The sequence below is a fragment of the Hypanus sabinus genome, chromosome 14, assembly GCF_030144855.1.
Source record: "Hypanus sabinus isolate sHypSab1 chromosome 14, sHypSab1.hap1, whole genome shotgun sequence".
In the NCBI taxonomy this organism is placed as follows: domain Eukaryota; kingdom Metazoa; phylum Chordata; class Chondrichthyes; order Myliobatiformes; family Dasyatidae; genus Hypanus; species Hypanus sabinus.
In genome coordinates this window covers 52,155,186-53,281,212 of record NC_082719.1, presented here as the reverse complement: position 1 = coordinate 53,281,212, position 1,126,027 = coordinate 52,155,186, and the positions used below count along the sequence as shown (strand labels likewise).

General features: G+C 39.9%; 8 protein-coding genes, 3 long non-coding RNA genes and 1 other non-coding gene across 23 annotated transcripts; 6 read left to right on the top strand and 6 right to left on the bottom strand.

Moving 5' to 3' along the window:
* Nucleotides 1-17,348: 17,348 nt before the first annotated feature.
* Nucleotides 17,349-18,748, bottom strand: gsx2 (GS homeobox 2). Its single transcript, XM_059988543.1, has 2 exons — nt 18,376-18,748; nt 17,349-17,817 (listed from the first exon to the last, which is right to left on the bottom strand). Exons 1-2 carry the CDS (start codon nt 18,746-18,748, stop codon nt 17,477-17,479), a joined length of 714 nt encoding a protein of 237 aa, XP_059844526.1. The 3' UTR covers nt 17,349-17,476.
* Nucleotides 18,749-31,127: 12,379 nt separating this feature from the next.
* Nucleotides 31,128-100,603, top strand: LOC132404757 (cysteine-rich hydrophobic domain-containing protein 2). Of its 2 annotated transcripts, none has more exons than XM_059989208.1 (6): nt 31,128-31,338; nt 70,165-70,219; nt 77,662-77,817; nt 94,581-94,637; nt 94,816-94,875; nt 98,581-100,603. In XM_059989208.1, exons 1-6 carry the CDS (start codon nt 31,262-31,264, stop codon nt 98,629-98,631), a joined length of 456 nt encoding a protein of 151 aa, XP_059845191.1. In that variant the 5' UTR covers nt 31,128-31,261; the 3' UTR covers nt 98,632-100,603. The 2 variants fall into 2 exon arrangements, with proteins under 2 accessions (XP_059845191.1, XP_059845190.1); XM_059989207.1 differs by having other exon boundaries at nt 31,128-31,386.
* A 7,156-nt stretch (nt 100,604-107,759) lies between these two features.
* Nucleotides 107,760-176,109, top strand: LOC132404754 (uncharacterized). Its single transcript, XR_009515667.1, has 5 exons — nt 107,760-108,722; nt 159,869-159,999; nt 168,789-168,890; nt 168,985-169,172; nt 175,647-176,109. It is a non-coding gene; the product is annotated as an uncharacterized LOC132404754 (long non-coding RNA).
* Nucleotides 176,110-276,205: 100,096 nt separating this feature from the next.
* Nucleotides 276,206-430,795, top strand: lnx1 (ligand of numb-protein X 1). Of its 4 annotated transcripts, XM_059989201.1 has the most exons (12): nt 319,370-319,958; nt 324,045-324,187; nt 342,161-342,642; nt 388,126-388,397; nt 389,319-389,465; nt 394,408-394,610; nt 402,295-402,654; nt 405,095-405,223; nt 411,311-411,488; nt 414,288-414,519; nt 425,486-425,644; nt 430,425-430,795. In XM_059989201.1, the coding sequence occupies exons 3-12, from the start codon at nt 342,278-342,280 to the stop codon at nt 430,558-430,560; spliced, it is 2,181 nt and encodes a 726-aa protein (XP_059845184.1). In that variant the 5' UTR covers nt 319,370-319,958; nt 324,045-324,187; nt 342,161-342,277; the 3' UTR covers nt 430,561-430,795. The 4 variants fall into 4 exon arrangements, with proteins under 4 accessions (XP_059845186.1, XP_059845185.1, XP_059845184.1 ...); XM_059989203.1 differs by lacking the exons at nt 319,370-319,958; nt 324,045-324,187 and adding an exon at nt 276,206-276,326; XM_059989202.1 differs by lacking the exons at nt 319,370-319,958; nt 324,045-324,187 and adding an exon at nt 277,750-277,884.
* A 1,027-nt stretch (nt 430,796-431,822) lies between these two features.
* Nucleotides 431,823-513,006, bottom strand: fip1l1a (FIP1 like 1a (S. cerevisiae)). 3 transcript variants are annotated; one of them, XM_059989206.1, is made up of 16 exons: nt 512,817-513,006; nt 512,570-512,615; nt 505,007-505,070; nt 503,791-503,897; nt 498,533-498,591; nt 496,847-496,957; nt 496,418-496,548; nt 488,818-488,927; nt 488,280-488,385; nt 483,655-483,820; nt 477,575-477,601; nt 474,924-474,975; nt 461,510-461,565; nt 451,191-451,428; nt 434,091-434,246; nt 431,823-432,217 (listed from the first exon to the last, which is right to left on the bottom strand). In XM_059989206.1, exons 1-16 carry the CDS (start codon nt 512,902-512,904, stop codon nt 432,076-432,078), a joined length of 1,659 nt encoding a protein of 552 aa, XP_059845189.1. In that variant the 5' UTR covers nt 512,905-513,006; the 3' UTR covers nt 431,823-432,075. The 3 variants fall into 3 exon arrangements, with proteins under 3 accessions (XP_059845189.1, XP_059845187.1, XP_059845188.1); XM_059989204.1 differs by having other exon boundaries at nt 431,823-432,220; nt 512,817-513,005; XM_059989205.1 differs by having other exon boundaries at nt 431,823-432,220; nt 488,280-488,382; nt 512,817-513,005.
* Nucleotides 513,007-518,624: 5,618 nt separating this feature from the next.
* Nucleotides 518,625-770,138, top strand: scfd2 (sec1 family domain containing 2). 2 transcript variants are annotated; one of them, XM_059989196.1, is made up of 9 exons: nt 518,625-519,529; nt 524,151-524,319; nt 556,816-556,943; nt 570,627-570,802; nt 624,711-624,960; nt 722,546-722,691; nt 751,905-752,039; nt 760,545-760,664; nt 768,145-770,138. In XM_059989196.1, the coding sequence occupies exons 1-9, from the start codon at nt 518,704-518,706 to the stop codon at nt 768,235-768,237; spliced, it is 2,043 nt and encodes a 680-aa protein (XP_059845179.1). In that variant the 5' UTR covers nt 518,625-518,703; the 3' UTR covers nt 768,238-770,138. The 2 variants fall into 2 exon arrangements, with proteins under 2 accessions (XP_059845179.1, XP_059845180.1); XM_059989197.1 differs by lacking the exon at nt 768,145-770,138 and adding an exon at nt 767,227-768,138.
* A 142-nt stretch (nt 770,139-770,280) lies between these two features.
* rasl11b (RAS-like, family 11, member B) lies at nt 770,281-778,091 on the bottom strand. Its single transcript, XM_059989198.1, has 4 exons — nt 777,791-778,091; nt 777,364-777,420; nt 777,155-777,231; nt 770,281-771,154 (listed from the first exon to the last, which is right to left on the bottom strand). The coding sequence occupies exons 1-4, from the start codon at nt 777,903-777,905 to the stop codon at nt 770,687-770,689; spliced, it is 717 nt and encodes a 238-aa protein (XP_059845181.1). The 5' UTR covers nt 777,906-778,091; the 3' UTR covers nt 770,281-770,686.
* Nucleotides 778,092-845,186: 67,095 nt separating this feature from the next.
* On the bottom strand, nt 845,187-850,891 carry LOC132404750 (uncharacterized). Its single transcript, XR_009515666.1, has 4 exons — nt 850,696-850,891; nt 849,492-849,582; nt 848,995-849,055; nt 845,187-846,759 (listed from the first exon to the last, which is right to left on the bottom strand). It is a non-coding gene; the product is annotated as an uncharacterized LOC132404750 (long non-coding RNA).
* Nucleotides 846,914-847,032, bottom strand: LOC132405105 (small nucleolar RNA SNORA26). Its single transcript, XR_009515756.1, has one exon. It is a non-coding gene; the product is annotated as a small nucleolar RNA SNORA26 (small nucleolar RNA).
* A 48,538-nt stretch (nt 850,892-899,429) lies between the features above and the next one.
* On the top strand, nt 899,430-965,702 carry usp46 (ubiquitin specific peptidase 46). 2 transcript variants are annotated; one of them, XR_009515664.1, is made up of 10 exons: nt 899,430-899,860; nt 932,969-933,049; nt 937,935-938,148; nt 943,856-944,082; nt 946,446-946,522; nt 950,035-950,118; nt 953,045-953,242; nt 955,132-955,210; nt 956,476-956,627; nt 959,614-965,702. XR_009515664.1 is itself a non-coding variant. In XM_059989195.1 (9 exons), the coding sequence occupies exons 1-9, from the start codon at nt 899,825-899,827 to the stop codon at nt 959,713-959,715; spliced, it is 1,098 nt and encodes a 365-aa protein (XP_059845178.1). In that variant the 5' UTR covers nt 899,430-899,824; the 3' UTR covers nt 959,716-965,702. The 2 variants fall into 2 exon arrangements, 1 of the variants encoding a protein (XP_059845178.1); XM_059989195.1 differs by lacking the exon at nt 956,476-956,627.
* On the bottom strand, nt 906,853-970,582 carry LOC132404749 (uncharacterized). Its single transcript, XR_009515665.1, has 3 exons — nt 970,481-970,582; nt 932,469-932,597; nt 906,853-907,095 (listed from the first exon to the last, which is right to left on the bottom strand). It is a non-coding gene; the product is annotated as an uncharacterized LOC132404749 (long non-coding RNA).
* On the top strand, nt 970,563-1,047,731 carry LOC132404747 (uncharacterized). 4 transcript variants are annotated; one of them, XR_009515663.1, is made up of 12 exons: nt 970,743-970,888; nt 993,425-993,610; nt 993,795-993,906; nt 995,152-995,228; nt 999,185-999,293; nt 1,001,165-1,001,255; nt 1,003,952-1,004,040; nt 1,006,358-1,006,457; nt 1,025,963-1,026,061; nt 1,028,035-1,028,144; nt 1,038,710-1,038,800; nt 1,045,198-1,047,731. XR_009515663.1 is itself a non-coding variant. In XM_059989193.1 (11 exons), the coding sequence occupies exons 2-11, from the start codon at nt 993,457-993,459 to the stop codon at nt 1,038,744-1,038,746; spliced, it is 978 nt and encodes a 325-aa protein (XP_059845176.1). In that variant the 5' UTR covers nt 970,563-970,726; nt 993,425-993,456; the 3' UTR covers nt 1,038,747-1,042,944. The 4 variants fall into 4 exon arrangements, 3 of the variants coding, with proteins under 3 accessions (XP_059845176.1, XP_059845175.1, XP_059845177.1); XM_059989193.1 differs by lacking the exons at nt 970,743-970,888; nt 1,045,198-1,047,731 and adding an exon at nt 970,563-970,726 and having other exon boundaries at nt 1,038,710-1,042,944; XM_059989192.1 differs by lacking the exon at nt 1,045,198-1,047,731 and having other exon boundaries at nt 1,038,710-1,042,944.
* Nucleotides 1,047,732-1,126,027: the final 78,296 nt, after the last annotated feature.

Genomic DNA, 1,126,027 nt, shown 5'->3' with positions numbered 1-1,126,027 from the left:
AGTCCTGTTTATATATCTGCTAAAAGTTAGAAGCAGGCAGTGTGGGGTTGGAGGACTGTGACTTTGGAGACTGTGGAGGAGAGGGATCCTGACATGGAGAATCTGTAATATTTCAGGAGATTGTGGCCAGGTGTTCATCAGTGGGGTCATGGTGCAGAGGAAGGTAGAAGGAGGTGTCAGAAAGCTAGCGTACAGCCTCTGAAAGGTAGGGGTCTATGTGCCAGACTTCAAAGACACATCTTGTCTGCAGGTTTAATGATAGTCAGAAGTAAGCAGAGATTATGCATTCAGAGAGGATGAGGTTGGAGTGGGGCAGGGGAATGGGGAAGTCAGGATGGTCAATCTCATATCAGCAATTGGAAATTGAGTGGATGAGTATCAGGTATGACACAGAGGTGTCCAACGTAAGGTTGGGATGGAGCTTCAGTATGATCATTAATTGTCCATTCATCCCACATGCTTCTGCCTGCATTGATTTATGTCTGCCTGCCCCCCATGCCAGACAAATCAAAGGGGTGGATATTGGCAATTGCATGAGCCCCAGCCGTGCCTATCATTCTGTTGGCTAAGTGAAACAATCCATGTGCCATGCCTAAGATGATGCTTCCTGTGCTAATGCACAATTTGTCAATTTCACCACCTTCGCTTCCAGCATCTAATTTTCTCTTAAGTTCTTCTGGGCCATCTCTGACAACTCTCTTTTTTTATCTCACTATCACCATCTCAGGAGACAGACTTGCCATTAATATCTTATATAAACTCCTGCCTCCTACTGCTACTTCAATTATGTCCCCTACCCTGCCATGTAAGGATGGAATCTTTTTGCTCGATTTTGCTGATTGTACAACATCCATTCTCAAGATGAGGCATTCTGTTCTAGAGCTTCTGAAATGTCCTCCTTCTTCTAAAATTGTTACTTCCCCTCTACTATAGTTGATGGAGCTATTACACACTTCCTCTGTTTCCTGCACATCGGTTTTCACCATCAATCCACATCCAGACACAATAGCAATAGAGGCAATGCAGTTCCCTTGGTCCTCACCTTTCACTCCACCAGCCCCATCATCCAATAAATCATCGTCCACTATTTACAGCAGCTCCAATGTGATCATGACATCTTTCCCCCTCTCCCTGGGTGGTTCATCCTTTCCCACCATCCCTTCCCATTCGCTGGAACCTTCTCCTCCTAGCATAGGAGGAGCAACAACTGTAGCTTTACCTTCACTATCACCACCACCCAGGGACACAAACATCCAAGTGAGACAAAGATTCACCTGCACTTCTTCCAACCTGGTCTACTGCACTTGGTGCTCTTAATGTGGCCTCTTCTACAATGGTGAGACTTGTTAATACTAGGCAACTACTATTGCAGAGCGCCTGAGCACAGTCTGCTATCTCGAGATTCTGATTGCCTGATATTGTAACACTCCTTGCCACTCCCACATAGACATAAACATGTCTTATGCATTGTGATGGAGAGAAGCTGTTCTCCATCCACAGTCACCAGTTTTCTTCTCCTTTTGTTCAACTTTCTCTTCCACCTCCTGCACCTGGTCCAATCTGTCTATCACTCCTTCCCTACATGGTTCTACCTAGTAACTACCAGCCTCTATCCCACTTCCCCACACCACTCCAACTTCTTGGTACTGCCACATGCTGCCATTCCCTGTCAGTGCTTGATGCAAGGAGGGTCTTGACCTGAAAAGTGGACTTAGACCTTTTACCTCCACAGAGCACAGTTGCTGACCGATACAATGAGCTCTACCACTATACCTGAGTCTTTTTCAATGTTTAATATTTATTTGTTGGGGATAACTGATGCAAACTTATTAAAATATATCTGACAGTACATGGGCCCTTTTTACACACTAAGTTGTTACCATCTGGAATGCACAGACAATGAGTGGTAGAAGCAGCTTGAAAAATAACTTTCAAATGGAAGTTACATAAACATTATGAAAAATATTGCAGGAATAGAAACATAAACATAGAAAACGTACAGCACAATACAGTCCCTTCTGCCTACAAAGCTGTGCCAAACATGTCCTTACCTTAGAAATTACCTAGGGTTACCCATAGCCTATTTTTCTAAACTCCATGTACCTATCCAGGAGTCTCTTAAAAGACCCTATCGCATCCACCTCCACCACCATTGCCAGCAGCCTATTCTACACATTCACCACTTTCTGTGTAAAAAAACTTACCCCTGACATCATCTTATACACCTCTATCAGGTCACCTCTCATCTTCCATCTCTCCAAGGAGAAAAGGCCAAGTTCACTCAACCTATTCTCATAAAGCATGCTCCCCAATCCAGGCAACATCCTTGTAAATACCCTCTGCACCCTTTCTATGGTTTCCACATCCTTCCTGTAGTGAGGCGACCAGAACTGAGCACAATACTCCAAGTGGGTTCTGACCAGGGTCCTAAATACCTGCAACATTACCTCTCCGCTCTTAAACTCAATCCCACAATTGATGAATGCCAATTCACCGTATGCCTTCTTAACCACAGTCAACCTACGCAGCAACTTTGAGAGTCCTATGGACTCGGACCCCAAAATCCCTCTGATCCTCCACGCTGCCAAGTGTCTTACCATTAATACTATATTCTGCCATCATATTTGACCTACCAAAATGAACCACCTCACACTTATCTGGGTTGACCTCTATCTGCCGCTTCTCAGCCCAGTTTTGCATCCTATCAATGTCCCGCTGTAACCTTTAACAGTCCTCCACACAATCCACAGATCTGTTCTGGGCCCCCTACTCTTCGTGATTGTTATAAGTGACCTGGATGAGGAAGTGGAGGGATGGGTTAGTAAATTTCCTGATGACACAAAGGTTGGGGGTAGAGTATTATTTTTTTTTTTGCTCTGCATTGGACCGGGGTAACAATTATTTCATTCTCCTTTACAGTTGTTTACTGAGTCTTGAATCTTGATCTAAACTTATACTTCATTAAGTGCTTAAATATCAGCATATCTAGTATGCTCCAAAATGCTTCCATGTGATTGCCTGGGATCTGTATTCATAGAACACAGAACATTACAGCACAGTACAGTACAGGCCCTTCAGCCTGTGATGCTGTGCCATCCTTTTAACCTACTCTGTGATCTGACCATTGCCTCCCCCATAGCCCTCCAGTTTTTTTGTAATCATCCACACACCTGTCTAAAGAGATGCTTACATGTCTTCAATGAATCTGTCTCTACCACCAACCCTGGCAGGATGTTCTAGGTACCCACCACAATTAATATAAATACATAAAATAGCTTACATACAGACATTGATTGTATGTCCATAAAGTGACGCTATACATGTGGTGACTTTGACAGGATTTGATAAAGTAGTAGTATTCACAAGAGTAAACTGAAACTGAATCACCAGCCACAGGGAACTATGCTGCATCAGTGGAATCTTCAAGAAGTCCAAAAGCACAACATAAACCTCTTCACATTTTGCAGCTCTTAAATTTTCTTTTTGTTTGATTTAATTTAGTTTTTAGTCAGCTTGTTAAATAATTCTATTTTTAAAACATATGTAAAAATTTTACAAACATTCAATCTTAATAGAGCTTTGAGAGTTGGCGAGCCTAACAGTATTCACCAAATGCCAAGACTAATATCACAAGCCTTCTTAAACTGCTCTAAGTAAATTTCGTTAATGTGTTGGATTGGTTTTTGCAGGCTCTGAGAATGATTGCTCTCCTCATGATTCTTTAATGAAGACATTCAGGGAGATTACAAAAGCTGGAACAAAGCAAAACCAATAATTATTACTTTTCGCCTATAGAAAAGCTCCTGCCCTGAACTCCAGTGGTGTCTGTGTGGAGTCTGCATACTCTCCCAGGAACTGCTTGGGATACTCTGACTGCTCCTCTTTCATCCCAAAGACATGCAGATTTGTAGGTTAACTTGCTGGTGTAAATTGCCTCTAGCATGTAGTTGTGCAGTAGAATCTAGGAGAAGTTGATGGAAATGTGGACACCAGTAAACGGGATTAGTGTAAACAGGTTGTTCATCCTGTTATGGGCACATTATCCTGAAGGGCATGTTTCCATGCTCTATGACTCTATAAGTTTATGTAGAATGAATGAATGAATGTTGCTGCTTCTCACAAAAATTACAGTTTATTTCCATCAACGCCAGCTGGGCTCAGTAAGAGTAACAGGATATCATGAGCAGCTCATGTAATGGGATCAGGTTTGGCGAGCCATGTCATTTCAGTCCTTGAGGGTGCCAATTCTAAAGTTCAGCTATAAGGTCCACAGCTACCTAAAAACGAATAACCAATATACAAGAGTAAAAGATTAAGAATGCAAGAGACGACAGTGAAAGTGTAGTAGAACAAAGGGACAAGATAATTCCAAGCATGACATTTCTGCCATTTCTAGTGGTCTCATAATAGCATTTTTAGATATGTGATAAATATTTTTAGTCCTAATGAATATATTACCTAATAACAGGATTTGAACTCATGAAAGTTTGGGAACTGCACAGTACATAACACAACAATTAATCAGAGCAAGTAGGTTGTTATAACATACCTGATTGTACCAGTGGCTATCACATATTTCCAGACTTCAAATGTTCTACTGTGTGTTTTCACTTTGAGCAGAAATTATGTTCCTTTAGAGCTTTACAATGGATATATTGTAAAGGATGCAGCAATTCATTAGTGTGTAAGTATATCCATTCTCACCAAAAGAGAATTCCAATTGGTCTGCTCCAAGTGATTCAGGCACCTGATTTGGGTGAGGAAACATATCTTCACTGAACCTGTTGTCCTAAAACACTGCAACAGTTTTAATCATTATAAAGCATGTAACAAGATCTTGTATGAGCAGCTCACAGGTCTCAGAACATTTGAAGTAAATTACTGGTCATCCTTTCTGGTGATACATTCCAGAAATGGTTCAATTCCCTCAGTCATCATTATTAATAGAAGTTTTTGTTTAAAAAAAGCCATTATTAACTGCAATGGGTGTATTTGAACTCAGGTTCCTGAGAGTGTTAGCTGAGATCTTTCCATTATCAATTTAGTAATTTAATTGGCAAACCAACACCATTCCCAACTTGCTGAACAACTGTATCTTAAGCAATGGCACAACTTTCATAACTTTCATTCTTATTTTCAAATATATCCATAGCATTGCTTCCCCATATCATCCTAATGTCATCCAGTTTTAAAGCCTTTCAACAATCTTTAAGCTCCTCTGGCTTTTATAGCCATAAATTTAAATGTTTCTCAATTGGCAGTTTGCCTTTAGCTATTGTTGCAATAACTTCTGGAATCTTCCTTCAGCATCCTTACTTCTTTTCTTCTATTTCCTTCTTTAAAGTTTACTATCTGGTGTAATATCTCCTGATTCAACTAATTGGCGAGTGTTATTTTATGAACTCCATCTGTCACTTTTCAACCAGCTCTGTATCCTGCATCAACCTTCCATACTCATACACACTACCCACAATGCCACCAACCTTTATGCCACTGGAAAACTTACTAACCCACCCTTCAACTTCCTCATCCAAGTCATTTATAAAAACCACAAATAGCAAGGGACTCAGACCATATCCCTGCAGAACCCCACTTGTCACTGACCTCTAAACAGAATACACTCCATCTACTACCACCCTCTGTCTTATGTGGGCAAACAAATCTTGATTCCATTCAGCCAGGTTTCCTTGGACCCCATGCCTCCTAACTTTCCTAATAAGCCTGCCATGGGAAACCTCACCAAATTCCTTACTAAAATCCATATACACTACATCCATTGCTCTACCTTCATCAATTTGTCCTGTCACTTCCCTGAAGTATTCAATTAGACTCCTGAGGCATGACCTGCCATGCTGACTAATCCTAATCAGCAAAGCTCCAAATGCACCTATCTCTAAGAAACCTATTCAAAAGTTTGCCCAGAGCTGATGTAAGACTCACTGGTCTATAACTCCCAGGATTATCTTCTTGAATAAATGAATAACATCTGCTACCCTCCAATCTTTTGGTACTACTCCTGTGGGCAGCAAGGATGTAAAGATCATTGCGGAAGGATCAGCAATCTCTTCCCTCTTCCTAGATCTTGGAGTATATTTTGTCCTACGTAGGAACTTATCTATTCTAATGCTTTTCAAACATTCAAGTACATCCTCTTTCTGTGTGGCTTGGCATAGCTCAAATGCCATCTATAAATTTGCTGATGATACAACTATTGTTCACAGAATCTCAGATGGAGACGAGAGTGCGTACAGGAGTGAGATATCCCAACTAATTGAGTCATGTTGCAATAACAACCTTGCACTCAACATCAGTTAAGATTGAAGAGTTGATTGTGGACTTCAGAAAGGGTAAGACGAGGGAACACAAACCAATCCTCATAGAGAGATCAGAAGTGGAGAGAGAGAGAGCAATTTCAAGTTCCTGGGTGTCAATATCTCTGAGGCTCTAACCTGGTCCAAACATATTGATGCAACTATAAAGAAGGCAAGACAGTGGCTATATTTCATCCGGGGTTTGAGGAGATTTGGTTTGTCACCTACAACATACAAAAACTTCAACAGATGTACTGAGGAGAATATTCTGACTAGCCACATCATTGTCTGGTATTGGGCAGAGGAAGCTACTTGCACAGGATCATAGCAAGCTGCAGCGAATAGTAAAATTAACCAGCTTCATCATGGGTTATAGCCTCTGTAATATCCAAGGCATCATCAAGGAGCGGTGACTCAGAAAAGCGTCTTCCATCATCAAGGACCCTCAACACTCAGGCACACATTCAGCAATTCGGGAACTGCTTCTTCCCCTCTGCCATCTGACTTTTAAATGGATATTAAACCTATGAACTTTACCGCACAACCTTTTTTTTATTGTCTGTTTTTTTTGACATTTCTTTGTTACATGTCTTAATTTAACTATTTAATAGACAATACTGTAATTCAGTTTTTTTCATTTATCATGTATCAGAATCAGGTTTAATATCACTGGCATATGGCATGAAATTTGTTAATTTTGCAACAGCAGTACAATACAATACATGATAAAATAGATTAATATCAAGGCCCCTCTCACTGGTAAATACCATAGTAAAATATTCAGTAATAACCTCCCAGCCTCTGCTGACTCCAGGCATATTTTTTTTTCTATTGCTGATCACTCTTACACTCACACTGATTATCCTCCTGATCTTCATCAACATGTAGAAAGTATTTCCTGAATCCTACTTACCATGGGCCTCTCCTGGGTCTTTGCTTAACCTCATTCCTGGCTACCTCATAACTCTTCAGTTCCTTCTCTGATCCTTGTTTCTTAAACTGTAAGTATGCTTCTTTCTTCTCTCTTCATTTTCCTTTCTCCCTCTTGACTAGATGATCCACATCTCTTGTTCTTTCACCGTGCCATCCTTTCCCTACCTCAATGAGACAAATCTATCCAGAACCCCTTGCAAATGCTCCCTAAACAGCCTTCGCATTGAACATTTTACTGAGTACATCTGTTTCCAAATCATGCTTCCAAGTCCCTGCCTAATTGCCATGGACACACCTAACAAATTCCATCCTATCTAAACCTTTTGCACTAGGAATACTCGGGAAGATGAAGTCACCTATGACAACAACCTTGTTATTTTTTCTTTTTTATTCAGAATCTGCCTCTGATCTGGTTTTCAGTGTCTCTGTTGCTATTGCAGGGTATAAAGAATACACCCAATAGAATGATTGCTTTCTTCTTGTTTCTGACTTCCACCTGACTCAACAGACAATCCCTCCACTACTTCCACCCTTTCTGCAGCTGAATACTATCTTTGATTAGTAACATCACTCTCCAACTCTTTTGCCTTCCTCCCTGTCACTTTTGAAACATCTAAACAACAGTATGACCAGCAGCCATTTCGTTTCTTGTGACAGCCAAGTCGACATAATGGCCACAATGTCATAGTTCCATTTAATGAGCCTGGCTCTAAGTTCATTATCCTTGTTTGATACTTCTGGCATTAAAATAGACATTCATCTGACTGGTTTTATACCCTATCACTACCATTCCTTCCTCACAGTCTACCTACACATTGCATCTACCTTAATAGCAATTGTTCCAACCTCTGACCCAACACTGCTTCCCATTCCCCTGCCAGTCTATTTTAAACCCTCCCTAACAGCTGTAGCAAACCTGGCCAGAAGGATATAGGATCTCCTCAAATCCAAGTGTAACTGGGGTGAACTACATATACCTGTCTGGACACGCCCCCTGCTGACTGCTCCTGTGGCTCTTCCCACAGACCCCTGTATAAAGGCGATCAATGCCTGAGCCCGGCCTCTCAGTCTCCAGGATGTAGTATGGTGGTCACTCACTACTTGTTCCTTCTTCCAGTCAATAAAAGCCGATATCTCAGAGTGAGTTATTGATGGTGCATCAGTAACCCATCCCTTTTGTACAGGCCATACCTTCCCCAGAAGAGATCACAACGATCCACAAGTCTGAAACGCTGCCCCCTACACCAATTCTTCCGCTGCACATTCATCTGCCATATTCTTCCCCTCAAATACACGTGGCATAAGCAGCAATCCATTGATTACAACCCCTGAGGTCCTGCTTTTCAATTTCCTGCATAGCTTCCTACATTTGCTTTTCAGGACCTCAACCCTTTTCCCATTCGATGTCGTTGTTACTAACATGCACTACGACTCGTAGCTGCTCGCCCTCCCCCTCTCTCGTCTGCTGAAGACACGATCTGAGACCCCCCCTGACCCCGGCACCCGGGACGTAACACGTCATCCAGGAATCACAGATCCATAGTTGCTACCGTTCCTCTCTTCTCCCCCTTCCCCTCTGAGCCAGGGATATAGTCGCTGCAGCTTTCCCCGGGGAGTTCGTCGCCCAACAGCATCCAAACCAGTATACACGCTTAAAGTTTGAATTAAACTGCATTTTAATGGCAAGATAATGCTTTTCAACGGTTCGCCGATCGTTATATATACCCTTGAGTGCCGAAAATTAATATTAAAGCTCAAATCATATCATTCCAACACAAAATATTAGCAGAGTCAGTTTGTGAAGAAGGCGCACTGAGCAGACCCATTACCTCACAACAACAGAAACCCCGGTGATCAAGGACGACCTTGAAGCGGTCTGCATGGCGTTTACAGGTTGTGTCGTGACGGCCTGGTTTTCCTCCGGGTGCTTTGGCTTCCTCCCTCATTTCGAAGATGCGCGGCTTGATAAGTTCCTTTGCTGCTCTGAGCTCCCCACTGTACGTAGGTGATTGGTCAAATTTTGCGAAGATTGTTGGGAATGTGGGGAGAATAAAATATGAGATGAACTGTGCAAACGGGTGATTGGTCGAGGATGGACTCGGTGGGGCTGAAGAGCATGTTCCCGTTCTGTATGCTTCTATGATCACCAGGGAGTAATTCCATCAAGGTGCTCCAACACGCGTTTTAAGAAATTGGCTGGATCAGCACATGGTCCTACACATTATTGGAAGGATGGTTGGCGCAACCCGACATTTTATAACGTGTCCCTGATCAGTTCTGGGAGAACCAAAGCGGAGACCCTCATTCATGTCAAAAGAGCGAGAGTCGCCTTACAAAATAAAAAGACAGTTACTAAATAGCATTGCCTATTCGTGAGCTATGGTCAGTGCGAAGTGCAATAGTCTTCAAAACACATCATCCGGATAGATCAAAACTTTAGAAGCAAAATGCGAGTTAAATTAAAACTTAACCTTGGAATTTATCACTTGGACTATATGTAATGAATATGAATATATATATTAGTATATTAAATAACTACTTACCTCATTCTAATATACTCTTACTATTTTAAATGGATGGAGGGGAATGCAAGGATTAGTGGTTCAAACACGCACAGTTGCTTTTCAAAGCAATTGCAAAACCACACCTACTTAGATTCATACTGTACAGGAACCGTAGAGTATCGATCAACAACTTCATTTTTAATTCTTCCCTGCATTTCCGTCAATCTATTCCTTGCTCCTCCCTCTAAAAATAACTCAATCCTCTCTACCTATACTCTAGCAACAACTTACAGAGGCTAATTAACCGTAGCCTGTGGGAGGAAATCGGAGCACACCCGGGGAAACCCACGGGTGACAGGGAAAGCCCACAATCTTCACTCAGGTAATGGAGGTGCGGACTGATCGCAGGTCGCTGGAACTTTACTAGTTGTTCTACTATGCCCTGGTCCTTTTGCATATTCTCGTAACTGACTGTCAGCCATATTTTTCAGAGCTATATATTTAATGAAAGTGATCATTGTCAAGTGTATGTAACCGACTATTTCGTAGTTTAACTACCAATATGGAACAGAGTCAAGAATATAGTGCAATGAGGAGTGATGAACAACTATTGTGTAACTAGTTCTTGCAATTACACTCTGCATGCGAGAAATAGAGGCGAGCTCTGATTAAATGAATTATTTGTAACTTCCATTATGCCAATATTCAACAGCATTAAGAAAATGAAAAAAATGACATTTAAATATAACTTCTCAGTAGGCTGTAGTTATAGTTCACCAATAATTGCCGGTGATTTGAAAGTTCGCTTTGGTTGGAGTTACGCCTCTTGGCAAACTAAGTGTCGGAAAGATCGCTGAACAAACCCCGGTCTTGTAGCTGAACTTGCCTGTGCACAGTCAAATCCGCTGCGCATTTAAGCAAGAAAAAAAAGCCCAGTTTACATGTGTATTAGACAAAGGGTCCATTTTCTTCTGAATGGAATATCTGAAGGCTAACCTCTACGTTTCACTTCCCTAATGCTTTTCTGTGGGGTCTGTGAATATCTGATTCATTGGACCAGATTACAATTTGGAGAGCGCCCGCTAACGTGCCCTTGAGTCCCTTGTGTCGATATACTTCTGTGATTTATTTGTATCCTTGCTCTTACAACAAGCTGTCATAAGGTATCAGATGTATAAACAATCATTGTAAAAACGCTGTCCGCATTACATAAACACCGTTCCAAATGCGTAATGTTCTATTCCAACATATTTATTACAATTATAAGATAATTCACAAAACCTTGAATTTTTATCTAGTTCATAACCAATAGACCTCAGGTATATAAAATAGTACCTGCACAAAAAGGCACATGTTGATTAAGGACCAATTCGATTACCAAGAACACAAGGAACTCTACCACTTTTGGTTTTAACTCAGAAGCAGACGCGCTTCCGCACCTTTTCAGAATCCCTCTATTTCCGACACACTTTCTGAAATTACAACAGACATTAATATCTTTTTAAAACGATGCCTTCAAAATTGCAACCCAACATTGAAAATATGAAAGTTTGTGTGGCGTGTCAGCCGCACTTAAGATTTTAGTGCTGATCTGAGCTCGGCCTTCGAATGCAACATAAATTAACAAGTCTCGTAGATACAGTTCGGCTCACTGTATTTTTATTTTTATTTGCTAAGTTCTGCATTTTAGATCTCTTTGCTTGGATATATCTACAGCTGTGGCAATGCATGGAGAGCATGGCGCAAAGCGCCTCGAACTCAGAGCTGCTGCGGGGAAGTATACGTGACCACGCAGAGAAGGCCGTTTAAGGTTATGAGAGGTTGCGGCCAATATGACAGCATTATGCAGTCCAAGTTCTTCAGGGCATGAATGCACAATATACTTTATAACCTTTAAAGACGGGTCTCTTAGGTAAAGTTAAATTAACAAAACTAATATTCAAAATAGGGTTCACACGCCTCTGCGCCGACTTTTAGGACGGCAGTGCTACTATGCGTCCATATTTACAAGCGCTCTGTTATTTTTATGAAAAATTGTTTTTGCTGGATATATATTCAAATTGACAAAACTACCGCTGAAGGACGGGGCGCTTTATTGTACCCACACACTGGTTCAAACTAGCTACTCTGCCACTTCAACAGGGTCCCATGAAACACTTATATCGTGTATTTGCGCTGGCAATAAAGTATTACAATCATCTACTAATTTACCTTTATGTGTACGATAGTCATAAGATTCGCCTCGATCATACCTATAACCCTTTGAATACTATTTTGGTTTAATTCATTGGAATTACATTCTTTCTTATAATCTTCCGCACTTTTTAATTCCTATTGTTTTCTTATTGTATACACACATTTCTTCTATTAAAATAAGTAAAAACTGTTTAGAGTGATAGAAACTGTATATCGAAGTTCTGATTTCCCTTAGTCCACTAAAGTAACGCGGAGTTCTTAAAATCATTCGAAAATAAAAGTATAAAATAAAGACTTTTATCGGCCATTTGTTAAAAAATTACCATAATATACTTTGGGTTGCACGGTGCATGTACTAGACATAAGTAAGTTAGCGGCTTTTGGAGTGTGGTGCTGGTGGGTGGGGGGGGGGGGTGTGAGTGCTGGAGACGATAGCCTTCAATTCTTACAAAAGAAAAATAAATAACATTAAGCAGCTTCATTGGTCGGGCTCCCTTAACACAGCAGGTCCAGCTTCTTTCAAGTAAAAGTGCGCATATGAAGTTTTTCCAGTTTAAATGCAATTTTGCCAATATAATTCATATCTTAGTTAAATAAACATGCAAATTTTCAACATGCTCCACGCTATTTTTATATTTTACGATAAAGTTAGTTTCAAAGGAGTGAAATAGGGAGAAGAAACGCACGGCGCTGGTGCGGCGCTTGCCGCGTAATTCCGTCTCCAAACTGATCCGCCACGTGTCCAACCTTCTCCAACATAACCACCTCCGACCAAAGGGTTTTCTAAAGCATTTGATTCGAGATGTTTTATGCTTATTATAAGCTCCTGATCCTTCACAAGTGTTCTTTTTTGATCAACATTGTTCAGGTGGCCGCAGTTCCAAACAGTAGATGTCGGTGCGCAAAATAAAACTTTTGCGCGCATTCATCTCTGATTTTCCCCTACTTTCCCCACGGGGTACCAGCTGCTAGCTCGTGAAAAGACGGCTTATTAATTGTTCTTTGTCATGCAGAATTCCTTGATTTCTAAAGAAACTCACAAAAGAAGCATTTGGAGGATTCGAGTATTTTTCCTTGCGAATATTGTCATTTGCATATATCACCTCGTCTACCAGACACAGGTACTAAGTTCTGGTTCTATTGTATGTCCCGAAGGCTTCTTAACTAAAGGATCTGATTTATTACAAGCTGCCTTTTCAATCCTACACAGCAAGTTTGAGAAACTTTTAAAATCTGAACATTGTTAAACAAAAAAAACCTCTAAAGCTGGCGGCGAAATAGGGGCGGCGCGTTTTGCGCTTTGTGCTGGGAACTAAACGGTGTGCTGGCCAGATTATAAACGACCCCGTTTGCTCAAGCTGTTCTTAAGTAATTTCTTTATTGTCATTTCCATCTCTTATTTGCTTGGAGAAGTTAAATTCAACGGAGTCAATAGCCTCCTTTGCGGATTTAGTATCAATTTGGGTTCTTCCCGACGACGCGTCTTTGGCAGTAATAATAGAAAGTGTAGCCACGAAAGCAAACGCATTTGTCAGGTGTATCATACAAACTTTTGGAAAACTTACTACAATCAATGTTGCAAGCCACTGAGGGGAACAAAAGGTAGAAATAATTGCTATTAATTTGCCGCGCTGGCTGCTGAGCGCTGGTTGATTGACGCTAATCAGCGCTGAATTTCTCCTCTGTGCCTTGTTTTGACAGTTTTCCTCATTCTGTGGGATTTACATTTGCTGCCTACAAAGAGCGGTATGGTCCCAGCAGCTGGTCCGAAATCTTAAAACTGAGGCCCACAACCCAGCAAATAGGATCTGTTTTTTTAATTATTAGTAGTAATACTTACAAGTTGATAGGATGGCTTTGATCTCTCCACCTGCGAGACAGGATCTAATTTAATTAATGAAAATTTAAACTAATTGTTATTCTGTGCCTTTCTGCAAAGATAAATTGTCAACAGCGAGTTAAATGGGACCTATTTATTCCCATCCTAAATGCGAGATTGAATGTGCTTGGGCTTCAACTTCACCTGCCTCCCTAGGCAATTAGGAATGTATCGAAAGTTCTGCCAGAAACGAGTTAAATTAACCGTTCGCTAATTTTCTTGTGTCCCTACCACATAATCCTTCTTTTTTACGGCGGTTAACTTGCCCCTAGAAATTACCACATGTTGTAAGGTTCAAATACTGCTTAATGAAACAGTGACTAAATCGTTCACTAAGCCGACATTGGAGCCCTTCAGCTCCGTGTTCAAAGGCTCTGGGTTTGCAACCGTCGGGGGTCCCACTCAATGCAATGCAAGTCTTTGGCAGCAGAATACCTGTCAAAGCGTTCTTTTGGTGAACGTAGTCTTTTTTTCTGCTTTTACAGAGGTTCCAAGCGCGAGAGAAATATATAAACCTTTTAGTGCATTGAAACTGAAAATAAACGGCGCCGTTTGGATAAAGTTGTCAACGTTACTCATGTTCTTCAGACTAAACATGTGGCGACTGCGCAATACAGGCTCTGCTCAGTTCTGAACCATATGCAAAATAAAAACTTAATAACGCTGAGAGATCAAAACAGTGAACTTGGCGACTTTAATATCCAGAAATCGCACTTATTAAAAATACCCAAGATGTTAAACAATCAAATATATTAAATGCCAACAATCAAAGCCTCCGATACGACGCCTTTTGTTAATAAAAGTTCCTAAGCAACATTTTACTATTAAATCTGCGTTCATAGTTTAACGTTAAGAAACGAACTAGAAAAAATCCTATTGAAACCCATGTTAACTTTGACGATCCAATTCAGGGTGTAGATCATTTCTAAACTTTTCCTTTTTTACATGAACATTAATAGCATTGTTAAAAATGAAGACTTCGACTTTTTGCCAATGAACGTCATCCACTTTACAAAAAAGACACATGCTTATTGTACACCCAACTGCATTTGGTTTAAAGTCAATTAAAAGGACGTCAAAGTCATATATCTTTGACCGATATTGTATAGATAGGGCTAATAAGGCATCATAAAAGCACCTCGGGCCATGTCTAACAGTGACACTGGTTTACGAGTTGCTGAATCACTCCTCTGGGTCCCTCAATGCTTTCCTATCCATCATTGTCGCTTGCATAGAAAATATACACAATGCGCCCTTCGCCACAGCGAGCTCCGCCGGGCTCTCCACGCTCAGTCCCGGACATTGCCAACTTCGGCCTTTCAACAGATGGAAATTGTCAATAGTTCATTAATCTGTGGCTATTTTCTCCATGCTGCCAATGAATAATGTTCCAATTTATCTTCTCTTATTGCCCTAACAATTCTGCGAAGTGCCCGAAGGACTGTCTGTTGTTTGGGCAATAGCGTGCTCAGTTGAAAGTTGCAACAGAAATTAACAAGAGCCCTACACAACTAAACCTGGCCCTAAAATTCCAAGTGCATTTTCTAGCAGATATTTTAAGTTGGGTGTCTTGGCCTTGCAAATTATGTACACAAATGAGATGGTCTTCTTTGCAAGCTATGCGTTGCACGAACGCTGTGGTCCCGTATGTAAGCTGGATCTGTTTTAAAATACGTGGGTGATAATTGAAAGTGACACAAGGTCCAGCATACTTCTGAGATACTCGTAAGTACAAGCACTTGGACCTGTGCTGAAGAAGTGTTTCGGCCCGAAACGCTAACTGCTTACTCATTTTTATAAATGTTGCCTTGCCTGCTGTGTTCCTCCAGCATCTTATGTGTGTGTTGCTTCGGGTTTTCAGCATCTGCGGGATTTCTCGTGTTTTTTAGTACTTTTTTTTCATTGTAATTAAGGTTTAAAATATAGCACTTATTCTTGAAATATTTCCAGAAACCACTGATGTACTCTGCAATCCATTACGTCCGTCTCAATTGACAAGACGCTTATGACAGGAGCAACTAAATATATTCACTGGGATTTGCCTGTAACTACCATCAGATATTGTCACCCCACGTATTAAAATTAACATTTCTCGAATCCTTAGCAACCTCTCACATAATCGTTGCTTATATTCAGTGGAAACATTCTCCATTTCTCCTTTCATCTTCTCGTGACGAGTTCACAGTGAACGTGCCACCTACTAGAAACATGCATAGGGACTAGAATGATTGGAAAAGTTTCTCGTCATGGTGGGAAATTACAAAAGATGATCTCGGTCAGTAGGCCTCTTGACTTCCAAAGCAACTGTAGACTTTCTTGAACATAATTATTTATTACTGTCGGTGATAAATTAGACTTTTGTTTCTTGGATGAGAAGAGAAGGGTGGGTCACGGGTACAAATAGGTAGTATCGCGTACTCATGAATGAAGATAATAACACTCACTTCGCTGTGCTTGAGGTTTCCTGCAGCACGCACCGACAGATGGACATGTGCATTGCAGAACCAGATATGAAATGGCTACATCCTTCTGAAGGATCTATAATCTATCCAGTGAAGCGGTGATGTAATACAGAATGGGAATTCATATATTTTATCATCCACACTTGTATTCAAAGAATGACAGATAACCAATCAGTCCCTATAATCATATCGATCTTATATACTGGTATCTTAACCTTCAATATTAAGACCACGTTATTTTCCATAGGAAGCATTGAATGAACCTCCCTTCTCCCCTAACTCCACCCTCTTTTCCCAATGACCAAGCACACACACACACACGACTGTTTTGTCTGGGAAAGAGCAAAATGTGTACCACTGTGCACGAGTTATTATTACACGATCATTAATCGATCAGTCAGGTTTTCCTTCTTGTTTGCTGTTTTGTTAAAGTGGGAGGCTTTCCCGGATCCGCTGCTGCTTATATTGAGGTGTATTTCAGAAACCACTGCTTCCTGATTGTTGAAATGGAGGGAGAAGAATATAATTCGTGGGAAATGTCTCAGCACTTCTTGGTTTCTTTTTTTTTCTTTACATTTCTATGTCTATCGGTTATATTATTAGCTAAAAGTATTTTTCAAAGATCCCAACATTTTATTTTAAATAAATATAAATATAAATGTCATATAAAACTATTCATAACGAATGAACTTTAACCTCGCCATTTTACAGTAATGTACCAATAGCTAACTATTTACAGTTATTTTCCCTGCTCAAACTACTTTTGTTTTTAAGTCTGATGCATTTACATAAATGTCTACTTTTTTTCTTTTTACAAGTTTTAACAGCGTATAAAATACAATATTTACATAATTCACTCGGATTTTCAAAAAAGCCAGTGCATGAATATTACTTCACCATTTGGAGAAAAGAAACCCTGAATGATTCAGACAAAATCATGTTAGCCTCAAACGGCAACGCTTCAACTAAAGTACTTGCACTTATGAAAACAGTGCTCATAGGACGGTTGCGTGTTCCATCCTAGTACAATTCTACAATGGATCTATTCATGCTAGCAGGGCGAGCAGGCAAATACAACTCGACTTGGAATTTCTTTTAAATGCTAAACGAATGAGAAGATAGGTACGTCGAAGGAATGTAGAACTGCAAATGGCTGTAAACTTTAAAACGTTGCAGTTCTGTTCCTGATGACTATGCGGGTGACATATCTTTGTCTTCTTTGCCAGATGATATCGGTGAGAGGGATTCGTCGTCCTCGGAGCGCAAACAGTGACCTTGGCTGCTACATTTACAAATGCTGTGCGCGTTCCGCGGGGTCCCTTTGCCCTCTTTTTTGTGCTTGACGCGCCGATTCTGGAACCAGATCTTCACCTGCTTCTCGGATAGGTTCAGGTAAGTTGCAATTTCAATCCTGCGAAGCCTCGACAGATACATGTTTGAGGCGAACTCCCTCTCGAGCTCTAAGAGTTGTGTACTCGTAAAGGCTGTTCTCATCCGCTTGCCGTTTTGTAAGTGATTGTTGTTTTCAGGACCTATGAACACGTAATGATACTGCAATGTTACCAAATGAAAGAGAGAAAAAAATCGAACAAATCATGCTATCCCGCCGTCAGTTCGATATCAACAAAATCCCGCCAAAGTAGATATCTGTAAAATGTCTCTCCCAGCCCCGAATCAAGTCCAAACTGTTCTAGCCTTCTCAGTATTAAATATCAGCAGCGCCAATAACTAAATGCGCTTTATGTTAATCCCATCTTTCAAAATTAAAATTGTAGTTAATATTTACATTGCTCGTATAGTTAGGACACAGTAAATATTAATTTTGAAGCACGGTGTCGATTCTGCAACCATTTATCTCTAACAACTATTGTAAACGTGCGATTTAATCTTTAAGATGAAAGGTGAAAACGTTCTTCGAAATAACAACACCACTTTGAAGTATTGGATTTGTATGTGCAACTCTAAGCGATCCATTTGAAATTAAAGTAGCAATGAACTTTTGGCCATAAGCCATCACTTCTCTCCCAAGCACATATCTGGCTAAACATGAAACCTGTATTCAAGTGTCTGATGTTCCTTTTAAAACTTACCCACGGAAAGACAGTGATATCTTCTGGGGTCTGTTACGCTGTAAGTAGGTGAGCACACAGGTGGATGCCCGAGCCCAGGATTTGACTGCTGGTTAATTCGTTGACAGTATTGTGGATCTCCATTTGGGAACTGGCTTTTCAGCAGTGGGATGCCACTTCGAGATGAGTGAATATGGGACGTGACACAGAGGGGGCAGACGCAGAAAGTACCCGTCTTTCTGGACGGACAGACGGGACCAGAAACGGACATCATTGTTGGTGAATGAACGCTAATAGGAATTAGAAAGTCTTGGCCGTGGTCGTTCAAGACGGGAGATGGTCTTACTGAAGAGTCTTTGATGATCAAGGAATCAACATAAAAAGATCGAGACATTGTATTCTTCTTGGTTCTTGCTGGCTTTGCTGGATTCCTGGTTCAGTAAACACTGCGCAGGGAGAGAGTCAGAAGGTGCTTATGTTTGGAGGCTAAACAAAAGGGTCTCAGACGATGGTTGGTCTGAACGTCACCCACGTGTGTGCCCTATTCCAGAGCTTTAAAAAAAAGTGCTGCCAGTGAACTATTAACACGTGATTATAAAGCGGGGCGAGATCAACATTTCCCCATTTGTCAGGCAATCCCTTGAGACGCACTATCAAAGTCTGACAAAACAAGAAACAAAAAACTTTTTAAGTGAATGTTTTGTAATTTTTCTGTGTGGAAAAGGAAAGCTCCACAGCTGACTTAAGACGGATACACCACAAGTTAACCAGCTGCCGTTAACAGTGTCATTGTCATGAGATTTAAAATCACTTTCAATTGACTCACCGAGCAAGGGAATGGTTTAATCTAGTGAAACTTTCTGTACCTTTGTGAATGCTTTGTCGCATGTGCAGGCGTCTCCAGTGCAACATAGAAGTCACTCCATTGAACATTTACTTTATTTTTCTGGACTCTGGCAGCAAACCAAATGTATTATTATAAACATATAATTAATTTATCATACATGGCGTACGATCATGATATGTTATGACTCCATCGACTGATAAATCTAGACTCAAGATGATTCTTACTTCAATTTAGAATAATCTGGTTATGAATGTAGTTCCTCAGCATGTGCTTCAGTATCCGAAATGCATGATATAACTAGGCTATTGATACATCGAAAGACAAAACACACTCTAAACGATCTGCAAAGTGTGAGTTGATTTAGAAATAAACCAGTTCATTCCCCAGTGGGTCAGTTTGAAGTGACAAAGGGTGAAGGGTCGTGTATACAACAAGTGGGTGCTCGAGTTTTAGGCAATGTCTTACGTTAATGTTGTTTTATTACACATCTGGGTTATTTATAATCGATGGAATCGCAGTTGACCTTATTTGTCTGTTCTATTCAGTGGTTGGATCAGCATAAAAGAAATCAAGGGAATTTATTTTAGGTGCACCCGAACAAAGGAATGGTATATTTATTTATTATAGCATTACCGGATGCGATATGCCGCATCATAACCAAGGGAAAATCGTATTTTCTAAGTACTAATCTTAGCACGGTGCAGAAAATTGATCCTGGACACAGTTCATAAACGTACATTATTATTTGAATATAAAATTGGTAAGAAGCAGGTGCCTTCTAATGTGAGCGTACCCGTGGCGAATGAAACATCCACTTTACGCAGTATATGTCACCATTGGACAAATAGAATATGCAATCCTCGAAAATCATTAATTTCTGTTATTGTTAAAAATTCATTAATATCTGTTATTATGTTAAATACTCATATCGTTTGAATAACCAACGAGGAGTTTAGAAGTGGTTTTGGAATCTACACTGAAACATCTCATTAACAAGATACCAATGCCACCAGTAGCGAAAATATCCAGATTACAGTACCAATTCCGAAAATTAGTCATAGGGTTCATGTTATCCTTTTTCCATCTCTGACGATAATATCAGTTAAAATACGCGATACAGTTTCGTAGGGAAGCACATGACATTTATCATAAATGTCATCAAATAGCAAAACCCCTACCTTTTAGGTTGTTACATACAGTATATTCAATGGAAAGGTACTCAGTGGAAACTACCCGTCAATTTAACATTCAGTTTCAATCTCCTTGCTACAATTACAGCTAACAATTGCACATATATTAAATAATTGATCTCGTACTTCGAGCTACAAGACTGGGGTCCATGAGAGGTATCACTTATGGGCGACAATTCACTATTTCGTGAATTACCAAAATGACTGATGATTGCGCTATTTGTTTGCGATTATTGTTCAATCAATAAGTATTTATTATGCACTGGATTAGCGAATATTTGCTGGGATCGTAAGCTGCCTGCTTGTGTTAATCCTAGATCTTGTGACAATTATTAGCGTTTTTGGTCCCCGCCAAGTTCCTGGCGAGTCAACTGGGGACTTCACACGTCTTAAAGGAAAAGACCTGCAACACGAATTTCTGCAACTTGCAAAAAAAAAGGAAAATAATCTGGAAATCAAGATTTCCGAGACGATTTTGGGCAAATGAGTAAATTTTCACCACATTTAATTAATTTCGTGTTTTCAAACAACAACGCTCCAGTTCGCTGTCCATAGAATGAAATTTGTATTCTCTTCGTTGTAATGGGTTTCGCGGTCCATGTGCCCCGACGAAGCTTCCTTGCAGCTAATCAAAGTAAAGTCCAAATGAAAGACCGCAAGTGGTAAAAGAACCAGGCCATTCAGCCCATCGTGTCTGGTTCGTCTTTCCGTCATGGTTCACTCTCCTGTCTTCTCCCCATGCTTCTGTCACCTTTACTAATCACGGACCTATCAACCTTGACTTTGCGTCCACAACTATCTGTGGCAATGAATGCCACCGTCTGGCTAAAAAAAAATCTTCCTCGTCTCTGTTCTAAAGAGAAGAATGAATTCCCATAAAGTAAACATCGATTAGAACCTGTTCAAGGAAACCACTTCCCTACTGGACAAAAATGCTATTACGTTAAATAATAAATGTCAATAATCTAGTACATCCGTCTCGTGTTATTATTCCATGTTAATGCTGTGAGCCAATATTTTCTTCAAACCTTTCACCGTCTTGAGACAAAATCCACGTGCGTTCTCAGCAATTTGAACGCCACGAAGTACAGTATTGTTCGGCACTTCCGTAAACACAGCCAGCAACAGGGCTAGTTTAACCCAGCATCAATTTATTTCACTGCTCTCTATATCAAGTCAAAACCATACGAAATAATAAAAATGTAAGTGACATACACTGGAATGGCCTAGCTATAGTTCCCTTAAACATAAAGCTCTTGTTTTTCATGTGACGCACAACCTCTTTCGCACTAAACCATAATAAGGATTTTCAACGTCTTTTTTTTGCACTATTCGCAAGATTTCCACAAGAGCTAAATAGTGAGGGGGAGCATGTAAAATTCAGTGGTCTCTGTCATAAAACTCGATCCAGGAAAGTTTCGCAGTGAGTTAGCTGAATGGAGGTCAGGTAGCCTCAATCAAATCACTAGGCAGCTTTGTAATTGTACTAATAAAGCCAGTGAACGATATTACAGAAGCAGCGCGCTAGAAAAAAAAACAATGATTACAGTGAAATAAAATGCAAGAATGTCTAAGCCAGGCGGAATGATGCAAGGCGCGCGCCTACATCGCATGGCCCTCGTTACAATATTATTTTCTATAATTATAACCAATAAAATTTCATTGTTCATGAAGTAATCCCGGGAATGAGAGCGGTTATGAGCCTATAATGAGGTCAAATTGCCTCGACTAGCCAAGACACGTGTAAGGACTTAAGAGGAATTAAGCGGCTGGTACAGAGCGCCGACTGTTACCTGAACATTACTTTCATAATTCAAGTATAAAATTAGCCTATTTAAGGAAAATCTTTTTGAATCCGTTTATTCTACTCGGGTGACAAAGTAGCTTTGTCAGCGTTGGTTAAGCCTGTGTAAAAATGCGAATATAACAAAATTGCTCTTTTGTGATTCCGGTTTCTAAAGAGCAAAAAAGAACAATAGTGCACTGCGTTGGAGGGGGCTGCTGTCTGTTTTGGGTTTTTTCCGCCTTGGTTTTCTTAGTAATTCTAAATAAGCTGTCACACAACAGGAAATGAATTCAAAACTTCTTGGAAAATGTCTGAAGAAAAGTTTTGTATCATTTCAGTGACTTAGATATTATTGAAATACCGTGTGTGCAACTTGTATTTGTGATGAGATGCATATATTTAAGCAACTTTTCCAGTATGTAGGACCCTCCATGGAATGTCATGAACGTGGACTTGCCTTTGCTGTAAAGCCTTTGACTGATATTTGAAGGAGAAATGGATGAACCAGCATTACGATTCTTTTCTCCTTTGTCAACATACAAACATTTGTACATCGCGTTTACATACAGTTGATTAAAAAGCTTCAATTATTTTAATTCATGAATTCCCATCAAAACAACAAATTCTGCTTTCTCGAGAAATCAATGTCGCCATTTCATTCTACAAGTTATGGCTGTAAGTCCATCGCCGACATAAGTATTCGTATTGGGACACTTCTTGTTTATCTTAAACCAAGTCTAATCTGTTGTATTTTCAAACGCCACTCTAAATTACTGCTTCAAAAAGAACTTGCGCCAAAGCTTTGTTTAAGATGACATTCCGCCGGAAAAACAGTATGTATCTTCAATATATGATGTTGTGTACTTTAAATCATTGCTTTTCAAACGCTTGTATTTATTTGCCTAAAAGTGCAATTTAATTAAACTTTCCAAATATTGACCAAAATTATGTGGTTAGTCATCCTGGAGCTGAACAGGTGGACTGATGTTATTAATTTGTATCAAACTTTTTTTTTAAATCTTAATGTTATTTTGTGATATTTACCGTAAAATACACTTGCAATTTGTTAAGTTTTTGTTACTAGGCAACTGTTCTTGAATAACAAAAATTGAAAAGAACCGCTCAGTCTGCTGTCCTCTAAACTTCAAAAAAAGTCTTCAATAATAGTGAAAAAGGACAATGATCAAAGAGACAACAAAATGCCACTGGGGTGACTTTTCACAAGCAATTATTCTTCAGTTATCCATTCAAAAAAGGGTCTCTGATATTCCTATTTTGTTTTATTTATTATGTTCGCTTCTAGCGATTTGCATGAAAAATTTGTGTTTGGGTAATAAAATTTAAGATTTGCACAAAAACAACCAGCACGGCAGAAAATGGGCGTTTAGGCGTGTTTGATGTATAATTAAGATCGAAAATATGAAGTCAGGCGTTATGGGATCTGTCCCAAAGTGTCAACGTTGGGCGGTTCGTCCATTGAAACATTTCAAAGGAGTCAGGAAACAAACAAAGTGGAAAGCGCGTGACACAGGGAATGGTTGTAAATGTGTTCATTTCAGACAGCTCATTTTTGGAAAGAATTGAACCCCTTTTCTCTTCGCCACTAGCCAACCCCCAACCACCGTATTTATAAACCTTAATTGTTTGAAATAATAGGGACGACTAAAGATATGAATCTATAATTCTTTTCCTTTCACAGGCACATATTGTAGTTGAAAATGTGATTGTACCCCGATTTTAAACACTTCTTTCTTGCTTGATACTACGATTTTAAAGTAAAAGCATCGTTTTGCTACTCTTTGCAGTCAAGTATAAAAGCACGCCAAACGACAATTGTCTATCGATTATCCACATCAATTTCACCAAATTGCAATAAAAGATGCATTAGTCCATCTATTTATTTTGAAGCCAATCCAGATTAGTTCAGATCATTCTTATCAACATCCAATCGTTTGGCTTTCTATACGTAGCACCTGAGATAATTATTAGTATGTTCAATAGAAAGTAAACATAGATGCCCTATTGCATTTGTGAATCACAGTTTGAAAAGTATCTGAATGGAACCTTGCAGATTTTATGTGGTTCCTCGGACCTATTCGCCTTATTCACCACATTCATTGAAACTCCCTCCCCAAACGTTCTGCCCTTTATTTCTTTTGTGATAGACAAAACAAAAACAGCTGACTTGTTTCATAGATGCTCTCTTATTCACAGTCTTCTTTATATTGGTTGATAGGAGGTGAGAAATGTTACTCTAAATTCACTCTGCCTCACTTACAAGAGTAAATCAGCTGCAGACTGATGATAGGTTTGCAGCTGTAGTGCAATCGATGGCAAAGTGACCATGAAGTATGCTTTTAAAATTGGTTTCAGTTAAAAAGACAATGGGGATGAGGTCACATCCTTCTTGGGCACCTGGTAGATTCTATGTGTAAACTAAAAGTGAGAACTCAGATTAGTTTGAAGTACCCTAAGCAAATGCATTTTATCCTTGACATTGAGGGTAGTTGCATTTTCTACATTTTGACATTTCAAACTTTGAAACAAACTGGTTACATTGCATTTTTTCACTTTATGCTGATTGGCTTTCCAGTAATACAAAAAAAAAGTATAGCTGTGGCATTTTTACCAATATTGCCTAGCTTATAATATAAATTCAATATTGCAATTGTTAGGGAAGGAAAAAACTAGAATAAACAGATGTTATAAGTAGAGTTTTTAAAGCTTCCAATTCTTCTGCTGGGAATGTTTTGTCATGTTGATTGTTAGTAAAATAATAATAGAGCTGTCCATTTTAATGAAAAAAACATCTGACATGCAATTTCAGGGTGATGCAAAGGAGAACAATGAGAATAGAATAGCTTCCTCTGCTTTAATATAGTCTGCAATAAATTGATGATAGTTCCAAAACAGGGGAGAGTAATACAGACAGACAGATGATCCAGTTAATCAACAGTTATTCAATTAGACAAATGGCAAATTCAATTTAAAACTGATAATTGTGAAATATTGCAGATAGAGAATAAAAAATGGACTATATTTTCAACTTCCTGACATTGCACTGTAGCCTCTCATCAAAATGTTAGCTACAGAAATGGAAATCAATTTCTTTCACCATTCATTCTTAAAAATATGGACAAAGTCAACAGTTAATGCTGAGTTGTCTTGATTATGATATTATTTGGATACATCAGAGTGATTTACTAGACTCTGTTGAAGACTTGTTAGGAACCAACCACTTTGGTATGAAACAAAAGAAAAAAAAAACAAATGCAGGAGAGTGACTTACATTTCCTTTTGCCTGTTTCACAATTAAGTGAATTCATGGTTGATTCTTTACCTCAGCTGTACTAATCCCTTTCTTTGATTTCCTCAGCAGCCAAAAATTCACTCATTGCTATTTTGAAGTTATTCAACTATCCAGTTTCCATTATTCTGTTGAGTAGAATGTTTCATGAATGTGCCACACCTAGGGGTGAAGACATTTCTTCTCCTCTCAAGCTAACTACTGTATTTATTTTCCAATGGTGACCATAGTGCTAAGTATTCAAGCCACAGCTAAAAGCATACTCTATTAGGGCCAATAATAATTTTTTATGTGTTTCGATGAGACTACATCTTATTCTTCTAAACTCAAGAGAATATAATCCCAGTCTACTTAATCTATCCACATGGGCCAAATTCACCAATCTTGAATTCATTTTGGTGAAGCTTTGTCACAAGGACAATATGTTGTTCCTTACGTAGGGAAAGCAGATCTGCAGAACATATAATACTTCAGGCATGCTCACCACAGCACAATATAGAGTTAAAGTCTCAACCAGGCTAGACCAACATCTCTCCCTAACGGACTTTAGTGAACTTCCAAAGTAATACATATAGCAGAATTTTACTTCTGGATTTTAAAAACAAATAAAATTCCTTACGGGACTTGTACTCAATTTTGATGGAGTATTTCAAAGACTTGGAATTACTTGTTTAATTTCTGTGTTCATGTGACCCATTACACCAATTTATAGATTTAATTAAAATTAAATACACTCGTCCAGGGGTTCTGAACCTTTTTAATTCCATGACACCTACCATTAACCAATGTGTTCATGGACCCCAGGTTGGAACCACCTCCCCACCCCGGTTCTAGCCCCAGTCTTCAGCTCCATTGAACTTGGAAAATTGGGATACTAATGAGCAAGTCCCAAGAGACATCCTCAATGGAATAACTTCTGTCCTGTGTCTTTCCTTTCAATAAAATTATTTTGATTTAAGGAAGAAAACAATACTCTGGAATATTGTTAAGGAGCTTGTAATGTCATATAATTGAAAACAATAAAAGCTAATTAGTGGGACCAAATATCTGCCACCATTACATCTGCAGAGTAACCTCAGAGTAAATGTGCTATGAGTCTACATTTCAGCCTTTCCAGGTCCTACTTCTGCATTACTGCTATTATTTGGAGTTGTTGGAGGTGAAGCAATTACTTGAAGACCAGCAGAATAAAAAAGCCATGATTCAGATACTAAAAGGAGATATGGATTACAGTAGCATTCTCTTCTAAAGGGTTCCAATCCACTCCACATTCCCACAGGCTTTACAATATCTATCACAGACAGGTTCATTAGATATATCCCTTGCAGAGCTAGCTCATGTCAGAAATATTTAAATCAAATTGGTCCTTGCCTGAAATATTAAGTTTGGTTTTCTTGCCAGAGATGCTGCCTGACATATTGAAAGCTTCCAGCATATTTTGCTTTATTTCCTTTTTTCCATCATCTGTAATTTTTTGTTGCCTGGCCATATAAACATTGGAAAGGCCAACAGCAAAACTTTCTGGTCACACTTATTGGGATAAATCGCATATGCATCTTGATCTCCAGCATGATTTTCAGGTTTGCCTTAATGTAAAAGATGACCCAGTAATATCTGAATTGCTACTATGTTATTTAATGTTTTAAATCAGTGAATACTCATGCAAACTACAATGGTAATTGGTATAATTCTTAGCCTATGTTAGTTGGAGAACCACATTTACTTTTTGCATATTTGGGAATGTGAGGAGTAAATACTGGCAGAATTGCCACTATTACAACTTGCTATTTAAAATATTACTATTGCCTATCTCTTTGTGAGCTTCAGTCTTTAAATGCAGTCAGCAAAGCAGTATGACTGCAGCAGCTTCATTGCATCCTATAATGTGCATACAATTGATAATGCTTTGAAAACGCAACTATATTTGCTACTAATGTGGGTATAAGCCTATATCTTGAACTAAGAAGGCGTACAGGATAATTTGACATTTTCAGGCTAAGAAGGATAATTTGTCATGTGACGGTAACAGAAAAATAAAATTAAAAATGTTTTAAAATGTCAAAGTGGATTTTGCTCCACTTGGAAGTTATTTTAATTTATCATGTTTGACTAATTAAAAGATATTAAGAATGGGCAATCACTTGTGGGAAAACAGCTCTATTAAATGTGTTCCATATTCACTCGAACCTTTTGACATCTGTTTTGAAAACAAAATTTCTGGTATGAATAAAGGGATTGTTTTTTTATATATGACAGAGGTTTCTGCTCCCATTGTTTCAATCTGCTGTGATTGACAACAGTTGAATTGGTGTGTCCACGATTAGAAATGCTGTGTGTTGGGAGTTTTGTCCAGGGTAGAATCACAGAGGGTACATCAGATATTGTGAAATGAAAGCGCATCATGAAAGTTTCACATTGCTGCAAGCAGTGGCCTGCTGTTTAATTGTAAACATCTTAAAGAATAGACAATCTCCAGATGTTTAGTGTGGAGAGGGTACTACTACCATGTAGTGCAGGTGGATGGTTGATCTGCATCACTAAACTACACACTCAAATTGTTTCTGAAGGTCTGGGTGTCACCTGCAGTGGGATAATTTAACTGGAATTCTGTTTTACATTCCATTCTCAAAATTTGTCGAGAACATTATAAATCAGCGAATTTATAAATTGCTTACATCATTGAATTGTAAATTGGATTGCAGAATAGACTCAGGGAGGAAGGCTATTCATTCTACTTTACTTTACTTACAGAAAATAAACAACTCATTAATCATTTTGGTCATTCATGATTTTCAATATAATATATTTAAGTCCGATAAATAAGTGAATTAATTTACGCATAGGAAATTCTTGATCCCACTAAGTTGAAAATCATAATAAAGCAAAGACAGAGAAGAAAGTTTGCAATAATTATTGTAGTTTAGTGTGGGAAAGTTAGATGCCATCCAATTTGAATACAAGAAAAACAAATATTTATTTAATGGGGAAAAAACTCAAGCTCCAGATCGGAAAAAGATGTTTCCAACACAAATTATTCAAAGGCTGTGCAGATCTACAAAATGTGCAGCCATGAGTATTTGTTCTAGCTGATCAATGTTCTTGTTTGCATTTTCACAAAAACCTCCTTCTGGCCTTAGCTATCAACATTGATTTCTCTTTTTTCATATTTATTTAGCCACTTCATGTTTATTTAACTATCCCATAATATATCCATGTTATTACCAATTAAAATGCAATTTCATAATACTGCAAGATTGTTAGCACCTCAGCTTAAAGTACAGACAATTTAGACTGCATACTGCCACCAAATGGAATTAAAGCAGGGTGATGGTGGCACATCAGCTATTATTAGACCAGTAATCTTGAAGCTTAAATAACCAATTAAGAAATATAATTTGAAATCCTGCTAAGCCATCTGGGGAATTCAAATTAACTATCCAGAATTTAAAAAATATTGTTATAGCAACATTTTTGGTTCACCTACATCCTTCATGAATAGAAATGAACCATTCTTGTTGGCTAGTCTAGTTTTTTTCATCTCTTGTCAATAAAGCAATGTTCATGAAATGAACTAACCACTCAATCTGAGCTGATTTTGGTAGTGATGTGTACACCTAGTGAAATAATGAAAGGACAAAGCATCTGAAATGGCCTAATCATCCAGCACTGTCATAAGCAAATAGAAATTAGGTGATATACTAAAAAAGCTACACTTCCCTAAAAAAATTGGATTTTGGAATTTTCCAGATGATGCAGCAGTTGTGTACATACGTCTACTGATGCCTCTGGACACATCTTCAGGAATGATCCTGGAATCATTCGGGTCTTTCAACATCAGGTGACCCAGCAGGGGCAGATCAGACCCCAGCTTGTGTCCAGATGGCTAGCTACTTACGACTCCATGGCTCCCCTCTTTTGAGCCACAGCCATCTTGAGGCCCTCTCTGCTGCATCGGTAATACTGCGGATGGCCCTCTTTCTCCTCTGTCCCTCGATGCCCAAATTGCTGAAGGCTCTGGCTAAGGAACGGGCTGCAAATCCCCTACAACCTCCACTGGGAGACACCTCGCTCTTCATCCAGCCTGCTTCCCCCTGATGGTGTCCATTTGGGGAGTTGGAAAGGATCCTAGCCCAGCTCAACCTCGTGTGACCACTCCCACCAGCCTCCTGTGACGCAGCCTTTCCTCTGCTTCCTGAACAGTTGTAAGTCTGCTACAATGTTTGACAATACATTAATCTAAAGTCCCACATGATTATTTGAGAATCCAGATGTGAGTAATTGCATTTTAGTATACAGTATTAACAATGATTTTAAAATTCATTTACAGGGTAAGAATACCAAATAATGTGCCTATTATCACCAAAATAAAAAAGTTTGAATATAATGTGAAGACACTTATTTGAAGTCTGTGTTGTGTGTACTTAATTTCCTTGCTTAATACACAAAGCATTATTTATTTAAAATGGCATTTAATACAGGCGAAATACACCTTTGATGTAATGGAAATGCCAGATAAACCAATATGGAGAAGATGACTGACATTGGTTAGCTCAACTAATCAATTTCAATTGGTTGAAGAAAGTAGGAGAAACTCACTTGGCTATCTCAGAATCCAGTCTGTTTGCTCTGTTAAAGAAAAACTTCCCCAGGACATGTTGTGTTTGACAAGTTTAATGACTAATGAGGGTAATGTGGAATCCAGAGACTATTCGATATGTAGAAAAGAAGGGATGGGTAGGTAATGTGGTCCTTCCTCTTTTTTCATTTGGTCTTTCTGAGTACCCAACAAAAATACCAACCTTGTTTGCTGGCATTTTCAGAGTTCCTTCTCCAGTTTGAGTGGGCAAGACCAAGGATTGATTCCCTTGAGATAGTAAATATGTTACAATTTTTCAAGAAAGATTTGAAAATGATTTTGAGTTTATGTCCACTGTCCCTTGGTAACCTTTTGTTGAGATAAATTTCCACTTCCCTGGAGTAGAATGAACAGCTGCTTCAGGAGTTTAATGTTGAGCACGTAAACAACCTTTGGAGCAAAATGAATACAATTGGGTCCTCAATGGCAAGTACTAGGTTAAAATTGTCTACCAGTAAATTTGGAGTATTCTATGAGGATAAGGTTGGTGGTATATCTCCAGTCTTTTAAGGTGCCTGTTAGTCCACACATCTGATATTTACATAACTGTGATTACCTGTCCGTTCGAACATGAGCTTCATTTCCGATCTGAAGCCTTGACCTTTGGATATCCTTTTTCTCAAAAGGCCAGAGAGAGTAGCGAATTTTATCATCAATGTTTGCCTGAGAGGTGTCTCCCAAGTTATTGGGAGCGGTCCAGGGTCTTGTCACACGACTACAATTGGGAAGAGATGTTCCGCAGCGGGAATATATTATTAAAAAACCTTTAGTGTTCTACGTTTAGTGCAAAGTACATCTCTTCCCACACTTCAGTGAGCGAAGTCTACGATGACTTACAAGTATATCGATGACGTGGAGAACGTAGCCGACATTTATGAAGAGATTTGTGATAAAATATGGGCGGGCACAATGATCCAGTGATATATAATTGCGATTATTGTGCTGATATTTTATATACATCACAGCGAGATTAATAAATTTTAACATTCGCAGACACAACTCTCCACAGCAGAGGCGGCGGGACACGTCACTTCCGCCCTCCGCGAGCGGGCGGGGAGTCTGTCAGCAACTCTGCTCTCGCGATCTCTGGTTGCTCCATTGCGCTGTGCGCGGTGACTCTCTGGAATTGGCGGCCTCCGGCATGATGGCGGATTTTGATGCGATCTATGAGGAAGAAGAGGAGGATGAGGAGCGGGCTCTGGAGGAGCAGCTGCTGAAGTACGCGACCGACCCAGTGGTGGTTCGGGGCTCGGGACACGTCACCGTGTAAGACCAAACGGAAAACCGCGTTGGGATGGTGGGCAGGCGGCACTGAGGTGGTGACTTACGGAGCCGGGCCCGGACTGAGCCGCCGAGCCACCTGGGGCTTTGAGTTAAATGTTTGGAGTTCAAGCGAGGTAGATCTGGACTTGTGGTGACAGTCAGTTCGGCGCCACCAGATGACTGGAATATCCTCAGCTCTGGGTTTTTTTTACCGGGGGGGTGGGGAAGTAGATGGGATTGTTAACAACAACACACACAAAATGCTGGTAGAACACAGCAGGCTAGGCAGCATCTATAGGGAGAAGCGACGCTGCGTTGCTTCAACAGTGTGAGATAATGAATGACGTGACTGCTGTTGTCAATTCGCAGTAGAGTGGCTTCTCTCAATTGGGTTTAGCATCGTTACTCGGTGGGGAGTAACCAGGAAATTGATAACGTAGCTAACATAGTTAGAATATTATGGTGTAAATCACTACGATGCAGACTAAAACGTTGACTTTGGTTGGATGTTGATTTCGATTTACTTAAGTGAACTGAATTAGTAAATATATCAATACGCATAAAAGTACTTAGGTTATCGTAGACTAAAATGTGAGAAGAAATTTGTTAATATATATTGTATATTTATATTGTTTAGTCAAATACGAATATGAGGCAAGATTGCTTAATGTCATTTCCTGTATACAAGCATAAAGGAGAATGAAATAATTGTACTCCAGATCTGATGCAGTACCAAAATAAACAGAATAAAATAAAAATTGCAATAATAAAAAATAAATACAAATACATAAGGTAGCTTATATACATTGATTGTATGTCCATAAAGTGACACTAGGCATAGGAGTTTCTGTATGTAAAGTGACTGACAAGAAATAATAAAGTCGTGGTGGTGGGTTAGTGGGTGAGGGTGTTGATCAGCCTTACTGTTTGTAGAAAGTAATTGTTTTTGAGTTGGGTGGTCCTGGCACGGATACTACGTAGCTTCCTCTCTGATGAGAGTGGGACAACCAGTCTATGAGCAAGGTGGGTGGTATCATTTGTGATGTTACTGGCCTTTTTTGACACCTTTCTTTGTATATGTCCTTGATGGCAGATAGTTGGTGCCAGTGATACTTTGGGCAGTTTTGACTACCTGTTGTAGAGCCTTCCTGTCTTCCAGTTTGCAGTCCATGCTGCGATACTCTATACTGTAGAAGGATATGAGTATGGATGTGCATAGCCCAGCTCTCTTCAGCCTCCTCAGGAAGTAGAGAGGTTGGTGAGCTTTCTGGACCCATGAGAGATTGTATTAAATATGCACTCCTAGGAGTTTGAAACTGCTTGCGGCTTTGACTGCTGTGCTGCCGAAGTAAAGTAGGCTATGAGTTGTGAAAGTTTTTCTGAAGTCGATAATCATTTCCTTAGTCTTGTTGATATTGAGGAAGAGATTATTTACCTGGTACCAGCCCTTGAACTCTTCCACCTCCTCTCTGCAGGCCATCTCATCATTGTTGGTGATGAGTCCAATCACTGTCATGTCACTGATGAACTCGACAAATGTGATTACTTAGGTGTTTGGCCATGCGGCCATGTGTGAGCAGAGTTTACAGCAATGAGCTCAGCACACAGCCCAATGTTGAGGATTTGTTTATCCTGACTATCTGAGGTCTTTTGGTTTGAAAATCCAACACCTTGTTGCACAGTGGTTTATTTAAATCAAGGAGTAGAAGTTTGATCACCAAGATCTGTGGAACAATATGTTGAAAGCCAAACTGAAATCCAGAAGTAGCTTTCTGACAGTAGCGACATCGGTGTGATTTGAGCTTTGTATCAAATATTTAGTCAGCAGCTTGTTGGGATTCGTCCACAGGGAGTATCTTAATAGGTGAAGTACTGGATTATGTCAGGCAGGCATTGAAGATATACTTCACAAAGGAGGTGGTTATTTCATGAAGTATGGAATTGTTGTTGAGGAAAACAAATAAACAGCAGAAAGTTAAAAAAATTTAAGTTGCACCACTAATAAAGTTGTACTGGAAATGGAACCTTTGTCCCAAGTCAAACTGTGTCATGAATGCAAAGTGAGATTACAGTCTTTTGCAGTGTTAGGGTAACACTGTTAGGGTAACATGGTATAGCACTGCAAATTTGCAACTGTAGATGTAGGTACTGATGATTTTACAGCTGGTAATCTATGATAGGATTTGTAAATAGTCAAATTCTGTTATAATTGAGTTATTCTTTAATTTCCTTTGGTTCCTATTCAGACTGAATCCTTTGTCCACTTTGATAAATGAGTGGATTGTCAAAGGGTGATTTCCTGGAGTTAAATTAATAGGTATCAGATACAGTCAATTGCAGTATAATGGGCAGTAGTATTTGGAAAAACTTAAACTCTTTCATAATACTGATTTCAGTAACTTCTAAGTATTGATTTAATAAGGTCTTGTCATATCCGAGTTTCCAAGAGTATGATTCACAAAAGGCTAGAGTCTTAACAAGGTGTTCCTATTTATTGCTGAGGTAATAGGATACAAGGGCTGGAAGGTTAGGCTGCAGTTAATTATGACTTTGGTGAGACTACATGTGGAGAATTGTGTTCAGTATGGGTCTCCTCATTTAAGGATAAATGTTCATACTGTGGAAGCAATTAAGAGAAAGGAAGCTTTTATGATGAAAGGTTGGATGGGGTAAGTTTGTGCATGTTTAAGTTCAGAGTAATGAATGAAGATTGGAGGGGAGAAGGCTTAGTTAGCAGACCCATTGCTCCTCAGTGCCAGAGACTGAGGTTCCCTCCTGACCTTGGGTACTCTGAATTTGCATGTGAACATGTGGGTTTCCTCTGCATACTTCAGTTTCCTCCCAAATCTCGAGATGCAGAATGTAGTTTAATTGACCATTGTAAATTGCCTAGTGTGTTATTGAGTCATAGAATCAGAGCAAAGGTGATGAAAATTGATGAGAATAAAAACAAATGAGATTAATTTAAGATTAATGTAAATGGGCAGTTGGTGGTCAATCCGGGCGTTGTGGACTGAATGGCCTGTTTTTGGGCTGTAACTATAACTTTTGGATGTTTCCTTTTTATCTAGAAATAGAGCTTAATTATTTTAAAATATTTACCCATTTGAGAAGGGATGATATGATTTTGTTTTGAGGATTGCAAGTCCCTGGAAGCTATTTTGCAAAGACTGGTAATAACAGTACCTTTGTACATTTTTAAGGCAGAGATAGATATACGGGTGGTAAACTAGAAAAGTTACAATGGGTAAATGGGAATGTGGAGTTGAGATTGCATTCAGATTGTGTTTTCTCATTAAATGGTGTGGTGGGTTCGAGAGGCCTGGTGACTTACATCTGTTCTTAATTTCTATGTTTATATGTATTCAGTAACAGAACAACTAAAATCAGAAAGGAAAGTGTTCAGAAACATATTATCTATGCCAGTTGTTGACATAAGCTGTTTATATAAGTGTAAATGGGATTTGATTGCATCAGTAAAATAATCATCATAGGATCAGGAGTTAACATTCAGCCCTTCAAGTACCTGTCTGTGATAATTTCGACTGAACCTAAAGAATTGTTTAATGATTGTATCTGTGCATAACAAAATTTGTCTGTTTTATTTTTCCAATTTCAATAGACATTAGACAATAGGTGCAGAAGTAGACCATTCGGCCCCTCGAGTCTGCACCGCCATTCTGAGATCATGGCTGATCATTCACTATCAATACCCAGTCCCTGCCTTGTCCCCATATCCCTTGATTCCCCTATCCATCAGATATCTATCTAGCTCCTTCTTGAAAGCATCCAGAGAATTGGCCTCCACCGTCTTCCGAGGCAGTGCATTCCACACCTCCACAACTCTCTGGGAGAAGAAGTTTTTCCTCAACTCTGTTTTAAATAACTGATCTCTTATTCTCAATCCATGCCCTCTGGTACTGGACTCTCCCAACATCTGGAACATATTTCCTGCCTCAATCCTATCAAATCCTTTAATTATCTTAAACGTTTCAATCAGATCCCCTCTCAATCTCCTCAATTCCAGTGTGTACAAGCCCAATCTCTCCAATCTCTCTGCGTAAGACAGCCCTGCCATCCCAGGAATCAACCTAGTGAATCTACGCTGCACTTCCTCAATTGCCAGAATGTCCTTCCTTAAACCTGGAGACCAAAACTGTACACAATATTCCAGGTGTGGTCTCATCAGGGCCCTGTACAAATGCAAAAGGACATCCTTGCTCTTGTACTCAATTCCCCTTGTAATAAAGGCCAACATTCCATTTGCCCTCTTCACTGCCTGTTGCACTTGCTCATTCACTTTCATTGACTGATGAACTAGGACTCCTAGGTCTCTTTGCATTTCTCCCTTACCTAACTCAACACCGTTCAGACAATACTCTGCCCTCTTGTTCCTGCTTCCAAAGTGGATAACTTCACATTTATTCACATTGAATGACATCTGCCAAGTATCTGCCCACTCACCCAGCCTATCCAAGTCTCCCTGTATTCTCCTAACGTCCTCTTCGCATGTCACACTGCCACCCAGTTTAGTATCGTCAGCAAACTTGCTGATATAGTTTTCAATGCCCTCATCTAAATCGTTGACATAAATCATAAAGAGCTGTGGTCCCAATACAGAGCCCTGCGGTACCCCACTAGTCACCTCCAGCCAGTCCGAGAAACACCCATTCACTGCTACCCTTTGCTTTCTATCTGCCAACCAGTTTTCTATCCATGTTGAAACCCTGCCCCCAATGCCATGAGCTCTGATTTTACTCACCAATCTCCTATGTGGCACCTTATCGAATGCCTTCTGAAAATCTAGGTACACTACATCCACTGGCTTACCCTCCTCTAACATCCTTGTTACACCCTCAAAAAACTCCCAACAGATTAGTCAAGCATGATTTGCCCTTGGTAAATCCATGCTGGCTCGGCCTAATCCTATTACTGCCATCAAGATATGCCACTATTTTGTCCTTAATAATGTACTCAAGCATCTTCCCCACGACTGACGTTAGGCTAACAGGGCGAAAGTTCTCCGTTTTTCTCCTTCCCTCCCTTCTTGAAAAGTGGGATAACATTAGCCACTCTCCAATCTTCAGGAACTGATCCTGAATCTAAGGAACATTGGAAAATGATTACCAATGCATCCGCAATTTCTTTTAGAACCCTCGGATGCAGACCATCTGGACCCGGGGATTTATTAGCCTTCAGTCCTATCAGTCTACTCATCACAGTTTCTTTCCTAATGTCAATCTGTTTCAATTCCTCTGATGTCTTATGACCCTGGCCCATCCATACATCTGGGAGATTGCTTGTGTCCTCCCTGATGAAGACAGATCTAAAGTATGCATTAAATTCTGTTGCCATTTCCCTGTTTCCCATAACAATTTCTCCCAATTCATTCTTCAAGGGGCCAACATTGTTCTTAACTATCTTCTTTCTCTTCACATAGCTAAAAAAGCTTTTGCTATCCCCTTTTATATTCCTGGCTAGACTGAGCTCATACCTGATCTTTTCTCTCCGTATTGCTTTTTTAGTTAAGATCTGCTGTTCCTTAAAACTTTCCCAATCATCTGTATTCCCACTCATCTTAGCTCTGTCATACTTCTTTTTCTTTAATGCTATACAATCTCTGACTTCCTTTGTCAACCACTGTGGCCCCTTCCCCCTCTTTGAATCCTTCCTTCTCATTGGAATGAACTACTTTTGCATCCTTTGTATTATCCCCAAGAATCCCTGCCACTGCTGATCCACTGTCTTTCCTGCCAGGGCATCCGCCCATTTAACTTTGGCCAGCTCTTCCCTCATGGCTCCGTAGTCTCCTTTATTTAATTGCAACACTGACACCTCTGATCTGCCCTTATCCCTCTCAAATTGTAGATAAAAACTTATCATGTTATGATCACTACTTCCTAATGGCTCCTTTACTTCAAGATCACTTATCAATTCCTGTTCATTACATATCACCAAGTCCAAAATAGCCTCGTTCCTGGTTGCCTCAGTTACTATTTTTTTGTGTTGAGGGGGTGTTGGTGAAGGGAGAGTGCTCCAAATGTCCATATTCCCTCATGAAGAGCTCTCTCACCTTCAGTCTCTAATTTTCAGTATCCTGGACACTCACCTGGATAAGTACATATATAAAATACAGAAGGAACTCAGCAAGTTAGACAGCATCTTTAGTTACATTTAGTATCTGAACTAGCTCATGCCCTGAAATGCTATACTCATCGTAAGTGTGGTTGGCCTATGTAACCTGGTCTCATAAAAAATCTGGGGATGTTTCTTTCACCACACTCCTTCTGCCCCACTTTGACAATGTTTAAGTTAAAATGTATATTAATGACTTGTAGCCCTGACACCACTTCACTGACCCATGTTTTAACCTCTTCAAGGCTAATGTGTATTTCTTGGATGCATTGCCAAGTAGTTCCATTAGAGTCCACATGGAGCTCTGTATAACTGCAATGTTAACTTCTATGCCCAGTGTATTTCAGCACGCTTGAGATGAAGACCACATTCCTTTAGATTTTTACTCTTTTTGATCTGGCTGCAATCCTTTGGAAATTTGAATAAACAAAAAACAAATGTACTTCCACCTTTATGATTGTTGGAGTATTTTGACATGCCTAAATTTGAATTTTGAGTCATTTTTAAGAGCAAGCTGTCAGTCTTTTTGCTAAAATTAAAGTTCATTCAGAACTTTAAGGTGGCAGGGTCATCCAATTTAATTTTTTTGTTTGAAGACTTTATAATATAATTATAAAGTAGAATCCTTTAGTGTACTGAGGCCTATTTTAATAAAGATTATTTAGGAGGTTACGAAGGACCTGATTAGTATATTGAAGTAACACCAGTATTCTAGTCCATCTGATTGATGACAAATAATATTTATTTGCACCAAATTAGAGATATAATCCATGTATTTGTCATTTATATTGATCAGGTGATTTAGATAAATTGGACTCTTAATGCAACAATTGCATTTTATTAAGTAAAAATAATTTTAAAATGCGATATTGAAAATTTGACATATAAACCAAAGATGCTGGAAAAAACTCAGCAGGCTGTGCCGCGTCTGTGGAAAGAGAAAGAGCTAATGTTTTGAATGAAAGACCATTTTGACTTGCTGAGTTTATTTGCAATTTATTATACTGGTAAAATTGTTATCAGTTCATCTTTGTTTTCTATATATGGTATATAATTGAGAAAGCTGGGTTGTCTGACCTAACGTCTGCCAACATGCAGTGCCAGGTATTCCTCCTTGAGCCTGCAGAACTCTTTTTATATATTTTCCTGAAATATTTCAAATTTGCTGGGTGATATCTTGAACAAATGATTGCAAGGGTAATGTTCATCATAAATTCCCTCCACCCCACCCGAAAGTCCCAGATGAAGCTTAAGATCCTGGGAAAGGTAAGTATTTTACTCAACCCCTTGTCAATCATCATTGAGAACGTGCAAGTATGGTTAGTTTACAGATGACACAAAATTACAGTGAGATCTCAAACAGCTGGGTAAGTAGACTGAGGAATGCTAAACGGCATTCGATTCAGATAAGTGGAATATGTTACATTTTGGAAAGTCAAGTCAAGGTAGAACATCCACAGTAAACAGTTGTGCCCCGGGAGGTGTTTATGGAACAGAGGTTCACATATGTCACATATGTGGTTCCCTAAATTGGAGTCACAGATAGATAGGCTTTTGATGTCTGAACTTCATCACTCAAAACATTGATTATAGATATTGGGTGGTTATGTTGCAGTTGTATAAGACATTGGTGAGTCTGAACTTGGAGCATTTTGTTCACTTTTGGTCACCTTCTTTAGGAAAGATTGTATTTAAACTGGAAAAAGTGCAGAAAATATTTACAACAATGTTGCCAGGACTCAAGGGACTGATTTGTAAGCAGAGGTTAGATAGGTAAAGCTTTTTATTGGAGCATAGGAAGCTGAAGGATAATCTAAAAATCATGAGAGGCATAGTACATAGAACAGTCCAGCACTGTAAAGGCCCTTTGGCCTAAGATGTTGTGCCAGCCTTTCATCCTACTTTAAGATCAATCTAATAAGATAGGGTGAATGCACTCAGCTTTTTCCTAGGGTTGGAGAATCAAGAACTAGAAATGTATTTAAGGTGAGATGGAAATGATTTGATAGGCATTTGAGATGCAATTTGTTTTACACAGTGGTATGTTTATGGAATGAACTACCAGAGGAAGTTTTTGAGGCAGTTAACGGAAACAACTTTTTAAAAAACTGTTCGATAGGTAAGTGGGTTGGTAAGGTTTCGAAGGATATGGATCCAATCCAGGAAAATGGGACTAGCTTGGATGAGCATCTTGTTTAGTATGGACTAATTGGGTTCTGTGCTGTACGACTTTATGATTATCTTGTTGCACTAAAAGATCATAGTGGAACTGTAACACTGAATAGTGGAGGCAGCCTGCTAAGGTAAAGGTTACATGATTTTTATTTGTTTCTCAGAGCAGAGCAAGGGTTCATTCTCAAGCCAGTAGGCACTTAGAAAGTGGCCAGCTTGGTTGTGTGCAAGCGACTTATCAATCCATCTACCATTTGACAGACCATAAGGAGAAGTTCTACTGGCTACTTCAGCAACTGCTGGTCTATGGGAAGGTTGATCTTGCTTTTTATCTTCTCAGTCATTTGGAGATCGTAACATAATTTTGCATACCTTTGTCATAGTAAGTACACAATCTAGTTTGGGTGTTGTATTGAATGAATATCATCTTGTGAATTAGGCGTTAAAGCAGTATCTAACCAGGTATTCTAATAACAGGTGAATTCAGTGTCTTTTGGTGTGTAAGTTAACTGCTTGTTTTACAACATACCTAGAGTGATCTGCACGGCTTGATCAGATTTCATTTTAAATTTCAAAGATCGTTATTATTGCAAGCTTGCACTAAGGTAGTTTTTAGGATCCACTTCAGTATCTATAATGATGGAAGGAATTGGTAATTGAGCTTGAGGTTAGTGCATGAATATATACCTAATTGTTTGTTACAATCCATGAACTATAACAAAATGATTAACAGTAAGTAACCTCAGTAAGGACACTCAGCAACACCTCTACCTGAGTATTCTCAAAGCTGGTGTTCCACAAGGCTACAATCCATTCTTAGCCCCTTACTGTACTCCCTAAACATCCATGACGTTCTGGCAATCTTCACTGCAACTCCATCTACAAGTTTGCAGATGATACCACTGTAGTGGAATGTATATCAAATATCAATTAGTCTTCAACACAGAAAGGAGGCAGAAAACCTAGTCACGTAGTGTCATGACAACAGTCTTTCCCTCAATATAAAGAAAAGCCTAGTCATTGACTTCAGGAAGTGGGTGATGCGCATGTTCATGTCTACATCAATGGTGCTCAAGAGATTTGAGAGCTCCAAACTCCTGGGGAGTGAACATCACCAGTAGCCTATCCTAGTTCAGCCGCATAGATCAACATCTCTATTTCCTCAGAAAGCTAAAGAAATTGGGCATGTTTCCATCAACCCTTATCAATTTTTACTTATACACCATAGACAGCATCCTCTCTGGATGCACCATGGCTTGGTATGCAAGAGCTCTGGACATGAACACACAAAGCTGCAGAGTTGTGGGCACAGTTCAGCACATCACAAAAAGCAGCCTAACGTCCATTGACTCTCTTTGCAATTCTTGCTCCCTCAGTAAAGCAGCCAATATAATCAAAGATCCCATCCATTCCCAATATTCTCTCCTCCCTCCCATTGGGCAATAGATATAAAAGCCTCAAAGCATGTATACCAAGCACAGGGCAGCTTCTATCACACTGCTATAAGACTATTATAAGTAGACTACTGTTGACTTGCAATGCACTTTCTCTGTACTATATCCTGCTTTGTTTTACCTTGTACTACTTCACTGTGTAACAAATTGATATGTATGAACAGTATGCAAGAGACCTAGGTACTAGGTTTTCACTGGACCTGGGTACATGTGAAACGAATAATTCAAATTCTAGTTGTTGTACCATCAAATTTAAGGACACAATTTTATGGTGCTTGGAAGTAGGTACAGAGGAGATGTCAGGGGTAAGTTTTTTACGCAGTGAGTGGTGAATGTGTGGAATGGGCTGCTGGCGATGGTATTATATGATAGGGTTTTTTAAGAGACTCCTGGATAGGTACATGGAGCTTAGGAAAATACAGGGCTATGGGTAACCCTAGGTAATTTCTAAAGTAAGCACTTGTTTGGCACAGCATTGTGGGCCAAAGGGCCTGTATTGTGTTATAGGTTTTCTATGTTTCTAAATATAAATGGGGCAAGAGTGCAATTGGAAGCAGTAGCCGCAGGTGGTATAATTCATGAGTTCTTTGTTACTTGAACATTAGGCCAAAATTCTATTACTTTGTTCATTTACGCATATCTAATTCAAGGTAATATAAAGTTTGGACTGCTGTTTTCTCAGATTAAGATTATTCAGCAGGGGCCACTTCATCCAGTCAGTACATAATAAGTGCAATTCGAAAATGAAATTTCTTAAATTACTGACAGATTAATGGAGTGGAAGCTACAGTCATTCCTCGGAATCCATGGGAGATTGGTTCCAGGACCCCCCCCCCCCCCCCCCACCCTACCCCCGCAGATACCAAAATCCATGGATGCTAAAGTCCCTTATATAAAATGGGATAGTATTTGCATATAACCTACGCACATCCTCCCGTATACTTTACATCATCTCTAGATTACTTATAATACCTAATACAATGTAAATAGTTGTTATACTGTATTGTTTGGGGAATAATGACAAGAAAAAAAGTCTGTACATTATCAATACAGATGCAACCTGGGAGAGCTGAAATCTTAGTAAGGCATTTAATAAAGTCCAGCATGGGAGGTTAGTCAAGAATGTTCAGCCTCTTGGCATTCAAAATGAGGTAGTGAATTTGATCGGACATTGGCTTTGCAGGAGAAGCCAGAGAGTGGTAGTAGATGGTTGCCTCTCTGACTGGAGGCATGTGACTAGTGGAGTGCCACAGGGATTCCATTGTTGTTTGACAAGATCATCTATATCAATGATCTGGATGACAGTGTGGTTAAGTGGATCAGCAAATTTGAGGATGGCAGCAAGATTGGAGTGCAGTGGACAATGAGGAAGACTACCATGGCTCTCAGCGGTATCTGAACCAGCTGGAAAAATAGGGTAGAGAATGCCAGAAGGAATTTAATGCATGGAAGTGTGAAGTTTGGGAGGACCAACCAAGGTAGATCTTACACAGTGAGCAGTATGGTAGAAAAAAATATGATTTGGGATTACAGGTCTATAATTCATGAAAATGGCATCACAGGTAGATAAGGTCATTAAGAAAGCTGTTGGCACATTGGCCTTCATAGATCAAAGTATTGAGTACAGGAGTTGAGATGTTATGTTGAAGTTGTACAAAATGTTGGTGAGGCCTAATTTAGAGTATTGTGTACAGTTTTGGTCACCTACCTACAGCAAAGATGTAAATAAGATTGAAAGTGATTGGAGAAAATTTACAAGGATGTTGTTGCAATTGGAGGACCTGAGTTATAGGAAAGATTGGATGGGTTAGAACTTTATTTCCTGGAACATAGAAGATTGAGGGGAGATTTGATAGAGGTACATAATAATGAGGTGTATAGGTAAGGTAAATGCATGCAAGCTTTTTCCACCAAGGTTGGGTGAGACTACAACTAGAGGACATGGGTTAAGGGTGAAAGGTGAAATGTTTAAATTGTTGTATGTCTACAAGATGGCTTTTTAGAGCAGGCTGTGCTGGAGCCTACTTGGGGAAAGGCTGTCTTAGATTGCGTGTTGTGTAATAATCCTGAGTGCCATTGTTATTACAATGGAAAAAGTGTGCTAGGCAAACTCAAAGGTCTTAAAGTAGACAAGCCACCCGGACCAGTTGGACTACAGCCTAGAGTCCTGAGAGAAATTGCTGAATAGATAACAGATGCATTGGTCTTGATCCTTCAAGAATCACCTGATTCTTGCATGGTCCCAGAGAACTAAAAGATTGCAAATGTCACTCCACTCTTTAAGAAAGGAAGAAAGCAAAAGAATAGAAATTATAGGACAGTTAGCCTAAATTCAGTGATTGGGGAAGTTGGAGACTATTATTCAGGATGTGATTTCAGGGTACTAAGATACTAATGATAAAATAAGTCAATGTTTCTCTAAAGGGAAATCTTGCCTGAAAAATCTGTTAGAATTCTTCAGGGAAGTAAAAAGTAGGGTGGACAAAGGAGAGGCAGTGGATGTCATTTACTTGGATTTTCAGAAGCTTTCGATAAGATGCCACACATGAGGTTGCTTAAAAAGATAAAATCCCATGGCGTTACAGGAAATATACTGGCATGGGTAGAGGAATGGCTGACAGGCAGGAGGCAGCGAGTAGGAATAAAAGGGACCTTTTCTGGTTGGCTGCCAGTGACTAATGGTGTTCCTCGGGTCTATATTTCACATTGTTTGTCAATGATTTGGATAATGCACTTGATGATTTTGAAGCAAAGTTTGCCGATGATGCAAAGATAGATGGAAGGGTGGGTAGTGCTAAGGAGGCAATGCAATTGCAGAAGGACTTAGACAAATTGAAAGAATGGGCAAAAAAGTGGCAGATGGAATACAGTGTTGTGAAATATATGATAATGCATTTTAGTAAAGGGACCAAAAGTGCAGACTGTTATCTAAATGGGGAGAAAATTCAAACAGCAGAGGTGCAAAGGGACTTGGGAGTCTTTGCGCAAGACTCGCAGAAGGTTAATTTACAGGTTGAGTCTGTGGTAAAGAAGACAAATGCAATGTTGGCATTCTTTTCAAGGAGATTAGAATATAAAAACTAGGAGATAATGCTGAGAGCTTCTAAGCCACTAGTCAGGCTGCACTTGGAGTATTGTCAAAGTTTTGGGCTCCATATCTCAGAAAGGATGTGTTGTCATTGGAGAGAGTCCAGAGGAGGTTCATGAGGATGATTCTGGGAATGAAGGGGTTAACACATGAGGTGTGTTTGGCAGCTTTGGACATCTACTCACTGAAATTTAGAAGAAAGCGAGGGGATCTCACTGAAACCTGCCGAATGTTGAAAGGACTAGATGTGGATGTGGAGAGGATGGTTGTTTCCTCTGGTGGGGGTGTCCAAGATTAGAGGACAGCCTCAAAATTGAGGGGGTGACTTTTTAGGAGGAGGTAAGGAGAAATTTTTTAGCCAGAGGGTAGTGAATCTGTGGTATGCTTTCCACAGACAGCTGTGGAGGCCAAGACTGTGGGTCTACTTAAAACAAAAATGGATAGTTTCCTGATTGGTCAGAGCATCAAAGGATATGGTGGGAAGGCAGGTGAATGGGATTGAGTGGGATCCGTGATCAGCCATGATGGAGTGGCAGAACAGGCTTGATTCTGTTTCTATTCAAGAGGAACATGAGGGGAAATTACTTCACTCAGGACGTGGTGGGAGTGTGGAACAGCACAAGTGGTGGATGCAATTCAGATTTCAATGTTTAAGAGAAGTTTGGATAGGTACATGCGTGCTATGGTCTGTGTACAGGTTGATAGAACTAGACTGTTTAAATTGTTCGGAATGGATTAGATGGACCAAAGGGCCCGTTTCTGTGCTGTAGTTTTCTATGACTAAATGTATTTTGAAACATTTACAGCCATAATTTTCTATCCTGATTTGGCTGTATGGTAAAGCAATTGATTCATAGTTAAGTAATATCATGATTTTGGGGAAAAAAGTCTGGTTTTCATATCCTTGATCTTCTTTCTTCCCATTTATGTTCTGCGCTACACAGCACAATGATTGCTGCCTCACAGATCCAGGAACTTTGGTTCAATCCAAACTCTGTGAATTTTGCAGGTTCTCTGTGACTGCATAGATTTTGTCTGTTTGCTTCAGTTTCCTTTCATGTCTTAAGGGCAAGCTGATGGATAGTTTACTTGGCTACTGTAGATTATGCTTAGTGTAGCTGGGTGGTAGAAGAAGGGAAGAGTTTATGGCATATGAGAGAGAATAGATTGCAGAAAAATAAATTGGTGAGTGGGATTGCTCTGAAAGAGAGCATAGACCAGATAGGTCAGATTACCTCCTGCATGACAAGAAAATATGAGAATTGTATGCTTGTCCAATCCTGAAAATGTATGTATATGAAATTAATCACGTTATCTCTGCAAAGTTGAGAATTTTACTTTATAGCACAGAATATAGATAGTACAAAGTTCAAAGCAAATTTATTATCAAAGTACTTGTATATCATCATATACAACAATGAGATTCATTTTCTTGAGGGCATACTCAATAAATCCATAATAGAGTAATAAATGTAATAGAATCAATGAAAAACCTCACCAACTGAGCATTCAACCAGTGTGCAAAAGACAACAGATTGCTAATACAAAAGAAAGTAGTAGTGGTAGTAATAATAATATATAAATAATAAATATCGAGAACATGTGATGAAGAGTCCTTGAAAGCAAGTTCATAGGTCTTGAGAACATTTCAGTGATAGGGCAAGAAAAGTTGAGTGAAGTTATCCTTTTTTTGAGAGGTGATACTGTTCCTGAACCTGGATGTGAGCCCCAAGGTTTCTTTATCCTCTTCCTCATGGCAACAGTGAGAAGAGAGCATGACCTGGGTGGAGGAGGTGCTTGATAGATGCTGCTTTTCTGCTACAGCATTATGTAGATGTACTCAGTAGTGGGGAGGGCTTGATTCATGATGAAGTGGGCCGTATCCACTACTTTTTAATAGGATTTTCTGTTCAAGGTCATTGGTGTATCCATACTAGGCCGTGATGCGAACATTTAATGTACTCCACCACACAAGACCACACAAGACAAGAGCAGAATTAGGCCAATTGGGCCATTGAGTGCTCTGCCATTTCATCATGGCTGATCCATTTTTTCTCTTGGCCCCAATGTCCTGCCTTCTCCCTGTATCCGTTCATGCCCTGACTAATCAAGAATCAGTTGCCCTCTGGCTTAAATATACCCAATGACTTGGCCTCCACATCCATCTGTGGCATTGAATTCCTCAGATTCACCACTCTCTTGCTAAAGATATTCCTCCTCATCTCCATTCTAAAAGGATGAAGGATGCCCCTCTATTCTGAGGCTATATCCCCTGGGTCTTAGACTTCCCCCTCCTTCCCCCCCACCCCCAGCCATAGGAAACATTCTGACTTAAGACTTTTCAACATTCAATAAGTTTCACTCTTTATTATTATGAATTCCAGTGATTTAGAGGCCTAGAGCCATCAAAAGCTCCTCATATTACAAGCGTTTCAATCCTGGAATCATTTTTGTGAACCTCCTTTGAACCCTCTCCAGTTTCAGCACATCCTTTCTAAGATAAGAGGCCCAAAACTATTCACAATACTCTTAAGTGAGGCTTCATCAATGCTTTATAAAGCTTCAATGTTACATCCTTGCTTTTATATTCTCGCCTTCTCAAAATGATGCTAACATCGCATTTACCTTCCTTACCGCCGACTCAACCTGCAAACTACCCCTTAGCGAATCCTACACAAGGACTCCCAAGTCCCTTTGCGTCTCAGATTTTTGTATTTTTTCTGCATTTAGAAAATAGTCATCTTCTACCAAAACTTCCTGACACTGTATTCCATCTGCTATTTCTCTGCCCATTCTCTTAATCTGTCTTAAGTACTTCTGTAGCCTTGCTGCTTTCTCAAAACTACCTTCCACCTACCTTTGTATCATCCGCAAGCTTGGCCACAAAGCCATCAATTCTGTCAATACATACCATGTAAAAAGAAGTGATCCCAACACAAACCCCCATGGAACACCATTAGTCACCGTCAGCTAACCTGAAAAGGCTCCCCTTATTCTCTTTCTTTGTCTCCTGCCATTCAGCAAATGCTCTATCCATGCTAGTATCCTTCCTGTAATGCCATCGGCTCTTAACTTGTTAAGTAGCCTCATGTGTAGCACCTTGTCAGAGGTCTTCTGAAAATTCACATACACAACATCCACTGATTCTCCTTTGTTTACTTACTCTTTCTTCAAAGAATTCCAACAGATTTGTCAGGCAAGATTTTCCCTTGAGGAAACCACGCTGGCCTATTTTATCACGTGCCTCCAAGTATCCCAAAACTACATTCTTAACAAATGCCTCGCTTCCCAACTGCTGAGGTGAGATTAACTGGTCTGTAGTTTCCTTTCTTCTGCCTCTTTCCCTTTTTGAAGAGTGGAGCAACATTTGCAATGTTCCATTCCTCCTGAACCATGCCAGAATCTATTGATTTTTGAAAGATCATTACTGATTCCTCCACAATCTCTCCAGGCATTTCTCTCAGAACCCTGGGATGCTGACCACCTGATACAGGTGACTTATCTACCTGCAGACCAGATACTTTCTCCCTATTAATCGCAACTTAACAATTTCTTCCCCAAAACACTCAAACTTTCTGTCATACTGCTACTGTTTTCCACAGTGTAGACTGATGCAAAATACTTATCCGGTTTGTCCACCATTTTCTTGTACCCCATTACTACCTCTTCAGCATTATTTTCCAGTGGTCTGATATCTATTCTCACTTCTCTTTTACACTTTATATATCTGAAGAAACTTTTGTACCCTATTTAATATTGTTGTATCATTCTGCCTTTAGAATGCTACTACTTTTGGGATGTATATCTTCTATACCTTCCAAACAGCTTTGAAAGTTTGTCAAAGTTTTAGATGTCATGCTGAATCATCACAAACTCCTAAGGAAGTGGAGGTGCTGCCGCACTTTCTTTGTAATTGCTCTTGCGTGCTGGACCCAAGCCTGGTCCTCTGAGATGATAACACTGACGAATTTAAAGTTGCTGATCCACTCCACTTCTGATCCTCCAGTGAGGAATGGATTATTTCCTCCTCCTGAAGTCAATAATCAGCGCCTTGGTCTTGCTGACATTGAGTAAGAGTTTGTTGTGGCGGCACTTTGTCAGATTTTCAATCTCTCTTCTATATGCTGATTTGTCACCACCTTTGATTCGACCCACAACAGTGATCTCAACATAGTTGATGCCAATCCAGCTCTACCCCTTCTGTTTAGTGTGGCCATCTCCTATTCCTTGCTGTTCTCATGTCTGTCTAAATACTTTTTAACAGTTGCAGAAATGAGGAAGGATGATGTGCCAAAGTTGATTGAAAGAAATAGCACTAATTTGCTTCTGTGTTTCAGAACATTTAACCTGTGAGTACATAAAAGTAAGTATTAAAATGAAAAGTTGGTTAATTGACTTGCAACTTTAAAAACATATTAAGTAGCATGGATGGCCTATTTAGCTTGGATTGATCTAAATAGTGAATGACAAATGAAATAGACATGAAAATTTTCCTGTTATCAGCTCATGCTAATAGACACATAGCAGAAATTTTAATAGAAACAATTGATGAGGAATTGATTAATTTGTAAAGAAAATCAGGAATGTATTTGAACTTTGAGGGAAGCGTAAGTTTCATATACTTGTTAATTTTTTTTATTAGTTTTTCAAAACATTTTTCAAATTAAAAACCCCAAATCCTAATGAGGAACATTAAAACAGTGCAAAATTAAGCATACAATAACAATTTGTTACAAAGGAAGAGAATTTAGCAAAAAAGAAGCACCTAAATTAAAGACAAGTAAGCTTAGTGTCCTCCCCAAGCCCCACAACACAAGAAAAAACAACAGCAACTCCAGACCAACCACAACACAATATAGAGAGTATAAGTCAGGACAGCCAAGCTCCCAGACTGTGAATACACTCAGCAACAGAGGATAATAATGCCTTCTACCAGGAAAAAAAAGGAGCTGAAAGCAAGGGACTGAAGAGAAAAAAAAACCCTAGACAAGAGGAAGGTTATGAAAGTACTCGATAAAAGGTCCCCAGACCTTATGGAACTTTAGATCCGAATTGAGAACTGAATAATGAATTTTTTTGAAGTCCAGACAGGCCATGATGTCGTTAAGCCATTGAGCATGAGTGGGCGGGGCAGCATCTCTCCATCTGAGGAGGATCAAGCGTCTAGCCAGAAGAGAGGCAAAGGATAATATTCGGCATTTGGTCGGACCCAGACATAAATCTGTCTCGCCCCAAAAACCAAACAGAGCAATTAAGGGGTTTGGTTCTAGGTGCTGATTCAGAATACACGATAACGTAGTGAAGACATCTTTCCAGAATTTCTCCAAGCTAGGACAGAACCAGTACATATGGATGAGAGAGGCCACGCCCCTCTTGCACTTATCACAGAGCGGACTAACGCTAGGGTAGAATCGAGATAGTTTAGATTTAGACATATGGGCTCTATGAACAATCTTAAACTGTAAAAGGCAGTGGCGAGCACAAAGAGAGGTTGAGTTAACCGATTTGAGGACTGAGTCCCAGCTCTCCTCAGATAAGGAGATATTTAAATCCTGCTCCCAGGCCATTTTGATTTTATTCATGGGGGCCTGTCGTAAGGCTGCTAGTTTATCTCGGATGATTGATATTAAGCCTTTACCTAGTGGATTCATGGAAAGAAATAGGTCCATGGCATTTTTCGCAGGCATTTCAGGGAAGTTAGGAATTAAAGGAGCAATAAAGTGTCGGATTTGGAGATATCTGAAAAAATGAGCATTGGGCAGATTGAACTTAACAGAGAGCTGCTGAAAAGAAGCAAAGCGATTATCAATGAAAAGATCTTCAAAATGTCTAATGCCCTTCCTATACCAAACCTGGAATGCTGAATCGTATATAGTAGGTTAAAAAAAGGTGATTATGAGCAATAGAGCTGGAAACAGAAAACTCCCTGGAAACCATAGCATTTCCTGATCTGAGCCCATATACGCAAAGTGTGTCTAACAAGAGGATTAGCTATTGATCTGGGCAGACTACTAGGGAGTGCAGAGCCAAAAAGTGCAGAGATAGATAATTCTTTGGTGGAGCTCAGCTCCATCACCACCCAGTTAGGGCACTCGGGTTGGCCATGGAAGAAAGACCAGAAGGTAGCACAACGTATATTAGCTGCCCAATAATATAAACGAAAGTTAGGTAAAGCCATGCCACCCTCTTTTTTAGATTTTTGGAGATGGATTTTATTAATTCTGGGGCGCTTATTCTGCCACAGATATGACAAAATAATAGAGTCTAAGGCAGAGGTCAGCAACCTGCGGCTCCAGAGCCACATGCGGCTCTTTGATCTCTGTGATGCGGCTCCCCGTGGTTTGTTAGCTTTTGAAATGTAATTCGAAATTTGAAGATTATGGTGATCTTGTACAATATGAAAACTTTGCGGAGACACCGTTTCCTGGCACATCCGAACCGGCTCACAATTAGCCACCGTTCCGACTAAGGGAGATAGCCTACGGGGGTTTGTGAGTACGTGTCTTTTGGAGCATCCGCGCCCACGGGGACGGGTTGAGGGAGGCTTTAAAGCAAGGCTGTTTAGTTCGAATAAAGTTACCTTTGACTGCAGTGTCTTTATTTTAGCGCTGCGTGTAGCGCTACACCGCTACAACGTGTTTTTTATCGCTATTAATATACATCACAACTGCCAATGCCTGACACCCGCCAGTGCGCACATTCTTTTAATTCTTCGATCCAAGGTAGGCTACCTATGTAGTAACCTTGAACCCAACGTCTTTTTTTCGGAGTTCAAAATGTTTTTGTTGCATGCAGAAATGTAATTTCGTTTTCTCTGCAGGAGTTCATCAATTTCAAAAATGCAACACATTATAGTTTGCATAAAGGCAAAAAAAAACCCGTTGTATGCAGTGTTATTTCATTTTGTGGCTCCCAGTGTTTTCTTTTCTGTGGGAAATGGGTCCATATTGGCTCTTTTAGTGGTAAACGTTGCCGACCCCTGGTCTAAGGAATCAAAAAAAGATTTAGGAATAAAAATTGGGATAGATTGAAATAGGTATAAAAATTTGGGGAGAACATACATTTTAACAACATTAATACGACCTACCAAAGACATAGATAGAGGTGACCATTGTACCAGACTCTGTTTTATAGCATATGAAAGGTTGGCAAAGTTTTCACGAAAGAGATCTTTAACCTTCCTTGTGACTGTAATTCCAAGATAAGTAAATTGATTATGGACTACTTTAAAAGGGACATCATGAAATGTTAGTTCTTGTGCTTCTTTATTAATTGGGAGAAGTTCACTCTTATGTAAATTAAGTTTATAGCCAGAGATCTGGCTAAACTGGTCAAGAAGTGAAAACATTAGAGGTAAGGATGTAGACGGATTTGAGAGAAAGAGTAATAAGTCATCAGCATAGAGAGAAACTTTATGCTCAACACCCTCTCTCCAAGTCCCAGTCAATTCAGGGCAGTTTCAAAATGCTATTGCCAGGGGTTCCATAGCCAAATCAAAGAGAAAGGGACTTAAGGGGCATCCCTGGCGGGTGCCAAGTTTGACATTAAATACTTGGGATTTCTGAAAATTGGTTAAAACAGAGGCAGTAGGACACAGGTACAGCAATTGGATCCAAGAGATGAAACTTTGGCCAAGGTCAAATTTTTCTAAAACTGCAAAAAGGTAGTTCCACTCTATACGATCAAATGCTTTCTCCGCATCGAGGGAAATAACACATTCAGGAATCCCAGTTGGGGGTGAGTATAAGATTTTAAATAAACGCCGAATGTTAAAAAAGGGGAAATGGTTTTTAATAAAGCCTGTTTGGTCATCAGAGATAATGGAGGAAATGACGGTTTCTAATCTATGAGCCAAAACTTTAGCTAAGATCTTTACATCAACATTGAGCAGAGAGATCGGCCTATACGAGGACCACTCTGTTGGGTCTTTGCCCTTTTTTAAAAGAAGAATAATAGATGCCTCACTGAAAGAGGGTGGCAGTTTGCCGTAATTAAACGAGTCAGATAATACTGAAGGTAACTGAGGAGAAAGAAGAGAAGAGAATGATTTGTAAAATTCTACAGGGAACCCATCAGGTCCAGGAGATTTCCCTGAGGACAGTGCAGAAATTGCAGTAGATATTTCTTCTAATGACATAGGCGCATTGAGTTTGGCTTTGAAGTCAGATGAAAGTGAGGGGATATTCAGATTGTGTAAAAATTGATCAACAGAGATATTGTCATTCAGAGATTCAGAGGAATAAAGCCGAGAATAAAAATTTTTAAATGCGTCATTAATTTCTAAATGATCCGATGTAAAGTCAAATTTGTTAATTTCATACCAATTCCAGTGGTCTTAAATTCAGTACAGGTGTTCCCCCTCCGCCCCACTTTACAAAGGTAGAGCGTTCCTATGAAACCTCTCTTAAGCCGAAATGGCATAAAGCGAAGAACCATTAATTTGTATGGGGAAAATTTTCATAAAAGCGAAAATCCTCTTTGTGATGCGAAAACATGTAATGTAGCTCTTTTGTAAAAGCGAAGTGGGGTAAAGCGAACATTCGTAAAGCAGGGGATACCTGTATTTACAGAGAATTTTTGAGCACCCCAACCAACCTGATTTGTGATGAACTTCCTACAAGTGTTTCAAGACTTTTTGCTTTAATAATTTGTATGAATATGCAGTTTGATTTTTGTCTCCTACATGGCAGCTAGGATTTTGCTTCCACGTTCAATTTGTTAAATCCTGCAAACCTGCAGTCAAGCAGTCATGAATTTAAGTAGCTTGAATCAAAATGGCTTCTTTGTTATGTTAAAAGTAAAAATGCTTCTTTGTTATGGTAACCGGTGAGAGAGTGCTTTCTGTCGAAGCTTGTTTGGGTTATAATTATTGATAATGAGAATTGTATTCATTTGTTAACCAATTGGGATAGATGTTATTCTTTTTTGTGGGTTTGTAAGCTAGTGTTGCACTGACTTTTGGGGAGTTGTAAGGGAGATTGTGAGGAAGGAGGACGTGCTGGATGCGCTGTGGTCGACCACTGAGGTTGGTCCCAGGCGGCAGGTCAAGGAGGTCAGAGAAGATCGACTAGTGCGGGGGTCGGCAACCTGCGGCTCCCGAGCCATTTGTGGCTCTTTCACCTCTGTGCTGCGGCTCCCTGTGGCTTTGGGAAATAATTGGTCAGTATTTAATTAAAATGTATTTTATGTTAGTTTGTTAGCTTTTGAAATGTAATTCTAAATTTGAAGATTATGGTGATCTTGTACAATCTAAGTGTGGCGACACATTTCCTCACAATTAGCCAGCATTCCGGCTAAGGGAGATAGCCTACGGGGGTTTGTGAGTACGCGTCTTTTGCAGCATCCGCGCCCACGGGGATGGGTTGAGGGAGGCTTAAAAGCAAGGCTGTTTAGTTCGAATAAAGTTACCTTTGACTGCAGTCTTTATTTTAGCGCTGCGTGTAGCGCTACACCGCTACAACGTGTTTTTTATCGCTATTAATATACATCACCACAGCCAATGCCTGACACCCGCCAGTGCGCGCTTTCTTTTAATTCTTCGATCCAAGGTAGGCTACCTATGTAGTAACCTTCAACCCAACGTCTTTTTTTCGGAGTTCAAAATGTTTTTGTTGCATGCAGAAATGTAATTTCGTTTTCTCTGCAGGAGTTCATCAATTTCAAAAATGCAACACATTATAGTTTGTTTATACATAGCATAAAGGCAAAAAAAACCCGTTGTATGCAGTGTTATTTCATTTTGTGGCTCCCAGTGTTTTCTTTTCTGTGGGAAATGGGTCCATATTGGCTCTTTTAGTGGTAAACGTTGCCGACCCCTGGACTAGTGGACCGAAGACTTCGATAGTTGAGTTCCCAACAGTTGTGCACGAATTGACTGAACTCATAAGTTTTGGAGCCTTTTCTTTCTCTTCTTTCATATATATTGCATCGCTATTAATTACCTAGTTCTAGTACGATTTATAATATGTAATTTGTAACATGTACATTGTGCTGGCTGATGATTGATGTTTGAGGCAGTATCAGGTGGCATTGCACAGCAACCGACGTAACTGTGAGACAAGGTTGGGCTGGGGACGGGGTCTCCCCTAGATGCGTACGAGCCTATATAGCTGAGCATTGCAACTGTTTTCATTTCATTTCAAAGAGTTTTGGATTTGAAATTCCAATATGACAGTGTAGTCATTTACCATTAAGTTCATGTGCAAAATTCATTGCAATTATTTGTAATATGATTTAAGACTATGATGCTCTAAGGAACATAAGAATAATACCACCAGATAATAATGTAATAATTAAGTTTGTTACATAGTGAATGAAAGCTTAGCAAGATATTCTGACTTGAAGGCACTGTTGAATTTTCAGCCACTTATATAAAACTATTTATTGTTTCATGATGAGGCAGCTTCTTTAACCTTATCAAAAGGGCTACAGTTCACAACTGCATTTAATTGAAAAGATAACCAATTAAAAGAGGGAAAAGAATTCTAAATCTTTGCATATCCACAACTTGGACTTTCATTTGGAATCTGGATGTTAATAGATTTAATTTTCAATTTGACAAAAAATAACCACTGGTTGTGTCAGCAGATTGTTAGCATACAGGACAAATGGCTTTCTGTTAACTGAAAAACTGCTTTTTGCTAAAGCCCAGCCTGCAAAGTGCAGAATATTGCCTTTGCTTATGTATTTTGTCCCTCTGTTTTTTATTTTAAGAAGTATTTCTGACATTATAATTGTAATTATCTTGTAATTATACGGCATCTCATAGAATCTTAGGATGACCCAAATATACTCTGCCGCCAAATAAGTACTTTTAAAGTGTTGTCAATGTCTTAAGAGAGGGAAAAGATGCCACCAATATGCATCTGCCAAACCTCACAAGCAATTGAGATGACAACAGTTGTATCAGCTTGACCTGCTCTGTTCCTGCATCTACTTTGATTGTTGATAGATGTGTTATGCCTGGATCTGGGTTGTATTTTTGTATATGCCAATTGTTAACAATGCAACTAAAAAGAAGTGTTAAAATTCAAGCCCATTTTGGAAGTAATCGCTGATTGTATTTACTTATGTAAACAGATATACTATCAGCTTCATTCATCTGAAGGAACTGCCTCCATTTTAAAAGATTATAGGCTTTAAAATCAAGTTGTCCGTTGGATAGTAAAGTAACATTGGTGGGAGTTCTGAGAATTACGTGAAATTTTGCAAACTATTTAATCTTGAATTACATAGAATGTCTGCTGATAGTGCTTCAAAAAGCAATATCTTTACCTTAAGGTACTTGTATTAAGTGGTTATTATCGCAAATGCTATCTCGTGAAAGTAATGTCAATATTGACAAGGGCTGAGAATTGAAATTAAACTTGAAACTAATTTATCGTAAATAAATGCGGATTTCCTTTCCAGGACATCAGAGATGTCCTCCTCCTCCAAAGAATGGGGTTTCCCTTCCTTCACCATTGCTGCCCTCCCTACATTTCTTCCATTTCCTGAATATCCACATGGAACTCCCTACTACTGGGCATCTCTGGAAATGTGGCCTGTAAGCCCCTTGCTAACAGCCACTGGATTCCATGGTGATAAGCCTACCTTTCTTCAGCTTCGTAACAACTTTGGCCCCACCAAATCCATGAGAATGGGGTGTGTCTCCCACCCAAACCCTGGTTTGTGTGAATGCTGTGTGATTTACTGCCTGTAATAGCCAATCAGCATGAAATAACAGATCGCACATTGCATGCAATAATAAATGTATTTGTGAACAATAACCAAAAATTAGTAAAGAAAAGGAAAAAAAGCAAGAAAAGCTTATTAGCATTCATTTCAAGAGGTCTAGAATACAAGAGCAAGGATGTGATGCTGAGGCTTTATAAGGCACTGGTGAGTTCTCACCTTGAGTATTGAGTCTTGTGAGTTTTGGGCCTCTCATCTTAGAAAAGATGAGCTGGCATTGGAGAGGGTCCAGAGGAGGTTCACAAGGGTGATTCCAGGAATAAAAGGGTTATCATACGTAGAAAATTTGATGGCTCTGGGTCTGTACTCGCTGGAATTCAGAAGGATGAGGGGAGGGGATCTCATTGAAGCTTTTCAAATGTTGAAAGGCCTAGACAGAGTAGATGTGGAAAGGATGTTTCCCATGGTGGGAGAGTCTGGACAAGTGGGTACAGCCTCAGGATAGAGGGGTGCCCTTTCAAAACACAGATGCGAAGAAGTTCCATTAGCCAAAGGGTAGTGGATTTGTGAAATCTGTTGCCACATGCAGCTGTGGAGGCCAGGTTGTTGGGTGTATTTAAGGCAGAGGTTGTTAGGTTCTTGTTTGGACATGGCATCAAAGGTTTTGGGGAGAAGGCCAGGAACTGGAGTTGAGGAGCAAAAAATAAGATCAACCCTTATTGAATGGCGGAGCAGAATTAGTAGGCTAAATGTCCTAATTCTGCTCCTTTATCTTATGGTCTTATAATTAAGCAGTCAAATGTGCACTTAAACACAAAGTACACTGCAGATGCTGTGGTCAAGTCAACACGTACAGCAAGCTGGAAGAACTCAGCAGGTTGGGCAGCATCCGTGGAAACAAGCAGTCAACGTTTTGGGCTGAGACCCTTCGTCAGGACTGAAAAGGGAGAGGGCAGGGGCCCTATAAAGAAGGTGGAGGGAGGGTGGGAAGGAGAAGGCTGGTGGGTGTCAGGTTAAAAACCAATCAGGAAAGATCAAGGGGTGGGAGTGGGGAAGCAGGGAGGGGATAGGCAGGAAAGGTGAAGAAGGAATGTAAGGGGAAAGCACTGTGTAGGAGAAGGCAGAATCGGCAGCTGGAGGAGAAGGCAGAGTGAAACTGGGATGGGTGAAGGGAGAGGGAGGGAATTACTGGAAGTTGGAGAATTCAGTGTTCATGCCAAGGCGCTGGAGACTACCCAGAAGGTATATGAGTTGTTGCTTCTCCAACCTGAGTTTAGCCTCATCGTGGCAGTAGAGGAAGCCATGTATGCACATATCCAAATGGGAATGTGAAGCAGAAGGTGCAGAGTATATTGGGAAGGTGGCAACCGGGAGATGCTGTCTATTGTGGTGGACGGAATGGAGGTGCTCAATGAAGCTGTACTCCAGTTTGCGTCAGGTCTCGCCAATATAGCGGAGGCCGCAATGGGAGCTCCGGATGCAATAGATGACCCCAGCAGACTCACAAGTGAAGTGTTGCCTCACCTAGAAGGACTGTTTGGGGCCCTGAATGGTGGTAAGAGAGGAGGTGTAGCAATTACGCTTGCAGGGATAAGTGCCAGGTGGGAGATCAATGGGGAGGGACGTGTGGACCAGGGAGTCATGTAAGGAACGATCCCGGCGGAAAGTAGAGAGGGGTAGAGAGGGAAAGATGTGCTTAGTGATGGGGTCTTGTTGAAGGTGGCGGAAGTTGCGGAGGATAATATGCTTGATCTGGAGGCTGGTGGAGTGGTAGGTGAGGGCAAGGGGAACGCGGTCCCTGTTGTGGTGACAGGAGGATGGGGTGAGGGCTGAAGTGTGGGAAACGGAGGAGATGTGGGTGAGGGCATCATTGATGATGGCAGAAGGGAAACCACGATCCTTAAAGAAAGAGGACATTTGAGATGTCCTTGAACTGAAAGCCTCATCCTGGCAGCAGATGCGGTGGAGACGGAGGAACTGAGAATAGGGAATAGCATTTTTGCATTTGGCAGGGTGGGAAGAGGTATAGTCGAGGTAGTTATGAGAGTCTGGGTTTATAGAAGATGTCAGTGGACAGTCTGTCTACAGAGATGGAGACCAAGAGATCAGGAAAGGGGAGAAAAGTGTCTGAGATGGACCAAGTGAACTTGAGGGCTGGGTGGAAGTTAGAGGAGAGTCAGCTGGAGACGCTCATGGAGTGAGTACTGTTTTGGATTCGCTCCATAGCCTTTACTTTTTTTAACCTTTGATCACCCTTATTCAGCTTATTTTTACCTATACCGAAAGTTTCTTTGTTAATTTTTTTTTGGATTTACTGCCAAGAGTTTGTTGTGAACTTTTGAAGATATGAAAACAGAAATGTCTCTCAGGTCTAAGGGACGGGATCCCGGACGCAATCCGAACGGTAACGGAAAAAAGCAGGCTCCGCCACAACAAACTCAATTAACTTTTGAATTGTTTATGGAGGTTTTGGATTAAAAATTTGCTGAACTACAACAATTTTTTAAAGAAGATATAAAGGCTTTTCAAGAGTATATGGTTAAGACGGATTTAGTAATTAAACAACAACAAGCTCTTATTGCGTCTCTGCAAGAAGATGCTCGGAAGCAAGATTTGACTATTGAAAAACTGCAACAGGATTTAATTTCGACCATTAAGCTGATGGAAGCCCTTAAAGCCAAGAGTGACGATTTTGAGAATCGGTCCAGAAGACAGAACTTACGTATACTTGGTCTTCCAGACGGCATAGAAAAAGATGACCCTTCGAAATATTTTGCTCAACTTTTATAAGAAGCATTTCCGACGATTTTCCCGAATAACCCTCCTTTATTGGATCGGGCACATAGAATTCGGCGTCGATCACCGAGTGCTACAGACAAACCTTCGGTGGTAATTGTCCGGTTCCATTATGTACATGACAAAGAACAACTTATAAGAGCAGCTCATCGAGCAGGAATGATTAAATTCAAAAAATTTTGCTTCCGCCTGGTAGAAGACTTTAGTCCTGACCTTTTAAAAAGAAGGCTTCTTTTTAAACCGTTGATGGCTGAATGTTATGAGAAAAATCTGAAACCTGCGCTTCTATACCCTGCGAAGCTTCGAATTTCTCCTTTCGAATGCTCCACGACAGGTTTTCACTTCAACTTCAGAAGCGAGAAAATATCTGGAGGAGAACTTCCCTACTGCTACAGACACCAGTCTCTAATAAATGAACGATTCTGATCGTGTAAGATGGTTCTCGATCTCTTAAACCAGAATTAAAATCTGGTTATTGGTGTAGGTTCATCCTATACTTTATACTTAAGTTAAAGTGTGTTTTCGTCATATTAATTGTTTTGCCTTATATACTTTAATCATTTAACTACATACTTGTCCATTAACTTTGTTCCTTCGAAGGTATATTTTTAATTCTTTGAAGGTGAATTTTTCTTTGATTAAGATGGTGGTTTTTTGAAAAAGGTTTTTGGTTTTCCTTAAGATGGCGTTATGTTTTTATTTTTTTCGCCTTTTTCCTACAATGCATCGCTTATCATAGCTTAAATATTTTTTGTTTTGTCTGGGCTAGAGCCCGATTTATAATTTTTTTAGTGATTATATTTTTATTCTTTTTACAACTAACTATACTTAAAAATATGGTTTTTATTATAGCGATTTTAATTTTTAAAGTTGGGGTGATTCTTTTATATACATCCTTTATATATGGAGTGTTCTTCAGCTGACATGGGGGTAGGATTAGTCTTACTTTTTCCCTTTTTAAGTCATATTTTGGCTTTTTCTCTTTTTCTTGGGGGGTGGGGGATGGTCTGTTTTCTAATTCTATTTTTTTTGTACCAGTTTGTGTTAGTTTTTTTATTTGGGCTGTTTTTGAACTTCAAATATGTCTGTGTTGTCGTCACTTCCGGGTCTTCTCTTTACTTTTGTTCCTCTTCCGGGTGCATGAGTTTATAAGTTGGTTAACCCTTTCTATACCAAAGGGTTGATTTTAGAATTATGGCTCAGACCATTAATTTTGTGTCTTGGAATACTAATGGTTTAAATCATCCAATTAAACGAAAGAAGATTTTCAAAGTATTCCAAAGACTTAATGCTCATATCATTTATGTACAAGAAACTCATGTGAGGAAGGAGGACAAATTTCGTTTTTTTAGATTTTGGCGGGGTCAACAGTATCACGCAAATTCGAATGCTAAAGTAAAAGGAGTTTCAATTTTTATTGACTCCTCTATTTCATTTGTTCAACATGATATTTTTTCGGATCCGAATGGCAGATTTTTGTTAATTACGGGTTTACTTTGTAATAAAAAGGTTGCTTTGGTTAATGTTTATGCTCCAAATGTGGATTGTCCTGACTTTTTTAAGTCTTTATTTACCTCTTTACCCAATCTAAACGAATATAAGTTAATAATAGGTGGTGACTTTAATTGTTGTTTAAATCCTCTGATGGATAAATCTTTATCTATTCAGACCTTACCTAATAAGTCGGCCACTTGTAGTAACTCTTTTTTGACTGACAATGGAGTTTTTGATATTTGGAGATTCCGGCATCCTAATGACAAAGAGTTTTCTTTTTTCTCACATGTTTATCACTCTTATTCGAGAATTGATTATTTTTTTGTAGACTCTTGTTTTATTCCATTGGTAATCGATTGTAACTATGATATTATGGCTATCTCTGATCATGCTCCATTATCACTTTCTATGAAATTTACAGATACAGCTTCTAATGCTAGACAATGGCGATTTGACTCTACCTTGTTGCAAGACTCTGACTTTATAAAATTTATGGAGGAGTAGATCGACTTCTTCTTTTCAACTAATTCTACAGATGATATTTCCTGCAGAACACTTTGGGACACTTTTAAAGCGTATATACATGGACAGATTATTTCTTATCCTGTTGGTTTGAGGAAACGTACTAAGATGGAAACTCTCTTACTGGTTGATAAAATTAAAGAGATTGATAAGAAATATTCGATTGCTCCTAGTAAGGAGCTTTACAAACAAAGGGTTAGAACTTCAAATGTAACATAGTTTATTACTTACATCCTCAATTGAAAATCAATTAATGAAATCTAAATCTGATTTTTACATACATAGTGATAAATCTGGTAAACTGTTAGCTAGTCAATTGAAGAATGCTTTGGTTAAACGTCAAATCACTAAGATTGGTCAGAATGGGAATCTGACATTTAATCATGATGAGATAAATAAGGCATTTCAAGACTTCTATACCTCCCTGTATCAATCTGAATTTCCTCAAGATCATAATACCATGTCTTGATTTTCTTGGGAAATTAAATTTTCCAAGATTATCATCTGATGATCTTTTGATATTGGATACTCCTATTATGGATGTAGAAATTAAGGGGGCTATTTCCTCAATGAATTCTGGGAAAGCACCGGGTCCAGATGGTTATACAGTTGAATTTTTAAAAAATTTTTCCGCTACTCTTTCCCCTTGGTTAGGTAAGGTTTTTAGGGAAGCCATTAGATTGGGGAATTTGCCACAGTCTTTTTATAGAGCTTCCATTTCTTTAATATTGAAGAAAGATAAAGACCCTACTAACTGTGCTTCTTATAGACCTATATCTTTATTGAATGTAGACTCCAAGGTTTTTTCCAAGTTACTGGCATCTGGATTGGAGAAAGTATTACCCAAAATTATTTCAGATGATCAAACTGGTTTTATTAAAAATTGTTATTCTTTTTTTAACATTAGGAGATTGTTGAATATTGTTTATACTCCCTCACATGACACTTCAGAATGCGTGATTTCATTAGATGTGGAGAAAGCATTTGATAGAGTTGAATGGCCTTACTTGTTTAATGTGTTGGAGAAGTTTAATTTTAGTCCGATATTTATATCATGGATTAAATTGATTTATCATACTCCAGTAGCCTCAGTGTTTACCAATAATCAAAGATCTCCCTTTTTTCGCTTATTTCGGGGCACTAGACAAGGATGTCCTCTTAGTCCATTACTATTTAACATTTCCTTAGAACCTTTGGCAATTGCCATCAGGCAATCACAGGATATTTTGGGTATTAATCGTGGGACAGATATTCATAAGTTATCTTTGTATGCAGATGATTTATTACTATTCATTTCTAACCCGGAGAAATCCATTCTAGCAGTTTTATCATTATTGGCTCAATTTAGTGAGTTTTCTGGGTATAAGTTAAATCTTAATAAAAGTGAATTGTTTCCTTTGAATAAACGGGTCCAATTTATGGAAATTTACCTTTTAAATTAGTTAATGACTCTTTTACTTATTTAGGGATCAAAATCACAAAAAACCATAAAGATTTATTTACATTTAATTTTTTACCCTTAATTGATCAGATTAAAGGTTTGTTTACTAAGTGGTCACCTTTATCTTTATCCCTAATAGGTAGGATTAATGCTATTAAGATGGTTATTTTACCTAAGTTTTTATATATTCTTCAAGTGATATCAATTTTTATCCCGAAATCTGTTTTTACTAATGTTGACTCTAAAATTTCTTCATATATATGGCAGAATAAAAATCACAGGTTAGGTAAAACATATTTACAGAAGACAAAAAAGGAAGGCGGGTTAGCATGACCTAATTTCAGATTTTACTATTGGGCAGTTAATATTAGATATTTGTTATGTTGGTTGAAAGATGGGGGTGGATCTTTTGGCCCTTGTTGGGTGAGTTTAGAAACTAAATCGGTATCAGCTTATGCTCTGGGTTTTATTTTAGGGACTTCTCTCCCTTTTGCTCTTTCTAAATTGCCGAAACGAATTGACAACCCGATAGTTAAACATACTTTGCGTATATGGTTTCAATTTTGGAGATATTTTGGGTTGACTCAATTCGTTTTAAATAGTCCTATTGTATCTAATTGTTTTTTTCACCCTTCCATTATAGATCAAGCTTATTCGGCTTGGAAAACTAAGGGATTACTAAGATTTTCTGATATATTTTTAGATAATTGTTTCATGTCTTTTGAGCAATTATCCAACAAATATAACTTGCCTAGATTTCATTTTTTTTAGGTATTTACAGATTAGACATTTTTTAAGTTCTGTACACTCTTCGTTTCCAAATTTTGTGCCTTCAGATATTTTGGAGAGTTTATTTGAATTAGACCCTTTTCAAAAAGGGCTTATTTCAAAACTTTATAATATAATTATGAAGATACGTTCAGAGCCTCTTTATAAGACTAAAAAGGTTTGGGAAAGAGAGCTTAGTCTTAGTATTTCTAGTGAGAATTGGGATAGAATTCTTCAATTAGTTAATACATCATCGTTATGTGCCAAACATTCATTAATACAATTTAAGGTCGTACATAGGGCCCATATGTCCAAGGATAAATTAGCTCATTTTTACTCTCATATTAGTCCTATTTGTGATAGATGTCATTCTGAAATTGCGTCTTTAACTCATATGTTTTGGTCTTGTTCATTTTTGGAGAAATATTGGAAAGATATTTTTGATATTATTTCTGCGGTTTTGAATATCGATTTACAACCTCATCCTATTACCACAATTTTTGGTTTACCAATCTTAGACTCACTGCATTTATCTTCTTCTGCCCGTCGAATGATTGCATTTCTAACTCTGATGGCTAGAAGATCTATATTGTTGAATTGGAAAGAAATTAATCCTCCCACTGTATTTAATTGGTTCTCTCAAACTATGTTATGTTTAAATTTAGAAAAAATTAGAAGTGGTACTTTTGAGACTTCTATTAAATTTGAAAAGTTATGGAGACCATTTATTCAACATTTTCATATGATGTAATATGACCCTGTGCCAAGTTCATTTGATTTCCCAGCTTTTAGCTTATGTATTTTGAGAGGACCGGAAGTGACGGCATTGATGAATACTTATTTTTGTGAGATATTATAAACAGCCCCCTTTTTTTTTCTCTCTTTTTTTGCTTCTTTTTTCTTCTATATTAGTTATTAGATTAGATTAGCTCGTTTGGCATTATATTTTTTTTGTTTTTTTTTTCTTTCTTTTTTCTGTTTTCTTTATATCATATATTATGAAATATTTAGACTTACTATGTTCATACATATATTTTATGGCTTATGTTTTGGTAAACTCATTTATATTGTAACTATTATGTATGTTTGTTCATATGTAATGGAATTTATATGTTGGTAATTTCTTTATCAATATATCATTTGTATTCTGTCCATATTACTAATATTAATAAAAAGATTTAGAAAGAAAGAAAGGAAGTTAGAGGAAAAGTTGATGAAATTGACGAGCTCCTTTCCTGCTTATTCCCTCCCTGCTTCCCCTCCCCCACCCCTGGATCTTTCCTCGGATTGGTTTAACCTAACACCCACCAGCCTTCTCCTTCCCACCTTCTTTATAGGGCCCCTGCCCCCACCCTTTTTAGTCCTGACGAAGGGTCTTGACCCGAAACGTTGACTGCTCATTTCCATAGATGCTGCCCGACCTGCTGAGTTCCTCCAGCTTGTTGTACGTGTTCAAATGTGCACTTAAGTTGGAGCACCTCTTGAACTAGTTTGTCACTCACGCACTGGACCCTCAGTCTGCGTGAAAGTGCACGATCTTCCGAAAGTCACTCAAACTCCATCTCGAACAAACGGGTCTCCCACAGGAGCTTTAGTCCTTTCTCCTCTGAGCCATTCATTTACACAAAGCACCTTATGCAACAGGACGGCATCCTCAGCCATCTTTTCCCCTGTTTTCTCCCATCTCCCGCCAACTAAGACTTTCAAACTAGTGTTCTTCAGAACCTTCTCCCAATTCCACTATCCTGATTGGCTGACAGCAGATTCCTAAGTTGAATACCAAGCCTCTCAAACCCAAACAAGCCAAAAGCAGAATAGACTACTCTTGCAGAACTGCTAAAATGAAATATCTACAGCATTGCAGTAAAATCTTAAACAAGGCATTACACCTTCTTACCCCATCTTCTCGCCGCCTTAACAGTGATAGAGTTTCTCTTGTCCTTGCCAACCACCCTATAAACCTCCACATCCAATGCACCGTCCCCCTTATCTCTTGCCATCTCCAAAGCGATCCTTCCAGCAAACGTAAATTTACCTAAACCCCTCTGTCCGCTTTCAGTAGGGATTGCTCCATGATTCCCTTGTCCATTCATCCCTCCTCACTGACCTTCCTCCTGGCACTTAACCTTGCAAGTGGCCAAAGTGCTACACCTGCCCATTCACCTCCTTCCTCACCTCCATTCAGCACCCCAAATAGTCCTTCCAGATGAAACAACACTTCACCTAATAATCTGCTGAGGTCATCTGTTGTGTCTGGTGCTCCCAATATGGCTTCGTCTGTAATTGTGGGACCCAGTGTAAGTTGAAGGACCACTTCATTGAGTACCTCCATTCCATCTGCCAAAAGCGAAACTTCCCAGTGGGCAAACATTTGAATTCCAATTCCCATTCGAATGCTAAGTGGACCACCCTCAGGGTGGAGGAGCAGTATCTTAAATTCCTTCTGGGTGGCCTCCAATCTGATGGCATGAATATCAATTTCTCCTTCTGGTTTTAAAAAAAAATTCCCTTCCCCTCCCCTCTTGTTCCTTTCCCCATTCTGGCCTCTTGCCTCATCTTACTTGCCTATCACCTATTTCTGGATCCCCTCCTCCTTCCATTTCTCCCATGATCCATTCCCCTCTCCTATCAGATTCCTTCCTTTCCGGTCCTTTATTTTTCCTACCCACCTGGCTTCACCTATCACCTTTAAGCTATTCTCCTCCCTTCCCTCAACTTTTTATTCAGGTGTCTTCCCCCTTTCTTTCCAGTACTGAAGAAGGGTCTCAGCTTGAAACATCGACTGTTTATTCACTTCCATAGATGCTGTCTGACCTGCTGAGTCCTCCAGCATTTTGTGTGTGTTAATATAGTTTTACAATTGCTCTAAGAAGAGCCAAGCAAGTTTAAGTGAATGTTGAAGCTCATCTGTAGAATGTCAGATATCCAAAGCAACTTGGAAGTCCTTGTTCAGGATTCACTTAAAGTTATTGTTTGGGTTGAGTTGGTAGTAAGAAAGGCAAATGAATTGTTAACATTCATTTCTAGAGGATGAAAATATAAGGCACAGTGTGTTTGGAATATTATGAGCAGTTTTGAACCCCATGTCTAACACAAGATGTACAGACCCTGGAGTAGGTCCAGAGAAGGTTCACAAGTATGATCCTGGGAATGAAAGGCTCACTGTATGAGTGCTTAACTCTAGGCCTGCACTCAATCCAGTTCAGAAAGATTAGTAGAATCCACTGAAAACTGAAAGACCTGGATAGAGTGGACATGGAGATGGTGTGTTCACATTCAGGAGAGTATAAAATCCACAATTTTCCTTAACACCCAAATTTTCAGAATTTCTTGCTGAATTATCCCTCTGTTGTCTAAATTTATAAAGTTATTTATCTTGGTCTCAACAGAGCCCAAATGATTTATAAATCACAGGTGGTAGCAGCAACCTAATCATAAATCATTTCTATTTTCCCCATGTTCATTTGGAAGATATTTAACGTTTGATTATTGTAATTTGTTGGAAAATGTAGAGCAAGTCTGAAACATACTTTTTTTTAACATTTCACTTCCAGTCTGTGGCTTCTGGCAACAGAAGGTGGAATCTCTACCCCAAATATTGATGCAAGTCTTAAATATTACATTTGAATTGATAATTGTTTTAGTTATCAATGAGTGGTGGTCCCTGTATGATGACCCTGGAACTGACCCAAGGACGATGTTGGAAGTGTGGCAGGCAGGAAACAACATTTTCCTGTAAATCTCATTGGAACTTTTGTCAGCTTTATCTTTTTTTTACTCCTCTAGGATTATACAAAAGCAGCACCAAATAGTGCAACATTTAGAAAGTTAGTCCAATGACTTATAAATTGAATTTTTAATATTTCTTAAAGACTTATCAGTATTACTAGCTTTATATTGAGCAATGTTTATGTAACAGTGTTTTCATACTTCCAAACTACCTCACAGGCAAACCAACAAAGTTTTAATACCAAATCATGCAAGAAAGTTTAGACAATTTGCTCAAATTATATCTTAAGATTCTTATCAAAGCAGTTTTTGAAGAGACTTGCTTATGTTTTCTATGTAGAACTGACTCTTCAAATGTTTCTGTGGAGAATTTAAGTGCTCTGGAAGAAAAATGTTAATATTAATGCATCTTTGTCATGATTAACCACAACATCCTCCTTTAAGTCTCTGCTGCTTTTATACTGCAGGGATTGCCTCTCCCTTGTTCCATTTTTATGTGTCACTTATAGCTTGGGAATCAACTGCAGTAGCTTTGCCTTTTAGTGGCCTTTTTTCTTTCTTTCCCTCTTCATTCATTTTCTTTTCCTTGACAAGATCACATGAAAGCAAGAAAACCCTTTCTACCCATGTACTTTTGATAAAGTCATTTGGTAATAAGGCTGAGTTAGAAACTAGCAAACAGAGAGTTTGACAGCCCGGGTTAATTTCCCACTGCTGCCTGTAAGGAGTTTGTATGTTCTCCCTGCGACCAAGTGTGTTTCCTCCAGGTGCCTTGGTTTCCTCCCATAGTCCAAAGACATATCAGTTGGTAGTTTAATTGCCCATTGTAAATTGTACCATGATGAGGCTACGATTAAATAGGAGGATTGCTGGGTGGTGTGGCTCGAAGGGCCTTTTCTGCACTGTATCTCAATAAAGGAATAAAATAGTACTGAGAAAGATGGGCTTGAATTTGGGAGGCTGCAGCACAATAAGCCACAATAATAGACAAACACAATCTGCCTGAACTAATAACACACAAACACTAATGCAAAAGAGATAAAAATAATAATAGATAAATAAACAATAAATATCAAGAACGTGAGATGAAGAGTCCTTGAAAGTGTATCTATAGGTTGTGGAAACAGTTTGGTGATGGGGCAAGTGAAGATGACTGAAGTTAACCCCTGATGATTGATGGGTAGCCATTCCTGAACCTGCTGGCATGTGTCCTAAGGGTCCTGTACCACCTTCCTGATGGCAGTAGCATGAAGCTAGCATGACCTTGGTCATTTAGGTTCTTGATGGTGAATGCAGCTTTCCTGTGACAGCACTCTGTGTAGATGTTTTCAGTGGTAGGGAGGGCTTTACCGATGATGGACCACACTGTATCCACTACTTTTTGTAGAATTTTCCTTTCAAGGATATTGGTGTTTCCATAGCAGGTTGCAGTACAACCAGTCAATATACTCCTCCATGCACCTATAGAAGTTTTAGATGTCATTCCGAATCTTCACAAGCTTTTAAGAAAGTAGAGAAGGTGTCGTGCTTTCTTTGTGCTTAAGTGCTGGACCCAGGAGAGGCCCTCTGAAATGATGACACTGAGGACCCTCTCCACCTCTGAATCCTTGATGAGGGTTGGCTGACGGATCTCTGGTTTCTTCCTCTAGGATTACCCCATTTATGAATTATGTTGTTATCAGAACAGATATGATGGAGTATGAGAAACAAGGAGGATGGCTTGGAATGTGCCCTAAATTGATATTGTAATTTACCTTGATCACTAACCTGCTGAAATGGAGGTAGAGTTCACAATGTGAGAGAACTTGCTGGAAATCAGTAGCTTATATAGTGAAACTTTCAAATTCTACAGAGTATGAAGCGACAACACTACAGCCATCAATGTACTAGAAGCAGTGGTGAGGGAGGCAGCCTGAGTAATACTGTTCCACACTTCTGTCAGAAGTAGGCATAGTTTCAACCCGTGTAGATCTTTGGTTGGGAGGGACTGAGTTGAATTAATGGCAAAGTTTAGGGTGAGAATAAATATGGTAAAGGAGGCTGGTGGTGGAGAGGAACAAGTTTGAGCACTGCTCAGGAAGAGGTGAAGGGCCCTCAGCTAATCTGGTGTTTTGGTTTGAGGATTGGATCTCTTATGAAAGTGAGCTAGTTGGAAAATAATAAAGGAGCAGAAGACATCTTGTGTTGCAAATGTAGTTGGAATTAAAGTGGACAGGGTGTAAGAGAAGTGTCAAGATATCAAGCCATAACTTACAATAACCTTTGCCTCAGTGTCTCTGCCAGCCATAGTATGCAGCTATCTGCACTAATGTGTAGCTTCCTGTGCAATGGTGGTTCAACAACTTCATTAAAGAAAAATCTTGTGAGAGTACCTGTTTCCATCATCTTTCAGCTCCTTTTGGATGGAGTAGAAAATTACTCCTAAAATGCCTGCCAAGTCTCCTTACCCTCTAAATATACCGTATGTGCCACCATATACAATGCTGAGATTCATTTTTGTGTGGGTATTCACTGTAAATACAAGAAACACAGTAGAACCAAAGAGAGACCACACCCAACAGGACAGACAAACAACCAGCATACAAAAGACAACAAACTATGCAAATACAAAAAAGAAACACTAATAATAAATAAGCAATAAATATCAAGAATAGTCCATAGGTTAAAGAACATTACCTCTATCTCTCCTGGCCCGATGAGTACTGCCAATATTTTATTTTTTCTATTCTCTCACTGACGTCTCTCAAACTCAGCTAGACTGTCCATAGTTTTGGTGTCACGTGTGAATCCAAGGTAACCTTTCAAGCACACTATGCCATCACGATGAATAGTTGCTTTCATAACTTCTAATGTCATATAACATATCATACATTCCTTTCTTGCCCTTTCTTGCCTAGACAAATGCACACCTAAACTCCCTCATTTTACCTCTTACAAACTGCAGATCATCCTAACAAAGCATCAAGACCCGCAGTCTCATCATCTTAAGCTAATAAACTTGCCCTGGCTCTGAGTTATCAGTACTTTGATTTTAAGATTCTCAACCTTGATTTCAAATAACTGCTGTGACCTCATTGCTCGCTATCTCTTATTTCAACATCTATGCTTCAATTCTGATCTTGTTATCATTGCCAGATTTAATGACTCCAGGTCTCTCTCAGTTAAAGACATTCTTTAAAATGTGGTTCCATTTTTAAAATTCTGGACATCAGCTCTAATGTCTCCTTGTATGGCTCGGTGTCAAATTTTGTTTGGTAATAAGCCAATGAAGTTTTGTAGGATGTTTTGCTACATTAAATTCTTGAGGTTAATTTAGGAAAAAATCTTCCATTTCAAATGGAAGTATTTGGAAATGCTGTGCTCTGCTGTATTAATCAACGAGCAATAATACTCTGTTCTGCATGTCTTGAATGTGTATATTTTTTGATCCATTATACCACAAAGCCAAACTTGGTTCCTAAGGAGTTTAAGAATTGTGTGCATTGCATTGTTTTTTTTTGTAATTTCAGGTTTGGTTTGAGCAACAAATTTGAATTTGAATTTCCTTCGCCATTAACAGGAAAGGTGAATCTTTTTATTTCTCTTCTCCAATATAATCTTTTTGCTGTTATTGAGGGTAAAACTGCATTTGAACAAGTAAATAACTTTACTTAACAAACATACATAACAGTGATAATATTTTTATGGAAGAAAACCTATTAATAGCATGGTTTTAATGTGAAGTGATCTATCAACAATAGACACAGTGTGCACAAATTTGAGCTGTAACCCTTGAGTCATCAGGTCAAAAAGATATAAATAAATATTTTGTTGATAATTGAGAATCTTTCTTGCTTGTTTTCTGCATTATTTGGGATAAAGCTCGGGTGTTAAATAATTAGTCTTAGACAAACTCAGCTGAATTTCTACTGTGATAACTTTGGATATCTACTTCTTCCTTTGCTCCTTAAAGCTTAGAACATCTTAGAGCTAAGTTACTCTGCATCGAGTTGTGCAAATCTTTAAAATTGATAACATTAAAATAAGTTAATGATACAAAAATTGAGAAAATATTTTATGTTTATTCTCTTTGTTTTATCCTTAAATTGCTTAAAGTATTTTCTGAGATATTTGTATATGGTATTGTATGCTTTAACACCACTAAATTGTACTTTTGCAATACTGGCTATTTTAATATTGGTTGTATTAGATATGATCATCACTGCTTTACTGCTGCATCCCAAAAGGATAGCTGTCTTTCTCCAGCATGATTAATAAAGGCATTTGAGTATTTTTTATTATAATACTGAATCAGATAATGGTATACTATCTGAAATTTTCAGAAGCCTAGCTTTGAAATATTCCATATTTTTGTTTAAAAGCAAAGTTAATATTATGAACATTGCACTGGAAATATTCAATAGGTTAAGTGGTGTCGATAGATTAAGTGCCTGATCTTTCATCTAAGTTGAGCAAAAAATGTGGTATGTTGCAGATTTTAATTGCATAGGAAGCATGAGAGGAAACAAAAGAGGAAAATATGAGACAGCAGTGGTTTCTAAAATGGGTGATATTGCCCACCCCCACTCCTGGGTGCAGTGTGAGTTTCTAAGGGGGCAATAAGGATAAAGATGGCAGGGGGTACTCATTATCAAGGGGGCAGCTGGGAAGATTACAGATTTAATTTAAGAAATGAATTGATTATTATATACATTTGATCATTGTCTCATAATTGATTACAATTATTATGTAATCACTTCATCTTTTGCTAACCCACTGTTCTCTTAGACTTTGCTCGAAGCGCATTAGAGTTGTTGAAGGGCAATGTTACACTTCTGTATTTGGCATATCATGAGAGATCTGGACTGAAGAAACTGTATTATTTCCCGGCCTGCACATTATTGTTGTTTGCTACTGTAGTACAGTGTTAGGTAGAATGATTCCCATAGTCTGGCCATGCAATTCCTGTGAATTAGGGAGCAATTATGACTTCATAACTTTAGCCTTTATTAATCGCAGCACTTGATGTTAGGCTTAAGCAATAGCCAATTGATCATGGTCATTAATTCATAACGAAAATGGCAGAAGCAGACCAAACAAAAGCAAAGTATAGACAGAGTAGTGTGGAGTATCTGACATGTGGATTTATACCAGCACCAAGCAACCAACAGCAGCCAATGTGTTTGTTTGTGAAAAGGTTTTTTTCAAATGAAACTGCCCAGGCTTCTTGAACATTTGAAGAGAAAGCAAACAAGAAATTGGCTTATATTCAGATACTTAGTGAAAACTTTCTGGTGCATGAAACACTTCAAAACATGTTTGCCATTAGTTCACAATAAAACAATGATGGTTTGTGTGCTTCATACTACATCTTATTGCTAAATCTAGAACGCCGTATACAGTTGGAGAAGAACTGATTCTGTCAGCAGTAAGGAAGTTTCTGAGAATGGTTTTTCATAAGTCACCAGACCAAATAATTAAAGCATTTCTGCTCAGCAACAACTCTGTTCAAAGATGAATAGATGTAATTTCTGAGAATGTAGAAGACATATTGTGCAACATACTTCGGAGAGCAGAATTTACTCTGCAGTTGGTGAGTCAAGTTTGCCAGACAACAAGTCTTTGCTTCTTGGTTATGTTCATTTCATAAAAGATGAAAGCATGGTTCAAGAGTTGTTATATGCAAATGGGGCTAGAAACAGATAAGAAGGGGGTGTCAATATTTGAAGTTGTTGAGCAATTTTTCAAAGAGAAGGACATCCTGCCCACCAGCATTCTTTCTTATGCAGCAGATGGGCATCATCAATGACAAGAGGCTACCATGGGGTTATTACTTAGGGGGCAAAAAAGCTGTACCTAACATATTTACCATTCACTGTGTAATTCACAGACATCATTTTGTCGCAAAAAGCATTTAAGTGATCGGACGCACTAATCGTTAAATACAGTTATCGCAGCAGTAAATAAAATCAACTCCTATGCTGTCAATTCTCGACTATTTCTATTGAGAATGATGACGCCAGGTGGCTGTCAGAGGGAAACTCCCTGAGACACATTCCAAATTCAAGATTGGAAGATATAGAAGATTTGCAATGTTCTATAGATTCAGGAACAGTTCCTGCTGATTGGAGGGTGGCTAATATTGGCCCACTTTTCAAGAAAGGAGGAAGAGAGAAAACAGGGAATTATAGACCGGTTAGCCTTACATCAGTGGTGGGAAAGATGCTGGAGTCAATTATAAAAGAGGAAATTACAACAGATTTGGATAGCAGTAGAAGGATCAGTCCAAGACAGCATGGATTTATGAAGGAAAAATCATGCTTGACTAATCTTCTGGAGGTTTTTGAGAATGGAATTATGAAAATGGACAAGGGAGAGCCAGTGGATGTAGTGTACCTCAACTTCCAGAAAGCTTTTGATAAAGTCCCACATAAGAGATCAGTGGGCAAAAGTCGGGCACATGGTATTGGGGGCAGAGTACTGACGTGGCTTGAAAATTGGCTGGCTGACAGGAAACAAAGATTAGTGATTAACGGGTCCCTTTCGGAATGGCAGGCTGTGACCAGTGGGGTACCGCAAGGTTCGATGCTGGAACCGCAGCTGTTTACAATATACATTAATGATTTAGATGAAGGGATTAAAAGTAACATTAGCAAATTTGCCAATGACACAAAGTTGGGTGGCAGTATGAAATGTCAAGAGGATGTTATGAGAATGCAGGGTGACTTGGACGGGTTGGGTGAGTGAGCAAATGTATGGCAGATGCAGTTTAATGTGGATAAATGTGAGGTTATCCACTTTGGTGGCAAGAACAGGAAGGCAGATTACTATCTAAATGGAGTCAAGTTAGGAAAAGGGGAAGTACAAAGAGATCTAGGTGTTCCTGTACATCAGTCAATGAAAGCAATCATGCAGGTACAGCAGGCAGTGAAGAAAGCTAATGGCATGCTGGCCTTTATAACAAGAGGAATTGAGTATAGGAGTAAAGAGGTCCTTCTGCAGCTGTACAGGGCCCTGGTGAGGCCCCACCTGGAGTATTGTGTGCAGTTTTGGTCTCCAAGTTTGAGGAAGGACATTCTTGCTATCGAGGGAGTACAGCGTAGGTTCACAAAGTTAATTCCTAGAATGGCGGGACTGTCATATGTTGAAAGATTGGAGCAACTGGGCTTGTATAAACTGGAATTTAGAAGGATGAGAGGGGATCTGATTGAAACATATAAGATTATTAAGGGATTGGACACGCTGGAGGCTGGAAGCATGTTCCCGCTGATGGGTGAGTCCAGAACTAGAGGCCACAGTTTAAGAATAAGGGGTAGGCCACTTAGAACAGAGATATGGAAAAACTTTTTCACCCAGAGAGTGGTGGATATGTGGAATGCTCTGCCCCAGAAGGCAGTGGAGGCCAAGTCTCTGGATGCATTCAAGAGAGAGTTAGATAGAGCTCTTATAGATAGCGGGGTCAAGGGATATGGGGAGAAAGCAGGAACAGGGTACTGATTGTGTATGATCAGCCATGATCACAGTGAATGGCGGTGCTGGCTAGAAGGGCCGAATGGCCTACTGCTGCACCTGCTGTCTATTGTCTATTGGGTAATAAATCCATTTCTGAACATTGCAGTTCAAGCTCAAAGTACAGTTATTATCCATTTATACAACCCTGAGATTTCATCTTTCCACAGACAATCATGCAACAAAGGAAAACTATGAACCCGTTCAAAGAAAAACACCCGATAACCCTCCCCACCCACAAAAATACAAATCGCACAAAAGGCAATAAGAAAGTGAAAAACGCAATATAAAACACCAACTGACAAAAGTCATCGAAAGAATTGGGTCATGTTCAATTTCAGCTCAGTTCTACTTCAATCTAGCACTGTTTCATTCATTATCTGTATCTGCCCCGATGAAAATAGCAACAAGAAAAAGAAGCAACCCAAAACACATCATAATGTGAACTGCAGAGTTCGATCCTCAAGTACATCAATTAACCCTTGCCCAAGACCTGGGATTCTGGCACTATCCTCCAACAGCATCGAGGGAGAGGTGAGCCATTTGAATAGACACCTTCCTCTGGGAAGAGTGAGAGAGAAAGACAGTCATATGCAGACTCCTTCCTCCAGCAGCAGGGAGTGAAAGGCTGGTGGACGGCCCTGAACACCCTTTTGCACTCTGCTCTCGTCTCAGTGATTTCAATCTTCCTCTATACTATAATAGGCAAAATTGGTGAGAAATGGAGTCAATCATGGGCTTACATACCCATCTCGGCTTCTTGGCCTCAATGCCATGCGCCACTGTTAGAGGCAGCCAAACACCAGATTGGTCAGTTGGCCTGAAAACACACCACCAAAATGTAGATCACAAGTTCCAATAGTAGCAGAACCACTTTAGAAAGTAAAAAAAGGCATGACCCATCTGGAGGAATCACCCTTGGTCACATTGTTTGTTGACGCCATCTTCTTGTAATGAGGAGTTAACATAAAGGATGGAGGAAGAACTGATCTTACCACAACATGACTTTGAAATGAAGCCAAGGTTCAAAAAATCATATCAAGACTGTTGACTGCAGAAAGAAATTGCTGAGTTCTACTCTGGAAAATGTCAAGATGTTCTTTATTGGCTTTCCAACATCGTACTTAGTGAAGCACAGTTTCAGCGCAGTCACCCAACTTCTTTCAAATCAACGAAATAGACTGAAAATTACTGAACATGGAGATCTGTGACCTCTGAATGGCTCTCAGCCAGATGTTGAGAAGCTGATATCACTGCATCAAGCCCATTCATCTCATTGAAAGGTTTAAAAAAACTAAGAAGTAGTGAATACTTGGACTACAAGTTTATGCTCTGAAATTGATGATGTAAATGATTTTTTACTGTAATTAAATATAAAAAATTTTATTTGTAGTTTTAAATAGATTTGAATTTTTTTTCAATTATTTGTAACTACTTTGGATATGCAATTCCTATTTTCTTTCACTATGCGTCCCAAGTCAAATTTCTATGGTTTTTGTGTAATGGCCAGCGGGGGGGAGGGGGGGGGGTGGTGCCACTAGGGATGTGGTCTGAGAGCCAAGAAGAAGGCAGTGACCCACAGAAGTTTAGGAGCCGTTGTGCTAGAGCATTATGGTTTAATTAATAATAAAAACTTATTTATGGAGCACTTTTCATACAAATGATGTAGTTCAAAGTGCTTTACAAAGCGATAGTGCAAACAAAATAAAAGACAAAATGATGTTAATTAAAAGCAAAGTTAAATAAATAGGTTTTGAGCTAGCATTTAAAAATGTGAACTGAGTTTGCTTCCCTTATAGTTTTAAATATTGAGTTCCACAGTTTAAGAGCGAAGTTTTTAAAAAAAGCTGACCTGACAGTTTTCTTTTGAATGAGATTGTTTGAATTTAAGAGACTAGCGCAAGAACACCTGAGAGCTTGAGCAAGACTATAAAACAAAAGCAATTCTGTGATGTAGTCCATCCTAGGCCACTAAGAACTTTAAAAGCAGGTAAGAGAACGATAAAATCAATTCTAAAAGACTGAGGAAGCCAATGCAGCGTAGTTAGGACAGCAGTGATATACTCCATCATCCTGGTTTTAGTTGAAAGTCTAGCAGTGGCATTCTGAATAAGCTGAAGATTGTCAGTAGATTGTTGTGAAAGGCCAGTAAAAATTACATTGCAGTAATCTAGAGTATTTGATATAAAGATGTGAATTAGTTTTCCACCATCCTTATGTGGCATATGTGCCCTTGCAATATTTCTTAAATGTAGAAATACCGCTCTGGTCACTTAATGTGGGATTTAAAATACAAATCTGAGTCAAGGATAACACCCATGCTTGTTACTTCTGATTTTACAAGAGGAGCCATGTTCCCAAGTTTATCGAAACTTGGAAATCAGAGAGAGGATGGTAATATGACATTAAAAATCTGAAATAATTAATGGAAATGGTGGGATTATTATTAACAGCTGTGGCTGGTTGACCAATATTCAATATAACTACAGACTGCTTAATTGACTTCGGTTACACTTCCATCTGTTTCCTGTTAAGGATTTTATATCATTCTCCAACATTTTCCAAATCATCCATCAGCTATTCTTGGAAACCAATTTTCATATTTTTCCTCAATCTGTTTTTTTTTCTCTCTCACTGTTAAGGTAGACAGAACCCTTGGCTTCACTTCTGCTTCTTGCCTTTTTCTTTGAGTACCAGAACCCTTTTCCACATCAGACTCCACATTGTGCATCATTCTCTATTATTTCTACCACTGCTAGCATGAAACCACCACAAAGCTAATATCTTCTTCCTATCTCCTACAAAATGGGTCTTTCCTTCCACTGTATCTTGATCCTTGCCGCAGTTATCCTTTTCTCCTGTAAGATGTGTAGCACCTATCCTTTTACTCTTTTCTTTCCACAGACTAAGGCCCTTAATATGCTTCATGACTGAAACAGTAATTTACTATTTAAAATATACTTTGCAACTTGTAGTTTCCTTGTTAGGGTGCCAAACGCAAATTTAGTGTTCGATTTTCAGGGTCTGTTGTGACTGCTAAACTACTAGTTGTCTGTCATTTAATTCCCGAATCTGATTTGAATCTCTTTGCCTTAAAAGCTTGAAGAGCAGCACCCTATCTTTGTGCAACCTTTCAGACTCTTTAAAATCAAAACTTTTAGTTTGGTTATTAAACAACAACTATTGTAAATGCCCTATTTCAATTGCCTTTTTTCTGTTTTGCAACATAATTTTTTATTTAATGCTGCTACAATATCCATTCACTTAACTTCAATTTTTTTTTTCTCCACTCCTTATTTTTCTCATTTTTTTCTTGCTTACCACTTTCTGCAGTGGTAAGTGAAGATCGTTAACCTTAAATATAAAGTTTTTCTCTCTCTCATATCTGAGTTTTTTCTAACCATGGTCTTAGATTTCCAGCTTCCATAATATTTTGATTTTGTATAATGCAACAAATGATATCTTTGGAAAATTTTGGAATTGAATTTATAATCTTAAACTTTTTTTGGCTTCAACAGGTTGCGCCAGAGGAATTCAAAGCCAGCATTGGTCGCATTAATGGTTGTTTAAAGAAGAATCTTCCCGTCAATGTGCGATGGCTACTCTGTGGCTGCTTGTGTTGTTGTTGTACTTTGGGCTGCAGCATGTGGCCAGTAATTTGTCTCAGTAAAAGAGTAAGTTTTCTTAGTCTTTAAGATGCCTTTGTGCCACTTGTTCAGCATAAAATTTAGTTCATGTGAAGAATGTTAACTAAATTTTCTTGTCAGTCAGCATCATGTTGCCTTTCTGGTTACAGGATTATAAATGCAAAACAATGCTTCTACTCCTATCAGCGGAAATTTTCCTCAGTTGGCTATCATAGACTCGGAGCAATACAGCATGGATGCAGGCCCTGTGGCCTAATGAGTCCGTGCCAACCATGTTATCAACCCAGCTAGTTCCCTACATTTGGCCCATATCCCTCCAAGACTGTCCCCTCCATGTACCTGTCCAAGTGCTTCTTAAGTACCCTTTGTGAAATTCTCAATTTGTCCTATTTATTGCCAACAGCACACTTTCACAAATTTAATTAAATTTTAAATTTAGGATTAGTATTTTTGGAGAACATGATAGTTTATAACTAAATGGTAATCATAGAATCATCTTGTCCATGATCAGCTGAACTTTTATATATTTCTTGAAAAGATCGTTTTAAAAAGTTGATAATTAGAAGTCTATACTATCAGAAGTTTTTGGAAATTCTTCTATTACTTAGAATAGATTCTAATCTGTGTTAGAAATCATGGATTGCAGAGTATGGTGTTAAGTTCAACTTTAAATGACGTTCAGATTTAAGTAGTGATTGAAATTGATTCGTTGAGACATTATTTTAAATTATGCAGGTTACTTTGAACCTTAAATCCTTTCAATTAAAAGACATCTGAATATTCAAAATCCCAACAAAATTTCAAAATGCCTTTTAAACTAATTATCAAAACAAAAGAAAATGCTTTGGTACACAAGCTTTTATCGTGAAGTTATTAATTTGACATTGAAATGCATAGCTATACTAATATATAATCCTTGTGATACAGAGCTTGGAATTTTAATTTTGGGATAGAATTCTGATGATAGTTCAGCATAGTATTCCTGTTATTCATCTAAGTAATGATATTCATGGTATGCAATAGATTGTAAATCAGGTTATAGGTCAGGGGTCAGGATATAAGCATAAGATTTTTTCTTTGAAAGCCATACCATTTAAAATTTATAAAATGGAATTAAAGTAGTTTAATGTAAAATTACTTTAAAAATTACTTGTAAAATGGCTTGAATGGGGAAATCCTTCAAAAGATTAGTTGTCTTTACTGGGTGAGGGGCAAAGTTTCAGCCTCTTTGCTCTCTGTGTACTGGTTGAGCTGAATTAAACAGATATGATTTGTGTTGGGCATGGTGTAGCGTATGGTGGCCACAGCAGTGAGGGTGAAGTACACACAAGCAGTTTCTTAAAAAGCATTTATTTTACTTTCCTTTTAACTGATGCATAACCTGAGATTTAGGGGTCAGCTGTCCTTTTTAATGAGCAGGAAGGCTGCCTGCATCTCTCAGTTAAATCCAGAAATGGTTTGTTTGGATTTGGGTCTGAATTTTGAAAGTTTTAATGTCATCCCTGGCTGCTGTCTCAGGAGTTGAAAATCAATTGTGCATTAGGTAGAATACATCTGTCATGCAAATTGATCTCTGTCACTATGATAGGATTCAATTACATTGAGTTGGATTCAGTTTTGAATAATTTCTCTGCAAGGAACTCAGTAAACATTCAGCAGTTCAGAATAGCTAGTAAGTTTGAGTTTGCAGTAGATTAACAGTCCTCTTGAATTCCAAGAATGCCAGTGCTGATGGATTCACTGCTAACAGTAGTGATTATAGCATTATGTGTAGAGATCTATTCACAACTACACTGCTACGTCAGTAAAATTGAGTGAAACATTACCTACCCTGCAGCTGTCCTGGGAGCCTTGAAGGGGACTCGGCTATCTACTGGCATTCTTGCAGCAATAAGTGGTTAAAGTAATTTCTTCTACATGTGTTTTGATGTGGAGTGAACCCCAGAATTGACATGTGACATCTGGTTTTTGATGGTAGGCTAGCCCATGCAATTAAACAGAGAGGGCTAACAGCAGCTTACACTATTTCTAAGAAGTGATGGAGGAGACCATATGATGTCAATACAAACAACAGTTACTGATTCCCTTTGGTAATAGCCTACATTCTCTGTGCTGGTCAGGGCACTGCTCTGAACCCCAGATCTTAATACGTACTGAGAGTGATGCCTCCAGTCTGCCCAGCACTTGTGAAGTGTTGTTATCCATGAAAACAGTCTAAAATATAGTTACACACACAAAATGCTGGTGGAACACAGCAGGCCAGGCAGCATCTATAGAGAGAAGCGTCTCCCTATAGATGCTGCCTGGCCTGCTGCGTTCCACCAGCATTTTGTGTGTGTTGCTTGAATTTCCAGCATCTGCAGATTTCCTTGTGTTTGCCCTTTAAAATATAGTTATTTTTGTTCAGATACCTTCAGATTTAAAATGGTCAATGGTTTCAGTATTCAAATATAAATGGCATTCTTCGAATCATAGTAAAGGAAAGCACAGAAACAAGCCCTTCTGCCTATGTAGTCTATGCAGAACCATTTAAACTGACTGCTGCCTTTGACCCGCACCAGTACCACAGCCATCCATATCCCTACCATCCATGTACCTATTCAAACTTCTCTTAAATGTTGAAATTGGACTGGCATGCACAACTTGTGCTGGGTAGCTCATTCTGCATTCTCCTTTCGTGTTCCTCTTAAACTTTTCACTTTTCACCCTAATCCATGACCTTTGGTTGTAGCCTCACACAACCTCATCCCTTCATAATTTTGTATATCAAATTTTTCCTTAATCTTCTATGTTCCAAGGAATAAAGCCCTAATCTGTTCGCTCCTTCCTTATAACTCAGGTCCTCAAATCCTGGAAACATCCTTATAAATTTTCTCTGTTCTTTTTCAATCTTATTTACAACTTTCCTGTAGGTAGAGGACCAAAACAGCGCACAAAACTCTAAATTAGGCCTCACCTATGTCTTATACAATTTCAACATAACATCCTATCTCCTGTACTCAGTACTTTGATTTGTGAAGGCTAATGTGTCGAAAGCTTTCTTTACAACCCTATCTACCTATGACGCCACTTTCAATGAATTATGGACCTGTATTCCCAGATCCCTTTATTTCACAGCACTCCTCAGTGCTCTGCTGTTCACAGTGTAAGACCTATCCTGGTAGGTCCTACTGAAATAAAACACCTCACATTTGTCTGTATTAAAATTCCATCTGCCATTTTTCAGTCCATTATTACAGCTCGTCTAGGCCCCACTAAAAGTTATGATGATCTTACTCTCTGTCCACTACACTCCCAATCTTGATGTCATCCACAAATTTGCTGATCCAGGTATCATCGGATCATTGAATGATCTGATCTGATCTAATCATATGTTATCATCCATATTGTTGACATAGATGATGAACAAAAATGGACCCAGTACCAATCCCTGCAGCACTTCACTAGTTATATGCGTCCAGTCAGAGAGGTAGCCATTTGCTTCCACTTGCTTCTCCCACAAATCCAATTTATTATCTTATCTTCAATGCCAAGTTTCGAACCCTTCTTGACCAATCTCCCACACAAGACCTTGTCAAGTGCCTTGCTAAAGTCCATGTAGATAACATCTACTGCCTTGGCTTCATCTACTTTCCTGGTAACCTCCTCAAAAGACCCTATATGATTGGTTATACACGACCTACCACACTCAAAGCCATGCTGACTTCCCCTAATCAGTCCATGTCTATCCAAATATGCCTATATCCTGACCATTAGAATACCATCCAATACCTTTCTTAAACAGCAGAACAACATTAGTTATTTTCCAATCCTCCAATACCTCACCTGTCGCTAATGATGATTTAAATATCTCTGCTAGGAAATTTAAATATTTCTGCACTTATCTTCCGGGGGAGCACTTTATCAGGCCTTGGGAATTTATTGATCCTAATTTGCCACATGACAGCAAACACCTCCTCCTCTGTAATCTATGGGGTCCATGGAGTTGATGGCGCTTTGCCTCACTTCTATAGATGCTGTGTCTGTCTCCTGAGTAAATACATTTGCAAAAAATTCATTCTTCCCCATCTTTTTTGGATCCACACATGGATTACTATTCTTCTGGAGGACCAATTTTGTTCCTTGTAATCATTCATTTAGAAAATTTTAAATCTGACATAAATAGAAGAGGAAACTTGCACAGACTGTAGTCCTTGATAGAAAAAATCTTTCCATTTTAAGTAATGCACTAATCTTTTCAATCACCAAATAAATTGCACTTGTGAATATAAACTGGCAAAACTATGTGATACGTGGAACATTCCTTGTTTTAAATTACATTGTTCACTATGTATAATTAGTCTTTCAACCAGATAACTGAGGCCTTGAAAAAGAGATTCAATGCAGTCGCTTCTATCTATTTCTAAAGTTCTGAATGCTCTCTTTATGTAAAATGTAACCTTCTTGACAGAATGTATTGACCATAATTAATGGCCAGTTTTATTTGGCTGTCAATTAACTTTTGAACAAGAAGTGGCAGCATGGGAATAGCATAGGATTATTCACACATTTGATTTAATTTGTATCCAGCCATTGAAATACTGGGAACAACCAAAAAAATAATACACAAAACTTGACACTTTGGTTAGAAGGCTAACAATAATCATGACATTGACTTATTCATGAGAAGTATCACTTAGCTATGAGACTGTAACATTGTAAATCAAATTGTGTCAATACTATAAAATACAAACTTTGTTACAAAATGCTGCCTTTGTAACTGCACTCATGTGCAAGAGAATAGTTGGTATGAAACTACTTGAACAAATACATAAATATATGATACTCTTAGGAATATCTTTTAGAATATTCCAAAATGTTGTGTTGTGTCATAGAGTGCTTGTAAACTTCATTTGTAGTTCTTGTAACACCTTTCTTTCAAAAGTAATTTTTTTCTCCATTACATTGAATCCTATAATTCTCCAAAGTTGGCCTCAGTTATCTCATCTTCTGTCCTGAAAGTGTTGTGCATTTCTTTATAATATGAAAAACTCTGTCTTGTAATCCAGTTTCTGTTCCCAAAAGGGCTCCAATGCTTAAGAGAGCCATCAGTGGTTTCATTAGGGAAAACACCTCAGCAACAGGTGGATGCTTCTGTGGCTAAAGATCCATTTTAAACTGGACTTTTTCCTTTACTCCCACCATCCTCTAAAGGTTTACTTCCATCTGCTTGCATCTTTTAACATCAAATATCAGATCTGTAAAAACCCAAATGAGCAGAAATTGGAGACCTTCTGTAAGGGAGTCCATAGACCATATGTGGCCTACTTAGATCACCTGGGCATGAATTTATATCCAGGTCAATATCCAGCTTTAGACCCACATGTACTGTGCTGATGGGCATGGGTCATTATAAAATAGGTACTGAAGTGATATGTACAGATCTCCTGGTGCATTACTGATGATACACATCTGGCAAGGAGCATGAGAAGCTTGAGTAGTGCAGCAAGGGGACAACAGGTTGACATTATTAAGGGGAGGCAAGAACTAAGCCATGGGTCCTTTTAACATGTCATCACTGGTTGTTGTTATTGTTATGTGTGATAAAATTAAAACACTTTTTTGAGGTGCCTTCAAAGTTTGGATTGTAAACCTAATCCTCCCTATGAAAAGTGTGCTCCACTGCTCTAACCATGCTAGCATTGCTGTAACCATAAACTAAGCCACACTTTGAAGAGATTTGTAAAGGGGCTTAAATTTCTTTCAGTACAATAAAAGGCGGCCTTATGATTTAAAAACATCTAAAGGACCTGAGACTAGTCCCCAGAAACTACTGGAATGGGGCATGTTTTACTGAATAGTGAAAACTGGCAGGTTTCCCAGTAGGATTTCCCTGGCAGGAAGTGGAAAGCCTCTCCAAAAATATATTACTATTACTTTAATTTGGAACTGAACTTTTCTACATTGATTGCTTATCCAACCACCTAAAATAGTAAAAAGGAAATGAGTATTGTTCATGGATTTGAAAAAACACTTAGAAGACTCAATTTTTTTTTAAAAACTGCTGATGTTGTCAGGAAATCAGCCAGCATTTATAGAGAGAAAAAAAATACAGTAAATGAATGGAGTCAAGTACCTTTCATCAGAATTTAGAAAGCCTGGAAAACGAGCACATCTTAAGTGATCCTCAATGTGGTGAGCAGATTCACATCTCTGGGCTAAAATAATTCAACTTTTGGCATAATTCAATAATGAAAACACATTTATTTGAGGAACAATGATCACATTCCCTTCAAATCTGCTGCAAAACAAGTTGAGGTGCCAATTCAGCACACTCCAGCACCCCTATATTAATAAGATTTACATCGCTTCAGGAGGCAGCTGCATTAGCCAAAATCTTATTGGTACCACTGGCAATTACCTTTATTGATTTGAGAAACTTCAGGATTTCAGCATGTGCATTGACAAACAAAGACCAGAACTAGTGGTCGGATTTGGAAAGTCAAATATATTGGTTTCCTTTGCTGCAGAACTGCAAGCAGGATCCAGTAGAAAAAGTCTAACCAGCTAAGGATCCCTAGCATTAATGCTGGTGAATCATCACATGGGTCCTGCTTGTTCCTGGTTCGACATTTTTATATCTATTTCTTCGAAGCATTCTAGCTATTTTTATCTATTTTTTCCAATGTTTTTTAAACATGTGCGTGGAATATTAAAAACCATTAAATGAAATTCCCAACTTTTACAGCTAACAAAATTGAAGGCATGGCTTGCCAGTTGTTGAAGTTTGCTCCTTGGATGGTGGAAAAGAAAGGTAAAAGTGCAGTTGCTGGATCCCTTGTGTTTACAAGGGAAAGTGATGTAGGGTGGGGGAGGAGTTGGGGGAGTGGGGGTGTTGGTGTTAGTAGCAATGAAAGAATAAATCAGGGAGTCACAGAGAAAATGGTCCTTTTGAAATGCAAAGGAAAGAGGGGAAGATGAGTTTTTGGTGGTAGGATGATGTTGAAGGTGATGAGAATTACAGAACATGTAAACTTGTGGGATGGAAGGTGAGAACCAGGGAAAAACCTACAGTGCCTTGTAAAAGTATTCAGCCCCTAATTACACATACATTTGATCAATTTAATTGAGAACTTTTATTTGTGAATCATATGCTCCTTTTTCACTGAAGCGCCCAAAAGAATTAGAAAGTTGTTAAGCACAAGAAACAAAAAATTAAAAAGCTGAAATATCAGCAGTACAAAAAGTATACACCCCCTTTACTCAGTACTTAGGTTAAACTACCTTTCGCAGTTATTATAGTCAATAGTCTTTTTGGATAAGTCTCTATTAGATTTTCACAGCATGAAGGAGCAAGATCTGTTCACTCCTCCTTGCAAAATTGCTTAAGCTGTGCCAGGTTAGTTGGGGAGTGGCGGTGGACAGTTAGATCGAGGTCTTACCAGAGATGTTTGATTTGGTTAAAGTCATGACTCTGACTGGGCCACTCAAGGGCATCAATGTTCTTCATTTGAAGCCATTCCATAGTTGCTCTGAGAGTGTGTTTTGGGTAGTTGTCCTGCTGAAGGACATGCTTCCTCCCCAGTTTGTGCTTTTTGGCAGAGGTTAGCAGATTTTTATCCAGGTTCTCTCTGTGTTTAGCAGTGTTCATCTTCCCATCAATCCTGACCGGATTTCCTGTGCCTGCTGCTGAAAAGCTGCTTTCGCATCTTTGCAAAGTCTACAGGCAAGGATATGCATTTTTTTAAGCTGAGGCTTCTTCCTTGCATTCTTCTATAAAAACCCTTTCTGTGCAAGGCCTTGGAGATTATGGAGCCATGACCTTCATCTCCAATTGTAGAGACTGGCTTCTGCAGCTTACTCAGAGTGAATGTTGGTGTCAAAGTAGGCTCTCTTACAGGTGCCATTCTTCTGCAATGACTAAGTTTTGAGGGATGGCTTGACCTAAGCAATGTGGCTGTGGTTTCATATTTTTTGCACAATGGACTGCACAATGCTGTGAGGTGTGTTCAGTGCCTTTGACATAGTCTTGTACCCTTCCCCAGATTTGTGCTTCTCTATTATCATTTCCCTGACTAATCTTCAATGCTCTTTTGTCTTCATTTTGGTTTGGTCTGTTGAAAATCTACCATACTGTTGCACCTTACAGAGAGAAGGGGTATTTACTCTTTTGAATTCATTGGAAAAAGGTGATTTTCTACATTGACAAATTGGATGAGTTGGTAAGGTAATACAGTTGACTCTCCTTATCCGCAAGTTCTGCATGCGCGAATTCAACCAACTGTGAATCGAGAAAACCTGGAAATGCTTTTCCAGTACTTGTTGTTCGAGCATGTACAGACTTTTTTTCTTGTCATTATTCTCTAAACAATGCAGTATAACAACTATTTTACATAGCATTTACATTATATTAGGTATTATAAGTAATCTAGAGATGATTTAAAGTATACGGGAGGATGTGCGTGGGTTACCGTGGATCGGGATTGGAAAAAAATCGGAAGTTCTCTTATTAAGTAAGTCGGAGCAGGTACATCCGGTATTAATTAGTGTCAGTTAGTGAAACGTTTGTCTTGGTATATAGTATATATTTTACCTTTCTATGCATATAAAACACTTAAGAATGTATGTTTCAGTGCCGGGCTCAGGAAGTTCCCGAGTTCGATCCAGTGACAGACTACTTCTGAGCATGCTCTCCATCCGTGCCTGGTTGATGTGGAGGATCAAAAACCCAAAATCCCAAAACCCAATAATTAAACCACTGTGTTGCTTAGTAATAATTGTAGCTTTCATCGGGGCAGGGCCTTTCACATTCTCCATTAAAATTGTTCCAATCGTTGACTGACTGTAGCCTAATGCTTTTCCAATGGCCGATGCTGTTTTTACCTCTTTCCGATCACTATTATTTCCACTTTATTTTCAATCGTGATCATGATTATTTTTGTGAACAGAAACACTACGGATTCACAGCTCCGCTGCCAGGTTCTAATATCCACTGCACTGAGACAGGTTAAATAAGGTCTGGGGTTCCGCTGGGTCCTAAGGTCCATCGCATTGACAGGTTAAATAAGGGACTTGAGCATCTGCGTTTTTGGTATCCGCGAGGAGTCTGGGAACCAATCCCTCACAGATAAGGAGGGCTGACTGTACTGTATATTACCTCTAAGGAAAGTTAGCATAGTAATTAAAGGGGGATGAATACTTTTTCAGCCTCAATTAATCTTTAGTAAATTGTTGACAGGTTTTGGAATTTTCTTTTGATTTGACATGATGCACGATGTTGTAGCTTAACTCAAAAATCCTTCAATATATTTTAAATTTAGAAAATGAAGTAAAATGTGAAAATATTTGTGGAGGCTGTATTTCTAGGAATTGCATATCCTTAATGTAGGTGAGAGGAGAAGGGAGTAAAGAGTAAAGTGAGAAATGAAATAGGCACAGTTAAGAATCCTGCCAACAATGGCGGAATCAAAACAATGAGAGGCTAATCCAGTCTGTCCTCATAGCTGAAATGCTCTATCCTGGGCAACATCCTAGTGCATCGCCACTATACCCTGGCCAGTGTAATCACAACACAATGTAAAGTGGTAACCAGATTTGCATACAGTTTTCCAACTATTGTCTCACTAATGATTTGTATCATTGCACCATAAGCTCTCTGCTCTTGCAATTCACTCCCAAGTTTTCTGTATGCTGCCTTAATCAGTATTAAGTTCTGTGCAACAAGTATTGAGATGAAATTTCATTGTATTTAAATACACAATTAAAGTGGATTGCTTTTTTCTGAAGAACTTTAGGTATTTTTAAGCTTATGCTCTGCCACTAAATGTCCTGGTTTTAAATGTGCCAGCACATTAAGGTTTAGAACTTGTCATTTTGTCAAATAACAAAAATGTCATATGCAACCAACTTAAAAGAACCATATAATCAAAAACTTTGCAAAACAATACATTTGGTCTAAATCTTTCCTATATACAAATATAATCATGGTTTTAGAACAATAGTGTAGTTTAAATGTCTGTTTCAAAAGTAATCTTTAGTAGCTTTGTTAAGAGTTTCTTTTTGGTCTGGCGATTCTTTTTGTATTCACCACGCCACTTAGATTGTCTGTGATTTAGTGACATTCCCCTCCATTGACTAAAATCCAAATGTTTCCTATTTTGTTTTGTGCTTTTTCACCTGCTTCTCACTGTAAATCACTAAGACATCAAGTGTTGTGATTAATTAGGCTGCACGTGCAACTGTTTTTTGTCACCTGTCACATTGTAAAGAAATGTATTATTAGAGACTTACAGTTCATAGTTTCATGGACTACATATAGAGTAGTTTGCACAAATTATCTTCTTTGTTTTTAGTACTTTCAGGTGTAGACTTCAGGCTCCCAAAGGCTGGCTATTAGTTAAAACAATTAATGGTCTGATTTCTTTACCTGTTTTATGCAAATTTTTGTATATTGTTAACATGTTATTTGAAGAACTATTAGCTCACATTAACTTTTCAAATTTATTTCCATTCGTCTTTATAATTTGCCATCAATGAACATTTCTCTTTAGAGCTCAGTATAAATAACATTGAGTCAAAATCACAAAGTCTGTTCTTTGGCTACTAGTACATTCTTGCAAAGATTTAACTAAAAACCCAACACACATGAAGGGATGTATTTTTAAAATTCAATTTATCATAGATTTGATATAGTTTCATTCCTTAGACTAGCAACAGACAACAGATTGGTTTATCATGCATTTAGTGCAGTGTAATGCAGCTGTGCCAAAGTCTTGATGTCAGTGTATTCATTATTGGATCAGCATAATGGAGTTATGGGCCCTTCAGCCCTCCATGTCCATGCTACCATTTTGTTCATCTACATTAATGCCGTTTGTCTACCTTTCTGGTATGTGATGAACAGAACTGCATACACAATTAATCAGTGATATAATAAAGGAAACACAAAAATATGGTCTCAAATTTTAATAAGGGAACTTTAATTTTTTTTTCTTTCAGTAGTCTGCTGTGCATTTGTTTATGTTTACAGATTTTTTAATTGCAAAGTTGCAAGATAGTGCTGGATTGTGGGAGCAGGAGAGAAGTGGTGCATATTAAAGTGACTAACATCAGCGTTAAAAAACAGTGGAATGGGTTTTACAAGGAGACACCACCTTCAATATTTTTCCAAGTTAGTGATGACAGTGAGAGTTTTTGAGTGTCTAAAATTCTGGCACCACATACTGGATAAACCCCATCATAGTAACTACTCACAAGTGAACAAAACCATAAAAATATCCCTCTAATTTTTGGAGGCAGCATGGCACACGGCAGCAGTGGCCTTTCAGATCTGGTGCTACTTTAATTTAGTTTTTAAATTTAATTTTAAGGCACAATTAGGGTTTAGGGAAATGGATAACAGAGCGACTATCTACCATCGCCAGATACTGCTACAATACAGAGATCGCCTAAGAACAAACCTTCATGAAAATCTGGTTATATTGCGCAACCTGGACTTGCTGAGGGAATCGGGCCTGCAGTCCTTGAAGTCGCCTGATGCTGGTGGCCGGAGTTGGGGATGCAGTAAGTGGTGTTAGAGGAAGCGAAGCGAGTGGGCAGGAGTCCATGTTAGGAAAAAAGTAAGCCCTAGCCGGCTGGCCCTCCTGTCCATTCTGCTGTCCAATGTCTGCTTGCTGAGGGAATCGGGCCTGCAGTCCTCAGAGTCACCTGATGCCAGTGGCTCGAGGTGGGGATGGAGGAATCGGAAGCGTGGCGAGTGGGCAGGAGTCCGTGTCAGGAAAAAAGTAAGCCCTAGCCGGCCGGCTCTCCCGTCCATTCTGCTCTCCAACGGACACTATATCGGACTACATCTGTGGCAACGAAATACTCGGCGGAAGTACGGAAATGGACGGAATCCCGGACGCTGCCATTCAGATGATTATTTATGTAACAGATTTTCCCCAAGCCATCGGACTACCAACCTACTGACCTCTGCTGTGCCTATTGTCTTGTTTATTATTTATTGTAATGCTTGCAGTGTTCTGTGTACTTTATGCAGTCCTGGGTAGGTCTGTAGTCTAGTGTAGTTTTTGTGTTGGTTTATGTAGTTCAATGTAGATTTTGTATTGTTCATGTAGCACCATAGTCCTGAAAAACGTCTCGTTTTTACTGTGTACTGTACCAGCAGTTATGGTTGAAATGACAATAAAAAGTGACTTGACTTGACTAATTTTGACACAATCAAAAAGAAGTGCAGATGCTGGAAATCTGAAATAAAAGCCATAAATGCTGGAAACACCCAGCTAGTCGGGCAACATCTTGGAATGAATAATTGTTAACAGGAAAGAGGGAGGCGGGACATATCTAACCAAAGTCACATTTTGCCAAATAAATTGCCTGAATGTTGCATCTCACACCCAGCATTTTAAGTGAAATTTTTCCTTTTTTTTTCAAAGCAGGTGGTGTATACCAGAGGAATAAAAATATCATCCTTTGTAGTTTCCTGATGTTCCTTCTTTTCTCCCCATCATTCTCTTAAATGATCAACCATGTATAAAAATCCAAGTATTCTAAACTTCGCTAACCTCAAATTTAGAAATTGATGCAAAAGTATTTGAATCTGTATGTAAATATGGCAGCTTTTTGGCAGTCACATGAAAATATTGATACAATTAGAACTGAATTTCTCTCAGCAGCAGCCTCCAAACACAGCTTCTTGAACACCCTTTTTAGGCTTTGTTTCAGAGACTTTTAACAACTTTGATCCATCAGTGAATTTATTAAATGAAAAGCTGAAACTTGTAGAGCACCAAGTCTTTAATGCTGAGCTAGCTGATCACAGGCATACAAGTAGGTGAATCCATAATTTTGCCCAGTCCATAATCACTCTCAGAAACAATGATTTATGGGTATCTGACATGTTGGTCTTAGAACGTGCAACAATAAAGCAAAGGAACAGGTCATTCGACCCATGATATCTTTGCTGACCATGATGCCAATTCACACTAATCTCATCTGCCTGTGCATGGTTAATTTCCCTTCCTTTTCATGTGCTGACCTAGATGTCTCTTAGTGTTGAAATTAATACTGCTTCCATCACTTCCCTTGGTAGCACATTCCATGCACCTACCAATCTCTGCTATTATACTTGGCTTATAACTCTTTTAAATCTCCACTCCTCCTATATTAAAACTGTGTTTTCCAGTATTTGACATTTTCACCCTGGGGGAGAAAAACTGACTATACCTCTCCTCAGCCTCAAATGCTTCAAAATAAAGCAATTCAAGTTTGTCCAACCTCTCCTTATAATCCAGGCAACATCCTTATGAAGCTCTTTTACATCCTCCTAAGCATCCATATCCTTCCTGTAAGTGACCAGTAGTGCACATAGTGCCAGACTATATTCCTGTCTTGTTCTGTCTCCTATGAGTGTCAGGGACCTTTGAAGGTTTAACTCTTTCTCACAAACAAAATGTACTTTTGGATAGTGGGGGGATGGGGTACATAAAAGCGGAGTAGTACAGAAGTATATTTACTTACAAGCATTTTCAATTTATAACTTGAGAAATGCATCAGTGCATTCAAATTTAATATTAGTAAAAATGTCCTTGCAGATAAATGATAACTATCTTGTAACATTACATTATACTTAGTTTAATAGATATTAGCAGGTTTGCTGGAAACAAGACCTTAATTTGTGAAACTGCCTTTTATGAGGGCATGACATTGAAATTTGTGATCTGTACAGCTTCTGTTTACAAGGCTGAGTAGTCTTCCAGCTTGTGTTCGAAGTTTTTTGTTCTAGTCTATAATGTGATCGCACCCAGTAGTTCCATTTGTATTTTTGTTAAGTACAACCATTGCAGAATGTGGCCAGCCAGCATTGAAAAAACACAGAAATGAAGTATATCCTGCACTTAATGTCTGCAGTAAAGGGATGTTGGAGAGTAAAATCTGTAGTTTTGTATTAGTGTCACCTTCAAATCAGCAGCGGGTGGGCAGGCAGATGCCAGTTTGAAGTAGAAGAACGTAGTACCGTCTTTTTCCATTGATAAAGTAGCCTTTCAGAGTCAATGAGCTCTGTCAATGCAAGCTTGTCAAGGCTACAACTTCATAGACCTGAGAGGCGGTTTGAGAGGTCAGGCCTTTTCAAATTCGCTGTGATGCAAATGAACTTTGCTGCTTAAACAACTATTGGAATTTTTATGTCCGCTCCTTGTCTGTTTCACAAAGTCATTGACGAGACATTCAGTGCTTTTTAAATTGGGGTAGCATTGTGATAAAGACCAAGTACAGATTTACGGAGGGCTGAAAGCAGTTAGATCATGTTCTTTTCATGGTACCATTAGAATCAAATCGATTTCCCTTCAGCCTTCAGAATGGTAAATTTTAACAAAGCTTGGGGGCTAGACAAGGGCCAAAATGACTGAAGTGAATGTTAATTACACTCCACAACCTTATTTTTTTTCACATTGACTTGTAAGCAAAATTAAATGTGTGACCATAAACTGCTATATCTTTTACATGCAAGTGTGGTCAGGCATTGATAAACAGCTAATCATAATATCTGTGGTTGATATGAAAATACATGTACTATATTATATTTATGATCTGGACTGGGAACTTTTGAAACGTTCAGGTTTGAAATCTGTCATATTAAATTTTTGCTTTAAAAAATTATGTCCGGTTCTGCACCCTTTCATTTATAGATTGTTTTCATGGCAGGCAGGTGCTAGAAGATGCTCATCTTTGACTGTTTAATAATTGAAAAGTCTACATCTGGACATCTGATGTAATGGTTAAATACAGAATTAAACATTCCCCAAGGATATTTTTGTTTTCAAAATATAATCTTTCTGCTTGTGAACTGTTGATTTATGAGACACTTCATGGAGCAAAATTAATAGTAATATGTATATTTATCCCTACTATAGTCATGAAAATAACCCCTTAGCATTAAGTGGTATTTCAAATCCAAGTTGGCTGTCAAATTTTTAAGCCTATTGCTGAGTCCCCACCCCCAGAGTTTTTTGTAATTGATTAAGATTTTAAAAGTTCTTTAAATAAAATGATATTTGAGCACCTAATTAGATTTGTTCCCTAGCTTAAAAAAACATTTTGGCTTGCTTATGGTGGTTCTGCGTTTGCAAATTTTGAACATATTACCCAATGTTCCATAGTATTTAGTAAAATTAGTGAAAGAGTCTTGTTTGTTATGGTCAAATCATGGAATCGAATTATTAACAGAATATTTTAAAACAAAGATCCTGTTGCTTTATTATGTAAAAGCTGAATATAATCAGAAGTGGCTTCACAAATCAAGAATTTTTTAAAATACCAAAAATATATTTAAATGTAATTTTCAAAGCAAATTTAGTTCCTATTATTAATGCCTTAATTTTTACTCTTGTTGCAATGATTAGGGATAGGCACCCTTCTGAATTGACCAAAATTAACTTTAAGTGAATGATGCTCCATAACAGATTTTGATGGGAATATGTGATTTCCATTTACATTATGATTGCAATATTTTGCGATTAATACTCTGCAGCTTCAGTTATAAGTCAGAACAGGAAAGACTGCAGTATAACTCTTACCTGTTTTTGTTTTCTGACATAGTTTTAAACAATGATGCATTTTGGTTTCTGAGCAGCAGCTGCATCAGTAGTGCATTTGAACTGTAGGGCAATGTTTAATGGCTTTTCTGCACCTGCAGCTATAGAAGCTTATTTTGACACCTGGCATCATCACTTATTTACCCTTCCCCCTTCCTTTTTAAAAAGAACAATTTTTCTCTCCTTTCTTGAGTCCAATTCCTGTTGATATATAGATATGTTAGTGATATGAAAAGGGATAGTCAGTAGGGATTCTTTTGTCATTCTTTCTCTATTAGAAGCAATATTTCCAGTGCTATTTTCTAACTTTGGTTCAAACAGAGTGTGAGCACTAGCTTCTCAGCTTAGTGCTGGACTTGGGCACCACTGAAGAAGATGCATTCTTTTCACTTTGCACAATTAAACCGGATGAATGAACACCAAATAAACGGGTTTGTTTTGAGAAATGATACTAAATACAAATTTCATAGTCCATTGGCTTTACCACTCTGCATTGAAATAAGCAGATGTTAGGATGCATAATTAAATATATGTTTTGACAAGCTTCAAGAAGTATTCTAGTTTTTAAACTTCTGTTTAAAATCAAATTAGTACTTTGTAATTTGTGTGTAGCTGAAACAAGAAATTAACTTATTAATGGAAACTAATTGTAAATATGGTATTTTAACCTTGTATCTCATTCCTTTTTTCCCCCAATTCGGTATACTTCCCTCAATGTTCAACATTATTTCTAAAATATAATATGCAGTGTTTGATTTAATTCACAATTTGAGAATTTCTGCAGAATTTTAAAATTGCTCTTGCATTTTGGAAGCCTAATATTTGAGTATTATAGATTTTTACACTAAGTATGAATGAATTTCACAAGTTATTTGTATTCGTAATCTCTCTTTAATATTTAGTTTTGTGCATAGAATTTTTGGATGTCCTATAGTAATTAATGTGTAGAATTTTGTTACTTAATAATAACTTCCTCGTTTGTCATTACTAAAAGCCTCTTAAAAAGTTGTTGATGGAAAAGTAGAAGGGTGTGGAAGAAAGAAGTATTTTTAGTTGCTGTCTAATACTAAAAGGTGCTTTCATAGCCTGTGCTATAGGACCACCCTGTATTCAGTCACTGTCCCCACACCTCTGTATTTTCCATTCACACAAGCAGCTGCACTACAAAGTTTTTCAGAAGTCAGTCAAGAGTAAAATTCTACCTCATTTGTCTTCCAGACACGAAGATCGATCGAGAAGTTATTAGAATGGGAAAACAATAGGTTATACCACAAGGTGAGTGCCGCAGGGAGCAACTTTAGCATGGGGTTCAGACCATTGGGGTCTGAATTGCACAGTATGGAAACAGATGCTTTTGTTGGTAGAAAAATATGAAAGATGGATAAATGGGTTTGTCTGGATGCAGGAGTAAAATGGAAGTCATTTTTCTTTCTTTTCTCTATTTCTTTTCCAGCTGTGCTTGCACTGGAGACTGAGTAAAAGGAAATGTGAAACCAATAACATGATGGAATATGTAAGTTAAAGGGCTGTTTTGTTACTTTCTCTATTAAATGATCATTTATTTTGCTTCTGATCTTATTCTTTTAGCAGTTATTAATCAGAAAGGTGTCAGGCTACTTAGTCGCTTGAGTGGAAAAATTTATTATGGTCCACAGATGCACGTATTCACGTGCAAGGCAGATTTATAAAGTTATGAAAGGCCTGAAAACAAGGCTTGTACTGTGTTCTGAAAATAATAAATTAATTGCCAGAATGAATTAACTGTGATGTATTGAAGGGTTACTGTGTTTCTGAAATAAAGAATCTTCGAGTTCATCACAAAAATCCTTTAACTTGTTTTAGTTTAATTCTTCAAAATAAGATTATCTCTTTTTCATGCACACGTGAAAAGCACAAAAGAAGAAATTAGCAATAGCTAGAATAATACTCCATGTATAAGTTGTGTTTCGCAGGAGAACCCATTAAAAAGATTGTTGTGCTCAGTGACTAGATAAAACAAAAATAGAACACATCCTATGAAGTAGATGCAAAAGCTAAGGCAACATTGTATTACATGTTTACTTTGTAAACTCAGAAAGGAAATTTATTCACTCAATCTAGTTGTGTCTATAAAGCACCAGTCTGTTTTTGAACTTTTTTCCTGAAACTTGTGTTTGCAAGCTCAGTTCTACATAGAATTATTGTTGCATCGTCAATAAAGCCTGTGGTACATTTTAATATTGAGCAGTTAAGTTAAAAACAATTCCTCCAATAATTGTTGTACTAAATCATTTTGTATTATTCAATTCATATTTTTGTTTTTTTCACTATCACTTAGATTACCTATTTCCACCAAAATAACATGCAAGTCCAGTCTGTTTCTCCAGACAATTGCTCAATCACCCTCATCTATGCTGTTGTTAATCTGAACCTTAGAATTCCAACTTATTTCTAGCTTTGCTCCCAAGGGAATTTGAAATCTTCTAAAATTCTGGTGCCACAGCATTTGGCTTGTTTGCCCACCGTTCCAATGTTTTTTGACTTGGGTTGGCTTTCAGTTAAGCAGTGTTTCCAATGTTTTCACCCTTTGTCTTGAAACATCTCAGTACATTGTCCCCTCTGAATCTGCAACTTCATTCTTTGCTCCAACCCTGCAAAAACATGTTCTTTTACTTCTGGCTCCTTGAACCTCCCTACGTTTAATCAATTCATGACCGTGCCAGCAGCAACTAAGACACTAAGCTTTGGAACTCCAATATTTCTGCACTTCCCTATCCTACTCTTAAGATTCCCTTTTGAACCACTCTTGACAGTGCTTTACAATGTCATTGTGCTTTAATGTTCAATTTTATTTGATAATATTTTCAAGATACATCATGAGAATGCTTTGCTGTATTAAGGTGCCACATCAATACAAGTTGTTGTTGTTCTTATATTCCACTCTAGTTCTTTTGCATGGTATCTGTTGCATATTGAGTATGTTATTTTATAATGCTGTTGATGTGATGCACGAAGACACACAATTTTTCATTCTTTTTGAACTCTTACTGATTGCTATTTTCAGTTTGAACATGCACTTTAGGCTCAAAATAATTTTCAAGATTTTCTCATGTCTCTCTAACACCACCTCTTTTGAACATTGTAGTTTTTTACATTGTGAAAACTAAAACGTGGTAGCAGTTTCATTTGCAAATTATAACTTCAAACTCTTTCCTTTTGGAAACTGAAAATCTTAGTTAATTTCTATTAAATGCCTTATTTAATTAGCTTTTCCCTTCACCTTTCTTGCTGTTAACCTTATTGAAAACCCTATTTGAAACCAAGGTCTGCAAGATAACAAAGGCCTTTCAAAAAGACTTTTTTGTGTGGAACTGCATCCTTTTGCTGAATTGGTTGCTATAGATTATTTGCAACATCAGTAACTATCAAACACGTTGATTTATGAGAATGTGAAAGGCACGTGAAGAGCTTTTTGTAATGCAAAGCAGGAGGACCTGAGTGAGTTGTTGAAGGATTCTCCTATTTTCAGATAGCATCTTCCTGTTTCTAGATGTCAAACATACAAAAAGTTTGAATCAGGATGTACTCTTCACTGAGAAAACAGTTTCCATCATTATGGCTCAAGCTTTTCTTGTACCCCTACAAATACTAAATAATATAAAGTTTTTCCTTCCCATATTAACTTCAGGATTACCTATACATTTCTATCTCTGATTTGAATCTATAAAGATGAAAATCATTTGCGTATTGCCAAATAGAAAATCTGAAGCTCATAATTTTGGTGTCATCATTTAAATGAAAGTAACTGTTTTTTCCTGTAATGAGTATGTTCTGCTTAGAGCCCACCCACCAAACAGCTCAAGCTTTGACAACAAGTGCTAACTTTATTTGTTCTGCTTCCCCCCTCTCCATGTAAGCAGCATTATCATGCCAAATAGCTGCTGCCATCAAAACTGAATGTTATATGAATACAATTATTCTGGACATATGCAGTCTGCTAAAAACTTGCATTCATGTAGTGATTTAAAAATAACAATACATCTTGAGGAATTTTAGAAAGAAGTCAGGGGTTGTCTGCAAATGGCCAACAATGGATGAGGTTCAAGACTCAGTTATTCCCTTAAAGAAAACCTTTTAAACTATCACTACTATACTGACCACTCCTCCTTCAAGATCCATTTCCTTACTTTTTTCCAAACTGCTTTAATTTTTTTCTTCTAATATGTCTTTTTTTACCCTTAAAAGTTATTGGGCACTGTTCTTGCACTACAAAGGGTTATTTATCCTTTGTTTTTCTTTTGTGTGAAAATTATTCACTATAGTTACTGAATGTCTGGACAGTGGAAATATTCTTTCCCTATTTACACTACATAATCTATATTAATGTTTGATTATTTAGCAGGTCTCCTTCCTGCAATTAATATTAGATAAAGAAACTTGAGAGTTGTTTCATATCCCCTTTTGTTATTTACATCAAATGAGCTTACTTGGGGCATTTGAACTTTGGTACATTTTAAATATTAATTGCGTTTCACCTGGCTCTAATCCATTAAAAATGACAGATTATTGATTTATAGTTAGTATAACCTTTTTTGAATAGAGGTACCTAACTCAACACCCTGTAAGTGATATTGCATAGGTATTAAAATCTGATGACTGTTGTTAATCACATGGCCCACATAAATCCCACAATTGCAGTTACATTTTCCAGTTCCATCCAAGCTCTGTCTTGCTTCTGTTGGTCATCCTGATAGTAGACTGACCATAGGTGGTAACCAGCCTGAAGGTAGTGGATTCTGAATCTCCAGTAGTCTTTCTCGGCTATCGGAGGCCTTTGATTTGTTTCTGGAAATAAGAACAATGTAAAAACAGTTTAAGTAAGTTTAAATATAATTACTAAAAATTTGAAAAGTTGCATTGCTCAAACTGAAAAGAAGTACTATTCCTCTGTCCTGCGATTCATGGTGTGTCCTAAGGCAGAGGGAGAGGACTTGCTCATTTGACATGCATGAAGCACTGCACAGGCACAGAAGTTGGAAATGAGTTAACCTATGAGGTAGATATTACTGGCTGTTACTGGCATTTTGGTACATGATCTTCAAGATAAAAAACTGTTATCTCTATTTCTGGGACATTTGGGAGTAGTACTTAGCATTTATTTTAAAGAATGTTCAGATAAAACTATTAAGAAAAATGTAAAATTTTATACTTATTTTCTTTTTATTTGTTTCCTTTCCAGGTCATCTTAATAGAGTTTTTACCGAAGACACCAATATTTCGACCAGATTAGAATAAGATTTGCTTTTTAGAGACTTGTCTTAGTGTGTTGTCCTTCCAATGGTGCCTTGCATGGTGCTTCCTAGTGAAGATTGTGAAAATCTGACACTTATAACACCTGCTATCCAGTTTTTCACTCCATCTGCTCACTAGTCCGTCCACTTATTTTTGCTAACTTTTTAATAACAGTTGCATTCCAGACCTCCAATCTGTTTCATATTGTGATTCATCGTAACTAACCTCCCCAAAAAATTTAATATTATTTTGCTTTTTTTAATGATTGTTGATACGTACTTTCTTTTGTACACTCAACCATTTTACAACATTCACTAAAATTATGTATGAAAAGGTTATTAACAAATTGATTTTACTAATAATGCTTGTGAATCATCCCAGAATTTTCAATAGTAGATTGAAATTATTAGCTGTATTTATTAGAAGCAATACACTTTGTATTGAATTCTGTATCTGATACACGTGGAACAAATCATTTTGTAGTGTTGTCCCACTGTTTAGTTTTAATGTATTTTATTTCTGCCCATGAAATTTGAACTTGAGACCTACTGTGCACTTATTCAGGAACATAAATTTTGCGATATCGAAGTCACAAATATGAAGAAGTCTGAGTGAAGAAGCAATGTCAAATGGCTCTTGCTACTTCCTAAACATTTTAATACATTCCAAATGGAAAAGAATACATTGAGTTAATAATGTAGCAAAAATAGATGAAGGCTTTTGCATGCATTGTAAGGTCACTAGGAGCCAGGACCATGGAAAATGCAGCAAGATTACAAACATAAAATGAACATTTTGTTCATAAACTGTCATATGTGATGGCTTTTATGACTTCTGTTACTATGTTTACTTTGTCCTGAGCAATTTAGGTTTACATGTAGATGTTTTGATTTTTCCTGTATATAATTATAATGTAGACTGTATATTCAACAGATTCTTGGGTCAGGCCAAATAGTTTTATTCTGCACTCTGTATTGTGGAACCTGTAATTATATTTGGAGAGGTGCTTTCGTTTTTGGTACTTCATTGCATATTGACAGAAATTATGGTGCAGATTATTTTTTTAGCATTTTTAATTATTAGTTTTACTCTGACTTTTAGAAAGTCAATTTATTACTTTAAAATAGGCCCTTGGTTTTGAAGGACCAGCTCTTATTAAATGTAATAACTGAAACATGAGGGATGATCTTTAATAAATTCCCATGTCCTAATTAGTATCTATCTTGTTGCCATTGAAAAAATGTATACAATTAACTTTTTCTTGTTTTTGTACCCAGCATATACTAGTGAAATTCAATTTGTAATATATAAAAGTTATATGTAATTTCCTGATGTGTGAGATTATCCAGTGCATGCTGCAACTTCTGAATTACTAAAAACACTTTTTTGCCTTGATTATTTTAGTCAATGTGCATTGCACAAATCTGAAATTGAGATCAAAGGCACAAATTGTGAAGTAAATTCAACAACTTGCTTCACACTCGTTAATTTTGAATAAAAAGTCTTTGTTCTGCTTTGATAAAGGAGGAAAGATATGTTTAGTTTAATCTATCTAAAGGTTACCGTAACCTCATAAACCAAACTCAGTGTTGATACAACATTGTTTGATAGTTAAATATTTTCAGTGGTTAAAAGGCACATTTAATATCTCCCAAGAAACTCTACTGTATAATCAGTGGATTAATGGCATAGTTTTCTATAATCAGTAACATCTCCATTGAAGTTTATTTTGCCCACAGCAATTTGCTGCCTAATTTTCAGTCAGATAATACATGTACAACTTGTCGTATGTTCACTGTTTTTGTTGCATTAGTTTCTAGTTGTGCTCATTTACTTCAAATTCTCTTGAATGTTTCTGCATGTGATTTTCCTAGGAAAAACATCTAGAAGAAAAAAACAATTTCTGCAGATAGTTAAATAAGAACTAGTTATTTCTGAAATAAAAGACCAACTTAATGCTGTTATATTAATGCTGCTAATTTGAATGTAAATTTCTTGTGATTTCATCAAAGTTGTGGACATCTTGTAATGAACATTCGTGATGCTTGGAAGTTGAATATTGCTTGGCAGATTTTTTTTTAAAATTTGCAGCCTGAAGGTATCTTCCTCACTCTATAAATGTAACTATGATGTGAAAGAAATCAATGGATATGGCTTGCTTTGCCGATCTAAATCCTGCCGCATCCACCAGTTGTTGATGTGAATGGTGTAAGGTCTGGACTGATTTGTCACCATCATTGAAAGGAATTCTATGTCAATGAGAGATAATGTGCCAAGTATGAGAAATTATTTTTTCTAGTTCAGCAAAGTCCAATGCTAAGTTAAGAATAATTAATTTCATTTAAACATAGGAAATGTGTTGTTACACCAACTCCATACTACCTCCCCCCCCCACCCCCCATGCCCTACCACTCTGTCATAAACCTCAGGCAATTTACAATGTGAGGAGGGCAGAAACTGGAACACTCAGAAGAAATCCAGGCTGTCAGACAAATGTGCAAATTCCAAACAGACAGCATTGGAGCTCAGAATTAAATCAAGGATGCTGGGGCTGAAAGTAGTAGTTCCACTAGCCTTCAGGTGGTCTTTAAAGAGCTATTGGGATTTTAATTTGTTTGTCAGATTTCTGTGGAGCTTTACTTGAAGCTGGAGTGTATGGTCACTGCCTTTGTTCCTTCTGACAAGTAGTGGTTGGCCAGCTTCCAAAGCACACAGCAGTCTGGATTTCTGGGAGCTTGTAGACAACTGCTTGGTGGAAAGGACCAGGAAGTAAGCCTTGCCTGAGATGCTTCCAAAATGTTTGCAAATTACTTCTTGATATATATGGTTCATCATTCATTGAAACCATTTGCTTCAAGTTAACATCATCTTGTTTCAAAACTTGCATAATCAAATGTCATTTTGTAGTTTTAAATTTATTTTCATTTGTAAATGCAAATGAATACATATTAGTACTGCCTCAGCAATCTGAAAAAGGAAGATTTCTTCTTCTCTGCTCTTTCCCACCCATTCATCCTCTCTTGATCAGTACCATAATATATAAATGGATGTGTATTCCCTTGCTGAAAGTGAGCTATATTCCATATTTTTTTATTTCAAACTTTTATTATAGGACTGGAAACAGAATGAGGCTGAGAGGAATTGAGAAGGTGGTGAGCTGCAAGCAGCAGCAAAATCATTAGACTTTGGAAGAGCTGAATAATGACTTGAGAGTCTTGTATAGCACTCTTTTGAACTTTTACAAAAATCTGTATTCCTTACGTGAGCCAGAAATGTACTCCAAGGACTATTCATTGCAATAATGTCCATCTGCAGACATGTAAGTTGTGTTCTGTACATCTCAAGCATAATTATCCATGTGAACATAATTTCAATTTTTCTTTACTATTTGAAAGCTACTGACTAAGTTACCTAGAGAGTCTATAGGGAGATGTTGTCACACACAAAATGCTGGAGCAACTCAGCAGACCAGGCAGCATCTACGGAAAAGAGCACAGTTTCGAGCTGAAACCTGCCGAAGGGCTGTTGCTTGGACTTCCAGCATCTGCGGATTTTCGGTTATTTGTGTAGGGAGACTTAGTCAATAGCTTTCAAATAATAAAATAATATAGACTATTCAGCTGGAAAACCTTTTGTGATAACCATTGATTTTTAAACTGGCACCCACCCAGTAGCTGCTTAAGAATTTACTCCAATGATGCTAGAGGAGCCTATCCTTTAAAATAGGACATCATATTCTTGATGAGATGCAATCAAAATTTTAGAATATAGAACAGCACAACAATGATGCTAATTTGAACCACATACTCCCATAAATCTTCATGCATGTTGTCTGTATCACTCAATTTCTTGCCTGGTCCAAGAGTTTTCTTTAAACATCCCTGCCTTAAATCTATACACTTTTTAAATAAGACATTTCCAAAATAAGAACTAGCTACCTTGTCTATGCCTCTTACAGTTTTGTATACCGACCAGGTCACACCCATCAGCCTCCCATGTTGCAGAGAAAGCAATCCAAATTCATCTAACCTTAGAGCTAATAGTCGCTAATCCAGGCAGCATCCTGATAAAGCTCTTCTGCACCCTTTCTAAAACTTGCACATCATTCCTGTAATGTGGCGACCAGACATATGCTCAGTAGTCCAAGTATGGCCTGATCAATGTTGTATGAAGTTGCAGCATAACTTAACTTTTATATTCGCCTCTCTGGCTGATGAAAGCAAGTGTGTGGTACCCACCCCATCTACTTAAGTTGCTGCTTTCAGAGAGTTAGGGAGCTGCACTCCCAAGATCTCTTGTACATCAATGCACCCAAGAGTTTTGCTATTTACTGTATATTAACCTTTTAAATTTAACCTCCAAAAGGGCAATGTCTGATGGTCTTTTTATGTTCTACATTGAAGCATTCTAACTTCAGTCACTTTGAACTGCTTGTCATATGAAGAATATTTGATGGCTTTGGCCTGTTCTCACTGTAATTCAGAGAAATGAAGGGTGACCTCATTGAAAGACATCGAAAGGTGAAAAGGCAAACATGAGGAAATCTGAAGATGCTGGAAATTCAAGCAACACACAAAATGCTGGTGGAATGCAGCAGGCCAGGCAGCATCTAGAGGGAGAGGCGCTGTTGATGTTTCAGGCTGAGTCTTGACGAAGGATCTCGGCTTGAAACGTCAACAGCGCTTCTCCCTATAGATGCTGCCTGGCCTGCTGTGTTCCACCAGCATTTTGTGTGTGTTGAATGGTGAAAAGCCTTGATAGTGTGGATGTCAAGAGCATCTTTCCTTTGGTGGGAGAGTCTAAGACCAGAGGACACAGCCTCAGAATAGAGGGGTGCCCTTTTAGGATGGAGATGAGGAATTTCTTTAGCCAGAGAGTGGTGAATATATGGAATTTGTTGCCACAGGCCAAGTCTGTATGAAAATTTAAGGCAGAGCTTGATAGATTTTTGAGTGGTCAGGGCATGAAGGGATATGGGAAGAAGGCAGGAGATTGGCACTGAGAGGAAAATTGGATCAGCCATGACGAAATGGTGGAATAGACTGGTGGGCTAAATGGCCTAATTTTGCTCCTATATCTTATGGTCTTGATCTTGTGCCATGGATTATGAACTTTTAAAACCAATTACAGATCCCGACATCTCTTTTGGTTTAGCAGCTTTTGCTTTGAATCTAAATTCAAATCATAAATGTCTTTAGCCTTGTATACTTGGTTAATTGCAATTATCAGAGGTAAATTTATTATTAGTACTATCCCGAGATTCATTTTCTTGTCAGCATTCACAGTAGAACAAAGAAGTACAATAGAATCAATGATAATTAATACACCCAACAAATAATAAATAAATGTGTAAATAAATAATTCTGAGAGTGTGAGTTGTAGAGTCCTTGAAGGTGAGTCCATAGGTTGTGGAATCTGTTCGTTGTTGAGATGAGTTAAGTTATCCACCTGGTTCAGGAACCTGATGGTGAAGGCTAAACCTAGTTGTATGGAACTTAAGGCTTCTGTACCACCTTGTTGGCAGGACCAAGAAGTCCTGGATGGTTGGATTCTTGATGGATTCTGCTTTCTTGTGGCCATGCTCATTGTAGATGTGGTGGAGAGGGCTTTTCCTGTGATGCATTGGGCTGTATCCAGTACTCTTTTTAGGCTTTTCCATTCTTAGCCATTGCTGTTTTCATACCAGGCAATAATATGACCAGCCAGTATACTCTCCACTGGCAAATGAGAAAATCAGCAGAAGGTGGAAATCCGAGCTACACACACAAAATGCTGGAGGAACTGAGCAGGCCAGGTACTATCAATAGAAAAGAGTACAGTCGGCATTTCTGGCCAAAACTCTTCAGGTTGTGTGATACTCTCTGCTATGCATCTATAGAAATTTGTTAGTTTTGTATGACCTGCTGAAACTCCGCAAACTAGAGGTGCTGTCATATCTTTATAATTGCACTTACCTGCTGGTCCCACGAGAGATCCTCTGAAATGATAACGTCAAGGAATTTAAAGTTACTGATCTACACCACCTATCCCCAAATGAAGACTAACTAATGAACCTTTGATTTCCTCCTCCTGTACTCAATAATCAGCTCTTTGGTTTTGCTGACATTGAGTGAGAAGTGGTTGTGGCACTATTCAGCCACCTTTTCTCTCTCTCTCTCCTATATACCGATTTGTCACATGTTTGCATTGTCCTCAAACTTAAACATAGCATTGGAGCTGTAGTTAGCCTCATGGTCGATAAGTAAAAAGCAATTTGCGCAGTGAGTGTTGAGTACAGAACCTTGTGGTGCTGCTGATGATTGTGGAGATGTTGTCAATCCGAGCTGAATGGGGTTTGCAAGTGAGGAAATGGAGGATCCAGTTTCACAAGGACGTATTTAATCATTTAATTAAATTATTTGATTATCCCATTATTTAATTATCTTTATAAAGTAACAACGGTACAGTTAACCAGGTGACATTGCTGATTGAGGGCTAATTGTATTTAGTACGTGTCTATCGAGAATTTAACTTGTGCAGTTATTTGTATCATTTGCAAATAAAGTACGTTACAATTCCGAACTATGTCATAGATGTATGTACTGTCTGTGCAATGGGAAATAGAAGGGGCAAGTAGTGTTGAGGAAACAGGTAGGATGCAGAAGGACTTAGATTAGGAGAATGGGCAAGAAAGTGGCAAATGAAATATAATGTTGGAGAATACATGGTTATGCACTTTGGTATTAGAATTAAAAGTGTGGACTATTTTCTAAATAGGGAAAAAATCCAGGAACCTGAGATGCAGAGGAGTCCTGTGCAGAACACGTTGAAGGTTAACTTGCAGGTTGAGTTGGTGGTGATGCAGGCAAATGCCATGTCAGCATTTATTTCAAGAGGTCTAGAATACAAGAGCAAGGATGTGATGCTGAGGCTTCATAAGGCACTGATGAGGCCTCACCTTGAGTATTGTGGACTGTTTGGGCCCCTAATCTTAGAAAAGATATGCTGGCATTGGAGAGGGTCCAGGGGAGGTCCACAAGGATGATTCTAGGAATGAAAGGGTGATCATACGAAGAACGTTTGGCTCTGAGTCTGTACTTGCTGGAATTCAGAAGGATGAGAGGGGATCTCATTGAAACCTTTTGAATGTTGAAAGGCTGAGACAGAGTGTTGGAAAGGATGTTTCCCATGGTGGGAGAGTCTAGGAGAAGAGGGCACAGCTTCAGGATAGAGGGGCGCCCTTTCAAAACGGAGATGCAGAGAAATTTCTTTAGCCAAAGGGTAATGAAATTGTGGAATTTGTTGCCACATGGCTGTGGAGACCAGGTTGTTGGGTGTATTTAAGGCAGAGATTGATGGGTTCTTGATTGGATATGGCATCAAAGGTTACAGGGAGAAGACTCAGAAGTGCAGTTGAGGAGGAGATTTTTTTAAAAAAGGGTAGGCCATGATTGAATGGCAGAGCAGATTCTATGGTCCAGATGGCCTAATTCTGCTCCTATGTCTTTATGGTCTTATTTTACTTACAAAATAAAATGGAACACAAACGTACTGTAAGTTGGATACCAATCTTCAAAATCCTTTTTTTGTGTGCTGAATTCACACCATTTTCAGTTAGAGTCCAGTAGTCCATTCATACAAGCATGATTGTACTAAGATCTTGTATTTTTAAGAATTTATTCTTCTATATTTGCTAAACCTAAGTTAATCATTTATTGTAGACAAGAGAAGTTTGGAGTTGCTATTTCTGGTGATATTCAAGACTTTAGTCTTTAATTCCCAACTGTGTTGCATTAATGGGAATTTTACTGTATCAGAAAAGAGAAAGGGAGATCAGAAAACAGTGTCTTCAAATATGGGTTTTGCAGGCCAGCAGTAATTGCCCAGCACTAGTTGGCCCTCAGAAGATGGGAAGGACTGCCACCTTCAACCATCACAGTCTGTGTGGGGAAAGTACTCCCATAGTGCTAATGGGGAAGGAATTTCAGGAATTAGACCAAATGATGAAAGACCAGTGATAAACACTTAGGACCACTTTATTAGGTACTTCCTATACTTAAAAATGTGGCCATTGAGTTGTATGTTTATTATCCTCTGTAGCCTGTCCATTTCAAATTTCAATATGTCATTCAAAGATGCTCTGCAGCACACCATTGTAGTAACACGTGATTGAGTTATTGTCACCTTGAACCAGTCTGGCCAATCTCCTCTGATCTCTCATGAACAGAGCATTTCCACCCAAAGAACTGCCACTAGGTGGATGTTTATTTCACACTATTCTCTGTAAACCCTAAAGCAGGGGTTCCCAACCTGGAGTCCAGGTACCCCTTGGTTAACAGTAGGAGCTCATGGCATAAAAAATTCAGATTGGGAACCCCAGCTCCAGGGGCTGTTGTGTGTGGTAATCCCAGGTCAGCAGTTTTCGAGATACTTAAATCACCCTGTCTGGCACCAACAATCATTCCAAGTTCAAAATTACTTAGATTATATTTCTTCCCTTTTCTGATGTTCTGTCCATGGCTGCATGCTTTTATGCATTGGTTTGCTGCCACATGTTTGGCTGATTATTAGGTATAACTGTTTGTTAATACAATACCTAAAATCACTGCTGTGTGTATGTCCACGCTACACTATGCATGACTTAGTGGAGTAATGTGTGATGGAAGATGGTGCTAGAGTATGGTGATTAATTGTAAGCTGCTCCCTGCAGACCCACTCATTTTGTGTGAAGTGAGACTAGCCCTGGTAGATGACTTGGTCAGCATAGACAATTTGGGCTAAGGAGCTTTTTCCGTGCTGTAAGGCTGGCTGTATGTAGTTGTGCTAACATAATTAATTTGCCTGAAATTTGAGATCCTGTGGTGAGGAGTGTTTGTGGAGGGAGGTTCTCGTAGAGCTTTACCACTTGTTTTTAGAAATAATTGCAGTTTTTTCTCAATTCTGGATCCTGATTCATATTTCCATCAGTTCTGATGTGATTATGTTGCGTCTAACCATCGTGCTTTAGACCCGACTTACGTATTTCCAACAGTTCTGGCGTGATTATAAAACAAGATGTTCCATTATTTGAAAGTCTGATAAAGAATCTGATTCACGACTGAAATAAGATCAGACATCTATTAATTTTTAATATGCGTCTATCAAGCTGTCGGACCTGGATAGAAGATAACTTGTTTCTAACCATTTAGCGGCCATATTTCTCATATTAACTTTTTCACCACGCGTTTCTCCTTAAATGTTAAAATCCATTTGAAGAGTGGCGGGTGCTGATATTCTTATGACTCAGTTGCATTCTGATACTTTGGCAGATGGTTTGAATCATTTTGTTGTATTTAGTTGTAGCGCTATTTAGATGTTAGACTTATTTGAAGGGGGTTGGGCGAGGGAACGTTTTCCAGGTTCCTTGTTTGACGTTGCTAGTGAAGAAATTCTCATTCCGGGTGGGTTGTGGAGCTTGTAATTGGACAATTGCAAACAGTGTATTTTATCGTCAGCCTATTTTATAGACAGGAAACTAAGTAATCACACCTTAGGTAGAATACTCTTTTCTTTAAATAAAGTATGTGTACTAGAACTTTTTCCTTATCCATTCTTTCAGAAGCACAATATAGTCAGGCTTTCAATCGATCTTCCCGGAATATATTTCACTAATTATGAGAAATGTAAAAATTGCAAACTTAATTAAAGTAGTATTCTTCCACAAATGCAGTGTTTCGAGAATACAAATTTGGGATACGAGAAATATTTATTACCGCTAACCTATATCTGGTAAAGCACTTTGGTGTATAAGGAAATGTTGAAATACCCCAAAGAAAGCACGAACAAAGCAGTGACATAATTAAATTTCGACTACGCGTTGTTATCAAAAAGTAAAGTGAACGTTTGTTTTTAAAAGCTTTAGGAGGTTTTGCCCTTTCGATGACGGTCTTTGGGGGTGACCCTGTTGGAAATCATACAGCCAGCCGTCAGGAGAGAAACCACGGCAGCATTATTCATTAGTGGCCTAGCTCTCGGTTAACTGGGGTGTGGCGTAATGCGGCTGAGAAGAAAAGTTGCACGATCGACTTAATGTAACCGATTGTCTAACGTGTGAAAAAGAGTAACAATTCTGTGAGTTAATTTTGAATTTTTCATAGTCTGTCTGCCTGCTAGGTATTGTGTGGCATTCTCACAGATAAATGCCCATTCCATGTGGCCTGTTGGATCTCAAATGCTCTCGCCGTGACACTCGGCTCTCCTTTTGCAATCAAGATTATGTTGCTAAGGAGATTTGCTTTACTGTTACCACTGATTTGTGTTAATACGTATTGAATACCTTTTCAGTATCCTTTCAGACAAGGGCGAAGGAAAACTTCCCTAAGTTTCTGAATTTACATTACAAATGAATCGGTCGTGTAATGAAGCCGATATAAAGTGCGGAAGAGAAAAGAGGCTAAAGAAGGGCACTCATGTGAGAAATGAAGTGAGCTGCAGGCTGCTGTTGAGTTGAGAGCGTTCACTATCAGCTGGAAGAGGGGGAGAAAAGTTGGTCGAGCGCCTCCATCACCGCCGACCACCCACTTACTCAAACTCTGCAGAAAATCATTAGTATCGCCTTGACAATGTATGGAAAAAAACTGCGAATCAGTTTGGTTCGTCTAAACTCCTGTTTATATCTTTTTAATTAACAGAGTGAAACTGTGTATTAAGCTGGGAGTGAAAATCGTTTTTGTAGGACTGATTATAATTAGACTATTCTACAGCCTCCAAATGTAGATATTACTGATACCAAGAATAGGTTTTGATTTCTTTTGGAGAGTTTTAATTGTGTCAGCTGCGTGTGAATTTTGTGGGTATTTTCCACTTCTTTCTTGAGCCTTCCCTAGTAGAGGATAACTTGCTTCTATCGGATTTCTGTGGGTTTGCAGGTGAGGGCACTGTGGGAAATGGGCTCCGCCAGAGGAAGTCTAGGAGGTAGACGACAGGTGATTAGTTTAGGAAGCTGTGTCTCTCTGCACTTACACATGGCTTCTGAGTGCTCTGACAATGGACAGGAGAATGCTCCATCTCTATTTGGAATGGTCATGGATAGGGATACCTACAAATTGGGGATATACTTTTGAAGGGAGACTTTAAAACATCCTTAATCACCTCTGTTGTCCATATGGGAATCTCTCCTGGTGACATAGCTCAGATTATATGTTTTAGGATTCTGGTGTTCAGCATGCAAGCTGACCTGTTTACATTGGGCAATAAATATTTTGCTTCCTGAATACTTTTGGGTGTATCTAATGGATTTTGGGCTGCTGATCATGAAAATCACTATGAAATTTCTCTATCATGCACCTTTTTTTTAAATTGTCTGTATTTGTTATTTCGATTCATAATTCAAGTCAATTAAAATGTTGCCTACAATGTAAGTGGAAAAGTTTTCTATCTTGTATAGATAGGTAGTATACACTGAAATATCAAAGACTGAGATTGACTCCTTATTAAGAAAGCCTATGAGCTCTACTTTGGGTGTAAAATTGACGACCAAGACAAAGCCTAGGATCCTCACATTTTTTGCTCAACATGCACTGTCAATCTTAGACCATAAGACATAGGAGCAGAATAGGAGCCACCTGGACCATTGAATCCGCTGTGCCATTCAATCAGATGATCCTTTTTTTCTATCTTCTCTTCAACCCCAGTTCCCAGCCTTCTCCCCGTAACCTTTGATGCCATGTCCAATCAAGAACCTATCAATCTCTGCCTTAAATACACCCAACGATGTGGCAACAAATTTCACAAATACATCACCCTTTGGCTAAAGAAATTTCTCCACATCTCTGTTTTGAAAGGGCACCCCTCTATCTTGAGGTTGTGCCGCCTTCTCCTAGACTCTTCCCACCATGGGAAACATCCTTTCCATATCTACTCTGTGTAGGCCTTTCAACATTCAAAAGGTTTCAATGAGACCTCCCCCATCCTTCTGAATTCCAGCGAGTACAGACCCAGAGCCAAATGTTCTTCATATGATAACCTTTTCATTCCTGGAATCATCCTTGTGGACCTCCCCTGGAACCTCTCCAATGCCAGCATATTTTTTCTAAGATGAGGGGCCCAAAACAGTCCACAATACTCAAGGTGAGTGCCTTATAAAGCCTCAGCTTCAAATCCTTGGTGTTATATTCTAGACATCTTGCAATGAATGCTGACATGGCATTTGCCTGCATCACCACCAACTCAACTTGCAAGGTGACCTTCAGGGTGTCTTGCACAAGGACTCCCAAGTCCCTCTGCATCTCAGATTCCTGGATTTTATCCCCATTTAGAAAATAGTCCCTACATTTATCTCTACTACCAAAGGGAGCATGCCTTATGAGAATTGGTTGAGTGAACTCGGCCTTTTCTCCTTGGCTCGACAGAAGATGAGAGGTGACCTGATAGAGGTGTATAAGGTGATGAGAGACATTGATAGTGCGGATAGTCAGAGGCTTTTTCCCAGGGCTGAAATGGTTTCCACAAGAGGGCACAGGTTTAAGGTGCTGGGGAGGAGGTACAGAGGAGAAGTCAGGGGTAAGTTTTTTACTCAGAGTGTGGTGAGTGCATGGAATAGGATGCCAGCAATGGTGGTGGCGACGGATACAATAGGGTCTTTTAAGTGACTTTTGGATAGGTACATGGAGCTTAGAAAAATAGAGGGCACGGGTAAGCCTAGTAATTTCTAAGGTAGAGACATGCTTGGCACTACTTTGTGGGCCGAAGGGCCTGTATTGTACTGTAGATTTTCTATGTTTCTATGAATGACCATGCATTTTCCAACATTGTATTTCATTTGCCACTTTCTTGCTTCTTCTCCCAATCTGGCTAAGTCCTCCTGCATCTTACCTGTTTTCTCAACACTACCTGCCCCTCCACCAATCTCTGTATCATCTGCAAGCTTGGCAACAAATTCCATCATCTAAGTCATTTATATACAGCATAAATAGAAGTGGTCCCAATACTGACCCCTGCGGAACACCACTAGTTACTGGCAACCAACCAGAAAAGGATCCTTTTATTCCTTTCTGCTGCCTCCTACCAATCAGCCAATGCTCTAACCATGTTGGTAACTTTCCTGGGCTCATAAGCAGCCATGGGCTCATAAGCAGCCTCATGTGTGACTCCTTGTCAATGGTCTTCTGAAAGTCCAAATATACAACATCCTCTCCATCCCCTTTATCTATTTTACTTGTAACCTCCTCAAAGAATTCCAACAGGTTCATCAGGGAGAATTTTCCCTGAAGGAAACCATACTGCCTTTGTACTATCTTCTCCTGTGTCACTAAGTACTCTATCACCTCATCCTTAACAATTGAGTCTAACATCTTCCCAACCACTGAGGTCAGATCTTGGAGCTTGGCTCAGAGATGCTTAGAAGTCAATGCCATTTGCTGTCCCAATAATATGGCAAAAGCAGAAGGATCATGTAACAGACTGTTACTTCTGTCTAATCAGTATGCCTTTTGTTCTATGCTAAAAACAAGAAATCCATCGAATACCCCAGTCTCTTTTCAGCCATGAGACCCATGCCACATGATAATAGTACCAAAGCCACCAGGGACATGGAATCTAGAGGAGGCAGACGAAGATGCCATGATGCACGAGCCAGGAATGGTAAATGACACTGATTACTGATACAGAATTGTGGTAGTCATGGATCAAGTACTCTATGCCACTGAAATTGCCTGGAAGCACAAAGAGCGCTTCTCCAGCATTCTTAGGATGGGGACATTCCATACCATATGTAATGCCTTAGCCATCCTAGGAAAGTGATTTCAGAATACTGGTCTAAAGGACGTATGCATAGAAGCTGGAATTGTCGCAGAGGGGTCCATCAATGAAGTCCTTGATGGTAAACAATACAATTGTGATGTCAGGGTCCACAAGAACAACTATGAAGCACTGATGAGACTCGCATGGGCAGAGTTCACATTGTGGGTTGAGGACAACGTTCCAGAGAGGAGTGGGATGATCAAATCAATCTTAGACCATGTGAACGACATGGCCGGTGACTTGAACCAACGGAAGTTGAACAATCTGCTGCAAAGTCCACTCTTAGTTGAGCTGATAACTCTGTGGACAGACTTTCTGGAACACCTCTGTCTCAAAAATGGAGAGCTAACCGCATTCTGAATATCATACGTTGACATGGTAGAGAACGTACTACTTGGGCTTCTGCGCACCTCTCGTGAGGGGAACTGGGAGTTGTACCTCCATGCTATAAGAACCATAATCCCATGGTTCTTTGCCTATGATAAGATGAATTATGCCAGGTACCTGTCCTCTTACTTTGCTCAGATGATGAACCTCCCAGAGAAAAATCCTTCTGTGTATGAGGCCTTCAAGACAGGCAAATTCTCAGTGCAGCTGTTAAGTAACAACCCCTTTGGGCAGATTCCTGTGAACCAGGCTAAAGACAGTCTCATTAGCTTCATAGTCCATGAATGGAGGAAGGTGGAGTACAGAGAGATCCCCTCCTCAACTTTCTGCATAGGCCCAGAGGCATCAAATACTTCTTGCATGTTAAGCCTCACATGAAGATATACATTGTATGTGGATTTTCTTTCTTCAGCCACTTGTGATAGGAGAATACTCTCATTTCCAGGAATCAGCCCAGTGAAACTCTTTTGGACTATTGCCGATACCAGTATGTACTTTCTCAGATAAGAGGACTAAAACTGAAACTGCACGTACAGAAGTACTAAGTATTGTGCATACTAAAGACTAAAACTGTACATACTCCAGATATGGCCTCATCAATATCCAGTGTAATTGTAATCATGCCTTTCTCTTTCTACGTTTTCCACTTTCTAAGCAACCTTCTAAATTGCAGTAACAGCCAATATGCCACTTACTTCCCTCACTATTTGCTGCACCAGCCTGTAAACGTTTTGCAATCTGTGCACAAGAACATTTAGATCCTTGTATACTTTGTTCATCTGCAGACTGGCTCCTTTTATATAACAGTCTGCCTCTAGTTTCCTCTTACTGAAGTGCATGATCTCGCATTTTCCAACATTAAACACAAGTTACCATATTTTGGCTCACTCATTCAACCTTTCTCCATCTTTTTGCAGAGTCTAGATATTCTCATTGCAATGCTCCCTCCCATCTATTTTCATGTCATTGGCAGATAAGGAAATTTCCATTATCTCACATGCAAAATTCTGGAGGAACTCGGCAGACAGCATTTATGAAAATGAATAAACTGTCGACATTTAGGGCCAAGACCCTTCACCAGGTCCAGATTATTAGGTACAGGACATACTAAATAAAATGGCCACTGTATGTGGATTCAACAAACGTTAAGCTTACAAACCTAGAGTTACCAGCTTTCTGTCATCTTTTTGAGCAGTAGAGTCCCATTGCCCAGTTCACAATCTGCTATTAACTTTCCAGAAGTCTGGTAAAGCCTTAACCAATGGGTCCACACTCTCTGCAGCAGCTTCCTTTTAAATCCCTAGGAATAGACTGTTGAAACCTGTCAATTTAGCTGCCGATAGTCTCATTACTTTTTTCCATTGCCTGGCTCTTTATGTTGGTGATTGCTACAAGATTTTCAACTTTTATTTTCCTCATAACTCTGCTGAGGTACTGAAGGCAATGGTGCTGTTAACTATCAATGTATGCCTTTCTGGGAGTTGGCTTCCAAGATGATGGGAAGTTGTCTGTTTTTATTTATGGGCTTTGTTGTCAGTCAGGTGGGCACAGGAATCTGTTTCGCAGATGTTGACTGTGAAGACTTTTTCCATACTTTATAATAAAAAAGTAAAAAACGTCTTGGAGCTCAACCACCAAATCTGTGCATATTCAAGTGTCAACTATATTCTGCAATTCATTGACCAAAGTTGGGGTTACCTTTTAATCAGTGGATGTTCTGATTTCCCCAATTCATTGGGAAATTTCTTGGATGTGAGGAGCATAATTGGAGTGAGGAAGACTGAAGAAAGCAATGGGTAATAGCAGATGACATATCAGAGGATCTGTCTTGCGACCAGCATGTAAGTGTCATCACAAAGAAGACATGACAAAGCCTCTGCTCTCTTAGAAGTTTGCATAGATTTGATATTATCACGAAAAACTTTGGCAAACTTCTATAGATGCACAGTGGAGACTGCTTGCATCATGACCTAGTATGGAAAAGGGCTGCAGAAAGTGGTGGACACAGCCCAGTCCATCACTGGTCCTTCTCACCACTGAATACATTTACGTGGAGCACAGCCGCAAGAGATCAGCAACCATCATCAGTGGAAAGGGGCTGGGTGGGGGCAGGGGAGAGGTGGGATGATAGTGTATCAGCTGGTGCAATCGCTTTACAGAGTCAGAGTTCAATTCCTGCCACCTTCTGTAACAAGTTTATATGTTCTCCCTGCGACTGCGTAGACCTTCTCCTGATGTTACAGTTTCTTCCCACATTCCAGAGGTATATGGTAATTTGTGGGTTAGCACAGGGAGCATGATGCTTGCAGGTTGCCCCAGCACAATCCTCAGACTGTGGTCGTTGATGCAAAATGAACCATTTCATTGTATGCGTGACAAATAATTCTAATCTTTATCTCCTTCTTTCAAAGGTCTCCATCATCCAGACTACAATCAGGCAGGAGGTACAGAAGCCTTAGGTCCCACACCACCAGGTTCAGGTGTAGTTATCATCAAGCTCCTGTATTGGTCTGCATAATTTCACGTACACTACTCTAAACTGATTTTATGACCTACAGACTTACTTTGAAGGACCCTTTACAACTTACAAGACAATATGACACAGGAAAAGAATTGGGTCATTTGGCCCATCAAGTATGCTTCACCATGGGTGATTTATTATCCCCCTCAAAGTCATTTTCCTGCATTCTCTCTGAAACCTTTGAAGTCCTGACTAACCTAAAACCCATCAACCTCCGCTTTAAATATACTTAATGACATAGCCTCCACAAATTCACCACTCTCTGGCTCAAGAAATTCCTCCTCATCTCTGTTCTAAAGGGAGAATCCTCTATTCTGAGAGTCTACCCCCTAGTCATAGATTCACCCTACTAAAGGAAACATCCTCTCCATATCCACTCTATCTAGGCCTTTCAATATTCAGTTGGTTCAATAAGATCCCCCCCATTCTTCTAAACTTCAGTGAGTACTGGCCGAGAGCCATCAAACGCTCCTCATACATTAATCCTTTCATTCCCATAATCATTCTTGCGGGCCTCCTCTGGACCATTTCCAATACCAGCATTTCTTTTCTCTGATAAAGGGCCCAAAACTGTTCACAACTTCCCAGAAGAAGGAAATGTGAACTGACGTGGGCAGCATTGATGGTGGAGGAAGGGAAGCCCCATTCTTTGAAGGAGGATATCTCCTTCATTCTGGAATGAAAAAGCCTCATCCTGAGAACAGGTGCAGTGGAGATGGAGGAATTGAGAGAAGTGGATGGCATAATGTTCAAGTAGCAGGGTGGAAAGAGGTACAATCCAGGTAGCTGTGAGAATCAGTGGATTTTTAATAGAAATCAGTAGATGAGAGAGAGAGAGAGAGAGAGATTAGAGAAGTTTGAGCACAAGGTGGACATCTAGGCAATATTGAAGAAGTTGACAAACTCAGCATAGGTGGAGGAAGCAGCATCAATGCAGTCATCGATGTTGCGTATGAATAGTGGGTGAGTGATACCAGTGTAGCCTTGGAGCCTCGACTGTTTCACTTAGCCAATATATGATGGGCATAGCTGGGACTTGTACGAGTACCCTTTTGTTTGAAGGAAGGAAGTGGGAGGAGCCAAAGGAGATTTTATGGTGCTTCCTGGTGGAGCTTGGTGGTTTATAGGGGCTGGACATCCATGGTGAAAATAAGATGCTGAGGGTCAGAGAACTTGAAATCATTGTAAAGATGAGGAGCGCATGAAGTGTCATGGATGTAGGTAGGAAGGGACGGATCCGGGGATGGGGGCTGATAAAACTGAATCAAGGTTTGCAGATATGAGTTCAGTGGGCCAGGAACAAGCTGAAACAATGGATCTATCTGGACAGGCAGGAATAAAGGAGATGTCCCTCTTCTTCAAAAAAAATGGGTTTCCCTTCCTTCACCACCAACTCTGCCCTCAACCACATCTCTTCCATTTTGTGCACGTCTGCCCTCTCCTCATCCTCCCACCACCCCACCTCCCCACTATGGATAGGGTTCCTCTTGTCCTCACCTACCATTCCACCAGCTTCTGTGTCCAATACATTATTCTCCATAATTTCTGCCATCTCCAATGGAATCCCACCACCAAGCACATCTTTCCCTCCCCCCACAACTCCTCCGGACTTCCTGTTTTCTGCAGGAATCGGTCCCTACGTGACTCCCTTGTCCAGTTGTCTGTCCCTGCTGCTCTCCCACCTGGCACTTACCCTTGCAAGCAGAACAAGTGCTACACCTGCCTCTACATCTCCTCCCTCACTACCATTCAGGGCCCCAAACAGTTCTTCTAGGTGAAATGACATGTCACCTGTGAGTATGTGGGGGCATCTACTGTGTCTGGTGCTCCCACTGTGGCCTCCTGTATTTTGGCGAGACCCGACGTGGATTGGGAGAACACTCCACCGAGCACCTATGCTCTGCCCACCAGAAAGGGTGGGATCTTCTAGTAGCCACCTATTTTAATTCTGCTTCCCATTCCCATTCCGACATGTCAGACCATGGCCTCCTCTACTGTTGTGATGAGCCCACAATCAGGTTGGAGGAGCAACATCTTATATTCCGTCATGGCATGAGCATCGATTTCTCAAACTTCTGGTAATGGCCCTGCTTCTCCTTCTACGTTTCCCATCCTATTTCCCTCTCTCACCTTATTTCCTTGCCTGCCCATTGCTTCCCGCTGCTGCTCATTGCCCTTTTCCTTCTTCCATGGCCTTCTGTCCTCTCCTATTAGATTCCCCTTTCTCCAGCCTTGTACCTCTCTCACCTGGCCTACTGAGGACCTCCAGCATTTTGTATATGTTAGTTGTATATAGTATACATACTTTGATAATAAATGCACTTTGTACTCCAAGTGTGATCTGACCAATACCTTAAGTACCCTCAGCATTACATTCTTGTTCTTAGTATTCATTTTGAAAGAAATAGAATTCAACAAAGCATTTGTCTTCCTTATCACTGATACAATCTACAAGTTAACCTGTAGGGAATCTTGCACAAGCACTCCCAAATCACTTTGCACCTATGATTTTTGAATTTTCTCCACACTTAGAAAGTAATCTACTCCTTATTCCTTCTATCAAAGTGCACAACCATACATTTCACTACAGTATATTCCATCTGCCATTTCTTTGCCCATTATCCCAACCTGTCAAAGTCCAACTTCAGACTCCCTGCTTCCTCAACACTGCCTTCACCTCCAGGTATCTTTGTATCATCCACATACTTGGTCATGAAGCTATCAATTTCATCATCCAAATCATTGATATATAACATGAAAGGAAGTAGTCCCAAAACCAGCCCCTGTGGACCACTACCCACTGGCAGCCAACCAGAACAGCCCCTCTTTACTCCCACTCTTTTCCTCCTACCAGTCAGCCTATCTTCTATCCATGCTAATATCTTTCCTGTAATACTATGGGCTATTGTTAAGCATCCTCATGTGTGGCACCTTATCAAAGCCTTTCTGAAAATCCAAGTGAACAATATCCACCAAATCTTCTTTGTCTATCCTGCCTGTTACTTTCCTAATGAATTTCCACAGATTTGTCAGCAAGATTTCTGCTTAGGAAATCATGCTGACTTTGGCCTGGTTTGTCATAGGTCTCCTAGTACCCTGAAGCCTCATCCTTAACAATGGACTCCAAAATCTTTCCAACCACTGAAATCGGGCTAAATTCCCTTTCTTCTGCCTCTCCCCTATCTTAGAGTGGAGTGACATTTGTAATTTTCCAGTCCTCTGGAACAATTCCAGAATCCCAATTCCAGAATGAGAATAGCTTCCGTTGTTTTAAGAAGGTTCTAAAAGTAATCCAGGAAATTATAAGCCAGTAAGTTTGACGTTGGTAGTAGGTAAATTATTGGAAGGAGTACTAAGAGATAGGATCTATGAGTAGTTGGATAGACAGGGACTTATTAGGGAGAGTCAGCATGGCTTTGTGCATGGTAGATCATGCTTAACAAATCTATTAGAGTTTTTCAAGGAGGTTACTAGGAAAGTGGATGAAGGGAAGGCAGTGGGTGTTGTCTACATGGACTTCAGTAAGGCCTTTGACAAGGTCCTGCATGGGAGGTTAGTTAGGAAGATTCAGTCACTAGGTATACATGGTGAGGTAGTAAATTGGATTAGACATTGGCTCAATGGGAGAGGTCAGAGAGTGATAGTGGAGGATTGCTTCTCTGAGTGGAGGCCTGTGACTAGTGGTGTGCCACAGGGATCAGTGATGGGTCCATTGTTATTTGTCATCTATATCAATGATCTGGGTGATAATGTGGTAAATTGGATCAGCAAATTTACTGATGATACAAAGATTGGAGGTGTAGTGGACAGTGAGGAAGGTTTTCAAAGCTTGCAGAGGGATTTGGACCAGCTGGGAAAATGGGCTGAAAATGGCAGATGGAGTTTAATACAGACAAGTGTTGAAGTATTGCACTTTGGAAGGACAAACCAAGGTAGAACATACAAGGTAAATGGTAGGACACTGAGGAGTGCAGTAGACAGAGGGATCTGGGAATACAGATACAAAATTCCCTAAAAGTGGCGTCTCAGGTAGATAGGGTCATAAAGAGAGCTTTTGGTACATTGGTCTTTATAAATCAAAGTAGTGAGTATAAGAGTTGGAATGTAATGGTGAGTTTGTATAAGACATTGGTGAGACCGAATTTGGAGTATTGTGTGCAGTTTTGGTCACCTAATTACAGGAAGGATATTAATAAGGTTGAAAGAGTGCAGAGAAGGTTTCCAAGGCTGTTGCCGGGACTTGAGAAACTGAATTATATAGAAAGGTTGAATAGGTTAGGACTTTATTCCTTGGAGCATAGAAGAATGAGGGGAGATTTGATAAAGGTATATAAAATTATGATGGGTATGGATAGCATGAATACAAGCAGGCTTTTTCCACTGAGGCCAGGGGAGAAAAAAACCAGAGGACATGGGTTAAGGGTGAAGGGGGAAAAGTTTAAAGGGAGCTTTGGGTGGGGGGGCTTCTTCACAGAGAGTCGTGGGAGTGTGGAATGAGCTGCCAGATGAAGTGGTAAATGCAGGCTCACTTTTAACATTTAAGACTAACTTGGACAGGTACATGGATGAGAGGTGTATGGAGGGATATGGTCCAGGTGCATGTCAGTGGGAGTAGACAAAAAAATGGTTCGGCACAGCCAAGAAGGGCCAAAAGGCCTGTTTCTGTGTTGTAATGTTTTATGGTTCTAATCCAGTGATTCTTTAAAGACATTTCCCTTCTGACACTCCTTTTCTACTTCCTCTGTAATTTGTAATCCACATCCTGGCTGCTGTTTGGAGGCCTGTACACAACTGCCATTAGGGTCCTTTTACCCTTGTCATTTCTTAACTCAACCCTTAGAGTCTTTACACTTTCCGATCCTATGTCATCCCTTTCTAATGAATTAATATTACTTGTATATAGGGCCACACCACCCCCTCTGCCTACTGACCTATCTTACTGATACACTGTATATCCTTGGATATTCTGCTCTCAATGGCAGCCATCCTTTAGCCAAGTTTCAGAAAAGGGCACAATGTCATACTTGCCAATCTGTAGCTGTGTTTCAAAAGTGTCCATTTTATTTCTTATGCTGCATGCATTCAAATATAACACTTTCAGTCTAGTATTTGTTGCTTTCTGTTGTAAATCGTCCCACTGGCTGTGATTATGCCTCATTTCCTGCCTGTCCTTCCTCTCTATCTTTGATTTATTTCTGTTTTCCCCTTCCTCAGCCTTATCACTCGGGTTCCCATCCTCCTGCCAAATCAGTTTAAACTCTCCCTAACAGCTCTATTAAATGTGCCCACTAGGATATTGGAGCCTTTTGGGTTCAGGTATAACCTGTCTTTTTTGTACAGGTTGTACTTTCCCCCAGAAGAGGTCCCAATGATCCAGGAACCCCAAGCCCTGCCCTCTACACCAGTCTCTCAGCCATGCATTAATATGCCTGATCATGCTATTCTTGCACTCATTAGCATGTGGCACAGGCAGCAATCCTGAGATTACTACCCTGGAGGTCCTGATATTCAGCCTCCTACCCAACTCCATGAATTCTCTTTACAGGACCTCCTCCCTTTTTCTACCTATGTCATTGGTACCAACGTGTACCAACGTGTACCAATTGGTACCAAGAGACATCCCGTACCCTGGTACTTGGGAAGAAACACTCCATGCGAGTATCTGTATCAGGCTGACAGAACCTCCTGTCTGTTCCCCTCATTATGGAATCCCTTATGACTACCGCATTCCTCATCTTCTTCTCTCCCTTCTGCATCATGGAACCAGGCTCAGTGCCAGAGACCCGATCGCCATGGTCATCCTCGATCAGATCACCCCCCTCAACAGCATCCAAAATGAGATAATGATTACTAGGGGGATGACCACCGGGGTGCTCTCTATTATGTAAGCTCTTCCCTTCCATTCCCTTCCTGACCATCACTCCCTATAGCTCCTATCTATCTCCTGCTCACTTTCCCTAATAAGCTGTAGGTTATCAAGCTGCAGCTCCAGATCCCTAACACAGTCTCTCAGGAGCTGCATCTTGGTACATCTGGCGCAGATGTGGCCATCTGGGAGACTGGAAGATTCCCAGGATTCCCACATCTGACACCCAGGACAAAGTACTAACCTTACAGACATGCTCTCTATTCCTAAAAAAAATGGAAGGAAAAATGAAGTCCATTTACCCACTTACCTCGCCGAAGCCTGAATGAGCCAAAGCCCTACTGCTTTGACTCAGACCACTCTGTCAATGACAGCTCCAGCAGGCAGTGTCTCCCTTTTATGCCTGAACCTTCCCTGGTTTATCTTCTGTGAAACTGCAGGACATGAATGTCCTCCCATGACACCCACTGTAGGAGTCAATCAGTATACTAGTGGTAACAGCCTCTTAAGAAATTTGGGACTTCCTAGTTCTTGCAAATGATCCTGCCCCCATGATCTAGTACCATCCTACTTACCTCTGTGACAATTCACATGCCTTTTGCTATTTTGGAAGTTTTCAATTCCCTGGCCCAAACTGGAATAAGAGTTCCTGACTCAGCAAGTTAAGAGTTTCTCCATTTAAAGATGCTTCTTGACAAGCTGTGTTCTTTCAGCATTGCTGTCTTGGTCCTCTCGCAAACTTTCTGCAAGTTACCTGGGGAACCTCCAGCAGTGTTGGAAGTGCATTGGCTGAGATACGCTCATTTTTGAAGTTTCAGACTGGATTTGCTCCAAAGTTTTCTGCATTCTTCCCAAAACTGACTGGTAAACAATTGCTTTTAACTTCACTCTGGGTGGTTACAATAACTGGATAGAATGTGGCAGCCCTGTGTTCTTTTGAAGTAGAACTACTGCCTTATAGTTAATTTAGTATGAACACCCCAGATTAATTTCTAAGCAAAGTGCTTACAATACTAAGACAATAAATAAAAACATGCAATAGCAATTAAAAATAAATAATATCAAAATAATGTTTATTTAAGTTTGTTGTACTACCAAAGGGCAATTTTGAAATTTTAGACCATAAGATAATAAGATACAGGAGCATAATTAAGCCATTTGGCCCATCAAGTCTGCTTCACCATTTCATCATTGCTGATCCAATTTTCCTCTCAGCCCCAATCTCCTGCCTTCTCCTGAATCCTTTCATACCATGACCAATCAAGAATCTATCAACCTCTGCCTGAAATATATATAAAGGTGTTGCTTCCACAGTTGCCTGTGTCAATGAGTTCCACAGATTCACCACACACTGCTAAAGAAATTCTTCCTCATCTCCATTCTAAAAAGATAGCCTCTATTGTGAGTTTGTGTCCTCTGGTCTTAGATTCACCCACTATAGAAAACATCTTATCCACATTCACTCTGTCAAGGCCTTTCACCATTTGAAAGGTTTCAATGAGATCACCCCTCATCCTTCTGAATTATAGTGAATACAGACCCTGAGCCATCATATGTTCTTCATGTGACAAGCCATTCAATCCTGGAATAATTTTCATGAACCTCCTTTGAACCCTCTCCAATTTTAGTACATCCTTTCTAAGAAAAGGGGCTAAAACCTGCTCACAATACTCCAAGTGAAGCCTCACCAGTGCTTTATAAAGTTTCAACATTACATCCTTGCTTTTATATTCTTATCCTCTTGAAATGAATGCTAACATTGCATTTGTCTTCCTCCTTTAGGAAATTCTGCACAAGGACTCCCAAGTCCCTTTGAATCTCAGATTTTTGTATTTTACCTCCATTTAGAAAATAGTCAACCCTTTAATTTTTTTCTTCCAAAGTGCATGACCATACACTTCCCCACACTGTATTCCATCTGCCATTTTTTGCCCATTCTCCTAATTTGTCTAAGTCCTTCTGTAGCCTCTCTAATTCCTCAAAACTACCTGCCCATCCACCAGTCTTCATATTGTCTGCAAACTTTGCAACAAAGCCATCAATTTCATCATCCAAATCATTGACATATAACATAAAAAGTTTTGGTCCCAACACAGATCCCTGTGGAACACTACAAGTTCCTGGCAGCTAGTCAGAAAAGGTTCCCTTTATTCCCACACTTTGCTTCCTGCCAATCAGCCACTGCTTTATCCACATTAGAATCCTTCCTGTAATACCATGGGCTCCTAGCTTGTTAAGCAGGCCCATATAACCGTAAAACCATATAACAATTACAGCACAGAAACAGGCCATCTCGGCCCTTCTAGTCCATGCTGAGCGCTTACTCTCACCTAGTCCCACTGGCCCACACTCAGCCCATAACCCTCCATTCCTTTCTTGTCCATATACCTATCCAATTTTTTTTAAATGACAAAATTGAACCTGCCTCTACCACTTCTACTGGAAGCTCATTCCACACAGCTACCACTCTGAGTAAAGAAGTTCCCCCTCGTGTTACCCTTAAACTTTCCCCCTTAACTCTCAACTCATGTGCTCTTGTTTGAATCTCCCCTACTCTCAATGGAGAAAGCCTATCCAAGCCAACTCTATCTGTTCCCTCCATAATTTTAAACACCTCTGTCAAGCCCCCTCAACCTTCTATGCTCCAAAGAATAAAGACCTAACTTGTTCACCCTTTCTCTTTAACTTAGGTGCTGAAACCCAGGTAACATTCTAGTAAGTCTTCTCTGTACTCTCTCTATTTTGTTGACATCTTTCCTATAATTCGGTGACCATAACTGTACACAATACTCCAAATTTGGCCTCACCAATGCTTTGTATAATTTTAACATTACATCCCAACTCCTATACTCAATGCTCTGATTTATAACAGCTAGCATACCAAAAGCTTTCTTCACCACCCTATCCACATGAGATTCTACCTTCAGGGAACTATGCACCATTATTCCTAGATCACTCTGTTCTACTGCATTGCTCAATGCCTTACCATTTACCATGTATGTCCTATTTTGAGTAGTCCTACCAAAATGTAGCACCTCACACTTATCAGCATTAAACTCCATCTGCCATCTTTCAGCCCACTCTTCTAACTGGCCTAAATCTCTCTGCAAGCTTTGAAAACCTACTTCATTATCCACACCACCACCTATCTTAGTATCATCTGCATTCTTATTAATCCAATTTACCTCCCCATCATCCAGATCATTCATGTATATGACAAACAACATTGGACCCAGTACAGATCCCTGAGGCACACCACTAGTCACCGGCCTCCAACCTGACAAACAGTTATCCACCACTACTCTCTGGCATCTCCCATCCAGCCACTGTTGAATCTATTTTACTACTTCAATATTAATACCTAACGATTGAACCATCCTAAATAACCTTCCGTGTGGAACCTTGTCAAAGGCATGTATGAGACCTTGTTAAAGGCCTTCTGAGAATCCAAGACTCCCTTGTCCAATTCATCGACTGATTTCCCTTGTCTATCCTGCTTGTTATTTCTCTAACAGATCTGTTACTCAAGGTTTTCCTTTGAGAAAAGCATGCTTACTACGGCCTATTTTATCACGTGCCTCCAAGCACCCTGAGACCCCATCCTTAACAATCGACTCCAACATCTTCCTAACCGCTGAGGTCAGACTAATTGGCCCATTGTTCCTTTTTTCTGCCTCTCTCTCTTCTTGAAGAGTGGAGTGACATTTGCAATTTTCGAGTCTTCCAGAACCATTCCAGAATTCATTAGTAATGTCTCCATGATCTCTTCGGCCACCTCTTTCAGAACACTGGGGTGTACACTATCTGGACCAGATGACTTATCTACCTTCAGACCTTTCATTTTCCCAAGAACCTTCTCTGTAGTTATGGTACAGTTCATGCCCCAACACCTGGAACTTCCACCATACTGCTAGTGTCTTCCACAGAGAAGACTGATGTAAAATACTTATTCAGTTCATCCACTATGTCCTACATTAGTCCTCTCCAGCATAATGATCCAGTGGTCTGAAATCGACTCTCACCTCTCTTTTACACTTAACCTATCTGAAGAAAGTTTTGGTAGCCTCTTTGATATTATTGGCTAGCTTACTTTCCGAATCCATCTTTACCTTCTTAATAACTTTTTAATTGCCTTCTGTTGGTTTTTAAAAGCTTTCCAATCCTCTAACTTCCCACTAATCTTTGCTCTATTGTATGCCCTCCCTTTGGCTTTTATGTTGGCTTTGACTTCTCTTGTTAGCCAAGGTTGTGTCATCTTTCCTTTAGAATACTTCTTCCTCTTTGGGATGTAAATATCCTGTGCCTTCTAAATTGTTTCCCAAAATTCCAGCTGATAATGCTCTGCCACCATCCTTGCCAGTGTTCTTTTCCAATCAGTTCTGGCCAACTTCTCTGTCATGCCTCTGTAATTCCCTTTATTCCATTGTAATACTGATACGTCCGATTTTAGCTTCCCCTCAAATTTCAAGGTGAATTTGATCATATTATGATCAGTTGCCCCAAGGGTTCTTTTACCTTCAGCTCTCTAATCAATTGTGGTTCATTGCACAATCTCATGATTAATATTGTATATTACAGAAAGACTTCACTTTTGGAAATTTATCTTTATTCAAAGTCCCTCATTTTTCAAGCATTTTTCAGCACAGGGATATTAGTTACAGAAATGCAAACGTCATTGGGAATTATGGAATGGGCTATCAGCTAGCTGATTCAAAAGAGAATTAGTCTTCCAAAACACTGGTTACTTGCAATCTCCCTAAAGTAATCAAGTTCAAGTTGAAGATTATTGTCATCTGACTGTACATATATACAGCCAAATAAAACAACATTCCTCTGAACCACAAAGAGAGCAAACTTAATATGTATATCCCATACTACTCATAAAATAAAATCAAAACATAAAACCACCAATAAGTTCATAAAATATAATTCAAAATTCTTGTTCAGTACAGGTAAACAGTACAATAAACAGCTCACTGTCCTAGTGATGAGACCTTGGTAACCTGGTGGCAGGTTATTAATTAGACTTAGCATGGGGAAAGAAGATGTTACGCAGTCTGACAGTCCTGATAGGGTCTTGTGGTCCAATGCCTTGAGACTTCTGTATCACACAAAGATGCAGCCAGACAGGACACTCTCAATCGTGTTCCTGCAGGAAGTTTTTAGAATGGGTGTGGGGAGCCTTGAATGCCTCCATCTTCTCAAAGTGTAGGCACTTCTATGCCTTCTTTACTAATGCGAAGGTGTTGCATGACCAGATTAGATCAACCATTGAGTGCACACCAAGGAACTTCGTATTCTTCACTCTTTCCAAGGCAGAGCCATTGACGTGCAATAGAGAGTGGTCAACCTGTGCCTTCATGATGCCCACAATCATCTGTTTTATCTTGTCCATGTTGTGATTTGGCTTGCTTTTCTCACACCACTGGACAAGTTCTGTATGCTGAGCCAGCATGGGTGCTGGTGAGGCCAACCACTGTTGCAAACACGATGATGCAGTTTGAGCTGGATCTGGCAGTGCACAGCCCTGGGTGGCACCAGTACTCATTGGGATGGTGCTTGAGATGATTCTGCCAACTTCGACTGATTGGGATCTTCCCATCAAGGAGTCCAAGATCCAGTTACAGAGAGGAGTGTTGAATATATTGTCTTTAAGAACGCAGCTGCAGTTCATAATGTGAGACTACTGAAGAGATTTGTTTTGGAAACTGACCAGGCAAATTTTGTATTGTACTTGTAAAATACTTATTAAACAATGTAACATCCATTTATACTCAAAGGCAATCAGAACTAGCCATTAGATACGAAACATTCTGATTCTGTGTTATTATAATTACACAAGGGAAAACATTAATAAATGTTAATGAACCATCATTGAAACTGTTTCTTTCTGAGTAATAGAATAAAATTGTTTTATGGACAGTTCTTAGGAATGTATAACCCAGATAATGTTTGTATTCAAAAAGGTGGTTCACATGACTTCCTTTTCCACTCCTTTGTAGTTTCTAATTACTGATTAGTATAATTATTCTCAGGAAATAAAACCTTCATGATTTTTTCGCATACAGCCCACATGTTTGATGCATCGTAGAGTCAGCAATTATCAGCCTGCAACGATGAAAGTTTGCCATCAACAATGCATTCACTTTCAAGAAGAGTTATATCAAGAAAGTATGTTAAGATGGACTCTTGACCTTACAATCCACCTTATTGTTTGCCTGCATTGTACTTTCTTTGTATCTGTAATATTTAATGCCTTCTGTTGTTGCTTTCCCTCATGGTATCTCTGAGCTGTATATGTGTGTGTGTGTGTGTGTTATTTATATATCCAATTATATATTTTTTCTCTTCCTTATTCATCATTTGATCTGTAGATCACTGCTGGCAAGGTTGACAGTTCTTGTCCATCCTTCCCTCAACTGCTGCAGTTTTCTGTGAAGGAATTTCCACAGTGCAGTTGAGACAGTTCCAGGTTTTAGTCCCAGCAACAATGAAGGAATGGCAGTATATTTCCAAGTAAGGATAGCACGTGAATTGGATAGTAATCTGAAGTTAGTGGCATTCTTGTGATCCTTTATCAGTTAGAGACTGCGACTCAGTGTGGTGCAATATCCTTGCGGCAGGTTTGCCAGAGCTTTTGGGGAGGATTTAAATTAATTTGTTAGTGGGTTGGGAACCAGAGTGATAGGGCTGAGGATAGGAATGTTGGTAGAATGAGACTGTCAGGAAGGACAAGCAGATAAATACAGAAAAATTTCATTCTGTGGGATGGGTTGCAGTGTAAAAGGGGGACAAAATTGAAAAGGGTGACATACAAGACAGACAGTGGTTTATTTAAATGCACATAGTATAAGAAATAATGTAGATGATCTTGTAGCACAGTTAGCAGTTGGCAGGTGTGACATTGTGAGTATTATGGAGGCATGGCTGAAAGGCGATTGTATTTAGGAGCTTAATATCCAAGGACACACAATCTATTCAAAGGACAGGCAGGTAGGCAGAGGAGGAGTTGCTTTGCAGGTAAAAAATGAAATCAAATCTTTAGAAAGAGGTGACAAGATCGGAAGATGCAGAATCCCTGCGGGTAGAGTTAAGAAACTGCAAGGGTAAGAAACCCCTGATGAGAGTTTTTAGAGGCCTCCAGACAGTAGCCAGGATGTGGTCTACAAATTACAGCAGCAGATATTCCTCCTTTGGGATGTATCTATCCTGCACCTTCTGTATTGCTCCCAGAAGCTCCAGCCATTGCTTTTCAGCTGTCATCCCTGTCAACCTTAGGAGGAAAAAGAATATCAAAAAAACAATGCTACATTTGTCACAGGGGATTTGAATATAGATACATTGGGAAAATCAAGTTGATGCTGGATCCCAAAAGATGGAATTTGTGAAATGCCTCCAAGATGGCTTTTTGGAGCAGCTTGTGGTTGAGCCAACTAGGGAATCAGCAATTCTGGATTGAGTGTCAAGTAATTAACCAGATATGATGAGGAAGCTTAAGGTAAAGGAACCGATAGGAAGCAGTGATTATAATATGATAGAATTCACCCTGCAGTTTGAGAGGGAGAAGCTAAAGTCAGATGTATTGGTATTACAGTGGAGTAAAGGGAATTACAGAAGCATGAGAGAGGAGCTGACTAAAGTTGACAGGGATGACAGCTGAAAAGCTATGGCTGGAGTTTCTGGGAGCAATTCAGAAGGAGCAGGATAGATACATCCCAAAGGAGGAAGTATTCTAAATGCAGAATGATGTAACCGTGGCTGACAAGGGAAATCAAAGCCAAAATAAAAGCAAAAGAGAAGATATATAATATAGCAAAAATTAGTGGGAAGTTAGAGGATTGGAAAATTTTAAGAAATCACCAGAAGGCAATTAAAAAAACATAAAGGGGAAAAGATGAAATATGAAGATGAGGTAGTCAAGATAAGGTAGCCAGTAATATCAAATTTGATAACAAAAGTTATTTCATATAAATAAAGAGTAAAAGAGAGATGAGATAACTGGAAAATGACACCAGAGTGATAGTAATGGGGGATAAGGAAATGTTGGGTGAACTTAAAAAGTATTTTGCATCAGCCTTCACCTTAGAAGACATTAGTAGTATCCTGGAAGTTTGAGAGCGTCAAGGGCCAAAAGTGGGTGCAGTTGCAATTACTAGGGAGATGGTGCTTGGAAAACTGAAAGGTCTGAAGTTAGATTAAGTCAGCTGGACCTGATGGAATACATCCTAGGGTTATGAAAGAGGTAGCTGAAATGATTAGTAATGATCTTTCAAGAATCAATAGATTCTGACATGGTTCTGGAGGAATGGAAAATTGCAAATGTCACCCCACTCTTGAAGAAAGGAGTGAGGTAGAGGAAAGGAAATTATAGGCCAGTTAGCCTGATCAGAGTGGTTGGGAAGATGTTGATCAATTGTTATGGATGTAGTTTCAGGGTACTTGGAAGCACATGATCAAATAGGCCAAAGTCAGCATGGTTTCCTGAAAGGAAAGTCTTGCCTGACAAATCTGTTGGAATTCTTTAAAGAAATAACAAGCAGGATAGACAAAGGAGAGTCAGTGGATGTTAAGTACTTGGATTTTCTGAAGGCCTTTGACAAAGTGCCACACAGGAGGATGCTTAACAAGCTATGAGCCCGTGGTATTACAGGAATAAAAAGGTTATAATCTGAGCAGCGATTGAAGGCTTTGAGCCTGTACTCACTGGAATTTAGAAGAATGAGGGAGTATCTCATTGGAATCTTACAAATGTTGAAAGGCCTAGATAGAGTGGATGTTAAGAGGATGTTTCCTTTGGTTGGGGAGTCTAGAACCAGCAGGCACAGCCTCAAAAAACGGGATGTCCATTTAGAACAGAGATGAAGAGGAATTTCATTAGCCAGAGGGTCATGAATCTATGGAATTTGTGGATGTGGATGCTAAATCATGGAGGCATTTAAGGCAGAGGTTGATAGGTTCTTGATTAGTGAGAGTGTGAAAGATTATGCAGATAAGACATGAGAATGGGGTATCGCTATAATACTGATACATCTGACTTTATACTCTTCCTCTCAAACTACAGAGTGAATTTTATCATATTAAGATCTCTGTCTCCCAAGGGTTCCTTTACCTTAAGCTCCCTAATCAAATCTGGTTCATTGCACAACACCCAATCCATTATTGGCTTTTCCCTAGTGGGCTCAACTATAATCTGCTCTAAAATGCCATCTCATAGGCATTCTACACCAACCTCAATTTCCCAATCTACTTGCATATTGAAATCCCCCATGGCCATCGTAACATTACCTTTATTACATGCTTTTTCTATTTCCCATTGTAATTTGTAGCCCAAATCCTGACCACAGTTCGAATGCCTGTATATAACTCCCATCAGGGTCTTTTTACCCTTGCAGTTTTTTAATTTTACCCACAAAGATTCTGCATCTTCTGATCTCATGTCACCTCTTTTTAAGGATTTGATTTCATTTTTTTACCAACAGAGCCATCCAACTCTCTGCCTACCTGCCTATCCTTTTGATACAAGCTCTATTCTTGGACGTTGGGTTCTCAACAATGAAATTCTTTCAGCCAAGTCTCAGTGATGCCGATAACGTCATACCTACCAAACCCTAACTGCGCTATAGATCGTCTGCCTTATTTCTTATACTGCATGCAATCAAATGTAACACCTTCAGTCCTGTGTGTCACTTTTTGCATTTTCCCCCTATGTAACACTTCAATTCATCACACTGACTGGACTTTTGATCTGTCATCTGCCTGTTCATCCTCACAGTCTCATTAGACACTGCTTTGATTTGTTTCCCAACAGCCCTATCACTCCGGTTCTCATCCTGCCAACTTAGTTTAAACTCTCCCCAATAGCTTTAGCAAAGCTAGCTACAAGGATATTGGTCCCCTTAGGGTTCAGGCATAACCCATCCTTTTTGTACAGATCATACCTTCTCCAGAAGAGATCCCAATGATCCAGAAATCTGAAGCTCTGCCCCTTGCACCGCTCCCTCAGCCACTCATTCAACTCTACCATCATCCTTTTCCTGCCCTGACTAGAACGTGGCACTAGGAGTATTCCAGAGTTTAAGACCTTAGAGGACCTGTTCTTTTCAGCTTTTTCCTTACTCCCTGTCCTCCCTGCGCAAGATCTCTTTCCCCTTTATACTTATGTCACTGGTGACCTCTGGTTGTTCACCCTCTCTCTTGAGAATCTTCTGCAGTCACTCTGGGAAATCCTGGGAGGCAATACACCATTCTGGCTTTTCTTTCATGGCAATAATATTTCCTGTCTGTCCTCCTAACTATCAAGTCGACTGTCACTCCCACTCTGCTTGACTTTACCCATTCTTGCTGAGCTTCAGAGCCACAGCTGCTGTGCCCTAATGGGGCAACCACCCAGCACTATCCAAAGAGCTATACTTGTTGCAGAGGGGAATGGCTGCAGGTGAGAGACTGCAAATGAGTGAAATTGTAAGGGATTAAGGTGTTCTAATGCGTGGATCACAAAAAACTTTCCAACAGATTCAATAAGTAGGTCAGAAGGTAGGCATTGTATTTGTTGGCCTTTATTGCAAAGAGGTCGGAATTTGAGAATCATAAGGTTTTGGTACAGTTGTAGAGGGTATTGTTGAGGCCACTCTTGGAATATTGTGCACAGTTTTAGTCCCATTGCCTAAATAAGGATATAGTAGCATTGGAGGCTGAGCAAAGAAAATTCCCCAGGTTAATTCTTGGGGTGAAAGAGTTGTTCTGTGATGAGATGCTAGGCACAGCATGTTGGTATTCTTGGAGTTCAGAAAAATGATGACCTTGTTCAAGCATATAAAATCCAGGGCAGATGTTGAGATATTTCCACTAATGGGAGAGTCACAAAGAAGTTGACATAGCTACACAGTAAGTGGATTTAAGGATGAATTGAAACTGAGATGCACAGGAACTTCTTTTTAGAGGGTAGTAAATCTTTGAAATGTTTTGCTCAATAGATATATATATAGTAATGATTATGTTGGATGGCAGAGCAGACTTGTGGAATTAAGTGACTTACTCCCGCTCATATTTTTTTATGTTCATATTTATTTCACCGACTACTGTTTTCTTACTTTTTTGTGACTATCATTCAAGGAAAAAATCTTTCTTCTCTGTTCAGTAATTTTATGACTTATTGTTCCAGTCAGAGAGTTATGTGCCTTCAGGGTACAAATGGAGAATTCCGTATATTAATTAATTGATGGAAAATCATGGGCCACAAGCATGGGTTCCTGTTACTCAAGAGTCTTTTGAAGAGTTCAGAATATTCTGAAAAAAATTGTTCAGATCCAAAATTTGTGAATAAAAGAAACAAAGAAAAATACTTGAAAAACATGAAATCAAATAATCCTGAAATCCACACCTCATTTCATTACTGGTTTGATATCTAGACTTTCAGTACTGTAAAAAATCCACAAAACCAATTCAAGATATGGTTTGAAAGCCCAGGTGAACTTACACTTACAGATTAAAATGAAATCTGAGGGAATAAATCTGCTTTGATACTGGGGCATATGTTTTGTACTCCTCAGTCTTTCTGTGGCAATAGACAAAAGTTATGGAAAGTAAGTTTTCTGGTAAGATAATTCCACACATCTTTGAAACAAAACCCAGTTGGAATTCATTGTAGAGGAATTTTCGATACTGCCATAAGCTCTGAAAAGGGTTGCAGTGAATTGGCTGTTTCAGAACTGGCTCGTGCATAGAAGGCAGAGGGTAGTGGTTGAAGTGACTGGAGGTCCGTAATTAGTGGTCTTCCACAGGGATCTCTGCTGTTTGTGATGTATATGTAACACCCTGTAAGGTTTCACTGCTGTGTAACATGCTGTAAGGTTTCACTGCTGTGTAACACGCTGTAAGGTTTCACTGCTGTGTAACATGCTGTAAGGTTTCACTGCTGTGTAACACGCTGTAAGGTTTCACTGCTGTGTAACATGCTGTAAGGTTTCACTGATACTGTAATGGTTTCTCTGTAGCAGCAATGTTTGGGTTATGACTAGAGATAACAGGGTTTGGAATGCTGTTGTTCTTTCTTGTGAGTCTGGAAGAGAGGTTTTTGTGGTCTTTGGTCGGCGAGAGGAGAAGAAGGAAGACGCGTATGGGGAGAGCTGGTAGACCACCGGACGGAGTAGACTGGGAGTGAGGGTCCGAAAGTCAGCAACGTTTGGAGGAGGCCAATGATTGATGAATGACCGTGTTTGTGATCTCCATCATGCACTTTTGACTTTTCTCTTAAAGTGGGCACATTTTCTTTTTATTTTCCTTACTAACCCTATATTCAGATTTGGATTTATAAAGTTCTGTCAGTTAATTGCACATGGTGTACTGTCTGGTATTTTGCGGTGCTGGTTTGTAACCAGGCAACACATCACACAGCATCCACACAAACCAGATTTCTCAGTTTGGCGGGGCCAGAAGTTGTCTTCCCTTAGACGAGCTCGTGCTGGCCAAGCCTGAGGGTGACATATATAAATGACCTGGATGAAAATGTAGGTGGGTGGGTTGGTAAGTTTGTGGATGATCCCTAGATTGGTGGAGATGTGGATAGTGTAAACGACTGGCAAAGAATGCAGCACAATATATATCAGTTGCAGATATGGGCAGAGAAATGGCAGATGGAGCTTAACCTAAATAAATGTGTTGCATTTATTCGATGGGGCAAATGCAAGGAGACAGTACACTGTTTAGAGCAAAATACGTAACAGTGTTGCTGAGCAGAGAAATCTTGGGATCCAAGTTCATCGGTCCTTGAAAGTGGCTTCACAGATCGATAGGATGGTTAAAAAGGCTCTGGAATGTTTGCTTTTATTAGTTGAGGCATTGAGTTCAAAAGTCAAGAGCTAAAGTTGCAAGTTCATAAAATCTGGAGTATTGTATACAATCCTGGTCATCCCACTATGGGAAACAATGTTGTGGCTTTGGGGAGGGTGCAGGAAAGGTTTACTGGGATGCTGCCTGGTGTAGAGGCATGTGCTATCAGAATCAGAATCAGGTTTATTATCACTGGCATGTGACGTGAAATTTGTTAACTTAGCAGCAGCATTTCAAGGCAATACATAATATAGAAGAAAAAAAACAAATTAAAAAAATAATAAGTAAGTAACTTATTATTGAGTAGATTAAAAACTTGAAAAAACAGATATACTATATATTAAAATAAAGTGAGGTAGTATCCAAGGGTTCGATTGTCCATTTAGGAATCGGATGGCAGAGGGGAAGAAGCTGTTCCTGAATCGCTGAGTGTGTGCCTTAAAGCTTCTGTCTCTCCTACCTGATGGTAACTGTGAGAAAGGGACATGCCCTGGGTGCTGGAGGTCCCTAATAATGGACGCTGCCTTTCTGAGACACCGCTCCTTGAAGATGTCCTGGGTACTTTGTAGGCTAGTATCCAAGATGGAGCTGACTAGATTTACAACCTTCTGCAGCTTCTTTCAGTCCTATTCAGTAGCTCCCCTGTACCAGACAGTGATGCAGCCCATCAGAATGCTCTCCACGGTACAGCTATAGAAGTTTTTGAGCGTACTTGTTGACATACCAAATCTCTTCAAACTGAAGCATAGCTGCTATCTTGTATTCTTAATAACTACATTGATATGTTGGGACCAGGTTAGATCCTCAGAGATTTTGACACCCAGGAACTTGAAACTGCTCACTCTCTCCACTTCTGATCCCTCTATGTGAGGCTGGAAAAACTTGGGTTGTTTTCTTTGTAGCAGTGGAGGCTGAGGGGAGTTCTGATAGAGGTTTATAAGATTATGAAAGGCATAGATAGAGTCTACAAGGTGCATCTGTTTCCTAGGGCAGAAATGCCTAATTCCGGAGGGCATGCATTGAAGGTGAGAGGGAGTAGGTTCAAAGGAAATGTGAGGGTTGTTTTTTTACTCAAAGCGTGATCGATGCCTGGAATTATGGTAGAAGCAAATACATTAGAGGCTTCTAAGAGACATTCAGATAATCAGAAGAATGTGAGGAAGATGGAGACGTATGGACATTGCGGAGGTAGGAGGGATTAGTGTTCGGGTGTTTTTGACTTAATTTTTAGCTGGTTTGGCACAATGTTGTGGGCCAAATGGCCTGTTCCTAGGTTGCACTGTTCTACGTTCTATGAAAATAAACATTCTTATACACTAGCTGATGCACTATAGTTGGGCATTATCACCAAACTTGGAACAAATATAAACCCACTGTTGCTGTTCAATACTCTGTACCTGACAAGTAATCTGAACAATGGTGGAATTAAATTTAAAGTTTGCCCTTTAAGCATCATTTCCAGCTGAAAGACTAAAACTATGAGGATCATTATAGAGATGAGTATCACATAGTTGTTTTTCAGCATTACAGAGTTCCTAATGGTAGTCTCCTCTTCAGTAAATCAGGCTCTCAAACTTATACATATATTTTATTTCAACACAAAAGTTTATTTCTGTTTTCATTACTCTCTGACCATTACAAACAGCTAATCAGCTAAACTTTCCACTTGGCAATGTTCCAGGATATTCTACTGGAGTATTATTATACATAATTTAACAGTGAGCCATATAAGAAGATACTAGAATGAGTGTCTAAAATTATGAAAGAGGTACATTTTAAGGAGAGTTTAAGGAAGAGTAATAAAAGAGGGAGAGGGGTTAAGAAAGTAAATTCCTAACCCAGAGTTAAGCATCTGAAAGGGCAATGATGAAGTGAGGAAAATCAGAATATCTGGGTGGCAGTTCTTGGAAGCTGTAAGGGAAAGATACATACAGTTTCAATTCCATGAAGGGTCTTAAAAACAAGTTTGACATTTGTAAATTAGAAACATCACTCCTGCAGGGGCCAATGTGAATAGATGTGCAGTTCAATGAGGTGCATAAGTAACCTGAATTTTGCCATTCTGCTTTTTGATGGGAGTGCATTGTAAAAGATTGCAGCCTGTAATCTAAACAGAAGATGCAGGAAACACTCAGCAGGTCTGTCAGCATCTACAAGGAGGAACAAAATTAACATTTCAAGTCAAAAACCCTTCATCAGAAGAGTTCAAAATATGAAGTGACTCAAAATATTAATGCTGTTTTTCTTCCCACAGATGTCACCTGACTTGCTGGATGTTTCCAGCTCTTTCTGTTTTATTTCAGATTTCCAGCATCTGCAGCCTTTTGATTTTCAATTTCACTATGTAATACCCTTTTACAATACTAACAGGTGAACAATACTTCAAGGTGCTACATAAGAGGAAGCTAACAGAAGAGTTCCCTCTTATGCAGCACCTTGAATAAATTTTGAGAACTATTTGAGGTATTTTTATGGTTCTGCTTAAATACTGTCCCTAGGCAATGAATGCTTCCAGCTCATTTATGAGTTTGGATATGAAACAGAGTATTCCCTTCGGTGGTTGAGCCATACGTTTTAGTTCACAAACCACACGTACAAAGCCTGAGCAATCATTGTACAACAAGATCAGATGAAACCCAAGAGGATCTCAGTTTTGAACACATTCCCAGGCATTTTTTATACTTTATAAACTGCATGTTTTGTTGTATTTTTCCATCTCTAAGCTTTTCCTCTTCATGTTTTATTGTGCAGACTTGCGTATTCCATTATGACTGCCAGATATTTTCTTACTATCAGTAATTGCCACTAATACAGCTGCTGAGTTTTTCCATATGACTTAATATTACAAGGCAGAAAGTTTTAAAAAAACTGCAAGAGCATGACGGTAACAGGAAGAGAATGTTTTTGTTTCCTTCTTGCTATGTGAAGATTGTTACCAGATGTTGGAGATAACTGGAGGAAAGGGATTGCTCTCGCTGGAGCAGCATGTACTGAAAAATCTAACAACTTTGATACTGTAGTCGTCAAGATGAAAATTTTACTTGGAAAAGATAAGCTTCAGACACACTACTAAGTGGGAGACTTAAATCTTTCGTAACCTTTATCTCCGTAGCATCATTGATGGGAAGAGGGTAAACAGTTTTGGTCTAGAAATTAATCATGCATAAAACAAGTCAAAAGTGCAGTGTCTCCAAGTCCCAGTCTGTATTAATCTAAGGCCTAGATTTCCTTGAGTTGAAGCAGTACCCCTACACAGACAGCCAGCAAGAAGTCACTGATTGCCTGTAAGACAAGCTGGCTTAAGATAGAAAATTGTTGTGACCAAATGAATAATTTTTTTTTGGTTTGTGCTTTAACATCTGCAATGAAACTACAGTAGATGTTGACTATCTGAATCAGAAACAGAAAGTCCTGGAAACAACAAGCAAATCAGATGTAGCGTAGAGAAAAATTGCTGTTGATATTTGGAGGCACCCAGTTCCTTAATCACTTGTTGCCCATGTGCTTGCATCATTTAAGACCAGAATTGCATTTTCAAGTGCCTTACAATTGTCTCAGGCAGTTAGCTCTTGATTGAGCAAGGCTTTGTTGATATAATCCTCATCTTGTTTTCCACTCTCTCCTTGCCTGCATCTCTCTCTATCTAATCTTCTCCAGTTTTACAATTTTATAGGATGTCTGCACTCCAGAAATCGTTTGCGCAACTTCTATTTTAAATAATTCACCAGTGGATGCTGCATCTTCACAATCTAAGCATTTCAGTTCAGAAATCCTCTTGACTTCTGTCCTTCCTTTCCCTTTCTTAAAATCAACCTCTTTAACTTATCTGCTACAGTTTTGCCTTCTAGTCGATATATTCTGTCAATACCTTTCAAAACATTTTAATTCCATAAAACCACTTCATTGACAAAGTTTTTCCTTTTGCTGATTCTGTTGCTATGCTTAACTTGAGAAATTGGTCTAATACAGGGATTTCGATTAAATGCAGCGTATCAGGGCCAGTATATTTTGAGCGCAATTCAGGAGCTGTCCCAATTAGCTAAAGTTTCATGGAAGTAGTTAAAAAGGTATAAAAAAAGATAACCTACCATTTAACTAATTAACAAATTATGTATTTAGATGAAATACAGGACAAATTAGGACACTACCAATATTACAGTACTATAAAACGTTATTTGTTCCTAATAGTTATTGACTGAGGAATTCATCCAGTGTTTACATTGCTGTGTTCTTTTGATTGACTAACTGAAGAAAATCAGTGCAGATACCAAACGGAGATAATGGATTCCAATCACAATCAAGAGAAAATCTGAAAAATGCTGGAAATCCAAGCAACACACACAAAATGCTGGAGGAACTCATTAGGTCAGGCAGTATCTATGGAAAAGAGTAAAAGGTCGATGTTTTGGGCCGAGACCCTTCGTTAGATAATGGATTGCCTTCATACGGGTTTTGACGATTGCATCCTCCAACTCTTCACTTTCATTGTAACATTCAAGATTATTGATGATACCTTCAAATTTTTCATAGTTCCTAACTTGTTGTAGTAGTGAAATTGTTTCATTTTCTCTCCTGGCCGTTTTCTGGCACCTCTAAACCAGAATGCTTGAAACAGCAGTGAGCAAAACAGTTCTGAATTGTCTGACTGTTTATGCTTCGCCAACCGTTAGTGACAAACATCATTGCTTTTTGAACACAACCATGAGCAACTGACACTATTAAAAACAGTTTGCTCTAAGCACAGTGTAGCATCTAATGACAACACAGGTGCATGCATCTGATGCTAGTTAGCAACTGTTCAGCAAGTCTCCTGCCCCAGATAAGCAGCATAGTGTCCCAAATAAGCAAAGGGGATCCCAGCTATTCTCTTCATTAGTTTTTGTTCTTTAAGAGTTGTCCCAAATAAACGGCTGCTCCGATTAACCAATGGCCCAATTAAACTGAATCCACTGTGTTTGTTTCTTTAGTTACCATGGAGCAGGCTGTACATTGTCTGAACCAACTTCGCAAAGGTTGCAAAACATTAATTCTGTCCATTTGCAAATGATTTGGAGTCTGGATTCTGTATTTGGATTAATAGTATTTTCAAGTACCTTACAACTGTTTTAGGCAGCTGGGTCACTTAGCCAATTACAGTCTGCCTGAACATCACAGAGGCGGCCAAGTGCACTGGTATGCAACTTGCTCCATCGATTTCCATTTGTCAGTCACGAAACAAGAGACTCACTCATTGTATCTGAAAACACTTTGTTTGCTTTTGGTGCTTTGTTGATTTTTCTCTTTGAGTCTGGAACAGTTCAGCACTGCTATAGACTAACCAGGCAAAGATGTAATTGCCCTGTTAGATTCCAGATGCAAATATCAGCAGTTGTTAAATTGCAAAATCTAAGTTTCTGGCAGCAAGTGGGGAGAAAGGATGTCAGAGAAATGGCAAGTAAAGATTTTTACTCCTTTTTAAGCATGTGTGCATGCTTTTAATCTTTAACTTTCCAAATTAAAGTTGATAATTTAAAATTTATAATGTTAAATTTTATTAGATCCAGAGTGATTGACGGCATTCACAACCATTCACTTTCCATGACAGCTTTGACAGCAGCTAGGGGCAGTGATTCACACCCTTATCAAAGCTGTTGTGTGTGTACAGTGGGCTAGCAGTACTGCGATGATATCTGTATAGCAGCACAGCATAATAACACGTTTGGAGCCAGGATTCAAGCAGATTCCAGGGTGCCACGGTACCACAGTAGCTATTACAGCTTGCTGCATTCTGGAGTTTGGAGCTCAATTCCGGTGCCATTCTTTAAGGAGTCTCTCCACATCCTCAATGTGGACGGAATGTGTGGGTTTTCCTTGGGTGCTCCAGTTTCCTCCCACAAACCAAAGATGTACTGGATAGGTTAATTGGTCTGTGTAAGTTGTCCCATGATTAGATTGGGGTTAATCAGGGTTGTGGGGTTGCTGAGGCAGAGTAGCTCAAAGGGCCAGAAAGGCCTATACTGTGCTGTATCACAATAGACAGTAGGTGCAGGAGTAGGCCATTCAGCCCTTCTAGCCAGCACCGCCATTCACTGTGATCATGGCTGATCATACACAATCAGTACCCCGTTCCTGCCCTCTCCCCATCTCCCTTGACCCCGCTATCTATAACAGCTCTATCTAACACTCTCTTGAATGCACCCAGAGACTTGGCCTCCACTGCCTTCTGGGGCAGAGCATTCCACATATCCACCACTCTCTGGGTGAAAAATTTTTTCCCCATCTCTGTTCTAAATGGCCTACCCCTTTATTTGTAAACTGTGGCCTCTAGTTCTGGACTCACCCATCAGCGGGAACATGCTTCCTGCATCCAGCGTGTCCAATCCCTTAATAATCTTATATGTTTCAATCAGATCCCCTCTCATCCTTCTAAATTCCAGTGTATACAAGCCCAGTTGCTCCAATCTTTCAACATATGACAGTCCCGCCATTCCGGGAATTAACTTTGTGAACCTACGCTGCACTCCCTCAATAGCAAGAATGTCCTTCCTCAAACTTGGAGACCAAAACTGCATACAATACTCCAAGTGGGGTCTCACCAGGACCCTGTACAGCTGCAGAAGGACCTCTTTACTCCTATACTCAATTCCTCTTGTTATAAAGGCCAGCATGCCATTAGCTTTCTTCACTGCCTGCTGTACCTGCATGATTGCTTTCATTGACTGATGTACAGGAACACCTAGATCTCTTTGTACTTCCCCTTTTTCTAACTTGACTCCATTTAGATAGTAATCTGCCTTCCTGTTCTTGCCACCAAAGTGGATAACCTCACATTTATCCACATTAAACTGCATCTGCCATACATTTGCCCACTCACCCAACCTGTCCAAGTCACCCTGCATTCTCATAACATGCTCCTGACATTTCACACTGCCACCCAGCTTTGTGTCATCAGCAAATTTGCTAATGTTGCTTTTAATCCCTTCATCTAAATCATTAATGTATATTGTAAACAGCTGCGGTCCCAGCACCGAACCTTGCGGTACCCCACTCGTCATAGCCTGCCATTCCTAAATGGTCCCGTTAATCACTACTCTTTGTTTCCTGTCAGCCAGCCAATTTTCAATCCATGTCAGTACTCTGCCCCTAAATAAATCACTAAATAACTAAACAAATGGACAGATGAATCAGGGAGCAGGTCAAGTGATTATCAGTAACATTCAAATACTGGCACACACAAAATGCTGGTGGAACACAGCAGGCCAGGCAGCATCTATAGGGAGAAGCGCTGTTGACATTTCGGGCCGAGACCCTTCGTCAGGACTCCTGATATATTTTTAATGAAAAATAATAGTTTTCCAACCTTGATATTCATATGAAATATAAACATTAATGAAGTGATCTTATTCTGTTTTTAGCAAGATTTTGTTATCGTATGTTTGGGTATCATGAAAAGTCAACATTGTACAAAGGAGCCTAAACTCAGATCGTTTGGTCTGAATTCTGACAACATTGTACCATGTGATTGAAACTGAAGTGGCAATGGTTTTATTTCAGTCTGTGTCAAAGTGGAGCAGCAGAAACTTTATATACTACAAATTCAGAACAGATGCCTCAAACTTTTATGACCTGCATTGCAGTGCTTTACAGCTTTGCTGTGAGATGGCCATTAAATTTGTATGATGATATTTCTTTCAATAACTTGTTGACTACTTAAATAATGTTATTGTAACATTTTGATATTTTTTCAAGGGTAAAAGCTGTATTATCACTATGATGAAATAGAATGTAAGAAATTTCACCATAGTATCAATTTCTTAAGAATATTATTCAAACATCCATTAACAAATTGACAGAGGCAGATACATCAGGGACATTTAAGAGACTCTTAGATAGGCACATGGATAGAAGAAAAATGGAGATCTGTGTTGGAGGGGAGGGTTAGATTGAGCTTAGAGTAGAAAGAAAGAAAAATATTATCTTTATTTGTCACACGTACATTGAAGCACAGTGAAATGTACTGTTTGCATCAAATTAAATCAGCGAGGGTAGTGCTGGAGGCAGCTTGTAAATGTGACCACATTTTCAGTATCAACATAGCATGTGCACAACTCACTAACCCTAGCTCTAACCATGTGTCTTTGGAATGTGGGAGGAAAGCTGAGCACCTGGAGAAAACATATGCATTCACAGGGAGAATGTAAAACTCCATACAGACTGTGGCAGAAATCGAACCACGGTCAATGATCACTGATGCTGGAAAGTAATTATGCTAACTGTTGTGCTAGCATGCCACCTGACATTAAAAGGTCAGCACAACATCATGGGCTGAAGAGCCTGTACTGTGTTGTACTGTTCTATGTTCTACGTAAACATCTTCATCCGTCAAAAGTGAGAGGTGAACTAGGGTGTTGAATTTATAATGAGTTGATCAAAAAACTTCATAGTGCATAAAATTGCACCGTACAAATGAGAAGTTATATTTGTGCTCGAGGATCATAAAACCCATTTGACACAATTCAGGCAATCAATACACTGGTCATCCTTATTCTCCCACACTTTCGCTGTAACCCTGCTTGGTATTTTCTCTTCTATCCAATATTCTATAAAACCAAAGTGAATAAAATTTACTTTGAACTTTGAACTAGTGAAAGTCCTGACTGAACTTTTCCTCTGACCTTGCAGGCAGATGCCGTTCTGACTGATCCCAGCAAAGAAAGGTTCAAAGTTTCTGGGCTGGGAAAGGAAGCCAGTCTGCAAAGAGATTGTGATTACTATCTATTAACTACAGTACGTAAGGGCTCACAATGAGCAATATCTGAGGACAGGATTAAGGTCACTCTGCCTGTGGTCAGCTATTCACACCATGAATTTATTTCTTCAGGAGAAGGGATAAGAAACTTCAAGGAGAAAAGCATGTTTGAAATAAATGGCTTGTGCCACAGTTAGCAGCTCAACTCCATCATTGCTACCAACTGCTGTAGAGCTTGTGCTGGAACCAATGCATGAGTTACTAGAACTTGCAGTTTAAAAATAATTATGCAGTAAAAATGAACACAAATAAAAGGATGTTAAAGTTAATGATAAAGATTTAGTTATATAAGTACCAAAGATTGTGGCAGCATATAATATAAGCTATGTGCTGAGTCTTGTGTCAGAACATTTTTCAAGCGGACGAACTCTTGCAAAGCATCAAGCTCTGATGATGTTCCTGATAAGGCAAAACATCTTTCAGTCTCTCACTGCTGTAGTCGGAGGTTCCCAGCTGTTTCTAAAGGGCATCAATCATACCAGAAGAATAGGGTGATCTGTCTCAATGTCTGGCGCCCAGCAGCACTCACGTCTACTGTGATGAAGTGCTTTGAGAGGTTGGCCATGGCTGAAATTATATCCTTCCTAGACCCTCTGCAATTTGCCTACTGCCACTATAGATCTACAGTGGATGCAATCTCACTAGATCTTCACTCAGCCTTAGAACACCCAGACAACAGAAATACCTATATCAGGCTGTGGTTTGTGGGTTACAACTCAGCATTAAACACCATCATCCCCTCAGTAATAATCAAAGGGCTTCAAATAACATCTCCTCCTTGCTGGCAATCAACACTGGTGCACCTCAAGAATGTGTGCTTTGCCCACTGCTACGCTCACTCTTTTTGGCTAGGCACCATTCAAACACCATCTATTAATTTCATTGTTGACACAACTATAGTTGGCAGAGTCTCAGATGGAGATGAAGAGGCTTACAAGAATGAGATACATTGGCTGATTGAGTGGTGTCTTAACAATAACATTAGTAAGACCAAACAATTGATTGTGAACTTCAGAAAAGGGATGCAGGGAGAACATATACTGAGTGGTCAGTAGTTGAATGGCTGAGCAACTTCAAGTTCATGGGTGTCAACCTCTCTGACAATCTTTCCTATGCCCAATATACTGAGTAATTATGAAGAAAGCACGCCAGCAGCTATAGTTCATCAAGAGTTTGTACGTCACCAAAGATTCTGGTATATTTCTACAGATATACCTCTGAGAACTTTCTGACTGGTTGCATCTCTATCTGGTGTGGAGGCACCAATGCACAGGATTGGAAAAAGCTGCATAGGGTTGTAAACTCAGCCAGCTCCTTCATGGGCACAGGTGTTCCCACCATTGTGGACTAATTCAAAAGGTGATGGCTCAAGAAGGCAGCGTCATTAAGGACCCGCAGCATCCAGTTCATTCCCTCTTCTCATTACCACCATGGAGGAGATACAGGAGCCTGAAGACATGCACTCAACATTTGAGGAACTATTTTCCCCCTCTGCCATCAGATTTCTGTGCGGTCCATGGACTTATGAAGACTACCTCACTAATTTACTCTCTTTTTGCATTACTTATTTATGTTTAGTTTTTTTTAATCTATTGCACTGTACTGCCGCTGGGGAACAACAAACTTCGTGACATATGTCACTGATAACCTTTATTCCAATTCTGATTCTGTTCTCTTTCAACAGGATTAATCTATTTCTTTTACTTATGTTTGAGCTGATATTTGACTGTCATCATAGTTGCATATTTTGATTATTTATTTTCTTATGTAACTATGTTTTAACCCATGTTAAAATTTATAGTATAAAGAAGTATTTTTCACAAATTATTTTTGCCTGAAGAAAACTTATAATTATGCCTGGCCTGCTGAGTTCCTCCAGCATTTTATGTGTGTTGCTCAGATTTCCAGCATCTACAGATTTTCTCTTGTTTGTGATTTGATTACTACTCTTCCATGGATGTCTACACTGAAGAAGTTTAAATCTTCCAGTCCTGCCAAAGGGTTTTGGCCTGAAATGTTGACTATACTTTTTTCCATAGATGCTTCCTGGCCTGCTGAATTCCTTCAGCATTTTGTGTGTGTTGCTTGGATTTCCAGCATCTGGAAATTTTCTCTTGTTTATAAATATCATCCTGGCAATTAAGCATTTTAAATTGGTTTACAGTAGTTAACACTTTAAGCTTAACAGGAGCTTTCAGTACCATATCATGTATAGATTCTTAACATCCCCATTTATAAATCAGTTATAAAGGCAGCTGAACTGACTTCCCTAGATGTGGGTGGGCTTGAAATTTAAAAATACCTTCACATTATTCACCAGTAAGAAAGCAATGGCAGATATTGAGAAAACTTTTAAAAATGATAGCTGTGTGCAGTCACCTCCTGTGGCTTGTACAGTCATTCCCTTTGGAATCACACCATGCAAAGCTTTATATTTTCCAGTTGGAACCTTGCAAGTGTTAACATCCAATCTCTATTTCCACAACGATATTTCGGGTCAAGCAACAATTTCTAAAGTTAATTAACCTGGAAAAATGTAATTAATATAGAGGCATACTATACTGCCTTAAAGATCAACATAGAATGCTGGGAGGATGCAGCGGTGACGAGGTGTTCTTCAGCGACACCTGGAGCGGGGCGAGGGAGTGATCCTGAGTCAGTTTGAGGAGCGGAGAGCTAAACGAAGAGCACAGCAGACAGCGGACAACAATCCCACGATGCCCTACACATGCAGCAACTGTGACAGAGCCTGCCGTTCCAGGATCGGCCTCAATAGCCACAGTCGACGCTGTTTGACAAACCAGTGACTACCAGGGGCGCAGTACCCATGGTCGACCACGACTGACGGAGTCCACACACACACAATACTGAAGCAGTCACTGATGGAATATCAGTTTAAGAAAATGCTGTGTTGCTTTGCTTCCTCAATTTACACATTAAATTGTGAGGTCATTTGGCACATTCTGTCGGCCATGATTATATTTTGTTATGCCAGAGAAACATAGGGAGAGAAAATTTGTTCCAAGAGGCAAGCAGAATAAATCCAGATCTGATAATCTTTAACAATGATATGCTTTAGACTTTCTCATTAAGAACAAGTTGAATATTATATGCATGTTATATGCGGTTGACCATGTACAGGACTTACATTCAGTGTTCGTATGACTCTTCAGGTCATTTTCATGCTTCCAGTTTGTGATGCTTTAAATACTAAAACACATTAGATTATCTTGATTAAAATATGATTGGTAGTCTCATTGTTTGCTTTGGATAATTTCAGCAGATTCCAAGGAATCAGCGAGTTCACCCCAAAAGGTTACTGTATTTCCTGTAGCGTGGAGTAAAAAAAATAACATTATACATTCATGCTTCATCTTTAACAGGTTTGAGGCACTCGATGGGTAAAGATGAAATTGTGTAATCTGCATACTTGATAAATTCAGCAAAATATTAAAAGACCTAAAAAAATCAAATGATTGTTTGATGACTGAATACATAGTATGTTTACATATCTTTTCCTATATGATGTGTCCCTTTAGACTGCCAATCTACATATTACCCTGTTAATTGAACTCTGAAGTCATGTCTTTGCAGAAAGATATATTACTACTAAAACTAATTTTCAGTAGATTTAGCTTTAATTGTAGCCATCATTCATGGATTTTATTTCTTAGTCATGCAGAAAATAAAAGGCAAGAATCAGTTAGAGACAGCCATTGTTATTTTAAAGATTAATCAAGATTAATTAAGTAACCAAGTGAATCAAATAAGATGCCCAAAATTCCGACACACATATGCTTTTTTAACCTGTTTGTCTTTTTAAGAAGCACTCTGAGTTCATGTGGTTGGCCAAGTATCACAATACGTATTTAGCTTCCCCAGAGATGGAGAACACACATTACCCAAGAACACATCAGAGATAAATACGGCCAAAAATGTTTGGATCAAGCTGCCCCTTATAGCCCCAAAATATACTCCTCTTAGATTTCCTGATGATAAATGAAAAGCTGGGTGCCAAGGTAGCCTAGTGGTTAACAGAACGTTTTACAGTACAGATGACCCGAGTACAATTCCCACCGCTGCCTGTAAGGTGTTTGTGTGTTCTCCCCATGACTGCGTGGGCTTCCTCCGGATGCTCCAGTTTCCTCTCAGAGTCCAAAAGACAAACCATTTGGTAGGTTAATTGGTCATTGTAAATTGTCCTGTGATTTGGCTCGGATTAAATCAGCTGATTGCTGGGCTGGAAGGGCTTATAACATGCTGTATCTCAATAGATAAATAAAAATAAACACTACCATTTAAAAACTTGTTGCCTAAAATAGTTCTCAATGGAGGATCTAACATTTTGGCATTGGCTGACTAACAAGAAACGTGTTATTGAGCATCATGCTGCATAGATTGGTGCTGGGACCACAACTTTTTGTCAATGACTTGAATAAAAGTAAGCAAGTATGCAAGATTTTTAAAATTACTGGTGGTGCAAAGATTTAATGAGAAAGTCAGACCAGACATAGGAGAAGAATTAGGTCTTTCAGCCCAATGAGTCTGCTTCACCATTTGATCATAGTTGATCTATATTCCCTCTCAACTGTAGTTCCCGCCTTCTCCTCGTATCCTTTGACACTCTTACTATTCAAGAACCTATTAACTTCCATTTTAAATATACCCAGTGACTTGGCCTTCACAGCCATCTGTGGCAATGAATTCCACAGATTCACCCACTCTACCCATGTCTTTTGATATTCGATAGGTTTCAATGACATTTCCCCCACCCACCCCCACCATTCTTATAAACTTCAGCAAATACATGCCCAGAGCCATCCAACACTTTCATTCCCATGATAATCCTCATAACCCCAGGAGCCTCTCCATACTACATTCTTTCTTAGACATGAAGCATAGAACTGCTTACAATACTCCAAATGTGGTCTGATCAATGCCATATAAAACTTGGGCATTACATCCTTGCTTTTATATCTAGTCCTCTTGAAATGAATGCTAACATTGTATATGTGCAGGTTGTGAAGATTTTTAAGCGGAAGCTGCCAAGGGATATAGGTTGTGGACAAAAATCTGGCAAGGTAAAAAATGACTGTAGGTAATAAAGGATCGTATTACCAAGGGTGGTAGGAGATTGCAGGGCTCTGGAATGTAAAGGAGTGTGCATATTTTACTACATCAAGAAAAGCTTGTATACCAGTATATCAAGTAATTAGGAAATCTAGCAGAAGATTGTTTCCCTTTGCTAAAGGAACTGAAATCAGAAGTAGTGAAGTTATGCTTCATTTATATAGTGAATGGCTGAGATAGCATCTGGAGTACCTCATGCAATATTGATTTCTTTATTTGAGGAAATATGTTAGCACATTGGAAGCAGTTCAGAGACAATTTACTAATATCTGGACTGGGCATGTTGCCATATGAGGAAAGATTGAACAGACTAGACTTGTGTCAATTGAAAGAAGAATTCACTGAACGCACCATAGAAAGCATCCTATCCTGAATGCATCACAATATATTATGTCAACTCCTTTGCCCAAGGCTGCATGAAATTGCAGAAAATTGTGAACATAGTCCAGTCAAAATGCAAAGTAAATTTCTAAGTTAATTTATTATCAAAATACATACATGTCACCATATCCAACCATGAGATTCATTTTCTTGTGGGCATACTCAATAAATCCAGAATAGAATAATAACCATAATAGAATCAATGAAAGACTGTATCAACTTGGGTGTCCAATGAGTGTGAAAAGACAACGAACTGTGCAAATACAAAAAAAACAATAAATATCGAGAACATGAGATGAAGAGTCCTTAAAAGTGAATCCAAAGGGCGTGGGAACAGTTCAGTGATGGGACAGCTGAAATAATTCTGTTTGGTTGAATAACTCAATGTTTGAGGAGTAATAACTGTTCCAGAACCTGGCTGTGTGAGTCCTGAGCTCCTGTACTTTCTTCCTGATGGCAGCAGCAAGAAGAGAACATGCCCTGGGTGGTGGAGGTTCCTGATGGTGGATGCTGCTTTTCTGCGACAATGCTCCATGTAGATGTGCTCAATGGTGGGGAGGGCTTTATCTGTGATGGACTGGGCTGTATCCACTACTCTTTGTAGGATTTTCCGTTCAAGAGTATTGGTGTTTCCATACCAGGCAGTGATGCAGCCAGTCAATATACTCTCCACTACACATCTATAGAAGTTTGTCAAAGTTTTAGATGGCATGGTGAATCTTCACAAACTCCTAAAGGAGTTGACGTGCTGCGGTGCTGTGTTCATAGTTGCACTGAGGTGCTGGGCTCAAGACAGGACCTCTGAAATAATTACACTGAGGAATTTAAAGTTGCTGACCATCTCCACCTCTGACCCTCCAATGAGGGCTGGCTCATGGTTTCCTCCTGCTGAAGTTAATAATCAGCTCCTTGGTCTTGCTGGCATTGAGTAAGAGATTGCTGTTATGATACCACTCAGGCAGATTTTCAATCCCCCTACTATATACTGATTCATCATCACCTTTGACTCTGCCTATGACACTGCTGTCATCAGCAAACTTGAATATGGCATTAGAGCTGTGCTTAGCCTCACAAGAACACGTGTAAAAGGAGTAGAGCAGGGGGCTAAGCACACAGCCTTGTGGTGCACCTGTGCTGATGGAGATTGTGGAGAAGATGTTGTTGCCACTTCAAACTGACTGGGGTCTGCAAGTGAAGAAATTGAAAATCCAATTGCTCAGGAAGTAGCAAGGCCAAGGAAAATAAAGAAACTAGCCTCTTCTCCATTGGTTTATATTTCCTTCTTCTTCGGGGAGACAGCCAACATAATCAATGACCTCCCCCATTCCAGTCATTCTTTCTTCTTCCCCCCCACCATCTGGCAAAAGATAGAAAAGCTTGAAAACACATAGCACTAGGCTGAAGGACAATTTCTGTCCCTCTGTTATAAGAACCTGAATGGACCCCTTATACCATGAAGGTAAACTCTTCATCTCCCAGTCTACCTCATCATGCACTTGCACTTGATTTATCTACGTGCACTGCACTTTCTCAGAAACTGTGCACTATTCTGCATTCTGTTTTTCATTTCCCTTTGTTCTACCTCAATGTACGCAAGCTAGGAAGCAATATCCAAGATTGACCTTGATCAAGCGAGGGCCTACTGCCTCAATGTACAAGGGGTGATTGATAAGTTTATGGCCTAAGGTAGAAGGCGTCTATTTTAGAAAACCTAGCACATTTATTTTTCAACATAGTCCCCTCCTACATTTACACACTAGTCCAGTGGTTGTGGAGCATACAGATCCTTCTTTGTAAAAGTGGTCCACGGCAGCGATGATTGATAAGTTTGTGGTTTAAGGTAGAAGGAGGTGAGTTATACAGCTCTTGTTACATGCACGTGTAGTTCAACATCCCATGCTGTAGACCACTTTTGGAGGTCTAAGACACCGACTTCTACAAAGAAGGGATCCCTATGCTTCATGACCGCTGGACTAAGTGTGCAAATGTAGGAAAAATAAAGGTGCTAGGTTTTCTAAAATTGACTCCTTCTACCTTAGGCCAGAAACTTATCAATCACTCCTCGTATTTATGTATGGGATGATCTGTCTTGATGGCATGCAAACCATTTTTTTTACTGTATCTCGGTTCCTGTGCCAAGTACCAAGAGTGAACAGAGATTTGATTAAAATTTGTAAGATTCTGAGGATGTATGTGAAGACTGGTTCTTCTTGTGGGAGAATACAAAACTGAGAGCTGCTAATTTAGACAAAGGTGATTTTTTCCCCCTCTCAAGGTTGCAAATCCTTGGAACCCTTCCTCAAAGGGCAGTAGAAACTGAGTTTTTGAATAAAAAGAGCGGAAGTAAAGACCCTGCCAACCCCAGATCCCACTTCTTGCTACCAACAGCTTCCCGATTAGTATTAACTTACTTTTAATAACACTCACATTAGAACAATCTGTGTACGGGTTAAGCAAGCTGTGTGAATATCCACGGTATGGTCATGGCTAGTGGGACGCTATTACAGCTTGGGGTGTCAGAGTTTAGCCTTCAATTCCAACATCAATTTCAAAAGAAAGTTTCTACATTTTTCTCATTTGTGATTGTGTTTCCTCCGTGTGTTCCAGTTTCCTCCCACAGTCCAAAGATATACCAATTCAGAGATTAGTTGGTCATTGTAAATTGTCCCATGATTAGGCTAGGATTAAATCAAGGTTGTTGGGGGTTGCTAGGCAGCATGTCTATTCCATGCTGTAACTCAAAATAATGTAAACAACCAAATAAATAAATATATTTACTGTGATCTAGTCATTCTTGGTCTGGTTTACTCATTGTTCTGACTGTAACTCAATCTCTATGATACATTGGTTCTCACTGGACACTTTGCTCCCCAAACAGATGATGCAACATTAATCACATCATTCTAAATCTTTGCATTTTATCATGCTTAAGTGATAAACTCCCTCTTACTTCTTAATTCATCACTTCCCAAATCAGAATCAATACTGTAATAGATCTTTGTTTTTTGTGGAACTGTGTCAACCTGAATGCTGGGCTGTGCCAGTGGTTAGATGAATTATGCAAAGATCCATGGTTTCACAAGAGAACTAGCACTTTACCACCTTGTAGTTAGCTGATTTATACAAAATAATCATCAAAATTGGTTTGTTTGAACAATTTGTATACCAGCTTAGTAACATAATCATAAAACACTTTGGGTTCTGCACTGATAAGGGTGATTATAGTTGAGTCTAGATGGAGTAATCTAAGGTGGACTGGCAAAATAAACTAAGGGGCAGGTCAGTTCTAAACTTTGCATTTCCCTCAATTAACCTCTCCATCACTCGAATGCACCCTCCTTCAAGATGCTCCCTGATGTTCCGGTATATTTTACTGTGGCTTACTGAAAGTATTTTTATTAGACTTCACATCAGTGGCACTAACCAACTCTGAGTTTAATGGTGTCTTTACTCATCTGCTAAGTATCAGTTAAATGTTGACAAGAAAGTCGTAATTAAGACCCTGTAACATTTTTTCACCACATCAACATCTTGGTGGAATCAGCAGGGTGTGAAAAATTACAACAGGCTCTTGAAATGCAAGGAAAATAATTTTACAATCTGGGCTTTCCCTAATGCATTCTATTGAATTTTGTTTCAAGAGTGAACTTGCAGAAAGAAATAGTCATTAAATAAATACTTCCTACCCAAAGGTACTTTTGAGGACACTTAAAATTTCTGTGCTTGCATCCCATAGTCTGAAATTTACTCTGTGATATTTGATGTGTGTAATTTAGAATGCTGTAGTGGAAATTTTCCTTTTATTGTTTGGATTATTACAGCACATATGATTTTGTTACATCTCGATTCACTCCAAAACCCTCAAAAATTCAGACCTATGGGCTCACTTTCAAGGACTCTTTACAACTCATATTCTCAGTCTCGTTTGTCTTCTTTTTCACATCGGTTGCTTGTCAGTCTTTGTTTATGTATTTTTTTTATAGATTCTATTGCATTTCTTTAATTTTCCTGTAAATGCCTGCAATAAAATGAATCGCAAGGTAGTATATAGTAACATTTATGTACTTTGATAATAAATTTGAACTTTGGCAAAACACAGCACCATTTTTATAACAGACTATGCTACTAAGTATGCTTACAAGTGGAACAATTTTCAAAATCAAGCTGTAAGAGTGATTAATGTAAGACTAGGAAACAGGAGACCATTTACAAGTAACAAACTGAAAACAAAACCAACTAGCAAAGCCTTTTCAATTCCTGTCGAAGAATTTGGAAAGAATAATTTGAAAACAATCTTTAAATTATATTTGCATCTTCAGAGAAACTTTACATTAAAACACTCAAGCATGCATTTGGTGAGGGTAATTCATTCTTTCACTCCATGGCAAGAAGCTAAAGCATTAAGTCATGAAGGCAGAAGTATAAGCCAGCTTTTTTTGTGAAGATTGCAAACCTTCAGCAGCTGGGATTAAGATTGATAACTTCAATCCACAACAGATGTTATGAATATTTCATTTATATTAGGTCCAGTGGGCATTGCTGGTATGTCTTTCCAGGCCCTAGACTGAAAAAGATGTTAAATCTATACTGAAAATTAATGACGAGGTAGGTAGTTACAGCTGACTCCAATTAGTCCTGCAAGTGATGGAGGATAGAAAATGTGGGCACATTGTACTTTTCCTTTATTTTGAGATACAACAAGGAAACAGGCCCTTCCAGCTCAACAAGCCCGTGCCATCCAATTTCACGCATGTGAAGAATTAACCTGATAATATGTACGCCTTTGAAATGAGGGAGAAAACCTGAGCACTCGGGGAAACCCATGTTATCACGAATGAATTTAAAAAAGATTACTTATCAACGTAATGCAATGGATGGTTAAGCTAGAGTAAGGACACTCATGTCAACACCAATATTAAGGTGCAAGATCAGTCATTCACATTCAAACTTGAAGTGAGCGCAATATGTTATGTTCTCCTGAAACAAGCCATCAATATAGGGCTATTGGAGTTAAAACCAAAAAGTCACATGTTATCAATGCCTGGGAAAACTGTACTGGTCTATGGGGATATGGTTCTTGAAGTTGGTGAAACTAAAGAATAAATGTAGTGAAATATGTGTGGCAAAATAAATGTGACCTTGTAGAAAATCACGCATACTCTTGTCAATAGTACCATCCATCAAATGGGCTTAAGGAGGCAAATTACGGTACATTCACTGAAGGGTCAGTGGTCACTATTGTGAATTGAAGACTCAGTAAGGGTGAACCAATCATAGCTGGAGGTAGTGTTGACATAATGTACAACACACCACAGATAGCATGAGGTCGTGTCAAGGCAGGATGTTCCAGGTTAGAAAAACCATTGAGTCAGATGCTCCTGCTTGCATTGATAAAGTCCTTCTTTAGTTTCTTTTCTTTCTTTTAAGTTTTTTAATCTAGCATATTTTTCCTGAAACGCTTACAATTATTGCAGGTCTTTACCAGCAACCGCTCGTACCTGGTTTCATTTAAAGGCCTCAGCCCTACTTGGATACTGCTGGCACCTGTCTTCCTCTAGACAGATCCTTCTTTCCTTGATACTGATTGCCTCTCCCTGCTGATGTCCTCCATTATTATCGCTAACTGACTTGAGCAATGAGCATCTTACAAGCCAGTTGTGCTGATCTTCTCCATTGTTTCCTATGGGATGCATCCAATATTTTGTATAGTCTCCAAAGTTAATGTGTTGTTCCCGTTATTTGAAAAAAATGATGGATCTTGGTAAATGCCAAACACTATTTCAGATTCCTGCACATGTCTGATGTCAACAGCACTCACTTAAATACCAAGTTTAAAGTTTGCCTCGACAGGTTGCTTTACCTTCTTTTCATGCTAGCAGTCTTTTCGCTATTAGGGTTGAGAATGCATTGAACCAAAATAAAATTAATGGATTTTAATACCACCAGTAGACTTTCATCTATCTGAGGTCAACTTTTTGACAGGATGTGCTAAATCTTTCCAAGTTATCATGAAGTTCATCTTAAGTTGTCAAGAGTACTCTCTCTAGAAGAGTGAGGCTACATCACAATTTACCTAAGAGGGGATGATGACGTGTCATAACTAGCACAATTAAATATTCGTAAGCTAAGCCAGAGGACTCAGTGAATGAGAAGGGCAGTTTGACCCCACAAGTGCTCAGAAGAAAGAAAGAACAGAATAAACTGTGAAAGTGTTTAAAATAACTGGAAGTTAGTAAGTGCAATGTGCTTTACAACTTGTTCAAGTGTGTTGTTCTTTGGCTTATGCTGTAATTAGAAAAATAAATCCAAACATGTTTCAGTCTAGACAGAATAAAAGTTTACAATATTTTTAAGAGTCTTTTATCTTGGAATGTTACATAAATAAATACCACAAAATACTGACTTGACTTGATTTTCTTTTACTCACATACTTTTTGGGGCATTTAAAATATGTGGGGGTTTTTATCAACTCCCTTCCTCCCTTGGCCATAACAAGAGCTGGCTGTTCCTGTGGGGTCCCCTGACAATACTCCACTTGTTTTCCATTAGATAATTACTGCTCCTGCTGAAACTATGTTTGTTCCATGTTTGTTCCAACCAGCTCAGAAACAACAGAATTGTATTTTTAAAAGACGATGTGAAAACAAGCTTTAGTATGCTTTAGTGTTCTTTTTGCCTCTTAAAATAACACAACATTTATTATACTAATTCCACTGAATCAGTCTGATTATATATATAGTGTGCTGTTTGCATTTAATCTTTGAATTATTTGGATTTACTTTATTTGCTATGGCCTGGGTTTATTGATTCCTAAATACATCTCCCATTTGCGAAATCCGAAGATAGGAATTAAAACTGTGCGGAAGGAAATAGGAGAAAGATTACACAAGATAAAACTGAATTTATTAGAGGTCATTGGAATGTAAACTGACTGTGCATTGTATTCAGATATGAGTTGAGACAGACCACACTCAGTAAGGTCATGATCACATCTGATGTCCTTTAGGAAAATTAGAGGCTATAAGACAGTTTCAAGCTGTGCTCATACTCATAAGAAATCACTTCACTGCTGTTCTGGATTAGTGACATGGTGTAATTAAAGAAAAACTCCCATTATTATTTCCTCACATCTTTCTGAAATGATTTGTGTTTATGATATCTCAGTAAATTCATAATGAACCCATTTGCCTGGAACTTACAAACTTTCAAACTCTTTTCCCATTAGTTATGAATTAGATGCAACAAGAGAACAGCTTAACTTTTAAGCAGCAATATATGCATTATTGTCAATGTCAATTGTTCATTTATTAAATCTGCCTCCAGCAGTTGCTTTCATTTCAAGGGAGAATTTGGATCCCTTAAGCTGCTGGTAGTCAGGTAGTCAGCAGCGATGAACTGTTGTATTTGCTACGCTGTAAATGATGTGGCTGTGCTTACGTCTGTGCGTGGGAGAAAAACAGGAAATGCACCACCTGCAGTCATCACCGATTAAGAGCCCTCGAGGCTTATATAAAAAACTGAATGAACAGAATTTACACTTTGGAACGCAACAATAATTTAGCTTAGTGGAAACAACTGTCCACTTAAGATGCACATGAACTGTCCCACGCACATTTTAAAAATAGATCTGCCTTCCAGTAGTAACCAGACTACACTTAACTAATATTATGTTAAATACTCACTGTGACTAATTTTAAAATGTAGATGCAAACTTAAATGGTCAGGGGCAGCCAGTTCCTAGGGCAACCAGAGAAATGGGGGCCCAACAATCCTAACAGCCTCATTTTCATACATTTTCTCAGAGAGTAGAAGAAGCTCAGTCAGATCACCATCCTGACATTAAATTGTAGTCCACCAAAAGAAGAAATTCATGGTAACAGTGTCATGGTAGTCAGGTGACCAGGAGTGAGGTTGTTGGTGGCTCTGTAGGGGATCATGGAAAGGGAAGTGATCTGGGTAGAAAAGCCTTATGCCATCATATATGACCTGAGGAATATATTCTCTAGTCTGAAAAAAAACCTAAATCAACTTTACACTGTTGTTCAGTTCTCTCTGGATCATAGTCCTACATGCAATAGATTTAGCATTTTGGGGAAGCTGTCATTGTTCCTCTGTTCAAGGTCCTGATTAGACTATGTCCTAAAAACCTCTGGAATTATCAATGTAAAAAATAAGCAGGAGCATGCAATTGTCAACATAAGCCTGCTCCACCATTCCTTGATAGCTTGGTGAATTTGTTCCTGGCCTCACACATCATTACTCTGTCTTCCTCCCCGTATCTTTCAGTTCAATTGTCTGTCAGTGTCTACCTTCCATACCTCTAATAACTCCACCTTTATAACCCCCAGGTAGAGAATTCTAATGACTCTCTGACAGAAGAAATACCTCCTAATGTTCATCTTAAGATGAGTGATCCCTTATTCCGAAACTATGCTTCCTAATTCTCAATAGTAACTGGATATTCACTCGGTGTAACATCCGGCATCAATTGAGCCATCCATCGCTCAACTATGATTCAATTAGATCATCTTTCTTTTATACTCCTGGGCACCATGGTAGTGAAGCGGTTAGCACAACGCTATCACAGTTCGAGTTCAGAGTTTAAATCTGACATCATCTGTAAGGAGTCTGTACGTCCTCCCCACGGAATGCGTGAGTCTTCTCTCGGTCCTCTGGTTTACTCCCAAAGTTCAAAAGACATATCGATTAGTAGGTTAATTGATCATTGTAAATTGTCCTGTGATCAGGCTAGGGTTAAGTCGGGGTTGCAGACCAATGCGGCTCAAAGGGCCAGAAGGGCCTATTCTGTGTCATATCTCTAAATAAAATAAAGAAGCACTTTATATAGTAATGAAACCTCAATCTAGTGAAACTGGTCTGAACTGCCTGCAATATATGTGTATTCTTTAAATACAAAGATAAAAACTGTACACAATATTTTTGGTGTGAGTATTGGGTGACTGCTTTCTATTTTCACAGATTTGGATTGAGTGAATGAGCTTCTCTCGCTTTATTTGTTTTCCACCCCCGGTGTGGTCTCACCAGTCATCAAAAATATGCAAACTTGCATCAAAATATCCCTACTTTTATTCTCCATCTCCTTGCAATGCAGATCAACTATCTGCCTTCCCAATTACCTGCTTCACCTTTACGCCAACTCCTTGTGTTTAACACACTAGGAATCCACAATCCTTATATAATTCATCATTTTCTACTCTTGTGGTACTTAATCAACTACTTGTTGTTTTCTTCTTTCTTCGAGGACAACCTCAAATTTCCTCACAGTGTACTTCGTCATCCAACTTCTTACCCATATTATATTATTTCTTGGGCTTTTTGTGCCATCCTCACAATCTTTGTATCACCAACATATCTGGGTTTACTATAGCTGGTACCTTCATCCAAATCATTAATATAGATCATGAATAATTGAAGCCCCAGCAGTAATCAGTTGGCATTACACTGGTTGCTGATTGCAATTCTGAAAATGAACCATTTAATCTTCACTTTCTGCTTTCTGTTAGTCAGCCCATTGCCTATCCATACCATTATACTACAACTTAAACCATGAGCTCTTACCCTATGTGGATCCTTATTAAATGGCTTCTTGGATTCCAAATACATTATATCTACTGCTCTCCCTTATCCACCACACTTCCTATATCCTTTGGAAGCTCCAGCAAATTTGTCAAACAGGGTATCCTCTTCATAAAGTCTGCAATTTTTACCTGATTGTCATATGATTCTCTACTTAATAATGGATTCCAGCTGATTCCCCAATGGTCTAACTGGCTTACGATTTCCAATTTTCTGTCTCCCAAGTATCTTGAATGGTGGGATTACATTTGTAGTTTTTCAAATTCAAAAACTACAATTTGTTTCAGAAAAGCAATGTATTCACTATTTCTGTAATCATTTCCTTTAAGCAGGGTCTTAAGTGCAATCTAACAGGTCCAGAGTAATTGTTGGTCTTTAGATTTCTTTGCCTCATACATTTCTCAAGTGACAGATTGTTCCTCCCTTTAATGTCTTGATTATCTAATATAATTGGGCTATTTTTAGTGTCTTCTACTGTGTAATATTCTGCATCTCTCTCAGTTCTCTTAAGTGATTGCCTTCATTTTAATCATTAAATGAAGTTTCCAATAGAAAAGTTGAAATAAAACAAGGGTCATGGCATTTGGAATCAATGTAGTTTACGATGTCTTTTGCTGGAAATTTTGTCCAGAAATGCTTAAAAAGATGTTGGTGAGAGACCCAAGCCAATTGGGCATCAGACACCATTTGGCTGCCTATCACAACACAAGAGGACAGCAACATTTTCACAGCTGCTGAGTGAGAAGCTCAGTTCCTGAAATAAATGTTCACAATGTGATCTACATCCAACTTCGGACCAGTTTTGGTCCCGTGAGCAACATCTACTTTGCTAATACGAGTCAATTAATTTCAGGTCAGCTGGCAGCTCACACATTCAGAAGATGTCATCTAGCATACTTCTTTTATAAAGATTAGTGTTATTCATCGCATGTACATCAAAACATTGAAACATGCAGTGAAATGTTCCATTTGCATCAAAGACCAACACAATCTGAGGATGTGCAGGACAGCCCACAAATGTTGCTATGCTCCCAGCTCCAACGTAATATCCCTACAATTTAGTAACTTGTACATCTTTGGAATGTAGGAAAAAAACAAAGCACCAGGAGGAAACCTGCATGGTCACAGAAAGAACATACAAGCTCCATGCAGACAGAGGCGATAATTGAATCCTGATCATTAGCCCCATGAAGCGTTTCAATAACTGCCGTTACTGTGCTGCCAACTTCTGAACGGGACTGAGAGATCACAGCACAGAGCTTATTCCATCAGTACTGATGACAATCCCAAAAAATGAAGTGATGTTTATTTGTTCCCTAATGAAAGGAATAACTTTAAAACTCTTTTCTCCACTTTGTTAAACACTACAATCAAAGACTACCAACAAATCTTAAAATATCATCTAATATTGTTTAAGATTTTTGAGCTGAATTAAGACTTTCAATTTATTGTCTCTTGAAGTGTAGCAGCAAAGCAATAAGTATTGGACATGAAACTAACTTTTACATACTGTAACATAGTATGCTGAAGAAATTAAAAGAGAAAATTAACTAAAACCTAAAGGGAGTGGCATGGTAGCGTAGCTGTTAGCATAATGCTATTATATCACCAGTGATTCAGGTTCAGTTCCTACTGCTGTCTGTAAGGAGTTTGTATGTTCTCCCTTTTGACCAAGTGGGTTTCCACTGAGTAAACCGGTTTTCTCCCACATTCCAAAGACATATAGGTTAGTGGGTTAATTGGTCACACTGGGGTGTAATTGGGCTCTGTAGGCTCATTGGACTGGAAGGGCCTGTTACCCTGCTCTATCTCTAAAAAATACGATCAAAATATTTAGAGATATTTAATATTATTGATGAAGATCTTGACATTTTAAGGACCTAATAATCAACAGGTTTTTAAAATGGATTAATAGTTAAATAGTTTGGTCTGGATTTTTTAAAAGATCTGTAATATCAACTTAATCTTTCAAATTTTAGGTTTACTTTTTTCATAAGCAACAAGAATTACAAGAACAAGACCCAAGAATCTGTTGACAGAAAAGACTGGGGACCTTTTACCTTTTGGAGAACACACAGTGCTGGCTCATCCCCAGAGAACAGTGTTGAAAGTAAGATTTAACTCAAGGCTAATCAAAATCACAAGCCTAATGTTTCAGAAACATATCAGTTTACTAGACTAGACAGCTTCATATCTGTAGAACTTGTTCGAATTCGCACATTTCTGATATTAGATAGCTCCTGCCCCAACTGAATCGAATCCAAACATCTTTATCAAGACCAGGACATCTTCAATTTTGTCTAAAGCAATATAACGTAAAAGTCCAAGCTATAAATAAAAAGGAAGTTTGAACTGTGATTCCATTCTTAAATGTAGAGAACTATAAAATATCTTAGATTGTATGAGAATGAGTAAAGATATTTGGAGGGATACATTTTCTAACTGCTCTGGCTGTTTGTTCTGGCAGAGAAGTAATAATTGGGACAACAAGACTAAATGGCTTTAATATTCAATGTCCAATGAGGCTATACCATGCCTAAGTAGAAGCCTTACTTGATCTAGTACCAGCAATGAACCTGGTCAGGTGATGAATCTCTCAGTGAGTGAAGCATTTACGGACAGTCATCACAACTCCCTGACCTTTAGCATGTTCTTGGACAAATTTAGGAGCAGATGGTATGGGAAAGTAATAAACTGGCGGAGAGCTAATTATGATGCTATTAAACAGGAAATTGGGAACAGAAGTTCTCAGAAAAATATACAATCAGATTATGGAAGTTGTTCAAGGAGCACTTGCATAGAATTCTGGATAGGTTTGTTCCATTTAGATAGGGAAAGGATGAAGGATGAAAGGTGAAGGAACCACGGTTGACAAGAGAAGTGAGACATTTAGTCAAGAAGAAGAAGGAAGCATACTTAAGATTTAAGAAGTAAAGATCAGACAATGCTCTTGACAGTTATAAGGTAGCCAGGAAGGAACTTAAGAGGGGACTTAGGAGAGCTAGCAGGGGACACGAGAAGGCCATAACAAGGAGGACTAAGGAAAACCCCAAGGCATTCTACACATACATGAATAAAAGGAGGAAGACTAGAGTAAGACTAGGATCAAGCAGGGATAAAAGACGAAACATGAACCTGGAGTCAGATGAAGTAGGGGAGGTCCTTTAAAAATACTTTATTACAATATTCAGTAATATCAGGATCTTTGTTGATTGTGAGATTAGCATTGAACATTAATATGTTGGAACATATCGAAGTTAAGAAAGAGGATGTGTTGGACTTTTTGAAAAAGATTTGGATAGTTAAGTCCCTGGGGCTAGATGGTATGCAGCCCAGAGCAACTTATCTGTCCTAATGTCCTAAAGGTTACTACAGGAATAGATTGTTGTGCTATTGCCAAAGATTATTGCCTCCTCACTGCCCACAGAAATAGTACCAGCAGATTGGAGGGTGGCAAATGTTAATCCTTTATTCAAAAAAAGGTAATAAAGAATTACAGACCAGAGAGTCTTACATAAATAGTGGGAAAACTGTTGAAGAGGATCCTAAGAGATAGGATTTACAAGCATTTGGAGAAGCTTAGTCCAATTAGAGATAGTCCACACGGCTTTCTTTGTGTGTGGCTAAGTCATGCCTTACGAGCCTGAATGGGTTTTTCAACAAAGTGATAAAACAAATTGATGAAGCTAGAGCCATCGATGTGGTGTATATGGATTTTAGTAAGGTGTTCAACAATGTTCCCCATGGATAGCTCATTCAGAGAGTCAGGGGCATGGGATCCAAGAAAACCTAACTGAGTGGATTCAGAATTATCTTGCCAACAGAAGGCAAAGGGTGGTAGTAGATGGAGTGTATTTTTCCTGGGGGGTCTGTGACTAGTGCTGTTCCACAGAGATCTATTCTGGGAGTCCTACTCCTTGTGATTTTTTTATATAATAAATGACTCAGATGAGGAAATGGAAGGGTGGGTTGGTAAGTGTGCAGATGATACAAAGGTTAGTGGATCTCTGGATATTGTAGAATGTTGTCATAGATTACAATGGAATATTGACATGATGCAGAGGTGGGCTGAGAAGTGACAGATGAAGTTCAATCCAGAAAAGTGTGACGTGACACATTTTGGAAGGTCAAATTTGATGGCAGAATACAGGATTAATGGCAGGATTCTTAGCATTGTGAAGGAACCGATGGATTTTGGAGTCCGAGTCTATATATCCTTCAAAGTTGCCACGCATGTTGAAAGGGTGGTTAACATGGCTTATGGCATGTTATTAGTCAGGGAACTGAGTTCAAGTGCCATGAGATAATGTTGTAGCTCTATAAAACCCTGGTTAGACCACACTTGAAGTATTTTATTGAGTTCTGGTTGCCTTATTATGGGATGGAAATAACATGTTTGATAAAGAAAGGCTGAGCAAGCTGGGGCCTTTCCGTTTGGAGTGAAGGAGGATGAGAGGTAATGTAATAAAGATCTCTACGAGGCATAAGTAGAGAGGATATCCACTACCTTTTCCAGGGTGGCAATGGCTAATACAAGAGGACATTCCCTTGTGGTGTTTAGAGAAAAGTATAAGGGGATGTCAGAGATGGGTGTTTTACACAGAGGTGGCAAGTTCATGGAATGAACTGGCAGCGTTGGTGGCAGAGGCAGATACATTAAGGATATCTAAGAGAATCTTAGCTGCAGGGATGAACAAGAAATAGAGGGGTATGTAAGAAGGAATGGTTAGATTTACCTTAGAGTAGGTTAAAAGCTCAGTAACAACACCAAGGACCAAAAGGCCTCTACTGCTGTACTGTTCTATGTTCAATGTTTATCCAGCAATTCAGCAATTGTGAAATTTTATGAAATTGAATTCAAGATATCTAGCAAATTGTGAGCTGCCACTGCAAATAGTGGAGATTGTTAAAACTCTCAAGTCTTTTTTTTAACAAATCTAGAAAGGTGACTAATGTTGTCCGGCAACACCAGCTCCATTTCTCATCGGACTTAACATCATAACACTACCAGATCATCAATGTTGCCTTACAATTTCAAAGACAGAAATACTGCCTAGTTGCATTGGATCTACGGTTGTAAATATTTTACTGCTACATTTAAAAAGAATGGATATGGAATTAATCTCTTCTGAACTGTTGCAACAAGAAGGTTCAGAGCTAGTTTAATGAAATTTAAATATATATATATCTAATGAAAGTAACTAGTTACCAAATAAAAAATTCTACAAATAAAGCTCATTTAGTGTTTATGCTTAAGACAATTGAACAATAAAACTAATCAATAAACTTCAGGACATTGGTCTCAATAATTTGTGCAATTGGATCCTCTATTTCCTCACTTGCAGACACCAGCCATTTCAAATTGGCAACAACATCTCTTCCACAATCTCCATCCACAGAGATGTACCACAGGCTGTGTGCTTAGCCCCTGCTCTACTCATTTTACACTTCTGACTGTGGTGCAATGCCATATTTAAGTTGGTTGACAACACCAGTGTTGTCTGAATCAAAGATGATGATGAAGCAGCATATAGGAGGGAGATTAAAAACATGGCTGAGAGGTGCCACAACAGCCACCTTTTACTCAATGTCAACAACACCAATACCCTGATTATTGACTTCAGCAGGAGGAAACCAAAGGTCCCTGAGCCACTCCTCATCGGGAGTGGGGGGGGGGGGCTCAAAGTTGGAGAGGGTCAGCAACTTCCTCGGTGTTGTCATTTCACAGGACCTGTTCTGATCACAGCACTTAAGTACAACTTCTACTTCCTTAGAAGTTTGTGAAGATTTGGCATGACATCTAATACTTTGATAAACTTCTATACCTGTGTTGTGGAGAGTAAATTGGCTGGCAGCATCACAATCAAATATGGAAATCCTACAGAAGTAGTGGATACTGTCCAGAGATACACCCCTTCCTGCCATTGAACACATCCACATGGAACACTGTCACAGGAAAGGAGCATCCATCAGCAGGGACCTCCACCACTGAGGTCAGGTTCTCTTCTCGCTGCTACCATCAGGAAGAAGGTAAAGGAGCCTCAGGACTCGCACTCCCAGCTTCAGAAACAGTCATTCTTATGTCAGCCGTTAGGCTCTTGAACCAAATGGAATAACTTTATACAAGTTCACCTGCCCCATCTCTGAACTGATCTCACAATCTATGGACTCACTTTAAAGGATTCTTGATCTCATATTCTCGATACTTATTGTTTATTTATTTATGTATTATTATTCTGTTTTCTATTTGCACAGCTTGTTGTCTTTTGCACATTGTATATGGTGACCTATATGCACTTGGATAATAATTTTACCTTGAACTTTGAACTTTGAATTGGCTTGGCTTTTCTGTCATTATCAAGTCAGACCAATCGATTTTCAGACACGATTGTTAGATTGTATCAGAATTTTATTACTGCATTTTACTATTGTACAATGTACCTTCATATTTATAAGCTAACAGAATATTTTGTTTGCTTTCTGCTTGCAGAAGGAATGCAAAATACATTCTTTTGGCTTAACTTCCACATGTCTTTGAAACAATGAAAGAAAACAATATATCATTGACAATTGAACTTTATATTAGATTGCCCTGATGTGAAAACTGTATAAGTGACAATTTGATAATATATTTGGCAATGACATATTTGAAAAGTACAGGAAATGCATGTTTCTATACATTAAGCAATAACTCTGCTCAATATATTTTGCATTGGATATCGGGATTAACATTTGTAGTTTGCAACTTGGTATAGAATAAGTTAATGATGATGTATAGCTTTTCCTTGATTACCTTTGAGAATCTGGGAGAGATTTCAGTTTCCTGTGAAAACTTCTGTTTACTCAATTCTCTCACGATTTTAAGCAATTGCGGGGAATAGTGCTTTCATAGTCAGCAAAGGAAATATTCTCATAAAAATTCATGAAAATGAACATATAACCATACATGGAGTGTTAAGGCCAGGAGACTAAAAGCTTGGCCAAAAGGTTAGGCTTTTAAATGAATAGAGAGTGTAGGTAGCAGCAAGAGGCACAATCTAATTTCTACTCCATCTGGCAAGACAATATAGATTTTAGAAATATTAAGGTGCAATGTTTCAAAGGACATTTATTATCAAAGTCCGTATGCAGGATACAACCCTGAGATTTGTCTTCCCACAGACAGCCATGAAACAAAGAAAACTGTGGGACCCGTTTAAAGGAATACATCAAACCTGTAATGAGCAGGAAAAAAGAACAAATCACGCAAATGGCAAGAAAAAAATGAGTCAATAAACACCAGATCTCAAAGACATCAAAAGAATCTAGGCATATTCAGTTTAGCACAGTTCAGTTCAATTCAGGGCTGTTTCTCTCACTATCTGCAGGCCATCGCGCTAGTCTGCCCCAATCAAAATCACACAAAACAGCCACAAAAAGAAAGGAATGTTGAGAAACCATCATAATGTGAATGGCAGAGCCCAATCCACAAATGGTGTTGATTAAAACTTACCCAAGACCCATGGATGCGGCATCATCCTCTGGCAGCATCAAGTGTGAAAGAGAGAGAGAGAGAGAGAGAGGCCATTCGTATGTAGGCACCTTCTTTCAGGAGCAGCGAGAGAGAGAGAAAGACCATTCACAAGCATGTTGACAGTGCTGTACACTCACCTGCCTTCTGCTCCTTTCCTCATTGGTTTCAGTCTTCCTTGACACTTTAATCAGCGGGATCAGTTAGGAATAGATCATGGTCTTGTGCCCTGTTTCCAGGCTGCAGCTTCTCTCAAAGCGTCACTGAACTCCATTGGAGACAGTAAGGTGCCAGTTCACCCAATTGGCCTGAAAACACGTCACCAAAATGTAGATCACAGGCTCCAAAAGTAGCAGAACCACATTTGAAAGAAAAAGATGAAGCAATCAAAATGAACGTAGTTTTGTGAACCATCTGAAGGATGTTGCCCTTAGTTACATTGTTCACAGGCACCAGGTGTTCAGAGCAGAGAGCCAATGCACATCCTCTGGTTTGGGGCTAACTGGCCAGTGGATAGTGCAGTACAGAAAACATGAGTCAAAGTTTCAAATAAACTGATAATTACACAGAATAAGAAATTGGAATGTGTGAAGATGAGAGAAAGAAGCTTGTTAAGGCTAAGGGTGATAAAGGGCCATAGCTGGGTGAGGAGAGAGACTGATTTTGGCTGTGAATGCCTCACAAATGAATAGGAGACATTCCCTGCCGATGATCCTAATTGACAATGGCCACTTTGTGATAGTTGCTAACATTTATAGAACGATAACTAGAATGGAGACAAATTAGGAAAAAATATTTTATGTATGTACATTTATGGTAATAGTTTAGATTTGAGTACTCTGTGTGGGTGGTGATTTGATATTCTGACAACCAATATTAGGTAGCATTTAATCTCTCTCAAGCAACTGGGAAATGCTTTGTTTCCCGGCCTGACATCTTCCACCTCATTAAAATCAAACTTGTTCAATGAGGTCAGGGATAATTTAAAAAGCTCTCTTTTTTTTTCTCTCAAAAACTTTAACCTACTGCTTTGCTTCTTTCTCCTTAAAGAACAATAAAAACATACTGAGGATAAAATGAGAACTAGGATTCAATTATTGCTATCCTTTGGATTCAGCTACATCAGTATGATGCCAAAGGTCCTTATTTACCTGTGAAGATCACCCAGACCTAGTTTTGAACTACCATGTGCTTTCACTCACCTGGAAAAGCCCCGTGTGCTAACTTTCTGATAGGCTTTTGCTCGTGTATTCACAGTATATTGAAGAAAACACCCTTCCCAACTTTGGGACACTAGCTAATCAAAAAACTGACACATTTAGTGGAAACATTTTTCTCAGTGCTTCATTGTAAATTGTCCTCAAGAAGCATGCGGATTCCATTTATAAATAAATGTAAATATGATGCAAGCATAGTGCCTCAGTTGTTAATAACTGAATATGACCAAGTTAAACCAGAGTAACATTGGATAGAATTGGAAATTGAAGAATTATAATTTGAATATCCTGTTTGCATATGTTAAAAATAGATCGTAAATTAATAGGATTAATTTGCCAGTAAGATGAAAGAAGGAACATTACCCAAGTTCCTGACCAACTGCAAGGAGCAAGAAATCATCTTAATTGTACTCATCATACTGTGCTGTGGTTAATTCTTTCAATAATCAGAGGAGTTATTCTGTGCTAATGTGTTACTGTAATGGCGTTGGACAATAAATCAAGTTGTCTAGACTACATTTTGTTGAAATAAGCTATAGCTTTTATTCAAAGGGGTGGGACCATTATGGTCCTGGGAATCAATCTCAGTGGACTGGCTCATCTATAAAATAATAAGCTGAATAGCACAAAAGCAAGAGTATGTGGTGACGTTCATCAAATCTCATTGTGTCTGCCTTCTTCACAAAATGAAAATGCATCTCTTGTGCGCTGGGCCACACCGGAGCACAGAGACCCAGTACCGTGGAGGTTCATGGCCCCAATCTGAGGAGGACTGTGCAGAACGAAATTCTTGTGAAAGGCCAAGGTCCAGTTCACCCAATTCCCTGTAGGGAAATCAGCTAATTGCTAACTTTAGGAAAACTCAAAGCCAATAACCTTGGGCGAATTCTGTTAAACCAAACCAGAAGATTTTTTTAAACTCTAATTGCAGATTTGTCTCATAAGCAACATGGGGGCATTGCCTGAGGTAAATCAAACAATGTTTAAAACCAAATTGGCCTACTTCTGTTCATCTACTGTTGATGAAGACATGTATGTATAACAAACTTACTGCCTGGAGATGATAAATTTAACTGCAAGCAGCCCAGGTGCAAACATTGTATTTGTATTTCTCAGACAGAGCCTTATTATTCTGTTATTGTCTATTTACTTTCTGTCTTCATAGTCTGTTCCTGGCAGTTTAGTATCTCCCGGTGTGTCCTGTTACAATAAGCAGCTGTCCTGTCACCATCAGTGAAAAATGAGGCAATAAGGCAGACACGTTCACCCATTGCCTTTTGAATTTCTTTTACTTACAGAACAATAATTTTTGTAGTGGAGCTATGTTTAAAAAGAGGGAAGCAGTTAGAAAAGGTAGAAAGAGGAAAATAAAAAAGTAAGATGTAGATGCAAGTTTCTCTTAAAATGCTGTGTTCTATTTCCCCTAGTGTTCCTCCACATGTAAGAAATTTATGTTTGAATATAATGACAAAATGTTGGCTTTAATCTTTTAATGAGAAACACTTGGGACAAGAATGTTTAATTTTCTTTTTATTGGTGTACTTAACTATCATTTTTTTTGGAGATTGTTAGTTCAGAATCAGCAGACTAAGTCTCTATCGAGATAGGTAAACCGGACAGAATGAATGGCTGTCTATCTTCTGCTGACAGGCTGACTTTGCTGTAATTACATTGTGGTTAAATCCATTTAGAAAATCCATGGTATGAACTGTTAAATGTGTTTTTTGTTGAATTTGAGAGTGTGCCAGTATTTTAGATCCATTGCTAATACACTATTCATCTTCATGCAAACTTCCTTTGCTAGGAACTATTAACCAGCGGGAAGAGACAGTGTATGACAGCATCATTCGTCATGACTTAGGAAGCCCGGCCAATTTCTCCTGGGAATTATTAGCACATTGTCAGGGGTCATTAAATCAAGTGGCATCTTATAGCAATTGCCTGTCCTCTGAGGACTGGCATGCCTCATATTACATAGACTTAAAGGACCTAAAGCGCTATATAATTGATGTTTTCTTAAGGCAGGCCAAGCTTTGTAAAAGCACATGATTGCATGGTTAGCGAGATGTGAATTAAACATTGCTGAAAGTTTTTGGAAGTTTTCAGCCTGTACTGTCTATTACATCCAGTAAAATGTCACTTCTAATCTGATCTGTTTCTGTTTATCTGCAGCATTCTAACAGCCTACAGCAAATACGCAACAGGATTTCAATATCCACAGGCAAATGGCTCAAACACTGTAAAATGCACTGCTATAAAAGATGGAGCTCAAGGGTAACAAATTCTGTTTTTCTCTGATCGTACTGATGGGCTTTCCATTACACTATTACCTCTAGTGTGACATTGCTGAGTTTATTTCTGTTTGCAGAGTGCACGGCATTTTACAGTCATCTTCTCTGCAGCTGGGGACAAATTGCAACAAGTCAAACATTTTATTCTACTGGTATCTATTTGGAATTGAAGTGATGTTGAGAGTCGTAAAGCCATCACCAACATGAGAATCAATTAGTCTCAATGGTCACTGTAATTATAGAAGTTTGGTACCAAATGTCAGAGGTAAGACTCAAATGTGGAAGTAATTCAAATTTGAACTTTATGTTTCAAATGCTTTTAGCATCATCAGAAGAACATTTTGGAAGTCCAGGTTAATATACTTATGGAAATATTAGCCCATGAAAAAATATTGATTTTCAACAACATATCACCAATGAACCATTCCCATGAAGTCGGATGATATGAAAATCATATTCTCATTTCCTGCCTTCCCCATTGATGCTGTCTTGCCCACTGAGTTCCTCCATCATTTTATCTACATTGCTCTGAACTTCCAGAACGACAGAATCTTTGTATTTATAAATCAGAGGATATATCAACCTGGAGTTGAGGTGCATAATAGTGAAACAAAAATTGGATAACCTTTTGTTGAGAGAGGAACAGTAATAGTTGCTTAATGTTGCAGTGTTTTAATGTTTTAGAAAAGATAGAGAAGGAGGTAAAAGAGGAGGGAATTGCACTATTAATCACAGATAATATCACTGCTGTAGTCAGAGGGGGTATAGTGGAGGGCTCATGCACAAATTCTGTATGTGTAGAACTCAGATAAGAAATGGACAAATGCTCTGATGATAGTATACTACAACCCTCCCTACCCATAACCACCAGGACATGGATGAACAGGTATTCAGGGAAGGATGTGTAAGTAACAAGGTCATTGTCATAGTTAACTTTAATTTCATTAATATAAACTGGGATATCCTTTGTGAAAGAGGTTTGGATGGGGCTGAATTTGTTTAGTTCCATCCAAGAGGGTTTCTTAAATCAATATATAGAAAATCCAACAACAGAAGAGCTCATACTGGATCTGGTGTTGAATAATGTACCTGGCCAGGTGACTGACCACTCCGTGGGAGAATAGTTAGGCAACAGTGATTACAACTCTAAGTTTTTAGCTACAGATAAAGACCTTATAGACCTTGCATGAGAGTATTAAATTGGAGAAGGGCAAATTATAGAGTATGAGGCAGGAACTAGGGAGAGGTAATTAGGAACAGCTGTTTGTGGACAAGTCCACATCTGTCATGTGGAGGGTGTTTAAAGACTAAATGCACTGTGTATTAAGCAGGTATATTCCAGTCAGAAACAAGGATTGCAACATGTAGGATGTTGAAAATTTTGTCAAGGAGAAGGAAATGTATGTAAATTTTAGCAAGCTAAAATTAAACAAAGCTCTTAAGAAGTCAGAAACGAATTCAAACAGGTAATTAGGAAAGCCAGGAGGGTCCATGAAATGTCCTTGGCAACTACGATTAAGGAGAATCCTCAGGTATTTCATACATCAAGAGTAAGAGGATAACTAGTGAGTGGGTAGAATTGTCAAGGATAAAGGTGGAGGATGTAAGAGAGATCCTAAATGAGTACTTTGCATCAGTTTTTACACATGGAGGATAGGGAGATCAGTATGGAGTATGTTAATTTCCGAGGACATTATATGAAATATAGTTGATTTGTAGATATGGATGGAGAAATGGCAAATGGAATTTAATCCTGCCAAATGTTAAGTGTTGCACCTTGTGAATGAAAATGTAAAGAGACAGTACACTATTAATGGCAAGACCTCAACAGGATTGATCTGCAGAGGGATCTGAGGGCCAGGTTCTTAGCTCCCTTAAAATGGTTACACAAATTGTTGGGGTGGTAAAGAGGCTATATAGTATGCTTACCTTTGTTAATCAAGGAATTGAGTTCAAGAGTTAGGAAATTATTTTGCAGCTTTATAAAACTTTTGTTAGGCTGGATCTGGAGTGTTAGAGTGATATTTGGGTTTAGCACATATAGCAAATAACTTCAGTCATGAATCTTCAAATCTGAATGTAGATTGTACATTAATTTTTAAATGCAGCCCTGAACAATTGAAATTAATTTAGATGTCTGTGGTGTTGGTATGAAATGGGAGGTGTGAAGTTTACATGCAGTTTCAAAGAAAGCATTGTGGATGCATTGTAAATATGGAATTGTCCTTTGATCTTTAGTACATAAAATGTCAGGTAGCATTGGGCCAGCCAAACCTTTGCACTGAAAACATCTCAAGATGATGCCTCCAAATAAATTCACTCTGAGTCATGCAACAGCAGTTGCAGAGACATGTGCCCTTTCTGAAGCCCATCCATTTGATCACACAGTACAGGTTCTTCCTGGTGATGTGCACAGCCCAAGATGACAACCAGCAGATGTGTGGAGCAGCAGAAACAGTCTTGCCCTATGCTTGTGAAAATCTTTCTCCAATAGACTGGCGTGTGCTCATTTTATTTTTGTGCATGCAAAACAAATTTCTGGATGTTTGTCTTTTATTGTTGATATTTTTTCTGTATACTTTATACAATATATGTGTATTGAATAGATTACAAATCGTGCAAAAAACAGAATTACTATATATTTAAAGAAAAGTGAGGTAGTATCCAAGACTTCAATGTCCATTTAGGAATCGGATGGCAGAGGGGAAGAAGCTGTTCCTGAATTGCTGAGTATGAGCCTTCAGACTTCTGTACCTCTTATCTGATGGTGACAGTGAGAAAAGGGCATGCCCTGCATCCTTAATAATGGACACTGCCTTTCTGAGACACTGCTCCCTGAAGATGTGCTGGGTACTTTGTAGGCTAGTAGCAAAGATGGAGCTGACTAGATTTACAGCCCTCTGCTTCATTCAATCCTCTGCAGTAGCCCCCGACCCCCCACACCAGACAGTGATGCAGCCTGACAGAATGATCTCCATAGTACATCTATGGAAAATTTTGAGTGGATCTCTTCAAACTCCTAATTAAGTATAGCCACTGTCTTGCCTTCTTTACAACTGCATTGATATCTTGCGACCAGGTTAGATCCTCAGAGATCTTGATACCCAGGAACTTGAAACTGTTCACTCTCTCCACCTTTGATCCCTCTATGAGGATTGGTATGTGTTCCTTTGTCTTACCCTTCTGGAAGTCCATAATCAGCTCTTTCATCTTACTGACATTGAGTGCCAAGTTGTTGCTGCGGCACCACTCCACTGGTTGGCATATCTCACTCCTGTATGCCCTCTCGTCACTACCTGAGATTCTACCAACAATGGTTGTATCATCAGCAAATTTATAGATGTTATTTGAGCCATGCCAAGCCACACAGTCATGTGTATATAGAGAGGATAGGAGTGGGCTAAGCACACACCCCTGAGGTGCACCAGTGTTAATTGTCAGCGAGGAGGAGATGTTGTCACCAATCCGCACAGATTGTGGTCTTCCGGTTAGGAAGTCAAGGATCCAATTGCAGAGGGAGGTACAGAGGCCCAGTTTCTGCAACTTCTCAATCAGGATTGTGGGAATGATGGTATTAAATGTTGAGCTATAGTTGACTATAGGTGTTCGTGTTGTTCAGGTGGTCTAAGGTAATGGAGAGCCATTGAGATTACATCTGCTATTGACCTATTGTGGCAATAGGCAAATTGCAATGGATCCAGGTCCTTGCTGAGGCAAGAGTTCAGTCTAGTCATGACCAACCTCTCAAAGCATTTCCTGTGAGTGCTACTCGGTGATAGTCATTAAGGCAGCTCACATTATTCTTCTTAGACACTGGTATAATTTTTGCCTTTTTGAAGCAAGTGGGAACTTCTGCCCATAGCAGTGAGAGGTTGAAAATGTCCTTGAATACTCCTGCTAGTTGGTTGGCACAGGTTTTCAGACCTTTACTGGGTACTCCACCAGGACCTTCTGTCTTGTGATGGTTTATCCTCTCTAAAGACAGTCTAACATCAGCCTCTGAGACAGAGATCACAGGATCATTGGGTGCAGCAGAGGTCTTCACAGCTGTAGTTGTGTTCTCCCATTCAAAGCAGGCATAGAAGGCGTTGAGTTCATCTGGTAGTGAAGCTTCACTGCCATTCATGCTATTGGGTTTCATTTTGTAGGAGGTAATGTCTTGCAAATCCTGCCAGAGTTGTCATGCATCCGATGTCACCTCCAAGCTTATCCAAAATTGTCTCTTCAGCCTTGAAATAGCCCTCCGCAAGTCATACCTGGTTTTCTGGTACAGGTCTGGGTCATCAGAATTAAATGCCACAGATCTAGCCTTCAGCAGATGATGTACTTCCTAGTTAATCCACAGCTTTTGGTTTGGGATTGTTCAGTAAGTCTTTGTAGGCACACAATCATCCACACAGGTTTTATTGAACTTATTAACACCTGCAGCATACTCATCCTGGTTCAAAGATGGATCCCATCCACCGATTCAAAGCAGTCCTGTAGGTGCTCCTGTCCTTCCCTTGTCCATACCTTCTTGGTCCTCACTGCTGGTGCTGAGGTCTTCAGTCTCCGCCTCTACTCAAAGTAGAAGTACAGCCAGGTGATCAGACTTCCCGAAGTGTGGGCGTGGAATAGCATGGTAGGTATTCTTGATGGTGGTGTAGCATATCACCACATACAACTCTGAGCTTCTTTTTCTGCGGGTATACTTAGCACATCTACAGAACAGTAACTGTAATCAGGATCAATGGACAACATACAGTGCAAATGCAAATATAAATAAATAGCAATAAATAACAAGCATGAAATGACAACATAAAGAGTCCTTGAAGAGAGACCATTGGTTGTGGGAGCAGCAGAAGTAGAATGAGTTTAGTCATCCCATTTTGTTCAAGAGCCTGATGATTGAGAAGTAGTAACTCTTATTGAACCTGGTGTTACAAGTCCTGAGGCACTTGTATCTTCTACCTGATGGCAGCAGTGAGAAAAGAGTATGGCAACATGAGTGAATCTGCAGATTCTGGAAATAAATAAAAACACAAAATGTCGTCACTACCTCCTCCCATAGATGCTGTCTGGCCTGCTGAGTTCTGCTAGCATTTTGTGTTTTTATTCGAAAAGAGTATGTCCTGGGTGGTGAAGATCTTTGATAACGGATGCTGCCTTTCTACGGCAATGTTTCATGTAGATGCAGTCAATGTTTGGGAGGATTTTCCCGTGACATACTGGACTGAATCCACTACCTATCATTGGACTTTCTGCTCAAAGGCATTGGTATTCCCATACCAGGCTGTAATGCAGCCAGTCAGCACACTTTCTACCACACATCTATAGAGGTTTGCCAACATTTTGGATGATATATCAAATCTCCACAGACTCCTGAGGAAATAGAGGCACTATGGACAAAATATTGGTAGAAACAGAGATGACAGTGGGAAAGAATGAGATGAAATTAACACTGAATGGAAGATCTGACAATGCTTGGAGTGGATATTGCCTAATTGGTCTCAGGTTGCCAGGTGAACTGGAATGGAGATAGTGGAAGGACTTCCCACAATCTTTTAATTTTCCCTAAACATGGAGAAGTGCCCAAGGATTGGGGAATGTTGAATGTGACACTCCAATCAAGAACTGGAAGCCAGAAGCTGGTCTATCAGTGGCGTGTTGAGTTTTAGAAATAATAATCAGGGAGGGTAATGAATTAATAGATTACTGGAGAGGTTTGCCATTTAGAAGCATCATGGAAATGTAAAATGCAGATTTAGTTTGATACCTAATGAATATTTAATGCCCTGGTTAAGACTTTTACTGCTCTGCTGTGGGTATTTCATTTTAGCAGTTCTGTAAGAGCAGTCTGTTCTGCTTTTAGCTTTTGGGTTTGAGCTAAAGATAAGGAACTATGTTGTTCAACTCAAGAATGTTGTGTCAGCCAATCAAGAGACAGGAGGGAAGATGTCTGAGGATGCCACCAATGTTGCACGTGGTGCTTTGTGCAGAAGAATGGCTTCACGGAGGAAGGGCCTTTACAGTACTCCCATTGGGGAGACCATTTATTTCATGTGACATTTGAAAGATGGTGTGTGCTTTCACGCAGACTATGGGTTCAGCACACAAGTTAAAGCTAACTTCAAGATGAGCTACAATTTATGTGCACACTTGCACTGGGTTAACTGCAATGGACCCTTTTCATTTCTTTCCTTTTCTCTATCCTACTAACTTCGATAAAGCCGACATTTGTAAATATACTTGCTTTATAACTATATGCAGTGTATGATCTGTTCTTTCTTATCAATGGCTAATTGCATGGGGGCAGAATTTACACAAATTGGGGTTCAGGTGGGCTAGACATTCCAGCCTCCTAGGTTTGGTGGGACCCAAGTCATATTAACCCTAGATGTATGGAGTCTGCGAAAAGGTGGTTTTCTCACCACTGAGTCCAGTGGCTGCTGGCAAGGAGCTAACAAGCCACTTCTCTACATATGCCCGGTAAAAAGGGTTTTCATTATGGGGGCTCCTCCGGGATTGAATTCGCTGAATACTGTGTAATTTCTCTAACAATTGATTAAGTGGTTTGTGTGTTTAAATGATGTTAACCTATTGCCTGGGAAAATGATTAAGATTAATGATTATGGATGCCACAGGGGTAAGCGTTGGTGTAAGCTTAGGATTGTTAATGGCACCTAACAACAAATCCTTTGCTTGTATCTTCAGAAACAGCTCTATTTCCAACTTTAATATCTCTATTTTCCCCTTTCAGGGTTCTTCTGAAGACCCTGACCTGGTTCTTTGTGTGAATGGGACCGGCTCTCGGGGTTTCACAACTGGCTGTTGTTGGGCCTAAAGCCTCCACTGGCCTTCGGAGGTTCGAATTTTCATGGCTCTGGAGACCAGGAGATGGAAGTCGGTGTCCAAGTAGAAGATCGGTGTGTCGTGGGAGATGGAAGATCTAAGGCTTTGTGCCCAGGGACCCGAGATTGGAAAAAGCAATGCAACGGACTTTTAACGTCATAAACCAGCAAGTTGTTTGTTATGCCTTCCCTCTCTCTGTAAAACGGAGACAGCTCTTTCTCTCATATTAGGGAGAGAGGGAGCCTGTGGTGTGTCAAATACCGGGTGAACAAGTCTGTATCTTTGCTGTTGCCTTGCTTATGCTTGAGTGCTCGTTGGCGGGTGCTGATGCTTTTTTTGCCTGTTGGGGGGACAGGGGGATTGTTGCTTGCTGCTGCTTACATGCAAGAGGGAGGGGAGCTGGGGGGACTTTGGGTTCTAACATTTAACTGTCATTCATTCTTTGGGGGCAATCCCCTGTTTTTGTGGATGGTTGCGAAGAGAAAACATTTCAGGATGTATATTGTATACATTTCTCTGACATTAAATGTACCTTTGAAACCTTTGAATTCAAAGAGATTACTCGTAATTAAGGCTTGTGTTCTGAGTGGGGTAGATATCCACAGTCCGGTTGAATTGCTGATAAGAGTTTTAAACTTGGTTCCAGTATAAGGGAAAGTTACCATCATGGAATGTCAGTTTGACCAAACGGCAGGCAAAGATGTTGTTTTAGTTCAGACTAGCAATGATGTGACATGATTGTATCTGCCTGTTATGCTCGGGGTACCTGGAGAGGTGGGGCCATGTGGTGTCCAGACTTTTAGAGAAGAGGAGTGTGTATGTGAATTGGAAGTCGAGTTTCCAGTAGCTGAGGGTGGAGACTTTAAAGACAAGTTGCTCTCGTTTCTGCGGAGTGAGGGGAAGGAGTTGTCTGATGTGAAAGGGCTAATGAGTTCTTCAGCAGTTGATGTCTATTCCGAGTTCATTTTGGCTATTATTACATCACTGGTTGATAAATGTAGAAGTATATCTGCAGAGAGCCGAATTGTAGGCTGGGGGTGCTCTCTGGGGTCAAGCCCACACCTGATGTGCAAGAAGAATATGAGGCTTGGGCTCAGACATCTCAGTTTCTGGATGAATGGCAGTGCTCAAATAGTATGAAAAAAAAACTGGGACTGGCAGAGAGCTTAAATGGGTCGGTGGCTGATGCAGTGAGGTTCCTCAAGGCAAAGTATCCATTAGCCATGTCAGTTAATTACCCGCAAGCTCTGTAAGATGCTTTTGGCAATGCTGGAGGTGCAGCCGACCTTAGGATGAAGTTTAGGTACACATTCCAGGAGGAAGGAGAGAATTTGTCTGCCTACATTTTCAGGTTGGAGAAGCTGCTGCACAAAGGGAGCACTCAACTGTCTGAGAGAAATTGCTTGAGGATGGAGCAAGTTGTGAAGGGCGCTCTGTCATGTGACGCGATTGCTCTACATATTCTAATAACCCACAAGATACACCCTCCTCCAGGTTACCCAGAGAAGTTAGAGGGGAGGAAAACACAATGGATGAGTGAGAAGCCTGCAGCAGCTAACATGGCATTTGCCTTCCTCACCACTGACTCAGCCTGCAAGTTAACCTTCAAGGTGTTCTGCACAAGTATTCCCAAGTCCCTTTGCATCTCAGATTTTTGTATTTTCTCACCATTTAGAAAATAGTCTGCACATTTATTTCTGCAACCAAAGTGCATGACCATGCATTTTCCAACATTCTGTTTCATTTGCCACTTCTCCTAATCTGTCTGAGTCCTTCTGCATCCTACCTGTTTCCTCAACACTACTTGCCCCTCCACCAATCTTCCTATCTTCTGCATAGTATGTGCACAGATCGGCGTTCAGGTGGGCGAGACATCCCAACCTCTCAGGTTTGGTGGGACCCAAGTCATATCGAGCTCAGACATACAGAGTCTGAGAAAGTTGGTTTTCTCACCACTGAGTACGGTGGCTGTTAGCGAGGGGCTAATGAGCCGTATCGCTAGAGAAGCCCGGTAAAAATGTTTTATTGAAGTAGCCGAGAAGGTTGATGAAGAGAATGCAGTGGAAGCTATTTATAAGGACTTTAAGAAAGTATTTTAACAGAGTAAAAGAGAAAAGGTTAGTTAACAAAACTGAGGTAATGCAATAGGAGAGCTATTGTCAATTTGGATTAAAAATATATGGACAAGAATTAGAAAAAGTGGCAAATACTGTTTTCCTATTGTGGGATGTAAAACATTGCTTTCTCCCCTAAGGATCAGTGGTAGGGCCACTTGTGTTATTCATGGATAGAAATTATTTAAATATTGGAACGGATAATAACATTTCAAAATATGCTGATTAATCAGACTGGGAAGTACTGCAAATGAGGGTGGTACCAATTGACTGCAACAGGACATAGAGAATCTGACACAATGGGCAGGCAAGTGGCGGATAGAATTCAGTATAGAAAAGTTTGATGTGATGCATTTTAAGCCTCAGGGATGAAGAGAGGTAATATAATTCATAGTGTGTGGTGGAACAGATAGACACAGGAATTCTTACGCTTAGAACTTGGAAGGTGAAAGGACACATTTAAAAATTAGTTAGCGAAGCATATTAGAATCAGCGGCTCCATAAATAGACTTACTGATTACAAAGGTGGGGAGGTTACACTGATCAATCTCTGGTTAGAGTCCAATTAGAGTATTATGTCTGGTTCTGATAACCACATTTTTGGAAGGAGCTGGAAGGCAATTGAAAGAGTGCAGAAACTAGGATAGTTACAAGGATGAAGCAATTTAACGGGAGTGTTACATTGGGAAGCTGAGGTGACTCTCCTTGTAGAAAAAGAGATCAAAAAGAAATTTGATAAGGTCTATGATAGCCAGAGACAAGGTAGACAAACATAAACTGTTCTGGACTGAAAGAAGGACTGGGTCACAGCTTTGAGGTTTTGGTCAGGATATCTGGAAGTGATGTGAGAAAAATTTATTTTTATGTCATGTGAGGTAACACCCTGGATTTCACTGCCAATGAGAGTGAAACAAAGATGGTCAATAATTTCAAAAGGAAATTGGATGAGCAATGGATGGAAATATATTTGCTTGGCTACAGAGAGAAAGCAGGAAATGGGTCTGAATTGGCTGCCACCATACAAACAATGGACCAAATGGTTTCCTTCTAGATTATAATGTATTTTGATAGTTTCTATGACTATAATCACAAAAAAAAAAATCAAGATTCCGCCTTCCCACATAAAACAGAACGTAGCTTCCCACACATTTTCTCTGGAGCAACACTAACAGTAACCATGGCTCACAATTTTGCTTACTGACAGGATGTGGAAGCTGCTGGTAGGGCTGGTGTTTATCACCCTCCCTGATCACCGTTGAGAAGGTGATGGTGAACCGTCCTGTTGAACTGTTGTAATCCCTGTGGGCGAAGCTTCTCCCAAAATGCAATAACAGATCAAGTTCCCGGAATTTGGCCAGGAAACTAATGACAGAAAGCTGGAAAACATGATATTTTCTGACTTAATCTTTCAAAATGGAAGAGGTTGTGGGTTTGGCAGATGCTCTGAGATGTCCTCTGGTGAGTAGATACAGCATATATGATGACAGGATACTCCAGGGTGACAGTGCATTGATTGGTGGAGCTGGCTAATATCTAAGGTAGAGGACAGAGTGCCATCAGCCTGTGATCTACACTGAATAGTGGTGAGCTTCTTGGAGATGAATTCACCCAGGCAAAGCTATTCCAGTCACCTCCTGGCACTTGCTTTGCAGATAATGGAAATCTTCAGGGACTCATAAAGTAAGTTACTTGCTGTAGGATACAGAAGCACTGACTTGGTTTGCTGCCCAGTGTATTCCTGAGCCGATGCAGTTATGTTTCTAGTGAAAGGAAATTCACAGGATGCTGATGTTGATAGATTTGTTGATGGTAATGTCAGATATGAAGAGGAAATGTATAGACTATTTCTTGTTGGAGATGTTTATTGCCTGGGAAATTGTGTTTTATGTTTGTTTTGCACTTGCCACTTGGAAAGAAAAATGAAACAGCAGATTATTATTTAAGTGGTAAAATATTGCAGCATGCTGCTGTGCAGAGGGACTTGGGAGTGCTTGTGCATGAATCACAAAAGGCTGGTTTGCCGGTGCAGCAGGCAATCGAGGCGGCAAACGGAATGTTGGCCTTCATTACTAGAGGGATTGAATTTAAGAGCAGGGAGGTTATGCTGCAACTTTACAGGGTACTGATGAGGCCACACCTGGAGGACTGCATGCAGTTCTGATCTCCTTACTTGAGGAAGGATATACTGGCTTTGAAGGCGGTGCAGAAGTTGTTCACCAGGTTGATTCCAGAGATGAGGGGGTTAGACTATAAGGAGAGATTGAGTTGCCTGGGACTGTACTCACTGCAATTCAGAAGAATGAGAGGGGATCTTATAGAAACATATAAAATTATGAAAGGGATAGATAAGATAGGGACAGGAAAGTTGTTTCTAGTGGTAGGTGGGACATAAACTCAAGATTTGGGGGAGTACATTTAGGATGGAGATGAGGAGGAACTGTTTTTCCCAGAGAGTGGTGAATCAGTAGAATTCCCTGCCCAATGAACCAGCAGAGGCTACCTCATTTAATATATTTAAGACAAGGTTGGATAGATTTTTACATAGTAGGCTATGGAGAAAAGGCAGATAGGTGGAGATGAGTCCATGGCCAGATTAGCCATGATCTTATTGAATGGCAGAACAGGCTCAATGGGCCAGATGGCCTACTCTTGCTCCTATTTCTTATGTTCTTATGTTATTGGCCAATATGGAATGTTATCCTGGTCTGGTTTCATGCAGGCAGAACTATTTCCTTTTCTCCGGAGATGCAAATAGAATTGAATTTCATGGCATCACCAGTGAATGTCCGCACGTCTAAACTTTGGGATGAAGGAAATGCATTGACAAAGGAAAATAATTGGGCGAAGGACACTGTCCTTGACAGTATATGGAGTGATGTCCCGCAGTGAAGATTAATGGTATGCATCAATCACGGAAATTTGAAGTAAGTTACAAATCAGGTGGGTTCAGATGAGTTGTTCAACCTGAAAACCAATTCCTTGTCACGTCAAGTCATGTTAAATCAAGTTTGTTGTCATGTATACCATCAAATGAGATAATATTTCTTCAGACCACAGTGTAGTACACATAACACACAATAACTTAGGAAAGTAAGAATTAAATCCACAGATGAATAGATAAACAAAGTGAAGTGCATAAGTTAAATATTGTAGGGTATAGTACACAGTATCTGGTAACACATTGAATGCGATGTGGCAGGGAGTTCAGAAGCCTAACGGCCTGAGGGAAGAAGCTGTTTCCCATCCAGACCATTCTTGTTTTTATGCATCAGTGTCTCCTGCCTGATGGTAGAACATCAAAGAGGATGCTGGATGGTTGGGAGGGATCCTTGATAATACTAAGGGCCCTGTATATGCAGCGCTCCTGATAAATGTACCCAATAGATGGTAGAGGGACTCCAATGATCCTTTCAGCCATTCTCACAGTCCTTTGTGGGGACTTCTGATCCAATGTTCTGCTACTCCCATACCAGATGGAGACGCAGCTTATCAAGACACTGTCCATGGTGCTCCTGTAAAATTCAGTTAAGATTGCGGGGAAGGGGGGGGAATCCTCGTTTGCCTCAGAGACCCAGTGAGGACAGTTTCCCCACCAGTTTCTGAATATGCAAGTGAACATGCTCCTGTTCAAAAACTGAAGCATTCTTCTGGAGCCTGGATTATTATTCCTGAATCAAGTATTGTCAGAAAAGTACAGCTATTTGTGTGGTCTTTTCAGAATCTCACAGTCAGATTTAATAATCAAGATTCAAGATTGTTTATTGTCACTTTTAGTGCATAAATGATTGTTACTCTGGGTCCAATGCAGCATAAAGATACCCAATAAGCATAAAGAACACAATAAAAATAAATATAAAAACAATCCTATGAAACAGAATGTACAAGCAACTTCATCACACAAACTGATTGCATGTACATAAAGTAACACCAGGTGATGTGTGTGTAGTGGTGGTGGGTGATGGGGTGGGTGATGGGGTGGGTGAATGGGTGGGTGATGGGGTGGGTGAATGGGTGGGTGATGGGGTGGGTGATGGGGTGGGTGATGGGGTGGGTGAATGGTGGATGATGGGGTGGGTGAATGGGTGGGTGATGGGGTGGGTGAATGGGTGGAGGTGTTGCTCAGCCTGACAGCTTGGGGTAAGTAACTGTTCTCGAGTTTAGTGGTCCTGGCATTGATGCTGTGCAGCATCTTCCCTGATTGCAGTGGGACAACCAGTCCATAAGCAGAATGGATGGGATTCTTCTTTCATATTGCTGGCCTTTATTACGGCACCTTTCTGTATATTTGTCTTTGTTGGCAGGTAGACTGGTGCCAGTGATGCGTTGGGCAGTTTTAACTACCCGTTGTAGAGCCCTTCGGTCTTCCATGGAGCAGTTTTAGTGCCACGCAGTGATGCAGCACGTTAGGATGCTCTCAACTGTGCATCGGCCAGCTCCCTGCTTCCTCCTCAGAAAGCAGATTGGTGAGCTCTCCTGACCGCGGGGCTTGTGTGAGATGTGCACTCCCAGGAGCTTGAAGCTGCTCACAGTTTCCACTGCTGTGCTGCTGATGGGAAGAGGGCTGTGAGTGGCATGGATCACTGAGGCACATCATGAAATTTATATTTTTGTGGTAGCAACATTGTACAAGGCAGAAAAATTACAAAAATAAATAATTAGTGCTATGTATAGAGACCATTTGGCCATATCTGTACTGAGCTTATCAGTCAGTATGAATCCCCCACTCTTTCTCCATAGACTGCAAATATTTGCTGTTCAGTATAAATCTGTGTCAAGTATGTCAGGCAGTTGCTTTCTAATTACCTGCTGTCAAGAACGTAAAAGGAAAATAAATACCGATAACAAAAGATCTGTTGAACTCTTTTCTTTCTTCATAGGTGCTAACTGACGTGCCGAGTATTTTTACCATTTTCTGTTCTAATCCCAGAAATAGGTTTTAGTTTATAATTTAAACATTCCTCCACATCATTTCCATTTTGCTCATAGACACAGTTGGCAATACTTTTACTGCCCATCTGTATTTAACAGAAATAGATTGATTCTATTAAACATACGTGGCTAAGTGGTTAAGGTGTTGGTCAAGTGATCTGAAGGTCGCCAGTTCAAGTTTTGGCTGAGGCTTGCGTGTGTGTCCTTGAGCAAGGCACTTAACCACACGTTGCTCTGCAATGACACTGGTTCCAAGCTGCATGGGTCCTAATGCCCTTTCCTTGGACAACATCTTTGGCACGGAGAGGGGAGACTTGCAGCATGGGCAATTGCCGGTCTCCCATTCAACCCTGCCCAGGCCTGCACCCTGGAAACTTCTGAAGGTGGAAATCCATGGTCTCTCGAGACTAACGGATGCCTAGATATATTCAAAACATGGCATTGTCCTTGACACAAGAGATTCCGGAGTGACCTTAGGCTCTGTTCCATTCTCTCCTTCATCAAGTTCCATCTACATACACACCATCACCTCCCCATCTGCTTCCACCTGTCACCCACTAGTCTGTATCCAAACCCCTATGTACTTATGAGGGGTGATCAATAAGTTCTTGGCCAAAGGTCCATTTTCTCAGACAGTGCTTACTTACAATTTTCAATTGTCTGAAACAGAAATACCAAAAAAGTTATTAACTTCAAACTTTCTGCATAATCACTGAGAGTTAACCTGCATGTGCATGTAACGAGAGCTGTATAACTCATCTCCTTCTACCTTAGGCCATGAACTTATCAATCAGCCCTCGTATGTACTGCTATCTTTCCTTTTCCCTCATGGGCCTGATGCAGGGTCCCCACCTGAAATGTTGACTTACAGATTTGCCTCCACAGATGCTGCTTGACCCATCGAGTTATTCCTGTTTTCATTTCCCACAAGGTCAGTCTCTTTTGTTGTCATCCCTTTGGACCCACCTTCTGCTCATCCCACAGGGTCTACAGGATATTCGGAGCAGACCAATACCTGACTGACATGTGGTAAAGGGTATTTTACTGCAAGTTTTTTCAACAGAGGCCAGTGTTTTATAAAAGCAGAAAGAAAATAGAGTGCAAGTAATCATCAAAGCAGCAGCAAAAATACAATCAGCTAAAGAATAACATTGTCCACACTGTAAAGATTGTGATTGGGCCGTTGTTAATGTAACAAGAACCATTACTGTGGCAATATTTATTTGCAGTTCAAGTTATAAGAGTTAAAAAGACCCAGACAATGACTAAAGAGGCAATGACTAAATTCGTTGCAGTTTCTTCAATTTAATAAGTTCACATTTTTCAGTACACTAAATCTGACTTAATGCTGTTGAGGAAGGATGGGGATGCTTACGTGGGGGAGTTCAGCATGTGGTCTGAATATGAATGTGGACTATTGTTTCCAATTTACACAGCTCAATCTCTTCCCTTCCCCCTCTAAGTGCAGCATGAACAGACAGCGCCCCCTATTGTTTCCCCTATGTATTTTCAGAAATGCTGACGATGTGGCATTTTGCAAAAAGGTTGTCTAAGATATTCCTCAATAACAGAAGCGCTGTTGTTTCTTTTTTTTTCCTACCTTCAATACAAAACAAAAAATTAACTTTTCTCTGCTGTCCAAAAGTGATTTCTTGTGCAAACAAAATCTCACAAATCACAGAAAAATATTACGAATGTTTGCATCTGTTGTACAAAATTCTACTTTCTAATTAATGTTGTTCATGAGCATATAAATGAAAATGCTTTCTACAGGGCTTCCAAGCTTAATTCCTACTTTACCCATACCACTTTTCTAACTCTTATTTCTCTCACATTTTGCATGGATGTTCCATAATTTCAGGTGAGTAGATTATTAGTCAGTTAAGTAAAGAATTCTGGGTATGTTCACCTTCTTTACAACATGGAAGACTTCACTTTGTATACTACATCCCAGGGCACTTCTCACCTACTATCAACTCCAAAATATTTACCTTTAAAGTGCTCTATTGAATTGACTTTATTTCTTACATCCTTCACATTCATGAGGGGTAAAAACCTTTATCTTATGTCTCCGTCTAAATGCTGTGGTACCGTTTTCTGGATAGTAGCAGCTGGAACTGTTTGTTGTTGGGGTGACTCGGGTCTCCAATGATCCTTTTAACATACCTGTCATAGTAAGTGTCCTGAATAGTGAGAAATTCACTACTTCAGATGCATTAGACTGTCCGCACCACTCTCTGCGGAGTCCTGCAATTGAGGGAAGTACAGTTCCCATACCAGGCAGTGATGCAGCCAGTCAGGATGCTCTCCATAGTGCCCCTAGAGAAAATTCTTAGAATATGGGGGGGACATACCAAACTTCTTCAACCATCTGAGGAGAAAGAGGCAGTGTTATGCCTTTTTCACCACACAGCCGGTATGCACAGACCACGTGAGTTGTTTTCGGTGATGTTTATGCCAAGGAACTTAAAGCTGTTTACCCTCTCAACCCCAGATCCATTGATGTCTATAGGGGTTACCCTGTCTCCATTCCTCCTGTAGTCCACAGCCAGCTCCTTTGTTTTTGCAATGTTGAGGGAGAGGTTGTTTTCTTGACACCACTGTGTCAGGGTGAAAGTCCATGTACAGTAAATGAATTGATGAATCAATATTTGTAATGATGAACCTGTATTTAACAATTATAATATTAAAATAGATCCATGCACTTGATTTGAAAAGGCACCTTTTGCTATAAGAGTATAGAAGGCAATTAAATGCAACAGGACAGTTGTACAAAATTATTGGAAAGTAAAAGCAACACACACACACACACACACACACAATGATGGGGGAATTCAGATGATCAGGCAGCATCAATGGAAATGAATAAACAGCCAACATTTCTGGCTGAGACCCTTCTTCAGGATTGGAAAGGAAAGAAGATGCCAGAATAAAAAAGTGGGGGAAGGGAAAGAGGATAGCTAGAAGACAATAGGTGAAGATAGGTGGGTGGGAAAGTTTAAGGGCTGGAGATGAAGGAATCTGATAGGAGAGGAGAGTGACCCCATAGGAGAAGGGGAAAAAGGACAGACACCGGGGGAGGTGATAGGCAGGTGAGAAAAGATTCTCTTGTCCTAACTTAGCACCACATGAGCCTTCACGTCCAACACATCATTCTCTGCAACTTCCGCCGACCCCACAGGGATTCTACCACCAAACACACCATTACCTCCCCACCCACACACTCTGCGCCTTCTGCTGGGATTGTTCCCTCTGTGATTCTCCCACCCAGAACCCATCCCTGCAAGCAGCCAAAGTGCTACTCCTGCCTCTTCATCTCCTCTCCCACCTACATTCAGGGCCCCAAACAGTCCTCCCAGGCCCGTGAACCTGCTGGAGTCATCCATTGTATCCGGTGCTCCTGATGCGGCCTCCTCTGCATTGGTGAAACTCATTGTAAATAGAGGGACCACTTCATTGAGCACCTCCACTCCATCTACCAACATCAGAACTTCCTGGTGGCCAAACCTTTCCATTCCAATTCACATTTCCATTCCGACATGTTGATCCATGGCTTCCTCTTTTGCCACGATGAGGCCACTCTCAGAGGCTGGATGGGCAATACCTCGTGTTCCATCTGGGTAACATGAACAAGAATTTCTCCGTCCAGCAAAAAAAATTCCTTCCCTTTACCCTCTTCTTCTGTTCCTTGTTCTAGCCTCTCACCTCTTCTCATTTGTCTATCACCTCCCCCTGGTGCCTCTCCTTTTCCTTTCTCCTTTGGTCCACTCTCCTCTTCGGATCCTCCTCATCTCCTCAGATTCTTTCCTCTCCACCCCTTTACCTTTCCCACCCTCCTGGCTTCACCTATCATCTTCTAGCCATCCTCTGTCCCCTCCCCCCACCTTTTTACTCTGGCGTCTTCCCCCTTCTTTTCCAGTCCTGATGAAGGGTCTTGGCCTCAAACGTTGACTGTTTATTTATTTCCATTGATACCGCCTGATCTGCTGAGTATCTCCAGCATTTTACGTGTGGTGCTTTGGATTTCCAGCATCTGCAGAATTTCTTGTGATTTGGAAAATATATGTTTGACTTTCGGTATTTATTTGAAGTGACGCTATCTCATCTAGTGAGGTTTGGCAACAGGTCGGTCTGTCATTCTGAACATGGATTAATATGAGATCAGGGACTGGTAAGGTCAGCATTAGTGGACTGGTTCACTAAAACCTTTTGAAGGCAAATAAATAGCACACTTGTCAGCTGTTCCTTTTTTATAAACAGTATGTCAGCATAAAAGGCCCATGTCCCTTGGGAGCAAACTTCCTAAGTGCAATTTCTTGCCACTTAGTAGTACAGTAACCCCTCTTTGTAAAGCATATCTCAAGTCATGCAATGCTTCTACAAATGGGGTGTAAAGACTGAAAATGTCCAGTGGTATTTAATTCTTCAGACCCTTATATAGAACCAATTACACATACCAATCAGTAAGCACAGATATTTGTAATGTGCACTGAGGGGTTTCCCTCCCTGTGGCCCTCTCTACTACGTTTGTAGATTTTCTGCTTATCATTCTCCATTTTCTAGGGTCCAGTGTAATTAAATCCATTTACAATGGACTTTTGTGACTGTATATTATCTCGATCATTCTTTAAAATAGCATAGATTCCGGTGGATTGAAAATGCATTCTGAGAAGGTGCAAATGAAACCTTGACCAAAGTTCTGCTTCCTTAAGGCCCAGGTTGACATAGTTTTACACCAATTTGATGAATGAAAAATGAAGTAACAGCTGTTTTAAGATTAAGATTTGGAAAGGTATATCAGTGTCAATCACCCTTAGTGGAGCCAGTTAAAATACTGGAGTGTCTGACATCCCGCTCTGCATGGAACTACAAAACACACAGGTAGGGGAGGCAAACAAAAATGAACAGAACTGCTGATGTACCAAAGAAGCTTGATTTAGGAAACTGATCCCCAAATGAAATAAATCCCTGTCTGGCCCAGCTGTGCATGAATAAACCTTGCCTGTAAACAATGCATCCAATTGCAGGATGCCAGCTTTCAGGAGGAACTAGCTGCAACTCAATGAGTTTACCTTGTTAGTGAAGTGAAGGGAAGATGAATACATCAGGATGCTCTTCATTGACTACAGATCAGCATTCAACATTATCTTCCCCTCAAGACTAGTCATTAAGCTCCAAGACCTAGGCTTCGGTACCTCCTTAAGCAACTGGATCCTTGATTTCCTCACTTGCAGACCCCAGTGAGTCTGGATTTGCAACACCATCTCCTTCACAATCTCCATCGGCACAGGTGCACCACAAGGCTGTGGGCTTATCCCCCTTCTCTACTCGCTTTATACTTACAACTGTGAGACTAGGTACACTTCCAATCACCGCTCTTGATGGCTGGATCAAAAGTGCTGATAAATCGGCATATAGAAGGGAAATTGAAAATCTCACTCAATGCCAGCAAAACCAAAGAGCTGATTATTAACTACAGGAGGAAGAAATTGGGGGGTCCATGAACTAGTCCTCATTAGCGGAATGGAGGTGGAGAGTAAGTTTAAATTCCTTGCTGCTGTCATATCAGAGGATCTGCCTTGAGACCAGCACGTAAATTCTATTACAAGGAAATCACAGCAATCCATCTACTTTCTTAGAATTTTGCCCAGATTTGGCATACCATCTAAAACTTTAACAGACATCTATAGAGTCTTGCCATCTTCAGAAGTTTTCTGATGATTCTACCGTAGTTGGATGCATCAGCAAGGGAGATGAGGCTGAGTACAGGGCTATGGTGGGAAACTTTGTCACATGGTGCGAGCAGAATCATCAGCAACTCAATGTGAAAAAGACAAAGGAGCTGGTGGTGAACCTGAGGGGGGCTAAGGCACCGGTGACCCCTGTTTCCATCCAAGGGGTCAGTGTGGTCATAGTGGAGGATTACAAATACCTGGGGATACGAATGGACAATAAACTGGACTGGTCAAAGAACACTGAGGCTGTCTACAAGAAGGGTCAGAGCTGTCTCTATTTCCTGAGGAGACTGAGGTCCTTTAACATCTGCCGGACGATGCTGAGGATGTTCTACGAGTCTGTGGTGGCCAGTGCTATCATGTTTGCTGTTGTGTGCTGGGGCAGCAGGCTGAGGGTAGCAGACACCAACAGAATCAACAAACTCATTGGTAAGGCCAGTGATGTTGTGGGGGTGGAACTGGACTCTCTGACAGTGGTGTCTCAAAAGAGGATGCTGTCCAAGTTGCATGCCATCTTGGATAATGACTCCCATCCACTCCATAATGTACTGGTTAGGCACAGGAGTACATTCAGCCAGAGACTCATTCCACCGAGACGTAACACTGAGCATCATAAGAAGTCATTCCTGCCTGTGGCCATCAAACTTTACAACTCCTCCCTCGGAGTGTCAGACACCCTGAGCCAATAGTCTGGTCCTGGACTTATTTCCACTTGGCATGATTAACTTATTGTTTATTTATTTACTTATGGTTTTATATTGCTATATTTCTACACTATTCTTGGTTGGTGTGGCTGAAACAAAACCCAATTTCCATCAGGATCAATAAAGTATGTCTGTCTGTAGATGCACAGTGGAGAGTATCCTGACTGGTTGCATTTAGTATGGAAAAAGCAATTCCTAAGGATGGAAAAGCCTACAAAAAGTGGCAGATACAGCCTAGTCCATCACAGGAAAAGACTTCCTGCCTTTGAGCACATCTTCCCACATCCTACAAGGAGCAGTGCTACAAGAAAGCAATGTCTATCAGCAAGGACTCCCACCATCCAGGCCAAACTCGCTTCTCGCTGTTGCCATTGGGATGGAAATACAGGGGCCTTAGGTCCCATACCACCTGGTTCAGGAACAATTAATAGCCTTCAACCATCAGGCTCCTGAACCAGCTATGATCAGTCACCTCAAAACTGAACTCACTCCACGACCTATGGACTTACTTTCAAGGACTCTACAACTCTTGTTCTCAGTATTATTTGTTTATCATTATTTGTTTGTTTGTGTTTGCACAGTTTATCTTCCTTTGCACACTGATTGCTTTTCAGTCTTTGTGCGTAGTAATTTTTCACTGTTTGTATTGAATTTCTTTGTTCTACAGTGATTGCCTGCAAGAAAATGAATCTCAGAGTAGTATATGGTGATACAGTATGTACTTTGATAATAAATTTCTAGCTTTAAACTTTGAAGTGAATCCTGAAAATCAACATGAAGAAGTCTGCAAAACATGACTTTCTGAAGTCACTTTTCATCAGTTTAACATAACAGCTGAAGTCAAAGTTACTTTGATGCATATCCAACATTCAAAGATTCAAAGGTTTCAAATTTAATGTCAGAGAAATGTATTCAATACACATCCTGAAATGCTTTTTCTTCGCAACCATCCACGAAAACAGAGGAGTGCCTCAAAGTTTGAATAACAGTTAAATGTGAGAACCCCGAAGTCCCCCCAGTTCCCCCCTCCTGCGCGTAAGCGGCAGCAAGCAACAATCTCCCCTCCCCCACCAGCAAAAAAAAGGCTGGTACCGTCACCAAGCCTAACCGTGTGCTAAGCAAAAGCAACGACATAGACCAGAGTTACCCCAAAGTCTTCACATTTCATCCAACATTCAACAAACCACAGGTTCTCTCTCTCCCTGGCAAGTGAGAGGGAGGTGTCCCCCATTTTCACAGCAAGTGAGAGACAATAACAACCCGCTGGTTTATGATGTTAAAAGTTTGTTTCATCGCTTTTTTCGAGCTGCGTCCGAAGATCGCAAAGACCTTGGGTCTTTGGGCCCACAGCAAAGGATTTTCTGGCCTCCCCGACGACACACAAGTCTCCTGCCATGACACTGACCCTCGATCCACCCGTCTCCAGAGCCCCGAGATCTTAGGCTTCCGAACACGATCAAGACTCTCAAGCCAAACCCTTGGCATGTCAAATAACGGCCAGTCGTGGAAACCTGGAAAAATGTCCCATTCCCGCAAAGAACCGAAGCCTGCGTGTAACTCCAGGTCAGGGTCTTCAAAAGAACCCTGAAAGGGAAAAATAAAGATATTAACGGTAGAAATAGAGCAGGTTCTGAAGATGCAAGCAGAGGAGTTGTCGTTAGGTGTCATTAACTTGTCTAAGCTCCGCCTTCCCAGAATAGTTCAAATCTGATCCTTTAAAAGATAGGATTACCCTAAAATCAGAGTTTAACCACCAAAATATACTCCTTAAATGTGTAATAGAAGGTGGAATAGAACTTAGTCTGTACAAAGGGAGAAGGACACCTTGCATTATGGTTGTTAACTTCAACAGGATGGCCAAATCTTCATCCTCACTTCACCTTGATGCAAGCAGAAAGAAAGAGAAAGTTCCCCAACACTGGAGTTATTGGAGTTGTGTCCCCAACACAGTCCTGCAGAAAATAAGGTACTGCTCTTGGAGCTTACATTGTGTCCAGTGCCAACAAGGCAGGAGGTCACAGACCAAGAGGTCAGAGTACAGAGATTCAGAGGGCAGAAAGAACCTTACTCATTTTTTTTGTTTGTATCAGGATTAGCCTTTAGTTTTGCCATCCCTCACACTCCATTGTTTCCTTTACATTTCCTATAATTTACTTAATCTGGCCTGCTCTGTATGAACCAACAGGCTGACCTATACAACTTCACTTAGACTTCATAATATCTGCAGCGCCAATCAATACACAAGAAACTAGATACTGGAACCTGAAGCAACAACAATCTGGTGGAAGAACTTAGCAGCTCAGGCAGCACCTGTGAGAGGAAAGGAATTGTCGACATTTGTAGAAAAAGCAACACATCAGGAATCACTGAATACTTCCTGCAAGCCGTTTGTCGCTTGACTGTCATTTCATGCTTTTGCAAACATTCCCTTTGTTAACGTATTGCCCTCCACACCTTCTCTGCTACTTAGACAAACTTGCTTTCTCTTTGTCTCAGATATTCTGGTTGGTCCTTGACCTGAAATATTAACTGTTTTCCTTTCCACAGATGTTGAGTTTTTCTGCATTTTTAAATTTTTATTTCAGATTTCAGAAGTTATTGTCTTTTCACCATAAAATGATGTTCTTGGACAAAATAGCACTTAATCTTGCTTTATCTGGCTTCCCTAGCCAGGCAAGACCTCACTTTACTACCTCTACTGAAATTCAGCACATTTGACAATGCAATTCCCTTTTACTGAGCCCTTTGAAGTATGCAGCTGCCCTAACATATTACTTGAATCCATTGACTTCTGATTTAAGTTATAAGTATAAAAGTTCAAAAGTTCAAAGCTCAAAATAAAATCTAATATCAGAGTACATACATATCACCACATACAGCCACGAGATTCTGTATCAGTGGGCATTCTTGGCAAATCTATAACAGGATTAATGGACAACAAACTGCAAATGTAGCAATAAATAACAAACATGAAATAACATGAGTCCTTAAATGAGTGTAGTTAACCTCTTTTGTTCAAAAGTCTGATGATTGAATTTTTGATTAGATGCCAAATCTCCACAGACTCCTGAGGAAGTAAAGGCCCTGTTGTAGCGGTGTGCTACACGCAGCGCTAAAATTACGACACGGAGTCAGTAACTGCAGTCGAAGGAAAAAACTTTATTCGAAAACTTCAGCCTCACTTTTAAGCTTCCCTCAACCGGCCCCCCATGGCGCAGAGGCTCCAAAGCTCTGTGCTTGCAAACCCCCGTAGGCTATCTAATTGTGAGTCGGTTCGGATGCGCCAGGAAATGGGTCGCCACATAACCCCCCCCCCCAAGAACCGGCGATACACCCCCCAATGTCCACAGTCTGGGCCAGAACCTGCTTGGGAGGTCGGCCTCTGCGCCGAGGCGCCGGAAACTCGGTGGACCTGGGCCGGTTTGAGGCGGTCCACCGTGAAAACCTCCTCTTTCCCCCCAACGTCCAGCACGAATGTGGACCCGTTGTTCCGGAGCACCATAAACGGCCCCTAGTATGGCCGCTGCAGCGGCGGCCGATGCCCGCCCCTTCGTACAAACACAAACTTACAGTTCTGTAGGTCTTTGGTTACGCAGGTCAGGTGCCGCCCGTGCTGTGAAGTGGGTATGGGGGCCAGGTTACCGAGCTTCTCGCGTAGTCTGCCCAGGACTGCTGCGGGTTCTTCCTCTTGCCCCCGTGGGGCTGGTAGGAACTCCCCGGGGACGACCAGAGGCGCGCCGTACACCAACTCGGCCGACGAGGCGTGCAGGTCGTCCTTGGGCGCTGTGCGGATGCCGAGTAGGACCCAGGGAAGCTCGTCCGCTCAGTTGGCTCCTCGCAGGCGGGCCATGAGGGCCGACTTCAGGTGACAGTGGAAACGCTCCACTAGCCCGTTCGACTGTGGACGCATCAAACACGGCAGTCGGTGGGGTGCTGGATTGACCATACCTACGAATTCCTGAAGGCCTTTGATCGTGGTGGGTCGGGGAAAGAGGCGGACCGCATCTACCTTAGCGGGCAGAGGGGTTGCCCCGTCTTTAGTAATCCTGTGGCCCAGGAAGTCAATGGTATCGAGTCCGAACTGGCATTTGGCGGGGTTGATTGTAAGACCGTACTCACTCAGTCGGGCGCAGAGTTGACGGAGGTGGGACAGATGCTCCTGACGACTGCCGCTGGTTATGAGGATGTCATCCAAATAGATGAATGCGAAGTCCAGGTCCCGTCCCACCGCGTCCATTAACCGCTGGAAAGTCTGTGCGGCATTCTTCAGGCCGAGCGGCATGCGGAGGAACTCGAAAAGGCCGAAAGGGGTGATGAGAGCCGTTTTGGGGACGTCGTCAGGATGCATCGGGATTTGATGGTACCCTCGGACGAGGTCTACCTTGGAGAAGATCCGTGCGCCGTGCAGGTTTGCTGCAAAGTCCTGAATGTGCGGCACAGGGTAGCGGTCTGGTGTGGTAGCCTCGTTCAGCCTGCGGTAGTCGCCGCACGGTCTCCAGCCCCCCGTCGCTTTGGGCACCATGTGCAGGGGGGAGGCCCATGGGCTGTCGGACCGCCAGATGATCCCCAATTCCTCCATCCTCTGGAACTCCTCCTTCGCCAGTCGGAGCTTGTCCGGGGGAAGCCGCCGAGCGCGGGCGTGGAGGGGTGGTCCCTGGGTCGGGATGTGGTGCTGTATGCTGTGTCGGGGCATGGCCGCTGTGAACTGCGGTGCCAGAACCGAAGGGAAATCCGCCAGGACCCTGGTGAAGTCGTTGTTGGACAGCGTGATGGAGTCGAGGTGAGGGGCTGGCAACTGGGCTGCACCCAGGGAGAACGTCTGAAAGGTCTCGGCGTGTACCAGTCTCTTCCTGGGCAGGTCGACCAGTAGGCTGTGAGCCCGCAAAAAATCCGCACCCAGAAGCGGTTGGGCTACGGCGGCCAGTGTGAAGTCCCACGTGAACTGGCTGGAGCCGAACTGTAGCTGCACCTGACGGGCGCCATAGGTCCTTACTGTGCTGCCGGTCACGGCCCTCAGGGGGGGACCCGGTGCCCTGCTGCGGGTGTCGTAACTCGTTGGAGGTAAAACGCTGATCTCAGCCCCAGTATCGACCAAAAACCGGCGTCCCGACCTTCTATCCCACACATACAGGAGGCTATCCCGATGGCCAGCTGCCGTAACCATCAGCGGCGGCTGGCCCTGGCGTTTCCCGGGAACTTGCAGGGCGGGCGACAACAGCGGGCTTCTGCGCCCCACCGCTGGTGGTAGAAGCACCAGTGTTCGTTGGGCCCCCCACCCCTGCCCCTGGGGTTGGTGGGCTCTGCGGCCGGGCCTGGACTGGTTTGCTGCCGGGAGTGTGGCTGGGAGATCTGTGCGATGGACGCCCCACTCACCTTCTTGGCGTTCCACAGCAAGTCCGCCCGGGCTGCCACCTTCCGGGGGTCACTGAAATCCGCGTCGGACAGCAGCAGGCGTATGTCCTCGGGCAGCTGCTCCAGGAATGCCTGCTCAAACATGAGGCATGTGTGTCCGTCGGCCAGAGACAACATCTCATTCATTAAAGCCGATGGAGGTCTGTCGCCCAAGCCATCCAGGTGCAGTAAACGGGCAGCCCGCTCGCGCCGTGAGAGTCCGAAAGTCCTGAGGAGCAGGGCTTTGAATTCCGTGTACTTGCCATCTGCCGGGGGCGACTGTACGAACTCCGCGACCTGGGCCGCTGTGTCCTGGTCGAGGGAGCTCACCACGTAGTAGTAGCGGGTGTCTTCTGAGGTGATCTGGCGAATGTGGAATTGGGCTTCGGCTTGCTGGAACCATAGGTTCGGTCGCTGTGTCCAGAAACCCGGCAGTTTCAACGAAACCGCATGAACAGAGGCGGCGTCGGTCATTTCTGGTCCAAAAATCGTTTGGACCGTCGGGGTCACCAATTGTAGCGGTGTGCTACACGCAGCGCTAAAATTACGACATGGAGTCGGTAACTGCAGTCGAAGGAAAAAACTTTATTCGAAAACTTCAGCCTCACTTTTAAGCTTCCCTCAACCGGCCCCCCATGGCGCAGAGGCTCCAAAGCTCTGTGCTCGCAAACCCCCGTAGGCTATCTAATTGTAGGTCGGTTCGGATGCGCCAGGAAATGGGTCGCCACACTGTCTTGCTTTCTCTGTAATTATATTTAAGTGATGGTCCAGGACAGGTCTTCTGAGTTAGTGACACCCAGGAATTTAAAGTTACTGACCCTCTTCACCTCTGATCCTCGAATGAGTATTGGCTTATGGACCTCTGATTTCCCTCTCCTGAAGCCTACAATCAGTTCCTTGATCTTATTAACATTGAGTGAGAGGTTGTTGTTATTACACCACTCAGCCAAATTTTCAGTCTCCCTCCTGTATGTTGATTAATCACCACCTTTGATACAACCTACAACAGTGGTGTCATCAGTAAACTTGTACCTGGTGTTGGAGCTGCACTCAGCCACACAGTCAAAGCTGTAAAGCAAATGGAGCAGGGGCCTAAGCACACATCCCTGTGGTGCTCCTGTGCTGATGGAGATCGTGGAGGAGATGTTTTTGCCAATCTGGACTGACTGGGGTCTACAAGTGAGGAAATCCAGGATCCAATTGCACAAGGGGTTATTGAGGCCTAGATCTTGGAGTTTACTGATCAGTTTTGAAGGGGTAATGGTGTTAAATGCCAGTGCTAAATCAATAAAGAGCATACTGATGTATGCACCTTTACTGTCTAGATATCCCAGGGTTGTGTGAGCAGCCAACGAGACAACATCTGCTGCAGACCTGTTGCTTCGGTAGGTGAATTGGAGCGGGTCCAAGTCACCACTTAGGCAGGAGCTGATATGCTTCAATACCGGCCTCTCAAAACACTTCATCACTATGGATGTAAGTGCTGCTGGATGATAGTCATTTCATTTTTCATTTTTCAATCTTTTTTATTGATTTCCAAATAAAGAATATACAAATCGGAAGAGGAGTTTAACAAGTAGCTAACGTAAAAGACATATAAACAGCAATAGTAAAAACAGAAAGTATATAATATCAAAATCAAATAAGTAAAATATTATGCTGTTAAAATGCTGTTAAAAATATTATGCTGTTATAATGGTAAAAAAACTACAACTCCTCATAGCAATCAGAAAAAAAATTGGAAATTTTATTGATAAGGAAAAAAAACCCACTAACTAAACTGTAACAAAAAAAAGAGAAAAAAAAAAGGAAAGAAAGATTGGGCAGTCCAATTGAGGATAAAATTAGAAAAAGAGAGGAAAAAAACACATCCTTCCAGTCATCTCTGAACCTTCATGGATAAGGATTTTCCCCAAAGAGAATAAAGAAAAATAAATAAATAAAAATAACTTAAATCATGTGAAAATATTGAATAAAGGGTCACCAGACTTGTTCAAAATTAAAGGATGTATAAAATGTCTGGCTTCTAATTTTCTCCAGACTTAGACATGACATAATGGAGGAGAGCCAATAAAAAACAGTAGGCAGATTAGATTCTTCCCAGTGTAGCAAAATAGCTCTCCTAGCCAGTAAAGTTGAAAAAGCTATCACGTTGGGCAAAAGCAGACACTTTGCTTGCTTCCTCTGGAATAATCCCAAAAATTTCTGTAAGTGGATTAGGTTGAACATCCATATCTATAACTTTAGATAATATTCCAAACACATCCCTCCAAAAATTATTTAAACTTACACATGACCAAAACATATGAGTTAGAGTAGCCACTTCTGTGTTACGTATGTCACAAATAGGCTTAAATTAGAAAAAATATGCGCCAATTTATCTTTGGACATATGGGCCCTGTGTACTATCTTAAACTGAATTAAGATATGGCGTGCACAGATAGATGAATTATTGACTAAATAATAAATTTTACTCCACTGATTATCTGAAAGTGAATGTTGAAGTCTAATCCCCAGGTGCTTTGAACCATATCAATAGGCGACATGCGAGCATGTTTATAAACGATAGCTATTAATCGTTTTTGAAAAGGTTTAAACTGAAAAATAACATAAGCCAAATTTAAAGAGCAGGCCAAGGGATAATTCGATAAAAAATCACGTAAAAAATTCCTAACCTGTAAATACCTGAAAATAATGTGTATTAGTGATATCATATTTATCCATTAACTGTGAAAAAGACAATAAACAGTCTTGTAAAAACAAATCTAAAAAAGTTTTTATTCCTTTAATTTTCCATGTTAAAAAAGCCTTATCCAAAGTTGATGGTTTAAAAAAGAAATTAGAATAAATATTACTAGAAAGTAAAAAATCATTTCATTCAAAAAATCTACGAAATTGAAACCAAATTTTTAAAGTATGTTTATGTAACTCCCTGGGTCGCCTCAGGCTCGCTCAGCTCGTTCTTATCTAGGGGGAGCAGCCTTCGGCCCCGCCAAACTGGGTAATCAGCTGGTGTGGATGCTGTGTGATGTCCCCGCCTCGCCCAAAAACAGACAGCATACCATATGCGATTAAATGAGTACAATTTATAAAGGTTACTATAACTAAGTGATTAATAACGATACAGTATATATGAAGAGAAAATTAAAGAAAAGGTGCCAAACTTATCAAAGTCCAAACCACTTCGTGCACAACCGTTGGAGCTCAATTACTGAAGTCTTCTGGCCACCATTCGCTCCCCTCCGAACTCCTCGACTCGCAGCTCAGGACCCTCCGAACTCCTCGACTCTCCAAACAGCTCAGGACCCTCCGAGTGGTCAACCAAGCACATCTAGCTTCATCCCCCCCCCTTCTTGGAGAATCTCCCGGCCTCGGACCCCCCTTTGGGGTCCGATCCTCACCCAGCTTAGAGCATTGTGTCCTCTCTCTCGACCCCCTCGCGCCGATCTGCCCAAAAGCCCGTCAACAAAAGCTTACAGACTCAGAAGAAAGAACATTAATCCCCATTTGGTTTACAAAGGAATACCATTCTCGTTATCAGTAAATTAGCATTCCTGCTAGTTAACAAAAAAGAAGAAACCCTCTTTACACTCTCCCTCCACCAAATAAAAGTCATGTCCTCATGACTACTAAATAACTCGCCACCTTTCCTGCCAACACACCGTAACCCAAGCACAAACAGTGACATCTCCTCCCCACACAGTAACCCTCACGCCCTGTTCCTCAGGCGCTACTTAGGCCAACTATCTGGGAGTTCTCTAACCCTTCTGAGGCCTCCGTACCCCCTCACCTAAACCCTTCAGGCTCGGACACAACTAGGGATACCTTGGGCCCACTACCAACTCCTCTCTCAACCTCTCACTCATGCCCCACACTGCACACAGCTAACCCTCCCTGCTACACCTGACTCAATGGGAGAAGGGCCAAAGGTCTCTTCCTCAATCGAGGGAAAGTCAGCAAAAGGCAGCATGTACCACATATCCAGCACATCATCCATCGAATCTGTATTCTTCCTCATTCCTGTGATCGGTAGCTGCTGTTTGATCTTCTCCAAATGGAAACACGTGGCCTGCACTGCTCCCGCGGTCTCTTCAGCCTCCTGTTCAGTATTCACTGCACTTCTCTCCAGCTTTTTCTTCCTCATGACTTCTTCCAGATCAACTTTCAGGTTTTGCACTTCATTTGAACTGTCGATGGTCATCTTCAGGTTCCCTTCAAGCTTCCGCTTCTCTCTGCTGAGATTCGTCTGTAATTTCTTCACCTCCGCAAACTCCCCTCTCCGGGTTCTCAGTTTGCTATTACCCTCAGTCAGACAACTTTCTTCATTCTCTCCAACTTGTAAGTCTTCTGACTGGTTCCAGATCGCTTTCTCCAGTCTCTCCGCCTTCATTTCAAACTTGATTCCGTAGAGACAGTCTCTCACGAGCTGCGACCTTCGCCAGCCCTGGCACGTGTCCCGAAAACACTTTAACTCGGTAGTTCTCAGCTGCTCCTGCAACGACCTCACTTCATATTCTCCTGAGGCAAATCCAAACACCAAGAGATCATCCACATACACCAAAACTCCAAACGCCTCCACATCCCCTATGGTCTTCCACCTGCCCAGCAGGAAGGTTGCAAGGGCTCCAGATATGTCCTGTGGCATCTTTTCGGACCTGAAGACTCCTAGGGAATTTATAACGGCCGTCTTCTCCTTGTTGGCCCCACTCATCGGGATCTGGCAACATCCACTCCTCAGATCCAGCACCTTAAACCACTTCACACCACTCAGACAGGCCATCGCCTCTCTGGCTCTCAGGGCCATATTCTGGTCACTGACAGTGCGCCTCTTCAACGCAATATAATCCATACACACGCTGCCTACATCTTCCACGGCTGTAGGGGCCAGTCGCCGCAACCTCTCTCTCTCCGAGGTGTCTTCAGCAGTCAACTCCCCTCCCTTGTGGTATTTCACAGCGTCCACGAAGAGGGTCTCACCATCAGATACTTCCCCCAGGCCGTACCACCACTGGCTCTTGTTTGAATTCGTTATCAGCCCAATGCTGCTACACACGTCCGCACAAGCAGCTCGAAACCCTGGGTGCATCGACAATGCCTCCAAACAGCGCTCACCTGCCTCCTCCGGGCAGGCCCCCAAGCGCACCAGCAGGATTTTGGTTCTCTCTAGAACAGAAACGCTGCCCGTCTCAACAGGGTCCGGACACATCAGCATTAACGATTCATGAACCTCAGTCTCCTCCACATTTGCCTCTAAGAACTCCATTTTCACTGACCAACAACCATCGTCTGGATAATCACCGGCACTGGTACCCTGAATCTCCAGTGTCCTCAATGTCGTCAAGGGTAAATGCTTCCAATAACGGTTATGAAACAAACTGTACAGCAACTTAACCGGCGCCCCGGTGCCGAGGATGGCTTTAACTTGACTTCCATCCATCCGTAATAACACCTGTGCGCATGGCCCCTCTAAGCCTTCAGGAATAGAGACTGTTCCTTTCGGGAGTTCCTTGGTACATTGCTGGGAATGTGCTCCCCCAGAGACCCCAAGCCGTTCCCCCACTGGGCCTCCTCTAAGTTTCCCGACACCTCTCGAATCAACGGAACAACCGATCCCCTTGACAGATCCCCTTGGCACCACAAGCAATTTATCTGCCCCCCTAGGCAAAAAGGGATACCCTAAAAACTTCCCACCAATCTCCTGCCACGGATATGATAAGCCCCCTAGCTGCGGTATTTGACTTCCAGTCAAACCACACGCATTTTCCCACACTTTCCCAGAACTGGCAGCGGTCACTTCGAGGTAATTGCGCCCGACAGTTCTAACAAAGTCACCAGCCCATCTACTCAAACTTTCAACCCGTCCCTGTCGCTTTCCCTCAGCCAAGCACTGCCACTCACCCAACAACTGAGAGGTCCGCTCCGCCCACGCCTCCGCCCCTTTAGGGCTGGACATTATTCCAATAACCGGGCGGAGCCCACCACTGCTGAAACATCCCAACCTGTCACTCCTCACTCTCCAAACAGTACGGACAACCCATGGTCCCACCACCATTTCGTCAGCACTAGTTGGAACTCGAACAACGACCTCGAGGCTAACAACAGCAGCCACCCCACCCAACACACACGCAGCGATAACCAGCAATCACACACCCACAAAGGCACACCAGCTCTTCGCCGCAGACACAATTTAAAGAGGGTGATCACACAGCTTCCACAGAAATCAATCCCGGACGAGCACCCCACAATGTAACTCCCTGGGTCGCCTCAGGCTCGCTCAGCTCGTTCTTATCTAGGGGGAGCAGCCTTCGGCCCCGCCAAACTGGGTAATCAGCTGGTGTGGATGCTGTGTGATGTCCCCGCCTCGCCCAAAAACAGACAGCATACCATATGCGATTAAATGAGTACAATTTATAAAGGTTACTATAACTAAGTGATTAATAACGATACAGTATATATGAAGAGAAAATTAAAGAAAAGGTGCCAAACTTATCAAAGTCCAAACCACTTCGTGCACAACCGTTGGAGCTCAATTACTGAAGTCTTCTGGCCACCATTCGCTCCCCTCCGAACTCCTCGACTCGCAGCTCAGGACCCTCCGAACTCCTCGACTCTCCAAACAGCTCAGGACCCTCCGAGTGGTCAACCAAGCACATCTAGCTTCATCCCCCCCCCTTCTTGGAGAATCTCCCGGCCTCGGACCCCCCTTTGGGGTCCGATCCTCACCCAGCTTAGAGCATTGTGTCCTCTCTCTCGACCCCCTCGCGCCGATCTGCCCAAAAGCCCGTCAACAAAAGCTTACAGACTCAGAAGAAAGAACATTAATCCCCATTTGGTTTACAAAGGAATACCATTCTCGTTATCAGTAAATTAGCATTCCTGCTAGTTAACAAAAAAGAAGAAACCCTCTTTACATTTAACAATAGGGTTAAGAGCTTGTCTACCTATTCTGGAGAGCGAAAATGGAAGAGGAGCTCCTAATAAAGAAGCTAACGAAATAGTCATTTAGACAAGTTACCACGCTCTCCTTGTGCACCAGTATGACTGAAGCAGGTGGGGGCCACACTACGTCGGAGCACGGGGTTGTAGATATCCATAAATATACTGGCAAACTGGTCAGCACAGGTCTTCATATCTCGGCCAGGTACTCCGTCTGGACCGGATGCTTTCCTTGGATTCATTCTCGTGAAGGCAGCCTGCACGTCATTTTCAGATACTGAGACCAAAGGACCATCGGGAGACATGGGGGTGTGTGATGTTTCCTCCCTGTTCTATACACAATAGACAATAGGTGCAGAAGTAGACCATTCAGCCCTTCAAGCCTGCACCACCATTTTGAGATCATGGCTGATCATCTACTATCAATACCCGGTTCCTGCCTTGTGCCCATATCCCTTGATTCCCCTATCCATAAGATACCTATCTAGCTCCTTCTTGAAAGCATCCAGAGAATTGGCCTCCACTACCTTCTGAGGCAGTGCATTCCACACCCCCACAACTCTCTGGGAGAAGAAGTTTTTCCTTAAATCTGTCCTAAATGACCTACCCCTTATTCTCAAACCATGCCCTCTGGTACTGGACTCTCCCAGCATCTGGAACATATTTCGTGCCTCTATCTTGTCCAATCCCTTAATAATCTTATATGTTGCAATCAGATCCCCTCTCAATCTCCTTAATTCCAGCGTGTACAAGTCCAGTCTCTCTAACCTCTCTGCGTAAGACAGTCCAGACATCCCAGGAATTAACCTTGTGAATCTACACTGCACTTCCTCTACAGCAAGGATGTCCTTCCTTAACCCTGGAGACCAAAACTGTACACAATACTCCAGGTGTGGTCTCACCAGGGCTCTGTACAAATGCAAGAGGATTTCCTTGCTCTTGTACTCAATTCCCTTTGTAATAAAGGCCAACATTCCATTAGCCTTCTTCACTGCCTGCTGCACTTGCTCATTCACCTTCAGTGACTGATGAACAAGGATTACTAGATCTCTTTGTATTTCTCCCTTACCTAACTCTACACCATTCAGATAATAATCTGCCTTCCTGTTCTTACTCCAAAAGTGGATAACCTCACACTTATTCACATTAAGCACCATCTGCCAAGTATCTACCCACTCACCCAGCCTATCCAAGTCACCCTGAATTCTCCTAACATCCTCATCACATGTCACACTGCCACCCAGCTTAGTATCATCAGCAAATTTGCTGATGTTATTTTCAATGCCTTCATCCAAATCGTTGACATAAATTGTAAACAGCTGTGGTCCCAATACCGAGCCCTGCGGCACCCCACTAGTCACCGCCTGCCATTCTGAGAAACACCCATTCACCGCTACCCTTTGCTTTCTATCTGCCAACCAGTTTTCTATCCATGTCAATGTCTTCCCCCCGATGCCCTGAGCTTTGATTTTACCCACCAATCTCCTATGTGGGACCTTATCAAATGCCTTCTGAAAATCGAGGTACACTACATCCATTGGATCTCCCCCATCTAACTTCCTGGTTACATCCTTGAAAAACTCCAACAGATTAGTCAAGCATGATTTACCCTTGGTAAATCCATGCTGGCTCTGCCCAATTCTTTTACTGCTATCTAGATATGCCACTATTTCATCCTTAATAATGGACTCTAGCATCTTCCCCACCACTGATGTCAGGCTGACAGGTCAATAGTTCTCTGTTTTCTCCCTCCCTCCTTTCTTAAAAAGTGGGATAACATTAGCCATTCCCCAATCCTCAGGAACTGATCCTGAATCTAAGGAACATTGGAAAATGATTACCAATGCATCCGCAATTTCCAGGGCCACCTTCTTTAGTACCCTAGGATGCAGACCATCTGGACCTGGGGATTTGTCAGCCCTCAGTCCCATCAGTCTACTCATCACCATTTCCTTCCTAATGTCAATCTGTTTCATTTCCTCTGTTACCTTGGCCCATCCATACATCTGGGAGATTGCTTGTGTCTTCCTTAGTGAAAACAGATCTAAAATACTCATTAAATTCTTCTGCCATTTCTCTGTTTCCCATAACAATTTCACCCAATTCATTCTTCAAGGGCCCAACATTGTTCCTAACTATCTTCTTTCTCTTCACATACCTAAAAAATGCTTTTGCTATCTTCCTTTATATTCCTAGCTAGTTTGCATTCGTACCTCATTTTTTCTCTCCGTATTGTCTTTTTAGTTAAGTTCTGTTGTTCCTTAAAAACTTCCCAATCATCCATCCTCCCACTCACCTTAGCTCTGTCATACTTCCTTTTTTTTAATGCTATGCAATCTCTGACTTCCTTTGTCAACCACTGTGGCCCCTTTCCCCCCTTTGAATCCTTCCTTCTCTGGGGGATGAACTGATTTTGCACCTTGTGCATTATTCCCAAGAATAATGTTCCACTGTCTTTTCTGCTAGGCTATCCGTCCAGTCAACTTTGGCCAGCTCCTCCCTCATGGCTCCATAGTTTCCCCTGTTCAACTGCAACACTGACACCTCCGAGCTGCCCTTATCCTTCTCAAATTGCAGATAAAAGCTTATCATATTGTGATCACTACCTCCTAATGTCTCCTTTACTTCAAGATCGCTTATCAAATCCTGTTCATTACATAACACTAAATCCAGAATAGTCTTGTCCCTGGGCGGCTCTCGTACAAGCTGTTCCAAGAATGCATCCCGTAGGCACGCTACAAACTCCCTATCCTGGGATCCAGCACCAACCTGATTCTCCCAGTTCACCTGCAATCCCCCGTAACTACTGCGACATTACCTTTGCCACATGCCAATGTTAACTCCCTATTCAACTTGCACCCAATATCCATGCTACTGTTTGGTGGCCTGTAGACAACACCCATTAGGGTCCTTTTGCCCTGACTGTTCCTCAATTCTATCCACACAGACTCTACTTCTCCTGACCCTATGTCCCCCCTTGCAAAGGACTGAATCTCATTCCTCACTAACAGGGCCACCCCACCCCCTCTGCCCACATTTTTGTCCCTACGATAGCACGTATACCCTTGTACATTCATTTCCCAGGTCTGATCTCCCTGCAGCCATGTCTCCGTTATCCCAACAACATCATAGTTACCCATTCGCACCTGGGCTTCAAGCTCATCCGCCTTATTTCTGACACTTCGTGTATTCAGATATAGAATTTTTAGCCCATTTCTCCTCTCTCTGTTTGAATCGCTGCCTATTGTGCTTAACCCAGCTCCCCAAACTCACATCGGGCTATACGCCCCTAGAATTTTGTTGTCCTTCTTAAATTTACTTATTCTTTCAACACATTTAACTCCATGTTCCGTCAGACCATCCCTCTGTACATGTGTCCTCCTTATCACTTGTTCCGCCCCACCTTCCTCTACTACACACTTAATATTCCGGAACCATGTAGTCCCCACCTGTCCTTTATTCTTCCTCTCGCTATCCTCTCTCACATTCTGGATCCCCGCCCCCTGCAAATTTAGCTTAAACCCCCCCCCAAGAAGCACTAGCAAACTTCCCTGCAAGAATGTTAGTACCGCTCCAGTTCAGGTGTAAACCGTCCCTTCGGAACAGATCCCACCTTCCCTGGAACAAAGCCCAATTATCTACAAACCTGAAGCCCTCCCTCCCGCACCATCCTCTCAACCACGTATTAATCTGTATAATCTTTCTGTTCCTTGCCTCACTCGCACGTGGCACAGGTAGCAATCCTGAGATTGTTACCCTGGAGGTCCTGCTCTTCAGCTTCGCACCTAACTCCCTGAACTCCCTACGCAGGACCCCCTCACTCATCCTACCCATGTCGTTGGCCCCTACATGGACAACAACATCTGGATTCTTGCCCTCCCTCTCGAGAATAACCTGCACCCAATCTGATATGTCTCGGACCCCGGCACCAGGGAAGCAACATACCATCCGAGACTCCCGATCTTCCCCACAAAATCTCCTATCCACCCCCCGACTATAGAATCTAGTGATCAAAGTGAGCATTGAAGACATTGAGCTCAGCTGGAAGCGAAGCTCTGCTGTCCCCTATATCGAAAAATTTAATTTTATAGGAGTTATGGCATTCAAACCCTGCCACAACTGTCCAGCATCCCTTGTTGATTCCAGTCTAGTCTGGAATCTCCATTTTGCCTGCGTGGCGGTTTTTCAGAGATCATACCTGCACCTCTTGTAGCATTCTTGATCTCCAGCCTCTGACCTAGCTCTCAGCAGATTCCTGATTTCATTGTTTATTCAGAGCTTCTGATTATGGAAAGCCCTGAACAATTGTGTGGGGACTGTTATGAATGTACCACAGCTCTGAGGGGCCGAAGGGTGCGGGGTAGCCCCCTCCTTTGTGAGAATCGCAAGAGCATTATTGGGTTAGGTCAGAGGACCCAGGAAATGAGAGAGAGAGCTGGCCATTGTCTCCTGGAGACAACGTTTGTGGATTGGGGACTATGCTACGTGCAAGCCCTCGGTCAAAGTGGGCTGGTTGAGAGAGAGATTGCATCACCCCAACCTGATTGACATCTACTACCCTGTGAGTTAAGATAAAAGAGGGGCTGTAGGCACAGCCCCTCAGACACACCAGAAGAAACCCTAGCGATTCCATAATAGCAGGAAGCCATTTGAAGGAAGCCACGTGTATTCGGTTCCCTTGCCTGGGAGCTGGTGGCTGGTACCACGGAAAACGACTTGGAACTAACAACGGGGAACCAACTCCCCCGACTCAACGGATTGGCCTCATAAAAGACCCGGGCAAGTTTCAAACCGTCTCTCTTAAACCCAAAGAGCTTCAGCTTGAAAGGACAGTGACTTTTATCTTTCCATCGGACAATACAATATCCCCTAGACAAACGTTAGAGCTATTGCTTATTGATGATGATTATTATACCCGCATTTATAGATTGAGTATTGACGATGTATATTATCTGAATGTCTGTATTAATCTTATTTTTGTGCCCCTTTATAAATAAAGACTTTTAAAAATAATACCATCAGACTTCAATGGACCTCTCTATCTTTGCTGGTAAGTGATCCAGTTACGGGAATTTCGTAACAATTGGGGTTCTCGTCTCGAGATTTGAAACCAAATTGGGGAGCCAGTGAATCAGGCTTGTAAGTCCAAACTTGGATCTGGTACGCGGGTAGCCAGACGAGAAACCAGCAAAGATGGACGTGGATGAATTTATAGAAAACCCAACTCTGGAGGCGCTAGAGGCGGCCACCAAATCAGACTTGGTAAATTTGGTGAAGGGGTTAAACCTCGCAGAGGTGAGGTCGTCAATGAAAAAGCGGAAGGTGCGAAGGGCCATAACTCAGTATTATATCGGGAAGAATGTGTTTGCAGCTGAGGTATTGGAAAATATCCCTGAAAAGGTACCAGCGAGTGGGACGGCTCAGTTAGAGTTGGAGAAATTAAGGTTGGAACATGAAATTAAGTTAAAACAGCTGGAAGCAGCTGAGAAAGAGAGAGAGAGAGAAAGGGCCGACAAACAAAGGGAGCATGCGCGCCAGCTAAAGGAGTTAGAGATGAAACAGGATCAGGAGCTCCAGCTAAGGGTGTTAGAGGTGAAAAGGGAGCAGGAAAGAGCTGAGAAGCAAAGAGAGCATAAACTTCAGTTAAAAAAGCTGGAAGCAGCTGAGAGGAGAAAGGTCCTAGAGGCAGAAAATAAAGATGAGGAACTGATAGAGCGGTTAAGAGGTCCAGAGTTGGACAGGGATGATCTGTTTGGTTTGGCAGAACTGTTTGAAGAAGTTGAAAATTCTAAAGGTGTTCCCGATAATGAAATGAGGGCAGTCCTAGATGAAAAGGGTGCCCTTACCTCGAAGAAGTCTGCTGGGTTGGCAGATGAGGTTGTTTCAGCCCGTGGGGTTGAGTTTACTCCGGAAGGGAGTTGCCCAGAGAGTAACTGGGAGGATCGGGGGAACTTAGAATTTGAAAAGGGTACGGGTATTGAAAGCCTGGAAGAGGCCAATGTCCCGTTTGAGTGTGTCCAAGATGAGGATGCACGTGGTACTGAACCTAGTAACGGAGCTCAGAAAAAGTCTGAGGTATTTGATTCAGTGGAACGGGACGGCCGACCTTGTGGGTCAGATAGACTTGGTTCAGTGAAAAAAGGGTTAACCTTGGTAACAGTGGGAAGTGAGAGTTCCCAGGTGTTTGTGCAGGAAGGTGTGTTCAAACTTAATGCGGAGCTCAAAAATGGGGAGAGAAATATTATTATTGAAGGAAACGAAAGTCTGTAGTTCCCAAGATGAATGAAGAAATTTAAAACCCAGCAGATCGCTTACAGAGTGAGCCGGGAGATAGCAGGGCCCCCCACACTATTGTTATGCCAGGATGTGGTGTGAAGAGGCCGAATTCGAAATGCTGCTTGAACAAAGAGTTTGAATTAAAAACCAATAGTCTGAGGGGTCGAGAGGGCTAGCCACCTGTGTAAAATTACAGAATTGGGTGGAAATGGTCTAAGTTTGGGACACGGTGTTGATAAAATAACCCCTATGAATGAGGCGGGCGGGAGTTTACCTCGCCAGATTACTCAAGTTCCCCAGGTGGGAACTCACCTGAAAAGAGGCGACGGTTAATGGGGATGCCATTTTAAATAGCAAAGCAGGTTATATGGGATTTCGCCAAAGCCTGTGAATAATAAAGACAACCCCTTTAGAAGTCTGCCTGTTAAGTTGAAAACTACCAAAAAGATTAGTATTCACATAAACGTTTGTAGATGCACGTAAGCTAAGATCACAACTCCTTAGTTTTGCTGCTGAGAAAAAAAAATAGGTGGTTATTAAGTTGAAGTCTGATGCTACAAGACTTTAGTAAGGTACAAGATGTTAAAATATTGAAGGAAATGCCACTGTAATCGTTAACCATTTGAATGTATCACTGTATTACTTTGTAGAAAAAAAACTTCTGTATTGTGTTAGATTCTAAAACCCTGTAAGACTCTGTACTACTTCGTTTTCACCGCTGGTGAAAATGCTTTGAAGAAAGGGGGTGTTATGAATGTACCACAGCTCCGAGGGGCCGAAGGGTGCGGGGTAGTCCCCTCCTGATCTCTGGAGCCTTCCTCATTAGGCCCTGGCTGTATGCAGGTAGCAGGAGTACAGTCAAATGATCCAACTTGCCAAAATATGGTCTTGGGAAGGAATGATAGGCATTTCTTATCGTAGTGTAGCAGAGGTATAGCGTGTTGGGACCTCTGGTGCACCAGGTTACATGCTGGTGATAACTGGGCAGAGTTTTCTTCAAACAGGCCTTGTTAAAGTTGTTGACTATAATTTGAAATGCATCGGGATGGGATGTTTCTTGTTTACAGACAACATCGTGCTGTTTCATCAGTGCTTGCTTATAGTGTTGCGTATACTACAGCCATGAGGAATACTTCAACATGCATAGCTTACTTGTTTACATGTGGAGAAATAAAAGATTACAGTACTGAGCAACAGTTTTGTGTATACTTGTTACATTTCAGTGGAAGTGGAAACCTTCAAAGCACTTCCCATTGCTCACAAAACAACAGTAATTGTAACACAAAATAATTTAGAATGATGTGCTCTGTGAAGATACTGAGAGACGTAATGAGGTGCAATATACAAGCTAAAAGCATTTCTTCATAATTTTGAGCCATTGACGGGTTGTCATCTTTATTTTTTGGATCCTGCTTCAAAGTGGCCTAGCCATAAAATAAGCCCACCATCAATATAGTGCTGTGTTAAACAATTGATCCAGTGCGGGATGTTGGCGAAATCTCATGTTAGATCTAGCCTTGTTTCCAGCTGTACAACTAATGTTTGTTTGATGTTTCATTTTGAAATTACTAAAAGGATCAAAGGTGCTCAGAGCAGTCTTGAGGTCTGTCAACTCGAATAAAGATGATGCTTGGTGAATTATTAATGACCTGTTAACCAGATGGCACTAGCATAATGAGAACAGCTTCATTCTTACAATGATAGCTATTGACATTAAGAGGCAAGACATTAATGTTCCATTTTTTGTAACAATATTGTCCATTGAAAAGAATGTTACCTTTGTACCATTCTTTATGTCTCAAGGTGTTAAACCAAAAAAAAACTGAAATAATAGTGAAGTATTTAGCAATCATTTTCATGCTAAGAACGGTTTGTATGTTGACTAATGAAAGAAATGGGTGTTGATGGTAAAATTCCTGTCATTGTTGCTTTACTGCGAACAGCATGTAATTTCAAATGAAAAATTGAATACTTATTTCTCTCATCCCTTTCATAAACTTGTTTAGCCAAACATTGTCAGTCCACAGGAGGAGCAGCAAGGGAATCTCACTAATTCGAGAAAATCTGCAGATGCTGGAAATCCAAGCAACATGCACAAAATGCTGGAGGAAGATAGCAGGCAGGAAAAGTGTAGTCAACATTTCGAGCTGAGATCCTTCATGAGGACTTCTTGGCCCGAAATGTTGACTGTTTACTCTTTTCCTTAGCCTGCTGAGTTCCCGAACATTTTGTGTGAGTTGCTTGATCTCACTAATCAGTGGCTTGAGTAGTTGCTTGACCGGTGAATTAGTCCCACCTTCTGACTCAGAGTCAGATGTTGTTAGTTGGTTTAGCTGTGCACTGGAATAAATAGGGTTTTTTTTTTATATCTGTTTGTATACAGGTAATTAAGAGGAGTCTCTGGGGATGAAGGTCTGGTATTTAACCCTTTCCTTTCCATCCACGAGCAATGCCACAAAACATGAAAAGTCATGTAACAGAAATAGTTATTTAATGAAATATTTCTTTAAAATGTAATACTTTGTAGACTGCAATGCAATGTTTGAGCAACGATTGATGTCTCTAGGTCTTTACTCACTAGAATTTAAAAGAATGAGGGAAAATCTCATTGAAAGCTATCAAATTTTGAAAGGTTGAGATAGAGTGGATGTGGTGAGAATGTTTCCTATGGTGGGGGAGGCTAGGACCACAGGGCACAGCCTCAGAATGGAGGGACATCCATTTAGAATGGAAATGAGGAGGGACTTCTTTACCCAGAGAGTTGTGAATCTGTGGAATTCATTGCCATAGGCTGCTGTGGAGGCCAGGTCATTGGATGTACTTAGAGTTGGAGGTTGACAGGTTCTTGATTAGTCAGGGTGTGAGAGGTTACAGGAGAAATCAGAAGAATGGTGTTGAGAGGAAAAATGAATTAGTCATGATGAAAATGCAGAGCAGACTCATTGGGCATAATGGTCTAATTATCCACCCATATCTTATGGTCTTATGTTCCATTAATATGTTTAATATTTGTCAGAATTCAGTTGCTAACGTATGCTGATCCTTCAATCCTCAAAATATCAACAGGACTTCCAATTCTGATCTCAAACACGTTCCTGATTTTTATCACTCTGTCACTTGTGGCAGTGCGTTCAGCTGCCAAGATTCTTGTTGAAAGTATTTCTAAATCTTAGTCCATTAACCTTGTTCTCTTTCCCCCTTTGAGATAAATCCAGCACTTTGACTAAGCTTGTATTCTCTGTTCCATTATCTTCTTCAATGGTTTGGTGTAAATTTTTATAATCTCGCTCAAAGGTCAATTAAATTTTGGTACTTATGCTGGAAGGAACAGCAAAAATAACCAAGTTCTTCAAGCATTTCCAGCTTAATCAGCAGAAAATGGTCATGCCTTGTCATCATCCAGTGCCTTGGGTTTCCAACAAGATCAACAAGCTATCTTATCTTTCATATTAGCTTTGTTAGTTTGTAGCTTTCAGCTGGTGTCTTAGCAGCCTCATTCTGACAAAGGTGTAAACATGTTCTCAGCCGCACTCATGGTAATTCCCACCATAGTAACAAGAATTTCATTAGGCAGAAGTCCATCATTACTACAAAGTGTCAATAGTGATGGGAAGCAGGGCTCTGAGGCACACACACAGCAGACCCTGTCTGGCAAACAAAAGTTCAGTTTGTTGCAAATATCACTCAACTGATAAGCTGTGCTTTCAACTGGTCACTTCTGAGAACCAGTGTGAAAAATGACCAGTTTTGTTATCTTCACAGAGGCTGAGTTATCAGGCAGGATTGAAATGTTTAAACACATCTCTCTATTTTTCAACATATTATCATCAGCTTCCTCTCAACTGTACCAAAATCTCACCTTCATAATATTAGGTTACAACAGTTTTCAAAGGCCTCATTGGGACAAATAATCCTTCAGTTAAGTAATGCAGAATAAAAAAAGATGGATTGCAACTTCTTGCTTTAACCGAGTTAGTTGGAAGAAAGCATAAAAAACTGATCGCAGTGAAAATGCAAAACATAATATAATTCTCCAAGTGAGCTTTTTTTTACGATAATTGTCAATGTGAGAAATTCCAGGCTGAAAATTTTTACAATTTTACCTTCTCACCAATTTTCTTCTGTTTCTTTCACTCCGCCTCCCTTGGATATTTTGAATTTTCTAAGTCCACCTCCTGAGTACTGTACCTTTCCGAAGTATATAATTAAAATTATTTTATTTAATTTCACACATCTTTTATAAAAGGAAAGTAGTAAATAATTTTCTTGTCAGAGTGGATCTTTCAGAGAAACTATCTCTCATTTTGCAGTAGTGGCAAATAGCCACTTAAGCTTGCCATTTGTGGCCAGGTCTGCGGACAATATAGAGGTAGGTGGAGGGGCAGGTAGTGTCGAGGAAGCAGGGAGTCTGCAGACGGACTTAGACAGATTAAGAAAATGGGCAAAGAAGTGGCAGATGGAAAACAGTGTGGGAAAGCATATGGCCATGCAGTCTGGTAGAAGGAATAAAGGCTATTTTCTAAATGGGGACTAAATTCAGAAATCAGAGGCACAAAGCACCTTGGGATTCCCGAAACATTAACTTGCAGGCTGAGTCAGTGGTGAGGAAGGTGAATGCAATCTTAGCATTCATTTCGATAGGACTAGAAAATAAAAGCAAGAATGAAATGCTGAGGCTTAATAAGGCACTGGTCAGTCTGCACCAGGAGTATTGCGAATAGTTTTGGGCCCATACTCACTAGAGTTTGGAAGAATGAGGGTGAATCTCATTAAAACCTATCGAACATTGAAAGGCCTAAATAGAGTGGACGTAGAGAAGATGTTTTCTGTAGTGGAGGCATCTAGGAACAGATGGGGCAGCCTCAGAATAGCAGGACATCCTATTCGAACAGAGATAAGGAGGAATTTCTTTAGCCATAGGGTGGTAAATCTGTGGAACTCATTGCCACAGATTGCTGTAGAAGTCAAGCCATTGGGTCTATTTAATTGGAAGGTTCTTGATTAGTAAGGATGTCAAAGGTATGGGGAGAAGGGTGGAGAATGGGGTTGAGAGGGATAATATATCAGCCATGATGGAATGATGGAGCAGAATTGATGGGCCAAATTGCCTAATTCTGCACCTAGATCTTATGGTCTTATAACACCTTAAAGTGGCATGCATAACTTACATTCTTGAGCTAGTACTTCATATTTTCCTCAGGAAAGCAGGCCACCATTAGCGAACTAGCAACACCAATTTATTGATTATATCATCAGAAATTTAGAAGAGTCAGGAAAAGGTCTGTGGCATCACCATCCTGTTATCCAATCACATTCCCAACTGGAACACTATTTAAAATTTTCTCCATAATCTTCAAACTAAGTTTGTCATCAGCTTATCACACCACTTGTGAAGTGGCAATACTGATTTGTTTGTTTTGATCTTCATGCTTGAAATGAATTTTGGGGAGAACACTGTGGGGACCAGAGTTTGGTGGTGCGTGATGCTTAGCTTTTATTCTGAGCACAAAAGACAAAAGAAATATTAGACTGGTCCCTGTATTTACATTGATGCAGTTCCCTCTGTTATCTAAATAGCAGACTCAAATTCTTGTGCGTCAATGACGTTGGCAGGATGAAGGAGTTAGGCTGTAGAGAGCAGACAATGGAAAACCTTACAAATTCGACATTGTGCAGACCTACTTGAGAGGGCAGGTTACTCTGGACCATGACTCCTAGCAGTCTGTGTGACCAGCTAATGCCTCAATCCCAAATCCAAAATGCTAAACCAAATTAGCAAAGACCTCCTTTTCCCTTTGATCAAACTTTTGATAATTTATGTGGCTTTCTATCAACCTTCAGCCATTAATTCTCTTGTACAAGACTTGGGACAAGTAACTGCATTAAAGATGCCATAAAATTCTAAGTAGTTGTGTGTTACGTCAGTTAACATTTCTAAATTTAAAAACAAGTTGAACATAATGAGGACATTAAAATGTATGTATACTTTGGAGCATCATAGTTTTATTGGGACAGCTGGTTTCTTTATTATGTAATATGTTCACTATTATCTTGGTAATAGTTTGGCCTTGGTACAAAACCTAGAGCTATTCTGTTATTCATGTGCAGGATAGCAGATTTTAAACCTTTTCTCGGCTCAGTTTTGTTTCTAACTGCTGCAGATCTGTGGGACATCTGTAGCTGTTATTTTGGTCAGTACAGTATGTGGACAGACAATTCCTTTATACTGCATCAACTTCCAAACAGATCCTAGGCACAGGGTCATTAAACTATGAGTGATAATCATCTCTTTGATCCAGTGGCCCATGTTAATGTACTGTTTTGAACAAGCAGTCTGTCTGCTGAAAGGCACGGGGTTATTCCAGCAAGGTAAGTTTTAAAATTTAACATCAGGTTTCCTTGTGGCTCAGAAGAAGCCCCTGCAGCTTTATAAAGAATCCTTTGCATTCTTTACACAGCTCCTTCCTTCCAATGATCACATCCCCAGCCCCTTCCCCCCCTTACTTGTGAGTGGTATTAGGTAGCAGTGCAGTGTTTAAGTTGCCAAGCAAGCGGCTTGTGTTCAGGACTACTGATTGCCAAATGTGGGTTTGAAATCCAACATAGAGGCATGGAACACAAACACAAGAAAGTCTGCAGACGCTGGAAATCCAAAGCAATGCACACAAAATGCTGGAGGAGCTCACCAGGCCAGGCAGTGTCTCGGGAAAGCAGTAAACAGTCAACGTTTTGGGTCAAGAACCCTCATCAGGACTGGGAACAGAAGATGAGAGGTCAGGATAAGTTGGGGAGAGAGGCGGAAGTAGTACAAGGTGGTAGGTGATAGATGAAACCGGGAAAGAGGGAGGGGTGAAGAAAAGAGCTGGGAAGTTGATTGGTGAAAGAGATAAAGGTCTGGACAGGGGTATCTGATAGGAGAGGATAGAAAATCATGGAAGAAAGGGAAGGGGGAAGAGCAGCAGAGGGAGGCGATAGACAGGTAAGGAGATAAGGTGAGAGAGGGAAACAGGAATTGGGAATGGTGAAGGGGTGGGGGCAATTACCAGAAGTTCAAGAAATCGATGTTTATGCCATCAGGTTGGAGGCTAGCCAGATGGAATACAAAGTGTTGTTCCTTCTACCCGAGTGTGACCTCATCACGGCAGCAGAGGAGGCCATGGATAGACATGTTGGAAAGGGAAGTAGAATTAAAATGGGTGATTACCAGGAGATGTTGCTTTTTCTGTTGGACAGAGCGTAAGTGCTCAGCGAAACAGTCTCCCAATCTATGCCAGGCTTCACCGATATAGAGGAGCACCGGATACAGTAGATGACCCAACAGATGCACAGGTGGAGTGTCGCCTCACCTGGAAGAATTGTATGGGGCCCTGGATGGTAGAGATGGAGGAGTATAGGGGCAGATGTAGACATTGTCCTGCTAAGTCCCAGGAGGGAGATCAGTGAGGAGGGACAATTGGACAAGGGAGTCACATAGGGAGAGATCCCTGTGGAAAGTGGAGGGGGGTGGAATACATGCTTGGTTGTGGGATCCCCTCGGAGATGGCAAAAGTTACAGGGAATTATGTGCTGGATACCTAGGCTAGTGAGGTGCTAGGTGAAGGAAGCCTATCCCTGGCGGGATGATGGGAGGATGGGCTGAGGGCAGACGTGCGCAAAATGGAAGTGATGCAGGTGAGAGCACTGTTGATGGTGGGGGAAGGAAAGCCCCCTTCTTTGAAGGAGGACATCTCATCATCTCATTAGTTCTGGAATGAAATCTTCATCCTGAGAGCAGATGTGGTGGAGATGGAGGAACTGAGAGAAGTGGGTGGCATTTTTACAAGCAACGGGGTGGGGAAAGGCACAGTCCAGGTAGCTCTGACAATCAGTGGGTTTATAGAAGATATAAGTGTATATATTGTCTCCAGAGGTAGAGATAAAGGGACTAAGAAAGGGAAGAGGGGTGTTGGAAATGGACCAGGTAAATTTGAGGGCAGGGTGGAAGTTGGAGGAAAAGTTAATGAAGTCTGGATGGGTGCAGGAAGCAGGACCAATGCAGTTGTTGATGTAGCATAGGAAAAGTTGGGGAGTGATACCGGTGTAGGCTTGGAACAGAAATTGTTCCACATAGCCAATGAAAAGGCAGGCATAGCTGGGAGCCCTTGGCTACACCTTTTATTTGAAGAAGGCATAGACTCCTCAAAGTGAGTTTTTAAAATGGGAAGTTGGGAGAATGGAAGTGGTTTAGAGATTGTGATAAAGTGATTAACATACTGTATGTAGAAGATGTTGATCAGATGATTTGTGATCAGGTGTGATGTCTGATATTAGAGACTCAGATAGTCATATGACCAAACCACCCGTTCAGTCATACTATTCATCCTTCCTCTAAACAACCCCCACCAATCCAGCTCACCTTTTAAAATCAAAGCTGTCCTCGCTTAATGATTAAAAAGTATATCTTAAAACGTCTGTCATGTGCTCAATACTTTACTGTGCCTCTGTAGACTTTTATTAGAAAATTTATCTGAAAATGGAGTGCTTACTATTTTGTGAGGGTTGCCCCTTTGGTGCTTAATCCTTTCTCCATTAGTAATGCATTTACAGAAAGGCACCCAGATGTGCACGATAATGTTAAATGGTGTAAGTTTCCTGCTTGGGTGATGCTTCCGCAAACAACGAATGTATAACCGTGCCTTCAACTGTGTCAACGGCACTTGAAGGGGCTGGCAGAAAACTGGATTCTAAAGGTTGGAAGTAGTAGTAGGTAGATCTCCTTTAAGGTCTATATTTTCCCATTGTTGTGGATTTCCATCATCTGAGCCTGGCCTCCCTGTAGTTACAACTACACTGTCATCCAGTTGCAACCCCTACAACCTCTCTCCAACACTCCTGATGTCCAAGCCCAAGCCCTATTGCTTTGATTGCTCACCTCTACCCTCCCCTTAACCCACAACTCAACTGAAGCCCCAAACATTAATTCTGTGCTCTTTGACACCATCTCAATGAACCCAAGTCTTATAATCTGAACTAAGTGACTGGAGGCGGAACAAAACCAAGATGGCAGTAATTGGCGACTCCTTCGCTTGCATCTTTGAAAACAGCTCTATTTCTATCCTTGATATCTCTTTTTTTTCCCTTTTCAATGATCTTTTGAAGACCCTGACCTGGAGTTACATTCTGACTTTGGTTCTTTGCGGGAATGGGACCTCATGACCGACCGCTTTTTGATATCTCAAGGACACAGCCTACAAGATTAGCATGCCTTCAGGGTGCTGGATTTCTGTGGCTCTGGGACCGTGCTGGTTCTAGGCCAATGCCCCTGACTGAAGCACCGCAAGAGAACACGGGACATCGGGAGCAGCAGGTTAGCTGCCAGGGGCTGTGTGTCCAGAAACCTGAGCCTTTTTCCTGCCAACTCTCGGGGCACAGAGCTCGGAAAAACCGACGTAACTGACTTTCAACATTGTAACTCGGCGAATTGTTGGTTATGTCTCCCCTCTCCCTGTGAAACGGGGATACCTCTTTTTCCCTTTTAGGGAGAGAGAGAGAGCCTGTGGTATGTCAAATTACCAGGTGAATGTGTAGTTTTGGGGATCTCTGCACACTTGAGTGCTCAGTGGAGGGTGCTGCTGCTTTTTTACTGGTGGGGGTGGGGGGGGTTGTCATTGCTTTGCTACTGTTTGTGTGTGGGAGGAGGGAGCTGTGGGGGCTTTGGGGTTCTAACATTTAACTGTCATTCATTCTTTGGGGTACTCCTCTGTTTTCGTGGATGTTTGCAAAGAAAAAGAATTTCAGGATGTACATTGTATACATTTCTCTGACATTAAATGTACCTACTGACCTATTGAAATAACCCTACTCATGTTATAATAGAAGACCCAAATGCAAGTGCCTTTTGAAAACTCGTTTTATTGCTCACCATGATTTTAGGCTCCGGTTAATAGGATTGTGTATAATCACAGCATAAAATGTTCACCGGCCCTATTCCTGCTTTGCTAGATTAGCAAACCACTTGCTCAGTTTACTTTATAAATCTTTATCTCACACAAAGCAATTTATTAACATTAACTCTACTTGGACAAACACCATATGTCAGACATTTACAGGTCAGCCTGTAATTGCTCAAGAGTGCCGTGAGTTGGTTGGTTCTGGGGAAGTCAATTAATGTACTGCAATATTGCCCCGTATAACTCCAGCCAAGTCACACCACACCAGACTCGAAGCAGCTTCAACCAAACTCAAACACAAGCTGCAACAGTATCAGTGCTTTCTTGCAGCTGTCTTTGATCTTAATTAAGTTATTTGCCCAGACTTTGTTCTACTGATAGCAATTGTTTTTGGCCTGAACTCTGGGCACTGACCACCTTACAGCTCTCCCCTTGTGTACGGATTCTTCCCATTGCTGCTTTACAGGGAACCAATCAGTGAAATGAAAAGATGTATCGAAGCTTCTGGAATTTCCTAATATGCAGGTGAGACTCTTCACTACTTGAACAAACTCACAAAATTACCTTCTTATTATTTCTTTTATTTGCCAATATAGAATTGGTAAACACTGTTTAATTGCAATAAGCTCCTTAGTGAACTAACTGCCTGACCCACAGTCATTTCTTCCAGCCTCAGTTCGATCCTTACAGAATTTACTGCACTACTGACACTTATTTAGGTATGATAATGAACTCCATAAGACCAGAAGACAGAAGACATTGGAGCAGAATTAGGCCATTCAGCCCATCGAGTCTGTTCCACTATTTGATCATGGCTGAAACATTTCCAACTCAACTCCATACTCCTGCCATCTCCCTGTAACATTTCAGGCTCTGACTAATCAAGAATCTATCAAACTTCTCCTTAAATACATCCAATGACCTGGCCTTGAAGTGAGGTATCACCAGTGGTTTATAATGTTTCAACATTACATCCTTGCTTTTATATTCTAGTCCTGTCAAAATGAATGCTAACATTGCATTTGCCTTCCTCACCATCAACTTGACTGTCCAAGTTAATTTCTTAAATTCTCTGTTTAGAAAATATTCTAGGCTTTTATTCCTTCTACTAAAGTGCATGACCATACACTTTCCGACACTGTATTCCATTTGTATTTCTTTTCCCATTATCTGAATCTGTCTAAGTCCTTCAGCAGTCTCCCTGCTTCCTTAATACTACCAGCCCCTCCACCTATCTTTGTATCATCCATAATCCTGGCCACAAAACCATCAATTCTGTCATCCAAATCACTGACAAACCATGTAAAAAGAAATGGTCCCAATACTGACCCCTGTGGAATACCACCAGGCACTGGCAGCCAATCAGAAAAGGCTCCCTTTATTCCCACTCTTTGCTATCTGCCAAACAGCCAATGCTTTGTCCATGCTAATATCTTTCCTGTAATACCATAGGCTTTTATCTTGCTAAGCAGCCTAATGTATGGCACCTTGTCAAACACAACATCCACCAATTCTCCTTTTTCTTTCCTGTCATTTCCTCAAAGAATTCCAATAGATTTATCAGGGAAGATTTCCCCTGCAGGAAACCATGCTTACTATAGCCCATTTTATCATCTGCCTCCAAGTACCCTCATCCTTCACAATCAGCTCTAACATCTTCCCAACCACTGATGTTAACATAACTTGCCTATAATTTCCTTTCTTTTGCCTCCCTCTCTTCTTGAACAGTAGAGTGACATTTGCAATTTTCCCATCCTCTGGAACCATGCTAAATTCTAGTGAATCTTGAATAATCATTACTACTGTCTCCACAATCTTTTCAGCTACCTCTTTCAGAAACATTGGGTGTAGCCCCTCTGATCCAGTTGACTTATCTACCTTCAAACCTTTCAGTTTCCAAAGCACCTTTTCCTTAGTAATAGCAAGCACACTCACTCCTACCACCTGACACTCTCAAGCTTTCTGTGTACTACAGGTGTCTTCCATAGTGAAGACTGATGCAAAATAGTTATTCAGTTTGTCCGCCCTTTCCTTATCCCCCAATGCTCCTGCTCCAGCATTATTTTCCAGCACTCCAATAGACACTCTCACCTCTCTTTTACTCTTTAAACATCTGAAAAAACTTCTGGTATCCTCTTACTAGCCTACCTTCATACTTCCCCATTATGGCTTTTTTATTTGCCACTTGTTGGTTTTTAAGTTTCCCTATCTTCTAAATTCTCAGTAATATTTGGTCTATTGCATGCCCTCTCTTTGTTGGCTTTGTCTTCCTTTATCAGTCACAGTTGTGCCATCCTGTCTTTAGAATACTACTTTTTTGGGATACATCTATCCAGGACTTTCTGAATTGCTCTCAGAAACTCCAGCAATTGATGCTCTTCATCCCTGATAGTGTACCCTACCAATTAACTTCAGCCTTGTTTACTCCTCTATAATATTGATACATCTGACTTTAGCTTCTCCGTCTCAAATTGCAGGGTGAATTATATCATATTATGAACACTGCCTACTCAAGGTTCCTTTAACTTGAGCTCCCTGATCAAATCTGAGCCCCCAATCCTGAATCCTTTTTGCACTGACTGCAAATCTGCCCTATCACCTAGCTGTCATTCCTCACAGTCTCACTATGCACTGCATCTGCTTGTATACCAACTGTCCCATCCTCAGCCCTATCACTCAGTTTCCCATCTCCCTGACAAACGTTCCCCAATAGTTCAAGCGAACCTGCCCCACAAGGATATGGGTCTCCCTCAGGTTCAGGTGTAACCCACCCCTTTTGTACAAGTCAGCTTCACCCAGAAGAGATCCCAATCATCCCGAAATCTGAAACGTTGCCCCCTGCACCAGTTCCGCAGCCACATGCCAAATCGTCCTACCTTACCCTCGCTGGCGCATGGCACAGGCAGTAATCCAGAGATTACTACCCTAAAGCTTTCTACCTAGCTCCCTAAGTTTTCCTTCAGGAACTCCTCCCTTTTCCTATGTCTTTGGTACTAAGACTTCTGGCTGTACCCTCCCCTTTAGGAAGCTGTGGGACCCGATCTGAGACGCAGAATCTTGTGTCTACTCCTCCAACAATGGAATCCCCTATCACTACTGCAGTTCTCTTTACCTCCCCTTCCTGTCTGAGCCACAGCGTCAACCTCAGTGCCAGAAACCTGAATGCTGTGGCTTCCCCCGGTAGGACACCCACCCCAATAGTATCTAAAGTGGTGTACTTATTATTGAGGGGTACAGCAACAGGGGTTCTCTGCACTGGTTGCCCATTCCTTTTCTCTCTTCTGACAGTCACACAGGTACCTGCCTCCTGCAATTTAGGATTAACTACCTCCCTGTAGCTTCTATCTATCACCTTCTCAGTTTCCCATATGTGCTGAAGGTCATCGAGCTTCAGCTCCAACTCTTTAACATGTTCTCTGAGGACCTGCATCTTGGTGCACCTGGTGTGGATGTGATTATCTGGGAGGCTGATCTGCCGGAATTCCCACATCTCACACAAAGAACACAACACAGCCCCTGGAGCTTACTTCACTGCACTAACTATGAACTAACAGTGGAAGAACGAAGAAGAAACTTACCAGATACTTAACTCGCCCAAGCCTGTTCTCACCAAAGTCTCCCCACTCTTAACACTGACACAATGGCCACTCTGCTCGTCCACACTTTACTCTTATTTGCCTTTGCTAATGAATCATGATTTTAAAATGCTGAATGCCTGCAAATGCTGTTTTTTTTAAGTCTCACTCACAGACCTGTGAGTGGCAGCCTCTCTCGTTCCTGATTCAACTGGACCACCAGAAAAACTTACTAAAGTGCTTCTATCAGTTTGTAAAAGATCCACAGTTTGTGACAGGAAACTGGCCTTTTAAATATTGTAAGTTGATCACTGAAGCAGGGAAGGAATGAAAATTCTTTGCATCTCTGACAACTTGACCACCTCTCTTCAACCCTACAGCTTTTATGCATATTACCAAATCACAGGCATTCATCTTCTGGCCCCCACTTGAACTGCTGGGAATGCCCTCTGCCTTTGTTATTATTTCAGTTCATCACCGGGAATCTATTTAGATTCAGTGGCTCCATTCACATCATTCAGTGATCTTATTTCTTGCTTTGGAAGGAAGTCCATGGTGGCTGTGTAAATACTCATGTTTTGCTAAACACTTGGAGCATGACATGAATTCCCTTCTCACCTGTGCTAAGTCAATTGTGCCTTGTGCATACTTAGACCATAAACCCATAAGATATAGGAGAGGAATTGGACCATGCAGACAATCAAGTCTTCCCTGCCATTCAGTCATGGCTGATTTATTATCCCCTCTACCCCATTCTCCTGCATTCTTCTCAAAACCTTTGACACCCTTACAAATCAAGAATCTATCAACCTCTGGTTTAAATACGCCAAATGACATGGCCTCCACAGCTATCCATGGCAATAAATTTCACAGATTAACCACTGCCTGGCTAAATAAGTTCCTCCTCATCTCTGTTCCAAAGGGACACCCTTGTACTCTGTGCATTCTCGTTCAGAAATCTCTGACTATAGGAAACATCCTCTAAGGACCTGGTCCTTAACACTTCTAAAACAAAAGAGATGACCATTGAATTCAGGAGATCAAAGGACAGAGTACACCCTACCCCCCCCCCCTCCATATACATGGAGAGGTAGTGGAAAGTGTGGAAAACCTAAAGTTCCTTGGAGTTATGTTGTCCAAACAGCTGACAAGGATCACCAACACCTCGCTGACATGGACCACCAACACCTCGCTGACATGGATCACCAACACCTCGCTGACATGGATCACCAACACCTCGCTGACATGGACCACCAACACCTTGCTGACATGGACCACCAACACCTCACTGACATGGACCACCAACACCTCGCTGACATGGATCACCAACACCTCGCTGACATGGATCACCAACACCTCGCTGACATGGATCACCAGCACCTCACTGACATGGACCACCGACACATCGCTGACATGGATCACCAACACCTCGCTGACATGGACCACCGACACCTCGCGGACATGGATCACCAACACCTCGCTGACATGGATCACCGACACCTCGCTGACATGGATCACCGACACCTCGCGGACATGGACCACCGACACCTCGCTGACATGGACCACCAACACCTCGCTGACATGGACCACCAACACCTCGCTGACATGGACCACCGACACCTCACTGACATGGACCACCGACACCTCGCTGACATGGACCACCATCACCTCGCTGACATGGACCCCCAACACCTCGCTGACATGGACCACCATCACCTCGCTGACATGGACCACCTACACCTCGCTGACATGGATCACCAACACCTCGCTGACATGGAGCACCAACACCTCGCTGACATGGACCACCAACACCTCGCTGACATGGACCACCAACACCTCGCTGACATGGACCACCAACACCTCGCTGACATGGATCACCAACACCTCGCTGACATGGATCACCAACACCTCGCTGACATGGACCACCGACACCTCGCTGACGTGGATCACCGACACCTCGCTGACATGGATCACCAACACCTCGCTGACATGGACCACCAACACCTCGCTGACATGGATCACCAACACCTCGCTGACATGGATCACCAACACCTTGCTGACATGGATCACCAACACCTCACTGACATGGACCACCGACACCTCGCTGACACGGACCACCAACACCTCGCTGACATGGACCACCAACACCTCGCTGACATGGACCAGCAACACCTCGCTGACATGGACCACCAACACCTCGCTGACATGGACCAGCAACACCTCGCTGACATGGACCAGCAACACCTCGCTGACATGGATCACCAACACCTCACTGACATGGACCACCGACACCTCGCTGACACGGACCACCAACACCTCGCTGACATGGACCACCAACACCTCGCTGACATGGACCAGCAACACCTCACTGACATGGACCACCAACACCTCGCTGACATGGACCACCAACACCTCGCTGACATGGACCAGCAACACCTCGCTGACATGGATCACCAACACCTCGCTGACATGGACCACCAACACCTCGCTGATTGTAAAAAAGGCACAACAAAGACTCTTCTTCCTCAGAAAGCTGAAACGGGCCAAACTCCCACAAAAACTGTTGCTTAACTTCTACAGAAGCACAATTGAATCCATCCTGACCGACAGCGCCGCAGTGCGGTATGCCAGCTGCACAGCTGCTGAGCGAAAAGACCTGCATTGCGTGGTGAAGGCGGCCCAGCGAATTGTCAGGATGGAGCTCCCAGGACTGGACACCATCTATCCCAGCAGACTCGGGAGGAGAGCAATCAGCATAACCAGAGACACCACACACCCCGGCCACTCCCTGTTTGACCCGCTGCTGTCCAGCAAAAGGTTCAGGACACTAAGAACCAGAACAAATAGACTGAAGAACAGCTTCTACCCCAGAGCTGTGGCCTCCATCACACCACTCCCACAGAACAATGACTGAAACTGTGAGCACACACAAGGACTCAAATACTTGCACTAATGGCACTTTGTGCATTACTGTGACATTCTGGTGCTGCTGTAACTTATTTTCTGCCTCTTATCTATTTAATACTGTTTTTCTATTACTGTCTTGTTTTTATCTACCGCTTTGTTTGATTGCCTGAGAGGAAGCCAAACAGAGTTTCATTGTACCTATGTATAATGACAATAAAGCTCATTCAATTCAATTCAATTCAACATCCATTCTACCTAGGCTTTTCAATATTCGATAGCTTTCAATAAGATCCCCACTCATTCTTCTGAACTCTAATAGCTCCAGGCCCAGAGCCTGATACATTAACCATTTCATTCCCCGAATGATTTTTGTGCATCTTCTTTGCACCGTCTCCAATATTTACTCCTTCAATTTGTATGAAAGCAGACAGAGCTGACAATAAGTACTTATATTTGTAAGAAGCTCTATTTCACAGGATAAAATTGTGCCTATGTGCTGTTATAGAAGAAAACATCTTCAATTGACCTGCTTCAGGCCCTCTGTCTGCAGTTAGTCCTGATAACCAGCACAGTGGTTACTTCTGAGTGGTCTTTTTTGATGCTGGCTTCAAGGATTAGTGGAAATCAAAGGAATTCATTAACTCCATTGCTTCTAGGTGTTGCTTGGAAAACTAGACGTTGTTAATCAGCGTGCTTTTCTTTGAGAACTCGTCATTTACTACAATTCCTGATTGCCTTGGATAGACCATTGGGCAGAGAGCAACGGTACTAGCAAACTGCTTTCTCCAAGTTTCTGCTCACAATTTCATGGAGTCAGAGAGTCATACAAAACAGAGGCGGGTCCTTGAATCCACCATGTCCATGCTGATCATCAAGAGCTTATCTCTACTAATCTCATGGTCAGCACTTGGTCCATAGCTTTGGCAATCCAGCAGTTCCGTATATATTTTGAGGACACCTGCCTCCAGCACCTTCTCAGGCAATGTGTTCCAGATTGCAATCCTCTCTCAGAGTGCAAGTATTCTTCATCAGTCCTTTCTAAATCTCTTACTCTTCACCTTGAACCTGTGACCTCAGGGCTTAGGGACCCTGCTGTGGGGAAAATCTTTTTATTATCCACCCTTTCTCTGCCCCTCATTATTTTCTACATTGTTCTCAGGTTCTTTCATGGCCTCTGTGGTCTGACAGAAACAAATCTCCTTATCCAATCTTTTCTTGTAATTAAAATATTATATTGCAGGAGACAAAGTTGGCAGGGTTCAGGAACCCTGGATTACAAAAGATTTATTCAATTTAGTCAAAAATAAAAAGGCACCAATGTGAGGTTAAGGGAACTGAAATTGGACGGAACTCAAGAGAAATATCACAAGAAAGAATCATGGTGGCTGAAGAGGGCTATTGAATGTCCTCAGCAAATGGGATTAGAGAGAATCCCATGGCATTTTACACGTACATTAAAAACAAGACACTAGCAAGGGAGAGGGTAGGACTACTGAAGGAAAAGGATAGGAATTTATCACTGGAACCAGAGAAGTGAGTGAGATCCTAAATGAGTATTTTGGATGCATATTCACCAAAGAGAAGGACGTGAGGATTAACCAAGCCCGAGAAGGGGATGTAAATATCCAGAAGGAGTAAGTGTTGGGTCCCCTGAAGAACTTTAAGGTGGATGCCTCCAGGCCCTGAAACATTCCAGTCTCCACACAAAAACATGCATCACCAATATCCTTTAAACTATCCCCCTTTCACCTTAAATCTATGACCTCTCCTATTTGACATTTCCACCCTGGGAAAATGTCTTTGACTATCCATTCTATTTGTGCCTCTCAGTTTTATAGTCTTCTCTCAAGTCAGTTCTGATGCAACAGAGAAAAAAAAAACAAATTTGAGCAATATTTCCTTATAGCTATTAGCCTCTAATCCAGGCAATATGCTGGCTATTGAGAGAGGCAAGAGAAGCCATTGCTGGGGCCTCGACTGGGAATTTGTATTCCCCTTAGTCACAGGTGAGGTTCCAGAGGACTGGAGAATAGACAATGCTATACTTTTGGTTGAGAGAACAGTGGAGACAAAAAAGGAAATTAAATGTCAAGTGAGCCTTGCGTCAGTGGTGGAGAAATTACTGGAGAAGATTTTTGGGAAAGGATTTCCACTGGTCACCTTGACCTCTGGAAAATAGTCAAAATGGCTCATTTTCTTTCTCACAGTGTATTCCTAGTTGAAATGTGCTAATTTATAACAGATCAGGGAGAAAATCTGGGACTTGCTGCTCTGTGGTACTCCACACCACATTACATTAATTATCCTAACCCCAAAAGCCATCAATGTCTTCTCTCAATGCACCTCCTTCCCAGTACAGCCCATAAGCCTTCAGCGGCAGCTCAGCGCCACAAATGTGTTGTGTAAAAGGCATAAAGCCAGCAAAAATCTGAATGTACACAAGCAAGAAATCTGACTTACTGGAAGCAGTATCATTAAGGTGGTCATATTTACTTTAAAATAACAACAAGGTAAACACATTTATACAATTTACATTTCCCAGTCTCTATCAATTTTGTGGTGCATAATGTCAGCTGAAGGGCAGGATAATCTATTAATGCTGTAAATGTTCCTGGTCAGGAGGAGATGCACTTTAGTACCCAATGCCTGACCAGCACAATAACCTTTCTTTTTCCTGAAACGGTTGCTCCACTCCATCGAAAGCTGTCTATCACTTCAGTCAAGAATTAGTAAAATAAAGGCCTATTGAGGATAGCCAGGTTTGGATGGTAGTCAAGGCTGAGATTTAAAACCTGGCCTCCGGCACAGGAGCCCAACCCTCCACTATAGCACTCCCAGACCACCCCTGAACATTGCATCTTAATAAGAACCAGCTGCAAGCTTGATACAACTCTGAATTAGTAGCTGTTGCAGGAAAAAAAAGAGTTGAGGCTGACACTTTCATAGGGGTCGCCATTTTAGAACTGAATGTTAGGGACCAAATCAACATAGATTGTGAGTTGCAGTGAAATAAGTGGGTGGTGGGGGTGGTGATGGCAGGTTTTGGAGGAGGGCAGCAGTCAGGAATCTGTTACTTAACTTAAAGGAGCACCACAACATGGTTTAGCAGAGAACCTTTGCACTTAACTAGAACAAAAAAAACAAAGCATACCCTGATTGCACCAATCAACCATGGTATTGAGTGGTTTGGCACATACTCACATAATATATTTGTGTCAGATTCCTTTAAATGTCCTTTTAAGCCAAGCTGTCTGAAATGAGCCAGTGCCTCATTTAACCAGCAGATGGAGGAATTCAACATAAACATATTAAGGACCTCAAAGTAACTATAAAAACACGAAGGATGCGGGCAGCAGTGAATTGGTGACCACTTCTCAAGCAATTTTCTCTCCCAATGGATTGATCTACATTAATATCTCCAGCTTACAGAATTAACCTCAACGTACCTCTGCTCCCTTCCATAACTGACCTTTCCTTAGCTTGCAGATGGCAGAGGCTGTTCAAGGAGGCCTATTTTCAGATTGGAGACCTGAGTGGTGTGGTGTAGGGTTCGTTTGTCCTATACGTTAATGATTCGGAGGAGAACGTAGGTGACAGAGCTGTAGATGTTACCATCATTGGTGGTCTTATGGATAGTGCAGAACAGAAGGTTGATTCAGGTTTACAACAGGAGCTAGACCAAATAGGAAATCTGAGGTGTTTGCAGTTTTCTGTTCAATAATGCAATCTCAGATATTTGGCCTTAATGCTGGGTTGAATACCGAAGCAAGCGAATCCAGAGCTGGAGGTTTGAAGATCGATTCTGCGACACCGGGCCAAAGGCTGAAGGTTGGATGACTGATGTCGGTAAGTTTGAGAGTCTGGGAACAAGATCTGGAGGACCAGAGGCAGCCTGTCATGGGGTTGGAGGCTTGCCTTTGTTGTGAGGGAGTGGGATAGTGGGAAAGGGGCTTGTTTTGCTGCTGTTGTCTAGTTTTATTCTGTTGCTGTTTTTGCCGTTGCTACTTGTATTGTTCCACTGAACATTGTGGGCATACTATTGTGGTGCTGGAATGTGTTACTACCCTTGTGGGCTGCCCACAGCTCATTCTTGGCTGTGTTAACTGTTAACACAAATGACGGATTTTACTGAATATTTCAATGTACATGTGATAAATAAATCTAAATCTGCATCTGAAAGAGTGCAAAGGAATGGTTGACAGAAATGAACTCAGTTTCTGCTCACCTAATAACAGAAGGTGAATAAATGATCTGACAATTTAGAAACAATGGGGGTGTGAAATGAGTTGGAGGTAAGGTAACATTAAGCATTAACATATGAGCTTTCACATGTAATTTTAACAAATGTTGTTAAGAAACAACATGTAGAGGGCTGATAGGAAAATGCCAAGGATAATTCATTCCTGGTATTGATGCTCTTACTGGAGGTTATTGCAAATATTTCCCTGATGAAGACTGGATAATTAAGATCTGAATCAGATTAGTGTGATCTCATGCATCTGGATAACAGTGGAGAGGCAGTGGAGGAAGATGCTGTGGTAACTTCATCAAGGGTGCAAGTGGCACAATAAGTTTCAGATAATCAATGCTACAGTAAACGTTAAATGATTTAATAAAGGCTAAAGGATTAATAGAATACCAAATCAGCATTGCGGCAAAATCAGAAAGCAGACTGGGTGGAATAATGATAATCTCCGATTCTTCCAAACTGCATACAGTGCAGAGCAGAATCAACCTTTCTTTCTTTCCTTTAAAACTCAAATCATAAGTATGGATTGCAGAGACATCTGAATCACTTGGCATACAAAAGACCCCAAATGGAAATTGATCTATTATTCTCTATTTTCTGTTGTTTAACCAATTCCATATCAGTGTTACCTTATTAGCCCTTATATCTCAATAGGTTTCAATGTGTACATTTAATGTCAGAGAAATGTTTTTTTTATCAATTATGGTATTGTTTGCACTGTTGTAACTATATGTTGTAACTATGTGGGTTTGTGTAGGTCTTGTAGCTTTAGTATTTGGTTTGTTGGGTGGTAGAGTTGGTCTCCTGACTTGGTATGTCTGGGTATCTTGTTTTGTCTGATGCATTTGGACCTCCTTTCCGGGGAACGCGCTAAGATGGTAGCGTAATATTAATATGCTTCAGCCTCTCCGGACTCTGGATTTGGGGATTTCCAACCATTATATAGATTTTCTGGTGTAGTCTGTTTTGTTGTGTGCTTTTGTGATATCATTCTGGAGGAATGTTGTTTCATTTTCTAATTGTATTGTAGTTGTGGTTTCTAAATGACAATAAACTGAAATTCAAAATTCAATTCAATTTAGTACAATCACTATCTATGCTGTCATCACTTTCAGCATCCTGTGATACAAGTGATCAGATTCAGAAGATTTGTTGGTCTTAATCTTAATTTCTTCCTTGCTTTTTTATATACTAATATTAGAACATAGAACATAGACCTTAAAGCAGTACAGCACAGGAAGAGGCCATTCAGCCCACCATGTCCATTACCGTCCATCTTCCTTACTTCCATGTGCCTACCCAAATGCCTCTCAAAAGCCTCTAATGTATTTCTTTTTAAACTTACAGTACAATACAGGCCCTTTGGCCCACAAAGTTGTGCCGAACATGTCCCTACCTTAGAAATTACTCGGCTTACCTATAGCCCTCTATTTTACTAAGCTCCATGTACCTATCTAAAAGTCTCTTAAAAGACCCTATCGTATTCACCTCCACCACCGTTGCCGGCAGCCCATTCCACGCACTCACCACTCTGAGTAAAAAACTTACCCCGACATCTCCTCTGTACCTACTCCCCAGCATCTTAAACCTGTGTTCTCTTGTGGCAACCATTTCAGCCCTGGGAAAAAGCCTCTGACTATCCACATGCTGAATGCCTCTCATCATCTTATACACCTCTCAGGTCATCTCTCATCCTCCATCACTCCAAGGAGAAAAGGTTGAGTTCACTCAACCTATTCTCATAAGGCATGCTCCCCAATCCAGGCAACATCCTTGTAAATCTCCTCTGAACCCTTTCTTTGGTTTCCACGTCCTTCCTGTACTGAGGCGACAGAACTGAGCACAGTACTCCAAGTGGGGTCTGAGCAGGGTCCTATATAGCTGCAACGTTACCTCTTGGATTTGCCTCAACCACCATACCAGGCAGTATATTCCAGGCACCCACAACTCTGAGTAAAAACACTTATATCCTCCTTGAACCTACCCCCTCTCACCTTCAATGCATGCCTTCTGGTATGATACATTTCAACCCTGTAAACATTTACTCTCTGTTCACTCTGTCTATGCCTCTCATAATCTTGCAAACCTCCATCAGCTCTCTCCTTAGCCAAGGGCACTCCAGAGAAAACAACCCAGGTTTATCCAGCCTCTCGTGATAGCACAGCCCTGTTAAACCAGGCAGTGTCCTGGTAAACCTCCTCTACACCTGCTTCAAAGCCTCAACATTCTTCCTATAGTGTGTGTGACCAGAACTGTATGCAATACTCCAGATGTGACCTAACCAGTTTTATAAAGTTGTAATACAACCTCCTGACTTTTGAACTCAATGCCTTGACTAATAAAAGCAACCATCTTATCAACTGTGTAGCCAATTTCAAGGACCAATAAACTTAGATCCCAAAATCTCTCTGCTCAGCAACACTGTTAAGGATCTTGCCCCTAACAGTGTACTGTCTCCTTGCATTTGCCCCACAGCTCACAATTAAATTCCATCTGCCATTTCTCAGCTCATGCCGGCAACTGATCTATATTGATAAAGTCTGTCATTCTCTTTGAATTTGGATTTTGACCCTCTTCTTTCTGGTATGTTATGTGTATCTTCTACCAGAAAGGCAGATTAAATATATTTATTTAACCTTAAGAATTTACATATTTCCAATATAATTTTTCCTGTCTCAGTCTCTAGGGGTTCCATGTTTTCTTTGATTACTTACTTCCTGTTTTAATTCTTGAAACTCATATGGTCTGTTTCTATATTTCTTTCATATTTACTTTAATTCTATTTTCTATGCCCTTATCAAGTTTCTTGATCATGGTCTGATAGTTTCTACAGGCTTCCTAATTGTGACACAACCTTTCCTGGAACCATTACTATTACCATTCTTAATCCTGTCAGTTAGCTAAAGATGTGCTCCTTTCTCATGAAGTTTCTTTATTTTTCTCTGTAATGTATATTCATTGATAATCTTTTTTTTTCTTTCATCTACCATCATAACTTTTAAACTAATTGTAAAAGTTAACATAAACAATAAATCCTTCAGAGTTGTATAAATGACTTTTATTTAAGTTCAAAACTCCAAATTTATACATCTATCATATTATGATTATTAAAGAGGAGGACCTTTTTTGAAGAAATCATTAGTTAGCCCTCCTCATTGCAATTCACAAGACCTAAATTCATGATTTTGATACATGACACAACATACTTTAGAAACTGCCCTGAGTGCATTCCATGAACTCATCTTCAAAATTATTTTTGGGGTTGGTAGATTAATTGACCACTATCGTTTTCTCCTGATGTGCAGCTAATTGGTAAATTCAGAGGGGATAGATGTGAATGGGAAGGAAGGGCGGGGGGGGGGGGGGGTGAAAAGGAGAATAAAATGGTGTTAATGTAGATGTGAGCTTAATGGTCAGTGCTGATTGATCAGCTATTTCCACTCACCCCAAATCTGGAATGAAGGGGTGTACTTTAAGGGGCATAACCATTCGAGCAGTTACCACACAACCCCAATGACTTGGTACTGTGTGTAGTTTTCCCCCAGGTGCTCTCATTTACTTCTACATCCCAAATAATTTAGAGTTGATTGGCCATTGTTGTCACAACCATGGACTCTGCTGCAGGGTCTATGCAGCCCCGCAAGTGGGCCGTGCAGCAGATTCGGCAATTGTGCTTGTGAATAAGCACGTGCCAGCTAATTACTGTTTTGTTATAGTAGTATTTAACTCCCTTCTTTTCATTGTAGCACTTAGCAAGACTTGAGCAAAGCACAGCAATGTTATGCTGCCTGCTTGCATCCGGCCTTGTCTGAGAAAGCGGACTGTCGAGTCGACTGATGCTACGGGCTAGCGGTATTCGTTTTATATTTAAATATTCCTTTCATCCAGTGTTGGCATCTAGTTTTCCATTTGAGTTTTAGTTAACGGTCCTGTTTGGCCTAGAATTTATTGTTTTCCTTTCCCTTAAAATCCTGTTTGCATTAAAGTCTGTGAACTGTCAACCTGCTTCATTCTCTGTCTCTCTCTCTCTGTCTGTCTGTCTCTCTCTCTGTCTGTCTCTCTCCCTCTCTCTCTCTCTTTTTCCGCACTTGGGCATATCAAAACACAGTGACAATTGTCATTTATTCCCAGAGTATAGCTAATTGGTTAATTCAGGAATTCATGGGAATGTAGGAAGAATCAAATGGAATGAGGTAGACGGGTGCTTGATGGTCAGTGCACATACAGTGAGCCCAAGGGTTTCTGTCCATGATGTGTGACTCTATAGCTCCTCCATTAATGATAATCTGTGGGTATTTGGCAATAAAGTATGCTAAATGATTAAGTCATGACGTATTAGCCATAAATTAAATGAATAATCAGGCAGACTGGATGAGCCATTCCTGTTCCTAATAATGCATGACATGACTTGACCTTTTGGTTCTTCATCAAAGTAGGAAGTCCAAGAAATCAGCTGTTTCCAGACGTAACTAATGTGACCCCTCAACCACCAACAAGAAACGTGCATTCGTGGTTCCGCAAAAAAAAAATCTCAAATTTTCCATTGAACACGAGATAGGACAACTGTCTCACGTCACACAACAATTTGTCAAGTGGGAAATTCCTTCATGCATAAATATAAAACAAATCCCTGCGTAAACTTAATTTAATGCTGCTCTGCCTGAGCTATTGACAAAACAAAACACTGAACTCATATGTTGGTAAAATGGATATTTTGAAATTAGAATGAAATTGCCACGTAAAGAGCTTTCAGTAAAGTATCCCTACGTGTAGAAACACATGTGTTACTACTTTGTGTGTACCATTAGTGCAAAGGCTGTGTAGGTAGAGACTTTGAATAAATAAGCTGCCAGGGAAGGGTAATGGTTAGTGTGGTGCCATTACAGCTCACGGCATTGAAGTTTGGAGTTCAATTCTGGCACCATCCGTAAAGAGTTTGTACATTTTTCATGTGACCATGTGTGGTTTCCTCCTACAGTCCAAAGATGTACTGGTTAGTAGGTTAATTGATCATTGTAAAATTTCCTGTGATTAGGCTGGTGTTAAACTGGTGGGTTGCTGCATTGGTTAGAAGGACGTGGTCCACGCTGTACTTTTAAATCAATAAAAATATAACTAAAATAGACCTGGTCCAAGCTCCTCATAGCTTATATGGATAAATCTGCGCACTTTCCAATGGACTTCATATCAGGTGAAGACTTCACTGATTACGTATACCCTGTAGTGGTGAAAAAGGGTGGGATAGCACAGAATCATAGGCTTTCCAAGTGTAAAAGTCAAGTGACTACATGACTCATTTGCCAAGGTAACTCTGAGAAGCCCACTATTAATCATGACAAGCCTGAGCTGTAGATTCAAATATTGAGGGGCGAACTATAGCACCTTTCAAAGTTTGATGTGCATAAAAACTGGTGAAAATTAAGGATTAATTATTTACACATTGATATGAATACTGACACTGCCACTGACTCTTCCATCATGGGAAGGATACACATGACCAAAAGTCAGTGAGGCATTATAAGCAAGAACTATATTAAAACTGAGAATACTATCTGATGAGACCTTATGAACATTAGTGAATGTGTAGCCCTCCAAAATGGGCAAAAGGCAAGGATACAATTCACAGTGATGTAACAGATAAATCCTGCCATTGAGGGACTGCTTACAGAGCTAAGGATAGATTAGAAAAATATATTCATCAGGAAAACCTCACAGCAATGTTTAAAAAAGCTATCGAATAAAAGGAGGATTTAAGAAGTCATTCATGAACATGAAAGAATAGCGCTCTTACTAATGTATTAATCCAAATGCCAAACTGATCTATTGCAACTCTAAACACTGTTATCATATACTCTGAGTGTTCAGATAAAAATAAAGCTTAACAAACTGAAGCACCACAAGGTGCTGGTGCTTATGCCTCAGAATGAATGGGTTGTACCTAGACCAGATAAGATTGTTTAGAACTGCAGAGCTTATAACATGATCATTTATAGAGCAGTGGATGATGAATAAATAATATATTTTATCTGTGTGTCAGAACTGTTATTGCCCAGGTTTATTCTCAGTTACAATCACCTGACAAAAAGACTTAACATCTGCCAGGTATACCAAGTTACTTTATTGGATGCAATCAGTTCCAAAAATATTTTGGGCAACTATGGTCAAGGTGCAACAACAGTTCCATTATTGTTTGTGGAATTATGATGACATTCTCATTGTGTTCTCTCTGGAAGATGAAAGCCTTTGTATACTTGAGGAAGTGTTCAGAAGATTTAATCAACATAGCACTGGCTTAAAATCTAGAAGGGATTAGGTTAGGTTTGCAACTAGATCAAAAACAAAGCCACAGCAGTGAAGGAGAGGATTGAGCCCATTCATCAAATATAAAAGGCGGGAAATATAAATGAGCTCCAGTCATTTTTAGGTATGATCCAGTGCTTTGCTAGATTTCAGTCTGATTTTGCGCCAATAATGACTCCACTTCATCAATTATTAAATAAGGAAAAACCCTTACAGTGGTGAAAACATCAGCAAAAGATGTATGATCTATGCAAGAAAACAATACCAACAATAACTTGCTAAATATCCTTATCAGGAATCAATCTACCTTTGCCTCAAAAATATTGAAAGACTCTACTCCAATGCCATTTAAGGAAGGAGTGCAAAGACCTTTGACCCTCCGTGAGAAAAAAAATCACTTAATCTCTGACTTAAACAGTGACCTTTTATTTTTAAACAGCAACCCCTAGTTATATATTTTCCCTCAAGAGGAAACGTCCTCTCCACATCCATCCTGTGAAAAACCTTCAGGATCTTATATAGTTCAATCATGTTGTCCTTTTACTGAACCCTGGCCAATACAAATGAGTAAATCTAGGAATATCCAAAGCAGCAACATCCTTCCTTAAATAAGGAGACCAATACAGTTCACCGTACTCCAGATGTGGTCTTACTAATACCCTAAAGCATTAACCCTCTACTTTTCTATTAATTTCCCTTAACAATAACAATTTGACAGTGTTTTTGATTTATTACAGAACCTGCATTCTAGGCCTATGTGAATTACACACCAGGATAGGGAGGTCACATTGCACTTTAGAGCTCTGCAATTTCATGTCATTTAAATAACAGACAAACTAATAAATCTTTTATTTTTGCAAAAAGTGGCAAGTTTGCTCCTTCTTATGTTATACTCTACTTGCCAGGTTTTTGGATTAGGAAGACAAAGCCTGCACTACTCCCTGTTATTATTGATGGCAAGGATGTGTATGTGGTGAAGACCTACAAATATCTGGGGGTGCACCTGGAATACAGACTTACGTGGACCACCAACACAGAGGCTGTGTACAAGAAGGGCCAGAGTGACTCAACTTCCTGAGGAGACTGAGGTCCTTTGGAGTATGCACGCCTCTCCATTACACATTCTACCAATCAGTTGTCACCAGTACAATTTTGTCTGCGGCGGTGTGCTGGGGCAATGGCATCAACACGGGTGATGCCAACAGGCTCAATAAGCTGATTAGAAAGGCTGGCTCTGTTATAGGAGTCAAACTGGACATTTTGGAGTCTGTGGTAGAACAAAGGACCCTATGAAAATTCCTGGCAATTCTGGACAATGTTTCTCACCCTCTGCATGCCAACTTGACTGGACAGAGGAGGAATTTTAGTAAGAGGCTCAGACAACTGCATTGCTCCAAAGAGCGTTATATGAGGTCATTCTTACCCTTGACCATAAGGCTCTGTAATGAGTCAACCTATAGCCGGGGAAGTGATGACCCCCTCCTGTTAGACTGTTTGAAGTAACTTTATCCTTTATTCTTTCTTATTTCTTTTCTAATATTTGTATATTTGTATATCTGTGCACTTGTAATGCTATTGTGACATTGAAATTTCCTTTGGAATCAATAAAGTATCAGTCTATCCATCTTATTTATTTCATCCTATCTCTATCGCTTTGTATTCTCCTAAGTTCTTTTTCTGCAACATACTTTTCGTGTTGTCTGCATATTTAGCATCCACCTCTTTGGTTCCTTCATCCAACCACTTGTATAAGTCAAGGTCCCCTCTCTGATCGCTGTGGCACACCACATATTACATCTTGCCGACCAGAACAAGGCATAATTCTGCTTGCCCTCCATTTCCTGTTAGTCAGATGATCTTCTAATCACACTTCCCACACCATGACTCAATGTGTCAAATGGCCTAATTCCACTCATATATTTTATGGTCTTGTCACCTGCCTTCTGAAATTCAAAGTAGAGCAACTATAGTGGTTACCCCTTATCATAAGTATATCTTACATCTTCAAAGAGCTCCAGTTAATTGGCCAGAACTGATTTCACTTTCATTTAATTCTGTTGTCTTTGCCTAATTACCTCGAATATTTTTCCCAGAGCCTTGTTATTAATAGCATTTAATACACCCCCTATGGCAGATGATGATCAAACTGTAGTTTGTAACGTTTGCTATTTACCAGTTGTGGAACTTTTCCTCAAATTAGGGAAGTATCATAAATTAAAATGATCTCACTAACCACTTCTTAAACACCTTCAGGACGTGGAGCTCCAATAGCTTTCTCAGTACCATTTCCCTGGGTTAGACATTGAGATGATGTTCCCACTGGATAGCATGTACATAACTAGAAACCTTTGATCCAAGGTAAATGGTTGGCATTCAAGAAGAAGATTAGAAATTTCTTCATCCACAGGTAGCGCTTCATTTTTATTTTCTATATAAGAGGCTCAGTTGCTGAGTGTAAGCGGGTCAAAGATTAGGGTGATCAAGTGATATGAGATTAGAGCAAGAAAATGATCACCTTGGCTGGTAGCACAGTCACAAAGTCAAAGGCAGTCCTACTTCTATTAATCTTCCTATGATCAGTCTGCATTTTGGGATTCATTGTCAGAGACCTCCCTCACTTATGGAGATAAGAAAATGGCATTTCAGAGAAACAAGTGTAAGTATACAGTTCCACAGATTAATTCATAAGAACTGGTGAGAGAATCAGAAGTTTTATTTACAATGACCACTTTATTCTTGGAGAACAGTGAAGATGACTCTGAAAATGAATCCCTATGTTCAAGAAGAAGTGGATAACATCTGGAGAATTCACACTTTCGAGACAAGTGACATTAGTACTGCTGCAAAGATCTCAGATAGTGCAAACGTCTGTGATATTTACACATTAAAACAGGAAGCAGAGTAGCATATGTAAAAATGTGTGAGATCGTTAATGATGTATTACCTCACGGCAGGGCAATCAGAATGGAACCTTTCAATAAACCAGGTACTGCTTGTTTGAACTGCTTGTGTTACATGAGTTTTAATCTGCCCTTTCTGAGAGGCTAAAATAAAAATTCATTACCTGCACATGCAATGATGGCTCAACTCGGAGCTCATAGACTGGTCAATTTGTTGTTTCTGAAATTAATCTGCAATAGTCAAGCAGATTGATTTCAGTAAACCAACATATTTCTGAGTGAACACGAGGAAGTCTGCAGATGCTGGAAATTCAAGCATGACTAAGGGTCTCGGCCCAAAACATCAATTGTACTTCTTCATATAAGTGCTGCCTGGCCTGCTGCGTTCCACCAGCATTTTGTGTGTGTTGCTGTTTCTGAGTGAATGTGCTTTGGCCAGTATCAATCGAGATACCCAGAGATACAGATTGAAAGCTGTCTCCTGGGTAATAGCATGATGCCTCTGCTGTTCTTCAATGCATTGCATCTTATAAACAGAGGCAGCCCAGCCCACGTTTTCTAAGCTACGCGTGAGAGTCAGCTTTCACATATCATGTAAATGTGCTACTAGTGATGGCAGTATAAAGGCAAGTGTTTTCACTTTACTTGACCCGTACAGCATAAAAAGGCTCAAGGTCATGTTGTCAAAACAAGCTTCAGATTTTTCTAAGTTTACTGCCATCTCTCTTCAAACATGACTAGGATAAAAGTACAACTCATCCACCCCCCAGCTATGACCATGAACCATGTAAACTGCTATAATGACACTGGTGGTCTCCCACTTCACTCAGCTAGCTGCAGCTGTCTGCAAGGACCCCTGCAGAAAACTGTGTGGACACAGCGTACTGAAGCCTCCAGCTGATAAATAACAAAGATAATCAGGACACTTCTTACTGAGTTAAATTAAACACTCTGGGTTGAATGAATATCAATTACAATGTTAAACTTGTGCAAAGCAATAGGCTTCTATCCATAAGCAGTCAAGCATTCCCACTGGTCAGGGCTTTTAGGAAGCTAAAGACTTAAAATTAAAAATTATTTCTAATTTTTCAGAGATCGTACGTACAAGCAGCCAGAAAGAAAATGAAGTATTAAATTAGTTATACTTATACATTTGCTATTCTGAACATTGGCTATCTTTCAAGGACACAACAAAAGGCTGTGATAGCATTTCTCAGTGAAAGTCTCATTAATTCACAGAGTATCCATGTGGGAACAAAGTTACAAGTCACAAATGTAAAATAAATCTCAGGTCTAATTATTTTTATTTGAGTTAGAAAAATAAAAGAGAAATTTTCTTGCACCCATTTTGTCCAGGCCTGAAGGGAGCAATTTAGAAGGTTTTTTTTAAAAAAAGGTTATAAACAATGTAAGTCCTGATGGATTGCACAACCAGATACTCAAAGAAATGAAAGCAGATGCAGCTACTAGTATCTATATGTAAAAATTCAGTAGGAAAGGGTATTGTCACAAAGTACTGGCGAACATCAAATTATCCTTATCTTTAAAAGGGAGATTGCAGTATTTCAGAGAACTCTTGACCAGCTAGCTTAACGTTAGAGTTAGTAAACATGCTTGAATCTTTGGTGAAATGCCCAGAAACAATATATTTGGACACAAAGAATACAATAATAATAAAACAAATGTCAATATGGATTTTAAAGAAGGTTATTTTCAACCCACTTTAATGAATTCTCTGAAGAATTAATTGGAAAAAAGTGAAAAAAATAAGAAATTTGCCACTGTATATTATTTCTCACAAAACCATTATGTCCAAAAGTACTTTACACCAAATGCAACATGCTTGAGGAGTATTCATTATATTAATACAGGAAATAGTGGCAGAACTTTTAAAGAGCAGGGTACCATAGAGAATGATGATCTGATTTTGTGATACCGTAAAGAATTTCCCAGCCATTTATGAATAGTATCATGGGATCTTATTCAGCATTTCAGAAGGCTAAGGCGATGGGTTTCTGAAACACAGCATCTAGGCAAATTGGCCATGCCATATCAGACTAGTTGTGAGAAGTCTTTTCCGTATCATTTTACTGACCTGAGCATTTGAACACTAAAGACTGAATCATGGGCTGGTCATGGACAGGGTCAAGATTTGTCCCAGAATTTCCCAGAGAGTGACAACCCAGAATTTTCCATTCTGCTTTGTCTCACTGTGCTGACAACTCTTGTTACAAAGAAGTTAATCACAACAATTTAACTAAACCTGATGACTAATCAAATATATACACACACACACACATACAATATAATATATATACATATACACACTTTTTACCCATTAATCAATCCAAGAAAAATATACTGGTGGAAAGTCATCTATATTTTCATTCCAAAAATGAAATGTGACTGCTGTATATGGAAAAAGGAATATTTACTATACACCATTGTATTCCTCTCAAGAAGCAATGATTCCCTAAGTAACTGGCTTAAATTGTTAGTAAAATATGATATTTGAATAATGTTCAATACTTTAACACCAATGAAGTCTCTTACTCTGAGACAAACTCCTCTGTCAGAAAACCTACAAACCCTATTTCCTGCCCTCAGAAATCTATGACAATTGATAATCAATGATAATCCCATAGGGGACTGTGACCAGACTAGGCAGGAAGATCAGACCAGGACACTGGAGACCAGCAGTTGTATTTTAAACAACAGCATTGTTGTTTAACAAATTGAACAGAGCCACCTTTCAGAATGGAGACATTGGTGGAAAGAGGGAGCCCTGAGCATTGAACACAAATGCCTTCAGTCACAATACAGATCCTTGAGCAAGGGGCTTGGATATTTGTCAAAGACAGAAATGGCCCTGAGGACCAAACTGAGAACATGTGGTGATCCTGATTACATTGAATATTTTTGCTAGGCTGGTGGTTGTTAGGAGTAATATATTTTAATTAGTGGGGCCGGGATAAAATTACACTGAGCAACAGTAAAATAAAAGCATGGTAAAATGGTTTCATAAAGTTCCATTGTCTGCAATTTTTCAAAAATGCTAACAAAATGTGTATTTTTCTTGGTTAAGAGGTCAAGGGGAGGAATTTTAAATGAATACAAACTTATATAAATAATGTAACTTCACTCCAGAATATCAGTGTTTTTTTGTGGAGTGATTTCCCTCAGATCCAAACAGCTAGATAGTTTACTCACCTCTGGTTTAGTAAAGGTGAACTTTAGTTTTAATAGTTTGTAAACTAATGCCAAATGGTTGGGGTAAACAGTCAGTCAGTCCATCAGTCCATCCTTCCACCCACTCCACCCCAGCGCCTGTCACTAGACACATGGATGCCATTGGGGTGGAACACATTTATCAGACCCGACCCGAAGCATCTGTTTCTGATGATTACGCTAAGCTCAATGTAATTGTAGCTTGATTTAACCTCGGAGACCAATAGAAGTGGTATCGACCCCCAGCTGTGGAACCATCTGACTGCTTTCAAAAATCAACAGTCATTAAGCCTCCAGGTCTAATGAGGGCCTGAAGTTTTTCAAGCCTTCAGTCGTTTCTTTGCCTGTGCCCTCTTTCTCCTCTTATCTTAGGAAAGCCAGGTGCAAAGTCTGTAATTCTGTGTATCATTTCTGATGGACTCTTGATTTTTATAGGGTGAGGATGTTGAGGCATAGGTTATTAATTTTTCATCTCATTTAAATGTCAATTAAAAGCTCCAGATGCAAAAACTCCAATCTCGAACTGCCCAATTCAGTACTTCCCAATTACCTTCCACTGAAAGTGGGGAGGTTCTGGAATCTCCCAGAACCAACCATGTTGTGTCATCCCATTGGAAATGCATTCCTTTATCCTCAATTTTGCAAGTGAGAATTGAGCATTTCTAAGAGAAAAACTGAATGGAAGTTGGTCATGATAGAGAAACACTTCCCTTCAAATTGATAACGTTTGCTGTCCAGATGGAAACATGCTGTGATGGGGAGGAAAACCAGATATGAAGCACTTCCCACCGGGGATCGTGAGTATGAGGCAGCCCTTCTCATAGTCTGTCCCTGAACACATTCTACCTGCTATGAAGCAGCACCAAATCAAACTCAATAGAAAGCATCATATCTTGCCTCACTGCCCGGTGGTGCTGTTGAATTTGACTCTAGGTAGCTGTATATTATTCAGGCAGAACCAGGATGAGTTGAGAGTTTTCCAGATGCAATATCACAGACAGTTTCAAAGAGTAAATGATGGTTCCCCATCCAAATGCATCAGGGACATAAGATGCAATTTGATCGCCAGATATTTATGTACAACATGGCAACTCTGATTTACAGTGGCAGTGAGAGCGCAAAAAGGCACTGAGGCACTGGAAAGCAAACCATTTCATCATCTGGATCATCTAGAGCTGGATTTAGAGCTGGGGTAAACGGAGCCCTTGCTTAATGGTATTGGTCCATGGCATAAAAAAGTTGGGAACCAGTGATCTAGACACTAAAGAAGAAGCATTGCAAAAAATACAATGCAGCTGTAAGCTTTTCTTACAGCTAGTACATTGATGACATGTCCAAACATAGAAACTACCTACAGGTTGGTTCTGCTAATTCTACTTGATCATGACTGGCCTGTAACAGCTTTATATTTACTCAGTTCAGTTCCACAGTTTTGAAAATCCATCTCCAACAATGAACCAACAGTTTGAAAATACTTACTTTTTTGAGGGGGGGGGGGTTGCTTTCTATTTCTGAAAATAAAGCTCCCTGATGAGACAACAAAATTAAATGAGTGTTTTTATTCTTAATATTCAAACCAACTGAGCAACTTCTGATTCTCTCACCAGTTCTTATGAATGTATACTTGGAGTTGTCCCATGCAAATTCATGTAGCGTATTTAGCTTCCTCTCTAGAACAAAAGCACTGGGGTCTCTTCATTTGGCAATGCAGCAATATAAGGGAAATAGCAAGGGACATGAATATTTATCAGTGTATTTTGTTCATCTACCTTCTGGGTAGCTAATATGTCAGGGTTACAGTCCTTAAAGGGCCTGCTCCAAGAACCCAATATCATTGGTGTCAGTGGCAGAGAGAGAATGCGCCCAGCCGCCAGCTCCAAACTCTAACTTCTCCTTTGCCCCGCTATTCCATTTGTGAATGTATGGAGGAAGGCGGTGAGTGGTGAGGCATTGTCACCCAAAAAAATCAGAAGAAACAAGCTTTAAGTGACATCAGAAAAGAAGTCCCTTGGGGAACATGGCCATCTCCCCTAAGAGAGTAGTGTCATCATTAAACTTGAATATACCATGGAGTTGTGTTTTGTCACTCAGTGAGTAGACGGGGGGATGAGCGCACAGACCTGTGGCTACAGTAAGAATGGTTCAGGTTGGAAATAACAGTGGATCTTACCCAAAGTCCTTGGCATAAAATGGAGAACAGTTACCTAACACCAGTCGGCCTCCAGAGTATCTGGGAGGAAATTGTCGCAGTTGGATCAAAATGTGCAAATGTCCCTTTAAATTGCACAGCTTTGCAGCAAATAGCAGAATGGAAATCTGATTCTGTTCTGTGACCAGCAATGGAAGTGTGTAATTTCTCCCTTCACTGACAACATGGGTTAATATCACTACTTACATGTCCTACTTTGCAAATAGATCGATTCTTTGAAGATGAATTGCGACAGGAGCTGCTTAGTTGTGTTTCTGGAAAGTTACACTGCTCTGAACTATAGGTAATCGGCCATAAGAGGAGCTTGGACAAATATAAATCATTTTTCTGGAGCACTGGAGGCTGAGGGGAGACCTGGTATAAAACTGTGAGAGGTTAAAATTATTATCACATAGGATAGTAAGAGGGAAATCCCCTCTCCCCAGAGAAGAAATGTCAAATACTAGAGGGCATAGCTGTGAGATGGGAGAGAGAAAGTTCAAAGGTGATGAGCAGGGCAAGATTTTTTACACAGAGAGTGATAAGCGTGTGGAATGTGCTGCCAAGGGTGATGGTGCATGCAGATATAAAAATGTCACTTAAGCGGCATTTAAACAGACATACGAGCATGAGGGGAATGGAGAGATGTGAAGACAGATGGGGTTAGTTTAAGTTTTTGCATTGTGTTCAGCACAAATGTTGTGGGCCAAGTAGCCTGTTCCGTTGGTGTACTGTTCTGTGTACTCCGGACAACACCACGCTTCCATCACACAGAGCTGAAAATACTGATGTTGTGTAGAAGAGTTTAGAAGCACATTTGTCCAAGCAGCAACCTTCTAACCTTTTGGCACGGAGGCAGGCGCCCCAGCCACTGTCTCCTTGGTGCAGCCATTAAACACAGAGCACACTAATGAGGAGCAGGAACATTTATGTTGTCAAAATATAATGGCTTTCATTGCATTGCACCACAGAAATCCCAAGCTTCAATGAAAGGCACTGGATTTGATGTGTAAGTGAAGTCCAGAAACAACACTTGATCTGTATGAGACTCCCTGGAGGCAGATATTTCACTCCTCATTAGATGAAAAAAGATCTGGGGATTCTCCATTTTGGCAGGAATTCTAGGATCTTTCCTCTGGGAATCTCCATTGCTGACCTAGCCAGAGCACTCAGAGTCAGAGGAGGTTTACAAATCAGAACTTTACTGATTGCTATCCAGGCTACAACATACACATCTGAAGGGGGTGGTGTGGAAAAGGAACAAGCAGAAGCCCCGAGGCATTTTTGTCATTTACAAACTTAACAACTGTCAAAGTACTTCAAGGGTACAGGCCCAGATCCAGGCCAAAACCCTCGTGATCACCATTTGGGAAGGCGTCTGGTAAACCTTCACCATCTTGGAGCATCATGTGCTCAGGCAGTTCTCAGACTGCATAATTTCTCCCCGCTGCGTAATAAGCTCTTCCAGATGTCAGGACCAGTTTCAGGAGATCAGGAGCCAACTTTTCTCACTCCTTGTTTAGTTTCCAAACCCTGCAAGTGCCAAGACCAAGCTGAAAAAGCCAAAAATAATTTGAGGCCTACATGTAGAGTATTCTCAGTCCAGTTTATTGACAAACCTGGGGTCAAAAATGCTCAAGGGACTTTCTAAGCAACTCTTACCTGATCTTGGTTGACTCATTTTAGGGAAATTAGGGAGAGAGTTGTGTTTGTCATTGTTGGAGAAGTAAATCTAAAGTCAACTGGGCATTTATAATGCTAATGTTAAACTGAAGAGCTGGATTTGGAATATGGCCAAGAGCAAAGCATAATTTTAGGCAAAGGTTTGATGTTGATCACTGCAGAGCAACAATGCCAAGGGATTTGTAGTTCTTGGGAATCTTAGACCACCAGAACTCAAAAACAGGTAATTGCCTTTCAGGCCTGTGCTTGTGGAGAACAAAGAAGAAAAGTTTTTTTTCTGTACAGAGATTTTCTGGTGTTATAGATTCTGGAAGAGAATGAAGGAGTGGATCTACAAGGTAAGCATATACATGCTTCACTGTTTGAAGTACGAGATGCAAGAGAAAATCTGCAGGTGCTGGAAATCCGAGCAACACACACAAAATGCTGGAGGAACTCAGCAGGCCAGGCAGTATCTATGGAAAAGAGTACAGTTGACATTTCGGGCCGAGATGCTTCAGCAGGACTGGAAAAAAAGCTGAGGAGTAGAGTTAAAAGGTGGGGAAACAGGAGTGCGAAATACAAGGTGATATGTGAAACTGGGAGGGGGAGGGGTGAAGTAAGTAGCTGGGAAGTTGATTAGAAAAAGAGATACAGGGCTGGGGAAGGGGGAATTTAATAGAACAGGCGATGGAGAGAGAATCCAGGAGTTGTGGAAGTGACTGGGTTAGGGACACAAGATACCTCCTCACGGTGGAAAGCGTGGCCTGTAGGACGCGGTGGGAGAAGCAGTCAATTGAATGTGAGTGGCTGGGGGCTCAGAGGATCTGAATTGAGAGGCTTGAAAACATACCCGGAAGCCGTGTGGTACAAGCTGGAGGTGAAGACGTGTTCACAGGAAGGGTACATGATTGTGGTAGTGAGTCTGGGTAAGCATTTGCTCAAAGAGTCGGAGGGCCGTAGAGATTGCAGAGGGGGAGCAGTGAGAGGGTTTCACTGAATTCCTGTTGAAGGGAAGATTAAAGCTTCTTCAGGGTGGACAAGTTTAAATCCCCTCCCCCCACCTCCTTATTCTGACTCCTCACCAATTTTTCTGCAGTCCCGATGAAGGGTCTTGGCCTGAAACTTCGAATTTACTCTTTCCTATAGATGCTGCCTGACCTGCTGAGGTCCTCCAGCACTCTGTGTGTGTTACTTGGATTTCCAGCATCTGCAGATTTTCCCTTGTTTGTAATTGAACCTTACTTGTAACTCGTGACGATGTCTTTGGGCAATTATAATTATCAATATTTGAATATTGCCCTGTTCTAAGTTAGTCATTGCTTCCTTACAAGGCAATCACTGTGACACTCTGCTTTAATGTGAGGGATTCAATATTTGGAAAAGTTCATGTAAAATAATAATTTATAAACATTAAATTAAGTACATAATTTAAGAAATATTAAAAACTTGCTTCGTGCTCCAGGGATGATTGATACGTGTGTGACCTAAGGTAGAAAGAGTCAATTTTAGAAAACCTAGCACATTTATTTTTCAACACAGTCCCCTTCCACATTTACACACTTAGACCAGCAGTCGTGGAGCATACGGTTCCCTTCTTTGTAGAACTGCTCTTCAGCTTGGGGTGATTGATAAGTTCATGGCCTAGGGTAGAAGGAGATGAGTTATACAGCTCTTGTTACATGCATGTGCATTTCAACTCTTTGAGTGATTATGCAGAAAGTTTGAAGTTAATAACTCATCTCCTTCTACCTTAGGCCATGAACTTATCTCCATGCAGTGGACCTCTTCTGGAAGTCCAAGACACTGACTTCTACAAAGAAGGGATCTGTATGCTTCACGACCGCGGGACTAAGTGTGTAAATGTAAGAAAAATAAATGTGCTAAGTTTTCTAAAATTGACTCCATCTATCTTAGGCCACGAACTTATCAATCACCCCTTGTATAATAAAATAGAATATAATAAAGGGCCAGCAGGGTAGAGTAGTGATCATTACAATTGCTTTACAGTGCTAGCAATCACTGATCATGATTTGATTCCCGCCACTGTCTGTAAAGAGTTTATATGTTCTACTAATGTCTGTGTGGATTTCCAGTAGGTACCCTGGTTTCCTTCCGCATTCCAAAGACATACAGTTAGGGTTAGAGTTAGTGCATTGTGGGCATACTATGCTGGCACCAGAAGCATGGTGACACTTGCAGGCTACCCTCAGCACAATTCTTGGGCAGTGTGGTCGTCGAGGCAGAAGCATTTCACAATATGTTTTGGCATTTTGATGTAAATGTGAGAAATGAAGATAATCTGTCATCTTCAATTGTTAAAATATTTTCAAAGCTTTTTATTGTGGGGTAAATTCATAGACACTTGAAAATTATACCAAACCAAACCATTTCATTTATCTCTATTAGAAAGAAAAAGCTGCAAACAACTCCGCCTAGTGAGGTACATCAGATCACTAATTAACATTTTTGAGTCAGTGTAAAAACTGTTGTCAATCTGTAGTTGGGGGACACCAACAGATTCACCCTTGAGCAAAATCTAAACCATAAAGTAAAATAAATTTCCCAATAGAAAAGTAGCTATTGAAAATGTTTACCACAGTAACTCACAGGTCTAATGGTGAATCCAAACACATTTTTTTGTCTTGTAAAATCAAGGTAATTAATGATATGTATGCCAGATATCTTTTCACTTGCCGCAGAAATTTTACATTTTTACTTCATTTTGTATGTCAATATTCTCTGTTTCGTTTCTTTCTTAATGCATTTACATTTAGCATCCTTGGTTTATACACACTTGTGTTGTTGATGTGTATTATCTGAGTGACCTGCACAAAAACTCATGTCCAATGGAAAAGGTAACCCTTATTCCCAGATGCAGTTTATTTACTACCGACATCAAACAGCAAGCATCTCTTTGTCAATTTTGATGCTAAACACACATAGAGCCACAGTGCGATATAATATAGGCCCTTTGGCCCAACTAGTATATGCCGACTACATTATACATTCATCTGGTCCCAGTTTCCTGAGTTCTGTCCACATCCCTCAAACCCACCTCTCCATGCACCCATCCCACTGCTTCTTAAATACTGTATTGTACTTGTCTCAATTGTATCCTCTGTCAGCTCATTCCTTATACTCACTATCCTCTATGTGAAAAAGTTTTCCCTCAAACCCCTTTTAAATCTTTCCCCACTCACCCTATACCTATGCACCCTAGTTTTGGTCTCCCATTCCTAGGGGGATGGACTATTACCATCCACTTCATATATGTCTCTCATAATTTTAAACACGTGTATAAGGTTGCCCCTCATTCACGGACTGGAAGACTGAATTATTATGTTGCCCTGAACATCTCAGTAAATGTAAACAATAAATAATAAATATCCACAGCAGTAACATCCTGCATGGATTACAATTCTTCCACTCACCTCTGGAGCTGAAATTCAGTTACTTTTAACTTTGATTCCCACTTTGTTAGAAGTTTGAGGATATATGGTATGTGGAAACACCTGGTATGGAGGTTCTGATACTCCGTATCAACAGAGACTGTAAAGGGTTATAGGCTCAGCAAGGCAGAATCCTCCCCATCGAGGGCATATTCAACTAGCAGTTCCTTAACAAGGAAGCATCCATCATTGAGGACAATCATCTCTTGAAACATGCCCTCTCTCATTGTTACCATCAAGGAGAAGGTACAGGAGCTTGAAGACCTACATTTAATATTTTAGGAACAGCATCACCCCCTCTGCCATCGGATTTCCATATGCCCATGAACTCTACCTCACTATTTCCCTTGGAAAAGAGTATTCTTGACGTTTCAGGCCGAGACCCCTCAGCAGGACTGGAGTACAAAAGATGAGGAGTCGGAGTTAGAAGGTGGGGGTACTCTTCATCATTTTGTTCTCCAGTCCTGCTGAAGTGTCTCAGAACGAAACATCGACTGTTCATTCTTTTCCACAGACACTGCCTGGCCTGCTGAATTCCTCCAGCATTTTGTGTGTGTTGCTCGGATTTCCAGCATCTGCAGATTTTCCTCTTGTTCACTATTTCCCTTTTGCAATGTATTTTTATGTTGTGACTTATTTTAATCTTTTTATGCCTTGCACTGTATTGCTGCCAAGAAACAATAATTTTCACAACATATTTGAGTGATAATAAACCTGATTCTGGTTCTGATTCATCCCTTTTGCTGGGTTGCAACTATATGGGCTCAGAGACTTCTGACAGCTTCTAGAAATAGATGTTATTTGTCTGACTATGAATGTCCTTAGCTCACTTAATTTTGATGTAGGTTTATTTCCAATACAACTCATTAAATTCTACAGCTTCCTCTCTTTAAATGCCAACTCTAACTTTGATAACTACACTAACACACTCATTGTGATTTCTTAACTCAGCATGAACCAGAGAATCAAAATCAAGCACTACTGAACAACGTTCACTGGGCAAAGATTACTTTGATAAATTTTAATGGAATGAAAATTCAGTCAGCTGGCACATAGTTTGATTATGTAGCCAACAATGAATTCGTCCCTCGAGTAAAGGTAAAATTGATCCTAACAGCCAAAATATCTAAAATAATGTTAAAATGTATTCTATTGGAACGTGATTTGCTTTTGATAAATGCAGTTTATCATCCAATTCTACTGTTGTTGCAGGCAAGCTTTCAAATATTTTCAACCTTCAGTACTTACTTTAGAGCTTCATTGACCAGATGGCTGAGTTGAGTTCATTCAACTCTTCCAGTAAGGCAATAACATTACGTGAAAGGCATAAATCACACCACCACATCATATTTGAGTGCCTCACCAGAGAAGAACTAAGGAGACAAGTTATCCAGGCTCCTGTGTTTTTCTTTAGATTAGTTTCTGGAATTACAAAACATAACATTTTCCCATTATCTTTGTACTTGACTACCAGACATAGGTAATTAACTATACTCCTTCCACTGACCACAAAGTCTGACTACAGTGCAGAAAATCTTCAAGAAATTCCTTTCTATTTGAAGGATAGCCAGACTGACCACAGATAACTGCATATGAGCCTTCCTTTTAAAAGAAGGGTCTGTCAGGAAATGTAGAGGAGGCTTGGCCCAAGTGGAGAACAGCAGAGATGATTTAACCAAGAATGATAACTTTAATAATAAATTGCAAAATAGCAAGCCACAAAACAAGAAGGAGCAGATACTTACATGTCAAGGCAACAAGGTAACTGAAGGCCAAGAGCAACTGGTGAGGCTGGCTGATTCAAATGAGCGAACAAGGATTGTGGATGAGAGGTGGGTTTAAATAGGTTGCAGGTCATGAGTTTGAAGTGAGTGGCAGGTGACTCCTATTAGCTGGGTGTGACTGAGCAAAGCCTGTTTGTACAGGCCTGACAGGACCCCACTTCCTACAGCTGACACACAATGGCACAAAGCAATCCAGATGGGTCTGGTGGAACTCCTCAGCTCCAGGACATAACCTTCCAACAATGGGCTTGAGGACACATCAAAGGTAGGTGTGACCCTGATGGATGGTGGCAGCTGGAGACAGTGAGTGACTGAATTGATGCAGTTGGTACTTTTGAAGTGAACAATGAACCGGGGACAAATAGGGAGAGAGAGACAGAAAGCGAGAGAGAGAGAGAAAGAGAGAGAGAGAGAGAGAGAGAGAGAGAGATAAAAGAGAGTGGGAGGGGGAAAGAGAGAAAGGGGAAGGGAAGGAAAGAGGGGGAGAGAGAGAAAGGGGGAGGGAGAGAGAGAGGGGGAAGGGAGAGAGAGAGAAAGGGGGAGGGAGGAAGAAAGAGAGAAAGAATGTGTGTGTGGGAGAGATTTTTATGTCATCACTGAGAACATACAGAATTAATCTCATATCATTCTTATTTTCTTCATGTGGTTTCTCCAACAGGATGCACATACTACTTTGGAGTAACCAAAACCAGAGTGAATCAGATACTGTAAACAGATTCATAAGCATTAAGGGTAATCAGATTGTCTGGAAAAGAAATGTCTGTTCTGTTTTTAGTTAATAGTTGGGGTTGGCAAGTATTTATGTTAAGTCACCTATCTGATATTGTGAAATAAAGACTTTTTTCTAATGAGTAGCAGCTATTACATGGATATAAATCTAAATAATGGAAAATAGAAGCAAAGTAGTTTTCAGCTGACTAATTTATTAAATAGCAATATGGCAAGAAACCATTGCTGCTAAACATTATTCCTAAACATAGCTGATATAGCGCACTGTAGTCTAGCAAGAATAATAAATGATTAATGAGTTGCTCAGTGAGGAAGTTCCACTTGAACGGGGTCCATTCAGGTTCTTACAGAGAGAGAGAAGTTCTCTCTCTCTCTCTCTCTCTCTCTCTCTCTCTCTCTCTCTCTCTCTCAAGAATTGTCAAGAATCCTTCACAATTCTTGAATGAAGAATTTAAAAGACCGTTCATAAATGATGCACCCATTGACCTCCCTTCGTCACATCAGGCAACTATTGAGAAGGTGTTTACAGGGTAATCAAATTATATACCTGGCCTGCCGCTACACTTGTACTTCATGCTATTTTAAGTTGCAGGTTTTGGTAATCAAACAAGCTTCCTAATTCAAACAGGTGATGATTTAGTATAAAATCCCAAATGGAATTTGGTGAAGTAGTGTAGGCTTAATGTACTCTCAAATCCCGTGCTGACTTTGTCAAGGTGATCAAGTGCCAAGGAGGAAGTCTAGAAAGTACAGTAATTTAACTTTCTCCGAGCTTCCTCATGGTAGGGAACACAAGAAGCTTCTTTGCTTCCATAAAAGTCACTAGGCGTCTCCTGCCTAAGATTTTCTTCCACCGGTCCTAACCGTGGGAAAATATGTGACCCTTCATCTGTGTAACAAAGCCCTGGTGTGCCATTTATATTGTTCTTCCATTCCCACATTCACATCATTCCTGGCAAGATTGGTAAAATTATGGATGGTGGGAATATGAACCCCATATGAGTACTGAATCCATTTTTGACCTTGTTTGCCAAATTAAAAGATGGACTTGTTTTTAACTCAATTCAAATCAAGCTTAGTTTACACAAGTGATCCTTGTCAGGCTGGATCAAATTCTTATACTAATAATTTATCAAAGTTGGAGATGAAACTGTTTTAAGAGGCTTGGTACTTAAGTTAAGCTTTTGTGCCAATAAAGATAAGATGAAAAGTAGGATATTTCTTTTGGCAGACATCTAGTGGCATCACTGGTTAGATGTATACAATATCCTCACACTCGGGCTTTAAGTGCTTCTAGAACGATCAGGATGTTCAGAAGGACAACCATACAACCATAAAAAAGAATGCTATAAAACCTCTTCCCTTTGACCAATATACATGGCTGCACACTCCCCAACAGCTGAGAGATTAGATGGCAGCCCTGGGCTCGAAATGGTGCAAGAATTTCCACCAGCAATAATGGATGGTCATTCTCTACTAACTCATTCTCTGATAGTTTTGAAAACTATCCTTAAGATCCTATTCAAAGTCATTTAGAAAATCTACACATACAGCCTACATTTTGATTACAGTTAATAAACTCAGTGCTCCATGATTCTTAACCACATCTGTGTTCATTTCCTTTTCATATAAATATTATATATGTCTTCCAATCACCATAAATGCTCATTTGGTCAATGACCATGTTATAAGGAATATCCTTTAGCTTCTCTTTTCCAACTACAACAATGATCCTTTCTAGTTACGTCGATAATGAATAACTTCTTACCAAAATTCTTAAAAATGTGCTTACTTATTAGTGATTAAAATGCCCTAGATTTTAGGAATTAAAACCATGAAAAAATGTTATGTAATAGTTTGCTTAATTTGCCTTTTAATCTAGACCAATTTTGAAAACTTAGTTAGCAATTATTCTTGCATGTTTAATTTCTATTTCAATGGGAAGTTGCTGTAAGTGGAAGATGAAAACAGCATGTCATATTCTATCGAGCCCTTGAAACTTGCAATCAAAGGGCATATAGTGATGTATGGCTTTATCCATTCAGAATAAAGAATTGTGATTGATCAGTGTGTAATCTGAGCAGGAACTATAACTTAAATGTGTGAATTCAAGACAAATGACAAAATAATAAAAATCAAAGATATTTATGGCACAGAGGAGGTCACTTGGCCCATGAGACCATAATGTAGCTAGAGTGAGAGAAGCAACATAAAACAATGGCTTTAACCTTTGCTTCATTAATCTTCAGAAGTTAAAAAATTGAATAATTATGTTTCACAAAGCAATGGTTCAGTTTCAGTAAAAACAAAAGTGTTTGGCAGTCGTACAACAAATCACGCCATTAATAAAATTACCTAGATTAAAACAAACAAGGCCTATACCTTCTGTGGTAGGTTTAGCAGAGAGTTATGTCACAAGTACAAGATGTATTTGAATATATCTTCAAGAGTATTAGAAATGGACAGCTCATCAAAGACAATGACTTCTGGATTTCATGTTTAACTATACCTTTACTCGCCAGAAGCTGGCATGAGCCTTATGCATAAATACTATTAAGTCACCTTATCTTCATCATTATTTTGACAGTAAATTTAATGTCATGTTAACTTTCAATAATAAACACAAGTCTGTGTACTGTTTGGGAATTTAGATTATTTTACTAGAATGGTACCGTGTTTATAATACTTGATACTTACTGACCTTGAAATTTTGCAGAATCTCACTTGTTTCCTTGCAGGATTTTACACAACTCCCTCAAAAAATTATGTTTACTTTTCTCAACTATTTAGATTAGATGGTAAACCAAAATAGCTAGAGAACAAGGTTTGTGTTCAGGTGGAATCAAACATTTTACAGAAGTTAAAGGTCTAAAGATCCAGAGAGCTTGGAACAGTTTCATTTACCTTAATGGAAGGATAACCTTGCTATGTATAGTGCAGCATTGAATAGATATGTAGCCCTGAAAGACAGACCTGACTGTCTGAGACAAGACAAACTGGCCAAAATTGATCGATTATGCTAGCCTTGATCTTTATTGTTACATTAATAAATATATTTTATTTGATTTAACTGTTAGTACAAGACAGGTATATGCTTCAGTTGCATGATAATTTATTTTCTATTTTACAAAGAGAAAAAAGTGTTTTAAGTAGAAAAGCTATTTTTTATTTTAATACTTCTAGAAAAGTCTTCTGTCATAAGTGGAAACCTCTTTGCATAAATGCAAATATAGTCAAATTTTATTTCATTGTCAGTATTTAATCTAGAAACTTACTTTCAGCATAAAAAACTGGTTCAAATTAATCCTTTAATGTCAGATTATATCTATTACCCATGTCATTCAATTAAAATGTTCCTTTGCTAATATTGGAAGGTTTGGCTATTATTCATATCTTACACCCTGCTAGCCAATTTGAATTCTCAAAGGGGAGGAATCACTGAGACCACAGGACCAGTTTTGTGATAAGGGGATCATATTCTCATAACATCAGAAGGAAGCCTGTTCTCCACTGAACCTAGAGTTTCAGCTGTCACTACTGCATGCCAGCATTTTCCACATCATGAGTGAGTCTGGGACTCGCACATGAGAGTGCATGAACAGAAATGCAGAAGTTCCAAACTCACTGAGAGGTCCTTACCCCAGTCTTTCTGGCTGTATTCTGAAGTAAGACTCTGTAAATCCAGCAGAGGAGGACCAATTTCTGTATCTTAAATCCCAGCTTGGAAATAGATTGCTTGTATTTCATCACTGGGTGTAAATACTGCAACTCTCTATGCAACAGCACCATGGCAATCTCACAAAAGTGTCTCAAAAGCATTTTCTCAAAGGTTATTAGGAACAGATAATGAATACTGGTTTTACCAACAATGCCAATGCCCTGAATAAATAAAACTTGTGCAAGGTTAGACCTATTGCAGGTTCAATAGCTCCATTTCAATGTAGACACAAGGTACGGGTGAGAGACAAGTGACATTCTTTTCCATTTTAAATCAATGAACTTAAAAAAATTTCTAAGAGATTTCTAGTGTTTCAAGAATTTCAAATTTGCATATGTTTAATGTTTAACAGTATGATTACTTTTAATAGAATTTGAAAATTTACAAATAATGTATTTTGCAGGTTTTGACAACCAGTAAGTGGAGCTAAGGCTTGTTGTTTATAGATAGATGCTCTGTGCTTTCTACAAGCTCATCAATCAGAATCAGAATCAGACTTTAATCGCCAAGTACCTGTGCACATACAAGGAATTTACCTCCGGCAGATGTTGTCTCTCTGCTCATAACAATAATAATGATAAATATAAATGAAAATATAGATTATACATACAGGTAGTGCAATTCAAGTAATAGTTAGCCGACAGTGCAGAAGGCCATTTCATACCCATCTCACTATGTACAGAATCATACAGTGCATGATGAAAAAATTAACACATAAACATGAGAACATTGTGCTATCTATTGAAATTAAAATTCACAAAAGAACGTATGTCTTTCAATGCCATTGAATTTAATTTTTTGTTCTTATGCGTAATGAGTGTGAAAGGGTTAGATTCCAAAACCTCAGCACCCACTGATAAATGAAATATTGCAATAAAATTGCCTCTGTATAAACTTCAGCCACTTGGAAATGACATCATCAGAAGTGGTTAGTAAATTACAGACAAACAAATTGCTTTGAGGTTAGTCATTGCAGTAGAATTGTTATCTCAAATTATTTCTTATTTCACTCATGAAAGACCTAGCTTTCCTTATTTAACCAAATAACATATAAAGTACTTGAATTATCTGGGGAAGAGATATCACCTGTACTCGCTGATCCCCTGCCCATTTTTTCCACATTTAACTGTAGATCTTCCTCTGACAACTTGGTCCAATCTCATTGACTGCAGTCATTGAGTCTGTCCTGTGCACCTCCATCACTGTGTGTTTTGGAGTCGCCACCAAGCAGGATAGAACCAGACTACAGCGCACAGTGAGGACAGCCGAGCGCATCATTGGAGCCTCCCTGCCCTCTATTGTGGACCTGTACTCTTCCAGGTTGAAGAAGAGGGTGGGGAACATCATAAAGGACTCCTTCCATCCTGCGCACGGACTGTTTGAACTGCTTCTGTCTGGTAGGCGCTTCAGATCCCTCTAGACTAAGACTAATAGGCACTGGAGAAGTTCAGCTGGAAAACAATTTTAAATACAGTCTGCCCTATTTTGATGTGAAGCTGAAAATCGAGCTTATGTGTACGGAATAGCCATTAAACATGCCTCTGAATATGGTAGTAAAGATGATTGTGCAAATGCAACCAAGACTCAGACAGTGCAGCAGAGAAGTGTATCTGTGTGCAATGACTGAAGGAGGCTGTTACAGGATCTGGAGGGGTGGTTGATCCCAGGAGAGTTTATGTGGGGCTCCCTCACTGATCCGTAGTCATGCAGTAAGTCTGTGGATGAGCTGGGATAATCCAAAAGATATCAGAGTCTCAGTTGAATCCTCTGTCTTTGTTGTGTGGTCCTGATGAAAAATCCATCCCTGATTTAATGGGACAATGTTCCCATAAATCACCTGCAAACTAGAAGGCACAATGCCCCGGAAAAGTTATTGTTTGAGATTGTAAAGCAAAATTTGCTCCTCAGTTTCTGTAATTGTTTGTGAAAAGCCTGCAGCTTGAAAATGAGGTGATGATCATTTTCCATTTTTCATTTTGGAAAGGCCTTGTTTGAAAATTATTATGCATGGAATCATATTCCCAAAGTCACAGTTACCTTCTCTGGATCTCCAGATCATGCTCAAGGCTTTTACCACCCTTAATTATTTCATTTACATAAGCTAGATCTTCAGCTGCTTCATATTAAGGTGTATCACATCAAAATGCCATTCTATCCTCATCCATTCTTGAGCAAGGACTGAAGAATTGCAATGGGGAACACCAGAACTTTTTCCCTCCTTTTTATCCAGGTGACAAAGGAAGCCAGAGGAATCTTGATCAAACATTCTATCACTGCCGGTTGACTTTGCTACTCTGCAGACAGCAGTATCTCCACAGTTTATTTGTGATAAATTTTCACCACAAATACTTGAAAAAAAAAGACTAAACCAGGTGAATGAAAACATTACCTTTATCTAACAGAATCTTCCATTATACTGAATGAGAAACTGTTAAAAAAAAACTTTTTTGATTCTCAAATCGGTTAATTCAACCTCTCTTTGTGCTCGCCATTGCCTTTTACAGTTTAAGATTGTTCATAGAGCCCATATGTCTAAATCTAAATTATCTCGATTTTACCCTAACATTAGTCCGCTTTGTGATAAATGCAAAAGGGGCGAGGCTTCTCTCATTCATATGTACTGGTTTTGTCCTAGCTTGGAGAAATTTTGGAAATAATGTTATCGTATATTCTGAATCACCACCTAGAACCTAACCCTTTAATTGCTCTGTTCGGTTTCTGGGGTGAGACAGATTTACGTCTGAGTTCGACTAAGTGTCGAATATTATCTTTTGCTTCTCTCCTGGCTATACGTTTAATCCTCCTTAGATGGAGAGATGTTGCCCCGCCCACGCATGCTCAATGGCTTAACGATATTATGTCCTGCTTAGACCTTGAAAAAATTCATTATTCAGTTCTTAATTCGGATTTAAAGTTCCATAAGGTCTGGGGACCTTTTATTGAGTACTTTCATAACCTTCCTCTTAACTAAGGTTTTTCTTTTCGGTCCCTTGCTTTCAGCTCCTTTTTTTGGTAGTAGGCATTAATATCTTCTGTTGCTAAGTGTATTTACAGCTTTGGGGGTTTGATTGTCCTGATTTATATTCTCTATATTGTGTTGTGGTTGGTCTGGAGTTTTTTTTGTGTTGTGGGGCTTGGGGAGGATACTAATTTTACTTGTCTTCAATTTGGGTGCTTTCTCAATTATCTTTCTTTGTATCATATTGTTATTGTATGTTTATTTTTGCACTGTATCAATGTTCTTCATTTTGATCTGGGTTTTTTTTATCTGTAGTTATGTAGAAAATGTATATTAAAAACTAATATAAAAAAACTTTTATCAGTTATTACATGTAATCAGAAAATGCTTTTGGATATAGTTCAAAAGAATTTACACCCAATGAATTTCAAAGAAGATGCACAAACATCAAACTGTGAAAGCAAGCATATTTACTGAATAGATAATCCTGATACATGATTACATGGCCTAATGACTAAGCTATGTAACTATAAATAAAGGGAGACAGTACAGTGGAATATCCCTTTAACGTAAAACTACTTAAAATAGTTTTCATTCTCCTGCCAATATATATTAGACCTAAACTGTTGTATAAATATTTTGACTTTTACTGACTTAACTAATAAAACTGTTTAGTGAGTTTTCATGATGTTTACGTATAGAGGGAAGATATGAGCCGAACCCCACAATAATGTTTAGCAGATGGGATACTTCTTATAGCATTCATTATAAATATTTGCATAAATGATAAACCCACGATAAGCTGCCTTATGTTTGGGATGTGTATTATTTCCTGAAGACTACTTTGAAGGAGGATTTTTAAGAATACACAACAGGTGTGTTTCTGAGCTGGTATGATGTAGGGTATGACTTTAAAAGCTGTCTATCATGTGGACCTCTTGTGTTCTTAACAATAATGTACCAGGGTATGGAGAGGACCTCAAACATTTCATCCTACTACAAAGGGTCAGTTCTGCTCCCTGAATACCTAATAACAGCTGTGTAAACCACAAGCTTTATGCTGCCTGCACTTCAAAAATGCCAAATACTCCCCAACGTTCCAAAGTAAGGTTCAAATATTACTGTAACTGTATATACAATGAATAAGTTGAATGGAGATGAATCTCTTCTGAAAATAAGAAGGGGAAAAGCTTATGAATTAAGTTAAAAGAGGTCTCAAAGGAAATCAACAGACCTCCCTTCGGGATTCCTGTACTGCATGCACAGGGAGAAAATGAACAGCATTCAATATGAAGCTCACTGAAGGAAGGCCCACTTTAAGTGGAAATGTCATCGCTTTGCCTCTGTCAGATTAAAGAAAAAAGTTTGCCTTATAAATGCTCAGGTGCTGCAGTTCCCCTTTGTAAATAAAACTTTTCTATGGAATCCATTTCTCAAGAGTTCAGACTGGTGCACAATAGCTTTGTATACTATTTGTTTAGATCTCTTGTTATAGGGAATGATTCCTTCTTTGCCATCAATATCATTGAGACATGGGCTACATCTACCATTAAAGCTGACTTCAGATCTTTAGATCACAGTCATGTGGGCATAGTAATGGGCAGAAACATAACCATGTTACATCACAGCTGGTAATGGCTGTACAAGACCAGCAGAATACATATTAATTTGGACATTACTGTCAGTTTAATTAATATTGTACCAAATAAGTGTCAACAGAAACAACTGGAACTTGTTTCTGCAAAACCTGTGGAGCTCCAGTCAATGGATCAAAGACTGCCAACCAAAATCGAAACTCCAGCTCAGCCATTAAGAAAAACACTAATATTAACACCTTGAATACCAGGCTTCACCAGCAACTATTACTGCCAGAGGAATTAACAATGTAAAGTATAATATTTCTTCTCCCAACAAAATGAAATTATGTTTCACTCCATTTTCAGAGTGGGAGTTGAACCAGGCAACCATAGGAGATGTAACCTTGTCTTCTCTCAATAAACAGGAACTTAAACAGCCCTTCCATGTAAAACTGATACTTACTTCCAATTTAGTGTACAGCATTCAGTGCTCATAATGTGGTTTCCTCTGGAACTCTTTAAAGGATTCAGTCCATAGTGGTAAACCTGAGCTTCTAGTTACTCGTAATTCTTCATCCCACTCCCATTCTGACCTAACTCCTTGTAACCAACAAAGTCCAGTGTAGGTATGAGGAACTATACCTCTCTTAGGGACGTTGTAGCCAGCAGAACTTCATAATGAATTCAAGAATTCTAGGGTACTTGTTTTTTTCTTTTTGTAGCAAAAGTGGCCATTTATCCATTTGTATTATTAACTCAATTTTGGTCTCTTCAGAGACATTGTCTGACCTCCAGGGCATTTATCACATTCTCTTTTTAATTTCAGCATTCAGCAAAAATTCTGACCTACATTTCCCTTTGCTTTTTTTGTTCTCTCCACCTACTCTTATTAATCTGTTAACTAGATAACTCTGTAAATTTCAGGAACATCTGGCTAACACCATCAGAGATACTCCCTTTATTCTGTCCATCCTTCCCCCTCCATCTCTGCAACTTGATATTAACCTGCTTTACAACTTTCCCAGTTCTGTTGTTGCAATAGTAATCCTGCTTAATACAAGAAGAACCACAGCTTTCCATTGCACTGTATTTAATATTTCAGCAATATTTGAGCAATATTGCAAATACATTGATTAAGCAAGCATTCTTTGCTTGTTTACATAATTAAAAAAACAGAAAACAGACGAAAGTTATGGCTTCATAAGCAGTAAGTACTGGGTGATAATAATTATAATAAATAAATAAAAGCAAGCAGAAATGGCTGGTGCATCAGAAAGATAGACATGTTCGATTGAACAACAGGTAACTGGATGATGAATACTGAACAAATTGAGAAAATCGAATAGCCAATAAGAAACAAATGTCAGTTTTGCTGAGTGCAACAGGTGAAAAGGCACACAATTTGCTTAGAAGTTTGACTGCTCCAACCAAACCAACTAAAATTAGTTTTGCTAATATCGTGAAAAATGCAGGAATAATTAGAACCAAAACCATTGATTGCAGAGTGTTTAAGGGCTCATAAGTGAATCAAAAGGAAGGGGAGTCCGTTTCAGCTTATGTGGCAGAAATGAAGAAATTGTCCGAGCATTGCAAGTTCAGTGATGGGTTTAATGGTACACTGAGAGATTGTTTAGTTTGAGAAATCTTATGAGAACGTATTCAAAAATGCCTTCTACCTGGAGAACAACTCACATTTAATGGAGCAATTGAAATCGTTGTATCAGCAGCCAGAAACACAATTGAGTTGCAGTCAGGAATGAAAGTGAGTGTGAACTTTGTGGGCCAAAGGGCCTGTATTGTGCTGTAGGTTTTCTATGTTTCTATGTCTCTATAAATGAACCGCAAATTAGTTGAAATGGAATTGGACACTGGTTTGGCTGTATCAGTTATTCCACAAAATTAGTTTGAATGGTATTTCATAGATACTGAACTGAAATCTGAGATATCCAACTAAGAACTTGTACTGAAAAAAAGATAACTCCAGTGTGAATGATATTTGTATCAGTGAAATACAACAACCAACAAACCACATGGGGAATGTATGCAATGAAAGCAGAAGGGACAGTCTTGTGGGGCCATGATTGTCTGAGATGACTACAACTTGATTGGAGATCCATCCACCATGCGCATGGCACATTCCCTGCAATAGAGTAAACTAAAATCAAATTTTAAAAGTTATTGGATGATGCCAGAGACGTGTTCAAGGATGGCATTGGAAAAATCAAACATACCAAGGGTAATCTAGTTTTAGATGAAAACGCGAACCCCAAGGTGCTGCAAGGCTGCCCAGGCACTCGGTGTTACCTGGATGACATCATTGTTACTGGCGAAGATGACAAGGAACATCTCCCAAAATTTCAAGACAGTGTCAAAAAGATTAGAAGATTAGACGCTCAGAACATTATGTGACATGTGTGAATTCTTTAAAGCAAGCATCTCTTACTGTAGTCACACTATTGACGCAGAAGCATTACTCAAGGGTGCTGAGAAAATTCAAGCATGGTGGATTCCCTAAGGCCAAAAGGCACGTCACAGTTGTGGTCTAATTAGGATTTGTCAGTTAATATAACAGGTTCCTGCCAAATACAAACAAGCTGGATGAACTCAGCAGGTCGGACGGCATCAGTTGAATTGAGCAGTCAATGTTTCGGGCTGAGACCCTTCATCAGGACTGAAGAAGGAGGGGGCAGGGGCCCCATAAAGAAGGAGGGGGGAGGGTGGAAAACCAATTAGAGGAAAGATCAAGGTGTGGGGGAGGGGAAGCAGGGAGGGGATAGGCAGGAGAGGTGAAGAAGGAATGTAAGGGGAAAGCACTATGGGTAGTAGAAGGAGGCAGAATCATGAGAGAGGTGATAGGCAGCTAGAAGAGGAGACAGAGTGAAACTGGGATGGGGGAAGGGAGAGGGAGGGGATTACCCTGAACATTGAATTCTCCAACTTCCGGTAATTCCCTCCCTCTCCCTTGTATGTGTTGATTTGACCACAGCATCAGCATCAGTCTTGTGTTTAGGTTCCTGCCGAACTTGGCTACTGTGCTGCACCCCTTGAACTCATTACTACAGATTGGGAGGAAATAGCAATGGACAAAGTAGCGTGAGGTGGCTTTCCGAAAAGAAAAGGAAATGGTGATGCCAGACACTGTAGTCACACATTATAATCCACATCACCCACTGAAGCTCATCTCACCTTACGGTACAGGTGCAGTCATGTCACATGTTATGAATGATGCAAGTTTTCCCTTACCACTGCAGAGAAAAGTTACACACAGGTTGACAGAAAGGCCTTAAACTGGTTTGGGATATAAAACATTTCAAGCAGTATTGTAGAGAGTTTACCCTTATTATTGATCATCAACCACTAGTGTCCATCTTCAATCCACAGAAGGATATTCCACTAATAGTAACAGCACGAATGCAGAGATGGGCTCTGTTTCTTGGAGGACACAATTACAAGGTTGAATTCAAGATGACATCAAATCATGGAAATGCTGATGGGTTATCCCGTTTACCCTTGGAAAAGGAAATACATGAAAAATACACAACAGAGTACACTCATCTAGATGTATTCTCCCAAATGCAAATCACAAGTCTCCAGAATGTTCCAAAGGAAATCAGAAAAGACCTCACACTGTCTCGGGTGAACATGGCAACCCAAAATGGCTGAAAATTTGCAACAGAAATCCCGGTTCCCCTATTTTTACCAGCGCCGGGATGAACTTGCCGTTGTCGGGAGTTGCCTTATGAGGGGATTGAGATTTTTTGTACCATCCAAACCGAGAGCTGAAGTGTTGGAGGAGCTACATGACAGTCATCTAGGTGTGATCAAAATGTAAGCATTGGCTCAAAGCTATGTTTGGTGGACTGGAATAGATCGGCAGTTCAAATGGCTTCCAATGCAGTGTTTGGGATGCCAACACATCCTGGGGATGTCAAGAACTGTGCCTCGCCATCCCTGGGAATGGCCTACATTGCCCAGTAGAGGATTCATGTGGATTTTGCCAGACCATTCATGGGCACAAATTTCTTGGTACCAATGGATGCAGCTACGAAGTGGCCAGGAGAGTTCCCAATGGCCTCCACTGCAGACTCCCACACTGTTGATGTGTTGAGAAGCCTCTTCAAGGACTGGTGTTCCAGAACATTCCAGTCAGTGACAATGGACCACAATTTGTTGTGAAACAGTGCCAGTCATTCCTGAAAATGAATGGAATAAGACATATTGCATCTGCTTATATCACCCGGCTACAAACGGCTTGTTGGAAATGTTTGTCTGGAATCTAAAGAGCACACTGCGAGCAATGTCAGCAGAACACACTACACTGACACCGAATCAAAAGCTCACCAATTTCCTCCATTCATATGGCATTGCACCAAACTCAACAACCAGCAGCTCAAAGGCTAGGTTGTTCCTGAGTTGCCCTTGCACTCACATTTTAATCTCCTCAACCCAGTCTCAGAAGGAGTATGCAGGACAAACAGCTGAGGCAAATTGAGGCCTCCTCAAACAAGGAGTTTCAGTGTTTCTCTTCTGGACAAATGGCCTTGGCGAGGGACTACAGAGGTAATCTCAGAAAGATTAAGGACAGAACTGAACCAATCTCCGACACAGTGGAGATTGCATCTGACTTCATCTGGAGACAAAACATTGATCAGTTGAGGATAGCCGAGTTATTTGTTAGAGAAGTATGATGTACAGAGCTGTTAGAACCACCTCCTGCAGTCCCAGAGACAACTCCTACAACCACCAAGGAGGAGGCCCCAGAACCTGTGATGAGTTCATAGCTACAAGTCTCACCTGCCAAGCAGAGTGACCAGCCTTATCAGGAAAGACATTATCCCACAAGAGTAAGAAATCCTTCACAGCGTTAAATCTTTAGGCCTGAATGGGACAATTTATATTTTTTTCTGTTGTGAATATCTATGTGGTGGTTGTATGAAATGGCATACTGTATATAAACATATATAGATGACTGGAGAGCAATACATTACCTACTTGAGTTGAGCTGCATTACATATGGAGTTGGAGTTTATAGCTAACCAGGGAGGAGTGCAGTGCATTTCAGTAATATGTGAGTAATATTGTAAATATATTGTTTGATTAAGCATTCTTTGTTTGTTTATACAATTCATTACAGGTTATATGTAAGAAGTACAGGAATGACGTATGTCATTGTAACACTTACCCAACAGGCTGGTGTATGTCAAGGGGAAAAGGAGATCCAGCCACTCACCAACCCACCTCCCGTACACGCAGGTGCTGTGAGAATCAAGTTTATGCCGCGTGTACCACACAATATCAAACTCACACCAGATACCGTTATGGAATGCACTTTAAAGATTTTACTAAAACTAAAAGAGTACCATGCAATACAGTATATATGAAGGAAAAGAAAATAAAGTAAAAGGCACCAATTTATCAAAGTTCAGTAAGTTTATTGTACATCGTTGGAGCTCAACCATCAAACCATTTGACCCCTCGTCACTTTCCTCCGACCTCCAAGTCCTTGCACCTGGGACCACCCGGGTGGTCAACCGAGCAGTGCAGCGCACGTCCACCTTCCTCGGCGTCTCCTTCCCGCCTCCCCTCAAAAGACCGCGAAACCCCCAAGCTCCCAGCCTCAAGACAAAATAACATTCCCCATTGGTTAACAAATGAATACAATCCCCATATCAGCAAGTCCAAAGCTAAACAGCTGCAAGAGAAAACACTTATTAAACATAAAAGCATTCCTACTCTAGAAAACTAAAGAAGCCATTTTGATTAATATACACAGTACGTTGTACATCATTATTCCACCACATCATATGTGGGAGCCTCACCAAAGAAAAGGAAAGTAAAAGTATGTAGACCCATTTCCTGGCTCTGGTATTTTTCTTTCAGTAAGTTATGGAGTTATAAAACATAACACAGTTGTCTGTGCTTGGCTGAGGAGCCAATGGTGCTAAACTATCATCCATTGGATTATGAATGTCTGTATGTCAGAATCTTGAGATATTAATTCTATTTTGCCTTCTGTAGATGTCTTATCTGCTGAATGTTTCCAGCATTTTCTTTTATTTATCTGAAGTGTGTCATGAGTTTTTTTACTTCTTTCTGCTCCTATGTAGCTATGAAGTTTATTAAACACAAAGTACACTGCAGATGCTGCAGTCAAATCAAGTCATACAAACAAGCTGGATGAACTCAGCAGGTTGGGCAGCATCCGTTGAAAGGAACAGTGATGAGTTCATCCAGCTTGCTTGTATGTCTATGAAATTTATTAGACGTTTGTCGGTAACTGCAGTGTGTTCTCAGCATAGCAGGCATTTAAAACCACCCCCATGCAATATTACCATTGCAACTAGAGGGTTCAAATTGTCTCCCCTATCTTATTTTAAAGAGCTAGCTTCTGATATGTCTAAAGTATATACAGAATGTGCAGTAAACTCAGATGAACTGGAGATAACATCAGATTAACAATTTGACAACCGTTGTATTTTTATCCAGTCTTTCACAGTGAAAAGGAAAGTAAACTAGTCGCAAATTAGCTATGGATATTGATAGTTGTGTCATCATTCTATTTGTTATTCAGTAAAAAATATCAAATGAACAATTCAGTAGGTAAAAAATTATCATTTAGTTCGTTGTAAATTGTAGATTGCCAAATTAGCAGTAAACAAGTATTGGTCTGATTTTTAGAGCTATGTTTAGGCAGAATGTATTGTTTTAACTATGGTTATGAGCTTTATTAAAGACTTTATCAACAGGACTACCATTTGCAATACTATGGTTAATTCTTACTTGTGTTATAAATATCCAGCTGATAAGCTGTCATTAGAGCAGGGGCTCCCAACCTTATGTAGCCTGGGGGAAAGTACACACTCAGGACGACAAATACTTACTCGGGTTTTAATTCCTTTATCTGTTTTAGATGTTTTAGTGCCGGAAGAAGATCTTAAAACAAAATGAATGATCTTACAATCAGTTCCTGCTGTTACAATCTCAGTTTAATCTTCGATCCACTCTTGTGTATCGACAGATTGCATATGCAGTATAAAAGTACATAAAGCAAACCGCACAAAACTAATACAGTACTAATACGGTAGTGGCAATTCTGAAGGAACACAATACAAACATTAGAATCCCACCAACCCTGTACCTTATACATAGCAGCGAAAATGTAAGTGAATGCATCCCATCTAAGATGTCTATTCCCTTTGAGTACACATGTGCTTAACTTCCAAACAGAGACTAAACATCCGTGTTACTCTGTTACATGCATAATCAGTCATGGTACAATAAACTTAGACAAAAGTTACACTTTGGCACAACTTTACAAGATATTGCCTGGCAGTTAAATTACAGGAAGACTGACCTACTTGGCCGGTGAGGGACTTTGCCCTAGCCTCGCTACCCAGCGGTGATGCCTTCACTTATGAAAGTCTAAAGCGTCCACATATAAAGCATGTCAAATTACCGATATTCTTAATTCAGAAACAAGCATAAACGAATTCACATGGATATTGTAAATTATTGCTCACCTTTCCTCACCATGCTCAGCACCTCTGGGAGGAACTCGATTCCAAAGCCTCACCAGCTTCTTCAGCAGAAAACAAACTGGTCTCCCCACTATCCCACGCGTGCGTCATGACGTCACCATCTCCACTTAAAGTCACAGACAACTATTCTAGCATGACCCGGATGAATGCCTAAGTACACTTTTAAGAATGCTGAATAAGATTCGACGGTCACCCGGTTACACTTATTTATGCCCTGGACCCTTATCATTAACCAAGGGGTCCATGGACCCCAAGGTGGGAACCAATGTATTAGAGGATGTGCTGTCTATAAGAAAAGGAAAGTGGATCATCGGGAGAACCAGATTCTCCCTGATGAGCCTTTCCACTGGGCTGATACTTAGTAGTTTCCAGAGTTACAATGAACTGCTCAAATTCTATGATTCTGACATGAAATGAAGACCAGTATTCATAATGGGTGACCTGTGAAAAAAAGGCTGTGGATCTCTACAAATGTTGCCATACTCCACATGCAAGAATCTTGCGGTACAGTGACAGATTGTCACTGTCAAGATATCAAAACCCAAGGAAGATGCAAAGTTAACTGAATAAATAAAAAGCAGTATCCTCAAAGACTGATGATGGCACATTATTATTTACATTCAAAAGGCAAAGTAAGCCAATTCTTTCATATTTTACTTTTAATCAAACTGATACTGAGATGTGGTAATTAGTCAAGAGTAAAAGAAATCAGACAGACAGACAGACATACTTTATTGATCCCAAGGGAAACTGGGTTTCGTTACAGTCGCACCAACCAAGAATAGTGAAGAAATATAGCAATATAAAACCATAAATAATTAAATAATAATAAGTAAATTATTCCAAGTGGAAATTAGTCCAGGACCAGCCTATTGGCTCAGGATGTCTGACACTCCAAGGGAGGAGTTGTAAAGTTTGATGGCCACAGGCAGGAATGACTCCCTATGACGCTCAGTGTTGCATCTCGGTGGAATGAGTCTCTGGCTGAATGTACTCCTGTGCCTAACCAGCACATAATGGAGTGGATGGGAGACATTGTCCAAGAGGACATGCAACTTGGACAGCATCCTCTTTTCAGACACCACTGTCAGAGAGTCCAGTTCTACCCCCACAGCATCACTGGCCTTACAAATGAGTTTGTTGATTCTGTTGGTGTCTGCTACCCTCAGCCTGCTGCCCCAGCACACAACAGCAAACATGATAGCACTGGCCACCACAGCCTCGTAGAACATCCTCAGCATCGTCCGGCAGATATTAAAGGACCTCAGTCTCCTCAGGAAATAGAGACGGCTTTGACCCTTCTTGTAGACAACCTCAGTGTTCTAATTAAATCTAATTAAGGTTTAGACTACTATTAAGTTAGCTACTAGTTACAAACTATACAGATAGAGTGCAATAATTAGTAAAGACAGAGGCATATAATCAAATGCTAAGGAATTGCCTTCTTATTAGTTATAATAGCCAACGAATTACAATGGATGAAATGTCGTTGAGTAAAAATACACTTTTTGAAGTTTTAAAATGAGTTTTAACTTTTAGCATTAATTATCATTCTAAGGATCACACTGGACTGGCAAAGCAATGATTGGAGATCTTGAATTCTCAACTTCTCCAAAGCAAAATGACGGGGAGTAGTCTCTCTATTTGTCATCAAAATCTGTGGTATCAAAAGTTATTCATAAATAATTGTGAGGTAGGACATGACAAGAATGAGAATTGGCTCAAAATGTTTTTGTCTTATTAAATTACCCAAAGAGAATTTGTATTTTCACCCAATTCTTCTCAAATGTAGACAGACTCTAGAAATTTCCATACTAAATAAAGAGCTTGTCACTCATATGATGCAATTTTAAAGTAGTAACACTTTTAAAATAAAGTAGCTTGACCTTTCAATCCTGATGAACGATCTTCAGCCTAAAATGTTAATTCTGTTTCTATTCCACAGATGCTGCTTTAACAGCTGAATATTTCCAACATTTTCTGATTTTATTTCAAATTTCCATCACCTGTGATATTTTGAATTTATATCACCTAAAACCAATATTTTTAAAACAATATTATAAATACCACACTTTAAAAATGGAAAAAGAAAATCCAAAATAAGTATCCAGTCTTTATGTGATCTACTTTGACATAAATCTTCCAGGTACTCAGGTTGACGAACTGTCTTCCAAATCCATTCTGAATGTCTTCCAATATCTCTGATCATGCTGTGGCGCTAACACAATACAGGTTTCTTCTTGGTTGGTAACGAAACCCAGTTTCCCTTGGGATCAATAAAGTATGCCTGTCTGTCTGCTTAGCATTGCATCATCTGGTATCTCCACATCAACTTCTTGATAATTGATAGTCTTCTTGAGATGGTGCCTCTTATTTCTCCATTATGTCTATATCATCTTGAGGGTGATGTGGATGACCTTGAGGGTGAAGCTCTCATCCTTCTGCCACATCTAGCATCAGTCTAGTGTGGGTTTCAACTTCACTATCCCCATGGTGCTTCATAAAGGAAGGGCTTTATCATCTCTTGTAATTGTATTCTTCTGTCCATATCTAGTTGTCTTATTGCAACTTTTTGCACTTCCTTTTTTCCATGAGCCATAAACACCATATGCATATTCTTAACCTCTAAGAAAACAGGAATACAGGTAGGCCACATCTCCTCAAGCCTGCCAATCATTTTGACTGAAGCTGACTTGTTCTCGGCCTTAACTCCTCTTCTATGCTCATTCCTCATAGCCCTCAATTCCCCAATCTGTCATAAAGTTATCTATTTCCTCGTTAAGTGTCTACTGGTTGCTTACAATTTACTTAATTTTAAATAAAAATCCCATGTCCCCAGTTTAAGATTCTCCAATGAATGTGAACATTTTGAAATCAATCCTGTCATGCCCCTCTAATATACTTCACAGCGAGAGAAAGAGAGTGAGGAAAAGAGAGAAAGGGAGAGACATACTGTATCAAAACAGGCCCTTCAACCCATTAAATTCACTCTGACCACCTAACCATCCATGTACACAAATCCTACATTTTTCAATTCCCCTCATATTCTCTATTCTGCATTTCAACAAGCAACCTAATACTTCTACTTCCTGAAGAATATAGGAAACATTTCTTTTGTTGCTTATCCTCTCAACCCAGGAATAAGTCTAGTTAATCTCTTCTGATTGCCACTAGTACCAGTGTATCCTTCCTTAAGGGTACCAAAGATGTGAATAGTACTTCAGGTGCGACCCTACTGACAGCTTACAATTCTCTTTCTAAATTCCAACCCTAGTGTAATGAAAGCCAATATGCTATTTGCCTTCCCAAACACTTGCTCTACCTGCTTGCTTACTTTTATGATTCATCAGAACATCAAGGTCCCTCTGTACTTTACTCCTTGTGTAATCTTTCTCAACTTAATAATAGGCTCCCAATGTCACGTCCTCTAACTTTTCCACATTAAGCTCCAATTCTCTTGTTTTAAATCTTTCACTTATTATAGCACAGTGTAAATTTTCTCATTGCAATATTCCTTCTTAATGAATTTTGTGTCATCAGTAAATTTGCATACCTTACAGTCTGCCCCCTTCTCCAAGTCATTATTATAAAGTGAAAATAACAAGAACCAAGAATTGATTCTTGGCCTATTCCATTAGTTACATCCATCTAACCAGAACAAGAACTTATTCCCACTATTAATCTTCAACAGGATTACAAGTTTCAATCCAATCCTGATACTATGAGCACTTAATATCTTCACTATCAGCCTTCCATGTGCCAGCATGAAAAAAAATCACTAAATAATTACCGTCAACAGATCACTTGTACTACCAAAGGATATGAGACACTGAATCACTATTACACCACCATCAAGAGTGCTTACCGTGTATTCCATGCCTTCACTTCGGAAAGTCTGGACACCTGACTGTACCTTTACTCCCTTAGTATAGGCAGAGACTGAAGACTGCAACGACACACACAAACTGCAGGAGGAACTCAGCAGGCCAGGCAGCATCTATAGAAAACAGTGCAGTCGACATTTCGGAGCAAGACCAAAGAGTACATCAACTGTGCTCTTTTCCATAGATGCTGCCTGGCCTGCTGAGTTCCTCCTGCATTTTGTGTGTGTCACTTGGATTTCAGCGTCTGCAGATTTTACCTTGTTTGAAACTGCAGATTCAATAGTGAGGACCAAGAAGTATGAACAAGGAAAGCACAGAAGTGCTTACAGGACTGATTTGAATCAATGGACTGGTCTGTATTCAGGGATTCATCTTTGAATCCCTGAATACTGTTATTACTGTCTTCATTAAAACGTTGTGGATGAGTGTGTGCCTATGAAAACTTTACTGTATATTCTGAAACCAAAAGCTGTGGATGAACCAGGAGGTATGACATCTGCTGAGGGCTAGATCTGTGGCTTTTAAGTCTGGTGACCCAGGTCTGTATAAGAATGACTTGCAGAGAGCTATTTCAAGAGCAAAGAGACAATTCTGAGTGAGGTTGGAGGTGACATCAGATGCATATCAACTCTGGCAGGGTTTACAAGACAAAGCGAAACCCAAAAGCATGAATGGCAGTGATGCTTCGCTAGCAGATGAACTCTATTCCTTCTATATCAGCTCTGAAAGGGAGCATGTAACTACAGGTGTGAGGATCCCTGCTGCACCCAGTGACCCTGTGATCTCTGTCTCTGAGGCTGATGTCAGGCTGTCTTTCAGGACGGTGAACCCTTGCAAGGCAGCAGACCCTGATGGGGTACCTGTTAAGGCTCTGAAAACTTATGCCAACGGGAGTATTCAAGGACATTTTCAACCTGTCACTGCTACGGTCAGAAGTTCTCACCTGCTTCAAAAAGGCAACGATTATACCAGTCCCTAAGATGAGTAGTGTGGGCTGCCTTAATGACCACTAGCACTCACATCTACAGTGATGAAATGCTTTGAGAGGTTGGTCATAACTAGAATGAACTCCTGCCTCAACAATGACCTGGACCCATTATAATTTGCCTATCACCACAATAGGTCTACGGCTGATGCAAACTTAATGGCTCTTCACACGGCTTTAGATCACCTGGACAATACAAACACTTACGTCAGGATGCTGTTCATCGACTATAGCTCACCATTTAACACCATCATTCCCACATCCTGATTGATAAGTTACAGAACCTGGGCCTCTGTACCTCCCACTGCAATTGGATCCTCAACTTCCTAACCGGAAGACCAGAATCTGTATGGATTGGTGATAATATCTCCTCCTCAATGATGATCAACACTGGTGTACCTCAGGGGTGTGTGCTTAGCCTAGTGCTCTACTCTCTCTATACCCATGACTGTTTGGCTAGGTATAGCTCAAATACTGTCTATAAATTTGCTGATAATAGAACAATTGTTGGTAGAATCTCAGATGGAGATGAGAGCGCATACTGGAGTGAGATATACCAGCTAGTTGAGTGATGTTGCAGCAACAACCTTGCATTCAATGTCAGTAAGACAAAAAAGCTGGTTGTGGACTTCAGGAAGAATAAAATGAGGGAACACGAACCAAGCCTTATAGAGGTGTCAGAAGTGGAGAGAATGAGCGATTTCAAGTTCCTGGGTGTCAAGATCTCTGAGGATCTAACCTGGTCCCAACATACCAATGCAGCTATAAAGAAGGAAAGACAGTGGCTATATTTCATTAAGAGTTTGAGGAGATATGGTTTGTCACCTAAGACACTCAAACTTCTACACTGCAGATGTACCATGGAGAGCATTGTGACAGGCTGCATCACGTCTGGTATGGGGGGCAGTGGGCTATAGTACAGGACTGAAAGAAGCTATGGAAAGTTGCAAAATTAGTCAGCTCCAAATTGGGTACTAGCCTCTGTTGTCTTAGAAAACTAGAGGGCAATAGGTAAGCCTAGTAATTTCTAAGGCAGGGACATGTTCGGTACAACTTTGTGGGCCGAAGGGCCTGTATTGCGCTGTAGGTTTTCTATGTTTCTATGTTTCTACAGAGAGAACAGAAGCTCTTAAGGGTATTCATTATTCCTCAATAAATTTCAGGAGATCATCTACTGAACTGGATTAAATTTAGATCTAATGTAAAGATAGATTATAATACTACTATTTGAATATAACATTCTAGCTGGAGTTGGCATTCCTTAAAATGCCAAAGTAACACATGTTGCAGTTAAGAGTAACCTGTTATTACTTCTTATGAAAAGTTTGCTTTGTATGAAGAGATAGGTTCATTTGTGCCTCTGCAAACATTTCACTCTAACCTGTCACCAAGATTCAAGATTCCTTAGGCAGGTGCTTCCACTTATGTGACTGTAGACAAAGTATAATTTCTAATTGGCTGGCAGCTCCTTAGAGATGCTGTAGAGAAGAGAGAAAATATTTTCATGTGAAGATTCTTGTCCTACTCAAATATACAAAGCTTACCAACATGGATCTGGAATCATTAACCCTATTTCTTTTTCTCCACAGATGCTCCATCTTGCTGAATGCTCCCTGTGTTTCTGTATTTATTTCAGATCTATTAAAGTTCTAAAAGACAGAAAAATAGTTAAATGAGATTTAATTTGTACTGTTCTCTGTTATTTGAATCATTGGCTGCAATCAAGAAAGCATCTGATAAAGTGCTAGAGATGTTAATTCTATGCAAGCTTCTGTGTATTTACTATTTCAACTGATACTTTACTGGATTAAAACATGTGGAGTCCAACTGACTGTAATAGATTGGTTCAATTGGTAGAAACTCCCCATCAAAGGTTTCAACATTAAGATGAAGAAATGAATGGTGTTTTAATTTACTTTAAGAAACCACTGGAACAATTTTGGTGCCATATAGTATCAGACACAAAAAATAATTGGGGTGTGAGATCAAGCTCCTGCTTTTCCAAAGACTGGTACGTTCCTTATGGAAGCGAAATTGTCACTGATTATTGTTTTCTTAGCAACTGCATCTGAAGGAACTTTTTAAAATATCTTCTTTCTGATCAGCCTGTTAGACTACTTATACAGACAGACAGACATACTTTATTGATCCCGAGGGAAATTGGGTTTCGTTACATTCGCACCAACCAAGAATAGTGTAGAAATATAGCAATATAAAACCATAAATAATTAAATAATAATAAGTAAATTATTTCAAGTGGAATTAAATCCAGGACCAGCCTATTGGCTCAGGGTGTCTGACACTCAGAGGGAGGAGTTGTAAAGTTTGATGGCCACAGGTAGGAATATACAAAGCTTACCAACATGGATCTGGAATCATTAACCCTATTTCTTTTTCAAAGACTGGTACGTTCCGATGACGCACAGTGTTGCATCTCGGTGGAATGAGTCTCTGGCTGAATGTACTCCTGTGCCTAACCAGTACATTATGAAGTGGATGGGAGACATTGTCCAAGATGGCATGCAACTTGGACAGCATCCTCTTTTCAGACACCACTGTTCTGTCCAGAATTGAAATTAATTTAATACTAAGAACAACAATCTGCTGGATAAGCTCAGCTGGGTCAAGAAGCATCTGAGAAAGCAAAGGAATTTTCAACATTTCAGGTCAAAACTCTTCATTGGGAGGGTTTTGAGGATGGGTGGCCATAAACATTTTGCCAAAATAGGCCTTATCTGGCTGATAAGCTGGTAGGCAGACATAGAGAGCTGTTACTAGACTACATTGCCAAGTGCCAACTACCATGAAGTTCTATATAAATAGAACTTGTCATCATTAAGCCTCTTAACTGCTTAGATTGCACCCAAGATCCAAATGCACTGGTCTTTAGACACATTTGGACCATAGGTCACAGAGCACCTGGTAGTGCTGTGAGTACATCTGGCAAGAGTGATCTGGCCTTTGCTGATCTTTGCATCTACCACAAAGGTAAATTACACAGAACTTGAAAGGTCTAGAAATGTGGTAGCAGAAGGGCTGTTGTTAGGCTGTGGCAACTTTACTTATGCCTGATCTGCTTTATATAATATTGCCAGCTCTATTTAGAGTTAAAAATTTACTTAGCTTTCTTCAGTCAAGTTACTTGCCTGGAAATACATCAACATAGTGTGCCTTAATCATACACTCTCTCATTTGACTTGCAAAGCTCACATCTCTTACCATGCATCTATAGGTTGTCTCAATTCATAGTGATCTATCTATCTTTCTTTCTTCTTTCCTTTTATTTTTCTCTCTCTATTTCTCTCTCTCTCTCTCTCTCTCTCTCTCGCTCGCTCTCTCAAAAATAGTCAATGTCATTTCTTTTCATTAAAAAATCGATGTTTTAGGACAACATTTCTGCACCATGCCCCAAGGACCTTACAATAGCTTTCTCCGTTGAGGTAGACAGTCTCAACAGATGTGAAACTTTGTTGTGACAACACAGAAGGCAGTCACATTATCCATTTCCGAAGTTGCTAAGGTTTAAAACAACAACAACTGTTCATAATGACTATAACATATGAAATATATTATAAATGCATCACTGAGCATTCTGAATACATGAAAGCCATTGACAGTGAGGTAAAAAAGAACAATTCTTTGCTGTAGGGGCTTATTTCTGCAAGAATTGCAATTGTTCTCCTATTTTTGATGGGGAACGAGGAGAGGAATTGGTGAGGTGAAGTTCAACTTGGCTGTTCATGACCCTAAGCACAATTCTTAGGGTCACAAATAAGAGAAAATCTGCGGATGTTGGAAATCCAAGCAACACACTGGAGGAATTCAGTCAGTCAGGCAGCACCTATGGAAAAAAGTACAGCCAAAATTTCAGGCCGAGACCCTTCGGCAGGACTGCTAGGATGATGGAACTGTTAATGCACAGGAGAGGATATTTGATTGTGGTGAACTAGATATACCTGTCTGGACACGCCCCCCTGCTGACTGCTCCTGTGGCTCCTCCCACTGACTGTGGCTCCTCCCACGGACCCCGGTACAAAGGCGATTGGAGACACTGCCCCGGTCTCAGTCTCCAGGATGCAGTGTGGTGGTCAATTGCTGCTTGCTCCAGCCAATAAAAGCCTATATCTCACCTCACGTCTCCGAGAGTTATTGATGGTGCATCATTGATTCTATGACCTTCAGAGAAGGGGCTTTTACTCTAGAATTTCCAGCTAGATTGTGACATCAGCACAGAATTTAAAAAGTGGTTGTTGATTTTCTTGTCAGCTTCCATAATGCATTCATAAAAAAAGCAAACTCCTCTGTTCTCATTATTCAGTCATGAAACACAGATTTAAGGATTGATGCTTTTAATAGCAATGTAACTAAGGGTAACAGTTCTTAACACCTATCCAGTCAAGGGTCCTGCAAACATTTCAATGCAACATAACTGGAGCATTGAAATATTGACCAGGACTATGTTGAATAAACTGATTCAACTGGTGTCTTGCAAAATGAGCATAGTCCTGAGTCGAATCTTTAGCCAAGTTTACTCCTTCCATTCAGGGATTTTCTTTTGTTCTTTGCTGGTAATGAAATGGCTAATTGAACTTTAGTGATGATTCGGTGAATAATACCCTTACCCCTGAGTCAGAAAGTTGTGATTCAAGTCCCACAAGTGAAATTTGAGCACAAGCACAATCTCAATAACAACAGTTAAGAAGAGGTTGTCAAGGGGGGAGTTTACGTCACGCTGGATGTGTGTAACTCACAGCTAATAATCTTCTGCATTAACATTTAACTTTTTCATATCTTTCTTCTTTATAGTTCTGAAGATTCAGGATACTGCATTTGCTGGCTCTTAACATGCATGTTAAACTTCAGAGCAGTGACTGCAGAATGCAAACTGCCGAAATGTACTCCTATGTCTGGCACACTTAATCTGGCTCCCTGATTGCAAGTAGGTGTGACTCTTGTATTTTCTGATGGAATTATTATCAAGATTTTGTAATGCTGCCTATAGTTTTAAAGTTGGATTGCAACCACATTTTAATTAGGTGCACTTCGGGGCAAGCACAGTGGAGTACACATTAACACAAATGATCTCACAGCTTCAACTGTGTGCCCAATTGAGTTCACACATTGGAGTTTAGGGTGAAGCAATTCATTTCTGAAAATAAAAATAAAGTTAAAAGAAGTTTCTTTTAGTTACTAGCATTCAGCAATTATGAGAGTTTTGGTCCTTCTTGGGACTTACATCCCAGTATTAAATCCTTAAGACTTCAGTGAAGCAGGATATTGAGAGCTGTGTAAAGAGCAAGTCTCTTGCTCAAGTTAAGAATCAATAATTAAAGATAAACTCTCCCTTTCACCAGTTTGTATCTCCAATTATACAGGAAAGTGATAGAGAGTTTAGTGACAGTGTCATGGCAACAATCTTCCTTTCATTGTCAACAAAACCAAAGAGCTGGTCATTGACTTCAGGAAGGGGAGTGGTGCACAAGTTCCTGTCTACATCCACAGAATTGAGGCCAAGAGGGTCAAGAGCTTCAAATTCATAGGAGTCAACATCACCAATAGCCTGTCCGAGTTCAGCCAGCCATGTTGATGTCACTGCCAGGAAAGTTCACCGATGCCTCTGCTTCCTCAGATTAAAGTCACCACTTTTTATCAGTGCACCCCAGAAAACATTTTATTTGGATTCATAATAGCCTGGTAGAGCAACTACCCTAAACATGAGCACAAGAAACTGTTGCGGACACAGCTCAGCACATCACAGACATCAGTCACCTGTCTATGGGCTCTGTCGATATTTCTCAGTGCTTCAGAAAAGCAGCCAGCATAGTCAAAGACCTCACCCATTCCTGTTATTCTTTTATCTCCCCTTTCCCACGAAGGGATACATTGTCCATTGGGGTTGAGAATGCCTTACTTTCACGGCAATTTTATGATGAACAAGGCTAATGTGGGAACTGAGAACCCTTCCACAGATGGTGCAGAGCTAGGCATGAGCAATGGCTTGTGAAATGATCTGAACCTTTTCCTCCAAGTGTAGGGCTTCTGTAGACTAGCAAGGCATGGCCTCGAGATCCTCAACATCACCTCTAAGGCTGCTGCTTCACTGAGTTGTCGAGGGCCAGGGATTCCTAAGAGGTAGTGGGAATGTCACATTTTTGTAAGGAGGCTTGGAACAGTTCATTGAAGCTGTTCCCTTGTTTGCTGTTAAGTTCACGATGTCTGATTTGAATGAAAGAAAAATACAGATGGCTTTTCTGAGCTCTTACGTAATGTGCTGATAGACGTGTGGGGAATTTGGCGTCAACAGCTTGCAGCCCCACCCTAGAAGTGGGCAGCCAGTGTCTTTTCCCTCCTGGGCTGGGAGGCGGATCCTCATGTCAGTTGGATGCAGGTGCAGTGAGTCAGGTTAACCAACAGCAGTTCTGGTTTATTCTACCTGAAGCAGTTTACTTTGAAAATGTTTTCAAACAGATTTTAAAGAGATTGTTTGTTGATCACAGGTGAGTTACTGGTTAATTACATGTGACGGTTATGCCCAGTGCTGATCGTTAATTCTGTGCCTAGCCATAAAGACTTGCTTTGATACTAACACTCTGTTTAGCAATTGTGCACCTTTGTCTCATTGTTCTAACCTTGGAGAAGCAGGAACCAAACCAACCAATATGCAAACAGCTTTATAGTTTGTGGCAGTTGCCACGGCATGCTTTGAAACAAGAAATGGAAAATGGTATTGGAACAGGATACGAGAATCCCAAATACTCTGTTTAAAATGTGAAAATAAATGCAGGTGTTTAAAGAGCAAAGTACAAAATCTGAAAGGGTGTGGACTTTAATAAGATGCAGTAGTTTAATTGCTACAAATCGAGCAGAAGTATTCACAAGTCAGTATTTTGTCTTTATAAATTTGAAACTCAATGAACTGCAATACACTATATATCTGTCAGTACCCATCTGCATAATCCCCGAGAGATGGTGAATGCCATTATACACAGTTTGATCAATATCTGTACCCTTATATGCATTGTGTGATTTGGGAGAGACCATGTGCATAGTCTGATTTATTCACTGTTTGAATATAACTTAGATGTAATGAATTAAATATATTGTTTAAGAGACTTTAATAGGTTTGTAAAATGGAAAAATATCAAAAATCCTAACTTTATTGTGCAGTTAAAATCAACAATCCAAATGCTGCACAATTGGTATATAGAAAAGCAACAAAAATGAATTTTATCCCATAATTTTCAATATAATTCATGGTGTCAAAAGAAAAAGATGGAGTATTCTTTGTCAAAATGCCTCAGGCTGAATTTGCAGTATTGTGTTCAGTTCTGGTCACCCAACTGTAGGAAGGACAAGGAAGCTTTGAGACAATGCAGAAGTGCTTCAGCAGGCAATTACCTAATTGAAATCTATCGGCTATAAGGAAAACTTGGACAAACTTGGATTGTTTCCTCTGGGGAATCGGAGACTGTGGGGTAACCTGGTACAAGTATATGAAATTGAGAGGCACAGATAGATTGTCAGTTTTTTCCCCCAGCATGGAAATATCAAAATCCAGAGGACACAGATTTAAGTTGGGAGGGGGAAAAGTTTTAAAGAAATATGTAAGAAAGTTTTTACAGAGTTGTGGTACTTGGAATGGACTGTGAAGAGAGGTGGTAGAAACAGATATATTAGCAACATTTCAGAGGCATTTAGATGTGGACAGGCATAGTGATACAGACCATGGGCAAACAGATAGCATTAGTGTAGATTGACAATATGATCAGAGTAGATGTGCTTGGCTTAAGGAACTGTTCCTATTCTGTAACATTCTGTCATAAACAGTACAGACGTAACCTGATTTAGTTGTAAATGATTATCGGTGAGGTCCAGTTGAGGAATCCATATTGGCCATGGCATAAGGTAGATGCTGTTTCAAGTGGTGCAGTGAGATTTGTGTATACTGTACTTGAAGGAACAGTTGAGGCTTTTATTGTTAACACACCTATGGAAGTTCAACATTCACAGTGAGAGAATATCAGCCTAGCTTTTGTGTTTGATAAATGATTTCTACTCTGAATCAACGGCCTTCAGACCTCTGGGTTCTAAATATTGCTGAGTCCGTGGTCTACAGCTCATGTCAACTAACTATTGCATGCATTTCTTTAAACACAATGATAATTAAGCAAATAGAGATATAGCAATATTAGTGATTTTGTTGTAAAATTAATTGATTTCAGTGATTGTGATCACCTGCACAATATACAAACCTTTTATATGCTGAACAGAAACACAATCGTAAGTCTAAAGGGCAAACACAAGGAAATCGGCAGATGCTGGAAATTCAAACAACAACACACACAAAATGCTGGTGGAATACAGCAGGCCAGGCAGCATCTATAGGGAAAAGCACTATCGACGTTTCGGGCCGAGACCCTTCGTCAGGACTAACTGAAAGGAAAGAAACTAAGAGATTTGAAAGTAGGAGGGGGAGGGGGAAGTGCGAAATGATAGGAGAAGACCAGAGGGGATGAAGCTAAGAGCTGGAAAGGTGATTGGCAAAAGTGATACAGAGCTGGAGAAAGGAAAGGATCATGGGACAGGAGGCCTGCCCTTACACTTCTTCCCTCACCACCATTCAGGGCCCCAGACAGTCCTTCCAGGTGAGGCGACACTTCACCTGTGAGTCAGCTGGTGTGGTATACTGTGTCCGGTGCTCCTAGTGTGGCCTTTTATATATTGGTGAGACCCAACGCAGACTGGGAGACCGTTTCACTGAAAACCTACGCTCAGTCCGCCAGAAAAAGCAGGATCTCCCAGTGGCCACACATTTTAATTCCACGTCCCATTCCCATTCTGATTTGTCTATCCATGGCCTCCTCTACTGTCAAGATGAAGCCACAATCAGGTTGGAGGAACAACACCTTATATACCGCTGGGTAGCCTCCAACCTGATGATATGAACATTGACTTCTCTAACTTCCGTTAATGCCCCTCCTCTGCTTCTTACCCCATCCCTGACATATTTAGTTGTTTTTTTTTCTCTCTCTGCCCATCACTCTGCCTGTTCTCCATCTCCCTCTGGTGCTCCCCTCCCCCTTCTTTCTCCCTAGGCCTGTCCCAAGATACTTCCCCTTCTCCAGCTCTGTATCACTTTTGCCAATCACCTTTCCAGTTCTTAGCTTCATCCCACCCCCTCCGGTCTTCTCCTATCATTTCACATTTCCCTCTCCCCCTCCTACCTTCAAATCTCTTACTATCTTTCCTTTCAGTTAGTCCTGACGAAGGATCTCGGCCCGAAACGTTGACAGTGCTTCTCCCTATAGATGCTGCCTGGCCTGCTGCATTCCACCAGCATTTTGTGTGTGTTGACCCAACCGTAAGTCATTGTCTCCCAGATGTGTCTATTTTAGATCAGCAAATATAAACAGCACGTGAATCATATGTAAATTCTGCAAACAGCTTAAAATGAGAAATTTTGACATCTTGATTGATTTTCTTCACTTTTATTAGTTCACGGTAAATCAATGTCACTGGTAATTAAACAGGATTTAGCTTACATCTCTCTTCCAGAGAAACCAAAAGCACTACAAAGAACAAAAGGCAGAAAAGATCCACCAAGGATGGGTGGTATCTCTTACCTCACTTCATTAAGTTCTTAGAAAAGCTTTGTTCATACAAATGGCTATGATTCAACTTTTCACTTGTCAAGGAAGTGTTTTCCTCTTTAATAATGCTGCCTGATTGGCTAAAAGGCAAGAAGAATCAGAGCAAAATTCTGTCTTGTGTAATAGATTAATTAGTGTAATAGATTAAAATAGTATTGTGGAAAACACCAAAAATAGCTGCAGTGACTAGTGGTGTTCCGCAAGGCTCAGTGCTGGGACCCCAGTTGTTTACAATATATATTAATGATTTAAACGAGTGAATTAAATGCAGCACCTCCAAGTTTGCAGATGACATGAAGCTGTGCGGTGGTGTTAGCTGTGAGGAGGATGCTAAGAGGATGCAGGGTGACTTGGTTAGGTGAGTGGGCAAATTCATGGCAGATGCAATTTAATGTGGATAAATGTGAGGTTATCCACTTTGGTTGCAAGAAAAGGAAAACAGATTATCTGAATGGTGGCCGATTAGGAAAAGGGGAGATGCAACGAGACCTGGGTGTCATTGTACACCAGTCATTGAAGGTGGGCATGCAGGTACAGCAGGCAGTGAAAAAAGCAAATGGTATGTTGGCATTCATAGCAAAAGGATTTGAGTACAGGAGCAGGGAGGTTCTACTGCAGTTGTACAAGGCCTTGGTGAGACCGCACCTAGAGTATTGTGTGCAGTTTTGGTCCCCTAATCTGAGGAAATACATTCTTGCCATAGAGGGAGTACAAAGAAGGTTCATCAGATTGATTCCTGGGATGGCAGGACTTTCATATGAAGAAAGACTGGATCGATTAGGCTTATACTCACTGGAATTTAGAAGGTTGAGGGGGGATCTTATTGAAACGTATAAAATTCTAAAGGGATTGGATAGGCTAGATGCAGGAAGATTGTTTCCGATATTGGGGAAGTCCAGAACGAGGAGTCACAGTTTAAGGATAAAGGGGAAGCCTTTTAGGACCAAGATGAGGAAAAACTTCTTCACACAGAGACTGGTGAATCTGTGGAATTCTCTGCCACAGGAAACAGTTGAGGCCGGTTCATTGACTATACTTAAGAGGAAGTTAGATATGGCCCTTGTGGCTAAAGGAATCAGTGGGTATGGAGAGAAAGCAGGTACAGGGTTCTGAGTTGGATGATCAGCCATGATCATACTGAATGGAGGTAAAGGCTCAAAGGGCCAAATGGCCTTCTCCTGCACCTATTTTCTATGTTTCTATGTCCAGTTTCAAACCTTGAATGGAAATAGCTTAACATGTAGGGTTCTAGCACTAGTTTTGCTTGTCATGGATTTGTCAACTGTAAAGTGTCTAACACAATGATTTCTTGAATCTGGGTTATTTTTCTATTTCCAGTTTCAGGAGTTCAAATGACAATATGTTTAAGGTGATTAGCTGTGATTTTAAATGAGAAATTAAGCAGAAGCTAGAGCAAGCTGGAAAACTCAGGTGTTGAATCAAGCCGGTTATTATGTAACTGCGTAACTAGTAATCAGATTGCGTTGGAGAAAGTTAGTTTCTAGGTGAGGTTTCATCTTTATCAGATTGTACTAGGCTGTAAGTTTTCATTCCTTTCTTGCCCTTGGAGTTTAAAAAGGACTATCAGTAGATTTAAAATGTAAACAGTTTTCTCTCTTGGCACAACATGCTCATGCACACTTCAGTTTGTTTTGCTGCTTCTCAAGTCTTTGATTAGCAAACAAGAAATTAAGATTGTTAGAATTTAAAAACTGAAAATTGTGGAATGGTAGAATTGATCATGGTGTAAATTTGAATGAACACATCTGGAAATTTAGTTGATTAATAGCTTGTGAAGAATAATCTATATTTGAGGGCTCAAAGGTGCAGAGGTTAAGAAATATCTTGTTCTTGTACGCTTCATTTTGATTCTTCACTATTTGAGAATGACTTTTTTTTAGTGTAAACAATTTGCTAGTTGTTCGGTTCTTGCTTTTGAAACAGCCATTTTAAAAACTTACCTGCACTGAAAGCATTATGACGTTTATGATGGGGATTACTAACAGCATTGAGTTTCAAAAGTTATTATGCTGCTATACTAAAAAAAACATGAAATCTTTGTACTTTCCATTCTCTAGAGCCGCAGGCCCAGTTCGATGTAGTTATTTTGTTCCCAGGATCCTTTTATTCCTGAACCATCCATCTAACATACCCTCAAATGTTAGTCATCTTTAATAGCTGACTTCCATTTTATTCTACAAGCACATGGAGTTTTTTTAAAAGAAAGGGAATTGTTTCATCTTTCTGTTTGAAATCTCTTGCGTTTACTTTCATATTAGCATTATTTCATTCACAATCGATCGTTTTTCTGCAAGTACTCTGAAATGTAGCTTGATTTTTATCAATCACATCCTTACCTCTCTTGATCCAGTGAAAACAAAATGGATTAAGAATTTAACCTGCATAGTTCTGCATCTTTTTAATTTGTTTGACAAAATTAAGTGAGAGGGCATGTGTGATGAGAATATTTGGACTCTGCAACAGGAATGAGATAGGATAGATGAGTGAATGAAAAGGTTGCCAATAGTGGAGAAATGTAAGCACCTGCACTTCAGTATTTAAAAGCAAATGTATCTACTTAGAGAAAGATTGTAGTGGGATCTGGGTGTTATTGTAGACAGGTCACAAAATGTTAGCAGTCAGGTGCATCGACTGGTTAGGAAGGTAACGATAAAAGGGTTGGAGTTGAGAAACAGAGAAGGATTTTTACAGTTGTACAACGTTAGTGCATACTGGGCACAGTTTTGTTCCTCTTACTTACAAAAAAAACTTACATTGGAGGTAATCCAAAAGAGATTCTTTAGGCTAATTCCTAGGATGAAGGAGTTGTTCTATCATGAGCAGTTAACAAAACTGGATCTATATTCTTTGGAGTTTAGGAAAATGAAGGGTAATATTGGAAAATGTAATATAAAATATTAAGGAGGCCTGACTGCTAGCTATTGAGATGTTTCCATTAATGGGATAATCTTGACACAAGGAAACATAATTACTAGGTTAAGGAATGGCCATTTTAAACCCGAGGAGTGAGGGAACTTCTTGCAGATGTTGGTGAATTTCTGCAATGCTATGCTACATGGGAGTGTGGAGGTTTGATTATTGAGGGTATTGAATAAAGAGGTAGATAGAGTTCTGAATGAAGCTTTCAGAATTACAGGAACTGGCACCAGAATGAGACCTGGGGCAGATTATTTCTGATCATATTCAAAGGCTGGGCAGGTTCAAATAGCCCGATCCTACTCATATTTTCACATGTTCTTCAACTAAAAGCTCTTGAGTTTTTTTTACATGTGTTAATTTGACAGCTTGTCCTCTGGTTGGCTCACATCCTTCATGAACCTCTGGCATATGCAGTAATGTCATATTGTACATGGCACATATTTTGATGACATTTGCACAAAAGTCTTTTGAGGATTTGAAAGCTAGAGGTGGCATAAACCATCCCACTAGAACACCCAGATTGAGAGTTGAGGCATGCTATGCAGCCAGAATTTAGAGTCTGAGGAATCCACCATTTCTTTTATTTTAAGTTTTTGTTTTGGTAATTTTTTCCAGTCCCTCCTCACTGCAGAATAACTGCATGCCCCTGTTTATGCAATGGATGAAACCATGTTACTTTCGCCAGCTCCCATAATGCCTCATGTTCTTTCCCTCTGACATCCAATGTTCTCATTTTATGGAGCAGATGCTCCCTCCCCAGAGCTATTAGATGGAAACCTATTCTTTACAAAAGATGAGAGCTGATTCTGTGCAATAATCTTCAAGTCTTTGCCATACAATGAGGTTCCCTGCCCAGAGAACTTGCACAACCCCCTATTCTTTACCCATGCTGGAGAATTTCTAGTTCTCCCTTCCAAATGTCCAAGTGATACATATTTGTATTGACATCATTTTACTGAATTTGCAATGCACTCTGGCCTGACTTCTGTCACAATTTGAAGACCAGAACTGCACACTATATTGTTAATAAAGCTCTTCTGTTTTGCACCCCTTGCAGTTTAGAAAATGGAAGGATTGGCCACCAAAACGGAGTTTATGTGTTTTGAAGTTTGGGTATGATCAAGAGTCCAGAATTGGTGGAGTACCGAGACATTGCAAGGTTGTAGGCCAGAAAGAGATGGGAGAAGAGATTTTGGAAGAGGTTATGATAATTTTGAAATGGAGGTTTAGTTTCCCTGGAAGTCAGACTGGATCATCAAATACAGGCTGATGAATATGTACACTGCCTGTTTTGGGTAAAGGATTGGGCGGCTTTGTACCAACTCTGAAGTTGTGTATTGATTCTATTCATTCAAGTTAAATATTATATCAACGAGGATTATAGAAATAGCATGCAATACAACAAACAGAATAATGCAAGCCACAACTAAAATAACATCACCGCCTGGAAATTCATTGCCAGCTAATATTACCAAGCATGCAATGTAGAGTTGTTTGCACGTTGCATTCTGTTGCTGTAGACTTTCCCCAATGATTTCAAATGAAATGAATTTCAGAGGCAGGGTGGGACACACAATATATAATATAACACATTTAAGTACAACTCGTTAAATTAAATTTCTGTCCATGCTTCCATTACAAATATATAGTCCAACCAAATTAATTGTACAATACCTTGAAAATGAGTTTAACTGGGATTGATTTTTAAAATATCTACTCTTTTAAGTTCATGTACTGACATCACCAAAGATGTTGATGCATATATGTGGCAATAATGAGTGATCTTTATGGAGGAATTTATTATGGCTGCAATGGAGCATAATTTGTTAAGACCAATGTTTTCATAAGATTGACTGAAGTTAATGAACGTGGTCTGAGAATAATCAACAATTTTGCTTGTGGTTTATGCTTTGTCCGTCATACATATGTAATGGCTGATTCAAATCAGGAAGGCAATGAAATCATTCGCATGTTAAGTTTTCAACTTAGATCTATTAAAGCACCAACTGAGATGATGTTAAAATTAACTTAAGTGAAGTGTTGTTTAATCAGTGTTGTAATACATTGTAATGTTATTTGAAGATACAATGGATATTAAGGTCGAGTTGATTCTCATATGCGCAGGTATACCTATGCACAGGTGCAATGAGAAACTTGTTTACGGCACATGGCAAAAGATACACAACGTAAACAAGAGAACAATTTAAACATAAATTATACAAGAAAGGCCACAACTAGAACAGAAAAATGGAAGTCTACTGTACTACAAAGTGGTCTTGGTGTTGCTTTGCAGACTGTAAGTGATTAGAGTTTTGCAGGTTGGTTTCAGAACCAAATAGTGTGGTGACTGAAAAGTGAAATAATGAAAATTGATGTAATGAAAATCACTTTTTTCCAAATACTAAAAGGTGGGAACCTTTATAGAAAAAAGAATAACTAAATAGAATAATACAGCTAGCCTGGAATGAAGAAAAACAGCCAACAGAAGGTCACAAGGGCATCCATATCCTCAACAACATATGAATACAGAAGACAAAGATGGATTTCAGCTATCTTAAACCAAAGGTGATAAAAGCTGCATTTTTTCTCAAAGTTCTGAGCACTATTACTAAAGTTCAGAATCAGAATCAGGTTTATTATCACTGGCGTGTGACATGAAATTTGTTAACTTAGCAGCAGCGTTCAATGCAATACATAATCTAGCAGAGAAAAAATAAATAAATAAACAAGTAGATCAATTATGTATATTGAATAGATTTTTTTTCAAACGTGCAAAAACAGAAATACTACATATTTAAGTACAGAATATTTTTTAAAAAGTGAGGTAGTATCCAAAGCTTCAAAGTCAATTTAGGAATCAGATGGCAGAGGGGAAGAAGCTGTTCCCGAACCACTGAGTGTGTGTCTTCAGGCTTCTGTACCTCCTACCTGATACTAACAGTGAGAAATGGTCATGCCCTGAGTGCTGGAGGTCCTCGATAATGAACGTTAGCATCAAATGTCCCTTTCCTAGTTGCTCTCTAAGTGCTAGTGATTCAATTCCTTAAGCTCTCCAACTCCTTCCAGTGATGATTCAATGCAAAAACATTTTAGGTGTCATTTCCAAGACTAGCATCCAGTTATGTTGAAGGATTACAATATGGTATGCGGCTTGGATGAGAATCCATATGTGGTGGTGCTCCTAAACACTCACAGTCTCCCTCCAAGCCATATACCATTCTGTCTTGAAAATGTATTGCCCTTGTTTTTATGTCAGGTTTGAGTTGTTTCAACACAAGGTATCCTGGAGACACTGTCACTCCAGACACTGCCACCAGCTGAACTTGATCTTGGTCAGGCATTCTTTCCTCAGCAGCGTGCTTTTCACATGTTCCTACCACCAGCTGTGACACAGACCACTCGCTGGTGCATTGCAAGTTTAGACTGCAGTCAAAGAAATTCCATTGTGCTAAGCAAGGAGAGAATCTTTGCATTGATGTCAGCAAGATGTCTTACCCAGTCCTGCTGGTGCAGTTTGCTAAGTCCTTCTAGAAAGAACTGAAAACCCAGTGAAAACTGAAAACTCCGTCACAGAGAAATGGGAACTTCTGCAGAATACTATTGACAACACAGCCTTCGTTACGTTTGGGAAGAAGACCTTGAAAACAAATGGCTGGTTCAAAGCCAAATCCAATGGGATGATGCCTGTTATTGAAGCCAAACCTGCTGCCCCAGCCGAGCTTACGCATTCGCCAACTGAGAGGAAGCGATATTCCTCAGGGCTGCTAGAAGTAAAGTTCATCAGGCTGCCAAGCACTTGTCCAACATGTACTGGATGTACCTCGGTAAAAACATCCAGACCACAGCACTGACGGGCAATATCAGGGGTATGCATGATGGCATCAAGAAAGCCCTTGGCCCCTCTCAGAACAAGACGGCTACCCTCAAATCCATCAATGGAGAAGTAATCTCAGATGGAGGAAACAGAAGGAGAGATGGATGAACAGTTACTGTCTCAGCCCTGGACGCCATTGATTGCCTGCTGATAATGGAAGAACTGTTACAGAGCTGACCCTAGAGGAGCTCAGCAAGGCTATCGGCAACATGGCCTCAGGAAAGACACCAGGCAATGATGGGATTTCCCCAGATATGACTGCATGAATACCCTAATGCACCCACTGCATGGTGTTCCCTGTTGGTGCTGGCAGGAAGGAGCTGTACCCATAGGATATGAGGGGCATTGAGATCATTACCGTCTACAAAAAACAAAGGTGAGAGAAGTGACTGTAACAGCTGCAGGGGCATCTCCCTCTTTAATGTTGTAGGCAAAGTCTTTGCCTGAGCCTTGTTACTCAGCCTATAGGTGTTGGCTGAACGTATCTACCCGGACTCACAGAGAGGCTTTCGTGCTGGAAGGTCAACTGTGAACATGACTTTCTCGCTCCGCCAACTCCAGGAGAAGTGCGGAGGATGAGGAAAAAAAGACACCTTACGTTGAGTTTATTGATCTCACCATGGCAATTGACTTGGTCAGCAGGGATGGTCTCTTTCAGATCCTCTCTAAGGTAGGCTGCCCACCAAGACCACAGAGAATGATCAGATCCTTCCACAACAACGTGGAGTGGACTGTGCAGTACAACAGCAGCTCCTCAGAGCCCAATGACATGAGCAGTGGTGTTAAGCAAGGCTGTGTTCTTGCCCCAACATTCTTCGGGACCTTCTTTGCCCTTCTCCTGAGGCTCGCGTTTGGCACTGCAGCAAAGGGGATCTCCCTCCACGACAGATCAGATGGCAGGCTTTTTAACCTTGCTTGCCAAAGAGCCAAATGCAAAGTGTGTGAGGCTATGATCAGAGATGTGCTGTTGCTGATGATGCAGCAGTCACATCCCACACTCTGCCGCACCTCCACAGCTTGCCCCAGGCCTACAAAGAATTTGGTCTGATCATCAGCATGAAAAAGACAAATGTCTAGGGACAAGATGTGGACGCACCTCCAGACATTACCATTGATAACCACAAAGTGGATGTTGTTAATCAGTTCGCAGAGCTGGAGTCCATCTTCAGTGACAACCTCTCCTTGGATGCAGAAATCGGCAAGTGAATCGGGAAAGCTGTAACAATTCTAGCCTGCCTCACCACATGAGTCAGGCCAAACTCCAAACTCTCAGTCAAAACAGAAATGGTAGTGCATAATGTTTGTTTTAGCAGCATACTGTCAATATTTGTTAAGCTGGAAAGAAGGTTCAACACCTTCCATATAAGGAGCCTTTGTCACATCCTGGGCATCTCCTGGAGACAGAGTACCCAGTGGTGAGGTTCTCTCTCATGCCTGCATCCCTATCACGTACACCCTGCTCATTCAGCATAGGCTGTGCTGGCTGGGCCATGTCTGTTGCATACAGGATGGTCACATCCCAAATGACATCTGCTACAATGAGCTGGCTTCAGGCAAGAGAACCACTGGCTGCCAACAAGGATATCTGCAAGCAGGTCATGAAAGTGCTGGATATTAGCATTGAGTCCTGGGATGAACTTGCAACGACCGAACCAAATAGAGAAGCACCATGAAACAACACCCTAAGTCCGGCTAGGAAAAGTTCACAAGAGTGGTAGAAGACGAACAGCCCAATAGAAAGGAACGCTACAGCTCCAGCAGTGCAGAGATCGCATAGGTGAGACCTTTGCAACAGAGACTGCCACTCTCACATTGGTCTCATCAGCCACAGACTGACAGCTAGGATGCAACGTCTGTGGTCGACCCCAACCAACGGAGGGCCACTAGGAGCTTAGTGCTTGAAATATTCCAGCATTATACGGAAGGAGACACACTGGTGTCGGTGACTGTACCTTTTCTCAATGGTTCCCAGAGAGACAGAGACACAGAGAGAGTTGTGGAGGAAAAACATTTCCAATAATACACTATTATCGTAATTATTCAAACTATCTTTTGATTTTTCAGAGAGAGCCTGCTAATTTAACAGACTTCATTATGTCAGTATGAAATCAGTCCTGTGAAGGATGTGATACATGCTAGGAACTCATTATTTTAATTATCACCTTAGCTTACTGAAGAAATTAAGTGATGCAGGAAAAGCAATCCATGTGTGATCTACAATTTTTAATTGTAAACAGAATCGTTACACGGATTGTATCAAAATTTAGAGGCATGATCTTTAGAATTTACAGTATAGTTCAGCTTTAAAATTATCAAAGGACTGCTTGTTCTATTATTACTTACAGTGGCCATTTATAATATATAGGTTTAGGTTTTTGTGGTTTATTTTGCTGGAGACCATCTCCTCTCCACAATGACCAGAATAGATTTTGATCTTGGCTTCCAACTTTAATTATGTTAATAGTGTGCAACTCTTAATTAGTTTTGACAGACATTACTGGATATTTACAAAAATAAACGCTCTTAACAGACTGCAATCTAATTAGTTCAGTATGTACAGTAACTGCATATGAACCAGTATGAAAATCATAAGAGTAGTTCTAAACTCATTTCTGTACTTTCAACAATCGACCTTACCATTACCAAGTTGAGGCATCATTAAGTTGAATTATTATTCTTAAAACAACACTCTGTGGAAGGAGTGATATCTGTCTTGTTAGTGTGAGAGAGGGTGTCTGCGGGGTGTTGAAACTGTTAGGTGAGCAGTTAGTTTTTGAGGTACTGTACACCACAGTCTTGCTTTGTTGCCTTTGCTGTTATATGCAAGCTGGGTGGTGGGAATAAGATGTTCTATGCCAGAATAAGTGGGTGAAGGTTGATGCTGCTTGTGCATGAAGGAGGCAGGGTGATTTGGGGGTTCTTACATTTCTTCTGTTATTCATTCTTTGAGGTTTTTCATCTGTTTTGAGGATGTCTGCAGAGAGTAAGGATTTCAGTTTGTATATTGTATACATTCTTTGATAATAAATCGAACTTTTGAACCACTGAAGAATGGGAACCATTTATTTTTAATAATGGTATATGTTTTGGTGGTGGATATATATTATATTTTCCAAAATTGTCTTAATTACTGGAAAAACAAGGCATTAACCAAACCTTTAGTTGTTCAATATTTTAGAAAATGGATCATTTGTTTCATATTAGGCAGTCACTTGGGTTTGCAGTCCAGGTCTGAGGAGTGGAAAATGCCGCTGCTTAAACCAAACATCAGCTATCCAGCTGCCTTAATGAGAACAGGGACCTGATCCAGGAGCAAGGAGATCTTGGGTGGTTGGAGTCTAAGCTTTGCTGCAGAGATTTAATGAACATGTACACCCAAATGCACTTGACAATACTTCTGTGCAGATGACTTACTTCTATTCCTACCATATGAAGTGCTTAAGGAGATCTCTATGCAAATTGCCAACTCGTCAAAGTTTTAGATGTCATGCCGAATCTTCACAAACTCATAAGGAAGTAGAGGCACATTAATTCCTTCGTAACTACACTTAAGTGTTGGGCTCAGGACAGGCCCTCTGTAATAATAACAACAAGGGAATTTAAACTTGCTGATCCTCTCCATCTCTGATGAGGACTGGCTCTTGGGCCTTGTCTTTTACCTCCTGAAGTCAATATTGAGCTCTTTGGTCTTGCTGACATTGCGCAAGAGGTTGCTGTTATGGCACTACTCTTGCAGATTTTCCATCTCCCTCTGTAACGAGAGAGCTGTGCCTGTCCCGTGACAGCACTGCCCTCAGCTGGTCGGAGGTCACTCCACCTGCCAGTCAACATTTCGCCCCCCCCAACTAATCAATGCACACTTTAACCATTGGCCACTTTAATTGGATTAACCTGTCTAGCACCAAACTGTTGGCCCCCTGACCTATAAAGGGTGCTACATGTACTTAGCTTACTCTCTTTTGCCATCCTCGAGGGACCACCCTGCTTCACTCCAGGCTGAAAACTGCAGAACAGCACTGGAGACACGTGGTAAGGTGCGCATTGAATAGGGTTGTGGGAGCGTTTATTGTTGTCCCTTTAACAAAGAGCCGTGCTTGCCCATAGCCAAGGGGGTCAAGTATTGTAGTTACTTTTCCCTTGCTTGTATGTGTACCTGTACTCCGTCTACACACCATTTCCCCATGTATTGTACTTTTCCCACACTCCTCTATTCTAAGCGCGTTTGTACTAATACTGTAGCCGCTTGTGTTGTTTCCAAGCTTTTTCTCCCCTTGTAAATAAACTCCTTATTACTGAAACTGTGTGTCCAGAGCTCCTGCCTTTGAGACCCAAAGAATCTTTCTTATTTCCGTCACAACACCCTATATGCTAATTCGTCACCACCTTTGATTCGGCCTATGACAGTGGTCTCATCAGCAAACTTGAACATGACATTGGACCTGTGCTTAGCAACACAATCATAGGTGTAAAGCGAGTAGAGCTGGGGGCTAAGCACACAGCCTTGTGGAGCACCCGTGCTGATGGAGACTGTGAAGGAGATGTTGTTGTCAATCCAAACTGACTGCTGTTTGCAAGTGAGGAAATAGAGGACCCTATACCACAAGGAGGTATTGAGGCCAATGTCTTGAAGTTTACTGATTAGTTTTAAAGGGATGATGGAATTGAATGCTGAGCTGTAGTCGATAAAGAGCATCCTGACATATGTAGCTTTGCTGCCTAGATGTTCCAGGGTTGAGTTAAGGCGCTAGTGAGATGGCATCTACTGTTGACTTGTTGCTCCAGTAGACAAATTAGAGTGGATCCGGGGTCTTGCAATCACAAGAAAAATGTCCAAGACAATCACTTGTTTGATCTGTTGGACTATGCACTGAATCTGATGCCTTCCTCCTTGGGTGGTTGTAGTAGATGGCAACGCAATATGCAACAAGTTCAGTTCCACTGCCATCGAGCAACTTGCCATTGGGACAGAGCTGCAGCTCTTGATGTCCCTAAACCCAGCAGTGTCTTGCGATCTCCAAGGATGAACAATTACGTGATTGTTTGGACCCAAAGAGGCCACTGTAATGGAGCTCATTGCTGTCTTACCAGAAGACAGTGCTCAATTACATCTTCAGGGAACAGTGTCTCAGAAAGGCAGTGCCCATTATTAAGGACCTCCAGCGCCCAGGGCATGCCCTTTTCTCTCTGTTGCCATCAGGTAGGAGGTACAGAAACCTGAAGGCACACACTGAGTGATTCAGGAACAGCTTCTTCCCCTCTGCCATCCAATTCCTAAATGAACAATGAACCCTTGTACACTACCTCACTTTTTTAAATATGCAGTATTTCTGTTTTTGCACTTTTTAAAATGTATTCAATATATGTATTCTATTATTTATTTATTATTATTATTATTTTATTTCATTTTTTTTCTCTTCAATATTATTGAACTGCTGCTGCTGAGTTAACACATTTCATGTCACGCCGGTGATAATAAACCTGATTCTGATTCTGATATGATTCAGGTATTCAATATCATTGTGATATTCAATATCAAGTGCTCTTTCACTTCGAGCAGGCAAGAGCATCAAATTCCCAAATATTCATGTATATATTGCACTTTTTCAAAGAGGTCTGGGCGCACTTTTGAATATTTCTCTGCCTCCAGAATAACCTCTTCCCAGTTAGATCTTGAAACAGAGACATGAGGAAATCTGCAGATACTGGAAATTCAAGCAACACACACAAAATGCTGGTGGAACACAGCAGGCCAGGCAGCATCTATAGGAAGAAGCACTGTCGATGTTTCAGGCTGAGACCCTTCGTCAGGACTCGCCCGAAACGTCGACAGCACTTCTTATAGATGCTGCCTGGCCTGCTGTGTTCCACCAGCATTTTGTGTGTGTTGCTTGTGCTTGAAAGAGATTTGGTCTGCTTTGGTCTAGAGTGGGACATGCAACGAGGCTAACAGTGCAACTAGAGCCTCAGTGCTGGGCATGTTGGAGAGGAACTGGCATTGGTTTTCTTACCCTTCCAATTAACTTAGAGGATCTTGTGGTATGTTCCAGTGCATTGAGGTTCCTGCTATAAGTAGTCCAGTTCTCAGAAGGGTGCAAACATACACTGCTGCCTGATAGACCTTGAGCTTTGTGCTAAATCTGAAGTATTGATTTCCAAATACTCTTCTTCTCAAATATCAAAGGCTATGTCAGCATGTTGAAGGCTGTAGTGAATTTTATCATTAGTGTCTGCCTGTGCTGGGAAATGTTTCCCAAGACCCTGAGGGCCTTATTTACTTTTCCATGGTTTTGATGCGAATCTTTGCATTGGGGAATGTAACGCGGTCTGTTTGGTAGCGGACTTTCGTCTTGTGTGTTTTCCACGCAAGGCCCATCCACAGTGAAAGTATTGATCACGTCGCTGAGTATGAGTATCATGTCTTGAAGATGGTTATGATTATAGCAACTCCAAGCCCCCTCAGAATATTCTCCTTCCCAGATGTCCACGGTGAAGCTGTGCATTTGCAAGTCGTTCTTCATTGCCCAACTTCACAATTTCAGCGTTTTTGCGTTAGGATGTAGCAATCTCTAATTCTCGTCTGTCAGTTGTGGCAATAAAAGCTGGCCCAATTAAGCTGCTGTGAGATGAAGACAGGGGTATTCGCGTCAAGGACATAATCTGAGCTGAGCACATCTTTGCAGTGTGCCTTTACAGTGGGAGCTTTTTGTCCCAGAACCCTGTCTGTGGTTCTCTGTGTGGTCAGGCTTTGGATGTTCGGACTGTAGCTGCATCTACAGTGCTGTCGAAGCAACCTGTCCCAGCTCGCAGTGTGTCTGCGAGCCTCCTGCACACTGCCCATCCACCTTCTGTTCTTTAGGTCCTCAGTTTTCTGCTGAATCTCTACTTTCAGGTGCTCCAAAAGCCTTTTCTATTCTTGAGGGAAGGTGGAAGTGCAGTTCAGGAATGATTTTTGTTCACAGTTAATTAGCTTTAGATCACCTCGCCATTCTTATGAAACTAGTCCTGACTATGGTAGACTTCAGAGCAGTCTCTAAAACTTTAGGTGTGCTGGGAACTGGTGTGGTTAAGTGTGTGGCCAGAGCCATGGAGTAGGAAACTGGTTGTGTGGATCCAATTGGGTGTGTGGATGGAGTCTGACTCACACGTGCAGTATGTAATCTTAGCCACACCCATTTTTATAGCCACATTTCCTCACAACAGCCCACATTGATCTGTTACTGCCTTCAGTTTCCCTCTAATTCTTCCCTTCCACCCTTCATTACCTTCCAGAAGGTTCTTTCACTGTCCCTTGCATATTCTCCACCCATGACTCCCTCACTGTCGTTGTTTGCTGATCAGCTCTGACACTGTCTCTGATTGCTTACTGCCACACAGTGATCAGACTTTGTATGTTACAGAACGTTACTATGTTATGAGTGCCCACCTTGTGGACACCTGTGCTTACAAATGAGCTCCCACAATAATAACTGCAAAAGTCCACATGCATACATGTGTCATTACTATGAATGGCACAGCAAGTTTCTTCCCTCTCTCCACTTTTGGCAATTGCTCTTCACTTTTGATGCTATGCATTACAATACTGTAGAGGGATGATTACAAATCATGTGACTGTTTAATGTATTTTCTGACTTAAGAGCAAAATTGACTAATGGAACCCTGAGACTGCAGTCTAACATTATTTTGTACAGTTCTGTCATGGTGTCCCCGTTCTGTAGTTCAGCCAAAAAAGCCAATGTTCTGTATATTTTTAAAAACACTTGTTCTGGGTTCGGATATCTCTGGATATGCATTTCAAGACCTTGACATTCCTCCATGCTGCTCAGCAGCCTACCATGTATTGTACATTCCCGTTTCCCCTTCTGATGCACAACTTCACAATTCTGCAGAGTGAATTCCATTTGCCACATTTGTAGGATTTCTGCAGCCAGCAATTTTCTCCTCACTCTATTAATCATGCTGTCAATTTTTGCATCAACTTTGCATGATTAATCAGGGCCTTTACCATTTAAATTCAAAACATTGAAACATGCCAAAAAAAACAGAGCTGAACAGAACCCATGACATTACTACACTCAGCTGTTGGCCATAAAAACCGGCTCACCTGTACCTTTCTGAGTCCAGCTGCTGAGTGACTTCTCCATCAATGAGCTTTTACTGCTCTGATCAGTCAACCCTGTGGCTTCTTGCCAAGTAACTTTCTTAATCCCATCTACATCTACCATGCCACACACACATCAATGTTACCTCAATGATTTAATGAGACTGAACTTCCCCAAACCAGATCCACATTAACTGTGGTCCATTAATCTATATTTTTTCTAAATGACAAATTAAGCTGTTTCTTAATTTTTCTCCAATAATTTGCCCACCACGGTTAGGCAGTCTGACTGGTAGTTACAGCCTAGTGTTTTTCCCCCTATCCCAGGCCATCTGGCTATATTTATCCAACGTACAAGTCCCTCGGTCCACTTCATTCTGAAGCTGCCTCTCGGCTTGCAAGGCGTCAAGCTCTGAAATTACACACATGAAGCAAAATTCCGTATACAAGCAGAAACATTGCAATTGTTAGAGGTGTCCTGTCAAAAGTGAGCTGCGAATTAATGTGAAATAGAGACAGAAGTTTACACCATAGAATTGGGTTGTTTGGCCCATCGTGTTGCTGATGAGCAGGAGCATTGCTTTTCTAACAAGGATTTAAGCAAAAACCCAATGGCATTATTATGAAGACAAAACTGGTTCTCTGGCTCATTTTACTTGAAAAGTCTGCATTTCTAAATATAGATTTTTTGGTTACCATCATATTGTTATTTATGGAACAATGCTGTGTCCCATTGGCTGCCACATTTCTTACATGAATTCTACATCTGATTGATATGACAGCTTAATTCATTTGTGTCCATGCATTTAATCAAGAAGTCAAGAAAAGTACTAGAGGAATATCTGTTTTGGCAGACTTTTGCATCCTCTTATTTACATTGCTGTGCCAGGATAGGTAGGTGGTGGGCAGGGCAGGGAAGGAGTAGGTAGCAGGTGAATGAGAGGGCAAGCAGTAATCCTTCACCTCCCCTAAAGTAATTTTTTCCTACTCCGATTTAAAACTCTTCCACAAGAACAGGTATAGACCCTGTGTAAATAAGATGTACAGAATCATAGTCAGCACAGACATGATGGGCAGAATGGCCCTTTCCTGCGCTATATTGTTGTATGTTCTTCTTTTTTCCACTGACCCCATTTGGAAACAATGGGGCCAACTTTGTATACAAAATTGAGGGGTATAGATTGGTATAAATGCAAGTAGAATTTTTCCACTGAGGTCATGGGTTAAGAGTGAAAGGTGACAAGTTTAAGTGATGCATGAGAGTGATTGTTTACCATAAATTTTAAGAGAAAGTGTTATTAAAAAAAGTATTTATTTGTATTCTTTGTTTTGATCACCACCAGTAAAGTAGTTGCCGAGCTTCATTAGCACCATCTTAAACCAAAGACAATCTATGTAGAGTTTGTGAGGAAGCAAAATTCAAGCTGTGCAAGGCAGTTAATTGCTCTTGCAGTACTGCAGCACTCCTCACTATGAAAGTTGGATGGAAATCAACAGACAACTGTAGAGATCACTCCTCATTGCTGCCAAATAACAACACCCAGAAACTATAAAAGAAGTACAAATATTCTTTTCTGCTGAAGTGGAGAAGTCAGCCTCAGTTACATTGACTTGATAAATCTTCTATGAAAGTATCTGATCTCTAACATATACAAAAATAATCCAGACTCTGCAATATTACACATATGGTGACCAGTGAAACAGCTTTGCTGAAGTTGATTTTTTTTTTAAATGTCTATTTTGTCTTTGGTTTCAAACCAGTTCTCTGAGAGCAATGCAGTAGTTCCACTTTGTTATCCTGTCCCCATGGTCCTGCAATTTTCCCATCAGGTAATTATCCTGATCCCTAACAATTAAAGCTATAGTTGGCTCTGCATCCCCACTCCAACAGGGAATGCATTCCATATGCTGTTTGCGCAAAGCTTGAAGCATTTTTTTGTGTTGTGCTTGGTTATTTTGCAAATCAGCTTATGTTTTTGTGTGCTGATTGTTGACTTTTTCACCAAGGGGAGCAGTTTTAATTTAATCTGTCTAGATCATCATCATCATCTCCATGTTGTTTCTTAATCTTCTTTAACCTTGGGAGAACCAACCACAGATTTCCCAGCTTTTCCTAGTAATTCAAGCCCCTCAGTTCTGAAACCATTCTAATAAATCGTTCTTGCATCCTCTCCAAGTTTGTCACGTTCTTTCCTAAAATGCGATGATCAAAAGCGGACACAACTTCAGTTGTTGTCAAACCATTGTTCATTTGGGCTTATCATTATTTCCTTCTATATTTCATTGCCTCTAGGTTTGAAGATTTTAAAAAAATCAAGTTGGGAACTTCGATAATGGCGTTTCTCCACCCCACCCCACTCCCCCCAGTGGTTTGTGCAGAGATGAGTAATATGGGCACTAAATTATTTTAGTTAAAAAAACTAACTGCTTCAGGTAGTGTAGCTTTGTTATCCCTAAGAGCTGACTCTGATGTGTTATGGTGCCAAAGAGAGGCAAAAATAAACAAAAATCACGCATGTATTACTTGTGCTTTCTGTGCTCTCCCTCCGTCTTTCCACTTTTCTACTTTGATTGTATCCCAGTTGGCCAGCAAGCATTATTTTTGTTACCTGAAGTCATTTTTTCTACATTTGCACTAATCTTATTTAATCTGATCTGCCAATTTCCTTGCATCTATCCTGTTCTTCCTCTTCTATCTTCTGCATTTTCTTTTCCTTTCTGATGCTTACAGTGCAATATTTCTGGTATAATTCTTGTAATTCTCTTCTGTGTTTTCTCTATTGTTTGAATATCTTGGGTTAGAAACCAGCATTGTGCACTATGCTCCAAGCGCAATCTAGTTTGGGTTCCATATGCATTTGGGATTCATCCCCCTTTATATTCCATTCCATTGGAAGTGAAGCAAATAAATTCAAGTTTAGTCCCTCTTCTGGAAATGTTTATTAAATATTTAATATTGTTCTGTTTAATAAATTGTCTCTAATGTTTCCATGGGTTAATAAAGCATAACATTGAGGTTAACCTGTGCTAGAGTGCAGCTGGTTGCAAGTGTAAATTAATAACTGATGGCTTCTGAAATGGAAAATGGGTGTGTGTTGGTTTATTCCAAGGTTAATTTGAATAACAGTGTATTGAAAACAACTGCAAGTCCCTTGATAGTTACAAGCGTGTAAAAGATTTGAAATGAATTGTCTCACGCTGAAACATTGACTGTCCATTTCCCTCAGCTACTGCCAGGCCAGCCTACGTAGTTGCTTCAGAGGTTTATCTTTTGCTATTTATGCAGTATTTCCACACTTAGCTTGTTTGTCAAATCGGCCATATGTGGATTTCAAGGAGCTAGTCAGAAATTTATAGCTTATCTATGACCAATCATCCTATTTTTTAAAAACCCGAGATTCATAGAAGATCATGCTATTTTTCTCTTATACTACTTAAAAGTGATGAATTTATTTAAATTAATTTTTAAGGAATGAACTACAGAAAGCTGCAGGTCATATTAATAATGACATTTCAGAAAGCATGACTGTGCAACAATTTTGGAGTTAAACATTTTTTTAAGTTTAGCTGCTGGGAGTATATAGGATATAATGTGAGAACCCAATTCTTGGATGCAGAAGCAACGTTTAGAGTTCGTCGCTTTTTTGAAACACTGAAATAACTTGCACGACTTTTAGTACCAAAGGCTATTAATATTTTCATCACGCCTTAAGTTATAATTGCTTTCATTAACTGGTTGAATTGTGACCATTCTCATCTAGTATGAGCAAATGCTAACTATTTGTTAACAATTACAAGACAGTTACTAAACATTGTCGAAGTAGTAAAATAAATTGTTCAACATCTATTTATATACTCGGTCTCCTGACAGGAGAATCCTGTTGAAATTCCATTTGCAGCTGTCAAAACACTATAGGCAAAGTGAACCTCTACTGCATCTTATTGACTCTAATGAAGTTAATTGCAGGAGTGCTGGAGCAGGAGTTTGCATACTCGTGTCCTGGCACTGGCCCTTATCTGATCAAAGATGGCCATGATTTTCATTAGGACATGATCCATGTTGCCCAAGTGGTGGGGCAAGACGTTCACTTGAATAACTTTCCAACTGTTGACCCTGTCTCTGTTTAAATATCTGTGGTGGTTAGGAAAGGAAGGATCTCTTTACAGAGATCACATTGTGATAGGAGCATAACAAAAGTTCACCAGATTGATTCTTTGATCAGTGTGACGTTGCCCTTCGAGAAGAGATCAGAGCTGAGCATGTTCTTCTCAGAGTTTAGAAGAGTGAGAAATAATCCCTGTGAACCTTTCTTCCTTTATGGGACTTGATACGTTTGATTCAGAGATGTGTTTTTCGTGGCTGATGTCTCGAACCAGAAACCTCAGTCTTAAGATAGGACATGCTCACCTGGAGGGGCTGTTTAAGTGGCTGCTTAGTTGTGATGGTAGAGCTGAAGGGATGGGTGGTTGCATGTTGGTTGCAAGGGGAAGGCCTGGGGACAGGGAGGGATGGGTGGGGAGCAATTGGTGGATCAGGGATTCTTGAAGAGAACAGCCCCTGCAGATGAGAAAGAGGAAAAGAGAGAAGATGCGCCTGGGATAATTTTGAGCTGGTGGAATGGGATATGTTAATGCAAAGGCTGGTGGGGTGAAAAATGATGACCAAGGAAACCCGATTTCTATTCAGCTAGCAGGGTCAGAGTAGATTTGTAGGATATTGACGAAATATGTGTGAGGGCTCCATCAATTATGGTAAAAGGAGAGCCAAGGGAGTCAAAGGAAGACATTCCATAAGCTTTAAAGCAGGCATCATCTTGAGAACAGATGTGATGGATATGGAGAAATTGAGAAAAATGGTTGGCATCCATGCAGGAGGTAGGGTGGGAGGAGGTATAGTTAAGGTAGCCATGGGAATCTGTGACTTTATGGACTTTTCACTGACATCTTCTGTCTCCTGAGATGGAAATGGAAAGATCCAGCAAAGGAAGAGAAATGTCTGAGATGGTCCTGATGAATTTAGACTAGGATAGAATTTGGTGAAGGTGATGAAATTAAAAATTTCTACATCTTCATTAGGGAGAGAGAGGGGGGAGTGGGGAGAGGGGGGTTGTGGTTCTGATATTTTAATAGTCACTCATTCTTTGGGGCACTCTTCTGTTTTTGTGGATGTCTGCAAAGAAAGAGAATTTCAGGATGTACATTGTATATATTTCTCTGAAATTAAATGTACCTATTGAATTTCAGGTTGTATATTGTATACATTCTCTGATTTTAAATGGAACAATAGAACTTTTGAGCCAAAGCAAGAGGTATTAAATCAGTCTTTGATGTAGTGTAGAAAAGGGGATGGGTGTGGGGATTGTATGGGGCCTAGAATAAGTACTGTCCTACTTAATGTGCCAACAAAAAGACAGGTATTGCCAGGACCCACACAACCCATGCCTTCTCCTTTTGTGAAAAGTAGGAGGAATCAAAAGAATCAAGAATTGTTGAGAGCAAGGACAAGCTCTTCTCAGCAGATAAATGTGTTATCGGAGAGCGCTGGCTTGTTTTTTGTTGAAGAAGGAAACAGATGGCCCATGAGGGTTGGTGGTGTAGAGATGCGAGTGTTGTCCAGGACATAAAAGGGGAAGGACTGGACGAGGGGCAACAAAATGAAATCCAGATATGAGGAAATGAGTTCAGTGGGTAAGTTCATGCAGAAATGATAAACCTATTAGGTTAAAGCGGCTTATGTATTTTGGTTAAGAGATAGAATCAGATAGTGCAGGCGTCTAGTACCGCAAGATTACAGGCTGTGGAGTGGAGGTCTGAAAGGATGAGTTCTATTTATCTGGTTCATCCACTCATTATCACCTTTCTGTCTGGTTCCACCTTTCATTGACCAGAATGTATGCTGCTATACATTGACAGCCTTTCTTGCTCAACCTAAATCTTGATGCAGTTACCTAGATGCCAACCCAAAATGTTGACATTTTTGATGCCACAAATGCTCTTTAATTTAGTGCATTTTTTGTTATGTTCTGCTTTCATTCTAGATTCCTGCATTTGATGTCCCTTTTTTTTTGTCATCTTAGCTTAGCAACCAACAGGTTTTTTTGCGACAAGAAGAGATTGGAGCATCTAGATCAGTGGTTCCTAAAGTGGGCAATATCATTCCACCCAGGAGTGGTGGAGGGAGGGTGGAGGGTCCTTTATAGCAAAGGAGGCAACTGAAGGATTACAGGCTTAATTTAAGGCATTAATTACCGATTAGATACATTTGATCCTCAGTGCCTCATAATTGATTACGATAATCATCTCTTGCTAACTCACTAAGCTCGTAGACTTTGCTTGAAGCGAGTTATAGTTGTTGAAAAGCACTGTGACACTTTGGACTTGACATATCATGAGAAGTTTGGACTGAAGAAATTGTGTTATTTCTGGGTCTGGCCCACACATTATTGCCATTCACTACTGTAGTACGGTGATAGATCGTACAATTCCCATATTCTAATCACACAGCCATGCTATTCCTGTGAATTAGAGTATGGCGTTCAATGGGGTAAAATTCGAAATCTGCTCGTTGGAGTGGTCTTGACCATGTTCTCAAGACTATGGCCCATCCAAGATATTACTGCTCCACTTTTTGTACCTTCAGGCAGAGTCAGGGTTTGTTGAGCTATGATGATGTCATAAAGTTCCTCTTTATTGATCACAGTTCTTGAGGTTGGACCTAAACAACAGGCGATTGATGGTGGTTGTTAATCAATAGTGAAAATGACAGAAGCAGACCAAATGAAAACGAAGTGTAGAGGGTATAGTGCGGAGTATCTGAAATACAGATCTCTACCAGCACCAAGCAACCAACAGCAGCCAATATCTCTGTTGTGTGAAAAAGTTTTTTCAAAAGAGGCAATGAAACCATCCAAGTTTCTTGAACATTTGAAGAGAATAAACCCTGATAAAGCAAACAAAAATGTGACTTATTTTCAGTCACTTCACAAAAACCTTCAGAAACAATAAACATTTCAAGACATGTTTGACAACACTTCACAGCAAAACAGTGATGGTTTGGGTGCTCCATTTAACATTTCAATGCTCATTGCTGAATCTAGAAAGACCCATACAAGTGGAAAAGAACTGATTCTGCCAAAAGTAAGGGAAATTCTGAGTATGGTTTTCCACAACTCATTAGACAAAATAATTAAAGTGATTCCATTCAATGACAACTCTGTTTAAAGACAAATAGATGAAATGTCTGAGAATGTGGAAGAGACGTTGCAGAACAGAATTTGCTCTACTGTTGGATGAGTCAATTTTGTCAGGCAAAGAATCTGCTTCTTGGTTATGTTCACTTCATTAAAGATTAAACTCAAGAGTTGTTATTTACAAATGGGGCTAGAAACAGAAATGAAGGGGGAACCGATATTTCTGGTTGTTCAGCAATTTTTCAAGAGAAGGGCGTTCTGCTCACCAACGTTCTTTCTTATGAGTTATGTCACATTGTGCCACATGACAGAGAGTATAGGAACAGAGTGAGGTGGAGAATAAATGCATGGCTGAGAAAGTGGAGCAGGGGTCAGGGATTCAGATTTCTGAATCACTGGGATCTCTTTTGGGGCAGACGTGACCTGTAGAAAAAGGGCGGTTTGCACTTGAATCCGAGGGGGATCAATATCCTGGCAAGGAGGTTTGCTAAGGCTATTGGGGAGAGTTTAAACTAGAATCTCTGGAGGATGGGAACCAAAATGAAGAGAAGGAGGAAGGGGGTGGTTGGCTCACAAATCAAGAAAGCTTGTAGACAGTGTGAAAGAGAGGATAGGCATTAGGTAGAGAAGGGATACGCTCAGACTGTTGGTTTGAGGTATGTCTTTTTAATGCAAGGAGTATCATGAACAAAGTGAATGAGCTTAGAGCGTGGATCAGTACTTGGAACTATGATGTTGTGACCATTACAGAGACTTGGATGGCTCAGGGGCAGGAATGATTACTTAGAGTGCCAGGTTTCAGAAAGGACATGGAGGGGTTAAAAGAGATGGGGCATGGCACTGCTGATCAGAGATAGTGCCATGACTGTAGAAAAGGAGGAAGTCAAGGAGGGATTGTTTACGGAGTCTCTATGGATGGAAGTAAGGAACAGGAAGGGGTCAATAACTCTACTGTGTGTTTATTTTATAAACCACCCAGTAGTAACAGGGACATTGAGGAGCAAATAGGGAGACAGATTCTAGAAAGTTGCAATAATAACAGGGTTGTTGTGGTGAGAGATTTTAATTTCCCCAATATTGATTGACATCTCCATACAGCAAGGAGTTCAGATGGGGTGGAGTTTGTTATGCATATTCAGGAAGGTTTCCTGACACAATATATAGATAAGCCTACAAAAGGAGAGGCTGTACTTGATCTAGTATTGGGAAATGAACCTGGTCAGTTGTCAGATCTCTCAGTGAGAGCATTTTAGGGATAGTGATCACAATTCTAACTCCTTTACCATAGCATTGGAGAGGGATAGGAACAGACAAGTTAGGAAAATGTTTAATTGGAGTAAGGGGAATTACGAAGCTATCAGACATAATTGGAAGCATAAATTGGAAACAAATGTTCTCAGGGAAATGCACAGCAGAAATGTTGCAAATGTTCAGGGGATATTTGCGTGGTGTTCTCCACAGGTATGTTCCAATGAGACAGGGAAAACATGGTAGGATACAGGAACCATGGTGTACAAAGGCGGATGAAAATCTAGTCAAGAAGAAAAGAAAAGCTTACAAAAGGTTCAAAAACTAGGTAATGATAGAGATCTAGAAAATTATGAGGCTAGCAGGAAGGAGCTTAAGAATGAAATTAGGAGAGCCAGAAGGAACCATGAGAAGGCCTTGATGAGCAGGATTAAGGAAAACCCCAAGGCATTCTACAAGAATGTGAAGAGCAAGAGGTTAAGACGTGAGAGAATAGGACCAATCAAGTATGACAGTAGAAAACTAAGTATGGAACCGGAGGGGATAGCGGAGGTACTTAATGAATACTTTGCTTCAGTATTCACTACGGAAAAGGACCTTGGCAGTTGTAGGGATGACTTGTGGTAGACTGAAAAGCTTGAGCATATAGACATTAAGAAAAAGGATGTGCTGGAGCTTTTGGAAGGCATCAATTTGGATGAGTCATCGGGACTGGACGAAATATACCCCAGGCTACTGTGGGAAGTGAAGGAGGAGATTGCTGAGCCTCTGACAATGATCTTTGTATCATCAATGGGGACAGGAGAGTTTCCAGAGAATTGGAGGGTTGCAGATATTGTTCCCTTATTCAAGAAAGGGAGGAGAGATAGCCCAGGAAATTATAGACCAATGAGTCTTACTTCAGTGATTGGTAAGTTGATGGAGAAGTTCCTGAGAGGCAGGATTTTTGAACATTTGGAGAGGCATAATATGATTAGGAATAGTCAGTATGGCTTTGTGAAAGGAAGGTTGTGCCTTATGAGCTTGATTGAATTTTTTGAGAATGTGACTAAGTACATTGATGAAGGTAGAGCAGTAGATGTAGTGTATATGGATTTCAGCAAGGCATTGGATAAGATACCCCATGCAAAGCTTATTGAGAAAGTAATGAGGCATGGGATCCAAGGGGACCTTGCTTTGTGGATTCAGAATTGACTTGCCTGCAGAAGGCAAAGAGTGGTTGTTGACAGGTCATATTCTGCATGGAGGCTGGTGACCAGTGGAGTGCTTCATTGATCCGTTCTGGAACCCCTCCTCTTTGTGATTTTTATAAACAACCTGGATGAGGAAATGGAGGGTTGGGTTAGTAAATTTGCTGATGACACAAAGGTTGGAGGTGTTGTGGATAGTGTGGAGGGCTGTCAGAGGTTACAGTGGAACATTGATAGGACACAAACCTGGTCTGAAGTTTCAGATGGAGTTCCACCCAGATAAGTGTGAGGTGGTTGATTTTGGTAGGTCAAATATGATGGCAGAATATAGTATTAATGGTAAGACTCTTGGCAGTGTGGAGCATCAGAGGGATCTTGGGGTCCATGTCCATAGGACGCTCAAGGCTATTGTGCAGGTTGACTGTGTGGTTAACAAGGCATATGGTGCAATGGCGTTCATCAATCATGGGATTGAATTTAGGAGCCCAGAGGTAATGTTGCAGCTATACAGGACCCTTGATCAGACCCCACTTGGAGTACTGTGCTCAGTTCTGATCGCCTCACTACAAGAAGGATGTGGAAGCCATAGAAAGGATGCAGAGGAGATTTACAAGGATGTTGCCTGGATTGGGGAGCATGCCTTAAGAGAATAGGTTGAGTGAACTTGGTCTTTTCTCCTTGGAGTGACGGAGGATGAGAGGTGACCTGATAGTGGTGTATAAGATGACGAGAGGCATTGATCATGTGGATAGTCAGAGGCTTCTTCCCAGCGCTGAAATGGCCAACACGAGAGGACACAGTTTTAATGTGCTTGGAAGTAGGTACAGAGGGGATGTCAGGGGTGAGTTGTTTTTTTTTACAGAGCATGGTGAGAGCGTGGAATAGGCTGCTGGTGACTGTGGTGGAGGCTTTTAGGAAACTCTTGGATAGGTACATGGTGCTTAGAAAAATAAGAGAGTTATGGGTAATCCTGAGAAATTTCTAAAGTTAGTGCATGTTCGGCACAGCTTTGTGGGCCGAAAGGACTCTATTGTGCTGTAGGTTTTCTATGTTCTACATTCTTATGCAACAGACAGGGCACTATCAATGACAGGACGCCACCATGGAGTTACTACTTTCTTGAAAAAAATGATGTGCCTGACATATTTACAATTCACAGACAACATCTAGCTGCAAAAAACATACTGTAAGTGTTTGGCTGCACAAATCATTAAATACTGTTTATTCAGCAGTAAGTAAAATCAAGTCTCATGCTCATTTCTCAACTACTTTCAGCTTTGTATTAAAGATGACAAACAGTTTGAACACTTGATGTTGCACACAGAAATCAGACAGCTCTCAAAAGCAAACTCCCAAAATGAACACTTTCATGCACTTTTTGAAGCTGTGATAAAATTCTTTGAAGACTTGAAAGCTTCATTCAGTAATCAACTCAAGAATGTTAATCCTGAAATAGCTTATTTGTCAAAGTTTCATGAAATTATTCTTCGGTTGCAAGGAAATTGTGTGAATCTAATCAGGTTAACTCTATTTAAGTGCAACATAGGCAATTGCAACCTTTTCCAATATTGCAGCCTCTCTGAGTTGGAAAAGAAAGAAAGAATCCTAGATGATGATCTTCAAGTACAGTCTGCCACCAGGGTGAGCTGAAAAAGACATATCCGTGAGATTTTGGTATCTTCTCTCAATCCAAATTCCAGATTGGGTAATAAATCGATTCCTGACATTTACAATAAGAAATTAACAGGAAGGACAGAGGAAAAACTGACGTTGCTACAAAATGACTTTGAGTTGAAGTCAAGGTTCAAAAATTCTTATCAAGACTTTAGGTTGCAGAAAGAAGTGTCAGTGGTATCCTGTACTGTGGAAGAGGGTCAAGATGATCTTTATTGCATTCCAAACATCATATTTAGTGGAGTGCCATTTTAGTGCAGTCACCCAGCTTCTTTCAATGCAATGAAATATACTGCAAATTATTGAAGGTGGGGATCTGAGACTCTTGAGTGACACTCAGCCTGATGTTGAGAAGCTGATATAATCGCACCAAGCTAATCCTTATTGAAAGGGGATAAAGCAATGAATCGTTGGACTGCTTATGTACACTCTTAAGATTGTTGATGAAAATTGTTTTTACTGTAATTGAATAAAGAAATATATTTATTTGCACCTTTAAATTGATTTAAATAATTTTCGCAATTATTTGTCATTGCTTTAAATTTTCAGTTCCTAGTTTCTTCCACCATCTTTTGTAAATGAAAATTTTTCTTAGAGTGTTTATGCAATGGCCAGAAAAGGAGGGAAGGGCCTCACTGGGTATATGGTCTGGGAGCCAAGGGGACTGTAACCCAAAAGAGTTTGGGCACCACTGATCTAGCTAATTGGACACCCTCACAGGGAGGACATGCAAAATCCACATAGCATACGGATAGGTTTCTGCACACGTCCACCCTCCAGCACTTTGCTCTGTATGTGAGGTAGAGCAGGCAAAGTCAAATTACCAGTTACCACGATTTGGGCAGGGTTGTATATGTCCTCATGATTTTCAAGGCTAGACTGTATGGGATATGTTGCCCTGTATGTCCAATTCTCAATCCATTGCTTTTGTTGAAAGCTCTGCCCCACATGCACTAACCTATAGATCTACCCAATGAGGGTATACTTTTCAAACATGCAGTGAATTCATCAAATCAGTTATCTCATACAACACCCCAACCTGCACAAGCCACAAATTTTTAAATTTATCTGAAAAGTATTAACCTTAATGGATGCCAATGCAGACGGCATTGGCCAGCTTGTGTACGTGTACGGTTGAGCTCTGAGGTTCTACAGTTCCAGGTTCCCTAAAAGGTTGTGCATTTAAATATAAGTTCATGATTGTGTCATAGGTCATCAGGTAAAACAGCAATAGTTTCAAATACTTGTGTCGTTGTACTTTTTGACATGTGGTACGCCTTGTATTTATCATGTATAATTGTGGATAGAACTAAACAAGAGCATCAGCATGTTATCCTGTGACACATCAACTGAGCTGAAGCTTATGCTATGGCAAATAACCTATGCTCACAGCTGCATAATGTCAGCTCCTGAACGTGCCTTTTCCAGAACTCCACCCCCTCCCCCACCGCAACGCCACTATGCTAATACTAAAGAATAATTACTGTAGGTGAAATAGGGAGCTTAAATGAATGTGGAGGAACAAGTATTTGTGATTGCACATGTGCATGAAGCCCTGAAAGAAATGGAATATGTTTGTAAAGTATCAGATCTTCGGCTTCACTAATAAGAGGCATGAACAAAGACAGGGAGGTTATGTAGTCAGTGTAAACTGGAGTTTTGTATACAATTGTGGTCACTGTACTTTAGAGAGGATGTGCAGGTCCTGGAGAAGGATAGAAGAAATTGATGAGAATGCTTCCAAGTATGCAAGATTTCAGCTAAAAGGTTAGACTGAAGTATCTGGAGATCTCTCTGGATCAAAGAAGGTGGAAAGAAGATTTGTTAATATGTAAAAGCATAGAATTGTTTGGAAGGGTGTGGTGAACTACATATACCTGTCTGGACACGCCCCCCTGCTGACTGCTCCTGTGGCTCCTCCCACGGACCCCGGTATAAAGGCAATTGGAGACACCGCCCCGGCCTCATTCTCCAGGACGTAGTGTGGTGGTCAATTGCTGCTTGTTCTTTCTTCCAGCCAATAAAAGCCTATAATCTCACCTCACGTCTCGGAGAGTTATTGATGGTGCATCAAAGGTTTAAGTGCAGTACCTGTACAATGTATTCACCCTCCCCTGGAAGCTTACATGTTTTATTATTTTACAACATTGAATCACAGGGGATTTAATTTGGCTTATTTGGCACTGATCAACAGAAAAAGATTCTTTCTTGTCTGAAAGTGAAAACAAATTTCTTCAGCAAACACGAGGAAATCTGCAGATGCTGGAAATTCAAGCAACACACACAAAATGCTGGTGGAACACAGCAGGCTAGGCAGCATCTATAGGGAGAAGCGCTGTCGATGTTTCAGCCCAAGACCCTTCGTCCTGACGAAGTTCCTTCAGCTTTCTTCAAATTTCTTCAAATTAGTCTAAATTTATTACAATTATTAAACACAAAATAATTGATTGCATAATTACTCACCCTCCCTCAAATCAGTATTTAGTAGATGGACCTTTGGCAGCAATTACAGCCTCGAGTCTGTGTGGATAGGTCTCTGTCAGCTTTCCACATATGGACGCTGCAATTTTTCCTCATTCTTCTTTACAAAACTATTCAAGATCGTCTGATTGCATGGGGATGCTGAGTGAACAGCCCTTTTCAAGTCCAGACACAAATTCTCAGTTGGATTGAGGTCTGGACTCTGACTTGGCTACTCCACGTTAACTTTGTTGTTATTTAAAATCATTCCTGTGCAGCTTTGGCTTTATCTTTGGGGTTGTTGTCTTGCTAGTAAACAAATCTCCCAAGTCACAGTTCTCTTGCAGACTGCATCCAGGATTTCCCTGTACTTTGCTCTACTCATTTTACCCTCTACCTTCACGAGCCTTCCAGGTCCTGCTGCAGTGAAGCATCCCCACAGTATGATGCAGCCACCACCATGTTTCATGGTAGGGATGGTGTGTTTCTGATGGTGTGCAGTGTTTGACATACACCAATTATAGTGTTTAGGTTGATGGCCAAATAGCTCAATTTTGGGTTCATCAGACCATAGAATCTTCTTCCAGCTGCCTATAGTCTGCAACATTGCTTCTGGCAAACTCTAGCCAAGATTTCATGTGAATTTTTTCCATCAGTGGCTTTCTCTTTGTCGCTCTCTCATAAAGCTGTGACTGATGAAGCACCCAGGCAACAGTTGTTGTATGCACAGTCTCTCCCATCTCAGCCACTGAAACTTGTAACCCCTCCAGAGTTGTCATAGACTTTTTGGTGGCCTCCCGCTTACTAGTCCTCTTCTTGCACGGTCAGTCAGTTTGTGCAGACAGCCTGCTCTAGGCAGATTTACAGCTGTGCCATATTCTTTCCACTTCTTGATGATTGACTTAACTGTACACCAAGGAATATTCAGTGGCTTGGAAATTTTCTCGTATTCATCTCCTGACTTGTGCTTTTCAATAACATTTTCATGGAGTTGCTTGGAGTGTTCTTTTGTCTTCATGGTGTAGTTGCTGTCAAGATACAGAGTCACCAGCGGTTGGACCTTATAAGTGTATTTTTACTAGAATCAGTTGAAACACCTTGACTGCACACAGGTGATGTCCAATTAAGTAATTATGTGACTTCTAAAGCCAGTTGGTTGCACCAGTGATGACTTGGTGTGTCATAATAAAAGGGGTGAATATTTATGCAATAAATGATTTTGATTTTATATTTATAATTAATTTAGATCACTTTGTGGAGATCTGTTTTCACTTTGACATGAAAGTCTTTTTCTTTCAATCTATGTTTTAAAAAAAGCCAAATTAAATCCACTGTGATTCAATACTGTAAAACAATAAAACATAAAGATTTCGAAGTTGGGGGGGGGGGATGAATACTTTTTATAGGCTCTGTAGAACCTAATCCATTAGCAGGTCATTTAAGTATCAGTGGAAAGTGATTTTAAATTGAAGAGAAAAGCTAGAAAAAAGTAAACCTCTTCATGCAAAGTGTGGTTATTAACTAGAACTACTAAAGCTAATTTGTGATTTTTGCAGATATTCAGAATTTTCAAAGGGGACTGAAAAATATACAGGTCTGAATTCAAAAGGAACATAATAAGTTGCTCTAAAAGATTTCTCTAGGCAGAAAGGCTATCTGTGCAATAAGACTTTGTATAGGTAAATGATAAACTGTTGCAGTTTTCAGCTCCTGCTGTCATGTAGCATGGACGAGCAGAACAAGCCATGCTCACGGAACAGCTGAGGAAGTTACCTCACTCGCTTACATGGCTGTTAAGACAAATGATTTCTTTAAACTTGTATTGTATTTTTTTCTGAAATTTTCATTTAAGTGTTTTCTAAAGTAATACATGATGAAAATTATAAAATACTTTTGGTTCCTTTCATCCATTCAACTCCATTTATATAGAGTTGTCATTATTGTGCCAGGATTCACCTGGTGCAGGTTCTTGGACTGCTTCTCCACTTTGGCTAAGAGAGCAGCCAGTACACACTTCAAAAATAATCCTGAACTTAAGACACTTTTAAAAGTCACAGAACGTTGGCAATTAAATGCAGTTCTTTCAGCATTTTTCCATTTAATCTAGTCTGATAAAACTTTTGCTTCAGCAGATGGCCTTAATATTTCTCATAGTCAGTGTTTTTTTTTCTTTTCAGTAGCATCTTTCAGAATGGTGGTGTTGCATAAGATGTAATTGTTTGCTTCCAGAACCTTACAGAAGTTGAATGTGGCATAGAACTGTAGATTTTTGGTAGATGCCCAAGGAATTGGGGAAAAACAAATGTTAACCTAGTACTATATTTAACCAAAAGTTATGTGCAGTTAATTTTAAAGTTTTAAAAAAGAAAGTTTACACCTTCCATCCTCTGACATGTCATTATCCTAGAAACTTCAGCTGTTGTCACTTTTCTTTTGAAAGGTGAAGTTGAAATACTGTAGAAGCTCTTTCTAAAGATTTAACCAAGTTAAATGTTTACCTTCTTGGTGGAGATCTCTGCAAACATTGGCTAAGTACATTTAAATGATGCTAATAGATTTAAAAGAGGATATTCTCCCTATGCTTCCCTTCTTGGTTTTACTTTTCCCAAAGTTAAATTCTGCAGTTTCTCAGCTCTTATGGATTGCTGCCTCAGGTTGTAATGTTTTCACACTTAAGGTATTGAAGGCATAGTATGACTGGGAATAGTCAGCATGGCTTTATCAAAGGCGGGTCATGCCTTGCGAGCCTGATTGAATTTTTTTGAGGATGTGACTAAATACATTGTTGAAGGTAGAGCAGGAGATGTAGTGTATGGATTTCAGCAAGGCATTTGATAAGGTACCCCATGCAAGGCTTATTGAGAAAGTAATGAGGCATGGAATCAAAGGGGACATTGCTTTGTGGATCCAGAACTAGCTTGCCCACAGAAGACAAAGAGCGGATGTAGACGGGTCATATTCTGCATGGAGGTCGGTGACCAGTGGTGTGCCTCAGGGACCTTTTCTGGGACCCTTGCTCTTCCTGAATTTTTATAAATGACCTGGATGAGGAATTGAAGGGATGGGTTAGTAAATTTGCTGATGACACAAAGGTTGGGAGTGTTATGGATAGTGTGGAGGGCTGTAGGAGGTTACTGAGGGACATCGATAGGATGCAAAACTGGGCTGAGAAGTGGCAGATGGAGTTCAACCCAGATAAGTGTCAACTGGTTCATTTTGGTAGGTCAAATATGATGGCAGAATATAGCATTAATGGCAAGGCTCTTGGCAGTGTGGAGGATCAGAGGGATCTTGGGGTCTGTGTCCATAGAACACTTAAAGCTGCTAGATAGGTTGACTCTGTGGTTAAGAAGGCATACAGTGCATTGACTTTCATCAATCATGGGATTGAGTTTAAGAGCCGAGAGGTAATGTTGCAGCTATAGAGGACCCTGGTCAGACCCCACTTGGAGTACTGGTTGCCTCACTTCAGGAAGGATGTGGAAACCATAGAAAGGGTGCAGAGGGTGCAAGGATGTTGCCTGGATTGGGGAACATGCCCAATGAGAATAGGTTAAGTGAACTCGGCCTTTTCTCTTTGGCGGGATGGAGGATCAGAGGTGACCTGATAGAGGTGTACAGGATAATGAGAGGCATTGATTGTGTGGATAGTCCGAGGCTTTTTCCCAGGGCTGAAATGGCAAGCAAGAGAGGGGACAGTTTTAAGGTGCTTGGAAGTAGGTACAGAGGAGATGTCAGGGGTAAGTTTCTTACGCAGAGAGTGGTGAGTGTGTGGAATGGGCTGCCGGTGGCGGTGGTGAAGGCAGATACAACAGGGTCCTTTAAGAGACTCCTGGATGGATACATGGAGCTTAGAAAAATAGAAAGCCTAGGTAGATCTAAGGTAAGTAAATGTTTGGCACAGTCTTGTGGGATGAAGGGACATTATTGTGCTATAGGTTTTCTATGTTTCTGAAACTGTTTCAATTACATGTAATTTTTAACATTGCAGTAGCAAATTCAATCGGAAGGACTAGATGAAAATAGACAATTTAACTTTAATATTTCAATTTCAAATTCACAAACTAAACTAGAACTGAGACACTAGGTAGCTTGTAGAACAGCAGAACAAGAAAGGAATCAAAATTCCAGATTAATTTCTTAGTAAAATTGTTAACAAGGTCAATTTTGTTGTAAATCAATATGGAAAAAATTACTGTTGCCTTTGAGTAAAAGTCGACTTCTGTTGTACAGCCCGGAAGAAATGTGATGATGTTGACTTGTTCCCAAGAGCAGCTGGCAATTTGGACTATAAGCAATCCAACTTTGTCATTAGAATGTGAGCTGAGGTATTTTAAAATTGCTGAGAACTGATTTTGTTGCAGTCTTGCTGGATGCTTAGATGGAGCATCTGTAAAGAGACAATTGCAGTCAGAGTTCTGGTCTAATCAACACAGAAATTCAAACCTCACTGTGGCAACTGAGGGATTTACATGTCATAAATAATACCTCAAATTTCTTAAAAATAAAGTAATCTTAGTAACAGTGGGCATGAAACTATGGTATTGAGTTAAAGACCCAACTGGTTATTAGGGAAAGAAAACTGCCATTTTTGCCTGATCTGCCCTTTGCGTGATTGCTAGTTACCTTGTGAAAGTCAGAGCTGAATCACTGGTTTTATTTTTGAGTGTAATCCTTATCATTGTAAGTTAAGGAGACAGTTGTTCTTTATGATGTTCTAATGGGCATTCTCTGCATATACTTGTTGGACAGAACCTAGAAGGTGTAGCTTTGGTAACTCAAGCGGATGGATATGTTTCTTGGCTCTGTTATCAAAGGATGTGGTTACAGACATCTATGTTTCTTGGGAGTTCAGATATGTGAACATCTGCTTAGGTTTAAGATAAACCTAACTGCTTTGCTTACAAGGGATGTACAACTCTATTGTATATCAAACTTGTCTTTTGTCAAAAACATTTATGAAGGTTGAAATTGTTAATGCCTTGAATTCAGCTATTACAGATTGCTTTGTCTGCAACAACATTCACTACTGTTACTAGCAGTTTAAATCCCCGTTTATGGAGAGAACTACATTGTTTGAATAAATAAAATTGTTCATTATATAATTCAGTAGAAGTTATGATAAATTGTTCTCAGGAGTAGTGAGTTATTTAAAACAGTTGTCCTAGGAATTAGATTAGTCTTAGATTGATGTCAATAGCATAGTTACTGGACTGGCAGCCAGAGTTCTGCACTATTGATCCAGATACGAGTTTGAATGTCATCAAGTCTCCTGGGGAATTGATATTCAAGTAATTGAATCTGGAATTGAACTAGTTTTAGTAGTCTTGAAGATATTGGACTATCCTTTAAAACCGTATATGGTTTAGTAAGGACCATTTAGGAGGGAATGTCTGTCATCTGCATCTAGTTGGCCCGATATCTAATTTCAATCCCACCAGTGTTGTTGACTCTCTGCTACATCTGTTCAAAACCAATGAGGTTTGGACAATATATAGAAAAGCAAAATAATGCAGCTCATGGAAATCTGCAATGAAAGCAGAAAATGCTGGGATTGCTCAGTAGACAAGGCGGAGAGAGCAATAAAGTTAACAATTTTATAAAATTGGAGCTGAAGCAGTTCTTGAGACAGTAATGAGAAGTGTTCCTTGAGATTTGGCCTTGTTAAGTGGCAGGAAGGGTTAGAGTTGATGTCAAACGGGATGGGATGAAGCTCTGGAGTTTTAGTGAGGAAAAATCCATCTTATCTAAGATCAGGTGTCTGACGTCATGAATGTGTTCTGATATGTAAACAAAGCTCTTGTAGCTAAGGGAAAATGGAGGTCTGGGAACCGTGGAGGTAATAATACAGGGTGAAGAAAATGCAGTGTTACTGTTGCTGTAGTCATGATGAATAGGTTACTGTGGAACTGGGTATCAGAAGAGAAACATTGGTGTGATACTTCACTGCTGTGAAAGGGATAGAATCATAATTTGTAATACTGAATTTAGTTTGTATGCACAGCATAAAACATGGTGAATTTTAAATTTTCTTTAACTGTGAAAACTTTTGTGAGACATATTTAAAGTAATGGATTTCTGCAGGCAACAACTGTTATGTAAATGTGAAGCTTTGTGCTTATTTTTCTGGGATACCATTTTTGTGGCTGGGAGAAATCTTGAAAGCTCACATTTTCCAGAAAGGTCATAATAGCTCAGTTCATTTGAAACACTGACGCTGTTCACATGTCATTCATCTGGTCCTTCTGATGCTAATAAATTCTGCTCATTATACATTAAGAAAATTTGCCAGTCGTGGTGGTAATTTCCTTTCGTGTTCACTCTAAAGTTGTCTACAGTGATGTAGTAATTAACTCCATTTAAGGCTTGCTAATAGTCAGAGAAATTCCAGCAGGAGGGAATATGATGCTTTATTTTGTGTTTATTCACAAGACAAAACCCTAAACTGTGACCTGCTGTTTTAATTTGCATGAAAAGAAAATGATATGCAGGTCTTGACAAGCAAGCTATACAGAGCAGTCTCACAAGGCTGGGCTGTGACAGCATTCATTTTCAAATTGCCTGTGGATAAGAGACTCATTTTGGTCTTATGTGTTTGTGTCTGGAAGTTTTAAATATTCTTGTTGAACACGAGTGGATTATGTGTAGACCTAAATTTTCTGCTTACAAAGGCCCTGTTGCCCGGTGAGTTTTTTGTTGCATGTGCTTCAGTGGCAAAGCCTAATGGCACTTGTGTTTTGTGTATATCTTTCAATGAACAGACCATATGAGACAACTCGGCCATTTTATAGAGAACCAAGTTTCATTTTCAGAAGGTAACTAGTGAGTCATACAAATTCCAACAATTTATTTTTACCAGTAATATTACTGCTTTCTGGAATATTAACCAACTAACTCACCAATAAAGCATAACTTAATAGTTATGAAACTCATGTAACCATTAAAAACATTTACTTCCAGAAAGCGACTGTGCTGAAAAGCACCAAGACATTTAAAGTTAACTCGAGTGAACAGTTAATATGTTCCTTGGTTGTTTGTCTTTTTGATAGCTTGTAAACAATAGATTAGTAGAGGTTTTTATACAATTGGCACTATTTTCTTTTTGAATTATATCTAACTTACTAGTTTGGTTGAATAGCAAACTATAATTATGGTTTATTTATTATAGCTGCCTAGTTCTATTGATAAAGCACTGAGGAAAGCTATTCAGCAGTTGAAGCTGAGCAGGCTCTCAAACAGAAATCTACTTAACAACTTTCTCCATCTTGAGTGCCACCTAATCTTGAATTCTTTCTCTCCTCATATCTATCCAAAACAGAACTTGCTCTGGATTTCTGATCACAACTATTGCATGAGAAAGCATGTTTTTCCTTCTCACCACTGAATCTTTTACCCAATTCTTTTTGTCTCCCTTCTGTGGTCCTTGACTTTTCGACTAACAGTAGAAAGTCTTTGTCTCGACTCTCAATGATTTTCGATATTTCTAACAGTTCACCTCTTTCTATCCTTGTAACTGAAGTCTTTCAGTTCATTCAAGATATTCCACTAAATAACTTCTGTGGATGTTCTAACACCTTCACATCCTGTGTTGCATTGGTCCGTGTTGGATGTAATGTTGTAACTGGATCAGTGTTCCATAGATCTTCAATGAAGAGAGGAAAGGAGAGATACCCTGGAATGGAGGGCTATAGTTGTAATGACTGATTGAATTGGCTGGCATTATTCTTACTGCAATTTAGGAGTTTGAATGGTGACCATTAGATGTTTACAAAATTGATCATGGATAGGGTAGATATTTTTCACTTTTACACATAGCGGAGTCATCTGGAACTCAAGTGCATAGGTTTAAGCTGAGCTAGGAGAAATTTAAAGGAGATCTAAGTTTTCACATGGAGGATGGTGAATATTTGGAAAGAATTGTCAGAGGAGGTAGAGGAGGGAGATACTGTTGCAGTCATTAAAAGGCCTATAGATAAATTGTTGGATAAGGAATGGGCAAAAGGATATAGGTCTAAACTAAAGATTAACATAGATGAGAATTGTGGCCATGAAGGACTGTAAGGGTTTCTTTTATGTGCTGTACATAACCGAGATTTGGTAAATGCTGCAAATCTCTATAGAGAGACTAGTATCCATTATTTTTTAAAATTTCCTTAATCTTCCTTCCACCTTCAGAGATTTGCACAATATTCCCAGCCTGTGCATTCAATTACAAGGTATAAATGTCAGAGAGTAGCTATTGGTCGTGGAACATGTTGACAGAGGGATGGGCTGTTTATTTTCGCAAAACTGTTGTGTATTTAATAAGGATGTGGATGATCTTATTATAACTTCAATTCCCATCTCCCAGTGATAACCTTCAACTCCCTGGCCAAGTTCTGCTTCTTGTTAGCTAGCCCTTGTTCTCTCTATACCAAAATACTACCAGAAACTTTTATTTCTTAATACGATGTAGTACATAAAAAAGTGTCATCATATCAGCCCCTACAGAAAATCTTAAGGAAAGGCATCTTTTAGTTCTGCTTTATCCTTGGCACCTGTTACTACTACAAAGAGCTTTGATAAATTTGTTAAACAAGATTTCCCTTTCATAAAACTCCTTGTTGATTTTGCCTGATTATCTTCAAATTTTTTCTAAGTGCCATGCTATAAAATCTTTAACATTTTCCCTATAAGATGTTAAGATAATTAATATGTGGCTTTTTGTGCCTTTTATCAACAAAGGAGTTACATTTTCTATTTTGGAACCTTCCCAATCAATCCCCATTAATGGCCTGAAAAAATTGAGTATGATGGTTAAAAACAGGTTATTTTTAAGAAATCCTTGCTTACACTTTTATTTATGAAGGAAAGATGGGACAAGATCCTATACGCTTTAATGGACTTTTTAATTCGTACTGCCCATTTCAGTGATTTTTATTTTTGTTGAATATACGTTTCCCTGTACCAGTAAGATTGCAACATTTAATTTATATTGCTTTTCATTTTTGATCCTACCAAATGCATTACTTGACACAACTTTTGAGTTTCATTTGTCTTGTCTTCTCAACAATCTTCAGCCTTAAGTTTGTTTCTGTTTGTTACTTTTCCAGTTTTATGTCATCTGCAGATCTGAGAATGCAATCTTCACACTTATGCCCAAGTCCCTTATATAAAGTAAAAAGTGAGATTTCAGCACCTGTTTTGGAATCCCTGTTGCCTTGACTTATCAGTACTCAAGATGACATCCTTATTGCATAGGACCCAGAACTTTTGGCAGCTTTGTCTTATCAGATTCTGCAGGATCTGTAATTTGGGTGTAGCTTCCCTCTCATTATTTGAACACTTGGAATTGTAGGATTTGGAGAAATGTGTCTCTCCTACTAGATGATAGAGATTACAAATAAAAAAACAAAAAATGCTAGGGAATCTCAGCGGGTCAGGCTACACCTGTGGAAGAGGAAACTCTTAATGTTTTAGTTGAACTAACAAAGGGAGGAATTAATTTGTTCTACATAGCAGTGAAGGAGGGAACAAGGTAAATTTCTGTGGTACGGTAAAATAATTTAGAGCGACAATCTGCTGAAAGGTCTCAGCTAGCAAAGCAATATTTGTGAGACTGAAGGATTTGTCAACATTCTGAGTTGAAACCCTATATCATAACTGAAAGGGAGAGGCGAAATGGCCAGTATAAGTGGAGAGGCAAGGGATTGGTGGACTTTGCATATATTTTACAGTTAAGCCTCTTCGTGTACTTTGGAATTAGTTTATTATTGTCACGTGTTCTGAGGTGCAGTGAGGAGCTTGCCTCGCATTCTGCTCGTATCAGATCCTAACACAGTGCATTGAGGTAGAACAAGTTAAAACAACAGCAGAATGCAGAAAAAGTACAACAGCTCAGAGAAAGTGAGTTGGACTGCGACCAGTCACCGAGTGGGAGTGTGAGAAGAGTGCTTAGGTTCACACTCAGGATTGACAAAGCAGCACCTCGTGGCAGTTTTACAGAGTTGGACTATGACCAGTCACAGAAGAGAAGAGGGCTTCCTTTTCATTTAGGTTCGCACTCAAGATTAAAAAGGCAGAGCTTCTCAGCAGTTTCATAGATCTGGCAGTGAGCAGTCACTCAGCAGGATTTATTAGAAAGGGCAAATAAAAATAAGGCAGGCACTAGTGGAGTGGCCATTATTGTGAGTGGGCCAGTGTTAGAGTGGGAAGGCTTTGGCGCATCAAGCTTTGGCGAGATCGGGCTTTGGTGAGGTAAATGTCTGGTAAGTTTCTCTTTTTCTTGTTTTTTCTTTATTCTTCCTTCCTCGTGTGTTAGTACAGTAAGAATGGCTCCGGGGCAATGTTTTGTTCTGTGAGTGAGACATGAGAATTCTGGGAGACGTCCAGCCTACTGGATAACCACATCTGCACCGGGTGTACCAAGCTACAGCTCCTCAGAGAAAGTGTTAAGGAAATGAAGCTGCAGCTCGATGACCAACAGCTCATACAGGAAAATGAGGAGATGATAGATAGGAGCTACAGGGAGGTAGTCACCCCGAGGATGCAGGAGGCATGTAACTGGGTGATTGTCAGGAGAAGAAAGGGAAATGGGAGGACAGTGTAGAGTGTCCCTGTGGCTGTTCCCCTCAATAGTAAGTATACCACTTTGAATACAGTCAAGGGGGATGACCTAACGGTGGGGGGGGGGGGGGGGGCAGGGAGGAGCCACAGCGACCAGGTTTCTGGCAGGTCTGGTGCTGTAGCTCAGAAGAGAAGAGAGGTGAAGAGGACTGCAATTGGTGATGGGAGATTCCATAGTTAGAGGAACAGAAACGAGATTCTGCAAACGCAATAGAGACACCTTGGCGGTATGTTGCCTCCCAGGTACCAGGGTTAAGGATGTCCCAGGTCGGGTCCACGGTATTCTCAAGGGGGAGGGTGAGCAACCAGAAGTCTTGGTACATATTGGCACCAATGGCATACTGTAATACAAAAGGTGAGGAGGTCCTGAAGAGGTATTTTAGGGAGCTAGGTAGAAAGCTGAAAAGCTGGTCCTCCAGGGTAGCAGTTCCTGGATTGCTGTCCATGCCACACGCCAGAGAGGGTAAGAATAGGATGACTTGGCAGACGAGTACATGGCTGAAGAACTGGTGCAGATGGTAGAATTTTAGATTAATGGATCACTGGGATCTCTTCCGCGACCTGTACAAAAGGGAAGGTTACACCTGAGCCCAAGGGCGACCAATATCCTTGCAGGAGTTTTGCTCGAGCTGTTCGGGTGGGTTGAGACTAATTTGACTGGGGGATGTGAACTGGAGTGATAGTGCTGAGGATGAGGTAGTTGGTTTACAGAGGCAGTGTGTACTAAGATTGCTAGCAAGGAGAGGCTGATGATAGGGAAAAATTGCAGTTAACAGGATGAGTTGCAATGTAAAAGGCTGTCACTATCGGAAAGGGTAAAAACAGGATTGAAGGTGTTATATTTGAATGTGCGCGTTATACGGAATAAGGTAGATGAACTTGTAGCACGGTTACAGATTGGCATGTATGACGTTGTGGGCATCACTGAATCATGGCCAAAAGAAGATTATAGCTGGGAGCTTAACATCCAAGATACATAATTGTTGAAAGAACATGCAGGTAGGCAGATGACATGATGTGGATCTGTTGGTAACAAATGAAATCAAATCATTAGAAAGAGGTGCTGAATCATTGTGGGTACAGCTAAGGAACTGCAAGAGTAAAAAACACTGAGAGTTATATACAGACATGCAAACAGTAGTGAGGAGGTGGTCTACAAGCTACAGTGGGAGTTAGAAGATGCAGGTCAAAAGGGCATGTTACAATAGTCATGGAGGATTTCACTCTGCAGATAGATTGGGAAAATCAAGATGGTGCTGTATTGCAAGAGGAGGAAATTCTAAATTGCCTACGAGATGTCTTTTCAGTGTTGCTCATGGTTGAGTCCAGTATAGGATCAGCTGGACTGGATTGGGTGCTGTGCAATGAACTGCAATTAGAGAGCTAAAGGCAAAGGAATACCTCGGGGCCAGTTTTTAATAATATGAAAGGATTCACCCTGCAATTTGAGGAGAAGCTGAAGTTAGATGTATGAGTATTATAGTGGAGTAAAGGGAATTACAGAGGCATGAGGGGAGCTGGCCAAAATCAATTGGAAAAGAACACTGACAGGGATGATGGCAGAGCAGCAATGGCAGGATTTTCTGGGAGCAATTTAAAAGGTATCGAATATATGCATCCCAAAGAAGAAGTAGTACTCTAAAGGCAGGATAATATAACTGTGGCTGACAAGATAAGTCAAAGCCAACATAAAAGCCAAAGGGAGGGCATATAATAGAGCAAAAATTGGTGGGAAGTTAGAGGATTGGGAATATTTTAAAAACCAACAGAAGGCAATTTTAAAAAAGTCATAAGGAAAGGAATACAAATACAAAGGCAAGCCAATAATATTAAAGAGGGTGTCAAAAATTTCTTCAGATATACAAAGTGTAAAAGAGAGGTGGGAGTCAATATCGGACCACTGGCAAATGATGCTGGAGAGGTAGTAATGGGAGAGAAAGAAATGGTGAATGAACTGAATAAGTATTTTGCATCAGTCTTCTCACTACAAGACACTAGGGGTATGAGTGTCATCAGGCGGAGGTATGTGTGAAGTTGCCATTACAGGAGTCCCCTGCTTTCTGAATGTTCGCTTTACGTCACTTGATTTTTACAAAAGACCTACATTAGTAACCTGTTTTCACATTACAAAGAGAATTTTCACTTTTACGAAAATTTTTCCCATATAAATTAATGGTTCTCCACTATTTCGGCTTAAGAAGGGTTTCATAGGAACATTCTACATTTGTAAAGGTAAGGGACACCTGTACTTGGGAGAAGTTTCTTGGGAAACTGAAATGTCTGAAGGTAGATAAGTCACCTGGACCAGTTGGTATACTCTTCCGGGATCTGAAAGAGGTGGCTGAAGAGATTGTGGAGTCATTAGTAATGATTATTCAAGAATTAATTGATTCTGGCAAGGTTCTGGTGGGCTGGAAAATTGCAAATCTCACTCCACTCTTAGGAAATTATAGGCCAGTTTGGTAAGATGTTGGAGTTAATTATTGTGGTTTTGGGATACTTGGAGGCACATGGTTTCCTTAAGGGAAAATGTTGCCTGACAAATCTGTTGTCATAGTCCCATCTGGCAATTCCCCATTACTTCTTTAATTGGGCCCTAACCCCCTTGCCTGACTTTCAATCATTCTCAATTCAGCAAATTAAACACACCTGCTTCCCATCAGTAACTGCAGGATAAAAACCCTGGAAACCCAAGAAGCTGCCAGTTCATTAGTCAACTCTGGTGTGAGTAACCTTGTTTTATGGCGCTCAGGACTGCCAGTTCTAAGTCTAGCAGTGCTACTGGAGATAGATTCCATTTCCATGCTTGTTATGTCAATAATGCCTCCTGACTCTGTGCCTGTGTTCTGCACTTGGGTTTGTCCACTGCCATTCTTGTGTAACATCTGTTGGAATTCTTTGAAGAAATAATGAGCAGGATAGATAAAGGAGAATCAGTGGGTGTTGTGTACTTGGATTTTCAGAAGGCCTTTGACAAGGTGCTACACCTGATACTCTTCAAGAAGTTTGGAGCCCATGGTATTACAGGAAAGATACTAGCATAGATAGAGCATTGGCTGATTGCTGGGAGGCAAAGACTGGGAATAAAGGGAACCTTTTCTGGTTGACTGCATGACTAGTGGTGGTCTGCAGGAGTCTGTTAGTATCACTTATGATTGAGAGAGACAGACACACCCACACCCACACCCACCACCACCACCCCAATGACTTTGATGATAGAATTAATGGCTTTGTGGCCCAGTTTCTGGGTGATACACTGATAGATGGTGGGGAATTAGAGAGGCTACAGAAAGGCTTAAATTATGAGAATGGGTGAAGTGGCAGATGGAATGCAGTGTTGGGATGTGTGTGATCATGCAGTTTGGTAAAACAAAAGGGTAGACTACTTTCTAGATAAAGAAAATTCAAAAATCTGAGGTGCAATGGGAATTGGGAGTCCTTGAACAAGATTCTCTAAAGGTCAATTTGTAGGTTGAGTATGTAGGGAGTAAAGCAAATGCAATGTTAGCATTGCTTTTGAGAGGACTAGAGTATAAAAGTGAGGATGTGATGTTGAGACCTTTTAAAGCATTGGTGAGGCCTCATTTGGAGTATTGTGAGCAGTTCTGGGCCCCTTGTACAAGGAAGGATGTGTGGACATTGGTGAGGGTTCAAAGGAGGTTCACAAATATTTCTGGGATTGAAATGCTTATGAGGTGAGGAGCGTTTGGTGGCTCTGTCTTCACTAGAATTCCAAAGAATGAGAGGAGACCTCATTGAAACCTATTGAATGCTGAAAGCCCCCAAGGAAGTGGATGTGGAGCAGATGTTGCTGATGGAGGAGTCTAAGACCAGAGGACACAGCTTCAGAATAGAAGATTTTACAATGGAGGTGAGGAGAAATTTCTTCTGCCAGAGTGGTGAACCTGTGAAATTCAATGCTACGGGCCAAGTCTTTATATTTAAGGCAGAGATTGATAGATTCTTGAATGATCAGGGTATGAAGGGATATGGGAGGAAGGCAGGAGATTGGGGCTGAGAGGGAAATGGTGTAGTAGACTCAATGAGCCAAATGGCACAAGCCAGCTCCTATACCTTATGGTGTTATGGTCTAAAATGCAGTGCAGGTAAGCAATAAAGAAACAAGAAAATAAGATATATTGTGAAGTCAAACATCCATCTGATCATTCAATAGTCTTATAACATTAGGATAGAAGAAGTTCTTGAGCCTGCTGATAGAAGATTTAATGTTTTTGTTGCTTTTGCCTGATCAGAGAGGGAAGCAGAGAGAATGACCATAGTGAATGGCTCATCCTCCAGGACAGGGGAGTCAAAACTCAAGGGTATGGATTAAAGTGAGAAAGGAAGGACTTAAAAGAAACGAGGGGCAAATTTCTTTCCACGGAAGATTGTGGATACAATGGAATAAGCTTTCAGAGGAAGTGGTAAAGCTGGATAGAATCATGACTTTTAAGAGACATTTGGGCAGGTACATGATTAGGAATGTTTGAGGAATATGGGCCAAATGCAATTAAATGGTTTGAAGAGCCTCTCAATACTGTGGCTCCAAGTGTGAGTGAATCGCTGCTTTACCTGGGATGATTGTTTGACTCACTAGATGGTGGACAAAGAACTAGATAATTAAAGATACAAAAATCTAGGTAATAATAGACCTCAGGTTATAAGGCTAGCAGGAAGGAGCTTAAGAAAGAAATCAGAGGCAGAAAGGGCCATGAGAAGGCCTTTGTGGACAAGATTCAGGAAAACCCCAAGGCATTCTACAAGTATGTGAAGAGCAAGAGGATGAGAAGTGAGGGAATAGGACCAATCAAATGTGACAGTGTGTATGGAACTGCAGGAGATAGCATAGGTACTTAATAAATATGGAAAAGGACCTTGGCAATTGTAGGGATGATTTATAGCAGACAGAAAAGCTTGAGCATGTAGATATTAAGAAAGAGAATGTGCAGGACCTTTTAGGAAAAAATCAAGCTGGATAAGTCACCAAGACTGAACGAGATGTACCCAAGGGTACTATGGGAAGTGAGGGAAGAGATTGCTGAACCTCCGGCAATGATCTTTGCATCATCAATGGGGACGGGAGAGGTTCCGGAGGATTTGAGGGTTGCGGATGTTCCATTATTCAAGAAATGGAGTAGAGATAGACCAGGAAATCAGATCAGTGAGTCTTACTTCAGTGGTTGGTAAGTTGATGAAGAAGATCCTGAGAGGCAGGGTCTATGAATAGTTGGAGAGGCATAATATGATTAGGAATAGTCAGCATAGCTTTGGCAAAGGCAGGTAATTTCTTACGAGCCTGATTGAACATTTTGAGGATAAAAACATTGAAGGTAGACAGACATACTTTATTGATCCCAAGGGAAATTGGGTTTCATTACAGTTGCACCAACCAAGAATAGTAGAAATATAGCAAAATAAGACCAAAAATAATTAAATGATAAGTAAAGTATAAGTTAATAAGTACAGCAATAGAAGTAGTGTATATGGATTTCAGCAAGGCATTTGACAAGGTACCCCATGCAAGGCTTGTTGAGGAAGTAAGGAGGCATGGGATCCAAGGGGACATTGCTTTGTGGATCCTGAACTGGCTTGCCCACAGAAAGCAAAGAGTGGTTGCAGACAGGTCATATTGTGCATGGAGGTCAGTCACCAGTGGAGTGCCTCAGGGATCTGTTCTGGGACCCCTGCTTTTTGTGAATTTTATAAGTGATCTGGATGAAGAAGTGGAGGGATGGGTTAATAAATTTGCTGATGATAAAGGTTGGGGGTATTGTGGATAGTGTGGAGGGTTGTTAGACATTACAGTGGGACATTGAACTGGGCTGAGAAGTGGCAGATGGAGTTCAACCCAGATAAGTGTGAGGTGGTTCATTGTGGCAGGTCAAATATAATGGCAGAATATAGTATTAATGGTAAGACTCTTGGCAGTGTGGAGGAGCAGAGGGATCTTGGGGTCTGAGTCCAGAGGACAGTCAAAGCAGCTGCACAGGTTGACTCTGGTTAGAAAGTATACGGTGCATTGGCCTTTACTAACTGCAGGATTGAATTTAGGAGCCGAGAGGTAATGTTGCAGCTATATAGGACCCTGGTCAGACCCCACTTGGAGTACAGTGCTCAATTCTGGTCGCCTCACTATAGGAAGGATGTGGAAACCATAGATAGGGTACAGAGATTTACAAGGATGTTGCCTGGATTGGGGAGCATGCCTTATGAGAATAGGTTGAGTGAACTCAGCCTTTTCTCCTTGGAGCGATGGGGGATGAGAAGTGACCTGATAGTGGTGTATAAGATGATGAGAGGCATTGATCGTGGATAGTCGGAGGCTTTTTCCCAGGGCTGAAATGGCCAACACAAGAGGGCATAGTTTTAAAGTGCTTGGAAGTAGGTACAGAGAAGATGCAGGGGTAAGTTTTTTTTTTACACAGTGGTGAGTGTGTGAAATGGGCTGCCTGCGACAATGGTGGAGGCTGATACAATAGTCTTTTAAGAGACTCCTGGACAGGTATATGGAGCTCGGAAAAATAGAGGGCTATGGGCAACCCTAGGTAATTTCTAAGGTAAGGACATGTTCAGCACAGCTTTGTGGGCCGAAGGACCTGTAGGTTATCTATGTTCTAAGTAAAAGGAACTGGTAATACATTCCTTTGGATGAGAAAGTACCAGTCAACATGTATGAACCAGTGCATTGGGCAAGAGCAAAGTGATTTGTTTTGTGAAATTGCTGAAAGGAAAGAATGTTACAGGTGGTGGAATCGTGTAGCTGGCAGAAATTGTGACAGATAACCTGTTGAATGTGGAGGATGATGGGGTAGAAAAGGACAGGCAGGCTCCTTGATCTATGCACAAGGAGAAGGGTAGAACAAGGGGTGCAAGATTGAATGTGGTCAAGTGCTTTGTCACTATGGTGTAGAAGTGAGAGCTTTCAGAGGCATTAGTACAGAAAGGGTCATTGATCTAGCAGAAAGAGCTGGCGGTCTGAGCTCCAACAAGACTGGAACAAAGACTTGTCTACATATTCCACAAGCAGACAGGCATGCAGAACTCAGTAATGAATTCTCCAACTTCAAACTGCTTTCTGCTCTTTCTGTTTCTGGTAATTTTTGCTTGCTATTCCTCTTTATTGTATCCCTTTCATGTATGTTTACCTGCTGGGTGTATAAGAACAAGCCAAACTGTGCAATATTAGCAAGATTTCACAATGATAGCAAGCTGAACATACAAAACATAGACAATGGAGCTTCTAAGTGTCCCTTAATAGCTACATTACTTATTTTATTTCACCTATTGCAGGTATACTTTTTGTTCCACCCATTGCATTCCCTCTCCTTTGCTTCCTAGAATAACTTTGCTTTATCTTTCTCACTTCTGAGGCATCTTGAAACTGAAATCTGAATTATTTTTCTTTGCATAGAAGCTTACCTGAGATTTTCCAGCAGTTTGTTTTCAGATTTCCAACATCTGCACTTTTAAAAGATTTGTTTATGGCAGATGTCTTTTTCTCTGAATCTTTTGTTTTCTTTTACTGCAGTGTATAAACAATTATTCTGCAGTGGCCAAGGGGGTGAATGTTCCCTTTCAGGTTTGCAAATATTTTGTATTGGGGTAATCTGCCCGACTGGCTGAAGTGGAATAAGAAACCGCAATCTATTACATTCAAGGGTTAATATTAATGTCATTCTGCACATTTTCATTTGGATTTTAGTTGCTCCAATAAAGTTAGTAACACTTTTCTGGCCACTGCTTAGTAACAAAACAGTCATCAAGAACGCAGCCAAACGGAATGATGCCCAAACTGAAGACAGCTGACAAATTGCACATCACTCTTGTAACTTGCTGAAGAACAGGCTAGTCGTTCATACCACACATCTAAAGTAAATTCTAGCAATGAAATTCCTATATTTTAATTGACTCCATTGTCATTTAAATCTCCTCCTAAAAGTTCCATGGTCAGTTAAACAAATCTGTTTATGGCCTTCCCTTGTTGCTTAAATTGGGGATTCCTATCCATAGTCTCAAACCTTCCTAGTTCCCTGATCTGTTTCCTCTCAGCTTCTGTCTACCATTCCCCTGTGTCCCATCCATCTTTGCCAGTTCAGTCTGACATACACTTCAGCTTGTTGTTTTGCTCTGTACGTGATTATCTCCAAGCAGCTCTTCAGGAAACTTCGGAAGTACCAATATGTTGATCATGTGTGTAGATAAGTGACAAATGGGATATGTGGCAATTCATTTCCAAGGGTGTACAGGTAACACATGCACTACAGTAATGCAGTCTTGAGGTCACAGTTCACTACCAATTCTGAGATGGATAATATTTGGTGCTCTCAGAATTTGGGTCAATTATTTTATTTTGAGCTAGCATGTCTTGACACATGCACAGATAATGTGGTTCACATTATGGGAAAACTGAGCTACAGTTGGATCATGACAATTGGATATATCCCCTCCCATTCCAAATTCCTCTGCAAATGTCTTGATTGCCTTTCAAATTTATTGACTCCTTTTTGAGCATTTTGCCAAGGGAAATAAATCCTTCCTATTCATTTCAGCCTCTCATACATTTATATTATCAAATTTCTCTGTTTTGAAGAACACATTCCTGGCATCCAATTTACCTCAGGAGCCAAAAACCATGGTTTCTAGGTTTAAAAAAAGCCTGTGCTGCCCAGTTCACCTCATTGACCAGTATAGATTTTGTGGATATGCTTTCAAAGGTCCCTTTGTTCCTCCACAGTGTTTCCCCTTTCTTACATGATCCTCTCCTGTGCAATTTCTCCTTCAGCCATTTACCTTACACCAATCCCCTCACAGATTCTTGCCTCCGTTTCCCGCTACCCCACTCAGCTTCACAGCCCTAACCTGGTCTCCCTATCACATGTCAATTTATACTCCTTCCTCTCTTCCTTTCTCTCCTCCCCACCACTTATTCTGTCTACTGTCCCCATCCTTTCCAGACCTGAAGGGTCTTAGCCTGAAATTTCAGCTATTTATTCCCCTCCTTGGATTCTGCCTGACTTGCTGAGTTCCTCCAGCATTTTGTGTGTTGCTTAAAATTTCCACCATCTGCAAAATCACTTGTGGTATATATATTCCCCAGCCCTCTTACACCTCTCCAACAGCATTATCTTGCAATTCTGTGGATTAAATCCTATTTGTTAGTTTTGTGTTCAACAGACCATTTAAGTCTTCCGGCAGTTCTAGTGGAAACCAAACAGAAAAATTTCAATTTGTTGGCAAACTTGCTCATCATGATTCCTGTGTTTAGATACTTTGGCCAAAGCAAATGACACATCAGTGGAGCCACACTCATAACAGCTTTCTAGTGATAAAAAGACTACCCAGTCATCATCCTCTCCTTCCGTTACAAGCCAGTTTAGGAAAAATATACCAGCTGTGTTGCTTTTCCTTGGAAAGGAAATTGTGCAGGTGAAATTAAGTCAGTGATATATGCTCCTTTGATTTGTAGCTCTTCAGGCCCATAACTCAAGAACACAACAAAATATAGGCAGGAGAAGTTCTTAGCCCCTCAGACCTGTCCCATCATTTATCGTGATCGTGGCTGATCTATCATTGACCTCATTGCCAACCCTGAGCCATTCTACATTCCACTCATTTTCTTCCTCTTTCAAAAATGTATCTCATTCTCCTTAAGTGATCCAGTGCTTCATAACAGTCTGGAATGGAGGATTTCAAAGATTTTTCACTCTCCAAGAAAAACTTCTAGGCACCCCTCAGTTTCAAATGCTGCTTTTTCTTTTAAAAGTGCATCCTTGTTCAAAGCCCAGCACTGCAGCATTGTGCTCCCTTTGGATCTTGTATCTTTTGGTGAGATGCCCCCTCATTTAACCAAATTATATGGAATGCAAGGCAACCCACTCATCCCCTTCAGTAGCCTAGTGACTGTCTTCTGGACAGCTTCCAATGCCATGGAGTGGGGTTCAATTCCTGCCACTGTCACTAAGGAGTTTGTATGTTCTCCCCATGGCCACTTGGGTTTCCTCTGAGTGCTTCCACATTCCAAAGACGCATGGGTTAGTAGGTTAATTGGGCACGTGGGTGTGATTGGATGGCAGGGGCCTATGGGCCAGAAGGGCCTGCTGCTGTGATTTACCTCTAAACTAAAATTTTTTAAAAACCGTGCACTGCACCCCAGGTGTGATCTCACAATTACCCTGTGTAAATGTCGCAATGTTTCCCTGCTTTTAAACTCCCTCCCCTTGGAATAATGTGGTTTCAAATTAGTTTTGCTGCCATGTTCACCAAGGTGCAATGAAATTCCTGAATTGTATGAAGCACACATCATAAACAGTATAGATGAACACAAGAATACAATAGTGCATGTAGATATATTGTACCATGCTAAACAATAAATACCTATATAGCAAAAGAGAACCAATGCAACAAGCTATAGTCCCACAAACTGGGTCTCATCATCAAGAATGACGAGTCAGCTTACAGAGAGGAGGTGCAGCGGCTAACGGACTGGTGCAGAGCCAACAACCTGTCTTTTAATGTGAACAAAGCAAGAGATGGTTGTTGACTTCAGGAGGGTACAGAGCAACCACTCCTTGCTGAACATCTATGGCTCCTCGGTAGAGATCGTTAAGAGCACCAAATTTCTTGGTGTTCACCTGATGGAGAATCTCACCTGGTCCCTCAACACCAGCTCCATAGCAAAGAAAGTCCAGCAGCGTCTCTACTTTCTGCAAAGGCTGAGGAAAGTCCATCTCCCACCCACCCTCCCCCCCCCCCCCCATCTACAACGGTTGTATTGAGAGCATCCTGAGCAGCTGCATCACTACCTGGTACAGAAATTGCACCATCTCTGAGTTCAAGACCCTGCAGCGGACAGTGAGGTCAGCTGAGAAGATCATTGGGGTCTCTCCTCCCACCATTATGGACATTTACACCATACGCTGCATCCGCAAGACAAACAGCATTATGAAGGACCCCATGCACCCCTCATACAAACCCTTCTCCCTCCCATTATCTGGGATAAGGCACCAGAGTATTCAGGCTCTCATGACCAGACTACGTAACAGTTTCTTCCCCCAAGCTATCAGACTCCACAATACCCAGAGCCTGGACTGACACCAACTTACTGCCCTCTACTGTGACTATTGTCTTGTCTATTATGTATTGTAATGCCTGCACTGTTTTGTGCACTTTATGTAATCCTGGGTAGGTCTGTAGTCTAGTGTAGTCAGTTCTGTGTTGTTTTCACATAGATCGGTGTAGTTTTTGTACTGTTTCATGTAGCACCACGGTCCTGAAAAACATCTCGTTTTTACTGTGTACTGTACCAGCAGTTATGGTCGAGTGACAAAAAAAGGGACTTAACTTTACATAGTATGAAAAGAAATAATAAGGGGACAAAAATTACCTGCCCTTTATTCCCCACTCTGACCTTTTATTTCTCACCTGCCTTTTACTTCCACCTGGGTTCCCTCCCCCTTACCTTTTTCCTAGTGTTCACCCTCCCCTCCTGTCAGATTCTTTCCTCTCCAGCCCTTCATCATTCCCACATACTTGGCTTCACCTATCACCTTCCAGCCAGCCGATTTCTCCTCCTCACACCTGTATCTGCAGCTTCTCTGCGTTTGTAACAAAGAGGCAATAATGGAAGAGTTATTGTACGATGAAAGTTTTGAAAACATGGCAGCGGAATTGGCAAGGGGATGCGAAAGAGGTGATTGTTTCTGGAAAGATACTGGCATGGGTAGAGGAATGGCTGACAGGCAGGAGGCAGCAAGTGGGAATAAAAGAGGCCTTTTCTGTTTGGCTGCCAGTGACTAGTGATGTTTCTCAGCGGTTAGCATTGCGACCACTACTTTTCACATTTTGTCTATGAATTGGTGGTTTTGTAGCAACGTTTTCAGATGATATGAAGATAGGTGGAGGGGTAGGTAGTGCTGAGAAAGCAATGCAATTGCAGCAAGACTTAGACAAATTGGTAGAATGGACAAAAAAAGTGATAGGTGGAATACAGTGTTGGGAAATGTATTTTAATGTATTTTGGTAAAAGGAACAATAGTGCAGACTATTATCTAAATGGAGAGAAAATTCAAACATCAGAGGTGCAGAGGGACCTAGGGTTCCTCATGTAAGACCCAGAAGGTTAATTTACAGGTTGAGTTTCTGATAAAGAAGGCATTTATTTCAAAGGGAATAGACTATAAAAGCAAGGAGATAATGCTGAGCTTTTATAAGACACTAGTTAGGCTGCACTTGGAGTATTGTCAACAGATTTGGGCCCCATATCTCAGAAAAGAAGTGTTGTCATTTGAGAGAGTCCAGAGGAAGTTCACAAGGATGGTTCTGGGAATGAAGGGGTTAACATATGAGGATTGTTTAGAAGCTTTGGCCCTGTACTGGGATTTAGAAGAAAGCAGGGGGCATCCCATTGAAACCTGCCAAATGTTGAAAGGACTAGATAAGGTGCATGTGGAGAGGATGGTTCCTGTGGTGGGGGTAGCCAGGACTCGAGGGCACAGCCTCAAAATTGAGGTGCGACCTTTAAGAGCAGAGGTAAGGAGGGATTTTTTTTTAAGTCAGAGAGTAGTGAATCTGTAGAAGGCCCTACCACAGGCTGCGGTGGAGGCCAAGTCCGTGGGTATATTTAAAGTGGAAGTTTCGTGATCGGTCAGAGCATCAAAGGATATGGTGAGAAGGCAAGTGAATGAGTTTGAGTGGAATCCGGGTCATGATAGAATGGCAGAGTAGACTCGATGGGCTGAATAGCCTAATTCTACTTCGAGGTCTCATGGACTATTAAGATTCAGAATCTGATAAACTGTTCTGTCAGATTGTCTGGGCTTTCAAGCTCTAGCATCTTTTCCTAAAAGGTAGAAGAGAGAAAAGGGAATGGCTAGAGTGGAGGCATCTTTGACAATGCATTTAGTCTTTCTGATTCAATCTTTCAGGAAGGTTATGGTGAGCTTGTGATGGACTGGGATGTGTTTACCACTCTCTGCAGGTTAGAACAGTTGCCATACCAGGCCAAAGTCAACCCATCAGGATAACTTCAATAGCGTATCTGTAGAAGTCTGAGAGAATTGTTGTGGACTAACTGAACCTTCTGAGCCACCTAAGGAAGTACATACGCTGATGTGCTTTCTTGATCACGTCAGTAGGAAGAGCCCAATTGAGTTTTCTGATGATAAGGATGCATAGGAACTTGAAGCTGTCAACCATCTCTGCAACCACTCCATTGATGAGCTTAGTGTTCAACCACCACCACCTTCTGCTTCCTTTGGTCAATCGCCCGCTCCTTCACTTGCTGACGTTAAGGATTAGGCTTTCATTCTAACACCAGGACACAAGGTTTGTGATAACTTTCCTGTCCTTGTTGATCTGGCCTATAACAGTGATGTCATCAGCAAACTCAAACTGGCACTGAATTCGACCATTCTCAGGGTATACATGGGGCAGAGTATGGAAGTGAGCATGTGATCCTGGGGAAATCCTGAGGGTCAGGGTAAGTGAAATATTGTGAGCAACTCTAACTGACTGAGATCTGCCAGTCAGAACATGCAGAAACCAGTGGCAGACGTGTAATTCCAAAGGCCAAGATCCAAGAGTTTGAGTTTTTTAGATATTATGACATTGTAGTTGCGCTATGACATATGCATCCTTATTGACAAGAGCTGAAGGCAGTGTCTGGAAGATGGAGTACCCTGTAGATCCATTTACATAGGTGAACATCTTAGCGATAAAGGCCAATGAGCATTTACCTTCTTAATTATTTGCAATACCCATGTTAATTTTTTGTACTTCATGCACAACAATGCTAAGATCTGTTTATACTTTAATCATTTGCCCTCTCTCCACTCAGACAATAGATCTTTAATTCCTCCTACTGAAATGCATGACATCACATTTCCCTGTTATAGCCAGACCTACTTGTATCCTGTTACAGACTCCAAATATCCTTATTATTGTATGCTCTTGGGTTTGGATAACTTGCACTCTACTCCTCTTCCAGATATTCAATTTACAGTATATGGAACATTGAAGAGTACAATGCAGGCCCTTCAGCCCATGATGCTGTGCCATCCTTTTAATCACTCCAAGATTAATCTAATGCTTCCTTCCTGCATAGCCCTCCATTTTGCTTTCATCCATGTGCTTATCTGAGAATCTCTTAAATGTCCCTAATATTTCTGCTTCTCCCACCACCCCTAGCAGTGTGTTCCACACTCCCACCACTCTGTGTAAAATAAAACCTACTTCTGACATCCTCTGTATCTTTCTTCCTATCACCTTAAGATTATACCCTCTTGTATGAGTTGTTTCTGCCCTGGAGGAAAAGCCACTCTCTCTCCACTCTATCAATGCCTGTTATCATCTTGTACACCACTATCAGGCCCAGCTTGCTCAACCTCTCCTCATAAAACTGACTCTCTAATCCAGGCCCAATCCAAGGAAATCTTCTCTGTATCCTCTCTAATGCTCCATATCTTTCCTAAAATTAGGCAACCAGAACTGAATAACTGAAGAACCAGAACTCCAAGTGTGAAAGATAGACAATAACTGAGGATCAAGAACATTAATTACCTTGTTTCAGTCTGAAAATGACCCTCTTAATAACTGATAAAACAAGCTCATTAATATCTCTCGTTACAAATGCTCCATGCTTTATATTGAGCTTTGACCCTTTACAATATTTAATTATATTTGATTTGATTTTTCACTGCATGCTTCAGCTTATATTGCCTCTTCCTGTCTTGCTTTGATTGTCATTAACCTCTTCTCTACCTAGTGTCACTGTCATTTTCCTTCATCTCCTTCCCACTCCAGTTAGGCTGAAGTCATGTCTATGTGCCATCGATCCCAACGTGATTCAAATGAAACCTTTCACAATAGAACAGCTCCCTTCCCCGAGTCCTGGTTTGTAAGCCCAGTGAATTAGAACCCATTTCTCCAAGTCATTGAACCCCAGTGCTATGTTGCTATGGATGCTTTGCACATTCTCTCTGTAATCCCTACCTTTATCCGCGTAATCAATGAGGCAGTTCTGTGCAGTTTGACTTGATGGCTCCCTGTTACTAGCCTTTCTCTCTTAGAGTGGTAACTTGGTCCCAAAAACTAGTTCCTGATTAGCAAGATGCAATACCTCAATAGCGATTATAGCCATCAGTATGCCTGATGTCCTTTGTCAGCCAGTTGAGCCACACCACATGCTGACCAGCTGTCAAAAGAGCCGGAATGTCAGCCACATCTCATGACATTAGGAGTAATATATTGGTAGGGATAGGAGATTTCTTTCTTTTAACTGGAATAAATGAGTCATTTCTAGGTTCGCAAGCTGTAACTTGTAGGGTGCCACAGGCATCGGTGTTGGAGCCTTCGCTATTTAATCTGTATTAACGACTCAGACAAAGAAAAGGGGTGTGCATAGCCAGCTTTGCTAGTAATGTGGAGACAGTGGGAGAGTGAGTCATAAGGAGAGCACAGAGGTTGCAACTGATGATAGATAAACTTTAAAAAAAGGTGGAGATAAAGTTGGCAGATGTGGTGGTCTGTGAGAACTGTAAGGTTATCTGCTTTTACAGAAAAACAGAATGAACAAAGATTACAGAGCCCTATGCTATAGATGGATCTGGGTATTCTTGCCCGTGGAAGGAATTTAGAATGCAGGTATGTGAATGTGTTAATAGGGAAGAAAATCTCTTTGGGGAAACTGTATTAGCAGCTTGAAAAGTAGGAAGAGCTGCTTGACTAGTGTTGGTTTGTAGGAATGTGGCATTGTATGCAAATAACATGATATTGCATTTCCTTGTGACTTCTGAAGTGCAGAACAGACATTTTGCTGTGTAAAAGGTGGACTTAAAACAAGTATAATTCTCTTGTCACTGCAAGAAACTTTATAGGAATATGTGAGGTGAATACTTGATATAAAGGTGTGGCCAGAGTTCAAGAGGATTTCAGTGCCTACAATTATATCTGAACGAATTCTATGTCTTGATTTGATGACGTATTTTTTATCTAAGGCACTCAGTGTGGTTGGTCTGTTATGTGCTGTGCACTTTCAACTTGGAGTGGAAAATAATAAATAGCTTAATTGGTCAGACTTGTCTTTGACATCATGTTCAGGTAAGTTATGGCAATCAACCTTCACCTTTATGCTATTTAATGTTGCCGATCATGTGGGAGCATGTTGCTGACATTTTAAAAGCTTTCACTTGCTTGTAGTGAAATATTAATAAAATAATTTCCAATTGAATTTAATCTGTATCTTTGAGCATTAATCCCTTTAATCTGAGTGTTCTGTCAAGTTTCACTGTGCAAGTTCCCAATAGTAACAAATCGGCTTCACTGATCATTGCACTTTTAATTAATTTGCTCTTATTTGGAAACGGAATGAATCAGATTTAAATCTGCCAATCCAGTACAAAACAGAATAGGGGAAAAAGATGTGATTATTCACAAGTACATAAATACAACAATGTTTACATAGTTTCATGCAAAAGTTACCTTAAGATTGACAAATCTGATCAATAATTTAAAAATATTTTGGATTTATGCAATTTGTTTTGTGATTTGAGTTCGTCCCAAATGAAGAAAAGCACCATTGGAGTGCGTCACAATTGTAACTTTTGAAATGTGACAGCTCATCAAGATCCAAAGAACAGCAACATTATTATTTCCAGCTTATTTTTATAATGATGTGGGGTGACAGATAGAAAGACAGATTCCCCTGGCCTTCATTCATGTGAGAAGGCTGATGGGGCTCTGGACAGTGCAATGCTCCTTCCGAATTGATATTGGTACCTTGTGGTTTGCTTAACGGAACTGAATTGACCAAGGGCCTCTGACTCGGATAAGAGAATGCAGAAGATGCCATCAGAGTTTTGGAGAATACAATCACTTGAAGCTTTTTTGTATGGCAAATTTTTGAGGTGCTTTGCCAGGGTATTGCAAACCAAAAAAATGTCAAAGAGGTAGATTTTAACTAAGTGGCTTAAAGCAGGATTGAGGAGGGAATTTTTATGAAGAATTTTAGGCCTTAGGAATTTGGATACCAGTCATGTGGTGTTAGAGTTAAAGAATCAAGGTTTTGTATTTATGGAGGTCGATAATTGGCGTGCTTGTTGGTAGGCTTTGCAATAGCTGAGTCTAAAGGTAACCAAATTCTCGATTTAGGTTTCTGCTGCACACAACTGACTTGGAGGAAGTCACACATTGTTGCCTAGTTGGAAGTAGGTGATCATGGAACGGAAGTTTAGTCTCACCTAGAAAGTACCTGGTAATTTACTTGAATTAGCAGTCTTCTGACTCGAGTTTAAATATGTGCCGACCACAAAGCCAGTCAGTTTCTTACACAATTATTAACTCTTACGATACTAACTTGACAATTTTCAGTTTGGAACTTTTCTAAATTTGTTATGAAGATCAGTGCAGTCATCTTTTCCAGAGATTTTTCTTTCACAGTATTTTAAAAAGAACGCAGTTAATTTCAGCAAAAATACATCCCAATCTGAGTGTTATTGTACTAAGGTTTTTTTCTTGAAATCCATTTGGTTTACTACATAACCGTATCAACAATTTACAATATGAAACTTGTTTAGAGGTTTGCATGAGAAAGTTTTTGTGGTTTGTATAGAATATGATTCTGTCATTTTACATTGAGACTCTGCTATTTCATGATGGATTAAATGATGGGTAAGTTTCATCTCTTGTAAGTGGGAAGCTCTCAGTGGAAAAACAGCATAGTTTCACCTCTACAGGTTGAGACAGATCCAGACATTTGCTTTTATAGGGAGGAGCATAACAACTGACATGAAAGCAAGATCCAGTTTTATGTGCAACTGTCAGTTCAGAAAAATGGATTAAGATAAGATATTTCTGGGCGTTATCTGATATGAATCATGCGGTCAGATCCTTTTGGAATTGAATTTTGAACAAACCTGGTGTATTTCCACCATGGAGTTTGTTTGTAGCAACTCACAGAAATGAATCATGTAATTGTTGAAATTGTTTTTTTTCCCTCTTCCTCAGTTCCATTATTTTGCATTTTTCATTTGGCACATAAGTAATGATGACATAACTGCACCACCCATTCTGCCGTATTAATAAGCTGCCTACACCAACCGGTCTAGGGAACTGTACTGTCAGACAGAAAGGCAATGTTATATAACTCAATATAATTTGAAAGTGAAACTCTTTCTTTCTTTGATTTTTTTTTTACCCTTTTGTCTTTCATCTGATTCGCATCCAGCAAATCTACAACTTTGATGTTTAGAATGATTCAAAGCCCACTGCATCTTGCAGCTCCAGCATACTGTGTTTCATCATGACCCGGGGCTGTTCATATGGAGTTTGCATATTTTCCCTGTGACCTCATGGTTTTCCTCCAGGAGCTCCAAATTCCTCCTACATCCAAAAAGCTTCTGTGTTCGAAGATAGCCTATGGTATAGTTGGGTGGCAAAGAAATCAAAAGGGGGAATTTATGGGCATGAAGGAGACTAGATTACAGGGTTGCAGAGAAATAGGAATTATGTGATTTGTCTGCTAGAAGCTAGTATGGATTTGATGGGCTGAATGTTCTGTAAGTTTTTAAAAAAAATCTTGTGAATTCAGAACCCACTTTGCCATTCAATAAAATCATGGCTAATCTGACTATAACTTTGTCTCTACATTCCCTCCTACCATGGTAACTTCACCTCCTTACATCTATTTACTTTTTTAAAAATATTGAAACGTGGCTTCTGCGGCAATTTGAAGAACAGAATTCCGAAAATTTAACTTCTTGCAAGGAATTACCTCAGTCTTAAATGAGCAACCCCTTATTTTTAAACATTGTCCTTTAGCACTAGATTTTCCTACAAGAGAAAACAATTTCTCTCCAACCCACTCCATCAAACCCCAGAAGATCTTAGCAACACACACAAAATACTGTAGAAACAGCAGGCCAGGCAGCATCTATGGAAAAGAGTGCAGTTGACATTTCAGGCTGAGACCCTTCATCAGGTCCCTTCAAGTGAGTTTAAAATATTGCCCTAAATATCTGAAACATGACCTGTTATTGTGTTCAGTTCACTCAGCAATTAAAATGTTATTAGGCAAGCTTTCATAATTTGCTACATTGCACTCTTGTGAGCCATTTACAAGAACATCCTGATTCCTCTTTCAGGTTCCTGCATTCCCTCATTTAAATAATGTGCCTTTTTTTATTGTTCCAGCTAAAATGGACAATTTCACATTTTCTCACGTACACTAATTGTCAGATCCTTGAATACTCACCTTAAGGACTCCTTATATTATCTTCACAATCTACTTATCTAGCAACTTTATTGCTGTCTTCATCCAAGCCATTTATATAAACTGAAAACATGAAGCCTTACACTGATCCCAGAGGCATACTGCTCATCATATCTTACTAAGCAGGAAGCAACCTACTTATGCCTACTCTCTGCTTCTTATTAAATAAGTTTTATTTGTCATGTATACCAAAACATTCAGTGACGTCAATGACCATCGCAATCCAAATATGTGCTGGAAGCATTCCACAGGTGGTCACCCCCCTTCTAGCACTAACGTAGCATGCCCACAACTCATAAATACGAGATTCTGCAGATGCTGGAAATCCAGAGCAACACACACAAAATGCAGGGGTGACTCAGCAGGTCAGACAGCATCTATGGAGAGCAATAACCAGACAATGTTTCAGGCCAAGGGCCTTCATCAGCACTGGAAAAGACAGGGGAAGATGCCATAAGCAGGTGAGGGAGTACAAGCTAGAAAGTGCCCCCACTTGGGTGGGGGAGGGGGCATGGAGTAAGAAGCTGGGAGGTGATAGGTGGAAAACTAAAAGGCTGGAGAAAAAGGAATCTGACAGGAGAGGAGATTGGACCATGGGAGAAAGGGAAGGAGGAGGAACACCATGGGAAGGTAATAGACAGGCACTCCTCTCCTTTCAGGTCAGCCAGGATGCCTCACCTACTCAATCCTAGTTCTGTGCAGCCACATGGCTTGAACCAGCCTGTCAAACAGGAACACTCAAAGTAAGCCACTGCACATTACTCCAGTGCTCACTCTACACAAGTCCTGTGCTGCTAAGTTCACCATTTCATTGCTGTGGGAGTGCCAACAGAATACGGGAGTCTGTAAAAAGCAGTCTGGACATTCTTGTTTAAAGTACAGGAGATATGTGCTGTGAGTTTTCAGACTCCAGGATTGAGATTCATGTTCTGATGAAGGGCCTTGGCCCAAACTGTCAACTGTTCGCTCTCTCCAGTCCTGCTGAACGTCAACTGTTCGCTCTCTCCAGTCCTGCTGAACGCCAACTGTTCGCTCTCTCCAGTCCTGATGAACGCCAACTGTTCGCTCTCTCCAGTCCTGATGAACGCCAACTGTTCGCTCTCTCCAGTCCTGATGAACGCCAACTGTTCGCTCTCTCCAGTCCTGATGAACGCCAACTGTTCGCTCTCTCCAGTCCTGATGAACGCCAACTGTTCGCTCTCTCCAGTCCTGATGAACGCCAACTGTTCGCTCTCTCCAGTCCTGATGAACGCCAACTGTTCGCTCTCTCCAGTCCTGATGAACGCCAACTGTTCGCTCTTTTCCATAGATGCTACCTGGCCTGCTCAGTTCCTCCAGCATTTTGTATGTGTTAGAAAGCATCCTATCCGGATGTATCAAATGCTCTGCCTGCAACCACAAGATCTGCAGAGTTGTGGACACAGCTCAGCACACCTCAGAACCCAGCCTTCCCTCCATGGATTGATTACCAAGGTATTTCTCATTGCCTTGGTAAAGCAGCCAACGTAATCAAAGATCCCACCCACCAGAGCATTCTCTCTTCTCACCCCTCCCATCAGGCAGAAGATGCAAAAGCCTGAAAGCACATCAAGCGGGCTCATGGGCAGCTTCTACTAAATGACTCTTGATCTCACAATCTACCTTGTTGTGCCTTGCATTTTACTGTCTGCCAGCAAGGCACTTCCTCTGTGGTGTAACACTTAATTTTTCACTCTGTTATTGTTTTGTTGTGTGCTACCTCAATGCACTGTTGTAAAGAATCGACCTGTAGGCACTGTTCCTCAGACACAGTTGACAATAATGAAGCAATTTACCAATTTCTAACAAGTCACCACTCTGTGGGCTAGCTCTCAGCTGATCACCAAAAGGTTTCTTATTTCAAGTGTTAGCACTTTTGATTCTTCTTGCTCCCTTCCTTCCCACCTCCTGCCTTACCCACCTGCTGGTTTAGGGTGTAGAACTGTCATCTTGTACTTTCCTTGTAGTTTAACTTCCCTATGCTTGTTTATAATTTTATATAATTGCTTACCACAACTGAAACAACCACAAATTCTTTTACTTTGTTCTTGTAACACTCAGTAAGTAACCACAAAGTTTTATGCCTCAGTCTTGACTTCTGAACTGCTTCTGATCAGTAGCTGCAACACACTCCCTGGCACCACTTGCCCTTCATTAAATTTACTACATTCTCACACTCTCTCAATATAGTCTTCTCCTTATTTTCTGAGACATAAATCAACTGACTTCCAGATGGTATTATGACTAAACATTACACAGTGATGATAACTGCAAACCTGATTCTACATAACTCTTTTGGCGTAGATAATGTGCTCAGCGTTTAGTGGGAGTTGTAATACTAAATGATTTGGGTTGCAACAGAATTTTGAGACACATTTGTCTCCAGCAAATCGATGCAATGGCTTTGAATATGTTACCTGGGCTATTTCAGGCTGCTAATGGGAAATCTCTTTGATAAGTAGAGTATTGTGCTTCTTAGCAACATTTAATTTCATAATTAAGTTTCTTTCCAGTTAAAAGAGAACTTAACCTGTTTTAATATCTACATCTGTTTTCTTTCAGTTGTGAAATTTGCCCTGAAAATTTGTAATCTACAAAAGGCTAAATATTCATTTGGAATTTGTTTTCACTGAATGTTGATGGACCTGGACTGTAAACCAAAATAATCCTGCAGTCGAAATGAATCTTCCTGAGCCGAACCTTTGTACTTGCTGTGGACAATCACACCTGCCTCAAGAAAATCATTCATATAATTATCGAGATGAAATAGATGATGACCTCATGTGTGACATTTGCCTGCAGCCTTTGGTGGAGCCAATGGATACGCCATGTGGCCATACCTACTGCACTTTGTGCCTTACTAACTTCCTACTTGCCCAAGATTTCTGTCCCATGGATCGTAAGCCCTTGTGTCTGATGGTGTGCAAGAAGTCGAGCCTGCTGGTGCATAAACTGTTGGATAAAGCAATGGTTTTCTGTCCATTTAAGGAACATTGCACTGAAGTCTTGCAGCGCTGTGACCTTGAAATTCATCTACGTCGCAGGTAAGTACACTTGGACATGGAGAGAAAAATATTGATGTAAATTCACAATGAAATGATTCCTTTGTTGGATTTTATCTCCCAGAAATGTTTTTGCTTGAACAAAATGATCACTTCCATTCACAATATATTAATGCAAAGTCAGAAATTTATTATGGCTTACCTTAAAGTTTTCTGTAATATTCAAATAACTGTTAAATTCCTAAAGAGCCATTTGTGTATTAGTGCATTTACGTTGTTGACGAATTGATTTGACTTTTAACCCATTGCATATCGTGACCAAACTAACCTGTGTTACATCATAGAAAGATTAATTCATTTTTCTCATCAACACATACAGCTTTGAAAATGACAATATTTATCTCTTTGATTTTAAATCAACGACCTGTCTGGGTTTTTTTTCTTATTAATAGCAGCTGTTCTTCCACAACTGCAGAAATTGAAATTATTTTCAACTTCTCTCTGGAGCAGCAGGCTTGGGTTAACTTGCCTGCTCCTGCTCCTGTTTCTTATATCAAACATTAAAGGGTGTTTTTATTCCACATTTTATTTCTTTGTATTTTTTGTAAAAACTTCGTGCATTCAGTGGAAATCTTAAAACCAAGAAACTTGGTGAGTTTTTCTGAATGTTACATATGTCACCATATACAACCATGAGATTTGTTTTCCTGCAGGCATGCTCTGCAAATCCAAGAACCAGAATAGAATTAATTAAAGATCACTTCCAACAGGATGGTAGACAAACTGTGCAAATGCAAAAAGAAAAAAAGGAACAATAATAATAAATAAGTAAGCAACAAACATCAAGAACATGAGATGAAGAGTCCTTGAAAGTCCTTGTGGGAGCATTTCAGTGATGGTGCAAGTGAAGCCAAGTGATATTATCCCCTCTCGTTTAAGAGCCTGATGGTTGAGGGGTAATAACTCTTCCTGAACCTGGTGCTCTACCTTCTTCCTGATGGTGTAATGGCATGGCTGGTGAGGGTCCTTAATGATGGATGCTGCTTTCTTGTGACAGCACTCCATGTAGGAATGCTCAGTGGTGGGGAGGGCTTTACCCATGATGGACTGGGCCCTATCCATTACTTTTTGTAGGCTTTTTCATTCAAGGGGCATTGATGTTTCCATACCAGGCCAAGATGCAACCTGTCGATATGCTCTTCACCACACATGGATGTTTGTCAAAGTTTTAGATACGCTGAATTTTCACAAACTTCTAAGAAAGGTCCAGGACAGGTCCTCTGAAATAATAATGAAGAGTTTAAGGTTGCTGACCCTGTTCTCCTCTGATACCCCAATGTGGACAGGCTCCTGGAACTCCATTATCCTCCTCTTGAAGTCAATTTTCAACTCCTTGGTCTTGTTGACATAGCATAAGAGGTTGTTGCTGTGGCACAACTCAGCCAGGCTTTCAATTTCTCTCCTATATGCTGATTCGTCACCACCTTTGATTCAGCCAGTGACCATGGTGTCATCAGCAAACTTAAATATGGCATTGGAGCTGGGCTTAGCTTCACAGAATGTACCAAGTAATTTGCTAAATACAACTCTGATGTAAATGGTGGCCTCAAAATTCATAGACATAATTTGAATTTTAGTGAGAAAGTGGGTAAATCTTTACAAATGAGACCATAAGATATAGGATCAGAATTAGGCCATTTGGCCGGTCGAGTCTGCTCTTCAAATCTTTATAATGTTCTAGTTTGTGGGTCAATCATCAGGCGTTAGATGCCAAGTTTCAAAGGTTAGATTATAGAAGGGATATTTTTGATTACTTATTACTATCCAGGGTTTAATTTCCTCTTCACACAGCAATTGTTAACACATTTGAAGAACATTCCTTCATAGACTATTTTAAGGGAGTCATTAATCATTTCAAATAAGCAGCTTAACTGTGCAAAGTACTACACAATGGAATTTTATAAGACTTTAATTAGTGTCCTAGTAGGGAAAATGGAAGAGTTTTTGTTTTTACTTTAAAAAAACAACTAGCATTGTTTGTTTTAATTTTAGAAAGTCCTAAAGCTTTCATGTTATTTAAGCCATTCACATGATTGCTTGAACAGCCAAACACACAATACACAGTGTGGAAAATGATAGCTGCAAAAACGGTTTAATATGTTTCCTTAAAATTGGTGTAGATTTTGGTTTGAGACAGGATCCTGACTGGCTAAGGCATCTTCTAACTTAATATAACTTGTTAACGTTCAAAAATTGAACTGGATACAAGAAAGCAATTATTTGCAAACTTAGAATTCTGAGGGTACCCGATGGAAAGAAGAAACCATTTGGTTTCATGAAGATTTTTTTATACCCTCTTGACACCCAGAATTGCCTAACACTCACTGCAGCACAGTGGAACTGCGACCTCACAGGATGAGAGATCCAGGCTCAATGCAGACATTAAGGGGCTGTCCGTTTAGAGTCTTCAGATTTTTCTGTGACAACTTGACTTTTTTTCCTGCATCCCAAAGACATGCAAGCTGGCAAGTTAATAGAATATTGTTGCCTCTAGTACTGAGGTGAGTGGTAGAAGTTGGGGGGAATTGAGAATGTGTGGAAAATTAAAAAATGGGATTAAGTCGACAACTGTAAATGGGTAGTTGATGATCCACATGCACCCGATGGGCTGAAGGGCCTCTTTGTGCTGTTTGTCACTTCAACAGTACAACTCTAAACACTTTGGAAACATGACAGCTAATGTATGTTTAACAATTCCATCAAGTGGTGGTAATATTAAAGATGATAATATAATTTGCTTTAGTCATGTTGATAAAGGAATGGTAGTCAGTATACCAGTGAAAATTTAGATAGAAGCAGTGTTTAACAAATCTATAAAACTTAGTTCCTCGGTAATTGTAGCACTCTTTACTGTCCTGGGATCTCTCTAAATTGTTTGTTGAAGTCTTTAGACTGAAACTTGAACATGCATCCTTTTGATACAGGTTTGACTACACTACCAACTGAATCAGCAGATGAGTTGTGATGAAGTGTCATTTAGTAAAATGTTGACTTTGTTTCTCTCTCCACAAAAATGTTGTCCGAACACTATTTTCAGTTTCTGCTTCAGGTTTCCAGTTTCTGTAAAATTTTATTTTTGGTGACTCATTCACTTTATTAATTTTAACCTCCAGTGACCTTCTCCCATCTGTTGTAGAGATGTTAATCTTAATCTTTGGTACAACAGACAGGGATTCAGACAATAGGAAATGTTTATGAAGAGCAGTACCTTTTTTATTCTTTAATAATGATTAATTAAAAATAAACTCTAAGCTCGAGAGCACTGCCAGTGCCTCACCTGTTTGCTGTCCTAAAGTATTTTGGTATCTTTGAAAGGACATTGCTTCCAGTCAACCATTTGAAGATCAGATTCAGTAATCTTCTTATATTTCAATAATGTTCAGTGCAGCTTAGTTTCAAGAGATTTAAGTTGGCATGCCAGTCTTTGGACTGAAATCACAATTGAGCCATAAAGCAGTAAGTGACTTGTGATGCAGATGGATTTAAATGTATGTGTCCCTTAACTCTAACAGAGCAGCACTTCATCGTGGATCCTTTGACAATGAAGGCTCTGTTGCTACTGGTGTTACCCTGGCTAAGTCCAGCTAACTATATTGACATTGTCGATAACCTGCAATTTAAGTATTCAGAGCTGTGAGTAGCCAAAAATAGTTCTACATTTCGTTTATACCAAAATATTTTTTAATGCCTATGCTGAACAATGGAAACTGAAACTAAAGGTGCCAAAATTCCTGCTGACATTGATATGTATTTTTGCCTACTACAGTACCTTATGATTAGATTCCAGCATTGTAAACATATTTAACTACAATACTTGATCTGTACTACTTTTGATTTTTAATTAAGACTGGTGCATATGGACGTTATGGCATGCAGCTTTGCGACCTGCTGTAAAAAAAAAACTTTGTGCTAACAAAATATATTTCTTATCTGTTCCTGAATCTTAATACTAAAATGAAAAGTGTAATTACTGGAAATCATAATTAAATACAGAAGGGCAGACAGGCCAGTTGTGCCATCTGACTTACAGATTTGTTATGATAATTCAAAAATGCTATTTCTGGCATTCAGAAAAAGAACTACAATACTTCAATGTTTGTAACATTCACTTACTGAAAGCAATGTCTCAGTGGCTTGCATTAAAATGCAAAATATGTAAGAATGAAAATGTCACTGGAAGGTGAAAGCTGAGTGAAATGGAAGACTTTTGAATACAAGAATGAAGAATTCCAGGTAAAGTGAGGGAGCTTAATATGAAAGTGTAAAAACCAATAAACAAGAATAAACAACTGTGAATAGAATGGGATGGAAGGAGAGGCAAAGAGCTGGAAAAATAAGAATGAGAGTGATCTAGAAGGTGAAGAACATGGATGCTAAGATGAAGAGAAATTTTAATTTATACTTTGTGGTTTTATACCCGTAATCTGCTCCATTACATTTCCATGGCGACTGGTTGGGTCAGATTTAAAGTAGCTTTTGCTGAGATGTACCCTTATGCCCGTTCTGATTGGTTTGAATCTTCTCAATGCTGAATCTGTTTGTGAAGAAGGAGCTTCAACATGAAACATTAACCATTGTTTCTCTTTCTAACTGATCTGTGGAGTGTTTTCTACATAATCTGTTTTTGTTTCCAATTTCCAGCGTCTGTGGATTTTGCTTCTCATCCCAGGGTACTCCCTGGGATGCAGCCAGCAGAGGTTTGTGGGATACGGTGGCAGTAAGCAGGATGTAGGACTGTAATATTCACCAACTTTATGATGGGTGAATGGACGAGGAGACACTTGTATTTGGAAATATTGGCAGGTGTTGTGGGCCAGGAGATGCTGCAACCAGACACCCTTTGACTTTTCCCTTTGCTTGATGTTTCAAAAGAAAATAGTTGAACAAGTTCCTCGTAGTCCTAGAAGAAGGGTCATTGCCTTACTAAAGGTGGCCAGCATGCACTTTTTTAATAATAATCCCTTTTTATTGTCTCTGCACTGCCATCAGCTTCTCCTAGATTTTGCTACTACGGGTGATTTACAGTGGTCAATGAACATACTAATCAGTGCATCTTGAAATGTGAGAGAAGCAAGCAAAGTGTGAAACCTCCACAGTGACACAATTTGAGTTTCACTCAAATGACAGTGGAGGTCAGAACTGAGCCCTGTTGGCTAGAGCTATGCAGTGACCACTACAGCTGTACCATTGTTGCCATCGACTGCAATTACCTGCAACATCCACGAGTTACTGTCCATAACTGAGAACAGTAATTGCCTCATTCTCTGTCACCAGCCCACCCGGTCTGTTTTTCTTTTTCAGCATTATGTGTCTTTAATTCTGATGTTTGTAGATTTATGCCCAGTCTATTGATCGGTGTGTTTTGTTTTACTATTTGGAATACTTTGAAATTTCTCTTTCACTGAAAGCCACACTATAGTGCTCTAGCACTTTTAACTTTTTCTTATCTATTTTCCATTTATTTTTTTTTACCCCTTTGTCCTAAAAGTTACACTGAAGCTTCATCCCAATAACCTTTTCCTTGGAGCTTTTCTGAAGCTTCAACATTCTTCACACCTGCTTTTGCAAATTTCAATAACTTTTCTATTAATTGAGTCGCCATCTTTATTCATCATTGCCTACCCTCATTGTTTAATGCCAATCATTACTCAGATTTGATCCCATCTGTTCCCTCCACCCAGGCAAAAAGTAAATTACCCTCTCACACAGCCAGGGCCATCACATTAACAATTGCAAACTTTGATACAGTTGCCGGCGTAGTGGTGCAATAAGTTTTGCTGCTGTCTTGAACCAGGTTCAATTCTGATCTGCAGGGTTCTGTGGAGTTTGCATGTCCTCTGTCTGACCATATAGTTTTCCTCCAGGTCTCCAATTTCCTCCCACATCTCCAAAACATGCTGGTGGGTAGATTAATAAGTTACTACAAATTAACCAAATATCGGTGAGTTAGAGAAGAAAATGAGGGTGGAGTTAATGAGCATGTAAGAATGAATAGCTTACAGGAAAAAAAAGTAGGGCAATGGCATTAATCTAGAATGCACTGAGAACTGTCATTGACTTGACGATGAATTATTTCCTTCTGTGTTATGGACAAACAGTGTTTTCTTGAAGTTTCCAGTGAATTTTTAGGAAGTTCAGTGTAGAGTTAGAGAAATGGGTTGGGAACTGTACTTAACTCTTTTCTCCTGCAAGTTCTGGAGCACTACTGGAACAGATTGGTAGAAACTCTTATGCAACATTCTCTCAAATATAAAAATAAGAAGAAAAATGAGAAGAATGAAAATATTAATAATTACTTTGGTACTAGTAATGAGAATGTTGACATTTCCTTACAACTGTGGGTAGGAATGAAGAATACAAAACTCAGCCCCTTTCCTTATGTACTTTTTGAGGCTCTGCAAAACGTTTTTCAGCCAGACAACTACTACTGAAGGCTGGTGATTGTGGTGACATAGGGAATGTGAAAGCCAAGGTGCACACAACAAATCCCACAAAAAAAAATTGTGCAGTGATGAGTAGATTGATGGTTAGGTTAGTAAAATAAGAATAAATACTGGGAATTATTTCTCAGGAAGAAAAAGAATAAATAATGGTATAAACATCATTAGAGAGGCACTATTACATTTAGAACTTCTGAGAATAGATAACTCATTAAATCAAAACAAAATGCATCCCAATCATTTAAAAGTAGCAACAGAGGAAACTGCAGTAGTCTTGACCATCCCCCATTACTGCTGAATTGGTGTAATAGGGTTGGAGTATTGTTAATTTTGTACTGTTACTTAAAAAGGAAGAAACAAATTGAGAGGTCAGTGAATTAGTTGTGCTCAGCATGGATTTCAGCAAGATTTTTAATACATTTACATAGCAGGCTAGTCAGAAAAGCAAACACCTAAAGGATCTGAGGCAGAGTGGCAAATTAAATACAAAACTGGCTCAGAGGCAGGAAGCAGGCAATAATGATGTGTGTTTTGTGACAGATTGTTACCAGTCAGATTCTGTTGGACTCAGTACTCAATTCCTTACTTTCTGAAGAATTTATTTATGATGTAGACCTAAACATAAGTAACACGACAAGGAAACACGTAGGTAGTACAAACATTGCATGTGTAGATAACAGGTACAACAGCTTTGACTTCAGGAAGCAGTAGATTGCATGTTCAGTTGGATAGAAAATAGCAAATAGATTTTACTCAGAGCAGTGTGTGGTGATAATTTTGCAGAGGCACAAGAATGTAAAGAAATCATGTAAAAGGATGTAAAAGGATCAGGCAGACTTCAGATTGGATGTCCACAGATCATTAAATATACATGGACAGGCTAATAAGATGGGTTATTTACTTCATATGCAGATAAATAGAGTTTAAGAGCACAAGTTATGCCATAGATATGTACAGAACTAGTTAGACAATAGCTTGCATTGCAATCAGCATACTGTTCTGGCCTCTACTTTATAGGAAAGAAATGATTGGAGAGTTGATGTATGAGCATATTGCCAAGGCTGGATAAATGTAATTGAGAGAGAGATGATAGCAGTTGTTTTCTTGAAATGGAAATCTGTGGAAAGATTTGATTAATCTCTCAAAGGATCTATTTCCTTGTGAGTTCCAAAAAAAACAGAGGGTATGAATTAAAGGCATTAACAGCAATAACAGAGGAGAAAAGTTTACTCTCCTTAGAGAAGATGATAGGGGTCTTGAACTCACTGCCTCAAAGAGTGGTAGAAGCAAAAGCCCTCATCACATTTAAAAATTTGGTATTTGGTTGTGTGTTTGAAAAGCTCTAACTGCACAGGCACCAGTCCAAATACTGAGAAATGGGCTTAGGCTAAGTAGTTATGTTTTGATCATTGTAGACACAGTAGGCAAAACTCCTGCCGTCTTTGTTATTGATTGTTTATGACCTTGCAAAATCAATAATGATAATTTCCTGAATCAGCAATTTGGAGAGCTCTGAAGAGGTGTGTTTGGGGCCAATGAGATATTTTATCCTCTAAGCACAAAGTCTGCCATACATGAGATTCCTTCACTCAGTAATTGATGTCTGTGCTGTGCTCTCTCATCTCTGTCTTGACAGGTAATATCAATGATTGAGTCTACTGACAAAATATAGATTCAGATACTTTAACAATATTTCCAATCCAATGAATTTAAACCAGTCACCTCTGCACCATCCCCAAAACTATCTGCATCCAACCACAGCCTTCAAAATGGATTTTATTGTCATATGCACAAGTAACATGTGCAATGAAAACCTTCCCTCAACAGCATCACTGGCACAGAGAATCATAAGCAGGGTTCACAAGAAAAACATAAATTAAACATAAACTATTTTTTACAAGAAAAAACACAATTAGAACAAAAGCAGTGCAATGTGGTAAAAAGTGACTAGTTGTTTCAAGAACTAATCGGTTGATGAGAAGTAGCTATTCTTGAACCTAACAGTGTTGGACTTCAGGCTTCTGCCAACGGCCAGTTTTCTTTGGCCAGACTTTAGGACTGGTTCTACCAAGCAACATACACTATTTAAATATTCATTTCTACAATCTTTTTCTACTTTCTGCCACTATGCAATCGTTAGTTGACCTCAGCTTAGAATTCAGAAATGCTTTTCACTCTTAAGCCAATCAAGGCAATCCTGATTTTCCTTACTTTCCTATTGAAGTAAATTGCTCCTCTACCAGATTAATGAAAAATGGTTCCATAATCTGCATTCTAGTCTAAAAATCTTTCTGGGAAACTAGTAGAAACCATAAAATATTTGCAATAAAGATGTTCATTATGTTTAGTCACGATTTTGTGGGAACTGTGGAATTCTATGAATCTCTTCTCAGATGGTGTTGTTTTACAGTGTTAATTTTAACAGCTCATCTATAGGCACACTTTTGGCTTAAATATAAATTTGGATTGTGGAATGGAATGTTCCAGTGATGAGTAAGCTGGAGAGAATGAAACTGATTACAAGTGCCCACCTCCAACAGACTTGAAAGCCAGATTGTTATGACAAGGGCTTAAGCAAGGCAGAGGAAAGAGAGGTCCTTATTGAACTCCAGGTTTGAGTGTGAATTTGATGATGATGCTACAGATCCATTAGTTGTCCAAATAAGAATACAGTTTGTAGAATATGTTGTTCTATAATTGAGTCTCTGATGCACAGAAATTGAATCTTTCAATTCCAACAAAGCTACAATGCAGGTTAAACTTTTAAACAAAATTTATTAGTCCATGAGAGATTGAATTTATTGAAGTTTTCAAGTGATATTGAATTCTGCTTGTATTTACTTTCACCTCCTTTCAATATATGTATTATATTATCTCAGATACTGATTGCCTATCATTATTGTACATATAATTCCCCATTCAGAATGATCCAAAAATAATCGTAGCAGCATAGACTCAAATATCTGAGGTTCCCCTCAGAACAGTTGTGGAAAAATTGTTCAGATAATTGGAATCCAGTTTTTGCAGAAGGGATTCTTGTTTTAATACAAGTTGAGTACCCCTTATCTGAAATGCTTTGGGCTAGAAACATTTTGGATTTTGGATCTTGGCACATATAATGAGATAGCTTGGGATCGCTATCATTTCCGACTATGATTTTATGTGCTGCCGGTAAGCAGTCTTTGTCTTGCATTTGTTCGTTACACATGTGCTTTACAGCAAAATTTATTACATATCATTAATATGTGCAGGGTAAGCAGCGCACCAGCATTGGGAGAATATCTGAATCAGCTGTTAAACAACAAACAACAGCAAGCTCGTTTTGATTAAAAGGTTACAGAACACTGCACTTGTATTTTACTTTTTTATTCCTTACATAAAATCTAAAAAAACAATGAGCATTGTAGACCTGTTCTGTTAGATTTGCATCAGTGAGGCTTTAAGAATTTAATGCTGTTATGTAAAGTATAAAAACAACCAGCGCTGTAGATTTGTTCTGGTGCTAACTTTTTGTGATCAGCAGAGGCTTTAAAAATTAGTGTGCCTTTTCTTTATTTCTGTAATCAGCCTGCTGAATATTCGCAATTACCTTCAATTTCAGTTTGTCTTGATAGATTTTCGCCGTTTCATGACCAGCATACCGTTAAGCAGCATATGTTCACTCTGACCCTGATGATACACAATTTTGAGAACTTCATTTTTCACTTTATGCAGTGTTTTCTATTTTTCATTAACTTCTGCTCATGTGAGGTCACCTCTCAGAACCATCTGAGGTTCTCGGATTTTGGAATTTCAGATAAGGAGTACTCAACCTGTATCAGCTTTTATTAATTTGTGGCCAATACCCATTTAAATATTTCTTTGCCATTCAATTTCTATTTCAATAAAAGAACAATGAGTGTCACTGACTGTAGTTGAATAATGATTATGAAGTTGGATGTTTGTCTTTATTGAAAGAATATGTCTTTATGTTACTTGATATGAAAGATTGGCCTGTCCCATTGAGTAGAAATTATATAAAGGAAAACAAGCCAGACCAGATGCGTATGAAAGCTTTATTATAGCATTCTTGTTAAATGTACTTTCCTTTTGTTTGTGTTTTTATGAGGCATGTACTGTTTGGAGTTTTCTTTGATGATACTTAGAAAATAAAGTGAAAGAAAATACTGAAAGCATTGAGGTACAGAATTTTAATTGACTATTTTCCTCATTGGATGTTTTGATTCAAATACGATCAGTTCAGTTTTCCAGCATGTGATGGGGAATAATAGATAAGTGAAGGAGGTTTCACAATAGAATTATTATTTAATGTTATGGCTTTGAAAACAAATGTTCAAAATAAAATTAATGATTAAATCTGGGTGCAGTTCTCCCCCCTCCTTGTTTTCCAGTCCCGCTGTAGGGTCTTGGTCTGAAACATCAAACTGTTTATTCATCTCCACAGATCCTACCTGGCCTGTCATGTTCATCCAGCATTTTGTGTGTGATAGATCTCTAAATTCGTTTAATTGAGGCCAGTTACTGAATTGGCATTCAAACTTTAGCATGGCTATTTGATAGCTAAGGTAGAAGATTGTTGAGAAGTCAGATGTTCTAGTTGTTAAGATGATAGCATACTATTGAGAGTAAAATGGGAATATGAAATTGAGATAGATGATCATCCATGATTGATGGAATTGTTTTGAAGGTTTGAATAGCCTACTCCTACTATAATTTTACTATGTATTTTAGAAATCCAGGTGAATTCTCATAAATATTGTGAAACAATTTTGAAAAGCATTCCCAACCTAGAAGATTTATTCTATTGGTTATTCAGTTGAAGTTTACTGTTGATCAACGTATACAACAGTATACAATGTATAGTTGTAGAAAGAAATTTCCTCTTTGATTTTATAGAAATAAACATATGGTTGGCAGACTCCTATATTCATCATGGAAGGACTGTCCTCTGTTCTTTGCTGAGCTATTTTGGAGGCTGATCCTTGCAAAATCTTCATTGGGAATTAGGCTGAACTTCTAACAAGAATGATTGATTCCTCCCCTCCACTCTACAACTCTAGAAAGTGACTGCTATTTTATGTTGCATCAAGTCTTAAGATCATCCTTCTCTTTTTAACTTGACAATGACCATGAAGACGTCGTGAAAAAAAACTGCACTTGAAAAGTGTACTGCTTGCTCATTGGTTGAGTTAATGAATTAGTAACCCAGAGTCCTGCATTGACAACCCAAACATGTGAATTTGCATTCCACTTTGTAAATTGTGGAATTTAAATATAGTTAAAATAATCTATATTTAATAAAATATTTTTAAAACTCTGGTATCAATAATAAACAAGAAAAACTGTAAATATTGAAATTCCAAGTAACACACACAAAATGCTAGAGGAACTGAGCAGGCCAGGCAGCATCTATGGAAAAGAGTACAGTCGATGTTTGTATCAAGACCCTTCAGCAGGACTCACATGAAGGGTCTCAGCCTGAAACATCGACTGTGCTCTTTTCCATAGATGCTGCCAGGCCTGATGTTTTGTCTTTGTTGTCTAGTATCAATAATGGTGATCAGAACACTGCTGGACTTTTGTTTTGTCTGACACACAAAAATATTTATCTTTTATCTGCTCTTGAGGATGGTTAGCTAATTACTCAATTAAATCATAACTTCTACATTATAACAATAAAATGGGATGGGTCATCCGCCATTGATTGGACTTAACAAATTTATTATTCCCAGCCCATTTCACCTTGTTTTGTCCTCCTCACAAATATTTGGAAATGTTTGTAAGTTTGAAAAACTAGTTGAACAGAAGCAGCTCATAGAATCGTATTTTTTAGATAACTCACCTTCTCTTCCATCAGAGATGACTGCTCAATAATATTCAGATTGGCAAAGGTAGGGCTGAAAGTTCTCAACATTAACTCCAGTCCTCAAGATTGCCACAGTAACAGTTCATGGCATTACATTAGAAAACTTCCTCTTGATAATGGATTACCATGCTCCAGCAGCTGATCAAATGGCGCTCCTCCATGAGGAATGATAAAACACTCATGGGAAGAGAATGTCCATCGGCGAGGAGTGATTTGGGAGTGTTGTCACTGACAGAGGTGACCACGACTTGAAGGACAAAGCTATCAGCTTTGGTTTGTGCAAGTGGTGAGCAACCAATGGGATGGCTAAGACTACTCCCAGTGGCCACTTCAATATGTACACCTGCTCATTAATGCAAATACCTAATCAACCAATCGTGGCCTGCAACTCAATGCATAAAACCATGCAGACGTGGTCAGGAGGTTCGGTTGTTATTCAGACCAAACATTGGAATGGGGAAGAAATGTGATCTGAGTGACTTTGACCATGGTTCCAGAAAGGGTTGTTTGAGTGGCTCAGTAAGTGCTGGCTTGCTGGGATTTTCATGCACACCAGTCTCTAGAGTTTATACGGAATGATGTGAAAAGCAAAAATGAAACATCCAGTGAGCGGCAGGTCTGTGGGCACAAATGCCTTGTCAATGAGAGAGGTCAGAAGAGAATGGTCAAACTGGTTCAGACAGTAACTCAAATAACCACGTGTTACAACAGTGGTGTGCAAGAGTATGGTGAACTACATCTACCTGTCTGGACATGCCCCCCTGCTGACTGCTCCTGTGACTCCTCCCACAGACCCTGGTATAAAGGTGATTAGGGCCTGAGCCCTGCCCTCAGTCTCCAGGATGTAGTATAATGGTCAATTGCTGCTTGTTCTTTCTTCCGGTCAATAAAAGGCTATATCTTGCCTCACGTCTCAGAGTTATTGATGGTGCATCAAGGAGAGCATCTCTGAGTGCACAACAAGTCGAACTTTGAAGTGGATGGGCTACAGCAGCAGAAGATCACTCCAGGCACACTCCTGTACTTAAGAAAGTGGCCACTGGTCTGTATTTGACCTTGCCCCCCTCATTCTATTTATTACAGGGTGACAATGAACCACATTTTCCTTTAACGTATTTGGACTTCAGTTCAATTTAGAACAAAAAACATTTTTATCACATGAAAAAGCAAGAAATAATTAAACTTTTAAGCAAGAACATATGGGCATAGTATTGTAACATTGCTTCTGTGATTATTTCCTGCAAGTGATATTTGTCAAGGCCAAGATTCTGTATTTGATGTTGAAATGTAGAAATTGTTTGGCCTTTATGATTATCTATCTGTAAACAGTTCCTTGTCAAGTCCACATTATTGTGGTGTTACTATGAGGTTTCCATTGTCTTGCCTGGTTAATGCAGTTGGTATATTGCAAAACAATATTGCATATCCATTGTTTTTAGTTGTCTTGTTCTTCTAATACTGAATCAGGAATGCTACTTAAATCTGAGAATATTTTAGTGAGTTGAAGTTCATCCAGTTCCAAGGTTTTGTTTTGAAGCAGAATTTGATGTAATTTGTACATTTCCATCAAAGACTTCATGTGATTCTAAAGTTTTATTATGTTAATAAAATTCCTGTGAAAGAATTAAATTTTTATCAAAGCCATCTGATTGTGACTTATTTCATCATCATCAGGTGCCACGCCCAGTTTGAGCTTTGACTGTCATGGCCCACACAGTCCTGTTTTGGGTCAAGTGGATTAGTCCATTGCTATTCATTTCCAGTTCTCTGGCTGCTGTCTCCATCATCATTTGTCGTTGCCTTTCTCTTGCTTTCTTCCCTTCAATCTTTCCCATAATTACCGTGCATCTTAACTCCTTCCTAATTACATGTCCAATGAAGTTATGTTGCCTTTTCAATAGATAATAGGCAGTAGGTGCAGGAGTAGGCCATTTGGCCCTTCTAGCCAGCACCGCCATTCACTGTGATCATGGCTGATCATACACAATCAGTACCCCGTTCCTGCCCTCTCCCCGTATCCCTTGACCCCGCTATCTATAAGAGTTCTATCTAACACTCTCTTGTATGCATCCAGAGACTTGGCCTCCACTGCCTTCTGGGGCAGAGCATTCCACATATCCACCACTCTCTGGGTGAAAAAGTTTTTCTGCATCTCTGTTCTAAACGGCCTACCCCTTATCCTTAAACTGTGGCCTCTAGTTCTGGACTCACCCATCAGCGGGAACATGCTTCCTGCCTCCAGTGAGTCCAATCCCTTAATAATCTTATATGTTTCAATCAGATCCCCTCTCATCCTTCTAAATTCCAGTATATACAAGCCCTGTCGCTCCAATCTTTCAACATATGACAGTTTTCATGATCTCATACATTATTTCTCTTTCTTGCTTGCTCTGTTCATGACATCCTCATTAGATATTCATTTTGTCCATGATATTCTTTGCATCTTCCTGAAAAACCACATCTCTGCTGCTTCAATTTGTTTCCTCATGTTACTAGTTATTGTCCAACATTCTGATCCATATAACATAACTGGATAAACACAACATTTCAGTACTCTGAGGTGGGTTGTCATGCCTAGTTTAGTGTTGGTCAGTATACTCTTCATTCTCGTAAAGGTGTTGTTTCCATCCCTATTCTTCTTCTGATGTCCATGTTGCACCTGGCATCTGATGTCACCCAGCTTCCAAAGTAGCAAAAGTTCTGTACTTGTTTTATGTCTTCCCCTTTTATTTATTCAGGAATTGTTTGAAGGCGATCGAGGTGAAAAAGCAAAAATTAGGAAGAAAATTCAAGGTCCAAGTATTTTAAAATCTGAAGTTCATAATGCAATAAATAAGATAAAGAAAGGAAAATCAGCAGGTTCTGATGAATTAGTAATAGAACAAATCATTGCCCTTGAAGATTATGGAATTGAAAAATTTACTAATTTAATCAATGACATTTATGAGACTGGAATAATACCAGAAGAGATGAAAAAGTCAGTATTTATCACTCTTCCTAAGAAACCTGGAGCAATAGATTGTGAATTACATAGGACCATAAGTTTAATGAGTCATATCACTAAGATAGAAACATAAAAACATTGAAAACATACAGCAAAATACAGGCCCTTCGGCCCAAAAAGCTCTGCCGAACACATCCTTACTTTACAACTACCTAGGCTTTACCCATAGCCCTCAATTTTTCTAAGCTCCATGTAGCCATCCAAGAGTCTCTTAAAAGACCCTATCGTTTCCGTCTCCACCGTTGCCAGCAGCCCATTTCATGCACTCATCACTCTCTGCATTTATATAAAAAAAAGCTTACACTTCTAAGAATTTTGATGACAAGAGCTAAAAGTAAGATACAAGCTGAAATAGATAAAGAACAGTATGGCTTTGTTTCTTATTTACAGGTGACATCAGTAAGAAAACAATAGCATTCCCATGTCATTATCAATAACTAAAGTTTGTCCTGATATTTATAAAGTTTATTGTTTTCTATATATGTCTTGATATTTTGAAATGTATTTTGTTGGGTTAGTCATAGAAGTTTTTGTAGTAAACCTGATTAGGGAAGTAGCTTGATTTGTAACAGCAATACTTCTGGGGCTTGTAAACTTTGTATCTGTAAAGATATCAGTACACATATCCACCCCACCCCGCCCTCTCTCTCACTTTCTTCCGTCATTTGTGTTACTAATATACTAGTACTCATCTCTTTGGAATGAGCTCTGAATGTGTTTCCTTATTCTGATCAAAAGTTCATAGATGTTTTGAAACAAAATATGCAATGCTACCAGGAACTCGCAGGTTACCAAGGGACATCAAAAGCTGTAAATTAACATGCTGTGAGTGAGCAGTGCTCTAGAGAAACTAAAACAATGTTAAACTTTGACATGAAAGGTAATCAAGTCATGATACAGTTCCAGATTTGTTTTATCTTTCCTGCTATGGTGCATTTGGTATAATCCATTTTTTAAAGTTTTAGCTAATAAATAGATTTCCAATAGAACTTGCGTTGTAATTTTCTTTGAAACATATTTTTTAAAATAGTAAAAATGTGGCACTTTGAAGCAAGTTTGTAGCCTTAGTGGAATGGAGGACATAATCCATGCATTTTACTAGTGAAAATGAATCAAATGACAATCTTGTCTATATTAGTTCATTAGTAATACTCATCATGGCATACTATGCAATTATAAAATGACTTTAGTGCTTTTGTTTCCATGACATACGAGCATGTTAGCAGCTTTTTCATGGCATGTTGCTTATGTAGCTAAAGATAAACCTTGTAGAAAAGTGTTAGTTGTCTCAAGTTCAACACTTCCACTCAAAGATGCAATCAACAAAGCAAAGATTTGAAACATCATCCATTCTATATTTCAATCTTTACTTTTTTAAGTCCATGCTCCTTTGTTATAAAGTCCTGAGATGAGAAAACTTTTCAAGTCTTTTCTATGTTATGTAATCTATCTCTCTTGGAGTGTTCATGTCTGTCGTTCTCTCTTTCTCACATACACATTATAGTTGTGGTCCATTCATCATGATAAGGCTTCAAACATCTCAGATTACATGACTTGCTGCAACGAAGTTTATTTTTGATAGTGTAACGTACAAATTGAAAATTATATGTGAAAGGCATCCCCTGTTATTTGGTCTGTGATTTAAATTAAAAACAGAGCAACTGTGTGGTTACCCATATTCCCCACTGCATCACCATCTTTATGTTCAAAGTTAGTTATGTTTAGCTTTGGAATCTGATGGCAGTGAATCATGTAAAGGCACCCTGAATTGTCCTGCACCACCCAAGTCCTGCCTTAGCTGTTGATGATTAGAAGAGTTTCAGTACTTTCATGTTGTAATAATGATTCACCCTTCAGCATTAAACAAGTGAGGGCTATAGGGACAGGGAAAAAGCTTTACTTCCTAATTGATAGTGGTATGCAAATATGACAGCCCTCCTCTGCAGCATTGTTCCCTTTTCAAATTATAGTTCTGCCAGTTTTAATCAGAATTTCAGTCATACTGGATAAAGCAAAATGGCATTATGGTTAAAATAATCAATATTTGATGGTCAATATCTGTTTGTGGATGTTGCTATTTTGGGAAAAGGGAAAATAAACAGTAAATTTCTAAACTGTGTGTAAAGCACGCATTGTTCAAATCCATGTGATGAGCCTACGGGGCCAGGTGTGCTTTGCTAATTCTGTGCCTGATTAATAAAATAAATCAGTTAAATGAGCTAGGGAACCTTGAAATGGAAACCGCAATGTGTTCAATTTTACAACCGGACTGTTAGGAGGACTAGTGCAATAAAATCTGGAGTTGGGAGATTTTGGGCAAAGTGAGCAAGCCAGTAACATGAGAGGGTACTTGTTGAAATTGGCTTGCTGGAACATGGGTATAGGATTTTTTTTAACACTTTGAGGTTTGAAACCATCTGAAATTTAGGAGGTCATCTAAAGATTAATAACTAGAATGATGAACAAACTGAAGTGAGAAAATAAAAAGCAGGGTACAAAATGAAAGGGAGAACATCAAGATATGTTTTAATGAATATTGAAAGAAATAGCGAAGTGTTAAAAAGGTTATAATGGAGTTCTTCCAGTAATCTTATACATGACAAGCAAAATAAACTCGGGTTCAAAAAATCCCAAGTGAGTAAATTTTTGAGCATTTATGTAAGCAGTATGTTACTTGAGTCCAAATGAAATGTCTCAGTCGGAAACACTGACAGTTTATTTCCTCCATAGATGCTGCCCTATCTGCTGAGTTCCTCTAACTTGTGTGTGAAACTGCATCCGTATTCTTTGGACCTCAGAATAATTGGTGATCTTATTGAAACGTTATAAGGTTCTGGGGGCATGTCTCCAATAGTGGGAGAATCTCGGGTGGCAACAGGGCTTCACTTCTAGATAAGCTCAATGCCTTTTATGTTCACTTTGACCACAAGCCCCAACAGCTCCCAATGACCTTGAGATTTCAGTGCTTCAGGCCAACAAGAGCAACCATTCAGGATTGCAAACCCACAGGGAGCTTCCGGCCCAGATTAGATACCTGGCTGGGATCTGAAGCCATGTGCCGATCAAGTGGCTAGAGTGTTCACTGAGATCTTGTGCCTCTCACTTCGGCAGTTTGAGATACCACCTGCTTCAAGCAGGCTTCAATCATACTGGTGCCCACGAAGAGCATGGTAATCTGCCTCAATAACTATTGTCCTGTAGCACTTACATCCACAGTGATGAAGTGTTTTGAGAGGTTGGTGATGAAACACATCAGCTCCTGCCTGAGAGGTGGCTTGGATGCCTACTAGCTCATCAAGTTCACAGCAGGTGCCATTTCATTTTTTTTTTCACTCAACTGTGGGACATCTGGACAGCAAAGGTACATACATCAGGATGTTCTTTATCAATTCAGCTTGGCATTCAATACTATCATCTCCTCAAAACTAATCAATAAGCTTCCAGACCTTGGTCTCAATATCCCCTTATGCAATTGGATCCTCAATTTTCTCACTTGCAGACCCCATTTTCTTTGGATTAGCAACAGCATCTCCTCCACGATCACCATTGACACAGGAGAACCACAAGGCTGTGTGCTTAATCCCTTGTTCTGCTCTCTCTTCACTTATGACTGTGTGGGTAAGTACAGCTCCAAAGCTGACAACACCACTGTTGTAGGCCAAATCAACATATAGGAGGGAGATTAAAAACCTGGCTGAGTGGTGTCACAACACTGACTTCTTACTCAATGTCAGCAAGACCAAAGAGCTGATTATTGACTTCAGGAAGAGGAAACTGAAATATTCCATCCCAGGCAATATCTTGGTGAATGTTCTCTGCAACCTGTCTAGCACAAGTTCATCCTTCCTATATTCTGGTTATTGGAACATTACATATCTGTGGCTCACCCAATGCTTTACCAGAACCTCACAGCTCTTCTATTCCACATCCCAGCTAAGCACCATCACCCAGTCTCTCCATGCTGCCACCGTCAAGGATCCTTGGTCAATAATGAGGTTCCTCTTCAATACTCCCTGAGGCTCTACCATTCCTTGTGCATCTTCATGGTTTTCAGGATTAACTTCCATCTGCCATTTCTCTGACCATATTACCAGCCTTGGTCAGTCTCAAACTGACCTGCACCATCCTGTGGCCTCTGATTATCCTTCTCAGGATAAACAACAACACTGACTTTTACAAAATTGTTAATCATACTTATGTTTATATCCAAATCAGTACAGTACATAACAAACAGCATTAATCCATATGGTGTACCATTGGACACAAGCTTCCATTCACAGAAACAAATCTCAAGGCAATCACCCTTACCAAGCCAATTTTAGATTCAATTTGCCAACTTGCCCAGATGGGCATTAACTTCTTTACCCATCTCTCACGCTAGGACCATGTCAAAGGCTTTTCTGAAGTCTATGCACCTAACCTCAACACAGTATCCTCAGCTTGTTACCTCTTTGAAAAATTCCATCAAACTGGTCAAACAAACTCCTAATACAACCATGTTGCTCTTGTTTGATTAATCTTTGCCTTTACAAGTGTACATTAAACCTGGCCCATTTTTTTCCAATTGCCTGACCCTATCTATATCCCTATGAGATCATACATTAAGGTTGAAAGGTGAAATATTTGAAGGAAACCCAAGCTTTTTCACTCGTTGGTAAGAGTGTGGAATGAACTGCCAGTGGAAGTGGGTACGAGTTCAACATTTAAATTAAATTTGAATAAGCAAATAGATTTGAGGGGTATGGAGGGCTATGAGGAAAGTGTGGGTGAATGAAACTGGGCAGGATACCAGTTTAGTACGTACTGGATCTGTCGAAGGGCCTGTTCCTGTGCTTTGGCATTCTGGCTCTCTATTACTAACATCAGATGCACAATCCTATAAATACCTACTTATCCCTGCTATATAAAGCTACCAGATGAGCCATGTGCCAGTCACCTGAGCTCAGCAAAGAATCTTTATCCCAACAGTCTCTTCCCTTGCTTCCTATCGTAGCCTTAGTTACATTTCATCAGGCCTGGTGCTTTATCCAGCTTTAAGCCCACTAAGAGACCTTACAAAGATATCCTTTACAAAGATATGTTCTTGAATTTAACTGCCCTCTACCCTGAGATCTCCAGCTACAACATCCATTGCCAGATTTAATCCTAAAGGCCCTACTCTTTCCCCAGTTACCCTTTTGCATGGCCAAGTGAATAAGGTGTCGGTCTAGTGATCGGAAGGTCGCTAATTCAAGCCTTGGCTAAGGCAGCATGTTGTGTCTTTGAGCAAGGCTCTTAACTACACGTTGCTCTGCAACGACACCGGTGCCAAGCTGTATGGGTCCTAATGCCCTTCCTTTGGACAATATCAGTGGCGTGGAGAGGGGAGACTTGCAGCATGGGCAAATGCCAGTCCTCCATGCAACCTTGCCCAGGCCTCAGTTATTACCAAAAATTGATGGACAGCCAAAGTAAGTAAGTTTTGCTTTATGCTCTGTTATTTAACATCAACAATGACATTTTGTGCCCCTTCTTTCATCTCCTAATTTCTTTGTAAAAAAAAATCCTTCTATATTTTCTATACTCCTGTCAGACTTTCTCCTCATTTAATTCTATATACTGTTCTAGGCTTGCTTTTTTCCCTTTTATCCAACCTTCTATGCCTTGGCATCCAAGGTACAGTGGGCTTATTCTCCTTGAATTTCACCTTTTCTAGGGCATATTGACTCCAATGTGGTTTTACTTCTGAGTGACCCTTATTTTTCTGATGTAGACCTACTTGCAAGTAGCTATACCCTGTGAATTTTTGCAAGGTCTGACTTTATGATATTGATCCTTAACTCCTCAAGATCCTTAATTTTCAGACCATCCTTAAGCCTTATCATAACTGCATCTTGACAGTAGATGAAGATGAAGATGGAGATGAAGCCACAATCAGGTTGGAGGAACAACACCTTATATACCGTCTGGGTAGCCTCCAACCTGATGGCATGAACATTGATTTTTCTAACTTCTGTTAATGCCCTTCCTCCCATTCTTACCCCCTCCCCTTTTTGTTCTCTCTCTCTGCCCATCACTTTGCCTGTTCTCCATCTCCCTCTGGTGCTCCCCTCCCCCTTTCTTTCTTCCTAGGCCTCCCGTCCCTCCCTTCTCCAGCTCTGTATCCCTTTTGCCAGCTCGCAGCTTCACCCCACCCCCTCCGGTCTTCTATCATTTTGCATTTCCCCCTCTCCCTCCTACTTTCAAATCTCTTACAATCTCTTCTTTCAGTTAGTCCTGATGAAGGGTCTCGGCCCGAAACATTGACAGTGATTCTTCCTATAGATGCTGTCTGGCCTGCTGTGTTCCACCAGCATTTTGTGTGTGTTGCTTGAATTTCCAGCATCTGCAGATTTCCTCGTGTTTGCTTTTTAAAACACAATTGAGCTTGATAAATCTCATAAAATTCTTTCATTAAAGTTAAACTGACAACTATTGAGAGTTGAAATGACGCAGATGCAGTATGGTTTTGTCTTAAAAACTCTGGTGAGGTAGCACATGAAAATGTGTCAAATTCTGTCCTCCAAGTCCAAAGATTGCAATTATCAGCTAGCTCATCCAAACACTTTTTGAAGAGTTATATATTGAATATCAAGGTCTCTTTGCTCCTGAGTTCCTTTCAAAATCTTATCAAATGGCCTTTCGTATTCCCCTCAGTGAGAGAAACATTCGTTTCTGACTCCCACTAGTGACTTCTGATAGAAAATCACAAATGATCATGTCAGATGACAACATGCTGGAATTGATCTGTGATTTCCTGAGGCAAATAATATGGCGAGATTAACTAACCACCCGGAAACAAAGAATTTGCTCCTCTCATTGTGCCTGATTTTGGACAGGCATTGGATGAGCTGTTCTACCTAATCTCCTCTGTCTGATGACATGTCTGCAATTCCATGCCTTAAGTGGAATTCCTTGTACGCTATACTTCTGCTACCCATTGTCAGAAGAATGATAATGCAAAACAGATGAGAGAATATTTCACAGGTTGCAAAGCTTTTCATTTATGTTACAGAAATATTGGTTTGCCATCTTGATTACTATAGAGCTTAGAAGAAATCTAAAATCTTAAAGCTACCGAACAATTGGTAATCTCAGGCCAATAATTTTAAAGTGGAGACTGTTTGGCAAAACAAAGTATACAAAAATTACCATAATTTTACTTCCTTTCTACTGGAGTCACAAGGCACACTTCATTGTAGTAAACTTTATCCATTTTCCTCACCTTCCAACAACCCCTAACCTATCAATAGGATCACGCAATTCAGGTTATGTTATGTCACACGGCCTCAATCCCAGCAGAAATATGGAGCAAAGTAAGGGTCATGTAATGTCATAAGATCATAAGAACATGACAAATAGGAGCAGGAATAGGCTATATGGCCCATCAAACCTGCTCCACCATTCAATAAGATCATGGCTGATCTGGCCATGGACTCACCTTCCTCATTAACCTTAATTCCCCTACTATGTAAAAACCTATCTAACTGTATCTTAAATATATTTAGTGAAGAAGCCTCAACTGCTTCCCTGGGCAGAGCATTTCACAGACTCGTCACTCTCTGGGAAAAACAGTTTCTCCTCATCTCCGTGTTAAATCTTCTCCCCTGAATCTTGAGGCAATGTCCCCTAGTTCCAGTCTCACCTACCAATGGAAACAACTTTCCTACTTCTATCTTATCTATCCCTTTCAAAATTCTGCATGTTTCTATAAGATCCCCTCTCATTCTTCTGAATTCCAGAGAGTATAGTCCCAGGCAACTCAATCTCTCCTCATAGGTTAACCCCTTCATTCTGGAATCAACCTGGTGAGCTTCCTCTGCACTGCCTCCAAACCCAGTATATCCTTCCTCAAGTAAGGAGACCAAAAATGCATGCAATACTCCAGGTGCGGCCTCACCAGTAGCCTGTACAATTGCAACATAACCAACCTACTCTTAAATTCAATCCTTCTAGCAATGAAAGCCAACATTCCATTTGTTATTTTTTAAAATTTTTTTATTGAATTTTCAAATAGGTTACAGAAAGAAAAAAATTATCAACCCTTCCCCCTCCCCTTAACCCCTCCTCCCTAACATATCCCTATAGGGAAAAAAAGAGAAGAAAAAAGAAAGAAAGAAAGCTTGGATATCGGAAGATCCCCACATGCTCCATGGAGTTCATAATAGCTTTAATATGTATATTTATTTCTTTCCCCAGATGACCAATAATTTTATCTTTGGAGCACCTATATATTTAATCCTATCTTTTGTAAATAAGGGCGCCAAATTTTCAGTAATATTTCATATTTATCTCTTAAATTATAAGTAATTTATTAATTCCTCCTTTTATGGAGCTAATACACCAAGTGGAAAGAACGCATAAACTTCCAGAATCTTTTTCGACAGCTATTTTAATAGTTTTGATTGATTTATAGAATAAGATAAATGTTGATGATGAGATAAAGAAATCTTTATTAGCAAAGAGACCTTTAATTCAAAATAAACTTATCCCTTTTACAATGGATAATCAACTTTTATATAACTGATTTCACAAAGGGATTAGATATATAGGAGACTGTTTTGAAGGAGGTATATTAATGTCATTTGACCAAGTAAAGAATAAATATAAAATATCAAATAACACTCTTTTCTGTTATTTCCAATTAAGGGCTTATTTAAGAGATAAACTGGGTCATACAATGTTATTGCAGAAACCTAATGAAATAGAAACTTTAATCCATTTGCCTGCTTGATAGCCTACTGAACCTGCAAACCAGCCTTTTGTGTTTCATGCACAAGCACTCCCAAGTCCCTCTGCACAGCAGCATGCTGCAATATTTTACCACTTAAATAATAATCTGCTCTTCCATTATTCCTTCCAAAGTGGATGACCACACATTTACCAATCATATCATGTAGATCAAAAGAAAAAAAATCCTCCAGAAAATTCTTATCTGTCCTATTGATCATTTGATACATGGAATGATAGGATTAGTCTTTAAACATCACTACAATACTCCAAAGTGTGTTCATATGAGCTTTGTCCAGCATTAAGCACAAAAACTAGTGCTGTTGATATTCAAATTCAATTGTTAGTCATAACATTAATGATTATGCTTCTGTAATAAATTGTACAGTACATCATAGATATTTCAAAGTTTCAATGATTAGTAAGTGTAGAAATATTGCTTTCAACCTGACAACATCATTTTTGCCTCCAATTGTTTAGTTAAGACTTGGTGATATAGTATACTAATAATGAAGGACTTCGTTTTTCTGTATATCTTTTTGACATGCTGCTAAGTTTAGTTGGTTAATAATTACTGTTCTTCTGTGACAAAAATTCAATGTAACTAGATACATAGAAATCAAGCCAACTTAGAGTGTTACTTGCCATACACTTATTTTGCTCACTGAAGCAGATGTGAAAATTACTGCACATATTGAACATATAAGCTTCATTCATTGAACTAAGCTTATATTTTTAAAAAAAAATCAGAAAAACCTGGGTCATGTGTAAAACCTGGTCATTTTAATGTTTTTGAATTTATATAATAAAGATAATGAGTTGAGAAATTGAACATTATCTGTCTTCTAAACTCAAATGAGTGCCTCTATCAGACTATCTATTTTGATCATTCAAAGAATGGAAAAGCCAAACTCTTACTATGAGCATTCATTGCATCAAAGTTTCATTCACAGAAGAGCTCGTGCCACTGCACATTGTCGAAGTTAACATTCATGTGGTGTAACTGGACATATCTATTGGATTATAGTTGCAGTCGAACATAACTGTTGGATTATAAATAGTTATCCTTATAACTACATTGTGTCTGACTTGGCCAAGGAAACCTGGAAAGCTGTCAACATCATGGTAGCTGGCTATGTGATTAATGGCTAAAAAGAAGGAAACAGCTCCCATCAAATGGGCTACAATTTTAAACCATTCCAAATGAACGTGAAAGACTGTATTGTTCCTTTTGAAGGATAAATTGGGAACAGATTTTAGAAGATTAGGAAATGGTGTTTGTTCGCTCCTTTTTTTCAAACGTTTGTCTTGTCCTGTTCTTAGTGAATCTTAGCTGGAATGTAGTTTTATGTTCACCGGGCATCTTTGCTCTACTTGCCAAACAGCCTATATTTGTAATGTTAAGCAGCACAGGGTAAAATTTCAATGAACAATTCCCATTTTGCCATTATAACATGTATGTACTGACTGTACAGACATGTAGACAAAACAATTATCTATACAATCCTAGTGTTTGGACAATATCCTCCCACATATCCCTTCTTTATTGCTTGTACATTGCAATGGAGAAGCAACAAAGATTTTTACTCCCTTGCATGTAAGAAATAAAATAAAATACAAATACAAATACTTTGAAATCCAATAGAAGTGGCAGGAGATTGGGATGATTTTAGTATTTTTTAAATTCTCAAATCCAGTAGAATTGACGTTGAGCATGCTCCCCAATGAAAGCCAATTCATAAGTAAACAAGTGTGGTATTTTCCTGGTGTGTGACTCAAAGGGATTTTAAATAAAATACTGGATGAAAAGTGTCAGTAAATATTGCTTATGGCTATGTAGTGACATAATGACATCCCAAGACTCCTTACAGTACTGAAATCAAACTAAAGATGACAGAATCAATAAGCAGATGTTCAGAAAAAAAAGATCAGAGTGATGAGTTTGAAGGAAAGGAATGTTTGAGGTGGTGAGGTCACGGAGAGAATTCCAAAAAGGATTAGATGAAGAGATATCTGTGGTGGAGTGAAGTGCACATGGGATTCAGCAGAACCTACAGAATCAGAAATATTGAATCTTAGAAGGTTATAAGCTGGAGGAGTTTGCCAATCAGGAGACTAAGGTCCTAAAGAAATTAAACAGTAGAATGTAAATATTTCAAAGTTCAAAGTAAATGCATTATCAAAGTACATAGACAGTATATTACCATATATGACTTTGAGATTCATATCCTTGCAAGGAAAATCAATGGTGCTGGCAGTAGGCATCAACATTTTGAAAAACTAAATATTTGAGGTTCCTGCCGAGGATCAGTGGAAGTGGGCTGATAGTACTCAATGTTGGTAAGATAGATGTAGATGTAAATGGCAAAAGATATGGTTGAAGCTGATGAAAGCCCCTTACAGAGGATAGCCAAGTTAATTGGGAGCATAATTGAATCAAAAAAATAGTGGGGTTTGTACAATGAGCTGAAGACAGAAAACTGATGTTTTTTTCATGTGATGAAATGTGTGAGTTCGGACCAAAACAGGGACTGTGAATGATGTGCTGAAAGTGATGGAGAAATGAATCTGAGTATATTGGCATCAGCATCAGCTTTATCATCACTGACATAAGATGTGAAACTTGAATTGTTGGAGCAGAGCAGTGAAAGACATTAAAAATTACTATAGGTTACAATAAAAATATTAAACTAAATAGTGTAGAAGTGAAATAGCAAGGCAGTGTTCATAAACACTTCTGGTCTAAGAGAGGCAGATAGCTGCATTCCTTCAATGTCTTAATTGCTTAATCAAAACCATATTAATGTGGCTTAAAGTATTGCTCTGGATCCTTGGACTTCCTGTGCTTGCTTGAATATGCCAGTGAACTAAATGCATAAATATTGTAGCAATGGACAGTGTTGGAGAAGGCAAGTTTGGCAATCTGTCGATAATCAGCACATGCTTAAGCATTTCTGTCCGAGGCATTGTTCACAGAACTTGTAAAAGTCGGTAAGCTTGCAAGGTGACTTTCTGAACATTGATGAATAATTTCCAAATTTTTGAGTTTCCTACAATTTGGAGATCCATCATAAAACATAGATGTTGCTTATGCTCTCAAACTTCAGGACTCAGTTGAAGGTCAAGGCAAATAACAGAATTAGCAAGCTACAGTGAAAATGTCCTCATAAGTCTGCAGTTCCTATACAGGAAGGGGTGAATGGGGAGGTGCAACTGTAAGATTTGACTCACATTGATTCACACAGATAACCTGTGTGACAGCCAAACACTAGTGTGTCAGCACTTTCAAAAGCTGATATCAGTGGAGCAACAAAGAGAGCTGTATTTCAAGGGGTTAGAAATTGTGCTGCAGCTTACAGTGTGTATATATAGAGTGAGCAATTCCTGGCACCATTGTAAGAAAGATGCTCTGTCTTTGGAAAAAGTATCAGCTCTTGATTCCGAAGCCCGAGTTTTGATTATATTTCTTAAAATGTAGTTTAAGGTTGATTTTATTGAATCTTTAAGATGTTAAGAGCAACTGGGGATACATAGGAACTTTTACTGCAGCCAGGCAGGGGTGTCTGGAATTTTGAAGCATAGTCACTAGGTATCGCATAGCAACAGGTCCATCAGCCTAGTGAGTCCGTGCTGACCAACAAGCACCCATTTTTACACTAATTCTAGTCTAATTCATTCTATTCTCCCTGCACCCCCACTGGCTCCCTCTTGATTCACTCTGGGGGTGGGGGCAGCAATATCCAATTTACCTACTAACCATCGCATGTTTTGGGATGAAGTGGGAAATCAGAGTACCCAAGGAAGCCTAAGGGTTCACAGGGAGGACGTGTGAGCCCCAGAAAGGCAGCATCAGAGGTCAGAATTGAACCTGGCCACTGTTGCTGTGAGGCAAAACACCTCTACTAGTAGATGCATCACTATGTTGTTCCCTCTTTGGACTCTTATCCTCTCCTTTGTCCCCCTGCCCATACTCTTCAACACCGGAGTCAGCCTTGAACTCTCTGTCAACCCATTATGACCTCAGCCTTTCCTCTGTCTGAATCTCTCCAACTATTTTCTGCTAGAATGTTAATGTGAAGCTGACGAGGCATGAATGATATCTTGCTTCACCTGATACATTGGGTCTTGTGCAGAATAGGATTTTGCAGGAGTGGGCATCACTCAAGATAAGCTTTACAACCATGCAATGTACCAAAATGCTTTGAGGTATTTCCAGGAGCTAATTCTTTATAATTTTAATCGTAATGAAAAAAACTTATGGTCGAGTGTAAGTGAGAAATCTGGAATTATTTTCTACCTGCTCTTATTTACAAGGTGAATTGCATCAGAAATTACAACTTAGGAAAAATACAATTACCTGCCATATTTTTGTTATCTTAAGTTTATTTTTCACTTTTGCTTATTATATTGATGATACAACATATTTTAATTAGTCATTGAAAAAGAACAATCAGATGATGTGCATTCTGTAAATCTTCTAGCTTCTTGCCTTCCACATTTTAGAAATACCATTTGCAATTATTTTTGAGTTTTGCCTGGTAATTCTTCTAAAATTTCCTAACATAGTAATGAAGCCCTCCGTTGGCTGCGGTTGACCACTGATATTGCCTCCAGCTCTCTACATGATGATGTTGCTTCCAGCTGTCTACATAATGTGCAAGCCGGTACATAAGCCGGGGCAGTACAATATGGAGAACAAGCTTCTGCCCATGCAGCAATCTCCCTCTCTCCGTGCAACTGACAGATCCAAAAGAACGGCAAAGACCAATACAGTTTGTCACAAGCAATGTTGCAGAGATGCCAGTCAGCATTTAACTCAATGCAAGACTGCCTCAGGGACTCCAGCTCCAGATTTTCCCTCGGAGTTTACTCCCGAAGCCTTTCCCTTGAGTGGGAATAGCCGCAAGGCAGCATAGGTTTAAGATCAGAATTTTCCTTCTCCCAAGTGAGCTGCCAACCACAGCTGATAAGCCCCTAAGTGACTGGTCTTAAGGCACCAGTAAACTGTCTTTGCCCCTTCTCCTGTCAGTAGAAACTGTTCCGCTGGGCTTAGTAGCCAAGCCACATGTGAAAGTCAGGAGCTGGACTTGGTTGTCAGAGGATACCATCTGTCATATTTAATTACCACCTCTAGAACCTCTAGACAACCTTAATGACAACCTCTAGAACCCCAAACATAGTAGTAGGAGATATAATAAATTGGGTCTTTTAAAATACAAACAGCAATGTCATCTATAGAAATTAATAAATAGTTGATATTTCATGCTGAGGACTCTTTCCTTGTCTCTCTCATCTTCATCCAGCTGCTCTAATGCCTCTCTTAATTTTGCAGCCATCCCTCCTCATCTCTTGATAATTTTTACAACTATTTCTATTACACCAGTGGTTAGACCATAGTAGAACCACTGCGTTCAGTTTTGGCTGTCTCATTATAAGAAGGATTTAGAAGCTTTAGAGAGAAAGTTTACCAGAATGCTGCCTCAATCAGAGTATGTTTTATGAGGAATGGTAAAGCGAGCTAGGACTTTTCTCTTTGAGTCAAGGACAATGAGAGGCAAATTGCCTAAAATGATAAGCAGCATAAATAGAGTGGACAGCCAGTGCTATTTTCCCCAGGGTTTGTTGTTCAGTCATTAAGTCAAGTCCGACTCTTTGTGACCTCTTGGTAGGGTCCATGAGGTCACATGTCAAGATATGGAAGGAGATTGCCAGGCCTTTCTTCCACACAGATACTGCTGCTGCCCAGGTTGGGACCTGCCTGGGTTTGAATTCAGGACCATCTCCCTTGAAGTCCAGTGCTGATGCCACTACACCACCAGCCGGCCCTTCCCCAGGGTAGCAATGGCTTATATGAAGCGGCATAATTGTAAGGTGATTGGAGAAAAGTACAGGGAGCATGTCAGAGGTAGTTGTTTTACACAGGGGGTGGTGAATGCATGGAATGCCCTGCCAGGGTTGGTAATACATTAGGAGCAGCTAAGGGACTCCTAGATGGGCACATGGATGAAAGGAAAATGGAGAACTATGTGGGAAGGAATGGTTAGATTGAACTTGAATTTAGTCAAAGGATTGGCACAACCTTGTGGGCTGAAGGGTTTGTACTGTACTGTGCTGTACAGTTCTATGCACACATTTCCCATACAGCTGTCCATTCTTAATGAGTGCAAAGAATGAGCACTGAAAATTAAGTGTGGAACTCAAGCCTCTGTTTGGAGTCTCAACTTATTTTGGGCACTAAGCATACCCAAAGGATATTGTAAAAAAAAATCAATGACTGTGATTTTAATGATGTGTGATTAATATCAAACATAACAGGCAAGTTTCCTCCATACTCCAGGTATGATGTAATGGTAGTAAACGTATTTTCTGCAAGTGCATATTAGTACACAGAGGAAATCTTGCCTCATGAATGGGCGCTAGTATCTATAGGTTGAGTAAAATGTTCTAGGAATCTGAAGTGTTTGGTGGAGTGAAATCAGGCTGACTCAATTCTTTCTTGTCCAAAACCACTGAGTTTATTTTATGTCAAATAATAATATGCTTAGTGACAAAAAATGTCAATAAATTTAAAAATGTTCATTATTCCCAAATGACCTAAAGCAGCGCATTAGTATTGAAACTAATACCAAGTGAAAATAATGGTAAAAAATGATAATAACTATGGATTTTCTGGTTGGTTTTTAGTAATTATGTCAATGTATTAGTTTCACAAATCCATTTATGTCAAAATAACTAATGTAAAGCCGTAAATTTTACTTTCCTTTAGGACTCTTGAGTAAGTTATTTCATCAAAAAGTATAGCTCCAGGTCTCTGCTAAGTCCATCAGCACCTCATTCAGCCTGACACAAGAGAACATAGATGCTGCAATATGGAGCAACAAAGCATTGCTGAAGAACTCAGTGAGTCGGCTAGCATCTGTAGGGAGGACGTGAATTGTCACCATTTCAGGTTGAGACCCTGCATCAGGATTGAGAATGGAAAGGGAGGATGTCTAATGTAAGGAGGGGAGGGACAGGGAATGGTGGGACAAAGATCAGTAGATGATAGGTGGAATGGCATCCATCTGTCATTCTTCACCCTTTGGTCCACCTATCTCATGCCAGGCCCTGTCTCACCCCTCTTCTTCTCCACTTCATACTGAGTGTCTCCTCTCTCCTCTCTGTCCTGATTGGAATCTTGACCTAAAAGGTCCCGGTACCTTTGCTCCACAACAATTGCTGCTTGATTTGCTGAGTTCCTTCAACAGATTGTTTGCTGCCTCTTTGAATTGAACTGCTCCCTGATCCCAGTTCCTTTCCTGCCTCTCCAAGTATTACAGTGCTGACTCGGGCTCTAGGTTCCTCTGTAATGCGCTTAACATGTTCCATGCATGACCTTCACCTAGTAACCATAATAAATGTGTTATCAAGCAAAGAGTGCTGTGGCTGATATTATTTAGTCTTAACCCAATTGCAGAGTGGGGCACTCTTATCAGCTCTTGGATAACAATGTTGTCTTATTTCACATGAAACAATTTGGATGTTTTTCCCTTCTTGAGACGATCTGTTCCAAAGCACAATGTGGAATGAAAGTACACCTACTCCATATCAGTAGCTTACATATAGCATTGCAAGTTGTATCGCAAAAGTACGATTTTGAACAATTTGATATTGTTTTTATTTAATTGGTAATGCTTAACAAAATACTATTAACAATTGTAATGATGCAACTAATTCAGTTTTATGCAATTGCAATATGAGGATTATATAGCAGTCACAGCAAGAGTAACTTGCAGAGAATCTAGGAATCTGAAAACATTCTGCAGTAGTTATGGGAGGTAACAGGAAACAACTAGAAGCTTATTATTATGATTGTTATTTGATTGTCACCTGTCTGACCCCAGGGCTGATGAAACTGATTATCCCTCTGTTTGCAGTCACTATTGCAAGTGGAAAACAGTCTGATGATCTAACTGACCTTATGGACACTAAGGAGTCTATATTCAGAAAAGTCAAAGGGCAGTGTCAATTAACCCGCCCTGTCAAACGTGTCCAAAATGTAAAATCTAAAATGTTTAAAGTGACTGTCTTTAAAGAGTTGATTAATTTGCTTGCTTAGACTGAGTGCAATATTGACTTTTATACAGTATATTATTATATTATTACTTCACAGACCATGTGGTTTTGCTTTTTCACTTACTGTGGTGGTACTAGACAACTACATACAAGCAACATTCTAGTTAGAATGATATTATAGAAAGTCAGAATAGCTCTATCTCCAAGTGCATCTTTCATTTTATAAGATGCCAGCTTGTACTTCAGGAAATTATGCCAGGGTACAACAGATATACTGTTACTTGCCTTCTCACAAGTAGAAAGAAAATCTTCCAGTTAAAAATTGTTGGATTGTTTTATCTTTAATTGTTCAAATTAACCAATGGAAATGCTACTTCAGACCAATGAAGCTAAAAATAAGGGTAAAGCCAAAGTAATCATTCTTCCACAATGCCTTTACAAGTGAACAATGTCATTACTTAAGCCAGTCCATTATTATATTTGTATTTGCCTCCAAAATATTCTCTACTTTTTGTTATTATTTATAATTAACCCAAATCCTGATGATTCAAGTTACCTTTGCTTTAAAATCAGAGCATAGATCTCACTGCACAGCCTCTTTCTTGCTTAGCTATACCTCCCTACCCCACCCCACAGGGTAAGGTTAAAGGTATTGCTGTTGAACCACAATGACAGGCTGTAGCAAGAATATATTCTCTACCCTAATCTGAACATAGGAAATACAGAAATACAAAAATACACGATACCGTTAACAATTTCATTAATCATTTTTTGCATATTTTAGTTAATGCTGAAGTTGTAACTAATGGAAGTGATTTACTGAAGCATCATTTCAGATTGATTAATACATGATAATTTAACATTCTGATATTTTGAACATTCTTAATGAATGTATGGCTTTCTTATGATGATTTTTCACTGTTACATTACTGTTTTTGATCACTCAGTGGAGTTTGCTGCATTAGCAACATAATATTTGCTTCAGTCTTAATTGAGAAGATTTGCAACAGTACAAAATGTAAATTAATGTTAATCTTGCTTTTGCAAGTGACACACATTCAGCATAACATTTTCTGATTTTTGTATACAGTACATTATCATCAAATCTTATCGTGTGACTTGGCCTAGACTGGTAAGAATGTAAAAGAATTTCTTCAGTTTTATTTCAATGTAAACACTGAACTATCAGCCATTTGTGTAATTGCCTAATAAAACATTTATATTTCTTCATATATTACTTTTTGTAGACCCTGAAGAGTTGAGTCATAATGTGTTTTTTTCTCTTCCCCCAAAGTTTATGTTGTTCACATTGAGCAGATGTGGGAATTTGAGAAGGTGTGGGTCCTATAATATGATCCAACAAAAGCTTCAGCCATTCTAATTAGTTCAAATGTGCACTAAGTATTAGTTGGCATTGGTATTCAGTAACCAGATGCTAAGCTTTGCTCAGGAAAATAAAAGAGAACTTTTTAAAAAAAGTTCAAAATGTGAACAAGGCCAATTAGCATCTGGGGGGTGGGGGGAATCATTCCAGGCATGGAGACGTTCATTCTGATTACTGGAAGGGCACTTGTATGTGTTCTGAACTTGTTTTTCTCAATGCCCACAGATTCACTACTACATTCTGTTACTAATTACGGAACCTAGTAGTCTCCTGTTACCCAAATGATTGCCAGCAACTGCAGATGCGGCACTGTGAGGCAGCCCTGCATTTTAATATCCCAGCCCCTCTCCTCTTGTTGCAGCAGACTCCACTTTTTCTTCTGTTGACAAAGCAGTGCCTGTCAAGATTCTAGATCAGCTTTAGACCTCCTGCATCACAATACTCATTCAGTTTTATAAACTGGTTTTTAAATAATAAGTGTCTGAGGAAACATCTTTCTAGATGCGTGTTAATATAACAAAATCTGATGGAACATCTTTTGCAGAAGACTTCCACCCCTGATTTGGGTCCTCATTCTGAGGATATATACTTTGGTCGTGTTCCAGTGTATTTCATACTGGAACTATAGTCAAATGTCAGAATCAATGCTGAGTCACGTCATCTGCAGAAATTCTCTGATGACTCGGCAATAGTTGGGTGTATAAAGAAAGGACAGGAGGATGAATGCAGCGCCTTGGTGGAGGGCTTGGTCAAACGGTGCAAGCTGAATCATCTGCAACTTAGTATCAGTGGGACAAGAGAAGGTGATGGACTTCAGGAAGACTAAGCCTGCACGGCTCCGTTATTATTGATGGTGAGAATGTGGTGAGGACCTGTAAGTACTTGCGGGTGAACCTGGATGACAGACTTGAGTGGAGCACCAACACAGAGGTTGTGTACAGGAAGGGCCAGAGTCCCCTCTAGTTTCTGAGGAGACTGAGGTCCTTTGGAGTGTGCATGTCTTCCTTTCTCAAGTTCTACCAGTCTGTTGTTGTCAGTACAATCTTCTATGCAGTGGTGTGCTGGGGCAATGGCATCAACACGGGTGATGCCAACAGGCTCAATAAACTGATTAGAAAGGCTGGCTCTGTTATAGGAGTCAGTCTGGACACACTGGAGACTGTGGTAGAACAAAGGACCTTGCAGAAAATCCTGACAATCCTGGACAATGTTTCTCGTTCTCTGCATGCCTCCTTGGCCACACAGAGGAGCACTTTCAGTAGTAGACTGAGACAACTGTGCTGCTCCAGAGAGTGCTATATGAGGCCATTCTTAACCTCAGCCATTAGGCTCTATACTGAGTCAACATATCTCCAGGGACACCTCCTGTTAGACTGTTTGAGGTAACTTATTTTGTATTCTTTCTTTCTTCTCGTGTAACATTTGTATATTTCTATATATCTGTGCACTTGTAATACTACTGTGAAGCTGTAATTTCCTTTGGGATCAATAAAGTATTTATCTAAGTATATTGCAGTGTAGGTGGCCTGATCTGATATTTAAAATATCATATAGTTTTTTTATCCATTGCAACTGAGATCAAGATTCTATGGAACATTGTGATTTACAAATACACTTACAGCATATTCCTAACTATCTGCACTCATTTAATCTCCCAGAGGGATGATAAACAAAGTGGAAAAACATCGGAAGTTCAGGTAAAAAATCTGTAAAATTCCAAATCAAATGTATCCGTTTGGTCATAATTACTAGAATAATCAGGAATACTGCAGATAATCTCTTCTTTGAATGAAATGAAATCTGTTTCATAGTTTCTTATCCTTTTAGAAAAGTCAAATACTCTGACATCTAACCTGGTTCTGATCTTGATTGGCAGGATGCTGATCCTTTCTCATGTATCTAAATATAAAATCTGTTCTAGTTATCACAATATATTCTTTCTGCAGTCCATTCATATTTTAAAACAATTATCTTTTTCTTCTTACCTTGGAAACTAGAAGGATTTTGAAGTGTATTTATTCTGAGCCTTTCCTGAAGCCTTCAATCAGTAATTCTAAATGATCAGGCTAAAACTGAACATAGGAAGGCCAAGCCAAGTTCTTATCTAAAAGAAAGAAATTTTGTGCTTGTTAGGTTTAATATTGAACTCTCATGGCAGTGAAACCTAGTGGTTTATTTGCTTTGATTATTGCTTTAAGGCATTGGTTGTGTCTTTAGAGAATTACACTTTATAAAACCAAATTGTTGCTTTTACAAAAAAAATGTTTTGATTCTGCTCAGTACAATATTTGTCTACCATTTTTCACAGGTGGGGTAACCTATTGCACAAGATCCCTCTCGGTAGATTACTCATTGTCTTATCTGTATATTCATGCTAATCCTTGTTTCCTCCAAACTGCACAAATCACTCTGTCATAGCCTACATCCATTTAATTAATATAACAAATTACAATGATCACAAGATGACAGTCTCTGGTGGTAACTGAATTCAGTGCAAACACACTGTTGATACGGAAATGCAGCCATTTCTGGATTCCAGTATATTTCCAACAACTACACAACATCTCAATGTAATGTATCTTATTAAAGCAGGTAATGAGCAGATCAAGATTGGGCTGGGCCATTGCCCACAATTATCCACCCTGATATTCCCAGAGACACACTTCCCCACTGCGTCAAGCCTCTCTACATTGACCACCCTTAAAGTGGAATAGGCCACAAGCAACAATAAGAAATCAGGTGATGCGTAAGAGAAAATTGAAGGAGTTGAGGTAGATTTAAACATTTGAAAACATATTTAATAATACTCTTTCTTAAAAGAACATTATCTAAAAGCTAATTGAAAATGTAATGTTTTTTTTCTAAATTTGGGCATTCAAGTGGAAGGGGTCCAACTATTTAGATCCACCAACTCTGGCTAAAGCTGCGGGGTCTGATATGAGGTAGATCTAGCTCCACAGTACTGAATGTTTCTGCTTTGCCTCTGGTGCACCCAGTGGCAAAAGAGGAAGTCAGATGTCCAAACTGGAGTCTTTGACTTCCTGCTTGCCTCTGACCTCTGCACTGCAAACCGCAGGTGTGGAATTCACAGATCAGCTGACCTCTGAGGAGGCCTTTGCTGGTGGTTTTTCAAGGGCCAAACCCATTTCCTGTGAGGTTACTTGCACAATCTCACCCTGGTGGCCAACTTTGGGTACTCTCTGATCTTTACAGTTCACAGGTCAACATGTAAATGTACTTAGGAACTTGCGTACAAAATGCTATATGTTAATTTTTAAAATTTTAAAGTCATGGTGCTATATGTAGAAATCAATGAAAACATTTGGATCCTGAAGCAGCGTGCTTTGGAAATGGTTATTAACTGAACAATTGGAAATTCAAACATCTGATTGTTCTCAAGTGGCTGTTAAGTTTAAAGTAAAATTGATCTTTTTAACCCAAAAGTTCAATGTTACATCAGAGATCATTATATTTACAACTGATATGCTCATTCTCTTGGTTATGGGTATTCTGCTTCCTTTTTCAAATTATTTGCTCATCTTCAGTCTGGTCTACTTGTTATTTTTGATCAGAAACCAGATGTTTGATGTTAATGAAGTACTTCAGCACAGATTAGGTGCCCACCTAAAATATGAAAAGGATCATAGGGGCAGAATACTATCTGAGGTTAGAGGATCAGTGAAATTAAGATGACATAAACATTATTTCTTTTAAGATGGAGAAATAGATCAGGTGTCTAGAATGTGGATACACAAGAAATCCCTTGCAGCAGAAACTTAAAGCAGAATGAATGGTACCACTCTTAATGTTCCATTGTTTTCAAAAGTTAGTAAAGAAGAATTTTACTGGAGGGCGTGGGTGTTGGGGAAACAGAGATTGGAAGCATGAATGTTTCACAGTCATTGATGAGAGGTTCTCTGTTTTTAATAATGCTACTGCACTGTGGGGCAGGACCTTTAACACATGTCGACTGTACTTAAGGCCCCTGTGCATTTGATATCAGGGGAAAATACTACAGTAGATCCGCGTTGAAGTTTAGTTTGCCCTGCCAAACCACTTCACTCATTTTGAATAATAACCCATGATGCTTAATGGACCACTTTTTTCTGCAACCTAACGATATTTTTAAATAATTTTGCAAGATATGAAAATTCAATGTAAAAAGAAACTGGTCTGTAACACTAACTTGTATCTTGCACTAGTTTAGTATTTACGGCTCCATTTCAAGGCCAAGTAAAGCACTGCATCAGCAATGGAATTAGGCAAAACACTGACCAGTTTATTCAGGTGCAGTCCTATAAATAATGCCTCGGCACTGATGTTTAAGTTAACAAGAACTGTGATAGCAACCAATTTCAAATGCACATTTGCCAGGCTTGTTTTATTAACTGGGTTAACAGAAATCAATATAGAACATTGTTTGGAAAGTAAGCAAAAAAAAACCTGGATTGGAGCCAGGCCATACTGAGGCCCTCTGGGTGCATTTGCTCACTCTATGATGTGTGAAGCCCTGTGCTTTTTCTCTTTGCTGTAAATGAGCAGTTCCTTTCATTATTATCTCTTTGTCTTTTCTGTTTCTCACATTTTCTTAACCATTCACTATTTTTCTTTAATTCCAGCAAATTAGGCAGGCTTTGGTATTTTTATTGAGTAGTTGCTACTTTTTACATGTTTCTTGCATGCTATTTGCATGCCCTTTGAATTGCACAAGGAATGGGTTAGTACAATAAAAACATTATGTTTCAGTACTTTGGCATGAAATATTGGCTGCAGATTTTGAAGGTCTTAAAATCAATTGAGCAGTTTTGACCTCATGATGGACCTCTGCTCCATGATAATTGGAACTAATTGTTCTTGCTGTTCGTGCCGTCCCCCAAGGTCGGAGACTCATGTTGACACCCTAGCAACACTTGTGGCTTTGCAACGCTGTGCACTTCCTCTAAAGTGAGCATTGAACATTGTAGCATCAACAGGTTCTTCTCTTTATTGCTGTTTGGTAAATCCATGTAAACAGGATGAAGCTACTATCCAAACATCCTTTATCAATGACGTAGGACACCCAAATAAAAACAGTGGCTAATACGATACACAATACTACCTCATGGCATACAGTCCTTAAAGGTCTGTACACAGTCAACATTTATAACACTACTTGCATATACAATAACTTTTACATACATGTAATTTTTTTTATCAATTAACCATTTATATATCTATTTTAATATATAAAATATTTTTAACACAATTGTACATTCAGTTAAACATGAATATTTGTTTTCAATCTTCTCAATTACTGGAAACTGTAGACTATTGATTCTCATGTCAGGGGTAGAGAACTTAATGGAAAAGAATATTAGGGACCTTTTGAGATTTTGGAGGATTCTGCACAAAAACATTGGTGGTATTTTGCCACTGTCTTGTGATACGTGCTGATTTGGTTTTAGAAAGATTATAGTAATGCCGGGTTCATTGCCACCCAACAGACCATGAGTTCAGTAAACAAGGGAGAGTCTATTGATGCTGGAAATCCAGAGCAATGCATGAGTTTGGTGATAGGTCCAAAGTCTGGATCTCAGCATCTCTGGTAACTGAAGAGTGTGCTGTCACATTGAATCAGCAGCTAATTACATTATCTCCTCTCCACCATCACCCCATGAAATGTTCTTGTTACAATACCCACCCTACATTGAACATATTGATTTCCTTCTTCCCTGTGATACTGCTTGTCGTGTATCTAATGTCTATCATTTTGGTGAACTAGCTTACTTCTGTATTCCAGTGGCCACACATTTTAATTCCATGTCCTGTTCCCATTCTGTTATGTCAATCCATGGCCGCCTCTACTGTCAAGATGAAGCCACACTTAGGTTGGAGGAACAACACCTTATATTCAGCCTGATGGAATGAACATTTATTTCTTTAACTTCCATTAATGCCCCTCCTCCCCTTCTTACCCCATCCCTATTTATTTATTATCTATCTCTCCCACTCCCCCTCCCCTCTCCCATCCCCCTCACTCTTCCCCCTCACTCTTCCCCCTCTCCCTCTTCCCCCTCTCCCTCTTCCCCCTCTCCCTCTTCCCCCTCTCCCTCTTCCCCCTCTCCCTCTTCCCTCTCTCCCTCTTCCCCCTCTCCCTCTTCCCCCTCTCCCCCCCCCTCTATCTTTCCCTCTCACAATAACTCCTTGCCTGTTCTCCATCTTCCTCTGGTGCTCCCCTCCCTCTTTCTTTCTTTCAAGGCCTTCCATCCTATGATACTCCCCCTTCTCCAGCCTTGTATCCCTTTTGCCAATCAACTTCCCAGCTCTTAGCTTCATCCCTCCCCCTCCTGTCTTCCCCTATCATTTTGGATCTCCCCATTCCACCCCCCCCCCCACCCACTTTCAAATCTCTTACTATCTCTTTTTTCCATTAGTCCTGACGAAGGGTCTTGGCCCGAAACGTTGACAGTGCTTCTTCCTATAGATGCTGCCTGGCCTGCTGTGTTCCACCAGTATTTTGTGTGTTTGCTTCTGTCATCTAAACCGTTCAGAGTTCTCTTCTCAACTGCTTGCTGCGGAAGGCTGTGAATGTTCCCATCACTCATCAAAAGCAAGATCACTGTCACCACCGACTCAGGGTGTTGGAAGTGACACATTAGTATGGAGAGAAGATTAGTTGACTAAGGTGAAAGAGAGAGTAGGCACACATGTGTCTTTTTCTGGAGTGTCGAATGTAACAATAGTATGTCAAGGCCTGGTGCTCAGCTGGCAACATTTTACAAATGTCGTAGGTAAAGGTACCAAAGGGCCTACTTTTACTCGTACTCTGCATTCACAGCCTGTCATCAGTACTGCGCTGTCTGGAGAACCCTGTTCACTATTCTCTCAAACATAACTGCTTTTTCAGTAGCAATGTCCCAAACTTGGTGCCAAGACACAAACCTTACTCTATTGTTGTTATTTGGGAAGGGAATGAAACAAGGTGGACCTTTGCTTGAAACATTTTGGATGGCCAGTGTTATTCCTCAAACACAGCTGATGCAGTAGTGTATTAGAAACCTTGCCACTTGGCTCTCAGAGTTTTTTAAAGGTGTGCTCATATTTGATGGGCGTCATAAATATGCATGTTCATGATTTGCTTTGGGGAATATGGCACAATCAGTCTCTGGTATTTTGAGGAAGCCAGGGGCCCTCATCCACGCAGCTGGCGCAGTTAAGCTAATGCACCCAATGCTGTAAATCAGCATGCTGTAGACATAGCTGGGTGTCTAGAACCTTTGCACAGTAGTGTATTTGTCAACGTGGAGCTGAGAGCGAGTGTGTAAATCTGGGGAGAGGAAAGCATGCTGGGAATGGTGAGGGTGGAGTTCTGTAGGAGGGGTGTGGCACAGGTGGCAGAAAAAGAGTGCCGGGGCGGGGTCGGGTGGCACAGGTACAGGTATAGACACACCCTGCCCTGAGACACCAGGCAAGAAAATTTGATTCCATGCAATTGGCTTATTGATCATTACAGAATCCCTCCCTGGTGCTTACCGCTCCCTCCAATGCCCCTTCCCCTTTTCTCAACCATGATTCCCTTCTCCCTGCCCCCTTCCCACTCTCAGTCCACAATAGAGACCCATATCAGAATCAGGTTTATCATCACTCACACATGTCATGAAATATCTGTGTTTTTTGCAGCAGCAGTACAGTGCAATGCACAATATTATACAATACCGTGCAGAAGCTTTAGGCACCCTAGTTAGATTTTTGCACAGGACTGTAGGTCTTGTGCCAGGAGGGAAGGAGTTGTACTAATTGTCTTCATGACCTTCAGTAGCTTCTGAACACTTTCCCAGCTTACAGATTAATATGAGGAATTGGCAAACTACTAAACCATTATCGAACGATTATTGACTGCAGTTGTTACTCCCGACAGCAATGATACTTAGCAGGTTGAATTTTAGTGCTTTTGTATTTAGTGCACCTAGACACCACCAAAATTCAAATATGGTAATTAGGGAGGTTGTAAACATTTTAGTTATAATAGAATTACAGAATGATCCAATTACTGCCACAGTCCTAATATTAAACATATTCCTTTGGAATTTTTGTTTCTTTTTCAAGCATTTATACAATTTCCTTTTTAAAATTATTATTGGATCTGATTGATTGGAAAATGTATGTTTTTAACCCCTGAAGAAGCTCAATGTAAAGTTTACAAACCTGTACTTGTCAGACAGGGTGATCAATCCACGCAGTTCGTCCCATGACCTAGTCTTTAAAGTTGAGATGGCCTTAAAATAATAATTCTTTATAGCCAATATAACAAATAATGCCAGTGTCTTTGCAGGCAATATATTCCTGTTTGCAATTTGCTGTGGACTTTTTGCCTTTATGTTGCCTGTTTTTAAGATTTGAAGATTAAGATCCAAAGTACATTTGTTATCAGAATTTATTAAACAGAATTCAACTCTGAGATTTGTCCTTCTGTATTTTTTTTACTAAACCTATGTTTTCTAATTACTGACCATTTTGCTGCCATTGAAAACAATTCGTCTTTATTATTTCAGAGCTAAAATAAAATCTAAAATAAAATTTATAATATCTCCTTAATATCAATTGCTTAAAGAGAACATTCATCTCTTCCCAATCTCTCCACATCACTGAAATCTTTGACCTCCTGGATCATTTCTTTACACTGTCTTCAAATTATTGATGTATTTTCAAAAGTGCGCTACCTAGATTTGCTAATAATGCTTTAGCTGGAATCTAACCGGCATTTTGCAAAAACTTAGCATTTCATTGTTTCTTTCACTCTCTTCTCCTGTAAGTAAACCCTTGTGTTTTTAACAACTTTCTTCACCTGTTCTGCTACTTTAACAGAATTGCATATGTCTATTCCACACTTTCCTGCAACCATTAAAATTGATTGTCCTTTACTGCGTATTTTATCATTTAATTCATATTGCCTTTCTTAGCTCTTCATAACAAAATATACCATTTAACATTTCAACAGCATCTTTGATCATTCATACCAAGATCCCTGTATTTAATAGTAGAACACACGCATTCATTTCCAAGGCCAATTGTGCAATAGCTGTGTTTCAAATGTTGAATGCACCCTGAGGTTAAAATTCTGATGTGAACTTCACAGCATAGTGAGAAAGGAAATGCACTTGAAAGGAAAGAACATGACCTTGGAACACAGTGACTGCAGTTGTGTTCTTCCTTTATTGTGCCATTTTCATTTTCTTTACTGCTGCGATTCTAGTTCAGCTTAGAAGCAGCTAAGAAGTTTCCATAATCTTATTAGCCAATAGTACACATGGTTTAAGTATTATTTATATAGGCATAGAGTATGAAAATGTTCAAATTTCCTAACACATGCAAAGGCTAGCACAAGGAAAATAAAAGAACAAGCACAGAACCTAAGTTAAAACAGTTGCAAGCACTAGAAACAGTGGTGAGAATCCACTTGCAGTAGAAAATCAAAGAGGCAAAAGTTGCTGTTTTACTGTGTTTTCTTTTAAATCTTTCTTGCTCTTTGTGTCTTTATCTTATGACTCATTACTTCTGATTACCTTTGTTTCCTCAGGTTACCAGGAAGTTTACAAGACACTAGTTATAATGGAAGTCATTTTCCATTTTAATTATAAAAGTTTGTGAACTTTTATAATTCAGAATTCCATTTAAGAATGACCAAGTTTGTGCTAGTGTCTGAATGGAATAGGTTGTTTATAGAAAGACAATTAACTAAAGCTGCTATAAATCTGAAATAAAAACAGAATATGCCGGAGAAACTCAGCTCTGTGGTGAGAAAAACAAAGTTAAGTTTCATATCATAAATGAAAATTCTAAAACTAACTCCAGATACTGGAAACATGAAATTCACCAGAGTTCTGATTGTCATTGACCTGAAAAATCGACTCTGTTTCTCTTCTCACAGATGCAAACTGACCTGCAGCATATTTCCAAAATATTTTGTTTTTCTTTTAAATTCCATATCGACTGTCACTTCAGCAAACATTGCTTGGTTTTATGTATCTAGTTACATTAACATAAATACAAATACATCTTCAGTTTGATCAGTCAAGAGATGTAGGTATGGATATTTATCCCATTACTTCATATTTCAAACTGTTATAGTAAATATACATATTTTATCTTATTTGCAACTTCTGATGCTCAATGCTGATACTCTGTACTTCCTTTGAGCAGTTAATTCTGATTGTCCCTGGGCCTGTTGTTAGATAAGGCTTTAGCTAATAAATTATAGAAATAAATAACTGATGTTGCCCGGTGGTGAGATTTTCTCTTCATTCTCTTCACATTTCTCTTCACTCCTAACAAAATCATTCTGGTAATTTAAAGTCTTTGTAGCTGCTGATACATATATGACTTTTCAATTCATACCTATCACGTTGCAATAAAAGAATTTCCACCACCATTGCTGAGAAGCATTAATACTTGTAAGAGAAGGCAAAATGGATACATAGTGCCGAATGCATTGCTCTCCTCTCATGAATCTGAAAGAATCTGTCCTTCTGACAAAAGTTTTAAACTCCTCAACCACAAGATTGTAAAATGAACACTGCCTAACGGTTCCCGTTGTATTAGAGATACATACAAATATTATGCATTGGTAATACTTTATTAGTTATGGAGTAACTTGGGTCACATTGAATACAAACAAAAAGCTTTTCACATTGTATTCAGGTTTCATAGATTTTATCTCTGCTTGATACCTTTCTAAACAATCTCTCTCTCTTTGTTGGCTGTATTAGATATTGCTTTGGAGTACAGTTAAATCAGCTACTTGAATTGTTCAGTAAACTTAAATTGTTCTGGGATCCTCAATCTGAAAATGAATCATAGATTCATTGTGTTAACTAGTAAATAAATTTAAAATAAAACAAAGCAGGCAGGTGCAGCAAGTAGTTAAGAAAGCTAATGGCTTATTGGCCTTGAAAGCAATGGAGATGGGATTAAAAGTAGGGAACTTCTGTTATGTTTGTACATGGTATAGGTGAGGGTGCACCTGAAGTACTACACACAGCTTTGGTCCCCCTAGCAAAGAGAGCTATCACAGTATTGGAGACCATCCAAAGGGAATTCAGGTTAATTCCAAAAATGAGAGGACAAATCAATCATGACAGGACAAACATGTTGGGTCTGGAATTTAGAAGAACCAATAGTGATCTTATTGAAATATTTAAGCACCATAGGGGCTTGTCAGGGTAGATGTTGAGATATTTGCACCAGTGGGAGAATCTTGAATGAGACACATTGATTGGAGATAAGAAGCTGATCATTTAAAACCAATGTGCATAGAAATTTCTTACAGAAGGTAGTGGATCCCTGAAATCTTCTCCCCCAGAGAGTGGCAGAGGCTCGATCAGTAAAAGGCATTTAGCTATAGACCACATCCAGGCAGTTCAAATTGGCATCATTGTCAGCACAGATGTGGCTGAAAAGCCTGTTCTTGTGGTGTACTGTTTTATGCTCTATTTCATATGGAAATATATATGCTTTTGATCTTTCAGGGGATTGATGGCAGTGGGGATCTGACACTCAGGAAGAACTGAAGCATAGAGTAGATCATCAAAGAGCACATTGAATGGGGGAGCAGACTTGAGGGCCCAGATGGCCTGGTGCTGCTATTATTATGTGTTCCTGTATGGTACAGGATCGGAAGAGATAACAGATGAGAAGGGATGTGACGATGGAAGGATTTGAAAGGGAGGGATAGGAAAACATGGGGACCATAAAAAAAAATTGGCAGGGGTTTAAAAAATGGGGAACATATGTTACAATTGTACATGGTGTTGCTGAAACCACTGGAACCCACTTTTAACAAGCACAAGTTAAAGGTGAATTGGACTTGGTGCAAAGTAAAAATTAGAACAGAGATTTTATCTACATCAGATCAAAATATCCATTTGGTTTAATTTGTCTCACAAATACAGCAAGTTTTATTATATTTTACATTTACAAATCTATGTTTTAGGTGCCAAGGTGCAATCCAATGTCGACTCTTGAAAGAACAAGAGTGTTCACAGGAATATTCTTCAGCAGATGATACAGATTTAGTTCCCAAGATTCCTGTGGAAAGCAGTGACGTGACAGCAAATGAGCTTTCTCCACCAATGTCTACACCTGTAGCTGTCGCCTTGACAACAAATGACCCAGGTCTGATAAATCCAGCCTTTGAAACAGGCTCCGAGGACGGCCATTCAGAGAGCAATTGTGGCATCCACAACAAGAGTAGTATAAAGAAAAGTAAGTCTCTCTGTGATCTTACTAATTTAAACATTGCATAAATTTCCAAGGATGAATGGGAAGGAAATAGAAGTGACAGGACAGGTAAGAGAAAGGATGGGAAAAAAATTGGATGTTTTTAAACCTGTGGTAAAAGATTGGAACTCTGCCTGGAGGAGTATTTGTCACCATATTTAAGCATTTCCTTGTTGGGAGCTTGAAGTGCTATAATCCATTGGGGCCACGAGCCAGGAGTTGAACAGTAACATTATGGAAATATCCCTTTGGCAGCCAAGCAAACAAAGGGCCATTAGGTGGCATCCCCTGGGAGGCAACACAAATGCTGAATTCCTTAGGAATATGTAATCAGAAAGAAATGCTGTGAACCATACAATTAAATATTGTAGCATGCTTGAAGCTGCAACATGCCATCGTGATTCCTGTTATATTAACCCATTCCTCTTAACTGGATTTTTACCTTCACCATCCTCATTAACATTCCTTATTCTCTGATATAGTGAGTTACCTTCCCAATACTTCTTTTAGTACCAATGCCTTTTAAATTAGCAGATCTTGGGGAATATATTGGTAGGGACATAATTGTTCTCGGCATCCATCAGGAAGGTCCGTAATAAGTCTGTCTACATGCCCTGTTCTGTTGACAGCTCACACAATTAGGCAAGTAATCAGAATTGCCTGAACCTGACATGAACAGAGGAAAAGCTAAAGGTCAAGATTACACAGTCACTATTTCAAAATTCACTTAGCAGTCAGCAGTTTATCAAAATATAATGTCTGAAGTTTAAGATGCTTCATAAATTTGCAATTTATACAAAAAAGCATGTAAGTCAATTACTTTTATAATTCTTTGTTAGCTTTTTGCATTTATCTTTTTTAATTCACAAATTATGACTAATATTACTAAATTTCATTTTCTTGTAGACCGAAATTTTGATCGTGCGTCAGTGAGAAGCAGATCCTTTAAGAAACTGAATCGTGCTTTCAGCTATCTCCGCAAGAACAGTGGTACGAATCTAATCGACTGTGATCCGGATGAAAGTGTGCAAACATCTAATTTTCCAGATGAAGGTAACAAAGGCATAAATCATCATGCAAAACGGTTTTAACAGTATCAACAAGCAGAGAACTCTGAACGGTTTTGGTGGTGTAGTTAAAACAAAGATGCGTTCTACAAAAGACTTCTGTATGGCAACAGTCCAATCTGCCTTACCAATCTAGTCCAGTGCTTATGCCGAATAGAAACGTATTTCCAACCCTTTCTCATCTTCTGATATTGAGATATCCTTTTATCCTATTTGCTTCATATGGTTATCGGGCTTTCCCTCAAATGCAGTAATGCCGTTCTTCTTAATTCTTCCTTGTGATTATAACTTCCACACTAATCATTCCCTGTATGAAGGAGTTTCTCCTGAATTTTGTTCTGCATTTAACCATCTTCATTTTATACTTATGACCCCTAGTTCTAATCTCTCATATAAATAGAAATGTGCACCATGCATTGAATATGGGCTGAACCAAAGTTCTGCACTGATTTAACACTATTTCTCTTTTTAGTTTAACCTCTTCTTCATATTCAGACACCAGATTTCCAGGGGAGTACAGACCCTCCCCTCCCTCCAAAAATATATCTATCACTTTTGTGTGCATATACTGAAGTTAATTTGCTGACACCATTTTGCTAAAGTATTACTGCTTTCATCTATCTTCTCACATTTTTATAACTGCATGCTACCTTTCCACATCCTACCTCAAGGTTTGGACTTAGCTGCAAATTTTGTAATTCTACTGCTGACTCTCAAATCAATATTTTGATTTGTTTTGTTTCACTAGTTCAGTATAACATTGTGAGCCAAAGGGCTGTACTGTTCTATGTTTTATTACTCGATGAACAATAGTAATAGTAATACTCCTTGTACTTCCATCATTTCCACAAATCACATCACTTATATTCTCAGGGCACCATTGTCACTCTGCAAGCAGTTTAGTACTTTTGAAAGCAAAATAAAACAAGATACTTGAGATGTTCAGCAAGTCAGGCAATGCCGGCAGAGAGAGAAACAGAGTTAATGTTCCAGGTCAATATTCTTTCATTGGAAAAATTTAGAGATAAAGTAAAATGTTTGCATTCCAGGGAAAGGACAAGGAGTGGAGAAAACAAAATGTGATGGAGTGGAGTGCAGAAAGGTTGAATTACGAAAGTAGTGGTGATACAGGCTGAAGGAGGGCAGTGAATGCCAATGAATATCCAGAGGAGAAATAAAATCTGGAAGTTCTTAGAGTAGCTACTGCTGGAAGGAAGAAAGCATGTTGTCAGTTTGTGACATTAACTTCTGGAAACCACAATAAAGTAAAAACAAAATAATAAATAATCCTTTTTTTTCTTTCTTATGCAATGTGATAATTTATGCTCATTGGAAAGTGCACACAAAGCCTTGGTCTCACATAATATCTGAAAGGCTGTGCAGCAAATCCTCAGTCTTACACCAAAGTGTTGGTCTATTTTTCTGTCCTCAAATATCTGCTATAGAACTTGAACCTATTGTGTCCAAAGTGAGATTACCATCAACTATCAACAGGCCATCCTCTGTATTCTTAAATCTATCTGCTGTTGAGTGTGGTATTCCTTACTGAAAACAATAAAAGCTGAACCAAAGAGATGGAGGTTGGATGTAGAAAAAGGACAAACAATGAAGTCAAACCTAATGCTTTCATAATACAGGCTTGGCAGCAGGCTTTGTCAAGGATTTTTTTTCAAAAAGAAACTCTGTATGCAATTTAAAATTCATAGATTTTTATTATGTTTTAATTTTCCTTTTAGCAACTGTTGTGTATCATGTGGGCAGTTTTGTAATGCCTAGCGAGTGAACACAAGCTTGCTACCAGCCTTTCGTTGTACTAATCTAATGTTATAAGGTTTGACATTTCTCCAGCAAATTTCTTTCATTTATTAAATGCCTTCTCCTCTGATACATAGCAACATCCTGGTTTGGTAAAGTCTTCCATCTGATAGCTCATTATTACAATATAGCAGCGGGCAAGTTTCAGCAATGAACACATGTTCATGACTTGACCAGAGATATTATAAACAGCTATAAACATTCCAGTGCAAGCTCTGGCAGGCAAATTTCAATCATTATCCAGTTGTCTTGAACTAAGAGCGGGATAGGAGCTTTATGTGGAGCATAAAATTGGTGTGGGCCTTTTGAGGCAAGTGACCTGCTTCTGTACAGTAATGCTTAATAATTCCTTATCATAGCTACAGAGAACCCAGTCCTAATGAAGGGTCTCAGCCTGAAACATCGACTGTGTACTCTTTTCCACAGATGCTGCCTGACCTGCTGAGTTCCTCTGGCATTTTTTGTGTGTTGCTTGGATTTCCAGCATCTGCAGATTTTCTCTTATTTCTGAATTAAAATTCTATTGGCTTCACTATTTTACCATTTAGTTTTGTAATCTGGTGTTACATATACTATTTAATAATAGTATATTACATAACATAATATGTACCCATGAACTAGCAATGTAAAACAGTTAACCTCATTGACAGATAACAGCCCACAATTTCCCGGAAGCACGAACCCTGTTGTTGTTGAGGCAGATTAGTTACTTGAGCTGATCGAGGGCTTTGCTCTGTAGGTCACATACAGATGCCAGTTAAGCCATGTCCAGTGGCTAAGTTGACTGTTAAAGTTCGTAAACATTTTGAACATTCAGCAAATATTAAAACAATTAGTCCTGCTAGTAAAATATTTTCACATTTACAGTGGCATGCAAAAGTCTGGGCACCCTGGTCAAAATTTCTGATACTGAGGATAGCTAAGCGAGTAAAAGATGACCTGATTTCCAAAAGGCATAAAGTTAAAGATGATACATTTCTTTAATATTTTAAGCAAGATTATTTTTTTATTTCCATCTTTTACAGTTTCAAAATAACAAAAAAGGAAAAGGGCCCAAAGCAAAAGTTTGGGCACCTCCAATGTTCAGTACTTAGTAATACCCCTTTGGCAAGTATCACAGCTTGTAATTGCTTTTTGTAGCCAGCTAAAAGTCTTTCAATTCTTGTTTGGGGGATTTTTGCCGATTCTTCCTTGCAAAAGGCTCCTAGTTCTGTGAAATTCTTGGGCCATCTTGCAGTGCTCTTTTGAGATCTATCCATAGATTTTCCATGATGTTTAGGTCAGGGGACTGTGAGGACCATGGCAAAACCTTCAGCTTGCGCCTCTTGAAGTAGTCCATTGTGGATTTTGAGGTGTGTTTAGGATCATTATCCTGTTGTAGAAGCAATTCTCTTTTCATCTTCAGCTCTTCTTTTTACAGACAGTGTGATATTTGCTTCCAGAATTCGCTGGCATTTAGTTGAACTCATTCTTCCCCATGCCACTGACTGCAACACAAGCCCAAAGCATGATCAATCCACCCCGTGCTTAACAGTTGGAGAGATGTTCTTTCCATGAAATTCTGCACCCTTTTTTCTCCAAACATACCTTTGCTCATTGCGGCCAGGAAGTTCTATTTTAACTTCATCAGTCCACAGGACTTGTTTCCAAAATGCATCAGGCTTGTTTCAATGTTCCTTTGCAAACGTGTGATGCTGAATTTTGTGGTGATGACACAAGAAGGGTTTTCTTCTGATGACTCTTCCATGAAGGTCATATTTGTGCAGGTGTCGCTGCACAGTAGAACAGTGCACCACCACTCCAGAGTCTGCTAAATTTTCCTGAAGGTCTTTTGCAGTCAAATGGGGGTTTTGATTTGCCTTTCTAGCAATCCTGTGAGCTGTTCTCTCCAAAAGTTTTCTTGGTCTTCCAGACCTCAACTTGACCTCCACCGTTCCTGTTAACTGCCATTTCTTAATTACATAACGAACTGAGGAAACAGCTACCTGAAAAAGCTTTGTTATCTTCTTATAGCCTTCAACACACACAAAAAGTGCTGGTGGAATGCAGCAGGCCAGGCAGCATCTATATAGAGAAGCACCCTCGACGTTTCGGGCCAAGACCCTTCATCAGGACTAACTGAAAGGAAAGATAATAAGAGATCTGAAAATAGGAGGGGGAGGGGAAAATGCAAAATGATAGGAGAAGATTGGAGGGGGTGGGGTGAAGCTGGGAGCCGGCTGCTGATTGTTGGGACATGGCTTGAGGAGTCAGGGTATTTATAAAGCTTTGAAATTTGCATTATCTAGCCTTTCCTAACAAGGACTGTGAACAAGCCATAGCCCTAACAAGCTAATTAAGGTCTGAGACCTTGGTAAAAGTTATTTGAGAGCTCAAATCTCTTGGGGTGCCCAAACTTTTGCATGGTGCTCCTTTCCTTTTATTCACTGTAAAATTGTACAAAACAAAAATAATACATTATTCTTGCTTAGAATGTTGAAAAGAGTATTTCATCTTTAACTTTATGACTTTTGGAGATCAGTTCCTCTTCCATTCACAGTAACAGAAATTTTGACCAGGGGTTCCCAAACTTTTGCATGCCGCTGTATTTCTGAAAATAGTTAATCGCTCAAACTCTAAAATATTTGAATATATTAAGATTAAGCCAATTAAATAAGTGTAACATATGTGGACTTTGTCTCCCTTGCAGCTCTTTCATCCAGTGAGATGACTGCAGTGGCTGAGCCTGTGCTCTGCTCTCTGTTGGAACTAACCACAGGATTAGCAGGCAAACCTTCCCAGTGTAACTAGTGGGAAACTGGAGTACATAGGTGCACTGCCACTGGACTCCAGAGGCATCAGATTTTCAGTCAGCAAAATACCAAAGAATGCTTCTTGATAAAGTTAATTGGTTTATTGTTGTCACGTGTACCAAGATTTTTTGAGTCCGGAGCGTTCAATTATTTGAAGAACTGCTCAGGTTTTTATTCAGAACTGCTAGAATTTCTCAGGAAGTTCTGAGCCAAAGTAAAATGATCAAGTGGATTTGGAAGTCATATTTGTAATTTAAGATAATCGATGCGATAACAAACGACATTTTCAAACATTCAGTCGTGTCTGTTTTAAATTTCCAGCACCTTCTAGGTTACATCACCTCATTCCGGATGGGGAAGTTACCATCATAAAGATTGACCGTACTGATCCATCTGTAAGCCTCGGCATCAGCATCGTGGGAGGGTGTGAAACTCCGGTGGAAAATATTGTCATACAAAATATTTATCGAGAAGGTGCCATTGCTAAAGATGGAAGACTTTTACCAGGGGACATGATTCTCGAGGTAATGCACATTGTGGTGTTATTTCAAAATGTGAATTGTATCCTGCGTGTTTAGGTTACTTGTATCTTGTATGATGCATAACTGTGGTAAACTTGCCCACGCAGAGTCATGCTGAATGTCCCTAATAAGGCCATGGTTTTTCCAAATGCTCCTAAACCTTATCCCTACAAATCCAGAAGCTTCCTTAACACTGGGAGGAGATGAGTCTATCATTTCCAGGATTATCCCTACTTCTCTTGAGGCATCACCTTTGGCTAGGTGGGGCACAAAGATCGGGGTCAGGGCCCCAGCAATTTAATCTCTTGCCTCTCTCAATTAACTGGAGTATATCCCATTGGTCCTTTGGATTGAGCCACCTTAATGTTCTTTAAGAAACTCAACATTACCTTTTTTATATCTCAAAATGCCCTAGCATATCAGCACATTCCACACTGATCTCACTGTCCTCCATGCCTTTCTCCTTGATCAATACGGTTGCAAAGTATTCATTTAGGACCTTTTCCCTATTCTCCACCTTCAAGCATCTGATTAACCTTTAACCATGTGATAGGGTTTGGAGGGTGGGTGATGAAGTAAGGGGAGGAGTGTTTCCATTGCCCATTTTGGTTACCCTCTTATCCCTTTCTGGTTCCTTTCTCCTTCTTCCATGGCCCTTTGTCATCTCCAATTAAATTACTCCTTATTTCACCCTTCACCTCTTCCAATTATCAGCTCCCCTCCTCCACCCACCCACCTTCTCCCTCACTTGCTTTCACATAACACCTGCCTGTTTATTCTCCTTCCCTTTCCCTCACCTTCTCATTCTGGCTTATGCCCATTTCACCTCCAGTCCTGCTGAAGAGACTTGGCCCGTAATGCTGACTGATTATGCCCCTCCATACATGGGAGCTTAATGTCCAAGGATACACACTGTATTGAAAACTCAGGCAGAAAGGTAGAGGGGGTGGCATTGCTCTGTTGGTAAAAAATGAAATCAAATCAGTAGAACGAGGGTTGGGAAGTGTTGAATCGTGTGGATAGAGCTTAGCAAGGGTAAAAAGACCCTGATGGGAGTTGTACACAGACTTCCAAAGAGCAAGAATGTGTTTTACAAATTACAACAGGAGATAGAAAATCCATGCCAAAAGGGCAATGCTACAATAGTCATGGGGAATTTCAATATGCAGGAAGTGTGGAAAAGTCGAGATGGTGCTGGATCCCAAGAGGGGGAATTTCTAGAATGACTATGAGATGGTTTTTTTAGAGCAGCTCATGGCTGAGCTCTCTAGGGGATTGGCAACTCTGGAATGAACTGGAATTGGTTAGAGAACTTAAAGGTAAAGTAATCCTTAGGGGCAAGTGATCATAATATGATCAAATTCAGCCTGAAACTTGTGAAGGAAAAGCTCATCAGATGTATCAGTATTACAGTAGAGTAAAGGGAATTACAGGGAAGAGATGACCAGAAATGATTCGAAATGAACACTGGCAAGGGTGATGGCAGACCAACAATGGCTGGCATTTCTGGAAGCAATTTGGAAGGCACAGGATATATACATTCCAAAGGGAAAGAAGTATTGCAAAGGCAAGATAATGCAACTGAGGCTGACAAGGGAAGTCAAAGCCAACATAAAAGCCAAAGAGAGAGCATATAATAGAGCAAAAATTAATAGGGAGGTGGAGGATTGGAAGCTTTTAGAAACTGACAGATAGCAGCTAAAATAAGTCATTAGGAGAGTAAAGATGGAATACAAATGTAAGCTAGCCAATAATATTAAAGAGGATACCAAAGTTTATTCAAATACATGAAGTGTAAAAAAGAAGTGAGAGTGAATATCTGACCATTGGAAAACAATGCTGAAGAGGTGGTAATGGGGGAAAAAAGAAATGGAGGGTGAACAGAACATGCATTTTGCATCAGTCTTCACTGTGGAAGTTCCAGATGCTGGGGTCATGAAGTGTGTGAAGTTAGAATTACTAGGGAACTTGGTTCTTGGGAAACTGAAAGGTCTGAAGATAGATAAATCACCTGGACCAGATGGTGTACACCCCTGAGTTCTAAAAGAGGTGGCTGAAGAGATCATGGAGGCATTAGTTCTGACCTTTCAAGAATCACTAGATTCTCCACTGGTTCCATAAAACTGGAAAATTGCAAATGACACTCCACTCTTCAAGAAGGGAGGGAGGCAGAAGAAAGGAAATTATCGGCCAATTAGTCTGACCTCAGTGGTTGGGAAGATGTTGGAGTTGATTGTTAAGGAGAAGGTCTCAGGGTGCTTGGAGCCAATGATAAAATAGGCCATGGTCAGCATGGCCTATTTCGTCAAGCAAAAATCTTGAATGACAAACCTGCTGAAATTATTTGAAGAATTAACAAGCAGGACAGGCAAAGGGAAATGGGTTGATGTTGTGTACTTGGATTTTCAGAAGCCCTTTGACTAGGTGCCACACTTGAGGCAGCTTAACATCTTACAAGCCCGTGGTACTTTCGAAAAGATTCCACCATAGATAAAGCAGTGGCTGATTGGCAGGAGGCAAAGAGTGGGAATAAAGGGAGCCTTTTCTGGTTGGCTGCTGATGACTAATGGTGTTCCACAGGGGTCTATGTTGGGACCAGTTCTTTTTACAGTACATTTTATGTCAATGATTTGGATGATGGAATTCATGGCTTTGTTGCAAAGTTTGCAGACACTACAAAGACAAGTGGAGGGGCAGGTAGTTTTGAGGAATTAGAAGGGCAACAAAAGGACTTAGATTATGAGAATGGGCAAAGAAGTGGCAGATGGAATATAGTGTCGGGATGTGTATGGTCATGTAGTTTGATAGAAGAAATGAAAGGATAGTCTATTTTCTAAATGGAGAGAAAATACAAAATCTGAGATGCAAAGGGTTTTGGAAGTCTTTGTGCAGGATTCCCTAAAGGTTAATTTGCACGCTGAGCCTGTGGTGAGGAAGACAATTGCGATGTTAGCATTCATTTCAAGAGCACTAGAGTATAAAAGCAAGGATATAATGTTGAGACTTCATAAAGCAATACTTGGAGTATTGTGAGTAGTTTTGAGTCCCTTATCTTAGAAAGGGCATTCTGAAACTGGAGAGGATTCTCAGGAGGTTCACGAAAATGATAACAGGATTGAACAGCCTGTCGTATGAAGACTGTTCAATGGCTCAGGGCCTGTATTCACTAGAATTCAGAAGAACCAGGGGTGACCTTTCAAAGGTGGAGAGGATGTTTCCAATGGTGGGAAAGTCTAAGACCAAAGGATACAGCCACAGAAAAGAGGAGTGTCCTTTTGGAACAGAGAAGATGAGGAATTTCTTTAGCCAGAGAGTGGTGAATCTGTGGAATTCTTTGCCGCAGGTAGCTGTGGAGGCCAAGTCTTTATGAATATTTAAGGTAAAGGTTGATAGATTCTTGATTGGTCAGAGCGTGAATGGATATGGTGGGGAAGGCAAGAGATTAGGACTGAGAGGAAAAATACATCAGCCATGATGAAATGGCAGAGCAGACTCAATGGGCCAATTGAGCCATATGTTATGGTCTTATACATGGTGTCCGACTTGCTGAGTTTGTCCACTATTTTATATGCATGGCGCAGGGCCTCTTCCCTCAGTGTCACTGACCTCACTGCATTGCTTGACAGGTTAGCTCCCACCACCCCCTTCCCCCAGCAGTATCCAAATTGAACTAATCTGTCAGGGGAGTACTCCACTATTTGCAAAAATAGCATTCAGCCACCTTCTTCTCCCTGCTGTTGTGTAGGGATTAAAATCTAGGAATGTTAAAGTGTAGGCAATATGCAGTATTTCCAAATCATTGGGCTTCTGAAGGCAGTGACTAGTGGGGTACCGCAAGGCTCGGTGCTGGGACTGCAGCTGTTTACAATATACATTAATGATTTACATGAAGGGATTAAAAGTAACATTAGCAAATTTGCAGATGACACAAAGCTGGGTGAAATATGAGGAGGACGTTAGGAGAATGCAGGGTGACTTGGACAGGTTGGGTGAGTGGGCCAATGCATGGAAGATGCAGATTAATGTGGATAAATGTGAGGTTATCCACTTTGGTGGCAAGAACAGGAAGGCAGATTACTATCTGAATAGTGTCAAGTTAGGAAAAGGGGAAGTACAACAGGATCTATGTGTCCTTGTTAATCAGTCACTGAAAGTAAGCATGCAGGTACAGCAGGCAGTGAAGAAAGCTAATGGCATGTTGGCCTTCATAACAAGGTGATGCACCATCAATAACTCTTGGAGACGGAAGGCAAAAGATAGGCTTTTATTAGCTGCAAATGTGACCACGACACCTTGGAGGAGCAATGCCTCCAATTGCCTTTATACAGGGGTCTAAATTAGGAGCCTCAGGAGCAGTCAGCAGAGGGGCATGTCCAGACAGGTATATACACAGTTTACCACACAAGAGGTGTTGAGTATAGGAGCAAAGAGGTCCTTCTGCAGCTGTACAGGGCCCTGGTGAGACCCCACCTGGAGTATTGCGTGCAGTTTTGGTCTCCAAGTTTGAGGAAGCACATTCTTGCTATTGAGGGAGTGCAGCGTAGGTTCACAAGGTTAATTCCTGGAATGGCGGGACTGTCATATGTTGAAAGATTGGAGCGACTTGGCTTGTATACACTAGAATTTAGAAGAATGAGAGGGGATCTGACTGAAACATATAAGATATTTAAGGGGTTAGACACACAAGAGGCAGGAAACATGTTCCCAATGTCAGGGAGTCCAGAACCAGAGGCCACAGTTTAAGAATAAGGGGTAGGCCAGTTAGAACAGAGTTCAGGAAAAACTTTTTCACCCAGAGAGTTGTGGATCGATGGAATGCTCTGCCTCAGAAGGCAGTGGAGGCCAATTCTCTGGATGCTTTCAAGAAAGGGTTAGATACAGCTCTTGAAGATGGTGGAGTCAAGTGATATGGGGAGAAGGCAGGAACGGGGTACTGATTGTGGATGATCAGCCATGATCACGTTGAATGGCGGTGCTGGCTCGAAGGGCCGGATGGCCTACTCCTGCATCTATTGTCTATTGAAGGAAAACCTTGCACAAAGAAAAATGGATGTGCTTGTTGGACATGAAACAAACCAGATCCAGACATCACTGCAAGTGTGTCTTGGAGAGGAATCCAAGTTATCCTCATAGACTTGTTGGCTTTCTCCTAGGTGGAAGGTTGCAAGTTTTGGAGACTAGGTGCATTTTGTAATGGTGTGCCCTACAGTCAGGATGCACTGGTGAAATCAAAGAATATTTAGCACGAATATGGACTGCCAATCAAGTGGCTTCTTAGTTCTAGGTGGTATCAAGAATCTTGAGTTAAGTTACTATGCTCATGAACCTATGCTTATGTCCAACAAGCACATCCATTTTTCTTTGTTCAAGGGTTTCCTTTGGAAGCCCATTGACTTCCATTTTACCAGAGCTCCCTAATATCAATGTTGTCTTGATATTCAAGGCCTGTCATTCTCAACTCAGAATTGGAATTTTGTTCATGGACTAAGACTGAAGAGGTTTGGACCCAAGCAGTGCCAGCTAAACCTATTGCTGATTATGCATTACTTTATAGACCTGGTATCTTCCAGAACTTTTGGAAGAAATTCTAAACCCATACAGTGATTTTCCATCATTCTACTCCCACAGTATATAATTGGAAATGATAACTGCAGAGAATTACAAGTTAGCCATTTATTTTTATGACGTGAATTCCTAACTTGATGTACTACAGGCCCAGATAGTTCTAGGTCCTATGGTATTCCTGCTAGTGTGTGTTTTTTTTTGTTATTCCTCTTGCATACTTCCAGTGACATCAAGATAGAGTAATCAGCTTGTCATTCATCTTATTTGCTATTTAGGATCCTTGCTGTTTGCAGATTTAAAGCATTTACCTGAATGATAATGAATAATCTGCAAAAACAATAAATTAAACATGCTTTGGATGACTTGGAAAAGTGAAAGCACTAGCATCTGAATTTCCACTGCTGTTATGTTGAATAGCTCTTGCAACTGCGGTGCACATCAATAGAATGCTCAGAAATGCCATTTCTTAATATATTTGTTATATATTTGAAATTTGGCATTTAGTGTCAAAGGACTGAAGACAAATGTTACTGTTGTATCACAGATGACCCCTGGGTACCTCATTGCTGGCTCAGTGTAGGAAGAAACAATCTATTGATTTTCTAGCTATGTTTTGGAACATAGTTATGTGTTAGGGAGTGCTGGAATTATTTGATATCATGTATTCACAGAACACTTCTTCACATCCCCCCCCCCCGCCCCCAGTCTGTGAGTATTTCTTCATGCAATGCAACTCTAAAATATTGTTTATTATTTCTGTTTAGAAATGAATACTAGCCATCTTTTTTCCAATACGTGAATGTGAAACATTCCCACTTAATAAATAGTATTGAGAACCCAAAATGTGTGGTTTTATTTTAATATGTAGCCAGTTTAAGGAGGATCCAATCAAATAATCATGTTTATCTAAATAATATTAGCACTGAACTAAATAGTAATGTCATGCCCTATGCTTGCCATCTGTTATTTCACATTTCTCTCGTTAATTTGAAGCAAGTATATTACATGTAAAAATATTCTATCTCTGTGGACTACAAGCACTTTTGTTAAAAGAATATGTTACCGAATGAAAGCCAATTGAAAACCTAAAATTACTTGATCATTTTTAAAGTAGATCAGAATGCTTTTGCAATTGCACTTTCGAAGGGAAAGAAAAGCCTATATATTTATCCAAATTATTCTTTTCAAAACTGAAAAACAGATATTTATTTCACTAAACTGTTAAAATTGTCTACTTTATGCCTTTAAGTTCTGTAGTTGTAATAGAATTATAGTTTATATTCTTATAAAACATATCCAATATCAAAGCAACCCATGAATGATCTTAAAATCTGTAATATAGTAAGGATATTTTATCTGTATATCTAATCTTGCCTGGAACTTGAATATGCTGTAAGTGTTCCACAAACATCTTGCAATAGTTACCTCAGCCCATTTAGTTATTCTATAACAGCATGTTTGGCAACTTACTACAAACTACTGTAGAAAATCTTTTTGTTTTCTGCAGTAAGTTATTTTAACAGATTTTTATGGTGTTGAATATAGAAGCAATGATACTCATGTTGACTTGGAAGTAAGTTCCCCACAAAGATTTAGCTATCTCTTTGGCCAAGTAACTAATCAGATTAAAGAATTTCCATGACACCACAGCCAGTTGCAAAAGTACATTTTTAATCAACTTCTTAAATATTAAGCAGTGTGCTACATAAATAAGCAAACATAAATCCTTAAGGTAGAAGTTGCAATAATTTTAAGGCTTTTTGTAGTTTTAAGATCTTCAAAAAATTGAGAAAATTACAATCCACTTAAATAGTATTTTGGGACAGATAACTTGCAAGCAAAAATTATGATTTGAATGTATTTAAAATTTCATTTTGACTGATTGTAAGATTTGCAGCTTATTTTCTAGCAGGACAACTTGAATACCCGAGCTCTGTGTAAGTTCCTTTGATGTATTTGTAGAAGTTGTTAGTGATGTACTATTTCATTAACACCAACTTCATGGTTTCTGCATTAAACTACCTTTGCAGAAGCCAAAAACTTCTAGTTCTGATGTCATTACTACCACAAAATGCAGGTCAGGTTACAAATGATTTCTGCATTTCTGTTTTTTTTTGTCCAGGTAAACGGTACTGACTTAAGCAATGTGCCTCATAACTATGCACTGGCGGTCCTGAAGCAGCCTTGTCAAACCATGTTGCTGAGTGTGCTCCGAGAACAGCTATATAAATGCAGAAAAAACATTGAAAGTAACTGCTCCAGGGACGACAGCTTCCACGTTATTCTCCACAAGACTGCCGATCAACCCCTGGGAATAAAATTGGTCCGCAGATCTGATGAGTCTGGAGTTTTTATCTTCAGTTTACTTGAAGGTGGTCTTGCTGCCCAAGATGGCCAACTGCAAGTAGACGACAGAGTACTTGCAATCAACGGGCATGATCTTCGTCAGGGATCTCCAGAAATTGCAGCACATTTCATACAGGTCAATTTGCTAATCTTTTATAGGTCATTGATTGGGTTGACAGATGCTATTGGGATGCCATTGATATCATTTGGTTTATGTTACTACCAGAAAGGTTGAGATGTGAACTCAGTGGATGGTGGTTTGGTTGCCATTTGCTTCTCATTACAATTGGGATTAAACCTATGTTTTATTTACTCTAAAAGCCCAAGATCTTAAAGGCCCTACATAAAGCCAGATTCTTCCTTCTGTAAGGCATAGGAGTAGAGTTAGGCCATTTGGCTCATCGAGTCTGCTTCACCATTATATCATGGCTGATTTATTATCCCTCTCAAATCTGTCCTCCTGCTTTCTTCCTGTAACCTTTCACACCCTTACTGGTTAAGAACTGATCAACCCCTGCTTTCCACAGCCACTGTGGCAATGAATTCCACAGATTCACCACCCTCTGGCTAAAGAAATTCATCCTCATCACTGTTCTAAGGGACATCCTTCTATTCTGAGGCTGTGCCCTCTGGTCCAAGACTCCTCCACTATAGGAAACATCCTTTTCACCTCCATTTTATCTAGGCCTTTCAATATTTGTTGGGTGTCAATGAGATCACCCATCATTCTTCTAAACACGAGAGAATATAGGCACAGAGCTATCATACGTTAGCCATATAATTCACGGGATCCTTCTTATGAACCTTGTCTGGACTGTCTTTTCTTAGATAAGAAACCCTAAATTGCTCGCAATATTCCAGGTGTGGTCTGACCAATGCCTAAAGTGCCTCAGCATTACATTCTTACTTTTATATTCTAGTGCTCTCAAAATGAATGCTAACATTACATTTCCCTTCCTGACCAATAGCTAAACCTGCAAGTTAACCTTTAAGGATTCCTGCACATGGACTGCCAAGTCCCTTTTGCACTCTGATTTCTGAATTCTCTCCATGTTTAGAAAATAGACTATGCCTTTCTTCCTTCACTTCCCTGCACTATATTCCATCTGCTGCTTCTTTGCTCATTCTGCTAATCTGTCTGAGTCCTTCTGCAGTTTCCCTGCTTCATGAACTCTACCGGCCCCTGCACCTATCCTTGTATCATTCACAAACATGGCCATAAAGCTATCAATTCCATCATCCAAATCATTGACATATGACGTGGAAAGAAGTGGTCCCAACACCAACCCCTGCAGAACATGACCAGGGTAGCTACCAGAAAAGGTCCCCTTTATTCTCATTCTTTGCCCCCTGCCATTCAGCCTATCTTCTATTCTTGCTGACATCTTTCCTGTAGTACATTGACATTTTCTGAGTCAGCAGTACAGACTTGAATGTACTAAAGCACAATTTATGCTGATGGGCAATACCTTTATTAAAAAAAAATTAAGAAATTCATTTACATTATTTCAACAAAAGATAGTTTATAAAATCAAGTGGTTTCAAAGTAAGGTATTCTGGCTACCTCTAGTTCATCCCTGCCTTTCCAAATGATTGGTAATCTTGTCCCTCAGAATTTTTCCAATGACTTCCCTACTATTAAGGTTAGGCTCACAGTTCTGTCAGTACCAGGATTTTTCTTGCTGTCTTTCTTAAAAAGGAGGACCACGTTTATCACCTCCCAGTCATCTGGTACCTCACTTCTGGCCAGCAATAATGTAAAATCACAGCCAGAGCCCCAGCAAACTCTTCACTTGCCTCTCAAAGGAAACTGGGATAAATGTTATTTGTCTCTGCGGATTGCTCCACCTTAAAGCCGACTGCGTTATCAACTACACCCTCTTTATTAATGGCACCAGGATTTAACTTCTCCTTAGCTGAGTTCTCCAATTATCAAATCCATTTCCTTTATGAAAACTGATGAAAAGTATTAAGAAGTGTAATTTAGGTTATAATCTGTACGTTTTGGCTGTATGGAAAGGTAGTCCTGTTCCCTCCCCCCCTCCCCCCACACAGCCCCCCTTGTTCCTCATGGACTTTGCTTCACTTCCCTGGTTATTCTTTTATTGTAGCATAAAATGCCTTTGGTATGTCATGACTCTTTGCCTTCCCTATTTCCTTTATATTTCCTGTATGGTTCCAGTTCTGGTACTACTAGTTGTTTTCTGCACAACTATTGCTGTCCCACTTCAGCTAATCTCTTGCCATTGACTGTAGAACCCCCTGTATTCATTTTCCAGTCTCCTTTTGAAATTACCATTTTCTGATCTGCTAAATGATTCAGTCTTTGCCACAACAATTCTACTATTAGGGCAAAATTCAAAATACATTGACAGTACTAAGTGCAACCGCAGTAAGAATGATTATGGAATCACATCATCACAATAAAATACGTACATACAATGTTGGAAGACTGATATAAACTGGAAATTGAAAATGCAATCTTCTTGGTGGTCTCTTTTCAGAATTCTGGTGCTGAATATGTTTTTTAGTGCAGATGTTCCCCCATTTATTTGTCTTGTGTTGTCCATCATTAGATAAGTGAAGATCGGGTGCATTTCATTGTATCAAGAAGGACGAGGGACCGAACCCCTGATATCTTACAAGAAAGCAACTGGAACAGCAACACCCCACCTAGTCCTACTCAAAGAAATCTGCATAACAAGGTATGCATAGGGATATTTTAAGACAAAGTCATTTTGGTGGATTAAATTGATGTCTTTTTATGTGCTAAAGTTTCAACTTGACATTTATTTTGCATCAATTAGTAATAAGTATTAGGAATGCTTTCAATTCTCATATAATTGAAGACAAGGTCCTTGCTCTCAAACAATAACTATTTTTTTTGATTGGGGCACAAAGCTTTATTTGAGTGTAGAGAGAAATTTCCATATTTTGATATGTCTTGGGAGGAGATCATTCTGTTTATGGAGTGAATATAGGCTAACTATGCAAACCCATTTTCCTGTGATTTCCCTGTATCCTATTCTCAACATTCCCATCAATGTACTACTACTCACTAAAGGACAATTCACAGTGACCAATTAATCTACTAATGAACCATCGGGAGGCAGAAGGAAGCCCATACTGTCACAGGGCGAACATACAAACTCTGTACAGATAGCCCAAGAGGTTATGATTGAACCGAGGCTGCAGTTTTTGGCAGCAGTTCTATTCACCCACAAGGAAAAGGGCACCTATAAGAGAGCCCACATTTATATAAATAAATAGAAAATCAGGGTACAGATAAGTAATCTCTGCCTTAGTTTTTCAGGACACCATTCAAAAGAATATAGTACTTTGCTAAGCAAAAATACAACAACATGTAATTTTACACAAAGAATTTTTAAGAGGAATGCCGCTTACATAATTGTTATGCTACGAACCCTAAGCATCTACAGCACGTACTTAGTAAAGGAAAATTCAGGACTTGCAACACAAAAATGCTGGCCGTAGTGCAAATCATCTGTAATGAAGTGGTTGTTAGACTAAATATTTCTAAATATTTGTCTCATAGTGAACAAAAAGGTTAGTTAAAGCTGATGTCTGTCATAGAAAATTACTTAGAGGTTAGAGTTGCCGGAAGATCGGCTTAGACACTGATGTAAAAATGTCAGTGGAGAGTCACTGAGTGTACTCAGATGTATCTGAAGATAAACAAAGTCTGCTTTGGCTCTGGATTTTATCAGCAATTATTCAGCTTTCAATTAAATGTTTATCTTTTTTTGTTGTTTTTCACATTTCCACTCATTTAGATTCTTGAGGTAAAATAATTTCTTAATTGATTCTCTATTGAAGTGCTAAATATTGGAAAGATTTTCTAAAAAATTTTCTAATATTTTAAAGAGATTATCAAACCGTATTATGACCCTACTGTGGAGATTAGCCTAACTGAGCACCAAATGTAGCTCAACCATCTTAAATCTGCCTAACCCAACACCATCCTACCAATGTAGTTGCTAAATCAGAAATGGTGGCTTAATGTTTCTTTGTGGTCATAAATACGTTCCCTGGGCTGCCATTTCAGTGTGGGTGCTAAAGAGGTCCCGCACCTTTGGTATTCCAACAACCTTGCGATGTTCCAGTGTTCCCAAACTCCCAAGATTAAAAGGTAGAAACACAAGAGGCTGCAGATTGTGTATTCTGCAGCAAAAATTGAACTGCTGGAGGAATTCATGGGTCAGGCAGCATCTCTGAAAGGAAGTAAGCAGTTAATGTTTTGGCTTGATACCCTTCGATTGGATTGAATATTAAAAGATAATATGTTGAAATAAAATGCTGTTTTCTCCGTTTTTCATTCCTGTGATCTTGCTGATATACTTAATACAGAATTCTGTATATTTTTCATGTAACCCCCCCAAAAAATTTGGTTGAGTCTAGTCAACTTATTTTGCTGTACAATTGTTAGAAGACAAGAGGATTTTCCAGTAAGATTGAAAAACCAGTGTATTACGCAGGCCCTTCAATTACCTTCAGAAAGTGTTTAAATTTGGAGGTATTAAATCAATAGATAGCCTGCTCGAAGTCAGTATATTATTGCAGATTTTTTCCTGAACGAAATGTACTTTTCTGTCTGATATAAAGAATTTAAATAAATGATTACCTAATTTCTGATGGGAATGAGTTGACGTCACTGAAGTATTTTGCCACAATACAACACATATTGATGGGTTTAACTGTAAAATGAATAAAACTTTTAATTACTGCAAATATAAAAAGATTATTTTAGGCTGTTCTGCTGAAGTTGCAATTTTGACCATTTATCACAATACAGCAGTTGGAAATCCACTATGTAGTTTTTTGATCAAAGCTTAAAATAGAAATAAATATAAATTATAAATCTTTGGCCTGGAAGTTGAGAACGACAGGATTAGGAAGATTCAACAGACAAAAAAACTCCAACTTCATTACTTGCTATCCTTTGTTCCTGTAGAGAGCTGACTTTGATCAAGATGATTACAACTCATTCCTCAGGAGTTGCCAGAATTGTGTGTGCGGCAGCCTGAAAATTTTTAAAAAGTGAAAATAATGGAAAACTCCGCAGATCAGGCAGTTCCTCATTGAGTTACACAGCATGGGAACAGGGCCTTTGGCCCAACTTTTCCATGTCAAACAAAAGGCCTCCTTGAGCTGTTCCCAGTTGTTTGCATTTAGCCTATATCTCTTCAATCCTTTCTTATTGTGGTGAACTATGTGCCTGTCGGGACACGCCCCTGCTGACTGCTCCTGTGGCTCCTCCCACAGGCCCCTGTATAAAGGAGATCTGCACATTGTTACACCTCGTCTGCATTGAGATTTTTGCTGCAGTAGAAAACAGGAAGTACTTCCATTGACCCAGGAACCATCTCTCAGAGAAAGCAGTTGAAGGGGTTGATTTACAATTAATTTCAGTGCACAAGCAGTGCCTCTGGCAATGGGTCAAGAAGAGAATATTTGAAGCTCAAGATTTCAAATTTCATGGTCTCCTTGCAGCAGGGATATCTGCCCTCCTGTACATTTCTAAGACTTGAATTACTGTAGTGGCACCTTAAACCGAGGAGATTTTCAGTAGATTAATTTATTGTGTACATCAAAACTTACAATGAATTGCATCATTTGTTAACAACCAACACAACCTAAGGATGTGCTTGAGGGTAGACTGCAAGTGTCACTACACATTCTATCACCAACATAGCATAGCCACCATGTTGCAGAACACACAAGCAGCAACAACAATAGCAAAACAAGCTGCTTATCTCCCTCCCAACCACCTACCCATGCCCATATCCAGATAGTCCTCTAATCCTGGGATGGGGAATGTCTGGGTTGCCAACCTCCACTGGACTCATGGACTTGCAGAAATGGAGCCCTTGACTTCCCCAGCAGACTCGCTGACTCAAGGCTTCGGCCTCTGGGCGCATGACTTCTGGACTTCCGATCGGCATTTGGATTTCGATCCTTGGTATCGACCCCAGAATTCACCAATGATGAAAGAGGATCCTAGATGAAGTACTCAAACTCCGGACTCACTGATGACAGGACCCCAAACACTAGGCCTTGAGCCAACTCGGGTACCTAGGGGGCACTAGGTCTTCCTGCCCACAAAGCTCTGTCCCATATAGGCCAAACACAAGCAACTGGGAACAGCTCAGGAAGGCCTCTTGTTTGACATGGAAAGGTTGGGCCAAAGGGCCTGTTTCCATGCTGTATGACTTGTTAACCTTGGAGGGGCCACTAACTCTCATCCTCACTGGACTGCTGGCCTGCCATCCAACCATAGATGCCCTTTGTCACGTCCACATTGCTGGCCTTTGAATACTGAGCATGGTGTAGATGCCTAGACTCTAGCTTGATCTCATATGGCCCACATCACTGTACCTAAACCCTAACCTGACACCTAATTCCCCTCCCTGTCCCCAAAATCATCCCTAGAAGCCAAAACAAAAACAAATTCTGTGTGTGTGTATATGTATATACTGTATTGAGTGTGTAAACATAGCTATATAGTACATTTGTGTGTGCACATATAGACATACACATGCTATATAGCTATAGAATAGATATATACAGGAGTGGAAACTGGTCTGGTCTTTTGCTGCTGTAGCCCATCCACTTCAAGGTTGAACATGTTCATTCAGAGATGCTCTTCTGCACACCAGTGTTGTAATGCATGGCTGTTTGAGTTACTGTCACCTTCCTGTCAACTTGAACCAGACATCAGAATCAGTAGCAGCTTTAATATCACTGGCATTTCTTGTTTTACAAAAGGAGTATAGTGCAATACACCATTAAAAAAACCATAAATTTCAATAAGAAATATATATACTGTGTACAGTAAATTAAGTAAGTAGTGTGAAAAGAGACCAAGAGAGGTAACGCACATGGGTTCATTGTCCATTCAGAAAGTGGTGGTGGAGGGGAAGAAACTGCTCCTAAAGCATTGAGTGTGTGTCTTCAAGCTCCCGTATATCCTCCTTGATGGTAGAAATGAGAAGAGGGCAAGTCCTGGGTGACAGGTCCCTTAATGATATATGCTGGCTCTTTGAGGTATCACCTTTTGAACATGTCCTCGTTGCTGGGGAGGCTGACGTTGCAGCTTACAGCATTTTTTGTTTCTGATCCTGTGCAGTGGCCGCTCCATACCAGATGGTGATGCAACTGGTTAGAATGCTCTCCAAGTTTCATCTGCAGAAATTTGAGAGAACCTCCTCAAACTCCTAATGGAATATGGCTGCTGCTATGGCTTCTTTCTAATTGTATCATTGTATTGGGCCTAGATTTGAGTTTTAGAAATTTTGCCACTCTCAAAACGTGAAACTGCTCACCCTTTCCACTGCTGATCCCTCAATGAGGACTGGTGTGTGATCCCTGAACTTCCCCTTCCTGAAGTCCACAATCAATTCCTTGGCCTTACTGATGTTGAGTGTAAGCTGATCTATCTCACTCCTGTACACCTCTTCACCATCATCTGAAATTCTGCCAATAGTTTTGTTGTCAACAAATTTATAGATGGCATTTGAGCTGTGCCTAGCCACACAGTCATGGGTGTAGAGACAGGAGAGCAGTGGGCTAAGCATGCATCCATGAAGTGTGCCTGTATTATTTATCAGTGAGGAGGAGAAGTTATTTCTGATCTGCACTGACTGTGGTCTCTGGCCAAGGAAGTCAAGGATCTAGTTGCGTTGGGGGTGTGGGGGAGGTAGAGGCCGAGATTTTGGAGCTTGTTGATTAGTACTGAGGGTACGATAGTGTTGAACGCTGAGCTGTAATCAATAAATAGCAACCTAACATAGATATAGCTATTATCCAGGTGATCCAAGGCTGAGTAGAGAACCAGTCAGACTGTATCTGCTGTAGACCTATTTAGACGACTGGTAAATTGCAGTGGTCCAGGTTCTTAGGCACGAGTTGACTCTGGCCCTGACCAACCTCTCAAAGCACTTTGTCACAGTAGATGTGAGCGCAGCTGGGCGATAGTTGTTGAAACAGCTCAACCTGCTCTTCTTGGGCACCAGTATGATTATTGACCTTTAGAAGCACGTGGGAAACTCTGACTGCAGCAGTAAGAGGTTGAAGACCTCTTTCATTAACAAAGCATTTTGACCCATAGAAGCCATTAACGAGATTTTTTTTTTTGTTTTTTGCTCCATTCTCTGTAAACTCAAGAGACTGTTATATGTGAAAATCCCAGGAGATCAGTAGTTCTGGGACACTCAAACCACCCTTTCGGGCATAAACAATCACTCCAGGGTCAAAGTCACTGAGATCACATTTTTTCCCAATTCTGATCTGATGCACCATCAATAACTCACACTGAGACGTAAGGCGAGATATCGGCTTTTATTGACTGGAAGAAGGAACCAGGAGTGAGTGTCTATCATACAATGTCCTGGAGACTGAGGCCGAGCGTCAGGCCTCAGATCTCCTTTATACAGGGGCCTGTGGGAGGAGCCACAGGAGCAGTCAGCAGGGGGCGTGTCCAGACAGGCACATAGTTCACCACATGATCTTTATCCTGAACAGCAACTGAACCTCTTAACCATGTCTGCATGCTTTTATGTATTGAGTTGCTGCCACATGATTGGCTGATTATGTATTTGCATTAATGTGCAGATTTACAGGTGTACATAATAAAGTGGCCACTGAGTGTAGATATATAGGTACTGTATGTGTGTGTACAATTAAAACCTACATTTGTTAAGAGGCATATTTTGCTATTATACCAACGTCTTATTTTGTTATTGCGTTTCACAAATTATTTGTGTCTTTTCTAGAACTTCCTTCATGCCTTCACATGCCATGAAAAGATCATCAATGTTAGCAAAGAAGTGCACGAGTCCTTGGGAATGACTATATCAGGAGGCCTACTAAGCAAAGGCTGGGATCTCCCAATCTACGTTGCAAATGTGCATCCCAATGGCTGCTTGGGGAATGATGGAAGGATAAAAAATGGTAACTGAGAGCTTTTTGCATGTTTCCAGCTTTCCCTTGGGCCCATCTAAACTGTGCCAGCCTGCCTAGTCCCACTTATGTGCAGCCGGAATACAGCCATTTACACCTCTCTCATCCATGTACCTATCCAAATTTCTTTATATGTTACAATTGAACCACATCTGTCACTTCCACTGGCAGCTCGTTCCACATGTACACCACTCTTTGAGTGAAAAAGTTTCCCCTCAGATTCCCCTTAAATATTTCAGCTTTCACCCTAAATCTATGACCTCTAGTTCTGGCCTCACCCAATCAGAGGAGAAAAGCCTATCTATATCCTACATAATTTTATATACCTCTATAAGATATCCTCTCATTCTGCTGTGCTCCAGTTAATAAACGTATTCACCCTTTCCCTATAACCCGGGTTCTCAAGTCCTGGTAATATACTTGTAAATTTTCTTTGCACTCTTTCAAGATTATTTATATCTTTCCTGCTAGAAGCTAACAAATTTCACTCCAGTAACATCTTATACAACTTCACTATTCTTTTGCCTCAGTTCTCTCGAGTAAATGTGGATGCAAAATTAACATTTAAGATCACCCTCATCTTTCAATTCCATGCATAGATAATCACACTTCAAGAGGACCAGTTTTGTCTTTGCTCTATTGTGATTCTCTTTCACCCTGTCTGCCAGAGCCAATCCCATAACTATAACTAAATATATGCTTCTAGATAATGTTTAAATAAAATAATGTTTTTCTTTTACATTTATAGCAGATTCATCTCTTTAATTATGGTCTTGAATAATTAATATATTGTAAGAACGATAGGTTAAAAAACCCTGCAGAACCTTCCATCAATGGAAATTGTGTTACTGATGTCCATCACTTTGACATTAGCATTACCTTGTCTTAAACCCTACCTTGGGAGTGGGAGATTCGGGTTTTGATGAATAACTTTTATAAATCCATCCCTTAAGGAAGCTTTAATCAGAATTTCAAAATTATTCAGAATTCACAAGTTGTTACAAAGGCTGTGCCTCACTTCAGATCCCTTGCCAAGTCTCTGTCTTAAAAATCCAGCCTGTTTATTATGAATTTTAACAAGCTGCCCTGTAAATAACGTACAATGGATTCCAGTTAATTGCAGCAAATTGGGACCGGTGCATTTTGGCCCACTTGAACGGCTTAGGCCCATTTTAGCCCAATTAGCCAAAGTTTTATGGAAATAGTTGAAAATGTATAAACTACCATTTAACTGAGTAAAAAAATTAAATGAAATACAGAACAACTTAGAACACTGTAATACTACTGATGGTTGTCTGTCACATCCAATGATGACAGAAACCGCTGTGGAAAAGTTTTGAAAGTAGAAAACACATTGCACTGGTGCAGTTTCACTCTCTCAAGCTCGGATGTCTGGGTCCAGTGGGACGAGTCTTCCCTGGCTGCAATGGATGACCATGACTGCTTCTGGGCCTTGTCGTGCCTGTCACTGTCCATGGACTGTTGCAGAACTGCCATCCTGGCCATTTGATCTCACTGCAGATCTCTTCTGCCCAATCCACAAGATCTGACGTTGCATGTTAGGACAGGCATATTCCTATCTCACCGAGATATGATTCCTGCTAGCTACCCTCGCTTTGTTTAGCCCGTCAAAGTGGAGTACCAGGCAACTTGGAGAGACAGGTGAGAGCCGAGTCTCTGGTGAAGAGCAAAGGTAACATTCAAGATGATACTTGATACCTTCAAATTATTCACAGCTCCTAATTTGTTGAAGTAGTGAAATCGTTTCATCTTCTCTTCTGGCCGTTTCTGCCACTTCTGAGCTTGAATGCTTCAAACTGCAGTGACCAAAATAGTTCTGAGTTGTCTTACTGCTTATTTCTCATCAACTATCGGTGACAAAGATCATTGCTTTTTGAACAAAACCACATGCTACTGATGTTATTTGAAAAATGTTTGCTCTAAGCATGGAATTGTGTCTAACAGTCACTAGTCTCCTGTCCCAGTGAATCAGCATATTGTCCCAAACAAACAAAGGGAATCCCAGCCATTTTCACAATTTGATTTTATTCTTTAAGAGTTGTCTCAAATAAGTGGCTGCCCCAATTAACCGATGGCCCTATTAAACAGAACACACTGTATTTCAAAGTAATGGTTTCTGCATTGGCTGAGTTTTCCCTTTCATTTATTTGGACTAACATCTAATAATATTTTACCTTATTAAACTCTGTCAACTTACTTGCAGTCTTCTGATCAACTTTGGAATGCATCCACAGTTATATTGACTGCTGTTTGATAAAAGCAACATTAAATCAAGAAATACAGTACTTGGATAAAGAGATTAGCTTTATTTGTCATATGTATATAGAAGAATAACGTGTTGTTGTGTTGGTGACCATGACAGTCTGAGAATGTGCTGGGCAGCCCACAAATGTTGCCATGTTTCTGGCACCAACATAGCATGCCCACACCTTACTAAGCCTACCTAACTGTACACCTCTGGAATGTGGGACAAATCCAGAGCTGCTGGAGGAAACCTGCACGGTCATCGGGAGAATATACAAACTCCTCACAGACAGCAGCAGGAATATGAACCCTGATCATAAACTGTTACGCTACCTGTTATCTTAGTATTGAGGTCATTAAAAAGGTAGGTGTTCCAATAGTACTTATAAATTTATAAACATTAACCAAACATCAGTAAACAGGCAAAGGAAAGTAGAATGAAAATAGATTTTAGGTTAATGTATTTAATGAAGTGGAGTCCCTTTTAAATTACAAAATGAACTTATACATCTTGTATTTTCTTAGGTGACATTCTATTGAACGTAAATGGCACTGAACTGATTGGTATGACACAAAGTGAAGCAGTGTCCATTATAAAGCACAGTGCTACCTCCTCTTCAGTTACTTTCAAAGCTTTGGAGTTGAGGGTAGCAGAAAAAGACAATACTGATGGCCAAATTTCTCCTAACTCCATTCAAAATAACATGCCTGAAGAGGAATGGTCACCATTATGGAATATGTGGTTGGTATTACCTCGGTAAGTAAATATTTACTCAATCTATTCAGTTTTGTCTGCGAATTAAAACTTTTCATTAAGAGGTCAAACCTAAAAAGGTTAATTTGAAATACACAGGAATTGCCTGTAATGATTTTGCATTTTATCTCTTATGTAATAACTTCAGCAATCTGAGATTATTACCTTAGATTGATAATAAATTGGGTTTTCATTAAAGAAATGAACAGTTGAGAATATATTACTATGGTGAACTACATATACCTGTCTGGACATGCCACCCCCCCCCCCCCCCCCCACCACCGCTGACAGCTCCTGTGGCTCCTCCCATGGACCATAAAGGCGATTGGAGGCACAGCCCCGGTCTCAGTCTCCAGGATGCAGTGTGGTGGTCACTTGCTGCTTCTCGCCTCATGTCTCCGAGTTATTGATGGTGCATCAATTACTCTGGTTCAAAAAATATGTTTGTATCTTAAACAGATGTCATTTGGTATTGGTCATTGCTGCCTTGGGATAAAAGTGCTCCTCGTTCACTCTCTCTGTCTCTCACAGTCCTATATACCTCTATCAAATTGCCTCTCATCCTCCTTGATTCCAAAGACAAAAGCCCCCAGCTTGCTCAACCTTCCCTCATAAGACATGCTGTCTAAACCAGGCAGCCTTCAATTTTTGTGTCACCTGCAAATTTACTAATATCTCTCCCCACAACCTCCTCATCTAGGTCATTTATAAAAATCCAAAAGAGGGGGGAGTCCCAAGCAGGTCCCTGGGGAACACCACTGGTCACCAATCTCCAGGACGTAAACTTTCCATCTACTATTACCTTCTGCCACTGTGGGGTCAATTCTGAATCCACAGCTAATTTTCTATGGATCCCAAGCTTCACGACCTTCTGGATGTGCCTAGCATAGGGAACTGTCAAACGTCAAACTAAACGTCATATACACCACATGCACAACCCTACCTTCATCAGCTTGTTTTGTCACTTCATCAAAAAAATCAATTATGCTCTTAAGGCACAACCAGCCCTTCATAAAGTCATAACGAGGAAATCTGCAGATGCTGGAAATTCAAACATCAACACACACAAAATGCTGGTGGAACACAGCAGGCCAGGCAGCATCTATAGGGAGAAGTGCTGTCGACGTTTCGGGCCGAGACCCTTCATCAGGTTTCTCCCTATAGATGCTGCCTGGCCTGCTGTGTTCCACCAGCATTTTGTGTGTGTTGCTCCTCAAAGTCATGCTGACTATCCTTAATAAAACTATGATTCTCCAAATGCTCATAAATCCTGTGTCTAAGAATCCTCTCCAATAGTTTGCCCACCACTGATATAATATGCACTGGTCTATAATTCCCAGAATTATCCCTATTATTGCAGACTCAGTGCTGACTCCTTTAACCCTATCTTGGAACAGGTAGGGCACCTAATCATGCCTGGTCCACTAACCTTTGATAAAGGTCTTTCACTCATTCCTTTCTAAAAAAAAAGAGAATTATACATTGAAATAGCTGTAAATTTCACCACTTTTATTTTAACTGACTTTCCATAATGTTGCAGAAAGTTAAACCACCTCAGCAATCTTTTAAATGTTTGATTTGCAAAATATATAATTAAAAAAGTAAAAAGTAAGTTATTCCAACAAGGATGCATAACATATTTTGCAGTAGCTATAAAGCTCATGAGATAATATAAGACCTTTGATGGTTCATGTGGATGTGAATCCAAGTTGAAATGAACTGTATGTGCGTACTGTATACTAAAATGTGGTATCAAGAGTTTAAAAAAAACAAAGAATGTGAGTGATTATTTCGTGTCTCTTGTATTTGTATACCTTAGTTTACATCTTCTGCATGAGTAGGGTATATTCAAAATGGAAACTATGTAAGTCCAGTGACTAAAATATTTCTCCACCTTCTCTTTTGAGGTGAGTGATCATTTTTGAGTATCTCAAAGAAGTGGTTAAATATCAGTATCCATTTGCAGCTGCGAGATTAGCCTTTAAAATTTGGAAGAGAGCTCTACACGTTTGTGTCAGTATATGTATGCACAGTCTTTAGAGGTTGGACAGGCTAAGGCCCTTGCTCAGAAATTTACAACCTGAGGACTATATTCACCTGATGTAACATCCAAAAGGGTTTTGATCCAATCAGTGTCAGATTATCTGCTTTGTATAGTACTGTACCGGTCAGCCATGGAATCAGGTGAGGAAGCCATCTGCAGCAAGATTAAAGCTGTGATATAAATGGTACTTTAAGGTGCTCAAAGATGTACCTTAAAGGTGTCATGATGTGATCATGCACACAAATCTTCATTGAAGCTGTTACTGTCAAAGGGAGAACAATATAATTTACAATCAAGCCTACAAAATAAGCAGTTGAAATGATTCACTGAAATAACTTCATTTTGTTTCAAATACACGATATTCCCTGGGCATTATTAACCTATAACATGTATTATAGTGTCCATATTTTTCACAGCTTCTGATGTCACGATTTTTTTATCTCAAGAATACTCAAATGTGATGCTGACATTTTAATTAGATTATGAGATGTCTAGCTATATGCAGATTATCTGAAACCCATGACAATTGAACAATCAATTCTTTCTTCTTGCAGCTATTAATTAATAAAGAAGGTATTAATAGCAACCGATTCGAACTATCAGCGTGGCTCTTGAAACTAAAATAAATCTGACAAGATTAATGCTAGTAGAAAAACGCAGCTGATATATGTTATAACTAGAAATGAGACATTTTGTAGTCAATATCATCCATCACTCAGAGATTGGAGCTTTTCGTATCTAGCTCACTTCTAGTCCTCAATCAACCAAAGTCAATTTGTGATGGCCAGTGAGGGCTACCTTGTCGGTGTCAGTTATATCCTGAGAAAAGCATTGAATATATTTCATAAGGTCATTTTATAGTTACAGAGAAAAATGGTTGAAACAAATGCAAACAGCTAACAGTAGAAAACAGGTGAACATTTTGAGAAACTTTAAGCAAAATAAAAAGTGCCCACTTTATAAAACCTACAAAAATGGGAAAACATCTGAATTCAAGTCTTGGTTATGTTAACTGTCACAATAAAGCAACTCATATGTCGAAATGTGAATTGGTATCATAAGGCATTAAAATGACACTGAAGTCCCAGTGTAGAAGAATAACAGTGCCAACACCACTCTTTTTGGAAATCAAAGTCTTTGTTATTATGAATAATATCTTTTCCAGCACACAGACATCCCTGGAATCGCCAGCCAAGAGCTTTGCACTCTTTTCAGCTACTTTAATAAACTTGCTGAATATTGTCAGTATGACCGACAAACTCTCGTCACCATCATTCAGAACTTCAATATCTAAAGTGCAACAAGTGTTGATGCAGGGGCTTCACTCAAAAAATTGACCATTCTTACCCCTCCACAGATGCTGTTTGGCCCATGGAGTGTTTCTTGCATGCTTTGATTGATTATGGATGCTGGTACCCGTTGACATTTGATCATTTATTATACCCATGAATTTTGGGTTCTTTGTGGATATAGCTTTGGAGGTATCTTTCCAATAACATGAAATGCCTGCTGTATATAATCCAGGCCTCAGGCACATATTGGATGGCATGGATCCATGGTAAACCAATTTTTGTGTCGTATCTTCAAAAGCCCTTATTTATCTTTGCTTTAGTGAGAGGTGGGTCCGAAAATGCCAAAAGCAATCTACGTCATCTTGGTTCTCACCATGAACTTTTATTGTCAAAGGGTATTTTGGTGAAGGAGGAGAAATTTGGGAAATGACGTTTTGTCTTTTGAGTGTAACACCCATCCTTCTGTATGGGTCAGTAATGGTTGGAAATCATGCAGGTTGACCTACTGGTTAATTGTGACCCTCAGGATATTTTTGACAGGGAATTTGGTAAAAGAAATGCCATTGAATGCTAAAGGCTGTTTTGTTGGAGATGATCTTTACTTAGTAGCTTGTTTATCTGGTGGCACTTGTTATTTATCAGCCTGTACCTGTTTCCTAGGTTTTTCTGCATGCAAGCACAGGCTGCGTCAGTTTCTGAAGGGCTGCACACACCATTGATCATCTGACCTTGGGACACTAAAGTAGTCATTGGTGAATCAGCAGAAGTTGGTTGGGTCAAGAACTGGGTTAACACTTCAATGTCGTCAGCATAACTAATCTCCAACAACCACAATCAACTTCTCCTGTGCAGGGCACAACCATAAGTGTATAGAGTCATCGAGCACCACTGCACAGAAGAAGGCCCTTCCAGTCTATGCCCAACTGCTAGTCTAATTGACCAGCATATAAGCATAGCCCTCCAAGCCACTCTCATCCATGTACCTATTCAAATTTCTCTTCAATGTTTAAATCAAACCCACATCTACCACTTCTGCTGCCAGTTCATTCATTTACCTTTATCATTGACTTCAGTTGTAGCAGAGCTCCATGGTGCCACGCTTGATCCAATGCTATTTTAACATCAGGGATGAATACTCTCAGCTCTGGACCCAGTCTGTGATCATATGAGGTTAATCAGATCAAATTCAACACTTGTGTGTTGATGACCAGGTGACTGGTGTGTAAGTGACCATTTGAAAGTACTGCTGGTGACACATTTCATCACTTTGCTAATGATGAATAGATCTATTGCACTTGTCCTGAGCTTTATAAACATAAATATTCCACAATGTTAGATAGGTTGCCAGCGCTGTACCTGAACTAGAACAGCTTGACCGGTGCAGCATCTAGCTCTTCAGTATTTTAAATGAGATGTTTTCTGGTTCTATAGGCTTTTGCAGTACAGTTTCTACCCTGGTTATGGTAGGGTTCAGTTACTGTGAATTGATCATTACCAGAAATTTTTATTTGGAACTGTGGAAGATGCCAGCAGTCAGTAAATCCATCCCTCCAGCATCCCAAATGCTTGCTCGTATTGAGGGGGTATATGTAAGTTTGCTGTTCATATGTTGGAGAGGACCTGTGTATCTGGCGCTTTGAATTGTTTTGTGATATTACTCAGGAGTGAATCGAATTGCCTCAACACCAGCTTCGGTAATAAATGGAATACTGGATGAAGTTCAGATGGACCACCTGCTTGGCATTTTGTCAGATGCTGGTGTCAGTGCTTTAGCCCTGTGTTTAGCACTTGCATACTAGGTCTTGTCATCAGTGAGCAAGGGATGTTCTGGAGCAGCCTCCTGTTACCATTTAATTGTTGACCAGCATTCATGATTAGGTTTGGTAGAACTGTAGAATTTTTATCTGATCCATTGGTTATGAGATTTAGGGGACATTGATGTATAGAAGGATATTAGGGTGCAAGCCCATTGCTCCCTGAAAGTGGTAACTCAAGATGGTAAAGAAGAGACATAATTCATCCATTGGGGCATTGAGCATAGAAGTTTCAAAGTCATGTTGCAATTGTATAAAACTAAAATTATCAATTTAGTTTTGAATTTTTCATTTGGAAGAACACTTTGGGATAGAATTTCAGATTTCAACTAACCCTGGGATTGATAACTGTGTCCGAGAATCTCCTTTGAATAGCCCAACTCTATCAAGAAAAGTAGTTCTTGATGTATGCATACAAGTCTAATAATTAACTTAAACATATCTTTAACTAGATAATCATTTGCTATTTATATCCTTGCCCACAAACCATGTTCTCTGAAGTTTATTCATTGCCTTTGGTGTTTTATATTTCCATTGCCCTTTATGTTTTTCACCATTCCTAACTAGCCTTGCTGCAATTTAAGTTTTGCGTCCTTGTTCTGGATTCCGTTGGAGGATGTTGTTACTCTCAAGCATATTGTAGCTATGCCTGTCAGCTTTATTCTCCCGTGAATGTAAGACACCACAATATTCAAATTATCAAAGAAGTGTGTAAGTTACAATAATGCCCAATTCATTCATTCTTTCAAGCCGCTGTGAATGTCTTCCATATCAGGACTGCTACCGTTAGAAAAGGCTGCATTTCAATGTCTTATTATCTGTTGACAGAGCAGATACCAGAAGGATTTTTCCTAACACTTTAAATCTCTCAGATTCAAACAGCTTTGTAGTAGTCAGGCTGGAGTTGACAGCTGCAGGCTTGCTTGTAAACAAGCATCGTATAACTCACAAGAAGTACTGTATCAAATATTTTGAATGCCTGGCTCTGCTCCTTGGTATTTCACATCTTGTCCAAACCTATTGTCGCTTATTTTGTACTTTATGACAGTTGTAAAGAATGTTTAAACAACACATGGAACATTTACAGTTTAAATATTTGTTCAGTTGGGATTGATTTTGTCTTCACCACGTCCAGTGCAGGAATGTAAGTATTGTGGTTTGCTGCAGAAGTCTTGTGGACAGGTGTAGAGAATGGACTAGTGTTAATTACTATTTCAGGGATCGTGCTTAACCGAACATCAGATAAAAATACATTTTCTCAATTCTGCTGGACTAAACTGCCAAAGCAATGTGCTGTAAATAGTCCTTTAACATTAAGCTGTGCCTAGTAAAACAGTTTGTTTGTCATAGGACGGCAAAGTACAATTGGAAGCTATTTAGCCTATTGGATCGATCGGCATCAGCATTTCTAAAGGGTGACGTTGTAAATCCCACTGCACTGTCCATAGCCCTACATTTTTAAAATTGTTTTAAGGCTATTATTCAATTTGTATCTATCGTCTTAATTGATGCAAGAAATTCTGAAGATGTTGGAAATCAAAAGCAACACACACACAAAATGCTGGAGGAACTAGCAGGGCAGGACAGGCAGCATCCATGGAGATGAATAAACAAATCATTTTGGGCTGAGACCCTTTTTCAGGACTTGAAAGGAAGGGGGAAGAAGCTAGAATAAAAAGGTGACAGGAGGGCAAGGAGGATGATTAGATGATGATAGGTGAAGCAAGGTGGTTGGGAAAGATAAACAGCTGGAAAGGAAGGAACCTGATAGAAGAGTGGATTATGGGAGAAAGGGAAGTAGAGGCACCAGGGAGATGTGGAGGCACTAGATGAGAAGAGGCTAGAGTGAAGGAAGGGGGAGGAGAAAAAAAAATATTGGAAGGAGAAATTCCTTGTGGGAAAAGAGGAGCCCATAGACCAACATGTTGGAACAGGAGCGGGAATAGGAAAATGATTGCCACCGGGAAATTCCACTTTTGGTGGATGGAGTGGAGATGCTTGACAAAGAGATCTGCCAATTTACAATGGGTCTTACCAATGTGGCAGAAGCAACTTTGGGGGCACCGGATCAGATACAATGGGCAATCCCCAACAGTTTTGCAGGTGAAGTGTTGCCTCACCAGGAAGGACTGTTTGGGGCCCTTAATGGAAGTGAACAAGTAGGTGTAGATTGTGGATTATAACATGCATTCACTGTGTGAATTTCCTTATATCATTTCAGTATTTTTCAGTCACTTTAAAGCTATTACCTCTTTGTATTGATCTTCATCTATGAAAAAAAAACTATTTACTGAAATTAAATAACCAAATATGGGTATAAATTAACATCCTAGCCTTTAGTATGCTATAGTTCTGTAAAACATAATCATTTGTGCTTTAAGAGCTGTTAAATTTTTTCAGCTACTTTCAGAGATGTGCATTCAGTACCCTGATGTTAGTGTTATTGTCTCTTTAAAACTAGTATTTTCTGGTGTTTACCATTCTTTGTACGAAAATGTAACAGAAAAATGTACATTATATTCCTGTTACTATTTTCTTCCATGTTAATCTGCACATTTCAAAATATTACCCTGTATTCTGAAGTACATCAAGGTCAGCCATGGTGCTAACAGTCCAACAATCAGCTGGACAAGTAAAGCACTCAACAGGTCAAGCACTCTCTTTAGGAGGAAAGGCATTGTTGATGTTAAGGTTTGAAACCCTGCATCTTTACCGATGTCTGCCAAATGTATATGTATCCTTAATCCATGCAGACTTACCTTTTGGTCTATCAAGTTTAATTTAATGGTTAATTGAACACATCTAAATGTTGAACACACTTTCCTCTTATCAGACATCATCTTTAGCCCTTTATCATTTTCACCTATCAACTCCACCCCCCCCCCCCCCCCCCACCCAAGCAACCACATTGATTCATCTCTTCCATCTTTATATTCTGGCCATTTCCCTTGTCTTTCCAGTCCAGCTGAAGTGCCTTGTGCCCATTAATTTCCTTCCTTAAATACCTGTTCTGCTGAGTTCCTTCAGCATTGTTGCTCCTGATTCCAGAAGTCTCGTGTGTCTGTGTTTGTTTGAAATTGTTAGTATTTAATTATTAATAATGCAAAAGCTTTTAGATTTAATTTTTAACATTTAGGAGTACATTCAATATGCTTTCACAGCAAGTAAAACCAGAGATGAGAATTAGTCAACAAGAGAAGCTCACTGTTTTTCAGTAATAGGGATCAGAGCAGCTTTCAGGTTTGAAACTTTAAGTGAATGGACAGTATGAGGTTCAAAAGGCTTTTAATCTCTGATGAGAAAAAGAATGGGCACCAACCTACACTTATGTCTACCAATTGTTACAGGTTTAAGAACCGAAAAAGTGAGATTGACTTTTGTATAGGCTCCAAATGATAGATTTGAGGATGAGTTACTTATTGAACTGAATGTTCCATAATTTTAGCTCTGGATATTCAGTTTAACCTATCTATTTTTTCTCCATTTCTTCAAAAAATTATTGAAAAGATGGAAGATAACACCAGGTTTTCTTCACAAGGATATATACTGCAGCAAATGTGCCATCAGGTATTAGAAAAGGCATACACATACACCCCCAAATATAGAATGCTTGTTTCAACAGTATGGAATGATTAACTATTCTAATAAGATATCAAAAGAAAACAACACTGTACAGGACATTTAGCCCACAATGGTGTCCAGATCTTTTAATCTACTCCAAGATCGATCTAACACTTCCCTTGTGTATAGCCCTCCATTTTCCTTTCTTTCAAGTGCAAATCTGTCTCTTTAAATATCCCTACTGTATTATCTGTTTCCACCTTCTATGGCAGTGCATTTCTTGCACCCACCACTCTTGTGTTTAAAATGGAAACTACCGCTGACGATCCCCCCCCCCCACCCCACACTTTACTCCAATCACCTTAAAATTATGTCCTCTCACATTAACCATTCTGGTCTGAGAAAAAGGTGCTGACTGTCCACCAAATATACGCCTCTTATCATCTTATACTCCTCTATCAAGACACCATTCATCCTCCATAAGAAATAGGAGCAGAATTATGCCATTGGCCCACTGAGTGTTCCACCATTTCATAATGATCCATTTCCCTCTCAACCTCATTCTTCAGCCTTCTCCCTGCAAATTTTCATGCCCTGACTAATCACGAATCCACCAACCTCTCTGCCTTAAATACACCTAATGACTTGGTCTTCACAGGCACCTGTGGCAATGAATTCCATAGATCCTCCTTTGCTCCAAAAAAGAAAAACCCTAGTTCACTCAACCTTCCTGTAAGAAATGCTCTCTAATCCAGGCAGCATCCTGGTAAATCTCCTTAGCACCTTCTCTAAAGCTTCCATGTTTCCTATAATAAGGTGACCAGAACTAAACCCAATAACACCACATGTGGTTTAATAGAGCTGCAATATTACTATATTGCACTTGAACTCAATCCCCTGACTAATGAAGGCCAATACACCACACGCCTTCTTAACCACCTTATCAACTTATGTGGCAACTTTGAGGACACTGCTAACAGTCTTGCCATTAACCTTGTACCCTGCCTTCAAGTTTGACCCTCCAAATTATATCACTTCACACTTCTCTATATTGAAATCCATTTGTCACCTCTCAACCCAACTCAGTATCCTATCAATGTCCCATGGTAACCTACAACTACTTTTTACACTATCTGCAACACCCACCAACTTTTGTGCCATCTGCAGACTTACAACTCCCTCTTCCAAATCATTTATAAAATCACAGAGAACAAGAATCCCAGAACAGATCCTTTCAAACAGCATTGGTCACCGTCTTCCAGGCAGAACATGCTATATCTATATGCCATCCTCTGCCCTCTGTTGGTAAGCCAATTCTAAATCCACACAGCAAAATTTCCCTAGATCCCATGCCTCCAAATTTCTGCTACCGTGGGGAAACTTGTCAAATACTTTAGTAAAATCCATCTACTGCTTTACCCTCATCAGTTTGTTTTGTCACTTCCTTGTAAGGTATAACCTGCCCCTCAAAGCTATGCTGAGCATTGCTAATCAGATTTTACTTCTCCAAATGCTTAAGTCACCCCTGACAATAAACCCTTTGAACCTTTCCAAAATCTGCCTCCTGAGTGGCTCTGCTGCTACTTGGGGTATAGAAAACTCCCAAAAGAATTACTTTCTTCCTGTTTCTGACTTCCACCCACACTGATGAACGTCCAGCAGCCATTTCTGCTCTTGTGACTGCCAAACATCTGTAATGACATAATGTTGTAGTTCCATATCCTGATCCATGCCCTTGTTCCTGATACTTTGCGCAGAAGACACACTTCAACCCATCCAAGTAACTGCATCTTTTGTTTTTTTCCCTCCCACTACCTATACTTCCTCAGATCTCTACACATTGCATCTTTCTTTAAACCAACTACTCCATCATTTGACCTATCACCCTGGTTCAACGTCCATCTGCCAACCTAGCTTAAATTCTCACCAGCAACTATAGCAAACCTGCCTGCACAGGTATTGGTCCCAAGTTCAGGCGTAACCGATTTCTTTTGCATGAGTTTTATCTTCCCCAGAAGAGATCCCAATCTGAAACTCTGCACCAATTCTTCAGCTACACATTCATCTGCCATATCAAACACTAAACATAATATTGAAAAATGTTTCTTTGGTAACTTTCTAAATATTACAAACCCTATAAATCTTGACTGGTTGTTAGAGTGAGTGCTGAACTAGAAGTAGATTCAACTATTGATTGCATAATTATGTTATTCAAATGAGAAATGGAGAAGAATGTTTAATTTCTTATGCCATTCTAGGTACCTTTATTTGTGCAAAGATGTAGAATTGAAAAGAAATACATCTGGAAGTTTGGGATTCAGCATTGTAGGTGGATATGAAGAAAACCACGGCAGCCAGCCATTTTTCATAAAGTCTATTGTTAATGGAATGCCAGCTCACAATGATGGCAGACTGAGGTAATATACAGGAGTTTTAAAGTACTTTTGTTATATAGTTATTACAAGAACATCAATAAAACAAGAGATGGCAGTTTGGTCCTTGTGCCTGCTCCACCATTCAACAAGGTCAAGATTGATATTTTACTTTAGTGCTACTATCCTGCACTAAACCCCATAGTTCACTTCCCTTAATACCCAAAATATTATCATTCTATTCCCCCCACCCCACCCAAATATTCTCAGCACTAAGCCATCATAACCTTCTTGGGTACAGTATTCCAATCTGGCTAAGAAGGTTCCTTCCCTTATTCTGAGACTCTAATCCTTGTTTTCAGACAGGCTACGAAAGGGAAAAATATCATGGTTATCTACTAGGTCTTTAGAGATCTCATTCTTCTTATCCTGAGAATATAGGCCTAGTTTACTTAACCTTTCCTCATACAATAGATCTGTACATAATGTATTTTTAGTATAACATCTTCATCTTGTATCCTAGTCCTCTTGTAGTGATGCTCAACATAGCATTTGTCTTCCAATTACTATAGTACCTGTCAAGTTCCAGTGATTCATGTACAATGATACCAAGGTCTCTCTAAATACCACCATCTTTTATTCACTCACCATTTAAAAAAAACAACAAATTTCTGCTTTATCTACAAATTTTCCGTATTATATTCCCTCTGCCATGTCCTTTGCCCATAACCTACTTATCTCCATAAATTCTCACTGCATTTCCTGAGCCCACATTGCATCTTAGCTTTGTATTGTTAGTCCAAACTCCATTAAAAACAAAATCTTAAAAATTGCATTTAAACACTATGAATTGTTTTATTAATTTAACCAGTATTAAGGCTGTCTGTATCAATTAGAGGCAAAATCAGTGTACATAACAAGACATAGTGACCTAGTAAAGTCAAGGAAGCATAACCCTAATGAATTACTGTTGAATTTTAAAGATTTAATAATAATTACTACTTTACAGATTTTAATTTTCAATATTTTGTACCCTTCTAAATTCCAAATAATTAAGCTTGGTAATGTAATTTGATATAGGTGTATGCATTAAAGAGGTCCATAATTTAATGAGGGTCTGAATGTCCAAAGCTTTTGATGAAACTTAAAACCCCACTATAGAATAGGAAAGTATCTTTTTCCAACTGTTTGTGTACATTACACAGGGAAAAGTGAGAAACAATTTTTACAGTATTTAACCTAAAGTATAAGGCTTAAAAAAAAATGGTGACATGTGCAAGAAACTCATTCTATTCCTAACCAACACATTACACTTTGACAGTAACAATGAAATCATAATTTTATAAAGTAAATCTCAGAAAAAAAATTAAGTATCAAATTTAAGATTATCAAGACATGAAGTGGAACCTATCTGCTCCAAGAACCCTGCAAAATTATCAGGTACACTTCGATTTATTTTTCCCACTATGGACAGTAAAATATGTTTAAAATTATGAACTCATAGCAAATAGATTTATAAATAAGTGAAAATTGGTGACCATTTATTCTACAAGTAGCATTTTTGATAGCAATGAAGCAAGATGGAATAATAATGATTTGCCAATTTCTTAAATCTGAATTAAACTATACACACATATGGCTGATTTAAGAAAAATACCTATTATTGACCTGGTATGCAAATGTACATTGCATAAGAAAAATTAAAATTGTATTTTTAAAAAGTTAATATGTCACATCAAACACTTTTCACCAGTTCTGATGAAAGGTTGTCAACCTGAAATATTAACGTTTCAATGTTCACAGATGTTGCCCAACTTGATGAATATTTTCAGCATTCAGAATGCTGTTTTTGCCTATGTAACATGAGAAAAAAAAATACAACCAAGTAATTGTTTAATGAGTTCTCTGTTATGGAGGCAAAAATGACAATGTTCACTCAGCAAAATTCCACAAAGGATTTTCTATTTGGAAGATGTTGGTTAAGGAATGCTACGAACTCAGTCCTTCCCAAGTTTGAAAGCATCTTAAAGGTATTTTCCAATGTAAATTTGGATTAACACACCTTGAAGAGTAAGGCAATCACTGCAGTGAGCTTTGAACCTTTTCTGATGGAGACAACTTAATAACTGAACTAACTTGTGTCACTATAAGTGTAAATTAGTGTGTGCTACAACTGGAAAAGTAAGATGACTGTTTTAATTTCCATCTCTTATAATCAAGATGCAAACTAGTTGGTGTACAATTAAAGAAAAAATGTCCAATCCAACACAGAGAATCAAAAATGAGGTGCTCTGTTGAATATTTCTCAAATGACACCCACAAGCTCCTACTTGAGTATTTTCAACAAAATGCAATCCTTAAGTGCTAAAAGTCAATGCTACTATGTTAGTGATAAACTTTGAAGCTACACCTGATACCACTTGTGTAAATACTTTTTCATCCTGCAAAATAGAAGACAAGGCTGTTCTGTAAAGAGCCTGATGCTGCATAGTACTATTTTAAGAGAGAAACAATCCGATATTCTCTTGTAAGCAGATGCAATGATTACCCAAGCAGAAAGACAATTTCTATCATGGTTACTCAAAAAAATAAATAATATATTATACAGGAATTTGATTTTATGCTACATCTATTCAAAAATATACTTGACATACAACTAACTCCTCTTGACACCACAGCAGATAATACAAAATGAAAATGAACATGCTTTAATTTGAAAAAGCTGCTCCAATAACATTCTCATATTGCTAGACTATTCATAAGTAATTAAAATATAATTAGAAAGAACTCAATGAAAACACAAATGTTGCAGATACAAGGAAAAGATGATGATGTGAATGAAGTTTGGTGTTTTACCTCTTTAAAATGTACTAAATTTTATGAATCTTAAAATGAGTAAAATGTTAAAAAAAAAGTTGCAGTCTGCCTAAAGATGCCATGTGGAAAAGATCTTAAGGATAATGTCAATATTTTATTTGAGGAATTAGGTAGTCTCTAAGAGAACAGCTAGCCTTAAACGCAAAATATAGAATATTTAGTTGTAAAGCTAGCATTATCATATGGAAATGGATTGATCCGGTGGATCAAAGGGTAGCAAATGTTATACAACTACTTAAGAAAGGAGGCAGTGAAGAATACATGGAAATACCAGAAATTTAGCTGAAAATTGGTGGTAGGTGCAGGAGTAGATAATGAAGGGTGTAATAACAGAAGATCATGAAAAGAATAATAGGATATAGGTGATCAAGTAAGCTAAAAAGAAAATTCTTCTGAAAAGGTGAATCCTTAGTTATCGAGTTAATTTTAAAATAACAGTTGATAGATTTCTGGACATTAAAGGGAAAGATATAGAGACAGTACAAGAAAACATTAATGTAGAATATTAACCATGATCTTGAATGGAGGAGCAGACTCAAAGCAATAGTCTTTTGCCATTTCTTACGTTCTTAAGTACAATGGTTGAATATCTTATAGTATGAAACTATTTTGAAAACTTGTAGTCTCACTTGGGAGTTAAAATTTATGATTTCACCCAAGATAATCAATTTCACTCAGGAAAAAACTTTTGTTTATTTATATCACTAGCTCTTGATGAATTACTTTGAAAAGTTCAATCAAATTTACCTGTTTTCAGTATTACATTGATCTACAGTATTTCCATATTTACTGAAGCTTAGAAGAATTCACATAACCCATTATCAACTTGATCTTGAACCCGAGGATCATTATCTACAATTATCTTATTCTTAAATACAATTAACCTGACAGAGGAAATACCGATTCAGCCTCAACTGACCATTGTATTGCACTCCTTTAAAACATTCCTAATAAGACTACATGTACTTTGTGCCTTGCCGAAGAGCCTAGAAATCTTAAAAATGTTGTGCTGATCATGGTCGAGTAGGAAACACACAAATTCACCCAGCAATGTAACAATATTAAAATAGCTGATCTGATGAATCTCAGTATAACAAAGGTGTTAATGGCAACTTTAAAGAAAAAAAATCTTCTAATTTTGAAACCCTTTTAACATCATACAGTACACAACTACCTAAAGAAAATGTTAAGTAGACCATAATGCTCCGTAGATCTGCTCTGCCATTTAATAAGATCATGGTAATCCAACATCTCAGTGTTAATTTTCCACATTAATACCCTTTATTCTCTAAATATCAAAACTAAATTTATCACCAGATGGCTAGACTGGATTTTCATCTTCAACTCACTGAATTTGAGCTACTCAAAAATGGATTTTTACCTAGATGTCATTACAGAACTTGGAACAGTACAGCACAGGCCTTCAGCCCATAGTATTGAGCTGACTCTTTAGTTTACTCCTAGGTCAATCTAACCCTTCCCTCCCTCTTGATCCATTAGTTTTCTTTCATCATGATCAGGTGAATGAATCCTCAGCTACACCCTTTTTATTTGGATTGAAGCCAAATAAATTTGGAATTTGCCAATGAAATTTGGAATTTGCCAATGAAAACTCAAACAATATCCAAGCAACTTGCTAATCTTACTTCATAGATCCAGTGTATGGTTTTATCATATTTCAAAACAATTGGCCTCTAAAATTTGAAACTTTAAAGCATTGGATGAACAGCTTAGATGGAGATCCAGAGGAGGAATCCCTGCTGTTTACAAGGCAGCAGAAGCACTTTATTTCATGATCAACAAAATACAAACTCAATATCAGAACTGAAAGTATTGTTTACTGTAGGTTATCAAAGTAAAGTTAACCTATTCTCATTTTGTAATAACGTTCATTTAAAATTAATATTAACAAGTTACTAAGTTTCATGTACACTTTATCTTCTTATAGGTGTGGAGATGTAATTTTGGCAGTCAACGGCAGAAGCACCTCTGGAATAAGCCATTCCTGTATGGTGAAAATGCTCAAAGAAATCAAAGGAAAGGTTATTCTCACTGTGGCATCTTGGCCTGGCACCCATCTCTAGAATGGATTACAATGGTGTTATGAATAGGGAATAAAGTTAGTCAAAGCAAATAATTCAGCAAAGGAACCATATAATTTTAAATGTTGTTACTCAAGTGGCAATACAATTAATTCTGCAGCCTTTCTAAAACATCAAGTCCCTATGAATCTCTGCAAGTTACACTTTCTGAAGTAAAAATCTAATTGTTTAAAAATTCAAATGGGACAGGATGGTTTGAAATTTAAAAAAAAAGAAATTCAAATGAATTAATGGACATCAGGAAGTGCAATTTTAAGTTTGTTGGGCAGGATTAAAGTTTTTACTATTGCATTTCAGATTGCAAAATATCAACTATTTCAGGTTTATTGGTATATGGTTTCTCTATAACTGTTTATCAAAATAATTCCTTTATTTTGGAAAAGAAAATGCTCTTGTAAGAAATTCTACTACAATAAATCTTACCTCTGAAATAATGGTCTTACAGTTAGCAGTCTGACTGAAGAAAGCCCATAATATCTTGTCTGTAAATGATATAGCATTTTTGCATGGTCTACATAAGCAGCAAACATTGCGGCCTAACAAATTTGATGTAGTTTTATGAAACATGTTCTGATATTTACAGCTATTTGAAGTTTGGATGAAATATCACCACTTGGCTTCCATCACCTTATTGGCTCAATTCATATTCTATATTTGTGAAAAGTGATGCTGCAAAATAGAGTGCAATGGGTTATATCACACTAGATCCAGTCTAGCAGAAGCAAAAGGTTTGTCCCCAACTTGCCCTTATAGTGCTCATCAGGGTTTGTCTATGATCCAAATCATCTCATTAAGAAAACAAATTAATAAAATAAATAAATTCACTTGAAATCACACTGAATGTTTAAAGCAACAAAAAACATGAACATCAATTAAAGTCAAGTAACAACAAACCATGTATTTTTCAGTGAAGATCCTAAGGAGTGGGGTTTTTCTGGGTGCAGCAGCGGTGATTGGTTTAAAACAGAAGGGCCAGAAGTGAAGAGTGCTGCAGTTAGTTAGTTTGGCTCTATGAAACTGTAGTCTTATGTCCACAGAATTCCTGCCCATTCGTAACTTGTTCTGTCAGCTATCTAAAAAACATCATTATGCCCCCAGAACACGGTATGGTTATTTTTATAGCTGGGCTAAATCTCATAAATGTGTCCAGGACTAATAACAATTACTGCCAGAGTAAAATGGAATGCACCACATTGTTGTTTTACGGAATGCTATGGCTCCAATAAACTGTCAAATAAAACATCTATTTTTAAACAAGAGTGCAGAAATTTTATTCATCTTCAATAAACTAATACAAACATAGTAATTCAGTTTTTAACAACACAATTGGTGCTGAGAAGCACCACTCTTCTTCAACAGTCTTTCAAATTACTGAAGTTCTGACATCTTCAGAAATTCAGATGAGATTTGCCATTACCTGAATGATTTTTCAAGCATTTCCAACATTTTTCTTCCTATTTTTAGTAATAATGTAGCCAACAGCCAAGACCCAGATATCTAATTACTGTTAGCAGCTTCACTTGGCTCTGGTTCTTGGGAACGCTCTTCACTGGCTTCTTTATCTTCCTTGCTTCGCTTTGATTTCTTGTGTTTATGTCGTTTGTGGCCATCTACTTCTTCACTGTCATGGCGTCTTCTACTGCTGCGGTGCAAGGCAAAAAATTATTACCACGGATGTTCTCTATTCCATTTAGTTCTCAAGTGTAACTATTCACAAAAGTCAAGTGTGGCATTAAATTTAAAAATCACAACTGTTAAGTATTAGGATGAAAAGTCAAATCCACACAATTGTTATTAATAGAAGAAAACTACAGTGGTACTCAATGGCACCTTGGGTAACATTCATGCGTTACATCAAGGGATGGCCAGGCAAAAGTTTTGAAGAGCTCATTAGATCTTCTCAGATTAAAGACAGATGGAAGACCATGATTGTTTACATCATGACATGGTACATAATGATGATGACTCAATGCAGATTTCAGCATGAATTTAGACTAACAAGCCTTCACTGTCTGGTCTGAGGCAGTCAATGTCATCTCTATCACTTGAATCTCAATCTTCACCTCATATTCTCTACATCTCTGCCTTCCTTGTTATGTAACTGCTACCTAGTGTCCCTGAAGGGTTTCCATATGCTCCTCTCAGCCCACCTAGCTTGCAGCACCCTATGATCATAGCTTTTCAACCTAAAACTAAGCTGTGGAATCTATGATCTTTTCTGCTCATTAATCAATCCTTTACCCACAAAAGTACATTAACCCCATAATATGTACTTCAAATTTGTTTCTGTACTCTTGTGTGAACATTATCAACAGCCTTATGAATGTACAAATACAGATATATGAGATGGCAGATGCTGGGATTTGGAGCAAAGATAAAACTGCTGAAGGAACGCAGTGGGTCAGGCTACATCTGTGAGGTACAGGGATAGCTGACATTTCACATAATGATGCAAAATCTCAATTGGAAATGTTATCAATCCCTTTGCTTTTACAGATGCTGCCTGACCTGCTGAGATCTTCCAGCAGCTTGTTTTTTGCTCCAAAAGTAGCAACACATTGACTCTTATTGATCGTTAGTTACAATCCCAAAAAATTCCACCAGCTCTTTGAGATAGGTTTTCTTTTTCAAAAATCCATGTTGTTTTCCATATTTATTTGGGGGGGAAGAGGGAGGGAGATCGAGTTTGAGAGACAGACTAAAACGTCTTTTTGTTTTCATGTTCAAATTCCATTAAATTATCATCACTAGATACTTTCTCAATACACATTAGCTTGTATAGCTTGTACACCCATTGGTTCAACATACTGAAGTAGAAATGCTCTCTTCACATTTCTTTAATTCATCCTCCACACTTTTATCAATAATATGGATTGTCTACTCCAAACCAGATTAAAATCTTACTATAATTATTGTAATACTTTTGCTGCATGCACCTATCTCCTGATTTATACTGTATTAAATTACTTGCTTTTCCTTTGCCCTCTTCAGTGTTTTAAGTTTTCCCGTGCAGAATCCATCCATCCCTCCACTACCTGCTTAGTTTTAAAATTAAATACAGCCTTAGCAACTTGATTCACTCAAACACTTCCCCAGTCAGATTCAAATGAAGCCCATACCAATGAGATATTTCTCTTCCCCTGCACTTTTTACCCCCTGAACTAAAACATATTGCTCACACACCAATCCGAGTGAAGTATACAACTTCATCAGAACTTCACCTCACTGTCAACTTGCAGTTCTGATTAACAGGATCATTTGGCTGGGATGAGAAACTTAGCAAACACGCTGACAGTTCCAAGGCAAAATGCTGATAACTTCTTGCAAACTGTGGATCAATGTAACCAATAACTCTAATCAATACTTTAGCACTATTTTGGCTAAATTATCTCTGTCTCATTTATATCCGATGGGCATGTTAGAATACTATGCAGTAGGAAAGCAGTCTAACTTGAAAAAGAAAAGTTCAACTAGAAAGAAAGTAGAAACAACTCAGTTTGAGATTTTGTTACCTTCTGGAAGATTTGTGTCTCCCCTCCTCTTTGTCACGGTGTCGGCGTTCTTTGTGCCTGTCTTCTTTTTCCCTGCTACCTTTATCTCGGTGATGATAATCACGATCATAACCTTTATCTGAAGAGTATTCTCTGTGTCTATATCGACTTTCTTCACTGTGGAGGGGAAACAAAAAGTTTGAAGACGTATGTAAAAAAAAACGAGACGCACTTTAGAACACTTTTCAATTTCTATTAAACTAACTCATGTGCAGTGGTTATATTACACTCATACTGAGCTCTGATAGTTCACTTTCCTCTACTACAATTTGCTCAAAAAAAAATCAATGTCCAGCAGAAAACCGCTGGATCAACAATAGCAGGCTTTTAGCAAATTGTTTTTGCACCCCTTAAGGTGATCGAAAAATTTAATTGAATATTCATATACGTACTTGGGTAGACACACTAAACAAACATTAGCAAAAGAATCAAAACAGAAAACAAAGCAAGGCATAGGAGCAGAATTAGGCCATTTAGCCCACTGAGTCTGCCCCAATATGGCTGATCCTTTTTTCACCTCCTCTGCCCCACTCCCCAGCCTTCTTCCCATAACCTATGGTGCTGTGGCCAATCAAGAACCCATCAATCTCTGCCTTAAATACACCCAATGGCCTGGCCCCCACAGCTGTCTGTGGTAACAAATTCCACAAATTCACCATCCGCTGGCTAAATTAATTTCTTCACATCTCTGTTTTAAATGGACTAATTGACACCCCACCATGGGCAACATCCTTTCCAAATGTACTGTGTCCAGGCCTTTCAACATTCAAATGGTTTCAATGAGATTCCCCCTTCCCATCCCATCCTTCTAAATTCCAGTGAGTACATGCCAAAAGCTAGCAAATGTTCCTCATGTGATAACCCTTTCATTCCTGGAATTATCCTTGTGAACCTCCTCTGAATCCTCTCCACTGCCAGCACATTTTTTCTTAGATAAGGAACCCAAGACTCGAGTACTCGAGGCGAGTCCGTACCAGTGCCTTATAAAGCGTCAGCATCACACCCCTGGTCTTGAAATGAATGCTAACACTGCATTTGCCTTCCTTCCAACTGACTCAATCTATAAGTTATCCTTAAGGGTATTCTGCATAAGGACTCCCAAGTCCCTTTGCAGCTCAGATTTTTGGATTTTTCTCCCCATTAAGAAAATAGTGTGCACATTTATTCTACCAAAGTGCATAACCATGAATTTTCCAACATTATATTTCATTTGCCACTTTTTTGCTCATTCTTCTAAACTGTCTAAGTCCTTCTGCAGCCTTCCTGTTTCCTCAACACAATCTGCCTTCCACTGATCTTTGTTTCACCTGCAAACATGGCAACAAAGCCATCTATACTGTTTTCTAAATCATTGATATATAGCATAAAAAGGATCCCAACACTGACCCCTGCAGAACATCACTAGTCACTGGCAGCCAACTAAAAAGGATCCTTTTATTCCCACTTGCTGCCTCCTACCAATCAGCCAATGTTCTAACAATGGGCTCTTAACCAGTAAGCAGCCTCTTGTGTGGCACCTTGTCAAAGATCTTCTGAAAATCCAAATATACAACATCCACTGCATCTCCTTTATCTATCTACTTGTAATCATCTCAAAGAATTCCAACAGGTTCATCAGGCAAGATTTTCCCTCAAGGAAACCACGCTGATGCTGTCCCATCTTGTCCTGTGTCACCAAGTACTCCATATTCTTAACCCTAACAATTGCCTCCAATATCTTCCCAACCACCCAGGGTCAGGCTAACTGGTCAAAATTCCCTTTCTGCTGTCTCCCTCCTTTCTTAAAAAATGCAGTGATAATTGCAATTTTCCAGTAGTCTGGAACCATGCTAAACTGTAATGATTTTTGACAGATCATTACTAATGCCTTCACAATCTCTATCACTACCTCTTTCAGAGCCCTAGGGTGCTGTTCATCTGGTCCAGGTGACTTACATACCTTTGGATCTTTAAGCTTTTTGAGCACCTGCTCCCTTGTAATATTAACTGCACTCACTCCTTTTTTTACTCAGCTGGAAAACTGCTACATCAGACTGTACTTTCTTACTTTCAAATTCCAAGTTGAACTCAACCATATTGTGATCACTGTCTCCCAAGAGTTCCTTTACCTTAAGCATCCTAATCGCCTCCGGTTCATTACATAACAACAAATCCAGTATAGCTGATCCCCTAGTAGGCTCAATGACAAACTACTCTAAAAGGCCATCTCGTAGGCATTAACAAATACACTGTCTTGAGATCCATTACCAACCTGATTTTCCCAATCTACCTGCATGTTAAAAGCTCCCACGACTTTCATAGCATTGCTCTTTTGATACACCTTTTCTAATTCCCATTGTAATCTGTAGTCCACATCCCAGCTACTGTTGCCATCCCGTTACCCTTGCAGTATAGGTTGATGATTTTTCACAGTTGCTAACAAAGTTATTGCATTACAGTGAGAGAGGCCATAAGGCATAGAAACAGAATTAGGCCATTCATCCATTTCAATCCACCCTGTCATTTGACCATTGCTCATTTATTTTCCCTCCCAACCATATTCTTCTGCTTTGTCCCTATAAATCTTAACAGCTATCAAGAACCTATCAACCTCTAGCTGAATATATCCTGTGACTTGGCCTCCACAGCCACCTATGGCAATTAATTCCACAAATTCATTACTCTTTGGCTGAAGAAATTACTCTGCATCTAAAAGACAGCATAAAAGAAAAAGAGAGGCATACAATATAGCAAAATTAGTAGGAAATTAGAGGATTAGAAAGCTTTTAAAAATCAAAACAAGCCAACTTAAAAGGCAGTAAGGAGAGAAAAGATGAAATACGAAGGTAAACTAGCCGATAATATAAAAGAGGATACCAAAAGTTTTCTTCAGATATAACAAGTAAAGGAGAGTGAGAGTGGATATTAAACCACTGGAAAATCATGCTGGAGAGGTGATAATAGAGAACAAAAGAAATGGTGAACAAGCTTCAGTAGTTTACATCAGGTTTCACTGTGGAAGATACCCACAGTATCCCAGTGATTCGAAAAGTGTCAAGGCAGAAGTGAGTATTTGTGACTGTTAAGGAAAAGGTACTTGAGAACCTGAAAGTAGATAAGCTTATTGGACTAGTTGGACTACACTCCAGAGTTCTGAAAGAGGAAGCTAAAGAGATTGTAGAGGCAATAGTAATGAGCTTTCAAGATCACCAAATTCTGGAATGGTTCCAGAGAACTGGAAAATTACAAATGACACTCCACTCTTTTAAGGAGGAAGGGAGGCCAAAGAATGGACATTATAGGTCAGTTAGCTTGACTTGAGTCGTTGGAAAGATGGAGGAGTCCATTATTAAGATTGATGTTTTGGGATACTTGGAGGTACATGATCAAGCAGGTGAAAGCCAGCACAGTTTCCTTAAGGGGACAACTTGCCTGACAAATCTGTTAGAATTCTTTGAGGAAATAAAAAGGCAGGATAGATAAAGGAGTATCAGTGGATGTTGTGAATGCTGTGTACTTGGATTTTCAGAAGACCTTTGATAAGGTGCCACACGAGGCTGCTTAGCATGACAAGAGCCCATGGTATTGCAGGAAAGAGTAAAAGTAAACAATGCCTTTTCTGGTTGGCTGCTGGTGACTAGTGGTATTCCGCAGAGGTCAGTGTTGGGTCCGCTTCCCCCCCCCCCCCCCCCATTTCATATATCAATCATTTGTATGATGGAATTGGGGGCTTTATGGTAGGAATAGGGGCAGGTAGTGAGGAAATAGAGAGGCTACAGAAGGACTTGTAGACAGATTAAGAGATTGGGCAAGGAAGTGGTAGATGGAATAGAGTGTCAGGAAGTATATGGTAATGTACTCTGGTAGAGGAAATAAAGGCATGGACTATTTTCTAAATGGGGGAAAAAATTCAGAAATCGGAAGTGCAAAGTGTCTTAAGAGCCCTTGGCAGGATTTCCTAAGTGTTAATTTGAAGGTTTAGTCAGTGGCAAGGAATGCAAGTGCAATGTTAGCATTCATTTTAAGAGGACTAGAATATAAAAACAAGTACATAATGATGGAGTTTTAAGGCATTAGTCAGACCGTGCTTGAGAGTATTGTGAGCAGTTCTGGTCCCCTTATGAAGAAAAGATGTGCTAGGATCCAGGAGGTTCAAGAATGATTCCAGAAATTAAAGGGTTACATATGAGGAGCATTTGATATTTTGTACCTATATACTCTGGAGTTTAGAAGAATGAGGGATGATATCATTGAAACCTATTGAATATTGGAAGATCTAATTAGTGGATGTGGGGAGGATGTTTCCAAGAGTGGGGAAGTGTAGGACCAGAGGGGGGCAATTCTGTGGAACTTGTTGCCACAGACAGCTGTGGAGACCAAGTGATTGTAAATAGTTAAAGCAGATTTTAATGGATTCTTGATTAGTAAGGATGTCAAAGGTTACAAGGGGAATCCGGTTCAGAGGGATAATAAATCAGCCATGATGGAATGGCAGAGCACTCCATGAGCCAAATGGCCAAATTCTGTTCCTATGATTTTATGACTTATGTTCTAAAGGGACGTCCTTCTATTCTGAGGTGGTGCCCTCTGGTCCTGGACTCCCCCACTATTGAAAACATCCTTTGTACATCCACTATCTAGGCCTTCCAATATTCAGTAGGTTTCAATGAGATATCCAGCCCCTCCATTCTTTTAAACTCCAATGAGTACAGGCCCATATCAATAAAATGTTAATCTTACTTTTACCCTTTTATTCGCTGGATCATTCTCGTGAACCTCTGCTGCATCCTCCCTAATGCCGAAACATTCTTTTTTACATATGGGGCCCAAAACTGCTCTCAATCCTGACCTTGGGCTGTGTGTATGCACATTTTCCCTGTGGCTGCATGGGTTTCCTCTGGGTGCTCTTCTCCCATCCCATGTGTCAAATGATGTACAGGTTGGTATGTTAATTAGCCACTGTAAATTCTCATAGCGTGTAGCTAAGTGGTAGACGAGAATGTGGGGGGGAGAAAATGAGATCAACATAAGCTTAGTGTAAACTGATGGTCGGTATAGACTCAATAGACTGCAGGACCTGTTTAAACTTCTGAGTCTCCATGACTCAGAAGTGTGAAGGATGATCATGAAGTGAAGCATGTTTCATGACATACAAGGATGGTGGTGGGAAGGAAGAGAAAAAGACAATAAAAAGTTTTGTCATACATTGTGGGGGACTGGAAAAAGTAAATGGATGATGGTAGCAAGTAAAAACCAAAGCAATGAAGATATTTAATGAATTACAAAATATAGGTTTGAAGGAGCAGCAAACAGAAAGTGAATAAATGTGTTAAACTGGAAGTTTGAATGATGGAAAACTGCATGAAGGCTGGAATTTGTTTATCTGAATTGGCTGACCTCAAACATTAAGTTCAGCAGAATACAAAGTGCAGAAAGATGAGTGCTGTTTTAGGCTCACATTGAGCTTCATTTGATTAGCAGACGTAAAGAGATTCAACAAAATCAAGAGTTTTCTACTAAAATAACTTAAGTTACACTACCAGACATTCAGCACTATATAGACATCAAAATCAATTTCTCAGTTTAGACTCATTTGTCAAATTAGAGATACCAATATTTCAAATTCTGTGAAAGTAAAATACACAGTTTGGGAGACTTCACCTTGTACTGGTTACCTAAAATAGAAACAGTAATACTCAAAAAAAATTGCAAATGATTACTTACATTTTTTTGAAATTTACTTAAGCTAACAAAATAACCTGAATATCTATTTGTAACCTGCCTGGCACCATCTTTTCAGTTTCAACATGAAGCAGTGTAATCTTGTGGAAGGAATGGTTATTAAGAACTTGATTCCAAATGGTAATAGTAATATTCAATGCAAAGGTGACAAATGCATTTTGGAAAGAGTAGTTTGAAAAGAGACAGTGGTAGTCAATCTCTCGCTTGGGCTTAGAAGGCCCTCTTTGGCCAAACTTTTTAAATTCCAGAAATAACATTATAACTATGATTCATAGAAAGTAATACATGTTTCAGACATTAAAGAATCCAGAGCATTTTCTGCTCGAGGAAGCTGACTTGCTTAAAAATAACATGTGGATCTGAAAATTCACAAATTTGTAACAGTGCCAAAACTACAAGAAAGCCAAGAGAAGCAATGAGCATCATTCCAGTATTTGCTGAAAAGGCATTTCCTCAATTAACAAGATCAAATCCTTTATACATTTCCTATGACATACGCATTCTGTACCATTAGCCGTTAATTATTACAAGGGGAGTTCTCCTGACAAGACAACAAAATAGCATTTCAACTTTCTTTGCAGGAAATGAATACCTCTTGTGCCAAAAAGGAAGAAAGCACAATTAATTTTATATGAGTTAAAGGTCATTAGAAATAGTTTGTTTAAGAGCAAATCTCTGAACTATTATTCATAAATGAGTAATGAATTTAAATAGGTAAAATGAAGGGAGATTTTAAAAATATCGCAAACCACAATACAAAACTTTTTGATGCATAAAACCATTTACAACAAATGACAATGTTGAGAATTCTACTCTCAGATCTTGACTTTTTGATATTTGGTGGTGATTCTCAAAAGAATCTGCATGCATTGTGTTTAGAAAGAACAAATTAGATGAACTTGCATTTGTTTTGATCTTCACAAAATTATTATGCACTCACAGAACAGCAGGTAAAATCAAAACTAGAGTTTCAATAAGACAAGCATGTAGAAGCAAAGTAGATCTACCACCTGACAAATACCATCTGGAGAGACATTAGAAGAAAACAGGAACAGAAGATGAGCCTCCAGCCCTTCATGCCTGATATTTACCACAGCGTCACCTTCTTGCACTGAACCCGTATCAACACTTTTAAATATCTTGAATTTAACTGAATGAATCTCTGCAGTGAGTGAAGAGAATTTTTCTCATCACTGTCCTCTCATTTTGTCCTTGTTTTCTAGATATCTTAGCCAAGGAAACATACAGTAATTAGCTCATAACACCTAAATTACTTAATCCAAACACCTTTCAATCCCTTACTATTTAAAAAAAAATACAAATTTCTAATGTTTTCTTATATCCTCTGAGAACTCTGAACTCTAGCAATTTGATTCTGAATTCTGGTGCTGTCTGCATAAAACTTGCATGTTCTCCCTGTGATATTGCACGTTTCTCCTAGGTACTCTGATTTCCATCTACATTCCAAAGGTGTACTGGTTAGTAGGTTAATCAAACAAAGTGCTGCTAGATTGCAAGAATTGATGGGCCTGTCAGAGAGAATACATTAGAAAGAAATTAATGGGAAATGGGGTTGATGGGAATGCTGAGAGCTAGCAATCACATTAACCCTATTCAGCTACCTCTCTCAGAACCTGAAGTGTCGTTCATCTGGTCCTGCTGACTTAATCACCCTCAGACCTTTCAGTTTCCCAAGCACCTTCTCTCTAGTAATAGCAACTGCATTCATTTCTGCACCTGACACCCTTGAACTTCCAGCATACTGCTAGTGTCTTCCACAGTGAAGACTGATACAAAATACTTATTCAGTTCATCCACCATTTTGGTAGAAAGAGAGGAAAAGGCTCTAGTTTAGATGAGGGCCATTACGATTCAAGAACCACTTTAAAGGTTAAAGATTAGCTTTGTTTGTCACAAGCACATCGAAATATACAGTGAAATGTGTGATTTGTGTCAAAGAGCAACACAGTCCCAGGAGGTGCTGGAGGCAGCCTACAAGTGTCACCACGCTTCCAGCGTGTGGTAAACTACGTATATCTGTCTGGACACACCCCCACCCCCCCACTGACTGCTCCTGTGGCTCCTCCCACAGACCCCTGTATAAAGGCGATTGGAGGCACTGCTCCTTCCTCAGTCTTCAAGATGGCGTAGAGATGTTTTCTGTTAATGAAAGCCTATCGTTAACCTCCTGTCTCCGAGAGTTATTGATGGTGCATCACAGCACCAACACAGCATAACCACAAATCACTGGCCTTTACCATACATTTTTGGAATATAGGATGAAACCAGAGGACACCCACACATCATGGGGAGTAAATACAAGCTCCTTACAGACAGCGGTGAGAATTGAACTGTAAAGCATTGCATTAATTGCCAAGCTACTGTGCTGTCACTTTAGGTTTTGCAGAGATATCACTGAAAGATAGCTCTAACTCATTGTTATTAGTCCAAAGAAATGTACCTCCTTGGATCTCTATACTGAGTGTCTGATGCCAACTGAATATATAAAGAAAAAAGTCATAGTCTTTTGTACCATCACAAATTCTGCTCACTGATGCTATCTTTCCATCTGGTGATTCTAAGTAAAGCTGAAACTGATAGCAAACATGCCTCTGTTTGAGCAAATCCAAAAGATGTTCTGTAGACAGGTATAAGGAGGAATTTAAGGTGGGGGGGGGGGATATGGGAGGCAGGGTTTAAGGGTCAGCACAACATTGTGGGCTGAAGGGCCTATATGTGCTGTACTATTCTATATTCTATGTAATAGCATTAGAGCTGACTCAATTAATAGCACTCTCAAAACTAAGTTACGAGGTTCTAGATTCAAATTCCACTCGAGCAGACATATGCTGGTTGACAATCATGTATTAATTGACTGACAGAGGTGCTATCTTTCAATGAGCCAAATATAAAAGTGTGTGACGCTCACAAAATGCTGGAAGAACTCCGTAGGTCAGGTAGCATCTATGGACAAGAGTAAACAGTCAATGTTTTGGGCCAAGACCCTTCATCAGGACTGGGGATTGTTTACTCTTTTTCTTTTGTTGCTGTCTGGCCTACCAAGTTCCTGCAGCACTTTGTTTCTGTTGCTTGGATTTCCAGCATCTGCAGATTTTCATGTTCATAAAATTATGTCATGGTTCATCTCAGAATAGACCATAAGATACAGAAACAGAATAGCATGGAAGTGATTCACAGTGCTTTGGCTAATATATACTTCACACTCACATAACCAAAATTAGGAGGCTACTGGCCAGGTTTGTTACAAACATGGCTACATCTCTGATAGTACAGAAATAAACTCCATTTCAGAAGTATTTAATCAGCTTTAAAGTACTTGGTGGTATCAGCAAATGGTCATGAACAAAGTATTTACTTTTACTTTTCACCACCCTAGAATTTTACTCAAATTTTACTCTTGACTATTTCTGCATTATAAACCATTAAATCTTTCCTCCATGCCTTTGTTATCTGTAGATTCAGCTATTCAAACACTCTCTTGGATGATTCATCTTATATCCTCCTGACTTGATTTCATTGAAAGTTCTGCTATTTATCCCCGACTTTGCACCAACTTGATGAACACAAAGTTAAACTGGCTCACAATTCTGCAATACCTTACATTTAAGATTCACAGACACCTCAAGTCCCTCAATGGAATCCACCTTCAATGGAATTCATTGAAGAATTCTATAGTCATCTATATACATCCTCCATTTCTGAACACTTGACAAATACAGGTTATTAGTAAAGCAGCAGAAGATAGTTGAACCAAGGACTCCATTGCAAGGAACTCCTGCAGTGATATCCTGGGTTGGGATAATCAATGTCCAATAACCACAGCCACCTACCTCTACTCGACATCAGACTACAATCATTAAACATGTTCTGCCCTTCTGATGCATATTGACTTCTGCTTTTCCAGGGAGTCATGATGCCACTCTTGGTCAAATGCTACCTTGAAGTACAGGACAGTCACTCTCAGCTCACCTCTGGAATTCAACTCTGTAGCCCATATTTGGACTAAGACCACAAAAAGGTCTAGAGCAGAGTGCTTCTGGCAAAACTCATGCTAGATATTGGCAAATACATTATTGGCAAGCAATGTCCACAACAGCTTCCAATACTCTGCTGATGACTGAAAGTAGAATGATCTGTTGGAAACCAGCCAGATAACATTTCTCATCTTCATGAACAGGTCAAACCCGGGCAACTTTTCACATTTTCATATAAAAGCCAGTTTATAATTGTGCTGGAACAGTTTAGGGAAGCAGAGCTAGTTCGGAAAAGCAGGTCTTCAGTGCTACAGCTGTAATGTTGGCTGGGTCCACATCCTTGACTATATCCAGAGCCCTCAGCTGTTGCTTATTATTAACCTGGAGTAAATTAAATTGGCTGTAGACAGGCTTTTATGATGTGGCATTCTTAGGAGGAAACCAAGATAGATCATCTATTTAACACTTAAGACCAAATGTAATTGTTAATGCTTCAGCCTTTTGTTTTGCACTTGCATGCTGGGCCCTATCACTGTTGAAGATGGGATTCTCTTGAAGCCCTCTTCTATAGTTATAAGTTTAATTATTCACTAGCATTCAGAATTCAATGTGTAGAGGACTTCTGTTTTGTATACTGCATGCTGATTTTTGCTGCTTAGTATACATAATTTACTAAGCTGACAAACTTAAGATCCTGTTCCATCACACCCTTCAGTACTCCTCACTGAACTAGTGTTAATCCCATGCTTGATGGTAACAGTATAATGAGAAATACTGGATTCTGAGGTTACAGATTGTGGCACACTATGTTTCTGATGAATCATAATGCTTCTGTTTTGGCTGTCTGGTCTGCTCAGAAAATAACCCATTTGGCAAATTTGTAGTGACACAGACTGGAGGTATCTCTGGTGTGAAAACAAGATTTGGCCATTACACTGACCTCTGTGGTGATCACTTGTCCAACACTATAATAACTGATGCACTTGCCACTGGCAGACTAGCATGTTTGAGGTCAAGGAGGTTTATTCCTACTAAATTTGTTTCATCACCTTGCCAATTGGTTTGCTCACTAACTGCTGTAGACCCAGAGTGGCAGCCATGTCCTTCAGGGTGAGTTAGTTTAGTTTGAATGCCACTGAGATGCTCTTAGTAATGGACTTGTAACTTTCAATGCTTCTTCCAAATGTCGTTGAAAATGAAGGAGGAACTGATTACATCACCTGTGGAAGGATCAGCAAGTGTTAATCAACAAGAGGTTTCCTTATACATTGCATAAGACTTCAATGGGGTTATGTTGAAGACCTCCCAGAGTTACTCCCTCTTCTGGAAACAACTGTGCTATATATCTGACTTTTTCACAACAATGAGGAAAGATGGCTGTTTGATGGAGATGCCTCGCACATTATCTGTAAGATGTGTATCAGTACACCACCATGTCAGTCTTTTGCTCAACAAGTCTGTGGGGCAATTCTCCCAATTTAGACATCAGTCCTCAAATGTTTACAATAGGAAACTTGTAAGATCAACTGGACTGCTGGTGATTTTGCCACATCTGAACTTATTGCTCCCAGCTGTTTCATCTAGTTTTGCTTATTCTCTGTTCAAATGCTACAACTAAGTGGATTGCTACAGTATTTAAGAGTGAACCACAGGTCTTGGTCTGAAATCACGTTAAGAGAGATCAGATAAAGGTGATAGATTGGAAGGATATTACCATATAATTTTGTTTAAATAATAAAACAGTAATTTTCATCATGTCTATGATTAGGAGTTAATTTTCCCCGAATGCCAAATTATTAAGTGAATTTAAATTCTACAGCTGCTGCAGTAGTTTGAAATTGGATCTCTGTATTAATCACCCAGCTAATAATTTAACTGGTGAATCACCAAACTACACAACTGCCTTAAAGGAAATCTATAAGAACAAACATTAATACCTAACAGGAACAACGTTTATAATAGGTGTCTAGTTAACCAGCAGTTTGCGACGTCCTTGCTAACATTATGTGTTGGAACGTGGTGGATCAGCAGCTGATTGACAAATTGCTGACTTCCCAATTCCTTGTATGCTGACCTAAGCAGTCCTTTGCTGTGGCCCCAGTTCTCTTGCCTTGCTGCATGGTTTCATTTGCTAGTTTTCTGATTTGGCACATCATCACAACAAAAGAGCTTATGCAGTCTCTCACAAATTCTCAGGTTTAAAATTCATTATTACAGCTCACAAGTGACCTGTAGAGAGTGTGGTTTTGTTCAGATACATTTCTGGCTGTTCTGCTGTACGGCTCCACCAAGATATACTTAGGGATATACTTTAGTTTGTAGCGATACTATTCCACAGAGACTGTAGCTTCTGGGTTACAGCACTATTTCTATTTGACTCGACTACACTGTATACTCAGTAGCCACTTTACTAGATACTGGATGTTTGTGGTTTCATAACTTAAGTACACTGCTATCAGATCCTACTCAGCCCCCCAGCCTGTCCTGTCTCCCCTTATAACAAGCATTTCCTTCCAGGCAAATCTCTGGTAAATCTGCTCTACAATAAAGTCCTTTCTATTACATGCTACCTCTTGAGCATTACTGCTTATGTTATATATCCTAACCAAACAATACCCTACCCTCCAAAGTGCATCATTCTACCTGCCATTGACATTAATCAGCTAGTAGGTTGGGTGGATCACTCAGAAGCCCAAGATTTGTGTTTGAAGCCTTCCTGCCCTACAAGACACATCACCCAGTAACACACCTATTTAACCCTAGCTTAACCACAGGACAATTAACCCACTAACTGGTAAATCTTTGGAATGTGGGAGGAAACTGGAGCATTGGAGGAAACTCATGAGCTCATGGGAAGGAACATACAGACAGCACCAGAAATGAACTCAGAGCTCCATCACCCCAAGCTATAAAAGGTCACGTTGCTATACTACCGTGGTACCCCCTTCCTAACTTTGCTTAAAAGCACACCCTCCCCACATCCTTTCCCTGGTTCCTAAAGACCTCCCACACTTTTGATACTCTGTACTTGTCATGTGATATCCCTTGATATCCAGGAATCAAGACTTGGCATCTTAACATGTGGAAACACACTAGCCACAAATTCTTACCATTTAATTTTGTAATGAATCCTACTTTCTGAATGTCAAAGTACATGCAAGTAGCAACACTTGGTCTATATTTAAAAATTTCACTCCATGTAATCCTTAGACACAGGGTGATTGCAGTTTATAGTGGCAAAGTTGGATCACCACTGCACCTCTCGGATTTGCCTACATTTCTGCTGCTCTAGGTCCTGTATTATTTCATTCAGTCATTCATGAGTTATTTCTTAATTCTACCTATATGGCCTCATTTAAAGACCCTTCCAAGACATCCCCCCTCTACCTCTGAGATCACAGAGCAATAACACAACAATCTCCTTTCTTCTACATTCTCTCCCCCCGCCCCAAACTCCTTAATGTACAAAGAACTGTCATTATTTCTTCAACAGGGTAGCTTGTAAGCATTGTGTTTCCAACTGCTACATTTTGAAAACAATGCAAATGGACTCCAAAAAGTATTGCTGAAAACAAAAATGTAACAAAATACAAATTTCAGAAATACTGCTGTAACCATTTTAATATAGAAAGGTGCCTATGGGAAGTGATTTGTGCTCCGCTATTTGTCACATCTGCCAATAAAAACTAAAATGTCAAAAATCAACACCATGAACTTTATCTATTATCCTTAAAATACTTTGAACGCAATGAGCAAATTATGAAGAGAGAAACAGGATGCAAAGAAGATGATACATATATTTAATATATTATATATTAATCTATATTTTTTATTATACCTGACATATGGAACTTCTTTCCACCTTTTCTTTTACCCTTAACTGCAGCTTTTATGAATTAAGAGCCTTTTACTTTTCTTCCCCAAGACATACGGCAGCAGAGCTTGCACAGCTGGCAAATAATTCAACTTCGTCCTACTAAGCCCTCCTCCCCTATTTAGAACAATTTTGGCAACAGCACAGAGACTTTTCTTGGGCTGGTAGTCATTAAGATTCATTTTGGCCAGCTCTCAGTGACCAGCCCTCTCCCTGGTCCCTGGAAGTTGTCGACAAACAGATGTTCTGCATGCTCCAGTTCATTATGCTTCTGCACTACAACTTTTAACATACATACTAGTGCACGTGTGCAGTCAAGTAACTGTCACGCTTCCATAATAAAAAGAACAAAATGCCCTCTACCCTACTGCTACAGTTTTTTTTGCACCACACAAAACCGTAATACAACTATTCAAATAAAATAAATTGGGCTTGTATGTGCTTACTGTTTTTAAATCAGATTACATTCTCTGCCTATTCTCCAGGTTCCTGATATAGGAAATGATATAATGGCAGCACTTTGCTCACAGAATCCCATCATTACAAATCTGTGAAAAGTAGAGCGAGCAAAATTAAAAATCATTCGATGAGATGCAACACTAAATAAGTTTATAATAAAATTGGGTTTTAATTATCTAAATAATTGGCAGATTTGAAGCCATACCACCACAATTATAGTTCTAAATGTAGTTTGGGGCCGTTTGTTTTGGAGCAGATGGTCACAAGCTTTAAGTTATAGAGCTGCATATTTTTCCAGCTCTTTTTTCACTGCTTAGATGTTTTACCAAAAGGCAGAACTCTCCTTTTAATGAGATCCATTGAACTGAGAAGCTAAAATACTATAAGTCTTACAGACCTGACTACCCCATTTCCTGTTAATTGATTCCAGCACTTATTTGTGAAAAGATATGGCTGAAACAAAACTTTAGTATACTTTACAATTTTGAATAGTTCTAACTAAAACTTTAGTATAGCACATAACATACTGTATTAATTGGAATTGTATATTATCCACACTGAAATGTTGTCAATACTAGGATATAAATTCATTGTTCGTGTGCTGTGATAATCCATGCATAAGTAAAGGAATCCCTTAATGAAGAAATCTAGAACAAGAAGCAATGTTAATTTGTAGTTAAGTAGCACTTTTTCATGCAACGGGTAAAATAAGTTGATAGATGCATTGTTGTAGATAGGGAAGGACATCATAATCAAAAGCAAATAGAGCCAAAACACACACACACCATTATCTAACAACATCTGATATTCCAGTGCAACACTGAGGCAAAAGTGTAATATCTAGACTACCTGGAGTAGATATCTCAAAGCACTAGAACAATACCATCAACATCATCTCTGCAAAAAAAATCCCAAATTCACTAGAAGGGCAAGCAAACAATGTTAGTGCCTTCTCCTAGATCAACACAAGACTGAAGTCCTAGCTACACTCAGGTGGCTACTTTGGAGATACTATTTTATTCATATGCCCAACACCAGCCTCTCAAAACACCTTACCATGTGAGAGATTACCAGACAGATGGAGAATGAGAAAGGTGGAGATTACCAGACAGATGGAGAATGAGATTCTATTACATTGTCAAGGCCTCCTTGAACAAATTTCATCTGCTATTGTTCTACCCAACTTAAAGAACTGCGATATCCTAACTCACTCCTGGGCAAATAACCCAATTCTTTGATGCTGCTGATCTTGTTAAACAAGTATCAAGGAAACAATGTACACAAATATGAATTGCCGAAGAATGCCCCGTAAAGTCCAATTTATTTTCTCTTTTAATGGTATTCACCATTTCTGTAGACATCTATTACCCTCACATACAGGCAGTCCCCAGATTACGTACGAGTTCCGTTCCTGAGTCCGTCTTTAAGTCGGATTTGTACGTAAGTTGGAACAAGTATATCCAGTATTATTTAGCGTCAGTCAAACATTTGTCTTAGTACATAGTATATATTTTTCCTTTCTATGCATATAAATGTATGTATTAAGAAATGTATGTATTTTGATAATTAAACCACTGCATTGTTTAATAATAATTGTAGCTTTCGTCGGGACAGGGCCTTTCACGTGCTCCATTATTCTCACTTTATCCATTATCCTTTAAAATTGTTCCGATCGTTGATCGACTGTAGCCTAATGCTTTTCCAGTGACCGATGGTGTTTCACCTCTTTCCAAACACTAGTATTTCCACTTTATTTTCAAATTGCGATCGCTTCCCGTCAATGGAACAGAAACACTGTGGGCGGCAGGTCCACATGCGGGTGAGACATGCTAAATGGGACAAGTGCTGGGTCAGGCTAAATAGGGCTGTGCTGGGTTTGGGTATTTGATCCGCCACAATATTCCACGTGGGAATTTAAACTGGAGGTGGCAGTGTTTTTTTTATGAGGTCGAGTTTCGAGCTTGACATCAACCCAGCACGGATGGTACGGGAGTCACTGCATTGACATCAACCTGGCATGGGAGCAGACTGTCATTGAATCGAAGCTCTGTTTTCCAGCCCGGCGCTGATCTCACTGTGCCACCAGCCGACCGGAACCCGGGGGTGGGGTCAGGGTGAATTTTACTAAGAAAAATTTACGCCAAATACAAAGTTAAACACTCAACACAGTGTCAACGGCAACGATTTAAAATGGCGGAAGGCATTCTCCTTCCTCGGCTCGTAAGTACGAGTTGTCCATAAGTCGGACTTTCGTAACTTGGGGACTACCTGTATATATTTGTTCGAGGACAAATGCAAAAGGAATTACCATGATCTAATTAAGTGGCCTACTTCCAGTTCTACTTACGTTTTTACGTTCAAAAGTCATTATGCATCACAACCAATAAGCAGAAAACAAGATTTTCTGTTGAACATCAGGTGATACCAATGAAGAAAATTAATAGTTCCATTGCTGTGTTAAGGCTAGCTAAATTGCTCTTTGCAAGTACTCCATAATATCAGAACCCCTTCCAAAGCGAAGGGAGCTAATTGCATCAGAAATCCCATAAACAAAAATGTAGGCAGTGAGGGAAAGTGTGCACAGTATGCCGTGCAATTGCAAGATGGCAGGGAGAATCCATGTCAAAGGGCACAAATGCAACTATTGTCCTTCTGGGTGTGGTTTGCACTCCAGTACTGGTTACAAAACCATTGATGTTGCATTATCAAAACATCATAAAAGGAGTCCTATGCCACCAAATTATTCTGGTCTAATAGCAAAGATCGAGCACATTATCTATCTTTGTTAATAAACTGCCCAACTACTAAGCCATTTGATCAGACCTGAAATTGAGCTTTTCACAGTATTATAAGAGCACACCCAAATTAAAATAAAGCAGTAAATTGTCAAAAACTGGACTGCTCTTATTATCCTGAAATCAACTTACAGTACGTTTTAGGTAAATAAAGTAAGCAGTGGTACCACTAGGGTGAGTTGTAATAAATAACACAAACATTCTTAGCTAGACTCACCCATTGTAGGCACTTGAACTAGGGCTGCGGTCACGTTCTCGCTCATGTTCGCGGTCCCTGTCCCGATCACGTTCTCTCTCCCTGTTGCGATCTCTTTCACGATCACGGTCCCTTTCCCTCTCTCTCCGTGGATAATAATCCCATTGATGTTGCTGTTGCTGTGCTGGTTGTTTGTTGTTGTCAATTAAGGTACTCCAAGAAGAAACTGGGATATTCGGATACGACAGATTACCATAATCTGAAAGGAAGCAGTACTGGGCAATTATTAATTTCTTTCATCATCATATTTCATGGCATTTTCAGGTCCATGAAACAATAAAACCCTAGTTATCATAATAATAAAGCATTTCTAATTAACTTTCTTTTTTATGGCCAAAACAATAACAAAGCTAGCAGGCAGTCCTCTAATTACAAAGGAAATTGGACATCATTTTTCATAACTGCACAAACACAGCTCACGTGCCAGAAGTTCAGGAAGTTATTTAAGTAGCTCTTTATCTTCCAGAAGTATAGTCTTTCACCAAGATGTTCAACAAAGAAATTTCCAATGGCTTGCATTTATTGCAGTTGTCCGTAGAGCATATCATTCACCTTGAAGTAGTTGATAAAGGGCCTTTGGCCAGAAAAGTTAACCAGGTTTCTTCTTCCACAGATGATGCCTGACCTGCTATGTATTTCCAGCATTCTGTTTTTGTTTCAGATTTCCAACATTTGTAGCTTTTCAAATTTTCATTTATAATGTTTTGTTGCATCTTTCCTTCTCTTTAATTTGTTCCGTGTACAACTTAATATTGAATTAAATATTCAAAATAATAATAGTTTAGACTACATTTTAAATAATGAGTCATACAGATCACGTCCCCATAGAGTGTTCCACTCTATTTTTGTTTCAGAAAGACAGCTCTACCAGAGCAAAAGAAACAAAAAGTTTGTGGAGAAATGTGTACAAAATGAATGTCCAGTTTCTGCTGCTTATGATGTATAGGTCAAGAAGTCATACTACAAGAGCTCTGGAAAAAAAAAACAATTTCACTAGAGCTCTTCAGGGGAAAGAAGCAGTCACCATGAGCTGGTTAAATGTACATACAATCTCTACTTCAACACAATTTAATTGGCCAATTAGCTTTAAAACAAATGAGCTGAACTGCTCACCACATTTCCAGCAAATGGACAATGAAGCAAAAACAACAAACTGCTGGAAGAAATCAGTGGGTCAGGCAGCATCTGTGAAGGCAAATGGAGAGTTAACATTTTGGGTCTTGATGCTGCATCAGTATAGGTTAATGGATAACGAATACAGACTTGCCTGCAACCAGCAATATGCCAAGAGCAAATTAGATAAAAATAGATCCTCAGTGACTGAATATTAGATATTTAATGAGTGATTTTTAAACCCACTGCCAATACACTTCTTTAAAAAGCTACCTTTAATTATCAAAAATAATTACAACAGTGGCTAAAAGTTTTGATACCATTTAACAATTCCAAAACAGAAAGAGATCACCAAGACCAAATTACTTGCATGTGCATTCTCCATATTGCTTGTCCTAATCTTCCTGTAGAAGCTCTCTTCTGAAATCAATAAACAATTGGTGCAGAAGTAGACCATTTGGCCCTTCAAGCCTGCACCGCCATTCTGAGATCATGGCTGATCATCTACTATCAATACCCGGTTCTTGCCTTGTGCCCATATCCCTTGATTCCCCTATCCATAAGATACCTATCTAGCTCCTTCTTGAAAGCATCCAGAGAATTGGCCTCCATTGCCTTCTGAGGCAGTGCATTCCACACCCCCACAACTCTCTGGGAGAAGAAGTTTTTCCTTAACTCTGTCCTAAATGACCTACCCCTTATTCTTAAACCATGCCCTCTGGTACTGGACTCTCCCAGCATCTGGAACGTATTTCCTGCCTCTATCTTGTCCAATCCCTTAATAATCTTATATGTTGCAATCAGATCCCCTCTTTATCTCCTTAATTCCAGCGTGTACAAGCCCAATCTCTCTAACCTCCCTGCCTAAGACAGTCCAGACATCCCAGGAATTAACCTTGTGAATCTACACTGCACTTCCTCTACAGCAAGGATGTCCTTCCTTAACCCTGGAGACCAAAACTGTACACAATACTCCAGGTGTGGTCTCACCAGGGCCCTGTACAAATGCAAAAGGATTTCTTTGCTCTTGTACTCAATTCCCTTTGTAATAAAGGCCAATATTCCATTAGCCTTCTTCACTGCCTGCTACACTTGCTCATTCACCTTCAGTGACTGATGAACAAGGACTCCTAGATCTCTTTGTATTTCTCCCTTACCTAACTCTACACCGTTCAGATAATAATCTGCCTTCCTGTTCTTACTCCCAAAATGGATAACCTCACACTTATTCACATTAAACGTCATCTGCCAAGTATCTGCCCACTCACCCAGCCTATCCAAGTCACCCTGAATTCTCCTAACATCCTCATCACATGTCACACTGCCACCCAGCTTAGCATCATCAGCAAACTTGCTGATGTTATTCTCAGTGTCTTCATCTAAATCGTTGATGTAAATCGTAAACAGCTGTGGTCCCAATACTGAGCCCTGTGGCACCCCACTAGTCACCACCTGCCATTCCGAGAAACACCCATTCACCGCTACCCTTTGCTTTCTGCCAACCAGTTTTCTATCCATGTCAATATCTTCCCCCCAATGCCATGAGCTCTGATTTTACCCACCAATCTCCTATGTGGGACCTTATCAAATGCCTTCTGAAAATCGAGGTACACTACATCCACTGGATCTCCCTTGTCTAAATTCCTGGTTACATCCTCAAAAAACTCCAATAGATTAGTCAAGCATGATTTGCCCTTGGTAAATCCATGCTGGCTCGGCCCAATCCTATCACTGCTATCTAAATATGCCACTATTTCATCTTTAATAATGGACTCTAGCACCTTCCCCACTACTGATGTTAGGCTAACAGGATGATAGTTCTCTGTTTTCTCCCTCCCTCCTTTCTTAAAAAGTGGGATAACATTAGCCATTCTCCAATCCTCAGGAACTGATCCTGAATCTAAGGAACATTGGAAAATGATTACTAATGCATCCGCAATTTCCAGAGCCACCTCCTTTAGTACCATCTGGACCTGGGGATTTGTTAGCCTTCAGTCCCATCAGTCTACTCATCACCGTTTCCTCCCTAATGTCAATCTGTTTCATTTCCTCTGTTACCCTATGACCTTGGCCCATCCATACATCTGGGAGATTGCTTGTGTCTTCCCTAGTGAAGACAGATCTAAAGTACTTATTAAATTCTTCTGCCATTTCTGTTTCCCGTAAAATTTCATCCAATTCATTCTTCAAGGGCCCAACATTGTTCTTAACTATCTTCTTTCTCTTCACATACCTAAAAAAAGCTTTTGCTATCCTCCTTTATATTCCTGGCTAGCTTGCGTTCGTACCTCATTTTTTCTCCCCGTATTGCCTTTTTAGTTAAGTTCTGTTGTTGCTTAAAAATTTCCCAATCATCTGTCTTCCCACTCACCTTAGCTCTGCCATACTTTTTTTTAATGCTATGCAATCTCTGACTTCCTTTGTCAACCACTGTGGCCCCTTTCCCCCCTTTGAATCCTTCCTTCTCTGGGGGATGAACTGATTTTGCACCTTGTGCATTATTCCCAAGAATACCTGCCATTGCTGTTCCACTGTCTTTTCTGCTAGGATATCTGTCCATTTAACTTTGGCCAGCTCCTCCCTCATGGCTTCATAGTCTCCTTTGTTCAATTGCAACACTGACACCTCCGATTTGCCCTTATCCTTCTCAAATTGCAGATTAAAACTTATCATATTATGGTCACTACCTCCTAATGGCTCCTTTAATTCAAGATTGCTTATCAAATCCTGTTCATTACACAACACTAAATCCAGAACAGCCTTGTCCCTGGTCGGCTCTCGTACAAGCTGTTCCAAGAATGCATCCCGTAGGCACTCTACAAACTCCCTATCCTGGGATCCAGCACCAACCTGATTCTCCCAGTTCACCTGCAATCCCCCGTAACTACTGCGACATTACCTTTGCCGCAAGCCAATGTTAACTCCCTATTCAACTTGCACCCAATATCCATGCTACTGTTTGGGGGCCTGTAGACAACACCCATTAGGGTCTTTTTGCCCTTACTGTTCCTCAGTTCTATCCACACAGACTCTACTTCTCCTGATCCTATGTCCCCCCTCGCAAAGGACTGGATCTCATTCCTCGCCAACAGGGCCACCCCACCCCCTCTGCCCACATTTCCGTCCCTACGATAGCACGTATACACTTGTACATTCATTTCCCAGGTCTGATCTCCCTGCAGCCATGTCTCCGTTATCCCAACATCACAGTTACCCATTCACACCTGAGCTTCAAGCTCATCCGCCTTATTTCTGACAGTTCGTGCATTCAGATATAGAATTTTTAGCCCATTCCTCCTCTCTGTTTAAATCGCTGCCTATTGTGCTTAACCCAGCTCCCCGAACTCCCATCAGGCTATACGCCCCTAGAATTTTGTTGTCCTTCCTAAATTTACTTATTCTTTCTGCACATTTAACTCCATGTTCCGTCAGACCATCCCTCTGTACATGTGTCCTCCTTATCACTTGTTCCGCCTCACCTTTCTCTACCACACACTTAATATTCCGGAACCATGTAGTCCCCACCTGTCCTTTATTCTTCATCTCGCTATCCTCTCTCACATTCTGACATTCTGGATCCCTGCCCCCTGCAAATTTAGTTTAAACACCCCCCCCCCCCCCAAGCAGCATTAGCAAACTTTCCTGCAAGAATGTTAGTACCGCTCCAGTTCAGGTGTAAACTGTCCCGTCAGAACAGATCCCACTTTCCCTGGAACAAAGCCCAAATATCTAAAAACCTGAAGCCCTCCCTCCTGTACCATCCTCTCAGCCACATATTAATCTTTATAATCCTTCTGTTCCTTGTCTCACTTGCACGTGGCACAGGTAGCAATCCTGAGATTGTTACCCTGGAGGTCCTGCCCTTCAGCTTTGCACCTAACTCCCTGAACTCACTACGCAGGACCCCCTCACTCATCCTACCCACGTCATTGGTCCCTACATGGACCACAACATCTGGATTCTTGCCCACCCTCTCGAGAATAACCTGCACCCGATCTGAGATGTCCCGGACCCCGGCACCAGAGAGGCAACATACCATCCGAGACTCCCGATCTTCCCCACAAAATCTCCTATCCATCCCCCTGACTATAGATCCCCTATCACTACCACTCTCTTTTCTTCCCTCCTCCCCTTCTTAGTCGAGGATCTGCAGGACCACTGCAACTTGTTCCTGGTAGGTCATCCCCACCAACAGTATCCAAAACGGTATACTTATTGTTAATGGGAACGTCCATAGGGGTGCTCTGCTCTCTGTCTGCTCCCCCTGCCTCTCTTGACTGTCACCCATTTGCCTACCTCCTGTCTTTTCGGTGTGACTACCTCCCAATAACTCTTATCTATCTCTGCCTCCCGAATGATCCGTAGTTCATCCAGCTCCTGCTCTAATTCCCTAACTCAGTCTGATAAGAGCTGCAGCTGGATGCACCTTTTGCAGGTGTGGTCATCAGGGACAACTGTGTTGACTCTGACCTCCCACATACTGCATTTGGAGCACACCACTGCTCTAACTGTCTCCCCCAATTACCTGATCCCAGATTAGTCAGAATAGCTGAAAAAAGTACCTACCGACCTTACCTTTTTTACCTCAGCAAGCACGTACTCAGGCTCACTGATTTCCTCTCACTGAAGTCCCCTTGCACCGAAGCCCGCTGAGCCAAAGCCCAGCACTCTGCTCCCGCTCCGCTGCCTGCACCGACGCATTTACATCCATATAAATTTACATCCATATACATTTCCTAAATTTTTTTTTAATCGTGACTGCCTGTTCCAGACCTATAAAGACACTGCAAAGAGCTCACTTCTAGCCACAATATTTTCCAATCACTTTCTACTCTGCTTGGTTCCAGTGAAAGTTGCTCCATTTGTCCAAGATTTTTTTTTCTGTATTGGTTATTATGCCTCTTCATAATAGCTTATATTCTTGTGCACTATTAGTAATAAAAGGCACAGTCAGCAGCAATTTAGTTGAATGAAAATGTCTGTCACTATCACATTGTTTTTCAAATGAATAATCCTATCATAATTGCTCAGCATGATATTTTAAAAAATGCCTAGTCCATTTTAAGAAAAGCTTATTTATGACTAAATGATCTCAAGACATTGGTTTAAATATTGCCAAGATTGCCCAGGGAATTTAATTAAATATTGGAATAATAAAAATATCAGAAAAGTGATATATTACCAGATTGTGGTTAAAAAAAATTGTTTTATCATTTGTACCAAAGGTCAGAGAGCGGTCCCACAGATTAGACAAGCAATAACTTGGCATGCTCATCCTCAGAATCATATCTTTCAGCCACAATTACAGAATTTCATTACTATCCATGGGTAAAGCCTGCATTATCAATAGGCCAGGCCCATCATAAGTGGTGGCTCCATGTCTGGAAGGAGTAGACTGGAAGTCCTCCAGATAACACACAAACCACAAGTTTCATACCATTAAACCAAACAATGACAAAAAATCCACCTATTGATTAACACTGATCACTTTCAGTTGATCAAAAAGCACTCATACATGATAATATATTCTATTATTTGTCCAGCCTGGACAATCAATATGGTGATGTGGCTCTTGCCACCAAATTATAACTTATCCATAATCTTAATGTATATGGTATTTTCTTCTTCTTTTGATATTCTTTGTGCCAACAAGCTGGCTTCTCATTTATAATCCACATTCTCTCCAAACCACTCAAATATAAAACTGTTTTTTCTCTGGGACATTTTCACTGCTTCTCCTTAATCCCTGGAGCAAACTTCTCATATTATTACTTCAATTTCCTTTCATTTTGGTCCATTAAATGAAAGCCATGGTTCCAGGAAGATATGTAGCAATGAATTTATACTCTAATTCAGTTTCAGCCACTCCCTTGACTTTGTTATTCTCCTCCCATTATTTCATTCATAGAGAAGGCAAAACACGATGACCTACTTAAACCATTCCCTACTCACAATGCAACAACCCTTCTTCCTTCTGCATTCACTCCTGGAAAAATACCAGAAATAACTGTAGTTTCAATGAGGTACAAAAGTAGCATCAAACATACCAAAAAGGTCTGACCCCTTGAAATTACCACTAAACTACAGAAGCAACATGGCATCATTATGACCAAGCCCCATATCCAGTTGCAAATAGTGAAGTACAATTAAACAGGGAGCTTCTCCATTGTTAATGCACACAGCTCAATGACAACAGCATGAGGAATCTACAGATAATTATGCCAGTATGCCAGGTGTGCTGAGCAACGATCCACTTCTCTGACCCAAGTTTGCTAAGCTGGTTTTCAATTCTGTTTTCAGCTAATTTAATGCACTCCACATTAAATGCACAGAACATATCAGAGCTTTTAGACAAATGTAGACTGTGGTTTTAAAGTTTAGTTGCATGTTTTTAGGAAAGCTGCTACAATTCAACTACAGAATGTGGATGTCACCAGTTAGGCCATCAAATATCCCATTCCTAACTGCCCTTTAATATAAGCATTTTAAAAGATATACATAGATCAGAATCAGCAAGAATAAGGATTTCCTTCCCTGGAAAATTCCAGTGAATCAAATTTTTAAAAAATATTCCCAGAGTTTCATGGCTATTTACATAATACAATTTTTGTCCAGTTTAATTTAATTACTTATATATAAATTCCAAGCTGCTATAGTAGATTCAAGCAAGATTGCTGAATCAAAAGGCTAGTGATTCAATAGGTTAATGACTCAACCACTTTAGTACTTTACCCATACCTCTGTTCGACAAGATGAAACAAAATATTCAGATGCTTCCAGTTCACAAAATCAGAAAGGGCCCAATTTAACTAAATACAATCTCAAAGGCTAACTTGGAACAATCAGCAAAATGACACGAACTGTTCATGACAGGGAAGCAGTTCTTAATCACTGACAACTTCGTCAACAATTTGAATTCATTAGGACCATCTGCCTCCAGACGTTATCACAATATCATCCAAACACACATTAAAAAAGATGGCTTCCTGAAGAAAGACAACAGTGATTACCCTTGACAAGAGAATTATTGCATCAGATTACTTCATAAAATTCAACAAGTAGTTAAAGACTCTCCACTATCTCAAGTATCATCTAGCGCAATGAAACAACCCAATCACTTCCATTGCAGATTATCACTACAACAGTTCTTTGGGCCGGTTGTTCTAAAGTCAAATCTTCTTCTGCTTTAGTAATAATTATTCTTTCAGCACAAGGCCAGAAACGTGGGCACAGATCTTTAGATAATACAGATTTCCATGGTTATCTTGACTATACCCCTTCCGACGGTCTCCTGCAAAAATTCTATTCCCTTTTCTCAAATCTTTCGTCTCTGGATGATGCTTTCCTTTCCAGGACATCTTTAAAGAATGGAGTTTCCTTTTCGTCCACCATTGATGCTGCCCACACTTACATTTCATCTATTTACCAGATGTCCGCGCTCACCCCATCTTCCCAGTGCCTTAATAGGGATAGAAGTCCTTTGGTCCTCACCTACCACACCACAAGCTTTCACATCCAACAAATCCATCTCCGCAATTTCCACCATCTTCAATGGGAGCCTACCACCAAACACATCGTTATCTTCCTCCCACTCTCTGCTTTCTATAGGGATTGTTCCCTTCATGATTTCCTTGTCCATTGTCCCTCCCCACTAAGCTTCTCCTGGCATATACCCTTGCAAGCGACAGATATGTTACCCTTGCCCATTTACCTCTATTCAGGGTGCCAAACAATCCTTCCAGGTGAGTCGACACTTCACCTGCAAATCTGTTGTATAAGGTGCTCCAATGCAGCCTCCTCTACATTGGTGAGATCCGACATAACTTTGAGGACCGCTTTGTTGAGCACCTCCGCTCCATCCACCAAAATGACCAGTCATTTTAATTCCTCGCCCCATTCCTGTTCACTTTCACTGTGCAGGAGCAACACCTCAACATTCCATCTAGGTAGCCTCCAACCTGATAGCATGCACATTGATTTCTCCTTTCAGTACAAAAAAAAATCACTTTCCCCTGCTCTCTTCTATCCCCCACTCTGGCCTCTTACCACTTCTCCTCACCTGCCTATCACTTCCCCTGGTGCCCTACCTTCTTCCCATTCTCTTATGGTCCACTCACCTCTCCTATCAGATTTCCTTTTCTCAAGCCCTTTACCTTTCCCACACACGGTTTCACCTATCACCTTCTAGCTGGTCCTCCTTCCCCTTCCCCCACTTTCTTTATCTGGCCCCTTACCCCTTCCTTTCCAGTCCTGATGAAGGGCCTTGGTCTGAAAAAAAAATCGACTGTTTATTAATTTCCAAAGATGCTGCCTGACCTGCAAAGTTCCTCCAGCATTTTGTGTCTGTTGTTCTGGACTTCCAGCATCTGTAGAATTTCTTGTGTTAGAAAATGCATAAAGGCTTGAATATTCATGCTTAAGATTTGTTGGAATTAACATAATTTTCACTCAAGTCCTATTCAATGACCATTTCCAAAAAAAGTCTAAGCATCTCCCTTTGACATTCAATAGAATTACTACCAACATTCTGGGGGCCACCACAAACCAGGAAACTGGACAACTGCATCCTGCCATACTTAACTACTTGAAGCCTTGCCACTAAGGTACAAGTCAGGAGCATGAAGGCAACTCCAAGTCTGCCAGGATAAATGTACTTGTAGAAAAAATCTCAGAAGAGGAATATAGCCTACTTGGGTGGCAGTTAGTACTAAATATTAAATATTCGCTGCTTCTGCCATCCAGGCAATGCAGTTATAGCATGTAACCTTTCCAAACTACATTATACAAGCTTGCCAAATCTTTCAAACCAGTGACATATATAATGTAGGCCAGCAAGAATGAGAAGCACCAGAAGTCCTGAATTGGTAATATTGTACTTTGATTCTACATTTCTGCCGGGTCATACTTTTCGAAGTCCATACTTAATGGTGCATTGGGAACACTTCAATTATACAAAGTAAAACAACCCAAAAAAACCTTTATCTAACACTATTGGAGTAATTTCAATGATATTCATACACCACAAAAGTAGTATAAAATATTGCTGGAGTTGCAACCATCTTAAGTTCCATTGTAAAATCTTTGAAAGCATTGTTTCAAATGTCCAGAAGCATCTTTCTTTCAGATGTCTCTACATGTTGCAATACAAAGCTACAGGATGTACTTACCATTGGTCGGATAACCAAATGGAGGAGCAGTCCGGCTGTTATATGCTGGAGGTCCACTAGAAATCACAAGAGCAAACTACCTGTCAAGTGTGTACTGTAACATACCACGCAAAACATAGATGCAAAAAATACTGGATAAAATGGCAACATTTTAATTTCATGTCAACAAAGGCAGCACCATCCTTAAAATTTCAGTTCAAGGGACTCAATACCATGGTAGATTAATAACTTCCCTTTCATGAACAAATCCAACCAAAAGAACACATTTAAAGTCCATTTTTGTGAATGCACCAATGCTGCTGCAATTGTCTTGAAATCTGACAGGCATGCTTTTGGTGGTTATGGATATTTATACGTTAGATAGTACAGAAAATGAACTCATGATACCCAACATTTCTCCAATTCATGTGTGGTATTGGATTTATAATGTAACTGATAACATTTGAACTAAATCCATGACAAAAATAAAGTATGTCGTGAACTGGTAGGCAGCTGGTATTATCTTTTGATTCTCCATTTTCATAGCTTGTTTTGCAACTTGAACCATTTAAAATTCTCCAACATGACCAAATTTTGTTGTTAGCTCACTCCAAATTCCCCAGTCTTACTTTTGGAGTTCAATTTCTTGTTAACCCGCCTTCCTATATAGTTATAATAAATCTTTGAGCTCATTTTTCAATGTCTTACAAGGGTCAAATCACCACATTAATCTTTAATTGTAACTCAGGAAAATAAGAGCAAGGATTGGTGGCAAAATTGAAACCATTTAAATTAAATGGGCAGAGTTTGTCTTTAAGCAGGACTGCCATTTGAACAAGGGGTTATAAAAATAAAAACATAAACCATTTTCATTGGCATAAAGATCAACAATCACTTGCAAATGAGTTAAAAAATTTTGGGTGTACAGAAGGAGGTCCCACAGCTCTATGAAAGTGGCAACACAAGTATACAGTGTGGTAAAGGTGACATACAAAATGCTTGCCATCATTCCTTCACCAATTCAAACGTTGAATACAAAAGTCAGTACACAATGTTGCAGCTGTATAAAATGTTGGTCAGGTCACATTTGGACTATAATGTGCAGTTCTAGTTGCCACATTACAGGATAGATATGTTTGGAAAGAGTACAGAATGCTATGCTTCACTGTTGACTGCAGATACTCATCCATGTTACACACTCCATCTCTTCTATGAACAAAGTGCCTCCTGTTTAAGCCAAACCTTTCAAAATTTGACTTGTCAGTCCAAAACACTTGTTGCCATTGTTAAGAACCCAAATCCCTGTATTTTTGTGCATAGGTCAGTCTCTTAGCTTTGTTTCCACTTGTGAAAAAGGGCTTTTTGGCAGCAACTCTTCCACAAAGACCACTTCTGACTTGGCTCAAACAGGAGGCAGCAAGTCCATAGAAGAGCAGGAGAGTGCTACATAGACAGTTGTCTACAGCCAACACTGAAGGATGCAGGAAGTTCCCTACAGGTTTGAGGCCGCACTTTTGCAAATGGAGTTGGTGACCTGGTCAGGATTAATGGAATCCTCAATGCTGAGAGGTATAAGTGGATTCTCATCCATGAAGCATTATCATCAGGAAGGCACCTGATCAATCCCAACTTCATTTTGCAGCAAAACAATGATCTCAAACCAAGCCAAGGTCATAAAGACATCATCAAGGCTGCCTGGGATTAACTGGAGAAAGACAAGCTACTGAGACAGCCAAATTCTGTAGAACTGTGACAAGTTCTCCAAGATACTTGGAACAACCTACTATCTAATTTTCTTATAAATCTGTACAACAGTGTACCTAAGAGAATTAAGACAGTTTTAAAGGCAAAGGGTGGACATACCAAATAGTGATTTGATTTAGTATTTTACTGTTTACAACTCTTCATTGTAATTTTTTTGATATTTAGAAATTTTGCATTATTTTTGAAAGCATCTCGAGTTCACTGGATTTTTTTTTACATGCTCAGAAGACTTGCACAGTACTGCACTTGAGCATATGACAATAAACTCAACTTTGAATTTGGAGGGGGCAGTTTTTTTAAAGACAGTGCCTATAAAAAGTATTCACCCACCCCTAGAAAAGTTTTTATGTTTTACAACATTGAATCACAGTGGACTTAATTTGGCTTTTTTTTTTTAAAAGCTTTGATCAACAGAGAAAGACTCTTTCATATCAAAGTGAAAACAGATCTCAACAAAGTGATCTAAATTAATTACAAATATAAAACAATTGATTGCATAAGTATTCTACCCCTTCAAGTCGGTATTTAGTAGATACACCTTTGGTGGCATTACAGCCTTGAGTCTGTATGGATAGGTCCCAACTTTGCACATCTGGACATTGCAATTTTTCTCCATTTTTCGTTACAAAACTGCTCAAGCTGTCAGATTGCATGAGGATAGTAAGGGAACAGCCCTTTTCAAGTTCAGCCACAAATTCTCAATTGGATTGAGGTCAAGACTCTTTCTTTCCCACTCCAGGACATTAACTTTGATGTTTCTAAACAATTCCTGTGTAATGGTTTTATGCTTGGGGATCATTGTCTTGCTGGAAAACAAAACTTCTCCCAAGTTGCAGTTCTCTAAGACTGCATCAGGTTTTCCTCCATAATTTCCCTGCATTTTGCTGCATTCATTTTACCCTCTACCTTTACAAGCCTTCCATGGCCTACTGCATTGAAGTATCCCCACACAATGATGCAGCCGCCACCATGCTTCATGGTAGGGATGGTGTTTTTGATGAGGTATGCCAAACATAGCATTAAGTCTAATGGCCAAAAAGCTCTATCTTGGTTTCATTAGATCAGAGAACCTTCTTCCAGCGGACTTCAGAGTCTCCCACGTCTTTCTGGTAAACTCCAGCTGAGAATTCATGTGAGTTTTTCCCCCAACAGTAACTTTCTTTTTGCTACTCTCCCATAAAGCTGCAACTGGTGAAACACCTGAGCAACAGCTGTTTTATGCATAGTCTCTCCCATTTCAGCCACTGAAGCATATAACTCATCCAGAGTTGTCATAGTGGCCTCCCTCACTAGTCTTCTTCTTGCATTGTCACTCCAGTTTTGAGGACATCTGCTCTAGGCAGATTTACAGCTATGCCATATTCCCTCCATTTCTTGATGAATAACTTAATGGTACTCCAAGGGATATTCAGTGACTTGGAAGTTTACTTGTATCCATCTCCTGACCTGTGCTTTTCAATAACCTTCTCGAGAAGTTGAATGGGGTGTTCTTTTTACTTCATGGTGTAGTTTTTACCAGCATACTGACTCACCAGCAGTTGGTCCTTCCAGACACAGGTGTCCTTTTACTCCATTTAATTGAAAGAACTTGACTGCACACAGATCTCCATTTAACTTATTATGTGACTTCTAAAACTAATTGCCTGCACCAGTGTTGATTTGGTGTATCATATTAAAGGTGGTGAATACTTATGTAATCAATTATTGTGTTTTATATTTGTAATTAATTTAGATTACTTTGTAGAGATCTGTTTTCACTTTGTCACAAGTCTTCTTCTGTTGATCAGTGTAAAAAAAAGCCAAATTAAACTCACTGATTCAATGGTGTAAAACAATAAAACATGAAAACTTTCAAGGGGGTAAATACTTTTTATAGGCACTGTATATAATAGAATGCACTGCCAGGATGCAGATATGAGCATAGCATTTAATAGCCATGAACACGCAGGGGATAAAGGGATATGGATCTCATGCAGACAGAAGGAATTAGTTTTTTTTGTATCATGTAAAGGCATAAACTTCGTAGACCAGAAGTTTGCTGCTGTGCTATACTGTTCTATGTTCTAAAACAACTGGCAAAGGTAAATAAAAAGAGATTATTATTACTATTATAACAATCTTGAAGAGTGGTAGGAAGAACAGATTCATATTAACTTTTTAAAATTGATTTGTATAAATATCTTCACGCGATAAACTTTTATGGTGATATAGGAGCAGAACAGATGGGATAAATATCTTTGTTAGTTAAAATATAAAGCAAAGAAGAATGGAATATGCTTATGCTCAAGCAAGGTACCAGTGTAAGAGTCATTTAGCATGGAAAACTGCTCTCTGACCTGACTCTTCCACGCTGACCAAGACACAATATTTCATGCGTGGTCTAACTAATCTTTTGTATAGCTGCAACACCCCAATTCTCATACTCAATACCCCTGTCAAGAAAGGCAAGCAAGTGAAACATCTTCACCACCCTATCCACCTGAATTACCAAATGTTTGATTGGTAATATCAGTTATTTAAGTAACGAATAAAGATTGAAACAAGGTGTGGATTTGAACTGAGAACATAAGCATCTGGTTTTCATGGAGTTGTATAGCAATTGTCTGCAGAAATTTTGCAAAAATCTTTGAAACAATTACACAATAACTATACTGAAACAGGAAATTCTCAACTAACTTCAGTAAGAGTGATTAGAACATGAGCCATTATTATAAGGATAAGTTACGGCAAAAAATAAAAATGTATGGGCTTTAAGGTAAGTTACATGAATATATTGATGAGAGCAGTTAAAAGAGGGGCATGCATTCTTGTGAGCTTAAACAGAAGCATTGATCCATTGAAGCTAATTTCTCATTTCTGCTAAGAATAAATTATTCTAAATCAAAAGATCCCAATATAAAAATTTGGATCATTTTTTAAATTTTGCTTTAGCTTTATACACTGTAGCTTTGTACAAATTACTACCGTGGCAATCTTGTTCCACGACTCAACATTAAGATAACCTGACAACCAATGAAACCAGCAATATTCTCACATATTATCTTATTAATTTGTCAACCAAAATTTAAATCTCCATTGCCAATCCATTAGAGCCTCTTCTAAAAAGAAAACACTTGTATTTTGCCTTTCATCTTCTCAATAAAGCTAAAAACATTTCATAGCTAACAAAGTACTTTTCCAATGCCTATATTTTAAATGGGGGTGGGGGAGGGCAAAATCTCATTGAAACCCACCGAATATTGACAGCTTTAGATATGAGTGGATGTGCAGAAGATGTTTCCATTAGTGGACGAATCTAAGACCAGAAGACACAAACTCAGAATAGATAAACTTCTCTTTAGAACAGAGATGGGGTGAAATCTCTAGCCAGATGGTAGTGAATCTGTAGAATTCATTGCCACAGTTGACTATAGAGGCCAAATCACTGGGTATATTTAAAGCAGAGTAAGGCCATCAAAAGTTGCAGGAGGAAGGCAGGAGAATGGGATTGAGGGGGAAAAATACATCAGTCACAATCAAATGGCGGAGCAGACTCCATGGGGTGAATGGCATAAATCTGTTCCTATGACTCATGTTAATGAATGGCACAGAAATCTTAAGGAGTCTACCTGCTTTCTAATAATTCTGTGAGCAAAACATCAAAAGCTTGATAAAAACTTAGAAGAAATGGGAAATATCTTTGAACACTTAACAAATACAATTAAAAAGTAAGCTCAATCCAAACTGAATCCATATTTGGAAAGCAAAGGCTATTTTTTAAAGTGTTTGATGTTTAATCTTACGTGCAACTATTCCTCAAAACTGGAACACTTTTCCAGAAGTGACTGGCTTTAATTTAAAACTCAAGATGCAGGTTGGATTTAGAAACCCACACACTGAAGAATTGGCAGGTTACTTTACTTTCTGCCTAACAGGTTGGCAGTAGGCCGACTGCTGATTGAATGTTTCCATACATCCTTCCGGTAGCACACTAATGTCAGTAAACTCATCCAAAAAATTCACGTTATAAACAGGTGGGCTATTAATCCATTGTTCTAAAAATATACTCTTAAATCAGATTCACATTTGCCAGACTCCACAGTGCAGTAGTAGCCAACATATGTGGGTGGCACGTGAACTGCAACAAGCATGCCAACATTCATGAGTGAAGTTTTCATTTCACATTACATTGAAATATAGCTGCTGCTTAAGCATCTTAATTGGTATTTAAGATAACCTTGATGCACACAGTATAATGATAATAGAAAACCACCTCCAATAATTGGACCAGTTTTCTATGCCTAGCAGCCCCCAATGCAACCTCATGGTTTTTGGGAACAACAGATCATATTTCTGCAGTTTCTGCAAATGATGTACCCTTTTTTATGGGGACAGCTATTAGCCTAAGACTGGGTACAGTGATGGGGATGTAGTGAGATATAATGGAACTGATGAACCAACTAGATATGATGGGAATGTAGGGTCAGAGAAGTTTTTGAAATGGGGGTGGGGGGGGGGGGAGGTTGGAGAAAAGATTATCAACACTTCAATCTGACCCCCTCTGACCCACTCTGCTTTAAAGTGACCCACTAGCCAGAGATGAGAATTTAGATCTTCTAATTGATCAACCGAAGGTTTTACATTCACTGCCTTAAATCTGTATTTGTATCACAAGTCTACAAAAGCAGTGGTTATGATGTTTAATCATTAAACCAAGGAATAGTTATCTGGAAATACAAGCCTAAATCCCATAAAGGTAGCTGCAGAAATTAACCAAGTAATTAAATAAATATCTGGACTAAAAAACTGATGTTAGAATAATCAATCTGCTACAATTTTTTTTAAAAATGTAGAGATACAACACAGTAAACTGTCTTTCCAGTCCAATGAGCCCACGCCACTCAATTATACCCAAGTGACCAATTAGCTTACTAACCTCTACATCTTTGGAATGTGTGAGGAAACCAGAGCACCCAGTGGAGAATGTATAAAACTCCCTACAAAGAGTGGCAGACCTGAACAGGGGTCACCAGCTCTGTACTTTGAGCCCTTCACTTTGAAATGGGAGAATCTAGCAGATACAAATGAATGCCAAACAAGAAAAAAAAATTCTGCAGATGCTGGAAATAAAAGTGATACACACAAAACTCAGCAGGGCAGGCAGCATCTATGGAAAGGAGCCTACAGTTGATGTTTTGGGCCGAGATCCTTCATCAGGACTGTAAAAAGAGAGATGAGAAGTCAGAGTGACAAGGTGGGGGGAGCAGAAGAACAAGGTAGTGGGTGAGAGGTGGAACAGGGAGAGAGGAAAGGCTGAAGTAAAGAGCTGTGAAGTCGACTGGTGAAAGTGATTAAGGGCTGGAGAAGAGGGAATCTGATAGGAGAGAACAGAAGGTCATGAAAGAAAAGGAAGGGGGAGGAGCACCAGAGGGAGGTGATGGGCATTTAAGGAGATATGGTGAGAGGGGGAAATAGGAATGGGTAATGGTGAAGGAGAAGGGTAAGGCCAGATACCGGAAGTTGGAGAAATTAATGTTCATGCCATCAGGTTGGAGGCTACCTAGACAGAATACAAGGTGCTCCTCCTCCAACCTGAGTGTGGCCTCATTGCGACAATAGAGCAGGCCATGGACTGACATGTCAGAATGGGAATGGGAAGTAGAATTAAAATTGGTGGCTACTGGGAGATCCTGCTTTTTCCTGGTGAAATGGAACATAGGAGCTCGGTGAAGTGTTCTCCCAATCTATGTTGGGTCTCACCGATATGGAGAAATAGAAATGTGAAAAGGCAGTGCAGAGCACCTCTGTGGCCATTCCCCTTAATAATAAGTACACTGTTTCGGATACTGTCATGAGGGATGACCTCCCAGGGGAATGCCACAGACACCTGCTTACTGGCACTGAGCATGGGTCTGTGGTGCAGAAGGGAAAGAGGGAGAAAGAGCAGTGGCAGTAATAAGGGACTCACCAATAGTGAGGGAACAGACAGGAGATTCTCTGGACATGAATGGGACACCTGAATGGTATGTTGCCTCCCAGACGCCAGGGTCAGGGACCTCTTGGATCGTAACCACAGCATTTTGGAGTGGGGGGGGGGGGGGAAGCAGCCAGCTGTCTTAATACTTATTGGTACCAATGACATGGGAAGGAAAAGCAAAGAGATCCTGAAAAGAGAACTTAGAGAGCTAGGCAGAAAGCTGAGAAGAAGGAACTGCAGGGTAGTAATTTCTGGATAGCTGCCTGCGCCACGCACCAGTGAAGATAGAAACAGGATGATCTGGCAGATTAACGTATGGCTAAGAAGCTGGTGAAGGGGGCAGGTTCTCTTCAGGAGGAAGTATGACCTGTACAAGAGTGATGGGTTGCACCTGAGCCCGAGGGGAACCAATATTCTCATGAGCAGTTTTGTTATAGCTGTTGGAGAGGGTTCTGACTAATTTGGCAGGAGGGTGGGAGCCAGAGTGAAGAGACTCAATAAGACGGATGGTAAAAGAAAACAAAGATAGCATGCAGTCAGACTGTCAGGAAGGGCAGGCAGATGACAGGACAAAATTGCATTCAGTAGGGTAAGTATCAGTGCATTAGAGATGCAGACTCAAAAAGGGTAACAAATAGAGCACTCAAAGTGTTAGATCTCAATGCACAGTGTACAAGAAGTAGGGTGGATGATCTTATTGCACTATTACAGATTGTAAGGTATGATGCTGTGGCCATCACTGATTTGTGGCTGGAGGACGGTTGTAGTTAGAAGCTGAAAGTCCAAGGTTACACATTGTATCAGAGGGATAAGAAGGTAGGCAGAGGGGATAGTACAGCTCTGCTGGTAAAGAATAGCAACAAATCAGTGGAAAGATATGACATAGGATCAGAAGACGTTGAATCCTTGTAGGTTGAGTTAAGCAAAGGTAAAAGGACCCGGATGGCAGTTATATAGAGGCCTCCCAACAGTGGACCACACATTACAACAGGAAATAGAAAAGGTGTGTCAAAAGGCACTGTTATAATAGCCATGGAAGATCTCAGCATGCAGGTAGATTGGGAAAATCAGGTTGTTAATGGATCTGAAAACGGAAGTTGTTGAATGCCTACGAGACGGCTTTTTACAGCAGTTTGTCATTGAGTCTACTAGGGGATCAGCTATATTGGATTGGGTTTTATGTAATGAACTGGAGATGATTAGGGACCTTAAGGTAAAGGAACCCTCAGGAGGCAGTGATCACAATGCGATTGAGTTCAACTTGAAATTTGAAAGGGAAAATGTAACGTCTAGACTGGCAATACTCCAGTGAAGTAAAGGAAATTACAGTGGTATGAGAGAGGAATTGGCTAGAGTAAACTGGAAGGAAATGCTGGTAGGGATGACAGAAGAGCAGCAATGGCTTAAGTTTCTGGGGAAAATGAGGAAGGTGCAAAACAGATGTATTCCAAAAACGAAGAAATACTCAAATGGCAAAATAGTACAACTGCAGCTGACAAGGCAAGTCAAAGCAAATGTAAAAGCAAAAGAAGAGGGCACACAACAAAGCAAAAACGAGCGGGAAGAACGAGGATTAGGATACTTTTAAAAACCTACAGAAAACAACTAAAAGAACCATTAGGAGGGAAAAGATGAAACATGTAAGCAAGCTAGCAAACAATAACAAAATGGATAGTAAAAGCTTTTTCAAATAAGTTAAAAATAAAAGAGATGAATAGGACTGCTAGAAAATGAGACCGGAGAAATAATAACTGAGGGCCAAGAAGATGGCAGATGAACTAAATGAGTACTTTGCATCAGTCTTCATTGTGGAATACCCTCCAGTGTGTCAGGTGTTGAAGGGTGTAAGGGAAGAGAAGTGAGTGCTGTTACTATTACAAGGGAGGTGTTCAAAAAGCTGAAAGACCTCAGGATACACAAGTCACCTAGACTAGATGAAATGCACCCTCAGGTTCTGAAAGAGGTAGCAGTAGAGATTGTGGAGGCTTTCGTAATGATCTTTCAAAAATCACTGGATTCTGGCATGGTCCCAGAGGATTGGAAAATTGAAAATGTCACTCCACCTTAAGAAAGGAGGAAGGCAGCAGAAAGGAAATTATACATCAGTTAGCCTGACCTCAGCGTTTGGGAAGATGTTGGAGTCAATTGTTGAGGATGAGGTTACGAAGTACTTGACGACACAGGACAAGATGGGACAAAGTCAGTATGGTTTCCTAGAGGGAAAATCTTACCTGATGAACCTGTTGGAATTCTTTGAGGAGATTACAAGTAGGATAGATAAACAGGATGCAGTGAATGTTGTATATTTGGATTTTCAGAAAGCCTTTGACAAGGTGCCACACGAGAGGCTGCTTACCAAAAGTTCACGGTGGTATAGGAAAGTTACTGGCATGATTAGAACATTGGCTGATTGGTAGGAGGCAGTGAGTAGGAATAAAAGGATCCTTTTCTGGTTGGCTACCAGTGACTAGTGGTGTTCCACTGGGGTCAGTTTTGGAACCGCTTCTTCTTATGCTGTATATCAATGATTTAGAAGATTGAATAGATGGCTTTGTTGCTAAGTTTGCAGATGATACGAAGACTGGTGAAGGGGCAGGTAGTGTTGAACCAGCAGATAGGATGTAGAAGGTCTTGGATTAGGAGAATGGGTAAGAAAGTGGCAAATGTTAGAAAATGCATGGTCACACACTTTGGTAGTACAAATGAATGTGTGGACTATTTTCTAAATGGTGACAAAATACAAAAATCTGAGATGCAAAGGGACTTGGGAGTACTTGTGTAGAACACCCAAAAGTTAACTTACATGTTTAGTTGGTGGTGAGGAAGGCAAATGCAATGTCCTCCTCATTTCAAGAGGTCTAGAATATAAGTGCAGGGATGTGTTTCTGAGGCTTTACAAGGCAGTGGTGAGGACTCATCTTGAGTATTGTGAGCAATTTTGGGCTCCTCTTCTAAGAAAAGATGTGCTGACATTGGAAAGGGTTCAGAAGAGGTTCGTAAGGATGATTCAGGGAATGAAAGGGTTTATCATACAAGGAACTTTCGATGGCTCTGGGTCTGTACTTGCTGGATTTTAGAAGGATGGGGGGGGGGGAATCTCATTGTTACCTTTCAAACGTTTAACAGTCTAGACAGAGTAGGTGTGGAAAGGGTGTTTCCCATGGTGGCAGAGTCTAGGACAAGAGGGCACAGCCTCAAGAAAGATGGGCATCTATTTAAAACAGAGATGCGGAGAAATTAATTTAGCCAGAGGGTGGTGAATTTGTGGAACTTGTTACCATAGACAGCTGTGGAGGCCATGTCATTGGGTGTATTTAAGGGAGAGCTTTATAGGTTCTTGTTTGGACATGGCTTAAAGGTTACAGTGAGAAGACCGGGGAGTGTGGCTGAGGAGGGGAGAAAGGATCAGCCATGATTGAATCCTGAGCAGACTCACTGGGCCAAATGGCCTAATTTTGCCCCTATGTTTTATGATATACAGGAGGCCCCACTAGGAGCACTGGATACAGTAAGTGACTCCAATAAACTCAGAGGTGAAATGTCACCACACCTGGAAGGACTGCTTGGGGCCATGAATAATAGTGAGGGAGGTGTTGTTGGAGCAGGTGTGGCACTTGTTCCGCTTGCAAGGATAAGTACCAGAAGGGTGATCAGTGGGGAGGGGTGAATGGACAAGGGAGTCACGTCAGGAGTGATCCCTGTGGAAAGTGGAGAGCGGAGAAGAAAGGGAAAGACAGGCTTGTTGGTGGGATCCCACTGGAAATGGCAGAAGTTATGGAGAATTACAGACTGGACGCAGAGGCTGGTAGGGTGGTAGGTGAGAACAAGAGGAACCCTATCCCTGGTGGGGTGGCCAGTGGATGGGGTGAAGGCAGACTAGCGTGAAATGGAGGAGATGCAGGTGACAGCAGCGTTACTGAAGGAGGAAGAAAGCCCCTATTTTTGAAGATGGAGGACATTCACTTGTTCTAGAATGAAAAGCTTCATCCTGAGAGCAGATGCGGTGGAGATGGAGGAACTGAGAGAACATTTTTACTAGTGACAGGGTAGGAAGACGTATAGTCCAGCTAGCTATGAGAATCAGTGGGTTTATAAAAGATGTTATTGGATAAACTGTCTCCAGAAATAGAGACAGAGAAATGGAAAAAGGGAAGGGAGGTGTCAGAAAAGGACCAGGTAAATTTCAGGGCAGCGTGGAAGCTAGAGGCAAAGTTGATGAAGTCGACAAGAAATTAATGCATCTTCTTTGGGTGCAAATAAAACAGAAAAAAGAGTTTATAGAGAGTGAGGTTAGCAAGGTCCAGTGGTGAACACAATAACCTTTAATGCTGTTCATTAATTTTTGAGGGTTCAAATTAAAACAAGTAATTTCATAACTAATGTCAGTGACAATGAATCTGATTCTGATTAAAAACAAATAGAGTGTGACTTTTCAACTAAATTCATGTTAGAATGCCAACTTTAAAAAGGGAATTGATTTGTCAAAGAACCAGATAATAAAACAGTCATCAAGGATGAATTGAAGAATGGATTCTCACACTGACATATATTCACATCTTCAGAAGGTTAATGCCCTTTACTGCTGATCAGATCTCTTTCAGAGCAAGATGGAATGTAAGTAAACTGCAATATACCCAATGCAACAATATCAACTAACTTCTTTTCACTTTAAGTTACTTTTCTTCGATGTCTTTCTGTTCATTAAAACCAGAGGTACACATCACAGGAGGTCATTATCCTTACCAATCAAAAATGGACAACTTTAATTTCCAGTTTTTGATCCACAGATTTATATTTACGACTCTTCAAGTGCTCCTGCAGCTATTTCTTGTTGTTGCATTTATGTTTTCTGTTTTGACACAAGTTCAGGCAGTGATTTCCAGAACTACACTAGTCTGAGCAAACAAAAAGATTTCCCACAACTAGCTACCCACCCTTCTACCAATAAATGTTCTGTAATTATAATTTTCTCCACTAAGTCTATCAGTCTATTCTCCCTGTCTAGGACTTTCACAATCTTGCAGAACAGATTTATAATTACTCCTGATCCAAAACAAAAAAAAAATATAACCTAGTCAGTTTTACCTATATCCACCATGGAAAATTTGTATATACTTTTTCCAAAGCATTTCAGGACATATATTGTATACATTTCTCTGACATTCAATTTGACCTTTGAAATCTTGAATATCATTTAATGCTAATTCTATTTCATAATTCCTGAGCTATTTTTTGGTTCATACAGATTAGCTAGTGAAAATTTGGATTTAAGGGGAATGCATTAAGTATGATACACTTCATCAATCCAAGTTTGTGCTCCTCATATTAGATACAGTAAATTGCTTGTATTCAAATTAATTGGTCATTTTCCAGCATTTAACTTAGTGAGATTGCGTTAGTTTCATTAGTTTCACGTCAAAATGTTATATTCAGAATTATCTGTGGAATAGAGCAAGTTAAAAAAAAAGTACATTTTATACAAAGTTAATACAATATGGTAAGTTTTATCGAAAAATAAGTTCCTTCAAAAAAGTTAAATATTTGTAATGGAATATCATAGAAAGAACAGAGTAGATATTTAAAAAGCCAGGCAGGTAGGATAGACAAAACAAAATTGAACACTTGCCTAAAGAAGATAAAATTACACAATATTTGGCACATTGTTTTATTTATTCTCTATACAAAATGTTTTATTTAAATAAAAGCTTAATTTACCTATCTAGTGGTACAAGTGAGGGTGGGGGAGCTCCAGGTGGAGGCAGAAAACCTGAAAAACACATATTAAAATAAAAATCAAAATGACTATTCAGTTATTTCATCAACATTTTGGCAATAAGAGAAACACTACAATGCAAAGTACTAAACATGGCATCAATACTAACAGAAATTCCAATAAATCTTAGGAATATCACAAATCATTTTTTAACATGGTAAAAACAACACAGCCACCCAAACTGAGCATTAACAAAGTTGATGCCATGCTACATAAGAAATTATAGCTGAACAAGGTTTAGGAATAATTTTTAAAAAGGAACAGTAAAAGGTAAAGGCATCTCAAGAAATAATTCCAGAGATGTAGATCTTAGTAACTCAATTAAATTCAGTTAAATTTAGGAACAATTAAGTTTAGGAATTCCCTTATAACCAAAATTAGAGGAGCACAAAAATATCAGTCATTTTTGGGCTAAAGGTAAAAAGGGATAGCAATGGGTTAGATTACAGTGAGCTTTTCTTTCAAGGATGAGTATTCTAAAACTTTAAGGTCAGGAACAAGTGTGACAGTACAAGTTAAACAGGAAAAACACAGTTTTGGAGACTTGAAGATTATAGAGTGAAGAATGACGAACAATACTGATTGGAATTGTCAATTCCAGGAGGAAACAACAGCATGCAGTGCATAGATGAGTTCTGCAGAAGTAGTTGACCTAAAGTAATATTGAAGGTGACTGAATTAATAGAACTGAAAGTAGGTCATCATAGTGAAGGCACAGTTGCAAATTCTGAACTCAACTCGAGGACAAGCACAATAACGAAGTTGCTGTTTCTAGAGTTCCCATGGAATGTATGGAGTTAATAGTTTAGAAATAGAGTCTGTGGTGGGGAGCGAAGAGGATGGCTTCAGCTTTTCTGATGCTCCACTGGGAAACCAGTTGAAATCACTCCTGAGGTCTCAATCGAGCATCAACTGAAAACTTACCTTCGGTGTTCACCCTCAGGGGCAACAGAGTTCACTCAACCGCTCCCCATCTCTTGCACTGGTTAGGGAGAAATGGAGGGGATAAGAGGATAAGCAGGGCAGGGTGAGCAGATGGTCAAAAGGAAAGAGTGGACTGTGCTTGGAGCAAGCAAGGAATGAAAATAAACCAAGTATCACTGTAAGAGACACTCTTTAAATCCTAATGAACAGAGAGCTGCAGTGTCGTAGTGCCTAAAGTAATCTCAGGTCCATCCTAGGTAGAATATCTTCATCAGATATTATCTGCATCAGATAATTCTGGGAGAGGCTAGTTAGCTCCAGAAGTTCTAGGAGCTAATAAACCTCAAAATACAACTAGACTAGCAACTTCACCACACTTCAAGGGAAATTAAGCAGTTCTGTACAGACCTAAAGATCAAGGTTCAGTGGAGAACTGACCGAGAGACAATGGATGGAAAGAGCAAAGGTGATCCGGCAGCTCGCCCCAACATGTGCAAACTCTACAGCACTGTCAAGAAAACCTTTAATACAAAACCAAAGTGCTCACCCCACTGAAAGTGAAGAACACAGGCCAGCTTATCAAAGATAATGAGGCAGTCTGTACCTGCATAGAGTAATACTTTAAAGCACTTCACAACAGTGACTTGACACAAATGTCCTTAATCCCATCACACAACAAAGTATCCGGTCCATTTTGTCAACACCTCACAGGAAGTTAGAAACAATATATGAACTAAAAACCAGTATGGTTTTGGGACCACATTATATCCCTGTTGATGCTTTAAATTTGTCCCACTGTACAACACCTACTTCTCCCTGCTCCACCACTGATGAAACACTAGAAACCATAAAGCACTTCCTGTATCTCAGGACCCAGCTCTAAACAAAGATTGACATTGATAGAGAAATTTTGAAAGACTGCTAGTCTTTGGCTGGCCAAGAAAAAGTGGGTTTGCAGTTCAAGACATCATACTTGGAACAAAGGAGCAACATAAATCCCTGTTCTGAAGTATGGATTCATATAGTAGGCACCTCTGAGCATCAGAGAAGTACCATCAAAATTGCCTCTATTGAGTTCTTCAAATTCACTAGCAGGATAAGGGAACCAGAGTTATGATCTACTCCCATCCCAGCAACAGGTCATTCAGCTGGCTCCAACATAAGGCCATGACATTGGATGTCCAACACCAGGGCCTTGCATAGCAGCACTCTACCCTGATCCTCACCAATGTCAAAAGATTACCAATATGATGGAGGATGCAATTCAACCACGTCCACAAAATTTCCTTGAAAAGTGTAATATCACCAGCGATTCATAAGAATTCCTCATCTATGACCCTGCAAAGGCTTTTAGGATGGTACAAAAAACCTTAACTGTCCACATCAAAAGCATAGAGTGCCACAGAAATAACAGCAGAAAGAGTACATTATATCTAAAAAGAGCCAAGCTTCCAACTCATCAAGCACCTCCTTTCCCAAAACTGACGGGATACAGGACTCCCATGCTGGTTGTATCAGCCACTTTAGAACCAACATAATCAGAGTGCAAGCAAGTCATCTGACTCCAAGTGACTGCTTTAAGAGGGAGGGAAAAGGCTGAGAGACAAACAGATACATATTTAATACACTACAGTATGACAATGGTTTAGGTAGAAATATGCAACTATACCTGGAGGTGGAGTAGTTAAAGGCATTCCTAAGGAGAAGAGAATTGAGTCACTAAAACCATATAGTACATCAGTTTTGTTATACACAAACATAAAAGATTGGTGCAAAGTGCGGGTGGGGCGGGAAGTAGGTCAACACATTGTTCTTTTATACTGGGGTATTGATCAAAATTGAATTGAAAAGAACCAAATGTCCACTTTAACTGAAGATCAACGGACGCGCAAATCAAACTGCATATAAATAACAAGGTAATATAGACACTGTTGGTCAAAACTGAACATGGTTTTATTGCAGTAAGACAGGTGAAAGCATTCTTCAAAGGTCAAATTAAGTCAAGGCTCTGTGTTAGACCAAAGCTTATGAAATTTGGTATATTTCTGAACCATGTTAATCCTGACTTATGAATGCTCACCACAGGTAAAGAAAAATCAAAGAGTAAAAAAAATCTCAAAGTTTGAAAGCAACACCAATTACTAGTAATAGGTACAAGTAAAATAACACATACTAAATTTGCCAACTGTATTTCTGAAAAAAGATGCTAAAGATTAAAAAAGACCATCACCTCAGTAAGTATCACACCAGGTATACTTAAGGCTGTGTATCATATCCCGCAAGAAAATTCTTCTGAAATCCTGGAATAACTGCTACCAATGGAAGGTCAGCTGATAAACACCAGCTTGACTTTTTTTAAAATGGTCACTTAGACAAGGTGGCGAAAGAAGGCCCAAGGGGATGGAATTTTGCTCCAGTGTTATCACTTCCAGGAGAAAAAAAAAATGAATTGAAGGAAAGAAATGAGAAAAGCACCTATTCATTAAGTTTTTTAAAAAAAAGCCAGATTCATTTCTGAATTTTAATTGAACTGTGCAATATATTAGGGTTAGTGAGAGGTTGTTATCAGTTTATCACCTCAATGCATGGATGACAAGTCGTTTCTAAGGCATTAACATGATCAAAATAAAATTTCTAAAAAAAACTAAACAAGAAACTAAAGCTCAATAGTTTTCCCATCTTTTTCCAAAGCATCCAGTATCATTGTTGAAAACTTAACCCTTATGGATCTACGGAACAATAAAAGCTCTTTGAAATATGAAGTTGCAATCAGTTTCAAGTGTTCAACTTCAGAAGAAAGCCATCTGTGAACAATTTATTTTTCTTTAACTGGGTGCCAGATGTGAACTTTCCATATTTTAACAGCAGGTACAAAAGCTTTTGTTTAAAAGATTATATACAAAACTACTTACTCAATCTTTTCTGAACTTTATAAATTAATTGTTCATGATTTAGTAAAATCTGGAGATTACTCAGTTTGCTTTGCATATTTGAACAAAACCATTTAAATTTGAAGAGAATGTAAATAACTAATACAACAGTATGGAGTATTTACAGACCATGGAATATGTCACTGGGTTTGAGATATTAAGGGGATTAAATTTATGCTCATAAAACACAATTTAAAATATAATCTGGAAACATTAGTTTTTCAAGGACCAGCCCTTCAGTGAAAGCATGCATATTCAAAGTAAATATACTTGCTCTTCTGGAAGCTCAAATAGTATACACCAGGCAATTAAGTTAAGCCAACAAGTATGACAATTAACTTAATTATTTATTGGCTTGTATGACAGATCATCTGAAATAGCTTAACATTAACATTGACCTTAAATTTGTTTTAAAAATAGCAAGGTTGTTCAACTGCCTTATGGATTTCAGCAGTAGCCCTCAATACGAATACAACCAATTCCATTACGGAAAAAAAAATGTATGCAACCAAGAAATCTCAAAATTGTCACAAACCAAACGAGATCCAACACTGACATTCAAACTGTTATACTGTAAAGCTTCACTATTTACTGGCATTAAAAAAACATCAGTGGGCAAAGTAGTTAGCATTGAGTTGTTGAAAAAAAATTCAGGAAGCTGGATTAATTATTTAGGAAGTAACAAAAACCTAACATGAACATCAATATTTTTAAATACACTTCAGAATCATCACTTTTGCATGGAACATGGGCATTAATTATAAAATGCAATTATTATTATTATCCTTAAATGGCCTTTAGAAGGTGGCAGTGATTGGCAAACATTCACGTCATCATTGACAGTATATGGAATGTATGTAGATTCTTTGTCATTCTTCTTTGAATATCACTGGATTTGCAATCATTCAATCAAGTAAAACGTATCATACTCAAGATTTGTGGTTGACAGATAACAGAAAGCCTTTGGGAAGTTAAGCAACAAGTCACAAGTCAAAGGTTCCCTAGGCATTGGTCTTAGAGTATTTTTTATGACATCCAGAAATCCTTAGAAAGATTGACAATTCAGTATGATGAAAATGCTATTGAATTTGACTTCTGCTTTAATAGCATTCAAACAACTTCTATAGCACTAATTTTATTTGTCATTTATTAGCACAAACCTGAACATCGTCGAAGTCTTAGTGCAAATGGACACAAAATGTTTCATTATAAAGACATGATACAGCCATTATCAAAAAAGTGATGATGATGATTCATTGAGGAAGTAGTTAAAAAATGTTTGGTCTATGCCACTACACAGACAAACTATGGCAGATGGTTGGGAGCAGAGATTATTGACATTTGGTAAACAATTATTTTCACTTATCCAAGGAATTATCTCATTCAGGAGACAGATTTCCTTAATTCCAATGATATTACTTGGCACAAGCAATCAAAATGTACCTTGATACAAATGGCAGACAGTCATCTCTGAAACTCAGTTCTCTAGTTTGACCTAATGCTACAATGACGTCTAGAATAGTAATCCTGACTGAAATTTGAACATCAAGTGCTTGAGAGTTTCAACTCACAGCACTGTCAATAACACTCTGATGCTTTAAGATTACTGAATGTAGCTCAATGGGGCAGAGATTGATTGCATTTGTCCAGCTTTTAAATGGAGAGTTAAACTTAAGAAATTTTCCACACCACTGTTTAGATGACAGTGATATACTAAAATAGTTTGAAGTAAAAGTCATCAAGGGCCATAACAAATGCATTTAACTGCTCGTTATTACATGGAACGAATAATAAGTTGAAGGGGACCTTTCTTGCATACTGATTTCATCAAGGACAAGGATATTCATGGCATCACATTTCATTGTTTAACTGTCCACCAGCATTCACAATTGGATGCGCAAAATTGCAGAGACTGTATCTCAATTATTGCTTATACTTTTGAAAACAGACTAGCGCTATTTACTTTATTAGTAGATGCACCAGTTAACCCTTTATTTTTATGCATTGGTCCAGCTTTCCTGTTAATGGCATATCCTTTGACTTCCCTTATTTGAACCAAGGTTAGTTCCCTGTCTCCATAGTAATGGTAGGCTGAAAAATCTAATACAACATAATGTTCCAATATAATAAAAAATGTTTCTTCCTGGTTGATATGAAGAAAATAATTATATATGTGAACAGTACTAGTAACTGCCATTTATAAAACTAAGAGTTAAATAAAAAAAGAGAGCAAAGAGGAAAAAGTAGCTTCATTTGTCACATGCAGATTGAAACACACAGTGAAACGCGTCATTTATGTCAATGACCAACATGGTCCAAGGATGTGCTGGGAGCAGCTTGCAAGTGTCAGCATGTTTCTGGTGCTAACATAGCTTGCCCACAACTTAATAACCCTAAACTGTACTCTTTGGAATGTGGGAGAAAATCAAAGCTCCCAGAAGAAACTGACATGGTCACAGGGAGATTGTACATACAGTGCTAGGAACCACACAAACTACAATGTTAGTAACATAGTTTGATAAATAGCGATTGACTTAACGACAACTTTCAAAGACCGCACTAGAGGATGTTTTATATTTGTAGTGATATAAAGATTTTGGCCCAGGCATGCTATTCACAGGTAACAGCAGTCTTGTTTTCATTGAAACCACAGGCTTCAGTTCTATTTTAGAAACTGCTTTGAAGATTAAAAAAAACTGGAAGCAACACAATTAAAATGCAGCCAGGCATGAGCCAATTTCACATAGCAGATGTCTACTAGAACATCAGGTTCCTAAACTTAATAAATAGAAAAAGCCCGGTATTTCTTTTAATACCTTGATTCAAATGCACACTTTTCCAAAAAAAAGGACAAAACCCATTCTTTGCTTTAGGCCAGCAACTGGTACTCATTCACATAATGAACACAAAATGGTAAACAATTTACAATTCTATCAATTAAAGCTCACAAAAAAAAACTCTAGTCAAAGCCATCATGAGTCAAAAAAAAAGAGGGAAATATTTTTTATATATATCCTATTTTCTTCATTTCAACCACAAAACAATTATAAAGTATAATTCTGACATTTTCCTAAACAACTGTTAACAAAATGCAATTTTCAATTTAAGAGTGTCCTCCTAAAATATAACTAAAAGGCGAATGCTAAAATGCTTTCATATCTGAGGATCTGGCATGGTCAGGTGAATGACCTGGGCTGAGGGATGGTCAGGTGAATGACCTGGGCTGAGGGATGGTCAGGTGAATGACCTGGGCTGAGGGATGGTCAGGTGAATGACCTGGGCTGAGGGATGGTCAGGTGAATGACCTGGGCTGAGGGATGGTCAGGTGAATGACCTGGGCTGAGGGATGGTCAGGTGAATGACCTGGGCTGAGGGATGGTCAGGTGAATGACCTGGGCTGAGGGATGGTCAGGTGAATGACTTGGGCTGAGGGATGGTCAGGTGAATGACTTGGGCTGAGGGATGGTCAGGTGAATGACCTGGGCTGAGGGATGGTCAGGTGAATGACCTGGACTGAGGGATGGTCAGGTGAATGACCTGGGCTGAGGGATGGTCAGGTGAATGACCTGGGCTGAGGGATGGTCAGGTGAATGACCTGGGCTGAGGGATGGTCAGGTGAATGACCTGGGCTGAGGGATGGTCAGGTGAATGACCTGGGCTGAGGGATGGTCAGGTGAATGACCTGGGCTGAGGGATGGTCAGGTGAATGACCTGGGCTGAGGGATGGTCAGGTGAATGACTTGGGCTGAGGGATGGTCAGGTGAATGACTTGGGCTGAGAGATGGTCAGGTGGATGACTTGGGCTGAGGGATGGTCAGGTGAATGACTTGGGCTGAGGGATGGTCAGGTGAATGACTTGGGCTGAGGGATGGTCAGGTGAATGACTTGGGCTGAGGGATGGTCAGGTGAATGACCTGGGCTGAGGGATGGTCAGGTGAATGACCTGGGCTGAGGGATGGTCAGGTGAATGACTTGGGCTGAGGGATGGTCAGGTGAATGACTTGGGCTGAGGGATGGTCAGGTGAATGACCTGGGCTGAGGGATGGTCAGGTGAATGACCTGGGCTGAGGGATGGTCAGGTGAATGACTTGGGCTGAGGGATGGTCAGGTGAATGACCTGGGCTGAGGCATGGTCAGGCAGAGGTTATTGGAGGTCAGAGTCCCCAAGGATATTGGTAATTGAAAGAAGGGTGGGAGTGAACTAGAGGGAAAAAAAACATTTTGAGAAGGACTTGTCTAAAAGGGGATGGTAATTCTGAATATGCCTCAGGTCAAGGTCTGCTTTGGTTTGCAAGACCAACACCATTTATGGCTCATGAATGGACATCAGAAATTTTGCACAAGTGACAATGAAATACACACTGTATTCTGTGAAGTCACTACACGTGCCCATAGTCACTGACTTTAGGCTCATGCAGTAAACAGAATAAATTTGCTTGGTTGAGCTATGGATACACATTTGCATTTACCAACCAGGATTTCTATTGTGCTTACATAGAATTATTGAGGTGCATGATGAAATTTCTAGGCCATGGCAATTTTGACCTTAGAGGTGCAAGGTTAAGTTAGAGAAGAATTAAATAGTCCATTAATCAAATGCTCTGCTGCAAGTGCAAGCATATTGTATTAAAGTTTATTGACATTATACTATCAAATTTAATACTTCAAACCTCATTTAATTAATTGAAGTTATTAGCTGCATTGTTCCCCCCCAACAGAATCAAGAACCAAAATTCTGTCTTTATACACACTAAAAGAAAGCGAAACATCAAAATGAAAATGTGCATTTTCAAATCAAAACTACATACAAGACACTGACCTGGTGGATGAAGTATAGGAGGTCCCGTATTGACAGGTGGAGGAGGGGGCATGAATGGAGGAGGTGGACCAGTCATATGAGGTGGAGGTGCCCCTGGAGGCATAAATGAAGGACGCTTTGCAGCGTTATTGTTGTTAAATTCTGGTACAACGTGGTCTCCGAGAACCTTCAGAGAAAAGACAATAATTAAATTTATAATTCCATGTACATTCAAAGATGAAATTCAATTATCAAGTCAAACATTTCAACTTTATGAAACTGACTGAAGTGTTCACTATTTAACAAAGCCATCTTTAAATACACTTGTTTTAAAAGTTTTTATAGATAAGATGAGGGCAGGTAGGTTGGGATTCAAGGGGCTTCAGGATCATGTTACAATGCTGACATATTTGGTAGTTGAGAAATACAAAATGAGAAAATCATTAACAGCAGTCCTTACAAATAAAATTCTACAAATTTTAGCACTTAATTTAAACACAGTGAGATAATCTTAATATTGCTGTCCATTGACTTTTCTCAATTTAAATGGCTTTAAAGGGAATGTGGACACGGTTAATTTATCTTTAAGGCAGTAGAGTGGCACAGTTAGTGGAGTCAGTGTCTCACAGAACCACAGAACAGAGTTCATTCCTGACCCTGGGTGCTGTCTGAGTATAGTAGAGGTAGCTTTTGCAAGTTTCTTTCTACATTCCCAAAGAGGTGTGGGTTGTTAAGTTAATTGACCACAGTAAATTGCTCCAAGTCTGTATTCCAGTGGTAGAATCTTGGAGGGGGCGGAATGGGGGATGGGATGGTGAAGAGAATATGTGGAGAATAAAGGTTGCTGGCTGATAGCAGACTTTGAAAGTCCAGGTTTTCTCTCTATGACTAAGTTACACAACGAGCGTACATATACTTTGATAATAAATTTACTTTGAACTTTGAATTTTAACAGCAACAATATAATGAAATAAAGTTGACAGCATTAGGAAAGGGCAAAGTTTAAATTCTGAGAGCAGGGAGCACAGTTTTAGCAATTAGCCACATCAAGGAAAAGGGTTATTTCAAAATTATGCACATGAAGAACAGTCTTACGTTACATTCAAGATCATTTTCTGAAATGGTACATTAAGAAATCAAGGACGAGACAATGTTAGATCTAATATTGTGAAATGATAAGGTTAATTATTAAACTTAAATGGATCCTCTGTTACCAAGAAAGATCACAAAATTGGAATATAAAAATGTTAAAAAATATGATTGAATACCATAAGGAGAGAAAAAGAATCAGACTTATTATTGTTGACATACGACATAAAGTGTGCTGTTTTATGGCAGCAGAGCGGTACAAAGAAAAAAAATTACAACGTAGTGTTCATGGACCTTTTAGAAATCTGATTGGTGATGGGGAAGAAGTTGTCCCTAAATCATTAAGTATGGGTTTTCATGCTCCTGTAGTTGCTCTCTGATGGTGGTAATGAGAAGAGGGCATACTCTGGATGGTGAGGGTCCTTAGTGATAGATGCCGCCTGTTGACGATGGCCTCAATGGCAGGAGGGCTGTGCCTGCCACAGAGCTGGCTGAGTTACTAACACTCTACAGTTTCTGCAGATCCAAAATGGTTCGGTACAGGAGCTATTGCAAAGAGGTTGAATTTAGACCCAAGTAGGAAATAAATAAACTGATGTGTCTGTCACATAGGGAAAGCCAGGTAAATAGGAAAAGGAAGCCTTGATAATAGTCTTGACAAATTTCACAACACATGCCAGTGATAATAAACCCAATTCTGACTCTGATTCTAATATAGAATGGATAAAGGCAGCAATGAGAAAGGACTTCAGGCTACAAAAATCAGGATGTAGAATTAGTATGACAAGAACTAAAAACTAACAGAATGGAAGAAAACATTAACAGAAACAGTGAGTACTTAAAATTAAAGTGCTACACAGAGCTAAAGTTTGAAGTTAGTAACTCATCTCCTTCTACCTTTGGCCACGAACTTAGCAATCACCCCTGATAAGTTGTTGACTGATGAGTTATTAACTTCAAACTTTCTGCATAATCTGCATGCGTGTGCATGTAATGAGAGCTGTATAACTCATTTCCTGAGGAGACTGAGGTCCTTTAACATCTGCCGGACGATGCTGAGGATGTTCTACAAGGCTGTGGTGGCCAATGCCATCATGTTTGCTGTTGTGTGCTGGGGCAGCAGGCTGAGGGCAGCAGACACCAACAGAATCAACAAACTCATTCAAGGCCAGTGATGTTGTGGGGGTGGAACTGGACTCTCTGACAGTGGTGTCTGAAAAGAGGATGCTGTCCCAAGTTGCATGCCATCTTGGACAATGACTCCCATCCAATCCATAATGTACTGGCTAGGCACAGGAGTACATTCAGCCAGAGACTCATTCCACCAAGATGTAACACTGAGCGTCACAGGAAGTCATTCCTACCTGTGGCCATCAAACTTTACAACTCCTCCCTCGGAGTGTCACACACCCTGAGCCAATAGGCTGGTCCTGGACTTATTTCCACTTGGCATGATTAACTTATTATTATTTGATTATTTATGGTTTTATATTGCTATATTTCTTCACTATTCTTGGTTGGTGCGGTTGTAATGAAACCCAATTTCCTTCGGGATCAATAAAGTATGTCTGTTGTTACGTACTCGTGACATATGACAGTGGTACCCTTGTCACGTGACTGGGGTTGAAGCTATACTGGACTTGAGGTAATGGTCTTGTGATGGTGGAGTGACGTCATTTTCCCACCAGTAGAGATCATGTGACAGGTTTTTTTTAAAACAGGTTATAAAAGGAAGACCCCACCCTGTGAGGAGGGGCAGTTCGTGGCTGGATTTGCCAAGTTGACTTCATGCCACTGCGTGATTTAATGTGATGACGCAGTTTAGTTGAAGGATGAAGTATTTATCTAATGCCTAAAGTTTAAAAGGTCATTGCCTGCAGTTTCTTTACAATACTGCTAGTTCAGAAATCAGTGGAGAGTGAAGATCGGAGTTCGGGAGTTAAAGATCGAGGAGAATCGATTTACGACGGTGAAACTGGTTCGACCTTATTTATTCCTTATTCGAAAGGAATTCGTGGACTGTTCTCATGTTAATCTGTGCGGGATAGCAGAAGATGGAGGACAGTGTGATAAAGGAAAGGTCAGTGCCTTTAAGCCGCTCCGTTTCGTAAATTCTTCGTGGGAAGTTCGACGTCAGGGATCAAACCAAAACGACGTGAAAGAGAATTTAAATCGTCTTATAAAGTCTCTCCTTTTAAATGGACTGTGAGCGTTTTCGAACTTTTGGCAATACTACTTAAAAAAATTGTTTTTGTAACATCGCTTTAAGAACTGTTTGAGCTGCATCACTTTAAGAACTGTTTAAGCTGCCGCACAGCAGCTGATTTCCGGTTACATTAGTGTTTGTTTACTTTTGGCGGGTTTGTTTTCAGTGTTTAATAAAAGTGTTATTTGCTATAAAATCCCTTGCGATCTCATATATTTATTGTTGCCTGAATACGTTACACTGTCTGTCTCCTTCTACCTTAGGCCAAGAACTTATCAATCACCTCTGGTGTGGACACCTTCTGGAGGTCCAAGATCCGTATGCTCCACGACTGCTGGATTAAATATGTAAATGTAGGAAAGGACTATGTAGAAAAATAAATGTGCTAGGTTTTCTAAAATTGACACCTTCTACCTTAGGCCACAAACCTATCAATCACCCCTCGTAGTTGTTTATTTCTCTACCATTTCCATTTTCTCACATATTTTTTTCTGTTTCGGTCTGCAAGGTACCCACAATAACTATTGCTCATCTTCTCCTTTCTTAAATGTTCAGAGAAGATTTTAAAATCCGCTTTTCTTTTCCACATTTGTACATTGCATTCCACTTTCTCTCCTCTTAAATAAATTTTAGTCAGTCTATATTGGATTTTAAAAAAATCAATTCCTATGCTTATTACCAACTTTTTTTCGCAAAATTACAAGCCTCTTCCCATTATCAAATATTATTGTCAACTTCTCATAGCCAGGGATAGACCACTTTTCATGTTTACTTTCCCTTAAAAATGGTGTACAGGTGTTTGTAACTTATGAATTAATTCATTACAAATTAGTTTTTATTGGTTCACTGTCAGTAATTTTAATCTATCATAGGCAACTCAAGCCTCATGCCTTCAGTTTGCTTAATGCAGATTTATATCCTCTGGTTTCAATAAAATTTGTTTTGCTGAAAACACTGATAACAGGAATTTCAAGAGGCTTCCTGATAAGTTATAACGGAGAAAATTGAAGTAAAACTAGGGCACTTCAAGAACTGTGAACATTAAGTTCTACTTCAGACATTTCCAAGAAATATTAAATCTTGCCTGTCAGATACAACACTTAATGCCATCTGTAACTACAGATTTGAATGGAAATATTTAAGTGGAAGGAGTTAAAGAGTTCAAGCATTATCAAAATAATATGGAAGTTTGATTTATATAAAAAGAATTTATAGGTGAACTTCTTGTAAATCAAATCACTAAGAATTGCCACCATCCACAAATGCAAAATAACCATTTTAGAAAACAGCAAACTGTTTAAAGCAACAATTATATAGTATCTTATATAAATCATGAGATAACAGGACAAACCTGGATGGCATTTTCTTCTGCTCCACTCCTGTCACGACGTCGTCCTTCCACACGAGCAATGGTTATTAATTGGCCTCCAATAACCTCTATGGAGCCAGACAGCCTTCTGAAAAACAGGTTGTAGATTAAGCTAGAGGCAACAAACGTAAAACAGTGACATTAGTAAATTAAAATTTCATGCATACATGTCATTTGTACCAACTTGTACAACAACCTCAGGCTGTTCATCCCTCAATTCCCCCTCCCCCAATATTTTTCTGCAGCAGCTACTTTACCCAGGCATCCCAGAGGTAACACACCATCCTGACATCTCTTCACCTCCCAAAAACTACTGTCTGTCCCTCTCATAATCGAGACTCCTATCACCCTGTCTAACTTCACACTTTCCCTCCGAGGCAATCACCGTTCTAGAGACCTGCCTATGACTGTTGGCTTTGGAGCCAAAATTTCACAGTTCTATTTAAATGTGGCAAAACCAGCAAAAACTTCCAGAAGAAATGGAAAGTTTCTGTGGATCTGCTTTTGTTTATTTTCAAACCTGTTGGGTGGAGGTCCTGCTCTGAAACGATTTGGAGGAGAAGGGAAATCCATCTTGGGGGGTGGTATCTCTGGTTCTTTCTCAGGATTTCCAGTTCTACCCTGCTGTACCTGAAAAAAAATTTCAATAATACAAAAACATATTTTCCACTTGTAGTAACAGGAAAATCTGTGCCAACGTGACTTCTGTTATACTAAAACTAAGTTAATCAATGACCAAAGAATTTTTCGACAAACACTTACTATTCCATGAATGCTCAGAGAAGATCAGATTTAAATCAAAATTAATTTCAGACAAGAACAGACATCTAGTGCTATTAGAAGAGCACAAGTTTAAATCATAAAGCCAAATTCCAGGCATTTGAGTGATTTGAGCACTTAGGAAGTTTTAAATTTCTGAAAAATCATACTGTAAGAAAATTAAAACATAATTTCAACTCTTCCAAAACATCGGATATGTTTCCTTCCATTTCCTTTACCTGTTTTCCATTTTGCACAATCTAATATATTTAAAACATGAAAAACACTTACGCAAAATAAGTTAAAATTACAAGAGGAAAGTTTTAGATTTTGAGAAAGAAGTTCTTTCAAAACTAAAGGGCAATAAAAAATGGCTTGTTGAATAAAAGGAGAAAGCAGATACCTACAGGACAGCATGGTTCCATTACCAAATAAAAAAAAAGTTGAGGGAGCAGTAGAAAATATATTAGCTGAACTATTAAGATGCCAAGACACAGAAAATTAAACTTTGGAAGAAAAAAATCTTCCATTACCTGAGAAGAGAAAGAACTGAGGCAATTACACACTATCAATTTTACTCCTTACGGCTGAAACCTTGGATTCTATTCCCATTACAAATCAGTTGATTGATTTTTTAACATTCATATTCTGCACACTTGGACAATCATGAACAGATCAAATGGTTGTATATTTTTAATTGTGCACAGTTATTCAGTGACCTTCATTGTACACGGTGTAGTTCATAAGAACTTAAGGAAAATTCTTGTAAAATTTTGCTGAAGTTTCAAATTAGCCTTGTAAACCAGGTTGCTATTACTTGAACTAGAAGACAGGATGGGGAGAAAGAGAAAGTTATGGCAAGATCAATACTGTGTTCCAAAGACTTGTAACATACTGGAGATGAAAGTAATGACTTAGATCAAGGAACAGATCCAAAAAAGTGAATGACAGAAGGTTAATTAAAGTAAATTGAGGTTAAAGATTGAAAATTAAAGCAAGAGAATGGGACAATAAAGACTAAGTAGTTAAACGTTAACACATAAAGTTCAAAATAAAGAAGTATGAAGTCAACCTTTGCAGATATGAAAGGTTGTTTCCTTTTATGGTGAGGGAAAAAAAGGATAGAAAAAGAGGAAAGAAATTTAGGTCATGTCCATTATTGCTAAAGCTGGTGCTCTAAAGCTAATCAAATAATGGTCTTTATCTCTAAGCAGTCAGAAGACCCAAGTGAGGAGATTGTGCTTCAGTTCCAGAATCTTCATCAGAACCCATGTGAGTTAATTTAGGGTAAACGATGCACTCAGAAGGTTTTCCCTAGAATGACAATCAGTTTATATTTAAATATTATACCTATTTAATAGTTAAATAGTGCTGAATTTTAAGCATTTATTTTGTAGGTTAGCATACAGTAGGTCTATATTCCTTCAATTATATAAATAAAAATAAGGAGGAATATGACAAATGCTGAAGAATTTAAAATACTTCACAGGATAAATAAAAGGAAAAAAAAACCCAAGTGAAGATGCCCAAAATAATGGATCACAAGTTGAAATATAGTGCTGGGTCACTGTCAAATCAGGAAGTGTTTTTTTTAAAAACATAAACGCAAAGAAATATGGAAATCTCTCCCTCCGGAAGCTGTGAATTGAGTGTCAATTAAGAGCTTCAACCAAAGATGGACAGGTTTTGTTAACAAGCAACATCAAGTAGTGCGCAGAAATAACAGAAAAATGTTGTGGTACAAATCTGTCACAATCTATTTGGAATACCAGCATTGGAAGCTTGTCAACAGAAGTGGAGTACAGTAGAACAAGGATAGCTGCTTCAAGATGCCACTGGTAAACCACTGTGATATGTTGGGGGCAGCTTATAAAACTTCTGAATATACTTTTTTCTGAACTATTCTCACTGCAATCTGTAGTCAGTAATCTCCCCTTAATTAATGTACTGTTAAACTGTCATAATCAACTACCAATTTCAAAATCTTCTAAAGGACTCAGTGGATTCAACTCTCAAGCACACAGGTACAGCACCTTCAAGAGAGAGAAGGGTACATCACCATGGCTAAGGGAGAGAAGGAGGAGGGGAGAACCAAGCCAGATCCTCCATTCAGCATCTTGTTAGCAAATGTACAGTGGAGAACAAGACCGAGGACCTAAAGGCAAGATTGCTCTATCAAAGGGAGAAGAGGAATTGCAGCATTCTCTGTCTCAGAGACAGAGATCATTCCAGACACACTGCATTTGGTGATCAGACCAGAGGGCTTCTCGATACACCAAATGGACCAGACTGATTTGGAGAAGGCAAAAGGTGGGGGGGTGTGCAGGTCGTCTGTGTTTCATTATAAACTCTTTGTAGGTGTGCGGACGCAGTGGTCTTGTTGCACTCTTGCTCCCCTGAACTAGAACATCTAATGATTACGTGCCAACTGCTCTACTCATTAAGCGAATTCACCACAGTAATCCTGACCAGTTTACATACTGCCAAGAGCCAATGTTAAGTAGGTACTTGAGGTACTGAGTGTCACCATCAGCAAACAAGAAACTGCCTACCCTAATGCCTTTCAAATCATTGTCATGAACTTCAAATAGACTTCTTTGAATAGTGGAGAGTGTGGAGGGCTGCCAGAGGTTACAGCGGGACATCAATAGGATGCAAAACTGGGCTGAGAAGTGGCAGATGGAGTTCAACCTAGATAAGTGTGAGGTGGTTCATTTTGATAGGTCAAATATAATGGCAGAATATAGTATTTTTGGTAAGACTCTTGGCAGTGTGGAGTATCATAGGGATCTTGGAGTCCAAGTCCATAGGACATTGTGGTTAAGGTGGCTGATGATGTATTGGCTTTCATCAACCACGGATGAAGAAGTTCAAGAGCTGAGAGGTAGTGTTACAGCTATATAGGACCCTGGTCAGACCCCACTTGGAGTACTGTGCTCAGTTCAGGTCACCTCACTACAGGAAGGATGTGGAAACTATAGAAAGGGTGTAGAGGAAATTTACAAGGATGTTGCCTGGATTGGGGAGCATACCTTACGAGAACAGGTTAAGTGAACTCGGTCTTTTCTCCTTGGAGCAACGGAGGATGAAAGATGACATGATAAGAGGTGTATAAGATAACGAGAAGCATGGATTGTGTGGATAGTCAGAGGCTTTTTCCCAGGGCTGAAATGGCTAACATGAGAGGGCACAGTTTTACTATGCTCAGAAGTAGGTACAGAGGAGATGTCAGGGGTCAATTTTCTTTTGCGCAAAGAGTGGTGAATGTGTAGAGGCAGATATAAAGGGGTCTTTTAAGAGGCTGCTGGATAGGTACATGGAGCTTAGAAAAATAGAGGGCTATGGGTAACCCTAGATAATTTCCAAAGTAAGTACATGTTCGGCACAGCCTGTAGGGTCCTGTATTGCGCTGTAGGTTTTCTATGTTTCTATGTAAATCCCTGCTCAATTATCGATACACTGCGCGCAGCATCAGGGGGCCTGACATACTTAACTACTGTTATACTAAAATAAGGAATGCCTACAGTTCCATGCCTTGACTGCATTTCAGGAAATCTGATCACTTCTCTTCCTACCTGCATATAGGCAGAGGCTAAAAGAGCAAGACTCCAGAAGTAAGGGTGACAAAGAGGTGGTTGCAGGAGGCAGACGAGGGGCCACCATTTGAGTTTGTAGACTGGGTTGTGTTCAAGGGCTCATCGGGGATCTAAACAAATACACCGCAGTTATCACAGAATTTATAAAAATAGTCAGACAAGTGTATCTCCACAAATCATTCAGAGTTTTCTCAACCAGAAGCCCTGAATGAACCCTGAGATCTGCAATCTGCTGAAGGCTAGATCAGTGACATTCAGATCTAGCAACCGAGTAAAATACAAGAGGTTCAAGTACAATCTGCCGAAAGCCACCTCACGTACGAAGTGGCAGTTCCAGACTAATCTTGAATCACTGAAGGATCTTCGGCAGCTGTGGCAGGGCTTGACTGCTATCATCTCCTGCAAAGTGAAATGCCAAGGCCTCGCACTCAGAAGAGCGCAATACCTTTTATGTTCACTTTGACCGTTAAAACATAGAGGAACCTTCACGAACTCCCACAACTCCTGCGATCTCACAGGTACCCAGATGAGTACCTGGCCAAGTACTAAAAACCTGTGCTGATCAAATGGCTGGAATGCTAACCGATATCTATAACCTCGTTTCAGCAGTGTGAGGTACCCAGTGTCTTCCAGCAGACCTCAATTATAGTGGTGCCTAAGAAGAACATGGTAACCTGCCTCAATGTCTCTCACCAGTAGCAGTTACATCCACTATGATGAAATGTTTTGAGAAGTCCATGATTAAGTATATCAACTCCTGTCTGAGAAGTGACTTGGATCAGCTTCAATTTGCCTACAGGTCCACAGCAGATGTTATCTCACTGGCCCTTCACTCAACCCTGGAACGTCTGGACAGTGAAGATGCATACATCACAATTGACTACAGCTCAGCATACCATACTTTCATCCGCTGAAAACTACTCAATAAGCTTCAAGACCTAGGCATTAATACCTCCTTGTGCAACTGGATTCTCGATTTCCTTACTTGCAGATCCCAGTCAGTACAGATTGGCAACATCACCTCCACAATCTCCATCAGTACAGTTGCACATGGTTGTGTGCTCAGCTCCCTGCTCTTCTCATTTTATACCCATGACTGGGAGGCTAAGCACAGCTCCAATGCAATATTTGAGTTTGCTGATGACACAACTGGTATTGGCTGAATCAAAGTTGGTGATGAATAACTATATAGATGGTAGACTGAAAATCTGGCTGAGTGGTGATACAACATCTCTCTCAACGTCAGCAAAAGGAAACCATTGGTCTATGAACCAGTACTCATCAGGGGATCAGAGCTGTAGAGCACCAGGAACTTCAAATTCTTCAGTGTTGTTATTTCAGAGGACCTGTCCTGGGTCGAGCACGTGTCATTACAAAGAAAGCATGGCAGCCCCTCTACTTCCTTAGAAGTTAGTGAAGATTCAGCATGACATCTAAAACTTTTGACAAACTTCTATAGATGTATTATGGAGAGGTACATTGACTAGTTGCTTCATGGCCTGGTATGGGAACACCAATGCCCTTGAATGGAAAACCCTACAAAAAAATAGAACATGGCCCAGTCCATCATGGGGAAAGCCCTCCCTACCACTGAGCACATCTACAGTGGCATGGAAAAGTTTGGGCACCCCAGTCAAAATTTCTGTTACTGTGAATAGTTAAGTGAGTAGAAGATGAACTGACCTCCAAAATTCATAAAGTTAAAGATGAAACATTCCTTTCAGCATTTAAGATTAGTGTATTATTTTTGTATTGTATAATTTTAGAGTGTAAAAAAAAGACCACCATGCAAAAGTTTGGGCACCCCAAGAGATTTGAGCTCTCAAAAAGCTTTTACCAAGATCTCAGACCTTAATTAGCTTGTTAGGGCTATGGTTTGTTTACAGTCATCGTTAGAAAGGCCAGGTGATGCAAATTTCAAAGCTTTATAAATACCCTGACTCCTCAAAACTTGTCACAACAATCAGCAGCCACGGGCTCCTCTAAGCAGCTGCCTAACACTCTGAAAATTAAAATAAATGATGCCCACAAAGCAGGAGAAGGCTATAAGAAGATAGCAAAGCATTTTCAGGTAGCCGTTTCCTCAGTTCATAATGTAATTAAGAAATGGCAGTTAACAGGAATGGTGGAGGTCAAGTTGAGGTCTGGAAGACCAAAAAAACTTTCCGAGAGAACTGCTCGTAGGATTGCTAGAAAGGCAAATCAAAACCCCCTGTTTGACTGCAAAAGACCTTCAGGAAGATTTAGCAGACTCTGGAGCGGTGGTGCACTGTTCTACTGTGTAGCGACACCTGCACAAGTATGACCTTCATGGAAGAATCATCAGAAGAAAACCTTTCCTGCATCCTCACCACAAAATTCAGCATCAGAAGTTTGCAAAGGAACATCTAAACAAGCCTGATGCATTTTGGAAACAAGTCCTGTGGACTGATGAAGTTAAAATAGAACTTTTTGGTTGCAATGAGTAAAGGAGAAAAAAATATTTGGAGAAAAAAGGGTGTAAGATTTCATGAAAAAACACCTCTTCAACTGTTAAGCACAGGGGTGGATCGATCATCCTTTGGGCTTGTGTTGCAGCCAGTGGCACAGGGAGCATTTCACCGGTAAGGGAAGAATGAATTCAATTAAATACCAGCAAATTCTGGAAGCAAACATCACACCATCTATAAAAAAAGCTGAAGATGAAAAGAGGACAGCTTCTACAACAGGATAATGATCCTAAACACACCTCAAAATCCACAATGGACTACCTCAAGAGGCACTAGCTGAAGGTTTTGCCATGGCCCTCACGGTCCCCCGACCTAAACATCATCGAAAATCTGTGGATAGACCTCAAAAGAGCAGTGCATGCAAGACGGCCCAAGAATCTCACAGAATTAGAAGCTTTCTGCAAGGAAGAATGGGTCAAAATCTCCCGAACAAGAATTGAAAGACTCTCAGCTGGCTACAGAAAGAACTTACAAGCTGTGATACTTGCCAAAGTGGGTGTTACTAAGTACTGACCATGCAGGGTGCCCAAACTTTTGCTTTGGGCCCTTTTCCTTTTTTGTTATTTTGAAACTGTAAAAGATGGAAATAAAAAAGTAATCTTGCTTAAAATATTAAAGAAATGTGTCATACTTAACTTTATGCCTTTTGGAAATCAGGTCATCTTTTACTTGCTTAGCTATTCACAGTAACAAAAATTTTGACCAGGTGTGCCCAAACTTTTGCATGCAGCATTGTTGCCAGAAAACAGCATCGATCATCAAGGACCCCCACCATTCAGGCCATGCTCTCTTCTTGCTGCTGGCATTGGGAAGAAGCCTCAGGACTCACACCACCAAGTTCAGGAACAGTTACTAAACTCAGCCATCAGGCTCTTGAACCAGAGGGGATAATTTCACACGCCCCATAACTAAATTGTTTCCACACCTTCTGGACTCACTTTCATGGACTCTGATCTCATGTTCTCGATATTAAATGCTTATTATTTAATATCATTTTTTCTCTTCTTTTGGATTTCGAGAGTTTATTGCTTTTTGCACATTGGTTGTATGTCTGTTGTTTGAAAGACTGTTGGGTGCAGTCTTTCATTGATTCTATTGTGTTTCTTGTATTTAATGTGAATGCCCGCAAGGAAATGAACTTTAGGGTTGTATGAGGTGACATATGTACTTTGCTAATAAATTTGATTAGAATTTTGAATGTGTTTAAATGTAAATCATTAATTTGCGAAATGCACTGCCACATTGTAGACAACAATTCTAACATTTCACTGCTTACTGTAATTCTGTTCGTAGCTGAAGCAAGAGGAAGAGGTTCAAGACCCATTCTTAGACGTTTTTGTTTCTCACAGTAGGCTTTCCAGGTCTCCTCATTGAAGCCATAGTTGAAGTAATCAGAAAGATCAGCACCTTAAATAGAGAAGAGCGAAAATGCATAAGAAAACCCAAAGCCAAGATGATGCCTGATTATCCTATTATTATTTTTCTCCCATACTCACCAATTTTCTGAGCTAAAGATACAGAGTGGTCATTACATTAGACAATTAACTTTTTTTTAAAGATTTCAGGAATTTCTTAAGAAATTTTTCCAAATAGGATATAGAAACAAGACATAGTTAACAAAAGCATAGAAATAGCTTTCAAATTAAAAATTAGATTTAAATAGCCAATTACTGAGAGGGTCACTTGCTAACAGAATACATTATACCTGGTTTTCTCCAAGGTTTATCTTCAAAAGAATCCAAGTCTATTTCTAATGTTGGGATCCCATTAATATCACCAGGTGCATCAAGGTCAACTCCTTTCCCAGCTTTTGTTCCTAGAAAGTAAAAATTCAGGATTAGCAGCTAACAAAAATAATTTCCATGATACAACACAAAATTTAAAAAATTTGAACTCTGACATTTCTAACATTGAACTACTCATTTGGTAAAACTTTTGCAATTGAGAACAAATTTAGAACAATTTATTCAAAAACTAACTTACAGACATATCCACAAGTCCTACTGTCCTGTTTATTATTCATTGTAATGCCTGCACTGTTTTTGTGCACTTTATGCAGTCCAGTGTAGGTCTGTAGTCTAGTGTAGCTTTCTGTGTTGTTTTTTTTTATTATTACATAGTTCAGTGTAGTTTTTGTACTGTGTCATGTAACACCATGGTCCTCAAAAATGTTGTCTCATTTTTACTATGCACTGTACCAGCAGTTACGGTCGAAATGACAATAAAAGTTGACTTGACTTGAAGTTAAGTTGGTGACCTTATTAAGTATCAAAGATATTGAATGCCAGCAGACAAAGATTAATATCACAGTTTTACTATCTATTGAAAACAAAACCATATCTCACAGTAACACACCCCACCCGTCCCCAGAGGAACTTAGCAAGGCAGGCAGAATCAACAGAAGGGAATAAACAGTCAATCATTCAGGTCAAGAAAGCGACTGTTTACTTCCCTCCGTGTATGCTGCCTTACATGCTGAGTTTTTCCAGCATTTTATGTATGTTGCTTAAGACTTTCAGCATTTGTGGATTGTTCATTTCCCTATGAAAACTGAGCATGCTGCCATTAGTCTCATGTACAAACAATCTAAGGATGTATCTGAGCCTAAAACATGTATCGAACAGATGGTCAGTGTTCCAGAAAAAAAGCCAAAACTATAATACCTGCTCACTTTGACCTACTTTCAGAGTTGTATAATTCATAAAGTTAGCCAATGGTTCAACAAATGACAGCACACAATGGTTAATGATACTCACAATATTTGAAGTCATTGTGAAAAAGTCAAGCAATTTACATATAGACAAATTAATAAAATCCAGTTACCAATTTACTTTCAGGTCAAAAATCACTAAAATCTGACAGTTGGCAGACTCTTGCTATAGTCATGGACAAGGGATGTCTAGTACCAATACTACTACTCCTGCCTACTGCATTAAGTTTCAATCATGTAATAGGTCCTCTTTTTTGAAAGTATTCTATGATATAATATTTTGTTGAAAGTAGTTTTCCTTCTAACATACTGGCAGATGCATTGATGGCCTTTTAAGTTATTCTGACTCCAAATGTTCTTAATTACTTTATGATTACACTCAAGACCCACAGAACTCAAAGTTATTGTTTTACAAATGCCAATTAAACTTTAAAAAAGGGTATTCTGATGGAGCTTCAGGTTCAAAACTTAAATGTTTACTTGAACTACAAATTTCCATTTAGAATGTAGAGTATCATTTAATTTTGCAAAAAGGTCACAAGTAAGAAATGGAGAAGGAAAAGTGATGTTATGTACATCTCCACTAAGTCGTACAGAATAGGAATGAAGGACATTTGCCACCCTGTCCTTGTGTCTTGGGCTGAAGCAGACAAATCACGAAAAACATAAAAGGTTTCTTACCTGATCCGTAAAGTCTACTTGAAGACTTGATATTGAGATTTACAGGTGTTACACCATAGCTTTTGGACAGAAAGTATAGTTTAAATTAGGGCTAAAGAATTCTCACAATATACTGCGCACTTGTTAATTCAACATTCTTTACTGAATTTTCTCAAAGAAAATACTTACATTTTTATCATACAGGATATACAGTGCCTATTAAAAGTATTCATCCCCCTTGGAAGATTTCATGTTTTATCGTTTTACAACATTGAATCACAGTGGATTTAATTTGGCATTTTTGACACTGGTCAACAGAAAAAGACTCTTTCACGTCAAAGTGAAAACATCTCTACAAAGTGATCTAAGTACTTACAAACATAAAACACAAAGTAACTGATTGAATAAGTATTCACCCCCTTCAAGTCAGTACTTAGCAGATGCACCTTTTGCAGCAACTACAGCCTTGAGTCTGTGTGGACAGGTATGTATAAGCTTTGCACATCTGGACACTGCAATTTTTCTCCCATCCTTCTTTATAAAACTACTCAAACTCTGTCAGATTGCATGGGGATCATAAGTGAACAGCTCTTTTCAAGTCCAGCCACAAATTCTCAGTTGGATTGAGGTCTGGACTCTTGACTTGGTCACTCCAGGATATTAACTTTGTTGTTTTTAAGCCATTCCTGTGTAGCTTCGGCTTTATGCTTGGGGTCATTACAGAAAACAAATCTTCTCCCAAGTCACAGTTCTCTCGCAGACTGCATCAGGTTTCCCTCCAGGATTTCCCTGTATTTTGCTGCATTCATTTTACCCTGTATCTTCACAAGCCTTCCAGGACCTGTAGCAGTGAAGTAACCCCACAGCATGATGCAGCATGATGCCTCATGGTAGGGACGATGGGTTTTTGACAAGGTGCATTGTTTGGCTTACGCCAAACATATCGTTTACTGATGATCAAAAAGCTTAAATTTGGTTTCATCAGACCATAGAACCTTCTTTCAGCTGACTCCAGAGCCTCCCACATGCCTTCTGGCAAACTCTAGCCAAGAATTTATGTGAGATTTTTTCCCCCTACAGTGGTTCTCTCTTTGCCACTCTCCTATAAAGCTGCGACTGGTAAAGCACCCGGTCAACAGTTGTTGTATGTGCAGTCCCTCCCATCTTAGTCACTGAAGTTTGTAGCTCCCCCAGAGCTGTCATCGGTCTCTTGGTGGCCTTCTTCACTAGTCCCCTTCTTACAGTCCCTCAGTTTTTGAGGACAGCCTGCTCTAGACAGAGTTACAACTGTGCCATATTCTTTTCTTTTGATGATTGACTTAACTGTACTCTAAGGGATGTTCAGTGACTTGGGAGATTATCTTGTATCCATCTCCTGACTTGTGCTTTTCAATAATCTTTTCAGAGTTGCTTGGAGTGTTCTTTTGTCTTCATGGTGTAGTTTTTGCCAGATTACTGACTCACCAGCAGTTGGACCTTCCAGATAGTATTTTTACTACAATCAATAGTAACACCTTGACTGCACTTAGGTCTCCAAAAGCAGATCTCCTAAAACCAATTATGTGACTTCCTAAACCAATTGGCTGCACCAGTGATGACTTGGTGTGTCATATTAAAGGGGGGTGAATACTTAAGCAATCAATTTTGTGCTTTATATCTGTAACTTAGAACACTTTGAAGAGACCAGTTTTCACTTTGACACGAAAGAGTCTTTTCCTTTAGATCAGTGTAAAAAGAAAAGCCAAATTAAATCCACTGTGATTCAATGCTGCAAAACAAGAAAACATGAAAACTTCTGGGGGGGGGGGGGGCGGGTGAATGAATACTTTAATAGGCACTGTAGATGGATAATGATGTTTCCAATTTATGAAATTCAACAGTTTCCATTTAAAGTAACATAAACTGACTGGTGGTACTCAAACTTTTTGCTAAGTAACAATAGCCAGATATGGTCAAGGTCCTAAATGAGTATTTCGCGTGGGTATTACACAGAAGTACATGGATAGTGGTGAGATTACACAGGGGTACGTTGATATTCTTCAGCACATCAATATCAAAGACAAAGTGGTGTTGATTGTCTTGAAAAATATTAAGGATTAGATTCCAGAGCCTGGTAGAATCTATCCTGGGATATTGAAGGAAGCAAGAGGAGACAATTACTGGCGCCTTGACAAAGATCTTTGTATCCTTTTCAGCCACAGAATAGCTGATATTGTTCCTTAAGTAAAAGGGATAATGCAGCAAATTATAGGCCAGTAAACCTTACACCAGAAGTAAGGATGAGCCTGGATTTATTCACATTAGGAAAAGTGGGGGTTTTAGTGATAAACAGTGTAACTTTATTTTGGGGAAGCCTGTTTTACAAATTTGATTTTTATTTGAAGATGTGGCATAAATGACTGATGAGGGATGAGTGTTTTTTTCTGACTGCAGGTCTGTGACCAGTCGTGAAGTGAATGATGATACTAGTGATGGAGGAAGCAGGATATAGTTAGTTTGGAAAATTGGAGGGGTGGGTGGAGAAATGGCAAATGGAGGTTAATGTGGATGAATGCAAAGCGATTTTATTGGAAGATCAAATGAAAGAGTAAATAATACAGTTAATGGCAAGACCTTTAAGAACACTAATGTACAAGGGAATCTGGGATTCATTCCACTGCTCCCCACAAGTGCCAACACAATACAGAGTGTGATAAAGGTAGCATATAGAGTCACAGAAAATTACAGAACAGAAACAGACTATTCAGCCTGTCTAAGCCATGCCAACTCAGTTATACTGTCTTGTCACATCCACCTGCAAGTGCAGTATAGCCCTCCAAACGCCTCCCATCCATACACCTATTTAAAACTCTCTTAAACAGTGAAAGCAAAGTCGCATCCACCACCTGCGTTGGCAGCTCATTCCCATTTTCATCACCCTCTGAGCGAAGAAACTTTCCCTCATGTTCCCCTCAAACTTTTCACCTTTCATCCTTAACCCATCACCTCTAGTTTTAGGCCCACCCAACTTCTACAGTGAAAAAAGCCTGCTTGCATTTACATACTCTATCTATACCCCTCATAACTTTGTATACCACTACCAAGTCTCCCCTCAATCTACTATGTTCTAAAGTAAAGCCCTAACCTACTGAATCTTTCCTTAAAGCTCAGATCCTCTAATCTCAGCAGTATCCTAAATTTTCTCTGCACCTTCCAACCTTATTTACATCTGTCCTGCAGGTAGGTGACCAAAGCTGCGCACAATACTCCAAATTAGGCCTCACTAACAACTTCAACAGAACATCCCAATTCCTGTACTCTAATCCATGAAGACCAACATCTCCGTTTACCTCTGATGGTACTTTAACTGGACTTGTATTCTCTCCTAGACCACTTTGTTCTAATGCACTCCTGAAAGCCCTACCATTCACTCTGTTGGACCTACCCTGGGTTGTCCTCCCAAAATGCAAAACCTCATACTTGCTTGCATTAAATTCAAATTGCGAATATTCAGCCAATTTTTCTAGCTGGTCCAGGTTCCACTGCAAGCTTTGATAGTCCTCCTTGCTGTCCACTACACCCTCAAATCTTAGTGTCATCCACAAATTTACAAATATGGAATGACTGTATTTATCAGTCAGTGCATTGAGTGTTAAGTTTTAAGTTATGTTGCAACCTTACAAAACTTAGTATGGCAACCAAACTGCACATGGCAGGAAGGATATGCAAGCTTTGCAAAGCATGCAGAAAAGCTTCACCAGTAAGCTGTCTGGAGTGGAGTGCAATGTATTAGGCAAAAAGAGACTGAACGAACTTGAACTGTTTTCTTTGAAGTGTTGGAGACTAAGGGAGTGACCTATCTGAATAATATATAATTATGTGAGATGAAAATTATGTTGAAATTATGGTGCATTAGATAGCTTCTTTTTCCACCACCTATAATGAAAATGTGAAATACTAGAGGACATAGATTTAGGCTGAGTTGGGGAAAATTTACAGGAGATTTGCATTTTTTTTTTAAACTCAGTAATGCACCTGCCTGAAACATGCAGCTGAGAGAGGTGGGAGAAACAGATATGATAGCATTAAGAGGCATTAAGACATATTTTGAACAGAAAACAAACACAATGATATGGACCACATGCAGTCAGATGGGATCATTACCATTGGGATCATGGTTGATGCAGACATGGTAGGCTGAAGTGACCGTTCAGGTGCTGTACTGTTCTATGGGAATCAATCCTCTTTAACCAATCTGGTATACATGCACGTCCACAAACATTGCAATCTTATTAACTCTTATATGAAAGCAATTAAAGATGGTCAATACCTTTGCCAGAATTATTGATATCCTGTCTATTAATTAAAGGAATAATCATCTCAACACCATTACCACAACTGAAGTACAAGAGCAGCAAAGTCATGGGAACACCCTAAAACAAACTGGAAGAATCAATGTGAGAATACTAACACAAAAATTATAACAGTTCAAGGAGAACATCATCAACACAAGTGGTGTATATGCGTCGTTTTCCCTCAATCCCGGAGCCTCTACCAAAGGCTTGGGAGCTTGGGGATTCAGCGCAGTATCCTTGCTGTTCCTTGTAGTGCACTCTTCTGGGCCAGCATATTAGATGTTGTTCCCGGGATTAACTAGACCCACCTTCCCATTCCAGGTATCACAGCTCCAAGTGCTCCTATCACCATTGGGACTACTCTGACTTTAACCTTCTACATCCTGTCTATCTGCTCTTTCAATCCCCAGTATTTCTCCAGCTTCACTTATTCTTTCTTCTTGGTGTTACTGTCATTTGGGATTGCCACATCCATCACTATTGCTTTCTTCTGTTCCTTGTCCAGTATCACTATGTCTGGTTGGCTGGCCAATACCTGCTTATCAGTTTGTATTTGCAAGTTCTGTCATTCTCCACCACCTTCTCCAGTGTTCCCCATTTGGATTTGAGAATGTCCAATCCATCCTCAGTGGCAGATGTTCCTGTACTCAATTCCTGCAATTTGGTTGTGCCATTCAGTGTGTGCTGTCCCTGCCTGCATCTTGCACCCTGCTATTATGTGTTGGATGGTTTCAGTGAATTCCTTGCACAATTGGGTCTATCACACCAGCAACTGTTCTTGTGCAACCATGAGCAGTGTTGTCCCTCAGCCGTGCCATTTCCAGTAGGAGATATATCTGTATACATACACTGATTGGAATAACACTTCAAAATATCAAACAGTGAAAACCTAAGTAAATCTAACCAACAATTTTATCTCAAGTTTCACAAAGGTTGGGAACTTACGTGTACTGAGGTGCTCCAGTTTTTATGTCACCAATTGTAACTTGAACATCATCATCATCGTCATCACTATCACTGTCACTTTCATCCTCCCCCTCAGCTGTAGGATTCTAAAGAATGAAAACATGATTATTTTCTATAACTAAACTGAACACCAAACCTATTCTATTGAAACATCTATTCTCCCACTGTAACTCTATGTTGGAAGCAAACACTCTCATGTTTTGCAGTTCAGCTTTAAAGCTTCAGCCATAAAACACTGAATGACCAGCTTGCAATTCTATAGATCTGCTTCCATAACATTGAATACAGACTTCTTAATCTAATAACTACTCTGAACAATTAGTAACTAAGACACAAAGTTCCCTTTTCCAATTATATTATAAATCTACTAACTTACAGAACGTACATGGTCTATTTGCCAATTTGTTTCTGATTTTGAGGATACTGGCTGTGCAAGTACTAGAATCAATACATGAATGTGATCAAGACCCATTAACTCAATGAAATACAAATTGTTATAAGGGCTATTAGCCAACAAATTCCCAAACTAACCCACATAGTTCAATCTTTTCCTCACTTAATATCATAATATTTATTTGTCTAATTTGTTTCCTTTCATATCCCAAATATGTGTAGTTAATTGGCCAGTACAAATTGTCCCTGATATAGGTAAATGGTAGAATCTGAATGTGGAGGGGGAAAAGGTTCCTTGCACGATCTGCATCTTGGGTCTATTACACCAGCGCCTGTTCATGTAGGGTGAATGGGATTAATGTACTGTATTACAAGTGTAAATGGTGATTGATGGTTGGCATGGACCCTCCCTCCCTCAACATTTACAGAAAGATAAACCAAGTTAATATTCTTCATGGAAGCTCATTTCTAACATACAGCTAAGTTGTACTGTTTAACTTAAAAATTTATTTTAAAGAACATTCACCTCAATCCTGTTCTGTGAAATTTGTATCAAATTGAGAGCAACTAAGTGATAGACAAAAAAAAGAGCCCCACCAAATTGTTCAAAAAATAGTTCAAAAAAGGCAGGATAAGTACATTAGCTTCTCATTTAAAAAGACACCTTAAAGTTAATCACATTTCTAATTTAAAACCACATTCATTGAACTTTTCCTCCCCTTAAAGTCACAATGTTTATTTGTCTAATTTATTTGACCTAATTCAATAGTTGTTATTTCAAAAAAGTGCATTTGAAACTTACCATTTTCACTACACCATTCCCTCTCGTTTCTTCTACAGTAGCAGCTGGAGCTGGTGCTTCAGTGCTAAACAAATAGTATGTTTCAGATTAAAAAGCAATCTTTAAAACAAAGCCAAAATAACATCTAACCAAGTTTTAGAAACCAAATATTTGGTACACAGAAAATTGGTAAAATATTTCTAAATAGAATTATGCTATTTACATATTTTTAGGAGAACATAGGCTTCAACTGAACGTGCCATCACTAGGGGAATATGTAATTTTAAACTAATTACCTCCTGACCGTCATGTTGCACACTCAAAAATATTAATCACACAACTTGAGGGCTGCAAAACTTTATGCTTGATCTTATAATTAGGTTTTTAATAATGTATTTTGGAATACCTCGCTTCAAATAAATAATATAAAATCACGGTATTCACAAAACTCAAAAAAATCACCTCTATAGGTTTTAATCTTGCCTAAACAAAATTCTGGGACCGCTCCTACAAATTTTCTATCCAACTGGTTTATCCATGAGGCAACACTCTCTACTAGATCACATCAGGACAAAGATGCCAACTTGATTAACTGCTCATCAATATCCTCTACAATGTCTGCTCATGTTACTCATCGAGGACTCTCTGCCAACCCTTCCAAAATCTGTAGCCTCTACCACCAAGGGAAACAAACACATGGGGACATCATCCCCTTGCACATTCCATTGGAAGCTGCACATATTCAAACATGGAAAGTCACTGTCATTGCTTATTGCCGCTGGGTCTGCTTCTGAAATTCCTGACACATCAGCATGGTAGTTGTAGCTTCACTAGAGCAAACAGAATGGTTCAGCAAGGCGACTCATCATAATTTTCACAAGGACAATAAATGATGGCGTTGCCAGGGAACCTCACATCCCAAAAAAAGAAATAAATAAATGAAGGTTGTACATTCAACATCAACTTGGGAAGTTTATTTACATTGCTATTTCAAAGCAGCATGGGGAGGGGGTGTCATTTTATGGAAAGTCCCATCTGCTAGTTCAAGCAAACACAAAAATTGAAAAGGCATCCTGATCATTGTTCTTCTCTTGACCAAATATAGTGATTAAGAATCACAGGCAACAGTAATGTCGGTGAGTAGAAGCTCAGAGGTTTAGAGAAAGCCTATTTGCCTGAAATCAGTAGCTGGGAAGTTGTTGAAATCAATTGTTAGGGATGAGATTACAGAGTACCTGGAGGCACATGACAAGATAGGCCAAAGCTTGCATGGTTTCCTGAAAGGAGAATTCTGCCTGACTAACCTGCAATTTTTTTGAGGAAATTTCAAGCAGGGTAGACAAAGCAGATGCAGTAGATGTGGTGTACTTGGATTTTCAGAAGGCCTTTAACAAGGTGCTGAACATGAGGCTGCTTAGCAAGATAAGAGCCCATGGAATTACAGGGAAGTTACTAGCGTGGGTGGAACATTGGCTGATCAGCAGAAAACAGAGTTAGAATAAAGGGATCCTATTCTGGCTGGCTGCCAGTTACCAGTGGAGTTCCACAGGGTACTGCTTTTGGGAACACTGCTTTTTATGATATATGTCAATGATTTGGACTACGGTATTAATAGATTTGTGGCTAAATTTGCTGATGATACAAAGATACCATAAATTCCAGTGTATAAGCCGAGAATCTGGCCCTAAATTTTGGTCCTAAAATTAGGGGGTCAGTTTATACAGAGGGTGCCAACTTTGGAAAAATGAATACACGGAAGACAGGTTGTATTTATTGGCTGTTTTTGAGTCAAATTTGTTCCACTGTCGGTGCATGAATTCTTTAAACGATTTGTTTAAACTCACATCTAGTGGCTGGAGCACGGAGATCAAACCACCGGGGATGACTGCAATGTCCGTATTTTCAGTGTTCAATGCTGCTTTTGTCTCAGCTGACAAGTGCGCTTTGAACATGTCCCAGACAAGTAGCAACTTTTCCTTCCCGAAACTTTCGGGACATCGACGCCACACCTCTTTAACCCACTTCAAGCAACCAGTTTCGTCCATCCAGCAGCGTTCTTGGATGTAAACAACAGTACCCCGCGGGAATTTTCTGAGCAATCTTTGTTTTTTGTCTCAACACAAGATCACGTCTATTCATAAATCAGGTGCACCAACTTCGCGTAGCTTGGAAATTTCCCCTGACCTCACGTTGTTTTTCGGCCCATGTCAATGCTTGAACTTGAATCATTTCGCTGGTAACAATGTATCTGGACGATCGCTGGTGATTCACCCACTCTAAAACCTTTTCTTCCAGTTCTGGTCACTGGCATGTTTTCCAACAGTTTGCACATTTCGTCTTTGGCATTTCCCTCAGTGTGTCCTCTGCCTTTCTCCACTTTCTCACTTGTTTCTCGTTTACACTAAACTTCTTAGCAGCTGCAGAATTATTCGTTCCTTTAGCAAAATCAACAACCTTCAGCTTGAAGCCAGCATCATATCGCATTTGTTTTAATCTTTTGTACATGGCAGTCACAAATCAATACTGAGTAGACATACTGATCCCGCCACCCTGTGTTAGGTTTTAATGAGATTATGATGGGCGCTAAATGGTTACATAAGGGTTACATTTCAGAGGATTGTTTATTATTGGAGACCTAATCCAAAATTTCCCTCCCTGATTTATTTATTAAGAATTCGCTTATAACACTCTACTATGTGTAGGCCTGTTTTCTTAGCAGGTACTGGTTCACAAAATTTCCTAGTTCCGGATACAGCAAAGCTGAGTACCGGCATGTGAGATCTTGTGATCTTTCCTGGTTAAATCAAAAACCTCTACAAAAGAGGTTGGCTCATACAAAGGCACTTTTCTAACCTTGAAAATGGGGGGGGGGGGGGGGGGGGTCGGCTTATATTCCAGAATATACAGTAGGTGGAAGAGCACGTAGTGTTGAGGAAACAGAGAGCCTGCAGAGAGACTTGGATAGTTTAGGGGAATGGCAAAGAAGTGGTAAATGAAATACAATGTTGAAAAGTGTATGGTCATGGACTTTGGTGGAGGAAATAAATGGGCAGACTATTATTTAGATGGGGAGAGAATTGAAAAGTAGAGGTGCAAAGGGACTTGGGAGTCCTTGTGCAGGATTCTCCTAAAGGTTGAGTCGGTAGTGAAGAAGGCAAATGCAATGATGACATTCGTTTCTTGAGGTATACAATACAAGTACAGGGGTGTGATGTTGAGGTTTTATAGGGCATTTGTGAGACCACACTTGGGAGTGCTGTGTGCAGTTTTCCACTCCTTTTTTAAAGAAAGGATGTGCTGACATCTGGCAGCTCTTGGGCTGTATTCCCTGGAGTTCAGGAGAATGAGAGGGGATCTCATAGAAACATTCCGAATGTTAAAAGGACTGAACAGATTAGATATGGCAAAGTTATTTCCCATGGTAGGGGAATCTAGGACAAGAGGGCACGACTTCAGGTTAGAAGGATGTCCATCTAGAAATTAGATGCGGAGAAATTACTTTAGTCAGAGGGTGGTAAATCTGTGGAATTTGATGCCACGAGTGGCTGTGGAAGCCAAGTCATTGGGTGTATTTAAGGCAGAGATAGATAGGTTCTTGATTAGCAGGGCAACAAGAGGTATGGGGGTGGGGGGGGGGGGAGGCAGAGATTACTGGAAGAATTGGATCAGCCGATGATTGAATGGCAGAGCACACTCCGTGGACTGAATGGCCTACTTTTGCTCCTATATCTTATGGTCTTATAGGAGGCAGAAATTGTTATAGACACATCCAGTATGGCTTTTTGAAAAAAGTAAGTAGAAAATTTAACCAAGGGGTCATATAAGACTTTGTATTGGAAAATGAGCTGGACCAGATGATTGGAATTTCAGTGGGGGAACATTCTGGGAACAGTAATCCTAACTCTAAATTTTCAGACAGTTACAGATAAAGATAAGACAATACCTTGAGGGAAAGTGATGAATTGGAAGAAGGCTAATTACAACAGTATAAGGCAGGAAATGGGGAAAGTAGACAGGAAGTGGCTGCTATTGGGAATTGCTTAAATGTCAGAAGGTTAAAGACCAACATGTTCCTGTTGGAAGAATAAATAGGGATGATGTAAATTTATTCAAAAAGAAAAAGGAAGCCATGGGTAAGGTATAGCAAGCTGAAATCAGACAGGGCCTTTGAGGAATATAAAAGAAGCAAGAACAAATTTAAACAGGAAATTGGGAGAGCTGAAAAGGACCCATGACAAGTGCTTGGCGATTGGGATTAAGAAAATCACAGGGCATTTTATAAAGACAGCAGCCATGTTACGACTGCATTGGGGCAGGCTGGCTTGTCTTCCTAGAAAGTGATTCATATAGTGATTTTCCATAAAGGACACACAATTTATCTGAACATGCATCAAGAAACAAGAGTTCAAAAATATATTTTTACCTCCCCTCTTCACACACACAAATTTCATAAGAACGTATTTTGCATCGAAAATTTTTTGATAATATTCAGGTTAGCAAATTTAAATTCCTGGGTGTTACTATTTCAGAGGACTAGTCCTGGACCTAGCATGCACATGCAACTGTGAAGAAAGCACGAAAGCACCTCTACTTCCTTAGGAATCTGTGGAGATTTGGCATGACATTAAATAATTTGACAAACTTTGAGACACGTGCAATGAAGAGTGTATTGACTGGCTACATCACAGCCTGGTATGGAAACATCAATGCCTTCGAACAGAAAATCCTACAAAAGGTAGTGGATTAGGCCCAGTACATCACGGGTAAAGCTCTTCCAACCATTGAGCACATCTATACGAAACCCTGTCGTAGGAAAGCAGTATCCATCATACAGAGATCCTCACCACCCAGGCCATGCTCTTTTCTCACTGCTGCCATCAGGTAGAAGGTACAAGAGCCTCAGAACTCGCGCCACCAGCTTCCAGAACAGTTACTACCCCCCAACCATCAGGCTCTTGAACAAAAGGGGATCACTATACTCACCTCCATTGAAATGTTCTAATAACCAATTATATCACTTCAAGGACTCTTTATCTTATTACTTCATGCTCCCTTGATTGATCGCTATTTACTTATATTTTGCATATTTGCAGTTTGTTGTCTTCTGCACTCTATCTTTCACTGATCCTCTTATAGTTACTATCTCTAGGCTTGCTGAGTATGCCCACAGGAAAAAGAATCTCAGGGTTGTATGTGGTGACATATATGTACTCCGATAATAAAATTTACTTTGAACTTTGGTAATCAAGACTTTGTGAATTCTGTAAAGGTGCTGTAACACAGGGGTCATCGGGTCATCTGCACAGGGAAAACTCAAAGACAAAAGAAGGAATTTGAGCGAGTGAAAGTGGATATCAAATGAGTATGGTACAAGTTCAAGTTCAGTTTATTGTCATTCAACTGTACATATGTATACACCAAATGAAACATTCCTTTGGACTAAAGTGCACAATATAGTACATATAACTCACACACATATCACCTAATGTGATATTACCACTAGTAAGTTAGCAAATAATAAGGTGCATTTATGATACAAGGTAAAAAGTAAACAGCATGATGCAATGACTGCTTCACGGGTGATGAGACCTGGATGGTGGCAGGAAGTTCAGTAGTCTTATGGTCTGGGGAAAATGCTGTTTCCCATTCTAGCAGTACTTGTCCTAATACTACAGTACCTCCTGCCTGATGGAGGTCAAGGGGACCTGGTGAGATCGTCCGTTATGTGCACTCTCAGAAACTCGGAGCTCCTAATGCATCACTGAGGAGTCGTGTACATCCAGCGAGATGTGCTCAGCAGTAATTCCACAGTCATCTCTTTGGTCTGGTTCATGTTCAGACTCGAGTTGTCATTGTCACACAACAGCTGCTCTTCCTCTCCTCTGTACGCTGTCTCATTGCCGTTGTATCACCAGCGCACTTGATGATTCTATTTGAACCGGATCTAGCAGTGCAATCATTCTTTAGCAGTGCCCTTGGGGAGCTCCATTGCTCAGCTTGATGGAGCTACAGATATTTCTGCCAACAGGGACTGACTGTGGCCTTACAGTCAAGTCCAGGATCCAGTTACAGAGAGGTGTTAAAAACCAGCAAGGACAGTTTCCTGGCACATGAGGCACCAAACTCCACGTGGGACTGGATGGTACGGAGTGCAGAAGCTACGGCTTCATCAGTGGAGAGATTTGTGTGTTATGTGAACTGAAATATAACAGGAAGATGGGATTGAATATGATTCACAACCAGCTGCTCAAAGCACTTCATTATTGTTGAGCTCATGCCACTGGTCAGTAGTCGTTGAGGCAGGTTACTATCACCCTCTTGGGCACTTGGATGATGACGGCCACCTTGAAGCCAGAGAGGGCAGTGGAGTGTTCCAGATGTTGTTGAAGATATCTGTTAAAACCCATTAACTAGGCAGCACAGTCCATCAGCAGCCAACCAGGTACATCATCAGACCACGCAGCTTTTTATGGATTGACCCTGACTAAAGTCTTCTTTGCCGGCACATATGCCATTTCTCAACCCAGCCCCTGCATCCCAACAATGTCCCACTATAACCTGCAACAACCCTCTGCACTATCCACAGCAATACCAACCTTCACATCATTTGCAAACTTACTAATCCACCTTTCCACTTCCTCATCCAAGTCATTTATATATAAAACAAAAATCACAGAGTAGCTTCCCAGTATGTATCATGAGAAAGACCACTGGTCACCGACCTCCAGAGTACTCCGTCTGCTATTACCCTGTCTTCTGGATGAATATGCCTCAATTACACTTATGGATCAATGCTTCCTAAACAGATCCAAGCCAGACAATTCCTCTATTCAGTCAATGCCATGTCATCAGCTAAGCTCCCTTTAAGTGACAGAAAGCAACAATGGGAAAACGAGCTGATTCCAGCAGTACAAAATGCATACAGCAACCTGGTTTGAATCCGGGAAGCAAAGCACAACTGAAGAAAATGTCTGCTTGAAATCAGCTTTGGAGTAAGTTACGATTACATTGTTTAAATTGGCAGCAATATTGTTCTTGCAATTGTATACTGTTGGCTACAGAAACTTTACAAATTTAGGCTCTTCTGCTGGTTCGATTGACTAGTCATTATGGGACAAGGACTCAGATACCAATTCAATTAAGCTTCAATGCACTCCAAAGGGCCCCCCAGATCTCTAGCACCGGTTTATGTACATACACAGCTCACAATCTAGTATTTTGGCTCACATGGGATTTGAAGTCCCTGCGGCATCTGAATTTAATACTGATTTTATTTCCTGCAGGTTATGTTTGTAGATTGTACATTTTGTAATCTTGAGCAGATGCCACTTGGTTATCAATTTTGAGATCCAACACCAAGATCTCTTTTAAATACCTTTGAACCAATGAAAGCTCGCAATCGGCCTTTTCCCAAAGGCTGATTTTCACCACAGAGAATCTCTCTGGAAAGATGACATCATCTCATTAAAAAATTACCTTCTCACATTGTAAAAATTAAACACCTCAATTAGAAACACGCTGAAAGCGGAAAAACAACCGGCCGCAGGCCCCTGGACCTTGTTGAGAACAAGGAAAACAGCTCACCTGTCAACGGCCGCTTCCTCCTCCTGTTTATTTGGGTCGTTTTCATCTGCAATAAGAAAAGCTATCGGTTAAAAGGATCAAATGGAGAGAATTTGGTGCACGGTCAGCCCCAAGAACACCGACACATCGGGTGTGTGGAAGAGGCCCGGATCAGGCAAGGCCAAGCCGGGTTAACCTTTATTCATTCTGCCGCCTTGCTAATCGCCAGAGATGAGCAGGCCCGGAGCGCACACTTCGCTTCTCCTACCTCCATACAGCCAATGTTCCTCGTCTTCGCCGGGCGCCGTATTGCCCGCGGCCGCCTCCTTTGTCGTGTTCTCCGCCTCTGCTGACATTACCGTGCCGCCGCCTCCGGGCTTCTCTCCCTCCTCCTCAAACTCGCAGATTCTCTTCTAAACTGACCTTTAACAGAGGAAACGCAACATCGGCACGGCGCCCTCTGACCCGGAAGAGGATGCTGGCGTCGGGGGGAGGAGTAGGAGGGTTTGTCAGAGGTGGAGATAGTATTGATTTCGCTCCGTGCAGCATCCTAATGTTCGAACCATAAATGCGTTGCATCTTTCTGATAAAGGCGAGTCCTGATGACCTCCAAGCATCCATTTCCCTTCATAGATGCTGCCAAAGTTCCTCCAGCATTTTGTGCGTTGCTCCAGATTCCCAGCATCTGCAGTCATTGATGTGCCTGCCCTTTTATTTTCTTAGTCGGACTAATTGCTTCTCTTCAGTTCTCTGACTTCTAGGATGATTGATGAGGCTAGGGGTAGGATCCATCGGTGCAAAATGTCTGGGGAAGGTGGCGATGGATATTTTCAAAGTGGCTGCACTCCATTTATCATAAACTTCTGTTAAAAATTAACTCAAAATTCCCAATTCCAACTCCAGTAGCCCTTTATTTTGTGTCTTCATGGGTGAGGAATGCCCATTGTTGCGGATGTTAAAGTTTTATTTTCCAGGAGCCTTTAAGAATGTACTTGATTCTTTTGTTATCCATTTGATAATCCATTGCCATGGTGGACTTTGAAATGGTCTGTTTGCTTCAGGGTTCTTGTGTTGGGGATCCAAGTGATGTAGCTTACCCAGCGAAACCTACTGGGTGCAAATAGAAGTATAATGCTGGGGATGTAGTCCTGGCGCTTTCCTGCTGATAGTATGGAGTGAGGAGGAAGAGGTCTACAAGAAGAATGCACCATCTCTTGCTAATTAACCAAGTGTCATTAAATAGAGGGATTATGAGGATGGTGATAGAGGAACTTAAAACAATCTCTATCATAAGCAAGAGTACTACATCCCCTAGACCTAATGGCCCGTCTTTTTATTTAAAGCATAAAACAAAAATATTTAGAAAAGGATAAGAATGTAACTTAAGTCAACATGGAGACAACTTAGGAAAGAAGTAGTGAATACAGGACTGAATTTTAATGCAAGCAGGATACAAAATAAGGTAAAAGGCAGATAGAAATTGGCAGATATGATTTTGTGGCCATCACAGAGTTATCACTGAAAGGCAATCACAGCTGGGAGTTTAACATCCAAGGATAAACATTGTATTGAAAGTACAGGCAGGTAAGCAAGGGTGGGGTGGGGTGTCTCTGTTGCTAAAAATTGAAATCAAATCCTTATAAGTGACATAGGATCAGAAGATGTTGAATCCTTGTTGGTAGAGATAAGAAACTCTAGTGACCCCAGTGAGGGTTATATACCGGCCTCTGAATGGTAGCTAGGGTGTGGGATACAAATTACAATGGGATATCATGATGGCATGTAAAAAGGGCAATCTTACGATGGTCATGAGGTGGGGGGAGGATTTCAATATGCTGGTAGAATGGGAAAGTTGTTTTAGAGCTGGATCCCAGGAGAAAGAATTTGTAGAATGCCTATGAGATAGCTTTTTAAAGCAGCTTGTGGTTGAGCCTACTAGGGAAAATGCAATTCTGAAAGGAGTGTTGGATAATGACCCAGATTTGATGACGGAGCTTAAGAATTCACCCTGTAGTTTGAAAGGGGATGCTAAAATCAGATGTATCAGTATCACAGTTGAATAAAGGTAACTACAGAGGCATGAGAGAGGAGCTGGCCAAAGTTGACTGGAGAGGGACTCTCGGGGATGATGGTGGAACAGCAATAGCTGGAAATTCTTGAAGTAATTTGGAAGATGCAAGATCTTTTCTCCCCAAAGAAGACAAAGCATCCTAAAGGGAGGGTAAGGCAATTGTGATTAACAAGGGAAATCAAAAATAGCATAAAAGCCAAAGAGAGGGCATACAATATAGCAAGATTAGTGGGCAGCTTGAAGGTTAGGAAGCTTTTAAAATCAACAGAAGGCAATGAAAAAAACTGAGAGGAAAGATGAAATTTGATAGTAAGCCACTCAATAATATAAAAGAGGATACCAAAGCTTTCTCTTAGATATATGAGTAAAAGGGAAGCAAAAATGGACGTCAGACTGCTGGAAAATGATGCCAGAGGCAGTAACGGGAGAAGAAATGGCAGACAGACTGTATTTTATATCGTTCATCACTGTGGAAAACACCAGTTGTATGCTAGAAATTCAAGAGAATCAGGTAGAAATGAGGGTGGTGGCTGTTACTAAGGAGGTGGTGCTTGGGAAGCTGAAAGATCTGAAATAGTTACCTGAGCCAGCTGCATTGTGCTGGCTCTGAAAGCGTAGCTGAAGAGATTGTAGAGGCAATAGTAGTGATCTTTGAAGAATCACTAGAATCTATAAAGGACTGGAAAATCGCTAATGTGTCTACACTTCATAAGAAGGAATGGGGGCAAAAGACAGGAAAAAATAGGCCAGTTATGCTGACTTCAATGATTGGCAAGATGTTAGAGTCCTTTATTAAAGATGAGGTTTTGGAATACTTGGAGGCACATGGTAAAATAGGCTGAAGTCAGCGTGGTTTCCAAAAGGGGAAATCTTGTCTGATAAATTTGTTGGAATTCTTTGAGGAAGTAACAGGCAGGATAGACAAAGGAAGATCAGTGGATATTGCTTCCTTGGATTTTCAGAAGGTCCTTGTCAAGGTCCTACACATGAGGCTGCTAAACGAAATACGAGCCCATGATTTAGGAAGATACCAACTGATGCACCATCAATAACTCACTCTGAGATGTAGAGGTGAGATATCGGCTTTTATTGACTGGAAGAAGGAACGAGCAGTGAGTGACCACCTTACTACATCCTGGAGACTGAGAGGCCGGGCTCAGGCCTCAATCGCCTTTACACAGGGGTCTGTGGGAGGAGCCACAGGAGCAGTCAGCAGGGGGGCGTGTCCAGACAGGTATATGTAGTTCACACCAACATGGACAGAGGATTGGCTGACTGGTAGAAGGCCTAGTATGGGAATAAAGAGGACCTGTTTTGATTTACTGCTGGTGACTAGTGGTGTTCTGCAGGGGTTGGTGTTGGGTCTGCTACTATACAGTAACATGTTAATGATCTGGATGATGTAAGTAATGGCTTTGTGATCAGGTTTGTGGATGATACAAAGATGTGTGGAGGGGCAGTTAGTGTTGAAGCAGCAGGGAGTCTTAAGGAGGACTTGGACAGATTAGGAGAGAGGAAAGAAGTACAGCATAGGGAGGTCTTGTGCACTTTGGTATAATGAATAAAGGCGTAGACTATTCTATCAACGGGAAGCAAATTCAGAAATTGGAGGCGCAAAGGGACTCGGATGTCCTAGTGCAGGATTCCCTAAAAATAAACTTGCTGGTTGAGTCAGTAGTAAAGAAGGTAAATGCAATGTCAGATTCATTTTGAGAGGACTAGAATATAAAAGGAAGAATATGATACTGAAGCTTTATAAGGTGTTGGCCAGACCATATTTGAAATCTGGAAGCAGTTTTGGGTCTCATACCTAATGAAGACTGTGCTGGCATTGGAGAGGGTGCTGCAGAATTAAATACCCTAATTCTGTCCTGTGATTTATGAGTTCAAAATTCAGTGAACCATAATTTTATTCACTTAATTTTATTGAGATACAACATGGAATAGGCCCTTCTGCCCGTTTGGGCTGTGCCACCCTGCAAACCTTCCCCCCTCCCCGAATTAGCCCTAGCGTAGTCATGGGACCATTTACGATCAGCAGTTGACCTACTAAACAGCATGTCTTTGGACCATGGGAAGAAACTGGAGAACCTGGGCAAAACCATGTGGTCACAGGGAGAACCTACAAACTCTTACAGACAGTGGCAGGAATTGAATCCAGCTCTCTGATACTGTCCTAACCACCACACTACCATGCTGCCCTTAAGTAATGGAACAAGTCTGAGGCTCTAATTGGCTATCACTGATCTTGTTTTTTTTTACATAGTTAAGAGTTGCATGGCAAGATCTCAAGGAAGGGTATAGTGTCACTGTTGGTGTTTTTTCAATGAAATCGGAAAATCAGATTGCTAATACTTGATCATGCTTGTCTAGTAATACTGAGGTCTCCGATAGATTAGCGAAAATAAATTTTCAGCATTACTTACATTGGGCCACTGGTCTACTGTCATTCTATTAATGTACTTAGTTTTGTACAACTTTGATGTGTGAAATGAATGCAATCTGTGGCCAATGTTATTACAAGGTTTGTGAGCTGGAGAACACTGCATAGACTTGAATGGCCTTATGTATATAGAACATAGTAACAGTCAAGATAATTTGTTTTAACATTAACAGTCAATATGAACTTTTTAAATCTCAAGAACCCTACTTATTGATATACATACAACACAGAACAGTACAGTATAGAGTCAGACTCTTTGGCCCAGAATGTTGTACCAAACTAACTAATCTATTGACAGCTTAAATTTAGTTTATGCCATTGCATATCTCTCCATTGCCTGTATATTCATGTGTCTATATAGGAACCTTTTAAATGCCTCTATCATATCTGCTTCTACCAGTAGAGTGCCATGGCAGTGCATTCTGAGCACCCATCATTCTCTGTGCATAAAACTTGCCCCACTCATCTCCTTCAAACTTTTCTCCCCGTCTTCAATGCAGGCCCTCTAGTATTAGACATTTCTGCCTTGGGGAGAAGGATACCAGCTATCTATTCAATCTGTACCTCTCATTAATTTTATAAATTTCTTAGGTCTCCCCTCAGACTCCCCTAGTTTGACCATCCTCTCTTTATACTATATCTTCTAATCCACGCTTCGTTCGTCATGTGCCATGTTGTATGAGGTGGGCAATTGTGATCTTTCCATGACCATAATTGTTCTTGGCAAATTTTTTCTACAGAAACTGTTTGCCATTGCCTTCTTCTGGTCAGTGCCTTTACAAGACAGTTAATCCCAGCCATTGTCAATACACTTCAGAGATTGAATGCCTGGCGTCAGTGGTCGCATACCCAGGACTTGCGATATGCACCAGCTGCTCGTATGATCATCCACCACCCACTACCATGGCTTTGTGTGACCTTGATTGGGGGGGGGGGGGGGGTAGGCAGCCGCTACACCTTGCCCAAGGGTGACCAGCAGGCTAGCAGTGGGAAAGAGTGCCTTACACCTCCTTTAGTAGAGATTTAGCTCCACTCAGCCACCCCCTAATGCAGGCAGCACCAGCTATGCTTCTTTGGCACCATCTCTGTAGCCCCTACATTCTTAAAATGGGGAGGACAGAAATGAATGCTGTACTCCAGACATTTATAAATCTGCATCACAATTTGCTGGCTTTTGAATTCAGAGCTTTGACTGCTTTACCACTGCAGACTTGTATGGCCAAATAACGAATTTATTTCCCGCAAACACCCCAAGACAACCTCAACAAACCTTAACTCTACCTCTAAGACTTTCCCTCTCACTCAATCTTGCACTTGCGTTAAGTATTTTGCTATTTATTTTGCACAGGTATAAATGGGGCATAATTTAAGTTTATTTTAACTCAGTTTGTAATGTACTAGGCTACTGCTGCAAAAGCTAATTTTCATGACATTTATACCCTGTATGACGTTCGCCTACAACAATAAATTTGAACTTGATACAGTCCCGCGAAATAAACAGAATGCATATGCGCGTGCCACCTAAGTCGCGAAATCCCAAGTCATCATCAATTTGCGTCCAGTTCTATTCTGCGTCATCTTTGGCTGACGGTGCTTTGCTGTATGTCAAGTTGCCTCTAGTGGTTTTCGGACCCAGAAAGCATGAGTGATGGACCTGGTTTGGGGTCGAAATTTGTGGGGGTTGCCCATAACGTATGGGAGAAGGTGTGCGATAAGGTTAAAAGGGCGGTGGTGTTCATAGACTCGGGGTGCGCTGAGAGCTTACACTGGGTCGGCGGCATAAGTAAATTGCTCCAGGCCGGCGCCCTCAACGTTAAAGAATTCAGCTCCTTCGAAGCTGGATCCCCGGAGCAAGCCAAAGCGGTTTTCGTGGTGAGCACTGTGTTAAAGGGGCGCACAGCTGATGTCATCCGTGATATTGTCACCCTAAGCTCCTTCCAGTACTGTGTGGTGATCACCGCAGTCAGCCACTCTGTCCACTTGCTTGCCAATAATGTGACTGCCGAACTCGAGCAGGAGCTGGTCTTCGAGCAATTCGGGGAGTTATTGTGTCAGTGGATGGGTAATATGAACTATACAGGGGAGGTCATGCACCTGCCTATATTAATCGCTCCCCTTGCTCCCCACCTGTTCATCACTACACCCTATTCATCATTTTTCTCTTTTGTGCCTCAAGACCTGAAATTGCTCAACAACACCCGGCCCGATAAAAAGAAATTTGGAAGCCTGAATGACGTCGATTATCATTCTTTGCCTTTTGAACTTCAAATTCAAATCAAGTCATTAGTTTCATCCTTGAACTCTATATTTGAGCTGGTACAGCTCAAAGAGGAATGTTTTGCAGTTGGCCCTACCAGTAGATTAATTGCAGGAGAACTTGCTAATTATCCACCGGCAAAACAGAGAAGAAAAAACGCTCAACATAAAGCATCTATTGTCTTTATAGATCGAACACTTGATCTTTCAGGTAAAACATACTTTTCTTCATCTACAGTACCGGTTTCCTCACTATGTCATATTTTGGCTTATTCATTAATGCATCTAATTGGAAGCTAATGCTAACTATAACATGTAGCTATTTTAAACTTTTTGCATATTTTACATTCTCAGATAAGTGTAGTTGCATATATCAAATAGAATGTAATTTATGACAATGATAATTGGGCTAATATATTACTTTAATTCAGTGTGAAGGAACAATAATCTCTTATTTTTCAGCATTTTGAATAGTATTTATTTGGTATTATTTACCAATTATGGTCTTGCTATTTATCATCATGGTGCATGCTGTTGCTTTGCTTGTTTCTGTAGACTTAAGAATATTAATGTAAGGTATACAGAAATCATATACCAGGGTGCACTATCAACTTGGATGAAACTTCTGCCACATCACCTTGTGTGAGATTTGGTAATATTTAGCCAAAACAAATGTATCTTGCTCCTACTTGAACATAAAGATTTTAGCCTCAAAAGCCTTTGTGTTAGAGAATTCCTGTGATTTATCTTTCTTTGGTGTAGAAATATCTCTTGGTCTCAGTCTTAAATCACTTACCAGGTATGCTCTGACTTCAAACATCTCATTTATCTTTTTGGGATCTAATCTGTCCAGTCCTGTTGGTGTTCTAAAAGTTTCTGTGAGATCCCCACTCATTCCTCTGAACATCAATGAATACACACTCAAATGTCCCAAAGTCTCTTCTAGGAATCGCTCTGGTGAATCTTTGCTGTACTCCATAGCAAGAAAATCTTTCTCAGTTATGGAAAACAAATTTGCACACAAGGTGTGCTCCCACTAAACCTTGTAAAATTGTGGTACACCTCTACTCAAATCCTCCTGCTATGAAAGTAAACATTTAATTTGTATTTTTAACTGTCTATGGCAAAAGGGCACTCATATCTGGCCAAACCTTGCATTTTCCTAATCTCTCACCATTCAGAGCATCTGACCTTGTATTTTTAACATCAAGGTGGTAAGTAACCTCACATTTATTAACATTGTTCTATTTTGTCAAAGTGTCTAAATCAGGAGTTCCCCAACCTGGGGTCCAAGGACCCCTCAGTCAATGGTGAGAGTCTATGGCATAAAAAGGTTGGGAACCCCTAGTCTAAGTCCTTCTGGAAGACCTCTTCATCATCCTTACTGCTTATACTTCTGCCCAAAATATTCTGACAAGCATGGCGATGGTACATTAGCTTCATCTGGATTAATAGATCTTGTGGGTCGCAAGCACTGAACCTTGGACTACATTGTTGCTCACTGTCTGCCACTTGAAAAATAACTTGTTTATTCCTACTCTTTTTTTTTTCCCTATCCGCTGACCAGTTCTCTATCCATGATAGAACATTACTGGAATTCCAAGTGATTTCATTTTTATACAATAATTTTAAGTGGGATCTTGTCAAACGTTTTCTGAAAGTCCAAGAACAATGACTCCATAGGTTCTTACCCATGCACTAAACTAGTTACATTGTCAAAAAATTCAAGTAATTTTATCAAGTATAATCTTCCTTATGTAAACCCTTCTTTGGCTGATCCTGTCACCGTGTTGCAGATAGCAATAGACTCTAGTATTTTCAGGCATGACTATTATTAGGCACATTGATCAATATTAATTTTTTACTTAATTCCTCTCTGGGATGTAGAGTTCCAGGTCCTGGGCATTTACTGACCTTTAGTCCCCTTGATTTTCCTAACACTGTTTTCTGACCAGTACTGATTTCTTTCACTCTCTCACGCTGTCACTTTCTCACCCTCAAAATTTCTGGGTGGTTGCTTGTATTCCACTTTCTGATGCCAGATCCAGGGATTTGGTTTCAAACAGGAGAAAATCTCCAGATGCTGGATATCGGAGCAACAGACACAAAATGCTAGAGGAATTCAGCAGGCCAGGCATCATCTAGGAAATGAGTACAGTCGACGTTTTGGGTCAAAACCCTTCAGCAGGCAGAACTGGAGAAAAAAGCTGAGGAGTAGATTTAAAAGGTGGGAGGAGAGGAGGAAGAAACACAAAGTGATAGGTGAAACCTGGAGGGGGAGGGATGAAGCAAAGAGTAGGGAAGTTGATTGGTGAAAGAGACAGAAGCCCGTGGAAGAAAGAAAAGGGGGAAGGAGCACCAGAGGGAGGTGATGGGTGGGCAAGGAGATAAGGTGAGAGAGGGAAGTGGCATTACCGGAAGTTTGAGAAACCGATGTTCCTGCCATCGGGTTTGAAGCTACCCAGTTGGAATATAAGGTGGTGTTCCTCCAACCTAAGTGTCACCTCATCACTACAGAGGAGGAGGCCATGGATGGACCTATGGGAAGAGGAATTAAAATGGAAGGCCATAGGATATCCTGCTTTTTCTGGCAGACAGAGCATAGGTGCTCAGCGAAGTGGTCTCCTAGTCTATGTTGGGTCTTACCAATATACCATATCAGGAGCAACGAACACAATATATATAATTCCACCAGACACAAAGGTGAAGTGTCGCCTTACTAGGAGGGATTGAATAGTAGTGAGGGAGGAGGTGTAGGGGCATGTGTAGCACTTGTTCTGCTTGTAAGGATAAGTGCTAGGAGGGTGATCAATGGGGAGGGACGAATGGACAAGGGAGTTGTGTAGGGAGCAATCCCTGCAGAAAGTGGAGGGGAGGTTGGTCGGATCCCATTGGAGGTAGCAGAAGTTTTGGAGAATTATGTGCTGGATGCGGAGGCCGGTGGGGTGGGAGGTGAGGACAAGAGGAACCCTATCCCTGGTAGGGTGGCGAGAGGATGGGGTAAGAGCAGACGTGCATGGAATGGAAGAAATGTGGTTGAGGGCAGTGTTGATGGTGGAGGAAGGGAAGCCACTTCCTTTGAAAAAGGAGGACATCTTCATTCTAGAATGAAAAGGCTCATTCTGAGAACTGATGTGGTGGGGATGGCATTTTTACAAGTAACAGTGTGGGACGAGGTATAGTCCAGGTAGCTGAGAGTGTTCATGGGTTTATAATAGACATTGGTGGATAAGCTGTCTCCAGAAATAGATACAGTGTGATCGATATAGGGGAATGGGGTGTTGGAAATGGACAAGGTAAGTTTGAGGGCAGGGTGGAAGTTAGAGGCAAAGTGGATGAAGTTGATGAGTTCAGCATGGGTGCAGGAAGCAGCACCAATGCATTCGGTGATGTAGTGTAGGAAAAGTACGGGATTGTCACCAGTGTAGGCTTGGAGCATAGACTGTTCCAAGGAGCTGACAAACAGGCAGGCATAGCTAGGACCCAAACAAGTGCCCGTGCCTACCCCTTTTGTTTGAAGGAAGTGGGAGGAGCCAAAGGAGAAATTATTAAGAGTGAGGACAAGTTCTGCTAGACAGAGGAGAGTGGTGGTGGAGCAGAACTGGTTGGGTCTGGTGTCCAGAACGAAACGGAGAGCTTTGAGGCCTTCCTGGTGGGGGATGGAGGTGTGTAGAGACTGGAAATCCATAGTAAAAATAAGATGATGGGGACCAGGGGACTTGAAATCATTGAAAGGATCCAGAGCGTGTGAAGTGTCATGGATATAGGTAGGAAGGGACTGAACTAGGGGGGATAAAACAGACTCGAGGTATGGTTTTGCAGGGATTTGGTTTATTGTTTTTTACTGACTTGTGTTCCAATGTTAAAAAAATTAAATTAGTATTTCCAACAGCTCTTAAATTTGAATAGTCCTCTGGATCTTACTCCTTAATTTATTTTGAAATTGCTCTCCCGGTTGCATCCTTTGCAGTATTTTTATGATCCCTTTTCATTTCCCCCTTTGATTCCTGATGATGAGTCTTTGGCAGGTGTCTCGATTACATTCCCCTCCATCCCCTTTGATGATTTGATGTTGAATTTTTCTATCACTTTTGCCTTCATCCTCACTTTTGACTCTTGATGTTTGTGATACAGGTTATCCCTCATTATAGCAGGATTCTGTTCATGTGAACTGTTTATAACCTGAACAGTGTGTGTTCTCAAGCAGGATGTTGTGGTTTGGCAGTCTGACCTCTACACTGCAGAGGCAGATTGTCAACAATGAGACACCTTCTCAGAGAAAATCGCCAATCTCATTTCCTTCGGATATCTTGCCCCTCACAGACTCCAGCCTGTTGCTTCCCCAACCCTGCAATAAGTGCTTCTATCTCCTCCCCTTCAAGCAGGGCCTGTTTGGGCAGGCTCACTGTTTCTGGCTGCCTATTAAATCGCCATTTCTTTTCCTTAAGCCAACTAGAAGCTATCTCTGTTGGAGAGGAAACTTTAAATGTAGGTTAGAAAACTAATTTAGGACTCTAAGTCATAACTTGTTTTCATATACTGAAGCACCGAGACATCTAAGTTCATGTTTAATGAAATTTAGATTGTGGATTTATTGTATACTGTTCCTCAACAATAAGGAATCTGGAGATTTTTATTAGACCCTGTGACATCATCAGACTTCGTAAGTTTTGAGATTTGGTCCACGTGTTCCTCAATTTGTTGATGGCCTAGCCTGTTACAGTTTCTGCATTTTTAGAACAGGAGCACCAGAGAGCAGTTCTGATACTTCACCTTTCGTCTCATAATCAAAGTTTGTTCATGTAACCAAGAAACACCTTGTTTCTGCACAGGTGCTGTTGCGCATCATGGCGATACTCTAGTTGAGAAGATTCTTCACATGCTGCCCAGGTTTCCGGGGCTCACCAGTGATGTAAAGGTTAACATGGTGGACCTAACAGCTGTCCAAAGTAATGAAGAAACTCAAAATATGATAGCGCCAGGATGCTTATCTCAACCGAAGTAAGGCCTTTTAAATCAACTCATTAGTAGAATATCATATTAATGAGATATGTTCATAGTTTGGCAAGACAAGAGGTTGTGACTCATGTAGCTTTGATTTTTGCATCCAAGTTCTCAAGGAAGCTCAAAACTATAACTTATGATTTCAGATGCAAAGGAATGTGTCACTTAAGCATAAATAACATAGCAAAAGCTTTTCCAATTTAAAGTGAAACTTGTGAAAATGATACTTTCATACATATGATTATATTCGCTTCTTTAGGAATTTGTATTGGGAGTGTAGTGGCAAAAAGTAAACAACTAATTGCATGATTCAGCCATCTGGTACAACAAAATAGAAATCTGATATCTGGGCATATGGACAAAGCTGTTTGAGAGAACTGACAAAAAGTTTAAATTGTGTCATTGACAGCGAATGCAGGATTGCTTTCTGGCATGAATATGACCTTTCAGGAAGGAAATTATATTTGCATAGTTTACTCGGAGTATGAAAGTAAATGGATAAGAAAAACTAGAAATTAACATCTTGGATAAGAGTTGATAACTTTTATTCTTGATTGTGGGGGTTTCCTAGGATTTTCAGAAGGCCTTTGACAAGGCTCTGCACATTAGGCTGCTAAGCAAGATAAGAACATGTATTACAGAAAAAAGATACTTGCATGGATAGAAGGTTGACTAGCAGGAGGCAAAGAATGGGAATAAAGAGAGCCTTTCCAACTGGGTACTAGTGACTAGTGCTGTTCTGCAGGGGTTTTTCCACATCAAATGAAGATTATTTGAATGACTGAATTGATGCCATTGCAGCCAGAATGGCAGATGACACAATGATGGGTGGAGTGGCAAGTAGTGGTGAGGAAGCAAGGAGTCTGCAGAAGCACTTAAATCGGGAGAATGGACAATGAGAATGAGAATGGTCATGCTGTTTGGTAGAATGATTAAAGGCATAGGCTGTTTTTGAAATAGGGATGAAATTCAGAAATCAGAGGTGCAAAGGGGCTTGGGAGCCCTCGTGCAAGATCCCTGAAAGGTTAACTTTCAGGTTCAGAATTGGAATCTAGTTTAATATCACTGGTGTATGTCATGAAATCTGTTGTTTCATGGCAGCAGTACATTTAAATACATCATAATTTTGGAATCTATAAATGACAAGAAATATATATTAAAAAAACTAAATTAAGTCATGCAAAAAGAGAGCAAACATTTTAAATTGAGGTCATGTCCATGGGTTCATTGTCCATTCAGAAATCTGATAGCAGAGGAGAAGAAGCTGCTGCTGAAACAGTAAGTCTGTGTCTTCAGGCTTCTGTGCCTCCTCCTTGATGGTAGCAATGAGTAGAGTGCATGTCCTGGGTGATGGGAGTTCTTAATGATGGATGCAGCCTATTGTAGGTGACCTCAGGGCTGAGGGGGCTAGTGCTTATGATGGAGCTGGTTGAGTGTACAGTTTTCTGATACTGTGCAGTGGCCCCTCCATATCAGATTGGTGATACCACTAGTTAGAATGCTGTCCGTGGTACACCTGTAGAAACTTGCGAGGGTCTTTGGTGACATCTCAAGTCTTAAACTCCAAATGATATATTACCACCGTTATACCTTCTTTGTAAAGATATCAATATGTTGTGCCTAGGATAGATCATCATCAGAGATGTTGACACTGTTGATCCCCTGATGAGAAATGGTGTTCCCTCGACTGCCCCTTCCTGAAGTCCACAATCAACTCCTTTGTCTTACTGATGTTGAGTGCAACTTTCTTGTTATGACACCATTCAATCAGCTGATCTATCTCATTCCTGCATCTGTATGCCTCCTTGTCATAATCTGAAATTCTGCCAACAATAATTGTGTCATCAGCATATTATAGATGGCGTTTGAGCTGTGCCTAGACACGCAGTTGTGGGTGTAGAGAGAGTAGTGCTGTGGGCTAACCATGCATCCTTGAGGTGCACCAGTGTTGATTGTCGATGAGGAGATGTTATTTCCAATCTACTGACTGCAGTCTCCCAGTGAGGAAGTCAAGGATCCAGTTGCAGGGGGGAATGTAGAGGCCCAAGTTAGAGCTTGTTAATTAGAACTGAAGGTATGATCATGTTGAACGCTGAGCTTTAATCAATAAACAGCAGCTGACAAAGGTATTGCTATTGTCCAGGTGAACCAACGCTTAGTGAAGAACCAGTGAGACTGCATCTGCTGTAGACCCATTGAGGTGATAGACAATGGATCCAGTCAGTGTATTTGTTTTCCTTAACAATGATAGCTTTGATTTCAAGAGGACTAGAATACAAAAGCAAGGATGTAATGCTGAGCCTTTATAAGGTATTCGTCATACTGCACTTGGAGTATTGTGAGCAATTTTGGGCCCCTTATGTGAGAACGGATCCAGAGGAGGTTCATGTAAATGATTCCAGGATTGGAAGGGTTAACTTATAGGGAGCATTTGATGGCTCTAAGCCTGTACTCGCTGGAGTTTAGAAGACTGGGGGGGGAGGTGGATCTAATTGAAACATATCAAATATTAGCCAGAGGGTGGTGAATTTGTGGAACTTGTCACAGATGGCTGTGAAGGCCAAGTTATTTCGAACAGTGGGGATACCAGGCAGGATAGTGGACTGCTCCTCTCCCATGATGTGGGAAGACAGGGAGACCTTCAGTGCCCCTGACAACTACACCTGCAGGAAATGCATCCAGCTCCAGCTTCTAAGCAGTTAAGCAGTCTAAGTGTTAAGCAGTTGGAGCTGGAACTAGATAATTGGGCTCTCTTCCAGGGAAAGCGGGACCTGAACAGAAGGGATAGTTTGCACCTGAACTGGAGAGGGAGCTACTATGCTAGTGGGAAGTTTGCTGGTGGTATTTGGGGGGAGGCTTGGAGAGTGGGGTGAGAGGTTAATCTAGAATTGTAGGGGTTGGGATCCAGAGTGCAAGAACAGATAGTGAAGTGGTTGTACAGAAAGATGATGTTAAGCCTACATACAAAGTCAGGAATCAGAAAGTTGAGTATGATGGTTTTAATGTTCTGTGTTGAATATATTTCAATGCAAAGAGTTTTGTAAGAAAGGCGGATGAGCTTGGGGAATGGATCAGTACATGGATTTAAGACATTGTAGCCATTAGTGAGACTTGGTTGCAGGAGGGGCAGGAATGGTAGCTCAATGTTCTGGAGTTCCATTATTTTAGATGTGATATAGTGGGAGGGTGGCACGGCTAGTCTGGGAAAATGTCACAACAGGAAGGACTGGAGAGTTCATTTAGTGAAAGCTTTATGGGTGAAAATGAATAATAAGAAAGGTATGATCTCATTAATGAGATTAAGTTATAGACCACCCAACTGTCTGCAGGATTTAGAGGAGCAAACTTATAGGGAGATCGCAGACAGTTGCAAAAAACATATGGTGGTGATAGTAGTTGATTTTTTTCCATATATTGACCAGGACTCTCATACGGTAAAAGGGCTGGATGGGAAAGAGTTTGTCAAGTGTGTTCAAAAAAGTTTCCTTAATTGGTACATAGATGTCCCAACTAGAGAAAGTGTGACACTAATTCTCCTATTAAGGAATGGGAAGGACAGGTGACAGAAGTTTTTGTAGGGGAACACTTAGCATGTAATGATCATATGCCATTAGTTTCAATAGCATAATGGAGAAGGATAGGTCTGGTCCTTGGTATGAGATTCTAAGTGGGGAAAAGGCCAATTTCGATAGTATCAGAAAGGATCTAGCAAGGGTGGATTGGGGAAGGTTGGTTTCTGACAAAGGTTGTACTTGGTCAGTGGGGGGGGGGGTGCCTTCAATCATGAGTACAGAGTTTGTATATTCTTATCAGAATAACGAGGATAGCAGGTTTAGGGGACCTTGGTTTTCGAGAGAATTTGAGGCCCTGGTTAAGAAAAAGGAGGTGCATAGCAGGTATAGGCAGATAGGAACAAATGAGGTACCTGAAGAATATAAGAAATGCATGAGAGCATTTAAAGAAATCAGGACATGTAAAAGATGGAATGAGGTTGCTCGAACAGATAAGATGAAGGAGGATCCTAAGGGCTTGTACAGATTTATTAAGAACAAAAGAATAGCGAGGCAAAGTTGGTTGCCTGGAATATCATGCGGTAATCTATGCTTGGAGCTGAAAGAGATATGGGAGATCTTAAATGGACTTTTTGTATATGTATTTACCCGGGAGACAGGCATTGAGTATAGGAAGGTGAGGCAAAACAGCAGCGAGGTCATGGAGCCTATACAGATTTCAGTGGAGGAGGTGCTTGCTGTATGGAGGCAAATTAGGGTGGATAAAATCACCAGGGCCTGACAAGGTGTTCCCTTGGACCTTGTGGGAGTCTAATGCAGAAATTGCAGGGGCTGAGGCAGAGATATTTAAAACATCTTTAGCCACAGGTGAGGTCATTTGCAAGGTGCTAACATGATGACAAGATTATTCGAATATTCTTAGTGAATAATTTTCAAAAGCATCTGTATTTCTTGGGATCTTTTATGAAGTGTTTTTCATTTGTATGCAATTATGTGCAGTTAAATTTGGGTGTTTGTTTTTCAGTGGACTGGAGTCACCAGTCATTTGTGGTTGTATGATCAACTTTGATAAAAAAAAGAAAGTGTAGAACATGTGTTAGTAACTTGCAGTGCAACTTGGTACTAACCAGTAAATCATATCTAATATATTTCCTTTTGCAAAGTCTGGTTTTTAAATTTGTTCTGGCATTGGTTGTTATTCAGTAATCAAGTGTGATTATCTAAAGTGTGATGGGAAATTCAAAACACTTTCTCAGCAAGAAAAGCAATGACAAGATTTTGGGGTTATTAAATTGAGAATTTGTTTTAATATTTTTAGGTAGGAAATGGCTAAGTCATCCCTTAATTATTTTTTATCACATGCAATGCATGTAATAATCAGGAAAGAATAGGCTTTTGCAATACTTAAATATTTGTAATGTTTGTTCAGTGTTTTCTTTAAACATTGGTTTTGCTACAGAAATCAACTTCCTGTGATCTTTATACATATCAAAATCTGACCCATTGAGTGGCTTGTAATCTAACCATTGAAATAACCTATGTAATAATGAAAATATTCATTTCAAAATATTGCTGATGTTATTGCTGTTAAATTATTTCAACTACTTGGAGCTAAAAACTATATTGGAATAATTTAACTGAATAATAATCAGATAAAGAGCAAAAATATTTCTTGTATACTTTGTCCTCAGATTTCATTAACACATGTTTATATGTGTTAAATTGGCAAGAGGACTTTTGCTAAATTACTCTTATTTCCAATATTGCTTATCTGTGGTTTATCAAATTCATTATGTACTGTAGAAATGGTAAATCCAGTCTTGGACGTGCTTTCTTCCCCTCAAATCTTGGTGGAGGATGTAGAATGCTCTGATGAAATTGAGGGGAAAGATTCAGGGTGTTGTGAGGAAGCAAATGAAATAATTTGGGAGCCAATTACGGAGCATGCAAAGGGTTGGCAAGAACATGATCACTAAGCCTTATGAGTAGCAAAGCTGCTCTGGAGACAGCAGAGAAAGCTGGAAGAGAAGAGGAGAAAGTAAGTTTGGGGAGGATCAGAGGGGGAAAAAAAGTCAAGGTATAAAAGACTTGTACAGAAGGTCTTGTACCTGAGGTGTTAATTCTGTTTCTCTTCCCACTGATGTGACCTGCCTTGCTGAGTATTTCTTGGATTTACATTTTTTATTTTGTATTTATTGGGATCTGTTGTGGATTTAATGCTCCCTTCTCTCTTATTTCGGAGTATTACTATCTTGTGATTGGTTTCTTATTGTTCGTTTGTTCATTATGTGCCACATCAAATGACGTGAGCAATCATGGTTTTTTCATGACCGTGATAGTTCTTGGCAATTTTCTTATTGTACATCTGTAAAAAATGATACTAAGAGGCACCTTATACACGAGGAAGAGGAAACAAAGTTCCCTTAGCAACCATATCCAGAGACGCAAAGATGTGGATCCATAGTGAAGTGAAGCTGCATTCTTCAACCATGAGTTCTATATTCTCAGTGGGATTGATTTGAAGTGTGGATTTACTGATTTGAAAAGAATCTTGGCAGATTGTAAGTCATCTCTCAGTTTTGTTCATATTTCCCTTCATAATCCATACCACCAAGCATCTTTTTATTCTGTTATTAGAGAAGATTTAAAGAGAAAATGGTTGCTTAAGTGAAGGGACTTTAATTGTTCCAATTGTATGGTGTGTAACCACTATTGCTCTGGATGTGTTAAATAAAAGCTGTTAAATATTATAAAGATGGTGACTATGATCTGATTCAGCCAAAGCAGCTGAATCCTTTAAATTGTCTCAGTGGATCTCATGCAACTTGGAAGATGTAAATTGGTCTTCAAAGCAAGTGAAGCATATTTAGAGCATTGAGGAGAACATTGTTGCTTAAGCATGAAAAGCCTTTGTGTACCACTCTGAAGTTGCATATACCTCACCATTTTTGGAATAAAACCACACATCATTAAATTTTATGCAGTGTGGTTTAGTTTTTGAGATGCAGACATTCAAACTTTGAAACAACAAAATAAAACTAGATGAAAGAGAGAGAAGTTCAGCTCAAATACTCTTCATCAGAGCTGAACAAGTGGGACAATGAGTATGTTTTAAGTTGTGCTGTTGTGACTGTGACTAAGTCACTGGGAAAATTGGAGAAGTTGTGAAGATGAAAGTCTTTATTCATTGTGACAAACTGACATTCTTTTGAAGACCCTCTCAGTGGAGTCCCACAAATTCAAGGTATATCACATTCTTGTACCTTTAAGATCAAGACCCTCCTCTCAGCCCCTGGACAGAAATCTGTCCCAGAAGGCCAAACTTTAAAGAGGTTCTAATTAAGTGGGCCAGCAACAATGTCCTTCCCCAATTAGTTACTTATCATGTCCCTATGTATTAATATCTACACTATCTGCCATCCCTAATTGGCTATCTACAAGGTTAAGCACTGATGACAATAAAGCATTCCAGAAATTTGATTACATCCCCTTCTTGGAAATATTTGTCTTCTGGATTTCAATCAATCTTTAAAATGCAGCTTTGTCATCCATGTGCTTGTTGCCTCCTTCCCTGCTGGCCAATTGCACTTTAATCACATCCTTATCTTTGCCCCTTCAATCTCTGATAACTGAAGTTCTCAGACATGGCTGTCGGTAATTACTGTGTGGGCAGGGTGCACCAGCTAGGTAACTTTGTTTCAGCTTCCCAGACAACAGTTCACATATGTTGTCTTGATTTTAATCAATCCTTAAATTGTAGGTTATCAAAATAGTCTGACAACTAATAAATCAGTCTCTTTGATTGATCTACAGAAGGGTTTGGAGTGGTCTCTATTCAAATAGCTGCAGGAATCTCACCCCTCCCAGACTGTCCTTTTGATAGCAAGCCGAACCACTGAAAGGGCCAGCTCACTTGCGCTCACTCCCCATTCGAGATGGAGTGGCTGCCTTCGGACGCTATGTGCAATTTCTTCTCTTTCCATCGGTCTACCTTGCTGTCGAGATTGACTTCTCTGGGACGACTGATTCCTTCCCATCTACTTTCCCAATATCTTTCTATTCTAATCGATATAACTAATCATCTACCTCCCAGAACCAGTCTTTGTAACAGAGTACCATTACCATTATATTTTAACGTTATTCACTGCTTGCTATCCACTCTCACCTTTCCATTCCATTTCATATGTAGGTCTGTTTCATTCAGGAAGTTGGTAGCCATTATTTATTTTCCTGTGTTGAGATTGTCAGTGGGTGACACACTTGGTCTGTCTTCTCCCTCTGGTTCTCTGTTGTCAGCAGTGGTAACTCTTACTTGCATTTTCTTGACACATGCTGGGCTTCAAGCACGTTCTACATTTCCAATCCAGGATGCAAGAATGGCCTGAATCCTGGGTACTCATTTGCTTTTTATGAGACAAACACTGTAACCATGTCTCAACTTTCAATTCAAAAGCAATAAGTAAATAGCACAAACTTAAACACAGATAAGGCAAAACAAAAATCCATGCTTGCTCTTTCTTCCTTCTGAAGCTTCGCAAATAAACTGAAAAATATTTGCAACAAACACTTAATACACTATAAGCATATTCTAAAGAACAAAGGAATAGATAGATGGGTGCCTGTACCCCCCCCCCCATGCATGCACGCATACACGAACCCACCCACATCTACTTAAAGTGACTGCCTCTTACAACATCCTGCAAATACATTTCACTTCTTCTTGGATTAATTCAAACGCCCTCCAATACAATTTAACAAGCACATGACAGGCTTTGCACCCAGTCACTCATACATTCTGTCCCTGACTCTGCGCCCCGCCCCACACTCTCTCACCCTTACCCGTGTAATCCGAATCTGTCCTGTTTTGGAATGTATGACAACACCTGCCTTGCCAGTGCATCTATCCCCAGGAGAGTACCATCATTGTTTGGGCATACCCAGAAATCCACTGGAAAGAGCCCCCACCCTATCTGAAGTATCCGAGGCTCACTTTATTTTTGACTCTCATTGTTTTCCCTTCCCCCCCCCCCCCCACACCTGTAAGAGAAATAGCCTCCCCAGTTGTAGGCAAGGTCAGTTATAGATACTGAGGCTCCCGTGCCTACTAACTTTTCGCATAGCGGACCCTTCATTAGAGCCATGTATACCTCCATGGGTGACCGGTAATGGCGATGGGGGCTGCTGATAGCTGTTTGCCTGGATGGGATGTCTTTGACCAGATGATAGAACAAGTAATGTGGGTAGGGAGGATTGTTCTGTGGTTTCTGCCTGGGTTAGTGAATGGCTGTCGCACCTTATTTCGTTCTTGCAACTTTGCCTCTGATCATGGCCTGAGAGGGCATAGCGGTGACAAACCATCGTTTTTACATTTTTGTTTGTTCTAGCAGTCCTTTGTTTGGTGCTGGGGTTGCTGGCACAGAAAACAAGTCCTCTCTGTCATTGTAGTAGCTATATCTACTACAGCCACATTACAACCCCTCTTCCTTGTCTTTCAGTCTATTTTCCCAGCCCAGGAAACTGTTGTGGAGCAGGTGGATCCCCAAGTCTAAAACCTCCTGGCGGACTGAGCTCAGCCCTTCCTTGAACATTTTCAGGAAGACTTGAGTCGTTCTCCCAGGATTGCCTGGCCCTGAGTGTTCTTGGTAGGCCCAGTACTTTTGCTCTGCATAGTCCATGGCAGGTTCATGGCCTTCTGGTTAACTGACATTATCATTCCCCAGTTACTCTCTCCTCCTCTGTTACTGCCTCACTTCTTTAAAGGTCTAGTACCTCTCATTACTGGCATTTCCATTAGTTTCCCATGTTCCCTCCTTCACTCCGTGGTCATGCTGTCCCACATAATTCTTGGGCATTTAGCTTTAACCAATATGTGTACATCTTTGGGGTGCATTTGTTGGATTTTGATAATTTCTTGTAATTTACTCCAAAATTCCCACACTCAACTCGAAGTGAGGACAGTTTGGACAGTTTGCTCTGCTTTTCTGATGGGGTGAAAGGCTTGTGGATGGTGGTAATGAGAGTGTGAGCGATCATTGGGCTTCTGAGCTTGTTGCCTGGTCTCTGTAGGTGCCATTCCAACAGGCAGTATCGGGTGTAACCTCTCCTGTTTGTGAGTGCTTTCCTACTTGTCAACTTCTTGGTCCAGCACTTCCCAAATTATCTCATCACCTTTTTCAGCGGTCATTTCCATGGCTGTTGCCCAGCGAGCACCCTGCTGGGCCTTATCCAGTTTAAAGCCCTCTGACTAAATCATTCCTGTATTGTTCTAATTGTTCTGACTGCATCAATGATTGTTATCCAGTAGCACTTTCATCCGCTGTGATGAAGTGCTTTGAGGGGTTGGTGATGAAACACATCAATTCCTACTTGAGAGCGACAGGAAGAAGGTACAGAAGCCTCAGGACCCACACCACCAGGTTCAAAAACAGTTATTAAGCAGCAGCAGCCACCAGGCCCTTGAACAAGAGGGGATAATTTCACTCAACTGTACTCACCCCATCACTGAACTGCTGCCACAACCCATGGACTCACCTTCAAGGACTCTTCATCTCATGTTCTCACTATATATTGTTTCTCTATTTATTATTATTATTTCTTTTTGTATTTGCAATTTGTTGTCATTTGGCCATTTGCTGTTTGTCCATTGTGTTGGGTGCAAGCTTTCATTGATTTTACGGTGTTTCTAGTATTTACTGTGATTACCCCACAAAAATAAATCTCTGGTTTGTTTATAGTGACATATATTTACTTTAATAATTTACTTTGTACTTGTTTTTCATTTCTGCCTCTGTTTCTCTCTCTCCTGTTTGTTCAGTCTGTTCAGTTCTTCTTTTACACTATCTATCTGTTCTCTGTATTCATCCCTCTCCTCCTTTTCCTCTACTATTTCTAGTATATTATGTGATACCTGACATCTTGTCCTCTCTCTCAAATACTTGTGACATAAAGTGACAGCAACACACACAAAACGCTGGTGGAACTGGGGTGGCCACACATTTTAATTCCCCATCCCCTTCCCATTCTGATATGTCTATCCATGGCCTCCTCTACTGTCAAGAAGCCACACTCAGGTTGGAGGAACAATACCTTATATACTGGCTGGATAGCCTCCAACCTGTTGGCATGAACATTGACTTCTCTAACTTCCATTAATGCCCCTCCTCCCCTTCTTACCCCATCCCTGATATATTTAGATTTTTCCCTGCTCCTTTCTTTTCTCTCTCTTTGCCCATCACTCTGCCTGTTCTCCATCTCCCTCTGGTGCTCCCCTCCCCCTTTCTTTCTCCCTAGGCCTCCCGTCTCATGATCCTTTCCCTTCTCCAGCTCTGTATCCCTTTTGCCAATCACCTTTCTGGCTCTCAGCTTCACCCCACCCCCTCCGATCTTCTATGATTTCATATTTTCCCCTCCCCCTCCTGCTTTTAAATCTCCTGCTATCTTTCCTTTCAGTTAGTCGTGACGAAGGGTCTCGGCCCAAAATGTCGACAGTGCTTCTCCCTATAGATGCTGCCTGGCCTGCTGTGTTCCACCAGCTTTTTGTGTGTGTAGCTTGAATTTTCTGCATCTGTATATTTCCCCGTGTTTGCGACATAAAATGACTGCTGCTTTATCTCTCTTCCCTTTTGATTGGATTTTCTACCACTACCAATGTTCTTCCAAGGTCCAGGTTTTAACCCACCCTGTTCAGCCTTCTCAGGTTTATGGAGTATATACTCAGTAAGTTCTCCTATTCGTAAACTAAGCTGCTGCATTGCTTTTATGTAGAAAGTATTTCTGTGCTATTGTCTGTCTTATGCTTTGATTCTCAAGTTTTCCACTCACAGTCAAACAATTCCCTAAAAGCGTATACACACATCTTTTGGCATCCCGAACAATATTTTCCACACTACCCAAATGTTCTAAGTAGCCACGCTACACTTACCTAACTGAATGTGTATATCCTCACCCCTCTGGCGTCCCAAATGATTGATGACCACCTTTTGCAACTGGTAGTTTTGTTTTTACAAACTACCCAACATTGTTTGGTCGCTAGTCCTTTACACAAAACAAACACACATGACTACAGTTTCACATGTACTTCTCCAGCTCTCCACCTTGTTCTTTGATACTTTGTGAACCCAAGATCATTGGCCTGAGCAGCTCTAAGTTTGGAGTGTCACAACCAGAAATTCCTGTCCTCCTTGGACAGTTGAGATTACTGGCCAAGTAATTTGGTCATGAATGTATCCAAGACAAGCCTCCAAATGTTTTGACTGTGGCTAAGTCACTGGAGAAACTAGCAAAGTTGTGAAAAAGAGAGCCTTTATTCATCATGAAAAAAATACATTATTGTGGAGACTCTCTTGGTAGATAGAGTTCTGCAAACTTATTCTTGTGCCCTTAAGATCAAAGATGATTCAATACAATTTCAATTGTTACAATGATGGTTATTTCAATACTTTAGGTTGACAAATGGTTCCTTTGAGGTAAATATTTACAATGGAAGCACATTGTAATTAATAAGAGACATCTGTAGGTTCAAATGCCTTTGCTGGGAGAAACTAATTAACACAGATACACTTTAAAAACTTCTGAGGAGAGAGAGCCAGCTGAAACCCATAATTGGCTAAATTGATGTGGGCCAATTAACATAACCCCGTTTTAATTTTTTGGCTGGTGCATATGCAAACCAGTTTGCAACGGTTTGCAATTTACATTAAGAACTAAAGGTTTTCATCTGAGTTAACATCTGCTATATTCACATGACGCCAGAATAATCCCTAACAGAGTGGAAATGCTAATAGTAGGACAGAGACAAAAATTCAGATATTGTAATTGTTGTATTGGTAATTAAAGAGAAAGGAAACTAAAAACATATTGAATCTATGAGATACAGAACTTGGTAGGTCTGGAAATCTGAAACAAAAGAGAATCCTGGAAATATCCAGCAGATATCTGTGATAAGATACTTGCTAAGCATCTCATTATAGTAAGGATGTGGGAGCTTTTGAGAGGGTACCGAGGAGATTTACCAGGATGTCTTGTGAGGAAAGGCTGAGTGAATTAAGTCTTTTCTCTTTGGAGAAAAGGAGGATGAGATATGAATTGATGGAGGTGTATAAATTATATAATTAGAGTAGATAGAGTGGACTGCCTTCATCTTTTTCCCAGGTCAACAGTGGCTAATACCTCTGTTTTAAGGTGAGTGGAGGAAAATTTATGGGAGATGTCAAAGGTAGATTTTTTTTTTTCCCTGAGAGTAGTAAGTGTTTGGAACAAGCTGTTAAATTTATGGTTATTTAACTATGTACATATATACTGTCAAACGAGACAAAGTTTCTCCAAACCAAGGTATAAAGCACTGTAGTATTTGTAACATAACTTAACATGAAAAAACCTACAGATGGGTTACACATAAGTAAACAAACTAAAGAGCTGATTGTGGACTTCAGGAAGGGTAAGGCGAGGGAACATGAGCCAATCCTCATAGAGGGATCAGAAATGGAGAGGGTGAGCAATTTCAAGTTTCTGGTTGTCAAGATCTCCAAGAATCTAACCTGGTCCTAATATATTGATGCAGCTATGAAGAAGGCAAGACAACATCTATATTTTATTAGCAGTTTGAGGAGATTTGGTTTGTCAACTACAACAGTCAAACTTCTATAGATGTACCATGGAGAGCATTATGACAGGCTGCAGAACTGTCTGGTAAAGTTGGGTGGATGGGGTACTACTGCACAGGACTGAAAGAAGCCACAGAAAGTTGTTAAAATTAGTCAACTCCATCTTGGGTACTCATCTCCATGGTACCCGAAACATCTTCAAGGAGTGGTGCCTCAGGAAGGCAACATCCATTATTAAGGATCGCCATCACCCAGGGCATGTCCTCTTCTCAATGTTACAGTCAGGAAGGAGGTACAAATGCCAGAAGGCACACACTCAGTGATTCACAAACAGCTTCTTCCCCTCTGCCATACGATGCCTAAATGAACGTTGAGCCCATAAACACTACCTCACTTTTTAAAAATTGTATTTTATTATTTCTGTTTTTGCATTATTTTAATCTATTCAATATATATACTTATTGTAATTGATTTACTTATTTTTTCTGTATTATCATGTATTGCATTGAGCTGCTGCTGCTAAGTTACCAAATTTCACGACACATGGCAGTGATAATAAACCTGATTCTGATAAATTAGATATTGTAAGGTACAGAGCAGATTAATCAGTGACACTTTGAATGAGATATGGCAGGGAGTTCAGAAGCCTAATTTCCCATCCTAACTGTTCTTGCTTTTCTGCATTGGAGTCTTCTGCCTGCTGGTAGAATGTCAAAGAGGGTGCTGAATGGATGAGCGGGATCATTGATCATACTAAGGGCCTTGAGTATGCACCGCTCCTGATGAATGGAAAGGGTCCGAGGTTGTGGTTAAGGCTGATACAATAGGGGCATTGATGAGATTCTTAGATGGGCACATGGATAAAAGAAGAATGGAGGGTTATAGGTTATATAGGAGAGAGGAGTTAGATTAAGCATGGAGTGGGTTTGTATAGGGTCAGCACAACATTATGGGACAATTAATTTTGCATTAATACCCGCAAGTTCCAACACAAACATGAAAGACTGACTGCCTGAAATTGTTAAGTATTTCAGTTTTTCACAGCGGTGTGGGTAGGATAATGGGGATTATTTCTGGGACCAAGATCTAGTGAGTGGGAAAGGCTATCCTTGATAGAGATATCAATACCTGGAGGACATTGATCTAAGGATACTGGAATAATAGTTTGAGGAGAAGTTGATGGAAAATGTATCACTCAGCAATTATCTTCATGCTTTTTTAAATCATGTCCTATCTTCCTGGTGTTTACAAAACCTATTTTTTGGGTCTTGGTCAGACTGAGTGATTGATTTGAATAGTGACGAAGGAAATATTTCTCTAAGGGGAATGAAAACATGAATTTATCACTACCATTGATTGTTCTCTTCACCATTGATTTTGCTATCTACTCCAACTTATTTAGTCATTTGATCAATGAAACATCGGCATCCTGTTTGACCCCCAAGCTATTCTCAGCCAACCTTATCCAACCGATTGATCATCTGTGTGGTCTCTTGATATATTGAAACACATTTTTTTTCATTCATGTTTTTAAATTCCTCTGTACCTTCCCTCACCACCTCATTCCTCCTTTTGAAGCCACGTAATTCTCTTTTGGATGTTTGTTCCTAGTTTTTTATGTATCTGCTCCTTCCTGGTAGATTTTTAGCTTCCTTGATCATTCCAGAATTTCCTCCCTAAGCTGTTTAGCATCTTTACCTCCCTCTGCACTTTCTCAGTAAAGTCCAAACTTTTCATCAGATTATAAGATTCATCTTATCTTCAAAGGCAATGGAAATAAATAAAAATGTATCAAAAAACCTTTGTTTTTATTAGATCATTTCCCTTTCTTTGTTGTCCCAACATTAGCACTTTTACTGATTCCTTTAGAGAAGGTACTTTTATTAAACTCTTGTTTTCATACATTAACTTTCCAGGCTGAAATATGTACGTGTAGCTGTTCATACAAAAAGTTTAGAGTGGTATAGCGCCAAAATGGGCCCCTTAGCTCACCATTTTCTTGCCAAAATTTTTATCTGTCAACAGGAATTCTTTGCTTTTGTGTGGCTTTTGTGTCTTTGTATGCCTCAAATATTTGGGTTCCTTTTTAAAGGTCTCTTAAGTGTAGTGATTATATCTGATTCCAATACCTCATTCGGAAGTAAGTTCCAAATATGAACCATTCTCTGTGTGTTTACTTAAACCTTTAAAATTCTTTCCTCCCACCTTTAAGCCATCTTGATTTTGTACTATCTATTCATATTAAAACTTTTGTATACCTTTGTCAGGTCACTCCTTTACTCCAGCATTAACAATCTCTCTTCTCAGGCTTCCAGCCAGGTGCAGATATCGACTTTAACCAACGTTTCAATGACAAACTCTACCATCTTCATCAGGGATGATGTCTAGGTATGTCTTGTTCGGTGGTATGTACACCCCCATTGTCCATCCCTCTTGACTGGTTAGTGCTAGTCCAATCAAGTTTCCACTTCCCACCTTACTTACAATTAAATTCCAGTTCTTTTTTGGAGTAAGACCTTCGTCTTTGTTAAAATTCTTTTCCTCTAGTTTTCTTTCAATGGCTTCTTTCACCAGGCGGTCCCAAAACCCATTGGCGTGGCACAAATGTGTTGTGCCGTCAAAGTCAATCCCATGGCCTTTGCAAATATATTGTTTGACCGCTGATTTCTCTGGATACCCAAATGGGTGCTCCTGTACTCCGTGATGTGGGTTTCCACTGTGCGCCCCATCTGGCTGACATACACTGCTCCGCAATCACAGGAAATCCTGTAAGTGCCAGCTGTCCTGCGTCCTAGGTCATCTTTGACCCATATAAGCTGCAATTTGAGCTTCCTTATGGGTTTGTGGATGGTACTAATCTGATTATTTCTTCAGGATCTTGACGATCCTTCCAGAAACTGTGGAAAAATGGAGAAATAAAACCAGAACTAAAATTAAACTAAATAAAACTAGGGGCGGATGATGGGGGTGTAAATACCACTAGATTAGACATGCCTAGGCATCATCTCTGATGAAGATGGTAGAATTTGTCATTGAAAAGTTGATTAAAATCAATACCTGTACCCCGCTGGAAGCCCGAGAAGAGTTTATTTGTCATATATACTGAGAAAGCACTCGATCCTTTTTCAAACTATCATACTCTTACCTTGTGCAAAATTCTCCATTCTTTCATAACATTGCTAAATTGAAAATAGTTTTCTTGTGCCTATTACTGGATTCAATATTACTTAACAATATAATTTACTGATTAGGAGCACTGTAACTTCACAACTACACCATGTAGTTGATCTCTCAAAGGCTTAGCAAGTCATCAGTGATATTGAAGTTGTTACAAACACAATAATGTAGGGGACTTGGTTCAAACCTTTGCACTCAGTAAAGAGTGCATGTTCTCTTCTCATTGTTACCTTCAGGAAGAAGGCACAGGAGCTTGAATGTACCTACTCAGCATTTCAGAAGCAGCTTCTTGCCCTCTACCATCTGATTTCTAAATGGACATTGAACCCATAAACATTACCTCACTACTTTTTAATATTTTTTTTACACTACTTAATTTTAACTTGACTAATGGATGATATATAATGAATGTATATATTTATTTATTTACTGCAATTAATTTTTTCTCTATATTTATTTATCATATATTTAATTCTACAGCTGCTGTAAAATTAACAAATTTCATGACATATACCAGTAAGATTAAACCTGATTCTGATTCTCAGTTCAGTCAGTCTTGCAAAGATCTGGAAACAGCTATCAAAATCTCAAAATCTGCACTATGGCCAATCAAGCAACATTTCCACACAGATGGTGTTTTTTTTCCCCAGGAACAGTGACAGAATGGTTTCAGTCAGACTAAAGAATGCTCAACACTAATTCTGGAATATGTGAAGTCTTTGGCATGGTCACATATAGGGAAGGATATGTCCTGCTGATCATGATCTACAAAAATGTATCAGCAGTGTCTCAACACTTGAAAGGCTCACTGAGTGAGGAAATGGAGTGGATTGAGCACTATGCAGACTTGGGCATCAGGCCCTAATGCCTATCGCTGGAGTGCCTTGATAGCATTGTGACAGACGCAAACAGGCCAATCAGAGTCACTGATGGTCCTTTATGGAACCACTGGCCAAAAGTAAGCTTTGAGCCTAATTTATGCTGTGGAACATATTTTTGTGTATTCCTCAAAGGCTTTTATATTCCCACCAGAGCAACACATTTTGATTTGGTTTGCATACTCAGAACTACACCAATCAAGGTATTCTTCTCAAGTTCTCCAAATTGAAACCAAAATCTTATAGAGCATATTATATTCCTGGTTCCATTTTCTCTACATTTGATTTACAAGTGACTTTGACATACTTTGTTCATTAAACCATTCTAAAATATGGAAATTTGGATCCATTTCATTCATGAACAGTTGTTTATCATCAACTAATCAAACAAACTCTTCTGTTTTCTTTTTGTCTTTTGATAACCTTGCAATTAAAGAAGTGTTCTGAAGTTTTATCCCTTTCAATAGCTCAGGAACCAGCAAGGTGGAGAACTGCTTCTATGGAGTATGAAGCATGGGATTTTGGTGATGGGAGAATTGGTTATATTTAGAGGGGGAAAAGTTGTTCATTTCTGTTGTGCAAGTTAATTTAATAAATAAAAGAAATGCTTGGAAGTTTCCTCTGCCTTGGAGAAGTGTGGGCATTTGAGATTCTGTTGGCTGAAATAGCTGCTGTGTTTTGAGCTTGTGTGACAGCTGATATCACTACCCTCCATTTGTGAGACTGAATGTTTTGTGGCTATCGCACTTCAAGAGGAGGTGACTGCATGGGCCAAAAGAGCAAGCAGATGATTTTCAGAACAACAAAGTAGCAAGTTGGTATGGGAGATGCCTAAGGTAATTTTATCTGCTAATCACTGCTCAGTTACAAATGCTAATTGCAGGACGAGTGGAGAAGGAAGGGTTCCCCGGAGAGAGTGCACCATGGATAGCAATATGCACGGGAAAGGTGGAAAAAGGTCAATACAGCTATAGTTGTTGGAGATTTTATAGTCAGAGAAGCAAACACTGCTTTCTGTCTGATTTCAGGATGTTGTGCTGACTCACTGTATGAGTGGAGTCCACAGTCCAGATTGAAATGAATGACAGATGAATAATGCGATAAGATCATGTGGTAGTGAATATTGAAATACAGGATTATTGCAGGTGGAGAATTGGTGCAATGAGAAAAGCTTAAGGCTCTGTGGTGATGGGACTGGTTCTGGAGAATGTGGGAGCTACACAGGCTAGATTGATAAGACCTAGCCTTTTTTTTCAAAATGGGGAGCAAATTCAGAAATCACAGGAGACTTTGTGCAGAATTCCGTAAAGTTTAACTTGCAGGTTTTTGCTGTTTTCCAGGTGGGTGATTATGTTAGATTTGAGTGAGGGATGGGGTTGGGGTTTCGGGGTTTGATTTTATTGTTGCTGTTTTTTTTTTGTTTGTGAAAGATGGGGTTGGGGGTTTGATGTTCTTGTTGCTGCTTTTCTTTGTGAATGAGCCTTGCATGGGGAAGCTTATCAAATACTTTACCGGAATCCACTAACCTGAATGTACATTACATCCACTGCTCTACCTTTGTTACAAAACTCTAGTTTTGTTAACTATGTTTCCATAGAAACATAGACACATAGAAAGCCTACAGCGCAATACAGGCCCTTCGGCCCACAAAGCTGTGCCGAACATGTCCTTACCTTAGAACTACCTAGGCTTACCCATAGCCTTCTATTTTTCTAAGTTCCATGCCCCTATCCAGGAGTCTCTTAAAAGACCTTATTGTTTCTGTCTCCACCACCAGAGCCGGCAGCCCATTCCACACACTCATCACTCACTGCGTTTATAAAAAAAAAGAAAGAAAAGAAGAAGAAAAAACAACTCACCCCGACATCTCCTCTGTACCTACTCCAAAGCACCTTAAAACTACCCCTCTCGTGCTAGCCATTTCAGCCCTGGGGGAAAAAGCCTCTGACTATCCACATGATCAATGCCTCTCATTATTTTGTACACCTCTATTAGGTCACCTCTCATACTCTGTCACTCCAAGGAGCGAGTTCACTCAACCTATTCTCATAAAAGGAATGCTCCCCAATCCAGGCAACATTCTTGTAAATGTCCTCTGCACTCTTTCTATGGATTCCACATCCTTCCTGTAGTGAGGCGACCAGAACTGAGCACAGTACTCCAAGTGGGGTCTGTCCAGGGTCCTATATAGCTGGAACATTACCTCTCGACTCTTAAACTCAATCGCGCAATTGATGAAGGCCATTGCACCATATGCTTTCTCAACCACAGAGTCAACCTGCACAGCTGCTTTGAGTGTCCTATGGACTCAGACCCCAAGATCCCTCTGATCCTCCATACTGCCAAGAGTCTTACCATTAATACTATATTCTGCAATCATATTTGACCTACCAAAATGAACCACTTCACACTTATCTGGGTTGAACTCCATCTGCCACTTCTCAGCCCAGTTTTGCATCCTACCAATGTCCCGCTGTAACCTCTGACAGCCCTCCACACTATCCACAACACCTCCAACCTTTGTGTCATCAGCAGATTTATTAACCCATCCGCCCACTTCTTTATCCAGGTCATTTATAAAAATCATGAAGAGTAGGGGTCCCAGAACAGATCCCTGAGGCACCCCACTGGTCACCGACTTCAATACAGAGTATGACCTGTCTACAACCACTCTTTGCCTTCTGTGGGCAAGCCAGTTCTGGATCCACAAAGCAAGGTCCCCTTGGAACCCATGCCTCCCTACTTACTCAACAAGCCTTGCATGGGATACCTTGTCAAATGCCTTGCTGAAATCCATATACACTACATCTACTGCTCTACCATCATCAGTGTGTTTAGTCACATCCTCAAAAAATTCACTCAGGCTCGTAAGGCATGACTTGCCTTTCACAAAGCCATGCTGACTATTCCTAATCATGCCTCTCCAAATGTTCATAAATCCTGCCTCTCAGGATCTTCTCCATCAACTTATCAATCACTGAGGTAAGACTCACTGGTCTATAATTTCCTGGGCTATCTCTACTCCCTTTCCTGAAGAAGGGGACAACATTAGCAACCTTCCAATTATCTGGTACTTCTCCCATCCCTATTGATGATGCAAAGATCATCACCAGAGGCTCAGCAATCTCCTCCCTCACTTCCCAGAGTAGTGTGGGGTATATCTCGTCTGGTCCTGGTGACTTATCTAACTTAATACCTTTCAACAGTTCCAACGCATCCTCTTTCATAATGTCTATACGCTCAAGCAGTTCAGTCCACTATAAGTCATCCCCACAATTGCCTTGGTCCTTTTCACTGGTGAATACTGAAGCGAAGCATTCATTGGGTACGTCCGCTACCTTCTTTGGCTCCATGCACATGTTTCCACTATTGCACCGGATTGGTCATATTCTCACATGGCTCATCCTCTTGCTCTTCACATACTTGTAGAATGCCTTGGGGTTTTCCTTAATCCTGCTTGCCAAGGCCTTCTCATCGCTCCTTCTTGCTCTCCTAATTTAATTCCTTGTGATTTTCTAGAGCTCTAACAGTACCTAGTTTCTTGAACATTTCGTAAGCTTTTCTTCTTCACTAGATTTTCAACAGCCTTTGTACACCATGGTTTCTGTACCCTACCACCCTTTCCCTGTCTCATTGGAACATACCTATGCAGAACTCCACACAAATATCCTCTGAACATCTGCCACACATTTCCCTGAGAACATCTGTTCGCAATTTATGCTTCCAAATTCCTGCCTGATAGCTTCATACTTCCCCTTACTCCAATTAAATGCTTTCCTAACTTGTCTGTTCCTATCCCTCTCCAATGGTAAAGGAGATAGAATTGTGATCACTGACACCTGACCAGGTTCATTTCCCAGTACCAGATCAAGTACAGCCTCTCCTCCAGTTGGCTGATCTACATATTGTGTCAGGAAACCTTTCTGAAAACATCTAACAAACACCACCCCATCTAAACCCCTCAATCAAAGGAAATGCCAGTCGATATTAGGAAAGTTAAAATAACCGATAACAACAACCCTATTATTATTTCACCTTTCCAGAACTTGCCTCCCTTTCTGCTTCCAACAGCTGCTTCCTTGGGTAGCCTTCGACCTGATGGTATGAACATTGACTTCTCTAACTTCCGTTAATGCCCCTCCTCCCCTTCTTACCCCATCCCTGATATATTTAGTTTCCACCCCCTTTTTTTTTCTTTCTTTCTGCCCATCACTGTGCCTGTTCTCCATCTTCCTCTGGTGCTCCCCTCCCCCTTTCTTTCTCCCTAGGCCTCCCGTCCCATGATCCTTTCCCTTCTCCAGCTCTGTATCCCTTTTGCCAGCTCTCAGCTTCACCCCACCCCCTCCGGTCTTCTATGATTTTGCATTTCCCCTCCCCCTCCTGCTTTCAAATCTTTTGCTATCTTTCCTTTCAGTTAGTCCTGACGAAGGGCCTCGGCCTGAAACATTGACAGTGCTTCTTCCTATAGATGCTGCCTGGCCTGCTGCGTTCCACCAGCATTTTGTGTGTGTTGCTTGATGTCTCTGTTACTATTGTGGGGTCTATATATCAAAAAAAACACTCAGTAGAGTTATTGCCCCCTTCCTGTTTCTAACTTCCACCCACAATGACTCGGTAGACAATCCCTCCATGACTCCTCCTTTTCTGCAGCTGTGATACTATTCCTGATTAGCAGTGCCATTCCCCCACTTCTTATGCCTCTCTCCCTGTCCCTTTTGAAACATCTAATGCCCGGCACATTTAGCAGCTATTCCTGCCCCTGAAGCATCCAAGTCTCTGTAAGGACCACAATGTCATAGTTCCATGTATTGATCACTCTAATTCATCCGCCTTTGAAAGATCTCATTGAAACCTATTGAATATCAAAAGGCCTAGATAGAGTGAATGTGAAAAGCAAAGAACTACTTGAAGGTAACACATACAAAATGTTAGAGGAACTTAGCAGGTCAGGCAGCACATATGAAAAGGAATAAACAGTTGATGTTTTGGACCAAGACCCTTCATCAGTACTGGATTGGTAGTGGGAAAAAGCCATAATAAAGAGATGTGGGGGGGGGGGGAAGAAGGACAAGCTAGAAGATGATAGGTGAAGCCAGATGAGTGGAGGGGGGGGGGATATCAACTCTTTATTCCTTTCCATAGATGATGCCTGACCTGTTAAGTTCCTCCAGCCTTTTGTATGTGGATTTCCAACAACTGAATATCTTGCTACTTGAACTACTCGAAGGTAAATTAGTCTCTGAGATATGGAGGGTAATCATTGAGGATATTCCGGAGTCTCAGATTAAATATATTCCCACAAAAAAGTGTAGTACTAGCCCAGTGCTCCCACAATAACAAGGTACAGAGATTTTCCAGCATCCACAACTACTTTGCCTGAGTTTTCTCTCATACTACTTTTTATAGGCATTCCATTGTCCCAATTTCTTTCCCTCCATTGTATCCAATGTGATGATGCTACCTTTTAAACTCACTTTTCCAATCTACTTTTCCCCATGGGATACTTGAGATTCCCCATACTGCTGTATTTCCTTATGATAAAGAGGAGGTCATTGACACTTATTTAAATTTATGCCAACTCTCAGAAATCCCATGTTGGTACTTATTTCCTTGTAACCTGTACTTTTTCACATACTCTTCATCTATCCCTGATTCATTTATAATCAATTTTGAACAAAGGAGCAATTTACATTAATCAATTAACCTACCAGTCAGCTCACCTTTGGAACGTGGGAGAAAATTGGAGCACTTGGGAACTTTCTGTGAGGTCAGAGGGGGTAATACGCAAACAATACAAAGCACTGGGGGTGAGGTTGAATCTGGGTCACTAGAGTTGTGAGGCAGCAACATTACTTACAAGTGTGCTACCCAATAAATGGAAAATTGCATAGAATTGTGCCATAAATTTGCTCATCTCTGTTATCTTCAGAATGAAGAATTTGCCAAACGGTTTAGCTTCTGATGCTAATCACCATCATAGAATACATCTGTCACTATAGTAGAAAACATTTTTTGAAGGTAGTTATGAGGAAACCAAGCCGTAAAATTATAGAAGTGAGCTTCTCATCAGAGGATTGCGGATAAATTTTTGAAGGGTTCTCCTACTGTTTTTGTCAGGTCAATGGAAATTATCGATAGGTTTGAATTTTGTTCTTAATATTTCTCTCAAAGCTCCAAGAAAAATACCCAAAGTTTCCTGTCATTTCCTAAAACCAAGAGACAACTGGACAGTTGCTTTCTTTTTCCACGATGAGCAGAAAGTGATGGAAATAACCAGGGGATGTAGCAGCACCCGTAGACAATGCTTCTCTCTCCACTGATTCTGAATGACTTCCATCAGCATTTTCAGAAGTTCCTTTTATTTCAGTAGCATTTTTCTGTTGATTTTGCAGTAAAGTATGGACAAATATATTTTATAAGCATCCAGTTGTTGCTTAAGTGCAGAAATCAGGAAAATTCTGTTTGAATACTCTTTTCCTTCAGTCACAGAAAGATTAGCATTTAAAATTTAAGGAATGGTTTGTGGTTGGGATTGTTTATGGAGGCATATATACAGTATACTAAATGTTTTCTTTGGTGAGGACATCCAGAACTAAAAGGCACAGCCTCAAGGTTGAGGGCCGACCCTTTAGAACAGAGGTAAAGAGGAACTTTTTTAGCCAGACAGTAGAGAATCTGTGGAATGCTCTGCCACAGGCAGTTGTGGAGGCCCGGACAGTGGATATATTTAAAGTGAAAATCTGTAGTTTCTTGATTAGTCAGGCCATCAACGGTTATGGCAAGTAGACAGGTGTATGGGGTTGATTGGGATCTGGGATCAGCCATGATGGAATGGTGGAACAGACTTGATGGGCTGAATGGCCTAATTCTGCTCTTCTGTCTTATGGTCTAAATGTCAGAATAGAGTTTCTCACGGTTGGCATGGTAAGCTTGGATTATTGCTGGACAATCTGTCTGACACTGAAAATAAACCTTATATGAGTGGAATCTTCAGACTGGAGTTGTTGGAGAGTTAAGAATATTCCTCATATCTCTTGTATTAGAACCAAATTCCGTTTTTCCTCCTCCTTATTTTGCTTTTTGTGCATCAGTTGGCCTTGAATGTTCTAACTAATTCTTCCTGCTCATTGATCAATTGGACTAAAGAATTATTTGCTTGACAGGTTCATGCAGGTCCCAGATTCTGATCAGCACACACCTTTTTGACAATGACTCTTTGACAGTGAACTTCTCATGTCAGTATGTACAACAGATATAGGAAAATTATCTGTGTCATGTTATGAAATATTGATGAATATTTGATCATTATAATGAAGTAAGCAGAGAATATTCCTGGAAGAGAAGAGTTGGTAATGTCCAGAAAGGTGATTTTCTTTCTTCTTGCTTAATATGTAATGTAAAGAACTGATTAAAAGGTAGGTAGAATATACATTTCTAATCCTTTCTGCATAACCCAATAGATCTTCAGTCATAATAAATAGTAGTGCAGTTAACAGTCTGTTTATGAGAAAACAGAAGATTCAGTGAAAATATAAAAGAAAAATGTGTTGTATTTTAATGGTTGGTTATTGCAAGACATTTTTCTCTGCCATGTCTGAAGATGTCTTTTTGCTGATTCAATATATTTAGTGATTATGTATTTTAAAGTAAACTCTGAGACCCCCTTTTTCACTAAGAAATTATTGAAGCTTTTTATCCTGCAGAGTCATCTGTTCATTATGCTTAATGCAATCTTGCATCTTCTGTGCACACACCTGAATGGAGATCCTCTTTCTGCATTTAGTAGTCCTTCAGTGAGGTGGCTTGGAGTAGGAACACATCATCAGCTATTTAAGTCCAGGCCTTTTTCAGGCATGTGAATTGACTAGAACACCTTGTGAAATCTTGAGTTATTGCCAAAATATACAGACTGAGTCTATGGCAAAATTGCTCTCCCCTAATATCCCCAGATTTTGGAATAAAAACAGTAGTTACTTCAGTGTGGCTGTCACATTAACTGTTGCAAGTAGAAACAGGAAACTTTGTTTCCTGCAATTACATAAATGTAATTAAATTATTATTTTATTTATTCAGAGATACTGTGCCTTCTGGTCCAACAAGCCACACTGCCCAGCAACCCACCTATTTAACCTTAGCCTATTCAACAGATGGAGAGATGGATGAACAGTTACTGTCTCAGCCCTGGACGCCATTGATTGCCTGCTGATAATGGAAGAACTGTTACAGAGCTGACCCTAGAGGAGCTCAGCAAGGCTATCGGCAGCTTGGCCTCAGGAAAGACACCAGGCAATGATGGGATTTCCCCAGATATGACTGCATGAATACCCTAATGCACCCACTGCATGGTGTTCCCTGTTGGTGCTGGCAGGAAGGAGCTGTACCCATAGGATACGAGGGGCATTGAGATCATTGCCAACTACAAAAAACAAAGGTGAGAGAAGTGACTGTAACAGCTGCAGGGGCATCTCCCTCTTTAATGTTGTAGGCAAAGTCTTTGCCTGAGCCTTGTTACTCAGCCTACAGGTGTTGGCTGAACGTGTCTACCTGGACGCACAGAGAGGCTTTCGTGCTGGAAGGTCAACTGTGAACATGACTTTCTTGCTCCGCCAACTCCAGGAGAAGTGCGGAGGATGGGGAAAAAAAGACTCCTTACGTTGCATTTATTGATCTCACCATGGCAATTGACTTGGTCAGCAGAGATGGTCTCTTTCAGATCCTCTCTAAGGTAGGCTGCCCACCAAGACCACAGAGAATGATCAGATCCTTCCACAACAACGTGGAGTGGACTGTGCAGTACAACAGCAGCTCCTCAGAGCCCAATGACATGAGCAGTGGTGTTAAGCAAGGCTGTGTTCTTGCCCCAACATTCTTCGGGATCTTCTTTGCCCTTCTCCTGAGGCTCGCGTTTGGCACTGCAGCAAAGGGGATCTCCCTCCACGACAGATCAGATGGCAGGCTTTTTAACCTTGCTTGCCAAAGAGCCAAATGCAAAGTGTGTGAGGCTATGATCAGAGATGTGCTGTTGCTGATGATGCAGCAGTCACATCTCACACTCTGCCGCACCTCCACAGCTTGCCCCAGGCCTACAAAGAATTTGGTCTGATCATCAGTCTGAAAAAGACAAATGTCTAGGGACAAGATGTGGACGCACCTCCAGACATTACCATTGATAACCACAAACTGATTATTGTTGATCAGTTCACATACCTGGGGTCCATTATCAGTGACAACTTCTCCTTGGGCACATAAATCAAAAAGCACATCAGGAAGGCCACAACTCTTGCTTGCCTCATCACATGACCCTGGGAGTACTCCAAACTCTCAATCAAAACAAAGATGGCAGTGTTTCACCAACACTGCTGTACAGCAGTGAACCCTGGACAACAGGAGAGAAGGCTCAACACTTTCCATTTAAGGTGCCTTCATCGCATCTTGGGCATCTCTTGGAGAGACGAAGTACTCAATGTTGAGGTTCTGTCTTGTGCCTGCCTGCCTAGTGTGTACACCCTGCTCAGACAGTGTAGGCTGCACTGGCTGGGCCATGTCTGCTGCATGCAGGATGCCTGCATCCTGAAAGATATCCTCTACAGTGAGGTGGCTTCAGGCAGGAGAACCGCTGGCCACTAGCAGCTGTGCTACAAAATGTTTGCAAATGAGACGTGAAGGTGCTGGACAGCCACACTGAGTCCTGGGAGGAGCTTGCAGCTGACTGCGCCAGATGGAGAAGCATCCTGAAACCACACCTTAAGTTAGGCAAAGAAAAATTCCTGAAAGCAGCAGAAGACAAATGGGCCAATAGGAAGGAACACTGCATCTCCAGCAGTGCAGAGACCACTAATAGATACAACCTTTGCAACAGAGACTGCCACTCTCACTTTGGTCTCATCAGAAGTAAATGGCGCTGCACCAACAACATGGTTTGCTAGGATGCAGCGTCCATGGCCGACATTGATGAATGGAGGTCACATACTATTCACAGTACAACTTGCAATGATCAATGAACCTAATAACCAGTACATCTTTGGACTATAGGAGGAAACTGGAGAACCTGAAGAAGAACCACGAGCTCCCAGAAAGGATGTACAAACTGCTTATAGATGATGCTAGAGTTGAACTCTGAACTGTGACGCCCCAAGCTTTAATAGTGTCATGCTGACTGTTAAACTGCCATGGCGCCCATAATCATATATGACAGTATCTGTAATATATATTAATATATTAGGCAGATATTTGGTGGAGATCATAGCTTGCTGCACCCCCAGAGTTTCTTCTTTACATTATAAAAAAAATGCTGCTTGAAAAAGAATTTGAAAAGATTTAGCAAACACATTTCCCCCTAGGTTGTCGTCACTCTCAGTCTGGTCTAATCTAGAGTAACTGATGTTCTGGAGCAGTAAAATTATCAGACAGATTGAGTCAGACTGGAGAATTCTTGAACGTTAAGCCTGGAAATAAAAAGAAGGAATTATAAAGAAGCAGCAAGCTGCATGTACTGGAAATCTGAAATAAAAACAAAGTACTGGAAATGCTTAGTGGCTAAATCAACAACTATGAAACAGAAGCAATTAACAGCTCAGGTCAGAGAAGTTCAGTTTCTAATATGGCTTAATTTACAAAGTAAAAGGGATAAAGCAACTGAAGGAAAAAGTGGAGGTAATGGTAGCTGTGATTAATAAGTCTTCAGCCAACAGCACTACAGTTTGTGTTATTCACTTGCTCAGTGTCCATCCTATCACAGGCTTCCCTTTTTTTTTCTCACTATCACTCATCTTTCTCTGCAATTTAAAAATTTAACTCTCAACAGAGAGAGCAACTTTAGTTAAAACAGTCAAAAACAACTTTAGTTAATGTTAAAATCAACAAATATTGATGCCATTTTAATTTTTAAAGTCTGTGTTAGCATGTAATGGACAAAATTGTACCTCAATATAGTTTTACTTACTAAAAGTATGTTTTCAGGATCAATGATTCTGGCTTGGTAGCACAATAATGCCAAAAGAATTAACATTTAAGATATGTTGCCTTTTCCAATGAGAATATTACACAAAGGAATGAATTTGTGTCATTAAATCCTGTGATAATATCATCTGTAAAGACTTTGACAGTGTAGGATGCCACAGATAACAGCTTTAACCAATTGGAATCAGTACTGTTTTTGTCAGTCATGAAAACTTCATTGTCATTTGAACTGTAAACTCTGGAGCATGATGCATACATACAAATTTTGGACAACTAATTTGAGAGTTCTGGTTACTAGATGATTAAGACACTCTACTCTCTATAGGATATTTGAGATCTCCTGTGAATGGTATTTCCCAAGACAACTGAAATTATTTGTGGACGCGTGAAAGCAAATATTAGTTTAAAACTTTCATTGTCAGAACGCAAGGCATGGAAACAGTATTAGGCCAATTGGCCCATCAAGTGTACTCCACCATCCCACCATGCCTGATTCATTTTCCCTCCCAATCTCATTCTTCTGCATTCTCCCCATTATCTTTGACATCCTTACTAATCAAGAATCTATCAACCTCTGCTTTAAATATATCGAGTGGCTAGATCTCCATAGCCATTTGTGTTAATGATTTTCACAGATTCACCATCCTCTGGCTGAAGAAATTCCTCCTCATCTTTATTCTAAAGGGACTTACTTCTATTCCAAGTCTGTCCCCACTGTTACTGAATTCCCCCACTCTTTCTAAGCCTTTCAATACTCGACAGGTTTCAATGGGATCCACCCTCATTCTTCTAAACTATAGTGCGTACAGGCTGAGAGCCATCAAATGCTGCTCATACATTAACCCTTTAATTCCTGGGATAATTTTTGTGAATCTTCTCTGGACCCTCTCCAATGCCAGCATATCCTTTCTTAGATGAGGGGTCCAAAACTGCTCACAGTTCTCCAAGTGCCTCAGCATTGCAGAAACAAATAGCTGTATTGCTGGCACTGAAGTGCTTATTTGGAGAAGGCAGAGTGGGGCTTTACAAAGTAATTCCCTTTTATTTCCAGTTTTAAGCTTCAATTTGGGATATTACATGTGTGCAGAGTTGGTTTGTCATCTAAAACTCTCAACCTTCTACAGATTTACCACGGAGAGCATTCTGACAGGCTGCATCACTGTCTGGAATGGGGAGACTGCTGCAGAGAGTTATAAACTTTGTCAGCTCCATCATGGGTACTAGCCTTCGTAGTGTCTCAGCATCTTCAAGCAGTGGTGCCTCAGAAAGGTGGCACCTATTATTAAGGACCCCCATCACCCTGGACATGACCTCTTATAGCTACCATCAGGAAGGAGATAAAGAAGCCTGAAGGCATACAATCAGCGATTCAGGAACAGCTTCTTCCCTTCTGCAATCTGATTTTTAAATAGACATTGAAATCATGAACATTACCACTCTATTTTAAAATTATTTCTGTTTTTGCACTATTTTTAATTTAACTGTTTAATATACTTACTGTAATTCATTTATTTTTTATATTATCGTATATTGCATTGTACTGCTGCTGCTAAGTTAACAAATTTCATGACATATGCCGACAATATTAAACCTGATTCTGATTCTGATTATAAAGATTCCTGTTTGTAATCTCTTTCGAGAAGAGAGTTCCAGACCACCAACAAATTCAATAGTGTACACTTGTTATTGAACTCTTCTCTATCCACTCTAATTATGGCTATTTTCAATCTTATCGTGAATTTCCTGTAAATCAAAGAAAACAAATCCAGTCTGTCCACTGAATCTTACTTCTTGCTTAAAATTCTCCAGGCCAAGGAACATGCTGTTCTCTGCTTTGAGTACTATCTCTGCCGTATTTATCTATATGTCCCACTTCCGTTATGGATTCTGAACAGAGAGTGAAGTATAAAGGGAAAGCAATAGGAGTGTAAGAGAAAGGTAAGCGATAGGAACATACAGTTTAAAAAAAATATCTCCAAAATAGTAGAAATCTGAAGGGGTAATATTTTATTTATGTAATTTTTTAATGCTAGAGAAATTATTGGGATATACTTAACACTGTTACTACATTAAAAAAAAATTCACCTGAATGGACAAACTATTTTCTTAGTGTGTTTGCTGTGCTGAGTTTCTTTTTGAGGAAGTGTTGATACAAGGTTTCTGCTGGATCTGGAAAAATGGGACAGCAGCTTATCAGTTTCGATGTGTTACCATGCATGTTGTAAGCATCAGGCATTGCTGTTCAATTTACATAGTAATGGTGAGTGCTAATAATCACACTGTTGTTCTGCTGTGAAATCTTGGCCAATAATTGGATAAGGTATTTTTGTATTACTTAAAGCAAAAATTATCTCCTAGTGAATGACAGATAAGGCTCTTTGATGTTGGTGACTTATCCTCTGATTAAGACAGAAGTTATTTTCACAGCTGGTTTCCTGTAGAATTTGATTAGTTGTGATTATTAGTCACTTCAATAAATTTTTGCTCTTTAGTACATACATTTCCTTGTGGGTCTTCATCAACCATAAACTTCTATGACTATGACTGTGAGCAGGTTCTGTATTCTGAGTAAAGTTTGCTTTGAGCTGTAGAAAACTAATTAATTGTTGCATGCAAGCCAAGTGATGTAATAGCTTTTCCAGACCCTCCAGCTTGATAGTACTGGTAAAAGGGAAGATTTACTGCTGATAACATACAAACCTAAATAATGGATTCTGCAGGCATCAGGCCATATACCCAACCTCCACCCATGATTTTAGTTCCCACTTCTAAGGCTTGATCAAAATTAATTGCAGAATTGTGGTGTTTAACATTTGGGACTACTTTTCATCCAAAGCCGTTTTACTTGTGGTTGAAAAGTTAAAGTGCCAACGTTCACTCATCCCAACATGGAAATGATTCCTCAACCTAGGGAACTTTCAAAGACTCTACAATTCATGTTCTCAATATTTATTATTCATTTATTATTGTTTTGTTTTTCTCTTTTTGTATTTGCACAGTTTGTTGTCTTTTGCACAACTGGTTGTCCTTCTTTGTTTGCAGTTTTTCCATTTACTCTTTTTTGTTTCTTTATATTTACTATGAATGACCACAAGAAAATTGATCTCAAGGCATGTATATACTTTGATAATAGTCAGAAAATGCACAAAGATCACCGGATTATGGTAATCATTACTCCATGATATTGTATGGCATTAAAAGCACAAGATTAATGAGAAAGTGTATTCCTAAAAGTGTAGAACAAGCTAGTTCTCCTGTTTGTAGGAATGAATATTCAAATGCATGTAGGACTTCTGAATTTAATAATATTGGATCTAGTTTGTATTTAGGGGCGTCCATATATCGAGTGTTTATGACGCAGGGACAGCCTTTGGTCTGCCATTTGAAGATCTTGATGTTTCTACTATATTTGGAGTTGGTGAGGTGGAGCATTGTCTCAATCGTGTATGTTCAAATACTATATTTTGTTTGGAAGATTAACCTAATCAACTCTGCAGTTTTTGGCCCACAAATATTTACTACTAGTCACGTGTTACTAGTTGCAAATAACTTCACATAAGACCAAAAGACATGGGATCATAAGTAGGCCATTTGGCCCATTAAGTAGATGAATATAAGTGATAGGCACAGTCATCAACACGTGATTTTAATACTCCAATTGTGTAGCTTATGTGTTTGTACTTTAACCACTGATGTGCATTGGTTATTAACACTGGAGGATGAAAGCAGTATCTTACTACTATTGTGTATGTTTTACTCTTTTTGGTGAGGTTACATTATTTACTAAAATGAATCTTAAGAACTTATAACCATAAACTCCAAAGAATTGGAGGGAAATTTTTGAGATGAAGGGTATTATTTTTATCATGATTTCTTTCATAAGCCTAACCAAGAAAATCATGTTGTAGGCTGGCGGAATAAAAAATAGTGTATAACCAATAAAGCAAATTCACAAAAGGGAAGGGCAAAGGGAAAGGACAAACTGGATTCAGCTGCATTCTGAATAATATGAGTTACCAACCTGCTAATCACAACACTACCAGCTGTAGCCAACCGAAAGTATCATAAGCACAAATCCAACATTCACCATCTGCCATATTTCTGAAAGTAGACTGACAGAGGAGATGTTTTCTCATAAGGAATGATATGCTGCCATCATTCGGCTCTTGTCCTGGACATGCTGTTGTCACTAGAGCCCTTTTACCTGCCAATCTCTCTTTTCAAAGGACAAAATGAGAGTAAATTTGTATAAATATTTTTCAGAAGCCAAGAGTCGATAACATTTCCAGAACATACAAAGTGCATGGAGTTTTGTTTTCTGAAGCTATGCATTAATATAATGTTAACCCTGTTGTTTCACTGCAGTGACCCTTCAGCCAAAGCTCTATGGGAGTCCATGTTAAACATGAAACATAAAGAGGCTGTGATGGAAGTGCGGAGGCACCTAGTGGAGGCTGCTAGCAAGGAGAATCTCCCTATTAAGATGAACTTGGGTAATATGCATAACCAATTTATTCTCCATTTACTTTGATTTAGTAGTCTGGGTAGCTTATGATTTTTGTCTCTCAAAATGGGCACTCTTGTATACTTGTTTCATCTGCTGCCAAGATTTATTTAAATACACAATATTCATCTAATACAACTTACAAACTTAATTCCTTTTATACCTATAAAAGTAACATAGGCCTTCATGTTTACCAGTTTTACAAATATTTTCTTAATGATGCCAAAGTTTGTTTTCCTGAAGCAACATTTATTTATTGCTTTTCCTCATTAAATTATTCATGCACCAGTAAAATGTGTTTTTTAAGGAACAGTGCCATAGTGAGATGGGCTTTCTTTTTCTCAAGTGAAGATTGAATCCATTTGAGAATTGCAGCACTTAATCTACTCAATCTACTGAGTTCTGAGACCACCTTTTCTTTCAAAGGGTAACCCTGTTAGTTTTCCTCCATTCTTTTCCTTGTCCATACAATTTTACTCCCAAGTATTTAACCAATTTATTTTTTGAAAATAACCAAATCACACTAATAGATTTTGTAAATATTCTGTTCATCTTGTGCACTTGCACAATTCAATACACTTTGATTGCTATTGAAAGAATAGCATTTTTAAATTTACTTCAAAATTCAGTAGATTTTAATTGGACAACTTCACTTTTTGTAAATGGTTCCTTCAGTAGTGGATACATCTTTGGTAATTGGTATTGGTTTATTACTGTCACAAGTACCGGGTTACAGTGAAAAGCTTGTCTTGCACACTGTTCATACAGATCAGATCTTTACATTGTATGTGTGTGTGTGTGTGTGTGTGTGTGTGTGAGAGAGAGAGAGAGATAATATATAAAAAAGAATAAAGTGCAAGATTGTAATGCCATAGTTGTGAGGTCAAGTCCCACTTATTGTAGAAGGGAACTATTTAATAATTGAAGCACAGGTTAGAAGATGTCCTTGAACCTGGTGGTACGTGGATTTTAAACCCAATGGGAGAAGAGAGAATGTCCGGGTTGGGAGGGGTCTTTGATTATGCCTGCTGTGAGAAGTACAGGGTCCGTAGAGGGGAGGCTAGTTTTTTGTAATGTGCTGTGCTGTATCAGAATCAGGTTTATTGTTATCGATATCAGACATCAAATTTGATTTTTGTGATAGCAGTACAGTATAATCAAATTACTGTAAGTTGCAAAATAGTGCAAACACAACAGTTACTTTGTGATTTCAGACATTCCTACTTTGAAATAATCTTATTTTTCTTTGCTTACACTCTGGATATTCCCAGAAAACTAGTAAGTACAAAATGGGATCCTGTATCTAGCACTTAAAACCGATCATTTTCTCAACTTGCAGTTTTAACTTAATGAATACACAGCGCCCTCTTGAGGATACAACATTCTGAAAAGGGGAAAAGAATGACAAGTTTGTATATGTGGCAAGGAGTTAATCAAAAACATATGTGAGATGTCAATGTTTCTGATTCGATGCACAGTCTAGCTTATGGATTTCATAGGAAATTATGTAGCTTACTTTTGAGCTGATAACCCTGCATTACATCATAGCTGATATGAATAAATAAAAAAGTAGGAATAATATCTAGCTTTTATAAAGGGTGTTGAGGACTTGAGGAAACCCCTGAGATTGGCTGAACAAGGAGCCATAATGTCTAGCTCCCACAGTGACTTCATTATCTCAGTGCTCAGAAAACAAAGAATGTATTTTTAAATAATATAATAAAAATGTTCAGCAAAGCTTCAGAAAATCTGATTTTCTTTTTGCACTAAAGCTGGCTGTATGATGGTAGCTCTGATAGCAATGGAATTGTGAATCACTGCCGGCAGGATTCTAGTGTTTCTTTGCATTTTACAAACAATTATTCTTTAACCAACTATTTCTGTCAACTCAGTAGTTTAATGCTTATGCTTAAATTTGGGTGCTTCTCGATTAAATGCTGAGACTTTCATTTTAACCAAACATGGTTAGTTTTTACCTGCCAAATTCAGAAAAAATTGTGTTTTCTTATTCTATCTGATATCGTGGAATTCGGCTACATTTGCGCATTACAAGATGCATTTTGTCAACTTTGGTAAACGTTTGCAATTTGAAGTTGTTCTATTTGGCCATACTGCTGTCACTGAGGGATGAACTTCATGTTTTGTTGCTCTGTTTTAGGATTAGACAGGTGTCTGAAGCAGGTTTTATAGCTGAGATTTTTTTTGTTTTGCTGTTGCTTTTAATTGGGACACGTTATTAAAGAACAAATCAATTGATCACTAGCTGTTTTTCCCCCCATATTTTGTATCCATCGGGTATCATGTACTGTACTTTGATCAGGTTTAAACTGAAACAGTAGTTCAATATATTTCTATTATTTTGCTTATGTAATTGTTAATGCTAATTAACCATATCAGTCTAAGTATTCCATCCAAGTTAGCACGTGGCCAAGTAGCTAAGGTGCTGGTTTAGTGGTCTGAAGGTCACTAGTTCGAGCCTCAGCTGAGGCAGCGTGTTGAGTCCTTGAGCAAGGCACTTAACCACAGATAACTCTGTGACAACACCAGTGCCAAGCTGTATTGGCCTAGTGCCCTTCCCTTGGACAATATCGGTGGCGTGGAGAGGGGAGACTTGCAGCATGGGCAACTGCCGGTCTTCCATACAACCTTGCCCAGGCCTCAATCAACATCGAAATCGATGGACAGCCGAAGAAGAAGTATCTTGATCATGCATCCAGTCATTCAATTTGCAATATTTTTCAAACATTAATGTGCTTTGACATGTTCTGCTTTATCTACACATCATTTAATTTATACAAAATTGGTGAACATTGAAGGTAAAGCATCCCTTGAAATAATGGAGTGCAGAGAAGTGCTCAAGTAAAGAATTAGATTACAACCTGATCATAATAATTATATACCCGAGTCAAGCCTGATCCTTCTAATTTTAATATACATGACCCAATCTGAACACATTTGCAGAATATCATGGTCAGACTCTGACACGAAATCACATCTGATTTCCCGAAAGCTTGGATGATACCCATTAAACACAGGCCTGTTTGTTTGTTTTTTTGTTTATCTTTCCATTCAGCCTGCTCCCTGTTTATGGTTCCTTCCTCTTCCTCCTCGCCATCTTAAATGCTGATGCTACACTCAAAGCTAGGTTCTTGTCTGCTTTGCTTCATTGTACAAGCAATACCTTAGTTCTATTTGGATAGCATTGAGGCACTTCAAAAGAGCTGATGCTTGGGAAATAGTAGCTGGCCTATTTTAATATTTGCTCATGCTCTTTATGTTTAGACTTCAATTTTTGCAGCCATCAAATCTACAGAGCCCACAAGGTTCAAATAAAAATGATGTTTTTTGTTATGTTGCTGATTTATGCTGGTGCTTCAGGTCAACTATATAGATGGTTGAACATATCCTCAGGTGGACTTTAGATACTTTAGGTTTCTGGCAAATTCTACTGATGGTATCAGTTATAGGATACAAGAGCAGGTTTGTTGAGTGGTTCCATGTACAAGGATGTTTACTTCATTCCACTCTAACAGGGAAAAAACTCTTGACAAGTGCTGTTTATATTTTTCTTCTTAACTTAATGACACCATACTTAATGACATACCTACATATTATCTTGCAGGATACAAAGAGTGGGAATAAAGGGGGTCTTTTCTGGTTGGCTGCTGCTGACTAGTGGTATTCCTCGGGTCAGTGTTGTCAGTTCATGTTATATGTCAAAGGTGATGGATTTGATGGCTTTGTTGCAAATTTGTAGACAATACAAAGATTGGTAGAGGGACCATTAGTGTTGAGGAAGCAGGGAGTCTACAGAGGACTCTGGAAGAATGGACAAACAAGTGGCAGATGGAATATAGTATAAGGAAGTATATGGTCATGTATCTTGTATAAGGAATGAAGGCATAGACTTTTCTAAACGGGGAGAAAATTCAAAAAATCAGAAGTGCAGTGGGTCTCGGGAGTCCTCATGCAGGATTCCCTGAAGGTTAACTTGCAGGTCAAATCAGTGGTGAGGAAGGCAAATGTAACGTTTTTATTTTTAATTTTATTTAGAGATACACGGCAGAACAGGCCCTTTCATCTCATTGAACTGTGCTGCCCAGCAACCCATCTATTTAACACTCGCTTGATTGCAGGACAACTTACAAATACCAATTAACCTAATAAATGGTACATCTTTTGATGTGAGAGGAATCCAGAGCTCTTAGAGGAAACCCATGCAGTCATGGGGAGAACATATGAACTTACTACAGAATTTAACTCCAAACTCCAATGCCCCGAACTGTAACCGAGTCATGCTAACTGCTATGCTACCATGACGTCCCAAATGTTAGCATTCAAAGGTACATTTAAGTCAGAGAAATGTATACAATATGCATCCTGAAATGCTTTTTCTTTGCAACCAACCATGAAAACAGAGGAGTGCCCCAGAGAATGAATGACAGTTAAATGTTAGAATCCCAAAGTCCCGCCCCCCAGCTCCCCTCCTTTCTGCGTGTAAGTGGCAGCAAGCAACTGCCCCCCCCACCAGCAAAAAGAAAAGCATCGGCACCTGCCACCAAGCACTCAAGTGTGAGCAAAGACACAGACTTGCAGTACTCCAAAGACTGCTCGTTCACCTGGTAAACGACATACCACAGGCTCTCTCTCTCTCTCTCTCTCCGTAATAAGGGAGAAAGAGGTGTCTCCGTTCCACAGCGACATAACATACAACTCACTGGTTTACAATGTTAAAAGTCCATTGCATTGCTTTTTCCGAGCTCTGTACCCAAAGATCTCAGGTCTCTGGGCATGTGGCCTTAGATCTTCCATCTCCCACAACCGACTGATCTCCTGCTTGGACACCGAACTCTGATTTCCTCCCCACCCCCGGTCTCCAAAGCCACAAAATCTTGAACCTTCGAAGGCAAAGGAAGCTGTTAGGCCGTGCCCTTGGTGTGCTGAATAACGGCCAGTGTTGAAACCCTAAGAGTGGGTCCCATTCCTGCAAAGAACAGTAGTCAGTGTGTAACTCCAGGTCAGGATCTTCAAAAGAACCCTGAAAAGGAAAAATAGAGATATTAAAGATGGAAATAGAGCTGTTTCCGAAGATGCAAGCAAAGGAGTCACCATTAGGCGCCATTGTCTCCTCCTAAGCTGCTCCTCCTCCATTTTAAGAGGACTAGGATATAAAACCAAGGATGTAATGCTGAGGCTTTATAAGACATTGGTCAGACTACACTTGGAGTATCGTATTTTTGAGCCCCTTTTCTAAGGAAGTATGAGCTTGAATTAGGAAAGGTCCACAGGAGTGTCATAAGAATGATCCTGGGGATGGAAAGATTAATGCATGAGGTGCAATCAATTGCTCTGGTCCTATGTTGAAAGGCCGAGATAGAGTGAATGTGAAGAGGATGTTTCTATAGTGGAGCAGTGATCATGGACTCTCCTTCACTACTGAGCAGGTGAGAAGGGCTCTTGGGAAACTCGGACACAACAAAGCATTGGGACTGGATGTGTGAACCTCAAGATCCTGAAGGAGTGTGCTGAGCAGCTGTGTGGAGTTTTTCAGTCTGAATCCCGGCCTGGAAAGGGTCCCAGCTGTGTGGATAAAATCATGTTCATGTGTGGTCCCAATATCCAAGACCGGCCAACCAAAAGTCTTGAGTGACAACTGTCCAGTGACCCTGCCCTCAAACGCCATGAAGACCCTAGACTCACCTCTGACCCCTGGTCAGATCAGCACTGGATCCCCTGAAGTGTGCCTACTAGGAGCACGGTGGAGTTGGTGATGCCATCATTCACCTACTGAAAAGAGCCTACTCCCATTTGGATAAACAGGGCAGCACTGTGAGAATCATGTTTTTGATTTCTCAAGTGCCTTCAATACCATACAGCCCTCATTGCTGGGAGAAAAGTTCTGTTCAATACAAATTGGAACTTCCATTTTATCTTGGATAATGGACTACCTGACTGGCAGACCACAGTATGTGTAGCTCCAGAGCTGTGTGTCAGACATGGCTGTAAGCAGCATTGGGGCCCTGCAGGAGTCTATACTGGCTCCCTTCCTATTTACCCTGTATACCTCAGACTTTAGGTATAATACCTGCGTCATGTCACCTGCAGAAATTCTCTGATGACTCAACAGTAGCTGGGTGTATAAAGGGAAGACAGGAGAGTGAATACAGAGCCCTGCTGGAGGATTTTGTCAAATGTTGCAAGCTGAATCATCTGCTGCTCAACATCAGTAAGACAAGGGAGATGGTGATGGACTTTAGGAAGACTAAGCCTGCTTTGCTCTCTGGCACTATTGATGATGAGGACGTGGATGTGGTGAGGACCTACAAGTACCTGGGATGCACCTGGATGACAGACTTAGGTGGAGCACCAACACAGAGGCTGTGTACAAGAAGGGCCAGAGTCACCTCTGCTTCCTGAGGAGACCAAGGTCCTTTGAAGAATGCAGGCTTTTCCTTCACATGTTCCACCAGTCTGTTATCGCCAATACAATCTTCTATGCAATGGTGTGCTGTGGCAATGGCATCAACACGAGTCAAACTGGACACACTGGAGGCTGTGGTAGAACAAAGGATCCTATGGAAAATCCTGGTCAGTGTTCCTCACCCTCTGCATGCCACCTTGGCCGAACAGTTGAGCACTTTTAAAAATAGACTAAAACAACTGCGCTGCTCCAAAGAGTATTATATGAGGTCATACTTACTTCAGCCATTAGGCTCTATAATGAATCAACCTACAGCTGGGGAAGTGATGACGCCCTCCTGTTAGACTGTTTGGAATAGCTTATTTTTTAAAATTATTTCTTACTTCCCTTCTAATATTTGTGTATCTGTGCACTTGTAATGCCTCTGTGACACTGTAATTTTCTTTGAAACGTAGAAACATAGAAAACCTACAGCACAATACAGGCCCTCCAGCCCACAAAGCTGCGCCGAACATGTCCTTACCTTAGAACTGCCTAGGCTTACCCATAGCCCTCTAATTTTCTAAACTCCATGTAGCCATCCAGGAGTCTCTTAAAAGACCCTATCGTTTCTGTCTCTACCACCAGCGCTGGCAGCCCATTCTACGCACACACCACTCACTGCGTAATAAAAAAAAAACAACTTACCCCGACATCTCCTCTGTACCTACTCCAAAGCACCTTAAAACTACCCCTCTCGTGCTAACCATTTCAGCTCTGGGGGAAAAGGCCTCTGACTATCCGCATGATCAATGCCTCTGATTATGTTGTACACCTCTATCAGGTCACCTCTCATCCTCTGTCACTCCAAGGAGTGAGTTAAATCAACCTATTCTCATAAAGGTATGCTCCCCAATCCAGGCAACATTCTTGTAAATGTCCTCTGCACCCTTACTATGGTTTCTACATCATTCCTGTAGTGAGGCGACCAGAACTGAGCACAGTACTCCAAATGGGGTCTGACCAGGGTCTTATATTAGCTGCAACATTACCTCTTGGCTCTGAAAATCAATCCCACAATTGATGAAGGTAAATGCACCGTATGTCTTCTTATCCACCGAGTCAACCTGCACAGCAGTTTTGAGTGTCCTGTGGTCTTGGACCCCATGATCCCTCTGATCCTCCACACTGCCAAGAGTCTTACCATTAATGCTATGTTATTCCATCATACTTGACCTACCAAAATGAACCATTTCACAATTATCTGGGTTGAACTCCATCTGCCACTTCTCAGCCCAGTTTTGCATCCTATCAATGTCCCGCTGTAACATCTGACGGTCCTCCACACTATCCACAACACCTCCACCCTTTGTGTCATCAGCAAATTTACTAACCCATCCCTCCACTTCTTCATCCAGGTCAATTATAAAAATCACGAAGAGAAGGGGTCCCAGAACAGATAGCTGAGGCACTCCATTGGTCACTGGCCTCCATGCAGAATATGACCCGTCTACAACCTCTCTTTTCCTTCTATGGGCAAGCCAGTTCTGGATCCACAAAGTAATGTCCCCTTGGATTCCATGCCTCCTTACTTTCTCAATAAGCCTTGCACGGGGTACCTTATCAAATGCCTTGTTAAAATCCAGGAAGATCAATGAAGTTTCTACTTCCCCCCCCCCCCCCCCACCCCACCCCAGAACTGTTTGTTTTGAATTTCAAATAACCCCGACCTCTCAGGGCCTTTTCAGTGGTGTGCCTTCTAATAATTGTAATTCTGATTTTGAGATAATGCCTTTGTTTCTGATTGCCCAGTCCAAGGACTAGTTCTATTGTACCTATTTCTCCGAACCATCTAAATCAGAGAGCACGTATACCGAGATGTTGAAGTTTATCCCTTTCTTTTTAAAGTACTGTTCTTACCCTGGTGAATCTGTACATAATTGTGTTAAATGTCAATTATCTCTTCTGATTTTAAAAGCCTAAAATTAAATTGCACTGCAGATTGTCTAAGGCTTGCCTTGGATTTATGTTTCCTGTCCTCTCTAAGTTTTCCCTTTCATCAAGAATTATCTACCTATCAACTGTTAATGTAAGGTTAACAACTTAAATTTTTCTATCAGTGTATCAGTTCATTCAAAATTTTGAATCCCATTGTCCTTTTGCATCATTGCTCTTTAGTATTGCCTTTGTGATATTGATGCATTTTAGTTAAAGTTCTTCTGTTTTCCTTTGGCTCAGCTATTTATACAATGCATTAAGTTGCTCCAATATGCTCCACAATGGGGTTTAGCAACATTAAGTTATCAATCTGAATGATGCATAAAGTGACCAAAAGTTTGCTGAAATGGGAGTGAAGACAAAGTGAAATGGAAAAAAAAATGAAAGTTATAATCAAGATGCAGAAATGATTTTGGTAATGGGTGAAGGATATTAGTCAGATGGTTAATAAACATGGGAAGGAATCCAAGGCTTGTAGTACGTGGGTAATGTGTAGAGGGAAGCCGTGACCAAAGCTGTTTTGGTATTCAGTTTACTGATAGGTTATCAAGAGAAGAGGCAAATAAAAGGTAAGTGAATGTTGGTGCACAACAGAGTCCTGAGTCTGAACATGCTGAAGTGTTAGAGAACAAGAAAAGGCGGGGTACTCTTGTCGAAATTGGGTATAGGGCTATTAAAACTTGATTGAGCATCTCTACAAAATTGAGAAAGGACCAGTATTGTAGAAGTAAAAGTAAGTGGAGCAAGAATAGGTGAACGATAGGTGGATTCAAGTGAAGGGAGAGGTAGGCAGATGAGGAAGGAGAGTGAGAATGATACAAGAAGCTGAAAGGTGAAAAGTGGAAGTGACAATGAGCTAAAGAATTTGGAATCTGATAGAAGAGGACAGTAGACCATGAAATAAAGTGAAGGAGGTGGAAAGAGGAACCAACAGGAGCAATATGTGAGTGATGGGCAGATGGAGACGGAGGGCTAGAAGAAGGGGAGTAATGGGGGCTAGTGAGATCAGGAGAGGGGGATAAGTGGAGGGGGGAAGAGTGATGAGTGGTAAATGGAAATTAGAACTTGATCATGCTGTCATGTTGGAGATTAGCAAAGCAGAACATGAGATACTGTCCTCTAATATGTGTTATAGGTTCAACTTAGCAACAAAGGAGGCTATGGACAGGCATGTTGGTGTGGGAATGGGAAGCGGAATGAAAATAGCTAAACACTGGGAGATCCCGACTAGCGTTGGACAGAGCAAAGGTGCTCAATGAAGCAGTGTCCCAATGTAGTGGAAACCGCACTGGATGCAATAAAAGACACTGATGGATTTACATGTGAAAGTTTGCCTCATCTGGAAAGACAAATGTTCATTTTCCTGACTCGCTGAATTCCTCCAGCTTCTTTGTGCATTGCTCTAGATCTCCAGCATTTCCTATGCCTTGTGTCTCATGGATTGTTGAATGTAGTCCTTTCTAATTCATTTTCCCACTGTTCTGTAAGTGGAGGCATTTTTCGGGGAAGGTGGGATGTGTAAAACCAAGATGGTCTGTATCTGAACTGGAGGGAGACCAATATCCTTGTGAGAGGGGTTGCTAGTGTTACTTTGGGGATTAGGGTGGTTTAAACCAGAGTTGCAGAGAGATGGGAACCAGGGTGCTTGGGAACAGTGGGATGGTTATGGAAAAGAAAATGTTAAGCCTACATACACAGATAGGAACAGAAAGGTTGAACATGGTGGGACTAATTCTGTGTCTATTTCAATGCAATGAGTATTGTTGGTAAGGCCAATGAGCTTACAGCATGGATCAATACCTGGAATTACAATATTGTAGCTATTAATAAGATTTGGTTGCAGGAGGGTCAGGACTGGCAGCCCAGAGGGTCTATTGTTTTCACATGATAGAGGGGGAGGAGTGGCATTACTAGTCATGGAAAACGTCACAGTAATGCTCAATCTGGACAGACAGGAGGACTCATCTGATGAAGTTATATAGGTGGAACTGAGGAATAGGAATGGGACGACCCTGTTAATAGGTTTATATTATAGACCCCCTAATAGTCGGTAGTATTTAGAGGAGCAAATTTGCAGCAAAATAGCAGACAATTGCAAGGAAAATAAGTTTGTGATAGTAGGAGATTTTAACTTTGCACATTGATTGTGACTTCCAAACTACAAAAGGACTGGTTAAGATAGAGTTTGTCAAATGTGTTCAGGAAAGTTTCCTTAATATATGAAGGTCCTAACTATAGAGAGAGCAACACTGGATCTCCTGTTAGGGATTGAGACAGGGCAGGTGACAGAAGTATGTGAATGGGAATAATTTGGATCCAGTGATCATAATTCTATTAGTTTTAATATAATTATGGAGAAGGATAGGACTGGTCTTGGCTTGGGTTGAAGTTCTAACTTGGTGAAAGGCCTATTTTGATGGCATCAGATTTGATCTGGCAGATGTGGATTGGGATAGATTATTTTCTAGCAAAGAAATGCTTGGTAAGTGAAAGCCTTCAAAAGTGAAATAATGAGAGTACAGAGTTTGTATCTTTCTGTTAGAGTAAAATGTAAGGTTAATAGGCTTGGGGATTCTGGGTTTTTGGGAGATATTGGAAAGCTGGTCAAAAAGGTTCAGTTGCTTGGCATTCAGGATGAGGTAGTAAATTGGATTCAGCCTTGGCTTTGCGGGAGAGGTTGCAGATGGTTCCCCTTTTGACTGGAGCCCTGTGACTGTTGGTATGTGGCAGGGATCGGTGGTGGGTCTGTTGTTGTTTGTCATCTATATTAATGATCTGGATAGTTATATGGTTACCTAGATCAGCAAGTTTACAGATGACACTGAGATTGGGGCATAATGGACAGTGAGGAAAGCTATCAAAGCTTGCAAAACAGGCTGAAAATAGCGGATGGAGCTTAATGCAGACAAGTGTGAGGTGTTGCACTTTGGGAGGACAAACCAGGATAGGACTTGCATAGTAAACAGAAGGGCATTGAGGTGTGTGGGAGAACAAAGGAGCCTGGGAATACAGAGTCAAAGTTCCTTGAAAGTGGTATCAGAGGTAGATAGAGTTGCAAAGAGAGCTTTTGGCACATTGGCCTTCATAAATTAGAGTATTGAGTACAGGAGTTGAGATGATATGTTGAAGTTGTTAGAGCAGCCAAATTTGGAGTTTTGTGTAATTCTGGTTATATTCTACAAGAAAGATATCAATAAGATTAAAAGATTTCAGAGAAAATTTACAAGGATGTTGCTGGGACTTGTAAGGAAAGGTTGAATAGGATTAGTTCAATGGGACTAGGCAGAATAACAGTTTGGCAAGGACTAGATATGTTGAAGGGCTTGTTTCTGCACTGTATTAGTCTATGACTCTGATTTTTTTTTTATCGCCTTTGAGTTCAGATGAATGTTTTCTACCTGAAATGTGAACTGGAGAAATCAGGATTTGCCTAATTCCTCCAACTCCTTTGTGTTCCTCCAGATTCCCAGCTTCTGCAGTTTCTGTGTCTCGGTCGTCTTATTCTCTTGGTTTAATATAAAGTAATATTGCTGCCTTTATTCTTGATGACTACTCAAGATTTTCTTAATGTATTTTTGATCCATTATTTGTTTTTTAATCTTTCATTTGCTGTTGCTTTTGTAATCTGTTTTGCTCATATTTTTAGTTCCATTGAATATTTTTGATATTGGTTTTCATTTATGTGAGTTGATTTAAATTTATTAACCATACTTTTCTGTAGACTTCAGTTTTGACCTAATTACTTTAACTAGAATCTTTAATACCTAAACAAATAAATTGTTTTCTGTTGTTTACCTGATATCTTCGCAACTTTTCTTCTGTCTAATAAATTGTAGGATCTGTATTTGACTAAAAATTGTTCTGCTCCAGTCTAGCACCTTAGATTGGATAAAATATTCTTATTCAAATTATAAAACTAATTGTGTTGTTGTAGTTGCAATGTTTCTGCTTTATGATCACCTTCCTGTTTTGTTGGTCAGCAATAGTAAAATATTGAAAACCACAATACCCCAAACTACAATGGCATAGGTCGAGTAGACATTAATATCTTTTTCCCAGGACTGAAATGTCTGATACATTTAAGGTGCGGATGTAATGTGAGGGGATATGGATGGGGCAATTTTTTTATATTGAGTGGTGGCTGCCTGTAATGTGCTGCCTGCGGTGGTACTGGAGGCAAATGCAATAGAGGTGTTAAAGGTAAGCACGTGAATATGCAGAGGTGGAAGGATATGAACATTGTGCAGGAAGAAATTATCAGTTTAGTTAAGAATTTAATGGCCAGTTCAACTACTTGGCAAAGCACCTTGGACTGCTGGGCTTATTCCTGTTCTATGTACAAACTGAAACATAAATCAGAAATACATCAGAGTCTGTTGCTGGTTTGTACTATTACTAAACTGAATGGAATACAAGTGAAGCATTTGAACATTTTTTTTCACTGCAAGCAGAAGAAAGTTGTTTAGATTTTTATTGCAAGCAGAAGTCTGTTCCCCTAGTAGCTCAGTTTCTGGCTGCTCTACACAGAACAGAGTATTGTGACACAGATCAGAAAAGTTTCTGGTACAAATTACCCCATCAGGTCGCTGCCAGAATGGTGATAGTGATGATGGTGTTGCTGATACTGGAAATTCATTTGCATCAATTCAGGAGAACGTTTTGCTGAGGGTCCTCATAATGATATTGGACTCCTGTTGCACAGTTGGAACAATACTTCAATAAGTTATTTAAGAGAAAGGAAGATGAGCAGATCTTGAAGTTATCTGGAGATTGGAAATCCCTAGTTTTTAAACCCTTTTAACATCACTATATATATAAACAGAAAGAATTCAATCTGTAATAACTTCATATGAACTATGTATTTAAATGTTATAAGTAATGCATTCAAGAACAGTTCATCATTTTGCACACACAATTCAGGTACATCAACAGTGTTATTATTATAAATAGCGTTTCATGTTTCTAGATGTTTCATCTCTTTTAAGAGCAATCTGTCGGCATTCTTGTTCTTTAACCAACTACCATAGGGAATTCTGCTTTGAATTTCACTTGGTATGTGGTTTTGTTCATTAAGAATAAGTACAGGGTAAAAAAGAAGATAATTAAACATTCTATGCCAATGCACACTATTTCTGATTGCTTAAGAATACGTGACATGCACAATAATGTTTTTATTTTTGGTCATTTGTTCAAAGGATCCAATAATGTAATCCAGATATTTGCTTCATTCTAAATGTACTGTAATAACTTCCATGCATCCTTTTCTTGTTACAGGTAGAGTCACACCTGAACAGCTTAATTCGTTTGCGCAATTATTTAAGAACAATGTGAAAGCTTTGGAAAATCACTGTGGGCTCTTGCAACTTACCATGGCAACAGTGCAGACTTTGGGACATGCTTCCTACTCAAAATGGGACAACTTTCTTGCTTTTGAAAGGCTGCTTTTGCAGGTTTGATTTTAACTATTTTTATTTTCTGTACCATTTTCAGATTGTCATTAAAAGTTATAATTTTTTAATTGTTTTTGGGAATTTGGGCAATTGCAGTAGAGATGTAGACAAGCAATATATTTCCAAATCAGGAAAAGGTATAACCTGACGAGGATCCAAAAGAAGTTGATGTATATTTGCTGTCCTTGCCCTTGGTGGTAAGTGTTAGGCGATGCTGTAAAAGTACCCTAAACAGGAAACTGCACTGATACACAGTGTAGATACTGTTTGCAGATGGCAGAGGGAATGAATGTTCATGGTGGTTGATGGTGTGGCAGATAAATGAACGGCTTTGTTCTGGATGGTGTTAAGATTGTTCTGAGATTTGTTTGTGCTCCATTCATCCAGGCAAATGGAAAGTATTCCATGCATTTCCACCTTTTTCCTTGGTTGGTTAACAGGAAACTGTGGTCATAAATAGATCATTTTCTGTTGGCAAGATGTGGTAAGCTCAAATGTGGATTGGTGCTGAGGTTCTGCTTTTCACAATGTATCGAAATAACTGATGAAGAGACTGAAGGTTACGAAATTTACACAAAACTAGGAAGTGAACTATGAAGGGATCACAAGTTCACAAAAAACTATATATTACAGGTACAGAAGGTAATTGAAAAGACAACACAATGTTATTGTCCACTGATACAATTGAATACAAAATTCAGGTGGTCTTGCTTCAGTTGAAGTGCTTTGCATACTATTGTTCAAAGAGCAAAGTTCAAACTAAATTTATTATCAAAGTATATGTATGTCAACACATACAATGCTGAGATTCATTTTCTTGCAGGCATACTCAATAAATCTATAGAACAATAGCCATACCAGAATCAATGAAAGACCGCCCAACTTGTGCATTCAACCAGAGTACAAAAGACAACAAACTGTGCAAATGCGAAAAAGAAGAAATAATAATAAGAAATGAATAGCAAGAATGTGAGATGAAGAGTCTTGAAAGTAAGTCCATTGGTTGTGGAAACATTTCAATGATGATGCGAGTGAAGTTTGGGTTGCCATGTGGATCTGAGACAGTATGTGGTCCTTTTAGATCATCTGTGCCGTAATAGGGAGACTTTCAGTTTGCATAGAGAGAATATGTCAAGAGGAGTGTCCTCTTTTGTAAATTTTACAGTTATTTATTTTTCTAAAGGTAAGCAGGACAATCCATTAGCAGTCATCCATTAGTCATTCTCTGAATTCGATCTTGTAATTGTGTCCTCCGAGAAACAGAGCCCATCTCTGCATTCGTGCAGCTGCTGTTAGTGGAACATCCTTCTGTGGATTGAAAGTGGACTCCAGTGTTTGATGATCAGTAATGAGGGTAAACTCTCTCCCGTACAAGTACTGATTGAAATGCTGTTACACCCCAAACCTGACTCAAGGCTTCTCTCTTCTCTGTCAATCTGTGCATAATTTTTCTCTGAAGTGGGAAGGGAATGTTATGGGGCATTCACTTCCATCACTCGTGACATGATCTGACTGCACCTATCCCATAATGTGAGGCATCACTGGCAAGCTTCACAGGACAGTGTGGCATCATAATGTTTGAGTACAGTGTCTGATGTTACCATTTACTTTACCTTTTGGAAAGATATTTCACACTGCTTTGTCCATTGCCATTTCTTCCTGATCTATAGTATGCATTTGAGAGGTGGAGCTCAGTAGCCAAATTTGGCAGTGTTATGATCCCAGCCCCCTCCTTTGTGAGAATCGCAAGAGCACTAGTTGAGGGGGGGTCAGTAGACCCAGGAAGTGGGAGAGAGAGACGTGCCGAATACCGCGTTCCACCGGGATGCAAAAAAAGGCGACATTGACTATTGTCTCATGGAGACCACGTGTAAAGCCCTCGGGCAAAGTGGGCTGGTTGAGAGAGAGATTGCATCATCCCAACCTGATTGACACCTGCGACCCCATGAGGAAGTATAAAGGAGGGTCTGGGGGGGGACAACCCCTTCAGACGCACCAAGAAGACAGGATAGCGATCCCGTCGTAGCGGGAAGCCATTTTGAAGGAAGCCACGTGCATTAGATTCTGGGCCTGAAGTCTGTGGCTGGAATCACAGAAAACCGCTTTTAACTAACAACGGGGAAGCCCGCTCCCCTGATTCAACGGATTTGCTTCATAAAGACCCGGGCAAGTTTTCCTTTTCTCACCAATCTCTCTCTTTCTCCAACACGTGAAACCCAGCGGTTCCCAAAAGGCTGAAGCCTGCAGACTTCTGAGTGACTTTTATATTTCCAGCGGACAATATATTATCCCCTAGACAAACGATAGAACGATTTCTTAATGATGATTATTACTATACCCGCGCTTTAGATTGAGTATTGACGATGTATATTATCTGAATGTTTGTATTAACCTTACTTTTGTGCCCCTTTATAAATAAAAAAACTTTTGAAAATAGTGCCATCAGACTTCAACGGACCTCTCTATCTTTGCTGGTAAGTGATCCAGTTAAGGGATACGTAACAGCAGAAATGTGTCATAATAATTGAGACATCCTAAAATGGATTGCAACTGTGACATGCCCTTTTGGCCTTGGGGTATCCGCTGCTGATTGAATTTTCTCAGCATATTTCTGTAATCATTGTGCATCATTTCTTGGTTTAAATAAATCACACTTGTTGCATTGTGATCTGAGCCTGTAATCTTAGCTTTTAACACTATCTTGGGATTTTGGAGATGTTGTTGCTGTCCTTACTGCTCACAATGATGTTGTCATCCAGCCTTCCGTACCTGGTCCACGGCTTTCTGCTGGAGCGCAGGTGCAGATGCTACTCCAAAGATAAGCCTATTATACTGATAAAACCCTTTGTGAGTGTTTATGGTGAGAAACTCTTTGGACTCTTCTTCCCTCTTACTCTGCAGGTAGGCCTCTACTAAGTCCTTGTTGAAGAAGTGTTTCCACCAGAAAAGTTTACAAAGATGTCCTCAATGCTGGGTAGAGGGTATTGATCTAATTTCAGAACTGAGTTGATGGTGACCTGAAATTCACCACAGGTTCTGACGGAGCCATTCTTCTTGGCTACTGGAACCACTGATGTTGCCCATGGGCTTCTCTCAACCTTGGAAAGAATTTCTTCAGTATTCATGTGATCTAACTCACAAGTTACTTTATCATGGATGGTACAAGTAACTGTAAAACATGGGTGTGGCATTTTCCTTCAACACTATTTTATGTTTGAGTTTTCCAGTGCCATCCTTGAATGCTGCTGTGGAATCATGCAATACCACCTTTCTTAGTTCACTTTCAGTTGATTCTTTTGCAGGGGATGTGGCATGCAAATGGTGGATGGGTCTCCAATCAATTTACAGTTGTCTCAGCCAAACATGGCCCCACAATGGTGGCCCTCCTGTTTTTTCTTTAAACCGCCTATAAGCTCAATGTAGCTTGTTGGGTGTTGTATTTCACTGTTAACAATGTCATTCCCACAGGAGTTATCTTCCTCCAGTATCAGTTCTTAGTTGTATATCTGCAAACTTTAGTTCAGTATCTTTGAAATGTTGTTCAAACTCATTTTGTAGAATGACCAAAAGATCTGAGCTAATGTCTAATTCCCTTTTAACTTGCTGTTCACTTCTGGTGTAAACCATATTTCTGTCTCTTATTAGTTTTCACTTTGTAAATCTCAAGGCTGCCCAGTATTATATTATTGTAGTCATTATCAAATCATTCATCAACAGCATGCAGTTTGGTGCTTTTTTTTTTGAAACTGCAACTTGACTTTTTTATACTTATCTTCATCCCTGTGCAGTCGATTCATTCTTGTCTACTCAACATGGTCTGTGTAGAGTATGTGTCCTATTTTGTTGCGTTTTCTGCAAGTTTCACCTTTAAACCTGGTGTATGTGAGCATCTCCCACAATGGTAACACAATTAGTTTGGCCAGGCATCTTTGTGTTTAGAGGCTGCGCTTGTGTTCATGCTCGCTTCCATTCCTAACGGCAGCTCAGTTGCATCCCTGGCTGCTCTTTCCATTGATGCAGCAATTTCAACTGCTCTTTAAAATGTGTGTTGTGCTTTAGTTTGGAACTGTTTTTGAATGCTTTCTTGCAAGATTCCGCAAACTGAACTATCTCTCAGTACATCATTAAGCCCATTACTGAACAGGCAATGCTGTAACAATTTCTTCAATTCAGCCTCATAAGCTTCCTTTTCATTCTGCTTATAAAACCTTAAACAATATATTTACAATATTACTCAAATATTACTGAAATATTAAATACACAATGATAGTAAATTTGCAAATGGTGTACATTCTATTGTCAAACAATTAATGTTTTCTTGTTTTATGTTGCATACCTGTGCAAGTCTTACAAAGACAATTTGTTGTTGCTGCCGCATGTACTAACATGGAGAGTCAAGAAAGTAACTACTTTTGTGTGTAAGATTGTATATTCAATTTTCACACTAGTATTGAGTTTACAATTTACCTTTAATTACCATTCTGAATTCTATTATTGAAAGTGCAGTGTTTCAGATTAAAGTTCAGTTTAAGTCATTTTGGAAATTTATGCTGTTCCTTTTGCTCATTGTAGAAGTTGGTTTTCATTGCAAACTTGAATTTCCTTTGAGTTGGAAGTTCAAGTGTGCATGAAGTGATCTGCAAAACCTTGCTATGGGCTAGTAGTTGACTTCTGGTCGCAAGATTATACATAGATCAATTTCTGACAACCCTAACACTTTAAAGCAGTCTGGCTTGCCTGATCTAGTTGTTTATTATAATGTGTGCAGTAGCAAATGACACAACGACTTCGATCCAGCTTTTGAAATCTACACAAACTCATTACTTGAACAAGATTTTTTGTGCAAATCTTCCAAACAATGACAAAGAACAAACCTCTGTTAGAAAGGAACAGTGGGAGTCTAAAACTTGAAAACTCTTTGAAGGATAGTCCTGCCACTTTCAACTCTATCTGAGCATTGAGAGATTTTATTTAATAAAGAACTACCAGATTGCAGCCCTTAATTATCAGCACCTAAAAGATATTAAATTAAATTCAATGATTGGATATCAAGCTTCAATGATTAAGACATGTATTAGTTTGTTTTTCAATGTAACTTGCAGAATGAATAAAGGAGAGCTAACAACACACACAAAATGCTGGTGGAACACAGCAGGCCAGGCAGCATCTATAAGGAGAAGCACTGTCGACGTTCCGGGCCGAGACCCTTCGTCAGGACTAATGTAGTTTTCCAACAAGTATTTGATAAATAGTAACACAGGTCCATGAGGATTGTGGGTAATATAGATACATGGTATACCATAGTATTGGTTCAAAACAGAAAGTGAATTAGAGTTTAAGATTAAGTTGTCATTTTCAGGTCAGCAAGACCTAACTAGGTAGGTGACTCAGGGATTTCTGCTGGAGTCTCAAGAATTAGTGAGGTAGATTAGGGGATCAACTGTAATGTATTTAATTACAGATGAAGCAAATATAGGGGGAAATTAAATAATCAAGAGGATGCAAAATTTGTTAAGGCACCTAACTAAATAATGAGAAGGAAGAAAAAGGTAGCAGGTGAAGTATAATGAGGGGCAATGCATGATTCTCTACTTTTAAAGAGAACTAGTTTTCTTGTACATGGAATTTAAAGCTAATATGCAGGTCCAGGAAGAAATTAAGAATACAAGTGAAATGTTGTCCTGGAGCCTTGTTTCTAAAGAACAAGTATGCAGCAGTTCCTCATCTCAGCAGACGAAGGCAGATTGGCTTGTCTCGTCCTCTTTCAGCCACAGGCAATCCAGCTTGTCTTCCAGGGAGCGAACACTGCGGTTCAGCACTGATGGGGAGCCAGCCCCCAACGTGCTCACTCCACCTCTGCTCTCAGTATGTTTTTTCCCAGATTTGAAACGTCACGTATCAGCAGGCATGCATTTAAGGTGAGAGGGAGTAAGTTCAAAGGAGGTGTGTGGGACGAATTTTCTTTTAACACAGTGGTGAATGCTTGGATTGCACTGCTTGAGATGGTGGAGACAAATGCGATAGGGAAGTTGAAAAGGATCTTAACCAGCCATGAATATGAATGAAATGGAAGGATATGGATATTGTATAAGCAGAAGGGATTAGTTTAGTCGAGTATTTGATTATTAATTTCATTAGTTCAGCGCAACATTGTGTATCCAAGGACTCCTTTCTGTGCTGTATTGTCCTCTGTTCTAAAAGCGCAAGAGATCCCGATAAGGCTTCTGAACCATAATGTCATTTGGCAATTTTTCCCTCTGTAGATACTACCTGGTCTGTTAAGTTCCTCCAGTGCATTCTGTTACTCTACTTCCAACGTGTGCAGTTTCTTGTATCTCTGGTGATCCTGTAATGATGTCTCCCATAGTTTAATGTTTGTTGGCTGAAGGATATACTTAGGACCAGGGAGTATAAGAGATCGGCCATTTAAGTCTGACACAATGAAGAATTTCTACTGTGAGTTGTGTATCTCTGCATTTCTCTATCACAGAATAATGTGGGTGTCTTTTGTTTTTTTGTTCTTGCCTATTTCTATACCTCACCTACCAACCACTTTAACTTGTTCATTATCCCCCACCTCACCTAGTTCCACCTACCAATTACCAGCTCTTCTTTTCATTTACTTGTACTGTCTGTTACCCCCCCCCCCCACACTCTGTTCTGTTATAAGACATCAGCTATCTATTTGCTTCCACAGATTAGTAACCTGTTGAGTTCCTCCAGTAGTTAGTTTTTTTTATTGGCTCTGCATCTGCTGTCTGTTATGGTTCTAAAATAACCTTGCTGCTTTGACAGAAGATGAGGCTGTAATCAGTTTTACCTTGTGGCAGAAGATGTACCCTGGATTGGGATCTCTACATTGAAAGACAAATTATTATTTTCAACTCCCCAGCTATCTTCAGAAGATAAAGCAATGCTGATCTTGTGATTAGTGGACTGAGTTCATCATGATTCATTAGATACATTCAAGGCTGAGGAATAATTTTGAAGTTTTGGGGAATGGAGATCAGGCTGGAAAGTGTAATTGAGGCCACCATTCAATGTCTAGGCAGTGGTAAGAGTAGTAAGGCCCCTATTTGTTCTGCTGTAAGTCTGTTGTTTCAAAACAATATGTAAGGAATTAACTTAATTTTATTGTACAAGTCTAGTAGCCTATGGGTTAGGATAGGTGGAGATGATGTGGATATTATTTTTCTTTTTTAGTTAGGATTGCGTTCATTACTTTTGTTGATGTAGTCAGAGAATTGGTGTTCTGGCTTCGAGATGCAGTTCATTTTGTATGTACTTCACTCCTTTATGCAAGCTGATTTTTATATCATTTCCTGCAAGGGTTAAATTGGATTTCAATTCAAAGCGCATGGTGGAAAGACATACACCTCCATCCCCTCTTTACTTGTCCTTGAAAGAGCTATATCTGTGAATCTTTTGTTAATATAGGTAAATATTTAGTGGATATATTTTGAAGGAAGTATTATGTTTATCATTTATCACTATTAAGATATTATTGTGCCAGTACCACTTACATCCACAGTGATGAAGTGTTTTGAGAGGTTGGTGATGAAGCATGTCATCTCCTGTCTGAGAAGTGACTTGGATCCATTCCAAGTTGCTGCCTGGCACAACAGGTCCACAATAGATTCATTGGTTCTTCACTCAACCCTGGAATATCTGGATATCAAAGGTGAATATATCTGGCATTCAGTACCATCATTCCCTCAAAACTAATCAATAAGCTTCTGGATCTTGGCCTCAATACCTCCTTGTGCAATTTGATCCTTGGTTTCCTCACGTGCAGACCTCCGTTTGGATTAGCAACAGCATCTCCTCCACAATCTCATTCGCACAGGTGCACCACAAGGCAGTGTGCTTAGCCCCCTGCTCTAATCACTTTACACTTGTGTGTGCCTAAGCACATTTCCAATACCCTATTTAAGTTTGCTGATGAATCAGTATGTAGGAGGGAGGTGGAACAACAACAACAACCTCAAGCTCAATGTCAGCAAGACCAAGGAGCAGATTATTGACTTCACGAAGAGGAAACTAGAGGACCTTGAGCCAGTCCTCATTGGGGGATCAGGAGTGGAGAGGGTCAGCAACTTTAAATTCATCAGTATTATTATTTTGGAAGGCCTGTGCTGGACCCAACAATTAAGAGCAATTATGAAGCAAGCATGCAGAACCTCTTCTTTCTTTGGAGTTTGTGAAGATTTGGCATGACATCTGAAACGTCGTCAAACTCCTATAGACGTGTCTTGGAGAGTATATTAACTGGATGCATCATAGCCTGGTATGGAAACGTAAATGCCTTTAAATGGAAGATCCTACAAAATGTAGTGGATATGGCCTGGAAAATTACAGGTAAAGCCCTCCCCACCATTGAGCACATCTACACGGAGTATAGTCACAGGAAAGCAGCATTCATCATTTAGGACCCCTACCACATAGGTTATGTTCTCTTTTCACAGCTGCCATCAGGAAGAAGGTATAGGAGACTCAGAACTCACACCACCAGCTTCAGAAACATTTTTTACCCCTCAACCATCAAGGTCCTGAACCGAAGGGGATTACTTCACTTAACTTCACTTGCCCCATCACTGAAATGTTCCCACAACCTATGAGCTCACTTTCAAGGATCTCCAGCACCCAGGCCATGCCCTTTTCTCACTGTTACCATCAAGCAGGAGGTACAGAAGCCTGAAGGCACACACTTAGTGATTCAGGAACAGCTTCTTCCCCTCTGCCATCAGATTCCTAAATGGACATTGAACCTGTGAACACCACTTCACTTTTTAAATATATTGTGGCGGCTCATTTCCTAGCGTATGCGAACCGACTCACAATTAGATAGCCTACGGGGGTTTGCGAGCACAGAGCTTTGGAGCCTCTTCGCCATGGGGGGCCGGTTGACAGAGGCTTAAAAGTGAGGCTGAAGTTTTCGAATAAAGTTTTTCCTTCGACTGCAGTTACCGACTCCGTGTCGTAATTTTAGCGCTGTTTGTAGCACACCGCTACAATATATTATTTCTGGGTCTTGCATGATTTTTAATGTATTCAATAGACATATACAGTAATTAGCTTACTTATAATAATAATATTTATTTTTCCTTCTAGATTATGTATTACATTGAACTGCTGCTGCTAAGTTAACAAATATCACAACATATGCCGGTGATAATAAACCTGATTCTTCTTCATCTCATATTCTTATTTATTTATTTTTATTTCTTTCTTTCTTGTATTTGCACAATTGTGGTCTTTTGCACACAGGTTGAACAGCCAAGATAGTCCTGTCTTTTATTGATTCTCTTATTGTTGTTGGATTTATTCTGTATGTCCACAGGAGAATAAATCTCAGGGTTGTATATAGTGCCATGTATGTATTTTGATAATAAACTCACTTTGATCTTTGAGCCATGAGTTACCCCTGTTTACATGGCATAGTTATGGAGTGTTGCATGTGTGTAATTCCTTGATTAACACTGATTGCAAGAATAATTAATCATATTAGTATATTCAGGGGAATGACGTCTGGATTGAATTTAATACGTATTTTACTTAACTTTTTGCAATTTCACAAGTAAGATCTCATTAAAGTCCCGGAAGAAAGCTTCTGGCTTGCGTGATTTTTTTTTTTTGAGAAGGTGTTTAACTCTCTGCATAGCTTTGGATATATGCACAGCAAAGCAGAAGAATTTGATATCATCCAGTAAATACTATTATTATTTACTTTGATATCATACAGTAAATCTACAAAAACAATGAAATTATATGTTAAAGACTAAGCAACACACACAAAATGCTGGTGGAACGCAGCAGGCCAGGCAGCATCTATAGGAAGAAGTACAGTCGATGTTACAGGCTGAGACCCTTCGTCAGGACTAACTGAAAGAAGAGATGGTAAGAAATTTGAAAGGGGGAGGGGGAGATCCGAAATGATAGGAGAAGACAGGAGGGGGTGGGGTGAAGCTAAGAGCTGGAAAGTTGATTGGCAAAAGGGATACAGAGCTGGAGAAGGGAAAGGATCATGGGACAGGAGGCCTAGGGAGAAAGAAAGGGGGAAGGGAGCACCAGAGGGAGATGGAGAACAGGCAAGGAGTTATTGTGAGAGGGACAGAGAGGGAAAAAGAGAGGGAGAAAAGAAGAAAAAAGGGAAAAAGATAATAAATAAGGGATGAGGTAAGAAGGTGGGGGGGGGGGGGCATTAACAGAAGATAGAGAAATCAATGTTCATGCCATCAGGTTGGAGGCTACCCAGATGGAATATAAGGTGTTGTTCCTCCATCCTGAGTGTGGCTTCATCTTGACCATAGAGGAGGCCACCCTGCCCTCAAATTTACCTGGTTCATTTCCGACACCTCCCTCCCCTTTCGTAATCTTTCATTCTCTATCTCTGAAGACGGCTTATCTACTGATATCTACTATAAGCCTACAGACTCTCACCGCTACTTGGACTATTCCTCTTCCCACCCTGTCTCTTACAAAAATGCCAACCCCTTCTCGCAATTCCTCTGTCTCTGCTGCATCTGCTCTCAAGATGCGGCTTTTCATTCCAGGATGAAGGAGATGTTTTCCTTTATTAAAGAAAGCAGCTTCCCTTTCTCCACCATCAACTCTGCTCTCGAACGCATCTCTCCCATTTCATGCACATCTGCTCTAACCCCATCCTCCCGCCACCCCACTCGGGATAGGGTTCCCCTTGTCACCAACCACCCCACCAGCCTATTCTCCACAACTTCCGCCACCTCCAACCACCATCCCACCACCAAGCACATCTTTCCCTCCCTCCCTCTTTCTGCTTTCTGCAGGGATCACTCCCTACGCGACTCCCTTGTCCATTCGTCCATCTCATCCCTTCCTATCGATCTCCCTCCCAGCATTTACCCTTGTAAGCAGAACAAGTACTACACCTGCCCTTATACTTCCTCCCTCACCACCATTCAGGGCCCCCATACAGTTCTTCCAGGTGAGGCGACACTTCACCTGTGAGTCGGCTGGTGTGGTATACTGCATCTGGTGCTCCCAGTGCGGCCTTCTATATATTGGTGAGACCCGATGCAGACTGGGAGACCGTTTTGCTGAACACCTACACTCTGTCCACCAGAGAAAGCAGGATCTCCCAGTGGCCACACATTTTAATTCCACATCCCATTCCTATTATGATATGTCAATTCATGGCCTCCTCTACTGTCGAGATGAAGCCACACTCAGGTTGGAGGAATAACACCTTATATTCTGTCTGGGTAGACTCCAACCTGATGGCCTGAATGTTGATTTCTCTACTTTCCGTTAATGACCCCCTCCCCTTCTTACCCCATCCCTTATTTATTTATTATTTTTTCCCTTTTTTTTCTTATTCTCTCTCTCTTTTCTCTCTCTGTCCCTCTCACAATCACTCTTTGCCTACCTTCCATCTTCCTCTAGTGCTCCCCTCCCCCGTTCTTTCTCCTAGGCCTCCCAAACTATGATCCTTTCCCTTCTTCAGCCGTGTATCCCTTTTGCCAATCAATTTTCCAGATCTTAGCTCAGGCATGGGCAAACTACGGCCCGCGGGCCATATGCGGCCCGTTATGCTTTTTAATCCGGCCCGCAGAACTTGATGAAATTATATTAATAAACCTTGTTAACGTTTTTTCCCCCGCAATTCTGACGTTTTCCCAATAGATGACGCACTCTATATACATTGACCTTTGTTGAGGTGCAGCGTATTACTCCACATTTGTGCTTTACTTTGTGACCTTGTGGCGACCCATTTCCTGGCACATCCGAACCGGCTCACAATTAGCCAGCGTTCCGGCTATGGGAGATAGCCTGCGGGGATTTGCGAGCACAGAACTCCGCATACTGGCACACTCTCACTGTTCTGTCATTGTGCGGGTCGTTGTTGAGTTTTGGCACAGGGACAATTGAATAAGAAAGAGCTGGACAAGTAGATCTGCATCTCCTACCGTTTTTGAAATAAAGACAGTCAGGAGGAGAGTGATGATGATAATATCTTGAAGGATAACAGAATTTTCAGAGCTTTAAAATAATAACTGTTACTATTAAAAAAAGCTGTATTTTATTCATTTAATTTTCAGTGTTTTAAAAGTCATTTCAATAAATAGCTAAATACCATGGGACTTCAAAGACAGATATTTTGTTGTAATGCATTTGTTCATTTTCAATTGAAATTAAAGCACATGTTTTCTACATATCCCATGATATTTTATTTTCTCTTATGAGGTGTATTACCAAAACACTCCGTCCATCTGCTCCTGGTCCGGCCCCCCTGTCAAATTTTAGAACCCTTTGTGGCCCTCAAGTCAAAAAGTTTGCCCACCCCTGTCTTAGCTTCATCCCTTCCCCTCCTGTCTTCTCCTATCATTTCGAATCTCTCCTTCTCCTTCCCACTTTAAAATCTCTTACTATCTCTTTATTCAGTTAGTCTTGACGAAGGGTCTGGGGCTGAAACATCAACTGTTCTTCTCACTATAGATGCTGATGCTTCCACCATCATTTTGTGTGTGTTGCTTGAATTTCCAGCATCTGCAGATTTCCTCGTGTTTGCGTTAAAGACTTAACATGCTTTGGGAAGCTGTATTTTAAAACCAGATTGATACTGTATTGTAACTGTTATCTTTTGCCAGAAATACATTGGGTTTGGAGAAGAAAGAAAATAAACTATGATAATATGTGAACAAAAGTCCTTTGTACCTTCAGCTTTCAGTTCATTAAGCTTCAAGTTTAAACTAATAATGTGTTCTTTTAGCTCTTTCTCCCAAAGAGTTCCAAAAACTCCTCCATTTTGCTAACTACAGTGCTTTCTTTCTCATTTACTTTTCTTTATGAGAATAATTGTTTCAATACCATTGCCACCTGCACTTGCATTAGAAGGAAGTTCAGCTCAAAAATGTGTTTTTGTTAATCTAAAATAATCCTTATAGTCATTTGTCGCCGAGAAAGTGAAGACATACAGCAAGGATATATGAAATAGAAGCAGGAGTAATTTGTTTGACTCCTTGTGCTCACTCAGACTTTCAACTAAAATTATGTCTGGTGTATTGCATAATACCACTTTTCCTCTACTAGCTATATTCTTTGATTCCTTTAATGACTAAAACTCCATTAGCCACATTGAAAAGCTATTTATGGTAGCCAAATTAGCAAGATATTTGTTTTATTTTACAAGCTGCTTGTGCTTGCCGGTGACACACATGCACCATCAATTAGCAGGACATATCATTCAGTGACTTGTGCTATATGTTTCTTTGTGTGACTATATTTACTTGCTATCTTGTATGTACTACATGTGCCTTGTGATTGTACAACTGTTGGTACAGTTTTTAACCTTAGCCCTGGAGGAATGCTGTTTTGTTTGGCTGTATTCATTGTATGGTTGAATGATAATTAAACTTGAATTAACTAAATTCAATTCTCTTGGATTTCTCCAAAGCCTTAGTTCTAGTTTTAATAGTAAAGCAGTGGTAAAACATTAATTAAAATACAGATTTTAAAACATTTTTCATTTCCTTCTGTTTTCCTGCTGCATGAATTTGCCCATTTTGTGGGACTGACAGAAAGCCTGCTTTCATATCACAGATATGCTGCAACCAGTTATGCCATTATTTTTGGAGTGGCTAATACAGACAGAAGAAAAGTTGAGAGTAATTGAATAGTACAGCATAGGAAGGTTCTTGGTTCCATTACATTCAAGCCAATCTTTTGGCGTTAGTGAATCTCAGTGACTTCTGGCTGGTAGCCAGTGAAACAAAGAAAACAACTAAATACCTGTTGCTCACTCTTTCTGGTAAATGACCATCACAAGCAATAAGCCTGTAACTTCCTTTTAGACTTGGAGCCAAGTTGATGTAGTAGACAACACACTCAAAATGCCGGAGGAACTCAGCAGCCCAGGCGGCATCCATGGAAAAAAGTACAGTTGACATTTTGGGCTGAGATGTCAAATGTACTTTTTTCCATAGATGATGCCTGGCTTGCTGAGTTCCTCCAGCATTTTATGTGTGTTCCTTGAATTTCCAGCATCTGCAGATTTTCTCTTGCTTGTGATGTAATATGGCAGAACCAAGGCGAGGCAGTAGGCCTGTCTTCGAGAATGAGGAAGACCCAACGTTCAATTGATTTAAGCGCTGGGCTGAATTGGAAGAGTCGGGTGCAGGCCAAATCGAGGTGGCAGGGTTCAGGACCCAGAGAGAATTGAAGCGACTGAACCCAGTGCATGATGATTTAGGCACCAGGCCAGATTAAAAAGGTCAGGGGGTAAGGGCTTGAGGCAAGGGATAGGCCGGTTCAGCTCGCTTCTCAGTTTTGTGCTAAAATAAGGTTCTGTGGGCAAATTCTTTGTTGATTTCAGTTCAGATCACTATTTGCTGGTGTTTATTGTTTGCATGATTTATTTCTTTTCTGTCTGTACATTGGGTGCTTGACAGTCTTTGTTAATATGGGTTCTTTTGTGTGTCTTTGTTTTGTGGCTGCATGTAGGGGGACTAATCTCAAAGTTGTATAATGTACACGTACTTCGATAATGAAATTTGAACTAATTTCCTTTGCCCACATTAGGACAATATCCTTGTATGTCTTGCCAATGTAAAAGGTATGTTTAAATACCTCTCAAATATTGTAGTTGCAACTGATTCAATTACTGTTTCTAATTGCCCCTCCCCCCATGATCCCCTTCAAAACTCTTTATCCTTCATCTTAAAACGATGCTCTAGCATGGAATAAAGATTTTGGCTATCTACCCCTTCTATTCCTTTCATAATCTTATATACTTCTCCCAAGTAAAACTTCTATCTTCTCTACTCAAGGAAAAACAAGCCCAACCTATCCAATCTCACCATAATTGAAGTCCTCCAGAACAGGCAACAACCTGCTAAATCTCCTCTAAAGCATCTGTTTCATCACAACCTTACATAATGGCTACTGTACATAATGCTCCCAAGTATGAAGTAATCGGTATTTTTTAAAATATAAAGTTTGCAACATTGCATCCTGTTTCTTTCATTCGATATCCCAACCTATGAAAGCAAGCATGCCATGTGCTGCCTTCACCATCCTTTCCTAATCCATATTTGAGTTAGTATTACCAAGGTCACTCTCAAATAGAATAGTATCAAATCTTTGGTTAAGTACAAATCTTAGTAGTTGCATATATGAAAAGATGATAGAACAAATCCTGGAGACTGTGAGTGACTACTATATTTGCATAATAAAGGAGATTGCTTTTTGGTATGTAATAAAACTGACTGAAGATTTTGGTTCACCACATTTTGTATGTTAAAACTGTTTTCCTTAACGTTAATTATATTTCATTGTAATTGCCCATACATTGTTAACACCAGTTCATTTCAAACTGTGCCAGAAAGGTGCATTACCTAATGCTTAAGTATGCCCCTTACAGCTGTTTCTCTGCATTGAAATGAATGGACTTGCTGTTCCCGGGCCACATCTAACCTGGCATAATTTCAGGAGATGGATTTTTTAGTGTAATTCTTGGGAATTGCAGGAAGTTCATGATCTGCAGTTGGAGAATAGCCAACACTTTAGATGTTTTCACATTTTGCAAGAATCCCAAGCTTGATGTTTTGGTGCAAGTTTATCTTGCAACAGGGCAATTATACAAAAGCTGTGCAGCTATTTGTAACAGACTTGTACCTTTTAATAATACAACATGATAGATTATTTGAAACCTTCAACCGGCTTGGATGTGGAAACATAAGCAAATGCACATTCTATAATTTGGAGCAAAACAACAAACTACTGGAGGAGCTTAACAGATCAAACAGCATCGGTGGAAGTAAAAGGATGGTAGACATTTTTGGTCAAATCTGCATCAAGACTGAGGGTGAGAAGGAATCTAATCAGCATGGAAGGTGATGTGGAACCGATTAAATGCAGTCTGAAGTACTTGGGCGAAGGCATAGGGGGCCCAGTAGGTTTGGGAAATGTGGTTGAGAGGCAGATAGAACCAGGTAAGGGAAGAGAGATCTTGGGAGTATCAGAAGGAGAAGAAAAAGGAAATGCAGCTCACTGAAATTAGAAAAATATTGTGTTTGTACTGCAGGATTGTTTACTACCCAGCTGGAATATGAAGTGTTGTACTCCAGTTTGCATTGGCTTTCATCCTGGCAGTGGTGAAGGTGAAGGGCAGATAAGTTGGTATGGGTGTGGGAATGGGAAAGGGAGTTGAATGGCATGTAACCGGGAGCTCAACATGGCCATTGTGGACAGAGTGCATGATCTGCAAAGCAATCTCCTAGTCTACACTTGGTTGTGCTGCTGTAGAAGAGGACTCTTTGAGAACTCAATGCAATAGGTAATGGAGGAGTGATCACAAATCTGTCTCACCTGGAAGAGCTGTTTAGGTTCCTGGATAGAGGTGAGGAAAGAGATCTAGGGACAAGTGCTACACTTCTGATAGTTGTAGGGGAAAATAAATACTGGCTGTCTCCCCTCTACACACTCTACACTCCTGATGCAAGACCTCTAACTGAACTGTTGACCTTCCCTTTGCCATCACAGCTGCAGCTTGAGTTCCTCCAGCAGTTTTTTCTATATATTGTGAGAACGTAGACATGGATGAGATCAATCAAAGTTTGTACACCTGCTTTTTTTTAAGGTAGTATCAACAGAGGTAAATCCAATGAAATTAATTTGAAATGACACTTGTATTTGATTAACCTTACTGGCCTCATGACATATCACAGAGTCTTATGTGAACAATTTACTCATTTAATTGCTCAAAGGGCCTGTTGCAGTTGACTTGAGGGGTGCTAATTTGGTCATGCTATGCAAGAGAGGTGGAAATAGAAACCATTAAAATGTTCGAATCACAAGCCATTAAAATGTTGTTACTTTGACATAATTTAGAGAGAACACTGGTAGGACTTGGACTATCTTGGTTTCAAAAATTTTCCTGTATACTTTCTCACCACCCATCTTGATGAATTTCCCCCTGAAACTGTTGGCTTCACCCCTTTATAAATTTCAGCCTGGGTTGTTCTGGGTAGGGCCTGGCCACTGCACTCACTCACTGGCTTTCCCGTCGCCACTAACTTGTCCAGTCTGGATTTGGAAGACTGATCATGCCCAGATTGACCGGGAGAAATGTGGCAACAGGCAACCGAGTCACTTGGACAGTATAAAATCAATCCTGTCCACGGAAATTCCCTTAAGCCTTTCAGAGTCAACAGCACCCTGATCTTAGACTTAACATCTCTCAAATCTGGCAATGTTCTAGATTATTTCTGATTGATTTGGCAGACAAACATTTAATATCATTAAAACAAAGTAATATAATGAAAAATATAGTTACCTATTTAATATGCTAGATCCAGCTCCTTTTCTCTGAAAATTCTATACAGCTGCCATAACTAAAGCTCATCCGGTTATTGTATGCATAAATATTATTCTAACATGCTTATTCAAATTGTCTGTTTGTATTGCAGTTCAACTCTTTGAAACAGGCCTGATCAAGAATATTAAGTCATTTCAGACACTATGGAGTAACCCTTACACTGATCACAGTAAATCTTTCACCAGCATACATTGTTCAATGATTTTCTTTGGAAGTAGACACCACAGCAGCACAGGCTTTGTGTGTTCTTTCATTAAGGACTGTGGTTGTTCAGTTGTCTATGGCTTTCGTCCCATATTCTTCCTGGTCTTGCCTTTTCCCTTTTCTCTATCTATAGTCCTATAGTTCTTTATCTGTCTCTGCATATTCTCTGAGTTTAGCTTGTTGTGCATTGATCTTTCTCTTTCTGATTCAACTGCCTTCACCCATTGCTCTGGAATTTTCTCTCAAACTCTTTCTGCTCCTCCAGAAAGGCTTTAATTAAACCCATCCAAGACTGGATGGTGAACTATTTGCCTGATGGTAACATTTGTACCTGAGAGGATACACCCTAAAATGACAGTAAAGGTTGATGATATAAGGGATAACTTGGAAATACTGAGAAAGGGAAATAATTGGGGAGCATTTTATAATTAAAAGAATACAATTTTATGAATTGTATACCTGTATGTGTTGAATATGCTAAGTTGTATGATTTAATGAAATTCTTCACTCAAGTGTAATTGTATTTAAGCCAGTGATGTTTTCATTTGATAGCAAATGTATTGATTTTTAAGAAAATTAATTTACTGAAAGGAAATTAATTTTTCCACACAGGTTGTATATGTAATTATGTTTTCCATTAGTATACTGTCAGTGGTAGGCCTAGTGCCAACTATTCAATGTATTGAGGAGCCTTGTGGGTTGAATCCAGTTTTAACCATAAGAAGTAATTTACTTATGTATTCAGTGTGATTGCATTTATGTATAATTAATATTTATTTTTATACACTTTTGTTACAATAAAACAGTATTCAAAGTCCAAAATACTGCCCAATGTAAAAATATGGCAGCAAGCATGCACCTAAAAAAAAAGATTTTTCTACAGAATTTAAATATTGATAACACAAGAAAATCTGCAGATTCTGGAAATCCAAAGCAACTCACACACAAAATACTGAAGGAACTCAGCATGGAAAAGAGCAAACAGTTGATGTTTCAGGCTGAGGCACTTTATCAGGATTTGCTTGCTGAGTTCCTCCAGCATTTTTTGTGTGCTGCTTTGAATTTCCAGCATCTGCAGTTTTTTTCAGATTTAAATATTGAGTTTTGATTTCTATTTTCCTGAGGTGTTACATTGTCTTATCTCGAAGTTTTCTCTGCCAGACCTTCTTTAATTTTACTTTTGAGCCAATGTCAAGGAACGCGATGTAAATTGATGGTCTCTGACCCTACTTGAAGTTTAGAGTGTCATGGCTCCCTTTATTGTCTCTCTGCCTTTTCCACCTAGACAGTGTTCTCCTATTCACTATCACCATCTACATTCTATCTCTAAGCCAGTTATATACCTAAGTTGCCACTGCCTCTTTAGTGTTATTGTTACATTTTTGTTATTAATGCTTTATTAAAAGGCTTATGAAAATTCATAATTAAAACATGTTGCATGACCTTTCTCAAACAGCCATTATTGTATCAAGTTATTCAATCAAGCTAGTATGAAAAAATTTGCATTTCATGGATGTCTGTTTGCTCTCTCTTATTAACTGATTTGAAATTCAAATATTATCAAAGTACATACATCACCATTTACAACCCTGAGATTCATTTTCTTGAGGGCGTTCACAGTAAATACAAAGAAACACAATAGAATCAATGCACCCAACAAGACAGACAAACAACAATACACAAGAGGCTGTGCAAATACAAAAACTAAGAAATAATAATAATGGCCAAATGACAGCAAATTGCAAATACAAAAAGAAAGAAGAAATAACATTAATAAATAGAGAAATAATAAATATTGAGAACATGACATGAAGAGCCCTTGAAAGTGAGTCTGTAGGTTGTGGGAACAATCCAGTGATAGGGTGAGTGAAGTTATACCCTCTGGTTCAAGTGTCTGATGGTTGAGGGGTAATAACTGTTCTTGAACCTGGTGGTGTGAGTCCTGATGGCAGCAGTGAGAAGAGAGCATACCCTGGCTTGTGGAGGTCTTTGATAATTGAGCACTCCATGTAGATGTGCTCAGTGTAGGAGGGCTTTACCCATGAAGGTTGGAGCTGTAGCCACTAAGTTTTGCAGGCTTTTCTGATTGAGGGCATTGGTGTTTCCATACCAGGCCATAAGGCAACCGGCCAATGCAGTATAGTCTCCACCGCTCAACTCTAGAAGATTGGCAAAGTTTTAGATGACATGCTGAATCTTCGCAAAATTCTAAGGTAGTGGAGGAACTCCCATGATTTCTTCTTAATGGCACTTGCTTGCAACACCCAGGACAGATCCTGTGAAAAGATAACACTGAGGAACTTAAAAGTTTCTGATCCTCTCTGCCTCTGATTCCCTAGTGAGGTTTGGCTAATGTACCTCCGGTTTCCTCTTCCTGTATTCAAAAATCAGCTCCTTGATCTTGCTGACATTGAGTGAGAGGTTGTTGTTGTGACCCCACTCAGCCAGATCTTCAGTTTCTCACCTATCTCCTGATTCATCACCACCTTTGATTCGGTCAGTGATAGTGGTGTCATCAATAAACTTAAATATGACATTGTAGTTGTGCTTAGCCTCACAATCATAAGCATAAAGCAAGTTGAGAAGAGGACTAAGCTCACAGCCTTGAGGTGACCTGTGCTGATGGTGATGGTGGAGGAGATATTCCCAATCTGAACTGACTGGGACTGGGGTAAATGATGAAGTCGGAGATCCAGTTGCACAAGGAAGTATTGAGGCCTAGGTCTTGAACTTATTGATTGATTTTGAGGGATGATAATAATGAATGCTGAGCTGTAGTCAATGAATGCTAAACTGTAGGCAACATCTTCAATGTCCAGATGTTCCATTGTTGAGTGACGAGCAAATGAAGTGACTTTTGCTGTTGACCTGTTGTGATGCAGGCAAACTGGAGTGGATCTAAGTCACTTCTCAGGCAGGATTTGATTTGTTTCATCGCCAGCCTCTCTAAGCACTACCATCACAGTAGATGTAAGTGCTAGTGGATCTGAAGATGAGGAATATTGTAGATATTATTGGCAAAGGTCTTTAGTTATTAAGTTTATCTGTCTCCTTTTTTATGAATAGGGCTGAAGCATTTAATGTTAACAAGTCCTCTGGCCTGGCAGACTTGGCTAAGGAAGTTTGAAGATCATGGTTAGAGCTTCTTCTCGTTCAACCTCAGCTTCTCTGAAAACAAAATATACTGAATTATCTTCATCACATGATTTGTTATTTTTGAGTGGTGAAGTCTTATGTAACACCTTAGTGCTGACATTAAATTAACTATCCATTTCCCCTCCAACCTGTTCAGTGTATTTGGTGCTCTTGATGTGCCTCCTGAGTCAGTGAGGCTAAATGTAGAGTAGGCAACCATTTTTTTTTTTTTTTTTTGGAGCATCTGCATTCAGTCCACAAAGACAGTCTTGAGCTTATGCTTGCATGTCAATTATCTCCCCTTCCCAGTCCCACACCAATCTGACTATCCTAGGTCTTCTCCACTTCCAAGATACAGCAAAATACAGGTTACAAGAAAAGTGCCTTAACTCCAATTGGATAGCCTAAAGCCAATGGACAAGCATTGAATTTTACAATTTCAGGTAACCCATGTCCACTGTGTTCCTTTTCCATTCCTACTGGTTCACCTAGATTCACTCTCCCTCTGTTTACCTTTCCGACTTCTGTCTCCCCATCACCTATACACCTGTCACTGGGTTTCTTCTTTTCTGGCCTACACTTCCAATACCCCCCACCCCCACAATCTGGTTCCATCAGCCCATTACCCCTCTTACTTGGTTTCACATCACCTTCCAACCTCTGGCTCTGCTTTCCTCTTTCCCTTCCTGACCCTGATTCATCTGCCTTTCCTCCTCCTTATATGTTTCAATCCACCATCCACAAAACTCCCTCTTCTCCAACTTCTCATCCAGTTTCACCACCTCCCTGTCACAATTCTATATTGGCTTTCCACTCTCTCAGTTCTGAGAAAGTCACAATTCAAAATGTCAACAATCCCTTTGCAGGAACCTTCCTCTGGCAGCAGCGAACGAGAAGGGGAGGAAAAGCTGTCCAAATACAAGCAGATGGCACTGAATATCCATTCGCCTTTCACTCTTTTCCTCATTGATTTCAGTCTTGCTTGATGCTTTGATCAGCGAGAAATGAGCCTATGATGGACTTGAGCCCCATCTCCAGGCTTCTTGACCTCCGGGCTGCACGCTCTGTGATTCAGGAGCAGCTTCTTCCCCTCTACCATCTGATTCCTGAATGAACATTGAACCCACTACTTGTTTTTTTAATTTGTTTTTGCACTACTTATTTTAACTATTTAATATATGTATACTTACTGCTATTCAGTTTTTTTCCCGTATTTATCATGTATTGCATTGTACTGCTGCTGCCAAGACAACTAATTTCATGACATATGCCGGTGATATTAAACCTGATTCTGATTTACTGAAAACAAAAATTGAAAATTCTGATTCAGTTCTTTCCCTCATGTGGATGCAATTCCTTCTTAATTTATTATTTCTATTTTCTTGTAGTGTATCACAAGCGTTTGGGAAGTAGGTGAGAGGGTTCTTCATGGGGTAGTGTAATGGTTAATGGTGAGCCAAAGATTTTGGTCTCACCTTCCCTTACTGCTAATAAATGTCTGATTTCTGCATTCCGCACAAAAAGACAAACTGCTTCCATTACTCATTCCTGAAGCTGCCATTCATTGGATATGAGAGCAGAGAGTGAAATTGTTAGTGTAGAGTGGATATTTTCGGCAGGATGTGTTGAGGATTGCCTTACTGTACTAGGATTTATGACTGTTCTACTCTGTTAGATAATTCAGACTAGAATAGTAGTTTCTCTTCCTCTCCATTTTTGATTTCACTGTTGGCATTAGGTGGGGTTTCAGCATTCTCACGCCCGAAATCCCAACTGATTCTTGTGACCACCTGAAAATATATCTGTGTTGGGATATACCTGACAAGTTGATATTTTATCCACAGCACCCGACTTCCTGTGGTTCCCACATTTACATTCTGTGCCCTTATAGTGAAGATATCTTTATATTTGGTAACTTCCAACTCTCTATTTCCACTGCCCACTGACACTGTCAAGACTTTGAATAGGATTATTGTAGGGCCAGATGTCAGAAGTTCAACAAACTTGAGAAAACATCCAGATGCTGGAAATCCACAGAACTCAGCAGGCCAGGCAGCATCTATGAAGCAGAGTAACCAGTTGACCTTTTGGGCTGAGACCCTTCTTCAGGACTGCTGAGTCCCTCTAGCATTTTGTGTGTGTTATCAGATGTTCTAATTGCAGAAAGGGGTTCCATGAACCTGGGCCCCAGGTCTTGGAGGTTACTCAGGACATGAAAAATACTCTGATCAAACTAATTTCTTCCACAACTAATGCAAATAAATGTTTGATTCCTTCCACAGACTTTAGAGAACATACAGACTATACAGAGTGATCCGTAGTGGAGAAGTCTAGGACCAGAGAACAGACTCAGAATAGAAGGATGTCCCTTTAGAACAGAGATGAATCGTCAATCAAAGTATTGAGTACAGGCAATGGGATCTTATGTTGAAGTTGTATAAGACTTTGGTGAGGTCTAATTTGCAGTATTGTATGCAGTTTTGGTCACCTACCCACAGGAAAGATGTCAAAAAGGTTGAAAATGTACAGAAAAAACATACAAGGATGTTGCCAGGTCTGGAAGGCCTGAGTTATAAGTAAAGATTGAAGAGGTTAAGACTTTATTCCTTGGAATGTAGAAGATTGCGAGAAGATTGGATAGAAGTATATAAAATTATGATGGATATAGATGAGGTAACTGCAAGCAGGCTTTTTCCACTGAGGTTGGGTGGGACTACAACCAGACGTCATGGGTGAAGGGTGAAGAGTTTAAGGGGAACATGAAGGGAAATTTCTTCACTCAGAGGGCCATGAAGGTGTGGAACAAGATGACAGTACAAGTGGTGCATGTGAGTTCGATTTCAACATTAAAAGAGAAGTTTGATTAGGTGCATGTATGATAGGAGTATAGAGAGCGATGGTCCTGGTGCAGGTTGAAGGGAGTTGGCAGTTTAAATAGTTTTGGCGTGGACTAGATGGGCTGAACGGCCTGATTCTGTGCTGTACTTTTCTATAACTGTGCTGGTAACCTCACCAAACTCCTCTGGAGACAGCAAAGTGCCAAAATGCTCTATTAAAATATAAATTACAATAGTAGTAGCAGAATCAAAGAAGAAGTAATAGAAATAGTTTTGTAACCTGTCTGAAGCATGTTGCCTTTGATTGCATTGTTCTCTGGCACAATCTTCTAGTAGATTAGGAGAATGAGCAAAGAAGGGACAGAAGGAATACAGTGTAGGGAAGTGCACTTTGGTAGAAGGAATAAAGGTATAGACTATCTTAAAAGTGGAAAGCAAATTCAGAAATTGAAGGTGCAAAAAAACTGGGAAATCCTTGTGCAGGATTTGCTAAAGGTTAATTTGCAGGTTAATTTTGTAGTAAAGAAGGTAACTACAATGTTAGCATTCATATCAAGAGAACTAGAATGTAAAAGCAAGGATGCAATGCTGAGGCTTTATAAGGCATTGGTCACACCGTTCTTGGAATACTGTATTATGAGCATTTTTGGGTCTCTTATCTATGAAAAGATATGCTGATAATTGGAGAGGGTCCAGAGGGTGTTTGTGAGAACGATTCCTGGAATGAAAGGGTTAGCATCTGAGGAGCGTTTGATGGTTCTGGTGAGGGCGGAATCTCATTGAAACCTATTGACTATTGAAAGGTCTAGATTGATTTGGCATAGAGAGTATGTTTACTACAGTGAGGGAGTCTAGGGCCAGAGGGCACAGCTTCAGAATAGAGGAACTTCCCTTTAGAACAAAAATGAAGAGGAATTTCTTTAGCCAGAGAGTGGTGAACCTATGGGATGCATTGCCACAGACTGTGGAGGCCAAGTCACTGGGTACATTTAGGGTGGAGCTTGATACGTTTTTGATTGGTAAAGTGGTCAAAGGTTGCAGGGAGAAGGTAGGAGAATGTGGTTGAGAGGGATAATTAATCAGTCATGATGGAATGGCAGAGCAAACATGATGGGTCAAATGGCCTAATTCTGCTCCTGTGTTTTATGGTCTTAATCTTTGTTTTGTCATTTGCAATGCCGCATCCCTTATCAAATCACTGAAATTGGTTTATCTTGCATTCGCATATTTTAGTGTGCTTTTCTGTTTGTTTTCAACAAGTAACTTAAAAACTAAATACTATATATTGTGATCACTATTATCCCAATGTTCTCCTACTGAAACACTTCAGTTGCCATGCTTCATTTGTCAGTGATATGTACTCTGCAGGCATATTCCTCACTAGAAAGTTGTTTTGTCTTAATATCTGAGAAACAATAGAAAATGATAAAAACTGCAGATTATACTTGTCATTGCTTTGTATAAAGATTGCATAGTTTTAACTTTCTTTAAAACACTAAGTCAAATTAGATTGGGCATCTTTCAGAGGCTATCACAATTGCTTGTCCACATTAACATAATTTACAGGCACTATAATTCAAAATCAGAAAGTATATGGTGGCTCAATTTTGAGGTTTGGGATTGGGCTGGACGTTTCACTTAATTTTTCATGAACTTTTTCAATGAATAATGTTCTCCTACTAAGAGTCATACACTTAGTTTTGATTACATTCTATAAGGCTAAAAACACTTCCTGGAATGAACAAGAATAAACTCAGTTGTGGGTTCAACTTCACTTACATTTAGGAAAAACTTGGGAAATTTTAGAACAGAAATAATCAAGCTGTAATAAAGGCTGTTGAATGACCACTTTCTTGCAGAATGCAATGGTTGATTTATTTTTAATATAATTTCTGTCTGAAACACAGGTCTAACCAGGAGGTAATGTAACACTGGTGATCTAATCTGATTCAAGGATGTCCATGTCTTCTCAATGATAGTAATATCTTTGGTGGGACCTTGCATCTTGAATTAATATGGGAAAAACTTAACATAGAGATTGTACAATATGGTTTTGTCCTGTTTTATATTTGTTTTTTTTTAGAAATCGGCCACATTTTTGTTCAAAAACTTAATCATGTTTTAGAAAATAATTGAAAAGAGTTGTAAAAATCATTCATCAAATCAATTTGAAAGATATGATATATTATGCAGTGAATCTTCCATTAAAAGCTAGTATAAGGTAATTGAATGAGGAACACTATTTTTAAAAAAATATATTGAGATTTAAGCAAGAGACACAAAAAACTGCCTTGTTAATGGGAACTGTAGCTGGTGCAAGATATAAAATCTGACATATATTGTTCATTGTCACAACGTATACAGTAATTGAAGTAATATTGTCATTTTCAGATGTTTTGTAGTTCTTCATGTTGATGTTTTGTTTTCATTCCTTCAATCTATCATAAGTGCCTTTGTGTCATCTGAAAGATATGCACTGGATGATTTAACACCAGAAGAAATGAACAACAGACTTTAACAATTAATCCCTTAACCATTTGTTTTGCTTTTCTTTCCTTATGTTTTTCTGTTATGTTGCAGTAAGAAATGGTTAGAAAAACTGTTTCCAAAGCTGATTTGCAGACTTGTCATTCATTTTCACCTAATATCTCATTGCCATCTGCGTCTTAAAATGAGTTGCTTTCTTGAACCGCTGATTCATGTTTGTGTCAGTTCTTGACTAACGTTCCAAAAATAAACTGAAACAATCTTCCAACTCTTAGAAGGTTTTTAAGATTAATTTTGTAACATTCAAGTCTGCTTCAAAATAAATTATGTATCCTCACCCATTCACATCAGTAAAATACACAATGTAATCATCATTTCACTAAAAGAAAATTAAACCAAAATGAAGGCAATTCATTTGGGTTGTTGTAGTTTAAATTATTATCTGCTTCCCAATGTTATTGGCATTCTGGAATGTCCTGATTAACTAGCAGAAATAGTCCAGAATAGCAGCAGTATGTGATTTTGTGCCACGTTAGGTCACTGTAGCACCCATGAATAACATTTTGTTATACTGAATGTCAGAGGGTTAATGTTCTATATAAATGACTCTGTACTGCTGGTATAACAGCAACATTTATTTCAAAGACACTGCCATACAGTGTTAGCTTTGCATAGGCCCACAGGAGGTTATGTGTATGAACTATTCAACTTGATGAGTTTCTGTCGAAGAGCTCCTTTACGTGGTCTAATTAAAACCAGGCTCATGTTGGGGGCCCACTCCCTGGTTCTTATTTGGCCCACTCCTTGTGTCAGAAGTCAAGTCCCAGGAGAAATGTGAAGTTCATTATGGAGTCACGAGGTTGTTTTACTACTTTTTTTCTCTTCCAGTCTGAATAAATGTGTTTTTGGTTTTTGCTTTGCATTTTATCTGTGAGTAAGATTCCTAACAGACTCCCAAGGGCCAAAATGCCCTAAAACAACATGATTCCCAAACCTCCAAGTCACTCATCTAAAATTTGGATTCTAAATGAATAAATGAATACAACAGAGTTGAAAAGCTAATTTTGACTTTATGAGCAATCAGCATATTAATGTTATACAAACGGTGATCTTAGCGCCTTGACGTTTAATAAGACTTATTCTATGAATGAATTAGTCTGCTTAGCTCCTTTCATTTTTGAGTATAATTTTAGTTTAATCCTTTCATTTCAGCTCTGCATTTTTCTTAGCTTGATTTGTGACAAATTGCTCATTATCATATTGCAAGCTGATGTTGGATGTCTTTATTTTATGAGCAATCTAGAAGCAAATGCAATTTAGTAGATACATTTGTCCAGATGCTAAAGATCTTCCAAGCTCTGTATGCTCTTTGTTAGCATTTGCATCCACTTTTCACACTGACCTTTCTCTGTATGAATTTACTCAATTTTAGTTACTGTGGTGAATTACAATTAATGTTTTCATTAGTAAATAGAGACAACTTTATAAGTTAACTTTTATTTTCAGTTCCATCCGTTTATGTCTTGCACAATGCAGCTAAACCTCAGCAATGCAGATGTTCCCATCTCTGGCCTTACTCTGGTAACATTGTGCAGCAGCAGTCAGGGCTTCATAGCTGAGTAATTAATCATCTGGCCCTCCGCATTTCCATTAACCCGGAGGAATTCTGTAGTTGAGTAGTCAACGCTGTGGATTTGTTACCAAAAAGAATTAGAGAAAAGAAGGACAAATTCTGCATGTGCCCTTTGTGCCTTTTTGTTCACCTTCTGCTGGCACAAAATTTGAATTAGATCCTAAAGTTTGGTTTCAATTCAGACTTGACAAAATGTGGAGCAATCCCTAGGGAATTCATTTTTTTTAAAGTGATTATAGTTTCCTTATTTGCTTTAGTGGTTTTAGTGCTGTGCTGTGCTGTGGTTTTAGAGTACACAAAACAGAGTTGCAGAAATCATTCTGTATATCTTAAATAGTTTTCTTGGTGCTGGTGACATTCCTGATGCTTTTATAGAAATCAATAAAGGGACTCACAACTTTGTTAGTATGATTTCACCAAAAAGTATTACATTCATAAACATGAATTGTACAATATTTTGAACACTTCCTACATACACTGTATGGCGCTAAATGCGAGTAATTCTTGTAGAATTGGGAATTCACAGGATGAGTGGTGTTCGGGTACTTTTACCTTGACTTAAAGCATACGGTGGAATTCGAAAGCAGCCAATGATTGACAGGCAAGAAAACATTCATTATTTATGGTCTTATCGGGGAGAAGGCAAGAGATTGGGGCAGAGAGAGAAATGGATCAGCCATAATGAAATAATGGCGGAGCAGACCCTAAGGGGCAAGTGGCCTAATCCTGCTTCTTTATCTTATGGTCTTATTTGGGTTGAGAACTCTGGCGGAAGGTTCACGTGATCTAATAAATTCAGTATCTGTTACTCCAAGGTATTTTAAGTGTTTAAATTATTCATCAGATCATGTTTGGTACTTAAAGAAGCAATCTGATTAGAGGAAAAACATGCATGAATTTTGAAAGGTGTTTATCCTCATGAAACAGATCAAAACATAGTCATTTGTAATATTAATATCTGCATATATTTGGGACTAGAAACTGAAAATGCATTCATCCCAATTACAGTAGTTAATTGGGACTCATTGGAACCAGTATATTTTAGTCCAATTAAGCAGCTGCCCCAATTAGCCGAAGTTTCATGGAAATAGTTAAAAAGGTATAAAATAAAGACCAACTACATTTTAACTGAGTAACAAATTATGCTTCTAAATGAAACACAGAACAAATTAGAATACAAACCCATACTACTACAATACGCTAAAACTGTGTAATAGCTCCTAATGGTTATCGATGGAGAAATTCATCCATTGTATGCCGCCATGTTCTTTTGATTGTAAGTGAACAAAATCAGCGCAGACACCTAGTGCAGATAATGGATGCTCTCGATATTTGCTTCCTCCAAATCTTCATTTTCATTGTCAATATCTTAATTATTCTTCGTTCCTAACTTGCTGAAATAATGAAATCATGTCCTTTTCACTCTCAGCTGTTTCTGGCATCTCCAAGTCTCAATGCTTGAAACCACACTGAGCAAAGTAGTTCTGAATTTTCTTTATTTTTCCCCAACTTTCAGCATCAAAAATCACTGCTTTTTGAACACACTTGCAATTGAAGCTATCATTTTTAAAAAGCTGTTCACTCTAAGCACAGTTAGTGTCTAAAGGCCACACAAGTATATGTGACTGATGATAATTAGAAACTGTTTGACAACAGCAGTCTCCTGTCCCAATTAAGCAGCATAATGTCCCAAATAAATGAAAAAAATCCAGGCTTTTATCTCAATTAATTTTTGTTCTTTAAGAGTTGTTCCAAATAAGTGGCTGCCATGGTTAACCAATGGCCCAATTAACAAGAATCCACTGTATTTGTTTTGCAGCATCAGATTAATTTAACCAATTTTTTTCCTCAGTCAGGTTCTGCTTTATACTACTCAGCTATTTAAGGAATTCTGATTGAATGGTACCTCTTCCCAAATCTGTCATTTTACCAAGGTACGGGGTCAAGATAAGGGATGAGGACGTGTTTAGACCTCACTCAAAGGCAGGAATCAAAAGTTTGAGCATGGTGCGACTGATGTCTTGAGCTGCATATGTTTCAATGCAAGAAGTACTGTAGAAAAGGCAGATGAGCTCAGCGCATGGATCAACGCATGGAATTGTGATATTGTAACCATTAGTGAGACTTATTTGCAGAAGGGATGGGACTGGCAGCTCAGTATTTCTAGGTTCCGCTGTTTTTGATGCGACAGAGTGAGAAGGATTAAAGGGAGAGGGGTGGTGCTTACTAGTCAGGGAAAATGTCGTGGCATTTCTCAGTCAGGACAGACTGTAGAGGGTTTACCTAGTGAGGGTTTATGGGTGGAACTGAGGAATAAGAAAGGTATGACCACATTAATGGGACTATATTATGGACCACCAAATGCTCTGCAGGATTTAGGGGATCAAATTTGTAGAGAGATTTCAGACTGTTGCAAGAAACGTAAGGTGGTTATAGTAGGTGAATATAACTATGCACATATTGACTAGACTCCCATACTGTAAAGGGATTAGATGGGATAGAGTTTGTCAAATGTGTTCAGAAAAGTTTCCTTAATCAATATATAGAAGTCCCAATGAGAGAGTGTGTGTTACTTGGAATAAGGCAGAGCAGGTGACAGAAGTTAGTGTAGGGGAACGCTTTGTGTCTTGTGATCACAATGCTATTAGTTTAAAAGTAAATAGGGGAAAAGATGGGTCTGGTCTGCAAATTGAGATTGTAAATTGGAGAGAGGAAAATAATGGTATCAGAAAGGATCCGGCAAGTGTGGTTTGGGGCAGGCTGTTTTCTGGCAAAGGTGTACTTGGTAGGTGGGAGGCTTTCAAAAGTGAAATTTTGAGAGTACAAAGCCTGTATGTACCTGTCAGAATAAAAGGTAAAGATAACAGATTTCAGGAACCTTGGTTTTCAAGAGATATTGAGGCTCTGGTTAGGAAAAAAAAAGGATGTACATAGTAGATATAGGCAGGTAGGAGCAAATGAGGTACTTGTGGAGTATATGCAATGTAAGAAAACATTTAAGCAATAAATTGGGGGGGGGGGTAAAAGAAGGCACAAAGTTACCTCAGCAGACAAGGTGAAGGAGAATCCAAAGGGATTCTACAGGTACGTTAAGAGCAAAAGGGTTTCGAGGGACAAAATTGGTCCTCTGGATGGTTAAGATGGTAATCTATACATGAAGCCAAAAGTGAAGGGGGAGATCTTATGTAGATTTTTTGCATCAGTGCTTACTTGGGAGAAGGACACAGAATCTATAGAAGTGAAGCAAAGTAGCAGCAAAGTAATGGATCCTAAACAGATTACAGGGGAAGAGGTGTGGGATGTCTTAAGGCAAATTGCCCTCTATTGTGGACCTGTACTCTTCCAGGTTGAAGAAGAGGGCGGGGAACATCATAAAGGACTCCTTCCATCCTGCGCATGGACTGTTTGAACTGCTTCCGTCTGGTAGGCGCTTCAGATCCCTCCAGACTAAGACTAATAGGCACTGGAGAAGTTTTTTCCCTACTGCGGTCACTTTGCTGAACAGTTAACTGCCGGTTAACTGTCGGCTAACTATTACTTGGATTGCACTACCTGTATGTATAATCTATATTTTCATTTATATTTATCATTATTATTGTTATGAGCAGAGAGACAACATCTGTCAGAAGTAAATTCCTTGTATGTGCACAGGTACTTGGTGATTAAAGTCTGATTCTGATTCTGTTAAGTCCCCAGGGTCTAACAGTGTTTTCCCTTGAACCCTGTGAAAGGCAAGTGCAGAAATTGCAGGTGCCCTAGCAGAGGTATTTAAATCATCCTTAGTAACAAGTGAGGTGCCGGAGGATTGGTGAAATTATAGGCTGTATCTACTGAGCTTGACATCAGTAGTGGGACCAGATATGAGTATTTGGATAGATATGGACTGATCTGGGATAGTCAGCAGGGCTTTGTGCACAGTAGGTCACAACTAAACAATTTTATAAAAAATATTTCAAGGAATTTACAAGAAAAGTTGATGTAGGCAAGGCAGTGGATATTGTCTACATGGGCTAGGCATTTGACAAGGTCCTGCCTGGTGGGGGGGTGGGGGGAGGGCGGTCAGGAAGGATTATTCACTTGGCATTCAAGGTGAGGTAGTAAATTTTCTAATCTAATGTCATTGTGGGGGAAGTTAAAGAGCGGTGGTAGATGGTTGACTTTCGAACTGGAGGCCTGTGACGAGTGAAGTGCCACAGAGATCAGTGCTGTGCCTGTAGGTGTTTCTCATCTATATCAATGATCTGGATGATAACGTGCTTAACTGGATCAGCAAATTTGCAGATGACATCAAGATTTGGGGTGTAGTGGACAGTGAGGAAGACTATCAGAGATTGCAGTGGGAGCTGGACCAACTGGAAAAATGGACTGAAAAATGGTGGATGGAATTTAATGCAGACAAGTTGCACTTTGTGAAGACACAGGTAGATAGGGTTATGAAAAAAACTTTTGGCACATGGGCATTCATAATCAAAGTATTGAGTACAGGAGATGGGACATTGTGTTGAAGTTGTATAAGACATTGGTGAGGCCTAATTGTTTGCAGTTTTGGTCACCTGCCTACAGGAAAGATGTAAATAAGATTCAAAAAGCACAGAGAAAATTTATAAGGATGTTGCCCGTGAGTGAAGGACCTGAATTATAAGGGAAGATTGAATAGGTTAGGACTTTAATCCCTAGAGCAGAGAAGAATTGGGAAGTGGGAGAGATTTGATGAAGGTTTACAAAATTATGAGAGGTATTGATTGATAGGGTAAATGCAAGCAATTTTTTTCTGAAGTTGGGTGGAGTGCAACTAGAGGTCATGGGTTAAGGGTGAAAGGGGAACATGAGAAACTTCTCTCAGGGGATTGTGGGAGTGTGGAAAAAGCTACCAGTGCAAGTGGTGCATGCAAGCTTGATTTCAACATTTAAGAGAAGTTTGGATAGGTCTGTGGATGGTAGTGGTATGGAGGGCTGTGGAGGGTGCAGGTCATTGGGAGGAGACAATTTAAATGGTTTGGCAGTCTAGATGAGTTGAAGGGCCTGTTTCTATGCTGTATTTTTCCATGTCTCTGTATATTATGTTCATTACATGTTTCATTGCAGTGACAATTATGATTAAGCAAGATTTTGTTATCTTAGTGAATATGAGAATGTAAGAAAATGCGGCAGTGGGCTATGTATTCTTTTAAGCTTCCTTCATGTTCAGGGCATCATAGCTGCTTGTGTACCTCATCCATTTACCATCCTGATGGTCAGACTGCACAAACAGAGATAATGGTTTCAGCTTTTTCCACAACACAGGGAAATTGACAGTTCTATTGAATTCAGTTTAACAATTGACAAAAGCTTAGAAGTAGAATGCTATTCAAATTTATACTTCTGATTTACAGCATGTATTAGTGAGCTATGGGGTATTGATGAATAACCAGCATTATTTTAAATTCCAGACTATTAATTGTATTTCCATTTCTGTCGTGGTGAGATTTCAATCTGAATTACAAATCTATTAATACACAATGATCATATCCAACATAATTATTTCTATAGCCTGCATCAACCTTCATTTACATACCATGCAGTATTTATTGTGTTCACTATATAATGTTGGCAGAAATTAGAATCAGAATTGGATTTAATATCTCTGACATGTATCATGAAATTTGTTGACTTAGCGATAGCTAAGTCAAATGGAGCTAACTGATTTTACAACTTTCTATAGCTTCTTCGATCCTGTGCAGTAGCCCACCCCCCCCCAAAAACCAAACAGTGATGCAGCCTGTCAGAATACTTTCCACAGTATATTTGTTGAAGTTTTCAAGTTCATCTAGCTACCTGTTCTGCAGTTTTATTTATGTACTTAGTAATAGTCTTCCTTGGTGTCACATTCAGAAATGAAAATTTTATTTCCAATTCCCAAATCCAATTTGTGAATGTAAACTGCTTACATCATTAATCTCAACACAATACTGATAGAACACTATAATCCACTTTTCATTAACCAGTTTAAGAATTGATAGTCCCGTAATGGACCTTAATTAGTGTTCAGAATGTGTCCCTAGGAATGAATGAAGTGAGCACTATAAGGGCTCATGGAAAGATAGATCTATCGATGATCACAAGAACAGCGTGCAAACACATCACAGAGTTGGGTCAGATGAACCTGGATCTCTGGTGCCATGAGGCAGAGGCCCTCTTCCCTGCGTTACTGTCCTGCACTAATATTTAAATATTATTTGTTGCTGTTCAATTATCCCGAATAACATCTGTGTCTGACATCTGCATTGTTTCCTTCAGTTTGCAATGGGTCACTTATTTAGTAGTTATTTGCTTAATGCTTATTTATCCTTTTCTCTGTCATTTAGCTGCATGGTTACTGTTTCACAAATACACCTTTCAGATTCCGTATCTGCAGTCGAAACAAGGCAACGAAAATATGAAATGGTTCACCAAGTGCATTTTTAGCAAGCCAACCTTTTCTCTATTTATCAAGTTCAAGGAAACCTGGTCCTGGTTAAGGAAATATCTTGTTACCTTTACGTCCAGTGTTAGCTCTCAGTTTTACTGCATTCTTAATAAATCTTACTGCCACCAGCATAGTTGTTGTCAGCTCTGATAAAGTTCAATCTTGTCCAAAAGCTTCTAGCTATTGTTTTACAAAATTATGACTTCATTTTTATTTGACTACAGAATCAATTAGCTCTAAATTGAAATTGCTGGAATATTTTTCATTTAAGATTTTTACTTTGGTAGCAAAACCTTAATATTCTCAGATCGGTTTACAATTAAGTTTAATGAAAAAGAAGGCAATAACCAGTTGTACTAATTAGCACAGAAAATTTTCAGTAAAACACATTAAAGATTCAGTGTGCAGATTATCTGTAATTTCTTGAGGGAGCCAACATAATGCTGGAGAGGGGTTTGAGAAATAAATTCACTGGTGTGTGCATCATTAACCCTTCTCAAATTATACGTTGTGATATCATTTGGAGCAGCATTTCGACTGCCACGCTACCATGCCTCACCCTCTACCACCAACCCCTCCCCAACTGTAAAACTGGCACTTTGATGTAATTGCTGCTCACCACTAGAATCTCCGTCCCCTACCTGAGCATAGGTGCTGCCCTCTCCCTTGCAACCCTTTCAGGTTGTATCTTCACTCCCACTTCCTTCATCATGAAGATGAAGGTCTTTTTTCAGCAATGGCCAAGCACTTCAGGTAAGGGCAGTGCAATTTTCCAGTTTTGTTTCACTGGAATTCCAGTACTGTTTGGGAAAAGTGAGATGCTCTCAGTCACATGGGCAGACAATAGGTTGTGAAAAGAAGTTGAGAATTTTTCAAGAAAGTTATTTTCTTAAAATGGAAGTCTGTAAAAGGTTGTTGGGTGTAATTGTGGTATTATGCAATTGACTTCACAGTAATTTACTTGATAATGCTTCCAGGCAATCTTTTATCTGTATCAGGAGAGTAATATTTCAGACTTTTAAAGAGATATTGTACTTTTTTCATTGACAAGCTGATTCCAGATAGAGTTTGCTATATTGTCACAAATGCAGGTGTGATTGCAGGTGTTAACATGGCAGGGTTTCTAGTTCTGTGACCATCTACATTGACATTTTCTATAGAGTTGTTGAAATCACACCTGGCCATGGTGCTACTTCCAACACATTGTGAATTTTCTTCTGTCATAAACAACATTGAAAGTTGTGGTCACACTACTGGTATTCTGGCTCCAGTCACTTCCCCAAACAGTATTTTTCTTTTTTTTTGGACAGAGCCAATCCAAAAGCCGTGGATGAACCAGGAGATTTCACTAGCTCTACACTTAATCTTGGATCACCTGGACAATCGCAATATCTGTATCAGGACGCTGTTTAATGATTACAGCTCAGCATTCAACACCATCATACCCTCAGTACTAATCATCAAGCAACAAAATTTGGGTCTCTGTATCTTGCTCTGTAACTGGATCCTTGATTTCCTCATCAGCCTGGATCAGAAATAATATCTCCTCCTTGCTGACAATCAATACTGGTGCACTTTAAGGAAGTGTGCTTAGCCCACTGCTGTACTCTCTGTCTCTACACCCATAACTGTGTAGCTCAAATATTATTCTTCAGTATGTAGATGTCACAATTATTGTTGGCAGAAATTCAGATAGTAATGAGGAGGCATATAGGAGTGAGATAAATCAGCTAGCTGAGTGGTGTCGCAACAACAACCTTGCATTCGATGTCATTAAGACCAAGGAATTGATTGTGGGCTTCAAGAAGTGAAAGGTGAGGGAACACACACTAGTCCTCATTGAGAGATCAGAAATGGAAATGGTGAACAGCTTCAAGTTCTGGGTGTCAACATCTCTGCTGATCTGTCCTGGGCCTAACGTATTGATACGATTACAAAAAAAAAGGCACAACAGTGGCTATATTTCATTAGAAGCTTAAGGAGACTTGGTATGGCACCAAAGACACAAGCAAATTTCTGCAGATGTACCATGGAAAGCATTCCAACTGGTTGCATCACCACCTGGGGCAGAGGTGTCACCTCACAGAATTGGAAAAAGCTGCAGAAAGTTGCAAACTCTGCCAGCTCCATCATGGGCAGTAGCCTCCCCAGCTTCAAGGACATCTTCATAAGGTGATGCCTCAAAAAGGCAGCATCCATTTTTAAGGATCCCCGTCACCTAGGACACCTATTCTCATTGCTGTCATCAGAAAGGAGGTACAGCAGCCTGAAGGCACGCACTCAACTTTTTGGGAATCGCTTCTTTCTCTCCACCATCAGATTTCTTAAAGGACAGCAAACCTATGTACACTACCTAATTTTCCCCTTTTTTTGGCTCTCTTTTTGCACTAATTATTAAACAATTTTTTTAAATATTTACTTCTTAGTGTAATTTATAATTTTATTATTATGTATTGTAATGTGCTTTTGCTGTAAAATGACAAATTTCACGACATAGGCCAGTGATATTAAACCTGATTCTGATATCTTGTGCATGTGCTTGAGTAAGCCTTTACCTTATTGATGAAGGCAAAAGCATTTGGCATATTGCTTCAGAGTGGACTTTTAGATAGGATGTATATTTCTTCTGAGATATATGTAGTTCATGAGGAAAAATACATTTGGATGTTTTAAGTGCAAATGTATCATTGAAATTTCTTTTCTTTTAAATTTTATTTGTACGCTTTGCCGTTAATACTTTGGGGATAGAGATGCAATGGAATATTGAGAGATAAGTAAGTATCTGAGGTGATCTGTGTGCTCCATTCATACTTTTGTGAGCTCATGTTACTCTGTATGCCGTTCTGGAAAGACAGCTTGCCTCAAATGCACAGTGAATGTTGGTAGACAGAAAAAAATCCTGAATTTGACAGTGGAGTCCTCCCATCTCTACACCAGCATCTGATGCAGTAATTATTTCAAAGCAAGATTTAAAATGCTTACACTTAGGATTTTTTTTATGTGTCAGATTTGTTTTTCCGGCATATAATGTTCTGTGCCTGTACTATATTCTGTACGGAGCAAAAATTAAGAAATTTGCACTAGCAGTATCTTAGATGGGGCATATATATTTGCTACCTAAAAAGAAAACTTATTGATTTTGCATTCTCTCAATTTGTAACCTGTCAGTGCCATTAATTCTGGCAGAGTAATGGGGAAAAATTGTTTGCACAATGTTTGTACATCCGATAGAAGCTTTACATACAGACCCTATGTACTGTATTTCTGGAGCTTCTCTTCATAGAACTTGTATTTTCTTAACTCTAACCCCTTCCGCAACACATCTGTTCTTTATTATAAAATTGATGACTGCACTTTACAAAGTGCATGCAACATGCTCTCAATGTGTGGTTAATGTAAAGACTAACCTGATTGGCTACTAAAGATCACTTTACTATTCTTTGGCAGGAAACAGTTGTGCTGGAAAAAAAAGTAAAACAACCCCAGCAGCAGAAAAGAAAAGTTCTCTGGAGAAAACTTAAGGCACTGCTTTGTTTTAATAGATGACCTGAATAGTTCATGCTAACTTTTATTTTGGCATTTACTTACAAGATTTTTCAAATGTTATATTTTATGTTTGTGTAATTCTTTGTAATGTAAGTTGCTGGTTGATGTAAATATGAAGTAAGTAAATTGATGTCTCCATATGTCATACATTTTATTCTGTTCCATGCATTGTATGTTCCTTAAAACATGTGCACTGTATGAGCGCAATATACACTCCAAGTGACTGTTTCTGTCAGCACCTTTAATGAGATTGCTCTTAAGATAGATTGGGTATGCTTTTCAGAAAAGTAATGTTAACAAGATGTGATCTGTTTCTTTAAAAAAAGCAAGTTTGTAACTTGCAAATCAGTGATTCAGTAAATTGTTTTGTACCTGTCACGTGAACTGAGGTACTATGAAAAAAACTTTTCTTTAAAAGAGGTTAACCAATAACAATGCAGAATAAAGTTATAGTTACAATAAAAGTGCCGTGCAGGCAGACAATTAAATGCAAGGCCATAACAAGGAAGATGGTGAGGTCAAGATCCATCTTATACTTGTTTAATAGCCTTACAACAATAGGATAGAAGCTCTCCTTTAGCCTGGTGGTATATGCTTTCAGTCTTTTATGTTAGCTACTTTATCAAGGCAGTAAGCAGTGTAGACAGAGTCCATGGAGGGAAGATTGGTTCCCATGATGTGTTGAAATGTGTCCATAGCTCTTTGCAGTTTCTTGTGGTCACGGGCAGAGCAGTTGCCATACAATTTCTGTGGTGAGGGTCAAAGGAGACATGGCAAATTCCTTGGGTAGGGATATGAAAACACTTGGTCAATTCTAAATATTGCTTAGGATTCTATAAACAGTGTAAATCCAAATGATTGGTTCTAAAATTTGAATATACTACATGAGGACTTGAAGATACTTTCTCAGATCATTTTGCTTTATTAAAAGCCCTTCAAATTTTGCCACTATCATCCTAAATTTATATCCTCTCTGAGGAATAAGAATCTTACTATTAGGCTACTCTACCTGCGCTCAAATAGTGTTATATACTTCTGACGGGTTTCACCCCAGACTTTGATGCTCCGGAGAAAACACAAGACTTTACCACATAGGAGCAGAATAAGGTCACTCAGGGCATCAAGTCTGCTCTGCCATATGATCAGGGATGATTTATTAACCCTCTCAATCCTGTTCTCCCTGTATCTTCCCAGCAACCTTTTAAGCACTTACTAATCAAGAACCTATCAACCTCCGGTTTGAATATACCTAATAACTTAACCTCCACAGCTGTCTGTGGCAATGAATTCCACAAATTCACCGCCCTTTTGCGGGCTAGCTCTCCCATTGGGGCTGCTCTCCAGTGCTCGCTGCATGCTTGTTCTTGCAGAATTGTGGTTCTAGGACAACAATTCATGCACCACCAATCTATAGGCCATGACATTCAGGGACTTGTGCTAATATTATTTTTTGTTACTGTATGTGCTGTCATAACTACATATGCTGTATGTACTGTCTTTTGCACCTTGGCCCTAGAGGAATGCTCTTTCATTTAGCTGTAGATATTTGAATGGTTGAATGAAAATTAAACTTGAATTTGTGAATTGCACATAATACTCAAGCACTCCAAGGTCAGTCTGGACATCAATGCTGCTAAAGATCCTGCTATTATCTGTATATGTCCCTCTTACATTAGACCTCCCAAAATATAACACCTCCATCTATCATTTTTCTGCTCATACCTTTAGTTGATCTATATTTTGCTTTATTATTTGACAGCCCTCTACATTTAATTATAATAAAAACTCCATCAATTTTTGTGTTAGCTTGAAAGCATATTAACACATCCATCCACATTGGTGGTTCCCAAACATTTTTAGGTAACTGCCCCTTTGGCTCCCAGACCACATGCTTAGTGTTTCCCCTCCACACCTCCATTTGGCTATTACATAAAACGATAAGGAATTTTTATTTACAATGCATAATGAAAGAAAATAGGAACTACAAATTCAAAGCAGTGACAAATAATTGCAAAAAATATTCAAACCTATTTAAAGCTACAATTATTTATTTAATTACAGTTAAAAGCATACATTAGTAATCGAATTATCCACTACTACTTTGCTTTTTTCACCTTTTAATGAGGTAGATGGGCTTTATGTAGTTCTAAAGTTTGAAGGTTAATTTATTATCAAAGTATATATGCAGAATACAACTCAGAGATTTGTCTTCTCCAGGTAGCCATGAAATACAGAAAACCATATACAGTAAGTAGTTGAAAGAAAGATATTTATCCCCCTGCATAAAAAGAAAAAAAAATCCCCCAATCCCTCCTTTGCACAAAAGAACTGAGCGACCAATATGAACTCAAGTCCAATCCATAAATGTCAGAATTTTGATAACATCTCCAAGAGCATCGGGACCCACTGGTCCCCCAAGAGCATTGAGACCTAGCGGCCTCTCCAAGTGAAGTGACTTGATCCAGTGGCCATTTTGAGGGCAGTGATTCAATTCCTCCACATTTGCTTCAATGTTTCAATCTTCCTCGATGCTTTAATTGGCAAGAAATGTAGTCGATCTTGGCTCCTTGTCTCGTCTCTGAGCTTCTCCTTGTTGTAATTTGTGCTCGCATTTTATTTCCTGGAGTTTTCTCAGAGACGGCAGAGCACCAGCTCACTTGATTGAACCACAGACTGTAAATCCCAGGCTCCAACAGTTTCAAAAACAAATCTAAGATAAAGAGAAGATACAGAAAAACTCAATTGACTATCTGTCGCCCAAGGAATTATTGTTTGCTGGCGCCATCTTGACCAGAAAGAAGTATCAGCTTCCCAACATCAGGCTGAGTGTCATTCATGAGGAATCTCAGATTCAGTAATTTGTTCTCTGTTTCGTTGCTTTGAAAGAATTTGGGCGACTGCAATGGAACTGCACACCACTAAGTATGATGTTGGAAATGCAATAAAGGAATCCTTGACCTGTTTTTCACAGTGCAGCAGTGTTCAGAGATTTTTTTTCTGCAACTAAATGTCTTTATGTTTATTTGAACCTCGGTTTCAGCTCAGAGTCATTCTTAGTGAGATTATTTCTTCCTCCATTCTTCCTGTTAATTCCTCATTGCAGGTTTTCAGGAATGGATTTATTACCCAATCTGAACTTTAACTTGGACAGAATGTGGAGATGACTAATTTGACTTTGATAAGATTCATGTCTCTTTCTTGCAGTTGAAAATTGTTTTAATTAAACTTTGCAAATAATTCTGACAAATAAGCAATGTTATACTGTTTTTCTTGAGTTCACTATTGAATGAAGCATTTGAGTCTACGGAAGTTTTTAAATCAGTTTCAAAAAGCGCATAAAAGCATAGGCAGTTTTCTTTTGAGAGTCATCTGCCTTCTGTGTGTAACAGCAAACATTCAAACTGTTCATCATTCTCAATACAAAGCTCTCAAAATGGATGAGAATTGAGAGCATGGGTCTTGATTTTACTTACTGCTGCGATAACAGTATTTAATGATTTGTGCAGCTGATCACTGAAATATTTTGTAACAAGATGTTGCCTATGAATTACACAGTGAATGGTAAATATATTTGGTACAGCTTTTTTTTCAAGACAGTAATTACCCCACGGTGGTGCCCCATCTATTGCATAAGCAGGAAAGTGGAATGTCCTTCTCTTTGAAATCTTGTTCAACAACCTGAAATATTGGTTTCCCATTTGTATCTGTTTCGAGTCCCCTTGCAAGTAACAACTCTTGAACCATGCTGTCTTCTTTTATGAAGTGAAGATAACGAAGAAGCACAGATTCGCTGCCTGGTACAGTTGACTCATCCAACTGAAGAGCAAACTCCGTTGTCCTAAGTGTGTTGCTCAATGTGTCTTCCACGTTCTCAGACATATCGTCTATGTGTTCTTGAAAAGAGTAATAGCTAACACTGTACTATAGCAGAGAACAGCAATAGTGCACATGCCGAGGCCAGAAACAACACAATTTCTTCATTCCAGATCTCTCTTGACATACCAAATATAGAAATATTATTGTGTTCTTTATCTTTTTTTGGTGCTGCATCAGATTCAGGGTAACAGTTATTTTATTCTCCTTTGCATTTGTTTAACATTAACACAAATTGAAAAATATTTTTAAAAAACCTGGCTGCAGTCCGAAGTGGGAATGCTGTTATTGCATTTCTTCCTCTGGGTGAAAAGGTTTAGAATCCAGGTTTAATATCTCTGACATACACTGTGTTGTGAAATTTGTTGTTTAATTTGTTGTTTTGCAGCTGTTTGTGGATTTAAGTTCCACTTCTGCAATTTGAGCTCAAGATCGAGCCAATTGAATATGAGGTAATGGATGTTATGTTAAAATCTCTCCCAGGACATTTACAAAAGACATCATTTTGAATGGACATTGTTTCAGGGTTGAAGTAAATCATCTAATCGAAGTCACATTGCAGTTTGTGAGAGTATGGAGTGTGCACAAAGGCCAGCATTTTTTCTGCAATGACAATAACACTTTGTAAATATTTCATTGACTTTAAAGAAGTTGAGACTACTCTGAAGGTGTGAAAGGTACTAGATAAATATAGATGTCAACAATATACTATTGTAAGAACAAAAGTAAAGTATTATGAGTTTTATTCCCCCCAGGGGAAATGCTTATGAGGTGGGAATATCTCTGAAACTTTCCTAACAAAGTTATTGCACCAAATACATCAAAATTCTTGGGTTATTCCAAACTTGTGGCAGTGCTTTTTATCATAGATTCAATGTAAAACTAAAGCTAAAATTAATTCTATTTAAAAATTCAAAAATTGACTAGCCTACCAATAAAAGTGAATGTACGTGTGATGATATTCTCATCCTTAGTTATATTTCTGATGTCAGCCTTGGGTCCTATGCCAGTTCTTTGTCTGGATCTATCCAGTTTTTCAATCTGATTCCATAATAATCTGATAGAAATATGGTGCTAAGGTGCATGAACGGCTTCTAAGTGATTTGTGATTATTGCTGGACTGCAGAGTTTTGATGTGGAAGATCATAGTAATTCCATATTTTCCCCCCATCAAAAAAGAAACTGGAATTAATCCTCTTTTCATATGAACAAGTATGGGCTTATGTTGAGTGTTTCAGAATTTAAATTCTTTTTGACAACAGTTGAAATTATAATTTCACATATTGTGGAATGGGTAACATAAAAATTGCAATGAAAAGTATTCAGCTGCATATGTGCCAAAATGGCTTTCATCTGAGAGAACTGGTTGTTTTCCCTTTAGAAAAGGAGACCTGCAGTCTTCAAGTCCTGTCTGTTTGTGACTACAATTTCACACTAGCTGATTTAATAATCTCTAGGATAGTCAAATTAGTTGTTAAAGGGAAATGCAGTCACTGAAATGTAGCCAATAAATGCGGACTTGCCAGAATTGCTAACATCCTGTGAAGAAATAACAAAACAAAATCTGAAGAATTGCTCTCCTTCCTGTAACATCCTGACGACAATTAGTCAATGACGGTTGTTTAATGGCTCACTTAAATGCAAAACCATGTTCACCTGAGGCTACTTAACTGTAGATGATTAACATTTTTCATTTTTGTTCAATGCTGCTACTATGTATCTAAAAAGGTTTGAACAAAAATAGCTACTTATTGAACTAGCTAGCCAAGTAAATCCAAATGTAATTATTAGTGATTGCTGGGGAGTATGGCTGATATAACTGTATTCAGGACTCGGAAGTATTTATCACATGTATATTGAAACATTCAGCCATAGTTTGACTTCAGCTTTCACCTGCAATTAAATAATATATTTAAAACCACCAGAATTCCTGTCAGGTTTAGCTTAAAACCAAAACATCCAGGTTAAGATAACCGGATCCTCCTTGGTTGTATGAAGCAACTAATAAGCCTTTTTATGAGCATAACTATTGCTTACTTTTTAAGCAGAGGCCATGCTAGACAGCTTGTACCCTTACGGCACCAACTTTAGCAAAATTAAGTTTTAGAGTGCATTTCAGCATCTGGGAACTGATCATTTTTTAATTCACTGATACTAAACAAATAAGACCATTCAGAGATTTCTTCAACTAACAGAAAATACATTTCAGAGGTAACAGCATTTTTTTCAACCTGCCATGTAAGAAAATAGGTCAGTTTTCATAGTTATGAGAGCTGACTAATTGTAAATCAGTAATGGTACATTATAGCAAGAGCATCTAAATCAATTATTGTTTACTTGTTACTGGCATGGTTTTGTCTGTTCTTGATTCCCACCATTCTCGGGGTATCTTTCTAAGTAGCAATTCTATATGGCTTTCTCAACTTCTGCAAGCTTGGACTCCAGCAGTGTTGCCTTCATAATTAAAGTTACCATGGATTTGGTAAGGCATTAGAACCCAACCCAAATAGATTTTTTTTTCTATAGAATGTAATTTACAAGTTTACAAACTAGTGTTGAGGAATGTCAGTTTGAAATTTCTTTTCTGGCTTGACATATTAGTAGTCACCATATTAGATCTTATGAAAGAATATTTGCTCAGACACAAGAAAATTCCCTGTTATGTTGACAGTGTTTTGTATCAACACAAATAGATTGGGGGGGGGGGGGAGGAAAAGCACTTGGCTGACATCAGGTATTTTCATCAAAAGTTTTTGTCCTAGCTTTTAGTTTTCCTTGCTGAATAGCAGAGGGCGATTAGGAAAAATGATGTAATAGGAATGTTAGGAACTTTGTGTGTTAATTAAATTGCAAATAATTTTCCTGAACAAATTAAGCTAATCTGCACATAAGCCATGGTGACCTTAAAACAATAAACCTCTATATTATAAAGAATAGTCAAAGTTAATGCATGCATGGCAGCAAATTACTAATTACTACTTACCCTGTGAGAAATCCATTCTCATATTAACATAGGAATTGAGAACAAAAGTAGACCATTTCAGCTGTTCAAGCCTGTTTTCCCATTTCATAAGTTCATGGCTGAACTGATGAAATCACATCTTCTCATTCCCATGCACTCACAATAACCTTTCATTTTATTGTTTTATTGCTTATAAAATATCTATCAACTTCACTCAAAGAAATATTCAGGAAACCCTACATCCATCACCCTTTGAGGAAAGATCTCCAAAGCTCCAACTTCTGAGTAGTTGTTTTGCTTCATCCAGCCATATCTTAATTTTTAAATAGTGACCCTTATTTCTAGATTCTCTCTTTAGAAGAAACATCCTCTCTACATTCAGCCTATCAAGATTCCTCAGTACCTTCACAAACAAGAGAAAATCTGCAGATGCTGGAAATCTGAGCAACACACACAAAATGCTGGAGGAACTTAGCAAGCCAGGCAACATCTATGGAAAAAAGTACAGTCAACATTTTGAACCAGAAGTATCCTGCTGAAAGGTTTTGGCCCAAAACCTCGACTGTACTTTTTTCCATAGATGCTGCCTGGCTTGCTGAGTTCCTCCAGCATTTTGTGTGTGTTCTTCAGTACCTTTCAATCAAGCTCCCTATCACTGTTCTAAGCAGTAACAGATATATAGGCCTTGTCTACTCAACCTTTTCTCATATCAGAGATAACCCATTCAGGTATTAGGGTATGAAACACTCAGGTTCTGTTGGCTGCATAAGTCTAGGGAAGACAATCTCTGGCCCCGCCAAATGTGTGAGATTGAGGTATAAGCTCACCCAAAACCCACTGTTTGGGTGGATGCTGTGTGATTTGTTACCCCTTTACAAATGATTTATGATTCTTAATTTGACAAAAGGGTTAGTAAAGTAAAAGCAAAAAAAAGAGAAGGGCCCATTTTAATGAAACAGTCTAATGTGCACAAATTGGAGTTCACGGTTTTCCCCTCACCGATCCTCCTTCCATCTCCCCGACCTTTGTCAGATCATGGCAGTACCTAAGTACTGCGACCTCTCCACCCTGGCATCTTCTCCCTTCATCTCCCACCGAACAAAGACCAACATCATCTCGGTGTCAGGCACACAGCACAAAAACACACTCCCATCTTTGGATGGCTCACATTCCAAAGCATCCGTTATCATAACCAAACACTGCTTCTACAGAAAGACCATTGCATTAGCAGTGAAACCTTTCCCAGGGTGTTACAGGTGGGATAGCCTACCTGAACTATTTTGAAAACATTAATATTTTTACATAAATAAGAAGTCAACAGTGAAAACTGTACTGCAGATGTTGACTTTCAATCTTGGCAAGCAATTGAAGTTCCTTGACTTCATCACCCCTGAGGCCTGACATGATAATTTTGTCAGAAACCTCAAAGCAGGTGGTCATAATATGGTAGAACTGAGCATTCTTTGAGAAGACATTTGAGTGTAAGAAAGCCAAATACCAGGAGCTGGTGGAACAATACTAGAGACAGGGATGGAAGGCAAAATGCAAGTCTATAGAAGTAGGGAGTAGAGGTTTTGCTGGTTATTGGCTGTTACTCTCTCGTTAGTATTATGTGAGCTGCAAAGAAAAGAACCATCAGGTCCATCATTAGGAAATAGTGTAACCTTTTCTATATTACAGTTATTCATCTGTACCAATATAAAAGGAAGCTAAACTTGTGTTATTGAAAGAAGATGGAAGATTAAGTTACAGGTGGAGTGGTATTTAAAAGGGACTAAACTGGCTGATTTTTGTACACAAAGCTGTCTGTCTTACTGTTACGTAGCACAGAAATGGGCAAATCCACACTGACCATCAAAAACTAGTTTCCTGTAATCCTATTATATTATAATCTCTTTTGATTCTCCCTACATTCCCATCCATTCCTGCTGGGACTCTACCATTTAATTACACACTAGGGTCAATTTACAATGGTCGTTTAACATATCAATTTGCGCATCCTTGGGATGTGAGAGAAAAATAAAGCACTTGGAGGAAAGCCACATGGTTATAATAGGGAGAACATGCAAACTACGAGCACTGCTTGGAAGGATAGGATTGAACCAAGGGTGCTAGTGTTGTGAGGCAATATCCTTACTAACCGTGGCACTCAAACAGAGATGCATAATTCTGATATATGATGTATGAAGGAAATCTTCACTATGAATTCAGACACGGTATCCATTATGTTTAAATTATGCAGTGCAATCCTGCTAAGACATTAATTAATAAAAAGGGTGTTCAGTTATATTCTTATCTGATAATAAGGTCAAAATTGAGCTGCATCAAAGTTGCCTGGACTTTTAAGTTTGAAGGCACTGTTCAAGTTGGAGCAGAATACTGAGCCAAAATTGTTGCACCTATTTCAGTGCAAGTGCGATGCTAGGTTGTGGGCATGTACTTGTTTGATGTCACTTGGGCCATATTCCACCAATATACACCAAGCTTACAAGGCAGATGAAGTGTGTTTCACCCTAAAGCTGGAGATATGTCATTATTTTAAGTGCCATCCATCTTGGACTGCACCTTGAAAAAAAATTTTCAACATTTCACTAACACTCCACCCTCCAAAATCATCCGCCTGCGCTTTGGTTCCCTCCCATCCACCTATCTTTTGAACTGCACTCAGTGCCTTCAACCTTGGGCAAGGTAGAAACTCAAGGGAGTTGGGAATCCTGAGCCACTGACATGTAAATATGACTGACCAAGCCTACTATTTTTGTAAGTGTTGTTGGCTATTGAACTCACTTGCTTTAAACTCTGTCATTGATTCCATTTTCTAATCATTCCTATTTTGAATTCTACATCCCTGCCAAAGTAGTTTTAAATCCCACCCCACCCCCTTGAGCTTAAGCAAATCTCCCCACCAGGCTATTGGTCTACTTCTGGTTCAGGTAGGACCCATCCTTTTTCTACAGATCACCTCCACTCCTGAAGAGATCTGAATTCCAATGTTCTTTGTGGGCATTTCAAATCTCCCCAGTCCCTGCCATATATCAGACCTAATCTTCTGTTCTCTAGCCTCATCACAGAATAATTTACAGTGACTAATTAACCTACTAACCAATATGTCTTTGGACTGCGGGAGGAAAGCCACACACACAGGATGAAACGTACATACTTGCTTAAAGAGGATGCTGGAATTGAACTCTGATGCCCCTTGCTGTGACAGTGTCACACTAGCTTTTATGCTACCATGGCATAAACTGTAGGAAGAAAATAAATTTCTGCTGGATTTGCTGAGTATTTCCACAATTTTATGTTTTTATTTATTAGTAGTAATAATGTATGAGGCCGTGTTGCTTTTCTGCTGCATATGTTGTGTACTGAGATAGCATAATTACTCTATTTTTTCTTTGGTTTATTTGTTTAATTTCTCTCCATCCCTGCTCTGCCACACAATTTAAACTTGCTTTTATTTGGTTCTTCCTGGTTCTAATGAAAGTTCATGGTCTAAAATGTTATACTGTTTAATTCCTTGTAGATATTGCCTGACCTTCTGAGTATTTCTATCATTTACTTTTTTCTTTAACTTTTATGGATCTGCAGTTTTTGAATTTAAATAATGGCTTTCACTTGTGCATAACATCTCAGTGTTTAACATTAAATAAATTGTATTTCAAATATAAACTCCTAATAGATAGTCAAACCACAACCAGTTAGCACCTGATGTTGGATAGGAACCCAAGAGAGCCTCGTATTTGAGTAATGTTCTGTGACACATAACTTTCTCCAGAACAGGTAAATGTGTCACAATTTAATGTCCCATTTGAAAAATAACAATTCTCTCAAGTACTAGGCTGAAGAGTCAGCTGAAATTAATGAGCTTAAATCCAGAAGTGAGACTTAAATCTATAATATTTATACTCCTGAAAAATTAGGCCAGGATGAAAACTGTGTAGGTGCCATGTATCTATTTTTTGTCTGTCTAGGTTGTATTTTATGTTGCATGTTTATTATGGGTAACTTTTCATGTGGATTAGGGTGGGGTAGAAATGAAGAGTGTATTACATATTCATGCTTTGTCTTTTTGGTGAGCTTCAGTCTGGTTAGAGCAGAGGGTAGATCGGGAGGATGATATTTTTTGTTAATGCTAATGTTTAAATATGTTTAAACCTAATGTCTAAATATGGTTAAATATGTTTAAGATAGCTTAAGACTGCTTATTTCATTATATCACTCCCTTGTCCATTTGTCCTTCCCCACTGATCTCCGTCCTGGCACTTATCCTTGCAAGTGGAACAAGTGCTACACCTGCCCCTACGCCTCCTCCCTCACTACAATTCAGGGCCCCAAACAGTCTTTCCGGGTGAATCTGTTGGGTTCATATACTGTGTTCAGTGTTCCTAGTATGGCCTCCTGTATATCGGTGAGACCCTGCACAGATTGAGAGACTGCTTCACCAAGCACCTACGCTCCATCCACCAGAAAAAGTGGCATCTCCCAATGGCTACTGATTTTAATTCCAGAGTAGAGAAGCAGCACCGTATATTCCATTTGGGTAGCCTCCAACCTGATGGCATGAACATCCATTTTTCAAACTTCTGGTAATGCTCCCCTTCACCATTATCAAAGCATTTGATAAGGTATCCCATGCAAGGCTTATTGAGAAAGTAAGGGACATTGCTTTGTGGATCCAGAACTGGCTTGCCCACAGAAGGCAAAGAGTGGGTGTAGACAGGTCATATTCTGCATGGAGGTCAGTCACCGGTGGTGTACCTCAAGGATCTGTTCTGGGACCCCTACTCTTCCTGATTTTTATAAATGACCTGGATAAAGAAGTGGAGGGATGGGTTAGTAAATTTGCTGATGATATAAAGGTTGGAGGTGTTGTGGATAGTGTGGAAGGCTGTCAGAGTTTATAGTGGGATATTGATAGGATGCAAAACTGGGCTGAGAAGTGGCAGATGGAGTTCAACCCAGATAAGTGTGACATTGTTTATTTTGATAGGTCGAATATGATGGCAGAATATAGTATTAATGGTAAGACTCTTGGCAGTGTGGAGGATCAGAGGGATCATGGGTCCGAGTCCATAAGACACTCAAAGCTGCGATGCAGGTCGACTCTGTAGTTAAGAAAGCAAGCGGTGCATCATTGGTCTCCATCAATCGTGGGATTGAGTTTAGGAGCCGAGAGGTAATGTTGCAGCTATATTGGACCCTGGTCAGACCCAACTTGGAGTACTGTGCTCAGTTCTGGCCGCCTCACTACAGGAAAGATATAGAAACCACAGAAAGGGTGCAGAGGAGATTTACAAGGATGTTGCCTGGATTGGGGAGCATGCCTTATGAGAATAGGTTGAGTGAACTCAGCCTTTTCTCCTTGGAGTGATGGAGGATGAGAGGTGACCTGATAGAGGTGTATAAGATAATGAGAGATATTGATCGTATGGATAGTCAGAGGCGTTTTCCCAGGGCTGAAATGCCTAGCATGAGAAGGTACAGTTTTAAGGTGCTTGGAAGAAAGTACAGAGGAGACGTCAGGGGTAAGTTTTTAACACAGAGAGTGGTGAGTGCGTGGAATGGGCTGCCGGTGACAGTGGTGGAGACTGATAGGATAGGGTCTTTTAAGAGACTCCTAGACTGGTACATGGAGCTCAGAAAAGTAGAGGGCTATGGGTAACCCTAGGTAATTTCTAAGGTAAAGCCATGTTCACCACAGCATTGTGAGCCCAAGGGCCTGTATTGTGCTGTAGGTTTTCTATGTTTCTGTGACATAAAAAAGATGGGACTCCCTGCTTTGAGCTATCAACAATTCCACCAGTATTCATGTTAACTCTAAACTCAAAGGTAACACCTCCTATATCTGTTGGGCCAAAAGGGCTTGTTACAGTCCTGTATCTCTAAATAGAGATCAGAAAAGAAATACATCCAGATCATTCATATATATTCTAAACAGCAATGTTCCCAGCACTGATCCTAAAGACCACAAGATATAGGAGCAGAATTAGGCCTTTGGCCCATTGAGTCTGCTCTGCCATTTCATCATTTTCCCTCTCAGCACCAATATCCTTCCTTCTCCCCATATCACTTTACGCCTTAACTAATGAAAAATCTATCAATCTCTGCCTTAAATGTACACAATGACTTGGCCAATGACTTGACACAGCTACCTGTGGCATCAATTTCCACAGATTCACCAGCCTGTAGCTAAAGATGTTCCTCCTCATTTCCACTCTAAGAGGACATCCCTCTATTCTGAGGCTGTATCCTCTGGGCTTAGACTCCCTTACCATTGTAAACATCCTCTCCATCTCCACTCTATCGAGGCCTTTCAACATACAATAAGTTTCAATGAGGCCCAGAGGCATCAAACGCTCCTCATATGACAAGCCTTTCAGTCTCAGAATCATTTTTGTGAACCACCTTTGAAGCCTCTCCAATGTCAGTACATCTTTTCCTATATAAGGGGCCCAAAAACTGCTCACAATACTCCAAGTGAGGCCTCACCAGTGCTTTATGAAGCCTCAACATTACATCCGTGCTTGTATATTCTAGTCATTACTTCCTTGCTTTCATATTCTATAGATCCCTGTGGAAAATCTTTAGTTGTGAGCATCTAATTACAAAAACAATCCATTACCGTTATCAACAAGAGAAAATCTGCAGACGCTGGAAATCTAAGCAACACACATAAAGTGCTGGAGGGACTCAGAAGGCCAGGCAGCATCTATGAAAGAAAGTACAGTCTGTGTTTCCGGCTGAGACACCCAGATTCTTATTGCCAAACCAATTGTGAATCCAGTTTATCAACTTCCACTTGATCCCATGGGCATCTCCTACCTTTGTGGAGCAAAGTTGCATGTAGAATTTGTATTATCTTTTAAAATTTGATTTCCTGTGAAGAAATAAATTGCTTAAAGTTATCCAATAATGATTGCGTTTTCTGTCTTTCTTTGCTAAGAAAAAAGCTACCCAAAAAACACACCCTACTGAAGGGTCTCGGCCCAAAACGTTGACTGTACTCTTTTCCACAGATGCTCCATCTGATTTCCTCCAGCATTTTGTGTGTTTTGTCCCTATTTAGTTGCACTGCATTCCCTGATTTGAAGACAGTGGAGCCAAATTGTGGAGTAAGCTTAGTGCTATTGTTATGTAGTAGTTTAGCAGATCAACTGGGTGTCTGCAAATTTTCAGGTAAAAATGTTGATGAATTTGAATATAGAGTGAAGAGGAGAGCAGGGCTTGCTTTAATTGAAGTTCTGGCAATTAAAATTTGTTTTAAGTGCGGTGAATAAGGTGAAGAAACTTGCAAAATTGAATGGTATGGTGGATGGATGTGATATTCAGTCCAGCTAAATATCTACTTCTGTTGCTAAAACAAAATTTTGAACATACTGATTTCATTGCGTCCAGTGGATGTGGCTTGTTCTGTATAGTGACATCCTAAGACACGAGCAGAATTAGGGCATTGTCCGATCGAATCTGCTCAACCATTCAATGATAGTTGATATATTTTCCCTGTCAAACCCATTCTCTATCCTTCCGCCCTGTAACTTCTGATGCTCTTTAATAATTTCCACTTTATGACTTGGCCTTCATAGAAGCTGTCTGTGGCAATGAATTCCACAGATTCATCAACTCTGGCTAAGTAAATTCCTCCTCATCTCAATTATAAAGGGAAATTCTATTCTGAGGCTGTGCTCTCTGGTCCCAGATTCTATCAGGATTGGAAACATACTCTCCACATTCACTCTATCCAGGCCTTTCAACATTTGGTCAGTTTCAATGAGATCCCCTCTCATTCTTCAAAACTCCAATGAGTAAGGCCCAGAACTATCAAACATTCCACACACCCTTTCATTCCGTGGGTCATTCCCATAAATGTCTTCTGGACCTTCCTCAGTGCCAGCGCATCCTTTCTGAGATAAAGGGCCCAAAACTGCCCACAATATTCTCTATCTGGTGTTACCAGTGTATTGTAAAGCCTCAGAATTACATCCTTATCCTCTGGAAATGAATGCTAATACAGTGTTAATTAAGCATTGATTAATCAGGGTAGCCCTTATATGGGGCAGTTCTTAAAGAACAAAAACCAATGGAGAAAATAGCCTGGGTTCTCTTTGTTTATTTGGAATACTATGCTGCTTAATTGGCCCAGGAGACTTGCCAAAATGTCTCTAACAGGCATCAGTAGCATGTGTTAGTATTCAAAAATCGGCAATTTTTGTTATTAATACCTGGAGAGAAGCAAACAGTAAAGAAATTCAGAGTTGTTTTGCTCACTGTGGTTTCACACATTCAAGCTTGAGATGCTAGAAATGACAGGGAGTGAAAATGAAACATTTCACTACTTTTCACAAGTTCGAAACTACAAATAATTTGAAGATATCAACATCATTTTGAATGTTAGAATGAAAATGATTTAGAGGTAATAATTGTCAAAAACATTGTATGAAGGTAGTCTTATCTGTACTAGATGTCTGTGCTGATTTTGTTCATTTACAGTCAATCAAAAGAACACAGCAGTGTACTCCAATGATTTCCTCCGATAACTGTTAAGAACTAATACATAGTTTTTATAGTACTATATAGTTCTAATTAGTTCTGTATTTCATTTAAGTACATAATGTGTTACTCAAATAGTTTTTTTTTAATACCTTTTAAACTATTTCTTTGAAACTTGGGCTACTGGAGCAGCTGTTTAATTGGGCCAAAATGTACTGGCCCGATGTGTCCTAGTTAACCAGAATCCACTGTACTGCCTTCTTTACTACTGACTCAACCTGCAAGTTAACCTTTAGGGAATCCTGCACCAGGACTCCCAAATCCTTTTGCACCTCCAATTTCTTAACATGCTCCCTATTTAGAAAATAGAGTACACCTTTAATCCTTCTACTAAAATGCATGACCATACACTTCCCTGCACTGTATTCCATCTGCTTCTTCTTTGCCCATTCTCCCAATCTGTCCAAATCCTTCTGCAATCTCCCTGCTTCCTCAACACTACCAGACCCTCCACTTATTTCTTTGTCATCTGCCGCAAAGTCATCAATTTCGTCATCCAGGTTATTAATATATAACATTGAAAAGTAGTGAACCCACCACTGAATCCCGTGGATCATTATTTGACATTAGACTCTGCAGTATATATCACTTAATAATTGAGGTTGTTAAGAATTACAGTAAGCAGTTGAGAAGTAATCTGACTAATATAAGAATTGGGCTATCTAATGCAAAGAACCCTGTCCTTGTATAGCATTTTTATAGTCATTTCATGACATTTTATCCAAACCATTCATTGTGCTTCTTTTTAAGTGTTTTCTACATTTCATAGGTATAGTTCTGTTAAACTGCTTTAAATTTTGAAGTTTGAAATGCTGTATAAACCTTCTGAAAAAAATTAGTTGTTTGACACTGAAATTAAAAATTGTTCAATTCTTTTGTTTTGTAGACCTTGGAGCATTCCGATTTGTCATGTGTTTTAACCCAGCTTCTGTCCTTAATCAAGTCCCATGAGAAAAGGGACCCCTCTGATTTCAACCTGGAAGAAGTTCTTGTTCTGTTGGTTTTCATCTACTCTGTGGTAGGAGAACACAAGTTGGACAGCACAACAGATAAAGCTGAATGCCAGGTCAAAAAAGCCTTGAGGATGTCATTGTGTGCTGAACCTAATTTATCTCAGGCACTCCATGAAATGACAGGTGGGTTTGAATTCCAAACACAAAGTACACTGCAGATGCTGTGGTCTAATAAACACGTACAAACGAGCTGGATGAACTCAGCAGGTGGGGCAGCATCAGTTGAAAGGAGCATTCAACGTTGTGGGCTGATAACATTGACTGCTATTTTCAACTAATGCTGCCTGACCTGCTGAGTTCATCCAGCTTGTTTATATGGGTTTGAATTCTATTGGGTGCTGCTAAAGTTAGAATGTCATAATAATTGTACCAACAATGTACAAAAAAAGAAACGAGTTTGGCTGATATTTATATTTAGCGGAGACATTCTGTGAGTACTGATCCTGATGATTCTGTAACAATGTGGAAATGTGTCAAGTATTTCTCATTACTTGAGGAAAAAAGGACCACAATTTACAAGACTGCAGAAAAAAATATTTTTTTAAAGTATTGCTATACATTGAAGTGATATTGGCACAACAATTCAAACATCAAGATAAATCCTCTAAGTTTGGATTAGTCAGCTGCATATCAGCAGATTATCTAAAATATCTTTTAAGTTTGCTTATTGCCTTCAAATCTGTGCACATCAATTTATAGCATGTGAGCAAATCCTGAAAGGAACGTTACTACGACCACAGGGATAGGTGCTTCAGTCATAGCTACAGTGGCATGCGAAGTTCGGGCATCCCAGTCAAAATTTCTGTTACTGTGAATAATTAAGTGAGTAAAAGATGAACTGATCTCCAAAAGTCATAAAGTTAAGATGAAACATTCTTTTCAACATTTTAAGCAAGATTAGTGTATTATTTTTGTCTTGTACAATTTTAGAGTAAAAAAAAGGAAAGGAGCATCATGCAAAAGTTTGGGCACCCCAAGAGATTTGAGCTCTCAAAAAACTTTTCTCAAGGTCTCAGACCTTAATTAGCTTGTTCGGGCTATGCCTTGTTCACATTCATCATTAGGAAAGGCCAGGTGATGCAAATTTCAAAGCTTTATAGTTACCCGGACTCCTCAAACCTTGTCCCAACAATCAGCAGCCGCCTAGCACTCTGAAAATTAAAATAAATGATGCCCACAAAGCAGGAGAAGGCTATAAGAAGATAGAAAAGTGTTTTCAGGTAGCCGTTTCCTCAGTTCGTAATGTAATTAAGAAATGGCAGTTAACAGGAATGGTGGAGGTTAAGTTGAGGTCTGGAAGACCAAGAAAACTTTCTGAGAGAACTGTGTGTAGGATTGCTAGAGAGGCAAATCAAAACCCCCGTTTGACTGCGAGAAGATATAGCAGACTCTGGAGTGGTGGTGCACTGTGCAGTGACACCTGCACAAATATGACCTTCGTGGAAGAGTCATCAGAAGAAAACCTTTCCTGCGTCCTCACCACAAAATTCAGCGTCAGAAGTTTGCAAAGGAACATCTATACAAGCCTCATGCATTTTGGGAACAAGTCCTGTGGACTGATGAAGTTAAAATAGAACTTTTTGGCTGCAATGAGCAAAGGTATGCTTGGAGAAAAAAGGGCACAGAATTTCATGAAATCGACACCTCTCCAACTGTTAAGCATGGGGGTGGATCGATCACGCTTTTGGGCTTGTGTTGCAGCCAGTGACATAGGGAACATTTCACTGTTAGACGGAAGAATGAATTCAATTAAATACCAGCAAATTCTGGAAGCAAACATCACACCGTCTATAAAAAAGCTGAAGATGAAAAGAGGATGGCTTCTACAACAGGATAATGATCCTAAACACACCTCAAAATCCACAATGGACTACCTCAAGAGGCGCAAGCTAAATGTTTTGCCATGGTCCTCACAGTCCCCCGACCTAAACATCATGGAAAATCTGTGGATAGACCTCAGAAGAGCAGTGCATGCAAGATGGCCTAAGAATCTCACAGAACTAGAAGCCTTTTGCAAGGAAGAATGGGCGAAAATCCCCCAAACAAGAATTGAAAGACTCTCAGCTGGCTACAGAAAGCATTTTCAAGCTGTGATACTTGCCAAAGCGGATGTTACTAAGTACTGACCAGGCAGTGTGCCCAAACTTTTGCTTTGGGCCCTTTTCCTTTTTTGTTATTTTGAAACTGTAAAAGATAGAAATAAAAAAGTAATTTTGCTTAAAATATTAAAGAAATATGTAATCTTTAACTTTATGCCTTTTCGAGATCAGGTCATCTTTTACTCACTTAACTATTCACAGTAACAGAAATTTTGACCAGGGTGACCAAACTTTGCATGCCACTGTATGTGTGATCTTTGTCACTGATTTGTCTTGAGAAAACAGGATGTAAGTATTGAAGTTAGCTGACAGTTCTGAACTAGCTGTGATTGTCAGTACTAGGCTTCAGGAGGACATGAGCATGCTGAGTGAGTGGACAACAATTTGATGGATTGAATTGAAAAGTATGAGTTCACTCATTTTGGTGTTCAAAATAGTGAAATGGGGCATCTTAAATGGTAAGAGATGGTATTGCTGTTAAAAGGGAAGAAGTCAGGCAGTGTAAAAAGTGTTAAGGATGGTGAATAATATATTGACCCTTACTACGTAAGAATTTTATTTAGGAGGTTGGAAGTCTCACTGCAATTTTAACTACTCCTAGAGTACAGTTCGTATATAGTTTTGGATTCTTCCTAACTAACAGTGCATTTGCTGTAGAGGGAGGACAGCCAAGTTACAGTTTGCAGAATGAGAATTTCATGGATTGGTATTGTGGTTTCTGAAGTTTAGAAAAATGAGAAAATATCTCATTTAAACTTAGAAAATTAATAAAGAGATTAGCAGACTAGATGCAGGATGTTTATTTCCCCTATTTGAGGCATTTAAGATCAAAGACTCTGCTTGAAAATGAGGGATGTGCCATTTGTGACTAAGATAAGGAGAAATTGTTCTACTCAATGTGTGTGAACCTCCAGAATTCACTTTCCAAGTAGAGCTGAAAAATGGCACTGATACAGAAAATCTTAGACTAGTGGTTGAACAGGCTTAATGACTTACTTCAGCTTCTATTTAACATGTTCTTAGCTTCTAAATCTGTATTACTTTTTTCCCCAAAGGAATTTTTATCTTTTTGTGGAATTATTATCTGATAATGAGACAAGCTTTTTTCCATTGCCTCTTTCATAAGTTATTATTTAATGACTTTTCCCCAAAGAAGTATTATTAAAACCAAAGGCCCTAAATTTTGGGTAGGTGTTAATAAGTTTGGAGGGAATTCGATGAAAGACCTTTACACCCAGAAGATTGTTTGTAACTGGGTTGAACTGCCTGTGTTGCTGATGGAAGTAGGTACTGTCACATCACTAAGTAGCATCTACTGTATGAGTACTTGAATCATGAACATATAAAAGGCTACAGACCAATTGCTGGTAAATGGGATGTAGTCTTGATGGTTAGCCTAAACATAGAAGGGCAATGGGCCTGTTTCTGTGCTGTATGACTCCATGATCTAACTGGCAAAGCCCTGAAATGCATTTTCCTTGTTGTCAAAGGCTAAAGAACATTTCTGGGGCAGAGCTTTTTCTCTACTCTACCAGAGTTTGTGCCACTTTGAAACAACACCATTTTCAGGATGCATAGCCCCCTTGAAATGTTTCACTTCTTTCCATGAGTGAGTGGATATGGTGACCATGGAGACAGAATCAGCAGGATTCAGCTCATTAGCATTTGTTTGCTAGTGTCTGTATCAGTTACCTTGTGTAGCAGCTGGATTTAAACACTTAGCTCTTCGTCATGATGTAAGAACTCAGGCAGGAGTGGGAAGCATGATAATTGCTTACATCAGTAACTTTATAGAGCCTCCACCCTTGCCAGCATTTGTAATCAAACAAAAATAAAATTTAACAATTCATCTTTAGGATGTGGATTAGCGTTAGCAGTTTTATTTGAAATAGTTTTAAGTAGAAATAATTCCACTGGCTGTTACGCTAAATAAGTAGCAAATGAACTTTTACTATGTTCACATCAATTCATTGTGAGAACAAGCTGATGTTTCTGTTGATTTACTGCTAATAGCTGGTACCTTTTGTTTCCTCTGCTACTTTTCATTAAGTGACAACTGTATTAAAACAAAGATTGACCCCATCATTTAACCATCTTTTGTCTACTTGTCACCAAATGCTACCACTGTTGACTTCTTGTTGTCTCACTGTCTTTTCAATCTATTCCAAACATTGTTCAGTACTGTATTAGCTGCATGGTGCTTCACATGCTGATGCTACACTACAAACCTTCAGGGTTGATTCTTTGTTATAGATCACTCAGTGATTGTTTATCTCTTTAAGTCTGTTTTAGTTAAGGGCAACAAAAGCAAATGAACTTTTGACAATGAGCATTTACTACTGAAATCACAGCTTCATGGGAAGGGGAAAACGCACTTATTTCCTGAAATGCAACTTCAATCAAATAATAAATATTAATCCTTGTATTCCATTCCTAATACCCTCTAGCATTGTGCTAGAGTTTCTTGAAATTTGAAAAAAAAGTAATAATCTTAATGATATTGTTGTAAAAATCCCAGGAGAGAAATTACAGAAGATTCACAAAGCTTGCTCTAAATTTTCTTCCACCTGTTTCATTTGTTAGTTATAATCATATAAATGAAGGAGCAGAAGGCTATCTGATCAAATACTGGGCAACATTAGTCAGATAATGCAGTTCCTGGTATCGATAGACCATCTGCTGTGAGGATTGTTTGTCAAGGTTCAAAGTAAAATTATTATCAAAGTGTACATATGTCGCTATGTACAACCATGAGATTCGTTTTCTTCAGGGCAATCACAGTAAATACAAGAAGCATTAGAATCAATAAAAGACTGCACCCAATAGGACGGACAATAACCAATGTGCAAGAAAGCACTAACCAGCTGCAAATACATAAAGGATAACAAAAGAAATAATAATAATAAATAACCAATAATTATTGAGAGGATGAGATGAAAGGACCTTGGAGGTGAGTCCATTGCTTGTGGGAAGAATTCAGTGATGGGGAGAGTGAAGTTGAGTCAAGTTATTCCCTCTGGTTGAAGAACCTGATGCTTGAGGACTAATAACTGTTCCTGAACCTGGTGATGTGGGTCCTGAAACTCCTGTACCACCTTCCTGATAGCAGTAGAGAGAAGAGAGAGTGGCCTGGATGGTGGCCATCCTTGATAATGGTTGCTGCTTTCCTGCACCAGCGCTCCATATAGACCTGCTCAGTGGTGGAAAGGGCTTGACCAGTGATGGACTAGGCTACTAGTAGATGCACTACTTCTTATAGGCTTCTCTGTACAAGAGTGTTGGTGTTTCCATACTAGGCCATGAGGCAAACAGTCAGTATACTCTCCACCACTAATCTAGAGAAGTGTGTCAATGTTTTAGATGGTCATCTGAGTCTTTGCAAATTTCTAAAGAAGTTGGGCAATCACTGGTGATACTTTCAGAAGAACCCACTAAGGTGGAATGGGAAGATCAAGCATTCACCACAAATATTACTAGTTTGTACATTAGTATGTTTGCATTTTAATAAAGAGGGTATTATAATTATTTTATGCCTTTTAAATATCTTGGGTGTCCTAAACCAATTGCTTTTGAACTATAGTCACTACTGAAATGCAGCAAAAGTGGTAACCAATAGTAACCAATATGTGCACAGCAGGCTTTTACGTAGCACAATTAAATGATCAGAACATTTATTTTGGATGTTGGTTGTAAGATAACTACTCTCTAAGGCTTCCTTATTGTGTTTCCTCTATTTTCCTGCATGTGGGAAGACTTTTGCAGCTGCCATGCCTGATCTTAGAGCTTAGTGAATTGGCTCACGTATTATTTACACATTAACCCTTGTTTGCAGTTCTGAACAATAAAGACAAGAAGCAAAGTATTAAAGATAAATCAATATCCTTTAAGAGTCATTTTGATGATGGATTCCCTATGAATACTTACAATTCAAAAGAAATGTAATTCTTTTTTTCTTTCATGTTTTCTGTTATTTTGTGTTCCATAGCTTGTTTAAATGTAGCTAGATCTAAAAGTACAATTAATGAAAACATACATCTATGATGTGGATTATTCAGTCACTATTTATTTTTGCCAGCTATGATAATTCTACTTGAATGACTGTTGACTACATAAATTCTTCACTCAACCAGAAACTGGTGTAGTCATTTGTGTGGCACAATTGTTATGGGAAAGTGAATCTGTTGTTTGATATTTTTTCCATATAGTTCTGACACAAGTTGATGAAAGGTATATTTTCATCTCAGTGAGCCAACTAGACCATATATCTAGCTCTTATAACAATGTCTCAGTGACTTTATGTGTAGTTTATTGACTTGGCCTATTCAGCAAATTAGTACTTGAAACCAATTCAAATTCTTCTGTAAAATCCAAGTGGACTTGGTCTAACTACTTCTGCTGAATTTTCTGGCAGGAGAAGCTTAATAGACTGTACTTGACTTTTTATTTATTCATTCACTGAATGTGGGAATTGTTGGCAAAACCAGCCTTTGTTGCCCTTGCAGAGGAGCTCCTGTGAATCTAAAAGGGTTAATGTTTGATGGCTCTGGGCCTGTACTCGTTGGAGTTTAGAAGAATGAAGGGAGAATCTCATTGAAACCTATTGACTGAATGGATGTGGAGAGGATGTTTCTTATAGTGGGGAAGCTTCAGAATAGAGGGATGTGCCTTTAGAACAGATCGGAGGAGGAATTTCTTTAGCAGAGGGTGACGAATATGGAATTCTTTGTCACAGTCAGCTGTGGGGTCTAAATCATTGGGTGTATTTAAATCAAAGGTTGCTAGGTTCTTGATTAGCAAGGGCTTCAAAGGTTACAGGGAGAAGGCAGAAGAATGGGGTTGAGAGAGGTAATAAATCAACCATGATTGAATGGCAGAACAGACTCGATGGGCCAAATGGCCAAATTCTGCTCCTATGTCTTATAGTCTTATGGTTAATGATTGGTTGTAGAAAGATTTGCTAGTAATTTAATGCCAAAACCAAGTGGATGGAATCTTATGAGTAGGAGATGGGCATTATTTGGTAAAGGGATCGTTCAAATTCTACATGCCATTTCTCCTGCATATGATCCATTTTCCAAGTCTTGCTGTACTTTTCAGCACTTTTTCACCTTTCTGATCCAGATCAGATAAGGGTGGCTTATTTCTTTCTCTGAAGGACATTATTCAATCTGATGGTTTTATTACAACAACAGTGGATTTAAGTTAATTAGGACACATCGAGACCAGTACATTTTGGCTCAATTAAGCAGCTGCCGCAATTCGCCAAAGTTTTATGGAAGTAGTTAAGTGGTATAAAAAGATAAACTAACGTTTAACTGAGTAATGAGTTATGCATGTAAATGAAATACAGAACAAATTGAAACACCACCAATGCCTCTACAGTGCTATAAATCTGTATTAGTTCCTAATAGTTATTGATGGAGGGATGTGGTTGACTGTAAATGAACAAAGTCAAAGCAGACACCTAGTGCAGATAATCTTCATACAATGCTTTAGATGTAACATTCAAGATGACTGTCGATGCCTTTGTAGTCCTAACTTGTTGAAGTAGTGAAATCGTTTCATTTTTACTCCTGACCATTTCTGGCATCTCCAAGCCTGAATGCTTGAAATCGCAGTGTGCAAAACAGTTCTGAATTGTTTTACTCCTTACCTGTCACCAACTATCACTGACACAAATTGCTGCTTTTTGAACACAAACATGCTATGTAAAAACTGATTGCTCAAAGCTTGGTGTAGTGTCTGACCGCCATGCAAGTGCACCTGATCGATGCTAGTTAGAAACCGTTGGGCAACAGTCTCCTGCCGCAATTAAGCACCTTATCGTCTCAAATAAAAGAAGGGATTCCCAGCTATTTTATTAATTAAGTTTTTATTCTTTAAGAGCTGAACCAAACATATGAATGCCCCAATTAACCAATATCCCAATGAATCAGAATCCATTTTATTTGTCGGTTTGCAAGGCAGCATCTATGGAAAAGAGAAGAGTCAACGTTTCAGGCCAAGACCCTTCATCGGGACAGGAGAAAAGAGATGAGTAAGATTAGAGGGTGGGGGAGGGGAGGAGGAAGCACAAGGTCATAGGTGAAACTGGGAAGTGGGAAGGGTGAAGTAAAGAGCAAGGAAGTTGATTGGTCAAAGGAATACAGGGCTGGAGAAGGGGGAATCAGCTTGAATCTATTTTACATCTCCTTAACAAATCTTTTGTCTGTGAAATGGAATTACTACTTGTTACTGAAAGCTCTCTAAACTTGCAGCACTGAAGCAAATAGCTGGGAGTGGTGAAAGCTGACCACTTCCTTGATGAACCTGTTGAGAGAACCACTGTTTTTTTCGGATCCACAAGGACTACTAAAGTAAACAGTATCCCAGCATCTTGGAAACTTATTCAGTAGCAATTATCTTAAAGCTGCATTGGATGTTGTTGCAGCCACTATTGTGTTCAAGTAATCATCTTCTCTACTCTCTCAATTTTAAGATGATAACCCTTTCATGAGAACCTCTGTATAAATAAATCATATTCCAATCACCCAATTAAAGGCCTTACAATAATGAAGTTAGCTTGAGTAGAAAGATATTCACTACAAGTATAGATTCCCATCCTTCTTGATTATTAGCTGCTTGGTGGCTTCTCCTTGTTTGGTGGAAAGATGGAGCACTGACACTGCTCATTTTGCATCATTGTACAACCTGATGTATAATAATACAGCTGAACCCAAGCAACAATTTCAATTGTAGCAGAAAACTTATTGTATCTGTAGGTAGAAACATAGAAAACCTGCAGCACAATACAGGTCTTTCGGCCCACAAAGTTGTGCCAAACATGTCCCTACCTTAGAAATTGCTAGGGTTACCCATAGCCCTCTATTACTCTAAGCTCCATGTACCTATCCAAAAGTCTCCTAAAAGACCCTATCATATCTGCCTCCACCAATGTTGCCGGCAGCCCATTCCACACACTCACCACTCTTTGAGTAAAAAGCCTACCCCTGACATCTCCTCTGTACCTACTCCCCAGCACCTTAAACCTGTGTCCTCTTGTGGTAACCATTTCAGCCCTGGAAAAAGCCTCTGACTATCTACACGATCAATGCCTCTCATCATCTTATACACCTCTATCAGGTCACCTCTCATCCCCCGTCGCTCCAAGGAGAAAAGGCCGAGTTCACTCAACTTGTTTTCGTAAGGCATGCTCCCCAATCCATGCAACATAAGTGTTGGATAATCCTATTTTATTAGTATTAAAATGCAAATGGAAGTTGTTGTCTAATTCCAAATGGATGTAGTTGCAATGATAAAAACTGCAGAGGTATGATTTAAGTTTGGCTAGTTGGTCTACAGAAGTAATTAGTTCTGCCATTTATTGTTAGATAATGGGCAATAATTAATAAGTGTGTGTTGGGATTCTAGAGTTTTTTTAACCACTTGTGTGCAACCAATTAGTACCTACAAGCAGATCAGTATTTCCCTGTGTACTTTAAGTAAGAATGTTATGGGGCAGTCTTCAAAAATAATGAGGTTTCTTCCCTGGTTTACCCTTTCCTGTCCAGACAAAGGAGCCAAACAATTTTCATGAGCCGAATGAATATCATTAGTATGATAGTAAGTTTTACAATATAAGAGGAAGACAAGTTGGTAATTTGTTGGTAAAAAGTGACTGCCAATACCCCAGTAGCTTAAAATTATACAGCTTATAAATGCATTTATGAAATGTGTGGTATCATTTAATACATTTCACACCTAAAGTTTATTCCTCCTGAGAGGCGAGCATATTTCATCAGCAAAAGGGATTAATGTGGCTTTATTTTTCCAAAACACTTTGTTGGACTTTGTATTCAAGACTAACAAATGGGCGATGAACTAACTGCATAATTTGACAATTGCAACAAAATTTGTGATAGTCTACACAGTATTTGTTGGCTTTACATTTAATCATAGAGACTAATTTGCTCTTGAGTATTGAGATCATTGTTGTCTGAAAATTTGTTGACTTATAGTTTTGACAAATACTGTCCTGGAATAGAGCATATCTTTGTGGCAGCCAAAATACAGTTTTGGAAGTATAAATTAATACTGCTTTATTGTTATCTGGAAATATTTTTTCAAAGTTAAAGCTTGGATTTTTAACTTAAGACATTTGTTTATCTTAGTTGAGAGAGTGTTTACAGTAGTATGACTGTGTACATTCCAGAATTGATTAAATTGCTTGCAAGTCATTCACATTTTAATATCACTTTTCTTTATGAAGGCAAAAGAATCAGTTTTATTCTGGAAACATTGCCTTACATTATAAAATCTGTCCTCAATGTATCCTGTGAACCAAGAACTAGTAACATCTGGCAACAGCCTTTGTGAGAATTCAGAGCCTTAATATCAATTGATCTGATTCAGAAGAATATGGCGTCAGAGAACAAAGTGACCAAGGCCGACTTTTTTCACTTCTTTTACGTTGTCTTTTTCTTTCAAACGTGGTTCTGCTATGAATGGAGCTTACGATCTGCATTTTGGTTGTGTATTTTCGGGTTGATTGAGCAATCTGGCGCTTATCTGTTTCTGAGGGTGGTGTGCAGCCTCGAGGCCAAGAAGCCAGGAGATGGGACACAAGCCCGTGATTGACTTCATTGCTCACCGATCTTGGCAACTAAAGCATCGAGAAAGACTGAAATCATCAAGGCAAGAGCAGAAGGTGAGCAGGCGTTCAGCCTCACAAGCGCTGCTGCCAGAGGAAGGTGTCTATGTGTGACAGTCTCCCTCTTGCCCACTGCTTCCGGAGGAAGGTCCCTGTGCGTTAGCCAGTAAGTGCCTTGCAAAATGTATAGAATACAGTCTAATGATCATGACTATGGCTTTTGAGTATTATATGGTGACATGCATATGTGGATAATAAACTTACTTTGAACTATTATTGGATAAAGTTTGTGACTAACTGTGTCTACTCTTTAAAATAGACAGGATGACCAAATGGCCTCCATCTGTGCTCTGTTTTATGAACATAAATATAGACTTTGTAAATATGGTATTCAGAACAAAAAAGCCCAATTATAAAAGAGACATTGTTGGCTTCTCTACCTTCACAGTTCAACATATCCTTCCAATTTTATGTTCATATTCCTCTTGAAAAATTAGATTTCATTCTCCTGTTTCTTATGCAATGTGACTTATGTGACCAAGAGAGATAATCTGCTTTAAAGTTCTCTTTTTCCTCATTTGCTGTTCTGTTGACAGTTCCACAGGATTGGTGGAGGATGATGCTGTCCTTTCCCAGACGGATAGACCTATCAAATTACAACTATTATAAGCTATAACCAAAATCGTGGTGCTGCTTCTAGGATTGCATCCATAAGGCAGTCATTATCAGTCCTCGTTTGCACACTTCCTGTAGCTATTAAAGAAGGACTTGTATTTCTGTAGTGGTTTTCACAGAATCTAGCATCACAAATTTGATTGCCTTAAGGAATTTTGAAGTACAATTGTGATGAACAGTCATTCTCCAAACAGCATGATCTTCAAATACAAAGATGTAAATGACCAAAGTAGCCTGGATTTTCTAGTGGTAAGTGATGAAAAAAAATATTGGTCAGAAAAACATTTCATGTGGTTTTTCAATAATCCAGTGAGAATGTGTATATGGCATTTCATGTGTTTTTTAATAATCCAGTAAGAGTGTATATATGGCATTGGTTTAATGTTTTGTTGAAAAATCAGCATATTCAGCAACACTGCACAGAAGTGGCAACATAAATAATGTGTTCATCTTAATGTTCAGCCAAATGATTAGTGTGCCATTGACAAGCGTCTACCCTGATTCTTTAACTCTAGTGGAAATTCATTCCTGATCTAATGGAATGGCAGAATAGGCAGAAGAGGCCTGATAGATTACTCATGGTACCACCCATTCAATAGATTCTGATAACAAATGAGAAAATCTGCAGATGTTGGAAACCCAAGCAAAATGCTGGAGGATCTCACCAGTCCAGGCAGCATCTATGGAAAATAGTAAACATTCGGCATTTTGGGTTGAGTCCCTTCATCAGGACTGGAGAAAAAAGTTGAGAAATCAGGTTAAGAAGGTGGGGGGGGAGGGGAGGAAGAAGTACAAGGTGGTAGGTGATAGGTGAAACCAGGAGAGGGGGAAAGGTGAAGTAAAGAGCTGGGAAGTCCATTTGTGAAAGAAGTAAAGGGCTGGAGAAGGGGGAATCTGATGGGAGAGGACAGAAGGCCATAGAAGAAAGGGAAGGGGCAGGAGCACCAAAGGGAGGTAATGACTTCCTTTGTGTAGGGAGGTAAGGGGCTTATTTTGCTGCTGTTTTTCTTCTTGTGTTCTCTTTTGGTGTGTTCTGTGTTGTTCTGCTGAGCATTGTGGGTTGCTGCCAACACATCATTAGGTGTTTTGGTTGTTAATACAAATGACGCTCCATGTACATATGGTAAATAAATCTGAATCTGAAATCTGAAATCCACCAAGACTGCAGAATGACCAGAGCAGTCATCAAGGGTGAGCATTCAGATTTTTGATACTGTAGTAATTTTGATAATTATATAAACATCTTAGAAAGGTATATAAAAATTAAAGATGATTTCATAAAACTGCAAACTTGGAAGAACAGTTAAAATTTAGGGTTTGACTGAAGTTGCAAATAATATTTATATTACTCCAGTGCCCGCTACAGAATGTGTTACTGAGAACAACAGCTTGCATCTACATTTAAGCTTTAACACAGGAAGGTGTTATAAAATAACTGAGGTCAGAAGTGGCGGAATACAGGTATTTTAAAAACTTGCAAGACTGAAGTAAATGCAGTATAAACATTTAAAGGTTTTTGGTTGGGTATATAGAGAGGAAAGGGGTAAAGGGACATTGTCTTATCATGGGGAAATGGGACTGGCTTTAATGGGCATCTTGGTCAGCATTGTCCAGGTGGACCTAAGGGCTTGCTTCCGTGCTCTACGACTGGAAAATGTTGCAGAGACAGGAAAAAGTGATGTATTGGAGTGTTTTGTACATACAGATAAGAAATTTTAAATTGGAGCATTGTCCAACCAGAGAGCACATCAACATTTGGAGCAATTTAACTTCCATATTAATTTTGGATGAGAAATGTAAGTTTTTGCCCAGAACATGACTTCTTGCAGACTGTTTACTTGGTCTTGACTAACATGGGAATTGTTCCTTCCTTGTTCCAGCCAGATGGATCTTAAAAAGGATTTTAAGAAAATATTTAATTGTAGGAGGTTTAAATGTGTGCAGATAATACTCAGAGTGCATAGCAGATCAATTGGCAATTTAAACATTTCTAAATGTTATTAGATTGGTGATGAACCAGATTCAGCATACAGAAGTGCTGTTCAAATCCTACCCAGTGTGACAGCAGGCAAAAATAATTTCCACTTCTGTTGCGGTATTTCGTATGGTTAAGTGTCTCGTGAAAGAGTGAGATGACTGAATCTTTTTGACAGTTGAGAAAGGAATATTGGCTGAGATATCAGCAGTACTCCATGCACAGCATATTAAGCCAAATAAAATCTGTTTATTTCCAAATCCACATACAGATGGGCTTAACATCTCATCAAGCAGAGTGCAGCACTCCCCTGTTACTATAGCAAAGTGTCATTTTGCATTATGTGCTGCAGCTTGAACCCACTATCTTCTGAACAGATAAGGATGCTACATGCTGAGTGAAATGCTGGCTACATATTTTCAAGTTAAATGAATTGGAGAAATACTGTATAATCGTACAGCAAGGAAGGAAGTTATTTGGCCCACTGTGTCATATTTGTAATGCTGTCTAACAGTTTTCAACTGTTTTCCCATAAGTCTCAATTTTTTTTCATTCTCACTGCTTTGAATAAATCTACTTTTGGGCAAAGTAATTCTGTTTCTTAACCACACCATGAATCTAGTTGCTAGTGAGTATCTATTATAAACATGAAATTTCTAATTTCATTTTTATCGTTTAGAAAAATTATCGTTTTTATCATTTAGAAAATTATTGTTTAGAGACTGATGACCCTAGTGGGGGATTTTGGGGTAGGGGGTGGGAATGCTGCTGGATCTTTGGAGGTTTCCTCTTCTCTGGAGGAGGTATGATATAATGTAGACAGGATCTCCAACTTGGTTGTGTTCCACTTCAGAGATTTCCTTCTTTGTGCAGCCCCATGCTCCACTTTATTTCCATTCTTCATCTTGTAGATATGAACATTAAGATAGAGTTAAGTTGTTTATGAGCATTAGGTTGTTGCAACTTGTAATTACACAACCTTTAACCTCTTGCTTCGGCACTTTGAGGTACCCACCTGTTCCAAGCAGGCTTCCATTATACCAGTGTTTCAGAAGAACGTGGAAATCTGCCTCAATGACAATCATCTGTTAGCACTTACATCCACAGTGATGGAGTGCTTTGAGAGCTTGATGAAACACATCAGCTACTGCCTGAGAAGCAACTTGGATCCGCTCCAATTTGCATACTGGCATAACAGGCCCAAAGCAAATGCCATTTCATTGGCTCTTCACTCAGCTCTGGAATATCTAGATATCTTAGATGCATACATCAGGGTGCTCTTTATCAACTACAGCTCGGCATTCAATGCTATCATTTCCTCAAAGCTAATCAATACACTTCAAAACCTTGGCCTCAATCCCTGCTTGTGCAGTTGGATCCTCAATTTCCTCACTTGCAGACCTTAGTCAGTTTGAAGTGGCAACAACATCTCTTCCAACCTCTCCATCACCACGGGTGCATCACAAGGCTGTGTGCTTAGCCCCCTGCTCTACTTGCTTTATGCTTATGACTGTATGGCTAAGCGCAGCTCCAATGCCATATTTAAGTTTGCTGGCAACACCACTGTCACTTATTGAATCAAAGGTGGTCATAAGAGCCCAGCATGTAAGTGCAATTACGAAGAAAGCATGGCAGCACCGCTACTTCCTTAGGAGTTTGCAAACATTCGGTATGACCTCTACAACTTTGACCGACTTCTGTGGATCTGTAGTGGATAGTTTATTGACTGGCTGCATCACAGCTTGCCATAGAAGCACAATGCCGTTGAAAGGAAAATCCTACAAAAGCAGAGCTCCAGTGTCATTTTTAAGTTGGCTAACGACACCGCTGTCATTGGCCAAATCAAACGTGGTGATAAATCAGCATATAGGAGAAAGAATGGAAATCTGGGTGAGTGGTGCCACAACAACAACCTCTCTCTCAATGTCAGCAAGACCAAGGAGCTGATTATTGACTTCAAGAGGAGGAAACCAGAGGTCCATGAGCCAGTCTTCTTTGGCGATCAGAGGTGATAGAGGGTTAACAATTTTAAATTCCATAGTGTTATCATTTCAGAGGACCTGTCCTGGGCGCAGCATGTAAGTGCAATTGCAAAGTAAGCACAACCTCCTTAGAAGTTATTTGCATAGCATCTAAAACTTTGACAAACATCAATAGCAGTGAAGAGCATATTGACTGGTTCAATCAAGCTTGGTGTGGGAAACATCAGTGCTCGTGAACGGAAAAGTCTCCAAAGAGTAGCGGATACGTCTCTGTCACTGAACACATCTAAATTGAGTACTGTCACAGGAAAGCAGTATCCATCATGGTCCCACACCACCCTGGTCATGCATGCTGTCTTCTCGCTGCTTCCATCAGGAAGAAGATACAGGAGCCTCAGGATACTCATCACCAGCTTCAGGAGTAGTTATTACCCCTCAACTACCAGACTCTCGAACTGTTCCCATAACCTATAGACTCACTTTTAAGGACCCATCATCTCATGTTCTTGATTCTTATTGCTTGCTTGCTTATTTATTTATTTATATTAATTTGTCTTTTGTATTTGCACAGTTTGTCATCATTTGCACATCGGTTGTCCATCTTGTAGTTGAGATCTTTCATTGATTATTTTATGGTTTTTTAATTTAATTTTTTTTGCTCATCATAACAAAACTTTCAATTTCCAGATACATTTACATTTCTTCCCCTCACAGATATCAGCTATCAGAACACTTCCATCAAGATATAGACATCACCACAATGATTATTTTATGGTTATAGGATTTACTGGGCATGCCCTTGAGAAAATGAATCTGAGAGTTGTATATGGTGACATATATGTAGTGATATTAAATTTACTTTGAAGTTTGAACCTCTCATAATTGTCACACATCAAGGGCTATTGATGGGGAGAGTGAGGGAGGAATGAGTTGTCCAAGTTCTGTTTCCTAATTCAAAACTCTAGGATGTCAGACAAAACAGCCAATCTATTTGTGTGGTTCCTGATGAAGGAGAGCTCAAAGCTGAAATTGAGACTGGAGTATTTAGTGGAGTAAGGTTAGAAAGATTGCAGCAGATTTGGGAAGTATGAGAAGCAAGAAAGTCCTGCAGAATTCTTGGTGTGAATTTTATTTCTTCTGTTTCTCAGTCAGAAATGATCAGGTTAATTAAAGACTGGAGGTCATTGGATCAGGGGTTCCCCCAGAAATATATAGGGATGGTTGGCAAATTCAAGAAGAAAGGCCAGTGAGTTTGGAAAGAGGCCACAATAATGCCTGAAGACTTGTATAAAAAAGGACTTCATTGCTGAATTTGGCCAGTCTCAAACCCTGCACCCCCTCCTGAGTCTTTTAATAATCTTCTAACATTTGAAGTTTGCAGTCTCATCATTTTGCCATTTGAAAAATATATGAAAGTCAGCATTTGGTCTACTTGAGTGTTCTGTATGTTTCATTTGGAAAAGGAGAATTTCAGAACAATTTCAAATGCAAAGGATCTTAGGAGTCCTCATACAAGATTTCCTGAAGGTTAATTTGCAATTTGAGTTAGTGGAAAGGAAGGCAAATGTAATGTTAGGATTTGTTTGGAAAGGACTAGAATATAAAAGCAAGCATGTAAGGCTGAGCCTTTTATAAGGTATTGTATAAGGCATTATATTTACATTTATTTATAAGGCATTTTATAATGCAGTATTGTAAACAGTTTTGGGTCCTTCATCTTAGAAAAGATGTGCTTGGAGAGGGTCCAGACAAGGTTCACAAATGATTCTTGGAATAAAAAGGTCAATGTATGAGGAATGTTTGATGGCTTTGAGCTTGTACTAGCTGGTGTTTAGAAAAATTAGCTGAGATTTCATTGAAACCTATCAATATTTAGAGACCTAAAAAAGAGTTAACATGGAGAGGATGCTTAGTAGGGGAGTCTAGACGATACTGCCTCAGAATAAAAGGGCATCCTTTAGAATAGAGATGAGAAGGAATTTCTTTAGCTAGAGGGTGGTGGTGAATCTTCGGAATTCATTGCCAGACATGGATGTAGATGCCAAAGTCATTGGGTATATTTAAAGTGGAGGTTGATAGGTTTTTGATTAGTGCATCAAGATTTACAGGGAGAAGGCAAGAGAATGGGGTTGTGAGGGATAACAAATCAGCCACAATGGAATAGTGGAGCAGACTCAATAGGCTGAATGGGTTTATTCTGCTCTTATGGCTGTGATATTATGATCTTATGGTCTACTTTTTCTATGTAAATCTGTTTTCCCTCTCTTACTAGTGTAGCCAGTGTACATCAAGGGAAGTTATCTTAGTATCAGTAATAATCAACCGTATCTTTGTAATGTAAGTTACTTCTGCGACATGCACTGTGGTGTTGTTTATTACTTCCTTTACTAGAGCAGTGCCATGATGTGTTCTATTTTGGTACATGGTAGAGTGACCTGGCATCCAGTTGGATATCCAGCTGGCAAGATGCTGCTTTGCATGGGATTCTGGAGTTTTTCCAACACTTATGGATTTCTCATTTCTTGCAAACTGTTCCTTTCTTAGAGTCAACCTTGAATTTTAAAAGATAAATTAAAGCAGATGAACCTAATGTAATGGAAAAACACATTAACAAAATAGTTTGCACTTACCATGCTGTTCTAAAGGCAATGTTTATATTGAGGAAACCATATACAAACATACCTAACATTTCTTGTTGATAAACCAGACAAATTACTCAAAATTGCTAAGCTTTTAAGAGAAGACTATCTCAATAAGCTCTACATTTCAGCTGTAAACAAAGTCTATTAACCTGCTTTCCTATCTTTGTACATTTTCTCATGACTGCTGGCAATTTAATACTATTTCAGGAACTTTCTAAGAATTCTGCAAGGAATTCTTTATAAGTAGTGGATACAGTCTGGTCCATCAAGGGCAAAGCCCTCTCACCATTGAGCGCATCTATGCGGAGTGCTGTGCAGCAGAGCAGCATTCATCATCAAAGTCCCATACCACCCAGGTCATGCTGTCTTCTCACTGCTGCCACCAAGAAGGAGGTGCAGGGGCCATGTGACTCTCACCACCAGGTTCAGGAACAGTTATTATCCATTAACCATCAGGCTCTTGAACCAGAGGGAATAATTTCACTGAACTTCACTTGCCTCATCACTGAAATGTTCCCACAACCTTGACTCTCTTCAAGGACTTTTCAACTCATGTTCTCGATATTTGTTGCTTATTTATTTTTGTTAGTTTTTCTTTTGTATTTGCATAGTTTGTTGTCTTTTGCACACTGGTTGTCCGCCCTATTGCAGTCTTTCAATGATTATATTATGGCTTGGATTTACTGAGTATACCTGTAAAAAATCAAATCTTAGGGCTGTATATGATGACATATATATACTTTGATAATAAATTTACTTTGAATTTTGTTGAAGCAGTCAAAGGATTATTTATTTGAGGAAAAAATACTATTAAATATTTGGCGAGCTGACTGTTGGAGACATTTGATAAGCCAAATGGCCTGTTTGGCAATTCTGTGGTTCTTGATATTCAATCCTTTGAAGGGTCAAGAAGTCACTTTGCCATGTTGCTCTTTGAACATACAATGTTCAAGATTGTTTACTGTCATTTCCAATGCACAAGTGTAAAGGCGAACAAAATTATTGTGACTCTGATTCAATGTAACACAAAGAAAAACACAATGAGATAAAGAACACAATAATTAAAGCACAATAAATGTAAACACATAAGACAGCTCATATACATTGATTGCATGTCCATAAAGTGACGCTAGGCACAGGAGTATCAGACAGGAAATGATAAAGTAGTGGTGGTGGGAGGTTGGGAGGGGTGGGTTAGAGGGTGGAGGTGTTGATCAGCCTTACTGCTTGGGGAAAGTAGCTGTTTTTGAGTCTCTGAGTGCCTCTTCCCTAATGGGAGTGGGATAGACAATCCATGAGCCGGGTGGGAGAGATCCTTCATGATGATACTGGCCCTTTCCCTGCACCTTTCTGTATATGTGCCCTGTATATATAGAATGATGTGAGTATGGATGTGCATAGTCCAGCCCTCTTCAGCCTCCTCAGAAAGTAGAGGCATCGGTGAGCTTTCCTGTTTGTATAGAATGCGTTCTGGGATCATGAGAATATTTACGAGATGTTCACTCCCAGGAGTTGGAAACTGCTCACAGTTTCCACTACGGTGCAGCTGATGTAGCGGGGTGTGAGTGGTTGGAGTTCCCCTGAAGTCAATAACCATCTCCTTTGCTTTGTTGACCTTGTGAAAGAGGTTATTTGCCTTGAATATCTGGGTATTTCTACCGTACTATTGTGATAACATGTTTATTTTTGTACCCACCTGTTTAAATTATTTTATTTGTCAAGGGAAAAGAATTTCATAAATTTCCTTAGGTTCCTGTGCACTTACAATGCACGTTCAGGAGAATAGCTGAAATTCCAAGGAAAAGATGATTTGCTGAAAATCTGCCATCAGCACATGGACGTGTTTCTTGACCCTGTAACCAGGATGCACTCATGGTAAAGCCAATGTCATGGAATCCAATGGACTAAACTCTTGTTTTTTTTTTGTTGCACTTATATTCACTATTCTGCTTTCTCACAGTACTCTTTGAGATAATTATTCATGCTTAGTTGCTCTATGTGTAAGAACTGTTGGTAGGAGTAGAATTTCAAAATAAGAATTGTTATTTGTTCAACATTAGAAAGGAAGTGGAACTATTCCCTTTTGAGTGCTTCAGTGGCTTCACACAAGGTCATTTAAAGTATATCGCTTTGCTGTTGTTATCTTTGAGGTAAACAAGGCAAATGAATGTTTAAAACAGTAGAATGCAAATGTTTTTGTTGTAACAGCCCGCAAATCTTAATTACATCAGTGTGTTTATATCTGTAGCCTCCGGTGTCCTTTTGTAAAACTCCTCTTGGACTTCAATTTCCTTTACCCTGCATTTTTATTCTCTCTTAGCACCAAAAGGGTGAAATGATCATTATGTAACAATGGATTTACTTAAATTCAGTGTGTGTGGGGAGGATAGGGAGAGGAGAGAAATGTCTTGAATCTCCCCTATAATTGAGTTCTGAGCCATTTCATTCTGTTTCATTTCTGTTATAGAATTTAAGATTTTGCTCTAACCAAATAACCTCTTCAGTACTGTGTGATTAGTTAGATTAGAAATTGGCCTTCATCTTCTCCAACTGTATGGAAGACATGAAACAGTATAGTTTCTGATACTAAATCATAGAAAAATCTAATGGTTATTCACAATTTCTTTCTAGAATTTAATAAAATAAATTATATTCAGAATTTATGTTTGTTACCATTGCCTCATGAAAGAATTTCTATTTTGTTCACGTTTGTGATATATTGTCAAATTATATTTTACTTAGGCATGTGGTTCTATAAAACTTTACAAAAGGAAGTCTGTTAAACTCTAGAAAATTTGTAAAACTAAGATTTGGACCACTTGTTAATAGTTCAAGTTTAATAGGGATTCAAGAGTGCATTGTGTAGTTTACATTTGCCTAAACATTTTGTGTAAACATCATGCAGTTTTTGTAGTACTTCTGAATTGAAGATTTATAAATTGTAGATATGTTATTAACATTCATTAGCTTAACATTGATGTTTTGAATGTGGTGTGTGATCCACATCTGTAAATTACTGGCAAAGATATAATCTCTTTCTAACTTTTTAAGTAATATAGTGTACATTGTCGTCTGAATGTACAAGGCAACAAATGGAATGGAATTATTGAAGACAAAATGTAAACTGACTAATTCATTCATTCTTGCTGCCTGATGGAAACCAAGCCAGCAAACACATAAATACTTAAAGCTATATATTTGTCTGGAAGTCTCATTGATTGCACCACAAGTGATGTTTTATTTAGAGAAATTGCAGAGTAACAGGCCTTTCTGGCCCAAAGAGCCTGAAATGTTTAATAACACCCATGTGACTAATTAGCTACTAATCTGCATGTTTTGGTGATATGGAAGGAAATTTACACAGTCATGGGGAGAGCATACAAATTACTTAAAGTGGCGGGAATTGAACCCGGGTCATTGGCACTGTATTGAAGCTACATGACATTCCCATTTTGAGAGGAATGACCCTATTTGGATAAATCAAATAACTTGAAACATTTCCAAAATTCACCCCTTAATTTAAACTGAGTTAACAAATCTTGAGTTGTAGGTTGTTTAGCTTTTCACTAAGCCTAAATGTGTTGAATTAAGAAGCTTAAGTAATCAAAATACCTATTTATGGTTGACAACTGGGAGTGTACATGTGTGAACTAGATATCAAGCCAGACCCTTCTGTAGCCTTATTGCATGCTATTTCTGGTGTCCTGTAACAAATGGTCATGAACTGCAGTATTGTAAATTTAGTAGGTGAGCATCTGACTGCTGTAACATTTGTTGCAAAAGTTTCAAAAATTTTCTTTTCCATTTGTACAAGAGTGAAAATAACTGCATTTTCGTGAAAATAGATATGAACTACAAGAACAGCAATATTGAATTTTTATTTTTACCATGCATAGTTTTGTGAAGCTTTAAATTTTTTTTAATATAAGAACATCCAGATTTAAATGTTTCTGATTGGTACTATCTTATAAAAAAAAGCTATCTTACTGTTATGCAACTTGATATCAGGACACAGTGGTACATAGGCACAAGGTGACCTCATTCTTTTTCCTCCAGTACACAATCTGATATGAAGATCAAAAACTTAAGAATAGACCAGGACCAATTTGTTTCAAAAATGCATATTAAATTATATACACATATGTTTTGAAACCACAGGAATGTTTTATTTGTTTTTGCCAGGCAAAGTCTTTGCAAAATTGAAATCCTTCACTTTTTATTCTGTGTAAAAAACATAGCTCTTGATGGTGAGTGAAGAGTTGGAGCTCACTGGTGGTTTATATATTCTGTTACAGAAGGTCAGTGAGATTCTTACATCCAGTCTGGAGTAGGGTCCAACTTGAAAACCTTGAGCACAAAATAGAATGCACCATTGTCATTATTTAAAGAACCAATATTATTGAATCAGGGTTAGTATCTTTTGCTGTTGTGAGACACTGAGACAGGGCTATGCAGAATTGACAGCTGTGCTTTGTATTTCATATGTTGCAAAATGCATTGATAAATCGTTAGTTGTAAAATTCTTTGGACATCCTGAGATGTGGAGGGCTCTGGTATGGAGCTAAATAGCTCAGGAAGTTCATTCATTCCTGGAATCTGTCATCAAAATAGTCTCATTGAAGAACTTTATCCATATCTTTTTCCTAAGTGACTGACCCTTTATATATAAATTCTAGACTCCCTAGCCAGCAAATATACTCTTTGTTTATTGATCTGATCAAATCCCATCAGCTCACTTGCCTCTCACACTTGTAACAATCCAGTCCCGTCTGACACCATCTCCCCTCAATATGCAAAGGTTGTTCTGCTGTCACTGTTCATGACATTCAGACATCATCTCTTTCTTAAATGGTTGATCAGTTATTTATAAGTAGTCCTCTCATTTAGAGATACAAGAAACTGGAAATGCTGTGGTCTGAGTGGGAGGGTGGTAAGGTGATGTGGTCAGAGGGTGGGATGGTCTGGAATTATCAGGCTAAACAAAGACAATTCCTTTTCCCCCACAGAAGTACTCAGTCCTGCAGACTGTTTCCTGCTACCCCTAGGTTTAGCTTCTCCTTCAAGAGGAAGCATTTCTCAATCATATTGTGACCCTCAGGATCTTGAATATTGGAGGTAAATCAATGCTCACTTAGAATATAACTTGTCCAATTTTTCCTCATAAGAGAATTCTCCTAAATTGGTATAAATGAATCTAATAAATGCTCTCTATAATGATGCATCAATAAACTTCCTTAAATTAGACTAATAATGTAGGCCATAATCCAGAAATGGTCTCACCAATTGCATGACAGAATTGATGGTTTTGTGGCCAAGTTAGCAGATGATACAAAGACAGGTAGAAGGTCACATACTGTTGAGGATGGACTTGGACAGATTAGGAGCATGGGCAAAGAAGTGGCAGATGGAATATAATGTAGTGAAATGTATGGTTATGTAATTTGGTAGAAGCAATAAAGATGTAGACTTTCTTTTTTTTAAAAAAAAAGGAGAAAATTCATAAATCAGAAGCACAAAGGGGCTTGGGAGTCCTCCTGTAGAATTCCCAATGGTTAACCTGCAGATTGAGTCGGTGTTAAGGAAGGCAGATGTAATGTTAGCATTAATTTTGAGAGGATTAGAACATAAAAGCCAGGATGTAATGCTGAGGCTTTAGAAGACATTGGTCAGACTTGCATGTATTATTCTGAGCAATTATTGACCCTTATCTAAATAACGATGTGCTTGCATTCAGAGGGTTCAGAGAAGGTTCAAGAGAATGATCGCAGGAATGAAAGGTTAACGTATGAGGAGCTTAGAAGAATGAGGGGGTACCTCATTGAAACCTATCAAATATTGAAAGGACCAGATAGAGTTGATGTGGAGAAGATGCTTCCTATAATAGGGTAGTCTAGGACCAGAGGGCACAGTCTCCAAATAGAAGGATATCTCTTTGGAACAGAGATAAGGAAGAATTTCTTTAGTCAGAGGGTGGTGATTCTGTAGAATTCATTAGCACAGATGGCTGTGGAAGCAAAGTCGATGGGTATAGTTAGAGCGGAGGTTGATAGGTTCTTGATTGGTAAGGGTGTCAAAAGACAAGAAAATAGGTTTGAGAGGGATAATAAATCAGTCATGATTGAATGGCTACACTAAATTGATAGGCTGAATGGCCTAATTCTGTTCCTATGTTTTTATCATCTTATGCTCGATGTAGCTGCAGAATAAACTCTCTACTTTATTCAATTCTGCTAACAATAAATGGTAACATTCTTTTAGCTTTCCAAATTACTTGCCATCCTTGCCTTTCACAAATTATGCACTTAAACTTCCAGATCCTTCTGCATCTCAGAATTCAGCTATTTTGCCAGGAAAAATTAATAACAATATTGCTAACAAAAGAAAATCTGCATATGCTAGATATCCAAGCAACACACACAAAATGCTAGAGGAACTCAGCAGGTTAGGCAGCATCTATGGAAAAAAGTACAGTCAACGTTTCGGACTGAGAGCTTTTGGCAGGACATTGCTATTACTCACATTATGTTCCATTTACCGCATCTTAGCCTACTATCTGTATTCCTTTTTGTGCCAGTTATATCTAGTATGCAGCTTGCTTAGCTATGTTTGTGTCATCAGTAACCAGCTGGGTTAACTTATAGACTTCTCCTTGTTTTATGGAAGAAAATGCTTTTTCTCAGAATTGAATTTATTAATGCTTTTTTGCAGTAATCCTTCCTGTGTTGGGTTATGTAAGTCAAAAGCTCTGCAAGAATGTACGTAGCAAACATTAACCACTTCATCCTCCAGTTTGATTTAAATTATTGAATATCAATTCAGTGTATTTCACATTGCCATTCATATATCTAAATGTGTGCAGTAGAATTGTATTAGACGGTCCATTTGCATAAAGGAGATTCGATATTTTGTTTAACATACAGCATGAACCAACTAGGCATACTTACAGAAGTAGTTTGAATAAACTAACTTATCCTGAGTGTCTCAAGTTATCACCAGGATAAAAATCTGCCTGATAGTTTACAAGTATGTGAATATTTTCCAAGTTATCATTTTCTCATTGAAGAAGACTGGATGACAATGTTTAGATGGTTACAAACTTACCTGCCCTTGTATTGGATTAAAAATAGTTCTCTTTAGAAGAAATAGATAATATATAAAGAGGGAATGAAAAGGTTAATCTGGAGTTCTGTGTCTTCAAACGCTAAGAATGTGTTACGATTAGGATCAAAAACAGACAAGGCAGAAAACCCAAGGACAGTAAGTCAAATCTGTGCAACGTCAACCAGATGACTTTTTATCAAGAAGGGATCTAGCAGATGTGTGTTGGATCTCTCATCTCCAAAAGTCTTAAATGACTAGCTAGACTGCTCACACTCATCACTAGCTGGGCTTTGCACTATTCAGAGAAACTGGCAACAGATAATATACAGGTATTGTACTAAATCATAAAATGATTAAAATCCTTTCATATATTGAAGATGCTGTTTAGTACTTAGGATAATCAATTGATCTGGTAATAAATGTATGCCCAGCTAAGGAAGGATAATTTAGTAAGCCCATAAGCATTGAAGTATACACATAAAATTGGTTTTAAAAGTACAAGATAATGCTTAACTCAGTGTACAGTATACCAATAACATTATTCAAATAAGCGAAGGGAGGTAGCACAGTAGTGTAGCAGTTAGCATAATGCTATTACAGTACCAGTGACTTGGATTCAGTTCTGTCTCTGTAAGAAGTGGAAAGCGGCCAGTGAGTAAGTGGGCCAGTGAAGGAGTGGAGATTTGAGGCTTTGACTCGAGAGATTCTGGCAGTTTTGGCAGTTGGACTGTGCAATCAAGTGAATCAAAATTTGAATAGCTCAGCAGAAAAGCCGTTGATTAGACAATCAAGATTGGAATAGCTCAGACTCAGCAGAAAGCAGCTGATTGGGCAGTCGAGGTCAGGTGACCAAGCAGTTTGAAAAGCTCAAACAAATAAATAGAGGGTTACCTCAAGCAGAGTGGCCTGTTGAAAGCGGACAGTGAGTGAGTGGAGATTTGAGGCTTCGACGAGAAGAGGCGGAGGACGAGTTTGTTCCCAGTTAGTCTTTACAGTAACTCCTGAGACGGTGATGTGCCTCTCCTGTGAGATGTAGCAGTCTTGGGGGAACTCCCCTCTCCCGCAGAGTCACATCTGCCAAAGTGCTGGCAGATCTGGAAGACCATGTGAGGAATCTGCAGCAGCAGCTGGATGACCTTCGACTCATAAGGGAGAATGAGGCAGTCATAGATGAGAGCTACAGGGAGGTAATCACATCTAGGCTGCTGGAAGCAGGTCATTGGGTGACAGTCCAAGGGGAGAAAGCGAAGGAGAGTAGACAGGTAGTGCAGAGCACCCGTGTAGCCATTCCCCAAATAATAAGTTTACCGTCCTGGATGCTGTTGGTGAGGATGACCGACTAGGTATGAGCCATGGTGGCAGGGTCTCTGACCCTGTGGTGCAGAAGGATGGGATGGAGAAGAGGAGAGTTGTTGTCATTGGAAACTCTATAGTCAAGGGAGCAGACAGGAGATTTTGTGGACGTGAGAAGGAAACCCGCATGGTTTGTTGCCTCCCGGGTGCCAGGGTCCGGGATGTCTCTGACCGGGTGCATGACATCCTGGTACCAGAGGGAAAGCAACCAGAAGTTGTGATACATGTTGGGACCAACGACATAGGCAGGAAGAGGGATGAGGTCCTGAAGTGTGAGTTTCGGGAACTAGGCAGAAGGCTGAAGAACTGGACTTCAAGGGTGGCGTTCTCAGGATTGCTGCCAGTACTACGTGATAGTGATGGTAAGAATCAGAGGAGATGGTTGTTGAATGCATGGCTGAGGAGTTGGTGCAGGGGGCAGGGTTTTAGATTTTTGGACCATTGGGATCTCTTCTGGGGAAGGTGGGACCTGTACAGATTGGATGGGTTGCACCTGAACTCAAGGGGGAGCAATATCCTTGCAGGTAGGTTTGCTAGCATGGTTCGGGAGGGTTTAAACTAATTTGCAAGGAGGATGGGACCGGGAGCGATAGAGCAGTGAAAGAAGTGCATGGAGTAAAGCCAGATCTAACATATAGAGGGGCTTTGAGGAAAGAACAGCAGAATAAAGGGTATGAAGATAGTAAGGTAGAAGGGCTAAAGTGTGTGTACTTCAATGCAAGAAGCATCAGGAACAAAGGTGATGAACTGAGAGCTTGGATACATACGTGGAATTATGATGTAGTAGCCATTATGGAGACTTGGCTGGCACCAGGCCAGGAATGGATTCTCAATATTCCTGGATTTCAGACCTTTAAAAGGGATAGAGAGGGGGGAAAAAGGGGATGAGGTGTGGCATTACTGGTCAGGGATACTATTACAGCTGCAGAAAGGGTGGGTAATGTCGCAGGATCCTCTTTTGAGTCAGTATGGGTGGAAGTCAGGAACAGAAAGGGAGAAGTTACTCTACTGGGGGTATTCTATAGACTCCCTGGTAGCAGCAGAGATACAGAGGAGCAGATTGAGAGGCAGATTTTGGAGAGGTGCAAAAATAACAGGGCTGTTATCATGGCTGACTTTAACTTCCCTAATATTGATTGGCACTTGATTAGTTCCAAGGGTTTAGATGGGGCAGAGTTTGTTAAGTGTGTCCAAGATGGATTCCTGTCACAGCATGTTGACAGACCAACTAGGGGGAATGGCATACTAGATCTAGTATTAGGTAACGAACTGGGTCAGGTCACAGATCTGTCAGTGGGTGAGCATCTGGGGGACAGTGATCACAGCTCCCTGACCTTTAACATTATCATGGAAAAGGATAGAATCAGAAAGGATAGGAAAATTTTTAATTCGTGAAAGGCAAAATATGAGGCTATAAGGCTAGAACTTGCAGGTGTGAATTGGGATGATGTTTTTGCAGGGAAATGTACTATGGACATGAGGTTGATGTTTAAGGATCTCTTGCAGGATGTTAGGGATAAATTTGTCCCGGTGAGGAAGATAAAGAATGGTAGGGTGAAGGAACCATGGGTGACAAGTGAAGTGGAAAATCTAGTCAGGTGGAAGAAGACAGCATACATGAGGTTTAGGAAACAAGGATCAGATGGGTCTATTGAGGAATATAGGTTAGCAAGAAAGGAGCTTAAGAAAGGGCTGAGAAGAGCAAGAAGGGGGCATGAGAAAGCCTTGGCGAGTAGGGTAAAGGAAAACCCCAAGGCACTCTTCAATTATGTGAAGAACAAAAGGATGACAGGAGTGAAGGTAGGACCGATTAGAGATAAAAGTGGGAAGATGTGCCTGGAAGCTGTGGAAGTGAGCGAGGTCCTCAATGAATACTTCTCTTCGGTATTCACCACTGAAGGGAACTTGATGACAGTGCAGACAATATGAGTGAGGTTGATGTTCTAGAGCATGTTGATATTAAGGGAGAGGAGGTGTTGGAGTTGTTAAAATACATTAGGACGGATAAGTCCCCGGGGCCTGATGGAATGTTCCCCAGGCTGCTCCATGAGGCAAGGGAAGAGATTGCTGAACCTCTGGCTAGGATCTTTATGTCCTCGTTGTCCACAGGAATGGTACCAGAGGATTGGAGGGAGGTGAATGTTGTCCCCTTGTTCAAAAAAGGTAGTAGGGATAGTCCAGGTAATTATAGACCAGTGAGCCTTACGTCTGTGGGGGGAAAGCTGTTGGAAAAGATTCTTAGAGATAGGAGCTACAGGGCATTTAGAGAATCATGGTCTGATCAGAGACAGTCAGCATGGTTTTGTGAAGGGCAGATCGTGCCTAACAAGCCTGATAGAGTTCTTTGAGGAGGTGACCAGGCATATAGATGAGGGTAGTGCAGTGGATGTGATCTACGTGGATTTTAGTAAGGCATTTGACAAGGTTCCACATGGTAGGCTTATTCAGAAAGTCAGAAGGCGTGGGATCCAGGGAAGTTTGGCCAGGTGGATTCAGAATTGACTTGCCCAGAGAAGGCAGAGGGTCGTGGTGGAGGGAGTACATTCAGATTGGAGGGTTGTGACTAGTGGTGTCCCACAAGGATCTGTTCTGGGACCTCTACTTTTTGTGATTTTTATTAACGACCTGAATGTGGGGTTAGAAGGGTGGGTTGGCAAGTTTGGAGTTGACACAAAGGTTGGTGGTGTTGTAGATAGTGTAGAGGATTGTCAAAGTTTGCAGAGAGACATTGATAGGATGCAGAAGTGGGCTGAGAAGTGGCAGATGGAGTTCAACCCGGAGAAGTGTGAGATGGTACACTTTGGAAGGACAAACTCCAAGGCAGAGTACAAAGTAAATGGCAGGATACTTGGTAGTGTGGAGGAGCAGAGGGATCTGGGGGTACATGTCCACAGATCCCTGAAAGTTGCTTCACAGGTAGATAGGGTAGTTAAGAAAGCTTATGGGGTGTTAACTTTCATAAGTCGAGGGATAGAGTTTAAGAGACGCGATGTAATGATGCAGCTCTATAAAACTCTAGTTAGGCCACATTTGGAGTACTGTGTCCAGTTCTGGTCGCCTCAGTATAGGAAGGATGTGGAAGCATTGGAAAGGGTACAGAGGAGATTTACCAGGATGCTGCCTGGTTTAGAGAGTATGGATTATGATAAGAGATTAAGGGAGCTAGGGTTTTACTCTTTGGAGAGAAGGAGGATGAGAGGAGACATGATAGAGGTGTATAAGATATTAAGAGGAATAGACAGAGTGGACAGCCAGCACCTCTTCCCCAGGGCACCACTGCTCAGTACAAGAGGACATGACTTTAAGGTAAGGGGAGGGAAGTTCAAGGGGGATATTAGAGGAAGGTTTTTCATTCAGAGAGTGGTTGGTGCGTGGAATGCACTGCCTGAGTCAGTGGTGGAGGCAGATACACTAGTGAAGTTTAAGAGACTACTAGACAGGTATATGGAGGAATTTAAGGTAGGGGGTTATATGGGAGGCAGGGTTTGAGAGTCGGCACAACATTGTGGGCCGAAGGGCCTGTACTGTGCTGTACTGTTCTATGTTCTATGTATGTTCTCCCTGTGACCACGTCGTTTCCCTCCAGATGCTCCATTTTATTCCATTATATACACATAAAGGTTAGTGTGTTATTTAGTCACATAGGTTAATTGGGCTCATGGGAGAGGAGACTAAAATAGTGCAATTAATGATTCATTTTTGTTTTCCTTTGAAAATTATTGAGGTGAACCAGAATTGAGAATATTTAAAATATTTTGGACATAGATAATATAGAAGTGAGAGATTTGAATCTATTATCACAATTATACTTTCCCCCCTTTCTCCCTAAAGATAATATAGAAATTTTATCAGGAACATTTGATTTTAAAATCTAGATTAAACCACATCAGATTTTTGATAACATTGATTATAAATTTAGTGTTGTTATATTCTATATATAATTATTTTTTTCAGATAAACTAGCAGTGTAGCTCTTTATTGTGTAGTTAGCTAATATTTACTGAAATATTGCAGCTCTCATTTGTCTTATATTTGGCATATAAAAGTCAGATTATTCTATATAGCTGCTAAAATTATAAAGAAATTTCTGCAAAGATGAAATGTTTGATCAATAAGTTGCAACAATAGATAATCAAATAGTGATGGCCAGTAACAATTGGTGTAACTAATAACTACTGAAAACTCCCCAGGTGAGCACAGAGATGAAACTGCAGAAATAGATCTAATGCCAACAATTAAGCAAAATGTCAGTGTAAATTACCAGTTGTCTTCGGATAACATGAAAACAAGCCAGGAGAAAGGCTAAAGTCTTAATTATTGATGTAGTAAATGTCCCACTAAGCTAATTTTAACAAGCACAATTTAGGGGGGAAAATGGTGCTAAGGATAATATGATTTTTAAGAGGCTTTCACATCATCCCATATAGCCCATATATAATTGACGCCAATTGGGAAGTAAATATTTACATTGATGTGACCAAGATTAATCTACATAACAGGTTTCTCAGGCCCTTTTTAGAAGTGAGTAGCATACTGTACTTCAGACAGCAAGGCGCAAGAACTGGTAGGGTTTCATGCTGCATCAGTAATTATGTTTTATTTGGCTATGTTTACGTGAGCTATAAATGCATACATACAGAGATGGATGTAAAACAAAGATACAGTAATTTTTACTTTGTTTGTTATGTGGCTACTTCAGGCTTGGTTGCAGTGGTCATCCCTAATTATTCCAGAACTGAATGTCCTCCCTTGCATTTCAAGGGAACATTGAATTAAAAGCATTTCTGTTGGTTCGTCCTCACACACAAGACAAATTAGGTAAGGACATAAGGATTTCCTTCCTTGAAGATAATTATTAATCCATATTGTTTTCACAATAACCTCGGAGTTTCGTAGTGATAGTTGCTAAGCAGCTTTCTAATGCAGGTGACTAAATTACATAGAACTTAAGTGCTGTACTTCATTTGTCATATTGGGATTCAAACTTTTGTTTCCAAATCAATAGTTCAGTCATTAGAGCAAAACCCTGGAAACTCAAATCTAACACCTTAGTTGCTTTGATCTGTATGACAAACCACAAATGAATTTAACATATTTAAAATCGTGTAAATGAAAAATAGGGAAATTAACCCTTGTGGTAGATAAACTCCATCTGAACTCTGTAATCAAATCCATGATGGCAATATTGAATCAGCTCCCTTTCCCATCTCTACCAGGGAAAATGTACTGACACTAAAACAACATTAACAGTTTTTGATTGATTAAGCATTTTTGTTTGTTCAAATAATTAATTGCAAGTTGTATGTAAAACTATGAGAATTGCATACATCATCATGCGTGATAGGTGCACACCTCATTTAAAGTAAACTCAAAGTTAGACTCACATTTCAGACTCATATATTTTCCTTTGAAGTAGTTTTATGTTTTGAAGTTACAAAACATAACATGACGTTTGATTTGTTTTAAAAAACGCAGCCCAGCACATGCTTACTGTCCAGTTTGTAAAAAAGGCAGGAAATGGAGGAATCCACAAGTTCAAAACTGGGTGATAATAATCATAAATAAAAGCAGAAGCATCAGGCTACATCAGAAAGATTGATGAGGATTACATGATAGGTAACTGGCTCATGTATACTGAGCCAATACAGCAGTATTTTGGAGCCAGTGAAATAGCCAAAGAGAAAGAAACAAGTGCCAATTTTGCAGAGTGCATTTGGTTTAAAGGCATACAGTTTGCTTTGAAGTTTAACTGCTCCAACCAAACCATCAAAAATGAGCTTTGCTGATATTGTCAAAGTAATACAAGAACAATTAGAACTGAAGCCATTATTGATTGCAGAACACTTTAGATTTCATGAGCGGAATAAGTAAAAGATGTGAGTCCATTTAAACCTATATGGCTAAATTGAAGAGATTGTCTGAGCATTGTCTTTTCATTAATAGGTTTAATGATGCACTGCGAGATTGGTTTGTGGAATCTTACAAGAAAGCGTTCAAAAATGGCTTCTAACTGAAGCCCCCATTTAAAAGAGAAGTTGAAATTGCTGTTTCAATGGAAACTGCAGACAGAGGCACAATTGAGTTGTAGTCGGGAATGAAATTGAGCATGAACAAAATTGTAGAGACTAGATAGACCAAACTAGCCTGGCCAAACAAATTGTGTTACCATTGTGGCAGGGGCTTACATTCACTAAATAAATGCAGGTTTCAAGGTGAAACTTGCAAAAAATGCAACAAAGTAGGTCACATCCAAAGAGCACAAATGAACTGCACAAGGAAAAGAAAAAGCTAAAAAGACAAGTTACAGTTTCAAAAAGAGCACTAATCTTCATGCTGTTGACAAATCTGATAATGATGAGAGTGACGCAGGACTGTGTAGCCTTGTGATTTACAATGTCAAAATTAATCAGAAACCAGCAATATTACTTATGCCAGGGGTGAATGGCAAATGAATTAAAATGGAATTAGACTCCAGCTTGGCTCTTCCATTCATTCCACAGAATGAGTTTGAACAGTATTTCAAAGATACTGAATTGTACCCTATAGATATCCAACTAAGAACTTATACTGGAGAAAAGAGCATTCTTGTGGGAAAGGCATTCGTAACAGTGGAATACAACAACGAACAAGCCACATTGAGCATGAATGTTGTAAGAACAGGAGGTCCAACAGTGTGGGGGCATGATTGGCTAAGAAAACTACAAGCTGATTGAAGATCCATCTACTATTTGCATGCTATATCCCTTGCAATGACGCCATAAGAAATCAAGAAAGCTACCAGATGATGCTACAACTGTCTCCATGTTGTACACCATAAACTTTTCCCCAAAGAGGTCAAACGGGTGTTGTTGCCAACCTCTGTGCCTCTGGTTGGAAAGCATATTAGACCAAGTAAGGGGCATGCTGCTCAGAGAAATTGTGAAAGTGACAAAAGCATAGGTCAGACTATTAACAGTTTTGTAACAATAAATCTGAGAACAGACAGACATACTTTATTGATCCCAAGGGAAATTGGGTTTCATTACAGTTGCACCAACCAAGAATAGTGAAGAAATATTGCAATATAAAACCATAAATAATTAAATAAAAATAAGTTAATCGTGCCAAGTGGAAATTAATCCAAGACGAGCCTATTGGCTCAGGGTGTCTGACACTCCGAGAGAGGAGTTGTAAAGTTTGATGGCCACAGACAGGAATGACTTCCTATGATGCTCAGTGTTGCATCTCGGTGGAATGAGTCTCTGGCTGAATGTACTCCTGTGCCTAACCAGTACATTATGGAGTAGATGGGAGACATTGCCCAAGATGGCATGCAACTTGGACAGCATCCTCTTTTCAGACACCACTGTCAGAGAGTCCATTTCCACTCCCACAACATCACTGGCCTTAGGAATGAGCTTGTTGATTCCGTTGGTGTCTGCTACCCTCAGCCTGCTGCCCCAGCACACAACAGCAAACATGATAGCACCGGCCACCACAGACTCGTAGAATATCCTCAGCATCGTCCAGCAGATGTTAAAGGACCTCAGTCTCCTCAGGAAATAGAGATGGCTCTGACCCTTCTTGTAGACAGCCTCAGTGTTCTTTGACCAGTCCAGTTTATTGTCAATTCATAACCCCAGTTATTTGTATTCCTCCACCATGTCCACACTGACCCCTTGGATGGAAACGGGTCACCAGTGCCTTAGCCCCCCTCAGATCCACCACGAGCTCCTTAGTTTTTTTCACATTAAGCTGCAGATGATTCTGCTCACACCATGTGACAAAGTTTCCCACCATAGCCCTGTACTCTGCCTCATCTCCCTTGCTGATGCATCCAACTATGGCAGAATCATCAGAAAACTTCTGAAGATGGCAAGACTCTGTGCAGTAGTTGAAGTCCGAGGTGTAGATGGTGAAGAGAAAAGGAGACAGGACAGTCCCCTGTGGAGCCCCAGTGCTGCTGACCACTCTGTCTGACACAGTGTTGAAAGTGCACGTACTGTGGTCTGCGAGTCAGGTAATCAATAATCCATGACACCAGGGAAGCATCCACCTGCATCACTGTCAGCTTCTCACCCAGCAGAGCAGGGCGGATGGTGTTGAACACACTGGAGAAGTCAAAAAACATGACCCTCACAGTGCTCGCCGGCTTGTCCAGGTGGGCATAGACATGGTTCAGCAGGTAGACGATGGCATCCTCAACTCCTAGTTGAGGCTAGTTTGCGAACTGGAGAGGGTCTAAGTGTGGCCTAACCATAGGCTGGAGCTGCTCTAGAACAAGTCTCTCCAGGATCTTCATGATGTGGGAGATCAATGCCACTGGTCTATAGTCAATGGAGCCACTGGGGCGCGGTGTCTTTGGTACAGGAATGAGGCAGGATGTCTTCCACTGCACAGGAACCCTCTGGAGACTCAGGCTCAGGTTGAAGATATGGTGAAGTACTCCACCTAGCTGAGGGGCACAGGCTTTGAGCACCCTGGGGCTGACACCATCCGGACCTGCAGCCTTGCTTGGGTGGAAACCTTTCAGCTGTCTACTCACCTGTTCAGCTGTGAAGCCCACCGTGGTGGTTTCAGGTGGGGGAGGGGTGTAACATACCAGAAGAAAGCTTCTGGTATGTTAATCAGGCAGTTACTTGTGAAATGTGGCATGGTTCTAAGCTGGAAGAGAGTTCAAGGAACTTCAGGGAAGTTTCAAGCATTTAGCTTTTGGGAGTATAAAGAATCTGAATCTGCTTTGTGTGCGTTAAGGTCATTGCATAAACTTCAAATAGGAGACAAAAAGCTGCTTGTAGAACTAAATGCAATGGCAAAAGCCCAGCTGGGTGAATGGAATGCCAAAATGAAAGGAGTTAATGGAGATACAAAAATAGAGTATTCCGTTTTTGATAAGATTGTGGATGAGAAAAGCAAGAGGAGAGATCAGACACAAACTGGAAGAAGAAAAAGGAAGAAGGGTGGCTATCGCTGTCAGAACCTCTTCTTGCAGTCTCAGTCAACTCCTACAACCACCACGGAGGAGACCCCAGAACCTGAGATTGTTTCACAGCCAAAAGTCTCACCTGTCAAGCAGAGTGATCCATTTGTCAGGAAAGACATTATCCACAGGATAAGAGAGTCTGCACAGCAATTAGATCTTTCAGCCTGAATGGAACAATTTAAAATCTATGCTGTGGATGTCTGTACAAGTACTGGTTGGTATCCGTCTGTCTTGAAGGACAATCAGTGATGATGATCATCATCACAAGCCTGTGCTGAAGCTGTGGAGATCCTGAGATGCCCAGTCGTCAAGGTTCTCTCAGCCTCACCAGTATAGTCCAAAGGAAAGCTTATGAAGCAATATGTTTGGCATCAGCTTGGCTGGAGGAGCTGCTGGAAGGATGTTCAATGACATCCAGCTGCCTGGATGTAAACCCAGACAGCAGATCCAGTCCGGATCAGCTGTCTGGGTTTACTCCTGTTGCCCTTATCTCTCCCGAGGCTGCCCACAAGGCAGTGGGGCTACTTATCCATAGCTGGGGATCTGGTTCACGAGCACCAGGGTATGTCTACACACCGGTGGGCTTCTGTACTACGTGTACAGGGGCCAGACCTCCTGCCCATCCTCTGTAGTTTAGCCTGAGTCGAAAGGAGTTCAGGTTCTCTGTGTTGCCAGTGAGGAGACACTACATGAGGCTTGCTGTTGGAGGGGCTATGCACTGGCAGGGAGAGACTTACACATTCAGCTCTCCTTTTCATAAGACTGCTAGTCAGTGCTGGAAGCTGAAAGAGAGAGCAACAAGCCCTACCCACTACACTCCCATACTAGAGGCATCACAACAACCGTTTTGACACCTATGTATAGTAGTTGTATGATAGAATATACTGTGTATATAGTTGAGATGTATTATGTATTGAGTTGGAGTTATCGTTAAGCAGAGAGGAGTGTGTGTATCTAATATTTACGTAATATTTGAGTAATTTTGTGTGTATGTGTGTATATATTTTTTTCATTAAGCATTCTTATTAGTTTAGATAATTCATTACGAGTTATATGTATAAATATGTGAATTGTATATATCATCATTCTACCACATGATACGTGCGCATCTCACTTAAAGTAAACTCAAAGTTAGACATATTTCAGACTCGCATGTCTTCCTTATGTTTTGAAGTTACAAAACTTTAACAGTTTTGTCAACTCATGCCAACAAGAAATGTACAGAGTGTAGCAGTATAAACTGATATAGTCAATCCACCTCCTCCTCCTATTACTGAGAAATCAAAAAAGAAAACCCAGTGAGAATGGACAAGAATGATGGTCTAAGTCAATATTCAAATTATGCACCTCAAGTTGCAGGACACAATATTATGTTTCCATTTTATTGTAACAGAATTAACAGTTAGATTTGGACCATATTAACTCAGATAATACAAAGTATACAGTATAGTCAAAGACTTCAATCCAATTATTTTCCCCTGTTTACAGAAACTACAATCTGATATATTATGTATCTTGTTGGGTGAATCCTAAATACTTAATATGCTGCTATAAGGTAATATATATTCTGTAGGAATAATTTACATGCTGGATGTCAGGTCTAACGTAGTTTTGGAATTTTGCACTAATTGAAATAAACAAAATGTCATCTAGTACTTAAGAGTTCCTTGGTATTTAATAGTCAATCGCAAATGGAATGCCACTCCACTTATGTTGATTTTGTTAAATGGAACTCTTATTAATGAATGAAATACCAGAAGATTGTAGTTCTGTTCTTATTCTTTACCACTGGAAAATTTCATGGATCACCTAGCCAGTATAGATAAATGATAAAGTATTTCAAGGTGCTGTGCTCACGCTACAAAAAGTATTTCATTCATATTTACAGAATGTTCTGATCTGAAAGCTGGAAAGTAATAGAAAACATATTTACTTACTGAATAAATTTGCATCATATTTTTTCCAAATCGTATTTTTCCCAAATACGATTGTAAATTTATTTATTTATTTTGCAAACATTTATTTAGCTTAATTTGGTTCTTGATTCATTTCACCAGTACTTGTACCAGTTTAAACATCAATGTATTGCCACTTTTAATTAAAAGCTACTGAAACCCCCTTTAGTTAGAATAGTTTGATAGACTAGAAATTGATCAGTGCCATTTAAATACACATAAACGGTTATTGTGTTTTGATTTATTTGGGCTTGTCAATGCAAAGTAATGAGTTGGCCTACGAATTGTTGGTACCAGTTATGACCTTTTAAACTTATTCTTTCATGTACAGGTAAAGGAAATGTCTACGAATCTGCATCTAGAGTGGGAACCAGGGAGAGCCTGTAGTCAAGTGCTTTACTGGGACCAGAGAGAAGCCAGAAATTAGAGAGATTGGTTATGTTGGTAACTAAAGATCAAAACTGTTGAGGTAGTGGTTCAGAGATCAAAGTCTTGGGTTGCGTTTCCATCATTAGGCTCAGATCTGCTCAGGAAGCCCTCTTTGACGAGAGGAACTAGAGGAATTACAGTGAACTATTAGAGTGTTGTTGCAACAGCAATCTTAACTCGGTGCCAGTAAGATCAAGGAATAGACTGTGGACTTCAGGAAGGGCAAGCAGGAGAACATATTTGTCATCATTGAGGGGTCAGCAATGGAAAGAGTGAGCAGTTTCAAGTTCTTGGGTGTCAACATCTGTGAGAATCTATGCTGGACATAACATATCGATGCAGTTATGAAGAAGGCATACCAATGGCTATACTTCACTTGGAGTTTGATGAGATTTTTTATCTCACCAAAGACTGGGCGGATGCACTGTGGAGAGTATCCTGACTGGTTGCACCACCAGCATGGTATGGAGGCACTGGTGCTCAGGATCAGTAAGAGCTGCAGAGGGTTCTAGACTGAGCCAGCTTCATCATGGGCACCAGCCTCTCCCCAACACTGAGGAGATCTTCAAAAAGCAATGCCTCAAGAAGGTGGCATCCATCCGAATGTTACCATCCAGAATATGCCCCCTTCTCATTACTACCATCAGAGAGGAGGTACAGGAGCCTGAATAAGTATATTCAACAATTTAGGAATGGCTTCTTTCCCTCTGCCATCATAATTTCTATATGGTCCATGAACACTACCTCACTATTTTATGTGTACTTTATATTTTCATATTGGTGTGGAGGCTAGTGCCATGATGAAGCTGGCTGAGTCTACAGCCCTCTGCAGCTTTTATCGATCCTGTGCACTGGTGCCTCCACACCGTGGTGGTGGTGCAGCCAGTCAGAATATTTTTATGTATTGCGCTGTACTATTACCACCAAGAAACAATTTTCATTGTGTATATAAGTGATAACAAGCATGATCCTGATTCTGAAAGAATATTGCTTTGAAAGCATATTTGTTCTGACAATGGCCAACAATTGACACAGGGAGTATCATCACTACAAGGGTGAGAAGTGCCCAGACAAATTCCCAGAATGGTGAGGTTCAACCTGAAAACAGTTTGATTATTGAGATATGTAGTGCCCAGCTTCAGCAGATAAGAATCTCTTCATTTTAGCAGTAAAATCTTAAAAAAAATACTGCTGGTCTTCTGGACTCAAAAGTCTAATTTTTTGTGCAACTCTTGGCCCAAAGTCAAAGATCAGCATTTCATGGATATTAAATTCTACTAGGTACTGTGAAAACAGATATCAATAAGATCAAAGACCCTAATCTGAAAAATAAGTTCAAGTGTTGAATTATATTTTGCTGATTAGTGTAAAATGAAATGCTAACCCTTGCAAGAATTTCTGCAGATTATCCGACCCAGGATCATGGAAATACAGATAATTGTGCTTCTACTGCATATAGATGTTAAAATTTCAAATAGCGTGTGTTAAATATTGCATAAGTTTGCAGTGTTGGTTTTCTTGCCTATTTGGCATGCTACAGGAATGATCACTTTGCAGTGATCTGTGAAACATTTTGAAAATGCTATTGTAGTTTTTTTCTTTTTGCAGTTCTAAGCAAATCATTATTCCTTTAGCTCTGTCCAGCTACTAAGCTGAACTATTTAGAGTAACACTCAAAATGCTGGAGGAACTCAACAGGTCAGGCAGCATCTGTGGAGAGGAATAAACATTTGATATTTTGGCTGAATCCTTTTATCAGGACTGGAAAGGAACAGAGACAGGGAAGAAGAATTTGCAGTTGGGGGCGGGGAGAGGAGGAGGTCAAGCTGGCAATAATACGTGAAGCCAGGTGAAAAGGAGGATAGGAGGTGGGTGGAGGAGGGGAGATGAAGTGAGAAGCTGGGAGATGATAGATGGAAAAGGTAAAAGGCTGAAGAAGAAGGAATCTGATTGGAGAGGAGAGTGGACCAAGGAAAGGAGAAAGGGAACCAGAGCAAGGTGTTGGGCAGGTGAGGAGAAGAAAAGGGAGTAAGAGGGGAGTGAGAATGTGGAATGGAAAATGAGAGAAAGTGGAGGGGAGAAATTAACAGAAGCTGGAGATGTTAATGTTCATGCTGTCAGGTTAGAGGCTACTCAGACAGAATATGAGCTGTTGCACTGCTAACCTTATAGTGCCTCATCGTGGCAGTGGAGGATGCTTACGATTAGGAACAGAGTGGCCACTGGGAAAGCTTGCCTGTTATGGATGAACAAAGCTGCTCAATAACGTGGTTCCCTAGGATGTGTTGGATCTCGATAAATAAACTGCCACTGAACACTAGGTAGCCTTTAAAGCCAAAGTTATTCAGGTCCAGTTTAAGTTATTCCTGCCAAGCGGAAGATGAAAACACAAACACAAGAAATTCTACAGATGCTGGAAATTCAAGCAACACACACAAAATGCTGGTGGAAGGCAGCATCTATAGGAAGAAGTACAGTCGACATTTCGGGTCAAGACCCTTCATCAGGACTAACGGAAAAAAGAGATAGGGATTTGAGAGGGGGAGGGGGAGACCCAAAATGATAGGAGAAGGCATGAGGGGGAGGGATGAAGCCTCCAACCTGGTGGCATGAACATTGATTTCTCTAACTTCCGTTAATGCCCCTCCTCCCCTTCTTACCCCATTTTAAATTTTTTATAATTACTTTTTTCCTCTCTCTTTCCCCCTCACAATAACTCCTTGCCTGTTCTCCATCTTCCTCTGGTGCTCCCCTCTCCCTTTCTTTTTTCCAAGGCCTTCCATCCTATGATACTCCCCCTTCTCCAGCCATGATCCCTTTTTCCAATCAACTTCCCTGCTCTAAGCTTCATCCCTCCCCCTCCTGTCTTCTCCTATCATTTTGGGTAAGAGATTGCAGATGTTGGCATCTCAAAGAAAAAACAAGTTGCTGGAGGAAGCCAGCAAGTTGGGCATCATCTGGAGGGAAGTGGATGGGTCTCCATCAGGATTGGAAGAGTAGATGGAAGATTTAGGCCAATGCAGTCCTGAATGTTTTAATCCCATGTTGCTACGTAAAATAACTGGTGCCATGGTCAATAGTTATCCCTCATTAGATACCACGTGAAAATTGGATGTTCTGGACATCATCTTTTTGTGCGTGGGAGCTTGATGTAAACAGATTGGTACTTAGAGAAAAGTACTTAGCTGTGCTTTGGAGCATTTTCAAAGGAAATGAAAGATGCCATAAAATTGCAAGTCTTTTTTCCTACAGCCTTGTTACTTTACTAAGCACTGATATTTTCAGTGCACCAATATTCTCTTATCTTTGATGCTTAAATTATTTTCATCTGTTAAGACCCAGTCAAAGAAGTGAACTTGCTGTGTTTTTTTGCATTAGTTATTTTAGACAGCACGCATTGTAGATCCAATGCAACAATCAATGAAGAGATTAGATGTTTAAATCCGTGACAGAAGTCTGTTGAAGTAGTCCTTTGTGTGCTGGATGAGGTTGAACTTCTTGAGGATGTGCTCATAAAGAGTAGTTGGTATGCTTAGATCTAAACATTATGGACCCTACCAGGTTCACATTTAGTTTGTGAATGAAAAATAAAACCTAACTCTTAACCATATGTATGAATGGTAAAGGACAATGCAATGATATGAAGTAGAACCGATGAAGTGAACTGTGAAAATAGAGATGCAAATGTAGACATTTAAGGAGATGTTTTATAGTACTCAGCAAATATATAATCCATAAAGAAATAATAACTCTAAAATGAACAACCCATCTGTAACTAACTACAGAAATTAAGGGAAAATAAATGTCCGAAGTCTAGTGGTCAGCCAGAATATTATTGTAATTTTAGAAGACAGCAAAAGGTGATTGGAAAGAAATCACTTGAAGAAAAAAATAGGTTGAGAGTAAGCTAGCAAGCAATATATAAAAGCTAAGAGGGCATATGATTGAAGTAAGAGGGCAACTGAAGTAAATGTTTGTCATTAAGAGGATGAGACTGGGAACTAGTAATGGGAAATAAAGAAATGGCAGAGACTGGCAAAAAAATATGTTTCTGTCATTGATGCACCATCAATAACTCTCGGAGACGGGAGGCAAAAGATAGGCTTTTATTAGCTACAAACATGACCATGACATCTTGGAGACTGAGGGAGGAGCAATGCCTCCAATCTCCTTTATACAGGGGTCTGTGGGAGGAGCCACAGGAGCAGTCAGCAGAGGGGCATGTCCAGACAGGTATACACGTAGTTTACCACAGTCATAATAGTAGAAATTGTGGAAATCAGAGAGCAGAAGGAAAGGAGAAGATAGTAGATGCAGTGGTTGGGATCTTCCGAAATTCCCTGAATTCTGGAAAGATCCCAGTAGATTGGAAAACTTATAAAACTTATAAAACGGTAGCGCTTTAATTTGATAATACAGAAAGCTAAAAAATATAGACCAGTAATCATAATGTCAGTCATTTGAAAATGGTGATATCCATTACTAATGAAGTAAGAACAGAACTTAGAGAAAATCGTAGAGTAGTTCAGAGTCAAATGGTTTTGTGAAGATCAAATTACATGTGTCAAATTTGTTACGAGTTCTTCAGAGATACACCCAGTAGGGTGGATCATGGAAAGCCAGCACATAATGTAAACTTGATTCTCCAAAATCACTTCATTAAATGCCACATGAAAGTCTCTTGCACAATACAAGAGCTTTGAACAGAGAGTTGGCTCTCCTGCAGAAAACAGAGGATTAGAGAGGTCATTTTCAAGTTGGCAAGTTGTAATTAGTGGAGTGCATAGGATTAGTGCTGAATTCTCAACTGCTTGTGAACTATATTAATGACTTAGCTGAAGAATCCAATTTTTCAGACAATAGATAAGGAAACGCAGGGCACTGCAGAGAGTGGTGCGGCCAGCCCAGTGCATCTGTGGATGTGAACTTAACCCTAGTCAGGACACTTACAGCAGTGGGTGCATAAAAAGGGCCCAGAGGATCGTCAGGGACTCCAGCCACCTCAACCACAAACTGTTTCAGTTGTTACCGCCTGACAGCATTAAGGCCAGGACCAACAGGCTATCAGATTTATCAATACACATTGATCTGACTGTACGTTGATCTGATTGTGTATCTGATGACAGATAACATGTATATAAAACAATTATGTACACACTCTTGGTGTTTGGGCAATATCCTCCCACATTTCCCCACTTTATTGTTTGCACATTGTGAGGGAGATTTTTACTCCCTTGGATGTAAAAAAAATAAAATAAGTACAAATACAAATATATTTATGAGGACAGAGTTGACACAATAGTCTGCTGTACAGAGAGATCTGGGTGTCCTCACACATGAAACATAGATTTAACATGCAGTTAGAGTAAGTGAGTAGGAAAGACAAATTGGACTTTATTCCAAGGGAACTGGATTGCCAAAGTAGTACTAAGACTTTTCTACAACTGCATTGTTGAGGCCACACTTGGAGTACTACATATACTTTTGATCATCTTATTTAAGAACATACTGTATTTGCTTGCATGTAAAGGATTCCCAGTGTGTTAATAGGTAGAAGATTGTCTTGAATACTCATGGTCATGAAGAAAGTGAACAAAGTTTTTCCTGTGCAGTAATGTAGCTAGACAGGTGATTGAAATGAAAGCACTGCTCCCATTGCTGATGAGCAGACAGTAGCTTGAAAAATCTCACTGTACTTAACAAGGTAGACTGCTGGACTGCTCACTGCTTAAGGTGGAATGTTATCTAATGCCTTGGCCTGAAATCAAATGGGGAGTACTGTGAATTTTATTAGTCCCTCAATTGGTTTTTTAGTAACAAGGTACTAAATTAAATTCAGGTTCTCTCTCCAAGTGGGAGAAGAATATGGTAACTTTCGTCCAGGCTCATACACTTTTTTGATCATTTTTACAGAGCCACTGGTAAGTATCAGTTAGTTTTCCTTCTTGATCTGAGGGAGAAAAGAAAAACTAATATCAAAGCTTGCTCTTGCCGGGGCTTTTAAACTATAACCTCTTGATATCAGTTTGGATTCTTTCACTGTAAAATTCACATCATTGTATAATCTCCTGTAAATGGAGACTAGTAAATCATAAGATCCAGGCACTACTGCTAACTGTTGGAGGACAAGTGAAAGGACTCTTGAATGAAGGAAGGTTGATGAAAAACATACCACTGAAGAGGAAGTTTATAAGCCAGATCACAGCAGAGAAGAGCTGTTCCATCTGCTCTAAAAACGTGTTACTATACTTCAATGTCTGCAGCAGCTGACAAGAACTGGCTATTATTTATGAAGCAGGACTGCTCTCTGGACATCTTTCAAGCTGACTAGAACAGATTTTTCAGCCAGACTTGTTGAAGCAGCATATAACTTTGGGAACGTGTGCCATGAAATCAGCTACATGCTAAGACAATGGCGCTGAGAAGTGCGGAATTGTATTAAAAATGCCTTTCCTCTCAATTATTGACCTTTTTGTCTTGTTAAACAATCAATATGTCATTGCTATTGAAGTGACCTGAAGGAAACCATATTGGTACAATATTGTGATTCTAAGAACAACTGTTTTGCTATCAGAATATGTTCAAATTATTTGATTTAAGAAGAAATAGTAAACAATTAGTATGAGGTTTTGTGCTAGCTGGGTTAAAGGATCCAGTAAGGAGCATAAAGCTAAAGTTCAATAAGTTCAGTCACAATATAGAACCTCAAAAACCTCTGTTTCACTACAGCTACCTGATGCAATGTTGGGTTACGTTAGCTGCAGAAATGTTCACATCACCCTTTGCTTTAACGTTTGGCCTTGAACAGAGATGAAGAGGAATTTTTATAGGCAGAAGATGATGAATCTATGGAATATATTGCCACAGACAGCTATGGAGGACAAGCCATTGGGTATATTTAAAGCAGAGATTATAAGTTCTTGGTTAGTAAGAGTGTCAAAGGTTACAGGGAGAAGGCAGGATAATGAGTTAGAGAGGGTTAATAAATCAGCCATGATGGAATGGTGGAGCAGACTCAACGGGCCAAATGGCCTAACTCTGCTTCTATGTCTTACAACAGCAGAGCTGTGACCAGAATTTCTAAGTTATTTTTCTTAAAACTGTTCCATTATCAACAATGATAGGGGGTCAGAGAACGTGCAGGAATGGTCGCTCTGCAGCAATGTTTTAGCATACACAAAATAGGTTATGTATCCCCTTAAGCCTGAACTGCAGTTCAACAAGATCATGCCTAATTTAATTTTGGCTTTCTTCCACTTCCTTAGATTCTCTTACTATCTAAAAATGTGTCTATATCAGCTTGAGCATATTCAGTGACTCAATCTCCACAGACTTTACTGCATGGGTGCTCTCAAACTGACGCAAGGCTATAGCCAAGAGTTATCTGTCCCTTGGACCTAAGGACAAGGAATTGGTGGCATAATGATAAATCATTCCCAATTCTTTTTTGTTTTGGCACAATTTCTAGCAGCAAAAGCATAGCCAAGGTAACATTTTTATGAAATCACATGGTGATTTTTAAAACTGAACAGGATTTTTTTCATGAAGAAATTAAGAATTTTGAAGAGACTGGTAAAAGATGAAGCCTTTTATTTTGCTTAGTCCATTAGCATACACTTGACAGGAAGATAATTAGAACTTTAAAGACAATAATTATCAACTTCAACTTGATAAGCCCAAGTTGTTAAATAAATTCATATATTAACATTGGTGCATGTTCTGCTGTAATGGTAGATTTGTACATTTGAAAACTAATTCTAAAATGTGCAAAAGCAATATATTTACCTTGGTTGCTATTGAAATAAACCTATAACTTTAAAATCTTGGAAGATTGTACTCTAATGCTGTGTAAACTAATTTCCATTTGCTGCTCCTCCACTCTCATTTGCACAAAAATCAATTGCCTCCTTATCAATATTCACCTGGATTTCCAGATTAACTGACATAATGATCTCATTTTGGACCTGAGCAAGAGGCTGGGAGGACATTACTCTTTCCATACAAACATGAATGGAAAATGTATGAATGTATTCCAATCTTAATGGGGCTAAGTGTGAACTCTGCATGGAAATATCAGACCATCTGGAACCCATTCTAAGAACTGCTCACAATCTTGATACCTCCCAGATAGACCCAGACTATCCATCAAGAAGGTCAAAGGCTAGGAAGCCATAAGGTAAGAACAACCCTTCCTATTCTCCGTAAAGGCCAAGGCCTATTTTCACATTATGTATAACCAAAACAAAGCTCAAACTATTGAAAAATTGCACTGGGCACTCCTCAGCATTTTGTGGCCCACAACATATTAAAGACATTCAATATATCTAAAAATATGATATCTCAACTGTAAAAATTACTTCATAAGTTATATGTTTGCAGTTATTTAAGAAAATTTAAATTAATAATCCTTGCTTTCACACTCAATTTTCCAAAATTTACCAGAATCTGCCTTACTAGTTTATTCCAGTCTTATACATGTCAGAATCAGATTTATTATCATTGACTTAATGGTTGCTGATCACTAATTGTTGTTCCATGTTGTCCATAGTTTACTAGTCACTCATTCCAACTCATTTACTACTGTTTAAACCACTATTCTGTGGGCATTCCAGCTCTTGATTCTTCTACCTTTCCATCTCGTATCTAGATTTTTAAAAAGCTTTCTTTTGTATTCCTTCAACATCTTTCTATTTATCCTTTAACCCTCCAGTTCAACATCTGTTATTCAGCAGAATATAAACTGTTTTGAGATGTTTGAATTTTAAGCTGTTTAATGGTGATGCATGTGTGGAATTATTTAAAGGGACAACAAAATGTTAGCCTTCTAGATTTGTACAACACAAGATGCACACAGCATGCAATTTTATTCTCTGATGTTTAATTTTAGAACATGGAACATTTTATTCATACACATTTTAACAAACCCAAAAACTCAGGACATTTGGATTTTTTTTTTTCAGAAGCATTTTGAAGATTAGTGCTAAGGAGGGCTGTTTCGTGATGGAATTTTATACAAAATGAATTCTTGAAAAAAAAAGATGCTTTCAGTTTGGAACTGTTTTTCATCCAAGTAATTTCACTTGGATTGAAATTGAAAGATTAAGTTTTAACAATCAGCAATAAATTTAAATGATGGATTAGTTCATTAAGGAATGCAAAAATCATTTTGATATATGTACTTTCTAATTATGTTTTACATTTTCTGGAAATATTTAATATAGCCATTACTCTGGCTTAATTGGGTGAGAAGTCAAGGGAAGTAAAATAATTTTGATGCTTTGTTTATTATCTGGAAATCCTAGTAAAATATAAAAGATGTTCTAGATGAGGGATGCAGCAGGGATCCATCTCCTGTTTGCTCAATTCCCCATCATCACAAGCTTCATCATGGACCTTGGCACAGTTCAATGTATGTTGTTTATTTTCTTAAAGGCCTGATAGCTGGTTTCAGGCTTAGACTGAGAAGGTGAAATAGACTGGGTCATTGGAACTATCTTCTGTCATAGCTGGTGGTGGGGGAGAGGAAATCTAATTAGAATGTTTGTCTTTTCAGAAAAGGAAGAATTCAACTAAGGACAAAAATATACTAAGTGATGGTGAGAAATTAAAGACTAAAACCATAGTCAAGTGGTGAGCATAGAGTTTGATCTGAGTTTGAGCATTGCAGGGTCATGAAAGTGTCCATGAATTTTTGGGACTGGAGCAGAGATTTATAGTGAGAGATGTTGGGAAATTGGATTCTCTCAAATTAAAATCAAGTTCAGAAGTTTGTGGAGTGGGAGTAGGGGTCAGGTTACAGGGATGCTCTAAGGATGAATGCTCTGTAAAGTTTGTACCTCAAGTGCAACAGCAATGATCTTTTTTTATAGGTTAAACAGAAAGTTGCTGGTTTGGCAGCAGATTTTAACAACTGTATATTTAAACCAAAGTTGTGATTAGTCTGACTTAACTGTAATTTATCACAAAGAAAAGTCAAGTCAAGTGAAGTCAACTTGTATTGTCATTTCGACCATAACTGCTGGTACAGCGCATAGTAAAAATGAGACGTTTTTCAGGACCATCGTGTTACATAACACAGTACAAAAAACTAGACTGAACTACGTAATATATTAAAAAACATCACAGAGAAAGTTACGCTAGACTACAGACCTACACTGGACTGCATAAAGTGCACAAAAACAGTACAGGCATTACAATAAATAATCAACAGGACAGTAGGGCAAGGTGTCAGTCCAGGCTTCAGGTATTGTGGATTCTGATAGCTTGGGGGAAGAAACTGTTACATAGTCTGGTCGTGAGAGCCCAAATGCTTTGAAACCTTCAGCAGGAGGGAGAAGAGATTGTATGAGGGGTGCATGGGGTCCTTCATAATGCTGTTTGCTTTGCGGATGCAGCGTGTAGCGTAAATGTCCATGATGGCGGGAAGAGAGACTGATGATCTTCTCAGCTGACCTCACTATCCACTGCAGGGTCTTGCGATCCGAGATGGTGCAATTTCCAAACCAGGCAGTGATGTAGCTGCTCAGGATGCTCTCAAAACAACCCCTGTAGAATGTGATGTGGATGGGGGTTGGGAGATGGACTTCCCTCAGCCTTCACAAAAAGTAGAGATGTTACTGGGCTTTCTTTGCTATGGAGCTGGTGTTGAGGGACCAGGTGAGATTCTCCGTCAGGTGAACACCAAGAAATTTGGCGTTCTTTACGATCTCTACTGAGGAGCCGTCAGTGTTCAGCAGGGAGTGGTTGCTCCATGCCCTCCTGAAGTCAAAACCATCTCTTTTGTTTTGTTCACATTCAGAGACAGGTTGTTGGCTCTGCACCAGTCCGTTAGCCGCTGCACCTCCTCTCTGTAAGCTGACTCGTCGTTCTTGCTGATGAGACCCACCACAGTTGTGGCATCGGCGAACTTGATGATATGTTTCGAGCTGTAAAAGAAAATGTAGATGGCAGAAATTACTTATCATATAAATGGTTTGAATTTCAATTTACAATTGTTGCTGTGTCATAAGAATATAGTTACTTACATCAGTAGTATAATTGCAAAGACTATCACTTGTTGGTGAGATTTCTTGAGCATTCTCATCCTATAACAGTACACGGTACTGGACATTTAAGAATGTGAATTGATGCTTCTGCACATTTCCAAAATGCACTCAGTGGCCACTTTATGAGGTGCCTCCTATATCTAATACAGTGGCCATTGAGTGTATGTCAGTGGTCCTCTGCTATTGTAGCCTATCCACCTCAAGATTCGACATATTGTGTGCTGAGAGGTGCTCTTCTGCACACCATTGTTGTAATGCATGGCTCCTTGAGTTATTGTCATCTTCCTGTCCGCTTGAACTAGTCCTCTGACCTCTCTCATTAACCCGGCATTAACAAAGCCCACAGTACTGCCACTCATTGGATGCATGTTTTTTGTTTGTTGCACCATTCTCTGTTAATTCTAGACTGTTATGCATGAAAATCCTAGGCGACTGGCTGTTTCAAGGTGCTCAAAGAACCCTTCTGGCACCAGCAATCATTCCACGGTCAAAGTCACTTAGATCACTTTTCTTCCCCTTTCTGATGTTTGATCCGAACAACAACTGCACCTCTTGACCATGTCTGCATGCATTTATGCTTTGAATTGCTGGCACATTATTGGTTGATTTTGTATTTACATTCAATAGCAGGTGTACTAATAAAGTGACCACTGAGTGTATATCCCGTTGAAGTTGTGAGCAATTCCTTACTGTGGTACAAACCTGCTAAAGCATGAACATGAAGTATTTAAGAAGTATAGTTGAGAATTGAGTGTGAACATTGCCACTGGGCCATGCTGTCTGTTGTACTGGGTTAGCAAATACAATACCTCTAATTGTACTGAACTACAATTAGTATCTTGTCTGTGAATTGTTAGGGAGGTGTTGGTTAGAGAACAGATCTTATAGTTTAAGTGGCTTCAAGAAAATCAGATGAATAAATTATCCCAGCCTGTATTTTCTGTTTGAAACAGCTGACTTTGAGCAATATTATTGGAAGTTTGATGTTGTGTATTGATCTGACTGTTAAATGTTTCAATACACAGTTCTTGACATCAAACTCCAGAAACAATATTTAAAATGCTTACAGGTAGTACAGCAGTGCAGTAATTAGCACTGCTGCTCTCTCAGCTCTGAGTACTGTACCTGAGCTGGAATCTGTCCTTAGGTGCCTTGTGAAAGTTTTGCATTCCCCCTGTGATCGTGTGACCTTTCACCTAGATGCTACCTTGTCTGTCACATCCCAAAGATGTGCTGTAAGGTTAGTTATGACTTGTTACAGTGGGTGGTTGGCAGGAAAGTTGTGCTAACCTAACCATCAAATTTGAATGGTTCTGCTATTCTGTGATCTGCCTTCAAACATTTCAGCTGATTCCAGCTATGTTATATTCTCATTTATGAGCATGCTCAAAAGACAATAGAAGGATCTGGTTGCCAATAATACGAAATCTAAGTACAGTGCATCAATTACTGCAACAGGAATGAATGAAATATTGTGATATAATTGATGAAAATTATACTAATACTCACCAGCCTAATTTCCATTAAACAAAAACTTGGTAAGTAAATCTCATCCTTAGAAATGTTCAGTGTTCTAAATATTTATTGGTCTTCAATACTAATACACAGTAGAAAACAGAAAACCATTAAAATTGGAGTTCCAACATTCATTTGAACTCAGTGCTGATTTGAATGATGCACTAAAACTTGACTGATAATGCTCATTGCTAATAAATGTCCCTGGATAGAAGTTTTACATCCGTTATTTTGAAACCAGTTAACATTAGTTAGACAGGAGATGCTTAAGTTTCTGCACTAATAAAAGTATTTTAATTTATTGGATGTTCTAAATTTGCTTTTTTACTTCAAATGTGTTGATTAAAAGGTCAATATTGAAGTAATGTAAGTTTTTACATGGAAATAGTATCCACATTATTGCCAAAATTGCAAAATATCCTTATTGCTGTTTTCTATGACTTTTTCCAGATGCAGCTGGCTCCTCAAGTTTACTTTGCGTAATATGGGAATAATCTTTGGGGAATTGAAGTTCCTGTGTAGTCATGCATAGTTTTTTCCTTGCTCTTTTTGGTTTGTCTGTGCTTGGTATCATTTGCTTACAATCATTTTCTGGATTTGCCAAGATTCTTTTAAGCAGGCCACAAGTTGATGCATTAGATTAGATCTTGAGTTCATGGCTTCCACAGCCTTGCAGGATCCACTCCCCCAACCCACCCTAATTCATTGATAACTGACGACATAGCATCTTCGGCTAAGGCTCGAAGCTCACTGCAGTGGAAAGCCGTAAATTGTAATTTTATTTAAAATATGTTGTATTATGCTTATCAGGGTATTCATATTTTGTAGATCTTCTGTAATTCTTCATGCGGACAACCTTTTTTTCTAATTCTGCAAGCAAATGTCATACTGTACTCTGATAATGAAATGAACGAATTGAGAATCATTTGGCTTTTTGATACTGATCAACAGAAAAAGACTCTATTGTGTCAAAATCTAGGTTAATAACAAATATAAAACACAAAATAATTGATTGCATAAGTTTTCACATTCAATATGACACACCAAACCATCACTTGTGCAGCCAATTGGTTTTAGAAGTCACATAATTAATTAAATGGACAGCTGTTTTTGGAGACCTGTGTGCAGTCAAGGTATTTCAATTGATTGTAGAAAAAAATATACCTGTATCTGGAAGGTCCAACTGCTGGGGAGTCAGTGTCCTGGCAGAAACTACACCATGAAGACATAAAAACACTCCAAGCAACTCCGCAAAAAGGTCATTGAAAAGCACAAGTCAATGACCCCAAGCTTAAGACCAAAGCTGCACAGGAATGACTTAAAAATAACAAACTTAATGTCCTGGAGTGGCCAAGTCAGAGACCAGACCTCAATCCAATTAAGAATTTGTGACAGGACTTGAAAAGGGCTGTTAATTCACGATCCCCATGCAATCTGACAGACCTTGAGCAGTTTTGAAAGAAGATTGGGGAAAAATTGCAGTGTCCAGATGTGCAAAGCTGATAGAGATCTATCCACACAAACTCAAGGCTGTAATTTCTGCCAAAGGTGCATCTACTAAATACTGACTTGAAGAGGGTGAATACTTAAGCAATCAATAATTTTGTATAATTAATTTAGATCATTTTGTTAAGATCTGTTTTTCTCGTTGACATGGAAGAGTCATTTTTCTGTTGACCACTGTGATTCAAAGTTGTAAAACAATAAAACAGGATGGGGGGGTGAATATTTTTTACACACTGTATAACTTTCCAAATGAGGCCTCACTAACATCATATATGCCTGCAACATAACATCTCAACTCCTATACTCAGCGCCCTAGCTAATGCCTAACATCTTAACCACCCTGTCTACCTGAGATGCTGCTTTCAACAAACTATGCACCTGCACTGCTAGGACTTCCTCTTCCATTATACTCTTCAGAGCCTAACCATTCACTGTACAAGTCTCACTCTGGCTTGATCTTATAAAATGCAATACTTAAGATTCATCTTGATTTTCTGGCATCTCAAAGACCAGAAAACGGTCTGCATACAATGATCAACAGAGCTATTTGGATTCTACCACCCATTAGCCATGTCTGAAATATGATGGAGTATTCAGTGTCTGCTTGGATGAGCACAACTGCTAAAAATGTTCAGGAAGTTGAGTCCCAAAGTTGAAACTCATGACAGGCGTTCTGGGGTTAGAGGCCAGATATCTGCGATTCTGAGAGTCCGGTGACAAGGATTTGAGGCCCAAAGGCATTCTGTCCTGGGGTTGGAGGCCTGTCTGGCTATGTGAGTGGGAGGGTGGGAGCAATGGGAAAGGGGCATGTTGCTGCTGCTGTTTTCGTTCTATGGACTATTGTGGGCATGCACTGTTGGCACCAGAATTTATGGTGACACACCTTCTGTGTGGAGTTCACCTCCAACATGTCCTTGGGTGTGCTGGTTGTTAATGCAAGCGACACAATTCAGTGTATGTTTTGATGTACATGTGATAAATAAATCTGAACCTGAAGCTCATCACCAGCTAAGACAAAGCAGTGTGTGTGATCAGCAACCCAACTCCACCTCCCTAGGAATGCACTTCCGAACCCAGAGCATTGTGGCTACATGTGTACCATCTACAAGGTGCACTGTAATAATGTGCCAAAACTTCTTTGACAACAATCCCCAAACCTGCAATCTCTACTGCCAAAATGGCTAAACGCAACAAGTTCTTGGGAGTAACAGCATCTCACACATTATCATGATTTCAAACTAAATTGCCATCCTTTCATCATTGCTGGTTAAAGATTGGGAATATAATATAGTGCAATTATTTCCATTCCCGCAGGCTCCAGAGAATTAAGGAGATGCCCCAAGATCTTCTGAACATAGTGAAGAATGAGCAATGTGTGGTACCCATCAATGATGTAGTGAATGAAGAGATAAATAGCAAATACATACAAGCAAAGCCATGTTGCAAAAATATTAGTTCTGAAATCAAGGGGATAGATGTGTACTACCTTCACTTTGACTGAACACTTATGGTGGTAACAATCTCAGCGGAAGCAGTCATCTTACCACCATGTTAAAACCTTCTGGTCATCTAGATTCCATCTTGATTACACAGTGTCTTGACAAAAGATTAAAAGTTAGGCCCTTTCCATCTCTCATATGTCAATAATTGTTGTGTGCAAGGCTAAAGAAAGTTATGAAAGGTACTGTAATTAGTTTTAAGTGTGAGTGATACACTTTTTCTGAGGGAGGAAAAATCAAAATATATGTTTGGTTTTGAAGATGTAAAATTTAAAGCTAACAAAAAAAATTGTTAAATAAATAATTACTAGTTTAATCCAGTTAACCCATACAAGACTTTGTGCCACAACAGAGACACTTTTAAATAATGCAAAAACCTCGCCATCTGAACCTTATTATGTTCTTTTGCAAGCAATTTTTTGTTATGTACAAAGATGTTTGGATTATCAAGTTTGTCTCCAGACAATCCAGCTCTGAGTACATGATACGTAAGAAGAGCATTTGGCTCTGAAATGCAATACACCTTTTTGTAAAAGTGACCATGATTACAGAGGCTGAGAACAATGAACTTTCCAATAATTAAAATTAAATCATATCTATCATATATTGTGGTTGTTTTAGATACAATATATTTCCTCTGTGAGTATTTATTGTTTATTTAAATTTTATTTAGAGCAGGGATTCCCAACCTTTTTTATGCCACAGACTCTTACCATTAACTGAGGGGTCCATGGACCCCAGGTTAGGAGCCATTGGTTTAGAAGTATAGGCCCTTTGAGCTGCATCACCCCACAACCCCTGACAACCCCGATTTAACCCTAACCTAATCGTGGAACAATTTACAATGACCAATTAACCTGCCTGTTAGTATCCTGGAAACAAGAATCTAGTTTCCTTGTGTGGGCTGACTAATGTTTAAATACCATATATGCACAAGATATTGAGCAATTTGTGGGATTATATTTACATCCTAGAAACCAATGAAGCATTAGAATTTTTAAATCAAAATTAAAATGAAAATGTAGGCCTGTTTTCTGTATTACTTGGTTACCTTGGCAATATCTTGTAGCTTGAAATAAAATATTTAGTGAACAATCATAGTAATAAAATGGGAGAGCAAAGAGAATTTTAATTCTGTAATTACATTGCCTACATTTTTCACTGCTTCCACTAGACACTGGTAGACCAGTGCAGTTCAGAATTCTTTCCGGAAGTTTAAGGAAGGAAAAATGTCAACAAATGACTGAAGAGTTAGCTTAATTTTACTAAAGCACACATTTCTCCAATTTCGCTGAGAGTCTGCTACAGAGGGATACTGTTTCAGTCTGTATGTTAAAGGTTGAGCAGTGGAATCACAGCAGTATTGCTACACACGGTCCAAAATTTGTGGTTCAGAGTTGATTGTTGCCTCAGTGTTATGATGGGTGTGCACATCTAAATTTTAAGCTTCTTGGCTGTAATACTGCAGAGCATATAGATCCAGATCAGCCTCTGGGTCAAAAAATTTAGCTTTATGAATCCGTGGAGTGCAGACATGTGGTCACGCGGTTGGACCGTGTTTGGTGACTGGAGAATAATTGTGTTACACATAATGCAGATGTTTTTTGTCCATATGGAGCTGAATCAGCCAGGATCCTTAGCACGAACCTTCTTTGTTCCAATAAAACTAGGAACATTACTAACTGGTGCTTTGCCTGTTGGTGATTTACTGTTGATACAAAGCTGCACAGTGACCTATATCATATGTTTCTTTATGATGCCCATTAACTCCATCTCTCCAGTTCTTCCTCTCCCTCTGGAATTTTGACTGTAATTTGTAGCAAGTTACTTATTGAACAGTCACCTTTTAAAGTATTTGATATCATCATGTATAACTTGTTCTACACAAGTTTTCAACCATTGTCTTAAGTACATACCTCCAAATATCTCTAAGTAATAGCAGGAGAATTGATCACACTCTCCAAAGGCATTAAACTTCCATCCAGAACAAACGTTACTTGCACTGGTTCTCAAGCCACAAGCTGTCCTTATGATTTCCTTCAATATTCTGCAGCCTATAATTCTCTAAATTCTTGGTCTCTAATGTATCAGCTCAATTCCCAACACTGCCCTCTGCAAGCATGGCATTTTTAGAAATTGGGATACGCAAAAATGAGATCCAAGGTAATACCTGAAACAAGCAGTGTGCAAGCAGTCTGCAGCCCTCAGTCTAAGATTACATGCCCTGAGGCAGCCAGTGTTAACTGCAGTCAGGAAAAACCAAACCACATATGGCCTGGTAATGATACTTAAAGGGGTTGCCTGTTAGGTTGCAACCAATAGAGGAAGTTTAATAAAGTCTAAGGGAGCTCCTCACAATCCCACTTTTAAAAGTTGTAGAGTTCCACCCCTTCCCCCATCCATCACTGTTGCTGTCACCAATTCTTTCTCAGCTGTAAAATCTGTAACATAAAAATCACAGAGCATTTTCATGCTATAAAAACAAGAGAATCTGCAGATGCTGGCAGTTCAACGCAACACACATAAAATGCGGGAGGAACTCATCAGGTTAGGCAGCATCTATGGAAATGAATAAACAGCTGACATTTCAGGCCAAGGCCCTTCTTCAGGACTGGAAAGGAAGGGGGAAGATGCCAGAATAAAAAGGTGGGGGAGGGGAAGCAAACAACCTGCCCAAAATGTCGATAGCACTTTTTCCCATAGATACTGGCTGGCCTGCTGAGATCCTCCAGCATTTTGTGTATGTTGTTTGAATTTCCAGCATCTGCAGATTTCCTCGTATCTGCAGATTTTCTTGTGTTTGCAGCTAGAAGTTGATAGTTGAAGCCAGGTAGGTGGTAAAGGGAAGGAGAAAGGGACCCAAGGAAAAAACTAATTTCCCCTTCTGGTAAAAAAAATCCCTCCCTCTCCCCTCTTCATCTATTTCCACTCTGGCCTCTTACCTCTTATCTGCCTATCATGTCTCCTTGGTCCCCTCCTCCCCTTCTTCTGTGGTCTACTCTCCTCCCCTGTCAGATTCCTTCCTCTCCAGGCTTCACCTATCACCTTCTATCTATCTTCCTTCCCCCACCTTTTTATTTTGGCTTCTTCCCACTTCCTTTCCAGTCCAGAAGGCGGCTCTTGGCCCAAAATATTGCCTTTTTATAGATTTCCATATATGCTGAGGTCCTCCAGCATTTTCTGTGCTGTTCCTACTTTCACACTAAGATATTGCAAATTTTATTGGCTACAATCAAAACCTTAAAGCAGAACAACTCCTAAATTATCCTAAATGACCCGTGGCAAATACAAGCTCATCAATGTTTATCAGATTTAGTTCAATCCCAATTTGCTACCTTCATATTTCTACCACAGCCATGGTTTTCACTGTCCCTTCTGATTCCAAGCAGTCTGTCATCAGCAAAGGTCCCAGTATCAACCTCATATCCCCATTTCAATGAATTCTGAGCCCAAAATGATCTGAGCAGTTCTTCTCCACATATACGCCCATTTCTTTAACCAAGGGTCCTCACCCTAAGGCAGTGTATTCCAACCTTTTCTATGCCCCACACCCCTAGGAAATGTCTGATTAATGTTCGCACCCCCTACAAAAGTAATATCACATTTGAAGAAGAAGAAGTCTAATTTCTAATTTTTGAACTGCATACAATACTGCGGGTGAACAAATTGAACTTAAAAAATAAGCTTTTAACTCAGTGCATAAAATACAAATATAAATTGAGCAATTAGATTCTAATTTATTCAGAAAAAATTGTAAACAGTAAATTGATGAGAATCCTCAATGCTGGCTTGGGCAGCAGGAGACTGGAGTGAGTTTACGTCTCTCGACTCGGGCAGTGGGAGACTGGAGTGTGCTTGGGACAAACGTTACTACCACTTCTCAAGGCACACTGGCAGCTGGCTGAGTGTTGACTCGTTACTTGTCACTCAAGCACACAAGCCACTCTTTGTCACACCCCCTGAAATTCCATCTCGCACCCCAGGTTGGGAACCCCTGCCCTAAGGTATAAATCTTTTCTCCCAACTCCAGACTTTTCAATCCACACAAACTCCTCCTACAGACCTCTTCATCTCTTTAGATCTATTTACTTTTATCTGCAAAGGTGACATTGACTTCCTTGTATTTTTCTCACATATTCTAACCTCTCTTCTGAACACTAAGTACTCAGCTCACTAAGAGCTAATCCTGCCATCGTTGCCAGCCTTGCTGACAAAGGTGACTTATTTGCCGTCTGGGGTTTGCTATCTCACAGAGGCCAAATGTCTGCGCTTATTTACCACCCCAAACCTCCTCCTAAGCCATGACCCCACCAGCTGTTCAAAAATTTACAGAATGACTTCTGAGTGTTTCCAGCATTTTCTATTTTTATTTCAGATTTCCAGCATCTATAGTTTTCTTAATTTTTTTTATATGCTGTTGGAATTCACTCAGCATCTCAAAATTTCTTAAGTCTTATTTTCTTATTCACTTACCTTTCAAATATTCAGCAGTAGATTTGTAACAAAACAGATGTTCAAAACGTATGTTCTGTTATGACTGAATTGGATGCAAATTTTAGAACAACTGACTTTCTAAAAAAAAAGACAGGCTATAACAGTGTTGTTTTTCAAGAGGAAACCTAGTTTCTTGGAAGGAATTAATAACTATCACCATTTTGCACTACGAGTTGTGTGGTCTGTAGTATTTCTATGATACTGAAGGATTTGTCAATGTATATAGAATGAGCTTTATCTTTCATTCTAATTAATTTGCCAGTTCAAGTTTTATCTCACATTTTCAGAGCCTGGAAATTGCAAATGATTTTATCTACTTCATTTGGGTGATACTGTGGGATTTAAAATAGACAGTGACGGACTGAATATGTGATTCATCAGAGACCAGAATTAGCAGCATGTGCGTAACTAATATCATTGTGTGGATTTTGAAAAATTTAGATATCTGCAAATCTAAAAGATTTATCTGGAACTGAAATCAAGAAATGAACACAAATGTACATAGGTATGTCAGATACTGATTTTGCTAACAGTGTTGTGTGACCGTACAGATGCTACCACAATCCAATCACTTTTCAAAGTATAAACATGAGTGTCTAAGGAAGCAATTTGTCCCTTAGATGTAATAAATATTTTGTTAAATTCCAATTACAGCCATATCTTTGCATTTGCAGTTATGCTGGATGGAACAGGAAGTTCAAGTTCAGATAATTGCCGCTGAAGATTGGTTCCCAGCCTGTTTTCCTCAGTGATAAGATAGCATTTATGTGTTTCCTGCTGTGGCTATTCTCCTTTTTTGTGTGCAAGTCGAAGATATTTTAGCAGATTCTACAATTTGTTTTTAAAGATGAATGTTTAGGAAAAGTTACAAAGATTATATACTTTCATTTAAACTAAAGGCATGCATAAAATTTAACAGGATATGGAGCCATTAGTGAAAGGTTTATTTTTTAATACCTTCTACCATTTTAGTGGCAGCAAATTGAACCTATGGTTGAAGTAGGAGTTGGACAGTATTTAGATTGCTAACATTTTAGATTGTTTAACATTTAGAAGGTATCTTAAGAAAGAGATTAGAAAAGCTAAAAGAAGATACGAGGTTGGTTTGGCAAATAAGGTGAAAGTAAATCCAAAAGGTTTCTACAGATATATTAAAAGCAAGAGGATAGTGAGGGATAAAATTGGTCCCTTAGAGAATCAGAGTGGTCAGCTATGTGTGGAGCTGAGGGAGATGGGAGAGATTTTGAACGATTTTTTCTCTTCGGTAATCACTAAGGAGAAGGATATTGAATTGTAAGGTGTGGGAAACAAGTAAGGAAGTTATGGAACCTATGACAATTAAAGAGGTTGAAGTACTGGCGCTTTTAAGAAATTTAAAAGTGGATAAATCTCCGGGTCCTGACAGGATATTCCCCAGGACCTTGAGGGAAGTTTGTGTAGAGATAGCAGGAGCTCTGTTGGAGATCTTTCAGATGTCATTAGAAACGGGGATTGTGGCGGAGGATTGGCATATTGCTCATGTGGTTCCATTGTTTAAAAAGGGTTCTAGAAGTAAGCCTAGCAATTATAAACCTGTCAGTTTGACATCAGTGGTGGGTAAATTAATGGAAAGTATTCTTAGAGATAGTATTTATAATTATCTGGATAGACAGGATCTGATTAGCCAGCATGGATTTGTACGTGGAAGGTCATTTTTGACAAACCTTATTGAATTTTTTGAAGAAGTTACGAGGAATGTTGATGAGGGTAAGGCAGTGGATGTAGTCTATATGGACTTAAGCAAGGCCTTTGACAAAGTTCCACATGGAAGGTTAGTTAAGAAGGTTCAGTCATTAGGTATTAATGCTGGAGTAATAAAATGGATTCAACAGTGGCTAGATGGGAGATGCCAGAGAGTAGTGGTGGATAATTGTTTATCGGGATGGAGGCCGGTGACTAGCGGGGTGCCTCAGGGATCTGTTTTGGGCCCAATGTTGTTTGTAATATACATAAATGATCTGGATGATGGGGTGGTAAATTGGATTAGTAAGTATGCCGATGATACTAAGGTAGGAGGTGTTGTGGATAATGAGGTGGGTTTTCAAAGCTTGCAGGGAGATTTATGCCGGTTAGAAGAATGGGCTGAACGTTGGCAGATGGAGTTTAATGCTGAGAAGTGTGAGGTTCTACATTTTGGCAGGAATAATCCAAATAGAACATACAGGGTAAATGGTAGGGCATTGAGGAATGCAGTGGAACAGAGAGATCTAGGAATAACAGTGCATAGTTCCCTGAAGGTGAAGTCTCATATAGATAGGGTGGTGAAGAAGGCTTTTGGAACGCTAGCCTTTATAAATCAGAGCACTGAGTACAGAAGTTGGGATGTAATGTTAAAATTGTACAAGGCATTGGTAAGGCCAAATTTGGAATATTGTGTACAGTTCTGGTCACCGAATTATAGGAAAGATATCGATAAATTAGAGAGAGTGCAGAGACGATTTACTAGGATGTTACCTGGGTTACAGCACTTAAGTTACAGAGAAAGGTTGAACAAGTTAGGTCTCTATTCATTAGAGCGTAGAAGGTTGAGGGGGGATTTGATCAAGGTATTTAAAATTTTGAGAGGGATAGATAGAATTGACGTGAATAGGCTGTTTCCATTGAGAGTAGGGGAGATTCAAACGAGAGGACATGATTTGAGAGTTAGGGGGCAAAAGTTTAAGGGAAACACAAGGGGGTATTTCTTTACTCAGAGAGTGATAGCTGTGTGGAATGAGCTTCCTGTAGAAGTAATGGAGGCCAGTTCAGTTGTGTCATTTAAGGTAAAATTGGATAGGTATATGGACAGGAAAGGAGTGGAGGGTTATGGGCTGAGTGCGGGTAGGTGGGACTAGGTGAGATTAAGAGTTCGGCACGGACTAGGAGGGCCGAGATGGCCTGTTTCCGTGCTGTGATTGTTATATGGTTATATGGTTATTTATTCTTGGGTAAGATAAATCAAATTAAGAAACAGGATCTCTGAGCATGCAATTGCTTTCAATAGTTCTTAATTGATAAAAAGCTAGATTTGTAACACAAATACCAACATTTTGTATTTTCCCTATTCTTTAACAACAAACTGAATATTCACAATGATAACCGTTAGATGTAGCTGTCCATAGCTCAGATCGTTTATTGCAATAAATGATTAAAAACAAGTTATTTTAATTTGTAAGTAGCCAATTAGTGCTGTTAACTGACTGACAGTAAAGCAATATGCCAGGATAGATTCCACCCTGTTCATAATGGAGTAACCACAACTACAAAATGCCCTTGTGAGCAAAATTGAGTTTGAGTTTTTGAATAATATGTCACACATTCCCACATCTGCTTCCCCTGCATCTGAATGGCCTGCTAGGCTCATAAATGAAAAATGATCACAATATATGTGATACTGCAATGAACCTGGTGCCCTTTAAACAATTCAGTCTGTGATGATGTCAAATTAGTGTCATATTGTTAGATTTGCAAGACGCATGTCAGGCACTGCATTGCTGGATGTACAAGGCTGACCCCTGGTGTTCATATCAGAATCAGGTTTAATATCACTGGTGTATGTTGTGAAATTCATTGTTTTGCGGCAGGTGTACATTGCAATACATGAACAATATAAATTACAATAAGATTTATACATCTGTGTATATATAGAAAATAAAAAGAGAATAAAAAAGAAAAAATAATAATTTGAGGTAGTGTAAATGGGTTCATTGTCCATTCAGAAATCTTAGTTATCTAAATTGACATTGAATGCAAAGTTGTCATTGTGACACCGCTTAACCAGATGACCTTATTTCAGTCCTGCACACCTCCTCGTCACCATCTAAAATTAAGCCAACAATAATAGTTTTGCGATTGCCAGATTCATAGACCAAGTAGAGATGTAAGTGTCAAGAAAGTGGGGTTTTTGGTCTTGAAAGAAGTCTGGTGAATTTTGGGCTAATTGAAGCAGATGACAGCTTATGGTACAGAATAGAAAACAGAAAAATAATAAATTAGGAGAATAAGGGAGTAGGTGGCCCTCAGCAAAAGGATGATGTTGAGGGCCACCTAGGACAAGGCAACCTGACAATCTAGCATCCAATCATCTTATAAATTTACCCCATCACCATGTATTGTGACTACAGAATGTAGCCCACAAAATGTACTGCTAAAAAATTCACCAAGGCTTCTTCAGCTGTATCTCTACCACCTAGCCAATACTTACACAAAATATTCTCCCACCTCAGTGGAAAATAAACATTTATGCTCTGAACCTAAAACCCATAGCCTACACGATAAATAATTTGGATATCTTTTGTAAAATGTTTGTAAGCACAGTAAAACAAAAATGAGGAAAATCGAAACTGCTAATGTTGGTAATCTGAAAATACTGAAAACACTCAGGCTGGGCAGCATCTGTGGGAAGGGAAACAGAATTAATCTGTCAAATTTTGAATGCTTCATCAGAAGCAAAGGTCTTTGAATGAAAATTCTTAACTCTTTCCAGAGATGCTGTCCCAGCAATCAGCCCCAGTATTGTTTGATGTTGTAAAAATTGCATTGGGTCAAATTCATTGCTGAGCTCCATTCCACTCAGAAAACTTGAAGGTCCATTAATGAAACCATTCTTCTACTTGGCTGTTATTTCCATCATCCCCACCCAACTCCAATCAATGGTCAGAGGTGTGACTGTTGTAATTTTGCCTTCCATCATACTGGGCTGCATCATGGTAGCAGGAAGTGCAGGATCTGAACTGAGATTCTCAAACCCATCTCCTTGCCTAGCCCTAATGTTTAGCACTGGATGTTTAGTTATAAGTAGGAGTAATGTCATGGGCTGAGCCCAGGTGTCATATCCCATCCTGCTACCGCCAATTCCCTCACCTGCCCTGTATTCTGCTATCTGATCAACGTCCCAAGTGCCCTTGTATCTCATGTTTTATGACAGAGTTCTTTGTAGCGTTCAGCCTCCAGCTGAACAATACGGTTGTAATTCAAAGGGGCTGCAAGTTCAAAAGAAAGAGCTTAAACAACTCATTTTATGCATATTGATGCCAAACAAAGAAAATCTGCAATCCAAATAAAACTGGGTTCTTCATTCTTGAATGTTAATAACTTGCATTCAATAGTCTTGACATTTATTGAGTTCTTCACCAGTAAGTATTTGGGTTTCAGAACAAACCTACCTTGTTCTTGGCCCGAACTACTACATCTGTCAATTAAGGTGCCTGTGCTTTGTCTCCAACACACTATAACAGTACCCATACTTTCTGCTAAAGATTGGAAGGTTGACAGTTAATATATTTTATTCAGCTTATTGATAGGACAATTCCTACACCACAAATAATGCCAGCCAGGAAATTACAAGGTGAGCTTATTAGTCCCTTTAGTCAAAAGTACTCCACAGTAACATTGAATTCTCCAGATCATGTAATTGAAATTAGAGCTCTGAGCATGTTCACTGGAGAATTCTTTGCTGTTATTTAAGTTATAATCTGACAAAAATCACTGAAATTTACAGCCGTGGTAAAGTTAAGGTGACCTAAGAACTTTGAGCTGGTGTAAATGATACATGGAAAACAACCAGTGAGCTCCATATGTAACACCTGTCTGAGATTATGCTTTTATGGGTCACATTCAATAACTACAGGATTGTCTTAATGCAGCAGTTTTAAAAACGAAAAATAGAGCTCAAAATTACTTAACTCTACAGTGACCACTTTAGAAAGGCAGCTTAATAGCATACATTGCAAAGAATAAACCTTGCCCCTATTCACAGATAGAAAATTAACTAAGAATGTCAGCTCCAGAACTGCTGAGAACTACAGCACAACATACAGATCCACGGTAATTTGCGGTAGTCAAGTGGAACACTCTGTCCAAGTTTTATATTATGTTTAAGAAGATTGACTGCAGATCATGTCCCATCCACCAGGGCCCTGGTTTTCTGATGCTGGAATGCTTGGAAGAGAGCATGGAGGGACAACCTAGCTGCCAACTATACCTGCTGCCAGACTAACCGCTGTTGTCCCCAGCCAGACTTTTCCGGCCTAGGGACCATGCCTGGCTGTCTAGCCAAGATCTGCCCCTGGAAGCTCTCACCTTTTAAGATTCCCCATTGTGTCAACCCATTCACTAACCATTTCCATTTGCCATCATCCCCCAGGATCACATCATCTTCCACCTGTCCTGCTTCAAGCCTGTTGTCAGTTGACCACTGAACCCATGTGAGCCTGCACCTCGAGAACCAGGGATGGTGGAGGGTGGTCCAGTGTACACAGTTCGCCGGTCGGATGGGTTGATGTTGCATGGATGGGTTGTGTAGTAATGAGTCAAATGGGAAGGGTATTATACAGAGGAGAGGTCTTGGGAACCATCCAGTTTTATCTTGGATCCTTTGCTCATTGAGGAATTCCACTGGACCCATCTGGATCGTCCTAAGCTGTTGTGTGCCAGCAGTAGGTTGGGGCAGGGGTGGTTCTTTCAGGCCTGCACAGGCAGGCATCTCCCAATCTCCAACAGGAGTTACCAGCCACGTGTTTCCAACTCATCACCTTTAAACCCAACTCTCATTCACAATACTTTGTTCACCCATCGAACCAGCCATACTCAACCAGTTGCTCCTAACTTTGTTACCTTGTCACGTTAAGTATCTTTTCCCTTTTGTGACCCTCTCATGGCTTGTTATTTTGCAGTTTATTAAAGTGATTGCTCACTGCTAAATTATCTCTGCTGTTCTGCATTTATGTCAAACCTCCTGTATGTTCCTTGACATACTTGATATCATGATATCATCCTCTTTTCTGCACGTTATTGATAAAATTTGAAAGCAATTTTTAACCCAATTAGCCCTTTCCAATATTCACTGTTCTCAGGAACCTCTGGAAATTGTTCATAATCATTAGAGGGTTGTCCTTGATTTTCCTGATTGGGGTCTGTTGGGCACTCTCCCTCTGCATCTATATTTACTGTTCCCTGTATCTCTAAGCTTACCTTCTCCAGATCTGGAAGGTCATTCCTTTTGGCCCAGACGTTCCCTGAACTGAATCATGAAGCCCTGAGGAACAGCAGGGTTTCAGTAATAACTCTAACCTTAACTCCCCACCCATGAAATCCTTCTGAAAATCTTAACTGAAGACCAAAGAAAATGCAGATGCAGGAATTTGGAGTCAAACAAACTGCTGGAGGGACTCAGCAGATTAAACAGCATTTATGTAGGGAAATACACAGTTGACATTTCAGGTGGAGACAAACATGAAAGATCTTGACTAGAAATACAGACTTCCCACCTCAGATGCTGCCTGACATGCTGAGCTCTTTCAGCATCTTGTTTGCTGGCCTTGCAAACTTTCGACAAATCTTTCCTTGGATTTGGTGGCAGAGAGGTGCAGCAAGAAGTACTGCTGTTTCATAGATCCAGTGACCTAGCTTCGGTCTTGGAGACTCTGGGTGGAGTTGATCTGTATCAGAGATAACAGTTTGCAGGAAAGTACATGGGGCAGTAGGATTAATGGGATTTCTGTGGGAGCCAGCATAGATCTAGTTGATAAAATGGTCTCTTTTTATGTCATAAGCAAAAAGTAAATAATATTAAATTAATCTTCTGAGAATATCCCTGAAATTCAGAAACAGTTAACAATTTTAAAATGAAATAAACAACTAAACATTACAAAGATTACTGAGGAAAAAAATCAGAGAGGATCTGGAAAGTAGCCTTCAGAATTTAGCCAGGTAGCTTAGATCTTCCATATTTGTTCAGAAGTCCCAAAACCCATTGTATGTAGCAGAGTTTGGAAAACAGTTGGTAGCTTCAGTGCCTTTTGTTGATGCTTATATACTGCATGACCATGAAATTGGCAATTGCTTAGGGCTGACTGTTGTTTGTGGAGCTATCAGTGGTCATACGAGAGGACAAGATGTATATTTTATACTGTTGAACTTTTAGCATTCTTCCAGCATTCTGCAAAGCTCAACTTTCCTCCAGAGCATCTGAGATACTTTATTTTGATGTTTATCTAAAAAAACATCTACAATGGTATGTGTTTTAATGAGGTTAATTAATTGCTTATTTCATTTACCAGGCAGAATATTGTCATTGGAGCAATTGCTCTTGATTGGGACACATGTCCATGCAGAAGTGGACCTACTCTCAATTTCTGACAATATTGGGACAAGCATATCTGTAAAATGTTTCCATTAGTATAGAGGTGTCTAGAAAGTTGAGGGCAGTACAATGGATTGAATCTTACCACCAACTTCCCTGAATATTACTGAAAAGGGTACTTCCCTGTACTTTCAGTAAAAGTTTTAAATGTGTTACAACCATTAACATTTTAAGGGGAAACAAATGAAGTAATATGTCTCCAGTTATTAGATTTTCTGTTAATATGGGTGATTGTTCATCTGATTGCACCAGAGATATTGTAAAGATAGCTGCATGAAAATGTTTCTGGGGCTAAAGGAAAGTCTGAAAGAAATCATTTTCATTTTGTAGCACTTTGTGTCGTCAGAACTTTACAGCTGATGAACTGTAATCAATGTTGTAATGCAAGCAAGTGCAGCAGTTAGTTTTGTACAAGGTATAGATATGCCAACAAGATGAGCAATCAAGCAGTCTGATGCCATTTGAGGGTTGACTGTTACCTGCAAACTGTGATGTAAGTAAACACGGCAGTTCCTAGATTAATTCCATATGCAAAATAGTGTAAAGAAGAAAATAAATTCATTTTCCTCTTTATTGTTTTTTAATACTTTGCAAAATATTGAGTTAGACAGACAGACAGACGTACTTTATTGATCCCGAGGGAAACTGGGTTTTGTTACAGTCACACCAACCAAGGATAGTGTAGAAATATAGCAATATAAAACCATAAATAATTAAATAATAATAAATAAATTATTCCAAGTGGAAATAAGTCCAGGATCAGCCTATTGGCTCAGGGTGTCTGACAATCTGAGGGAGGAGTTTCCACAGGCAGGAATGACTTCCTATGATGCTCAGTGTTGCATCTCGGTGGAATGAGTCTCTGGCTAAATGTACTCCTGTGCCTAACCAGTACATTATGGAGTGGATGGGAGACATTGTCCATAGGACATGAAGATTAGTTGTAGAACTGTATACGAACTAATATTTATCATAAATTGTCAACACCAGTTAATATTGACCCGGATCTTCTGAACTGTGAGCCACTACAGTTTGCTAGTTACTTTCCCACTAAATCCATTCTCACACGGAATGGATCCTTAAAGCAAATTTATGTAAGGAAGTTGAAGCTGCGCTGAATGGCAAGGGCCAGTACAAGACCTTTCTGATCATAAAAAAAAGTAAGTCTCACCACAGAAAAGCTTTGGTGACTAGTTAAGCCGCATCCACGGGCTTAATTGCTTTTTGAAGCTATCAAAGAAATGTAATGTCTCTAACATACATAAACTTTCCAGACTTATTGAAAAGATTAAACAGATTAAAAATAATTGAAATTTAACCAATATGAAACATCAAAACACATCATCTGAAACATTTCAGAACCATTAGATGCACTTTACTCATTGAAACAAAACTATAAATTATATCATTCTTGTCCTTTACCCACAGGGATATACTACTTCTGCTGCAAAAACAATAGAAGTTTCTGTTCTGCCATTGGACTCCAGACAAGTTACAATGTTATGTGCTGACATTTCCAGGGAGGATTTAGTTCTATCTGTGTTTTATTCCAGCATTTTCCCTTTAGGCACTGTTCCTTAATGTTACAATGCACACCATCGAAGTCCACTGTACCAAAGCTTCTGTCCTGATACATGGCCTCGACCAAAAAAGTTCACTGTTGTTTTGTTTCCGTAGATGCCACTTAACCCAGTGAGCTCCTCCAGCAGTTTGGTTTTATTTTGCTCTAGATTCCAGCATTGCGGACTCTCAAGTCTCCTGTGTACCAAGGCTTGGTTCAAAAGCAGGAATTGCAACTATTATTTTACAAAAGTTCATATTCTGCAGGGAGGTCAGTGACCAGTGGTGTTCCACAGAGATCTGTTCTGTGATCCCTCCTCTTTGTGATTTTATAAATGACCTGGATGAAGTAGTAGAAGGGTGGGTTTGTAAGTTTGCTGATGACACAAAGGTTGGGAGTGTTATGGATAGTCTGGAGGGTTGTCAGAGGTTACAGAGGGACATCGATAAGATGCAGTCCTGGGCTGAGAAGTGCCAGATGGTCTTCAGCCCAGGTAAATGTGAGGTGGTTTATTTTGATAGATCAAATTTGAAGACAGAATATAATATTAATGGTAAGACTCTTGGCAGTGTAGAGGATTTAAGAGATCTTGGGGTCCATGTCGATAGGACACTCAAAGCTGCTGCGCAGGTTGACAGCGTTGTTAAGAAGGTGTTTGGTGTGTTGGCACTCATCAACTATGGGATTGAGTTGAAGAGCCATGAGATAATTTTACAGCTATAGGAGACCTTGGTCAGACCCCACTTGGAGTACTGTGCTCAGTTCTGGTCACTTCACTACACGAAGGATGTTGATACTATAGGAAGGGTGCAGAGGAGACTTACAAGGATGTTGCCTGGATTGGAGAGCGTACCTTATGAGAATAGGTTGATTGAACTTGGCCTTTTCTCTTTGGAGCAAGGGAGGATGAGAGGTGGGGTGATAGTGTTGTATAAGGTGATGAGGACCATTGATTGTGTGGATCGCTTTTTCCCAGGGCTGAAATGGCTAACACGAGGGGGCATAGTTTTAAGATGCTTGGAAATAGATGAGGGGATGTCAGGGATAAGTTTTTCACACAGAGAGTGGTGGGTGCATGGAATGCACTGCCAGTGGCGGTATTAGAAGCAGATGCAACAGGGTCTTTTAAGAGCCTCTTAGATAGGTTCATAGAGCTTAGAAAAATAGAGGGCTATGCATTAGGGAAATTCTAGGCAATTTCTCGAGTAAGTTACATTGTCAGCACAACATTGTGGGCCGAAGGGCCTGTAATGTGCTGTAGATTTCTATGTTCTAGCAGAACAAAATACTAAAATGTTTCACCTTTATATTTGAGCTTCACTTTAAGTTGTAAGATTGATTACTGCTTTGAAATCCATCCAGGTTTATGATTATTTATGCAAAAATTCAGGATCCTTTCATACATACTTGACTAATATATTTTGCATTTGGATTTTTTGATTTTAGATTTTGATTATCAGTGCTCAAAGCCATTAAATTAGCTTAATGTTCTGATATTATGTCAGCATTTCAGACTATAGTTACATGCATTGTTGATTTTCTAGAGTTTGTCACAAAATATATACTTCACTAGTGATTCTTTGTTGGAGGTTCTTAGAAATTTCCCCTCCTCAGATACTGTTTAAAAAACGATATACCACTTTTATACTTGATGTAGAACCACCAAATCTTTACAAGAAGGAATTGAAACCTCTCCAAAAAAAAACAGGACTTCATTTAGCATGTTACAAGATAGTTTTCTTATTATTTGGCTCAGCTGCTACTTTCAGGCCAGGCAGTTTTTATAATGTTACTTTAAATACTCATTTATCAAAACTTCTTCCAGCTCTGATTTTGCTCATGACCTCTAACATGGGTTGATTTTCTGCTGGCAGTAGAAAGCTGACCTAAATAATTACTAATAGGTGACAATATATTCCAACTGTATTAAAAAAAAACTTTCCTGATGAGCATTAGTGACAATTCAGTGTCAAACTGCTGGCCTATCTTTGCATAGTGCTAACTCTGGGATTTCCATGTGGTTTCAGAAGGCCTGAAATTGCTGGCAGCTTTTCACTGTGGGGTTTTATAACTGCTGTTCAGTGTTGGATTCCTTATGCAGCTCCGTGATAGGAGCAAACTTGCCACAACTTCCTTGCACTGAATGGTAGGGAATCTGCCTGCTTAAACCCGTAGCATGGTGTTTCTAGTCAGAGCAAATATTTAGATTATTCGCATCTCTTGAATTATAGATTCCTTCACCGTCCTTGACAGGTTTAATAGCTAGCCAAGCTGAATGGACATGATTTAGATGGCTGTCAGTATTTTCGAGCAATTACTTCTCAGAGAATAGCAGCAGCAAGAGTGGATGTTTTAGAACTGGTAGCTATGTTTGACCTAGCATGAATTGAAGCACTTATAAATAATACTTTGAAGTAGAGCTATTGCTAGGAATAGATTGTTTCATATAATTTTGTACAAGGACTATTATTTTGTTCCTATGATATGGCTACTACTACGAAGACCATATTTAACATTACAAAATCTACTCAATTTGACCACATTTCTCAGGTGCAAATTGTGCGTGAAAATGGTTTTACAGAGTTGATAATGCTAGGAATTGGACTGAGCTTTTCCAGGAGTACTACATTACATATGTGTTATGTTTTGTTACTCCAGAAACTAATGGGAGCAAAAACATAGGAGCCCAGGGTTCTTCTCTACTGAGTTTTACTGAGGTGCTCACATATGACATGATGGCGTTATGATGTGTGCCATTCTCGAACTTCTTACTTATTTATGTAAGCAAACAAGGAATGCTTAATCAAACAATATACTTCCAATATTACTCAAAGATCACTTCAATATTGAATACATTATAATGCTCCCTGCATAGCTATACATTCCAACTGAAAATGGAATGCGTCTCAACTCAAATACATAATGTATTGTTCGCTAGTCATCTTTTAATATGTATGTATGTACTGTATTAACTTAGTGTTGCACTGTACTTCTGCCACAAAATAAAAATTCATGACATGAGTGATGATAAACCTGATTCTGATATCGGTCTCTTGAGGATTGAGAGTGGAAAGGGGGCAGGGAGAGGGGAGGGAGCAGGAAGCACCAGTGAGACATTCTGTAGTGATCAATAAACCAATTGTTTGGAATCAAGTGACATTGTGTGGTGTCTCAGAGCTGGGTGTGTCCGCATCTGCATCATCCCCTGCTCCTGGCACTCATTCTCTGTCACTTGTACCACACACCTCCCACAGTGCTCCACCCTTGGCCTACCAACATCCTTTGCTCCCACCAGATTTTTTTAATTGTGTGTGTGTGTGTATTTTTATATATATAATCTATCTCCAAGTGGTCTTATCACCACCAGGATTACTCTGGCGTTAACATTCCACATCCACAATCTATTACTACTGCTACCTTTTGTTTGTTTCAAGTATTACCATGTCTGGTTGGTTAGCCAGTACCTGTTTATCAGTCTGTATTTGGAAGTCCCACAGGATATTTGCTCTGTTGTTCTCCACTACCTTCTCGGGTGTTTCCAATTTGGATTTGGGAGTGTCCAATCCATACTCAGTGCAGATGTTCCTGTACGCAACTCCTGCAACTTGATTGTGCCATTCAGTGTGTGCTGTCCCTGCCTGCATCTTGCACCCTGCTACTAAATGCTGGAAGGTTTCAGTGGATTCCTTGCACAGTCTGCATCTTGGGGCTATCACACCAGACCTCTGCTCCCCTACTTCTACTGCCTGTTCTTGTGCAGCCATGAGCAGCACCTTTGTGTTGTCCCTGAGCCCTGCCATTTCCAGCCATTGGTAGGACTTTCTGATGTCAGCCACCTCTGATATCTGGTGATGTACATCCCATGCAGCGGCTTGACCTGCCTGCTATCTGAGGTATTCTCCTAGCAGGTCTACCTTGTTGATATAGTCATGGATGTTCCACATTTTTTCCAGGACTGTGACCTTGACACATCCAAATCCCCATCCTCCTTTATTCCAGCGGGTGTACAGTCACTCGATATCAGACTTTGGGTGGAATCCTCCATTTATTGTTAGTAGTTTTTGGATCTTGATGTCAGAAGCTTCCACTTTTTGGCCAGCACATTATTGCAGCTGGGTATCTGCTGACTATAGGGCAAATGTGTTGATGGCTCTGATCTTGTTCTTCCCATTCAGCTGGCTTTTTAGGATCTGTCTCGCTCTTTGGAGGTACTTGGATGCGATAGTCTTGTGTCCTCATCGTGGCTTCTATGCATCTGCAGATCCCCAGGTATTTGTAGCTGGCCTGTACATCTCATATGTGGCCTTCAGGTAACTCGACTCCTTCAGTCTGGATGAGTTGTCCTCTTTTCACTACTGTCAGACTACACTTATCCAGTACAAATGACATCCCGATGTCTCTGCTGTACACCCTTGTCAGGTGGATCAGTGAGTCAGTGTCTCTTATATTTCTGGCATACAGCTTGATGTCATTGATGTACAGGAGTGCATATACCCACTCTTTGAGATGATCTGGCTGAGGGGTCCAAGCCTGTGCAGCACACAGTGGGATAGTGCATCACCCTGGGATATTCCACATCTGTGTGGACACTTAACTATATAAATATAAAATTTATTCTGGCCTAAAGATGAAATGGCTATGGAGGGTTTCTTACTCTTGTGGGATAATATCTTTCTCGCTGTAGTCCCTCAACTGCACTGCTTGTCCAGGCGGCTGCTTCTTTTAGTGGATTGAAAATGGACTCTAGTGGTTGATGATGAATAATGAGGGTAAACTCTCTTGCATACAAGTACTGGTTGAAAATGGTGGAAAGGAAGGAGGAAGATGCCAGAATAAAAAGATGGGGGGGAGAAGGAAGCTAGATGGATGGGAAAATTAAAGTGCTGAAGGTGAAGAAGTCTGATGGATTACCACAGTAAATGATGCTTGGTTTAAAGAATTTACACTTGTTGCATTGATCTCTGAGACCATAAACTTATTATCTTTTTAATATTCTTGAGATTTTGGAAATGATCCTTGTCATCCTCACCAGTAACAATGTGTCATCCAGGTAACACTGAGTGCCTGGGCAGCCTTACAGCAGCTGGTCCATAGCTCTGTGCCAGAGTGCAGTGCAGATGCTATTCCAAAAATAAGCTTACAGTATTGTAATGATAAAGCCCTCTGAGTGTTCATGGTGAGAAACACTTTGGATTCTTCTTCATCTCCATTTGTAGGTAGGCCTCAACTACTTTGCGGAAGTGTTTCCCACAAGAAAGGTTTGTAAATATATCCTCTATCCTGGACAGTGGATATAGATCTACTTTCAGTACTAGGTTGATGGTGACCTTGAAATCACCATAGATCCTGACAGACCCAGTCTGCTTGGCTACTGGGACCATTGACATTATCCACAGGCTCCACTCAACCTTGGAAAGAATTTCTTTAGCCTCCATGCAATCTAGCACACTAGCTACTTTATCACAGGTAGTATACAGTACTGGACAGGTTTTGTAAAAATTTGTGTATGACTTTTTCATTTAACACTATTCTACCCTTGATATATTTAAGTTTTCCAATGCCATCTTTGAACACTGCTGTAGCATCATCCAGTACCTTTCTTACTTCGCTTTCAGTCGACTCTATTACTGGGGATGTGGCATAAAAATGGTGGATGAATCTCCAGTCAAGTTGTAGTTGTCTCAGACACTCATGGTCCTAAAATGCTAGCCCTCTTGTTTTTATCACATACAAGCCCAATATGACTCCTTGCTTCTTGAATTTCACTGTTATGAATGTCATTCCCACAGGACTTACCTTTTTTCCAGTGTAAGTTTTTAGTTGGATATCTGCAAGGCTTCAGTTCAGCATCTTTGAAATGACATTGTAATGACTGTAACAGCTGAGCCAGGGTCCAATTCTATTTTAATTAATTCACCGTTTAATTTTGGTGTAAACCTATTATTTGTCTATTGTTAGTTTTCACATTGTAAATCTTTAACCTGTGTCACTTCCATCAGTATCAGATTTTTCATCAACACCATGCAAGTTTTGAAACTGCAACTCAATGTTTTCTCTTTTTTTCTTCCTTATGCAGTCCATTTATTTTTCTCTGCCCAACATACTTTTTCTATGTATCTTAGCTTGTTGGATTCTCTGAAAGTTTCGCATTTAAACCTACATTGGTCTGTTGTACGTGAGCTCCTGCCGCAACATAAATACAATTTTTTCAGCCAGGCAGGTTTTTGTTTAGACATTTCAATTTCGCTCACATCCACTTTCATTCCTGTCTGCAACTTAATTGCATTTCTGTCTGCTGTTTCCATTGATATACTGATTTCAACTGCTCTCTTAAATGTGAGTTGTGTTTCAGTTAGCCATTTTTGAAAGCTTTCATGTAAGATTCCACCAACTAAACTTTATCTGTGCCTCATTAAGGTAATCACTGAACTGACAATGTTCAGATAATTTCTTCAATTCAGCCACATAAACTGATAAGAACTCCTTTTGATTCCAATTATGAAACGTAAAGCATTCTGTAATCAGCAATGGCTTTGGTTTGATTGGAGCAGTTAAACCTCTAAGCAATCTGTATGCTTTTCCACCTGTGGCACTCAGCAATACTGGCACTCAATTTTTATCGGCTGTTGAACTTGATTCAAAATACTGTTCAGTTCTTTCAGTATACATCATCCAGTTATCTATTGTGCAGTTGAATGAATCTATCTTTCCATTGCAGTCAGCTATTTCTGCTTTTTAGAAATTTATATAATATTATGATCCAGTATTCATCATTTATGAAGCTGTGGCCATATGTGTTACTTGTAAATTTTGTCCATTCTCTTCCTTTTTTTTTAAAACAAGAATGTTTCTCTCCCCCTTCCAAAGGAAAAACTTGCAATGTTTCAACAGATAGTTGTCTTAGATTTAGTTTAAATCCTCTTATCGCCACTGTTATGTTCTGTAACTCCAGAAGCTAATTGAAGGAAAAGCATATAAACCCCGATTTTTTTTGTCTAATTAGTTTTTCTTTAGTGAGGTGTTCACATATGACATGGTGGTGTAATAATATATGCCATTCACATACACCACTAATATATCACCATAAACAAACAAATGCTTAGTCAAACAATATATTTGCGTATTACTCAAATAGGTATTACTGAGATATTAAGTACACTACAAGATGCACATTTCTTGATTTAGAGAGAGACACTGAAATCTGGACAAGATGTTGGAAGAACTCATCTGGTTAGGAAACCCACTCTTTGCTCTACTCTGCCATTAATATGTCTAGGTCACGTTGGTTTTGGTCAGTCATAACCACCATCCTAGCTTCCTGCATGCAAAATGATAACGGGAAATTCAACCATGCAAGGTCAAGGGAGAGATGGCTGGGCTTTCTCTACTGAAAATAAGTATGACCTGTCAAATATGTGACATGAATATTATCTGTTACTTGTCAGCCCAAGTCTAGGATACTGCACAGATTCTTCTGTTGTCTGACTGGCTGAATCATTACTAGCGGATTTTTCTTGAATGAAGCTGTGTACTTTATAAATGTCAGTAAGCCGCCTAGTGTCTGAGCTTATGATAGATGGAAAGAGAAGGGTCATAGGCAAATTAACTGGCAGGTAAGGATGGTTGGACAGGAGATGAGAGTTAGGGCAGGGTTGGTGGTGAGTGAGACTTCAAGAGTTTATTATGAATGCTGCACAAACATCAGTCTCTTGGAATCAAAGTTGCACTTTTGGCTCACTTTCAAGAAAAGTAAATTTCCTCAAGTATCTTGTGTTTAGGAAAAAAAGTTAGTTGAAACAGATTGTAGTAATATTCTTTCTAGAGAAAAAAGAACCACAGACTGTGTTCTGAAAGCGACAATCTGTTTGTTTCTTTTGGCAAGAAGTTTAAGACCTTGTGTTCTCTTCAGTTGTCAAGTAGATGAAGTTCCAGTGGAATCCCAAGAGTCTGCTGAAATCAACAGCTGACGTTCATTTGCAGAATCTAACATTAAAAATACTGCTCACAAGCTTAATTATATAGTAAATAATAAAGATATTATTAATATGGAGAAATCTTCAGCTGGTTAGATTGCATAGTGTTTATTCTACCCAGACTACAATCAACCTGAATTATTAAGTTTGTCTAACAAGTATCCATTTTAATATTGACAAGTACTGAAAGTTAAATATCATAGTGTATCCTACAAGAATAACTGCTTTAGTCAGACAAAGATGTGACCCACAAGTCATGGTGCAAACTCCCACTATCTGAATAGCACTGTTCCAACTAATTGGAGATCTCATGGTACTTCCACAAGTCATGATCCTTACATCTGTTGAACAGAGAGGTTATCTTACATGTTTGGGGTAAACTAAAATTATTTCTTCTGAAATTAATGTTATTTTCTGAATTTTCTGGCTTGGGTTATTATGCCACCTTTAGCCACGGAGAATAAATTGTTGTGATTTCAGTTTTAGATTGTTAAATTAAATGGTAGAGCTTCTAATTCAAACTCCTATTTTTAAGTTGTGTAATATCAGAATTATAATTCAAAGTTTACTTCTCTATTAGATTTTAGATGTTAAATACTAATAGTATTGAAGGCTGATGATAGCTTTTATTTAAGAATTGTAAAATATGAAAATAAAACTAAGCAGAACAAACCCTACCAGAACTAAAATAGTGTCCAGTCAATTGTTAGCACTTGGGTCTGTGACCAGTGGTGTATGTAGAGATCGGTGCTGGCTTCCCTGTTGTTTGTCATCTCTATTAATGAGTGGATTAGAATAATTTAACATGGTTAAGAAGCTTGAAAACTAAACCATAATTGGTGGTTTATTTAAGTTTACATTGATTGGGGCATTAAGTACAAGAGTTGGGAAGTCACGCTACAACTGTGCAAGACATATTAAGACTGCATTTGGAAGAGTGTCTACCATTCCAGTCAGCTGCTTATAAGAAGGGTGTTATTAATTTGGCAAGTCTGATTCTGACATTTAGACGTGTGTATGAATAAGAAAGGTTTAGAGGAATATAGACCAAATGCAAGAAAGCAAGACTAGTTCAAGCAGACAACTTGATTGATATGACCTGTATTCATATGATATAACACTGACTCTGTGATTCAACCAAATACACTAGTTCAGTGTAAGGAAATGGCATTAAAAAAGCAAAGCACTGCTTGCCTTCCTGGTATAAAAATAATTTATGGTAGAGTAAGTGGAATATGGAACCAAGCTACAGAAAAGCAAACTATTTTACTTTTATTAATTGATTAAATACTTTTTTGAGTTATCTGGCAGTGGGGGAAAGAATTCTGTGAAGTTAAAATGCTGTGTCGTATGATATGTGCAGTCATGGTCTTTCCATGACCACTGCCTTCTGGCAGTGTCTTTACAAGAAGGGTGACCCCCAGCCATTATCAATATTCTTCAGAGGTTGTCTGCCTGGTGTCAGTGGCCGCATAGCCAGGACTTGTGTTCGTACGACCATGCACCACCTGCTCCCATGGCTTCACATGACCCTGTTCGGGAGTGGGGGTAGGGTTAAGCAACTCCTACACTTTGTGCAGGCCAGCAGAGGGAAGGAGCACCTCCTTTGGTAGAGACGTTCCGCCACCCAGAAATCAAGATTAACAGAACAGGAATTGAAATGTATCTTCCTTTGAACTGGGCAGTACAAATTTTTAAAAATGCTTTTTCTTCCAATACTACCTGTCTCAGTTCCAGCGTCAGAAGGACAATATCATTGCAGGACAATATTTCCACTTTCCATCAGCCTCCATCATTAAGTCAAGCTAATGATTGACCTTGGGTGAAAGAACCTATTTAATGTTAAATTATTGTGTCAAAATTTGCATGTCATCATTCTGGATTGCACTCATATCCAGGTTACAGAGGTAGAATGGTGCCATTCAGAATTTGGAAACTCAGCAAACATATGCAGAGCGATACAATGCTGGTTATTATAGAAAATGGAAATTTCTAAACACTGACATACAGACAGTTCTCAGAAACGGAACCCTTAGGTAATCTGGGAATTGCATCTATACTAATTGTACAAGTTTTCACTTGTCAGAAATAAATTGTTTTAAATTTCTGGAGCATATTCTAAGGAGCTGAGGAAATATTAATGTAATATGAACTATTATTTCTAGTGGAGGTACTTGGCATATTTTGTGAACAGTACACTCACAATATTTATGTCTTGAAAGAGTACCTGATTTTCACAAACTTTGCTCAGTTCCTTTAATAAAGTGGGAGTGGGAGAAAAACAACACTTGTCTGGCAAAAATAGCCAAGATGCCTTAACTCTGAGCAAACAGTCACTTTTCCTTTACCAGGTTCATCTCTTACAGTTTTTTAGGCTAATGGGAAATCCATGTTGATGCCTAATGTGATAAGTAATTAATAAATATGCTCAGTGATGGGCAGCAGAAATTGATTCACTTATTGTAACTTTATCATTAAATGCTGATAAGTTAATTCATCTATCTACAATAAAAATATCACTAAACGCTGATCACGCTGCATGATGTTCTTAACATATGTTCCAAATTGCCCTTTCACCAGCCTAGTGTTTTTCTTCAAGGTTCTCTTCCCCCAGTCATTTCTATTTAAGTTCAAGCAGCCTTGTTTATCCAGTTTTCCCACCTTTCTAGTTTATCCAGGGTTCAAAATTCAAAGTACATTTATTATCAAAGTATGTTTACCACATACAACCTTGAGATTCCTTTTCTTGCAAGCAGCCACAAAACAAAGAAACACCACAGAATTCATGAAAAAAATCCTCACCATAAAGACAGTCATACATCCAATATGCACAAAAGAAAGAACAAATCATGTAAGCAATTTAAATTTAAACAACAAGCAAACAATCCACAGAACTGGAACTGCAGAGTCTCAAAAGTAAGTCCACTGCCAGTTCAACACTACAGCTGGTCCAGGAGCCCAGTGGAGCTAGGTTCAGTGCTGAGGCAAGTAAAGCCTCCCAGAATAGTGAGCTGAACACCGTTTCATCATCGGCCTTTGGCTTCGACACTGGAATCTTTTTAATCTGGTTCAGCACTTAAATTGACCAAACATGGGTTCATTAACCAGTCTTGGGCCCATGCCCCATCACTGTCTGATCCAGCAATGACTGCCATGGTCGTACCTGCATTCTCGAGAGTCCAGTTTGTCGTATATTTCAGGAGCCATTAAAGTGCCAAGTCATACGGACAGCTTGAAGCACACCTTCCAGTAGGAAATTACAGGCTGCGGATTGCAGTGATTGTTGTCCTGAAAATGTACATTTAGTAGAATTGTTAGTAGTTTTGTTTGCTGCCTGCGAGGTGTTGCCATAGCTCATCAGGGCTATCTTTCTACCTGTCTTAGCTCTTCTTTGCACCAATCGTTTTCTTAAGAAGCAGCAAAAGAAAATTACAGAAACAAATTTATTTGACTCATCTTGCATCCCAATCATGGATCTGCCACCTATTTACAAAGAGTACATTAGAGAACTTCATCAGAAGATGGCAGTAGTGGTGTATGTAAACTTTTCAGCATTTACTGAATTCTTAAGGCATTTTCATAGTGGTCCTGTCTAAGCCTGAATTCTTGGACAACAGCTATCATTAATTACCTCTCAGTAATTACACAGCCAAATAAATTTCTCAACAACTGAATCACATACAAACGAAAAGCTGTGCAACAATATAAACAAAGGCACCTGTGTTCATGATCCTTTTGGTTAGCCAGGGACAAATTTAAAATACTACTTGCATTGTTGACATAAAAATAGCAATGACATGTGTTCTGTGCCAAACACAATTATTGCAAAAACATTTGTTCCATCTTTGTCTTACTCCCTGGAATCCACACTCAGAATCTCTCTCCACAGTGTCCCCACACTTGTACTTGCCAGGGCAGGGTGCAGGGGGCTGATCTTTCTGGCCTAATACCGCCCAGACTCCAGCAGTACAATCTAGCGGCAGCTGGACTACAGAACCACAGAAGTCTTTGACCCACAGTAAAGCTTTGCCACCTGTCAAAGCTCTGAGAATTATTTTAATAGCATATAAATGGCTCTAGGACTCAGACATTTGAAAGACTATTGAAATTGAGGTGCATTTTTTAAAAATTAAAATAATATTAATTTTTTTAAGTATCTAATCAAATTCATCTAGAAGATACATTCCATGTGAGGCCCTCCTTTGGTTGGGGTTGACCATGGATCCTAGCTGTCTATGTGATATGCAAGCCAGGGCAGTACGATACACCGAGAAAGCTGTTACCCATGTAGCAGCCTCTCCAGAGAAAATATTTAATTGGGTTGAAGCTCCATCACTACTTCTATCACTGTTCTTTTCCTGAAAATGTATTTAAGAATGTGTTGATTCCAGTTCGAGAGAAGGCAAAAGACTTGAATTCAGTGCCTCCCTTCCCCCACCCCCCACAACTCACCATTGGCAATTGATTTATTGAGCTGTCAATCAAAATTGCTGCCTCAAACTTTATGCCAATTCTTTTAGGCATGTTCTGTGTATTGAAAGAATTTTAAGGTTTTTTATAATCTCTCACTGCCCCTTTTGTATTTCTCTAGTCAAAGCTTGTATATTCTCTCATATTTGTCCATTTTCAATCAACTCTCCACTTTCTAAAAGCCATCTTTTTGACAAACTTAAATTAGCCTTTCTTACTCTTCCATTATATAACAGTCATTTTCTTTTCCCTTTCCCCATCTCTGTAGAGTTCTTCCTTTTCTGAAGATGATTCAAATTAAAGTTTGTTGAGTAACATTAGATTCCAAGTCTTTATTGATATTAGTTTTTTATTGTCACATGGACTGAGATACAGTAAAAGTTCTGCAAGCCAAGAGAAGGGTCTTTGTTTGTGCTATCTGTTTTTTTTTGTGTGACAGTGAGAAGTATACTCAAAGTCCATAGAGGGGAAGCTGGTTTTTGTAATGGACTGAGATTTGTACACAACTCTCTGTAAGTTCTTGGATAGAGCAGTTGTCATACCAAGCTGTGATGTCTCTGGATAGAATGCTTTCGGTGGTGCATTCTATAAAAATTGGAGAGGATGAACAACATGCTAAATTTCCTTAGCCTTCTAAGGAAGTAGAAGCACTTGTGTGTTGTCTTGACCATACCATCACCTTGGACCAGATCAAGCTACTGGTGATGTTTACACCAGGGAATTGTAGCTCTGGACCATATCCTTGCTCCATGAGTCTCTTCATCTCATAGCTCTATCTCTACCTCAGCATCATGGAAGCACTCGGGCATATGTCTAATTTATTAGCTATGGACTTTCTTTTAGCACTCATCTGCAGGAAATTAATGAAAGCAGCCCAGGTCCATACCCCCTCTTCTTCCCTATGGCTTCTATTCTGTTTTTCAGCAGTCAAATGGAGACTCGATTCTTCACTCAATTCTTTTCTTCTCTCTAATTTTTTTATGTGCTTCCCACACCTGACATTCTCTCTTCTCTGCCCTTCCATTAGGCAGAAGATACAAAAGCTTGGCAGTGTGCACTACCACACTCAAAGAAAGCTTCCACCCACTGTTATAAAGTTCTTGAATAGGCCTCCTGTGTATTAAAGATGAACTCTTTTCCTTGCAATGTACTGCGTCAAGGACCTTGCACCATGTAGCAGATATCTTGAAATCAAATCAAAACCGCTGAGAGACAGTACAGGAATTGACACAGTATGATGCACTTCCAAATAACCTAGTTCCAAGTCAGAAAAAGTACGTTCGATCTTTTATTACAAAACCGACAAAGATGAATGATCTTATTACAATAAAAAACTAACAAAACTAAATTAGCAATATAGCAAAATAAGAACAATTAGCATTCAAATTAGTGTAATTAAGTAGTCAGCAAAAATCCCAGCCCACTCATTCTCGACTAAATTAACTATGACAAAGTGTGAATATGTAACTATACACATTTGCTTCTACTACACCTGAACCTACATGACAGATAACTGAAACCCATAATAAACGCACAACACAAAATACAGTACAGGCAGAAAATAGACATAGCTACTAAACGCCTTGTTGTCTATCTGCACTGAATTTCTCTGTAACTAACCATAATGATATATTTCACAGTAATAACATTTAACTTCTGTTAACATCCTCATAAATTATTCACTTGATCCTCAACTGTCCTTTCCTGAGATTTCTTTTAACATGTTTGCCCTAACAAAATATTTCCTTAGTCCTTGTGCAAATTCTAAGTCCCTCATTTCCATCCTAGCCACAGTGTAAAACAGGTCTAATCAGTAACGAGTGACACTGCAACTATCTGCTGAAGGAACTTAGTGGGTTGAACAGCAAATGGGGGAGGAAAGGAATTGTTGACGTCCTGCATTGAATGCAGTACCTTGTGTCTCCATGAGTGTGATGGTCTGTGACCTGTAACAGTTATGCTGTCTCTCCTTTCCTCCTCTTCTCCCAACTTCATTCCATATAATGCTAGAACCTTCTCAATCTAGGAGCAGGCTATTCTTGTATGTGAGGGCTTCAGTTGGTACCATGTGGAGAAGGATGTGCAATCAAATTTCTGTGGCCTATAGACATCTTGCTGGAGGATTGTGGAGATGCTTGTCAAAGTGTAGGTTTTGGGTGCAAGTGTGTCCGGAGACTTCCAGAGATCATCGGCTGTGTGGAAAGGGGTTTGTTTTTATGCTAGGGCTGAGGCCTATGGAACTTTGTAAGTTCGTAGAGTGGGTTGCTGTATAATCAATTATCCTGGATAATCAATTATCCAGCAATGCATTCTCCCAGAGTAAAGAGCTCCCAAGTTATCCTGCAATGCTGCAAAGCAGGCTTTGCTTGATGAATTGACTTAATTCTGGTCATGTTGAATTAAAAAGGTTATCCACACAATGAAGTGTTTGCAAACTTTATGAACAGAAAGTTATTTCTGCACCTCCGTCCCCTCATAGAAATCAACCCCACATGGCTTGAGTGTTCCCTGCAGTGCAACAATACTCAGAAATAGATGTTACTGTATTTAGATTTAAAAAATCTATTTTCCATTGCACAATGCGAGAGAAAAAGTGCCATACATTGAATTATCTTTGATACCTGGACTAGCGTTCCTGAGTTAATGATTCATTTACATGAGATCCAATCCCAGCATGTCAGTAAATATATAGCATTTAAGTTGATCTAGTAAATCTGGAGTGAAAATTAATAGCAATAATATTATCTATTAAAGATCATCATAAAAACTCATTTGATTCCCTTATTTCTATTGGGAAGGGAAGGAAATGTACCATTTTTAATTAATTTATCCTGTATGTGATTCCAGACCAACAGTAATGTGTCTGGAGCTGTCACTTCAAGGAGCAATTAGAGATGGCAATAAATTTTAGTCTTGCCATCAGCTGCCATGGTCTATGAATTATTTAAGAAAACATACATGAACATCATATTTATCTCATTAATCTGAGTTGGCTCCTTCCTCCCCATCATAATTGAATTAAATCCCCATCATGTGATTCAGTTCATCCATGCCCCTGTAATCATTTTAGCTCTATAGTTTTTCCTCTTACTTTAAGTAAGAGTCTCTACAACGTTTCCATCCATTGAAACTTCAATCCATTTGCACTGGCTGTGCTTTGACATCCAAACTCCCTCCAGCTGGGTTTGAGTTCCAAAATTCATCTTTTTTCCAAGCTTTTGCCCATCTCTAGTATTTGACCTTCTGTTACTGGGCATCTGTAAGAACAGAAGAAATAAAATATACTGTAACACATACAAGATGCTTGAGGAACTTGGCAAGGCCGATAAGAGAAGAGCATGGAACATGGGAGAAAGACAAGGATAAGGAGCAGCAGGAGGAGGTGATAGATAGATGCAGAGGTGAAGAAGGAAGAGCAGAACTAAAATGGGCAATGGAAGAAGAGGGAAGGAGGAGGAGGAAAATACTATCAGTAAAATTTGAACTTTGCTAGACGGCTGACTACTGTGCCATTTGGTGAGATTTTAGCTGTTAAGTGAGGTACTGCACTTCAAGACTACTTCTTTTCACCCCTCACCATTCAACTAACACCCACCAAGTTATCCTGACCCTATTTTACTTGTACTTTTCTGAAACACCTAGTCATGCTTTTTTTCAAGTAAATAAATACAGGTTATTTCTGTTGTCTCAGCTGCTGATATTCTTGCACTGCCCCTACTCCTCTTGTCTTCTTCAACCCCCTTTCATATCCACCACCTGCCATCTATTCCCAGTGTCTGATTTTCTCTGCCTTCCCTGTGTCTAGCTCGCCATCTATTTTCCCCTCTTTCACCATCCTTTTCCCTCTCCTAACTCCATTCCCTCCCCTCCACCTTTCTGTTCTCTATCATCGCTTCTGTCTCCTGGATCAATGTCTAAACTGCTCTGCTACCTCTGCCATCATCTTCCCCACTGCTGTCTGCCAAGAATGCAGAAACCTGCCAATCTACACAAGCTGAGTTGTACAGAGAATCTATGGAACAACAGTCATTAAATCAAAACATCTACAGGAAAGCAGAAACCAGGAAGGAAAATAAAAACAAATAGATCAGTAAAAGAAAATATATTAACAGATAATTATTCAATACAAAGCTGATGCTCGCTGCAAAATTAATAAATTCTCAGTTAAGTATCTTTAGTTTTATTTCACTAACCAAAATTATATTTTTGGCCACCACTGCATCTGGTGTTAAGTGAAACATTAGGATTCTTTGTTATATGACAAAAGCCATACTTAAACAAATTACAATAGGCATAACTGAACAATAAGTTGGATTCAATCAGGTCATTGAGAAATGCAGTTTAAATCTAGAACAAGATAAAATGAAAAGCTCTACCCCAATTCTGCTAAGCCTCATATTAATTTAATTTTGATCTACTTTAGTAAACTTGGTCTCTAGTAGATGAGAATCAGCAGTCCATCCTAAATCTATACCTGGGATCTATGGATTATAGCAAGGTTATTTGGAATTCTTCATATCCTAAATCGATGCCTGGGATCTATGGATTATAGCAAGGTTATTTGGAATTCTTCATATCCTAAATCGATACCTGGGATCTATGGATTATAGCAAGGTTACTTGGAATTCTTGATATCATAAATCAATGTCTACCCAACGTTGTATTCATTGTCAAAAAAACTTTAAAATAGTAGTCTCTTTTTTAAATAGATATAGATACGTTACTGATCCCAAATGAAATTACAGTGTTAAAATTAGCATTGCAAGTGCACAAATATACAAAATATTAGAAGAGAAGTAAGAAAGAATAAAAAAGTTACCTCAAACAGTCTAACCGGGGGGGGGGGGGGGGAGGTGTCATCACTTCTGCAGCTTTAGGTTGACTCATTATAAAACCTAATGGCTGAGGGTAAGAATGACCTTCCATTGTGTTCAGTTCGACTCCTATAACAGAGCCAGCCTTCCTAATCAGCTTATTGAGCCTGTTGGCATCATCCGTGTTGATGCCATTGCCCCAGCACACCACCGCAGACAAGATTGTACTGGTGACAACAGACTGTTAGAACAGGTGAAAGAGAGGCCTGTACACTCCAAAGGACCTCAGACTCCTTAGGAAATAAAGGCAACTCTGGGACTTCTTGTACACAGCCTCTGTGTTGGTGCTCCACTCAAGACTGTCATCCAGCTTCATCCCCAGATACTTGTACTACAAATAGTACAACCCTTGTAGAAGTGGGTGGACAATAAATCCTACTTTTATATTAATAAAGTGATTGTCAGTACATAGGCATTGTACACATTTATGAGGAAGGCAAAGTTTCCAGATGGAAGTGTTCCTCGTAGGAGTTGATTGGACCTTTTAAAGGCTGAATTCCTTTGTAATGATTTCAGGTTGTCTAATTTTTGACAGATTTGTAGCAGTGTAAGAGAGTGCAGTTTCACCTTGTTAAAATAACAGTTGGTGACAATTTAACTATTTTCTTGTGTTATAGAGACTGATGTCTTGCATACCAAAAAATTAAGTATTGCAGTGTTCTGAGGAAAGTGCTCTGCGTTGTGTACTTGTGGTGCATAATGCTCTTATTGTCATAATCACACTTCTACTTTGAGATAAACCAAGCAATTGCAGATGCTGTAAGTCTGAAATAATAAAGGGTGATGTTGGAAACTCTCAGCAGTTCAGAGAATATCTGTGAAAAGAGAAATGGAGTTATCGTTTCAGTCCTCGACTTAAAATGTTAACTCTGTTTCTCTTTCCACAGATGATGCCTGACCTAAGAATAAGTCAATGCTTTGTTCTATCCTTTCCTTACGTGCCATTGAATGTTATTACAGTACAAATGATAAAACAGCCTTCTTAGCTAATTTTTATATAATAAATCTGTTTGTTCCAGATGCTTACTTGAATTTTTTTTTCAGGGATAAACAAGGCAACACTAAAAAGTGATTTGAAATGATCAAACTTGTCTAGGATCTGTTTATTTGGGGGCACCACTGTTTCCATCAGCAGCTCTGCTGGTAACTGCAGTAAGTAGTTAAGCTCAGGGTGGATGAGGCAGTTCTGATTCCACTTAATCTGCTCCTGCAAAATCGATTGATAAACCTATTGACTCTTGGGATTAAAAAGAGTTCAGAAACCCAATACCAATACACTGGTAAAAATGAAAAAATGTAAATGGAAATAGCGCATGACCTCAGAGACATGACATCATTAGATTTTGCCTCAGAAATCATCTTTGCTTACGTTTAATACTTATAATCAGTTAATACACAACATGAATAGATGAATGGTTTGTAAATATTATTAGAAAAATTATATTAGTTTGTGTCACATGACTGGAGAGGGTATAGGTGAGAAGTTTGAGGTTGTGTCATGTAGGACTATTCAGTCCTAGCAGAATAGCAAGTGGTTCTTTCTGGATTTTTAATTATATAGATTATTGGCAGTAGGTGCAGGAGTAGGCCATTCAGCCCTTCTAGCCAGCACCGCCATTCACTATGATCATAGCTGATCATACACAATCAGTACCCCGTTCCTGCCCTCTCCCCGTATGCCTTGACCCTGCTATCTATAAGAGTTCTATCTAACTCTCTCTTGAATGCATCCAGAGACTTGGCCTCCACTGCCTTCTGGGGCAGAGCATTCCACATATCCACCACTCTCTGGGTGAAAAAGTTTTTCCACATCTCTGTTCTAAATGGCCTACCCCTTATTCTTAAACTGTGGCCTCTAGTTCTGGACCCACCCATCAGCAGGAACATGCTTCCTGCCTCCAGCGTGTCCAATCCCTTAATAATCTTATATGTTTTAATCAGATCCCCTCTCATCTTTCTAAATTCCAGTGTATGCAAGCCCAGTCACTCCAATCTTTCAACATATGACAGTCCTGCCATTCTGGGAATTAACCTTGTGAACCTACGCTGCACTCCCTCAATAGCAAGAATGTCCTTCCACAAATTTGGAGACCAAAACTGCACACAATACTCCAGGTGGGGTCTCACCAGGGCCCTGTACAGCTGCAGAAGGACCTCTTTACTCCTGTACTCAATTCCTCTTGTTATAAAAGCCAGCATGCCATTAGCTTTCTTCACTGCCTGCTGTACCTGCATGCTTGCTTTCATTGACTGATGTACAAGAACACCTAGATCTCGTTGTACTTCCCCTTTTCCTAACTTGACTCCATTAGATAGTAATCTGCCTTCCTGTTCTTGCCACCAAAGTGGATAACCTCACATTAAACTGCATCTGCCGTACATTTGCCCACTCACCCAACCTGTCCAAGTCACCCTGCATTCTCATAACATCCTCCTGACATTTCACACTGCCACCCAGCTTTGTGTCATCGGCAAATATGCTAATGTTGCTTTTAATCCCTTCATCTAAATCATTAATGTATATTGTAAACAGCTGCGGTCCCAGCACCAAACCTTGCGGTACCCCACTGGTCACAGCCTGCCATTCCGAAAGGGACCCATTAATCGCTACTCTTTGTTTCCTGTCAGCCAGCCAATTTTCAATCCATGTCAGTACTTTGCCCCCAATACCATGTGCCCTAATTTTGTCCATTAGTCTCCTATGTGGGACTTCCCTCAAAAAACTCCAGAAGATTAGTCAAGCATGATTTTCCCTTCATAAATCCATGCTGCCTCGGACTGATCCTTCTACTGCTATCCAAATGTGTCATAATTTCCTCTTTTATAATTTACTCCAGCATCTTTCCCACCACTAACGTCAGGCTAACCGGTCTATAATTCCGTTTTCTCTCTCCTTCCTTTCTTGAAAAGTGGGACAACATTAGCCACCCTTCAATCAGCAGGAACTGTTCCTGAATCTATAGAACATTGGAAAATGATTACCAATGCATCCTGGAGCCACCACTTTAAGTACCCTAGGATGCAGACCATCAAGTCCCGGAGACTTATCAGCCTTCAGACTCAACAGTCTATCCAACACTGTTTCTTGCCTAATATAAGTTTCCTTCAGTTCATCCTTTACCCTAGTTCCTTTGGCCACTATTACATCTGGGAGATTGTTTGTGTCTTCCCTAGTGAAGACAGATCCAAAGTACCTGTTCAACTCATCTGCCATTTCCTTGTTCCCCATGATAGATTCACCCGTTTCTGTCTTCAATGGCCCAATCTTGGTCTTAACTATTTTTTTGCTATTCACATACCTAAAGAAGCTTTTACCATGATCAGCTTTGATTTTCTTGTAAAACCATAGAGCTCTTTACAACCAGAAGTGGAATAAATGTATTACTATCTAGATGATTTGTTTCCCTTGTTTTGAATAATTTCAGGTTTTAAAAATTTAAATGCAAGTTCCCAGTTTGCAGGATAACCATATTGAAAACCTATAAAATGACTGGTTCATCTTTGCTGGGGATGACTGAATGAATGGATCATGCATTCTACCAAACTAAATGTGATCTGAGCTTCTGACAGGGAAGTTTGATTTTCCATCTAGATGCATTTAATTTTGATTCATGAAAGTAATCTACCATCTTGATTCTGAGAATACAGTGAATTCAGGTGTTGAAAATCTGAATAATATGAATGAACAAAGAGATGGTATAGTGATGCACAGTGCCCCAGTGTCCCAGGTTAAACCCTGACCTCTGGTGAAGTTTGTAAGTTTACATACTCTACCTGTGATCTTTTGGGTTGCTCTCCAAGGTCTCTGGTTTTGTCCTACTTGTCAAAATTGTGTAGATTGGTAAGTAATTGACCACAGTAAATTGTCTCTGGTGTGTAGATGAGTGGTGGACTTTTGGGGGGGGGGGGGTAGAAATTAATGGAAAATGGGAAGAATCAGAATCTGGTTTCACATTGCTGGCATATGTCATAAAATTTCTTGTCTTTGAAGCAGCTGTACAATGCAATACATAATAATAGAAAAAACATGAATTAGAGTAAATATGTTTAAAATTTTTAAATAAGTAGTGCAAAAATAGAAATAAAGAAGTACTGAAATATTTGTTCATGGGTTCAATGTCCATCTAGAAATCAGTTGGCTGAGGGGAAGAAGCTATTCCTGAATCATTGAGTGCGTACCTCCTTTCTGATGGTACCAATGAGAACAAGGCACGTCCTGGGTGATGGGGTCCTTAATGATGGATGCCGCCTTTTTGGAGCATCGTTCCTTAAATTTTCCCTGGATACTACAGAGGCTAGTGGCCATGAAGGAGCTGACTATGTTTACAACTGCAGCTTATTTCAATCCTGTGCAGCAGATCCACCCCCCACCCATACCTGATGGTGATGCAGCCAGTTAGAATGCTCTCTACAAAACATCTGTAGAAATCTGCGAGCATCTTTGGTGGCGTACTAAATTCCATAAACTTACAATGAAATATAGCCAATGTGGTGCCTTCTTTGTAGCTGTGGTTCTAGGACAGATCATCAGAGACATTGACACCTAGGAACTTGAAGTTGCTCACTGTTTCCAAATCCCTTTATGAGGACTGGTGTGTGTTCTGAAGTCCGCAATCAGTTCTTTGGTCTTCCTGATATTGAGTGCAAGGTTGTTGCTGTGACACCACTCAATTAGCTGATATATGTCACGCCTTCTCGGCCCCATCAGAAATTCTGCCAACAATAGTTGGTAAGTTAGCAAGTTTATAGACAGCATTTGAAACTGTGCCTAGCCACACAGTCGAGGGTATAGAGAGAGTAGAGCAGTGGGCACATATCCCTGGGGTGGGCCAGTGTTGATTATCAGAGAGATAGAGATGGTATTTCCAATATACAAAGATTGAATGAAGCAAGTTAAGGTAGGGTTAGTGTAAATGACAATATACTTTAAACTGATTGTAGATCTACTAATGGTCCAGTTTGCTAAAGCAGCATTCTATATAAATATGCATAACATATCTTGCTTGTGTAATAAAAACACAAGGAAAACCCCAGTCTGTGAAGCAACAATTGGAAAACATAGAAACATAGAAAACCTACAGCACAATAGAGGCCCTTCAGCCCACAAAGCTGTGCCCACCTTACCTTAGAAATTACTAGGGTAACTCATAGCCCTTTATTTTTCTAAGCTCCATGTGCCTATCCAGGAGTCTTTTAAAAGACCCTATCATATCTGCCTCCACCACTGTCACCGGCAGCCCATTCCACGCTCTCACCACTCTCTGCGTATAAAACTTACCCCTGACATCTCCTCTGTACCTACATCCAACCACCTTAAAACTGTGCCCTCTCGTGCTAGCCATTTTAGCCCTGGGAGAAAAGCTTTGACTATCCACACGATCAGTGCCTCTCATCATCTTGTACACCTCTATCAGGCCACCTCTCATCCTCCATCACTCCACAGAGAAAAGACCCAAGTTCACTCAACCTATTCTCATAAGGAGTGCTCCCCAAACCAGGCAACATCCTTGTAAATCTCCTCTGCACCCTTTCTATGGTTTCCACGTCCTTCCTGTAGTGAGGCAGCAGAACTGAGCACAGTACTCCAAGTGGGGTCTGACCAGACTCCTATATAACTGCAACATTACCTCTCAGCTCTTAAACTCAGTCTCACGATTGATGAAGGCCAATGCACCGTATGCCTTCTCAACCACAGAGTCAACCTGCACAGCAGCTTTGAGTGTGCTTTGAGTGACCTGTGGACCTGGACCCCAAGATCCCACTGATCCCATTAATACTATATTCTGCGCATCATATTCGACCTACCAAAATGAATCACCTCACACTTATCTGGGTTGAACTCCATCTGCCACTTCTCAGCCTAGTTTTGCATCCTATCAATATCCCGCTGTAACCTCTGGCAGCCCTCCACACAATCCACAACACTTCAAATCTTTGTGTCATCAACACACTATCCACAACACCCCCAACCTTTGTGTTATCCATGGACAATAATCCGAAGAAAACTCAGGTTCCTTTGCACGCCACCCAATGTCCTTAAGACTCCAGATTAATTTTGTGGCAACCCATAGTTACAAACATTGAAATAAATGGAGCTGTTCCAGATTGCAGGGTATTTCTCCTGAAATCACTGGATTGAGTCAGGAAAAAAAATCCCACTTCAAAAGCCAAATGAGAATTTTCTTGCAACTTGGTGGAACTGTATTTATTCGTTCATGGAATTGATCTGAGTAACTGGTAAAGTTCTTGGTTCCAAAGCGGTTATCTGGTTTGAAGTCACACTGACAACTGAAACAATCTAGTAAGCCTTTTAGAGGAAGATGGAGGGGAGGAAATTACTTCTTTTAAAGGCTCCTAGGAAATCAGGATTTTGTATACAAGATGACACTTAACATCTGACTAACACATTCCTTTCAGAATCAATGGATTATTAATTACAGTGTATCTTTGGCCTTTCTACTTTATACAAATGAAAAACAGGTATTTTTTCTGGATCTATTGAAGATTAGGAAAGCAATGTTTTTTTTACAGTTACAGTAAACAAATGGTTGTCCACATAATATTCTTTTGATGCTTAAGTATTTCTGAATAAAGTTCTGCCATTTACTATGTGAGTTATATCCATTAAAGTGGATGATTTGTTTTGATATTTAGTACCTTGAAACAAATTTGTAATTGTCTATAAACATACACGTAACACATAATTCATGTCCTGATTTTGAATACTATCAGTCATCTTTATTGCTGGATAATGACTTGAGACTAAAATCAGGCTATTTCTAGTATGCCTTATCCATGGTCAGTCTTGCAGCAAATCAGATAAATTTCCTCGTGCCCCACGCTCCAAGAAATTATGCTGTTAACTGTATAAGACCTACAAATTGCTTGGACAGTGAATTGATGAATTGCAATTGTCCTTGTCTGCTGTCTTGTTCAAGTCCTTGATGCAGCTAATTGAATGACAGCTCTGGAGAAAGCTATTAAACTGAAGCTTTACAGACAGGACAGGACAAATCAAAGCATTTTTTGTAACATTTCTCATCATCTTTTTCTGAACTAACATTTGTTTACATCTTTACTATGGTGGCGAGCATTTGGTCCATAATGACAGACAAGGAAGATCGTTAAACTCAGCAACCGTTTTATTGTGATAAATACAAAAACAGACCAGCCACTATGATCCAGAGAATGAACCCACTCAGTCAGAGGTGGTTATTACACAGCCGGTGTGACCCACAAACACATGTGCAATTCACTGTATAACCCAAGCCAAAATGTAACAGAAAATTAACTTCAGCATCCCACCATAATCCTACAAAAGCAGTTTAACACAAGAGCAATAAGTAGCACTTGTCATTAGGAATGCTGAAACAATTTGTCAACAACCCCCCCCCCCCCCCTTAAGCATCACACTATGTTAAAACTTTTATTTTGCAAGTCGTTCAAACTTAGTCTGAAAATAAAATAACCTCTTAATTTGATTAATTCAATTTTTCTGTCAATAGTAAAGGACAGAAAGGGAACAATTTCATTAGTTCTCTTTCTGTTCTTTACTATTGACAAAAAAAGTATTACTCCTCATTTGATATGTAGTATTTAGTTCAGTTTCTCTGATCTGATCAGCTCTGCTCAGATGAGATGTTTTACAGATTTTGCATCTGAGAGGCATAACTTCGAATGTAACATACTTCTCTATAATTCGGATCTCCTGTCCCTTTGCTTATAATAAGTTGAGTCATAAGCTGATTTATGTACTGAAGCTCTAAAAGTTTAAAGCCAGAAAGTTTAATTTCTGTTAAAGACTATTTGTTATCAGACTTTTTGTATGCCATGGGTCAAAATGCTGATTTTGTTTGGTATGGACAAAGTATAATCTACAAACTGATTATTTTCTATTCCAGGAGTGCTCGTTATACATTGCAATCTACCACATTCTTGTTCTACCTTTTTCAAATCTGACAGGCATGAGGGTGGGATAGTTGGTGTGCCTTGTTCATGTTACTGGACTACATTTTATTGTATTGCAAATAGCTAAGCACAAGTAAGAAAGTTACTGAAGATCTATCCTGGAGCCAGCATATTGATGCAAACACAACAAAAGCATACAGCAGCTATACTTAAATTAGAGGTCTAAGGAACTTAGTACTGTATACATCAAAGGCTCAAGCACAATTCTAGATAGGTCCTGCAAAGAGCATTCTGATTGGTTACATTACTGTCTCGCATGGAGGTGGAAATGTACAGGATCAAAAGAGGCTTCATAGGGTTGTAGACTCCCCTAAGCTCCATCATGAACACAAGCCTCCCACCATGGAGGTCATCTTCCAAACGCAAGACCTCAAGGAGGCAACACCCATCATTAAGGATCCTTACCATACAGGCCACGCCTTCTTATTACTACCATTAGGGAGGAGGTACAGGAGTCCAAAGTTCCACACTCAACATTTTAGAAACAGCTTCTTCCCCTTTTCCATCAATTAATACTTTGCAATATTTATAAGAACAATAGAAATAGGAACAAGAGTAGGTCACCTGGGCAGTTGAGACTGTTCCACCATTTAATAAGATCATAGCTGAGCTAGCTTGCTTATTTCTTTATTATTGTAACTTATACTAATTTGTAATGCCTATACTGCGGTCACAAAACAACAAATTTCACGACTAATGTCAGTGACAATAAAGCTGATTCTGATCTTAATGTGTTCAACAATATCTGATTAACACGTTCTCCATTCAACATTTATGCAAAACAAATCTGTGATGTTTCCAATGATAAAACAGTATAATTTTAGATTACTATATAGTAATACAGATTTACTATAGGTTAATAAAGAGTTTTACTTGCTTTGCATTATATATTCAGAAGCAGAATCAAATTTATTATCACTGGCATGTGACATGAGATTTTTTTAACTTAGCAGCAGCAGTTCAATGCAATACATAATCTAGCAGAGAGAGAAAAAAGTAATAATAATAAATAAAATGAAACATAATAAATAAGCAAGTAAATCAATTAAATATATTGAACAGATTTTTAAAATGTGCATAAACAGAAATACTGTATATTTAAAAAAAGTGAGGTAGAGTTCTTTGCAAAGGAGAAGTTGTTTCCTTAAGGCTACAAGGTTTGCTTATTAAATCAGTAAAGGTTAAGATCAAGCATTTTTAATTGTTCTTGGAATTTGACTGTTTACAACACATTAATTTTAGTTTGGATGTTAGCAGTGCCTAATATATTAAAAAATTGCATCTCAAACAAAGTTGGACTTCTTTGTGATGTACTATGTTTTATATATAAACATAACATAAAGCATTTATTATCTTTGATATATAATTATATACTGTACATAGTTAATTTTATCTTGCATTGATGAAAGGTCCACGTGGGTATTTCTTCTCCTTTTATGTGGAGACTGAAAATGCCTGCAGATGCACATGTTGAAAACCAAAACCATTGTGTAAACAGCTTAATTAATTTGAATGAAAAACGTTACAGTTCTTCAAAGCCTGCCAATTATTTATTAATCTGAATGAACAAATGAATGGATTATAAATGTTGGAGAAAAAAATTAACCCTGCGGCAGAAAAATTAAATTGCAGCTTGGCTTGACTTGCAACATTTTTGAGAGCAGTGAATTGAAAAACATAGCAAGATAAATCAACTATTTCTACCTAGTTTAAAACTTGATTTGGAACTTTTCTAGATTAACTGAACCATTATTTATGCATTCTGAGGGGCTATAGAAAAAATGGACAATTTTGATGTTTTGTTTTAACGTTCTCTTAGAAACTGCAACCAGATGTTGTTTTTCTTTAATAAAGAACATAATCTTCACACCATTTAGGGGATTCTTAATATATTAATTTTCAATCAACTTGAACATCTCGGTTGACAACTTTGCTATTAGGTACTGTATGTTTATGTTCATCAAGCTATGAGCATTAATATGTATAACTGAGGAATAGAGAAGTTAGTGAGATATCCTGAAGCAACTTACTGTAACGTAATCAAACACTGAGTTAGAGCAGGAGATATTAACAACAATGACAAAGATCTCAGACAAAGGATTGGTTTAAATAAACTTTGAGTGATGATGCGGAATTGGAGATAGAGAGGTCTAGGAAAGGGTACAACATTTAAAATTTAGCTAGCAAAAGGTGCAGTTTCATTTGATAAAAATGAAGGAAGTAGGAAATGCCCAAGATGTCAGAGCTCACAAGTGAGTAAAACACTGCAGGAGATCAAAGAAGTAGAAGTGGGTGAGACAAAGTAAATTTTACAAATCATTATAGGGAGTTGTGAATAATGTCTGGAAAATGCAATGCATGTTAGATATAAGCAAGGTGGATGAATAGAGAGAATACAAGGCCAAATAGGAGTGCCTTCAAATGATCAAATCTGAAGGCGGCAAAGAATGTCATGGAAGTATGATCTCCATTCCATTCTTGGCTTATAATTGTCAAAACGGTCTCTATTTTCAAGATAAGATAATGCTATCTTATGACTTTATCGTCTCAGTCAATTGCTGGCACTTTTTGAGTTTTAACTAGAAATCTAATTCATAAATGAAGCATTCTTGACAGGGGTATTGTAGAATAAGATCTGCAGATTTCCTCTTGTTTCTGTAGTTTTTGACCTGGCTATGTGTATATTCTGTGATTCTCACTAACACTACCCTGGAAGCTTACAATAAAGAAGGCACTTGGCAACCCACTGCTTTGTTAGAACCTCCCCAAGCTGCACTGCCCTGCTTCTTCCATCTCTTAAAGGAGTGAGGCAAACCCTAATCATCATAATAAATATACAACATTTCAGTAGCAATCGTGCCGGAATCCTTTATACATTTTCACAACCCTTATCCCAGGGTCTAAGTTACCTATCACTTCACTATTCCCCATCTTAAAAAGAGTACATACAAACATTGTTTGCTTACTGAAAGGAAGCTTTGTTTGGAGCAGTTACTTGATTTATGAAAGTGATTGAGTATATTTGAAATTATAGACAATAGACAATAGGTGCAGGAGTAGGCCATTCGGCCCTTTGAGCCAGCACCGCCATTTAATGTGATCATGGTTGATCATCCACAATCAGTACCCCATTCCTGCCTTCTCCCCATATCCCTTGACTCCGCTATCTTTAAGAGCTCTATCTAACTCTTTCTTGAAAGCATCTAGAGAATTGGCCTCCACTGCCTTCTGAGGCAGAGCATTCCATAGATCCACAACTCTCTGGGTGAAAAAGTTTTTCCTGAACTCCGTTCTAAATGGACTACCCCTTATTCTTAAACTGTGCCCTCTGGTTCTGGACTCCCCCAACATCGGGAATATGTTTCCTGCCTCTAGTGCGTCCAATCCCTTAATAATCTTATACGTTTCAATCAGATCCCCTCTCATCCTAAATTCCAGTGTATACAAACCCAGTCGCTCCAATCTTTCAACATATGACAGTCCCGCCATCCCGGGAATCAACCTCATGAACCTACACTGCACTCCCTCAATAGCAAGAATGTCCTTCCTCAAATTTGGAGACCAAAACTGAACACAATACTCCAGGTGTGGTCTCACCAGGGCCCTGTACAACTGCAGAAGGACCTCTTTGCTCCCATACTTAACTCCACTTGTTATGAAGGCCAATGTGCCATTAGCTTTCTTCACTGCCTGCTGTACCTGCATACTTACTTTCAGTGACTGATGAACAAGGACACCTAGATCTCATTGTACTTCCCCTTTTCCTAACTTAATACCATTCAGATAGTAATCTGCCTTCCTGTTCTTGTCACCAAAGTGGATAACCTCATATTTATCCACATTAATCTGCATCTGCCCACTCACCCAACCTGTCCAAGTCACCCTGCACTCTCATAACATCCTCCTCAGATTTCACACTGCCACCCAGTTTTGTGTCATCTGCAAATTTGCTAATGACTTTTAATCCCTTCATCTAAATCATTAATGTATATTGTAAATAGCTGCAGTCCCAGCACCGAGCCTTGTGGTACCGCACTGGTCACTGCCTGCCATTCTGAAAAGAACCTGTTAATCCCTACTCTTTGTTGTGCTTAATTATGATTATTTAAGCAAAGTTTAAGACTATGATGATAAATATTAGATCGTTACTTGATAATTACTGAACATAATGAAAACTGCAAGAACTTTGCACTACTCATTTGCTGTCTTGGCACCATCGCTGAGAGATGGCATAAGGATAACTCTCAACATATTTATTGATTAAAGGATGTTCCTCTGAAAGAAAATAAAGTGCAATTTACCCCATGTGATCTACATTATACCCTAAAGTTTAATTATGTTTGCTTTAGGAATTAACACAGAGCTTGTGGTCAGGCACAGGTAGCAGCATGTCTGGAGAGTGAATCAGAACAGAAAAGCCAGTCAATTTTAGCCTTTTTAAAAGCTAGGCTATTGAAAATCATGACAGTGTTCAATTGCTACAAAAGTACTGCAGCAGTTCTGCTGGTATTTTTAGAAGAATTAGTGGCAATGAGGATAATAAACTTCCTGAATTCCCCACATTCCATTTCTGTTTCTATTCCAGGCCAAAGTGATTTGTACTGAATTGGGAAAGTTGTCATCCTAAATGAAATTCATCAACTAAACAGTGACCAGTGGTTAATTCAGAGCCTTTCCATCCTTTGTGGATCAACATCATAACAATCACTACAAGCTGAAGCAAATGCATGACTTCTATAATGTCATAGCAGGCATTCTGTGAACAGTGAAATAAGAGTGTGTGTTATAGAGCTGGACAAGAAATGTCCCTAAATTAAGTATATTTATATATTTATTTCAGGTTGTTCTTCATCATCTGAATTAACATCTGACATAGCCGCTGATGTTGTGGAGCAAGTATTTGAGACACTACGGGGCATAGCAAGGGCACGGGCACACATGAAACAGTTCAAGACTTTACACATTCCCGGTGGCAATACCCATCAGGTAAGGCTATGGAATTAAATTTAATTACATACATGTTTGTTGATCCATTTCAACATCAAGGCAAAAAGAAGTGCAGAATGAAACTTTTAACACTTTTATCACCATCATTTGCAGCTTAATTTCCCACTTAAGTTTTATATTACCAGGAAGCTAGGTTACAAAGCATTCAGTTTCTTCATCTAAATCATTAATATAATATGTAAAGTAGCACTAGTCCAAGCACTGATCCTTGCTGTAATTACAACATACCAACTGGAAAGTGACCTATTTATCCCTACTGCTTTCTGTCCATTAACTAATCCTCAATCTGTACTAATATCCTCTGAGCTCTAATCTTGTGTGATATTCTCTTACATGGCACCTTACTGAAGGCTTTTGGAGAATCTCTTCCACTGGTTCTAATTTAGTTACATCCTCAAAAACTCAAATCTATTTGCTGAACCTTATTTTTCTTTAATAAATGCATGTTGATTGTGGATCTCATATTGTGACTTTCTGCTAACTCAACCCTATTAACATTCTGGCAAAATCCTTTGTACTGTATCTAAAACTGCTCCAATTCTAGGCACCACATTTTAGTAAGATTAAGAGGCTTTTAAAGGAGTTCAGATAAAGATTTAATAGAATGGTTCTGTAGATGAGAGATTATGGTGAATTGAACATACTTTGAGAAGCAGTGATTGTTTTCTGTAGGGCAGAGAAGATTGAACAGATTGGATAGGGATTATTAAATGAAGTGTTTGAATGGTAAACAAAATGAAACTGCCTCCTATGGCTGAAGGCTTGATAGCCAGAGATCGCATGCAGTGAAACATTAAATTTGGGATTAATTTTTCGCTTAGTTGAATGTAAAAGACCATACTGCACTGTTTGAATAACAGCAGCAGAGATATCCAAGGCAATGTTTTCCTTCGACAATCATCCCTGATGTCTCCTGCCTTTACCCTCCTCTTTTCCAGCTTGTTCCATGTGCCTTTCATATTTTTGTTTTCTCCTCATCTGTCTCCATCTGTAATCTACCTGACACTGCCTCCCAACTCCAACCATTATCTTTTAGCCCTTCTCAGTCTACCAATCACCTCAGCCCAACCCCGCCCCCACTAATTGTCTTTTATACATGATCACCTACTCTCAATCCTGCTGCAGGGTTTCCACCTATAATGTTAATAATTCCTTCCCTCCAGCAGATGCTACTCAATCCACGGAGGTTCTCCAGCAGATTGTTTGTATTTGATCAGATGCTGCATGTGGGATCATGCTGTTCTCAAGTGATGCAGCATTTTCCAATGAGCTACCCATTATTTGAAGTGAAGTAATCCCTCAATAATGTTAATCAAATAATTAATAATCTTCATCAATCCATCCATTAATGTTCATTTTAAAGTCTCATGCTGAAATTTCAATTGAATGGAAACAGGTGTATTTGTACATGGCTTCACATCCCATTAAGGCAAAGAATAAACACAACTTTTCAGTTATTATAAACAGCCACATTGGAAGTTTTTGAATAATACAAAGCTCTAGTATCATGTGGATATGCTTATCAGTTTCAACAATATACAAGTAGTTTCATTCCTTAAGTAATCAGCACACCAAGGAATTAATGGTATTTGTTGGAGTTTGGTCTTTCTTCTGTAAAAGGAATGGAAGTAGTGGTCCCTACATAAATAGTGGTGGGTTTTTAAAAGCTAATTTATACTGTCAGGACAATTGTGAATTTGCCAACTTCATGGAATCAGGAAAACAATGGTTACTTTGTCTAAGCACACCAAATTATCCAACTTGTGGAACAAGTACTCAAGACAATTTTCTTGACCTTTCTAATAGTATTTCATTCTTAAGTAGGCAGTGGTTAAGTATAGTTAAAGAGTGCCCTTTGACATAACTTTACTGGTAAATCCATCTTTTCTGCATTTCTATGCAATACACATGTGGCAGCAATAAACGTAATGCTTTACAGCTCCGGCTGTAATTCCCGCTGCTGTCCATAAGGAGTTTGTATGTTCTCCTTGTGACTGCATGGGTTTCCAGTGGGTGCTCTGGTTTCCTCCACATTCCAAAAATGTATGAGTTAGGGTTAGTAAGTGGAGGGCATGCTATATTGGTGCCAGAAGTGTGGCCACACTTGTGGGCTGCCTCCAGCACATCATCAACACAAACCATGCAATTCCCTGTATGTTTAATTGTTTTCATGCACGTGTGATAAACAAAGCTAAACTTTAATCTTTACAGTGGGCAAATTATGTTCACATGAATGCATCCAGTAAAGTAGCTGGAGCCAGTGTAACAACAGTGACTGCATCCCAAAAGTATAATTTACAAATTTTCACTAGAACATCACTGAGTCTTGTCTTCAGTTTATGAATCAATGTTTTGCTAAACTGAGAAGTATACTACACTTTGTACATGGGACTACACTGCATAGAAACTTCCATGATGCATTTCCCCCAGCTTTTATCATTTTCAAAGCTTCAGCTGGAGGAACACATTCCTTTCATAAATCAAAGAATGGATGTGATCCATTTGGTTGTAGGACATTGATAATGTAAAACGATTCCCATAAATACAATTCTGTGCCTTTAGGATTTAAAGCTTTCTTGTAATAAAGGCTCTATGAATATCATGCAAATTCTTGATGTCATCTGCACAAAAAATAGCAATTTCATGCTCACAGTCCCTGTCTTCCCCTTGCACTTTACTATCTCTTACAGCATCACTACACACCCCTACCCCCAAACTCATCATCTTACTTTATGTCCTCCATCCTGTCCTGATATAATGCGTATCTGTTATCAGCATATCACTGTTATCCTTCAATGCATTTCAAAGAGAATGTGGTGATTAACATATCATATTTTGAAATATTGCCCAATAAAATATAAAATTAATGCACATCATTAAATGTATTGAGCTCCACTTGATAAGTTCAGTATTGCACATTTTTAAATGTATTGTACAACATACTTTCTTGAACCATTTACAGAAAGGACACTTTTTTAAAAGCTCTAGCTCAAGTAGTAAAAAAATACTGACAATTGTAATTAAATTACAATATAGTACCAAGCAGAGCAGACATGGAACTATCAGTGATGTTTGTTATTATTCTTCAACAAAAGTCTTGGCCTCATTCCAAATGTATTTCAGTTTTCAAGTGTTTGACTGTATCTGGATGTTAAACAGATGGTCTGTTTTTGGCTTAGAGCTATTGACTGCTATTAAAGGCACTTCAGTTGTGCGTGACTAGGAGCTCTCAGGCATTCTGAAATATGCAGCAATTCCAAGTACTCTCTATAATCCCTAGCCCACTGCTAGCACCCACCAACCTCATGAAGAAAATGCAGCAATAGGTAACGTTGCCACACTCAGAGGTGAGATTGATCAAACTGAATTGTTCAGTTTCAAAGAAAAAGGGGAGAATATTGTTAGTAATAAAGATGAAGTACATAATGGTGACATTTTGGCAAAAAGAAGTAGGGGAGACAAACTGATAAGATACAGGAATGTAATTTTAATATCATTTCCCCTTTTGTCATGGTTAATCAATAAAATAAAATAAAATTTTTCATGAGAAACCTATTTATACATACTTGAATGTTTTTTCTTACTTTCTTCCAGAGCTTGGTACCTCTTTCTTGCATAGAGATAGATCAGTACTGCACAGTGATAACCCCTTCGGCCAATGACGTCCATGTTGACCATGATGCCAAATTAAACTAATCCCATCTGTACATAATACATATCCCTCCCTTTCCCTGCAGATTCATGTGCCTTTGTAAATGCCTCTAAATGTCTGCTTCCAGCACCTCCCTGACAGAATGTTCCAGGCACCTACCATACTCTGTGTAACAAAATTACACATGCCCTGCACATCACCTTTTAATTTCCCTCCTCTAATATTTGAGAAAAAGATTCTGTCTACTCCATCAATTCCTGTCATAATTTTATAAACGTCTGTCAGGTCTCCCCTCAGCCTCTCACACTCCAGAGCAAACAACCCTAGTTTCTCCATCCTCTGCTTATAGCTAGTACTCCCTAATGTAAGTTGCATTCTGATGAAGCTCTTCTGTACTCTCACAAGAGCCTCCATGTCCTTCCTGTAATGCAGCAAATGCAACTGTACACAATACTTCAAATGCAGCCAAACCTAACTTAGTCACATCAGACCTGCAACAGCAGAATGACAAGACTACTGGTGCCATTGTACCTTTCTGTTACTAAAGTTGCCAAAATGTTTTGCGTTTCTTTAAAAATTCTATAAATATAGGAGATAATAGTTTGACTTGTATGCAACAATTCAAATGTCACTTGCCTTTTAATGCATTTTAATTAAGATTCACTTTGATCTTTGTTCATATTCTTTGGAATTTCAAAATGTTTGAACAAATTTTGAGAATACAGTTCAGTTTTTAAGAAATCAAAGATTAACTGATATACTATTTATAACATCTGCACAATGACTGCAGTGGGCTTGTCTTTTGGTCTGGAGTCTCTCTCGCATACAGAAATGCTCAGGGTCCTGGGTTTCCTTCATGTAATTGTGATCCAAGACTGAATTTGTATCTGTTTGTTCATTTTCAGGCCAAATCTAAAGTAGCTGTGATAATCGTTTAGAATAAAATATGTGCTGGACGATAGGAAAGAAGCATTATGCTGTTGTAAAGCCCAAGCAATCCATTGAGCTCTGTACTGCCAACACGCATTGTATGAAGCAAAACTCATTGCTGCCTCCTATCAAAATCACTTGCAATTTCAGTGCAATTGGTTTAAAGTAGAAATGTTGAAATGTAATATTGTGTCTGGGATGCAATTGCAAATGATGAAAACATTCTGCTGCTAAAACATGGTTTCTATATTCAATGAAAAGAATTAATTATATCTATACAACGTACCTTTAATCTATTTGCAGTATGCCGTATCAATTTTCCATTTAGCTATTGGTTAACTTTTTTTCTGTTTTACTGAGTAAGAAATCCCTAAAACTTGTTCAACAGACTGTGCTGTGCCTTGCTCTCTGCTCACTCATTTTTCCCCACCTGGCTTCATCTTCCCATGATTTTCTCCTCCTCCTGGTTCAACCTATCCCCTACCAGCTCCTGTTTCACGCCTCCTATCTTCCCTCTGTATTCTCAATCCTGATGCAGGGTGTTAGCCAAGAACCTTGACCACCCTTTTGCCTCTGCAAATGCTGCTTAATCTGCTGAGTTCCTCCAAAAGTTTGCCTTTCTCTCTAGATTCCAGCACCTGCAGTCTCTTATGCTTCCACGTAATTATTTTCAGACCTCCTTCACTCAACCAACGATGAGGATAAAACCTGAAATTAGACAGTGACAGGCAACCATTTCTAATAGGCAGGTCGGCAATTTATATGTTTCACTGAAGCTGGCAGGCTAGGTTTCTCAGAAGCTTTGGAAAGACACGGCTTGTCAACCAGGAACAGCAGAAATACTTGCCAATTTAATTGAACAAAATCATATATGGCACACAATTCCATTACAATGCCAAGGACTGGACACCCGCTCACTTATTCCTATTAGCAATGGTGGGCTGCCAAATCTGGAACTACTGATTACTCTGTAATAGTTCCTGCTAGAATGGAAGTTGACTACCTGCTGTGGAAGTTGGCATAGGGAGAAGAGGCTTGCAATGAAATTAAGACTCAGTAGCCTTTGAGAAAGTTGGGCTTATGTTTCTCCATTTGCTTCCAGCCCCATCTCTCCAGTTTCATCAACTTGCAACCCAGAAAATCAATCTGGCAATGGTAACATTGCAGCTACTTATCTCCACCAATAGTTTCTATTTAAGCTACCTTGTCCATCATATTCTTATTTCCATAAAAAAGGGTATTCCTTTTTTTTGAAACATCTTATTAATTTGTTAAATTATTCATGAATTATTTCATAAATTTTGAATTTCATGAATTATGAATTAATTCAATTATTTTGCATGCCATGAATTACGTTTTATCTGGCATCTTTTGAATTTTTTAAATTATATTTCAGATGTGCTTCTGGCACCAATAGGGGAAGGAGATAAATTCTTGCAATTATATCATTGTCTTTTGAAACTTCCACTAACTCTCACCTTACTGTAATGTACGTATCTCTTTCTTTTAGAGCAATGACCCCTCCCCCTCCCAGCACTATGTATTGGTCAATCCGCCAAAGGATTTCAGCCCGAAACATCAGCTGTACTTTTTCCCATAGATGCTTCCTGGCCTGCTGAGTTCCTCCAGCATCTTGTGTGTGTTGCTTGAATTTCCAACATCTTTAAATTTCCTTTTGACTATGTGTTGATCGATTGTCTGCGCATGTATGTATGTCTGTTTGTCTCTCTCTCTCTCTCTCTCTCTCTCTCATGCACAGACATAACAAGTTGGTGACAAGTTAGAACTGAATGTCACAAAATATCATGAACTGCACCGACAGTTATTTACTCCATGTGTGGTTGCAAAGTCACAACATTAACTAATTTCATTCTACTGACACAGTCCAGCTACATTGGGCTTACCTTCACAGTTTTAAGCTTACAGTCCTGGAATGGCTGACACAGTAATGGAGCAGTTTCTACTCTATCACACCTCCTTGTTTATTCTATTCCGATCCCTTTCCTAATCGTTCTCCTCCTGCTTATCCACACCTTCCCCTCCACCTGCCTATTCCGATCTATGCTTTCCCCTCGTCCTCTTCTTCTGGACTTCCCCGTCCCTTCTGGCCAATGTTAACTTCCTTTCCTTCCTCTTTCCCTACATTTCTCCAAAACTCCTCTGTACAAACTCTCCTCCCATTCTTCCATCCCTTTCCGTATGTGTTGACCCTTGTGTTCCCTTTGATTCCTCTTTCATTTTGTCTCCCTCCACAATTTCTTTCTGAGATAGAACAGTACAGGCCATTCAGCTCATGATGTGTAATGAACAGGAATTGATAAGTGATCTTGAAGTAAAGGTGCCATTAGGAAGTAGTGATCATAACATGATAAGTTTTTATCTACAATTTGAGAGGGATAAGGGCAGATCAGAGGTGTCAGTGTTGCAATTAAATAAAGGAGACTATGGAGCCATGAGGGAAGAGCTGGCCAAAGTTAAATGGGCGGATGCCCTGACAGGAAAGACAGTGGATCAGCAGTGGCAGATGTTCTTGGGGATAATACAAAAGATGCAAAAGCAGTTCATTCCAATGAGAAGGAAAGATTAAAAGAGGGGGAAGGGGCCACAGTGGTTGACAAAGGAAATCAGAGATTGTATAGCATTAAAGGAAAAGAAGTATGACAGGGCTAAGATGAGTGGGAATACAGATGATTGGGAAAGTTTTAAGGAACAGCAGATCTTAACTAAAAAAGCAATACGGAGAGAAAAAATAAGGTATGAGCTCAGTCTAGCCAGGAATATAAAAGGGGATAGCAAAAGCTTTTTTAGCTATGTGAAGAGAAAGAAGATAGTTAAGAACAATGTTGGCCCCTTGAAGAATGAATTGGGAGAAATTGTTATGGGAAACAGAGAAATGGCAACAGAATTTAATGCATACTTTAGATCTGTCTTCACCAGGGAGGACACAAGCAATCTCCCAGATGTATGGATGGGCCAGGGTCATAAGATATCAGAGGAATTGAAACAGACTGACATTAGGAAAGAAACTGTGATGAGTAGACTGATAGGACTGAAGGCTAATAAATCCCCGGGTCCAGATGGTCTGCATCCGAGGGTTCTAAAAGAGCTGGCTCAGGAAATTGCGGATGCATTGGTAATCATTTTCCAATGTTCCTTAGATTCAGGATCAGTTCCTGAAGATTAGAGAGTGGCTAATGTTATCCCACTTTTCAAGAAGGGAGGAAAGGAGAAAATGGAGAACTATCGCCCTGTTAGCCTAATGTCAGTCATGGGGAAGATGCTTGAGTCCATTATTAAGGACGAAATAGTGGCATATCTTGATGGCAGTAATAGGATTAGGCCGAGCCAGCATGGATTTACCAAGGGCAAATCATGCTTGACTAATCTGTTGGAGTTTTTTGAGGGTGTAACAAGGATGTTAGACAAGGGTAAGCCAGTGGATGTAGTGTACCTAGATTTTCAGAAGGCATTCGATAAGGTGCCACAAAGGAGATTGGTGAGTAAAATCAGAGCTCATGGCATTGGGGGCAGGGTTTCAACATGGATAGAAAACTGGTTGGCAGATAGAAAGCAAAGGGTAGCAGTGAATGGGTGTTTCTTGGACTGGCTGGATGTGACTAGTGGGGTACCGCAGGGCTCTGTATTGGGATCACAGCTTTTTATGATTTATGTCAATGATTTAGATGAGGGCATTGAAAACTATATCAGCAAGTTTGCTGACGATACTAAACTGGGTGGCAGTGTGACATGCGAAGAGGATGTTAGGAGAATACAGGGAGACTTGGATAGGCTGGGTGAGTGGGCAGATACTTGGCAGATGTCATTCAATGTGAATAAATGTGAAGTTATTCACTTTGGAAGCAGGAACAAGAGGGCAGCGTATTGTCTGAACGGTGTAGAGTTAGGTAAGGGAGAAATGCAAAGAGACCTAGGAGTCCTAGTTCATCAGTCAATGAAGGTGAATGAGCAAGTGCAACAGGCAGTGAAGAGGGCAAATGGAATGTTGGCCTTTATTACAAGGGGAATTGAGTACAAGAGCAAGGATGTCCTTTTGCATTTGTACAGGACCCTGGTGAAACCACACCGGGAATATTGTGTACAGTTTTGGTCTCCAGGTTTAAGGAAGGACATTCTGGCAATTGAGGAAGTGCAGCGTAGATTCACTAGGTTGATTCCTGGGATGGCAGGGCTGTCTTACACAGAGAGATTGGAGAGATTGGGCTTGTACACACTGGAATTGAGGAGATTGAGAGGGGATCTGATTGAAACGTTTAAGATAATTAAAGTGTAAACCCCTGGGTCGCCTCAGGCTCGCTCAGCTCGTTCTCGTCCAGGGGGAGCAGCCTTCGGCCCCGCCAAACTGGGTAATCAGCTGGTGTGGATGCTGTGTGATGTCCCCACCTCGCCCAAAAACAGACAGTACACCATATGCGATTAAATGAGTACAATTTATAAAGGTTACTATAACTAAGTGATTAATAACGATACAGTATATATGAAGAGAAAATTAAAGAAAAGGCGCCAAACTTATCAAAGTCCAAACCACTTCGTGCATAGCCGTTGGAGCTCAATTACTGAAGTCTTCTGGCCACCATTCGATCCCCTCCGAACTCCTCGACTCGCAGCTCAGGACCCTCCGAACTCCTCGACTCTCCAAACAGCTCAGGACCCTCCGAGTGGTCAACCAAGCACATCTAGCTTCATCCCCCCCCCTCTCCTCGGAGAATCTCCCGGCCTCGGACCTCCCTTTGGGGTCCGATCCTCGCCCAGCTTAGAGCATTGCGTCCTCTCTCTCGACCCCCTCGCGCCGATCTGCCCAAAAGCCCGTCAACAAAAGCTTACAGACTCAGAAGAAAGAACATTAATCCCTATTTGGTTTACAAAGCAATACCATTCTCGTTATCAGTAAATTAGCATTCCTGCTAGTTAACAAAAGGAAACCCTTTCCCAACAGTAACAAAGAAGAAAAAGAAACCCCCTTTACACACTTCCTCCACCAAATAAAAGTCATGTCCTCATGACTACTAAATAACTCGCCACCTTTCCTGCCAACACACCGTAACCCAAGCACAAACAGTGACATCTCCTTCCCACACAGTAACCCTCACGCCCTGTTCCTCAGGTGCTACTTAGGCCAACTATCTGGGAGTTCCCTAACCCTTCTGAGGCCTCCGTACCCCCTCACCTAAACCCTTCAGGCTCGGACACAACTGGGGATACCTTGGGCCCACTACCAACTCCTCTCTCAACCTCTCACTCATTCCCCACACTGCACACAGCTAACCCTCCCCGCTACACCTGACTCAATGGGAGAAGGGCCAAAGGTCTCTTCCTCAATCGAGGGAAAGTCAGCAAAAGGCAGCATGTACCACACATCCAGCACATCATCCATCGAATCTGTATTCTTCCTCATTCCTGTGATCGGTAGCTGCTGTTTGATCTTCTCCAAACGGAAACACGTGGCCTGCACTGCTCCCGCAGTCTCTTCAGCCTCCTGTTCAGTATTCACTGCACTTCTCTCCAGCTTTTTCTTCCTCATGACTTCTTCCAGATCAACTTTCAGGTTTTGCACTTCATTTGAACTGTCGATGGTCATCTTCAGGTTCCCTTCAAGCTTCCGCTTCTCTCTTCTGAGATTCGTCTGTAATTTCTTCACCTCCGCAAACTCCCCTCTCCAGGTTCTCAGTTTGCTATTACCCTCAGTCAGACAACTTTCTTCATTCTCTCCAACTTGTAAGTCTTCCGAATGGTTCCAGATCACTTTCTCCAGTCTCTCCGTCTTCATTTCAAACTTGATTCCGTAGAGACAGTCACTCACGAGCTGCGACCTTTGCCAGCCCTGGCACGTGTCCCGAAAACACTTTAACTCGGTAGTTCTCAGCTGCTCCTGCAACGACCTCACTTCATATTCTCCTGAGCCAAATCCAAACACCAAGAGATCATCCACATACACCAAAACTCCAAACGCCTCCACATCCCCTATGGTCTTCCACCTGCCCTGCAGGAAGGTTGCAAAGGCTCCAGATATGCCCTGTGGCATCTTTTTGGACCCGAAGACTCCTAGGGAATTTATAACGGCTGTCTTCTCCTTGTCGGCCCCGCTCATCGGGATCTGGCAACATCCACTCCTCAGATCCAGCACCTTAAACCATTTCGCACCACTCAGACAGGCCATCGCCTCTCTGGCCCTCAGGGCCATATTCTGGTCACTGACAGTGCACCTCTTCAACGCAATACAATCCACACACACGCTGCCTACGTCTTCCACGGCTTCAGGGGCCAGTCGCCGCAACCTCTCTCTCTCCGAGGTGTCCTCAGCAGTCAACTCCGCTCCCTCGTGGTATTTCGCAGCATCTACTAAGAGGGTCTCACCCTCAGATACTTCCCCCAGGCTGTACTGCCACTGGCTCTTGTATGAATTCGGTATCAGCCCAATGCTGCTACACACGTCCACACAAGCAGCTCGAAACTCTGGGTGCATCGACAATGCCTCCAAACAACGCTCACCTGCCTCCTCCGGGCAGGCCCCCAAGCACACCAGCAGGATATTGGTTCTCTGTAGAACAGAAACGCTGCCCGTCTCAGCAGGGTCCGGACACATCAGCATTAACGATTCCTGAACCTCAGTCTCCTCCACATTTGCCACCAAGAACTCCATTTTCACTGACCAACAACCGTCGTCCGGATAATCACCGGCACTGGTACCCCGAATCTCCAGTGTCCTCAATGTCGTCAAGGGTAAATGCTTCCAATAACGGTTATGAAACAAACTGTACAGCAACTTAACCGGCGCCCCGGTGCCGAGGATGGCTTTAATTTGACTTCCATCCATCCGTAATAACACCTGTGCGCGTGGCCCCTCTAAGCCTTCAGGAATAGAGTCTGTTCCTTTCGGGAGTTCCTTGGTACATTTCTGGGAACGTGCTCCCCCAGAGACCCCAAGCCGTTCCCCCACTGGGCCTCCTCTAAGTTTCCCGACACCTCTCGAATCAACGGAACAACTGATCCCCTTGACAGATCCCCTTGGCACCACAAGCAATTTATCTGCCCCCCTAGGCAAAAAGGGATACCCTAAAAACTTCCCACCAATCTCCTGCCACAGATATGATAAGCCCCCCAGCTGCGGCATTTGACTTCCAGTCGAACCACACGCATTTTCCCACACTTTCCCAGAACTGGCAGCGGTCACTTCGAGGTAATTGCGCCCGACAGTTCTAACAAAGTCACCAGCCCGCCTACTCAAACTTTCAACCCGTCCCTGTCGCTTTCCCTCAGCCAAGCACTGCCACCCACCCAACAACTGAGGGGTCCGCTCCGCCCACGCCTCCGCCCCTTTCGGGCTGGACGTTATTCCAACAACCGGGCGGAGCTCACCACTGCTGAAACATCCCAACCTGTCACTCCTCACTCTCCAAACAGTACGGACAGCCCATGGTCCCACCACCATTTCGTCAGCACTAGTCGGAACTCGAACAACGACCTCCAGGCTAGCAACAGCAGCCACCCCACCCAACACACACGTAGCGATAACCAGCAATCACACACCCACAAAGGCACACCAGCTTTTCGCCGCAGACACAATTTAAAGAGGGTGATCACACAGCTTCCACAGAAATCAATCCCGGACGAGCCCCCACAATGTAACCCCCTGGGTCGCCTCAGGCTCGCTCAGCTCGTTCTCGTCCAGGGGGAGCAGCCTTCGGCCCCGCCAAACTGGGTAATCAGCTGGTGTGGATGCTGTGTGATGTCCCCACCTCGCCCAAAAACAGACAGTACACCATATGCGATTAAATGAGTACAATTTATAAAGGTTACTATAACTAAGTGATTAATAACGATACAGTATATATGAAGAGAAAATTAAAGAAAAGGCGCCAAACTTATCAAAGTCCAAACCACTTCGTGCACAGCCGTTGGAGCTCAATTACTGAAGTCTTCTGGCCACCATTTGATCCCCTCCGAACTCCTCGACTCGCAGCTCAGGACCCTCCGAACTTCTCGACTCTCCAAACAGCTCAGGACCCTCCGAGTGGTCAACCAACCACATCTAGCTTCATCCCCCCCCCCTCTCCTCGGAGAATCTCCCGGCCTCGGACCTCCCTTTGGGGTCCGATCCTCGCCCAGCTTAGAGCATTGCGTCCTCTCTCTCGACCCCCTCGCGCCGATCTGCCCAAAAGCCCATCAACAAAAGCTTATAGACTCAGAAGAAAGAACATTAATCTCTATTTGGTTTACAAAGGAATACCATTCTCGTTATCAGTAAATTAGCATTCCTGCTAGTTAACAAAAGGAAACCCTTTCCCAACAGTAACAAAGAGAAAAAAGAAACCCCCTTTACAAAAGGATTTGATAGGATTGAGGCAGGAAATATGTTCCAGATGTTGGGAGAGTCCAGTACCAGAGGGCATGGATTGAGAATAAGAGGTCAGTTATTTAAAACAGAGTTGAGGAAAAAACTTCTTCTCCCAGACAGTTGTGGAGGTGTGGAATGCACTGCCTCGGAAGACGGTGGAGGCCAATTCTCTGGATGCTTTCAAGAAGGAGCTAGATAGATATCTGATGGATAGGGGAATCAAGGGATATGGGGACAAGGCAGGGACTGGGTATTGATAGTGAATGATCAGCCATGATCTCAGAATGGCGGTGCAGACTCGAGGGGCCGAATGGTCTACTTCTGCAACTATTGTCTATTGTCTATTTTAATGCTAATTTGTACTAAATGTCCTGTGTATCCTCCACATTCCTCTATGCCCTTCATATTCACGAGTCTATATAAAAGCCCCTTAAAACCCTATCAAACTGCCTACTTCTACTAATAAACCCCAGTAACCTATTCCAAGCACCTACCACTCCATGTTTAAAAAGTAATTGTCCCTCATATCACCGTTAAGCCTCCCTCCTCTAACCATAAAAGCATGTTTTTTGGTATTTGACATTTGTATCTTGGGGAAAAGATTCTGACTGATTATCCAATCTATGGTTCCTATAATTTTAAGAACCTCTATTGTTCGCCCTTCAGCCTCTGAAACTCTAGGGAGTACAACTCAAATTTGTCCAACCTTATCATTAATATCCTCTAATCCAGGCAGCATCCTACTAAACCTCTTCTACACCCTCTCCACATTCTTCCTATAATGTTGACAACCAGAACTGCATGCAATATTCGAAGTATGGACTAAGTAAAGTTTTATATAGATGCAGCATGGCTTCTTCACTATGCATTGCTGGATATAAGACATAGGAACAGAATTGGGCCATACAGCCCATCAAGTCTGCTCTGCCATTCCAACATAGCTGATTTATTATCCATCTCAACCCCATACTCCTGCTTTCTCCCCGTAACCTTTGATGTCCTGAATAATCAAGAACCTGTCAACATCCATTTTAAATAAACCCAATGACTTGGTCTCCACAGTTGTCTGTGACAATGAATTCCGCAGATTTATTACCCTCTGCCTAAAGAAATTCCTCCTCATCTCTGTTCTAAGTGGAAGTTCTTCTATTCAGAAGGCCATGGCCTCTGGTCCTAGACTCCCCCACTATAGGAAGCATGCTCTCCACTGCACCCCCATCCCCACCATTCTTCTAACCTCCAGTGACTACAGGCCCAAAGCCATCAAATGCTCCTCATGCCTTAACCCTTTCATTCCCAGAATAATTCTTGTGAGCCTCCTCTGGACCCTCTCCAATGCCAGCACATCTTAGATAAGGCGCCCAAAATTGCTCACAATACTCCAAGTATGGTCAGACCAATGCCTTATAAAGCCTCAGTATTACATCCTGGATTGATGTAAGTTGCAGAAAATTAGTCAGCTCCATCTGGGTACTGGTCTCTGTAGTATCCAAGACAACAACAAAGAGTGGTACCTCAAAAAGACAGCATCCATCATTAAGGATCCCCACCATCCATGACATGCCATCTTCTCACTGTTACCATTGGTAAGGAGGAACAGAAGCCTGAAGGCACACACTCAGCAATTCATGAACAGCTTCTTCCCCTCTGCCATCCAATTTCTAACTGAACATTGAACCCATGAACACTATCTCACTGGCAACACGAGTGAATCTGCAGGTGCTGGAAATAAATAAAAACACAAAATGCTGGCAGAACTCAGCAGGCCAGACAGCATCTATGGGAGGAGGTAGTGATGACATTTCGGCCCGAAATGTGCCTTTATGCCTTTATTCCTTCTGCCAAAATGCATGACCATAAGGAGATAAGTTGAGAGAGGGAATAGGGAATGGGGAATGGAGAAGGGGAGGGAGTTAGGCATTACCAGAAGTTCAAGAAACCAGAGTTCATTTTGACAGTGTTGTATTGTTTACATTATGCATCTGTGTTAACCTACTTTGAAAATAGCATTAATACTATGTATTACTACTTTAAATACCTCAACATTTAATTTATGTTGTTATGTTGTCTGGCCAGAGGACAGAAGAAAAATAACTTTCAATTCCTCTCAAATGTCCGGAATTTTCCAGCAATACTCGGGACTGACCTAAATACATTAGCACACAATTATAAATGGGGGTAATTGGATTGTACAGTCAATGAAGGCAGTCTATTTTCTGTTGCAATGCTGAACACAAGAAGTTTGACTTTACTAAATTCTGACACTAGCAGAGACTGCAGATGTGAATTTCCACGATCATCTTCTCCAGAATCTTGCCTGTTTATTGATTTGTTCAAAAGCATATACTTATTTTGTATTGGGTGAAACCAGATCTGTTTACCCCAACTCTCAATTAATCATCTGTGTATTTCCTTAAAATGTGCATGTTTGTTGTGCTGGGGCACTGTCTCAAGATGAAGGATAGACCATTTAGGACTGAAATGAAGAGCATACCCTCCACCCTGAGGGTGATGAGTTTTTGGAATTTCTTACCACAGGGCTGTGGAGATTCCATCATTGATTGCAATCGGAACTAAGAATAATATTTTTCTGGATAGTAATGAAAACAAAGGAAAATGGCAGGAAACTAGTTCTGAGGCAGATCAGCCACTATTGTGTTGAATAGCAGGGCAGATTGGAGGGACTGAATGGTCTACATCTACTTATGCTCTTATGCAGGTGGCCAGCACTTGTGGATCTATACCACCGTGCCACTCATTGACTAAGTAAAAATAGATAATCATCATCTGCTTGTTGCCAGTACTGGTTGTTCTGCATTTATTAAATTGCTCTGACTTTTTGCTGGTGATATGTAGAGTTCAAGTGTTTTAATACCCTGAAATAGTTCTGGACAAAGAGAAAAGGAAGATATTTTGTGCTCATCTTAGTGGCCAAACACCAGCAATCGATTAGTTTTTATTGTGTTTTTTGTCAGAAATTAAAGGTAATTGGCTTGTCTCAAAGGGCAATTTTTCCAAGGCTAATGGGAAAGACCATAGCAATGGAATAGTTCTACCAGGAGCTGGTATAGACTCTCCACGCCCAATGGCCTCCATATGTATTGGACACAATTCTACAATTCAGTGTTGAAAAAATCAGGAGCTTGCATAGCAAGCTCAACAGATAGCAATGTTTCAGTGACCGGATAATCTGTTTTTGTAATATTGAGTAAGGGATTTGCTTTATGGGAGATCACTGCTGATCTTCTTCAAAGTAGAGCTATTGGATCTATTGCATCCATCTTGGAAAACAATTGGTGTTCCAATTTAATGTATGGACAAAATAACAATGCTTTCATTGGTGCAGTACGCCTTTTGTAATACCTTGACATATTGGCCAAGGTTTTAACACTGAAGTTATTGCAGTGGGACTTAAATGTACAGCTTTCTAACCAATTTTATATGTTGCGTTACTGTTGCTTTTGAACACTGAACATTCATATGGATAAAGGTCATATTCTCTGTAAAATGAGAAGGAATAGCTCACAAGGCTGGCAGTGTACCAACCGAAGAGTGATACCCAGCTGGAATTTCTCAAACTTTAGCCAAACTTGAATGAAATCCCACATGAAATTTGAGTCAGGATTTAAGCATCAGTCACCTGATGGAATTCAACATTACAGGCTGGAAAGACATTATTTTTGTAAATTATAGAATCAATCATGTTACAAGCTCAATACATCTTAGATTGAATTTGCTATAAGCATTACCAAGTTACAGTTTTTTTTAAATTCTTGTTCTTAGCTGAAGAGTATTACACTACATCTGTCACAATGTAATTGCAACTTCTAAATTTCTTTTTTTTGTAATTTATTTTTTTATTGAAGTTCATCAAACAAACATTTCCATAAGAAGTATTTCAGACACTGTACATATATATCATATAATCATATGTATCACAAAATCTCCACAAAGTATGTATCTGGGGTATACACTTATAGAAAAGAGTGGAAAGAAAAAACAAGCAAAAGGAAAGAACTATGTACAAGTAGGGAGTGATCTTTTTTTTACAACAGATTCATTGATTTGTGAGAATAAAATCAAGTCTATGAGGCATTATGTAGTTAAACCATTTTTCCCAGTATGAATCAAATTGTTCCAGCTTATGATTAACAGATGCTGTTATCTTCTCCATTTTGCAACTTCTAAATTTCTAAATGGTAACTTCATCAATATTTCTAAATTTGCTAATGACTTGGGGTACTTCAGTATTTTAATAAGTTACTTTTATATTAGTTTTATTGGATAATGAACTATACAAATTAGTGTTTTAAACTCTATTACCTACATATTTATTTTTCCAATTTAATTTTATTTTACTAAAGAGTTCTAACCACATATGAAAATCACAGTGTTAGTTATTAAAGAAAAGTTCATTATTTTACAAACTACAGGAGAAAACAGTCACTTAGCCATATTAAGTGGAAAGAGTAAATTATACTTCAATTGTGATCCTTTCATTAGACTAGAAGCTGAGGGACAGTAAGTATTCCAGTATGGATGGGAAAATAAGAGGAAAAGAAAATGTAGTGGGAATATTAAATGGTACAGCACTCAGGAGTGATCTGATGATCTTCAGTTGATATCAGTTTATTGATTACGGTAGCACCAGTAAAGTAAAATTGAGCAATAATGCAAGAATTTAAAATAATCAATATAAAATTTGCTTCAATATGAAATCTGTAAAGTTTGGAGAATTTAAGCAGTCACAAAAGACTGCCTGTCTTTTTATTTCCGTGAGATTGCTCTGCTACAGAAAGGGGAGACTGACTTTTTATCGCTAGTGAGGTCACTCTTCATGGAGAGGAGAGAATGTGTTTTTATTGTTGGTGAGATCACTCTGCTACGGGGAGGGAGACTAACTTTTTATCGCTGGTGAAATCGGACTGGTATGGAGAGGAGAGACTGCCTGTTTATCGCTAGTCTGATCACTCTGCAATAGAGAGGGAGGCTGTTACCCAGGTTTTCTCTGTTTTGGATGCGTACTTGGACTTGAACTGTGGACTTTTTTCAGTCTTATGGTTTTTTGTATGCTGTGTTATTCACCCAGTCTTTCTTTGTTTTTGTCTACTGGGGAGGGGATTTGGGAGGTTGATCTACCTGTTCCATCTTTGTTGTTGTGCAGGAGGAGGGATTTGGGTGCTGATGACCACGCTGCCTTTCTTTTCTTTCTTGGCTTCATGGCTATCTGGAGAAGAAGAATTTTGGAGTTGTATACTTTGATTAATAAATGCACCTTTGAACCTTGATTTCCATCACTTCTGCCTCAGATTATTTGAATGCTGATATGAGCATCATTTTGATATCCAAGGGCAAATGTAAAATCACTGTGTTTGCTTCAATTAAATGTTCAGCATTTAACACCATAATTCCTACAGTCCTGATCAAAAAGCTACAGAACCTAGGCCTCTGTACCTCCCTCTGCAACTGGATCCTCGCTTCCTAACCAAAAGACCACAATCTGTGCGGGTTGGAAATAGCATCTCCATTTCGCTGATGATTAACGCTGGCACTTCACAGGGATTACCCACTGCTCTGCTCTTTCTACACTCATGACTGTGTAGCTAGGCACATCTCAAATGTCATCCATAAATTTACTGATGATACAAACATTGTTGGCAGAATTTCAGATGCTGACAAAAGGGCGTACAGGAGCAAGATATACCAGTTAGTTGAGCGGTGTCGCAGCAACAACCTTGCACTCAACGTCAGCAAGACCAAAGGAAGGGTAAGATGAAGGAAGACAAACCAGTCCTCATAGAGGGATCGGAAGTGGAGAGAGTGAGCAATTTCAAGTTCTTTGGTGTCAATATCTCTGACGACCTAACCTGGATGCAACATATTGATACAGCTAAAAAGAAGGCAAGACTGTGACTATATTTCATTAGGTGTTATAGGAGATTTGGTTAGTCAACTAAAACACTTGAAAACTTCTACAAATGTACCATGGAGAACATTCAGACTAGCTGCATCACCATCTGGTATGGGGGTGTGGGGTGCTACTGCACAAGATCGAAGTAAATTGCTGAAACTTGTAAAATTAGTCACCTCTATAATGGGTACCAGCCTCTGTAGTATCTAAGACCTCTTCAAGGAGCGGTGCCTTAGGAAAGCAGCATCCATCATTAAGTATCCCCACTGTTACCATTGGGAAGGAGGTACAGTAACCTGAAGGCACACATTCAGTGATTGAGGAACAACTTCTTGCCCTCTGCAATCTAATTTCTAAATCGACATTGAACCCAAGAACATTACCTCACTACTTTTTTATTTCTTTTATTTGGCACTACTTATTTTAACTTAAATCTATATATATATTGTTAATGTAACTCAGTTTTTCCTCTATATTTATTTATCATATATTCATTGTACTGTCGACATACAGTTAACAAATTTCACGACATATGCCAGTTATGCTAATTCTGATTCTGATGTTGCTTTAATATTGAACCGTTAGCTTGTTTTTAGATGGACTTTGCGGAAATTTTAATGTTTTTGGTAAAAGGCTTGAATTAGGCATCTCTCTACCCCATGTTATACAAGTCAAGTCAAGTCACTTTTTATTGTCATTTCGACCATAACTGCTGGTACAGTACACAGTAAAAACGAGACAACGTTTTTCAAGACCATGGTGCTACATGAAACAATACAAAAACTACACTGAACTACGTAAAACAACACAAGAACTACACTAGACTACAGACCTACCCAGGACTGCATAAAGTGCACAGAACAGTGCAGGCATTACAATAAATAATAAACAAGACAATAGGTACAGTAGAGGGCAGTAAGTTGGTGTCGGTCCAGACTCTGGGTATTGAGGAGTCTGATGGTTTGTGGAAAAAAAACTGTTACATAGTCTGGTCATGAGAGCCCAAATGCTTAGGGATTTCCCAGATGGCAGGAGGGAGAAGAATTTGTATGAGGAGTGTGTGGGGTCCTCAATAATGTTGCTTGCTTTGCGGTTGCAGCGTGTGGTGTAAATGTCTGTAATGGCGGGAAGAGAGACCCCGATAATCTTCTCAGTTGACCTCACTATCCGCTGCAGGGTCTTGAGATCCGAGGCGGTGAAATTAATAATGATAGAGAAAGGAAAGATTAGATTAGCAATACCTGTGGGCCTTAACAGAAAATGTATGTTGGTTTTACACAGATACTCTGTTATCAAGAAGTACCAATCCAGTGTTTGCTGAGATGGTTGAGTTTTTTAAACAAGTTATCCATGCCTAAAATGGAAAACAATAGATGAGAGCAAATATAAAACTGTTAGAGCACTGCCATCATTTTTATCCAAAAACTTAAATGTGCAGAAGTTTTGCAGTACAGCCTGAAAATTCAAAATTATGGTGTATCCTGCTTAATGCCACAATTAAGAAAGAATTGGTACTTTTCACAGATGAAGGTATTGATGATCAGGGAAGCGTGCAGGGGTAGTGAATTCAAAAAAGAGAAAAGCCATTGCAGAAAGCAAAAACCATTTTAAAATTCTATAAACAAATTTAGAAAATATTTAATAATAAAATAGGCCAAAGTCATCATGGTTTGCTTCAGGGGGATCTTGCCTGACAAATCTTTTGGAATTCTTTGAGGAAATAACAGGCAGGATAGACAAAAGAGAGTCAGCAGATGTATACCTGGATTTTCAGAAGGTCTTTGACAAGGTGCTGCACATGAGGCTGCTTAACAAGATAAGGGTCTATGGTATTACAGAAAAGATACATTCATGGATAGAAGAGTGGCAAGAGGCAAAGTGTAGAAATAAAAGGTGCCTTTTCTGGTTGTTTGCTGCCGTGACTAGTGGTGTTCCACAAGGGTCGGTGTTGAAACCACTTCTGTTCACATTATATGTCAATGACTTGGATGACAGAATTGATGGCTTTGTGGCCAGATTTGTAGATGATACAAAGATAGTTGATGGGGCAACTAGTGTTGAGGAAGCAGGGTGTCTGCAGAAGGACCTAGACAAATTGGGATAATGAGCATAGGAGTTGCAGATGTAATATAATGTATGGTCATGTACTTTGATAGATGAAATAAAGGCGTAGACAATTTTCCATACAGGGAGAAAAATTCAAAAATCAGAGATACAAAGGAACTTGGGAGTCCTCATGCAGGATTTCTTAAAGGTTAACTTGCACGTTGAGTCAGTGGTGAGGAAGACAAATGCAATGTTAGCTTTCATTTCAGGACTAGAATATAAAAGCAGGGATGTAATGCTGAGAATTTCTAAGGCATTAGTCAGATTGCACTGAGTATTGTGAGCAGTTATGGGTCCTATTAGACTGAGGAGTGTTTGATGGCTCTGGGGCTGTACTTGCTGGAATTTACAAGAATGAGGAGGTATCTCAGTGAAATTTATTGAAAAGCCAAGATAGAGTGGATGTGGACAGGATGGAGGTGTTCAAGACGAGAGGACATAGCCTCAGAATAGAGGGATGTTCATTTAGAACAGTGACAAGGAGGAATTTCTTTAGCCAGAGCATAGTGAATCTGTGGAATTTATTGACACAGACGGCTGTACAGACCAAATCATTAGATATATTTAAAGTGACAGTTGACAGGTTCTTGATCAATAAGGGCATCAGAGATTCCAGGGAGAAGACAGGAGAATGGTATTGAGAAGGATAATAAATCAGGCAAGATGGAATGGCGAAGCAGACACAACGTGCAGAATGTCCGAGTTCTGCTCCTGAGTCTTATGGACACATGGATTTCACTACACAAAACTTACCTTCTCCCAATCAAAAAGCAAAGACGCACAATAATTAACTCTCACATAAATAACGTACGTAAATGAAATATTCACTTTGGCTACGTCTTTCTAGTGAATCTTTTATTTGGTGCTAATTAGCCAGTATATACTAGCACATAATTTACTCTTCTTGCAAAACAATTCCTGTAGCATGGAAAGGTCATCATGAAGTTTTGGGGGACTAAATGAACTTGCAATTCTGAGAGGAATCAGTCTTGCCAGCCTTTTGTCTCTCGTTGGCAAAGAGGGTTGAAAGGGACTTTAGTGTAGTAGGCTGCCTGTATAGAGACTGTGACATATTCAACTATTCATTGTGGTCTACTAGTAATAGTTAAAAGCTTAACAGATACTCTAGTCAAAGTGATCTGTCCCAAATAGTTCTGAGGAGTCTGTTAACTGCCATTATAAAATCACCAGTGCCCGTTGTGAGTTCATCCTGAGGCCTGGATTCCACATATATCATCTGTTCTATCATTCTCCCATGCTGAATAGTGGTCATTCCCTCCCAGTCAGGTGTCCATAGAGGGGTATTAATATGTATGGCCAATAATGTAAGTTATCACTGGCTTCAAATGAAGGTGATGCCTGAGTCTCTCTTTAGTTGACCTTTGCAGATATGAGTCTGCTTGGCAATCTGTCTCCTGTTTGCTTGAATCATTTGTACTCTCGTCGAACTTAGTGCTCTGGGTTTCCAATCGTTTATGACTTTTGCCCCCTCCTTTTCTAAAGAATATATCTGAAAAATCACATAGCTTTTCTATATGAGGAGCAGAGGGATATTGTAGTGTACTTAACAGAACAAGTTGATTATGTAATTAAAAAAGCAAATGGGATGGTTTCCCTTATTGACTGGGCTACATAATATAAGAACAGGGAGGTTGTGCTGGAACTAAAGCAGAGGCAAAGATTAGGAGGCATTAAAATATTTGATAGATGATGGTGGATCCCCTCACCTAAGAGATCCTTTGCATATTTTAAAAAATATTTATATATGGGGTTAGACTGGGTAGCTCTTCCCTGATGGGTACAAGCACCATGGGCTACCTTATGTGACATCATTTTCTATTCTTTGAAATTCATGAAGTATCAGAAACACATTCCAGTGAGAGATTTGTGAGAAAAAAATATTATGTTTATTCTGCTACTGGATAAAGAGCAGCAATTTTACATGAAACTAAGTAGAGGAGAGTTTATTCAAAATGTTAAATGATCAAAAATATTAAATAGAAAATGGTTTGCAAATGTTTGACTATTTTACTTTAGTAATGGTGCTTTATGACATCTGGTTCTTATTCCAAGCTTTATTGGTGCTTTTGCACTTCTACTTGTTTTGCATTATGGTTTCCATATGTCTTGTTTATCTGTCTCATTTATTTTAACCATTACAGTTGTCTGAAAATCTCCCATTGACTGAGAATCAGACATCCAAAGTGTCACGATATGTCACCTTTCTAACCTATGCTGAATGAAATTTTGAAGCAACATTTTGCCTCTGTGCTGTTAATCACGCTTAGAACTAGACTTTCAAGTCTTTGAAAGGCCTGAGACAATCAGATACATGTTTGGTTTTGTAAGGTAATAATTGGTGCAGTGGACTAGGAGAAAGTCATTCAACAAAATATCACCTATGTCATGATGAATTTGTTTTCGAAAATGGATTTTTTGAAGGGAATCAGGAATTGGATCTGACTGCACTACACAGACATCTGTACTGTAATGCAGTTTAAATAAATAGGTGGGAAGCAAATAGCTTCCCATCAAGTCTAGGTTGCCCATTCTCTTCTGGCTAGTCAGTGTACTGCATAAAACCCTTTACTAAACCCATCAAGAAGGGAATGAGAATAAGAAAATACAAGGCCGCGGGGCACATAGGTCAAAGTCTTCCTGCACGTGGTCAATATCGCTGCCTTCCTTCAAGAACAGTGCTAATAAAAAGTATTCACCCCCCCCCCCCCGAAAATTTTCATGTTTTATTGTTTTACAACATTGAACCACAATGGATTTAATTTGGCTTTTTTTTTTACACTTATCTACAGAAAAGATTCTTTTGTGTCAAAGTGAAATCAAATTTCTACAAATTAGTCTAAGTTTATTATAATTATTAAACACAAAATAATTGCATAATTACTCACCCCCTTCAAGTCAGTATTTAGTAGATGAAGCTTTGGCAGCAATTATAGCCTTGAGTCTATGTGGAAGGGTCTCTATCAGTTTTGCACATCCGGACGCTGCAATTTTTCCCCATTCTTCTTGACAAAACTGCTCAAGTTCTGTCAGATTTCATGGGGATTGTGAGTGAACAGCCCTTTTCCAAGTCCAGCCACAAGTTCTCAATTGGATTGAGGTCTGAACTCTGACTTGGCCACTCCAGGACATTAATTTTGTTGTTTTTAAGCCGTTCCTGGGTAGCTTTGGTTATTGTTTTGCTGGAAAACAAATCTCCCAAGTCACAGTTCTCTTGCAGTCTACATCAGGATCAGGTTTTCCTCCCTGTATTTTGATGCATTCATTTTACCCTCTACCTTCACAAGCCTTCTAGGGCCTGATGCAGTGAAGCATACCCACAACTTGATGCAGCCACCACTGTTCTGGTATATTCTGGGATGTAGTTCTGGGATAGGTATATGGACAAGAAAGAAATGGAGGGTTATGGGCTGAGTGCAGGTCGGTGGGACTAGGTGAGAGTAAGCGTTTGGCACAGACTAAAAGTCTCAACACTACGTGCCCTGTCAACTATCATTGTATCATCTACAAATCTGGCCACAAAGCTATCAATTCTGTCATCCAAGTCATTGACATATAATGCCGAGATGGCCTGTTTCTGTGCTGTAATTGTTAAATGGTTGTATGGTTCTTCACGGTAGGGATGGTGTGTTTTTGATGATGTGCGGTGTTTAGTCCAATGGCTAAAAAGCTCAATTTTGGTTTCATCAGACCATACTTCTGGCAGATGACTTCAGCGTTTCACACAAGCCTTCTGACAAACTCTAGCCAAGATTTCATTTGAGTTTTTTTACAACAATGGCTTTTTCTTGTCACTCCCCCATGCTACGACTAGTGAAGCACCCGGGCAACAGTTGCGGTATGCGCAGTCTCTCTCATCTCAGCCAATGAAACTTGTAACTCCTCCCAAATTGTCATAGGTCTCTTAGTGACCTCCCTCACCAGTCCCCTTCTTACACAGTCTGTCAGTTTTGAGCACACCTGCTCTAGGCAGATTTACAGCTGTGCCATATTCTTTCCATTTCTTGATGATTGGCTTAACTGTACTCCAAGGGATATTCAGTGACTTGGAAATTTTCTTGCATCCATCTCTTGATGTGCTTTTCAGTAACCTTTTCGCAGAGATACTTGGAGTGTTCTTTTGTCTTCATGGTGTAGTTTTTGCCAGGATACTGACTCACCAGCAGTTGGACCTTCCAGATACAGGTGTGATTTTACTACAATCAATTGAATCACCTTGTCTGCACACAGGTCTCCAAAAACAGATCTCCATTTAACTTATTATGTGATTCTAAAGTCAATTCACTGCACCAGTGATGATCTGATGTGTCATATTGAAGGGGGGTGAATACTTATGCAATCAATTATTTTGTAATTAATTTAGATCACTTTATAGAGATCTGTTTTCACTTTGATACGAAAGAGTCTTTTTTGGTCAATCATTGTCAAAAAAAAACAAATTAAATCAGACCCCATGGGAGGCTGGTCCAGAAATCACAGCAGCCTAGCAGAGATATTTAAAATATCCTTGGGCAGGGTAAAGTGCTGGAGGACAAGCAGATAGTTAATGATTTTCCATTGTTTAAGAAATGCTCTAAGAAAGCCTTTGAACGCATTGTCCAGGAAATTATGGGCCTGTAAGCGTGACATCAGTGGTGAGTTAGTTATTTAAAAGTATTCTAAGGGACCAAATATATAAGAATTTGGTTAGACAGGGACGATTACAGATGGTCAACATAGCTTTTGGTGGGTCATGTCTAACCAATCTTACAGAGTTTTTTGAGGAAGTTAGCAGAAAAGTTGATAAAGGCAAGGCAGTGGATTTGTACTTTAATAAGACCTTTGACAAAGCCCAACAAAGAAAGTTTAGTCACTAGGCATTCAAAATGAGGTAGTAAATTTGATTAGACATGGGAGGAGCCAGAAAGTGGTAGCAGACAGGTGCCTCTCTGACTGGAAGTCTGTAACTAGTGGTGTGCCACAGGTATCATTGCTAAATCCATTGTTGTTTGTCTTCTAATGACACCAAGATTGGTGGTGTAGTGGACAGCGAGGAAGACTATCAAAGCTTGCTGTGGGATCTAGTCCAGGTGGAAAATGGGCTGAAAGATGGCACTTGGAATTTAACGCCGACAAGTGTGAGATGTTGCAGTTTGGGAGAAGAAAGTAAGTGGTAGGGCACTGAGGAGTGCAGTAGAACAGAGGGATCTGGAAATACAGATACATAATTCTTTGTAAGTGGTGTCATAGGTAGATAGAGTCATAAAAAAAGCTTTTGCCACATTGGCCTTCATAAATCGAAGTACCAAGTACAGGAGATGGGATGTTCTGTTAAAGCCATACAAGACATTGGTGAAGCCTAATTTTGGAGTAATATGTGCAGTTTTGGTGATCTACCTACAGGAAAGATGTCAACAAGATTGAAAGAGTGCAGAGAAAATTTACAAGGATGGTGCCAAGATCTAAAGATCCAAGATAATAGAGAAGATTGAATAGGTTAGGACTTTATTCACTAGATTGTAGAAGAATGAGAGGACATTTGATAGAGGTATACAAAATTATGAGGATTATAAATATGTTAAATGCAAGCAGGCTTTTTCACTAACTTTGGGTGAGACCTGAATTAGAGGTTATGAGTTAATGGTGAAAGGTGAAGTGTTGAATGCCTTCAGTCAGAGTGTGGTGAGAGTGTGGAGTGAAACTGGTTGGTGCAAGTTTGACTTCAGCTTTTATGAGAAACGTGGATCAGAATATGGTTGGGTGGGCTGCAGAGGGCTATGGTCTGAATGCAGGTTGATGGGTCTAGACGTATTAATAGTTTAGTACGGACTAGATGGACTGTAAGGCCTGTTTCTGTGTAGTGTTCTATGACCCTACAACTTCAAATTTTGTAGGTTACCCTCCAAGTCGCATGCTATTAGGTCATCCCCAATAGTACTACGAGAATATCTTCAACAGACAGACTGCAACAATTCAGGATGGTAGCTCACTGCCATCGTCTTGAGGACAATGAATGTTAGCCTAGTAAGTGACACTTCCAAGCCGAAAGCTGAATTAAAATAAAATAATCACTTAAATGTATACTCAGTTTCCACTATATTAGGAATGTACACTCAAGTTTCCACTTGCTTATTAGTGCAAGTATCTAATCAGTCAATCATGTGGCAGCAACTCAATATATAAAAGCATCTGGACATGGTTAAGAGGTTCAGTTGTTGTTCAGACCAAACATCAGAGTGGGGAAAAAGTGTGATCTAAGTGAGTGACTGCAAAATGATTGTTGGTGCCAGACAAGATGGTTTAAGTATCTCAGAAACTGAGATTTTTATGCACCACCATCTCAAGAGTTTACAGAGAATGGTGCAAAACACAGAAACATCCAATGAGCGGCAGTTATACGGGTGGAAATGCCATATTATTGGGAGGTCAAAGGGGAGTGGCTGGACCGGTTCAAGTTGACAGGGAGATGACAGTGCCTTAAATAACTACGCATTACAACAGTGGTGTGCAGAAAAGCACAACTCGTCAAAGCTTGAAATGGATGAGCTACAGCAGCAGAAAATCATGAACATGCACTCAGGAACTACTTCATGAGGTACTAATACAGTGGCCACTGAGTATAAGTGAACTGCACAATAACTACTCCCTCCGCGACCAAGCACTCTGGCTATCACATATTCATCAACAACAACTGTTATCTTTCTGGGCAGTCTCTCAAGATCAGTGCTGAGGGGGAGAGAATTAGGTGGCCCTATTCACGGTTGAAGAGAGTTTAGCACATGGAACCAGAAGCATCCCACCCAAGGTGAATGACTGCCCATGTGACACCTGCTCGACAGGAGGCACAGTTGCCGTGACGCAGTATTTCACTTGGGTTGTGAGGTGACTGATGTGGCCAAGTGGGCCTTGCAGTTTCCACAGTTGGGACAAGAGATGTCTGATAGGATGGGCAAGTTGTGTGCTGATTACATTCTTGATGGACTCTTTAATGCTTGGGACTCGAAGTTTTCCAAACCACTCCAAATGCTCCTGCGTATTTAGTAGTGATGGGCAAGTGTCCCAGGTATCAATGCTGACGTTGCATATTCTCAGGTTGGCTTAGAGATATCACTGAATCTATATTTCTGTTCCCTTCCCATGTCAGGACACAGTAGAGAATACCTGTTTCAGGAGTCAGATGTTGGCCACATGAAGCAACTTTTATAAACCCCCTTTAATATAACAAGAACATAGCAAAAATAAACTGACAAAGTAAACACTAAACTAAAGAATAAAAGCTTGATTTTTTTTAAAAAAAAGTTAAGTTTTAAGGTATGAAAAGGGATTAACTTCAAAGATCAAGGATCAGCTTTATTCACTGTACACATTTACATGTGTTAGGAAATTGCTGTGATGTGTTGGTGCAAAATGCAACAAAAAATGACATTTAACAATTAAAAATAAAGTTAGAAGTACAGATATGGAATAAAAATGTGCATAAATGCCAGCATGTATTTACAATGTAAACAGCATTACAAAAAGTGGTTTAAAGTGTTTGCAGTGTGCAACGACTGAGGTAATAAATAGTGGGGTATGGAAGGGCTAACTAGAATGGTTGATCAGATTAACCACTTAGGGGAAGAAACTTTTAAGATTATGTGAAATTTTTGTTTTCAAAGCCCAATGATAGTTTCCAGAGGGAAACTGCTTTGGAACAAGGCAGTTTGCTAGGCGAGTAATGTCCACGATAATATTTTCTTTTCCTGCCCACTTCTTTGTTGTGGATACATACAAGTCTTGCAAAGATGATAAACTGCAGCCCATTATCTTTTCTTCTGTCCTGACAGTTTGCTGTAGTTTTCTTAGATTGTGCAAGGATGCTGCACCAAACCAGATAATAATGGCTGATATGAGGATGATCTTTATCATGGCAATGTAGAATTGCACCAGCATTCTCTGGGGAAGATAGAATTTTACCAACTGCCGCAAGAATTACAACCTCTGCCAGACCTTTTTTTAAGTGGAGGAGAAATGGTGGAAATATAAATGTAGCTGAAGGCTTCACTTAGATTGTGGATTTCATTAAACCACAGGCCTGTTGAGCCTAGACAGTTGGCAAGGCTACAAAGAACATCTGCCAGCTGCAATGAGGTCCACTGGGATTAATTGCTTGTAATATGTTACGATTTTTATTGAAAATACTTTCATGCATTAATTTCTCCTAGCAAATAGGATTAATTCAAACTTTTTTTTTATTTTTGTAGGCAACATACAAACCTTTGGTGAAGCAGATTTTGGAGGAGATATTTCACCCAGACCGAACTGACACAGTGGATATTGAATACATGTCTGGTGGTTTAACTGAACTGCTCAAAACTGGATTCAGTATGTTCATGAAGGTTAGCTGTGGTTAACTTAAAAAAAAGATTATCACTATACATATAGGGTGGTGAAAAAGGCATATACTATGCCTGTCTATGTTGGGGCATAGATTATAAAAGCTGGAATGTAATGCCATAACTTTGCAAAACACTAGTTAGACCGCACTTGGAGTATTGTGTGCAGTTCTGGTCTGCACAATATAAGAAAGACATTACTGCACCAGAGATTCGCCTGGATGTTGCTGGATTAGAAGACCTTAGTTATGGAGAGACAATGGATAAGTTTGTTTTCCCTGGAATAAAGGAGGTTGAAGGGTCACCTGATGAAGGTGTATAACATTATAAGAGGCATGGACTAGGTAGATAGTTAGAAATCTTTTTTTCCATGGTAGGAATATCTAAAACAGGAAGGCATGGGATTATGCTGAGAGGAAAGAGCTTTAAAATGGTTTTGAAACAAAAGTTAATATCTGGAACTCACTGCGGAAGAGGGAATCACCATGTTTACGTACCATTTAGATCAGCATTTGAATAGGCAAGGAACAGATGGATATGGACCTAAAGCAGGCAAATGGGATCAGTGTAAATCAGGAAGAAGGTCACCATGGATGTGGCATGTTTCCTGTGCTGTACAACTGTGAATTAATGATAGGGGATTCCAGGATTTTGGACCAGAGAAGAAGAAAAACAGTGATACGTGGGAGGGTTAAGACGTCAAGTGATACAAAACTGCCTTGTTGGAAATAGTCACGGTGATCTGACTTGCTGTTGAACAAGCCTTGATGAATTGGTGCAGTACTGACTGTAAATATTATACAGTGTAGCCCAGAAGTATGCTGGTGTGGGAGATGGGTATTTATCTCAGGATGCTGAACACCTCTAGGAGTGTTGGAGTTGCATGCCCCTATTCTCCACAACGGCACTCCCCCCACCCCCGCCACACCATGCAGAAGAAAATGGAACGTGTTCTAGCACAACTGATGATTGACCTATAAGTAATGGAGTCAGAAAGTCGTTAGAAGATTCCAAGCTTTTCTTCGAGTTCCATTTGACCCTTAATGTGTCCTTGTATAATGATGAGGAAGCCATCCCATTTTCCATATTGTTATCACCATCACTTACTGGGAGGAAGTGGGTGGTGTCAGCTAAGGGGCAACAAGCAAGATGCTGAATGAACTCTACACACAAAATGCTGGAGGTTCCTACCGTGTCAGGCAGCATCTATGGGGGAACAAACAGTTGAAGTTTTGGGCCGAGATTTTTCATCAGGACTGGAAAAGAAGAGGAAAGAAGCCATAAAAAGAAGGTTGTTAGAGGGGAAGGTGTACAAGCTGGCAGGTGGTAGTTGAGGCCAGGTGAGGGGAAAGTGGGTGCATCAGGGAGGGGGAATGAAGTTAGAAGCTGAGAGGCAAAAGGCTGAAGAAGGAGGAATCTAAGGTGAGAAGGTACTGAGCCGTGGAAAAAAGGGAAGGTGGAAGGGAACACGAGGGAGATGATTGGCAGGTGAGGAGAAGAGAAGGCATAATAGAGTAACCAGAATAAGGAATGGAACAAGAGAGAAGCAGGGAGGGAGAAGAAATTGTCAGAGGCTAGAGAATCGACATTAAGTTGGAGAGAGCGGAAAAGGTGTGCTTAATGGTATGTTCCCATTAGAGATGGCAAAAGTTAAGGAGGATAATATAGGACATAGGAGCAGAATTAGGCTATTCATCCCATTGAATCTGCTCCACTACTCCATCATGGCTGATCCCTGATCCCACTCAACCCCATACACCTGCCTTCTAGCCATATCCTTTGACGCCCAACCAATCAAGAAACAATCAACTTTCACCTTAAGTATACACAAGGACTTGGCTTACACAGATGTACTACTGTCTGGCTAAAAAAACTCCCTTTACCTCTGTTCTAAAGGGTCGCCCCTCAATTCTAAGGCTGTGTCCTCTAGTTCCAGATACCCCACCACAGGAAACATCCACTCCACATCTACCCTATCTAGTCGTTTCAACTTTAGGTAGGTTTCAATGAGATCCCCCCGCATTCTTCTAAATTCCCATGAGTACAGGGTCAAAGCTGCCAAACACTCCTCATATATTAACCCCTTCATTCCCAGAATCATCCTCATGAACTTCTTCTGGACTCTCTCCAATGACAACACCTCCTTTTGGAGATGTGGGGCCTGACTAGTGCTAAGCATTATCTCCTTGTTTTTATATTCTATTCCCCTTAATATAAATGCCAACATTATATTTGCATGTTTTACCGCAGACTCAACCTATAAGTTAACTTTCTGGGAGTCTTGCGCAAGTTTCTGCAGCTCTGATGTTTGAACTTTCTCCCCATTTAGATAATAGTCCACACTATTGTTCCTTTTACCAAAATCCATTCTCATATATTTCCGAACACTGTATTCCATCTGCCACATTTTTGCCTATTCTTCCAATTTATCTAAGTCCTGCTGCAATCACATTGCTTCCTCAGCACTACCTACCCCTTACCTATCTTCATATCATCACAAACTTTGCCACAAAACCATCAATTCCATTATCTAAGTCATTGACAATGTGAAAAGCAGCGGACCCAGTACTGACCCCTGAGGAACACCACTGGCCACCAGCAGCCAATTAGAATAGGCTCCCTTTTATTCCCACTCACTGTTTTCTGCCTGTCAGCCATTCCGCTATCCATGCCAGCATCTTTCCTGTAACGCCATAAGATTCTGTTTTGTTAAGGAGCCTTATGTGTGGCACCTTATCAAACGCCTTCTGAAAATCCAAGTAAATAACATTCACTGCCACTCTTTGTCCACTCTTTATATAACTAAAAAACCTCTTGGTATCCTAAACACAAAGTACACTGCAGATGCTGTGGTCAAAGCAACACATACAACTCACTGGAGGAACTCAGCAGGTTGTACGTATTGCTCTTGGTATCCTACTTTATATTATTAACAAGTCTGCCCTTATATTTTAACTTTTCCCTTTTTATAGCATTTTTAGTTGCCATTTGTTGGAATTTAAAAGCTTCCCAATCCTCCAACTTCCCACTCACTTCTGCTACCTTATATACCCTTTCCTTGGCTTTTATGCAGTCCTTAACTTCCTTTGTCAGTCATGGTTTCCCTATCCCTGCCATTTGAGAACTTCTTCCTCTGTGAGACATATCTATCCTTTGCTTTGTGAACTGTTCCCAGAAACTTCAGCCATCTCTGCTCTGCCGTCACCCCGCCAATAACCTTCTGCAGTCTACCTGGGCAAGCTCCTCGCTCAAGCCTCTGTAATTCTCTTTATTCCATTGTGATATAGATACATGTGAGTTATGCTTCTCCCCCTCAAACTGCAGTATGAATTCAATCATACTATGATCACTGCCTCCTAAGTGTACCTTTGCATTAAGCTCCCTAGTAAGTTCTAGGTTATTACACAACACCCAATCTAAGATAGCCTTTCCCCAAGTAGCCTCAAGCACAAGCTGCTCTGAAGCCATTATGGTTCCCATAATGTTTTTTTCACTCTTGCAATTTCTTATCTCCACCCACCCACAAATGATTTGATGGATATGGAGGCTCACAGAGTGGTAGGTAAGGACAAGGGGAACTTTATGATTACGGGAAGATGGGGTGAGAGCAGATGTACTGGAAATGGAGGAGATGGGGATGAGAGAACCATTGATGGTGGTGGAAACAATTTTCTTTGAAAAAAGAGGGCTTCCCAGATGTTCTAGAATAGAAAGCTTCATCCTGAGAAAAGATGTGGTGGAGTCAGAGGAACTGAGAGAAGGAAACAGCATTTTTGCAAGTGACAGGGTGGGAAACGGTATAGTCAAGATAACTGTGAGAGTCAACATGCTTGTAAAATATGTCGGTGGGTAGTCTGTCTCCAGAGATGGAGATAGAGAGATTAAGAAAGGGAATATGACCAAGTAAATTTAAGGGCAAGGTGGAAGTTGGAAGCAAAGGTGATGAAATTGATGAGCTCAGCATGGGTGAAGGAAACATGGTCTCTTTAGTGGGGTCCTGTGCAAAGGCGAAGTAAGAGGAGGTGACCGAGAGCTACCTTCTGGTGGAGGTCAGTTGCCAGACTACAACAGCACTGCGCTTGTATGCAGGTTTGATGATAAAGTGGGGATTGTTGCAGAGGAAGTGGAGGACAGTGTGTTCAGAGAGGGTAGTTTAGAATAGGTGAAAGGAAAGGTGAAGTTCAAAATTCAAAACTTTTACTGTTAGAGTTTTCAGTCCACTTGATCATGTGGAGGTTCACACCTGAGCCAAAACTATCCTTTCACCTCTTTATATTGGAATGCTTGATGTCTCGTCAGCATTTTAAAATGAAGAGATCTATGGTAGGCACATAGATCTCAGTGAGAATTGGGGAATCCTTATCAAAGAAGTAGGCTTGGAGACAGAAGCAATGGAAGAAGAGCTCGGCGTTATGGGTGGAGCGAAACTCATTGAGGAGCGGGTGCAGGGGAAGTAAGACCCTTGCTAAGGACTGAACATTCTGCCACAGAGAAAGGAAAGTAGAAAAGGATGGTGAAGACATAGCAGGTGTGGGAGCTGGGGTCAAGGGAGGATTGGGGTGTTCAGGGAAAGTGGGGTGGGAGGAAGATATGGGCTCAGAGAAGTGAAGGGGGTGTGAGGGGTAGAGGAGAGCCTGAGAGACCAAGAGTGGGTAGGGAGATCATTGGAAGAAGAAGAGCAGTAGGACTCAGCGGCAGTAAGAAGGGTCTCAGCCTGGGGGTGGCCTGGGTCAGGGCTGCTGTTGGAGCCAGAGCTGGAGGAACTGAAGATTACTTCCAGTATCTACGGAATCTCTAGTGTTTGTGATTTGCAGAATGAGCTCAGCATCAGTAGAGGGAAGTGGCCATTCAATATTTTGGGTCAGGATTCGTCATCTAGACTGAAAGTCAGAGGGGGGACAGCCACTATAAAGAGATAAAGGGAAGGTTATGGCTCAGGTGTAATGCTTCACAAGATCAAATAGGCTGAAAACTCTTGCATACAGTAATGGCGTAATTGTGATTAATGATCTGCTGATAACGTACTGAAGGGCATTCAACCATGCAACCTCTTTAGCTGAGAGGTGTCAACACTTTATGAAAAGAAGCATTAGTCAGATAAAGGAAGAAGTTCACTAAATATACAGCCTCTTCAGTTATCACAAGCTCACTCTCATTCCCAACCATCTGGCAAATTGTTAGAGGCTGAAATAATTGAATTTGAGCATAGCTAAGTAATCAAAAACAAGAAATAAATTGAATTGTGTACAACTAAACAACCTATTATTTTGTAACATTCTTTCTGAATGATTAAAGTTGATAAAAAAAATAAATTTATGAAAATGCAGATAATTCTGTTCAGGATTGAAAATGACAATTTTTTTCTGGACTCAGTAGAGGACATTTTTAGGGATTCTTTTTCAAAGGGAATAGAGCAATCAGGTGTAAGTTAATACAACTTTATCTTAATTCCTATACCAAGAGGGTATACAATACTGCTGATGTATTTGTCACACACACAAAACGCTGGTGGAACACAGCAGGCCAGGCAGCATCTATAGGGAGAAGCACTGTTGACGTTTCAGGCCGAGACCCTTCGTCAGGACTAACTGAAAGGAAAGATAGTAAGAGATTTAAAAGTGGGGGGGAGGGGAAACTGCAAAATGATAGGAGAAGACTGGAGGGGGTGGGGTGGAGCTGAGAGCCGGAAAGGTGATTGGCAAAAGGGTTACAGAGCTGAAGAAGGGGGAAGACGGGAGGCCTAGGGAGAAAGAAAGGGGGAGGGGAGCACCAGAGGGAGATGGAGAACAGGCAGAGTGATGGGCAGAAAGACAGAGAAAAAAAGGAGGGGGGGGAGAAAACTAAATATATCAGGGATGGGGGAGGAGGGGCATTAACAGAAGTTAGAGAAGTCAGTGTTCAGGTTGGAGGCTACCCAGCCGGTATATAAGGTGTTGTTCCTCCAACCCTGAGTGTGGCTTCATCTTCACAGTAGAGGAGGCCATGGATAGACTTATCAGAATGGGAATGGGACGTGGAATTAAAATGTGTGGCCACTGGGAGATCCTGCTTTCCCTGGCGGACCGAGCGTAGGTATTCTGGGAAACGATCTCTCAGTCTGTGTTGGATCTCACCAATATATAAAAGGCCGCACCAGGAGCACCGGACGCAGTATTTGTCTGTATTTGATGTATTTGTCTCTGAGTTATTGCCCAGTCGCATGCTGTGGTAGCAGAGTTTTACCCAATGAATAATTTTCAGGCATCTGATGAATTATATTGATAAAATTGATCAAATCTCATCCAGTATATTGGATATTAATCATACAGGTGTTTGCCACTTGAGTTTCTACCTTGAGATATTTATAAAAGAATAAAGATGATAATAAACAGCCAGGCCCTGCTTTTAAGTCACTTTTGTGCAGTAAGTTGTTGCAGGAAAATTCTGATGAAACAGCATCTTGTAGAAAATTAGGTTATTAACATTACTCTCAGAGATTAGGCCTGGCCAATAAACAAGTCTTGCTTTTAACTAGGTTAATTGGCCATTGTAAATTGTCCTGTGAATAGGTTAGCATTAAATAGGTGGGTTGCTGGGCGGTGCAGGTCCTCGTGCTGGAAGAGCCTCTGCTGTGCTGTATCTCTAATAAATATCTAAAATAAATAACTAAATCCAATTGAGCAATTTCAGATTAATCCAAGAGTGAAAATTTTATATTTTGAATAATAAACAACCATAAAATGAACAAAATAGATGACTGTTCATTGACGGAGCTTAAGCGCTGTCGTGAAACTGATGTTGAGCAGATAACTGATCAGACAAATTCAGAGTAAACAAAGCCAGCAATGTTTACTTTTTTAAAACAAATAAAAATTTCTTCCTTTCTCAATTCAATAATTACACACCAACTTTTCACACACTATTGAGTTTACCTTTTCTGTGGACATTTTAATTCAGGCTGCTGCTGACTTTAAAGTTGGAAGCAGCATTTCCTGCCTGAGTGGCTAACAAAGATGAATCTGATAGTGAAAGGAAGAAATAAGGCCTTCGCATCCATGTGCTGAAGCACCAAATTGCTGGCCTCATTTCAAATTAAACTGATGACGTCATTTCACTTTGAACATTTGAACTCACTAACTAAGCTGTGGCTTGGTATTTCTGGAATTTGTGTTTTGCATTCCTTATATCCTGTTGGAAAACTATTTCTCTTGGACAGAAAAATACTTCAGGGCAGATTTCTTTGCTCTGGGTTATTTTTTAACTTGCCACACAGAGTTGTTGTCTAATTGTAATGGAACTTCAGTTACAGTATGGCACAATGCCCTTTAATCTACGATAGCCGTGCTGAACACCATGTCAATTTAAACTAATTCCATCTTTGTTTCTTTCAAAAATAGACTTTATTCATAATAAAAATATATATACAAAAGAAGAAACGCTGCAACACTTCGACATTCACGGTTATTACATTCAATAGTGTGTTTTTTTTGAAATTATGGTACTATTGCTCATGGGGTGGTACACCCTTTCATTTTTTTGAGGGACTTCTCCATCCGACTCAGCCCCTCCATGTCTTGTAGTGAAGAAGTTTAGTCTGTGGACCTTCCCACCAGAGTCTTCGCATTGGCTGCACCAAGCTTCAGTACATCTCTCAGCATGTACTCCTGCAGTGTGCCAGTCAGCAGCATTTCCTTACAGACATCTTGTTGTACTGGAAGACCAGCAAGTTTCAGTCAGTTCAAAGTGTGACTTTTAGCAAGCTGATGACCTTTCAGTAGCACTTCTTGCCTTTCTCAGTGTGTGTACCAGTGAACCGAGACAAGGACCCTTGCATCCTTCACCACACACTCTTAGCAAATCCAGTCTGCAAGGAGGTGAGTGACCATCTCTTTCCCATCACAGTTGTCCCAAGAGCAGTGTGTTGGTAGGATTCTGTCATCTGTACAGGAAGGATCCGACTATGAGGGCCCCTCTCATCATGAGTTTTTGATGTTTGTTAATGAGTTCAGGCGATGAGACATTCTGCCAGTGATTTGGACAGTTTGTTCAGGGAACCACTCCACAGAGGCCCTGTCCTGTTGCTAATTCTGTTTGCCTGCACAGGGGCTATATCCCTCTATTCCCTGCCTAGTCGTGTGGCTGTCCAAATAGCTCTTAAACATGGACATAGCTTTAGAGAGGGAGGGGAAAGTTTAAAGGAGAATTACGAGGCAAGTTTTTTTTTTGGCAACTATTTCAAAAACTGCTAGAAATGTATCACATCGTTAAATTTATCTTGGTGTTGAATGACAATCTTAAAAATTATTTTTTAAATCAAAGTTATTCACTGATCTGTATAATGATGTGTTTGTGCCATTTTCAGCAGTATTCTTTAACACGGTAATTGTTAATTTCTGTATGTGTGTGTTGTTATTGAATTGTTTCTTTTTTTTGTAATTTATTTTTTTCTGCCTTGGAAAAGGAGCATTGAGTTGTACAGTGTAGTCTGGATTATGACAAAAATACTGTTCTCTGTTGTTAACATGATAGGTGAGCCGGCCCCATCCCAGCGACCATCCCTTGCTAATCGTGTTCCTTTTGGGTGGAGTCACAATCTCAGAAGTACGAATGATAAAAGACCTTGTCTCAACATACAAACCCAACTCTCAGGTGAGTAATATTTGCACTTGACTGATGGAGTGAGTCAACATTGTACATCTTGAAAGCAATTGTTACTATTTTAAATAATTGCTCCTCAGTCCTAAAACTGAGGACTGATAAGCTAAGGTTTATGCTCAGTTAGCTGGCCTTTCAATTTTCCAATTGACTTTCATGGATTTAGGCTCAGGGAAGGAGGAATCAAAGATTTCCTCTTGCTTTCTGTTGTGCTTGAATTGGTTTTGATGCGTGTTTAAAGGTCTGGATTTGATTGTGAAATCCTCGATAGTGGAATAACTCCATCTGCTGAATAAATTAATGCATTGGAATGTCCATTAAGGGTTATTGGTATCTCTGTAACTTTAGTCAAGAGAACAAGAGTTCATGATGTCTTCGTCTGCTGCTACAGGCCATAAAACTATGTCTGGCCACAGCTACAAGTAATATCTCTATCATTCACAGTTGCAGATAGGCTTATTGGTGCAGCTTACAGAGAGCGAATGCTGAGCAAGAATAAATAAAGAGTAAATTGAGATTGTAAAGGTATGGAGGTTTAGGAAGATTAAGGGTATAGAAACATAGGGAACCTACAGCACAATACAGGCCCTTCAGCCCACGATGCTGTGCCAGACATGTACTTACTTTAGAAATTACCTAGGGTTCCCATAGCCCTCTATTTTTTCTAAGCTCCATATACCTATCCAGGAGTCTCTTAAAAGACCCTATCATATCCGCCTCCAACACCGTCGCCGGCAGCCCATTCCACGCACTCACCACCCACTATATAAAAAACTTACCTGACATCTCCTCTGTACCTACTTCCAAGCACCTTAAAACTGTGCCCTCTCGTGTTAGCCATTTCAGCCCTGGGAAAAAGCCTCTGACTATCCACATGATCAATGCTTCTCATCATCTTATACACCTCTATCAGGTCACCTCTCATCCTCCGTCGCCCCAAGGAGAAAAGGCCGAGTTCACTCAACCTATTCTCATAAGGCATGCTCCCCAATCTAAGCAACATCCTTGTAAATCTCCTCTTTGTATGATTTCCACATCCTTCCTGTAGTGAGGTGACAAGAACCGAGCACAGTACTCCAAGTGGGGTCTGACTAGGGTCCTATGTAGCTGCAACATTACTTCTCGACTCTTAAACTCAATCCCACGGTTGATGAAGGCCAAAACACCATATACCTTCTTAAAGCACACAGTCAACCTGCACAGCAGCTTTGAGTGTCCTATGAACTCGGACCCCAAGATCCCTGTGCTCCTCCACACTGCCAAGAGTCTTACCATTAATACTATATTCTGCCATCACATTTGACCTGCCAAAATGAACCACCTCACACTTATCTGGGTTGAACTCCATCTGCCACTTCTCAGCCCAGTTTTTAATCCTATCAATGTCCCGTTGTAACCTTTGACAGCCCTCCTCACTTTCTACAATACCCCCAACCTTTGTGTCATCCGGAAATTTACTAACAACATCCCTTCATGTTCTCATCCAGGTCATTCATAAAAATCACAAAGAGAAAGGGACCCAGAACAGATTCCTGAGGCACTCCACTGGTGACCAACCTCCATGTAGAATATGACCCGTCTACAACCATTCCTTGTCTTCTGTGAGCAAGCCAATTCTGGAACCACAAAGCAATGTCCCCTTGGATCCCATGTCTCCTTATTTTCTTAAAAGCTTGCATGGGTACCTTATCAAATGCCTTGCTGAAATCCATATACACTACATCTACTGCTCTACCTTCATCAATGTCTTTAGTCACATCCTCAAAAGATTCAATCAAGTTTGTAAGGCATGACCTGCCTTTGACAAAACCATGCTGACTATTCCTAATCATATTAATGTTCATAAATCCTGCCTCTCAGGATCTTCTCCATCAACTTACCACCCATTGAAGTAAGACTCACTGGTCTATAATTTCCTGGGCTAGCTCTACTCCCTTTCTTGAATAAGGAAACGACATCCACAACCCCAGTCCTCCGGAATCTCTCCTGTCCCCATTGATGATGCAAAGATCATTGCCAGAGGCTCAGCAATCTCCTCCCTCACCTCCCACAGTAGCCTGGGGTGTATCTCGTCCAGTCCCAGTGACTTATCCAACTTAGTGCTTTCCAAAACCTCCAGCACATCCTCTTTCTTAATGTCTATATGCTCAAGCTTTTCAGTCTGCTGTAAGTCATCCCTACAATTGCCAAGGTCCTTTTCTGTAGTGAATACTGAAGCGAAGTATTGATTAAGTATCTCCACTTTCTCCTCCAATTCCATACACACTTTCCCACTGTCACACTTGATTGGTCCTATTCTCTCACGTCTTATCCTCTTGCTCTTCACATACTTGTAGAATGCCGTGGGGTTTTCCTTAATCCTGTTTACCAAGGCCTTCTCATGGCCGCTTCTGGCTTCCCTAATTTCATTCTTAAGCTCCTTCCTGCTAGCCTTATGATTTTCTAGATCTCTATCATTACCTAGTTTTTTGAACCTTTTGTAAGCTTTTCGTCTTGACTAGATTTTCAACACAACAGTTCCTGTACATCACCACCCTTTCCCTGTCTCATTGGAACATACCTATGCAGAACTCCACGCAAATATCCCCTCAATATTTGCCACATTTCTGCCATACATTTCCCTGAGAAATTCTGTTCCCAATTTATGCTTCTAAGTTCCTGCCTGATAGCTTCATATTTCTCCTTACTCCAATTAAATGCTTTCCTAACTTGTCTGCTCCTATCCCTCTCCAATGCTATGGTAAAGGAGATAGAATTGTGATCACTGACAGCTGACCAGGTTAATTTCCCAATACCAGTTCAAGTACAGCTTCTCCGGTTGTAGGCTTATCTACATATTGTGTCAGGAAACCTTGCTGACACAGCTAACAAATTCCAACCCAACTAAACCCCTTGCTCTAGGAAGATGCCAATCAATATTGGGGAAGTTAAAATTGAGTATGGTGAACTGGAGTGGACCATACGTGGAGTGAAGATTTGTGAGATGGAGGCAGTGAAAGGCAAGCGATATCTTAAAAGTTTACTGAAAGAGTACTATGTCAATCAGGAGGTAAAGGCATCAAGGCTAAAGCAGAGGTAGATTAGAAGTGAACATTTTTGTTTGAAGATATGATCTGACATCAAAAAAATAAACATTGTGAAGAACATAGAACACTACGATTTGAAACAGTGGAGAAATCAAGGAGACTGCAGTAGCAACTTAATTTTACTTTGTTGCAGTGTTCATGTTGTTTGTGAAGCAATCCAGATGAATAGATATTTGCAATGAAAAGAAATGAGTATATAGTTGAACAACACACTCTAGGATACTGGAAAATAAACATGAAGGTTGTGGGAAATCTGCCCACAAAGTGAGCTAATTTAGCCAATAGATATCAATTACCCAAAGATTCTATCTGATGCAACAATAACAGGGGTCTTAGTCTCCAAGTTTCATATGCAGTAAAAGACTGATATGTAAACTATCCAAATAATGGTATATCTGGTTCTCTCATCACACTTTTGGAAGAATGTGATTAGAATTGAAAGGGTACTGAGGAGATTGCTGGGGTCGAAGTGTCTCAGTTCTCATGACAGGACGAATTTCTTTTCTTTGGAGTGGAGATTGGGAGTTATACAAACTTTTTATGTCATACATAAGGTAAATAGTAGAAAACTTTTCTCCAAAATAGAGATTTTTAAAACTAGATGGCATAGATTTAAGGCAATAATAAGAGGTTTGGAAGGGATCTGAGGAAGAACACTTTCACCAAAAGAGAGATTTTGTATTCTGGAACATTCTAGGTGAATAGTGGAGGCAGAGACTCTCACAACATTGTAGATGTCTTGAATCACCAGTGTACACAGGGCTACAGATGAACGCTGGCAAATGGGATTAGTGTGGTATGGTAGGCATGGGCGTAATGGACTGAACATAGAGCCTGTCTTTATGCTGTCTGACTATATGACTCTGTACCTCTAAGTTATTTGATATTTTCTTTTCTGTAAATTGGAAAACATCAACACTCCCAATAACTGATCCAACCTGCTACCAATCAAGTTGATCTATTTTGAAATAAATTTTACACATCTCAACTACATGTTTACTGCAAATGGCTTCAAAAATAAACCAAGTGATAAGAAATTTGCTATGGTTTCAGTTCTGGATATACCCTTGAGTTTAAAATTCATTATCATTCCCTTTGTAGATTGTCTGAACCAAGTACAATACTAATTGATTATTTCTACTGTAAGTGTAAAGAACATGTCATATTTTAAGTCAGTTTCATGCTGAAAAACCCACACCCAACAAAAAGCCATCTGAGATTAGGAGTTGCTTTTTTTTCTTTTGGGGTTCATTCAACTGGGAAACCACTGAATATCTCCTTCCAGAGCATACAGATGCTTTTCAAGTAATTCCAGGTTCCCACTTCTCCAGTTTTCTGTATGATAATCATGCCAGGTGAATAAAACCTACCAATTTGTGAGAAATATGCCTGAACGCCGTCTCAATTAATTTGAAGGTGATTTTTTTTTAAAGTTTTTTCCTGGGCCTCATTATCTTGCATACCTAACAACATCATCCTTCAGTTCTCTCCTTATTTTTCCTCGTTTGCCAGCCACTCACGATTTGCCTCATGGTTCATAGCTGCAACTGAGTGGATGATTTGTTACTCAGATTGTGCACTGGTGTCTATAGCATTCACAGCAAAGTAACCATGGGTGAGCAGAATCAGCTTCAAAACACATTGCATCAGGAAAGGAACAAAACTTCAGCTGGCAATTAACTCTCCATGTAGTACAACTAAGAATCAAAACCTAAGTAATACAGTGGATTCCAGTTCATTGGGCCATCAGTTAATTGGAACAGCCACTTATTTGGGACAACTTTTAAAGAAAAAAATCAAATTGAAAAATAGCTGTGATTCCCATTGTTTATTTGGGACACAGTGCTACTTAATTGGGGCAGGAGACAATCAGTCACATGCACTCGTGCGGCTATAAGACACTACACTGTGCTTAGAGTAAACAGTTGCATCAGTTGCTTGTGTTAGGTTATCCATTTGGGCCAGCAGACACCGATTCAAAAAGCAGTGATTTGGGATACATTTATTTTTAAACTGAGACCTTTGCCATGAAAGGGTTTGACACTAACTAAGAACATTACCCTGCTGGACCAAGTTAAAAGTCAGCTTCCTAACACCACTCATCATCAGCTGGCAGAGATAACTGGAGTGGCAAAACCCACAATTACACTTGATACATCAGCAAGATAAATGGCGAGAAGAATGGGCGTTATGTGAGTAGCAACAGGGGCCATCACAAAAACAAAAGCCTGAACATAAGGACCCAGCTGTTGAAGAGGCCCTGAATCAATGGTTTCTGATTATAACTAAGTGTGCATGTTAGTGGACCAATGTTAAAAAACAAGTCAGAGGAGTTAGCTAAGAAGCTGGGTCACAAAGATTTTAAAGCAACAGATGGTTGGTTGTCTCAATGGAAATATAGGCACCACATTAAGTTCAAGCAAGCACTCATAGCAAGAAAGGTAGTGCTGATACTGTAAGTGCAGAAACATGGAAATCCACAAAACTCCCCAACTTGCTTCAAAAATTTTGTACAGATATCTACAATGAAGATGAAACAGGCTTTTTCAATCATGCCACACCAAATAGTTCCCTTGGCTACAAACACGCTACGACATTCAGTTCAAAGGAAGCACTGGATCGTATAACCGTTATGTTCAAATATGTCAGGAACTGATCAAAAGGAGTTATTGGGAAAAGCTTTAAAATTTAATGCTTTATGGATAATTTACCAATTGCCAGGTAACACTCCATGAATTCAAATGGTGGTAACCATTATGAACTAATACAGAGATTTATAGTACTGTTGTAACATTGGTAGTTTACTAATTTGTTCTGTATTTAATTTAAATACATAATTTTTTACTCAGTTAAACAGGGGTTTGGTTTTTTGATACCTTTTTAACTATTTCCATTAAATTTCAGATAATTAGGGCAGCCACTTAATTGGGCCAAAAGGTACTAACCACAATGTGCCACAATCTAATGGGATCTGCTGTATTTTTTGTTACTGTCATTTAAGCTTAAATAATTATTGGACATGGAGAACGTCACTATTTCATTCAAAAAGCTTCAACAGTGAACACATCATCTATTTCTCCTTACAAAGGTATATAGTTGGCTGCATGTTCATCAACAAATCAATTTCCTCCTCAAAAAAATACATTGCTTTTAGAGTGGACCCAAGGGGCTTCTCGTTCCTTTTAAAGGGGCTTTGTTAGGAAGGTTCAATAAGGCAATTGCTGCTGAAAGAAACACAAAAATGCTGGAAATGTAAGGCAGCTTGATTGCCAATTGAAAGAGAAAATCATGGTAACATTTCACTTGTGACCTTCAGGGGAACTCTGGTTTCAAATTCTCCTCAAAACATTAACAATGCTAGCAAGTTTTACTTTCTTTAAAATGTTTATCTACCTGCTGTGAATTGCATTACTTCAGATTTTTCAAATTTCTAACATTCCTGCAGTCAAATTTCTTTTATCTGTTTCTAGAGAATCATGGAGAACAAATCAGGAGTAACCTGTCCTCAGTAGCTGAAAGCATGTTGGCTAATGGATCAACTGATACTGCTCCAGGACTTCTATCTTTAGCTACATATAGGTGTATCAAAGTTCATCCTACATTGTAATTTAAAACTGGAGTATTGTATTTGTGATCTAGTTTAGCACCATACTTTTCACAATCCTCGTTTTATAAAAGGGTTGCAGTCAACCAAAAAGAAAATCATATTGTGTTATATTTTTAAAGTACTGCGAATTGCAGTATTTAAAAATCTGATACAACTTTTTAAGAGTGCTGAACTAATTACAGGGCCAATGGGTACTGTATCAGCTTTGTGTAGGTTTTACTCAAGTTGCAGGGGATGCCCTCAGGCAGATTTCTTACTCTTTGTAATATGATTCTGTAAACTATTCTCCCAGAATCAATTTGATTGTTGGCAGAGTATGACTTCTGGTTCAACTTGCTTTACATTCTTGTGTGAGAATGTCTACAAAGGCAACTACAAATATTTCACTTTGAAGACTGGGAATTTGTGTCAAGGAGTTTTTTCCAGTGGCATTTTTTGATTTGATCTTGAAGAGGCATTCTTACATTGACACAAATAATTATTAATCATGAATGAGCCTTGACAATGAACATAGTAGGGTATCCGTGTCCTCTCCTTATATGCAAACAACCAGACCAGTTGTCCAGTACTAGCACAGGATCATTCCGATAGCCCCGTGACCATTGGTCACCCTATACTACAGGAATACTGGATCAAATGAGAGTAGGTAAATCAGAAAGCAGTTTAATGCTACCATTAGTACTTCATATTTGTGAATCAAATTTGCAGGACTTTCCATTATTAGTTAAGGTAACAGATTTGTAAACACATGGCTCAGATTCTGTTTATCTTTTGTTTTCAGGTGATTGTGCTGTCAACTCGACTACTAACACCACTTGATGTGACTCAGCTCATCTTTGCAAATAACAGACTACATCCAGATATTGGAGTGTAACAAATACAGAGTTGCTAGCCATAAATTTTCAACTGTTCTGCAAACTCAGAAATCCAAGACATCTACCTGAATATATGAAAATAAATGGATATGCTGCAATTTGCCTCAATGCCCTTTTGTGATAAGGGATAACAGTCAAATAACCTGTCTGACATTCAAATGAGCCATGTAAATAAGTTTGTCATTTTTATCAAAGCTATGTGACTCAGCTTTCAAAGCAGCTTTTTCCAGAATATATTTTTACACTAGCTTGAAGAGTTTAGAATTTTATATACACAAAGTACTACAGCTTTGAAATAAAAACATCAATATTAGAATTAACATACCAGGATTTCTAGATTACAGCTGTGCTTAGTGAAAGGATGGCATTCCACTCCTGAAATCTCAAGTGGTCAATTTCTACTTGTCTACATGTTCATTGTACTAACTGGGTAAGAGGCAGCGTTTGTATTAAATACTTTAAAATCATAATTTTGCCTAAAATGTTCAGTGACTTTAAGTAGATACTCTGGGATACACTTAATATATTTAATGATTTTAGTACTAGAAACTCAACATGAACTCTGAGCTGACTTAAATAGCAGCCAGAAGTGACCCACTATACAATCATGGACTAATTCAAATAGTTGAGATTAGATATGCTTAAAGTGCTTGGTCACATAAGTATGCTTGGAACCCAGCTGACATTACAATTAGAAGGTGGCAAAATAAACAGCAAGTGAACATACTCTAAATTGACAATGATTATGTACACAATCATTTCTATGAAAGATCTTTCATAAAACTCTAGTATGTTTGGTTCAACTGTTTATTTATCAACATGCTGGTAAGTATGCGCTCTTTGGAAAGGAATTCCTACTGCAGAGATCAAAGAGCCTGGATATGCATAAAGTGCACTTAGAAAGACTTTTCAAGCCTATTGCACTTAGGGCTGTAGGAAACCCATTCCATTAAGACAGGCATTGTCCAACTTGGCTTTGACATTTGACCCAAGTTAAAACTAACTCCAATTTGGAACACACTCTGGAAATGCTGGAAATGCAAAGCAACACATACAAATTGCTGGGAATGAATAAACAGTTAACATTTCAGGTTGAGACCCTTGTTCAGGACTGGAAAGGAAGGGGAGGGCACCAGAATAAAACTGTGGGGGGGTGGGCAAGGAGGATAACTAGAAGGTGGTAGGTGAGGGCAGTTGGGTGGGAAAGGCAAGGGCTGAAGAGGAAGGAATCTGATAGAGGAGAGTGGATCAAAGGAAAAAGGAAGAGGGGACCCAAGGGAAAAAAATTAATTTCTCCTCCTAGTTAAATTCCCTCCCTCTTCCCTCTTATTTCCCACTCTGGACTCTTATCTCTTCTCACCTGTATTACCCTTTCTCCAATAGTCCACCTATCAGATTCCTTTCTCTATAGTCCTTTACCTTTCCTACCCACCTGGCTTCAGCTATCATCTGACCCCTCTCCCCTGCCTTTTTATCCTGGCACCTTCCCCCTTCCCTTCCAGTCCTAAAGAAGCCCACAACATTGACTGTTTATTCATTTCCATAGATCCTCAGCTCCTTCAGCATATTGTGTTGCTCCAATTTGGAAGCTGTTTTGTATTGGGTGTGGGATGAGATATCATACTTATATCAACATTTTCATATTCTCTCAGGAATGGGGGGGGGGGGGGGTTGAAGAAAAATGCAAGACTGAAGCAGATGATTTTGTACAGCAGCAAATGCTACCTCATACTGGCTAAAATGAAGTAGAAAGAGAACAACGTTGCCTATGTAATAGCTTTATTCAAACGAAGCTAGTTCATTGAAACCACACATATGAAGGTTGATCTGACTTCTGACATATTTGAACAGCCATCCAAACCAGCACGTGGAAACAACTACTGGGATGATTATTCCACATAGTTCACAGCTTCTAGCAGAGAGCAATTCGGAGTACAAGATCAGAGCGGTCTTTGAATTCTTTGCATGCACTCCCACAGCACAGGATTATCATCCACACATTCAAGTCTGTGAAACAGTATTATAAAACAAACCAACTGATGTGCTACCAAGCAGTCAAACTGATCTATTTTTTGCTTACAGGAATTAACAAAGACTCCAATTTGAAATCACTCTGTCCCATCTGGGCCATGCATCACTGCATATTTTACAAAAATCACTACAAAAACTGCAAAATAAAAACCTACACGGCTCCCAATAGGGAGCGCAGAAGTCAACTTCAGATACTTCTGGTCTGGTCCCTCCATGTTCAAGAGAATAGCAGTGATCACTGAAGTACCCATTTTCAAGATCTGAGGGAATGATTAAATGGGCAGTCTGTTCTGGCTAGGTCATTCAGTTTATGGTATAGCCTTGGCTTTCCAGATCTTCACACCCATGTTGATCTGTCACAGTATTTTACAAAAAAAGCAACCAAACACTTCATATCAGGATCTTTAGCTGTCAGCCTCAGACAGATGTTGCAGTTCGTACTTTAGCAGAAAGAGCTTGTTTGAAGCGCCGCCGCAGATCTAGCATGTTTGGTGATTTTGGCCTGGGTATGATGGACGTTTTTCTTTTTTCAGCATTGCTGCTCACTTGTTGCTTACTAATTTCTTTACAAAGCACATGAAATGCATTGTAGACGTCATTATAGTTTTCACTGGCAGATACCTCATAGAAGGTACAGCCTAGTATGTTTGCCAGTTGGAGGCCATGATGAGGTTCCACTTGTTTAGCATGAAGGAGGTCAGCCTTGTTTCCAACAATTATGACAGGAACTCTGTTTTCTGGATGTACACGGCAGACATGCTGATGAAGGTGACTAATCATTTCATAACTTTTGTAGTCTGTGATTGAATAGACTAGTACAATTGCATCGGCCCACTGTATGGATCTGTTAAGCAGCTCGTTGCAGCTCAGACTCTGCCCATTTATCTAGAAACAAGAATAAAAAGTGATTCAAGTTTGTATCAAAATGCAAATGCTGAAAAAGTTTCAAAGGATTGATAATATTCCAAGCAGAAACATGAATGGAAATGTCAGATTCCATCTAGTTTAAATATGGCAGTGAAAAGTTTACTTTGTAGATAACTCAAAAACTCAAAGGTCAAATACAAACGCCATCCAAATATGTGCCATGTTGCATTTCTGAATCACTTGGTTTTGTTTGAGCTACATAATGGCTTTACTACCATACAGCCATGTTGATTCAGCTGTATAGCTCAAAAGCACAAGTGTCAGACTTCAGCAAGGAATCAAAGGGGCAGTCTGATTAAAGTAGCACTTCTATTTACAGGAAACAGACTGACTAGACTGTAAAAATTCACTATTTTATACTTCAAACATGGACTAGTGGACAAAGTTACAAATTGAACTAATTAGATTGAATGCAATATTCAGTTTTATTTGAAAAAAAAGCAAACCCAGGGTAACTCATGGTTTTTTAAAATCTTAAACATGCAAAAACATAGCTTAAAATAACAAACAGCCAAAACCTTCTAATGTTGCAGCAGATCCAGTCATAAAATACGTCATTAATATATTCTCATTTTAGTTAAAATTCTAAGTCATCATCTACGTAAATGGCATTCCAAGTATGAAGGACCTCCCATGGTTTCTCCATAGCTCAGTATCAAAGCATAGAGTTCTCCCAGCTTGCAATGATGGCTGGAACTGATCTCAGAAAAATGAAACAGCACCAGAAGACCTGGGAGATGGCAGAAAGGATCACTGGGGGCAGCTTGAGCTTAATAGAAAGTTCACAGTAGGAAACAAACTATAATGGACTGTTAACCAGAGGCATTGGGAAGAAAAACTAGATGAATATTGGAATGTATTCAGTCTTTAAGCAACAATATTCATCAATATAGGAGAACTCAAGTGTTTCTAGTAACATTTGCTAAACTTACATCATTTAAATTTGCACAAAACTAGCCCTAATGGAAACACCAAAACCTGCATATTGCATTCAGGCAGTATGTTCTTCCTAGTGCTGTTTCAGTTTTAGTGAGCAGTTTCCACAACCCAGCTGAACATTTTACCTCTGTTAAATTTTCCACACAAGTTAAATTACTTCAAGATTTAAGTATCGAGTGAAAACACATGTTCCCAAAATTTTGACTTTTGAAATGGGAGATGGGTTGAAGGGATACATTTGAACTGCTGCAATCAAAATTTTGGGAAAAAAAGAGCAAATTGTGGGACCACCTCCACTCCTCTATGTTACACAAAACTGCTCTTAAACCACTAAGTGCAGAATTCCAAGCTTTTCTAAATTCTTCATCAAATGTACTCAAATAATCACCTTACTGGAATATCATAGAGGTTTAAAATGCCCGATCCTGTTTTTCTGCTCTGAACTTAACTGCAGTGAGATAAAGAACAGACTTGACATGTATCCAGCAGCTTAGCACAAAGTGCTGATTAATGGACCGTGAATCTGTAGGGCTTCTCAGTTCAGGCAACAGAAGTGTTAGTGCTTTGGAAATCTGCTAAAGTATGCCAAGCTTACTGCCAAATTTGGTCTTCATTTGCCTGCTTAGAACAAAACTATTCACCCAATTTAAAAGAAAACACGAGCAGCAGTTTAGGAGTCATGCTCTACATGATAATTCAGTGCCCCTAGGATAAGAATAGTCAAGGAAATAAATGGATTCTTGCTGAAGAGCAAATTCTCCCTCAAATTCATTTTCACTCCTTCCCTTGACAATAAGCCTTGCCCTTTATCCATACAAAATATGCCTCTAGCCTGGTGCTACATGCCAATCTATGCTCATCATCCCCAGAGCAGGTCAGTTACTTCCCATACCTGCCAAAATACTATGAATGTTCAAAGTTAATTATGTCCAAAGTAACACTGATGAAGACTATCCACCTCTTCTCATTAACCTGTCTGCACATCTCCAAAACATCATTGTCTAGGTAGCTGAGACAACACTCCTGTTCCTTTCTCATCCACTCATTGGTACCATATCTCTCCAGAATCTGTCCTTGCCCTTTTCATATGGCACCTCATTCTACAAGCACACTGAAGCAACCCAGCTGTCTCACTTCTGCACTTGGGAACCATCACCAGGCCCACACAAACTAACATTGTTCACTTCTACACTACTGAAACTGATTTAAGCTACTGTCATCCCAATTTGATTACTCTGTTCCAAACTTTCAAATTAAATGTCAGCCAAATGTCCTGTATTCTTAAAAAAAACACCGTCTAAATTCAACCTTTACTTGCATTTTTAGTATACTGACTCAGATAAGCAGGCCATATTTTAAAATCTCCATCCAAATCCCTTGTGCCTTTATTCCACTAATCTTCAAGAAAATTTACATGACTTAACACTAACTTTTCAGCTTTCATTAGCCAAGATAGACTTTGTGGCCCAATCCAATTAGATTTCATGATCAAGTGGTCTATTTGCTTAATAAGAAAAACAATGCCAAACAAAAACCCACAAACCCATCACCTGTTCTTTCAATGTGCCACAAGTTGCCTTCCAAGCCATTCTATTTCTAATTATTGATATGTTAAAGCAATGGATTTTATTGACTTTAGTAAAGCAAGTTCCCCATGGTAGGCTTATCCAGAAGGTCATAAAGCATGGAATCCACTGGAACCTGATGGCATGGATTTTAAATTGGCTTGCCCAAAGGCAGCAGAGGGTGGTACATGGTCTGTATTCTGCCCCAGAGGTCAGTGACTAGCGGTGTCCACCAGGGATCTTCTGGAACCCCTGTACTTTGTGATTTCTATGTGGAAGTGGAAGGGTTGGCAAATCTTAAGCTAACACGGAGGTTGGAGATGGTGTGATTAGTTTGTCATAGGCTACAAAAGGATATGCATTCACTGCATACTCAACAGCAAGTCACTAACTCTATTAACTTACTAATTTAAGACAGCAACTCCATTCATTCCCTGATCACTGCCTTGCTTGATCTCAAGTACAATAAAGATGTACAAATCAAAATATTAGCTATCTAAATTAAGTATCACGCTCTAGACAGTGAGACACGAGATCCTCACAAAACACTGTATCTCAGTGTTAATTTTGTGAGGACACCAACTGAAGACTAAATCTTATACAGTGAAGTTAGTATAAAAGTAAAACTTTTGTTTCCCCAGGACCTCTGGAAATGAAGTGTTCTGAATGAACAATTTGCCCATGAACACTACCTCAGTATTTTCCCCATTGTTCAAATTACTTAATTTTCTTTTATATATACTTATTGCAATGTGCTGCTGTCACAAAGCAATAAGTTTCATGACATATGCCAGTGATATTAAGCCCAATTGATATTGGAAACATCTGGTTAGGTAGCATCTGTGGATAGAGATATCATTCGTGTTTAAGTCTAAGCCCTTTATTTGAAAAGTCCAAACCTGAAACATGAACTCCACTGGAACGTACAAAATGCTGGCAGAACTGAGCAATTCAGACAACATCTATGCAGGGAAATGAACGGATGATGCTTCAGGCCAAGACCTTTCATCATGACTACAAATGAAGGGGGCAGAAACCAGAATAAAAGGGTGGGGGAGGGGAAGGAGTACAAGGTGGCAGGTAATTGCTGACATTTCTTTTTCCACAGATGTTGCCCAAGCTGCTGAATGTTTCCAGCATTGCAGGAATCTGGAATTTTTGCAAGCCAAGTCACATTATATGTTTGAAGTTGCAGTAAGATTTTTGAATACAAATCAAGGGTCAGGCTGGAAAGTGATGAGCCAAGATCTAAAGTGACAGACTCAAGAACCATAGGGTCAACTGCTGCTCACATTTTTATATTCTTTAAGTATAATCTGAGGAGAACAAGAACACCTGTATATTCAGTCCTAAAATTGTTATAGTGACATCGACAAAGTTAGAAGCAAATCTTAGACCACAAGGTACAAGAGCAGAATTAGGCCATATGGCCCACAGCGTCTACTCTGCCATTTCATCATGGCTGATCCATTTTCCTTCTCAACACCGTTCACCTACCTCCTCCTGGTAACCCATCACACCTGACTAGCCAAGAACTTATCAACCTCTGCCTTAAATACACCCAATGGCCTGGCCTCCACAGGCCCCTGCAGCCACAAATTCCACAGATTCACTGCCCTCTAGCTGAAGAAATTTCTCCTCATCTCCATTTCTAATGGACGTCCCTCTGCTCTGAGACTGAGTTCCAGTCCTAGACTCACTCACAACAGGAAACATCCCTTCCACATCCACTCCATCAAGGCCTTACAACATTCGATAGGTTTCAGTGAGATCTCCCCTCATTCTTCAAAATTCCAGCAAGTACAGGCCCAGATCCCTCAAATGCTTCTCATACCATAAGCCTTTCATTCCATTTGCCTTCCTCACCAACTCAACCTGCAAGTTAACCTGCACGAGGACCCCCAAGTCACCTTGCACCTGATTTTTGAATTCTCTGCCCATTTAGAAAACTTGCTACACTTTTGTTCCTTCCACCAAAGTGCATGATTGTCACTTCCTGACATTGTACTCCATCTGCCACTTCTTTGCCCATTCTCCTAATGTCTAAATCCTTCTGCAGCCCCTCTGTTTCCTCACTTTAACTGCCCCTCCACCCATCTTCATATTGTCTGCAAACCTGGCCACAAAGCCACCAATTTCATCATCCAGATTAGTGATATAACAAGAAGAATCAGTCCCAACAATGACCCATGTGGAACACCGCTAGTCACCAGCAGTCAGTCAAAACAGGCTCCCTCTCAGCCTCCTGCCAATTGTATATCCATGCTCGTATCTTTCCTGTAATACCACAGATTCTTATCTTGCAAGCAGCCTCATGTTCAACATGTTGTCAAAGACCTTCTAAAATCCAAGTACAGATCCCCTGATTCTCCTTTGTCCATCCTGCATGTTATTTTCTCAAAAGAATTCCAACAGATTGGCCAGGCAAGAATTCCCTTGAGGAAACCGTGCTGACTTTGGCCTATTTTATCATGTGCCTCCAAGTACCCTGAGACAACCTCAGATGAGCTCCAACATCTTCCCAACCACTGAGGTCAGGGCAACTGGTCTACAATTTCCTTTCTTCCACCTCACCCCCCTTCCCTTGAAAAGTGGAGAGAGATTTGCAATTTTCCAGTCATCCGGAACCATTCCAGAATCTAGTGATTCTCACGAGATCATTACTGATGCCTCCACAATTTCTTCAGCTACCTTTCCGAACCCTGGGGTGTAGTCCAGTGGGTCTAGGTGTCTCGCCTACCCTTGGACCTTGCAGCTTCCCAAACACCTGCCTAGTAATAGCAATCTCACTCCCTTCTGCCCCGACACCCTTGAACTACCGGCATACTGCTGGTGTCTCCAGTGAATACAGATGCAAGATACTCATCTATTTTATCCTCCATTTCCTTATCTCCCATTACTACCTCACCAGTGCCATTTTCCAGTGGTCCTACATCTACTCTCACCTCTCTCTGTCACTTTATATATCTCACTTTCTTAATATACAGTATTAGTTTTTGCACATATTCTAATCTATTCAATATACATATTCTGTAATGATTTACTTATTATTTTATTTTTCTCTTCTAGATTATCTATTGCATTGAACTGCTGCTGCTAAATTAAATTTCATGTCACATGCAGTGATAACAATCCTGATTCTATAGAAACATTGGGTATCCTCTGATATTATTGACTTGCTTGTCTTCATATTTCACCTTTTCCCTTATGACCTTTTCAGTTACCTTGTTTTCTTAAAGCTTTGCAAACCTCTAACTTTGCACTAATTTAAAATCGTCTTTAGAGAATCCAAACAGCTTTTCAATTAAGCCAAACTATCCCAAGTACTGTATTCCCTTATTTACACTGGTGGAAGTAGTGATGTTTAATTCCCATTATAAGGTTTCACCCATGTAATGGACAATAAAGGTCGGAGAAGACAAACAAAGCTAAAAACCCTATCCAGAAACCTCACCTGAACACCTGGTGTGTCTTGAACTTGAAGTGCAAGTTGCTCTCGATCTACTTGTACTTGTCTGGAGTATAATGTACCTGAAATATTACCAGCCGAGAGAATTGAGAATTTTTCATTTTCGATTGAACAGCGGAGTTGATGCAGGCAAAAAAAAAACTTAAACGGTGCCGCGAATCAAAACTTTATGTATTCTCAAAATGGGAACTTACCTGCATTTCTTTCATAGTCGCCAATAAACCTCCGGGTTAAAAACCGCACCACCAAAGCTGAGGGAGAAATAAATGGGATTGTAAAGTTGCGTGTTACCCAGACACGAATTCTTCAACACGTCCCCTCCCTCTCTCAGATAATGCATTTGACAGTGGACGGGTAGATGCTAAATTCCAGTAAAGGATTTTTCTCCAGACCGCTATTCCCCTAAGGAAAATAACTCCGGTTTTCTCCATTTGTCAGAACCCCTCCTCCGCCGCCTGGGGGACGCGGCCTTGGCTGCAGCCGGCGTCGGGGATCTCATCAAAGCCCAACGAACCAACCTGACTCGCCGCTCAGCTCCCTGCGCTCAGAGCCACAAGCCACCCTGCAGTAAACCCGCGGGGCTACACTCGCCCAGAGCTGCGCCCGGCCCAACTTTCTCACCAGTTTTGCCCACAGCGCTGCCGCCGATGACTGCGATCTTGATCACCCGGTTGCTAGGGGTATATTCCGCAGGTCCAAATTCCTGAATCGTCGACATGTTCTGGACCAGGCGCATATCAAGCGGTAGCGACGGGAAGTCGGCGGGCAGCCGGGGACAAGACCGGAGCGAAGATCGCGGCGAGAAGTTGAGAAAACACCACCTATGGTGGTGACCTGGCAAGCCGACACCTCAGCACAGGATAATCCCAGCACTCCGTACCACACGCGTCCGCTCCCTCACACTGGATCCGCGACGCCCGCTCGGCTGACTTTTATAGCCAACCTGCACGCTGCCTCTGATTGGACACCAGTGATTCCACCGATTGGATGCTCAATGAAGGACGTCACCTTACCTGCAAGTCCTCGATCTCGCTTACCACTGGGTAGCTGCCAGCCGTGGCTGATCCGGGAGTGCGCACACCTTGACTCGGTGGCACCTGGCCCAATACCCCCTATCGTTACTGAAAATGTTTGAAATATTCAGCAGGTGTGAAGATATGTGATGCGGCCTGACCTGTTGAATATTTCAAGCATTTTCTGTTTAAAATGTTTTTTCCGGCATCTGCAGTTTTATTATTTTCATCCCCTATTATTATGGTGTTAATTCAAATAGACTTGTAAGAGTAATCATAGTTTTCTCTTAAGTGAGATTAGATTCTTAACATTTCACTGAGAAGGAAATCTAAATAATGCGAATAAACAGGCGGGTAACTTTTTTTTTAACCGTAGCGTGTTTCTATAGTATGGTCTAACCTCTTCAATGCCAAAGCAACCCTTATGTACAAAGAAACCACTGTAGCTTAGTATTCAGTTATCCCTAATTGTTGGCATGTACCTTGAACTTGTTAAATGACTTCAGAAATGTCCAGCTTTAAGATAAACTCTCAAGGGTGCAAAGGATGAAGCCAATTGGCCAACCAAGTTCAAACTGGCTAATCGGTCTCATTTCCTCTGCTACATCCCAGGATTGTCTTTTTCCTCACAATCCCATCTGATTTCCTTTAGAAAATCATGCCAGATTTCTAGGCAGTGAGGTCAAGATCATGGCCACTGCATAAAAATAGTCCTGCCTCCTGCCCCATTCTGTGTGTACGCTGGCTCTTCTCTTTGTTTTAACATTGAAATGGGTCACACATCTATCAAATTTCATTTCAACCTATTTTTCTCAAAAAGAACAAAGCAAAATACTTAAACCCTGGAATCATTTTGGGAAATCCCTTCAGCATTTTGTTAAGGACTTTCATATCTTCCTTAAAATGAGCTGAGCAGAAGTGGATCAGTTGTTTTGTGGCCTAACCAGAGCTTTATATACATTGTAACTTTCTACTTCTGCATTCAATATTTATAGAATTCAGGATCTCCTATGCTTTGCCAGTTACTCTCTCACCACATCTTGCCACCTTCAAATATCTATTGTTACAGATTCAGCAACAAAAAATATATAAGTGAGGCAGGGTTTTTTTTATAACTAATAGAACATTTATTAAACACTGAAAAACAAACCCCCAAAAGTAAACAAACCACTAACGTAACCGGAAATCAGCTGCTGTGCGTCAGCTTAAACAGTTCTTAAAGCAATAAAGCTTAAACAGTTCTTAAAGCGATGTTGCAAAAACAGTTCTTCAAAGTAGTACTGCAAAAGTTCAAAATGCTTACAGTCCATTAAAAGAGAGACTTTTTAGACGATTTAAATTCTCTTTCACATTGTGCTGTTGCGGTTCCCAGTTGAACTATACTTTTCCCGGAGAATTTACGAAGATAAAAATGAAATGGCTTAAAGGCACTGACCTTTCCTTTACAAAACTGTACCCAACCCCTTCTGCTATTATTGCAGGGGTTAACACAGGCACAGCCAACGAATTCCTTCCGAATGAGGATCAAACAAGTTCGAACCTGTTTCACTGTCGAAATCGACTTCCCTCGATCTTTTAGCTCCCGAACTCCGACCTTCACTCTCCACTGATTTTTAACTGGCAGTATTATAAAGAAACTGCCGGTAATGACCTTTTAAACTTTAGGCATTAAATAAAACTCCATCTTTCAACCAAACTGCGTCATAATATTGGACCATGCAATATTGGAGTCAAACTGGCAAATCCAGTCACAAACTGCCCCTCCTCACAGGGAGGGGTCCTCCTTTTATACCCTGTAAGAAAAACCTGTCACATGACCTCTACTGGCAGGAAAATGATGTCACTCCACCATCACAAGACCACTACCTTAAGTCCAGTATAGCTTCAACACCACTGTCATGTGACAAGTACAAGATACCCACGGGTACGTAACACTATACACATAAAGCCTCAGATTTTTCTTTTATATGTTAGGACGGCGTTTTAATGAAATCTATGTCACCTCTACATTCATTCTATAAAAATGCATCACCTCACACTTCTCTGTACTGAAATCCACCTGCCACATGTCCATCCATTCTTCCTACTATCCATGTCCAGTTGCAGCTGAACAGCACATTAGCATCAACATCAATTTATTTAACTTCTGCTAATCACTCTACTTCCTCATTTTTGTGGCCCCCTCACTCCTTCCCTTTCCCCTTCCCCATCATTATGATCTGCTCATCACCCTCCCCTAGTTCCCCACCTCCTCCTTTCCTTTATTCCATGGTCTACTGTCTTCTCCAATCAGATTCCTTCTATATTGCCTTATCCACCTATTACTTCCCAGCTTCTCACATCGTTTCCTTTTGTGCCCCTCCCCCACCCACCTTCCTTTCTCATCACCTGGACTCTAGAGTTACAGAGCATCACAGCACAGAAACAGGCCCTTTGGCCCAACTAGTCTGTACTAAACTATTATTCTCTCTAATCCCATTGATCTGCACTGGGACCTTAGCCCTCCATATCTTTCCCACCCATGTACCTATCCAAACTTCTCTTCAATCCTGCAATCCAACCTCATTCACAACTTCATCCTCTGAGTGAAGAAGTTCCCCCTCAGATTCCCCTTAAATATTTCCCTTAACCTATGACCTCTAGTTCTAATCTCACCCAACATCAGTGGAAAAAGCCTGCTTGCATTTGCCTTATCTATACCCCTCATAAATAAACCTCTATCAAATCTCCACTTATTCTCCTATGTTTCTGAGAATAAAGTATTCAGCCTATTGAAATTTTCCCTAGGTCTTCAGATTCTGGCAAAGTAAATTTTCTCTTACTCTTTCAATCTTATTGATATCTTTGCTGTAGGTAGATAACCAGAACTACACACAATGATTCAAATTAGGCCTCACCAGTGTCTTATACAACTGCATATAACATGTCGACTCCAGTACTCAATACTCTGACTTCTGAAGGCCCATATGCCAAAAGCTCTCTTTATGATCCTATCTACCTGTGATGCCACTTCCAAGGAATTATGGATCTTTATTCCCAGATCCCTTTGTTTTACCACATCATTTACTGTGGTCCTACCTTGGTTTGTCCTCCCAAAGTGCAACACTTTATACATTTGTCTGCATTAAATTCCATCTACCATTTTTCAGCCCATTTTTCCAGTTGATCCAGATCTCTCTGCAAGCTTTGATAGCCTTCCTCGCTGTCCACTTTGCCCCAGTCTTGGTGTCATCCGCAAATTGACTGATCCAGTTTACCACAATATCATCCAAGTCATTAATATAGATGGCAAACAACAACAGACACAGCACCATTCTCTGTGGAACACCATTAGTCACAGGCCTCCAGTCAAAGAGACAGCCATCTCCTACTAAGCTTCTGTTATTAAGCCAATGTTGAATCCAATTTACTATTTCATCCTGAATGCCAAGCAAATTAACTTTCTGGACCACCTTCTGGTGGGAGACTTTGTCAAAGGCAAATGCAGAAAATGTCCACTGCCTTTCCTTCAACAACATTCCTGGTAGCTGCCTCCAAAAACTCTATAATATTGGTTCGGCATGACCTACCACATACAAAACCATGCTAACTATCTCTACTCAAGCCCTGTTTACCCATTTACTCATATATCCAGTTGCTTAGAATACCAAGTAATTTATCCACTAGAAATTCAGGCTTACCGGGCCTATAATTTCCTGACTTATCATTAGAGCCTTTCTTGAACAGCAGAACAACTTTTAGCTATTCTCCAATCCTACTGCACTTCACTTGTGGCTCAATGTTTTAAATAACTCTCCTATAAAGTCTGACGGGACATCTTGTCAGGCCCTGGGACTTATCCACCCTAATTTGCTTTCCTCCCTCAACCCCTACCTTTTTATTATCGCTTCTGTCCTCTTCCCTTCATGTCCCAATGAAGGGTCTCAGCCCAAAACATTGACTGCTCATTTCCCTCTACAGGTACTGCCTGACCTGCTAAGTTCCTTGAGCACTTTGTGTATGTTGAGTGGTATTACTGGCAAATTTTGAAAATTTACTTTATATTCCAATAAAGTAAATAAAATATATTTACTCTATAACCCAATGTGTCTTATTGAGCTATATAAATATCATTTGTATATCTAAAAAAACAAGTTGCCCTGGCACACCATTGTACCATTATTTACAATCCCACAGTTAGTAAAATATTTAACTCAGCTGTCTTTATGCAGGAAGACAATGATTCTCCTAGTGCACAATGTTAATCAATCTTTTATGAAGAACTCAAACATTTAGACCACATCCAACACATTCTCTTCATGAACCTTCTCTGATGATAGTTCTAAAAAATTCAGTTGTGTTACTCAAATACAATCTGTCCTTCACAGATGTGTGCTGATATGTCCTCTGAAGTCATCTGTTATTTTATTCCCTCATTATTGTTTCATTATTATCATTTTATACCACGTTATACTGTAATTAGTATGAATGTTTTACCCCCTTTCTTCAACAGATGACAATTCCCAATACTCTGCTACCTCTCTTTGTATTATGTGGAGGCTGGAAAATTAAGGTCTTTCAATACCTCCACCTCACTGCTCTGAGCAACCTGGCATGCAAGCCATCTGGTCCAGGTAAATAATACCATTTAAGCAGCACATCCTGCCACCAATTCTCACCACATCCATTGTTCTGTTTACCAACTTTTGATCAGCATTCATTTCTCAATTAAGTGCTAGTAAAAGCATTCAATGAAGTAGTCTAGCCTTACCCAACACTTCTAAAATTAATCAGTTTATGTCTCTCTTCTTATTTCCTTCCAACAATTTACATGGTAATAGAAGTTCTCTATTATACCATTATCATACTTCGTTTTATTTTCCTGCTCATTTCTGTTCACCCTCTGTTGTATTCATGTAAATTGCCAAGTCTCTCAAAGCATGATGGCGTAGATATCTGGAAAATACCTTCTGGAAAGTACCTGGTCATTAGCAAGTGATTTTCAAGTTAGCATTGATTATGCTGCAAGCTGGTTTTTAAACCTTGATCAAAATATATACTAGCTTATAATTAAGCATTGAGGTGTGATTTAGCTTCAATAGCCCGTTGGGAAGCCTGTTTCAGGCTTTGTACAAAAATACATTGGAATGGTAGCTTTTTCTCCTTTTATCTCTTAGAGCAATTGTTCAGTTTACTCTTTCCACATGACAGAGCTTTCAACATAGCTAGTGGAAGCTGTAACTTCTGGGTCTGAGGCATCTATTTTTATCTTTAACTGCACCAAGAATCAGTACTGAGCCCCTCTTTAGTCTCTGCCAGCTCCATGAACTGTTTTGCATCATTTGTGTCAGCAAAAGCATGCCATTCCAAGCTCCATCATTGAAATCAATCTCCAGGTAGATAGAGGAAAACATTCCAGAATGTGCTCAGGGGCTCTGGGAATCCTTGGCCCATAATCTTTCAAATTGAGAATTTTGAGTCCCTGCAAAGGGATCTCACAAACTAGCCACTCACTCACTCACTCTATCCCTCCAGTAAGCATGTCCAGCAGGCTCCTGACCCACCTGTAGAAGAGCCTGTGATTTCCATGTGGACTCATTTAATCACCCCAGAACTGGATCAGAACTCATCCCCAATGCTTAAGAAGAGCACTTAATAGAATATTTGGTTTCTTATTGACAATACTTCGACAAACTTGCATCACGTGATTATTTCCTAATGACAGTTGAGCTCTCAGTGGCAAAAGACTTTAGATTCTAATGTTCCTCCAAAGGCAGCAGGTTCGATTCTTTGTTATTATATCAGCAGAGCTAGGGTGAAAGGCAGTTCAAAGGGCACAGGTGTTAGAGGCAGAGGATCATGCAATGAAACCTCAAGGAATGGTATTCAGTTGTAAACCAGTCATCCCTGCCCAGGACATCTCAGATTGAAGGCAGCATCCCAGCACCAGTCACTTATAATGGTTCCTACCCTGAGGTCCCCAGGGCAGTGTTCTTGGCTCAATTATTTCCAACTGTTTCACCAATGCCCTTCTCTCCACACAAATTCAGAGGTGGGTTTGTTGGCTGAGGCTACTGCTTCCCAGCGGTGTATCCGATGGTGTTGCCGCCTCGGGTTTCATGTCCTGTGTGAAGTTTACACATGTAACTGAGCAGGTTTCTGCTCACCTCAATTATCAAAAGAATTAAAGTAGATCAGTGTGTGAGAGAGAACAAGTTGTAGGGAAACAAAGAAATAATAGATTTAAACAGATAGATTGCTCTGTTGAAAGTTGGCATGGACCCACTAGATTGAATGGTCTTCTTTCATGTCCTGATAAGTAACCAAATAGACAACATCCAGTTCCATTCACAGCCTGAGTAACAAAGCAATCCATGCACGCAAGACTGAGACAGCACAGAGACATTTAAGAGCATGAGAACGTGCTACATGACTGGCAGACAATACCCATCTCCAACAAGTGACAGATTAACCATTTCCTCTTGTTGGTCAACAGCATTGCTGTTACCCAACACCCCACAATCAAGCAGATAATCTGGCCATTGTCACATTGCTGGTGAGTGTTCACTGTGTAGAAATTGCCTACAGCAATTTTATAATTCACAAAGTAAATCACTGGCAGTGCTATGTTTTTGCATGTTCTTAGAGGGACCAATAATGTGCTATATAAATGTACAGCATCCTTACTTTCCCTCTTTCACATAGTTTTTTTTTCTAGCTTATGTTGGTAGTGGGGTAAATACCATTTTAGAAACTGAGAGAATGAATATTTTGTGCTTTTTTTAAATAGTTTCATGCAATCTTTTAAGGCTAACTAAGAAATCAGATAGTACTTCTCTCATTCACATGATATTAGAGAGAGGAGCAGGGTACTTTGTGCCAACTTTTTCACTATTATAGTTCTTTTCCTCTTTTTCTTCTGGCTTACGCTGTCTGTGGTTCTGCTGGTGCCAAAAAGCCCTCAATATGTTGACCAAGAGATCACTCATAAAGCATGAGCTGTGAAGGTAGGTTGATCTCTCCCTGGTCTGTTTAGCTCAGTTTTTACTAGACAATGTATTTATCTGGGTTGTGGGTTTTCAGTTTGTTTTGATGTGATAAATATATTTACAAAAAGAAAATATCACAGCACGTATTAAAACATTTGCCAAGCATTCAGCTGGTAACAGATTGGACAGACCCAACTTTATAAAGGGCGCTTATCCTCAAATAGTCCTTGATGGCTCCTCATCATGGGATTTTTCTATATCACAGACGTATTTGTTTCCCACACAACATACTCCTCCACAACCAAGAGAGAACAATTCAAGGACACAAACATCAGCTGCCAAATAGCCACCAAATGGATGGAGAGAAGAGAAATCCTTTGTTTCTACCTGACTCAACTCTGACTGCAATGGAGGCTCTAATTGATGTACTGTATACAGAAGATCAGCTCTACAGTATGTAAACAGTTCCGCTCATTAATCTCAATACAGTACATCAATTAGAGCCTCCATTGCAGGTAGTACAGTTAGCTCTCAGCTAAGATTCAAATGTTCACTTGAAAGCAAACTTAAAACTTCTATTTCCACTGGCTCTGTTACTTTGGTAAAAGATTATCTTGTCAAGGAAACATGTTATATGTCTAAATCTGATTCAGGGAGGGTTCTTGTAAACAAATTGTGCACCAAATTTATTTTAGTACTGTTACAAACCCCGTAACTGGGTATCTTACCAGCAAAGATAGGAGTATCCATTGAAGTCTGATGGTACTATTTTCAACAGTATTTATTAGTAAAAATACACAAAAATAATATCAATGCAAATATACAGATAATATACGTCATCAATACTAAACCTAAAAGTGTGGGTATAATAATAATCAATAAGAAATAAGCTCTTTCGTTGTCTAGGGGATAACGAATTGTCCGATGGAAATATAAAGTTCAGTTCAGTTCATGCAGGCTGCAGTAGTTGCTGATCACCGTGTTGCAATTGTTAGAGAGAGAGAGAGTGTAACTTGCCGACTTTCCTTTTACGATCTTGATCCATCAATGCGTTGTTTTTGTGGCCATTCACGTTTGACCCCTCCATCTTTTAGCTAGACCGTTCCGTGGAGGACTCATCACCCAGGCAAGGGTGGACACACACACAAGCCCCCACCGGTCTCATAGCGTCTCTCCTGGTGCGTCTGAGGGGTGTTCCCCAGACCCTACTTTTATCCCCACTCACGGGGTCTCAGGTGTCAATCAGGTTGGGATGATGCAACACATCAACCAGACCACTCTGGTTGCCCCCTGAGGGGTTTCAATGAATAGAACAGTACTCAATACACAATCTTTCTCCAAGAGACAATAGCAGTAATCAGTGGTTCTGTTCTGCTTTTGTTAGGAGGAGACATTCCACTTTTGTGTATCCCTGCGTTGTCAATAAGAACTGTCTTTGCTGTTATCCTGTGTCTCTCACATCTCCCTTGATAACAGCATCGGAATAGTAGCGATTTGCGATTCTCCGGGGGGGGCGGGGGGCGGCATTGGCCATTCTGTACCCATCTGCCCATCAGGGTTGCTCATCATTCGTAACAGTACAAGATATTTATATTTAGTATTTTAGTGAAAATTGTTTTGTCCTGGTATAAATTCATGCCAGAAGAATCTAAGTCCTCTCACCAAACTCATACTTCTCATTTCTTCTGCAAATTTCTTTTTTTTTTGTTATTTCTACAAAAGTTATTGACCTTGATCGCCAGTGTACACACAGCAGATCTTTCTGAGGGCCTCAGAATTTTAAAGGAAATGTGACCTGCCATTTTTACATTCTACTTAAGTCTTCCTTAACTTTCATTGGAAATAAACTTGCAGTAATAGAGAGTTCAGCCATGAATAATAACAATAAATGAATTGACTTTTAATTCTTGTTGTCATTTGAATTCTTTTCAGTTTAACCAAACAAACGTATTGGCAGTAAGTCACAATGAACTAAAGTGTAATTGTATCAAGATTAAAATGTCACGACAGCTATGCTCTGTTAGAAATAAAGAGATAATTGATTGAAAATAACTAATAATCGATCCACTCAGCAAGTTGAACCATTGAGCGGTAGAGCAATCCAGACTTCCACTGTCCCAGGTTAAATTGCTGATTTATGTGGAATTAGCTGAAAGCGTGGTGGTTGCAGACCTACAATCTATTTACATGCCCTGTATCAGCAAGCAGAAAACTGTCCAAGATCTTTAATCACTTCACTCTACAATTCCTCATTTAGAAATGGACATTTAATTCCTTAGAGCAAAAGAGACGGAGAGGTGATCTTATAGCAGTGGGTAAATTCACAAGGAGTATAAACAGGGTAAAGGTACTTAGTCTTTTTCCTAAAGCTGGGGAAATCAAGAAGTAGAGAGCATAGGTTTAAGGTGAGAGAAGAAAGCTTTAAGAGGAGCCTCAAGGCTACTTTATTGTACACTATGCAGAATGAGCTGGCAGAGGAAGTGGTTGATGCAAGTTTTAAAAGACAGTAGGGCAGAATCAAGGATAGAAAAGATTTAGATGGCTATGTGCCAAACGCTGGTAAATGGGACTAGCTTGGTTGGGCATCTTGGTCAGCAAGCAACAGTTGGGCCAAGGGGTCTGTTTCTTCACTGTGTGACTCTAAGACTCTATGGCATATATGAACACTGGAGAAGGACAGAACCAGATGAGCAGCAAGATCCTTTGTGGTTGAACAGTCCAGCAACATTTCCAAGGCTCACATATGAAGCCATTTCCCTGCAACCATTCAAAGTTTTCAGAAAAATGAAGAAAACTGAGAAGATAAGTAACTATGCTATGGAGAACAATAGATATTTTTCAAGACAGAAGTACATCTTTGAAATTATTTTCATAATGCTGTGTCAAAAAGAAAGAAACTCTATACTTAATACTAAAGGACACAGAATGGAAAAGAGCAGAGTAGCAATCCTAATCCATTCTGATTAAAATATTCTCCCAGGGTTTAGATGATTTATAAAAGGATTGTAAAAGTTTATGACTGTGATGATAACAATTACTTGTGAGGAAAAATTAGACAAAGTGAACAAACGGGATTCTTCAGTCAATTTATGCAATGGCAATAGGCACAGAATGCCCAATCCTTCCAATTTTTGGCATGGGTGTCTGTGCAGAAGAAACTGTAAAAGTTAAGTAATATACAGGAAAATATAGCTGGCACAGGGTAGCTTTGTGCTGCTACATGTAGTTTCAACTGGCCATTTGACTGAGGAGGAATTTCTTTAGCCAGAGGAGGGTGAATCTAGAATTCATTGCCACAGATGGATGTGAAGGCTAAGTTGCTGGGTATACTTAAAGTGGAGATTGATAGATGCTTTACAATAAGTTTGTCAAATTTCACAAGGAGATGGCAAGAGAATAGGGTTGAGAGGGATAATAAAGAATGCGCAGCAGACTCAATGGGCCGAATGGCCAAATTCTGCTCCTATGTTTTATGGTCTTTTGGCCACCACATAACTGCCTTAAAAGGCTCAAGGTCATGACTAACTCAAAGGCAAGCAGATATCTTCTCTGCTTGACGGCACAGTAGACCAGGGGTTAGAAACTAGGAGCCAAAGAGAAAAAGATAGAAAGAAAAATATTTGAAATGATTTGTTTAAAATTAGAAAATAAATCATTGAGTCACGTTGATACAATGTGGAAGCAGGCTCATTAAACCATTGAGTCAACCACCCACTTTACACTAAATCCTATATTAATTCCACCTTCTCATTTTCTCCACATTCTCAACAACTTCCTTGGATTCCATTACACACTTGGGGCAATTTACAGTCACCAATTAACCTGCCAATAATCCTGTATTTGATATGGAAGGAAACCCACATGGTCAAACAGGCACCCCAAGTCAGGACTGGAGACAGATCCCTGGCACTGTCAGGCCATAACCCTATAACCCTACCCACAGAACCACCCCTATACTAACCCTATGAACTACCCACAGAACCACCCCTATAGTAACTCTATGACCTACAGTACAGAATCACCCTTATAGTAACCCTATGATCTACAGTACAGAGTCACTCCTATAGTAACTCAATGACCTACAGTACAGAATCACCCTTATAGTAACCCTATGATCTACAGTATGGAACCACCCCTATAGTAACTCTATGATCTACAGTACAGAATCACCCTTATAGTAACCATATGATCTACAGTATGGAACCACCCCTATAGTAACCCTTTGATCTACAATACAGAATCACCCTTATAGTAACCCTATGGTCTACAGTATGGAACCACCCCTATAGTAACCCTTTGATCTACAATACAGAATCACCCTTATAGTAACCCTATGGTCTACAGTATGGAACCACACCTATAGTAACTCTATGATCTACAGTACAGAACCATCCCTATAGTAACCATATGAGCTACAGTAGAGAACCACCCCTATAGTTCCCTGCAAAGACGCAGACCTCAAAGCGATATCATTGGCAGTATGGTCGTGTAGCAGTCAGCATAGCACTATTACAGCACCAGTAACCCGGGTTCAGTTCTGCTACTGTCTGTAAGGAGCTTGTACATTCTCCCCGTGGCCAGAAGTGTTTTCTCCGAGTGCTCCAGTCTTCTCCCACGTTTCAAAGATATACCGGTCAGTTGGTTAATTGTTCTCGTGAGTGCAATTGGGCTATTGGGCCAGGAGGATCTGTTGCTGTACTGCATCTCTAAATAAAATCTTTGCCAAAAAGTAATATGCGTCAGCTCAGGACTCCTTACAGCCAGACCACGAAAGATAAACAGGAGGGGCTGGCCCATCTTTAGCAAAAGCACCAGAAGCTTTGCAGGACAGCACAGGTAGTCAGCATTACCAGGGCAACCACTCATGCGTGAGTCATGGCAGGCGTAACTCACAGACAGCCCTTGCCAGCAAAGTCAACAACGGAAAACAGGGAGGTGGTATAGTTTCCTGAGGGCAAGAGGAGTCATGAGATGGTCACTAACAGCCCCCATACTCTAAGAGACATGGGAATAATGGACGTTTAGTACAATACCTGTGATCTGTGAATGGGGATAGAGGCAACAGCTTGTCAGCTTTCAATCGTGTTCATCAGTGTAATGATGGACACGAAAAGTAAAAAATACAGAGAACAAAGAACATTGTTCACAGGCAGGAAATTTGACCAGTAGCCTAACTTAATTAATATAAAGATGACAAGCATACTGGCATCATGCCATTCCATATTAGCTTCTGATAAAGGTCGATCAGCATCAAAATCTGGTACAACCACAATGCTTTCGTTCAACATGGTAAGCAAACAATGCTACAAATCAGGATCAGAATCAGAATCCAGGTTTATTATCACCGGGGGGGGGGTGACAAGAAATTTGTTAACTTAGCAGCAGCAGTTCAATGCAATACATAATCTAGCAGAGAGAGAAAGAAAAAATAATAAAATAAAACATGATAAATAAAAAAGTAAATCAAATATGTAAATTAAATAGATTTTTTTTAATATGCAAAAACAGAAATACTGTATATTTAAAAATGTGAGGTAGTGTCCAAAGCTTCAAAGTCCATTTACAAATCAGATGACAGAGGGGAAGAAGCTGTTCCTGAATCGCTAAGTGTGTGCCTTCAGGCTTCTGTACCTCCTGCCTGATGGTAACAGTGAGAAAAGGGGATGCCCTGGGTGCTGGAGGTCCTTAATAATGGACGCTGCCTTTCTGAGACAATGTCCTGGATATTTTGTAGGCTAGTGATTGCAATGTGCTGTACAGAACAGGAATTAAGTTATTACGGTTTCACTAACTAGGCAGTGAGCAGCGGTTATGATAGTGTTGTGCTTATTGTTGTCAGAAAGGCTAACAACATTCAATTTTTTCACTGTTTACACAAAGAATGCAAAACTATGATATGAGTGGCCAATGCAATGAACAGGGAGAAGAATCTGATTTTCATTCTACATGCACTGAAAGAGAAAAAAGCTGAATCATCGTTTTATTGGGTACTCAGATTTATGCAGTAGAAGGCTGCTGCAAGAAACAAGAGGAAGAAACCAGGAAACATATCCACTACCCCTTTTGGATGTAAACAGGAAACAAGAATCAGTATTTTGCTGCCTAATGTGCTATGGTCAAATCATTTGGGACAAGGCATTATTTACTCATGAAAAATAGTAAACAACATTTCTTTGCATGAAAAGCATGCTGTAACATTAATCCTAACAGTTTAGTGGAAAAATACCTGGAAGGAAATCCCACACCCATTCCTTAGAACTTTCCACCTTTTCTAACTTCAAGACATTCAATGTCATTAATTAATCCGAGCTAATCTCTCTAGTTATCTCGCAATATCTTGTCTGATAAAATTCATATGAAGTAAAGAGCCTTGGAAAATATCAACCTGCTAAGATGTTGCTGTTTTCTCTAGTTCAGAGCTGAACTAAAGCATCTCCTGAATGACTATTTATTGTTACTGTCTGGAGGATCTAGCTCTGAAGAATTTTCCAAACACAGGAATAGCATTTGCAGCATTTTGTTTCTGGCAAGCCTGCAAAGAATATTTGATATCAATCCAAAGAAACGACTGCAAGAACCCCTTAAAAGACAAAGATGAGTGAGCAAAGGCACAAAGGGAGCATAACAAGAGGTAAAGCTCTCATACCAAACAGATTTTGTATTTATTTCTAGGAGAAGATAAGCCAATATTCCATGTTACTCGTTTCTGGCAGAGGTATTGTTTTTATTAATAGAATATTAATGCATTTTATTAAGTTTTCTTTTACAGCAATTCATAGTTACAGTACCTATAAACTCTCGTGAATAAGGAGTTTAGCTCTAAAGTGGTGTCCTGTGCTTTGGTGTATACGTTCATATCTCCGGCATCCCACATGTTCAGTGCAAGATCCTCAGTCAGAATATATGTGGAGTCAAGTACTCTTCCAAAGAAAGGTGGATGGAATTGAGATAAATCAAAATTTACCAGCCTCTTGAGCCTAATGGAATTTCTCTTTTTTTCCATAAATTATTATAGTTTCATATTCTCTACTTGTGTTTTACAAAGATTTGCGTAATGGGGATAGATAGAGAGAGAGTAAAAGAGAGATCATCTCATGAACAGGGTAATGATAAGCACACTCTACACTCTGGACATATTCTGGTCACTTGCCAAAGCAAAGGAATGCATCGATGGGTCCGCAGAAATTTGGGGCTTTCCTTCTGGCTTGTGATCTACAACCTCTTGCTGGAATGTGGCTCTTGGGACCAAGAGATATTACAAAGAGAAATTAAAATTGCTTGACATCCAAAAAAAGGTTCTCCTTCAAAAAATTCTCTGCAGAGAACGGTGCCTTGTTGGAAAGGTAGCAACCAAATGATGTACTACACAATCACATAAGTGACAGGTCACAGAATGTGTTTTTAGTAAAATTAACTGAAGAATAAATATTGAACAGGACACTGAAGAAGGTATGTATGTTCATCTTTGAAGCAGTGGCTTGCAAACTTTTACCTACACTTGAAAAAGTGGACAGTGCTTTGGTTCAGTAGCACATCCAAGACGGCATCACAGAGTCCTGTACACTAGAGTGGGTGATGTGGGGTGCAGAGACATAAAAACTGTGCCAGGGGCCCAGAAATTTCTTCCCTAGCTTCTCAAAATGTCCCCCAATTTCTCAGGAAAAAGAAACCTTAATTACACAGTTTTGGCCAAGAAATTGCTGCACTTTCTAGAACCTCTGTATTCAAAATCATAGAGACAGAAAACTACAGGAAAAAAAAACAACTCTTTAAACTTCCTACGCCCATCAACCTGCACCTTGACCACCGCCTTCCATATTCCTCACATCTATGTACCTATCCAAACTTCTCTTAAATGCTAAAATCAAAATAGCATCCACCACTTGCACTGGGAACTTGTTTCACACTCTCACCACCCTCTGAGTGAAGAGGTTTCCCCTTATGTTACCCTTAAACATTTCAACTTTCACCCTTAACCCATTACCTCTGGTTGTAGTCTCACCCAAACTCAGTGGAAAAAACTTGCTTGCATTTACCCTATCTATACCCCTCATAATTCTGCATACCTCTATCAAATCTACTTTCAATCTTTTATGCTCCAGGGAATAAAGTTCATATCTATTCAATCTTTCCCTATAACTCAAGTCGTCCAGTCCTGGCAACATTTTTGTAAATTTTCACTGTACTCTTTCAGCCTTGTTTATATCTTTCCTGTAGGTAGGTGCCCAAAATGCACAAGATGCTCCAAAATAGACCTCACTAACATTTTATTCAACTCCAAAATAACATCCCAACTCCTGTACTCAATACTCTGATCTATGATGGCCAATATGCCAAAAATTTCCTTATGGCCTTAGCTACCTGTGATAACACTTTCAATGAATTATGGACCTGTATTCCCACTGTCCTCAGTGCTTTACCACTCACTATGTAAGCAGTTGGTTCTCCCTAAGTGCTACACTTGTTAGCATTAAATTCCACCTGCCATTTCTCAGACTATTTTTCCAGCTTGTCCAGACCCAACGCAAGTTTTGATAGTCTTCCCCGCTATCCACTACATCTGCAATCTTGGTGTTATCTGCAAATTTGCTGATCCAGTTAATCACATTATCATCCAGATCATTGATATAGATGATCTGGACAAACAACAATGGACCCAGTACCATTTCCTACGGCACTCCACTAGTCACAGGCTTCCAGTTAGAGAGGCAACCTTCTACTACCATCCTCTTGTTTTCTCCCACAAAGCTAATGTCTGATCCAATTTACTAACTCATCTTGAATGCCAAGTGGCTGAACATTCTTGACTAACCTCCCATGCGGGACCTTATTACTAAAGTCCATACAAACAACATCCACTGCCTTGCCTTTATTAACTTTCCTGGTAAGATCATTGAAAAACTCTATAAGATTAGTTAAACATAACCTACCACTCACAAAGCCATGCTGACTATCCCTAATCAGTCCATGTCTATCCAAGTATTCATATATCCTGTGCCTTAGAATACCTTCCAATAACTTTCCCACTACTAATGTCAGGCTCACCAGCCTATAATTTCCTGGTTTATTCTTAGAGCCTGTCTTAAACAGAAGAATAACATAAACTATCCTTCAATTCTCTAGTACCTCACCTGTCGCTATAGATGATTTGAATATTTCTGCTAGGGGCTCAGCAAATTCTGCACTTGCCTCCTACAGGGTCCAAGGGTACACCTTGTCAGGCTCTGGTGATTTGTTTCCCTTAATTTGCCTCAAGACAGCATAGACCTCCTCCGCTGTAATCTGTATAGGGTCCATGTCCTCACTGGTGCTTTGCCTCACTTCTACGATTCTGGGTCCATCTCCAACTAAATACAGATGCAAAAAAAATCCATTTAAGATCTCCCGCATCTCTTTTGGTTCCATGTATAGATTAACATTCTGACCTTCCAGAGGACCAATTTTGTTCCTGTCAGTCCTTTTGCTCTTAAAATATTTATAGAATCACGTAGGATTCTCCTTCACCTTGTCTGCCAGAGCAACTTCATGCCTTCTTTTAACCTTCCTGATTTCTTTCTTAAGTGTTCTCTGGCATTTCGTATACTCGATAAGTACCTCATTTGTGCCTACATGCAATGCACCTCCTTTTTTTCGTAACCAGGGCCTCAATATCTCTTGAAAATCAAAATTCCTTAATTCTGTTATCCTTGCCTTTTATTCTGACAAGCTTTGTACTCTCAAAATTTCACTTTTAAAGGCCTCCCACTTACCAAGTACAGATTTGCCAGAAAACAACTTGTCCCAATGCACACTTGTCAGGTCTATCCTGATAAGATCAAAATTGGCCTTTCTCCAAATTAGAATGTCAACCCAAGGACCAGAACTATCCTTTTCCATAATTATCTGGAAACTAATGGCATTACAATCACAAGCTGCAAAGTATTTCCCTACACTAACTTTTGTCACTGCTCTGTCTCATTATCTAACAAGAGATCAAGTATTGCATGCTCTCTTGTTGGGACTTCACATTCAGATTCAGTTTATCGTCATTTATAACCACAAATACAATGCAGTTAAAAATGAGACAACGTTCTCCGGAATGGTATCACGAAAAAGCACAAAACAGACCACACAAGAAAAAACACATAACGTTTGGTAACCCCCAATCCAGAGTCCGGAGAGGCTGCTGCTTATCGATATCGCGCTACTTTCTTAGCACGTTCCCCGGAAAGGAACTACAAACCCATCAGACAAAACTAAAGCTACAAGACCTACACAAAACCACATAGATTACATATAGTTATAGTTAACATATAGTTTCAACAGTGCAGACAATACCATAATTGATAAAAGACTAACTGACAGAGACCACATAATTATAACATATAGTTTCAACAGTGCAAAGCAATACTGTAATCTGATAAAGAGCAGTCCATGGCACGGTTTAAAAGAACGTCTCAAAGTCCTGACAGCCCATCATCTCACGCAGACGGTAGAAGGAGAAAAACTCTTCCTGCCGTGACCCTCCAGCGCCGCAGCTTGCCGATGCAGCACTTTGGGAGCCCCGACCACAGCCAACTCCGAGCCTCTGACACCAGCCCTCCGACACTGAGCACCATCTCTGCCGAGCGCTTCGACCCCGGCCACGGCCGCCAAACAACAGGCAAAGCCGAGAATTCGGGGCCTTCCTCCCGGAGATTTTTCCGATTGCACAGTAGCAGCGGCAGCGAAACAGGCATTTCAAAAGTTTCACCAGATGTTCCTCCGTGCTTCACACGTCCGTCTCCATCAAATCAGGATTGTACACGGCCCCTACTTACAGATAACAGATATTCATTCCTGGAGTGGCTGCTGAGAGCTGCATTGTGCCACCGTCTTGATGTATATTCTATGTACTGATGAAGGAAACTTTCCTGAACACATGTGACAAACTCGATCTCATCTAGTCTTTTTACAGTTTGGTAGTCCCAGTCAATATGTGCAAAGTTAAAATCACCTACTTTTTGCAACAGTTTGTGAACTCTATACACTTTTTTTCCTCTAATTCCCACAGACTATTGGGTGGTCTATAATATAGCCCCACTGACGTGGTCATACCCTTCTTATTCCTCAGTTCCACACACAAAACCTCACTGGACGAGTTTTCCAGTCTATCTTGACCGAGCACTGCCATGACAAATTTCCCTGACTAGTAAACACCACCCCTCCCCTTTAAATCCCTCCCTCTCTGTCACTTCTAACACAACATAATCACAGAATATTAAACTGCCAGCCCTGCCACTCCTGCAACCAAGTCTCACTAATGGCTACAATATCATAATTGCGTTGATCCATGCTCTGAGCTCACCTGCCTTTCCAGAGATACTTCTTGCATTGAAATATATGCAACTCAGAACATTAAACACACATCATGCTCAACTTTTTGATTCCTGACTTTGTCTAAGGTATTAACAACATCTATCTCCACAACCTCTCCAATATCTGTTCTGGCACTCTGGTTCCCAACCCCCTGCAACTCTAGTTTAACACCCCCCCCCCACCCCACCACTGTACTAGCAATCCTTTCTTCTAGGATATTAGTCCTCACCAGTTTAGGTGCAAACCACTTCTTCTGTACAGGTCCCACCTTGCCTGGAAGAGAGTTCAATAACTGAAGCCCTCCCTCCTACACCAACTCCTTAACCATGTGTTAAACTATCTGATCTTCCTATTTCTGGCCTCACTAGTACATGGCATGGGTAGCAATCTTGAGATCACAACCCTGGAGGTCCTGTCCTTTAGCTTAGCCCCAAACTCCCTGAACTCCCTATGCAGAACTTCATCTTACCCATTTCATTGGTACCTATGTAGACCATGATCTCTGGCTGCTCACCCTTCCACTTCAGGATGCTGAGATGTCCCAGACCCTGGCACACAGGAGGCAAAATACCATCCAGGAATTTCGTTCTCGTCCATAGAACCTCCTTTCTGTTCCACTAATTAACAAATCCCCTGTCAGCACAGCTCACTTCTTCTCCCCACTTCCCTTCTGAGCCACAGAGACAGACTCAGTGCCAGAGACCTGACCGCTGTAACTTTCCTCTGCGAGGTCAACCCCACCTCAACAGTAACCAAAGTATACCTGTAGTTGAGGGGGATGGCCACAGGGGTACTCTGTACTGGCTGTTTAATCCTTTCCCCTCCCTGACTGTCACCCAGTCTCCTGGTGTAACAACCTCTAGATATGACCAATCTATCACCCCCTCAGCCTCTCAAATGATCCAGAGTTCATCCAGTTCCAGCTCCAACTCCATAACACAGAGCATTAGAAGCTGCAGCTGTGGTCAGGGATACTGGAGGTCCCCCTGCCTTCCCACACCCCACAAGTGAAGCATTCTACTGTCCTGCCTGCCATCTCTACTGCTTTTCACAGTGCAATTATAAAGAAGGAAACAATAAATAAACTGAATAAAGATAGGATTAATATGTTTCAATTAATTTTAAATAGTTAATTGAATAGAGAAAGTGAAAATGTCTATTCAGTTAACATTGTGCCACTGTACCTGTGATAACATGGTAGAGAGTTTTCTAAATGTGTTCGTTTTCTTTTATATCTATGAAACACCAATAGGAATCTTTCAGTTTTTTTATGAGTGCAACAGCTCTGGCGCTTAAGGTTTTAAGAAGACATATGGAGTATTAGCTTTCATTGGCCAAGTCATCATCTATATCAGCAAGGAAGTTATGCTACAGCAATATCAGACATTGTTTAGGCTGTACCTGGAGTACTGCAATGAACCTGTACACTACTGAAGAGCATGGTTACACTGGATGGGGTGCAGAGAAGATAGAATGGGATGTGGTCTGGCATCGAGCATTTCAGCTACACCGAGAGAACTGGTAGGCTGGACTTGTTTTCCGAAGAGGAGCAAAGGCTGAGGTTTTCAAAATTATGAGAGGCAATGATAGCGTAGATAGTGAGGAACATTTCCCCCTCACAGAGGTACCAGTAAACAGACAGCACATGTTTTAATTAAGGGATAAGAATGATCTGAAGAAGGATTTTAAAACCTAGAACTCACTGGCTGAGGAGTGGTGGAGCAGGTACTCTGGCTACATTGTAGAAGCTCACATAAGTACCTGGTAACCCCGTGGTGTGGGAGGCTGTGCGCAGGGTGTTGGAAAATAGAATTAGTACAGACTGGTACTTGATGGTCAGCAGGGACAAAGTAAACGAGACTAGTTCCTTGCTGTGAGACTGACTCTTCCAATTGGAAAGCAAACCTGCTGCATCAGACGAGCAACATGCAATTTGCCACTTCAGTCTCCATGAGAGAAGTTGGTCTTCCAACACCAACCAAAGGCAGAGTGTAGTTATAAAACCAATTTTAAGTAGTCATCGAAACAAATACCTGTGAGGTTCTGTTCAGTAAGGCTTCAATAATTCCAAAAATCCCTAGTCTCTCTTTCTTTGGAAGATCAGTTTTCTCACTTATATGACAAAATTTACTTTAGCATACCTGTGCCCACATAAATAGCACTTAGGTAATGCTTTTTGGATGCATCATTTCACTCTGTTACTATGGAGTTTGTACTGCCTCTTGGCCATTTTTCATCTGACTCCAGTCACAACACAATTAGATTCTTCATTTTGGCCCCGACATCCAGTTCTCTGCCAAGTAATGTTCCAGGTGCAGAAAATTTTGAAATAAGCTGGCACAGCTACACAGGAAGGATCCTTTGAAACAGCATAATTGCTGAAACATCCTGGTTACTAACTAATGATTCTGGCAAAACCATCCAGGACATGACTTCTTCTCATTACTACCATGATGAAATTTAACGTAGACAAGCGTGAGGTTTTGCACTTCGGTGGGGCCGACCAGGGCAGGTCTTATACAGTGAACGGTAGGGCACTGAGTGCGGTAGAACAAAGGGATCTGGGAATACAGATCCATAATTTGATGAAAGTAGCAGCACAGATAGATAGGGTCGTAAAGAAAGCTTTTGGCACATTGGCCTTCATAAATCAAAGTATTATGTACAGGAGATGGGATATCATGTTGAAGTTGTACTAGAGGTTCGTGAGGCCTAATTTGGAGTATTGTGTGTAGTTTTAGTCACCTACCTACAGGAGAGATGTAAACAAGGTTGAAAGAGTGCAGAGAAAATTTATAAGGATGTTGCTGGGTCTGGAGGACCTGAGTTATAAGGAAAGATTGAATAGGTTAGGACTGTATTCCTTAGAACATAGAAGATTGAGTGGAGATTTGATAGAGGTATACCAAGTTATGAAGGGTATAGATAGGGTTAATGTAAGCAGGCTTTTTCCACTGAGGTTGGGTGGGACTACAACTAGAGGTCAGAGGTTAAGGATGAAAAGTGAAAAGTTTAAGGGGAACATGAGGGGTAACTCCTTCACTCAGAGGGCTGTGAGATTGTGGAATGAGCTGCTGGCACAAGTGGTTCATGCGAGCTCAAGTTCAATGGTTAAGAAAAGTTTGGATCAGAATATGGATGGTTATGATAAGGAGGGCTATGGTCCTGGTGCAGGTTGATGGGAGTAGGTATTTAAAATGGTTTAGGCAGAGACTAGATGGGCCAAACAGCCTGTTTCTGTGTTGTTCTTCTCTATGACTTGATGAAGGAGATACTGGAGCACACTCGGTTTTTTAGTAACAGTTTCTTCCCCTGTGTCATCAGCTTTCTGAATGGTTCAGGAATCCATGAATATCACCTCACTAGTTCTCTCTCTTTTTGCACTATTTATTCATTTAGTTGTTTACACAGATATATTTATCCAATTATTTGCTGATTTATTTGCTTTACTGTCATCTCGTTGTCTATGTACATTCATTCATCTACCTATTTTATTTATTTATTTTATAGGTAATTTATAGGTATTGCATTACACGGCTGCCACAAAACAACGAATTTTGTGATGTAGGTCTGTGATAATAAACCTGATTCTGAATCAGATGTCCTTCTGGTCAGCATCCTTGCTGTTGTCACTGCACCTTAGCATTTAAACTAAAATATCAGATATTCCATCTTACCTCCTGCATTCTCATCCTTTTTTCCAGTCCTGATGAAGGGTCTCAGCCGGAAACATCTTCTCCTGGCCTGCTGAATTCCTCCAGCATTTTGTGTGATGCAGTGATTGCAATCATTTTGTTTCACAGTGGTAGTGAATCTCCGGAATCTTCCACTGTGACAGCTAGGGAGGCTAGAAACAGTTTACTGGAGGACCTCAGGCTGATCTGTGGGAGGAAAGAAACTGTTGATGTTTCATGTTGGAACCTTGGATCAGCACAGTGAGTGATGGGAGAGATGACCATATAGAGAGGAGAAGGAGAGTGGTGAGATAGGAGTCTGAGATGATTTGTGGACCGAGGAGAGGTGTAAAGATGACAGGCAAGTTGCACCAGGTAGGGGGTTTGGACAAGAGACTGAGGAGACAAGATCTCTGGATGTGGTCAAAGAGAAACTAGATCATTTTTTGGAAGTTTGGGGAATTGAGGGCTATTGGGAAACTACAGAGAGGAGGGGTGGGGGTAGATCATCCAGGATCAAGTAATTTGAAGGCAGGCTTGGGTGGGGTGCAGATGGCTTACTCCTTTTCTAAAGGGATGGGATTTGGGATGATCTGAAGATTTGACTGTCACAGCTACTTACCATTTCATGATTAAATATTGCTTAGGCCTTGCTGTGTTCAGGTGCAGATTACTTCATTTACTGATGAGCAGAGACTGGAATCTCTAAGACATATGATGGAAGCAACCAAAGATAACTAAACGAAGGACTGCCCTGAGAAGTTTGTACAGTGATGCGCTGGGGCGGGACTGATTAACCACTGACAACAACAACCTGCATCCTCAGTAAGAGGTATGAATGCAGAATTCTCAGTGAGAGGTATGAATGCAGACACTGGGACATTTTCCCTTTGATGCTGGACTGCCTTGACGCCAGATTTATTCAAGTGCGGCCTTGATGTCAGGAACAGCCATTTTCATGTTATGGGTAAAATTCAGCATGTTATTTCAGGTTTGGACCAAGATTTGATTAAGTCTAGAGCTAGGTGGTCCTGGTAAGTACTATAATGTTTGCAGTTCATGGAAAGTAAGAACTGTAACTAGCATTTAGTGAATGCTTGCTAAAGATATGGATTATATTCCCAAAAATACTGAACTTTCCAAATTTCCTCTACATCTAACCATTCTGAAGGCCTGGACCCTCACTGGGACAGAACTCCCCAAAACTGTGCCTTTTTACCAAACACAAAATGCTGGTGGAACGCAGCAGGCCAAGCAGCATCTATAGGAAGAAGAAAATAAAATCTCTTTTTCCAATAGTCCTGACGAAGGGTCTCGACCCGAAACATTCTCTGTACTCCCTATAGATGCTGCCTGGCCTGCTGCGTTCCACCAGCATTTTGTGTGTGTTGCTTGAATTTGCAGCATCTGCAGATTTCCTTGTGTTTGCCCTTTTACCAAAACTCAGCACATACAGATTAGGCAGTGTGCAGGGATTATGGCTGGGAATACTAACAATTCCACTGTGGGCTCTGCTCTATGAATCTGATAGATTCTGGCTGAGTATTAGCTGTGTTCAAGGCAGCCCAATATTGGGAAAGGTCCCTGATATGAGCTGTAAGCTGTTTTTTTTACAAAACTTGGACTCAAACCTGCATTAAGATATGAAGTTTGTACTTTAGACTTGTTGCCAGATAATGCGAAGATCAATTCTGGCACCATGTGTCCATACATCACTTGTGATTTAGGCTACTTCGACATTCTCTCTGTACCTATAAGATTTCCCAACCATTGCTCTGTCATACTCTCCCAATCCTTCGCTTCCTCCAGTTGTTGCTGCAGAACCTTGGCAAGTACAGAGACCTAGCTGATCATAGCTAGTTATTTTTCTGGGACACTGCCAAACTCCTGTTTGAGGAACTGCAAAAATCTCAGGTGTTTTTATTTCATGTAAGTAATCTTTGATGTGTTAATACATGGAAAACTTGAAACTACTCTCAAACTTTCTTTAAAACCTTCCATAGCATTTAAAGATCAGTCTCCAATTCATGTGGGCTTCCTTATTATTTTGCAGAATATTTTCCTTTTGTTCTAACAATTTAAGTCAGGAGCCAGAAATAATTATCAGGTGCTTTTACTGTAAAATGCAGCAAAGCTGTACATGATTGATTTGTGCACAGGTCTGATAGGTAACCCAGATAGGATTATATTTTTAATTTCATTGTGTCAGACTAACCTCTATGGTATTGAGGTTGAGGTTCAAATTTATTTGTCACATACAGTGAAATGTGTCATTTGTGTTAACAAGGGGAAATCCTGGGAATTATAGACCAGTGATTCTCACGTCAGTTGCAGGGAAGTTGCTGGAGGAGATGTCTAAGGATAGGATATGTGAGCATTTGGAAACCTGTGGCCTAATTAGGGAAAGGCAGCTTGGCATTGTGTGGGGCAGTTCATGTCTTATCAACTTGATAGAGTTTTTTGACAAGGTGACAAGAATTGATGAGGGTAAGGCAGTGATTTCGTCTACATGGATTTTAGTGAGGCATTTGACAAAGTCCCTCATGGGAGGCTAATCCAGAAGATTGAGATGGATGGGGTCCGCAGCAAATTGGTTGTTTGGATTCAGAACTGGCTTGCACATATAAGACAGAGGGTAGTGGTTGAAGGGACATGCCAGTTGAAGGTCTATAATTAGTGAAGTTCTACAGGGATCTGTGCTGGGACCTCTGCTGTTTGTGTTGTACATAAGCAATCTGGATGAAAATGTAGCTGGGTGGGTTAGTAAGCTTGCGGATGATACGATGATTGGTACGATGTGGGTAATGTAGGAGACTGGCAAAGAATAAAGCTCGATGTAGATCAGTTGCAAATATAACAGAAAAATGGCAGATGGAGTTTAACTCAGATAACTGTGAGCTGTTGCATCTCGGTAGGGCAAATGCAAGAGGACAGTACACTGTTAGATCCTTAACAGTGTCGCTGAGCAGAGAAATCTTGGGATCCAAGTTTTTAGGACTTTGGAAATAGCTACACAGGTTGAGAAGATGGTTAAGAAGGCTTATGGAATGTTTGCTTTTATTTGTTGAGTTCAAAAGTCGAGAGGTTATGTTGCAACTTTATAAAACTCTGGTTAGGTCACATCTGGAGTATTGCATAATGTTCTGATCGCTCCACTATAGGAAGGATGGTGAGATTGTGGAGAGGGTGTAAAGAGGTTTACCAGGATGCTCCCTGGTTTAGAGGGCATGTGCTATCACAAGAGGTTGGATAAACTTGGGATGTTTTCTCTGGAGTGGCAGGCGCTGAGGGGAGATCTCATAGAGGTTTATAAGATTATGAGAGGCATAGACAGAGTAGACAGGGAGTATCTGTTTCCCAGGATTGAAATGTCTAATACCAGAGGGCATGCATTGAAAGTGAGATGGGTAGGTTCAAAGAGGATGTGAGGGGTAGTGTGTGCTGGATGCCTGGAATGGTGCTAAAGGCAAATACATGAGAGACATATAGATAAGCACTTGAATGTAAGGAAGATGGAGGGAAGTGGACATTGTGTAGGTGGGAAGGTTTAGTGTTTGGGTGTTTTTCATTTGCTTTTAGCTGGCTCAGCAAAACATTATGGGCCAAGGGCCTGTTTCTGTGCTGTACTGTTCTCTGGTCTGCAACCCAAGGATGTGGTGGGAGGCTGCCCGCAAGTGTCACTACACATTCTGCCATCTAAGCATGCCCTCAATGGTCCACACAATGACATAAGCATCAAAAATAGAACAAGGCACCAACATCAAAACAGATCAATTCCCCTGCCCTCCCACACAGCCAAACAGGCCTCCAACCCCAGTACAAGCCACCTCCAGTTCTCAGATTCTCAGACTCAAAATTCACCCTTACACAAGAAAACATGCAAAGATAGGCATGTGTGATAGCTGAGTGTGGATTTTAATCTGAGACCACCATGAGGTTTCTCTACTGGGTGCATTGCTGGAAGTAGTGGATTGGTTTGGAGTGAAGTGTCACGAGGGGTTCTGGATGAACTATCTCTCTCCTCTGTCACTAGACTGATGTTACTAATGGAGAAACTTGCAACAGTAAAGAGGTGCTATGAATAATGATCAGAAGTGTTATCCATTGTTTCATTTGAATGAATGAAGGAAGTGAGCTCTGTGCTTTAAAGGGACGTGGATGCAGAAGTGCAGTTGTCCATCAGTGCGTACTTTTCCATTTGAGGCTAATGCCTTTGTTGGAAATTTCTTTGTTGGAAATTCAAGATCCTATGTTTTGGAAATGATGGATTTGATGATTACGGCAGTGTCCAGCTCACTTCATTGTCACCTTATGCTCAGGGTAGCCTGGGATCCATTGTTTGCATCTCAGATCCATTCAGTGATTAATTTTTATCTCAGTTCAAATATGCTGCGGGTAGCCAATACACACTTTGAGGTTTAATTTCTAAACTAAAGTGTTATGATTTGCCTTTTGGTACAGTACTCATTGTTCCTACCTTGCCTCTCAGGACAGTAAACTGCAGAGGACTATGTGCTATCTCCACTGGGAGGAGATCCAGTTAAATATTTTGTTTTATGCTGATATCCTTTCCCCGGATGCCTGGCCCTTTGTAGCCCCCTTGATGTTTTCTCTATTTACAGCTTCCCTTTTCAGAACAGCATTTAGTGTTCTTGATGGGTTTGGACAACTTCCTGTCTTGAACGACTAGTTAAAGGTTACTACTACAGCTGCACAGTAGTATCATGCTTATACTGTTAAATACTAAATTAAACACATGGATTACATCAAACCAAATCCTACTGCCAAGAATTAACATTCACAAACCTGCACCCTGCACAACATTACCTTTCTTTGCTGTCTGAGTACTTTGACTGAAACTGAACAGTTATTTATCTGCGCTTATACTTGGCCTTGGAAGTTTCATTTGCTCCTCTTGTAACTTTGGCAAACTATTGGTGAAAGAATATCAATGGCTTCCTTAAGCTGCATCTCACTGCTGTTCCATTATTCTGACAATCTTCCTCCAAAGATTCATTTTGTAATTGAAATTAAACCAGCTTGTTACATGATGCACCCATTAGTATCAAAGTTTGACAGTGGCCTGTGCAGAATTTCCTATGGAGTGCTCAAATCATCACGGCTGAAGTGTGGCTCATCTTCATGGAAAAATTAATCACCATCAGAGCTTTATCGAGGCATAAAGTGTGAAGGTTATCTCCTGCTGCTCTGTACTCTCAACTGAATCCAGCATGCTTGCCCTCAGCCCATATTTACTGGCTGTGCCTTCAGCTTTGTCTGTTGTATTGTCTGAAAATCCTTCACTACAATTTGCCGTCACTAAGTTTTACCATCTCTGAAATCCACACTTACAATTAAGCTGTTGTTTACCAATCCTGTTCTCCCCTTCCCTGAATGACTCCAAATTGCTGCAATTGCATTGCCTGTGTGGGCATTGTCTTAGATGTCTTCCACTAACCATATTTTTGATTTTTATCTTGTTTTTCCTGGCAGCCTTCAGGCAGATGTGATCTTGGCACTCTTTGCTGGTGTTGTGACATGACAGGATGCACTTAATAAAAGCAGTTCCATTTTAAAGTTTAGAAGTGTAGATCTTAATCTCACATGGTTTATTTGAAATATTTGGATCTTTCTAGTAACGAAGTTTAATCTGTTCTTTGCCCCATTATTCTTTTTTAACTCTTCTATCTTCTAACAATGATTTCTTCCTCTTTTATGATCCATATGTTAGAGGCACACTAAGACGTCAGTTTTACAACACCTTTTAGAAGTTACGAAGGTGCACAGGAACAACTTGTACTAATAAAGCAATGAAAATGCTGAGTTTTCTTCAGGACAGACGTGACACAAAAGCAATCAGCAAAATGACGAACATGCAGCAGCTAGTACGGAATAAAACTGGCTTCATTGTTTTTGTTATGTAAGAATGTCAAAAATGCATTCTACTTAAATAGGCACTCTACAAACTCTGGAGGATGAAAGAAGGTTAAAAAACTATAAATTCAGTTAGAAAAGTACAAGGCATTTGTGAATATTTCGGGGCACCATTAATATTTTGCCAGAGAGTAGCAGAGGCACATGATTTTCACATTAACCATCCACTGAAGAGTTTCTTACAAATATATCAATTTCATCTCCATATCCTTAATTAACTCCAATTCAAAACTGGTGAAAAGATAGCTTTTAGCTAACAATATGCAGATAGTCCTGGAAATTTCCCAAATGTATATGTTTCTCTGCCAGAATTTCCAGACTTTGCACTTCCGTTCCTTCTCCTCGAGGGAGGAATGCCAGAAACAGAAAGAGTTATGTGGAGACAGACATGATGTAAAGGCTGTTAAAGGATTTTGAATGGATAGAAATTTAATTTAGTTCAACCCACACTGAGTTAACTGTAGATAGTGACAATAATTCTCCAAGTTTCCTTTTCAACTATTCATCTTTGAATGAGATAGTTCCTAATTTATCTATGCTAACTATGAAAAAATTCCATTTTTTAAAAAAAGATGTTCTGGGCAATGCCTAATTTTTAACTAACATCACTGAGCAGATTGTCTGGTAACCTTTCGACATTATGAAAGTAGCAGCCCTTTAAAGATGCTTAACTCATTGTGAATTACATTGGAATATCATGAGAACTATACAAATTCAAACTCAAACAAGAGAAAATCTACAGACGCTGCAAATCCAAGCAACACACACAAAATGCTGGAGGAACTCAGCAGGCCGGCAGCATCTATGGCGGGGGTCGGCAACCCGCGGCTCCGGAGCCAAATGTGGCTCTTTTACGTCTGTGCTGCGGCTCCCTGTTGCTTTGGGAAATAATTGGTTGTGGCGACCCTTTTCCTGGCACATCCGAACCGACTCACAATTAGATAGCCTACGGGGGTTTGCGAGCACAGAGCTTTGGAGCCTCTGCGCCACGGGGGGCACGTTGAGGGAGGCTTAAAAGTGAGGCTGAAGAATTCGAATAAAGTTTTTTCCTTCGACTGCAGTTACCGTCTCCGTGTCGTAATTTTAGCGCTGCGTGTAGCACACCGCTACATGGTCAGTATTTAATTAAAATGTATTTTATGTTAGTTTGTTAGTTTTTGAAATGTAATTCTAAATTTGAAGATTATGGTGATCTTGTACAATCTAAATAAGACGTTGTGGCGACCCATTTCCTGACACATCCGAACCGGCTCACAATTAGCCAGCGTTCAGGCTAAGGGAGATAGCCTACGGGGGTTTGTGAGTACGTGTCTTTTGCAGCATCCGCGCCCATGGGGGGCGGGTTGAGAGAGGCTTAAAAGCAAGGCTGTTTAGTTCGAATAAAGCTATCTTTGACTGCAGTTTACTGACTGCGTGTAGCACACCGCTAGAACGTGTTTTTATCGCTGGCTGTCCAGAGGGGAGGTGCTGAAACGCTTTGTCGCGTGTCTGGAAGAAGTGAAAACTTTCCTGGGCAGCAAAGGGCCCACCTTTCCTGAGCTGGAACAGCCAGAGTGGCTGGAAAAGCTACACTTCATGGTAGACATGACAGCGCACCTGAACACGCTGAACACAGCTCTTCAGGGGTAAGGACGTACAGCCCTGCACATGTTGGAGGATGTTTTGGCATTCGAGCGCAAGTTGACAGTGCTTGCCAGAGATTTACAGAAAGGCACATTGTCTCACTTCCCCAATTTGAGAGAGTTCAAACAAGGTCATGACATGATAAATTCGGAGTATTTACGTTCTGCAATCATCGCAATGCAAACATCGTTTGGGAAACGCTTCTGTGAGTTCAGAGAGGAAAAAAACACATTATCCTTCCCGGTCACTCCCCTAAGCATCGATCCATCCCTACTGAATACGACTGCATTGTCAGGTGTAAGTCAACCTGAACAAGTATGATAAATATTTAAATTGCCTATTATTTTACGTATATTCATATGTTTTCATTGTTCAGTGAAATAGTCCTTTCATTTTTCAGGTTGATAGCTGGCTGACGTTATTTTTGGTTTGCTGCTGGCGGCAAATTTAAGTTTGGCGTTTTTCATAAATACAAGAAGGAGTCAAATAGACGTTGAGTATTTTACTTAAAAGTAACCTTCAACACAACGTCTTTTTTTCGGAGTTCAAAATGTTTTTGTTGCATGCAGAAATGTAATTTCGTTTTCTCTGCAGGAGTTCATCAATTTCATAAATGCAACACATTATAGTTTGTTTATACATAGCATAAAGGCAAAACAAAACGTTGTATGCAGTGTTATTTCATTTTAAATGTCAAACGGGTTTTGCGGCTCCCAGTGTTTTCTTTTCTGTGGGAAACGGGTTCAAGTGGCTCTTTCAGTGGTAAAGGTTGCTGACCCCTGATCTATGGAAAAGAGTACAGTCGATATTTTGGGCTGGGACCCTTCAGTAGCTCGGGAGAGAAAAAGGTGAGAGGTCAGAGTAAGATGGTGGGGGGAGGGGAGGAAGAAATACAAGGTAATAGGTGATAGGTGAAACTGGGAAGAGCGAGAGGTGAAGTAAAGAGCTGGGAAGTTGATTGGTGAAAGAGATATAGGGCTGGAGAAGGGGAAATCTGATAGGAGAGGACAGAAGGCCATGGAAGGAAGAAAAGGGGGAAGAGCACCAGAGGGAGGTGATCGGCCGGTAAGGTGAGAGAGAGAGAGAGAGAGAGAGAGAGAGAGAGAGAGAGAGAAACGGGAATGGGGAATAGTGAAGGGGGATGTGCGAATTCAGACCATTTCCTTGGAATGATTTTTATTAATGGAGATAGTACTCCGATTATAGCATTTTACAGTTATTAATTATCTATTCAAATAATCAGATTCATTTATTTGTTACATCAACGTCTAAAAGTACAGTGAAATGTGTCATTTGTGTTAACAACCAACATAACCTAAGGATGTGCTGGGGGGTAGCCTACAAGTGTCACTATACATTCTGGCCTCAACATTGTATGCCCACAGTGTTAGTTGGAACAACACAATCAACAAAGTAACAACAGCAAAGCAAACCCCTTTCCTCCCGCCTATCCACTCTGAAACACAGGCAACCTTCAATCCCAGGACAGGCTTCCTCCATGCCTTCAGGCTCCATCAGATTCGTGGACTTGCAGTCATCAGTGTCCAGCTCCCTTAGTGGACTCAAAGACTTGCAGACCAAGAGCTTTAGTCTCAACTTCTGGGCATCCAATCGAGCTTTGGGCTTCGATCTTGGAATTGACCCCAGCACCTGCCAATGAAGAGACTCTGGACTCTGGGCCATGAGCTCCCGACTTGCCAACTTGTGTATGTAGGAGGTCACAAGTCTGTGTGCCTCCTGCTGCCAGGTACCTCCAATCTCACTGATCCAGCAGGGGACCGGGGGTGGGGGTGGGGGGAGAGCACCAGTCCTCGTCCTTGCCGATATTCATCCACAGGACTTGTTGGCCCAACAGGACTTTTGTCCATGTTGTTGCTGACCTTTGAATGTGGAGCAGAGGCCTAGACCTCAGCCTGATCTCTAACTGCCACATCCCTGTGGCTAAACCCTAACCTGGCCCCTAAATCCCCTTCCTTTCTGCAAAACCATTCCTCAAGAACCTAAAAAACAACTAAACCTGAGCCACAACTTTATCAGAGATTATAGCTCATCGCCATCTCGATTGGAAGACTCTTGGTTTCACCACAGAAAGGACTATTTATCTGTAACAAAAGCTGTCTCTACAACATTTTTCTTTGCTTCCCAAATGAATAGACACTTAATATCAGCAAAATCCATCCTTTAGCTATTGACAGGAAAGCTATATGCTGTTGTTCAGTAGTCATTTGCTCAACTAAACAGAATCCTCAGAGCAGCTGTTAAGGTCACTGTCTAAACACTGAATCTGTTCAGAAAATTTTGCTAATTCATAAAGCAGATTATCAGCTGGGTTTTCAATTGACAGATCGTGTGAGCACACCAGTGCACACAAAAGAGACACTTTCTGTCTAATTTCAGTTCAAAGATAACATGGCGATCTTAATGAGAGGGTTTGCAGGTTTCTGAATTGTATGCATAAATCATTCTGTTTGTCGGGTCCATACAAACCAGGTCTGGAATACAAACCTTGGCATGTTTTTCAGTGATCCTGAATCTCTAGTTCTTAATGAAAATAAAGAAGGATGTCAGAAATCCATCTGAATACATTTCACCATTATGCCCTTATTTTCTCTTGAAAGAAACAGCAATGAAGGATAACCTACGAAGGATCTTTACAATAAGAGGCATAGCCAGAGACTTTTTCCCAGGGCAGTGATGGCTTTACTTTACTTTATTGTCACCAAACAATTGATACTAGAGCGTACAATCATCACAGCAATATTTGATTCTGCGCTTTGCGCTCCCTGAAGTACAAATCGAAATAAATATAATAAAAATTTAAATTTTAAATCATAATTAGAAAACAGAATAGGGAAAGTAAGGTAGTGCAAGTCAGGTCCTGATATTTGGAAGGTACGGCCCAGATCCGGGTCAGGATCTGTTCAGCAGTCTTATCACAGTTGGAAAGAAGCTGTTCCCAAATCTGGCCATACGAATCTTCAAGGTCCTGAACCTTCTCCCAGAGGGAAGAGGGACAAAAAGTGTGTTGGCTGGGTGGGTCATCTCCTTGATTATCCTGGTAGCACTGCTCCGCCAGCTTGCGGTGTAAAGTGAGTCCAAGGATGGAAGATTGGTTTGTGTGATGTGCTGGGCTGTGTTCATGATCTTCTGCAGCTTCTTCCGGTCTTGGACAGGACAACTTCCATACCAGGTTGTGATGCACCATAGAAGAATGCTTTCTACATTGTATCTATAAAAATTAGTGAGGGTTTTAGAGGACAGGCCAAATTTCTTCAGATTTCTCAGCAAGTAAAGACACTGGTGGGCCTTCTTGGCAGTGGACTCTGCTTGGTTAGACCAAGTCAGGTCATTTGTGATATTCACCCCGAGGAACTTAAAGCTTTTGACCTGTTCCACCTGCGCACCACCAATGTAGATGGGGTTGGGCGGTCCGCTACTCCTTCTGAAGTCAACAACCAATTCCTTCGTCTTGCTGACATTGAGGGATAGGTTATTGTCTTCGCACCATGCCACCAGGTTCTTAATTTCCTCTCTGTACTCAGACTCTTCATTACCCAAGATACAGCCTAGAATTGTGGTCTCATCAGCAAACTTATAAAAGGAGGCAAAATTTTAAGGTGATTGGAGGGAAGTAGAGAGGGATATCAGAGGTAAGTCTTTTACTCTGAGTGGTGAGTGCATGGAACATGATGCCGGGGTTGGTGGTAGAGGCAGATTCATTAGGAACATTTAAGAAACTGTTAGATAGGTACACGGATGATCAAAAAATGGAGAGCAATGTAGGAGAGAAGGGCTGGGTACATCTCAGAGTAGGTTAAAAAGTTGGTGCTACATCATGGGTTGAAGGGACTATACTGTGTTGTAAGGTTTCAATGAGGAAAGGTTTTATTTAATGTAGTTAGTAAGACAGTGTTTCCACTTTTGGAGTAGAGCAAACAGAGCAATCAATACTTGGTGTTCACCAGAGATCAAATGAAAGCAAAGGGTCTTCTTTACCAGGAGATAGTGAGAATGTAAAATTCATTACCACAGGGAGTGGCTGAGGTGAATGATGTACAAAGGCCCACAGTAGCATTCAGATTGACCTGCTGTCTCAGGATCTAAAAGCTCACTGCGACCAATGTCCACGTCGCTGCCTATCTGATGGTCAGATAGCAGGAGGCCTGCCCGAAGGGTGAGTGTAGGAGCTATGCCGTGGGCTCACTGAGGTGAGTGGAGAGGAGTTGAATCAAATGATAATGGATCAGACAGTGACTGTGGGGCAAGCAAGTAATGAACAGCTGGTTAACCAGGTGAAGAGAGGAAATGCGGATCGGTTTGAAGATGGGGAGAGTGGTGGATTGTAACTGGGTAGATGATGGAGAGACTCAGGCTGAAGGTATTGGTAGCAGGTGCTTGGTGTTGGGGATGGGATGAGGGGGATGAGGAGGTTAGAATGAATCCTGGCCATGATCAGGAAGGGAAGTTACAAAGGCACTTAATTGATAAAAGGTGACATCTCACTGGTAGCAGCAAAGAATTTGTGGAGCTCTTGAACTAATGCTGAAGCATTACTTTTAAACTCTGCTCTTCCCACTAGTTTGGGAATATCTGGTGTTGAAACGTTGTATGCATTTATGTGGAAACCAGAAGGGAAATGAGGATTATACCATTAGAGAGAAACTCATGAAAAGCACAGTTGACGGGACCCAAAGGAGCACTGATGAATGGAGAGGTAGCTTCCCGAAAGTGGCACACAAATAGATAGGCTGGTAAATAGGACATTTAACAGATTGACCTTCATCAATTGGGGCAATAATACGAAAGTCAGTAAGTCACATGGCAGCTGTAGAAAATTTTGATTCGGCTGCAGTTGGAGTTTGCGTGCTCTTCTGGCCATGTGTTACAGGAAGGATGTGAAGTCTTCTGAGGAGGTCCGGAAGAGCTTCACTGGGATGTTATAAACACAAAAGATTCTGCAGATGCAGGAATTCCAGAGCAACACACACAAGATGCTGGAGGTACTTATCAGGTCAGGCTGCATCTATGGAAATGAATAAACAGTCAACATTTCAGGTCAAAAACCTTCATCAGGACTGGAAAGGAAGGGGGAAACCAGAATAAGATGGTGGGGAGGGGTTTGGGAAGGAAGACACGCTTGAAGTTGATGTGAAGCTAGGTGGGTGGGGGAGGGGTACTGAAGTAAGAAGCTTTGAGATGATAGATGAAAATGGTGAAGGGCTGGAGAAGAAGGACTCAGATAGGAGAAGAGAGTGGACCATGGGAGAAAGAGAAGGAGGAGGGGGCACCAGGAGAGATGATAGACAGGAGACAAGCGTAGAGATAAAAGCGGAGCCAGAGTGGGCATTGGAAGGAGGGAAGGGGGATTACCTGCAGAAGGAGAGGTTGGACCAAGCTGATTGTTCTCTCTGGAGTGCTGGAGGCTGAGGGGTAACCTGACAGGAGTATACAAAATTAGGAAAAGATTAGGTAGGGCAGATAGTCAGATTTCCTTGTCCTTAGATGAAAATGACAAATACTAGATGGGTTTGCCTTTAAAGCGACAGGGGCAAGATTGAAAGAAGATTTACAAAGAAGTGTGGTAGGTATGGGAAACTCACAGCAGAAGCAGACAATGCTAACAAAGTTTAGCAGACATTTAGGCAGACACTTGGACAGGCTGGAAATATTGGGATGTAGACCATGTGTAGGCAAATATGCAGTTTCAATCAGTACTGACATGATGGGTCAAAGAGCCTGTTCCTGTGTTGTGCTCTTCTATGTTCTGTAAACTGTAATTCCTGTGCATACAAATGATGAAGCCTCACATTCATGCTTGTCATCAGGTATGATGGAATAAAAGAGGCAGTAACAATATGGAAAAAATGGTAAATGACAGGCAGCGGACTGGGGCAGGAAACCCCTTTTTTTAGACTGGTGGAAAGTTCACTATGGTGTTCCTTAAGGATTGGTAGTACTGTTGAATATACTATAATATTAATGACAATTTCTATTTTGGAAGATGACACAGGCTATGTGAGGGTAGTGAATCGTGGGGATGATAATAATAAGCTTCAGGTCAGGCTGTGCAGTGGATAGAAAAGTAGCAAATGAAATGTAGCACAGTGAAGTACAAAGTACTGCAATTCAGCAGTAAGAATAAAAGACAGCTAACTCAACAGAACAATTGTAAAGTGATAAAGGAACAGATCTGCATAAATCCTTTGCATTTGGCTTTTGCTTTTGTATTATTCTACATATAAGTAACAAATAATGAATAATTTAGTACATTTCAATAGCATTTTCAGATGTTAAAATAGGGAGTTGCTAGGATGTGCTCTTTTTCCAGGAAAAATTCAACTCATTTTCTTTATGCCTGTTTGTTGAAAATGGTACAAGGCTATTTTGACTTTCAGCCATATTCAGATATGACCAATGCAGAACTTTCTCATTTAGCTCTTGGGTCTATGCTAGTCCGATGGGCAGATTTAAGTTCATTACTTGAACTGCGCTGTCTGGAGTAATATCATCTTACATTTAACATTGATTACAGCATTCTACCACTGGCAGTAATCCAATGTCTGCTGTAATTAATGCTGCTCTATATTGCCAATAAACAAGAAAGGAATATATAAGGGGCTGTTTTTCCTTTTTGCATCTTGTGGCACATTGGACGGCATTTTTGCCACCTCTGAAGGATTTGCCTGCTTCTTACAAGGCCAAGTTGCTAGTTTAATGCTCAGTGTGCACAGAGCCAGCTGGACTCAAAGTCAGGATAATATGCCTTGAAGTCTCGAGCCAATGCCACTACACCACTGGCCGTCCACATATAAGGAACGTACTGTATATATACTTTAACATAAGACCATAAGACATAGGAGCAAAATTAGGCTATTCGGCCCATCAAGCCTGCTCCACCATTCCATCATGGCTGATTTGTTTTCTCTCTCAACCCCTTTCAGCTGCCTTCTGCCCATAACCTTTTACGCCCTTACTCATCAAGAGCCTATCAACCTCTTTAAGAATACCCAATGACTTGGTCTCCACAGCCCTCTGTGGCAATGAATTCCACAGATCCACCACCATCTTACTAAAAAGATTCCTCCTCATCTCTGTTCTAAATGAACATCCTTCTACATAATGTTATATACATATATATAATAGTTAATTAGCAAAAAAAAAAGTAAATTAAACTATGTTTTAGGAAGTGGATCTAACTGAAGCTAAGGTGTAGGAATGATGGTGCCATTATTATAGTGATCCTGCTTCCCATCTAGACTCCAGACCAATTAAAGACATGGGAGGCAGCTTCTGAATTACTAAACATGATTTTCCAGATAAATGGAATTATTTATGTTATTAAATAAAGTATGAAAGTCAGATACATAGATAATACGACCAGTCACCAATTATAAATGTTCGACAGGTACAGAAAAGAAACTTTCAGCTTAAAATAACACACAGCTGAGGATAAAGATAATTGGATTTCTTTTCCATGAACAGAAAGATGGAAATTGGAAGTTGGCCTGCGGTACCAGACAATTTGTTTAAAGTACTAAGGAGTCTTATTACTACCTACTTTCTCTTTGTCAGTAAGATGTTTTAAAAAGGACAGTAGCAAATGTACAATGTTACTAAATTTAGGTCAAAGAAGTAAATTATACCTGGTAAGTAAATTGTCCCTAAGCACTTTTCAATTTGATAGATCATTTCTGAGCTATATGGAGATAATACACAAAGGCTGTTTGCCTGAAAAAGTATTCAGCGCCCAGCAACCCTTTGTTCACATAATGCATATTACAACAGGAGATTTTGATCAATTTAACTACTGAGAATTTTTATTTGTGAATTGCATTCTCCTTTCTTCCCATAGTTGAGCCCAAAAAACAGGGAGAATTGTATAGCATGAAAAGCTAAAAATTCAAAAAATGGAATGTCAGCAGTTCAAAAGTATTCATCCCCTTTTGTTCAGTACTTAGCTGAACTACCTATTAGCTGCATCTGTTGCAGCTAATAGCCTTTTGGATAAATCTCTATCTGCTTTGCACAATGTGATGGAGCAAGGTTTGCCCATTCCTTGCAAAATTGCTCATGCTGTGCCAGGTTAGTTGGGGAGCAGCAGACAGTAATCTTGAGGTCATGCCAGAGATATTCATTCAGGTTAAGATCAGGACTCTGAATGGGTCACAGAAGGACATCAGCTTTCTTCATTTGAAGCCACTCTGGCAGTGTGTTTGGGTTGTTGTCTAACTGAAAGACAAACTTCCTCTCCGGTATAAGCTTCCTGTCAGGGGCAAGCTGGTTTTTATTCAGGATCTCTCTGTATTTAGGTACATTTATCCTCCCATCAATTTTGACCATATTTCCAGTCCCTGCTGCTAAAAAGCATCCCCATAGCATGATGCTACCTCCACCATACTTTAGAATAGGAATGCAGTAATCTAGCTGATGAGCAGTATTACATCTACACCACACATGCTACTAAAAGAAGCATATCCTTGTCAGTAAAGACTTTGCATAATGTCATTTAGAAGATACTGTACAGATGTGGAAGAAGGTCTTGTGGTTGGATAGGTTTAAAGTAGAACTTATTGGCCTCAACACTACACATGGTCTTTTTCTGATTTTTATGGATGATGAAGAATTGTTGATTGGTTCACCAAAAGAGCTCACAGGCTTATGTTATAGGGTCTTTTATGTTCATTAGAAAGGCAATAGCTCTGAATACAAACATCAGAATAAACGATGTACTCAAACCCTGAATGTGATTTGAATCCATAACCTTTTTTTTATTACCAAGTTGTGAATGCTAACATCTCAGCCAATTCGACTTTTACATCATTTGGGAATAAGCTCGTGCAGAGCTTGAAGGCAGAGAAAATGCTATGAGTTTTTTTTATATTTGTCTCAATGAGAGCTATTCCCTCCTAAGTATAAAAAATCAGTTCATATTCTTCACCATACTTGCCTCTTTATATTTATATAATAGCACTTTATATTGCATTCCTAGAAGTAACAATATAAGGATCCAGTAGCTTTATTTAAAAACAATATTTTAGGGTATCTCAGACATTGCTGGAGCTGACAGAGACAGAAGTTTGTCTTCCTGAATCCAATTAGAACTGGGCTTGAATAGGACCTGGACTGTCGTAGAGAGTGAAAACTTCTTACCAGTGGGTAAAAATTGTAGCTGGTCCCACTCTTCAAGCTTGATTGAAGTTTTTGAGGAAGAATCAAAAGAAACTTGTGAAGATAGTGTGGTAGATGTGTGCATATGGATTTTAGGATGACACTTGATAAGATCACAATGGCACCTCCTGTGCCCCTACTTATCCATCTATGTGAAAAGGCCTGAGTCATTCAGAAGTGAGACCCAACATTTGATTATTGCCCAACTTCCTTACAGCAGCTACAGTAAGTGCAAGGAGATCAGAAGCAATGAAGAAAGGAGACTTTATAAAATAGGGTCAATCATTTTTCTTTGGATTACAGTCACTCAGAAACTATCAGCATTGTCCCCACATGGCTTCCAGACAGTTCACTCACCCCACAGTCAAGTTGTACTAATACTATCATCCCCCACCCTGTATAGGTACATTCAGATTCAGTTTATTGTCATTTAGAAACCACAAATGCAATGCAGTTAAAAAATGAGACAACGTTCCTCCAGAATGATATCACAAAAGCATTTGACAAAACAGACTACACTAGAAAATCCACATAATGTTTGGCAATCCCCAATCCAGAGTCCGGAGAGGCTGCTGCGAATTAATATCGCGCTACCGTCTTAACGCGTTCCCTGGAAAGGAGCTCCAAATCCACCAGACAAACAAGACCAAACTCTAAAGCTACAAGACCCGCACAAAACCACATAGTTACAACATATAGTTACAACAGTGCAAACAATAGCATAATTGATAAAAAAAAACAGACCATGGGCACAGTAAAAGAGTCCAAAGATGTTAAAGGACTGTAAGTTTAAAAGAAATCACCACAGTTTCCACAAGTCCCCAGGGTCCCGACAGACTCGCCATCCCACGCTGGCGGCAGAAGGGAATACCCCCGCTATGGACTTCCACGGCGCCGCCCGACTCAGCCTCGCAGACGCAGCACACAATGAAAGCTCTGTCGAACTCAGCCTCACAGATGCAGCACACACCAAAAGCGACCTGACTGCATCAGATTCCGGGTCCGTCGAACCTCCGAGCTGACGACCATCCCCTCCGGCACAGCTTCTCCGAGCACGATCCTCTGCCGAGCGTATTAAGACGGCCCTGCCAATGGCCCTCGGCAACACGACCCTGAGGACTGGGGGCCTGTTCTTCCCAGCAGAGTCCCGGACCTCACAGCAGCAGCAGCAACAAAGAGGGCCTTCCTGGAGATTTCCCGATGTTCCTCCATGCTCCCACGTCCATTTTCAATCGATTATGATTGCGCACGGCACCCCACTTGACAAATAACAGATAATCAGCTCCGGAGTGGCCGCTGCAAGCTGCGTTGCACCGCCATCTTGGATCTTACCTGGAAATCAGAACTTTACTGAAAAGATTCTGTTGCACCACTGTTACACTAGCAGATTGGGATCATGAGCTTCTGGGTCTGATGGTTCTTGCTAAGCAAAGTGACCTAATGGCTGAAATACACTCAGAGTACTCAAGTTGGTGCCCACAAAGTTTGCCTTGTAAAAAAATCTATTTCTAAGAAGTGCACCTTCACAATAATTCTAAATTTTAATTGTGTGATACATGGATTTTCAAACTTTCTATTTCTTTTGTTGGAAGTATTGTATTCTCCATTTGTGGTTAAAGCAACACATATATTGTGAATTACCGGTTAATCCAAGTCCAGCTTTACACCAGAAGTTATCATTGCTGAAAAAGTACAGTGTGTTCTTGGTTATAGTGATAACCCTCTTTGATGCAAGAGGGGTTAAAACACTGGTCAAGCAATATTCACACCGAATAGCAACCAGATGAATCAGCCTGGAGTATTTACTGTATTAATCAGAGTTCATTCCCAGCAGCAGAATAAGTTTACTTTGAAAGGAATTGATGAGGAAGCTTGTTCACAGGTCATTTCTGAGTCACCAATCTCATTAAGGGAATCTGCCTTAAACACTGTCTTTCAGCTCTTTTAATGTTAAAATAAAACCAAGGGATACCCGATTCCTGAAGTTCACTGCAATAGGAAAATTCTCTGTGGAAAATCATTCAGTACAAATATATTAAAGATTGTAACATGGGACAATCCAATTTTTCCCAGACAGAAATTCCATCTTCCAGCTATTGGAAATGAGAAGGTAACTTTCTCTCTTTCTCAATTATTGAGCTTGCTGTGCCTTCCTATCGTATCATGCAATTCTTCATAGGCATTTTAAAATAAATTTACTACTACTTTAGCAGCAGGGCATTGGTCGGAAAACCAGTATTTATAGTCTATCCTTACTTGCCCATAAGAAAGTGGTGGCGAGCAACACTCTCTAATTGCTACAATCATCCTGTGTGGGGACTTCCAGGATTTAGACAGTGAAGGACGCCAATGTATTTCCAAGACACAATGATGTGCAAAGTGCCTTGTCTGTATAGGGAGTGCTTCCATGTGCAGGAAGTCATTCTCTTTCTAGGAGGTACAGCTGGAGTAACCATTGTGCTTTTTGTAGATGGTGCCCACTGTAACCATTGTGTACCAATGGTGGAAGGGATGAATGCTTGGGGTGGTTGGACTATAATGGGTTCCTTTCTCCTTGACTGTGTAAAAGAATATTGAGGATTTTAGAGCTGTACTCACCCAAACAAGTGGAAAGGATTCCATTAAACTACCAATTTGATCCTTGTAAATACAGTAACTTATCAGGTGAGTTACTTGCCACAAAATACCCAGCGTCTGATTGTTCTTGTAGTCAGAGTATTAATGTGGCTGGCCCTGTTGCAAATCTGGTCAATTGTACCCACAACTCCAAGATGTTTATGGGAAGGAACTCTGTTATAGTATGGACACTGAACATTAAAGATAGGTTAATAATTTCTCTCTCGTTTTAGAATCCCACCCCCCCCCCACCCCTGCCTGTCTACCAATATCGCAGACATGTTTTTCATTCTGTGAGACAGGATGTATGCAATGTAAAGGTCTGTGAGGGTATGACAATGTCAGGTGGACAATGACTGTGGACAACTCTCCCCATTTAAACAACACCTCTAGATGCTTGTAAGGAGGACATATGAAGGTTGATTGTGCTGTTCATGATATTGCTGTATCTGAAATTTGTGTCAATGTCAGTACTGGGTGGTCAGTCCGTTTTTGTTATTCTTCCTCGGCTTCAATGTAGTATCAGAGGTTTAACTGTATCTAAAGGCCATTTCATCATCTACCACATTTGTGTTAATGGAGACTGACCAGGTGAGATGGCAGATTTCCTTCCCGGAAGGGGATTAATCGGTCTGATGGTGTTCTGTGACAGGAGTTCATCTTTTCAAATCAAAATATCAGATTATTAACATTTAAATTCCATAGCAGCCAGGGAGGAATTTGAATTGCAAGTTAAGCAACTAAAATCACTTATGAGCCAATAAGTCAGAGAAGCACAGAAAACAGGCCCAAAGTTTCTGCAGGGCTCAGGTGCCTAACTTCCTTCAAACTCACTCCTTGCATCATCAGAGGTAACGAAGTTCTTCATTAGTGAGTCCATTTATTGGTAGCGTAGCTGTTAGTGTGATGCTACTACAGCTCAGGATGTGGGAGTTCAAAGTTCAATCCCTGGGCCCTCTGTAAGGACTTAGTACGTCCTCCCTGCGGGAAGTGTAGGGTTTTCTCCAACTTCCCCCCACAGCCCAAAGACATACCAGTTAGTAGGTTAATTGGTCTTTGTCAAATTGTCCTGTAATAAGGTTAGGGTTAATTCGAAGGCTGCTGGGTGACTCAGTTTGAATAGCTGGAAGAGCCCATCCTGTGCTGTAGCTCTAAATAAATACTGTCTCAGCCGTTGTCTTCTGCTCTTTTTCCTTATTACTCCTGACATTCTCCATGTCTCCACATTTGCTGCCTCCTCTCATTCTCTTTCCCTCACTGTTTATTTGTCTGCCTTTGTGATTCTCTCCTACCTCCTCCCAGTCTTCTTCAAATTCATGTCTTGCATGAATTCCATGGTATATACCCTGAACCAAGTTTGTTTCCTCAGCCTCTGACCACAAACCCTCTTGGATGTTATGCTGCCGGATGTTTTAAACAACCTAATAAAAGGTCATTAACCCAAAATGTTTACTTTTGTTTCTCTGCATATTGACTGACTCATTCAGTATTTCCAGTGAACATTGTTTCTTTAGATTTCCAGAATAATGACGTTTTGTATGTTATTTTCCTGAGCTAGAATTTATTTAGCAAAATTATAACTGAAACACTGTATGTACGATTGTTCAGCATCACTTCCCTCTCCTTTCAATAGTAATGAAATAGATTCTGACTTGCTTTAGGGTGCTGACACAATTGCATCATTAAAATTACGAGTACTCCATGTTGTGCTTTATGGCAATACACTGCCAATAAAATCTTAATAACTGGTTGATAGAAAGAAACTAGTCATTAACAAGAGAAAATCTGCAGATGCTGGAAATCTGACACACACAAAATGCTGGAGGAACTCAACAGGCCAGGTAGCATCGATGGAAAAGAGTACGGTGGACACTTTGGGCCAAAACCCTTCGGCAGGACTGAAGAAAAAAGCTGAGAAGTTGATGTGAAAGGTGGGGGAAGTGGAAGAGAGAAACTCACAGTGATGGATCAACCAGGAAGGAAAGTGGGAATGGATAAGCCATGTACCTTCTTTGAATCCTCCTTGTGATGGGGCTGTGAGCTACTATTATTCACAGTTTGGGGAAACTGCTCGATTTCATAGAGGCTGCAGACTGCTGCCTCATTGAAAAGATTTTCACTGATCACTTACAGCAAATGGAATGGACAGGCCCCCATGATGATAACCTGTTTGCTACTGGTGAAGATGGAAAAGAGTACCATAGGATCCTCCCATCTTTCTTTGGGCTAATTGATTGTTTGTTATCACAAAATAGAGGGTTTGCAATTGTATTTCAAACCTTTGGCACAGATTTGTGTCAAGCTTTGAAAACAATGCAGGTCACTGTGTTAGGTCAGCATCCTCAGTATAAACATCTCCAGATGAGACATGTAAGGGAATTTCAAAGTTCCTCAAATATGTGTATAACTATAAGAGAACTTGCATCAAAAATGACATACAAATATATAGAGTGCTAATCCCAAATGAAAAAAGACTGCCATAATGCATTTATTAAATAAAAGAATACTACATTCATTTAAGCAAAGGTTGGGGGTGTTTTGGGGATAGTTTGGAGAGCTGTCAGAGGTTACAACAGGACTTTGATAAGATGCAAAACTGGGCTGAGAAGTGGCAGATGGAGTTCAACCCAGATAAATGTGAGGTAGTTCATTTTGGTAGGTCAAACATGAAGGCAGAATATAGTATTAATCGTAAGACTCTTGGCGGTGTGGAGGATCAGAGGGATTTTGGGGTCCGAGTCCATAGGACTCTCAAAACTGCTACGCAGGTTGACTCTGTGGTTAAGAAGGCATACGGTGAATTGGCATTCATCAATCATGGGATTGAATTTAAGAGCCGAGAGGTAATGTTGCAGCTATATAGGACCCTGGTCAGACCCCACTTGGAGTACTGTGTTCAGTTCTGGTCGCCTCACTACAGGAAGGATGTGGAAACCATAGAAAGGGTGCAGAGGAGATTTACAAGGATGTTGCCTGGATTGGGGAGGATGCCTTATGAGAATAAGTTGAGTGAACTCAGCCTTTTCTCCTTGGAGCAACAGAGGATGAGAGGTGACCTGATAGAGGTGGACAAGATAATGAGAGGCATTGATCGTGTGGATAATCAGAGGCTTTTCCACAGGGCTGAAATAGCTTGCACAAGAAGGCATAGTATTAAGGTGCTTAGAAATAGGTACAGAGGAGATATCAGGGGTAAGTTTTTTTTTAAACGCATAGAGTAGTGAGTGTGTGGAATGGGCTGCCAGCAGTGGTGGAGGCGGAAATGATAGGGTCTTTTAAGAGACTCCTGGATGGTTACTTGGAGCTTAGTAAAACAGTGGCTATGGGTAAAGCCTAGGTAGATCTAAGACAGGGACATGTGTGCAGGAAGCAGCAGCAATGCAGTCAATGTAGTGTCGGAAAAGTGGGAGAGTGACACCATTGTAGGCTTGGAACATAGTCTGTTCCACGTAGCTGACACACAGGCAGGCATAGCTGGGACCCATACAAGTGCCCATGGCTACCCATTTTGTTTGAGGGAAGTGGGAGGAGCCAAAGGAGAAATTATTTAGAGTGAGGACAAGTTCTGTGAAATGGAGGAGAGTGGTGGTTAGGTCTGGTGTCCGCAGAGCTTTGAGACTGTCCTGGTAGTGGATGGAGGTGCATAACCACTTCCTGCTATAAAGCCAGGGTAGATTTTCTATATATTGGTGCTGATTTTCATGAGAATCAGTAGCCAGCTGCAATTTTTCTCCCAGAGTATCGAGGTGTGGGCTCACCCTGACTGAACCATGTGATTGGTTACAATGGAATAAAGATCTGTTCCTGCTCCTCTTATTGGAAAACAACATTCAGAATAGTCTGCAGGTATACAATTTAATATTTGTCTTTGTTTTGTTTTCTCCTGCATTCATGGTTTCCTCTGGTTGGCATCCCCTTTCAACATTCATTCCTCCACCAGGGAGGCCAATGAGACCTGAAGCAAGCTGAAGCTGCCAAGGGGGTCCGAACATTCCTGTCTGTCTCACTACACTCCCTGCAGCTGACGTGATCCTATTTGAGCCACAGGCCAATTTAAATATTTGAAGAAACATGAGGAAAATCTGGGTAGGAAACAGTGGCAGGGTGGCATGATGAGAATGCTAAATTCCCTTGGTGTAATTCAGAGAAAAGTCATACTAATTCCACTTCCTTTCTCCTTTTCCATTCCTTGGAAGAGTTTTGCCTTTGCAAACATTGATCTCTTAAATAGTAGCAGTTATTTGGTAAAGCATTCAACATTCTAATATATGTCTTTGTAAAAACATTTCCTCTACGTTGATGGCAAAACATTAGTTGCTTGCTTTGAGCCATAACTTGCTGCTGTTTGGTAGTAATTATTATAATGTAAGTTAAGTTAAGCTTACCTTAATCAGTAGGTCTGTAACTTTTCTTCATTTTTGATTTTGGTCATAGCATTAACCTATATGAACCTTAAGCCAGGCTTTGAGAGAGTTACTTTACTATGGTCCATTTCTTTCTCAAGGACCTCAAACACATACAAGTTTAATTTGTGCATGTTGCTTTAATTTGACCAGCTACTTCCAGATTTGTGCTTGAAGTTTATGAAAATCCTTCAAATAGTAAATTTCAGCCTTTAACAAAAAAAAACACTATTTCCTATCTCCACCTCAATGAACAATTAAATTGCACTGAAAAGCCTACTTCGACTAAAGGCTCACTGGGTGTAAATCAAGCTGTTCTGAAGTGCCAGGACCAGAAACCTACCATTAGTATGAGCGGTGCAGTCTCTTCTGAAACAATGGAGTTTATACTGCACTTTAAAGTAGATAAAACTTTTCCTGATGGGACTAGAGTAGTTCTTTAGCTGTTCTTGCAGCCAAAAATGCTCTAGCAGCTAAGATCGACATTTTTTTTCTGAATCTTCCTGATAATAGCCAGAATATTCTTAGGAGCATGCTTAAAAAAAAAACAAATCAGTCTGAAAATTTCAGTCAGCAGTGAGAAGTTCAGCAGAAGCAAAGCTAACCCTGATTACATCTCGGGATATTATGTAATAACTAGCAGCAGAAAGACTCAAAATCTAGTTCTGAATTATAAATCCCAGGTTAGATCCACAACTAGTCATTAGCTTGTGGTAAATTAGGCACAGGCAAAAGCTTCAGATGTGGTAGCATTGACCCAGAAATAAGGTATTGAATGCATGTCACGCCCAGTGGGCTGCCCCCAGCACATCTTTGGCCTGTCTTGGTTGTTGATGTAAACAATGATGTTCAGTGTACATGTGACAAAGAAAACTAATCTTTATCTTGCAAAGCATGCCAGAGGTTAGAATAAACTCAGAAACACTTTTATCGAACCTCCAGTGAGATGGCCAGCTGGCACTGATTGTTATGGTTCAAGCATAAAGAAATTCAACTTGGAAATAGCATTGCTGATTTGTACTCTAGTCAGGGAGGGAGGAAGGGGATAAAATTGTTTTGGTATCTCTCCATGAGGTTGTTCCTCTCTTTCTTTACTCCTCTCACACCACCCTCTTGATCAACTGAAGTTAATTGATCTATTGCTGGCATATTTCAAATACCGAGATACTTCCTCCACCTTTTGTTCTTTCAGTATGCTTTTTCAAATCAGTTCCTTTAAGCAACATTTTCGTGATTTTCCTTAATAAGTCAGCATTCAGTTTGGGAATTTTTTTGTTTTGTTTGACTACTCTCCTGCAAAGCATCTTAGAAAGTTCTGTTGCATTAAGGCTGTTTTTTTAAAAAAAATTCAAGTTATTGTTTAAGATCAACATTTAGAAAAAAATTGGTCTCCTGTAGTGTTCTGCTGGGAATCCAACCATCAACACCTAATTGTCTGCTATTTGATTAATGTTTGATTTAGATTGCTCTTTGTGAGGCAGTTAATGACTGAAATATTCTTAAAAGGAGGGAGCCAATATTGAAGAGGAAATGCTGTAAGAGTTTTGTAAATCTAATTTTGTTTATTTACTTTTTAAATATTTGTCATTGCCAATTGATAAAGCAGCATTCCTTTATATTATTGTTAGCAGATGGTGGCTGTCAAAGCCAATCAGCATCTAATACTTCCTATAAGGGCTGTCTCTGCATTCCAGAAATGTGTGATTGTCAGCCAAAACAATAATGTTCAAATGTGTTCTGCTCTATTTCTTCTATGTTCCTTGTTAGCTCCGCCCCCACCCTTCCCATTTACAGTTCAGCAGATCCCCTCTGGTACTTTATCCAGTGAGTTTAATCGCGTGTGAGAGATTTGATTGTGCAGTTATTTGTATAATTGGAGCACCATGGACAAATTTTTTTAACATCTTGTTTAAACATCCACTTTCATTGGGGAAATCACAGAATATAGACATCAAAACTGATTTTTCTCTTTTTAATACCACAGCAGTGAGGCCAACTGTGGTGCCCCTTCTGCAGGGCCACTGCAGATTGCTAACATACCATGGATTGAATGTGTTACATTCTCAGTCAGGAATGGCTCAGTGATCACAGAATAAACTCACAAATTAAGCCTCCTGTACTAGGTTTTTTTTAATCCATTTGGTGCTCACCGAATAAATTGAATAATCTTCAAAGATGGTTAAGAGGGATAAAATTAGTTAAGGTCATTGCAATACTAGAATCAAAAGGTTGCAGAGAAGGTTGTTTGAAGTAAAGCAAATCATTTCTTTTATGCACACTTATGTATCAGAATACATATATGCACAGACCTTATTAAAAAATCCAGACTTTTATGATCAGTAAACTAAGCTACTATTTAGATCAACTTAGTCTAGGTAAATAATCTTGATGAATATTAGACCATACAAAGCCCCATTCTCAAATGGTTGTTTATTATCTGAGAATGTATACATTATACAAGCTGCAATACTTGTCTTCAAAGACATCCACGAAAACAGAACCCTCAAAGAATGAACGGCAAAAAACATTAGAACCCCAAAGCACCCCCCACTTGCTGTGAGTAGCGTCATCCTCCCCCTCCCCTGCCATTTCGGCAAAAAGCATCAGCACCCACCAAGCACCCTGAGACCGACCAATCAGTAGTCAACAAAAACTAATGTTTACCCAACAGTCTGACATACCACAGGCTCTCTCTCATAAAGGACTAGAGAGATATCACCCATTTTCACAGCGAAACGGGAGACTGACAGCCATTATTATAGTCTGCTCTGTTGCTTTTTATTCCGAGATCCTCCGACTCGAGAATTGACAGCAAACTCTCCCACCATCGAGCAAAAAGGACCAATAGTTTCAACACATATTACAGATTACATAAACTGCCAATTTTTGATTTTATTCACTTTTAATTAGACCCATTTCAGTCTGTTGCTATTACTTCAGTTCTTCCAAATGTATATATTTAAAAGTTCATATTTATTTTTGAAATTAATCTGTAGCTATGGTGCAAATTTAATTTTATGATTACAGAGCAATGAAAAGTGGTTCTATGACATGGGGTGGTTTCAGTCAGGCTCAGTGCTGTAGAACCTCTGTACAGAGCTCCAACTCCACACACAGACGTGGGGGATACAGCACTGGCAGTTGTCAAATGGAACCATCATGGGCCAACAGTTAGATGGTTGGTAGTCCTCAGTGCTGAGAGGAAACAAGAATATTAGCTCACATCCTTCAAGCAACCACAGAAGATTGTGAGCAGGCAGCTCCGGTGGTATTCTCCATGTCAGTGTTGATTGGAAGCATATAGGAGGTTAGGACTGAAGTCCTCATCTTCATATACCTTTTTTGTCAATAGACCAAATGTTAGCAAGTTGAAAATATTTCATCATTGATCCATGTTACTTTGCTTCATGTTAGCTATGCAGGAGTTAAATGTAAAAGGACATTTTCAGTCTCACTGCTGCAGTCAGAGGTTCCCACCTGCTTCAAAAGGGTGACAATCATCTCAGTACCCAAGAATGGGGGGAGCAGCCTCAATGACCATTACCCAGTGGCACTCACATCTACTGTAATGAAGTGCATTGAGAGGTTGGTCATGGCTAGAATCAACTCCTACCTAGGCATGGACTCACTGCAAATTTCCCCATTGCCACAATAGGTTTACAGTGGATGCAATCTCACTGGCTCTCTGCGATGCCTTGGATAACCTGGACAATAATAATGCCCACGTCAGGCTGCTATTTATTAATTACAGCTCAGTGTTCAGCACAATCATGCCCTCAGTTCTAACCAATAAGCTCCAAAATTTGGCCCCTGTACCCTCTCCGCAACAGGATCCTCGACTTCCTCACCCAGAGACCACAGTTTGTGCAAATTGGAAATAATGTCACCTCCCCACTGACTATCAATTCTGGCACACCTCAAGGGTGAGTTCTCAGTCCACTGCTCTGCACCATGTAGCCAGGCACAGCTCAAATGCCATCTATAAATTTGCCAATGGCTATTGTTGGCAGAATTTCAGAGGGTGAAGGGGAGGCATACAGGAGCAGGACAGATCAGCCAGTTGAGTAGTGTTGCTACAACAACCTTGCACTCAGCGTAAGGATCAAGGAATTGATTGCAGAGTTCAGCAAGAAGTCAAGGGAACACACAACAGTTCTCAAGGGATCAGCAGCGGAAAGGGTGAGTGTGGTGAACTACATATACCTGTCTGGACACACCCCCCTGCTGACTGCTCCTGTGGCTCCTCTCACAGACCCCGGTATAAAGGCGATTGGAGGCCCTGCTCCCCCCTCAGTCTCCAGGATGTTGTATGATGGTCTCTTGCTGCTGACAGTGCTTTCTTCCAGTTAATAAAGCCTATCTCTCGCCTCACATCTCCGAGAGTTATTGATGGTGCATCAGTGAGCAGTTCCAAATTCCTGATTGTAAACATCCGAGGATCTGTCCTGGGCCCAGCATATTGATGCAATTACAAAGAAGGCATGGCAGAGGCTATATTTCACTAGAAGTCTGAGAGGACTTTGTACGTCAAAAGTCACTCGCATATTTCTAGAGATATAGCATGGAGAGCATTCTCTTTCTATCGTCATCTGGCATGAAGGGGCCACTGCAGAGAACTGGGGAAAAAACACTGCAGAAAGTTACAGCCATTCTATCATAGGTACTAGACACCCCAGCAGAGGATGCCTTCTAAGAAAAAATAAAGCAGCATCCATCATTAAGGACCCCCATCACCCAGGAGATGACCTCTTCTCACTGCTATCATTGAGGCAGTACAAGAGCCTGAAGAGACATGCTCAACATTTCAGGAACAGCTTCTTCCCCCTCCACCAGATTTCTGAATGGGTAATGAACCCATGAACACTACCTCACTATTTTTCCCCTTTTAAAATATATATCTTTCTTTTTCAATCTTTTTATTAAATTTCATATATAAAAAAAACAACACATAATAATGAATAGATTACAGATTCAATAAACTTGAGATTACATTAGTAATAGGATAATAATATCCTATTAAAACATCCATCAACAAAAGGTACATAAATCAATCAAGTCTATATAAATATATATGAAAAAAAAACAAAAATAATCATCAAAAAAAGAAAAAAAAATTGAGATTATATATGAGAAAAAATATATATTGAAAAAAAAATACTAAACTATAACTAACATGGGCAATAATAGTACTTTATAAATATATGAAGGTGTCAAGAAAAGAACTCCGGAACTCCATACCTGAACAAGGATAAGTAGAGAAAAGGATCTGAAATAGGCATCTTTTAAAATATATATCACCACCTTTGCTGGGGATATTAAACCTGATTCTGATATGAACTAATAGATCTATAAAAAACATTGTCAATATGTGTTGAGCATAACCATGTTGGTACCCCAATATTTTCAGTATTTTTTGTTGCTGAATCTCACTGTGAAATTCTGTCTCCATGCTCATTGACAAATAACCAGAATCAGGTTTATTATCACCAGCATGAATCATGAAATACATTAACTTAGCAGTGGCAGTTCAATACAAAACATATAGAAAAATAAATAAATAAAAGTGTATATATATTGAATAGATTAAAAAGCGTGCAAACAGAAATAATATTAAAAGTGCGGTAGTGTTCACGGGTTCAATGTCCATTTAGGAATCGGATGGCAGAGGGGAAGAAGCTGTTCCTAAATCACAGAGTGTGTGCCTTCAGGCTTCTGTACGTCCCACCTGATGACAACAGTGAGAAAAGGGCATGCCCTGGGGGCTGGGGGTCCTTAAAGGATGCTACCTTTCTGAGACAGCACTCCTTGAAGATGTCCTGGGTACTTGGTAGGCTAGTACCCAAAATGGAGCAGACTAAATTTATGAAATTCTATGGTCCTGTGCAGTAGTGTCTCCTCCCCCCACCCCCATACCAGACAGTGATGCAGCCTGTCAGAATGCTCTCCACAGTACATCTATATAAGTTTTTGACATACCAAATTTCTTCAAACTCCTAATGAGGTATAGTCACTGTCTTGCCTTCTTTATAGCTGGATCGATATGTTGGGACCAGGTCACCAGTGTTAATCGTCAGTGAGAGATTAAAAAAAATATTACGTCTCCTATGAAAGGCTGCAGGTGCTGGAATTTGGAGCAACAAACAATCCACTGGAAGAACTCAGCAGGGTGAGTAACAGCAGATGTATACCTGATGAATACTGGTAAAACTGAAAGTTTATTATTTGAAAGGTTAGTTGATTCTCTCCACAGATGTCTCCAACTTGCTAAGCATTTCCACCATCTACTTATACCTGACTTGTATGCATAAATGGCATCACAATAACTAATTCTGATGTAGCCACTTGGCTGAAAATCAGTGATTTATCAAATTCACATCTGAATCTTCAAAATATAGCAGAATGTTGAGAATTTTTTTCACCTTACGTGAATGTTCAACACATTTCTCCTGAAAATTCAACATCATTTTCGCGAGTTCACTCAAGTTTCTCTTAAGTTCCTTGGATCAGCAGAACCAATTCAACTCTGCACGCATGTGGGTTCTGGCATACAAATACCTCTGGAGAAATGAACACCTTTAAAATAACTAAATATTGGCAGGTTCTCATTGCTACAATAGCCAAAAATACCCCTGCATATAGGAGCAAGAGAGCAAGATGTTTCATCGGCAGGCTGTTGTGAGCTAGCCATGCTCACCTAGTGATACAACAGCTTCAACACCCGGGGGGCAGGCAGACGATACAGCTTCTGGCATAGTCGTGGTGCAACCAGTGGAGCAAGGAGCTCTGTTTTGTTGAGACTGGCCAGGCTGAACACTGGTACATCTCTCGCCATACTTTCTATTTTTATTGGCAATCCAGCAGCAGAGAGAGGTTGTGTGATTAACCCATGTCTCGTTTTTTGGGTAATATAGACGTGGCATGAGCGTTTCAATTAGAGCCACGAATTCCTATGATTTTATGGTCCGCTGCTTCTTATTAATCTTTAGAGAAAAATCTAATTCTACTGCAGCAGCACAAGATCCAGGCAAAAGTGAAGCAAAGTTCTCAAGAACCTTCTCTGGATCCTCTTCAATACCAACACATCCTTTCTTAGGCACGGTGCCCAAAACAGCTCACAATACTCCATAAGCAGCTTGACCAATGCCTTATAAAGTTTCAGCATTAGGTCTTTGCTTTTCCATTCTAACAATGAAAGTTAACATTGTGTTTGTTTTCTTTACTACCAACTCAAGCTGCAAGTTAAGCCCTACGCTAGGAATCCAAGTACTTTTGCAGCTCCAATTTCTGAATTTGCTCTGTTTAGAAAATGGTCTATGCCTTTATTCCTTTTAGCAAACTGCATGACTTTCTACATTCCTATGATGTATTCTAGGACTCAGTTTGTAGTATGATTGGATCTTGGCCAGTTTGAAGTCTCATTAATGGCTTGGTGTGCAGCTGACTGACAACTTCTGCAGGGTGTATTTGCTTTTTAATTGAACTCTAATTAACCAGCTCTAATTGCTCTCAAGGAGGTAGTGAGACAGCCTCTTGAACTGTAGCTGTTCTTCTAGCGAAGATGCTTCCACTGTGTTGGTGAGGAAGCTGTCATTGAGTGCAGCTAAGGGATCATTGAGCAGTAACTTTTTCCATATCAGAGGAAAATAGGGAAGATCCAGTAAGTCACCTTTGGTAAATTGACTTAATATCTCCGCATTCTTAATGCAATTCTTTTTCTCAAGTAGAGAAGCAAGAATGGGGAAAAAATGGAGAACCTTTATACATTCAAAGGATTCCAGAAATTCAAAATTTAGCGAAGTTAAAATTAAAGAACATTATTGGGTATAGACAAAGATTGCCATTTTTTTTGCCTTTGTGGATTGCTTAGGACCCACTCTCTTGAATCAGCATTATTCCCACAGTGCTCATGGGTAGGGAGTTCAAGGATTGCAACATAGACAATGAAAGAAGAACAATATTTCAGTCAGGTTGACATGTGACTGGAATGGGAAATTAGCAAGGGGTGCAATTTCTACACATTTGTTCTACCAGATGGTGAGGTCATAGGTTTGGGGAATAACAAAGACAGTATTGTGAATTGCTATAGTGTATCTTGCTATCACGGTCCACAGCAATTAATTAGAAAATTCTCCTACCCATATCCCTTAACATTATGTCCCCAGGCTGCCAATTTTCAAAGCAAATGAAGAAAATACTCCTTTCTCCAACCCACTACACCTCTTGCATACAACTGCCATCTCACCAATAATCATTGCTTCTCAAATTAAGACATTAAGCTTTCTTATGTTTAAAGTCCTGCAGTAGATTGCTATAATTCCTCAATGATATTAAATTTTTTTTCTAGGTAAAGAACAGGCAGAAATACACTAAAATACATCTTAAAATATTAGTATTGTGAACAAAACTCAGTCATGCTCCATATACAAAATTGTTAACAATTCTCTGCATATCTTTGAACTAACATTCCACAAGTGAACACGTTCTTACATTTTGAAATCTAGAATTAATAACAAACCCCAATTTATCATCTAACTTATCAACCGAACTCAAGATTAGGGCTGTTTTTGCTGTCAGGAAATTTATCAGATAATAAAAAACATGCTGTACAGATCTAACAGCTGTCAGCTACAAAAGCTACTGAGTGACATACTTTACTATATAACATGTTATTTCAATGATTGAACAAGTATTCTTGGACAGCAAAAGAAAGTGGCAAATTTCACATCAAAGCTTGTCAGTGAAGCAGATCTGTCACAAACTTATCTTCTAACAATTACACCTATAAGGGCTGTTTTTACATTCATAATCTATGAAGTCAAAGGGAAAAAAAAGATAATTGATGAGATGGAGATGTAACAAATGTCTTTTTTGGACATCAGTTCCTTCCCCTTTTTGAATACAATTTATTCTATGATGTCACTGATATTGCAACATTCAAAAGTGAAAGATAGACTATTTTTCCTACCAAACCCTCCTCCTTCCAAAGGAAAACTAATTTTAACCTTTCAATAAAGGTTAAACCCCTTCACAATTCTGTTACCTGTGAAAAGGATCAGTGTCAGTTCAGATCAAACATTTAACATTTGAGGACTGCAATTGAAAAGTTAACATTAGAGGAACACACAGAAAATGCTGAGGGAACTCAACAGGACAGGCCGAAATGTGGACTGTACTTTTATCCTCCTATAGATGCTGCCTGACCTGCTGAGTTTCTCCAGCATTTTGTGTGCGCTGTTCGGATTTCCAGCATCTGCAGCACCAGCACCTCATTTGTGGTTTGAACATTGGAGGGATATCATTTTCACCAGAATAGCATTTTTCAAATAATATTTGACCATAAGCTCATAAGACATAGTTCATTTGGTCCATCAGACCTACTGTACCATTTGATCATGGCTGATTTATTATCCCTCTCAACTCTTTTCAGTTTGCACTGACCCCTCAGGAGATCACTCTGCTTCTTGTGCAGGTAGAAGGTTGAATTGATTATTCAAAGCTGTTTTAATAGGGTTTTAAATGTTTCTATCAGGTAAGTCTAAAATTGATCAAAGGGCTTAGATAGCTGTCAAAGGGCATCTGGGCATTCCAATGTGTAGCCTTAGGACATGCTCCTTGAAGCCTAATCACTGTCCAGCATAGCTCTTAGGTCCAAAGGCCGACTATATAGGGCAGCCCTATATATTTAAGAAACAGTCCTAGTGGGTAAAAAATGTGGTTGTAAATTCAAGTATTCAATGTTAAGTTCAGCAAGATTTAGCCTAGTTATCTGGCAGGTAAAAATGCACCAAAACCCCTCTAACACTTTCGAGCCTGCAGGGGAAGAGCTGACACCTTTCTACTGCTGGCTTTTCCTTCTAGTGCATTACAAATAGCCATTTCAAAAATTCAAAGTACATTATCAAAGTATATATGCAGTATACAATCCAGAGATTTGGCTTCCCACAGACAACCACGAAACAAAAGAAAACTATGGAACCCATTCAAAGAAAACATCATATACCTAATGCGCAATAAAAGAATAAATTGCGCAAACTGCAAAAAAAAAGAGCAAGAAACAAAATATAAAAACATCAGAGTCATTTAAACAGTTGAGGGATGCTTAGTTTGGTCCAGTTCAATTTAACATTGTCACTCATTAACTACAGGCAACAGAGCCAGTCTGCCCCGATAAAAATCACACAAAACAGTAATAAAAGGGAGTAACCAGAAACGAAAAACACACCATTACAAACTAGAGTCCAATTCACAAATTGCATCAAAACTTGCTCAAGACCCAAGACCCCAGCATCACCCTCTGGGAGGAGAGAGAAGACCAATCATGTACAGGCACCTTCCTCCTGCCACAGTGAGCGAGAGAGCCCGGTCAAAAGCAGTCAGAGGGGGGTAAACACCCGCTCACCTTCCGCTCTTATCCTCGTTAATTTCAATCTTGATCTCCACTTTAGTCAGCGAGAAAAGGAGTCCGTCATGGGCTCCAGGTCATACACTCTGCTCAAAACCTCACTGAATCCCTTGGAGACAACAAGGCACCAGACTGCTCAATCAGTCCAAAAACACACCAAAATGTAAATCTCAGTTTCCAATAGTAGCAAAATTGTATTTGGCAGTAAAAGTAGTAATTTCATTAACTATCTGAAGGAAGCTGCCTTTGGTCAAGTTGTTCACTGGAGCCATCTTCTTTATACAATCTTGTTAATGTAACAAAGAAAATGAGAACATAAGGAAATAGAAGCATGGTTAGGCCATTTGAGCCTTCAAATCCACCACGCAATTCAATCTGCTCTATGTCTCATCTCTTTTGCGGCAATATCCCATAACTCTCAATTCTCTAAATCTCTCAAAAATGTATCTTCCTCATCCCTCTCTAAAAACCTCATGTTCTAGCTTGCACAACCCTCTTGGGGGCACCATTCTGGGGATTCACTAACCTGTGTACCTTAATTCCTAAACACCTTAGTTTTCAATGACCAACCCCTTCTGTTGCAATTATGTCCCCTCATTCAAGGTTCTCACTAATGGAATGATTTCATCAATTGCCCTTTTAGTATATGTAAGAGGAATGTAAAGGCAGACAACAATGCCATTGGAAGAAGATTACAGATGAAAGGAGTACAGAAAGATACAGAAAGGTGTTCTTGTACATGAATCAAAAAAATGAGCAGGCAGGTGGAGCTAGTGGTTAGGAAGACAAATGACATGAGGAAGAACTGTTCAAGGTGGTCAGGATGTTCATAAGGTACATACCTGAAATGCTGTGCACCAAGAAAGGATATGTTACCACTGGAGGCAACCCAAGAGATTCACTAGGCCAATTCCTACGATAAGGTTATATCCTAAGTGACAATATAAAAATCAGATTTGTATTGTTTTATATTTAGCATAAAGGTTAATATTAAAATATACAAGATGCTAAGGGGTAATGACAGGTTAAGAATCTAAAACGAGGATCCTACAAGGATATGGCCATTTAAAACAGAGGTGTGTCAGAACTACTTGCAGAGTCTGGTGAAGCTCTGGAATTCTTTACTCTGAATGCTGGGGATATTTAAAGATGAATGAGAATTTTTTTTTTGGAAGAGCAAAGAATTGGAAGCTCCGGATCTGGCAGAGGAAGAGTCGTAGCCCTGGGGTAGATCAGCCATGATCATATTGGATAGTGGGGCAGGTTAGAGGGGCCAGGTAATTTACTCTTCCTATTTCCTTGTGGCCTTGTGATATTTAATCCTGTGCCAAATGGCCTTAATCTGTACCATCATTTCTTTGGTGCTGTGAGTTAAGGAAGAGATAATCATTCAGAATTCTTAACCCTGAAGGTAATTCATCAGCCTTTTGCAGGAAATGCTCAAATCCCCTATGGTCAAGTAACCTGCTGACACTATGTCAAGGCTCGCTCATCAATAATAGCCAACTGAGGAAAATACCAGATGGCAGCTGACACTTTCAGATCTGTACTACAGCAAGTGTCAACTCTTTCTAAAAGGCTATGAGAAGAAAAAAGGCTGTTTGTATTAGACTTGAAGCAATTATGCAGCGGGTCCTAGCGTGTGGATCCCATTGACTCAGCCACACCTCAAAGTCAACAATGGATTTGTTAAGACTAGCTGACAGGAACGCTCAATAATAGTAAAACCTAAAGCAAATACAAGCTGAATTCTAACAGCAGAGAAATGTTCTCACTAAATGAATCCATTGGAAGTTGTAGAAAGCACTTTTTCAAAACTTGTCACAACTTTGGTAAAAAGTGAACCCATTATCAAAGAAAATACGATGTAATAGTCTAGTAAAAAAGTTTTTTCCCTGTATATTCTGACCTAAATAATGAAAAATTCTTGTAAAAGCAGATTCAAATATAAAATCCCAATTATCTGAAGTAATCTTAGCTGAATTGCTGATAGAAACAAGAAATTTTATCTCGTCATTCTCCAAAACCAAAGTGATTTAAAGTGGACAATCTAAAAAATAAATCAATGCCTAAATTCAGAAATTAGAATTATGCTCATACAATTGTTGTCTGGCAATTCACTAACAATTAGATGACAAAGTCAAAAGGAGATTATTTTTGAAATGCTAAATGAATCTGATGTCATTAATTCACCCTAGTGCTTTAATCATTCAAGATGAAAGTTTAATGCTGCACTGATAATTATCCTCAGGGTGTACTGTACATAGGTTTTAAAAGCTTTGAATATGAATGTAGAGGAAAAGAAAACCAACTTCTTCCAGCAATATCTCCATATGTTTATGTTAAGAACATAGAACAGTACAGACTCTTTACCTCACGATGTTGTGCCAACATTTTCACCTACTCCAGGATCAATCTAACCTTTCCCTCCATTTTCTTTCGTGCATGTGCTTATCTAAGGCTACGTCCACACTGGATGAGATAATTTTGAAAACGCCGGTTTCGCGTAAAAACGATAGGCATCCAAACTATGAGTTTTTAAAAATATCTCTGTCCACATTGAAATGGATATTTCAGTGAATCTCCTCCTACTGCGCAAGCGCAGGACACATCCACTGAAAACAAGCGACATATTTGGTGTTGAATCTTGCTGTGAAAGACAGTGAGCGTTTGTTTAGTTGCAGACTAGAAAAACTTAAACGATGGGCAGCTGTTGGCTCTCGCACAGGAGGACTTAAAAGAAAAAAAACAAATACTGAAGCGTGTGGGGTAACCGACAGGGAGTTCACGGACAGTATGACCCGGCTGACGACGAACATTGAAAAACTGACCAACTCTGTTGCATTAATAAAACACCTTGTTAAATGTATAAAACATGTCTGCATCAGTGTTATCTTGTATTTCCATACAATGTTACATTAGGCTGTTACACTTCTATTGTCAGAGAAGTACTTGCATAAATAGGTAAACCACCTTCATACGAGCAAGGACAGAAAACGGCAAAGTGAGTATACTTATTTATTCAGTAGTTATGGGTCAAAGTATTTGGTGAGTACCTTTCTAACCCTTCTGGCTTCAGTCTCGTTGCCGTCTGTTCTGAAATTGTTAGGTTGCATTTAAGAAAACCATGAAATGGCGTGCTGCCGTCTGACAGCATTTTCAGATTTCCCCGGTTACCCCATCCACAATAATCTGCCCAAGTGGCATTTTCAAAAATACACACCCTGGAAAGCGTTTCTGAAAAGCTCTGGTTTCGGGGGACAAAAACGCCATTAGTGTGGACGGAGGGTAAAAACGAAGAGAAAAAGCTTCGGTTACGGATTTATCTGGTATAGTGTGGATGTAGCTTAAGAGCCTCTTAAATGTCCCTAGTGTACCTTATTATAAACTACCTCGGTGGAATTGAAGGTGCTATTCCTATATTTTACACTAAGCTTCACCTTGAGATGGAGGTGGTCAAGGACAAACAATGTGGGAATGGGGAGAGTTAAAACGGCTGGTAACCAGAGTCATTGCCTTCCCACCCTTTACAGCAGGGACCATTCCTTCTGTGACTCCCTCAGCTGTCATCATTCCCTACCTGTCATGGACATGTTCCTCTCTAACTGTTGGAGATTAAACCCCTCCCCAGACCCTCTTCCCTCAATTCCATACAGTGCCTTAAACAGCCCTTCCAGGTGAGGCAGATTTTCACATGTATTTCTACCAGCTTTTTGCACTCAATGGTCCTGATGTGGCCTCTACTGTATTAGTGAGACTGGGTACAGATTAGGTGACCACTTTGCTGAGCATCTGTACTCCATCCATCATGGGCTTTCTGGAATTCATGCCCCATCACCCTGTTTCTTTCCCCTTCTCCACCCATACCTACTGCATCCACTGGGTCCTTTCCCTTAATACCATTCTTTCCTTTCAGATTCCATGATCTGTAACCTCTGTCACCTATACCAATCACTTCAGACTCTTGTTATTTCCGCTCTTCCATTTGCCTAGCACCCCTCAAATGGATCCACCTAACACTTGATAGCTCTTGTTCCACTTTTCCCTTTAGTACCGGCTATCTCTTTCAGTACTGATGAGGTGTCTGCATTTCCCTCCAAAGATGCTGCTTGACCCACAAAGGTGATGCAGAATCACATCCGGTGCATTAGATTCCAGCACCTGGAGTCTCTGGTCTCTCCAGACTTTGGGAGACAGACTTGCATGGTCATTTATACATACAGTATTCTCAATACTTTATGCTGAATAAGATGGTTACACAATTTCAAGATATGCTAACCTAAGAGACATTCAGCAATAGCACCAATTTCTGGCACTATTTCTGGCATTTGTTGGAAGAGATAATAAATTTATCACATGCCCACAGCAAATCAGAAAACCTTCTAGCTGCAGAACAGGGGAGAAGAAAGTTATTTCAATCAGTGCCAAGAGTCATACTCCAAGGATTCAAATATAGAAATATAACTCAATAAAGTTCAATGATCAGTGTGTGAATGCGATCATCCCAACAACTGTAGTATTAGTCCTGTCCCTGGACACTGCGCCTCAGCCCCTATTAATCAGCCTGAGCCAAGTTTTATTTGCTTTAATGCTCCCTCAATTTAGCTTTGTTGCAAGCTCTACATTTCCATTTTGAAAGCATTGCATTTATTCACTAACATATCAATCAAGCACATTGTGCCACACCAATAAACATCACCCATTTGTGGAGAAAATAGGTCTCTAGAAACAGTTAACTTATAAGCATCTGGAATGGCTGCACTTCATCCTGCATCAGAAACCATGCTCACTATGGTTCAAATTGCCCCAAGAATGTATGGCTAACAGTGGGGAGCAAGTCAAAGTTTGTAGCAGCATCCGTGGAAACAAGTAAAGTTTAAGGCTGAGACCCTTCGTCCTGCTGAGTTCCTTCAGTGAGTTGTACGTGTTGCTTTGACCACAGCATCCGCAGTGTACTTTGTGTTTACAAAGGTTGTAGCAGTATCTTCATATCTAATACTTCATACACACACTTCTTCCTTGTCTCAGTTTCCTGTCTTAAGAATTTCAACACCTAATCCCCAATTATGTACTGTACTAGTGCCTCTTCTTCATATGATCAAGCACTGCAAAATAGCCAGTGCTGAAGAGTGAAAGTAAATAGAGCGATACCACTTTTAACAATAACATGTGCAAGCTTTGACACTGGTAATACCTGAGGATAATTGTGACAAGATCAGTATATGGCAAGTTACCTGCCAAATAGACCAATACAGGAGGAAAAGGATAGCATGGTTATTGCATCCCAGAGGACAAGATTGCCACTCATTTCTGATGCAGAACTGAATGATGACTAGAGGCAACCTGCAGTGCCTGACAGATACAGTACCAATTGTGGAAGCAGGTGCACTGGGAGTCCCATGAAGTCTACATGTAACCTCAAAGATCCAGCATCACCTTGCAGAATATGTCGAGCAAAGTCCAGAGCCTAACTTTCCTAAAAGTAATAGCTAGTTCAGTTTCAACTTGCTGATTGATTTCATGTACCTTAGATGGCCAATACTCTAGCTTCTATACAATCACCGAAGTAACCAATATCTGAACCCCACACTGAAGCCTCAAGTCGCACACTATGTGAACTCTAACTATCAATACAGCTGCTTCAGAATTTTTCAGGATATAGCAGTCAAATGTTGGACATGCCTGGATGAGGAAATGGAGGGATGGGTTAGTAAGTTTGCTGACAACACAAAGGTTGGAGGTGTTGTGGATAGTGTGGAGAGCTGTCAGAGGTTACAGGGGGACATTGATAGGATGCAAAACTGGGCTGATAAGTGGCAGATGGAGGTCATTTTAGCGTAATAACCAGATAAGCGTGAGGTGGTTCATTTTGGTGGGTCAGATATGATGGCAGAATATAGTGTTAATGGTAAGACTCTTGGCAGTGTGGTGGATCAGAGGGATCTTGGGGTCCAAGTCCACAGGACACTCAAAGCTGCTACGCAGGTTGACTCTGTAGTTAAGAAGGCATACAGTGCATTGGCCTTCATCAATCATGGGATTGAGTTTAAGAGCCGAGAGGTAATGTTGCAGCTATATAGGACCCTGGTCAGACCCCACTTGGAGTACTGTGCTCAATTCTGGTCTCATCACTACAGAAAGGACATGGAAACCATAGAAAGGGTGCAGAGGAGATTTACAAGGATGTTGCCTGGATTGGGGAGCATGCCTTATGAGAATAGGTTGAGTGAACTCGGACTTTTCTCCTTGGACGATGGAGGATGAGAGGTGACCTGATAGAGGTGTACAAGATGAGAGGCATTGATCATGTGGATAGTCAGAGGCTTTTCCCCAGGGCTGAAATGGTTAGCACGAGGGGGCACTGTTTTAAGGTGCTTGGAAGTAGGTATAGAGGAGATGTCAGGGGTAAGTTTCTTTTGTTTTACGCAGAGAGTGTGAGTGCGTGGAATGGGCTGCTGGTGACAGTGATGGAGACAGAAACGATACGGTCTTTTAAGAGACTCCTGGATGGCTACATGGAGCTTAGAAATTTACAGGGCTATATGTAAAGCCTAGGTAGTTCTAAAGTAGGGACATGTTTGGCACAGCTTTGTGGGCCAAAGGGCCTGTATTGTGTTGTAAGTTTTCTATGTTTCTATATTGCTAACAGCTCCTAGAATAATTGTTCTTAAGAGCAGTCTTGTAGGATGGCAGTATTGGTGAATCCACTACTACAACCCTAAAGCATCTTTGCTGTTCCATGGCTGTTTGTCACCTGCAGCTCAGAGAATAAGCCTAAGGTTAAAATTTTTAAAATTTAAAGCAGCACAAATTACAGAACCTAGGTTATGCTCCCCTTTTCTACAAAAGGTAATTAATCCAGCACAGATCCCCAAAACACGAGAAAATCTGCAGAGAGAAAATCCAAGCAACACACTGCAGGCCAGGCAGTAACTATGGAAAAAGAGTAAACAGCTGATATTTCAGACTGAGACCCTTCATTGGGACTGTTCACTCTCTTCCATAGATGCTGCCTGGCCTGCTGAGTACATCCAGCATATTGTGTGTGTAGGATAGGTTCCAATATTACCTTACAAATAAGGCATTTATGCACACTGCAATAGTTTTTAAACAATACTTTGCTTCCTTTAAACATGCAAGCCTTTCAGTTCTTTTAACAGAGAGCACCCTGGTATCAGAAATTGTCAATGACATGAACTTCCACATGCCCAGCTGCTCAGAAGCTATCAATTACACATGGGCTGACTGCAGATCATATTGCACAAGTGCTGGTTGCAGAAGTATACATTTTTGTACATGCCAGACTCAAAACTCCAGGCACTATGGGCATTGACCAGTTTGCTCCTGAACTCTGATGCATATTATCACTCTCGCATAGGGGAAGTATTGGATACAGGCATGAAATTCTTGACTAGATTAAGAACAAGTTTACCTTACATTATCAGATATGGCAGTGGCTGTGAAGACATACAATTAAAACAGGAAAATTCCAGAATAGTCACCTGTAGAGAAAATTAACATTTGATGTAGAGATTTTCTTCTGAAAGAAGCTGCTGTATGTTAACTCAAACAGTAGTTTGAAATCAATGACCAGAATATCCATGCTTGAAAATTTGCACTTAAATTCTGCTCCAATTTCTTAATACAGCAGGAGCCCCAGTTACTATTAAAGGTAAAAATCATCCACTATTAAACCATTATTATTTCAAGAGCCATTTGAGGCTATGTCCACACTACACCGGATAAATCCGTAACTGAAGCTTTTTCTCTTTGTCCACATTAAATCTGCATTTTCATCTCCCAAAACCGGAGCTTTTCAGAAACGCTCTCCAAAGCGTGTAATTTTGGAAATGCCAGATTGGCCAGAGCAGTGTGGACGTGGTAACCGGAGAAATCTAAAAACGCTTCATGGCGTGCCGGAACAGATGGTGGTGGCAGCGTGCCATTTCATTCTTTTCTTGAACTCAACCTAACAATTTCAGAACTGACGGCAACGAGACTGAAGCCAGAAGAGTTAGAAAGGTACTCACCAAATACTTTGACCCATAACTTACTGAATAAATAAGTATACTCACTTTGCCGTTTTCTGTCCTTGCTTGTATGAAGGTGGTTTACCTATTTATGGAAGCACTTCTCTGACAATAGAAGTGTAACAGCCTAATGTAACATTGTTTGGAAATACAAGATAATACTGATGCAGACATGTTTTATACATTTAACATTTGTTAATGTAACAGTTAGTCAGTTTTTCAATGTTCGTCGTCAGCCTGGTCATTCTGTCCGTGAACTCCTTGTTGGTTGCCCCATATGCTCCAGTATTAGTTTTTTTAAAGTCCTCCTGTGCAAGAGCCAACAGCTGCCCATCGTTTTAAGTTTTTCTAGTCTGCAACTAAACAAACGCTCACCGTCTTTCACTGCAAGTTTCGACTCCAAACATGTCACTTGTTTTCAGTAGATGTGTCCTGCGCATGCACAGTAGGAGATTCGCCGAAATCTCCATTGCAACGTGGACAGAGATTTTTAAAATGCATAGTGTGGACACCTATCATTTTTATGCGTAACCGGCATTTCCAAAATTATCCGGTCTAGTGTGGATGTAGCCTGAGCTTCTTACATCTTCACTCCTGTAATTCCTGCTATTTGCAGAGAGTGCAGGGAAGTTTAGTAACAATCCTAAAGATATAACAACCCCCTCCCATTTCTAAATTCTACCAATATTGTCTCTTTGGACATTCCCACCAGTAATGCCCCGAGTACTGCTATTATGTTCTCCCTGACCAAAAACTCACTCACCTCATTTACTACCTGTTATCAGGCTAGTATTTGTACCTTGGAACAGTGGCTAGTCTTGTCCATCTCTCAACTACATTTTTGTAATAGCGGCTTCAAAATCCCAGCTGCCTACTCAGGCTGAGTTGATTTCCCTTAACCCCAAGCTTTTCTTGCAATGAATGCATTTCAGGCCACGAGCTTCAACTTTCTCATGCATTCTTTGGATCCCACATCTTTGTTATTTTAATCTCTAGCAAATTTCCCTCCCTGAACATTGGTTCCTCTGCTCATTCTGTACATGTTTACATTAAATTTTATTGACTTATTACTTATATACTTCACATACATGAGTAAAATCTTAATGTTACATCTCCACCTAAATGTGCAATTTTTAAAATATGTACCACAGGATAGTCAATATAACATAGAAATACAGTATCAGCTGAGTTAAGTAGCCTGAAGGCTTAGTGGAAGCTGTCCTGGAGCCTTTTGGTCCAGGCTGTGGTACTGTTTCCTGGATGGTGGTAGCTGGAACAGTTTGTGATTGGGATAACTTCAGTACCCAATGATCCTTTGGGCCCTTTCTACACACCAGTCTTTGTAAATGTCCTGAAGTGGGAAGTTCACATCTACAGATGCACTGGGCTGTCTGTTCCACTCTCTGCAGAGTCCTGCAATTGAGGAAAGTACAGTTCTCATACCAGCCAGTCAGGATGCTCTCAATTGTGCTCCTGTAGAAAGTTCTTAGGATTTGGGGCCCATACCAAACTTCAACCATCTTAAGGTGAAAGAGGCACTGTTGTGCCAAAGAACTTGTTCACCCCTCAACCCCAGATCCATGGAGGTGAATGGGGGTAGTCTGTCTCCAGTCCTTCTTGTAGTCCATAACCAGCTCGTTTTTGCAACATTGAGAGGTTGCTTTCTTGACCACTATCAGGGTGCTGACTTCTCTGTAGGCTGCCTCATTTTTGAGATTAGGCTAATTTCTTGCTTTTCAACTTCTTGGCCAACTCCTTTGCAGGCACACTACAAAACCTCATCCTTTTACCTACCAATGTTATCCATAGCAGTTTGACCTGCTGCTGCTCACCCTCCCCAAGGAACATGCAAGGCAACCAGACATCTTGACTATGCAGGGAACAGATTCCCAAATTCCCATTCACAACCAAAATCATTCTCATCATGTCATTACAGCTGTACTGGATCCCACCCTCTGCTGTGCAAAGCCAGTTAGACTGCAGATCTGACTTCTCCTCTGAAAAGCCATTACCACCCTGCTAAACAGTATCCAAAATATTGTAGACAAATGGCCACAGGAGACTCCTTCACTCCCAACCTTTCCCGTTGGTCATCCATTATCTGAAACCTCATTAACACTGATTCATGATGCTCTTAGCATCATATGTACTCCAGCATAAACTATAGCCCCAGTCTTCATTTACTTCAAAGCTACCAATAAAGCACAGTAATTTAACAAGCCAACAATGTATTAAAGCACCTTCCTACATTTTAGCTTATCCTTCATGCTGCAATCTGAAGGAACTCCTTTCAATTGAATTATGACTTCTGATTTGTTCAGTGATAAATTTACAGTAGTTTCTGATTTGAATACATCTCAGCATGTCAACCAGATCAGATTCTTTCAGATCACCAACCTTTTCCAAAATACATACCAGCCAACAGCATTAAAATTTACCAACGAGTACCAAATGGTATTTCACTGGCGTACTCCAACACATGCCATAAGTATGGTGTATTTAGTCAATGATCAACCATTTAATAGCACAAGTTTTGGATGAACAGCAAGTCAGTCAGCACCCCTGGAGCAAAGTGGACATTTTAGATCAAGACCCCTCATTTATGTTTTTGGTACTCGCCTGTAAGAATCATTTCATCTACTCACTGTCATTAACAGATCTTCATAGGAGCTGAAAATGAAAATCATCTCTCCCATGGGTGGCCTAACCAAATCAGTATTTCCACCATTTTCTATCTTTATAATAGTTAAATCTATTGGGAACACTGGAGGCCCTCCCAAGATCACCAAGATTCAACTTATATCTTTGCAATGTAAGAGGAAACAGGAAGATCATAGAGGCTGCAGCACTGAGTTTTTCATTTTTAATGTAAATTGATCAAAACATTACATATAGTATACAAAAGAAAGTATACAAAGTCACAATTCCCTTAATAAGAACCATCTTCTGAAAACCAGGTTATTTATACCAACTGCATTACATAAGTAATGGTAACACCCTTACAACGTTCAAATCTCAAAAGTATTTTCACATGAAACATGTAGAATTTCTAAATACAACTCCAACAAATTTTGCATTACAGAAAATTTTCTGCAAATGCGAACTCCCTGATTTAAATGTGTTTTTTTCCCCAAGTTGTTTATTTCAGCTTTTTCCTTAAAGATGTGCTGGGTGTATTCTGCCTACCGCTGCACCTACATGCTTCCTGGCCTGGAGGTTGGGATTTACCACCCAATCCTTAAGTATATATTTACACCTATATATGCACAACACTGCTAACCCTTGGATTATCTGGTCTTAAGTTTACTATTATCAGTAGTTACTAATAAAATAGTGTTTGTTAACTGCAGAATCAGACTCCAGGTGAGTTCAATTGTTGCTGATACTTTTACAGGGTTGTGTGTACGTGACACTTACAAAAGGCTGTGTCTGCCCATATGCACTTGACACTTCAGCATTGGGAAACTTTGAATTGCTGAACAGTTCTTAAAACAGTGTCAGCTGTATGCTTATGTTCAAAGCATCGAATTTGGTCAGCAATAGTTGGTGAGAAATGAGCAGCAAGACAATTCAGTGTTGTTTTGCTCACAGATGTTTCAAGCATTCAAACCTAGAGATACTAGGAATGGCCAGGAGTGAAAACTACATCAAGTTATGTCAATAGCATCGTTTGAAGGCAGTCCCATCAATAACCATTAGAAATTAGTTTTACAGTACTGTGGTAGTACTGGCAGTGCTCCAATTTGTTAAGCTTTTTTAAAAATATGAATTGTTACTCAACTTGTCTTTCTATATATTTTGAAACTTTCCATGAACCTCTGGCTAACTGGGGCAGCCGCATAATCAAGTCAAGACGTACTGGTCCTGATGTGCCCAAATTAACCAAAATCTACTCATTTAAATAGCTTTGATGCACTATTAAAAAACATTGAATACACAGATATTCTCTCACTTATGCTGCTCCAGCATCTGGTTTGACGAATTTCCCTAGAAAATTAAATAAATTTTCAACATTTAATAGCAAACTCAAGCCTTCCCTTTCACTTGTTCTTGTTTTTTATATACACCAAATAGAACACTTATGAAAACATGGCCCAAAGATAGCAAACTCAGCATTAAACAAAACACCATTCATACTTTTGATATAGTTAAATGCCAAAGGAACTCAGGTCAGGCAGCATCATTTGGGACAGTTAACATCTTATTGAGTTCCTGCACCTCAACCCAATAATTCAAATATCTAATGCTGCCTTGCCTGATGCACCGAGTTCCCCCCACCAGTTTTTTTTAAATTTTACTCCAGACCAAATACAAAACCGAAATGTAAACAATTTCCAATCCCATTTAGTTTCTTGCTCTTGTCAGTTTCTCTTCAGTTGTCAATTCTTTGTTGGGGAAATCCCAAGGGTTGCTTTTCATATACTGAAAATACAATAAAGACAAGTCTGAAAAGCAGTCAGAGATGGTTATCAATTCAGGTCAGAGCAACACAACACCCTCCCATTCAAATGAGATTACATTTGTGAAGTTAGGTAGATTCATTCAGTCAACACAACCGCAGCTTATAACAGAATACAGCTGTTTCTTACGACAGGATCCAAAACAATGACAATGCATTTGCTTTGTGTTTTAGAAAGAAATTGCTCTACCCTTCTGTGTTAGTCACCCAAGACATTATTAGTCTTAGATGGGCAATGATAAAGGGGGAGGCAAATTAAATTCCAGGCATTTCAGGCACGCGTGATCACTTCAAGGCACATTCATCTAGATTTCAGGTCTCTTGCTTCTGTGTTCACTTCACTGCTCTGCAAACTGAGATTTTTTTTTAAAGACGTGTAATGACAGCAAAATTTTAGTCAACTCCTGATGTAAATTTATGAATGTATTTAATATTTGAAGCAGACTGATATCTTTGCCATGCATATACAATCTATCATTACTATCTAAACTGACAATTTAACATTAAAAATTCTACTCATTGAGTTTTTGTTTCAGCCCCAATTCCCTTGATATTGACATTTTGTTAAAGAGTGTATTGGTAAAAAGCGTTGAAGTTGCACTCTAGTTACAGAATAAAAACGTATAGTGCCAGAATTACAATTTTAAAACATGAAAAATCCATTAAGATTTCTGCCAAAGATCAAAAATATAGCAGGACCTCTGGATTGGTTAAAAAATATTTGCACTTAACATTCCTCTTGGGACATTAAACAAGAACATAGCAAGGTATTTTCTTTTACCTGTCCTTTAGCTTCAGGTACTTATCAAGTAAAAAAGCCTTAATGACTTAACTGAGAAAATTCTATTTTGCCAACAGTGCCAAATAGTGACAAGCACTTGCTAGGCTTCTAATCACTGACATTTAGAAGAGCTCAAGCATTTTAAAATGAAACACTTAAATTGCAACTTAACTTTTTTATCCTCATTACATTCCTGTAATGATGTAGCATGAATTTGATGAAATTCTCTTGCTTTTAATGCTTAAAAATTTGTTCTGGGCTTACAGCAAGTTAATCCACTGGTCTATACAACTCAGCTGAGGATAAAAATGGTAAGTTGCAATTTAAGTGTTTCATTTTAAAATGTTTGAGCTCTTCCAAATGTCTCCAATAGACCTTGCAGAAAATAAAAAATTTCAAAGCTTGAATATATTTTAAGATCAGTGCCAGTTTGATACCACCCATTAACATACTTCACCCAAGGACATCTGGAATACTAAGGATATACTGACTTTGGAAGCAGTGCAGAGCAGGTTCACCAGGTTGATTCCAGGGACGACAGGGTTAACCTATGAGGAGAGATTGAGTTGCCTGGAACTATACTCTCTGGAATTCATAAGAATGAGAGGGGATCTTATAGAAACGTATAAAATTTTGAAAGGGATAGATAAGATTAAAATAGGAAAGTTGTTTCCATTGGTAGGTGAGACTAGAACTAGGGGACATTGCCTCAAGATTCAGGGGAGAACATTTAAGACGGAGATGAGGAGAAACTGATCCCCCCCCATCCCCAGTGGCGAATCTGTAATTCTCTGCCCAGGGAAGCAGTTGAGGCTGCTTCACTAAATATATTTCAGATACAGTTAGATAGATTTTTACATAGTAGGGGAATAGGCAGGTAAATGGAGCTGAGTTTACAGACAGATCAGCCATGATCGTATTGAATAGTGGGATAGGTAGGCTTAATGGGCCAGATGGCCTAGTCCTACTTCACATGTTTTTTTTTAAAAAGTCAAGTCACTTTTATTGTCATTTCAACCATAAGTGCTGGTACAGTACATAGTAAGTTTTTTGTTAGAATAGTTGGAACAAAATAACCAGATGGCCAAACCTAGTCCTACTTCACATGTTTTTTTTTAAAAGTCAAGTCACTTTTATTGTCATTTCAACCATAAGTGCTGGTACAGTACATAGTAAGTTTTTTGTTAGAATAGTTGGAACAAAATAACCAGATGGCAAATTTGTGCCAAACTTGAATACCCCAATTTCACCAACTCAAATAAATGTTCCTCGCCACAGGATTCAAAGTAGTGACAGCACATTTGCTCTGCGGTTAGAGAAAGTTTGCTCAGGTCAGTCACCCAGTACACCGATAATGGATGAAGGTGAAGAAAAAATAAATTGAAACTCAGGGCATTTAATTCTTAATGCTCCCCACCTTGATAACTCTTTGCACTTCCAAATGTACATGCAGCCTTGCTTTTGTTTACTTCATTCACCTGCAATTGGAGAAAGTAAAAAGATTTAATGAAACTACCAAATTTAGGGATTGATACACAAATCTTCTAAATACACATCATTAAAAATCTGTAAAAGATCGCAATCATTAACTATTGGCAGTGCGGTGTGGCAACACATGCAGACTGCCCCAGCATTTAGACTGTAGCGGCAACATAAATGACATTTCACTGTACAGGTAAATAATAGAAAGCAGTGTTCCTCTAGACAGGATCAAGACAATATGACAAGAATGCCCTGAATTTGAAGGAGAAAATTATTTACCCCTCTGTAATGGACATTTAAGACACTGATCTTAGATGTGCAAAGCTGAAAAGGGGAATTTGTACAATTTCTAAATGACTGTTGCTGACTTTCAACCTAATTAGCCTTAAACATTTTACACATACAAGTTATTGCGAGCCATTCAACACTCACTTTGCAGTTTGCTGCCTTTAGCACATCTGTTGTTAGTCAAAGTTTTCTTCATGAATGTCTATTTCATTTCCTTGCTCTCTGCTGTAATTACCTGCAAGAAAAAAAACCTTAATGTAGTACATACTTGTTTTGAACCTCCTGGCACAACATCCTCAAGTTATATCCAGTCAAGTAGGCTGGAAGTCCTCCGTCGCATTCTTGTTTAAACGACTTCAGAGACAGTAGTTTCTCCCTCCACTAAAACCTATACGTCTAATAGTGAACTAAAACTATAATACGTCCAAGTTTCATATTATTTCAAACTATCGTGCAGGTAGGGAACAGGCCTTTCGGGTCCACGACCATCATACACCCACTTTCACGGCCACATCTTCAACGCACATCCTTATTTCCACTTTCTAGCCCTCCCTCACCGACATACTAGGTGCAATTTAATGATTTACTCTGCCACCCCACCCCGCACGTGTTTGGGATGTGGGACGAAACCAGCGCAGCCAAAGTAAAGCCCATAGGTCACAACAAGATACGATTAATCATGTATCATTCGAGCCTGACCGTGCCACCAACCCCCCCCCCCCATAAAAACACGAACGTGCTCCACTTAGATAAAATCACCCAATTAAAGTCCAAATGGAATATGATCTCTTTTTAAAATTAAATCCCACGTACACGCTGACCGAATGGCTCAAGTAGGGTATCTAAATATACCCCACTATCCTTATTTCAAAATACCAGACCTGTAGGGAAGGGAAGCTCTGGCAACTCCGCCACGTCGTCCGTGGCGCCAACAACCACGAGGTCAGCACCGTCCAGAAATCAAACCCCACAGATTGGAGCAATGAAGTACTAACACGGATACTGGAAACCCAAAGAGCACCCAAAATGTTAGAGGACTTCGAAGGCCAAGGAGGAAACGAATGAATAGCCGACGCTTTGGGGCAAGACCCTTACTTAGAGCAGTGTGGCTGTCAGCGGGACCACTAACAGGCCGGGACGTCAGTCTGCAAGTTTGTACGTCCTACCCCAATGCAAAGACGCACCGGTCTGAAGGTTAATTCAACATTGAGAACTGCCCTGTGATTAAGGGCCTGCTCCGCAAATGTATCTCTAAAAGTGATTTGACAGTGCCTTTCATAAACAGCAGCGCCAAATGGCCGAACCCCCACGCTTCGCGTTACCGATCTCACATAAAAGCCGCACTCACTGAGAAGGACGCCGCCCCGGTCACACAGGCAGAGCGCCACAGAAATACAAGTCAGCTTGCAGCGGCCCAGGCTCTAGCACCGCGTCCTGCCCTACAGGCCCGCCGGACTTGCTTCCGCACATGACAGCCGTCCGCCTGCCACCGACACGAGGGGCAAAGAGGAAGAAATACCGGCGTGAGCCAGCTCTATCACGGAGGGGCCGGAAGGAAGGGAGGTCACGTGGCCATGTCTCCACCAACTGCCCTATCACGACGGGGGAAGGGAGGTCACGTGGACCTATCTCCCCCCACGAATATCCTATCACAGCGGGACGGGGCGGGTACCCGGCAAACATCCTATCGCATATGGGCGTGACTCTCACGTGACTGGATCTCCACGGATTGCCCTATCACACGGCGCGGCTCCTTCACGCGTCGGTCACGTGGAAGAGCCTCCTCCTGCCCGTCGTGTGAGCAGCGCAGTGACGGGAGTGTTCAAATTAATGGATTTCAGCGGCTTTTTGTTTCAGGTCTTCATATTTCACTTGGGTGTGGCTATAGAAATTGAATGTGATAAAATAAGGATAAATTCATATATATTGTGTTAAAGTAATTTTAATGATTTAGCAAAAGTAGATAGTAAAATCAGTGTTAGAACAATTGGAAGTTTTCAAGAAAATTAATGGGATTCACAATAGAATCATAGAACATTACAGCAGAGAAACAGGCCTTTTGGCCCTTGGCTGTGCCGAACCATTTTTCTGCCTAGTCACACTGACCTGCACGTTGACCATATCCCTCCAAACACCTCTCATCCATGTACAAATGTTAAAAGTGAGCCCGCATTTACCACTTAATCTGGCAGCTCATTCCACACTCCCACCAGTCTCTATGTGAAGAAGCTCTCCCCCCCCCCCTCCCCACCACCACAATGCTCCCTTTAAACTTCTCACCCTTAACCCATAATAAGCAATTTCTCATCAAGAAAATAATTAGGACTGGTGGTCTGCGGAGAATGAAAGTTAAGGCAGGAAGAGATGCCTTAAGATCCCTGTAAGAACTTACAAAAACAAAGTATATGTATCTACAGAGGTTATAGGGAGTAAAAATAAAAGGGAAATTAGGAAACCAAAGGGAAGGTATGCAAATAAAATTAAAGAAAATCCAAAGACGTTTAATAAATATGGTAAGAGCTGTAAGATAACTGAAAAATGAAAAAGACACCTATCAGAAACATTCTTAATGTCCTTTGTGAGCCAATTCACATGCACAGCAAGAAGAACTGAAGATAAAGGTCAATGGGAGCATATCTACTACCTCAAGGGTTAGCAGTAGATACGCTCACAACAGAAGGAGTTTTATAAAGGAAAAATGAGAAATAAAATGGTTTAACATAATAAACAGGATGTATTACAGGGTTTAACATCCTTGACATTAGATAAATGACTTGGCCTGGTTGACATATCCCAGACTATTAAACGAAGGAAGGATGGGAATTGCAGTAATTCCTCAACTCTCCCTGGCTGCAAGGAATGGAGGAAAGTTAAGAGTGTACCATTATGTAAAAAGGGAAGAAGGGATGAACTATCATGGGCCTATTTAGTTAACTTTAGTCCCAAGGGATGGAATAAATTTATTTTATAAATACACAAATTAATTGGAAACAGCATGAATTTGATAAGATTTGCTGCATTTAATTACCTTGTACAAATTTAATCTGATGCCAATTTTACCTCAATTATTTAATAAAAGATTCTTAGTACTTTCCCCCCATTCTTTCATACTGTCAGACTGTTAAATTTTTAAGATAAGGATTAGTTTTTGTTTGTCACATGTACATCGAAACATGCATTGTTTTGTGATGTGTTTTTCAACATCATAGTCAGAACATTGTTTTGGCAAGTGTCACATGCTTCTGGCATCAACCTGGCATGCCACAATTTACTAACCCTAACCCTAACCTTACATCTTCGTAACGTGGAAGGAAATCCATGCAATCATGGGGATGTAGCGATCTGCTACACACAGAGCTAGAAATAACGACGCGCAGTCTGTAAGTTACACTCCAGACTAGCTTATACAAACTTTGCGGCACTGGCTTTAACGCAGTTCCGTTCCTGCCCTCTCCGGGAATGACCACAAGTGCATGACAAAAGTCTCTTCCCCTTGCTGGTGAAGAAGAAGGCCCAGCACCATTTTGAGGCTGGCCTCTCTGCTGATGCATGCACCATTTTGTGAGCAGGTGTGCCTGCGTAGAAAGTGGGTCACCACATAACCCCCCCCCCCCCCCCCAGAACTGGCGATCCACCCACCCCAATGTCCACAGTCTGGATCAGCCTCTGTTTGGGAGGTCTGCCTCTGCACTGTGGTGCCTGAACCTCGACCGGCTGCACCAAGTCCACATGGGCTGCTTTAAGTTGGTCCACTGTGAAAACCTCTCTCCCCCTATGTCCAGAACGTACGTGGACCCGTTGTTGTTGATCACCTTGAACGGCCCCTCATACAGCCGCTGTAGCGGTGCCCAGTGTCTGCCCCTTCGTACAAACACAAACTTACAGTTCTGTAGGTCTTTGAGTACGCAGGTGGGGATCTGTCTGTGCTGTGAAGTGGGTACAAGGACCTGGTTGCTGAGCCTTTCGCGTATTCTGTCCAGGATTACTGTGGATTCTTCCTCTTGCCCCCTTGGGGCTGGTATGAACTCTCCTGGGACGACCAGGGGCGAGCCGTACACCAGCTCGGCCGACAAGGTGTGCAGATCCTCTTTGGGCACTGTGTGGATTCCAAGCAGGACCCAGGGAAGCTCGTCCACCCAGTTAGGCCCTTTCATTTGGGCTATGAGAGCCGACTTCAAGTGACGATGGAAGCGTTCCAGTAGTCTGTTCGACTATGGGTGGTAGGCAGTTGTGTGGTGTAGCTGTGTTCCCAATAGGCTGGCCTCTGTCAGAGGTAATGTGGGCTACCTGCTACGCAGGTTGTGATCAGTGCTCGGGCACAGGAATTGGCGGTGGTGTCGATGAGTGGAACTGCCTCTGGCCATCTCGTGAACCGGTCTACCATAGTTAGGAGGTACCGCGATCCTCGCGACACTGGCAGGGGCCCCACGATATGCGCATGAATGTGGTCGAACCTCCGGCGGGTGGGTTAGAACTGCTGCAGCGGGGCTTTAGTGTTCCGCTGCACCTTGGCTGTTTGGCACTGTGCGCACATTTTGGCCCATTCGCTGATCTGTTTGCAAAGTCCGTGCCACGCGAACTTGCTGGAGACCATCCGGATGGTTGTCCTGATAGATGGGTGCGTCAAGCGGTGTATGGAGTTGAAAACTCGCCACTGCCAGGCTGCTGGGACGATGGGGCGAGGTTGGCCAGTAGCCACGTCACACAGGAGGGTCCTCTCACCTGGGCCTACGAGAAAGTCCTGCAGCTGCAAACCCGAGACTGCGGTCCTGTAGCTGGGCATCTCGTCGTCTGCCTGCTGCGCCTCTGCCAGTGCTGCATAGTCCACCCCCAGGGACAGAGCCTGGACAGCAGGTCTGGAGAGTGCGTCGGCCACGACGTTGTCCTTTCCCAAGACATGCTGGATGTCCGTCGTGTACTCGGAGATGCAGGACAGATGTCGCTGCTGGTGGGCCAACCAGGGATCGGACACCTTTGTGAACGCGAAGGTCAATGGTTTGTGGTCCGTGAACATGGTGAACGGACTGCCTTCTAAGTAGTACCTGAAATGGCGGATTGCCAGATACAGTGCCAACAGCTCCCGGTTGAAGGCACTGTACTTGAGTTCAGATGGTTGTAGGTGCCTGCTGAAGAATGCCAGGGTTTGCCAGCGCCCCTCGATGAGTTGCTCCAGCACCCCACTGACTGCTGTGCTGGACGCGTTCTCTGTGAGGGCGGTTGGAACATCCGTTCTAGGGTGCACCAGCATCGTGGCGTCTGCCAAGGCTTCCTTGGCTTTAACAAAAGCGGCCGAGGACTCTTCGTCCCAAGTAATGTCCTTGCCTTTACCTGACATCAGGGTGTACAAAGGGCACATGATATGGGCTGCTGAGGGGAGGAAACGGTGGTAGAAGTTCACCATACCAACGAACTCCTGCAGGCCTATGACTGTGTTGGGCCAGGCAAAGTGGCGGATCACGTCTACCTCGGCGGGCAGAGGTGTTGCCTCGTCTTTGGTAATCCTGTGGCCCAGGAAGTTGATGGTGTTGAGTCCGAACTGGTATTTGGCCAGGTTGATCGTGAGGCCGAAATCACTCAGGCGGGAGTAGAGCTGGCGGAGGTGGGCCAGATGCTCCTGACGACTACTGCTGGCTATAAGGATGTCGTCCAAATAGATGAACGCAAAGTCCAGGTCGCGTCCCACCGCATCCATTAGCTGCCGGAACATCTGTGCGGCATTCTTCAGGCCAAACGGCATTTGGAGGAATTCGAACCGGCCGAATGGGGCGGTGAGTGCTGTTTTGGGGATGTCTTCAGGGTGTACTGGGATTTGATGGTGTCCCCAGATGAGGTCTACTTTGGAAAAGATGCTTGCCCCGTGCAGGTTTGCTGCAAAGTCCTGTGTGTGCGGCACGGGGTAGCGATCTGGAGTTGTAGCTTCATTCAGCCTGCAGTAGTCACTGCATGGTCTCTAGCCCCTGGCTGTTTTGGGCACCATGTGCAGGGGGGAGGCCCATGGGCTGTTGGAACTCCATACGATCCCCAATTCCTCCATCCTCTTGAACTCCTCCTTCGCCAGGCAGAGCTTGTCCGGGGGGAGCCTTCTTGCGCGGGCGTGGAGGGGTGGTCCCTGGTTCGGAATGTGGTGCTGCATCCTGTGTCTTGGCATGGCTGCCATGAACTGCAGTGCTAGAATCGATGGAAAGTCCACCAGGATTCTGGTGAATTCATTGCCAGACATCATGATGGAGTCCAGGTGTGGGGCCGGCAACTTGGTATCACCCAGGGAGAACGTTTGGAAAGTCTCGGCATGTACTGGTCTTTTCTCTTGCAAGTTGACCAGCAGGCTGTGAGCTCGCAAGAAGTCCACCCCCAGGAGTGGTTGGGCCACAGCAGCCAGTGTGAAGTCCCACGTGAACTGGCTGGCGCCAAACTGCAGCTGCACTGTATGGGTGCCGTAGGTCCGTATCGTGCTGCTGTTTGCGGCCCTCAGGGTGGGTCCTGGCTTCCTGTTGCGGGTGTGGTACCCCATCAGGGGCAAGACGCTGATTTCCACTCCGCTTTCGACCAAGAAGCTGTTCGTCCCAGACCTACAAGAGGCTGTCCTGGTGGCCAGCCGCCATAGTCATTAGCGGCAGCTGGCCCTGGCCCTTGCAGTCCGGGCGACAACAGTGGGCTTCTGTGCCCCACCGCTGGTGGTAGAAACACCATTGTTGACTGGCCTCCTCACTCCTGCCTCTGGGTTGTGTGTGCTCCATTGCCGGGCCTGGTCTGGCCTGCTGTTGGGCGCGTGGCCTGGTAATCTGTCCGATGGACGCCACGCTCTCTCTCTTGGCTTTCCACAGCACGTCTGCCCGGGCCGCCACCTTCCGGGAGTCACTGAAATCTGCGTCGGCCAGTAGAAGATATATGTCCTCGGGCAGTTGCTCTAGGAACGCCTGCTCAAAATGAGGCAGGGCTTATGTCCTTTAGCCAGGGCCAGCATCTCTTCATCAATGCTGACGATGGCCTGTCTCCCAAACCGTCCAGGTGAAGCAGGCGGGCACCCTGCTCACGCCATGAGAGGCCAAAGGTCCCAGTGAGCAGCGCTTTGAATGCTTCGTATTTGCCTTCTTCCGGGGGTGACTGTATGAAATCCGCAACCTGGGCGGCCGTCTCCTGGTCAAGGGAGCTTACCAAGTAATAGTAACGCGTGCAATCAGAAGATATCTGTGGAATCTGGAACTGGGTTTCTGCTTGGTCAAACCACACGCAGCGTCCAGAAAGTTGGCAGTTTTAGCGAAACTGCGTGAACAGATGAAGAGTCGATCATCTTTGGTCCAAATCCCGTTTGGACCGTTGGGGTCACCAATGTAGCGGTGTGCTACACACAGAGCTAGAAATAATGACATGCAGTCTGTAAGTTGCACTCCAGACTAGTTTATTCAAACTTTGCGGCACTGGCTTTTATGCGGTACCGTTCCCACCCTCTCCAGGCGGAAATAATGTCAGAGGTGCATTGCAAAAGTCTCTTACCGTGCACGGGCTTTCTCCCCTTGCTGGTGAAGAAGAAGGCCCAGTTCCATTTTGGGGCTGGCCTCTCTACTGACGTGCGCACCACTTTGTGAGCTGGTTCACCCGCGTAGAAAGTGGGTCGTCACAGGGAGTACATACAGACAGTGGTGGGAATCATACCCAGATCAGTGATAGCTAGTGCTTTAAAGTGATGGTGCTAACCACTATCTTACCATATATTTCCTTAATTAATAAAGCAAATGTTAACAACAGTTTTTCCAGAAAGAATCCAACTTCTGATATACCTGTGCCCTATATTCACTTTATTTATTTATTTGTTTGTTTGTTTTATTTAAAAATTCACCACAGTAATAGGCCCTCCTGGCCCAAAGAGCCTGTGCTGCCCAGATGCACCCCTTTGACTAAGCAACCTTACGTCTTTGGAACGTGGGAGGAAACCAGAGCACCCTGAGGAAACGTGCGGTTACAAGGAGAAGGAACAACCTCATTACAGACAGTGGCTGGAATTGAACCTGGTGTTGTAATAATGTTACACTAATCACTACGCTACCGTGCTGCCTCGTGTCTTAATGTTTTTCATTGTGCAATGCAAGATCGCGATTTTTCAGCAACAATAGTCTTCCTACAGCTTCAAGTACTTTTGCCGCTGTATATTAGAACGTAATACAGCACAGTACAGGTCCTTCGGCCCACAATGTTGTACCAACCTAAATTATCCTGCTGTGGAAACACCAATGGCCAGGATTGGAAAAAGCTACATAAAGTGGTGGACGCATCCTATTCTATCATACCCAAAGTGCTCCCCATTATTGAATACACTGTTCAAGAAAGCAGCATTCATCATCAAAGATGCCCATCATCCAGGCCAGGCCATTTTCTCATTACCACCATCAGGCAGGAGGAACAGAAGCTTAAGGTTCCACACCATTAGATTCAGGAGTAGTTATTACCCTGCAACCACCAGACTCCTGAACCAATGTGAATAACTTCAATCATCACTACTTTCAAATGATTCTGTGACCAAGAGACACACTTTAAATGCTTCTTTTCAACTCATGTTCTCAGGCTTACATTTTATTTGCCCAGTTAATCTTTTGTACATCGGTTATTTATCAGTCTTTGTTTATATATAGTTTTGTTTGTAAATTCGATTGTTTTTTTCTATAGATGCCAACAAGAAAATGTATCCCAATGTAGTATATGTAACATATGCATGAAGCATACTTCCCCTCCTCCACTAAAAAAAGACTCAACTAACCTCTCTTTGTGTACTTTGATCTTTGAAAAGTTATTTTGAACTGTGAATAATCAATCTAACCATTTCCCCTTTACACACCTACAAACTTCCATTTTCCTTACCTCCGTGAGCATTCCAAATGTCCCTATTGTATCAGACTCCACATCACCATGGCAGTAAGTTTCTGCCCAAACCAGCTGGCAATAATAAGACAGCACCGGATTGACTGCAGCTCCTGATTCAGTGCCACACAGAAAACCTTTATAAACATGATGCAAACTGTGGTCTTCAGTCAGCCACGATGTCCCGGGGTGAGTCCGTGCAGCCTGAACACACACTGAACCATGAGAGTAGCAGTCTCACGAGCTGGTGAGAGCTCTGGGAGATAAATGAAGTGGTTTGTTTCAGAGAACCAGTCCACAACTACCATCCAAATACATTAAAACCAATTGACTCATTGTGTCCTGGAGCACGTTGGTAACCAGGGCGTTGGCCAGGACAAACGGTGTCACGAGGTACTAAATTGCCCAGTGGAGGTGGAGCAGGGGGCAGGGATTCAGATTTCTCAATCAGTGGCACCTCTTCTGGGGAAGATGTGACCTGTACTAAAAGGATGGGTTGTATTTGAATCTGAAGAGGACCAATATCCTGGTAGGGAGGTTTGCTAATGCTATTGGGAAGGACTTAAACTAGATTTGCAAGGGGGTGGGAACTTAAGTGAAGAGGCAGGGAATGGGGAGGTTGGAGCACAAGTGGAGACAAGTAGGGAGTTTGTGAGGAAGGGTAGGGAGATGTTAGAGCAGAGGTGCACTCAGCCTGATGGTTTGAGATGTTTCTATTTTAATGCAAGGAGTATCATAACAAGGCAGATGAACTTAGAGTGTGGATCAATACGTGGAACTGTGGCCATTACAGAGACTTAGATGTCACAGGGGCAGGAATGTCTTCTGAGGGGGCCAGGCTTTAGATGTTTCAAAAAGAACAGAGAGGGAGGCAAATGGCGTGAGGAATGGCATTGCTAACAAGGGATATTGTCATGACTGCAGAAAATGACTAATTCATGGAGGGATGGTCTATTGAGTCAGTGTGGGTGGAAGTCAGAAACAGTGTGGGTGGAAGTCAGAAGCAGGAAAGGGGGCAATAACTACTGGGTGTTTTTATAGAACCCCCCCCTCCCCAATAGTAACAGGGATATCGAGGTGCCGATAGGGAGGCAGATTCTGGAACAGTGCAATAATAATAGGGTGTTGTGATGGGACATTTTAACTTTCCTAATATTGATTGGCATCTACTTAGCGCAAGGGGTTTAGATGGGGTGGAGTTTATTAGGTGTGTTCAGGAAGGTTTCCGACTCAATATGTAGATAAGCCAACAAGAGGTGAGGCTATACGATCTGGTATTGGGAAATTAACCTGGTCAAGTGGCAGATCTCTCGGTGGGAGAGCATTTTGAAGGTAGTGACCACAACTCTATCTCCTTCATCATAGTGCTGGAGAGGGAAAACATTTAATTGTGGTAGGGGGAAATACGATGCTATTAGGCAGGAACTTGGGAGCAGATGTTCTCAGGGAAATACATGGTAGAAACGGGGGCAAATGTTCAGGAAACATTTGCTTGGAGTTCTGCATAGGTATGTTCCATTGGGACAGGGAAAGGATGGTAGAGTTAAAGAACCATGGTGTAGAAAGTATGTAGAAAATCTAGCTAAGAAGTAAAGAAAAGTTCATGAAAGGTTCAAGAAACTAGGTACTGTTAGAGCTCTAGAAAATTACAAGGTTGTTAGGAAGGAGCTTAAGAATGGAATTAGGAAAGCCAGAAGGGGCCATGAGAAGGCCTTGGTGAGCAGGATTAAGGAAAATTCAAGGCATTCTACAAGTATGTGAAGAGCAAGAGGATGAACCGTGTGAGAATAGGACCAATCAGGTGTGATAGTGGAAACGTGTGCATGGAGTCAGAGGAGGTAGAGGAAGTACTTAATGAATACCTTGCTTCAGTATTCACCAGGGGAAAAGACCTTGGCAATTGTAGGGATGACTTACAGCTGACTGGAATGCTTGAGCATATAGACATTAAGAAAGAGGATGTGCTGGAGTTTTTGTAAAGCATTAAGTTAGATAATTCACTGGGACCAGATGAGATGTACCCCAGGCTACTGTGGGAAGCGAGGGAGGAGTTTGCTGAGCCTCCAGTGATGATTTTTGCATCATCAATATGGACAGAAGAAGTACTGGGGGATTGGAGAGTTGCAAATTTTGTTCCCTTATTCAAGAAAGACAGTCAAGATAATCTAGGGAATTATAGACCAGTGAGTCTGACCAGTGGTGAGCAAGTTGTTGGAGAAGATCCTGAGAGGCAGGATTTATGAGCATTTGGAGAGACATAATCTGATTAGGAATAGTCAGCATGGCTTTGTCAAGGGCAGGTCATGCCTTACGAGCCTGATTGAATTCTTTGAGGACGTAACAAAACACATTGATGAAGGTAGTGCAGTGGATGTAGTGTATATGGATTTCACTAAGGCATTTGATACGGTTCCCCATGCAAGGCTCCTTCAGAAAGAAAGGAGGCATGGGATCCAAGGAGACCTTGCTTTGTGGATCCAGAATTGTTTTGCCCACAGAAGGCAAAGTGTCATTTTAGATAGTTCATATTCTGCATGGAGGTTGGTGACCAGTAGTGATCTGCAAAGATCTGTTTTGGGACCCCTCCTCTTTGTGATCTGGATGAAGTAGAAGGGTGAGTTAGTAAGTTTGCTGATGACACAAAGGTTGGGGATGTTGTGGATAATCTGGAGGGTTGTTACAGGTTACAGTGGGACATTGACAGGATGCAGAACTGGGCTGAGAAGTGGTAGATAGACGTCAGCACACCTAAGTGTGAATTGTTTCATTTTGATATGTCAAATTTGATGACAGAATATAATATAAATGGTAGGACTCTTGGCAGTGTTGAAGATCTGAGAGATCTTGGGGTCCGTGTCAATAGGACACTCAAAGCTGCTGCGCAGGTTGACAGAGTTGTTAAGAAGGTGTTCGGTGTGTTGGCGTACATCAACCATGGGATTGAGTTCAAGAGCCATGAAGTAATGTTACAACTATGTAAGACTTTGGTCAGACCCACTTGGAGTACTGTGTTCAGTTCTGGTCACCTCACTACAGGAAGGATGTGGATACCTTAGAGTGCAGAAGAGATTTACAAGGATGTTGCCTGGATTGGAGGGTGTACCTTATGAGAATAGATTGAGTGTACTTGACCTTTTCTCCTTGCAGTGACGGAGGATAAAAGGCGACTTGATAGAGATGTATAAGATGATGAGGGGCATTGATCATGTGGATAGCCAGAGGCTGTTTCCCAGGACTGAAGTGGCTAACAGGAGGGGCCATAGTTTTAAAGTGCTTGGAAATAGGTAACAAAGGGATGTCAAGGGTAAGTTTTTCACATAGAGAGTGGTGGGTGTATGGAATGCACTGCTGGAAGCGGATACAATAGAGACTTTTAAGAGCCTCATGGATAGGTACATCGAGCTTAAAAAAATGAGAGGGCTATGCACTAGAGAAATTCTAGGCAGTCCCTAGAGTAGGTTACATTGTCAGCACAACATTGTGGGCCGAAGGGCCTGTAATGTGTTGTAAATTTCTATGTTCTATGTTCTATAGTTAGAGGAAAGATGAAGTCAAACTCAGCTAGTATGCTGATAAGTTCTATTTCTCCACTAATTCAATCTGCACCTTCTTTTAATATGTTGCAATGCCTGCCCAATATCAAAACCTGAATGATCCAAGTTTTTCCTCAAGTTCAAATCTTGGCAAGACAAAAGCTATTTGTTTTGATCCTGGCAGCATTCACCTTATTCTTGACTCCATATCTCTGGTGTTGCTTTCAGATAATTTCAATAAAATTAAACTTGGCTTACTGCTGAAATTTAAATTTCGTTTCTTTACTCAAACCGAGACCAATATTCCTGAACCTCTGTGATCTTGGTCCCTCAAGCTTCTACCATAATTGTTTGCCAACATGATCCTAAATCTTGCATCTATTCACAGACCATAAATACCTCCTACCTGGCCATCTTGCCTCAATACAGCATAAACTTAGAGTTACTCAGACCTTCACTTTGCATCCTCACCCACACAAAGCCCAACACTTCCATTATCTATGTTGTACTAGTTCCCCATGTTCCGGTATGTTGGCTTTAACTTTCTCATTTTTGCCATATCCCATAGACCTGCACCCATAGCATAGACCTCCATACCCCTCCTGACCATGTACCCCCCCCCATCCAAATTTCTCTTAAATGTTGAAATTGGATCAGCATTCACTGCTTCCACTGGAAGCTCATTTCACATTCTCAGCACACTTTGGGTGAAGAAGTTCCCCCTTACACATTTCACTTTTCACCCTTAACCCATGACCTCTAGTTGTAGTCTCACCCAAATTCAGTGGAGAAATCCTGCTTACATTTACCCTATCTATACCCCTCATAATTTTCTATACCTCTATCAAATCTCTCTTCCCCCCCACCCCTCAATTCTCCTATTCTCTAGAGAATAAAACCTTAACCTGTTCAAACTTTTCATATAATTCCAGTCCTCAAGTCTCAGCAACGTGCTTGTAAATTTTTACTGCATTCTTTCAGTGTTTCAATCTGATCCAGCCCAGATGGAGTACCTGGCCATGTACTAAAGGCTTGTGCTGATCAACCAGCTGGAATGTTCATTGAGACCTTTAATCTCTCACTTCAGCAGTCTGAGGTACCCACCTGCTTCAAGCAGGCTTCAATTACACGTGGTAAACTGCCTCAATGACCATTGTCCAAAAGCACTTACATCCACAGTGATATAGTGACGAGGTTGGTGACGAAACATATCAGGGTCCTGCCTAAAAAGCAAGTTATATTCACTTCAATTTGTCTATTGTTGCAACAGGTCAACAGCAGATACCACCTCAATGACTCTTCACTCAACCCTGGAGCAGCTGGACAGCAAAGATGCATACATCAAGATGCACTTTATGGACTACAGCTCAGCATTCATCCCATCAAAGCTAATCAATGAGCTCTTAGGCCTTGCTCGCAATACTTCCTTGTGCAACTGAATCTTCAATTTCCTCATTTGCAGACCCCAGTCAATTCAGATTAGCAATAACATCTCCACAATCTCCGTCAGTACAGGTGCACACAAGGTTGTGTGCTCAGCCCCCTGCTCTACTCACTTCACACTATGACTGTGTGGCTAAGCATGACTCTAATGCCATATTCGAGTTTGCTGATGACACCACTGTTGCAGGCTGAATCAAAGGTGCGATAAATTAGCATACAGGAGGGAGACTGAATATCTGGCATGATGCCATATGAACAACCTTTTCTTACTCAATGTCAGCAAGACCAAGGAGCTGATTACTGACCTCAGGAGGAGGAAACCACAGGTTCTTGAGCCAGTCCTCATTGGAGGATCAGTGTTGGGGGGGGTCAGCAACTTTAAATCCCTCGATATTTTGAGAGACCTGTTCTGAGCCCGGCACGTAAAAAACAATTATGAAGAAAGCACGGCAGTGCCTCTACTTCCTTAGGAATTTGTGAAGATTCAGAGTGACATCTAAAATTTTGACAAACTTCTATAGTTGTGCAGTGGAGAGTATATTGACTGGCCACATCATAGCCTGGTATGGAAACACCAATGCTCTTGAATGGAAAATCCCACAAAAAGTTTTGCATACAGCCCAGTCCATCACAGTCTAACTTGCCTGTTGTAAAGGCCTCCCCACCACTGAGCACATCTATATGAAAGCAGCATCCATCATCAAGGAACTCCAAAAGGAAAAAGGTACAGGAACCTCAGGATTCACACCACCACGTTCAGTTGGAGTTACTACCCCTCAACCATCAGGTTCTTGAATCAAAGGGGTTCGAAGGGGCTTCACTCAACTTCACTTGCCCCAACATTGAAATGTTCCCACAACCAATGGACTCACATTCAAAGTCACTTCATCTCATGTTCTTGATATTACTGCTTTTTAATTTATTATTATTATTATTATTCATTTATCTTTTATATTTGCGCAGCTTGTTATCTTTTGTGCACTGATTGAACACCCAAGTTGGTGCAGTCTTGCATTGATGCTGTTATGGTTATTATTCTATAGATTTATTATGTCTGCAAGAAAATGGATCTCAGAGTTGTATATGGTGACATATACGTACTTTGATAATAAGTTTTATTTGAACTTTGAACTGCTATTCCTCCAATCTAGGTATCCCCCACAAATTTGCTGATCCAGTTTATTACATTATCAACCCAATCATTGAAATAGATGACAAACAACAGACCCATCACCAATCTCTGTAGTACACCACTGGTCACACGCTTCCAGACAGAGAGGCAACCATCTACTATCGCTTTCTAGCTTCTCCCACAAAGCCAATGTCTAATCCAATTTACTAGCTCATCCTGCATGCCATGCGATTGAAACCTCTTGACCAACCTCTCATATAGGACCTTGTCAAAGGCCTTGCCAAAGTCCATACAGAACACATCCACTGCCTTGCCTTCATCAATCTTCCCAGTAATTTCCTCGAATGACACTATAAGATTAGCTAGACCTGACATGCCATACCATCCATAAAGCCATATTGACTATCCAATTAGTAGCTGTCTATCCAATTACTTATATATCCAGTCCTTTAGAATACCTCTCAATAACTTACCCACTACTAACATTAAGCCTATAACTTCCCAGTTTATTCTTGGAACTTCTCTTAAGGAATGGAACAACATTAGCTATCCTCCTGTTCCTGTAAGTGAAATGTTTCATCCCCAAGTGAAGATAGATCAAGCCTTTTTCTTAATGCTATTCAGCACAGTCAAAATTGTTCTGTTATTCACATTGATTTGACGTACCCAGCACTACTTCATGATGGCTACCTGAAATAGCAACATGAAAACTTTTGGAAAAAATGGTTCAATAAGCTCCTAATGATGCAGTGAACTATGCTATATTCACAAACCTTAGTAAAGCTATTTGCAAAACTGGCCGTCCAAATTGGTCAGCTGACAGCAATGTTATGCTGGGAAAATACTGGACAACAAATAATCCTGCAGCTGGATTACTGACTACTGGTTGAGTCAATGGATGGAAATAATGGACTCTAGCCTGGCAGATTTTTGTCAGGCAGTGTAGTAAGGGTATTATGTGTAGATGGGATTAAGATATAGGACAATGACCTAAATAAATGACAGAACAGGCAACAAATTGAATAGGGACATAAGGGACTGCAGGTGCTGTGATCTAGTGTGAAAATTAAATTGCTGGAGGAACTCGGCAGGTCAAGCAGCATATGTGGAGGCAGAGGATGAGTTGAACACTGTGTCAGCACTGAGAGTGTATTTATTTTGTTTGTTTTTATTTAGAGATACAACATGGCAACTGATCCTTCTGCCCCAGTGAGCCCATGTACTGATGTGACCAATTAACCTGCTCACCTGTACGTCTTTGGAAAGTGTGAGTAAACCAGAGTACCCGGAGGAAATGCACAAATCACAGGGAGAACATACAGTACAAACTCCTTTTAGACAGTGGGGGTTGGGGGGGGGGGTGAACCCAGATTGTTTATGCTGTAGCAGCTTTACACTAACCACCTTGCCATTCCTGTAGAAGTTAGATGAAGGTTAGTAAGTGATAGGTGGAACCAGATGAAGGGATATGATAGGCAAATTTAGCCAGGTGAGGGGGATAGGAGATGATAGTGCTGAAACACAGCTGGAAGGCGGAAACATAATTTTTTCCTACAACTTTATCTAATCAGGAAGATCTTAAGGTACTCAACTTCTTATTTGCAACGAAGATCCGACCAGTTCTCCACCACTGACACACTCAGCCACCTGACAGAAATCATTCTTACTCTCGCCAAATTTTCATTTTGATTTCTCACATAACCTACAAATCAAGATGTAGCCACCTGCATTTTTGTAGATGAAGTGGAACAGTCCTTATTACAAACTTACACTGGTATCCATCTCCACCAACTTCCACCCTGTTCTAAGATTGATTTGGACCGCCTCTGACATTTTCATTTTTGGATGTCTTTGTCTCTGTCTCAAGAGGTGACTATCCACCAATGTCTACTATAAACCCATGGACTCTGACTCTACCTTGACAATATCTCCTCTCAGTCCACTGTTCCCTCTAAATTGTGTGGGTACGCAGCCATGCAGTAACTGAGATGCTGCCATGCACATAGATTTTGTTGCTGCACAGCTGGAATTTTCTGTTGCATAATGCTAAAATAATTTAAAAATTATGCTAATGTAAATTTGAAATCTATGTTAATATAATTATGAAATACCTCATAATTAATTGTATTAATATAATACATACATTTTCTAAATAATAACATACCACAACCTTCACTTTGAAACATTTTAGAGCTTCAACATATTTACATTGTTAGTGTTTCAAGTCACAACACTGTTACAAATTGCAACAATAAACACAGAATGGAAGTCAGTAACTCATTATTAATAAACTGCTGGTCCTCTGAATGCATATGCCATCTAGTCAAAACATTTTATTTTGCTATTGTGCCTGTCAGTTGTTTTGACTTGCTGACACGGTTTATTTGTGTTGTGAGTTGTGGTTTGTGTTTGTTTGATGTGAAACATTCTATATTCTGACATTTTTGGTAAGTAATCTTTCCAAAAACTCATAATGTAATAAGAATTTTTTAATCAAAAAATCGTTAGAACAACGAAAAGAATATGTTTATATAAAATTGTTTGCAGGGCTGTGCTGATTTTATTTAAATTATAAAATTTTTGACTTACGTTGTTAAATTTTTCAAATAATATTTATCATTTTTGGTATCGTAAAAGATGTCAAAAAGAAAACCAGAAGGAAAGTTAAATGCTTGTACAGAATTTAAGGTAGAATGGTTTTTTTCAACTTGTAGATACTGAATTACCCTCTTTGCATCAAAAACAAAAAAAAAAATTGGTGATATTTTTACAGATCAACATACTGGCAATGTTGCGTGTGTCATTTGTGTGGAAGTGAAAGTTGGGGGTGAGTTCAGTAGTGGAAAATAAAGGGAAGAATGGAAGTTAGGTTACTTAAAATTACACGTTAACCAGAGAATTCATAGAGATGCAGTTACCAAATTATGCAACCGAAGAAATGTGAAATTTTGTGTGTGTTAACTGAAACTTCAAAAGAGCATAAAGTGAGAGTGAAACAAGATACACAAAAGATATCTAACTTTGATATGGTCAAAGTGGTAATCAATATCTTAACATTTAATATTAATGCTTCAAAATGGAAGTAGGTACAGAGGAAACATCAGGGTAAGTTTTTTTATGCAGGGTGATGAGTATGTGGAATGGGCACAGCTTTGTGGGCCGAATGGCCTGTATAGTGCTGTAGGTTTTCTAAATTTCTATGTTTTCTATGTTTCTATGCATTCTGTGTAAAAAATTTATATACACGTGGCCAAATAGATAAATATATCGAGTGTTGGCATAGCACGAACTATGTGTTTGAATTGTTGAGTTCATCCGCTTTGTGCCTCATAAACAGATAATGGAAATCTGCTTTCCATACACTAATTTCTAATGAAAGTACAGACAGTTCCGTAGAGAAAATGTTAATTTTGTATTTTAAGTTTTGACAGGAAAATGAAACTTCTTATAATGCTGTGTTTGTGGGTATTTTGAAACTAACTGCATGTGACAGTATTACTATCATTGAAGCAATAAAAATTATATCTATAACAATCCTGATATTCAAAAGATGGTGATATTTACATCTGACAGGGCAAATGTTATGCTCGGAAAAATAATGGTGTAGCAGCAATTCTTTGATGAGAAATAAAGCATTGGAGCAACATTGTGCTGTACACAGAGAAGACCTGCAATTAGACAACACATGGAAAAAAGTATCAATTATGCAGGATGTAGAAACACTGCTATGAACAGTGTATACAAAGTTCAGCCGGCCACTGGTTAAAAAAGGAAAGCTAGAAGAATTAGCTAATGACACAGAATGTGATGTTGTGTCATTTAGACTGCTAAATGAAGTAAGATGGCTGTCAAGCCATTTTACCATTACTGTTTTAATGAGAAATTATGCAACTGTTGATCCAGTATTGCAAAGAGCAAGTTAATGAATATAATAATCTAATCAGCTACTACTGCCTGAAGATTTAGACCAATCCACAATATTAAGTAGCATTAATTATCCTAAATGTTGATTTAGAAGAGCTGGCATCTCTTTGTAAATTCCTTCAGAAGAGCTATTTGAGTACAATTGAAGCATTACAGTATGCAAAAGCAAAAATGAACAAGTTATGAATACAGTATCTTGGTGATACCATTAATTAGAGTGACAAAGTGGAGGTTCTGCTTGCATCTACAAGTTCTGATGTTGTTACTGTGCCTATTATTCGATTCATTCAATGTGTTTAATCACTTGGATAATAGATTTCCTGATGATGTGCTGAAGGAAGCTTTTGAACCAGTCGCTATTGAAAACACAACAAATTCTGAATTTGGAAAAGAGAATGCTGTATGACTCACAAAAAAAAGCTATTAATACGAACTATGACAAAAGTATTGCAGCAATAATGTGATCTCAAATCTGTTGTTTCTGAGAAAGTTGAAACTGGTTCAATTAAGATGTTCACTGATATGTTGAGCTACATGCTTAGAAATGAAGACTTTGAAGCACTTTTAATTCTGGTTTCCATCTTTGGAACACTTAAAGCCTCCAGTGCTGACTGCAAACATAGAATCAGTATTATGAATTCAATCAAATGTAAATTCAGAAACAGACTAGAAGTGGAATATTTGGATGATCTAAAGAGGATTAAGATGTATCCATCTGGATGCAAAATTAATCTGGACAGATGATGGATTTGTAATAAAGACAGATGAGATAAAGTTCACGAAACATGAAAGATTTTCTTTGTTGTAATGTATTTCATTGTACCCTTCAATTAATAAATAAAATCAAAAGTATGTGATTCTTCAATTTTCATTCTAAATATTCATACTAAGTGTATTACAAAAAAATTGAAGTGCCATGCTGTTTTCAGGAAATACAAAAATTTCCTGCTTAAAGCAATGGTTGGTCTGTGCAGCTGTAAAACAAATTAGAGGGAACATTGCCTCTCACGCTGTTCTCTATAAGGCTGCCATCCCCTTTCCTCTGTTTCTTTGTCTCTGCCACATCTGTTTTTTCGATGAGGCATTCCCCACTAGGACTTCTTCAGGAGAAATGGCTTCCCTCTGCCATTGTTGATGGAGTCCTCCCATGCAGATCCTCTATTTCTCTCCATCTGTTCTCACCACCCAGCACTCTGAACCTCCTCATTTGGCTGTGATGTCATCATCAATATTAAAATAAAATAACTGGATGCAGTACACATGAACTCTTACAACTCAAACATACTTTTTTATTACTTGTGCACGAGGAAAATAGCAAGGCCCCGTCACCCACACTCTTCTCAAGCCAGGACTGAAAACTGCTATTTATAGACAGAATTGGTTTATCAAATATGGATATTGACTTATTGGTAAATTTTACATGTTTAAATTCCTTATTTGCAAGATCAGTCACCATTCTCAATTGACAGACAGGTGAAAATGACTGTGAGATTGGTGAGAATGAGTGTTTAACCAATCTAGAAGAACACTTCTCTTTACACAGTAGGGGCTGCCGGAGACAGACGAGATATGAATAAGTGAAGAATGTGAAATCTGCACAACAACTAAGGGACATTTGCTTTATTAACTTCAAAATATCATCACTTCTCAGTTTAATGTTTAAACTGACTTTTAAAACCTCGATTGTGAATGGTGATTGATCTTACAAGTAAGGAATTCAAACGTACTATTTACTATTTGGTCAATATCCATAACTGACAAGCTAATTCTGGATAAAAATAGCAGTTTTCAGTCCTGGCTTGAGAACAGTGTGGGTGACAGGGGCCATGCTTTTTCCCTGTGCTCAAGTAAAATAAAATTATGTTTGAGTCATAAGAGTGTGTGTGTACTGCACCCAGTTATTTTAGTTATTTTATTTTAATGTTGATGACACCAGAACCCACCACTGCTGGTATATGCATAAACTCTTCTGTCATTGCCTCAGACTTTACTGGCATGAATTTTTCTATCACTTATCAACTAATGCCTGAGTGCTGTACAGGTCTTGCAGCATTTACATATGTAACTTCATTTGCTGAGCAGGTGGGTATTAATTACAATTACCTGATCTTGTGATGGAAGCAACTGAAGATGGCTGGACCTAAGGCATACTGCTCTGAGGAACTCCTTCGGTGATTTCTGGGAATGGAAAGATAAATGTCTAATGGCTTTTTCTGTTGTGCATGATATGACTCCATTATTGAAGTGTTTTCTCCTTGAATCCTGTTGTCAAGCTATAGTAGGACTCCTTGATCCCAGAGTCTTGATCAATGAAATGGGCAACAGAAGTTTCCTTTCTAACATCTAGAGAACTCAGGTTATGTTCCTTTGATGCCTTTTTGCTGAAACATCTGCTGTAGTACATTGTAAAGCAGCTTTACACAGTCCGGCTAACCAATTGCATATTTTATGTATATCTCATGAAACAGACCTTGTCTATTGAATAACATACTCCCAAAGTCTTAAATATATTCTTTTGTCTCAGTCGAAGAAAATTATTTGTACAGATAACCCTACAACATCTTTCCAAATCATTAACCAAGGGAGGTACAAAGAAATGGACATATTTAGTGGAAAATTAGAAGTTATTGTAGCTTAACCTAAATTTTAAGAAACTGCTATTCCTTAAGTCATTTAAACACTCACTCTGCAGAAAATCTCATAAGCAGTCCACTAAGGCATGAAGATTTTCCAAGTTGTCTTTCTGAGTTCTTGACACTCTCAACATCAGACAAAATTTGCTGTTTGGATAACATCAAGTATCAATTTAAATGGCTATGAACAGAAACCAACTGCGGTATGCCTTGCAGACAGCTGCAGTAGTTTTCTCACTGAACTCTATGTTACATACCAGCAGGGGCGGGGACTGCACAAATAAATCCTGCTGATATTCAATGGAATACCATCTTGAAAAATCATCATAGGATTATGGAAACCAATAATTCATGCGATTCTGCTGATTCTGGAATTCCAGAGCACCGTGCACAAATGCTGAAGGAACTCAGCAGGTCAGGGAGCAACTATGGAAGAGAATAAACAGTTGAAGTTTCAGACCAAGACCATTGATTAAAACTTTTCAGATATAAACATCAACTGTTTATTCCCCTCCATACATGCTACTAACCTGCTGAGTTCTTCCAGCATTTTTTTTACTGAAAGCAATGCTGATTTGCCATCTTAGAATAAATGTTGTTATCACATTTCCAACAGGATGTGCCAAACCTCAGAATGTAACTAGCAAACTCCCATTTATTAATGTCAGCTTCCATAAGTGTGTGAGATGCTAACCTAAATTAAGCAGCTGTAGTGCAGACAGTTGTACTTCCTCAAATCTCAGAACTTACTTCTAAAATAACTCGAGAAGAATGTGAGGAACCTGCAGGTTGACAAATTGAATCCTGATCTTGGAGTCTGCAGATCAGCAATCAAGCTTTATCTTCCTATAAATGTTACGGCCCCCTGTGATCTGGTGAGATTGAGGGTTTCATCTGGGAAAAACTGAACAGGCATTATTAGTGAAGTGTTGTGTTTGGTGCATCATCAATAACTCTCTCTGAGTCGTGAAGATGAGATATCGGCTTTTATTGACTGGAAGAAAGAACACGCAGTAGTTGACCACCATACTACATCCTGGAGACTGAGGGCCGGGCTCAAGCCTCAATTGCCTTTATACTGGGGTCTGTGGGAGGAGCCACAGGAGCAGTCAGCAGGGGGCGTGTCCAGACAGGTATATGTAGTTCACCACAGTGTTCCTGGTCTCTATTGCAATTTACTGAAATGCAACACCACAGCATCCATGCTTGCACCAAGAAATGAGAGTTATATACATTGTAAGTTGATTTATTTGAACTCAGTGGCCACTTTATTAGATACAGGAGGTACTAATAAACTGGCCACTGAGTGTAATTCTATTTATTCTGCTTATCCACTTAAAGGTTGGAAGAGTTGTGTGTTCAGAGGTGCTCTTCTGTACACCACTGTTGTATTGCGTGGTTATTAGAGTTGCTGTCTCTTTCCTGTCAGCTTGAAGCAAACTTGCCATTCTCCTCTGACCTCTCTCATTAACAAGGTGCTTTCACCCACAGAATTGCCACTCACTGGGTATTTTCTTTCTGCACCATCCTCTTACCGCTAGAGACTGTTGTGTGTGACAATCCCAAGAAATCAGCAGGGTGAATTTCTGCAACCTGCATGGCAGTAACATTCGACTGGTTTGTAAGAAAAGCTCATACTTGATCTTCGGCTTATTCATAGATATTGGGTTTAGGAACTACCTTTTGTTCAGCTACTTTCAGTTAATAAATTCCAGATTAACAAGGGTTGACCATGCTGGCTCACCTGTGATGATGAAGTTAAACTGTCAAAAAATAGTATGGGATTGCCCTGGTTTGGATTTGAGCTTTCTACTTATTTGAATAGGAATTCCTGACCTTGTAAAATGGATAGACAATAGACAGTAGGTGCAGGAGTAGGCCATTTGGCCCTTCTAGCCAGCACCGCCATTCACTGTGATCATGGCTGATCATACACAATCAGTACCCTGTTCCTGCTTTCTCCCCATATCCCTTGACCCCGCTATCTATAAGAGCTCTATCTAACTCTCTCTTGAATGCATCCAGAGACTTGGCCTCCACTGCCTTCTGGGGCAGAGCATTCCACATATCCACCACTCTCTGGGTGAAAAAGTTTTTCCATATCTCTGTTCTAAATGGCCTCCCCCTTATTCTTAAACTGTGGCCTCTAGTTCTGGACTCACCCATCAGTGAGAACATGCTTCCTGCCTCCAGTGTGTCCAATCCCTTAATAATCTTATATGTTTCAATCAGATCCCCTCTCATCCTTCTAACTTCCAGTGTATACGAGCCCAGTCGCTCCAATCTTTCAACATATGACAGTCCCACCATTCCGGGAATTAACCTTGTGAACCTACGCTGCACTCCCTCAACAGTAAGAATGTCCTTTCTCAAATTTGGAGACCAAAACTGCACACAATACTCCAGGTGGGGTCTCACCAGGGCCCTGTACAGCTGCAGAAGGACCTCTTTACTCCTATACTCAATTCCTCTTGTTATAAAAGCCAGCATGCCATTAGCTTTCTTCACTGCCTGCTGTACCTGCATGCTTGCTTTCATTGACTGATGTACAAGAACACCTAGATCTCGTTGTACTTCCCCTTTTCCTAACTTGACTCCATTAGATAGTAATCTGCCTTCCTGTTCTTGCCACCAAAGTGGATAACCTCACATTAAACTGCATCTGCCATACATTTGTCCACTCACCCAACCTGTCCAAGTCACCCTGCATTCTCATAACATCCTCCTGACATTTCTCACTGCCATCCAGCTTCGTGTCATCAGCAAATTTGCTAATGTTACTTTTAATCCCTTCACCTAAATCATTAATGTATATTGTAAACAGCTGCGGTCCCAGCACCGAACCTTGCGGTACCCCACTGGTCACAGCCTGCCATTCTGAAAGGGACCCGCAACAAGTTCGTAGCAACAAGTTAGTAGGCTAAGTTTATCTTTCATTTTTTTTCTTTATTGTAATGTTTTTAATTATTTCTGAATGTCTTAAAGCACTTTAATTTTTTAGGTATAATTAATTTTATTAATTATTGCAGCTTGGATGGTGGGGTGGAGATGTGTCTCTACCAAAGGAGGTGTATGTTGCTCGCTCACCTGCAGGTCACCCTTGGGCAAAGTGTAGCACTTGCTTAGCCCCCTGATCAGGGTCATGTGAAACCATGGGAGCAGGCGATAGATGGTCATATGAGCAGCTGGTGTATATCACGTCTTGCTTATGTGACCACTGATGCCGGGCAGACCATATCTGAAGAGTATTGCTAGTGGTTGAGGTCACCCGTCTCATATAGATACTGCCTAGAAGAAGGCATTGGCAAACCACTTCTGTAGAAAAATTTGCCAAGAACGTTTATGGTCAAGACCATGATTGCCCACGTCATATGACATAGCACATAATGAATGAATGAATTATTGCAGCAATTTTAATAGTTTCAACATGTCTCTGAATGCTAAACTCCTTCCTCATTTGTCTCCCAGGACACTGGAGGCCTAAATGTTGCTGAAGTCTCAAGATTCACGATTCAAGGTTGCTTATTATCATTCTTCAGTACACAAATGTAAAGGAGAATGAAATGATTGTTACTTCAGATCTAATGCCACAGAAAAAAAACACAATAAGCATAAAGTACACACACACACACACACACACACATACACAGAATTGTAGATGCAAGGAATGCACTACCCAAGGGTGGCACTAAATATAAATACATAATATTAGCTTATATACATGGACTGATTGTATATACATGAAGTGATATTTGGCGCAGGAGGATCTGTACATAAGGTGACTCTGACAGGAAATGATAAGGTAGTGGTGGCAGAGGGTGTGGTGTTAATGGTTCAAGGTGTTGATCAGCCTGACGGTTTGGGGGAAGTAACTGTTTTTGAGTCTGGTGGTCCTGGCGTGGATGCTGTATAGCCTCTTACCTGATGTTGGGACAAACAGTCCATGAGTAGGGACTCACTACACTTTCACTAATTTCACTGCATCTTACCACGTGACTCCTGAGTACATGGGGTACGCATGTTCTGCCCTTTGCATCTGTCCCATCTTAGGGGACATGGGCTCACTAGTTCACTCTCCTAATGTCAAGTAAATTGACATATCTTCCTCTGTGCGATAAGTGTTACAAATATTCAGATTGTTGTTGCTGCCATTCAAGGGGTTACAGGTTCAAAGTGAGGAATCAGAATCAGGATGTAAGGGAGAACACAACTACAGGTGTGATCCCTGCTGTACCTGATGATCCTGTGATCTCTGTCTCAGAGGCCGATGTGAAGCTGTCTTTAAAGAGGGTGAACCCTAACAAGGTGGAAGACCCCAATAGAGTACCTGGTAAGGCTCTGAAAACCTATGCCAACCAATTGGTGGGAGTATTCAAGGACATTTTCAACCTCTCTTTCCTCTCTTTCCCACTTGCTTCAAAAAGGCAACAATTATACCAGTGCCTAAGAAGAATAATGTGAGCTGCCTTAATGACTATCACCTGTTAGCACTTACATCTGCAGTGATGAAATGCTTTGAGAGGTTGGTCATGACTAGAATGAACTCCTGCCTCAGCAAGGACCTGGACCCATTGCAATTTGCCTATCACCACAATAGGTCAACAGCAGATGCAATCTCAATAGCTCTTCACACGGCTTTAGACCACTTGAACAACGGAAACACCTATGTCAGGATGTTGTTCATCGACTATAGCTCAGCATTTAATATCATCATTCCTACAATCCTGATTGACAAGTTGCAGAATCTAGACCTCTGTACCTCGCTCTGCAATTGGATCCTTAACTTCCTAACTGGAAGATCACAATCTGTGTGGATTGGTGATAACATCTTCTCCTTGCTGATGATCAACACTGGTGCACCTCAGAGATGTGTGCCAACTGGTGAAGTGGTGTCGCAGCAACAACCCGGCACTCAACGTCAGTACGACAAAACAGCTGATTGTGGACTTCAGGAAGGGAAGACAAAGGAACACATACCAATCTTCATAGTGGGATCAGAAGTGGAGCAAGTGAGCAGCTTCAAGTTCCTGGGTGTCAAGATCTCCCAGGACTTTGTCCCAACACATTAATGCAGTATAAAGAAGGCAAGACAGTGACTATACTTCATTAAGAGTTTGAAGAGATTTGGTGTGTCAACAAATACACTCAAAAACTTCTATAGACGTACTGTGAAGAGCATTCTGACAGGCTGCATCACTGTCTGGTATGGGGGGTGGGGGGGGCTATAGTACAGGACCAAAAGAAGCTTCAGAGGGTTGTAAATTTAGTCACCTCCATCTTTGGTACTAGCCTATAAAGAACCCAGGGCAGCTTTAGGGAGCGGTGTCTCAGAAAGGTAGCGTCCATTATTAAAGACCTCCAGCACCCAGGGCATGGCCTTTTCTCACTGTTACTATCAAGTAGGAGGTACAGAAGACTGAAGGCACACACTCAGCGATTCAGGAACAACTTCTTCCACTCCACCATCCGATTCCTAAATGGACATCGAAGCTTTGGACACTACCTTATTTTTTGAATGTATAGTATTTCTGTTTTTGCACAATTTGTAATCTATTCAATATATGTACATTGTAATTGATTTAGTTATTTATTCATTATTATTATTGTATTTTTCTTCTGTATTATGTATTGCATTGAACTGCTGCTGCTAAGTTAACAAATTTCGTGTCACATGCCGGTGATAATAAACCTGATTCTGAAACAAGCCTGCATTGTCCACTTTATCCTTGAGTGAAAAAGCCACGTACACAGAAAAACAGATGCAGAACCAAATCTAATGAAATATATTTCATGTATTTGATCATTACAGATTATCAGTTTCTTCACATCATGCGAATGAATGTTACTATCACACTCTATTGTACTTTACTCTAGTGTACTCTAGTGTTTTGGCATGATCTCCAAAAGTCTCATTCTCCATTCATTGCATGTTCACTTCAAGTTCTAAAGACGTCTCACCACAGAAGATTTAAAAACAATTCATGCTAATTAGTGAAAGTCATCATAAAGTCTTTCTAAAAATAACAACATAAGGATAGATGTTAAACTAGGAGTTCTCTGATACATAATTTGCCACATTAAGATAATAGTTAACTCCATACCTCATTTACTTTTCCACTAGATCCCCTAAACCTTGATTCACTGAGTGCCAGAAATTTATAGCCAGTCTTAAATATGCTCATCAATTGAACACCTTAGGTCCTCTATGGTCAAATCTATATAAATCAGAAATTTTAACAGTAGTTTTAAATTTCAGGCAAACATCCTCTAAAGAAGAATTATAATGCCCTTTTTCAAAAAAAAGTACAGTACAAGGATCTGGGATATTCCTGGACAGTTCAGTTTAACCTTTAAGATTTTTGGGAAAAAATATCAAGGAATAAAAGATAATAGATTCCAGGAGAAGTTTGAGTTGATAAAGGGATTATTAAAAGTAAATTCTGTTTGATTAACCTGATTGAAATTTTTGATGAGGTATCAGTTAAGTTTGATGAAGGGAATCTTTTTTTTTCTTTGCAACACACACAAAATGCTGGTGGAACGCAGAAGGCCAGGCAGCATCTATAGGAAGAAGTACAGTCGATGTTTCGGGCTGAGACCCTTCGTCAGGACTGTTTGCATCTTTTTTTCTCTGTCGGTATAAAGCTAGTACGCTGAGAATGTTCCTTTTGTGAGTTGTAGGAAATCTGGGAGACCTACATCTGCATGAAGTGCACTGAGCTGTGGATCCTTAGAGACCATGCTAAGGAAATGGAGCTGCAGCTGGACGACCTTGGGCTTATATGGGAAAACAAGGAGGTGATAGATAGGAGCTACAGAGAGATAGTCACCCCTAAGTTGCAGGAGGCAGGTACTTGGGTAACTCCAGGAGAGGGACAGGAAATAGGTAGCCGGTGCTGAGAACCGCTGAGGCCATTCCCTTCAATAATATGTATACCATTTTGGATACTGTTGGGAGTGACAAACTATCGGGGGAAGCCGCAGCAAACAGGCCTCGGGCACTGGATCTGGCTCTGCGGCTCAGAAGGGAAGTGTGGAGAAGAGGAGTGCAGTAGTGATAGGGAATTCCATAATTGGAGCAGAGAGCAGATTCTGTGGACGTGAAAGAGATATCCATATATATGTTGCCTCCCAGTTCCAGGGTCAGGGATGTCTTGGATTGGGTCCACAGTATTGTAAAAGGGGAGAGTGAACAGCTGGAAGTCACGGTACATATTGGTACCAATGACATAGGTAGGAAAAATGAGAAGGTCCTGAAGAGAGAATATAAGGACTTAGGTAGAATGCTGAAAAGCAAGTCATCCAGGGTAGTAATCTCTGGATTGTTGCATGTGTAATGTGCCAGTGAGGGAAGAATAGGATGATTTGCCAGATGGACGTGTGGCTCAGAACTGGTGCAGAGGTCAGGGTTTCACTTTCCGGATCTGGGCGAGATATGACCTGTCCAGAATGACGGGTTACACTCGAACACAAGGGGGATCAATATCCTCGTGGGCAGATTGGCTAGAGCTGTGAGGGAGGGTTTCAACTAATTTGTTAAAGGCATGGGATAGGGTTGAGGATTGGGCCAGTTAGTATGCAAGTTGATGCAATGTATAGTGAGACTACAAGGAAGAACAGGCAAATGATAGGGCAAGATTACAATCACTGGGATGTGTTAAAGTCTAACAGAGGGCCAAAATCAAAATACATGATGAAGGTGTTATATTAGAATGCAGACAGTATACTGAATAAGGTAAATGATCTTGTGGGGCAGTTAGAGATTGGCCGGTTTGATATTGTGGGCATCTCTGACTTGAGGATGAAGGAAATAATAGCTGGGAGCTTAACATCCAAGGATACTCATTGAATCAAAAGGACAGGCAGGGAGGCAGAGGGGATAGCTGGTAAAAAGTTAAATCAAATCCTTAGGAAGAGGTGACATAGGATCGGAAGATGTAGAATCAAGAAACTGCAAGGGTAAAAAGACCCTGATAGGAGTTATATATAGGCCTCCGCACAGTAGCCAGGATGTGGGCTACAAATTACAACGCGAGATAGAAAAGGCATGATAAGAAGGCAGTAATATGATAATCATGGGGGACTTCATTATGCAGGTAGATTTGGAAAACCTGGTTTGTGCTGGATTTCAAGAGAGGGAATTTGTAGAGCTCCTACGAGATGGCTTTATAGAGCAGTGCAGGGTTGAGCTCACTAGGGAAACAGCAATTCTGGATTGGGTGTTATGTAATGACTCAGATTTGATGAGGAAACTTAAGGAGGCAGTCACCATAATATGATAGAATTCACCTGCAGTTTGAGAAGAAGCTAAAATCTGATATATCAGTGTTAGGGGGAATAAGGAGAATTACAAAGGCATGAGAGAGGAGCTGGACAAAGTTGATTCAATGGGGACACTATCAGAGAAGACCATAAAATATAAGAGCAGAAGTAGGCCATTCGGCCCATCGATTCTGCTCCGCCATTCAATCATGGCCTGATCCAATTCTTCCAGTCATCCCCACTCCCCTGCCTTCTCCCCATACCCTTTGATGCCCTGGTTAATCATGAACCTATCTATCTCTGCCTTGAATACACCAAATGACTTGGCCTCCACAGCTGCTTGTGGCAACAAATTCCAAAGATTTACCACCCTCTCACTAAAGTAATTTCTCTGCATCTCAGTTCTAAATGGACATCTTTCAATCCTGAAGTCATGCCCTCTTGTCCTAGAAACCCATACCATGGGAGATAACTTTGCCATATCTAATCTGTTCAGACCTTTTAACATTTGGAACATTTCGATGCAATCCCCCGTCATTCACCTGAACTCAAGGGAATACAGCCCAAGAGCTGCCAGATGTTCCTCATATGGTAACCCTTTCATTCCTGGAATAATTCTTATGAATCTTCTCTGAACCCTCTCCAATGTCAGTATATCCTTTTTAAAATAAAGAGCCTAAAACTGCACACAATACTCCAAGTGTGATCTCACGAGTGCCTTATAGAGCCTCAACATCACATCCCTGCTCTTATATGAATGCCAACATTGCATTCACCTTCTTCACAACTGACTCAACCTGGATTTTAACTTTTGGGTATCTTGCACAAGACTCCCAAATCCCTTTGTATCTCTGCATTTTGAATTCTCTATCTAAATAATAGTCTGCCCTTTTATTTCTTCCACCAAAGTGCATGACCATGCACTTTCCAACATTGTGTTTCATTTGCCACTTCTTTGCCCATTCCACTAAACTATCTTAGTCTCTCTGCAGGCTCCCTGTTTCCTCAACACTACCTGCTCCTCCACCTATCTTTGTATCATTGGCAAATTTAGCCACAAATCCATTAATCCTGTAGTCCAAATAATTGACATACATCGTAAAAAGCAGCGGTCCCAACACTAACCCCTGTGGAACTCAACTGATAACAGGCAGCCAGCCAGAATAGAATCCCTTTATTCCCACTCTCTGTTTCCTGCTGACTAGCCAATGCTCCACCCATGCTAGTAACTCCCCTGTAATTCCATGGGCTCTTATCTTGCTAAGCAGCCTCATTTGTTGCAGCTTGTCAAAGGCCTTCTGAAAATCCAAGTACACCACATCTACTGCATCTCCTTTGTCTATCCTGCTTGTAATTTCCTCAAAGGATTGCAGTACATTTGTCAGGCAGGATTTTCCTTTCAGGAAACCATGCTGGCTTTGGCTTATCTTGTCGTGTACCTCCAGGTATTCCATAATCTCATCCCTAACAATTGATTCCAACAACTTCCCAACCACTGATGTCAGACTAATAGGTCTATAGTTTCCTTTCTGCTGTTTCCCACCCTTCTTAAATAGCGGAGTAACATTTGCAATTTTCCGGTCATCCGGTACAATGCTAACTTCTATCAATTCTTGAAAGATCATCAATAATGCCTCTGCAATCATTCCAGCTACTTCCTTCAGAACCCGAGGGTGCATTCCATCAGGTCCAGGAGATTTATCTAACCTCAGACCATTAAGCTTCCCGAGCATCTTCTCAGTCATAATTTTCACTGCACAAACTTCACTTCCCTGACACTCTGAAATGTCTGGTATACTGCAGACATCTTTTATTGTGAAGACTGATGCAAAATATGCCTTCAGTTCCTCTGCCATCTCTGCATCTCTCATTACAATATCTCCAGCATCATTTTGGATTGGTCCTACATCTACCCTCGACTCTCTTTTACCCTTTATATACTTAAAAAAGCTTTCACTATCTTCTTTGATATTAGTCACCACCTTCCTTTCATAACTCATCCTTTTCTTCCTAATGGTTTTCTTAATTTCTTTCTGCAAGTTTTTAAAAGCTTCCTGGTCCTCTATCTTCCCACTAGCTCTGCCTTCCTTGTATGCCCTTTCTTTTGCTTTTACTTTGGCTCTGACTTCACTTGTCAGCCATGGTAGTGTCCTTCTCTTTGAAAATTTCTTTTTATTTGAAATATATCTGTCTTGCACTTCCCTCATTTTTCACAGAAACTCCAGCCATTGCTGCTCTGCTGTCCTTCCTGCAAATGTCCCTTTCCAGTCAACTTCAGCCAGTTCCCCTCTCATGCCATTGCAATTTCCTTTATTCCACTGAAATACTGACATGTTGGATTTTATTTTTTCCCTCTCAAATTCCAACATGAACTTGATGATATTGTGATCATTGTTCCCTAAAGGGTTCCTTAACCTTAAGCTCTCTTATCATCTCCGGATCATTGCACAACACCCAATCCCGCACGGCCAATCCCCTAGTGGGCTCAACAACAAGCTGTTTTAAAAAGCCATTCCTTAGACATTCTCCAAATTCTCTCTCATGAGGTCCATTGCTGACCTGGTTTCCCCAATCCACTTTCATGTTAAAATCCCCAATGATTATCATGAGATTCCTTTCTGTCTCCTGCTGTAATTTGTAATCTGCATCCCAGCTGCTGTTTGGAGGCATGTATACAACTGCCATTAGGGTCCTTTTACCATTGCCATTTCTTAATTCAACCCATAGAGATTTTACACTTTTCAATCCTATATCATCGCTTCCTAATGATTTAATATTGTTCATTATACACAGAGCCATGCCGCCCTCTCTGCCTACTAACCTATCTTTATGATACACCATATATCCTTGGACATTCGGCTCCCAATGGCAGCCATCCTTTAGCCAAGTTTCGGAGATGGTCGCAAAGTCATATTTGCCAATCTGTGACTGAATTACAAGATCATCCATTCAAATATAACACTTTCAGTCCAGTATTTGTTGCTTTCTGTTTTAAATGCACCACACCTCAACTGCCCCATAACTCATGCCGCTGGCTATGATTAAGCTTAATCTCCTGCCTGTTCTTTCTATAATCTCTTTTGCACACTCTTTGATTATTTTCTCTGTTTTCCCCTTCCTCAGCCCTATCGCTGGTTCCCATCCCGCAGCCAAGTTAGCTTAAACCCTCCCTAACAGCTCTGTTAAAAGTGCCTGGTAGGATATTGGACCCGTTTGGGTTCAGGTGTAACCCGTTCTTTTTGTGCAGGTTGTACCTCTGCCAGAAGAGGGACCAGTGATCCAGGAATCCGAAGCCCAGCCCCCTTCACCAGGCTCAGCCACAGAAGATGTCAGAATGATCAATAGCTGGAGTATCTGGAGGCAATTCTGAAGGCAGAGGAAAGATACATCACAAGGATGAAGAAATATTCTAAAGGGAAGATGTGGCAACTGTGGCTAGCAAAGTGAGTGAAAGATAGCTTAAAACCAAATAAGAGACCATATAATATAACAAATATTAGTGGGAAAGTAGAGCATTAAGAAGCCTTTTAAAATGAACAGAAGGCAACTGAAAAAAGCCATAAAGAGAGAAATGATGAAATATGAAAGGCATAAAAGAGGATACAAAAAGTTTGTTTCTAATTTTTAAAGAGTAAAAGAGAGATGAGAGTGGTATTGGATCATTGAAATTTGGTGCTAGAAAGGGAGTAATGGGGGCACAAAGAAATGACATAAGTATGTAATAAGAATTTTGGAAAACAATAGCAGAATGCCAGTAATGCGAGTGTGTCAGGGGCAGAAGTGAGTGTCATTGCAATTAATAAGGAGAAGGTGCTTAGGAAGTTGAAAAACCTAAAGATAGATAAGTCACCTGGACCAGATGGACTACATTCCCAGGGTTCTGAAAGAGGTAGCTAAAGAGGTTGTGGAGGCATTAGTAATAATCTTTCAAGATTCCCCTGAAAACTGCAAATGTTGCTCCACTCTTTAAGAAGGGAGAGAGGCAGAAGAAAGATATTATGCACCAGTTAGACTATCTTTAATGGTTCGAAAGATGTTGGAGTATATTCTTAAGGCTGAGATTTCGAGGTACTTGGAGGCACCTGATAAAATAGGCCAAAGTCAGCCTGGTTTTCTAAAAGGGCAATCTTGCCTGACAAATCTGTTAGAGTTCTTTGAGAAAAGAACAAACGGGGTAAACAAAGTAGAGTCAGTAGATGTTGCTTATTTGGATTTTCAGAAGATATTTGACAAGGCGCGACAGACGAGGCTGCTTAACAAAATAAGAGCCCATGGTACAACAGGAAAGGTACTAGCATAGATAAAGGATTGGGTGACTGGCGGAGGCAAAGAGTGGGAACAAAGGGGGCCTTTTCTGGTTGGCTGCCGGTAACTAGTGGTGTGACACTGTGTTGGAACTGTTTCTTTTCATGTTGTATGTTTCTTTTCATGTTTGGAAGGAGGAATTGATAGCTTTGTGGGCAAGTTTGCAGATGATGTGAAGATAGGTGGAGGGATGAAGAAACAGGATGTCTGCAAAAGGACTTAGACTTATTGGGAGAATGGGCAAAGAAGTGCCAGATGGAATATAATGCAGGGAAGTGCATGATCACGCACTTTGGCAGAAAGAATAAAGGTATGACCATTTTCTAAACGGGGAGAAAATTTAAAAAATCAGAGGCACAGAAGGACTTGAGGGCCCTCTTGCAGGATTCCTTAAAGGCTAACTTTCAGGTTGAGTCAGTGGTAAGAAAGACAAATGCAAAGTGAGCACTTATTTTGAGAGGACTAGAATACAAAAACAAGAATGTAATACCTAGGCTTTATAAAGCATTGGTCAGACTGCACTTGGAATATTGTGAGCAGTTTCAGGCCTCTTACCTATGAAAAGATGTGCTGGCATTGGAGTGGGTCCAGAGGAGGTTCACAGGGATGATTTCAGGAATGAAAAGGTTAACATGTGAGGAGTGTTTGATGGTTCTGGGCCTGTACTCACTGGAGTTTAGAAGAATGAGGGGGATCTCATTGAAAACTATTGAATATTTAAACATCTGGATAGAGTGGATGTGGAAAGGATGTTTCCTACAGTGGTGGAGTCTCAGACCAGACAGCACAGCCTCAGAACTGAGAGACATCCATGTAGAACAGAGATGAGGAAAAATTATGTAAGCCTGACAGTGGTAAATCTGTGGAAATCATTGCCACAGACAGCTGTGGAGGCCAAGTCATTGGGTAAATTTAAAATAGTTGTTGATAGATTCTTAGTTAGTAAGGGCATCAAAGGATATGGGAAGAAGGCAGGAGAATGGGTTTGAGAGAGATGATGGATCAGTCAGTGGTGGAGAAGACTTGGTGGGCTGAATAGTGTAATTTTTCTCCTATGTCTTATGGAATATAGGAGATGTTATCTCTATGGATTTTCAGAAAGTGTGCAATAAGGTTCCAAAGAAAAAATGGTTAGAAAAATTGAGGTTCATGGAATTAAAGGGTCACTAGCAGTTTGGATTGAAATTGGCTCAAAGACAGAAAGTAGGCAGTAGTGGGAATTGTTGATTATAGTAGACACTGTTCCCTATTGAGTGGTGTGCAACTTTGTATGATATATATTAATGATTAGACCTCGGTAGACAAAACATGGAAATGTGGTAAACAATCAGGAGTGTGGTATTAAACTGCAAAGAGAGAGATAAGATAGCAAAATGGGTAAACAAATAGCAGCTGAAATTTAAGAGATTGTATGACACAATACACCAGCAGAAAGAATAGGAAATAGCAATATAGACTAAAGGGCATGGTTGTAAGTGGTGTGTAGGGATCTCATTCTACTGTATATGTATTTAAATCTTTGAAAGTGGCAGGGCATGTTGAGAGAGATTAATAAAACATTTGTATCCTGGAATTCATAATTAGAAAATAGAATGAGAAAGCAGAGATGTTATATTGAACGTGGTTATATCACAATCCCAGGTATAATATCAATTCTGGTTACCTAACTTTAAGAAAGATGTGTAGGTCCTAGGGGAGGTGCAGCTTTTTAAAAATGGCTCCAACAATAAATGGTTCAGCTACAGATTTAGACCTGAGGAGCCTGGATTGTTCTTCTAGAATTTCTAGAAAGTTGAGAAAATATATAATGAAGGTGTACAAAGTCTTGTCTTGATTAGATGGGGTAAATTGAAAGAAATTATTCACATCATAGTGGTTCAAAGCCAAGAGGCATGAGTTTAAAGTTCTGCCACAAAGTTACAAGAGGGATATGAGGAAAACTCTTTTACACAGACTGGTGTTGGAAATACAATCAATCAGGGCTTTCAAGAGGAGTTAGACAAACATTTAAGAGTGAATCACTGGCAAGAATAGGGGGGAAAAGTGGGGGAATGGGACCCATAGGATTTTTCTACTAAAAACCAGATTGTACTTGAATTGTTTCCTTCTATACAATTTAAAATTCTGATTCTATCTAAATAAAATCAGTCCTTTTCAACAAATCATTTCCAAGTAAATTTAGTTGTCACAGAACATGTTATTGTGTGTCTGAAATCTAATATAATATTCACAAATGTCTTAAAACTTCTTTTAAAGGATTTCAGCTGCATACCTGTTCAAGTTAACATTCAATTGAAAAGTATTTTGATTAGATTTTATTCCAGGCAGACTGCTGCTTATGTAGTTACCTACTGACAGGGCAGTTTATTGCAGTGAAATTCTAAATTAAATTAATTATAATTTACAGTTTATATTATGAGGTTTTTCTTGTAATGTTCTGTGGTGAGGCAACCTATATCAGTGCATGTGAAACATGGTCACCAGTTGAGAGGTTTAAAATTACATTTAGCCAGAACTACTGTAATAAGCAGTTAATTAAGGATATTATAGTAATAAAAGGCAGATTCACAACAACTTAACACTCTGTGATATTTGGTAAAAATAGGCTGTGGTGTCACAAACAGTTAACATCCTTTCTTGTATGAAAACTCTTTATATGGATGCAGACAAACTTTTCAGAAGCTATAATTTGAAATTACAGTGCTGTAAAAAATTATCATCATCACTGGTGTTACTTACTTGAAATAGAATAATAGTTGTTTTGTTGTCTTCTAAACATATTCACCTCAACTATTGTGATTACATATTTTCTTTCTAAAAAGAAATCCAAAATGTATGCCTTCCATCTACAGTACATTATCACTTTCTCATTAAATACAAAAAAAGGTTATTATTCTGAGTAAGAATTATTTCTGCATAAGGTTACAGATACATCCTGCAATGCAGCACTTCTCCCAACTTCAGTTATGTTTTTGCAACATTCTTGTAGAATAGTATCTCTGTCTGGCCAATGAAGGCTAGATTTTTTTTCTGGGAGGCAATTTATTGTATAAGAAAGGATTATTGATAACTAATCGATAAATAGAAGAAAAACACTTGATTCAGTTAATACGTACTTTTGCAGTTCTGAATGAGACCCTTATCATCTTACTTAATCTAAACCATTATTTTCTAGTCCTTTTTAAATGAATTTTAAAAATGACGATGAGGAATTGGAATGCTGAACTGGAAGGCAGAGTACAGGGTCAATGGCAGGATTCTTAGCAGTATGAAGGAACAGAGGGAAATTGATATCTATAGAGATCATTCAAAGTTGCTCCACAAGTTGGTAGGTGGTTAAGAAGACACATGGCGTGTTGGCCTTCATTGTGGGATTGAGTTCAAAAGCCGCAAAGTAATATTGCAGTTTTATAGAACTCTAGTTAGACTATACTTGGAGTATTGTATTCAGTTGTCATTATAGGAATGATGTGGAGGCTTTAGAGAAGGTGCAGAGGAGATTTACCAGAATGGTGCCTTGATTAGAGAACATGTCTTATGAGAAAAGACGAAGCGAGCAAGGGCTAGATGTAGGATGGTGCCTGCAAACTATGATGACCTTCTGTGGGCTATGAACAATGCTTCTAAATATACCTCCTTGAATTACTCTCACTGCAATCTGCAGCATGTGATTTTCCTTTAAGCAGTGTACTTTTAATTCGACTTCATGAACTACAGATTTCACAATCTTCTGAAGGACTCTGTGTACTTTATTCTCAAACAAGTAGGTACGGCACCTTTAAGTGGTCGAAGGTTCATCGCCATGACCGGAAGTAAGGCAGGAGGGGCCTCCAAACCAAGCTGAAATGCAGAGGGATGAGGCCCCCTCTACTCAGCTATCTTGTTCATAAATGTGCAGTTGCTAGAGTACAGAACTGAGGACCTGAGGTTAAGGTTGCTGTATCAAAGAGAAATGAAAGATAGTTGTATTCTGTATTTGACTGAGACATGGCTTACTCTCAATACAGCAGATACAATGATCGGACAGAACTGCTGATTAGCAAACGGCAAAAGTGGAGGTGTGTGTTTCATGATAAACTCTTGGTGGTTTTGTTGAACTCATGTTCCCACAACCTTGAAAATCTAGTGGGCAAATGCCATCTTTTCTATTTACTTATGGAGTTCTCCTCCATAGTCCTAACTGCAGTTTACATACCAACTATGTTGTGGTGTATTAAACTTCGTAAGATATTGGATAAAATCTGAACAATTAAAGTAACACTTTAGCTTTGCAAGTTTGTAGCATGTAAGGTGTCTGTACAAGTTAGCCACTGGAGATTAGTTAAATGTTAGCTGATGGTGGATGGATTCTTTCTGGCCTCAGGCACAGTGAGATCAGGATGTCTGTTGATGAACATGGGTTGTTTGAATGAAAGAAACCATGTTGAGTTAGTAGGTTGAGAACAAAAGATCAAAGAAAAAGGATCTAGTGCTTTCTCAGTGTATATGATGAATAAACTCTTATCTGGCTTCCACCCGGGAACAGGTATCGATTATAAATGATGGTTCCACATTTTCCCTATATTTCTGGAAGGATCGCCAGGATCCTGAAGAAATACCAATCAATATCATCCACAAACTCTTAAGGAAGCTCAAATCACAGCTCATGAGGGTGAAAGGTGACTAGGGACTCAATTCAGCTGGCATTTACAGGATTCCCTGTGAACGTGGAGCAGCATCTCATTAATTTTGGCCAGACAGGACACATGTGGAAACCCACATCATGGAGCACAGGAGGTGTATCTGTTTAGGTTACCCAGAGAAATTGGTGATAGCAGAACAATGCATTCACAATGGCCGTAGGATTGACTTTGATGGCACAAAACTACTGGCCCACGCCATTGCTTTTGGGACTGCCTGGTATAGGAAGCATTTAGATAAACTAGAGGAAAATAATTTTAATAAAGCCGAAAGTCTTGCTCTAAGTAAGAACTGTAATTCAATTGTAAACAAGGTGGGAGAGCAGAAACCTGACTGAATGAGGACTAACCAATCAGGAGTGACGGACTACAGGGTATAAATACCACTGGACTGGACATGCCCAGGTATCATCCCTGATGAAGATGGCAGTCTGTCATCAAAAACATTGGTTATGATTGATACCTGTACCTAGCTGGAAGCTCAAAACATTAAAGCTTTAATCTGTGTGACTTTGCTTATGGGTTGAACCCCTATTTATTGAGGCACCTTTGCCTTGGTCCTTGGGACTTCACCTAGACCGAGGGATCATGATCATGCCGAGGAAGGACCCAGGCTGATTTCATGAGTTAGAATTTGGAGTTCCCCCGATAACAGCAACAATCAAGACCCCCGACAACAGCAACAATCAGGTGGAGACTATGGATCATGAGCCCTGAAATCTTTGTAACTTACTACATAATATTTAGTGTGGTTTATTTGTGCTTTCTATTCTATGATAATATACTAGGCTTCAGTTACTTTGTTGTGCTTGTATGCTTATTACCACATCTCTTGGACACTCAGATTTGTTTGGGGCTTTTGGATCTGATCAACCCAGCCCATCACACTCTAGCACCACAAGGGTATCCAGGAAAATGTGGTGTGGACAAGCAGGTCAAGCGATCGCATGGCTGAGACTAATCTGGTCCCTGAATGGATAGATCACCCTGAGGGTTTTGGATCGCTGGCTAATGTTCTTCGTAAATGGGGTCCTCTCATATGTTAGGAGAAGGTAATTACTGAATTGTCTGATGTTAAGCTTCCAAGTACAATATCACAAAGTCTTAACCATATAGCTTTTCCCTCTAAGAGGGATTCTCTGCCTTTGTAGGATGAATTTTTATGACTGCGTGGTGGCAGTTAAATCCTGAAAAAGCTGAGATCTCTGAGGACTGCAGCACAAGTTCTCAGGACCCTATTTTAAACGAAAGGGCATGTGCAGCACAAGAATGCACTAAGCGCTCTGAGCTGCATGATGGCGGATCCAGTACTAAAGATCCGATCTATGGTACGGCAGGAGGATTGGGATCCAGATACCTGGGATGGGGATGTCTGGTATAATGATGATTTGGATAGGGATGACAACAATGTAACTGATCTGTGCCAATTCAGACATGTAAAAGTTAGAGAACAAAGGTTCCCCTCGCTATTGGTGAGGGGACTTACTTGGTCCATTTGCATGCTCATCTTCCGTGGGAATTGACTTGTTAACGGGAACTTCTATCGTGACACGTTTTGGCAAATTTACCTTTGGTATTAGAAAGACATCTATTCTGGTTGGAAAGGCAAAGTTGGAACCTGTCTTTATACTCTTGCCATCACAACTATATATTTCTGAGCAAGATTATATCCCAGGAAGGCATAAGGAAATTGATGAGATAGTCAAATCTCTTTTAAACCTGGGGGTTCTTCATCAGTTAAATCACTTTGCTTCTCCATTGGCTACAGCTGTTCCAGATGCTGTGACCCAGATTGAGGACATTTTTAGCGGGACTGACAGTTATTATGCTGCTATTGATTTGTCTAATACTTTCTTCTCCATCCCTGTTGCTGAGCAGTTCCAAGATCAGCTTGCTTTTGCATGCAACGGCCTTCAGTACATCTTTACACGGCTTCCACAGGGGTATGTCCATAGTCCTACTATTTGTCATGGTGTGACGTGGCACAGGATTTGTGTGACTGTGTCCTATCCCCCAGCATTAAAGTAGCTCATTATATAGCTGATGTGCAATTGTGGGGGTCCTTTGAAATGAAGGCCTTCAATACTTTGATCACATGCGATCAAGGGGATCTGAAATTAACTCTGATAAAATGCAGGGCCCAGCTATGACTGGTCATTTTCTGGGAATACAATGGATCAAAGGTGATAAGATAATTCCCAATAAAGTCAGGAATAAGATCCTGGACATAGCACCCCCTGTGGCATGACAAGAAGCCCAACATTTTGTTGGTCTTTTAGGAAAATAGTGGTGCCACGTATCCCATGTGACTATGCTCCTTCGACCCTTGTATGCTGTGACCAGAAAGAAATTTTAGTTTTGTATGGGGCCCTGCACAACATTCAGCCTTTCAGGCTACAAAGGAGGCCATTGCCATGGGCTTATCCCTGTCTCCTCATTGAGAGAGCCTCTCCTTTGACCTGCAAGTTTCTGGTAAAGATGATGTGACACTCTGGATCCTCTGGCAAAAGTATAGAGGAAGAAATATGCCACTGGATTTCTGGTCCCCAAAGCTTCCTGATGCTGCCACCAGATACACTGCGATTGAGAAACAGCTTCTTGCCTTCTGCTGGGCTTTAATAGAGACTGAAACACAGACGGGGATTCCCTCGTCTCCCTTGCCCCGACTTACCTATTATGGGATGGGGACTCTCTGACACACTCGCCCATGTGGTTGGGCGTGCACATCAGAGTTCAATTGTCAATGGAAATGGTATAGGGACCAGATGGAAACAGTAAAATATGTGAACTGCATGCTGAGTCCACTCAGACTATGTCACCTATGTCTGAACTTACTCTAGTTGAAGTCTTGCCTGCTGTGTGGGGCGTTCCCTTTGACCTATTGACTCCTGCTGAGCAGCAGCACGCCTGGTTCACCAACAGCTCTGAGATGGAAGAATAGTTGTTGGAAAGCTGCTGCCTTTAGCCCTCTCACCCAACAAGTTTGGAAGAAGAAAGGCTTGGATGGGCCGAGTCATTACGCAGAGATTTTAGCAGTCATGCTTGAAACCGAAGAATCCCATATTTATACCGAATCTTGGGCAATTTCTAATGAACTTGTTGTCTGGTTGACCCAATGGAACCAGCTGTCTTATACTGTTATGGGGCGTCTCTAATGGGGAACAAGATTATGTGAGGACATTCAGAACCACGTTAATAATACAGTTTACTGTGTCAACACCCAATGACAAGACTTGACAATATTGACAACAAACTTGCTTGTGTTGACACAGTGACATCTAGGCCCCAGCTTCAGATACCATTATTGCCACTTGCTCAGTTGGGCCATGATTCTGGTCATTGCAGGGGTGGGGAGGGGTATAACAGGGTACCATGGTGTAGTCTGGGCAATAGGGATTATTCTTTCCCACCCATATAGCTTGTGTAGTGGTTGTGAATTTTAGGCTACCTTTACGAATTAAGGACCACCAGCTTTTAAATGACCCTTGGCAATGGCATGTCCCTGTTTAGATATGCAAATAGGTTATGTTGGTCTCTTGCTTTACAAAAATGATCCCAGTGCCTCCTAATCATGGTAGTTGGTCTTTTGATGGCAATTACTATTGTTAGATCTAATCAGAATGGTATTATTTGAGGATCCCCTTGAATTTTAATCCGATAATTGTTCACACTTTACGGGTTCCAGGATACAAGAGTGGGCTGTCTCTAATGGTGTATAATGGGTCTTCCATGACCCCTATTGCCCTCAAGACAGTGGTCTGATTGAACGAATGAATGGCCTATTAAAACAGCAAATTTGTTTACTTGCTCCAGCCCAAACCTTACCTGGAGGGTTACCTGTCCTTCCCCATTCTTTATACAATTTGAACAATCACCCGTAGAAAGGAGATACTCCCTTTTTGTTAATGACAGAACAATCTATTCCTTGTGTTCCTGATTGCACAACTGAATGATCTGCAAGGGGGGGTGAGGTGTTTATGACATACCAGCCTTCCTCTCCACTGGAGGTTGAGATTATTGCCAACAGACAAGGAAATACATACAGGATGATGGTACAAGGACAGACCCACCCTGTGTGTGAGAATAAGGATAAATTGACTAAGAAGGAATGAAAACATTTTTAACCATCTCCCTGATTTTGTTTTTAAAGGTTCCAGCAGGAATGTTGCTTTGTTCTGTTTTAATGCTTGTCTTGTTGGATGTTGGACTTCAGTTGAGACCCAACAAGCCACTGATAATCTTGTGATTTGTGAAAAGGATATTATTGTTTTGTGGAAAATATACATTATTATGTGCTAATTGGGAGCCTGTAGGTGTGAGAGAATGTTGTAAACCTAGAGTGACTGGCCTTATACTACTTTTTCCCCGTGAAACTCGAGCCAAATTAATTGTAATCTGACTCTTACAACCTTGATCACAATGTGGCATTTGTAAATTTAACTCATTCTGTTTTTAATTCTCAACAAGATGTTGTTAATGTCTCTTAAGGATGAGGATAAGGATAAGGATATTTTAATGCAAAGGTTAGTAATTGGATCTGTATAATTTTTCATATTTTAATCATTTTGAAAATATTATTTTTCAATCAGTCAAGGGATATTAATATGTAATCTTCATTTTAAGCAGAAGGAAGAGTTCTGTGTCTTTGGCCTGTTCAGACATGTTGTAGTGTATTAAATTTTGTAAAATATTAGATGAGAGTCTGAACAATTCCAAGCTTAATGCTGGAGGTTTGTTAAATGTTGCCTGATGGCAGCCTGAATCCTTTTGGCCTCTGGCAGAGTGGCATCAGGATGTCGGTCGATAAACAGATGAGTTGTCTGAATGAAAGAAACCGTGCTGATTTAGTGGCATGAGAAGAAATGGTCAAAGAGTTTGTCTGTGTGTGTGTGTGTCTTGCTGTACTTATGGATTGAACCCCTTTTCAATGAGGTACTTTTCCCTCGGTTCTTGGGACTTCATCTAAATCAAGGAATTGCGATCAGTGCCTAGGAAGGACCAAGGGTGATTTCATGAGTAGGAATTTGGAGGGAATTCCCCCGACAACAGTGAGAACCAAGTGGAGACTTCAAATCATGAGCCCCAAAATCTTTGTAACCTACTACATAGTGTGTGGTTTACTTGTGCTTGTATTGTTATGATAACAGATTAGACACAAATTACCTTGTTATGCCTGCACTGTATGCTCATTGCCAGATCTCCTTGGTTTGGGTCTTTTGGGTCTGGTCAACCATTACACCATCAGCAGCCAACATTAAACAAGGAACAGTCCAAACTGATGCATTTCAAACCATAGTTGAGGACTTTAATCAGGCTTATCTGAAGTAAACCATGTCCATTTACCATCAGCATATAACCTTTGATCCGAACGCATTAGACCACTGTTATAACAAGATAAAGAAAGCCTACCATTTCATGCCCAGACTGCATTTCAGTAAATCTGATCTCTCGGCTGTCAGAGTCAGAATCAGGTTTATTATCACTGGCATGTGTTGTGAAATTTGTTAACTTAGCAGCAGCAGTTCAATGCAATACATAATAGAGAAGAAAGAAAAAAAATAAGTAAATCAATTACAGTATTTGCATATTGAATAGATTAAAAATCGTGTAAAAAACAGAAACAATATATATTAATAAATGAGGTAGTGTTCAAGGGTTCAATATCCATTTAGGCAGAGGGGAAGAAGCTGTTCCTGAATCGCTGAGTGTGTGCCTTCAAGCTTCTGTTCCTCCTACCTGATGGTAACAGTGAGAAAAGGGCATGCCTTGGGTGCTGGAGATCCTTAATAATGGACACTGCTCCTTGAAGATTTCCTGGGTACTTTGTAGTCCAGTACCCAAGATGGAGCTGACTAGATTTACAGCCCTCTGCAGCTTCTTTCGGTCCTGTGCAGTAGCCTCCCTCCTCCATACCAGACAGTGATGCAGCCTGTTAGAATACTCTCCACGGTACATCTATAGAAGTTTTTTGAGTCTTCAAACTCCTAATGAAGTATAGTCGCTGTCTTGCCTTCTTTATAGTTGTATCGATATGTTGGGACCAGGTTAGGTCCTCAGAGATCTTAACACCCAGGAACTTGAATCTGCTCACTCTCTCCACTTCTGATCCCTCTATGAGGATTGCTATGTGTTCCTTTGTCTTACCCTTTCTGAAGTCCACAATCAACTCTTACATCTTACTGAAATTGAGTGCAAGGTCTTTGGACTGTGGGAGGAAACTGGAGGACCTGGAGAACACCCTCGCTTTCCATCGAGAGAACATACAGAAACTTATTACAGAACTGCTGAATACCCCTAGCTGTAATAGCATTGTGTTTACCACTATGCTACCATGACTACTGTTCTGAATTCAGTTTCTCAATTTGTCAGCACAGGACTTTAATGTGCAATGTCTGGAATGGGATTGTAGTGGCATAACCACATGCCTGAAGCAGAGGAATGTTGAATACCATACGTGACTTTTTTGACTTTTATTATTTTGATTTAATGATATAATTTACTATTCTGTTTGCTTCATAGATTCCTGCTTCCCATCCTAATAGCATTGTTGTTCTTTTAATAATTTTAGCCATTCCAGCGTTCATAAGAAAATTAAGGCATTATCTTTGAGCAAAGTTTTCTCATCCATTTGAAATAAATTGAACATCATGTCAGCTTGCTTCCAGGGTAAGTGTTCAATTGAACCAGGAACTTAAAAATTCAAAGTAAGTTTATTATCGAAATACGTACATGTCGCCAGATACAACTCTGAGATTAATTTTCTTGCAGGTATTCACAGTATAATGGAGAAATACAGAAGAATCTGTGCAAAACTATAAGGAAATAGAGACCAACAAACAAACAATATACAAAATAAGACAAAAGAAGAATGATTGTTGGTGTCAGATCAGGTGTTCTGAGTATCTCCTGGGATTTTCATGCACAACAGTCTCTAGAGTTTACAGGGATTGACACAAAAGACAAAAAACATCCAGAGCAGCAGTTCTATGGGTGAATGAGAGAGGTGAGAGGAGAATGGCCAGAAAGCCTCAAGCTGAGTGGAAGATGACAGTAACTCAAATAGCTGTGTGTTACAAAAGTGATGTGAAGAAGAACATCTCTGACACACAGCACGTTGAACTTCGAGGTGGATGGGCTTCAGAACCAGAAGATCACAAATATACACATAACACCACTTTGTTAGGTACAAAAGGTACTAAAAGAGTGAGCACTGAGTGTAATTCAATGACGTTCATTATTTAAAGACCTAACAAACTTAATATATCACCAAGTAGAAGCAAAAGAAGGAACAGGGACATATGAAAGTCATTGTGAAAGATATTTCGAAGGTCTTTAGGAGGCCATTGAAGCTATCTAAAAGGAGAAGGAAAGAAGTTTGGAGAAATGTGAATTTGAGTGGGGATGTAAACACAAGTCTAAACAGTGGAGGATACTTTAGAGTGATGCTGATAATTAAAATGCTGAGTCTGAAATCTTACACAATGCTGGAGTATCATTTAGAGGAGCATTACAAAATGGTACAGACAGGATGTCAGTAATTAAGTTTGTACTTACGTTATTTGGGATTCATGAAGGAAGTCTTGAAATTTATATATTTATTGTAGGGTGTGGACGACAGTGACAAGGCTATTCTAATTCATCTGTGTAGATCAGGAACCAAAAAATTAATATGGTACTGCAGTCACATGCTCCTTGTCATAGTATTTGTAATAATATCCATGGAGGATATTAGCGAGGCAGATTTTTGATGCCATTTTACTGTTTGGCATTTCACAAATTATGTGATTTTTGTTTTGAGTTCAGTTTCCCAGTTTGTCAGCACAGGACTTGAATGTGCAATATCTGGAATGGGAATGTAGTGCCATAACCACATGTCTACAGCAGAATGCTGAAATCTGTACATGACTTTTCCTGACTTTAATTCTTTTAATTTAATTATATAATTCACTATTCTGTTTGTTTCATGCTTCACATCCTAAAAGCATTATTATTCTTTTCACACCTTTCACTATTCCAGCATTCATAAGAAAAAGTATCTTTTCCATTTTTTGTTGTAAAACATTACGGTTACCCATCTTAAATTTGTGTTATCCTCTCAAACAAATTTATTTTCATGATTTCTGACAGGCTCTTTAAAGTTTCTTTCTGTTCCAATGTTGCTAGAGCCAGTTGCTGAAAAGCCTATGTAGAACAGAAAAAATGAACCACCTATTTCTGGACCAAGTGAATCCCACCACATTCTTTCAGACTGCAATGCCATTGGCTGGGAATTATTAGATTACTAAGGTGTTAAGATGCTCTGAATTGTACTTTAGGTGCTATGTTCCCAGTACATGTGAGACTGATGGCCTTATCTTTGTGGAAGTTTTTCCCTTCCACTTTAAATTAATTGAAGATCATGTCAGCTTACAAAAAGGGTAAGTTTTCCACTCAACCAGGAAATCAAAGTTCAAAGTAAACTTATTATCAATCTATGTACTGTATATGTGACCATATATTGCTCTGGGATTAAGTTTCTTGCAGGCATTCACAGTATAATGGAGAAATATAAGAGAACCTGAGAGAAACTACACACTATCATAGACTAACAAACAATATGCAAAGTAAGACAAAAGGAGAATGGTTGTTGGTGCCAGATGAGATGTTTTGACTATCTCCGTAAATGTGATCTCCTGGGATTTCTCTGCACAACAGTCTCTAGAGTTTACAGGGATTGGGACGAAAAACAAAAAAACATCCTGTGCGCATCCGTTCTATGGGGGGAAACACCTTGTTAATGAGAGCTTAGAGCAGAAGGGCCAGAATGGTTTAAACTGATAGGAAGGCGACGGTAACACAGATTACAACAGTGCTACAACAGTGATGTGCACAAGAGAATCTCTGGCACACAACACATCAAACCTTGAAGTGGATGGGCTACAGCAGCAGAAGACCACAGACATACAATCAGAGGCCACTTTATTCAGATGTGAGACTGATGGCCTTATCTTTGTGCAAGCTTTTCCCTTCCATTTTAAATAATTTGAATATCATGTCAGCTTACTTCCAGGCTAATTGTTCTACACAACCAGAAACTCAAAGTTCAAAGCAAGTTTACAAATGTCATCATATACTACAGTGAGATTCATGTTGTTGCAGGCATTCACTGTAGAATGGAGGAATACAATCGAATCTGTGAAAAATGCAGACAAACAAAAGAGTAACAACCACTCAATGTGCAAAAGAAGACAAACTATGCAAATAAAGGTAAGTAATAAATGCTAATGAGAACATAATGTAAGTTGTAGAGTTGTTGAAAGTGAGACCATAGGTTGTGGAAACATTTCAAAGAAACAGACATGTTTTGGAGATAATCAGAATCAGGTTTATTGTCACCAGCATGTGTTCTGAAAGTCAGTAACTTAGCAGCAGCAGAACAATGCGATACATGATAATATAGAAAAAATAATGTGAATCAATTACAGTAAGTATATATAGGTATATTAAATAGATTTTAAATAGTGCAAAAACAGAAATAATATATATATTTAAAAAAGTGAGGTAGTGTTCATGGGTTCAATGTCTATTTAGAAATTGTATGGTAGAGGGGAAGAAGCTGTTCCTGAATCATTGAGTGTGTGCCTTCATGCTTCTGTAACTCCTTCTTGAAGATAACAATGAGAAGAGTACATGTCCTGGGTGGTGGGGGTCCTTAATAATGGACGTTGCCTTTCTGAGGCACCGTCCTTGAAGATGACTTCGATACTACGGAGGCTAGTACCCAAGATGGAGCTGACTAAATCAGGGATCACAGAGATACTTAGACAATGATGGAAGGAAAGTAGGGAGGAGGACAGAAAATAAAGCAGACATTGGGACAGAAGATGACTCGGGTAGTTCTTTGCAGCGATTTAGTGATGTGGTTAGTAATAGCTTGTCTGGAACAGTGTTATTAGAATTGGGCACTAATGCAGGGGCACTTGGATAACCTAATTGATCCCATTGGTTTTATTTCTCAACTTAATCAGCATATATCATATTTTAGGATGCAAGGCACAAATGTAAAATAAACAGTGAAGTAGATAAGTAAGATCTTCCAAAGCAATCTTGGGAATGATTTCAGCACTATCCTCTATCACAAAATCATTTTGTTGACATGTATGAGTTGATTCATATAAGACCAGAATTCCTTATCCATTTCTAAGTTTGCTTTTGAAAATGATTGCATAATTCCTAGGCAGGAGCTTTTTAAATAGGGTTTTGTCAAATTTATTTTGAAATTTAAATGGCTCATAGTACATTCCTAAAAACATATCAGGGATAAATCATCTCTATCTGATCCTGTGTTGGCTGCTGCTCACTGATAATCCTTTTTTGACTTTTGGTTGTAAGTTCAGTTGGTATATCCATTGGATGTAAGACATTTGGCTGTGCGTTTGTATAAATCTATTCCTCTGTACTCACTCACAATGGCTATTTCATCTTACAAATCTCATTTTCATCAGGATAAATGTCATCCACCCTCAGGGGCAGTTGTTTTGAGAACTTATCCGCCTATTACATGTTATACGAAAGGTCATCAGCAGTTATTGACAGTATATTCCTCATTCCTCCTTTAGTGGACTATTTAACATAACTATTTGCAGAATATGGGTTATGGCATCTCAGCTTTGCATAGTCCTGAATCCTCACTTATATATGAAATTACAAACAAGAATTACTGGCTCCTGAATAAGATTGGGGCTAGAAGTTTTTCTTTTGTGGGTAGGAACTGAATTGGAGATGAGTAAAGAAAATCTTAGTTCTTCAGTCAGCTTGTTCAGGAAATACTGCAGCATTCTGTAAATGGATGGCCACTCAATTATTTAGTTATCCAAAATCTTAAAAATAAGTTGGAGTAGGAAATCGATGGTCATTTATTAACGTAAATTGCATAGCATCGACTTAGAGATACATAATAATTTTAGTTTCAACTGAATAATCAAATTATTCAATAAAATATGTTATGATCTGTATGGCCTGCAATTATTTTCATATTAACATCTTTGACTAAACTCAACTTTATAGTGGGCTGGCAAAACAGGTGAAATTTTCTCATGAATATTTGCATATATGTATTCACCAATTTGCTAAGCCGACCTTGAGACTTGTGAATACTACCCCTTCTAACAGAACAGACTGAAATCAAGAACCCAAATGAAAAGTACTGGCTGCACCGATTGGTCAAGCTGTTTTAATTTCAACGTGACTGGCAAGTTGATCTGTCTTTTGATTGGATAGACCTGGTATCAATCAAAGACCCTTTCTTTCTCTCAGCCTTTGCCCCCCCCCCCCTCCCTGTAGCTGTCACGAGCGATCTGGAACGGGGTTAGCAGTTGTTCGACTTTCTCTTCGCCGGTTTCTGACTAGGATCGCCATTATGCATTTAAAGCGACTAGCATGGCAAGCGAGCTGGGACAGTTACTGTATAGGAAAAAATTATTAATATTTTCGGATTTGAGGGTGCTAGGTAAGATTGAGCAGTTGATGGGCCTGGACAGCCACTTCGGTGAGAGAGGGCTCAATGCCGCTTTAGCGCTTTGTTTACCTTCGTCGTGCCGGCTTTAGACACCATCGGCCGGTTCCGTTCTCATCGCCGAGTCCTGTTAAACATCCTGCCCACCTCTCTCCCTCTTTCCCCCTGGGTTTATAATATTTTCATAAAGATGGCGGAGGGACCACAGGCTGCAAACTAATGACTGTCAGAAACATCGCTTCAATTTGTAATATGGTGAGTAGACGTCCGTAGACGCTTTTCGGCTACACGGGCTGGTTACACAAGCCGTTACAGTTTGAGCTGCGGTAGACAAAGCTCGGTTTTGGAGAGTAGATTTAATAACACCGCTGCTGTTAAGTTGTATGCAATTCAAAATTAAATTTACGGAATATCAGAATTGGGATTAAAATTGATATCTGCATGAATAGTTCCAATCCGGTGTTATCATCATGTTCACGATCCTAATACTGTATTACTGTAATCAAATTGCCGTTGAATGAAAATGAAACTTCCTTAGACACTCTACCACGGATGAAATTATATAAAGAAAACACACAGAGCTTTGAACCGGTGGAATTGCAATTTAAATGCAATGACAAATTGGACGTGGGTAGGGGAGAATAACTTTTAAATACGTTGTATAACACGGTTAACCTTTTTTGTGTTTGCATAGAAAATGTACCAGTAAAAAATATTTTTGGGATTGAAGAAATCATAACGAGATGTGTAGGTGTATTGAATGGGAAACAAATCTGGCCCCTAAAACAAAATTATATTAAGATGTTTACCGTTGACTATTTTAAGTAAAACAATCATTCAGTGGAATTTAAATGAAAGTTACTGGGCGGAGGTTGACCCATCTCGAGATACCACAAAAGCTCTATCAACAGGAATAGACTTGTAGTAAAAGTTTTTTTCATATATGAAAGAACATCAGAAATCATTGAGGAAGCAATTGAATGTTGTAGTGGGGAACTTGAAACTCTTTCTACGTGGATGAATAAAAAATGTGATAAAGACCCTCTCTTAAACAAGGCGAAAGCATTTATGTTGGGTCATTTTAGAAGAAGGAGATGGGTGGAATATTTGTTTCTGCCTCCGATATTCTTGTAAAACAGGAGGATGAGTTCCCAAAACAACGGCATAAGATTATTCATTTATTTTCCCTCATTTGGATATGCTTCTGGGTCGAATTAGAATGTTAGCTACATTATTTGTTGGAATGTTGAACTTGCCAGCATAGATTGATATTGACAGCTTTTGCTCCTGCAACACTGACCACTCCTATTAGTGACTGATTTATGATATATGAGCAGGAATTAGGAAACACAATATTATGGTATGTACACAAAGTATGTGTATACTACTGATTCCTGCTCCAAGACGTTTACTTCAATAAGATTAATTTTTCTTTGTGTATGTTTTTATTGCATTTTGTTATTTTGAACACAAATGATAAAGACTTTATTTTTCAGCCATATTGTGCTTTGGTTTACTTAAGTTTGTATCCTGGAGTTTGTAGTTTTCCATCTAGATTAAAAGCTATCTCAATTATTTAATTTTTCTTGCAGTTCTCCTGCAATCTCTGATCAAAGAAAAAATATGAAATCATCTTTTCCCTGTGAAAATATGATGATTAAGTTTCTAATCTTTGATAGATTTGCAATTTACACATTTTAAAATTTAAATGAATGCAATTCTTAGAATCAATCTAACTGCATAAACACGTTTTCTTTTTTTTTTAAAAAAGGCTCAATCATGCTGACCCTGAGATCCCAAGTTTGGCTAAAGTTTGCTTTAAGGTTGTAACATTTAATCTGTAGCCTGTATTATACAACAAAAGTTAGAAATGATGGGCTGAGTGGCTTTCTTCATTTGCAACCCATGTGCATTTCATTGCTGTATGGAAAGAAAGATTAATTACAGCGGAGAGATGTAATGTTTATGTTTCACAAGTTAGAAAGCTCAAAGGGAATGAGTGATAAATGAAACTCACAATATATTATCTGAAATTTACAAATTATGCGACAGTTAATGTGATTTATTAGAAATGGCTGCTTGTTCTTTATGAATCATTCCATACAACAGAGAGTAACAATAGGAGGTGTTGAATTATTTGTTGTTTTGGGTATTTTAAACTTTACCTCAGTTGAAGAATAAATATATGTGAAGGAATTGTAAATTATTGGCCCTGAATTATGGAGGAAATGTTACTGCTATGAACAATATGTAAGGTAAGTAACATGCATAATCTGTCATCAGCAACATTACTGTAGAAATGATAAAAGTCAAGATAATGATATATCAGCAACTTTTATTACAGTGGGAAGTTGTCTTTTTGAATTTGGTCAGGCTAAGTTAATAATTAATTTAAACCATTGTATTTTGGCTGGCGCTAAAATCCATATTTTACGGCAAGACCCAGAAGCATTGGAATTGTATGACCTGAGGTCTCTTAGTTAATTATCCACATTTATATAATTAACACTAAATATACTGCTGCTTATCATTGGACCACTTTGATAGTTTGGGCTGGAAGATACAAAGCAGCTATTGTGAATTCCTCATTATGATCTTCAGTCAAGCATAGTTCAAAAAATATGCTGAATATCTCAAAATTATGAAAATACACCCTTGAAATGAAATGGGTCTGTATTGCTAAGAAATACACCTGAACTTATATGGAATTGCATATTTTTCTTGAGACCCAATTGAATAGCATCATTCAGTTTCCTGATTTAGGATGATGTTAACTGGTGTGTCTTTAGGTTTATTATTTTTAATGTGTATTTTAACTTTGAAGAAAATGTGCCTTCCTATTGGAATGGTTGCTGAATTTTGGGGCTTGCAAGAATCAGACAAGTCCTTGACTGTAATTAAAATTATTGAAATTTCTTTAGAGATAATTTTCTTCTACTGGTGAAACTTTCAATTTCTCTCATGAATTCCTGTTGGTAAGAAATCTCTCTTCTCCTTTATCTTGTGAATATTGCTACCATGCCTTGTGAAATCTTATCACCTCACAGGAACGGCTGATTTATATTTTGATAATTGTTTTGATCTTCACAACTTGTGACCTATTCAAGGTTCATGTTATGATTTGATTTCAAGAATTTAGACTTGTTAACATTATAAATCAGCATTGCATTTTTTACCAGAGAGCTTGCACAAAGCAGCTTCTGATTGTATTCACAATTACCTCAGTTTGTGAAAGCAGGCCTTTGAGGCAGACCAGAGACGCAGAACTTGCACAGATCTCACACACACAGACAAAAAATCTGGCTTTCCTGAATTTAGATCAGTGAAAAGCACCTCCTTTATTTCAGAGGGTAAAGACTACAGCGTATTTTAATTTTTGTTGATCCCTGCCAGTGCCTGTAGTAATTCCTATAAACTAATAAGCGTCTCCATTTTATTTGGATATCGTCTCTTTTTACAGCATCTGCTTTATGTGACTGGGATTACAAAATATTTGAACACTCTCCACTACCAGTTGCAAAAGAGATGAATAAGATAGATTATCAGAGCAAAAAAAAATCCAAATTCTATTTAAAATTAAAGCAATAATTTGTTTTATGTTTGTGCTTTATAAATAAAGACATATCAATGTCCATTATTGTCATTTGAGTACCACAGTTTTATAGCATTGGAACAAAATTTGTGGTAGGATTACTTGTTGTTCAACACATAGATTTATGATGGAAAACATAATTAGGCCAGGCAAAACATCTCTCGTTTACTTTCTTGAAGGTGATAAGGGAAATAAATTGGCCCAAAGGAAAAATAGTTTGTAGTTTCACATGCTAGAAAAGAAGAGAACTGAAAAATTAAGTCCTACTTAGCTTTTTTTAAGAGAGGAAGTGAGTATGTGCTTAGAAGTGTTGGAAGAGGCCTTTGATGCAGAACCACTGGCTCAGACTGGTAAGCACATGGCTTGATTTTAAATTTTATAATCCATGTATTTCTTCTCCTTTTTAGTTGCCATTTATTGTTTATCAGAATAGGGAAAAATTGCACCATTCTCATTAAGAATCTAACCATCATGTATTAATTACTTTCCAAGTTAGATTTAAATTTGAGTAAGCACTAATTTGGTTACAAAAGTCTATATAGAGGTGGGGGGAGGGGTTAGTAATTGAAACATACCTTTTAAATCTGAATCCATTAATGAGAGAAGGATACATATTAGTTGCAAGTTCAGTTCAGTGTGGAAGTGGGAAGGAGACAAAGATGATTTTCAACTGGAAGCTCCAGATGGTCATTGCAGACAAACAGAGGGACTCAGTAAAACATCTTCCTAGTCCTTGCTTGGTCCAAATGGAGGGATGATGAGCTGGGGAGTTGTGGAGAGAGTCATCCCTGTGGAAAGGTGAAAGAGGTTGGAAGTGCTAGCAGAACGTTGCATTCACAATGGCCATAGGATGGACTTTGGCACAAAATTCTGTGCCACATGAGTGGCTTTTGGTACCGCCTGGTGAAGGAAGCCATTGAAGTAAAGCTAGAGGAAAAGAACTTTAACAAAGACCAAAGTCTCACTCTAAGTAAGAACCGGGATTCGATTCTAAACAAGGTTGTTAGTCCTCATCCAATCAAATTTCTGCTGTCCTAAACAGGAGGGACTGACTGCGGGGATATAAATGCTACCGGACTCATACCTGATGAAGGTGGCAGAGTTTGTCATGGAAACATCAATTAAAATGGATACCTGTACCCAACTGGAAGCCCGAGAAGAGTTTATTCTGACTTCTGTTTAAAAAAAAAATGGATTTTTTTCTGTTACAGTATATGCTGGTTTGATACAAAAATGTTTGCTCAGAAAAATGTGTGCATATCACAAATATGAGAATTAGAGGTGCCAAGTCACTTGAATTAAAATACAAATATAATGTGGGTTTATTTTAAATATATTTGGTTAGTAGTTCAATTTAAATACCTTTGTTCCAGGTCAAAATTTTAAAGTGTAATGTAGCCCATTAGTATTTTTATTGAGCTTCCATGAAGTTATCAGCCAAAATTACAGGATGGAGAAGTGGGACAAATTAAGTCCATAGAAAGTCCACTGATGAAAAAGTTGATAATGAGGAGAAATGGCAGATCTGTTCACAGCAGATTAGTGTAATAGCTGGGACCATTCTTTATAAATCTTGCAATTTCATAGTTATACCTATAAACAGAAACAATAATTCACTTGCTATTATTTTGCATTTATTGGCCAATAGCACCACCTGGTTAAAATTTTTAACTTTGAGTCTAAAGTCCTCGCAAGGATGACGACATGCAGACAACAAATGCAAGAAAAAAAACATCAGAGGGATTTTTGTTCTGTTCCTTACAGGCTACAATTTGCATAGGTCGGGAAAAGTTAGGTACTCTTTGTTTATCTGAATTTTCATAATTTTTGTATCAGGGAAAAATGTTTTGAATCAAAATGTGTACAAATACATCTTTGAGCTTTTTAGGTTATATAAAAGAGAATGTACAGTAAAGAAGATTGAGAGGAAATTTGGTAGAGTTATTCCAAATTACAAGGGGTATAGATAGGGTAAATGCAAGCAGGCTTTTTCTACTGAGGTTGGGTGTGACTACAACCTGAAGTCATGGGTTAAGGGTGAAAGGTGAGAAGTTTAAGTGGGGACAGGAGGATGAAATTTCTTCACTCAGAGAGAGTCGTGAGAGTGTGGAATGAGCTGCCAGCACAAGTGTGGAATGAGCTGGATTTCAATACATAAGCGAAGTTTGGATAGGTACATGGATAGTAGGGGTATGGCGGGCTATGGTCCTGGTGCAGGTTGATAGGAGTAGGCAGCTTTGATGATTTCCACACAAACTTGATGGGCTGAAGGGATCTGTTTCTGCGCTATACTTCTTTAAGATTCTATTTTGCCCCAAATGACATCTGATATATATATGAGCCAATTCCTATCCTATATCACTTAACTCAATCAACATATTCTTTTATTATTCTTGCTTATTAGATGCCTTTCAAACTCATTAGAAAGATACCATTTTATTTATACTCTAAGTAAAGAAATTCCTTTGGACTTCTCAGAATATATTTTCAAATAGTTTGTACTTGCATTTTCAATTTTACTCTTTTTTAAACTTCTGGTCAAGTGGAAGCACAATGAGAGAAAGTTCAATGTTCAAGTTCAATGTACATTTATTTTCAAAGTACATATGTCACCATATACAACCCTGAGATCTGTTTTTCTTGTGGACATACATACACAGTAAATTCAAGATGCACAATAGAATCAATTAAAGATTGCAGCCAACAGGATGGACAGACAACTAATGTGCAAAAGACAACAAACTATGTTAATACAAAAAGAATAATGAAAATAAATAAAGAAAGAAATAAATATCGAGAACATGAGATGAAGAGTCCTTGAAAGTGAGTCCAAAGGTTGTGGGAACAGTTCAGTGATGGGGTGAGTGAGGTTATCCCCTCTGATTTAAAAACCCTGATGTTTGAGGGAACCGCTTCTGAACCTGGTTGTGTGGGTCCTGAGGCTTTTGCACTTCCTTCCTGATGGCAGCAGTGAGAAAAGTGCATGGCATGGTCTAGATTTAAAATTGGAATACATGTTCTTTTTATTAATTCCTGGAAACTCTTTTAACCAGGTTTGGAAAATGTAAAATTTTGTGTTTGTCTTTGTGACAAGTTCATACTCGTGTTTTTTTTTAACAAGGAAGTAAATTCGTCAGTAATTTGGCTGATATATTTTATATGCCTGGAGCTTTTAGCATTTCATGTTTCCTTCCAGAGGTGTTTTAGGCAAGAAATTCTGCTTGTGGCTGGGAAAACAAAATCTAACTGGCACTGAGTGGCAAAGGATGAAATAACATTACATAAGAAAATTTAAGAAAATGTAGTCCTTAAGATTTGTTAGTAATCCTAGTGTTCAAACATACAGTACATTTTTGTGTTGTTGCACTGTGATTCAGCAATATGTTGTGCAATTGTGTAAGAAGCTGGATCTCAGTTGTAATGCTGTGGAGTGGTGTAGACTAGGGCTCAGAAATGTTATGTCTAAGCTAATTTATTGCTGTGGTGCAATTGCTCTTAATCTAAAAGCAGATTTCTTATGACTGCTTCCCATAACATCCACCTCCTCCTCACACTAGTTTCCTTCCTCGTCAACTTTTGTTTGTAATGGTTTAGGGCGAGTCTGAGTCTTTAACAAGTTGTTGAAAACCATAAACCGTAGACTTAGTTGGTAAGCAACTAAATGTGTCAGTTTGGATGAATTTGACATTTGATAATATTTGACTTCCAATAAGGAGAATTTTTGACAGTTAAAGTTCAAATTAAATTTATTATTGAAGTACATATATGTCACTAGATACAACTCTGAGGTTCATTTTCTTGTGCGATTACTCAGTAAATCTATAGCATAATAACCATAACCGAATCAATGAAAGACCGCTTAACTAGGGCGTTCAACCAGAGTGCAGAAGACAACAAACTGCAAATAGAAAAGAAGAAATAATAATAATTAATAAGCAATACATATTGAGAACATGAGATGAAGAGTCCTTGACAGGGAAAATACACAGGGAATTCCAAAAATTGATCACAATAATGTTGGCAGCAACTTAAGAAGACATTGCTTGTTATCATAGAACCTTACGATAGCAGCAATGTAGACCATGTAGCCTAACAGTTTCCTATTTTTGCAAGACTGCTATTAAGTTTGCAGCCACTGTCCTTTCACTGGCTGCATAAATTTTTTTCACTTGTGTTACTGCTAGTGTTTTTTCTGATGTAACAAATTATATTAATTCTGTCTTAATACTAATACTTTCCTGCTATAATGAGACTTTTGAGTACAAACATCCCTATGCCTTTGTTTTAGTTTTTTTTTTGTAAATATGCTCTTTAACTTGTATTGACTCTTCATTGTTCCTTCCAAATCCATTACCTATTGCTTTGGCTACATTTAACTTCATTGCCATGCTTGTCCACTCCACAACCCTGTCTCTCCTCTGAAGTTAATTTCTATTTTTAATCATTATTTACTATACTTTCAAATTTCATTCCATCTCCAAACTTTATCATTGTTCTCTATGGCTGCAAATGTTAATGAATAATTAATGAATATTGTTCAATGTTTTGATATCACTCTTGAGTAGGAAGCCTGCAGGTTCAAGTTCTACCATAGAGCCTTGAATAATGTAAAGATCCCACAGGAAGCAGAAACAAAAATATGAAACAGATTAACAAAATGTTTAATTTTAAAATGAAGTATATTGTAGCTGTTTGTATGTAATCTTCAAAATTGTACTTACAGTAAAAATTGTTGTTATATCTGGTTAAATAGATAAATGCAACATAAAATTTTAAAAATGAGTGGAAATGTAATCACATTTTTGAATTAATTTGTGATGACATTCATAGTTATTTTCATTTGTTCTCAGGAAATATACTCTTGTTGGATGCAGTTTGTAAAGTAGTTGTGTATCACCTATTGTTCAGGATGCAGGTTATTTGCTTCCATGTTGCCTTTATGGATCTGAAATTGCTGATGAGTCAACATGGAAAGTATAGATTCTTCAACAGATGGGCAAGATGGGAAGGAAGATAGTTTGTGATATGATCTACTACCCTCTTGGTTTTCATTGGCCTTGGCTCTCAATACTTTCTTGATTGCTTCTTCAGCTTGAATACTGGGCCAGTCATTACCTAGAATCCTTAGGAATGCTGGATTTCTTCAAGGAAGCTTTGAGCACACTCATGAATCTTTTCTCTACCTGTTAATCCCTTACTGACATAATGATGGTAACTGCTTCTGTTGAACTATTGACACAAAGTAGAGAGATCACCACTTTTATTCTCACTCCCAACATGTTGTGATGTTCAATGATTTGGCTTAAAAGGATGATGAAAGCCAATTCCTTTCAGAGGAAGTTGGATGACCTCTGAAGATCAGTAACTTGTGTTATGGAGAAGAATGTGAATGTGTGTTTGGCTCCCTTTCATTATGTAGATTCAAACTCAGTGGACCATATATTGAAATAAGGATAACAACTCATCAGAATGAACATAAGAAAAGTAATATTGAAGAAAATAATGACACCGAGAAGCAACATTGCTTGGAATAATCCCAAATTTATAAGGATGTAGGCAAGAATAGTTGCGATGACCTAATCTTAAATCTTCTAAAGTTTGATCTTTGTGACCATAGAAAAATTGTTACTGCTTTATTATTTAAGTGAGAGACTGACCATTTAATCTACTATCTGATGTTGGAAAATTACCAGTTTGTAATTAAAAAAAATAGTAAACTGAACATGTTGAAAAAGTTCAGCTGTATGCACTGAGTTAGCCAGCTTGATTTTGTAGGGTAGGTTATTTCTGACACGCCAGACTGAATTTTTGGAAGTGATATTGACTTGGTTAGGAAATTCATTCACTATTGGAGAATTTAGTTAGTTGTAAGGGTGTTTTCCATAAGTATCTCTGGGAGTGTGACAATTGATCTTGTAACTGCTTTGGGTGACAGGTCATAAAGCCACTTATCCAAGTTTGTTGATGACACAAAGGTGGTTTTACAACCACTGTGGTTGGAAGCAAATTACCGTGAGTTATTTGAGTGAATGAGTAAAATTGTGGCTGATGGATTGTGATGTCGACAAACAAAGGTTTATCAACTTTGGGACCTAAAAGGATAGAATAATGAAAAACCAGTAATGATTGAAGGAGATGGAAATAGGGTGTCCTTAGCTGTTATTAAAATACCATACATATATATACAAAGCAGTCAAGTTGATTGAAGGGTGATTTTTACGTTATGTAGACCAGGATACACAAGGGTGGAAGTTTGATTGATGATACAGTATAGAACAGGCCCTTCTGGCCCATCGAGCTGCACAGCCTGCAACCCACCTATTTAACACAAGCCTAATTAGAACAATTTACAATAACCAATTAACCTACTAACTGGTTTGTCTTTGGACTGTGGGAGAAAACTGAAGCACTTGGAGGAAACCCACAGAATCACAGGGAGAATGTTCAAATTTCTTACTGATGGTGCCGGAACTGAACTCTGAACCTCAGAATGCCCCACGCCGTAATTGCATCATGCTAACCGCTATGTGACCACAGCACCCAACACCATACTGCTCAATTTCAACCAATTGGTATGAGCTTTGAGGAGCAAATGGGCAAACAGTCCTGTCTAGGTCCTTCATTTAATCACCGGGCAGATCAACACCTGAAATGTTTCATCCCGTATTTCTTCCTCAGCTTTGCTGTCTTTATATCTCTTTAAAATTTTTAGGACCCACTAGGTTTGTAAGGCAAATACACAAACCATAACTTGGAGAAAAATTAAGAAAGACATCTCAGGAAGAGCACGTTTGACCAGCAAGGAGAAAGTCTGAAAGGCTTTATCCCAGGGGGAAATGGCTAATGCAAGGGTCATATTTTAAGGTGATTGGAGGAAAGTATTGGGGGGGAGGGGAATATCAGAAGTAGGTTTTTTTTTCACATGGAAAGTGGTGGGTGCATGGAATGCACAGCCAAGGATGGTGATAGAAGTTGACACCTTAGAGACATTTAAGAGACACTTAGATAGTCACATGGTTGATAGAAAGCTGGAAGTCTATGTGGAAGGTAAGGGTTAGATTAATCTCGGAGTAAGTTAAGAGGTCGACACAATACCATGGATCGAAGGGCCTGTACTGTGCTGTACTGTTCTGATATTCCTTTGCAGAGTCTTGGTTGGATTACATCTAATGCACTGAGAGCATTTCTGGGAGTGCAGTTCTTCCTAATTTTAGATCCAGATTTTTCTTTTTGTTAATTGAATGTGTTAAAATACTTTGTGTTGGACCACTAATGATAGAAGAGGCCCAAGGGCTAAATGGCCAACTGATGTTTCCTTCTGTTTTATAAATGGCCACAATCTTAGAAATGAGCCATATTCCTGCTGCAAAGAAAGAAAAAACAGAGGATTTGCAATGTACAATGTTCTTTAAATTTCTCCAATCTTTTGTGGGGGAAAAACCAAATGCTGTAATATATTGAATTGCACAGTAAAGAAAAATGATAGGGGACAGACGAAGAGAAGTCTGTGGGGGCAGGAAGGAGGAATACTAACAGGGTCTGGTAGTATAGTACTGTAAATGTAATTTGGAAACTTTGGTTATTATTAACAAGAGTTGAACTTTGAGAACCCTCAATATTTTGTTTAAGAATAAAATCACCATAGGCTTACTCTATTTTTCCAACCAGATCTGTCTAGCCTAAATTAAGTATTTAATTTTTCTTGGGTCGATTAGACATTTGATAGAAGTTTATTGATTTGTGTGCTTGGAGTACTCTGCAGGGCTGGGATTGTCAGATCGAAAATTTGTTCATAGGCAATTATAAAGAAGAACTAATGACTTCAGGAGGACATCATATGGTAAATTTAGTATTTATTAGTTAGATGTTAATAGAAATCATTGAGAAATGTAATGTTTTACACGTTAAGATTGTAAATATTTTAAAGATAAATTTGAGCTAAAATATATCAAAACAGTGAGGACATTTTGATTATTTTTATATTTTAATTTTATGTAGAAGAGTATAGAGTACTAATAGCAAAAATACTTCTAATATCCAAATCATGGACTCAACTGATGTCCAATTGTACTTCCTTGTATGAAAAGCATATCCAGATTACCAGGGTTGGAAGATACCAGAGTGATGAAATTTAGCTATTAAGACTTTTTTTTAAATAAAAAGTAAAAAAGTTAATAGATTTCATGTGAGCTGTTCCAAATTAAGGTGTTTCAGGGAGACTGGAAAAGATGGTGACATCTAAACATTAGCTTTACTTGTCACAAATACATTGAAATATACAGTGAAATGTGTCATTATGTCAAGTCAAATCAGCGAGGATTATGCTGTGCAGCCTGCAGGTATTTCCATGCTTTTGACACCAACGTAGCTTATCCAAAACTCACTCATCCCAGCTTTATGTCTTTGGAAGGTAGGACTAAATATTCTTGGCTTAACATCTCCACAACAGCAAGAAGAGAGAATCTGCATTTTTTTTTGAAGAATAAAGAATAGTTACCATAATCATTAACAATTCCAGGTGCAAAATTATTGTTTTTAAGTAGGAAGATGAATATTAAACAAAATAAGGAAAATAAGAAGAATCTTCTTTGAATGCTGATACATGCAGTTGGGAAATTTCAGTATTTTTTTGGTTCGAAATAACTTAAAAATATATGTTATTTCACCAAGGATCGGTAATAAGAGTTGGTATTTCATTTGGAATCTTTATCAAATAATGATGGAAAAGTCAAATTGGTAATTTTAAAGTATCTTTTTCAAATCACATTCAAGTTCATTGTTATCAGACTATACATATGTATAACCAAACGAAACAATGTTCCTCGGGACCATGGTGCACCCACAATACTTTATACAGACAGTCCCCGGGTTACGTACAAGTTCCGTTCCTGAGTCCGTTTTTGTCAGATTTGTACGTAAGTCGGAACAAGTACATCTGGTATTATTTAGCGTTAGTTAGTCAGACGTTTTTCTTAGTATATAATATATATTTTACCTTTCTATGCATATAAAGCACTTAAGAAACGTAAGTATTCCAATGATTAAACCACAGCGTTGCTTAGTAATAATTGCAGCTTTCATCGGGGCAGGGCCTTTCACGTGCTCCATTATTCTCACTTTATCCGTTATCCTTTAAAATTGTTCCGATCGTTGGCCGACTGTAGCCTAATGCTTTTCCAATGACCAATGGCGTTTCACCTCTTTCCAAACGCTTTATTATTTCCATTTTATTTTCAATCCCGTCAATGGAACAGAAACACCACGGATGGTGGGTCTCGAGCTTTGCCAGCTCCCGAGGTCCGCTGGATCCTAAGAACCACCGCACTGAGACAGGCTAAATGGGTCAAGTGGGGGCTGTGCTGGGTCTGGGTATTCCATGTGAGAATTTAAACTGGAGGTGGCAGTGTTTTTTTTTACAAGGTCGAGTTGTGAGTTCGACATAAACCCGGCATGGATTGTACGGGAGTCACATCAACCTGGCACAGTAGCGGTCTGTCACTGGATCGAACTTGGGAACCTCCGTTCTCCAGCCCGGCGCTGATTTCACTGTGGCACCAGCCGACCGGAACCGGGGGGAGGGGGGGTCGGGGTCAGGGTGGATCTTACTAAGGAAAATTTAAGCCAAATACAAAGTTAAAGTTAAACACTCAACACAGTGTCAATGGCAACGACTTAAAATGGCGGACGGCATTCTCCTTCCTCAGCTCGTAAGTATGAGTTGTCTGTAAGTCGGGCGTTCGTAACTTGGGGACTACCTGTACATCTCACACAGCACATGAAACAAAATATTAACACAATTAAGTTAATGAAATATAATTCGAAATCCATGTGAAGTGTGCAGGTAAACAGCTGACACAGCTAGTGACGAGATCTCAGTGGTGGCAGGGTATTCATTAGTCTCACAGACAGGTGTAAGACAACGTTATCCAGTCTGGCAGTCCTAGTCTCTCCTTCCTGGTGGTAGTGCATCAAAGAGATTGTGGGATGGATGGTAGAAATCCTCTACAATGTTTGGGCTTTTTGTCTACATGCTCCTAGTAAATGTCACAAATAGTGGGGAGGGAGACCCCAGTGATCCCCTCAGTGGTTTTTACTGTTCTCTCTAGGGAGTTGCAGTCCAATGTCTTGCTGCTTCTGTACCATACAATGATGTGGCAAGCAGGATGCTTGATGGTGCTCCTGTAGAAAGTTGTTAGAGTAGGGGCAGGGAACCTTGATGCCTCAGTCTCCTCAGAAAGTGTGGATGCTGCTGTGCCTTAACTAATGAGGGTCTAGGATAGATCATCTGCTATGTGCACACCAAAGAATTTTGTATTCTTCACTTTCTGTGGTAGAGTCATTAATGTGCAATGGAAAGTGGTTGTCCTGTGCCTTTCTGAAATCCACAGTCATTTCTTTTGTGAATCTTCTGACTCACATTGTTGCTATCACATAATTTGACAAGCCTCTGTACCTCCTTTCTGCATACCATCTCATCGAGGCCAACCACTGTAATCAAAAGAATCTTGATTTTTTTAAAAAAATCTGACTGATCGTTTCTTTGTGATTTTTCTGCATTTGTGTTTCTTTTTTAATGCAATTTAGTTTGAAATGTTTGTGATCCTTTTACAATGTTTATCTTTTGGGTACTTTTAATGTCCCTGTCATGGTTTGATTGGAGTAAAATGATATCGCCCTAACCCAATTGTCAAGGTCACAGCAAATTCTGAACAAGTGGAGTATAAATATTGTGATGATTAAACTGTCAACATGAGTAATCACGATACCTTTCACCTACATTCAAATGTGCTCTTTTTTGTGTTTTTTAAGTGGGAGAGGAACAGGAAGAGAATTGAGGTTGTCTATAATATCCCAAAATAGGCCTTTTTCTAAAGTGAGCTAGACCACATTATTGTAAGTACTTTCTCTTTTTGCATCTAAAAAGTGCTTTCTTCCCATCAATGCCTTTTAAAAGCAAGTGTGAAGCCTTCTGGACTATGGCCTTTTCCTTTACATGGGATATTATATAATAACCCAAGAATGTCACTAAGCATGAAAAATAAATGTTTATTTGTTTAGACACTAAGGTAAATAATTTCAAATGGTGATGGGTTGATGTACATGCCTGTTTGATTCCTAAAATGTGTTGAGTACACTAACGTCAGTCAGAAAATCAGCTGGGATGGTAAAGTTTACTTCAGTGTCTACCATATTTCACCATTTTGTGACTTATGGTTTCATTAATGAGGCTATTGCTTTTTCCCTATCTTTGAATTGTCCTTTAGAAACTGATGATGAGCAAGATTGGCCTTGTTTGCCAACCATGAGGGGAAAAAACTGCCTAATGTTTTCAGAATTTCATTTGCTAGTGTTGACACAAAATAACATTCCATTCTATTCACTTAAGATTAAATACAGAAACGGTCCTTTAGCAACTGGTCCATACTGACCAAATTCCCATCTAAACCAGTTCCATTTGTTTGAGTTTGACCCCAGTCCCTCTAAACCTTTCCTATCCATGTGCCTGTTCAAGTACCTTTCTTCCCCATGATCTGGCTATCATTGAGTGGGGTGGAATTCCTAATTTTGTTATCAGTAACTGGAAAAACTGATGGGAGATTTCAAGGATTCCATGAACAAGTCTAGCTGCAGATATTCTGGAACCTATTATCATAGATGATCTGTATACACAGTAAGAAAGAAAGTGGGTTGGTGTCAAATGAATATAAGCATCTAGCTGATTATATTGCTGTTTTGGGGATATAAGTCTGTGATTTCCTAACTTCCAGGCCCCAGTCATTTTGGATTGGCAACAACATATTCTCACAATCACCATCAGTACAGGTGCATCATTAGGCTGTGTGATTGGTCCCCTGCTTTGCTCACTTTATACTTGTGACTGTGAGGCTAGGTACAGTTCCAGTGCTGTATTTCATTTAGTTGATGACACCACTGTTGTTGGCCGAATCAAAGGTGGAGATGAATCAGCATTTAGGTGGGAGATTGGAAATGGTTGAATGGTGCCACAAAAAACGTCATCTTTCTTAACATCAGCAAAATCAAAGAGCTGATTATTGGCTACATGGGGAAGAAGCTTGAGGTCCATGAGTCAGTTCTCATTAGGGAATTGGAGATAGAGAGGGTAAATAACTTCAGATAGCTTGGCATTATCTTATCATAAGATCTGTCTTGGGACCAGTATGCAAGTGCAATTCCAAAGAAAGCACAACAGTTGTAGTAAAGCATGAATGCTATCGCCTCTTAAAAAGTGAAATCAAGCGATATGGGTGACAACAGAGCTTTACTTCCAGATGAGCCCAATGCCTTTCATGTTCACTTGGACCACCAAAACATGGCTAAGCCATCACGAACTCCCACATCCCCCAATAATCCAGTGATATGGAAAACAAAACCTACAGCACAATACAGGCCTTTCGGCCCACAAAGCTGTGCTGTCTCTGAGGCTGCAATCAGCAGGGTGTAGGCATCCTTCAGGAGCATGAACCCATGAAAAGCATTTGGCTCACATGGGATACCTGGCCCAGTACTAAGTATCTGTGCTGATCAACTGGCTGGGGTGTTCACTGAGATCTTTGACCTCTCATTGTGCCCTGCTGATAATAGGCCTGTTGTCTGCTCAAAATGAGCTTGAATTTTATCAACAAAGTTTTAAGGTAAGTTTGGTGTTGAGTAACTTCTGTGTTCCATTCTTGATTGTTTACAGACTAAGTAAATAATTTGTTTATTTAAAAAAGTGACTATCTTGCTGAAATATTTAGCCCACACTTGTTAGTCATGATCTCTATATTTTGCATCTTACATTTGTGAGTCATGTTGTGATTCTTACAGATTCAACAGCTTAAGGTATTATGGCTGCCATTTTTGTTAACAGACCAGTAATTCATTCACAAACTACCACATAATTAAGAAACAAAATTAATATTAAGTTGCCAAGGTGCATTAACTTAAACGTTATTGCAAGTTTCTGCCAAAATATTTCTTAATCAGTGTGGTGAACTATGTGCCTGTCTGGACACGCCCCCTGCTGACTGCTCCTGTGGCTCCTCCCACAGGCCCCTGTATAAAGGCGATCTGAGGCCTGATGCTCGGCCTCAGTCTCCAGATCATAGTATGATGGACACTCACTCCTGGTTCCTTCTTCCAGTCAATAAAAGCCGATATCTCGCCTTACGTCTCAGTGTGAGTTATTGATGGTGCATCAATCAGCAATTCAGCTGATGCGTTTTGAACTTAATGTTGCTTAAAATCTTTAGGCAATGTTGTGATTAATGAACTTCTTTGACAAATTGTTTGATTTGCTTCTTTGTTATTTTCTGGGTTATTTGTATATAACTGGGACAAAATAACTTATGTTATTTCTGACCAAAATGTACCTTCAATTCTGTAGTGAAAACATTGATTCACTGTCTATTGCACTGTATATGATCGAGAAGCTACCCAGTTAAACATTGGGAAAGAAAACGACCTTGCCATTAACATTGCTGAATAAATCTACTGTATTTGCTTCCTCTTCAAAACTTAGTGACTCATCCCACCAAAGCAGATGAGTTGGGGAAGCGGAACCTCAGTTTCCACCAACAAATCATATAACATAGTGAACATGCAACAGTATAGCACAGGAACAGGCCCTTCAACCCACGTTGTTGTGCTGAACTAATTAACCTAATGATATCTAATCCTTTCTGTCTGCACATGTTCCAGATTCCTACCTGCATATTCATGTAACCATGTAAAAACCTCATTAACACCTTTTTCATATCTGCCTCCACCTTCATCCAATGTAAGATGCAAGATGGCAGCTCTACGCAGTGCGCAGCAGCCACTTTGGAATGAATATCTGTAATCTATCAAGTAGGATGTTGTGTACAATCCTGATTTGATGGAGACGGATGTGTGAAGCATGGAGGAACATCTGGTGAAACTTTTGAAATGCCTGTTTTGCTGCCGCTGCTACTGTGCGATCGGAAAAATCTCCGGGAGGAAGGCCCCGAATCCTCGGCTTTGCCTGTTGCTTGGTGGCCGGTGCCAGGGTCGAAGCGTTCGGCAGAGATGGTGCTTGGTGTTGGACGGCTGGTCAGAGGCTCGAAGTTTTTGGACGGACTCGGAGTTGGCTGTGGTCGGGGCTCCCAGAGTGCTGTATCGGCAAGCTGCGGCGCTGGAGGTTCACGGCAGGAAGAGTTTTTCTTCTTTCTACTGTCTGCGTGAGATGATGGGCTGTCGGGACTTTGAGACTTTCGTTTAAACCATGCCATGGACTGCTCTTTATCAGATTACAGTATTGCTTTGCACTGTTGAAACTATGTGTTATAATTATGAGGTCTTTGGCAGTTAGTCTTTTATCAATTATAGTTTCAATAGTGCAGACAATACCATATGTTAACTATATGTAACTATGTGGTTTTGTGTATGTCTTGTAGCTTTAGGTTTGTCTGATGGGTTTGTAGTTCCTTTCTGGGGAACGTGCTAAGATGGCAGCGCGATATCGATACGCAGCAGCCTCTCCGGACTCTGGATTGGGGATTACCAAACGTTATGTGGTTTTTCTTGTGTGGTCTTTGTGCATTTTTGTGATATCATTCCAGAGAACGTTGTCTCATTTTTTAACTGCATTGTATTTATGGTTTATAAATGACAATAAACTGAAACTGAATCTGAATCCCTGAGGCTACGTCCACACTAGATCGGATAATATTGAAAATGCTGGTTTTGCGTAAAAACAGTAGGTGTCCACACTAAGCATTTTTGAATATACTTTTGTCCACATTAAAACAGATTTCGGCGAATCTCCAACTGGGGATGCGCAGGACACATCTACCGAAAACAATCAACATGTTTGGTGTTGAATCTCGCAGTGAAAGTGTGCGTTTGTGCAGTTACAGACTAGAAAAACTGACTAACTCTGTTGCATTAATAAAGCCCCTTGTTAAATGTATAAAACATGTCTGCATCAGTATTATCTTGTATTTCCATACAATGTTACTTACATTAGGCTGTTACACATCTATTGTCAGAGAAGTACTTGCATAAATAAATAGGTAAACCACCTTCATACGAACAAGGACAGAAAACAGCAAAGTGGGTATACTTCAGAGCAAACACAAGGAAATCTGCAGATGCTGGAAATTCAAACAACAACACACACAAAATGCTGTAGAACACAGCAGGCCAGGCAGCATCGATAGGGAGTGTGAAGGAAGTGAGTGGCAACCAGGAGGTCCTGTCTGTTGTGGTAGCCGGAGCAGAGGTGCTTGACGAAGCGGTCCCCTCAATCTGCCGATGTAAAGGAGGCTGCACCGGGAGCACTGGCTGCAATAGATTACTCCAGACTCACAAGTGAAGTGTTGCCTCACCTGTAAGGACTGTTTGGGGCCCTGAATGGTGGTAAGAGAGGAGGTGTAGGGACAGGTGTAGCACTTACGCTTGCAGAGATAAGTGCCAGGTTAGGAGATCTGTGGGGAAGGTCGTGTGGACCAGGCAATCGCAGAGGGAATGTTCCCTGCAAAAAGCAGAAAGGGGTAGAGAGGGGAAGATGTCCTTAGTGGTGGGGTCCTGTTGAAGGTGGTGGAAGTTGCGGAGGATAATATGCTGGATTTGGAGGCTGGTGGGGTGATAGGTGAGGACAAGGGGAACAGGGTCCCTGTTGTGGTGACGGGAGGATGTGGTGAGGGCCGAAGTTTGGGAAATGGAGGAGATGCGGGTGAATGCATCATTGATGATGGAACCTTTCGTAAGCTTTTTTTCTTGACTAGATTTACTACAGCTTTTGTACCCCACGGTTCCTGTACCCTACCATAACTTCCTTGTCTCATTAGAATGTACCTATGCAGATCTCCACACAAATATCCCCTGAGCATTTGTCACATTTCTTCTGTACCTTTCTCTGAGAACATCTGTTTTCAATTCAAGCTTCCAATTTCCTGCCTGATAGCCTCATAATCCCCCTTACTCCATTAAACACTTTTCTTACTTGTCTGTTCCTATCTCTCTCCAATGCTATTGTAAAAGAGGTAGAATAATGATCACTATCTCCAAAATGCTCTCCCACTGAGAGATTTGACACCTGACCAGGTTCATTTCCCAATACCAAATCAAGTACAGTCTCTCCTCTTGTAGGTTTATCTACATATTGTGTCAAGAAACAATAAACTTCCTGAACACACTTAACAAACTCCACCCCATCTAAACCCCTTGCTCTTATGGCTAGTAAAGGAAGTTTATCTAGGTTACAGAAGAATGTTGATTGGTTGGAAAGTTTTGGCAGATGGAACTTGATCATAAAAAGTGTAAGGTGAAGTATTTTGGTAGTGAAGTAGGGGTAGGAAATAGTAAATGAAAGAGCACTAAAGAATGTCGGGATCCAAGTCTATACTTCCTGAAATATGCATTGAGGGTCAGTGGGGTGGTAAGGAAAGCATATGGCATGCTTGTCTTCACAAATGAGTTTTCTTTTCTCTTCATTGTATTTTGTGTGTATTTTAAGATTTACAACATCTTTTTCTTTCTTTCAACTTGTGTGTTTTGATGAACAAAGGGACTTCGAAGTTTCCTGAAAGTGGCAACAAAGGTAGACAGTGTGGTAAAGTGTGCAACTAACATGCTTGCAATTATCAGCTGGGGCGTTGAATATAACCATTAGGATGTCATGTTTCAACTTTGTAAGACACTAATTAGGCTGCACTGGAGTTCTCAGTGCCAGATTATAAGGAAGGATGTGGCAGTGCTGGATGAAGAAGAGATTCAATGAGATGTAGCCTATAGGGAGCATTTGGATTGGTAGGGCTAATTTCCCTGGTGTGAAAGCAGCCAAGAAGTGACTTGATAGAAGTACAATAATACGAGGGGTGATTAATAAGTTTGTGGCCTACGGTTGAAGGAGTCAATTTTAGAAAACCTTGCACATTTATTTTTCAACACAGTCCCCTCCTACATTTACACACTTAGTCCAGCAGTCATGGAGCATGCGGATCTTCGACTTCCAGAAAGTATTCCACAGCACTGGTATTTGATAAGTTTGTGGCCTAAGGTAGAAGGAGACGAGTTACACAGCTCTTGTTACATGCACATGCAGGTCAACTCTTTGAGTGATTATGCAGAAAGTTTGAAGTTATTAACTCACCTCCATCTACCCTAGGCCACAAACTTATCAATCACTCTGATAAGTTATTAACTTCAAATTTTTTGCATAATCACTCAAAGAGTTGACCTGCATGTGCATGTAACGAGTCCAAGATCCATATGCTGTACGACTGCTGGACTAAGTGTGTAAATGTAGGAGGGGACTATGTTGAAAAATAAAAATGCTAGGTTTTCTAAAATTGACTCCTTCTACCTTAGGCCACAAACTTATCAATCACCCTTGTATTATGAAAAGCTTACATAAGAGACTTTGAATTTTTTTCCCATGGTAGCAGCATTGAAAATAAGAGTGCATAAGTTTATAGTGAGAGGTAGGAATTTTAAAGGAGATCTGAGGTGAAAATTTACTCAGTGATATGTTTTACTCCAAAACATTATACTAATTAAAAGAAAAACATGGAGGTGGGGTAACTTGCACATATTTGTTTCATTTGGAATTTTAGTGAGACATAAATGTATGACATGGCAGTGTAATGGCGTATGCCATTTACATACTTTTACATATTACCTGCAATGCATTATGTAAACAATGAAGAATGCAAATTCACAAAAGATATTTGCATTACACAAATATTACTGAAGTATTAAATACTCAACTCTCCTTCCTGCTTAGCTATAAATTCCAACTCAATATAGAATGTATCTTAACTTGTAGACCTACATAGCATAGTGGTTGGCAGAATGCTTTACCAGCGACCGGGTTCAATTCCCGCTGCTGTCTGTGAAAAATTTGTACATTCTCCGTGTCCATGTGGGTTGACTTCAGGAGCTCAGGTTTCCTCCCACAGTCCAAGGTCATGCAGGTTGGTAGGGTCATAGGTCATTGTAAATTGTCCCATGAGGTGGACCACTCTGCTTGGCAGATGAGACTTGTGGCTGTGAAACTATCTCAGGTTCTGGGGCCTCCCTTGTGGTAGTTGTAGAAGTTGACTGGGATTACAGGAAGTGGTACTGACAGCTTTGAACAGCTTTCTTCTCTAACAACTGAGTCTACTCTCAACTGATTGATGTGTCATCTCCAGGCAACATCAGATGCAATCTCCACTGTGTAGGAGAGTGGTCTGATTCTGTCCTTAATCTTTCCAAGTACCCACTTTTGATCACCTCATCAGTCCCTCACCAGGACACTTTGTTTGAAGGGCCTTCAATTTGTCTCAGCTCTTTGTCCTGTGCATGCTCCCTCTGAGATTAGGTTCATCCTGGTGCTCTTAAAAATGGGGGAACTGGAGTTTCTGCACATTCCAGCCATTTTGAGTTGTCATGTAGACCTGAGACAGTGTGGTTTCTTTTCTGGTTTCTCTTTGGATCATCTGTGCCATGATAGGGAGACTTTCGAATTGCACTAGGGAGCATAATACAAGTGGAGTGTCCTCTTTTGTTAAAAAAAATTCTTCAGGTATTTCTTTTTCCAAGGGTAAACAGTACAATCTATCAGCATTTTCATGACTCGTGGTCCTGTTGAATTTGATCTTTTAATTGTGTCCTCCAAGAAACAGATCCCATTTCTGCATTTATGCAGAACATTTATGAACACCCTTCTGTGGATTGAAAATGGACCCTAGTGGTTGGTGATCAGTAATGGGGGCTGGCTGGTGGTGTAGTGGCATCAGCACTGGACTTCAAGGCAGATAGTCCTGAGTTCAAACCCAGACAGGTCCCAACCTGGGCAGCAGCAGTATCTGTGTGGAAGAAAGGCCTGGCAATCTACTTCCGTATCTTGCCACGAAAATCCTACATAAGGTCACGAAGAGTCGGACTCGACTTAATGACTGAACAACAATAACAACAATAAATGAGGGTAACTTCTCTCCCATACAAGTACTGGTTGAAACAATATATACCCCAAGCCAGATTCAGGAGGTCATGAATGTGCAAGTCACCTTTGAACACTCAGTATCTCTGCTAAGGAGCTATAATGGTATTGAGTTCATAAGTTACATGAGCCAATTAAGTTCAACTTTACAGCCAGGGTCATTATTCAATGCCTCTCTGTCAATCTGTGTGTAATTTTTCTCTGCATCTGTAAGGGAATGTAACATAAATGCTATGGGGCTTTCACTTCCATTATACATAACGTGACATGACTGCACCTATCCCATAAGGCAAGGCATCCCAGGCAAGCTTCACTGGATGATGAGGAATAATGTGGGAGTACAGTGCTTGATGTCACCATTGCCTTTACCTTTTTGAAAGTCACCTGATACTGCTTTGTCCATTGCCATTTCTTCCCGATCTGTAGTAATGAGTTCTGGGGGTGGAGCGCCATAGCCAGATTTGGCAGGAACCTGTTATAGGGATTGACAAATCCTAAAAAGGATGCAACTGTGATATGCCCTTTGGTCTTGGGGCATTCACCATAACTTGTATTTTCTCAGCATACTTGTGTATTTCTTGTGCTTCAGTGCTGTGACCTCAGTAAGTGATGCTTGGTTTACTGAGTTCACACTCGTTGCATTGTACTCTGAGCCCACAATCTTCTAGCCTTTTTAACACCATCTTGATATCTTGGAGATGTTCCTTGTCATCCTCACTGATGGCAGTGATGTCATCCAGGTAACAGTGAGTGCCTGAGCAGCCTTGTAGTACCTGGTCCATAGCTGTCTGTCAGAGTGCAGGTGCAGATGCTACAAAAATAAGGCTATTATTCCGAAAAAGCCCTTTGTGAATGTTTAAGATAAAAAACATTTTAGAGTCTTCTTCCACCTCCATCTGTAGGTAGGCCCCAGCACGGTCCACTTCGCTGAAGTGTTCCCCTCCAGAAAGGTTTGTAAAGATGCCCTCTAACTGGATAGAGGATAGTCTACCTTCAGTACTGGGTTGACAGTAACTTTAACGTTGCCACAGATCCTGACAGACCCATTCTTCTTGGCTGCTGTGACCATTGGTGATGCCCATGTATTCCACTCAACCTTGTAAAGAATTCCTTCCACCTCCATGCGGTCTAGCTCTCTGGCTTCTTCATCAGGGATGGTATAAGGAACCAGATAGGCTTTGTGAAACTGGGAAGTGGCGTTTTCATTTAGTGCTGTTTTACCCTTGATACGTTTGAGATTTCCAATCCCATTCTTGAACACTGCTTGTGGCATCATCCAGTACCTTTTTTAATTCACTCTCAGTTAACTCTATTACAGGGGATGTGGCTTGCAAAAGGTGGATGGATCACTAATTAAGTTGTTGTCTCAACCAATCATGACCCCAGAATGTTGGCCTTCCTGTTTTTACCACATACAAGCACAATTTTGGTTTGTTGGTTGTTATTATTTCACTTTTGCGTATGTCATTCCTAACAGTACAAGTTCTTAGTTGGGTATCTGGGTTTCTGTTTAGTATCTTTGAAATGCTGATCACATGATGCACCATCAATAACTCACTCTGAGACGTAAGGCGAGATATCGGCTTTTATTGACTGGAAGAAAGAACAAGCAGTGAGTGACCACCATACTACATCCTGGAGACTGAGAGGCTGGGCTCAGGCCTTGATCGCCTTTATACAGGGGTCTGTGGGAGGAGCCACAGGAGCAGTCAGCAGGGGGCGTGTCCAGACAGGTATATGTCGTTCACCACATCACACTCATTTGAAAGAATGACTGAAATAGCTGTATCAGTGTCCAATTCCATTTTAATTAATTTGCTGTTCATTTCTGGTATAAGTCATATTACATGTCTATTGTTTTCACATTCTACATCTCAAGGCTGTCACTCATTATTATCAGATTCTTCATCAAAGGCATGCCAATTTGTGCTCTTTTTGAATCTGCTCAATATTGTCCTAAAAATAAAATGCTGAATTTTTTCAATTTTCATTACAGTTACTTGTAATTAATTCAATCTTTTGCTTTAATACTTGTCATAAAACCTAAACAAATACAAAGACAATGTACTGTAACCTTTTAATCAAACTACGCATCGTAAGTTGAGACTTTAGTTGTTCATCTGCTGATTCAGGTTTTCTGTTGATCCTTTTTTTGTTACCCTGCACATTTTATTTATTTTAATGGTATGTAATAATTCTTACTGTTCATATATAAAACAAAGACTACTTACTGTAGCACAAAATGATTAAAAAATTACATAAAACTATCTTCAGTTTATATGTATAAGCTGTATAAGTAATATAAATAGATTTCGTGTTTAGACTTGGCTCCCATTATATAGATGCAAATATTCCAAACTCCAAAAAAATACAAAATCTGAAACACCTCTGGATAAAGGTGTGTGGGTGTGTGTGTGTGTGTGTGTGTGTGTGTGTTCTCTGCTCCCTGCTCCTGCTTGACCGTGCAAATTTCAGTTAACACCCTGCAGTCTGATCCACTGCCTCCACATCCACTCCCAAATTACAATTTCCAGATCGGGCAGGGCTGTCTGCAGCAAGACCAGTCTGTGAGTATGCAGCAAGAGGCTGGTTCTGTTTGCCTTCCACTGACCTGTACGTGTTATAATAATTTTACAATATATCATGAAGGCTGCCAGAAATGATTAAACTGCAGAGAGGCAGGAATATGTGAAGTCTACCATTGCATCACTATCTACCGCTACAAATTCCAGTAAATTCTTGATTCTTATATTTTGAAAGGAAGTAAAATTTGCTTTTTATGGGGAGAACACACTTTTTATTGCCACATAGTATTTGCATACAGTGTGATAGAAATAAACAAGTATAATGACTTTTTTTGTGTTGTTTGCTTAATTGGGTTCTCTTGATCTAGTTTTAGGACCTGCATGAAGATCTGACCATGTTTTAGGTCATATTTATGAAGAAATAGAGAAAATTCTACACGGTTTGCAAACTTCCTAGCACCACTGCATACTGTATTTTAAAAAAAAATATATTTTTTTCTTTTGTAAAAGATTAATTTAAAAAAAGTTCTGCTTAAAAAGCTAATTTTTAGATAATATTCCTGGCAGAGTGCTTGGAGGATGTGCAGACCAGCTAGCAGATGTTCTCATTGACATCTTCAACATCTCCCTGAGCAGTGCCGTCATTCCAATGTGCTTCAAGGCCATCGTCCCCGTGCCGAAGTCTTTAGTGTCCTGCCTCAATGACTACCATCCCGTTGCACTCACATCCATCATCATGAAGTATTTCAAGAGGCTCGTCATGGTACATCAAGACCCTGCTACCCACCCTCACTGGCCCCCTGCAGTTTGCGTACTGTCCCAACCACTCAACAGACGATGCCATTGCCATCACTCTCCACCTGGACAAAAAAGACATGTACATTCAAATGCTGTTCATAGACTTCAGTTCAGCATTCAACACAATCATTCCTCAGAAACTGATTGAAAAGCTGAGCCTACTGGGCCTGAACACCTCCCTCTGCAACTGGATCCTAGATTCCTGACTGGGAGACCTCAGTCAGTCCAAATCCAAAGCAGCATCTCCAACACCATCACACTGAGCATGGGGGCCCCCCAGGGCTGTGTGCTCAGTCCACTGCTGTTCACTCTGCTGACCACGACTGTGCTGCAACACACAGCTCGAACCACATCATCAAGTTCGTCGATTACGCGACCATGGTGGGTCTCATCAGCAAGAACGACAAGTCAGCTTACAGAGAGGAGGTGCAGTGACTAATGGACTGGTGCAGAGCCCACAACCTGTCTCTGAACGTGAACAAAACGAGATGGTTGTTGACGTCAGGATGGCATGGAGCGACCACTCTCCGCTGAACGTCAACGGGTCCTCGGTAGAGGTTGTTAAGAGCACCAAATTTCTTGGTGTTCAACTGGTGGAGAATCTCACCTGGTCCCTCAACACCAACTCCAAAGCAAAGAAAGCCCAGCAGCGTCTCTACTTTCTGCAAAGGCTGAGGAAAGTCCATCTACAACCCCCATCCTCATCACATATTACAGGGGTTGTATTGAGAGCATCCTGAGCAACTGCATCACTGCCTGGTTTGGAAATTGCACCATATCGGATCGCAAGACCCTGAAGCGGATAGTGAGGTCAGCTGAGAAGATCATCGGGGTCTCTCCTCCCACCAATGCAGACATTTACACTACACGCTGCATCTGCAAAGCAAGCAGCATCATGAAGGACCCCACGCACCCCTTATACAAACTCTTCTCCCTCCTGCCATCTGGGAAAAAACATCGAAGCATTCAGGCTCTCATGACCAGACTATGTAACAGTTTCTTCCCTCAAGCTATCAGACTCCTCAATACCCAAGTCTGGACTGACAACAACTTACTGCCCTCTACTGAGTCTATTGTCTTGTTTATTATTTATTGTAATGTCTGCACTGTTTTGTGCACTTTATGCAGTCCTGGGTAGGTCTGTAGTCTAGTGTAGTTTTTTGTGTTGTTTTACATAGTTCAGTGTAGTTTTTGTATTGTTTCATGCAGCACCATGGTCCTGAAAAACATTGTCTCGTTTTTACTGTGTACTGTACCAGCAGTTATGGCCGAAATGACAATAAGAAGTTATTTGACTTATTTTTGCATGTTTATTCAATGCCGGTATTTATTTGGGTCAATTCTTTGACATTTATTCATTTTCTATAGACACAAAGCACACAGTTGTATTGTTGGTACTGTTTTACAAACATACAAACACACTATACTTTTTATATATCAGATTATTCATGGCTACTGCGGTGAAGAAAAATATGTCAGCAATATTCCACTGTGTCTTGCCTATGGTATCATTCCATTCCCACAGGACAAAAGGATGCCACTGTGTCTAATTTGTATGACTACACTTTCAAATGAAAGCATGTGGCTGTGTCGGCTGAGGAAGCACTTGGAGAGACAACACATCAGGACAAGAAAGACGACACTGGATTGCTTCAAATTTCTTGACCATGATTTTCAATCAAGGCCGACAGTAAAGCAAATGTTTTGTGAAAAAGCACCTAAGACAGACAGAGGTTTACTTGCATCCTATGAGATGTCAAACTTAATTGCAAAATCTGTCAAGCCACATAATATAGGTGAATCATTTTATGTTGTAATTTCTATTGTTATGAATCAGACTGTATATTAAACTATTCAAGGTATCCCCTTGAGCAACTCATCAGTATCAAGGTATTGATGAAATGTCAGATGATGTGGTAAAACAACTAGTCAAACAACTGCACTTAAGAAGTTTGCCCTGTGAATTGATAAAAGCACATTACGTGACAATGAAGCCCTTTTGATGGAAATATGATAGGTTTTTGAATGAATGGTGATCAGGCCAGTGAGGTAATGCTTTTTGCCTGAAAGCTAAAGACAGATATCAAAGCTGAAGTTATTTTTGAAGAAGTCAATAGCTAATGCTTGGGAAACAATATTCTGCTGGAAAACATAATGATTTATGCAAATGATCATGCTACTGTGCATACAGAGCATACTACTAATGCATACAGAGGTCAATTGGTTATCAAAAGATAATTGCCTTCATTGCTTTGTTCCACTTTGTGATAGTACTGTAGCATTTTGAAGTGATAATCAGCTTGGAGAACAAATTGTTGCTGCTGACATATTTTACCTGTCAGATATATTTGAAAAACTGAATTTATTAAACAAACATTTACAAGGAAGTAAATGCAATCTCATTTCATGTGAAGAGGGTATTACGTCTTTCCTTGAAAACAAATTTTTCAGCAGCAAAATTGGACATCACGAGTTTATGCAATTTCCTTCACTGTCCACACTTAAGGTAGAATTGCAAGGTGATGATCTAATTGTATATCTTGGTCATTTGAAGTGACTACATAATAATATGGAATTTTGGATTCAGAACGCTGCTGGAGATGCATATTCCAGATTGGGTGGTGGGTCTTTTTGGAGGAATCTGAATGATATTGCTATCACATTGTAAGGTGCCTTATTGAGGCTACAGGGTGATTTAACAGCTCAAGCAAAATTCTAACACTAAGCAAAATTTCTGGATAACTAGTGATATCAAAATAAGTTTCCACAGCTCCTGTAGAAAATAAAATTGGACTTAATTGGATTTGTCACTTCTTATTGAGTTGCATGTACTTTCAGTCAAGCTGTTCACTTGCTATCAAAATTTGTAACTGTCTTGATGTTGTGAAAAGAGGTGTTCTTTGATTATCTTTAACCAAGTTGCAACCAGATACTCAAAAACTTGCTAGTTTGAATCAGTTGCAAGGATCTCACTAAATACTCAAAGTAACAATATTAAGTACTTTTTCTTTGCTAGTTGGAAGAATATTATAAATAAAGTGTCCTATTCAAAGCTTTGATATAGCTTTATTTTTCATATACATCTGTAACATTATATTTGGCATACCTACAAAGTGTTAAATAGAAATATTGACTGTGTATTAGAACAATAAGTACAGTTGACCAAAAAAGACTTTAGCAACTAACAGAAACTATGGAGGGTGGGGGCCATAGAGGTAAATGAATGTCATAAGAAGGCCACGAGCAGAAAAAGATTGAGTGCTACTGATATACCTCAACAACAGTTGAAAGAAGTGACTACACTTTCTTGCAACTTCTTTGAATAAAGTGGATCATCTAGTTGAGGAGGGAAGGGAATGGGGAAGATAATGTAGCATCAAATTAATCCCTGTGTGGGAAACACACCATTTTGCCTTGTTCAACAGGTTGCCAGTGAAAGCGTTCTTAAGTTTCAGTTTGAACCTAGTCTATTTAAAATATGATATGAAGGTTAATCTTGTGAAATTGGATATCAGTGTCTACTGAAGAATGTAAGATTGGGCTGTACAAACCATTATGATTTCCTAACTCTTGAGAAACTTATTATCTTTTATATGAAGAATGGTGAAATAATATGAACTTTGTTTGATTACATTGTTGTGATTCTGTGCACTCCTGTCTTCTGGATAATCTTAACTGTTTGAGAACCAGGCAAACCATTTTACCACAACGTATGTATATGTGTAAGCTGACTATCACTTTAGTTTCTCTAAATGGTTTATGATCCATTCCTGTTATTTTTGCATTTCCATACCCTTAGTTATATAGCATAGGAATACTATGGATTTTATGGATCCAGTGTAAACACTAAACACTAGGTTTGATATAGCTAGCAAAGAGCAGTATAGTTCTATCCCAGTTAATACAAGTCTTTACATTTTGTTTGCCCATTTTCCTGAGTTTTACACTTTTTTCATTTAATATTAGGCAAACCATGTTGACTTTGCGCAATTTTATCATTATTGCCAGAATTTATTATGCAATTTTTTTTTACAATCCTGGACAATCTTTTAGATTAATTTGTCATTTTATACACCTTTAAATTTATTACACTAATTTATGCCTGAATCTTGCCAAGGGCGTTTGCATAGTGATTATGTTACCAGGCTAATAGTCCATGTGCTAAAATATGTCAGAATTGTGCTCTATGTTCAGACATCTATCTTATCAATGATAGATTGCACAATGTCCAATTCTGTTCAAAATTCCCTTAGCAAATGAAACAGTATAAAAGACCAAGTGGCCACTTGTGCCATTAAGGAGCAGGCAGTGATTATTTCTAAATGGTAGCTAGTGTTATAGTATGTGGCATGTACAAAGTGCACTGCAGTTACTAACCTAGTCTACTAAGACAGAATTTTTTGAAGCCATCTGTCTCTACCATCATGGCGGAGAAGGACAGGAGGCAAAGCTGCCAACTCCAAGTTGGTGCTCCAATTCACAGCTATACCAATTTACAATTATATTGACAGCTCTCTAGCTCCTGGAATTCGTTACTCAACGGCAATACAAGAGTAACTTCATCAGAAATATTGCAGCAGTTTATCACCTTCTTGAGTAGTTATGGAGTGATATTAATTTTGATCTTGCCAGTGAGGTCCAGATCCAAAAGAAATGAACTGGGATAACCTGAGTTTTGGAAATGGTACTACAGAAATAGAAACCTGTTTGGTCTTTATCAGCTTGTCAATGAACTGTATTAATACAGTTGGAAAATCATTTGAGAGAATTTAACCTCCTATGCCACTGTCAGAAAGTGCCTACAGTATTTATTTTTATTTTTAATAAACTCTCAGGTGCCTGTTAACTTGTCAACAGTTTTATGTTCCATGTGTAAAAACGGACATATTAGCATTGGTGAGTGTCCAGAAGAGGTTTATGAGAATAATCACAAAGGAAATGTTTGTGTATGAGGAGTGTTTGGTTCAAGATCTGTATTTGCTGGAGTTTAAAAGAATGGGGGTGGGGTATCTCATTGACACCTAATGGAATATTGAAGGACCCAGATAGAGTGGATGTAGAGAGGATATATCGAATAGTGGGAGAATGTAGGTCCAGAGGGTACAACCTCAAGAGGTCATCCAGAATAGAAGAATTTATTTTGCCTGAAGGTGTTGAATTTGTAGAATTCATTGCCACAGATGGCTGTGAGGACCAAGTCATTGGGTATATTTAAAGCTGGGGTTGATAGGTTCTTGATCAATAAGGCCATCAAAAGTTTCAGGGAGAAGGCAAGAGAATGGGACTGAGAGGGAAATTGAATCTGCAATGATTAAATGGCCCGTAAGGTCTAATTCTGCTCCTATGTTTTATGGTCAAGTATGCAATCTGAGAGTCCTACTCAATACTAGGTTTCGGGTCTTTAACCTGCTGCTCCCAGAGTGAGAATATTCATTTCTACCACTGGAACATTGGTGACTTCTGCCTTGCCCTGTCCATATTGTTGCGGAAATGTTTATTGGCATCTTTACTGTTAGAATAGATTTTGATTCTAACCTAAGTATTCTCCCTGGCCTTCTATGCACTAACATATAAAGAATGTTCTCTCACCTCTAAAGCTGCTTGCTCATTAATCTGATCTTTATTGACTAACACTGGTTCCCTGTTGCTGGATGTACTACTTTCAGATTTTCCATTTTTTATGCATAAGCAACCAAATGACATAACTTTCCCTATACTATCATGTGAAGGCTGCCATATCTTGCACTCTTGCCTACATCACTGCTCAGCCAAATATGGTCCACAGTGTGTGTATCGTTATGTTGTACTGTTAATGCCAGAACTTACAGCCATCTTGACCTGCACCGAACATCTTTTAAAATGTCATTTTGTATTTCTCACACTTTTTTCCCTTTTTTCTGCCTCCTGCTCCCATAAATCATATGTTGTCCTACATAGAGTCATAGACTGCTACAACAACACAGAAACAGGCCCTTTGACCCATCTAGTCTATGCTGACCTGGTCATCTGCCTAGTCCCACATATCTGCACCTGGGCAAGAGCCCTCTACAACCCTCTCATCCATGTACCTATCCAAACTTCTCTTTGAATTTTCAGTTAAAACCACATCTAGCACTTCCACTGGCAGCTTGCACCACACGTGCAGCACTTTCCAGGTGAAGTCCCCCCACCCCCCAGAATCCTATTAATGATTTCACCTTTCATCCTTAACCTGTGACCTCTAGTTTTAGGCTTATTGCCACTCTGCCTTCTCCTGTCTCTAGGAATACCTTCCAATAATGTACCCACTGCTGATGTCAGGCTCACCAGCCTATTAATTCCCAGCTTATTTTTAGACCCTTTCTTTAAAACAGAACAACGTTACTATTCTCCAGTCCTCCGGCACTTCACCAGTGGCTAATGCCAATTTAATTATGTTTGCTAGGGCAATTTCTGCACTAGCCTCCCACCAGGTTCAAGTGAGCACGTTAACAGGCCTTGGGGACATATCAACCCTAATTCCTTTACACATGCATTCAGGAAAAGACATTAAACGATCTTGAATCTAATTTGCCTCAAGACAGTCAACATCTCCTCATGACCTCACTACTTTTTTGCCTCAGTTTCTATAGTGTCTGTCTGTCTCCTGATGCAAATAAATTAATTTATGATCTCCTCCATTTTCTTTTGGCTCTCCGCATAGTTGACCACACTAATCTTCAAGAGGACCAATATTTTTTCTTTGCTATTAATATAGCTATAGAAGCCTTGTGATTCTCTTTCAGTTTGTCTGCCCAGACAATCTCATGTCATGTTTTAGTCTTTCTGCTTTCTCTCGTGTTCTCTTACATTCCTAATGTGCCTCATTTGGTCCTAACTGCCTATAATTGATAAGCATCTTCCCTTTTCAAGGGCCTCAATATCCCTTGATAACCAAGGTTCTCGATCTGTAATCTTGGATTTTATTCTAATAGGAACATACAGATTCTGTGCTCTTAGTATTGAAAGCTTCCCACTTACCAGAAAACAGACTATCCTAGTCCATGCCTGCAGATCCTTTCTGAGGCCATCAAAATTGTTCTTTTTCCACTTTAATATCTTCTCCCTCTTTCAAAATCTTCTGTTTGCTTCGCTCTTCTACTTAGCATGCTGGCCAGTGCAAAAAAATAATGAGCATGACTCATTTAGTTGCAGCTGTGCTGTGTATATGAAGATTTTGTTACTAATTGTTAATGTGAATGAGTACTGGTGTACAGTATTCTACTAATTCAATTCTTTCCAGATAGCTTGCCTGTTTGAAGGTATAAATGCAATATCAGACGAGGCCATCCTTTTCGTGTTTGCATCCTATTACCAGAATTGTACCAAACATAGAATGAAGATGATCTCCATTTGTTTTTTCGTTTTTCACACATTTATGATTGTGTACTGCTGGTTCATTTTGCACAAGTTGCTCAATGATAAGAATTGTTTGCAACACCTCTGGCTCTATTCTCATCAAATTTGTTTTTTTCTTGCAGGGCACCAATGCCTCTGCTCTGGAGAAAGACATTGGCCCAGAGCAGTTCCCAATCAATGAACACTACTTTGGTTTGGTTAATGTAAGTCTATTTTGTTTTTTGAAGAAACTTATACATAGTGAATTCTGTTTCAAAGAATAAAGCAACATATGCAAAATGTTGGTGGAACGGAGCAGGTCAGGCAGCATCTATAGGAAGAAGTACAGTCGAAGTTTCAGCCTGAGACACTTCGTCAGGACTAACTGAAAGAACAGATAGTAAGAGAATTGAAAGTGGGAAGGGGAGGGGGAGATCTGAAATAATATGAAAAGACAGGAGGGGGAGGGATGAAGCTAAGAGTTGGAAAGATAATTGGCAAAAGGGATACAGAGCTGGAGAAGGGAAAGGATCATGGGACGGGAGGCCTAGGGAGAAAGAAAGGGGGAAGGGAGAGGAAGATGAAGACCAGGCAAGGAGTGATGGTGAGAGGGACAGAGAGAGAAAAAAAGAAAAGAAAAAAAATAAAGAAAGAAAGGAAGGAAGGATGGATAAGACGGGGAGGGGGGCATTAACAGAAGTTAGAGAAATCAATGTTCATGCCATCAGGTTGGAAGCTACCCAGATGGAATATAAGGTGTTGTTCCTCCAACCTGAGTGTGGCTTCATCTCGACAGTAGAGGAGGCCATGGATAGACATATCATAATGGGAATGGGATATGGAATTAAAATGTGTGGCCACTGGGAGATCTTGCTTTCTCTGGTGGACAGAGCGTAGGTGTTCAGCAAAACGGTCTCCCAGTCTGCATCAGGTCTCACCAATATATAGAAGGCCAGTATAAAGAAAGGGGCTTCCCTTCCTCCACCATCAACTCTGCACTCAAACACATCCCTTCCATTTCACACACACCTGCTCTGTCCCCATTCTTCCGCCACCCCATTAGGGATAGGGTTCCCCTTGTCCTCACCTACCACCCCACCAGCCTCTGGTCCAACGTATAATTCTCTGTAACTTCCGCCACCTCCAACGGATCCCACCACCAAGCGTATCTCCCCCCCCCCCCCCCCCCCCGCTTTCCACAGGGATCGCTTGCTACGTGACTCTCTTGTCCATTCGACCCGCCATCCCTTCCCACCGATCTTCGTCCTGGCACTTATCTTTGTAAGCAGAGCAAGTGCTACACCTGCCCTTACACTTCCTCCCTCACCACCATTCAGGGTCCCAGACAGTCCTTCCAGGTGAAGCAGCACTCCACCTGTGAGTCAGCTGGTGTGGTATACTGCGTCTAGTGCACCCGGTGTGGCCTTCTATATATTGGTGAGACCCAACGCAGACTGGGAGACCATTTCGCTGAACACTTACGCTCTGTCCGCCAGAGAAAGCAGGATCTCCCAATGACCACACATTTTAATACCACATCCCATTCCCATTCCGATATGTCTATCCATGGTCTCCTCTACTATCAAGATGAAGCCACACTCAGGGCGGAGGAACAACAGTTTATATTCTGTCTGGATAGCCTCCAACCTGAAGGCATGAACATTGATTTCTCTAACTTCCATTAATGCTCACCTCCCCTTCTTACCCCATCATTTATTTATCTATCTATCTATTTATTTATGCATCCATCCTTTTCTTTTCTCTCTCCCCCCTCTCTCTCCCCCCTCTCTCTCCCCTCTCTCTCTCTCCCCCTCTCTCCCCCTCTCTCCCCCTCTCTCCCCCCCTCTCCCCCCCTCTCCCCCCCTCTCCCCCCTCTCTCCCCCCCTCTCTCCCCCCCTCTCTCCCCCCCTCTCTCCCCCCCTCTCTCTCCCCCCTCTCTCTCCCCCCCTCTCTCTCCCCCCCTCTCTCTCCCCCCCTCTCTCTCCCCCCTCTCTCTCCCCCCCTCTCTCTCCCCCCCTCTCTCTCCCCCCCTCTCTCTCCCCCCCTCTCTCTCCCCCCCTCTCTCTCCCCCCCTCTCTCTCCCCCCCTCTCTCTCCCCCCCTCTCTCTCCCCCCCTCTCTCTCCCCCCCCCTCACAATCACTCCTTGTCTGCTCTCCATCTCCCTCTGGTGCTCCCCTCCCCCTTTCTTTCTCCCTAGGCCTCCCGTCCCATGATCCTTTCCCTTCTCCAGCTCTATATCCCTTTTGCCAATCAAACAATCAATTTTCCAGCTCTTAGCTTCATCCCTCCCCCTCCCGTCTTTTCCTATCATTTCGGATTTCCGCCTCCCCCTCCCACTTTCAAATCTCTTATGATCTCTTCTTTCAGTTAGTCCTGACAAAGGGTGTCGGCCAGAAATGTCGACTGTACTTTTCCCTATAGATGCTGCCTGGTCTGCTCTGTTCCACCAGCATTTTGTGTGTGTTGCTTGAATTTCCAGCACTTCCAGATTTCCTTGTGTTTACATGAAAAAATAAACATTTGTTTCAAAATCATCAAGAAATCTTGCATGAATAAGACTAATTTGTCCTTGGAGACATTCTTTTTCTAGTAAATTTGATCAAAAGTGACTTCTTAGTCCTCTATTAGGATTTTTATTTTGTCTGGTCTTCTCATGGCCTTGGTATTTCATACTGTGCTAAGGGGAGTTTATTCTTCTATGGACCTTGTTCTGTACAGGTTCACATTATTTTAACCCATGCTGTGCTGTAGCTTCCACGTGCCAAGCGTTGTCCACGACTCTAATTTCTCGCTGTCACGGCAGATAGGATGTATCCAGACAGGATGCTGTCTGTGGTACATTGATTAAAATTGGTGAGTGTCAAAGGGAAAATGCCAAATTACTTTAACCTCCTGAGGAAGTAGAGGTGCTGATGAACTTTCCTGTCCCTGGCCTGAAAATGATTGGACTAGGACAGGGGATGTTCACTCTATGAAACTGGAAGCTCTCAACCTCAGTACTGTTGAAGTAAACAGGAGCCTTGATCTGCCTTCTTCACCCCACCCCCATCACTTCCTGAAGTCAATAACCAGCTGTTTTCTTTTGCTGACATTGAAGGAAAGTTTATCATGATACCACTTCAGTAGGCTCTCTATCTCCTGTATGCCATCTATTTGTTATGTGAGATATGGCCCACTATGGTGGTATCATCTACAATCCTGTAGATGGAGTATGAGCAGAGCTTGGCTACAGGGAGTACAGGGAGAAGAGTAGACTGAGGTGATTTAAGAGTGTTTTACTTCCTATAAAAATGTGTAGGATCTGGACTATTTCCAGTAATTTAATTCTTTCTAACTAAATTCCAGAATGAAATTTGAAATATAGGATTGAGGTCTATGAGAATACATCTATAGACTGTCAAGATAGTGAAGGAAGCATCCACAATATCAATAATTCAGGTTTGGTTGCTGAAGGAAAAGGGACTAAGGAGACAAATTAGGGAGATGTAAATTGGTTTCAGTGGAACTTAACAATATGAACAATTTGTGGCTGAGGAATTAAATCTTACTACATACATTTTGAATGTTGGTGAATGTCACTAAAAGTGCCCCAATCCATTGAGCTAATTGGACTGGATCTTTGATTTGCTTACATTGTGCTAAGATTATTATGGCAGAGATACTTAAAGGCCTGAAAGTAGATAGAAATGCCGATGCTGCAAATTTAAGATGTTAGAAATACTCAGTAGCTGAGGCTGTATCTATAGGAAGAGGTTCTGAGTCAATATTCCAGGTTGAAGGCCCTTTATGAGAACTATGGGATGAAAGAAGCTTAAGTTTCAGGAAGGAGGGCATCACTGATGAGGTAAAAATCAGTAATGTGGAGGTAAGCTGTCAACACAGGTTATCTAGTCAATGGGGCAGTCAGAAAGTGAGAATGTAGACAAAAGACTGTGGAGCTGTGAAACACAGTGCAGGAAGACATGCCTGGCTGTGTATGTCCTCCACTGCCATAGATCAAACAGGATCTTGAGGTGGGGGGGATCAAGTTGAGCCGATATGTTGCAGATAGATGACTGATACAGAGGGAGAAACTAAGTTACCTGGAGTTGTAGAGTTCAATATTGGCTCTAGAAGGAGTAGTACAATGGAGACGAGGCTAGAATTTGGAGCAAACGGGTACTCTGATGAAGGAACCCTGTGGATTGACACTGACCCACTGTTAGCCTAATGTAACATTTGGCAACTAATTTCCTCCTGCTCAACCCCCTGATTTCCTCCAGCAGATCGTTCATTGCTCCAGATTCCATTACCTGCAGTTCTCTTGTCACCACTGAGTCCAGAAGGCTCAGTTTCACTCTCCCCCCCCTCCCCCCACCACCCCACATCCTTATTATCCCCTTGGAAGTGCCAGGCATGTTTTTCTTTTCTGCATTTTCACATTGTCTATATCCTTTGATGTTTCTTTGGCTGAAACTAAATTCCCTGGTTCACATAAACCAGAAACATAATACTTAACTAAAATATTAACCAATAATATTCATGTAATGGTTGGATCTGTTGCACCAGAACAGCTATATAGTAAACATTATTCTGACTTGGGTCTTGCCTGAATATAGTCAAGCATTTCAGGATCATTTTCCATTTACACTCTGTAAATTTGCTGTATAAGAATAAAATATCAGTGAGGTAACAAAATATAATAAAAATTGCTACATTTTCTTTGAAGTATAGAGGTGTTTCCTGCAAAAGATAGGTAATCTTTAACTGTGATTCAAATCATAATATATCTTAGAATAAGAGCTTGGTGGGTTGTATCATCTAAATTAAAATGAGTGGTTTAAGATGGCTGTAGTAAATGGAACTATTTTCATAAAGAAATCTTGATATCAAGCATTTATAGTTCTTTACCATGAGCTACTTCTAAGAGTGACCTTCAGTCAACTGGACAGAGTATCTTTTGCTTTGAAAGTTTTATACAGTACTATGATATAAAGAGTGACAGTTAAAAACTATGACTCTTGAACACCTTTTTCTATTTGGTTATGTAAAGTATAAAATTAGGAACTATTATATGAGAAACTGTATTAATGTATGATATAAATGCCATTTGTCTTTTGGTGTTATAGTTTGGGAACACCTGCTACTGTAACTCTGTGCTGCAAGCGCTGTACTTCTGCCGACCATTTCGAGAGAATGTACTTGCATACAAGGCACAGCAGAAAAAGAAAGAAAATCTCCTGACGTGTCTAGCTGACCTCTTCCATTCCATTGCCACCCAGAAGAAAAAGGTCGGTGTGATTCCTCCCAAGAAATTTATTTCCAGGTTACGCAAAGAGAATGGTAAGTATTGCAATGAGAAAAATTACGTGCATCCTGTGAATGTTTAGTTGTAACACATTTTAACAAGTATGTACCTAAGTTAGTAGATCATTCACAGAACTGAAGAATCATAGAATGATTACTACCGAGAAGGAGGTTATTTGCCCCATTCTATCTATGTTGACTCCTTGCAGAACAGTTCTGTAGTTCCCAGTTTCCTGTGGTTACCTTGTAACCTTGAAAATTGACTCCCTAGTCTTTTTTCTATTCTGATTCCTCCATTAACTCTGCCATTACTAGGTTCCAAATTTTAACCACTCTTTTCCTAGGAAGGATTTTCCTCCTTGAATTATTCTGCATTTTTTGTCTATCATTTTTGAATCGGTGTCTCTTGACCTTAAAGGCAATAGTTTCTATCTACAGAGTAGATATGTGCCATTTGTTTGTTTATTTGTTTATTGTTGTTTATTTTTATGGAAGTGCATCACTTTGTATTTTATTATAGTTCATTTGCCAGTTGTCTGCTTGGTCTGTACATAGTGTGGTTTATTCCTGGATTCAAATGAAATTCTCTTGGGCAATATTGAATACTTATCAGGATACCATTTTTGGGTATTCTTTATGAATAATGATTAAATTGGTACAAAAATATAGAATATGATATTGCAGTTATAACATTCTGCTTGACAAAGCTGTTAAATATCCTACCAATAGCTATATATCAGATAATGAAGGGAAAGTTTTAAGAGGTCATCTTTTGTTTTGTTTATTGTTACTTGATTCATGTCTAATTTTATAACGTTGTGGCGAAGAATAATATATCTCCTCAACAGAGTTTTTAGATGTTATTTTTAACTTGAAGTAACAAACAGCTTCACATTATTGGTGCAATAAAACACAAAAGGATATTGTAAGTAGATAGGGTTTGTGGTTTTCAAATGTAGGATCCTTTAAGTTAGTGCCAAAGGTGTAGAGAAACTGGAATTTTTAAAAGTTTGTCTGCAGAGTTTTTTGAGCCAGTATCTAAATTTTCTCAATGGAGAAGGAACAGCATTGAATTCTGCAGTATATAGCAGGACAAGTCGTTCATTTGTCGGTGGGAGAGCATTTTAGAGAGTGGGACTATAATAAGTAATGAGAAAAGATGAAGATGATGCAGAAATTAAAGACCTGAATTAACGAAAGCTGAGTTCAATGTCATAAGCAACACACACACAAAATGCTGGAGGAACTCGGCAGGCTGGGCAGCATCTACGGGGTGGGGATAGTACAGTTGATGCCCCAGGCCAAGACTCCTCGGCAGAACTCATGTCATAAGAAAGGACCTGCAAAAGTAGACTCTGAGCAGTTGGCTGCAGGTAAGCCTACATCAGACAAGTGAGAGTAATTCAAAATAAGTAAGTAATGAGAACTTGGGACCAACATGTTCCCCTAAGTTGAAAGGTTAGGGAAGTAAGTGTAAGGAGCTTTAGATGTCCAAGGATATTGAAGGTCGGATAAAAGGAAAGAAAAAATGAAAGAAAATACACAGCAAGTATGAAGAATTGAAAATGTGGAAGGATTGTAGAAAGTGTAAAGGGAGGGAATATACATATTTTTTAAAAAAGGAGACAACATGCAATATTATGGCTGGACAAGATTAAGGATTTTGAGGCAAGAGGGTAACCAATGAAAAAGGTGAGGCTAAAAATGCAACCTGTGTTTGGACCCAGAGGTTGTGGTGAGGAACTAATACTTCTCTGATTTTACTAAGGAGAAAGGCATTGTAGTTGGAGAAGTTGGGGAGAGGGGCATGAAATGCTAGAACATTAGAGGACTTCAGAGGTGTCGGTTGTTAAATTTATGTCCGTAGGTAAAGTGCCAAATGATTGAAGGACGGCAAAATCAGTACCTTTATTCAACATGAGTTTCAGGGATGTGCTGTGAGTCTAATAGCAGTGGTACGAAAGTTGGAAAAGAAAATCCAGGGTCAGGATTAATCTACATGTGGAAAAGCAGAGAATAATCAAAAGTAGTCAGCATGGATTTCTTAGAAGGAAATTATGTTTGACAATTTGATTGAGTTTTTTTTTGAAGTAATAGTATTGAGGGCTGTGTAATTGATGGAGTTTACATGGTTCCAATGAGAAACTTGTTCAAGTGGTCAAGGTCCCAGGCAATTCAGCAAATTGGCTTGGTAAATGCTAAAAGGTGCTGATGAAGGATTGTGCTTGCGATTGGAAGCCTGTGACCAGTGGTGGACCACAGGTATTGATTCTGGGATCCTTATTGTTCGTCATATGTTAATGTTTTGGATGTGAACGTAGAAGATGTCACTGGTAAGTCTTTAGATGACATGAGAATTGGTGGCGTTGACAGTGAAGTGGATAGTCTTGGGCTGCATGATGATGTTGACAAGATTGACAGATGGAATTCAAACCAGGTAAATGTGAGGTTCTGCACTGAAGAAGAACTAATAGGACCTACATGATGCATTGTAGGACTCTTGAGAGTGAGAAAAGTGAGGATCTTGGTGTAGAAGTCCAAAGATCTGTAAAAATGCACCATTGCTAGAAAAGGTGGTGAAAAAGATGTAGGTGATATGCTCTCCCTTAGCTAGAATATAAGGCAGGGAGGGACATCTTTATAAAACACTGCTTAGGTCACAACAGAACTGTGTGTACTTACAGTATGGTTACCACACCATAGAGTATTCCAGAGGAAGTTTATCAGGATACTGACTGGGGTGGAGCCTTTCAAAGTTCAAGTTGCCATACACTACCCTGAGATTCATTCTCTTGTGAGCATTCACAGTAAATATGAAGAAACAGAATAGAATCAGTGGAAGACCACACACAAGTTGGACAAACAAACAATGTGCAAAAGGCAAATGGTGCATATACAAAAAGAAAAAAAAAGTACTAATATCGAGAACATGAGATGAAGAGTCTTTGAAAGTGTGTCCATAGATTGTGTGAATCTTTCAGTGATTAGGCAGATGAAGTTGAATGAAGTTATCCCCTATGGTTGAGGGATAATAAATGTTCCTACTCTTTGTGGTGTGGGTCGTGTGGCTCCTGATGGCAGTGGCGAGAATAGAGCATGTCCTGGATGGTGGGGGTCCATGATGATCTATGCTGCTTTCCTGCAACAGTACTCCAGTAGATGTGCTCATGGTGGGGAGGGCTTTACTCATGATGGACTGGGCTGTATTCACTACATTTTGTAGGCTTTTCCATTCAAGGGCATCGGTGCTTTCATACCAGTCTGTGATGTGATTAGCCAATATATTCTCCACTACACATCCATAGAAATTGGTCAAAGTTTTGGATGACTTGCTGAGTATATAGACATTTATAAGAAATAAGAGGTGCTGTTGTGCTTTTTTTGTAATGGCATTTACATGCTGGACCCAAGGCAGATCCTCTGAAATATTAACCTTAGGCAAGAGTTGATATGTTTCATCTCTTTCAACCTTTCAAAGCTCTTCATCACAGTGGATGTATGTGCTACTGGATGATAGTGATTGAGGCAGGTTACCACATTCTTCTTTGTTTGGGGCAGATGGGTGGGTAACTTAGACTACCAAAGCAAGAGATTAAAGATACCAATGAACACTCCAGACAGTTGATCAGCCCAAGTCTTTAGTACTTGGCCAGATACTTCCTGTAGATTCACACCCCTGAAGGATGCTCTCACATCTAACTTAGACTGAAATCATAGGGCATGTGCGAGTTTCTAAAAGTAACCCAATGTTTTATCAGTCAAAGTGAGCATAAAAGGCATTGAGCTCATGTAGGAACAAAACCTTTGTTGTCACCTATGTTGCTTGTCTTCACTTTGTAGGAGTTGATAGCATTATAGCCCTGCTACAGCTATTGAGCATCCTTCAGTGATTCAAGTTTGGTCTGGATTGCCACTTTTCATGTGAGATGGCTTTCCAGAGGGTGTATCTGGACCTCTTATATTTTACTTGGTCTCTATGCAGCGAGACTAGATAGAGTGGGTTTGTTTTCCATGAAGGAAATTGAAGGGTTACTTAAGATGTATTTAAAATTAGAAACAGCATTGATTGTGTAGACAATGGAAAACTTTTTCTCCTGGCGGAGGGTTTAAAACTAAAGGACTTATGTTCCAGATGTGATTTGAGGAAGAATCTTTTTTTAATCTCCAAGGGAATTTGGAATGTAAAACTCACTGCTAAGAGGATGTTGGAGTCCGAAACTCCCACAGCATTTTAGAAATATATCACCACGTCATTGAAGGCCACAGACAAAAAGCTAACAAATGGAATTAGTAAAGATAAGCATTTGATGGTCAGCACTAAGAGTTTATTTCTGTGCTGTATGATTTGATGTATGCTCCCTGCCCCCTTTTTGCAAGCTCAGAAATTCCAAGTAGTTGCCCTAGTTATTGATCCCCAATTTTCTTATCAGGACACCACAGTAAGTATGCATCTGTGATAACATTTTGCTGACAATCAACACAAGTGCTCCTCATGATTTGTGCTTAGCCACTGCTCTATTGCCTCCACACTCATGACTGTATGGCTAAGCAACATCTACAGGTTTGCAATTGAGACCACTGTTTTTGGTTAAAATCTCAAATAGTTACAAGGAAGCACATAGGAGTGAGATCAATCAATTGGTTGGGTGTTATTGCAACAATAATCCTGCACTTAATGTCAGCAAGACCAAGAAATTGATAATGGATTTTGAGAAGGGAAAGTTATGAGAATACAGACCAAAGCTCACTGAGGGGCCAGTGGTGGAAAGCATGAGCAGATTTAAGTTTCTGGGTGTTAACATTTCAGAGGATCTGGCGTGGATCCACACACATTGATGCAGTCACAAAGAAGGCATGCCAGTGGTTCTACTGCACTAGGTGTTAGAGAATATTCGGTACGTCACCAAGCAATCTTGTAAGTTTCTATGATGGAGAGAATCCTGACTGTTTGCACTAGGCTTGGCATGTTGTGTCCAATGCAGAGGATTGCAAGTTGCTGTGGAAGTTTGTAGATTCATCCAGCTCTGTCACGAGCACAACTCTTCCCAGCATTGAGGACATGTTCACAGGATGCTGTCTTACAAAAGTGGCATCTCTCACTGAAGACCCTTACCATATGGAAAATGACCTCTTCTTTACCACCATTAGGAACGAGGTACAGGAGCCTGAAGACCTATATGCAAAGATTCAGAAGCAACTTCTTCTCCTCAGCCATCAGATGTCTGAATGGTCCATGAAACCTACCTCATTATTCCTTTTTGACTATTTCTTGGAATTGACAATAATTTAATGTCTTCACAATGTTCTGCCACAAAACAACAAATTTCATGTCATAAGACAATACAATTCTGAGTGGTTAAGTGGCAGCTTATTTGTGCAAAAAATATGGTTTTAGGGTGTTATTTTTTTTACCTCTTCAATGGATAAGTTCAGTACCATAAGGTATAACCACACAATGCAGTATTACTCAATTTGTTCATCTATGCCTTCAATTTATCTATTTGTACTTTCATAATGGCAAAAAGTGAGTGTTTACACGCTGGCTGGAACAAAAAGCCACTGTCATTTTTATGGACTCTGTATCAATAATACTCAGGATAAAATGTCTTCCCCATAACTTTGTTTTGGAGATGCTCATAGTGGAACTTGTAGCACAACACCACAAGCATGCTGTGGAGCTAATCCTGCATGATCTGATAAAGGTCTGCAATTGTGAAATAATTATTTTTCTTTTTAACTGTAGATTTGTTTGATAACTACATGCAACAAGATGCACACGAATTTCTGAACTACCTGCTGAATACCATCGCTGACATCTTGCAGGAAGAGAAGAAGCAGGAGAAACAGAATGGAAAATTGAAGAATGGTAATGCAAATGAAATTGAAGAGAACAAACTTGAACCCACATGGGTACATGAAATTTTTCAGGGAACACTCACGAATGAGACAAGATGTCTGAACTGTGAAACAGTAAGTAAAGACAGAAAATTTGCACTTTTATTTTACTATTGAAAAACATGCTAATTCTTAAAACTAATTTTCAACTGTGGATAAGACTCTTGGTTTCACTTTAAACTAGTGGATTATCCAATTCCTCTGCTCTATGTCCTCCAGTTATTAGATTTTACCTCTTGAATGAGCAATTCCTATATCTTTTTCACAAGCAGTATAATTGAGATTATGAATTCAACTGAAATGGTCAGCCTTTTGGATATAGATTACCTGAATTTGGCTTGGCTGAATTGTAAAATTTTATTTTGATTTAATAATTAAAAGAAATTATATAGAAGAAAATGTAACTTTATTTTGAATTAATCAAGTCCTACTCCATCTGTAGCTTGCTTGATTTAAAACATGCATTGTTTGTTGTAGAAGTATCAGCAGAAGTGATTGGCTTGTCAGTTTCCAAAGGAAGTCTCTTTAAGAGGCTTTCCACTGTGAAATAGCAGTCTGTAATAATTGCTGTTGGTAAATTAGTTCAGTTCTCTGTCTATATATTTATTTTTCATATTCTATGAGAATGTTTTTTTTTTATTCTGTATCTCAATTTTTTTGGTTGTGATTTGTAAATCTTGTAAGGTTAATTTTCATTGCCTACACTGCTGTAAGGTATCCTGTATTCTCCCAGTGTTCTAAACAACCTTTTTAAATACATGCAAACGAACTAAACCTTGTTACATAGCACCTGAGGCAAGTCAACAATTTATGCAAAACGTAAGTCAAATAGTCATGAGACTGCATGCAAAATTGTAAATTACCTTATTTTATTGATAAGAAATGGATTTTAAAAATAAAGCCATTATTTATCACCCACTTCTAATTGTACTTCAGGAAGTAATATTGAGTCATCTTGTTGCAGTGTCTGTAATGAAGATATTTTAGCAGTGTTTTTGGATGGGGAATTCTAAGATTTAGATTTCAAACAGTAAAGGAACAATGAAGTTACAATTCCAACTCAGAGGTACACAGAAGTGATCTTAGAAGTGGTGATATTCCCTATGTCTTCTGCTTTTCTTTCGGTAGTTGTGCAGTTAAGTTTGGGAGATGTTGGAAGAAATCTTAGTCAGTGCTGCTGTGTATCATGTGGATAATGGACACTGTAGCCAGTGAAGGTTTGTGATGTGAATGAATTTTTAAAGTGATGGATGTGATGTTTCAAGTTTGAGTGATAATATCAAAAATTCGCGATTTGATCCACAGTGTTGTAATGATCATTAGTGTCATTATTGTGTGTGCTGTTTGATCATTTTACCAAGGAAAGGTATGGGAGTTGATGCCCAAACTATCCGCTAAGTTTCTTTCTGAAAGAAGACCATAATCTTAACAAAGAACAGCTTCAGAAATCAGTAAATGCTGCAAAGCCATTTTCATTAGCAAGTGTAGTACGAGAAGTCCAACTTGAGGCTATGGATCAGACATTTAGGATTGAGATGAGGTGACATTTCTTCTTTGAAACTTTCAAATTTGCAACTCCAGGCAGGCTGGCATTTATGGATGGGCAATAAGGTGTACTTGTCAGCAAAGCCCAGATCCAAAAAGTGAAAGCTTTTTTAAAACAGAAAGATTACAGATTTTTTTTGACCCTGAGAAACATAGGAACATGGGTGTTGTGGTTGTGGTTTAAGGGTTATTGGAGGGAAATCAAATTGAAGTTGAATGGCAATGTCTGTTTACTGGTACAGCAAGGCACAAGCAGTCATAATAGCCTACTACCCTTAACCTCAAAACTGAAAATTGTTCAGCTGGATGTCAGTTCCTTTTAATAAATTTTTTAGAATCTGATGTTGCTACTTTTTAAATTTTGCTTTTGAGATCTTTTTAACCTCCTTGTTTCCCTTTAGAATTTTGGTAACCATATTGAACTTATTACTTGTGGATGTTTGCTATTCTGTAGATGAAATGGTCTCTTTCTTATTTTTGGTATTAAAACCTTTCGTTATCTTGAATGTTTTATTTAGATGTCTCTTAGACTATCCACTCTAAGGAGAATAATTCCAAGTTCTCCGATTTGTGCATGTAACTAAACTTGCTCATCCTGTGTATGATTCTATTAAGTATTTTCTGTAGAGCACCCTCCAGATCCTTGACATCCTTCCTAAAGCATGGGACTATGAATTAAGCACAAAATTCCAGCAAGGTTTCAGCTGACTACTCTGTTTTTATATTCAGTACCCCTTACATGTACTTAAACTTTGTTAAAGTGGGAAAAAAAATCACTTGTAGTTCACTACCTCTGAGCATCCCAAAATGCGTCACACTGAAAAATACTTTTGAAATGTAGACAAATTTGTAACATGGGAAGTATATATTAACTCATAAGGGGTATTCTGCAGGTTAGCAGCAAAGATGAAGATTTTTTGGATCTTTCAGTTGACGTGGAACAGAACACATCAATTACCCATTGCCTCAGGTAAGTAGTGACCAGTTAAGTAATCTTGGAAATTATATAATTTAAAGCTATCTTTATAAAGTAGTTGTTTTGCTTCCCTCAATGGTAGGTGTTTTAATTTCAAAGGAGATTTCTCTTTCCAGCTTTTTAAAGTGTTACATGGCAGAAGTTTCAAAAATAAGTAGAAACCCTTAAGATTATCCAATCTACACATATGAAGGAGGAGTAGGCCTCTGCCTGTCAGGATTATCCTGCCTTTTAATAAGATCAGGGCTGATCTAAGTGCAACTTTAACTCCATTTTACCCTTGGTGACTTGTCACTAATCTGCTTATCTACTTCCCTATGCCTTAAATATTCAGAGATGACTTCCTCTAACATTTGAGGAAATTGAATGTCAAATAAAACAACCCTCTCTGAGGAAAAAATGCCATCTTTCTTAAATGGGCATCAACATAATTTCAGAAGTGAACTCTATCACCACCACCCCCCCCCCCCCCCACCTCCAACCACTTCATTTTTTCTCAACTGCTCTGGCTAAGACCTCTCAGGATCTTGCATGTTTAGACCAGTTCTCCATTTACTCTTCTAAGCTCCAGAGAATGCAAGTCTAGCCTTTGCAGCTTTTCTTAAGACATCTTGTTCATTTTGAATATTAGTTCAATGAAATATCTCTGAACAATTTTCAATGCATTAACATGACCTTTTAAATAAGATAATCACAGTATGCAGTACACCAGATGTGATGTAGTCTTGCCAAAGCCATTTTGTAACTGAAGCATAACTTCCCTACCTTTGTATTTGGTTCTCCCAGCAAAAAAAAAAATTCTGTTAGCTTTTCTAGTTAGTTGCACTACCAGCAAAGCAGTCTTTTGTAAACCAGAAAATAGGACATCCAGATTTCTCTAACTTTAGATAGGCAAAATGGATATTCTAAGACAGATATTTCTGTGAAGTGTTGAATATGTTCCTGATATGCTTCCAGTTGCCTAATGCAGAAGTTAATTTCACAAGCAAGTGCTGACACCCTTGAACTAAAGCATGACTGAGTGAGCAAAACAGATGGGATAAAATGCCTTGGCAGACAATAAAATCTTTCTATGGCTGCTGGCATTGAATATTGAGTAATGGAACTGATCTCCTCAATTGATAAAGAATGTACACATGGTAGCTACTTCATTAGTTACAGGAGGTACATAATACAGGAGTGTATGTTTGTGATCTTCTACAGTAGCCCATCCACTTCAAGGTTCGATATGTGCATTCAGCATTGCTCTTTTGCACACCACTGTAGTAACACAGTGAAAGTGACGGAGATCACACTTGTTCCCCTTTCTGATGTTGGGTCTGAACAACAACTGAACCTCTTGACCATCTCAGCATGCTTTTATGCATCGAGTTGCTGCTGCATGATTGGCTGACTAGATATTGGCATTAACAACCGGTTGTAACTAATAAAGTAGCTACAGTGTGCATTAAGCTGTATTTTGTAACATTAAATATAAGGAGCCAAGAAAAGAGTAACTTGGGTAGTTTATGAAACTTAATGTTCAATCAATAAATACTATGGGACCCTCATGGTTTTCTGCAATAGATTTTAACGCTTAAGATTCAACTAAATGTATTTATCATCCTAAAGGTTAACTTTGAGGTAGAGTCGGTGGTGAGGAAGGCAAATGTAATATTAGCATTCATTTCAAGCGGTCTAGGATAAAAGTGCAGGGATGTGTTGCTGAGGCTTTACAAGGCAGTGGTGAGGTCTCACCTCGAGTATTATGAACACTTTTGGGCTCCTCATCTCAGATAAGATGTGCTGGCATTGGAGAGGATCAAGTAAGGTTCACAAGGGTGATTTCAGAAATAAAATAGTTATGGGGGAACGTTTGATAGCTCTGGGTCTGTACGCGCTGGAATTTTGAAGGATGAGAGAGGATCTCATTGAAACCTTTTGAATGTTGAAAGGCCTAGATGGAGTAGATTTCAAAAGGATGGGGGAGTCTAGGACAAGAGGGCACAGCCTCATGAGAAATTTCTTTAGCCAGAGGGTGGTGAATTTGTAGAATTTATTACCACAGGCAGCTGTGGAGTCTGGGTTGTTGGGTGTATTTAAGGCAAAGCTTGATAGATTCTTGATTGGACACAGCATCAAAGGTTACAGGAAGAAGGGAGGAGAGCGGGGCTGAGGAGGGATAAAAGGATTAGCTATGATTGAACGGTGGACCATACTCGATGGGTCAAATGGCCTAATTCTGCTCCTATGTTGTACAGTCTTATGGTCTTAAATAGGATATTACTGCTACAGAATGTATTACAGCCACGGGCTTTTAAAAGACTGTCATTACAACAAATATAGGGAGCTCACTTAAAAAAAAATCCCTCTTTGATATTCTGTTTACTAGGAATGCAGATAGAAATTCATGGAAATATTCTTTGAGTTCTGATTGCCTCACTATAGGAAGGATGTGGAAACTATAGGAAGGGTGCAGAGGAGATTTACAAGGATGTTGCCTGGATTGGGGAGCATGCCTTATGAAAATAGGTTGAGTGAACTCGGCTTTTCTCCTTCTGTTTCTATATTCAATATCATACAAAAATGATGGCAGGAAGATTAATATTTCAAATTGATTTGTCAGACCTGGAAAACACTAGAAAATGAGATGGGAGGAGAAGTGGAGTTTGATAATGGTGCTGTGGGGTGAGATTTGTAATGGTGGGGTACCAAATGAGGGAAAGGTCTGGGCTGATTTGGAGTTAGAAATGATTACACTCTGGCACTATAATAGGATAAGTAAAGAAACAAGCAGCTTGCAAATGATTGCAGTAAAACCAATACCAACATCGACAGTATAAATTTGATCTAAAATCAGACAACTTGGTATTGAATCTGGAAAGATTAATTTTTGCGTGTGTGTTGACTGACTTTCTCAGCAGGATCACAATAATAATGATGTGTAATTTAAAAAAAAATGAAATTTGGGTTTCTGCCCAATAACATCTAGGAAACTATGAAGGCTGATTATATCCAGCCCAATGTAAAGTTTCAACATCTCTGGAGAAGATGAAATTGATCAGGAATCCTGCTCTAGCTTTTTTTTACTCCTGTTCCAAAGGGGGGGGGGGGGAAGGAATTAGGTTGAAATATCTAATCGAGAGAGAATGTAGTTTTGTTTGTTAATCCTTATCCATGTCTTTATTTTTCTATTTTGCATTCCTATAGAAAAATGGTGGTTGGTGCCTTCTCTTTTTGTTTTATGATTAAGACAGGAATGTACGAGTGTCTGAAATTAATAATGTCGATCCATTTCCCAATACAACGTGTTGTTACTGAATACTTCTATGATGGTGCACTTTACCACACCACCTTACTATTTCTAATCTTTTTTTTAACTTCTAATAATTCTTTACAAGTAATCTGAATTGTGACTGATACCCTGTTCAAATTTTCCTGTATGATTTTAAAATTAATGTAATCAATGTTTTAGGAGCATTTGCAGACACATTTAATAGTGACACATCCCCAACTTTTATTCTTAGAGACTTCAGCAACACGGAAACACTGTGCAGTGAACATAAATATTACTGTGAGACATGTTGTAGTAAACAGGAGGCTCAGAAAAGGTGAGTACATTGAAAGTGTATAACCTGTAACTTATTTTATCTACAAGTTGTAAGGGATTATAAATTTAGTACATCTTCTCTGGCTGTCAAATAATTAACATGCTAGGCTAAGCAGTGATTAAATTCTGAGTTAATAGTTCTAGAAACCCTGAGTTTATGCTTTTCAATGCATAGAGTACATGAATTAAATCTTTGTTTCTAAAAGTTTTGAGAGCTTTGCCAAAATGGCTTCATATTTATTAGTGATCTCATTTCACTTCAACCTCTTACTAAGGTTCCATGTGACATAAGTCTTCACATCCACTTTAGCCTGCAACTGAACATTGTACAGCACAGGAGCAAATCCCATCACAAGTGACTGCCATTAGAACATCACAATGTAGCCATGATAGGAGACATGGCAAAACTGGTAGAAGACAGTGACATTACCTTTCAGGCCATCTTTAGAGGGCAACAGCTAAGAGAGTAAGGTCTAAAACAAAATGTCAATATGAGCACCTTACACAGTTAAGCAATTACATTAGCTTTTTTGACAGCTCTTGAAACCTTACTAGCACTATTCTGTCTTTCTAGAGCACATCTACAAAACTGGAAATGTGATTCTAACACATGAACTGTTCTTGATTATTTAGAAGCACAAGAATTTTAGTGCACTGAAGAGGTCAGTTCAGTTTCTTCAATAAATTTCAAAACAAATTGAGGTCACAATTATGTCATTCGCTGATATGTCAGATGATATTGATGTAGAAATCAGTCTGTAAGTGCATACCAACAGAAAATACAAAAACATCAAAGGAGAATTTTTCAATCCTACTCAAGAAGCTATAATAACCCAGGTAACCCATTCAAACTAATGGCTGCCAATGGCAATCCAGGCTTTCAGTTGTTATAATTCAAAAATTAATTAGTTATTTTGTGAGGGAAGTATATAACTTTATCTTATCCACTACATTTCACCATGTGTGTCCACAATAATTGAAATAATTTGCAGTCAGGTGGACGATATTTTCAAATGACTTTCAACAGGGCTGTCACTGGACTTTAATTTTTCCCGAGTTTGTTCCTGAAGTTGAACATGTAAATATAGCTATATCTTTTGTGGGGGTGCGGTTGATGATGAAAGAATGTTACAGTGATGGGTTAGTGAGGGGATGTGTGACCTTGCTGTCTCCTTACATGAAGAACTCAGTCTTTCAGAATTTCATGACCCATGCCTGTACTCTGTGTCACTTATTTATTGAGTTATTCATGTGTTGTTCCTTCAGATGAACTATTTTTTATTATGCAACCCTCCTTGGCAGGGGGTTCAATAATGTAGAGGCCCTCACAAGCAAGAGAAAATCGACAGATGCTGAAAATCCAAGATCCGCGCATAGACACACGCACAAACACACAGAGGCACATACACCTGGAGGAACTCTGCAAGCCAAGCAGCATCTATGAAAAAGAGAAAACAGTTGATATTTCGAGCTGAGATCCTTCATCAGGACTGGAGAAAAAAGACAAAAAGTCAGAATAAGAAGGTGGGGAGACGAGGAAGAAATACAGGGTAGTAGGTGATCGGTGAAACAGGGCGAGGGGTGAAGTAAGGAGCTGAGCAATTGATGAAAGGGATAAAGGGCTAGAGAAGGGGAAATCTGATAGGAGAGGACAGAAGGCCATTGGGGGGGGAAACGGAAGGGGGAAGAGCACTGGGGGAAGTGATGGGCAGGTAAGGAGATCAGATGAGAGAGGGAAATGGGAGTGAGAGTAGGGGGATTCATTTGCAGAAGTTTGAGAAATCAATGTTCATGCCATCAGGTTGGAGGCCACCTGGATGGGATATAAGGAGTTGTACCTCCAGCCTGGTTGTGGCCTCATCGTGGCATTAGAGGAGGCTGTGGACTGACATATCGGAAGTAGAATTAAAATGAGAGAGCTCACTTTTTTTGGTGGATGGACCGTAGGTGCTCACCGAAGTGGTCTCCCAATCTAAGTCAGGTCTCACCAATACACAAGAGGCCACACCGTGAGTATCAGATACAGTAGATGACTCCAACAGATTCAGAGGTGAAATGGTGCCTCACCTGGAAGGACTTTTTGTTCAGCTTGCAAGGATAAGTGTCAGGAGGGAGATCAGTGGGCGGCATGAATGGACAAGGGAGTCATTAGGGAGCGATCCCTGCGGAAAGCACTGTGGGGGGTGTCGGGGAAGGAAAGATGTGCTTGGTGATGGGATCCTCTTGGAGATGGCAGATGCTACAGAGAATTTTTTGCTGGACATGGAAGCTGGTGGGATGATAAGTAAGGACAAGAGGAACCCTATCCCTGGTGGGGTGGCGGGAGGATGGGATGAAGGCAGACATGAGCAAAATGGAAGAGATGCGGCTGAGAGCAGCATTGATGGTGGAGGAAGAGCAGCCCCTTTCTTTGAAGAAGGATGACATCTCCTTATCTCTGGAATGAAAAGCCTCATTCTGAGACCAGATGCGGCAGAGACGGAGGAACTGACCAATCAACTTCCCAGCTCTTTACTTCACCCCTCCCCCTCCCATTTCCACCTATCACCTATTATCTTGAATTTCTTCCTCCCCTCCCCCCCACATTCTTACTCTGATGTCATCTTTTCTTCTCCAGTCCTGAGGAAGGGTCTCAGCCCAAAATGTTGACTGCTCACTCTATTCTGTGGATGCTGCTTGGCCTGTTGCATTCCTCCAGCATTATGTGAATGCAGAGGCCCTACTGTTTTATCATGAGAATGAAGCCATAGTGTTTTCATCTAAGAGTAATCCTTGCTAATGTTTACAACTAGTCACCCACATCTGGACTTTTTTTTGGAACTGAGAGTTTCATGTATTACTGAAGTGCCATTTGCTTCAAGAAATTTGGCTTGCCATTTCTGTGTGTGAACAGATTAATCTTGTTTTGTTTTGTTTTGGGTTGACAGAATGTGCGTGAAGAAGCTGCCCATGATTCTTGCATTGCACTTGAAGAGGTTCAAATATATGGAACAATTACATCGGTACACAAAACTCTCTTACCGAGTGGTGTTTCCACTGGAGCTGAGGTTGTTTAATACATCAGGAGATGCTATTAATCTGGACCGGATGTATGATCTAGTGGCTGTTGTCGTTCACTGTGGCAGGTTTGTTTGAAGTTTTTCATTAATTGCTATGGCAAACTAAGCTACCATGAACATGGAAATAGATTTCATTAGCAGAAAAACTGTGGAGTACATTAAAATATTTAAATTAATATTTAAAAGAACATGGGTAATGAATGTCATGAAGTTGATAAAGCTGCAAATATGGGTTGTGGGGTCAGGCCCATAAAATCAGAAGTCAGTTGCTTAATCCTTTGACTTTATAAACAAAACTTCTGATTTTGTTGGAAATTAAACATTACTACTGTTGCTATATGACTAAAGAGTAAACTCCTGAATGAATGTATGGATTCCACAAATAAATTTAAAATAATTGACTACAAACCATTCAACAAATTTATGTAACATGACATTATTGGAACAGAGGTTAATACCTGAACAATTGAGGACAGAAAACTCCCAGTTTGCAATTTCATGCATAGTGACCAGACAAGAATTTGGATATTTGACTTTTGGATTATTTTTTACTTCTGTTTTAATATTTGGAATTGATCGTTTTAGTCATAGTGAGAAAATTTAAAATGATGCAAAGCCTCTGAAAACATATTATTTCCTTTCAGTTAAGACTTGGAAATTACATTGTCTCAATTTTCTGATTTCACCTAAATATAAGAAGTATAATCTGTATATAATGTAATAAAAGGCCTACATTTACACTAACTGCATGTACCTCAGTATGGCTAGTAAATGCTTGCGAATTTACACTTCAGCTCCTCGATAATACAAGATATTGCATTCCTTTCCCTGTCTACCTTGCTGCCCCGTCTGCCTAACATAATGGACAAGTTTAAAATAAAGGTTTATTTCTGAGCACCTCGCTAGTTTATATTATCAGTTAATAAGACCATAGATGCAGGAGCAGAATTAGGCCATTTGGCCCATTGCATCTGTTCTGCCATTTCATCATGGCTGATCCAATTTTCATCTCAGCCCAGTCTCCAGCCTTCATGCCATGACCAGTCAAGAATCTATCGACCTCTGCTTTAAATATACATAAAGACTTGGCCTCCACAGCTGCCTGTGGCAAAGAATTCCACAGATTCACCACTGTCTGGCTAAAGAAATTCCTCTTCATCTCTGTTGTAAAAGGACACCTCTCTATTCTGAGGTTGTGTCCTCTGGTTTTAGATTCTCCTACCATAGGAAACATCCTCTCCATGTCCACTCTATCAAGGCCTTTCACCATTCGATAGGTTTCAGTGAGGTCATCCCTCATTCTTTTGAATTCCAAAGAGTACAGGCCCAGAGCCATCAAATGCTCTTCGTATAACAAGCCATTCAAACCTGGTGTCACTTTTGGGAACTTCCTTTAAACCCTCTTCTTTTTAATGTTGAGATTTTAGTACTGACCAGAGCTTTTTTTTTCTTCCTGACCATTCCTAGTGAATTGTATGACTTAAAGTTTGTCTTCTATCTATTATGACTACTTCCTATTGCTGGGTAGCAATTTATTGGATTTATTTGTTGCAGTACGTAGTTGATTTTTATGTTTGTCTGAAGCACCAGAGATTAAATGGGACCAGAAAGATATTTACGCAGAAAATATAAAACTGGGTTTAAATTGAGTGACTGTGAATCCCAACTAGTAATGGAGAGAGAAGAAAACTTTGGAAAATTATAAAATGGAAATTGGAAATAGAAAAGGAAATAAGGTATGAAAAATACAGAAGATAATGTAATCTGATTTACAAGGGAAATCACTGTATTCAGTATCTATTTCAACTGCTATAAATCAGAGTAACTGAGCATTGCTTCCAGGATGGCTTTAAAATTAGGAAATAATAACACTTTGATTTCGAGATATATTGCACAATGTTTGTTTCCTTATGCTTGTGAGATATCCTAGTTATATTTTTTCTTTTCTCTTTCAGTGGTCCTAACCGTGGACACTACATAACTATTGTGAAAAGTCATGGCTTCTGGCTTTTGTTTGATGATGATATTGTTGAGGTCAGTCTGATGAATATTAGTACCTGAATAAAATTGTATATTTAAAAGGACAGGAATGGGGTAGATTCTTAATTGTGTTGCATGGCCAATGCATAGAATGCAAAATTGGAATAGATGGATTATATACTCATTATGGATTTGGTCTGATTTTATTTTTCTACACTGACCTTGTCACCTTTTGTAGCTATACTAGAAAAAATTTGCTTGGGGATATAAGAGGAGTGAGTGCTCACTTAAGAGTATGAAAGCTTCCTAGCCATTCTTTCCCTCACTGCATTCTACTTGGCTGATAATATAGATCCAGGCAGTACAATAGAAAATTTGCCCTGCTCTTTGGGAAGACTCCAATCAAGGTGGACAGTCAGCCATATCCCAGTTCTGTAGCAGTGCCACTCTCAAAACCATTATCAGATAATTCAGGGAAAAAAGATGAGCTGACATGGATATTATTTTGTTTTCTTTCACAGCAAGCGTAGCGATTGGTTATTTTTGTTTTGGGTCCAATGGTAGACTTTGCAAAATCAGATGTCTTTTTGGGGTAATGGACTATAGTAACAATAACTTTCATTTATAAAATTAATTTTGAAATATGTCCCAAGGCACCTCAAAAACTCAATCAGAGAAAAATGTACATGGAATAAGAATAACTATTTTGGAAAAAATCACTGAAGATTTGGTCAAATAATTTGGTCTTACAAAGGGTCTTAAAGGAGGTGAGAAGAAGATGGTGGGAATAGATTTGAGTATGGAATCTAGTGGTTGATGACTTGACAGTATGAAGTTAAGCACTGGAAAATAAGAAGGAAGTGAAAGATCTCTGGATGAGCTGTTATAGTAGAGGTCATGGTTTGACGTTTATACGGTAGCAGGTGCTTAATAAGCAGAGTAACAGATCCATGATTTCAGCTCAGGTGAAAACCTAGAATGGGGAATATTAAGGAATGGCAAACTCATGTAGAGCTGCAAGGACAGAAATAATGGATGAGCAGGATTTGTGAAATAATGTTCAGAAGTAGATGGTATGTATGAAGGTTTTTGGATAGGGTGCCGAAATAGCAAGCACTGTTTAAATTTCAGCTGGTTGTATCTGTCTCCTCAGAACATCTTGATTTCTGTCTAATTTAATATCCAAAAGCTTCATTTTATTTATAATATCTTTACTCAATATTTATTCCTTTAAATATGATGGGACCTAGGATTAACCCTGGGGAAATGGGAATCTTAGTGTTTGCTATTACCCATCTATTAACTATCTTCTTCTTTAGAGCTTTCAAGTGTCAGTTTGGCTCACTGGTAGCTCGTTCACCTCCTGAGTCAGAAGCTGGTGGATTCAGGACCCACTGCAGTACATAATCTAGGCTGACACTTCAGTGCAGTACTGAGGGAGTGCTGCATTGTCGGAGGTGCCATCACACAGGTGAGATGTAAAAGATCCCGTTGCTCTATTTGAAGAAGAGCAGGGGTTTTACCCAAGAGTTCCGGCCAAAAATAGCCTCTCATCCAACATCACCAAGTCAGATTAGCTAGTCCTTTGTGACCCTGAAGTACACAAATTGCCTGCAACATTTGCGTGCGTAAAATCAACACTATTTTGAAACAATTGGTTTTGATGCACTTTGGGACATCCAGAACATAGTAAAGGTGCCATATAAATACATTTTTGTTTTACTTTTTAACTTTTCCCTTCCCTCCATTTGTATTGAAGGTATTGATGTACATTTCCGTAGGTACACGGGCAACCTCACCTTTGTTGTCAGTGTTCATTGATGAATTTTGCTGTTAAAGTCTTAATATTGACCAAGCAGACTATTTGTCCATGATAGAAGTGGAAAAAGATGGGTGAGCAACCAATCTTGATCATGTCCTTGTGCACCTGCAATGATATACACACCTAGTGGTGTCTGAATAATGATCAAGTAGGCCATTTGTGTATCTAACGCGAGTATAGATAATTTCTCACTGAGTAAACATGTCTGATCACTATTAAGACATCACTATTACATGTTGCAGGAGAACAAGGCTGAAGTCACTCAGTTGTGTGGTTTGGGTTGGAAATGTGGGTTTAATCTTGTGTTGTATAGCTCTGCTATTTCTTTCCTTCTCCAGATGAGCTTCAGATCTCATGTCAGTTAAACATTTTGTGATGCACACTGTAGAATTCTTCTCAGTGATTGTAATTTTGTAGTCCCAGCAACATATTTGTAGATCTCCTCTGCATTCTGTTTTTGCAATCATGTGTTTTCTGTAAAATTGTGACCAGAATGATGATAGTACTCAAACTGCAGCCTAGCTATTGTTAGAACTTGTTCAGAACAACCTCCTTACTCTTGTATTCTATGCCTTGGCCAATAAAGGCTTTTTAAATTACATTTTGCAAGTATGGCTTTTTAACTGCCCTACTTGTCCTGCAACTTGTAAGGACCTTTGGTTATATCTCCAAGGTCCACAGCAGGTGTATATCTTTACCACTGTATGTTCACTTGCCTTTTTACATTTCCCCAGAAGCACTCTGTAGTAAATTTTTAAAAAGAAAGCAGATGCTGGAAATCTGAAGAAAAACCAAGATGCTGCATAAAAATGCAGCAGGTAGGATGGGATCTGTGAAAACTTGAGGTTTGATGAACGGTCCCAGACCTGAAATGTTAACCTTCTCTTTCCATAGATGGCATCCGGCCTACTAAACCTTTCTGGTATTTTCTGGTTCCGTATTCACAAGTGCTTTTACTTCACACTTCCCTGGATTAAATCCCACTTACAATTTTTCTGACCACCTGTATCTACAGTAAATTTATTTTTTTAACCAATACATTGGTCAGCTTTTGCTTATACTCGTTTCTGCTTTTTTACTGAATCAGTTTAGATTGTGGTTACCTTTATTTAAAAAGTTCCTAATTTTAGATGTGTTCTACCTCATTACCCAGAACCTGTTTTAGTTGTACATTTTCCCTTGTTGGATTAGCAATCTATTGAATTAGTATTTCAAAAATTGCAAAGAACAGAATTTATCTTGTGGATTAGTTTTTGGATATCGTGAAATCTTCTAATTATTACTCAGTTACTTACATATGCCTTTCTAACCAGTTTACAGATTTCATTTCCATTATTTGGCTGCCTGTTATGGACTTAGCATAGTGTGTTGCTCTCTTGGTATTATTTAGTTCAATACTAAACAATTTCTGTTTGGATTTATTCTGTATTTGCATCCTTGTACACTAATGCTACTATGTCTATAATTATCATCATAAATGCCTCAACCTTGTTCCCCACATCCCAACATTTGCTTTTTATGAGGAATATTTAATTGTTTTTCCTGAGCTGATTGCATATTTTGAGGTTATGCTAATAAAATAATATTGTTAAATTTTGAATTAATACATACACTGTCTGCTGGAAATGCACTGAAATGAGTCTACTGACTGAATCTGCCTTGGTGGTGATCTAGCTTCTGAAGTCTGTGAATTAAGTAATTTATATAGAGTGGATAGGCACTGATGTGATTTATGACAACCTATGGTATTTGCTCCATCTGAAGGTCATTGAGAGGAGGCATGTGAGATGGAATAACTTGAATTATGAAGCTGCATCTTCCTCTCCCTTCAAGAACTGAGGAAGTTAAACTACTTTATCTAAAAATTTAAAGTAAATCTCGGTTGTTGATAAACTGCCATTGACTTTAACTTCCATACCTGCAACATGCATAACTTGGTCAAGGGAAAAAAAATGGTGGTGTTCTAAAGGAGACAATCTTGTGATCCTCCCACTTCAACATGAAGATGGATGGAGCAGAACATAACCAATATCAATCACATTTATCAGTATTTTTGAGCATGGGCTCAAATGGTAGAGATTTGGTGAACTCTACAAGCACACCCATCAGTCTCTGAATTTTTATCAGGGTCTGTAGAGAATATGTAGGAACTTGCTTTAAAGTGAGATGCAGCTAGTGACCCAGGACGGGGATAATATGAAAAATGTAATGTGGAAGGATGTTATGCTTGAGTATAATGGGAACACTTTGGAATGCTGATACTAAGCAGAATATCAAATGTTTAAGACTGCTATGTTTGGGAATTAACAAGATTAGAAACAAAGGAATAAATCAAATTATTATGAAGTATTGTATCTAATCATAGATTTACAGGTTCCCAATCTGAATGCAACTATAGTTGGTTGGAAAGCAAAATATTTGGCTGATGTGATCAAAACTGAATTAAAATTTCAAAATAATGTAGGATTGTGATTTGCCAATTAATCAGAAATTTGCCAATGCAGACATTTGGAAGAAGCAACTCTTATTTGCAGTTTGAAAATTCTCAAGGTTAAAACATTACAGTACTAATCTGAATTTGTATCTGCTTATTTTATAGTTTTAAAGTTGCTAAAGAATTCTATTTCTTTTACAGAAAATTGATGCTCAAGCTATTGAAGAATTCTACGGTTTGACTTCAGACATTTCAAAAAACTCGGAGTCAGGATATATTTTATTTTATCAATCAAGAGAGTAACATGTAAAACACTGGACTAAGTAATCAGAAGGATAATTGTTTAACTTGTCCAAAGAAGATCAGGCCATTGCCATCTAATTTTTAGGACATTCATTGTCCTTTAAGGGCCTTTCGCTCAGGATGTCGGAATAGGATTTTGATCATACTCCAGGCATTTGTAGGCTAATGGCAAATATATGATCTTATGGGAGATGCAAGTCAGAGTAGTTTTGACAAGGGAACATCCAGTCAAAATACTAACAAAGGTAATGCAAGTATGCATGCAAGACTGTCTTTCCTTTTTTTTAAAAAAAGCATTGCAGTAAGCCAATAGATATGGCAGTGTTTCCATTTTTTTTCCATGTAGGTGTACTTTTGCTGAGCCCAAACATTTGTTTATGTTACTAACATTAGACCTGGATTTTAGAGCATAATGGGGATAAAAAAGAAGAAAAAAATTACCTCTAAATTCCAAAATGCAAGTTTGCCCCATCCAAAATGACCGTTGATTCACTGGATTAGAAAAATAAATGATTGTATTTTGGTTGATTTTTATTTTCCCTGGTGTAATTTCAAATATTGTTGCTAATTGCTTCAAAATGTGATTTTATTTTTGTGTTAAAAGCCCTTTCATTGCAGCCTATATAAGTTATATGTCATAGAAACGATTAGTTTGATCATTTCATTTTTTAAATGGCTGAATGGTTTCTGTCTTTGCATGTGTAAAAGGTCCTATCTGCTGAGAGATCAAGAGAATGGGAACATATCATGAATTATCATCTTATTCTGATATGCAGTGAAATAGTATACAAGCAAAATTTGAACCTTACCAAAATCTCTTTTAAATAGTGCAGTGTAATTCTTCAATAGTCTTATGGTTTAGTCTTTATTTTAAATGGCTTCCCAATATAACTAGATCATGTAGCTATTAGCTAATATAGCTGGACCACACTGATCATTGATAACAATCAAAAATATGACTTTCTGTGATGTTATTTAGTGTTTCTTCCTAATCATATCTACGAGAATACTATAAATATTGGCAATTGATTGGTATGACATTAGCACCTGAGATGGGGCAAACAAAATATCTTTGGCAAATCTGGAATGGATAGAAATAACTATACAAAGGATAAAACAAAGACATTGTCAAAAATGCTTAAGAGCTAAACTGAAACTAGATGAATAGATTTTTGATTGAATGTGTTGGTTTAGAACAGGGGTTCCCAACCTGTGGTCCTTGGACCCTTCGTTAATGGTATTGGTGCTTGGCATAATAAAAGGTTGGAAACCCCTGATTTAGAAGTATATCTAATCTCTTGGCCTATTTCATTTCAGTTCAGATTAAATTAATAAATTTGATTTATAAAATACTAATCAAATGAAAGGGCTTCTTTTTTATTTAAAATCTTACTTGATTAATACTTCCATTCTATATATGTAAGATTCATCTCAATTTACTTTTAAACTTTTACAAAATATTTACTTTTTGTTTCTAAATTAAAGTACTTTGTTCCAGTCTGTAGATTACATTAGAATAAAATGCCATAGACATCTGAACCATTTGCACAGAAATTTAAACAATTGTCGCATCTTCCTGCTTATGATCCTCCCAAAGATCACTTTGGTTATTTATACTATTGAAATAATTGCCTAGTAATACAGTCTGTATGCAATCCCTTATGCTAGTTTACCTAACCTTTGCATTTACTTGCCTTTACAAAATTTCTGACAAATATTGTTTCAATCCTGTCTAAAGTGAGTATTGTGATCAACTTGCTGCAGTCTAGTTCTTAATTGATTTTTTTTTGGTGATGATCAAATTGTATTAGGTTTCACTTCACGTGACTTTTCACTTTTGAAACTGGTTTTGTATAGTTGCTTGTTATTGATGACCAGCATCCATAGCACTTGTTTATAGTACCTAGGAATATTGCACTATTTTTTATAAAAATCTATTCTTAGCTCAATAAAATGGTCTATTTGACCATGTTAATTTGCAATCAGATTAAAAGCATGGTGATGAAAATTACAGCTGATGGTTTACCTGATCATAGTAGCTAAATCAGTACTTTAATAGAAATCCAAAAATACAGGGAGATCAGATCAACTAAAGCAAGGGTTCCCAAATTTTTTTCATGCCATGGACCCCTACCATTAACCAAGGGTCAATGGACCCCAGGCTGTGGACCCCTGAATAAAGATTGAACCCCTTTGAACCTACCTAATGGTTTTCATAAAGCAACCTCCATGATGTGAAATGCCTATTTGAATGTAGTGCAGAATTTTTACAAGTTACCAAGGCCATGTTTCTTCCAGCTCTGGAGTTGATAGAAATTCCAAAGTCCTAAATCCTGGCTAGATTCCTGATCTGCTGATCCCTCATTCTACTAGGATTTATCTATAGTTGATTAGATAGACATGCATATTTTTAGATTCACAATTTGTTTGGATTCTAAATTCTGGCACCTTTCCAGTTGGACTAGATTGAATTGCTAAAGGAAACATTCTCCATTATGTATATAGTGAATATTTGTCAGCCCACCTATCCTTCCCTGCCATCTATTTGGCATCTGACAAAAAAAAAAACAACACAACAGGCATGACTGAGATCATTTTGTTTTGGCAGTGAAGAACTCTGCTACTTGTTTTGTTTCCATTAGCTTGCCATATTTTGTCTAAATATTAGACCATAACTTCAGAATGCAACTGGTGGTCCACTGATGGACATTGCCATTTTTAAATGGTTAGGGGATGGTGATTATAATATCATATTACTTTCTCTTCAAACAAGCCTTTCCCTTTTCTTGCTCCCTGAGATTCAAGGTTGTCACTTTTTTGAAATTTTCATGTTAACCCAGAAAATCTTTGCCCAATAATGTACCTTCATCCAGCATTCATCTGTAGTGAAGTCTTTCATTCTCAAGGAAATTTTCATGGGAAATTTTGGAATTGTCTTTTGGAAGCTGCCTAATAGCTATGAACATATAGCATTTGAAGGTCTGAAAAGCAAGTTTTTGTGAGTTTGAGTGGAGGAAGAAATGAACAGCAAGCAACATGAATGTGGTTGCAAAATTTTGATTTTAAAGCTTTCAGAAACATGTATTACTTTAGTCCCACTGTCGAAGAATTGGATCCCATTAGAAAGTGCCACCTCATTTTCTCTTGGTCAACTTTCCTCAATTTAAACCCTGATATTATTGTAGTGTACTTTTGTATGCCTACTGTACCATGCTGTATTTTGTCCAATTAATTCCTGACAATTCTCTGTAGGCTGAATTTCCAACTCGTTCCTCCTGCTGCCATATTCTGGCTTCAGCCTCTTTATTTCCAATCCTGATAAAGGGTCTCAGCCTGCAAGTCAACCATTTATTCTCTTTCATAGATGCTGCCTGACTTGAGTTCCTCCAGCATTTTGCGTGCTCCTCAGTTATATTGTCTCTCCTTCCTTCAATTAGTAAAATAAGTTCATTTGCAATTTTCTAATCTAAGCAAACATTTCCTAAATGCAGGCAAATACATCTTCAATTTATTCACTTTTGTTTTAGTATTTATTCATCAAAATGTTCTTCCATTTTACTAAGCATCATTTAGCCATTCCAATTTCTATGCAAATAAAATTTCTGATGATTTCAGTTTATCTATTTTTCCCCTTACATCTGTTCAGTCTTTACAGAGCTTGCTAAACTAGGAAGCTAATTAACTCAAAATTGGGCACTATATTGCTAGTTGAAGAAGAATTTGTGAAAATTGTTACTTTAGCGCTTAGATAAAATTACAGAAATAATTCTGGCCCTAGACTTGTGTATCATTTAAATTGCCTTTAAAACTTCTATTTTACAGGCTATTGGTACTTTGTGTATTTGTATGGAGGAATGTTGAGAGATACAGTAGTTTATTTTGGCACTGATATTTTAATATAATGTCCCCTGCACATATTTCCCTCTTGTGTAGCTAACTTGTGCATGTCCACAGGTCCGTGAAAAAATGGTGAGGGAAAGGAGGAACACAGCATGACCAATAAACTTTTCAAAGTCTTGATGCAGTTAGAAAAATTACAGGCTTCTGTCCACTCTGTACAGGGCAGCTTGTGCTTGTTTGTGTTTATAATCAGATCAATCATCTTTAGTATACTATTCTTTAAAGCTACTGATTAATTACATGACCTCCCAAAATCAGTCTCAGTTTTTGCACTCATCTGTCTGTATCCTTCTGAAACAAAGGTAGTTTAAACTGCTTGTATTTTCACTGCCTTCTCTTTTGTAAGAAATTTTTGTCCATGAAATTATTCTAAGTTATTGGAAATAACAAATGCTCTCAACAAATTTATTGTCTATCTTTCTTATAGCTCTTCCCTGCTAGAATATTTTCCTTAAGGCAATTTGGGTGCGTGAACATTGTTGTATTCCAAATGTTTGTGCCACACTACAATTAATGTTCAGACTTAGCAGTGTATACTTCTTTTGACGTTATTTCTTCCTTTCAAATTGTGGGCAACTTTCGTATTTATTGTGTATCTAACTGTTCAAGCCTCATTTTACTCAATGATTGTCAATGTAATAATGGGCTAGTGCAATTTAAAAATGAAACAAGGCAAGTCACACTTGGAGGGAACAGTGTTGAGTGCTGCACATACAATAACTATTTGTGTTTCAGCATCCCTACCAGCAATAATCTGACTTTGATAAATGGTGCCATGGCTTGTATATTGCCTTCCAATCAGCATTTATTGCAGCTTTTAAACTGGACTCCTTTCCAGTGCTGATGAAGAACAATTAAAAGATAAAAGTTGTCATCAAATTGCTCATTTTCTGGCAAGATATATACTCCCTTTAGTCCAATTGCTGACAATATTGTAATAACAAACTAAATGTAAAATTGTTATTTTTATTGGCTGATAGCAATGCCTATTAGATTAAATAACTTCAGTGACCTAAAGTTCATGACTTTTATTAGCACATCCCTGTACATGACATTCATTGCACATTTTAGGTACTTTTTAATGACTTAGTTTGCACATCTTGATACAAATAAATGCTGCAGAATCAATATTTTCACTGTACTATTTGTCTCTGCTTCATTGAATACACTTTCCCTCACATTGAAGTGAAGAAAACTAACATTTTTTTTATTAGCCAGATGTAATATTATCAACATTTTAGTTCAAAAGCAATGAGTTTTTAGTGTAGGTTCAATATCTGTGGTTCTATCCATTTTTCTTATTGATTACATAAACAGTAGAAATGCACAGAAATCAATAACCTGCATATGGAATGGATATGTACCTATATATATGAAAGCTGCAAATCCTTTTCAATATTAAAATGATTAAATGTACACAGTTTACTTGAGGGATTCTATAAGCTACTGTAATAGATTAATTGCAGTTAAGAGATTTAAAAGGTGCCAAACCTAGAATAATGGATATGTATGAGAAAAGATTTATTTTTTCATACAACCCCTAGTGCATATGTTGGCAAAAATAATGTTGGCTTGAAATTGTAATCGGCTGTAATGAAATAACACACAATGCTCATATCAGATGACATTTTGTGGTTACATAAAATATCTTAATCATTGGATCATTCTAGAAAAGATAAATATTTTAAACTGGCATTCAAAATATATAGTGCCAATGGATAAATTTATGCATTCAAGAACTTTTCACTGCAGATGTACACAAGTAACAATATTGTAATCCTAGAAAGTGGTGAATAATTTCTCTTAATCCTTGTGTCTTCATTTGTTCCATTGTTATATTTGGTCAAAGCAGCATCAGACTTGAGTAAATAATCAACAAAAAGCAGGTTATGTGTAAAACTTCCAAAAGCTTAACACTTAGCTTGGAAGAATGAACTGATGGGAAAATGTTACATTTTAATGTACCTATGTATGTGTACCCACACAGCACTTTGATTTAAATGTAATGTGTTCATTAAATGGGGATCATGACAGAGGATGTATATAGAATTTGTATATAATCTGTATTTTCTTCAATAAAATCTAAAAACAAATTATGGTTGTATTTTCTCCAGATCACAATATAAAATGTTACAATCAAATACCAGAATTTAAAAAAAAACATCATTAAGGAAAAGCCTGTTAATTATGCCAACTAGTTTCATTTGAGTTGTATGATTAAGGGCGAGACTAGGCTAGTATTTAATAGTCTGTAATCACTAAGCTTTTATAAAAGGAGTTTCAGAAATTTCTGCCCAGTGATGATTGGAAAAACTGACCAGTTCTCTACTTGTATGAACCACATGTGACTTGTGATGAGAGGTGATTGTTTCTTTGAATGCCATGCATTTGTTCTTCTAAGGGTACATGTCAAAGATGTGTAGATTATGATTTGCCATGCTTAAATTTTTTACTATATGTTACTGCAATATGTTAAGCATAAGCTGCTGAAAAGCAATGCTAGGGAAAAACTGAGCAGGCAAAATAGGATCTCTGGACAAAAAACTTAACAATAATGACTTCATTTTTAAGAAATATTGGATCAGAAGTTAGCCACTTGGCCCTAAGGCTTGCTTCTCTTATTCAACAATACAATGGCAGATCTGCAATTCTGTTTGATTCTCCTATAACCCTTGATTCCTTCAATAGTCCAAAAGTGTTTCTCTCTTGAAAATGTTCCATGTCTTAACCTTCATAACTCTCTTGTATAGAAAGATTCTTCATATTGGAAGATATTTCTCATTTCACTTTTAATAGAGTAGCTCCTTTTTATGAAACAATATTGCCTGGTTCTGCCTTCCTTCCCCACTTTGCTCAACCCCCCCCCCACCCCCCGCCAGGAAACCTAAATCTTTCATGTCAAGTCTCTTCAATGTTTGTTAGATCACCAATATTGCATTCCAATAAATAGAGGCTAAGCATGAACCTGTTTAACCTTTCTTCATAAGACAACCCTTGCATCATACATGCATCCAAAAAGTTGTATTCCAGATGTAACCGAACATCAAGGCAATGTTTGATGGTGTATCATAAAATTTCTGAATTGGTACCAAGATTTGTGCATGGCAAAAATTATGTAAAGATTGATGGTATGTGCTTTTTGCATGAGGTCAATCATCCAGCTCTGAGATATCAAAATGGGAGCATGGAAACTTATCTTAGCCCCTGCAATGTTCAGCCATTGGGTGAATTGTTGAGCTGTTCCAATGTTGTGGATGTATATTATTTTATATTGTAGCTACACATATTCACCTATACTCTACAGCCTCATTTCTTGATAGTTTACACTTGTTATCAAGAAACCAGTGATTATTCCTGGCTTGATGATAATGGTAAAGTGAGGTCTATATTAGATTGAAAGATTAAAATGTGGATATATTCAGTCCCATTCCTGTAACTCCACAGTAAATGCACAGTGTTTAGATATGAACTGCTAAATCCGCACAGAATTTTTCCCATGTACGACTGGTAGTACAACACAATGTAATGAAGTGTGCCTGTAATGTGAAGACGAGATCAGTCATTCATGAAAGCAATGTGAAAATCCTTTGCCAATATGGTTATGAGAAGATGCATTTAGAAAAATAAATTGTGATCTCAAGTCGGTTTTTACCTCATGACATTCCACCACTGCCTGTAGGCCAACTCTGGCAGCAGTGTCCTTTAGAGAAGGCTATCTCAGTCAATGCTAGCTGTTGCCAGCACATGCTTGGCAATAGCCATTTAAGTCTACCATCCACAAGATATTGAACTATTCAATCCTTGGTCCTTGTGCTGTAGAACATGTTGGCACACTAATTATTCAGCTGGGTGAGAGCATTGTTTTGATTAGCAGGTTACCTCATCTATTATTGGCTTGATGCTGAGGCTATGTGGAACCTAAAGCAAATAAAGACATGATAACGTCCTTATACACCCCTCTGCCATCAGACTTGGTGAGTGTTTCTCATCAATAGGCATGATGTATATAGGAATTGAATTGAAAGGTCCAGTTCTGTGAAAATGACTATGCTGGCTGATTAGACTAGGCGAGTCTTACTTGTGTCTAAATCTACAGACTAGTTAATTTGTTTTCCTTGCTGTGGCATTTTTAAAACAATGAGCAGGTTTGCTGAATCATTGACTGAGCAATTAAGAATTGACCATATTTGTGTGATGAGATGTTATATACTGGCCAGACTGGATAAGGTCAGGATTTTTTGGTTTGAAGGCTGTTAGTAAATGAGATGGCTTTTTTTTACAAACCATTCCACAACTTGATGTTATCTGTATTCTCTAATTAACAATCTAAATTCCACAGCTCAATTTGTGGTCTCCAAATAATTTGCTGAGTGTTTTGCATTACTTGTCCAGGAACACGATGTTTATACCATTGTGGCCTCTTCTCAGAAAAGATCAAACTAGGTTTATTATCACTGTCCTAGATGATTGGAAATTTGTTGTTTTGTGGTAGCAGTACAGTTCAAAGACATAAAACTTATAGACTCAATGGGCCGAATAGCCAACTTCTGCTCCTTTGTCTTATGGTCTTATATAAATTACAGAATCAGTTGTACAAAAAAATGAGAGAGTGTTGATGGCCCATTCAGAAATCTGATGATGGAGGAGGTGAAGCTGTTCCTGAATCAGTGGGTGTGGGTCTTTAGGCTCCTATACCACCTCCCTGATGGTTGTAATGAGAAGAGGTCATGTCTCAGATGGAGAGGGTCCTTAATGATAGATGGCATTTTCTTGAAACACTCCCTCATGAAGATGTTAGGGAGGGTTTGCCCAAGATGGAGTTGGCTACCTTTACAACACTGCAACTCTTTGCAATCCTGTGCATTGCAGCCTCCATACCAGGGCTGTTACATAACCAGTCAGAACACTCTTCACTGTTTTATAGAAATTTGCACGTCTTTGGTGACATAGCAAATCTCTTCAAACTCCTAATCAAGTAAAGCTGCTGGCTTGTATGATTGCATTAGTGTTGGGCCCATAACAGATCCTCAGAGATATTAACACCCAGGAGCTTAAAGCTACCCCCACTGTAGTCATCTGTAGTAATGAGGTGGTGATCATACCTACTAGTTTTGATTAGCAGCCCCTTTATCTTCAAAAGATTTTGAAGCAATCATGATTTCCAGGAGGATGGGTAAAAAGTTTCAGGAGAGGAATTACATTTTTTTAAAAAACCTTGGAAAAATCCAATGTCCTTGTTGACTTGAGTATCCGTGGCCCAAGACAACTGGATACAGGAAGGCATTAAGCACCTTGTCTGTTTCTGCTGAGAGCTCATGGAGGCCAAGTGCAACAGTAGAAGGAGCAACTACTAAGCAACAAGCTCCAGCTGTTGGCGAGACTACAGTCCTACACAGGGTGCATTAAACAGCTTGGAATCTAGTGGAACTTATGAAATTAAGATTCTGTTATTGCCTTGTTTTAGATATAATCAGGTTTAACATCATTGCCATATGTCATGAAATTTATTGTTTTGCAGCAGCAGTACATAGTAATAAAAATATAGGTTACAATAAGTATATATAAAAATAAATACAGTAATTAGTGCAAAAAGAGTGAAATACTGAGGAAGTGTTCATGGGTTCATTGTTCATTCAAAAATTTGATGTTGAGTGTGTCTTCAGGCTCATATACCTCATCCTTGATTTTAACAGTGAGAAGAGGGCAAGTCCTGGGTGATGGGGGTCCTTAATGATGGATGTCACTTTTATGAGGCATCGCCCTTTGAAGATGTCCAAAGGGCTAAGTTTAATACTTCCTGTAACTTTTTTTTCTAATCCTGTGCAATGGTCCCTCCATAGCAGACAGTGATGCAACAAGTCAGAATGCTTTCCACTTTACATTTGTAGATATTTGCGAGTATCTTTGGTGACATACCAAATGAGTCCAGACTCCTATGAAATATAGCTGCTGTCATCCATTCTTTGTAATTGCATCAATATGTTGGGCTCAGGATAGATCCTCAGAGATGTTGACACCCAGGAACTTGAAACTGCTCACCCTTGCCCCTTCCGATCCCTCAATGAGGACTAGTGTGTGTTCACTTGACACCCCCTTCCTGAAGTCCACAATCAATTCCTTGTTCATGTGATGTAACTATTCACGTCAGCTTATTATGTAACAGTTCATGTCTTGTAATTTATTAGTAGCGGAAAGCAAGATGTTCAAACTTAATATTTCAAAAGTAAATAGAACTTAAAAATGGCTCGCATACTATGTTCCTATTCCTCAACTTTTCAGAGAAATAATTCCTGACAATTTTTTAATTTCTTGCATGGGGTAAAGACATTCGCTATTAGGGCTTAAACGGTTTGCATGTTTATAAATATTAACAAAGAAAAATTGTTATGAGAGCATTGTTTCAGTCCTGTCTGTATTTTCTCAGACACAATCTTTTTTTAAACATAAACTTTTCTTCCCGCTCTTCGTTACAATAGAAATCGCGCAAGTACCATTTAACTTTGACAGAGGAGCTTGCCAGCGATACGAAAAAACATATTCTAGGTCATGTCAAAGTTTTCTTCAAGAAATGCAATATCCCTACCAATTCTCTAAAATTCTCTTCGATGACTAGAGGTGAAGAAATAACATTTGCAATTGCAAATTGCAAGAATTTTCAGCAGGACCGCACCACCTCACAAATGATCTAAACGCCTGGTCAGTCATTTCCTTCTCCAACTGTAGAAGTATCTGCAGTTCCTACATTGACCTCATTAGTCAGAATGGAAACCCAGTACACCATCCCATGGGACAATAAGAAGATTTAGTCAAAGGAACTGCTGGTAATATAATTTTCGAATAACACCCCCCCCCCCCACCTACCTACCTGCAAAACTAATCCATGCCTGAAGCTGGCACAGCACCGTGCAAACTGTGGCTAAAATCCATAGATTGGTAACGTAGTTCGACATTAACAGGCGAGTACGAGCTGTTCCGAAGATGCGGGCCGGGTTCGGAAATCTCGCACGTGATTGGGGAGAGCATGACTGAAGGTTGTGGGAGTCGGGCCCCACACTTCCCGTCGGATTGTGTTAATGCTGCTCCATAGCAACGGCGAACACACCGACTCCGGGTAGGTGCTCGTAGCGTTTTTAAATGGCAAGACATTTCGGGAGAATGTGCGGTAAAACTTTTACATGTCTTTTGCACTTCCTGACACAAATGGCTTCGGTAATCTTCAATCGGGCACCGGCGCTCTTGACGTCCGGCAACTTTGCACGGATTACGTATTTAAGTGAGAGAAGTGGGCCAGTTTTAAAATTTTGGTTAACAACTTGTCCGATTCCCTACCGATACGTGTAATCTTTTAAAGTTTTGACTTAAAAGTTTGGTGGCACGGTGGCGTAACGCTTTCCAGCGCAAGGGATTGGAATTCAATTCCCGCTGCTGGTAGTAAGAAGTTTGTTCATTACCCCCGCGACAACGTGGTTTTCTCTGGGTGCACTGGTTTCCTCCTACATACATTCCAAAGACCTTATCTCCATTCTACATGGACATTCCTCTATTCTGAGACTGCTCTCTGGCCGTAGACCCGCCCCCAAACACAAACACTCACTCCCTTCCTATAGGAAACACCCTCTCTCCATAGCCACTCTATCGAGACCCGTCAACATTCGATAGGTTCCACTGCCACCCCCACCCCTCATTCTTCTAAATTCCGGTGAGTACCGGCCCAGAGCCATCCAACAGCCCTCGTATGATAAACCGTTCAATCCCCGAATCATGTTCCGTGAGCGTCCTTTGTCAGCACACCCTTTCTTAGATAACGGGCCCAAAACTGCACACAGTACTCCAAGTGAGGCCTCACCGGTGCCTTATAAAGTCTCAGCATTACGCCCCCCTTGTTTTATATTCTTGTCCTCCTTGGGTGTTTTCACCCAGTAGGGTGGTTACAATCTGTAACGCATTGCTTGAGAAGGTTATGGAGGCAGATACTTAAACAACTAGACAAGCACTTGAATTGTCAAGGCACAGGATGCTATGGCTGATTGCTTGTAAATAGGATTAGTGCAAATAGGTGCTTGATGGTTGGTAAGCATAATGTGGACTAAGAAACCTGCTTCTGTACTTAATGGCTCAGTAACTCATGGGTGCAGTGGACATGGACATGGACATCATAAATGATTATAAGACTACTGGTGTAAAATTAGTGGGATATTATACCTGCGCATGATTAAAATGTGACTTTGAAAGGAGAAAATGGATAGGGATGGGGGGGGGGTGAAGTTATCCCACAGGCAATGATCCCTCACTGAGTAGAGACATTCATGTACAATAGGTGAGACTTGACGATCATCAGGCTACTGTCTGCAACAAATATACAGAATGTGAAAACTCTTTATCAAGCTGGAAATCTGGAGAATGTGAAGCATCAAATGGAATGGGATTGGATGTTTTGATTCTGATGAAGACAAACTGATTTATTCAGGTAGTGATAAACATGACTGAGGTGTGGGAATGAAAGAAGCTAAAGCCTTATGGGATATTTGGGCATTATCAGACGGAGTACTACAGAAGACATAGGAAGTTTTTTATGAAATCTTGCTAGAAGCAAAGGACCACTGCAAATCACAAGATATCATTATGGTGGTAGGAGAGGTGAATGCCAAAGTTGGACAACAACGAGATGGTGATATTGTCAGCAGATTGGGATTGGGAACCAGGAATGACAGAGGTGAGTGATTTACAAATTGGTGTGGTGCGAATGATCAGATAACAAACACATGGTTGAAGTAGAACATATAGTAAGAAGATAGTGAACTTGGAGAAGCCCAGGTCAATATTGCAATCAAATAGACAGGTCACAATCAGCAAGCATTTTAGGAATGCCATCCATTCAAGGCATATCCAGGAGCAGACTGTGAGAGTCACCATGTTCCAGTGATATACAATTAAGCTTAGATAGTTAAAGAAGTCTAAGGGTTTTACCTAATTAGATCTGGCTTGCTTGAAAGATCCAGACATGAAAATTAAATGCAATTTAGCAGTGAAGAACAGATATGAAGTTCTCACAGTGGAGAATGCACCAAATTGGTTAAAATTTTTAAAAGGCAGTCATGAATGAAGTGATACTGAAAAAGAGAAAAGAGAAGAAAAATGGATTACAGATGAAATTCTGGATCTAATGAAAGAAAAACAGAAAGTCACACCAAAGATCAGTGATAAATATAAAACTGTGAACAAAGAAATCAAGCAAAAATGAAGGGAGGCTAAGGGCCAATGGATAAATAAAGAACGTACAAAGGTAAAGAAACTGAAAAATTCTGGCAATATGCACAAGAGGGCGAGGACACTGGCAGGTGCTAATTCTTGAACATCTAGTGGATGTTTGAAGGTGAAAGATGGATTGATACACATGAAAAAGCAGATATACAGGCTAGATGGTTTGAATACATTGTCAACTTGTTTAAAGATATGAGACGAGAGAAGCCAACAATTAGACCATAAGATATAGGAACAGTATTAGGCCATTTGGCCCATCAAGTCTGATCCACCATTTCATCATGGTTGATCCAATTTGACTCTCAGCCCATATCTCCTGCTTCTCCACATATCCCCTCATACCCTGACCAATCAAGAAGTTATCAACCGCTTCCTGTGGCAAAGAATTCCACAGATTCACCTCTTGCTGGCTAAAGAAATTCATCCTGATTCCTCCTCATCTCCATTCTAAAAGGGTGCCCCACAGTTTGAGGCTGTGTTCTCCCACCAGATGGAGCATCTTCCCTATCCACTCTATCAAGGCCTTTCATCATTTGATAGGATTCGAAGAGATCACCCTTCTTTCTTCTGAATTCCAGTGAACACAGCCACAGAACCATCAAATGCTCTTCATATCCTGGAATCATTTTTTAGACCACTTTTGAACCCTCTCCAGTTTCAGCACATTTATTTTATTCATGAAATGAATGCTAACATTGGATTTGCCTTCCTCACCACAGACTCAATCTGCAAGTTAACCTTTAGGGAAGCCTGCACAAGGACTCCCAAGTCCCTTTGCTCCTCAGATTTTTGTATTTTCTCTCCATTTGGAAAATAGCCAACCCTTTAATTTCTTCTACTTAAGTGCATGACCATACAGTTCCCGACACTCTATTGCATCTGGCATTTCTTTGCCATTTCTTCTTATTTGTCTGAGTCCATTTGTAGCCTCTCTACCTCCTCAAAACTACTCGCCCCTCCACCTATCATCATATTGCCTGAAAACTTTGCAACAGAGCCATCAATTCCATTATCCAAATCATTGACAGAAAACATAAAAAGGATCAGTTCTAGCACATACCTATAAATTCCAAATGTTAAAAGGCTTGAACAGATTAAATATGGCAAAGTTATTTCCCATGGTAGGGAATTCTAGGACAAGAGGGCACAACTTCAGGATTGAACTTTTAGAACTGAGATGCAGAGAAATTTCTTTAATCAGAGGCTGGTAAATCTGTGGAATTTATTGCTACGAGTGGCTGTAGAGGCCAAGTCATTGGGTGTATTTAAGGCAGAGATAGGTAGGTTCTTGATTAGTCAGGGCATCAAAGGGTATGGGGTGAAAGTAGAGGAGTAGGGATGACTGGATGAAGTGGATCAGCCCATGATTGAATGGTGGAGTAAACTCAATGGTCCGAGCGCCTTACTTTTTTTCCTATATCTGATGGTCTTAAGGTCTTATACGACATGGGAGCAGAATTGGGCTATTGTCCCATCGAGTCTGCTCTGCCATTCCATCATGGCTGATCCATTTTTCCCCTCCTGAGCCCCATTTGCCAGCCTTCTCCCCATAACCTTTGATGCCTTGTCCAATCAAGAACCTATCAATCTCCACCTTAAATACACCCAATGACCTGGCCTCCAGCTGCCTGTCGTAACAAATTCCACAAATTCATCATCGTCTAGCTAAAGAAATGTCTGCACATCGCAGTTTTAAATGCATGCCCTCTATCCTGAGGCTGTGCCCTCTTGTCCTATACTCCCCCACCATATCCTTTCCAAATTTACTTTGTCTAGGCCTTTCTACATTAGAAAGGTTTCAATGAGATCCACACCCATCCTTCTAAATTCCATTGAGTACAGGCCCAGAGCCATCAAACATCCTCATTGATAACCCTTTTATTCCCAGAATCATCCTGGTGATCCTTCTATGAACCTTCTCCTCCACCAGCACATCTTTTCTTAAATGAGGAGCCCAAAACTGTCCACAGTACTCAAGGTGAGGCCTCACCAGTGACTTATAAAGCCTCAACATCAAATCCCTTTGTATCTCAGATTTTTGGATTTTCTCCCTGTTTAGAAAATAGTCCGTACATTTATTTCTACTACCAAAGTGCATGACCATGCATTTTTCGATATTGTATTTCATTTACCACTTCCTTGCCCATTCTGCTAATCTGTCTAAGTCCTTCTGCAGCCTACGAGTTTCCTCAAAACTACCTACCCCTCTACCAATCTTCATATCATCTGTAAACTTGGCAAAAAGCCACCTATTCCATCATGTAAATCACTGATATACAACATAAAAAGAAGTGGTCCCCCAATAACCCCTGCGGACCACCACTAGTCACTGGCTACAAACCAGAAAACAATCTTTTATTCCCACTCACTGACTCCTACCGATCAGCCAATGCTCTAACCATGTTAGTAACATGTTACTATAATACCATGGTACTGTAATACCATGGGCCCTTAACTTGGTAAGCATCCTCATATGTCAAAGGCTTCTAATAGTATAAATATACAACATCCACTACGTCCTCTTTATCTATCCTCAAAGAATTCCAACAGGTTAATCAGGCAAGATTTTCCCTTGAGGAAACCATGCTGAGTTTGTCCTATATTGTCCTATGTCACCAAGTACTCCATCACCTCATCCTTAACAATTGACCCTAACAGTTTCCCAACCACTGAGATCAGGCTAACTGGCCTATAACTTCCTTTCTGCTCCCTTCCTCCTTTCTCAAATAGTATAGTGACATTTACAATTTTCCAGTCCTCTGGCACTATGTTTGAGTCCAATGATTTTTGCAAGATCATTACTAATCTCTGCTGCTACCCTAGGGTTCATCTGGTCCAGGTGACTTGTATACCCTGAGGTCTTTCAGCTTTTTGAGCAGCTTCTCCCTTATAATAGTAACTGAACTCAGTTCCCTTCCTTCACACCCTTCAACTTCTGGCACACTGCTAGTGTCTTCCACAGTGAAGATTGATGGAAAATACTCATTTAGTTCATCTGCCATCTCCTTGTCCCCTGTTAGTATTTCTCCAGCCTCATTTTCTGGTGGTCCTATATTCACTCTCATCTCATATTTTTTATATACTTGGAAAAGCTCTTACTCTCCACTTTGATATTGTTTGCTAACTTGCTTTCACGTTTTATCTTTTCCCTCCTAATGATTCTTTAAGTTGCTTTCTGTAGGTTTCCAGTTCCCTATATTCCTGTTATTTTTTTCTTTCTTATATGCTCTCTCTTTTGCTTTTACATTAGCTTTGACTTCCCTTGTAAGCCACAGTTATACAATTTGCCATTTGAGTATTTTTTCACTTTTGGAATACATCTATTTTGCACCTTCCTCATTTTTCCCAGAAACTCACACCATTGCTGCTCTGCTGTCATCCCTGCCAGCATCTCCTTCCAACTTACTTTGGCCAACTCCTCTCTCACGCCAGTGTAATTTTGTTTACTCTACTGAAAAACTGCTGTCAGACTTAGTTTTCACTCTAACAAATTTCAAGTTGAACTTCATCATATTGTGATCACTGTCCCCTAAGGGTTCTTTTACCTTAAGCTCCCTAATAGGCTCTAGTTTATTACATAACACCCAATTCAGTATAGCTAATCCCCTAGTAGGCTCAATTACAAATTGGTCTAAAAAGCCATCTCACAGGGATTCAACAAACTTGCTCTCTTGAGATCCATTTCCAACCTGATTTTTCCCAATCAACTTGCATGTTGAGATCTCCCATGACTATCATAACATTGCCCTTTTGACACACCTTTTCTATTTCTCATTGTAATCTGTGGTCCCATTTCAGCTGCTGTTGGGAGGCCTGTATATAATTGCCATCAATGTCCTTTTACCCTTGCAGTTTTTTAACTCAACCCACAAGGATTCAACTTCTTCTGACACTATGTCACACCTTTCTACTAATTTGATGCCATTCTTTACCAGCAGAGCCACAGTACCCCCTCTGTTTACCCTCCTATCCTTCTAATACAACATATAACCTTGGACATTTAGCTCCCAGCTATAACTTCCTTCAGTCATGATTCAGTGATGGCCACAACCTCATACCTGACAATCTGTAGTAGATCATCCACCTTATTTCTTATACTCCATGCTTTGAGATATAACACTTTGAGTACTGTATTTGCTACCTTTTTTGATTCGGCATCCCTAATGCACTGATACTCTTCCTGCTGGCTCCAATTTTGTCCTATCATCTGCCTGCCCTTCTCAACAGTCTGACTGCATGCTACCTTTGGTTTTCTAACCATCATCCTATCCTGAATTCCATCACTGTGATTCCCACCACCCCCCACCGCCAAATTAGTTTAAAACCTCCCCAACAGCTCTAACAAAACTGCCCATGAGAATATTGGTCCCCCTTTGGTTCAGGTGCAACCCGTCACTTTTGTATAGGTCATACCTGCCCCAGAAGAGATTCCAATAATCCAAGAACCTGAAGTCCTGTCCCCTGCACCAGCTTCTCAGTCACGCATCTATCTTCCAAGTCAACTTGTTCTTACCCTCATGAGTGCGTGGCACAGATATCAATCTGGAAATTACTACCCGGGTGGTCCTGTTTCTCAGCTTTCTGCCTAGCTCTCTAACTTCTCTTTGGGATCTCTTTGCATGTCCTTCTTAAGTCATTGGTACCAATATTTACCGAGACGTGTAGCTGCTCTCCCTCCCCCTCCAAAATGCTGTGGACGCAATCTGAGACATCCCCGACCCTGGCACCAAGGGGTGCTCTGCACTAACTGCCTATTCACATTTCTCCTGACCGTCACCCAGCTACTTGCCTCCTGCAGTTTAGGGGTGAGTACTTCCCTGTTAGTCTGATCGATGATCTCCTCACTCTCCCATACAAACCAAAGGTCATCCAGCTGCTGCTCCAGATCCCTAACATGGTCTTCAAGGAGTGCAGCTGGATGCACTTCACGCAGTGGTACTTCATCCCTGTGGAACACTACTAGTCACTGGCAGCCAGCCAGAAAAGGCTCCCTTTATTCCCATTCTTTCCCTCCTGACAATCAGTCACTGCTTTATCCATGCTAGAATCTTTCCTGTAATACCATGGGCTTGTATCTTGTAAAGCAGCCTCATGTGTGGCACCCTGTTCAAGGCCTTCTGAAAATCCAAGTACACACCATCAACCAATTCCCCTTGGTCTATCCTGCTTGTATTTTCCCTTGAAGCTTATCTTTCATGAGCCTCCAGGTACCCTGAGACCTCATCCTTAATAATAGACTCCAATATCTTCCCAACCACTGAGTTCATCCTTTCTTCTGCCTTCCTCCCTTCTTGAAGAGCAGAATGACATCTACAATTTTTCAATCTTCTGGAACCATTCCAGAATCTAATGATTTTTGAAAGATCATTACTAATGCCTTCACAATCTCTTCAGCCCCTTCTCAGAACTCTGGGATGCAGACCATCTGGTCCAGATAACTTATCAATCTTCAGACCTTTCAGTTTCAATAACCTTCTCTCTAGTTATGGTAACTTCACACACGTCACACCCCCAATACCTGGAACTTGCACTATACTGTTGGTGTCTTCCACAGTGAAGACTGGTGAAAAATACTTATTTAGTTCATCCTCTGTTTCCTTGTCTCCTGTTATTACCTCTCCAGCCTCATTGTTCAGTGGTCTGAAATTCATTCTCACCTGTCTTTTACACTCTATGTATCTGAAAAAACTTTTGGTGTCCTCTTTAATATTATTAGCTAGCTTACTTCTGTATTCAGTCGTTACCTTCTTACTTACTTTTTTAGTTGTGTTTTGTTGGTTTTTTAAAGGGATGTATATATCCCGTGCCTTCTAAATGGCTTCCAGAAATTTTAGCCATCGCTGCTCTGTCATCATCTCTGCCAGTGTTCTTTTCCGATCAGTTCTGGCCAACTCCTCGCTCACGCCTCTGTAATTCCCTTTACTCCACTGCAATACTGTTACATTCTCCTTATCAATTTTAAGCCTGAATTCAATCATATTATGATCACTTGCCCTTTAGGGTTCTTTTATCTTAATCTCACTAATCAATTCTGGTTCATTGCACAACACCCAATCCAGAATAGCTGATCCTCTAGTGGGCTCAACCATGAGCTGCTCTAAAAAGCTATCTCATAAGCACTCTGGAAATTACCCCTCCTGTAATTCAGCACCAACCTGATTTCCCCAACCTACTTGCATATTGAAGTTCTCCATGACTACTGTAATATTACCCTTCTGGCATGGATTTTCTATCTCCTGTTGTAATTTATAAGCCACTTCCTTGCTACTGTTTGGGGATCTGTATACAACTCCCATCAGAGTCTTTTTATCCTTGTAGTTTCTTAATTCTATCCTCAATGATTTAACACTTCTGACCCTATGTCACCTCTTTTTAAATGATTTGATTTCATTTTTTACCAATAGAGCAACACTGCCCCCTCTGCCTTCCTGCCAATCCTTTCAATACAATGTGTATCCTTGAACATTAAACTTCCAGCTATAATCTTTCAGCCACGATTCAGTTATGCCTACAGCATCATCCCTGCCAATCTACAATTGTGCTGCAAGTTCATCTACCTTATTCTGTATACTGCAGTCAGATCCAACACCTTCAGTCCTGTATTCACCCCTCTCGATTTTGTCCACCTCTTATGTTGCAACTCACTCTATTGATTGCAACCTTGCCCGATCAACAGCCTCTCCTCACTGCACATTCCCTCTGTTTGTAAACCAGTTACCTCATCCAAAGCACTATTATCTGCTTTTCCTACGATACATCTCGTCTTGAGATATTGGCACCTCAGGATACTAGTTGCACCACGTTCAATCTTTTGATTCCAACCTTTGTCTGAGGTCTTACCGACATCTGCCTCCACAACCTCTCCACTAACTGTGTCTGGCACTCTGGTTCCCATCCCCCTGCAACACCGGCTTAGACCCTACCGTGCAGCACTAACAAACCTTCCCGCTAGGATATTAGTCTTTTAGTTCAGGCGCAAACTGTCCCTTCTGTACAGGTCCCATCTTCTCTGGAAGAGAGCCCAATTATCCAAAAATCTTATGCCCTCTCACCTATCCAACACCTTAGCCACGTATTAAGCTATATAATCTTCCTAGTTCTAGCCTCACTTGCACATGGCATAGGTAGGAATCTTGAGATCACAACCCTGGAGATCCTGCCATTTTATATAGTACCTAACCCCCTGAACTCCCTACGCAGAGCCTTATCACTCATCCTGCCCATGTCTTGCTACCTACATGGGCCATGGCGTCTGGCTGTCTGAGGTATCCTGGACCCTGACACACAGGAGGCAACTGACCATCTGGGAATCTCGTTCTCACTCACAGAACCTCCTGTCCACTCTCCTAACTGACAAATCCCCTGTCACCACAGCTTGCCTTTTCTCCCCCCATCCCCCTTCTCTCCTGAGTCACAGATACAGACACTGTGTCAGAGACCTGACCACTGTGACCCTCCTCTGTTAGGTCATCCCACCCCTCATCAGCATCCAAAGTGATATACCTGTTCTTGAGAGGGATCGTCACAAGGGTACTTTCTCCACTAGCTTCTTAACTCCTTTCCAACTGTTACCCATTTTCCTGTGTCCTGCACCTCTCTATATGTCCTATCTGTTACCCTTTCAGCTCCCAAATGATCCAGAGGTCATCCATTTCCAGCTCAAACTCCTTAACGTGGTTTGTTAGAAGCCATGGCTGAATGCACTTCTTGCAGTTGTTGTCATCAGGGACACTGGAGGTCTCCCTGCTTCCCCATGTCCTGCAAGAGGAGTGTTTCACTAACCTGCATGGCATTTCTATTGTTCTAGCTAAGCAGATATAAAGAAGAGAAGGGAAAAAAAAAGCTAGATATTTTCTTTGCTTTCTCTGAGTGAAGCCTCGAAGTGCTAAACCCTCAAGATCAGCACTCTGATCTGTCCACTCAGACGATGGCTGCTGCACTTGCCCCTGCCTTCCTTTAATTTGCTCTTACTAATCAATCCCAGATGCTGATTGGTCACTGGTTAAAACTCAATTATGCTGCCGCAGCCAGCTGCTGTCTTTTATCCTCAGACAGTGGACCTGGTTGAAGTTCTTTCCTCTCCAAGCTTCTGATGGCAGGATTGGCCTCTGTGTGCAGTTTTGGTCTCCATACTTGAGGAAGGATACACTGGCTTTGGAGATGGTGCAGAGGAGGTTCACCAGGTTGATTCCAGAGGTGAAGGGGTTAACCTATGAGGAGAGACTGTGTAGCCTGGGGCTATACTCTATGGAATTCAGAAGAATGAGAGGGGATCTTATAGAAACATGAAAAGTTTTGAAAGGGATAGATAAGATAAAAGTATACTATGTTTCCATTGGTAGGTGAGACTGGAACTAGGGGACATTGCCTCAAGATTCAGGGGAGAACATTTAAGACGGAGATGAGGAGAAACTGTTTTTCCCAGAGAGTGGTGAATCTGTGGAATTCTCTGCCCAGGGAAACAGTTGAGAGTTCTTCATTAAATATTATTAAGATACAGTTAGGTAGGTTTTTTAGATAGTAAGGGAATTAAAGATTATGGGGAAAAGGCATGTAGATGGAGCTGACAGATCAGCCATGATCTTAATGAATGGTGGGGCAGACTCGATGGGCCGAATGGCCTCCTCCTGTTCCTATTTCTTGTGTTCTTATGTAAAGCTCTGTTACTAAGAACATAGGCAGCCCACTGATTGTGAAATCAGGAGTCAAAGCAGCTGTGGGGAAAGTGGAAAAAGAATAAAGCATTAGGACCAGATGGCATTGCTATAGAAATGACTGAAGCACTGGAAGATTTCCAGATTGAAAGGTTGACGGATTTGCTGAATGAAATAGATGATAATGGGGAAATACTTGAGGAAATCAGCAAGTCAGTATTTACTGCATTGCCAAAAAATCTTTGAGCGATTGAATGCAAGTTACACTGCACAATTAGTTTGATGAGTCATGTTAGAAAAGTCCTGCTGTGAATCATCATGTTGAGAGCAAGAAAAAGCATGAAACTAAAGCAGTGTGGCTTCATTGTTGATAGTGGAACGCAAAATGCAATCTTCATCCTTAGAATGATTTATGAGGGCACCATAGAGGTCTGGAAAGATGTATACCAATGTTTCATTGATTAAACAAAGGTGAGACATGAAGAACTTATAAAAATCCTTCAGCACTGGGCATTGATGGGAAAGATATCAGAATCATCAGAAATTTGTATTGGGAGCAAAGAGCAGGAATGAGAGTTGAAAATGAGACAAGTGATTTTGTCCGGATTAAGAGGGGAGTCAGACAGGGATGTGTTCTCTTGCCCCGGCCTATTTAATCTCTATAGCGAGAACATTCTAAGAGGAATTAGCAGTATTCCAGGCATGATAATTTGGATAACTTACGAAACAAAGGTGACACAGTGCTAATAGTTATTTCCAAAGAAGAGAACCTCCAGGAAATATGAATAAAGTCATCTAAGAACGTGCAAAGAGAGGATTGCCCATCAGCTGCACAAAAACCAGTTGTATGGTTGTCACAAAGAAGAAGGAAATACAGACATGCAAACTGAAAGTGAGTAACGAAACAGTGAAAGAATAAGAAAGTTCAATTACTTGGGGAACACGATACCATCTGACAGTGGAGCTGGTGTTGAGGTTAGAATAAGGATTGGTATTGATAAATCCACATTTGAGCAAGGTATTAAAAAATCATACTGTAATTTCCATGGGTACGAAACTGGGAAGTGTTGTGGTGCTATGTTCGTTCAAAACTAACCTATGGAAACAAATATTGGACAATATCAAAACAAAATGAGGGAAGACTCGAAGCTACAGAAAAGTGGCTTTTGAGAAGAATGATGCAAGTATTGTGGAAGCACAGTGTTGTGAAAAGCTGGAATAAGAAGAGAGCTGATATCATTGATCAGGCAATGGCAGCTAGAATTTCTGGGATGCACTAAGAGAAGCTCAAGTACCTAGCAGTGATGGGAAAAATTAATGGAAGAAAAAGTCACAGTTGGTAGATACACGAAGGGATGGGCAGTTAAAAGTTTTGAAGGGGTGATTAGAACTTCTCAGATGGAAGACCACCATTGCCCACGTCATACAACGTGGTATATATGTGTTCTCTCCTTTGGAGATTTTTACATTATTTTCCTCATTCCTGTTAGTTGCTGAGTTAATTTTACCTTTGTTGGAGATGTATTCGTTGTTACAATAAGTATAAAGTTATTTAGCTTGAGAAATTTTGTGACCCTTTTGAAAATTTCAGTTTTGTCACAGGTTGTTTGAAAAAAAAGACTCATAGACTCATAAGCATTAGTTTGGCGCTCAGCAGTAGAAGAAATTATTCAACAAATAATCTTTTACGATACGAATATAACATTTTAGGGCAGGACAGCCTGGCCCTGGTTATATTCACAGCTGTTTCTGATATAAAATGATTCAAGCTTTGCTTATATTCCATTGTGAGGATCTTTGCTATGCAATTCTATTTTTTTTAGATAGTGCTGTATGTCTATTGCTTTACACCATCTGCATTCTACATTTCCAGATAACACAGTAGAAAAGAAGAAAAGTTGCTTACCTTAGGAATATGTCTGAAAATTATTAATTACTGCAACATTGTGACTTAATTACTTTACTCAAATTTATCCATCTGACCTCTAAGAAAATGTGACATTCGAGCAAATTTTTCAATGTATGAAACTCAGTACTGACTGTCAAAACAAATTTATCATTCTGTTTAGAATCCAGTGCATTACCAGAACAGATGTTAAACTAAAAAGTTGATTGCAATGTTATTATCAGTCTAGAGGGTTTTTTTTTAACATTAACCTTTTTGATCTGTCCCAAGTACCTGAACTCTCCTCATACCTGAAATCTTTCATTCCCAGTAAATGTAATTTATTTTTATCTTTCTTGAAGAATGGTGCCGAGAGTGGTTTATAGTATCCCAGCTGTGACCTAACTAGTGACTGTTGCTTTTATATTTTGTTTGTCTAATAATGCAAAACACACTATGTAATTGTTTCATTAAATTATCCTGTTATCTTTATGTGTATGGGCATCCAATTTTTCTCATCTCACCTACAGTTTTTATGTAGATGACTTGCTGAGCTCCTCCAGCAATTTATGTATGTTACTCAAGATTTCCAACATCTGCAGAATCTCTTGTGTCTACAGTTTTCAAGCAATGCTTTTTATGTTATTCTTTCTTTCCATGTTAGTCAGCCTCATTGATCACTGCCTGCTGTTCCTTGGCCCAGTTCAGCATTCTGCATGCTATCCTGAAGTTCTAACCTCATCACCATCAATTGCCACATGTTAAAGAATTAAATTTTGAAGGCTTTAGACAGGAACTTGAAAAGGTTGATTAGGAGAGGATGTTTCAAAGTGGAAAGTGAGGTAGGGAGAGTTCAGGTACGGTATGTTCCAGTTAGAGTGAAGAGAGAGACGATCAGACTTTGGGAACCTTGATTGATGAGGCCCTGGTCAGGAACAAGAAGGAGACAGTTGACAAGTACAGGCAGCTAGAATCAAGCCTATCCCTTGAGGAGTATAAGAAATGAAGTTGTACACAAAAGATAAACCAGGAAGGTAAAAAGAGATTGGATAGCTTGGGCAAATAAGATACAAGATAATCCCAAGAAATTCTACATTGAGACCAAAAGAGTAACTAAGGAGAAAGTAAGTCCCCTTGGGGATCAATGTGGGCATCTATGTGTAGAATTAAAGGAGGTGGGTGATATCTTACATGAATATTTCTCATCTCAGTTGATCGTAGGAAAGAAGGAAAATGAACAGTGATACCCTGGAACATATCCACATATCCAACAAAAGAAGGCGTGCTGATGTTAAAGCATATTAAGTTGATCAACCAAATCTGACTGGACCAATATCCTGGGATCATTGTGGAAAGCTGGGGAAGAAATTGAAAGGGCCCTGGTAGATATATTTACATCAAGTTTAGCCATGGGTGAGTTACCAGAAGACTGGAGGGTGGAAAATGTTATCCCTTTATTTAGAAAGGAGAGGAAGGACAAGCCAGGGAACTACAGCTTAATGAGCCAAACAACAATGATGGGAAAGTTACAGATGGGTCTTCCATCATTTGGAAAGGCAAGGACTGAGGACACCACCAGGTTCAGGAACAGTTATTAACCCTTAACCATCAGGCTATTGAACCAAAGGGGATAACTTCACTCAATCACACTTGTCCCATCATTGATATGTTCTCATACCCAATAGAATCACTTTCCAGGACTCTTCATCTCATGTTCTTGATATTTATGTATTTGTTTATTCTTTTTGTATTTGCATTTTGTTGTCTTCTGCACACTGGTTGAACACCCAAGTTGAGCAGTCTTTCATTAATTCTGTTATGGTTATTATTATTCCATTGATGTATTGAGTATGCCTACAGGAAAAGGTATTGCAGGGTTGTATATGATGACATATCTGCACTTTGATAATAAGTTTGCCTTGAACTTTGAATAGGAATCATCTGCATGGCCTTATGCATGGGAGATCATGTCTCACAAATTTAATTGAGTTCTTTGAAGGGTGGCAAAGACTGATGAGGGCAAGGCAATGGATGTTGACCAATTGGCCATGCCTTTGACAAGATTCCACATGGTAGATTAGTCTGGAAGATTAAATCACATGGGATCCAGGGTGAGATGGGCAAAATTAGTTTGGTGATATAAGTCAGAAAGTGATAGTGAAGGGTTGCTTTTTTAGACTGGAGGCCTGTGATCAGTGGTGTGCCACAGGAATTGGTGTTAGGTCCACTAATGTTTGTCACCTATAATGATTTAAATGCGGGTTTTCCCAGGTCTGAAATGTCCAAGACCAGAGGGCGTGTATTTAAAAGGAGAGGGGACAAATTCAAAGATGTGCTGGGTGAGATTTTTACACAGACTGGTGGCTGCCTGGGGTGGTGGTGGAGGCAAATAGGACAGAGGTGTTCGAGAGGCTCTTGGTCAGGCACAGGAATGTGACGGAAGGCAAAGGATATGGACTATGTGTGTGTAGGCAGAAGGAATTAGTTTAGTTGGTGATGCACCATCAATAACTCACACTGAGACGTAAGGCGAGATATCGGCTTTTATTGACGGGAAGAAGGAACCAGGAGTGAGTGTTCATCATACTAAGTCCTGGAGACTGAGGCCGAGCGTCAGGCCTCAGATCGTCTTTATACAGGGGCCTGTGGGAGGAGCCACAGGAGCAGTCAGCAAGGGGCGTGTCCAGACAGGCAGTTCACCACAGTTGGGCATTCAGTTACTAGCTTAATTATGAATAAACTTCTCAGGCTTCCAACTGCGCGCAGGTATCAATTTTACCTTTCTGCATACTCTTGGCATCCTCTGCACAGGATGCTTTCCACGCAGTAAACTTAGATATGCTATGGTTGGTCTCCACTTCTAAATAGTTAATGTATATAGTAACAGTTGCAGGCCCAGCAATGGCCCCTGCAGCATCTTACTGATCACTGGTTGCTAACCAGAGAAATACTCTCTGCCGCTGTTGGTTAACCAATCCTCTGTACATGCCAAAACATTATTCCCAAGTCCTTGTATTCTTATCTCATGGATATGCCTTTTATGTAGCACCTTATGGAAATTCAAGTATACAACATTCATCTGTTCCTCTCTATCCACTGTGCTCATTATATCCTCAAAGAACTCCAGTAAGTTTGATAGTGCCTCTGTTTTTGTTTGATGCTGCTTTGAGTGAAATTGAGAGTATGTAGGTCACTACTTCAAGGTCTTCTAACTGGACATTTAGCTCGATTTTAGCCATTGTCTTCAAGAATGTCACCCTTTGGGGACATTCTTTCACCCAAGGGAAAGAAACCAACAGTCTTCCAGAATAATGAAATCTATTGCCATGACCTTCATGTGTCCATCCACCAAAGTCATGTATCTTTCTGTTGACAGAATTCATGAACTGACATTATAAGTGTATCCTGAACAGTGGCTAAAGGATCTGCCTCTTGTAATCGTAAAATAACTGGTATTGAATCATTGGCCCCACTTCATCGTGTCAGCTCTTGGTGCTGGGTGTTGCCACCGTTACAGGCCTTCAAAGTATGTCATTCGCCCACCACACTTGTTGACACCACTGACAAGGTCAGCTGTGCTAACACAGGTCCCCTTGTGTGGACATGAGAAAACTCCTGTTTGATTTCAGGGACTTATCACATCACCGTCTAAGTGATGAACTTCCCCCTAAATACTTCATCTTTCATCTTAACCCATGACTTCTTGTTGTCGTCTCTCTCAACCAGAGGAAAAAATGCTTGCATCACATTCACCCTGTCTATACTCCTAATAATTCTTTATTCCTTTATGAAATCTCTCTTATTCTGCTACATTCCAGGGAACAAAATTCTAACCTATTCAACCTTTCCCTATAACTCATAGTCTCAAGTCCTTGTAATTTTTCTCTATACTCTTTCAATTGTATTGATGTCATTCCTGTAGGTAGGTGACCAGAATGGTATGTAATACTCCAAGTTTGGCCACACCTACGCCTTATACAAGTTCAACATAACATCGCAACTCCAGTATTCAGTGGTCTGATTTAGGAAGGTCAATGTGCCAAGAGCTCTCTTTATGACCCTATCTCTACCTGTGATGCCACTTTCAGGAAGTTATCCTGGGGCCCTGCATCATGACCATGCTGAAGCCCTATGTAAGTAGGGGAAGGAGTGCAGCACTTCACAAACTATCTACCCATTTACCCTATCAGGTACTTCCTGCCTTTCTGTTGCTGTTCCCCCAATGGCCCCCTGGCTTATTTACCTTCTGATTGCAATAAGAAAAAGGCTATTCAGCCCATCATGTTCATGCAGTCCTATTAGTCCCATTTTGCACCTTTTCATTTTTCTCAGTACTTCATGAAACTTGCCCTCAACTCATCTTTGTTGCTTTTGTCACTTAGCTAATCTATGGATTATTTTATAGTTGCTATTTAGTCAAAACACATTTTTGGGATAGGGAGGAAAACCACAAAGTTATGAGGAGAACAAGACAGAAGCACAGAGAGGACTTGAAGTCAGGACAGAACCTGAGTCCCTGTCAGCAGCATTAACTGCAATGTAACTTCAGAGCCTAAAAAAACAGCAAATCATCTTCAGTGCCAAGAGATTGCTAAGAAGAAGGTGCTATTTCGGCACAGATGCACAAGCTGTTAGCATAAGTAGCTGTTAAGAATTCTAAAAATATCTTTCAGCACAGAATGCATTTTTTTTTGAATGGATAGATCATTTTCCTATTCTGTCTAGGATGAACATGAGGATTTTCACCAGGAATGGATAGATGTGACCCCAGTTTTAAATTCGCTTGCTTCTGATCGGCAGTAATTTGGACGCTGACTGCTCTTATAAAGGAATATATAGGGTTTTCGAGTGCCAGATTGGTTTGTACTATCAATAATAAACATGTCAATTGAATTGATGCTTAGCTCATCTCCCTATGCCTCAGATTGGAAGTAGAAGTCAGATGCTATTGGAATGTAGCTTCTTGTTACGGAATATAAAATATATGTACTCTTTTCAACATTTTTAAACCTGGAGTAACCCAGATTTCATATGTAAGCCTCAAAAGTGAAGGTTCATGCAATAAGATTCTTCCAAAAGTGATCCTGCTTTTTCAAATTCTGGATTGACCTTTTATCACAATAAGCAAATTATAATATCCAAAAATCCAGCAAATCTGGAATTTTGATCATGATCGATTGGCAAATTTTAATATCCAAAAATCCAGCAAATCTGGAATTTTGATCATGATGGATTGGCAGATTTTCCGGACTTTTCAGGCTTTGGAGAGGAAAACAATCTTGGTTAGTTGTGCAAAGTGGATGTGTTGTGCATTTAATAATTCTGTAATATTTGAATAATATTGTAAATATATTGTTTGATTAAGCATTCGTTCTTTTAAATAATTCATTATGGATTATATATATAAAAATCTATGAATTTTATATGTCATGATGTTACCACGTGATATATGTACGACTCGTTTAAAGTAAACAGGAACTGAGACTCACATCTCCTGGCTGTCTTGTTTTCTTTTGAATTGAACGTTTTGAAGTTACAAAACAGAACAATGGTGACGAGGTAATTTTGAAATGAAACTGAGACCACTACATACCCACTGAGGTGCAGCGAAATGGTCGAGTTTAAAAAAAAAAGCAGCACAGTGCTTGTTCTTTGGAATGGAAGTCACAATTGAGTTTTAAAAAAGGCAGAATACAGAAGAATTCATGGGTTCGTAAACAGTGACTATTGGGTGATAATAATCATAAAGAAAGCAGAAATAGCTGGTTTCATTGGAAAGATTGATGCATTTGATTACAAAAGAGGTAACTGGATTTTATATACTGAACAGATTGAGCAGTATTTTTAAAACAACTGGGAATAGCCGATGCGAAACAAGTGCCAATTTTGCTGAGTACGGGGGATTTAAGGACATACAGTTTGCTTTGAAGTTTAACTACTCCAACCAAACTAGCTGAACTGAGCTCTGAAACTAACACAGGAACATTTAGAACTAAAATTATTGTTGACTACAGAACACTTGTAAGTTTCATAAGTGGAATCAAAAGGGAGGGCATTCCACTTTAGCTTATGTAGCTGAATTGAAAAAGTTATCTGAGCATTGTCAGTTCAATAATGGGTTTATAGATGCACTAAGAGATTGTTTAGATTGTGGAGTATTACAAGAAAGCATTTTAAAATGGCTCATACATGAAGCACAACTCACATTTAAAAGAGCAGTTGAAATAGCTATATCAATGGAAACATAGAGTTGAAGTCAGGAATGGAAGTGAGCATGAACAAAATTGCAGCATTTAGATGGAGATATGCCTGGCTGAACAAATTGTGTTAGTGTTGGGGCAGGGGCTCACATACATCAGACCAAAGCAGACTGAATGGCAAACCTTGCAGAAAATGCACCAAATAGAACACATACAAAGAGTCTGGTGGGCAGACAAAAATAAATGGAATGTAAATGAAAGAGATACAGGTTTAAAAAGTCAAGGTGCAGTTTCAAAAAGAGCATTAATCTGCCAGCTGTTGATGAAAATTCTGATAGTGATGAGAGTGCCACAGGGCAGTCTGGCCTTGTGATTTACAATGTGAAGCTAACAACAGACAAGCAAATTGGCTTGCACCAGAAATTCAATTCAACTCAAATCAAATTCAAGTTTAATTATCATTCAACCATGCATGAATACTGCCGAATGAAACAATGTTTCTCTCGGTCCGAGGTGCAAAATTTACACAAAAAGTTCAAGATAGTGAGCATGCGTAGAGTCATGCATATATATATATATATATGAATGGATGCCACGCTATATTACCTCTGGCATTTCCTGTCCTGGCAAGCCTGCAGCTTAAGGCCTAGTCCTCTCTATAACTGAGGCCATACAGCTCCCCCATCATCTGTTTCTCCACCAAACAAGGGAAACAGGCCGGCAGCATCTTACACTATCAATGTCCAACATGGTCTTGCAATCGCAAGAGAAATATCCAAGACAATTATCCGTGGTTACACTGCGTGCCGCCTTTGCGAACCAACTTCGATGCCTTCAATCCCTTCCTATAGCAGGTTTCAACATGGCCTACACCAAGTCCAGCTCCTTCAGCAACAAGCAGCTCACTGATGGGATATACTTGCAGTACCCGGAGTCTGGCATTGTCTTGTGATTGTAAAAAAGACACTTAAAAAAGAAATAAAAACACCTCTTATTGGCTCCCGAGAGGCCACTGCATCCAAATGCAATGCCATCTTACCAGAAGTGAATGGTAAACTAATTAAAATAGAATTGAACTTTGGCTCAGCTGTTTCACTCATTTTACATAATGAGTTTGAACAGCATTTCAAAGATACTGAAGTGAAACCTGTGGATATCCAACTAAGAGATACTGGAGAAAAGATCATTCCGGTGGGAATGACATTCATAACAGTGGAATACAACAACCAACAAGCAACGTTGGGCTTGTATATGGTAAAAACAGGAGGGCCAGCATTGTGGGATCACGAGTACAACTTCATTGGAGATCCGTCTATCATTTGCATGCCACATCCTTTGCAGTAGAGTAATGAAATTGAGTTAAGAAAGGTACTGGATGATGCCACAACTGTCTCCTTGCTGTACACCATGAACCATACTTTTGATATATTAATCAAGCTGTTAATTGTGAAATATGGCTTGGTTTTAAGCTGGAGGAGAGTTCAAGGAGCTCCAGGAAAGTTGTAAGCATTCGACTTCTGTGCAGATAAAGAACAAGAATCTACTCTGTGTGCATGAAGGTTATTGCATGAGTGTCAAATGGGAGACAAAAAGCTGTTTGTAAAAGTAAATGCAAGGAGCAAAGTCCAGTTGGATGAATGGAAGGCTAAACAGAAAGGAGTTAATGGAATACAAAAACAGAGGATTTGTCAGACGATGTTGTGGATGAAGAAACCAAGAGGAGAGATCAGATCATAAAGGGAGCAATTGAAGGATTGATAAAGTGAATACTCCAGTGAACTAAATGGAACTTACCGAGTTCAAGATGTAGAAACCGGAAGGAGAAGAAAGGAGTCCAGAGCTGTTGGAGCCATTTACTGTAGTCTCTGTGTGAACACCTATGACCACCACAGAGCCAGCCCCAGACCTGAGATTGTTTTCCCAGCCAGAAACTTCACAAGCAGAGTGACCTCCATTGTCAGGAAAAAATGTTATCCCTTCAAGAGCAAGAAATTATCTACAGCGATTAAATCCTCAGTCCTGAATGGGACAACTTAAAATTTTACTATGTTATGGATGTCTGTATATAGTAGTTGCATTATATATTGTTCTATATGAGTTGAAGTTTATAGCTAAGCAGGGAGGAGTGTTGTGATTTTAACATTTCAGTGATATTTGAGTAATATTGTAAATTGTTTGATTATGCATTCTTTGTTTACATAATTCATTACAGGTTAAATGTAAAACATATGTGATTTGTTTATGTCATGATGCTACCATATATTATGTGCACACCTCTCTTAAATAAACATGAACTAAGACTTGCATCTCTCAGCTGACTTGTTTTCCTTTGGATCATTTTATTGTTTTGAAGTTACAAAACATAACAGGATGGAGTGAATCATTGTCCTATTTTTCAGCCTGCTGCAAATTTTTTTACACGAGCAGGCAAAATTTGGTGGGTTGTGAAATGGATTGCTCCTTCATTGGTGCCCAAGAACCATTTTCCCTGCTATAAAGCTTAATACATTTTAATAAGGTGATAATATTTGAATTATTAACAATTCAACTGTGTTTAATCAGAACATGTTAATAATTGAAATGCTATTATTGTTTCTAAACCAACTAAAGTAATCACTAAAACAAAACTAATGAAAGGTTTGAAGCTCTGGTGTACTCACCATGACAATATTGGGCTGAAATTACTGCTTCTCACAGAACCAAAATATTAATGTTACACTTAAAATCAATATTCATACATGCAACATACTTTGGCTTAATTATTAGTGCAGAAATAATCTAACCTTTTAAAAATATTTGCATTTCATCATAAATATAAAATGTCTATTTTGCATGTTTGGCTAACAGTGATTTATAATATTCTGTTTCAAACAGATTAATCCCTGTGCCACATGATCTTCATAGTTTAATATTCTCCATTGTTCACTATAATATCCCTTTGGTCTTGTATTCACCATCTTTTTTGCAAATTAGTCTCTTGTCCTTTCTACTTCTCTTCTGATTCTTCATATCTTAGCCCCCACTATATTGTTGACCCAGCATCTATAACCATGTTTGACTAGAAATTTATGTGATGGCAAGATGTGGAGAAGTGCTGCAGTGGCATCATTTCTGTTAGATAGTTCATAAACAGAATACATGATGATATCAGTTGAACAGGTAACAAGCACTCAAGCTGAAACAGTAAATGCTGGAAACACTCAGCAGACTGGAAAGCATCTGTGGAGAGAGGTATTGAGTCAATGTTTACAGTTAATGAAACTCTAATACATCTGAGAAAAGATAGTGAAAAGAGCTGCCTGGATTTGTAGCAGAAAGTTGGGCTGAGCACTTCCTTTCAAGATTCACCCCTGTTCCTTTGACAGAATTACCGAATTGCTTTCTAACAATAATAGTTAAAGGTCCTTTAGTCAGATAAGCATTTAAATTCTATTCAAGATGATCACTGTTTTCTTCTTCTTTATTTCACAATTTGGATTAGCTCACTGTTTATGCAAAAGTGTAAACTTAAATAGTCCCTGCCTATAAGATTCAAATCCAATGTTTCTGTTGCCTGTCTATTTGACGTTCTGCATTGAACTAGCAGGAGTGCCATGAATGATGAACTGACTGCTGAAGTACATTTACTAAGTTGAAAATGGCAGTCTATCTTTTGGAGTTATTCACATACTCTTGCTTAGAATTTGCATAACTAGCTTTGCTGGCAAAGTTTTAACAATATTAAAGAAGGCCCACTTCTTAGGTTTTTATTTTAATATTGTGTCTTTAACAAACAAGATGTTACTGACTTTCCTCTATTTTCATCATAGGCTTCATTATTAAACATACAGTGTCTAGGGAAATGAATCTGCCACCTATTTCCAAACAATGGACAGGAAGAAATCCAGCTGAGAATCATTTATCTGGCAAAACCTTGAGAGGGGAGATTAGAATGGATCGCAGACCTCGTGCCTTGGGGCCAATCAATCAAAGCTGTGCAGAAACTTTAAACCAAAGTAAGTTACGTTAAAGGGCAGTTGGATCAGAGGGAATTAACACAGTGGTTATGTTTTACTTTTGTTGACTGTCCTGTAAAATTTGTAGTACATACTCAATTATTAAGGAATGTACCCTTGTAAAACTTCACTACATAGTACTTTATATAAAATGCATTTTTTTCCTAATTTTCCCTTTACGCAGATGAAAAACTAACTACTATCGGAAGCCCCAATCAACAGCTGATTGATAAAATATTGGCAAGACGCAGATATGAGTGGTTTGTAAAGAAAGAAGAGCATCATGCACAAAACAGGTCAAAATCCTACAGTATTTTTGGGAATATCATGGCTACCTCACTATCGCATTGGCATACCTTGTGTAGAAGCTTGAGATATAAATTAGGTTTGAATATGTTTGGATTTAATTAATGATTCTGTTTTTTTCTGTTTTTATTAGTTTGTCAAGATTAGAAATTTGAGTTCATTATAAAATGCATCACCTTTTGATTTTAAATGAAATGAAATCAAGATCTTTAATTGTCATTAATGATTAATTCAATCTTTACCTTTTTTTCCCTCACAAAATCTTAATTTTCTTTCATATAATTGCAAACACTTCCTTTCCTCTGATGTTGTTTTTAGATTTCTTATTGTTTTAACAAGTGTCATGGCACAGAGTAGAGAAAGCACAAACATTGAGATCGGTCCATTGTTCTTATATAGACCATGGACCAATCTCATAGAACAAAGAACATCAAAACCTACAGCACGTTACAGGCCCTTCAGCCCACAATGTTGTGCCGACCATGTAAACTACTAAGTATTTTGAAAGCCAAAATTTTGTTTCTGAAAATAAAGTAAATTTTTTAGAATTATATTTATTGCTGGGTCAAGAGCTTTATTGTTGTAAGGGCAATTTAAGTGGGCCTTTGGAAATTTTCTTTAAGTTTTTTTCAGTTAAACAGATAATTCAATATTTTAATATTCAAGTACAGTTCCCCTACAAAAAATTCTATGAAATGTTTATCTTCATATTACATCTTTAATAAAGATGATCTCAACCAACAATATAGCATATTTATGAATGCTAAATAGGAGCTACCAATCTAAGAATATGAAGATAATTTCAAAAAAAGAAAGGTTTAAAGAAGAAAAAGAGAGTAAGTTCAAAAGCAATGAGGTGTACGTTGATTGCAAGCTGAATTAAGGGTTGGAAAAAAAAAAGAAGGGTGACTGAGAAAGCAAAATGGAATTGCAAGGCTAGTATGCTGGGGAAGGTCTAGAAAATGTGAGCATGGATTTCAAAGTTAATATGTTTAGATTATCCAGGTACAGTATATTGATTGTTTTTAATGTAGGATAGCATACATTTGCAAATAAAGTAGTTTATTTTAAATGGCAAGAGACTTGGTGGTATTAATTTGCAAAAGGAGCTAGTACGCTACAAGTCCTCAAATTTCTTTCACAATTTGATTTTGGAAATTTAACTTAGTACTGCACAAAGTCTGGCGTTACATGAATTAATTTCTCAGGATTGAATTTTTCGTGTTTCTTTCAAGGAAATTAGAGGAATCAAAGGAAAGTTTGAAGAAGGAACTTTATGAGCTTCATTTACAGAAGAAACATTTGAAAACAGGTAAAGGGAGTTCGTCCAAGTTAAAAAAAAGTAATTGAAGCTGATCAGCTGCTAATCCTGCAATATTTCCATTGTGGGTACATCAGTTTCTAAGCATGGGGAGCAGAGGTAGTGTAATGGTTAAATTACTGCATGAATAATGCGTGAGTACAAGTTCAACCCCAATGTGGCTACTGAAGAATTTAAACTCAGGCTACATCCACGCTACACCGGATAAATTGGTAACCAAAGCTTTTTCTCTTCGTTTTTATCCTCCGTCCACACTAAAACGGTGTTTTCATCCCCCAAAACTGGAGATTTTCAGAAATGCTCTTCAGAGTGTGTAATTTTGAAAATGCTGCTTGGCAGGAGCAGTGTGGATGGGATAACCGGAGAAATCTAAAAATGCTGTCATGATGTGCGGGAACAGATTGTGATTGCAGCGCACCATTTCGTTGTTTTCTTGAACGCAACCTAACAATTTCAGAACAGATGGCAACAAGACTGAAGCCAGAAGAGTTAGAAATGTACTCACCAAATATTTTGACCCATAACTTACTGAATAAATAAGTATACTCACTTTGCCTTGCTCATATGAAAGTGGTTTATGTATTTATGCAAATACTTCTCTGACAATAAATGTGTAGCAGCCTAATGTAACATTGTATGGAAATACAAAATAATACTGATGCAGACATGTTTTATACATTTAACAAGGGGCATTATTAATGCAACAGAGGTAGTCAGTTTTTCAATGTTCGTCATCAGCCGAGTCAATCTGTCTGTGAACTCCCTGTTGGTTGCCTCCGTATGCTCCAGTATTTGTGCTTTTTTTAACTTTTAAGTCCTCCTGCGCGAGAGCCAACAGCTGTCTGTAGTTTAAGTTTTTCTAGTCTATAACTGGACAAACGCGCAAAACGCGCAGCAAGCCTTTCACAGCGAGATCCGACACCAAACATGTCGCTTGTTTTCAGTAGACGTGTCCTGCACATGCACAGTAGGAGGAGATTCACCGAAACATCCGTTTTAATGTGGACAGAGATATTTTTTAAAACGCATAGTGTGGAAGCCTATTGTTTTTACGCGAAACTGACGTTTTTAAAATTATCCGGTCCAGTTTGGACGTAGCCTCAGTGAATTAAATTGTCTGGATTGTCACATGGCCAGAGGTGTTCTACCCAATAAGTTTTAAAAAGGTGCAAAAGGGATGACGTGGTCCAATTGGGTGGAATGTTCCCCAGCAATGGGGCCAGACCAGTATTTTGCAAAACAAAGTCATAGAACTTTATAGCATAAAAACAGGCCCCATCTAGTCTGTGCTAAACTAATTTTCTACCTGTTCCTCTCAACCTGCTCCCAGACCATCGCCCCATACCCCTTCTATCCATGTAACTATCCAAAGGACACATAGAAGCTCAACAGAAGTGACATGAGGTATTTTATGGAGATTTGTCAGGTGACACATATATTGTTGATGCTGTCCAAGAGAGGGTACTGAAGGCATGCAAAGTATGTATGATCTGACTGATTCATGTAAAGAGAGGGAAATGAATGAGAAAGTAGAAATGAAAAGTTACTTAACTTGAAATGCAGAATATATTAGTTCTATGAATTCTGAAATCAAAGAGAGTGCTGGAAATGCTGTGGAGAGAAAGGAGCTGAGTTAATGTCACAGAATGATGACCTTCAAACCAGACAGTTCTGAGATAAATAAGAGATCCAGGTCCAACTTTTTTCCTCTTGTGTAGTTCCAATGAGGCCCATTGTAAGTTTGAAGAGCTGCATCTTCCACTTAGGCACATTGTAGCCATGGGATTTGACACTGAATTAAACCACTTAAGATAAATTTTAGCTTTAGTTGTCACATGTACGGCAAAATATACAGTGAAATGCGTCATTTTGCGTCAATACAATCTGAGGACGTGCTGGGAGCAACCCAAGAGTGTCAGCGTGCTTCTGGCAGCAACATAGCACTCCTGTAATTAATGACCCTAACTTGAAGCTCTGTGCCTTTGGAATGTGGGAAGAAAGCACAGCAGCCAAAGGAAGCCCACACTGTCATAGGGAGAACTACAGACTCCTGACAGACAACAGCAGGAATTGAACAATTGAACACTGTAAAGCATTACACTAACTGCTACGCTACCATGCTGGTGTTTCTTGATAACAAGTCTTTCCTGTTTGCAAGAGGACTGGCCACTCTATTATAATGTTATCCATTCAGTGCTTCTCAAGTTCAACAAATGTTACTTGACCTTCTCAGTATTTCAAACATTCTGTCATGATTCACAATTCCAACATCTCACAGTTTCAATATTACTATTTCCCCCCTTTTTTTGTTCCCATTAATCCTCTTCTATTTACCTTAGAGCATAAGACCATAAGATATAGGAGCAAAATTAGGCCATTTCGCCCTTTGAGTCTGCTGCACCATTTCGTCATGACTGATCCATTTTGTGCTCAGCCCCAATCTATTGTTTTCTCCCTGTATCCCTTCATGCCCTGACTAATCAAGAATCTATCAACCTCTGCCTTAAATATACCCAATGACTTGCCCTCCAAAGCCACCTGTGGCAATGAATTCCACAGATTTGCCACTCTCTGGCTAAAGAAATTCCTCCTCTTCTTCATTCTAAGTGGACATCCCCTATTCTAAGGCTGTGTCCTCTGGTCTTAGACTCCCCATCATAGGAAACATCCTCTCCACGCACACTCTGTCAAGGCCTTTCAACATTTGAGAGGTTTCAATGAGATCCTCCCTCATTCTTCTGAATTCCAGTGAGTAGAGGCCCAGAGCCATTGTACACTCATCGTATGATAAGCCTCTCAATCCTGGAATAATTTTCATGAGCATCCTTTAAACCCGTTCTGAAGTCAACCCATCCTTTCTTAGATAAGGTGCCCAGAACTACTGGCAATACTCCAAGTGAGGCCTGACCATTGCCTTCTAAAGCTCCAACTTTACATCCTTGATTTTATATTCTAGATATCTTGAAATTAATGCTAACATTGCATTTGCCTTCCTCACCACTGACAAAACCTACAAATTAACCCTTTAGAGAATCCTGCAAAAAGAATCCCAAGTCCCTTTGCACCTCAGATTTTTAACTTTCTCTCCATTTGGAAAACTGCCTACGTTTTCATTTCTTCTACAAAAGTGCCTGAACATACATTTCCCATTTGCCATATTTTTGCCTATTCTCCTAATCTGTCTAAGCCCTTCTGCAGCCTCTCTGGTTCCTCAACACTACCTGCCCTCCACCTATCTTTTTATAGACCACAAAGACATCTATTCTCTCATCCAAATCATTGACATATAATGTAAAATGAAACAGTCCCAACACAGACCCTTGTGGAATGCCACTAGTCATTGGGAGCCATCCAGAAAAGGCTCTCTTTATTCCCACTCATTGCCACCTGCCAATCAGCAAACGCTCTATCCATGCTATACCTTTCCAGTAATACTATTGGCTGTTAACCTCATGTGTGATACCTTGTCAAAGGCCTTCTGAAAATCCATGTATACAACATCCGCTGATTCTCCTTTGTCAATCCTGTTCGTTATTTCTTCAAAGAATTCCAACAGATTTGTCAGGCAAGATTTTCCCTTAAGTTCTCACAAACACACCAGCTGTAATGCATAAGCCTTCATCAACCTTACTTACATGGCACCAATGCAAATTTTGCCCACTGGACAACTTTAGTCTCCAGTGTCTCATAGGCATTCCTCTGTTTACTCTGCCTTGCCTCCTCTCATCAGTTTAAAGCCCTTGTTTCCACTCCTTGCCAGATATGATGAAATATCATTGATTTGAAGTATTTACTCCAGTTGTCTCTCTTTACAGATACTGACTGATACGGTGAATATCTCCAGCATTTTTTGTTTTCACGTAATTATATTGTGCTCTGTTTTGTTGATACTGGTCTATAAGATACAGTATTTTAAAAAATTCTCTTCCTCTTCATTTTGTTTACAGAATTTATGATTCCCTCACACATACACAATGATCAAAGTGCCCTTCAAGCTCGAATTATTCAGATTAAGAACAATCTCCCAGCCATGGAAGACCGAATTAAAGAGCTAAGGTTTAAGGTTTATTTTTATGTACAAATGAATTTACCATTCTTCACAATTTAGTTTTTTTTTGTTTTCCATATTTGAAGTGTATTTTCATCCATGAAAATCGAGAGAGCTTTCTAGCATTTATTATAATTTTTGAATATGACCATGAATATTTGTAAAAATAGATAAGGGTAATTTGCCTTCCCATTGCTAGGATAATGTACAGTACCTGGTGTTTTAGTATCTTTACTTTATTTAGTCATAATGAATCAAGGAACAATTCGATTATTTAAGCTAACAAAGTGCTTTATTAAAAATAAGAACTTAGAGATGAGCAAATACTTCAGTGTAGAACTGGGCAGGGCAGGCAATCCAATTCTCACTCAACTTCACTCACCCCAGCACTGAACTGTTCCTATAACCGATGGACTCACTCTCAAGGATTCTTCACTTCATGTTCTCAGTATTTATTTATTATTGTTATTTCTTTTTATCTCTTTCCTTTTGCATTTGCACAGTTTTTTTGCTTTTTCCATACTTGTTGCCTGTGCTGTTGCATACAGTCTTTTATTGATTCTATTGTGTTTCTTGTATTTACTCTGATTGCCCACAAGAAAATGAATCTCAAGGTTGTATATGGTGACATATATGTACTTCAGTAATAAATTCACTTTGAACTCTGTCTAGTTTTGCACTAAGTATTTGCCACAATATAAAGAGAGCAGTTTGGTCAATCCTATACTTAAAGTGGTTCATAGAGTGTATAGCTTCTGCTGCACCTTTTCTTCGGCTTTGTTCTGATCATCACCTTTAGAGGAGCATTCTCAGTGAAGGAATGACTTTACACCTAATTAGCATAATCCATCTGTGTTACATCCCTCCGTTAATATTGAAAGAGGAAAGAAACACAAATATCCATGATATCTGTCCAGTCTGTGTAATTTAGTACGAAGTCCTCTGGTTGTTTGGATCAACAATCGATGGATCTTATGCATATGGTTTTGTACCTGCTCCTCTATTAGAGTATGGCCCATGACTTAATCTGAAATGTGATGTACTGTACAGTACACCAAGACATTGCTGCCTTCTGCAACATCTGCTGTTACCTTAAAGTGCATCACATTCTCACTGACCCCCAGTAGGTGTTTGGCTTTCCTGTTGTACTTCCTTTTATCTTCATGTTCCCTTTTGCATTGCTGGTTTCCCTTCTACATAAACAACCTCTTCATATTGACTTCTAAGTTGCGTGACTAAAATAAATGCATGGACTGAAGCAGTTGATGTAATCCTATGGAGATAAATTTGTATAATTCCTGTCTGGAACCATAAAGTTATAGAGTGATCAAACCATTTAGGCATGTAGCACAGAAACAGGACCCTCAGCCCATCATCTCTGCCACTTTTGTACTTATCTACACATACCACCTCCCCACATTGCTCTGCAGCTTTCTAAGTCTTGGTGACATACAAGTATTTGCCTCGATGTTATTTGCATGTTACAAGAAATAGATTATGAGGTAAAGAGACATGTGAAGACAAGAAGGGGTATGGCCATAAAGAGAGTGAAATGCATGAATGCAAATTTTGAATTTGAGGCTTTCTTGATTTGGGACAGGAAGTCTGTGGAAGACTGGTTGGGAGAAGAACTGGAAATACGTCAGAGCAATTAGGTTCAGAGCTGACAAAAGCATATACAAAGATTTTAGTGGACAATAAGAATAAACAGGGTAAACTATGGGTTATGTTATTGAGGCAGAAAAAAATAGATGTTTGCCTAGAAATATAAATTATATTTGTGCTTAATTTTGAATATATTTTGTATTTGATAAAAAAGTAGAAATCTTCTAACTTGCACGTATGCATTTGTCAAATGTTTCAGTTGTATTTATTACAGATTGAGAAATACTAAACACTGCGAGAAAAAGTTAATTTCATATAATGAAGAGGAAGGAGCGGAACCGTATCAGATCAGAAACGTCAACATGGTTAGTTCTGAGAGGATTTTTTAGTTCAGCCTGAGGGAAGGAATAATTATTTTAATGTGTTCTTTTTGATATGCAATCATCAATTTGAACACATCCAGATCAAAGGCAATACGGAAGGGATGGAGAAAAGATTGTTCTACTTTGCACTACATTATAATGCTAAGTAAGAAACTGAAAAAAATAGAAGAAGGAGAAAGCCATTTGGATCCTTAAGCCTATGCCACCATTCAAAATGACCATGGCTGATCTGTCCCAGGTGCATCATCTCTTCTGTACCCAGTTCTCTTTAACCCCCAATCCCTTCCAAAATGTTATTTACTTCCCCACAAAATCTAGATTCTACAACCCTGGGGTATATAATTTCACTCTCTGCAAGAAGGCACTTAAAAAAAAGTTGCATTTTTCTCACTTTCTAAATCAACGTTGGAAATTCCTAAAATCAGCTGCAAATTATTAGAAGTTACCCATGGGCACTTAGGTCTTGACTAAACCAAATTCATAAAGAATCATTACAGCTGGCAGAGAGGGAGATCAAGCTAAATACAAATTTCAACTCTGTATTAAATTTTGTAATACTTATGAATTGATTAACTGGAAAGCAGAATCGTAAACTGCAGTGCAAAAAAGAGGGTACATTTTTGTTTTATTACAAATATAATATTTCAATGATTTTTTCTGGCTATTAACTTATATTTGGATCATATACAAGATCAAAAGGTATTTTTAGAAAAAGATTTAGATAATTTGATCAGGTCCTGAAGACCATCGCTGAAGCCACCAGCGCAGGAGTGGAGTGGGTGAAGCGGTCCTGACCCGCCAAGCAGACCATTGCCTTTGTAAGAGCTGGGAAACAGCCAATACCCACCAAAAGAACATCAGCAGGTACCCTGACCTCTGCAAGGGACTGGTAGCTGTTGGTGAACCTCAAAAGGCAGCTGAGGTTCCCCGACCATATCGCAGCCACCACCCTGCAACCAGACATTGTCCTTCTGTCTGAGTCTACAAAGCAGGTGGTGATGCTGGAGCTGACAGTCCCATGGGAAGATCACTTGGAAGAGGCCTTTGAAAGGAAGCTCTCTAAGTATGCAGGACTGGTCAGCAACTGCCAGCAGGCTGGATGGAGAGCGAGGTGTCTCACAGTGGAAGTTGGTTGTAGGGGATTCGCAGCCCATTCCTTAGTCAGAGCCTACAGCAATTTGGGCATCGAGAGAGAGAGAGAGGAAGAGGAGAGCCATCCGCAGTACCACCGATGCGGCAGAGAGGGCCTCAAGGTGGCTGTGGCTCAAGAGAGGGGAGCCATGGAGTCATAAGTTGCTAGCCATCTGGACACAAGCTGGGGTCTGATCAGCCCCAGCTGGGTCACCTGGAGAAGGGTGGATGATGTTGAAAGACCCGAAACACCCGAAATTTCCAGGAACATCACTGAAGATGTGTCCAGAGGCATCAGTAGATGTATGCACACAGATATATAAATGCGTAACTTGGTACCAAATGGCAGACTTATCAGATAAATGGAGTTGACAACTGTTAGAAATTACATCGCACCTTTTGTTTATTATGACCTGTGTTGACAAAATGAACCCTCATTCCACCATGCTGCACAGTTCTACTCACCTTATAGAGTCGCTGAAAGTGATTGTTACACTCTGTAATCTTCTTATTGAATTTGTACTTTTAGTACTATTAGTACTATTTTGTGCCTTAAGTTTCTATTAGGCACTTTTATGCATTTTGCTCTTGTGACTTTGGAATACAGAAAAGTATTTCTGAAATTAATTTGTGTTTTATCACTGGGTAATAGAAGTAAAAACAAATGAGTTTCATAACAAAGAAAAAGAAGTGTAATATGAGGAAATGGAAATATTTTTACTGTCTTGGTCCTTTTGAGACATGAGAGAATAATGTGTCTAACAGGCAAGTTCAGTTTTGACATCACTTTATAACATTCCCTGAATTATTGGTCACAATTGGAAAAATTAAAACTTTAGAGAGTATATTTGATGATTATAGTGTCATTATACCATTTAAATTAATCATTTCTATGATTGCACTCAGAAGATAAAGGGAATCCTGTCCCACTGTAGAAACTGGAGCTCACAACCTATTATGATAATGTATTGGGCAAATATTACTGTATGTCATTCAAAATGTTATCATTCAGGTAACATGTTAAACTGTAGCTCCATTTCTGTCTGGCTGTCAGTCTGGCTATCTTTCTATTCATGCATCCTATTTTTGATTGATGTAAATTATATCATTGACACTTTGACCAAAAGTTTCCTTTCAATGACTGAAGTTGATATTTGTACCTTCATAAACATCATTAAAGCAGACTGCCTGATCATTTGTTAGTTCAATCTTGTATGAAGACTGGCAGTCTAATTTTCCCCCTTTAAAAATTCTTATACATCAGTGCATCCATAATACCATTTTAGGTCATATGTGTCCTTTCTTTTTTCCCTTCAATTCCATTCATATTTGTTGGACAGAATCTCCAGCATTATTGAATTATTATTGATCATAATGTATTTTTATCGAGTTGTATCCATTTGTATTCAGTGTGATTCGCATTTTGCATAATGGTCTGCATTGAAAGCCCTTATGTTGAATATAATTGCAACAGACAATTGAGTAGCCCCATGACTGATAGCTCAGTAAAATGACTGTTCATTATTATAACTAATTGTTTTCATTAGGTTCGCTCAATACTCAATGACATGGTGGAAAATTTGATGGATGATTACATCCAGAAAGTTCCAGATGGAGCAGATTGCTTCTCTGTAGAGTATCCTTTCATATACTTAAACTACAGTAGTTCATATAAGAATGCTAAGTGTTCAGATGTACCAAACCAGTCCTATTAAATGTGAAACTACGATCAGATTTCGGGCAATATTTCTAATGGGAATTATATTTTAAATAATAGTGTTCAGACCACTAATTTAATGCCTTTCACATTGTGTTTTGCCTTTCCATGATAAAGTTATATAATATTATGGCTAACTTTGCAGACTTACTTTAAATGTAACAGATAAGTATTGGAAATTATGTCTTATTTGTAAAATTCCTGTGTAAAAGGTTCCATGCTTAATGTGCTACATTGCTACATTTTAGTGTGAACCTTCAGTATCACATAATGTTATAAAAGATTTACGGCATTAATGAGGAAGTCAGGAAAGGAAATTGTGGATGTATAGAATGGATTTTAATGACCAAAACTGGGCTCTATTGATGCTTGAAACTGGTAGAAATATGGTTTGTTTTTTCACTGCCCAACCTCTTTAGTTAGTATAATGTAAGGTAAATGTGACACTATTACAGCTCAGGTCATTCTAGAGTTCAGTCTTCAATTCCGGCACCATCTATAAGCAGACTGTATGTTCTCCCTGCAACTGTGTGTGTTTCCCACAGGTGCACCATTTACTCCCAAAGTACAAAGGCGTACTGGTTAGTAGGTTATTTGGTCATTGTGAATTGTCTTGAGATTAGGCTAGCCTTAAATAGGTGGGTTTTAGGGTCGGTGCAGTTCATTGTGCCAGAAGAGCCTGTTTGGCCTTGTATTTCTAAATCCTGGATAATCTATAATATCTCTGTGGTGATGGTGCCATCTCTGAGGAAGTAGCAATGCCATGTCTCTGCTTATATGGAATAGTTTTTAGCCTTGTGTACTGACCCTGTGTTATCTTTCTCACCCTTTGAGATGACTCACTGTAAGCTTTAATTTCAAAGTGCATTTATTATCAAAGTACGTATACCTTATACAACCTTGAGATGCGTCTCCTTCCAGGCAGCTGTGAAACAAAGAACTCCAATAGAACCCATAGAAAAAAAACAAAAGACCACCAAACACCCAGAGAAAAGAAAACAATCGTGCAAACAATAAAGCAAGCAAACAGCATTCAAAATGGAGGTTCTTAACGCCATACATCTCTGCAGCCGTAGAAGCCCATTCAGAAGCTCCCAGTCCAGCACAGAGCAGGGCAAACCCTGGGGAGCAGCCAGCCCATCTCGCACCTCTGATTCTTTGTGCGTTCTAAGAGAAAATGCATCTTTATTGCAGTAAACATATTGGAGAAACAGGACAAAAGTAGACAGTAGAAATGTTTAGAAAATTAAGTATACAGTAAAGACAATGCATCCACTGTATACATAAACTGTTTAAAGAGAGAGGATGTCAAAAAACACTACTAAAAAGAATATTTAAAAAATCTCTTTGGGGCAAGATTAACTGTCTGTTTCCCTCTATAGATGCTGCTTGACCTGTTGAGTTCACCAGCATCTTATCTGTTGTTGAAGATTGTTGGGTCTCCAGAATGTTAAAAAGTTTAGTGAAAGAATTCCCTGACCAGGAATTCAGGCAGCTGGATGCACAACTACCAGATATGCAGTGACTGAGGATTCAGAATTGGCAGAGAAAATGTAGGATACATGATTAAAGTGATAATGGGGTAAAGTGATGGTTTACTTAGTTTGAAAATGCTAACACAAGGAAATCTGCAGGTGCTGGAAATTCAAGCAACACACACAGAATGCTGGTGGAATGCAGCAGGCCAGGCAGCATCTATAGGAAGAAGTACAGTCGACGTTTTGGGACGAGACCCTTCATCAGGACTAACGGAAAAAAAAGATAGTAAGAGATTTGAAATTGGGAGGGGGAGGGGGGGTGACCTGAAATGTTAGGAGAATCTTTTACTATCTCTTTTTTCCATTAGTCCTGACAAAGGGTCTTGACCTGAAACGTCGACTGTACACCCAGCAGCCAATCTTTACGTGGCTGATAAACCCTTTGAATACACAAACAGGTAGTCCTTCATCCTTCTTCACAAAAGTATTTTTCTTCAAAATAGAGAGAGGGTTCAGATTGGTGGATGGAGTTCCACATGGCAGAATTTGGTCAAGTTAATGATGCATTCTTATTACTACATGATCTGTCAGCTTTACAGCCTCACAGCAAGATAAACACAACTGTAACTAATTTTGCCATCTGTGGAATTAACTCCCAAAAGGATTGAATTAATAAAATGTATCCAAGGTTACACTGTACAATGTTGTTAGCCTGGTAAAAATCACTACTGTGATTTCCTTAACCACCTCTATTGTAGACATTTGGCCCAAAAAAATATGCAAGAAACTAAGAGGCTAATGAAACAAGTAGAGGAGCACAGAGTTACAAGTCTTATTATGGAGCAGTTTGTTTTGGAGGTAAGTTTAAAATAGGAATATCAAGGCTTCAAAACTTTGCATTGGCTAGTCCCTGGAAAATGTAATGTTCCTTCACTGTTATTTGGAGGGTTACTTCAGTTGTTTTATTTTGGAATCCCTTCCCCGGTAGGGAATTGATTAAACTCATCTGAAACCTATTTGCTCTGCCTCAGTAGAAATACATGTCTCTACTACCTCTACAGATCCCAAATGAGACAGAGAAGAAAAATCTTTAGGGGAGAAAAAACACTGATGACATTTGCCATGCTGCCATTTGAGGTAGCATCAACGCTCAAAGCAAAGCAGATAATTGTAGGCAAATAGCGTAAACTTGCTTTAACCATTGGATTCTGTGCATGCTTTCCATCCGTGCTGGGTTGAGCGTCGAGCTAGCAAGTCGGCCTCATAAAAACAAGAAAGCCTGCTAAAAAAAAAAAGGCATCCCCATGACTCCACTCAGAGTTAAGGGCTTTTTTCTTCTTCGATTGGATTCTGTAGGCCTCATGTGGGAGTTCTGTGGATTCTCCATGAAAGTGAGGGAGTTAACATATCAGCTATGTAAACGAATGATGAAAGAAGATAAAAATATCCCTGCATTCTCAAGAAGTCTGAATAGTGGAAATATAGTGCCTCCCTTTAGATAATGAACTGGCATACATGATACCTGGCGCTGCTCTAAATAGAACAAACATCAAAGTGATTTTATGAAGATTGGCAGAGTTATTGACAGTGTGGAAAATAGGCTTAGGCTACAAAGTGATATCAATGTGTTGGTAAAATGGGTTGAGAATAGCAGATGGCACTTAATCAAGATAAGTGTGAGATGATGTATTTTGGAACAACTAATGAGGCGAGGATTACAAAGTGCCCTGAATAATATATCTTGGAACATTAAGGTCTTTGGAAGTATTGAGGAACAGAAGAACTTTAGTGTGCAAGTTCAACGATCCATGAAGGTAGCAGCACAGATAGATAATATGGTTAAAAAGGCATATGGTTTGCTTGTCTTCATTAGTCAAAGAAATGAATACGAAAACAAGGAGGGAAGTTTATAAAAAATATTTGTCATATCTTTCTGGAACACCTTGCAATTTGGTCACTGCATTATGAGAAGAATATGGCAGCGCTGGAAAAGATGCAGTGGAGATCCAAAATACTTACCTGGAATGGAGCATTTATTTCTGAGGTCAGACTGGAAGTGTTTTCTCTGGGGTGGCAGAGGCTAAGGGTGGACCTAATTGTATATAAAATCATTAAGTGTGTAGATGAAGACTGCAGGAATCTTTTCCCTATGTCCGAGGTGAATAATACTAGATGACCCAGATTTAGGGTAAGACATTTACAGGTGATTTGAGAGGGAGGGACCTTTTTCACTCAGTGAGAGACACTGAAGTGAGTCGATATTTCACAGACTTTAATGCGAATGATGTTAAAGGAAAAAAAGAAAACAATAAACACTAGGCCAAACAGGACCATTGACTAAAACACTCAGATGGAAAACTGCGGCTGAAACCAATAGCTAAGAATAAAATGAATACCGCTAGTCTTCAGAGTCAGTTGGCTCGAAAGTCCAATTTCTCAGAGAAGGCCGAAAGCAAACAGGCATCAAAGTGTTGCTGTGCTCTGTCCAAGCACTACAGTGACAAGTATGGAGTTAAATGTTATCACGATTAAATAATACTTAGCTGACATGTGCATATTTTACAAGCGCAATTGCCGTATCTACTGTGCTGCCGAATCCGTGATTGTGACATGGATAGCTTGCAATTGTTGACAGAACAATGAACTCAAATTTGTATCAAGACATTTTACAAAAGAATGCGAGGGTAGCAGTCTGTCACCTGGAGCTTAATAGAAGTTGGATAATGCAATAAAACAATGATCTAAAAGACAAGAGTAAATCAACAACAGAATGGTTTAAAAAGAAGAAAATTTGCATTTTGGAATGGTGGAGTCAAAGTCCTGACCTCAATCCTATAGAAATGTTATGGAAGGATCTGAAGCAAGCGGTTTATGCAAGGAAGTCCACCAACATCCCAGAGTTGAAGCAGTTTTGGCCTAAAATACCTCAAAGTTAATGTGCAGGACTAATCAACAGTTAGCGAAACATTTGGTTGAAGTTATTGCTGTACAAGGGGGTCACAACAGTTACTGAAAGCAGATTCACATACTTTTTCCAACAAATACATGTCATATTGGATCATTTTTCTGAATGACTATATGAACAAGTATAATGTTTTTTTGTGTTATTTATTTAATTGGGTTTTTTTTATCTAGCTTTAGGACTTGCATGAAGAGCTGATCTCATTTTAGGTCACATTTATGCAGAAATAGAGAAAATTCTACAGGGTTCACAAACATTCTAGCACAACTGTATATTGAACCTGCAGTGTCTAGTTGCATGTTCAGAAAGGGGTGTAAATTTGTACTCCTTTGCAGAGATGTATTGAAGTCTTGGTAGATTGAAGATTCAGAGTTACTTATCTAAGGAATGAACTGGAATAATTGGTGGCTACAACATACCAAGCCAAAGTTACTTAGCTTAAGTTTTTATATAATGAGTCATGAAGTTTAATGCAGTAAATTTTCACTAGTGGAAAATATTATAATCTTGGGATTGTTATAAACTGTCAGTGGGTTCACCGGAATCCTTTGTCGGAGAATGTGTGCCATACAACACTGAATGGCCCACATATGATTTAAATTTCATTCTGCATTGATAAGTTTTAATTTCTCAGGAGTAATTCAACTAACTAAATGAAACTGGAGTTTAAAATTAAAAAAAAATGTTTATTATTAACATGATGATCATGAAACCAGTGCAATGTGGTTAAAAATCTCTCTGGTTCACCAACCTACTATCCTTCACTGGTCTGGCCTACATGTGAGAGTAGACTCACTAATGTGGTTGACTGACTTCAAACTTCCTCTGGAGATATAGGGACCAATCCAACAATAAATGTTGGACTTGGCAGAGGTGTCCACATGTGAATAAGTATAAAGCAGAATGGATTGTGAACTGGTACTACATTGCAGAACAATATTACTAAGGTCTTGGTAGAAAGCAGAACAGCCTCAAATCCTTAGAGAAGCAGTAGCATTTTCGTATTTTGTTGGCAGAGCTTTATCACTTTTATGCTGTTGTAGTTGTAGTTGACCATGGAAATAATTAGAATCATAAGACTGTTCTCAAGTTCAAGTTTATTGTCACCTCCCTGTACATATATTCAGGCAAGGAGTTTGAAGAGATTTGGCATGTCAACAAATACTCTCAAAAACTTATATAGTTGTACCGTGGAGAGCATTCTGACAGGCTGCATCACTGTCTGGTATGGAGGGGCTACAGCACAGGATCGAAAGAAGCTGCAGAAGGTTGTAAATCTAGTCAGCTCCATCTTGGGCTTCAGGGAGCAGTATCTCAGAAAGGCAGCATCCATTATTAATGGCCTCCAGCACCCAGGGCATGCCCTTTTCTCACTGTTACCATCAGGTAGGAGGTACAGAAGCCTGAAGGCACACACTCAGTGATTCAGGAACAGCTTCTTCCCCTCTGCCATCTGATTCCTAAGTGGACATTGAACCCATGAAGACTACTTAACTTTTTTTAAAAATAGTGTTTCTGTTTTTGCAGATTTTTTACAAATCTATTCAATATCAGTTATTGATTTACTTGTTTATTTTTTTTCTCTCTGCTAGATTATGTATTGCATTGAACTGCTTCTGCTAAATTAACAAATTTCACATCACATGCTGGTGATAATAAACCTGATTCTGATTCTGAAATGAAGCAATGGACCATGGTACACCCCTCAAAACCTATATCACAAACAGCACGTACACGAAAATCTAATTCAAAATGCATGCATTGCACCACCAGGTAAACGGTGAACAGCTTGCTGGCTTAGTGACAAGACCCGTAGTGTATTCATTAGTCTCACAGCTTGAGGGAAGAAGCTGCTATCCAGTCTGACAGTCCTGGTGTTTCTGTACCTCCTTCCAGACAGAAAGAGCTTGTGGAATGGGTGGTAGGGATCCTCAACAATGCTTCAGGCCCTTCATCTGCAATGTCCCAGTAAATGTCACTAATAGAAGGGAGGGAGACCCTGGTGATCCTCTCAATAGTTTTTTCATAAGTCTTGGAAAGCCAATTTTATTTGTGTTCTTTCTACATAATCTCAATAAAGCTGATATAATCGTTTGGAGCTGTGATTTACTCTTTTACAATGAGCACCACAGAAGTGTAGTGGTTAGTGCAAAACTATTACAGCTCAGGATGTTCTGGAGATTGGGATTCAAGTCCAGCACCCGTCTCTGTATGTCCTCTCTGTGGAATGCATGGGTTTTCCGTAGGTGATCCCATTTCCTCCCAGAGACCTCCCGGGTAGGTTAATTGGTTATTGTGAATTGTCCCCTGATTAGGTTAGGGCTAATCAGGGTTGTGGGGTTGCTGGGGTAGCATGGCTCGAAGAGTTTGAAGGGCCTACTTCATGCTATATCGCTAATAAATAAATAACAATTTAGAGTCAAATTATAAAACAATTTAGTTATTGGTATGATGCACTTTAATATAAAATACTGAAAAACTGATGACTATATTTTGTACTAAATTGTGTTTTACTGGGAAAAATAACAAAATGAAATTGATGAAAGGCTTCCTGTGTGACTTGTAACTTGATTAGTTTTAATTTGCAATCTAAGCTATGTAAATACATTTTACAATAACACTAATTTCTTTACCCTCAAATCATCCCATGTGTATATTTACATTATGAAGTTAGTTAAGAGCTCTCTGCTTATTATTTTAAGTGGCAAACTAGCATGCTGTTCTGAATTTTTTATACCATAAGGATCTGTGATAATGTTCTTTTCTGAATTCTCCATGTATTGGTATGTTTTTATGTGTTGGGTTTGGGTTGGCAGGGAGCACAAAAGTGAAACTCAATATTTGAAATCTTTTCAGGAAGATTGTTATCTCCACTCACTGTCAAGTTGTCCTTTTACTCTCTGGGATATTGAGGTGGTATCACTGATGGTTTATTGTCAAATGTTTGCAAGTACAGGAATTGAATTTCATTTGAAAGTTCTTTCTGAAATAGAATAAGTATATATTATGTTCAGTTTGAAATGCTATTAAACTTAGTTTGCACCAATGCTAATACATGTTATTTAATTAAAATGTCAATTTGTTTTATGTCTGAATTTTTACTCTCAATTAACAAAAAAATCTAGTATTTAAATAACTTCTTTTAAGGTGCCTAAATGCAAGTTAGAATCTTGCATATTTAATATGCTTTCATAAGTTTATCCCAAAGGACAATTGTATAGGGAAATCATTTTGGACAAGGCTGTCTCAAACCTAGACTTTATGGCACCATGATATCACTGTAAAATCCAGAACATGAATCCTTCTCATTTAATGGTGTCTTAAGAAAAAAAAAGTTCTATCTTTGTTTAAATTAGTTGGCAAATATAATGCAGTTTATTCCATTTTGAACATCAGGCCTCCAGCACAAAAACATTGAGATAGACACATCTGTAAACTAGCAGACTCAACAAAAGATTTAGATGTTATTGATAGGATGCTCTTTGTACCCATAAAGACTTGGCAGGAAGAGGAAAGTTATAGAAGGAGCTTTATAAGGATTTATTTTACTAAATGCTACTTCTGGTTGCTGACACTTCAAATATTTGAACTAAGGAGTGTTTCAATCCTGTTAATCATGAGTCTAATTACATCTGCAAACAATATGCAAGGTATCAGAATGAGTCTCAAACAACTTTTACAGTTTGAGCTACATGCCATAATTAGTCTAGAGCTTGCTCTTGAAAAATAGTCTCTTTGAAGGTGCCTTAAATTGTACATTGATAAAAATAAGCTACATTGAAATTGAAGTAACGTGCATAGTAGCCAATCTATATGTCAATAAGCAATATAACTCTGTGTTTTGCTTTAATACTTAATGTGAGAAGCCGGAAGAGATGTGAGTGAAGACAACCTTTCGCAGAGTCCTTGAATTATACAGCATAGAAATTATTCCTTTGGTCCAACTCATCCGTGTTGAGTTCCAATTACATGCGTATTCCTTGTTGTTGATCCTGCTGAACATGGATAGATGTGAGACATGGTATCAGTGTTAAATGTTTATGGGAACTTTCCTTGGGCTGACAGTAAATATGGAACAAAATGAAAAGCAACATTTAATTTAAAATCATATTCCATTGTTGAAGTTAATTTAACTATTACTAAAGAGAATTTCATTTTTACTAGAAAATTTTGTTTATTGTAGGAACTTACTTTATAGGAATTCTTATCTAATTATGTACTATGAGTCTTGATAACCAGTAATTCCTACATTGAAAACAACATCTTTAATATTGGATTTCACATGCTTATAACTAACAATATTTAATTTGGACAGAAATCGAAAGATTATATTTAATTCAAGTTGGAATCTGATTATTAGACTTTTGATTCATGATTATGTTTGCTCTCAATATTCTGCCCAAGTTGTCAGTGTTTCTTAAAATAAATATTTAAATTTGGTCATTAGTCTAGCAGAACTTTAGTTAATAATTCATAAATCTATAAATTGATCTTTAAGCAGTCTAAGATGGATCACCCTATCCAAGATTATAATTAAATTAACTAACTATTCCTGTTACTTTAATTTAGCACATGTGATGAAGTGTGTATACACCTAGCACATTTATTTGAAGTGCATTTTCAGTTCTCAGCACAAGCTTGGAACAGTTTATTTTTAGGAACTAGATTACATGTTTCACATGTTTTACAGATGTGAGAACAATTGCCAAATATATGATATGAGAGCTGCTAAAATTCTCTAGAATCATTTTGCATATTCGTCAGAATATGTAGGTGACATTGTCAAGGCCATATGTATTGCCCATCCTTAATCATCCTGTGAAGATGGCATTTATATAATGGTGTAGAAAATGGACAATTCCAGGACGTTGTCCCATAGACAATGAGAGAATAGTCATGCTTGAAAAAGTCAAGGTAGAGAAAGTATCTTAAACTAGTGGCAGTGGTTTAATATGCTTTCATATGATGCTGTGCATTTGTCATTATGGCTGCAACCATTCAGCTGAAAAAAAAACGAAGCCAGATCTTTACATTCCAGTTTTTTTTAGATTGGGGCCATTCCAAAATGATTTTGAGATGAAGTACTTCCTGAACTGGAGATCCCTGTTGTAGATAATTTAACAGCATAGGGGTACATGAAACTGAGGGGTATAGATAGGGTGAATGCATGCAGGCTTTTTCCTCTCAGGTTGGCCGAGACTAGTACTAGAAGTCATAGGTAAAAGGTGAAAAGGAAATCAGAGGTGGAGAGGGTCAGTAATTTTAAATTCCTGGGTGTCACTATCTCAGAGGAACATCATATAAATGTAATCACAAAGGAAGCACAACAGTGCCTCTTCTTCCTTAGGAGTCTGTGAAGGTTTGGCATGTCATCAAAAACCTTGACAGACTTTGTGTATTGCCTGGCTGCATTACAGCCTAGTATAGGAACACCAATGCCTTTGAGTGGAAAATCCTACAAAACATGGTGGATTTGGCCCAGTACATCACGGGTAAAACCCTCCCAACAATTGAGCTCGTCTATATGAAACATTGCTGTAGAAAATCAGCATCCATCATCCATGCTCCTCACCACTCAGGCCACGCTCTTTTCTCACTGCTGCCATTATGTAGAAGTTACAAGAGCCTCAGGACTCACACCACCAGGTTCAAGAATAGTTACCACCCCTCAATCCTCAGGTCAAGAACAGAAGAGGAGAAGTACACTCATTCTGTTCCTGGTGTTCCCACAACAGATGGTCTCACTTTAAGGACTCTGTATTGTTATTTCATGCTGTTGTTATTTATTCATATTTATATTTGCATTTGCACAGTTTGTCGTCTTCTATGCTCTTGCTCTTTCGTTGATCCTGTTTACAGTTACTGTTCTATAGATTTGCTGAGTACTCCCACAAGAAGAAGAATCTCAGAGTTGTATGTGGTGACATCTATGTATTCTGATAATATATTTTACTTTAAAGTTTGATTAAAGGAGAAACTGAGGAGGAACTTCTCCACTCAGAGAGTGGTGCAAGTATGGAAAGAGCTGCAGTGGAAGATGCAGATTCAATTGTAACATTTGGATAGGTACATGGATGTGAGAGGCTTAGACTACAATAGTCTGGGCACAGGTAGATGGGACTAGGCAGACCAGGTTGGCCCAGACTAAATGAAGTGAAGTGTATCTGTGCTGTAGTATTTCATGACTCTCTGTGATAAACTGTGAGAGTGTGTAGCAATTCCCATGAATTCCCTTATGCTAATGATTAAATTTTTGTTTTAGAGATTTTGGGTGAATATTCTCTAAGGAATAATTCTTTTGCCCTTTTTTGAATAGTGACAGGTGATCTCTCACTTCTGCTTGAATGGGGAGGTGTGGCTAAAGTTCAACAACTCATCTAAATGATGAAACCTCTGACCATGCAGCCCCCAATCAGTTCTCCAGTGGAGTGTCAACCAAGCCTTTTGTTGCTGAGTCTCAGAAGTAGGACTTAAACTACTTCTTCTTCAGAAGTGAAATTATTAATAAATGAGCCCCAGTCAAAGTCAGAATGGTGATTTGGATTTTGTTATGCTTTAAAATGTAATGTCTTCAGAAACAGAGTACTTAGCATTATATTCACAATACATTCTTTTCCCTTTCTCAACAGATTATTGTAACACATTTATTTTATCAATTCATGATGACATTATTCTTAAATCATAAAACCTTTTTTTTATTTTCATTAAATATGGTGCTTCTTCCCACCACTCTCTATTTAGAATACCCCTATTCTTGGATAAGGCAAATATATTCCCCACACAGCTAAAATTGACTTTTCCTTTCATAGCTTTGGCATGCCTAATACAATGTTGCTTCATGCCTTCTGATTGTATCTTCTTTTCTGGAAACTTTGTTTCCCTAAAATTAGATTTCTTTCCAATCCTTTTATGTTACTCTCCAGTGGTTAAAGTCCATACAAGTTGTGGGTGGTGAGGGAATGCACAAGGATGATTGGTTGACATCCAAGTGATATTTTAAAAGAAGAATTTAATTCAGAATATTGTGCAACCTTTTACTTTGGTATTATGTTCAAGAAGATACTATGAGTTGGTTACAAAGCCTCACCAGAAGGGGACTGTTGTGTATTTAATATTGCACGCCTCACTTAAAGTAAAGAACAAACTTTCTAGCCAGGATAAAGAAGAACTCTCATTTAAGACTCTCTTTTCCTTTTAATTAGTTAAAAGCTACAAATCTTAACAGCGGTGATGAGATACTTATAAAATTAACCTAACACAACTGCTGACCTGTTGAAGGACAGCAAGGTGTTTGAGCTTAAAAAAAAAGAACAGCGAGGAATCGTCAAGTGAATGAACAGTGTAGCACGTGCCGAGATAGCTGTGTTAAAAAGGCAGAAAACAGAAGAATTCATTGGTTCATAAACAGTGAATTCTATGTGATAACAATCATTTAAAAAGAGCAGAAATGACTGGCCACATCAGAAAGATAAATGTGTTTGATTGCTCAATAGCTAACTGACTCATGTATATTGAGCTAATTCAACAGTATTTTAATGCAAATGATATAGCCAGTGAGAATCAAGTACTAATTTTGCTGAGAGCATTGGGTTTAAAGACATACAGTTTGCTTTGAAGTTTAACTGTTTTAACCAAACCAGCTGAAATGAACTTTGTTGATATTGTGAAAGCAATGCAAGAACATTTAGATCTGAAGCCACTGTTGACAGCAGAATGCTTGATGCCCCTCCTCCCCTTCTAACCCCATCCCTGATATATTTAGTTTTTTTTTCCCTCCCTTTTTTTTCTTTCTCTCTCTGCCCATCACTCTGCCTGTTCTCCATCTCCCTCTGGTGCTCCCCTACCCCTTTCTTTCTCCCTAGGCCTCCCGTCCCATGATCCTTTCCCTTCTGTAGCTCTGTATCACTTTTGCCAATCACTTTCTGGCTCTCAGCTTCACCCCACCCCCTCCGGTCTTCTCCTATCATTTCGCATTTTCCCTTCCCCCTCCTACTTTCAAATCTCTTACTATCTTTCCTTTCAGTTAGTCCTGACGAAGGGTCTCGGTCTGAAACGTCAACAGAGCTTCTCCCTATAGATGCTGCCTGGCCTGCTGTTTGTGTGTGTTGCTTGAATTTCCAGCATCTGCAGATTTCTTCGTGTATGCCTAAACATTCTTTGTTTATATAATTCATTATGGAGATATATGTATGTGGGTTGCATACATCATGATGCTACCACATGATACCTGTACACCTCATTTAAAATAAAGAACCAGCCCTCTGATCAGGATAAAGAAGAATGTTCAAGGTTTCATAAGCAGAATCAAAAGCAAGGGAAGTCCATTTCAGTGCATGCGGCATATTTGTTGTCTGAGCATTGTCATTTTGGAAATGGTGTTAATCACTGAGAGATTGTTTAGTTTGTGGAATCTTACAAGAAAGCATTCAAAAATGGCTCCAAACTGAAGCACAGCTTACACTTAAAAGAGCAGTTGAGATTGGTGTATTAATGGAAACAGCAGACAGAGACACAGTTGAGTTGTAGTTAGGAATGAAAGTGACCATGAACAAAATTACAACATCTAAGCAGAGACTGGGCTGGCTGAACAAATGGTGTTACTGTTGTGGCAGGGGCTCACATACATATGACCAATGCAGATTTAAAAGCAAAACTTTTAGAAAATGCAACAAAATAGGACACATACAAAGAGCATGTTGGACAGACAAAAATAAATGGACTGCATTTATTAAATGGAGAAAAAGAAAAGCAGGCAAGATGCAGTTTCAAAAGCATACTGTTGATGAAAAATCTGATAATGTTAAGAATGATGCAGGACTGGATAGCCTTGAGATCCATAATGTGAAAAGTAACAAGACAAGCAATATGGCTTGCATCAGAAGTGTATAGCAAATTAATTAAAATAGAATTGGACACTAGCTCAGCTGTTTCAGTCATTCCACAGATGAGTTTGAACAGCATTTCAAAGATATTGAAATGAAGCCTGCAGATATCCAACTAAGAAATTATAGTGAGGAAACTCATGTGAGATTGACATTTGTAACTGTAAAATGCAACAACCAATAAACCACACAGAACTTGTAAATGGTAAAAATAGAAGGACAAGCATTGTGGGGTCGTGATTGGCCAAGCCACATGCAAGCTCGCCTTATAGTATATGTGCAGTCATGTCACATGTTCTGAGTGATGGAAGTGAACATTCCTTTACTGCTGCAGAGAAAAATTATACATAGATTGTCAGAGAGGCCTTGAGTCTGGTTTGGATTGCAAAACATTTTAAGCAGTATTTGTATGGGAGAGAATCTGCCCTCGTTACTGATCATCAACCACTAGAGTCCATTTTCAACTCACAAAACGGTGTTTCACTAACAACAGCAGCAGGAATGCAGATATGTGCTCTGTTTCTTGGAGGACACAATTACAAGATTGAATTCTAGAGGACAATTAATCATGGCCATGCTGTCCCATTTACCCTTGCAAAAGGAAATACCAGAATCATTTACTAAAAAAAACACTTCTCTTGACATATTCTCCCTCACACAGATCAGAAGTCTCCCTATCATAGCAGAGATATCAGAAAAGAAGTCACACTGTCTCAGGTCTACATGGCCACCCAGAATACCCAAATTACTTGGTAGTAGTGGATGTGGCCAGAATTATTCTCAGTAGCCCCCACTACAGCCTCATCCACTGTTGATGTGTTGAGAAGTTCCCTCACAAGGAATGGTGTTCCAGAACACTTGGTCAGTGACAATGGACCGCAGTATGTTATGAATTGAATAAGACACTTTACATTTACACCTTATCAACCACAAATGGCTTGGGGGAAAAGTTTGTCCAGAGTCTCTAGAATTCACTGTGAGCAATGTCAGTGGAACACACTACACTGACACTGAATCAGAAGCTTACCAATTTCCTCCTTGCACAACGCAATGCAACACACTCCACAACCAACAACTCACTGGCTACGCTGTTCATGGGTCATCCCTTGTGTTCATACTTAGATTTCCTCAAAACCAGGACAAACAGCTGAGGCAAATTGAAGTTTCCTCAAAGAAGGAGGTTCAATGTTTCACTCCTAGACAAGCTGACCTGGCCAAGCACTATGTAGGTGATCAAAGTGGGTACTTGGAAAGATTATGGACAGAACTGGACCACTCTTCTACATAGCGGAGATTGTGTCTGATATCTTCTGGAGGCAACACATCAATCAGTTGAGAAGAGCAGAGTCAATTGTTAGAGAAGCAAGGTGGAACCATTGTTAGAACCACTTCCCACAGTCCCAGAGAGAACTCCTATAACCACGATGGATGAGACACCAGAACCTGAGATCATATCACAGCCAAGCAGAGTTTGAATAAGCATCTGTTTTTAATTCATTATGGTTATATGTAAAAAACATGATTTGCATACATTATGACGCGACCATGTGATATGTGAATGCTTCACTAAAAGTGATGAATGGAATTAAACTTGCATCTCCTAGTTCTGTTGTTCTCCTTTGAATTAGTTTAATACTTTGATGTAGCAAAACATAACAGGGACTACTAAGTTTTCTCCTTTATTCTCATCCTACTCCACACCTGTTCATAGACCTGGTGATATGACTTGAATCTTCACAAATGCAAGACAGTGTGCCAAGCAGCAGGTAACCAGCAATATTAACACCTGCTTTACTGAAGTTTTTCACCAGAGGTGTGGAATCACCAGTGGTCTGTCTTCACATTGGATGTGGCAGGTGTGGATTTGTCACATTTGTTTTCTGGATTGTTTAATATAGGCTCCAGCGTAAATGGTGGTTTTGTGTTTGATTTCAATGTTTAAGAGAAATTTGGATAAATGGATGGCTGGGATTTGGAGGGCTATGGTCCAGGTGCATGTTGATGGGAGGAGGCAGATTAATAGTTTGGTCTGCAGTAGATGGGCCAAACCACATGTATGCTGCAGTTTTCTACGACTCTGTGACTTTATAAAGTTACCAAAGCACCTCCCTTTACCATGGTGACTGAGTTAGCATGTGGTCTGGTGCTGAATGAAAACATCATGAATTTTGTCAAGTTACTGGGTTTTGAACCCATGTGATGCAGTGGAAGTAGAACTCCGGATGGTAGTCCCATCTCTGATTTGAAGTGAAGTGCAGTAAGAGTGCAGACAATGGTACCAGACAGACATGGGGAGAGATACAACCTGATCTGCTTGTTTTTACTGCAGGTCTCTGCAAGAGTAAATTGCGTTGTTTATACTGAACTGTACTAAGAGAATGATGTTGTATTGACATCAGGGAGAAATCAAACAAGAGATAAAGAATTTACCTCACTCCTCTTCCCTAAAGGAAAACTGAGGTAAATGGGAATAAATAAAAACACAAAATGCTGGCAGAACTCAGCAGGCCAGATAGCATCCATGGGAGGAGGTAGTGATGAAGTTTCAGGCTGAAACCCTTCATCAGGAGTGAAGTAATATGGGATGGTTGAGGGGAGATAAGAAGTGGGGGGAGGGATGAAGTAGAGAGCTGGGAAGTGATAGGCTGAAGGGAAATGGGCTAGGGGGAAAGGTGGAGAATTATGGGAAATAAAAGAGAAAGAAAGGTAGGGCTGGGGGGCAGATTAAGGTGAGGGGGCAGCTCTCTACTTCATCCCTCCCCCAACTTCTTATCCCGCCCCTCGACCATCCCATGTTACTTCACTCCTGATGAAGGGTTTCGGCCTGAAATGCCGTCACTACCTCCTCCCATAGATGCTGTCTGGCCTGCTGAGACCTGCCAGGATTTTGTGTTTTTATTTATTTCCAGCATCTGCAGATTCACTCGTGTTGCCTTTAAATAGGAATAAACTCTTCTCAGATTTCCAGACAGGTACAGGTATCAATTATAGCTGATGTTTTACTACAAGGTCCACCACCTTCATCAGGAATGGTTAGTAGGTTAATTGGTTGGACGGGTGGAATTTGATACAGAAGGGCTTGTTATCATGTTGTACGGGCATCTCCAAACAAATTAATAGACATAGACTAGATATCATATATTGGACAGAAATAGGTATGAAGAGGCAAAAGCTCAGACTATAGGACGAGCTTTAATAGTGCATGAAGAAGAAGGGAAATTGAAAGCCAGCAAGCTTGAATTTCAAAAAATAGCTCAAAGAACTGCGATTGATGTTAGCAGACTGGAGGCAATTTTTGAGAACGGTCAATTCTTACATACTTTAAAAGAGTGGTCTTAAAATTCTTGGCTGCAAGTCAAGATTTATACTTTCAAGACAAAAATTTGCAGAGCAGAACTACTAGTACTAATGGAAATTTTAATAGACTAGCAGGAAGCAAAGGGAGGAATAAAGGGAGCCTTTTCTGGTTGGCAATGGATGTTTCGCAGGGGTTAGTGTCGGGACAGCTTCTTTTCATGTTTTATGTAAATGATCTGGATGACGGAATTAGTGGCTTTGTGGGCATCTGAGTGGATTATATGAAGACAGCTGGAAGGGCAGTGAGTCTACAGAAGACTTGGACAGATTAGAAGAATGGACGAATAAGTGGCAAATGGAATACAGCGTAGGGAAGTGTATGTCATTCATTTTTGTTAGAAAGAATAATATCATAGACTATTTTTTAAATGAGGAGCAAATTCACAAATCAAAGGTGTAATGGATCTTGGGAGTCCTCGTACAGGATTCCCTAAAGGTTAACTTGCAGGTTGGGTCGGTGGTAAGGAAAGCAAATGCAGTGTTAACATGCATTTCCAGAGGACTAGAATATAATGCAAGGATGTAATGCTAAGCCTTTATCACACGTTGGTCAGACCACACTTAGCTAAGGTTTTAGGCACCTTAGTTAAGAAAAGATATGATGGCATTGCAGAGGGTCCAGAGGTTAAAAAGAATGATTCAAGGAATGAATGGATTAAGGTATGAGGAGTGTTTGATGGCTCTGGGCTTGTACATGCTGGAGTTTAGAAGAATGGTGGGGGGGACTCTCATTGAAATGTATATAGAGCAGACATGGAGAGGATATTTCCGCTAGTGGGGGAGTCTAGGAGCTTAGGGTACAGCTTCAGAATACAAGGATGTCCCTTTAGAACAGAACTAAGGAGGAGGATGGTAAATCTCTGGAATTCATTACCACAGATGGCTGTGGAGGACAAGTGACTGGGTGTATTTAAAGCCGAGGCTGATAGGTTTTTGATCAGAGTTTACAGGGTGATGGCAAGAGAAGGATAATAAATCAGCCATGATGAAATGATAGAGCAGACCCAATGGCCGAATAGCCTTACCAAATCTTGGTTGATTACTCTGCCATCAATCCACAATACAGAAATGACCTGATTTTCTGCTTTTGATGGACCTCAAAGTCCATCTCCTATATAAATTGACTGAGACCAGAAGTTCAGCTTTGTTCATGGTGAACCGGCCAAGTGGGCCAGTTTTTGTGTCAAATTTGAAGGGTCAAGCATGCTATTCCACTGGGAGATTACATCCTATAGAAGTAAGTGAACATGAAGTTCACCATTTACAATTTTTTAAAATGTTATCCAGAATATAAATTGACTGCTTAATGACTTAATAAGCACTACAACATGTTCCTTGTTTCATATAAGTCCAAGTTGCTTTTAGTGCATATGTTGTGTCATTATGATCTCAGACTTCACAGCCTTGGGTAAATGAATTTAAATGGATTTGGTGCCACTGAATGATCTGACACAAGGAATGCAATGGTACAATTGTTTGAGCATTCACCACAAAACAGAAAGCTGCTCAGATTTTTGTTATACAGCTCTTCTCCTTTCTTCATCAGCATTAAGTGTCTTCAACATAACACTCTTCATTGGAGCCATTTCATTAATATAAGCACTTTAAAAATATATAAATGGTATTGCTTAAAAGTGAAAAGCTTTTTGTATTTCATCCACTGAAAATCAAGTATACAGAAACAGAGAGCCAAATCATTAACGTGACTGAGTTGATTTGACATCTGCAAATTGTCTGCAAGGCCCCATCACCAGATCACCAAGCCCCTGAAGTTCTGGAAATTGAGAATGAAATTGCAGGAATGTTCTCTGTTTTTTTGGATGGTCTTATGTTGAGAAGTCCTTGGGAGGCTCCTGGAAATTCACTTTCTTTGCACTCAGTCTTAAAGAAATGAACTTAGTAATTCTTTAGGTTATTTATCCCATTCAAATGCTGAGAAGTAAATTGTATTAGATATGTCATTGCAGTTTTTAATTATAACTTTATGACAATCATCAGTCAAAATATGTGCAGTGCTTTTTTTCTGCATGCTGTGTAAATGGTTCAAGCAGTTTATAAACCATTTTTAGTTTAAAGAAGACTTTTAATATGCATATTAACATACAAAGCTAACAAAATAAAACTTTACCCTACTATGCATGATCTAATCTGCTGGCTGCTCTGCATTCACCAGTTTGGTCTCACGGACCCTGGTGAACAAACTCCTGCCCCTCAGTCTAAATACTGTGCAATTGGGTGTTGGACTTCATAACCAGCAGACCTCAGACAGGATGCACAGCCACTCCACCCTCTCCATCGTCCTCAATATGAGTGCCCCCGAGGGCTGTGTGCTGAGCTCATTGTTGTACACTCTGCTCACACATGACTCACAGCCAAACACCCGAGTAATCATATTGTCAAGTTTGCTGATGACACGATGTTGGTGGGGTTCATCACCAATAATGATGAGACAACCTACAGAGAGGAGATGAAGGAGTTTGAGGCCTGGTGCCAGGCAAATAATCTCTTCCTCAATGTCAGCAAGACAAAGGAGATGGCTATGGACGTCAGAAGAACTCGCACCACTCACACGCCCCTTTACATCAGTGGCACAACAGTGGAAATTGTGGGCAGTTTCAACTTCTCCATTTTCCGCACCCTTTGCAATTCCCTTGGCTATTCGCTCCCACCCACTAATCTTCCTCTTAGCACTTATCCCTGCAAACGACAGAAGTCCTACACCTACCCATACACCTCCTCCCTCACTTCCTCTCTGGGCCCCAAACAGTCCTTCTAGGTGAGAAAGCACTTCTCCTGCAAATCTGTTGGGGTCATGTGTCCAGTGCTTCTGAAGTGGCCTATTCTACATCGGTAAAACCCATTGTAAATTGGGGGTCTGCTTCATTGAGCATCTCCACACAATCCAACACAAGCAGGACTTCCCAGTGGCCTAACATTTTAATTCCTATTCTCATTCCTGTTCCATGATGTTGGTCCATTTCCTCCTTTCATGCCAAGATGAGGCCACGCTCAGGGTGGAAGAGCAACACCATATATTTTGTCTGGGTGGCCTCCAACTAGATGGCATGAATATTGATTTCTGGTAAAGAAATCTCCCCCTTCCTCTATTCCCCACACTGACCTTTTACCTCTTCTCACTTGCCTATTACTTCCCCCTAAACCTCCTCCTCTTTCCCTTTCTTCTATGGTTCGCTTTCATCCCCTATCAGATACCTTTTCATCCAGCCTTTAACATTTCCCACCCAACTGGCTTCACTGATCAGCTTCCAGCTATCTTCCTTCATGCCCCACCTTTTTATTCTGGCATCTTCCCCCTTCCTTCTCAGCCCTGAAGAAGGGTCTCGAAGTTTCACTCATATCATTCTACAGATGTGTAGCAGAAAGCTGCATCACTGCTTGATACAGAAACTGCGCTGTGGCGGACCAGAAGGCTCTACATCGGGTAGACAAAACTGCCCAATGCATCACTACCAGCCTACCTACCTGCCATCAAGAACATATATACCAAAAGGTGCCAGAAAAAGGCCAGTAACTTCATAAAGTAAGACATCCACCCTGCTCATATACTGTCCGATATTCTCACATCAGGGAGGAGGCTGCATAGCATCCACGCCAGGACCACCAGACTCTAAAACTGCCACTTTACATAAGCAGTAAGATTGGTCAACATCTCCACCCACAAACCCATCTACCACTACTTTATCAATTCCTGCCAGTCACCTTGTGTACACATACATCTGGAAACGTCACTTCATGGACATACAATCAATTTATGTATATAAGTTTTTTTGTGTGACACATTGGACCGGGGAGTAAAAATTATTTTATTCCCTTTTATACTTGTGTACTAAAAATGACTTTAAACAATCTTGAATAGAAAGCAAACAAAGTAAAGTCTCAACCTCATATGCACAGCCTAATCTGTTAGCTGCCAGGAAAATGTCACCTCTCCCTAATGCCATCTTGAGCTTTCTCAACTTTGATCACTTTGCACTACAATGGACTTTGTTAATTTTTCTCTCTAATTATGTTCTTTTTTGCATAATTTATGTTTCACTTACATTTTTCTCTTGCGAATGTTGTGTCTCTAGATGCAAGTGTATGTGACGCTGCTCTGAGTAAAGTTTTCATTGTATCTGCACACACAGGCACTTGTGCATGTGACAATAGACCCCTTTGTCTAATTTTTGATTGCAAACCTGTTTAGCTACCTAATATCTCAAAGTACTTTATCACATCAGTTTATATTCATCTTATTATAGAAATGATGATTTTTAAAAAAATCTTTACTATTCGAGTTGTAATATATGGAGTGATTGCCTGCTTGGTATCAAAGATGCCAGACATTACCTTTAATGAAATCGGAAGTGGTGAATTCTTGAGATTTCCTGAAAGGTAATGGTTGAAATGCTGACAGTCTAAGTAAATAATAAATTAACCACACTTTTTGAAGTATCTGTGAAATTCTAAACATCTGAGTAGAATAGCCAGATGAAACAAACGGTTTCTATTTCTCACCTCTTGCTCCGCCCCTTACCCCAATCCAATGAGCAGCTTTCCCTTCTCTGCCTCAGATTTGTTCCCAACCTTTCCCGACCATCTGACAAGGGATCATTGTCTGCAAATTGTGTATTTACTTCAATAAGTGTATAACCCCATTTTTCCTATTTGAGCCAGTTTTCATTGCAAACGGGAACCATATAACCATATAACCATATAACAATCACAACACGGAAACAGGCCATCTCGGCCCTCCTAGTCCGTGCCGAACTCTTAATCTCACCTAGTCCCACCTACCCGCACTCAGCCCATAACCCTCCTGTCCATATACCTATCCAATTTTACCTTAAATGACTCAACTGAACTGGCCTCTACTACTTCTACAAGGAAGCTCAGGAAGGAGGGATATTTATCAGTTTGTAGGCCCATCTTGTATTGTTTCTGAAGAACCATAAAGTCCATTTAAAGTAATCAACTTACAAGTTGATGCTGGCAAACAATTTATTTCTGGACTAATCTTGATGCTGATTGCACAGTTGTGATAATGATGTGTTTGGTATTGTTCCTTTCATCTATTTTATTCTTAGGGCAATGGTATTTAATTTCTACAGGGTTCTTTTTTGTCTGTTAATTTGCTCTTTTTTCAATGCGTGTGTCTACAGATTACACATGAGTTGTCCAGTGAAGTTGCTGAAGAGATTTACAAAGTAAGCCAGATGATCCACTCATTAGCATTTGATGTTATCTTTAATGCAGTTCAGGTTGGTATGCAATAAATGTATGATTTTTTTTACTTAGCCTCACTTCCACATCTGTCCTAGTTTATGTTGCATTCTCTTTTGAACCATTATGGTCAATGTTAAATAGTGATCATAGACTATTCAACATTAAGGGAATCATACTTTTCTTATTTGATAATTTATTCTTATAATTTATTTCTTATTTCATACTTTTTCTTATTTCATAACTTAGGAATCATGGTTGTTTCATACTTTTCTTATTTCACAGAATTGTTCTGCGATCGTTTTTTCTGGAAGATCATTTTGCTTGTTACATCCTATCTGCTTCTCTATCCATTAAGCTTAATGGAGTCAAAATTGTAAAGATCGTGATGCATTCTTGAATTTGTCCCTCTGTCAGGTTTTGGCTGCACTAGACTTTTTTTTACTTATCTGTCATGGTCTGATTGTCAATCCCCTATTTTGCCCCTAATCACCTTTGATTATGACTTGATTCCAGTTGTTAATTTCCCATTTACTGCTAATTTGCTTGATGACGGCACACCTGGTCTCCATCAAGAACTGCAGTATAACACCCCCGGCGTCACAACCACTGGTCGCCAGTTTGTTGGTCTATTCCTGTGTGATAACTTCATTTCCCAACTGATTAGAACAGTTAGTTCTAAGTTCAGCTGCGGTTTCAAGATATTCCATGAAAACCCCGTCTCCCTGTCAAGGCTCCATATCCGTGTCAAGATTCCTCCAGTTAGCTGTTCAACATTCATGTCTGCACTAGCATCCCCAACTCAATCTCCATGCCCGTGTCCTGGGTTCTCCTCAGTCGCTCCATGCAACATTATCATTCATATGTTGACTGTTAAATAATAGATACCGCTCAATGACTACTGTCGATTAAAGGGTTATCATTAGTTCTTCAGGTTTCAATAAATCTGTTCCATAATAGTTTTGTTTAGACAAAAGCCTTTTTGTTTTATTAAATATTATAGAATAGCTTTATTTGTCAAATGTACATTGAAATATTGAAACATACAGTGAACTGTGTCGGGGATGTGCTGAGGCAGTCTGCAAGTGTCGTCACACTTCTGGTGCCAACATAACATGCCCACAGTTACTGACCCTAACTCCTACGTCTTTAGAATATGGGAGGAAACTGGAGCACCTGGAGAAAACTGACACAGTCACAGGGAGAACATACAAACTCTTTAAAGACATTGGTGGGAATTGAACACTGAACTTACAGCTCATGCTGTAATGCATTGCGCTAACTGTTCGCTAGCATGCTGCCATACGGACATATTTCTAAATTCTAGTAAGTGTTCGGAAATGAGAGAAAACTTATAATAGTTTCAATGCATGATTAAAAGAGAAATGATAATAAATAATTTTACAATTCTCTCAACCCTTTACATTGGAAAGGGTACAGAGGAGATTTACCAGGATACTGTCTGGTTTAGAGAGTATGCATTATGATCTGAGGCTAAGGGAGCTAGGGCTTTACTCTCTGGAGAGGAGGAGGATGAGAGAAGACATGATAGAGTTATACGAGGTATTAAGAGGAATAGATAGAGTGGACAGCCAGCATCTCTTCCTCAAGAGTACAAGAGGACATGGCTTTAAGGTAAGGGGAGGGAAGTTCAAGGGGGATATTAGAGGAAGGTTTTTTACTCAGAGAGTGGTTGGTGTGTGGAATGCACTGCCTGAGTCAGTGGTGGAGGCAGATACACTAGTGAAGTTTAAGAGTCTATTAGACAGGTATATGGAGGAATTTAAGGTGGGATGTATGGGAGGCAGGGTTTAAGGGTCGGCACAACATTGTGGGCTGAAGGGCCTGTACTGTGCTATACTATTCTATGTTCTATGTAAATGGCAAAATAACTGATATTCTGATAGATTTACTAGTATTTAGCTTGTAGATTACTTCCTGTTAAAGAATTGCATATAGTAAACTGCATTTTTGTCTCTATATTCTGGTAAGTTCCTTGTTTATTCTTTAGGAAAATAGAAACCAGAGACAAAAGCGAAGTGGGAATGTTAAGCATACCCTGTCCTCTGATCACCTGGTAACTTTGCTGTTGGAACAACAAAAAGACAGAGAGCTACATAGGTAAAAAGGTTTTTGTAATTTGAATAGAGGTCATTTTCCCCTTTGTTCGTGATCTGCCTATCACCATCCGGGGCTGCTTGATGAATCCAGTACTCGAGAAGAATGATCCATTCACCACATTTAGAGACACTGTTTTGATGGTTTTAATTTACACACAAACCATTGTTTTGTTGTTGATATTTATTGCAGTGTAATATTGAGATAGGTATTTTATTTCTTGGTTAAAAATTAAAGGATTTGAATCTATTCATCCTTATTGAAGGTAGTCAAATAACTGTGTGTAATTTAATTCATTTGTCATTAAATAAGCTCAAATCAATGCACAATGTATTGTGTGTGAATATCCCTCTGGCTGTTTCTTTTTCAACCGTACAATTTTTAGCCTTCTTGCCACAATCCTGGCAATGATGCATTGACAGAAGGTAGTAAATTGGGAAAACTTACTGCCCGTTGTGCCCCTGGCATTTAGGGCAGCAATGAAGGTCTTCCATTTCTGGCAGTGTTGAGGGCTCCCTTTATCAGGCCAGTAGTTTACACATGGTTTTCACTACTGTCAGTCATGCAAATCCTGGTTGGAGACTCAAGAATACCATCATACTGGGATGTAGAAGGATTCTTCATTGCTATTTCTGTAATAATTTTGTTTTACTTGTCAGCGTTGTTAGACCTGAGCTGAACTCCTGAACCTGGAGGACCAGTGGACCACTCTTAGTTTGTCCTCTACCCGTTGACCTATTTGGTATGAGTGACTCTACCAAGAGCCAAAGAACAAATCCCTGACTCCAGCCAGCGTAGCTCTCTGGATCATTGAGGCATACAAGCCTCCAATCCACAAAAGGGCTGTGGTGCTCTTGGAGGAAATAGGGAGAAATTCACTATTAAAGATGAGTAAGGCTCTTGCTAACAGAAAAATCCATATTAAAGTCCACGTGATGAAAATCCTTGAGATTTAAAAATAATAGAATTTAAGTCATAGCTGGGAAGACCTACTGTCACAGGACAGCCCTCAAATGGCAAGCTGTACAATTAAGATAAAAGTTCATGTTTCCGTTCATCAAAGGTGTGAACATGATAAAACTAAGGCTAAAGTAAACTTCAATGCAATTAGAAAACATTTGACATTGAGTCCCTTAAGCTACAGGTAGTATAAGCCATGGGCAGGTTGAAACTCTTCTGAAAGCGCTGGGCAGGCAAAGGCAAGCATTCCATCAACGTTTCAGCAGATAGATACAGAATCCGAAATGTCCACTCTACTGGCAAAGATTTCAAGTGTAGCAGGATCCAATAGCAGTGGTGAAAAGTACGACGGTAAAATCTCTCAAAACTGGATTGAAGCAACCTTGGTCTGATCCATGAATCAAATTATACTCGGATATGATATATCATATGTTGTGAATGAGAATTCGATAAAACTTCCCCCATCAGTCTCCCACCCACTCTCCAGTGACAAAGCATTGCATCCAGATTCCCTGAAGCCATTGAATAAAAATAAAAAACAGACTGCAGCTAGGCGAAATTCTGTTCCAACACCTCCATTGACCTCAAATCAGGACACTTCTTCTCTACCGTCCAGCATATGAAAATCAATAGCATTCCTAACACTGTCCTTTTATGAATGGAAAGAATATAGGGCAGTAACAGCCACAATATCAAGCTTCAGTAAATAGTTCACATCCCTTTTAGCATTGCGCTGAAATAAAGATACCGTATCACTGAGCTTAATCGTGACACTAGACTGTCCCTTCAGGAAGTCCACAGCACCCTCCATTGTGCTGTCAGTCTCACAATCCCATCTCACAAGAAATCTGGCTACTAATGACCAATCCTCAATCCTTGGACTGTAGAAATTCAACCAATTCTTCAACTTTATCTCTTCCTCGCATCTCATGTGGAATAAAAAAACTCATGGAAATGAAATTACACAATCACCAGAAACATTTGATGCAGAAGGAGACAAGTTGAACCTATACCCAACCTATTCCCACCTTCCAGTACATGATCTGTAGCCCAGCAAGTCTCAGTGCTTCAAGTTTAAGAATAAATTCATTCCTGGGGGCAGCACAGTGGCACAGGTTTTAAAGCCTCCGCTTCCCAACACCAGAGACCTGGGTTCCATCCTGATCTCAGGTGTTGCCTGTGCCGAGTTCAGTTTCTCCCTGTGACCATGTAGGATTCATCCAAGTGCTCTGATTTCGTCCCACGTCCTCAGGAAATGTGACTTGGTAGAGATCTGTTTTCACTTTGCCAGGAAAGAGTCTTTTTCTGTTGATCAGTGTCAAAAAAAGCCAAATTAAATTCACTGTGATTCATTGTCATAAAACAGTAAAATGTGAAAACTTTCGGGGGGTGGGGGGGTTGAATATTTTGTATAGGGACTGTATATGTACTTTGATTATAAATTTATTTTGAAATGTGGGTTGGTAGGCTAATTGGTCACTGTAAGTCACCCTTACTCTATGAGTGAATGGTAGAATCTGGGGAGTTGGGTGTGGAAGCAGAGAGGATAATAAGTAAGATACATGTAGAATTAATGTTACTAGGAGGTGATGCTTGGCACATATCCAATGGGCTGAAGGTCCAGTTTCTGTGTGGTATCTGTTTGTGACTCTGTGATTCCATGTCTTTATGAGTTCCAGAGTCCTAACATATGTTGTGTAAAAAAATCCCTCATCTCCCTCTAATCTTTCTACCAGTTACTTTAAATTCAGTTATCCTGGTATTTGACCCCCTCAGTCAAGAAATATAGGCCCTTTTTATCTGTTCCATATAAGTCCCTCATGAATTTATATAACTTTAATTAAGTCTCCCCTGTGCTAGCTCTGTTCCAAACAAAAAAAACCAAGACTATCAATCTTACATCATAGCTAAAATTTTCCAGTTCTGTTAATATTCCTGTAAACTCCTCTGTGACCATCTGCAGTGCAGTCACATCCATCCTGTAAAGTGTTGATCAAACTGTGCACAATTGTAATGTACAGACCTACAATGTATGCTGTTCTAACCTAATCTGTCATGTTTTCCATCTGCTCCTCAGCTAACAAAGGAAAGCTTTACAGATGCATTTTTAACAGCTTTATTTACTTGGTCCGATACTTTAGGACAATGAATCTGAAGTCCTTCTGCTGCTCCATGCTTCTCAGACTACTTGCATTTATAGAATATACCCTTGCTGCATTTTACCTCATAAATGCATTGCCCTATATTCCATTTAAAATGAACCCAAAACAACTATCTACCCAGTGAAGCACAGTGAGATGTTCAAATTATTAAAAAAGTGCAGTGAAGCAGTCGAGTTAAAAAAGCACAGCATGTAGAAAAGGAGACAGAAATGATCAAGTTAAAAAGAAAGTCATGGTTCATAAACTTTGAGTAAGGGATGATAATATTCATTAAAAAAAGAGCAGAAATGGCTAGCCACATAGGAAAGATTGATTTATTTGATTGCATAACAGGTAACTGTAATATGTAATTGTGCAATATTTTAAAGCAAGTGAAATGGCCAAAGAGAAGCAAGTATCAATTTTGCTGAGTGAATTGGTTTTAAAGGCTTATAGTTTGCTGAGGAGTTTGACTGTTCCAACCAAGACAGTGCAATTGAGCTTTGCTGATATATTGAAAGTAATGCATGAATATTTAGAACTGAAACTATTGTTGATTGCAGAATGTCTTAGGTTTGATAAATGGAATAAAAAGGAAGGGGAGTCCATTTCAGCTTATGTGGCCGAATTGAAGAACATTGTCGGTTCGGTAATTATGCAATGAGAGATCGTTTAGTTTGTGGGATTGCATTCAAGAATGGCTACTAACTGAAACTCAACATATATTTAAAAGAGCAATTAAAATAGCTGTGTCAATGGAAAGAGCAGATGGAGATGCTAGTCAGTTGCAGTCAGGAATGAAAGTGAAAGTGAGCAAAATTGCAACGTCTGAACAGAAACCAGCCTGGACAAACAAATTGTGTTACCGTTATGGCAGAGGCTCACGTACTCTAAACCAATGAAGATTTAAAGAAAATGCAACAAAGTAGAACACATACAAAAAGTATACTGGGCAGACAAAAGAAATGGACTACACAGGGAAGTGGGAAAAAAAAGTCAAGTTGTAGTTTCAAAAAGACTACCAGTCTGCATGCGGTAATGAAAAGTCTGATAATGATGAGTGTGAATCAGGACTGTGAAAGCTAACAATAGACAAGCAATATGGCTTCTATCAGAACTGAACAGCTAGTTAATTAAAATGGAATTGGTCACTGGCTCAGCTGTTTCAGCCATTTCACAAAATGAGATTGAACAGCATTTCAAAGAGACTAAACTCAAGCCTGCAGATATCCAACTAAGAACTTATACTGGAGGAAATATAACTCCTGTGGGAATGACATTTGTAACAGTGAAATACAACAACCAACGAGCCATAAAAGTGAGGCAAAGCAGCATTGAAGTCATGGACGATTAGAGGATTTGCTGTCTTGAAGCAAATTAGTGTGGATAGACCCCAGGGCTTGACGAGGTATTTCTTCTGACTCTGTGGGAGGCTAGTTCAGAAACTTCAGGAGCTCCAGAAGAGGTGTTTAAAACATTTTAGCCAAGGGTGAGGTGCCAGACAATTTGAGGATAGCCAATGTCGTTCCATTGTTTGAGGAAGGGTCCAAGAATAAGATAGGAAATTATAGGCTGGTGAGCTTGACATCAGTACTGGATAAGTTATGGGAAGGTATTCTAAGGATCCAGACATATAATTATTTTGATAGACAGGGATTGATTAGGGATAGTCAAGCTGGCTTTGTGTGTGGTAGGTCGTATCTAACTAATCTTACACAATTGTTTAAGGAAGTTAGCAGGAAAGTTAATGAAGGCAAGCCAATGGATGTTGTCTACTTGGACTCAAGGCTTTTGACAAGGTCCTGCATGGGAGATTGGTCAAGAAGGTTCAGTTGATTGACATTCCAGATGAGGTAGTAAACTGGATTAGACATTGGAGAAGCTAGAGAGTGGTGGTAGATGGTTGTTATTCTGACTGGAGGCCTGTGACTAGGTGTGTCACAGGGATCAGTCCTGAGTCTATTGCTGTTTGCATCTGTATCAATGATCTGGATGATGAAGTGGTAAACTGAATCAGCAAATTTGCAGATGACACCAAGAATGGGACTGTACTGGACAGCAAGGAAGACAATCAAAGCTTGCAATAGGATCTGGACCAGCTGGAAAAATGGACTGAAAAATGGCAGATGGAATTTAATGCAGGTAAGAGTGAGGTGTTGCTTTTTGGGAGGTCAAACCAGGGTAGGACTTGCATGGTAGGGCACTGAGGAGTGTCGTAAAACAGAGGAATCTTGAAATACTGGACGATAAATTCCTTGAAAGTGGTGCCACAGGTAGATAGGATGTAAAGAAAGCTTTTGGCACATTGGCCTTCATAAACCAAAATACAAACGTTTGTATTAAGTACAGGAGTTGGGATGTTATGTTGAAGTTGCATAAGATGTTGGTGAGGCCTAATTTGCAGTATAGTGTGCAGTTCTGGTCACCAACCTACAGGAGAGATACCATTTTTGGATTTCAGTTTGGCATTCAACTATGGAAGACTAGGGGTAGTCAAAACTGACCAATGCATCACCAGCATCATTATTTTATTGTGCTTTTTGTGTTGCATTGAGATTCAGAATAACAATTTTATTCTCCTTTACACTTGTGTACTGGAGATAATATTAAACAACCTTGAGACTTGCAAGTGTGCAGAGAAAATTTACAAGGGTTTTGCCAGGATTTGAGGACTTGAGTTATAGAAAGCAGTTGAATAGGTTACAACTTTATTCCCTGGAGCCTAGAAGAATGAATGAAGATTTGACAGGAATACACAAAATTATGAGGGGTATAGATAGGGTAAATGCAAGCAGGGTTTTTCCACTAAGGTTGGGTGATACTAGAACTAAAGGTCATGGGTTAAGCATGAAAGGTGAAACATTTGAGGCAAACGTGACTGGAAACTTCTCAACTCAAGGGCTGCCAGTGAAAGTGGTGGATGTGTGTTCAAATTTCAACACTTATGGGAAATTTGGGTAGGTACACGGATGGGAGGTGTGTGGATGTCTATGGATTGGGTGCAGGTCAATTGGATTAGGCAGATTAATAGTTCAGCATGGGCTAGATGGGCCAAAGGGTGGGTTTCAGTGTTGTGGTATTCCATGACTCAATCTCTCCTCTTCCTTTTCTGACCCTCTTCTTATCCCTCATTTACGATTTGATATGCCTCACCTTGTCCTTTTTTCCCTTTCTCCTCATAAAGGCGTCACCCCCACTTCATTCTCCCATTTCTCATTATCCTATTTCCCCAATCACTTGATATATATATATATTCTCTTTCTCCGCACTCCTGCTTAACTTGTAAAATGTTCTGCATATTGACTAAATGCATTTGGACTGAATAGTTCGTATTAAAATGAAATGAAAATATGGAAGTCATGTGAACTCATCAGTTTTTCGTTGTTAACATTTCTGAAATACTTGGGCAACTTTATGCCACACATCTATTGTTGTGTTAACTGTGGTTCTTGGAAAGGACTGTGTAATGGCTTTGGCTATGTCTATACACTTAATATACAAAAGAATTGCATCTCAGATCAATTACACATTTTGTTCGTGTTATAACTGAATTAATAAAAAAGGCCTTTTGAATCCAAAACAAAAGGTTGGCATAAAGTTCAAGACTATCTTGAGTATAATGACTTTCCCATGTCACTGCTTGTGTCAATTTGATGTGAGGCTGACATTCTTACAATGTCATTCATTTCCCCAAGCTATTAGATTTAGCCAGTAATGTTTGCTTGTTCTATATGATACCTTAAATCACAGCAATAACCTGATTTTGTGCTTTTAATGTGAAAGTTCTCCAATCACATGGATTATAAAATCATAAAAAGAAGGTATTAAGAGGGACTCTAAAAGTGTTTTTTAAGGATAGGCAAAAGAGCGATGGAAAAACAAAGGTGCAGGGAAGGAATTGGGTCTTAATAATCCAATGACTGATGCTTGAAACTCTTAACTTTGTGTTAAAGTGCCTACACGGCCTCTTAACCTTCAACAAGCATAAAATTCTGGTGATTCTTTGAGCTGGCACAGTTGTGCCTGTGGTGAAGTTGTTACCCCACAGTTATAGCAACCTGTGTTCAACTGGCACAGAGTGGAGTTAACACTTCCACTCTGTTACTGCAGGGTTACCTCTGGGGGTTCAGATTTCCTCCAGCTTTCCAAAGCTGTCCAGGTTGGTTGATTAATGAGGCAACGTAAATTGCCCCTGGTATACAGGCAGGTGTTTGAATGTGAGGTGAGGGGAGAATAAAATGGCATTGATGTAGGTGAGCACTTGATGGTCAGCATGGACACGATAGACTGTAAGGCTTGTTTCCATGCTCGATGTTTATGAACTTACGATTCCAACCAATCAGAAACTGCACCCTCCTCCTCGCATGGTCTTCAGACCATTGGAAATATTAATCAACACTGAACAGGAGGATGTGCATTTCGCTGTTCAAATTTTGGTCTTTCTTTGTAATAAAGTGTAGATCAGTAAGCACAAAGATGTTAATGGAACTTCTGGTCAGCATTTGTGGAGAAGGTTGTACTGTAAATTTGGGAAATGCAAGCAGGCTTTTTTCACTAAGGTTGGGGGGGGATCTACTACTAGAGGTCATGGGTTAAGGGTGAAAGGTGAAAAGTTTAAGGGGAACATGGGGGGAGCTACTTCAGAGGCTCGAGAGAGAGTGTGGAATGAGCTGCCATTTCAAGTGGTACATGCAAGCTCGATTTCAACATTTAAGAGAAGTTTGGACAGGTCCGTGGATGGTAGGGGTATGGAAGGCTATGATCCTGGTGCAGTTGATTGGGAGTAGGCAGTTTAAATGACTCAGCATGGACTGGATGGGCCAAAGAGCCTGTTTCTGTGCAGAATTTCTCTATAGCTCTATGAACTTGTGCTTAATAGTTGAAGTATGAATCAGCCAGAAAACATTGTAATAGTCTTGAGGTGAAAAAGGTTTAATGTACAATTTTTGTAGCAGTGGGAAGAGGCAGTGGAGAAACATGCAAAGGTGGAGTCCTCACCAATGGGCAGGTTGTGACTGGTGCTATGGTTGGTGCAGGCCGGGAGCTGTGCTACAGTGAGAGGGGCCCGTGCATCCCTAGATTTATTTATTCACTTACAGGATGTGGGCATCGCCAGCTAAGCTAGTATTTATTGCCCATTCCTAGCTGCCCTTGAGAAGGTGGTGATGCGCTGATAAGCATTTTAATGCTTGCTATTGAGTCCTAATAAATTAAGTTTGTAATCCTAAGTAGATAATTGGAGTTTGTGTCTTTCTGCCTATCTGAGCCAATCCATTTGTGATGTAATAGAAGTCAAAGGTTTTTTTGTTGTTCTGGTGACAGTGCTATAAAACTTGAGGGTAAGGAACTACTGTATCTTCAATGTTAGGTTGCAAAAGATCCAGGAAGTTGGGTGATTTGTGGTTTAGTGAAGTATGTTTGGGAAAGGAGGAGGTGGGTTTTATGACCAAGTGTGGGTATATAAGGAATAAGAAGCTGAGGAACTGCAGGTGTGGAGCGGATGGCATCCTTGCAAAATGTATCTTTATAAAGGAGAAGAAAGGGATAGTATTGTGTGCCATTCTAGTCATCTCATTACAGGAAAGATATCAATAAAGCAGAAAGAGTACAGAGAAAATTTATACAAGGATGCTATAAAAATTGAGGAGTTATAGGGAAAGGTTGAATAGGTTAAGATTTCAGTCCATGGAGGGTAGGAGGATGAGGGGAGATCTGCAGAGGTATACAGAATTATGAGGTACAGATAGGGTAAATGCAAGCTGGCTTTTCCCACTGAGGTTGGGTGGGAGTAGAACTAGAGGTTATGGGTTAGGTGTGAAATGTTTAAGGAGAACATGAGGGGCAACTTCATCACTGAGACAGTAGTGAGTGTGGCATGAGCTCCCAGCAGAAATGGGGAACTTGGGTTTGATTTCAACATTTAAGAGAAGTTTGGATATGTACATAGATGGGAGGGGTGTGGAGGGCTACGGTCCCGGTGCAGGTCGATGGGACTAGGCAGAATAATAGTGAGACTAGATGAGCTATTTCCATATTGTGGTGCTCTATGACTCTAACTGAATAGATAGTCTTAACACTTGTAGCAAAATAATCCTTGATGGTGATTGGGAGACTGGAGTGGGATATTTGTGATGGTAGGGAGAAAGCAAAGGAATTTGTTGCCTGCTGTTGAGGGTGGCATTCCTCAATGAGCATCTGGGATTCTTGGAATTGCACTGGATAATGCACATCTTTAAAAGGATAATTCAGAAGTGGGAGGGAAATCCTGTTCAGAATAACTGAACTTCACAGCACAGGAGACCATTTAACCCATCATGCCCATACCTGCAAAAATTGACTGGAAGTTGTTGTCACTTCCAGTCTCTTGGCCCTTAGCCTTGTGGGTTATGGTTCTTCAAGCTACTCATTTGTACTTAGTCTGTGAGTTCCTGGTTAATCTGCATTGTCCTTTTACTGAAATGCGTGGACTTGCCGTTATTAAGTTGCATGCCATCTTAGACAATGACTCCCACCCACTCCATAATGTACTGGTTAGGCACAGGAGTACATTCAGCCAGAGACTCATTCCACCGAGATGGAAGACTGAGCATCATAGGAAGTCATTCCTGCCTGTGGCCATCAAACTTTAAAACTCATCCCTCAGAGTGTCAGACACCCTGAGCCAATAGGCTGTCCCTGGACTTATTTCCACTTGGCATAATTAACTTACTGTCATTTAATTATTTATGGTTTTATATTGCTATATTTCTTCACTATTCTTGGTTGGTGCAGCTGTAACGAAACCCAATTTCCCTCGGGATCAATAAAGTATGTCTGTCTGTCTGTCTGTCTAAAGATGTGGGTATTTTTGGAGCAGTCTCTTCCCATTTGGCTGTCTAATTGTCCACAACTATACCTTTGATCCACCTCTGTCACTGGGTCTAAAAGTTGGATCTCTTTCATCCTCCAGCACCATTGGCATATCATTATCAAAGGACTCACATTGGTGACTCCTGAAGGTAATCAAAAATAGGAATCAGTGCTATTGTTAGCAGTGCCCATATCCCACAGATTAATACGAAAAGGGGAGAAAAACATGTCTGTCTTAAGGGGTTCATGTTGCCAAAGATCATTAAAACTACTATTGGTACTTCCCAAACATTTTGCTGCTGTAAAAATATAATAAAACTCTGTACATGAGGTGGTGCTGCTCTTCCAGGACTTATGGTAATTCTTTAAAGATTAAACATTGAAAGAGATTCTGGGTTGAGAGTAAATACTTGAAAACTTTATTCCATTCATATTCTGAAAGTTAATTAGTTAAAATGCCCCCTGTGGTGAAACTTAGCTGCATGGGTTTTCAGGAATTTTCTAAGTAAGATTCATTTTAAAACTATTGCATTTCCTTGAATAGAAAATAGCTTCAATCTGTTCTCTAATGATTGACTTTTTCTTTAACTTATTTATTCATTATTTTCAATTCTGCAGGAAAGGTTTATGGGGGTCACATCCGACACTGACATAAGGAAACAAGAAGGAAGGAATGTCTGATTGATGACTGCATATAATCCTGTACATGGTGATGATTAACTTGATGTACTATGGAATCTGTCAACACAATGGAATGAGATGAAAAATTCACAATTACGTGTAACAAGAATGCAACAAGCATTTGATAAGCCAGAAAAAAATCCATTATTTGCAATCAAGACACACACACACACACACACACACACACACACAGTGTTTGATTTTCTTGGGGTGAGTACATAGCTTGACTCGGGAAAAGAGAAAGGAAAAGGAGAGTGCAGTTATTAGATTAGGTATGTATGCTCTTTGTGTAGCTTGTGGTTGTGACGGAGTCATCTTAAGAAGCTTGTATTGTTCCTCATGCCTGAGTCACTTCAGAAAGGGAAACCCAAGAGGCAAGGCAATGAAATCCACTAAGTCATTTCTAAAGGACTCCATTTGATATGTGGGCCATCAACTTGTTCACAGAAGGCAACCATTCAGCCTATGAAATCCGTACTAGCTGAACCGAAGAGAAATCCAGTTCATCCTACTCCTCTACTTTCTTTTGAACTCTGAACATTCTTTCCTTTCAGATACTTACCTAGCTATCACTGAATGCTACAAGTGAATTTGCCCCCATTTCTGCCCCTGACTCATTGTGTAAACAAAACATAATCCTTCATGTCCCTTTTGGATCTTTTGCTATTCACCTTCATTTCATGTCCTTGAGTTTATAAACCTTCCTCCTAAGGAAGTAGTTCCATTCAGTCTAATATGTTTGTACTCTTCATAATTGTAAATCCCTCAATCCCAGATCCCCTCACATCCCCTATTGTTTTAAGATCAATCTCAGGCCCCCGAGTTTATCCACGTACAGCTCCTCCCCAGATTACGAAAGCCTAACTGACAGGCAACCCACACACTTGAATGAACATTTCGGAGACTGAAGGATTACTCATCTATTAACTAGACAGCACTGAAAGCAGTCATATTCCACGAACAGCCTTTCCACTGTATCACTGACATCCCTTAAATTCTTTCCATCACCCCTGCCTCCCCTCACACCAAGTCCTTCAGCCCCTCTCCAACAACCCTTACACACCCCCCCCAAATCTCTGCAACTTAATGCATGCTTGATTTCTCACTTTGACTTGAAATGTTGACTACTTTCCTGTTTCCATAACCCGAGTGTTTCTGGTACTCTTTGATTTTACTTAGATAGCCTTGTACTTCAATTTTATATAAGCCCAAAAATGACTTTTATTTTATACAAGTACAAAAAGCAGCATAAAGAATGTTAGAAAATGAAATACTGCAGTTTTGTTGCCTCCTTTTAGATTTCGTGGTTTACTGTTTCCTGAATTGTTCTTTGTTTTTGTGCATCCCCTTAACATTTAATAGAGCAATAACCCTCCCTGATGACATGTACATTCTTTAGTAATGGATTTTTTACTCCTGAGAAGCAAAAGCGGAAAATCTATGCCAGCAGAGTAAGGCTGCGTGTTTTACAACAAAATGAATTGCAATTTATTGCTGTAATAATTCTCTAACATTGCTTTGGAGACAACCTTCTGGTTGATACTGTTTTCCATTCTGTCCCATGAGTCACTCAGTGTATACAGTATTTTATTATACAATACTTCCTTCTAAATACAAAAACTGCTTCCTCCATCTGATCACTTGAAAATTTTTCCCTCAAACATGGAGTTAAAAAAGTAGCAAACATTTTGTTAATTGAATTCAGTGGAACATATTGACCAAGTAGCCCATTTTGATTCTGATGGACCTTGACCATTGGTTATACTCATCAGAATCAGATTTATTATCACCAGCTTGTGACGTGAAATTTGTTAACTTAGCAGCAGCAGTTCAATACAATACATAATCCAGCAGAGAGAGAAAAAATAATAAATAAAATAAAAATGTAATTATAAATAAACAAGTAAATTGATTACATGTATTGAATAGATTATTTAAAAATGTGCAAGAACAGAAATAATGTATATTTTAAAAACTGAGGTAGTGTTCAAGGGTTCAATGTCCATTTAGGAATCGGATGGCAGAGGGGAAGAAGCTGTTCCTGAATCGCTGAGTGTGTGCCTTCAGGCTTCTGTATCTCCTTCCTGATGGTAACAGTGAGAAAAGGGCATGCCCTGAGTGCTGGAGATCTTTAATAATGGATGCTGCCTTTCTGAGACACTGCTCCCTGAAGATGTCCTGGGTACTTTGTAGGCTAGTGCCCAAGATGGAGCTGACTAGATTTACAACCCTCTGCAGCTTCTTTCAGTCCTGTGCAGTAGCTCCTCCATACCAGACAGTGATGCAGTCTGTCAGAATGCTCTCCACAGTACAACTACAGAAGTTTTTGAGTGTATTTGTTAACATGCCAAATCACTTCAAACCCTTAACAAAGTATAGCTGCTGTCTTGCCTTCTTTATGACTCCATCGATATATTGAGTCCAGGTTAGATCCTCAGAGATCTTGACACCCAGGAACTTGAAGCTGCTCACTCTCTCCACTTCTGATCCCTCAATGAGGATTGGTATGTGTTCCTTCATCTTACCCTTCCTGAAGTCCACAATCAGCTCTTTCGTCTTACTGATGTGCCAGGTTGTTGCTGCGACACCACTCCACTTGTTGGCATATCTCTCTCCTGTACACCCTCTCGTCACCACCTGAATTTCTACCAACAATGGTTGTATTGTCAGCAAATTTGTAGATGATTTGAGCTATGCCTAGCCACACAGTCATGTGTATACAGAGAGTAGAGCAGTGGGCTAAGCACACACCCCTGAGGTGTGTCAGTGTTGATCGTCAGCAAGGAGGAGATGTTGTCACCAATCCGCACAGACTGTGGTCTTCCGGTTAGGAAGTCAAGGATCCAATTGCAGAGAGAGGTACAGAGGCCCAGGTTCTGCAACTTCTCAATCAGGATTGTGAGAATGATGGTATTAAATGCAGAGCTACAGTCGATGAACAGCATCATGACGTAGGTGTTTGTGTTGTCCAGGTGGTCTAAAGCTATGTGAAAAGCCATGGAGACTGCATCTGCCATTGACCTATTGTGACAATAGGCAAATTGCAATGGGTCCAGGTCCTTGCTGAGGCAGGAGTTCAGTCTAGTCATAACCAACCTCTCAAAGCATTTCATCACTGTCGATGTGAGTGCTACCGGGCAATAGTCATTAAGGCAGCTCACATTATTCTTCTTTGGCACTGGTATAATTGTTGCCTTTGTAAAGGAAGTGGGAACTTCTGTCTATAGCAGTGAGAGGTTGAAAATGTCCTTGAATACTCCTGCTAGTTGGTTGGCTCAGGTTTTTCAGAACCTTACCGGGTATTCCATTGGGACCTTCTGCCTTGCGAGGGTTCACTCTCTTTAAAGACAATCTAACATCGGCCTCTGAGACAGAGATCACAGGGTCATCAGGTGCAGCAGGGATCTTCACAGCTGAGGTTGTGTTCTCCCTTTCAAAGCGGGCATAGAAGGGGTTGAGTTCATCTGGTAGTGAAGCATCACTGCCATTTGCTTCCTTAGAAATCAATGCTCTAAGTGAAGAAAATTGGTAGCCGATGATCTCATAGGCATTATAAAAGATGAATTTCTTTCACTAGATGTCTTTCAATGTTGCAACATATCAATGTTAAGTACAGTACAGATGCCATCAAATGTAAAATAATTGTTTTCATTGCTGCAATTACTTTTAGAATCAAGTTAGGTATTTTCGTTGTCAATGCTAATAACTTAACGACTTGGAAATGTTTAAGCAAGACACAGTACATCATGTACTGAGCAAAAGATAAGATCAAAACCTTAATTTATTTTTGTCATTCTGTCCAAAAGCATTTGTAACTATGCTGATGATGCAATGATTATTATTACAATCATAATAGACCATTTCGGCCAGCATTGGTCAATATATTCACTTGTATTTGTGGAAGGTATGGTGTGATTTAGGTACTGCAAATGTTATAGAGGTAGGGAAGCTGAGGGAACTACCTAAAACTGGGACCCACTGGATTAATTAGTGCATTGTAGAACAAAACAGCTCTAGCTCATAAAAGTTTTACAAATGTACTAAAACTGCTTCCATGGACTCCAGAAAATATAGATATCTTTCAATTCTGATTCTTTTACAATATTTGAAACTATTATAATCTGTTTTGGTTATTTACACTTTTTCTGCAAAATAAATGTGAATTAAGAGGAGCGCAGGGAACGTTCCATATTAACCGCAAGCTCTGTAAGCAAGAAACTTCATTGCACCCTGGTGTATGTAACAATAACCAGATCTATGTAGCAGAGTTTTCTGAGTCATGCCTCGAAGGCTGCATGATGGCTAGTTACAGGAATATTGAAAAATTGTACCAGTAGTGCTCTGCAAATAACTTAAATTTCAATTTAAATTTCATATAGAAAATATAAAACTGGACAGGCTATATGGTCCACAGTGTTGTACTAATCTTGATACTTATTTATACTAAATAACCCCCCCCCCCTTATCATCCATATCCATTCATTCCCTTCATATTCATGTGTCTTTCTAAAAGAGTCTTCAAATCCACCAAACTGCCTACTTCCACTACTTTCCCAATAACCTGTTCCAGGCAAATCTCACTCTGCATAAACAAACTTGCCCCTCAAATCATCCTTAAACTATCTCTCCCCCCCCCCCCACCCGCCCACAAACCTTAAAAGCATGTTCTCCATGTTTAACATTTCTATCCTGGGGAGAAGATTCTGACTGTCTATCTATGCCTCTCATAATTTAAAAGGAACTGTCTAGGGAGAACAACACAAATTTACCCAAAACTTCCTACTGTTATTATTTCAGTCAAGTTAGCTTAGCATGTCCCCATGGTTGTTAATAACAGACAGAATTTGGGATTTGACTACTTGTGCCTTTCTATTGGTTTTGCATTCAAAAACTTTGCAGAACATGTCAAGCTTAACTGGCATGTTTGAGCACATCTGTTCAATGGAGACTAAATAAAAGGAATACCAGATACATAAGGTGCCTTTCATGATTTCAGAAATTTTCAGGCACTTTTACATCAATCATAGCTTTACATGAACTGTGGCAGTGAATTTACACTCAGCAAGATCAAACAACTCTCAGAAGATTAAAATGATTAGGTAATCTTTTGGGGAGGGGGATTAGATTGAAGTATTGGCTATGTCAATAGAAGACCTCCTCAACTCTTCCGAACAAAGTCTTGCTATCTTTTTTGTCCACATGAAATGAGCTCAGTTGGCTAATGATAATGTATGTAGTGATGCTAGATAGTCCAAGGTCAACATTTTTGACTTCCTCAACAGACACAGAAAAATCAGTTTCAGATAATCTACTGTCTGGAAATATGACTCCATTTCTAAAGAGAAAGTTGTAGAATCTCCCCATTACTCTGACATTATACAATGCCATAGAATTTGTCCTCTGCTCTCCATATAACAATACAGAGCAAAGGTTCCCTTAATATCATGTAATGAATAAAATCATTTGTATAGAAACCAACAGAGGCTTGTCATATTGCTCTTCCCTTCTCCTTCATCTTGACTCCATTTGATTCACATTTCACCCCCATCAACTATACTATTCCTCTCCTGTTATTCTCTTACACTGTTCCTTTTCTGTCAGTCACTTCTCTTTACATCTTCCTTTCCTACTCTCTTCTCCTTCTCCTTTATTGACCTATACTCTCCAGGATCTTTCTCCATCTCCTCTCCTTATTACTGCCCTTCATACTTCTGTCCTCTTTCTTCTCCTACGCTACTTCTATCTCCCTAACGTTCTCATTTTCTCTTTTTTTCTCATTATTCAGCGTTCAGTGTTGTCCAACTTAGATGTCCATCCATTCTTTGCTCTTATCCATGCCTATGTCTACAGCCCCTTTAACCCATTTTGACCATGCTGAAGCATTTAACCTGTCTACTTCCATCGATTTGCACCAGGACCATAGCCCTCCATACCCCAAACATCCATGTACCTATCCAAACTTCTCTTAAACGTTGAAATCTGAGGTAACTTTGGAATCAAACCGAAGATAATGTACAAGCTAAATTTCTTCAACAATGGTTACTAATACTGCTGATTCTAAGGAGAGTGTTACATTCTGTGCCAACTACAACTTCTGTTTTGAACTTAAAAACATCACCATTGATATCAACTTGAAGCAAATTATAAAGATTTCAGAAGGATTATTACATTTTTTTATATTTGGAAGAGAGTTCTGAATATAAATAAATGTTAATTTTTTGGGGAATTGTTTTGTAGCAGTTCTGAATTGAGAGACAAATTTAGTAAAAACACAAATTAGTACAATAGTTATTCAAATTCTCTGTTGGCATGTACTATAAAAATCCACATCCCGGTCAGATGGGTAGTAAAAGATAAAAGTAGAATTGTTTTCATATATTACATTTGCAATTTACTTAACTAACTGTTATTTTCCTTTGCATAAGGAAAACATAACTGATTAATGAACTTCAAAGATATAATCAAAAGAAAAGCTTTCACTATCTCTGGAGAGTTTCACAACAGACCTCTTCCAGTGGGGATTTGGATTTCTGTACCCTATTCCCATGTCCTTGTCTAAAAATACTAAGGTAAAATGATACCGAATATGTTTCATGAATAAGCATTGATAAAATAATCAGCAGGCCAGGCAGCACCAATTGTGATAGAATAAAACAACCTGGTTCCCAAATGGAGAAAGCTACAGAAACACTGGACAACGAATCTGATGACTCCTAACCAGCAGGAACATTGCTTATTCTGCCCTGAATTTATCATGGTTAACACCAAGTTTCTCCAAGACAAGGATGTTTGAATGAGAATGACCAGGAGATTCAGGAGCTGATTAGTCATGTTTCCAAAAACAAAGTCTTGTCCCCAGTGGTAAAAAAGCAGTTTCACAGTCACCTGCAAACCCGTGACTTTGTGTACAAAAGTTGGTTGGGAAGACCACAGGAAATCCTGTGACTTGTTGATAACCGTGACATTTATGGATTATAGTAAAACACCCAAGAGCTAGCTCACTAGAAAACAAGACTGGAGCAAAAGCTTATCAAGCAGAAATAGATAGTCAGCACCTGGGGAAAGTTCTGCTTAGTTGGACTGTCTTTAATTAGAGGGGCAGTGACTCTGATTCACAACACACTATCTTCTGCAATTTCAATGCTCCCTCAGCCTGGCAAGAGATTGGAGAAGACAAAATCCCTCGTAATATACTAAAATTTGATAGAGCACTAATACTGGTACATAAATGTCCTCACTTCCCTCATCTCTGAAGAAAAGGATGTCATGGGATCTCAGCAATGCTATTGTTAACCATAATCAGAAATGCCAATCGGCGTCCTCCTTCATCGTTACTGTCATGGCCTGGGGTTGATACTGAAGTTCAAAGCCTGTAAGTCAATCAGAAGTCTGGATGTCGAGGCACGATGGCCGAAGGGTCTGAGAATCTACAGATCCACTGGGGGTGGCTGTGAGTCCTCAAGTCCACTGGAGGCTGGAGGCCCGGAGAAGGCTTGTCCTGGGGTTAGAGGACTGTGTGTGGGTGGGTGAATACAAGGGAGGTAAAGGGCTTGCTTTGCTGTTGTTGCTTGTGTGTTCTACCAATGTGGTGGGCATGTTATGTTGGCACCAGAATGTGTGGCAACACTTGCGGGCTTGCACTCAACATATCCGTAAGCTGTGTTGGTCATTAATGGAAGTGACACAGTTCACCCTTTACTTCAATGTACATGTGATAAACAAATGAATCTGAATTCTGTTCATAGAAGCAAAACCTTGGATAATAACTATCATTTAAATCTAGTTTATTAGGAAAGGCTGAATACTCTGTTAAAATAACTTCATACATTAAAATCTGTAATAAAATCAGAAAATGTTGGAAACACTCAACAGGCCAAACAGCATATATGACAAGAGAAAGCACGCTAACGTTTCAGGGTGAAGACTAGAACCCGCTTCTAGCAAAGTGTCTTTGATCTGTAACACTAACTCTGGTTCTCTTTCTGTGAATGATGGTTGGCCAGCTGAGTGTTGTTTTATTAACTCTGTATGTCCCTGCACATTAGGTGCATCTTAAATGAGAATAAAACAGTTTTGCTGCTGTTCTGCTCTGACATGATTAGAACTCACAGTCTACCTTATGTATGTTGTTTAGCTTTTCAAGCCTGCTCTGCCATTGTATAAGATAATCAATTATAGCCTTATCTCCACCCTTAGGTCTGCCTTGTAGTAATCTTTCACCCATTTGCTCTTTGTCACTGTTTTAAAATTATTCACACACTCTGCTTTCGCTGCCCTTGTGAAAAAGAGTTCAAGCAATTTATAACCTTCAGAAAGATTAAAAAATGCTTTAATTCTGACTTAGATGGAAGATCCTCTATTTTTTTAAAATTGTAACCCCAGGTTCAACAATAATCACCTGGTACATGAAACAGAAAGCCTTGAACAGTTATATCCCAGCTTGAATTACTGTCTCATGAAGAGTACAAAAAAAAATGAAAGGGATAGAAGTTCCGACCCTCACAAATTTTTATAGAGACACCATTCCAAGCATCCTGGCCTGTGCATCATGCTTGATATTGTTCTGGCCAAGACCATAAGAAATTACAGAGAGTTATGGACAGAGCTCAGTCTGTCACAAAAACCAACCCTTTCTCCATGGACTCTGTCCACATATCTTACTGGCACAGGAGAACAGCCAGCATACTTAAAGACCTCTTTCATCCAGGATGTTCTCTTTTCTCTGCACTTCCATTGGAGAACATGCACTGCCAGGCTCAAGGACGGTTTCTATCCCACTGCTGTAAGACTCTTGAACAGACCTCCTAAACTTTGAAAATGAGCTCTTGACCTCACAATCTACCTCATTGTTATTGTTCACCTGCACCACACTTTCTCTGTAACTGTGACGTAACATAGCAATTATTCAGTCATAAAGGAAATACAGCGGCGATTTTACTTTCTTAGGAGGTTAAGGGTGTTCAGCTGGTCATTAAACACTAACAGACCTCTACAGATTTACTTCTGTAGTTTTTCATTCTATCTCAGTACATGTGACAATAATAAACCAATACCGCGATTTCTCCAAGCAGCTTGCGAAGTTTCGTCCAGTTATTCCTGTATAGAATACAGAACAAACATGATTCACAGACCAAGTTAGAGAAAGAGAAAATAAGTTAAAAAGCCTTGCTTTTTCTGAGATGGCGATTTCACTCCCTCTACTGGTAAGTGTCTGTCACAAACAAAAGAATCTGGAGATGGTGTGCTGCTTGGCAAATGTCTGTTACTGTTTTTCATTTCTGTGTTTAATTGGCAGTTTAATCCGGGGAAATACCATTTATTTATTTATTTAGTTAGTTATTTACTGAGATGCAGCATGGAATAAGCCCTTCTGACCCTTCGAGCTGCATTACCCTGCAACCCCCAATTTAACCCGAGCTTAATCATGGGTCAATTTAAAGTTCAAAGTAAATTTATTAACACATACATATACGTCACCATATACAACCCTAAGATTTGTTCTCTTGTGGGCCTACTCTATAAATCCAATAATCATAATAGAATCAATGAAAGACCACACCCAACAGAACGGACAAACAGTGTGAAAAGACAGCAAACTCTGCAAATACAAAAAAAGAAATAACAATAATAAATAAGTTTGAATGTCTTACACAGATATCAGAACTCATTGATTTCCAGCCAAGCTTCCCAAATACAATATCTCCCCTCTTTCCACCACTCCTCCGCCCTCTTTGCCCACCAAACCACAATGTGTCCTTTGCATTTTGCAATATATTTTTTGTCCGCGGTGGATAACTTTTTTGTGGGAAGAACCAGACTGATAATCTCGAATACTCTGAAGGTCTTTCACAGGAAAACAAAGCCTGGAACTTCCCAAGAGCTATCAGTCCAGTTGCATTCTGCAATTGGACTCCTCACTCCAATCATTTCACGGTTTTGACGGTCTTCGATCCCAGGGGCATGGCTTAGCCAGCTGTCAAAGCATTACTGGAAATTGGGGGAGCTCTCTATGTTTAGCAGTGTTTGGCTCAGGAGCTTTGGAATCAAGTTGCCCCTCCAGGCAGTAATAATTATTAGACTGGCAAACTCAGGAGGAGAAATCAATACTCCTCCCGCTTACACCCACCCCATCTTCAGCCATATCCAACACGAAAAACATGGATATATGGAGAGCTTTTCAACATTGGCAGGAGGAAATAAAGAAAGTTGTTAAGGTTTTGGTAGACGTGATGCCAATTAGATCTATTACACACCTCAGATCAAGTTGCTTTTTTAAGTGAAACAAAGTAATTAAAAGTTAATTTAAATTCTACTTAAAGTTACTATTATTTTGCACAGTTAAAACCTACACAACATAAATCCATTGCATTACCTTAAAAACATAATTTGCTTTTAAGGACAAATGAGACTTTAATTTCAAACAATGAGAGACTTATATCTCATGATTACCTTAGCGGTAATCATTATTTCCCTCATAACTTTTATAGATGCCGAATTTCTTACAAATCTCATGACATTGGATAGAGAGCAATAACCATTGACTCTGGATCTATAACTTGAGGTTGTTTTGTGACTCAGGTGTATCTGCAGATGTTTATGTTACAAGGCAGGCGGACAAGTTTGAGGCGTTATCTTTTCTTCTAAATCAAAGGGAGTCATTTAAAATAATTGCAACCGTAACTCATGAAGTGGTTTGGACATGTTGAATGATGTAGTGCTTATATGAGTTACCCCCGAAGTTCAGACAGTAAACTTGAAGCATAATAATAAAGTTGAAACAAGCCTTTGTATTTTTATGTAACACGTTCAGTTCTGCAGATCACAACTTTGTGTGCTGCCTTGGGTATTTCACTCCCAATCCAAATAAATTACTTGCCACTTTATTATTTTGCTTTACATCTGTGAATCTTGACAGGAATATCTGCTATTCTTTTCACTCCATTAATATACTTCAAGTATGATGTGTTGCGAGATGCACCCAACTGCACCAGCTTCTGGGGTTCAGATGCTCTGACTCTCCGGAGTAGGGATGGCTGGCACAGAGACTGTAAGGGTTCAGGCAGTCCTGCTAATGGCAACCATGTCTTACAGCACTCGGCGCATGGGATGTCACGATTTGAGTGCCAATTTGGGTATTCTCCTCCACTCCTCCCTGAGCAGGGGGCTGATGTTGGAGTCCCTGCAGCGAATGATCTCGTTGAACATTGCAAGCAGAAATGGACTAGGGAAAGGGAGCTTCTGTTGGCCCGGAAGGTGGAAACCAAGGCTAATTGAAGGAGAAGACAGGGACCCGCCTTACAGCCTGGGCAACAGGTCTGACTGTCCACTCAGGATTTGCCTCTCCGGGTGGATTCTAGAAAGTTGCTGCCCAACTTCACCAGACCCTTCAAGATCCCGAGGAAAGTAAACCCGGTAAGTGGCTTACACCTTGCAGCTACACAAGACCCTGAAGATCAATCCCATCTTCCCCATCTCTATATTGAAACCTGTCTGCACCAGCCCCTTAGTGCCACCTCCATCAGCCCTGTCACCACCCTGGTTTGTCATATGGGCACAGGTCTTCACAACGAGAAGAGTTTTGGACTCAGGAACTGTGTGGGCTGTTCGGCAATACCTCGTGGACTGAGAAGGATTCGGAACTGAGGAAAGGTGCTGGGTGCCTGAAAAAGAATTTTGGATCTGGTTCTCATCCAAGACTCCCCTCACTGTCTCACTGAGCAGCCAGGGCTGTCGGCAGTGACCATAGGGAGGGGTTCCTGTTATGAGATGCACCCAACAGTGCCAGCTTCCGGAATTTAGATGCTTTAATTTTCCAGATTATGGATAGCTGGTGTGGCCCCGTTAATGGTTCAGGCTGTCCTGCTAGCTGGCAATCATGTTTTGGCGGCATGAATTCTGTATTTAAGGAACACCTGAATGGAACCTTGGTGCTCGATCATAAACTCTACGTGGAATATTGTCTAATGTCTTGTTAAGTACTCAGTTCTCATTCCTATTTAGGATCCTGTCTCGATTCCAGCCTTAGAAACTCCAGCCCTTGGGTCCTAACCATCCTCTTCAAGGTCTCTTGTCACACGATGATTCTAACATCATAATTGTCAGTGTTTAATGGAGGTTCTGTTACAACTATAAACTTACTATTCCTCTGGTGCAACACACACAAAATGCGGGAAGGGCTCCAGCATTCTGTGAGTGTTGCTTGGATTTCCAGCTTGTGCAGATTTTCTCTGTTTTTTTATTCCTCTGGTGGTTCGGATTTTACTCAAAATAGCACAAAGACAAGGAGAGATCCATCTTCATGCCAGCTTTTGCAGAGTTATGGGCAATGGTTCTGTAGCTGAGCACAGCCTGGTTGGGAGGGAAGAAATAGTTAATGTGGGCTCCTACTAGTTTCTCACAGTGCCTGAGCATGAGATGTCCATTGAGCATCACAACAGAACTTCGGCAGCTGAGATTTAATTGGCTCTTCAGTCAGCTCTGGAACACGTGGACAATAAAGATGCGTATGATAGAATGCTCCTCAATTGTTACAACTCAGCATCAACCCCTCAAAGCTCATCACAAAACTCCAAAACCGTGCAACTATTCCTCGATTTCCTCATTGGAAGACTCCAATTAGTATGGATCCTTTCTGTAATTTCTTTACTCCTTAGTAAAATAAGATCTATCTCATCTACACTCTCACTTGAACAAGATCTTAGTTCTGATCTCCTGAGGAAAGCTGAGGCAACAGACGGAACTCAGCAGGTTGGGCAGCATCTATAGAGGGAAGAGAACAGCTGGCATTTGCCTCCATAGATGCTGTCTGTCCTGTCGAATATCGCTAGCACTTTGTGTGCATGTTGCTCAAGATTTTCAGCACCTGCCGAATCCCTTCTGTTTCAGGCACCAGAACAGGCCCTTAGGACTGTCAGGTATATCTGAAGAAGGGAATGGGTGGAGTTGTTAGACTTCCCTCTAAGTTTAGTTAGAGCATCTATTTAGGGATGATGATGTAACCTGTCTTAATATTGATCTGCAACTTCTGATACAATTTACAGGAGAAGGTGCTTTTCATTATATTTTTTAAAAAACCACCTTTTGGGATCTGGGCATCACAGGTGTCTCTTGCCTATCCTTAACTACCCCTTAACTGTGACTTGAAGCTATTCCAGAGGACCTTTAAAAATCAACCATATTGTTAATGTTCTGGAGCCACATCCAGTTTGGTAGATAAGGGAGACAGATCTTTTTCCCTTGAAGGGCATTGGTGAATTATATATGTTTTTAATAATCTGCTGAGTTTTTGTCAGTAATCATTACTGACTTCTTTTTCCAAAAATGAGATGATTAACTGAATAAAAATTCCACAGCTGTCATGGTGGGGTTTCAGCAAAAGATTTTGTTTTGTCAGTTCTAGCCTCTTGATTTCTAGTCCAAAAATATAATTGCTGAAGCACCATGATACTCAAATGTACATTTGCTTTTCATTTATAGCAAGAGGTAGTGTTACCATGGGGTCAACAGAGTCTCATAGTATGATGCAGTCCTCTGGACTCACCATCAAAGATATACATATAGTGGCTAAAGTCTCTTACCGTTTGCTGGTAATTACTGATCAATTGCAACAACTTTGCTGGCAAAGACAGACGAGCAGCACCACATCCCAAGTGTGGATTGGATGGGGGTGGGGGGGGGGGAGATGCTGAAATTTTTCAGGTTGAATGAACTGATAGGAATTTTCCCCAACCCCTGCTGAAGGCTGCAAAAATGTTAATTGTAAACAGATTCAGTTGATCAGATCTCCTTGGTTTAGAGTCAGCCAGCGGAGTGCAAGTTTGTCTTGCATATTGTTCAGACAGATTGGTAGTACAAAAATTCAATAAAACACAATAGACTTTTCCAGCTGCTTTTTATTGCTTGAATATTCATCTTGTTAAGATTGCAAGCTGGTTCTGTTTAGTCAGGTCAATCATGTCACTGGCCTGCAGTGCTTTCAATGGGTTATACTATCCACCCACTTATATATCATAAATAATTGAAAAACGCTTTCATGATCTAAAATATTTTGATTGAATCTCTTTAGATTTATCCTAATCAAGAAATGAACTACTTTTTCAGGTGCTATTACATTACATTGCAGTGCACTTCATGCTCATAATTGTAGAAGATAAAGCCTGCTTCCTCAAAATAGCTGCATGTGTTGTTAAGCCTCGATGTAACATTAACATTTCTATAATGCATCCTGACATCTCTGTGGGTCTGCCACAGACAGAGGGTCAAAGGAGTTATACTGCCTTGTGTGTACAAATATCGGTACTGTACTGAGGCATGTGGAGCAGGACGTTCTTAGTTCTGTGCTGAGCTTTGTTTAGAGTGCAAGAGAATGCCACACATGACACCAGTGCTTTTGAAGTAGCTGAAAGAAAACAATAAGCACAGTATCCAAGGTACCAGGGGGTGGATTCACATCCTTGTAGCATAACCCTGCTCTTGTGGAGTTGCAACCAAGATCTGACTTGTGTCCAGCTGTGGACGGTGTTAGCTCAGTTTTAATGCTCTAAAGTCAACTACCTCGTCTGCTGTCAGTAATATTCCTGTGCAATAAACTGGAAGATAGATGTCAATCATGAGACAGCTTTCAGAACAGAAGCAAAACTTGTAAATTTTTAATGAAAATCTAAACATAGCAAACCTGGAGATCTGAAATAAAATCAGAAAATGCCGGAAAAAATCAACTCCTCAGCACCGTCTGAGGAAAGAGGACCGTTAACTTTTAGCGCTGAAAACTCTATATCAGAACAGTGAAAGAAAGAAAACAGGCCAATCTAGGTAGCAAAGAATTCTGGACTGCAGGAAGTGAGTGCAGTTTCCATTGATTAAGGAAGCACAGCTGCTGGGACAGGCTGCAGGTAGAACTGAAACACAGGGGACCCAGAGTCCCCCACTTCCCTCCTTCCTCCTGACGAATGCACAGCCTCTGGAAAATAAAATAGAACATTTCAGAGGAAGATTTCAGTACCACAGGGATGTCAGGGTCTGTTGTACTCTGCTTCACAAAAAATTGGCTTGCCCAACAACACTCCAGACACTCCAAGGGCTTCAGCTTCTACCACATGGGCGGATGGAGGCATCAGATAAAGGCAGAAGTGGTGGCACTTGCTTCATGATTAACTCATTGCATTTCTGTCACAGTCCTGCTCCCCTGACCTGGAATATCTAGCAGTCAAGTGTTGTCCATTTTTATGTGCCAGGCAGGTTTCCACCGTCATCCTGGTTGCAGGGTACATCCCACCACCAGGCTGGCAGTGGGGCAGCTGAGCACTGTGATCAACAGTCATAAGACAGCACATCCTGCTGCCCTCCCCATCATTGCAGGCACTTCAACCAGGCCAGCTTGACTAAGTGTCTGACAACCTACCTCCAGAATGTTACATGTGGAACCACAGGAGCCAACACACCTGACCATTATTCCACCACCATTAAGAATGCTTACCGTGCACCCACACTTTGGCAAGTACTTCTTCTGGCTGTACTTCTACTCCCGACATACAGGCAGCACCAGTAATGAGGAGCACAGAAGTATGGTCAAGGGAGGCAGAGAAGTACTTACAGGAATGCTTCAGAACAGTGGAATGGACCATATTCAGGGATTCAGAACCAAATGAACATGCCATATTCCTCATAGCCTTTGTCAAGGCCTCTGTGTGTGACTTCGAGAACATACCAGACATAACCAAACCAGAAACTATAGATGGACCAGGAGATTCATGGTCTGCTGAGGACTAGATCTGTGGTGTTCAAGACTGGTGATCCAGAACATACAGTACAAAATTCCAGATACAACTTACGGAAGGCTATAGTAAGAGAGAAAAAGCAATTCCAAGAGAAGTTAGAGACACAATCAGTTGCATGTCAGCAACGGCAGGGTTTGCATGCTGTTACCTCCTATAAGGTAAAGCCTAACATCAAAAATGCTTCATTCCCTGATGAGATCTGTGCTTCTTATGCATGCTTTGAAAGGGAGAATAAAACTATAGCTGTGCGAATCCCTGCAGCATCTTGAAACCCTGTAATCTCTGTCTCAGAGGCCAACGTCAGACCATCTTTCAAGAGGTGAACCAACTGACTAGAGTGTTCAAGGACATGTTCAACCTCACAGCTGCAGTCAGAAGTTCCCACCTGCTGCAAACAGGCATCAATCATTCTGGTGCTCAATAAGAACAGGGTGAGCTTTCTCAATGACAATCACCCCATAGCACGCACTCTACCCTAGTCAAAATGGTGCCAAGCTGTGTTGTCTATTGATGCTGTGACTCAGACTTACTTGTTTAGGTTCATAGGGATGGTTTTGGGGACTGCATGGAGAGTTAGGGGTCAAATTTAGGGAAAAGGATGAGGGAGAATGATGAGTCAGAGGGAGAAGCCTGTGTTTGGCGTTCAGGTTGGAATGCTCTGTGGTTGAAGGTTAGTGATTTGGAGGTTGGGTCTTGTCAGTTCAACAAGCACCAATGACACCAGTGATCACCAGATTACCAAATCTCAAGTTAGAGTTTTGTATGGATGGCTGTCACAAGTTCTGGAGAAACCCCCCCCCCCCCCCACCATGCTGGCCATCAGGATCAGAGTAGTATGCAAGTACAGAAGCTGAGGCCCCAGGTGTTCTGTGGTCGAGGTCAATGACCCAGCGATCGGATAGGTCGAGGCCAAAGGTCAAACACCTGAGGGGCGAGTCCTGGGTTTGCAGCCCAAAGATCAGAACCATGATGGAAGTCCAGAACTTGGCCATGGATCACCTGGATGACAGCAATACCTATGTCAGGCTGCTGTGTATTGATTACAGTTCAGCAGTCCTTTTGGTACTAATCAACAAGCTTCAAAATCTGTGCCTCTATACCACCCTTTGCAACTGGATCCTTAACTTCCTCACTGGGAGACCGCAGTCAGTGTAGATCGGAAGTAATATCTCCCCTTCGCTGACAATTAACGCAGGTGCGCCTCAAGGATGCACACGTTGCCCACTGCTCTACTCTCTCTACACTCATATCTGAGGCTAGGCACAGCTCAGGCGGCATCTATAAATTCATCAATGACACAACTGTTAGTAGTATCTCGGATTGTGAAAAGGAGGCATACAGAAGTGAAATAGATTGGCTCATTGAGTGTTGTCACAACAACAATCTTACACTCAGCATGGGTGAGTCCAAGGAATTGTCTGTGGACTACGGGAAGAGGAATTTGGGAAACACACATACCAGTCCTCGTTGAGGGATCAGCAGTGGAAAAGGTGAATAACTTCAAGTTCCTGGGCATCAACAACTTAGAGGGTCTATCCTGGACCCAACTTATTGACGCAATCCTGAAGAAGGAACAGCAGCTGTACTTCATTAGGAGATTGAGCAGCTTGTCAGAATAGTACTATTGGGCTTCATCTGGTAAATAGGTATGCTCTCATCTGTGCCTTCTAGTGCTATCTTGAGTTACCAATTATAGGCCAGAATCTACATTTCAGGAGCTTTCCAGAACTTTTATTTCTTCTTCCTGTTGTGTTTTGTAACTCCAAACTATAACACTAATTGAAAGAAAATCATGGGGAGACTGATTTTTTTTACTTTTAGTGAGGCATGCATATATGACGTGGTGGTGGAATGATGTATGCCATTCACATACTTGTATATATAACTCATGATGAATTATTTAAACAACAAAGAATGCTTCATCAAGCAATATAATTACCATATTACTCAAATGATACTGAAATATTAAAGGCGCAACATTCCTCCCTGCTCAGTATAGAATCCACCAAGCACCTATGACAAAAATGCTAAAGAAATGGCAAGGTTGCCACTTCATGCACAAGACACAGAAAGGTACTACAGCAACAACTCTCTCTCTCTCCATATGTATACACAACTACTATATAGACATATGTAGCTTAGTAAATTTTAGATTGTCCCATTCAGATCTGATGATTTAATCACTGTGGAGGATCTCTTACTCTTGCGGGGTAACATCTTTCCTGACAAGGATGGGGTCGCTCAGCTCGGAAGTGGTTCTGACAGCTTTGGACACCTTTTGTCTTCTTTCTTCTTTCATCTCCAAGATGCTCTTGGCCTCTCCTGGACATGCTGGAATCCCAATCTGTGCATGGCAAGCTGTTCAATTTGCCAAACTATCGCAGGCCATCAGACAAAGATGTGAGAAAACAGTTCCAGTTTGACCACACAGAGACGACTGACATGTAGCTTCTCCAACACGTTAGCTCTCAGCTTGGATGGTACAGCAACTCTCAATCCCCACAAAAAGCAGCCCTCGTCAAGGGCAAGTTCATCCCAGCGCTGGTAAAAATGGGGGAACTGGAGTTTGTGCTGCACATTCCAGCCATTTTGGGGGGGGGGGGGGGCTACATAGACCTGAAGAAATGTGGGGTCTTTTCTGATTTCCCTTTTGATATTCTCTGCCATAAAAGGAAGACTTACAATTTGCATTAGGGAGCATATGTCAAGATATTTGTAATTTTTTCAGTTTATTCCTTTTTCAAGGGTAAGTGGGACAATCCATCAGCATTTCCATGATTAATTATCCTCTTGAATTCAATCTTGTAATTGTGTCCTTCCAATAAACAGAGCCCATCTCTGCATTCATGCTGCTGTAGTTATTGGAATACCCATATGTGCGTTGAAAATGGACAATAGCGGTTGATGATCAGCAATGAGGGTAAATTGTCCCCCATACAAATACTGGTTGAAAGATTTTACACCCCGACCCAGTCTCAAGGCCTCTCTGTCAATTTGTGCATAATATTTCTCAGCAGCAGTAAGGGAATGTGATACAAAAGCTCGGAGGTATTCACTTCCATCTGTAGTAATGTGTTCAAGGGTTACAGCGCAGCAGCCAGACTTGGTGAGAACCTATTATTGTCATGGTCCGGTCCGAATTCTGCTTTCCAGTTCACGGTCTGGTCTGCGAACTCCGGACTCCGGGTCCTCTGGCTGTCCCTTGTTTCGGTTGGACTAGACACCTGATGCTCATCTTGGGGCTGGGAATATAAGTGGCCCTGGGATTGAGTGTGGTTGGGGGGTTGTCTTGTCAAGATTCTTGGGGAGCAAATAGCCAGTGGAAGGTTAGAATGGCCACTTGCCATCTTTAGGCCGCGTTGGAGAACCATTGCTTCTTTTAGCCTTGCTGTCAGTAGTCAGAGCTGTCATTGTGGTATGGATTCGGCCATTTCCCGGGCCAGCTGGGTGGCCGTCAGCCACTCCGAGCTAGGTAGGGATCCGGTTGTTTCTGTAGCCAGCCAAGGTTGCTGGCTGTAACTGCGACTCGGAACAGCCCTGATGCAGAGATGGAACTGTCTGTCGTTCTTCAGTGTTTGTCTCTTCCTGTCCTTGCCCCGTGGGGTAAGTCTGGCTGTTCTGCTGTTGCCCTGTGAGGAGAATCTGTCTTGTCTTTACCTCTGTTGGGTAAGTCAGGCTGTTCTGCTGTTACCCAACAGATGGTCCTGCCCCACCTTGGTGTCTTGTGAAAGATGAGTCCCGGCTTGTCGAAGGAGAAGCCCTGGCTCTATGTTGATGTACAGTTCCTAGTCTGCCTCCAAGCTCCAGCCTTGAGTTATGCAAGCCTCAAGACCCCAGCCTCTAGCCTCTAGCCTCAAGCTCCAAGAACCCAGGCCTCATCACATCTTTGCCTGGTTTGGGGTCCAAGCCCGAGTCAAGACCCAGGTTCTGGGTCCTTTTCCGGTCTTGGGCTCAGAGTCCTCACCCAGGCTCCTTGTTCCCAGTCCCTTGTCCTGGTCCTGCATCCCTAGCCTAGTCTGCGACCTCTCCCGTCCTTTAGTTTTGTCCTGTCCTGCTACTTCAGTGTCTGTGTCCTGAATTTGGGTCCATTCCCAATGCCCCCCTTATGACAATTATAGTAGTTGACAAATCTGAAAAAGGACAGCAACTGTGACATGTCCCTTGGCTTTGGGGAATCCACCACTGTTTGAATTTTCTCAGCACACTTGTGTGATCCTTGTGCATCAATGGTCTGACCACAGTAAGTGATGCTTGGTTTAAAGAATTCATACTAGTTTTATTGTACTGTGAGTCCATGATGTTCTAATCTTTTTTTTAATACTGTCTTGAGATTTGGGAGATGTTCCTTTTCACCTTCACCAGTAATAATGATGTCATCCAGGTAACACTGAGTGCCTGGGCAACCTTGCAATCCCTGATCCATAGTTTTCTCCCAGAGTGCAGGTGCAAATTCTACTCCAAAAATAAGCCTATTATAGCTATAAAGTGGTGAGTTATGGTGGGAAACCCTTTGGACTCTTCTTTCATATCCACCTGCAGTTACAGTAGGTCTTAACTAAGTCCACTTTGATGAAGCGTTTTCCTTCAGAAAGGATTGCAAAGATATTCTATGTCCTGGGCAGAGGGTATCGATCTACTTTCAGTACTGGGTTGATGGTGACCTTCAAATCACCACAGAGACTGACCCTGGCTACAGACACCACTGGCATTACCCATGGGTTCTACCCAACCTTGGAAATAATTCCTTCTGCTTCTATGTGATTCAGGTCACTGGCTACTTTATCACAGATCGTATATGGAACTGGATGGCCTTTGTAATACTTGAATGTGGCATTTTCATTTAACACTATTTTACCCTTGCAACACACACAGAATGCAGGAGGAATTCAGCAGACCAGGCAGCATCTATGGAAAAAAGTACAGTTTTGGGCCAAGACCCTTCAGCAGTCCTGCTTAGATTTCCAGCATCCGCAGATTTTCGCTTGTTTGTGACTATTTTACCCTTGATATGTTCAAGTTTTTCAATGCCATTCTTGAACACTGCTGTGCTATCATCCTGAACCTTTCTTAATTCACTTTCATTTGACTCTACCGCAGGGGATGTGGCATTCAGATGGTGGATGGTTCACAAATTGTGTCAGCCAGTCACAGTCTCACAAAACTGGCCCTTCTATTTTTACCACATACAAGGCCAACGTGGCTTGTTGGTTGTTGTATTTCACTGTTATGAATGTCATTCCCACAGGAGTTATCTTTTCTCCAGTATAAGTTCTTAGTAAGATATCTGCAGGTTTGTTCAAACTCATTTTGTGGAATGACTGAAACAACCATGCCATTGTCCATTTGAATGAATTTGCCATTCGCTTCTGGTGCAAGCCACATTGCTTGTCTCAAGTACAACTCTCATTTAAAGGAGCAGCTGAAATTGTTGTATCAATGGAATCAGCAGGAGAAGATTTATTCACAAAGTAAATCTCAAGGCTACCCAATGCTGTGTCACTCTTATCACTATCAATTTTTTTCATGCAGGTTAGTGCTCTTTTGAAACTGCAACTTGACTTTTCATCTTTCCTCTTCCCTGTGCAGTCCATTTATTTTTTGTCTGTCCGACATGCCTTCTGTATGTGTCTCACTTTGTGACATTTTCAGCAAGTTTCACATTTAAACCTGCATTGGTCTTGTGTATGTGAGCCCCTGCCACAGTAATAACACGATTTGTTCAGACAGGCAGGATGCAATTTTGTTCATGCTTATTTTCATTCCTGGGGGAGGGAATGATGACTCAGGCCTGAAAGGCCAGCATTGGGCATTTTCGCAGAACGAAAGACTGTGTGGCGCATATTTATTTTTTATTATGAGGTCAAGTTGCAAGCTCAACACTCAACCCGGCACAGATGGAAAGCATACTCTGGAATTGCCCGACTAGATTCGAACCTGGGAACCTGTGCCACCAGCCGACCTAAGTTGCAGTCATTCCTGCAACTCAATTGTTTCTCTGCCTGCTGTTTCCATTAATTCAATAATTTCAACTGCTCTTTGAAATGTAAGCTGAGCTTTCAGTCTTTTTTGAATGCTTTTTTGTTAGACTTCACAAATAAGTAATCTCTCAGTGCATCATTGAGGCCGTCACTGAACTGACAATGCACACAGAATCTCTTTAATTCAGCCATGTGTACTGAAATTGACTTCCTTCCTTTTGATTCTACTTATGAAACCTAAAGCATTTTGCAATCTACAATGGTGTTAGTTCTAAATGTTCCTGCCTTACTTTCTCAATATGAGAAAAGCTAATTTTGATGGTTTGGTTTCAGCAGCCAAACTTCTAAGCAAACTGTCTTCTCTTCCACCAAGTGTATTCAACAAAACTTGCACTTGCTTTGCTTTGGTTATTGCAGTTGCTTCAAAAGACTGCCCAATTTGCCCCATATACAGTATCTAGTTACCTGTTGTGTAATCAAACATGTCTATCTTTCCAAAGTAGCCAGCCATTTCTGCATTTATTTATTTGTTTATTATTATTATTATTATTATTATTATTATTATTGTTGTTATCATCATCACTTGGTACTCACTGTTTTGGAAGCCATGGAATTGTCCATTTTCTGCCTTTTTTAACACTTGATCATTTCTTTCCTCTTGTAAAGAAATTATGCTGTGCTTTTTTTTAAGCTCGCACATCTTGGTGCGCTCTGTTTTTTAATTTCAAATGTCTCACTGCACTTCAATAGGTACTGTAGGCAATTGTCCCCAGTTCACTTAAAATGTTCTCATTGCCACTGTTATGTTTTGAAACTCCAAAATATAAAGCTGATCAAAAGAAAAACACAGGAAGACTGGGACAAACGTGTCTTCTTTGTTTTTACTTTTAGCGAGGCTTGCATACATAAAATGGTTGTGTAATGATGTATGCCATTCACGCATAACCCAGAATGATTTATTTAAACAACAGAGTGCTTAATCAAACAATATATTTACAATATTACTCAAGTATTACTGAAAGATTAAATACACTCATCCCAAGGTGTGGAAGAAACATGACAGAACTGAGTACAGATGCAAATTGAGACCATTTAAGTTTACTTGCTGATTCTGCTTGTGCATGTATGAACTCAGAGGGCTGAGAGAAAGGAAACAGAGCCTTATGTTTCCAAACTACAAGTGTTAGGATTAATAAGCGGCAGGAAATGGGTAACAGATTACAAAAGCAATCTTGTTGCCAAATATTTAATGCCTTCTGATTAAGTTGTCATTCATTCTGTTGTGACTTAGATCATGAGGTTACGCTATGTCTCAGGTTTCTGACTCATTTTACAAAGAAATAGGTTCTGTTTTTACACGTGGATCTGTTTCAGTGACACCGTTACACTTCAGGATCTTGTTTAAATACACAATCGCGTGAAAGGCTTCCTTTCTCACGCGAGCAGTACGCTAATTAAAACTGCGGTATGAAGTGCCTGTAATGAAAAAAGTTCTTATGACCTATTCTGTAAGAAGTGTTATAAGAATGTCATCTCATATCCAGCAACGTGTTCACACACAGAACCCAAATCAGCACTGTCAGTAATCAGGTCCCAAAGTTTAAATCTTGGTGCAAAGCACATTTAATTTAATGTGTTTTCACTCCTCAGAGAGACTAAACATCTGGAATTTTGCTTCATCCTGCTCACATTCTACTCACCAATTGCAAAGATCTTGACCTAATTTGAAGTCCAGTGTTTCAGCACTTCAGAAAATAATTTGTGGTGAAAATTGTGGCTTATAATCACAGTCACATTAAGTATTTAGTCTATATTTTACCTTAGATTGAAAAATTCTTCTCACCTGGTTTGAAATCAACAATCAGAAAATACTCAGCACAATCTATATTTGTAGGGCTATTGAACTTGTTTGGTTGCAAAATTTATGGTAAGATGGAGGAATGCTCGAATGCAGTGGCCTTTCGCGGGCCAACCAAAGGTGTTAACATCTTTTTAAAGAGCAAACACAAGGAAATCTCCAGATGCTGGAAATTCAAACAACACACACAAAATGCTGGTGGAACACAGCAGGCCAGGCAGCATCTATAAGGAGAAGCACTGTTGACATGATCAAACACCCTACTAGACATTAAGAACTCAAGATACTGTTGAAAGATGCTGGTTTCCCCATCAGCAAGTTGCTCATTGGCAGAGAAACTGAAGGAGCTGGACTTAGTGCGGATTGCTCTGCTGCCTGTGACAGAGGAATAGTCTGGTTCACTGATTTATTGGTGGGTGGCAGGGGAGCTGCATGGCCTTGGTTGTAGCAAGGACTAGGCCCCAAGCCATGGAGTCAACTGTTTACAGATGCCCAGGAGTGAGGTTTCAGAGTCGGTGTCCTCCACTGGAGTGCTGGGGGTGGTGTGACATAGTGTCCAAGCTGGAGTCTGTGCTGCACCTTTCCCCATGTTCACTTGGCAGAAGACAAGCGAACTGTGTTCAGCTGCGAACTGCTGCAACATTCATAGACTCAAGGTCTTGTATCATTTTTTGTCTGACTGTATTTTGGTCATATCTTATAAGTGCTTGCTACCATATAAGTACTTGCAATTTTATGTGTGCTGTATCTGCCTTGTGCTGTCTATGACTGTTGGTGTTTTACACCTTGGCCCCCAAGTAACACTGTTTTGTTTGGCTTTATTCATGGTGTTCATGTATAGATGAATGACAATTGAACTTGAACTTGAAGCTGAAGCTGAATTTACAAGAGCAGAAATGGTAAAATGGTGGCTTTTATTAATAAATAGGTTGATATTTCTGCACTGTTGGCAGTCCTGTTAATTTTATTATAAGATTACACAAAGAAAGCCTTGAAAATTTGCAGCTCCTCATGATACTCTATTAGGAAATTGACTGGAAGCAATGTCAGATGAAGTAAGCAAAATGAGATGAGAGACTTTGTGTAGTCAGGGAATTTATATTCCTCAAGTGCAATGAAGAAGATTGGGATTAGCGGCTGAGATGCCTGCCAAGTCTTTATCATCGCTCCCTCCCTCTTGTACATATTGTGCTATCTGTGTACTCCTCGCACCAGATCCAATGAATGAAAGCAGCTCGCTCCCCCACTCTCTCTACAATTTAAAACAAATCTGTTTTCTTTCTTTTGCAGTTCTGTTGAAAGGTCTTTGACCTGGAACATTAATTCTGTTTCTCTCTGCACAAATACTGCCTGACCTGCTGAATGCCTCCATCATTTTCCATTTTACTTCAGATTTTTAGCATTGACAGATTTTTCTTTTCATTTTCATTTACAGAAGGGATAGTAGTTTATTTGAAAAATATCTTTCCTGTATGTAGGTGACCAGAACTGCACACAATACTCTAAATTAGGCCTCACCAATGTCTTATACAATTTCAACATGATATTCCATCTCCTGTACTTACTGCTTTGATGTATGAAAGCTCTCTTTATGACTGTTTCTACCAGTTGCACTACTTCAAATGAATTATGTATTTCCAGATCCCTTTGTTCTACTGAACTCCTCAGTGCGCTGCTGTTCACTGTGTATGTCCTAACTTGCTTTGTCCTACCAAAGTGCAAAACTTCATTAAATTACATCTGACATTTTTCTGCTCATTTTCCTGGCTGGTCCAGATCCCACTGCAAGCCCTGGTAGCCTTCCTCATTGTCCACCACACCCCTAATCTTGCTGTCACCTGCAAATTTGCTTATCCAGTTTACAACATACCATCCATATTATGAATATATATGACAAACAACAGACCCAGCACCAATCCCTGTGGCACACCTTTAGTCATAGGCCTCCAGTAAGAGAGGCAACCATTTACTAACATCCTCTGGCTCTTCTTACAAAGTCAACGGTGAATCCAATTTCCTACCTCATCCTGTATGCCAAACGATAGAACCTTCTGGATGAGCCTCTGTTTGGGACTTCATCAAAGGCCTTGCTGATGTCCACATTGACAATGTTCACTGAACTTCCTTCATTACATTTCCTGGTAACCTCCCTGAAAAAATCTATAAAATTGATTATACATGACCTTCCACACACAAAGCCCCAATGACTATCTCTAATCAGGCTCTGTCTATCCAAATATCTATATATCCTATCCCTGAGATAACTTACTCATTACTGACATCAGGCTCACTGGTTTGTAATTTCCTGGCTTATTCTTAAAGTCTTTCTAGAACAACAGGATAGCATTAGCTATTCTCCAGTCCTCTGGCTCCTCATCTTGCTGATGGTTAGGCAACAGAGTAGGGTGCAGGTTACTCAACTACCTCAATTTATCACCAGAAGTCAAATTTGGTTGGAGACAGCTAAAATTTGTCCTCGATCTTCTCTTCATTCAAGAAATGCTGGTGGACAACCTGAGGAAGACTGCAGAGTTGATCACCACTTCAGCACCTAATTTGTCCAGCACCGTTTTGTGTTGAGGTTTGAATGTTCCTGCAAAACATGCTCTCTTATAGTTTAACATCTATTCTGATTGATCTCTTGGCTTCTCCATTTGAAGCCAGACAATATAATGGAAGATGTGAGCATTCAGTACTATTCCAGTTGATAACAGTTGTAAACAGAGTAGATTGAAACTGGTGTTACACACACAAAATGCTGGAGAAATTCAGTAGTTCAGGCAGCATCGATGGAGGGAAACAGACAGCTGACATTTCTGAGTGAGACTGGGCACTTCATGAAAGATTTCAGCCTGAAAGGTTAACTGATTATTTCTCTCCATAGATGCTGCTTAACCTGCTGTGTTTCTCTAACATTTTCTGTGTTTCTCAAGATTTCCAGCATCTGCAGAATTTCTTGTTTCAATAGTGAAATTGAGCCCTCATCTAAAATATGACCTTTAGGTAAAGAATGACATGCACATGCAGACCTTTCCATTTGAACCCATTTCTTTTACTTCAAGCAACACACAAAATGCTCAAGAAATTCAGCAGGCCAGGCAGCATCTAGGAAAAAGAGTACAGTTGATGTTTTGGGCTCAGACCCTTTGGCAGGACTGGTTTCAGCCTGAAACACCGACTGTTTACTCTTTTCCATGGATGCTGCCTGGCCTGCTGAGTTCCTCGGCATTTTGTGTGTGTGTTGCTCAGATTTCTAGCATCTGCAGATTTTCTCTTGTTCGTTTTTTACTTCAATCTGTTTTAAGCATCTATCAGTACCAGGAAACTGTGATCCACTTTTCCAATAACCCCACATCACTGTTCCCAAACCTTCTTTAGCCAATGCCCCCCCACAAAGCACTTCCATTTTTGCCAAAGCCCCCTTAAAAGACCTTCATACTTGCCAATGCCCTCTTCTACACAATATACTTTCCAGCACCCCCATGTTGTAAAAACATGTCTACCATATGCTAATAGTAGAAAAATGATTCTGCTTTAAATTTCTTATTTGTCTTTAAATCTAACTTACACAGTACCTGTGTGCTGTACAGCAGCTTTGATACCAATGTGATCATTGAGCTTAATGGTTTTTAGCAAGAGTTGAAGTATCTGGTTCAAGTTATGACAGCAAAAACTTTGTCCCCATGAGCATCGATGTCCAAACAGTTTCTGTTTTTTTGTGAGTATGTGGTTCACTGCACGAGGTAGGTGGATGGAAATGCAATGAAGAGCAGTTTGTCTCTTCTCCAAAGACCAGGAAACTTTCTATGACAGTGCAGCCACATACCACAAAAGCTGTCATTTTTGTAAAGCATTTTTGCTTCTTCATCATTCTGGATTTCAATAATTTCTTCTTGCAAGTTCGCTTCCTGTTCTTCCACTTTGCAAAGAAATGGGGTAATTACCCAGTCTGGAATTTCCAGAGCTTTCAATTCCTTGAATCAATTCTTCTTTAGTGACTGCAGGTATAAGCAGTACTCTCGCAAATCAACATCTGTGAAAGAGAGCACCATACTTTCCGTGCAGTGGAAATCTGAGAACATTCTTCTCCCAGTGTTTTGCTTATATATTTCCAATTTTCTGATAAAATTGGACATTGCACTTTTTGCCTGGATTAAATTAAAATTCTCACCGTGTAGTTTCATATTTAGAATGTTCATTTTGTCATACAGATCGGCTAGGTATGCCATATCTCCATGTAGAAGTTCAATCTTGTTTCTCATCTGTTGTCAACTTTGAGCAAAAATTCAACCACGGTGTCAAAAAGATCAAAGCAACATTTTAAGCAGCAGCCTTTTGACAGCAAATGCACCAGTATGAAGAAGCAAGAGCTCAAACTCTTCATCATTATTTTGGCACTACTGATGAAAATTTCTACTATTTAGTCAATAAGCATCAATTTCATTGATAGCAGATAATGTAAGAGTTATGCTTGAAAAAAGTCACTGGCTGAGTTTTTTGCCTGCGAGATGTTGATGATGAATTACACAGTGGATTCCAAACAGACTCGGAATTTCTTTTTCATAAATGCCACTAAACCAGCATGCAACCTGTCATATATGGTACTGCATCGGTTGCACAAGAATTCATGTTCCTAATTGGAATACTTTTATCCTCAATGTACATTTTGAACTCATCATAGATTGATTCTCTGTTGATATTTGTTCTTAACATTTTACCAAAGAGAATCTCTTCATAAACGTTTCCATTTTTGATAAACCATACATATGCCACTAGCAATATCCTGTTGTCTCGCACAGTTGACCCGCCCAGTTGTATCCCAAATTCTGATTTTTGTAGCTCCATGAATAGTTGATACTCAATGTCAGCACTCATTTTGTCATTACAACCAGCTATGGAGTTATTACTCAGGGGAATTGATTTTAAAATACTGGTATCCATTTTGACATTGCCTCAGGATTCAGGGGAGAAGATTTAGGTTGGAGATGAGAAGCTGTTTTATCTAGAGAGTGGTGAATCTATGGAATTCTCTGCCCAGGGAAGCAGCTGAGGCTTCTTCACTAAATATATTCAAAAAACAGTTTGATAAGTTTTTACATGGTAAGGGAATTGAGGGTTATGGGAAAAGACAGGTAGATGAAGCTGAGTTTATCGACAGATCAACCATGATCTTATTGAATGGTGGGGCAGGCTCAATGGGCTGAATGGCCTACTCCTGCTCCTATTTCTTATGTTCTTATGAGAACAGTGGTGAGCACTTCCAATACAGCAGGCATTATTAATCTTTCACCAATTGTATGAGATTTTCCACACTTTGCAGGACTCATTTTAGAAATGTTATAAGGAACAGTGAGAGCACTATCAAGTCCTTTTTAGCTTGGCAAATGAGTCACGTGTGCAATGTTTTTCAAATGCTTCTTTCATTTTCTGGAACTAAGTAATACCATAAGTAGCCTTTTCAGGATGTATTTTATGGAAGTCTTCCTGCAATCTTGATGGTATCATGGTTTCATTAGACAGTACAGTATTTCAGATAAGACACATGGGGCATTGCTGATCTGACAGGAACGGAATAAAACCATACTCCAGGTATGTAACATTGTAATGACTCACGTTCTGTAGTTTCTGTTTCTTAGCAAGATTAGGATTCAAGGCTTCATCGTCTTCAGACTCAGAGATTATGCCGTATGTATTAATCCATCATTAATAGGGGTAAATTAAAATTAATTAACCCAACTTGGGAATGTCTTTTGGATGTTGATGACAGCAGTGAGATGACACGGTTGGTCATGTATTGTGCCTGAAGCTAGGGTGCCACTTACTGCCCCCAACCCCGATGACTTCTACTTCACCTAACACCCCCTTAGGACACGTAACTGCACCCATTGGGAATCACTGCCCTACATGTTTTCTCTGGAAAAAGTCTAATAGTCTATGAGAATGAGTGCAAAGGCATATCTATGACTGTCCTTACAACTCTGGCCAATTTTGCATTTGCTTTCTAATGATTTGTGATTAATTGTCATTGTTTGAATTTGTTTTCTGGCCCAGTCTCAGATCTGCAGGCTGCTGGAATGTGACCTATATTTTGGCAACCAAGTTACCTGGCTGCTCTAAACTGAGGTGAAAGATAGCCATCACAAACATAGCAAACGACTGAACTGGTCTCACCAGTACCCTTCAGTCTTTGTCTTTCTATCCTTGGATTTGACCGCCCTTCTCTGACTGTGTATTGCTGTATATTTGTGGAGGATGAAATACTCTAGTATTCTTGAATGCTATTTCCATTTATAAATGTATATGCAAAGTCAAAGTAACCTTTGGTTGCATAACAGCTTCTAATGAATTTATGAGCATAACAGTCTTGACACAACCCGTTGTACAAGGGCCATTCAAAACTGCAATGTTCTTTAGTGAAGTAGTATATTCATTATCTCAGCGACTTTTGGTTTTGTTCCAAGTTTATTATTTTCAGTTATTTCTAACTGCATTAAGTTAAGACATTCTTCTCATTGCTACACAACATACTTAAACAATTTTTAACTATGGGATTTGTCTGTGCATCATGCAGGAGTCTTTTTGTGCACATATAGTTCATTGTTCCTGGCATTCGCATCACTGTATTTCAATTCACCTGCCATGATATTGCCTGTTTAAAGGAACATGTCCACCTGTTCAATATCTGAATGAAATGATCTTCAGCACCTTTAAACAGAGTGAATTACAGGTAAACTCAGCTGTTGCTTTTCACTTCAGCATGCTGTCCTATGTATTCTCATTACACACAGTGGAGCCAGTGAGACCCAATGTAATGGTTACAGGCAGATGCTTCAAGAAACCAGTGTCGTTGCCAAGAAACCAGGGCTTTTAATTCTGAAGAAGAAAAAAAAACAAAATCCCATTCTCAACTTTTACTGTCTACAGAAATACATTAATGCACAGTTTACATAAACTCAACTTATAGACATGTTGAAACTTTGAACTCCTGTTATAGATTGAATATTCCCTTTACTGTACCATTGTTACAAAGCATTTCAATAAGAGGTGCGACACTGGCCAGCGGTGGGATGCTGAACAGCAGTCCAACCTCCATGAACTACGGCACCTGAGTTCTATTTAATACTCTCTAACTGAGGGTGCTTCTTAGATCATACCTAGAGTATCACAACATCTGGGTATCATGGTCTCTTTTGGCTTCCAAGTTGACACCCTTTTTTAGGCATGCCATTGACACAGAGCACTACAGTAGTATATCCCGAGGTTCCATAAACATAAACAGCATATTTGATCACAATTAGTGACTCACTTTTAGATTGTGCAGCCACACCCCACCCTTCCCCCACCACCGGGCTCATATACAACCTTGACTCACCAGCTGGTTCTGCTAACAGCCACGTAAGTCAGTAGTGAGATGGCCAATTTTCAGAAATAATGTACATCAAGGTTTGGTATGATTCGGGGTTCAACCAAACAGGAATGTCATGATGTTCCGATTAAAGAAACTATGATTTGAGTGGATGCTGTGTAAATGCTGCCCATACACAATTATCAGTCGACAAGAAATGACAGAACATACACCGTGTAAAATTATAAAGAAAGCATATTTACAGATTTTAGTATTATTGAACAATTAGTAGGAAAGGGAAAGGTAAAAAAAATAAAAGGACCCATTACAGTTAACACAGCACAACTGTGCACATAAAGGAGGAGTTCGTCCTCGAGTTGTCTTTTACTGATGCGCTGCACCCACAGTTTGCGTGAAAGCATACACCATGTTCCAAACTTTGCTCGAAACCCCATCAGGAGTAGTGGCTCCTCCTCCTTGGAGCCATTCGCCTGCACAAAGCACTTGATGCAACGGAGATGCTCCTTCTTCCGGCATCCACAGGCACCTTCGTCCTGTCTTTTCCACAGTTCCTGCCAAAAAGACCCTGAACCAGACTGCAGTCCATCACAAATCTCTCCCCCCACTCTCTCCAGATCTTTCTCCCGATCCCACCATCCTGATTGGCTGACACAGCATTGCTAATTTGAACAGCAGGGCTTCTTATCTCCAGACAAAAACAAAATGTTCCACCAGCAGAACACACTGCTCTTGCAGAAAATGCTAATATGAAATACCTGCAGCATAGCAGTAGAAATCTTAACCCGCTCTTTACACTCTCCCTTAACCAGGTCTTTACACTCTCCCTTAACCAGGACTTTACACTCTCCCTTAAATGGCTCTTCACACTGTCCCTTGACCAGGTCTTTACACTGTCCCTTAACCAGCTCTTTACACGCTCCCTTAACCTGATCTTTACACTCTCCCTTGACCAGTTCTTCACACTGTCCCTTGACCAGGTCTTTACACTGTCCCTTAACCCGCTCTTTACACGCTCCCTTAACCTGATCTTTACACTCTCCCTTGACCAGGTCTTTACACTCTCCCTTAACCCGCTCTTTACACTGTCCCTTAACCCGCTCTTTACACTCTCCCTTAACCTGCTCTTTACACTCTCCCTTGACCAGGTCTTTACACTCTCTCTTAATCCGCTCTTTACACACTCCCTTGATCAGGTCTTTACACTTTCCCTTGACCAGGTCTTTACACTCTCCCTTAACCATGTCTTTACACTCTCCCTTGACCAGGTCTTTACACTCTCCCTTAATCCGCTCTTTACACACTCCCTTGATCAGGTCTTTACACTTTCCCTTGACCAGGTCTTTACACTCTCCCTTGACCATGTCTTTACAGTCTCCCTTGACCATGTCTTTACACTCTCCCTTAACCCGCTCTTTACACTCTCCCTTAACCAGGTCTTTACACTCTCCCTTAACCAGGTCTTTACACTCTCCCTTAACCCGCTCTTTACACTCTCCCTTGACCAGGTTTTTACACTCTCCCTTAACCAGGTCTTTACACTCTCCCTTAACCCGTTCTTTACACTCTCCCTTAACCCGCTCTTTACACGCTCCCTTAAACCACTCTTTACACTCTCCGTTGACCAGGTCTTTACAGTCTCCCTTAACCCGCTCTTTACACTCTCCCTTAACCAGATCTTTACATTCTCCCTTGACCAGGGCTGTTCACTCTCCCTTAACCCACTCTTTATACTCTCCCTAAACCCTCTCTTTACACATTCCCTTAACCTGCTCTTTACACTCTCCCTTGACCAGATCTTTACACTCTCCCTTAACCCGCTCTTTACACTCTCCCTTAACCCTCTCTTTACACTCTCCCTTAACCCGCTCTTTACACTCTCCCTTGACCAGGTCTTTACACTCTCCCTTAACCCGCTCTTTACACTCTCCCTTAACCCCCTCTTTACACTCTCCCTTAACCCGCTCTTTGCACTCTCCCTTAACCCGCTCTTCACACTCTCCCTTAACCCGCTCTTTACACGCTCCCTTAACCCGCTCTTTACTCTCTCCCTTGACCAGGTCTTTACACTCTCCCTTGACCAGGTGTTTACACTCTCCCTTAACCCTCTCTTTACACTCTCCCTTAACCCACTCTTTACACTCTCCCTTAACCCACTCTTCACACTCTCCCTTAACCCGCTCTTTACACTCTCCCTTAACCCGCTCTTTACACTCTCCCTTGACCCGCTCTTTACACTCTCCCTTAACCCTCTCTTTACACTCTCCCTTAACCCACTCTTTACACTCTCCCTTAACCCACTCTTCACACTCTCCCTTAACCCACTCTTTACACTCTCCCTTAACCCACTCTTCACACTCTCCCTTAACCCACTCTTCACACTCTCCCTTAACCCGCTCTTTACACTCTCCCTTAACCCGCTCTTTACACTCTCCCTTGACCCGCTCTTTACACTCTCCCTTAACCCGTTCTTTACACTCTCCCTTAACCCGCTCTTTACTCTCTCCCTTGACCAGGTCTTTACACTTTCCCTTAACCCGCTCTTTACTCTCTCCCTTGACCAGGTCTTTACACTCTCCCTTAACCCGCTCTTTACACTCTCCCTTGACCCGCTCTTTACACTCTCCCTTAACCCGCTCTTTACACTCTCCCTTAACCCGTTCTTTACACTCTCCCTTAACCCACTCTTTACACTCTCCCTTAACCCACTCTTTGCACTCTCCCTTAACCCGCTCTTCACACTCTCCCTTAACCCGCTCTTTACTCTCTCCCTTGACCAGGTCTTTACACTCTCCCTTGACCAGGTGTTTACACTCTCCCTTAACCCTCTCTTTACACTCTCCCTTAACCCTCTCTTTACACTCTCCCTTAACCCACTCTTTACACTCTCCCTTAACCCACTCTTCACACTCTCCCTTAACCCGCTCTTTACACTCTCCCTTGACCCGCTCTTTACACTCTCCCTTGACCCGCTCTTTACACTCTCCCTTAACCCGTTCTTTACACTCTCCCTTAACCCGCTCTTTACTCTCTCCCTTGACCCGCTCTTTACACTCTCCCTTGACCAGGTCTTTACACTCTCTCTTGACCTGCTCTTTACACTCTCTCTTGACCCGCTCTTTACACTCTCCCTTAACCCGCTCTTTACTCTCTCCCTTAACCCGCTCTTTACACTCTCCCTTGACCAGGTCTTTACACTCTCTCTTGACCCGCTCTTTACACTCTCCCTTAACCCGCTCTTTACACTCTCCCTTAACCCTCTCTTTACACTCTCCCTTAACCCGCTCTTTACTCTCTCCCTTGACCAGGTCTTTACACTCTCCCTTGACCAGGTCTTTACACTCTCTCTTGACCCGCTCTTTACACTCTCCCTTAACCCGCTCTTTACACTCTCCCTTAACGCACTCTTTACACTCTCCCTTGACCAGGTCTTTACTCTGTCCCTTAACCAGGTCTTTACACTCTCCCTTAACCCTCTCTTTACACTCTCCCTTAACCCACTCTTTACACTCTCCCTTGACCAGGTCTTTACACTCTCCCTTAACCCTCTCTTTACACTCTCCCTTGACCAGGTCTTTACTCTGTCCCTTAACCAGGTCTTTACACTCTCCCTTAACCCTCTCTTTACACTCTCCCTTAACCCACTCTTTACACTCTCCCTTGACCAGGTCTTTACACTCTCCCTTAACCCTCTCTTTACACTCTCCCTTAACCCGCTCTTTACACTCTCCCTTGACTAGGTCTTTACACTCTCCCTTGACCAGGTCTTTAAATTCTCCCTTAACCCACTCTTTACACTCTCCCTTGACCAGGTCTTTACTCTGTCCCTTAACCAGGTCTTTACACTCTCCCTTAACCCTCTCTTTACACTCTCCCTTAACCCACTCTTTACACTCTCCCTTGACCAGGTCTTTACACTCTCCCTTAACCCGCTCTTTATACTCTCCCTTAACCCGCTCTTCACACTCTCCCTTAACCCGCTCTTTACACTCTCCCTTGACCAGGTTTTTACACTCTCCCTTAACCTGCTCTTTACACTCTCCCTTGACCAGGTTTTTACACCCTCCCTTGACCAGGTCTTTACTCTCTCCCTTAACCCGCTCTTTACACTCTCCCTTAACCTGATCTTTACACTCTCCCTTGACCAGGTCTTTACACTCTCCCTTAACCCGCTCTTTACACTCTCCCTTAACCCGTTCTTTACACTCTCCCTTAACCTGCTCTTTACACTCTCCCTTAACCTGATCTTTACACTCTCCCTTGACCAGGTCTTTACACTCTCCCTTAACCCGCTCTTCACACTCTCCCTTAACCCGCTCTTTACACTGTCCCTTGACCAGGTCTTTACACTCTCCCTTGACCAGGTCTTTACACTCTCCCTTAACCCGCTCTTTACACTCTCCCTTAACCCGTTCTTTACACTCTCCCTTAACCCGCTCTTTACACTCTCCCTTGACCAGGTCTTTACACTCTCCCTTAACCAGATCTTTACACTCTCCCTTGACCAGGTCTTTACACTCTCCCTTAACCCGCTCTTTACACTCTCCCTTAACCCGTTCTTTACACTCTCCCTTAACCCGCTCTTTACACTCTCCCTTAACCCGTTCTTTACACTCTCCCTTAACCCGCTCTTTACACTCTCCCTTAACCAGATCTTTACACTCTCCCTTGACCAGGTCTTTACACTCTCCCTTAACCCACACTTTACACACTCCCTTAACCTGATCTTTACACTCTCCCTTAACCCGCTCTTTACACTCTCCCTTGACCAGGTTTTTACACCCTCCCTTGACCAGGTCTTTACTCTCTCCCTTAACCCGCTCTTTACACTCTCCCTTAACCTGATCTTTACACTCTCCCTTGACCAGGTCTTTACACTCTCCCTTAACCCGCTCTTTACACTCTCCCTTAACCCGTTCTTTACACTCTCCCTTAACCCGCTCTTTACACTCTCCCTTAACCTGATCTTTACACTCTCCCTTGACCAGGTCTTTACACTCTCCCTTAACCCGCTCTTCACACTCTCCCTTAACCCGCTCTTTACACTCTCCCTTGACCAGGTCTTTACACTCTCCCTTAACCCGCTCTTTACACTCTCCCTTAACCCGTTCTTTACACTCTCCCTTAACCCACTCTTTACACTCTCCCTTGACCAGGTCTTTACACTCTCCCTTAACCAGATCTTTACACTCTCCCTTGACCAGGTCTTTACACTCTCCCTTAACCCGCTCTTTACACTCTCCCTTAACCCGTTCTTTACACTCTCCCTTAACCCGCTCTTTACACTCTCCCTTAACCCGTTCTTTACACTCTCCCTTAACCCGCTCTTTACACTCTCCCTTAACCAGATATTTACACTCTCCCTTGACCAGGTCTTTACACTCTCCCTTAACCCACACTTTACACACTCCCTTAACCTGATCTTTACACTCTCCCTTGACCAGGTCTTTACACTCTCCCTTAACCAGATCTTTACACTCTCCCTTGACCAGGTCTTTACACTCTCCCTTAACCCACACTTTACACACTCCCTTAACCTGATCTTTACACTCTCCCTTGACCAGGTCTTTACACTCTCCCACCAAAAATAGTCATGTCCTCATGACTTTGGAACTTATTAAGCCATTATTAATAACACAGTATTCAAATGAATGTCATGATTTCAAGATCCCAATCCATTTGTAAATGAAAGTAGCATATCTCACCAGGAGAGATATGCCTGGTGCGTCCTCTGTCAGTCTTGCTGGGGGTTTCCTGACTCTCTGAGACCTCCTTATTTCACCTTCAGCTTCTCCAGCTTCAACCACACTTTGTGACCCTACCTGTCTATTACTCATACCTTCTGTCAGCTCAGGAACCCCTGCTGCATGACTGAACTTAGCATCCTTCAGTTTATGCAGGTGCTGCTGAACTTCTTCAATCTTTGCTGTTGCTAACTGGCGAGACCTCTCTCGGAAAGGGGAGTCCTCGGTCACTCTGAGTGGTGTCAACGTAATTGCGTCAAATGGCAGTTGTAAAAGGATCCATAAAGCAAAGTAACTTGGGAACCTGTGCCAAGTATGGTTCTGGCATAAACACCTTCAATCATATATATACATCAGTGTTCGGTCCCTCGATCCCTTCAGGAGTAGTGTTTTGACTTTAGTATTCCCCTTGATACACTGATAGGGATGTGTCATCTCTGAAATGCCAGCCTGTTCCATTACAGGGTCCCTCTATGGTTTGGCCCCTTTTATCTCCATTTGATCAACTGCTGACTTACACCTTGAAGATTTTCCTGTCCCTTACAGTCTTACTTGAAATATCTATCTTCTCCAGAGTTTTAACTGAGAATACCATTTGGCTCTCCGCAGATACACTTCTGCATTTATCAGCCAGTGACTGATAAATGGCCATTTATCAGCCAGTTATAGCTGAAACCAGCTCAGAATTTAAATCAACCGCTGAACGACCCATCAGACTATCACATCAGGCAACTCTTTTCCCTCACTTCGCAGAAACAGGAACAACTTGTCTTCAAAGTCTTTGCCCTCAGCTATGTGCCCCTCTTCTCTAAAAATATGGACTGCCCCTAGCCCTACTTTTTCAGGATCTCCCAACCTGTCAGGCAGCGCAACTTCAGTCATGTCGTTGCTAGTGTGGACCAACGTGACATCCTTAAACTCCAATTGGTCAAAACAATCTTCAGTCAGTGTAACTTTCCCCAAAACTTTTACAGAACTTAGCTCTCCGAGTAACCATTCATTGAGAGTTCAGGCATCCACTGCACTCAAAACACAAGCAATATTTGTGGATAATCTCTTTTAATTGCACAAAACCTGAATCCCTACAACATCCATAATAAAGTACCTTAGTCACTTTCCCCAACACCCCAACAATAGTTTAGACACAGGCTTAAATACACAAACCACATAATCAATTCTTAAACAGCAATCACACAACATTTGAGAATCCCTGGACGACGATAGTCCTCACAAATGTAGCTCCCCCCCCCCCCCCCATCACCAGGCTCATATGCAAACTCGACTCACTAGCTGGCTCTGCTATCAGCCATGTCACTCAGTGGTGAGATGGCCAGCTTTCACAAGCAATCTTCGCTACGGTTTGGGGTTCAATCCAACAGGAATGTCGTAATGCTCCGATGAAAGAAACCTCAATTTGAGCGAATGCTGTATTAATACTGCTCATACACAATTGTCGGTCCTCTCCACAGCTCCAGCCAAAGTGATCCTGAACCAGACTATCTGCCTGTCAAATCTCTCTCTGCCCTGCTCTCTCTAGAACTTCCTCCTGATTCCACCATCCTGATTGGCCAAAGTGAAATAACTGCAGCATAGTAGTAGAAATTTTAATTAGGGCATTACAGTTGTACTGCCTGATATTTAAAAAGCTTGCACTACAAAGTAATTTGCCAGCCTTTGTTCTCTAATGTAGCATTCCTACTGAAAAATAGTAGTCATAGAATCATAGATCACTACAGCACAGAAAAAGGCCCTGCAGCCCATTTAGTGTGCACTGAACTATTATGAACAAGCAAAATGATTCTATTAAGCTAAGTTTCAAGGAGACAAATACAATTAAGTGGATGATGATGTCAAAATCAGTGAGTATTTTGGCAGTTTTAATTTTGTTAATAACTTTGTTTATCTGACTTCCTTTAGCGATCAATGGAAAAAAACTGATGAATCTCAGGGTTATCTGTGGTGACATATATGTGCTTTGATAATAAATTTACTTTGAACTTTTAACCTTGAACTTTGAAAAGTCAAAAGGTAAACCATGATGCCATGTGAAGTTTTGCAGATTGAAATGATATCTGCATGAATAGACCTAAAAGAGTAGTGTCTATTCTCAAATTTTCATATCATTATGGTGGAGCTCCTTGCTTGAAATTAACTTTGCAGGTCAATATGTTTCAAGGACAGGAAAGTTTATCATTGTTTTAAACCCTCAAGAGTTAGAGATAATGAGAAGTTGATCAGGAGAATTATTAATGTGAAGATGATCTATTTCATTCATATAGGAATTTAACCTGTTGACATAGAAACTATAAAACATCCCAGCACCCGTGACGTAATGAAAATAGTTTCGGATTGTGGTCGTAACATTGCAGACCTGAAAGGATTCATTTTTGCTGTTCACTGGCATTTTTTATGGTCATAAGCAGGCAAGCAATTGGGAAAACTTCCATCTTCACAACAACAAAATAATGATGATGCAAGTTATACTGTGGCTAATATTTTGAAATCTTAGTGACATTGAGTGCTAAAAATGGAAGAAAAGGTGGCCTAAGAAACTGTGTTCCTTTGCAACTTGAACTTTTATAGTTTCTAAAAAAAGTCCATTGTAAGCACAAAGAACAATACCTATGTTACATTTATTTGCTGCTGTACACACATGGAGAAAATATACCCTCTATTTCTGAGTACTTTGTTGCACTTGGCTTGTTTTTAACACAAACATGAACAAAATGCTAGGGTCAGAGATGGATTAACTTCTCATTGAAAGCTGGGCACATGGGGTCAATTGAGTGAAACAACAGATGCTGGCTGACTGGATGTTGGCGAGTGAGTGCCCCACAATTCAATTTGTCTTGTGTTGGAGAATGAAGACTTATTGCTCCAGGCAGGAAATAGATTGCAGCTGCCTTCCAGATGCAAAGTGAGGTGTTTGCTGCTCGGAATTTGCAGGCTGACATGTAAGTGACAGCTCTTGGGATCCCCTCCTTTCTCCGCAGTCAGGTGTGGTGCAGACTCACTGAAGTTCCTTCATAAGCCTTCTTGGCCTGCAGGCTAAGGCAATGTTGTCTGTGTCAGTTCAAACCCCACCTGGGAGTACTCAAGCTGTGGATCCCCCATGGTGCCGTTTCGCCTCCTCCTCAGATTTCTTCTCTGGCCCCCCGATGGTGCAGACTCTTGCTGAGATGTGAGGGGCAACTGCCGACCTGGGTGTGTGCCCAGCAGGCTGCTCTTCATTTGTAGGCCTACAAAATAGATGTAAAGAGCTTCCTAACCCCGGGGAATGTTGCACACAAGTCCAATTCTAGCCTCAACTGTCACTCAATGTGCTTTTCCTCTGACAAGAATCACCAGAGAAAGGCCAAGAACAGACCCAACAACCAATTCCAGGATTGCTTAGGTTGGAGTTTCAGTACAATCATCCTGGAGCAAGAGCAGGGAGAAGGGCTGAAATGGAGAACAGGGCTGAACGGCTCACTCACGCTGTGTGGTTCTGTTAAAAACCAGCTCATTCAGATCTCCAACACCTGATCATGATCTATGCTTGTAGAGGAAGGACAAGTTGGGGTCCCCTGACAGTTCTGGGCTTTTGCAGGTACTATGGCCACTTTGTTGAGGGCTCCTCTGCCAGAAAAAGGAAATTGGCATACAATGTAGAGGTATTAATTGAACAGTGCTTCATTTCCATCTCTTAAAAGGTTATAGACTTATTTTTGCATTGCATTTAGATCTCTCGACTGTCTCTGTGGTAAAATAATATGGTGACTGATTGTACTGAACTGTTTTCTAAGAGCTGGGGAGATGTTTGCAGCTAAGAAATGCTGATTTCATTTATAAAATACTGTTTTTGCCATATCCCCTTGGTGGAGCTGTATGTGTACCTAAAGAAGGATAGTCTCTGCGTTATTTATTTTTATGGGTTAGAGCACAACAGCAACAGAATTATTGGATAGGGAAACATTAATTAATTTTGAACCAATTTGAATAGCTGGCTCTGAACAGGTTTGTGGGGTATGTTTTTGCTACAGTTTTAAGTGTTTTTAGTAACAATGTCTGTTTTGAACCAGTCTGCAAAAGACCCACAAGCTATATGGAAATCTAAGCTACAATGTTTAGAAAGCTTACATTGGAGCATTATATCTTATGGCCATTCAATTTTAGCTGACTTTTAAGAGCACAGCACAAGATACAAATTATTTTAAATGAATTTTACTTACAGTATATGATTAATAAAATTGCAATTACTAATTACTTCAATTAAAAACATTTTCAAGATATTATTGTTGGAAAGTGTGTTATAAAGTAAATGGTTTCATGATGACAATCTAACTTTAATATCTCATTAAATGGCCCATTAAAGTAAAAAGCAAGGCTTGTATTTAAATTGCATCTTCCACAACCTCAGAACATACTATAATGCTTTATGGCAATTAAGTATCATATGAAATGCAGTCACTGTGAAAACAGCAGCAATATTTTTCATGTAGTTTGTCAATAACACACATGCAGTCACAAACAGATAAAAGATTTAGTGATGTTGACTGAGAGTCAATATTAGCCCATATATCAAAGGTGATTCTGTATTTTTTTAAATACTGTAGGGAATATTTCATATGCAGCTATGAAAACAGTTTGAGTTTCAATTCAATACTTTTGCCCATAAGATAGTATCTTCAGCCGTGCAGCATTTCCGCAGTCCTGCACTGAAACGTCTGTGTGGATTTTGTGCTCAAGTTTTCGGACTGGGACCCGAGCCTTTGACTGAGAATGCTGCCCTTGGGATCCAGCTACCACATTTGCAGCTTCAAAGCATCCATTTTGTGGGATGTTGAAGGATAATCTGGAGAACTGATGGTACTTCAAAAATCAAAAGCATGCAGTACCAAAAATCTGTTGACCATTTACAAAGATAAACAATATCATTTTAAATTGAGTGAACCCATCCTAAATGCTACTTCAAATCATTTTTCTTCTTCACCCCATAACTCACTCTGGCTATCCTCAAAACTGCTCCAACAGAGGCAAATGTAAGCTGAAGGGAACCCCAACTTGTGACTTGGAGTCAACATTGAATTTACCACTTTCAGATCATTTAAACTTAGAGTATTTCCAGCATCAGTTTTTGTTCCTTTTTATTGCATTTCTAATTCTCCTTCTATTTATATCTCATCCAGACATACCTATGGTTATTCAGCAACAACAAAAACAGAACGCAGGAGGATGCAGAGTCTGAACTTAAAATATTGACTCACATCTTTTGCCTTCATAGATGCTGACTGACCCACTGACTTCTTCCAGTATTCTGCTTTCGTGCTAGTGTCAGCATCTACAGTCTCTTTCATCTTCACACTATTTTTTATTCATTAACCTTCAGCACCATTTTCTGCCACTACTTGTACCATTCCGTCTCTCCCAGTAACCCACTCTCCCACAGACTTGTCCTCCATTCCCTTCCTCTACAGCATTAAACCTTTTGTGTGAAAGTTGATAAGATTGTTAAGAGCCATATAGTGTCTTGACCTTCATTAGTTCGGGGATTGGGTTTGAGAGCCACCAGGTAATGTAGCAACTCCATAAAACTATATTTAGACCACACTTATTCAGCTTTGGTTGCTTCAGTTATACGAAGACTGTGGAAGCCTTAGAGGAAATTTATCAGGACCCAGCTTACATGAGAAAGCATGCCTTATGAGGAAAGGCTGAGCAACCTTGGGTTTTTCTCTGGAGCAAAGGAGGATGAGAGGTGATGATGAAAGTGTGTATGATGATAGAAAGCATTGATAAAGTTGGCCGTCAGCACCTTTATGCAAGGCAGGAAGGCTAGGATGAGAAGGCATAATTTTAAGGTGATTGGAGGAATGTATAAGGGATGTCAGATTTAGTTTTTTTACACAGAGTGGTAGGTGCAAAGGATGAGCTGCTAGGGGTGGTCATAGAGACATATACATTAGGAAATCTTATAATGGAAGGCTATCTGGGAGGGAAGCATTAAATTTAGCAGAGTAGGTTAAAGTCACAGAACAACATTGTGGACCAAAGGACCTCTACTGTGTTGTACTGTTCTATGTTCTGTGACAAATATTTGCCCCAATAGAGACCTATATCCCATTCCTTTCATGGTGGTTGCTGAGAAATCAGATGGTTGCAAAACCATTCTCATTGGCCTACAAGGCAGGACCTGTAACAACATTGTTAACTTCTAGAAGAAGTCACTTAGTTGCAATAAATTGGCAGGAACAACAGAAAACATTCAACAGCAACAGTTCACGAAGGGCTCTCAACACCACCTTCTCTAAGGTCTTAATGTACACAAAATAAATGTTGATTTTTGCAGTGACTTTACATGAATAAAACAATAAAGTCTTTTCTACAAAGCATTACTACATCTTTGAAGTCATTCAACCTCTCAGCCTTCTTCTCTTTTAAACTCAGTACAGCTTGCAAATACTGGGGCAAGAGTTAGTGACTGTTGAGATGTTGTGGATTTCTAGTTGATATCCTGTTTTGGAAATGGAGAAAAAGAAAACAAAACATGGCCAGGGAGAAGATCAGAATGTCTATATGGAATTTACTGGAAAAAAAGCAGTAACGTTTTAATACAAATTTCTGAAAATCTGAAATGAATAGGAAAATGCAGGAAGTAGCAAAGTAGGCATTAACGATGTTACAAGGAACAATTAAGGTTCCAAGCAACACACACAAAATGCTGGAGGAACTCAGCATGCCAGACAGCATCTGTGGAATAAAGTAAAGTGTCGACATCTCGGGCTGAGACCTTCCATCTGTCCTGATCAGCATTCTCAGCTTTAATGAGAAACAATGTTCATTTTACAGCAATTCACAACCACGACTTAACCACAGTTACACAATCCAGGCTGTATCTTCTGCACTAGAAGTGATTGTAGCAGGGAGAGATATGAAGTCTCCAGTGGACTAAAAAGGACAAGTTATTGTCAGGGTCATCTGGAAGGTAAGCTGGGTTTCTTAAGTTAAGCAAACTCAATTCTATTAAAGAGGACAAAATGCTGAAAAAGTTTATCTGCGTGTTATCTCCATTACAAAAAAAAGTCTACGTGATTGCTAAATAAAGGGTATTGTATCCTCTTTGCTTCTCACTTACACCTACTGTCCCAAATGGCACAAGAAGGATATGTACCTTCCTCTATAAAAAAGTAGAATCATGTTTTACAGTGCAGGAGCTATATGACCAAACATACCTCCAAACGATTTTATAAGAACTATCAATAACTTCCGCTTCCTGTGATTTTTTTTTTACTCCCTTTTATGCAACTGGACTCTTCACATACTGTTTCAAGAACCCCTTTTGGATGCAGTGAAGAAATCTCACCCCATCTAAGTGATTGCATTAAGGAAGTTCCGATCAATACTAAGGAAGTTAAAGTTTGCTGCTATGACAAACCAGTTGTATCTGCACTTTCCATAATCTGTATACATATCTTAACAATTACAGAGGCATCTCCCACAGTCACCAACAAGCAAAGTGTTTGTACATATCCTTGTCAACCAACTCCTTCTGCTGTCTGAAGAAGTTCTTCCTGAATCAGAGTGTGGTTTCTGCCCATCTAGATGTACCACAGATATGAGTCATAGAGAAGTACAGCATAGAAACAAGCTCAATAGCCAATCAAGTCCAAGCTGAAAAACTATTTAAACTGCTTACTCCCAACAACCTGAATTGGGACCCTAGCCCTCCATATCTCTACTATTCACGTAGCTAACCAAACTTCTCTTAAACATTGAAGTTGAGATTGCATGCACCACTTGCATGCAACCTTCTCTGTGAAGAAGTTTCTCACCCTTCACACTTAACCCATGACCTCTGCTTGTAGTTCCACCCAACCTCGGTGGAAAAAGCCTGCCTGCATTTACCCTATCTACACCCCTCATAATTTTGTATACTTCTATCAAATCTCCCCTTAATCTTCTATGTTCCAAAGAATACAATCTGAACCTATTCAGTCTTTCCTTATAACTCTGGTCCTCCAGACCTGACAACATCTTTGTAAATTTTCTCTGCAGACTTTCAACCTTGTTTACTTCTTTCCTGTAGGTAGGTGACCAAAACTGCACACGATACTCCAAATTAGGCCTCACCAACATCTTATAATACTTCAATATAGCATCCCAATTCCTGTACTCAATACATAGATTTATGAAGATTTATGAATTTATCACCTATTTACCTAGGATGCCACTTTCAAGATCCCAAGATCCCTTTGTTCTACCACACTCCTCAGTGCCAAATCTTTCACTTAAGACCTACCCTGGTTGGCACTACTGAAGCGTAAAACCTCACATTTTTCTGCATTAATTTCCATCTGCCATTTTTCAACCCATTTTTCCAGTTGATGCAGATCCCTCTGCAAGTCATGATAGCCTTCCTCCCTGTCCACTACACCCCCAATCTTGGTGTTATCTACATATTTGTTGATCCAGTTAACTACATTATCATCCAGATCACTGATATAGACAAGAAACAACAGAAGTCACAGCACTGATCCCTATGGCACTCCACTAGTCACAGGCTCCAATCAGAGAGGCAAACCATCTACTATCAGTCTCTTGTTTCTCCCACAAAGCCAATACCTAATCCAGTTTACTACCTCATCCTGAATGCTGAGTGACTGAACCCTATTGATCAACCTTCCATGTGGAATTTTTTTTTGAAATGCCTTACTATAGTCCATGTAGAAACATCCACTGCCTTGGTTTCATCCACTTTCCTGGTAACTTCCTCGAAAAACTCCAAGGTTCGTTAGACACAACCTACCATTCATGAAGCCATGCTGACTATCCTTAATCAGTCCATGTCTGTCCAAATACATACATAAGCAGAAGGTATATATATTTGTATACTTTCCAATAACTATCCCATAACTGATGTCAGACTCACCAGCCTATAATTTCCTGGATTCCGTTTAAAGCCTTTTTTTAAACAGCAGAACAACACTAGCTATCCTCCAGTCCTCTGGTAGGAGATCAAGTATTGCATGTTCTCTCATCTGGAGTTCTATGTACTGATGAAGGAAACTTTCCTGAGCACATTTGACAAACTCAATCTCATCTAGTCTTTTTACAGTTTGGTAGTCCCAGTCAATATGTGCAAAGTTAAAATAATTTACTAACACAACCTTATGCTTTTTGCAACAGTCTATGATCTCTTTACAAGTTTGTTCCTCTAAATCTTGTGGACTGTTGGGTGGTCCATAATATAGCCCCACTGATGTGGTCATACCTCAATTCCACACATAAAATCTCACTAGATGAGTTTTCCAGTCTGTCCTGACTGAGAAATGCCATGACTTTCCCCTGACCAGCAAACACCATCCCCTGCCACTTTTAAATCCCTTCCACTTTATGACTTCTAAACCAACATAATCCCAGAATACTGAGCTGTCAGCCCTGCCATTCCTGCAACCAAGTCTCACTAATGGCTACAATGTCATAATTCCAGGTGTTAATCCATGCCTTGAGCTCATCTGCCTTTCCTATGATACATCTTGCATTGAAATATACACAGCTCAGGATAGTAGTTGCACCATGCTCAACCTTTTGATTCCTGACTTTTTTTGAGGTCTTAGCAACATCTGCCTCCACAACCTCTCCATCATCTGTTCTGGGACTCTGGTTCCTATTCCCCTGCAACTCTTGTTTAAACCCCACTGCGCAGCGTTAGCATACCTTTCCACTAGGATATTAGTTTCCCCCTCCATATCAGGTACAAACTGTCCCTTCTGTACAAGTCCCACCTTCCCTGGAAGAGAGTCCAATGATTCAAAAATCTTATGCTTTCCCTCTCACACCAGTTCCTTAGCCACGTATTAAACTGTATAATCTTCCTAGTTCTGGCCTCACTGGGACGTGGCATGGGTAGCAATCCTGAGATCACAACTCTGGAGGTCTTTCCCTGTAATTTGGCACCTAACTCCCTGAACTCCCTATGCAGAACCTTGTCACTCATTCTACACATGTACCTACATGGACCAGAACCTCTGGCTGTTCACCGCCCACTTTAGGAGGCTGAGGACTTGATCAGAGATGTCCTGGACCCTGGTAGCCAGGAGGCACCATACCATCTAGGAATCTCATACTCGCCCACAGAAGTCCTGTCCTTTCCCCTAACTAACAAATCTTCTATCAGCATAACATGCCTCTTCTTCCCACCCCCTTCCCTTCAGAGTCACAGAGCCAGACTCAGTGCAGGGAACTGACCACTATGACATTCCTCCATTAGATCATTCCTCCGCAAAAGTATCCAAAGAGATAAACCTGTTGTTGAGAGGGTTGGCCACAGAGGTACTCTGCACTAACTCCTTAACCCCTTTCCCCTTCCTGACCATCACCAGTTTACTGTGTCCTGCACCTTTCCTGTAACTACCTCACTTTTTGTCCTATCTATCACCCCTTCAGCTTCTCGAATAATCTGGAGTTCATCCATTTCCAGCTCCAATTCCTTAACACTGATTGTTAGAAGCTGCAGCTGGAGGCACTTATTGCAGTTGTAGTCGTCAGGGACACTGGAGGACCCCTGCCTCCCACATCCTGCAAGAGGAGCATTTCACTATCCTGCCTGGCATCTCTACTGCCCTAGCTGAGTAGATATAAAGGAGAGAAGGAAAAAAAACTAGAGCTTTTTTTTCTTTGCTGTCTATGAGTAAAGCCTCTCTTTGCTGAAGCCTCGAAGTGCTAAAGCCTCAAGATTACCAATCTGTCCACTCGGACAATGGCCGCAGCGCTTGCCCTTGCCTTAGTTTAATTTGCTCTTGTTAATCAATCCTAAATGCTGATTGGTTGCTGGTCAAAACTCAATTTATGCTGCAGCCTTTTTCTTCTTGGGCAGTAGACCTGGGTGAAATCCCTTCCTCTCAAACTTTCGATGTCTGGTCAAAGCGCAATTATCTTCCCAGCACTTCAACTACAGGAAAAGCTGCTGTGAACCCTTGTGCTTGACTTCCATAGAGCTAACAAAGGTATTTAATACGGTAGACCACCAAGCTGTCTCATATATACCATCAAGACATGGTTGTCTTGACAATGAGGCTACTGCATGATGGCATGTCAGCCACAGTTCTCAGCACTAGTGGTGTTGAATCAGAACCCTTCACTGCCAAGACAGGAGTCAAACAGGGCTATATCATTGCACCCTACCTATTTGCCATCTTTATTGTTGCCACTGTTCACTTCATTGACCAAGACCTGCCACAGGGAATCCCAGTCGTGTATAGAATGGACAACAGGCTTTTCAGACTCAACTGGTTCAAGGCCGAGAACAAGCTTAGCACTACCACTGTTATGGTGCTTCAGCATGTGGATGCCAGTGCCATTGCAGCACACTCTGAAGAAGACCTCAATGTATCCTGGATGCCATGGCATATAGGGCTCTTGGTTTTGTTTTGAAAACAAAAAAATAAATGGGTCCTCTATCAGCCACTGCCCAGTCTGCCATTTTCCCAGCCCTCCATAAAAGCTGACAATATCATCCTTAAAATGTAGGCCACTCATCCTACCTTGGCAGCATTTTCTCCTTAAAAGCAGACATTGGCTCAGAGATCAACCTGTGCCTGTGTAGTGCTAGTGGAAGATTAAGGAAAAAAGTCTTTGAAGACAGTGACCTACAGGTCCAAGAAAATTTTGTCTATGCCCCAGTCCATCTTTGAAGAAATAACAAGCAGGATAGACAAAGGAGAATTGGTTGATGTTGTGTACTTGGATTTTCAGAAGGCCTTTGACAAGGTGCCAAACATGAGGTGGCCTAATAAGTTAGAGCCCATGGTATTACAGGAAAGATACTAGCATGGATGGAGCATTGACTGATTGGTAGGAGGCAGCAAATGGGAATAAAGGGAGCCTTTTTTGGATGGTTACTGGTGACTAGTGGTATTCCACAGAGGTCTGTGTTAGGACCACTTCTTTTTATGTTATATGTAAGTGATTTGGATGAGGGAATTGATGGCTTTCTGGCTGAGTTTGCAGACACTATGAAGTTGGGTGGAGGGGCAGGGAGTCTACAGAAGGACTTAGACAGATAAGGAGAATGGGCAAGATAAGGAGCCGCTGCAATACATACTTGAATTTACCACCAAGGATGTAGCACACCATCCTGGAGCCTCGATTGCAGTCACAGAAACACCTATCAGTGCCCCTTACTATTGAGTCTCTTATCACTATTGCTCTGCCTGACTTTATCTCTTCCTGCTTTGGCGGAGCTTGGCATGGTGCCACTAACCCAGTTACTGCTCCTGGCCCCTTAACAGTATCCAAATGGGTATTATATACCTGCAACGGTCTGCCTACTCCCTGCACTTATCCAGATGGTCAACCATGTATCTGTAGCCTGACCACTTCACTAAGATTCTCATCAATGGTATCTTCAACCTCCTGGATCATCCAGAGTACATCCATCTTCACTCCTGGTCCATGACATAGTCTGTCTGGAGCCAGAGCTGGTGCTCTTCCCTCAAGTGTAGTCATTAGAGAGACTATGAGATTCCTGACTTCCCACACCTTGTTGGTATTCTATACACTGTTCTGATTGCCATTTTATCTACAGAAAGTCAAACATCATGTAGCAACAGGAAAATTAAACCTAACCTGCTCTTACCTGCTGCTCACCCGTATCTCCTTGCTGAAGAGTCTTGATCCAAAGCTTTGGGTCCCCTCTTTCCCCATAGCTGCTGCAAAATGGCTACTCCATTTTTGCCAACCTTCTTTTTATTGGCTGAGCTGCCACACACTTAGACAAGCCTCTTTTTTAAAATCTACATTTATGTTCAGTGTGTTGGCTGAATCTATGTGCCTGTGATGATGTTGCAAGCAGGTTTTACATTGTACCTGTACCTCACTATGGCTATAACAATTAACTCGACTTGACTTAAGTCTGATTAGGGAGTGGGCCTGATGGCTCCCCGTGATCGGAGTTAACCAGTAGACTCTCAGACTAAGGGCTGTACAAGTTGCAATTAACAGTTCACAGAGTCCTTCTCCTTTACTGATTCTGTCAGCCCTGACCGTTTGCTAATAAAAATTTCATGGCAGCATTCATTGAACATAAATATGAGAAGTCAGATCACACATTGTTCACTACATTCAGTGCGATTTATTGTAAATGCTCATTATGATGTTCAACAAATATAATTGAATCTTGAATGTTATGATAGTTAGTACCATATTATGATGGTTAGAGGTCACAAGAGTCTGATCCAGTTATTGGTTCATTGGAAATATGATGGGCAGATGAAACTGTGTTCAGGATAGTGTTCGGAATATCCTGACCTAATCCCTTATGGGTGAAACTTCCTCTGTAAATGGCTGCAAACACATCAAAACATTTTATACAAGTTAAATGGATCCAAATTGGCCCAGTTTTTAGGCATGTGAATCATTTGAGATCTAATCATATTTCAGACATTTTAGGACATGAATCTTTTCTTCAGTCAGAAATGTTTTGGAATTCGAGCTGGTGCCTATGCAACTGATTTTTATATCCTGTGCATCAACCCTTTTCACCCTGAGGCAGCTGGCATTTGCAGAGCTCAGATTATACACAAGAAATGTAAGACTTGCACCCTGGATGAATAACATATAACGTTGTGAGAGGGATACCCATTATTTTATGCCATAAGTTCAGATGGAAAAGAATGTACTTTTTTATGAACATGATTAGTAGGTTTCCATTCTTTTTTAGTCTTTCTTTAACCCACAAAAGTATTACAACAAAGAAACATTAACTTGTCAAGTTAGATCAGGAAAAAGAACGCAGGTTTGAATTGGCCTTCCATCTCTGTACCATAACTGAAGCTTTACTAAGCCTGCTGCGCCATTGACCCGAGAGCTCTGCCGGCTCGTGCTACAGGCCTCAGCACCAGAGATTTAACCTAACATTTCTCGGAATGGGGAAGGAGGGAAGAACATAATCCTGTAATTTTAATGAAAGTTTAGTTAGCCTTAAAATAGTTAAAGGGTTTGAACTTAACTTCAGCGTGTGTGCAATAAGGACAGCCAATAGAAAGGAAAATCAGAAGATACGTTATATAGTATAATGGGAAGTCAATTCATTGCTGCCTATTTACTGTTTGGCTGATTTTGAATGCTTGTCTTCTGCTTCTTAAAAAGCAGACAATTCCTTGTGAAACTCACCATGGTGCTAATAAAAATAAACAGAACTGTCGCATGAGAAGCAAAATTGAATGATCTCTGGAGCAACACAGTATTCTTTGTGGCTAATACTACATTACTGTGAATGCCTTGGATAATTCATAGTTTGCTTTGCTGTCTTGTAAGTTAATTTTTTTGGCAGCAAGTATCCTTATTTATCTGTCTATCTATCTATTTTTTGTATTTGCATAATTTGCCTTTTGTACATTGGTTGTTTTGTCAGTCTCTGTGTGTAGTTTTTCATAGATTCTATTGTATTTCTTTGTTCTACTGTGAATTCCTGCAAGGAAATGAATCTCAGGGCAGTATAGGGTGACATATTGTATACAGTATGTACTTTGGTAATAAGTCTACCTTGAATTTTGAACTTGACGGTATAACTTTAAGTGCACATGACGTGCACGGTGGAAGTTTTGACCATCTCTCGACTGGATTGGATTTTCCTGGCATTACTAGATACAGTTTGCCATGGATGGAGCGTCATGTAAGGAAGTGACAACCCCTTGCCACTGCCCTCCAAAGACACCTGAGAAAGAAAAAGACGCTCTCTTTCTTGAGCTTACGGTTCATCCTCCAAATGATACAAAGCAGGGAGATGCTTTCTTCAAGTCTGGAAGTGCAGGGAGATTATAAGGAATTCCATCCTTGCATGTGCTTCCACTCAGGAAATCCATTTGGCTTCAGGGATCAAAAGTAGTTGTATTGGAATGCATCAGCAGTATTTAACAGAGGAGAACACCCCCCCCCCCAAAAAAAAAGGCAGCAACTTTGGAATGACATCTGGAAATTGGATTGTGCCTTAATATGCTTTGTGAGCTCCTGCCTGCTTGTGCTGCAGCGAGCTGCATTTGCACTCAGTGATGATCATGTTGTGCCAGATTCTGAGTGTACAGCACTCCAATAGTGCTGTACAGCATTCATCATTCCAATAGTGGAAAGTTTACAATAATCCTACATTTAGTATTCAACCATAATCATGTTAATAACATCCAATGCTAGCTTTTGAGTGTGCTGTGGTTTCTTCATCCCATTAATGCAAAGTTCACTGTAGTCAGTAGATCATTACCATGAAACTGCTGACTAATTCTTCCGCTGAAGGTTGTCATGCCTCCAACGTTTAACGAGAACTTTTCCACGAAGCCGCAAACTGCTGGAAGTGAGCATCTTGCTGCTCGTTTGAAATGACTGGAGGAGAAACAGAGGATGACACGTGCCTTGGTTTAGAACATAGAACAATACAGCACAGGACAGGCCTTTCGGCCCACAATGAAGTTAGTAATCAAATGGCTAACTAAACTAATCTCTTCTGCCTACACAATGCCTGCATCCTTCATTTACTTCACATTCATTTGCCTATGTATACCTCTCAAAAACACCTATGATATTTTTGCCTTGACTACATTCAGGCATCCAACACAAGGTAAAAAACCTTGCCCCTCACATCTCCTTTGAAATTACCCCCTTGCACCTGTATGCCCTCTGGTAGTAGACTTTTCAACCCGTGGAAAAAGATATTCTCCGTCTATCTATGCCTGTCATAATCTTAAAAATCTTGATCAAATCTCCCCTCAGCCTCTGCCACTCTAGAGAAAACAACCCAAATCTGTCCAACCTCTCGCTATAGCGCATGTTGTCTAAACTAGACATCTCAATATGAGGCAAACAGAACTGTATGCAACACTCCAGATGCAGCCTAACGAAGTTTTTAAAAACTGAAACATAACTTCCTGACCTTAGAACTCAGTGCCTTGACTAATAAAGGCAACCATGTCATATGCCTTCTTTACTACCCTATCAACTGTGCAGCCACTTTTAGAGAGCTATGAACATGAATCCCGATATTCTTCTGCTTATCAATACTGTTAAGGATATTGCCCTTAACAGCGTACTGTCTCTTTGCATTGACTTACCAAGGTCTGACACTTCACAATTGGATGGGTTAAACTCCCTAGGCCATTTCCCCACCCATATCTGCAACTGATCTACATCCTGTTGTATTCTTTGTCATTTTTATACGCTATCTTACAACACTGCCAGTCTTCGTTTCATCTGCAAACTTACTCTCCTGTCCATCTACATATTCATCCAGGTCATTTATATACATTAGAAACAGCAGATGTCCCAATGCAGCTCCCTGCAGAACACCAGTAATAACAGAATTCCACCTAGAATAAATCCTTTCAATCATTACCCTCTATCATCTATGGACAAGCCAGGCCTGAATCTAAAAGGCCAATTTACCATGGATCCCATGCATCTTAATCTTCTGCATGAGTCTCCCATGAGGGACCTTGTCACATGCCTTACTAAAATCCACAGCTCCCCTTCCTCAATCACCCTTGTCACCTCACCAAAAAACTCTGTCAAGTTAGTAAGACATGACTTGTCACTCAAAGTAATGCTGGCTCTCCTTAATTAAGCCATAATTTTCCAAATGCTCATGAATCATATCCCTAAGAATTCCCTTCAGTAACTTCCCTCACTGACGTGAGACTCACTGGTCCCCCAGGACCTCTCCTGAAGTTGGGGAGGACACAAAGGTATTAGTCATGGCCGCAGCCATCTCTTGTCTTGCATCTGTCATCAGACCCTGGGGACTGACCTAGCTTAATGTTCTTTAAGAGACCAAACACTACCTCCTCTTTTATTTTGAAATGCCTGTTAGAAACTACTGTTTTTAACACTTTGTATAAGATGAATTAATGTAAAATTAAAGTTGTGTTTTAATCATTTGTACTTGTTAACAAACTGATGCATTTTTCACAGTATGTGGTGGGTCATTTCCCCACTCACAGGCAGAAAACTGATTAGCAAACTAATGGTTTATCACTTTCTCATTGTTAATTGGCTATTAGCACCTTACCCATGTGATGTGCCTGTGCAATCATTGATTGGTTTATTTTATCTAAGGAATTTCTGTTATCTCAGTAATGAAAGTAATGGATTTTTCAGAGGTGTCATCTTTCCTTTTCGCATTCTTTGCTGTTCATTCACCTCTATACTTTGTTTGGCGGCTTTTTATTTAGTTTGCTCAGCACTTGTTTATTTGTTTCAGGGAAAGCTCCTGGTCCTGATGGTTATATAGTAGAATTTTTTAAAACTTTTTCTTCTTTGCTCTCTCCTTGGTTATGTGAAATTTTTAATGATGCGTTTGCTAAGAAGAGATTACCTCAATCTTTTTATGAAGCTAATATCTCTCTAATTCTTAAAAAAGATAAAGATCCTACTTTATGTACATCTTATCGCCCTATATCACTATTAAATGTAGATTCTAAGATTCTTACAAAAATTTTAGCCATTAGATTAGAAAAAGTACTATCACAGATTATTTCAGAAGATCAAACTGGTTTTATGAGGAATCGGTATTCCTTTTTTAATGTTAGAAAATTGATTAATATAATTCATACTTCACCACCCACAATCCCAGAATGTGTTATTTCATTAGATGCTGAAAAAGCTTTTGATAGAGTTGAATGGATATATTTATTTAATACATTGAGAAATTTTAATTTTAGTCCTAACTTTATATCATGGATTAAATTAATATATTATAAACCTGTTGCTTCTGTTCTTACAAATAACTATAGATCCTCTTTTTTTCAATTATCTCGTGGTACGAGACAAGGCTGTCCCTTAAGTCCTTTATTATTTAATATTGCATTAGAACCTTTAGCTATTGCTATTCGTGAATCTCCTAATATTTTTGGTATTACCCGTAATGAGAAGTTATACAAATTATCACTTTATGCTGATGATTTGCTGTTATATATTTCTGACCCTGATAGGTCTATTCCCGCTATTTTATCCTTGTTGGTTCAATTTGGTATTTTTTCTGGTTATAAACTAAATTTAGATAAGAGTGAATTATTTCCTTTAAATGCACAAACTTTATTGAGTGATAGGATACCATTTAAAGTTGTTACTGATAACTTTACCTATTTAGGTATAAAAATTACCAAGAAATATAAAGATTTATTTAGACTGAATTTTTTACCTATGCTTCATCAAATTCATCAACTTACTACAAGATGGTCTCCTTTATTTTTACCATTAATTGGTCGGATTAATGCTATTAAAATGGTGATTTTACCGAAATTTTTATACTTATTTCAAGCCTTACCAATTTTTATTTCTAAATCTTTTTTTGATAACATTGATTCAAAAATTTCCTCATTTGTGTGGCAAAATAAAAACCCTAGGTTAAGTAAAAAGCAATTACAAAAATCTAAAAAAGATGGTGGTTTAGCTTTACCTAACTTTAGATTTTATTATTGGGCAAATAATATTTGTAATTTAATGTATTGGAAACTAGATTTGGATTCACCATTGTGCCCACAGTGGGTAAATTTGGAATGTAATGAGGTAAAGGGATATTCTCTATTCTCTGTTCTCGGTTCTTGTCTTCCTGCTGATTTAGTTAAATTTAATAAACAAATATCTAATCCTGTTATTAAACATACATTACGAATTTGGTTTCAATTTCGTAAGTTTTTTACTTTGAAAAACTTTGTTCTTGATAGCCCTATCTTACTTAATTTCTTTTTCAAACCCTCTTGGACAGATCAAGCTTTTAACATATGGAAAAGGAAAGGTATAAAATGTTTTCGTGATCTTTTCTTTGAAGATACTTTGATGTCATTTGACCAACTTTCCAACAAATTTGAATTACCTAAATCTAATTTTTTCAGATATTTACAAATTAGAAATTTCTTACATAAAGTTTTACTATCTTTTCCTAATTCAACTTTAGTGGATTTTACAGATTTGATTTTTACCTTAAACCCTTGTCAGAAGGGATTAGTAGCTTTTATTTATAATATGATTATGAAGATACAACCAGAAATATCAGTTAGAATTAAACAAGAATGGGAAAAAGAACTTCGATATAATATATCAACAGATAAATGGGAAAAAATTTTGCAAATGGTTAATTCCTCTTCTATATGTGCTAAACATGCTTTAATACAATTTAAAATTGTACATAGAGCTCATATGTCTAAAGATAAACTTGCTCGATTCTATTCTCATATTAACCCTCAATGTGACAGATGTAATTCAGAAGTGGCCTCATTGACCCATATGTTTTGGTCATGTCCCACTTTACATAACTATTGGAAGGACATATTTACTACTATTTCCTCAATTTGGAATATAGATTTACAACCTCATTTTATTACTGCAATTTTTGGCATACCAAATGAAGTTGGTAATCAGTTTTCCCCTTCAATCAGACGAATGATTGCTTTTGTAACATTAATGGCCAGAAGGTCTATATTACAAAACTGGAAAGAAGTAAATCCTCCTACCACGTTTCAGTGGCTTTCTCAAACTATTTCTTATCTGAGCCTGGAAAAAATTAGAAGCACTATTTTTGACTCATCAATTAAATTTGAAGAAACTTGGAGACCGTTTATTCGACATTTTCATATGAATTAATTTGGCCTTTTCCAGACCTTCTTTCTGCTTATTCATGTTCAGGTATGGAGTTCTGGAGTTTTTTGACACTATCATATACTTGTAAGCTATTACTATTGCCCATGTTAGTTTAGTTTAGTGTTTTATTTTTCTTAATATATACTTTTTTCACGTATTTTCAAATTTTTTCTTCTTTTAATGGTTATTTTTGTTTTTTTATATATAATCATATGGACTTGATTGATTAAGGTATTTTTTTCTGCTGATGTTTAATAGGATATTGTTATCTTATTATCAATGTGACTTCAAGTCTATTGTATTCATAATTTACTCATTATTATGTTATGTTTTTTTATATGTATATATGAAAATCAATTAAAAAATTGAAAAAGAAAGAAAAGAGCACTTGTTTGTTTGTACTTTAAAATAAATGATTGTTAAGAATTTAAGACTGCTCACCATTCCTGACTCCCAGAAGAACCATAAGGATCAGAAAACAAACAGAGATGCAACATGCCCCAGCATTTCAATATTCTCAGCACTGTCTCCCTGTCCTCCATGTTGTTCTCCTTGGTAAATACTGATATAAAGTAACCTTACCCATGTCCTCTGCATCCAGGCAAATATTCCCTCCTTTTTCCTTGAGTGGTCCTCCTCTCTTCCTAGTTATCCTTTTGCTCTTGATGGACTGTATGAATAGAGTGCTTTGGGATTCCCTTTAATCATATTTGTCAAGGACTTTTCTAATTGCCTCTTGAGTTCTCTCCTGATTTAGAGACAAAGCCGATTGTACTAACGTGGATGAGGTCACGCAAGGGCTTGGCCTTTACGATGGGGCCCAGTGCAGTTACAAGGAGATAAGATGTGGAAGCAGTAATTGCTACACAAACTGATTTAACCATCATCCTAGGAATAGTGTTGGAAGAACTTCCATGATTTCACCAGATCTGTCAAGTTTAGAGCTCTGATACTTAATTCAGTACTGAAAACCACAGCTGACAAATGCAGCCTTGAAATAGATCTATCCACACTGCTCGCACTTTGGACATTGCAGCTCACAAGGATACTCACCTGTTTGCCAGCAAGTCCTCCAAATTCCTTCTTTTATGTCTATGATGTATTTCATCTCAGCAACACAGGCAACTCTAAGCCTGCATAAGACACACTTGTAACAGCACATCTGTGATCCTCAAGTCTCTCTATCTCTCAGACATTAACTTTCCTTTTTGGATAAGATGGTTTGTAACAGGTACTTGTCACTTTGAACTGAATCCTCACAAGGCTGGAAGAAATAACCCTTCTCCTGATGGGACTGGTTGACATGGTCATTATCTCTGATGACGATAACATCAGCATAGGTACAGAAGGAATGTATCTATCTACGGGACCATTACAGAAGTTCCTTTCCTCATACCAATGAAGTTCAATCTGTGTATCTCTCTATATTCCTATCACATTTATTGTTGCATAAACTTAGGGAAAGGGTATTGAATTTGGAACAAGGTCCGAGGATTCCTTAGGCCACTGGTGGCAGTAACAGAGCAGTGGAGAAGGCATCATTTCCTTTTCTTGGAGAGATTTAGGGGATTCAGGTGCCAAGAGCAGGGCAAACATTTACTGTAGTGTCTCTTCTATTGGCTTTGAATGGAGCAACTTTAGCAAAGCAATTTCGGAGGGCAGATAAGAGCCAAACAACTAGCTGTGGCTCTGGAGTCACACATTGATTTAAACATCAGAGATATTTTTCCAAAGGATTCAAGCTTCTTAAATTTTAGATATACATACAGTCATTATCCACCATGCCCAGAATCAGAATCCAAATCAAGTTCATTATTGCTGAGATATGTCACAAAATTGGTTGTTTTATGGCAGCAGTCCAGTGCAATACATAAAATATGTTATGAATTACAATATGAATTTGCATAAAAGTGAAATAAGTAGTGCAAAGGAAGAACAAAAGATAGTAAGGTAGCGTTTATGAATCCATTGACTGTTCAGAAACTTGATGGCAGAGAAGAAGAAGTTGTTCTAAGACATTGACTGTGTCTCTTCAGGCTCATGAACTTCCTTCCTGATGGTAGTAATGAGAAGAAGGCACATCTTCGGTGATGGAGGTCCTCAATGATGGAAGCCACCTTTCTGAGGTATGGCCTTTCGAGGAGATCCTCAATGCTGGGGAGTCCATCTGTTAACGTAAAGAACTGGAACTTAAAGAAGACAAACCACTGGTAATAGTGGTCCAGTCAAAAACAAGAGTAGATCTGCAGGTGCTGGAAATCCAAGCAACACACAAAAAACTCTGGAGGAACTCAGCAGGCCAGGCAGCATCTATGGAGAAGAGTACAGTTGATGCTTTGGGCCAAGACCCTTCTGCAGGACTCCTTACATTGGTATCCCTGAACCATAATGAATGACCCTTCCCACCCTGGAAGTTCCCTCTACTTTTCCCTCACATTATGCAGAAGATACAAGAACCGGAAGACAAGTACCACCAGGCCCAAAGACAGCTTCCATCCTGCTGTTAAACTGACCTCTTGTATGATAAGATGGACTTGACCTCATAATCAACCTTATCATGGATTGCATCATAATGTCCATCTGCTCTGCCTTTCTCCGTAACTGTAACACTGCCTATCACATCTTGTTATTGCTTTTCCTTGTACTGATTTTATAAAATGATCTGTAAGGATGGCAGGCCTTTGGTACAATGTTTTTTTATTGTACCGCAGACTATAATGAACCAACTTACCAATTACATTAGGGATATAGAGACAGACACAAGCTCTTCTTACCTTTTGGAGTCTCTGCCATGCTCATCTAACTTCTGTGGGTCAACTCCTTGCAATTCCCTGCAATATACCTAACCCCGACTGCCATGCACAAACAAGGAAAAATGTGGAGAAATAGTACACCAGTTCAGAAGTCATTCTGCCAGGCTATAATGCCTTTGTGGGGGTGTGGGGGTGTGGCTGTGCAGCCTTGCTAAGTTCATTGTGGAATTCTGTAGGAGTAAGGACCCAGAGAGGCCAACAGACCCATTAAACAGCAGTGAATGGAGCTAAGTATTTGAAGCAGAAAATCATTATCTATTTTAGTTTCCAACACTCCAAAAAGCTAATGTCCCACTCTGTTCCTTGTAGCAAACACTGATCATGCCTCTGCCCACTGTGACCAGCAGTACCAACCTGAACTTCAAAATGGAGCATGGAGCTATGTGACTCAATGTGTAAGTCACAAAATCTACAGAGCAAAGTTTTCCAGGCAGACACTGTATTCTTAATAAATCTTTCACCCTTAGTCTTATTTTATTTGGATGTTATTTTCAGTCCTATGGTGCCCTCTACTGAATATCAAGTGTAATAAACTAAGAGCTTTACAATATTGTTACTTTGGAGTCACCATCTATTTCCCAAAGACAATGGTGATTCTGATACTACAGTAACCACACAGTAAAGTTTCTCAAGTGATATTTGCCTTCCCTCTTATACAATAACATTGAACAGGTGAGACTCACCTTTCCTGACTGCCATTGACATGCATTTGTCAAAATTATGCAAAGAATTCAAATCATTGATAGACTACAAATCAATCACTAAGTAGATTTATAATAACAAAGCACTGATACATTTTCCATGCATAAATAACTCTACATATGTTTATTAAAGGTGAGATTTTATTGTAGATAATTATTACCTGCTAGTTAAAAGTGGTGCAGAAATACCATACCTGCTATAATACAATGGCCCTTTTAGAGGGTCAGACTTGTATTTCAATTTCTTTGCTTTATATCTGTTAGTAGAGTGGGTTTTACTGTTGTTGAGAGAGATAAAATTTAATCACCAAAATATGATAAAACATATTGTACAGAGATGTTTAAAGGTGTAAGGATGCCTTCTTAAGAGTTGGTAATTGGAACACCAGACTGTTACCGGCACAGACACCTAATGTCCCTGAGACGTGCTGCTCTTCCCATGGTGTATTGATTTTCTCCCACATGAAGATGGCTACGCCCAAGGTACACCATGCCTCGGACCTTATCAATGTGAAGATGACACTGTTGCTGGAAGTAGCTTCTTTGGGTCTTGTAGGAGTCTAATATTGGAAGTCATTGGAATGGGAACTTGTACTTTAGATTTAGAGAGAGCGAATCAAAATCACAGCTCTGATATTTCTTATAGGGCCATTTTTTATTCTCCTGAAAGTGCAAAGCATTTATGTAAAAGTGAAAATAAGGAAAAGCTATGTAAGATCTGCAGAAAGCTCACTTTGACTGTTATTTCTGTGACCTTAATACTATAGGAAGAGGTGTTAAAATAGAGAACGCAAGAAAGGTTTCTTACAATACATTCTTTGAGCTTAGATGTGACAAAGAAACTGAACACAAGTAAGTAGGAGGAGAAGAAGGTAACCTGGTGTAGGGAATCTCTAAGATTCTGTACCCTCTGCAAGAGGAAACATTTACACATACAGCTTCAAATGACCTTCCCTTTCTTGAACTATGTTCCCCTCATTCAGAACTCTCCCAATACTTACCGCTGCGGAACTCGACTTGTCACTAGCAGCCAATCAGAATCGGCCCCTTTTATCCTGACTCTTTGCCACCTAGCAATCAGCCAAGCTTCCATCCTTGCTAGTATCTTTTCTGTAATACAAAGAATTCTGAAGATTCATCAGGCAAGATTTCCCTTTAAGGAAACCATGCTGATTTTGGCCTACTTTATGATGTGATGCAAGTACCTTGAAACTTCATTCTTAATAATGGACTCCACATCTTCCCAACCAGGAAACATTCCAGAATCTAGTGATTATTGAAATATCTTTATAATGCCTCCACAATGTCTTCAGTTACTCTTTCAGAAATCTGGGGTGTAGTCCATCCGGTTTTAGGTGACTTAACTATCTTTATACATTTTGACTTCTCAAGCACCTTCTCCTCAGTAATACTAACTACACCCACTTCTGCACCCTGACACTCAAATTGCTGTCATACTGTTAGTCTTCCACACTGAAGACTGATGTAAAATACTTGAGTTCATCTGCCATTTCTTTGTCCCCTATTACTAACTCTCCTGCATCATTTTCCAACAGTCCGATATCCACCCTCATCTCTCTTTTAATCTTAATGAATCTGAAAAAATCTTTGATTTTTTGGCTAGCTTGCCTTCATACTTCATCTTTTCTCTCCTTATGGCTTCTTTAGTTAGTTAACACAGAATAACAATCTGCAGAATTTTGGCAACGCAGGGATAGAAAACACAACAACAAATTATTGCACTACTGGCATTTAATTGCATTGAGAGAGCGACAGCATCTCAAATGGATCTTCATCTAAGAGCAGTCTTTTACACTCTTGCAACACAGCAGGATTGTCCCCATTGAGTGAGAGTGGTTACAGCTTCTGAAAAGCAATTAAAACTCTTGATTTCAAACAATGTATTATTTCTGTCAGTATGCTATATGAAAGCTAGTCAGAGGAAACATCATGGTCAAACAGGCTCAGTTTAGTTCTGTTAATTTCTCTTTTGGCACCTTCTGTCAGTTTGAATTGGCAATTGCAGCATCTTGCTGGCAGAAGTGAACTAGAATGAATTCCCCTGTTACTCAGTTGTGAGGAGCTCACTATTTTGTTTTGCAGATGTAACAGTTATAGCTTGAATGTGATACCTCTTATTAACTGACAACATATGAACAAGGGTCCCGAATGTCTCATTTTTTTAGAGCACTGACAAGTCCAGCCACTTCTGGGACCATTTCTACCTAAGCCTTTGTTTCTGCAAAATGGAGAATCTGGAAAATGCCTACAGTATAAGTCTTGTAATTTTTTTTCAAAGTACTGCATCCAAGCTAAATGTTGACAGAACTTCATTGAAAAATGACCTTAAGGAGAAAAAGAAACAACCTTTTTTTATATTAAAACTGTATTTGGGAACTGGTGAGTTCCTTAATAGAGTGTGGTCTCACCCACTTAAGGTTTTTTGTTCAGTAAAGTGTATAGTAAGTAAGTAGGCACTTCATTTTTTTTCAGTAGGAATTTCCAGACGTCCAGCAGAGGAACCTTAGTTGTACTGTATGCCAGTGCATTTGTTAAATGAAGCTTTGCAAAGAGACTGACACAACAGAAATTACACACAGCCGTACTGTTCAAACAGATCTCAAACACTTCCCTTGTTCTACATTATTTTGAATGTATATTTGTTGGTATAGCATTCTTTATTGATGTAAAATTTACAACAAACAGCATGACCACATGTTCAAACACAAGCTCTGGACATTTCAACATTAATAAGTAATGTACTGCTGAGATAGAAGCAAACACTGAACCCCCAGTGGTGCAGCAATCTGTGCAGTTATCTGACCTGCAAAAGACAAGGCATTCAGGGAATGGCTGAGGAATATAAACAGAGCTCAAAACGCACTGGTCCTAGAACCATAGAACCATAGAACATTACAGCACAGAACAGGCCCTTCAGCCCTCCATGTTGTGCCAACTCATATAATCCTTAAAAAAAAGTACTAAACCCACAGTTATCATTATTTAATATGATTCCACAATGTTACCCAGCATGAAGCTGAGATAGTTGGTGAACATTTAGTGATTTGAATGTCCTTGGAACTTAAAAATGTTAATCATAGAGTACTGAGATATTTTCTTGTGATAATGTTAACACATACTCAGAGAACATCAGGCATAAGTGTGAAAACCAATATGTAAAGTTGTGTTGTTGACAAGTTTGTCATGAATGGTATTATTTTCAGCTAATATCACCTTCTAAACTGGCATAGCTAAACATCTATTCAGCAGCAGCCACCTCCTCCCAGCAGGGCCTCTTATCAGTTAGCTTCTTCTTTCTTCTGGCTTTTTTAAATTGGTGATGGTGTTTGGCCATTACTGGTAGGAACATTATCCTGCAATGTCCTTGAGAATATGTTGGTGAGCTGCCTTTTTGAATTTCTGCAGTTCAACACTTCTACAAGCATTTCCTTTCAAGTTGCTGAAGTCAGCAGAAAGGGGCACATATTGTCTGATTTATAGTCCTTTACACAATCCAGGCATACAATGCCGACTACTTGGAGTTTGCACTGGTATCAAAAATAATTTATCTGAGCACAGAGGTGGCTATTTTAGACATGAATATTATTTTTGACAGCAATATTATGATCTTTTCAAGTAAAAGATGCAGTGAAGTGTCTATCTGTCATGTGTTTGAAGAGTTTCATTCATGAATTGGAGGTAATGGAATAGACACACTGCAAAAAGGTCACTAAAAGTACTTTTTTAAGATGTTATCTTCACTTGTTTGGCTAGCTATATGGAAACTAGTTATTATGATAATATTTTAAAATAGAACTGCTGACAGACTATGATCTGTTCATTTGACAGATTATGGTAAAGAGGTGAGTTTGAAAGAAATGTCCCTAATTGTGATGGATATTCACTTTCCGGGGCCAGAGATGTTTATTGCTAACCTCAGCTTTCCACCACAGCAGCATGACCTTTCCAAAGGGTCAGAGATAACTTTTAACAAATATTCCTTGCTCAAACTTCCTGTAAACAAGAACAAGTCTACAGTTTTTAATATAAATTTCAAGCAGTAATTTGATTGAATCTGCTAAGTGATGTGGTTTGCAAAGTAAAGTAACCATGAAACTCCTTTACTGCATTAGCCAAATGCAAAACAGTGGGACTACGTTAATTGGACTACAATAAACCAGGCAGCTGTAGCTAAATTATTTGCACCATTATCCTCAGAAGTTCTTAGACGAAGTGTAAATTATTCTGTGCCAGCAAAGTTATTTTAAAAATGTCCATGCAGATGATGTCATCTAGAAGAAAACAGCATAAATATTGAGAAACGTTGGGGTTGTGCAAGTGTGCGTGTGTGCTTAAGTTATACCAGTAAGGTTGCTTCACATATGAGGCAAATGGGGTCTTTGCAAGTGGATGTTTCTTTGACAAAATTGAAGTCTGTACAAAAATTGCAGGACCAGTCTGTTAGGAAAAGGCATTCTGAGGCAGTATCATCCCATTAACGTCCATGGCAAAGGCTCCTGCTTTTGCACCTGTATGAAACCTTCTTGCTTTCTTCACTCATGTGATTGACTGGTTTCTGCAAACCAGCTTTCAGTGTCCTCATGACCCAGTTGTTACCATCGCTGGCAGCTTGTTTATTGCCTGCACATTTGAATTGTGTTCAGGATTAAGCTCTGTCACATTTTAGGTGCTCTCTCCAGTCCATTGCTTTTCTGCGTCCTTCTTCTTAGGTTAGATCCAATGTATCAAACAGTTTCACTTGGCAGCCTGCACACAAAGCAACCCTCCAATGGAAGGTGTGGAAACTATATCCTTTTGGAAGTGTCTTCAGCCTAAGTATATACTCGCCAGTTGCTTTCCTGATCCCCGAATGTGTTGGATTCATTATCTCTTGTAATTTTCTTTGTATTATCCTTATGAGTGAACTCGTGCATTATTTATGATACCAGTAGACTCGTTAGCGTTCCTGGCCCAACAACCAATAATCATATCTCCTTCCTTTTCTTGCTTTCTCTGTTCTGTCTCTTCTTCTGGGATGTCAATAATATCATTCACCATCAGATATATGTCCACCCATATGTACAGAGCAAATGGCTGTGACTGTTTAAACTTTGTAATCTCGCTGACAGGGAAACCATTCTCGCTGCCTGTCATGACCACTGCTCCACTAACCCCAGTCTTGATTACCGACTTGCTGCTCGCTCAAACAATATCTCCAACTTGTCAGTATAACGCCTGCAGGTTCTTTGGTGTTGCCGGTTACTCAGGCAACTAAAAGAAGTCAAGCCACCTACAAAACATTCTTTACCGAAGGTAGTCAACTGTCAATCTTCAGAATTGTACCCGGGTCGCTGGAGCTGTAATTGCATTATGCTAGCCACTATGCTACTGTACAACCTCTTTTGTTTGCCTGACTTTCTAAAGTCATCGGACTGAGGGAGAGTTTCAATGTAATGTGCATAAAGACATATCTGTGAGTTCCCGAAAGAGTGCAAAAGGTATTTTTTTTCTTCTCTAAGACCAGTAGTTTCACAGTACTCATGCTGTGCTTACTTATACCCACACAATATGTTTAAAGTTCAGTTTCATCTTTGATGGTACAACATGCACAATGTTCCAATAATGTTAAAGCATTTTTCTCTTCAAGTTTTTATACCTGCAGGACACACTCGGTTGATGTCACAGAAATATGTTTCTAATGTCACTCATACACCATGTTGGGGACCAACATAAGTTACTTAAATGGTGAAAGAAAGTAGGAAATGTAAGAAGAGCATTTTTCAGTAAAAACACAGGAATAGCTCATATTTCTCAGAAGTAATGATGGCAAAGTTATCTCTCGTCACCATTATCACTTTGTGCAACTTTTGGAGTCTTTTTAAGCATTAAGAACATGGAAGTCCTGAAGCAACAAACAATCAGCAGGAAGAACTCAGTGGGTCAATCAACATCAATGTTAGGAATGAAATCGTCAGTGTCTTGAGTTGAAACCCTGCATCAGGACAGGGTGCTCCAGATTCTAGCATCAACAGACTCTTGCAACCAATCGATCTTGATAATCCATTTCTCCTCTCCTGATGCACAAAGGAACAGTAATGTTTTATACATTTTAAACACAAAACAACAATAAATGATTAATTACAGTTTCAATGGCTATAAATAGCTACTTTTTAAATATTTCATTATGTAAGCAGATAGCTTGTGCAGAATGATATATTTACAATGAGGGCACAGCACAACAGCCAGAACCACTTGGAATATTCAAATACAGGTGACTGATCTGAGAACATCTGGGCACAAAGACCAAACATGGTAAGCTTACCGTGTTTGTTACAGAGTGGAAAGTTAGCTCCCTAAATGTGCAGCCAGAATATGAAATGACAAGAGACATATCCTGATCTAGGGAAATGCTTCTAACACTGTATTAATGCATGAGATGTCCACTAAATGGCTCTCCTGATCTCTTCATGAAGGTTTCAGTGAGCACTATTTAACGTGAGCATTCATCTATTGTCTTCCTCTGTGCATTGTAATATTATAGAATCAAAACTTTCTATCCCCGACATTGGTTTTGATAGCCTTAGAGAGTCAGGGGATGTTGAATTGCATCAGGTATTTCCTGAAGACTATTTCTCATTTTAATTAAATCCTATTATCTTATGAAAACTTCATGTATTTGCAAACAATATTTACAGTACCATGCTGTAAAATAAATTAAGCCCTGTTTTATCAACATTCAGGAGTAATTATCACTAAACAGCACTGTTGGATCTCCAGAACTATAATACTGTATATGGATTCCCGATTCCCTTACGATTCTGTGCATACAAAATCTTGTCAACAGTGCAAGATATCAGTGCATTACACCACTAAATCTTTCCCTAAGGCTTACTTGCTAAACCCTATTGCATCCATTGTGCAAAAATGAATTTGATTCAGGTCCTCCAGCTGCTTTCATCAGTAATGAGTGATAGATGCTGTTCCTACTAAAACAGGCCAGAAATAGAGAATTGGAAGCTGCTGTGGCACTGATTGAAGAGAGCTGAATGTTCTTGGTCTCTTGCCATGGAGTTGAAGACATCTGTGTTTTATAGGTGGGCCTACTTGTTAATATAATGCTTTTTCTAGTGAAGTCTCAACTATTGATGATTGATCATCTAATGGCCTATTCCCTGCTCTTCAAGCCGCTAATGTTCATTTCCACATTCCATCTTCTCCCGAATTCCTGAGAAGTCTTCTTCCCTGAACATACTTCATCCCAGAGTTTTCTTCCACCAGTGTTCCTGAATGGTCACAGCCCTGACCCCAGGTTTGCTCGTTCATACTCTGCCCATTCCTCAGGACCTACCACACTTCTGACAACTCCAGACTGGAAGAGCTTTGCAAAGGATTCTATTGCAAAGGTCCAGAGACATGAGCCTGCTCTCTTCAGAGATGAAAGGTTGTCATCCCTCAATATGGTCTCTGTTCAGATGGTGAGCACATATAGTGTTTTCTCTCCTTGTTTCAGATTTCCACTATTTTTGTTCTTTGCAGTGGAAAGGCCCTTCTTCACATTAATATTTGTCAACCTTCTTATCTTATGCTCAAAAGAGTCTCCATGCCTAGGAACCTGCACTCCTTTCCCAGCTAATGTTATTAGAGCTGGTGCTATGAAGTTAAAAATATCATCGAAAACGACAACTAAATTCTGAAATGTTATTAGTAGAAAATATCTTGCTTTTTTACTTATTCAAGATAATGATAAGAAGTTACCAACCAGTGCCATTTTAAGACACAGCAGCATTTTATGCCAAAGCAAACCTTGTTTGGAACAGTCACAATGAAGACTACTGTAAGATCATAGATTCCTAACTTGCAGCATTATTTAAAGAAGAAAGATCTATCAACATGTGGTACAAAAATAAAATAAGGTTTACAGTGATATATGATGAACCCGTCCAATAAAAACTGTTGTGCATTTGATATTTCTGTAGAATTTGAGTAATTTTGTAAATATATTGTTTTAGTTTTTATATTTAAAGCATAACAGTAGCAACAAGGAAGCTTTAAAATGAACCCAAGATGACATGTTGAAGAGCAACGAGACAATAAAGCAGTGCAGCACGTGCATCTTCAGAAAAGGAGACAGACATGTTCAAATTTTTAAAAAGATAAAAAGAGGAAAAATTCACAGATTCTTAAACAGTGAGTACTGTGTGACAATAATCATAAAAAGGAGGAGAAATGCTAGCTATATTGGAAAGATAGACACATCGCACAACAGATAATTGGATATTGTATACTGAACGAATGGAGCAGTATTTTAAAGCAAGTGGAATATTCGATGAAAAGCGAGTGCTAATTTTGCTGAAGTAGGTGTCATAAAGGCACAAGTTCTTTGTGGATTAGCCAGCATCAACATGTGAAATGAATCAGCACTCAGAGTTCTTGAGTTATTTCATCCTCCAGATTCAAAGTTGCTTCCCAGTTTAGTAGTCTTCTGACTGTCTTGTCTTTCACTCGTAGCAAACTCTAGTTCATTCAAATCCCCACAGTCTGTAATTGATCCCACACTAAAATCAACTAATCCTAAAAACCTAATCTTATTGATTACTGCTTCTCTGTTACCTGAAATTAAATATTTTCTCCTATATTTAAGACCATAAGATATAGGAGCAGATTTAGGCCATTTGGCCCATCAAATCTGCTCCACAATTTCATCATGGCTGATCCAATATTCCTCTCAGCCCCAATCTCCTGCTTTCTTCCCATATCCCTTCATTTCTGACCAATCACGAACCTGTCAACCTCTGACTTAAATATACATGAAGACCTAGCCTCCACAGCTGCCTGTGGCAAAGAATTCCACAGAGACACCACTCTCTGGCTTAAGAAATTTAAAAGGATGCCCCTCTATTCTGAGGCTGAGTCCTCTGGTCATAGATTCTCCCTCCATAGAAAACATCCTCTCCACATCCAATCCATTAAGGCTTTTCTTCATTTGATAGGTTTCAATGAGGTCATCCCAAATTCTTCTGAATTCCAGTGAATGCAGGCCCAAAGCCAACAAACATTCTTCATATGACAAGCCATTCAATCCTGGAATGATTTTTGTGAACTTCCTTTGAAACCACTCCAGTTTCAGCACATCCTTTCTAAGATAAGGAGCCCAAAACTGCTGACAATACTCCAAGTGAGGCCTCAACAGTGCCTTATAAAGTCTTGACAGTACATCTTTGCTTTTATATTCTAGTCCTCTTGAAATGAATGCTAGAATTACATTTGCCTTTCTTACCACAGGCTCAACTTGCAAATTAGTCTTTAGCGAATCCTGCTCAAGGACTTTTTTTTGCACCTGTTTTTTGTATTTTCTCTCTACTTAGAACATGGTCAACCCTTTCATTTCTTCTACCAAAATCCTTGACCCAACATTTCTTGACACTGTATTCCATCTGCTATTTCTTTACCTATTCTCCTAATCTGTCCGTCCTTCTGTAGCCTCTCTACTTCCTCAAAAATACACACCCGCTACATCTAAATTCATATCATCTGCAAACTTTGCAACAAAGCCATCAATTCCAACATCCAATCATTGGCATATAACATAAAAAGAATTGGTCCCGAAACAGACCCCTGTTGTACACCACTAGTCACCGGTAGCCAGCCAGAAGAGGTGCCGTTTATTTTCACTCCTTGCGTCCTGCCAATCAACAACAGCTTCATCCATGCTAGAATACCATGGGCTTGTAGCTTGTTCAGCCTCATGTGTGGCACCTTGTCAAAGGCCTTCTGAAAATCCAAGTACACAACATGAAAGGATTCTCCATTGTCTATCAACTTGTTATTTTTTCAAAGAATTCCAACAGATTTGTCAGACAAGATACTTTCCCTTGAAGAAATCATGCTGACTATGGTCTATTGTATCATGTCCCTGAGACCTCATCCTTAATAATCAACTCCAACATCTTCCCAGCCACTGAGGTCAGAATAACTGGCTTATAGTTTCCTTTTTTCTGCCTCTCTCCTTTCTTGAAGAGTGGAGTGACATTTGCAATTTTCCAGTCTTCCGGAACCATTCCAGAATCCAGTGATCCTCGAATGATCATCACTAATCCCTCCACAACCTCGTGGAGAACCCTGGGGTGTACACCACCTGGTCCAGGTGACTTACCTACCTTCAGACCTTTCAGTTTCCCAAGAACTTTCTCTTTAGTTATGGTAACTTCACACACTTCATGACCTCTGACACCTGGACCTTACATCTGCTGCAAGCGTCTTCCACCATGAAGTCTGATGCAAAATACTTATATAGTTCATCTGACATTTTGTTGTCCCCATTACTACCTCACCAGCATCATTTTCCAGTGGCCTGATATCCACTCTCACCTCTCTTTTACACTTTATGTATCTGAAGAAACTTATGGTATCCTCTTTAATATTATTGGCAAGCATACTTTCATATTCCATCATCACCTTCTTAATGACTTCTTTAATTGCCTTCTTTGGTTTTAAAAGCTTCCCAATCCTCTAAATTCCCCTAATTTTTGCTCTATTATATACCCTCTCTTTGGCTTTTATGTTGCCTTTGACTAATTTTGTTAGCCACGTTTGTGTCATTTTTCCTTTAGAATACTTTTTCTTCTCTGGGATGTGTATATCATGTGCTTTCCGAATTACTTCCAGGAATTCCAGCCATTGCTGCTCTGCCAGTGTTCTTTTCCAAGCAATTCTGGCCAACTCCTCTCTCATGCCTCTGTAATTCTCTTTACTCCACTGTAATACTGATACATCTGACTTTAGCTTCTCCTTCTCAAATTTCAGGGTGAGTTCGATCACTTTTTTCTAAATGTTCTTTCACCTTAGGCTCTCTATTCTGGTTCATTGCACAGCACAATTTAAGTACATTCATAACTCTGTAATATCTTTCAAACCCACAATTTCATTTTCCCACTACTTTTTAGCACTGTTCGTCTTTTGTTTCACTCTAATATTGCTAAGCTTCTTTCAGCTCTAAAATGTTCTCCCTAAACCCCTCCACAGCTCCAACTCATTACCTCCTTTTGTAATTCTCCATGGAACCTACAATGAATCACTTCATCACATTGCTTCCGGTGTCTCAGGATCAATTTTTACTTTATTTTGTTTCCCTGAGGTCCTGGTGGTATTTTTCCATGTTTAAAGTGTTATATAGACATTGCTATTGCCGTAATACTTTAGATGGGTAATTTTTAAAAAATTGCATTCTCTAAACTATGGTTATTTTATGGCTTGCTGGCCAAACTTAATTTGCAATTGCATTTCTGATGAAACCAGAGTATGTGAAGTAAATCGGTTCCAAGGAAGTACAAAGTGATGCTGCTTTCAAAAGATTCCAAACAAAATATTTGTGATATTCGGCAGCTTCAACAATAGCTTATGGAATTCATTAACTTTTTAAAGTTATCTGAACAACTTTAATCTTATAAAAGATCCACATATTATCTAAATAGATGTGTCTATGAATTAATAGTTTGGAATTCCTTGTTATTTAATAACATATCAGCCAGATTTTTATCTAGTTTTGTTTTACATATCATGAATAGAATTACAGTGAATTAGAGGAACTGAAATGTGTGTTCGCCTCAAATACTAGAGGACTTGCATATACAGTTCAAGTATTAGAAGATATGCTGTGATGGACATTCACTATCCAGGAGCCAAGTTCTAACAGCAGCTGATTCTTCCAGGGGTCATAGAGTTGTTTTTGTGTAAGTTACACTTCCAACCAACATTCCTTGCTCAGCCTCTTGGCATAAACAAGTGAACAATAGGATCTTTGTTGGCTCATTATTTAATCAAGAGAAAATATTGGGTCTACTTCAGCTTAATTAAATAATGCATTCACCTGACCCAATGAATATAACTCAAAAATATCACATGTGTGTGAAGTAATCAAGTATTAAAAAGTAGTATAAGTGTTAGAGAGCAGGCATGCTTGTTCAGAATGGTCAAGGAATGACAAGAACAATGACAGAAAGACATTCAGGGACTAAAATCCATTCCTCTGCCTTTGATTTCTGCAATAGATGACTCATTCTGGGAGACACCCAGAAGAATTCCAGGTACAGGATTATTTACCATTACGTTAGAAGATCAGAATATTGTATAAACTTGTGCCAGAATTTCAGTAAGTCCTGTCAAGAACACATAGAGGAAAATTTATTCTTATGTATGTAAATTAGATTGTGTCATAGCAATTAAAATGAGACAATTATTAAAGTGATTCATCTATAGTTTATATGAGAAGACAAGTCTTCTTTGAGGACTGTAAAAATCACAATACCATAAAAATGTTTCTATTTAAAATAATAGCGGGTGAGAGCAAAGGTTTTTTATTTACAATTATCATTTCGATTGGGAAAAGGAAAAACTCCACTGGAATTCTAACTAGATAGCTCCTAATCTTATTTGCCAGTGGGTTTTTTTTACCGCTCTCAGGTGCAACTGCAAGTGTGGCCCAACCCAGCCTCAGTTTCCAACAGAGACTAAGTAAAATGCATGTGGATAGATTAATGTATTAACACAAATGCAGCAGCTCCTGTTGTAGATGAAAGTACCAATGATATTTTCCTTCTGCCATGTGTCCATAAGTACACAAGTTATGTAGAAAAAGTAATATCAAGGCCATTCCTTGCACTCTGGTACAGAAATCAACCCAGGATTTATCTATCCACATAGAATTGCTACCTTAGGTATATCTTAACATGATTCTGAAATCATTTCACTGTGATTCTCACTTCTAAAAGACACACTTGCACAGCAAATCATTATTCTCCTATAGAACAGGAATCTGAATTTATAGTCATAGAATGATACAGGTTCTCTGGTCCAACTGATCCACGTAGCTCACAGAATCCTCACTGTCCTCACATTTACAAATCTTGCAAATGCATATTTATGCAAAATTATTTTCACATGGGTTTGAAACCTAGCTTCTGGCTAGGTCCTATGACTGTTTGGTAAATATGTGGACTTCACACACAATGAGCCCCAGCTGACCTCATTCACCCCAAAATCATCCACGGCCTTCCCCTCCATGTACTTATCCAAAAGCCTTTTAAATGCTGCTATTGTACTCACCTCAACCATTTCTTCTGGCAGCTCATTCCAGGTACTCCTCTTTATTTCATATCTTTGCCCTCTAGTTTTGGACTCACCAATCTGGGAAAAAGATCATGAACGTATCCTATATTTAGTTAGTTACTGCCTGTGATACTGCTGGCGTTTAGGACAGCACCGGGGTCCTCCATCCCTGTAAGTCCTTGGGCATCTTCTCTATTGTGCCCCATGTGTGGTTCAGGGTCCTCACTTCTGCCTCTGCAGTAGAACGCCAAGATGCCTTTGGTCTCCCACATTTCCTCCATCCTTCAGGGGTCCAGTGAAGTGCTGTCTTGTTGATGGACTTAGCCTCTCTTCTCATCACGTGCCCAATCAATCTCCAATGTTTCTTCATGATGATTGTAGCCATGTCCTCTTGGTAACACTGAAGATCTAGGGCATGGTTAGAGATCTTGGCCAGAAAATATGGAGGATTTTCCAGAGGCTTCTGGTGTGGAATGACACAGCAGGGCAAGCGTCAAGTGTCAGCATCCTGACCCATACAAGAGTGTTGTCGGAACATGGCTCTGGTATGGCTTCACCTTGGTTGTGGATGCTGTACTTGGTTGATCCCCGTATGTTGGTCATAGAAGTGAAGTCGTTTCTAGCTTTGCTGAGTCTGCACTGGATGTTGTCCTTTGTCCCACCATACTGTCAAATGATATTGCCCAGGTAGCTGAATCTGTAGGCTTTGGCTAGGTCAATTCCATTTGCCTTAATGGGAGGAGGAGACTCTACATTGAGGGTCATGGTCTCAGTCTTTCTCTGGCTGACTCTGACTCGAAGCTGTCCACCAAGGGTATACAGGCACTGAGTTTTCTCTTGCATGTGCTGGTCTGTATGTGATAGTAATGTGAGGTCATTCACAAAGTCAAGGTCTTCTAAACTAGAGAATAGAGTCCACCTAATGTCTCTCTGCTTATCTTTCAATGTTTGCCTCGTAACCCAGTCAATCACTAGGTTAAATAATATCACCAACATCACACAGCTTTGCCTGGATTCTGTCTTGGCTTCCAAGCTCAGACCCCAGTCCCTAGCTATGCAGGTGAAGTTAGCATAGAAACTCTAGATAAGGGGGACAGCTTTTGAAGGGAGCTCATATGATCTGAGAAATCAACGGAGGCTGTCCCTGTGGATGCTATCGAAAGCATTTTCAGTGTCCACAGAATTCACATACAGCTGTCTCTGCTGCTCTGTGCTCTGTTCTACGAAGCCACACAGTGTGAAGTTCTGGCCGACACAGCCGCCGTTTCTCCTGAAGCTGTCTTGGTCTTACCTCAAGCATGTATTGAGAGCATCTGTAATTCATTGGACAATGACTTTGGCGAGAATCTTGCTGGCACTGAGAAAAGTGTGATGCCACTCCAGTTGTTGCAATCACTTAGCGCTTCTTTCTTGGGGATCCTAACAATAGCTCCCCTTGTCCCCTTTCTTCTTAATTTTGCATCTTTCTTCTAAGGCTGTCCATGTTTCCTGCTGTATCCAATCTTTGTTCTTCTTTCCTGCTCTGAAACCTAGACAAGCCTCTCTGCTCTCCTTGAAGACAGAGGCAATCTGTTTTCACATTGTGTCTATCCTGTCATCTGACACATCCTCATCAAGGTCTTGTGGGGCCTGGAATCTGTTCTTAAGATGAATGGTGAAGGCAAATCTCATACTGGTGTCGTTGAGCTTCACAACATCAACACATCTTTCAACTCACAGACCTCCATTGATACCCCTTACCCCATCCCTATCGATAATTTTAGTCTGGTTCTCTTTCTCTCTTTTCCTTCCTCACTATAATCTCCCCCCAGCCCTACCTTTCTTTCTCTTCTATTTCCCATAATTCTCCACCTTCCCCCTAGCCCATTTCCCTCCAGCCTATCACTTCCCAGCTCTTTACTTCATCCCTCCCCCTACTTCTTATCCCCCCTCGACCATCCCAGGTTACTTCACTCCTGATGAAGGGTTTCGGCCCGAAACGTCATCACTACCTCCTCCCATAGATGCTGTCTGACCTGCTGAGTTCTGCCAGCATTTAAAGAGCAAACACAAGGAAATCTGCAGATGCTGGAAATTCAAACAACAACACACACAAAATGCTGATAGAACACAGCAGGTTAGGCAGCATCTATAGGGAGAAGCACTATCGACGTTTCGGGCCGAGACCCTTTGTCAGGACTAACCAAAAGGAAAGATAGTAAGAGATTTGAAAGTAGTGGGGGGAGGGGGAAATGCAAAATGATAGGAGAAGACTGGAGGGGGTGGGATGAAGCTAAGAGCTGGAAAGGAGATTGGCGAAAGTGATACAGAGCTGGAGAAGGGAAAGGATCATGGGACAGGAGGCCTCGGGAGAAAGGTGGGGGGGAAGCACCAGAGGGAGATGGAGAACAGGCAAACAACTAAATATGTCAGGGATGGGGTAAGAAGGGGAGGAGGGGCATTAACGGAAGTCAGAGAAGTCAATGTTCATGCCATCAGGTTGGAGGCTACCCAGCCGGTATATAAGGTGTTGTTCCTCCAACCTGAGTTTGGATTCATTTTGACAATAGAGGAGGCCATGGATAGACATATCAGAATGGGAATGGGACGTGGAATTAAAATGTGTGGCCACTGGGAGATCCTGCTTTTTCTGGTGGACCGAGAGTAGGTGTTCAGCGAAACGGTCTCCCAGTCTGCGTCGGGTCTCACCAATATATAAAAGGCCACACCGGGAGCACTGGACGCAGTATACCACACCAGCCGACTCACAGGTGAAGTGTCGCCTTACCTGGAAGGACTGTCTGGGGCCCTGAATGGTGGTGAAGGAGGAATTGTAAGGGCAGATGTAGCACTTGTTCCATTTACAAGGATAAGTGCCAGGAGGGAGATCGGTGGGAAGGGATGGGGGGGGGGGGGGACGAGTGGACAAGGGAGTCACGTAGGAAGCAATCCCTGTGAAAAGCAGAAAGAGGGGAGGAGGGAAAAATGTGTTTGGTAGTGGGATCCCGTTGGAGGTGGCCGAAGTTACGGAGAATTATACGTTGGACGAGGCTGGTGGGGTGATAGGTAAGGACAAGGGGAACCCTATCCCGAGTGGGGTGGCGGGTGGATGAGGTGAGGGCAGATGTGCGGGAAATGGAAGAGATGCATTTGAGAGCAGAGTTGATGGTGGATGAAGGGAAGCCCCTTTGTTTAAAAAAGGAAGACATCTCCTTCGTCCTGGAATGAAAAGCCTCATCCTGAGAGCAGATGCAGCGGAGATGGAGGAATTGTGAGAAGGGGATAGCCTTTTTGCAAGAGACAGGGTAGGAAGAGGAATAGTCCAGGTAGCTGTGAGAGTCTGTAGGCTTATAGTAGATATCAGTAGATAGGCCGTCTCCAGAGATGGAGACAGAAAGATCAAGAAAGGGGAGGGAGGTGTCAGAAATGGACCAGGTAAATTTGAGGGCAGGGTGAAAGTTGGAGGCAAAGTTAATGAAGTTGATGAGCTCAGCACGCGTGCAAGAGGCAGCACCAATGCAGTCGTCAATGTAGCGAAGGAAAAGAGGGGGACGGATACCGGTATAGCCTTGGAACATGGACTGTTCCACAAAGCCAATAAAAAGGCAGGCATAACTGGGACCCATACGGGTGCCCGTGGCTACACCCTTGGTTTGGAGGAAGTGGGAGGAGCCAAAGGAGAAATTATTGAGAATAAGAACTAATTCCGCTAGACAGAGGAGAGTGGTGGTAGAGGGGAATTGGTTAGGTCTGGAATCCAAAAAAAAAAACCGAAAAGCTTCGAGACCATCTCGGTGGGGGATGGAGGTATATAGGGCCTGGACGTCCATGGTGAAAATAAGATGGAGGGGGCCAGGGAACTTAAAATCATTGAAAAAATTCAAAGCATGAGAAGTGTCACAAACGTAGGTGGGAAGAGATTGACCAAGGGGGGGATAAGACAGTGTCAAGGTATGCAGAAATTAGTTCACAAACGAAAGTGTGCATGAACAAAATTGTAATATCAAAGCAAGAAACTGGACTGGCCAAACAAATAGTGTTACCATTGTGGCAGGAGCTCACATTTATCATACCAATGAAAGTTGAAAGGTGAAACTTGGAGAAAATGCAACAAAGTAGGACACATACAAAAAGCATGTTGACAGACAAAAATAAATGGACTGTAGAAAGGACAAGGAAATTATAAAAAGTCCAGTTGCAGTTTCATAAAGAGTATTAAACTGCATGGCATTGATGAATGATTTTTGTAATGATGAGAATGACTCAGGACTAGGTAGCCTAGAGATTTACAATGTGGAAACTAACAAGATACAAGCAATATGGCTTATATCAGGAAAAAACAATCAAATAATTGAAATGAAATTGAACACTGGCTTGGCTATTTCATCCATATGACCCAAATAGTATTTCAAAGATACTGAACTGAAGCCTGCAAATATCCAACTAAGAATTTATACTAGAGAAAAGATAACTCCACTGGGGATGACATTTGTAACAGTGAAATACAACAACCAACAAGCCACACTGGGCTTGTATGTGGTAAAAGCAGGAGGGCCAGCGTTGTGGGGCTGTGGATGGCTATGACAACTACAACTCAATTGGAGACCCCTCCCATATTTGCATGCCACAATCCCTACAATAGACTCAGCTGAAAGCAAATTAAGAAAGGTACTAGTTGATGCCACAGCAGTGTTCTAGGATGGCATTGGAAAACTCCAACCTATCAAGGGTAAAATAGTGTTTAATGAAAATGCCACTCCCACACTTTACAAGGCCCATCTGGTTCATTCTACCATCCATAATAAAGCAGCCAGTGAGCTAGATCACATGGAGACTTAAGGAATTCTTTCCAAGGTTGAGGGGAGCCCATGGGCAACACCAGAGATCCCAGTAGTCAAGAAAGAGGGGTCTGTCAGGATCTCTGGTGATTTTAAGGTCACCATCAACTAAGTATTGGAAGCAGATCAATACCCTCTGCTGGAGATACAGAATATTTCTGCAAACTTTTCTGGAAGAAAACACTTCAGCAAAATGAACTTGGCTGAGGCCTACCTGCAGATGGAAATAGAAAGAGACCAAAGTATTTCTAATCATAAACATTCACAAAGTGTTTTATCACTATAATAGGCTTATTTTTGGAATAGCAGCTGCACCTGCACTCCGGCGGAAAGCTATGAACCAGGTGCTGCAAGGCTCAGTGTTACCAGGATGACATTATTGTTACCAAAGAGGATGACAAGGAGCATTTCCAAATTCTCAAGACAGTGTTATAAAGATGAGAAGATTATGGGTTCACACCACAACGCAACACATGTATATTTTTTAAAACAGGTATCATTTACCGTGGTCACACCATTGACGCACAAAATTTACACATGTGCTGACAAAATTCAAGCAGTGGTGGATGCTCCAAGGCCAAAGGATGTGTCACAGTTGTGGTCCTTTTGGGATTTGTGAATTACTATGAGATGTTCCTGCCATATCTGGCTAATGTACCCCACCCCTTGAAGAAATGACAATGGACAAAGCAGAGTGAGATACTTTCCAAGAGTCAAAGGAAGTGCCTTCCCTTAAGTTCCCTTACTGCTGCAGGAAAAAAAAATATGCATGGATTGCCAGAGAGGCCTTGAAACAGGTTTGTGTAAAATGTTTCAACCAGTACTTGCATGGGAGAGAGTTTACCATCATTACTGATCATCACCCACTAGTGTCCATTTTCAATCCATAGAGGAGTGTTCCACAAACAACAGCAGCATGAATGCAGAGGTGGGCTTTCGGAGGACATGAATACCAGACTGAATTCAAGAGGGCAACTAATCATGGAAATGCTGATGGATTTACTCTTCGAAAATGAAGGACCTGAAAAATTTACAAAAGAGGACAGCTATGCTGTTCCTGCGTCATCTCCAATCTCAGAAGGAGGATGCAGGACAAGCAGCTGAGACAAACTGAGGGTTCCTCAAACAAGATGGTTCAATCTTTCACTCCTGGACAAGCAGCCCTGGCAAGGGACCATAGAAGTGATCAAAAGTGGTTACTTGGGAAAATTAAGGGCAGAACTGGACCACTCTCCTACACAGTGGAACTCACGTCTGATGTCAGCTAGAGCTGATACATCAATCAGTTAAGGAGAGCAAAGTCAAATATTAGAGGAGCAAGGTGTCCGGAGCTGTCAGAAGCACTTCCTGCAGTCCCAGAGTCCATTTCTGCAACCACCTGAGAATGTTTCACAGCCACGTCTCATCTGCCGAGTAGAGCAATCTTCCCTTCGTATGGAAAGGTGTTATCCCACAAGAGTAAGAAATCATCCACAGTGATTAAATCTGAATGAGACAATTTGAAATTTGCTATGCAGTGGATGTCTATAGAGTAATTATATTATGTAGTATACTGTGTGTATGCTTGAGATGCATTGAATGGGAGTAATATTTTAAATATATATTGTTTGATTAAGCATTCTTTGTGGTTTACATAATTCATCACGGGCTATATGTAAAAGTACATAAATGGCATACATCATTATGCTGTCATGCCAGAAGTGCATGCCTCACTTAAAGTAAAAACGAAGGTTTTATGCACTTTATCCCTGGCTTTGTGTTTTTCTTTTGATTAGTTTTTATGTTTTTGGAGCATAACAAATGGGACTAGCCAGAATAACAGTTCAGCATGAACTAGATGGGCCAAAGGGCTTGTTTCTTTGTTTAATGCTCTATGATTCTATAATAAAACTTGGTGAATGGATTACCATCAAGTATGCCAATAATAGTTTGACAGCCCCTCTAAACATTGTACTAAATTTGGAGCAGAGTGAGATAAAATAAGCTTCCTTTATATCAAAAAGTTATGTTTTCATTAGACTGTGAACAAACTTTATGAGACAAATTTTTCTGCAGAGTTCTTAATTACGCAAATAAGATAGTGTATACCAGCTGGGTTACAAAGTTCCACAATACCTTAAATTGGACTTCAAAAGTGTCTTTTTTGCTTAAAAACGGCTGATGGTAAACAGATGTAACACTGTGTGCTTCATTCAGTCCTGGTTAACCCCCAGGGTCTTTGGAACCTGAATTTATTCTACTTCTATCTTTGGTAAACGAATGACAATTTTTACTGAAAGGATGCCATGTAGATACTTTACAGGCATGTGTTTGTCTTGGTTTAGGAAGTGAGGAATGTTGAAGAGAAGTGTTTGTCAAGTTACAAAGAGACCACTTTAGTGAAATAAAGCTTGCTGCTCATGTTTCTTAAAACGATCTTTTGAAAGGAAATGTTGTGAATAATAAAGTAAGCAGCTGGAGAGAGAAAGTAAAATTGGAGGGAAAATGAGATGAATAGATCTTCCTGTTTTCTTCAAACACACCAGTCTAAATGAGGTCAGCCAGCAAAGGATCACCTTGCCAGATTGAGCCAGATGTTCACTCCCTGCAGCTGTTCATGGCGCTCTAGATAACAGGTCAGTTATTGCTGAGTCTTAAAACTTGGGATATATTTTTGTTTTCAGAATGATTCATGGCATCAGTCATACAAATAATGTGAAACTCTGAGGAAGCATTGAATATGCACTGATAACTGAGAGCACAGTCTCTGTTCCTCTTCCGCAGATTCCATCCCTCCCCATGGCAACTGAGTCCTACAGACTGCTTGTATCCTTGATGTCATAAATGACCCTAAAGTATCTTTGAAGCTGCATTCCTGTGCAATACGTAAAGTTGCCCTGTTCCACTGACAAAGCACCACCTGACACACCATGCTCACAAAACTCATAATGCTCAAGAGTAGATAATTTCTGGCAAATTTTCCACCCTCATTTATCCATAGAGTATATCAATACTCTGATGTCTGTATCATATTTTGAATCATCCTGTTTGCCATGTGTCTCTCTCTTCACTCACCATGTTGGCTCCCAGCTGAGTAGTGTTTCATTTTTAAATTTCCCAGGCCAAAGTTCCAATCTTTTGACTTTCTATATAGTTAGTGGCAAGTTTGATATATTAATAAGTAGCTCCTGGTGTAATTTAAATCACCAATGATATTTAAGTTAGTAAATTGGTTTATTATTGCCACATGTACCAAGCTACTGTGAAAAAGTTTGTTTTACATTGCATCTGTACAGATCATTTCATCACATCAATGCATTGAGGAAAGCAATAACAGAACACGGAATAAAGTGTTACAGTTACTGAGAAAGTTCATTGCAGGCAGACAATAGATGCAAGGCCATGACAAGTTAAAACATGAAGTCAAAAGTCTAACCTGTACTAGGGCATCCTGCAATAGAAGTAGGATAGAAGCTGTCCTTGAACCTGGTGGTAGGTGATTACAGGATTTTGTATCTTCTGCCCAGTGTGAGCGGAAGAAGTGAACATTTCTAGGCTGGGAGAGGTGTTTGATTATGCTGGGCGCTTTGCTGAGAAAGCGTGAAGTATAGATAGAGCCCATGGAGGAAAGGCTGGCTTCTGTGATGCGCTGATCTGCATCCACAGCTTTTGCAGTTTCTTGCATTGTCGTCATCTAGAGTTACAAAATGTTATAAATTATAATTGAAATGAGTATATCCAACCTCTCAGACATTCACCCCACTAAAGAAATTTTACAGAACTGATCTTAACTTCAAACTAATAATTCAATTCCAGTGTGAAACCTCTTCATCAGCTCTATTCACTGCAAAGCTGAAGTTCTACCCCTTTTTTAAATGCTAAGAGAGAGCATTAAACATAAACCACAAGCTTTATAAAATTGTGAATGGGAAGACTGGGACAGCAGGCTGGTGGAAAAGCAGCTCAAGCGGTGGATATCAAAGACTGAGTTACCTATTCTGATCTTCTAAAAGTGTTATCAGGTGGAGAAGTAGCCTGGGACTCCCAACAGGTCAGCCATTGAAGGGCTGGTTCACACAGTCCTGTCACAGAAAAGACTTGTACACAGAGCATGTGAGAGGCTCGTGGGTGCTCAAGTGAGGGACTTCTGGATGTTGGACAAGGATCAGTCCAGGGAGCTGCTGTTGGAAGTATTCTGTGTGTGAGAAGGTGAGGTGGTGAGGTAGGTGGTCGGTACAGCTGGTATGTTACAGGGTACAGATTTAAGCAGTTGTGGAGCCTGGTCCAGGGAATCAAAAAGTCAAAGTCAAGAGTATTGTTATATGCTCAAGTACATGTATGCACAGATACAATGAAAAGCTTACTTGCAGCAACATCACAAGCACTTTGCATCAGGCACACAGAAAATTATACAAGTCAAACAATTGTACGTGATTTCACAAAAAATGAACTCAATTAGAACAAAAAAAACATTACCTGTCACAACCTAACTCACCGTCTCTTGTTGACCTCTGATCCTTTATCTGATCTCTCTAGAGGGTCAGAGGCTGTGACAAGTTTATAAAATTATGTAAGACATGGATTGGGTAGATGGTCAGAGTCTTTTTAGAGCTGGAATGTATGGTAACACTTGCGGGCATCCCCCAGCACACCCTTGGGTTGTGTGGTTGCTAACACAAACTACATATTTCACTGTCTGTCCCAAGGTATATGTGATAAGTAAAGTCAATCTTAATTGGAATCTTTTTCCCAGGATAGAAAAATCAAAAACATGAAGGAAGTGGCTGTAAGAAGAGAGGGGGTGAAGTTTAAGGGAGATATATGGGGCAAGTCTTAGGCAGAGAGTGCTAAGTGCCTGGAATAAACTTCCAGGTGTTGTGGAGGAAACAGATACAATAATGACATTCAGATAGTCACACAGACGTGAAGGGAATAGGGGAATAAGGAGCTTTTGCAGGCAGATGGGACCAATTTCATTTGGCATCATTGTCAGCATAGACATTAATGGCAAAGGGCCTCTTACTGCACTAAGCAGTTCTGCTCACTAAGTCCTGTGTTCCATGAAGTTATGATCACCACACAAAACCTTTTTCAACCTTTCCTATTGTTCCACTTCAATCAGTTGCATCCCCAGCACACCCAGCCACAATTTTCCTCCTCCCTTATCATCTACTCTGTTGCTCTGATCACCTCGTCAGCACCCCTACACACCATTACCTCACCACTACTCTTCAGTATCCCATCACTGTTTCTTTCCCTGACACGCTCTATCCCAACTGTCCCCCCCAATTCTCTCCCCATTAAATACCTCAGTTGTATCTGATTCATCCTGATCTTCTACTAGCCTTCAGTCTTTTATTTTCTCTCAGCAGGCCTGAAATAGAATTCTGCAGCTCATTACAGGCCCTTCAGCCCACAATGTTGTGCCAAACTACTCTCTAACTACCTAGAGTTTCCCAAGCGCATAGCCCGCTATTTTTCTAAGCTCCATGTACCTATCTAAGAGGATCTTAAAAGACCCTATTGTATCTGCTTCAACCACTGCAACTGGCAGTGCAATCCACACACCCACCATTCTCTGTGTGAAAAACTTAGCTCTGACGTCCCCTTGGTACCGATTTCCAAGCACCTTAAAACTATGCCTCTTTGTGTTAGCCATTTCAGCCTTGGGGAAAAAGTCTCTGGCTATCTACATGATCAATGCCACTTACCATCTTATCAGGTCATCTTATCACCATCTCTGTTAGGTCATCTCTCATCCTCTGTCACTCCAAGGAGAAAAGGACAAGTTGACTCACAAGGTATGCTCTCCAATCCAGGCCCCATCCTTGTGAATCTCCTCTGCACTCTCTCTCTCTATAGTATCCACATCCTTCCTGTAGTGAGGTGACCAGAACTGAACACAGTACTCCAAAGTGGGGTCTGACCAAGGTCTTGAATAGCAGCAACATTAACTCACGGCTCTTGAACTCAATCCCAATGAACTCAATGCCAACACAGTCTATGCCTTCTTAACAACACTGTCAACCTCCGCAGCAACTTTGAGTGTCCTATCGACACGGACACCAAAATCTCTCAGATCCTCCACACTGCCAAGAGTCTTACCATTAATATTATATTCTATCTTCAAATTTGACCTACCAAAATGAACCAATTCACACTTATCTGGGTTGAAATCCATCTGCCACTTCTCAGCCCAGTTCTGCATCCTATTGATGTCCTGCTGTAACTTCTGACAGCCCTCCAGACTATCCACAACACCCCCAACCTTTGTGTCATCAGCAAACTTACTAACTCACCCTTCTACTTCATCCAGATCACAAAGAGGAGGGGTCCCAAAACAGATCCCTGCAGAACACCACTGGTCACCAACCTCCATGCAGAATATGAACTATCTACAACCACCCTTTGCCTTCTGTGGGCAAGTCTGGATCCACAAAGCAAGGTCTCCTTGGATCCCATGCCTCCTTACTTTCTGAAGGAGCCTTGCATGAGGAACCTTATCAAATGCCTTACTGAAATCCATATACACTACATCCACTGCTCTACCTTTATCAATGTTTTGTTACATCTACAAAGAATTCAATCAGGCTCGCAAGGCATGACCTGCTCTTGAAAAAGCCATGCTAGCTATCCCTAATCAGTTTATATCTCTCCAAATGCCTCCCAGGAACTTGTCCAACAACTTACCCATCACTGAAGTCAGACTCACTGGTGTATAATTTCTTGGGTTATCGCTACTCCCTTTCTTGAAGGCAACAATACTTCTGTCCCTACTAATGATGCAAAGGTTATTGCAAGAGACTCAGTATTCTCCTCCCTTGCCTCCCACAGTAGCCTGGGGTATATCTCATCCAGTCCCAGTGATTTATCTAACTTAATGCTTTTCAAAAGCTCCAGCACATCCTTTTTCCTAAGGTCTATATGCTCAAGCATTTCAGTCTGCTGTAAGTCATCCCCACAATTGCCAAGGTCTCCTTCCCTGGTGAATACTGAAGCAAGGTATTCATTAACTACCTCCACTACACCTTCAGACTCCATGCACACATTTTCACTTTCGCACCTGATTGGTCCTATTCTCAAACAGCTCATCATCTTGCTCTTCACATATTTGCAGAATTGTGTTGCCCTTAAGGCATTCGTTTAGTTTATTATATTTTTGCTTTAGTAATTCGTTTGTAATTGTTTTCTAGTTAAAGTTAAGGTTGTTGAAAGTAAATTCATTGTCTGGTTGTATCGCGGCATGCGATGATGTCACACCCAGTTTCGTTGTGTCTTGTGGGAAAATACCGGTTTGGAGAAACGGGAAGGAGTGGGCTTGTGTGTGCAGGATCAGCGCGAGAAAAATTTTCTTTCTACACACTAGAAACATCATAGAAGCAACACCATAAGTTCATAAGATAATCGATATGTTGAAGTAAAAATGTTAACGCTGATTCTGTTAAAAGTAATGACGGTTGATAAAGTTTATGTTCTTTGTTATTTAAAGAGTTGCGGATAGCTTGTGTTGAAGTGTATTTAAAGCCAGTCGATGGCATAGGTAGATTCTGACTGTATGTTGTACTTTAATGTAATATAGTTTGTTGTAGTTTTATTTTTCCAAGTATTTATGATGTAAATGTGATGCCAAGAAAGAAACAAATACTATATATATTTTGTATTGTTTTATCAATAGTTTTCACCATACGTTAATGTGGAAGAGTGAACAGTAAACGGTTAATTTTACTGAGACCGCGCCTCATTGACTCCAGTTTATACTTGGTGTTTAGTTCAGTGTTTTTACACCTGTGGGAGAACATTACAAGAATACCTTGGGTTTTTCCTTAAAGCTGCTCACCAAGGCATTCTCATGGCCCCTTCTGGCTCTCCTATATCCATTCTTAAGCTCCTTCCTAACAACCTTGTAATTTCCTAGACCTCTAACAGTACCTAGTTTCTTGAACCTTTTGTAAGCTTTTGTTTTCTTAACTAGATTTTCTACATACTTTGTACACCATGGTTCTTTAACTCTACCATCCTTTCCCTGCCTCAATGGAACATTACCTATGCAGAACTCCATGCAAATGTTTTCTGAACATTTGCCACATTTCTGCCTTGCACTTCCTTAAGAACATCTGCTCGCAATTTATGCTCTCAAGTTCTTGCCTAATAGCATCATATTCCCCCATCCCAAATAAATGTTTTCCCTCTCCAGCACTATGATGAAGGAGACAGAGTTGTGATCGTGACCTTCAAATGCTCTCCCACTGAGAGATCTGACACCTGACCAGGTTCATTTCCCAATACCAGATCAAATACAGCCTCTTCTCTAGTTGGCTTATCTATATATTGAGTCAAGAAACCTTCCTGAACACACTTAACAAACTTCACCCCGTCTAAACCCCTTGTGCTAAGGAGATGCCAATCAATATTAGGAAAGTTAAAATATCTAGAATTTCCTGCGGTAATTCGGAAGGCGCAGGATAGATACATCCCAAAGATGAAATATTCTGCAGAAAGGATGACAACTGTGGCTGACAAGGTCAATTAAAGACAGCATAAAAGGAGAAAAGAGGGCGTGATATCGCAAAAATGAGTGGGAAGTTAAAGGATTGGGAAGCTTTTAAAAAGTAACAGAAGACAGTTAAAAAGCTATAAGGGGAGAAAAGATGAAATATAAAGTAAGCTAGCCAACAATATAAAAGGGGACATCAAAAGTTTTGTTCACATATATAGAGAGGAAGAGAGGTGAGAGTGGATATTGGACTGCTAGAAAATGACGCTGGAGAGATGGTAATGGGGGACAAAGAAATGGCGATCGAACTTACTAAATATTTTGCATCAGTCTTCACTGTGTAAGACATCAGCATTGTGCTAGGAATTCGAGAGTGCCAGGGGGCAGAAGTGAGTGTAGTTGTTACTAAGCAGAATGTGCTTGGGAAGCTGAAAGTTCTGCAGATAAATCACCCAGACAAGATGTACTACACCCCAGGTCTCTGAAAGAAGTGGCTGAAGAGATTGTAGAGACATTCGTAATGATCCTTCAAGAATCACTGAATTCTGGAATGGTTCCAGAGGACTGGAAAATTTCATATCCTACTTTACTCTTTTAAAAAATGAGGGAGGTAGAAGAAAGGAAATTATAGGCCAGTTAGCCTAATTTCAGTGGTTGGGAAGTTGGAGTCCATTATAAAGGGTAAGGTTTTGGGTTTTTTAGAGGGACATGATAAAATAGGCCTGTCAGCAAGGTTTCCTTTAGGGGAAACCTTACCTGACAAATCTGTTGGAATTCTTTGAGGAAATAACAGGCAAAATAGACAAAGGAGAGGCAGTGAATGTTGTTTACTTAAATTTAGGAGAGTGTTTTCTGAAGGACATGACAGATTGGATGAATGGGCAAAGAGATGACTGATGGAATCTGGTGTAGAGAAGTGCGTGGTCATGCACTTTGGTAGAAGGAATAAAGGTGTAGACTATTTTCTATACGGGGAGGATATTTAAAAATCGGAGGTGCAAGGGGACTTGGGAGCCCTTGTGCAGA

Bases quoted from the DNA above. Each gene is read 5' to 3' on its own strand.
- gsx2 (XM_059988543.1), bottom strand. From the start codon at position 18,748: ATGTCTCGATCTTTTTATGTTGATTCCTTGATCATCAAAGACTCTTCA. The intron at 17,818-18,375 runs GTAAGTTTTAAA...ACGTGTTCATAG, and splicing joins ATATCACTGTCTTTCCGTGG to GTCCTGAAAACAACAATCAC.
- LOC132404757 (XM_059989207.1), top strand. From the start codon at position 31,262: ATGATGGCGGATTTTGATGCGATCTATGAGGAAGAAGAGGAGGATGAG. The intron at 70,220-77,661 runs GTGAATCTTTTT...TGGCTTCAACAG, and splicing joins CTTCGCCATTAACAGGAAAG to GTTGCGCCAGAGGAATTCAA. The intron at 94,638-94,815 runs GTGAGTGCCGCA...TTTCTTTTCCAG, and splicing joins ACAATAGGTTATACCACAAG to CTGTGCTTGCACTGGAGACT.
- lnx1 (XM_059989203.1), top strand. From the start codon at position 342,278: ATGAATCTTCCTGAGCCGAACCTTTGTACTTGCTGTGGACAATCACAC. The intron at 342,643-388,125 runs GTAAGTACACTT...TCTATGTTTTAG, and splicing joins GAAATTCATCTACGTCGCAG to GTGCCAAGGTGCAATCCAAT. The intron at 394,611-402,294 runs GTAATGCACATT...TTTTTTGTCCAG, and splicing joins CAGGGGACATGATTCTCGAG to GTAAACGGTACTGACTTAAG.
- fip1l1a (XM_059989204.1), bottom strand. From the start codon at position 512,904: ATGTCAGCAGAGGCGGAGAACACGACAAAGGAGGCGGCCGCGGGCAAT. The intron at 483,821-488,279 runs GTTTGTCCTGTT...TTTTCTCTGAAG, and splicing joins CAGAAGAAAATGCCATCCAG to GTTCTCGGAGACCACGTTGT. The intron at 451,429-461,509 runs GTAAGTACATCC...GCTTCCTTTCAG, and splicing joins ATTTGGTTATCCGACCAATG to ATTATGGTAATCTGTCGTAT.
- scfd2 (XM_059989196.1), top strand. From the start codon at position 518,704: ATGAGTGATGGACCTGGTTTGGGGTCGAAATTTGTGGGGGTTGCCCAT. The intron at 570,803-624,710 runs GTTTGATTTTAA...TTTGTTTTGTAG, and splicing joins TTGAAAGGCTGCTTTTGCAG to ACCTTGGAGCATTCCGATTT. The intron at 752,040-760,544 runs GTTAGCTGTGGT...TTAACATGATAG, and splicing joins GATTCAGTATGTTCATGAAG to GTGAGCCGGCCCCATCCCAG.
- rasl11b (XM_059989198.1), bottom strand. From the start codon at position 777,905: ATGCGCCTGGTCCAGAACATGTCGACGATTCAGGAATTTGGACCTGCG. The intron at 777,421-777,790 runs GTGAGAAAGTTG...TTTCTCCCTCAG, and splicing joins CAGCGCTGTGGGCAAAACTG to CTTTGGTGGTGCGGTTTTTA. The intron at 777,232-777,363 runs GTAAGTTCCCAT...GTAATATTTCAG, and splicing joins CGACTATGAAAGAAATGCAG to GTACATTATACTCCAGACAA.
- usp46 (XM_059989195.1), top strand. From the start codon at position 899,825: ATGACTGTCAGAAACATCGCTTCAATTTGTAATATG. The intron at 944,083-946,445 runs GTAAGTAAAGAC...GGTATTCTGCAG, and splicing joins GATGTCTGAACTGTGAAACA to GTTAGCAGCAAAGATGAAGA. The intron at 950,119-953,044 runs GTGAGTACATTG...TTGGGTTGACAG, and splicing joins AAACAGGAGGCTCAGAAAAG to AATGTGCGTGAAGAAGCTGC.
- LOC132404747 (XM_059989192.1), top strand. From the start codon at position 970,750: ATGGCAAGACATTTCGGGAGAATGTGCGGTAAAACTTTTACATGTCTT. The intron at 995,229-999,184 runs GTAAAGGGAGTT...TTTTGTTTACAG, and splicing joins GAAGAAACATTTGAAAACAG to AATTTATGATTCCCTCACAC. The intron at 1,004,041-1,006,357 runs GTATCCTTTCAT...CCTCTATTGTAG, and splicing joins GCAGATTGCTTCTCTGTAGA to ACATTTGGCCCAAAAAAATA.